Here is a 1,036,109-nt window from a genome sequence, read left to right on the forward strand (position 1 = left end):
AGGAGATTTCAGTGGATTTATGGCAGACAATGGGGAACCATTGGCCTAGGAAGCTCCCATCTCACACTGCTTCGCCACCCCCAGTCTGGGCTTCTTGGGCCATGGGTGCCTGTCTACCCTCAGATTGGGCACCGTGAGGGCAGGGGCGACAGCTTCCGTGGGGTCGCCTTAGGGAAAAGCAAAGTGTAGGGCTGGTGCTGCCCACAGGGAGCTTCTGGGGTGACTCGCCAGCAGGGGGCGCTGTGGATTCAGGCACAGGGCTCAGACTGCTGGAAGGGAGCAGGCAGAACTAGCTTCCCAAACTTGTTCTGTCCTGTTATATGCACCCCCCGCCACCACCAACACACACGCACACGCACGCACACACACACACACATACACACTCATCCAGGCTCGACTGCCTTGTACACAGCAGGGTCTCCAGCTCGTTACAACTTCCCAGATTAACCCCATTCTCCCTTCCTCCAGATGTGGAAGAAAAGAAGAAGAAGAAGAAGAAGAAGAAGAAGAAGAAGAAGGAATTATTGTGCCCATTTTGCAGATGAGGAGACTGAGTCGCATAGATGCAAAAAAGACCGAAGGGGATGGCACCAGGGCAGACTGGATAGAGTCTTGGCTTTGGAGCCAGAAGACCTGGGCTTACTAGCTGGCCAGTTCAGCAACGCACTCCCAGTATGGCTGGGGGCAAACTTCGGGGCCTTGTTGAGCACACCGCGGCAACTGCAATGTGTGAGGTGAGCACAGCAGCCACACTGACCCCAGGCTGAGAACAGTTCTGACATCGAGCATGGCCGCCCACGTGGACAGCAGTTGGAGGGGCAGAGAGGGGTAGTGGTATGGGGAGGAAGAGCTCCCCATGGGGGGGAAGGTATGGCAAAAGGGGACCAGGCAGCATTGCCCAAGACCTTGTCCAGGTGCAGAGAGCAGACAGCCAGAAAGGAGATGAACAGAGGGGTCTGAACAAGGGCAGAGGGGACGAAGGGCCTGAGCTGAAGGACAGCTCTAGGGAAGGGACAGGAGGGCTGAGGTGTCAGCACTGTTTCCTACGTCTTTGTAAGGGGTGGCAACACTGGAAACCGTGGGTGCCATTTGCTACCCTCCCGTGGTGTTCCAGGCTCTGTGCCAAGCACTTGACTGGCTCAATTACCCATCCTGAGAAGCAGGTAGAGGTATTAATGCATTTTGATAGACAAGGGAAGGAAAGCTCGGAGACAGATAACTTGTCCCGTGTCCCCAATGGGAAACGGGCAAAACTGAATGCCACCCACGTCTGCCTGGCACTATCCACTGCTCTCTTGGTAGAATCAGGGTCTGGGTGGCTATAGCCGTGGAGGCGCCACAAGGCAGGGCATGCTTAGCCCACAATGAGCAGAGGAGAGCGGGGCACCGAGGAAGGAGCAACGCGCACAGACGTAGCCAGTCTGAGAGGCCTCCTGGAGGAGGAGGACACTCTCCAGGCTGACAGAGAGGAGAAAGGCATTCTCAGCAGCCTGAGTAACCCTAATGAGCAGTTTCAGCCCAGCCGTTTCCAGCGTGTACATGGTCTGTCCCTGTCCCGCAGAGCTGGGCCATGAGGCTGGCAAGGCTGGCAGGAGCCTCCAGGCGGGGAGGGTTCCGTCAGCAGTCAGTCCCCTGGCAGCTGTGTGGAGCTTGGTCCAGGAGGTCTACTGGGTTCTACGGGCTGTTCTTAAGGAAAGAGATGGGTATCTCAACTCTTACAGAATGGGGGCAGGGGAGAGGGGAAGGATGAAAACTCAAGATACCGAAGTGTTAGAATCCACTAGATGAGATGGCTAATCAGATGTGATGGACAGAAGGTGGTGGTCAAGGATGACTCAGCCTCTGGCTTGCATGATGGGGAGTCTTACCATGAACTAAGATCTAGCAGCGGAAGAGGCCACTGCAAGGAAGACAAGTTCAGTCTGGGGTGAATGAGTTTGATGTGTGTGTGGGCTTTGTAAGTGGAGGTGAGCTTTGGGCTCAGGATTAAAGAGGGATAAGTGCTCAAACTACAGCCAGAATCAGGCTCTACTCTCCAACTAAGGAAAGCAGTCAGGGTTGACTACAATTTGAGCTTGGTTTGTGGCCTAGGAGGAAAGTACTACAGCAGAACACCCACCCGCTAGACTAAACTGAGGACCCTGCGTTCTCGAACTTGAAAAGGGATCCAGGGGTCTGAGCAGACCACAGGCTAAGTTCAACACTGGTGCCCATCATTCTCAAGGTGTACACCCACCCCACCCCCCGCCCGAGAGCACGAATAAGAACACAAGTCAGGGCTGAAAGGGGACCGAAAAGAGTCGAGAGTAGGAGTCACCTGATTTAACGTTCTTAAATCACCGAGGTGTGTCCTTTTCTCTGAAGCTCTACCTGACTCCCTGTTCCCTTCTCTGCAGGACCCCCGCCTCCTCACTGGCTAATGAACACCGCTCAGCACTTTCACAGTTATTATCTCATTGACTCCTGAGTGATTTCCTCCATCTGACAGGTGGGGAAACAGAGGCCCAAAGAGATTAGGGTGTGTGGGGCTGAGCCCAGGCTTGCTCCTCCAGGCCTCTCTCTAAGCTCACCCCCTTCTTACTTGGAACAGCATTCTACGACATTCCAGGATGCCGAGGCAGCCAGGGTTTGGGTGCAGAGTGGCAGGCTGACTGATGGCTTCTTTCTGGCCACAGGGTGAGTGGGGGAGAGCTAGCCCTGGCCCAGGTATGCTATCTGTTCTCAGGATCTGCTCGTTGGCTGCTGGGGGTAATAGGAATGACCTCAGTGGTGGGTTTTGAGGTTTTTTTGTTTGTTTTTTCTTTTTCCTTCTAAGAACAATTCATTTGGTCACATAATTAGTATAAAAGTGGCTGGTGTTGAGCAACCTCCCCCTCCCCCTTCCCTGGCCTCTGGCAGTGACATTTGAGGTGCTGTCTCCTGGGGCCAGAGAGGATGCTGCCTGGGCAGTTCAAAGGGTTGGCTCTGCTCCCTGCCCAGCCCCACCCACTTCCCCTCACTGCCTCCCTCACTTGCCAAGCTTGGCCAGCCTCCCATCGAGGACTGAGGTCCTGCCCCAGTGGCCTGAGTGGAGCCCCTTCTGCACCTCTCCACCTCACCCCTCTGCTGTCCAGCTCAGATGACAGGGAGGGGCCAGAGTAGGACGGTGTGGGAAGAGGACTGAACCCTTCCCTTCTCATCCCACCCGGCCACATGTGTGTGGCCACCCCTGCCACTGCTCTGCCGACTCCATGGCACCTTCCATGTGCCACTGACCACGGGGCAGCACTGAGAAGGGTGACAAGGTCAGGGGAGGCCAGAGAGAATGCTAGGCTGTGGCAGAGGAGGACAGGCCTAGGCTCCCAGGAGGCTGCTCAGGGGTGGGGGCAGGAGACCAGCAAGGAAGGAGCCGGGGCCTCTGAGGGAGCTGGGTCTTGGGCACAGTGGCTGGACAGAGAGGCGGGCAGAAGGCCAGCAGGCAGCCCAGTCTGGGCCTGGGAAATCCTGGGCCCATCACAGATAGGCCTGCAAGAGACAGAACTTGGAAGCAGATGCCTGAGGCAGCAGAGGGCTGGCCTTGGGGACCACGCCCCAAAGACACAGGCTCCAGATAGCATTTCCCGGGAAGTAAACCAAGACTTCTGTCCAGCAAAGCAAGAAACTAGGCCAAGCACCTTGGTGCTAATGGCCAAGTGACTGAGGGTCCCAATTTACTTGTCCTGGTAGCTTCTTGGCAAATGACCTCTACCGCCTTCTCTTCCAGGATATGCCAGCCTTCAAGCTTGCAGTGCCGAGAAGGGGAAGACCAGGCAACGGTGATGTCAACCAGGGAATTAAGCAAGCAGAGGAGCCGATAACATCACCCTGCAAGGCTCGCCGTGGGCAAGGTGACTCATCGAAGACGGGCCCCACAAGCACAGGGTGATTGTTGTTGTGCCCAGCCTGTAGGACTAAGGAGGAAGAAGGGGGCCGGGACGGGTTCCTCACCGAGTCCTCCGCTCGGTGGAGAGGTCTCAGAACACAGTGTCCTCCGCCTTCAGAGCTCCCTGCTGGCTCAGGAAACAGCCCTCCCTCCTGCTGTGGTGATAATCTCTGTCCGCAGCGTTTGGTGTGTGTTTGTGGGGTATGTCTGGGTGATTTCCCCACCCGCATCCCACAGGGGTGCTCCAGGTACTAGAGATTGCTAACAGCAGAACGCTCGCTCCCCCTGGTTGGACGACCGTCTGTGGAGACAATGCCACCGGATGGCAAACTGCTAACCGCGACCACGTGGCGTCCTCATGGTGGGTACAGCCTGTTCCTCCTGCTGCAGGCACCTGTCGAGCTGCCTCGACTCCTCGCTCCCTCACCCCCTCCGGTCTGCTGAAGGGGCCAAAACTGTTGTGTTCTTCCCATCCCCAGAGTCACCTTGTATTGTCGTCCAAGTTGAGAGCTGAACAACTGGAGGGGACACCATTTACTTTACAGTCTATGTGCCAGACCTCATGTCTGCACATGCTGGCCCTGCCCCTTCTCTTTCCTAAATTACTTCTCACTCCCCACCCCCACCTAGAATTAACTATTTGGTTTGCCCTTAGCAAGTTCATCTTTACACTAAACTATCTCCCCATAACGCATAAGACTCTTCCTTTATCATCTGACTTCATTCATTCTTTCATTCATTCCACACAAAAAATGTTGAATTTGTGCCAGGCACTGTTCTATCCAAGGAAACAAGGTAGATGCTCCCTGAGCTCATGGAGCTCACATTCTAATTGGGGTGGGGGTGGGGGGTAAAAAATAAATAATGTGATGCATAGAACTGCAAATGACAGTAGGTGCTGCAAAGAATAAAGCCAGGCTAAGAGGTGGAGGATGATAGGGCCCTCCTTCAGCTAGGACTGTCCAGACTTTTCTCTAAGGTGGTGGCCTCTAAGTGGAGACCTGAAGGCAGTGAAGGAAGAAGGCTTCATGGCAGAGCCCCTCCTGCCAGGGATCTAATGCCAAAAGAAAGTTTGCTAATCCTATCTGGTTCTGCCAGGAGCCCGGGGCACAGCCTAGGGCACTGGCTTCCCGGCACTGGGTATCCATTTCCTCCTTGGCAAACCAGAGGCCTAGTTGCACTGGCTCTCCAAGGGCTCCTCCAGCACGAATTCACTCACCTATAGGAGCCTGAGTTGGGAGGCCAGCTCTGTCACCTACAAGCTGTGTGACCTCAGGCAGGTTACTTAGCCTCTCTGAGCTATTTTCCTTACCCATAGAATATTCACCTCAGGGTATTGTGAAGGATTAAATGAACTCATGGAGGTGAAACCCCCTGTATACAGTAGATGCTTAATAGATATCTTCTAGGGCACACCTGGGGGATGTGAGGTGGTGCAGGTGAGTGAAGAGGTGCTGTTAACTGGTTGCCTTTTACTAAAGGAGCCTGGACAGGGCAAAGTTGACCTGAAGACGCAAAGCTCTGCTGGGTGCCCGGTTGTGCAGAGTTTAGCTGTGGGAGCCCCCAGGCTGGGACCCCCACCTCAAAGATCCGGGGCCTGGGGGAGGAGGCAGGCAGGGTCCTGCACTCCCTGCTGACGTCAGCCGGCGAGGTGGGGTGAGGAACTGTGGTGCACAGGGCCTTGAACTGTCACACCGCGGCCCAGCGTTCAACTTCCTCTGGGGCCCAGGGTGTGCTCAGCCCGTCCTTTCTTCCTTCCTCCTTCATTCAAGCTCTGTTTGGGGTGAGCATTGTTCACCCACAGGCTTCGGTCATCATGCCCCCTTCTTGGCTCCCGGGGCTCCCCGGTTCATTCCAGCCCACCCTGGGCAACAGCTCCTTCCTGACGCCTGCCGTGAGCCTGGGCTCCTGGACACTGCGGGGAGCCCGGGCGCGGCAAGCAGGACCTGCCAGCCTTGGGGTGCAGGCAGTAACAAGAGTTGGCCCTGACTGGCTGCCAAAGCCAAGCAGTCTCCATCCATGACCTCCCCTGACGCTAATCCCGTGGTGTGGGAGTTTTTATGCCCTCTCATACTTGAGGAGCCTGAGGCCCTGAGGAGTAGGAACTGTGGGTGCTCTGGCAGCAGGATTGACGGGCATTCTTACTGCAGGAGATGGCCTGAGGGGCGCCTTGTGAGGCAAGGGGCTTGGAGAACCAGAAGGCCGCAGGGGGACCAACCCGTGGCTGGGAGACTGGGGGACTCCTGTGCCACAGATGGCTGCAGGCTGAGGTGTGAGCCCCCTCCCTTGGCCCACCTTCTGCGTTAGGATTCCCCAGTATGGCCTGGCACTCTGAGTCTCCAATGAGCTGCTGCTGGGCCTGGAAGCTGCTGGCTCAGTCTGGGAGGCCAGAGCTGGGCCGCGAGCCCTGACCCAAGCCATTCCTCAGCCCCTCGTGGCTCTGAGGCAGGAAACCATCATAGTGACTGCTAACATTTACTGACAACTTCCACAGCAGGTGCTGGGCTAAGCACTTTGCATACATGAACCAATTTTGTCTTTACAACAGCTCTGCCAGGGGAGAAACTGGGGCACAGAGAGGTGAAGTGACTCGCCTAAGGTCATGCAGAGCTGACATTCTCAGAGGAGGCCTGCTTCCAGAGGCCACACTCATCTCCCCTCAAATCGGGGACTCCTGGAACAGGGAAGGCACTGGCCCAGGGGGCTGGGCTGGACCCCACAGGCCCGGGGGGGAGCTGTGGCGGTCTGGCCAGCTGCTGAGTGCACCATGGAGCACAGGAGTGACAGAGGCAGACCTGCTCCTCCCCACCGAGGGCTGAATGCGGGCCCCCTCCTATGGGGATGTGGTTTTGACAGAAGGTAAAAGAGGACAATGCTTCCCCCAAAGGAAAGACCTGACACATGAGGCTAGGTGGCCATGCTGGGTGGGCATGAAGCCCTGAGGCGGCAGCTCAGGCACTGGGAAAGGAACTTGCAGCCTCTTCCTCTGTCCCCTCTCCCCACCTGCAGCAGGGCTCGGTACAGACAGAGGCATGGCTCCCATACTGACACCAAACAGCAGCCAGTCTGGGCCACCTGGCTGTCCATCTGTGTGTGTGTGTGTGTGTGTGTGTGTGTGCATGTGTGTGCGTGTGTGTGCATGTGTGTGCAAGAAGGGGAGGAGAAGGGACCTCTGCATGTGCTTGTTTGCAGGTGAGCCCGTCCCCCGCCCCCACCTGCCTCTTCAGCGGCAGAAAACAGGACACTCTGTCTCTAATCTGCACCTCTGGGGCCTCGAAACCACAGCCACGTCAGCGGTGGTGGGTGGTGGGGCTGCAGATGCCGGGTGCACAGGTGTATGCCAGCATGCACGCATGGGGCCAGCATTGTGTGTGGGGGGGGTGGCTCCCTGGCCCAGTGCCCCCGGCAGGGCAGGTGGGGTAGAGGGAGCTGGATACCGCCCCCCCCCAGCCCTCACTGGGACCATAGGCCTGGGGGAGAAGCAGCCATTTCTCCCACAGATTCTCTCTTCTCTCAGCAGCCGTCCCAGCAACCAAAACAAATGTCCGTGGAGCGACTAAATGGCTCCACACAGTTTCGGGCACTGGGAAATAAAAGGGAATACCACAAAGATCCCTGCCTTCATGGGGCCAGCATTCTTGTAGGGGAGACACAATAGACAGAATAGATGAATTCTGTTGTATGTAAGGAGGTGACGGGTGTAGTGAGAAAACGGGGAGGCAGGGCAGGGCCAGGAGATGATACGTGCCGGGAGGGCCAGAGGGCATGAGGGTGTGCGTGTGTATGTGCGTGCTTCCACACAGGCCACAGTATTAGATTGGGTGGACCAGGTAGGCCCCATTGAGAAGACATGTTGACAAATGCTTGAAGAGGGAGGAGCCAAGCAGGGTCTGGGGAAGAACATTCCAGACAGAAAAAGACTAGAACAAAGACCCTGAGGCTGGAGTGTGCCTGGCCAGGACTGAGGGAAGGGCAGGCTGGCCTGGGGATGGACTGAAGTGACCCCATGCCTCCAGGCACCTGCTCACCTTGCTTGTAGCAAGGGTCCATTTCTAGTGAGTTAAAGAAAAAGGATCCTCTGGTAACTATAGGAGAGGCTGAAGGGCTTTCCGGGGAACCAATGTCTCAGAAAGAAGGAGACAGAGAAGGAAAAGGGCTTAGACCAGAAGAAGCCTATGAATACTCTGGGGCCAGAGCTTGGGAGGAGGCCCAAGGCTTGGGGGCTCCTAAAGGGAGAGTGCAGGAAGGAAGCAAAGAGTGGGGCCAAGCTGCCCTGGGACCCACAGGGGTCCCTAAGTGGGGACAAGGCTCTGGGGTCCCAAGGCCCCAGCAATGGGCCCCTGGGAACTCACTGAGAGAATGCAGTGTGGACTCCCATCCTCGTCAGCTGGCCACTGTCACGGAGGAAGGAAGCATGAGGGTGCAACTACCTTCTGCCCCACCTGCCTTGGGCTGCTGGAGGCCACCAGACCCGCCGGCCAGACCCTTCTGAGGTCAGGCCCCCTCCCTCCATTAAAGAAACCTGCAGGGGAGGCAGAAGGAGGGGCCGTTGACCTCAGGAGACGTAGCTGACGCTAGATCTAGGGTGGGGTGTGCACGCAGGCCCGCCCTGCCCTGCAGACTAGGAAATGGAATCCCCTCTAAACCAGCCAGACCACCAGCCAAGGATGGGATGCTGGCCCTTGTGTGGTTTTGACAGATGGGGCACTGGGAGGTCAGGAATCAGAAAAGAGGTGGGTGTGGCCTGGGGTTTTTAGGATAGGAGCAAATCTGAATGGGCAGAGGGGAGAGAGAACACCTCCGTGCGCTCACGTGTTTGCACACACATGCACACATCATGCACTCACACACGCTCAGACCGTTAAGCTCCCACACGTGTGGATTCTCACAGTCGGGAGCATGCATACACACCCTCACACAGCCAAAGTGACACTCAGACACTAGGGGCGTGCCCTGGGGACATTCATGCTCATCTAAGGCACACCAACCTGACAAGCATCACACACACATTTACACACTCTCCTAGACGTAGATTGGCTCCCCTGGCCGCCAGAAGTACCTAGGCCCTTTGGAAACAGGCCTGGGAGGAGGATGAAGATGGGTCTGGATGGGTCTGTAAGACATAAGCAGGGCCGCCTGGGTGGCTTGGTCAGCGAAGTGTCCGACTCTTGGCTTCCACTCAGACCATGATTTCACAGTGGTGAGATCCAACCCCAGGTCAGAGCTCAGCACAGGGCCTGCTTGGGATTCTCTATTTCCCTCCCTCCCTCCCTCCCTCGCTGCCCTCCCTTGCTTGTGCACCCGTGCATTCTCTCTCTCTTTCGATGAGCATTTTATAAAAAGATATAGGGTGGGGCACCTGGGTGGCTCAGTCGGTTGAACGTCCGACTTTGGCTCAGGTCATGATCTCGTGGTTCAAGAGTTCGAGCCCTGCATCAGGCTCTGTGCTGACAGCTCGGAACCTGGAGCCTGCTTCGGATTCTGTGTCTCCCTCTCTCTCCGACCCTTCCCTGCTCATGCTCTGTCTCTATCTCTGAAAAATAAATACACATTAAAAAAAATTAAAGATATAGGGAGAACAGAGGATGGAAGGTGGCAGTGGGTCACAGATGGAGATGAGGGGACAAATAAGACACCCAGCAAAGGCACGTTGTAGACACACCCACGTGTAGACCACACACAGCCCATTACAGTCAGCCTCAGACGGATCCCACAGCCTTCCTGCCTGCCCCTGACACTGTGCTAGTCACTCAGAAGATTTTCTCTTCTATAAAATGAGAATTTGAGGATGTCTGCTTTCTATACCGGATTGATTTGTTGAGAGTTGACAGTGAATCCTATGCTGACCTCCAAGAAACTATTCAGAATCTGGTCATTTCTCCCACCTCCCCCATGACCACCCTGGCCAAGCCACCATCCTGCCGGCCTCCCTCCCCCTTCCTCGATGCCCACTGCAACCTCCTCCAAACCTGCCTCTACATTTTTATCTCCTCCACAGTAAGGCAACACCCTCACAACGGCCCATGAGGAGCTGCCCTCTGTCTCCTGTGGCTCTCCGCTCCTGCCACCTTAGGCCCCTGACTGTTCTGCAAACACCCCAGCCATCCCCTCTCTGAGCCCCTCCCTCTCCCTGGAATATCCTCATGGTTCCGCCTTCAAGATTTACCTGGATGACCTGGCTTCAGGGTGCAGCCCCCTCCCCCTCAGTACTATCTACCCCCCTCAGTACTCTCTATCCCCCCAGTACTGCCTATCCCCCTCAGCACTCTCTACCCCCCTCAGTACTCTCTATCCCCCCCAGTACTGTCTATCCCCCCCAGTACTCTCTACCCCCCTCAGTACTCTCTACCCCCCTCAGTACTCTCTATCCCCCCAGTACTGTCTATCCCCCTCAGCACTCTCTACCCCCCTCAGTACTCTCTATCCCCCCCAGTACTGTCTATCCCCCCCAGTACTCTCTACCCCCCTCAGTACTCTCTACCCCCCTCAGTACTCTCTATCCCCCCTCAGTACTCTCTATCCCCCTCAGTACTCTCTACCCCCCTCAGTACTCTCTATCCCCCCTCCTGCTTTTTTCTTAACATCTATCACCACCCAAAATGCCATGTATTTGAGCATATCTTTTGTCTGTCTCTCTTATCAAAACGTAAACTCCATGGGGACAGGGACTTTTGTCTGCTTTATTCTCTGTACCTACAGCAATACCTGGGTTGTAGGACTCAAGAGACACTAAATGCATGAATGGAAAGAATGAGATAGCAAGGAGGTAAGCATTTATAAAGCAAGATTAAAGGCGAGCAACCAATCCTGAATGAGCTAGTGGCCATGTTCTGAGGACTGGCAACCACAGTATTCCTTTATTCTCTAATGACCCTGGGAAGGAAATAGAAATATTCCCATATTACAGATGAGAAGCCTGAGGAGGAAAAAGATTTTGACCAGTGGTTGTTGGATATTGCCCTCAAAGATGGCCACCGACAGTTCCTCTCATCTCTGTATCAAATACTCCCTTCAAAACTTGGAATCTAGGAGTGCCTGAGTGGCTTAGTCTGTTAAGCATTTGACTGTTGATCTAGGCTCAGGTCATGATCTCTCAGTTTGTGAGATCCAGACCTGCGTCGAACTCTACGCCAACAGCAAGGAGACTGCTTGTGATTCTCTTTCTCCCTCTCTCTCTCTGCCCTTCCCCTGCTTGCACTCACTCCTGCTATCTCTCTCAAAATAAATAAAAACTTAAAAAAAAAAGACTTAGAATCTAGGGACACCTAGGCTGCCTCAGTTGGTAGAACATGCGACTCAGGGTTGTGTGTTCAAGCCCCGTGCTGGGAGATTACTTAAATTAAACAAACAAACGAACGAACAAACAAACAGAAAACTTGGAGTCTATTTCCCTCCGCCACCCCTTTGACTCTGCACTGGCCTTGTGACTGGCTTTGGCCAATCCATTCTGTGACCTGAGTGATGCTGTGTGAGTTTTGACCTGTGCCTTAAGAGACCTGGTCCCTGGGCCAGCTACGTTGGCAGAATCCAGACAAAATGAAAGTGTGGGGCTCCTTGTTGAAAAAGTTTTTTAAAAATGCCATTAAAGATACTAAAGTATAAAGCTCTCCTCTCTTCCATAATCTCTCTTTAAGTCATCATGGTGTTTTTTTATTTGTTACTTAATGTTGTTCTAAGAAAAAATTAAAAATTTTAAATATCAGTATGAATTTTACTATTCAACCTTACATTATTAAATGTCACTTTTAAATGAGAATGTAAGAGTATTTAATTCAAATGCAGAATCACCAAAATTATGCGATTCATATTCCACAGCTCATGTATGGATATGTATTTCATTGTTACCAGAACAGTGGAAACACTGAACAAAATACTGCACAAAACTAACTCAGCTTTATTTTTTTAAGTGTCATTACTTTTATTTGCATTTATTTTATGCTGAATTTATTCACAGCCATTATTTTCATTTCTTCAGTTTCTTCTAGGATAGTTTTTTCTTCTGTGCAACCTCCCCTTCTGGTTTGGGAATAATCTGCTCATTTTCAGTAAGCATCATGTCAATGTGGCAAGGAGAACTCATGTAGGGGTTTACCTGACCATGAGCTCTGCAAGTTCGGTAGCTGTCTTCACCCAGATATGCTAAATGACCAGAAAATCTACATCTAAGCCCTTAAAGTCAGTATTACACTTGGCATTAAAAAAAAATTTTTTTTTAATGTTTATTTATTTTTGAAAGAGAGGGGGAGACACAGAATCCGAAGCAGGCTCCAGGCTCCGAGCTGTCAGCACAGAGCCCGACACAGGGCTTGAGCCCACGAACTGTGAGGTCGTGACCTAAGCCAAAGTCGAACACCCAACCGACTGAGTCACCCAGAGCCCCCTGCACTTTGCATTTTTAAGCAGGTGCAGCAAAAATCTAGTACTCTTTTTGGGGCCATTGAATCCACGTCCAGCCCCACTGTTTGGCATGAGCATGCCTGCCAGCCCCACCACCATAACCACAGACCAGCACGCACTGCTTCTGCAAAGAGACATCTTTCATATCCTTGATGGCTTTCCACATATGCATATCCAGGATGGCCTGGGAAGTTTCTCTGGTGTTCGTAAAGGGAACACGAAGATTTGACTCTGTTGACTTATGTGATTTTCATGGGGTTTTCTGGGTCAAGCAAACAGCTAACCATTTTCAGCGATCACGGATTTTCGGCAGTCAGGCTGCTCATGGAAAGAGCTTCTCTTCTGGGCACACATTCTGCCAACATTGTCTACCTTCAGCTTGCTGATGAGTAAGGAAGGACTAAAATAAAAAGGATCTATAGGGGGGCAGGGAAGCAAAGAACAGGGTGGAAACGCATACTCTATGGGTCTCCTCCACCCACGTTCCACTGTCCCATCAACCTCACTTCCAAAATACAACACTATGTAGAGAACAAATGAGCTGTCCCGCCAAGCCCTGCTCAAATTTTAGAATGTGAGCAAATAAAGTTACTGGCTTAAAAAAAACTTTTTTCAATATGTGTTTAGTTTTGAGAGAGAACGTGAGTGGGGGGGCAGAGAGAGAGAGAGAGAGAGAGAGAGATGGAGACACAGAATCTGAAGCAGGCTGCAGGCTCTGAGCTGTCATCACAGAGCCCGATGCGGACCTTGAACTCACCAACCGCGAGATCATGACCTGAGCCAAAGTCGGATGCTTAACCAGCTGAGCCATCCAGGCAGCCCTAAATAGTTCCTGTCTTAAGACACTGAGTTTTGTGGTGGCTTGTTACACAGCAGCTGTTGACTGACACAATGGTTGAGACCACTCTGTTAGTGTGAGACCAGGCTGTGGTTGAACCCACACTGGTCTGCTACTCAAGTGCACATTCCTCTGTGTCCTGCCCAGGCTTCCTCACAAATGTTTCATAGTATAACTCCCATTTTTCTCCTTGGAGAGTTTCGGGTTGAGCTGGGGGCAAAGGCTACTTAGCCGCAACAAATCAAAATTATTATTAGAGCTTGGAAGAAGCCACATCTGGACTCGATCTGGGGAACAGGAGGTTGGTGGGTAGGTCAGGACTGAGAACAGGCCCAGCCTCTGTCCAGGGTGAGCCTGGGCCCAGTGGGGTGCTTGGACATCTGTTTTCCATCCTGATTCAGTAAATAAAACTGCTTTCCTCTGCTGACCCTACAGGAAATGGGAGTCAGAAGTTCAGCTGGAAAGTAGACCTCTCCTCTGATAGAAGTCCTTCCACATGCCTGGACAAGATGCAGAGTGCAGGGCCTCAGAACCAGCAGAGAAATAAAAATTTAGGGCCTCCCTTGGTCAAGCAAGCAGATTTTCCTCACTTAACCAATGGCTGCTGTCCCTGTTGTCAGCTATCAGTATATCAGATTATTATGTCAGGTGTTTATTCTTTTGATCCCGTGGTTCATGCACCAGTAAAGATGTTTTCAGTGGCCAGAAACAGAGAATTTCTAGTCATTTGGCTTAGACAATAAGTGTATTATCTCACAGAACAAAAAGTCCAGAGGAAGGATAGCTTCAGCAGAGATTAATCCTGCAGCTCAACATCATCATCAAGGACTCAGGCTATTTCCTCTTTTCCTTCCCCTCTGTCATTCTCATCATATTGCCTTGTCCTTGGCTAGCTCTCCTCATGGTCACAAGATGGCTGCCACCACCCCAGTCATCAATTGTCACACAATGATGTCCATAACAGCAAAAGAAAAACAAAAAGAAAAAAGAAAAAAACAAGACCAAACAAAGACAAAAACAAAAACAAAAACAAAAACCAGGAAACACCTCATCCTGTGTCCCATTTTAAGATTAAGGAAAATTTTTCCCTGAAGCTCCTAGGAGACTGTCCCTTACTGCTCATTGGTCAGAATTGAGCCACATCCCATCCCTGAATATCCCCCATATCCCCAAGCAACGGGGATATTTCCATGAGTACTGCCACAGCACTAACCCAGAGTCCAGAAGGACAAACACTTGGGACAAACCCGGGCTCAGTGGGTGCTGCGGGAAGGGTAGTGAGAGAAGGGCGAGTGGGTAGGCAATCAACCAAGCATGAGTGCTGAAGCCCATTTGTTTGGACCTGAACTTTTTCCTGGTGGGGGAAGAGGAGGGGAGGATTGGTATTTATAAAGTGAGCCAGGCCCCCAGATTCTATGACTCAACCAGAGGGCTTACAGGGAGTACATTTTACTTAAAGTCCTCATGCGAAGTACATAAAAACTCAGGGATTGAGGCAGAGACACTAGTCTCTCATCTGAGTGTCTGTTTGGGTTCTTGAGAGCATCACTGTTGGAGTTAGGCCCAGATTTAAATTCTGGCCCTGTCCGTTTCTGATTTCCTGGTCTTGTACAAATTGCTTCATCCTTCTGAATATGTTCCCTTTCTCTGTATGTAAAATAAGACAACAATACCCATGCCCAGACTGTTTTATTAACCAATACACTGTGTGGCATATACAAAAAGGTCAAAAAATATTTTGGGTGGACGGAACCATGTGATCCGGCTTGTCTGCCTTCTCCTACAAAGGCACCCCCACCTTCTCTGAGCTCATCTCCCTCCCCCCCGCCCCTTCCTCAGTCTCCAGGCTCTCTGCTCTTACATCCCTACTGCCCCTCACCCACAGGACTGCCTGCCTGGGCTGCCCCACTTAACACCTGGACAGGGTGTCCCATCCACATTCCAGTTAAGGAAACTAGATTCTTCCGTGGCTGCCCACCAAGTCCCAGTGTGTCCACACTCCAGGCCCCAGCGCCTCTCAATTCCCATAGTACTGACTTCTCTGTATTTACTGGTCAGGGCTCCTGATTGCAAGCCACAGAAAGCTCACAGATGCCTTGAGCTGGCTGCAGAGCCAGGTGCAGGATCCAGGGAGGCCCAGGCTGCAGAAGCCAGAACCTCAGCCTGAAGAATCACACCTCCGGGCCAGACCAGGGAGAACCATAAGGCAGCGGGCTTTGAGGTTCCACTGCCCCCACAACTCTTCCTGCTGCCGCTGCTGTCCCCAATTCTGTCAGATACATCCCATCTCTGCTGCTCTGTGTCACCTGCTTGAGACTCAGAGTTCACGCGAGGGTGTATCTGATTGGCTGAGCCAGTTCACATGCCTGCAGTGCAGCTGCAAAGGACGCTGGGAGAGTGAGGTCTGGTTTCTGGGGTGGGAGGAGGGCTCAGCCTCCACGTGAGACTCACAAGGTAGGGGATGCCCCAAACAGATGCTGGAGAGCCACAGAAAGGGTAAAGATGCACTCTGCTGGGTGAGAGACCCTGTGGTCCCGGAGGGACAGGGCCTGTGGATGCCTAGCCCATCCCTGCTCCCAGTGTTGGAAGTAGCTGTGTGCTCTCAACTGGGCTTCAGGAAAGTCTCTGGTGATCTGACTCACCTGAAACCAGGGACCATTAACCCTGGGGGAGCCACACCTTGGGATCCCTGCAAAAGAAGTTGAAGGACTAGCATAGGATCGCCCACTTCTTATTTTGCCAAGTAAGAATCTCAAAAGCAAATAACACATAACCCACTCTCCGCTGTCACCATCATTAAGAGGGTGCCTAACAAAGCCTAAACAAAGTAAAACAAAGCAATACGACAGGGCGGAGCACAGTTTTAGAGTTAAGCACAATCCTTAAAGGTAAATACATGTTAGCTTTCAGAAAAACTCGTCCGGATTTTTCTGCTTTGGCTGGAAACCTATGAAAAGGTCCGACACAATGCCTTTGAACATGGGCTGTGTGGACTAGATAACAGTATTGTATCAATGCTAGGTTTCCGGATTTTGTTAACTGCAGGAGTTATGTAAGTCCTGCACTGTAAGAGAGTGTCCTTGTTCTTGGGAAATACACCCTTGAAGCATTCGGAGGTAAAAGGGCAGGGGCACCTGGGTGGCTGAGTTGGTTAAGTGACTCTTGATTTTGGCTCAAGTTATGATCTCCCAGTTCATGAGTTCCAGCCCCACATCGGGCTCTGGCGGCCAGTGCAGAGCCTGCTTGGGATTCTCTCTCCTTCTCTCTCTGCCTGTCTCCTGCTCACGTTCTCTCTCTCTCTCTCTCTCTCTCTCTCACACACACACACACACACACTCAAAATAAACAAAGTTTAAAAAGGGGGGGGCATAAGGCCTACAATTTGTTGTCACATAGTTTGGGAAGATACTGTTTACACACATGCACATGTACACAGGTATACAGAGAGAGAGCAAAAAAGGCATTAAATGTAAACAAGTGACAAATCTGAGTAAAAGGTCTACCAGAGTCTTGGTACTATTCTTGTGACTTTTTTTATACATTTGAAATTATATCCGAATTAAAAATTACAAAAAAAAAAAAGTTAACAGTGATTCTCCATAAGAGTTGCTTTCACTTGGTACATTACTTATCTCAGTACTGTTTGAACTTCATGAACATATGTGATGTTTGCATCAGAAAGAATGAAACACATATGATAGAAATTAAAGAGAAAAAGGAAAGGCCATGGCAGACTCAGTCCAGCATTTTGACACTCTCTGATCTGGCCTAAACACCCATTCTACAGAGGAGGAAATCGAGTCCCAGGTAGGAGCTGTGGCTTGCTTAGTAGCACACCGTGGGTATCAGCAGAGCCAGAAGTTGATGAAGGCTCCTGCTCCCCACAGGTTCCTTCTATTCCAGGATACTGCTTCCTAAATTAAATGAAAGCCCTGAAGTTATGGAGGGCAGGGTAGAACCGGGCAGGATGCGGGGATTTGACCCCTCTGAGAATGCCACATCCCAGAAGGATGCATTCCTTCAAAGTTTTGTCCCCATAAGCTTCCTTTAAGCCAAGGAGGGTCATCAAAAATTGCTCCCTACACATTTACTCATTTCTCAGGTGGGGAAATGGAGACCCAGAGAGGTTCTGGAACTTGCCCAGGATCATACAACAAGTTCCAAACTCTGTAGTCAAGAGACAGAATAATTGGCCAATTTGGCTAAATCACCTTAAACTCAAATTAGAGAGGAATAAAGGAAGGGAGGGGCCTTAGGAATTGGAAAAGGGCAAGGGAGGTGTCTGGAGTAGAGATTCCTGGTTCCTTTCCTTTCCTACGCTTAATGTAATACTGGTTCTAGTGAGCCTGAAAGAGTAAGAAACAGTGTTTTGCAGGTACGCCATGTGCTACAACTTCAAGAGACATTACTATGAAAATGGCTCCTCCTGGAGTTGTGCAGTAGACAGCCTGCACAGCTGTACACAGCAGCCCTGAGAGAGTCATTTGCTGTTGTTGTTGGGTGGCAGGGAGCTGTTTGGGGAAGGGACAGGAGTGACTAACACTGTGGTCTGGATTAACCAGTGACTGATTCCATCCATTTAGTCAACCACTATTTATTGCCACAGATTATATGCCAGGCATCATGCTAAGGGCTGGGACTTTCCAGGCTTGAAATAGATGTACTCTCTAGGGAGGAGCTGGGGGAAGCAACACGGATGGAGAGGCAGCCCTCCCAGGACAAAAGCGTACAAACCTACCCCCACCTCCTCCCCATCTGCCCAACCTTGTCCACCCTTCAGCCCCTCCTGAAGCAAGTCTCCAGACCCTTTTCCTCCCCCACCTCTCTCAACAGAATAGACTGGGGCTTTCGGACTTTTCCATGGGTCTCCTCCACGGGGTGGCCAAAGCCTGTTGGGCTCCAGGCTGCAGTGAAATTCCTTCCTCCACGTGACCTAGAATTCATTCATTCATGTATTCGTTTGTTTTACTTCATTTATTCCACAGGCATTTGTCTTTTAACTAGATTTTTTTTTAAATGAAAAAAGAGACATGTACTGATTGTTAAAAAAAAAAAAAAAAAATTAAATATAGGGGCACCTGGCTGGCTTAGTCAATGGAGCATGCAACTCTTGATTTCGTGCTCATGAGTTTGAGCCCCACGCTGGGTGTAGAGATTACTTAAAAATAAAATTTTAGGGGTGCCTGGGTGGCTCAGTCGGTTAAGCATCCGACTTCCCGCTCAGGTCATGATCTCCCGGTTGATGGGTTTGAACCCCGCGTCAGGCTCTGCGCTGACAGCTCAGAGCCTGGAACCTGCTTCTCATTCTGTGCCTCCCTCTCTCTCTGCTCCTCCCTGACTCACACTCTGTCTCTCTCAAAAATAAATGAACATCAAAAAAATTTTTAATGAATAAAATAATAAACATAAAATCTTAAAAAAAACACTTTTTGAAAAAAAAACTTTCGAGGGCACCTGGGTGGCTCAGTCGGTTAAGAGCCTGACTGGCTAGGGGCGCCTGGGTGGCGCAGTCGGTTAAGCGTCCGACTTCAGCCAGGTCACCATCTCGCGGTCCGGGAGTTCGAGCCCCGCGTCAGGCTCTGGGCTGATGGCTCAGAGCCTGGAGCCTGGTTCCGATTCTGTGTCTCCCTCTCTCTCTGCCCCTCCCCCGTTCATGCTCTGTCTCTCTCTGTCCCAAAAATAAATAAACGTTGAAAAAAAAAAATTAAAAAAAAAAAAAAAAAGAGCCTGACTGGCTCAGTCAGGTGGTTAAGTGTCTGACTCTTTGTTTCTGCTCAGGTCATATCTCACAGTTTGTGGGTTCAAGCCCCAAATCAGTCTGCTTGAGATTCTCTCCCTCTCTCTCTCTCTCTTCTCTACCCCTCCCCTGCTCCTGCTCTCCCTCTCTCAAAATAAATAAACTTAAAAAAAAACCCACTTTTTGGTTTTTGCCAATCTGAAAGATGAAAATAATATCTCGTTTTAGGGTCTCCTGGGTAGCTCAGTCAGTTAAGCATCCGACTTCAACTCCAGTCATGATCTCATGGTCTGTGAGTTTGAGCCCTGCATAGGGCTCTGTGCTGACAGCTCAGAGCCTGGAGCCTGCTTCGGATTCTGTGTTTCCCTCTCCCTCTGCCCCTCCCCCACTCACATTCTGTCTCTCTCTGTCTCTCAAAAATGAATAAATGTTAAAAAAAATAAAAAGATAAGAAAAGGAAATAGTATCTTGTTTTAATTTGCGGTCTTCATTGTATTTCCAAACCATTGTATTCCCTTCTCTTACCTCCCTCCCACGGTATTTAAGGAGACACTGTGCAAGGCTGCTCATCCTTCCAATCACATAGGCATAGTGTCTGGGACCTGTGAAATGTTTAAGGACCTACAAAAAGGTTTGAGATTCAGGGAAGGGAGGCAGGGATGCATTGCCTTCAAAATCGTTTTTAAAGGTCAGCTGGAGAACCTGGAACTCAGGAACATTTCATTACATTTGAAAGCAATTTGTCGGTTTAGATGTTCCCATTGCAAAGAACTTCCAAGTGCACATGGTGCTTTTCCAAAAATTTTTCAATGTTTATTTATTTATTTTGAGAGACAGAGAGAAAGAGAAAATGAGTGGAGGAGAGGCAGAGAGAGAGGGAGAGAGAGAAGCCCTCCACGCTGCCAGTGCAGAGCCTGATGTAGGGCTCAAACCCATGAACCATGAGATCATGACCTGAGCTGAAATCAGGAGTCAAACACTTAACTGACTGAGCCACCCAGGCAGCCCAAGAAATTAGGGTCTATTTTAAATTAAATGCATTAGCTGTAGTTGGATAATTTCACAATCATTAATTATTTGAAAATCCTTTTTTAAAACATGCCCATACAACACCATTCAGTGTGCAATCAGAGTGTGTTTGAGTGTGTTTCATATGAAGTGGGTGGGGCCTCCAAAAGTAAGTGATGGTATTTTTCTTTTTAAGCCTGTGAGCCAGACAGACAAGGTCTCCGTCCTCGTGACACCTCGTGGCACCTCATGGTGCCAGCACAAGCTGAACTTCTCAGCAAAAATCAGAGACAGTGAAGGGGGTTGGATCTGAGTCTTGGGCTAGCCAAGGACCCCGGCCTCTCTCCCAAACCCCTGACTGTCATGGAGAAGGAACTGTCTCCTGTCATCCCCACCCCCAGTGTAAGTTCTCAGCACTAGACACGGGACTTTGGAAAGCCTAGGGTGTAATGGACCCATGTGGGGAAGGATAGGGGAGGAAGTGATGCTAATCTGTGGTCTCAGGACCAGACCAGGCCTCGGGGGAGGGGGGAGGAGGAATGGGGGGACAGAGATAGGGAGAAAAGGGACAAATTGTCCCCAAATGACATCTTGAGACATCAGAACAAAATGTGGCTTTTTCTTTCCTACTCTTGCCCCCTTTTAAAGGGAAATAGAGCTCATTCCTTGAAAGGGACCAACTGGGGGTCTAAGTCACAAGTGTGAAGGTTTTAAGACTGGGAGGTGAGCAATTCAGCACCTCTCCCCTCCTCCCCGTCTGCACCCTGTGGGTGCGTGCGTGGATCTGTGTTTGTGTGCATCCCCTCCCAGAATACTATCTCCAGTTGCTGGCACAGGGTTTGGTGCTGTTACACACAGTGAGGATCCAGTCGAACCGAATGGCCCGGTGGAGACCGATGAGCAGTTTTGAATCCCACTTGTGCTCTTTGCCTGCTCTACGGCCTTAAGCAAACTGCTGTTGTACAAAGAGCACCAGAAAACCTAGCTCATAGGGACCTTAGGCAGGTGAAATGAAATGAAGTCAATAAGGCACTTAGCTCGAAGCGTGGCCTTCTTATCCTCACCCTTTAGCTGCGCTACAGGGAGGCAGGTGGCAGAGCAGGGGCAAGTATCTGCCTGGGTGAGAGGGTGTTGCTGCAGAGGAGGAGATGGTGGCAGTGGGAGGAAGGACGCACACCAGCCTGCAAGGCCTTTGAGCTTGCCTTAACTGCCTGTAGGGGAGCCACTGAAGGTTCTACAGCAGGAGAGGGCCCAGAGCATGCATGGGAGGTGGCTGGGAAAACCCCCGCGCACCATCTCGCACTGCTTGGACCCCAAATGTGTCTGTCATTCTTTCCTCCTTCTGCATACCCCTCCCATGGCCCAGGGAAGGGCCCTTGGGCTACAGCTCCGTGCCCACCAAGACCACGTGTGGAAACAGGCAGTGAGTGAGGCCAAGGAAAAAGTAAAACTAAGACCGAGCCTGAACGCCAACTCGGCGCCCTCCTGGCTGGGTGATTTGGATCCCTCTGAGCCTCAGCTTTCTCCCCATAAAGTGGGATGACAGCATTGACCTCACAGGGTTATTGCAATGGTCAAATGAGCTAATCCACATAAAGATGAGCACTGTGCCTGCCATATGGCTGGAGCTCAGTGCACATTGTTATTAACTCTTAGAAAACTCTTAGATGGCAAAGGAGAGAGGGGAGACACGTGAGACACAATGGAGAGAATGAGGAGGAGGCAGAGGCAGAGGGAGGGGCACACAGGCAGCCCAGCCTTTCCACCTGCAGCCAGGAAAGGAGACCCTGGGAAGGAGGAGGTGATAGAGGGGCCCAGCCCACTTCCCTCCTCTCCCTCAACTTCCAGTTCAGCCTGGCCCACTCTCAGATTGACTGGCTCGGGCGTGAGCAGCCAGCAGGGTCCTGGAGGGTTCCAGAGCGGGGCCTCCTGCAAAGGGGGGTGGGGGTGGAGTGTTCCTGGGAGATGAGAGGTCGGGCCCAGGTGTAGGGTTTGGGAGCTGCGATTCCCCATCGATTGTCAGGGCCCCAGGCACAGCCCACTGTGTTGAACTAGAAGCCAGAGGCTGCTCAGTTGGGAGAGTGGGTGTGCGTGGCAGGGAACCAGTGGTGCTGGCTGAGACAGGTTCACTCCCCAGCAGGCCAGCTGGGCCCTCCCCCAGGGGCTGGGCACCTGAGCAGGTGTGTGGAGGGATCTACAGCCTGTCACTTCTAAAATTAGAGCCCCGCAGCCTGGGAGTCAGCCAGGTGTGGCTGCCACACAGCCTCCCAAACTGGCTGATGTGCATGTGCACGCCAGCTCTGGGCCTGCACAGACACATGCCAGCTGCCAAGCCCAGACCCCAGGAGACCCATGGATACTCCAAAGGCACACACTCAAGTTCACATGCACACGTACTTGCTTGGGCCTGACCCTGTTCACGTATAGGCCCCTTATCCACAGGTGCCCTCCCACTACACCCATACCCCCAGCACGCGCTGACGCCCACCCAGCAGCTCCTGGGTCTCCCCCTCTAGACCACCAGCCTTCTGGGGGCAGTTGCCCCTGGTGGTCTTTTCCACTGCTCTCTCTTCAGTGCCTGTAGTAGTGCCCGGCACATACCAGCAGCCCAGGAAATGTTTGCTCTCCATGAATGCACACACACACACACACACACACACACTTGCACACATATTTCTGTAATGAATTAGCCCCACCTTCACCCCATCGCCCTGCAGTGTTCTGGTTCTACTAGGCCCTGGAGAGAGCAGCACCGAGAGGCCCATCCGTCTCTGGCCTGGACAGCGCCCCACATCCAGAGTCCAGGTTAAGGGCAGAACCTGGGGGTGAGGGGGGCGGTGGAACCAAGGAAGCAGCAGGCTAAAGCCCCTGTTTGGGAGGGTGTGAGGATCCCCATCTTCTACAGGAGAAACCTCCCTGGGGGCACTGTGCTGGGGTTCTGGGTGGGGTCGGAGGGACAAGTGACCTGCCCCACGGCCCTCCCCTAGCCCCCTGCTCCAAGGGAGCTCCCCATTATGGGTGGCCCCATCCTACCTAGGAGCACTCGGCTCTGCTCCCATGGGGCTCCAGCCAGGCTTCCCCAGCTTGCATACTGTGTGGCAGAGTGAGGCTTGAGGAAACAGGAGCAGAGTAGGGTGTTCAGGGAAGACTTCCTGGAGGAGAGGAGCCTTGTATGGGCCAAAGACGGGAGAACCTTCTGGATAGAGGGCTGGAAGGGGCGGGTGTGCATCTTTGATTCCAGGACTGGCGAGGGAGTGCCATGTCTGTGCTAGACCTCATGACACCCACGGGGTAGAGTGGAGGCCAACTGTGCGAGGCTGAGCACCAGGGATGAGGAGGGTGTGCTGTGACCCCAAGAGCTATCAAAGGTCAAGGCAAGGCCTGTGATTATAGTCTGCATCAGAAAGTTTGAGAATGAAGTGCCTGAGGGAGGCAGGCTAATTTCAGGGGAGAACCAAGAACACATAGGTGGCTGATGGATGGACAAAAAGATTAGCAGATAGGTTGAAAGACACAGAAGGAAGGATGGACTATTGGAAAGACAGAAGTGGGTGGGTGGTCATTGGACATCTCCCACTCAGTCTCTCTCTGGAGCCCCCAAAGAGCTTGAAGATCAAGCTACTCCCACCCCAGTCCCCCCACCCCACTGCCCCCATTCTCTATCTCTTCCCCAGGCCAGGCTCCCAGGGAGGCCAACACCTGCTTGGCCTGATGCCCAGAGACACACCTTTCAGCCAGATACAAGGCCAGATGTGGAATCACCTCCAGGTGTTCTCACCTGAGCAGGTGTGCATAGGATAAAGTGGGGGTGGAGGCCATATCTACTGGCTAACACCTCCAAAAATAGCCCCCCAGCTCCTGGGTAGTGCCGCAATCACAGCAGACACACACACACACACGCACACACACACACACACACACACACTCACACATACTCCCAGCCATTGGCTGAATCACACCCCACAGGCACCCGCTGATACAGGTACAGGTGAGCACCCATTCACTGATACCCAAACACCAGGCCCCCAAATGTCACAGGACCACTACATTGCACAACTCCAGTATGAGCCACTCGTGCAGTCTACAATGTATGGGGCAACCTTGACCTTCAGTTACACCTGGATGCTACACAGTCATTAACCTGCAAAGGTTCACTGAGTAGCTCCCAGACCCAACCTTGGGGGGATATCAGGAACACCTCTCCACCTTCTGGATATTTGAAGTCTCTCCCTCAATGACTCTTTCCAGAGAAAGCAGGGCCCACAGGGCCCTTCCTGTTCTCTCCCTTCAACCCTGCCTCCCGACCGGCCTCCTCAGATTTGCCCTCCCTCCAGCCACATTTCACACCTCAGATGGGCTCTCTGCTTCCCATACACCTTGGCCCACACCATTCCCACAACCAGGAACCCTTTTCTCGTCTCAATCCTGAACTGAGTACCAGCATCCAAGACAGAGTTCTCTGTATACCTGATGTGACGCACAACAGGGCCTTGATAAGTGTTGTTGACTGACTGCCCAAGTGTGTAGCTGGGTGAAATCATTGGGAATATAAGGCAGCTAAGAATTATTGCCAGATGGGCTGGTGGGGACTTGCGGGCATGGAATTCCAGTCAGAGTAGGGGAGAACCCATGGGCTGGAGGGCAAAGCCCCCATGAGCACACATTTGTCACTACAACCCCCATGGAGCGAGTCCTGAACGTGTGCACCTTCCCCTTTCCATAGACAAGAAGCACAACTGACCAGTCAGCAGGGCCCAGCCCTACAGCGAGGGCAGGACAGGTCAGCAAGCCATGGAAGGAGTCTTCAGCCAAGGCCAGGGTCTCTCGTACTCTGTTCCCTCCACCCCCTGACACTTTGGGAAGCCCGGCACTTTTCTAGGTCTTTCTTCAGGGCTGGGGAGTGCCAGAGCAGGCTCTCTGCCAGCTCAGCAGGTCTGGGGACTTTGGATGTGCTGATGCAGGCACACTGCCACACCCCATAGGGGCCCAGCTGGTCAGAGCTCAGCACTGGCCTGGGTCTGGGCCTGGCATTGATGGATTGACATGGAGTTTCATCCGTTGGGCAAGGACCAAACCTGTGTAAGTGTTCACTCTGCGTGAGGCCCATTTCTAAGCACTTTATTTATATTTGCTCACTTAATCTTTGCGATGACTTTCTGAGGTCAGACACAATTCTGATGGGCATTTTACAGTTTCGGAAACTGAGACATAGAGACGGACGAACCAACCTACCTGAAGTCGTGGCCCCGAGGGGTGGGTAGAGGGGTCCAGGTTCAAACACAGCTGTCTGGTCCAGGCCACACTCTTCACCACTACGTTATTCTATGTCACCTTTTAAACTTACTTTTAAAAAAGAAAAGATAATGGGGCACCTGGCTGGCTCAGTCAGTAGAGCATGTGAATCTTGATCTCACGGTTGTGAGTTCAAGCCCCACATTGTGGGTAAGAGTTTACTTAAGAAAAATAAATAAAATAGAATTTTTGAGAAAAGAAAAAAAGAAACGAGATTACTTGGTCCAGGCTGCCTTTGGCACTGGGGGCCTGAACATGTGACATCAGGTCATTCCCAGCCCTGTCTCTCTCTCTCTCTCTCTCTCCCTCTCTTTCTCTCTCTCTCACGCACACATGCACACACACACACACACGTACACACACACACACACACACACACACAGCCTGCCTTGTCCTGGTACCACCAGGCACATCCCTGTAACCTCCTGGTTCCTCCACAGCCAGGCATCAGGCCCGTGGGAACACTGTGCTCTTGGCTTTGGGTCCAAGTCTATTCTGGAACATACCACCTCACGCCCCCCTCTCTCCGCCACCCCAGTTCCACCCCAGGGCCAGCATTCCTGGAAAGCTTCAAGACAGCCTCTTTCAAGGGGAATTTCTTCTGTGGCCGGAATTGGGATAAGCTGAGAAGGGTCCTGCCCACAGCCCACAGAAGCTGCATCTTGGGGCCAGAAAGCTTGGAGTGGCCCTGGGGCATCAGGGCTGCTAGTGGTCCCATCTCCACGGCTGGGCTTCGGCAGGCAGGTGATACACAGGGTGCCCTTACCTAGCCTTGCATGTCTACTGCGGCTACTTCTGGGCTCTCCAAGGAGCTCGGGTCTCCAGCACTTTGTTTTCACCAGCTTTCCTCATCCCATCCCATTACCAGAGAGTGTGCTACTGTAAGCCCAGGCCAGGGCTGGGCGCCGTGGAGCCTGCCCTGCTGGGCGGACACAGCCTTCCCACAGAGAGTCAGCGACACGGCTGCAGCAAACCCCCAAGGTCGGCCATCAGCCTCCGATTCACTTCCAGGACGTCCTCCCGCCATTCAGGGGCCCCAGGATCACGTCCTAGCCTGTGCCCTGACCTCTCACCCCAGCCCTGGCTATTGTTTCAGTGGCAGGAGAGCCTGACAATGCTGCCCCCAGCCCCGGGCTGTATGGGTGACTACATGGGCAGATGACTACATGGGCTCCTCCTTGACCCGGCCTGAGTCAGAGGCCCGTGAGCTCCTGCTGCCTCCAGAGCCCAGAGAATTTGGGTGGGAAAGAGCTGTCTCCGTGCCAAGGTCTGAGGAGATGGGCCAAGCTCTCACTCCTCACTGACCTGGCCTTCAGCAGGACCTTCTAAGCATTCTTGGATCTAGAAATGCCACATGTACACACACACATGCACACACACACACACACACACACACACTCAGCCACACTGCGACTGGAGATGAAACAGTGTGGGTATGAGGTGGGTATGAGGCTGAGGCAGGCCAGTGAGGAGTACTGGGCTGGGCCAGCACAACAGAGGCCTGAGCACCTCCTGGTACTGGAGAACACAGCAGCCCAGCATGGGAAACAGGCCCATGCTTCTAGATCCCTCCCCAGAATGGGCACAGGTTCTTATTGCCTGGGGGCCTTGCTCCATAGCATGTGCCCTCAACCTTACAGTTCTCTCTCTTCCTTTCCCTCTCTCTCTCTCTCTCACACACACACACACACACTCCTCCTCTGCAACACCCCTTCCCCTGACACTAGCCTCATAGAAAGAGCATCCAAGCCCCACAAAGCCATAGGCCCTTGACTCAACCCTTGGAAGCTGAGAGCAGGCCTGGTGGGCCAGTGTCAGGGGATTTCCCGTCCTGGGTTGGTCCCATTGAGCCCCACTGTCCTTTGGCTTGACTAAGCAATTGCTGCAGAGGCCAGCCTCCACCTCCACTGTGCCCACTGTGCCCATTCCACTGGGCCCCAGCACACAGAGGTCCATGCCAGGGCTCCATACAGCTTCCCAGGATTGCCAGATTGCTTAGGCTCAGGGCCTTTTGTTTTCTCTTGCTTGCGCCCCCATGTACATACTCAAATGCCCTCCCTGTTTATCTTCCTGACCATAAAGTCATCAGTCAACACTTAAGTACTAGCCAGGCCCTGTTGTAAGAGCCTTCCGTCTATTCTTGCATTTGACACTCACAAGAAAGTGCCGTTAGTTATACGCGTGGTTCAGATGAGGAAACTGAGGCCGAGACAGGTTGAGGAATAATGCATTCCTACCCATCTTTCAAGATTCACCTTGGGTACTCTCCCTTCTCCTCTGCACCGCACCTCTGCCCGCTGCCCCAGGCAGGAGAAGCTGACCCCAGCTTCGAGCCACTGTCCCTGTAGTGACTCCTGTTGGGGCCATTATCTCAGTCCCCAGCCATTGATGTTTGCCCTTCTCCATTGTCCTGGCCCCTGTGAGGGTCTCGACCAACCCTCTGTCTCGCTCCCCACCGAGTCTGACGAGTGGGCAGCAGGCACCTCTTCACTGCCTGGAGAAGTGGGCCAGAGGAAGGATGGTCAGGACCCAACTCCCTTCTCCTCTTCCTCCGACTTACCCATTCTCCAGCCTCTTTCCTTCCCCTCTCCTCGCCCCTGCATCTGTCCCTGTGCAGCCCTGTCCACACCTCTCCTACCAGTTCCTAGGGGAAAATGATGGGCCCCTGCCCTGCTCTCAGGCTGGGTCTTGCAAGTGGGAAGCAGAATCTGTGCTGGGCTGAGCCTGGGAGAGCAGTGGGGCCCCAGCAACTCCCCCAGCACAAAGGGGGCCTGGCCGGGACCTGAACACTGGGACCTCCACACCCTGTGTGGCGTCACCTCTGGGTGGCCACTTTGGTGTGTATGTATCTGTCTTTCTGTGTGTCTGTGCGTGTGTGCTCACACGCACTGGGGAGGAAGGGGAGAGAGTGCAGGGGAGGGAGACAAATGAACCATTGGGCCCAAGGCCACATGTATTTAAGGGGCACCGAGTTAAAAATAGACCCCAAGTGCCCGGAGAGCAGGCAGCAGGCACGCTGACCTCTGGCTCAGATAGGGAGAGGGATTCCAGGAGCTCTGAGAACTGTCCACAACTCGCTGCCTTCCTCACAACTCCCTCTCCTGAAGACGGATTTGCGATTCTGTCGAGTGTCACAGACACCCCAGCGTGGCTGGGTGGCACCCTCGATGTTTTGTGCGCTTTGTAGATTACATTGTTTTGTAGCAGAAGAGAATGAACTTTAGACCGAGATGGGACCCCAGCAGGGGATTACTGGGTAGCTGTCCCCTTCCTATCCCCCATTTGCAGAGGGGACTGAAGTCCCAAGAGAAATGACACTCAAGCTTATGCAGAGCAAGGCTCAAATAAGGGTCCCTAGCTCCCAATTCAAGACTCTTTCCACTGTTACATCATGTTGATCATGTTATATTGCACAACATTCCTATAGATTTTTTTTTATTAGAGGGTGAATCTTTTTTGTCTTTAATTGAGAGAGAGGGATAGAGAATGAGCAGGGGTGGGCAGAGAGAGAGAGGAGACAGAGAATCCCAATCAAGCTCTGTGCTGCTAGTGCAGGGCCCAACAAGGATCTCGAATTCACAAACCATGAGATCGTGACAAGAATCTCGAACTCACAAACCATGAGATCATGACAAGGATCTCGAACTCACAAACCATGAGATCATGTCCTGGGCCATATCTAGAGTCAGATGCTTAACTGACCAAGCCACCCAGGCACCCCTAGATTTTGTTCTTTTGTGTTATCTTATGTAATGCATGTAGGCAGGAGTGGGGGTGGGGTGCACAGTCGTTAGAAGGAGGAGGTGACAACAAAGGCCATTAGGCTGGGGTACAGTCCATATCCTCACAGATCATCCCAGCTCCCCCATCTGAGATCTCTCCCCACGTCAGGTGTAGTGGGTGTGACTCAGCTCCCAGTGCCCTAATTAGCACCTGTTGACAGTTTTTGATTTGTGTGTTATCACCTTGGGTCCGCTTATCTTTATCAGAGCCAAAGGTTGATTGGAGCATTCTGGCTCGGGCTCAAAGCAACTCCACTCTGATTCCATGGAGCATTCATGAGCACTGTTACGAACAACAGCCCTTTTTCTTCAAGACAGCAGCCCAAACGTCGACTTGTCCCAGAGCCGCACTCTGGAGTCTTCGGTTTGACCTCCGTCATGCCCACCAGTAAGACCGTGCACAGTCCTCCTCTCAGCCAGGGGTAGGGCCAGGGTGAGGAAGGCCGTGTGAACTCAGGCCGCCTGATCTCCAGCCTCAGGTACCCACAGCGATGCCCCCAGACACCTGACCCTGCCAGAAAGCCCTACCGGAGGCCGAAACCCCTTCTTCTCCAGCCTCTCTTGCTGGGACAAAGTTCCTGAGCCTTATCAGTCCAAGAGGCAGAATGTTAATCTGGCTCCAGCCCTGCCCCCTCACAGCTGGCCTCCGCACTCCGGGTGGGTGTCCATCAGGACAGCAGGCCCTGCATGTAGCCTGTATGGCCACCCGAGGGGTTCATCCTCGGTCTCTTCCCAACAGTAGCCTCAGGGCCAGGCCCGCAGGTGCTTCCCAGCTCCCCTCTGAGCCTTGGGGGAGGTATCTTCTCTGAGAAGTGACCCATTCCTTTCCTGACACCTGACATTCCTACCTGGACCCCCTTGGTGTGGTGATGTCAGAGAGGACCTGGGTCCTACTCCTGGGTCCGCTGCTGTCCCCTTCCTCTGGATCTGGGGCAAGTCACCGAGCACCCAGACTTCAACTGCATCACCTGTGAAATGGGAATGGACTTTAATCCACCCTAGAACACCTTCCTTTCCACTGAGCCATGGTGCCTATGTCTGACCAAGCCGTCCCCTCTGCACACACCACCTGGAACAGGCTCCAGAGCCCTGAAGGTAGTTCACCGTTTCCCACTGACAGCCACCTAAACCCCCTTCGCGTCTGGGCCAAGTCCCCAGAGACCACCCAGGGACGATGACGATGCCTTGCGTGGGCGTCCTCAGAGATCTCAGGTGGAGACAGGTCCCTGCCCAGCTGGGGCGGGCGTGTGTGTGTGTGTGTGTGTGTGTGTCCAAGCACACTCCCGGGGCATTGTCCGGAGGGCTGGGCGGTTGCCTTTATGGCTAGGCATAAAAGGTAATCATTGACCACATCAATGCCGCCTTGCGCATCAGTGCCTGCCCAGGCTCGACCCTGCCAGGTCCTGGATTACTTTACAGTCACATAAAAGGAGCCTCCAGACTGGCCTCTGGGGACTTTGGCCCTCAAGCAAGGAACAGGAGGGAGCCCTTCCCTGGAGATGGCCTTTTCTTATAACATTTACTTGGTCACTGAAGAGCCCCAGCCTTTTATCAAACACTACTACGATTGTCTTGGCCCAGCCTGCCTACACCACAGAGTCCCCATCAACAGGGGTCACCGCTCTTCCCTCTCTCCTCCACCTCTCCTATCAGGACCCACCAACAGCCTGGATGCACTCAACAGCAGCTTGGGTGCACCCAGCAAGGCCCCTCCGCAAGCTGAGAATTCAGGACACATCTGGGAGACCTGGTTCCTTTACAAGTTTTATTTCATCGAGTCCTCATTAACCCTATAGGGTGGGAACCAAGATAATTCCCATTTTATTTTATTTTTTATGTTTATTTATTTATTTTATTTATTAAAAAAAATTTTTTTTTAACATTTATTTATTTTTGAGACAGAGAGAGACAGAGCATGAATGGGGGAGGGTCAGAGAGAGAGAGAGACACAGAATCCAAAACAGGCTCCAGGCTCCGAGCAGCCAGCACAGAGCCCGACGCGGGGTTTGAACCCACGGACAGTGAGATCATGACCTGAGCCGAAGTCGGACGCCCAACCGACTGAGCCACTCAGGCGCCCCTATGTTTATTTATTTTTGAGAGAGAGTAAGTGAGCGAGAGTGGGGTGGGGGTGGGGGGTTGCTGACAGAGGAAGACAGAGGATCCCAAGCAGGCTCCACGCTGACAGCAGAGAGCCTGATATGGAGATTGAATCCTCAAACTGTGAGATCATGACCTGAGCCGAAGTCAGACACTTAACCGACTGAGCCACCCGGGTGCCCCGATAATTCCCATTTTATAGACAGGATAACTTGTGCTCAAAGAAGTCAAATAACTTTCCTAAGTCACACAGCTGGTAAATGGCAAACTGCAACAATTTTTCACAGCCTATGTGGCAGTGGTCTCCAAGCTCATGTTTTTTTGGTTTTTGGTTTTTTTTTAATGTTTATTTATTTTTGAGAGAGACAAAGACAGAATGTGAGTGGGTTAGGGGCAGAGGGAGAGGGAGACCCAGAAGCAGAAGCAGGCTCCAGGCTCTGAGCTGTCAGCACAGAGCCCGATGCGGGGCTCAAACTCATGACCTGTGAGACCGTGACCTGAGCTGAAGTCGGACGCTCAACCGACTGACCACCCAGCGCCCCTCCAGGCTCGTTTGATAGCATACTGCTATTGTGAAAAACAACTGTTGGCACACACCTTTGATATATTTATACACATTCATAAATTGTACACATGTCCTACTAAATATCTATATGTTAAATAGTAGCAAATACCTGCACCCCAAACAAACGTTTCTCATCCTATCATTCAAACCAGATCAAATCAACTTCAGAGATGCTCCCCAAGGCTCGATTCTAGCAGCAACACCTAGGACAGAGAGAGAAGGTGGGAAGTGGGCTGAACTGTGAAGGAAAGGTAGGCCTCAGGCAGGTGAACATATTGGGGAAGGGCACTCCAGACAAATGCTTGAGCAAAATCCAAGAGGCCAAAAATGTCAGGAAATGTTCAGGCACAGACAAGAACCCCGGAAACATGAATGGGAATAGCTAGAGACAAAGCAGGAAAGGTCACGAGGGGCTGGAAGCGACTGGCCAGACTGCCACACCTTGTCTAAAATGCAGTAGGGAGCCACAGTGGGTTCATGAGCAGCCGTGTGACTTTGCCAGAGCCGTGTTTTGGAAATGTCTCCCAGTGCAGTATGGATTACACTCTCAGAACACTGTCCTTGGAGTTGGAGAATGTGGCCCTTGGAGAGGCACCAGACTGAAGGCCAGTTAAGAGTTGCCACACCTCTTTACCTTTGCCCACTGCCCTACTTGGGGTGACTTGGGTACCCTTGCTGGCCTTGATTTTCTTTCTTTTTTGTTTTAATGTTTATTTATTTGAGAGAGAGAGAAAGAGGGAGAGGGGAGGAGGGGCAGAGAGAGAGAGAGAGAGAGAGAGAATCCGAAGCAGGCTCTGCACTGTCAGCACAGAGCCCAATGTGGGCCTAATCCCGTGACCCGTGAGATCATGACCTGAGTGGAAATCAAGAGTCAGATGTTTAACCGACTGGGCCACCCATGTGCCCCTGGCCTTGATTTTCTGACCTGTAAAATGGACATAACAAGAGCACACATATTGTGGATATTACTGTTGCTGACAGTAGGGCTGGTGTGCCTGATCTAGCCTCTGGCACATAACAGATGCTCAAGAAATAATGAGCTAGTCTCATTATTAGAATACGCCATCCTCTTTCCCCTGCCTGAAGAAATCAAACCAACCCCCCTCCATAATCTAGATCGGACTTCACTTTTGAGAACCCCAGTGAACTTGTTACTCCTTTCCCTGGGCTTACCTAGCTCTGGACTCATACAGGCAGTGCGGCATTCGCACATCAGACGACAGTTACCCGCATACATATCTGTCACCCTCACCTCCGGGCTCCTGTACAAGACATTTAGTGGGCCTGGTTAAATTTTTGTGACTTGGTTCAAAGCATAAAAAGGGAAATAACAGCAGAAGAGGAAGAGGAGGAGGAGGAAGAGGAAGAGGAAGTAGCGTGTTTGGGGGCACTTTGCTAAGCTTTTTGTGCGCGTTGTTTTCTGAATCCCCTCCTCGACCCCACAAGGCAGGTATATCAGGCGGGATAGGCTCGTGTGTGCCACAGTAACAAACATCCCAACCTTTCAGTGTTTTAAAACAGTAAAGGGGTGCCTGGGTGGCTCAGTCGGGTAAGCATCCGACTTCGGCTCAGGTCACGATCTCACAGTTTGCAGGTTTAAGCCCCGTGTCAGGCTCTGTGCTGACACTTAGAGCCTGAAGCCTGCCTCGGATTCTGTGTCTCCCCCTGTCTCTCCCCCTCCCCCACTCACGCTCTGTCTCTCTCTCTCTTTCAAAAACAAATGAAACATTTTAAAAAATTTAAAACAGTGAAGATTTCTTTCTCTCCCCTGCCAAATGAGCATCGCTGGTCACTTGAAGTATGCTGTCCTCACTCAGGGACCCAGGCTGAAGGAAGCCCCCCCTAGCAACACCTTTCTTCAGCATTAACCGTGACAGCGAGAAGGGGACTGGAGAGTTCACACGTTAGCTTTTTTGTTGCTACCTGGAAGTGGCATGTGTCAATTCTACTCACATTTTATCAGCCAAAGCAAGTTCACTCAGCCACACTCGCTTCAAGGGGCTACTGAAGTGCAATCTTGCCAGGCCTGTTCCCAACTCTGTGTCACGAAGGCCACATGGGCGGGTCAGGTCCATCCCTAGCTGTGCCAACGGCCACTCCCAACAGGGTGACTCAAAGCCCCTTTGTGGCAGAGTTGACCCCGCGTCCAAACAGTACTCACCTCCCCTCTGCTCTGGAACCCCCCCTCCACCCTCCCCCTGCCCCATAACATCAACACACAAGAATCTGGGTCAGTCTTTATCTTCCAGCTAAAGTGAACTCATTGAGGAATCAGCCTTGACTTTGGTTAGGCATGAAAATCACAACCATATTTCATGTCTGACACTGAGGCATTGTGGGTCTGGCAAGGAGCGCAGGAGAGAGGGGGAAAAACGGGACAGCTGGCTTGGGGTTGGAATTCAATTTCTTACCAAATAATTACATGCTATCTGCGGGCTGGGATCACACACTTGAGTCTGTGCCACAAGGAGCCTGCCCCGTGCATTTCTCAGAGCCCATTACCTGTTTTTTCCATCATCATTTGCAACGGGGATTGTGTAGGCTCTGGGGAGGCAAGTCTGCTATGGGGTGTGTGTGTGTGTGTGTGCGTGTCTGTGTCTGTGTGTGTGTCTGTGTGTGTGAGTGTGCAAGACGGCAAGCCAGAAAGGAAGCTACAAGCAGACAAGGAGCGTCTCTTGTGAGCACAGTCCCTGCTGGTGCCGAGAAGGAAGAAGGACAGGTCTCTAACTTCTGACTCAGACTTAGGAAAAGCCTTCCACATTGAAAAATGTGGCTCCCTCTGAGAAATCATAAAGAAACACCCTCAACTGCGGGCAGATTTCATCCCACTCCAGGGGCAAGTTAAAGGAGATGCAAAGTGGTGTAGGCTCAGGGGAAAGACAAGTGCTACAGGCAGAATTTCAGGCAAAGCAGAGCAAAAGGTCAAGGTCAGAAACCAGTGACGTTTAGAGGGCAAAATGGCAGAGGCGGGGCTGCTGAGGGGCAGGATGCTACCATGGTGGGGAGCACAGGCTCTAGGGCTCTGCTCCTTATCAACTGGGTGGTTTGGAAAACTCCCCAGCCCCTAGAAGCCTCAATTAACAGAGGTTAATGAGAGCCCCCATGTCATAGGGCACTAAACCGGTATGCAGCCGAAGAGGCCCTGCCCTGCTCTCTGGGCCTGTGGCTGCTGTGTCCCTGGGCCCTGGTCTGGGGGAGAGGGGTGCCTGGTGAGAAATCCTCCCTCCCTCATTGTCCCAGCAGAATGGAGCCCTGACCACGAGAATCAAGTCCAGGGGGACACTGGTTACCTCAAAGGCAGAGTTCCTTGTCTTTCAATCCTTCTTCCATCCCTTACTGTCCATCCCTCAAGACCTTGCGGGGCACCTGCTGCTGTCCAGGACCCTGATGGTGGGGGTGGGGATGGGGTTCTGGAGGTGGAAGAAAAAATTCCAGAGCCTGATCTTTAGCAATTCATAGTCTACCTGGGAGGAAGGGGTGGCTCACTACCCAGAAAACAAGGAACAGAAACCACAGTTTGGGGCAGGAGCTGGTCAGGGCCAGGAGGCAGCATCAGGGAAGGAGCTGGAGCCTCAGGGATGGAGAGGATGAGTATGAGGGCATGGAGGGCACTGCGAGCAGCAGGCACACCTGGAAGAAAGGGCTAGAGGGGCTCGTGGGGTGCAGTTGGGTGGTGAAGGCAGGATCCTAGGGGCAGGGCAGTAGGCCAGGCTGTTGAGTGGTGGTTTGTCCAACCTCAGGAAGTACGGTGTAGAAACACAGAAGGTTCTGGGGTTTTGTTTGCTCAGAGATGGGGAGTGTAGCCGAAAGCATCTAGAGATGGGTACCCAGGAGACAAAACAGGTGCTGGGGATATGGGATGCTGAGTTCATGCCCCCCACCCAGGTGCAGACAGAGGAAGAACAAGTCTCTCTGGATGGGGTCCCCACCTCCTCTGTCCAATAGGTCTGGGGACAGGATCTCACTTTACCACCCCACCCCCAGGCCAAGCCTGGGTTGACAAATGGGCCCTGCCCCCTGCCTGGAGGAGCTGAGATTGTTACGCTGGAAGTGAGTCACAGAGCTTTTCCTTCCTTCTCTTTCTCTCCACTTGGCTTGTTCGACACCTTGCGCATCCTCATTCCCTCCCTCTCTCCCCCACCCCACACACCGTTCAAAATCCATAAACTATAAATAAGTGGTCTATCAGCACAAACTCCTAGACCCAGCGCTGGGGAAGGTGAGGGGCTTGGCTCAGGGTTCTGGTCCGTGTGTGTGTGTATCAGCAGAATGTGTGTCTGTGTGTGTGCATGTGCACACAGGTGTTGCTGAGACTCTGACATGCTGGGTGTCTGTATTTGTGAACTGTCTGTCTGTGTGGTTGTGGGGAATCTGTGAGGGAGCACAGTATACATGTGTCGTGAGGTTGTGGTTGGAGGAAATTTCCACGGGGACGGGACTACGGGTTTATCGGCTACGGGATGGGCACAGGTGTATGCGTCGTTGGTCGCCACCACTGAGGGGGAGGGTGTGGGGGGCAAGAGCGCATTTGTGCCCGAGGCGTGTCGGCATGGACATCCGTGTTGTGGAGGGGGTGGGTGCTGGGTGTGGAGGAAGTGCTTCTGTCTGTGTTTGTGTAGGCGTTGAGGGTGTCTGTGCCTGGACCGCCTGCCTTGCCTCTGGCTCTGCAGGATGTGAAAGGACTTAGGACTTGGGTTTGTGACTGAGGCTGGTGTCACACCCTTCAGTTCTTTCCCTCAGCCTGGGCCAGGAGGCTGGAAATAAACCCAAGCCAGCACTGATGGCTATGGTGGCGGTGATGTCACATTCACAGGGGCTGTTTGGGGGGCGGGGGGTAGCTCATCAGAGGGAAGCTCGCAAGGGAGCTCCTCAGACTGAGGACTTGGCCTAGGAAAAGAGTGAAGGTAGAGGCTCTTGGTCTCTCACTCCCTCCTGCTGTCCCTCACCTGAGTCTACCCACATGCAGAGCCCAGCCAGAGAGGGCCCACTGGCCACCAGCGGGCGGGACTCGGCTTGGGCGCCCCAGAGTGAGTGCCCTTCCACCAGCATGCGGGTCTGTCCCCCATGTAGGAGCCCCTCCCGTCCAACCCTGCTCCCACCTAGATGAAAAGCCCCACAAGGCAGGACCTCTGTCTCCCCAGCATCCCCAGGCATAAAAGAGGGACAATGATATCTACAGAAAGGGGTTATCTGCACCCCAGATGAGCCTGGAGTTGTGGCCACAGGGAATAGAGCTAATCACTCATGCTTCCTTCTCACCTCTCCTACCTGCATAGAAATTGTTCAATTGGATCCTCCCGGGGGTTGGGTGCCGGTGGCGGTGAAGGTCCTTGGGCCGTCTCTAGGGGGCGCTGACAGGCAACCAGCACGTGCCCGCACCTGCCAATGGATTAAACGGGCAAAAGACAGGGCAGGCCGAGGAGGGGGCCAGAGGAGCTGTGTGAATGGGGACAGTCTAGCGGGGCCTGACGGAAGGTCTTGTCTGCGAGATGTGTGACTTCTCTCACCCACGGGCAGTAGGAAGAGCACCAGGGAGCCTCTGAGAATTCAATCCCAGGCTCACACGGACTGGGGTCCTGGGAGGGGCCGGCCAGGATGCTGGCTTAAGTCCCCACTCCGCCTGGGATGGAGGAGGGAGGGTGATGAGGGATACCTGGGATGTGCCTGCTTTCCCTCTCTTCTGCAGGCCAAGGCACATTCTCCCTCTAGCGCCCCTCAAGGAGATGAAAATCCATTCCTTCAGCCCCAAGAGGTGGCAGCAGGCAGGCTGAGGGGATCATTCCCCAGCATGGGCCCTGGAGGGAAGGGTCGTTGGGGGACTCTGCCCTTCTAAACCTGGTTCCTTTCTCTTGGGACCAGGCTCCCTGCACGCCCACATTACCAGGAGGAAGGCTGCTCCAGGGTCAATTCTGAATTCTGGGGGGTGGTCCTGGTCCAAGGAGGTGGTGTCTTCCTCCACAACCCATCCATAAAGGGCATTTGTGCCCAGGCTACACCGCCCACCTGGGGCTGGGGGCAGGGGCTGCTTCGAACACAGCACCACAGTGAAAGCGGGACAAACGCGCCTGTGTGCGCCCTGGCCGAGGTGCCGGAGGAAGCGCGGTCGGGCCGAAGTGTTAATGGGCCTCCTTCCTGCCCTGCCCATGCCAGCTCCTCGGTGCTCATCCCTCTCCCCTGAAACGCCCGCTTCCGCTCCGTCCCTGGCCACAGACCTGTCCTGCTTTAACAAACATCCCTCTCAGGCTTTGGGTTTATGGCTTTTCCATGCGCCCCCTTCATGTGGTTGGGAACCAATGCTCTGGTCCCCAGAGCAGAGGGGTGGGGTGGAGGGGGCTGGGGCTGGGGCTGCCTTGGGGGCTGGGCCTGGCCAAGCGACCTAAGGGGAGACTAGGATCTTTGCATCAGGAGGACAAGGCCCAGCCAGGGAACAACACAGGAGGGATGAGCTCTGTCCTGAAGGAGGGCAGGTAAGGGAAGGCCAAGTCAGCTGCAGGGGCCAGGAGGGGTCCCCAGAGAGGACAAGGAGACCACCCCCAAAGGGGACAGCACCAGCCCAAATGATGGTACTTGTGACTTTGTTTTTTTGTTGTTGTTGTTGTTTGTTTTTTACTTTTTTTTAAGTTTATTTATTTATTTTGAGAGGGAGAGCAGGAGAGGGGAGAGAGAATCCCAATCACGCTCTGCACCGTCAGCATAGAGCCCAACATGGGGCTCGAACCCACAAACCATGAGATCATGACCTGAGCCGAAACCAAGAGTCGGTGCTTAACCAACTGAGCTATCCAAGCACCCCATTTGTGGCTTTGTTTTAAATGGAGCGTTTCTTTTTTTTCTTTTTTACTGTTTCTTTCCTTCTTTCTTTATTTGAGAAAGAGATAAGAGAGTGTGAGTGGGGAAGGGCAGAGAGAGAGGAAGACACAGAATCCGAAGCAGGCTCCAGGCCCTGAGCTGTCAGCACAGAGCCCGAGGCAGGGCTCGAACTCACGAGCTGTGAGATCATGACCTGAGCCGAAGTCAGAAGTCAGACGCTGAACCGACTGAGCCACCCAGGCATCCCTTAAAGAGAATGTTTCTTAAGCACCAAATGTGCCCTATGCAAAGTAAGTCCTGTGATTTTCTTGTCTCATTTCACTCTCACAAAAACTCACTGGTACCATCACCCCCCATTTTACAGATGACAAACCGGGGCCCAGAGAGGTTAAGTAGCATGTGCCCAGATCACAAAGCTGCTAGTGACAGTGTGATGACTCAAGCCCGGGGAGCGTCCACATGTTGAGGAAGAGCCACTACTCTATGCATTTTTATCAGTCACTGTTGGGCTTTTGTATCTGGGCCTGGGACCGCCCGTTAGGTGTCCCTGAGTCCCTGGGTCAGCCTCAGGAGGGCCAAGGAGGAAGCATTTGATCCCAGGACTGTCTCTGCCTTGAGACCAGAGCCTCAAGCCCCCTTGGGTGTCAGCACCACGTATAAGCTGACATCTCCCATATAAGGGGGCACACTGTTGAATGTATGTAGAAGCTGCTGAATAAAACACACTTTCATTTCAAAGCGTGACTGAATATACACTCACTGCGGGTCATGTATATGTTTTTTCTCAAAAGATTTTAAAAGTACAATTGCTATCATGGGGAGCAGGGGCTGCAAAACGTTTCGATTCTGTGAGAGAACATTTGTGTTCAAAAAGTTCAGAAACCACTTTACAAATTAAAACACGGATGCCCTGAGAGGTAGCACATCCTGGGGAACTTTCAGAGCAAGCTGGGGCCCAGGGACCTACTCACTGGGCTGAGGCTCCCTTTTTGTCTGGTCAGGACACCCACCCCCATCTCATCAGAGAAGGGGGCCTGTCCCAGGGGCACCTGGGTGGTCCTGTCGATTAAGCGTCTGACTTTGACTCAGCTCATGATCTCACGGTTTGTGAGTTCGAGCCCCGCATCGGGCTCTGTGCTGACAGTGTGGAGCCTGCTTGGGATTCTCTCTCTCTCCCTCTCTCTCTGACCCTCCCCTGTGTGTGCTCTCTCTCTCTCCCTCTCTGCTCCTACCCCACTTGTAATCTCTCCCCCCCAAAAAAAATAAATAAAAGAAGTACACCTTAAAAAAAAGGAAGGGCTGGAGGAGTAGGCCCCAGGAGATCCAACATAGTAGGGCATGGGACTTGAGGGACTAAGAGGCTAGGAGAAACTCAGGGGCCTCCCATCTCCCAGCAATGCAGGGGGAGAGCCCCGGCCTTACTTATCATTTGCTCCTCAGAGTTTTTCCTAACGTGGGCATTTGCAGGTCCTGCTGGGGAAGAAGCCAGCTGTGTATGGACAAGCAGGAAGATGGGGGGCCTTTTTCAGTGGGGAAGGTCCCCATACTCCACACAACTGGGCCAAAGGGAAAGACCCCTCCAACCCCCACTGTGGAAGGAAGCAAAGGAACGACATTTCTGGGGCATTTACTGTGTGCCTGGCACTGTGTTTTCACAAGTTAGTATTTTTCCTTTGACTTTCATCTCAACAATCCTGCAAAGCAGATCTGACAACTCCCGTTTTTATAGACGAGCCTCAGAGAGGTTAAAGGCTATTAAAAAGCAGAGCCAGCACCTAAACTTGACCCTATGCGGTGGCCAATCTGTGTTCTGGGGGCTCAGAGCGGCTGCAAAGAGGGCTGAGGGGGAGGCGGGGGAGGCCCAGCCCCCACAGTCCCGGCCCCAGTGAACATCCTCTCTGCCTGCCTTTGTTCACAAAACCGAAAAAGTGATGATGGTTTTCCTTCCTCTCTTTAAGAAAACAACAGAATCAAAACAAACAGAGAAGGGGAACTCCCCTCCCGTAGCTTTTGCCAGAAAGAAAAGGAAGAAACAGTCCCAGTCATGCTCTGGGCGGCCCTGTTGCTAGGACAGGGCCTGGAAGAGGAAGAGAGAGGGCCCCTCATGAAAGCTGAAAGCTTCAGTGTCCCCACTGCATGGTCCTGCTCTGAGCTCCTTGGCCTCACCCCAGCAAACCTGCCCCACTTGTGGCCTGACCCTCTGAGTTCGGACACACACAGCTGAGGCAGCTGAAACTTTCCAGAGGGCTTCAGTAAATCCCAAGGAAGGACAAAGAGGAAATTAAAACACACAAGTCCAAGAAAAAAACAAAAAACAGCTACCAGAATGCACACTGGCACTGTTGACCTCCCATGGCCTGTTCCCACTTAGGGCTCCCAGGCCCTTCCCCATCTCCTCCTCCTGAGCTACCTTCACTGTGGTCCCCACTGAGGCTGTGAGAGCCTCACAGGGTCCCTTCTTTCCTAGAGTCAGGCTTGTCTGTACCTTAGTAGCCACAACAGTCAAAATCTGGACTGGCCCTAGGTTGGAGATATTGCAGGATGCCCACCCTGACCCTGGCCAGGGCCCTTCCATACCACCTAGCTCAGAGAACAGTTCTGGATGTCTTGTGTTGATTGGCTCACTTGGGGAGACTGGCAGCTTCAGAGATCTGCACCGTGTCCCCCCCCCCCCCCCCCCCCCCCCCCGCACGTAGGATGGCGGCCTTAAAGGCTCAGCAATGTCATCAGCAACGGGTCCTCCTCTCACAAAAACAGCCCATCAGCCAGCCTCACACTTTGACAGGGACTCTGGGGCCAACGGGACCTTTTGAACACTGCCTGGGTAGATTAAGGAATTCGTGGTCTGGGTTCAAGGTCCAATTGTAGCTGGAGAATAGTTTTTCCCCATTGAGACCAGTCTCAGCAAATACTAAGTGAGTAATTAGTCATGTACTCAGTACTGCATCTGGTCCTGTGGGGAATGTATGAAGACAGATGAGGCTCAGAGTCTCCCAGGAACATGAGAGAGATGGTGGCAGGAGAGGATTATTCTAAACAGAGGAGAATCTTGGGGCGCCTGGGTGGCTCAGTCAGTTAAGTGGCCGACTTCTGCTCAGGTCATGATCTCACAGTTCATGAGTTCAGGCCCCACATCGGGCTCTGTGCTGACAGCTCAGAGCCTGGAGCCTGCTTCAGAGCCTGTCTCCATCTCTCTCTTTGCCCCTCCCCAACTGGTGCGTGTGCACGCGTGCTCTCTCTCTCTCTTTCTCAAAATAAAAAAGCATTAATTTTTTTTTTTAAATAAAAAGCAAAAAAATAAATCGGGTGCATCCTGCATAGGGATACATAACACTTGCTGGCTTTCCTCAGCATTATGAAGATGACAGTTTGCTGTCCCACCGGCCCAGGAAGCTTCTCCGGGGCAGGAACTGTATGATGGCTGCCCTATATCCTCTCCCCGGTCCCAGCTCAGCATTGTGCCCCTGGAGGAGCTCAGTAATGCTCACAGACCAGGGGATAGAGCTTGGAAAGAGGGCCTGGAAGAGTGGATTCAGTTTCTCCCCAGCACAGAACACCCTCCTCTGCCAGTCCCAGCCCCAGCACACTCTTACTGTCTTTAGGACCTGTTCTATCTGCCTCCTCCAGGAAGCCTTCCCTGTCACTCAGCTGGGATCAGATCCCTCCGTGTCCTCGCTGCTTGTATGGTATGTAAGTCTGAATCAGTGCACTGTTATCCAGCAGCTGGCTCCCAAGAGAGTGTAGCCCTCTCTCCCATTCCCCCCCCCCACCCCGCCCCCGTCCCCGTTGCTTTGGAGTGTGGCTCAGCAGCAGCCCAGCAAGATTCTGATGAATGAATTAATGAATTTGCTCTGTGACCTTGAGAAAATTCCCTCTGTCCCGTTCTAACAAGGGGAAAACACTGTCTTTCTTGGGTACGTGGGAGGAAGGGGCTGGGAGGTGGAGGAGGCAGGGCCAGGAGAAGAATGGAGTGGTTTGTGACACTCACCATGGCCAGATGGGATCTGAAAGGGGCTCATCCATTGACAGCCAGGGTGGAGACCGGTCAACACCCCGTGTGCTCCCGGTGGGGGGTTTTCCCAAAGGGGGATGGAAGGGCATGTTCCCCTGGCGGAGCCAGTTTCAAAAAGGAGGTCTATGTTTCCAGGCTCTTCCCATCAAGGTAACCTGGGCCTGGAAACCTTCCCACAGGATCTACCCTGCCCTCCTGCCATCAGCACCAGCTGTGACCTTGAGTCGGTTACCACTCATCCAAGTTCTACTGACCAGGGCTTAAGGTGCCACCATGGGCAGGTGCCTGGGAAGGAGCCCAGGGATGGAATCCTGGCTGGCTGACCACCCCTCACTGGGGTGTTGGCCCAGGCCAGCAGGTTTCAGGTTTCAGCTTTCAGAATGTTTTCCTGTCTAGGCCACTTTCTATTTTTCAATACTTTTCCTATCACAGCCAAACAACAAAAAAGTAAATAGGTGAGCCTTCTCAGAGCTGGGAGGGTGGGGGTGGGCAGAACCCACCCTGGGAAAGGCCGGAGGCCGGCCTGGAGGGGGAGAGGCCCCTCTACCCCCATCCCCACCCCACCCCCCTTCTCCTCGCAGGGCTGACTCATTGTTTTGCAACAAACAGCAGGCGGCCAGGCCCTGGCAGTTTCTCGAAGTCCAGGCTGGGTTCAATCCCAGCCCTCCCAACGGCCCAGCCGGGCCCGGAACGATTGGGTTATCTCTGCCCTCATCCCCTTTGTTTGGGGCGGCCACTAGCTCACCCGAGGTAAACAGACTCTGGCCGAGTGAAAAAAGGAGGTACCCGTTATCTCCTGAGGCCACAGAAGCCAGGCGGGCCGAGGAGCAGGAATCTCGCAGATCCCTTTCCCCCACAGAAGCTCCCCTGTGGAGTGGAGAGGTCTCAGCACAACATCCAGAGCCTGGTGCCTGGGTTCAAATCCCAGCTCTGCCACTTACTGCTGGTGACCTTGGGCAAGTCACTGACCCTGTCTGCTTCCACCTCTCCGTCTGCAAAATGTCGGGATAACAGCACCTACCTCAGAGTTGTTGCGTTCCTATTTATAAAGGGTTGTATAAATAATGTTAGTTTTTGAAGAGTTATATATAAGCGGTGTTAAATGGGGGGGTTGGGAGGGTCTATAAGTAATGTTAAATAAAATAAGCCCAACGCCCAAGGCCAGGCTCTGAGAGGATTTCCCACCCCCTGCCCCACTTCTCCCAGCAGGCCAGCTCCTTCACTCTGCATCCCTGAGCTGAGGGCATTGACGGGCCACAGCAGGACAGGCGCTGAGGCTCCAAGCTCCTTTTCAAATGGAAGTTGTGCAGGGAAATCCTCGAGGGAGGTAGGCGCCAGCCTGGGAGGGTCTGACCACCTGAGGGGTTGCACAGAGAGGCTTTTTGGATTCCTGCAAGAGGTTTTGGAATTTCACAAAGATACCCGCAGGGATGGAGAGCCTGCAGAGGTGAAGTGATGGAGGAAAGGGGGTAGGGCTGCAAGCTCTCCCTGAAGTCCAGTGTGGGGCCTGTCTGGCCATTGTCTTTTCTGGGCTGATTTTCCCAAAGAGCTGATTTCTTAGGCTTCAGTGCAAGATTCAGGTCTTGATTCTGACACTTACTAGCTGGGAGACTCTGGGCAAGTTACTTCCTCTCTCTAAAGCTCCATTTCCTTGTCTATAACAGGAGATAATAATCTCACCTTGCAGGGGATTGAAAGAGGCAACACAGGCAAAGCTTCTAGTGTGGTGCAGACAGAGCCCCGGCTCCATTAGCGGTGGCCTGTAACCCACCCCCACCGCTGTCTCATGCGGGACCTAGGAATCTCTTTACCTCCTGTCCAACTCCATTTGGAGTGGATGCCCACCTCCACCTCCAACCCCACCCTGATTCCTACATCCTTTCCCATGAGTCTAAGGGCCTGAGGCTGGCTTCTCAGCCTCTTCCTTCCTGGTTCCCTAGTGGCCCCAATATCACACAGCGTTATCAGTGTCCAAGAGACTGGGGTCTCCTCCCTCACCAGCACTGGGACCCTAGGTTACAAGTCATGGGTCTTCTCCAAGCCTCTGTCATTCAATCATTCATTCAGCAAACATTTCTGAACACCTGCTCTGTGCCTGACACTGTATGGGGTGCTGCAGGAACAATGGTTAATGAAATAGAGTCAAAGTCTAGCAAGGGAGACAACTATTAAATATATATCCAACACATACTTACTGAATGCTACAGAGAGTGGAGGGTGCTATGAACTAATATTTCTTGGAGGGTTCAAGAGACGGTACTCCTGAGGTTTAAGTCAGGACATGAAGGATATCTAACAATGAAAAGAGCTGGGGAAATAGAAAGAGAGAACAGTGTATAGAGAGCAGAAATAGCATGTACAAAGGCCCTGAGGTCACAAGACTTTGGTACCTGTACTGAAAGGAGTCCATATTGAGTGAGCAAAAGAGAGACTCAAGCTGAGGTTGGAGGATAGAAAGAATCAGATCTGGTGGGACCACATAGACCTTGGGAAAGGTTTTGGACTAGAACCAACAAGTAGTTTTAAGGAATGGGGGGATGTGGTCAGAGCTCTTTCAAAAATGTCTCCAGCAACTGAATGGTAATGACTTGTGGTGGATTCATGGAGACCAAGGAGGAGACTATCTTTCAAGGGAGAGTGGAGGTAGCTGGATGAGGGACAGCAGAGCTGGAAAGGGGGCACAGCTAATGTTTAAGAAGTAGGTATACTAGGACTCGGTGATAGGGGAGGTGTGGAGGTTGAAGGAGAATGTGTCAAATATGACCCTCAAGTTTCTGACATGTGAAGCTGGGTGGAGGAGAGGAGAGGCAGATTTGATGGAAGGAGGGAATAGCAGGAGTTTAATTTTAGAAAATCTATATTTGAAATATCTAAAAAAAAAAAAAAACACTTAAAAATTAAAAAAAAAATTTTTAAAGGCGCCTGACTGGGTCAGTCAGTAGAACAAGTGACTCTTGATCTTGGGATCATGAGTTCGAGTCCCATGATGGGTGTAGAGATTACTTTAAAAAAAAGAAAGAAAGAAAGAAATAGAAATATCTATATCAAGTAGGTAGCTAGATACATCAGTCTTTTTTTTTTTTTTTTTTACAGTGAGAGAGAGGGTGCAAGTGAGCGAGGGTCAGAGAGAGAGAGAGAGACAGAGTTCCAGGTGGGGCAGAGGAAGAGAGAGAGAAACGGGGCTCATCTGAAGTGGGGCTCATGTTTTTACCCGAAGCAGGGCTCGAGCTCACCGGATATGGGGCTTGAACTAGCAAACCGTGAGATCACGACCTGAGCCAATATCAGATGTTTAACGACTGAGCCACCCAGGTGGCCTGGCTGGATACCTCAGTCTTAAGCTCCAAAAAGAGGTCTAGGAGCTCCTGGCTGGCTCAGTCGGCAGAATGTGCGACTCTTGATCTTGGGGTTATGAGTTTGAGTCCCACGTTGGGTGGAGAGATTACATAAAAAAGTAATAAAAATCTGGGGCACCTGGGTGGCTCAGCCAGTGAAGCGTCTGACTTCAGCCCAGGTCCTGATCTTACGGTTTGTGAGTCCAAACCCCACATTGGGCTCGCTGCTGTCAGCCTGTCAGTGCAGAGCCCGCTGCTTCAGATCCTCTGTCCCCCTCTCTCTGCCCCTCCCCCGCTTGCGCTCTCCCAAACATAAACACTGCAAAAGTAATAATAAAAATCTTTAAAACAAAACCAGAAGGTCTAGATTGAGAGTTGGAAATTGTGGACACGGCATCATTCTGACACGGGAATGGACAGGATTGCCTAGGAGAGAGTAATCTATCAGAGCGAGTCCGAGAAGATCAAGCTCAAGGCCTCGGGAACACCCCCACTTAAGTGTCAGGTGAAACCGGATCCTCAGTTTTTATCACCTCCAAAACGGAGATAACAGTAGCCCCGGCTCACAGCATGACCCAGGAGTATAGCAAGTAATGGATGTGAGGCACCAGCGCTCAGCACACAGTAAACGCACAGTAAACCTTGGGTGGGAAAGCTGTGAGGACACAGTTAGTTGGCAATTTTCTTCATTTGCAAGTGACAGGAACTCAGCCGAGGCTTAGAAAAAGAAGGGTCTCTTCAAAGGATTCAGGACGGCTCCTACAACCAGAGGAAGAACGAATCTCCAAGCCCCACACAAAGGGCAAGGAGGCAGTCCTCCACTCACTCAGCCTCTCTTCTCTGCTTCCTGTTAAGATAACTTCTTTTTTCATGAATTCTCTGACTTCCCTTCCGTGACAGGGGACACAGCTGCAGGCCCAGTCTGCGTTTCACATCCCCACGACGTTCCCTCTGCCCCAGGGGTCTTACTCGCATTCCCTCTGATCCCAAGTTAACAAAATCTCAAGGGAGAAGGCTGAACAGCTCAGCTTGGTTTGGGAACCTACCCCGGCACCACTCAGTACAAGGGAGCAAAGAGACTGGCAGCCGCAGTCACATTGCTGGATTGGGGGTGGGTGGGTGGCAAAGGAGGCCTGCTACCAGCAGATCACTAGGTGACCCCCTCCAATTAACCCGGAAATGTGCTTGCAGTCAAAAAAGGGGCTAATTTGGTCTCTACCAGGTGATTAAAAACGAAACACGATACCTGGCTACGTTGCCACCCATTGATCCGACACTGCCTTGATAATGACCTCTCTCCCTGCCTTCACCCCAATCACCTGGACTCACCAGCAACCTCATCACTTGCCTCCCGGGCCCATGGCGTTTCCTCACAGGTCCCCCAGTCAGGCGGACCTTGCAGACGGACCACCCCTCAGCCCCACTTTGAAGGGTCCCCTCTTCAGAGCCTTCGATGGCCATCCTGGACCCTACGATTGAAGCCAGTTTCCTAGGCCTGACCGCTCAACTTTGACCAGCTTACCCCGGACCTCCTCCAGCAAGGCCCCTGACCTCTACAGCCTCGTGCCCCCTCCCACTGACCTCCAACGGCCTGCTGCAATGTTCACTGCTTACATTTCAAGACTGCCTGCTGTATGCGGGTCACTGAGATTAGTAAGTGCCTTTAGCTGCTTCATCTTGCTTACTCCCTGAGTGACCGGCACCACCACCCCCCTATTAGGCTCAGTGAGATTTAGTAACTTGCCCCGAATTACGTCATTGGTTAGAGCGATAACCAGGGCTTGAATCCGACTGATGGCCGCCCTCCAAACCTTTGCTCTAAACCAGGGGCCAGCAAACTTGTGACCCCACTGGTTAAATTCTGCCAACTGTCTGCTTCTGCGCCGCCCGAGCTAGAATGGTTTTTACATGGCTGAAAAAAAAGAATCGAGAAAAAATGTAAAATTTTGGCGCATGGGAAAATCACATGAAATTACAATGCCATTGTCCATTAATAAAGTTATATTGGAACACGGTCCCGCCCATTTGTTTCGATACTGTCTATGGCTGTTTTCTCACTACGGTGGCAGAGCTGAGTAGTTGTGAAGGAAACCAGCCTAAAATATTTACTGTTTGGCCCTTCCAGAAGAAGTGTGCCAACGTCTGCCCTAAAAGACACCACCAGACTGCCTCACCTTGTTGTTGTTACCTTACCTTACGGCTCCGTGAGTTCTAAACACCCCACCTGCCTCCAGGGGTTGCTGTCTTTCTGTAAGGCTGAGCCTGCTATGGAAACTTGGAGGGAAAGCAAGGTCGGTTTTAGCACTGTCTGTACCCCCAGGCACCCGAGACTTGACCCAGATGGGACTGAAGTTTCAAGACCTGAGAATGTACAGAAAATCCCTCTCAGCCAACCCCTACCGGCGTCCCCCTGGCTGAGCCAGCCTGTCCATCCCTGGGTGGGCCGCGGGAGACCTTTGTTCTGACAGGATCTGACTCATCTGGAGTACACTCTGGTCTTGTTTGATTTTCAAGGATCCAGCTTCAAGGAAAGAAGCAGAAGGAATGGGTCTTATCCAGAAATGTGAGTCCAAGAGTTGTCCTGCAGACTAAGTGGGATCATGAAAGAAAGCACTAAGCCAGAAGACTGGCATGTGCTTGATGATGTGCAGCTCTTGTTTGGGGGGTGGGGGGGGGACATGGGGAATTCTGGAAGCTCCTGGCTTTTGCTGGCCTGTGTGGGGCTTTCACGTGTATTAGGTAAAGGCTCCCCTTCCTCCAGCATACGGGGCTCTGCCCACACAAGGACACCCTTGGCGAGTGGAGTAGGAGCTACACTTCAGCTCCCACTCCCACCTCAAGCCAGGTACCTTTGTGCAGTGCACACACTTAGCAACTGTCTGTGGCAGCCCTGCTGGACCTAGAGTAGGGAGGCCCTGAATGGAGTTTCCTGATTCCTTCTCCTCCCCGCCTACCTTGGTCACTACCTTGGACCAGTCCACACACCCTCCTGGGCTTCAATTTCCTCTCCTGTATAATGACGATGCTTATCCTGTCTTCTTCAGGCAATTCTGAGGATAAAATGAGGGAGCAGATGTGGAAATCAAGGGTGGAGGGTTTTGATGTCAACCAAACGACCAAATGGAAACCTGCCATTTGGGGTCCTCTAGAAGCTATTTACAGAAAGGGCTTTGTTGTTGACGTTTTTAGAAATGATTATGTTATATAAAGTTTGGAAAGCAGAGGGCCTATTACCCATAATCTACCATGGTTAATATCATTTCTACACGTTATCTTGCTTTTTGGGGGGAGGATGGGGGAGGAGAGGTCCAACGAGGGGAAGATGCTAGAGCAGTATTTGTTGAACTTCACCTGGGAGGTTTGTTAGAAAGCAGGTTCCAATCCAGTAGGTCTGGGATGGGGCCCAAGAGTCTGCATTTCTACTGGGCTCCCAGATAATGCCCATCCTGGGACTACACTCTGTCACTAGGGTCTAGAAGACCCTAGAGCATCCCAAAAAGGTGGAGCTGGGGTTTCTTTGCTCCAAGGGCGCTGTGGGAGCAGTGAAAATTTCTACCATCCCAGCAGACCTGCCTCTGGAAATGACGGGCAGGGGCAGTTTCCCAAAACCCCAGAGATCAGCTTGGCTGACTGCAGATCTGGAAACTGGGACTGAAGGCTTCCCTGGCCCCACACCCTCGGCGGGGAGACTGAAGCTGGGAGGCCGGGAAGGGCCGGGTTTCCCCAGATCAAAGCAGGTTCTCCAGCCTTTGATTCACAAACAAGCAGCCTCTTTGGAGGCTGACTGGAGTTTGGGGCTGGCTGGCCTTGGGGCCTGGGGTGAGTGGTCAGAGGCCCCAGCCCTCTTTCTTTTTGCATAACAGCTTGGCTGCCTAACAAAAGGGCGGTCCTTGAAAGGCTGTGAGGGGCTGTTAAAAGCTTCCGGCAATGGTTTAATTGGGGGCGATTAAAGTGTCCTCCCCAGGAAGACCTGCCCTTCAAAGGCCAACCAGGCCTTGCTCCCCTGCCCTCAGCACCTTTCCCCTTGGCCACGCCCGCCATGGTAGCCCTGCCCCAGCCTCTCCCCTCCCCCCTCCTCGCTCCCCTCCACTTCCCTGTGGCTCCCTGCAGACCTGACAGGTTGGCGACTGGCCCCTTTGGTCAGCCTGTCTGGGAGGATTCCGTCCCAGACCATGGACCATCAGCACCATTTGCTCACACAGTTTGGTCTCGTGGTTGAGTCTGATGTAGGAGGGCGGGGAAGGCTGAGTTAGGGATACAAACGACCCCCAAATCGGCCCACCCTGAGCACTCTTGCTGTCTCTCCCCTAGGACACCTAGATTGGCCTCTGGGCCCCTCCTCGAGCTCCCTCACCAGGCCCTCTCCCCAAGGCCCTGGCCTGTCTGGAACTTCACGCACAGTCACTGTTGGGGGTCCCCTGGCCTACCACACATTAATCTCCCAGACATCTGCTGAGGACGCTACCTGCTACCTGCGGGGCGTTGGTGGTTCAGAGGTGACCAGACAGGGAGGTCGGGGTGGGGTACTGTGTAAGTGGACACGCCAAAGTGATCTGGCGTGATACAAGGTAAAATGAGGCAGGGAAGGCTCCAGAAGCAACAGAGCCTAGAGTTAGAACATGGTCAGCTGATTTGGCCGATTTACCCTGATGTTAATCTCAAGACCACAGCTGGCTCCACTAACAGACTGCCTCACAACCAACCTGGGGACCCTTAAAAGGGGAAGTAAGTAGACTTTCCTTCAAGTCTAGAAATAGGCATCTGGTACGTTTTCCTGGAGCCCAGGAGAGTCTCTCAAACACCTTCTTTGGCTGAGCCACCCTATACGGAGCTCTTAAGGGATGATTTGGATGCTATTTTCCTCTCTTATCCCTTTAGCCCCACCCCCCCCAAGGTCCGAGGCCTTTCCCTGCAGGGTGCTCTGTTTTTTCCCCCAGGCCCTGTTCTCATCTTCCCCCATTAGGCTTTGGACCTATTTTGACTGGCCAGGAATGCTGGGCCCAAGGGTCTCTGGGATTTCCGTATCCCCGGTAAGGAAAGTTCATCCTTTTTCCAGGGTGAGTGTGGAAAAAAAACCAAGCCCCAAGGCTGGGAGGAGGCAGAGAGGCCTAGGACTGAACTGCCAGCTACAGAAAGCCTCCATTCTGATACCTCTGTCCTGCTTTGAGCCCTCTCTACAAGGGTGTCCCTGATTATTCCTCCACGCTCTTGACAGCTTTCCTGCCCTGTCCCCAGAATGTCCTCTGGTCCTCAGAAGCCCTTGCAGGGCAGGCCAACTTAGCAGGGGCACTGAGAGGGGGAGGGGGCTGGACCCCCAAACCAGGCAGGTGCCCTGACTTTGATTTTCAGCAATTTCTGATCTCAGAGATCCGGCGCCTGGTTGTATCTATAGTGTTGTACCGGCTCAGTACGTCCACCTCTGAGGCTGCTGGCAGAGCAGCAGACATCGAAGATTGTCTGTCGCGTGAGCTCTTCACCCATCTCACCCTCAGCCTGGCGAAGAAGCCCGCTGGGGAAGCAGCTCCGAGCTTCCGGATTCTTGGACTCGAGGCTGAACCTGAGCGGTTCCCGCACAGGGGTGTGTGCTGAGCATGAGTCACGCTTAAGAAACAGGGCTATGGAGACCCGGAAAAGAGCTATCTGCTCTCCATCCTAGCCACCTACCAGATTCATCCCTTCACTACTAGGATGGCCAACTAGCCCCATGATTTCCCTGGGACTGAGGGGATTCCGAGAATAAGGAATTTCAGTTTTAAAACCTCCACAGTCCCAGGCAAACCATCCTGATTTGCTCGGGTCTGAGGAATTTCCCAGGACAGGCTTCCAATGGTAAAAGCGGAACGGCTCTGGGCAAAACTGAACCTTCCCGTCCTCCCACCCCCCCGCCCGCCCCAGTCTGGCCTCTGTCCCCATCAGTCCCATGAAACACGTACAAAGGCCACCACCAACCTTCAAACGCCAGTTCCGTTGGCCTCTTCTCCCTCCTCCTGCCCCTCTGGGGTGGTGGTAGGGATGGCGGAGGGCTGGGGCTGTGCCCAGCTGGACTGGAGGGTGAGTTGGGGGTGGGGCAAGGGGGCAGGGGAGCAACAGCCTTGCTTGTCCCACCCTCTCTAAGCCAGTTGCTAGGCTTTATCACTCCTTCACACTAGCTGGCCATTGAAGGAGTATCTCCTCCCAGCCCACCCCAGCCATGCCCTGACTCAGATAAGCTGAGAGGACACCCGGGAAGACAGAGGTGAAGTTGGGACCTGGGCCCTCCCCTGCCCTGAACCTCTCTGCCTGACGCTTGGCCCAACCTTGGCCAGAAAAGAAGCAGGCATCCCCTTGGCGTTCATATCCACGCTTTCGTGCGCAATAGTTCCTGTACTCACAGATGAAAAAAATGGAGGCAAGAGAAATCAAGTGACCTCCTCAAGGTCGCTGGGCCAGACCCATAGAATGTAGGAGCTGGAAGAGGCCTTGTGGTGAGCAGGCCCAAGGCCCCTGTGACACAACTCCATGGAGGCTGTGTTTAGAGTGTCCCCAGGGAGAAAGACTCGTAGATGAAGATCCAGCACTTCTAAGTCCCTGCTGCCGTCAGGCCAGCCTCCCAAACCCCCCAGTCCCAGGGCTTGGGGCTCTGTCTCCCACAGGGCTCTTGTCCCTCAGAAGGCCCTCTGCCTGGACTTCCCCCACCACTGAGGCCGGCTCTTTGCTGCCAAAACTCAGCCTTAGTGTTGTGGTTCCCATTATTCCAGGGTAGCCTGACTTTCCAAACCTTCCCTGACTACTCCTGGGCCCCCGCCGACCACCAGCCCCACTTCCATCCTTCAGGCCGTGTCTGTAGCCACATGGAATTCCTCGTGGTCCCCAAACATGTTTGCCTCTGCAGGGAAAGTACGCCTTTCCTTCACCTGGATCTGGGGAACCTAGTCCTGCAAGGGTCTGCTTACACGTGTCCTCCTTGAAGCTTCCGCCAACATGTGAGTCAAAAGCACATTCTCCTTCTTCAGGTGCTTTAGAATTTGCCATGTGCCAGGCACTGTCCTGAGTCCTGTCTCATTTAACTTTCACAGCAACTGCAAGCAGCAAGTACTTTACTATTATTATCCCCCTACTCTAGATGAGAAACTGAGGCGCAGAGAGGTCAGGTAACAGGCCACGGCTGGAAGAGGACTGAGGCAGGATGCGGCAGTTTGGATACACAGCCTGAGCTCTAGACCACCAATAACCTGCCCCTAGTAGTGTTTGTACCTCCATTAGGGCCCCCGAGTACATTGGGTGGTATGGAGTCTTTTATGTCCTGTTCCAGCTACACTGGACTAGAAATCCCTCAGGGCAGAGCCGTGGATTGGGATTGGCTTCCTTTGGAAGTCTTAGTATTTGCTTAGAGAGCACAGAGGAGGACCCTTATCTCAGACCCTTACACAGCCCTGGAGGCCCCAGTAGGAGGGAGCACAGGGAAGGACAGAATTCTGTTTCTATTAACTCTCAGCCCAATTTCTCAGGAGTCTTACCTGGTTTCTTTTTGGCTCCAGGGGCCTGGGCCCAGCCAGAGCATGGGATGTGGGTGGGGCAGCCAGAGGGGGTGCTTGGGAGCTCCAATAACCCCCAGGACCTCTCTCTACCCCTCTAGTCCCTCCCTCCTAAAGGCCAACTCCATGCACACCCCCTCTAAGAAGCTGTGTCTTTTCTGTTCCCGGGCCTGCCTCAGCCCAGTCCTTCCCTTCCCTTCCTGCCCATTTCCTGTCCCCTCTGGGGGATGTGTCTGGATCCCAGTGTGAACCGTCACACGCACACAGGGCTCTTCGGTGGGTGTCAGCTGGGCTCAGGGAGCTGGGAGAGCGGGGCTCTCCCAGGGGAGCGGGGCTGGGAGAGGACGCACACACATGCCCGAGAGTGCACGTATGTATGCGACCACGTGCCTGTGGGCAGCTCTGTGCATGCACGTGTGAGCATGTGTGTGTAAGTGTGATTCAGGTACACCATCACACAGTCCGCTTATGTGCTTGAGTGCTCCTGGGTACGTGCAAGCACCCATGATAAGGGAGTGCCCCTGCCCCCAGCGCACCTGACTCCTATGCATCTCTCAGAGCACTCTGCAGCTCTGCCTCACCCCTCTAGCCCACTCTGACCCTCCAGCTCACAGTGTCCTCCCCCTACCCACAACCTGCGGGCCCTGTAGCCCTGACCTGCTGACCTACATCGCAAACACTACCCATTTTGTTCTGGTTCAGGCCTGGAGTTTAGTCACTCTTGCTCCCTCAGGGCAAGGCTAACTCCTTTTCAAATTACCCCAAAGTCCAGTTTAGGACTGGGGACACAGGCTTGTCAATGCACACTCACTGACCCGGATTAAAACCGCTGCGTTGAAAGGAGCTACATTTCAGTGCATGGGCACACCAGCTTTCCCCTTTCATCTTTAAATTCTTTTCCTCTGTATCTTTCCGCCCGTACTTTCCCAATTTGTTTGCTGTCCCAATCTTCATCTTACAAAGTACTTCCTTGTATACCCATATCTCATTCGAATCTCTTGACAATTCTTCAAGATAAGAACACTTATCCTCATTGCACAGATGAGGAAACTGAGGCTCAGGGAGGTTACATGATTCACCCAAGGTCACACAACCTGGAAGCAGGGCCTGGAATCCTCATGCATGAATGGACACCACTCCCCGCCAGTAAGAGGCTCTAGGGCAGGAGGGCCATCTGGACCTGGAGGGGGTTCTCCCTGACCTTCTTATACCCTCTCCATGTCCTGAGGTCACCGTGGGAAGGAGATGAACCAGGGCCCCCAGGGCTAGGGGTGACCCCACCCGGCCAGCGCTCCCAGCAGCAGAGAGGCAGTGAGATCTGTGGACATTGTCCCCAGCCCATGGTTACTGATTTGACAACAGTCTCGTTCCTCCTCAGCCAGCCGCACAGTTAATGATTAAGGAAGGGATTAAATATTAACCACCTGTCGGGCCATGGCGTAATGTCTCCGTCTGCACCTGAGCCTACCTAAAAATACCTCCCACCTGCTGTGGGCCATGTGGGCCTCTAAGCCCCTTGCTTCTGACCTCCACCTCCCTGTGCACCCTCCCCAGCCCGGGCCCCTCCTTTTTCCCACTCTCAGCTACCCAATTACACTTCCCATACCCACAGCGCAGACCTTAGAAGTTTTTCTGGAGCTTGGCGTCTGCAAACTAAATCACCGGAAGCACTCCTGGTGGGCTTTCTGGAGGAGGAGGATTTACCTGTCACTGAATGCCATGTGCTCCTGGGGCTTGGAGGGTGGCCTGGGTCAGTAGGTTACATTCCTACCTGTAACCTAGTTTATCAGTGTTCTTATCTCCTCTCCCAACTCCTTCCTGCACCTAAAGATCTCTCTGAATCTACCCGCACCAGGCCCCAACACCCTGGGCTACAGGGATTTATTTCCTGGAAGAATCACAAAGGAGTAGCACCCTCCGCATTCTTTTCTGTTAGCGGTCAGGTTCTGGGGGGCCACCTCCAGGAAGCCTCTCAGACTACCCTGGCCCTCAGCAAGGCCCAGCCCTCGCTGCCCCAGCTTCCCTCAGCCCTGGGTGATTCAGACTGGTGTAGGCTGTCCCACAGCTGCAGGAAACTGGCTGCATCTGTTAGAACGGCCCTTTGAAGTTCAACGTGTAGCCCATGTGGCCCTCCAAGGGCTGGGGGCAGGGAGAGCTCTATCACACCCAGGCCTGAGGCCTGCCCTCTGGTGAGCAAGCCCGTGGCGGCTTCCCCACTGCAAGAACCACAGACTGTATGAGCTCACTCAGTCTTTTTCTAGAAAAACTGAATTCTTTGTTTAAGTAACAACTCTCCTGAAAAGCTCTCGGTTTCTGCTCACGGGGAAGCCCCGAGTTTGCCTGCCAAGCACATTCATGGGCTTGAACTACCTTCCCTACGTTTCCTGCGAAACTGCATCCCGGCTGGAAGCCGAGGGGAGGGCCAGGCATTATCATCCCCATTTACAGACAGGGAAACTGAGGCTGGGTAAGGTTAAAGGACTTAGCCAGGTTCAAACTGCCAGAAAATGGCAGAGGCTGGCCTGTGTGACCCTAAAGCCATATAAAATGTAAAAGAACCTGACACTGCTTCTCTAACAGCTGCCTGAACCCCATATTCAGCTCTTCAAACCACTTACCGATGGGGTGTGTGTTTCCTTTCTCCTTTTTACTTTCTCTCACTTACATTGATACTCGTACTCTTAATCCCACAGGGACGTGTCTGTGTTGGACTCTCCCAAGCCAATGTGCTCCCTGTCACCTAGGCATTGAGGATGTGACCCAAGGAGACTCCACAGGGAGACCTAGGAGCTCTGGATGGGGATTTCCAAGTCCCTTCGACAACAGGGCTCACCCCTTTGAGATGTTTTATTATACTTCTTACAGAGACTTCTAGAAGGACCCACAGCCTTCCTTCTTTCTGCAGGTTGTAAATCATCTTACCAGACCTGGACTGCTTAGAATCAGCATTGCACAATGGTTTCCTCACACAATTGCTTGTGTTTGCAGATGAGGAAACCGAGGCCCCCGGAGGTCAAGTGCCCGGTTGGCTGAGTAGCTCCCACATGAGTTCCTCAGGACAACGGTGGCGCTGAGTGCTGGGTTGGGCCTCTGGTTTGCACCGATGGGGACTTCCAGGCCAACATCTGGGAGGTTTCCTTTGGGGGCAGCAGCCTCTGTCTGACTCAGAGCAGAGCCACCCCACCTCACCCTGGCAGCCGTATCCTGCTCCCCCTTTGCCATGGTACCTCTCCCGAGGCTACTGCTCCTCAGAGTCTGCCTTCTCCCATTTTGACAGTGACCCCGAGGTTTCCCCTGAGTGCTCAGAAGCCCAGGGAGCATGCACTTCTTACCCATAAACAACATCCTTTGATTCAGGCCTCCCTGGGAGAGGGAAGGGTAGCTCCCCACCTTCATTCAGGCTCAGACACACAGATCTCCACCCCACGGCCCCAAGGCTGGGCCCTCTGCACTTTTTGTTCTGCGTTCTGAGTTTTTCTCTCACATACACAGCACGATGACAGACACACACTCACAAATTTAAAATTCTTTGATGTTTATTTTATTTTTGAGAGAGAGAGAGCACGCACGAGCAGGGGAGGGGCAGAGAGAGAGGGAGACACAGAATCCGAAGCAGGCTCCAGGCTCTGAGCTGGCAGCACAGAGGCCCGATGCAGGGCTTGAACTCACGAACTGTGAGATCATTAACTGAGCTGAAGTTAGACTCTTAACTGACAGAGCCACCCAGGCACAACCCCCTTCTTTTTTTTTTTTTTTTAATGTTTTAAATTTAGATGAATGAGGCAGAGCAGAGAGGAAGACAGCAGCACCCAGTGCCCAGACTTGTTTTAAAGGTGGGGGGGAGGGGCGCTCCTTTTTTATTTGCATCTCTTTTGCACGTATTTGCATGGGCTGCTTTGGAAGCTCTCCACTTTCCCAGAGAACACAGAGAAGTAACGGATTTGTGGGCCCAGGGAGCGCCAAGGCCTCAGTGAGGTTCCCAAGTGCCTTGGGTAGGTCTCCAGCAGAGAGGGGACAGAGCACTGAGTTGAAGGCAGTGTAGAGGGAGCAGGGGAAAAGCAGCATCTCTGGGGATGGGGCCTGGAAGACCTCGTGGGCCTTGGCTGCCTTCCTGTAGCAGGGATCCCTGTTCTATGCACTCTTCTACCTGCAGGCCACTGCCTGGCCAGGCCAGGGGGAGGGCATGGGGTTTTCCAAAAGTTCAGGTGCATGGCGAGGCATATTCCTGGGGGCAAAATATCGTACGTAGTGGAGAAACAAGAGGATGGACCCTGAGAGAGGGGGAATTATAAGAGACCCTGAGGCAGGACCAGAGGAAAGGAGTACCCAGGAGAGGCTGGCCCCAGGACTAAGTGTGTCGGGGAAGGTGGGTCCTGCCTTTTAGGTGAACCGTCAGTGGCCCGACACTATCTGTCCTTCCACCCTACACATCAGATTTACTCCCCACAGAACCTGAGACAAGGTTCTAGGCAGCTGGAGTTCTGGCCTGATTCTGCAATGCTGGCTGGGTGACCTTGGGTGAGTCTCTATCCCTCTCTGGGCTTTAGTTTCCTCTTCAGTAAATCATCTATGAGCAGATGATTGTCATGGTCCCATCCAGGTCTGACCTTCTCTTCTGCCCGGTTGCCTGTAGTCCAGGAAACACCTGTCTCTAGGACCAAGTTCAAATTTGAGTGTTCAAGATCCTTCTGGATCTGGTACCATCCCATCTAATCAGCCTCATCTCTCCCTGTTTTTCCACAGATCAGCAGGGGCAGTGCCCCCCTGCCCCCGCCTCGGCTCTTGCTGCAGCCTCCCTCCTAGAGTGCCCCCTCCTAGAACATCTGTCCCTCCCACAGGCCGGCTCCGTGGACACGTGGCCTGTGCCGGGCAAGACCCTGCACGTAGAAAGGCCCTGTGCTTGGTTTAATGCTCTGTCAATGCCATCCTGAAATTTAAAAATTTAAACAAGGAGCCCTGAAATTTCATTTTATGCTGAGCTTCCCAGTTATGCACCTGGTCCTGCCAGGTGTCCCCACCTGTCCCCACCAGCCCCTCCTTAGTCCCACCTCTCTTGAGAGCCCGTTCTGACCCAGGGAGAAGGTCTGGCCTGGGATGGCTGGAACTACTGGCCCATGAGGAAGCAGAGGAGGCCCTTTGCACATCACAGGCCCAGGCCTCACGTCACCTGGGAGAATGGCTCAGGAACTGCCTGGGAGCATGGAGAACAAAAAGAGGCAGAGACTCTGGCTCAGAAGGAAACCTGGCTTCTATTCCAGAAGGCCCTAATATGATGGGTGGGGCCCAGCCTCTGGCCCAGGGAGGTGGTTGGGCATAGTGGGGGTGGGGGCAAGCCCACATTTTGAATCTCACTTTTGTCCTCCCTTCCGTCCTTGCTGGGAACACGAGAGCACCCTTGTGGGGTGCTTCAGGAGCCAGAGGAGAAGACGCTGGGTACTCCTCTGCCCCCAACCTCTGCCCGGCAGAACTCTCTCCCCAAAGCTGTCTTTCCTTGCACCTCCAAAGAGAAGCCTCTACCTATATACTCCGCTGAAAGGACCGGGGCAATGCCTTTGCTGTGCACAAACAGCCTCACTGATGGGGTGGGTACCACCCTTTGGCTGAAGGGGCCTGGAAGGGCAGTCCTCCCTGCTCCCTCTCCCTGGCCTGAGGACCTGTGGTCTGGCCTCCCCAGGGCCTTCTGAGTCAAGCCCTACCCCCACCCCCACCCCCACCCTGGAGCCAGAGCTGCTGCCCACCTGGAGGAGGCTGACTGTTATGTATGTAAAGCTGGGGCCACCAGGCCTGCAGGGGCTGGGGTCCCGCTGAACCCCAGGCCAGTCCTAGGCCCTAGAGACTGGAGGAGGGCAGGTGGCATGAGTGGGCTAGACAGCCCCAGCCGGCTGTTGGCTTCTCCTCCCAGCACCTTCTTGAACCATAGCCCCACCCACATCAGGTAGCTGCCTGTCTCTGGGCCTCTGCTTTGCCTGGCTAACTCCACTCATCCTCCAACTTCTGACTGGAGAGTTTCTTTCCCCAGGAAGCCTTCCCTAAACTGCAGGATCCCCCGGCCTTTCCCACGCTGTTTCCTCAGGAAGCACTTGCCTTTGTATACCTCTAGCCTGATCGGCTCAGGGCTCCCTGAGGACAGGGCTGTGGCATCTCCTCTCCACGACCTCTGGCAGGTCTGCAGCTGGGATCAAGCTCACGGTTGTGTGTCAGGGGAGCCAGCCTGGGGCAGAAGGTGAGGGGCAGGTGGGAGTGGGGTCAAGGCAGGATTTCTTCCCTTCCAACACGGGCACTGCAACCTCTGAACGTATGTACCTGTAGAGTAGGCCATTCACAGGTGATAAAGCTGGGGCTCATCTAGGGAAAGTGGCCTGCTTGAGTCACATAGTGAGAAGGTCTGCCTGCATGGGCTAAACTGGGGCGCAACGATGCTGGAGACCTCAGCTGCCTGGCCCACATATGTCCTGCTACCAAGGCAGGGGGCTGAACTAACTGACCTCTCAGGGGCCTCCAGGTCAGAATTTGAGTATCCAAGTGACCACAGGCTGAGGCTCCAATTGACTTGCAGCACCCCCACCCCAAGCCTGCAGCCCTCTGACCCCCCTCCCTGGCAAGACAAGTGTCCTCCCTCCCACCGGCCCGACCAGCTCCCGGTTCAGCTGCAGAAACGGCCCCAACGTCTCTCTGGAACCCAAACAGGAAGCTGGGGAGAAGAGGGCCAACGGCTGGGGGATCTCTGAGGCTCCTCCAGGAAACATGTGGGGGGAGGGTGGGGCAAAGACAGGCCTGCGCACCCCACACACTGAGCATCCCTGACCCACCTGCCTCAGGGTCCCCTCATGGAAGACACTGTGGAGAGGGTCTTTTGGAACTCTCGCTCCTGGGTCACAATTTTTTTCCTTTTTAATAGACTTTATTTTTTACTTTTAAATTTATTATTATTTTTTAATGCTTATTTATTTATTACTGAGAGAGACTGAGAGGGCAGGGAGGGGCAGAGAGAGAGGGAGAGAGAGAATCCCAAACAGGCTCCACGCTTGTCAGCACAGAGCCCAAGGTGGTGCTTGAACTCTCGAACTGTGAGATCATGACCTGAGCTGAAATCAAGAGCCAGACGCTTAACCCGCTGAGCCACCCAGGCGCCCCTAGACTTTATTTTTTAGAGCAGTTTTAGGTTCACAGCAAAACTGAGTGGAAAGTACAGAGGTTTCCCATATACCCCCTGCCGCCCCCACTATCGACATCCCCTGCCAGAGTGGTACCTTTGTTACATAGTGATGAACCTACATTGACACATTGTTGTCACCTGGAGTCCCCAGTTAACATTAGTGTTCACTCTTGGTGTTGCACGTTCTGTTTGGACAAATGTATAATGACACGTATCCACTACTGTCCTATCAGACGGAGTAGTTTTACCACCCCCACCCATCCTCTGTGCTCTGCCTGTTCACCCTTCTGTCTTCCCTAGTCCCTGGCATCCAGGGTTCTTTTTATTGCCTTCATAATTTTGCCTTTTTCAGAATGTCATACAGTTGGGATCAAATGGTATGTGGGCTTTTCAGATTGGCTTCTGTCACTTAGTGATATACATTGAAGATTCCTGCGTGTCTTTTCATGACTTGATAGCTTTTTTTTTTTTAAGGGCTAAATATTTCCTTATCTAGATGTACCACAGTTTATTTACCCATTCACCTACTGAAGGACATCTTGGGTGCTTCCAAGTTGTGGCAATTATGAATAAAGCCACTATAAACAGCCATGTGTAGGTTTTTGTGTGGACATAAGTTTTCAACTCCTTTGGATAAATACCAAGGAATGCAATTGCTAGATCATAAACAGTATGTTTGTTTAGTTTGGTAAAAAGCTGCCAAACTGCGTTCCAAAGTGGCCGTACCATTTCGCATTCCCACCAGCAATGAATGAGAGTTATTGTTTCTCTATATCCTCGCCAGCATTTGGTGTTGTCAGTATTTTGGATTTTCGCCATTCTGACAGGTGTGCAGTGGTATCTCGTTTTAATTCACAATTCTCAATTCTCTAATTGCATATGATGTTGAGATGGGTTTTTCTTTAAATAATCCTGAACTTCATTTTTTTTTTTTTTTTATCAGCCCACCCTAAAGTGTCAAGCACCCAGGGATGGAGATATGCCTGAATCTCAGGCTCTGTTATGTCACTGGCTCGCCATTGGCCTTGGCAAGTCACTTACCAACCTGGACCTGTTTCTCAGGCTATGAAACAGAACTCACGGCACTCTTCCCCCCTGAGAGAGGTATGGGGGTCTCTATCCGTAGGGTGTGGGTGATGGCTTGGCATGGTGGTCAGTGGGGAATGAGGCCAGGTGCCAAACCAGCTGTGACTGCACAGGGAGCCCCACAGGCCAGGACTGAGGAGAGAGTCGGGGCAGCTGCTGCAGGGATGTAGGAAGCTCCCTGAGAGAGGACCAGAGGGCAGGGCTTGTCAGAGAGCACCTGGCCAAAGAGCATATGCTCCACCAGCTACGTGCACCAACCCCTCCTCCCCACCCCGGGGAAAACGGGACCAGAGGTTCCGAAAGCAGGACAGGCAGTGAGTGGTGGGTGATGCAAATTGCAGGCAAAACTCAGGCAAACTGACACAGCTCCTGGTTCTTGTCCCTGGATGAATGGAGCCTGAGCTCCGCGATGGGAAGCTCAAACAGCGTGAGAGAGGGCTCCAAAGCCTCAACGCCTGGTCCCCTCGAAGCCCTCCTGACCCAGGTGGGGGTGGGGAGGAAGAATCAGCAAGCAGGGCCCCTCCCTCCTTCCTCTTTTTGGGGTCTATGGGCCCTTCAGCGTCTTGCTCCCAGTCAGGCCCTGCCCTCAACAGCAAGACCCAAACAAACCGCACCCCTCTCCCAACTTCCAGAACACGTTTCTTTCTTACCCTACAGAAAAAGAGCAGAATGGCTCATATCCCAAGTGCTCTGATAACATCTGTTGAATTAAAAAACTAATAATAGGGGCGCCTGGGTGGCGCAGTCGGTTAAGCGTCCGCCTTCAGCCAGGTCACGATCTCGCGGTCCGTGAGTTCGAGCCCCGCGTCAGGCTCTGGGCTGATGGCTCAGAGCCTGGAGCCTGTTTCCGATTCTGTGTCTCCCTCTCTCTCTGCCCCTCCCCTGTTCATGCTCTGTCTCTCTCTGTCCCAAAAATAAATAAACGTTGAAAAAAAAAAAACTAATAATATATGCACATGGTAGGAAAGTCAAACAAAAGAGAAATATTTAAAATAAAACACGCCCTCCCTTCATCCTTTTCCCAGCCTCTGTCTGACAGCAACCAGGTAACAGACGAAAATGTTAGGTCCACACTAGCCCATATAAGCATGCGTATCCGTTAAAGAGAATGTAGAGGAAAGAAGGTTGATGTGTCCCACGGGTCTTCTCTTGCTTTTTTTTTTTTAATTTTTAAAATGTTTATTTTTGAGAGAGAGAGGAGGGGCGAGGGGCAGAGAGAAGGGGACAGAGGATCTGAAGCAGGCTCTGCACTGACAGCAGAGAGCCCGATTCAGGGCTCAAACTCACGAACTGTGGGATCATGACCCGGGCTGAGGTCAGATGCTTAACCGACTGAGCCACGCAGGTGCCCCAGGCACCCCTTCCCTCACTTTTTTTTTTAATTTAATTTTTTACTGTTTATTTATTTTTGAGAGAGACAGACAGACAGACAGAGAGAGTGTGAGCAGGGGAGGGGCAGAGAGTGAGGGAGACACAGAATCTGAAGCAGGCTCCAGGCTCTGAGCGGTCAGCACAGAGCTTGACACGGGGCTCGAACTCATGAACTATGAGCTGAAGTCAGACACTTAACCAACTGCGCCACCCAGGCACCCCTTCCCTTGCTTTTTTAACTTCACAGCTCGACATCTCTCTGATCAGAACACACAGACCCACCCCATTCTTGGGCCACATGGAAATACCATGCCACAGAAGTGCTGTTAGGGGGCCAGTGCTCTGTAAACAGGCCTCTACACAGTGTCTAGTCTCTTGTTAGAGCGTTTGAAATGTTTGTTCACCTCTTTCCTAATCACCCCTGGTCACCCCTGGTCACCCCAGAACCTCTGTGGCCCATCTCCGAGTCAAGAAATCAGAGTTGCAATTAACCCAATGCAGGCAGAAAAATTCCTGGAGGCAGGGAGGCCTGGTGGCTTGGGCAAGGCATGCACTTTCTCTGAACCTCAATTTTTTTCTCTATAACATGGGGTGACCCTCTCTTAAAGTGGAGGTGAGTTTTTTTTTAAGTTTATTTATTTTGAGAGAAAGAGAGAGAACACGCATGCACGCACACAGATCGGGGAGGGGCAGACAGAGAGGGAGAGAGAGAGAAACCCAAGCAGGCTCCACACTGTCATCACAGAGCCCAACGAGGGGTTCGATCCCACAACCCGTGAGATCATGACGTGAGCCAAAATCAAGAGTCCAATGCTTAACTGACAGAGCCACCCAGGTTCCCTGAGGTGGAGATTTTTAAAAGGTGGTATGGTCTGAAGCATGGGCTTCCAGTATACCCTTCTAGAACATGGAGGCTATTTGGTGAGACGAAATTTCCCCTGGAGTCTCCCAGGAACAGGAAAATAATAGACAAGGAAACAGAGGCCCAGAGGGGTTGAGGAACTTGCCCAAGGTGACAGGGCTGGTGTGGGCAGACTGGTAAGTGGACTGACTGCTTTGTGAAGGCACCACCATGCTGGCATGTCCATCCGGGACTGGACGGCAGGAAGAAGCTGGGCAGAGAAGGCGCAGGAGGCGAATAGGAGCCATGGGAGACATAGGAAGCTTCCACACCAGACAAGGTGGCGAACTTACCCGCCTCCATCCCAGGGCAGGGCGAGGGGGTCTCAAGCCCCTCTGCATCCCTCCTCCTCCAGGAGGATCTGTGAACTGACTTGCTAGAAGGAGTGACCACAGGAAGGTTTGTGGATGGTGCCCAAGGAGGGCTGGGAGGAGGGCTTGACATTATTTAGTGTTATTGTGTGCCACATGTGGTATGTTTTATGTCATTTAATTCTTGTATAAAAGACCATTTTTTTTTAAAGTTGGCTCCATGCTGGGCATGGGGCTTAACGTGGGGCTTAAGCTCATGACCCTGAGATCAGGACCTGAGCTGAGATCAATAGTCGTACCGTGACCAACTGAGTCACCCAGGCACCTACAATAGACGATTTTACTGCTGGGCCATGGACATCCCTTCACCCGAGGGTGGGTGACTGTATGGGCCCAGCATGGTAGGGGAACAGAAGCAAGAGGTGATGGATCCTTGGCTCTTGGGACCTTGAGGGCCAGGGTGATTGGGCAGGATGCTTCCTCTGTGTGTGTGTGTTGGGGGGGGGTGGTGACCAGAGAGCCAGGTGTTGGCCACCTCTTCCTCTCGCCTCAGCTCCCCCTTTCTTCTGGCTGCCCTGCCCTTTCACTTTGGCCAGGATCAAAGCTGTGTCCTGAGTCATCTTTGATTTCTAGCTTTCTGGTTTTTACTCACCTGTCCCCCTGGTGTATGTTTTCTACCTTAGTGAAGAGAATTTTCTCTCTCCCCTCACTCCCATGCATTCACAAGGACACACAGCCTCCTTGGTGACAACTTCTCCAAAGGGTTCTCAGGGGAAGACCCCAAGGTCAAGAGGACCCTGAACCTCCCAACCCACTGGAAGCCCAGAGGGCAAGCCTTGGCTGGAGGGTCTCTGAGTCAGCTGAGTCAGAGGCTGGCTTTCTTGGAACCAACCATCCCACTCATGTTACGAGAAACCTGCGTCAACCGTGTGCTCCCCTGCCACAGACCTGGCTGGGTTGAACTTGAAGCAAAAGACCCTGATGGTCAAAAGACAAAGATATAGGCCTTATATCCTGTCCTTGGGCCAAATTTATAGTTTTTGGGAGCCCTGGCCTCCCAAGACTTGGATAATCCATACCTGCTCCCTCCATGACTCCTTCCCCATCCTTCTCTGAAACTAACCTGAGCTTAGAGAAAGGGAGAACAACTTGGCTGGGCACCATGTGCACTGTGATGAGGTCAGTGAGGGGAGGCTGTGCCATCGGCAGGTGCAATCCCGGAAATCTTCCTGCAAGAGGTGGCATGATACAGTCAGACAAGGGCATTGGGAAGGCATTGCTGGAGGGGCATGATAGGGCAGGAGTAAAGTTACATGGCACGAGTGTGCAATGGGCAGGAGGGTGGAGGTAATGCAATCATTCCTTCAAATTTTTGTTAAACACCCACTGTATGCCAGGCTCTGTTCTAAGCCCTGGGGCCGCAGTAAAACTGATAAAAAAAAAAAATTCCTGGAGTTAACAGGAAGGAAACCCTGAGGGGGTAAGACTGAACATTTCCTAAAGGGTCTGAAGCTCAGCTGAGTCAGGGTGGGAGGAAGGACCCGTTCTAGTGGCCCCTCACCCAGTAAGATTCAGGCCTGTGGTTCCATCTCTGCCACTAGAGCAAAACTCAGTACAGATGGGGCATGTGGGGGCCCAGGCCAACATTACTTCCAAGCAGTTGCAGCCTGTGCCACGGTGTCTTCCTTCTTCTTCTTGTTCTTCTTGTTCTTCTTCTTGTTCTTCTTTTTTACTTAATTTTATCTTTTTAATTTACATCCAAGTTAGTTAGCATATGGTGCAACAATGATTTCAGGAGTGGATTCCTTAGTGCCCCTTACCCATTTAGCCCATCCTCCCTCCCACAACCCCCCCCGCCAGTAACCCTCAGTTTGTTCTCCATATTTATGAGTCTCTTCTGCTTTGTCCCCCTCCCTGTTTTTATATTATTTTTGTTTCCCTTCCCTTAGGTTCATCTGTTTTGTCTCTTAAAGTCCTCATATGAGTGAAGTCATATGATATTTGTCTTTCTCTGACTAATTTCACTTAGCATAATCCCCTCCAGTTCCATCCACGTAGTTGCAAATGGCAAGATTTCATTCTTTTTGATTGCCGAATAATACTCCATGGTATATATATATACCACATCTTCTTTATCCACTCATCCATCAATGGACATTTGGGCTCTTTCCATACTTTGGCTATTGTTGATAGTGCTGCTATAAACATGGGGGTGCATGTGTCCCTTTGAAACAGCACAGCTGTATCCCGTGGATAAATGCCTAGTAGTGCAATTCCTGGGTCGTAGGGTAGTTCTATTTTTAATTTTTTGAGGAACCTCCATACTCTTTTCCAGAGTGGCTGCACCAGCTTGCATTCCCAACGGTGTCTTCCTTCTTTAAGGGTTAGAGTTGTTCTGATGTCCACCTTCTTCCCGGAAGCCCTCCTTGGTTGACCTCTCCCCTCACTGGGGTGGAAAAACGGGAGAGCCCATTTTTCTTAGAGGACACTGCCCTCAAGTTTATCAGAAACTTCTTTAAAGTCTAGAAAGATAGCCTTCTTCAGTTGACCTCACCACCTCTACCTACAAGGACCTGGATGAAAAATGCTGGTCTGTCTTTTTAAGAGTCTCGGCTAGGAATCAGAGGTACCTGGTTAAGCATCTGACTCTTGATTTTGGCTCAGGCATCATCTCACGGTTTGTGAGGTTGGGCCCTGAGTCGGGCTCTGTGCTAACAGCAAGGAGCCTGTGTGGGATTCTCTCTCTCTCTCAATCTCTCTCTCTGCCCCTTCCCTTCTCTCTCTCTCTCTCTCTCAAAATAAATAAATAAACATAAAAAAAGAAAAAGGATCTGGGATAGGAATCAGTTATTTGCAGTTGCAAATCCAGACGCTGCAAGATCTCGGGGAAGCTGTTTCTCTGGGCCTCAGTTTCCTCACCTGTAAAATGGAGGAAGAGGCTTACCCCTCTGGAAGGGGGTACCACTGGAAGGGGGAACAGTGGTAGCAGCTGGCATTGACTGACCACTAAATGCACGCAGCTGGCATTGACTGACCACTAAATGCACGCCGGGCACCAAGCCATGCCTGTTATATGTACAGGCTTGTGCATTATCTATCCTCTCAGTAACCTTGAGAGGACAGCACGGGGGCCACGCCCATTTTTCAGATGAGAACGTTGAGGCTCAGAGGGGTTCGTGCATTGTCTGAAGTCATATGGGTGGGTAATTCCAGAAACCCCTGCTCTGAACATATCACTCTCTATAGCTCTGGATAAAGATCCTATTGCATTCTGTTCAATCAGTTATTCATTCAACTGGCAGTTAAGCGGCACCAACTATTTGGCAGCTGTTGAGTAAAAGCCACAGCCCTTATTTGAGCGTCTGGTGGGTGCCCAGCTGGTTCTCTGTTGGGGGGTGGGGTGGGGGGCAGAACAGGTTCCTACCCTCTAAAAGCCTAGTGGTGTGTGGAGATGGGACTTAGCCACTGGACTCTGTGAACATCGGCCACCAGACACCTCTAGGTGTAGTTAGAAGCCTGGATAATTCGCGGAACCTCTCTCTGCTTGGGCTCCACCCATGTACTGGTGGTAAGAACGCCACCTTCTAGGGCCGGTGTGAGGATGCCCATCGTGATAACAAGGACACCTTAAGGGACCGGGTTTGGCAGAGAGTGTGTTGAACAAATCGTGGCCATTATTATTAAAGCGAACCACTGGAGAACAAGGGGCGACTGTGCATGGCCAGATGTCAGGTTGTGTGTCCAGAGGCGCCTCAGGAGCTCAGAGCGGGAAGAAAGGACCACGGCCACGAGCAGGCAGGGGAGGCTTCCTGGAAGAGCCAGCCTCTGCGGGGTGGGGAATGGCTAAGCAGCCGGGAGCTGGCTGGAAGGCAGGCGTCTGGCCCGCGATGAGGTGTGGGGGGCAGGGAGAGAGGTGCACCTGTTTGTGTGTGTGTGTGTGTGTGTGTGTGTGTGAGAGAGAGAGAGAGAGAGAGAGAAAGAGAGAGAGAAAGAGAGAGAGGCAGACAGCTGGCTCTGAGGCCATCCCGAGAGTGTGAGCTCACACGTGAGCCGTGAGTCTGCACTGGCTCACTGCAGGGCGAGGGGCTCCAATGCCAGGGAGAGGCGTCTGGGACCCAGGGGGCCTCCAAAGGCGTTAACAAGAAAGCAGCTCTGGGGGTGAGAAAGGCATTCTGCCTCATTTGTGGGGGATGCATGGCTTGTGGCAGAGTCAGGAGAAGCCTAGGCAGACCCCGACAGGCCCTCCTCTCCATTCTGCCCCCTGGGCTGGGATCAAGAGCTGTGGATGTTGGCTCCCGGAGAGGTCTTCTGACCCCTGGCCTCGGCTCCTTGGCCTCCATTATCACCCCCTCCTAGGCCAGCCTACGGGGCTAAGGCAGCAGGAATGGAGAACGGGAAGAGCTGCTCTGTGCAGGGCCTGCTCGTGGCAGGCAAGGGAAAGGCCCAGAATGGTGTTTACATTTTCCCTCCTTTCCTTCTGGTGGCCTGGCTGGCCGGCAGTTACACCACTGCGGTTTGCTGGCCCCGGGGAGTGCCTCCATTACATAACGCCTCACACAACCGCCCCTAAAGCACACACGCACACTCACTGGCACATGGTCAGACACACACACACACACACACACACACACACACACACACACACACGCTGTCGAAGAAACACACCTGCACAGTGTCAACACCCTCAGTTGGCAAGGCTGTTGTGTTGGGACACTTTCTGCCGTCCCTACTGACAGTTACCCAGGTAGGGGCTCCCCACCCCACCCTCCACATCACCCTGGTTTCAGTGGGAGAGTCTTCCCAGCTCCTGGCTCTCAAGTCCCAGGTGCCTCGAGCCCAGGAGGCCTGCCCGGGGCTCCCAGGTGATAGCCTCGGTCTCTGGCACCAGCCCAAGAGGTGGACAGCCACGGGCTGCCCTCTAAGAGCCTGGAGATGTGGGGGGATGGGGCTTAGCTGCAGGAGGATCCGAGAACAGGACAGGGAGACAGAAAGACCAGACCCTGGGGCAGGGGGGAGGGGGGAGGGCAGAGTTTCTGTCATGCAAACTCCAGAAGCTCAGAAAGGGGCATACAGGGAGCAAATGGGTAGATACGGCCTCTAGGGCACAGTGGGGTGAGAGGTACTTCAGGTAACAGTTTTGGAGGGCTACTCTGAGCTGTCTGTCCCGCAACTTAGCCGTGCCGCCTTTCGGGGTTCACCTGATGGAAATACACCAGGTCTGAGTGTAAGGATGTTTGTGCTGCCCTGTCCACAGAACTGGACTCGTGTGGAACCTTGGCGGCCATCACCAGGGCCCTCAGGCTACAGAGGACCATGAAAGAAGGTGCCAGCACCCCGAGTGTGGAGGGGGGCCGACGGACAGGGGGTACAGCATGACTTGGTTCTGTCCACTGCAACAATACATGAGCATGTGTGTAAATATTTATAGGTATAGCTACGCTGTCAAATCTCAGGAATCCCTCACACAAAGAGATTACAAGGTAGTCAGCTTGGCTGAGTAGGACTGAGGAGACAGGTGAGGAGGGACTTTTCCCTTTGTAGCATTGGGCTTCTGTGTCTGTTGTTCGGAGATTCAGAACCAGCAGGCATGAGTTCGGAATTAGAGGAACTCAGAAGGAGGGCGTGTCTAGCAAGGAGCAGATCCTCCCTCCCCCTTCCGAATGGCCCAGTGTGCCCGTGGGGCAGGGCTGGGGTGGCAGGCCTTGAGCACGTGTCTCCATTTCCCCCAGCTGCACTTTCTCATCTGTCAAGTATAAGAGAACAGTGCCATCTCACAGGGGGCTCTGGTTTTGCTGCAGTCCTTCTAGGAGCCCTTCTAGGAGCCAGGCTGGACCATGCAAGGAGGCACATGACAACATTCTTGTTCTGAAGGAACTTCCAGGCTAGAGAGTCCACAGAGCCGTAACTAGCTGGTGCAGGACAACGTGCTCTGTGCTCCTACGAAGGCCCACGCAGGGCCTTGGGAGGCTGGGGTGGGGGGTGGTGGAGGGACCATATCTGAGATGGAGATTCAGCTGAAGCAGAGGAAGCAGGGGGACACGGCAGGTGTGTTCCAGGCAGGGACCTGGGGCCCAGGGGTGTGAAGAGCATTAGGAATCAGCAGCCTTCAGCACTCCAGGGCAGGTGAGAAGCAGCAGGTTTCTAGGCATGGCCTCATCCAGCATGTGTGGAAGCTTGGATTTGAACTGGGTGGTGGGATGCAGGGCAGGGAGGGCACCCCTCAGTAGGGGCGTGATCGCCTAAGTGTTTTAGAAGCTCGCTCTGGGGAATGGTGGCTGAGAGGAGGAACAGCTGGGGGCTCCTGCTTTATCGCTGTCCAGGCAAAAGGGGGAGCCTGAGTTGCTGAGGCAGTAAAGGCAGAGAGAGGGGACAGGACAGTGTCTGGGCATGGTTAGAAAGCAGAGTCGTGAGGTTCAGGAAGCCTAGGAGGGAAGGGGTGGAGGGAACACCAGGTTCTGGTATCAGTGACTGGATGGATATGGTATCACAGCTGTGGAGACAGGGGGAGCAGGCCGGTCCATGTCTCTGGGGCATCTGGGAGGAGGTGGGTCCCAGGCTGCCAGGCAGGGCTGTGAGGGGCCACCATGCAGTGGGTGGTCCCTTCATTCCTCCTCCACTGGCACTGGCAGTCCACTGGACAGAGAGGTGGTCTGGGGATATTTTGGACCCTCTTGGCTGAGGGATGGAGGGGGAGCCATCAAGGGCGTCATGGATATGTCCCAGGACTGGCTTTGGAAAAGGACAACCCTTCAAGGGTTAGATGCTAGAGGTTACCTTCCTTATAGTTATTTGCATTTTACAGAACACTCTAGAATAGTAGTGCTGTTCAGTGCATGTGGCTGTTGAGAACTTGAAATGTGGCTAGTCGACTGAGGAAGGGAGTTTTAAATTGTGTTTAATAGGTATTAAATTTAAGTGGTCACCCGTGGCTAGTGTCTACCATATTGGACAGCACAGATGTATCTAGAATTTCTGTAGAAAAGCAGTTGCCACTCTTACCGTAAGCCTTGTGTGGTTGGGGGAGTTTGGTAGAGGCGGGCTAGGGGCCTTCCTGACCCCCCTCAGATTGCGTGTCTATTGGTTAAGTGTGGAAAAAAACCAAGAGATTCAATAACAAATTGTTATATTGCATTTATGCATTCATGTATGTATGTATATATTCATTCATTCATTCATTCATTCATTCTAGCTGACACACAATGCTACATTAGTTTCAGGTACACAGTGCAGTGATCTGACAGGTCTATATTGTTACACTATGCTCACAAGTGCAACTGCCATATGTCACCACAAAACACTGTCACAGTACTGTTGACTATATTCCCAATGCTGTGCCTTTTATACCGCGACTTAATCATTCCATAACTGGAAGCCTGTATCTCCCACTCCCCTTCACCCATTGTGCCCATTCCCACCGCACCCCCACCACGTCCATTTTCTGTGTGCCAGGTTCTATCCTCACTACATGAGTTAATTCACTTAAGCTTCATGAGAGCCCTAGGAAATAGGCCGGGTATTTTATAGATGAGGACATCGAGGCACGGAGAGCATCGGCAGCTGGCTCGCGGTCTCACCGCTGGCAGTAGCAAAGCTCAGCTTTGAACCAGCCATTTCAGCTTGCTAACTGCTCTGCTAGTCTGCACAGTTTCATCTGTGGGACCCCGAACCAGGGAGGGCCTCTCCTAGACACTTCACCCGTGGCATCATATTTCACCCTCATGGGCGCTTCGTATAGCAGGAACAGCATTGTCCTCCCATTTCCTAGATGAGGAGACCGAGGCTCAGGGATTTGCTCAGGATTACACAGGCAGGGAGTGGCAGTGGAATGAGATTTGAATGGAGGTCGGTTGTAGTCCCTGTGTGACTAGGCCTCTCGCAGAGCAGTGGTGACACCGGCCTGGAGCCCTCCGTGCCCCTGCTCCTGCAGCAGCTCTGGGCTCAAAGGGCTGTGCTTTGTAAGCTCCTGGCCATGTCCATCCAATGACCCTCCAGGCCCTCCCTGAGAGGCTGGATGGACAGAACACCCAGAAATCAGCCGCTCTGAGCCTCTCAGCCCAGAGGGATTTAGGTCTGCCTTGGTGAGAGTTGACATTTACATTTTTACCCACAGCCCTGTGGCACAGATCGTACCTGGGAAGAGTGTCCTGAGGCGGGGTGGGTGATCTCATTTTCCAGAAATTGGAAAATCTCCAGAGGGGTTCCCCCACATTCTCTAAGCCTTAGTTTTCTCATCTGTGGGATGAAAGGGATACACTAGGTCGTGATTTTTTAAACATTTTTTATTTTTAAAAATTTATTTACTTCTTTATTGCTATTTTTTAATGTTTATTTATTTTTGAGAGAGAGCGGGTGAGGGGCAGAGAGAGAGGAGGGCAGAGGATCTGAAGCGGGCACTGCCCTGACAACAGAGAGCCTGATGTGGGGCTTGAACTCATGAACTGTGATCTGAGCTGAAGTCGGACACTTAACTGACAGAGCCACCCAGGTGCCCCTACTTATTTACTTTTTAAAGATTTTATTTTCGGGGCGCCTGGGTGGCTCAGTCAGTTAAGCATCTGACTTCGGCTCAGGTCATGATCTTGCGGTTTGTGAGTTCGAGCCCCGCGTTGGGCTCTGTGCTGACAGCTCAGAGCCTGGAGCCTGCTTCGGATTCTGTGTCTCCCTCTCTCTCTGCCCCTCCCCCGCTTGTGCTCTGTCATTCTCTATGAAAAAAAAATAAAAAAATGTAAAAAAAATTTTTTTACATTTTTTTAAAGATTTTATTTTCAAGTAATCTCCACACCCAGTGTGGAGCTTGAACTCACAACCCCAGGATCAAGACTTGCGTGCTCTACCGGCTGAGTCAGCCAGCCAGGTGCCCCTAAACCTTTTTTTAGCGTTAAAATGTTGTGTGCGTGTGTGTGTTTTTTAATGTTCATTTATTTTTCAGAGAGAGAGACAGTGTGAGCGGGTGAGGAGCAGAGAGAGAGGAAGACAGAGAATCTGAAGCAGGATCCAGGCTCTGAGCTGTCAGCACAGAGACCGATGCGGGGCTCGAACTCACGAACTGTGAGATCATGACCTGAGCTGAAGTTGGATGCTTAACTGACTGAGCCACCTGGGTGCCCCAAACTAGTAGGATTTTAAAAGCACAGATGAAGCAGGAAATAGACTGCCCTGGAATGGACCCCTGGAAGGCTTCTTGGAAATATGGGTTTATAGACAGTGTGAGAAAAGGCAGGTAGAGAGGAGTGAGAGAAGTAGCCCCAGGAGATTTGAAGGAGCAACAGTTTAGATTCCTTTGAATTTTGCTCCAGCCTTTCTGGTTTCAGGCATATGACAACTACACTGAGCTCAGTTTCCTCATCTTTGAAATGGGGATAGTAAAAGTACCTCAGTCTTGGGAGATATAAAAGACTATCCTTAACATATGTAAAACTTTAGTTCATAAGAGAAGCTCCAAGGGGCACCTAGGTGGCTCAGTTGGTTAAGTGTCAGACTTCGGCTCAGGTCATGATCTCACAGTTTGTGGGTTCGAGTCCTGCATCCAGTTCTGTGCTGACAGCTCAGAGCCTGGATCCTGCTTCAGATTCTGTGTGTGTGTGTCTCTCTCTCCTCCCCTCCCCTGCTCACACTCTGTCTCTTTCAAAAATAAATAAACATTAAAAACAATTAGAAAAAAATGAGAAACTCTATAAATAGTAGCTATTAGAATCTTTAAGGCATTTCCACCAGGAGACCTGTGGGCATGAGCTGGAGGAGGAGGGAAAGCCAAAGGTGATGAAGCAGAACGATAATAGAGTGGTCCCCTCTTATGGACGGGGATACGTTCCAAGACCCACAGTGGATGCCTGAAACCGTAAGTAGTACCCTACATATGCTATGTTTTTTCCTATGCAGACATGCCTATGAGAAAGTTTCACCTATGAATTAGGCACAGTAAGAGATGTACAACAATAACTAATAATAAAACAGAACTACAGCCATATACACATAAAAGTTATGTGAATGTGGTTTCTCTCAGAATTTCTTACTGTACTGTACTCACTCTTCTTGAGATGATGTGGGATGATAAAATGCCCACGTGATGAGCTGAAGTGAGGTGAATGACACTGTGATGGAGCATGAGGATAATGTGAAAAAACAACAGTGGAGAGAAATCATTGACCCAAAATCTGATGTTCTAATGGAGGAATTGGTGGGAAGAAGGCAGGTGAGAGATCTTTTGAGGCCTGAGCTCACTGCCCCAGCCCCATCCTGTGCCTGGGCTCTGTTCTCCACCCTTTGGCACCATATCCTTCTTTCCTTCCCTCTCTGGAACCATGCATCCTCTAACCACAGGGCCTTTGCACAGCTGCTCCTTTTACTTGGAAACTCTTTCATTGGCCCTTTGCCTTACCGTTACTTACACTTTGCCTTTCTTACTTTTGTAGGGGCTTTCTGGATCCCAAGTGAGGTCAGTTTCCCTGACAGAGGCTCCCTCAGTATCCTCTCCTTCCCTTTTGCAGCCTGGATTTCAGCCTGTGAGTATATATTTTCTAAAAGATATAACTCGCATACAATAAAGCTCATCAGGTTAAAGTATATGAATCTACAAATTTTAGTATGTTCACAGGTTGTGCAACAATCACCATTATCTAATTCCAGAATATTTTCATCAACCCCAAAAGACACCCCGTCTACCAGCAGTCAGTCCCCATTGATCCGCTAGCTCCTGGCCACTACCAATCTACTTTTTGTCTTACGGGTATGCCCATGCTAGACATTTCATAGAAGTGGAATCATACAATATGTGGTCTTTTGTGTCCAGCTTCTTTCACTTAAGTGTTTTTACAGTTCCTCCATGTATCAGTGCTTCATTCCTTTCTATGACTAAATACTAGCCCATTGAAAGGACATACCACATTTTGTTTATTTATTCATCTGTTGATGGACATTTGGGTTGTTTCCACTTTTTGGCTATTGTGAACAAGTGTAGAAGTTTCTTATGTGGCCTCATGGAGCATGCACGAGGTCGAGAGGGGGAAACTAACATTATTGTAATAGTTATGAAAACCGAAGTATCACTTTGGAAAATAGTAAGACACTTCCTCAAAAAGTTAAACACAGAGTTACCATATGACCCAACAATTCTACGTCAAGGTATATAGCCCAAAGAATTGAACACATGTACACACAGGGGTGCCTGGGTGGCTCAGTCGGTTGAGCGTCCGACTTCAGCTCAGGTCATGATCTCACACTCCCTGAGTTCAAGCCCCGCGTCGGGCTCTGTGCTGACAGCTCAGAGCCTGGGGCCCGCTTCAGATTCTGTGTCTCCCCCTCTCTGTGCCCCTCCCCTGCTCATGCTCTGTCTCTCTCTGTCTCAAAAGTAAAAATAAAAACATTAAAAAAAAATTAAAAAAAAAAAAAGAAAACATGAACACACAAAAACTTGTACACGGATGATTATAGCCATATTGTTCAACAAGAGCCAAAAAGCAGAAACAACTCCAATGTCTATCAACTGATGAGTGAATAAACAAAATGTGGTGTCCGTATAATGGAATATTATCCTGCTACACCAAGGAATGAAGGCTGGTTCATGCCACATCATGAATGAACCCTGATGACAACTGATGACAGTGCACTCCATGAAGGCAGGGGATGACAGCTGTCAGCTCACCTGTTTACCCAGTGCAGACATTTACTAGACAACCAAGAACGGTCTGTGGGATTGTTGAAGGGTCCCAGCCAACAGCCCCAGCACCCCATCCCTTGGATGTCTGGACTGGATCTCAGGGCAGCAAGTCTGCCTGAATCACACCAGGTCTGGTCCTTGATGACACAAGCCTCCTACCCTGCATTGTTTCTGATTTCTGCTTCACCACATGGTGAAGCCATGGGAGCCATTGGGAGCCTGGACGTCCTGCAGTCCTGGAGTCCTGGCACACTGGCCTGACTGGACCTGAAGCTTCTTCGTTAGCAGCCAGGCCAGGAAGGGGCAACCAGGTAGCACAGGATCACCTGTCGCTTACCTCGGTGGAGTTCTCCCCAAAGTGTGCCCCTCCTATGCTCAGTGGTGTGGGTTGACAAACAGCAGGTTCCCAATGACCCCACAGTCCCTTCTCAAGTGGTGTGGGGCTCAGAGACTGCCTTGCAAGCAGCCTCTCACCTGTCACCAGGAGGGTGCTGGGATTCGGTGACACAGGCCCTGGACCTGCATTTCAAAGGGCCCCCCTTCTTCCTATAAAACTGGCACAGGGCCCAGAGGAGGGGTCATAGGCCACCCCCCGGCCCAGCTCAGCCTCCTGCAGAGGGGTCACTGGGAATTCTGTGTTTCGTCAAATATTGCTAGGCTAAGGAGTTTTATTTGAAAATAATTTTAATTAGCTGGAAACTAGGAGTTTAATAAATGGAAAACAGAGAACTTTCCAAGGCCACGGCTGGGAAACACTTGCTTTTTTAAAAATTCCGCCTGGCTTTGCAGGCCAGCTAAGCACCCTGACACAAGGGCCCGATTGCCAGAGGAATCCACAAGGAAAACAAAGCTTATTTTTAGAGAAATATTTTAAACTCGGTTTCAGCGAGCTCAGGAGTTTTCTTGTCTGTCTAAAATCCTTAATATCTTTCCTTCTATTTCAGAACTGCTTCTCACCCCAGAGGGTATAAGAACTCCTATCTGATGAGAGCTATTTCTGTACAGATGAAAATAAAGGGGTCCCCTCCCCCTCCAACCAGAGAATTGTTTCTAAATATGTCCCTGCAGTCAGGCTCAAGCAGCCTGTCCTTGACAGGTGTGCCCAGCAGTAAGGTGGGTCTGGGGTCCCTGCAGGTCTGGAGGCCTGTCTGCCACCCTCCCACTCTCAGCCCTGTTCTGCCCACCCCCCTGCAGGAAGCAGATGACAGCCTGGCCACCATTTCCGGGTTTTGAAAGCAGTTTTTAACTTGAAAGAGGCCTGCTAAAAAGGGCTGCTTTTCCTCTGTAGGTGTTGTTAACACTCCCACCCCCATGCAGACACATCTAGACCCAAACATACAGCAACACCCACAGGTCCTTCCTCACACCCCACAGACCCACACACCTACCCACACAGCAACAGTTACAGATACACCCACACATAGATCCACCGCACGCGCGCACGCGCGCACACACACACACACACACACACACACACACAGCAGCAGCAGATGCACCCAAATCCAGACCCCCACTCACATGCAGACCCCTGAACATACCTACGCACACATACCCTGAACATACCTACACACACATACAATCACAGACACGCCCAAGCCCATACCCACACTCACACCCACGGACTCTCAAGCTCTACAGACATACATACCCCACACGCATATTGACAACCTCACATACCAGTGCTCCCCTATAGCATACAGACACAGAACTTTGAACACCTGCATACAGAATGATACCCTCGAACAGGTGCACTCCCAGCTAGACACACAAGGACACAGATACACGCCCTGACAAACCTCTCTCCACACACACAGACACACCCTTAGACACAGACACACTCATATGCTTTCCAGGTTTAGCAAAAACTGTCAGGAGAGGTTGGAGAACCCACTGAAGCAGGCGTGGGCCCTGGAGGGGCAGTGGCTTCCTGCTGCCCAGCCCCTCACCCACCTCCTGCCTGCAGGGTTCCTCCTGGGCAGGCCTCTGGGCCCTGACCCTGCCTCTTTTTCCTCCGTTCCTCCTTGGCCTTGCCAGCAGCACGAAACTGGAACTGCCCTGGATGGCTACGGGTCTGCACATTCCTCAGAATGTGGACAACAAAAAAATAAACACAATTAAATCAGGTAACGACAACTGGAGAGTAGCTACGGTCCTCCGATGGAAGGGGAGGCTGGCTGTGGCTCGACCTCTAGGGGTCCCATGGGCTCCCCTAACTCAGGCCAAGGAAGGTGCAGAGACCCAACTTGTGCTTTCAAGAGGACTTGGCCAGAGTTATCTCTCCTTTGCTCTTGTCACCATGAGCTAAAGTGGGGGGCAGTATCTAGGGATGGTTCCCTCCCAGTTCAAATGATCTCTAGGGTTTCTTCCTTGCACACATCCAGCCTGGAAGGTTTTCTCAGACCTCCAGGCAGATTTTAAGACCCAGTTTCCTCTGCTGGGCCAAGAGCTGTGCCTGTCTGTCCTTCCTTCTCTGGTCCCTCCCAGGCCTGGGCCTTTTATCTGGACTCCTGAACCTCTGCAGGGCTTGAAATCCCCATCTATTCCCATCACTGGGTGGCGGGGGCTTTGGCCTCCTCCATCATTTGTGTTGTGGCTTTTTTTTTCCCCTTTAACATACTCAGCAGTCGATTCAGACAGAGTGAGGAGTGGCAAATATGTCCATGCATGCATCCCTTCTCTAAAATAATCTAGAAGGTGGCATGTACTAATTGAGCTGCTTTAAAAAGTACCTTATTTTTTTTAAGTTTATTTATTTTTGAGAGAGAGAGAGAGAGAGAGAGAGAGAGCGCAAGCGGGGTAGGGGCAGAGAGCCAGGGAGACACAGAATCCGAAGCAGGCTCCAGGCTCTGAGCTGTCAGCACAGAGCCCGATGCGGGGCTCGAACTCACAGGCCGCGAGATCATGACCTGAGCCGAAGTCAGATGCTTAACTGACTGAGCCACCCAGTCGCCTAGGCGTCCCCCCAAATACCTTATGTTCAAACAGCCCAGAGCAATGCCACTATGAAGACATTCTAAACACCCTCGCATCCTGGGCTCACTTTCACAACTGGCTGCAAAAGAATTTTATCTGGAGTGTAACACAGTCTTGGAGCCAGTCAACTTCAGTTCCGCTCTCCAGCCCGTGACAGGAATCTTGGCTTGTCCTTACTTGCAATTTTTACTTCTAGTCCCCTTAATTTACAAGAAAACTTTCCTAAGAGCGATCGAGCAATAGCAGAGAGTTTTGTTTGCTGTTAATTCCAGCCGCTGCAGAAAGACAATGACCTATATACCCTCCATTGATCTGTGGCAAGAGGAAATTTCTGAATGATTCCCCCCAGCTTTCCATGCTCCACTGAGTCTCAAATACAAAACATCAGATCCTAGCAGTCGGGCTCCCAAACAAACCAATTTTTAAAAATGAATGTGGCTTATCCCAACAAGTCTGACATTCCAGCCCATCAAAAGTGCTTGTTTAGAAAAATAAGTGGAATGAAGTGGCAACAAGGCCTTTGAAAGCAGCTTGGCCTAAATAGCACCGCATTTTAGACTTTTCCTTCCCAGTGCACATTCTTTATGGGGAAGAGGCCAGGGAGCCCGCAGGGTCTTGCCGCCTGAGCCCTTCTCGGCCCCGGACTTCCCCTCCCCCCACGGCTGAGGCCCTTAGCCAGGGGCCGGGCATCTGGGAGAACTTTGAAACTGTTCCCCATCCCCTTTGGCAGCCAAGCACCAAAACGCTCCAGTTAACGTGAAACAGCTGCCCGAGGCCTGGCGGGCTCCAGACCGCCCCTCCCCCACCCGCCCGCTCAGCTGGGAGACACGGGAGCCCCCGCACAGGGGTGCAAGCAGTGGTTGATAGGGCCCAGCTGTTGCAGATAAGAAAACAAACTATCGCTAAATCTTTTACCTACTTTGGAAGAAGTGTCTGAACTGGGGGGTGGGAGGGGTGGGAGGAGGGAGAAGGGAAAAATGTGAGTTGATTTATGAACCTGATTTTGAAGTTTCGAAAGGGATTGTAGGGGGAAAAAAGTTACCAAGGTTTTGTTCAATTGTGTGCGAATCAGCAGACAAATTGGTGCCCTTTCTTTTTTCTTTCTAGAGGCCTGGGTTGAATTTGCTTTCTGGCCACTTAGAGTCGCCTAAAGCAGACACAAATCCTTTTGCATAAATAACGTGTGTGCTCACTCCCAGAGGAAGCTGTCTGCATAAACAAACATTACCCAGATATAAGTTTGACCTGTTTAATCTTCCTCCCCTTTCCTTCCCCTCCGGACAAGGACACAGCCAGCCTTCCCAAAGTAGAGGCAAAACCCTGGTTCTCCAGCCCAAGAAAGTTTGTAACCCAACCCCCTCCTCTTCTCCAGCTCAGCGTTCTAGTGGCCCTCGATACCCTCCTCCCTTCCCCACCCTAGCTGTTCTGGTCCCTGGGTGTCCCAGCAAAAAAAATCGGACCTTCAGCTGCCACTGCAGACACGTGACCTGCTTGGTGACTCACAGGCGGGCCACACCCCCTCAGGCCTTCAGCCAGGGCCTGCCACCAGCCAGTCAGCCAACACTGGGATGCATCTTATTACCAAGGGGAACAGCTAACTAATGCCCTTGACAGTCCAAATAATTACTTTCTTTCAGCTAAAAGAGCTTGCTATAACATACATAGGGGCAGGCTTTTCTGAATTCTCACCTTGCCAGCTCCCGTGGAAACCTTAGCTCCCAACCCCTGCAAGGCCTGGGCAATGCCCAGAAAAGTGGTGGTAATTAAGGTAAGAGGCTCCATGTTCTGGTTTAAAAAAAAAAAAAAAAAAAAAAAGCTGGCTTACACAGGAGTACCTTTTTTCCCAAAAATTTTATTGGGGGAAAACTACAAAACATTTACAGTACAATGTTTACAGCCACAATCTGTAGTGAACTGATTTCCCCAAAATATATTACAACTCAAGTTGACTTATCTTGTTACATTCAAAAACCTACTTCTGTCAAAGTAGTCCAGAGTCCATACATACATAGTGCTCCAACTGTACCTACGTACAAACTAAAGCTACTGCTCATTCATCCGCTGTCCAGGAAAGCATTCCTGCCTTTCTACGCACACACAAAAAAAAAATAGTACAAGTTTTGGAATCTTCTGTAATGAAACAAGGCATATTCATGTACTACATACCATTTTAGCACTAAGAGGTGGCCTCTTCACTTTATATCTATATAAAAAAAAGTGGTAAATATCTTTTCCTTTTGTGCAGTTGAACCCATCCTACATTCAAATTCTCTCAAGCACTAATAGAAAAATACTTATTTGGTTGAGGAAGATTTAAGGCAAGTTCTGGCCCTTCCAAAGGCACTGTGAGACTACCCCCACCCCATTATTGCTACATGTCTTTATACGCAGAGTATGTCACAGTAGAATTGGTGGAACGAACAAACAAACATGGGTTTTGTTTTTTTTTTTTGCTCATGTCAAAAGTTGGAATGAGAAAAGCATGCCACATTTAAACCTGATTGCAAAGTATGTGGTCACCTTTTTTTTTTCTTTAAAGTTGGATGGGCTACAACCATTATACATTCTAAGAAAACTCATAAGATATTCCTCAAACTACTTCCACAGCATCAGGATAGATTTCTGTGACGAAATCATGCAATCTTTCAAAATTTACGTAAACAAGGAAAGAAATTAATGAAATAAATATTACATACAATCTCTTAAATTAAGATTTTTTTTTACTCATTTACAATAAAATAACCAAGTGAAGTTACAAAAGGCATATATTACTGTGAAAAGAACATACACTCCACATTTTGCCGATTAATAATGGCAATCATAATTTAACATAATAAAAGAATATATATCTATTGCTTTTCATCATACTTGATAAATACAGTATGAACAAAATTTTCAATGTATACTTTTCACAAGATAATAAATAAGTTAAATAGTTTTTTTCATATTGAGTTGTGGTGCAGTGGTGCGAATCAACTCAAAACAGCTAAAAATTCAGCAGTTATTCCCCCAACGATTACAAACTAAGCTCTGCCCAAGGCTTCCAGAAAGAGCAGACAAAATGGTTCTAAAATTAAACATCCACTAAGTGGTGGCAACAAAACCAGTAACCGGTATGAAACTTTGGAATGCAAGGGTTTTTTTTTTCCCAGACGTATAGAACGTTGTGTCAAACAAAAACCTGTCACACTGAAGACTACAATCAAGGCATATTCTTGGTAGAATACTGGATTCCAGAAGCTTATAAGTTTAGCAAGGTGGTGGCTGGCTGGTTTGTTTACACTGGTCTGAGACAAACGACAATTAGGAACTTCTCTCAAGATAAGAGTTCCCACATCTGGACTGTAACTAATGCTTTCAAGTGAAGATATGGAATGGTGGTTGGTAGCTGCTGGTGCTGGGTTGATTTTTTTTTTTTCCTAAAGTCCCAAACTCATAGGAGACCTAAAAGTTTAAGTGTTTGGTTCTTTGTTCTGTTCGCATCACAACTGCCCTGTTGTGAATATTTTGTTCATCAATACAAAAGTTCGTTGGCTTTTTTGCTCAACAAGAACGAAACTTCGTAATAATAAAAATTAAAAAAAAAAAAAAAAAAAAAGAGGAAACCGAAAGGGGAGGGGTGGAGGCCCCTCCCGGCACACAAGTTCGAGTCCAAGTGCTCGGTGCGGCCCGCAGTCTGCTCAGGGCCTGTCACCAACCCCACTCCCGTGCCTCCCCCACCCCGCCCTTAACGGGGGTCGAGACGGCAGGGGCGCCCTCCAACATCCCCAGAACAGCCTTCCCTTCCTCCTCCTCGCTGGCGCCCTCTTGCCTCAGTCGTCGGAGATGGACAGGCGGCTGAAGATAGGCAGGCGGCGGCCGGGGTCGAGGCTGGGGGATTCGGAGCCGCTGAGGCTGCCGGAGCTCAGGGAGCCGCTCAAGTAGCTGTCGCGGTCAGACAGCGAGTCCGGGGGGCTAGGGGGCGCGTCGAACACGGGAGACTCGGACAGGCGGCGCGGCAGCTGGAAGCTGAAGGGCGGTGAGGGCGGCGCGGCAGAACTGGCAGGGAGGGGCGCGCTGGGCGGCGCCGGAGGCTGCGCGGGGGGCACCAGGCCCTGCTGTTGCTGCTGCTGCTGCTGCTGGCTGCGATAGTACGCCGCGGCTACCGCGGCAAAGTTGTGCGTCTGGATGGCGAGGGGCGCGATGAGGCTGCTCAGCTCTGGGCCGAATGCAAAGGCGTTGTTGGCGCACGAGGCCGACGAGCAGGCCGCGCACTGGGCGCCCGGCGCCAGCAGGTCCTCGGCGCCCCCGGTGCCGTACAGAAGCGCTGCCGCGGCCGCAGCTGCCGCCGAGGCACAGCACGTCGGGGCGCCTGATGGCGTGGAGGCCGCTGAGGCCGAGGAGCAGGACGAAGCGGACGAGGAGCAGGAGGAGGCCGAGGAACAAGAGGGCGGTGGCGGCGGCGTGCGCGACGTGGGGCTGTCGAGCAGCAGTGGCGACTCGAGGCCCCCGGGGGGCTGGTGGTGGCCAGACGGGAAGCCCGAGAAACTGAGGCTGTGATGCAGCTTGGGCCGCGGCTCCCGGGGGAAGCCCAGGTGCAGCGCGTCACGCGCGCTGAAGGCGCGCAGGTCCCCGGAGGCGCCCCCCGACGGCGCGGGCCGCCGCTCGTCGGCGTTGTGGATGAAGTGGCAGCGCGGGCCGTAGGGGCAGAAGCCGATGGTGTGGAAGGTACGGCACAGCTCCGTCTTGTACTTCGGGTGCCGGGTCAGGCTGCGCAGCTCGTGGAAGCCGTGAGCGAACTGGCACTTCTCGCCGTACTTGCACGTGCCGCTCTCCTCGAAGGGCCGGCACAGCTCAGTTTTGTAGCGCGTGGAGTTGATCTGGGAGCCGCCGCCCCCCTTCTGCTGCTGCTGCTGCTGCTGCTGCAGGTGCAAGAGGTGCTGGCTCCGCTCTCCGTTCTCGCTGAATGAGCGGTCCCGGAATTTGTTCTCCTTGTTCAGCAGGGCCGTGCCGCCGCCCCCTGACTGCTCCTTCAGAGTGCCGTAGGAGGCCGGGCCGCCCGCCGCCCCGCTGCCGCAGCTGCTGCCGTTAGCCGCGCCCGGGAACTTGGGCGAACAGCTGCCGGGGCTAGGCGCGGTGTGGGCGAGTGCGTGCAGGTTGCTGGCCGAGTGCCGTCGGAGAAAGCCCGGTGTGAAGCCCGAGCTAGGGGCGGCGGCCACGGGCGTCCCCACCGCCTTCTTGTCCAGCATGTTCAGATTGAGGTTGGCCAGGGATTTCTCCGTCTGCCAAAAGGAGGGGGGCGAGGACGGGATGAAATATGGAAAGGGAGGGAAGAGTTGGGGCGAGTTGCAGAGGAACTTCCAAGCCTTCTGATTCTTCTTCCTTTTTGCAGATTTCGATTCGGCCCCCACCCTCCGCCCCTACACGCGCAAAAGAATCATGTTCGCGTTGGGAGGAGTCGACTCCCACCCCAGGCCGCGCTCGGTTTCGACATGTGATCCTCAGGCCGTGGGCCGCCAGTCTGGGCGGCGCAAACCCCGTCCGGGAAGCCCCGGGCAGCGTGGCCGCGGTCGGCGCCGGAGGAACTAAACAGCGACAGCGGCTCCCCCCTGCCCTTCCTCCCAGCTCCTTCTCCCCGCCCACAAGGCACGAGCACACACTACAGCAAACTCCAGGATTTTTCCCGACCCCGAAGTCAAGGTGGGGATGGGTGCCCCAAAAGCCGAGGGCAGAGGCAAAGTCTGAAAACTCGAGGGGCTTCCTGCCTGCCCGCTTTACTCCCTCCTTGCTCCCTCGCGTACCTTGCACAAGAAGTCGATATCGTAGAAGGCGGACAGAAGTGTGGTCGACATGTTTCTGGATCCTGTAATGGTCGGCGCTGCAGGCAGGGAGGTCCGGAGGAGCCCTCGGGGCGGCGCGGCCGGGCTCGAGCCACGACGAATAACGGGTGAGGGGCGGGGGAGGAACCGAATGTTTGCCGGGGTACGAGACAAGAGGAAGAGGGGAGCAGCGTGGACTGGCTTGAGGGTGCCCGGGAGTGCGGAGTGGGGGGAAAGGAGAAGCAAACAGCGCTCCTCCGCGCCCCGGGGTGCCCGGCCCGCCCCCCCCCCGCGCGGAGCCGACGACAGCTCGCGGACTGCTGGAACTCCGCGGCTCGCGAGCGCGCGCCCTATATAGAGCCCGGGAGCGCGGCAGCGGCTAGGCGGGCGTGCCGGAGGAGGGGACTGAACGCTGACCCCGCCGGGGTCTCCAGGCAACGCCGCCCGCCGGCTCGCGGACGTCAAGCGCCTTCGTGGCCTCCCATTGGCCGCCGCCAATTTTTTTTCTCCGGGGGAGGGGGCGGGAGGCCGTGGGGCGGGGCAGGCTGCCGGGGCTGCCGGGGCGCCCGGGGCGGCGTGGAGAGCTCGGCCCTGTTGGGTGCTGCTGGGTGGCTGCGGGAAGATAAGGCGCCTCTTCTCTGGGGCTGCCCTGTTGGAAATCCACTGCACGTTTAAAGTGACCAGAGTTCTGCAGCCCTGGACGTGTCTCCTCGCGCCGGATCCTGCTAGGCGAAATTGCGAAGCTTTTATCTCCCACTCCCGGTTTTATACTGGGCGCGGGAATTGCAAAATGCAAGAATATTGCAACCGTCCGCGCGGCCCGGCTGGCTTGCAAAGGGTGCTTGGGCCGGGAGGCGGGGGCTCTGGGCCTGCGTCCGGTGGGTGGTGGCTCCATCCCGATTGCACGTGGAGGCGCGGTGGGGGTGGGGGCGGGAGCGGCCACGCGGGCGGCTGCCGCGGCAGTCTCGCCCGGAGGAGCCTGGGCCCGTTTCTCCGCCCCCGTCCCCGCCCAGGCTGCAGTAAACAGGGCTTGAGCGCCGGGGCCTGCAGGGCAGGGCTGAGTGTCTGAGGACAAGGCGCTGGCTTTGCTAATCACATCACAAGACCTTGAGCTAGGGCCAAAGGCGCGGAGTGGCGCGGGGCGTCCCGGGCGGGGGAGCCGGCTGGGAGGACGGGAGGAAAGGCCAGGAGAGCTGCGCAGGCCTGGAGGCGACTTCCCGCCACCCCGTCCGTCCGCCGGTCAGCTCGGCCTTCCCCAGCCCTCCCAGGGGATGGGGTGCAGCTGCCGGCTGAGGCTCCCCGGCCGCCGCGGCCGTGGCCGGGCGTGCCCTCCACGTCCCTTTCCTCCCTGGCCGTTGGGGGCGCCGCGCCCTGCCTTAGCTCGTCGTGAGCCGCGAGCTCGGGCTGAGGCCGGCCAACTGCCCAGGCAGTACAGGGCGTCGAGGACGCTCAAGGTGGGCTTGCCCTCTTCCCCCCCCCCCCCCCCCTCACCAGTCCCACACCCCAAAGCCCTGCTCTGGGTAATGCCTTTGCCAAGGGGCCCCCTCAAGGGTACGGGGCAGACAGCCCCCCCTAGCGCCCAGTTAGGCAAAAGCCGCTGACAGCCCGGTCGGGCAGATGTGGGGTCTGGGCCAGGACACTTATCACTCGTCTAAACATATGCTGCCAAAACCTGGAGCGGGCCCATGATCTCGCACACCTGGTAGCTTAGGCTGCATTTGGGCCTAAGTTGGAAGGCCCAGTTCCCTCTAGAGAAGGAAGCAACCCACGCCCCCTTTCCCAAATTGAGGTTATTTCCTGTTTCCTCTTGGTCATTTCCATTCGTTAACCTGGAAGTGGGGGAATAAGCCATCAGGCCTGCCACTCATGGAACTGACGCCTCAGAGTTCAGTTTGCATGCAGTTCCCCCTGCTGTCACTCCCTAAGCACCCACTCAGAGAGCTAGAGTCTGCAGTGGGCTGCAAGCACTTTAGGACCAGAAACCCAGGGCTGGCGTTCAGGCGCTGCCCTTTCCAAGTCATGTGGTCTCAAGCAAATCACATAATCTCTTTGGTACTTGGGTTTCCTTGTAAAACTAAGATAATTCCTGCTTTACTCATCTCTCACCCTTGTGAAGGTGCAAATGCGTTATCTGTTAAGGTGTGTAAAAGATGTACAGGTATAAATCCATATCATTTATTAAAATAAATTGACAAAGCATAAAAATGGAGACAGCCGGGTCTCTGGACTGTGGCCAGATGGGTAGAGGTCCACAGGATCATGCATGCAGACCTGAGGGGCACCAAATCTTGGACCGTCTAGCTTGGAGCCAAGAGCAATGACCCCGGAAGAGGGGATTGCTTCAATCTGGGTGATTGCACCACCCAGCCTGCACTGGCCCCCAGGCAGCTGTGGCTGACACAGCCCAGAGCACTCAAGAACCCCAACTGTTCTGTTTTGTTCTTTGTTGAAATGACCCCAAACATGGAGTCTGAGGTTTGCCCTGATAGTAGTATTCTAAGATTCCCCTGGGAATGCATCAGGCAAGTGTGAAACAGCCATTTCACTGCTATTGTAGGTCAGTATTAAGATTTCAGATATAAAACCAGTAGAAACTTCTGTCCCTCCTGTCCTCCCAGGCTGGCCACAGCCAGCCATCATCAAAATCTGGGGTAATTCCCAGTCTGCAGCCATGAGAACACCCACTTTGCAGGCTTGGTAGAAGGATCCTAGAGATAACATGTACATATGCTATGGTACATGTTTTGGTAAAGAGCACCTGCTGGTGTAAGGTGCTTTTATTATTATGTATCTGCTTTTATTTCATTTTAAATGGAGAGAAAAGGAACGCTGGCCGTTTCCAATGAGTTGGGCTTTACTGGGGCCAGTTTCATAGTTATTGAACCATGGTCATCACTGCATTATGCCAACAATTTCCTGACTTCTGACCCAGTCAGTCCTTCTCAGAACAAAAAGAAATGTTAGACTGGCAACTTTCCATCAAGTGTGGGCTACACAGGATCCTAATTAATTCAGGATCACAAAAAAACACATTTTGAGCCGAATAGTCCAAAACTACCTAGGGAATTTCCTGTTCTCTTTAGGACAAAACTTTGGATTCTAAGTTTACTCCTTTCCTTGCCTTTTCCTACAGAGCTATTTTTCTGTACTTCCAGTATGGCCGTGTTTTTAGTGTTAGGTGGTTTTTTTTTTAAAAAGAAACACATTTGAAATACGAGCTTTTCTGCAGTAGGAAATGATATCAAACTTTCTCTCTTTTAAACTGCCCCTTCAGACCGTCAAACATCAATAACATAGTTCCAAGTGATTGCTCACCTGGGAAGTATTTAAAAATATTTACAGTCCCTAAAAGCTGGTATCATTCTGATAACCTGGATGAAAAATGAATATGGATGAGGCTCTGACCAATCCAAGCTATGAATTTCAAGATAGCTGTCTGTGGATAACACTCATTCTGAAATGAGAAGGAAAAAATGGCAAGCCAATGAAGCAAAAATGTATGCAAGAGCGACACCTGCTGGGTGTCTGAGGCAGAGGGCTGGGTTGGGCTTGGAAAAGGCAGAAAAACCTTAAGGTTGCTAGATTCAAACACTGAAATGGGTAATTGTGTTTTCTGACATCTTAAATGAGAATCTTTTATTGCCACCAAGAAAATGACAGTAAACAGCGTAGGAATAAAACAAGTCATTTATTCTGGCTTTTCTTTCCCTGGATTTCCTTCTCACAGCCAAGGGTCTATGCTTTCACTGGGTGGCAAAATCGAAGTTTCCTAGCATTGCCAGAAACACTTTTGGTGGGTAGGAGCTCTTTTAATAAATCAGACGTCATGTGCAGGTCGCTGCAGGACTTGAACATGTAGATGGTAAAAACAAAACCATCTCTATGAAGTAGATCTATAATTTTCCCAGGATCCAACATTTGGAACATACTTCTGCTGTAGCTAAAATGGAATAAAATTTAGAGTTCTGACCCAGTGGGCTGTTTGCCAACTAATCCAGCTCTTCTATTCAGTGGGAAAGAGGAGAGAAAGTCACGAGCTAAAACCTAGTTCTGTACAGTCAGTTCACAGAAAATGTGGGCTGACTATGCCTGGACGTTAGAGGCTGTGGGGGAAGAAAAAGGTGAATTCAGGTCCGCAGGTGGCCTGCACCTGGGAACAGAGTAAATATTCAACGTGGTAGCTGCACTTCCTACAGTAGCTGCAATAAACCAGGCTCCCCTGAATGAGTGAGCTGAAGAAAAATTCCTTTGTAGGAAGGGACAGAAGACTAGACTCATGAAGGGAAGAAAATATTTGAATTTATGTTCAACACGTTTCCTGCAGATTTAGTGGGGGAATAATCCGCACCCCCCACCCCCAAAAGTCTTCTTTCTTCAACAAGCTGTTTCTGTTCTTGCAAGAGTGAATGGATTCGTTTCTGCAACAGAGTCCGAAGCACTGAGAACAAGGGTGTCTTCCCTTTCCTTTCCTTCCAGAAAGGCCAGCAGCCTCCGGCAAGCCAAAGTCCTTTCTTCCTGAATGCGCAGTCTTGTGAATTCCACCGTCTTCAAAAACTCAGCAGTTGGTGGCAGTTCTCTGAAGAGCTGGGAAAGGAGGTGGCACTGCTCTGATGCTGTCCTGTGAAGATGACGGAGGCTTTCAGGGCGGAGGGGACACCAGCTGGACTTGGAGAGGAGATGGGAGAGGTGCTTGTAGAGGTACTTCACGAAGGTCAGGGTCTCAGCCCAAAAGTTGATTTCTGCTTTTTCAAACAGGTGGTCTTCCACCTAGATTGAATGACAGAGCCCAAAGTCAACATTACAGGGGATGTCGACAGGCTCCAATCCAGACCAGAGTCTGGCCAGACTCAGAGGAGGTGTGTCCCCTCCCCCTCCTGAGGGAAGGCCCACTCTTGCCTGTCAGCACCCACATATACATGCCACTCGCAGCTGAGAAGGTCACTTTCTATTTTCATTTCGCTGTACTTCTCCACCAGGGAGGAATTTTCTTCCCCAGACTTAACATGACCTTTGATAAAGATGTGTTTGTGGTTTCAAGTCAAGATATTTTGGGGGCCTGCTGTTGAAAAGGGAACCTCGACATGGGAGTGGGCCCTAGAACCAAAGGTGCCTCTAGAAATTGGAGAGAAGGGGAGGAGGAGAAATCTCAGCAGAAGAAACAGAAAAGGATTACCAAATATGAGGCACTACTCTGAATATGGAACCAAATTTCTATAAGGCTGGGGACTTTCAAGGTTATTTTCTTACAGACACTCATCTTGTCTCCACATTTCCCATAAACAGGCTGCTTTTTCAGCTCTTGGCCTGTTGGGTATGTCAAGAGGGCCAGCTGAGTCAGACACTGGTGGACGGATACAAATTTCAGTTGACAAGATGCTTTTGCTGCTTCTCTTGGTCCTCAGTTTCCCTATCTGTTGACTCACCTGGAGGGGGCTAATAGTTTTCTCTAAGCAGCAAATACCCGGAAGGACCCTGACTCTGCAAATGTTTCACCTTCAGACCTAACCGTGGGGAGCCGTTAGCTATTCCAGTGCTGACTAATAAACATTCTCCATAATTAAACACTCAACTTCCAAGGGGCCTCTTCCTTTCTTCTTTTCCCCTTCTATTGAGATATAACTGACATAGAATATTACACTAGTCTCAGGTGTACAACATAATGACATTTGTATACATGGTGAAATGATCACCACAGTAAGTCTAGTTACCATCTGTCACCCTACAGAGTTAATATCTTACTGATTATATTCTACATGCTATACAGGAATCCCCATGACTTATTTATCTTATAATTGGGAGTCTGTACTTTTTTTTTTAATGCTTGTTTATTTTGGGAGAGATACCATGCATGCGTGCGCAGGGAGGATGGGCAGAGAGAGAGGAGAGACAGAATCGCAAGCAGGTTCCATGCTGTCAGTGTGGAGCCCGACATGGGGCTCAATCCCACGAATTATGAGATCATGATCTGAGGCGAAATCAAGGGTTGAATGCTTAACCAACTGAACCACCCAGGTGCCCCAATATTTTCTTTGTTAATTTATTTTTAAATGTTTATTAATTTTTGAGAGAGAGAGAGAAAGAGTGCAAGCAGGGAGGGGCAGAAAGAGAAGAGGACAGAGGATCCAAAGTGGGCTGACAGCAGAGAGCCCTATGCAGGGCTCGAACTCACAAAACATGAGACCGTGACCCAAGTGGAAGTCGGACGCTCAACCGACTGAGCCACCTAGGCAGCCCTATTTTTTAAGAGTAGGGTCATCGTGGGTTTCAAACTCTCAACTCCAAGACCAAGAGTTGCACGCTCTACCATTTGAGCCAGCCAGGTGCCCATGTTTTCATTTTCTCTGCATAGATACTCAGCAGTGGAATTGCTAAATCACGTGGTAGTTCTATTTTTAATTTTATGAGGAACCTCCATACGTTTCCTTAGTGGCTCACCAATTTACATTCCCACAAACAGGGTATGAGAGTTCTCTTTTTTCCACATCCTCGCCAACAATAACTTCTTGTCTTTTAGATAATAGCCATTCTGACAGGTGTAAAGTGGTATCTCATTGTAGTTTTGATTTGCAATCCCCTGATGATAGTGATGTTGAATACGTTTTCAGGTATCTGTTGCCCACCTGTATGTCTCTTTTGGAAAAATGTCTAGATCCTCTGCCCATTTTTTTAATCAGAGTTTTCAGATTTTTAAAAGTCAGCATAGAGCCAGTGTGGGGCCCACACCCATGACCCTGAGATCAAGACCTGAGCTGAGGTCAAGAGTCAGATGCTTAACTGACTGAGCCACCCAAGTGCCCCTTAATCAGATTTGTTGTTATTATTGAGTTGTATGAGTTCTTTATTATTATTTTTTGGATATTAACTCCTTATTGGATGTATCATTTGCAAATATCTTCTCCCATTCAGTAAGTTCTGTTAACATTTTGTTGATGGTTTCCTTTGTTGTGCAGAAGCTTTTTAGTTTGATGTAGTCCCACTTGTTTGTATTTGCTTTTGTTTCTCTTGCCTTTAGAGTCAGTCACAAAAATATCACTAAAACTGATGTCAAGGAGTTTACCACCTGTGTTTTCTTCTAGAAGTTTATAATTTCGGCTCTTTTTATTTTTTTTAATGTTTATTTATTTTTGAAGGAGAGAGAGAGAGAGAGACAGAATGTGAGTTGGGGAGGGGCAGAGAGAGAGGGAGACACAGAATCTGAATCAGGCTGCAGGCTCCGAGCTGTCAGCACAGAGCCCGACGCGGGACTCGAACCCACAAACCGCGAGATCATGACCTGAGCCGAAGTCGTACGCTCAACTGACTGAGCCACCCAGGTGCCCCATATAGTTTCAGGTCTTATATTCAAGTCTCTAATCCACTTTGAGTTAATTTTTGTGTATGGAGTAAGAAAGTGGTCCAGTTTCATTCTACTGCAGGTAGCTGTCCAGTTCTCCCAACACCTTTTATTGAAGAGATTATCCAGTCCTCATTGTATATTCTTGCCTCCTTTGTCAAAAAATACACATACATGGGTTTATTTCTGGGCTTTCCATTCTGTTCCACTGATCTCTGTGTCTCTTTTTGTGCCAATGCCATTCTGTTTTGATTACTATAGTTTTGTAGTATAGTTTGAAATCAAAGCACATAATATCTCTGGCTTTGTTCTTCTTTCTCAAGATTGCTTTGCTATTTGGGGTCTTTGGTGGTTCCCTATAAATTTTAAAATATATGTTCAAGTTCTGTGAAAAATACCATTGGAATTTTGATAGGAATTGGAATTTTGATAGGAAATTGGCAGATTTCAATTTCCATTGAATCTGTAGACTGCTTTGGGCAGAAGGATATTTTAACAATATTAATTCTTCTAATCCAAGAGCATGGAATATCTTTCCATTTATTTCTGTCTTCTTTAATTTCTTTCATCACTATCTTACAGTTTTTAGTCTTACAGTATATAGGTCTTTTTTTTCCTTGGTTAAATTTATTCCCAGGGAAATATAAATTATTCCCATGTATTTTATTCTTTTTTATGCAAGTGTAAATGGGATTTTCTTGATATTTCTTTCTGGTAGTTTGTTATTAGCATATAGAAATGCAACATGTTTTTGTATTTTGTATCCTGCAACTTTACCAAATTCACATTTATTTGTTCTAAAAGAGTTTTTTTTTTGGTGGAGTCTTTAGGATTTTCTATATATAGTGTCATGTCATCTGCAAATAGTGACAGTTTTACTTCTTCCTTTCCAATCCATATGCCTTTTATTTCTTTTTTTTTTTTTCATAATTGCTGTAGCTAGCACTTCCAAGACTATGTTGCATAAAAGTGGTGAGAGTGGGTATCTTTGTCTTGTTTCTGATCTTAAAGTGTTCAGCTTTTTTCCACTGAGTATTAGCTATTTATCATATGTGGCTTTCATTATGTTAAGATATGTGCCCTCTGTATCATTATTATTATTTTCTACCATAAATGGATATTGAATTTTGTCAAATGCTTTTCTGCATCTATTGAGATGATCATAATTGTTATATTTCATTTTGTTAATACTGTAGTATCACATTGACTAATTTGTGGATGTTGAACCACACTTGCATCCCTGGAATAAATCCCACTTGATTATGGTATATGATCCTTTCAACGTATTGTTGAACTCAGTTTGCTGATATTTTGTTGAGGATTTTTACATCTATGTTCATCAGGGATATTGGCCTGTAATTTTCCTTCACTCATTCTTTCTTTCTTTTTCGTGGTGTCCTTATCTGGTTTTGGTATCAGGGTAATGCTGGCCTTGTAAAATGAGTTTGGAAGCGTTCCCTCCTCTTCAATTTTTTGGAAGAGTTTGAAAGGCTAGGTATTAAATCTTTGAATGTTTGGTAAAATTTGCCAGTGAAGCCGTCTGGTCTTGGACTTTTGTTTCTTGGGAGGTTTTTAATTGCTGATTCAATCTCTTTACTAGTAATTGGTCTATTCAGATTTTCCACTTCTTCATGATTCAGTTTTGGAAGATTGCAAGTTTTTAAGAACTTATCCATTCTTTTTTAGTTGTCCAGTTTGTTGGCAGAGTAGTCTCTTACGATCCTTTGTATTTCTGTGGTATCAGTTGTAACTTCTTCTCTTTCATTTCTGATTTTATTTATTTGAACCCTCTCTTTTTCTTCGTGAGTCTAGCTAAAGATTTATCTCTTTATCTTTTGAAAGAACCAGCTTTTAGTTTCATTGATATTTTCCATTGTCTTTTTAGTCTCTACTTAATTTTTTTCCACTCTGATCTTCATTATTTCCTTTCTCCTCCTAATTTTGGTTTTGTTTGTTCTTCTTTTTCTGGTTCCTCGAGGTATAAAGTTAGGTTGTTTATTTGAGATTTTTCTTGTTTCTTGATAACAGGCATTTATCACTTGAACTTCCCTCTTAGAACCACTTTTTCTGCATCCCACAGATTTTGGTATGTCCTATTTCTGTTTTCATTTGTTTCTAGGTGTTTTAATTTCTCCTTTGATTTCTTCTATGACCCAATAGTTGTTAGTAACATGTTTTTAACTGCCACGTGTCTGTAGTTTTTCCAGTTTTCTTCTTCTTTTTTTAAAGTTTATTTACTTATTTTTGAGAGAGAGAGTGAGAGAGTGTGCATGCAAGCAAGGGAGGGGCACAGAGAGAGAGGGAGAGAGAGAATCCCAAGCAAGCTCCACACTCAGTGCAGAGCCCGACATGGGGCTCTTTCTCATGAATGGTGAAATCATGATCTGGGCCGAAATCAAGAGTGAGACAGGATGCTTAACCAACTGAGCCACCCAGGCTCCTCTAGGACCAATACATTGAATTCTTTATCAGGTAGATGACTTATCTCCATATCATTAAGGTCTTTTTCTGAGGCTTTGTCTTATTCTTCCATTTGGAACATATTTCTCTGTTTCTTCATTTTGCTTGACTCTGTCTTTGCTTCTATGTATTAGGCAAAGCAGCGACCTTTCTCAGTCTTGAAGGAGTGGTCTTATGTGTGATGAAACTTCTCACTGAACCTTGCCCTAGTTCTTGGTTGTCTCTTCAACCTTTCTGATTGTCTAAACCACCTGATTTATTCTTAATATTCCCCTGTTGCTGACAAAATGCCAAGACCTGTTCCAAGGGGAGGAATATCATTCAGTACCTATTTTCAGGCTGATTGGAAGCCAGATCCTTTGGTGGCAGCTTTTAAAGTCAGCAAATATTGGGGCACCTGGGTGGCTCAGTTGGTTAAGTGTCTGACTTTGGCTCAGGTCATGATCTCATGGTTGGTGGGTTCGAGCCCCACATCAGGCTCTGTGCTGAACACTCAGAGCTTGGAGTCTGCTTCAGATTCTGTGTCTCCCTCTCTCTCTGTCCCTCCCCTGCTCATGCTCTGTCTCTATCTCTCAAAAATAAATCAAAATGTTAAAAGAAAATAAAATAAAGTATGCAAATATATACAGTCCTGTGCAGTGGTAATTGTAATCCCTGCTGGCCTCCAGACCAGGAGACCTAGAGGTGTCCCCTGGGCAACGTTGTAAAAACTGGGGCTCCAAGCTCCTTTCTGGGAGGTCTCATGGAGCTGTAGCAAGGCCAAGGGGGCATGCAAGGGTGTCACCTCCTGCTTATATTCCCTGGGAGCACCTCCTTAGTCTCTAGATGTGTGGGAAACCTGGAGCCTGTCCCTTAGGCTAAAGCTCCAGGCTAAGTAAACAGCCCTTTTTCCCATGAAGACTCGGGTTGCATTTCAGTCTGCTGTCTGTGCACTGCCCTGGCATGGTGGACTGCCAAGAACTGTCTTTCCAACTGTTACCTTCCTGTGGAGCTCAGGAATGCCAGTCCCGTCAGCCACCGGGGTCAGGCGATCAAGGGGTGTCCTGGGTGTGGAGCAGATATGGGTACTGGCTTTAGTTAGACAGCTGGAGAGTGCGGGAGCACACTCACTGGCTTCGGAAACCAAGGAGTCTCTTTCAAAGTCCTCTCCCCTAGTGATCTGAAGACTTACCATTGGAACCCAAAAAGCCAGCACGAGAGCTGCCCCAGCATCTCCAGGGCCCCCAGCAGATCTAGCAGGCTGCCATGTCATTCAGACAGTTTCCTAAGCCATACTTGATCCGTACCTAAGCATCCAGAAGCACACGTTCAGCAGGCACCTGAAGCCCAAGTAAGCCTAATGTGCTGCATTCAGCAGGTTTGACACTCTGACCCGCCCCCCCCCCCCGCCCCCACTGCCCTGAGACCCTAGGATTACCTGATGTGTGCTTTCTACATGGACCACGAAGTCCTCCCCCTCTCCCAACAGCCATCCCAGCAAGACTGGGAGTCCGGGGGCCAGCTGGTCCCACTGCTGGAGCAGGTCACACAGCACAGCCAGGGCCAGAGTCAGTGCGACTGAGGCATCCACCTGGCAGAAGGCAAATTCTGTGGAAGCGAGAGAGAAGCAAACGATGAATGTGCTGCTCAGGGCCACCCCACGGAGGCTCTGAAGGACTCTAAACACGAAGGGCCTCGAGTTAATCACTACCACCAGCCTATGGGGAGGCTGGTGGGATAGGCTCCTCAGAGATTACCAACCCATTTCTGAGTCCTGCCGTCTACACAGCTAGAGTGAGTCACAGGCCCGAACCCCACCATTTCCATGCCCCCTAGCCCAGTGTGGTCAGTAGCAAGTCCGCCTGCAGGATTAGACATTTACCTCCTGTCAGCCCCTCCAGTGTAACTGGGAGGAAATCAGGAAAGCTCCCCACCCAGTGTCTCCTCTGAAGGCCTGCCACAACGCCTGGATTCTGTTGGTTTGCTGTCCCTCTGAAAGCAAATCTTGCTGACCACATAACACATAAATCTCTTAACAGTTTAGAGCGGGGCATCAGCAAACATTTTCTTTTTTTTTTTTTTTTTTTTTTGAGACAGAGAGAGACAGAGCGTGAGCAGGGGAGGGGCAGAGAGAGAGGGAGACACAGAATCCGAAGCAGGCTCCAGGCTCTGAGCTGTCAGCACAGAGCCCAACGCGGGGCTCGAACCCACAGACTGTGACATCATGACCTGAGCTGAAGTCGGACGCTTAACCGACTGAGCCACCCAGGCGCCCCAACAAACGTTTTCTTAAAAGGCCAGATAATAAATATTTCCGACATTGGGGGTCTTCAGGTCTCTGTCACAACTACTCAACTCTGCTGGAAGCAGCCATGGACAATATGTAAACTTTTAATGTTCCAGTAAAATTTGAATGTCATGTGGTTTTCACGTCATAAAATATTCTTCTTTTGGTTTTTTACCCCCAACCATTTAAAAACATAAAAACCATTTGTAGTTTACGAGCTGTACAACAAAAGGTGGTGAGTCTGATTTGGCTCACATTTTGCTGCCCTCTTTGAATTCATTTTCAGACACTCATCTTCCTAGTTGGCTGGGAAAGGGCGCTGGAAGAGTAGATTAGGGTGCAGAAAGAGGAAGCAGGTGCCTTGGGGGAACCATTGCTTACTTCATCATTTTGCCTTAGGCAGTCCTAAATATGGATTTGAAGGGAGGCTCTGGGTTGTTGGCACTTCCGCTAACGACCCCAGCCCTCCCGCCCCCAACCTGGAGGAGGTCTGAAACATGGGATTGAAATCCCACCACAAAATGAACCTCTTTGGATCCATCCATGCACCAGTGCTGGTCTTTCGAGGACCCACTTCTGTTGAGGCCTCATCTTTTCCCAAATCCACATTTCCAACTCCAGCACATAGACCTGGCCCTGACCACTGGCTCCCAAAGAGACATGCTCAGCACACGGGGAGGAGCCTCCAAGTCTGGACTGAAAGCTTTGAGTTCTCAGGGTACTGAACCAGACATAGCAGGATGGCCCCCCAAGGGCCCATTATGTGCCAGGCCCTAACCAAGTATCTTCTGTCCATTCCTTCAACATCCTATCGGTTAGATATTGCCATCCCTACTTCACAGGTGAGGGATCCTGGGCTCAGAATGACCCACTTTTGTATAGTCACAGAGCTGTAAGTGACTATGAAGAATAGGAATGGGCAAAATGTTTCACGATGCCTGTGGAACACAGATTTGGAAACAGCACCAACATTCTAGACATGCAAGTCTTCACAGTGAGATAAGCAGGGTTGGTGACCCTGCAGCGGGGCCAGTACTACCTGGAACACACCCAGAAGAGCCTACACTCATGGAAGCAGCTAAAAGACTGATGTCACCATCCCCAAATCAATCCCCTGGGACAACTGCTCCTGCTCCCTAGGCTGCTGCCTGTGCAGCCTGGAACCAGGATTTAACTTGGGCAACAGAAAAAGAGGAGGGGGATGGGAGGGAAGTGGGGAGCAAAGGTGCATTTTGGCTGTAGGTCTGGGCCATGTGTTGGTCTAGCCTTTACCTACAATACAATCTCTATTTTTTATTTTTATTATTAAAAAAAATTTTTTTAAATGTTTATTTATTTTTGAGAAAGAGAGACAGAGTGTGAGCTGGGGAGGAGCAGAGAGAGAGGGAGACACAGAATCTGAAAAAAGCTCCAGGCTCTGAGCTTCAGCACAGAGCCCGATGAGGGGCTCGAACCCACGAGCCGCGAGATCATGACCTGAGCTGAAATGGGACGCTTAACCAACTGAGCCGTCCAGGCATCCCTACAATATCTGTTTTTATCTCTACCTGACCCCTCTGTGTAGTAGCTGTATGGAGAGACGGTACAATTAATTGGCATCCTTCAAACCTCAAAGAACTGAAAATACGCACGAAGACCGGCATGGGATTAAACATAGAGCAGAGGCTCAGAACATTCCAGTGTGTGGCCCCGGAGATCATGAAATCTTTTCCTTTACTGCCGCTTGATTTAATAACATAGGGACTGCCACAAAGCAAGCATTCACTAGATGGTTAACTAGGGTTACCGTTGATAATAATGAATACTGGCCTATCAGATCCTTACCGCTCCCACCACTAGGAGGGAGGCATCCTTATTTAACAAATGAGGAAGTTATGCTCATGGAAGCGGGGTAACGGATCCGAGTTTGCACAGTTAGCTGTGGTGGCAGTGAGCTGAGTGGGCCTCAGCGCAGAAGCTGTCCCTACCCCACAGGGAGGCAATGGAGAAACACCCCCGGCACCCCACAGAGATGAAGTCAGACTTGGCTTTATCACTCTGATTCACAAAGGAAAGCTCCCAGCTGGGGGCCATATTTCAAAAGACAATCAAAGCAGCAGGTATTGTGCAGCAGGTGGGCTTATGTGAAACCTTTCACAAAAATCTACCTTCTGATTTACGGCCTGCTCCCCTTTCGGTCTCCTCAAGGCAAGGACTGGAAGTGCCACAGTCCACCAGCAAAATCTGTGCCTGCAGCTCAGCAACACTCCGGTTGGCTCCATAAAGAACATAAGAGAGTGACCAGAGAAGCCGCCAGGAAGGCCAGACTGCTGCACCTGCCCTACCCAACTGGACAGATATCCCCCATCCTGCACCATTTCGTCATCAATCGTGCTGAGGAAGTGGCAGGAGAGTGGCAGGCATGACAGAGGTATAAAGGAGTGCTGGTGCAATGTGGCTAGAGGTGGATCCAGAGAGAATTATAACCGCCCAAATACTGACTCTGCAAGATGAAGAAGGAAGGGAGAAAGAGCTGGGTGGGGGCAGGAGGAGAACTGGTTGGATTTAAATCTCTTTGAGGGGCCAGATGCATCCCACCAAGTTTCCTCTTTTATTACCTTGCCCTGGACTAGGACACCTCAGCCAGAACAACCCAGATCTCTACTGGCCAAATGCCTTGTGAAGAGAGGCAGGAGAGTGGGGAGAGGAACTTTTTAGCTGACCATGCAGGCCAGCCAGGCTTAGAGCCTGCTTGGGCTTCTCTCTCTCCCTCTCTCTTTGGCCCTCCCCAGCTTGTGTGTGTGTGTGTGTATGTGTGTGTGTGAGCGCGCACGTGCGTGTGCATGCATGTGCCCCCCCCAATAAATAAACATTAAAAAAACTGAAATAATAAAATACAAATAACCCAATGAAAACACATACAAAGGATCTGAACAGACATTTCTCCAGAGAAGATACACAAATGACCAATACGTTACGGGAAGAGATGCTTAACATCGTCGACCATCAGAAAAATGCAAATCAAAACCATGGTGAGATACCACTTCACAACCACTTGGAGAACTATAATAACAAAGACAGATAATAAGTAATAAGTTTTGGTGAGGCTATGGAGAAGATGGAACTCTCAGACATTGCTGATGGGGATGTAAAATGGTGCAGCCACTTTTGGAAAACAGTCTCAAAGTTTTGCTCACTCCTAGGCACATACCTAAGAGAGATACAGCACATATGTCCACACAAAAACTTGTACATGAATGTTCCTAATAGTCAATACACAGAAGCAGTCAAAATGTCCATCAACCAATGAATAGATAAATAAAATGTGGTATATCCATACAATGGAAGATTATTCAGCCTTAAAAAGGAATGAAGTAGTGATGCATGCTACAACACGGAGGAACTTTGAAAACACGCTAAGTGAAAGAAGCCAGACACAAAAGCCTGTGTATTATATAATTCCACTTATGTGAAATATCCAGAACAGGCAAATCATAGAGACAAAAGGTGGATTGGTGGCTGCCAGAAGTTGGAGACTAGGGAGATTGAGGAATGATTGCTGATAGAAATAATGTTTCTTTTTTGGGCTGATGAAAGTGTTCTGGAATTTAATAGTGGTGACGGTTGCACAGTCTTGTGAATATACTAAAATGTGTACACCTGTGCAGTTATTTAAAAACATTTTTTTAAGTTTCTTTTTTATTTTGAGAGAGACAGAGATGGTGCAACAGGGGAGGGGCAGAGAGAGAGGGAGAGAGACAGAATCCCAAGCAGGCTCCATGCTGTCAGCACAGAGCCTGATGCGGGGTTTGAATCCACAAAACCACAAGATCATGACCTGAGTCGAAACCAAGAGTCAGATGCTTAACTGACTGAGCCACCCAGACACCCCTGTACACTTTAATTTGGCAAATTTTGTGGGATGTGAATTATTTTGGGCCAGGGGGCATGGGCAGTGTGGTAGGCCAAAAATTGGCTTCCCAAAACATATTCATGTCCAGTCCCTGGAACCCATGAATGTTACCTTACTTGGAAAAAGGGTCTTTGCAAATGTGATTAAGTTAATGGTGTTGAGATGAAGGAAATAATCTTCGCTGATCTGGGTGGACCCTAAATGCCATCACAAATGTCCTAACAAGAGAGAGCAGAAAGACAGCAGACACACAGAGGAGGTGGTGATGTGAAGCTAGAAGACTGGAGTGATGCAGCCAAGGTATGCTGACAGCCTCCGGAAGCTGGAAGAGGCAAGGAATTCCCTAGAGCAAGATTCTTCCCCAGAGCCTCCAGTGTGGCCCTGTTGACACCTTAATGTTGGACTTCTGGCCTTGTGAAACCAGAAACTGCTGTTGTTTTAGGTCACCAAGTTTATGGTAATTTGTTACAGCAGCCCCCGAAAACTGCTACAGGGAGAATGAAGGGGGACTGCTAAGGGCGCGGGTTTCTTTTGGAGTGATGAAAATGGCTGAACTCGACTGTGGTGATGGCTGAACAACTCCATGAATATGCTAAAACCGGTGCATGGTACCCTTTCTGCAGTTGACTCATGTGGCACGTGTATGGCGTATCTCAGTGAAATTGTTGTCTTAAAAAATCTGTGTGCACGGCTGGTCCCAACTGCTGAGCACAGTGCATGCCTTGAAAGAGCTCACAGAATATTTGAGCCTGGACAAATACTTCAAGCCCTCATGCTTGCCTGTAGGGCCCGGGCCTCAGGTACTAGAGGACTCTGCAGAGGTGAGTGGTTGCTCAGCGGGTGGGGAGGGCACCTGAGAAGGCTTCCTGGAGCAGCTGGCCCTTCACCAGACAGTCAGGGCGTAGGTGCTGAGGGTGTGCTATGTGGCCAGCACCGTGCTGAGCACTGTGGGAAAAGCAAGGCAAGTAGCTGACAAGTCCTGTCCTCAAGAAGGTAGTGGTCTGAGAGGGAAGGGAAGGCTTAAACTCAAGCAACAATGAGACATCAAGTGCTCAATGGACTGGTCTGGATCTCATGAGCTGCAGGAATCAGAGGAGGGAAGAAGTCAGTGTGGGAGAAGTATTCATTGACTCCCAATGGCTACACAGCTAAGGCTAGCGTGAAATAAGCCTCTTCAAATGGCTGAGGTGTACCGGTACACATTCACATCTGTGGTAGGTCTATACAAGGGGCATAAGCATTCAGTCATTTGGAAGTGAGTTGGAAACCCAACGAATCAGCATTTAGAACTAGTTAATCCTTGCCTTCCACCCTTGTGAATGGGTAACTTGGTTGTAGGGGAGGGGAGCAAACACAGGGCTTCAGGGCTGCTGCAGTGGGGACTTCTTGTTACTGCCCCAGCCACATCAGGGCTCTCCTGCCAAGGCAGGCACCTGGCTAACGGGACACCTTACTTGCTGACGCTCTTGAGGTGAGCATGGGGAGCCCCACAGCCCTGCTGCCCATCTTCTTTCCCACCTCTGTGACAAGGCCCATCTCGGGGCTAGCAGCTAAAGACACAGGCTTCACACAGTGGACTGGATCCACATTAAGTCCCAGGCTTCGAGGACTTCTTCAACCGTACTGATTAAAAGGAAAATGCCAACATTGACTTGTTCCAGATGCCAACCTTGAAAACTGCTTCAGACCATGGATTAGACAGTCTGATTCTAAACTGTCATGGGGAAGATGCCCTCTAGACTAAGGCCACTGGTCAAGTCTCCTTCCTGAGAGAGCCCAAGTCAGCACAGTAAATGCTGAGTAAATGGAGATGGGTTGGATGTTCCCTGCCCCTAGCTCTGGAGAACCCAGTTTTGAGCCTTTGTCAAACTCCCTCAACCTTGCCATTCAACCATCTCTCTGTCCATCCACCCACCCATTCACCCATCAATTCAAGCTTCTCTCTGCCCATAGTACTTAACGTCACCTGCTGTGTGGGGGGCACTGTGAGAAACACAAGGAAAACCCCAGTCCCTTCTCTCAGAAACAGAAGAGTTTAGTCAGAGATGAGCTGACACATACGAAGGGTCATGAAACAGTCTAAGATGGAGTATCATGATGGGACTGACGATATCATTAGTAGCAGCAATGAAACACTAGAAAAGGGGAAAAAAAAGGTGGAGAGTGGGAGGAGGGAGCTTCATGGAGGGGAAACCTGGGCAGGCCAAGCGTAAGGGGCCATGCACTGCTGGGACGAAAGGGAGGAGCAGGGAGATTAGGCCTACCCCTGAGGAGGGGTGTCCGCCAGGGGAGGTGGAGGTGTAGCTGGAGGGCCAGACAGGCTGGAGCAGATGCCGGGAGGCAAAGGCAGTGTTTGAGTGAGGGAGTATTACTGTGCCTTCTTTTTTCTGAGCGAAAATATTTTAAGGTTGCACGAGGCTGTTTCCAGACCACTTCATTATTTTTGGTCTTCTCCATACACTTCTTTACTTCCCCTCAGCAGAGCAAGAGCCTGGATTTTAGTCATGAGAAACAAGTGTGGAACTGAAGCTTGGTTCAACTGCTGACTCTGCCATTCAGTTCTTCCTGAGGCTGCCAGAGCCCCTCTGTCCCTTGCCTCTCCTGACCCTTGGCCCTAGAGCCCATGGCTCTCTGCTCTTCAGGGCCAGCAGAGCCAGCACTCAGAGGTGGTTTCCTGGCGTGGCAGTCAGTGACAGGACTTCATGGCTATACCAAAGGTCATTTCTCAGCCTTTACCACCAAACAGAGCTCCCCAGTGACCCTTACCCGAGACAAATGGCCCAGAGGAAGGTCCGTGTCCTAAGGAAAGAAAAGGGGTGACATCTCCAGTTCTGAAGAACCCAGCAGGAAGTCTGGGTAGGGGAACATGGGTATTTGTGATATTAGCCTCTGTTCTTTACCTGAATATTTAAAAAATTTCATCAAAGAAGAACCAAATGTGCTGGTTAGTGCTCTCAAGGGAAGCCCCAGCCCCAGCCCCTGCCCCCGCATGCACTGGGGCAAGTGCAAGGAGCGCATACAGCACAGACTACTGCCCACCCACTCACTGTTCCAAGTCTGTGTGCCTAGGCTACAGCCAGCCCTTCCCTTACATTCCCAACCTGGCCACGGTATTAAGTCTGGAGGGGAACTCTTCCTCCTACTTCTTTTTCTGCTTTTTTTTGTTGTTGTTGTTCATTTATTTTCGAGAGAGAGAGAGAGAGAGACACACACACACACACACACACACACACACACACACACACACACGGAGTGTGAGTGGGGGAGGGGCAGAGAGAGAGGAGACACAGAATCCGAAGCAGGTTCCGGGCTCTGAGCTGTCAGCACAGAGCCCGAAGTGACGCTCGAACCCACGAACTGTGAGATCATGACCTGAGCCGAAGTTGGATGCTTAACGGACTGAGCCACCCAAGCACCCGTTTTGGTTTTTGTTTGTTTGTTTGTTTGTTTAAGCCCTGAGAGTTATTGTTTAGAAGAGAGTACACAAGGAGGCAGAACCCAACCAAACACAGAGCTCAAGGGTTCTAATGCCCCAAAGGGCCCCTCAGAAGCTTCTAGACAGGGGTGCAAATAAACTGTTTGGTGTCCACACAAGTCTGGTATGGCTTATATGGTTTTTTAAAAGTCAGGAGATTTCTCATAAAAAATCTGAGTTGCTAGCATCATTTGAAAATTCAGAAAATTAGAACCTGGTGTCCTAGGCCTGCACTTTAATGTGGTAATAGATGCCTGGAGCACAGCAATGGCTCTGCTCTACAGGAGGCATCAGTGCATCCAGTCTGGGACGACCCTGCTGCCTCCCACTCACTCCTGTAGGCATGTGAGTTTCTGACTCCTACACCTGAGTACTGAGGAAGGCAGCTAACCCAGATCCAGCCCCTCATCTTCATAGACCAAGACTATCTACCAAAGCTGTCTGCTCACCAGTCTGTCTCTGGGGCTCTCTGGGCCTTCCCCCCTCCCTCCAACTCTCATGGCTTCGGTTTCCTCATCATCCCCCGTCTAATACATCTGCTTCCTCATCCTGACTTAGCCAGACCTACTCGTCCCTTGGGACCTGACTCAGGTCTTGTGGTCTGGATTTTTCTAGCCCTCTGTGACCTTTCTCTGCTCATATCTGCACAGCACTCAGTATGCTGACAGATGGTGAAAGAGGGCATTCTGTAGCTGAGCCCCATGTCTTTGCTTTTCCCACGATCATCCATAAAGCAGCACTGGGCACACAGCAGATACCATCCACTTGGCACTTGATTAGAGTCATGTACTAAGCAATTTACTTAGGACTTGTGTTTCCCCGGGAAGTCTCCAACACTGCAAGACTCAGGCACATATAGACAGAATAATTGTTGCCATTCTACATTTGAGGTTATTGAGCGTTAAGGAAGTCACTCATTCAAGATCACACAGGTTCGCGGTAGGGCCAGATACAAACCCAGGCTTGTCTGACTCCAGAGCTTATATTCTTGACCATTTTGCTAAGCCAACTATAAATGTTGAATGAACATATGGAGGGATGAGTAGACTGATTAATTTCATATAATCATATTTTTGCTCCCACCATCCATTCTTTGTCTTTCAGCCTCCCGCTCAGTGCCCCAGGAGGCTGACTTTATGGACTGTACTACTCAGGTTTCCTCACCACCTGGCTTCTGGCAGGATTTATACCATGGGGAGGGAACACAGAATTTGGAGGGGAGAAAGAGAGAGAAGTTGGGTTTTTCTTTCCCACACTCTCCCCTGTGAGTCGCCAAGGTTCTGGCATGGCTGCGCCCCTCCCAGTTTAGCTCTTCTTGGGTTCAGGAACCCCCATTCCGTCTGCTTTCAGGGTGGTGGGGGCAGTAATACCAGTCTCTGGGTGCCTCAACATCACTTGCTGCTTCCCTCCACCTAGTGGTTCTCAACCACAAGCAGAGACGATATTGCCCTGTAGGGGACATCTGTCAATGTCTGACACATTTTTGGTTGTCAAGTCAGAGGAGGTGGTGGCTGGAGGCCAGGGATGCTGCTAGCTACCCTGTGATGCACATGATACCTCCCGCCTCCCCCAAATGTCAGTAGTACTGAGGTTGAGAAGCCCTGCCTTAGCTCTGCCCACAACCCTGCACAGCTGTAAATAGTCCCTTTGATGAAGTCTCTCCATGTAAACAGTCTGGTAGGTGGATGGATGGAACTTTCCAATGTTCATCAGGAAAACAGGGGCCTGGGTCTCTATTTGGGGCACATGAGAAGGAGCTCATCTCCTCTCATTTCCACCCCCCCCCCAAGGCAATCCCTAGCTCCCCCCACTCCTCATCAGCTCTCTGGGCAGAAAGGTGGTAACAGGTGAAAAGCAGCCACTTGAGATGAATAGCTTATTACAGAGCCCTTTCTGTTTGGAGGTGGAAACATTTTCCAGGTCTGAAGGGAAAGGATAAAAACACCACTGGAAATTCTAAAAATAGTTGGGGGGGGAGAACCTTTCAAATATTAGTAATTTGCCTTTTCTTAATTTTCTAGCCATTTTTATACAGAACAAATGGCCTGGGTTCCCCCAAAGTTCCTGCAGACCTAGCTCCCAAAGGCTGACACCCCCACAGAAGCAGTCATAACCCTGGTGCAAACATTTTCCTGGTTGACCCGTCATGAAACCAAATCCTTGGTTTTCATTTGAAAGAAAAGATACGTATTTTTAAAAACCTGTATTTTTAAAGTTAAAAAAGCTATAATTTAAAAAATGTGGGCCCACCTCAAATCACTGGGTAAATATATATATATTTTCCCCTAATTTTAAAAATGGATCCAGCCAACATGAATAAAAACAAACAAGCATTTCATATGAATTACAAGTGTGCATTTCTTCCTTAGGAGGGCCATACTTCACTGAAAAGGGGTTGATAAATTAAATTACAGCTGGTTAATAGTACACTCAGCTCAAAGCTTATAAAAATGCTTACAATTGTTCACTTCCAACCACACCAAAGAATGAGGAGTGGATTGAAATGAACGTCACTCTCAGGCAACAATGCCTGTGACAAAAGCTGGGTTCTCCTGGGGGCATTCAGTCTGGGGAGAAGGGGAGCACCATCCACCCGTCTAAACCTTTCAGGGTACCTGGTTATACCCAATTTTGTGCGCAGCTCACTGTCCTGTTTCTTGCGGCTACCTCCTAAGTCAGTGGGAAAGAGTAAGGTGCATGTGAGCTTTGTCCATGGCCGCTCCAGAGCAGGCTAATGAAGACCTATCCCTGGAGCCCTGGTGTGTGACAGGGTCACAGGGTGAGGAGTGAGTTAGGTCCAGCCCAGAGATGCTCTGGACAACAGCATCCGGCCCATGCTTGACGCCCTTGCGCAAGGTGCGACCCTCGCCAGCAGCACTTCCCCTGCGCTCTGCCTGTTCCTCGGTGATTTTACTCTGCTGGGCCTCCCAAAGTGTTCAATCACCTCCGCCTCTTCGTGAAAGGTAAGCATCTTGCACTTAGGTCACTCATCCCAAAGCACTCCTGGAAGGCGCAATCTGAGTCCTTCTCCCCATCTCCCTGACACTGCTGGATGAGCCAGTGAGGAGGTCGAGTACAATGAGGATGCCTACAGACTGAGATGCTGTCCTGGGGAGGGAGGTGGCACTGGGCAACTCGAGCTCTCCTTCTGCAATTAGCCTCCTCTTCCTCTGGGCAGAGTTCAAGGGTTCTGCAGACACATTCCATATTCCTCAGGGACCAGCCTGGATCCTACTATTTCTCTTCTCCCTTTCCTTGAAGTCATTCCAGTTTTCTTTTTTTTTTTTCAACGTTTATTTATTTTTTTTGGGACAGAGAGAGACAGAGCATGAACAGGGGAGGGGCAGAGAGAGAGGGAGACACAGAATCGGAAACAGGCTCCAGGCTCTGAGCCATCAGCCCAGAGCCCGACGCGGGGCTCGAACTCACGGACCGCGAGATCGTGACCTGGCTGAAGTCGGACGCTTAACCGACTGCGCCACCCAGGCGCCCCAAGTTTTCTTTAGTTTATTTCACGACTGGAACTTGTTAAAGGAAATTTTTTCTCAGCCTGAGCTCTGAAGACTGACTAGCTCCTTCTGAGTTCTTCCTAAGCTTCTCTGACCCTCAGCGCCACTCTCCACCCACCATATTGCCTACCTTGGTCCCCTACTCCCTATCTTCAACCCTTTCAGCTTATTCAAATAGGGCTTGAGGTGGGAGAGAAGAAGAAACCAAATGGCTGATTTATTTCAGCAAAGCTGTCATGAGCACAAGGCGCTGTGCCAGCCAGAGGCCAGAGCTCCCCAGAACACATGTCCAATCTAGGCATGGGGCATGCAGTACCGAGCACAAGATGGGGGTCTGCCCAGCTCCCCCAACACACCCGTGGGCTATGGAAGGTCATGGCTACAGATGGTTCTGAAGTGTAACTGAAGACTAGAAATTTGAACTCAGAAAAATTCAGGAAGATAATTTTTGTCTCTTGAGGGCATTACCACTACCATCTCCCAGCCTTATTCAGAATCCAGAAAGCTCTCTCACTCTCAGGCTTTTACAGCTCTAAACAGAACAAAAACAGTCATTGGTAATATAGCATGTTCATCAAAGTATAAATGATTCCTAAAGTCACAAAGTGATTTTAAGATTCATAAACAGTGCTCAAAATGTTAAGCACTGGTGATTTCAAAGTTTCTGGAAATATTAATTTATTTTTGATGTTTATTTTTGAGAGAGAGAGACAGAGAGACCATGAGCAGGGGAGGGGCAGAGAGAGAGGGAGACACAGAATCTGAAGCCGGCTCCAGGCTCTGAGCTGTCATCACAGAGCCCGATGCAGGGCTCGAACTCATGAGCCTTTGAGCTGTGAGATCATGACCTGAGCCGAAGTTGGCCGCTTAACCGACTGAGCCCTCAAAGTTTCTGGAAATTTTAGATTTTGAAACTAAGTTCACTCCCAGACCCCTGTGGCCAGGACCCCCCGCCAGCCTCCCTTGAATTACTGCCCACCTCCAGAGGCATTGGAAAGCACCTGTTGCCATGGCCCTGGGCTGATGGAAGCGGGGTGGCTGAGGCTAGAGAAGGCTGGGGTGAGGGAAGGGAAGGGAGAGACCACAGAAAAACCTCTCTTCAAGAACAAGCCAAGGAAGAGATAACAATTCAGAGAATACGGGGCAGTGAGTTACTTGTGTTTTTAGCCAACTAAAAAAAGGAGAACAGATCAAACTGTTGCAGGTTGGATTTAAACTAGCTGCTAGGGAGGTGCCTGGGTGGCTCAGTTGGTTGAGGATCTGACTTTTGATCTCAGCTCAGGTCTGGATCTCAGGGTTGTGAGTTCAAGCCCCACATTGGGCTCCATGCTGGGCTTGGAGTCTACTTAAAAAAATAATTAAATTAGCTGCTAGGAAGGGTGGCTGGGTACTCTGAGGCTTCAGAGCCCATTGCCCAGAAGGGTCCACTATTTCTTTCCTTTCAGAACCAGTCTTTGATGGGAAGGGTGGGAGGGAGGATTAGAAGGAAGAGGAATTCTGGGAAGAAGCGGATTGGTTTTGACCTTGAGGATGTTTTGATCTTGCCATGAATGTCACTGCTAAAAATAATCAACACCCAACTAAGCCAACAATGGTTAAATAGCACACAATAAGTTCCACAACAACTGACCAAAGAAATCATTTTGTTAGTAACACTGAAAACTGCAAATAATAGCAATAACAATGACAATGGGGATAATGCAAGTTGACGGAAACACACATTAGAAAATATAGAACTGACGAGATTTAAACTCGGGTGTGATAAAACTCTTACTGACTAAAATTTGACCAAAAAAAAAAAAAAATCAAGTCTTTATTGTTAAATTTACACTTAAATTTAACAGAGCTGACACTTAAGAAAATAAGGGAGAACATCAGAAATGGTTTAACGGCTCCATGTAGAAAACTGATCAAGGAATGAAACTAACTTGATGGGAGTTACACCAGAAAAGAATTTCTTGATGAAAATTAACCAATGTTGGCATAATTCAGATGAAAAAATGCATATTTAGCTAGAATTTCTGACTGTAGTCCTCCATCAAGAAGGAGCAGTCTGGCATGCGTCCACAACCTGTCCCTGAACTCACCTCTCACCTCTTACCCGACGGGAATCTCCGGCAGTGTGTGCGGTGCTCCGGAGCCCCGGGGCCTTCTGAAGCCCTCTCCTCCGCGTGCAGGTAGTGGACCTGACGACGGCAGTCAGTCTCCCATCCTCACTGCCTCTCCTAGGACCACCCTCACCCATCGTGTTTTAAGAGCATTGGTAACCTTCTGACCAGCCCCCTTGCTTCCAGTTTTGTCTTCCTCTCCTCCAAGCCATCCTCTTCCACCCTGTAGTCAAGACGATCCCTCTAAAGCCTCCTTTTATAAAAGCCCTCAGTGGCTCCACAAGGCCTGAGTTTCCCAATTCCTCAGCCTCAAGGACTCTTTCTGCCTGGATCCCCTGCCCCATCGTTAGAGGGACAAATTAGTCTATAGCTTTCCTCTATCACTCCTCCATCACCAGTAGAGCGGCCATAACAGCTTTGGGGGTTTTAGGTTTACACATTCCTTCATTCTGGACAACTGAGTTCCTTTCTCGATCAATTCTTCCCCTGCCTTGGTCCAGTCTTCTTGTAGCCCCAGATCCCTTTAGCATCCTATCTCTTCCCAGATTGTCTTTCTTCTGATTTCCAGCATCTCTTTGGTGACCTTACTCACTTCCAGAGAGACTCCTGGCTTCTCAGCCTTACTCTTTCAGTTTCTTTCCAGATCTAGCAGGATGAGGTCAATGTGTCTTGGGGGCTGGGGCTGGGGTGGTAGATGCCTACTATTCCTTGACAGAACAGACCCAGGAGAATGCCCATCAAGAAGGGACTTCCAGGGGCTCCTGGCTAGCTTAGTCGGTGGAGCATGTGACTCTTGGTCTTAGGGTTGTGAGTTCAAGCCCCACGTTGAGCATAAAGCTTACTTATAAAAAAAAAAAAAGAAGGGACCTCTAGTTCCTCAAAAAGTTACACACAGAATTACTATATTATGCAGCAATTCCACTCCTAGGTATATACCCAGAAGAACTGAAACCACGTACTCAAATAAAAACTTTATATCTATGTTCATAGCAGCATTCCTCACGGTAGCCAAAAGGTGGAAACAACTCAAATGTCCATCAATGGGTGACTAGATGCACAAAAGTGGGACATCCATGCAAGAGACTAGCACTCAGGCATAAAAAAAAATGAAGTACTGATATATGCTACAACATGGATGAACCCTTAAACATGAAATACCCAGAACAGGAAGAGTCAGAGACAGGAAGCAGACTGGTGGTTGCCAGGGGCTGGGAGGAAAGGGGAGGACAGGGAGTGATTGCTTAAGGGACATGGGCGTTTTTGGGAGGCGAGGGAGCATGATGAAAATGCTCTGGGACTAGATAGTGGTGATGGTTGCACAATATTATGAATGTACGAAATCCCACTGCATTTACACTTTAAGATGGTTAATTTTATGTTAGGTGTTTCACCTCCATAAAAAAGAAAAATACAAAAAATAAAGGAGCTCCTTGGGGATGCAGCCAGACAATGTGCCAAAAACAGAGGATGGCAGGTGATTCAGTTCTGCGCCTCTATGAGTTTAAGAAAAGGGGGTGGGTAAGAAAGACCCTCTTCAATGAGTCGTGCTTCCCAGGACACACTTCTCCAAGACTAAACCTGAGCAGGGGTGTGAGGGGTGGATAAAGGTACACATGGGGGTTAAACGAGGCACACACGGGACTAGCCCTCCCTCCTGCTGCTGGGCTGGGATCATACAAGGATGAGAGGTTTAAGACTTGTGAGGACTGGAGAAAGGTGGCAAGCCTAGGAGGGTGGTCTGAATAGCCACTGATGAGGGAACCCGTGCTTTCCTGCACGTTTGGTAATAAAGCAAGACATGTTATGTCTAAAAGCACCTGCAAGGTAAAGCTCATATGTAAGTGGATCTCGTGAAATAGAGTTTTATTCAGAGAGCAGAGATCGGATCACAAAGCTGCAAGGAGAAATCTCTTTACCCGAATTACACAGACCCACTTGTCTGGTTTCCATTTCATTGCCTGAGTCTGTTTTATAGTTGTGCTTTTTCATGAGAGCTTTTAAGGGAGGCTATTCCCTGACGTCATGAAAAAAAAATGTCCGAATACAATCACATTACTGAGCAGTGCTTTTGGAAAAGAACACAGTCACGAAGCTCGCTGGTGTCCTGTTTCTCTCCCTTTAAACCCATCTGTCTGCTGTCTCAAAGCAAAAGCTGCAATCCCAGCTCTCCCGGTCCCTCTATCCACCATTGCGCCCGGTGGCACCAACGCTGGAAACGCACACGTCACAGTGTGCTCCCCGAGCAGAAGGGGTGGGTGGGCTGGCAGGGGGGGTGTCCGGTTGGGGCATGCCCGGCACCAGCGCCCAGTCCTGAGCCAGCGTGTCTAATGCTGCATATCCTACAATCAAGGTGAGGGAACAGAGCCCCCATCTACTGGCTTTTCCAGGAATCTACTCAAACCTCCTTCCCACTTCCTCCCTTACGCGAAAGCCTTCTTCAGACTTGCCCCAGGCTTGGGAATGAGTTTTCTTAAAAGCTATTATGAAAAACATCTCTTCTCAATCAAAATCTGTTCTACCATGAACAACTACTCCACTTTTTTCAACCTTGGCCCGTTTCTTCTCCTCCTGGAAGAATACTCCTCACTTTCCAGTAGAAGCTGTTTCTTCTTTCCCTCAGTCTCTGACTCAGACAGATGAGCCCCTCCTTCTGCCACTTGTAGACAGCCCTCGCTCCTTCTCTCTCAACAATGTGTCTTCCCTTGAAGCCCATTATAGCCGCATCCCCGTTTTTGTTAACTTCAGCTAGAGACCTGGCCTGTCTCAGTGACGCAGAGTCATTGCCAGCCCACTGGTGACTTCCACACCTGTAAAGATGTCTCTGCCAGTATTCGGGTGCACCATTCTGCAACCTCCTCGATTCCAATGCTTTCCACCTCCAATTTCCCTCTGCTCATAACAGGCCTGACAGCATCTGAGAGCTTGTTATTCCTTAGAATGGTTTCAACCTCAAGACCTCAAGTTCTAAGTCTTTTCATCACTTTTAAATGAACATCACCATCACCAACATTCAGTGAGCACTTACGACGTGTGAGCACTGTCATAAGTACCTCATATGTATTAATTACAACGAACTTCTGAAGGTTTTATGAGCCTCATTTTATAAACAAGGTAAGCAGAGAAACAGGTTAGAATATGGGATTTAAACCACGTATCACACACCATGTGGCCTTTCTAATATCCCCAACACAACTGTTTAACCTTCTATTTCTTCCACTGAGACAACCCCCTCACACATCTCTGACCACATCTTGGATTCTGCCTCCTCTCTGAGGCTGTCACTTGCCTTTCTTTACATACCTGGGCTCCCTTGGTCTGTGATGCTCTTCTCGCCCCCAACCCCCACGTCAAGTTGACCTTCGGCCAGGCTCAACGGCGCTCCATAACCATCTCTGCTCAAACCAGGTCACTACTCTACTCTGCGCCAATTCTAGCCGAAGAGACGCGGGACACTGATTAGGCTCTCCATAATTCAAGCTATTTAATCTCAGCTGGCCTCCCACTGGCCCCTGGCAATTCTTTCATTCATTTTTTTTAATGTTTTGTTTTTTTTTTTTTTTTTTTAGAGAGAGAAATAGAGACAGGGAGGGGCAGAGAGAGAGAATTCCAAGCAGGCTCTGCACTGTTAGTGTGGAGTCCTATGTGGGGCTCGAACTCATGAACCATGAGATCATGACCTGAGCTGAAATCGAGTCGGATGCTTAACCACCTGAACCACCCAGATGCCCCTCATTCATTTAACTCCTAACTGAACCTCTAAATGAACTGTTTCAACCTTCTCCCTGTCCCTGTATCCCACTCCCTAACCACTCATTCTTACAGATAATCTTGTCTTCCACAAAGGATATTCAACCTAAGCTCAAACTTCTGTCCTCCCTAACTTCAAGATTCCTCTAATGATTCTTTTTGAAACATTAACTTAAGGCAGAACAGGGTCTAAGAAATGTTGTCTTAGGACAAGATAGTAATGTTAATATTTATACGAGAGATAGCCCTGGAGAGGGAGGAGAGCCTAAAGACACACAGGAGAAATGGACATCATGGCTGGATAAAGGTCATGGGGAGGGCATCGGGTGCTTCGTGAAGAATGTGTGGAAGTGAAGGGTTTTTTTTTGTTTTTTGTTCTTTTTTTTCTCTGAGTTTGAAACAGGGAGGAAGAGAAGATGGATGTTATTACAGGGTGGCCTCCTACTTCTGAACTCCTTGAAGTTGGCTTCTGACCATCCTACTACTGGACCTTCTTTCTCAACTCTCCATTCTGACATTTTCTCAGTCCCTTTCCTCCTTGATCTGGTCTTTTGACAGTGTTTGGCATGGCTCACCAACCCTGTCCTCTTGATAGGTTTTCCTTATGTGTGTTTCATGACAGTGGAACCTCTTGATTTTCTTGATGAGTCTTCGTTACTTCCTTTGCCAGCTACCCTCCAAAACTATTACGATGGTCTCCTAAGAATGCGTTTCTCTCTCTCCCTACCCCCAATCCACCCATTTACCTCCCTCATTCATTACATATTTATTGAGCCCCTACCATGTGCCAAGCACATGGCAATTATTAAACCGTAGCTGAATTAATCTCAATGCATAGTTCTGATCACTATTCGTTCAGAAATTTTTACTGGTTCTCTGTTGCAAATGATATCCAGATTCTTTGGCCTGGTACTCCAGGTTTTAGTGGACATCTGTTGTTTCTGTGGCCTAGCTTCCATTCACCTTCTCTGGATAACGGTACCCCACTCTCCCCCTAGAGCCAGCCCCTCCATGTCTTTTAGTCTATGTGGTTTTGGTGGGGCTAGCCTTACTTCACACTCTAGGCATGGGCTCTTGCCCCAGGTCTAAGCCAATCAGGGCATCATGGCCCCTGACTCAGAGATTGATTCTGGGATGGGCCTGGAACCCAATGGCAGCCATTAAAAGAGCATTTAAGGGGAGCCTGGGTGGCTCAGTTGGTTAAGCACCTGACTTCGGCTCAGGTCATGATCTCACGGCTTGTGGGTTCAAGCCCCAGGTTGGGCTCTGTGCTGATGTCTCAGAGCCTGGGGCCTGCTTCAGATTCTGTATCTCCCTTTCTCTCTGCCCCTTCCCCATTCACGTTCTCTCTCTCTCAAAAATCAACAAACATTAAAAATAAATAAACAAACAAATAAATAAATAAATAAGCATTTAAGAGTAAAGGAACTTTATTGACACAGGCCTCAAAATAAATGATGATGTAAAGGCCAAAGCTGCTGCAGCCATCTTGTAACTCCAAGGGCAGTGAGAGCCTACCTTAAAACAGAACGAACTGAAGAACAGAGGGGAGAGAAACCAGGTCCTTGGGATACTGTTTGAGGCCTTGAATTGTGGCACATGTGAAACCAGCACTAGCTCCAGAATTCTCATTTACGTGACCCAATATGCCCCTCTGTGCCAAAGTGGGTTGGGTCAGACAGACTCTGTGACCTTTGCGCGTGTGTCAGTCCTGCTTGATCCAGAGGTCCTCCACTGCATCCTGGCCCCATCTTACCTCACCCTACTTGTTCACGTCACACTTGTACTATACTAATTTATTCCTCTTCTGAACAGGCCTCATACTTGGCCACCCCTGTCTTTCTGGAATGTCCCCCATCTTTCCTCATTGGAATCATACCTACCCTTTAAGGTCCAGTTCTAATGAACTTTCCTCCAAGTGGCCATTTTTCTCCAATTTCCCCCAATCACAAATGTTAAAATATACAACCAAACGAACAAAAAATGACACAGAGAGGGGTGCCTGGGTGGCTCAGTCAGTTAAGAGTCCAACTTCGGCTCAGGTCATGATGTTGTGGTTCACGAGTTCGAGCCCCCTGTTGGGCTCTGTGCTGACAGCTCAGAGCTTGGAGCCTGCTTCAGATTCTGTGTCTCCCTCTCTCTCTCTCAAAAATAATAAACATTAAAAAAAATGACACAGAGAAACAGGGCCCAAGGTGGGTAGGGTGCTCCAAACTGATATGCAGAGCTGGGTTCCAACAATCATACCCATCATCCCTCAGGGCTGGGGACTTGTTTTCCCCATCTTCCCACTGGTCTAAAATCTCTGCTTCCGACCCTCCTTGGCCCATCATTTTCCAAAAAGTTTTCCTTGGGGCACGGAAATGTGAATAGATATTTAAAATAGATATTTTTAGATATCTTTCTGGAATGTGAATAGATATTTAAAACAAAACAAAACAAAACAAAACAAAAGGAAAAACCTCCAAACTCCAAAACCAACCAGAGGTTAAAACAAAAGATTTGGCTATTAAATGAGTTTGGAAAATTCTGGGTTAAACAAAGGTTTTTTGTTTGTTTGTTTGTTTGTTTTAAATGCAGGCAGTGCAGGTGGGGGCAGGGTATGTAGCCTTTCTCCCACTTACCCATAAAACAGGTACCAGTGCAGAAGGAAGTGCCACATTCTTCCCTGCAGACATGCTTCAGGGTTTAAGGGAGTGCGGGTTATTTTATATACACATATAAATACCCTATCCTTTGTTTAAGGTGCCTATTTGCTCTGCACAGTGACTATTATGAACACAGAAAACTGTTCATTGTTAAATATGGCATGCTAAGTGGTTTTGCTTTCTGGCAAATCTCCAAACCATAATTATTAAGGGACTCAAACTGCTGAGGAATTCTTGGGTTACAAGTGGCTTTGATCCTGCTTCTGCCTACTTTCCCTGACCCGAATTTCCACGGGCGTGGCAGATTCTCGTTGTTTCTCACTGCTGAGGGGCAGCGAGCTTCGAAGGTGAGGAGTGAACAGAACTCCCAGGTGACCGGGGCTTGGGCCCCACGACAATGGAGATGAGGCCCTGGCTAAATCTCTGTGCCTTTCGGAGCCCCAGATGGCTGTAACCAAGGGAATGCGCGGGATCTGTCCAAGATCGGAGTCGGAATGCTGTGGCCTCTACGATTCAGTTTCCCACACACTCCGGGAACCCAGATTCTTCAGCCTCACTCATTACCGGGTTTCCAGCTGGGATAAAGCCTCCCGTACTAGACGGCTGACAGGACTTTGCTCAGCAAAAGGCCATGGGCTTCGGGCGGGTGAGGCTTTGTTATTTTACTCCCATCAAAGTCGAGAGATCTGATCCAAAATTCTTTGTGCCGCCACTTGGAAAGGGTTGACCTCCAACTCACATAGCTGTCTCCTCCGCAGAGTGAAGGAGACACCTCCACTCAGTCACTCAGTCTTAAACCGTTAGGTCAAACTTTTCAAAGAGCCAAACTCCTTTCTACTGAAATATATGATGAAATGTCAAGGGGGACATATCTATTCCTTTAGCTTCTTTTAAATTTTCCCCTGCCTGGAAGGAAAGATAGGAAAGAACACCCAGATGTTTAGGAGTCCATGACAGAAGGAATAAAAGACACCTTCAAAATAAAGTGGCAAGGTTTTCTAATCAGGTGAAGGAGAAGGATTCTATCACCGACAGCAAGTTTCTGGCTTTCCGACATTAAAAAATATCATTTAGGGGCACCTGGGAGGCTCAGTCGGTTAAGTGTCTGACTCTTGATTTCTTCTCAGGTCATGATCTCACAGTTCATGAGTTCAAGCCCATGTCAGGCTCTGCACTGAAAGCATGGAGCCTGCTTGGGATTCTCTCTCTCCCTTTTTCTGACCCTCCCCTGTTCACTCTCTCTCTCTAAAAAACAAAACAAACAAACAAACAAACAAAACCCTTGGAAAACAAAAAACCAAAAAATATCATTTAGCATTTGGATTGGGGATGGAACTATGTTCACTTTTTGACTCTTGTTTTTATTCATATTTTCATACAGCTTTTCTGTAAGACATACGGGTACTCCCATTTTACAGATGACAAAACTGAGGCCAAGAGAGTAGAAGCAACTAGTTCAGGATAGAGGCGACTCCCTGACTCCCAGATTACTATTCTCTCTCCAAGATGGCACTGCCATTCAAAGCTCTGCTTCCTAGATGGGAAGGCACCTTCTGGGTCATGGTCCCTCCACTGGTGGGGGCAGAGCAGGGATGGAGAAACAAGGGCAGGCAGGGAGAGGATAGGAGAAACATAGGCATTGGAGTCCCTCAGGGCAGCGACTAGAAAACATAGGTTCTGATTCAGGGGGAGCTCAGAGAATTGCCCGACCCCCATTCATTTGGGGGAGGAAACCAGAATAAAGTTGCCTTGGAGAGGCAGAGAATGGAAGCAGAAGGACACTGGGGCCCTAGTTATTAGCCGCAAACCATGCTCTTCACTGTCTTTTAGAGGCGGCTTCCTGTTGGGAAGGAGTCAGGTGATCAATCACAAAGGGGAGAGAGCTGCACTCTGCTCTGGGCAGCTGGGCCCAATGCCAAAGGCAAGGCTTTACCAGTACAAGAGGCTTCTGAGCCCCTTCTCCCCTGAATGCATCAACTTAGCAGGCCCCCCTCTGCCCCCCATTCCAATCTCTCCCACTGTCACTGTGCCCTGCTGGCACCCATCTTAGGAAGATGCATATGAATTCACTCTGGAAATGGGGGGGACCTTTTTTCTAGCTCAAGGTGAATGAAGGTCAATGATTCACACAGCTAAAAATGAACTTAAGGCCACCTATCAATAAAGGGGAAATGAAACACACACAGAAAGTTAAATTCCTCTGCTGTTTAAATTACAGCAAGGAACATAAAACCTTATTTAGTAATTATAACCAACACTCAAATATGTAAACTTTAATTACATGTTACGGGCCAGCGAGAGCAAAACGAGGAAAAAGGAGAAGTGAGGGTAGGGGAAAGCCACAGACTAAAAGAGAGGAAGCCAAGAGGCAGGAAGTGAGGCAAAACTCAGAAGTAGGGAAGCACGTGAGTGGTGGGAGGGGGGAACGGGGACGGGGGGGGGGGGGGGGGGGGGTAGGCACAAACAGGGTGATGGGCGGGGCGGTTCAGGAGGCTCTGGGTGTGAGGGGCTTGTGGGTAACTAGCGCTTCAACTCCTACCGATCTTCACCCTTCAACTTTCAGATGTCCCCTCTTGGAATGGGGGAGCCACGGGAGCCCACTGGACTAGAAGTGCTGGATTAAACGGAGGACACCCAGTTAAATTTGAACTTTGGATAAACAATGAATAACCTTTTAGCATAAGTGTGTCCCAAGTATTGCACACTTACACAGAAAATATTATTCGTGGTTCATGTGAGATTCAAATTTATATATTTGCATATTTATTTGCTAAATCTGGCAACCCTACACTGAAGGTCAAACCATTCTTTGGACCAAAGCCCCACTGGCCAGTATTTACACTGATGGGGGCAGAAATCAAGCTGAAGGTCACTTTTAGAAATGAGAAGCAGCACAGAAGTTTTGCTAGCAGGATAGGAAGCAGCGACTGGAAGATCTCAATCCTTGAGCTTTATATCCTCCTCAAGCTGTTTATTTCCTGCTATCCTTCTCCACTACCGCTAAGGCTGTTGGCTCCTCTCCCTTCCAAAGGGTTACAGAGACTAAAAAGAGTAACTCTACACATGCTTATGTTGGGACTGTGGGTAACTTGGCTGGTGTGCGGCCTCCTGAAGATTCTGGAAGATTCTGGAGGCTCTGAGGTGGAGTGAGTTTGCAGAACACTAAGGAACAAGTAAAGCCAAAACAAAACCTAAGTTCTAGGGTGCTAAAAAAAAATCTTCAGGATGCCTGGGTGGCTCAGTCGGTTAAGCATCCAACTCTTGGTTTGAGCTCAGGTCATGATCTCATATTTGAGTTCGAACCCTGCGTCAGGGTCTGCACTGACAGCATGGAGCCTGCTTGAGATACCCTCTCTCTGCCCCTCCCCTACTCTTTCTGTCACTCTCTCAAAATAAATAAATAAACTTAAAAAAAAATCTTAAACTCAATTTTAGTCACTATAACGTTCCGAGTGACAGGACTGAGCCCATGCCACCATGCTCGTGGGAGAGGGGCAATGAGATGTCGACAGGGGCCCTCCCTGCTGCCCTTGCAAAGGGGCCAAGAGGTCATCTTGGGGCTGAAGCAGAAAGAGCTGCCAGTCCTGAGTCCTGATCCGTGGACTCCGGGCTGGATCTGGCAAGGTTACAAATTGAGACAACGGAGAAGGCACCTGTTCTTCTGCTCACCACTGTCCCTGCTCTTTACTGTGACCACACATCTAGCTGGCTCTCATGCTCCATGCCAGGTCCCCGTGGGCACCAGAGACCGCCATTTGTAACATATGGCCTTCTAGACTTTAAAAAAAACTGTATATTTACCTCTAATAATAACTTAGTTTTTCAGACAACTACATGTCATGGGCACCGTTGCCCGTCAGTTCATACAGATTTACTTCATTGTTTTTAACTGCCTCATGCTATGCACATGTAATGTAAGTTTATTTAATTCTCTGAGTTGTCATGTATCTTTGCGCATGTGCACATATTTCTGTAAGATCAATTCCTCTGGGATTACCCGAATCAATTAGTAAAAATATTAAAAATTTCTGAAGACACCATTAAACTCCCTTTAAAAATGTGCTGAGTTAGAGCCACAGGGTGGCTCAGTTGGTTGAGCCTTGGACTTCAGCTCAGGTCATGATCTCGCAGTCTGTGAGTTCGAGGCCCGCATCGGGCTTCGTGCTGACAGCTTGGAGCCTGGAGCTTGCTTCAGATTCTGTCTCCTTCTCTCTCTGTCCCTCCCCTGCTCATGCTCTCTCTCTCTCTGTCTCAAAAATAAATACACGTTAAAAAAAATAATAATGTATTGATTTATAGCCACTCCAGCTGCTATGATCACATCTTAGCAATCCTGGTGAGAATGGTCTTTTTATTCTTTGCCTGTAAGATGTGGGGAGAATGACAGGGCCCTGTTGTGTGGTAGACATTTATTACTATTCAGGGTGAGTGTGTTTTGTCTTATGTGTACCATTCTTGGCTGTTTTTTCTTCCACAAAGTGCTTGCTTTTTATCTTTTATTTCTATTATCTTCACTATTGATTTTGAAAGAATTCTTTGTATATTTTGGAGAAAAATTTAATTGTCTATAACATTTCAAGTATTTCCTCTGAGGACAGGTTCATCTGCTTAAACACTGATAGTGATTTCATCTGTTTAGGCCTAAAAGGAGTCTTTTAATTTTTGTTTTGTCGTTGGCATAACTTATTTAGAAGACTGTGTATAAATATCCAAGTGGCATTTTTTGTTATATTTTTATTTTAAATGTCAAGTTCGCTTATGATTTGGTTAGAATGTGGCCTAGAAAGATTCTTACTTTATGGAATTGAGATTTTTCTTAGGGGCTCAAAATATAACCAATTTTTGCACATGTTTTGTAGCTCTTTGAAATGGACGCTTATTTTTGTCTGCAGAGTACATATCCAAGCTTTTATTAAAAACATTTTTTTTTAATGTTGATTTATTTTTGAGAGAGAGAGAGTGAGACAGCATGAGCGGGGCAAGGGCAGAGAGAGAGGGAGACACAGAATCCGAAGCAGGTTCGAGGCTTGAGGCGGGGCTTGAACTCATGAACCCCGAGATCATGACCTGAGTTGAAGTCAGACACCTAACCGACTGAGCCACCCAGGTGCCCCCATATCCAAGCTTTTAAATACAACATTTTATAACCTTATTTATGTTTGGTCTGCCTGACCTCATAAATTCTGAGAAAGACAGGTTAAAGTATCCTACTATGTTTGTGATATTAACAGGTTTCCCTAATACTTTTTACAGTGGTTTTTGGAGGGGATTATACTTTGATGCTATTTTACTTGATGTATAAAGGTTCGTGCCTGTGACATGTTCTTTGTGGATCATACCCTTTTACCATTATCATCATCCAGTGTTCCCATTCCTGTATATCTTTCTACTTTTCATCTGAAATTTTAGTTTGCCTACTCTTACTATTCCCAGCCCTTTTGTTTTGTTGTCATTCGCCTGGAGTCGTCTTGTTCATCCCTTTATTTTCAACCATTCCACGTCGTTTTCAGTATAACTCTTGTATCAACGTGGCATGTGGCCAGATGTGCTCCTTTCTTCCTGAGTAAGAGAACCCTAGGTGATGTGCCCAGGCCAAAAGAATGTATTTCTTTGCACATCTTGCAGCTAAAGAGGACCATATTACTAAGTGCGAGGTCCACAGAAATGCCTTGTGGGGCCTTGGGAGGGCCCCTTCAAATGGAGAGGGCTGGAGCCCTCCACTCCTCTCCCTTCCTCCCCTTCTTCCCATCTGCAATGAGGATGAGATCGTTAATTCTTCCTGCAGCCATTTGGGACCAAGAGGTGCCCCTGACAATAGAGGCCACATGCCAAGACAGTGAAGCAGAAAAACACAGGAAGCCTGGGCCTCGGGCCTCATGACTGAGAGCCGCTGATCACCCTGTACTCCTCCTTATGGACACCATAAACTTGAGAGAGAGAAACTTCCACTGTTTTGGCTTTTCTGTTATGTGTAGACATCAGGACTCCCGAAAGATACATCAGATTTTGACCCCCTGCTCCCCCGTTTTGGGGAAAAACTCAATTTAAGAGTTATTGTCATTTTTCCTTTAATATTTGAGTCTCAATTTCTATTACAGTGATATTAGTAGTTACATTAAAATTCTTAACCAACACATTTGGGCATTTATGTTTCAGGAGACTTACTTTAGGATCTTGCTGCTCTGGGTCTGGTCCCTTGACCAGGTGCATCAACATCACCTGGGGGAGTTGGTAAGAAATGTGAAATCTCGTGCCCTCCCTGAACCTACTGAATCCGAAGCTCGTGTCACAAGATCCTCAGATGACCTGTGTATACACGGGGGTGTGGAACGACTGCTTTAGGGGGCACTGGCATCCCCTCTCCTCTTCTGGGTAATGTGTAGTGATTTCCTGGGTTCCCAAAGACAGCCAAGTCCTTGGCAGGGCATTCTTGGCCCCTGAGGTGGCCCTCTCTGGTTTAGTTCTTGTCCTTCCTCTGTCCCACCATCGTCCACTCCTTCCGAGGGCTACTTCTACAGTTGCTTAGGCGTGTCACGGCACTCCCTGGGCACATACTCAGCCTCCTCCTAGTAGCCCACCAGTAGCTACCCCCTCTTCCTTGCACACACAAGTCCAATTTTGTTCTGGGAGGCGATGTGTGCACCTGCAGGTGATATGCCTAGCTCCTTCTGGTACCTTTGTAGCTAAGATGGCCACGTACCTAGTCCTGGCCAAGGAGACATAACAGAGATGGGCTTTGGGGGACATATTCTCTTCCTGGATGAAAGGAACCTTGGGATAAGAAAATTTTATGTTCTTCCCCCTTCTTTCCTACCTAGAATGTTGGGGAGATGGCTGAAGGTACAGCTGCAATCTTGTAACCATGAGAACAAGCATGAGGCCAAAAGCCAACGTGCTGAAGATGACAAAGCAGAAAGACAGAAAGAGCCAGGCCTTTGGGAGGGAATCTGTTTCTCTATACCCCCACCTCCTTTCTCTTCTCATCTGCTCCAAACTGATGGCTTCATCTTCAACTCTCCTCGAGCTGGTATAACATGGAATTGAAGTATATTCTAGCCCATTAGCTACATTATACTATATTCCTTATTTTCAATTTATAGTAACAGCTGCATTAAGCCTTTCCTTATAAATATTCACACCCATCTCCCCAAATCTCCCTGCCCACCAAATCCACCACTCGAGAATGAGAACAGTGGGCTTTTAGTTCTCTGAGACTTGGAAATTATTGTCCCCCCTGGGTTAGAGCCAGCCAGCTCCATCTAGGCCAACCTCCCCACCCTCTCCCATCCCCAGGTGGCCGGCCCTGGTTCTCACAGGCTATGTCAGGGGGCACCTCGCCTATTGGGACTGGTATTTTTAAATTTCTGTGGTTTCTGGGGAGTGGATGTTGTAAAATGGAGTGAAAAGAAATTGACGTTTGAAATTTGGTGAACTTTCCCCTGCCCCTTACATGTGAATAATGACTTGCTGATAGAAGCGGCCTTTTCAAAGATGAAAAACAATCTAAGATTTATGGACAAGTCTGTTAAAAAAGACCCCGCACTGCTGGTAGCCAAGGTGGGAATGTCAGGAGATTCCCAGATGCATTCTGGTTGGAGGGAGGGATGGACAGGGAGGAGCCTGGGGGAGAAGAAGGAAAAAAGACGACGGGAGAGGTTGGAACTGGCCAGAGAAGAACTAGGGAAGGTCAGCACTTGGGAAGATTTCTTATGCCCGTTTTCTAAGCTCTATAGTAGCATCAACGTGACAACCATTTCCAGCAAATGGTGGTGAATGAAACAAATGAAACTGCCTCACTGCCATTGTTTTTACGAAGTGCCACTTGCACACACCTTCTGCATGGATGGTGAGGGAAGATGGGGGCCAGGACAACTGTACGTATGTGGATGAATGAACCCTTTACAGCGAACTGGCAATTCTGCTTCTAAGGGTTCTGACCCCCTCACTGTGTGCTTGGGAAGCCACCAGAAAAGTATCCCTGACAGTTTCTCAGGGTGAAGTCTACATTACTTGGTCAGCATTCTGCTCCTTGTTGGACCCGTCTTTCACAGAAACTGCTGTCCCCTGGTCCCTCCTGTCCCTCCCCCAATGGCCAGGGGTGCAGGCAGGACACTCGCGGGAGCAGTCCCCACACTGTGCATCTGGACAGCCTCCTGCGTCTTGTGGGGGCAGAGCCAACATTTTTGAGTGTATATTTTACAACCGCAGCTTCAAAGTATAAAAATAGAGTGTGAAAAATAAAAACAGGACCCACAAGCAGAGCCTCAGTCGCCCTGCTGGTTAGAGAGGTTAGAGAAATAATAAAATGAGAGTAACCAAACTGAAAGCTTGAAGAGGGCTCACTTGCCTCGGCAAGGAAATTCCAGGGCCGGACCTGTGCACGCTCTCCTCAGTGCTGAAGGCAGCTCGTCTCCCACTTAAAACGTCTGTTAGCACTCCTGTCTACCCTGGGGAATTATGTACGAAGGAAGGTTTTCTGGCCAGACTGCCAAGCCAGGAGTCTTTCACAGGGACCGACCCAGGCAGGAGGCGCGGAAGGAAAAGCCCACAAAGGCTGTGGGTCGAGGTGCCGCCCGCTTCTGCTTCTTCAAACACACCCAAGCTGGAACTCAAAACCTGAGAACAACCCGCATCCTTTTCCAAACAAAAAATCCAATCTTCTATGTCAGGTTCCATATATTTTCCTACCTCCATGCCCCATCCCAGCCCCTCTCCACAGCAGAAATCAAGTTGCTTAACGGAGTAGGTTGGGGGGGGAGGGGGGTCTTCCTCCTCAAAGCTCTCATTGAGAACAGATTAAGGAGGAGGGGGCAAGAATAGGATTTTTCTTTTACTTTTGATACAAATTAGCACACTTGCGTCTTTGAGGCAGAACCACTCTGCTCCATGACTGGCTTTTATTTATTTATTATTTATTTATTTATATTTTATTTCCTTAAAAAAATATATTTATTTATTCATTTTTAATTTACATTCAGGTTAGTTAGCATATAGTACAATAATGTTTTCAGGAGCAGAACCCGGTGATTCACCCCCTACATAAAACACCCAGTGCTCATCCCAACAAGTAGTCTATGACTGGCTTTTAAAAGAAGAGGGGAATTTCATTTTCTGGTATAATGGGACTGCATTGCTTGGGGAGCCCTTGTCAACCCATCCCAATTTAGCCTGACCCTCGAGGCCCAGTGCTGGATCATGAGGTGCCCTGGGGTCTGCCATGAGGCTGGGGAGGGGCCTTCCACTCAAAGGTAGCTGCTCACCTCAACCCCCATGTGCACATTAAACCGTGCTTCGGGGGCAACAGGTTAGCCTGACGTGAAAATTTAACACACCCATCCTCACTGGGATGGAGACCCAGTCCTTAAAAAGCTTACAGTGTGGGTGGGCTCATAACCAAGAAACAATATAAGAGCTAAACAGTGTGGGTCTGAGAGAGAGAGAGAGAGACAGAGAGACAACAAAGGTCTGGAGGCTTTGTGGGAAAGGAGGGCCTTGGGGGCTGGGCCTTGTGGAACCAGCAACATTTATGTAGGTTGATGACACACCACAAGGCCAATATGGACAAATCCACAGAGAGGGAACTCGCAGGGTGTGTGCAGAGAGATGACCTCGGGGCTCTCTCCTCTAAGTTCCCATTCTTGGGTCTTTTCTAAGGGTGGCCCCCCCCCCATGGCCGCCTTAAAGAGATAACTTTCTCTATGGGTAATGCAATTACAAAATTGCCGTCTTGTTTTCTAATAAAGTTTTGTGTTTGTTTTTTTCCTGTTTGTTTTTGGGGTTTTTTTGCACGATGTGTGTGGTCGTAAGAAATGTAACAGGGATAAGCAATTAAATTCGTCAACTTATTAAAAAAAATTGTGACGAGAATCCTTGCTTCTTACTGCCTTTTCTTATAAAAACGGTCATGTGAGTTATTAAAAAAAATGTGGATGCCAATAAAGGGAAGCCTGTTGACTTTTAGGAATGACACCTGAGAGGGAAGAGTCCCAACAGTTAAGGCCAGAGGCTCTATCGTATTTATCTCTGTGTCCCCAGCTGTTAGCAAGCAGCCAGGACTTTCTAGGAACTCAGTTTTAGTACCTGTGTGAAAAGAAGAAGATGGGAAACGGCAAGAAGTGAAGGTTTTATGTCTCCAAATCCATTCTTCCTTCCTTACATAGAAATAGACTTTGTAGCTATACACACGTCCACTTAGTTCAAAACCATCTTTGCGAGCCTCCCTCGCTGAGCCATGTGGCACATGACCGAGTCCTGGCTGATGAGGCACTGCTGGACGTGGTGTATATCACGCCCAGGTGGGCCTTCCCTTCCCTCCTCCTCCCTGCTCGCTAGGCTGTGGCCGTGGCAGTGCGAACTGTAACTGCCGTCTGGATCATGAGCAGGACGGTGCCTACTGGAAACAGCAGAGCACCAAGCAAGAAGCGGTGGGCCCCTGGTGACCTGTGGACCTTTTATGTGAGGAGGGAGAAATAAGCCACTAACTTGTCCAAGCTACTTTTAACTTGGGTTTCTGTCACAGGTGCCAGATCTATACCCCAATCAAAACACCAGCTGCTTCATGCTTGAAATGCCAAGAAAATACTTCAGAAAGTCTGTCTCGAGATATGCCCAAGTAAGATCCTTGGTTGTACTCTACTAACTTGAGTACTTCGGCTGGAAGTAGGAGTGGGGTGAGGGGAGAGAGAAATGTGGTGGTGGGGGTGGTGGGGGGCGGGCAAGCTGCAGTCAAGGCCAGCCTTTGTCTCTGATTCCCTCTTGACGCTCTCCGCCTTTGCTCCTGTAGACCAGCTCACAAGAAACCACCCTGGAAAACCTGGATCACCGAACTACGGGAGGATTTCCTGCTCATTTAGATGATGCGGGAGTGAACTGGCCAAAGTGTATCTCCTCCAATCCCGTTCTCCTCCTAACGCCCATGGACACGTTCACGTCCAAACGGCTTCTGTGTCCTCTTTACAGAGAGCCACTCTGAAAGGCTTCCAGATGTACAACACACCAGCCTACACGTGCATCTAAATGTACACGCATGCTCTATGAGTACAGGTACTCCCCGTGAAGGGCTGTCACCACCAGAGCCACCTCCCATCCTGTTCTCCTGCTTACGAGAGCTTCTACCATGTGGATTCTTACAGTCAAAGGAGAGCTGTTGGAGCAAGGAAGCCCAGGTGATCATGCTCGGAGACTTGAGGATAGAACGTGGGGTTCTGTGTGCAGGACAAGGGCTTTACAGGCTCTGGGTACCTTTCACACCTCTTGGGATAACAGCAGGATGCTGAAGAACGAGGGGCTACTATAGTGCCCAGATAGACTTTCTTGGGCAGGTATGTTGTGACAGTCCCGGTCTGACACTCATTTGGTTTGGGGGCCTAGAGGAAGAAGGTCATCCTCTGGTCAGTCTGCAGGTGGACAGAATAGGGCTGGTACAGTGGTTGCACGCTGCTCTATGTGGATGAAAGGCGTGGAGGGAGTGCTGGGAAAGGGCTGACTCCCTGAGGAGTTGGCCTGAAGCTGGAGTGGGAGGGGGTGCAGCTGGCCACCCTGGGGTGGCCTGACACCCTGGTCACCCTGACAGAGAAGTGACCCTAATTCCTGAAACGGGCTTAGAAGGAGGCAGGAAGACTGTTTGCAATAGTTACAATTTTTTTTTTTTAATGTTTATTTTTGACAGAGAGAGAGAGAGAGAGACAGAGCATGAGCGTGGGAGGGTCAGAGACAGAGGGAGCCACAGAATCGGAAGCAGGCTCCAGGCTCTGAGCTGTCAGCACAGAGCCCGATGTGGGGCTCCAACTCACAAACCGTGAGTTCATGACCTGAGCCGAAGTCAGATGCTCAACCGACTGAGCCATCCAGGTGCCCTGACTGTTCGCAATAGTTAGAAGAGGAATCCTGCATCCTGGGTGGCCTAGCCAAGGAAAGTGAGGGGGCCCGAGGTCAGAAGGGGAAAACACAGAGACTGGAGCTGAGGCCAGAGCGGGAGAATGAGGATCACCGGGCACTGGGCTTGTCCTGACTAAGCACGTCAGTGCCAGAGAGCCTGAGCCCCAGACCGTGGGCTTATTGTCACCCTCAGGGGTCAGTCACCTTGGGCCCAGGGAGCTTGGCTTTCAGGAGCAGCAACAGTGGAGGCAAAATGATGCAAAACTGACCCTTATTTCCTCGAGAGGAGCCTGTTGTTGTCTTTCTGGGGCTTAGTCACCGGGAGGCCATGTAAACAATCCTATCACCCCAGCAACCAGGCTCAGCCAGGGCACTCAGTGGCAGCGGCAGCCTGCTGCCAGAATGAAGATGGGAGCATTAGTTCGCATCTACTTTTGCACATGGGGTGGGGGGGGGGACAGCTGCCAGTGACGCACTCGCTGAGACGCAGGTGAACGTCACGGCCAGGCTTCCGGGGACACGGTGATGGGGCAGGCAGTTGGGTGCACGGTAAGTGGAGCCGTACTGGGAGAAGAGAGGACCAGCTCCTGACAGCCACCCTCCTTCAACAGCGGTTTCCCTTCACCCTCTTCATGTGGTGCCAGGGGCCTGCTGGGAGTCAGAATCGAGATTCCCAGCTTGCTGGGTTTCCTCCCCTCGAACCCTACTGACGATACAGACGAACACCCAGAGACCCTGAGAGAGAGGCCCGGGAGAGAGCAAGGCCGAGGAGCGCCAGGGCTCACTGCAGGGTGTGGTTTTATTGCTGGGAGATGCCTGGTTTGGTAGAACATGCTGTTCTTCCCACCCCTGTGAGGTTGGAGCTCCTCCAGGCCCTCTCTCCAAGGCAGTGTTCCCTCTCCTCTGCCCTTACCCCACAGCACCTACCTCACGCCTTGACCCCATCCCAGGAGTCCAGATTATTCTCAGGGGCACCCCTACGTTTCTGTCATTTCTTTTCTTTTTTATAGGATTTTTTTTAATGTTTACTTATTTTTGAGAGAGAGACGGAGTGCGAGTGGGGGAGGGGCAGAGAGAGACGGAGACACAGAATCTGAAATGGGCTCCAGGCTCTGAGCTGTCAGCACAGGGCCCGATGTGGGGCTTGAACTCGCAAACCACGAGATCATGACCTGAACTGAAGTTGGACGCTTAGCCGACCGAGCCACCCAGGTGCCCCTCTGTCATTTCTTTTTTGTAGGGCAAGGCCTGGGGAGCAGTAGAGAGAAGTGCCATTCTGTGTCTCAGTGGGTTTGGGTTATAGACCTTTTCCCCACTAATTATGTGACCCTGGGGGCAATCATTTACCTTCCCTTGGCTTCAGTTTCCACAGCTAAAACCCTCAAGCCCTGTGATCCCCTTTAAGAAGGGGATTGGGAAATGGGGACAAATCAGCCTTGATGTAGGACCTCCTGCCCCCCCCCCAACCCCTACCCCCCTGCTGCAGCCAACTCCCACTGCCTTCCCCAGGACAAGCTCTGTGTACCTGAGCTCCTGGGTCCCTAAGCCCATTTTCCTGGGTTGATTCTAGTGTCTTCCTTTCAAAGACAACAACAGTAAATTAATTTAGAAGACTTTCAACACCCCTCCTCTGTTAACTCCTAGGCTCCAAACCTAGAGGGCTGGGCCTAGAGCCCCCTGTCTGTCTCAGAGGAAGTGCCGAACGCGAGTCCTTTGTCACTATGGAACCTGAGCTCCAACGCTGCCTTGATACTTCTCTTGCACGGGACCCTGGGTCCATTGCTTCAACTCTCTGACCTTCAGGTGATTCATATTTAAAATGGAGCCAAAAGTAAAATATCTCACAGTGGCTGGGAGAATTAAAAGAAGGAAGAGTGCCTGGTGGGTAATGTTCTGTGTCTCCCTACCCCTGCCACTGGCCTACTCAGAGCGGGGAAGAGACTACCACAAGAGGCCCCAGGAGGAAGGCGCCCCCATTCTCAGAGCTACTGCCCCCAACTCAAGGCCTTCCAGGGCACTGGCCCCAGTCCCCTGACCAGGGCCTGAGGATCTACTGGAACTCTCCCCTGGCTGGTCACCTCCCAGTGCCAGGCCCATGGGCCGCTATGGGTGAAACTCTTGCTCAAGGAATTCCATCTGGTGTGAGGCAGAATGAAACGATGAGAGAGAGGTACAGCTAGTACCTGGCTCTGCCACAGTGGCCTTGCCTCAGCACGTGCTCAGTTCCTTGTTGAGTTAACGTCTCTGGGAAGACAGGGGGCCTACCTCAGGACACCACCTCAGGACAACTTCACAAACAAAGAGAATCCAAAGAGCTCTGCGTCCCTTGCCTTAGGTTGACTCTGAAAACACTCATCTCTTTACTGTGTTTAGCTGCTGCAGTTGACACATTCCCCCACTCGTTCATCCAACTGATCGTCCAGCAGTTTTTGTGGAGCGTCTACTATGCGCCAGGTGCTGGGAATACAGCAGCCAGCAGAAGAGACAAAAATCTTACCCTCTTGGAACTTTCATTTTGGTGGAGGGAGACATAGAACAAAGTAAAGAAACAATAAAAGAAGACAGTGAAAGGACTAGATGGAGAATTAAATCATCAGGGTGAAGTCACAGCAAATGATTAGGTGGCTGCTCTAAACTGGGTGGTCGAGGCAGACTCTGTGGAGGTGACACGGAAGCAGAGATAGCAGAGACTGAAACAAGGAGGTTAGCTGTGTGGAACCAGGAAAGACCCGGTTCTTCCTCAAGCAGAGGAAGTGGCTAGTGCCAAGAGCCTGAGGCTGGAAGGAGCCCGGTGAGTTAAAGAACCCCGAGGAAGGCTGGAGTGGCTAGAGTAGAGAAAGAGAGGGAGAGAGCATAGTTGGAGATGAGGCTGCAGAGAGGCAGGGGTGAGTTCGGGTACGGCTTTCTATGGTACTTTAGGAATTGGTTTTTATTGAGAGAGAAGGAAAGCCAAGGGACAGCTCACAGCAGGACAGCACCATCATCTGACTTACTTCCTAAGAAGAGCCCATTAACAGCCTTGCGGACAAGGGACTGCAGGTAGGTAGGAGCAAAGGCAGGAAGACCAGGCTGGAGGTTTCTGCAGAAGCCCAGGAGAGAGGTGATGTGGCTTGGACCAGCAAATGAAACAAGCCTGGGGGCAGGCACTTTGTAACTATTTCTTGAACGAATATGCCTGATGTCACCATTTTTTGCCTCATACTTAAACAGTAAGAGAAAAAAGCTGCGGACCATCTAGGCAGGCATGAAAGGGGGATTGAAAAAACAATTCAGAATTTAAAAAACAGGCAAAAAGAAATGACAGAGGCAGGTCAGGCCTGGAGACACGTGTGAAGGTTCATTCTGGTGCAGTGGTTATCTGATTTGGGTCATTCTTCTCTAGAAGAATGTACTTGGTATAGACAAATCAGGTTACACTCAGGGAGCAGAAAGCCCTCTAATTCTGAGCCTGGGGCCGGCTCTGGCACCCCAGCACAGAAGAGACACTGTGGACAGTGTACATGAGCAACTTAGGGAAGAAGCTACAGGGAGGCAGAGGGAGGAGGTAGGCCATACTGTGAGGGCTCTTCTCCCAGGACCACCAGGGAACTGAAAACAGCAGGGGGCCTCTCCCTACCCACCCCCCACCCCCCCCCCAGGCTCATAGCTGGGTGGGCAGGAGGCCTTGGCGGACAGTCCTAGAGGTTCCGGGGGTGGAGCTGCCCATGACTCAGGCCCACAGCCCTGGGGCTTTGCTGACCGGGTGTCACTGCGGGGCCGCTGTGTAATGTCACAGTGACCTGGCCTCCCAACGTGCTTGCTCAAGGGTTGGAGCCTATGAGATGTGTTGGTGCTGTCATGCTGTCGGGCTCTGTGTGGGTGGCAACTGTGCACGTACGCACGTGTGTGAGGGGGTGGGGCGTGGGTGTTGGGGGAGGAACACAGTTTTGGGGAAATTGGGCAGGCATCGGGTCTTTTCTTCTTCACCTTGCCCTAGTCTAGCTGACTGTTCCAATTTTGCCCACAAAGCCACCTGCCTACGGCCCCCTCCTCCAACCTCTAGGTCTCAATTTTTCTACCTTCTGCTCCTGTTCTGCCCTTTTGCCTCCCTGCTAAGCTCCTTTGTTATTCTGGAGTCTCCAGGAGTCCTCAGGCCAAGCCTGGACTTCCTGCCATGTCTCCTGGGTAACTGGGGGCTGCGGTCCCTGCAGCCCCGGGCTGGTTCCCAGGCCCCACAGTCAGGAGACCCAGACCTGAGAGGTAGGAGTGAGGAAGAAATGAGCACTACAAGGGCTGCAAACTGTTAGCCTGCAAGACCCAGACAGTGGTCACTCAGGACAGCTGTTCCAGTTGTCGCTGGAGCGGATTCCCACCCAGAGAGTCGGGCTGCCTGTTCTGGAGCACTTGCTTAGCTCGGAGGGCGCTCCAGTCTCCTTAGGAACTGGGGACTGACCAGTTACTGACTGTTAGGTGGCCTACTGTGGTCAAAGAGAAGTCCATCAATACAAACTGAGCACCCACGGTGTACCTAATAGGAGACAGTCTCTAACTCACAGGCAAGTTAGGAAGATAAGGCTAAAAAAAAAAAAAAAAAAACCAAAAAACCAAAAAAACAAAAAAAAACACACGAAAGAGAAAGTGATTGGAGAGCAGACAAATGAATGGCAATGTGGGGTGATTCAGTAACCAAATAGAGCAGGGGTTCGGAGAAGGGGAGATCCTGGGAAGCTGGGGTGTTATAGGTGGGACTGAATGTGTCACCGCAGAAGATTTCTATTTGGCAGGAGGAGCAGAAGTTTTACATGATTTTTGTGGGTAAGAGACCTGGTGGGAGAGAGGGATCAGAATTACTCAGGGCACCAAGACTCCAAGGAGAAGAACTACCAGTTAGCTGTGCTTGAGCAGGTGGCTTGCTTCTGTCTCCCTTCCTTTCTCCCTCCCTGTGTGTGCATGCCTGTTTGTCTTTCTTAAAAGTCCTTTCCATTTTTTACAGGAGAAGTTTCTCCCAAGAAGTCATCCTTCTTGAACCTAAACACTGACGATAGGTATGAGGTCTGGAGCCCTTTCAATTCCTCCCCTGCTGCTTTTACCCAGAACTCTGCCTAACTGGAGAATCACACACATTTAGTGAGTTAAATGTAAACACTGTCCAGGTTGGTCCCTCACCCCTGCCCAGTGGAAGCCCTTGTTGGAATGGAATCCAACATGAAATGCTGATGTGCACAGAACGGATGGGAGTGAGCTGCTCAGGTGAGAGTGGGGGGCCCAGGAAAGCAGGAGCCACAGAGCTGATGGGTGATTCCTACTCTAAAAACTACAGCTCTTTCCACAGCCACTCAAGGCTGGAAGTGAGGTCAGTGCAGGGAAAGAAGGTGGAGCCTCACCTGGAGCCCTGCCCATACCCTTTCTTGTCCTGGTTGCAAATTTCAATCCCCTACTGCTGAGTCCTAGAAACACCATCTCTGCTGTCCCTCTCGGGGTGCTCTGTGGTTGATCTAGAGTAGGGAGGTGGAGAGCGTCGTGCTGCTGGGGCTTCCTGAGGTAGAGCTGGTGAAGCTGAGAGAGCCCCCGGGGTGCTCGGAGAGTTGATGGGCTGTGAGTCTCACCTTCCAGGTGGCCATGTGGGATGAAGCACGTGCAGGAGGTCAGCAGGCATAAATGTGAACAACACACACACACCTTCCCGAGGACTATTTAGGCACGAGGTTATTTTCTCCAGGCGTCTCAGAATCATCAACTAATGGTTCCACAAATCTACACCTGAAGCCAGACGTGTGCAAAGCGACATGCTAGGGATGCAGTGTGAAACCACTGATTTAATGCTTGCGTCTTCTTCTGTATTTTCCAGCCCCTGCCCTGCTAAGGAGTGCCAGGGTTCCCAGGATAACTATGCAGTGTGCTGCACAGGGCAGGACAGAGCCAGACAGTTCGTTCTGTTCCTATAGCAGATAAAGGCCCCCTTTTGCCCTCGCAATTTCTGTCACCCCTCTCCCTGGCGCCTAAAGAATATTCTGTCCTGGATCACAGTGCCTTGTGGCCTCTATGGACCCTTCCCAATTCCTGGTAGTTTCATTTCCTGGAAGGCTGCAGCTCAGAGCCAGAGGCTCACAGGTTTGAGGCCTAGAAGTCCTCTCTGCTTTCCCTTCTCTCCCACCTCCCACTAGCACCAGCAGCAGTCTGCAAACCGGTGAGTCTACCTGCCATGTTCTCCTATCCAGTCCCCAGGGACAGCGGCTCGTGAGGACCCTCGCCACCCACTCCCAGCTGGTCTCCCTGCCAGCGGTCTCCCACCCTCACCCCAGCCAGAGCCATCTCGCATACCGCTGCCGGAAACAGCTCCTCAGATACACGCTGCTGACAGCGCTGCTCCCGTTTAAAGCCCTTTCCAGCTTCCCGTCACTGACAGAAGGAGGTCCTTAACTTGGTGTTCACAGTCACCCCAACCGTGCATGCCCTGTCTTCCCTCTTCATCCCCCACTCCACTCCCCTGGCCACACGAGGCCACTCTGCTCCCCAGTCAGCTCCCAAGGTCCCCCTGACGCCAAGTTCTGGCTCCGGCTTCTTCTTTGTTGAAATGCTCCCAGCTGTGTCCCATTTATCCTGTCTTTTGGGCCAACCCCACTCTCAGGGACCTCCCTAGACCGCACAATCAAGATGCACCTTGCATGTCCCTGTGCCCCTGGCATGCTACTACACAGTGTATTCGCAAAGTTCTCTGTCCACATCCAGCCCTCATTGTAGGATGGGATCTGAGGCAGGGAGTCCTTGTGTTTTATTTTATTCTTAAGAGGAAAAGTGAGAATTCTTATTATTTTTAACAATATTTAGCTTCCTCATCGAAGATATTAAATACTACCATGATTTAGTAATAACACTGTACTGTGGCATTCATTAAACCATTGACTTGGGGACAAGATGAATGACATGTATTTGCAAGCTATTCACGATTCAGGAGTGACAATTAACTTTGAACACCACAGAGCAAACCATTAGTGGTGTATTCTACAAAATCCCTGCTGCTGAAGGAATGTGAAAGGTTCCCATCAGCTGCTTGATATCCTTGAGAGATGTCAAAACAAGACAATACTGTTCTCACGAATCAGCTGGCTGAACTTCCGACTTAAGCGAAAAATCAGGGTGATCCTCAGGCTTTGGCTACTTTTCAGTCCCAAGCAGAAATAGATGTATATTTTTTGCTCGAGAAAATCAAAGTTGTATTATGGAGGTTCTACGCATTGCTACCAGGCTGAATAAAGACTACATGGGGAAGTGCTGAGAGCAAATGTCCCCACATGGTGACATTATACGTTGCTGGGACCTTTGAAGAATCTGGCTTGGGTCTGATTTTCTGGAAGCAAAAATTCACTAAAAATGAGTAAAAAAGGGAAGGGGTGGGCAGGATGTTTTTATATAATTCAGGGGAAAGGAGTCACAGCGGGGGAGTCACGACACAGTGGACTGCTGATAAGCCAGTCGGATGGTCTAGCGATATATGCTGTGTTGGTGTTTTCAAGTTGTGGAATTGGATTTTTAAAAGACATTTTTATTTTGAAATAATTTCAAACATACAGAAAAGATGCAGGTATGGCAACTCCACATCTGTGTCTACTATTTATATGCACACAGTTTTTTTTCTGAACCATTTGAGAGTACTAGCAGGCACTGTGTTCTTTTACCCCTAAACATTTCAGTTGTATATTTCCTAAGAACAAAAATATTCTCTTACAAAACCACAGTATGGTTGTCAAATTCAGGAAATTTAACATTGATCTTAATCTACAGACAGTATTTCAACATTATCAGTTGTTCTAGAAACTTCCTGTACTGCTTTTCACCCCTCTAGTACCGGATCTGGTCCAGGGTAACATACTACATTTATTTATTTATTTTTATTATTTTTTTAAAGTGTTTTTTTAATTTATTTTTGAGAGAAAGAGAGAGAGAGAAAGAGAGAGAGAGAGAGACAGAGTATGAGGGGCGGGGAGGGGCAGAGAGAGAGGAAGACACAGAATCCAAAGAAGGCTCCAGGCTCTGAGCTGTCAGCACAGAGCCTGATGTGGGGCTTGAACTTGTGAACCACGATATCATGACCTGAGCCAAAGTCAGATGCTTAACCAACTGAGCCACCCAGGCGCCCCATGGTAATATACTACATTTAACTGTTACAGATTGCTTGTCTTTTTCACACCTCAGATCCTCTTTTCATAGGTCACGGTGAGGAATACAAAAATAGATAGGTAGCCTTTTACATTTATTATTCTCTCAGAGGCTTTTATAAATGGATTTTTCCATGTGAAAGGCACTCAATATATAATTATTAATTTGTATTTCTTGAGGAAAACTTCAAACTAGAAGAGGGGGGAACACGGTAATACTCTTTTACTATAGGTGAACTTGAAGAAATTCTGAAAGAAATAAAAGTAGTCGGGCAATAACTATAAAGATGAGGAGGGTCTAAGTCCACTAATGAATTTCAATATGCAATAACCTATCCTGTTTTTGGTGGAGAGGGTCTTAGAGAAATCTAGTGAGTGTTATATTCCACCAAATATTTACGAAGCAATTGCTGGGTGTTCTGTGTGTCCTTCTAAGGAAAACACACAACTGGAAAGTGGAATGAATCACTAACGGCAGAATTACATATCCAAGAACTCTGACGGGGTGGGAAGCGGGTGGGGAGACGGCCGCTTGCGCATCACTACCGCGCACCAAACTGCACGACTTCCCACTGAGAGGCGAAGCCGGTCCTGACCAAACCTGCTCTGGAGCAGCACCACCAAGAGATGATTAAAAAGTCAGCTTCTCCCATATATGCCATTACAACACAGGACTCTGGTAGGAGGATGTTCACATACTCCAAGGGAAGCTTCCAAGATCGTCAGCCACTGGGACGAGGAACCCTGAGTTGGTCACAAACCCTGAATTGGTCACAGACCCTGCATGGCTATTCCCCCTCCCATTCTGCTGTCTATTGAGGTAAACTTCTTTGCTCAGCCTATGACCTCCTGCCTCCAAATGGTGTTCTTGCTTCTCCTTGGGATGGCTGACCCAGAGATCTTTCCTGACACCCCAAGTGCAGGGAGCCCAAGTCCACCAGAGCGGTCACCCTCCCAGAGGGCCACTCGTCCAGAAGTGTGACCTTGCTTCTGCTCCAAGTTAGCTTGACTCACACTCAGCTGTTTCTGCCACATGTAAAAACTCACAGAAGCACAAAATGATGGATCTACGATTCCTGGGTTATGCAACCACACAGATAATCAAGACTTGGCCTTATTTAAAAAGGATGACCACGTAACTAGCAAAAGGCACTGTTTATTAGATTTCTATCTTCGAAGATAATTTTTCTCTATGATGTCCCAGAGCAGGGGTCAGCAAACTACGGCTAACAGATCAAATCTGGGCAGCCACCTATTTTTGTAAATAAGGTTTTATTGGAACACAGTCACACCCCATGTTTACCTATTGTTTAGGGCTGCTTTCCCGCTAGAACAGCAAAGTTGAGACAGAAACCAAATGCCAATGAAGCCTAAAATATTCACTCTCTGGCTATTTATAGAAAAAGTATGCCAACTTCTGCCTAAGAGCAATAAGGCACTGCAAAAAAGGGTAAGAACGAGGTACCTGTTGACTGGCAGGTGTTTTCTTGTGACATGGCGGTTGCCACAGTCTCCGTGGCAGCATCTCTGACGGCCTGCTCCTCACTCTGCAGGAGGGTGAGGACACATCTCCAGAGAGCAAGTGTATCCTGCAGTTCTAAGAAGACCAAAAGGAATTCAAATGACTTAGGGTTCAATTTACAAGCAGGTACCAATACCGCTTCAAATCTAGGGTGGAAGAGGGCAGTATTTAATGAGCAGCAGCCATTCCTTTCTTCCTGGATACTGCAAGAACGGAAGACTTGGCAGTCAGATAAACACTGGAAGAGAGAGGGCCCTAAGGGGAAAGGTTTGGAAAGGTCTGTTTTTTGAGGGGAAGGCTTCTGGAGGCAACCAGCCCCAGGCAAGGCTCCCCACAAGGTGTGGCCCGGCTGACTAAGGCCCCGGGCCCAGCTGTCCACAATGACTCACGATTCTCAGGAATGAAACTTCATGCATAAAGAGTGCTTTAGGGAAACTAGCCCAGTGTTGATTTGAGTGACTGCTTGAGCTTATAAATTCTGAAAGCAAAGTTTCAATCAAGATTATACTTTGGGGAGCAAGAACTTTTGAAAAGGGCAGAGAACCATGCACGATAAAGATAAAGACGCCAGCCTGTGCCACCTCTATGTGGAGCCCACTATCTGACCACCACTGCCCCTGGGCAGGAACTCTGGCTGGTCCCCATGCTAGGTGCTGCTGCGGACAATGGGGTAGGGAAAGACAGTATATGCCCCTGAGCCCCTGGGTGGCTCAGTCGGTTGAACATCTGACTTCAGGTCATGATCTCACAGCTTGTGAGTTTGAGCCCCACGTCGGGCTCTGTGCTGACAGCTCGGAGCCTGGAGCCTGCTTCTGATTCTGTGTCTCCCTCTCTCTCTGCCTGTCCCCCACTCACATTCTGTCTCTCTCTCCCTCAAAAATAAATAAAAATGAAAAAATTTAAAAAGAAATCACAGATGGAAATGTATGGCTGTGCCTCACAGCAGGGAAAGATCACAGTGGGCTGGTGTGCCCCAGGCAGCTTTGATGAGGAAGGTGAGAGGTGGACAGGGCCTCACAGAAAGGATAAATGGTGTATAGGGGGTGGGCCCAGGCTTGGGCAGTCACAATGGGAGGGCCACAGGAGACCATACTCATCATCCCTAGCCTTTCAATGGGGGCCTATCCTGTTGAACTCTCCTTAGGTCTAAGGACCTCATCTGCCCACGGAGAACTTGATATTAGAGTCACTAGTGCTTTAGTCAAACCAAGAACACCAACGTTCCCTCTGGGGTTTTGTTCTCTCTTTTCTGTTATAAATCTGGCTTTAAATTTTACACAGTCTTTCAGAATCTATGCACTCTAATTGTTCTCTCAGGTTTAATATTTTCCTTTCTTAATATTTTCCTCTTTAACATGGTCATTTATACTCTCAGAGATCTTCAATCTTCCCTTTTTAGTCCATTTTGATTTTTCTTTTTCCTTAAATGACTTTGTTCTGTCCTTGACTTGTCCCCATGCACTTTTATGTCCTTTGTCTTTTAGTTCTGTACCTATTTTTCATGCTCTTACAGGCCCTCAGCCACCACTGACCTCCTTCCTTACTGCCTATAATGCTATAACCAGCTCCAGGAACTGATTATGAACCAATGGCTCTTAACCAGTACTCAATTTCGCTCAGAATTCCAAGTTATTTCACACACATTTTGCCTCATCCGAGCTAGGGTTACAGTGGCCAAAGTTACCCAGAAAATGCTACAATTGCTATCCCCACTGGAGAGGCTTCACCAAAGTTTTTGGTAAAGCTTTGCTCTTATTCCTCTGGGTCTGATGATTAAATCCCAATCACTGAAGGCCCCTTCCAGCTTTCCTTTGGGTGTAAGAAAAATGTGTGGAAGTCACTTAGAGGAAAGAATTAAAAAGATATCAAAGACAACTTTGTTTCCCAGAGATATCCAGACACATGAGACATTTCAATGGTCTGAACTATGCTAACACTGAAAATTTGAGTCTCACCGTCTAAAAGAACAATTCTTTCCTTGAGTCTGTAAATCCTTTCTCCACAACTCCACTGAGAGCTCTCTGCATGCAGGGACCATGGCTTATTCTTATTCTTTGAATCTGCTTTTCACATTAACCTCAACACCAAGTCCTATTGATTTGCTTCCCAAACGCCTTTTGAGCCTGTCCTTTCTTCTTCTTTAATGCCCCGGCTTCACCCTGACCCATTCCTTTCTCACCAAGATCATTGCATCAGGCTTCCTGGAAGAGGTGACGATTAGGGTGAGTCTTGAAAGACAAACAGAAGTCATTCAAGCAGCAGTCTGTTTAAAGAACTGTTCCCTACCGATGATGCACAGAGCCTATGTTTGGGAGTGGTGGCCGATGAGCAGGGAGGGCTGGGCAGGGCATCAAGCCATGTGAAAGGGTGTTTAGATTTTATGCTGAAGGCAATGGGAACCCACTCAAAGGCTTTAAGCAGTGGAGTAAAACGATCAGATCTGTATTTCAGAAAGACCACAGAGGCTTTTGGAAGCATTAAGGAGAATGGCTTTGAGGGCAAGATTAAAAGAGGCTGTTGGGGAAAAATGAGGAATTGGCAAGGGTTGGTAGGGGCAGGGGTGGGGGTGGCATTTGAAAGAGACGAAGGTACGGTGCACATGGGTCAATTTTCACCTTCCCTTCTTCTTAACCCTGGAGTATCTATTCACACTTCTAGCACATTTGGCACAATGGACCTCCCTGTGCCCAGGACACTTACCGAGAACAGGATCCGGGCTGGTGAGCAAGAACGGTGTGGTGCTGGTGAGGGCTTCGGCAGCGGCCAGCCTGGACTCTGTGGGAAGGTGTTCTCCACAGGATGCGGCGACCAACCGAACCCACTGCTTCAGTGTGGGGACCATGGAGTCCCTGGTCTGAAAGCACAAAGCATATGGCAGTTCAGCAGATGTGGTCAGGGGCTGACATGGTGTTAGGGACGAGCTACATACACCCCATTGGATCTGCAAATTAGCTCTTACTGCAGGGGGAAAATGGTTTTTTAGTTGCTTTTCCAACCCAACTGGGGAGAAATAAACAAGCCCAGGGGAGAAAATCTGACTGTCTTTCAGTAATACTGAGTCAGTAGAACTAGCGAACAAGTTTCTGGAGTCTTTCTGATGCAAATCAGGGTATCAGAACATCAGTGTATTTAACAGCTTCAGTAAAGACAAGCCTTTTGGGGAAAGACTGTGGCAGCAAGTAATACTGTTGTCCCCAGGAATGAGATGCTCCTGTCTTTAGTAGCAGAACCTCAGATTTTTGGCTGGGCATGCGGGTACCCAGCTGAAGACTACATTTCCCAGACGCCCCTGCACTTGGGAGTAATATGTGATTAAGTTCTGACTAACGGTACACTTTTAGTCATGCCTTAGGAAACAGCTATGACCTTCCCTTCCTAGGTTTCTCTTTCCTGCTAGCTGAATAAGGACAAGATGGTGGAAGTTGAAGCAACCGTCTGGGACCATGAGATGGAAGTCATGTTGAGAACAGCAGAAAAAGGAACAAGGGCCTGATGGCCCAATGCAGTCCAGCCACCATAACTGCTTTGACTGCTGTGATCTAGTTTAAGCCATGGTATTTGTGAGTTTCTGCTACAACACTTACAGCAGCTTCCTAACTAACACTGTTGTTTAAACAAAGCTCTATTTTTTTTAAATACTAATAGCTTTCTTTATTGAGATACAATTCACCATATAATTTATCCATTTAAAGTATATAATTGAGTTTTTAGTATATTCACTGGTTTATACAACCCATTTGCCACAGTAAATTTCAGAACATCACCAAAAAGAGAAATCCCACACCATCCTCCATCCTGTCAGCTCCCCAATGACCCAGCCCTAAACCACTAATCTACTTTCTGTCTCTATGGATTTGCTTATTCTGGACATTCCATATAAACTGACCAATACAATGCATGATCTTTTGTGACTGGCTTCTTTCATTTAGCATGTTTTCAAGGTTCATCCATGCTACAGATGTATCAGCACTTCATTACTTTTTATGACTGAATAATATTCCATTGAATGGACATACCACATTTGTGTACCCATTCATCAGTTGATGGACATTTGGATTATTTCTATCTTTTAAACCCTGGTTTTCTATTTATTCTACAAAGGGGATTATTGTTCCAAAGGTACTTTATTTCCCCTATCAATTTAAATGTTCAAAATAACCATCTATGGGGCTCTGTGGAACTGAACCAATGAGCAACTTAGACCTTGAGGAACAGGCTGGCTCCCAATGTACAAAGAAACTCAGGTCTTCCTGGGAACTTCTTTTATGTGTTTCTCTATGGTTTTGTTAATTTTTCTCTCCCTGGAAAACTCCCAATTTTCATCAAATATCGTTTCATTCAAGTACCACGCAGTGCCTTTAAGATGCACATGACAACTGGTTAAAAGCAGCTGTAGATGAGAACACTGTCTTCTGGCAGATGTGACAGGCTGCCCTGTGACTACTTTCTTAGAACTTGTTTTTTATTCCCCTCGGGGACGTAGCTTTGTTTTTTTCCAGTAAATCCTCTCCCTTCCTACAAACCTCTCCCCCTCAAGCCCCCAACACACACCACTGACTTTTTTTGGCTCTTTTCTCCTAGTGACCTGCCAGCTTTAGCCTCCTGGCACACTTAGCTCTCACCCTCTGTTCCTTCTGAACTCAGTGACCTCCTCTGTGAAGTCTTCTCTTTAGCATCCCTACACTCCCTTCCTCCTCTGAAATCCTCCAGCCTCCTCTCTAACAGGGCATTTAATATCACAATCTAACCCTCCTTCTCACTCATGCCACTGTCCCTCCATCCTTGTTCATCTTCTGATCTCCAAGTACCTCTGGCAGTGCTCCTGTAAGGGACTGGAACCTGTGAAACTGTGCTGCCACTATCACGGTGTGGTCACATGTAACCAGGAGCTTCAGGTACTTTTACTACAGTATCTACCGCCTTCTACTTATAATAATTCTCTGATGGAGGGGCACCCTGGGTGGCTCAGTCAGTTAAGCATCTGACTCTTGATTTCAGCTCAGGTCATGATCTCACGGTTCATGAGAGCTCCGTGTCAGGCTCTGTGCTGACAGTGTGGAAGCTGCTTGGGATTCTCTCTCTCTCTGCCCCTCCCCTGCATGCATTCTCTCTCTCTCTCTCTCAAAAGTAAACATTTAAAAAAATAATAATAATTCTCTGACGGTGGCAGCTTTCTTGTACACCCCTAAGTACACATGTATTTGTCTTAAGGCATCTTCCCAGGAAGTTGTTTCAGTTACTTTGGTTCTGCCTCTCCCCCAAAGGACACGGGAGACAGATGAGGCACATCCAGCCCTCTATACAAAGCCAGCTAGGCCATGTTTTGGGGGAATATTTAAGCCTTAGCAACGTATTGTCATGCTCGGTTGGCCAGGATGCAATCCTAGTGACTTGCTCACTCATTTTTTTTTTTTTTAATTTTTTTTTTTTTAAAGTTTATTTATTTTTGAGACAGAGAGAGACAGAGCATGAACAGGGGAGGGGCAGAGAGAGAGGGAGACACAGAATCAGAAACAGGCTCCAGGCTCTGAGCTGTCAGCACGGAGCCCAACGCGGGGCTCAAACTCACAGACCGTGAGATCATGACCTGAGCTGAAGTCAGACGCTTAACCGACCAAGCCACCCAGGCGCCCCACTCACTCATTTTTTAAAATAAAGAGTCTAGCTAGAAAAATAGGGGGGAAAAAAAGGGTTTGAGCATGTGTGTGTGTGAGTGTGTGTGTGTGTGAGTGTGTGTGTGTGTGTGTGTGTGTGTGTGTGTGTTCCATGGGAGAAGGCTGTGTTATCCTCAGGGACTCTAATCAAACGTGCCCAGAACAAGAGAAAAGACATGCCAATGGTGGAAAATTCTTGACGAGTTATGCCCAAAGTGAAAAATCCACCTGAATAACATTTGGTAGAGGCCACATGTGCATACAGCAGTGGTTCTGCTTGCTGAGACATCTCACTTTAATTGACACCTTCCCCGCAGATGTGAGCACAAAAACCTAGGTCCTAGGCCAGAGGCAGAATTAGCCTTACCTCCTCACACGTCTGCATGCGGTGGGCAATCACTTTGGAGGCAAGTCTCAGAGCTACACTTTGAATTTCAGACCTAGAAAAAGCCAAAACACACACAAAATAAAACCAAACCTACTTTATATACAGATGGGTTTTTGCATCAGTCTGTAATTGATGCCACTGTGAATGCTAGAAATGCTCAGCTCATGACCATACAAATGCCTCCAGAAGTAATTACCTTTTGATTATTAATGTGAAACTCTGACATCATCCTATGACTTGAGCTTAGAACATGCTCCTAGGTAGAGTTTTAGAAAGAAACACAGGACCTGAGCCTTTAGCCCAGGACTGTGCGCAAGTTCATTATATAACTGACTGCTGGGACCACGTGTGATGCCGAGGTTGCACAGGGGTATCGGGCGCAAACCTTTCATTGGAAGCAATATCCATCGTCCAGATCAGGAACTCCTTTGGGGTTAAATGGATACAGTGCTCCGTCTCGGGAAGCCACTCACTGGGGTCCATGCGATGAAGAATTTTCAGTATCTGTGTGTGTCAGATCCATGGGGGGAAAAAAGCTCAGGAGAAAGTCTTCAGAAGCCCAATAATCATCACTTGTACCATTAATAGGAATCTATCTTTCAAATAGGTCCACTGACTTATTTCTCCCTTAATACTTTTGGGAGACCAAGACAGGGTGGAGTAGTGACATACCCGAGGGACCTTAGTGACCTGGGATCAGAGTCTAGATGCCCCAATTCCTAATCAGTGCCCTTTCCCCTTTGATGATGCTTTCTCGGTGGCCATGAATAAAGCCACGTCAATAAAGACCACCCTTTGCCACATTCTACAGCCAATTTTCAATGCTGTCTTTCTTAGAGCACAGAGTGGCTCACTCCCATTCTCTATCTTGGCTTATTGCCATCATCATTACCACTGTCATGAAGCCATGACAAGTACTATATGAAGAGTTCTTGCCCACTAGACACTGCATCTCCTTCCTGCGGCTGCGGGAGAAGCCAAACCCAATCATGCCTACACAGTCTTGTTACGGTGAGCTTGCCAAAGAACGTGGGGAGCGGAGGGGATGGTGAATACAACAGAGACTTTACCTTGCAGAAGCATTCTGGGTGATTTTCCTTCATGGCCAACATCAAGAATGTCCCTCCCATATTCCACAGCAAGGGTGGCAGTCCCTTCTCTCCTAATCCAGAGGCTGCTGTTGAAAACCTTTCCAACAGGGCTTCTAATGTCAGCAGGCGCACTTCAGGGAAAGAAGACTCCAACAGCTGGGAGAAGGATATGGGAATGTCCCTTGCCTGCTCTCCAGCCTGGGCCTCCACTGCCCACACTGCAGAGATGGCTAGTTTGGTGAGGCTCTGGAGGTACTGGGGCAGGCCTGGCACTGTGAAGGTATAGGGGAATCCTGTTATCAGCTCTGATCTTGAGATGATCCTTCTGATGTCCCCCCAGAAGCCAAGATGCTCCAGAGCTGAAAGAGCAAAAAAGCAAAGGGAAAGAGGTTATCACTTTATTCAAAGTTCCACAAAAGGACAGTGGACACTGCAAGGCTCTGGGTACATGGGGGTGGCACTACCAGATGCCTTTCTTGAACAGATTTCACATGAATGATGTAATAAGCGACTAGCCCACTTAGGCTCAGAAGTCTGAACTTACTACATTTGCCTAGAAGCAATTTCTATTTAGGTAATTCACAATGTTGCTATCAGAAGATGTGGTCCTGGCACCCCTCCCCAACATTCAATAGGTATGGACTCAGGAACCTCTTGAGTCACTAGGCCTCAGAGTTGAGCAGGATAAAAGGCCAGCTAGTCCAAACTTCCTTTAGGGGCTCAGTTCCCTCTCCAGCACCTTTCCTTGGAGGCTCCTGATGGACCCCTACAGTGACTCGGAGCTCACAAGACAGGCTATTCCATTGTTAGCAGATCAAAGTGTCACCAAGTTCTTTTGGGAGTTCCTACTCACTGGCCTAATTTTGCATTTTGTGGTTCCCAATGAGCCCTCCAGGCATTACAGCCCCGGTCTTCTCTGGACAAAACACCCTTGCTTCCTTTAGCTACTCCCCACACGGTGGGGCTTGCCTTCTCTCGCTATTCTAGCTGCCCTCCTTCAGACATGCTTCACCTCTCTTGAGGTCTGGCCCCGTAGAATGGAACATGATTTTCTCACATGATACGACCCACAGGACGATGGCTTTCCCTGTTCTGACACTAGGTTACTGGAGGCACATCACACTTGTTGACTCATGTGGATCTTAAAGTCAACTGAAACCACAACCTTTCTTTTTTTACATGGTCTACTGAGGGTGGTGAGTCATCTTTCTCCCACCTTGTACTCAGTACTTGGATCAGGACTTGTTTTCTTTGTTTGTTTGTTTTAAACCCAAGTAGAATCCCTGTTAAATTTTATCTCCCTGTTAAGTTTTATGGCCTGCCTTTTAGATTGCCAAGATCTCTTTGTACTCTCACTTCTGATCAAAAAACACTTATTGCCTGCTTACTATGCACTGGGTGCTAAGTAAAATAAGAACACTGCCCATAAGGAGATTATAGTTCAGTTTGAGAGTGAGAAATGAATGACTAGGTGATTCCAATACAGTGGTGTAAATGACAATGAGTCTTTAAGGGGAAGGGAGGGGAGAATGTGTTGGAGCCACCAAAGCAGAGCAAAGGTTCAAAAACACGAACCAGAATGGACCACGTGGGGAACCACAGACAGTCTGCTATCACTACAGCACAGAATTCGAGATGGTGCTAGAGAAGTACTGTGGCCAGGACCTGCAGAACCTCCTGGGCCACATGAAGGAGCCTGGACATTCTTCTGGACGCAAGGGAATGCCACTGGGGCGTTACTTCAAGTGACAAGGTCAGGCAGTCATCTAGGAGAGAAGGGATGAGGGCCTAAAGTAAGGAAGGGCTAGGGGAAGATGGATTTGAGAAGTAGTGAGGGAATCAAATTGGCAGCACTGGGCACTGAATGGGGGAGGAGTCTTGGGTACCTCCCAGAACCCAGATGCTTCACACAACACACTCATCATCCAACAGAAGTTACGTAAACCTCAGTTTGACAAGCATGCCATAAATGGCTGCAAAGAATTAGTGAAACTGTGGACTGGGCCAGTGTGGAGGGCAGAGGGTATCAGTGAGTGTTACAGGCAGCTCCTAGCCCCATCCCCTACCTACTCTAAACTCTCCCCAATTCATTAACTAGCTAGTTATAAATCCTCCTAACTTTACCATTTACCTAACTGTGCGTGGGATTTTACCTACAAGAACATCAGGACAGACTTCATCAAAGGCCTTGCTGAATTTAGGTATCTCATAACTCAGTCAACACTACTGACTTCTAGAAAACTATCATAAACATAATAGAAATATAAAAGATTATGATAACAGAAAAAACTTACTTGAAATTGCAAAACCTTACAGGCTTGCGATAATCCAGGGATTAAGAATATAGAATATTCATGTTACACATCAAATTGCTGCAAAAAGAAGTTTGTCCCAAAAGGCAAAGTGGGGGCTCAGGCTCCCATATGACTGTGCCCCATGGAAAACACCACCGCCAACTGCCACCTGTGGTTGCAGACACACCTTTGCTCTTAACTCAGAGTCTGCAGAAGTCCGAGTACAAGTGGGAGGGCAGCCATCTTTACAAAGCAGCAGGGAAGCCCCAGACAGTTGGGATCCTCAACCTCTGTGTCACTATCTCTATTTTCTTCTTCTTCTTTTTTTTAAATTTTTCAATGTTTATTCATTTTGAGAGAGAGAGAGAGAGAGCGAGCGAGCATAGCGCACAAGCCATGAGCAGGAGAGGGGCAGAGAGAGAGGGAGACACAGAATCTGAAGCAGGCTCCAGGCTCTGAGTTGTCAGCACAGAGCCCAATGTGGGGCTCGAACCCACAAACCGTGAGATCATGACCTGAGCCGAAGTTGGATGCTCAACCAACTGAGCCACCCAGGTGCCCCACCATCTCTATTCAGTGCCTAAAAACCTATCCCACTACAATTTAGTGATGAGACCACACCATGTGGTCTTCAGGTGCCACTTCCTCACTCTTCCCACCCACTGCTGCCTCAGGATAACACTGCCTTAAAAAGGAATTTCATTTGTTGGCAAGGAGTCAGAAACATGGCTCAGAGATCTGCTCTTTAGAACATAATAAGAAACAGGAAGAACTGTCTAGGCCATTCTGGACAATTTTCAGACGAACCTGTTATCTGAAAGAGAGATACTCCAAGCAGAGTGCATCATTCACTAGACTCAAGAGCCAGGCACCCAGCCCCACTTGCTTCCTCTAGGGCCTTGACAAAGGATGACATCATCAAGAACCCAAGGACTGAAGGCACTGCCCTAAAGAAATGGAAGATGGGGGACAAGCTTAGGAAGGTCTCCTTTGGGACTTCTTGGCCTACGTTGCCAGTGCAGTTCAGTACAATTCCATAAGCATTTACTGAGCATAAGCATTTACTACGTACTTTGGGAGAGAGAGATTCAGAGTTGAGAAAGAAAAATTACTTGCTATTAAAAAGCTTTATAACTAATGGGAAGATAAAGACAACAACAAAAATTGCAAAATGCTTAGAGCTCTACAATTGTTAGCAAGAAAAGCTACATTTATGTGGCATGCACTATAGAATGTTATATACCCATTATTTAATGCTAGGAATAATAATTACTTTTAGAATTGACACTTGAGTACTATTCTAATTCCACAAGTATTAACTCATTTGAAGAAGTAGGTGCTATTATTATTCCCATTTTACAGATGATGAAACAGAGAGGTTAAGTTACTTGCCCAAGGTTGCAAAGAGAGTACATGAGTCAATGAAGGACCAGAACGAATGTGATGGGCACTTACTTTCTACGGGGGTGAGGGGGAGACAAAATAAAAACTTTCACGAGGAAACAACGTTTAAGATGGGTCCTGAAGGCTGCCCAGAGGTGCCTGACTGGAGGTGGAAATGGCAAATGCTCCAGGGGAGGTTGAGAGACGAAGAGAGACCAAGAATAGGTTCACTGAGTTAGTGTGTCAGCCGAGGAGGAGTCAGGTCAGAACCATAAGCTATGAGTTATCAAATGACATTCATTTAGATACTTTCTCCTAACTACTTCATTGTGCACCAAGACCCAAAGAGATGACCTACAGCACAGTTTCTCAAACTGGAGTGAGCATCAGAATCACCTGGAGGGCTTGCTAACCCACAGACTGACGCCTGGGCCTCATCCCCAAAAGTCTGATTCAGGAAGTCTGGGGAAGAAGCTGAGAGTTTGCATTTCTTTTCTTTATTTTTTTAAACTTTATTTATTAATTATTATTATTATTATTATTATTATTATTATTAATGTTAACTTTTTGAGAGAGAGAGAGAGAGAGGAGGAAGCATAGAGAGAGAGGGACACACAGAATCCAAAGTGGGCTCCAGGCTCTGAGCTGTCAGCACAGAGACCGACAACAGGGCTCGAATCCACGAACCACAAGATCATGACCTGAGCCAGTCTTATGCTTAACCGACTGAGTGAGCCACATAGTCGCCCCTATTTTTTTAATTCTTTAAAAATTTTAGTGAGAGAGAGAGCATGTGCACGAGTGGAGGAGAGCACACTCAGTGCAGAGCCTGATGAGGGGCTCGACCCACGACTCTGGAATCACTGAAATCAAGTGTCCCAAATCAAGTGTCGGAAGCACAACTGAATGAGCCACCCAGGTGCAGTTTGCCTTTCTAATAAACTCCCAGGTGATGCTGATGCTGCCCAGCCAGGTGCTTTGAAAACCACTGCCCTCAAGTGATAGTTCTTAACCAGAAGTTATTAAAACCACACACACCTGAATCCCACTCTGGCCTATTCTAATCCAGTTGGCTTCAGTTGGGTACAGACACCTACAGTCTTAAGAAGCCAACAGCTAATTCTGCTGTGTAGCCCAGCTGAAAATCATGTTCCTGAGACACGACTTTCATAGGGGGTCTGTAAGGTTTATGCATGTGTGGGTAGGCAGGGGTTTGCAGTCCCAAGCAGAGTCCAACTGATTCCAGCCCAGTACTTCTTTATAGTGTAGAGAATTCACCACACCCCTTTTCCTCTTACAAATAAAAACATCAAAGGAGGGAAACCACTAGGAATTCAAAAGAATGAACAAGTGCTGGAATAAAGGCCCCTGGCAGGCCTCAATGCTGGCTCCCGGGGTACAGGTTGTTTTAGGTGCAGGATGTAGCGGTGAAATAGACCAGGCTCTGGTCTCATGGGGTTCCCGCTTACATGGGGACCACAGTCCACCTCTCCCCCTGGGCCTACATTGAAGGCGTCTCGAGCTGCAACAGGAGGCTGGAGTTAGAGATGACCAATACTTTAACATAAGCAGCTGCAGTGACTAAAGAAGAGGTACGTATTGCTTTCCTCTCTGACCCAGTGGCTTCTGGGCCCAGGAAGTGCGTTCAATTCACCTGGAGAGCTTTAGAAAAACACCTAGGTCAGGGGGCACTTAACTACATGGCCGGGGCAAGCCTGGTTTTAAAGGGACCTGGGTGACTCTAGTGTAATTCTTCCAGGCTTGCCAGCTCCTGCTTTACCAGCTCTGCACCCACAGCAGGTAAGACAGAGTCCACCAAATGTTTTTCACAACTGGGACCTCTCCCTGGCCAAGCACGGTTTCGTGTCCTGTGCTACCAAGTGCGTTTAAGAGCCTAGGTCAACACAGGGTACTTATTTCCATTTCTGTCCGTGACTATTATCCACAGCATGCAAAAAACTGAGGTTAGTTCTTCGGTGGGGTGCCTCAGTCTGAGGTTTAGCACCTCTCTCCTCTGGAAGATAACATTTCTGTTTGCAATTTCAATTTTGATTGCTTTGGGTTTCTTCCTTCCGATCTTTCTTGGAAAGCCAAGTGTTCCAATGAAAGAGTCCATTCCCTCCTTTAATGGCCCCATCTTATTTTTCATAAATTAGATGATTTTTTCAAACTTATTAATTGGGAGTTTTTTCCAGCCCTTCTTATTTGGAAAGTCTTTGGATTTTCTCACCAGTGCAGTCACCCAAGTATGTGTGACTGATTTTAAACATCGAATTTGATTTCGTTTTTGAAATTAACTTTTTGTTTCTTTAGAGCAAGTGTATTTCTAGCCTTCAAAGGCATGGCTTAATGCTGGATTCACTTGGAAGGGTAATACCTCCGGCTGTGCTAAGTCCTGGTTCAATGGGGAAATAATTCCCCAAGTTTGGAATCCAAGGACCGAGAAAATGTCTAAAACAATGTGACAGACTGGTATATGTTGCCAGCTTTTTATCTTGTCAAGGAAGGATGTTAAAAACCTAACATCTATTCATCATTTCATAAAAGAAAGGCTATCTTACCACCGAAAAAAGTAGCAAACCCATGGTGGCATCATAAAGGGCAATTCTTTTTTTTTTTAATTTTTTAATGTTTATTTATTTTTGAGACAGAGAGAGACAGATCATGAATGGGGGAGGGTCAGAGAGAGAGGGAGACACAGAATCCGAAACAGGCTCCAGGCTCTGAGCTATCAGCACAGAGCCCGACGCAGGGCTTGAACTCACGGACTGCGAGATCATGCCCTGAGCTGAAGTCGGAGGCTTAAACCGACTGAGCCACCCAGGCGTCCCCCCAAGGGCAATTCTTTAAAGACATTTGGCTTTAAGAAAAATTTGCCATAATATCATTTGGTTATAGTTTTATTATGAAAGCGTCACCAGGGTGCAGCACAAGGGAACTGTAGTTTTGGAGAAGCTGGTAACAGTTTCCTGAGTTTGATCTGTTTGGACAGCATGACAACCCTAACAGAGGTCTCCTCTGGGGGAACCGCAGGGACTTTGCCGTGTCCCTTGGGACAGCGAGCAAAGTGTCTGTGTGAAGGAGCGCAGTGGTCCATTCACACAATTCCCTCTGGTAATCTCTGATGTGTTATCTTAGCAGTTCTTGGTTCTTTGGCAAGCTGCAGATTTCAGTGTTCTGTCTGCAACCTGACTAGAGATTGCTAAATTAACTGCATTTCAAAGATGCCACTCCCTAACTAACCAAGGTAGGGTGCTAACATCAACCTGGTGCCGAAAGAGGATTTAAAAGCAGCACATATATATATATATATTTTAGTTTATTTTTGAGAGAGAGAGGGAGACAGAGCAAGTGAGTGAGTGCAGAGGCTGGGCAGAGAGAGAAGGGGACAGAGGAACCAAAGCCGCCTCTACACTGACAGCAGAGAGCCCGATGTGGGGCTCAAACTCACAAACCATGAGATCATGACCTGAGCCGAAGTTGGACCCTTGAGCCACCCAGGCGCCCTGCAGCACATACTCTGAGCAGGGACAGTCAGTGTCCTATGTCACAAATCCTGTCTTATTATTTAGGAAAGTCTGTCTTCTCCCCAGAGGAGGAGCCTAGCCCCAAAGGGCAGGCCTGTGGGTCATTCATCTTTGATTTTGAGCTACTCATATGGATCTGTTAAAATTTCTTAAAAAAAAAATCAACATAATCTTAAAAAGATGCATGTTAATCTAAACAGCTTTAATAAGGACCTTCTGGGAAAAAAAACATGGGATGACATCATTGCTACATAATTATGGATACAGTGGAGTTTCGCCATAGGAGCATTTAATTTAGGCGAATTTAACTCTAAGCACTCAGCAGATAGATCGGAAAATAACAATTAAAATAGAAGGCAGTTTCACCTGGCACCCCAGTCACTAAACACATTCCCGGAAGGGTGGTTGTGCTGCTCCCACAGACCAGAGGTTCTCAGACTTTAGTGTGCTCTCTCGCAGAGCTCCTGACTCAGTTGGCCTGGGGCAGCGCCCCCCAGATCACAGTTCTAACAAATTCCCAGGTGATACTGATGCTGCTATGCAGGAACCACATTTTAAGAACCACTGTCTCCACCCATCTGAGATCATCTGCACTTCCTGCGGTGTAAACACCTTGCCGCCATGCTGAATTCGTGTGTGACTAGTGTTTACTGGTGTTTGTTTTTGAACACCACGGCCCCTAATCATAAGTCAACCCCTTCATCTAGTGTTTGGCCAAAAGCTCCTGGCCTTCACTGTGAAGTCATGAATCCAGATAGCCTGATTTTGTGTTGAACTGGCCCAAGTAAAATAGGAAAGAAAGAGTAAGTGTGCTGGCCCCAAGACAGCACTTCCTTGGCCCAGCAGAGATGGTTATAGGGGACGCCAAACTCCCGGTAATCACATTAAACCTGTTCTACTTCTACGTAGCTAGCTTTCGGTACCCATGAAGGGGGGAAGGATCCCCAGGATTGAAAAGGCCAACCAAACAGAAAAAAATGGTTTCACTGCTATGGAATAAGTCACTTACCGTGATATTGTGTAAATGACAATGATACTGATTATGTCACTGTGGTAGTCACTTGCCACTAAGAATCAGAAGTTTTTTTCTTTTGCCTGACCTTGCACATGCTGTTGCCTCTGCCTCAAATGAATGAATGAATGAACAAATGAATAGATTTCTCTTTCACATACTGAAAAGGCTCTGAATGCTCTGGTACCAGTAGGTCAAGAAAAGTTTGCAGATGGAACTGTTCTAAAGTTTCTTGGATCCTCCCCCTTTCTCCCAGAATCTCCAGCTTCCTTAGAAAAGTTGGGCGTGAGCAAATACAAAGCAGACTTCATTTTTAATTCACAGCAACATGGACAGTGTTTTCTATTTCAAAGGATTGTAGCTCTGGTCAGAGATCTGCAGTCAGATCCAACAAAAGTTCCTACCTCAAACAGTTGACAAACTGGTTCTAAAAATAATCACAGATGACAATTTGTACACTCTGTGAATGTTAATGTCCCCTTGCGCAATTTGTCAGTGAAAAGTATATATATATTTGGGGAGAAAAGGAAACCATAGGAACTGCAACAACAACAACAAATCAACTGATTTAATAAATCTTGGCTTCTCCTTATCGAAGGGAAATTCCATTCCTGGATTTAATCCTCTGCGCCTCCCAATGCACTGTAATCCTGACCCCGGGGGCCCCTCCACTAACCAACATGTAGAATGACTTGGTGGAAGGATCTGGAGACTAACTTTGTCTTGAGAAACACCATGAACTGGTGCTGGCTGCTTATTTCTTGCCTACTTCTGTTTTCAGGTCTCTGAACCCCTTTATGCCCTGTTTACCCGTCCCTTTGAAAATATTCCCTCCTTCCTTGCCCCCAGCATGTTCTCAAAGGCATGTATTTTTTTTTAAGCACAGAATTCCTTATCTGCTGCTGTGGAAGGAGGATGAGCTTCTGAGAATACCATCTGAAGACTATCTTGTCAACCCATGGAAATAAAAACCTAGTCCCTGTGCTTAGGGTGCTTGGGAGACTGCTCTGGGAGTGATCTCTAAAAGGATTTGGGCTAAAAATGAGCTCATCAGGCATTGGATGGGACCAAGGTTTACTTCTGGACTCCACCCACCATCCCATCGGCCCCTGTCCAACACAAGGGGGAAGTCAGGAAATACTTGTGGATAAACACATGACAACCCAAAGACACAAACATAAAATTACTTCTGAGCAAACAGCGCTTCTGGTTCTTTGTCAGTGACTGGCTACTAAGGACAAGATTAGGAAATCAGGAATTTCCCTAGCATCACACTCTAGACGTCCTTGTTTAGATCTGCCTTTTCCCCACAAAAGACCTGGGGCTTCTGTTCCACCCTTACGCAATGAGATACAGTGTGAAATCAACTTGAAAGGAGGTAGCTAGCTGGGAAGATTCCTTTAAGTAACTGGGGCTTACCTCTGTCTTGTCTCCTGGGTAAGAGAGAAGCCAGAACCACCTATCTCAGTCCCTTGCAGGTGCCACAGTTCACAGTTCTGGGAAAAACTGACTCTAAGACTCAAGAAGTTTCTGGCACTACTGGGCTGCGGACTAACACCCACATGAATGATGCTGTGAGGTACAGCAGAGCTGGCAGATCCAACAGAGTCTATGCTATTTAGCGTGAAGTCCAGCCCCATCACGGAGGGAGAAGTTAAGTACATTCTGCCAGATGAGCAACGGAGGTAAGCCTGGGAGTAAGTGTACCTGGCCATGGGACCAACAGAAGCTTTGTCTCCTGCTCTGGATGAGATGATGCATTTCTTTGTTTTTGCTATCAGTTTTAACTGCTGATAGCTGCTTTTCTTTTCTTTTCTTTTTTTCCCCTCCCTGATAGCTGCTTTTCTTCCAACACTGGATTTTTTCCTTTCTTGGGACATAACTTTTCAAGTTTTCATATATATTTTTTTAATGTGACCTTCATCACTCCGGTCTTCAGAGCATATTAGCCCCATTGTACAGTTGAGGCATCAAGAGGTTTCAAAACAAAGTGATGCAAGTGGTTTTTGCTTCAGGCCACCAAGGTTTAACTGTTACAGGAATTGCCCTTGTGCCATAAACAACTAGAAAACTGGACAAAATGTGACAAATTACTGTTTATAAACATTAGATATGGGCAGTGTGATCCTTCAGAGACCAAACAAACAAGGTAAGCCTCACCACTGCCCCAGACTACTACCTAGAGGCAATTTCCATAGCAGGGGAGCCCCAGAGCCCAGAGATCTTGCTGAGTGGAGAAGATGAAAGCTCTGAGTTTGGGGAGGCAGCTGGAATTTGTGGGTCAGAAGAGTGAAGACGAGGTATCTGTACAAAAACAAAGATCTGCAGAGGCAACCTACTGAGTCTCTGCTGAACACCGATGTGCATGTACAAGGGGTGAAACTCCATGAGGCTGCGGAAAGAACCGTGAGAGCCATGGACCCAACAATTCTGGAAGCTCAGCTCGGCTCCTGGTAGTTCATGCTCTCACCAGTTAAGAGTAGAAAAACCTTGTAATACATGGGGCATCAGGTAGAGACCGAGAAATGTCTTGTTAGTGGAGCTACATTTGCATTAAACTAAAGGCTCCTCTTCAGATTGGACCCGCCAAAACAGAGCTTATTAAAAGCAAGCCCTGGGGGACCTGGGGGCTCCGTGGTTAAGCATCTGACTTCGGCTCGGGTCATGTTCTCACAGTTTGTGAGCTCATGCACCGCTCTGGGTGAGATCCACACCCGCTTTGGGTAAAAACACGAGTCCCATGTCTCTCTCTCTCTCTTTCCCTCTCTCCCTCTCCCTCTCTCCCTCCCCTTTGCTCACTTATGCCCTCTCTCTCTAGGAAAAAAAAAAAAAAAGCAGGCCCTGGCATGGATCCAAAAGCAATCCAATGGATTCTAAGTAACAACCATATGTCAGAACAAAGTCCAACACTTTTTTTAATTTTAATTTTTTTAACTAAGTTTTATGGCCAAGTGGGGCTTGAACCCACAATCCTGAGATCAAGAGTCACAGGCATCCCTAAAATCCAACATTTTAAAGGAATAAAATAAATCCAACACTCAACAACATAAAATTAATATTGTCTGGCACCAGTAAAAAATTATATGCATGCAAAAAAATGGGAAAATATGACCCATAACTGGGAGAAATATTAATAAAAATAGACCCCAAAGTAACAATAATAATAATGGAAGTAGAAACAAGGATATGATAACAGCTACTATAAACATGCTACATATGGACAAGAATCTAGAGAAACATGGAAAACGATAAAGAGAAATATGAAAGATATTAAAAGGACACAAATCAAACTTATAGAGCTGAACAAGATAATATATGAAATAAAAAAATACACTAGATGGAGTTAGCAGCAGATTAAAAACTGCAAACGAAAAGACTAGTGAATTTAGAGACATGAATTAGAAGCTATCAAAAACGAAACACCGATAGAAAAAACTGCCAGGGCATCAGTGATGTGTGGGACAACTTCCAGTGACCTATTACACATCTGAGTGGAGTCCCAGAAAGAGAAGAAAAAGGGAAAGGGCTGGAAAAAATATTTGAAGAAATAATGGTGTTAGAACAATTGGCCTTTTGTATGCTAGAAATGAAAAAGAGAACTTCAACTTATCTCATGAGATACATGAAAATCTGGTTGATGTCAATCAAAGAGCTAAATGTAAAACCTTATATATAAAATTGTAGAAGAAAACATGACCAAACATCTTTGTGACTTTGGGATAGATAAAGACTTCTTTACTAGGGCACAAAAAGCATAAGACAAAGAAAAAATTGATAAATTGGACTTCATCAAGATTCAAAATGTTTGCTCGTCAAAAGACATTGTTAATGAAAAGATAAACAACAGACAGGTAGAAAATATCTATTTGTATAAAGGACTTATATTCAGAATAAAGAACTCTAAGACTCAATAAGAGAACTCAACTTAAAAAAGAAATATGCAAGAGATTTGAATAGACATTTTACCAAAAATATACATGTATAGAAGAACTACTAGAGGGACAATAATACCAAGTCTAGGTAAGGATGTTGAACAACTAGACCTCTCATATAGTGCTGGTGGGGATGCAAAGTGGTACGCCCCTTTGGAAAACAAGTTTGGCAGTTTCTTGTAATTCTTATCATAACCCAGTGATCACCTTCCTAGGTTTTACTTAACAGGAATAAAAACATGACCCACAGAAACACTTCTACATGAATGCTCAGAGCCACATTCTTCACAATCTCCAAAAAGTAGAAATGCCCAAATGTATTTCAACTGGTGATTTAATATAAACCATACATATAATGGAATACTACTCAGCAATAAAAAGTCATGAGTCACACCATACTAATAAAAGTAAAAAACAAAACACATGATCCATCTCAATAGATACAGAAAAAGAATTTGACAAAATCCAACACCCTTTCACAGTAAAAAGACGCAACAAACTAGAAATAAAGGAAACTTCTTCAACCTGTTAAAGGATTATCTATGAGAAACCCACAGCTGACAACGTACTGACTGGTGAAGAAAGCTCTCTCCTTAAGGTCCCAAAAAGACAAGAATGTCTGTTCTTGCCATTTCCATCTAACACTGTACAGGAGGTTCTAGCCAGGGCAATTAGGCAAGAAAAATAAATAAAAGGCATCCAGGTTGGAAAGGAAGAAGTGAAAACTATGTTGCACATGACATGATCTCATATATAGAAAATCCTAAGGAGCCCAAAAAAAATTCTAATAAATGAGTTCAGTAAGGTTGCAGGATAAAAGATTAATATACAAATATCAACTATAGTTCCATATGGTAGCAACAAATAACCTAAAATTGAAATTATGAAAATAATTCCACCTACAACAGCATCAAAAAGAATAGCATAGGAATAAATTATTTAACAAAAGGCGTTCATGAAAGAAACGTCACTGAAAGAAATTGCTGAATATCTAAACAAATGGAAGGACATCCTGTATTCTGATCTGAATACCTGAAGACATAATATTGTTGTAATGACAACTGACCTACAGATTTAACACAATACCTATGAAAACCCAGCTAGTCTTTCTTTCCTTTTTTGCAGAAGCAGACAAACTTCCTAAAATTTTATGACAATATAAGGGACCCAGCCAAAAAACTCTTGAAACAGAAGAATAAAGTTGGAGGACTTATATTCTGATTTCAAAAGTTACCAGAAAGCAATGAAAATCAAGACAGTATAGTTCTGCCATAAGGACAGACATGTAGAACAATAGCATAGAATTGAGAGTCCAGAAATAAATTCATATATTTATGGTCAATTGATTATTTGACCAGGGTACCAGGACAATTCAATGGGGGAAAGGATAATGAAAGTCTTTCAACAAATAGTGCTGGGATAAATGGATAGCCACACGCAATCCTGAGGTACGCTGGACCTGTACCTCACACCAAATACAAAAATTCACTCAAAATGTATCAGAAACCTAACTGTTAAGAGATAAAACTATATAGTCTTTAGAAGAAAGAAGAAAACATGGGTACAAATCTCTGTGACCTTGGATTTGGCAATGGTTTCTTAGATTTGATGTCAAAAGCACAACCAACAAAAGAAAAAATAAACTAGATGTCATCAAAACTAAAAATTATACATCAAAGGACATTATCAAGAAGGTGAAAAGACAACCCACAGAATGAGAGAAAATATTTGTAAATCATATAACTGATAAGGGATTAATATCCATATATATAAAGAAGTCTTACAACTCAAGAATAAAACGACAAATATCCCAATTTAAAAATGGGCAAACGGATGGAACTAGAGGGTATTAAGCTAAGCAAAATTAGTCAGAGAAAGACAAATATCCTATGACTTCACTCATACGAGGACTTTAAGATACAAAAGAGGTGAACATAAGGGAAGGGAAGCAAAAATAATATAAAAACAGGGAGGGGGACAAAACAGAAGAGACTCATAAATATGGAGAACAAACTGAGGGTTACTGGAGGGGTTGTGGGAGGGGGAATGGGCTAAATGGGGAAGGGGCACTAAGGAATCTACTCCTGAAATCATTGTTGCACTATATGCTAACTAACTTGGATGTAAATTAAAAAAATAAATTAAATTTTAAAAAATGGGCAAAGAATCTGAATAGACATTTCCCTAAAGATGATAAACAAATGGCCAGTTAGCAGTAGAGAGTATGTTCAACATCACTAGCCTTTGATAAAGGAAATGCAAATCAAAAGCACAATGCAATATCGCTTCATGCCCACTGGGATGGCTATAATAAAAAAGATGGACGATAACAAGTGCCATCAAGGATGTGGAGAAATTGAAACCCTCATACGTTGCTGGTAGGAGGAATGTAAACTGATGCAATCTCTTTGGAAACAGTTTGCCAATTCCTCAAAAAGTTCAACTTAGAGCTGGCATACGGCCCAGCAATTCTACTCCTAGGTCAATACCTAAGAGAACTGAAACCATACATCCCCACAAACACTTGTCCATGAATCATAACAGTATTGTTTATAACAGCCCAAAAATCCATCAACTAATGAATAAATAAAACATGGTATACTGATCCAATGGAATACTATTCTGCCATAAAAAAGAACAGTGTTGATTCATGATCCAAGATGGATGAACCTTGAAAACATTAAGAATCCAGACACAAAAGGCCACATGCTGTATGATTCCATTTATATGAAGTGTCCAGAATAAGTTTTCAAAAACAATTTGCTTACCTAATTTAATGGACACAGATTATCTGTGATGAGGGCTGTTGGAGTGGGGCAATATAGGAATGCAGAGAAAAACTGAAATCACAGATGATCTGAGACCCCAGTTGCTCATTTGAACAGTATTTTACTCGTGGGGTGGAAATGTGGGTAAGAAGGTTTCATGACATAGCTCCGTTACAGGTCTAGACACTCGGCCCAACTCACGCTACTACGAGGCTCTTAATTTTGGTCATGGAAATGGGCACTGCACCAGGAACCAGGGAAGCTTGACTATTTCACTAACTAGCCGTGTGACCTTGGGCAAGTCACTTAATTGCTATAGTTTCCATTCCACCTACTGATTAAATAAATGGTCTCGAAACTCTAAAATTCTAAGAACCGTGGGCCTATGTACTCAGCACCAAGGCTTGGAATTAACGAGGGGTAAACACCACATGAACCTAGCAATCTAATAACACATCCTGTATTATTCTGACTTCCGAAAGGCAGCTAGAATCATCTGCTTATTTTAGGAGCTCGCTGTTCCCTGGGAAAGATACTTTTGGCAAAAGCAACCATTCAGATGACAGTTTAGTGTTTTGGAGAAAAGCAACTAATTTATTGACAACAAAGCCTGTTTTTTTTTCCTTGAAATTTCACAGCTGTAGGCCCAGAAATAAAAAGTCCCCAGAAGACTTTAAAAATATGTTCTCAATTCCCTTTTATCTCCCACCCAGAGCTGAGAGAACAGCACCAACTGTGTCATATTAAACACATCTGCATCCAACACCGATAAAAGTGCATGACCAAGGGAACAGATAAGAATTGTTTTCAATTTGTTCAGATGGGATTGGTTAAATTTAACCTAATTAGACCAAATAATCAAAGCAGGTGTTTGTAAGTTGCCAATGTTTTTATACTCTGTAATTGTTTGGCTATATTTCCCAGGAACTTAAGTAAAGGAAGTTAGTATGTCATAAAAATCATTGACCTTATACTTATTCATGTCACACATATATTATTCACGTTCCAGGTGGTACAAATACAAGGCATTGTTGAATACTTGTCACAGATTTTAGCATTTGACCATCATCAACATCTAAGCTGGCCTTTGGGAGTGCTTACATTACCTAACTTCCATTATATAAATACAAGCAGTAATAAATGAGAGCCTGTCTTCTAATCTTACATTGATCTACAAAGCACATTGACTTGGCATTTAGACTACTTAGGGATTCTGACTTCACTCTCATAAGCTGGTCACTTTTAAGGCATTTAGAGGAAAAATAATAACAATAAAAGTTACATTCTAGCAACACAAAATGTTTATTGCATTTGGCGGAATGATGAGATCTGAACTATAAATCTCAACTAACAAAGGAACCACAGAACGCAGTCACCAGCAGCCTGGAATTGGGAAGTGCTTCATGTAGTGGCCGTAGGTCCACTTGTGAAGGGAAAAAGGGCAGGTGGCTGCCTGGGAGCGGTCAAGCTTTCTCTTTCTAGTAACTGCTTGTGTCCCCGGTACACTCTCATGTTATTGCATATACTGCTGGCACAGGACAGACAGAAATGAGGCAAGAAAATCCCCATGAAAGCCTATGATCTGGAAACTCCTATAGAGGGGATCCCTCTCTAAGGCCTGGGGGTTCTACAAGAGAGGAAGAGGAATGGGAAGACAAAACAACCAACAGGGTTCTAGGGCACTCCTCCCCAAGGTAGAGATTTTCTTAATTCTGGCCCCGATTGGGCTGCAGGGCCACAGCGTCGACGCCTGGAGAGCCAGGCTCTTCTGTCTCACTACACATGAGACACTTGGCTGGTTTTCTCTGTGCCTTAGGTTTCCTCACATCTAACACGAAGGACCACTAGTACCTCCCTTACTAATGCACACAAAATGCTTGGCACAGTGCTTGGCATGGCGGTAGGCGCTCAACAGCTGTTGGTCAAAAATTATGATGATCCTGGGGCACCTGGGTGGCTCAGTCGGTTGAGTGTCTGACTTCGGCTCAAGTCATGATCTCACGGTTGAACCCGCGTCAAGCTCTGTGCTGACAGCTCGGAGCCTGGAGCCTGCTTCGGATTCTGTGTCTCCCCCTCTCTCTACCCCTCCCCCGCTCACGCTCTGTGTCTCTCTGTCTCTCAATAATAAATACATGTTAAATTTTTTTTTTTTAATTACGATGATCCCTATAAGGAAGAGGGTATTGAAAATGCTTCCTGAGGACAAGAGTATGCTGGATATCCTATATACATTTCAGGGGAAGGGAAACAGCCTTTTGAGATCACTTATACTCTGTGGAAGGAGGATGGAAAATGTCCAGCCTGAGAAGGAAAAACTGAAGGTGGGTTTCCAGTGAGAATGAAAGCTCTGTCTCCCATCCCTGCCCAGGCCTGCAAGGCAACCCCGAAGTGCTTGTGGCAGTTAGTCCTCTTCTTCCTCACCCCCCAGCTCCAACTGGAGACTATAATTTTCTTTCTAGCAGGAAACTGATGCATACGAATGATGACAGATGGATTCAGAAGAGGAAAAAGAATACAGGGGACAGAGCGTCCTTGTGGGTTTAAATCACGTTAGAACTCAAAACAAAACCCCCAGATCTGGAATTTTTAAAACCTAGTTAATGGCTGAGGAAACCTCAAAGGCTGGGGAAGCATGAAGATAAAAGTCTGAATCACACAAAACACATCATTATCTTAAGCTTTTCTAATCGTCTTCTCTGCCTTTCCCCCTCACTGTTTTTCTCATTGTTTATGCCCCAGCCCCTCAATGTGGTTCTGAGACACTTTAGAGATAGAAATAGCTTTCCAAGGTCACGTACAGAATAGTGTTTGAGAGGAGATGGACAGACCCTCCTCCAACCAAAAAAAGTTTCCCTGAAACTGATACTACTTCACTTCGTTCGGAATAATTAAGCACTTTCAGGATTCAGTTAGATTCATTTACTGCTGAAATGCAAGTACATACACCCATATGAATAAAACAGAATCATGGTGTGTAAGATTCATAAAATGGAAAATAAGAGAAAGAAACTCCCATGATGGCGCCATTCTAAGACAAGTGTTTTGAAGCACGGTGCTGCCTTTAACTTCAGTCTGGTTCTCTGCTCCCCACTCCCACCTCCTAGACCCCCAGTGCCGATGATCACAAGGTCTGGACAAATCCCCCTGACATTCCATTAATGGATTTTCAGTTACATTCTTTTTCAGCGACAATAGGAACTTGGTTCATAAGGGTCCTAAGAATTCTATGAGGACGAGGGCAAAGAAGGAAATGTCTCCTTGTCTTAAAAAACTACACAATGCCACTCTCTGTCTTACGTCCTTCAATAATCTCCTTTTGTCTACAGGGTCAAGTCCAAGCTCCTCAGACTGGCCTACGAGGTCCTTCGTGATTGAGTTCCTGCCTCTGTAGCCTCCCTTCCAGTCACACCTGCCTGGTCTTGAACTGATACTCTGGTCATTGTCCTAGCTCTTTGAAGGCTGTGCTGACTCGTGTCTCTGTGGCTTTGGTCATGGTCTTCCTTCTGTCTGTAATGCCCACCTTTACCTTGACCATGCGGTTAATCTCTACTCACCCTCAAAATTCAGCTCAACTGAAGTCTCCCCGCCTTCCCAAGAAAAAATGACCTTCCAGGGGCGCCTGGGTAGCTCAGCTGGTTGAGTGTCCGACTCTTGATTTAGGTCATGATCTCACAGTTCGTGGGATCGAGCCCCATGTCAGGCTCTGTGCTGCCAGCATGGAGCCTGCTTGGGATTCTCTCTCCCCCTCTCTCTCTCTCTCAAGCCCCACTTGTGTGTGCGTGCTCTCTCTCTCAAATTTAAAAGCTTAAAAAAAAAATGACTTTCCATTCTTTGGTGCTTCCAATGTATCCCACACACACTTCCTTTGTAATACCTGCAAACCCTACTGTGCCTACTTACAAGCCCAAATCATATGCATGTGTATCTCCAGCTACAGGTGCTCAATGAGTCTGATGCCAACATGTCACTTCTGATGAATAAAGAAATAAATGAACAACAACAAAAAATGACCCTTTTTTTGAATCAGTCAGAGGGGCAGGAGCATCCTTAATCAAGTGGATTTCCTGACATTCTGTCCCAGGTATGCCATGCTTCAGTATTTTCCTAGGAAAGCAGGCATTTCTTCTTTCCCAAAGATGTTTAAAATAAGAGGAGAGCTGTGAATGTGAGGGGCTGCAGGGTACTGGATTAGATGCATGTTTCTAGCTAGTGATAATGATGATAATAATATTAACAGTAGCTAATATTTATTGAGCACTTATTCTGTGTGATGCAAAGCACATTCTATACATAGGAATTTATATATATTAGTTGAAAACCAGTCTAAGATATAGATCCTGTTATCACCCCCAATTACAATTGAGAAAAACTGTCTCAGAGAGGTTCGTTGACTTGCCTAAGGTCACAAAACTAGTAAACGGCAGACCTAGGATTCAAATCCAGGGATATGGCTTCAGAGCCTAAATGATATACTCCCTTACTCTCAGCTTCGTGAGCTAATAATGGAGGTAGATATGCACACGTTTACAAACATACACATGATATAAACATAACATTTGAATCAGAAAATAAATTTACATCTGACTGATGCATGAATTTAAATAAGACTTTGTATCTTGATGACAATTGTTATTATTCTAAAAACTGAGGAAAACTCTGCATTTCTATCAGTTAATAACAAACCCTCATAGTTAGGGCCTGCTATGTACTTAGCTGGGGGACAAGGAATCTACAGCACGATCCATACTTTCAAGTTACTTGCAAGGTAACACTATAATGTCATGACATTATTTCAAAATCATATTGTAGTCTACTCATCCAAATAAGTGATCATCTTGTTTGGTGATATATTTAGCTGTAGCTCAAACTGCCTTTGGAAACAATTTATGAAACACATAAGAATAGATTTCATTACTTTAAGCTCATAGTTTGTTTTTATCCTAAACAGTGCCATCCACTTTAATTGCCATCACATTTGACATTTGGTTAGTTCTAAAAATCTAGTTCCATCCTCAAAGAAGGAAAATTTGTCAGTACTATTTGTGTGAATGTACTATAAGATTACATACATTCATACAGATAGACACAGACATGCACACACATCTGTGGCTTATGTGGGCAAACACCAAAGGACTGGATAAAATCCTTACTTGTCTGTTAGGAATATAACATGAGCCATATATATAATTTTTTATGTTCCAGCAGGTACATTTTTTAAAGTAAAAGGAAACAGGTGAAATTAATTTTAACAATACATTTTATTTAGCCCAATATATCAAAAATATTATCATTCCATCATGTAATCAATATAAAAAAATTAATGAGAAATTTTACATTCTTTTTTTCATACTAACTCTTTGAAATGTGGTGTGTATTTTATTCTTACAAAACATTCCAATTTGGATGGACCACATCTCAAGTGCTCAGGAGTCCTGCCATATTGGGCAGTGCAGGATAAAATAGTTAGGGCTATGGCTTTCAGAACAGAATAAGGGCAAGAGTACCCACCCCCACGCATCTTACTCTGCAAAGTACCTGAAGAGGGATGATGCATTGATCCAAGTGCAATACTGTTGAGTAATAAACCACAGCTTGTGACCACATTTAACTGGGGTACAAATTCCAAATACTGCAAGACTTTGGAGGGAAGGATGGCTCAAAAAAGGCCAATGTCATCTTCCTGAAGGAGACCAGCCATCAATAAAGGGTGGGTGGTTGGAGAACAGAGTAGGGAATTCCAAAACATTCAAGGAATGTCCCTCTGGACAAGGAATAAAGGTACTAATACATCAAGAAAAACTTAGTCCAAATAAACTGATGATTACAGTCAACCACTCTAATGACTGGACTTGTTAGTCGTGAGCAACTCTTTCACCGCCAAAGTCCTTCAGCTACCAAGCAGAGAAGTATTATAAAGCTATATGGAATTTGGAACTGAAATATAAAAATAGAGGAAACCCAAAAACAACTTATTTGGTAACACCCAATTTATAATCTCTGCACCCTAGTTCAAGTGTAAAATATGGTGGCGCAACCCTGGGATTTCCTACAGCGAAGGTGATCTATAACTTATTGTGCAAACCGGGACACTTGTAAGAGGAAAGGGGGGCACCATTAATAATTATGCTGGGACAAGAGGCATAAAGTCGGCCCGTTTTACAACTCTAAAACTATATGATCCTATTCTACCAAACAGATACAACAGCTCCCCCTGTGCAGGGATGTGGAGCTGATGAAAGCCCAGGCAGGTTCTTCTTACCTCTGCATGGCCACAGGGGCTTTGTGGGCTAATATACATTGATCTGGGTGAGATGGTTTCGCACCTCCCCCTCAAAGCAATTTAAATTGGTTTGAATTTGGGAACAGGGTTCCATATGGACAGAGCCGGACTCTGACAGCCTGAATATATTTACCGAAGACAAGAAATCATTGACAGACTAAATGCAACAGAGGAAAAGCCTGGCCTGCTTGTACTCAGAATGTGACTTTGTAATTGTAGCCTCTTTTAGACAGGCCTAATCAATTAGAAGAGGCTGATTTTAACCAGTTGCAGGCTCATTACCCTGCATTCCAGTTTGTGTTGATGAAAATCAGTTTCAGTCTGTGGCCTGGAACTCATGTACAGCACTTCCTGCAGCCTCTTATATAAACACATCAAAAAAAATTTTTTTTTTTTAATTTGGAGTTGCCCTTCTCCATTTTAAGAAAACCACTCTGTGAATCATGATTAAAATAGAACAATTGTAATATGGATCTGGGGCCCCATACCAGGAAACATACTTGACCAAGGAACATACCTCAAGGCAGAGCTTAAAGCAGTGAAGGGCAAATTTGAGACAGAGTCTCAGGTATGCAGGCTCCAGGATCAAATGAGCCCAGCTCAGTAAGGTCCACGGAATGGAGCAGAACGGACTCTCAGTTACTGAAAATGACAAACTACCAAAGAAAATCCATGGAAGAGGAAAAAAAGCCAAGGTGTCTGAAATACAGAGGGCATCTGAGTAGAGTCCAAACTCTTTCCTGAATGATCAAATTGAAAATAAATAGCAAACTTCCAACTAAACAAGGACAGGTTACCTTGAGAAGCTTCTATGAGGTAGCCATATGACGCTATGCTTAATTTTGATGTGTGGTTAGTTTTACAAAAGTAGAAGCTGGGGGAGTGTGTGGTACAACCACTCGAAACCCCACCTGTATTTCAAAGATCCGTAATTGTTCCAAAATATGATGTAACTATGAATCATACCTGGCTGGTTGCCTTTTGTGGGTTTGTCAAGGCAGCGAGTCAACAGGAAGAGAATGTCAATATATACAGCTCTGGTCACCAAACATGGATTTTGCCTAGAAAGGTAAAGAACAGCAGATAAATTGATATTTTCTCTCCCCGAGGCCTGGGTCACAGAAGAGAAAAAGGTATTTTGTAACAGGCATATCATGAGGCTTATGGAGTTACGGTGAATGCTAAAAAAGACAGTCACCAATGGTGAAGACACGTCAGTAAGTCAGGTGAGGAAAGGAAATCCTAGAGCATGTGGTGGAGGTTGGGGATACACATGTAAAGAACAGATAAAACTCTATGCTCTGGTTCCAAATAAAACAAACTGAAAACAAACAAAAACCAATATCCTATCCTGGTTATTTGAAAACAAGGAGATTGGCAGAGGGAATTATATTCTATTATTTTCCTCTTAAGTGGACAGATCTGGGGGAAAATCATTGGTTACGAGTATCACTGACTTAGCATTTTGGAGAAGGAGAACTACAATCACATAGGACAAACCATTCCTATGGACTTAAAATAACCAGCTGAAAAACAAACACCCAGAAGGGCTAACAAACACTGCGACAGACATTCCTTTCCCAATAGATGGAATTTTTTCTTCTTTCAAAATGTGGAGTTCACTTTACTCTTTGAATCACATGCTGGAAAAAAGTGGGCCTGGACTTAGGGGTCTGGGTTAAAAAAAAAAAAAAAGGAAAAAGGAAGACTTTCTTTTGAGAACAGTGCTGAAGGTCCCCTGGCTCTGAACCTCAGTTCCGACTGACCATGAAAAGGGCCCCAACCTCCTTGGTGTACTAATAATTCAGCCTAAGTAGTAAAAACAGTAGGGACAGATCTGGGTTTGAATCCTGGCTTTGCTGCTTACTCCTGAGACCTGAATCACATTCCTGACCTGTACAATGGGAACCCTAATCACCACAGAGTGAGTCACTGTGAGCTTCCGAGGTGGCACAGCGACCAGAACACCGCCTCGCTGCCTGGTCATGGCACATGCTCCATCGGTGCTTGTTCCCGCCCGGTTCTGCTTCCAACTTAGGATCATGGGATGGCACAGGGATGCTGCCAGTGAGATTCCATACACTTGGCCCCTAAACCCATCCTTCTCATTCCCTGCATTTTAACAGTTTTACCATTTCCCTACTCTGTCCCAAAATGCCCGTATTCTAGGCTGGCAGATGAAAAGCAAGTCAGATACTTATGATTTAAAACAAAACTATTTTGTGTCAAGGTCTCTCTGTTGCTGACCCGCCTCATTTCTGTCCTACTGACTTGCTTCCTCTATAGTATCTGCTCGCTCTGACTCTTACCCTACCATGGCCCGTGGCTTATATGTATACCCTACATTTGGCCTAATTTCATACCTGCACCTAGCTACTTTTTTTAATGAGCTTTAAAAAATAGGTAACATGTGCAGGTGGCATAAAAATAATTCAGCATAAAAGGGCATGTGGTGAAAATTAAGTTCTTTTCCAACCACTGCCCTCTACTCATATTTTGCTCCTTGGAGTCAACCACTATTACTAATTTTCAGTATGTCCTTGCAGGGACATTCTGTTCATTTATAAGCATCTATCTATAGTTACCCACTTGTTTATTTTTACAGAAATAGTGGTTTACTATATGCTAAGTTCTAGGCATTACTTTTTTTCACTTCTATATTTTGGATATCATTCCATTAAAAACAGAGATTTGCCTCATTTTTTAAATGGTTGTAGACTGCTCCCTGTCAGAGGTACCAATCCCCTTTTGGAATAATGCAGATTGTTTAAGATACTTGGCTAAAAACAAGGAAGAATATATATGTACATCAATTTTGTAAGTGTATATCAGTACTCAGGGGAGAAATTCCTAGAAGCTGAATAGATCAATCAAGGTATTTGCACATTTAAAATTTTGATGGATTTTGACAAGATGCTCTCCAAAAAGATTATACCAATTTACACTTTCACCAACAGCATGTAAGAATTCTAGTCTCCCACAACCTGACCAACACAGTGCACTATTAAACTTTTTGACTTTTGCCAGGGTGAAAAACAAGATCTCATCATTTGAAGTTGCAATTATTTTCTTATAAGTGAGATTGATCATCATTTCATATGCTTTTCAAAAAAGATACTTGAATTGCCTTTTCTATGTAATGTTTTCAACTCCCCTGTCCGTTATGTTGTGGGTCTTTTCCTTATTGGTTCATAGGAGCTCTTTGTATATTAAGGAAATCTACTTTTTGTCACATGTGTTACAAATGTTTTTGCAGTTTATCATTTGTCTTTTAACTTTATATTTTTTTTGCAATTTAATGTTCAATTCTATGCAGCCAAATATATTAGTATTTTTATTTATGCCTCCTGGGTTTTACACTTTTATATAAATTTTATATAAAATTTTTTAATTGTCCCACATTTTCTTTTTGTTTGTTTTTTGTTTTTTTTTTTTTGTTTTTAAAAATTTTTTTTTCAACGTTTATTTATTTTTGGGACAGAGAGAGACACAGCATGAACAGGGGAGGGGCAGAGAGAGAGGGAGACACAGAATCGGAAACAGGCTCCAGGCTCTGAGCCATCAGCCCAGAGCCCGACGCGGGGCTCGAACTCCCGGACCACGAGATCGTGACCTGGCTGAAGTCGGACGCTTAACAGACTGCGCCACCCAGGCGCCCTGTCCCATATTTTCTTATAGTACTTTACAGTTCCATTTTTTGTTGTTGTTGCTTAAAACTTTTATCTTTTTGGAATTTTTCTCCCTAATCCTCCCCCTATCTTTTGTTTCTATCTCATTTTCCCCAGTTCTCTTAATTCTAATTTCCTGTCTTTATTCTTCTACTCCCTGTGAAAGGCCCAGCTTATGAAAACTTCTTTGATGGTATAATTTGCAATTCTAGTGTTGCCACTGTTTAACAGGTAGGACTTCCCTCTGCCAAAAAAAGGGGCACTGAAGAAAGAAAGTGAGAAGAGCCAATGCTGGGGTTAATGAATCATTAGATAGGTAGCACAGGGCTGAGAAAGTGGCCTGCAGGTAGCAGATGGAATCCCCTCAAAGCACTAGCTTTGAGCTAAGTCCTGGGAAGTGAGGTACATGAGATGATTTCTGACCTCAGAGAATTCTGTCCAGTTATGGAGGCAAAAATAACGGCAAACTTTGGGACAGGATGTAAGGAGTTAAGAGAAAGAACATCAAGGTGGACTGGAGAAATGAAAAAGGTTTATGAAGATGTAATTCCAACCGGGCTGTGAAAGATGGGAAGAATTTAGCCAGACAAAGTTGACAGGGAAGGGCATTCTAAGAGGCGGCAACAGACGTGGGAAGGAATTAGTCTGGCTTGTCCACAGACCTGGGAAGATCAGGGTGGGAAGATTAGAGAATGTGCTGAAAAGTAGGAACAAGAATAAGGCAGGCTGGGCTTTCAGGACACAGGATACTTCATTCCAACTGGGTGCTTCTTAGTATAAAAATGCACTGCCTGTTCCCATATGGCCTTAGAGTCATAGCTTTTCATCCTGGATGTTTTCCTGTTGGTGGAGCCATACAGAACCATAAAGGGAAATTTCTGGAAAGCTGGTTTGATTTTCAACTCTGATGAGGAGCCTAGTTTCCCTGATATTTTTAGCTAAGTTAATGTATTTTTTTTAAATTTCTAAATGAGTAGAGGAAAGGTAGGCAGTCTTTAGGGCTCCATGCCTGGTTGAAGTGCTCCGTATCTTTTTTGGACCTGGCACCGGTTGTCGACCTTGCTGGACTCTTGGGACACTTCCGGGACCACTCTGCCCCCATAACAGAGAGGCTCTGGGCCAGGTCTGACACAGTCAACGAGACTGTGGGGGACTCCCTCAAATGCTGCTGCTTTGGATTCCAGGAAACAGAGGGTCGGGGCCACAAAGGAGTCCATCCTTGGCTTTTCCTCTGGGACGGAATCAGAGAAAAATTCTGGCTTAGAGTCCACTGTTCTTGGCTCTACCCTCAAGGATAGCCATGGCCACAGCCTCAGCCACAATCACAGCCATATAATATCCCTGTCTGGAGTTAGAGTTGGGCCTCACTCTGAACTGGCTTCTAGGTCAGGAAAATAATTGTGTTGTCTTTCTCTTTCTCTCACTATTACTTGGTATTTATTCGGACTTGGGAATGGTACACTGTGAGTTCAGGGTGAGCCAGAGGTTTGTTCTCGGTCTGTGAAGCCACTTTGATGATGGGAATAAAATCCCAGGGAACAGCAAGCCAGCTGGACAGGAAACCAACCCACAGGGTTTTGGTGGGCTTGGGGAATTTTTTCTACTCCCAAATGGAAAAATCCTGGCATGGGGTATGGTATAATAGAGATTTAGAGTGTTCCAAAAAAAAAAAAAAATCAGAAATGGTTAGGGTCTAACAGATGGGCTGAAAGACGGCAGAACGGAGGCTGTGGAAGGAGCAGCAGGACCCGGGTACTAGGAGGACCAAGTTTACATATATAAAATTGAACAAAGGGCTTGTTAAGAATATCACTTTCTTCTATTTTTTTAAACATTTGTCTCTTGACAAATAACCACCTGAGAACCTGATTAATCCATTTCTGCCTTGGGAAATCTCTGCACTTCATTAAACCTCCTGCCCTCTCTCCTGGAAATTGGGGGGAGGCAGAACGCAGGGCGGAGAGAGTAGGGCTCCCCAGGCACGTCCACAATGGCCCCAGTGTCTGGAGGACAGCAGGAGTTCCTGGGAAGTCTGAGATAAATTATTCACTTCTCCTGTCCCTTCCGGAATCCCGGTGGCTACAGAGGTTCTTAACTGAGGGCCATTCATTCGGAAAACATTAACTGAGAGGCTACTGAGAGCTCTCAGTAGTGCCAGGGTTTGGAAATATGAAGATAAAATGATTCAGTGACATAGTCACTGCCCTCAAGGAACTTAGAGTCCTGAATAGTGTTCTCAATTGTAGGTTATGACCCATTTTGTTGATTATGAAATCAACATTCATATGAGTGGTGACCAGCATAACAGAGAGAAAGGAAGGGAGGGGAAGGAGAAGATGAAGGAGGGAGGGGAAACAGAGAGGATTTGGGGCAACAGAGGGAGGGAGAGGAGGAGGATAAGAGGGACAGAGAGGGAGGAAAAGAAGAAGGGAAGGAGGGAGGGAGGGAAAGGGAGGAGGAAAATATAATCAGAGTTCATCAAGGTGCACTATTTCCTTCACTTGTTTCCATAAAGTCCTTGCCCGGGATCAGTTTTTAATAAATTACCTTTGGTGTTAGAAGTCAATAATTTATGAAATGCAATTATTTTAAATAAAAACATTGATTGATTTGTTCTCCTTTTTTCCCTTCCAGGTAATAAACCACCCCGCATTATACTGAATGGATTCAACAGGGTTATGCCAAAGTGATGGTGGATATGTTGAAAGCAAACATTCCTGAAACTAAATATGCTACAACTTGAATAAATTTCCTCTCTGTTGCATTTTTTTTTTAACAGACTGTTCATGTCTTATATAAATATTATCACAATCTCAAACTATGCAAGAATTCATGTGTGTATACATATATACACACATAGACACAGCACACATACACATTAGGTCATATGTAAAATTATCTGTTTCAAGTGATTGTCAAAAAATCTTGAAAGCCACCAGTTTAAGTGGGAGAAACAAGCAACCAATCATATTAGAGTATGAGGGGTGGCCCAAAAGAAGGGTTTGACAGAGTAAAAATTAAGGATGGTTGAAGAGGGACCTGCCTAGTCCTCCTGGGTGAGTCAGGAAGTGACGTGGCAAAAAGCTGGAGAATGAGAAGCCTGGGATACAGAACATGGGCAGAGTGACCCCAGCAGAAGAAGCAGCATGTCCAAAGACACATGACATGTTTGGAGAATAATGAGAAATGCAAAGGAGACATGGGAGGGGAAGACAACAGGAAATCATAGAGGATGAGTGAAACACCCAATGGGAGAGCTTGGGAGTGACCTTTCAGAACTCAAAAGCCCCAAAGGGTTGAAGCTGCCAGTGGGACCCCACCAGCCCAATCCATGGAAAGCTGAGATCCCCACTCAACTAGTGTGAAGCTTTGGTGGGCCCCCTAGAAGGGACAGACAGTTCACTTTGGGCATACTACACTCTCCCAGAAGCATTCACTGTCATCTTCAGAGGGCTGGAAATAGCTGTTATGGCTGTAGACTGCTAGTGTCTGTTAAGGTCTCTAAGTCAAATGACTGTATCTGGACTTCAACAGAGTCAGGGTCTGAGATCACTCTAATATCCAGGGAACTACTCCCCCAGAAGCCTAATCAGACTCATGACTTAACCTCATTAATCTAGAAACATTTACTGAGTACCATGGGGGATATCCTACTTGGGACAGAAAGGGAGGGAGAGGAGAAAGTTCTGATCTTGCAGAGCTTATGGTATAAAAAAACAATCAGAGGGAATGTCATGGAGGAGGGGGTCTGGAGACACGGAAGGATTTGGCTTGGGAAGGGGAAGAAGGAATCCAGGCAGGAGAGCTCACTGGAGCAGATACAATGGTGAGAACATGCCTGCCACATACAGGGACAAATGAAGGCCAGAAAGTCAGACAGGTGCAGGTGACAAGCATGACAGCTTAAAATGACTCTGGAGCTCGAGTCCTAGTAGGGGCTCATCACAACCCATTGCGGGCTCTAATGCTGGCCCCTACACAGCCTCACTCCTACTCAGACGGCTTCCGCTCTCAACCACAATGCACAAAAAGCACTAGCAGCCTCTTACCATGGAGCCAGCCAGGGTGTTAATGAAGTAATATCCCAGGGACCACCATCAGGCCCAAAATAGGCTGGAAAGAAGAAAACCAGAAAAAGTAGGTGGGGAGCAAGGGGAGAGAAGGCAGGTGAGAAGTGGGGGGAGGGGCAAGAGAAGAAAAATGAGGGAGAGGAGGTGGTAGGAGAGGGAGAGGGGGAAAAGAGTCTAGAACATCCTCCCATATCCTGCTACAATCTCCCCAATGACATATGTCCAGCCACACCATGTCCTTTATTGAAAGTTCACTTCAAAGCCTGTCCTCCAAGAAAACCTTCCCTAATGAACCATCAGAAAACACTCTCCAAGGACAATCCGAATGGGCTACCTGACACAGTGTTTTGCTGACCATCCTTTGGTCTCCCAGAGATCCCGCTGGCCATCTTTGCAAACCTAGGCAGTTCATGTCTCTGCATTGGTAGCTGCCCACAGACCAGAGTTGCCTCTCCTTACATTTGGATATAAAAGGAAGAGCTGTTATGGGTTAGGAGCCAGGAGGTACTTCTTTGATGCAGGCCACATTAAGTCATATAAATGTGGAAGTGTAAATTAAATAAAAAAGAACCCCTCTCTCCCTGCTGATTTCCATTTTTACCACAGCCCCCCAGCCAAGCAACCATCACACGGCATTCTTGGAGGAACAATAGGGGATTTGTTTAAACCAAGATGCCAAATGGTCATGAATTGCAGAATGTATATTTTTAAACAAGTTATTTTCCCCCACTGTAACATCCAGAATTTAGATCTGTATGCAGGGCCAGCTGGCAGCAGCACGCAGGATCTGGCTGGCTACCCAGGGCTGCTCGTTTACCTTGCCCTCCCCTGAGGGGGTGTGACGGCTGAGCTGCATTTTTATGGTACGCTCCAGCTTCCATCCAGCCTTCCTTGGTCGGAGCTTTGCAAGTGTTTATACTCACACCCACACGTAGAGGCTGCCCTGTAGCCCTCCTACTTGAATTTTCCTTTTAAAGTGAAGCCATCTTCATGCCCTGCTCTGGTGGTTGACCAACTTATAGGGAATTGACCGAGTTGCCATGCCCAAAGCAAGAGACCAGGAGCTGTGAGCCCCAGCTTCCAGCATTGCGCTGCACAGCACATGGGGCTTCCCCTGGAAAAGCAGCTTTTGTTCCGGGGAATGGAATCTGTGAAAACAGGGCCCCAACCACTTTACCAGGGTTCTGGGTAGGCACTCCACAAGGCACAGGCAGTCTGTCGAAGGCACCAGGGCACTGCGTAGGTCAGGGCCCAGGCCACAGCTGCCTCTGCTTCCCTGGCAAAACTGCTGCTCAAGAGGAAGCCCGCAATCTCAAGGCCAAGGCTTTGCCTTTTCCCTCCATTAAGGCTCACCTGCCTTTTCAGAGGACCCCCAGGGAGCCTCCCACACCCCCCAGAGGCCCTCATATTTTTCCATCTTTCTATTAGGCATCTTTTTCTCATTAATGTACTAACACTCAAGTTATGTGCAGAGAATGAGGAAAAAGAGACCTTGTGTGGGGCTTGGGATTTGTTCAAAGCCTGGGGAAATCGTTTTAGAGGGTGTATGTTTTTTATTCCTTTTATGAGAGATGCATGTTTCCCCCCCTCTGTGACTTGTTTAAAAGTAAAGTTTAATATGCTGCCAGAGAAATTGCTGGTTAATAACTTAATAAGCTATGTGCTAGGAATTATGGGAAAAAAGTAGTATCCAAGAAAACTTTTATTGTACAGTTTGGGGCTTGGAGGATATATAGCTTCAGTTATTATATAAAATGTTAACAGAAGTCCCTTTTCTTTTCAAACCCTACCTTCTCCCCAGGATTATTAAAAAGGATAAATAAGTAAGGTGAATAAAAACTTCAAGAAGCTGCATGAGAAGTCTGTATGTAGATCACAAGGTGAGAATTTCCAACAGCACGGTCAACAGAACTATGTTAACGTGCACTTGGCAAAGCACACACTTGGAAATGATCCCTGGTAATAATAGTAACGATGATAATCATAATATCAACTACCTTTTATTAAAAGTTTTGTCTTCAAAAAATACTTCTACTTTATAAGATTCTTAAGAGGGAAGAAAAAAATAGGCATTATTATTCCCATTTTTTACAGATCAACAAAGTAGCTCATATAGCTCAAGTGACCTGCCCAAGATTAGGGCAAAAACTAAGAATAGAATCAAGGTTTTTTAGACAAATTATATCTATGTGTCCCAAACACAATCAGATGAAAAGTGAGACACCATGCCAAACAAGGAGAGTATTTTGGTTTGCAGCCACAGGCTGTGGTGTTGTGTCCTGTATCCAGTCTGGTGAAAAGCCAGGCTCCAGGCACAGCCGTTCCTGTAAGGGCCAACAGAAAGGCCCATTTTCAACCTGGCTGATTATGTTGATAAAGACTTAATTATCTGACAATAGATGTTTCCTCTATTTGCTCAGCGATTCTGTACGTTCATGCCCAATTCTCACCACATCCTTCCTTGCCCTCATCGGTTTCCCACCATCATGTTACAGCTTCGCCCTTTACAGATAAAAATGGAGTCCCAAACAAAATGGCTAGCCCCGCGTGGTTGGTTTAGAACTGAACAGGGACCAGAACCCAGACCTGCTAACCTCGAGTATACTCTGCCTCTACTCAACTTCACAAAGTGCATACGCAGGTTAGAGACTTTTCCGTTCCCCAAGTCCCTCTCAACGTGACCCTCCCTGTGGTCACCCAGAAACACAGGGGCTTTGGGTTCAGGCAGGGAGCCCTGGACTAAGTACCCCAAACTGCTTGGGAAAATGTTATTTCTAGGGGTGTGCAGGCCAATCCTATCGCTAAGGAAGCCTGGGTATCATGCGCAGGGGATAGGAAGGACAGTGAGGCTCTGAAGGGTTTCTCTTGAAGCTGCTCCTTTGGTCTATTCATGTAAGACCAGTCCACATGCCCCCAAAGCCCTCCTGGAGGCAGCTGAAGCCTGGCCACGCAGGACACAAGTGCCAGGGCTGAGTCAGCTCAGTATGAGGGCAGAGAACCAGGAGGCCAAGCAAGGCCTAAAGAAGTGCTCCTGCCAGGTCAGTGTGTTGCCTGAAGACCTGCCTTCAGCTAAGGGTACTGTCTCCAAAGACTGCTGCTGAAAAACAGCAGTATGATCTGGGAGAATGAACTTACGTACATATTAGAACTTAGTAACATGCTAGCACAATTTGTTGGCTGGCTCAAGGGGCAGTGGCAGTCAGCTAGCTGAAAGTAGATTTCTAAAGGAAGAGGGTCTTCGATAGCTAACTTTTGATGGCAAAAGGTCTAGAGCACGGGTCCCTGTCCAAGGAGGGCAGTTCCTGGGAAAGGGTGTCGGGCAGCCCAAGGGCACGGGGTTGCAGAATATGCTATGAGGATGATCAGGCCACAGTAGAAGAAGGAAATGGATCATGAGGCAAAAAACAAATTTGCTATTTATAGCCCAACATGGGCCATCTCCGGAGCCAGCCACATCTGTCAAGTAGGAAGCTGGCTGGCTCGTCCGAAGAAGGAAGTAGGAAGTAGGAAGTCAAGTAGGAAGAAGTCACCTGCCCTCTTGTGCCTAATTTCTCATCTACAAATACTGGTTTGGATTAGATTCCTATTTTGAAATAGGGATGCTCCTCTTAGTTCCTTTTGGGGCCCCCAATGGGTGAGGGGCCATGCGGGTGGGCCTCCAGGCCCCCACCCCTGCTTGTACCACATATGTTCTCTCTACTATCTTCAACATCTTGAACTCCCACTTAAGCTTCTACTTAACGAAAGGATTCCACTGGACTAGATGATCTCTAAATTCCCTTCCTGCTATACATTCTGCGGCTTGATGGTCCTCTTGGCAATGCTGAGAAGACAACAGCCATGCAGTCTACGAAGCACTCAGGAAGCATTTGTCTTCCCATTACCAGCTGCCAGGCAGGCAACAGGGGCTTCCAGGTGACAGAGAGCTGGTAGATGGCTACCAGGGAGCTTTTGCTAACCACCAGATTTAACACACTCCTCAGTGTATCTCTCGTGCATGGAGACAGCAGCCTATTTACCAGTGTAAGCCTAAGCTCACTGACTTCCTCTTAACTCTTGGATCAAATCCAAATTCCTCTGGCTGACATTTAAGGCCTGCTACAACTGGTCTCTTATCAAATCTTGTACTGCTCTCCAAAACACACCAGGTCTTCTTCAGCTCTATCCCTCACTGGCACACAATATATCACACGTGTTCTCTACAGTGTGCCCTCACCCATGCCGTCCACAATCTGGACATGCTCTTTTCCTACCACCTTTAGTGTTTCCAAATCACACCAATGCTCCAGGACCCATCTCAAATACCTAACTCCCCTATAAAGCAAAGCCTCCCCTGACTGTTCCAGTCCACATTCTTTTCTGAATTCTTGTACTTATTATATGCACTATAGAATTAGAACTTCTTTATGCACGTCACTGTTGGTTGTTTCACATGGATAAGCTCTCTTTTCAACCAGACTGAACCATCACTAAACTCTGACAACAGAGACTCCATTATATATGCCTAAAGTGGTTCCCACAATGCTGAGCACTGTGCTAAGATTCCTTCCTTTGTACTTGGGCAATGAGACCTTCACAATTTATTTAGCAACACAGGCTCTCTATCAGTCTAACCTCACTCAATTCTCCAATCGAAGAAAATTAACCTTATCTAACAATTAAATCTCAGCCAGCCTTTAAAGACTTTTCCCTCCTCCTAGAAGACTTCCTTGGCACCCCAACCCCACAAACTGGCTCCTGTCACACCCTCTGACCTCATTCCGGAATCCACCAGATCCTTATTTATTTACAGTTGATGAAATCCATACCTGTTTTGTTTACGTGGTTTCTGAAATAGGGATGACATCATTCATCTCTATGTTCCCCACTGTGCCTACTACATGGCTTTGTACTGTTTGTGAATCTGAATTGGCTGGAGTTCATTGGGAATGGTTCCATGTGTTGATTTATCCAAAAGATGGAACATGTTACATGCTACAGGGAAAAAAATAACCCACTATATTAGTGTTTTACATAACATTAGGAAAATGTGTTGAGGACACTTAAAGCCTGTACTCCTTTGCAAGCTGGGCAATGACAACATTGCCCAAATCTTCCAACAGCAATACGTCTATAAGCCAACAGCTACAGGTGGAGCAAGACAGATATTTCAGAGTCCTTTATCGAACTAAGTGCCATTTCCAGGTTAGAGTTGCAGATTTCTATATTTGAAAAGTAGAAAGCATCAGCAGTTGGCAGCGGGATTCTTGATGTGTCATTGCCTGGAAGACCTATTTTTATTTCTCACTGCAATATGAAGAAGCTTTGATCTTGGGCAACTTGCTCAAAGGCTCAGTTTAATATATTGATCTCTTGTGACTACTTTTACCTGACAAGTTTCCATAAGCTCAGACTGTCAACAAGAAATACCTCATATATTCTCAAGCTTCACTTCTTCTCAAACACCTTATTCCTTCAAAATGTGACCTATTTTTAAAAGGAATATAGAATGAGGAAAATGTTTTGCATCTCGTCCACTGGTTTGGGTTGAAACGTGTTAACTCAATGGTTTTCTCTGTTTTTAAAAAATACAAACAGGATCTCATCCCGAGGTATCTTGCTTGACCTTAAACATTTCTGAGAAGTTTGAGAGAGAAGCAAACAAATCTCAACAAGATTGGGTCTGAGATACACCAACTTCATCTCTCTCATCTTTCAAATACGTGTGAGGCTCAAGTAGGTTGAGCGGGAGGGCTCAGAGTAGTCCTAATGGCAATCTCCGTCCCCTGTAAAATCTGGGGGTTGAAAGAAAACAGTTTTAAAAAAGAAGGGGGGACAGGAGTACTGGGAACACATCTTTTTTGGGGGAAAAAAAAAAAAAAAAGAGCAAAGAAACAGACCGAAAAAGCAAAACCCAACCCCCCCAGCAATGCCTAGAAACTTGCTATGTAACCAACCCATCCCTGTTAGGACTTGCTTCCCTTAAAGTTTTGGCAGGGACCACAAATGATAGCCTTAAAATGCCACATGAGCATCAGAATATTTTAACAATCCTTCTTGACTGGATTCATTTCAGCAGCATGGGAGCGAAGCAGCAACCTGCAGCTGTGGCATAGGGCTGAGGCCTCTCTTTATTTCAAGCAGTTGCAAATGAAGGACCTCTTCCTTGGGGGGTGGGGGGGGCAGTCCAGGAGGCACGAGGGATTTGAGAAGGGCTAAGGAACAGTGGGAAAACCAAATCGGACCTAAACCCCTGTATTCCTGCCTGGGAAGTATACTCTCTTGTGTGAATAAATTTGGTGGCTAGAAAGTAAAGGCCATCTTCAGCTGTCAAGCAAAACAGAATCCCAAACCAGAACTTCTGCAGCTGGCCACAGACACCCCCTGGGGCAGAAGTGGGATTGCCTCACAAAAAAACCATCCTAGCTTCGTCTTCTGTGAGCAGATTTTCCTTGCACATTTAAATCCAAGGCCTTCAAGGAGCTCACCACTCTGCTTAGTTGGGCCCAATAACCAAGGGAGAAAATGGGGAGAACAGATGAGAGTGGACATGGGGGTGGGCAGGGAAGGAGATGTGGAAGTGGCTGGCAGTGAGCACTGGGGACAAGGAGGAGCACATGAGGAGCACACGCAGGAGTGAACAGGGGGTGTCAGGAGCACTGATGGGGAAGCCGTATGGAGAGGTGGAGGGATCATATAGCCAATACTTTTTGCAAAAAAGAACTAACTTGCCGTAGCAAATCATTAAGTCTAGCACGAAGAGTGGTCTTCAACAAACATTAGTGCCCTCCACCATCTCTTCTCCCCATCAGGACTGTTTCACTCAAAACTGTATTGCCCAAGGTTGTTTTCCTAGTAACCTTGGGACCTCTTCTTGTCTTCCTGAGAGGCTGTTTTTCTCACCAGATTATCAGACTGTTATTTTCATAATGATAATACTCCCTGCATGCCAACAAGCACTGGTCCTGCCCTAGGCACTGAGGGCACTGGGATGGCTGCCCAGACAAGGGAGTGTGCATTCCTCATAGGAAGTGCTGGAGCCATGCAGCCCCTCCGGGAAGGTCATTCCAGGTGGATGGGGAAAGAATTCTGGGCTGACACCTTCAGTAGTCTTAGCCTTCTCCTGTGTCCCTAAGCTCTAGCTCTTAAGAATGAGGGTGTGAAGGTGGGAGTATTTCAAAGAGGCATGGATTGGATGACCACAGTGACCCTTGACCCTCAAAATATGTACTGTGTTCCAGAACCAACAGCATCAGAATTGCAAGAGAGCTTGTCAGAAATGCAAGACCTCAGGCACCATCCCAGACCTACTGAACGAGAGTCTTCATTTTTAAGGAGATCCCCAGGTGATTCACGTGTATATTAAGGTCTAAGAAACACTGTTCTAGACAATATGTAAGCTGACACCATTTAAAGCCTGACATAAAGAAACCGAACAGCTGTAGAGAATGGGGTCCAGTATAAAGAGCCCCACAAGGAAGAGGGACCTAATGTTAATTGTTACCAGATAGAATCTCACCCCTGCCCTGGTCAGCTGTGAGAAAACAAACAGATCTCCTAACCTCTCTGAGCTATATACTCTCCCATATGCATGGGGATGGGAGTGGACTGCAATGAACTTCATGATTCTTTCCAGGTGAGAGTTTTTAGGTCTAGGATTCTATTGAACAAGACTCTGTTCTGTTGACTACTCTACAGTGAAGTCTGGTTTGAATAGATAGTTGCAGTATTTAATACAGTCTGGCATACAGCAGGGCTCAATAAATATTTGTTGAAGAAAGTGATACAGGTATATAGCCTATTCTATTCAAGCCTTACCTCAAAAACCAAAAATGAGCCATAAGCTTCTAGGACAGTAGACCACACCAGAGCATCAGGTTTAAATGGCACTTCTGATGGCAACTGACATAACTTAATATATCTTTGCTGAGGCATCTTTCAAGTAATCTATCCCAGAAATTCACTCGTATATGAAAGTGCACAACGGTGTGGCCCCTCACACTGGCACATCTGTGGCACTAAAGAGTTAATGACTGTATCTTCTGGGTAGCAGGCTACAGGGATGGTCGTTCCAACTTTCTTTACATTTTTTTTACATTTATCTATTTTTGAGACAGAGAGAGACAGAGCATGAACAGGGGAGGGGCAGAGAGAGAGGGAGACACAGAATCTGAAACAGGCTCCAGGCTCTGAGCGGTCAGCACAGAGCCCGACGCGGGGCTAGAACTCACGGACCGCGAGATCATGACCTGAGCCGAAGTCGGACACTTAACCGACCGAGCCACCCAGGCGCCCCGTTCCAACTTTCTTAAATGAATCTGTGGCCTTAGAAGAAAACACAAGTGCCCTCTAACATAACTGCTACTTTGCTCGATGTTCATCCTTCATCTTCTTTCTCAAGGAGATGTGAGACACAATAGGGCACAAGAACACATCAGTAGCTCTCAATCTGACTGAATTTTACTATCTCCTGGAGAGTTTTAAAACTACCAGTTCTTGGGCCACACCCTCAACCAAAAAAAAATCAGAAATTTTGGAGGGGGAACCTGGTATCAGGTTTTAAAACCTCTCCAGATGATTCTAATATGCAGCCATCAGCATTAAGAACTACTGCCTGAAGTAAAAACTCACCATCAGCCGATCTGGGTACTTAATAAATGCCAATACCAAGAGTCACAAACTCCAGAACTCTTTCCATCTTGTAAAACTACAACTCTATATCCTTTAAATGCTGCTTCCTCATTCCCCCTCCCCCGCCCCTGGCAACCACCACTCTACTCTGTCTCCATGAATGTAACTACTCTAGGTATTTCGTGTAAGTGGAATCAGAACCACATTTGTCTTTTTGTGACAGGCTTATTTCACTTGGCATTATATCCCCAAGGTTCATCCATGTTGTAGCACTTGTCAGGATTTCCTTCCTTTTTAAGGCTGAATAATATTATGTTGTCCATATATATCAAATTGTTTACCCATTCGTCCATCAACGGACACTTACATTACTTCCACCTTTTGGCTATTGTGAATAATGCAGCGGTGAACATGAATGTACAAATATCTCTTCAAGACCCTGTTTTCAATTCATTTGGGTGGAATTGCTAGATCATATGGTAATGCTATTTTTAATTTTTTGAGGAAACACCATACTATTTTCCTTCTTGGCCATCATCAAGAGTTTTTAATAATAATAGCCAATACTTTCATGATACTGTTAAGTGAAAAAAGTAAGCTCTAACTTTTAGCTACAGCAAAACCTCAACTCTGTTAAAAAAAAAAAGGCACAGGAGAAAAGATGAAGTAAGTACATACATAAAACTGTGAACTAGAAATGGTGGTTTCCACCCGAATGTTGGTAAAAGCAGACTTAAATTCTCTTTGCTTTCAAATTTCGCACTTGCCTACTTTTCTAGGATAAGCATACACTACACTGACAACCAAGAAAAAAAAAAGGTGAAAAAAATTTAGTGGTGCACATTTTTCTTCCTGGTCATCCCATCATCCATTGTACTTATTTAGTCTGATGGTTCATTCAGTTCACCACATTTATCTAAACACACACACACACACACACACACACACACACGCACACACGCACGCGCGCACAGACACACACACACACACACACACACACCTTCCTTTTATAACCAAATTGATTTCCGAAAAATTTTAAGCCCCAAATAATAATTCCAACTCTTAATCAAAATAGTAAGTCTTTTCACCTCTTAGTCCTATTTGACAGGGCTTTCGAAAAGTCCTTCCTATTTAGGTGGGGCCTACAATCCAGTTGGGGCAGCAGGGCTAGAATCTGTCATTTGCAAGGGTGGCAGACGGGGCCACACGGGGAGGGGGGGCTCGGGGGGGGGGGCAGTGGCGGCAGGAGACTGCTGATAGCCCTCGCAGAGCACCTGCAGCCAGCCTCTCCAGGCCTGCCACGGACCCCAATGCACACCCCACTTCTGGCCTGGGTCGGCTTCATTTTCCTTCAGTAGCCGGTAAACTGCCTTCTCGCCATGAGAGAGACACTGACCTGGACTGAGGAGGGAGGGATGGAGGAAAAAGGGGAAGGAAGGAACTTGAAGGATTAATGAGCTGATTTCCATAAAGGCTTTGACATCTTGGAATGAAAAGCGGCCTGTAAGAGCAGAAGCCCAGGCCTCTCCTCAGGCCATGTTGCCAGCTGGCCGTTCATCACCAAAAATTCCCCAACAACTCCATGGCTATTGCTTAACCACCTCATATAAATCCCAATTAATCTTGCAAAGTCAAAACATAAATATATGACAAAAGTCTTTATTTTATGTGCCCTCAGTTTCAGGGTCAAAATTTTAAAAACCGAATTGGTTATCCAATAGCTCCAAAGAATTTTTTTTTTTTTTTTAAAAACCTTCTTCGGGAATAAAAGGACAAATAAATGACACCCTCACTAATGTTTATGTACTTATTGGACTGAATGAACTCAAGTCAATAATCAAATAAATTGTAGAAGAAAAAATTTAAACTTTTTTTTTTTCAGTAACATTAATGTTTCGTAGCTTATACTCAAAAGATACAGAAAATCCTTAGTAGGCACAAAGGAACATTTATTCTTCTTTCATATGTAAATTGCTAGGGACATAAAGAGTCTCTTCAGCATTAGAACTGAAGGTTACCATCCCATTAGAACCGGGAATACTCCACATTGCCACGTCTTTCACGGGAAAGGCAGGTGATAACATGAACACAGGGGTTGGCTTCAAGAATGGCCCATTAGGACCCAGAATGGGCTCACGTGAGCATGGAGGTATTAGACACACAGCTTCCCACAGCAACACTCTCAAAGGGCCTCAGGGACAAGGCAGGTGTGTCTCACGGGGCAGGCTGAAGCTTCATCACTTATATACAATTGTACACTTTTCTATTGGGGACCTCAAGGTTATCATGTCAATGAGGTGGATAATACAGAAAAACTGATACACAGCTTTGGAATGAATTGTGCTCTGGCAGTGTGCTTTCCTCCCAAACTTTATTTCAGGCTCTGAACACATCCTGATTAATACGGTAAAAGTGTGTTGGGAGCAAGAGGAAGCCTGGTGTTAGGAACCACCTACAGACCACCCACAAAGTATAAAGTTCACACTTGGATAATAAAGAGTTGACTGTACTGGAAACATAAAAGTGGCTTTCCTAGACTCTCAGCAAGGAAGGTGGAAACGCAGTGAACTGCGGTGATTCATGCTTTTGTTTTCTAGGGCTGGAATGTCATGGAGAAAAATCAGAGAAAGTGTGTGTGGGGGGGGGGGGCGGGTAGGGGGGTGGGGAGTGATGATGCTGAAAAACCTAAATAGAAAACTGCAATAGGGACCAGAGGGAAAGTTAAAGAGGCCATAGGGTCCTCTCCAGCTGACGAGGAGGCTGAAGGCAGCTTGGTCATCCATCTTTAGGCACTGACTGCACAGCACGAAGGTCCATTCAAATGCTGGCCTGTTACACCATCTGCTCCTTCCCACCCAACAAGAAGGAATGGGCTCAGGAAGCCAGCAGATGATGATTTTTTATGACAGCCATGAAAGGGTAGCAGGCTAAGGGGGCAGAAACTCTTTTATAGCACTTGAAGAATAGGAGATTCAGGTTCCCTCTTGGGGTATTCCTGGATGGAAACAGATTTCCATAGGATGGTTCCTGGAGAGCCCTGACTTCCGGATCCCCAGAAACAACAGCTAGGAGGACCTGGCCTGCTAACTGATAAACAGATGAGAGCACAAATGTGATTATAATTCCCTATTCTCCCAAAAAAGGCAGCTTAGGGGAGTTACCTAAAAGCCACATGAAAAGCAAACGATACTAGGCTCAGAGGCAGTTTATGGTCAATCAACTCGCTCTCTCTACATAAAAGAGAGAAAACAAAAACTGGTCTAAAAATAAGAGGTAACCATCACTTTACTGGCATTTCAGACATGAGAGAATTTCCCCATCAATATCCCCATCCAAAGCTATAGGTATTTAGACAGACATGGAGACTCATATCTACACACTGAGAAATTCTTCAGGGGCTCCCTTTCGCCTAAAGGTTTCCTTTAGGAGCTTTCGCCGAGTGGCCTCCACGTACTTCCGTGGTCTCATGTACCTTCTACTAGGTTCCAGAAGAGCTACCTTTATAGTTCTCCATCGTCGCCTTGCCATTTCACGCAGTCATGTTCTTGACTCTGACATTACCCGAGCCCGGAATGCCCTCCCTGCCCCGGCCACTTGGTAAAATTCTACTCATCTCTTGAAGGCCCTTCCCCGTCCCTCCTCTGGGCTACTCCTGTGCTTATTACATACATTTCTTATTACCCTTATCATTTGGATGCAGATTATTACCTTACCTCCTGGATGTGAGTTCCTTGAAGTCAGAGCTAGTTCTTCTATATCTGCGTCCCTTCCATCTCCTAACACAAAGGCCACAGGCTACAGCCTGTGTTCAATAGACTTTGTTGGATTACACTGACTTTCGGGCCTCATACTATACCCGTTTCCTGCCTCCAAAAGGTAGGGAGCCAACAAAAGGGAACAAAAGTTCGTTTTTGAAAAACAAAAAAGGTTTCTATGTTAGACAACCAATGCACTGATTCCTAACCAAATGCAAGACACTCCAGCATGGAATGTGGTAGCATGTGGGCCTCTGCTGGACCCAGTGTGTTGGAGCTTACAGAGGACACAGTGTGTGTGTGTGGGGGGGGGGGGGGGGGGGCGGGGGGGGGTCCTTGCAGTAACACTCTCCTACCAACATCAGAGTCTTACAGACACAGATTTGAACACAATGTTATAGAGAGGACTCCCTGCGTATTAAATGAGAAATTCTTTTTGTTCCATCTTTCACATAGTAAATGTTCTAAGTTCCACGATAAATTGACAATGGCCAGAGTGAAAAAATAAATGTATCCACACTCCTTTGCCTTGATTATTCAAAATTCAAGCTATTCTACTACCTACCTTACAAGGGGCAACTTCCACGTCTTTTTCTTATTCACACCCTAATGGTCTCCCCGTACCTATTCAAGTCTTACCCCAATCTTTAATCTATGAATTGCCATGGCGCCTAAGAGTTTGTACCACATGATTTAGTCAGTCATTGCCTTTCATTGCCATAACATCTGACACAGGCTGGGGCACATGGCAGGTATTAATAGAAGCAAGCTGATTGGTGGACAGATAAAAAGCCATATTACATGCCCCCCAGCCATAGAGCAGTTTCAGAAAAATGGTCAGGAAAATATTTTTCTTTCTTGACCACAACCCAAAGTTCTAAGAAGATAAATACTCCAATAAGTTTATAAAACTCATGCCAACGACTTTTAAAACTCCCACAACTAGAAACAGCAATTCTCCAATGTATTCCTAACCCTTGATAACTCCTCGCTCATGTGGGGTTTTCACATACCTCTCGGCCAGCCAGAGTTTGGCTCGGGTACAAACAGCAACGTCAGCCAGCTCCTGCTGAAAGTATGCATTCAGTCTGTATTTGGAGTCTGAGAAGGCTTGTAACAAATGGAAAACCTAAACCAAAAAAGAGAAGAAGCAATATCCTGCCGTGAAAATATATTTTTCCTAAATGCTCAGTTCCTCCCTGTTAGGTTTCCTCAAAATATTCCCCTCAAAGAAAACAGACACCTGCAGAACACAGCTCTGGTTTCTTTGCAGAAAACCACGTTGGTGTGGGAAGACACAGCAACTGGTAAGAACCCTATGTCCTCGATCCCGACCTATGCCCTGGGTTCCCTGCACAATTCCAAGCAAAGGGGACTATTCAGGGACCAGTTATTTGATCCAAGAGCTTACTAGCTGCAGAAAACCTATACATTGATTTTAGCAAAGAAAGGCAAACGACTTGCTCTATGTTAGTGGTCTCATATAAAAAAATGTACCTTTTCAAAATCAAAGTCTTGCTGAAGAGGGAAAAATCAACGGTCTCACAGTCCAAACTGGCTCATGTGCTGGGTTTATCAGAACAGTGTTGGCCAAAGAAGCAGGCCACAATGATGCCTGCCTTTGCAAGCACAGGGTAGTGATGTTTGTAAACGGTTTAGATTTTATTTTTAGCGGTTCTCCACGGAGATGTCCGGAATGGAGGCACCAAGGCAGACGCATCCTATTCTCACTCTACATGGCATTACATATTAGAATTGAGCAGAGAAAGACAAATCCTGTTGTATCTCTAGGTGGCTTCTATTTAGAATGAAGGCCACAGATCCAGCAGACCCATGACTGTGTGCGTGTGCACGCAGCTTACGTAAGCATGTTGTGGATTCACGCTCAGTGATGACATCAACAACACTGTGAGGAGCACAAACCTGCACCTGCAGCAGAGAGAGAGGTCCTCTGACCTCAGCCAGTGCCAAGGAGAAGGACGCATGTCACAGAAACCCTTCAGCCCCATTATGGAAATCAAAAGGGGGGGGGGGAGGTGGGCGGAGCAACACAAGTATGGAGAAGCACACTGAGAACTTTGAAAGTCTATTTTAATAATTAGTCTGTTTTCTTTCCCTATTGTGTCCTTCACCAGAGCTACAGATGACTTCCTAAGCAACAAGATTCAACTTTTTCTCTCCTGCCAACGAGGAGCGTTAAGTGAAAGTTAAATATGGAAGGGAATAATGAGAAAAAGGAAGAGGCCAAGATAAAAGAGATCCAGAATCATCAGACCCCTAAGTGGGAGTGAGCTGGCTGTTTTCCTGGGTCAGACGTCTGCAATTACCAACAACAAACGCATGCAGAGCACCTCTGGTTAAAGAATCAAAATACACTGTGATTACTTTACTATATGTAACTACTTTTTTTTTTTTCTTTTTGTCGTCTAAACACAAGTAATCGTATAGGAGAAGGCACACAATCCCGATGTGGAGACTTGAAAATGCTTCCTCTAATAATGGATCTGTTATTCAGAGGCAACAGATCAAGTATCACTACTTCACCACACCCCCGCAGGGACACAAACCGCCCGTCGAGAAGTCTGGAGAAATGGGTCTGGCTGGGGCTTCTGTTCTTCTGTGGTGACTGCCAGAAAAAAAAACACCTCCCTCTGCCTGAATCCGCACTATCCTGAAGGAGTTGGCAAACTCACTGGGCCTTGCTTTACTTCTCTCCACAGCTGCACACAACCAACCACCAGGGTTTTTCATGGTGTCACAGGATCGTAATTAATCAGCAGACACCAGCAAAATACATGACTGTGGAATTTACTTGTAAAGAAAGCTGTGAGATTTTCGAATGCCTCTCATTTAGAAGCAATCACCTCAAAAATAACTCCTGATGGATGTTTAAACTTAGTCCTATATTTGCTCACCTTACTTGGCAAAAACAAGGCTGTTTTTGAAACGCTTCATAGCTCTGGTTTATGAAAATCAGCCTCCAGGTCCATCAATTCTGTCACCTTGGGCACAACCCAGACAACAATTGTGATCCTGGTTATTCACCAGGAACGGAGAGCGATCTATTTACGTGGGACAACTGCAGAGGGAGGTACACTTGAAAGAACCGCGGTGGAAAGAAGCATGTAGGAGAGACAGGGCCAGAGAAGTGAAAGACAGGGTCACAGAAGTCCAGGGAAAACCGGGCAGGGAAGGAGAGGGAGAGGAGAAGACGGGGAGAGGGGAGAAAAGCTTTGTAAACAAATGTCTGAAACAAGTTACTGTATTTGAGATCATTTTTTTTCTTTAAGAAAATTCATGACTATATTTGAACACATGGCTACCTTCACATGACATTTAGAGGGTTTGTTTTAATTTGTTCAAGCAAAATGAGGCCATCGTTTGGGGTGAAGTCCAGAGGTGAGGCTGGGCCTCTGGAACTACGGTCCAAGGTCAGGTCCAGGAGCACCAGGCAGCTCCCAGGATCTGAAAAGACGGTGGGGGCAAAGCAATTCCTCCTTCTTCCTCCTTCTCTGAAAGTTCTGGTTCAGGAGAACTTCCAGGCCAGGAGTACAGTCTGGCCCAGGCCTGGGACAATTTGCAAACAGCCTATGATATAGGACTGCGCTGAACCCAAAGAGAAAGCGAAGCTGTGTGACCCACGGAATGCACGTGAGCAGTCTAAGAAGTGTAGTGTCACTTCAGGTGGCCCAAACTTGTCACAAATATTTAAACAACAATTACTACTGGGCACTGTCCTAGGAGCCTCTGCACAGAACAAATGAATGCCTGCTCCCCGCAGCTTACATCCTAGTCACAGATAAACGGAAAGTCCATAGCTTCCCTGACTCTGCCTGGTCGCAATTTTATGACCTGCACACAGCATCGCCATCACCTTCCTCTTATGCTTGGCTTCACCCTCCACCAAGTCTGGTGCAGAGCAGGAACTGAACAAACCTCTGCTGAACTGACGCCGGTAAGTGGTGCCTCTTCCCATACGGACTCTGTCTTTGGGACACATGCCCTTGGGTTTGGTGAGCTGCTGCAAACACGTGTGAGGAGAAGACAGAGCTGAACAACACTGCACCCCTCACTGCAGTAGGGAGAGCAGGGAGGCCAGATCAGAGTGGGGAAATGCAGCCCTGTGGGAGGAGTACAGGCTCTGGAGCCAGGTGGACATGGGTGTCCGCCCAGTTACTAGCCGTGGGGCTTTGGGCAACTTACCTAACCTCTGCTTCCTCAGTGAAACACTGTATAATAGTATCGGCAGAAAGACTCAAAGGAACATATACTACTACTTAACACATTAGGCACATGATAAAAATGTTAGTTGTCTCCCTTTTCCTGTTTGCTCCCTCCCTTCCAGCCCCCATTCCAAAAATAGTCAGAGAAGGCTTTGCAAAACAAGTGATATTCCTATTTGGCCTTAAAGCAAATCTTGCCAGAATCTGGGGAAGACCATGCAAGCAGAGGAAACTCAATTATAAAAAAAAAATCTGAAAGGGTATTAAAATATCAGTATCGCCAACAAAAAGAATAAACTTTAACGTGAATTATGGACTTCAGTTAAAAATAATGTGTCACTAATGGTAACACACATACCACTCCAATGTTAAATATTAATAACAGGAGAAAACTGGAGAGGAAAAGAAGATATGGGAACTCTCTGTACTACCTGCTCAGTTTTTCTGGAAATCTATAATTGTTCTTTCTTTCTTTCTTTCTTTCTTTCTTTCTTTCTTTCTTTCTTTCTTTCTTTCTTTTCTTTCTTAACGTTTATTTATTTTTGAGACAGAGAGAGACAGAGCATGAACGGGGGAGGGGCAGAGAGAGAGGGAGACACAGAATCAGAAGCAGGCTCCAGGCTCTGAGCCATCAGCCCAGAGTCCGACGCGGGGCTCGAACTCACGGACTGCGAGATCGTGACCTGAGCTGAAGTCGGACGCTTAACCGACTGAGCCACCCAGGCGCCCCTATAATTGTTCTTTAAAAAACCTATGAATGGAAGGAAAGCATCAGGACTGCTCAGGGAACAGCAAGTAACTGTGTGTGGCGAGAGCACAGTCAGCGGTGTGTGGGGTGATAGAAGACACAGCTGGAAAGAGGAGTCAGGTCAGAATGAGGAGGATCTTAAATGCACCAGCAAGGGACGCGTCCTCTGTTCTGTAGGTGGCAAAGGCCGCTTTAGAAACAGTGCTCAAATAATTAGATGTGTCATTTGGAAAGGAAAGACCAGGGCAGTGTGGAGGCTGGAACTGGAAGGGGCAGGATGACCAAGATTACTATTAGTCTAGGCTAGAGGTGGTGAGGGTCAAAACCAGATACTGAGAGCCAAGGATGGTGGGTGGGCTCAAAGCAGCTGCAGGTGTTTTCTTTGACCTACACAGTAGTTTTAGCCCGTCATTTACGAACTGGGAGATTTCACATCAGAATCATCCTGATTTCCAACTTCTTTTGAAAAATCAGAAGACCTGGGGGTCAACAGTCACCTGCGGGGGTCCAGTTCACTGTCACACCCACGACTGCCTATTATTCGCGGGCCTAAGGTGGAGTGTCAGTGTCATTTATCACTGCTTATGTGCCTTTTTCTTTCTTTCTTTCTTTCTTTCTTTCTTTCTTTCTTTCTTTCTTTCTTTCTTTCTTTCTTTTTAACTTTTGGAGAAACAAGAGGAAAATAAAGTATTTACTGAGCTCAGACTTCTTTCAAAAGTTTCAAAACAAAGGATTGGACTCGGAGAGCCGTGTGTTTATCCTCGTCTCCCTTCATTCACTTATCTGCCTGGTGCTGATAGGACTCTGATTTTGGGAGAGCCCCGGTCTGGATGGTAAAAGGAGTGGAATGGAGAGGAAAGGATACATTTGAGAGACATTTTGGAAGCTGAAGAAGCAGTACTTGGCAACTTGGTGTTAGACATGGAGTTGCAGGTCAGAAAAGAGCCTCTTAACTCAGGCAGCCGGTGATGGAGAGCCATCCTCCACAACGGGGCTCACAAGGGAATAATATCCCGTGGCAGGTCTGGGAATGAGGAAAAGGGATCTCATGAGTTGGGTTAGGAATATCCACTTGATGATTGCTGTAGTCAGGGTAATTTATCTTGGAAAGCACGAATTCTTTTGAGAGTGAAAAGGAGCTCTATTAATGACCACCCTGGGACAAAGGCCAGTGGGTTGCCTCTAGCTTCTGCAGGCCCTTAGAAAAAAAAGACTAGAGTGGAGGAAGAGGTGTCTTTGGCAAAAGAAGCAGGAGGAAGCTTTGCCGACTTAAGATGGTTGTAACCCAGTCAGAAAGACAGAAAGCGCACGCAAACAACCAAGGGCAAACCAGCAGCACCACCCAGGACTATCGCAGGCAGTGGGACTGGCCAGAAGATGCCCTCAGGACGGGAGGCCAGGAAGCAGCTGGCAGCAGGCTAGTGTCCTTGCCCTTGAGATGCAAGCCCCGAGAAACTCCGGGAGAACCAAAGAGGAATCTGGAGAACCTGGAAACAGTTACTCCTTGCCGACCCCCATGCCTACTCTAAACACAGAGAGACTCGGGGGAGCCCCCAAGCATCTGTATGAAGCACTGGGTCCATTTGGGCAGCTTTGAATCTTAAAAGTGACTCCACAGGAGCGAATGTAATACTCTTTGAATAAGTGCCACAGGCCTAAAAAGAGTCATGAGGCAGATCTCTGAAAAAACTTGCACTGCACCAGTAAAGTATGTCTGGTTTATGCTGCTAGACTAAAATAGTGACTTGTGTTAGACAAGATCAACATGATATATGGCTGTTTGGGAATGCAACGCCGAGATGGGTTTTCCTCTTCACCAAGCATGGCTTCCAGGCAATTTTCCCCCTTATAAAATCAACAGCAGCTGAGCTCCAGAAACAGCAGGATCCAGCAATAACAGGACCAGGTTAGGCAGGCTGTGAAAAAGGACAACTCCAAAGAGAAAAGAGATGTTCATTTCAGAGGTCAGATATAAATGAGCTGAATGTATTGTAATCATTCACCATCCCAGACTTGGAAGATCAGCACCTGTATCCACTTTTGCAACTATATTTTCTTAACCACAAATCCTATTCTTCTTTTGCAGCATGCAGGCTTTGGGAGAACACGTTTGCCCCTATCACATTCAGCCAAGTATAAAATTTCTGTATCTGCCATTTTGCCTTGCCTTCTCTCTGCATTGCCCCAACCCCCACGGCTAAGTCAGAGCCACATTTTTCCAAGCTCAGTGTTTACACAGGATTTTATTTCGGCTGGTAAAACATCTGTATTTTTTCAGGGACTTGAATAAATGATCTATGCCGGGAATGTACAGTATAGGGTGATGTCAGGCCCCCTTTTTCTCTCTCGACTCACTGGGCAGAACAGGCAAACATTGTTGCAGCCTGTAGTTGGGAATGTGAATATTTATCCTGTCGACTTAATTCATACAAACAGAAGGAAAGGCAGGCAGGCAGGAGTATTTTATGGCTTTGAGTCAGACTGAAAGGGGGAGGGTGTGAGAAGGGGGGATGGCTGAGAAAGGAATCTAAACTTTCTAATTCACAGAAACATGCTTAATCATACAAATGTGGAGAAAGAGATACAGCAAAAATTATTTAAAAGGTAGACTGCATTTGTATGTGGGTGTGGGGTGTGTGTGTGGGAGGGTAGGAGATGGGAAAGCAAGAGACGGTTCTCCAACTTATGTATCTTTTCTAATCACTACAATGAGGTTTAGGATTTAATTGTTTTCTGCTTCAGGTCTATTAATCGTATCCATAACCAGACCACAGGCTTCTTAGGAACACCTTTCTTATCTTCTGATTTCCACAGTGCAGGGCACGGTGCTTACTGGGAGTATGGACCCACCCATGGCACTTGTACAGGGCTCAGCGTATTGTCCTTTTTACTGACAGCCCAATCGACGGGAGGCATGACCATGGGACACTTCAGCTACTCAGCCTGGTCACCCCTACAAAAAAGGGCTTGGTGGGCAAGTGCCACCCATAGTTACCCACCAATCCTAGAGGGCAGGACAGGAAGCATTTCAAGTGGTTACTCCTCCAAACCTCAACCTATTTATCAGATGAGGACAAATCCTTAGGAAGGTCTCGGGAAGTTCCCAAAAGGTGACACTTGGCTGTTGCTGCTGTCAGAAAAAGGGTGCTAATTGTGATGTGTAATTACTTCCTAGTTGACACTGGCTTGGGGAAGAGAATCACAGGAAACAGGCCATGAATATCTTTAAGGACTAATATGTACACACACACAAAGTCTGTAGGGGTCTGAAAAGTCACTTCGTGTGTCAATTCATTCCCTCCTTTCTGTGAACACTCCCCTTGTTCTAGTTCAGGAACCAAAGATCTTACACCTGGAAGATGAAAACAACTCACTGGTCTCTGCCTCCAAAACTTATTTTACACTTGACTACAGAGAAACTTCTTAAAGCCCTGACTGTATCACTCCCAAGTTCAAAATCTCTCAATGACTTCCAACTGCCTGAAGAATTTGCTGGGCACTGAAGTCTCGACTTACTTTTCTGTTTTTACCTCCTATTTCCTCCACTTCGTCTATCTATTTTGTAGCTGAATGGGACAATTTCCCATTCCTGACAACTTACAAATGCTTTTCTGTCCAGGATGCTCCTTCTATTTCTCCCCCCACCACCCTCTCCAACTCTGCCTACTGAAATTCCATTCATACTGTAAGGCCCAGCTAACATCACCTCCTCCATAAAACCTTCCTCAGCTTTCATCAACCACCACCTGACCCTCTCTGACCCAAGACATACTCTTCTCCTACTCAGTGCCCAATGGCTTATTTAATTTGATTTAAAAAAAAATTTTTAATCCTGTCATCACAGTTATCAATCCACAATTTCCTTTCCTGGAGTATAGCTCTTTGAAGGCAAGGACTGTGTCCTGTTCTTCATAGTCCTTGGGCCCCAAGGATATGGAGCTTTGTCTGGTGTAGAGAGGGGCTCCATGAATGGAGCATTTAGTGAGTTGGAACTGTAGCATGCCTCCCTTCCAGGGGTGGCAGAAGCACAGCCTATGTTCAGAGCAGCAGCTGGAGTGCTAAAAATGACTTTCTAAACTCTCCCCACACAAACGGGTAGGAGAAATACACAGTATTAATGAGAGAGTGAGTATTCATTTGTCTTAGATCATCTTTGGCCTGGTGCTCCAAATTTTACAATGCAAATAAGAGTCCCCTCACCCAGAAGAAGTCTCAGGGGCCCTGAGCTACTGGGTAAGAGTGAGGTTGAGAAAGTGATGTCAGGGGCACTTGAGTGGCTCAGTCAGTTATACATCTGACTCTTGATCTCAGCTCAGGTCATGATTTCACGATTCGTGAGTTCGAACCCACATCAGCCTCTGTGCCGATAGCACGGAGCCTGCTTGGGATTCTTTCTCTCCCTCTTTTTCTGCCCCTCCCCTGCTTGTGCTTGCTCTCTCTTTGTCTCTCTCTCAAAAAGAAATAAATAAACATTAAAAAAAAAAGAAAGTGATATCAAAGGTATTCAGTCTTAACCTCACTTACAAAAGTTTACATGTAAAGTATTAACAATTTCCACTGATATAATAATATCTGTTCTAACCAAAGAGTTCCTAACTTTGGAACATAAGATACATTTCTGTAAAGGTATGGATAAAATGCTTTAATTATTTGTTTGTTTGTTTGTTTGTTGTTTAATGTTTATTTATTTTTAAATTTTTTATTTATTAAAAAATTTTTTTTACTGTTTATTTTTGAGAGAGAGAGAGAGAGAGAGAGAGAGAGAGACAGAGTACAAGTTGGAAAGGAGCGGAGAGAGAGGGAGATACAGAATCTGAAGCAGGCTCCAGGCTCTGAGCTGTCAGCACAGAGCCCAATGCAGGACTCAAACTCACGAACAGTGAGATCGTGACCTGAGCTGAAGTAGGATGCTCAACCGACTGAGCCACCCAGGTACCCCAATGTTTATTTATTTTTAGGAGAGAAAGAGAGACAGAGCACGAGTGGGGGAGGGGCAGAGAGAGAGAGGGAGACACAGAATCTGAAGCAGGCTCCACGCTCTGAGCTGTCAGCACAGAACCCGATGCAGGGCTTGAACCCACGAACTGTGAAATCATGACCTGAGCCGAAGTCGGATGCTTAACGGACTGAGTCACCCAGGTGCCCTGGATAAAATGTTTTAAATTACAAATTATTTTTCTGTAAAAGATATCCCAGTTTAACTTATTTAGGAGAAGCTTTATTATGCTTGCTGATTTATCTCTTCTATCTATCTGGATCTTCAACTCTTGAGTTTCCTTAACAACAATACTGAGATAAATAAGGATCTCTTTGATGTACCAAAGCTTGTTGATGAAAAATAATAAGGATAATTTGTTCAGTCAAGACAGTTTACTTCAGCAATCCAGGAAGGAGGAAGGAAGAAAGGAGAAAGGAGGAAGGAAGGAGGTGGTGGAATAAATGAAAAAAAATTAGTCATAAATCAATAAATGTTGAAGTTGAGTGACGGGTACATGAGGTTCATTATATTATCCTAACTACATTTGTGTATATTTAAATATAAGTTTTAGAAAAAGGCTTTAGGAGAGAAGAAGGTAAAGAGAAAGCAGCTATAGGTCACAGAGATGAAATAAGTATAAAAAGCTTATGATGTAGTACAAGAAGTTATGTATATTAACAAATAAAATGCATAAATTCTAAGACAGAACAATAAGCACTAGAAGGGACAGAACGGAGTCCAGAAGATGGTAAAAGTGACATTTAAACAGTAGTGAAGAGGGGTGCCTGGGTGGCTCAATTGTTTGGGCATCCAACTCTTGATTTCGGCTCAGGTCATGATCTCACGGTTTGTGAGTTTGAGCCCCAAGTTGGGCTCTGTGCTGACAGGGGAGGCTGTTTGGGACTCTGGGACTCTCTCTCTCTCTCTGCCCCACCCCCATTTATGTGTACACGCTTGAGCGCACACGCACTCTCTCAAAATAAATAAACATTAAAAAACCACTATAAACAGTAGTGAAGAGACTAATGTATTCAACAAAGGGTATTAAGACAACCAACTAGGTCTTAGGGAAAGAATACAGTTGGGTCCCTACCCAAAGCCTTGCACTGAAATAAATTCTAGATGGAGAAACTAATCAAATGTAAAAAAAGAAACTACAAAAGTGCTAGAAGAAAACAGGAAAATATTTTATAATCTTCTTGTAAAAAATGGGCTTTCTAAGAACGAACACAAAGCCACAAACTAAAAAAAAAAAAAAAAAAAAAAAAGATGTATAAATATGTCAATATAACAACCAAAATCTCTGGGACAGCAAAAATTAATAGGAATATTCAAAACCAAAAAAATAAGGGGCAAACCATTTGCTAATTCCTTCAAGGAACAAACCTCTTGTAAACCAGTAACAGAAATGAAAGTCATGGAATGAAATATGGCTGGGAATTACAAGCTTTCTCCATTCATAGCACCCTTACACCTCAATAATTTTTTCATGGTGCCTCCAGGCCAAAAGAAATATCGAACAGTTCCATTTATTAAGTAGTTAGGTCCAAACAACCTAGTAAGTATTTATGCCCTAACAACTGCGAAACTGTTTGAAAAAATAATACACATAAGTTGAAAGAAAAAATATTTTGATTTCATTCTTTAATAACCACAATTACTTACTAATGAGATGTGTGTGCCTGTTGGATACTTCCTAACTTCCCAAGCCTTGGAGTCACTGGACTCCGTCACCCTCATTCCTATTCCTCATACCCTTCCCATGGTACTTGTTTTTACCACAGCAACTATCAAATACTCAACTTTGCAAAGATATATGGCATCATCAAAAGGAGTACAACGTGAGCTAAGGTTGATAACTGTATGCTACTTCAAGCTAGTAGCTCCCATAGTATCTCACAGATGGCAAGTATCATTGGGCTTCTCACAAAAATTTAAAATATCCCACAGCACTTTGGCACACTCTTTGGGAACTGCAAATATTTAGCAAGGAATATAAACAAGCAATTCACAGACGAAATACAAATAGCCAATAAACACATGAAGAGATGTTTCATTTCATTAATGTTTAAGGAAGTGCAACTAAAACAATACTAAAAAAAAAAACTGATTTGCACAGAAAATTTTCTTAAGTGGGTAGGACCCACTTAGTAACTGGGTAAGGAAATAGCCACTCTCATTCATCACTGCGGGGAGTATAAATTGGTCACAGACATGTTGGGGGTAGCCAGCAGGGCCATTTTGTTGCACATATGATATATTCCATACAAATGGTAACCCTCGGAGTTGGACAAAGCGGCAACTTGGAAGTCTGGCCGTTGCTATCAAAATGTAAAACATGCTGCTTTCTCAGTCTTGCAATACCCACTTCTAGGAATTTATTTCACAAGAACACTTAGAGGTATGGGCAAAGATAAAGACGCCCAAGGATGATCTTCGGCAGCACTGACTGCAACGGGAAAATTCAGAAACAACCAATACAAGACCAGTTGAAAAAATTATGGAATACTACTACAGGTATCTCATCATATAGAGTCAACCTATACAAACATTTTTTTAAGTATTTATTTATAGATAGAGACAGCATGGGTGGGGGATGGGCAGAGACAGAGGGAGGGAGAGAGAGGGAGAGAGACAGAGAGAGAGAGTGAGAATCCCGAGCAGGCTCTGTGCTGTCAGTGCAGAGCCCGATGCGGGGCTTGAACCTAGGAGTTCATGACCTGAGCCAAAACCAAGAGTCGGACGCTGAACCGACTGAGCCACTCAGATGCCCTACGGGCATTTTTTTTTTTAAGCTATAAATTTATATGGACAGACATGAAATTATCTCCAAGACATACTGGTACATGAGAAAGCAAGCTGCAAAAAATAGCATGGTCCTGTTTTTACTGATGCCAAATTATTAACGGCGAGGGTGGGATTGTTTACAATCAATGTTGCATGTTTCTGGAATTTAGAATGTTTTACAATAAGAATGCATTACTTTTTTAAACAATTCATTTTGAAATAATTACAGTTTCATAACAAGTTGCCAAAAGAGGAGAGTTGGTGTACCTTCACTTAGCTTCCCCCAACTGTGACGTCTCACCTGTCTGTAGTACTGCATCAAAACCAGAATACTGACAGTGGCACATTGCTGTTAACTAGACTACACACCTTACTCAGCTTTTGCCATATTTTACATGTATTCATGTGTGTGTATGTGTGGGGGGCGGTTTCATCCCATGCACGGATTTGGGTAACTACCACCACCACTAAGACATGGGACTGTCCTAGTACCACAAAGGAAGAATGCATTATTTCTGGAGTCAGGAACAATAAAAGCTAAATAATACTCTTTTTATCATGTATCCCCTAACTCCATACTCAATGTGAAAATTCACATGCTACGTCAACTGGGACAGGTGGCTGTGTGCTATTTCTCACCAAGAGATAGAAATCAAAGAAAAGGAACTTTTCAAGGCATGAAAGACAAGACGTTAGGACTTTTCCAAGGCTCCTCCTGCTCTTCTCAGACTTTTCAGATCTGTGCCCAGTGTGGGTGGAAGAGCAGCTCAGAGGAAAGAGCCACGGAAGGTAGAGAAGGCTGGCCATGGTGAGGTGCCACCAGGGGTGGGGGAACAGCATTCCTGAGAGATGCAGTCCCATCTCCAATACTGTCTCTCGGGCAAACAAGAGCAAAGGAAATACAAAGTTATTATATCAATTTGCATGTCCCAGATTTTAGAGCAGCTGTAAAATTTGCCTTATAAAAAGAACTGACCCACAGAAAACTGGCTTTTAGCATGCTCTCAGGCTGGTAATGCACATTACTCTGAGCTGCCCAGTGAGGGGGTTTGGGGCAAAAGGCCCTGCAAGCCTGGACCCAGGTGACAGCCAGCCTCAGGAGCCTGCTGGCTTCCAGCAAGCTGTGGTAACAGAGACTCCTCTTTATGAAAAATGAAGATGGAAAAAAAATCTTTTGCGTCTTTGGGTTGCAGCTTATTTCAAAGGTCATCAAAGTAAACAAAAGGGAAATACTGTGAATCTTTATAAGTCAAAAAGTGACAACTGTTTATAAAGCAACTGTTTATATCTTCACATGGAGGAAGGAAAAAAATGATTCTTCTAAGCCCCTAGGAATGGAGGTTTGGGTGGCTCCCCCTCCACCTCGTTTGTTTGCTCATTTGCCATTCAACACCTCCCGCAGTGAGTACAGTTGCATCCATTTTATGCAGAATTGTAAACGTCTACTGGATGGCTGGGATTTGTGGAATAAACCAGGCAGGGTCTTGAGAAGCAAAAGCCTCTGTTGCCCTTGTTGATAACCACCTCCCACCATCATGCTGAGTACTGTGTAATGCCCAAAGCCATACAGACAGGCTGCAGTAAGGTCTCTCCAAATCTTGAGCCCAGTTTCCAATGAGGGCACCTTTGTTCAGAGAGGGATGATTCTCTGAATCTAATGAGGGCAAAGGGGTCACTGAAACCAGTCCTTACAAACCTCCTCTAATACCTCAGAGTGAGCAAAAAACCCTTTTTGCTTATGGGTTTTTCTGACAATGAACTGTGGACAATTATCATGGACGAGCCTCTACATGAATTTCCTATTAGACATATTCTAAAATAATGGGACTAGATGGCATTAAAATAATCATCAAAAGGTACTTTTTTACATGGGGAGCTGTGTGATCCCCAGTCCACTATACAGATTTTGTATTATTTCCATTTATCCATTAAGCCTCAGCTAGTCAGCCCCTTTTGTGAAGTTCTCCCTGAGAATTGTGGGTAGAGCAATTTCTCCATCCTCTCATTCCATAGTATGTATTATCTGAACCACTCATTTGGCACCTAAGATATGTTGCCTTGATTGCTATTTATCTTTTTGTGTAAACCATGTCGTTTTATCTCCTACAGAGCCTTACTGGAATGCAAAAGTTTGTTGATTTGATTTTAAATTTAAGGCAATTACCATGTGGGCTGAGATAAACAGTACTTTCAAGGCAACAGTTAACTCAATAGTGAAAGTAAACACCAAGACTGCTTGCAAATGGGGTGGCTTGCAAAGTAGAATGACCAATGAATGCAAGTCCTCCAGATGGGAATATGTTTGTGGACTGGGCCTTCAGCCCACTACTCCTAGCCTACCAGCGCGTCTTGTTATCTACATGAATTTATCATCCCCCAAGCTCATCTCCAGGAAACTCATGATCTTTCCTCTCAACCTACTTCAGCTCAACCACTGGTGTCTCAATGAAACCATTCTCCCAGGCACTGGTAAGTTTATTTGTTGAGTAACTGGATGAACAAGACAGCCACTCTCTCTAAGTAACCATCCACAATCCACTCTGGCCTGCCCCTTTTCCCTATATTGCTGGAAGGCTATGAGAATCAAGTTTAGAAGTTGTCATGCGTCTCTCCCCCGCCCCCCAAACAAGCCTCCTTGGCCGGTTAAGAGACTGACTGCAATGGGGCGACAGGACATTCCTCTTGATGTCCTTTCTGCTGAGAAACTTGAGACTTTGGACCAGTGGTCTTAAATGTGGAGTGGTTTTACCCCTGTGGGCCATTTGGCAATGTCTAGAAACATTTTTTGGTTGCCACGACTGGAACGGGGTACCATCAGCACCTCATGGGTGGAGGTGAGAGATGCTGTGAAACATCCTACAGATCAAAGGGCAGTCCCCCAAGACAAAGAATCATCCAGCCCCAGATGTCGGTAGTGCTGAGGTGGAGAAACCCTGGCTGCTGTAAGAGCACAGGCTTTGCAGTCTAGTTGGTGACTTCGGGAAAATTATTTACACTGTCTGAGCCTCTGTTTCCCATTCTATAAAATGGAGCTGATAATACAACTCATCTCATGAGGCTATCATGAAATCTAAAAGATAATTAATGTGAAAAGTACTTTGTAATTACGCCTTTAAAAACTAGTCATTCTTATTAATGGTTAGCAGCATGCCCATGTGTGATTTTAATTTTGCGGTGCACCACTAGGTGTGGGCGTAGAAAGGAAGCTCATCTCACCTCTCTCCATCTATCTGGGGTATCCATGTTCTCCCAGTTCTGCATTATTAAGCAGCTTTCTTAACTCCTTTGTGGAACCTGCTTATATTCTTTTTATTTGGCAGTTGTTTTTGCTTGGCCACTGGACTTCTGCCTCGTGCAGTATTATTCCTCAGCAATACTTTTCTTAGCGGTCTCTGATGATTTTCCCAGAAACCGTGCTTTCTGACTAATCATCTTACTACAGCTCATAATAATGACCAAGTGTATGGCAAGGATGAATTAATGATTATCCCTCAGGGTAATCATTTGAGAAGTATAAGTAGAGTACTTATTACCAAGTTTGCCCTTTTTGTCATAAGCTACATTTTCCACCTTTGTGATTTATATCTAAGAATAAGCTGTGCCATTCAGTGTCTCAGAAGAATCATTTGGTGACCCTTGAAGATATTAGTTCTATTAGTTATGAGTCTCAAGAGGCTTATCCTTGATACTTTTTCCAACTGAGCACGCTCCATAAATTCACATATCCAGAGGAACAATTCCCAGCTCATTTGTCCTGCCTAGGAGAAGCAAACACTTTAAAATAAGCTAAGTAAGCATATTCTTATTTTCCTATTTCCTGAATGACCCAAATCAGGTAACACTTTAACGAATACTTTAGCTTCTACCCATTTCATTTCTTGGGTAAATCTGGAAAGTCTGCTTTCATTTTATTCAAAGGAAGCGAGCAAAGCATCTTTCCTGGGGCTTTTTGTCTCACAAAATGGATATCTGGATATTTATATAGCAAAGGCTTATGGTCCTAAATTGTAGTCTTTTTTTCCTTCCTATTTCAAATTTTTATTTAAATTCTAGTTAACTGACATACAGTGCAATACTGGTTTCAGGAGCAGAATTCAGTGATTCATCACTTACATACAACACCCAGTGCTCATCCCAACAAGTGCCCTCCTTAGTATCCACCACCCATCTAGCCCATCCCCCACCCACCTCCCTCCATCAACCCTCAGTTTGTTCTCTATGATTAAGAGTCTTTTATGGTTTGTTTCCCTCTCTTTCTTTCCCTCCCCTTCCCATATGTTCATCTGTTTTGTTTTTTAAATTCCACATATGAGTGATATCATACTGCATTTGTCTTTCTCTGACTAACTTATTTCGCTTAGTATAATACTCTCTAGCTCCAACCACATCATTGCAAATGGCAAAAATTCATTCTTTGTGATGGCTGAGTTATATTCCAGTGCGTGTGTGTGTGTGTGTGTGTGTGTGTGTCTGTATACACACCACTTCTCTCTTTTTTTTTTTAATTTTTTTTTTAACGTTTTTATTTATTTTTGAGACAGAGAGAGACAGAGCATGAACGGGAGAGGGGCAGAGAGAGAGGGAGACACAGAATCAGAAGCAGGCTCCAGGCTCTGAGCCATCAGCCCAGAGCCCGACGTGGGGCTCGAACTCACGGACCACGAGATCGTGACCTGAGCCGAAGTCGGACGCCCAACCAACTGAGCCACCCAGGCGCCCCTCTCTCTCTTTTTTTTAAATGTTTATTTATTTCTGAGACAGAGAGAGACAGAGCATGAATGGGGGAGGGGCAGAGAGAGAGGGAGACACAGAATCTGAAGCAGGTCCCAGGCTCTGAGCTGTCAGCACAGAGACCGATGCGGGGCTCGAACTCACAAACCGCAAGATCATGACCTGAGCCGAAGTCGGTAGCTCAACCAACTGAGCCACCCAGGCACCCCATCACACCACTTCTCCTTTATCCATTCATCAGTCAGTGGGCATTTGGGCTCTCTCCCTTGTTTGGCTATTGTTAATAATGTTACATTATAGTTTTATTTGTGTATGCATATGTCTGCATGTATTTAAAATTCTGTAGATTCTTGATTTTTTTTAAAAAAGATAATACAGTGGTTAGTTCCAATCTTCTTGAAATTAATGGTGGCCTCTTAGTAGAGTAAATCATGTCTCCATAATGGGCAGAATCTTAGCTATCGTGAAAAAGAAGTTTACTCCGAAATCTTTGAAGTGGCAGAGGAGGAGGAGGATTTCTCGCTTGATCCAGAGGGAAGGCCTTCAACTTTGGGGATTAGCGGTCATTTTATCATTAGAAGAACAAATGGAAAGGCTGAGCTCATGCTAGCATTATGAGGAAGTTGAGCAAGATGTTCACCAACAGAGGAATCTCAGTTTGTACGTTTGTGGACTAAGAGCATTGCTCTTACAGATATAACATACAGTCCCTGAGGATGGGAAAGTGGTCTTCAATCAAGGAGATTAAGTTTCCTGGTATTATTCAAATAGGCTGTTTATGTAATGTGATGATCTTAAAGGCCCAACAGAGGTACTAAAACTGACTTCTCCTAACTCAAATATATTAGCCTAAAGTAAGGTTTTCCAACCTCAGCACTATTGACACTTGGAGACAGGTCATTCTTTGTTGTGGGTCCTGTCCTGTGCATTACAGGATGTTTACCGGTATCTCTGGCCTCTACCCACTAGAGGCTGATACCATACTGCCAGTTATGAAAACCAACAGTATCTTCAGACATTGCCAAATGTCCCCTGTGGAGGAAAACAGCCCCCAGTTGAGAACCACTGCACTAGGCATTTTAATCTATATACTTATATCATGTATCTTCTCTATTTTTGAGAGGTGGCATTTAGTATAGTCTTTGTCCTTAAGAAGAACCTGACTCTTTCATTCATTCTGCAAATACAATGTTTCTTGAAAACCTGCTTATGTCCCTTCTAGGCAGAGTGAGAATGCACCAAGGCCCTGGGGCAGGACCAGGCTGGGGTATTGAGGAAGGTTCATGAGATTAGTATCAAATGAAAGGAGGAAAGCAACATGAGATGAGGTTTAATAAGCAGGGTGGTCAGGTCATTTTGGTGCTTATAAATTATTGTAAGAAGTCTGGGTTTATTTAAAGTGTGATGGAAAATGACTAAAGGGTTTTAAACAGGGGATTAAGTTAATCTCATCTGTGTTTTACAAAAGTCCTTCTGCCCTAGATAGAGAGTGGATAGAGGGGGCAAGAATATAAGCAGACAGGCAAATGCATTTGTCCAAGCGAAAGATGAGGGTGGCTTGGACAAGGATAGTGGTGTAGAATGAAGAGTAGAGAAGTAGATGATACTGGGGATTAGGTGCCAAGCCAAAGAAAAGGAAAGAATCAAAACTCAATCCCCAGATTCCATCTTGAAACACTGAGTGAATAGTGGCTCCATTTACTGAGAATGTGGAGATCAGCAGAGGCTCAGGTCTGTGGCTTGGTCAGGGGGTGGAACAGAATTTACATTTGCTCAGATGAAAAGGCATCATCTTCTGGCCCAGTGAAAGTGCAAGTTAAGGTAATTTCTACTCCCTAGGAGTTTACGAGTTATTTGAGGAGACAACATACAAGTACAATACAGTCACACCCTCTGTGGGAACAGGGTCTAAAGCCAGTGGCTAAGGTGAACGCTGTGTATAGTAAGAATTGCCTTGAATTGTATTCAGCACAGCCAGAGACACTGAAGGGACCATATATTTACAAGTCACATCTCACTGTTCACTCCAGGATACATACTCACTGAGAGAAAAGTCAGTATTTAATAGGCAATTTGTGAACAGTCTTTTCTTAGTTTGGCACAGATTTAGCAAGTTAAATGGGTTGCATGCAATTTTATTAAATAAAAAGTAAATCAATTTCACTTTAAAAAGTAAAATACAAACAAATGAAAACTACTGTCTAGTAAACTATAATACCTAGGGATTCAGTTAATAAAAGATCTAAGTAAGGTGGGGTGAAGGAAAGGCTCATTTTCTGAAGAATGTGAAGTGTTCCAATAAGGAGAAAGCCATAGATAAAGAGATTTGGAATTGGATCCATATAATTGGTAGTTACCTTCCATGACCATCTGGGTCTTCCTCTTTCTCAGGTTTCCAAAAAATTTCAGTGAAAAACATAGACAATTTAATTGTTTCAAGAGAACCGGGGTGCACAGGTGGGTGGAGAGGGAAGGTACCCATGACATAGTGGAGGAATACCAATAAGAAAGTATAAGTTTATGCACAATAGTTCTTAATCTTAGAGGAAAATGAGACCCAGAAACAAACCAACCATCAAGCTTCCCAATGAAGTTACTATCTAACTAAAAGCAGAAATTAAGATTCTGTACATTTCTGTGGGAAAAAAGGTACTGCAGTTCCTCAAAAAATTAAAAATTAAAAATTGACCCAGCAATTCTACTTCTAGGTATATATTTAAAAGAACTGAAAGGAGGGTCTCAAAGAGATATTCCTACACCCATGTTCATAGCAACATTATCATAACAAAAGGTGGAAGCAACCCAAGTGCTCAATGACTAATAAAGGAATGTGGTACATCCATACAATGGAATACTATTCAGCCATAAAAAGGAAGGGAATTCTGACACAGGCTACAACATGGATGAATACTGAGGACACTATGCAAAGAGAAATAAGCCAGTCACAAAGAAGAAGAAGAAGAAGAAGAAGAAGAAGAAGAAGAAGAAGACGACGACGAAGACGATGACAGAGGAGAACAAACAGCATATGATTTCACTTACAGGAGGTATCATGAATGGTGAAATTCATAGAAACAAAGTAGAATGATAGTTGTCAGGGGTTGGGGGAAGGGAGAAATAGGGAGTTGTTTAGCTGGTATGAAGTTTCAATTTGCAAGATGAAAAAGTTCTGGAGGTTATTTGCACAACAATGTGAATACACTTAATATTATTGAACTGAAAACTTAAAGATGGTTAGGATGGCAAAGTATATGTGTATTTTATCACAAAAATTTAAGAAACAAACTTTTAAAAGCTTCCTTACATTCAAGTCACCGATCTTCAATAGTGTAACATTGCATTCATATTATTCCTGGGATATGTTTTAAATTCTCTGATTAGAGAGTTCCTCGTCTACTAAAAAGCCTTGGGGGGGGGGGGGTAAACGTACCAACTGGCATTGTGAGCTTGTATTAATTAGATGCTCATAGAACCACATTTTGATTTCTTTTAATCCTTAAAAAAATTAGCATCAGGTGCTAATTAAAAATAGTGAAATCTATCCTTCGAGGCAGGCTATAAGGTTATAATACTAACTGTAAGGAAAGGAATAATTCTCAAGAGACACATATGAGCAGACAGTAAAGATCTGTTTTACTGCTTTTCTAGTGTCTGCTACTTTTCCAGTCTCTCTGCTACTATGGAGAAGGAAAATGACAACCATCAGACTAAATTCAGAGACAATATCAATTTTTAATTTTTATTTTTTAATTAATTAATTAAAGTAGGCTCCACGCCCAACATGGGGCTTGAACTCACGACCCTGAGATCAAGAGTTCCATGCTCAGGGCACTTGGGTGGCTTAGTCGGTTAAGCGTCCAACTTCAGCTCAGGTCATGATCTCACATTTCGTGAGTTTGGGCCCCATGTAGGGTCCTGCACTGACAGTTCAGAGCTAGGAGCCTGGAGCCTGCTTCAGATTCCGTTCCTCCCTTTCTCTCTCTGCCCCTCCTCCGCTTGTTCTCTCTCTCAATAATAAATAAACATTAAAAAAAAAAAGAAAAAAGAATCCCATGCTCTACCAACTGAGCCAGCCAGGCGCCCCCAAAGTCTAATTTTTAAAAACTTTCTCCACTGCAGACTATTTTTAAAGTATTATGCTTACCAAGGAAAATGTGGTTGAGGCTATTATGCTGATCAGTATAATATGTCATATATAAGTCATCAGGAGGCACAAAAGTTTGTTTTATATTCACATACTTGTAAACCATCAACTCTACTTCCTATTCAATAGTTACTCTGTCTGCTCACAGCTAAAGACCTAATTTTCAGCCCCTTTCATTATCCCCACTGCACACCACTTTTTGTTTAATCTGTTGATAACTTTTTTGCCCCATTCACCTATGCTGAAATCTGTTCACAATTGCACAAACTCACTAACTCAACTTAACATCCAGATTGTCTTCTACTGCTTTTTTCCATCACCCCAACTCTTACCCAACCTAACACCAGAGGTCAAAGAACCTATTGGCTCTATTTCTTAACTTTCCTCTCTAGGTCCACAGTCTGTGACAAAGACACCTCTTTCAATACCACCAGGTCTCCAGCTGTAAAACTGGAACAATATAACTGACCACCCTCTACTGCTCTGGATGAGGACTGAGGATGTGCACTGCTGACCTCCTTGATCCTCAGGAGATGTGTCATGCACAATTATTTGTGTTATCTCTGCCCTGGTTTCCCATAACCCTTACTTCATGCCCCTTGATCCTGACCAGACAACACTGTGTTACTAAACAGCTCACTCAGTCTCCTGCTTCCTCCATTCCTGCCTTTGGGCAAGTCTTGCCAGCTGCCCTTTAAACTTGGAAGAGTCTCTCTTCGCATCTGCCAAGCTACTATTTCAAATGCTTCCTCCTTACTCATGTCTGTCTGCCTGCTCTCCACATGAACGACCAGGAGGAGCACCCTTCCTAGAGCAGACAGGTTTGGGGTAGAAAGTAAGTGAGGCAATGAAATCCAGAACTTTTTTGCCCATTCAATATTTGAGCTTAGAAATTTCAAGATTTTCTTATTGCTCTTCATGGTCCTTCAACCGCGGTGGCAAACTACGCTGGGACATAATAGCTATTATTAGGGGATAAATCTCTGTTATCTTCTGGACCTGACATAAGAATCTGGACCTGTCTCTTAGATGAATTCAGTCTTGTACACTGAATCCTTCCTACACTCTTAACCCAATGCCTTCCAAACTTCCCTGATCATAAGAATCACCTGCCTTTCTTGCACATTAGAGGTTTTTTTTTTTTAATATTTATTTATTTTTGAGAGAGAGACAGAGTGCAAGCAGGGGAGGAGCAGAGAGAGAGGGAGACACAGAATCCAAAGCAGGCTCCAGGCTCAAAGCTGTGAGCACAGAGCCTGATGCGGGGCCCGAACTCTTGAACCGCGAGATCATGACCTGAGCCAAAGTTGGACGCTTAACCGACTGAGCCACCCAGGCGCCTCCCTTGCTTGCACATTAAAATGGCAGATTCTGGGGTCCTATCTCAGACCTATACACTCAAGATTTTCGTGAAAGGAGCCTGGGAATCTGTATTGTAAACACTGTCCCAGTAACTCTTGTGTCTAGTGAGTTTGGGAAACATTTGACAGTCTATCAGGTCTTCCTGTTTTCGTCAGTGTCTTACCAACCAGAGGTCTGAAGACATATCAGCCAGAGGACCTAAATTATTAAGGGATTAGTTATGAAGATTGTACCTACTCCAGCCATGCCGATAATTTGACTTAAAATTAATACTATGTGATTTTCAGTTTCAGATTTGCTGGTTGTATCTCATCAATCATACTGCAAGATTCTGGGGATAAAGTTATACTGTTTTATATTCACTCAATGCTTAACTAGCACAGCATACAGCGTTTAATTGGAACTCAATTAAAAGCTTACTGATTGACCAGTAAAGTACCACCCAACTCAAAACAAAACAAAACAAAACAAAAACAAAACAAAACAAAACAAACCACCTAAACACTCCATGTCTTAAAGCCTACTTGAGTAGCACTGATTCCTTCCCTCACCATCAGGTTAAATGAGAATGAGAATGCAGACTTAGGGTTTGCCTCTTGGCTTGAAAGAGTAAGGCAATTATTCAGCGATTTGGCCAGATTTCTAGAAACTATTGTTATGCCTTGTCTGACTGCCTAGATTTTTCATAATAGAGTCAACTTCCTTTCATCCCTCAAGGATTACTGCTTTGACCCTGTGTTCTTTCCACCGTCATGCTGGGGAGATCTCAGAGTTAATGATTTGCATCTGATGGTGCATCATAAAAATTTGAGTAGCAAGCCTACTTTCAGGCAAGGACACACAGGAACACTTCTCAGAAACTAACAGAAGTTTCATGCTGATCACTGCAAATGTTCAAGGATGCTTCCTTCAAAACATACTTATTCAAAACATGAAGCCCATGCTAGAGTAAAATCTAAATGAATTATATCACATAGAAAGGAATGTAGGGCCCTTGCTAAAAAGTGAAAGATTACCATTTATATACTATTCAGGAAAATAAAGCTGAGCGAACAATATGAAGCCAATTTATTCAAGAAGTTAATACTAAAAACAAAAATTTCAGTGGAGGTATTATCACAGCTATGTTCAGTATTACACTTTTCAAAAGGATGAATCCATTCTCTGTTAAATAAAAAGCTTCAAATGTAAACAATGAATAGTCTGTATGATGAGACCCATCCCTGAAACTGAGCAGATTTCTAAATCAGTGCATAGACCAGGCTATTTATAAACTCTATTTCCCATCAACCTTAGCACGATGTCAACTAACAATAACAAGTTAATGTTTTCCAGTAATCTTCACTGTGCCATTTAATTGCCAGCACTCAGGCCAAGGTAAACTCAACGGCAACAAAAGAGCTAACATCACAATCAAAGAATAAGATTAATGAATACTGCATTTCTGCTTTGAAGTGAACACTGAAAACCATGCCCATAACATACTCTTTTTCAGCCGTTGGACTTCAATTGTGCCTACTGGTCTATACAGAGATTTGAAGGTAGAATTTAAAAATATTCTCCCTGTTTTTAATTAACTACAAGCTTTAGTCTTTGAGGAACTTTTTAAAACGAAGAACATCCTCTCTATAAAATTATGAAGTGTGTAACTCTCCAAGTTATCACACACAATTCCTAAACCTTGACCACCATTCCTAAAGGTTTTTTTTTTAACTGAAATACAACTAAAAAGTGCCAAGTCTGAAGTGTAAAGCTTACTGAATTTTTATATCTGCTTAATTATAGTTTTTACTTATAATAACATAACTCAACAAATGATTCATTATATAAGATTATTACAAATTATCACATTTGTTCGAAAAAGTACATTATAACATTCCTTTGCATTGGTGGTTAAACGATAGAATTCCCACCTCCCACGTGGACTTAAATATTAAAAGCGGATACTGACCGTTCATAATACAATCAATTAGCAGCACTCACTCTTTGTGGGGATGGGGAGATGAATCTTTAGAAGTAAATAATTTGCCTTTTTATATTAAAAATATACAGTAAAAAAATGGTCTTACAAAAATGTAGACAAAAAAAGAAAATCCAAAATATGCCATCTTTTGCTACAGAGAAGTATCATTGACTCTGATTTTCCAACTCTTTGATTCCTTTTTTTTGCCTTTGATTCTTTTTTATAACTCAACCCTGAACACATCAACTCTTCAGTAAACAAAATGAATTTAACCTTTACGTTTTTCCAACTAAAACCGTTTGACTGACTGTGGACCAAATCACTTCAGTCTGTTTTTCAAAACCTCCACAATTTTTTTGTCACTTAATTGCTAAAAAGGTCCACTATCATTTCTCTTTTCTGGTGCCCTAAGAAATCACTTGTCCTTTTAGGAGCTATGTTTATATGCTAACTTTCCTCATTGTTTAAATATCTCCCACCCAAGCCAGTGATGGATTATAAAACCCAGGTCCAGGCCTATACAGCTCATCCTGGGTTTCTGATGGTTGAGATAACTCATCTCTAGGTGTTAGGTTTTTGTCATCACTCACCCAAACACACTCTCACATCTTTTAACTGCCTGTTGTCACCTCTTCATGATAGAAACTTCTTTCTTGGTAGGCTACAACAGTGATGTGTTCAGCTAAACAAAAGTACACATATCAGTGGCAAATATCTAAGAAACAGAAACACTCACAGGATACAAAATAATTGGGAAAAGACCAGTCTGAATGCACAAGAAATTTTTTTAAACAAAAACAGTTAAAAAAAAATTTTTTTTAACATTTGTTCATTTTTGAGAGACAGAGAGAGACAGGGTGTGAGTGGGGCAAGGGCAGAAAGAGAGGGAGACACAGAATCCAGAGCAGGCTCCAGGCTCTGAGCTATCAGCATAGATCCTTATGCAGGGCCTGAACCCATGAACCGCAAGATTGTGACCTGAGCCAAAGTTGAATGCTTAACCAACTGAGTCACCCAGGCGCCCCAAACAAAAACAGTTTTTAAAGACCTGCTGGTCTATTATTCAAATATGGTCAGTAATGCGAACTACACTAAAATAAACAAATGGCTGTCAAATAGTGTATCTGTTAAGCTGAACCTGAATAACTTCAGAAGATTAATTTGTAATGACCATTCATGGAGAAAAGTAAATTTGTGTGCAGTCTTAATGTCAGAATCACAAAAACAAAACTAAAACAGTAAAATCCAAATTAATGAGATTTCCTCTTTAATTGAGAAAAATCTTACTTTTTTAAATGAATACAGTGAGAGTGAACGTGGCTGTTAAACTAGAGTTCCAAGGTTAGGAGTTTCTAATCTCTCTGAGAACTTTGCATTGTAGGTGTAAAGGTCCTCAATCTTCAACCGAATCAATACAGCTGACAGAGGGGAGCTTCCTTGATCTACTGCACAGCATTTCTATGTTCCATGTCACATGCATGCATATGTACATACATACATAAATGGGCCATTCAAACTATATCTCAAAGTCATAGAAAGCTCAGCCTCCAAAGTGACAAAAGTAAAGCATTAGTCTAGTAAGTATTTAACAGCTTTAGATTATCCCAGAAACACTTACTTCTAACACTACCAGTAGGAAAACATAGATGAAAAGAAGAAACACCACCACACCTTTTGGATTACTGAAAAACAATATTAATCTAGCTCATTTATTCAATAGCCTTTACTGAGGGTTTAATGTCAAATGCTATGGAAGTGTATGACATAATCATGACATGTTCCCATGGTTATTTAAGGTACACTATACAATGTATAGTTTAAATCACAAATGGTGACTCAAAGATTAAAACACAAAGCCCAACATTTTCAGTATCCCTATGAAAACTGGGCTTTACAATACTAACAGAACCTCCAATATAGCTTTCATATATACGAGGTCTGTTTCTCCATTTTGGCCTCTGATATTTCTTTCTAATGATGAGTTAGTATCATACTTTTTATTATGGAGAATGATTACAAATATTAATGTATCTTTATATTCTGTTTTAGGATTTGATGTGGCCAGTTCTATAATCCGTGAGCTTCTTTAAGAAAAATTTTTTTTCTAGACACTAAAGGCCTCAATAAAATGTTAGCAAATCAAATCCAATAATTAACAAAAAGGATAATACACTAAGAAGAAATGGGTTTATCTCAGCATGTAAAAATCAATGTAATTTGCCATATTAACCCATTTAAAAAAAATCTAATTCTCTCAGTAGAGGCAGTAAAAGCATTTACAAAATTCACCATCTGTTCCTGATAAAGATTCTCAGTAAAGCAGAAATAGAAGGAAATTCCTTAACTTGATAAAGCACCATCTAGGAAAAACCTAGAGCTAATATCCTATGCAATGATGATAGGATGCATGCTTTCCCCCTTTGCCTGGGAAAAAGAATGTCTACGCATACGACTTCTACTCAACATTATACTGGAGGTCCTATCCAGTTTAATAAGGGGAAAGAATGTATATATATGGCATGCCAACTGAAAGAAAGAAATAAAATTGTCTTCTTCATAGATAACATGATTCATCTATCTATGCAGTAAAACCCTAAAGAATCTATTTTTAAAAGATATAAAACTAGTAAGTTCAGCAAGATCTCAGAATATGAGGTCAACATATGAAAATTAACTATGTTCTCTAGAGATTAGCAATGAACATTTAGAATTTGAAATTTTAAAAAGTTATCATTCTTGATAGTATCAAAAACATGAAATATCTTGGGATAAATCTAACAAAATATGGGTAAGATGCATCATCCAAATATTGTGTATTTATAAAAATTTCTATTAGGGGCCAGAGAGTAAATATACTAGGCTTTCTGGGTTATATGATCTCTGTTGTAACTACTCAACTCTGGCATTATACTGTAAAGGCGACCATAGAAAATATGTAACAAATGGGCATGGCTTTATTTGTAAAATAGGAGGCAGGATGGATTTCTCCTTGTTTGCTACTGATTAAAGGTCCCAGGCTTAGTGAAGTTACTTGTGAAGGGGTAGTCTTTTGTGGAGTGGAGACAAAAATAATTTCTCTCTAGTGGAACAGATGACCCCAGAGATTTATGATCTGTTGGACATTAAACTGTCTTATATCTAATTCAGCAATCTTATTCTAACATTCTGTTAAATTGCCTCAGATACTCTTTGAACTGATCAGCTATCTGTCTGGTCCCTCATTAATTAACAAATTAGATAATATATTTTACACGTTTATTTTATATTTGCCTGAATGTAATGATTTTACCTTCATGAAAATTTACTTTCACAATGTCAATTCTCCCCTAAATTGCTCTAAAGATCCAATGTAATCCCAATCAAAAAAACATTTTGTCTATTCTCTTACTATTTCATCTTTCATATAAATTTAATTGTGAAAATTTTATTATAAATGCATTAAACCCATGTTAAAATTTGGAGAAAATGGACATCTCTGTGATATTCAGTCCTATCAAACACACATAACATCCTCAGGGAAAACTCAAGAGGATCAACAGAAAACATATTACAAAGGGTGTTTACAAATGATGCTACAATTTTAGTATACGTGCTGCCGAAGCGAGCACTACAAATGATATTCCAAATGAGAGTTAGGTGACTGAGTACAGCACAGTGCAGAATTTACGACTATTGGCTCTAAAAAACCCTGGATCTGCCACTTTCTAGCAGTGTAACCCTGAGCACAGTGTGACTCTTAACTTCTCTAAGCTTCAGTCTCCTCACTGTAAAACAGTACTCACTTTCTAGGACTGTTAGGAGAGCTTAACACGTAAATATATATTAAGCGCATAGGATAGTGTTTGACACAGATGAAGTATAAGTGATGATGAACACCATTATTACAAAGTACGTATGTGGAAATCAATCCCTTTCAGAAGTAAAAACAGCACAATTCAGAAGACAAAACATGGAAAAGTACTGATAGTAACAATAAATATAAAAATAGAACATATCATCTACATGAAAAAAGCTTTAAGATATGATGTTATTGAGGAACATAAGACAAATGAATGGAAAGGTATACCATATTGGGAAATAGGACAGCAGCATAATAAAGGTGTATGTATATTCCATAATGTAATACACAAGTCTAATGTGGTCCCAATAAAAAAGAAAAATACCAACATAATGAAGGATGAGGAGCTAGATGAGCTGATTTAAAGTTCATAGGGTACTGAAAAAGTAGTGAACGAGAATTAGTCTCCAACAAATTGTAAGATATTACAGAACTACTATGGGCAACTGGTGCAGAAGGGGACAAACTGTTCAATGGAACAGACTAAAAATCTAGCAAATAAAAGCGGCTGCATACTGAAATTCAGCATATGACAAAGATAGCCTTTCCGTCAGGGGAGATAAGATATGCTTTTCAACGAATAAATTTGGGACAAAAAGAAAAACAACAAACCACAAACAAAAAAACCCATACAATAGCTATTTTTTTATTTTCCTCAATGATATTAAGTATTTTTGCATAACAGTATTTTTAAAATTATCGTAATTATAAGTGATACTTACCATTTATTAAGAAACGATATCATGAAGGCCACTACACTGGGAATCTGTACATATAACATCTCGACTCTATATACGGACCTTGCAAATTATGTGTTATCATTATTTTAACAAATGGTTAAGCTGCAGTTTAGAATTGAAGTGATTTGGGACACCTGGGTGGCTCAGACGGTTAAGCGTCCGACTTCAGCTCAGGTCATGATCTCACGGTTCATGAGTTCAAGCCCCGCATCCTACTCTGTGCTGACAGCCTGAAACCTGCTTTGGATTGTGTCTCCCTTTCTCTCTGCCCCTCCCCGACTTGTGCTCTGTCTCTCTGTCTCAAAATAAATAAACATTAAAAAAAAAATCACAAACTTAAAAAATAATAATAATAATTGAAGTGATTTGCCCTAGGCCAAATATCTAGAAAATGGGGAGAGAGTATGTCAAGTCCAGCTGTGCCTCAGTCCAAAACCTCCTTCTATATACCATTCTCTCTTCACAAAATAATCCAGTCTGTCAATGAGACTCTCAAGAAAGGGGCAATAAAAACAGCCTGAGATTACAGTTGTACATACCAACTAGGAATGAGGTAACTATAAGAAAACAAAGTATCTTCTCTTTGTGCTTTTTAGTTAAAAAAAATTTTTTTTTTATTTGAGAGAGAGAGAGAGAGAGAGAGAGAGCACACACAAGGCAGAGGAGAGGGACAGAAGAAGAGAGAGAATCTTAAGCAGACTCCATGCTCAGTGAGAAGCCTGATGAGGGGCTCAATCCCATGATCCCGGGATCGTGACCTGAGCCAAAATCAAGAGTCGGATGCTCACCCGACTGAGCCACCCAGGCGCTCCGCTTTTTAGTTTTAAAATGGTAAACACACTGGCGGCCATGTCTTATTTATACTCTATCATGGTTGCCTGGCATTTCAGTCACTGGATGACATCCAAGGTGAATCCACGGTACAGCTCATCCTTTCCGATAAAGAAGATAAAGTGAAGCTAGAGTGAGCGTCAACATATTCTACACTGAGGAAATTCTGTAACTGTTTTCATTTTCTATGTACAAGGTCCCAATGTGGGAAACTGGAAATCTGTATGCCAAAAGAACATAACGCTGGCTATTTTGACTTCCCTCTGCTGGGCAGTAAACCTCTTGAACTTCTATTTTTGGGAATTGAGGTATCCCTTTAATCCTGTTACAGAACTGCTGACGGCAGTAGGACACCAAAGGAAAATCGGCACAGGGCCTGAGCCAGGAAGGTCTCCAAGAACAGGGATAAAACAAAGCATAAGCAAGCAAAAGCATTTTGCAAGAGTTTTGTGAAATCGGTGTCAGTGTTCGCAACCCAACACAAGAAACACCACCCAACTGCAAGCCATTTCAGACTAAAAAGAGCCCCTGACGCTGGACCAACGTTGTGAAACTCCCAGAGCCAATATTTACAGCATGGTTAAAGTTGTACTTGCAGAAAACAGAACAGCCCTTCTCTAGGTCTGTCCCCTGCGTGCTACAATATAACCAGCAGTGTTCTCTCCTGCTTTTCTTGGTATGTGTAAAGACACAGTTCAGAGAGCACAGGCCTTCTTCCGTATAGACTATCAGGGACGCAGACAAGGCTGCCTACACTCCTGAAGTAGGCCCCCCACCCCCTTTCTAAAAGACCCTCCTGATGATGAGTTGTTTTCTACATGCAGCTGAGACAGTTGAGCCCACTTCCTTTTTTTTTTTTTTTAATGAAAACAGCCTCATCTTCAAAATTGGTCTCCAGTTAACTCAATTCATTTCAAAGTTTTCTATGATTCTAAAGCTGAAAAAGACACAGAACTAATCATGTCCCTTTCCCAAAATAAAGCTGATGTTAGGGGTTTACTAGGATGCCCCCAGTCAATGACAAAGATCCATATTCTAAACATTCAGTCTCAGTTACTGAAGGTCACATGTTACATGAATGAGGCCTAATTCTATCCCACTTAGAATCAGAATAATCAACACCTGCTTGGCGTCAACAGCGAGGACTCCGACCAAGGCCCAAACACCACACTCGAATCAAGTCCGACGTCAATAATTATTGACATCCGGAGAAGCCCTTTCAGAGGCTCTGGCGATCCGGGTGCATGCAGCTTGCTTACCTCTTCCCATCACTACACTCTATGGGACAGCTGTCCTTCCAAGTGAGGGGACTAGAGAGTGGGGTGTACTACAGTGAGTTATAGATGTGACAAAATTCCTCTACATCCCTCACCCAATTCCCTCACCTTCACCGTCTTACATTACCATGGTACATTTGTCACAACTAAGGGAGTAATTGGTATCTTACTGTTAACTAAACTCCACACACTTCACTCATATTTCACTCGTTTTCAGTTAATGTCCTCCTTCTGTTCCGGGATCCCATCCAGGCTACCACATTACATTTAGGTATCGCATCTCCTTAGACACTTCTGGTCTGTAGCAGCTTCTCAGACTTTTTCCCTGTTTTTGATGATCTTAACAGTTTTGACGAGTTCTGATCAGATGTTCTGTAAAAAGTCCCTCAATTTGGGTTTGTTTTTCGATGTGTTTTGGATTAGACTAGGCTTCCAGGTTTTGGGGAGCAAGACCACAGAGGTGACATGCCATTCTCATCCCATCGTCACAAGGGTACATGGTCGTACGTGCAACCATCGTGACCAATCACTGTTGGTGTTAGCCTTGATTACACAGATTAAAGGTAGTGTTTGCCAGCTTTCTCCACTGTGGGGTTATTTTCCTTGCCTCCCTCTTTCCATAGTCTGTGGAAGCAAGTCCCCACATGCAGCCCACACTCAAGGAATGAGGGAAGGGAAGCTGAGCCTCACCTCCTAGAGGAGGAGCTGGGGGGAGAGTAGCTACATAAATTATTTGGAATTCTTCTGCATGGGAGATTTGTCTCTTCTCCCACATTTATTTATTTGTATCGGTTATGGATACTTATTTTACACTATGGGATACAGGCCCACTACAAAATCCTGCAAAACGCTTATTTGAACTGGTACTTCTTAAACTTTAATGAGCAAGTGAGTTTAAGCGGGCACCTCCTGAAAATGCAGATTCTGATTCAGTAGGTCTGGGGTGGCCCTGGATTCTGTGTTTACAGCAAGATCCAGACAATGCCAATGCTGCTGGTCTGGCACTCCACTCGAATGACAAGGCTCTCTAGCCTGGGCTTGACTTCCTCGGGGAATGAGTGCTCACTACACTCCACAGCAACCTATTCCACCTTTGAAAGTTCAGCCAGGGATGAAAAATAAAATGAAAGTGTTTTCAGTCTTCGAATCTATACCAAAATAATGAAAACTATTAATGTGAATACAAACTCTGAGATGGACTCTTTGGTATCCTTTTTGGTTTTGTTTTAAACTAAACTGTAGATGTTTTTAGGCCTCCACCACCACTACACACGTGTGCGCGTGCGCGCGCACACACACACACACACACACACACACACACACAGATCATCTCTACCTTCTTTACAGGAATTCAAAAATGACTACACTCCTTGTGACTGATGAGGTGATACCTGAGATTTAACTTCTGACATGGACAGACAGCTGGGGACTGTGCATCTCTACACACTCTGTGCTCTCCTTCAGGAGGGAAAAAGTAAACATTAGAGAAATCACAAAGGAAAAGCTATGACAAAGGAAGATTAACAAAGTAAATCATACATTCATATCAAACAGATGACGTGAGTCTTAAGGACACATTTGCAAAACAATATGGCCCTAATGAGGCCATGGAGTCTGGAGGAGGAGTGAGATACCCGAGCCAGAGCCTCACCACTGCTTAGAGAGGAGATAGTGAAGGGCACTCGTACTGATTTTCTTCAAAAATCTATCTACCTCCTGTCCTGGCACAAAAACAGACACTCAGATCAATGGAACAGAATGGAGAACCCAGAAATGGACCCACCAACGTATGGCCAACTAATCTTTGACAAAGCAGGAAAGAATATCCAATGGAATAAAGACAGTCTCTTCAGCAAGTGGTGTTGGGAAAACTGGATAGTGACATGCAGAAGAATGAACCTGGACTACTTTCTTACACCATACACAAACATAAACTCAAAGTGGATGAAACACCTAAATGTAAGACAGGAAGCCATCAAAACCCTTGAGAAGAAAGCAGGCAAAAACCTCTTTGATCTTGGCCACAGCAACTTCTTACTCAACACGTCTTTACAGGCAAGGGAAACAAAAGCAAAAATGAACTATTGGGACCTCATCAAAATAAAAAGCTTCTGCACAACAAAGGAAACAATCAACAGGGGCGCCTGGGTGGCTCAGTCGGTTGGGCGTCCGACTTCAGCTCAGGTCACGATCTCGCGGTCCGTGAGTTCGAGCCCCGCGTCGGGCTCTGGGCTGATGGCTCAGCGCCTGGAGCCTGCTTCCGATTCTGTGTCTCCCTCTCTCTCTGCCCCTCCCCCGTTCATGCTCTGTCTCTCTCTGTCTCAAAAATAAATAAACGTTAAAAAAAATATTAAAAAAAAAGAAAGAAACAATCAACAAAACTAAAAGGCCACCAACAGAATGGGAGAAGATATTTGCAAAAGACATATCAGATAACGGGTTAGTATCCAGAATCTATAAAGAATTTATCAAACTTAACATGCAAAAACCAAATAATCCAATGAAGAAATGGGCAAGAGACATGAATAGACACTTCTCCAAAGAAGACATCCAGATGGCCAACTCACACATGAAAAACTGCTCAACATCATTCATCATCAGGGAAATACAAATCAAAACCACAATGAGACACCACCTCACACCTGTCACAATGGCTAACATTAACAACTCAGGCAACAACAGGTGCTGGCAAGGATGTGGAGAAAGAGGATCTCTTTTGCACTGCTGGTGGGAATGCAAACTGCTGTAGCCACTCTGGAAAACCGTATGGAGGTTCCTCAAAAAATTAAAAATAGAACTACCGTATGACCCAGCAATCGCACTACTAGGTATTTATCCAAGGGATACGAGTATGCTGTTTTGAAGGGGCACATGCACCCCAATGTTTATAGCAGCACTATCAACAATAGCCAAAGTATGGAAAGAGCCCAAATGTCCATTGATGCACGAAAGGATAAAGAAGATGTGGTGTGTATATATATATATATATATATATATATATATATGTATATATATATATATATATATATACACACATACATATATACGTATATACGTATGTACGTATATATGTATGTATATATATACATGTATATATGTATATGTATACATGTATATATGTATATGTATACATGTATGTATGTATATGTATATATGTACATATATATATACATATATACATATATATGTATGTATATATATATACACAATGGAGTATTACTTGGCAGCCAAAAAAAATGAAATCTTGCCATTTGCAACTACATGGATGGAACTAGAAGGTATCATGCTAAGCGGAATTAGAGAAAGACAAATACCATATGAGTTCATTCAGATGAGGACTTTAAGACATAGAACAGATGAACACAAGGGAAGGGAAGCAAAAATAATGTAAAAACAGGGAGGGGGGACAAAACGTAAGAGACTCTTAAATATGGAGAACAAACAGAGGGTTAGTAAGGGTTGTGGGAGGGGGAATGGGCTAAATGGGTAAGGGGCACTAAGGAATCTACTCCTGAAATCATTGTTGTACTATATGCTAACTAACTTGGATGTAAATTAAAAAACAAAATAAAATTTAAAAAAAGAAAAGAAAAGAAACTCACCTCCTGAAGGTGCCTGGGTGGCTCAGTTGGTTGAGCATCTGACTCAATTTTGGCTCATGATCTCACGGTTGAGCCCCATGTTGGACTCTGCACTGACAACACGGAGCCTGCTTGGTGTTCTCTCTCCCTCTCTCTCTGCCCCTCCCCTGCTCATGCTTGCATGCTCTCTCTCTCAAAGTAAATAAATAAACTTAAAAAAAAAAAAAGAAATCTACCACCTGGTACCTTTTGATTTGGTGGCCCTGGATTATATGACATCTATAATACACCATCAGAGCTTCCTTTGAAGAACATGGGACTTGAATTTCTAGCACCTTAATTCTGAATGCACATACCCACACACATAGGAGCATATGCTCCATCATAAATTTTAAAACAAATTACTGCCTTGTATCTCTGGTCTCTAAATACACATTTGAAAATCAAACTTGATGACTAAGTTTTCTCTCAAACAGATTGATCAAGGAAAACTGCTTTTCAGTAGGAAAAGAATAGTTTGCTAACTGGACTAGTAAGTGTCTCACATACTTGAAAAAATCAATTACAAAACAGAAAACCGAAACTACATTTCAGAAACAATGTGTTAGATATAAAAATTACTATATATCCTATAATAGAAGAAAGGAAAGGCATAAAGTCTATTTGCTATAAACTGACTTAAACTTACAAGTAAAACCTGTCTTACCATCTACATGAAATAAAGACACTTTTAAAAGGCTCAAGTAGTGCATAAGGAAAAAAATATCAAACAGCACATTTAAGATGTTAATTATACTGATTTCTTTGAAGATTAACAAAGGTGATAGAATTTTCTGGCACTTACAAACTCTTCAAAGTCACAATTAAGAAAACACACTAAATCCATTTGATATAAAAAATAACCAAACAACTTTAGATCTTTTTTTGGAAATATAATTCTCAGAAAGTTAATGAAAGATATCCCCCTTACCAGAAAGTTTACTTTATGAAGATTAAAAAGGCATCTCAAATAGGAGACTGACCAAGAGCCTAGAGAAAATAGAGGATTACCTATTCAGTTATGAACATGGGTCCAATATTAAAATCTGATACCTGTATATACCTAACAACTGCTCCAGAGTGCTATTAATTCAAGTATATAACACACATTCCTTTCATTAATAAGGAAAAAAAGTGGAAGATGAAGCAGGAAGATAAGTCTACCTCATTTAGAAAAAAAAAAAAAAAAAGAAAGAAAGAAAGAAAAGAAAAGAAAAAAGGAAAAAAGAACACATAGGAGATTTAGACTTGCTAGGAATCCCCAGCAGCATACTCCACTCAAGAAAGATCCCAAAACCCACCCGTGCACAGAGAGATCCCAAAACTCACCTGCACACAGAGGTCATGACCAAGGAGGCTTTAAAATAGTTTCAGAAGACCCACCTCCCCCTCCCCTTCTTGCCCTAAAAATCATTCTTCCCTGCTCTCTCCTGGAGATTTGAACTGGGATTTGAACCCAGATAGTCTTAACTCCAGAGCCTTCTCTTTCATCCACTGTTACATTAAGCAGAACTATTAATTGGGAAAAGACAAATGAAATACAAGAGCAAAGATTAAACCTAATAATCTAAGAGCAAAGGTTCAAGTGTGGAACATGGAGGAGGGGGCCCAGGGTAGCCAGGAAGTCAGAATGGTCAGCACTATGCTAAGAACTGGATGCATCCATGATTTTGTTGAAGAAATGCATTATACTATCTGAGGGTCCAGTGGAGCACAGGAATAAACAGAGCAAAGAAATAAGAAAGGCATGAACAACTATATGGCAACAAATTGGACAAGCTAGAAGAAATGGATAAATCCCTAGAAACCCACCAACATTGAATCAGGAAGAAATAGAAAATCTGAACAAATAATGAGTAAGGAGATTGAATCAATCAATAACCAAAAACCTCCCAACAAAGAAAAGCCCAGGACAGAAAGATTCACTGGTGAATTCCACCAAACATTTAAAAAAGAATTAATGAGGGGCGCCTGGGTGGCTCAGTCGGTTAAGCGTCCGACTTCAGCTCAGGTCACGATCTCATGGTCCATGAGTTCGAGCCCCGCGTCGGGCTCTGGGCTGATGGCTCAGAGCCTGGAGCCTGCTTCCAATTCTGTGTCTCCCTCTCTCTCTGCCCCTCCCCCGTTCATGCTCTGTCTCTCTCTGTCTCAAAAATAAATAAACGTTAAAAAAAAATTAAAAAAAAAAAAGAATTAATGACAATCCTTCCCAAACTCTTTCTAAAAACTGCAGAGGAGGAAACACCCTCAAACTCATTTTACAAGGCCAGCATTATGCTGATACCAAAGCCAGGTAAGGACATTACAAGAAAACTACAAGCCAACATCCCTGATATAGATGTCAAACTACTCAACAAAATTTAGTAAGCCAAATTCCACAGCACATTAAAAAGATTACACTATAATCAAGTAGGATTCATCCCTGAGAGGCAAGGATGGCTCAACATAGGCAAATCATCAATATGATACATCATCTTAATAGAATGAAAGATAAAAATCATAGGATCATCTTGATAGACACAGAAAAAACATCTGACAAAATTCAACGTCCATTCATGATAAAAACACTCAACAAATTGGGTAGAGAATGAATGTATCGCAATATAATAAAGCCATATATGACAAGTCACAGCTAACATCATACTTAAAGTAAAAGGTTGAAAGTTTTTCCTCTAAGATTAGAAATAAGACAAGAGTGCCAACTCACTACTCTTATTTAACATAGTAATAGAAGTACTAGTCAGAGCAATCAGCAAGAAAAAGAAATAAAAGGCATCTGAGTTGGGAAAGAAGTAAAAGTGTCTCTGTTTGCAGAAGACATTATCTTACATAGAGATAATCCTAAAGGCTTTGCCAAAAAATTGTTAGAACTTAAATGAATTCAGTAAAGTTTCAAGATACAAAATCAACATACAAAAATTGGTTGCATTTCTATCTGCTAACAATGAATTACCTGAAAAAGAAATAAAGAAAACAATCCTATTTGCGAAAGCATCAAAAACAATAGAATACTTAAAAATAAGCTTAACCAAGGAGATTGAAGGTCTGTACACTGAAGACTGTAAGGCAGATGAAAGAAACTGAAGATGACACACAAATAGGGAAGGATATCCTGTGTTCATAGATTGGAAGATGTATTATTGTTAAAAGTCATTAATTAATTAATCAGTTAATATTGTTAAAGGTCCAAAGCTATCTACAGATTCAACACAATCCCTCAAGATTCTAATGGTAGTTTTTTGCAGAAATTGAAAAAATAATCCTAAAATTTGTATAGAGCCAAAAAACCCCCAAATAGCCAAAGCAATTCTGAGAAAGAGCAAAGCTGTAGGTATCACACTTCCTGACTTCAAACTGTATTACAAAACTGTAGTAATCAAAACAGTATGGTACTGACATAAAAACAGACACAAAGACCAAGAGAACAGACTCAAGAGCACAGAAACAAACCCATGCATATGGGTCGACTATTATTTGAGAAGGAAGCCAAGAGTACAATGGAGAAAAGATATTCTATTCAATAAATGATGTTGTGAAAACTGAATATTCACATGCAAAGGAATGAAAATGGACCCCTATCTTACCCCACTCACAAAAAATGTATTAATGGCTTAAACATAAGACCTGAAACCACAAAACTTGTAGCAGAAAACACAGGGAAAAAAGCTCTTTGACACTGATCTTGGCAATGTTTTATGGATATGACACCAAAAGCGCAAACAACCAGAGCAAGAATAAACCAGTGTGCCTACATCAAATCAAAAAGCTCTGCAGAGTGAAAGAAGCAATCAACAAAATGGAAAGGGAGAAAATATTTGCAAACCACATATCTGAGTAGGGGTTAATATCCAAAATATATAAGGAACTTGTACAATTCAAAAGCAAAAAACCCAAATAATCCAATTGAACAATAAACAAAGGACCTCAGTGGACATTTTCTCCAAAAAAGGGGTGCCTGGGTGGCTCAGTCGGTTAAGTGTCCGACTTTGGCTCAGGTCATGATCTCGTGGTTTGTGGGTTCGAGCCCCGCATTGGGCTCTGTGCTGAATGCTTGCTCAGAGTCTGGAGGCTGCTTTGGATTCTGTGTCTCCTTCTCTCTCTGCCCCTCCCTGGCTCATGCTCTGTCTCACTCTGTCTCTCAAAAATAAATAAATGTAATAAAAAAAAATTTTTAAAGACATTCAAATGGCCAATAGGTACATGAAAAGGTGATCAGCATTACTATCATCAAGGAAATGCAAATCAAAACAACGAGATATCTTCATACCTGTTAGAATGGCTAGTATCAAAAAGACAAGAGTTAACACAATGCTGATGAGGAAAACCCTTGTGCACTGTTGGTGGGGATGTAAACTGGTACAGCCACTATGGAAAACACTATGGAGGTTCTTCAGAAAATTAAAAATCGAGGAGCACCAGTCAGTAGAGCATGCGTACTACTCTTGATCTCAGGGTTGTGAGTGTGAGCCCCACTCCAGGTATAAAGCTTACTTTAAAAAATACGATAAAAAAAAATTAAAAATAGGGATACCTGGGTGGCTCAGTCAGTTAAGTGTCCCACTTCAGCTCAGGTCATGATCTGACAGTCATGGGTTCAAGCTCTACATTGGGCTCCATGCTGACAGCTCAGAGCCTAGAGCCTGCTTCAGATTCTCTCTCTCCTTCTTTCTGTCTGTCTCTCCCCTGCTTGTGCTTTTTCTCTCAAAATAAATAAATTTTAAAAAATTAAAAATAGAACTATCATATGATCTAGAAATTTCACTTCTGGGAATATATCTGAAGGAAATCACTATCTCAAAGACATATCTGCACCCTCATGTTCACTGCAGCATTATTTACATTAGCCAAGACATAGAAACAACTTAAGTGTCCATTTTTTTAAAGTTTATTTATTTATTTTTGAGAAGGGGGTAGAGGCAGTGAAAGAGGGAGGAAGAGAGAAGATCTCGAGCAGGCTCCACACTGACAGCACGGAGGCTGACGTCGGGCTCTAACTCAGGAAATGTGAGATCATGGTCTGAGCCAAAATCAAGAGTCAGACACTCAACCGACTGAACCACCTACGTGCCCCTCTAAGCATCTACTGATGGATGAACGGATAAAGAAAATGTGCCATACATACACACACACTCACATACACACTTACACACGCATGAATATTATTCAGCCACAAAAAAGAAGGAAACCCTGCCATTTGCAACAACATGGATGGACCTTGAGGGCATTAAGCTAAGTAAGATGACTCAAACAGGGCAAGCAAATACTGTATTATCTCACTAGATATGTGGAGTCTAAAAAAGGCTCAAACTCTTAGAAATAGCAGAGTAGTGGTTGTGGGGTGGAGGGTAATAGATAAAGGTGGTCAAAAGGTACAAACTTCCAGTTATAATATGAATATGGTCTGGGGACGTAATGTAAGAGCATGGTGACTATAGTTAACAATATTGTATTGTATTGTATTGTATTGTATATTCGAAAATTGTTAAGAGAGTACATCTTAAAAGTTCTCACCACAAAAACAAAATTGTAATTATATGAGGTGATGGATGTGCTAAACTAACCTTAATGTGGAAATTATTTTGCAATATATACATATATCAAATTATTACATTGTACACAAACTTATACAATGTTATATATTAACTGTATGCAAATAAGGCTGAAAAAAAACCCACATGTATATAAGAGATGGACATTTTCTTCTTACCAATTTAGACAGGAAAAACTCTGTGGATGACTTTGGTGGACTTCATCATCCAACGGTAGTTTTGCAAAGTCACAAGACATTTGGAAAAGGGATGTCAATGAATGTATATTTCAAAAGAAATAGGAACTCAACAGTGGTCACCTTGAATGGACTTCTTACTAAAATGGGGAAAAGCATGCCACTGTCCGTATGTTTGTTCTAAGGACTTTCATGAGCCTGGATCTGTATTCTTACTCTTTATATTTTGATGTCAAAATCTGTAATTAACCTAACAGGGTGACTGATAAATTAACTATGCATAAGTTTGAAGAAAAAAAAAAAATTACCAAACATTCACAGGTGCAAACCGTTACCCCAATTATCAACCGTTCATATCTCTGGATGTGAAGAGAAGGCACAGAAAGTTCTTGTTATTGACAGCAACAAGAGAAATTCAATTAAGATTTAATTTGCTTATTTTTTCAACCATTGCCTTTAATTAAAAACAGAAAGTAAGACTCCACTTGAATATCTGTAGTTAAATCCTTTTAAACAAAGAAGCACACACAAGAATTATTTGATAATTTTGAAAAGAGGTGTTAAGGATATGCTTTGAAAACTTATTTTTTATATATTGTCACATTTTTGAGAGTCAAGGTACAAATTTACTATTGGCTTTCTAGACGTTGACATATCTGAGACACATACAATTTTTAAGAGCTTTTTGAAAATACAGTTAATATAATTATTGTCTTCACTATGTACTTCTAGCACCTTCATCTAGATTTATCCTCCAGTTTCCTTTTTGAGGTCTGAATCTGGTGGTCTGGAGAAAGCTTTGTGTTTAACTCAAAATTAAAATTTTGATGTCCTAGGTTAAGTTTTCAACAGAACCTCTGTTCCTAGAGAAGATCATTCCACACACCCTGTTGCCTCCAGCCCAAGACAGGCTCAATGAAAGAGACAGCAATTGTACCCAGTAATAAAAATACACTAACATTTCAAAAAACAGAAGTGAGGAAATTCTAATTATGTGTTATTTTCCAAAGCTCCCTTAGGTAAATAGAACCTAGAATTTTATCATGCTCCCTGAGTCTGGGGAAGGCAGAAATGTTTCAACTATACGTTATGCAAGGGGATCAGGGGCAGGTTGGGACAGGGACACAAAGCCAACTATAAAAAGCTAGGATTTTGAAAGTGTGTTGGCTTACACGTCCACAGCATTTTTCCAGCAGAGAGAGAGAGACCGAGAGGAGAAAGGTGCTCCCTTTGAGATTTCCAGCCTGTTTTGGGTTGCTCCTCCCCTTCTCTTATTCCTGTGTCCAGCTCATTGTCGTCTGTTGGGCCAACAATCTGTTCATGGGTCAGGAATGGTTTCTTCTTTGACCATCGGTATTTAAAAGAGCAGCAGCACACCTTGTCCACACAGGATGATGGAGAAAATCTACAGGTACTGTGCAACAAAGGCTCTCAACCTTGGGCAATTTTGCTTCCACTCACGGAACAGGTGGAAATGTCTGCAGACATTTTTGCTGTCACAGCTGGGAGGGTGGGTACTACAGGCATCTGTCGGGAAGATGCTACCAAACATATTACAACACACAGCACAGTCCCCACAACAAAGAATTACCAGGCCCAGAATGTCAGCAGTGCCAACGTTGAGAAATCCTGCCATGGAAGGACAGGGTTAGAGAGAAGGGAGGTACATAGTACGGGGAAACAGAAGAATGTCATGAACGACAATATGGCTTAAAATAGAAAGAGTTTTATTACTTATTTATACTTTCCTTTAGGCCCATGAGCTGATTTTACTTCAGGCCTCGGGAGTGGCTGCCAAATTGTCTGGCTATACTCAACCACAGTGCTTTTGAACAGCCAACTTAGTCCTCAGTAACAGAAATATGCTGGGTGCTCTAAATAAATCCCAGGGCAATGGAACAAGTACGTATGCTCTGCAAGCTCAAAAATGCTTCCACAATAAAAACGGTAAGGTATTACTGTTTGACTGACATAGCTGAGAGCAAACAACAAATAATGCTATTTTCATGGGATGGAGACCGACCCAATAAATCGCACCACATAACAGGACGATATACCATCAGATATTTTATAGAAATTCTGGGAAATGACAGGAGCCTGCTAGCGTGCCCGCAATGATGTTTTGTTGCTTTGTAGTTTTTAAAGTACGTTCAGAATTATCTTTAGTCACAAAAGGTCCCAAACAATAAGGCTGGGAGAGGATGGAAAGTTTGTCTTCCAAGATGAAAAAGGAACTTGGAGAAGTGCTAGATTAATCTATCTAGGAGGATCCCATAACCCCCTTTCACTTTATGAACTTCAAATTTCCCCCTCTGAATGATGAAAGCCTCCTTTGTCTGGGACAATGTGACGGTGTTCCTTTCCTGACTCATCAGGTTTGTGATGGGGTCTGAGGGAGGGGCTGTAATTCAAAACAGAACAGGTGCAAGGAGTAACGGCCCGCTAGGCAGGAACTCGACCCTCAAAAATCAGAACTACTCTTAGTCTTATAATCTTTAATATGATCTACAGGAAGGTAGAGAACACTGACTGACCAAAGGAACCTCTTTGTGAAGCATGCTAACACATTAAGTCAAAACTGCCGAAAATCGACTTACTTCTCTCTTACACACACACCTATCGACAGGAGTCCTCATGTTGTGAATAGCATTACTTCAATGCACAACGTCCGTTTTTCTACAACACGGCTTTTCTTAGTGCAAAATCTTTCACTCACCATCAGTACCAGTGGTCTCGGCACTCTTGGATCATAAACCCCTCTCGGGGGTGGCTGTGACAGCGGTGGTTGCAGCAGCACAAGTCGGAACAGAACTGACTAACACTGGCACCTAACTCTGCCAGAGATGATGCCGAGCACCACTCCTGTACGAATTCGTTTAATCCCCACGACCAACCTATGAGGCTGTGGTACCTTCCCATTTACCGAGGAAGATGGACGGGGAGGCGCAGATTTCAACTCACCCAGAATAACACGGCTGGGACGCAGCAGAGAAAGAATGTGCACGGACACAAGCTGGCTCCAGAGTCCGAGCTCCTACTTATGTGGAGTCACCTCTTCGAGCACATGTTCCCAGCTTTTATATATTTAGAAATTATATGCCAGTCTGTTGATATGTGCATTATTACATGTCTGCTCTAAAATAGTAGTCAAAGGGATAAGGGAGAAAAATAACATGTCAACCTATTCTTCCACACCTCACTTTGAAGGCCATGGCTCACACGCTGTGAATGCCCGGGCCTGGCGTTTGTCATCTCTCTGATGCTGCTGATCCGTGCCCACCTTACCATCACACAGCCCACCTCCCCAGTGCATTCTGGGACCCGAGAGGCTAACCCACTGTTACAAACACCTTCTGCATGCCCCACTCCGTGCCTCGGCTCACATCAAGTCCCTGTCCACAACAGGAAATTGTTGAAAGGTTTATCCTAAGACGCGGTGTCCTCACAAAGCCTTCTCTGAGCTCTTCTCTCAGATGCGTGTCCTCAGCCACCTGCCTGGCACACGCCAGGCAGCCATGTATTTCTGTGTAATTGTGTGCGGTATAGATGGCTTGTTTTCCAAGGCAGCTCATAAGCCTCTTGAGAACAGAGAACATGTTACATATTAACTTTTCTTTGTACCTTCCATGGCACCTGGCATAGTACTATGCACTTAATTACCACTCAGTAAGCATGTGCTAAATAAAAGAGTAAGTAAACATTCTCTCTATTTACTCCACGTCTCTAGGGCCTAAGGACAGAGAGTCAAAGGGAAGATCATCCTGGGAAACAGGAGATTATGGGAGATACTTTCCTCTTTACCTATGCTCACGAGAATGGAGACAGACTGCCTTACTTGTACAGGGAAATGCCTTCACACAGTCCCCAGTAATCTGCACGTATAGCACGGGGATTTTACACAGCATTCCAGTTTCTAAAATAATAGTGTCCTTCCACACCTTGTTTATCTACTGCTTGCTGCCTACTCTGTTAGCACTTTTTATAGTTAAAGGTAATCTTGAACATACAGACGTGTAACAAACCCAATTTCAGGAGAAAAGGGGTTTACCCTTTATTAAAAAAAAAAAAAAGTTTCCCCTTGTCTATTAATGGGATTTGCTTAAATGCTACCTTCTCAACAACTATTCTGACACCTCCTTTGATACTGTCATCTGGCCTCTCTTACCAGCTCCTGATTCTCTTTATCCCACTTTGCTTGTTCTTTTTGTCCACAAAAGTATTATCTTCCAATAAAATGATACAATTTATTTATTATAATAAATTATATGACACTATCATTTGCTCTGGTTTGTCTCCCTGCCTCTAGACTGCAAGGTCGGTGAGACCAGCGGTATTTGCGAGCAAGGATCTGTCTCCTTGGCTCTCTGATGTATTCCAAGTATCTAGAACAGGGTTTGGCATGTAGTTGGTACTCAACCAACAGAAGGCACAAATCAGTAGACGATGTCAACTTCCATTTCACTCCACACCTTGAAGGCCTCAGAGAGAGTCACTCTAGCCTGAGAATGTTCTTTCCCTCATCCTGAGAAGTGGTACAGTATGGCAGTTAACCACAGAAGCTTGAAAGCTCTGAATCCCGGCTCTGCTTTTTCTAATTGATCCCTGCATAACTTTAGTCAAATCTCATAACCCCTCTAGTCCTCAGTCTTCTCATTAGTACAATGGGAGTAATATCCATCACTCAGAAGAGCCTCCAAAGGCACTCAACATCCACACACTCCAGTATATAAGATTCAGTAACTGGTGTGTGTATATAATATATATATTCTTTACACTATTACTTCCCTCACTCTATCCCAAACGGTAACACATCTTCTGATAAATCTATAAATTCCACAGACTATGAGTTCAGAGCACTACAAAATAGCAGTAGCACTTTGGCTGGTGACAATGACCGTGTACTATCATCAACGCTCCAGACCTGGCAGCGAAGGGCTGTCTCCTACACCCAGAGAAAGCTCCCTAAGTAACACATACCAAATAAAAGCCTTTCGATATTTATAAGGAAAGGATTAATTCATCTTCCAAAGTAGCATTTTAATTAAAAATGACTTTTCTGGGCTTACATCCAGAAAGGAATATATTGCCAAAAGGTAAGATTTAACAAGGTTTAGTTTAGTTTTGTTTTTTAAATTAAAGAGCTTCCCGATCCTTTTCACGTCAAGGCACACACACAGGCAATAATCTTTCTTTGGCACTCTGGGACAAACAGATGCGACTGCTCCCAGCTGCAGGTGACAACCTAGAGCCCCCAGCCCTGCCAGGCCCTACTCAGACTCGCTGGGAGCTGAAGGAATCAGTCAATACTTGAAGCATGTACAAGCACAGCATTGGAGAAGCTCGGCCTTAGCCCTTCTTGGACTGGAGAACTTCCTAGCAACCTAGATTTTTCTCCTTTCGGACAAACACCAGTCCTCAGAGAGAATGAATCTGGCCACCAGTGACCAAAGTGAGCACTTTCTTTATGACTCATTCCAGAAAAAAAGCACACTGACCAGCAATCCATTTATAACTTACAACATCAGCATAATTTCATGCTTTTGTTTTTACTTTCCATTCTGAAATTTTATTTTCCGTGCATAAAGTAAACAATGGAGACAGGCCAACCTTAAGTCACCAAATGGAATCTATCAAGTAATGTTCTATTTCTAGGCAGCTTGAGGACTCTGTTTTATGTTTCACAATTTTGTACTTTTAAGAAATACAAAAAAGATACCATTTTTCAAGCATAAGGTGCTATCTTATGGTCACATTTTGAAAAGATGGAGTGGATCATTCTTTTAAATTTGATTGTAAGTTTTAGTACAACACTTAGTAAAAAATACACTTTTTTCTAAAACATTCATTTCCTTATATTTAGAAAACACTGACAGAATTCATACTTAAGACTACCTCTATCACTGGTTTTCCTTTTGTTTCCACTACTTCTCTCTATGGCACAGAGTCAGGATGGTTGGTATTATCCCTGTTTCCTGAACAGTGATTCCTTCAGAGAAGTGGCTGGCTGAATTGACCTACCTTTATTTCTTTCCAGGTTTTCTGCTTTTCTTTTTCACAAAGGTAATGCCAAGATCCACCTCTATTTTTGTTCTCTTGCTGTCCTGCCCATCCCTGCACAGCTGTTCTCACACCCATAAAGATCCCAACTCTAGGCCTGAAACAGAGTGTTCTAGATTCAAGCAGAATGTTATCTTAGTCTCAGTCTCCCTCATGCCTGATGCCATATCTGGCAGCTTTCTCTCTTGCCTCATCTTCATTTCTGTTATTCATATGCTCCCTGGTGCGAGGGTTTGGCTGGCTTGCTTGGCTTCTAACCCACAGCTCCCTCCCTGGGAGGTTAGAAAGGCAAACTCATGTCTTCACCTGTACCTAGAACTGAGTATGCAAACCACTGAGTGTGCTGAATTGAATTCAATCTTGACCCCTTTTTCATGTTCCCTGCAGCTCCTAGGCTTAGAACCCACAATTTCTGTGGGTGTCCATGTCTGAGTGTTTTGTCTCACACTCTTAAGGATGACAGAAGGTATGGCAACTTCATGCTTGCCTATAACCGAGGTACCAATGGAGGATTCTGTACTTTTAGACTATTTAATGTATTTAAGACTATTAAATGAGACACCAAAGAGAAATCATGAGAAAAAGATGAGTGGAGGGAGGGAAGGTGCAAAACTGCTATGATTTCACTCTCAAGTGTAATCTAAAAAACGAACAAAACCACAATGGATAAACAAACAAAAAGCAGCATCAGACTTGTAAATATAGAGAGCAAACTGGTGGTGGCCAAGAGGAGGAGGGTAGGGGATGGGCATAATGGATGAAGGGGAGTGGGAGATACAGGCTTCCAGTTATGGAATTATTAAGTCACAGGAATAAAAGGCAGAGCATAAGGAATATAGTCAATGATATTGTAACAGTGATGTAATGGGACAGATGGTAGCTACATTTGTGGTGACCACAGCATCATGTATAGAGTTGTTGAATCACTACGTTGAAAACCTGAGAATAATGTAACATTGTGTGTCAACTATACGAAAAAAAGATGTCTTACTAGTTGGTTGTAGCCTCTCAGGGTGTCAGTGACTTCCTCTGTCCCTCTGTCTTTTTTTTTGTTTTTTTGTTTTTTTTTTTTTTTTGAGTGAGAGAGAGAGAGAGAGAGAGAGACTCCACACTCAGCGCAAAGCCCAACTCAGGGCTCTATCTCATAACCCTGAGATCATGATTGGAGCCGAAATCAAGAGTCAGACACTTAACTAACTGAGCCATCCAGGTGTCTTCTAATACCTCCTGTCTTTCTAATACCAATGGACTTACTTTGTTTCTAGCATCAAATCAGATTTCAGGACTCAGGGACAAGGGATTAAAGACAAAGCAAAGCTGGATTCTTTGCTTGGTTTCCCTAAGACATAAAAAGTTGTTATTCACATCAATTATCAGGAGGTACCATTTTCTAAACATCTTGCAGGATTGCTGAGAGTATTAATGAAATCACATATTCATTTTATGCAGCATACAGGTGGTGCTCAAAACGTTCATTTTACTTCTCTTATGGCAATCTCACCAAATGTGTGGGCTTAGGCTGTCTGAAGTCCATCTCCGGTTAATATTTCATGTCAACCCAAGAGTGCAATACTGCCGCTCAGCTCCACAGCCAGAAAAGTGGCTCAGGATTCCCAAAGTGCAAACATCAAAGCTCCCAATTTGGGTAGGGGGAGGGGGATGGAGGAGTAAGAGAATTAAACACAGTGTTCAACAGATTCTGCTGGTAAAGACTGAGAAAATTTAATCCCAGCAAAGGGGTGTTTAGAACTATGGAGATTGTCTGGATTAACTGAAGAAAAAAGAATACCTTTGCCTAGAATGTTCATTCAGAGAAATGCAAAAGTGGTTCTTCTGCTTCAACAGAGGCTGAATTACCTCAACTGTCTTTTCACCTTACTCATATAAGAGAGCTTAGGTAAAGAAAGAGTAGGGACCACCGCTTGTGTGTTTATATCATGAGAAAAAGAACCAAAATAGAAAATGAAAAAATTCCGGGGCACCTGGGTGGCTCAGTTGGTTAAGCGCCCAACTCTTGATTTTGACTCAGGTCATGATCTCACAGTTTGTGGGATCGAGCTCCGAGTTGGGCTCTGTGCTGTCTCAGAGCCTGTTTGGGATTCTCTCTCTCCCTATCTCTCTCTGCCCTTCCCCAGCTCACACGTGCATATGAGCATGCTCTCTCTCAAAATAAATAAATAAGCTTAAAAAAGAAAAAGAAAATGAAAATAACCCAAAATTCAAACTTCTATTTCAAATGGTATATATTTCCTTATGAGACACCAAAATGTGACTTAAGTGCCCCCAAATCAGAATACATCCTACCTCATAATCATTGGCCAAAACTCTTCTTCAACACAAGAGAACTTTTTTAATGCCAATATGATTTCTCGGGAGTGATAAGTAACCTAGTAATAATGGTAAGGCCCCAACATGAAGAATTTTGGCAAGAAAAACAGACGGTTAATTCTACTTAAAAGACAGGGTAGCCCTGCCAGCCAGTGTTGTTCCCAAATGAGGTAATGTCCATGGCTCTTATCTAGCCTTTATGGAGATTTAATGTCATTTACCATTGGCTCTTATGAACCGGCTGCATAATCTCACCTTTTCTCATGTGTGTTACTTCCATCCATGTCAACACTGCAATTAGGAACCTCTGGTTTTTAAAATGATTAAGAAACGATTTTCATATGTTTTCTTTTTATGCATGTCCTATAATTTGAGTCTTTCTTCCATCACCTAGGAAAATTCAGAGATCAGCATATTTCTCATTTTCAAGGTATTCTATAGAAATACTCTGAGGTTTGATATTTTTATGTAAACATTTTTCAAAGAAGCCAAAATGTATAACTCAAGAAAATGTTCTGTGGAAGAATTTGTTTTCTGATTACAAAATGATTTCCTCCCTCTGAAAAAAAATAACAATTTTATATTTACTTAGCTGGCTCTGAAAGTCCCATGGAGATTCTCATGCCTTTCAATCCCTAACACCTCTTTTCCCAGCCTTTTACTGATTTCAAAGGTAACTCCATGTGGAGAAGGAATCCATAAACTGTAGAAAGGAAAGAGAAAAAGAACCCTTTCCGTCTTAACCCCTTGCGTTTTCCCCATAAAGAACAACAGAGTGAAACACAGCTATTACAACACAGATGAGACACCCAAGTGGATATGACAGAAAGATTTTCACATGCCTTTGAATTCCTTTTTTCAACCAGGGTATAAACCAATCTGGGTAAAGACAGGAATCTGTTTGACAAACATGAACATGATACCTAACACCCATACTGTTTTGTTTTGTTTTCAACAAAACATTTCCCTTTACCTCCCAATACTCAGGAACAAAAGCAACAGCCACAACCAACCTGGAGTCACAAGGCTTTTACTTTTCCACGGTGTTTCACCCTTCAGGTCACAGAAAAAGTAAATTGGAGATATCAAAGGCAGCCCAGAGACAGAGCAGAAGACCATGCTCTGTTGCTGGGCAGACTGGTGAGACACAAGCCAGACCTGTTAGTGTTGTGTGTGGGAAACGAGGTTGGGAGGCCCATTTGTACAAGTGGCGAGCCAGCCAAAGAAGCAATCCCAACCTCTTCTGACAAGATTGAGCCAAGAATGGATCTGCAATAAAGAAGATCTGATGGCTGATCCCCACTACCCGCCTCCTGCTTGACAATCTGACCCCCGCCTCTAACTCAGATGCAGAATCGAGGCATCTTTGAAAAGCATGTCCTTCGTTACTCACTAATTGCCAGCTCCTTCCCTTCAGAGTAGTGTCCGACAGAGAATCGAGACATGGGCCTCAGGGTCCCACGTTTAAAACCAAGATAATACCCTCCAGCCCTCTCGTCATCACTGAGATATAGTGAGGACCAAGGGAGATGAGTGCTTGAGAGACTGCACTGAAGAGACCACCAAAGACCCCCAATATATACCACATAGACCAGAGGATCTGCTCTGGTCGCTTGGGGGCCGCAGTCTTTTCAGGAGGTCTGCAAGATCAAACTATCTTCAATGCCACTAACACATTCCTTTCCCCTTTATTCTCCTTCTCATACAGATGGCACATGGTGGGGTTTGCCAGGGGCTACAAGGTGAGTGATGATGTCAGCATTCTAATAATGACTAATGGAATGTGTGCTTGTGAGTTCTTGTGTTTTAAGATTTCCTGTTTCAGTTTCTAATTAAATATTGATAGACAGAAGTGTTTTGGGAATCCACAATAGCTTTTCAGAGTGGTAAAGAGGTCCTGAGACCAGTTTGTGACCTGCCAACCTAGAACTTCATCCCACCCAAGCATGCAGTTCCCAGATGGGCTGACTTGTCACCCATCCTGAGCCCTGCTGTATGCCGTTCTCTCTGCGTGGGGGGCTCTCCCTCCACCTTTTGCTTGGCTTTTTCTGCCTTTACTTCGAGGTCACTTTTTCTGGGAAGCTTTCCTTTGACTCCCTCAAAACCAGTCAGGTGGCCCTGCTAGGTGCTCCTCTAGCACTTAGCACACTACATGGTGATTGCTCGTTCTCAGAGGGCTGTTTTTGTCCTGGATTCCTTCAGTGCAAGAACCGACTTAGTCACTGTTCTGATGGACACAATGGTACGTAGGAGGCATTTAATACATTTAACAAATACTTGCTGAATATATGTAACAACCAAGAAAGGAAGGCATGAAGACAGGCCTATCTTGCATTCATTCTCACCTAGAGGGAATTAGTTACTAAAAATCTTAGTTTTCATTATAGTACAGGCTCATTAAAACTATAACAATAGTAACTCTATATCATATTATGTACCAGGTACTATTCTAAGCACTTTATATGCTTTAATTCATTTAATCTTCACAAAATCCCTAGCAAGTTTATATCACTGTGGTCCTTGTTTCAAAAATGAAGACATGACACTGTATGTTCACTATATTGTAATTAAAATAAAAAACTTAATAATAATAGTAATAACATAAAAAACAATTGCAGATAAAAAAGATGTGCAGGCAGTGAGTAGTGAGACTGACCCTGAGACAGTCTGGCTCCAGAGTCCCAGGCCATTAACCATTCTATACGGTGCCTCTCGTGTCGGCAGCAGAGACCTCAACCTTATGGCACATCCTGGGATCTCAAGGCCACTCCTCAACTCTGCTCACAAACCACAAACATGACTTGATACTTGAATCTCACCCCCAATCCCACCCCAACATGAGTGATCCCAGCAGCCACATGAACAGACGTGTCGAGTACCACCCGTTCCCAAGTTTATCGTTTAGGGTTTAAAAAAGACAGTTCCGGTAAGAAGTTTCTTTCTCATTCATTTGTTGTGCTTTGGTCCTTTGTGGGGGAAATGTTAAGTTAAAAGCAGTAAGTGTATTTGTATATTTATTAAAAATAAAAAGTCTCTTTTGTAGCACTGAGAAAACAGGAGAGTAGGGCTTGGCATTTCTATGTGTGATGCCACAGCACAAACTCTCCCTGATGTGTCTAATTCTCCTTCCTCTCTTTCAAGGAATGTTCACAACTTCACCTTGAACAGGGAGTGGCCCAGAATAGTCGGTAGGCACTTGATGGAAAAGACAGAACTTTATCTGGTTCAGAGAGCTATGTCCAAATGGGAAAGAAAGCATGAAGTAAAAAATACAGGATTTAATGCAAAAGACGATCTGACTGAATCACAGTGTGATGCTGTACTCATGTTTGTAATGAAAAAAGTACACCTAGGAAATACCAGTCCTTTTCAGCAATAGAAAAGAGTTCTACGGATAAAGTTAAAAGCTTGTGTATCAAATCTTCACCTGCAAACAGTAGGTGAGAAACCAAAGTTTATCCTGTGCGGTTTGACACAAAGTAACTTTATTTACCTGGAGAAGCGTCCCATGAATATGGTTTTGCCGGAAACACTGATCGGTGGAGTTGGGGAGTTTGGCCAACAGAGTTCGGATGGTATTGGGGATTTCATCCACCATAACAAACGGAACCAAGGCACGAGCTGCCATCTCACGGGAGCGGTAGACAGGGGAGTGACCGCATCTGGGGAGACATAAAAACACAAGACCATTCAATACTCATTTCCACATCCATGCCTTTGTACGTACTAATGTTCTTTTTTGTTTGTTTTGAATTTTTTTTGGATATATGTCATTCTGTACATGCTTATGTTCTATCTAGCTCCAGCTGGGACATCCAAGCTGAGGGGGAGTGGGGTAGGGAATGGGAGTTCCTCCTTATTCCAAATGTTGGTTTGTTTTTTTTTTTTAATACTTCCCTTATTCCAATGATGGTGTGTATGTGTTAGTGTTGGTTCTACAGGTGATTTTCTGTTTCATATAAATATCATTAATATCTATGATTCGATCACAGAAATAAATGCGGACAGGCTTTGGGAATGATTCAATAAATAGTAGCAAAAAATAGCTTCCTCCTCAACAATCAAACAACTATTCACTGAGCACTCAAAATGAACAAAGAGTAGGTGCCATGAGAAATAAAAGTCATTGTGGTCTTTGGGGTGCCTATACTCTGGATGGCAAGAGGGGCAGTACATTTGAAAAGATGCCACAAAAGCACAAGACAGTCCTGGAAGAACGATATGCAAGTGATCTTCATATTATGGCTACATGAGGATAAGACTGTAGATTCTGGTATTGAGAAGGATTGAAAGAAAGCAAGCATGGTTCCCAGAAGGCCGAAACCAGGAAATTGTCTCAACCAGAAACAGTGGTATAAAGCAAGGAGAAAATGCTCAAGGTATAGGTAGATGTATCTGACTGAAGTAGAGGCTCAGAAATAACAGTGGAACTTCAGGCTGAGAAGTGGGTCTGGCCAGACTGGGGAGTGCCACAAACGGCAGACTACAAGATCTTGAACTATTGTCAAGAGAACAAGAGCTGGACCCTCAAGTCACTGAATCCTTGCCTCTGGGCTGACTCACACCCAAAGAGCTTGAAGAAAAGCCAGTTCTTAAAGTGAAAGTCACGGACAAGTGGGATTTTGAGATTCTACAAAGGTCATTGGAAAGGCAGGTCATCTAAGAGCCTCTTGACTTTGTAAACACTCAGAACCTGAGAGTCCACAACCATTTTGTTGAAATTGTGCACTTGAAAGCCTTCACAGAGATAGTATTGTTTGAGAGGAAAGCCCAATTTGGTAAGTCTCGGCTCAAGTAAGTTCTTAACTAGAGAACTCTTAAGACTCCATGATTTTTTACCCAATTTAGAAAGTAACTCAACTTATAGAAATATCTTAGACGTCAAGACAAGGATGGGGAAGATCAGAAGATGGTAGACTCTATGGAAGAAAGAGAGGTCTCTCGTTCTGTTTTCAAAATTAATTACTATTCCAAGAAGGTATTACTGCTAAGATCTGGGTCATTAGGGCCATGTGGCCACGTAGACTTAGCAAGCAGACGCACAAAGTCCTACCATTGTAACGTTTCTAATACCCCAGAGGTAACACTGACATTTACCTTAATATGACAATAAAAGAACAGATTAATTAATGTACAAATGGAATGGTCCAAAGAGAATTTCATCATGGGGAGTGGGGTAGGAAGAGTGGAGAAAGAGGCACAGGGGAAGTCAAACCTTGGGTCATTTTTTCCCCCTACAAGTGTACATCTGTGAGACAGGTCAATCAGCACACACTTTATGGATGGAGAACTCACCTTACATCATACTATGGGAAGACACTGGGAGCTAACGTTACAGCAGGTAGCTAGAGACGTCCCAACGGTTTTTGACGAGGTTCTGCCAAATCACGCATTTTTATTTTTCCTTTAAAATGATTAAATGTTTAATCTTTAATGGGCAAACAATAAAATGTTTGCTTTGGCCCATGATGGGGGTGGGGGGGAGTGAGAAAACTTCACTTGACAGAGAAAAGAAAATACTCTGAAAACGCTTTGAGATTTAATTAGCAAATGACCTCACTCAAGCCGGGTCATTTGTAGGAAGCTTCCCCATCTGTCTGTTCCCCACCCTTCCAACACACACACTTTGGGTTAGAGTGTGTTTTATGTTGCCGAACTAGGCTCTTGTATATAAATGTTTCTTTTCAAACACAAATAACTCTGACATGGTTACAGATGTTTAGTTTCTAATTAGCAGTAACTGAACACTAAGAACACCCCTCCTTTTGCTCCTGACCTTTAGCAAATGATGGTTTCCCAAAGGAATCTGGCATCCATACAGGAGAAGGAATGGAAAGTGGGAAAAATGTCAGAATTTTCTGCGTTCAGATACCCTGTGTTAGGGTACTTTCCAAATGTACACAATCAGGTTAAAGAGCAAAACAAAATCTCCCCCCCCACCAAAAAGTAATGCAATTATAGAAAAAGAAAAGGCTATTTTAAAAGTAATATTTAATTATCATTCATTATAAAACAATGATTAAATGTAATTTCAAACTCCTCCACTGCACGTTGTTAAAATGGATGGATAGATTATAGTCAATACACACACACACACACACACACACACACACACACACACACAGATACACACACACGCACGCACACACCCATTAAGCAAAAAAACATTTCCAGGTTACTGTTTTATCAGTTCCTGGGGGGCAGGGAGGGGTCTGATGAGGGGGTCTGATGAGGTATATGTGACCTGGAGTGTGAGAGGATATAAACACATTCTTTTTAGCCCTAAGCAGAATATATTTGCACCTAAAATCTATCTCTCCCTTGGCTAGAGTCTCCTAGTTTGATTCAGTAAATGTGCCAAAATCAAGTAGAGATGCTCTGTGGGGACACAGAGTCTAGCAGCTATAAAGGATGGAAAATCAGAGCACCTGGATTTCCATTTTGCTTTGTATACTGTGTTTTATGGCCTGGACAAATCACAGTAACCTCTGGGTCTCAGTTGAGCTGACAGTGGTAGCAATAATCTATACCAGTGTTCTCATGTGATGTCTATGAGAACATTCCAAGAGGCAAGGCGCTTTGGAGATACAAAGTTTCCATAGTGAAATGTGCCTGTGTCCAGTACAGAATCTGCATGTTCTAAGAATTGCAGGCCTCTAAATGGCCTCAATGAGAGAAAGAAGACTGTGGTGTGAAGGCTGTACCATTTATAAGAAGATAAAACAACAAACTGATGATATGAAGGCAATGAGATTGGCGGGGGGGGGGGGGGGGGGCGCTCCATCAAAAGTGATGAGGAGAGGGGGGTGCCTGGGTGACTCAGTCGATTAAGTATCTGACTTCGGCTTAGGTCATGATCTTGCAGTTCATGGGTTCAAGCCCCACATCAGGCTCTGTGCTCCAGCTAAGAGCCTGGAGCCTGCTTTGGATTCTGTGTCTCCCTCTCTCTCTGTCCCTCCTCTTCTCTCTCTCTCTCTCAAAAATAAATAAAACATTTTTTAAAAATGGTAAGGAGGAATCTCAAGCCCTTCTGAAAATAAGTAGGTCTGCTTCTGTCTCTCTAAGCCTCAATTTCTTCAGGAAAATACACCAAATGGATCTGGGATCTGAAAGGTCATGTCCCCTTTTACTACTATTTGAAAACCATGTCCTCAGTAGCCCTAGCTGTGTTCTAGGCCTGAGCACTAGATCCTTGCACAGGGTGTGCGGGACATGCAGACACCCGAACCTCTAGAACTTTCACTCCAATAAACCCTTCCCATGTTAATTTTAATCTATTTACTGAGTGCCTACTGTGCTCTCAGCACTGTGTAACATGAAAAATGACACATCTGTCACCATAACACTTGCATCCCGCAATTACAGAGCCCTTGGCAATTTATAAAATATATGAACACCCCTATTTCTTTACTATGCAACATTCCTGCAGGACACGAGGGCATTACAAACCTAAATGAACAGACGAAACATAAAACGAAGCTCAGAAAGCCTAAGTGTACCCTCCAGGATATGTGAGCAGCAGCACCCAAGCCAGAACCACCATGCACGGCTCCAAGAGGGGATCTGTGGGTTATTCCGAGCAGTAGCTCACACCTGGAAATCGAGGGAGCATAAAAATATCTCCCAGCTAATAAAAACACAGGCTTTACTAGTATGTAGGAAATCTCTAAATGTGTGTGTTGAGTTTCTTGTTTTTGTTTTTAGTATTTGTAGGATCCCCAAAACATTCCAGAATCTAATACAAACTGTGGGCTCTCTCCAAAGAGAAATAGATTTATGAACATACACATGCAATTTCCCATATAATTTCAGGAGGTTCATGACACACACCCAAAACCCTTGGGGCAGTGTCTCCCAGACCCAGGGCAAGAATCTCCAGTTGCTCCTTTGCACACAGTGTGACTGTCAGGTATGTGCTCTGCTTCCCAGAGAGCGAGACAGAGAACAGGACTCTGCTCACAGAATACCACCAGTCTAGAGGGGAGTGAGGCAGATAACCCCATGATCCCAAATCAGTAGTACCCACGGAGACCCACACAGCTAGGAGCGGCACAGAGAAGCCAAGCGGCAGAAGGAGTTGGAATGGCTTTCTGGAGGAGATAAAGGACCTTCAAGTGAGAACGATACACACCTCTGGCCTTCAGGCACCATGGAGAACCCTGGAGAGTTGAGAATATTCTGAGCAGGCAACTGTTCTTCTGAGATCTTCCCTACACTTCACCATTTCCTAGAATGGTGGCTGACCTTTATCCACATGTTTCCCTCTATATTTACCCTCAGATTCTATTCCAGTTTCCTTGGAAGGTTTCACAGGTAAGTGGCTGGCCATCCCCCAAACTTTCTCTGCTCACCAGTACCTCCTAGATGAGCATGTAGACATCTGAGTGCCCCACACAAGCCCACACCAGGTAGGTACCAGAGAAGCAGACAGAAAAGCGACTGCCCATGCCCCGGGAGCCCACAGTGCAGTGGGAAAGACAGGCCGATCAGCCTGTACTTGTCAGGGCCACGAGAAGTAAACACAGGCTGTTGTAGAAGGGCTGAGGGGAGACACACAGAGAGGAGGGTGGGTGGTCTGGGGGATATGGTCCAGCTGTGATGAAGCTGGGGCAGGCGGAAAGAGCATTTGGGTTGGGCCTGTGTCTTTCCCTGCATGAGCCCAAACTGCCCCTCAGTGCATCCAGACAGAAGGAAGGGATCTGAGGTTTATTAAATGACTACTGCGTGCAGGGACCGGCTACGTACTTTAGACACACTATTTCATCGACTCTACTAAATCTTCATTGCAAGGTCATCATCATCATCATCATTGCTATTTTCAGATGAGGAAAGATTTCTCAACATATTTCAGATCATAAAACTAGCAAGTGTCAGATCCTGCATTCCAATTAGGGTCTGTCCACTTGCAAAATCTAGTTTTCTAAGACTTGACATGCAGCCACCTCAAAATCCTCAGTCTTGGAAAAGCTTTGGACAAGTTCAACCTAGACCCACTGAATGTGACTGGCTTTTGAAGGCATCCGGCCTCTAATTGGTAGAATATGAAGCAGAACAATAAAATGATGCTGATAACCACTAACACTTACTAAGCATTGACAGAGGGCCAGACTTTGTGTTAAAATCTTTGCACGTATTTCCTCATCTAATCCGCACAACAAGGCAGAATGGCTGAGAGAACATTTTTAGGCAATGTGTGGGAGGTATTTTTGAAAGGACTTCATAAGGCCCGGTGACCTTGTGTGAGTCCCTCATTTCACAAGAATCAGAGAGAAAGTCTTGAGAAAAGTCTCAGAATGACTTCACGATCCAGCTACTACCCCCTTCCACTCTCCCTCACCGATAAAATTAATGCTCCCCCCAGGTCCTCTACGTTCCCAGGCCCAGCTCCAGTCCTATCCTTACTTTGCAGAGGTCAAGCTGTACCTTGTACAAAACAGAAGCCCCCAAACTCCTGCTGCCGCCGCTGCTGCTGAAGATGGTCATCCACTTTCTCTAGATGCCCCTACTTGACCAAGGGGTTGGCGTCCTAGGAGCTGGGCCGAGTTTAAAGAAGCTATGTGTGACTTCCTCCCAAGTCTTTCACTAGATTTACTCAAGAATGCCCTGCCATGATTGTCTGTTTCTCATACAGTAGCAGCACTGTCTGTTGGGGAATGGTCATCTATTGATAAAAGTTGAGATAACCCTACCTAGTGAGGTATTTCTGCAGGCTGGGTGAGAAGGCATAGGCTGAGACCTCAGGCTATACTACTTTAAAAGAAGAATCTTGCTATAAAGTGGAACCTTGAACAACAGGGGTCTGAACTGCACGGGTCCACTTATATGCAGGTTCTTTTCAATAAATACATTGGAGAAAATGTTTTGGAGATTCGTGACAATGTGAAAAACTCACAGATGAACTACGTAGCCTAGAAATACTGAAAAAACTAAGAAAAAGTTGGGCATTATTGTAAGATGACAGTATATAATACACACAACATACAAAATACGTGTCAATCAACTGTTATGCTATCAATATAAGGCTTCCAGTCAACAGTAGGCTACCAGTTACGTTTTGGGGAAGTCAAAAGTTATATGCAGATTTTCAACTGCGTTGGGTGGGAGGGTGAGCACCCCTAATTCTCAAGTTGTTCAGGGGTCAACTGTGTATGTTCTGTCAAACCAACTATTGTCTACTCTCCTTGGTACCTCTGCACAATGCAACTCGTCCTCACTGGAATGAATGTCATTTCACCCTCTTCTTCTGAACTCGGCTCAGGTTTCACTTCTTTTGCAAAAATCTTACAGCACCTCCTCTGATCAGAATCCATCCCTTCCTTTCTCATACTCTGTCCTTGCAACTGCACACTTAGATCCATCGGAGCTGGGGGCACATCTCATCTGCCTTCCCCACAGCAGCCTCATGCACCATGCTAGAGTCTACCAAAACGACCTGGAGAGCAGAAGCGGGGTCTTCATAGTTCTGAATAACACAGCACATAGGACAGGAACTAAGAACATGTTGTGAAATCCAGCAGAACTAAATTTAAATCCAAGTCCTGCCACTTAACTAGCGTGCGACCTTGGACAGGTCAATTTTTAGCTTCTATAAAATAGGCAAGAGAAATGACCTCATAGGGCTGTTGGGAAATTTAAGTGAGATAAAGCACATAAGATGCAATGCCTATAAGTTAGCGGTCAGTAAGTGGTAGCTATTATTGAAGCTAATAGCTGGAATACCTTTCAAACTTAAAAGCTTTATCCACAAGTACAAACTCTCTAGTGTTCTCTATCTCAACCACTGCCTGAGGACACAGAGCCTTGCTTTTACCAAACGGGCTTCAAGTGCTCACAAAGGCTACCCTTCTGCCAACCCGCCAAAGGAGCTGGAAAAGACAGATGGAAGGTTGAGTTTCTTTGGGGCAAGTGCCCTGTGGGGCCCACAGAATTTATTCTCAGGTCTAGGGCTCAAATTCTATTCCATGCTGATGCTGTTTCACCAAAGATTTCTTTTTCCTTTTCATTGTGTATAGTTCCTGATTTCAAATCTTGCCTTCAGGAAATATGTACGTGTGTGTGGGTATGTGTGCATGCACAAAAGAGAGAAACCACTAAAAAAAATGTCCGTACCAGTGAATTTGAAAAAGCAGGCATTTCAGAATGTCCTGTGACTATTATGTTTTTGTTGTAAACGTGGCATTGCTATAGCCCTTCTCCCGCATTTTCAGGTGAGTTCATGCCCATCAAGGTCGCCAGATTCTCTACTTGTCCTTTCTACACCAATTTTCAGTTCATCAAAGGACCTACCACCACCTGAACAACTTGTTCCTTTCCTTGAACTCAAACCGCTAGCATTTAGAAGCTGCATTTACTGTAATCTTGCCCTCTGCACAGCTCATGGATTTCTTTATTCAAATATATTTCTTGGAAGCATAATGGGTTCAGCACTTTTGAAGTTTGATTTTTAAAAGTCCTTGGTTTGGATAGCCAGAGGGAATTAAGAGCAGTAGACAGAAGCTAAGCTAGAAACTGTACGTTTCCAGCTTTCGTGGACAAAAAATATATATATGTATCTCCAGGTAGAATGCTTAGTTTAAATGTTTATCCATTGGACAGCTCAAAACATAATTGCTCTTTGCAAATTAACTGCAATCAACACAGTAAAACCTTTTAAAAAAAGTGTTTTGGGGGCGCCTGGGTGGCTCAGTCGAGTAAGCGTCCGACTTCAGCTCAGGTCACGATCTCGCGATCTCGCGGTCCGTGAGTTCGAGCCCCGCGTCGGGCTCTGGGCTGATGGCTCAGAGCCTGGAGCCTGCTTCCGATTCTGTGTCTCCCTCTCTCTCTGCTCCTCCCCCGTTCATGCTCTGTCTCTCTCTCTCTGTCTCAAAAATAAATAAACGTTAAATAAGTGTTTTTATCAAGAAACGCTGACAATAATAAGCCACAATAGAGCATCTGAAAACTTCAGTATGTAACCACTTGGTACAGTATAACCACAGAGCTAGGCCATAGAAGACACATTCTTTTAAGGTTACCTCCACTCTGCCTCTAAGTTATCAAGGCTTTAAGCAGGCTGACTAGTCACAGGCTGTTAAAAACGGTGAAAATGGCAGCTGGTCAAGAGCTGGGAATGAGCCTCCAAAACTTTGACACCCTTCCACTTGCTCCTGCAAGAACTGGGCACAGCACTAGGCCACACATGTGGCAAAAACGCAGGGTCACAGATGCAAGGACAATGGCTACTTGCATTCATGCCATGCCTTTTAGTGTTAGGAAATAAAGCAAGGGAATTTTCCAACAGGGAGGGAGGAAGGTATCTAGTGTGGTACTTAGTTCAAAAAGCTCTTTGGACAATGCTCTTTAATTATTTAAAATCACAAACGTGTCTTAAATACATGAAAGGGTACACGATTTCTGAGTGCTAATCCCTGGTTACTTGCTGATATCAAAATACAGAGATGAAGTATGAAAATTATATTTCATCTGAAATTTCACTTCATTCTTTCGTTATTTTTTTGCCTAGATAACAATAAATACAATTTGAAACGTAATTTTTCAGATTCTAAACAAATGGTCTAGACAGTTGGAAAGAAGGGGTTTTTTCCTCTGGAACACTGAAATGTGGTGTCCTTTAACAATGATTCTTTCCCGACTCTGGGAAAAGCATGAGAAAGACTTTACAGCAACAGAAATACACAAACATGTGGGAAGCCCTAGAAATTAAAAGGGAATCATTAATTTCGGTCTTTACCCAAAACAAAATGGAGTATTACAAAGTGAAAAAAAAAAAAAAGACAGATATCTAACACACCCAGTTTAAACTCTCCAAAACAATGAAAATAATCACAAGATTTAGTCTGAAATTTTGGCATAATCTTCCCAAGCCCAGTCCACGTGTGGATCTTCTCTCTGACTCTGAATCCATAAGCTGCATACTGGTCTACTGGTCTCTGCATGGACAGCTGGAAAACTGTTCTGGAGCTACCCTCAGGACTCCCAGGCTGGGATAAGTGGCATGCAGGGCAGGAGCTGGGGGGCGGCAGCTTGTGCAGAGTAAGTGAAAAGAGCTGCACATTCCTCTCAATAGCAAAAGCCCTCACATTGTTTCTACTCTGGCCCCACAAAAGACAGATGAGCACATTCAGGCAGCCGCTGATTCTCTAAAGGGGTTGAACGTAATACCTGGCCCCAGCATGTCTTCTTTTCCTGCAGGTAGTGAGTGGCTCAGAGAAAACGTCCTGACCACGCAGGGTCTCCTTGGGATGATGGTCCCTGCTCAAAAGCCAAGTTCTTGAAGCAGTTTCGTACAGTTGAAATTCACTCCATTAAACTTCACAGCATATTTACCATGAGTGGTTTTCAGTTCACAAACACAGGACTGGGTGGTCAATTCAACAGACCACACAAAGGTATAGACAGAATTTGCCTTCTTTTTAACCTAATATATATATTTAGGGGGAGGGTTTGGAAAGGAATGTTTTTGGTCTGGTTGAAAAAGTTGTGTTTGTTTTTAGCTTTCAAATGTTTCAGAACCTATGATAGCTCTCTATTGCCACATTAAATACAAATTTCTCATTTTGGCATTCAAAGCGTCCTAAATCTAGCTCAAGACTGGCTAAGCAAATCACAGGTGCTGAGTAAATCTTTCTTGCACTGACAGAACCTGACTTTTCAGTTGACTGTATCTGAAAAGATATTAAAATCTCATAAAATCTAAACATCCTGTGAGTAAAGTGAGTGCTCAACAGACACTGGCGGTAATTTTTAAGTAAATACTTTTAAATGTGAACAATTTTATTAACTTCCCTTATGACAAGAATTTGTTAGATTTCTGAAAAATCCCAATACCCACGGCTAAAACCCAAGAAAGGAAAGAAAGAAGGCAAAGTAGGGTCATCTACTGTGTGTCTGCTAGATGTCAGGCAATGTGCTAGGTACTTTTGAATATTTTATCACATTTTTTTTAGTGCTCATACAAACCCTTTAAAATAAGTACATAATACTATATAAACATATGTAGGTTTTTGTTCTAGGTGGTCTAGTGGGAACATGTACAGAATGATGAGCTACCAAATAAAATGTAACCACAATCAAAAAAACTGCAGTGTGCCAATTTCTTTCAGTTATGGTAATGGATGTACAATCCTTTGTAAAGCAATTTATTGCACTTAATGCCAATGGTTAGAACTCATATTTGCAAACCCTATATATAATGAATCGGTGGCCTAAAAGTGTTTCCTATGGCTCTAACTAGTGTTTTGCAAAACAAAACCTAAAGCTTTTTAATATATTATCTTTAAGGAAGGCAAATGAATCACCAGAACATGACAACTGACCCAAAGTCATCCACCAAATTACAGGCTTTGTAGCGCAGAAGTTTATCAGCCAGAAATGTACGAAGAACCCCATATCAGACTGGGACAGGTTCCCCAAAGGTTGTGGCAGTATCCTCTGCTGACCTCAATCAATATTGGTCACCTCAGGTCAAACCATTTACAGTCATTTCAGGTACAGCATTTATTTAGAGACAAATTCAAAATATCCAAGAATAAAAATCATTAGCATTTTTAATGACAAGAAGAGACACATACGGGTCAGTATATTGGCTCTTCATTGGCTTGGGGAAAAATTACACACATAATCATCAGATTTAAGGGACTATTTTGCTGGAGGGAAACCTGCTGTGAAGTAGAAACTCTCCCTTGGTCTTGGTGTCTCTTAAGTGAGGCTACTTTGAAAACATTCTCAGATTAAAATATTAGCGTCTAGCAACATGGCCACAGGCAAGTTACATAATGTCTTTTCACATCCTCATCTGTAAAAGGAGATTAGAATAAGTGATGTCTAAGGTCCCCCTCAATAACCAAATCCTATAATTCAATGGACGTTTGGACATCCCAGACAGATAGCTATCTTTTTTATTTTAAAAGATCTTTATGATCTCTCCTGGCTTCTTCCATGGCTTAATCTCATAATAATATTGATGCCAATAATAAAAGTTTTAAGTCCAACACTACCCACACTCAATCTTTCTACACCGGGAGCCAATTTTCTCTAGTTTGAGTCTCTCTGGAGTTGAAGAACAAATGACCAGTGTTTTCGACACACAGGAAAACCCTTCATTAGCTATATTGGAATCCTGTCATTAAATCACCCCTTGCTCTTCCCTTCCGCGGGCTAAAACCACCCAACTCCTTTAATCAAGTAGAACCTCTCCTCTAGAATCTAGTTAATTATTTTGCCTCTGCAAAGAGTTAAATGAATCTTCCCAATACTATCAGTTAAAACAATGATTTGTGCTACTGCTGGATGAGAGAAATTTGAGCAATTTCTCTGAATTTGATTACTCTCCAGATTGTAATTTGTTTTTGCTCAAACCAATTAATGCCCCTGAATGATTCTTCTATGTTTTGTAGCAACACTTCAAGCTAAAATCAGAAAGAATGAATTAAAAAACAAAAAACAAAATGTAAAGTACATGGAAAGTTTTGAAAAATTCCAAGAAATTACAGATTTTTGGCCTGAAAAAAGAGCACAAAAGAGCGAGGAATATTGAGTGTTAGCAATAGACCCACCCCAGGGAAGATTCTTTCCTCAAATCAAGACTGCAATTAGGTAAATTGAGTCATATATCAGCCAACCTACAGCATCCAAACAGACCATTGTCAGCCCTATTTTTAAATACCTTCAGGGAAAGTTTTACATCCTCCTTTGGTTGCCCCAATGCTCATGTTAGTGTCACAGTTAAAAGTACTTAAGTATAATTATACTTTTTCCTGCTGCAACTTAATTTCATTTTGCTGGTTCTACATGCCAGGGAAATAAATGAATCTATGTCTAAAAGCATAACTTTCTGACTTGTGTCTAGAAGATATTCTGAATAATAAGAAAACAAACAACCAAATTAAGAAAAACAATGGGTCAAACTCTGAACTGACACGTCCACAGAGAAGATAGATGGATGGCAAATAAACACATGTACAGATATTCAATACCCTTAGTCATTAGGGAAGTTCAAATTAAAACCACATAGAGATACTACAGGACACTCACGAGAAAGACTAAAATTAAAGACTGAGCATATCAAGAGCTGGCTAGGATATGGAACAACTGGAACTCTCATCCTTTCCTGGTGGGAATGTAAGACGGTACAACCACTTTGGAAAACATCTGACATAAAAAGTTAAACATACGCCATCCATACAACCCACTCACTCTACCCCTAGGTGTTTATGCTAGAGAAATGAAAACATATGTCAATACAAAGACTTGCATATAAATACTCCTAGCACCTTTATTTGTAATAGTCAAAACTATACATAGCACAAATGTCCAGCAATAGGTGAGTCTATAAAAAAATTGTGATACATGGGATACTATTCAGTGATAATAGGAAACAGATACACATAGTAACATGGATAACTCTCATCGCTTAGTCAGGGTTCTAAGTTCAGGGTTTCTGGGGTTAAAAATATGCTGTAAATATGCTGAGTGACAAAGGCAGACAAAATAGAATGCATAATGTAGGATTCCATTTATGTGAATGGAAATTAGGAATGCAAATTAGTCTGTGGTGACAGAACACGGACCAACAGCTATTGCCAGGTGATGGGAGCCGGGAGGCTGGAGACTACAAAGGGGCACAGGAAACTTTTGTGGGTGATGGATATGTTCCCTATCTTGACAGGCATGATGGTTTTATGGGTATATAAACTTATCAAATAGTATACTTTAAACATGTGCACCCTATTTTATAACCAATTATACCTCCATAATGCTGGTTTTAAAGAATAACCTTTCATGCACTTTAGAAGTCACCAAACTATACACATCCCGTCTGGTTTTCCCTTCTCTGCCTCCAATCCCACCTGCACATCATCCCAAGTCTTCCTTTCCTTAGATCAAACAAGCCCAGCTATTTCCTTTGAACGTTTATGACCAGAATTAACTTTTCCTTGTGCTCTCTTAAATCAATGAACACCGAAATCGTAATGGTTAATCGTATAAGAATAAAAGAACAAAAGCTATTTTTTTCTAGGACAATGCCTCCAAATCTTCCACATGCTGTTCTAGGACATGCTCAGTGAGATTAAGTGACTTTGCCCAAGTTAAAAAAGGGGGGTGATTGAACAAGATGGGATTCAGAGTCAAGTCTGTCTGTCTCTACTGCCCATGCTAGTTGAGAAAACCAGTGCACCTCAGCTATAAGACGTTTTTATCACACTAGGATTAAACAGCCGTAACACATGTTAAAAGAAATTCAATTTCATTACACTTACGTACACTTGACAACTCAAACCATTCAACCAAGCACTGCCAGATTTGTTGGGCCAGCTTTAATAAACACATCTGCATTTAGCAGCGGGATTTTCCATGTGGTTATTAAGGTTAAACAGATTTTCCCCCATCTTGAGTAGATTAATCCTGCTTCCTAATATCTTTTATTTTTGCTTATTTTAATATTTTGCTTATTCCATAGTGAAAAGGCAAATTTCAACTTATCCCAGTTTGAATGCCAAATTCTAAGAAGACAGAAGCCAAGGTAGTACACTGTTATTTAATATAGTCTAAATGAATACACAATGGAGACTGCTGTGCAAAGTTTAAAGATGAAACAAAACTGATCACTCACACACACACACACACACACACACACACCCTACCACTAATTAAAAATATACTAGTGTTACAAGTATACAATTTCAGTGGTGGTATTATCTTTGTTCAGAAGCAAGGTACAGTGCTATATGACTAAAGCTCTCCAGCATTTAATTAGGTTACTAATTATAAGGAGAATCACATTACCTTTAAGTCCTCCCCTGGATTGTGACTAAGGCTTAATACATTAATTTCACGGTGATTGTATTTTAAGATGGGGAACATGTCAATGAAGAATTCTGGCCACATCCTCCAACAAGTACATGTGACTGAAGGTTTGGGCTGTCACACAGCTTGATACATTTAACTAGGGAAAAAAATCACGAATTCCCACTTTCCCACTGCTAATTTTAGTGGCCAAGAGATATCTTACATTGCATTTTAAGCAAAAGTAGCATTCAAGGGAATCTTCACAGAAGGTATACACGTGAATGTAAAAAGAAAGAAGAAAATTTGTAAGCAATATTTATTTATTTCCATTTGAATTCAATTAATAAATTTAGCCTCAATTCAGTATCATCTTACTCCCCAGGTTCCCTCCTGGCCCATCAAAAAAAAAAAAAAAAAAGTGCAAATTATATGAGTCATTCTTCAATCATGCCAAGGCTATAACCTTCAACCTAAGATTAAAAATAAAGTGCTACGTGTGATATTCAATACTGTTCAACTTCTGGGTGCTAAGATCTAATAAATACAACATTTCAAAGGAAATTAAACAATCTGGATCACTTCCATTCATCTTTGTGATTTCATCAGTAGATTTCTATGGCTTTGGTGATATTTGCTAGTATTTGGACGCTGGGTAAATTGGTGGAATTTGCCATCATTTAGTTTATAATCTGCATCACCACTTTGTACAAGGCACAGAAAAGTTCTCTACTCCCCTATATACTTCAAAGCATTTCATTTATTGTTCAAATGATTACTCTGACAAAACCATTAGTCAAGAAGAAAGTAAAGAAATCTTGTTTTTTAAAGGGGAGATTTTTAAAGATGCATCTTTCACACCAGACTGCTTTAACCACCCATGCTATTTCTGGCAAAATCTTTATTTCCTAAAAGAATACTTTTTTAAAAAATTCCAGTTTTTTTTACCTATAAGAAAAGGTCAGGGCTTATTTTTACTGGTTTCACTCAAAGTGAGCTTATATATTTTAAATTTACTTTAACTTCTTCCTAGGCTCTTATATTTTCTTGCCTTTTCTAAGGAAAACACTAAATTTGAGAAAAGTATTGCTGAAACCATGATGAATGTCTCACGACCGCCTTCAAACGATGGTAGGAATAAGTGCATAAGCACACACATACACAGGGGAAGAAAGCATCTTTTAGTCAGGGTGCTGGGTTCAGGGCTTCCAGGGTTAACAAGAGAAAAAGTTTTGGGATCTGAACAGGGCTATATTCATATTTCTTTCTTTTTTTCTACCCTGAAATTCATACTGCAGCTATGTCACCAGGGAACATGTTTGCAAGGCTTGAGAAGTTTCTTGGCTTAGCAAAAAGCAAACAAACAAACAAACAAAAGGCAACAGTGTAGTCCGCAAAAAGAACCCCCATCACCAGTGAAGCCGAAAGAGCTGGCTGAGTCACAGGTCAAGGGCCTTATAGCAAAAATGGGTTGGACTGAGGATACAACCTAACAGGAAAGCATAAGGTCAGATGTGAGTTTAATTTGGTGAAGAAACATGTGCCTGACCACTTAATGGCTGCCAGATACCACAGAAGAGGTTCACTTAACTCACACCACTTCTGGTCGTGGAGCATTTCAGTGCCATTCTTTGAGAATCAGAGCAATAGATGCTACTATTCTAGCCATCAGGAGACCTTATTCCCTGCTTTTGTTACATTTGTAGAAGGAAAGTGGCTATAGTGGTTTGGAAGCAATCATTTTCAAGATAGGGCTCTGGCTCTCCCAATCCCCAAATTTCCCAAGTACGCCCATATGATGGTGGCGAAACAGTCTCTTCACCATGTGAAGGTTCTCTGTGATTCTCTGTGCTCAGAGTCTCACCGCTTTTAAAAGAGTGAATAATGCCTCATATCCAACAACAATTCCATTCAAAATAAAGTGGACTGTGCAGCCCAAGCTTTGGTATTTCCAACCGTGACCAAAGTACTGGAGCTATTTATTCATTTGTTCATCTATTTTTATTGTGGTAAAATACAGATAACATAAAATTGACACATTCTTAAGTGGACAGTTCAGTGGCACTGAGTACATTTTCCAAGCAGTTTCAGAGAATTTTAGATATGTCTAAATATGCATGTCTAGATATGCATTCCCTGGTTGATACTCAGGGCTTCACAGTGAATAAATGTCATTCTATTTCCAGGTAACTTCTCAGCTAAGTATTCACAGTCAGAGTTCACTCAACACACTAGGGTTTGCATGCTTGAGGTGAAGAATGAACCACCAAACCCAAGCATTTGTCCATTTTCTTCCAGATGGAAGATAGAAACTCTGGTAGTCTCCTCCTTGCCAATAAACCTTTTGGAAAATAAGGAACCAACTATTCTGACCTTTGGGATTTTTATCAACATCAGACTGCAGTTCAGAACACAGACAGGAAACTGTCCAAGGAAAACATGCCCCCAAATGAACAGGACATAAACAGAGCTGTAACTAGGTAATAAATGGTAGGGACTTGACTCCCCTCACTTCACTTCTCTGATAACAATCTGGCATTTTATCAGCAGGGTCTTTTATCTGGAAGGATTCACTGTGTTCTGCTGCCTGGAACTATTCTGGGAGGGGACAAAGACAAGCTTTCATCTTGGAAAGGAAATGGAACCACATCTAGAAGGCATAAGGAAGAGTCAGAGCTGTTAAAAAACCTTCAAGTCTCTCCCTGCCAGAAGGAAGAGGTAAGTAGAAAATAGGAAGCCCCCTTTCACTGAAGGCAAGAGAGCAAGTTCTGGTGGGAAAGAAGTCACTGCAGTCCTCACCCATATCACACATGTGAACGTGGCAACTTGCTTTCTGCCGTTGTTCCAAGTTCTGCATCCTCTCCCCACCACCGACCTTATCCCTTCCTCAAACACTTCCCCAAACACCCAACCGATGTCTTCTATTTCTCTTCCCGTCCAAACCCAAGAAACTTAAACTAAACCATACGGTGGTATAACTGACTAATAATAACTTAAAAGTACTATGTCTCACAGTGGGATTTCCATTTTAGAAGGGATCGAAACCATGTACTTAAATAATGAAAAGTCTATCTGTGAAACTCAAAATGGAGGAGGCATCTGAGAAAACTGGGTGGGTAGAAGGCACCACTTAAGGCTTCTGAAATCGTTTCAGATAGTTTTCAACTACCTTAGGGGTAAAGCTGGCCCGAGTGAATGGCTATGGCCATTAGGCTACTGGCCCTCTGAGTGGCTTCATTCCTAACAGGAAAAGGGACCATTAGGGAGGTGAAATTAATTAGTAGTAGAAAGCATTCCCTTATCCTCCCTCCACACACGGCCATTCCACTCAGCCCTCATAAAAACATGTCATGGATTGGTCGTGGAAGGACCTGGGAAAAACAGGGCTTTGAACTCCCCATCCTACTTAGAACCTGGGAATATTTACCCAGGGTTGAGCCAGGGTGGCCGGCCAGTTCCAAAACCCACACAGCCTGGGGCTTATACACCAGAGCACAGCTTCTGTCAGGCTGTGTAGCAATCCTGTGGAGGCCCCTTGGTCCTACTCAGGGCTCTCATGACAGATGGTTCATAGCAGTACAGACAAGGGGACGGCACTAGGAAGCCTCTCTGCTGGTCAGTTTTCAACAGGGCCTTCTAGCAGGACACGACATTCTAACACTGGTACTTTCAGGACGTGTTCAACCATGCAGCAGAATGCAAATCCCGCTCCGGTCTTTTCAAGTTTTCCCTAAATCCGGTTTTTATTCTGGCTCTGAACTAAATTCTTAAATCATGCAGGGGGAAAAAAATGGGCACAAAGTGACTGAATTATATTAATTATATGGCATGGAGGCTCAGCTAGAAAACAAGAATTACATTTCTTAAGTTTCCCTTCACTAGACTTATGCAGGTTATAATTAGTATTAAATGAATTTCACTTTTCATTTCATCCAAGCTGAAAAGAAGCTGAGCCTTAAACTCTGTCTTTAGAGAAAAAAAGAGATTCTTCTGGCAAAAAAATAAAATAAAATAAAATAAAATAAAATAAAATAAAATAAAATAAAATAAAATAAAATAAAAATAAAATAAAAATAATAATTAAAGTTAAGCAAAAAAAAAAAAAAACCAAACCCACACTACTTACCCATCACCCAAAAGGACCGCCTTAAGAGACTCATTTGTTTAGTGTTTGAAAATATTTTCTACCCACTGCTTGTCTGTGTGACACAACCTTCAGTAACAATTCAGCTTTTTCTTGGCTACCTGGATATATTTCCATAGTTTCTACCCAGATGGGCTTCTCCTAAATGACTGTAATAATCAAAAACAAGATGCTTATTTATTCAGCAGCACCCCTCATACAAATATGTATTTTTGTTAATGCTCTGGACATTGTAGAAACCAAATAGAAAAATCTCATTCGTGTGGGCCTGCCTAATTTTGATTTTTTTTGCTTATTTAGACTGAGAATGAGCTGCAGTTTCCCTTTGCGACTGAAAGTTTTCATTCAAAGTTAGGGAACATGTGGCTATCTCTTGGGGACTGGTGGCCAGGATATATACATGCCAGGCCAGGAATTCTCCGATACAAAAGAAAACACAACCCTGAGGGCACATCTCGCTCCTGGTGTGCCTTCCAGCAGGTTTCGGCTAGTAATTTTTGGTTAGTGAACGAGCAAGGTAGGACTGTGCACATGAAAAATGCAAACCTGAGAAAGAAGCGGGGTGGATTTCAACCCACAGTCAGAGGCCTTGTGGCGTGGGTTGTCAGCTACTACGGTAACCCGGTGCCGTTGTCCGGCCACTGAAGCAGCTATCCGAAGTTACTCTATGCAGTTTGGAGTAACGGAACTTTCACATCATAATAGTCAGTGATTTGAACACTTCACGATTCAGACTTGCCATTTTTCCACATTAAGTGTGGGGTTACCACACAAAGAAACGTTGACAATTTTTCAAAATTTCAACATATGCTGGCTGATAGCGTTGAGATTCTATTTTCTTTCCAAGAGAATCAAAAGAGGATGATCGACTAAGCTGCTGTGTGTGAAGGTACTCTGTAAATATCAAACTTTTACCTAAATGTTTGTAGCTGTAAATTGTTTTCTTTTTCTTTCAGTAACTTGGGAGGTTTTCAAAGTTATGTGAAGTTTCGACTGTGGAAACTTAGGATGGTAAAGACAGATGAAAAATATATTCTCTAACAGTTTAAAAGTTATAAATAAAGAGGAACCCACAAATGATCTCATTAAGACTTTATGCTTCTTGGGCCTCAAGACACATTTTTCTCTTTGCTAAGACACACACAACTGTGCAATGACCCATGATTTCCTATTCTAAGGAAAACTTCTTTTGTAAGAAACTCTCAGTATTTCTCAAGAATCTCAGAACTTCAGTTGAGCCAGTCTTATTTAGCAAGCTGTCACAACCACTTGGGCTTAACTGCGAGCTTTTCTTCCTTTTCTACTGATTTCAGATTAGGAAATGAGACCACTGCCAAAGCAATGCCCAAGATGGGATGGAGGGAGAGCTCAAGAAAGCAAAGTGAGTCCAAATATTTGTCATTCGAAACTGTAGGTTAATTTGGGCATGTGGAGAACTAACTTGCCATGTAGCATCAGAAGCAGGCATATTGTGGTGTTAAGCATTAGTGTAGCTAAGGGAGTGGCAAAGAGCCTGGGTTCTGGAGCCAGACTGCCTGGGTCACATCCTGGCCTTTTCACTTCCTAGCAGTATATGACCTAGGGCACATTTCTAAAACTTCCTACAACCCAGCTTGTCCTCTCTGGAGGATGGGGATAATAACATTACAGACCTCTCACAGTGTTGTCATGATGATTAAGTGAGTATGTGTCAAGTTCTAAAACAGTGTCTGGCCCATAGCTAAATATTATCACTTATCACTAATTTGATGGAACAAATCAGGGCAAAGAAGACAGGGACCAAGAAGCAGCATACCAGAAAGGATAGTCCATTAGACCAAAATCTTATCTGTCTGATGCTCCACTGTATTTCTATCGTGCCCAACACACAACTGATGTTTGCAGTAAACACCTATTGAGTAAATGAATAAATGAATCAGTTCTTATAGACTGACTCCTCAACGATGTTTTTACTGTGGACATATGATGCTTACTCTTTTGGTGCCTTGGCTTTTCTATCTCCAAAGAAAGGTACCGACACCTGCTACCTTGCTATCTCAAACTGATGGTCGTCAATAAGAGAAAAAAGGCAAATCATTTCAAACTTACTGGAGGGATATATAAGTCAGTGACTTTTTTTTTCAATGTTTTTATTTGAGAGAGAGAGAGAGAGAGAGACAGAGCCTGAGTGGGGGAGGGGCAGAGAGAGAGAGGGAGACACAGAACCTGAAACAGGCTCCAGGCTCTGAGCTGTCAGCGCAGAGCTCGACGCGGGACTTGAACTTGGGAATGGCGAGATCATGACTTGAGCTGAAGTCGGATGCTTAACTGACTGAGCCACCCAGGCGCCCCCCAAAGTCAGTGACTTTTTAAAGCAATGTTCCTTTGTTAGTGAGTACATATGAACACAATGACATTGGGAGGACCCTTGTGATACCCTGAGTCCTGATTTCCTCTGACTACAGCTGGCCCGATGGAATGTGATGTTAGACGTTGTGCTAGGCCCTAACAGATGGCTGTTTCAAGCCTCAGGGTGCAGAGGAATTACCTGGAGACTTGTTTTGAAATTGTGACTTTTAGGTATCTATGGGACATGCAGAAGGAGTTGTCCAGCAGAATGCTGAATCTATGATTCTGTACGAGTTCTAGATCTAGGACACCGCTCACTGTATGTGAGGAGCAACCCCAGATAGTGCAAGCAAAGTGAAAATGAAGAGAGTAGAGGGCAGGGCAAAGAGGCACACCAATATTTAGGAGGAAGCAGAAAGAAGGGGTCCTGCCAGAGGAGAAAGATATAATGGCCAAAGAAGGCCACAGAGGAAAGAGCGTCACGAAGAAGGGGATGTGCAATAGTGTCAAATTCCACAGAAAGGGAAAGAGGGATGAGCACTGAAAAGCATCCAGAGGCTTCTATGACTAGGTCACTCCCACTGCACCCTTGTAGGCGCAGCTGCAGTGAAGTGGCGGAAGAGGCATCCAGGGTGCAGTAGTTTAAGGAATGACTTAAGGGGGGGAGGGTGGGAACGGAGCCCGTGAACACAGAAAACCTTTTCCAAGCATCTGGCTATAAAATACGGGTGAGAACTATGGGGGCAGGTGGGGCGGGCGCCTCCATGGAGAGTCTAGGCCTAATGGCCTCTAGTTTCTCTTGCAAATGGGAGGTGACAAAAGTAGGGGCACTGGGTTTAGGCAACAACACAAAGTAGGCCCTCAGCAAATATATTTACGGGACAGATGAACTGATGACAAGAGTACTCACAAAATAAAGTGAAAGACAAGAATAAATGGTGAAGAATAAATCTGTAGCTGGTGTGGAGGGGAGGTGAGAAGCACAGTCAAGAGTCTCAGGGCTCAAGGCAAGTGAAGAAAATAAGATACAAAGGAAAAAGTAGAAGGATATGGGGGTGAATGCATCCTGGGCAGTTCATGTGACTAATGCAGCTTGTTTTAACTAGATTATAAATAGACTGGGAAGGGTCAAGGCCCAGAGGAGAGGGAGGAAAAAAACTGTGCCAGTCAGGGAAAGATATCCCAAACATGCTGGGTCATTTTAAGCCTACTATAATTCATCTTTGCCTTCCTACTCTATTCCCTAATTTGTATTTGCTGCCTAAAGAGAAAGACCTACATTTTTTATCTTAAAACACTCCCTACCATGTAGGATAAGATGACCGCACATCAGTCAGCATTTGGGACATGCTATTGTCAAATCCTTCAGTTCAGCATTAAGAATGCCTGCTGAGCACCTTGGCTACAAGTCTTGAGAAAATAATTAAGACTAAGGAAATAAAAGCTCCTTAGGGAAAGACATTAATAAAATATTTTGAAATTTAAATGTTACTATATTTGTAAGAGTTTTCCTCCTACTAGTTATTATTTCCATATGCCTTAAATGTATACCTCGGAGCAAATACTGTCCTTTATTAAAATTAGCCAAGATTCTCTACCATCGGTGTCCCTTGTTAAGCAGCAAACCATTTATTTTCTGAATTTCCTGGGTCATCCTTGATTCAAGTGGAAGCAAGGCTCCTTACAATGACTTCCAAGTTATGAATCATAAAACTCTCTACCACAATCTTTCTCTTGTTAGATCCAACAGTCTACATAGTAGACAGCATGGCTTTTCTCTCGTTTTGCATGAGCTGCTAATCACCATGGGAGATTTCTGAAAGCCCTCGAGAAAGAAAACTGAATTCCCTTCTTTTCCTGCCTTGCTACTTGGGAGAGCCTCCTGAACTTCTCCAAGAACACTGGCACTCTTCCCCTTATTTACTGGCCCTTGGCCCTTAGTGTATCTGTCACATAATTCGGTGGTTAAAATTCACTATGTCAGGTGCAGAAGCATGGGTTTTATCTCACTAGCTAGGCCATAAGTTCTTCAAGGATGAATGCTTTCTTCCTTTACTTTGCATCTTACCAGAGACCTAACGCTAGCTAGGTATGCAATGGATATTTAACAACTACTTTGTTAATCTATTAACTGATTGGATTCTAACTTTTAGAGTGAATGGCAGCAATAGGCCATGGATTATCATCATTATCAAATATTTCACCTAAGAATGAAGCTGTTTGCAGATCAAATCACTTGTTCTAACATGACCTGAATTGGCCTGTTGAAGTAGCAGATAACACCGAAGAAAAGCTGGTCTCTACAAGTTTTGTTTTTTCAGCTTGCTTTGTCAATGCATTCCGTAAGAGGTGAATTCCTCATTCCTTTTGCTCAAAAACATATTTAGAAAATGGTCTTAAAGAGATCTGGCACCAGAGATGAAGTTGGCCAGGCCCCTCTCTAGGAACTAAGAGATAAAAATCAGTGACAGATGACAGAGTATCCTTTTATGCCAGTACTCTTTGCAAAAAAAGCTACACAATACAGGAAACATGATTTGATTTCACATGCTGAAGCTCAGCTACCCCTGGGTAGAATTCAGAAGTTCAGAAGGCCATGAGCACAGTACTCCACATGAAGCACTAGGTAGACAGGGCGAAGGTAAAAAGGAGATGGAGCAGATAGCTGCATGAAGTGTGAATTAACCAGCATTAGGAAACAACCTTCCAGTCTCTGCTTTTAGGTCCTCCCCTGTATAAGGCCTAAAACTCCAAAACCAATGGTCATTGCTTTATTTAAAAATGTATGCCTCTATAATACAACAAGTAGTCCCAAGGAAGTTAAAGACTCGGGTCTTTAACATATCTGTATGAAAGGAAGAAGTGAGCACAGGTTTGGCTTAGAGGCAGAGGGGAAAATGGAAAAGCCAGAAACCCCCCCGAGGGGAACTGAACATCTGCACCTTAACATCTTGCCCAAAGCTGGAACTGGTATCAGGGTCACATTAGTAAAACCAGAGGTCAGAGTTTCCACACACTGATAGGATGGCAGTTCCCTTCCCTTCATGCCTCCATTGCTGGCAGATCAAGATGGTATAGGGACATTTCTGACATTTAAGCCCAATCTCTAAGGCTCGTGGAATTTAGCAGTAACCACGGGAGGGGTGGAGTTCTGCTGGACCTCCAGGCTGGCCAGGTGGGAACAAGCTCTCCATTAACAGCACCAGCAAAGACCTATTCTCAGTTGTCTCTTCTTGTAATGGGCTAGGCTTGAGGACGCTTGTGTTCTCTCTATAGGCATCTCTGTTCAAAGAAGATCCTTCAGGAAGTTTGGGCAACAAAGAGTTATCTATTTTAATCACTTTTCAGAAAAGCATCTCTGACTCTTCTCAAAGACTCAGATGTTCCTTGTACTTGTCAGAAAACAAATGTGGTTTAGGCCAACATCTGGAATGGAGAAAAATATAGCAACCACCAAAAAGATAATTAAATTAATAAGGAATGCTTTTCAGACATAACATCCCATAGGCCAAAAAAATGTTTTCAGAACTATCCAGAACAAAGTTATAGAAGTTACTTAGAAGCTAAATTTAAGTGAATTAACTGCTGGAGGGCACCCTGGAGTAGACCACTGTGACCTTGTGGGCCATGACAAGAATGGCACCCCAACAACCTGAGTTGTTCAGCTGATCTGAAATAAAACATCTCAAAAAGATGCCCTGCTGGTCATCTCAGATGTACTACAGAAAGCCCAACAAGGGATCAGTTTTTCTTGAATGCTTTCAATGACCAGCAGCTCAGCATTATGGAAATCTGTTCACTCTCTTGATGGAGAATGCTAACTTTCACAAAATTCTTCTTTATGTTAAAATCTGAAATCTATCTCTTACTTTCCCATTGGGAGCACAAGAAAGAAATTATGTGCCTTCTGCCATATGGCCGCCTCTCAAGTGTGTAAAGACCATCACCATGTTGCCTCTAAGTCTTTTCCAGTCTAACTATTTCCAGATGTTAAGCTTCCTCCTCATCTTGGTCACCTCCTCTGGATAAATATTAGTTTATCAGTGACCCTCCTAAAATGGGAAGCCCAGAGCACAACAACACAATAGGCACAAGGATGTAGGTTTAATCTGACCAGAAGAATTCAGGGGGACTACAGTTTCTACTATCTGGAAGCAGCAACTGCTTCCTCAGGGCTCACCAGGAAAGCCTACTCCCCAAGATGTTTTCATAAAAACTGCTAGGGGGCCAGACAGCTCTCATCCTGTAGGTACACAACATTGGCTTTTCTTTAGAAAATCAGAATATGATACCTATCTCTACTAAATGTCATCTTGATCATCTCAGCCTATCGATCCAGTCTTTCAAGACTCTTTTGAATCTTGTTTTTAAATTATGAACAATGTCAGACATATCAAATACAAAATAAGTATACAGAATATTATGACAATCAACCACTTGCCCAGAACCTACCTTAAGAACACACCACAAATAAAATTGAGGCTCCTGGTATACACTTCCTCAAGTTTATCCCCTTCTTCCCCAGCCACATAGAAGTAATGGCCACTAGCCTGAGTTTGCGTTACGCCCATGCTTAAAGACTATTTTGAACTTTGATTCTATCACCACTTATATTTATGTTATATACAAACCTGATAAGCATGTGACCTAGTCTGTGCTCGTTTAAGTAAGTAATTCAAATGTTGAATAAAGCAGCATTGCCTTCATCTATCGGACTGGCAATCCCATCAAAACAGTGAGCTGACTCAGACATGACTTATTCTTAGGGAATCCTTACTTGACCTCAGCAAACAAAGTGTAAAGCTCTTGCAAGTAATACATTGAATGACTCAGTCTAAAACAATCAATATCAATACAACTGTTTGGTCACTGATAAAGTATGCCTTTCCCCTTGTCTTTTAAAAATCCTTCTGCAAGCTCCCAGCAGAATATTCCCATCCCACATTTCACTCAAATTACTGACATGGATCTAGGCTCATAAGTACCCGAGGCTATAAGTTACCTGGGTCCAGGAATTTGCCACCAACAGGACGATAGTGCACTCTTTTTTAATCTGCTCCCCTGCATCTAGCTACAGGGCCTTCCTTCCAGTTTACTGGTTGGGACAAGCCAAAGCAGAAGTTTAAAAAGTCGGCCCTCTTCCTATCACCATCAACCCCTTCCTCTGTATAGAATTTTTCTTAAAAAGCAAACCAAAGGGACTTTTATCTGCTATTTTGTAAGTAGTATTATCCCCATTATATAGATTGACAGCCTGAAGCACACAAGGGCCTTCTTATTCATGCCATAATAATCGGGAAGGCGTTTTTATAGATAGTTCTATGACTTTCAGCAAAAACAAAACAAAACAGCCAAAAACAAAAAAACACAACATCACCCTCCTTCTTCCATTCTTACCAATCCAGTCTCCTCTTGTTTAGTGCTAAACCCTGCAGCAGGTGGGTCTCCAGAGCAGTTTGCCAGATAGCAGTCAGGGAAAAGGGCTTCAGAGGCCAGGAAGGCCTCAGGTCACAGGCCCATGAGGCAGGAGAGGACCTACACAATATCTAATACTTTAATCTGATACATAAGGAAACAGAGGGTCAGAGAGGTGAAGCAAAATAAAAGTAAATGTCAGAGCTCCTACAGACTCCTCAAAGGCCAGGTAAAACACAAGACCCAGCAGACCTTCCTTTCTACAAAACCATTAACCAGTGAGATATGAAATGTGGCTCCAATACTGGAGGACTAGGAGTCCCTAAGTATTTCACAGATACACAGATCTGCTAAGACACAAGATGTCTCAATTTACAATTACTCTCATTTCTACGTTAATAATTCAGTCTCTGTGCCCAAACATGGGCAAGGCAGAGAAAGGTACCAAGGAACAAAAACAAACCAAAAAACCCAGAGTGGCTTCTACATGGAAAGAGGTTAAGATTTACTTGGAGAGAATAAGCACTGAGCATACAAATTATGTGATGATACAATAATGATGAATACTAGGATAAGAGGTTTAAGGAACAAATGCTATAGCCATTCAGAAAGAGAGATGAGCCAGGCTTGAAGTGAACAAAAAGGGAGGAGGGCAGGTCTTCCTTTCCAGCAGTGTTTTAGCAGCCCTCTGCCTATTTATTTCTCTGTAAGGCAAAGTCAGCCCTCTACTTATCTACAAGGATCCTGGGAAGACAGAGCAGATAGAAATGGGCCTCCAGCCTTGAAAGGGAGTTCCCAGTATTACAATCACAAATGAAGGTAGAGGCCATCTATTGTCTACTGCAAAAACCCCAACTCTACACCAAGGAAAACAAGTTTCTTCAACTCCATAACATGGGCAAGGAGTAACATAGTAATCCTTGAATTATGTAACTTTCGAAGACCAGAAAACAAGGGTCAATATTATTTCTCAATATCACAGGCTTAAAAGGCCTAACTCTTAGTATTTGTACCTGCTACCACCCTTCTTCCCTTTTTAAGACTGGTACAATCCAAAGGTCTCATGAAATATTTTTTAAATGTATAAAACATGTATTTTCCAATTTTTTTACTGTTGGCTGGGTTTTTAAATATCTCAACTACACAAGTCAGCACAGGTCCCTATAGGTGATTTCCACTGCCATGTATTTAAGATTGTATTGTTATTTGCACCTCAATATTTTTCAGAGAAAAGAACGGCATATTTCCCTGAAAAGTTATCTAAGGTGAAATGATTGGAGGAAAGACATATTGAAAGTCCTTCACAATGAAAATGAGCCCCAAATGGGGGGGGGGGGTGTTGCAGATCCTTTTGAAAGCACCCAGAAGAATGAATAAAAGGCAGTGGAGGGGTATCTCTCATGGGTATTAATCCAATGCTGAGATGTGTTGTCAGCAATAGAAGGGGCTCTCTGTCTCAGTGGACACCCTCACACACACAGGTACACACGGGTCCAGAGAGGGGAGAGATCCTTGTCCAAGTGTTGCAGCTGGTCAGTCAGTGGCAGAACTCAGACAGAACCAGGTCTCTAAAATCCAGGGCCTTTGCTCTGTTCAGGACTCCACACTGTGGTCTAGGTTTGGGGCATACTCAGTTTCCTATAGCTTTTCAATTCAAACTTGAAACTCCTTTGTGAAAGGGAATTCAAAGGTACACATACAGAGATATTCTGGTCTGTAGAAAGCCCTAGACAAGCAGGACATATTCGGGGAGCCAGTCAGGGTCCCCTTTAAAGTATGAGTCACTCTGCTCTGTGGTATTTGAACTAAAGGGTGAATGGTCTTAAATGTAAGGCATCATATTTGCAAGGTAGAGGGCTGTGAATCTGCACCCAGCACAGCAGCAGACACATAAAATACCCTGGGTTAAAAAACAAACAAACTTGTAAACAAAACATTGTGATTAGCATTATCATTTCTCTTCCAAGATGATGCAACAAGCATAACTGCAACAAGCATCACTTTGGAAAACCCAAATCAGAACTTCTAAGGTTTAAGTCAACAAAGCAGATCAGCAGATACAAGCTTATACTCCCAAATGTGGGAAAAGGGACAAAAATACAAACAATACCCACAGACATCTTACAGAGAGGAAGGAAATGGCAGGTATGTATACATAAGTCAAAGGGAAATAAGCTGTCACTGGGGCTTTTAATCTTCTTATTGTGCAACTCACTTCAGCATGGTCAGAGCAACCTTTGTGGTACTCCTACTAGCTGAAGAATTTCTATTTCACTAAACGCAGACTATCCAAGAGCCTGATTAGACTCTTCCAAGTACGTAAATTAACACCGGCAATGTTACAAAGATAAAGCACTGCCTATCCACTCATGCATACATCCATCTTTTCAGCTATTATCTCAAGTCAAAATAAGCCACTCTTTACCATCACTAGAACTGCAAATATTGCCTAAAATAATAGGCAATCTTTCACTTCCTTCATGAATAATTTTCTCAGAAGTAATTTAAATCAAATGTGTACACTTTTATCAAATTCAGTATTTTTTATTTATTAAAAAAATTTTTTTAGTGTTTATTCATTTTTGAGAAACAGAGTATGAGCAGTAGAGGGGCAGAGAGAGAGGGAGACACAGAATCCAAAGTAGGCTCCAGGCTCTGAGCTGTCAGCACAGAGCCCAATGGGGATCCAAACTCACGAACCGTGAGATCATGACCCGAGCTGAAGTTGGACACTTAACCAGCTGAGCCACCCAGGCACCCCTAAGTTCACTATTTGCTAAAAATCTGTTTTTGGCTCATCTGCCCAGAGTGATTGTGAACATTTTAGGGTAGCATGGGGTTGCCCCTGTACTAGGCTGATGAAACCCCAAACTGGAGTTTTGACTGAACTCCAAGTCTAGGATCCTTCCACTTTATCATAAAAGATGGTCAAGAAAGTTAAGCCAGCTTCTCCATACCTGGTCACAGACCAACCCTGCTACCTCCGGCAATGATCTTGCAGATGTGAGCCTGAGAGAAAGGCTGCATCTGATCAAGCCATCCTCACCAGTGCTAGTGGGGACATGACTTCTACATTCTAAAAACAGCCTACACTCAGATCCACCAACTCCGGATCTTCCTCCCTCCTCCTCCCTCCTAACTGCTCCTCCTCCCTCCTAATTGCCCAATCACTTACTCAGTGTAGCCACTACTCTTGGCTACACAAAAGGGAGCTGGTTATTTTGGTGTAATACAAAGAGTACACCCAACACTCTTGACAACCCTATGTTCTTGGGTTCATATTTAGCTCTGTACCTGACTTGCTCTCTGAACCTCAATTTCCTCAACAGGAAAGTGGGGGTGATAACACCTCCTCTCAGAGTCATTGTAAGCAAAACGCCCAGTTCGGTGCCTGGCAAATAGTCAAGGTTCAACAGACGTTGGTGTACTTCCTGCTAACCTCTCTGCTCAGAATACTCTTTTGCTTGTTTTCTGCATTCCTGGGTCAAAATCTACTTCTCATAAACCTTCTGAACAGCCTAATCAAGTACCAAGTATGAGCCGACTACTGTCTAGTTTATTAAAATTGTGTGTGCAGGGGTAGGGGAGGGGTTCTGATAATGTTTAATGTTTAATATCCCAAATTTAATCTTGGTACTCAAAGCGTGATCTATAGACTAACAGCATCAGCATTACCTGGGAGTCTGTTTGAAAGGTAGACCCTCGGGCCCCACTCCAGACCTAGTGAACCAGAATTTATGAGATTCCTAAGTGATAAGTTACCTCTTAAAGTTTGAGAAAACTGCTCTATACCACAAATGGACATTCATTCAATAAATCAGAGCCTACTGATTCTCTAAGGAATCAATTCTGGCACTCATGCTATTTGGTGGCACTCGATGAATCTTTATTTGGGTAGAAAGCAACCGTTGACCAAAGCATTTTCCCTGGAAGGGCAGTAAAATGGATACTTTGTGCCTTTTGAGTTCAAAAAAACCGATACATTAGGGCTCCTGGGTGGTTCAGTCAGTCAAGCGTCTGACTCTTAATTTCGGCTCAGGCCATGATCTATCAGTTAGTGAGTTCGAGCCCCATGTCGGGTTCCTGCTGAGAGCATGGAGCCTGCTTAGGATTCTCTCTCTTCCTCTGCCCTCCCCACCCTCTCTCTCAAAATAAACTTAACAGAAATAAAAATAAATTAAAAACGATACACTGAGGACACTGGCTTTATGGCAATATTTAAATAATCTATATTAATGTGATCTTTGTTATATAATAAGTGCTTGGAATATAATAAGATGAGCATTCTGATTATACTAATAAATATACTGAAATATACTGATTATACTAACAAATAGCAGGAAGGATACTTTCAAAGTAGTAATTTCTGGTTTCTAGGATGCAACACATAACACTGGTTAGTGATGAGCTTCCATAAATTGAACGTCCTCAACACAGGATGACAAAGTTCTAAGGCACGTCTTTGTTTCTAATGGACGCTGTGATTCTGACCATGTGCCTTTCTCCCCCGACCCATCAACCTGCTGAAACATTTTTCAGTTCTTTCCAGTTACGTGTGAAAGTACAATTTTTAAATGCTCCTGAAAGTAAAAAATTTACGACCCAAATTCCTAAAATGAATCACCAAAATGCTGGATCCAAGAGACTGGTAACTTTGTGTATCAGGAAACAAAAACCAATCTGAGTGAGTCATCTCTGTGATCAGAGATAACAACACAGCCACAGCCAGAGCTTGGCGCAAACAAATGGCTACAGCAATCGTATGCCAGCATCTCGTGTTTAATGGTTTCTCACATTAGAATGCATCAGTCAGCTCTGTGAAACCAGGAAGTGGAACCCAGGATGCCACATAAATAACAAACACATTCTCCTGAGTTTGGTGTATCTTACCATTCAGCTCTAAGTCTATGTCCATTTTGGTAGATAAATAACAATGAAAGTGTTATTTTATCAAGAGGCAAACAGAAAGGTAAAAGCTAAGTAATATGACTGTGCTTCTGAAATGTTTCATAAGAAAATTTCAATACTTTTTTGGAAGCCTATTTCTTGATGCCTTTGATTGAAAATGAAAAAGGTGATAAGAAGTTGGCAATGCCTCAAAAACTCTAACAGAGAAAGGGGTAATAGGCTCTAGAAGTAGGAAAGCCTGCTGTCATCTGATTCTATGTATAATCCATATGCATGGCTCTTTCTCAGGTGCCCCAAGCTTGAAAGAGAAGTTGAGCAGGAAATGAATTTGTACCACGCAGCACTGCCCTCTAGATGCTACCCCTCGCACCCACTAGCAAACTCCTCTGGAGTGAAGAGACAAATGTTCTCTTCAACACCTGAACAGGGGATATAACACCGGGACCGAGCCTGTCCCATGCTGGCCAGGCTCAACACAGGGCTTACTGCAGATACCCAGGCTATGGTTTTCAAAAGCAGGTATCTCCAATCACATCCGTTAGCAAGCAGAGTGCCAAGGAAACATTACTTAAACAATGGATATGGACTTCCGCACCCAAGACAGAGGCACCTTCCTCTGAAACGTTGGAGACCACCTGGGGGCAATGGCAATAACCCTCAGGCCCCTGCTTTGACAAGAACCCCCCCCAACAAAGTAAAAAAAAAAAAAAAAATCTATAGTTTCTGAAATAAGAACAAGTTATAATACCCCATAAGGCCCCCATACCCACCCCATTATTTCCAGGAAACACATGCTACCTCATAATGAAGGGAATGAAAGGTGCCATGCTGAGAGTGGAATAGGTGCCGTCCATCGGGGAAGGGTAGAGTCTCCCCAACACCAGCAGTAAGAGAAACATGCTTGGATGACGGTTTAGTTCTCCTGCATCACTGAAAAAAATTATTGTACATAAAATATTTAAAATTTAAGAGGTGCAGTACTTTCTTCAAACATTTTTCTCATTAAATAATTCTGAATATCAAGTGAGACTCTCTATGATCAGAAGATAGCTTTCCTTCTTTTCCCTCCGTTTACCTCATGTTTTCCTAATGTGCAAATAAGGAAGAGCTACCGGCAAAGCCATGGTTTGGGCTTTTGCACACGACTCGTCTCAAAGCTAACTGTTAATTTGCGTCTGTGTTTTGATTTGAGCTGTTCATACAGTAGAGAGGTGGCTGTTCCAGAATATGCAATGTGAAACGTTCAACAGCCAAATGTACTTATGAAAGCTTGAACAGTCACTTACTGGGGCCAGAAAAGCCTGTCTGTACAAATTACTGATGTGAGGAAATGTATCATAAACAGAAGTAAAATTCATTGATGTTACTTTGCTTTCCCATTACGGATAATTAGTATGAATTCATATCAAGTGCAAACACTGCTAGAAGAATAAAAAAGCCCATGTTCTACGATGTCCATTCTAACAATTCCACCATCAGTACAGAATGTGATTGAAAGCACAATGGTAAACTTTGCTATCTGCCCTGATCGGACTGGAAGCCCTCTGAATGGCTTTATTTTATGTTTCCAGGGTCACTGGCCACCTTTGCTCAGGTGGGCTGGTACCATTTCTGATCACAGGTGACCAGATTAGTCAGCTATTTGCTTAAGGTCACAATGGTCAACTGTAGCAGGCCAGTAAGAAAAAAATGGCAGGTGTTTGTGACAGCAAACTCAGTACGTAAACACACAGATTTTTATTTTTTTTAACTTTTTTTTTAATTTTTAAGTTTATTTATTTATTTTGAGAGAGAGAGAAAGAGAGAGCACTAGCAGGGGAGGGGCAGAGAGAGAGGGAGACAGAATCTGAAGCAGGCTCTAGGCTCTGAGCTGTCAGCACAGAGCCCAATGTGGGGCTTGAACCCACCAACCGTGAAATCATGACCCAAGCCAAAGTCGGACACTTAACTAACTGAGCCACCCAGGCACCCCACCCCCCTTTTTGATAGTACCATCTTGCCCGGTGTGAAGGGGCATCTCACTGAGGTTTTGGTTTGCATTTCCTAGATAACCAGTGATGCTGAGCATCTTTCCATGTGTTTATTGGCCATTTGTAAACACATAGATTTTTAAATATCATGGGAAGAAAATTATTTCTAGAAGAAATCACCATGTGCTTCTAAGAAGCTGGTTCCTGAAAAAACAGTATTATATTTGATAAGACAATATAAAACAGGATTTAAAAAATATAAAATATAGTATAAAAACAGGATTTTATACAACTTTTCAGGTACAGGAGTACTGTAGAGAATCTGGCAACATGATGTAATAAAGAAGTAGTTTTAAAAAATCCATCTATGTAACAAGGAAGGAGGGGATTAAAAACTGTTGCCTGGAGGGAAAAAATCTCGATGAATGAAGTAATTCACTTCCTTGATCTTACTGTGTCCCACCCTATTCTCTTACCTGTCCACAGTATTAGCTACAGCTTCCAACTGCTGGAGAAGAAAAGGATAGAGTTCTGGGAAACGAGAAAAAAATTCGCTTCCTGTCATTCTGTAGAGGGAAGAAAAAAGAAATTACTATCATTTATTTCCTCTGATTTAATGATAAAGTTTTTTTATTCTATTTAAAGAAAGATAACCAAGATCATGCACGTGAATATTTAATGAAACAAAAGTTAAGAACAAAACCTTACCTTAAGAATTTAACAATGAAACAAAACATTTAATTTTGATTTTGGAAGTGCTCTTAACACATGGACTTTTCTCTCAAAATTTAAGATTATGTATATTCACAAATATTTGATATTAAATTCTGTTGGGGAAGAAATAGGTAATTTGTGCAAATGCTGTTTCCACAACTGATGTGGACTATGAATAGAGTCAACACCTGGTTGGCTGAGGTTGACTTGGCTTCCATAATAAGGACAGATCTAGAACAGGTTTCTCCAAACTGGCACCGGTGACATTTTGGACCAGACAATTTTTTGTTGTGGGTACTGTCATGTGACGGTAGCATGTTTAGCAGTCTCCATGGCTTCTACCCACCAAATACCAGTAATACAATACTGCCTCACCCCCGCCCAGTTATGACAATCAGAAATGTCTCTGGACAATGTGAAATGTATCCTGAGGGGCAAAATGGTCCCCAGTTGAAAACCACTGGTCCGGAGTATGGGTATCAGAAGCACAGACTTGGCGTGTATGGTTCTGGATACCCAATCCCAGCTGACTCCTGTGAGGATTACCTTTCCATCTTTATACTCTTGAATTCTGACAAGATCATTCAATCGGGTTTCACAAATGCTTATACTCATGTAACCCACACTCCTATGAAGACTCATAAAATTTCCATCATCTCAGAAAGTTAGCTTGTGCCCTCTCCCAGTCAACTCTCAATACCCAAAACAACCAATAATTTGATTTCTATTACAATTTGGTTTTGTCTATTCTAGAATTTCGTATAAATGTAGTAATACATAACCTAAGTTTTTTGCGTCTGAGGCCTTTTTCAGTCAGCATAAAGTTTATCCGTGGTATTTGATGCAACAATAGTATGATTCTTTTTTTGTTGAGTAGTATTCCGTTGTATGAATATACAGGTTTGTTTACCAATTCTCCTCTCAACAGAAATGGGCTATTTCCATTTGTAGGCTATTATGAATAAAGCTGCTAGGAACATTCTTATACAAGGCTTTTGTCAACATCTGTTTTCATTTCCCTTGAATAAATATCTGAAAATAAAATTTCAGCATATCTAACATTATAGGAAACTGACAGTTTTCCAAAATAATTATAGCATTTTATATTCCCATCAACAATAAACAAGAGTTCTAATGGCTCTACATCCTTTCCAACTTTTGCTGTTGTCTTTCTTTTTTTTCACATTAGCCATCCTAGCCGGTATATAGTGGAATATCCCTGAGACTTTGACTTACATTTCCTTGATGACTAATGATGAGACTGAACACTCTTTATGTGCTTTGGCTATTGACATGGTCTTTTGTCAAGTATCCAAGATTTTTGTCTATTTTTATATTAGGATGCTTGTTTCTTTTGCCATACAAGTGCATTACATGTACTTTTTCTTAGTTTGTGGCTTGCCAATTTATTTTAATAATGTCTTTTGATGAGTAGAAGTTTTCAGACCAATAACTGAATCAATTTTTTTCTTTTATGATTCATGCTTTCTATGGCTTAAGGAATCTTTGCCTATCCCAATATCACAAAGATATTCCGTTTTTCTCTAAACGTTTTATACTTTTAGCTTTTATCTTGAGGTCCATGATCCATCTTAAATTAATTTTTGTGTATGGTGTGAGGTACAGGCAGATTCTCTTTTTCTCTTTTTCAGATTTATTTTTTTTTATAGTTGACATACAATGTTACACTAGTTTCAGGTGCAAAATTCTTTTTCTTCTACATTGGTGTATCATAATTTTAATAGGGAGATGCCGTAAGAAAAGATACAGGCCTTAAATAGGAGAGATGCACCAAGTTCATGAACAAGAAGATTCAATATTTTTTTTAAAAAAAGATTCAATATTATAAGGAGGAAATTCTCACCAAATCCAATGTAATTCCAATAAAAATAATAATTGTGCATGTGTATGTGTGTAACTGGACAAGCAGGTTTTAACATGTATATAGATGCATCAAGGGCCAGTGGTTGCAAAGATAATCTTGAAGAGCAAGGAGGGAGGACTCACCTAACCAAGTAGTGAGAAATATTATAAAACTTTAGTAATCAGGACACTGTGGTGACAAGTAGGCCCAAAATCAGAATCGAGAGCACGGGAGCAGACACGCATATGCACGAGAACTTGACTTCTGAAAGGGCTGGTGCCACAGATGGTGGTACTGTAAAGATCACCAGGGCTCTGACAACCAAGTATCCACACAGACAAGATTAAAACTGGATCCCAACCTCCCACTACATACAGAATTAAATCCTTGCAAATTCAAAACCTAAAAGGCAAAACTGCCAAACCCATTAAGAAAACTGTAGAGAATAGAATTTATTAAACAAGACCCAAAAGCATCAACTAGTAGGAAAAATTTCTATATTCAACTGCATCAGTTAATAGTTTTTAAAATTTTTACACCAAAAAAAGAAAAAAAGCACAAATAAAAACACAAAATAACACATGTACAAAGCACTTTTGACAGAGGAGTAGTATCAAACATTACGGAATAAAAGAGACTAAGAGACTTAGCTGACTTTTGAGGCCAAAAAAAGACTAAACACAACTTGCAGCCTTTGTTTGGATCCTGATTCTAGCAAACCAATTATAAAAAAACATTTCTCTTTTTTTTCTTTTAATTTTTTTTAATGTTTATTTACTTTTGAGAGAGAGAGAGAGAGAGAGAGAGAGAGACAGAACGTGAGTTGGGGTAAGGGGAGAGAGAGAGGGAGACAGAATCTGAAGCAGACTCTAGGCTTAGAGCTGGCAGCACAGAGCCTGATGCGTGGCTCGAACTCATGGACTGTGAGATCATGACCTGAGCTGAAGTCGGCTGCTTAACCAACTGAGCCACCCAGGCACCCCATAAAAAGACATGTCTAAGACAATTAGCAAAAGTTGAAGATCAAGGAATTATTAACTTTGTCAGATGTGATAATAGTATGGTGGTATTTCTTTTTAAACTCTTATCAAATCAGTCATGCATCCTGAAGTATTTACAGGAAAAAAAATGACAGAATGTCTGTGACCTCCTTCTCAGGACAAGAAATGGACAAATTAAGATTGGCACAATGTTGGGGGCGCCTGGGTGGCTCAGTCGGTTAAGCGTTTGACTTCAGCTCAGGTCATGATCTCACGGTCCGTGGGTTCAAGCCCCACATCGGGCTCTGTGCTGACAGCTCAGAGCCTGGAGCCTGTTTCAGATTCTGTGTCTCCCTCTCTCTGACCCTCCCCCGTTCATGCTCTGTCTCCCCCTGTCTCAAAAATAAATAAAACGTTAAAAAAAAAATTAAAAAAAAAAAAAAGATTGGCACAACGTTGATAAGCGTTGAAGTTAAGTGCTGGATGTGCAGGGGTTAGTTAAACTATTCTCTTCTTTTTAAATATTTTAAAAATTCCCATAATAAAAAGGTTTTAAAATGATGGAAGTAAACATTTTATTTGCCAAGCCACAAATGGAGAGAAAATGTGTAATGCATGTAACCGAGAGTTATATAGTTAGTATTAGACTATGTGAAGAACTCCAGTGAAACCAGTAAGTTAAAAGACAAACAACTCAATATAAAAATGGTAAAACCTGTTAAAACATAATTCAGAGAAAATAAACATTAGTGGCCAATAAACATAAGATGCTCAATCATACTGAGCAATTGGCAAAGATTGAAAAATCCAGTATCAAGTATTGGAACTCTTAGACAATGTCGATGGAAACAAAAATTACTACAACAATTTTAAGAATAATCTGGCATTTTCTTGGAAGCCACGGATGTGTTTAGCCAGTGATTCACAAATGCTATTTCTAGGTAAATGGCCTAATAAACTCTTGGACATGGGCACCAGAAGGCTCGTACAGCATATGCATAGCAGCCATATGTCTATCAATAGCAGAGTGATTAACTGTACACTCACACAATGGGTTACTGTAGAGCAGTAAATCTCAATGAACTACAGATGTATCAACAGATGTATCTCAGGAACATAATGTTAAGTGAAAAGAGCAAGTTAAAGAAGAATACAAGCAATATAATCCTTCTATGCAGTTTACAAGAAAGCACTAAATAATACATTGCTTAGAGAAATAAATTTAAGTGATAAAAAAAATGAAAAGCAAAGAAGTAAGTAAAATAAAACTGGCAAAAGTAATCAATCACTTCTCCAAGAGGGAAAAGAAAGGAGATGGAATTAGGAAGGAATATATAAGGGGCTTCAAAAGAAATGCTCCATTACTTATACCCCTAAAAGCGTTTGTTGCATAGTTACTTATTCTTTATAGCTTATACACACTATATAAATTTTCTTTTGTACCTATTTCACATTCAGTAAAACCAATTTTTTTATAAAGAAGAGAAAGTCTTCACTCCCTTCCAAATTATAGATCATTTATTGGACATCTGTGCAAAAATATGCTCACTTTTTTTAATTAGATGTTTTTGTGGAAAAAAATAACAAACACAAATGTTAAAAAAAAAAAAAACCCACAGACACACTAGACCCCTCAGTGTCCCTCCTCACAGACAACTATGCAAAAGCATCTCTGCTTTCCTTTTAAAAAATTTGTTTATACAAGTACCTACTTTCAGTTTAGCCCTTTTCCCCCCAGCAAATACGCATATTATACATACAGTCACGCCCCTTGATTTTCTTTTTTCATTTAAACTCTACCTGAGAAATCATTCAATATCAGGCACACTGTTCTATTTCTTTCCATTCAATGGCTGCAGAGTAATCCATTGTATGTTGACTGTAATTGATTTCAAACCTGAATGATAGGCTTTTTGGTTGTGAAGTTACTTTTACAAACAATGACATGTAAATTTCCTTGTTAATAAATTGCAAACCTGGAGTTTGCAGGGTCAGTGTTTTATACAGGGAGACCACAAAAACATTCCGCTACAGGCCACTGTTACATTCTATAGTACCTCTAAGCAAAACTGGTCAGGAAACTCCTCAGTTTCCATTTTTAGTGGTCACTTAAAACTTTATATGAATTAAATATTGAAATCCCTGCATACACTAGCCCATACAGAATCTCTCCATCTACACCACAAGGCCTGGTGGATATGTCTTCTTGAGGAATCAATATTTCCAGGGGAGTAAGCCACTCCTTAATGGTCTGATATCTCTTGGTTGTGTCAGAAAGAGAAGTATTCTCATGTAAGCAGACCATATGATTGCATCACCATGATCTAGAAATTGCTTTGGTAAATAACTGGCTCTGCTGACCACAAATACTGCCAGAGAAAAGGGCCGTGGAGCTACTATACTCCAACTATAGTCATTGTTTTCATTGAATTAAAACTAATTGTTCCAAACAGCAAATTACCTCATTCAGTTACCTTAGCAGGTATTTATCAACTTGTCTATGTTGCAGAATATATGAAGAAGGTACGTTATTCAAAGTTAAACATTTGGTGAATGTTTTAAGTAACAGTTTTGTTCTTAATAACTTGCTGGGTTTTGACTACATCTTTAAAAAAATATTCTGTTTAAAATTATTGCACCATGCTTGATGATGTAGGACTTTGAAGCACCAATTATGCATCTGACAGGGTTTAAGAAAAACTGAAATTATTTTCTAAGGAGAATTCTGACCTTGCTCAGGTACTCTGAGCACATAGGAGTTGCTTTCTATTCTAGCATTCTCAGACTTCTCGAAACTTGTTAAGAAAATGTCAACTCTTTCTGACCAGGGCTCCAATTCACTGCAAATGCAGAAGAGTTGAGTACTCACCGGATTAGCATCATCTCAAGTCTGCATCAGCCAAGGGCTACTAACGAGTTGGCTAAATGTGTACAGAGTGCTGCCTGAAGGATATGCGATATTAACAATTCTCATGTATTATAAAACAGAGCCTCAAGAGGTAAGGTGTAGGAGGATATCAGAATTGTTCAAGGGGCTTATTCAAACTTCACTCACTACTGATTCTCAACTACACAAAATGCCTACGGTTCATGGGCACCTCATAGGTTTTGTGCTGCCTGTAACCTATAGTTTTATTTTAAAAGGCCAAAATCACGAGACTATTTCAGTCCATATGTGAATCCAGGAACATGTGAGTCTTAACTCTCATTTCTACTTCATCAAACCTGTAGTATGATCATATTTTTCTCAGGAAAGTAGCAAATATTTTAAGTACCTACACACTTCATGTTAAGCACTGTGCTAGGTCCTATGGAAGATAGTAACAATATGAGATAGTCACTGCTCTTGGGGCTTAAGATCTGGTTAGGAAGACAAGACACATGCATAGACTACAACTAACAAGGTAGGGCAAGCCAGTTTAAGGGTCAAATAACTGAAGCTTACAGTAACAGTGGAGTTGGGAAAGATATCACTGGGAGCCGGAGAGGTTAGGGAATGGTTTGTGGGAAACGTGGAAACCAAGATGAGTCCTGAAAAATTGGTAAGAATGGATTAAAACAGAGAGAAAACAGTATGGAGAGGGTGGGTAAGTACAGGATCCCACTGGGTAGATACACTGGCTGGACGAATCGAGGAATTCAATGACATGTGAAGGTAGAAAAGACAGGATGGCATACAAGTTTTTAGAAATGTTAATGCCAGACTAAGCAGCTTTGCCTGTGTCTTAGAGGCATCGAAAGTTTCTGAACAGCAGAGAGATATGTCAAAAGAAGATAGGCTGGACTAGAGAGAGGGTAGAACACGGTGACCCAATGGACCCACTGGACATTCACTGAATGTATCTTTTCACCTCAACCAGAGCATAAATATCTATAGGTAAGAGACCATATTCATACCTCCTTGCATCGCTCTTCATACAAACCACAATTCTACGTAAACACTGGATGACTGGTAAATATTCTGGCCATGAATGAGTAAGTCGTATTAGCCAGAGAAGAAAAACATTCTAATATAGAGGCCCTCAAACCTACGCGTTATGAATTTTTTCTTTTCTCTGGGACTGAAACCCACCCAACTGACACCTAACTACCCAACCAACTTCAACACAATTTATCCTAATCAAGGAGAAAAGGAATTATTACTAAGGTGGCAACAAATTAAAAATTTCTTAAAGTGAATCACTAGCTGTATCTAAGGACATTCAAAATCATGATCTGAATTAATAAACTGAGTATCCTGCCAGGGCTTGAAATTTCTGAAACACAAATATATAAAGCTTGTCTCACTCATTTGCAAACAGTTCAATTCTAGTTCACCCATATAAGAAAACAGGCTGATAGGTCATCTCCACAAATATAGCAAGGCCTGGGGGTAAATTCTCCAGTGACAGGCATTTCAAACCTGTTCATCTCTGTGGCCAGAAACTAGCCTGGCAACTTTATGGAAACAAAAGAAGCAATGACCAAAAAGGAAAAACAGAATCTCTGTAAATTCAAGCTTCTAGGAAGACAAAAGGAGACCACCAAACACCAAAAACAGACAGACAAAGGTGAAAACAAAAAAGCTGGGATAGAGAGTGAGAAGAAAGCAGCTTTAACTTTGGGACTGTCAGACTCTACAAAAGGGGAGTTATTCCCCATCTCGTCAGGTAAGAACTATGCAGGCACGACCCCTGAGAGGCCCTTGGGGAAACACAGGAGCTCCTTGAGGGAATCCACTTGCCCAGCACCAGGAATAAGGTGCCAAGAGCACAGAGTGGTTGTGAGCTGCCCCAGGGCACTGCTCCTCCGAGTCATTGAGTGGTAGGCTCTCCCAGAGCCCAGCCCGGGCTATGAACAAAGCAGGCAGGCAACAGAGGTTTACTGAATGAATGAAAATGCCTGCCCAGCACTGTTTTGTTTTATTTTAAAAGCTTTTTAAAAATTAGTCTAGCCCTACTTGTTCATTGGGGAAAAATTAGATAGTAAAGGGTAATGCAAAGAAAAATCTGAAAACCACCACAAACTCACCAATCAAAGATAGCTGCTGGTCTATTCTGTTGTCTGTCCACCTACACCTTTCTCCTCCTCATACATTCTTCTATAATCTGCTTTTTATACTCACACTGTTTCAACAACACTGTTCCATGTCAGTATGAACCCATCTGAATATAGTAGCCTCAGTGTGGTATACTCTCTGTGCTTTTCCTACGTTCGAACATACATCTTGGGCACTGACCCAGACACCGGCCCAGAACAACTCGTCCCCATCCTGCTAAGCCACATGTGGAAGGCAGTCCTGACTCCAGCTACCTTCGGAGCTTCCCTTGGCCTGCGCATTCCACATCCAATTTTGGTAATGCCAAGGGTCTAGTTTTTGAGAGCCTCTGAGCTTTCGCTGTTTTGGCGGGCTTTGAATCCCCCCTGCCATCTGACAGCCACGGAAAATCTCAGTTGAATCAAGCTTCTCTATCTTCTAGAGACCCTGTCCTAAGATCTGCCACACGTATGGAAGTTGAAATGCCAGAAACACATGCTTCTGAGCTTAACAAAAGAATCCTGATAAAAATGATGATGCAATGAAAAGAAGAATTTGGTGAAATGTGCTACAAGTAAAACGGAGCTATCTCCATCCCTTAATTCCTACATACAGATCCCCTATCATTCTGAATCATCTCAGGAACAGGGATCAAGAGAGTAATGTGCAAAGGTATAAAGAGAGAAAGCTTGCAAAGGCAAGCAAAAACATGCAGAATAAGGAACTCCATAGTAAACAGCAGCAAAGGCATAGCTTGTGCCTGGTTTTTAAAAAAACAGGACTTATTCACAGGCCATGGAGTAAACACCATAAACCTGGTTTCATTAGATGAAAACAAATGCTGAAGGCAAACGCTTGGTGGTTTTCAGTCGGTTTTTCAAATGGGAACCCAATAAACTATTAAAACCTAGCTACTCCCCAGATTCTGGCCTATAAAACCACTCTAGAAGAGAGAAAGCAGCTCAGGGCCTGTGTCTCCTTGCCACAGTGATTGCTGATAAAAAGAACAAACGCATCTTAAGAAAAACAGTACCCCCAAATGGAAACAAACCTACAAAGAAGACAAAGCACACACACATTTCAAAGGATGGGCAAATGCAAACTAATAAAACAGAAACAGCTAATAAAGAAGAAATCTGGGCTTGGAACCCTACCAGGAGGACCATCCATTTCTGACTCTGTTCCTAGAATCCTCTCTCCGCCACTGAGCGGGCCTGACACCACCATTTCTCCTTCGAGTAGTGGTCATTTAAACAGAATGAGTGATTCGACTGAACAGATGTCAGAGGCCCCAAGGTCAGAATCTCACACCCAGCAAGCACTTGTGATCCTTGCAATGGTTCCACCAGGAAGTCCTGTTACTAAATTTCAGGCAAACCATGACGGAAATTAAAGGAAAGGCATCTTCTTCAGGGCCTCTGCTCTGAGTGCACAGACTCTGACCAGGTCTCCTGCCAATCTCATGTCTCTTCCTATCCTCCGTAGATAGCCATGAAATGCTTGGACTTCTTGAATGTTTCCCTAATCCTTCCCTTCGGGAGCTGCTTTCCAGGTGGAGAATCTCCTTAAGCCCAAAGTCAGCCACCACTATACTATACACATGGAGGGAAGTGGAAGAGCCCTGCCGTTCTCCTTGTAGGAATCCCTGGCCCAGTGGTGGACCTAAAAATACATTGCTACCCATCACACAGCCAGATGATCAGTAAACATGCATCTCCTGAATTCCTTGTGTGTGCAAGGTCCCATCTGGGCAGCTTACATGGATTTTTTTTTTTTACACTAGAAATTTTTTTCTTGGGAAATGCTCTTTTTTAAATCCCATCATCTATAAAATCTCAGAATCGGTCCACCTTCAACAACTAATTTGATAGTCACTATCTAAACAGTTTGTGGTAGACTGTTCACAAAGATGGCCAGCAATAATTCCTACTACCTGCACTACATGTACATGCCTCCCTCCCTTCAAGAGGTAGGGCCTATTTCCTCTCCCTGTGACTCTAGACTAGATCAACTCAACAGAGGGCAGCGGAAGTGATGCTGTACCAGTTCCGCCTCAAGCTTCAAGAGGTACACCAGCTTCTGCAGTCACCGTCTTGAAGACTTGACTTCTGTGCTACCCACACCTCCCCCTGCCCGGTCATTTACCTCCCAGCTGAGGTTCCAGACGTGTGAATGGGAAACCATCTGGGTTCCTCCAGTCCCAGCTGAGGTCTCAGAGAATGCAGTCACCTGAGTGATCCAACGTGACACCACATGGTGAAGCTCAACCAGCCGAACCCAGCCAAAACCACTGAACCGTGAGAAATGATGAGCTGTACTTGAGTCCACTATATTTCGGGGTGTTTGTTATGCAGCAACAGGTTACTAAAACACAGGACCGAGTTAGACTCTGTGGAAAAGGTAATACTAAATAAAAGGGATGCTGACATCAAGGAACATACAATCTAACCTGATTACTACAGTTATTCTCTCACGGCTCTGGCAGCCAGAAAACTGCATCAATAACATGGCCCAAAGTCAAAGTGCCAGCAGGCCACCTCCAGAGGCTCTAGAGGAGATCCTGATTCGTACCTCTTCTAGCTTCTGGCAGCTGCTGGCCTCCCTTAGCCAGTAGCTGCGTGGCTCCAATCTCCAACTCTGTGGCCACACTGCATTCTCAGACCTGTCTCACACTGTCTCTCAGACCTGTGCCTGCCTTCCTCTCATCCATGATTGCACTAGAGCCCACCCGAACAATCCAAGATAATCACCCCACTGCAAGATCCTTAATTTAATCACATTGACACAGACCTCTTGTCTTTACCAGGTAACACTTACAGGTTCCAGGGATTGGGACTCATGGGTGGGGGGATTATTCTGCCTATCTATCACAACCGCCAAAATATAAAAGCTAAAGTACTAAGGGGCAAGAATGAACATAAATGATTTATTCCAAGGCAGTGGTTTTCCAAATCTCAAAGCAAAGGACAACTTTTTTCAAATATAATTCCTGTATTTGAAAAAAAACAAAACAAAACGAATCCAGAACTGTTCTGGTTGAAGCAGGCTTGAGGTGAGTGATGATCACCTTGGCCTCCCTCATCCTTAGCAAGCACAGGCCCTGATACACCTCTGTGGACTTGAGAGGCACACTTTACAGTCTGAAGGCTTTAGAAGACGAAGTCCACATTCCTCACCCCCTTCCTTCCTATTATCCCCATTGTTCCAACCTCTTTAGCTAAAGAAGCACACTCCGTGCACCACCGCTCACTATTCCCTACAATACCGTTGCTTTATCAAACATGTTTCAACTCTGTCTCCTCTCACTAGGAAGTTCGCTCCTTGAAACCGAAAGCTGTCTTGTTTCTTCTCCAACCCCAACACCTAGAGTGGTGCCAGCACCTAGGAGGCACTCAGGAAATACCTGCTGCCTTCTGAATGTTTTCTCAGGGCTCCCTCCACAAATCGTGCCCCCAATTAACAATGGGCTATCTTCTTTTCAACCACAGGAGTCCTATCCCCATCAGGCTGACTCTATAAACCGTGCAGGATTACAGACATTCTTATTTGATAATTCTAAATTTTTTTTTAATTTTTATTCATTTTTGAGACAGAGGGAGACAGAGTGTGAGTGGGGGAGGGGCAGAGAGAGAGGGAGACACAGAATCTGAAACAGGCTCCAGGCTCTGAGCTGTCAGCACAGAGCCCGATGTGGGGCTTGAACCCACGGACCGTGAGATCATGACCTGAGCTGAAGTCAAACGCTTAACCGACTGAGCCACCCAGGCGCCCCCTTATTTGAAAATTCTAAAGAGCATCGTATAAGCATTAATCCCCTAGTTAAGCATATGCACTCAACATGCAAACAGTTCAAACAGTGCTGAAACTGCCTCATCCAAAACGCGAGCAAGAAATCACCTAGAAATTTCTTTTACTCATTAACAATATACTAATTTAGCATAAGGTCCAATATTTCAAAGTAAGTTTTCTGGTTTCTATCCCTGTAATACTTTTGTTCTTTTAACTTTTTCAAGATCCTACTCTAAACTTTATAGACATTTTCACTAAGGCTGGTATTAATTGGCCAATTTGTATTATTAAAATGAAGGGAAGGTGCCAACAGAGTTCCAGCCTTCAAGGAACATATTAGAACTAGAAGGACTCTCAGAGAAGTCTGTTATTCTGATCATTTAATCTCACAGATGAGGAAACTGATGTCCAAAGGAATTAAGGGAGTCTCCCAAGATCAAAATACAGGTTGGGAGGAAAGTGCAGGCCTAGAACCCAATTCTCTTGTTCTGCAATCTAGCCACCAGACTTTTCAGGGTTTCTATTACACAGGGAACCCAACCATCCCTGTGCGAGGCATCTGCATAACAAGCAGAGGACCCTGTGGCCCAGACAAGCCAGTTTTCAAAGGAGTGCATGTCCCGCCATTGGGTCAGACAGCCATCTCTCCATTGCTGTCAATCAGCCTGGTCAAGTTAGATTAAGGTTCCCAACTTGAGCTTCCACTCCCATGCACTGAGCCAGGCCCACCCACCGACTTTAAAGGGAGTAGATGAACAGGCAAACTGCCAGCTAAACTAATCTTTCAAAATCTATCCATCTGCTCCTACAAAGCATTTTCAGAGATCACGGGACGACAGATCTTCCATTTGGTCTAATAAGTCTCAAGTCTCTCCTGTATTCAAATTAAGAGAATCTTACTAACACATTATAACAATACCTCTAACCACCCTCCACGCAACCCCCAAATCAAAAACAAAAATAAAAACCAAAAAAACCCTCTAACTCTCATGCAAATCAAACCAGAAAAGAGGATATAAGAGGGTATGGACTTATGTAGGCTCACTGCTTCTTTTTCCCCAGTGAACCCGTGTTGTTTGTAAGTTTGTGAGTGCTTAGGTCAAGGCTTATTTACAAGGAAAACAAAAACAAAAACATTTAGAAAAAACAAGTAGTCACCAGGCAAACGTTACACTCCCAATTAATACACAATGTTGTCCACAACTAAGTATGTTACGATGTCCGATGTACATTCTCCCAAATTCATACAGAGAAAGAATGAAATAAGACTCAGAACACAAAGTGTGATTTTCTTCTGCTGCAGAAGTATGGAAAAGAGTCTCCATTTGTGGCTGTCCATCCCAGACTGCAGGATTTAGTCTTCTCTCTGAGCAGCTGCCTGGAAGTACTCAAAAAAATGGGATAATTTTCAACAGATTGGCTGGATCTCCAGACAGAGAGGAGAAGCCAGCACTTGGCAGAGTTGCGAAAGGAACATTTTGGACATCTTAGCCATTTGTTTTTTGGAGAGCCAGAAAATTAATCTGGAATAAGTATAACTCATTATTGTTATTATTATTAAAAACCCTAACCTCTGGCTCCTGGGGTTGGCAGCAGGAAGCATGATGGTTTCTATAGAAATGCAAATGAAATTTATTAAACTAGACATTCCAAGATCAGGATCCTGTGTTTGGTGTTCTCACGAATGCTGGTTTTTTTAAAGTACTCTGAAGTTACTAGGCTGCCATCTCTTTACAGACCCTGGAAAGCCATCTGCTTGGCCCTGGGAGTAGCCTGTACGTTGAGATCACACAGAGGCAGACTTTCAACACGGCTGGGAGTGATTCCCTTCCATGCGTGTTTCCCCTTACCAGCCAGACCCAAAATCCTTCAAAGGCTGAGGCTGTGTTTGCTACTTCAACTGTATCTCCTACAGCACCTAGTAGAGAAGACAGACATAGCATACACTTCCTATATTTTAAAAAATAAATGAAGGACTAAGTCATGTCTCTTTTCTTCCCTCCTTTTAAGTTATATCCTATTGATTACAATTAATGTATACTTTTTTTAAAAAAAATCAGACAATACGCAGAGTGAATAAGAAATTTCACCCTGCCCCATTCTAGACCTTTCCTACACACATATATAAACATTAAAGTTATAGATGGAATATACACAGTTGTTTTGGAGGAGTGGCAGACATTGGTGTGTTGAACAAATGCTGTTTGGGAACTTGCTTTTTACAAAATATTTAAGTGCTCCTCTCACTTATGTTCTGGAAGTAGAAAGGAAAAAAAAAATCTAGTTTTCCCTGTCCTTAACTAAAAAAACGTTTTGAATGAAAGTACATTCCTACTACCTTATCTCCACATTGGAACAACAGTCTAGCTGACTAAAGAGTACGAAGAAGGAAATCGCATGACTTCAGAATTTTTAAGGTAATGCTCCATTAACTTCTTTCATCTAAGTCCGTGGCCATTCTGATTCTTAATTCTCTATATGTGAACTGTTTGGGGTTGTTTTTCTCTCTCTTCAAAACTGAAGACACTGAATGATGATGTGTCCCGGTGTGGGTCATTTTCTATTCATTGTACTGGAACTCGCATCCTTTACTTCTAGGAAATTTTCCTGTGCTAGTATTTCTTTGACAATTTCCTGCCCTCAATTTTCTCAGCTCTTCTATAAGATGGATATTTAACTTCCTGAAATAACCTAATTTTCTTATTTTTTTCTCTCCCACATTCCATCCCTCTTGCTCTCTTTAGTTTTACCTCCGAAAGAGTTACTTTACTCTGTCTTCCATCCTATGTATTGAAACTTTTATTTGGGTTATCATATTTTTAAATTTCTTGAGCTCTTTCTTATTCTCTGGTTGCTCCTTTAAAGATACCATCCTGGGGCGCCTGGGTGGCATGGTCGGTTAAGAGTCCGACTTCAGCCAGGTCACGATCTCGCGGTCCGTGAGTTCAAGCCCCGCGTCAGGCTCTGGGCTGATGGCTCAGAGCCTGGAGCCTGTTTCCGATTCTGTGTCTCCCTCTCTCTCTGCCCCTCCCCCGTTCATGCTCTGTCTCTCTCTGTCCCCAAAATAAATAAATGTTGGGAAAAAAAAATTTTTTTTTAAATAAATAAAAAAAAAATAAAGATACCATCCTGTTCTTAGTTCATGTAATCACTTTTATCTTATTTCTCTGAGAATATTAACTTTTTTTTTTACATTTTCTTCTGTTCCCTATATTATGTCTGCTTCTATTTAATCCTTTCAAAAGGATTAAATACTTTTTTTTTCCTAATACTGGTTATAATTTTAGATGGCAGCTGTTTGATTGTAGTACTTCTCTCCCTGTTACACAAATACACACATACACACATGTACCCCAATGCAAAGAGTAACTCTAGTATTGAAAACCAGAAACCTGAAATTCTATAATGTGTCAAACAAAGGTTATAGACAGGTCAACAAAAAGAAGGCACAAATGATGACCACTTGGAATAAGCAACATGGCAGAAGGGTATTTTTATTCAAAGGACAGGTCTGGTTTATACTCATCCACAGAAGCTTTTCATTGTATCAATCTAAAGAACACTAATTCTAAAATAAAGAACACCAATTCTAAACACAAAATGTTTTACTTAAAAGATTTTTCCCTTCTTTCCAACTCGGCTATGACTCTAAAGAAACAGAGGCACAATAGTTATTAAGGAGGCAGGAAATCCTTTCAGCTAACCAACTTTTACATAGTGTTCCTTATGGTCAAAATGTTGACCACAGTGTGGTAACTCTTTTTTGACTCTATGACCTTATTACTAAGACCATCAATTAAACTCACCGTTATTTGAGCAGAGGAACTGCTTGAATGCCAAAAGACTACTTACTCCACAGTGCTATTTAACCTTTCCCAACAGAGGCTTCTTAAAACTGGGAGTTTGGTAAAATGTTTCACCTAACCTTGCAAAGATACATCCCAATAAATATTTGAAGTATATAAATACCCCCAAGTAAAGTCTTAAAAATGTGTATGACTCCCCAATGTTAAGCCAAATACTCATCTTAATTATATAATCACATTTAAAGTAAAGTAATGCCGTGAGTCTGACAAAGGTAATAATATGCCACATAAACTTAGGTAGTTCAAATATTCATTATCTGCCTATATTAAGCCTATTTCCAATGCCAACATATTTTTTTTATAATATGCACAGCGTAATATTTTAGAAAAGGCTGCTACTACATTCTAGAGTAAAATTTGAGACCATATTCCATTTATTATTTATTCTGTGGTGGAGTGGGAATGAGGATACACAATGTACAGAAAGAGCAAAGGTTTGGAATCAGCTAGACCAGACCATTACTACTTATTGGCAGTGTAATCTTGAATGATTTGTCCAACTTTGCTGAGCACCTTTCTGTTTTGTTTTCTATAAAATGGGAATAATAGTTCCTACTCTTGTAGAGTTACTGTGAGAAATGAGATAATACATGGGCAAATCTAACACTGTACCTTCTCAACAAATTATACTTGCATTGTTCGTTGGCCTTGGCTCCTGCTACCGGGCCCTCTTTGTTTCCCTCCCCACGTTAAAGAGAGATGAAAGGAATAGAGAGGAGATTGGTATAAATTACCATTAAGGTCAACACACTTTGAGATTCTAAGATCCAAGAGTACCAGAGAACACAGGTCATTTTCATTCTTGCTATGCAAATAGCCTTTAAAAATACATTAAGTGCAGGCATTTGGAAATATGGATAAAATCTGGGTTTCGCATAAAAAAATTAAGGTATTATTTTGAGTACATTAACACCTATACTTTGCAGTAATCATACACTGAATTATATATAAGAACCAAAGGCCAGGAAGAAAGCTATAAAATGAGATGGATAAATCCGTATGGGTAGAAAAAACACAGTTCAGGTGTCTAAACGTAAACATTCTCTCACACACACACACTCACGCACACCCACAGCCCCCCCATACACACATACCCACGCACACAGATGTGTGTGAGACAATGAAAAGGGCAGCGTACAATGCTGTTCTCACACTCCTCTCACGTATTACAAGAAAACAGTATTTGTTTTTGATGTGTCCATTCTAGTGGCAACACCAGACACTTCCATAACTGAATATACACAGAAATAGCTGCAGATGCTTCAAAAAAAGTATATTTCATCCTTGGAAAATAATGCCATAGTTCTCATATAATCATTTGTGATTACAACAGACTGGCTAGCAGTTGAGTCTGTATGGAAATAATTTCAAGTCACTCTAATGGTTTTCCAGAAAGTCTCCAAATCTGCCAGAAAACAAGGAGCCTACAAAATGATTGATATAAAGCGTAAATAAAAACAACTAACTGAAGGAACAATTGATGATAGTTTTCATATGTAAATTCTGGCATTCCATCTTATTTTTAATTAATTCCATTAAATTGGTGTTTCATAGGTCAGAGGATTTTATGACTGCACACCAAAAATGTTGTTTATAAACCCACTTACAGGGAACTACCCACAAATATTTTCTAATACATTTTTTCCTTTTGTCCAATTCAAATTGTTATTGCTTCACTTTTTCCTTCTTTTAAGCCCAATGTTGTTCTTTTTATTTACTTCCACTTCCTTTCTTTGTCTTTCAACAAGAGGCAGTCCCTTATAAAGTCTATTCTAGCCTTTTTGGAATTCCGATAGCACCAAATTACTTTAATCTGCAAGTATGCTAAGGAAGAAAAGGGAGGGGGGAAAAGCCAGCAAAAGGAAGAAAAGGGAAGGGGGAAAAAAAGCCAGCAAACCAGGTGGTAGGAGATAAATATCCTTACATACACACAGAGCCTCATCACCTCTTCACCACCACCCCCCCCAACAAAATCCCATAAATAGGGTGGCCAAGGCTTATTTATAGAAAGGACAAAGGGTAACACAGGATAAAAATGAAAATACAGCCAAAGAAGCCTCTTAGTCTCCTCTGACCTAATTTAAATAGGGTTACTCAAGTTCATGGATCCGTAATGGATGATATTGCGAAACAAGACTGAATCCAAGAGTCATCATGGAAATACTGTTTTATTCTAAGGATGGACTATATCATATGTTTTGTCCTAAAAGATATGACTCACAGGAAGCCCATGATTCCTTTTCCTTTCTTCCCTGAAATTTGAGCAAAACCAAAAAGGTCAAGGTGGGTGAGCCACACATCTAAAGTCCCATCCACTTCAATGGGTTGTTACCAGACGTGACTTAAGTAAGTCACCTAACTTCTGAGTCTCAGTTTCCTCATCTGTGAGGTAGGGATAATTATACCTAGCCCAACCACCTCACATGGCTACCATTCGGATCAAATGAGGTAAGAGATCTGAAAGCACTTTGAAATCACCAAGTTCTACTGATTCTACTTCCTCTCTCATTTGTGGTCCCTTCTTCCAATCACCATTGTCACTATTCCAACTCGGATCACCAACATTTTTTCCTAGGCTATATCAAATGGTTTACAAATATCAGACCACACAGGTGCCCAATGATGAGGAAAATGGAAAAGGGGGGGACGGGGGACAAAACAGGGCCATGTAATAAATTTTGCATAAAGCTACAATGTATTCCATTTAAATAGCTAACATTTATTTGAGACTCTCCTGTGTGTGTGGTGTGTATTTGTGCATATGTATGGTAAGATGTTCTTTATTTTATGAAATGATTCTCACAGGTGGGTTTTTTTTAATGTCTTTACCCAAATGAAAAGGTCAGCAACTCTATTATATTGAGGCTCAAAATTTTAAAAAACATTTTTGCTGGCTCATGAAATCCAAAAGTCTGAGTACCACCAGTCTACATTATTCTAACAAACAAAACTATTCCAACAAACTGATCTCCCAGTCTTCAGCTTTTATTTCCAATCCAGCTACAGTGGGTTCTCTACACAGCAGCAAAAATGATCACACTGAAACAAATCTAGTCCTGTCATGGGGCGCTTGGGTGGCTCAGTTGGTTGGGCGTCCGACTTCGGCTCAGGTCATGATCTCGCGGTCCGTGAGTCCATGCCCTGCATCGGGCTCTGTGCTGACAGCTTGGAGCCTGGAGTCTGCTTCAGATTCTGTGTCTCCCTCTCTCTCTGCCCTTCCCCCACTCATGCTCTGTCTCTCTGTCTCTCTTTCTAAAATAAACATTGAAAAAAAATTTTTTTTAATCTTAAAATGCTTTCCTTGCTGCCATGTCCTTGAGTTGGCTACCAAGGCTCCCACCTCACCTCCTGCCCACCTTACTTGTACTCTGCACAGCAGTCATGTTTTGTGATGGCTCATTTCACCCCCAGACTTCCGCATAGGAGCAGTCCCCCCACTGCTTCACCTCCTCTTTCCCTGCTAAACATTGCATATCCTTCTGCTCAGTCATTATCTTCCCTGCTCTGGGGTGCCTTCTTGATTCCCCCAAGCCCAGGTTACACGTATTGCTCTTACAGCAATACTTCCCTCACCGTAGAACTTCATTCATACACTGATAAAGATTTACTGGGTTTCTGCTATGTGCCAGGCACTGCTGTAGATGCTGGAGACACAGCAGTGAAGGAGACAAAGACCCATCCCCAAGGAGCTGATGTGCTAGTAAGAGGAAACAGATTAAAAATTATAATTTAAAATAACAGAGAAGAAAAATATGTGGTGATTGCTCATCATCATATCCTAGGAACTGAGCACTATGCCTGGCTCCTAGCTCATGCTCAAGAGGGATGTTAGTCGGTAAATGCAAGAGTGTCAAAAAGCGTTACACAGGTGTGAAGGACTGACCGCTGTGGGCGTGGGTTCATACTGACACATCAAAATCTCTTCTCCAAGTCTTGCCTGAGCTTTCAGAAGCCTCAAAGCATGCTGTGTCAGTCACACCAGGGCACTCACTATTCTAAGACTTGGTTTTATACTTGGCAAAAGCAGTAATTTTACCAGTAATTTTCAGATCAAATGAGTTAAGCGCCGAAGTCTCGAAAGTCCCAACTTGGCAGAGTCTGCATCTTCCTCAAACTCAAAACACAAAATTAAAAGAAAGCCAGTTCCTTATATGGTTCAGACACCAGGACGCTGGCTCCATGCTCTACCTAAAAGGTTAATACTGGAAACGTCAATAACTACCACGAACAAGGACCCTGTCAGATCACCGTCAAGGAATAATCCCACCTGAGTTATCACTTGCTAAAGTGAATTAAAGTCAAGAAAGTAAACGTTTAATGAATACTCCCTTGCCTTTGGTTCAAGAAAGGGCTCAGAAATAAGGTTTCCTTTAATTAAAAATAAAAGTAACACGGAAAGCTGAAATGAGATGTGAGGAACACTCAACGTGGGTCAGCTAGTCAGCCTGAGAAAGAGTTGGCAATACCCAGGTCAAGCTGCTCCAGGGTGTGACTATAACACCATTCCGTTGATGCAAAGATTTGGAAAAGAGATTTTCTGGAAAGAACTAGGCCTAACATCTCCAACACCAAGCACGAGCCAAAAAATAAACCTGGTACAAAGGTACCCAGTGGTTCTGAAAATAGCTTGGTGTCTTTACAGACTGCAAATATATCAAGCCGCAGGCCTGAGATGTGCACCAATCAATCAACCAACTGACAAATCTGTATTAAGCATTGGGCTGAGTGCTCTGGAGGACACTAGCACACAGAGGTTACAATTCTACGCCTCACGGAACTTAAAATCAAGTTTAAAAAACAAGACGGAAATTAATGGAAAAACAAAACCAAGCTATGAGTGAAGGGCCGGTGTGGTAAGAGCCAGAGCGGTGCTCTAGCCTTGCTCAGAAGGCCAAAGCAGAAGGGAGAGCCTACAGGGGGATGCTCAGGGAAGGCTAGTTTCACAAGAAGTGAGGCAGCCAGGAGCTTGGCAGATCTGGAAAGGCAGAGGAAGAGAGGTCCTGAACTCGTTTAAGTGAACCTTGGCCGTGCGGGGTGGTTGAAGGAGGAAAAGAGTGTGTGTAGGAGAAGGGGGCAGATGGCATGAGGACACTGAAGAGGCAGGGATGTGTAAGGCCTGCCTAGGGCCATGGAGAGGGCTGGAACAAAAAGTCTCCTCTAGGAGAGAACAGGTTGGTCTGTGGAAGGTCCTGAATGCCAAGCTAACGAATTGAAGCCATATTTCTCAAATACCATAAAGAGGCTTGAAGTTTTGGCAAGTGAGTAACATGATGAATTGTGTTTGGGTCTGTCCTAGGCGTTTTCACATAAGCCTACACTGCTCACACAAAAGAATTTAAAAAAGGATTTTTCTAAACAATGTTTGACAATTTAGAAGCCAGCATATTTTCATTGGATATTTAAATAAAGTCATATTACTGTGACTCAGTTTTAGGTCATTCAGTAAATCACACATACTTGAGAAAATGCAGCAACCATTGAAAGGTCCATTTTAAGCAGCAATGAAAAGTGACTTTTGAAAGGCAAACCCATTCCTAACTATGCCCACTCCCTTACTTCACCCTCCCCCAAACCTGACTAGGGTCTTTTCTTTTTTTGCTTTAAGTGTTACAGATTTCCTTATGTACCTGGAAGGAAGAGCTGTTAGTCATCAATCTGGATGGTGTACGTTAATAGGGTCTTTGTTCAGAAATTTTAATTATAGGTTTGGGCCTTGGATGAATGTAAAATGAAAATATTAGAGGGGACTTTCTCTCTGCTTATCTGCCAATTAAGCAGTACCAGGGACTTACAAAACTGTCCCTCTGTGTATCGATGGCGAGGCAGTTTCTGCCCTGGTGTCTGGGCATGGCCGACCCAAGTTTACTCCTACTTGCTTCTCTGGCCTGATATTGGGCTGCCTTGTGACACTCAACTTCCAATCAAAGGCCTGAGGATGCTCAAATGTAATTTTGGCAGTTTCATACATTTTAGAGGCTCCTGCCTCAACAAAGGCAGCATGACTGCACTCGCTTGCACTGGCTCCAGGCAAGCCCAGGGCTTTACCACCTTTGACCCCCATAAGCTGTGTAAAGGGAACACAGGGTTTAGAGCCACGCTTTAATCTACCTGAGAGTTTACGAAATGATTTTACTCTGGCAAGTGGTTATCTGGGGAAGGCTGCTGAACCAAAGGTATCTGGGGCTACATTTTATACTTTACACTTTATACTATGATCATTATCATAAAGACACTAGCATTTAAAAATTATAAACAAGGAACCAAATAAATAGCAAAGGTACCGGTTACAGACTCTGGATTTTGAAAGTTTTCTGAGCAACAACAAAAAAAGGAGAAAACTCTGGTTAATAAAAGACCTGATTGGGATGTGTCCAGGCACCCTTCCACAGAAAATCTAATTCGCACCAGTGTCACAAAAGGGAGAGTCGCTGACCAAAAAATGTCAGTAAAATCAATAAGAAAAGTATAAAGAGAATTTCCCGAAGTAGTAGGGTGAAAAACTAGAAGTGCCCTCAAATGTCTATGTCACTTCCCCCAAAAGCACCAGAAGAGTGATTGGCAAAATTTTTCGTTCAAAAAAGATAGAGGAAGCTTTTTAATTTCAAAGTCAAATAAAATTAACAACCTCTCCAATATATTCGAATGTTCAGATTCCTAGAGAAAAGCAGTATGTAAACATAATATAGAGGAACTATTAGGGCAACATTTAATCGAAAGATGAAAGAAACTAAACTCAGTAGATGGTTTTGGAAACAAGACCAAAGAGACTTTTGGTTTCTCTTAATTTCTGCCATTCTTCATTCACTGAACCCTTATGCTATTAGAGGCACTAAGTTTGGCATAGTGGGGTTACAAAGATATATTTGGCTTTCAGTTCCCCTCAGTACTGGGGGGCAACTCCAAATCAAAATCATAAAACACATAACAAAAAGCCACCCTTTTTTGAAACCTATCTTAAACATTAAAAGGCATTTGCAGTTGAACATGCAAAGGTAACAACGCCCACAGAGAGATGATTATTTGGACAGAGACATGTGGTAAACATTTCCTAGGGAAGGAGCAAATGAAAAAAGGTCAAAGGTAAAAGTCAACTGAGAAGAGCTGCAACATCTCAGCAATTTACAAATCTAAAGGAGAGCAGCAAAGGGTGGGGATACACACCCCACCACCACCACCTCCACTCATTACAAACAAGATTTAAGAGACAATCTTTCCCTTCTCTGGGTGAATACCGTAACATCTGTTTCCTTGTCATGACAGCAACTAAGTTGATTCAAGAAAATATTCTCTCTCTCTTGTTAAAGTTGTTGGTGCATAATTACATGATTTCTCTTGAGCCTCGGTTTCCTTAAGACATGTTTATTCTGCACATCTGCTCTCCCCATACCTGATTACACAAAGGTATCATAAATAGCAAACCAACAGGTATAAAGAGACCAGCCCTCAAAACAGATCAAAGCAAACAGCCCGTGGAGTCCTTTGGAAATCTTGGCTGGCAGCTCTTGTAAATAAAAGTGCTTCTAAAGCAGAAAGCATTCAACTACCGTATTTATATAGGGCGTGATTGACAGGTCAGTTATTAACTGCATAAAAACACAGGCAATGTTAACTAGCAAGAATGTTTGTTCTAGCTGTTCTATCTGAAGGAAAATGAAATCCAAGATAGAATGGCCTGCTCTCTGTTTCTTTTAAGTATTTATTTTAGAACCGTGCAGTATAAAAGAATGTTTTTTCAAGTCAATGAACTTAAGCTATTTTGCTTACTGTTCTGGAATTTAAGTATGTTGTTATAATTCTTTAGAAAACAAACGTTACATTTACTAAAGGCACATTCCAATGGCGCACCATGAGCTTTTCAACCCCTCAAAAAAATTTTATTCTTTTGAATTACTAAAATTAAAGAAATTTTACATTAATTAATGTCTCTTCCAGTAACTAAAGTATATCAAATCGGAGGATCAAAGAACAGGAAGGTTTCCTCCCACTGCTCCAGAAGAAGGCATGTGCTTCTTGAATTGCCTATGGTTGCAAGTCTAAAATTTGCCAAAAGGAGGTAAGAATAATAAAATGGTTTGTATTTTATTACTATTATTTTCTTCATTACTAATATATCCTATTATGGGTGATCATTTACTTCAATATTATAGAATGCAGTACATTTTGTTTTAAAAATTCTCTCTAAAAACGATGTCGGTTGTATACAGATATGTGGTCAGGAAATCCTGAAAATCCACTTTTGCATGCAATGGTTTTCATTCTTGAGGCTTAATATGGTTAGCCCCCACCCCCATCCCAGTGGAAAGTAAAAATGCCAGCCTATGTTTCTCCAACTTGAAGAGCAACTTCTATAATGGTAGCTTTAAGCAACTCTATTGCAAAGAATTCTAAAAACCTTGCATTAACCCAATCTGTAATTTTACTGTAAAATGATTTTTTTTTTTAAGGTACAAAGGAAGAAGTAGAAGGAAAAGTTAGGAGGTGGGAAAAAACAAGTTTTGTTTTTTTTGAACCAATCACCCAATACTTTTAAGACTGAGATTATATAAAGTTAGCATTTTCCAGCCAAATAAATGCTTATGAAGTAGACTGTGTGTTTATGTGTGTGACTGTTTTATACATGTTTAATATCCTCAGGTCTGAGAGTTTTTCCATGTAAACATAAGTTTTGTTAAATGGCTCTTAAATTAAAAGGCTTATTTGTTATCAAAATGTTTCACTCTTAGCAAAGGCTGTCATCATATGAGCTGGATACAAAACACAAAAATCCCCAGAAAACCCATTCTTGCTCATCAGTACATTTAATGTAGCGCAAGCTTGCTTCCTCCAGCATTCCTACAAGCAACAGTCTTTCAGAACACAGAATTCTTATGAAATAAATACGCAGCCTCAGAACATGCCCTGGCCTCCTCCACTATCCGCCCCTCTCCCTTCCCCCGCAGGACTGTATTTTCAAACTAGAATATTTGTTTTGACAGACTTCTGCTTGCTTAATTCTCTGGCAAAGGATTTCTTGCACACCCCTTGCCAGTAATGAACATTTTGCCAGAAATATGCAACTTTTGGCATGACAAGAATAGGGAAGGAAAAAAAAGAAAACCCTGCCGGCAGAGACTTCCAGAACTGAAGATAAAAGCAGACACACGGGATGAACAGAATCCTTTCCCTTAACATATTATAATTTCCTCTTGTTTTCCCTGCTCCTGGCTATCATGAGGAAAACCTTCATTTGGCAGTTTCACATACCTTCCCCACGCTATAGAAAGCAATGGGAAACTATTCTCTAAATCTTGGTTGCTAATTAAAGAACTACTTATCCAAATGAAAAATGTAGGTTAGCTAATCCTACTCAGAGAGTAAATCTCCAAAACAATTTCTTAATAATAGTTTATCAGGAAAATTAAAATCCACTGAACTTGTTTAATCCAGTGGAATACTTCTCGTTCATTATTTCTCCAGCTACATTTAAGGACCTAACACTCAAAAACTTAACAATTCAAGATGGCTCCACCTCCCAGCACTGAGCTCGGAAGGGCTGGGCAAGATACCACACGGCTCTCCTCAGAGAGCTTAGGGTGTGGGTGAAGTGCCTCTTTCTGCAACTTCTCAGATTCTTGGGAGAAGGAGTAGCCCGCTGAGTAGATATCCTGCATGGGTGGAGTCAGGCTCTTTCCAAAAAAACAAAACAAAACAAAATACTCATGGCTCACAGAGGAAAAGACAAGCATGTCCCAAAGAATACCAGATTGCTGAAATACTCAATCTCTGCTGAGAGATCCTCTTCCTCCACAGGTCACCTAAACAATTATGCCCCTAGCAGTCTATCCTCACCCCTCTGGGTTATTTCATGCACTCTCCAGGCATAAAATACCATCTATACACGGATGACTCCTTCATCCAGCCCAAGGACTCACTCGTATGCTCCAGACCCAGTACACCGAACTGCTTCGTGAATATATTCCACTGGATGTCCCTCAGGCATCTCAAAACACAGATCCAAAACTGAACATGGTATCCACCAACCTCGCCACCGCTGGGCCCCGAACATGCTTCTACTCCTAAATCTCTTACCTCTGCAGATGGTACCATCAGCCCCAGACTCTATCCCAAGCCCCAAATCTGCCCAACCATCCCACCATCTTTCCTCTTCCCTGGTCCTCTCGTTTTTTTATCAAGTCCTGTCACATTTACTGCCTTAATGTCTCTAATCAATGTCCCCAACTCTGTCCTCCTTGCCCACCCCACCTCTGACCTAAACTAATTTCTCACCACCCAGCCCACCCAGAGTTTCCCCACCTGTGTTCTTTAAAACATAGTTCTTCCTAAGATACTCCATAAAAAAGGATTCTGTGATTCAATATTTTTGATGAGTAACTGCACTGTGACTGGAGAGTCACAGTACATGGCATCATATTAAAGTCCTCAAGAACCCCTGGCCTGAAGAAACATGCTTATACCAAGCTTTCACCACCCTCATCACTTCTCCTGGCCCCCTTTCCGAGACTGCCTTTCACCTTTCTTCACTGGGCTAACCTCTACTTATCCTTCAAGCTCAGACCCTGCCTCTTACAGGAAGCCTCCCAAGAGTAGTTACTCATCTTTACTCTGTGCTTCCGAATCCCTCCTTGCATGCCTCTAAACCGAACCTTCATGCTAATGGTGTGCAGTCTGGCGTATCGATCGTCTCCTCCACTTGGTTATGAGACCATGGAAGGCAGACTCTGACTTACTATCTTCCAAAGTCCAGCATGTTACCTGGTAGGTAGCAATGAATGAATAAATCCAGCTGAGTAAATGAATGCTAAAAATAGCTAAATGTATTATCATTTCTCTGTGCCAGGCCTCTGCTAATTTCCTTGCATGTATTAACTCATTTAATCCACTCAAAAACCCTACGAGGTAAGTGCTAGTATTTTCCCCATTTGGATACATGAGGCAACTGAGGCAGAAGGAATGAATATGTTTCATTATTCCTCCAGTACAATCTCATTTTCTATCTCCAGCAACCTAAACATGAGTAATTTTACCCTGCTTCTCAGGAAAGAGGATGTGACGAAACCACTGGAAAGCTGTTTGGCAGAACTTTGTAACTTTTAGAAATACTATATATTATAGAACAAAGGTTTTAGTGTGACGGGAAAATAACCGGAGTTAGGAGTCATATCTGAATTCAAACATCAGCTCCCCTTCATATTAGAAGATATGAGATATGTAGCAAATTAATAATCTAAATTCCAAGTATCTTATTTAGAACGAGGACAGTTATCTTATTGAGTAATCCTACCAGAATTACATGAGGTAAGTGTATGAAAGTCCCTTGCAGCCTCTGTGTTATAAAGTTGGGAACAGTGGCATTATTACTATGATGAACAATACAATGGAATGATGTCTGACCCCCCCCTCCCTACAGAGCAAATATTTATAAGTGGTTACTATATATTTCTATGTTTATTTTCCTTATGGATAAACTGGTCCAAATCTACACAGACATTTCTACTGAAAGTTAAAAAACTTTCTACTAAGTTGAACCAACTGAACTACATCTGTTTTGAGGCTCACAGTATAAACTTAAAAATAAGGAAAAATCATTGACTATTAATAAAAAAGCTTGACAAAAGTCTTAAAAATGTCAACAAAACCATGGCCAGCACAACTGACTCAATTATCTACACCATAGAGACTGTCTACACTCTACTGTCATTAATGGAATCTTATATAATATAGCCGGTGCTCTCAGCCCTACAAACTATGAACAGCTCAGTAGATAAATCTCAATAAGCCTCCACATCAAACAGACTGGAAGAAATCAAAAGACCGCTGAGCTAAGCCAGACCAGGCTGATATTTTGGTTTATTGGTTAACTGTTATGTTTGGAAAGGCATAAAGCTTAATTGCGAGGCTTGAGGTGTATGTCAAAAATGCCTGACTTAAGTAGAAATTCTGATCATAGCATCTGTCACTAGTTAAAATACATGGAGATCTTTATCCAGGCTATTTTTTGTTGTTTATGTTTTCAATAAATGAAAATAACCCAGTCACATGGTGACTAAATATGAATCATTGTTACAGCTTTTTGAGAAGGTTTGGAAATCCCAGGTGTAAATTAGGGAGTAACACTGTTGTTAATCCAAGTCATGTAAAAGTTAAAAAGGGGGAAAATCTGGTTTAGTTTATGACTTCTTGTGGTATTAACCATAGGTTTCTCACAAATACTAATGAATGCAACACTTTGAAACACTATATGGAAAAGTGAAATCCGGTGGTGTTATTTGGATATTTTTACCATTTTCTTACTGAATAACTAACTCCATTTGGCTGGACAAGCAACAAAACTAAACATTTCTTAAAAGGCCCTCAGAGAACATAATTTCTCTTAGTAAAGGTCCAGTAAAGGTTTTATTTAGACGGAAAATGGGGTGCTCATCCCTGCTTTGCCTTCATTTTCAAAGCTTCTCAATCATACTCAACACATCAGTATTTACATGGTACATCAGAATAAGCAACAAATTTGGAAGACAAGCCCTCTCAAGACCTTGGAATTGATTCCAGAGTCCATACCTAATTCACAAGAAGCAATAGCAGCCCAAGAGAGACAGCACACCCCATCTGCAGTACACCAGGAAGAGCCCGAAAGAAAGGGAGGGCAGTGAGTGCTGGGATGACCAGTTTACTCATTCAATTAATTTAAAGACAATTCTCACTAGGGACGTCTGGGTGGCTCAGTTGGTTAAGCGTCTGACTCTCGATCTTGGCTCAGGTCATGATCTCAACAGTTCACAGGATCAAGCCCCGCAATGGGCTCTGCATTGATAAGCATGGCGCCTACTTGGAATTCTTTCTCTCCCTCTCTGCCCCTCCCAGACTCATGTTCTCTCTCTCTCTCTCCCTCTCTCAAAATAAATAAATAAACTTAAAAAAAAAAAAAAAGACAATTCCCATTAAATGAAATTCCTGTACAGCAAGCATTACTGCACCAGGCCCATTATAAGCATTGCGACATTTACTCCTCGTAACAACCCTGGAGACAGGTCCTATTATCATCCCCAATTTATGATGATTCTGAGATTAAGAAACGGAGGCTCAAGGGACTAAATAACTTGTCTGAAGTCTGAGCCAAAATTTAAATCTAGAGCTAACTCAACATACATTTTCTTAGTAACATCAATCTATCACTTCTTTGCCCCCTATGTAAGGCAGACCCTTCACAAGGCACTGGGGTGGAAAAGGGGCATCAGACACAAGGCCCTGCTCTCAAGGAAGCCACAGTTGGGTCAGGGAAGACTTTCTGGAGGAAAAAAGATTCAGGCTGAACTCCACAGAATGGGAAAAACCAGCATACTGTAAGTAGAAGGGACAGGCATTTTAGGAGCAGAAAAAGCAGGAACAAAAGCAACAAAAAGGAAAATCATAACATATTCAAAGGAACAGTAGGGAGATTAGCTTGGTTAGAGTATATGTATTTGTTGGTAGTTGGTAAGAGTTTAATACATATTTGTGGGTTTGAATATTTAGGAGATAAGGTGAAAAGGGCAAGTCCAAATTACATAGGGCCTTGAAAGCTAAGCTGAAGAAAATACAATTAGCCAACAAATAATGTGGGCAAATGTTCAGTCTCACTACTAATAAAAGCAACAGAAATTGAAACAACATGGTGATTTTCCCCTTTACACTCTCTTAAACTTACATTAAAAATTAATAATACCCACTGCTAGGAAGACTACACATGGTAGTGAATATATAAAGTGTATCTTCTCATTTAAAAGAAGCCTGGCTATCAGTTTTCTGGAATGTTTACATTCTTGAACCCACTATTTCCATTTCGGACAATTTATCCCAAAGAAATAATCCCAAAACACAAGCAAAGCTAAAATGCATGAAGATAGTCCCTGCACCACTTTTTATAATGTGGAAAAATTAGATGGAATGTAAACACTCAGTGTTAGGCAGGTGGTTAAAACAAAAAGGAAAACGTTTAACAAAATGGGGAAAGGCCAATTAAAGGGGTATGGGCTTTAGACCAGAGGCAATGGAGAGCTAGTGAAAATTCCTGAGTAGGAAAGTAAAATGGGAAACTCTCAAGAAGATCAATTTATCAAGAAACATGAAAATACATAAATAGAATCTGAAGACTACTTATACCCTAATACCAAGAAATTACACCTAGGTGAATCTATCTGCAAGAAATAACCCTACATATTAAAATACTTTGTAAATAAAGATATTCACCACACCGCATACATTGAAAAAAATTAGCAAGGGGTCATCTGGGTGGCTCAGTTGGGTAAGCATCTGATTCTTGATTTGAGCTCAGATCATGATCTCACGCTTCAGGAGATCGAGTCCCATGTCAGGCTCTGCACTGACAGCGTAGAGCCTGCTTGGGATTCTCTGTCTCCCTCTCTCTCTCTTTCTGCCCCTCCCTTCCTCACACACAGGCACTCTCTTTCTCAAAATAAATAACATTTAAAAAAAATTAGGAAGGAAATTGAATATTATAATAAGACAATTACCAAGTAAACTATGGTTTGTTCATTAAAGGACTGTTACTTTACATGCTAGAATGATTGATATTATACACAAAACCCCGAAAAATGATTCATTTCGATTTAATGAGGGGCAAAGGCAAGAAGAGATTTCTAGAGAAAGAAACCTCCACAGAAAATGCCATGGATCCCATGGAATTCAATTTTCTTGGGTGAGCCAAATGGTTTGCCAGTGCATGGCAGCACAATTCTGAAGGCAATTAGGGCTGAAAACAAGCAAGTATTTAAGAATGGTATGTCCATCTGTGGAAAGGCCACAGCCAATAAATGATCATACGCCCATTGAAATACATTCTTCCCAAGACATAAATCTATTTACTTTCCCACTGAAACACTGTACTTCCACAATGATGAAAAACTGAAACCTATGCTATTGCAATATTAGTAACTAATCAAAAGAAGAGCATACCACTCCGAGAGAAATTCTCCTTTATTGCCCTGATGTGTTGAAGCTAATGGAAAAGTTGGTCAAGTTAAAGCAAAAAGGAAAAAGAGATGATGACTTGTGCTATGTTTCTGGGGAAAGCTGGGTCCTCACCACCTTTATTTGATAAGTCAGTGATACTGTTTTTTTAGCACAAAGAATTTCATTTCCGAATACATAGAGGGGAGGCATATCAGTCACCAGTACTGCCTTAATGTTTAATGTTGATCTGAATCATTGATTGTTATATAAGATAGGACAAAAGAAGGCAGCAAGATAAAGAAATAGTCAGGTGAGAGGTTCCCACCTAAATGTCAGAACAGAGAAGGGGAGCAAGAAGGGGTTTGTAGAGGCCACGTGTTTGAAGAGGGTGAGGAAGAGCTCACAGAAGCGAGGAAGCGGCAGGCAGGCTCCTCCCTAAGAGAGAGGAAGGGAGTTAACAGAGTACTTAAGGCTTTCCACCTTGCATTGCAGTTGAGTTGAGTCTTACCTCTTCAACTGTTCCTCAAATATTTAGATTATATTTTATAAATATCTGTACTCCTTCCAGTGCTCAAACCCTTTAACCTGGTAAGTATTTTTATTGAACAAATGATTAAAAAAAAATGTTGGGTTACCTAAACAGGCCACCAATTATAGAAATGAAACCAGTGGCCGAGGAGGGCTTTGACTGCAGGGGGTGAAAGAGAGGATCAGGGCGCCTGGGTGACTCAGTCGGTTGAGCATCTGACTTCGGCTCAGGTCATGATCTCACAGTTTGATTTCAGAGGCCAAAAAAGTACATCAAAATACTACATTTGATTTAAATGAAATAAGGATTTTTGGTTACTAAATGAAAATAATTAGGTACCATTTCCAATTTAGAAAGATCATTTGACTTCACACCATTTGGCCTCACAATCACAAAATCAAGGTTGTAATATACAGGTCAAATTCCAAAGTGAATTCGAGTTTCAAATAAGAAAGTGTTAGCATTCTGTCAGCTTGTTAGAGATCAGCCATGAACCAGGGAGACGTTTCACATTGCGGAGGAGCATTTTCTGCCTTAGAAGTTGATTATATTGGGGGGCACCTGGGTGGCTCAGTCAGTTAAGTGTCTGACTTCCGCTCAGGTCATGATCTCACAGCTTATGAGTTTGAGCCCTGCATGGGGCTCTGTGCTGACAGCTCAGAGCCTGGAGCCTGCTTCTGATTCTGTGTCTCCCTCGCCCACTCTGCTCTCTGTCCCTCCCCCGCTCATGCTCACTCTCCCTCTCTCTCTAAGAATAAATAAGCATTAAAAAAAAGAATTTGATTATATTTTACTGGGAATCTCCATTTTAATGCTATATCACAATACTTTTTTCATGTGAAAAGACATATACTTTGTTCTTGAGTAAAATTTTTGTACTGCAACCTTGCTTACAGTATGAATTATATAGAATCACATAGCCAGACACACTTGTACTTCATATCTTTTTAAAATTACATGAAGGAATTGCATAAGTAAAAGAAAAAAGACTATGTTTTCCTATTAGACTAAAACACTACACATATTTCTCTTCCTATTAAGCTGCTGTTCTTAATGTACATGCTTTCAAAGCTTTCGAAATAGCCTAGAAGAATGGAGCAGCAGACTTCATTAGTCACCTACTTAAAATTCATTCCCCCATCCCATCCTTCCTTTTAACAGTATTTGAGTTTGGTATGGTATATACCCTTCTCTGAGTAGTCATATGCTTCAGGGAAGACTGGCACCAACCCCAGACTCAACTGGAGAATCCTGATTAGTCTAAGATAATTATGGTGTATCCATTTCCCTTGTCAGGGATAAGTTGGGGCATGATAAGATGTTAACTCTGAACTATGGAAACCAATTTGACAATAAATTCTATATATATATTAAAAAAAAAAAAAAAAGATGTTAACTCTGACCAAAAAGATGTAAAGGGAAGTCTGCATGATGTGGGATTGAGAGTATGGGAAAGCATGTAAGAGGTGGTGGTGTCACTTTTAAAACCAGAGATGGACAAGACCACTGGATATTGTCCCTAGACACTGTTGCATCTAGATGTGATGGCTGGAACTGCAGCCATCTTGCAACCATGAAGGAAGCTTGCTTCGGGCCAATGTCATCACATCAAGGATAGCACAGCAAAAAAATGAAAAAAATCTAGGTCTTTGATGGTATTATCAAGCTAGAATGAATCAATCCTCCTTAAAACTTCCTGGTTATATGTGAGATAATAACTTTTCCTTATTTAAATTTTGATTTTGGTTTTCTTTTACTTTCTTTTACTTGCAGTCAAAAGCATCCTAACTGCTACAAGTCTGAATTATTTCAAGTCTCTGTTTAAATATTAACAAGTGGAGCTATAATCTGGGAAACGAGGGACAACAACAGAGTCTAGTGCTTAATTTACTAGTAAGACATACAGTCCAAAGGTAGAAAAGTCAGTTTCATGAGTGAATTCTAAAGCCTCACCTATTATATTTCAAAGCTGGTTACTATTCTGTTCCCCTCTATCTGCCCTCCCTACACACACACACACACACACACACACACACACACACACACACATACACACACACACACACACAATAATGGTTTGGAATTGACCCCACCCCCATACCAATGATCTAAGAAAATGGACACTGTCTTCTGACAAAATGGTAGAATATTCTAAATGTAGAATATAAAGTTCTCTTTCCCAAAGAGGCACTTTAAATATCAGAAGATCTGAAACAGTCTAAGATTATAAAGTTTTCATTGATTAATATTTATTGACTATCTACTATATGCTAGGATACTATTTTGAATTTTTACCTGACAACTTGGGATGAACTTATACTATACATAGCTGCAACTAAAACTTAGCTTTTCTGTTCCTGCCAAGATATACCTGAAACGAGTATCTTTCTTTCTCACAGACAGTGCTGCTCCTAATGATCTGAAACATGCATTCCACCTTCCATTATCAGTTGTCCCCATAGTAGTTGCCCCCAAACTACGTCTGATGGACACAAGATGGTAAAAGATGTTCTTTAAAAGAGAGAGGAAGACAGATTTCCATGGTCAAATAATTTGGGGAAATACTGCATGTTATATCCCACTCTTGAAAATTCACAAAAAACATTATAGCACACAAAATGTCCTAACAGTCCTGTAATAAATTTTTCTTCAATTCAAAGTTTCTGAAACTTACTTAACTCTAAAATCTATTTTTCACTAAATATCTTTCAGTATCTTGGGGAAATTCGTAATTCTTAAAACATAAGACATATGCCTCTCTAATATGGCCACTACTCAATTTAGAAATAATAAAAGGATGGGTTGCCTGAGTGGCTCAATCGGTTGAGTGTCTGACTTCAGCTCAGGTCATGATCTCACGGTCCATGAGTTCAAGCCCCCCATCGAGCTTTGTGCTGACAGCTCAGAGCCTGGAGCCTGCTTTCATTCTGTGTCTCCCTCTCTCTCTGACCCTCCTCCCTCTTGCTGTCTCTCTCAAAATAAATACACATTAAAAAAAATTAGAAATAATAAAAAGAATAAATGCTAAAACAACCACACCAAGCTAGAACTATGCTTTAACAATCTACAGAGACTACAAGTTATTCTTAAGTAACTCTCTTCCACAGTCTTGCATCATATTCTCCAATCCTACCAGCCAGGGACACAGAAGTAATCTCTACTCAAATGATTCCAAAAACAATGCTTTTATTATGGAATACTACAATACAAAAACTTCTAAATGATTCCTAATGTCATGTACAATTCAAACTAGCCTCTTTAGCATATCTGTTTTACTCACTGACAAGCCCCAGAACCTAGTATAGTGCTTACAAGAGAGTAGGTGGTCAGTGAATATTTGCTTCAAGAATGAATGAATCAATCAATGAATCAATGAATATCTCCATCACATCCTCCTCTCCACCTGTGCAAATTGTGCCCATCCTTTCAAGTGTAGATTAAGCCCTGACTCCCGCATGGAGCCCAACTCATCCTCCTCTGATCCCCTATCAATACTGGAGAGTTTGATACTCATTTTTCCTAAACCAGTTCACATGTTGGTTTTCTCTCAAAAAATGAACTCCTTGAAATCCAAGATTATGTTATAAACTATTTTTGTATATATTAGAGTGCCAAGGCTCGGAAGTAAGTATTCAATGACAAAATTTTATTCATTATATTTCATTAAAAAATTCAGTGTGTGAGGTGCCTGAGTGTTTCAGTCAGTTAGGCATCTGACTCTTGATTTCAGCTCAGGTCATGATCTCATAGTCATGAGCTTGAACCCCGCTGGGCATGGAGTCCGCTTAAGATTCTCTCTCTCTCTCTCTCTCTCTCTCTCTCTCTCTCTCTCTCTCTCTCCCCCCCAGCTCACGGCCCCTCTCTCTCTCTCAAAAAAAAAAAAAAATTCAGTGTGTAACAAGAATAACTGGAAATTCCTGGAATTTCTAAACCTATATACTACTAAAATCAGTATTTTATACGGACCAAGTTCTGAATAAAGAAAAAATGTTATCCAAGTTCTGAAGAAACTAGTCCCTCTGGCTTTAACCTCTTTGACTCCATTTTCTCATTTGGAAAATAGCTCTGTGGTATTTCTCTACAGGCACTGAATGAGCAACAAATACTGCTTGCAAACCCCCTGATAAAGGAAGACTTTATCTCATAGTCCTGGAAGCAATCCTGACGTCTTAAATTATGTAATCCTGGTATTACATTATATTAGTCTGGTTCATATAAAATGTAAGCTACAAAAATACCAAAGCTAAGAAAAAATATTTACTCATGCTTTTACTAAGATGCAGAGAGAGGATGCATGCATTGCCAAAATTCCATAGAACATGCTCAAACTAAAGCAACAATGCCTTAGTTATTAAAGAAGGCAATGGCCTGAAGCAGTACTTAGGAACAAAGATTACTTGGTCCATGCAAGAGTCAATATTTAAGAACACAATGACTAATTCCCACTTCAAGTTCATGAACATATTTCTTTTTAAGAGCTTCTTTTTGGTTAAAATTTTTATTTGTGGTTTTTCTACCTATGATCCATGAACCTAAGAATGAACAAGAACTTGCAACATGAAACTCTCCAGTAGGCCAAAGTGTCAATGTAGACTTAATTCTGATTTTAAGGACTTCTCAACAAGGGTTACACAAGACTTGTACTTTACTTACTTTACTTCTTGGTCTCCAAAAATACTCATTTATCTACTCGGCCCAAAGAACCAGACTGAATGTTCTTGAACAACTGTGGAAAATGCATGAATGACACCTCCAGACCATATCAAAACACTGGGACTCTTAACTCAATTCCAGATTACTTGAATCCAAACTACCATTATTGTTGCCAATAGAAACTCCATTTACAAATAATCAGCTGGTTTTTTAAAAAATGTTCTAGTTGAGCTTACTATGAGCTAAAAGTAATCATTAGATTCATTTCCAGCACTAGCTGCGTGACCTTCAGCAAATCGCTCAACATTTCCACACAATTTCTACCTTAGGTCGTCTCAAAGATAAAACTAGTAACAGTTATTATTATCATTTTTTTCAAAAGATATGAATGAAAAATATAAGCACAGACTTGAAAAATTTAGGTTAGGCCTAGAAGACATCATAGCACCAGCAAGGATTATCACAAAATCCCCAAATCCTCTCCCTATAAGCACTGGCCTATCATCAAATTCAAGAGGTGAATGTCTCACTGGCCACACAGATATCCTATTGAAGCAATTTAACTCGTCCCCTACTCACCAACCAGAAAACTAAGATTTCAACACTTCTGACTTTATAGTGTGACATTAGAAACCCTGTGACCTGCTCCTCACTTACCTTGGTCTGTATGAAAACATAGTATACAGCTCCCTAGGAAGGGAACATCCACGGGACAAAAGCACACAAAGCCTTCCACCGTGCACCACCACCATGAGGTCACATAGTTACCTCAAAACGAACTTCTCATTGGCCCTCTCCCACCTTTCCTCCTAAAAATCAACCTGCCACCTGGGCGATGTGAGATTCTTGCTCCACACTGAGACCTTAGGTGAAGTGGCTCATCTCCCATAGTTTGACAATGTAAAATCTAAAGCTGGACGAACAGGGCGACTCACACTGCTCACGAGGGGCCATGTGTGTTGGTGTGTAAATCTGCACGCGCTCTGCAAAGGGAACTTGACTTGTGCTCTAGTTCTGCCACTTCCTGGCTCTCTGACCTCGGGCAAATAACTAAATCTCACCAACCTCAGTCTACTTCTCCATGAAGTTAGGATGATTATTCACTTTGTAGGGCTGTGATGGAGGCTAAGTTAGTTACCCATAAAGGGTCCAGCCAGCCAAGCACACAAACAGGCACTGAAGCTATGCTCCCCTCTTCCTTCTGCACCAGTGGAACAGAGACCACAGCACAGGAGATAACTACAGATATTCTCCATTAGACTGTCCACTTCCCCGTGGCCAAGTGCATGTCTGATTCATCTTTGGATCCCAGTGCCCAGCCGAGAGCCTGGCCCAGAGTAAACACATAATAAATGCTTTTTAAATGGAGAAAATGAGAATCCTTTGGGTCTGAGGATGTTAAGATTATCCTGGCCACAGTCAAAGAAAATTTTGATTTCCAGGTTGACCAAACAGGCGCTTGCTACAAACTATTATATAGTTCAAAGCAAATAAGCTATTCTGAATTCTAATAATTACATTCTCTAGAATATAAAAACCGAATTGCCCTACAGCTCTCAACTTTAGTTTTGAGAATCCAATTATTTCCTAAACAATGGAGTGGGTAACCACAGAAACTTGTGGAATCCCTTTTCCTAGAAAACATGAAGAACAAGAGAGAAGCCAGTCTGTTTGGAAACTGCTTTGAATTCTGTCTATAAGCAAAGACTGGACCAGATCAGATGCCCCTCAGAGGATCCTTCCAGACCGACACAACCAAGATATTAAGAGAAATAACTAAAATAATTCTTTGTAATTTACACCCAGGAAAGTAAAATAAATACGGCTCTACATCTCCTAACATAGTCATTTAAATTAATTTTTCATGGACCTAGTAAAGCTTTTACAAACATTTTCTTCTTAAATTGTACTAAACCATCCCAGGATACTAACTTAAATATGAGCTTTCTTTAATAAGGCAGAATAGAGATCATTATACTTAATAATACAAAAAACAAGATTATTATTCTTTTGTTCCATTTTTCAACCCACCTATTTCCACGTACCCCAAATGTACTCATTTCCAAAGCTTTACAAGAAACACTACTTCCCCCAAATATTCCACTCAATTCTTCCATTGAGGATTCTCTAGTGCATCTATTACTCATGTCACATTGTACATTCGCTTATTACAAATTGTCTTCAACTTGTATCTTTCACAGATAACAATTTCTGTTCCCTTAGTTAAAACATAAGCTCCTTTGGCAAGGTCCAAGTTTTATACTTCTCATGTACTCCTCTGTTGTGTCAATAATGAGTTCATGACAAATGTTAACAAATTCTCACTGGCTAAGTGACTTAAAATGAAGACAGAAAGCAAGAGCTGTAGAATACACTGAGACCAACGTGAAGCTTTGGCAAAACCTGGAAGCATTCAGACTGCCACATATTGATATTTGTCATTTACCTGGGACTAGAATAGTTGAAGGTTAATACCACAGGGACTAAAGAGAAAGACCTAGAGTTAAAGATCACATTGGTTTAGCTCCTGCCCCGTACGGAAAGAGGAACCATCAAGGGTAGACCCCTCACAACACTGTAGATGGAGGCCATTTTGGAAAGCCCACCACACTCCCTGCATCACAGGGCTATGCAGGCTCTGCTTCTACGTAGGATCAAAGGTTCATCCAGTCAGGCCAAGTCAGTCAGGAGGTAATAAATAGAAAGGAAAGGAGATTTAGAAAATTAAAATGCTGTAAAATTATTTCAAAACAAGTGAAACTTAAGTGTTCTCATTCTTCATAATCCAAGGAACGCATCTAGAACAAGACTAAGGAGCTCTAGAGTCCCATCATTACGAGTGCACTCTACATACTTACAAATGGGGATGCAGAACCTTCTATTCCCTTCTTTACATACGTAAAGGGAACTTCTCGTCCCCACTACAAGGCAGGTACTGTTCTAGGAACTGGGAATATAGCAGGTTACCAAACCACAATTCCAGTAACAATTACATAAAGCCTTACCTTGGTATTTTACAGAAATAGGAGACCTCCAGGACAGTCCAAATCTCTTATCTTAGAGGAGAAAACCACGGCCCAGAAAGGTTAACTAATTTGTCTCAGTTGGTTATCGTGGCTACATGGCAACAAAGGCAGGAATAGAAACCAGATTTCTTATCTCTCCTCTCATAACAAAATTTACTTACTCATTAAGCAACTATTTCTGTGTGCCTGTTATATGCCACACATATGCTAGGTATACAAATGGGTAAGATATTGACTCTGTACTCCAAAATTTCACTATAATTCTAAGACGATGGGCCGAGTACTAGAATAGAAGTGGTAATAGAAAAAAAGCAACTCTGTCTCTAATTGTGTAGGACTTTCAACATTTTAAAAGAAATGAACTGTTAATCATTTGTTTTATCCCCACCACAGCCCTTTGAGTACAGGGCACAGATCTTATTATTCCCGTTACATAGATGGAGAAATTGAAGTACAAAGAGGATAAGGGAGTCTATTAAGGTCATCTCCAGTGGCAGCAAAATGCCTAGAAACCAAGTCTGTTTACCCCAAGATAGACATTTTTTCCCCACTAGATGGGAAAGGCAGATGTTCTTTTTATGACCAGTTCCCTTCTGACCAAGAACACACATTTGCAAGACGGTGTGCAGACCAATCTGTGGCTGTGAAAGTAGATTTAACTGGCCTGTGAGGTCTCATCAGCTGAGTGTAGTTATTCGATGGGTGAGTGACCCACCAACAAGACATCATTATTACTAGCATTCTGAAAGTGCCCATGATGTATACACAGAATAGATGGGAAACGTTCTGCCCTCACAGAATTAATAGTGTAGGGAACAAGCTTATAAACATTTCAACAAAAAGTGATAGACTTAAACAAACTACAACTAGAACCACTACAAATAACAGCTAATCTAAGACACTAAAGGTTTTGCAGAGCAAATCCAGTGGGTGCTTCCAGGAAATATACTCTTCAACAGTTAAACAGAGAACAGAAGCTCTGTATACATAATGATATATACCAATCTTCAGATTATTAGAGTAAAGGCTCTCACCAAGAATGTTCATCACATTTTTAAAAATTATTAATTTCTTAATTCCTTCATTTCACTTTTCGACTTTACTCAAAGCAATTATATGAATATTCCATTTCCATCTTTCTAGGAAAGTTACATACTTTGTAACCTTTCCTATTTAAGAAAAATGAATTTATAATGGTGGCTCCCATCAGCATGCCTTTGGCAAATAGATTAAAGCAGGGTGGTTTCATTGTGTTATTCTTCCAACCTCCTTCAGACGTAACCTAAATGGAATGATGATTTTTCTCCTGTACATAGTAAAATCTGTGTACACATCCATGTATCACTCATTCTATAAAAAGTAAAATGCAAAAAAGCATTTCTTCACTGTCAAATTTAGTTTTAAACATTAATTTCACTTGTTAATTATCTCATATTTTACTTATGCTGTTATTTATTTATCACCATCTCTTTTTTTTCATGTTTGTTTATTTTTGAGAGAGAGAGAGAGAGCGTGCACACATGCACAAGTGGGGAAGGGGCAAACAGAGAGAGCAGGAGACATAGAATCTGAAGCAGTCTCCAGGCTGCGAACTGCCAGCCCAGAGCCCGACATGGGGCTCGAACCCACCAACTGAGATTATGACCTGAGCCTAATCAGACGCTTAACCAACTGAGCTACCCAGGTGCCCCTATTTATCACAATTTTATAACATGACCAAACTGTTTTAAACCTCAACACTTTAGAATTATTACAAAATAAAGAAAGCTAAGGAGAAAGAAATCTTAGTGATTTCAAACTACTGAGAAGAAGAATTTCTTTAGAAACCTACTAAATAGTAAAAATTGTAATCATCCTTTCAAAGGAATAATGTTAGCATTATTTTAAAAATACAACTTGATTAGAAAAAACAAAACTCTCTGGTATTTCCTGAATATACTCTGGGGATTCATACTTATAGCCAGTTGCCTTCTTTTTAAATATTTATTGAATTTCATAGGGCAATAAATAGCAATTTAAATGACAATTCAGAACTATCTGTAGGTTTCATTAGACTTACCAACAGTACATCATAAAATTATTCCCTATTTTCTAATTCCTAAGACTCACTTCCATCACAAGAAAATATTTTAACAAATAACAGCTTAAAACCTAAATTAAAAATGTGATAATCAGCCTTTTTAGGGAGGAGAGGAACATGGCCAGGGTTATCTTCAGATCCTTAAGAGAAAGCACTGGGCCTAATTGGATCCTAAATGAAGTTAAGAAAGTAATTATACATGCAGCGACAGTGACATCTAGTGTCTGACCTTGCACGCCGCTAGACTACCATCAAATCCTAAAGGCTAAACAAAGTTATTCAAAACTTCTCTTCTTTAAAACCAACAAACGGAACTTGTGCATTGTATCTAAAGATACAACCCATTGTCAAAGTGTTTCTATAGGTTTCTTCCCAGACATTAAAAAAAAAAAAATCTTAAGAGTAAAACATCTTAAAAAAAAACTGTAACACTAAAGCCCTAAAAAGTAAAAAGCACTGTTTACTCCATGTGGCCAACATCTACCTGGAACTGCTCCCCTTGGCTGCAGAGTTTAACGCAAAAATAATCTGGGACATGCTCTGATGGGTGTATCACAAACATTTAAACTTCCAGCTACAAAAGTAAAGATACTACACAAGTTAGTACGTGGTTAAAACATCAAGAAAAAACAATTTAGGACATTAAAGGAATACCTGAAGATGCAAAGAAAACAAAAAAATACTTTAGCTGTTGCACTGAGAAACCAGCTCGACATTTCAGCCCATGCTACCTTGCCATATTTTTGTTGCTTTGAAAGGTCCACTTATTAAACAGTAGGTATTTTTGCCCAAGAGGTTAGAATTTGGCAGCTTAGGTTAATTTACTATAGTATTTTAATAGTTTTATGCTCTAGATGAATCCATAAAAGTAAGCAAATTTCCAAAAATTATTTTTGGCCAGGACAATATTTTGTAAAAAGTAAAGTTAGCGTTAGATGAAGCTTACCTATTTTTTTTGGAAAGTTCATCCTTTCCCCTTTTAACTCCAAATATTCTTGTGATCAAGGTACTGAAAAGAAGTGTGGATGAATTTCTCACCTAATGTAAAAATAAACGCACAATAAGGATTAAGAAATATACATGGCATGAAACCAACATTTACAATGTTCAAACTTGATATTCAAAGTCATTACCCAACTGGCTAGTGTGGGGCTAAACAAAATATGGTTTGTGTTCATGAAATAATTTTCAAAAACTACATAGTAACTGACTCCATGACTTCCTCTTACATTAAGCTCCGCAATCCAACCACACGCACATAACACGGCCCTTGCCTATACTTCTAACATTATCACCAATTGTTTTCAATATCTCTTTGTACTTGTATCATCAAATAACACTTTCTTTTAAAAAAATTCATTTTCCCATATCCTTTCTGACAATGATTATCCCCTTAAAGAGCTCAGCTCTTTCCATTCATTTTCTGTAGTCATTTACCTATGGGATATATTCATAAGACCTAACTCAATCCACATTATTAAGATGGCCAAGAAAATATTTAATATCCAAAATGTTGTTTATTAACCCTACAATGTAGTAATCTAATAAATTTTAACCCTAAAATTATCTGAGACAACTGGTTGATAAAAATAAGAGGATGAAACTATCATTAATAAACATAAATCATTTCTCCAAAATGATAATAATAGATATCTCTATTCTAAACCAGTGTGTCAAGATGTTGTTTTGCTGGATTATAAACATGTCTTGGGGCACCTGGGTGGCTCAGTTGGTTAAGAGTCCAACTTTGGCTCAGGTCATAAATCTCGCGGTTCCTGAGTTCAAGCCCCACATCGGACTGTCTGCTGTCAGCACAGAGCCTTCTTTGCATCCTCTGTCTCCCTCTCTCTCTCTCCCCTCCTCTGTGTGCACGCGTATGCATGCTCACTCTCTTTCTCTCTCTCAAAAATAAATAAACATTACAAAAAAAATTTGTTAATGTCTGAATGCCACGGCATATTGGGCTTCCTCAATTACCTTGCCAAATCCGAGCAGAGATCTATAAATATGTACTGACTTCCCTACAATATGTAAGGCACTATACCAGCATCATGGAGAATATCTAGAAATAGAAGACACACTTACAGCCAACACAGAGCCTACATTCTAATGAGATAGGTGTCATAATCATGTGGTATGTTTAAACAGCAACATAAGAAGAAAGGTAATTCAAAGTAACACTTTTAGATTTAGACTAAGACTTAGAAAATAGTCCTATAAAACCACTACAGTAAGGGTCACAAACTCAAATATCCACAGGAACCAGTGAGTGACAGGAACAGCACAGGACTAGGTCTAATGCAGCCACTATTCAGCTTTCACTGAGTAGCATGAGGGAATGTAAGCCCAGTGTTGCCAGATCTGCTTTTTTAAGAGAAGCCAGAAAGCCCAGTTTTTATGTGAAATCCATTATTTTGAAATGTTGGCAACAGATTAAAGGGGTGAAAAAAAAAACCACTGAGGAGGCCAAATAAAACACAGTTGTAGGCTAGATTTGACCTATCAGCCATTTGCAACCTCTCCTCTAGAAGCCCAAGACTGACTCAATTCATGCATGGTAACTCTAAAAGTAGACTATAATTCATACCAAAGTGGTATAATTTATACCAATATTGCAATGAACCCCTAAAATTGGATAAATTCACTTATGTTCATTCCACAGTCAACAAACATTCATGAAGACACTACTATGTGCCCTAACCAATATCCCCGAACAACAAATCTATCCTGTTACACTGTCAACGTGGCCTCTGGCCTACTCAGATCTTGATTATCTCTTACCTCATCTATTGACTTAGTGCCCAAAGACTCTTGGGTTTAAGATGACTTGATGAAGTCACATAAAAACCCTGTCTTCTCTCAGGAATCACACAAAAACATAAAAAGAAAAACAGGAGCACAAATTCCATTCTGCCCTGAACAAAACTTTCCAAGAAAAGCTGCTAGATGCAGTGTAGATGCAAGCTAAAACAGGAGTTCCTGGAGATGAAAGAGGATGCCTGCCCTTAATCAAAACTTAGACGACTGTTTTACAAAGTGAATGGGTACCCCCAGAAAGAAAACCCCTTTGTGTGATTCCATAGGCTAGAGGCAGGAGACAGTCTTTCTGTAATATTAAGATGGATCTGAGGGTTCCAGCAGTAGTACTCTGATTCATTCATTATCAAGTTCCCTCATTAGCAGCCAATAATCGTCATTGCCTATTCCAGTAGGTGTAGCAAAATGGTGATTGATATTCTACCCTTAATTAGCTATACTTTTCAGAAAAATAAAGTTTTCCTTCATCAGCTCTTTGATTACCCTGTTACTCGGTTACTACAGAATCATTTCCATAAATTTACCAGTTTGCAGGATAATGGGTTCATGCCATGGCAGCCCCCAAAGGTCACCAAATCATGATCTTTTAAGACATTAATAAAATTAATTCTCCTTCTACTCAGATATGATCCACATACCATAAAATTCACCATGTTAAAGGGTACTAACTATTCAGTGGTTTTTACTACATTTGCAACACAGGAAACTACCACCACTACCTAATGCTACAGTATTTTCATCATTGCAAAATGAAACCCTATACACATTAGTAGTCATCATGCACCCTCCCACATTAGGCAAACACTAATCTACTCTCTGTCTCTATGGATTTACTTATTCTGGACATTTCATATTCACGTGATGACATAACATGCAGCCTCTTTTGTCTAGCTTAGCTGCTCTCAAAGTTCACTCACGTTGTAACATGTATCAGTATGTAATCCCTTTTCATGGCCAAATAATATGCCATTGTATGGATATACCACATATTTAAATCTACTCATCATTTGATGAACATTTGGGTTGTTTCCATTTTCTGGCTAGTATGGATAATGATGCTATGAACACTCATATACGAGTTGTTGCGTGAACGTGTTTTCATTTCTTTTGGGTATATACGTAGAAATGGTATTGCTGAGCCATATGGTAGAAAAAGTAGGCAGTTAGTTAGACATGAGCTGGAGGCAAAGGCAGTGATAAAGAGGCGACACATTAGAAGCCTGAGGGCACAACATCCTGACTTTGTGGCTTCCAACACCCTAGGGCTTACAGACCAAGAGCCACAGGTGCAGAACATGCACTCTCGTCCTCAACCTCTACCCCATGGTAACATATGGCCTCATTATATTTACCTTGTGGTGTTGACCCACCTCCCTGCCCACCCCTGTGGCAGAAGATGGTCTTGACAGTTCTGGCAAGAACCCTGTAGGGTCAAAAACTACCCCTCCCAACAAGTAGGAGTACTTTAGATGACTGGAAACAACCTCAGCTGGAGACAACCCTAGCTATGACCCATAACCTACACAAACATAAAAAGACACTCCTAACCCCAGTACAGTTGCCACCTGGGGGCCTGTCCACTCTCTCACTTCAAGAGTGTAATGTTCTTGATAAACTGCTTTGTGCTTGCCACTTTCCTTCTGGCTATCTTTATTCAAGTGTGGATCCTCACATAAATCTTTTGTGGGGAACCCAAGACCTCCATTCACACAATGCATACTCTCCCATTGGTAACCGTTAACGCTACGTTAACCTTTTGAGAACCTGACAAAGTGGTAGTACCATTTTACATTTGCACCGGCACTGTATGAGGGTTCCAATTTCACCAATTCTCCAAATGCCCCCCAATAACTGTTACTGTCCACCTTTTTTATTGTTAACTATTCTAAGTGGGTGTGAAATGGTATCTCACTACGATTTTGATTTGCATGTCCCTAGTGATTAATGATGTTAAGCATCTTTTCATGTGCTTATTGTACATTTACATACCTTTTCTGGAGAAAGGTATTCAAGTTCTTTGCCCAATTTTTAACCAGGTTGCCTTTTTATCATTGAGTTTTAAGAGTTCTTTATACATTTTATATGCTAATCAAATATGATACATGATTTGCAAATATTTTCTCCCATTCAGTCAGTTGTCTTTTCATTTTCTTGGTGGTATCCTTTGAAACACTGGCATTTTAAATTTTGATCAAATCTAACATTCTTCTTTTGCTGCTTATGCTTTAAGTATCATATCTAAGAAACTGTTACCTAATCCAAGGTCACAAAGATTGACATTTAATATTTTCTTCTAAAACTTTCATCATTGGGGCACCTGGATGGTTCAATCGATTGACTCTTGATTTTAGCTCAGGTCATGATCCCAGGGTTGTGGGATCCAGCCCCTCATCCACAAGGGGCTTCTGCTCAGCGTGGAGCCTCTTAAGACACTCTCACTCTCTCTCTCTCTCTCTCTCTCTCTCTCTCTCTCTCCCTCTGTCCCTCCCCTCTCCCCTGCTAATGTGCTCTCTCTCTCTCTCTCTAAAAATTAATTAATTAATTAATTAAGGAGTTTGATCTATTTTGAAATTTTTTAATATGGTATAAGATAGGATGCAAATTCATTCTTTTACAGGTATATATGCAGCTATCCTGGTACCATTTGCTGAACAGACTATTCTTTCCCCCACTGAAATGTCCTTTTTACTAAATGTTAGGTTTTATTTCTGGACACTTAATTCTATTGTATTGATTTATAAATGTCTTTCCTATGCCAGTACCACATTATCTTGATTACTGTTGCCTTCATTGTAAGTTTCAAAATTTGGGCATGTGAGTCCTCTGTTGTTTTTTGTTTTTTTTTTTTTTCAAGATTGTTTTGGCTAGTCTGAGTCCCTTGCATTTGCATCTGAATTTTACAATCACTTGGTCAATTTCTGCAAAAAACTCCAATAGGATTTTAACAGAGACTGTATTGTATCTGCAGATCAATTTGGGGAGTATTGCCATCTTAACAATATTAATGAAGTCTTCCAGTCCATGAACATGAAATATATTTCCATTTATTAGGCCTTTATCAATTTCTTTCAAAAATGTTTTGTAACTTTCAGTGTACAAGTCTTACACTTCTTTTGTTAAATGTATTCCTAAGTATTTTATTCCCTTTGATGCTATTACAAATGGAATTGTTTTCTTAATTTCATTTTTTTAATGTTTATTTATATTTGAGAGAGAGAGAGAGAGAGAGACAGTGTATGAGCAGGGGATGCTCAGAGAGACAGGGAGACACAGAATCTGAAGCAGGCTCCAGGCTCTGGGCTGTTAGCACAGAGCCCGATGCAGGGCTCGAATCCATGAACTATGAGATCACGACCTGAGCCAGAGTCAGAGACCTAACTAACCAACTGAGCCATGCAGGTGCCCCTTTAATTTCATTTTTGGATTATTCATTGCTAGTCTATAAAACTACAATTGATTTTTGTATGTTACTCTTGTATCGTACAACCTTGATGAATTTGTTTGTTAATGATTAATTAATTAATGGTTGTGTGTGTGTGTGTGTTCCTTAGGATTTTCTATATACTGTATATGATTACATCACTGAAAAATAGCGATAGTTTTGCATCTTTCTTTCTAATCTTGCTGATTTTTATTTCTTATTCTTGCCTAACTGTCCTACCTACAACTTCTAGTACAATGTTGAACAGATGTGCCAGAGTTGATACCCTTGTCCTATTCTTGATCTTAGGAGGAAAGCTTTTTTTAGTCTTTCACCATTGAGTATGTTATTAGCTATGGGTTTTCCATTGATACCCATTGTCAGGTTGAGAAAGTTCCCTTCCATTCCTACTTTATTGAGTATTTATAACAAGAAATGGTGTTGGGATTTCCGCATCTGCTTAAATGATCATATGGTGTTATCCACTAGCCTATTCATAGGGGGTACTATATTGATTTTCATATGTTGAAAATATATACTCTATATTCTAAATGTGTAGAAGTAATATAGCACAACATTAAAAACAATTACTGTAAATATAGAGCAAAATAACTAGCATGGAAGACACTACTTGTTACTTAAGACAGAAGAGCATCCCTATGTTTCTGTGCTGTAGGTAGTATAATAGTTCCAGGACATCTGTGTAAAGTACTCCTTTTATTTTCTAATATTTCATCCATATTTTCTGGCCTTCTCCACTATAAAGCTAATTAAGGAGGGAAAGTACGTAGAAGTACAATTGAAGGAGACGTGATGACTGACAAACTGCATTACCAACTCCTAAATCATTGTTAGTAGATACAAATATGCATCATTGATATATCCATGTGGGTAATGAAAAAGGTCATTATCAGCACTAATATATTTTGGAAAAATAATCATAGTAACGACAATGAAAACATGTCCTATTTGGGAAGGATGGATCAAGGAGAATACAAGTAAAAAAAGAGAGTAACAATAGAAAAAAGCAGTCAAGTTAAAAATGGAGAGAACAGAATGGTTGCCAAATAACTTCAGCTATAGTCAATTCTTAGCATAAGGAAAATACCAGAAAACCTTCCTGTTTTCTTACCTCCTTCCCCATCAAGCCCTGAACACAGTGTTGATAAAGATTTGATATTCAGCTACAAACTGACAACTGCTATCAGTTTTTCCCTTCTATTCATTAAGTATATATACTTTTTCTTTCCTTTCTAGCATGAAAAGGCTAACCATACAGTCTTGTGTAAAATATAGGAGGGTTAGGCAAAGGAAAAGAAAATTAGGTTTCACAAAGCAGTGTGTGGGGGGGGGGGGGAAGAGAGAGAGAGTCTGTGTGTAGAAGTGTGCATGCATGTATATATGTTTATGTGTAGACAATACATTTTTCTTATATATGTATGGCTTTACTTATATAACATAAATGCCCCCTTGACAAATAGTTTTAAAATATAAATGCACAGCCTATTATGTGCAATCACTAAGTGGTACAGTCATTTATACACCATTCACCTTCACCCTTAATAGACGGTCACATCCCTGACAATGGGATCTACATACAATATAAAATATTTTGTGTAGTGTACATGGTACCAGTTTATAGTAGAAAGAAATACTCTGTGAAAAAAATGAAATGAGATTTGGTTCTAATTTGCCTTTCATCACTTCTTAGCCATGTGACTTTGAAGAAGACACTTAAAACTTTAGGTCATAAATCCCTCATCTGTAATGCAGGAAAGCTGTACTGAAATTTCTGGGCCTATGATTAAGGGGAGGGCCAGCCAAGTTCTGCAGTTCATGGTGACCTCCTTCCAAAAGAGTGAGACAAAGGAAGAGACAGAACTTCCACCCGTCCATATACCACCTATGCAAGACTTTAAAAAAAATTTTTTTAATGTTTATTTATTTTTGAGAGACAGGGAGACAGAGAGACCAGAGTGTGAGAGGGGGAGGGGTAGAGAGAGGGAGACACAGAATCCCAAGCAGGCTCCAGGCTCTGAGCTGTCAGCACAGAGCCCAACACGGGGCATAAACCCACTGACCATGAGATCATGACCTGAGCCGAAGTCAGACGCTTAACCAACTGAGCCACCCAGGCGCCCCTGCATGATCTTTTTTTTTTTTTTTAAGTACTTTCCTGTGAGTAAAGCTCCATGCCAAGGCATGCTGTGTAATGTAGAGCATGGCTAGTTTTAAGCACCACACAGTCTTCAGCCTGGCACCCTTGGGGCAAACTCACAACTATCAGAGAGCCTGGACATGCTGGTGCCAACAGAGGCACAAAGTATATATGGCTGTGCTACTGGGAAGACCCGAAAGACTCCTTTTCCCCCTCTGAAACCCACTGCATATTGTGGGCCAGAGCTGGCCTGAGGTAAGCAACTAAAGACATACCAGACAGAAATATAAACTCGTGTGGGTCTTAGTAGGATGCCAAAATGGCATACTCGGTAGAGTTTCTAGGAAAGCTGGGAAGACGAGTTACCTGCCCTGCAATGACGATGTGACGATGCAGGGAAAGAAGATCAGGTTTTCCAGTCACTGAACTAAAAAAAAAAGGGAATGCTCAGAAATACCTCAGAGTGTGTGTGTGTGTGTGTGTGTGTGTGTGTGTGTGTGTGTATGGAACTATAAATTACTCTCACCTATATTTTTAACTAGCTTTATCTCCAAAATACATGTCAAAGATCATCACATGTCACCATTTTTACTAATATTTTTCCATTCTGAGCCATCATCATGACTTGGCAAAACTATTACAACAGCTTCCTGATTAGTCTTCCTCCTTCTCTCTTGCCACCTTACAATTGAGTCTCCATTTTTAACTGCATCAATCGGATGCCATCACTCCCCTACTGTGAAACTCTCTCTTGAAGGATTTTTCAACAGCAGTAGGAGCCACAATTTGAAACCCCAGGTCTGTCCCAATTATACCCACAGAGGCTGTAGAACATCCGGACATTTCCAGACTCAGATGAGACACTGTATCACAGGGCATGGGAACTGCCTTCTCTTGCAGCTGCCCAAAGGTTGTGCCAACATGTGCCCCAACGGTTAATCTTTGGCCAGTAAGAGAGAGGAGATGGAACTGTTCCAAGAGGTGGTAGTTTCACATGGCCCGGTTAGAAGATGTATCACATGACCAGACGACTAGCTTGGTTTTCCTGCAAGGTCAAGGCCTGCTTAGTAATAATGTCTTTCCTCTTTCCTTGTCTCACCTTCCCTTTTTCCTTCATTCCTGCTGCTTTGGATTTGTGCCACTCAATAAAACCTTAGCACCTAGGCTATAGTTCCAGCTCTGTTTCCTAAGTAACAGGGCCAAAAACCTATAAGGTAGGTAAAATGAACCTCCTCTGTATTCCTCTAACACCAAAAACTTTCCCCTATAATAGCCCAGATTCTGGAGTCAGACAGATAATAGTTGTGTGTTCTTACACAAAGTTATTTTGCCTTCCTGAGCCTTGTTTTCCTTTTCTGTAAATGACTGTAATAACAGAATCTACTTTGCAAGGCTGTTCTGAGCATTAACTGAGATTATCAAGGTAAATGATGCCAGGCACACAGAAAATCCTCAATAAAACAGACATCATTATGATCATGTCTTATTTATCCTTGTATTTCTAGTGTTTAACATATCATCTGCAACACAGTAGATGTGCTTAATGCTAATCTGTTTACAATACCTTTCCCCTGTATTTTATTTATTTATTTATTTATTTATTTATTTATTTTTTTAATTTTTTTTTTCAACGTTTATTTATTTTTGGGACAGAGAGAGACAGAGCATGAACGGGGGAGGGGCAGAGAGAGAGGGAGACTCAGAATCGGAAACAGGCTCCAGGCTCTGAGCCATCAGCCCAGAGCCTGACATGGGGCTCGAACTCCCGGACCGTGAGATCATGACCTGGCCGAAGTCGGACGCTTAACCGACTGCGCCACCCAGGCGCCCCTCCCCTGTATTTTAAAAATGCACAAGGAATAGCAAAGATCAAAAAATTTGTATGGTCTCAATACACAGGATTAAGGAATCTGTAAACAAAAAATAAAATTATACATGAATGCTTGTTGGAAAACATTCCTTTACTGCAAAATTAAAATTAAGTTAATTTTACTTGTGTTTTCCTCTGCAACATGGAAAAACAGTTAGGTCCAAAGTACAAATGTAGTCACATTTGGGCACAAGATATATTCTTGAAAAGACGTGCACAAATTAGGTTTCAGTAAATTAAACCATTTTATTTCGCATGCATTCAGGAAAAACCACTCTGTAAATGACTTCAACAGAGAATGCTATGGTAGGTTGTTTTAAACTGTTATACATTTCAATTGTCCTAAAATGAAGCCCTCTTCATGTTCATTGATTATGTTGATTTATAATTTTGGCATATCTTAGATTAAGTTTTTATAAGAAAAAAAGGCTAACAATCAATATATTAAAGTCACAGTACTGATCATTAGAGCTATGATGTTTATTTTCTCAAGTACAGCAAACTGAATAGAACCCAAAAGATCCCTTCATCACCAGTGTTAATAAGGAAGATTCCCCCCCCCGCCATGAAACTACACATGACCACTTATATGTGTGAATGCAGTCTTTTGTGGATATATGTGTGTATCTGAGTACTACACACATTTGAAACCCACGTTAAAAAAAGGCAGAAAATACATCAGAATGCTAATAATGATTATCATCTGTATGGTGGTTAAACAGGTGACTTTTACTTTTCTTCTTATGCTTTTCTTTATTTTCAAATTTTCTGCAGTATATGTGTTACTCTTTCAAAAGGGCTCAAAAAAGATTTTTTTTAAAATCAGGCACTCATTTTTGATACTTCCAGTTTTGCTAAAATGTTGGAAAAGTCACCAGGTTTCACCCTCTGAAAGCATTTCTTTGTTCATCTTGAATTTACGACTTGTCGAAAACAATATTGATATTGCTGGCAATCAGTTTTATGATCTCTAGTTTTCCGGATGGTAAAGCCGCATTCCTACCTCTATGACTCTACTGAAGGTACACAGGTATTGCTCTGCTTCCTGTAAATGCAAAAGGTAAACACTGTGTCCTCAGGAGTAGTTAGGCAACGCTCCTAGACAGGATTTCAGACATGTATCTCTCTTACAGGAAGATGCACAATTTTCCAGGCAGAAGTTGGCAACCTTGAGGATTCCTCTTTACCTTGGAAGTCTGTGCCTTTGGCTACACTACAAAATACTGACTCTCAATTAGAGCAGCATTATTCATGATAGCCAAAAAAACCCCTAAATGTTTATAAACAGATGAATGGATAAACAAAACATCCTATATACATACAACAGAGTACCATTCAGCCTTAAAAAGGAACGAAATAATAACACAGGCTACAACATGGATAAACCTTGAAAACACTACACTAAATGAAATAATCCAGATACAAAAGGACAAAAATTCTGTAATTTCACTTATATGAGGTACCTACAACAGGCAAATTCATAGAGCCTGGAAAGTAGAACAGAGGTTCCCTGGGGCAGGGAGTACCTCACCAAGGAAGTGAGGAGTGCCTGTTTAACAGATTCAGAGCTTCTGTTTAGGGTGATGAAAAAGTTCTGAGAATGGATAGTGGTGATGACTGCACAACACTGCAAATGTACCTCGTGCCACTGAACTGTATATTTTATTTTTATTTATTTACTTTTTAATGTGTATTTATTTTTGAGAGAGAGAGAGACAGAATGTGAGAGGAGGAGGGGCAGAGAGAGAGGGAGACACAGAATCCAAAACAGGTTCCAGGCTCTTAGGTGTCAGCACAGAGCCCAACGTGGGGTTCAAACTCACGAACCATGAGATCATGACCCGAGCCGGTCAGGTGCTCAACCGACTGAGCCACCCAGGCACCCCTAAACTGTATATTTTAAAATGGTTAACATGATAAATTTTGAAAAAGAGATAAGTGACAGTTTAAACAAAAATAATAACAATGTAGTGTGGGTTTATAAAATACATAAACTGTAATAAAAGCACAAAGATTGGGAGGAGAGAAAAGGAAATATGTATCATTAGGTTCTTACACTTCAACTGAAGTGATACGATATCACTTGAGGGTGGACAGTGATGCTAAAGATACATGCTAAAACCCCTAAGGCAATCACTTAAATAAGAAAACAAATAATTATGGCTAAAAAGCCAACAAAGAAGATAAATAGTAGCTTATTAAAACCTACTCGGAAGTATAATTAAGTCAATGAAAAAAAAATGGCAAAAGCACTTACTGCCCAGACTGGTGATGTAAAGCCTAGAATTGCAGCCTTAGCTCCATCAGCCACATATGGAATAATATTTTCTCCCAGACGTGTATCTCTGAACAAGGCTCTGAGGATATTTAAAGCATGAACCTAGAATAAAAAGCTAAAAATTAGATGTGGTTGAAGACCCTGGTAATTCTAAATCTGTACACATTGAATAACATAACCTCAAAATAAAAAAAAATTACTGAATTTGAGAAGAAATAAATAATCCACAAATGAAATAGCAGATTTTGATAAAATACAATTAATCTGATAAATCAGTTTTTTAAAAGATTTAAACAGTGCAACTAATAAGCTTGATTCAATGGACATATGCAGAATCCTGCACCTAACAAATAGAGACAACATGTTCTTTTAAAGTACACATGAAACATTTATTTTTTTAAATGACTTAAAACCTAGCCACAAATAAAATCTCAACAAATACCAAATAATTAAAATCTTACATATTATGTTCTGATCACAGTGGAACTAAGTCAGAAACTGATTTCTTTAAATACTTTCAAAACTGATACTTTATTTTAAAAAAAAAAAAGTGGTCAAAGGAAAAAAAAATTAACATTTAGGGCTGACCAATAACCAAGGTGCTACACATCAACATTTTGAGACGCAATGTAAGTGGAACTTAAAAAAAAAAAAAATGCATGCCTTACATGCTTCTATAAAGAAAAAAAGACTAAAAATGAATATTCTCGGTGTCCAATTCAGATGACAAAGAACAATATATTAGAAAAGAGAAAGAAAATTTAAAAGAGCAGAAAATTTTGAAAAAAGCAATGACATAACCAAGACCATTAGCAAAACCTAAAGCTGATTCTTTGAAATAGAAACTAATAACCTCTGGCTAATCAAGAAGAGAGAGAAGAAAACAAGCAGTATCATGAATGCCAAGGATGATATGACTACAGATACTACAGAGAATAAAGCAAAAATACTACTGTGAATAATGCTACCCAAATCGATTTGAAAAATTAGACAAAATGAACAATTTCCCAGGAAAAGAATGTATCAAAACAAATAGATAGATGCTTATCATTACATAAAGGAAATCAATAGATAAAAATCCTACCCAAAGACCAAAAACAAAAAAACAAACCCAATATAATAACTACAACAATTACCAAAAAATTGACCCACATGAATTTATAGGTGAATTCTACCAAATATTCAAAGAATAGATAATCCCAATTTATATAAACTATTTGGAGAAGAGAAGACTCCCAAATTTATTTTACCAGTCTAGCACAGCTTGGCTAGAACAGTAAGGACAACTACTTTGGGAAAATGGTAATTTCTATTAAAGCTTAACATACAACATACCCCAAAAACACTTGTAGGTATCTACTGAAAAGAAATATATATATGTTCACCATTAGGCATGTACAAGAATGTTCTTAAAAGTACTATTCTTAATAACCCAAAATAAAAACCAACCCAAATGGTCATCAGCAGAAGAATGAATAAATTATATAATATCATATAGCCATGAAAATAAATAAATTACAACTTGGATGGATAATATAAACATAACGTTGGTCAAAAGAATCCACATCAAAAGAGTACCTAATGGTATGTTTTCATTTATTTAAAACTTAAAAAAAACAGGTAGAACTAAAACTAAGGTGTTAAAGTTAGGCTAGTAGTTACCCTTGGGGAAAAGGTACTGATTAGAAGGAGTGTGAGGAGGCTTGGAGGTGTTAAAATGTTCTGTCTCTTGCTAGTTACACCAGTATGTTCACCTCGTGAAACTTTATTGTTGTACAGATATGATTTCTATATGTCTTTGTATATGTTATAATTCAATAAAAAATTTTACATAAAAAATAAGGACAGGTACAGCATGAAAAAGAAAAACCACAGGCCAATCTCATGAACCCAGTGAAAATACGCAAAAAATATTTTTTAAAAGATTTTAAGGGAATCTAGCAATGTGTAAAAACAATTCACCATGTCAAAGTTGTGGGTTAGGATTCCATACGCAAAGATGGTATTGGATCAAAAATAAGTATATTCATGATTATTTGCAAATTCGAGAAGACATTTATCTCAAAAGACACTTGAAAGCATTCAAGGAAATGTGATTTCCTTAGTGAGCTATATGACAGATTTAAACCTACAGCAAATATCAGCAATCACATAGGGATAACTGCTATTTCTATTGCTATACAAATCATACTACAAGTTCCAGCCAGCAGAATAAGAAAAATATTTTATGAATAAGAATTAGAAAGGTAAAACAAATTTAGCATTATTTACTGAGGATATGATTATCCATAAAGAAAATCCAAAAGATTCACAGACAAGTCATTAGTTGTAATACACAATAGCTGACATGACTTCTTTTTTAATATTTAAATCTTCTAGGGGTGCCTAGGTGGCTCAGTCAGTTGAGCATCAGGCTTTGGCTCAGGTCACGATCTCACGGTCCGTGAGTTCGAGCCGTGTGTCAGGCTCTGTGCTGATAGCTCAGAGCCTGGAGCCTGCTTCAGATTCTGTGTCTCCTTCTTCTCTGCCCCTCTCCCACTCATGCTGTCTCTTTCTCTCTCTCTCTCTCTCTCTCTCTCTTACTCTCAAAAATAAGTAAACATTAAAAAAAATTTTTTTTTAATTTAAATCTTCCAGTCCATGAGCATGGCTAGTTTTCTCCATTTATTCAGATCTTTCTCTGTCTTTCATTATTTTAAAAATTTTATTCTGTTTATTTATTTTTGAGAGACAGAGTGAGAGCGGGGGAGGGACAGAAAGAGAGGGAGACACAGAATCCAAAGCAGGCTTCAGGTCCTTGAGCTGTCTGCACAGAGCTCAACGCAGGGCTCGAACCCACGAACAGTGATATCATGACCTGAGCCGAAGTCAGACACTCAACTGACAGAGCCACCCGGGCACCCCTTTCATTATTTTTAAAAATAGCCTCCTATAAAAGTCTTATAGATCTTTTGTGAGATTTAATTCTACATACTTTATATTTTTTCTAGTGATTATAAACAGTATTTTAAGGATTGTATTATATGTTGCTGGTGTGTATAAATGCAATTAATTTTTTTGCTTATTGTTGTGCTTATATTCAGCACAGAGTCATTTTCCCCAAACAAATCAATAAATTTAAATTCCAACAAAAATTCAAAAGGGGGTTTTGTTAAACTCAGCAAGCTGATTCTATAACTTATATGGAAGAGCAATGGAAAAAATATAGCAGGATAATTGCAAAGGAAAAAAGGGAAATTCACCCTACCAGATACCAAAAGCTATTGAAAAGATAGTAATTAAAATAGAGTTTTTGGCTCAGAGATAATATAACAGACCAATAAAACAAAGCACACAAACAGACATGCATGTCAACAAGAACAGTATATCAGAGATAGAAGGGTGCTATAAATCAAGGGGAAAGGATATACTGTATCAAAAACACTTGTATATTAATTATCCAAATGGAAGGTAATAAAATCATTTTCTTATTTTACATACAAAAACAAATTACAGATAGTGTAAAGACAGAAATGTGAGAAATAAAATTAAAACTTTAAAAAGAAAATACAAAATATGTTCTGACCTTGGTGTATTTATTAAACAAAATCCGAATGTACAAACCATAAACGAAAAAGCCAGCATATTCCATTTTATTAAAATTTAAAACTTCCATGCAATAATAGAGACCATAAGCAAAGTGAAAAGAGAAGCCACAGATTGGAAGAGGTGTGTAACTCAACCAAAAAGAACTGTTATCAGGAAAATAATTTTATTTTTTTTTTAACGTTTATTTATTTTTGAGACAGAGAGAGACAGAGCATGAACAGGGGAGGGTCAGAGAGAGAGAGACACAGAATCTGAAACAGGCTCCAGGCTCTGAGCTGTCAGCACAGAGCCCGACGCGGGGCTCGAACTCAAGGACCGCGAGATCATGACCCGAGCCAAAGTCGGCTGCCTAACCGACTGAGCCACCCAGGCGCCCCGGAAAATCATTTTAAAACAACCAAAAAAACCCAACTCCTGAAAGACAAAGACAAATAACCAAATTAAAGATAGCCAAAAAGTCTTTCAATGGGCAATTCACAGAATTAATTCAGAGGACTAATACATGAAAAGATGTTAAAGCTAGCCAGGTATTGGAGAAATGTGAAATAAAACTGGCAGAGTAGCATTATAAAATGCCTTTAGTTGGATGTTTTCACCAAAGTTTAAAAATAGGTCATTTTGGTTAACATAGATCAACTAAAGCAATGGTTTATTTTGTGGACAGGAAAGGCCAACAAAACAAAAGCATCCAGAGCAAGCTTCAAATACCTACCCTATTTTCAATACTTCTATATCTAGAGCAAATACTTTTTTTTTCTTTTCTTTTTCTTTCTTTTTTTTAGCAGATACTTTTTTTATTTTTGGACAGCAAAGATTTAAAATCACTGCCTTCCTAGCAGGCTTTGTGTATTTCCATTATTACCTGGGGGACTGTGCTCTGTGAGTCATCTGTAGGCCCAGCCAAGGAGATTAACTCTTTCATTGTTATTTTCAACAAATCCATTTTGCCTTTCTTCGGTTCAGATGCCAATAGTGCCTATGGAAAAACAAGACAAAAATTAACTGGGCTATTGTTTTACATATACATATTTCTAGTTCCTAGAATCAATCCCAAAATGAAAAATCCCCTTATGAAAACATGTGGTATCAAGCAAGTTAATTAAGCCATTCAGCCTTGGGCAAGTAGTTTAACTTCTCCATCCCTCAGATTCTTCATCTGTAAAATAAGGTGATGGTGATATCATAGCATCTCTAAGGTCATTTCCAGTTTGCTTGTTAACTATACAATTCTAAAAGGTTGAATGAATGGTTCTTACTGAGCACTCTCCTAGGACCACAACTATGTGACAGGTCTCAGATACAATAAGCAAGTCAGTTTTGGGTTTTGTTTTTTGTTTTTGTTTTTTTAATTTGACAGAGAGTGCACATGTACACAAGTGGGGGAGGGGGGCAGAGAAGAGAGAGAACCTCAAGCAGGCTCCACGCTCAGTGAAGAGCCTGATGTGGGGCTTGATCCCACGATCCTGGGATCATGACCTGAGCTGAAACCAAAAGTCCAGACGCTCAACCGACTGAGCCACCCAGGAGCCCCCAGCAAGTAAGATTTTGTAACAAATTTATCAACAAGAAAATCCTCTTTACTTAAAAAACAAAAACACCTGTGGATTAAATTTCTTGCAAGGATTTAGAAACTCCCTGGAGATTGATCAGTTGTTTAATTTTTTACCAAAGAGTCTCTACCTGAAGGACCATCAAACCATAATACTGGAAAGTCCATGGAGCAAAAGGAAATACTACAAACTCCAAAGGGGTCCTATATTTGAATTTTCAAGAGCTGCTAATTTACTTTGTGTCTAACATTTTGCCAATATACATTAAACATAAAAATAGGATATCAAACCACCTGAGCCAATAAAAGGGAATGAAGTACTGATATATGCTACAACATGGATGGATTTTGAAAACATGCTAAGTGAAAGAAGCCAGACATAAAGGCCACACAGTATATGATCCCATTTATATGAAATATCCAGAAAAGGCAAATCTGTAGACACAGAAAACAGATCAGTGGTTGTATAGAGCTAGGAGTAGCAGTGGTTATTTCATTTGTACATAGCTAGTAGCCCCCAAGAGTGAAAGTTTCAAGCTATTCAGCTTTTTTGGAAGCTTTTATAATCCATAAAAGAGGTAAACACATCCAAAACAGGTAGGTTTAAAAGACAAATTTGTCGGAGCACCTGGGTGGCTCAGTCAGTTGAGCATCCGGCTCTTGATTTTGGCTCGGGTCATGGTCTCACACTTTGTGAGTTCAAGCCCCACATCGGGCTCTGCACTGACAGTACAGAGCCTGCTTGGGATTCTCTCTCTCCCTCTCCCTCTGCCCCTCTCCTGCTCATGCATGCTCTCTCTCTCTGTGTCTCTTTCTCAAAATAAATAAACTTAAAAAAAAAAAGACAAATTTATTATAGTATATTTATGCTATTTATGCTCATAAAACATATATACTATTTTTCTAATGACCACTCAAAACATTTTTATATCTCTCTGTACAAAAGATAAGTTCATAAACTAGGCAGTTTTTCTCCGTAGTTAACACTAAGTAGAGGTTTCCATGAGAACATAACTTATTGGTAAGTTATGCTAATAGGAATGGGGGCCTCTCTGAACAGATTTTTCTAATAATTTAGATTTTACTCAACTAACATAAATAAAAAAGCTACATGCAATTACTGAAATGTCTCCTTGGAGCCATGGCTTTCCCCACCCCCCCCAAGAGTTGTGTGCATAGTTATGACATTCTTTCCAAGGATGGACTAAAAAAGGACATGTCTTAGGGCGCTTGGGGGGCTCAGTCAGTTAAGCATCTGACTTTAGCTCAGGTCATGATCTTGCGGTTTGGTTCGTGAGTTCGAACCCCACATCAGGCTCTGTGCTGACAGCTCAGAGGCTGGAGCCTGCTTCAGATTCTGTCTCCCTCTCTCTCTGCCCCTCCCCTGCTGCGCTCTGTGTCTCTCTCTCAAAAATAAATAAACATTTAAAAAGTTAAAAAAAAAAAAACAAAAAGAAAGTATGTGTCCTAACTGCTCTGTCACTATGACCAATATTTAGTACTAGACGGGAGCCAGAGGTGGAATAAGCACACTGCACAAACATGCAACTAGACCTTGCTACTGTCTTAACAATTGTCCTCAAGAGGCAAAAACACATGAGGTCCAAATGAATTACAGGCAGGAGATGAACCAAACTGATGCAGAATGGGTCAGATCAGAGAGTTTTCATTTCGATGAGCTCTGCATCACATCAACAACCTCTGCAAGTTGGTGTCCATTGTCATCACAAAATGATGACTGTGGAAATTTGACGAGTAAGAAAAAGAAGGAAAAAATGTAGAGGCACTAATAAAACACTTTGTTGCACTTATTTTCATTGCTTTTATTATACCACCACCATTCCTGGACTGAATCTTACTAAATATTAAACAAAGACCTTCCAGGTTGGGGTCTGATTTAATATTGTGAGGACTTTGGTTTTTATTCGTTGAATTCATGAGGACGGTAGCCTCTTAATTTCAACACTGTGGAAATAAAATATTTTCCTGTCAACTAGCAATATCTAGGTGTGCTGATATGCAATGATCTTTGAGGTAAAATAGTAAGTGGAAAAAAAGCAAGGGCAAAACAGTGTGTATAATATGCTTTCTTCTGTATTAAAAAACAGAAAATGCACTACCACACACCCATTTTCACATGTAGAATCGTTCAGGATTCAGGCTGCCCAAGCTTCCAGTCTTAGTCCTGCTCACACTATCTCTGGGGCTTTGGGCAAGTCACTTAACTTTCCTCAGCCTCAGTTTCCTCATCTGTACTATACAAATGATAACAGGACATATCTCATAGGGCTTGAAGAAAGATTAAATAAGTTAATATATGTCAAATAACCATTTATAAATGTTAGCTACCATTAGGATTAAAATTATTTTACGCATGGACATTTTATGGACGTATTGAAAAGAAATTGCTAATACTTGTTGCTTTCAGAGGAAGTGTTAAGGGTCTTGAAATAACAGAAGACTATTTTTTCTAACTCAAAAAGAAAAAGGCAGCGTGCACACTTCCTAGAAGTGAGCCATGAATGTGCCACAGTGATGTCTGCCTACTTAATACACAGGCTGAAATCTATACCACCCTCTGTTCACATTACAAGACTGACTTTGTAGAGAGGGTTTGTTCCAAGAACAGATCTGTCATGGGAACATACTGTCCACACACGCAACAAAGCCACATACATAAAAGCCAGAATTATCTCTTATGCAATATGCTCCCTCACATGTCAAAGGGATCGTCAAAAGACAAAACAAATTATCAAAAGACAGACAGACAGCTATGTCCCGTGGATAAGTACCTGTATGTAGAAAGGAAGTCCGGCACTGCGTCTTGTAGCACAGAGTTTAGATGAGGGATCACTGCATTTAATTTCCTCTAAAACATTCCATAACCAGTGTTCTGGCAGCTTTTGCAGACTCACATTGGGGCACCTAAAAGGAATAGATAAAGCAAACATTTGGAATAATCGGGTACCAAAAGATAAAAGTACGAACTATTAATACACATTAACATTGTTAGAGAAGAAGAAATATCCTTATATTTGGAAGGAGGAAAACTAAAACTTGTCTCCCTTTCTACTTTTCACTTACCTTCCTCTTTACTATGGGTCTTAAGCTAGGTCTGAAGCTATTAAAGATTCCATTTCTTACAAAAGCATATAAAGCATGTGTCTTGTCTGCAAAATAAGCTTTAATACCATGGCTTACACTCATACTCAAAATGTTCTGATGAAGGTTAATGAAACTCTTACAGATAATCTATACTGCAAAACACAAAGAGAATATAACTTTATTATAACTTATGTTCGGTCTTTACAGAGATTATATTCAAAGAAAACACATTTTAAGGTATATCTTAATAATCATTTTCATGTCTCTCAAAATGTGGCCTCCCACAAAATTTTCAACCAAATCCTACGGAAAATTAATAAAGCAAGTTAGTATAAACATTTTTAGATTATTTGGACTTTGCTGTTGGTGAGATTCCACTCTACTATATGAAGTGTTACTTTGTTGTGCTTAAGAATATTTAATTTTAATAAAAATTTTTAACCTTATGCCTTACCAGATCATATAACATTATCCTAAGAAATAGCATATTCTGTGGTAGACAGACAATTATTTTAGGAGGATCATAACTGGATTTGACTAAAGTAAATATATGAAAATAAAGAGATGAAATCCAAAGAAAAAATACTCTTTTTAAATTGAGGAAAACATTCTGCAGAAAGATTTTTCTTTTTTTTTTTTTTTTAATGTTTACTTATTTTTGAGAGAGAGAGAGACAGAGAGACAGAGAGAGAGAGACAGAGTGTAAGCAGGGGAGGGGCAGAGAGACAGACACAGAATCTGAAGCAGGCTCCAGGCTCTGATCTGTCAGCATAGAGCCCGAGGTGGAGCTTGAACCCATGGACCATGAGATCACGACCTGAGCTGAAGTCAGACCCTTCACTGACTCAGCCACCCAGGCACCCTGACAACTTCAGTTTCTAATTAAATATTCCAAATAGCAACTCAAATTTAGTTGTTTGTGTCTTGCATAAAACAAATCATATATAAATAATAATACTCTAAGGGGTGCCTGGGTGGCTCAGTCAGTTAAGCATTGGACTTTGGCTCAGTTCATGATCTAGTGTGGTTCACGAGTTCAAGCCCCGCATCAGCCTCCATGCTAACAGCTCAGGTCCTGGAGCCTTCTTTGGATTCTGTCTCCCTCTCTCTCTCTGCCCCTTCCCCACTCACACTCTGTTTCTCTCTCTCTCAAAAATAAATAAACATTTTAAAAATTAAAAAAAAAAAATACTACTCTATAGGAAACATTTTTAAAAGTTTGACAGGGGCCTAAAAATATATTTCGGCCGTAGAGGCACCTGGATGTCTCAGTCTGTTTGAGTGCCCAACTCTTGATTTCAGCTCAGGTCATGATCTCACAGTTGGGGAGATCAAACCCCACGTCTGGCTCTGCACAAACAGCACTAAGCCTGCTTGGGATTCTCTCTCCCTCTCTCCCTCTCTGTCCCTCTCCTGGTCATGTGCATGCATGCACGCACGTTCTCTCCCTCTCGAAATAAATAAATAAACATTCAAAAATATGTTGTTTCAGCCATAAACTTTACAATCAAATCTCCCTACTGCCAGCATGCTCTGTGATTTTAAAGGTTTCCTTTTAGCATAGCTTAAAAAATTCACCCCTCCCCTGCTTCTTCCCACTCACCCCCTCAGCCACCAAAACCAGCCATCCACAATCTGAACTATGAGATTAAAAGAGATCCAAAGGCATAACAACCAAATACAAAGTGTGAACCTTGGTTAGATGCTTGCTTGAACAAAACAAAGGTAAAAGAGGTATTTTCAAATAATAGAAGAGATTTATATGTACTAGATACTATAGGACACCAAAGAATTATTTCTAGGACGTGTCAATGGCATTATGCACGTGGAAGAAAGTGTCCATATTGTTTAGAGATGCACAGAGAGTGCATAGGACTGGAAATACAAATCAGAAATGCACTTTGTAACAGTTCAGCAAGCCATCAAGAAGGGGACAGACGAAGCAAGTGTGGCAAAACTCTGATAAATGTTGAATCTATCTGGGTGATGGGTAAATGCAGTTCATTTTACTATTCTCTCTACTTTTATACATGTATGTTTGAAATTTTGGTATGTTTTTTATGTTTATGTATTATACATGTTTAAAATTTACATTTGAAACTTCTCATAATAAAAATAATCCATTCATATAATGTCTGAAATCTTTCATAATATGAATAGTCCTCCTGCACTTTTATACTTATAGGAGTTGAAGTTACTTCTCATCACTGGATTTATACCTCTTAAAAATTAAGATAAATGCATTGAGTTCCACGGAATTGTTTTCTAGTTTATTACTAACATTGCCAGCTTGGTATAATCCTCACACAGTTGCCCAATCAAAAACTGAAATCCAAATGCCCCAGAGCTGTTAAGTGCTAGTGATATAGTCATGGATTACTGTCTTCTATTGCTCAGTCTTTACAGTTTTTTAAGTATACTTGGATTAAAATACTCCACAATGAGTGAGCAGGGAAAAGAAAAAAAAAAAAAAAGAAAGAAAGAAAAGAAAAGAAAACCAAAGCAAAAGTCATCTTTTGTGATCTAGTCATCCGAAAAAACTGGAGTCACGGAGGTAAATAAAGTAAAAACTAATTGATCTAAGATTACATGTGGATTTAATTTACCTATTCTCTTTCCCACCACAGGACCACCAGCCTTGTGGGACTGGCATTAAATAGTGCTGCAGTCTAAGGTCAAGTCTCCTATCGGGAATCACTATACAGGAAAAACTAAGGGGGAAAAGAAAGAGGTGAGGGTTTTTTTTCCTATTTCCTTATGTTCCTAGCAAGTGCACTGAAATACTATTGCAATAAATACTAGCTTAGTAACGCTCCCCAACACTATCAGTGAGGGGTGACTGGGTGACTCAGTCAGTTAGGCATCCTATTTTGGCTCAGGTGATGATTTCACAGTTTGTGACTTTGAGCCCCATGTCGGGCTCTCTACAGACAGTCTGCTTTGGATCCTCTCTCTCTCTCTCTCTCTCTCTCTCTCTCTCTCTCTCTGCCCCTCCCCCAGCTCATGCGCTCCCACGCACGCGCGCGCTCTCTCTCTCAAAAATAAACATTTAAAGAAGAAAAAAAGGCACTGTCAGTGCGCCTCTCCTGGGCCTCCCTGACTTGACCCACAGAGGTTCTACCAAAACCAACCAATCTGAAAAGGCAGGCAGATCTGAGATAAGAACAGGCCACCTCACCATGCATCATCCTTCCTCATCTGAACTTACAAGGGCTTGTGACTGTTAACAAATCTCGATCTAATTCTTCTTCTATCTTGATCAACTATTCCAGCTTGAAGGGTCACCTATGGCCTGGTCCCAACCCTCCTACTTGATTGTAACCTTAAAATTCTTCCACATTCCTGTACAGACTTTCTGTTCTAGTAAGGTTGTGCACTTTGCTGGTTCCCATTCTAACACATGTGCTACACACACACATACACACACTCCATATTCTCAACTAAGCATTTGTTTATGATCTCTGTACTTATCCCTATTCATACAAATTAGTAAAACTTCCTCCAAATATTACATCTCACAAGGACCTTTCCTTTCTCAAAGCCTCCAGTGTATTTCGAGCACTACTAGGCACAAGGTGTACAAGGGGTCAGTACAGTGCCATGGAAGGGGTGGAGTGTGAGCTGGACTCTGAGGATGTGCGGGCAGAACGGTGGAAAGCCCACATAAGTGGGGTTGAGGAAGGAGGAGATGAGATGACTGAGGAAATACTTGAAGGCCCCAGAGGCAATTCCTTAATTTAGATTCTTGGCTACTGTAACTATAAACAGTTAACCAGGCCTATTTAGTCCCTTATGTGCTGCAAACTAAGACTAAACTCTCCTTGTTAAGTTGGGGAATTTGAAAACAAAGATCTGAGAATACTCAATGAGGCCAAATCTGGCAAAATGCCCTCACCAGAGCCCTCTCTGCCCATTGCCAAGGATCCAGGAGCCTCAGGAGCCCTGGGAAATGATCAAGACACCAGCTCCTACCATCTAGTCCACACGGTGTTTTGCTCTGGAATCCCCCAGGATCAATCCAGCTTTTCTGTAGAATCCTTCAGTTGTCTGGTCTTCAATTTGGACTTTACGCTTGACCCTATTTCTTTGATTCCCTAGCATCCTAGCTCTGCATTTCTCCCAGGCCAGTCCTGCCCCCACCACCACACAAGAAAATTAGTTCAATCCTAGAACTCCCGCTCTTTTACTAAAATGAAATGTGCTATATTTTAAACAAAATAAACTTACACAGATGTGTTTAAATTATCATACTGAAAATATATTTGCCTGCACTAAAGAAAGAAAAATAAACCTTTACTGAATGCCTAGTATACATCAGATACAATACTAGACTTTTCGCATCTTATCTTGCACAACAACAAACACGGTATGATTTTCCCCAACTGACAGGTGAGACAGTCTATCATAGTGGTTAGGAGGACATGCTATGGAGCCAAGTTATTTTAGAATCCTTGCTCTGCCATTTAATAGCTGTGTGATCCATGACAAAATATGAAACCTCCCCATTTCTCACTTTTCTATAAAATGAAAAGTGTTGGGAGGATTAAACAAGTTTGTTTTGGTGAAGTGTTTAATACATTCTGAACAGGTTGTTTTCTAAAATTATTATCTATTATTATCATGAGAAAAGCAAGCTTTATTTTTTTTTAATTTTTTTTTAACATTTATTTATTTTTGAGACAGAGAGAGACAGAGCATGAGCAGGGGAGGGTCAGAGAGAGAGGGAGACACAGAATCCGAAACAGGCTCCAGGCTCTGAGCTGTCAGTCCAGAGCCCGATTCGGGGTTCGAACTCACAGACTGCGAGATCATGACCTGAGCCGAAGTCGGACACCCAACCAACTGAGCCACCCAGGCGACCCGAGAAAAGCAAGCTTTAAAGAGCTTCAATTTAACTGATAGAGATGGAACAGCTGGTTTACATTTTGACAAGCCACATTCCCAATATATATTAATAATAACCAAAATATGCAAATAGAACCCCAAAACCAACTGAGCTCAAAAACAAGATAATTATCTGGGTAAAACAGAATAGAAATGCAAAGCAGCAAGAATGCTGACACCAGAGATCTGGTGGGTTACAGGTCCAGAAGCAACAGTGATGGCCAGGAACTAGTTCCTGGGGGATAACTCATCTCACTCCCAGGAAATGGGAAATATCAGGGGTTTCCTCTCCCATGAAGGGAAGTTGGAAAAGGGCTACTGCCAGAGCTCCAGCAGTAGGAAAAGCTGTGGGCCCAGAGAAACCTCAAACCAGGCTGACTTCTAGCTTGGTAACAAGATCTGTAATATTCCCAGCATTACTTTGGGTGCAAAACCCAAAATGCCACTATCTAATCTAATTCCTCTGATAGAGAGGAATGGGCCAAAGGAGAATAAAAAGATAAACCAAAAAGACTCCCAATCATATAGTCAGCAAATCAAAATTCAAAACACAGCCATAAGTTTTACATTAAGAAAAACTATCTTAAAAAAAAACAATAATTTGAGCATAAATTCATTCCACACGAAACAATTTTATGGAGCAGTCTGACAAAGACCTTAAAATAACTGTTTAGAATACTCAAGAGATAAGGAATAAGTTCTATTTTAAAAAGAGCAAGGGGAGCCTGGGTGGCTCAGTTGGTTAAGCGTCTGACTTCAGCTCAGGTCATGATCTTATGGTTTGTGAGTTTCAGCCCCTTGTTGGGCTCTGCACTGACAGCTCAGAGCCTGGAGCCTGCTTCGGATTCTGTGTCTACCTCTTTCTCTGCTCCTCCCCCACTCACACTCTGTCTCTCTTTCTCTCAAAAATAAATAAACGTTAAAAAAAATTTTAATGTACTTTCAAAATTAAAAAAAAAAAAAGATGAATTTTAGAGAATTAGTGACTCAGATGACAGTTTTCTGGTAAAGGTACCCAAAACAGTACAGAAAAAGAAGACAAAAACACCAAATATACATGTGCACAAATGTACCTGTTTGTATACATACATACAGACAATAGATTGAGAGAAACCAATATATTCTAAGAGGGGTTACAGAAAGCAGGAATAAAATAACTAGGAGAAAAATACTCAAAGAAATATCTAGAAAATTTCCAAAACTGAAAAAAGTCACAAGGCCTCAGATTCAAAGTATATTCCAAGTATCTACTCCAGGTAAATAAACCCATACCTAGGCATATCACAGTGAAATTGTGATTAAGAGAAAACCTTAAAAGCCACAGGAGAAGAAAGAAAAAATAAGATGCCTACAAAGGAAACCAATTACACCAAAGATAAGTTTCTCACTGGCAATAATAAAAGACACAGATTTTTAAAGCACTGAGGGAAAATAGCTGTTAACCAGAATTCTATACCCAGTTAAACTATACTCAAAAGTGGAGGTAGATAAAGACAATTTGAGACAAACAGTAAGTCGGCCTCCCAGAGACCATTATGAAAAGAAATTCTGAAGAACATGCCTCTGCAAAGTTAAGCAGACTAAGAGCAGTGTCAATGTGGTATCTACTAGACATCTCAAACTTAACATACACCAAACTAAATTGCTGATCACCCTCTAAAAATCTATTCTGCCCATATGTAGCATATGATGTAGCATATGAACGATACATATTAGGCCAAATATTTTGGTTTTTTTCTTTTCTTTTTTTTTTTCAATATATGGAATTTATTGTCAAATTGGTTTCCATACAACACCCAGTGCTCATCCCAAAAGGTGCCCTCCTCAATACCCATCACCCAACCTCCCCTTCCTCCCACCCCTGGCCAAATATTTTGGAATCATCTTTTTTCTTAAACATCAAATCCAATCGGTCAATATCTCCTTTCTGTTCTTCCTTCAAATTACATCCAAATTCAGACTACTCTTTACTATCTCCACTACTCTTCAAGCCATCATCATCTCTTTCTTGAATTATAATCATATTGTAATTTCCTAACTGCTCTCTCTGCTTTGACTGTTATAGTCTATTCTCAACACAGCAGTCAAAAAAATCCTTTTAAGAGACCATACCATAATACTCCTCTGTTCACAAGCCCTCCAATGGTTCCCCATTTTATTCAGAATAAAAGCCAAAGTCCTTACTATATCTAATACTATCTAGTCCTCATTACCTCTCTGATCTTATCTTCTACAACTTTTTTCCTTATTCCACTCCCATCACAAATGGTTTACCTGCTGTTGCTTGAATACCGACCCTAGTCCATGCCTCTCAAGACTTTGGCACCCAACCTTCTCTCTACCTGGAACAATCTTCCTCCAGTTATACAACTGTTGATTATAGTGTTCACTATACTTACCAATATGTTCAAATTTTTAATGCTAATTTTTAAAAATCAGGTTTAAAAAAGAGAGAAATTAGATTATTTCCCCAACGTTATAAAGCTTGTGAGTGACAAAGAGAGGATTAAAATGTAGATTGACACCAAAGACCTTGCTTAATAAAAAGGCATTACTTCAAGGTGCCTGTCTTAGATTCAGTTCCACATTTGGCTCAATCTGCTCATGACAGATAGTCTATCAACTCTCTATTCTTTGCTTCTGTGGATTTCATTTATTCACTTGGAAAAAAGACCTATCAGGTATCTAGTAGTCTGCTTGGCACTATGCTGTGCCTTAGGAAGCGGAGAGTAGAATAAGAATACCAAATTACACATAATTCAGAAAGCAAGTTCCTGTGGCTTTAGAATATATTACCACAGTATATGGAGTTTAAGAAATTTACCTTCCTAATCATATTTTATTGTTATCCTTCAGATTGATTTCAATCCCTGTACATATACCATCAGAGTGGGGGTTAGAACAGTTTTTAAACAAACTGAGTGATATGGATGGAAAACTAGCTGGAGAATTAAAATATCCTGCAGAAAAACCACTCCGTGGTTAACCTACTTGTAACTGACTTGACGTGAACTGTCTCACTCATTTGGAAGTATTCCAATTCTCTTGGACAACTGGGAACATTTATGTCTGTTAATAAACTTTCCAACATTAACTCATCGCTGGCCTAAAGAAATTATTCCACCTGCACACACAAAGCAACTAATTTCACATTTTAAATGCAAAGTACATTTAAATTCAATACACAAAGCAAAATTCCAGAAAATTATCAAGATTCCATTGCCAGGAAACTAATTATGTGTAAAGGTTAAGCCTTTTGCCAATATCTTCATTTCCCAAATAATAATTTATTTACCAAGCTGTTATCACTAAGGGCACTAAAAGGAAGAAAATCCTTTCCTTTTCCCATAAACAGAAAATTTCACTTTGCCAGGTGTAAGAGCAACTCCAAACAAAAATTCATTCAACTAAGTAAGTTAATGGCTTGCGAAAAATGAGTATCAATAAAAACAAAGCTATTTATCACACTAATTGTTAATAAATTTTTCCCCTACCATGGTTCCTTGTTTCACTTTCCTTATGTTTCATTTGCTAATAACTTAAATCATTCTAAATAATGCAAAGAAAAAAGGAGCTTGTTTGGGGGATCAAACCAGAATTTGTCCCCAATCCTGATACAAAGCCAATGATGTGTGTTTACTCAAGCTCACCATTATCAATCATCACCATCATCATCTGAGTATAAACAGCAATAAGCCATAATTTCAAAAAATAACAAACTCTTAATCTGACTATTCAGAATAACACACTTAGAACCTTAAAAACAGTGTATATCACATCAGAGTAAATGATACACAGGCAACCAAGTGGGGAATAAATTGGTATTGGTCTGATACCCAAAACAAAGACAAACACTTTGATTCCTACAGATGAAAACAGAGGAAATTGAAAAAAACATGTACCTAGTTACATTAAAGCAAACAAACAGACTGAGGCTTTCAGGGCAAGTAGAAGAAGGATAACCTGATAATTTTAGAATCATCTCCAAACCTCTACCACATTAATGTTGTTAAGAGGAACTTTCTCACTCACCCAAGTCCAAAGTTTTGCAAAGCAAACCTTTAGCTGCCTAAAACATAAAAAAACAAGTCAGACTTTAAACTAAAGTGGGGGCTCTACACCCTTATACTTGGGGGCAGCATACCCACTAGGTTTAGAAGAGAAAAATTATCCATAATGTAAAAAGAGGTATTTGCTTTCACAAGCTACATGCTTTGAATCAATATTCCATGCACTAGCCTAAAATCATCTACCAATGATACTGAACAAATGGATCTAAGATTCCAAGGACAGGTAAGAAAAGAGTCAGGCGGAAGCTAAAAACAGCTTGGAGAGACATAGTACACTTTCTGGGAATGAAAACTTTATCTCCATTTATTTTACACATCCATGTGGTTTCTCAGATGTCATCTAGCTCCCCTGCCTGCCCTCTTCCGTGCAACTCCATAACACATATGTATGTACTTTCTTTGTTGATGGTCTTAAGCTAACATCCATACATATTAATGTTTGTACAATTCTCAAGATACCTTCTATTTTTATATCCATTTGGTTGGGGACTTTCAGGAAAAAAAAAAATCAAAAGAGGACACAAAGTCCAAAGTCTGTATCCTGACTCACAAAGTCCTACATATTTGAACAACCTCATTCAGCTTCATCTTAACACCATTCTGCTCTTTAATACACCACAGGCTTTTACATTAGCTGTTCCCGTTGTTTAAAAAATTCTTCCTTCAGAAAGCTGCTGTTTCTTGCCATTCAAGCCTTGGCTTATGTTAGCATTAAGAGGAAAGAGAGGGGAGCGCGGGTGGCTCAGTCGGTTGAGTGTCCGACTTCAGCTGGGGTCATGATCTGGCGGTTCATGGGTTAGAGCCCCGCATCTGGCTCTGTGCTGACAGCCTGGAACCTGCTCCAGATTCTGTGTCTCCCTCTCTCTCTCTCTGATCTTCCCCCGCTCACTCTTCTCTCTCTCTCTCTCTCTCTCTCAGCAATAAACACGCCCTTTAATATATAAACTCCATGATACCAGGGACATTTTCTGTCCTATCCACTTCTTTATTCCCAGCACCTGTAACAGGGCCTAACATCCAATCAGGAACTCAACTAATACCTGTTGAATAAATGAGTGACCCATAACTTAGAAATTCCTTTAAGAGTGCCATTCTAAAAACCTAGGTTGACAAAGAAAGAGTGGTATGGTAACTGGAAAAGAAAGTATAAACAGAAGTGCTTTCCAAAAACCAGAGGTGCCACCATTAGAACCAGTAGATGCCGTTAATTATTCTTCCCATCACCTGGGATAGACAGCTCAGTTAAAGGGACCTTTTCTTTCTTTTTTAAATGTTTTTATTTATTTTTGAGAGAAAGAGAAAGACACACAGTATGAGCAGGGGAGGGGCAGAGAAAGAGGGAGACACAGAATCTGAAACAGGCTACAGGCTCTGAGCTGTCAGAGCCCGACACGGGGCTTAAACTCATGAACCGCAAGATCATGACCTGAGCTGAAGCTGGACACTTAACCAACTGAGCCACCCTAAAGGAACGTTTTTTTTGGCCTTTCATTTCTGCCTTGTAATTTATGTTTACGTCTCTAATCCCAAAGATTAAAATGCTGGGCTGCAAGTTCTTCTAAGAACAAAAACCATGTCTTATCTATATTTTTTCTGTGATGCCTATCACAATTTCTTATATATAATAGGTGATCGAAACTTTCATTAAACTGCTAATCTCTGAAGCAGTATGAATTTCCAAAAATATTTGGATTCTAGTGCCAGCTTGTTCACTAACTAGATGCGTGGCTATGAACAAATCGCTTGATTTCTTAGTACATACGAATGAAAAGGAGATAATTACAAGATTGCTTTGTAATTCAATGAGATATTATTATCTGGGTTACTAATCCAAATAAAGAAAGCAATGACCCTAAATTATATAAGTATCCAAAGCTCCTGATGAAAATGTCCCCCAAAACACTGAGTCCCTCATGGCCTCAGTTCTTTGCTCAGGTTCTCACATGTTCCTCTTAGTTCTACAGAGTTAAGTGTTTCAAATTTGGATCCTAGTAACTGCCTCTAGGTTCACAGCAATTCTGGACTACCACATCGTATTCTCAATGGTCAAACACAGCGTTTCCTAACACAGCATGTGGCATACAGGAGATGTTCAAGAAATCTTTTATTGAATGATTAAACAAGGACAACTAGGGTTGGTGCCAGGGGCTGCACACTAGTTGCGGCTTTAGTTAGGCAAATAAATGGGAAAAACAAAAACAAAAACCAGGTGTAGAAAAGGAGGGCTAGAACTTTAAGGTTTCTCCATGGTGAAGCCACCACGGTGCCTATAAAAACACAATAGCCTAATCTAGAGCTCTGACTGGTCACTGAACCTTCTGTCTACTCCCCAACAAGGAAAGATTACTTTATAAGGAAGTGATTTCAAAACTCCAGAGTTGCTGGTCCTTACGATAATGAAGGGATTGAAAGGTAAAAATGGAACCAGGCAAGGCTCCCAAGAACGATGCAACGACTCTGGTTGTTTGTTTTGGTTCTTCATCACACAATCCAGGGGCAGCAAGGAAAAGGAAAAGGTTCCTGAGTGAAGCAGTCCTTGGTTCTCTGTGCCATCTCTCCGCAGTCACCAACCACAGCTGTGGAGAAGGCCAAACCTGATTTTGGTAGGAAGCCCCTCTCCACAAAAAGAGGAGACATCCTCTCTGTCTGAAGGATCATTTGTTTTATTTCACTCCCATGTCAGCTTAATACAAAATACACAGTGTCTTTAGTCTTGAGTACATCATACAAATTGTAACTTTCTTACAAAGGATTCCAGGTTCCTCATAAGAAACTCTCCTTAAATGTTATTAATCCACAAAATACTCCTAAGAGATCAGTTTACCAGTTCTAAAGGAAGTTTACTAAAAATGATCCAACTTCCCTCAATCTTCCATGGCCCAAATACCCAGACTTTCCCAATCAGGAACTAGAAAGCAGCACTGTACAATGAGTAGGACGCTCAGAGCTGCAAACAGGCCTCAGAAAGTGGTACCCTCTCACTTTCTCAGAGAGCACACAGCACCCAGAGAGGTTAAATGGCTTTCCTCTTGTCAACAAGGCTGGTAGGGAGAACTCAGCTCTAATTCATACCTCAGTATTCTCTTCTCTAAACACTGAGAGAGGGACACCTGGGAGCTCAATCAGTTGAGCATCCGACTTCAGCTCAGGTCAAAATCTCCCAGTTCGTGAGTTTGAGCTCCGCGTCAAGCTTTGTGCTTTGGATTCTGTGTCTCCCTCTCTCTGCCCGTCCCCTGCTCGTGCTGTCTCTCTCTCAAAAATAAATAAACATTTAAAAAAAATTTTTTTTTAATAAACACTGAGGGAGATGGTGGTTGAGGGCGTGGGGTGGGAGGAATCAGACCATTCTGATTCTCCTGTTCAACACAGTCAGGAAAAGAAAAAAAAAAAAAAGGATGAAGAAAGAAAAAGGCTGACGGTTGGGGTGTGGGAGACTTGTTTTTCGTTTTTCCTATGCTAAGTGCTATGGCCTCAATCTCTACTACAGAAATAAATAGGGCAGGCTATAGCTGGTGTTTAGGCCTTTGTGTTGTCTTGAGCAAATCACTGGAGCAAATTATTGTTCCATAAGCAGATTAGTCCAATTTCTACCCACAAAGCTATCTCACTCATAGTGGATAAGTATTCTAAGATAAGCATAAAACCCACAGACTGAAATCAAATTACATTTGCTGTATACTCAACTAATTGGTCATTAGACTATTTTGTGCCAGTAAATCAGGTTCCCTGACTACAAAGTGGCTTTCCAGTGGCTTAATCCATCCACCTAAGTATGGTAACACAGAGCTATTTTTGTTGAGTTCTGATTAGTTTTATTACTACTGTTAATTGAGAAACATTACCTTCATTTCCTCAAACTCTTTCAGTATGGTCATTTTTCCTAACTTAGAGATTTTTCCCAATTTCCAATTATTTCATAAGCTAAATTCTCCACTCCATTCGTTCCTTGGTCAAATATTATGTTTATGATCTCAAGGTTCACGTTTATTATTTCCATTAAACTAAACAAGGACAGATGTGCAGGAAGGCTGTGTGCATGTGCATGCACATTTTAAAAAGGTAACATAACCCTGAAGCATGGAGAAATTTTAAGCCTGAAAAATGATTTGTCCAAATGAGATCCAGTGAGAAAGCTACATATCAACAGAAGTCATCTGAACCTCCCTCACCACCATCAAATATAGTTGAGGTTTACTGCAGACTAAAACATCAGGGGGCTATTTTGGGCCTGAGCTGCAGGCACAGGCAATAAGGACAGTGACCAAATCTAAATTGAATTACCAATAAGAAGGCCATAGGGAAAGAGCAAGATACAGGGGATTAAAAAAAGTGCTTAGAAGTGCAGATCAGATTGTCAGTTCTCTTAATATTTAATATAACCATTCCCTGAGATCAAGGAGAAAAAATTAATAATAAAAACCTTGGGACTTCACTAACAGAGCTGAGATAGAGGTTACTCATTGAGAACAAGAATCCTCTGTTATGTCGAAATGACTCAATACCATTATGAGAACTTTAAAAACAAGTATCAAAGTTCTAGAAAGAAGGTAATATCTGACTCACCTACAGAGTGGGCTTAAAAATGAAAATTCAGGGGCCAAAAACCAAAGACACCAAGATTTAGAATTTAAATATTTTTTTTTCAACGTTTATTTATTTTTTGGGGGGGGGACAGAGAGAGACAGAGCATGAACGGGGGAGGGGCAGAGAGAGAGGGAGACACAGAATCGGAAACAGGCTCCAGGCTCTGAGCCATCAGCCCAGAGCCTGACGCGGGGCTCGAACTCACGGACCACGAGATCGTGACCTGGCTGACGTCGGACGCTTAACCGACTGCGCCACCCAGGCGCCCCTAGAATTTAAATATTAAAACATCTCAGTTTTCAACAAATCCTTTCAATTCACTACATAAATGGGAAGTTTAAAGAATGTCAAAGAATTATGAAGAATAAATACGGCTTCCCAGAGTGATTATTGCTTTGTTATTCTTTATATAATTATTAATGTTTTAAATAAAATTCATAGGACACTCAGAAATTTAAAAAACTGTCTTATTTAGGGATGCCTGGGTGGCTTAGTTGGTTAGGTGTCTGGCTCTTGATTTCAGCTCAGGTCATGATCTCATGGTTCATGAGATGAGCCCCATGTCAGTCTCTGTGCTGACACCGTGGAGCCTGCTTGGGATTCTTTCTCTGCCCCTCCCTAACTCACATGCATGTGCACGTTCTGTCTCTCTCTCGCTCTATCTTAAACTAAATAAACATTTTTAAAAAGTGTCTTATTTAGACACATTTGCCAAAGCAGATGTAAATAAAGGTTTAGACATGACTGTATATTACTTCATCAGGAGTTAAATGACTTTTCACCAAATCTAATACATTACAGTCTCCATTTGTTTCTTGCTCAATCTCATATTCTTTAGAGACTTGGTCTTTCATTCTGCAGCAAATTATTTTTTCATTACTATAATTCAGTTGTTCATAAGAAGTTTTCTGCTGAATTTAAACTGTAGTAGCTACAGGAGTGCCTGGGGTGGCTCAGTCAATTGATCATCCAACTTTGGTTCAGGTAACAATCTCACAGTTCATGAGTTTGAGCTCCACGTCAGGCTCTGTGCTGACAGCTCGGAGACTGGAGCCTGCTTCGGATTCTGTGTCTCCCTCTCTCTCTGTTCCTCCCCCACTCACACTTTGTCTCTCTCTCTCTCTCAAAAATAAATAAAGATTAAAAAGAAAATTTAATTGTAGTAGCTATAATTTACTGATGAAAGTTTAAGTACATATTTAAATTACTTCTGTCTACTATCATTGTTGATGTCCATGAATTAGAACTAGCATTTTTATGACAAAAACTGCTGAATGTCGGCAGTTCATTTTTTCAGGCCAATTATTGCAATAAATAGCTGTAGGCTAAGCTATATTTCAACAAGCAGAGCAATTCAAATATGTGTAGAATAAGACAATATCAAGTATTCACAAAACACTCTTCTACATTTAGAATTGTGGTCAACAATTTAGCCCCTTTACAGTTAGGATTAATTCATGATCGTACAAACGAAAGCTAGAGTCCCTGGCCTAACACCCTAGTTTAAGATTCTGTTCATTTTCACTGAAACAACAACTTTAAATACTAAAGCCATAGAGGGTAAACAAGCAAACATAAGTTTCACCAGAAACTTGAGAGTTATGAGTTTAATGCACTTAACCACTTCAATCAAATGCTTACACTGGTTTTTGAAGAAGAGTATGCATATTTCATCAAATTCTAAATAGAGAGCACCATATAAGAAAAGCAGAATCTAGAAAATTAACTCAACATGTTGTTTGTATGTGTGTGTGTATGTATGTGCGCGCAAATGTTGCTTTCAAAAAATTCCCAGAGAAAAAGAATAGCATCTCCCAGTCCTATTTATTCTTAGATGATTGTTTAATAGTGAAGTCAGTTTACATTTGAAGACGTTTTGAATAATCCTATTAAAAACCAATTCAAACAATGTGGCTCATGTTTAACTCCAGTTATTTATCCATCAATCTCTTTAAGTGTTTCCTTCCCTAACACAGCTGTAGTTCAAGAGGTGGCCAGCAGTTGGCCTCCATTTCATGAAAATCTAGCAGTGGATTTTCATGAAAGCCCAGATTTCTTTTTGCAAACTTTTTAACAGTTATATGAAAAATAACTTTTTCATAACTTAAGAGCTTATAAAAAGCTTTTAAAAGGATCCAAAAGAAACACATTTTCTCTTAAAAATCAAAACCAAACAAAAGGAAGCCACACACATTGTTAAGACGTTCTTGCAAAACATTCTGTTCGGCAGATCAGAAATGTCTCCAAAGGGACCAAGAACCACTTAGTTTGGAATTCAACAGTTGAGAACTCAGAACAGCCTGGTTAAAAGCCAGTAGTGACAGCCATGAGGAGATCTTTAAAGCAGATTAGGAGTGGCTGAGACACCAGGCACTGGGCCTTGCCTGTTCTTCCTGTTCCATTTATTTCGAATGCCTTCAAATGTACCATTCAACCACCCAGTACAGTACCACTGTTCAAAAGCTTCTGTCCTTGGTCCTCTGTTCTCTTCTCCTTTTATGCTCTCCCCTAAAGACTGCAATCCTACTAACTATAATGTTTATGGTGATAACTGCTAAGCCTACATCTGTTTGTTGTATCCCCCAAACTTAATCCCCTATCTCCCAGCTCTGACTTAAATATTTCCACCAGGATATGCCATCACCAGCTCACATACAACACACACAAAACAAATTTATTCATCTTTTTAAAAATGTTTATTTATTTATTTGAGAGAGAGAGAGAGAAGGAGAGAGCACACGAGTGGGGGAAGGATAAGGAGAAGGAGAGAAAGAGAGAGGGAGAGAGAGAGAGAGACAGAGAGAAAGAGAGAGGGAGAGAGAATCCCAAGTAGGCTCCATGCTGTCAGCACAGAGCCCAAAGCGGGGCTTGATTTCATGAACTGTGAGATCATGATCTGAGCCGAAATCAAGAGTCGGACACCTAACTGACTGAGCCACCTAGGCGCCCCTGTTCATCTTTATCAAACTAATTCCTTCTTTCAGTTTCTCTGCCTCTGTTAACATCAATCCCATTGTTCACCAAGAATTAAACCACTGGAACAATCATGGACTCCTGGTGCCCTCCATCACTCACGTTCACTTGGTTCATGTGGTTCAGATCACATTTTTCAAAGATGGCCACTGCAATATCCCACATGTATTTCTATAATATGATCTCGCCACTTCACCGTTAAACAAAAAGTAGAGTCTAATTCCTCTCTTCTTGAATCTGGACTATCCTGAAGACTCACTTATAACCAAAAGAATGTGACTGAAGCAGGGCTATGAGACTTCTGAGGCTAGGTCAGAAATGACCATGCAGCTCCTGCATGGTTCTCTCGGGACTCTTTCTGGGGAAGCCAGCTGCCATACATGAAAGTCAACTACCTTAAGAATGCCATGCTGAGAGACCACATGTAGTCCCAACCTGGCCCAATCTTCCAGCTGTCCCACCAAGGTAACATAAATATGAATAAAGCTGTCCTGGATCCCCCTGATCAGTTCATCTGCCAGTTCAATGCCACCAACTGAACTCAGTAAACATGCTGAGAAGAATCACCCAGCAGAGCCTTGCCATAACCCTTGACCCATAAAATCATGAAATATGTAGATATATTATGCAAATATAATAAAATCCACAGCTTCCTTCTAAGCATACAATATCGTGTGTGGAGTTGTTACGAAGTGGGGCTGAATGCTAACTGACATGCCGTCTCTTTCCCTCCATTCCCAGGGCCATCATCACAGAGGAAGCTCTCATCACCTTAGATCTAGATCATTATAACTGGTTCCGGGCTCTCTTCACTGTAATCTGTCATTACAGATCTATCTAATCTAACAGTTCCAACTGGAAAACCACTTTTACACACCAACACCACCATCAACCTCAATCTCATTGATGTTTTCCATTTGTGAAAAGTTTTATAATGCAAACTTGATCCGCATGACAATAGCCAGAGATACATCAATAGGGCGAATATTCTTTTTGTTACTTTAGAGATGAAGGGATCAGAGCTAAAGAGATTAACTTTTGTACAATCTCACTGCCAATAAATGGAATGGATACAAACAGAACTGAGAGCCTATGTCAAAGTTTACTGCTATTTCTCTGTTCTGTGATGCCTCCTATAGTCTATTTCAGATTAAAAAAAAAATATTCAATGCCTTTCTCCATCCCTACTGCAGCAAACCTACTTTCTAAATATCTGTAATACGGTCTCAATCTACCCAGGGGTACAGTATTGCCTGCTAACACCACCACCACTACAATAAGAATGGCCTATTTGTTCACCTACCAATATGTCGTGCTGATTATAGCCTCTGAACATCTGCTCATTAAGTTTCCTCTCTCTCCTGCTATCTACTTAAACTTCCCTCATGTGTTAGCAGAAAATCTACTTCCTCCATTAAGTCCTAGAAGCCTATTGCTGTTACTTTCTCTCTGCAACATCATTTGTAAATTTGACCCACATTTTGACAATTACACTGGATTGTTGGTCTTGTTCAAGTGTGTTGGCCTCACTTTCCAAGCAGGTATTCAGCTAACACACATCCATACATAAAGCGATGTTAGGTGCTTACAGCCAGTGTCTGTTCTGACCAGTCAGTACCCATGAAATACCCTCTGTTAAATATCTTACGTTTCATCCCTGCTTATTTCATAAACAATAAGCTCTTTAAGAACGGGACCCTTGTCTTATAAAGAAGTATTATAGCCTCCAGACCAAACACACTACTAAGCACACAACTAGTGTTCAGTATGCATTTGATAATGATTTGAAGGGAGTGATGTGTGTTATCAGAAAAAATACCCCTAAAGTCATGTCTACACCAGAAAGAAAGAGTTGAAAAGATAATAAAATATTTTCAAGATCAGCATTTTAATGTCAGGGCCATTCTATAACATATCGTTTAAAGATATTCTGTGCAGCCCATAACTGAAAAATGTTCTCTAAATGTTTTTACCAGGAGTGTGAAAAAAAAAAAAAGTTTCAAAAATATTCAAGGAGTAGATGTCTTACCAGCCCAAAATAAAATGTTTGCTGAGGCTACAAGACTGGCAGAACTCTGCTTCATTTCAAAAAGTTTCCAGGCAATGGAAATGTTTTCCTGGAAAATACTACCTTTTATTTAGAGAACACTTGCCATGAACACTTAGTCATTAAGTAATTTAAGGTTTCCTCACAAGTTCTTTAGAGGAAATCTATTATATGAATGAATGAAATTATCAGCACCTATAATGTCAAAAAAACACATTTGGCTAAATACATGAAATCTACCTAAGTATTTTTCCAGGTAGGGGGGAAAAATATTTGATACTTTTTGGTCTATTTACTCTTCTTTAAAATTTTTCTATAAGATAAAATTATAAAGGAAAACACAAAATCCGTAAGTGTTTCTCTGTCTGTAATATACACAAATCCAAAAAACTGGAAGCTTATTTTATTCCAAATGCCAGGTAATTTTCAAACAGACAAAACAGTCATTTCATTCAACGAAAAGAAATGGTAACTTCAAAGCTATTTTTAGCAAAATCTCTTGAGTTTGCTTCAAATCACCTTTCAATGGGAGAGCAACTTGGTTTGGACATTTCACTCAATCATCTGCAGTAAAGCACACAATGAAACCTAAGAAAACAATTTCTTCCAAAAGTTTGAAGCCAACTAAGTCTTATTCTTTTAAACATCAAAAGACTCAAGTAAATTTTAACTCGAGCACATGGTTTGTACCTTTACTCTTTTTAAAATGTACACAAAAGGATATTTGTTTTGTTTACCTGTTTAGTATTTCAGTGAGTTTCACAAAGCCAGTGTAAGCCAGTTCAAATGCTCCTCTGTGCCTGGACTGTAAGAGGTGTTGTTTAAAGTAATCTCCTATTTCTTTTACCTTTAAAACAAAATGAAAAAGAAATGTCTGATTTGTATGTATATTTACAGATATATTTATGTCAGTAATATCATTTAGAACTCAGGACTAGTTCTCTATCCATTTAGCACTTGCTCTGTGACAAGTAGTATTTTAAATGTTTTTATAACATCACATTTAACCTTTACAGTAATTCCATGAAATAAGTACTATTATTATCTCCACTTTTCATTGGGGAGGGGGCCCAGAAAGGCCAAGTAACTTATTCAAGGTCACACAGCAAGTAAGTAGTAGAGCCAGTACATAAAGCCAGGCAGTCTGGCTCAGTTGGCCGTCTTTAACTGTTACACTAGAACTGCCTCCCTATGCCAGCTGCACAGACCTCACTGTGTTCTCTGTTAGCTCCTATCACTCAACACCAATAGCAAAGCACACAAGGCGACAACCCTCACACACCTATGGCTAGGTGTGGTTAAAATATACATAACACAAAATTTAACATTTTAACCATCTTTTAAAATGTTTTTTTTTAATTTTTTTTAACGTTTATTTATTTTTGAGACAGAGCGAGACAGAGCATGAATGGGGGAGGGGCAGAGAGAGGGGGAGACACAGAATCAGAAGCAGGATCCAGGCTCTGAGCCATCAGCCCAGAGCCCGACGCGGGGCTTGAACTCGCGGACCGTGAGATCGTGACCTGAGCTGAAGTTGGACGCTTAACCAACTGAGCCACCCAGGCGCCCCTTTTAAAATGTTTTTAACATTTATTTTTCAGAGAGAGACAGAGCATGAGCAAGTGGAGGGGCAGAGAGAGAGATGGAGACAGAATCCGAAGCAGGCTCTAGGTTCTGAGCTGTCAGCACAGAGCCCAACGTAGGGCTCGAGTCCACAAACCACGAGATCATGACCTGAGCTGAGGTCGGACGCTTAACCAAGCTACCCAGGCACCCTCACTTTAACCATGTGTAAGTGTACAGTTCTGTGACACTCAGTACATTCACACCGTTATGCAACCATCAGCACCATCCATCTATAGAACTTTTTCATCTTCCCCAACTGAGACTCCAATCCATTAAACAATAACTTCCAAAAATTGCCTTTAGAGATATACACTTGTTAATGGCAATGCAAGATTTGTGCAAATGGACTCCTGAAAACTGAAAAGTGATATGCTTTACTCTGAGTCGGAACCATGCAATTTTCCAGAATGCTACCTAATCACTTTCCTACATGTTGCAAGTTTAGACAAATAACAAATATGGCAATTTATTTTAAAGAAGACATGATTAACAATTAGTTGTTGATGAGGTTTTATACAGAATTAACTATTAAATGGGCTAATTGTACTTTTATACCAGTAAGGTTCGGCGGCTACAGACTTTAGAAAAATCCAAATTTTGTATAAAGCTCAGGACCAAAATTGTAACTGGCTCTCTCTTTTTTCTTTTTTTTAAAATTTATCTGGAGTCAGGGAGAGGGGTAGAGAGAGAGGGAGACAGAGAATCCCAAGAAGGCTCCACGCAGCTACCATCCAGAGTCTAACATGGGACTCAAACCCACAAAACTGTTGAGATCGTGACCTGAGCCAAAATCAAGAGTCGGACACTCACCTGACTGAGCCCCCAGGCACCCCTGTAATTGGCTCTCTTGATCCAAGACTCCCCAGCAGATCACAGTATGGTGAGAAGGCAAGATGTCCCAAGATAGTTCAGATATGCTTACCTAGAAACACCTTCTACCTCTGCACAATCACTAGGTTAGTGCCCTGAACACATTAGAGATAACAAAAAGTGCAAGGTGTAGTTAAACATGTGGCCATGGGCAAGTGTCTCAGTTTCCTCATCTACAAGCCAGGGACAGCAGTAGCACTTGCCTCAAATTATATATTAAAATGAATTAATAAACTTACAAGTCCAGAACAGGACCATAACTTATAATCCAATTCAGTTCTGGGTTTCCAAATAGAGGAAAAGTAAAGACATTACTCCATACTCAAAATATATCTGATTACAGAGAGGCAACAAGCAATACATTTAGAGAAGTAAGAATCAGATATAAAACAACAAAGAACCAGAAAAGCAGTTAATAATAGTAATTTAAAAAGTCTAACACTTTAATATCCCAAAGAATGAGAGGTCATGTTTTTCAGCTCAAGTTTTCAGGTAAAGATCTGATGATACTCCTACTTTTTAATATATATTTTTTAAGACCCACATACTACTAGTTATCAAAAGCCACAGTCAAGGTAAGCTTTGTCATTTTCTCTTCAATACGGTAATTTCAGAGCATATTTTCATCAGAATTATCAAGCCTTAAATCTGAATTTAACCCCCAAGATAGATCTGAAACTCAGTAATCCTACAAAATGGGGACCAGAAGAAATTCCAGTTAGCTATGTTGTTATGGCTATCATTTCTATTATTAGAGAAATAAAAGAAGATGTCTAAGAAGGTGTTTTAAGCCATGGAAAATAAAAACAGGAAGTCATAAAGTTGGGGTCTAAGCTCCTTAACTTTTTTTTCTAAAATGTTACAGATAGTAAAACATACTTCAGGAAAAGACAAATGTTAACTATTAAAGTGCTATTCTGTGAACTTACAGTGGTTCACCATCTAGTTCTTAAGCAAAGATTTTCTTTTCATTACTTCCTTTATCCTAACTCTTTTTAAAGGGGCCTAAACCAAAAAGCATATAATAAAATCAAAGATCTCAGAAGCGTGACCAGTAGACGTTCTTCTCAAGGGTGGACCTCGATTTTAGGTAATCCTGGCCTCAGGAAACAGAATGAGGTTCTCAGAACACAACTGAGAAGTAGACAGTTTTTCCTCATTTTATACTGAACATAATCTCCCACCAAACCCACCTACGTAATACTGCAAATTTGTGCCTTTGAAGAGAATATACAATGTATGTTAATTAGACAGTAAATATTTCTGGAGCACCCAGCCAAATGCTTAGTAGCTTAGTGCTAGGGTAGATGGGGAAGAACAAAACAAGACATCTGTCCTCAAGAGGCTTTCAGTTCAGAGAAAAACACTATGCTGAGTGGTACCCATTAGACGCCTAACAACTCCAAGAAATGAAAGATCCTTCTGCTCTGGAATAAATTATTGCAAGAAGCTTTGTGTTCAGACCTTGAACCACATATACTTGGGTGGATCAAAATGGAAGAGGGTAAGTAACATGAGAAGAGACTGGGTGGCTAGAAGGAATGAATAAACATTTATTAAATACCTGCTACCTGCCAGACACTTTACTGGATCTTCCTATATGAAGGAACACAGATTATGTAAGAGAAGGTTAGGAGACCTGGCTGAATGACCTTAAGGTTCCATTCTAGGAAACAGAGAAAGATAAGGTTGCAAATTGGGGATGAACCCCATTACCAAGGGTTGAAAGAGTCAGCAGGGCAGTGTGGTCTCTGAGCAGCTGGACAGGAAAAAGGGCCATGCTCACACCTCCCACTGGATAATCAGATGACAGGCACAGATTTGACCCTAACAACTTAGAAAATTAATGACAACAGTCAGAATCAGAAATAGATTTTGGGGGCACCTGGGTGGTTCAGTGGGTTAACCGTCTGACTTGGCTCAGGTCATGATCTCACGGTTCGTGTGTTCGAGCCCCGCATCGGGCTCTGTGCTGACAGCTTAGAGCCTGGATGGAGCCTGCTTTGGATTCTGTGTCTCCCTCCCTCTCTGCTCCTCCCCCAGTCATGTTCTGTCTCTCAAAAATAAATAAACATTAAAAAAATCTTAAAAAAAAAATAGAATTTTTAAATGTATCTTAAAAATGAAAAAGCCTTCTGAAAACTCCAACCCAACTGCCTTTTTATTAGATGCGACTGAGGTCCTATCTAAAGTGGGCAAAAACATGGATGATTTCTTCACAAAATATTTCTTAATGAATAACATACATCTCAAGATTTCTGAAAGAGAATTAAGGTATAAATGCAAAAAAAAAAAGGGGGGGTGGGGCACTGATTTCTATTCTTAAATTCTAGTGACTATCTTTTTAAGTTTAGCAGATCCTGGTTCTAAATGTTCATAAAACCTATTTCTATAGGTCAATTAACACGCTTTCTGGATTTACAGGGTGTAAATTTCCACAGGGGAAAACAGCTACATGCCATGTCTCTAGGCATCTATAATTTACCACTAGGCTAATTAGAGGAGCTAAATGTACAATCAAGAGTCTAAAACCCATACAGGACAAATTTAAATACATTTTTAAATATCTGTCCTTTGTCTATAGAGAGAAATTCGGCTGAAAAATCAAGGCTAATTCCATTCATTTTAAAGTAGATAAACCAAAAGGGATTTAAGTGTTGGTGGAACATTTCTACAAAAAGCACATGTGGTGGTTAAGCTCTGATACTCTGATATAGTGGGAGGTCTGGGTTCAGGAACCCTACTCAGCCTCCTTACTAACATAAGCTAATTCAGCTTACATTATTTTATTATATTATTTATATGTGAAATGGAGATAAAACTAGAACCTACTTCATAGGATTGTTCTAAGAAATAGGTAAAATTACACATAAGCATTGTGCAGAGTACTTGTCTGAGTAGCACACACTAAGTGTCCGTTTTGTTTTTATTTTGTATCACCAAGTAGTGAGACTTAATCCCTTAATTTAAATTACGACTTTAGGACACAGCCACTTCTTATTACCTTAGGAATGTCACTAATTCCTCTTTGGTTAAATAGAACGGTTTGTAAAAGTTTATAACACAGAGGTTAATTAATGTTTTAAACTGTACGTTCTCTACTATAGGGATTTCTTACTAAAACCGGGGATTCTTCAAAGCCCAAATGTTGCTCTCCTACATAATAACAACAAAGATTATATTTTTCTGGTATTTAGACATCTTAGCAGTTTATTATTTGCTTTCTAGCAAATTCCTAACCACGTGCCATTTTAACTGGTGTCCTTTAGTCTAACTTTCTACAAACGTTTATCTTGTATCTCCCATTACATTTCTAAGCCCTTCGAGGTCAGAGAACCACATATTACATTTCTTTACGTTCCCACAACACCCTTGTCGTATAGCAGTCAACAAACAGGTGACTTAAAAGATGTGTTTAATTCCATTTCACAGCTTAAAAATGGTAACCTGAATTCAGTACAATTCAATGCATACTTATTCATAATTTCTAAACAATAAACCCTGGCAAAATACAAAAGGCAATTTCTTTACGACTTACAAATGCCAATAAACCTAGATCTCCTGTTGCAGACCATTACGGAAAATCTAAAACGGTAACCAAGACACTGAGAAAACGTGTAAACCCAATTAGCCACGAGCATCATAAAAATGACAACAGAATCTAAAGTAGGAATTTAAAAAAAATAGTTGATTTCTAATCGGTAATGATTTTCATTCACGTGAGTTGTAGGGCAATAATTAGTAGGAAGGGGAAAACAGATACAAAAATTTTACCCCAAAGCTTCTTTTTAGGAATATTAGAGGAAATACATAAACATATGAATTGATACTCCGGATAGAGGGAGCTGTTTACAAAAAATCAGTAGACGCTGGGTATCCAATATCCCTTGGGAAAAGGACCAACGAAATGTATCAAAAAAAGCTCTGCCTCAGCGAAACATCCAGCTTGAAACCTAGACACACACCAGCCAGGAAGTTGTGAGATAAGGTTGCGCGTACCGCCCGCTCTTTAAGGGGCTCGACTTACATCCCTCAAAGTTGGTTTTATCTCTGCCTCTTGCACAGAACATTATGAAAGAACCTTTCATTCGGTGATTACCTTGCAGGAGGAAAGTCAGACATGCCTCTGAATGAACACATTTTCCTCTTGCCGAAGCCGTGGAGGACACACTGCTTCACAAGAAGTGATTTAGGGAAATGAATCATTTGCTGAAAAGTTCAGTAGCAAGTTGCCTTACTGTCCTGTTGCTTGTAAACGTCTGGCTGGGCATGGGAAGTAGGGAAAATTAAATTTAAAGAAAAATTAAACGAGCAGTTCAGAATAAAGGCAGCACTGTGCCGTGTCCGAACACAGGCTGGAAAGGAGAACCGGGTTCCGGTCCTGCAACTGCCACAAACCAGCTTTGTGATCTTGGGCAAACCAGGTGACATCCAACGGCTTCAGTTTCCCCTTGTATGAGAAGGCTAGATCATATCATCCCTGTGATCCTTCCAGCTCTCACAGTCTGTGAACACAGCACTGAAAACTGAGTCACGAACAGGCACCAGACCTTCTTGTACAGCAGCAAACTGTAATCTTCAAATTGTATCTCACTGCCGGTCAGCTGGCTAGAAACCACCCCCTCATGTATGCAGGATTTAAGTGGTCATCCCTTCAACAAACGGCCCTAAAACCAGGATGGGATTAAAGGAATCAGGCTACAAATCTGAGACATCAAATTTTAAATTAGAATAGAACCATACTATTTTCAAGAGTGAAGAGTGAATTGAGAGTAAAAGAAGCATCGGGCTGAGCGTCAATATTTTAGGTCGTATGGAAAAGCCTCCATCCACTGAGAGAAAAGTAGAACACAGTTATTATTATTCTTGGGAATAAGAAATACACGTCCCAGATTCCTCCCACAAGTGACTTCTGCCTACAAGTCACTTCACTGCTTCTGTCTGTGCAAGTCTATTATGGATACCCTCACCTCGGGTACTGACTCTTAAATTCTTAGTTTTGCTGCTAGGTGCACAAAAGATATAGTGTCATAAGGGTGACTGTGCCCTGGGGAGGAAAGTGGACTTCAGGCATGGCTCAGCCACTTCAATATAAATTATATCCTCTCTGTCATGTATATATTTTTTAACTCTTAAAGGTTTTAAGTACATGGAAATATTTTTATTTAAAAGAATTTCATGGAGCAAAATTCTATGTCTAAAAGTAGGAATCTTCTAAGCAATATGAATAACACTAATTTCTTGATGACTTTGATTTTCACTGACTAAAGACTCCTAAATGGAGGCATTTCTTTAAAGACAGCATGATCAAGAATAAAGTCTTCCACAGGCAGCATGGTTTCAAGGTCAGAACAGTGCTATCACGTACATTCTTGATTGCTCATTCAGTTGTTAGTTTCCTCTCAAACCAAAAATGTGATGTCATCATGTGAACAGCGACGTGGAAAAATGGCTGAATCTCATTAGGAAAGAAATTCGTAATTTACAGAAAAACAAGATTCTATTTTGTATTCAAGAAAACAGCCATTAGAAGAATCCTTTGCTTGATGGGAACCTCTCTGCTATTGTTGCTATTGTTGTTGTTGTTTTGTCTTTTTTTTTTCTTTTTTACAAACATCTCTTTTAGTTTATATTAATTCTCAGTCCCAACACCGTTATCCCACGTAAATTAAATTCAAACCATTTGGGTGCTATGTAAAAAGCACCCAATGCTATGCTATGTGTCAAGGACACACGGTTTTCACAGAAAGCTTTCAGGTCTTTCTCGACTATAGTGAAAGCAAAATATGCTTCCCTTAATTTTTTTAAGTGTAGTTATTTATTTTGGGGAGGGGAAGGGGAGAGAGAGGCAGGGAGGGGCACAGAGGGGGGAGAGAGAGAGAGGGAGAGAGGGAGAGGGAGAGGGAGAGGAAGAGGGAGAGGGAGAGAGGGAGAGAGAGAGAGAGAGAGAGAGAGAGAGAGAATCCCAAGCAGGCTTTGAACTGGCAGTGCAGAGTCTGACACAGGGCCCAAACTCAAACACTGGGAAATCATGTCCTGAGTTGAAATCAAGAGTTGGACGCTTAACCAACTGAGCCACCCAGGCTCCCCTAATTTTTCTTAAACACTACGCAACAAACCCCAAAAAACTAGGCGTTTTAACTTGTCCTTGAAAAGAGGAGTTGAACAGGGAAGAGACTCTTGCACATGTTTACTTCTTAGTAAGACGGTACACATCAGTGAAGTAATCATTAATCATAGCTGGATTCCCCCGCGAAGGTGTTGGCATAGGCACTGCAGCTGGTCACCAGCAATGACTGCAAGTAACTCTAGAACACTGACGCCTATTTGATTTGGAGGAGAATGAGGAACACAATGATGCTGGCAGTGCACTGTTCTCCTTCACCATTCTCCGCCTCAGGGCCTTGCAACATCACAGGACCAGCTGTTAACCAGATGCAAGCACATGGCCACGGAGAGTGTGTGAATAAAAATATTAGCATTATTTCCATGGAACTAGTCACATGGTTATTACAGAAATAATCAGCATTTAGTGTACTACGATATTTGTTTTGTTCTTAAATGTAACACCCTAGGGGAAAAATTACCTTACTTGATAAAGGGTACAAATGAAAGTATGTGTTATATATCTTTGCTGGAAAACGGTGGGAAATAGATTTGCTGAAACCATATGGAAAGGAAGAGAGAATCAATTAAAAACAGAAATCTAATAAATCTAAAATATTTCCAAATGAAATGCTTGTGGTAAGCTAATTTCTTGTAAACATTGCACTCAAGTCACTTGAATAGTCCCAGATGGTGACCTGACTTTGTGGTCTTAAAATAAAAGTCAGCCAAAAAACCAAAGTGACTACAATTTTATTATCAATGTAGTAGGAAGCAAGAGATCCATAAGTAACCAATATAGCACTTTTTTTTCCTTTCCAAATTTTTTTTTAAGTTTATTTATTTATTTTGAGAGAGAGAGAGGGAGAGAGTGAGTGAGTGGGGTAGGAGCAGAGAGAGACAGACAGAAAGAATCCCAAGCAGGCTCCAGGCTAACAGCGAACCCAACTGTGAGATCATGACCTGAGCCAAAATCAAGAGTCAGACACTCAATCAACTGAGCCACCCAGGTGCACCATTTTCCTTTAAGAAGTTTAAGAGGTTTGGGGCGCCTGGGTGGCTCAGTTAGTTGAGTGTCCGGCTTCAATTCAGATCATGGTCTTACAGTTCGTTGGTTCAAGGCCCACGTCGGGCTCTGTGTTGACAGCTCAGAGCCTGGATCCTGCTTCAGATGCTGTGTCTCCCTCTCTCTCTGTCCCTCCCCCGCTCGCACTGTCTGTCTCTCTCTCAAAAATAAGTAAACATTAAAAAAAAAAAAAAATTAAGGGGTGCCTGGTTGGCTCAGTCGGTTGAGCATCTGACTTTGGCGCAGGTCATGATCTCACAGTTCATGAGTTCGAGCCCCACGTCAGGCTCTGTGCTGACAGTGCAGAGCCTGGAACCTGCTTTGGATTCTGTGTCTCCCTCTCTCTCTGCCCCTCCCCCCCTTCATGCTCTGTCTGTTTCCAAAAAATAAACATTTAAAAAAAATTTTTTTTTAATTTAAGAAATGTAAGAGGTTTGTGGAGTTTTGCTAAATAGACAATTTCATTTAAAATTACAATTTAAATTTGGGGCTCCTGGGTGGCACAGTCGGTTAAGCATCCGACTTGGATTAAGGTCATGATCTCACAGTCTATGAGTGCGAGCCCCGCTTACAGTACAGAGCCTGGAGCCTGCCTCAGATTCTGTCTCCCTCTCTCGCTGCCCCTACCCTGCTCATACTCTGTCTCTCTCTCATAAATAAACATTAAAATTTTTTTTTAATTTACAATTTAAATTTATATATGGTAAATGGAGAAATAAAAATTAAAATGATAATCTTGAAGACAGAAGGTAAAATCGACAGTTCTTTATAACTTAGAAAAATAAAAATTTCTAAAACTGCCATCGTTTGGAAATGTACTCCAAGGCCTAATTTCTATACTCCCATGAATTTTCTTCAGTTGACATCTGTATGATTTTATTCAAGAAAAATTCAAAACTCATTTGTTTTCGAGTTATGGGACCAGAAATTATACCAGGTGGAATAAACATATACCTACCTGCTCCACTGTCAATAATCCGCTGCGGGGTTCTGGCGCGGACTGCATGGGGAGAAGCTGGCACAGCGTGCCTAAAAGTAAGGCAACTTCCTTCATACTTCGCCAACAACACACCAGCACCATCTGAGCAGTTACATCGCATGTTTTTCTTTCTTTACCTTAAAAAAAAAAAACAATCTCTTGCAACACTAGACACTCGATTACTCACATCCCAGGTTTCTTAGAATAAGATTATTCATAATTTTCCCAAGAATAATCTGCTTGAACAAATCAATTCTTATATTTATTCATGAGAAAACAACTAACATTTGTTGAGCATGTGCTCTCAGTAGGAATCGTGCTAAGCATTTTTTAATATAGTTTGTTTTCAAAATAAATTTTGAAATAAAACACAACACCATTTCAAAACTTAAGTCTAACTTTCAGAAATTAATGAAACAAACTCTCTCTGCCTCGTGGTCATCCATAAATTGACCATAATAAATATACTTCATTATTCATCTTGGTGAGGGTGGCTGTTATATCAGTAAAGGGGCAAGATAAAACTTTTAAAATCAAAGGAAAATACAAATTCTCTTTCAAAACATATTTAAATTCCATGGCCCATAAATAATAATTATGCTTACTCTTTTTTTCTTGCTTTAAGAATATTTTAGTACTGACATTAAAAAAAAACCCAAGACAATTTAAAAGGCAAGGTAACAAAACAATATTTATAATGTAACCCCATTTGTGTTTTTTAAAAGCCCGCTAAACTCAAAGAGTAAATGTACATACACATCAATACATAGAATAGATCTAAAAGCACATACATTCAAAAGAGAAGAAGTGGGATGGGGAAGAAATAACAAATTTTAATTTCTTTTTTTTTTGTTTTTGTTTTTTAAGGTAAAATGTAAACATTGAATTGAAATTTTAATTGAGGCTTTAATTTGTTTTTAATTAAAATATACCTCTCTATTGCTTGAAACTATTACAATAAGCATATATTTAGATGTTATAGTGTGTAATTTAAAAAAATAAAAACACAAAGAAATTTTGTTAAGTCAATATCTCCATCTAGTGGACAACGTAGGATATGTAATAAATCACAAGGATATTACTAGTGATGACTTTTTACAACACTATAGAAAATGACACAGAAACAACTAATGAGAAAACAAGCAGTAAGAACACAACTTCTGGACGCTTGATACAACAGAGCAGCTCACACTTTACTGAGTAATAAGGCTGATTTCCCTTAAAAGGCTGCCTGGTTGTAAGGACTCTCACTGAAGACAATGAACCACACGGAGGGGAGGAGCCGACTGCTACCCAAACCCAAGTTCACAGGGCACCACTGCTCTTACACAACCTGGCTGTCAAGACAGCCGTTAACACTAAAAAGCTTTCTGTTGGAGCACCTTCTACGCCGCACTGGGATGCACCATTTTCTGGTAAAAGTCTTAGAAACTCATTCCTCAAAATAAATCATTGATAAGCTCAAAGGCTTTATTTTCTAGAAATGCTCTGCAAACATCTGCAGCCTGATTTACTATATAAACAGAGCATTTTGTACATTTTGTCACTAAAACACCGATTACAATATTACAATATTGATTTTATACATGCTACCTTTGATCTCTGCAGAAGCACCAATATCCGGCACACTGGCATTCAAGTCCTCCAAATCAAAACTATCACGTTCTTTCAGTATTTTGGCTTGATTGAAGTAGTCATTAGTATCTCGTGGCTGAATCTCACTCAGAATCGTCTGTAAGCGGCTTGCTGACTCTGAGGAAAAAAAATGGGAGTGCACAAACTCCAGTTCCGAATCCCTTGCAGATTTCCCTTGGGGGTATTTGCCTTCCCAAATTTTGTAATTTTTTTTTAACGTTTATTTATTTTTGAGACAAAGAGAGACAGAGCATGAACAGGGGAGGGGCAGAGAGAGAGGGAGACACAGAATCTGAAACAGGCTCCAGGCCCTGAGCTATCAGCACAGAGCCTGATGCGGGGCTTGAACTCACGGACCATGAGATCATGACCTGAGCCGAAGTCAGACGCTTAACCGACCAAGCCACCCAGGTGCCCCTGTAATTTTTAATACTTAATAATCAGCTCTATTAGAAGGGTCACATGGGGTAGATAATGTGAAAATTATTTATGTAAGATCTTCATGACACTTGAGTATGCTTTTAAAATACGACAAAAATTTTAAATTGGTTGAAGACAGGACAAAACAATACAACAGAAACTCTCCATAGGACAAAGACCACCATCTCATTTACGTTGCTTTTCTTAGTGTTGTCTAAGAATCTCCAAGACGGTGCTCAATCACGTGAAAAAAGAGCACCAAAGTGCAATTTTGTTTTAAGAGGTAAGAAACCACAACAACAAAAACAATCCTTAATATAATATCGTATTGTCAACCATGCTTCAATTAGAAATAAAGAAAAAAATGTTTTTATAGCCCAGAAAGATTATAAAGACTCTATATTTGACTTTGAAATACATTACACAATATACTGCTTTCTAAGTATGATTTACAATCCTAGTATTATATTGAACTTCATATTTATTCCTTAAGCACTTAATGGATTAGGAAATGCAAGCTCCATGAATGCAACACTTTGTTCGCTGCTGGGTCTCCAGCGCCTACACCAGCCACTGGCTCATGGCAGAGGTTCAGTAACATGGACTAAGGGAATGAATACGTGACACAGTAATAAGAGCTAACCAGGCTCAGATATTTTAAGAAAAAAAATAAATAAATAACGACAACTAATCACCTGAAACCAATTAACGAATCAAAGAATGGGTATTTCATATACCTATTATACAAACTTACATTTTAGGTCTAAAAGGAGCTATAAAGACCCAAACTGCTACCATGATGATTCAACCAATGTCTTCTGTTCATTCGTGACCTCCATGAAATATTGCCAAAACAAATTTTGACAGCCATGAAAATGTATCGCTGGCAGAGCACCTGGGTGGCTCAGTTGGTTAAGCAGCCGACTCCTGATACCGGCTCGTAGTGATCTCGCAGTCGTGGGATCGAGCCCTGAGTCAGGCTCCATCCGGGCTGAGGATGAAGCCTGCTTGGGATTCTTTCTCTCCCTCTCTCTCTCTGCCCCTCCCCTGGTCATGCTCTCTCTCTCACTTGCTCTCTCTCAAAATACAAAAAAAAAAAAAAAAAAGTTATCACTGGCTCCAAATAGAAACCATGGAAAGACTTAGAAAAAAAGGATAATCAGAATAAAATGTGACCCATTTATTTTTATGGCTTTCAGAGAAAAGAAACATTTTCAAGAAATTCAGAATGCATGGCAGATAGTGTGGGGAAAAAAAAAAACAGGAAAAATGGAGACAACCAGATGAAAAAAGAAAAGGCAAAAATCAAGGAAAAGTCTGTGGGCCACAGACTGTTTTTGAGACCAACAGGTATTTTAAAACCTGAATAACAAACAGAATTTTAGCATAGTCTATAGGCCCCACCCACAATAGGTGACAAACATTCAAGATTTCTCATTCAGAATATACTGGTACTTGCCTGATCCAAATATTAGCTTTGAGATTGAATGTTCCTTACTCCCATGTACTGTTTAAGTAAGAAAACTAAAACATCAAATTTTGGTCAACTCTCAGCCAAAATTAACAAATAACTGTGTCTTAAGATCATGAACCATCATCAATCTGCCAACTCATTTTTAGTTAAGAACAAAATCTAACATTTTCACACAAACACACAACTCCAAGTTACTTTAATTGGGTATTTGTGATATATGCTCAGTGTGTTTTTAATACAAGACTCTCATTTGCACTCCAAAATGCATTCACTATGTTTCAATGCCAAATGTAAATTTTCTTCATGATTTTCTAGGTGTTCAAAGAAATACTCCTGTTAGTATAACACCTTTAGCATCCAATCCCTTCTGGCTGTTGTAATACAGGTATATATATGTCACCTACGACATCCCACACACTTAGTTCCTAACCTTTCAGGAATCATTCCTGCATTGGTTTATTCATTATAACAAATATTTATTGTAAACCTCTTTCTACCAGGCACTTGCTAAGCACAAGGGAGGAAAATACCGAGAAGATCCCTGTTAATTAAATTGCAACAACTCCATGTGGAATGCTTTGGGAAGAAGAAAAGTGTAAGAAATGAGACTGGCAAGGTTGCAGGAGCCCAACTATTATAGGATCTGATCTGAGGTCACTCAAGTATTTTAAATAAAGGGAGATGGAGTGGGGCAGACAACAAGGGTTAAGCAGAGATAATGTGGAACATGATGAATTATATGAGAAAAAACTGCTGTGAACACAGTAAAAAGGAAATGGAATGAGCCAAGAGATGGGGAGAAACCAGTTGGGAGGCCCGTGGAGTCATCCGAACAAGAGAGGAGGAGAGCCTGGAGTAAGGTTAGAAGATACAGATAAAAAGAGAATAGATTTGAAAGACAGTTAAGGGGCACCACTGAAAGAATGTGAGGACAGGCAGTATATACGGAGCAAGACAGAGACGTCAAGCAGTCCGAGGCTCTTGACTTATGTAAACAGATCTTTGGAAGGGCCATTTACAAAGACACAGGGGTTGGGAGGGAAAAGACAGATAAAAGTTCATGAGTTCAATTTGGGGCATTTTGAGTATCTTCTCCTATTTCTTTTTTTAATTAAATGGTCTTTGTATATCAAATGCTCTTTCCCCATTCCAGATTCCTAACAGGTTGCCCTCTCTGACTGAACCCCACCTCTCTGATTTATCCTGCCCACTCTCCCAGTCCCAGCTGCTATCTAGTAGGTGGTGCTCCGAAATGACAATACTAGAAAATCCAATCTACCTCAGGAGAAAAAGTACTTCACTCATCCGGCTTTATTGATTTGTTTGTTTTGGTTATTTTTTAAGAGTAAAAAACAATACTAAAGTGGCAGCAATCTTACTAATCATAAGCAATTCTTTAACCAACCTATTTAACTTTTATATCTTCCCCAAAAAATGGTTTGGGGGGGTACACTGGGGGGAGGTAATGAGGAAAAATATAATAATTACAGTTTCTTTCATCTGCTGACCTGAATCAGTGTCCATTGGGATGAGGCCTTCTGGGGAGGAACTCTGAATGACCGGAGACACCACGGCAGAAAGCCTATACGACACCAAGAGGAGCTTCTCTACCACAGGTCTCCATTCACTCACCAACTGCAGGCTGCTGCAACAAAAGTCAGTAGGGAAATTTGTAGTAAAAGCAAACAATCAAAAATTCCAAATGGAAATTATGACACATAAGAAGTTGAAACAATTTGTTTCTAAACTGTGCAATCTATGAAATATTTAAGACATATAAAAATATGTGTACATAGGTACCTTTTAAAATCTAACTTTGAATTCTCTTTAACGCAATACATTCCTTTCCTAGGACACATTCCAGTAAGAGTTGAGAGCTCAGAAATGCGTGCTCGGGAGAGAGCTGTGGATATACTTACTTTAGAGACAACCTCTGCAAAGCTCCTGTTATACAGTGGGCTCGCCCATATAGTGGAAACGATGCTGCTGCCTGAAGCAGAGAATTTTCAGCCTGAGATATTTCCTCCTCAAGATTTTCCAACAAGCATTTGATAACTAGAAAAAGCAAACAAAAACCCAGAATAATGCCAACTTAGAAACACATTTATAAATTTGTGAATAGTTCAACAGTGCCCACAAAAAATCCAACTCAACTAAGCTTTATGTTCAAGGTTTTTTGTTTTTGTTGTTGTTCTTGTTGCTTTTAAAAGAGATCTTTCAGCGGCACCTGGGTGGCTCAGTCTGCTGTGCTTCTGACTCTGGATTTTGGCTCAGGTCATGATCTCACGGTTCATGAGATTGAGCCCCACATGGGGCTATCAGCACAGAGCCTCCTTGGGATTCTCTCTCTCCCTCTCTCTCTGCCCCTCCCCTGCTCAGCTCACTTATGTATTCTCTCTCTCTCTCTCTCTCAAAAAAACATTAAAAAAAATAATGAAGAGATCTTCCAAAGTTATCTAGCCTGTTATGTATTTCCAGTTAAGGTAGAACTGTGTCTTTCCTTAACTTCCTGGATCCATTTATAGCATTCACTCTGAATCCTTCCTAGACATCCTCTATCTGGGGCATCAGACCCCAGGCCCATGTGCCATGTGCTATTAGAACAGTTGCTGTCGTTTTAAAATAATGGCTTTATTGAGATATAATTCACATACCATGCAATTTATACACCTAAAGTGCACGAGCCAATGGTTTTTAGTATATTCACAGATATGTGCACATATCGGTACAGTGAATTTTAGAACATTTTAATCCTCTCCCCATCAAAAAACCTTTACCCATTATCAGTCACTCCCCTCCCTCAACCTCTCACCTTCCCCAGGCTTAAGGTTATCTATTTTCTGTCTCTGTAGATTTGCCTATTCTGGACATACCTAAATGGAATCATATATTATATGGCTTTTTTCACTTAGCATAATGTTTTCAAAGCTCATCCATGTTGTAGTGTGTATCAATATTCACTTTTTAATGGCTGAATAACAGTCCGTTGTATGAACATATCACATTTTATTTATCCATTTAACAGTTGATGGACATGTGAGCTGTTTCCATTTTCTGCTTATCATGAATAATGTTGCTATCAACATTCACGTACAAGTTTTTGTTTGGACATAGTTTTCATTTCTCTCAAGTATATATGCCCAGTATGGACTAAATGTTTGTGTCCTTCCCGAAGTACATATGTTGAAGCTCTAATCCCCCAGTGTGATGGTATTTGAAAATGGAGTCTTTAGGAAGTAATTAGGTTTAGATGAGGTCATGAGGGTGGGACCCTGTGATGGGATTAGAGTCCTTAAAAGAAGAGGAAGAGACCAGAGCTTGTTCTCCTCCATGTGAGCACAGAGCAAGAAGGGTGCTCTCTGAAGCCAGGGTAAGGGTTCTCACGAGGCATCAAAACTGCTGGCACCTTAATCTCAAACTCTTCAGCTTCCACAACTGTGAGAAATAAATGTCCATGGTTTAAGCCACCCAGGCTATGGTACTTGTTAGAGCAGCCTGAGCGTGGAACTGTGGGATCATATAGTAACGCCATGTTTAACTTTTCAAGGAACTGCCAGACTGTTTTCCAATGTGGCTACACCATTTTACATTCCCACAGCAGTGCGTGAGAACGCTATTTTCTCCACATCCCCATACACACGTTATTATCTATTTTCTTGTTTAGAGCCACCCTACTAGGTATGAAGTGCTTCCTCAATGTAATTTTGATTGTATTTCCCTACTGGCTAATGATGCTGAGCATCTTTTTATGTGATTATTTTTCACATTTGTCTTTTACGGAGAAATGTCTATTCAGATTCTTTGTCCACTTTTAAATTTGGTAATATGCTTCCACTAGTGAGTAGTAAAAATTCTTCATATATTTTAGACACAAGTCCTCTATCAGATAAAGGAGTTGCAAATATGTTTTCCCTTCTACAGGTTGTCTTCTCACTTTCTTGATGGTATCCTTGACATACACAAGTTTCAAATTTTGATGAAGGCCAATTTATCTATTTTTTCTTTGTTTGCTTGTGCTTTAGGTGTCAGATCCAAGAAACCACTGCCTAACCTAAGATCACAAAGATTTACACCCATGTTTTCTTTTTACCTTTTGCAGTTAGGTCTTTGATTCATTTTAAACTAATTTTTGTAATATGGTATGAAGTAGTGGGTTCAATTTCATTCTTTTGTGTGTAACTATCCAGTTATCCCAGCATAGCTCAGCAGCTTTAAATTTTAGAGTTATGTTTAACCAGTAAATTATTAACATTTAGAATATATAAGTCCTAAAAATCAATAGGAAAAAGACAAACAACCCTATAGAAAACTAAACAAAGGCATTTCACAGAAGGGGAGAAGCAAATGGCTTACAAACATGTAAAAAGATGTTCAATTACATTAGCCATCAGAAAAATGCAAGATGAAGCCACAAGATACTACTTTATATTGCATAAACTTTTAAAATCTGACAAGGGCAAGTTCTGGTGATGATATAATACACCACAACTCTCATAATTTATTGGTAGGAATGTAATTTAAAAATCTATTTGGCATCATCTAGTTAAACTGAGGATACACATATTTTATGACTAGACTATTATCCTTTTTTGTTTACCATAAACTCCTAGACATGTCTAATAGAAGATATACATACGAGAGTGTTCACATCAGCATTACTTATTTAGAAGGAAGAAGTCCATCAACAGGAAAATGTACTAATAAATTGCAGTAAACTTGTATAATACATATGGTACTATTTATATAAAATTCAAAATCATGTAAAAGTAAATAATACATTGCTTAAATGATATATACATGGGTGGCAAAATCTAGGTGAAATAAAGATGAAAGACTGACATAATATATAGGACAGTAATTATACGGCAAGGGGAGGGAGCCAGGATAAAGGAGAGGCTTCAAAGGTATGGGTGCTGTTGTACTTCTTAAGTTGTGTGTTATCACCTAGCTTGGGAATAAAACTTGTGAAATTTTTATACTATTACTATTTAAATCCCAAATATATTTAAATATTTTTTGTATGCGTGAAAAATTTCACAAAGTTTTTAAATGCCTTGAATTTAAAAAATCCTGTACATGAGGGGACCTTGGGTGGCTCAGTCGGGTTAAGAATCCGACTTCAGCTCAGGTCATGATTTCACGGTTTATGAGTTCGAGGCCCGCCATTGGCTCTCTGCCGTCAGTGCAGAGCCTGCTTCAGATCCTCTTTCATCCTCTTTGCCCTTCCCCCACTTGCTCGCTCACTCTTTCTCCAAAATAAAAAAACACTAAAAAATGAATAAAATAAATCCTGTACATGAACTCCCCAGTTTACCCGAAGTGCAAACCTCTTCCTCTCATGTATCAGGGTCTCCTTTCGAACCAAGGCCTGAAGCAACTAGAGTGGGTAAGTGCCATCTTCCATGGCACTGTCACCTCTCTATCCCCAAATCCATGGCCACGTTTCCACCAGAACTACCCAGGGCCTCCTAATTTTTTCCCATTATTACTTCTCTTTTTCACAACATTTTTGCCATCTTGGAGAGAACAACTTTTAATACTCTTCCTACATCTGACCTCTCTCTCTTTTTAAATAAAAATCCATATCTGTCCTCATAATTCCAAAATGAAGATTTACTAGCACAAAAGTAAATACATGAGTCCTCAACAAATATTCGTTGGAAGTCACTAGGCCTCAGCCAACTTAGACCCTAGGTCTTGGAACCGGCTATGGGAAGAGTAAAAGGCAGGAGTGGGACAGCCAGTGAAAGCATGAGCCCTGACAGACAAAGGAACTCTGCTCTATATAGAAACAGCAAAGATGATCTGGCTGTAGATACAGTAAAATTTCTGCAAAAAAAAAAAAAAAAAGCACAATTTTTGGCAGAGAAAGAGGTCCTATTTAAGTAAGAGCTGTATTAATATACATTTGTATATCTACTTATTTAACACGAACCCTCTGTGTAGAAACAGTGTCATAGCTGAGTAAACTATTTACTTGCAAAAGAGAAATTCATGTATTCTCTTATGCTGGTAAACTCTTAAATAAAAAACACCAAGTAAATGTTTAACCACTAGCAATGCTAACTAAATGAATAGTGAGAAAGATACTGGTTTTGATAAGCGACAGCAAAAGGTCATTTATTCAATACAAACCCATTAATGTGTTCCTTTCCACCACAATAGCAGATGTATCTCCATCACCACATGCAGCTTGTTGAGTTTGTAAGTAGGCAGACAGAGATGAGGGGAGGGCATTCTGCCAGATTAAGAAGTTCAGCAGGTAGGAAGCTGTCACACAGTCATATGGCTTGGTGCTTGTGCTGAGCTCCAGTGCTGCCTGGAATAAGCCTTGCAGTTTCTCCGAATCCTAGAATAAATCACAGACTCAGTAACTGTCACTGAAACATTTCTTTGATTTCAAGGAATAGTACATATTTAAAAAACAGAGCCTGCCACATAACTGTACTCAGTATAAACATTAATTCAATTCCCTTTCTCCCTGAATATAGGTTAGACTTTTTATTATAGTAATTATTGATTATTATTCAGCTCTAATGATGAGGATCTTGAATGTAATTTCTTTGGGAAATTCAACATTGATAATGCTTTTCTTTTTTAAAGCACCTCTTTCTCCAGCAGAAATATGCTTTTCCTGTAGAAATGGCCAGATCATCTTTGTTATTTCCACATGGAGTTTTTTGTACACTGAAGTTTATTTTACCTGTGTTGTGTCCACACAAAAGGACAAATCCACCAGGCTATTCCTGGTGAAAATCCATGTATATGTGTAAAAAATAAAGTGCTCATATCAGCCTCAGAAATTCTGCATCAGAGCTCCCCTACCTCTATCTCATAGAAACATCCACTCACATGTCCGTCCTAACGAAGAAAAAGGACAGTTCACTGTAACATGCATGGAAAGGCACTGGGCTGAAGTCAGGAGATGTGGGTCCTAGTTCCAAATCCATAGTATACAGACTGCATATTCAGTACACTGGGACTTAGGGTTTCATGGCTCAATTATATTAATTCTACTAGGATTATTCCAGAACTGTCTAATACAAGGGGAAAAAATCATTATAAACTTAATTTTTAATTTGGTTATAGGTATATCGATATTTAATTTAATTGGAAATCTATTTATTTCTAACAGGTAACAAACATACTGATTCAAATACCTATTTCTTTCAGTTTAAATTCTTTGCCATTTGATATGTTTAATTTTCTGTGACCTAAAAAACTTAAAGATAGGGGCCAAAAGCTCAAATCTAAATAAATATTAGAAAGAACCAATTGAGCACCTAAGCCATTTTTTTGTAACTTACCGTTAAGTCCCAGAATTGCTTAACTAACAATTAGTAAGAAACACAATACATGGCCTTTGGAGTCTAAAATATCTTTGTTCTATCATCTGAGGTCAGTAAAAATATAATATAAAGACCTTGGACATGTAGCTCCACAAGAAAAAAGGGCAACAGACTATCTGAGTAGTAAAACCATGTATTACAAAGATATGCCATCAAAAACATATATACACAGAAAAAATATATATATACATATATATACACACACAGGTCCTTAGAGAGAATAGTTAGGATTTAAAAACATTTTAAAGTTACATCAAAGCACCAAGTCTTTCATACAGCTGCTATAATATACCCTCCCCACACAAGATATTCTCGAAATATTTGCCAAGTATGAGTCATCTATATGATACAAGGCTTCAGTGTGATGAATGGTAAGGGGCAAGGAGGATGGGAAGGTGGGAGAAGAGAAAGGAAACAGAGGAAGAGAAAGCATCTCCTTTAAAAACTCTATATGGTACAAAAGTTTGAAGCCTAAGCACCAAAAGAAGCTTCTGCTTAGCAGGGCACCTGAACGATGCTCTAAGATACTGCAATGCAATCTAGAAGCCAATGAAACAGACACCTTGTGCTCTCTGACATGCGCTCCTATAGAATCCCATTGTATCTATAAGCTGTCCCGCCCTAAATAGAGCCTAACAGCCAGAGAACAGACTATGGCTCAGCTGCAGCCCCTGTAGGCACCTTTGGCCTCTCTATACAGTTCTAACAGAAAGCCATAGCAAAGCTCTGGAGCCAGTGAATCCACAGCTACTGGTGGTCACAGCCTCAGAATATACCTCAAGGGCAGAGCCAAGCACCCCATGTTGTGCCATCACTCCTAGCCCACCTTCACTTCTCATCCTACAGCTAGAAGTGCCAGTTGTCAGGAAGAGACAACTTCTCTTAGGGGCTGGGGCTGGGGCTGGGGCTGGGGTAGGAGGCCAAGGAAGAGAACTGTTGTTAACCTCAAGCGCTCTGAGTTTCAGTCTCAGTTTAGCTACTGCTTGTTGGAAGATCAGAAACATGTTCTCTACCTCACTTACACTCAGCTCCCCAGTCAACTTGGCAAGGATGTTATCTCAAAACACTCAAGTTACTGTAAGTGATGTGTTTGGACCGAATATTAACATGTCCACGGGAACTGGGGAGACCACAGTTAACTGAAATCTACGAAAAATCTTGTGGGTAATAAAACCTACTGCTTCTTACACCTCCTTTTTTTATCAAAACAATAAAAAAAGCAAAGCTCACAGATGTGGACTTTGTTTTCTCTTATGGTATTTCCTCCTTCCCTACCATCCATCCCTACCTACCACCCTGCAACAGTATACGTATGATAACTGAAATAGTCAGAAGATGTGAGAAGGCAGACGCAAAGAGCCTGGACAATCCACAGATTGCTTTATTTGCTGCTAAAACTAGAAAGCTTTCATGCATATACCACATTTACGTCTATATAGGAAAAGACCAAAGACCTGGAATTGTACAACTGTTTTTGGTAACTTCATCAGAAGATCAAATGCTAAAATTTTCACTTCTTCAAAAGTACTGGTAAAACATTCCATTAGTGTTTGGAAACGACCGACATCGATATCATGACTCAGCTGATACACTGTTTGGACTTGACCTAAAAAAAGAAAAAGATTTAAAAGTGAATAAAAGAGGGAGGCACTTGGCTGGCTCAGTCAACAGAACATGCAACTCTTGATCTCACCAAGCCTCACCTTGGGTGTGGAGCTTACCTTAAAAGGTAAATAAATAAAGGTGTTTGGGTGGCTCAGTTGGTTAAGCGACCAACTTTGGCTTAGGTCATGATCTCGCAATTCATGAGTTTGAGCACCACATCAGGCTCTGTGCTAACAGCTCAGAGCTTGGAACCTGCTTCAGATTCTGTCTCCCTCTCTCTCTCTGCCCCTCCCCTGCTCACACTCTGTCTCCCTCTCCCTCAAAAATAAATAAACATTAAAAAATTGTTTTAATAAATAAATAATAATTTTTTAAGTTAATAAAAGAAAAAGGAAATCAACATGTTTAAATTATTTGGTCAAATTTAAAGAAAAATTCACACTTCACAGTTTATCCATAGTAGCATATAAAAGAATAATTTGTCCTTTATTTACTAAAATGATAAAATAATAAAGTTCCCCAAATAAAAAATACTTTTTAAAATTTTGTTTAAAACCATTCTCTTGCAAAGATTATGTTGTACATAAAAAGATCCCAAAGTTGGTTTTTAAATAAATAAAAACAAATAAATTTCGGAATTCATCTTTTAAAAAATCTTTGTAAAATGTCTTGATCTGGAATCCAAAGTCCTACCATCTTAGTTAAATCAATGCAGAAAAATCAATGACATATCCTAATAGAATCACGGAGCATCAAAGATAAAGAAGGAATCTTTTGGTCATTCAGACACAAAATTCATCTACAAAATGGAAAAAAATTAAGCTGGCTTTATTCTTTGCCTTAGCAACATGTGAGGCTAGAAGACAGTGGAGCAATGCTTACAACATCCTCAGGGAAAGTTGTGGTGAAAAATTATACATCAAAATCCTATTCCAGCATCATGTGTAACAGCAACATAAGCATTTCTGGAGGTATAAGAAATTAAGAACTACATTTCCCCAAAAACTCTTCTCAAAGAAAAGATGAATTTCAGCCAACCAAGAAATGAACAGAAAAACTATCACAAAAGAATGATGGTAGTCACCAAGTCCACTTAAATCTAAGATTAAGACTAAACAACTATGGGATAATGGGCTTCACAGCAGAATGTAAAGAACACTTAACAAATTAACCACTGATAATACCTGAAAACATTCCTATGTTAATTTGAGGCATGATATTCAATATGATGTGCATTTCTTATTTAATCTTAACAAGTTAGTGGAACCCTGTGAAACTCCTAGAGCAAGTAAATCAAGTTTTTGTCATTTATTTACACCTCAGTTCAAATTTGCTTCTTTTCCAACTCAGATGCTTTTAATTTCTTTTTCTTGCTTTACTGCTCTGGCTAAAGCTTTCAGTACAATGGTGATCAGTAGTGGTCAAAGTGGACATCTGTATCTTGTTCCTGATCACAGAGGAAAGGCTTTCGATCTTTCACCATTAGGTATGGTGCGATTTTCATGAATGTCCTTTATCCTATTAAGAAAGCTCCCTTCGGGGCACCTGGGTGGCTCAGTAGGTTGAGCATCTGACTTTGGCTCAGGTCATGATCTCAAGGTCCTTGAGTTTGAGCCCCGAGTCGGGCTCTGTGCAGACAGCTTGGAGCCTGGAGCCTGCTTTGGATTCTGTGTCTCCCTCTCTCTCTGCACCTCCCCAACCCCCCCCACCCCGACCCCGCTCGTGTGTGTCTCTGTCTCAAAAATACATAAATGTTCAAAATAACTGAAAGCAAGCAAGCAAGCAAGCAAGCAAGCAAGCAAGCTCCCTTCTATTCCTAGTTTCCTAAGTGTTATTTATCATGACAGGGCGCTGCTGAATTTTGTCAACACTTTTCTGCATCAATACAGATTATCATGGGTTTTTTTCCCCTTCATTTTAATGTGGTGTATTACATTGACCCCCCCTTTTTTTTTTATGTTAAACCACCCTTGCATTCCTGGAATAAATTCCACTTAATTAGCTATGGGTATAATACTTTTAATATGCTGTTGGGTTTGGTTTGCTAACATTCTGTTGAGAATTTTTATATTTATGTTTATAAGGGATACCAGCCTATAGTTTTCTTGTGGTATCTTTGTCTGGCTTTGGTATCAGGGTGATGCTGGCTCCACAGAATGAGTCTGGAAATGTTCCCTTCTGTCCAATTTTTTGGAAGAGTCTGAGAAGGGCTGATTTTAAGTCTTTAAATGTTTGGTAGAATTAGCAGTGGAGCCACTCCCTCTAGACTTTTCTTTGCTGATACGCTTTTGATTACTGACTCCATCTCTTATTTGCTACACATAACAAATTCTCTGTTTAAGTCAGTAACTTTATGTTTCTAGGAATCTGTCCATTTCATCTAAGTTATCCAATTTATTGAAAATAAATAGTATTGTCTTATAATCATTTTTATTTCTATAAGGTCAATAGAATAATGTCCCTGCTTACATTTCTGATCGTAAGTTATTTGCACCTTCTTTTGTTTTTTTCTTGTAGCTAAAATTTTGTCAATTTTGTTGACCTTTTAAAAAAACCAACTTAAAAAAAAAACCAACTGTGGTTTCATTGATTCTCTATAATGTTTTCCTATTCTCCATTTCACTCATTTATCATATTATTATTTCCTTCCTTCTGCTAATTGTGGGCTGTTTGCTCTTTTTTCTAATACCTTGAGGTGTAAAGTTAAGTTATTGATTTGAGATCATTTCTCTGTTTAATGTAGGCGTTTACAGCTGTAAATCTCCCTATAAGCTTTTGCTTCATCCCGTAAGTTCTGGTAAATCGTACTTTGGTTTTCATTCATCTCAAAGTATTTTCTAATCTCCTTTGTGATTTCTTCTTTGACCTGCTGCTCGTTTAGGAGCTTTGCTCAAATCTGAAACCATCTCTGACACCACGGACAGAAACAGCTTCCCATCCTAGCAGACACTCAATATTCCCCCCACTTTCCTTCCTGAAATATTTTTTCATAATACTTCTCTCCATCTGAAATTCTATACATTACTTGATAATTTATTGTCTGTCTCCCTTCGTTGAAATATCTAAGCTCAAAAACAGGAAGCATTTTGGGGCACCTGAGTGGCTCAGTCTGTTGACCATCCAACTCTTGGTGTTGGCTCAGGTCATGATCCCAGGTTGTGAGAGTGAACCCCACATTGGGCTCTGTGCTAGGCATAGAACCTGCTTAGGATTCTCCCTCTCTCCTTCTCCCTCTGCCCTTCCCTGCCCATGCTCACTCTCTCTCTTGCTCTCTCCCAAATAAAAAAAAAAATTTTTTAATAAGAACCATTTTGCTCTGTACACTGCATATCCTTGGCTGCTTGACATGTAATAAGCACTGAAGAAGTATTTGCTGAGCAAACCCTTTTAATATAACTGTGGAATCCAATTTTGCACCATGAATACCATGACATTTTACTCTCAGTGAAAAAGGAACATGTGGCTTATTCTTCTTGAACTTAAGATATACTTGAGTAAAGGCAGAAACCATTTTGACTAATCCCACATCAGGAAAATAAAATAAAAACCCACATTCAAGTTCTTGAGATAAATATGAAGAATGAATTTATGTTTCCCACACTGTATTTCACAGCCATGCCTCCTTGGCCTCCTTTACAGTTAATGGGTAAAGTGTGGCCTGCTCCATTTGCATTACCCTCCAGTTGTTTAATTAACATAATTACTGTGATATCAGTCACTGCCCAATTATATGTGACTCACTCATTAGGAAGATGACTCAGGTTTTTCACTTTTAAAGTACATTTAAATATATTAAACTACTCACAGAGCCTGGGTGGCTCAGTTGGTTAAATGCCTAACTCTTGACTTGGGTTCAGGTCATGAGTTCAAGCCCCAAATCCAGCTCTGTGCTGGTAACGCAGAGCCTGCTTGGGATTCTTTCTCTCTCTCCCTCTCTCTCTCTGCGCCTCCCCTGCTTGCACGTGTTCCCTTTGTCTCTCAAAATAAATAAACTCTAAAAAATAATAATAAAATTAATTAACCTAAACTACTCTCTCAATTAAAAAAAATAACAATATTGGGGTGCCTGTGTGGCTCAGTCAGGTTAAGCACCTGATTCTTGGTGTCAGCTCAGGGCATGGTCTCATGGTTCGTGAGTTCGAGCCCTGCATGGGGCTCTGCACTGCCTGCTTGAGATTCCCTCCTTCTCTCTTTGCCCCTCCACCATGCACTCTCTCTCTCTCTCTCTCAAATAAATAAACTTTAAAAAGTTACCAATATTAATTCAGCCTACTATTATTGCCATACACCTAGGTGCAACTATAACTACACTAAACACAGAAAAATTTTTGTTAAATGGATAATCAATCATTCTCAGGTAAAACCTTATCTTCTAGGGGCTCAGTCAGTTGAGCGTCTGACTTCGGCTCAGGTCATGATCTCACAGTTCATGGGTTCACACCCCGCGTCAGGCTCTGTCCTGACAGCTCGGAGCGTGAAGCCTGCTTCGGATTCTGTGTCTCCCTCTCTCTCTGCACTTCCCCCTCTCATGCTCTCCCTCTCTCTCCTTCAAAACTAAATAAACATCAAAAAAATGTAAAAAACAAACAAACAAAAAACCTTATCTTCTAAATTAAGTTATAATACAACATAAATTCCTTAAACCGATGGGATAGCCCCGTATTCATTTTCTGTGCATAAAGTCACAAATTACCATAAACCTGGTGACTTAAAACCAGAGAAATCTATTTTTTCACAGTACTGGATCCATTTTGACTAATGTCCAATTAGTCTGATATGAAGGTGCTGGTGGAGCCACACTCGCTCTGGAGGTTCTAAGAACTCATTGCTCACCCCTTCCAGCTTCTGATGGCTGCCAGTATTCCATGGCTTGAAGCCATATCACTCCAATCTCCATGTCCACTGTTGACTCCTCCTCTTCTGTGTGTCACATCTCCCTCTGTTCCTCTCTAATAACAACAGCTGTGGTGGATTTAGGCCCACCCACATAATCAGGACTATCTTAAGACCCTTAACTTAATCATATCTGCAAAGGCCCGCTTTCTAGGTAAAGTTCACATTAACAGGTTCTAAGGATTTGATGCTATCTTTTGTAGGTCGAGCTTGGGCCTACCACACTTACCTTAATCAGGTGATCAAATTAATTACCATGAATAACAGGACAAACCAGTATCATGTATCTCCTGATAACATGCCCTGAGAAGAGCACCACATTACTTATGCATTATACCTACCAAAAATGCACAACCTGAATCAATCATGACGAAACAATAAGGCAAACCCAAATGGAGATACATTCTCTCAAAATGTTAATGTCACGAAATAAAAAACTTTCCAGATTAAGGGAGGCTTAAGAGGCATAACAGTGAAATGCAGTGTGTGATCTGGGATTGGTTCCCGGATCACAGTAAAAATCTTTTTCTAAGAAAGGCCACTCATTGGGACAACTGGCAAATTTTGTTGTGGATTATATAATAGATAATAGCATATCAACATTACATTTCCTGAATTTGATCACTGTGTTGTGGTTAAAAAAAAAAATAATGAAAGAGAGATAAACCAAATATAGCAAAATAATAACAACTGATGAATCTAGGTAGAGGGTACATGGCCGTTTGTGAACTATTCTTAAAACTTTGCTCTTGGTTTGAATCTTTTCAAAACAAAAACTTGGAAAAAAAAATGGTGTTCTTTAAATGAAGCAGGGCTGCATGAACAGCAAAAACCATCCTCCTCCCTGCCAAAACATTACACTTTGCCTAAAAATTTAAACTAAAAATAATAATAACCCAATTACAGTGTAAAGCCTCCTGGTCCTCTGGCCATTCCCTCCAAAAGAACAGCTGAGCAGGATATTTTTCTATTTAACCACAGTCAAGGAACACTGAGCACAAACAAGAAATCCACATTAAAACGTACACACTTAATTAAGTGCAGGGATAAAAAGAACTATTTGTTGTCAGAAAGGAAAAGAACTGACTCAGAAGGAAGTTAAATGTTCATCCTCTTGAGTACCCCACAGGCGAAATAAAGGGTATCATTAAACCAGAATGCCTGGAAATGACATCCACATACTGTCTTTCTGAAACCAGATTGGGACTTATGAAACTGAGAGCATATAAGGGAAACCACATTTTAACCACAAAGACTCACTGAGGAATGTTTTACATAAAGAGGCTATTATTTTTTTTAAAGAAGCTATTATTTTTTTTAATTTTTAAAACTTAAAGGACAGATTGTACACTATCTGAAAACAGCAACACATGAATTGGGGGTTGAGAGAAGCCACTCTTCTCATCATAAGCATAATCCGTGAAAACTGTAGTTTTGGGTTGGGAAATAATGATCACTGAAAACAATTCCTCAGCCTTACGTCCCTAAATGACAAATTTAATTATGTCCAAGGAAGAATTATATAGTGAGAATAAAACCTCCTATAAGAACCTAAATAAAAGATGACAAAACTAAAACTTTAAGTAAGACAAAATGTTGAAAAAAGTATGTGTTTTGCAAGAAAAAAATACTTTTCTCTAAACATTATTGAAAGCTTACCTTCTGGGACTGGAAAAACTTCAGCTACTGAGCCTAAAATGGTTAAAGCTGAAAATCTAGTTGGGTAGGAAGAACCAGGAAACAGCGCTTCAAAAAGACTGTTGCAAATGGATGACATGAAATTCTAAAAAAAAAAAAAAAAAAAATTATAGTAAGTAACTTAACTCATAATAGGTTATCTTCAAAGTAACACCTTTAAGAGTGGGGTTCTTTTTTTTTTTTGGCAAACCATAAAAGACTCTTAAATACAGAGAACAAACAGGGTTGCTGGAGAGCTGTTGGGTGAGGGGATGAGCTAAATGGGCATTAAGGAGGGCAGTTGTTGGGATGAGCACTGGGTGTTATACATAAGTGATGAATAACTAAATTCTATTCCTGAAACCATTATTACACTATGTGTTAATTAACTGGGATTTGAATTAAAAAAAAAAAAGAGTGGAGTTCTTTTTTTTTTTTTTTAATGTTTATTTATTTATTTTGAGAAGACAGAGACAGTGCAAACTGGGGAGGGGCAGAGAGAGAGGGAAACTCCAAGCAGGCTCCATGTTGCCAGCGCAGAACTCGATGTAGGACTCGAACCCATGAAGGAGTGAGATCATGACCTGAGCCAAACCCAAGAGTCAGACACTTAACTGACTGAGCTACACAGGTGCCCAAACTGGGCTTCTTTTTTAATTAACAGGGAAAATATTTTTTAAAACAATACTAGTTGTTCACTTCCTTGACAATTCAGATTGGTACCCTTGACCGTAACCCTCTCTCTATAGGGTCAAGGAGTACAATTTCTATTGTAGTCTATACAAGAAAAAAGTACACATTTTTAGTGAGAACAAGATCCATTCTGCTCTGACTTGTGCTAAAGCCGTACGAATATTGGTTTTTTCACCAGAGGCATTCGAGTATGTATATTTTTTAAAGTTTTTTTTAATGACCCCCCCCCCAAAATCCAATACATACTACTTTGATAAATTTGGTAAATACTTGATAAATGTGGCTCTAATGACACAGATCATAAAAAGACCCAACTATTCCACTGTATTCTATCTTCCCCTTTGAGACTCTGGTTCTACCATTCTCTTTATATAAATGTTAAGGAAAAAAATGGAAACTTTTAGTAAAATGCAATTTAAAAAAAAGCAAAATGGGAAATAGTTTATCCAAGATAAAGTCTTCTTCCTCTGGTTAAAATACTAATAATTATTACTATTTCTGTGTAAGACTGAAGAGAAAACTTAGAAGGAAAAGCTATGATTCTCAAGCATCTCATATACCACTATGCCCCAACAACATATAACTGAGCAGCACATACGCAGTTCTAGTCCCAACTGATTCCAGAAAGGACCTTGGCATTCATTTCTTTGGTCAATGACATACAATCATGGGGATTTATCGTGTAGGCCCTTACAAGCCCTAAGTAAGACTTTATTAGTCTATTAAATCTATTGGGTTTTGGGGTACCTGTGTGGCTCAGTCAGTTGAGCTTCCAACTCTTGATTTCAGCTCAGGTCATGGGATCGAGCCCCATGTTGGGCTCCACATTGAGTGTGGTGGAGTCTGCCTAAGATTCTCTTTCTCTCTGGGGTACCTAGGTAGTTCAGTCGATTAAGCATCTGACTTTGGCTCAGGTCATGATCTTGCGGTTGGTGAGTTCAAGTCCCACATCGGGTGAGCTTGAGCCCCACTTTGGATGAGCCCTGCTTCTCTCTCTCTCTGCCCCTCATGGGATTCTCTCTCTCTCTCTCTCTCTCTCTCTCTCCCTCTCTCTGCCCCTCACTCACTTGTTCCCTCTCTCTCTGTCTCAAGAAAAGAAAAAAAAAGACTCTTTCCCTGTCACCCCCCCCCGCCCCTCTCCCCTACTCGTGCTCTCTCTTTCAAAAAAAAAAATTTTTTTTAAAAACCTATTGGGTTTCAAAAAAAAATTAAAAAAATAAAAAACCTATTGGGTTTCAAAGCAATAGGGTAGTTACTGAAAGTATCCTAGTTAAAGTAGTTTTAATTATAAATGAATAGTATAGTATTCACATTAAAGGACAACAAGTTCATCCTTTAAGAATGATCTTATCCGGGACAGTGGGTGGCTCAATCGGTTGAGCGTCCAACTTCGGCTCAGGTCATGATCTCGCGGTTTGTGAGTTTGAGCCCCGCATCAGGCTCTGTGCTGACAGCTTGGAGCCTGCAGCCTGATTTGAATTCTGTCTCCCTCTCTCTCTGTCCCTCCTCTGCTCATACTCTGTCTCTCTCTGTCTCTCAAAAATAAATAAATGTTAAACAAACAAAAAAAAAGAATGATCTTATCCTGGGGTGCCTGGATGGTTCAGTTGGTTGAGTGTCTGACTTCGGCTCAGGTCATGATCTTGGGTTCATGAGTTTGAACCCCACATCAGGCTCTGTGCTGACAGCTCAGAGCCTGGAGCCTGCTTCTGATTCTGGGTCTCCCTCTCTCTCAGCACTTCCACCACTTGTGCTCTGTCTCTCTTTCTCAAAAATAAACATTAAAAACATTTTTTTAAAAAAAGAATGATCTTATCCTAACTGTACTATCATTTATATTTTTAGAAATAGTTCTTTCTCTCAAGCAGACTCCCACAGGGAGGCATGGACCACAGTTCATACATTTATATCCCTAGTCCTAAGCATATTGTCCTATACACATAGGAGAAGCTCAATATATGTTCTTGTCACTTTTAACAGCTCCTAGTGAGGCTCCCAAATACCTTAGCCTAGCATTCAAATTCCCTTTAGATTACTCAGGTGTTTTCCCTACTTGCCTTTAAGACTTTTTGCCATGTTATAATTCAGGCTATTGAAAAATAACATTAAAATTGTTTAAAGTGATATATTTCAAATTACAAATATCTGTATGTTTAATTCTACTGTTATGCTACATTTTCATGCATAGAAGATGGAACACTTAGGTGACCAGAGAGGAAAGCCAACCACAGATATGAAATTGGTTTCTATTTCCAGCTTTGTCACTTGTTAACTGTGTAACTACAAGTATGAAATTCCTGAACCTCCATGACATATCTCCTTATAGATAAAAACAAACAAACAAACAAACAAAATACCTGTATTCCCTAGGGAAAAAAAGGAAACTTTATTTATACATACACACACAGTGTGTTAGTTAAGCTCTGTTTTGATTATTATAGCAAAAAAAAAAAAAATTGCTACCCATCCCCAACTTGATTCTCTAACTTATTTCCTGTTACTCAGCTCCTTTGGTCCTCCAAGTACCTTACGTGTCATTCACAAATTCTCCCTGCACTTTTTCACTTCCAAGCTTTCAAATAAGCAGGTATTAGGGAAAACACTATTCAGATTTTAGAAATAAGAGCAGATGTGGATAGGAGTCTGGCTCTACCACTTAGTAGCTGAGGGACCTTGGGCAGGTTACTCAACTTTTCCAAGATGCAGTTTTCTCATTGTCTTGAAGTTTATTTATTTTGAAAGAGAGAGTGCAAGCAGGACAGGGGCACAGAGGGAGAGAGAATCCCAAACAGGCTCCGCACTGTCAGTGTAGAGCCCGATGCAGGGCTTGAACTCACAAACAGGGAGATCACGACCTGAGCCAAAGTTGGGCGCTTAACCAACTGAGCCACCCGGTCACCACTCATTTTTTTTTTTAATGTTTTATTTATTTTTTGAGAGAGAGAGAGAGACAGAGTGTGAGTGGGGGAGGGGCAGAGAGAGAGAGAGAGGGAGACAGAATCTGAAGCAGGCTCCAGGCTCTGAGCTGCCAGCACAGGGCCTGATGTGGGGCACGAACCCACAAGCTGTGAGATCATGACCTGAGCTGAAGTCAGACGCTTAACTGACTGAGCCACCGAGGCGCCCCTCATTTTTTTTTAAGTGGGGTCTACACCCAACGTCAGGTTTTAACTCATAACCCCGAGATCAAGAGTCACACGCTCTTCCAACTGAGCCAGCCAGGCGCCCTAATTTTCTCATTTTTAAGTGAGGATAATAATGCCTCTCACAGTTTTGTTATTAAAGTTTAAATGAAAATGTGGATACAAAGCATTTTGTAAATTTAAAAGTACTCTAGCGATTACTATTAGTTATTTAGGTATGAAATAATCTCCTTCACTAGACTAGAAGACACCTTTCCCAACTAATAGCCTCCTCTTCTCCCCCAGGATTCACTCTGTTGACTGGCACCAAGCCTATCATACACTGTGCATGACACCCACTATTCCCACTATTATAAAGATGATGATAAATAATATAGTGTCAAAGTCACAACTGCCAAAAGCCACAGGTGACTACAGTTGGGAAAAAATATCAGAACCATGAGATTGACTCAGGTGAAGACCCTAAAGGACTATTTTCAAAAACATATATATTCACAAAGACAAACTAAGAAACCAGGTATCCACACAAATTCAGAATGTCAATCTATAACAAAGGTTTTGTCTTTCTAAGTACCTAATTCAGATTTCACAAATGTTATTTTACCCCTTGCAAAAACAGGCAAAAGAGCCATGTTTTCTTAGATCACCTAGTAATGATCTAAGAAAGGCTAAAAATGAGTGCTCCAAACAAAAAGCAAGTGCTCAGTATACACACTAATCATTTTTAATGACTCCCAGCAAGGCTTTTTAGGGTGATTTAGAGTTTACAAACAGCTTTCTCTTTTAATCCTCAAGAGCAACCTTTCTAGAGAAGGTACTCACCCCACTTAGAGTCTAATAGACTCATAAGGTAAGCCAACTAGCCAGTGGCAGATATGGGACTATACCGATGTCTTTCATGTTTAGGTTGTAACTTTCCAATCTTTGCTGTTGGGATTTTACAAAGCTGAAGGTGACTTCAAACTTGGTATAGAAATATTCTCCTTTACATGATTTTTTTACCTTTCAAATACAAAGCTGAAAGCTAAGGCCATCCATACTAATGTTTGGAATAGGTTGTATGTAATGGCTCCAATGTATCATTAATTTATCACAACTATTTTGCTAAATGAAAGAAAATAAATGAACTCGTGTCCTCTGAATCTTAAATTTTTTTAATGTTCATGTATTTTTGAGAGAGAGAGGGAGTCAAGCTGGGAGAGGCAGAGAGAGGGAAACAGAATCTGAAGCAGGCTCCAGGCTCTGAGCTGTCAGCACAGAGCCTGGTGTGGGGCTTGAACTCAAGAACTGTGAGATCATGACCTGAGCCAAAGTCAGAGGCTTAATGGACTGAGCCACCCAGGTGCCCCTGTCCTCTGAGTCTTAGAAGAAAATAAGAGCCTGCTTCTGAGAGGCTAGATTTGGAGTAAGAAATCAGTGAAAAACTCCTGATGGACAGAAATGGAAGGTTGTCAAGCTAAGCTTTGGCCCAGTCTAGAGCTTCTATGTCTAGGGTTCCATCCATCCCATTAGCACAGCACCCTGAAACCTAGTCCTACTCTTCACACTCCCTCCCAAATGGAATAGACTGGAAACTCCATAGCTGGACCACAGACCAGGAAGCACTAATATCAAGCCACTGTAGGTCATGTTAGTCTAAAGAAGAAGCAGGCTCCGATATAGCAATCTTCTACCCTGGGGAGGGGTGGACGAGTTCAGGGCCAGCAATTACCTTTCTGTTAAAGTACTAAATTAATGTAGCCCCCATTAAGCTGTAAATGATTGAGGTGAACCCATTACTGTTATTCTGTAACAGGACTCAAGTCCAGCACTGGTTCTATAACTCAGAGTACCTCAAGAGAAGTACCAAAGCGCCAGAAGGAATATGTAAAACCCAGATTGAAGGGGAAAAAAAGCACAGAAACGCTATTCACTACAAGACTTCCATTTATTTCCCTTTAACGTTTATTCATAATTGCTCTAGGTTTCGTAAAAATCCTTAAGTCCAGAAACAGGTCACCTACCTTATACTGCTGTAAAGATACAGAAGGGTGCTGTTTGGATAACTCATTCTCTGGCTCATGTTTGGATCTACTTTGCTCCAGTTTATAAAGCACCTGAGAACTCTCCTGTATCCTACAAAACAACTTTTGAGAAAAAGAAAAATAAAGCATATGTGAGTTCCATTCATCTTAAATGTCAGTCTAAAAAAAGGCAAAGGACAAGTTTTCTACATTCTTTAGACTAAACCTCAGGCAAGGAGAGTACTGGTTTCTAAACTCTTAATATTTATACAGTGTTTCTCTCTGACAGAAAATGAACACATATTTTTAAACCCCCCCCAAAAAAAGTCACTGCAAATCAGAATATAGTCATTAAACTACAGTTCTACTTCCTTTAAGTTGGCATGAAACTACACTTCTATACTCTCCCAATTCTGCATCCCATAAATGTGGCATGCGATTAATTCAAGTGGAGTTAGTCAACAGTCACCATTTCATGAGGCACTTAAATGGTAAAACTTCAAGGGCATCTTTCCTCCCCTCACCAAAGTTTTCTTAAAATACCTTTCACCCTGAAAGATCCATCACTATAGTTTTTTTTTTTTTTTACTTTCAAACATTAAAAAAAAAAAAAAAAGAGCTCAAGTTTGATTTATTTTACACCAAAACGAAAGGACTTTATACCATGGACTTGAATCCCAAATGTAAACTTTAGGGAAATGGTTCACAGAAGGGCCATGAAGGGATGTGCAGTCCAATCCTATTACCATTATTCCCACATTCTCTCAAAATCTGAGCTCTTTTCAAAAATGATTTGCAGAGCAGAGTCCACCACTTCCCAATACTTTCTGATGAGAAATTCTACCTTTTTAAGAAGAGAACAAATCTGTTGTCGCACTCCTGGGGACTGACTGTTAAGATTGTATGCGATAAAGAATTGAATCCACTGCAATTCTTCTGTGGAAACGATTTCTGTACTTCGATTACTTTCACAAAGCAAGCCTAGCGTATCTATCCGTACCTAAAACACATCAAGCAATAAAACGTTACCTTTTCAATGAAATAAGCAAAATGTAAACTACTTGACATATTTATTTACCAAAAAAACAGTAAAACACAGTTTACCCACATGCACTTCAGAAAGGTTCCCTAAGGGGTGTGTGAGTGGCTCAGTCGGTTAAGCACCCAAATGTTGATCTCAGCTTAAGTCATGATCTCAGTTTGTGAGTTCGAGCGCTATGTAGGGCTCTGCACAGACAGTGTGGAGCCTGCTTGGGATTCTCTCCCTCCCTCTCCCACTGCTCCTCTGTTTGTGTGTGTACGCTCTCTCAAATAAATGAACTTAAAAAATAAAATAAAAAATTTTTTTAAAAAGACAGGTTTCCTGGGGCGCCTGGGTGGCGCAGTCGGTTAAGCGTCCGACTTCAGCCAGGTCACGATCTCGCGGTCCGTGAGTTCGAGCCCCGCGTCAGGCTCTGGGCTGATGGCTCGGAGCCTGGAGCCTGTTTCCGATTCTGTGTCTCCCTCTCTCTCTGCCCCTCCCCCGTTCATGCTCTGTCTCTCTCTGTCCCAAAAATAAATAAAAAACGTTGAAAAAAAAATTTTATAAAAAAAAAATAAAAAGACAGGTTTCCTAATCCCAAAGATCCTGTGGTTATATCCTATAAAATTATTTTATTAAATGTGTAAGTTGGGTATTTGCAAGTCAACAATCTTAAAGATTCTTATTCCATGATAATGCTCAATTTCATTCTTTTTCCTCTTTTTTCTCAGTGACTACTCCAGGACCTTATCACCTCACTCTTAGATTACAGTTATGCACATCTTACCAGTCTTCTGGTTTCTTTTTGCTCTCACACTGGAAACTCATCTGTTTCCATTAATTCCACTTTTTTGCTGAAGGCAGAATGGCTCTGGTTCCTAGTTACCAACTGAGTGAAATCTCAAGTCTTCAACCTAGCATTGGAGGCCTCCATAAACACTCCACTCTTACCAAACAATGTCCTGAATCATCCTCCTGTCTTTGTTTTGTGTTCTCCCATTTTAGTATTTTTTTTTTTTTGTAAATCATTTTATTTTTTTTATCACGATAACTATACTCCTTCATTCCCATCGCCTATTTCTCCCTTCCCCCAAACCACTTCGCCTCTGGTAACCATCTGTTTGTTCACTGTAGTGAAAAGTCTGTTTCTTCGTTTGTCTCTTTTTTTTTTCCCTTTGCTCATCTGTTTTATTTCTTAAATTTCCACATATGAGTGCTATCACATGGTATATGTGTCTTTCTCTAAGTTTGTTTAGTATTATACTCTCTAGCTCTATCCATGTTGTTGTAAATGGCAAGATTTCATTCTTTTTTATGGCTGAGTAATATTGCATTGCATATATATATAATATATATACATCTTCTTTATCCATTCATCTATTGGACACTTCAGCTCCTTCCACAGTTTGGCTCTTGTAAATAATGTTGCAGTAAACATCAGGTGCATGTGTCCCTTTGAATTAATGTTTTTGGATTTCTTGGGTGAATACCCAGTAGTGTGATTACTGGAAAATAGGATAGTTCTATTTTTAATTTTCTGAGGAACCTCCACACTGTTTTCCACAGTGGCTATACCAGTTTGCATTCCCACCAACAGTGCAAGGGGGTTTCTTTTCCTCCACATCCTTGTCAACACTTGATGTTTCTTATGTTTGAGTTTGGTCATTCAGACAGGTGTGAGATAATATCTCCTTGTAGTTTTGATTTGCATTTCCCTGATGATGAATCAGATGTTGAGCATCTTTTCATGCGTCTTTTGGCCATCTGAATGCCTTCTTTGCAGAAATGTCTGTTCATGTCTTCTGCCCATTTTTTTGTCATTTTAAATTATGACTATGATTTCACTTCTGCCCATTTTTAATTAGATTATTTGTTTTTTGAGTATTGAGTTGTATCAGTTGTTTATATCTAACCTTTTATTGGATATGTCATTTGCAAATATCTTCTCCCATTCCATAGGTTGCCTTTTAGTTTTGTTGGTTATTTCCTTTGCTGTGCAGAAACTTTTATTTTGATGTACTCCCAAGTTCATTTTTGCTTTTGTTTCTCTTGCCTCAGGAGACCTATCTAGAAAAATGTTGCTATAGCCAACATCCGAGAGATTACTGCTTGTACTCTCTTCAAGGATTTTTATGATTTCAGGTCTCACATTTAGGTCTTTAATCCATTTGAGTTTATTTTTGTTTAAGGTGAGAGCAAGTAGTACAGTTTCATTCTTTTGCATGGTGCTGTCCAGTTTTTCCAGCACCATTTGTTGAAGAGACTGTCTTTCCCATTGGATATTCTTTCCTGCTTTGTTGAAGATTAATTGACTGTATAATTGTGTGTTTATTTCTAGGTTTTCTATTCTATTCCATTGATCTATGTGTTTATTTTTATGCCAGCACCAAACTGTTTTAATTACTACCACTCTGTAATATAACTTGAAATGTGGAATTGTGATACCTCCAATTTAGTTTTTCAAGATTGTTTTAGCTATTTGAGGTCTTTTGTGGGCTCCATACAAATTTTAGGATTTTGTTCTAGTTCTGTGAAAAATGTTGTTGGTATTTTGATAGATTGCATCAAATTTGTAGATTGCTTTGAGTAGTATAGACATTTTAACAGTATTAGTTCTTCCAACACATGAGCATGGAATGTCTCTCCATTTCTTTGCATCATCTTTAATTCCTTTCATCCATGCTTTATAGTTTTCACGGTATATTTTACTGTTTTTGGTGCAATTATAAATGGGATTGTTTTCTTAATTTCACTTTCTGCTGCTTCATCATTAGTGTATAGGAATCCAACAGATTTCTGTACATTGATTTTCTATCCTGCAACCTTACTGAATTCATTTGTCAATTCTAGTGGTCTCCCATTTTGTGTACTGCTCCAACACTTCCTCTCCCTTAATCGCATTTATCACATTTCTAATCAACCACCACCTACTCTGCTCTAAGCTTCCCCCCAAATCCTAACCCATAAAAGCGCACTTATATATGTATAGTCTTCTAAGAGTTTCCACTTGTGTTACACAGGTTTTCTTATTCCTTCAACTAAAATTTAAATAGCCTGGGGGCGCCTGGGTAGCTCAGTCGGTTGAGCAACCGACTTCGGCTCAGGCCACGATCTCGTGGTTTGTGTGTTCGAGCCCTGCATCGGACTCACTGCTGTCAGCCTGTCAGCACAGAGCCCCGTTCGGATCCTCCGTCCCCTTCTCTTTACCCCTCCCCTGCTTGTGCTCTCTCAAAAATAAATATTTTTTATAAGTAAATAAATAAATAAAATTTAAATGGCCGGGATGCAAACTCTACACTTTTCACTTTCAATTTACCCTTCCTATGGACCCCTTAAAATAGTTCTGGGCTCAACAGAGGGGCCTCTATAGTGGACTGCTAACTGAATAAATGACTCAGGGATCTACTACATGTATGAAATTCTCAGACATTTTGTTTGCTTACTTGGCAGTGCTGATGAATTAAGCCTTGTTTTATTCTTGCGCTGGACACAAGGTTCCTCCAGACATCAGTTGCAGACCGAAGATGTCCATGAGCTCTAGCTGCTCGCAGACATGCCATCAAAGCTCCCAGAGCCCCTGTACTATTATAAGATCCTAAGGATGGAAAAGATTGTTGCCTCAAAAGCACAATAACACAGACCACTACTGTGCTATATAACAAAACAACTACCACAATTTTCATTTGCAATTAACATTATATTTCCAGAAAAAAATTGTATTTTAAATTCTAACGTGAATTAAAGTTCCTATTCTAAGGGCACCTGGGTGGCTCAGTCGGTTAAGCAGCCGACTTCAGCTCAGGTCATGATCTCACGGTTTGTGAGTTCAAGCCCCACATCATCAGGTTCTGTGCAGATAGCTCAGAGCCTGGAGCCTGCTTCAGATCCTGTGTCTCCCTCTCTCTCTCTGCCCCTCCCCTACGCATGCTCTGTCTCTGTCTCTCTCTCAAAAATAAACATTAAAAAAAATTTTAATAAATAAAGTTCCTATTATAAAAGAAACATTATTGAAAGAGATTTAATAGTTCTTGTGTCAATAACTTTCAGTAAGCATAATCCCCTTATGTTAACTTAAAGAAATCATTCTTGGGGCGACTTTCAGCCAAAATCAGGAAAAACACTTCAGTGGCCAAATATCATTTCTCTAAAAATAAACACTAACCCTCTGCATATTTTGGAGGTATTCTTCCTCCCTCATAAAAAAGCCAAAAGGAGGATTATAAAGAACCTGGTGCTTGGGGTGTCTGGGTGGCTCAGGCAGATAAGCATCCGACTCTCTTGATTTCGACTCAGGTCATGATCTCACGGTTCATGAGATCAAGCTCTATGTGGGGTTCTATGCTGACAGCACAGACCCTGCTTGGGATCCTCTCTCTCCCTCTCTCTGCCCCTCCCCCACTCACATTGGCTCACGCTGTCTCTTAAAATAAATAAATGAACTAAAAAAAAAAAAACACCAAAAAACCTAATGTGTTTGGAAGTTAGGATATCAGCCATTACTAACAGGACAGGGGGCTCAACCTCACAAGGTGCAATGATATAAAAATAGAGACTCCCTTATTTCAGAACAGATTCATGAATCTTGAACTTTAGATGGCTTCTCAGAAAGGCGGGAACAATTGTTGTTAAAAACTACAAATAATGAGAAAAAAAACCCAACTACAAATAATGGCTTATTTTTGGGTATAGGAATCAGATTTTTCTAGCTACCTTGTGGTTACTGTTTGAAGTATTGAAAGTTTTCAACTATTTTTAGTTATAAGTTTTCTTAAACTGTGATGCGGGGTACCATATTCCTGCTTCGTTAAACAGAAAATAATAATGTTAAGATTTACATGATAGGGGCTCCTGGACAGCTCAGTCGGTTAAGCATCCAACTTCAGCTCAGGTCATGATCTCACATGATTCACCACCCATGAATTCGAGCCCCACATCGGGCTCTGTGCTGGCAGCTCAGAGCCTGGAGCCTACTTCGGATTCTATGTCTCCCTCTCTCTGTCCCTCCCCAGCTCAAGTCTATCTCTCTCTCAAAAATAAATAAACATTAAAAAAAAATTTTTTTTTAAGATTTACATGATAAGTCAAGATCCATCATTTACATATTAATTACTGATTTATGCTTTAATGTAGTACTTCCTTCCGGGTTACTGAGTTTCAATGGAATGTTTACTCCTATTCTAATTGACTACAGATGGCTGTTTCTTGAGGTCACACATGTTCTACATATTTTTTTCTCTTTCCCAGAGACAAAAACTTGCTACTGTCAACTTAATCTGTCTTCATCCTTGCCTAAAACAATACTTAATTACTGTTTCAATCACTAGAATAAGGAACTTATATAAAACACTCACTTTTATTCCAGTCTGACAACCTAACAAATAACAACTCAGTAAAATAAGATAAAACTAGTAATAAGGGGGGGGGGGGGGGGGCGGGCAGCATGGATGGTTCAGTCAGTTAAACATCTGACTCTTGATTTTGGCCCAGATCAGGATCTCACAATTCCTGAGATCGAACCCCGCGTCCAGCTCTGAGTTGACAGTGCAGAGCCTGCTTGGGATCCTCTCTCCCCCTCTCGCTCTGCCCCACTCCACTCTCAAAATAAATAAATAAATTAAAAAAAAAAAAAAAAGACTTAAAAAAAAAAAAACTAGTAATAAAGGGAACCTTATACTCATAACTGAAATCAATCTTTAGCTTATAGAAATGACTTAAGCCAAAAAAATTCTATTCCACTCAGGACAGGAACATTCATTTCAATCTGAAATCTCTATCATTGATGTCCTCTTTTGCAATTTATGGAAGTGGTAATATTGAAATGTGAATATCGTCCACATCTACCGAGGTACCTACCCTTTCTTAACTAGAAATTACTAAAAGAATGGTTCATCTTACCACTTTTAGCATCAGCAGAAGACTGAAGAATCTTTACCATGTAGCTTAAGCTTTCGGGGCTGCAATTCAACAATTTTGGCAAGTAATAATCGATCACGTAAGATTTCTGGTCCAGATTTCCTTCACACAGTATAAAAAGGAGAGGAGAAACCCAAGTCTCATGCCACTCATCAATCCACGTACTGTCAACAGCCTGGGACTTCAAATGACTCTTGTGACTTCTGAACATGGTCTCCAAGAGGTCACTTGCATAAGGTACCAATGACTGGTCTCCCATCACCTCTAAGATTTGTGATGGAATAGTTTTGGCTAGTGCCAAAATATGTCCAATTCCTGTATAATCTACTAAACAACCAAGACACATGTATTTCCCTTTAACATGCCATTCCAGTCGCAAAAGACTCTCTGTCAATTCACAAATGAAACGATCGGCAGCCAAACCTGACGCTTCTGAGTCTGATTTTTCTTTAGTGAGCTGGTGTATTTGGAGAACATTTCTGAATATAATTTTGGTTTGGTGTCTCAAAGCATCCAATGGATGTTCCCAGTGGGTATAGACATATTCCAAAAGTTTCCCAACTATGCTTGAATTCCCATTCAGACTGTCCTTTAGGCTTGGGGAACTTGATTCAAGGACATGTATGGCTGAATTAGTCCAAGATGCCAAAATTCTAGAGAAAAACAATTCCAGAGTTGATTCCTTGATCCTGAAGAAAAATGAGCCGTGTTATTATTAACTGACTAGTAAAAGAAATTTCATTTTATAACCACTTAAATTTTAAAAATATAAAGACAAAGAATGACCAGAAAATTCAATCATTATTAAATTTACAACAAAAATTAAAAACAAGGCCAAAATAGACTCAAATTTATAAATTAGTCTTTCCACCTTATAGTAATAATCCAGGGGCACCTGGATGGCTCAGTCGGTTGAGCATCCATCTCTTGATTTCAATTCAGGTCATGATCCCAGGGTCGTGGGATCAAGTCCCACATCAGGCTCCATGCTGAGCATGGAGCCTGCTTAAGATTCTCTCTCTCCCTCTGCCCCTCTCCCCCGCTCACACTCTCTCTCTTTCTCTCTCCCTAAAATAATAATAATAATAATAAAGAAAAGAAATAATCCAAAAAAGGATTAAGGAAACGTTTGGGAATGATAGAAATGTTCATTACTTTATTCTGATGATGGTTTCACAAGTGTTTTAAAACATAGTGAGGGGTTAGGGCTGGAGAAAGTTAGGGGGAATGGGGTTTCTTTTGAGAGTAATAAAAATATTCCAGAATTGATTGCAGTGATAGTTGTACAACCCTGTGAATCTACTGAAACAAAACTGAATTACACACTTTAAATAAGTGACTTTTATGGTATATAAATTATATCTCAATAGAGCTGTTATATAACACAACAAAAAATATTTTTTATAATTTAAATGATTTTTATATTATATTTATATTACTATTTTAAAAAATTATTTTAGAACATTGTGCTTTTTTTCCTTTACCTACATGTTCACTACTATCAAGCTATATCTATGGTTTGATATTTTAAGCACACGATCACTTTCAGGCATTATGAAAAAAACACCCAAAAAACCCACAAAACACAATCCAGTGAAGTCAAAAGAACTGGTTACAATTCTGGCTCAGGTGCTTATTAGCAATACACTCTTAGGTTTTAGCATTTACTTTTCTGACTTCACTTTTTCCACACAACACATCTGATTTCCTATCCTATCTATCAAGACATATGAAGCTCATACTGAATTACCTATGTTGACGTTGTTCATAAACTCCAAAGCACTATCCATATAAAAATTTTCATAGTTTTTTAAAAATGCTAGCATTAGGGGCGCCTGGGTGGCTCAGTCGGTTGAGCGTCCGACTTCGGCTCAGGTCATGATCTCACAGTTTGTGGGTTCAAGCCCCACGTCGGTCTCTGTGCTGACTGCTTGCTCAGAGCCTGGAGCCTGCTTCAGATTCTGTGTCTCCTTCTCTCTCTGCCCCTCCCCCGCTCACGCTTTGTCTCACTCTGTTTCTCAAAAATAAATAAAATGTAAAAAAAAAAATTTTTTTAAATGCTACCATTAGAGACTAAACGTTAACATTAGTATTAGAAATGTTCAATACAGGGGCGGCTGGGTAAGCCTCTGACTTTGGCTCAGGTCACGATCTCACAGTTGATGAGTTAAAGCCCCACATCAGGCTTTCTGCTGTCAGCACAGAGCCCACTTCAGATCCTGCCCCCTTCTCTCTCTCTGCTCCTCCCCGTTTCGTGTTCTTTCTCTCAAAAATAAATAAACATTAAAAAAAAAAATGTTCAGTACAGGTTCACCTGCCCTAGTAATTTCTGTAACTCTCTCTCATCTCATCTTCTTTCATACCCGCTTCATTGCCTACATATATCACCCTTTCAATTCAGGATTATCCTGAGCACTTTGCATTGAACTACTAAGTATGCAGGTTCAGTCGCCATCTTTTAAATGTCTGGCAAGCAGAAGAAAATATGAGACAACAGCATGAAAACTCACTGTGAACTCAAGGTGAACAATACATGGACGATATTCAAGAGCAGGGCCTCCCCGCTTGGGCCCATCCTTCCATTCTGCCAGTCCAACATGGTGAGTGTCCCTTGACACAGGAATAAGAGAGTTGACTGCGAGACATCAGCACAACAAAGGCTCCTGCAGCAGTTCAAAAACCAGTCAGGGATGCTGGTACAGTCCACTGAACGGAGAAGCAAACTACTAATCTGGAAAAACATAACAGAGCCAACATGTTACAAAGCCTCTAAAACTGTACAGATATTTCAAGATGTACATCCAAAATTCCCTTTCCCCTGAAACATCCTAGGAAAAATAACTGAACCTAAAGATGAGAAGCCACAAGTGTTAAAGTTATTATTACCAAAAGGGAAAAAATTAAGTCTTAGGATTAAGAATTCTAAGTACGTGAACCATTTTGCTGGTTTGAATGTACTAGTGGAGCAAAACATATCATCCCCTGCAGGTGAATGACCTTAACACTTTTTAGAGGTGATATGAGAAATCAAATTATTAAATTTTATCCAATGGTAAATACTTTGTGTGATCTCATCGAAGAGTACACATCTATTTTGTATAACGTCAGGTAAACAGCTGCTTTGCATAAAGTCAGGTAAACAACTAAAATAAGTTTCTAGATAACAGAGTAAGGGAAGAAAACCCTGCTAGTACTAAATATAAGGATTAGCGCGCAAACTATCAAATTACATTTTCCATGTAATCAAATTCAGCGAAAAATTGATTCTCACATGCTTCCGGTCCAAAGTTCAATATTTGGGTTATTCTTAATAAAAAGGACATACTTATCAAAAAGTTAGGACTTCATGTATGTATATATTAATCTCTGCATAATTTTAATATTATAAATATCTTTTATAACACTGAGAGATGGAACTGAACAAACAGCACTAGAAACATGGAGAGGCACCCCTAAAAATGTTGATAGTGATTATCTTTAGGAGGTGGATTTACAGGTGACTACTCTGGTCTTCTTTCTGCTTTTTCTGCATTTTTGGACTGTCTCTTACTATAAGAGAAAAAGATCATCAGAAAGATTCTACTATGCAGAAAGAAATTTTTAATTCATGTCTTTAAAAATATTTTTAAAACATGTGTCTAATTATCAATGAAGTATACAATTCTACAAAGGAGATGCACTCACCAAATCAGGAATCTCTTCAGGTGGGTGAAACATAGCCTTAATAAAAAGAATAACAGCTAATCCAGATGTACTCTGAATTGTCTGTAAAAGGTGATCTATTTGGTAAAAAAGCAGAGAGTGTGGATTAAATGACAATGGATATTCTGGTACAGTGGAAAAAGCACACGCTGCAGGGACAGAGAGTCCTGGGTGCAATTTCTAGCATGACCACATCCTAGGTAAATAGGACTTGGGCAAGTTACTTCACCTCCCAGGGACACAGCTTTCTCTTCTGTAATATGGGAAAATATAACTCCTATCTGACGATTATTTTAAGCTTTAAATGCATAACGAACATAAGACTTTTATGCCCAGCACATAAAGACTTAATAAACGTGATTCCTTCCTCTCTCCACTAACACCCACTCTCCCTTCCTCTCCCCGCAGCACATCTAGCAGCAATACCGCTCACTCTCTTCCCTGCACTGAGGCCTCTCCAGCCCAACCCCCACATGCATTACTCTTTCTTAAAGTGATTTCGGGGCTTGTGTAAAGAGCCTGCATCAGTGCTAACTGAAAGCTCTGCTATCATTGGCATGTACCCAATGCAACCAATCTTGACTTGCTATTTTCTCTTTGTTTTCCATTAGCCTCTGGTTTGTAATAAAGTTTACCAAATATGGTAAATTATTCAACCGGGGCTAAGACTCAAAAATGCCTACCATAAACTACCTACTAAATATCCACTGTGCCCTTTATCCCTGCTAACAGAACTGTGACTTTGATTGGGGCATCCATGTACTCAGCCAAAGGCGGGACACTTGCTTCCTCAATCTTGCCTGCAAGTAAAGGTAGCCACGTGAGGGTTCAGGCCAATGGGATAGAAGCAGGTACTTGGGAACTTTTGTTTTTCCTGATTAAAGGTAAGGATGCAACTGGCCCTCCTTCCGGCCGTGAACATAGACATAATGTCTGGAGCTACAGCAGTCAAATGGCAACCAGGAGGCAAAAAACGTGAGTAAAAGCCAACATGCTGAAGATGGCAGAGCAGAAAGGCAGAAATGTTTGGGTCCTAGACTGCATACAGTTCGGGATCACCTGCCTCGGAACTTGAAGTTATGTGGGGACGAGGGAGGCATATTTGCTTAAGTGCCTGAAGTGCCTGAAGTTTGGTTTTCTGTTACTTGCAGCTGAACATTTTACTAATACATGAAATTTTAAAATCCTGGGGAAGAACAGCAATGAAGAGGTCCCATCGACGGTTCAGAAAAGGGGCTACCTCTTATTAAAATCAGGCCTTCTCTGTGTTTTACCCATCCTATAACAAATTCCTCTTTTAAAAAGCAAATATCCGGGGCGCCTGGGTGGCTCTGTCAGTTAAGCGTAGGACTCCGGCTCAGGTCATGATCTCGCGGTTTGTGAGTTCGAGCCCCGCATCGGGCTCTGTGCTTATAGCTCAGAGCCTGGAGCTTGCTTCGGATTCTGTGTCTCCCTCTCTCTCTGACCCTCCCCTGCTCACACTCTGTCTCTCTCTCTTTCTCTGTCTCTCTCTCACAATAAATAAACATGAAAAAAATTTTAAAAAAACAAATGAAACATCTGAACCAATTCATTAATTTTTTATTAATATTCATGCATACATGATCATATAGAATGAGAGATAAAAATGAAAAAGTAATTTAACTTTTTGTGAACACGATAAGTATCATTTTTTTTTGTTAATCTTATTGTAATATAAAACACTGATATAGGAAAACACCCAAAACAAGGGCACAGCTTAATGAATTAACTGAAATGAACACCCTTGTACCTACCGCCAAAAGCAAGAAGCAGGACTCAGACACCCTGCCCGGAAGGCTCATCCACGTGCCTCATCTCAACCACAATCCCCTTCTCTCACCCTGAGTAAGCATTATTGTGACTTTCACAGTAATGGCTTTCTTCTTTTCAAATGGTTTTATTAATCAAATGTGCATCCCGTCCATTTTTTTAAAACCGTGATGTATTTTTTAAATGCATCTTAATCTACAGGTGCCCTCTCTACCCCTTTCATTGCATAACAATTTCTCTATTCAAGAATGCTGGCCTTTGACCTGCAGCATTTCCCACAATCTAGATGTGGGTTTGTTTAGTCCTGATGCAATTCCACACGTTCTTCTCTCTTCTACAATTGCTGTAAACTGGCAGGTGACCTAGAGATTGGTCTCAAGTTCAGTCACTTTGGGAAAAGTACAGGTGGTGAAACCAAGACTAGATCTAAGGGGCATATATTGTCTGGTTGTCTGTCCTGTAAAGTTAGCAGTTGATGATGCTTAATGCCTACGTCAATTCATTGGGGGTTACAAAATGGTGATATTCTACCATTTCATCTTAATTTATTATTTGAAATACTTTTATAAAGACAGACTTCCTCTCATTAACTATTTGGTTTCCAGTGGCACAGTTCATATAAAGAAAAGCAACACATGAGAGATACAAAGGGGAATGATGAATGGCCCCACAAGGATTACTACCATTACTTGAGGATAATACCTACTGCTGAGGAGAAATGTACAGATAACATTTACCTTTCCAGATTTTCCTTCCAAATTTGGAAATCTATTCTTCTCAAGAATTTTCTTTTGCCACTTAAAGTCTCTGGCTTTTCAACACTAAGACTGTCAGATTTCCTTCTTTATAATACACATACACACATTTAGAAAAGTCCTTCAACATTACCCCTTGGAGAACTGGTACATTTGAAAGAAAAAGCATTAAAACCTCATAATCCAGGGCCTCCCCACTTTAAGGGGCTAGGGGAGAAGTAGTTCTACATGTCAGTTAAGTATCAAACATTTCATACCATTATTAGCGTAAGCTGAACGACACTCAATTATAATCACCATTTTTACGGTTTTACACTTACCATCAATTAAAAACTTGGTGAAAATACTCAACAATCCACACATACTTTGCCATGTAGGGGAACTGGAAATCCTCACATGAAGTGTTTGAAAGTCTTGTATTTTCTGTACCAACATCACAGAAACTCTAGTGCCTACCGACAAGTCATTCATCAACTGCGTCTGAACAATATGATTTCCGGCAAATTTTCTATAACGAAGAAGAGACGTTATTACAAAAGAAAAGTCACACGAAAATGTCACCATTTCCATCCCTCGATAAAAAACATTCCTCAATCAAAGGGCCAAAATTCATTTTAGGTTATAATAGACATTCATACCTCTCTGTTCCACTCCCATAAACATTCCAATTCTATGGACATTTACTACAAACTTTCAACACTCTTACCTCAACATTTCCCTCCTTCTCAGCCAATGACCAACCTCATTTCTCTCCTTTTAGAGTAAAAGTAGCAGATCCAGAATGAATGCCACAATTTCATAACTTGAACACTCCCTTAACCTTGGTACACTCTCTTCACCTGGCTTCCAAGACACCAGGCTCTCCTCCACTTTCTCCTACTTCACCATCGCTCCTTCCTAGACACCTTGGCTAGTTCATCATCTTCTCTCCAAGCTCTTTATGTTATAGCTCTCCACAACTCAGTCTTTAGTCCCCCTCTCCAGCTACTTTGTTCCCTTGATGCTGATCTCATCCAGCTCATAAACTTTAAATTATAATCTATATGCTGACAATTCCCCAATTTTTATCTCCAGGTTAGACCTCTCTTTCTAATTCCAGACTTGTATATGCAACTTTCTATTCAATATCTTTCCTTGGATGTCTAACAGACATCTCCAACTACATGAACTCATCTTCAACTCCAAACCTGCTACACCTGCTAGGATCTCTATCCTACAAAAACCCTGTGACTATCCTTGACTTCCTCCTCCCCATCCCATCTGTAAGAAAATCTTATTCGTCCTACCTTCAAAATACAGAATCAGACCACCTCCACTGCTACTCCTGGCCTGAGTCACTCTTGTCTCTCCCTTGGATTACTGCAGTGGCCTCCTAACTGGTCCCCCAGCTTCTATCCTTGGCCCACCTTCAGTCTATTCTCAACACAGCAGAACACAGAGTGATGATATTAAAACACAAGTCAGGGAAAACAGTCTAAGGTCCCCCAGAGACAACAAATAGACAACAAGACAATAACAATAAGCCTTTGGAAGCCACAAAGCAGATAGATAATAACTAACTTAGCAGAATCAACAAAAGTAAATACTAGGCCAGAGAATAATCCCCAAAACGACCTGATTTGCAGCCTCAAAAGGTTAAGAAACTTGGCACCAGGACTCCTTGATGTGGAAATAAATGTAGGGCTGAAAATAAGAAGACAGGCTACAAGTCTGTTGAAGGAGAATAAGAACCAGCAAACAAGTGGCTTACCTCTAGGGAAGGTAAAGCAACACCAGATTGCAAACAAGCGAATTAGGCAAATATATGAACAATGAATGCCAAACGCCATGACCTCAGCTTTTTTCACTCCCTCAGCAACCAGAAGATTAAGCCAACAGTTTGGTTCCATGGTGAATCCACTACCCATGCAAAAAGACCTAAAGATATTGACATCGGAGGTTTTCCAAAGAAATAGCCTAGCTAAACTAGCCTACAATAAAACCTGCCATCAACCCCACCCATATACACAGTTTCAAATCAACTCTCAGTGCCCATCCTTAAATATGAGCGCTAGGCCAAAAATCACCAGACTTCTAAAGAAAGCTTCCAGTTTCATATAGTGAAGTGACCAAAAGCATCAAACAGAAAAAAAATAGCAACATAAAAGAACTAGGACTATGCAAAGGTAAGAAAACTATGTTTAAAAACAAAACAAAACAAAAACAAAACCCTATCATTAATATCCCCAGAAAAATAACAGGATGTTTCATTTATAAAAGAACAGACGCTATGAGTAAGGAACACTCAGGGAGGAAGGAACTCTTGCTCATATTCTCCTAAAAATTTATTTGATTTTTTTAAGTTGATTTATTTATTTTGAGGGTAGGGGGAAGGAGAGAAAGAGGGAGAGAGAGAATCTCAAGCAGGCTCCACACTGTCAGCACAGAACCCGATGCGGGGCTCAATCTCACAAACTGTGAGATCACGACCTAAGTCGAAATCAAGAGTTGGACGTTTAGCTGACTGAGCCACACAGGTGCCCCTTTCTGATTTTTTAAATTAAATACCAAGGGGCGCCTGGGTGGCGCAGTCGGTTGAGCGTCCGACTTCAGCCAGGTCACGATCTCGCGGTCCGGGAGTTCGAGCCCCGCGTCAGGCTCTGGGCTGATGGCTCAGAGCCTGGAGCCTGTTTCCGATTCTGTGTCTCCCTCTCTCTCTGCCCCTCCCCCGTTCATGCTCTGTCTCTCTCTGTCCCAAAAATAAGTAAACGTTGAAAAAAAAAATTTTTTTTAATTAAATATCAAACCTCTAAAAAATACATTTAAATAATCAGGTCTAATATTAACAGAGAGGAATGGAATGAAGCATGTTCTGGAAACTTTTTAAAAATTTCCTGTGTACAAAGATAATGCACAACCACAAGTGTTCACGCACACATGCACAAGCATACAGATACTACTTGCCTATTTTCTTCAGAGATTTCAGTTAAACTCTTCTGCATAAAATGAAGCACTGAAACAAAAAGAATATATAATGACAAAGCAGAACCTAAAACTGTGAATTTTAATGTCAATATAGGAAAATATTTTAAGTCACTATTACCTACAGTGATATCATGGTATAGAAGTAGAAATTTAAAAGGAATATTTAAAAGGAAGGGACGTGATGTACATTGGTAATCTGCAAAACTCTACCCATTGCCAAGAAACCGAAAACAACCAGTTCCAAAATGACTCATACAAGCAGTTACACCCTCAGAATAAAATAAAAGAATGGGACTTACCATTTTTAAGAAGATTACTAACACCTGCTCTACCTGTGGGAATAAAAAAATTAACACTGGTAGGGAGCCTCAGGACCAAAACTAACATTAACAAAACTGTTTAAAAACAATAACGTAATGATAGAAAAAATACTACAAAAGAGCTGGCTTACCTACGTCAAAGTTCTCCATACAGGAAGATATATTGTCAATTACTTTCCTATAAGAGTACACATCAGTAGTACTCAATTCTTCCTGAAGACGAGAAGTAAAACTTTGTACAGCCTCAGTTAGAAAAAATTCAGGTAGGCCATTTAGTGAGCTAGAAAAAGAACCAAGCATTAGAAACCTGGCAACCATGTAGTATGTAGAAGGGAATCATACAAATGAAGTAATACTGGACTACATCTTCAAAATACAGCCAGAAAATTTTAACTTCATGCCACAATTGTTGAACTCCTTGCTTCCATCTTGCTTCCCTCCTCAATAGAGAAGCCAGAGTGATATTATAAAAACACTGTGTTAATCTTCTGCTTAAAATTGCCCCACATGTCCATCTCAGTCCAGTTGGTTGCCATAGCGCTGACAATGACTTACAGACTCCACAAACTCTAGCCCCACCACTATCTCTCCAGCCTCATCTTGATCCTTGTTGACTTAGCTCTAGCTGCATGGCCTTCCTTGTGGCAACAATATAACAAAGTCTTTGTTCTTGCTATTTCCTCCAACTGACACTCCTCCCTCAAATAGACCCAATAATAATCATTCCCTTGTCCCTTTCAGGTCAATCTCAAATATCACCTTATCAATGTCATTTTAGCAAAGATATCTGAAGTGACCACCATATTTTAAATTGCAACCTTCACCCCATCCTTGATGCTCCCATCTCCCATCACTGCTTTATTTTTCCCAATCACATTCATTTCATCTAATCCTATATATTTTGACTATTTGACTATTTTCAATCTTCCTCTTAGAATGTAACCCCCATCTATACTGCCTTATTCACTGTATCCCCAATGCCTAGAATATTTATTTGACATAGAGTAGATAGTCAATAAAAATTCACTGAATAGGGGCACCTGGATGGCTCAGCTGGTTAAGTGTTGGATTCTTGCTCTGGGCTCAGGCCATGATCTCACGGTTGTGAGATTGAGCCCCATGTTGGGCTCAGCAAGGAGTGCAGAGCCTGCTTGGGATTCTCTCTCTCTGTCCCTCCCCTGCTCGTACACATGCTCTCTCTCAAAATAAACAAATTTTTAAAAAAATTTTTGAAGAGATAAATTTAATTGTGTCAATGTTACCTCAATTAATCTAAATCAAAACCACTAGGGGGCGCGTGCGTGGCTCCCTCGGTTAAGCTTCTGACTTCAGCTCAAGTCATGATCTTGACATTAATGGGTTTGAGTCCTGTATCAGGCTCTGTGCTGACAGCTCAGAGCCTGGAACCTGCTTCAGATTCTGTGTCTTCCTCTCTCTCTGCCCTCCCCTGTTCACACTGTCTCTCTCTCTCTCTCTCTCTCTCAAAAATAAATAAACATTAAAAATTTAGAAAAAAAAAGTAGGAATTGTTTTTAATTGCCTAAAGAGTTCTAAAGCTCTTCTAGAAGAAAAAGAATTTAGAAATAGGAATAGTCTGAAAAAGAAAGGTCACCAAAGGGATGATGTGCTTCAGTATATAATTAAACTACATTATCACACTATAGGAAATGAAAGTGTGGTATGGGTGAGTAAACAAATAGACACAAATCTAAAATTAAATCTATGTTTATACAGGAACACAGAACATAATAAAATGGCATTCCAAATAAATGGGAAAGATGGACTATTCAAAAGTTTGGGGATAAGTGGCTCCCCATTACAAAAAAGAAAACTAAATTGGATCTCTAACGTATGGTCCGCTCAAAGCTTAACTCCAGATGAATTTAAAAATTAAACAAAAAAGAAATAAATTTTAAAAGACAAGCATGTAATTTTATATGATCTCATCCTAGAAAAAGTATACATAAGCAAGGCATGAAACTCAGAAATCTATACAAAGAAAAATATTAGTAGATTTGATTACCAAAAAAATAATTTGTAATTTTTAAAAAGCAAACACACTATAATCAAAGGAATACATTTGCCACATAATCTATATAAAGCTGTTATAAATCAAGAAGACATTCTGTGGTTGCTGACTCCCTGGAGGCATTCCCCATGCCCTTTTTTTTTTTTTTTAATTTTAACATTTATTTATTATTGAGAGACAGAGAGACAGAGCATGAGCATGGGAGGGGGAAGAAAGAGGGGCAGACACAGAATCTGAAGCAGGCTCCAGGCTCTGAACTGTCAGCACAGAGCCTGGCGCGGGGCCTGAACACACAAACCGTGAGATCATGACCTGAGCTGAAGTCGGATGCTTAACTGACTGAGCCACCCAGAGGCCCCCCACATGCCCTTTTTTATTGGCAAAACCCACCTCCCACTACAGAGGTGTGAGAATCTTGCTTCCCAGCCATTCTTAAAACCAGAAGGAGGGTATATGACCCAATCTTGACAACACAAAGTGATAGGAACTCTACTGAGACCTCCTGCAAAATGTTTTCTCTCCAATAAAAAGAGTTGGAAAAGACTTTTTTTCTGGATGCAGTCATGTCTGTCTAAGGTGCTTGTAACTGCTACAGTCCCTTGTAATTCTGAGGGAAGATATGGCCAACACATGGGAGAAAAATGGAAAACATCAAGATTTTTGATGACATGGTTGACTGCTTCACCAAAACCCTAGAACTGGCCACTATCTGATCATTTGCTTTTTGACACATTAAATAAATTTACTTAAGTAAGAAAAAAAGTCATTCTAACAAGAAGACACACAAAAGATATGTAATCACAGTCAAACTGTGCACATTAAAAAATATTCAATCTCAGCAATCTGGGAAATGAAAAGTAAAACATAATACTATTTTTTACCCAATAGATTTTTAAAGATATAAAGATTGATATTATCCAGCATTATAAAGGTATGAAGACACTGGCACTCTGGTTCACTGTTAGGGGGAGTACAGATTAGCAATGTTTTTGGTGAAGAAATTCCACTTCTAGGAATTTATCTCAGAAAATACACAGAACAACTATATACGTGATTAAGAATATCACTGCATCATGGAATAATGAAATTGGAATAATGAAAACAAAACACTAAATATCAGTGAGAAAGTGATTAAATTTTGTATACCCATATTATGGAATACATATAGCTGTAAGAAAAGATAAGGACTTTGGGTGGGAACATAAAATAGTAAAGACATTATGGAAAACAATATGGAGGCTCCTCGGAAAATTAAAAATAGAACTACCATATGATCCAGTAGTCCTATTTCTGGGTGTATATATCCAAAAGAACTGAAAGCAGGATCTCAAAGAGATATTTACACACCCAGCATGTTCACAGCAGCATTCTCCACAACAGCCAAGAGGAGGAAGCAACCCAGATGTCTATCAACAGATGAATGGATGAATACAATGTGGTACATATGGACAATGAAATATAATTTAACCTTAAAAAGGAAGAAAATCCTGCCACATGCTACAACATGGATGAACCTTGAGAATATTATGCTAAGGAAAATAAGCCAATCAAAAAGGGACAGACACAAATATTCCACTTATTTGAGGTAACTAAAGCAATCAAACAACTGTGGTAGCTAGAGGGCAGGGAGAAGGAAAATGGGGATTTGCTGTTTAATGGGTATAGATTTTCAGTTTTGCAAGATGAAAAAGCTCCAGAGATCCACTGCACAGCAATGTAAATATACTTAATACTCAAAAATGGTTAAGACGGCAAATTTCATGTTATGTGTTTTTTAACACAGTTTTTAAAAAAGAATAAGGACTACACTGATACGAAAATATCTCTATGACATTCCTTTTTTTTTTAAAGTTTATTTATTTATTTTTGAGAGAGAGACAGAGAAAGCAAGCAGGGGAGGGGCAGAGAGACAGAGAGAGAGAGAGAGAGAGAGAGAACCCCAAGCAGGCCCTGCATTGTCAGCACAGAGCCCAATGTGTGGCTCGAACTCACAAACTGTGAGATCATGACCTGAGCTGAAACCAAGAGTTGGGCGCTTAACCGACTGAGCCATCCAGGCACCCCTCTAAGACATTCTTTAGTGAAAAAACAAGCTACAGAGCAATAAGTAGAGTATAATCACATTTATGTAAAAAAAAATAAATAAATAAAAACTAAAATAAAATACAATACACATATTAAACCCAAAGGAAAGGTCTAAAGAGATAGATACCAAAATGTGAAGCGATGACCTTTACTAAAGAAAGTAAGATACGGGTGGCTGGATGGCTCAGTCAGTTGTACCAGACTCTCAGTTTCAGCTCAGGTCATGATCTCCCGGTTCATGGGATGGAGCCCCACATCAGGCTCTGTGCTGACAGTGTGGAGCCTGCTTGGGATTCTCTCTCGCCTACTCTCTGCTCCTCCTCAGCTTGGCTTGCACACGCACATGCCCCTCTCTCCCTCAAAAATAAATAAACTTAAAAAAAAAAAAAAAAGTAAAGTAAGATAGGCCAGAAAGAGGGAAATAGAAGGCTCATTTTTCATTTTGTTCACTTCTGTATTGCTTAAAGTCTTTACATTAAGCATATATTTCTATATTACCTGTGTAATTAAAAATATGCTTAAACCAAGAACAAATGGGAAAAATAAAGGAAAAAGAAATAGCAGGATGACAGTTTAAACTTAACCAAGAATTGCATTAATATAAATGGACTAAACCAAGCGTCTGTAAACTCAAGCCTAGAGCCTGTTTTATTAAGGTCTTTGACCTAAAAAGCCTTTTTACATTTTATAAAAGTTGTAATACATACACAAAACAGAGACCATACAAATGAAATTGCTAGTAACATATTTCAGTTCAGTTTTACCAAACCAGGAGAACTTTAAATACTGGTTACTTTTGCTCAGATTGAACATTTATGATGGTTAACTTCCTTTCCTTTTTGTCCTTACCTTGCCAAGACTTTCTTCAAGGGATTCTTTAGACTCAAAGAGAGATAAATTCCTGCTAAAATATCCAAACAACTTCGAATACTGGGATCACATGTGCCATTTTTATCTGCCTTCTCCAGTAAAGGCACAATCTACAATCCAAAAAATTCAAAGTCATGGTACCTTTGTCTAATATCAAGTATATATAGCAAAGTAACAGTTTCAAACACTCTTTTAAGTCTCAATGTAATGTGAAATATTTCCTACCCTATATTGTTAAGGATACTGATTTAAACACTGATTTTAGTATTTTTTAACTTTTTAACCCATACCCCCAGCTCCCATTTTACTCTCCAGACCCACCTCTATTAAGAATTAGACTTATTAATAGTTCAAGTTATAGGAATTCTGTGGCACTATTGAAAAAGCAAAAATATATATAATTGCTTTCCAAAAAAAATTATCCAAGTTCAAATGGTAAATCCTAATACTGAAACACTTACTGGTAAGGACAGTCTTTATATTTTATATTAACTTTTTAATGTGTCTGCTAAAAAGTTTTAAAGATTCAGATCAATATTCAGAATAATTTTTTTAAGTTTATCTCCACAAAAAAGGTATGCACAATTGTCTCAATGTCCCATCTATTTACAGCTCCAATGGCAGTGGAAGCCTGAATATGGCTTCTATTGATACCCTGAGTAAAACGAGATTATACAATGAACAGAAAAGGAAAAAAAAAAAAAATCTATTTTTTAATGATACATTGATATTAAAAATCGAGAGCCAAAAACTGTCAGTTAATTTTAAAAGTTCATAATAGCATGATATGATATTCTTCAAGATGCATCAATGAATATCAACTCAGTCTTACCTGTTTAACACAATGGATTTGTGACACTCCATCTGTGAGTTGTACACAATGTAACAGCAAAGAAGCTAGATTCTTTCCTTCCACATCAGCCAAAGCTAGATAACACACATACAAAAACATTTCAAGGATTTAACAATATATGCAAATAAGTTTACCTTTGCTACGCATTATGCAAAATCTAAGTATTTATAAACCAAACCAAAACAAAAGCAGGTCGAACTTCATCTGAAGACAAAATTTTTAGGAAATCATTTTACATGCAAAACTGAATGTAAGGAACATGGAAAAATTGAACAGAAAGAGTCTGAACATTATGTGATATTGAGTCTTGACATAAAAATACTCTGCAACCCAGAGAAGAAATAAACAAATGAGGTCAGAAATCACTTACAATGCAAAGTTTCAAGGTCTTGATGGCAAATGGTCAGTGCAGTCACTTGCATTTCTTTCTTCTTCTTTATGCCCATTTTAAATAGAATTAATAGTAGACACTGTAAAAAAGAAGAATTTAAAGCATTGTCTAATTCAGGATTTCTGAACTCAGCACTATTGGCATTTTGGACCAGAAACTTTTTGGCTACTTTTTGGGTGTCTATGTATTGTAGGATGTTTAACACGTTCCTCACCTCTACCCATTAGATGCCAGCAGCATCCCCTCCCCCCAAGTTATTACAATCAAAAACTATCTCCGGGCATTGCCAAATGTCCCATGGAGAGCAGAGTGGCCCCAGGTTGAGAACCACTGATCTAAGGATTTCTGCTTCAAAAAAGAAAAACATTTTTAAGCTCAACAACAGCTTATTATTTTCCAAAGTTACTCCTATTATGACCCAGTCTTTGTATTTTAAAAATACAGCAAACCTTCATTTTAGTAATGACAGCAACAACAACAACAGCATGGTTTTTCCAAAAGTAAACTGGGCTCAACTAACTTCTGTGCCTTCTTGGACATATCAGGAGATGTCATAACACACTGTATCTTGACTTTTGCAGAGTATTTGATAAAGGAAACTTGCATACTATCCTTGTGAGTTTGCTTTTAGTTAACAGAATTTGCTTTTAGTTAAAAAGGTTTTAGTTAACAAGGTCCGTAATGGGTTTGAATAAATGTTCCTAAAGAATACACACATATAGTACCATGACATCTGGGCATCTCTAGGGAAATGCAACACAGGGCTCTTTTCTTAGCACAGTTAGCATGTTTAGCAATGTTTGTGATTCAGACATTGGAGGACATAACATAGAGAATTTGTAAAAGCTACAAAGCTGGAAGGTCATGTTAAATGTTGAAATCAGGATTAAAGTACAGCCCGATAAACTGGAATGAACTTAGCAAGACGAAACAGAAATAAATGTAAAATGCTGCATTTTTTTATTAGAAAAAAACATAAAACATTAATACAAGACAGGGAGACAGCAGCCAAATGTGATTTGAAACAAATCGGTATGTGAGCCAACAGAACAACAGGTCTGCTAAAGACCACATTATAAGTCAGCCTGATCAAGGGAGTGCATGATCCCTTGCTCACCCCCACAGGTCAGGTGACATGTGGAGCATCAAGTAAAGTGCTAGTGGCTATCCCTTAAGGAGCCATAACAAATGATAAAACTTTCAAGGAACTAACAGATTTCTGAAGGGCCTAGAGAGCACCTCCTTCAGAGAACAGCTCAGTTAACCAAAGGTGTTTGGTCTGGAGAAAAGAGGACAGGACAAGTGCCATAAGGCAGCTGCTGTTGCTGGAGGACTGTCAGAAAAAGAGATGTCTTTTGTCTTGCTATAGAATTAGGAAAAGTCAGTGCAAGCTTCAGGGAGGCTGAATCCAGCTCCCTGGATTCAGGGAGAACTCTCCCTGAACTCTCTGGTCTAACTATGGAATGGACTGTCTTTTTAACAGAGAATCGCCCAGCTCTGAAAATATCCAAACAGAAGCAGAATGAACCCTTTGCACCTGAACTCCTGCAATGGCCTCACAACTGGTCTCCTCTCTTCTCTCTTGTTTCTGAAGAGTCCCCTCTTTTTACAGTCTTTTTAAAACTCTCATCAAATCTAATTACTCTCTTGCTTAAAACTTTCCAAGGGCTTCCAATTACACTTAAAATAAAATGTAGCTTCAGACCTTGGCCCTCAAGGCCCTAAGTAATCTGGTACTACCTTCCTCTGCATTTCACCTCAAATCAATCTTCTCTTAACCATCTAAGGGACCTTGCCCTTCCTAATACCTCTGCCTGTTAATGTCTGTTCCACCTGATCTTTGCAATATCTTAGCACCTCATCTTTCAGGTCTCTTCTCAAATACCACCTCCTGTGAGAAGCCTTCCATGACCACTGTCCCTAAAATGCCACCACTCCTATTCACAGATCATTTCCATTAACTTATTTTCTTCATAGTACTTACTACTACCTGAAATTGCAGTAACTTGGTTATTTGTATATTGTCTGTCTCCCTAGTAATAAACACTATGAAGGCAGCAACTTTAATCTGTTTTATCCACTGTTTTAATCCTCAATTCCTAAAACAGTACCTGGCATATATTCAGTGCTTAATAAATATCTGATGAATAAACGAATTAACTAACAAACACTGTCAGAGATGTTCTAGAAGGGAGGTATGCCTTTAACAACAGAAAAGTGCACCAGCAGATATATTCTATATCTAAATGACAAGTTAGTCCTGACCTTAAAAAAAACTACAGTCCAGGGGCGCCTGGGTGGCTCAGTCGGTTAAGCGTCTGACTTCAGCTCAGGTCACGATCTCGCGGTCCGCGAGTTCGAGACCCGCGTCGGGCTCTGGGCTGATGGCTCAGAGCCTGGAGCTTGCTTCCGATTCTGTGTCTCCCTCTCTCTCTGCCCCTCCCCCGTTCATGCTCTGTCTCTCTCTGTCTCAAAAATAAATAAACGTTAAAAAATTAAAAAAACAAAACAAAACTACGGTCCATCTGCAAAGTAAGAAATCAATACAGCAATGGAATGTGAAAAACTACTTAACAGAAAATGGTAATAAAAATAAACACATTGTGGCAACAACAAGGGAAGAATTTGGAAAGTGACATGATTATATCTAGAGGAATAAATGGGGATCACTTCCTAGGAAAGTGACCAATACACAAACTTAAGAAGGGATAGAGACAGATAACTGGGGAGACTATTTTCTGGTGAATGGCGAGTAAGTTTACAGCAGGATTTGATCTTGAAACCCTCAATACTACACAAAAATTGGCTCGGTGCTTATGCGTGCTCAACAGATACCTAAACGTCTGTCCTGATGAACTGGGCCTCCCCAAAAGGGAAAATCCCGTGCCCACCCTACGTCACTGCTTCAGTGGCCAGAAGATGCTCGGCAAATTGTAGTCCTAAATCCCACTGGCTGCTTTCCTTTGACGGCTGCTTTCCTCCCATTTACACCGTCTGGTTGACTCCCACATTCTCTGGGTAATTTCCGAACCACGTGGAATCCAGAGAATGACAGATGATCAAAAAAAAGTAGTTAAAGTGCTGTCTCCATGGAGACGGAAGCGACCGGAAATCAGTACCAAAACCTCCAAATTCTCGCGATAGCCCAGGACTGGGGGAATTGCTGCGAATCACCTAGCTGCCCTAGCTAAGTGGCCGAGCAGAGCTCTGAAGAGTCGCGCGCTACCGCGGGTCTGGCAGAATGCCTGGGAGCCAAACCTCGTGCTTGTGAGCGTCTGAGAAGAGTCGCAGCCGTCTAGATGAGTGCCGGAGCTGCTCTGGTTCTACTGTAACTCCGTGGCTCGCAGCGTGGTCTGTTGACTACCGGGTAGGGGTGATGGGAGGGAAGCAAGGGGACCTGGACCAGGAGTGATCGCGAGAATTGAATGACTGAGCTCTTCCAATCAGGAGGCTGGAACGGTCGTGATGTCACTGGGAACGGGTGTTGCCCAGTGGATTTGGGTAGACGGCCACTTTAAAAGAATGCGCGGTGCAACCCCTTCTAAGCCAGGGGCGAACTCAGCGGTTTGGAACCCTGTTTCATTCGTTTTAGGGCAGTCTAGACCTCGAGCACCTGGGAAGCATCTTTGCTTCAATCTGACGTTCCACTCTTCTCCCACACATTTTACCCAGCACAGAGACAGGACGAACTGCCTCCGGGATGTGGAAACCAGCGATTGTAGAGCCTGGGAGATGGTGTCGGGAGAGGGAGGTAGTGAGAGCCGAAGCCACAGTAAGAGTTTGGTTTGGTTTGAGAGAGGGAGACACATAATCCGAAGCAGGCTCCTGGCTCTGAGCTGTCAGCACAGAGCCTGATGCGGGGCTGGCATTCACAGACTGCGAAATCACTACCTGAGCCGAAGTTGGAGGCTTAACCGAATGAGCCACCCAGACGCCCAAGGGTTTTAATTAAAATGAGAAACTCTGAAATGAGCTAACCTATAACCAAGTGCGTTTGTTCCTGAGTTCAAGCCCGGCATTGGGCTCTGCGCTAACAGTGTGGAGCCTGCTTGGGATTCTCTCTCTCTCCCATTCTTTCTCTGTCCCTCCCCCCTTGTGCTCTCCCCCTCTCTCTCAAAATAAATGAACTTAAAAAAAAAAGTTTAGGGGTGCCTGGATGGTGTAGTTGGTTGAACTTCCAACTCTTGATTCCAGAAGAAATCCCACAGTTGGTGAGTTTGAGTCCCACATCAGGCTCTGCACTGATGACATGGAGCCTGCTTGGGATTCTCTCTCTCCTTTTCTCTGCCCCTCCCCCGCTTGTGAGCGCGCTCTCTCTCTTCCCCCAAATAAATAAATAAATAAATAAATAAATAAATAAATAATTTTTTTTTTAAGTTTAAGAAATAAATAAATAAATAAAATACACCATGAATTTGGGCCATAAACTTCTTTCTAAATAGCTATCTATTTGTAAAAATGTATTCCAAGGGAATTTTTAAATTTGTTTTAATGTTTATTTATTTTTGAGAGACAGAGAATGAGTAGGGAGGGGCAGAGAGAGAGGGAGACACAGAATCTGAAGCAGGCTCCAGGCTCTGAGTTGTCAGCACAGAGCCAGACTCGGAGCTCCAACCCACCAGCAGTGAGATCATGACCTGATCCAAAGTTGGATGCTTAACTGACTGAGCCACCCAGGCGCCCCCCCAAGGGAATTTTTAAAGAATCCATAGTCTTTAGTATGTAAAAGTGTAAAAGAAAACACTTAAATGACATCTTCTTGTAAAAGGGTACTACATAAAATCATGAAAAATAATATATACATGTTTGGTTCAGTGTAGTTTAGCTTTGGAAATATGTACCTGTTGAAGCAGCATTTTCCCCCCAATTAGAGAATTGATTTTTTTATACTTAATGACACATTTTCACACATTTCACACAGATTTTTAAAATCTGTGACATTTGAATGATTAAAATTTGACCTCCGAATACCACAAAAAAGGGCTTTAACTGCCTACTCATTTAATACTTGTTCCTAAGCATCTCTATTCAAGCCAAACTTCAGACCAAGCCAAGGTAAGTTTTTCCTGTAAGTATTGTTTTCCTAGACTGAAAAACATAATATGGTCTGTCAGTCAGTTTTATATTCCCAGTACCTCCTAAAAAAAACACAATTTATGGTAATCAGCCAGGAATACATGATGATTTACATAATTAAAGAATCCATCATAAGAAGCCTTATGGCACCTGGGTGGCTCAGTCATTAAGTGTTCAACTCTTGATTTCAGCTCAGGTCATGAACTCAGGGTTTGTGAGTTCCAGCCCCACATTGGGCTCACGCTGACAGCACAGAGTCTACTTGGGATTCTCTCTCTGCCCCTCCCCTGCTCTCTCTCTTTCTCTCTCAAAATAAATAAGCTTTTTTTTTTTTAAAAAAAAAGCCTATTTAATGGTTTCATGCCCATCTAGATGTCATACCTAGAACTATGAGTATGAATATTGTGTTATTTTTTAATATAAGATGAAATCTTGTTACTTGTTAAAAAATATATATATGTTATTTGTTAATGTGTTTGTCCCTGAGTCAACGAAAGAAAGCAGAATTCTTCTGGTATTTATCTTGCTGTGTAATAAGTTACCCCAAAACTTAATGCCTTAAAATACTACTTTTTTTTTTTTTTTTTTTTTTAGAGAGAGAGAGTGCAAGTGGGAGAGAGGGTCAGAGGGAAAGAGAGACAGAATCTTAGGCAGGCTCCATGCTCAGTGTAGAGCTTGATGTGGGACTCTATCCCATAACCCTGGGATCATGACCTGAGCCGAAATCAAGAGCAGGAAGCTGAGACTGAGCCACCCAGCTGCCCCTAAAACACTACATTTTTACTATCTCACAGTTTCTATGGGTCAGAAATTCAACAGTCATGTATGTGGTTGAGTGCTGCTGGCCAGGAATCTCTCATGAGGTTACAGTCATTGGAAGATTTGGCTGGAGCTGGAGAAACCACTTCCAAGATGACTACACCCAGTGGCTCTGATTGGTAAATGGAGGCCTCAATTCCTTCCATGTGGCTTCTCCCCAGGCTGCTTAAACATCCTTACAACATGGTGGCAGACACCCCCCACCCCCAGGATAAGCATGAGACAGCAAGGTAGAAGCTTTAATGGCTTTTGTGGCCCAGCCACATGTCAAATATCATTTCAACAATATTTTGTTAGTTACAAAGGTTAGCTCTATTCATGGTGAGAAGGGATTACACTCAAGTGTGAATACCCGGAGGCCAATACAATTGGAGAATGCCATTTTGGAGGCTACCATAGTACTATAACACATCTGCAGGGTTTTCCTCAATGCTTAAAAATGTACTAACTAAGGAATCACAACTATGGAATGATTTATTTAAGAGTTGTTTGAATAGGATTTCCACAGTACATCTTAAGGACACATTAATGCTCATGTTTTCTTACAAAGTTATTTGCCTTTAATGACATACATTTTCATAGAAGACAGCCACAGAATTTAAACGTGAAACTAGTTTTATTGTGGGTGAGGAACGTTTTAGATGTTCTCCAAACTTTCTCTTTTCAAGCCATGCTGATCTTATCCCTTCCCTACTTGAGAGCACATAGTGTCTTGTCTTCTATGTGATAGTCTTTTCTTTCCCTATATACCAGGCTCTGCTCCAGCCTGAGTGACCTTCTCAATAGTCCCTGAAAGCACTGTTCTTTCCTGTGCTGTTCTGTGCTCTCTGCTGGGAGGGTCTTTCTTACTCCCACGTGAGAAACCAGCACACTTGAAGACCCATCTCAAACGTCACCTCCTCACTGCAACCTGACAAGAAATCCCTGTTCTTCTGCCATACTTAAGATTTTCGTCTCAGTTGTAACATTGTCATTTTGGTAGCACATGCCAGTTATTTGTATGCTTGTCAGACATCCTATGAGTTTATGAACTTTTCCAAGATAGGGACCATCTTTAGATCCCTAGTGCCTAGCCCAGTGCGGAGCCCGCATAACTCAGCAAATATTTGTTGGGTTAGGGTCAAGTTCTTTACAGCGTTATTGGGCAGTGGTGCTTACTTTACCACTCTGGGGCAGCCAACTACAGAATTGTTTCCACCTGTGAATGAGGAGTTCCGCCAGGATGGATATTCACCAAATTATAGTCACTGGTTTTTTAGGGTAGTGAAATTCAGGAGGCCCTCACTTTCCATGCTATTTTTGCATTGTTTGAATAATAGCATAATTTTTCATAGGGAATATAGCATTCCTACAGAAAAGTACAAAAAAACAAGTATTTGTGAGGAAGTTTAACTTCCTAGTTTCCTACCTGAAAGTATGTTAGAATAACTTGTCAACTCAGTTTAAGTAATATACTATGAAATATAACATCCAAATAGAAGATTGCTTCGTGAAAATTGCTCAATGCTGTGTGTATGTGTGGTTTGTTTGTTTAGTATTAGTCTGGTTCTGTGAAAAATGTTGGTATTTTGATAAGGATGGCATTAAATCTGTAGATTGCTTCGGGTAGTATGAACATTTTAATAATATTGATTCTTCCAGTCCATAAGCATGGGATATCTTTCTGTTTACTTGTGTCATCTTCAGTCTCTTGCATCATTCTTATATAGTTTTCAGAGTACAGGTCTTTCCTTGGTTAAGTTTCTTCCTAGGTATTTTATTATTTTTGGTGAAATTGTAAATGGGATTGTTTTCAATATTGTGTTTTTAAAATTCAGCATTATTGCTGTTTATACCTATTGCATCAAAAAATAAAATCTTTAAAAGAAAACTTAAGTAATTTAAAAAGTAATAAGGAAAAATATTTGTAAATATGGCCTGAAAATATTAGAACAAAAAATTATGTACACATTTATTATGTTTACAACTTCATAAAAACATAGATACTATGAATAAGGATTGGAAGAGAATGTGTTTTAGGAAAGTAGTTTATCAAGCTGGTGAGACTGAGTGAAATTTTTCTCTTCCTTTTTTCTTCTTAAACTTTCTTTAATGTTGTAACACTGGGCTAATAAACTTTTCTTTTAAGGCCTGTTTTTATAATCACCGGAAAGGTAACATTTTTTACCATTTGAATTATGTTACTATCATTTTATTTTATTTTGTTTTTTTAGATTTGATTTCTAAATAATCTCTATACCCAGTGTAGGGCTTGAACTCACACCCCCAAGATCAAGATGTTACTGTCATTTTATTTTTTTATTATTTTTTTAAATGTTTATCTTTTTTGAGAGAGAGAGAGAAAGGGGGACAGAGGATTTGAAGGATGCTCTGCTCTGACAGCACAGAGCCTGATGTGGGGCTCGAACTCACAAACTATGAGATTATGACCTGAGCCAAAGTCCGATGCTTAACCAACTGAGCTACCTAGGTGCCCCAAGATATTACTGTCATTTTAAAGAAAGGCAGCAGTTGTGTAGGGCACAGATGGAAAAACATAAAAATTTTTAACACGTAGCACCATCCTTGATTAAAATGCTTTTGAAAGAAAATAAATGTTTTTCATTCTTATTTTAAAAAGCAATCTCATTTCCCCCACATTATTCTGCCACCCCAAACCAGCCATCATTTGGGAGCCCATGTATGGACTTTATCTAAGAAAGACAAATGAGGGAGATTTGCATCACTTGGTCCTTATGACCATCCCAATTCTCAGCCCTCCCATGGAAGGAACTAGTAGATGCCTACCACTATTTCTTTGGAACATCTGAAATGGAGATGGAAAATGTGGTATAAATTTTAGAGAGTAGGCTTCCACCCTACGGGGTTCTGCAAGGGGAGAAAAGAGTTTGTAAAACATAGTTCTATGTATTAGAAAAGGTGAAGATTGTGTTGAGTTTTTAATACCCATATTTACTAATATTATCCTGACTGCATGTTTTAGGTTTCTGGAGCAGAGCAGATTGCTATTATTTACTTTCAGCCAACAACAGCCACATGGTTCCCCAGTGCCCAAATTCTTATCCCTGGGATGAATCAGAGCTGGTTAAATAAAACTCTACATACGAAGTAATGCATTTTATAGGTGAGGAACCCCCTAAAAATGCATCCGGGCACTTATACAGTAGGGAGAAGCAGTTGTACCTCTCCCCTCTTCTTTAGAGAGTTTCCTTAGAAATGCCATAGGAAGGATCCTGGATTCTTACTCTTAACCTTTAACCTTTTGGAATATAAGTAAATTTCTCCAGGGGAAAGATAAACCTGGTGTCTCCAGCTTTACTACCCAGAGATGCCTCCACAATACAAGTCTCATTCCTCCCCTTGAAATGCAAACACAAACACATACACATCCAGGAGGTAAATCTCTGTAATTTACCTCCTGTGGATGTTACAGAGTAAATATTATATGTGTAAATTTTATGTGTGTATGGTAAATCTTTTCTGTATGTGTCACAGAGTTCTCTCATTAATCAGTCATAAATTAACCTTCCAGGGCTTGATTTTAGTCCAAGTCCCCAGTACAATTTTCTTAGAAAGCCCAAACTGCAAAAACAAAAATATTTTCTCTACTGTTCCACAGATTGGTTAGAACATCCCAAGACTTGCATATCCAAGTTAGTGTGACCTTTCACATTTATGTCAATCTGCTGCAATTGCTAAAATTTCTGAAACTCTTCTTTTATCATTCTTTTGTGTTATTCTGACTACATAAGGAAATCAGCCTTGCTATTTATGGCCTAGCTTTGCTTCTGGCCATTTGATCGAGCACACTCCTTGATCATACCTGCCATATCTTTTTTTTTTTTTTAATGTTTATTTATTTTTGAGAGAGAGACAGAGCATGAGCGGGGGAGGGGCAGAGAGAGAGGGAGACACAGAATCTGAAGCAGGCTCCAGGCTTTGAACTGTCAGCACAGAGCCCGACGCAGGGCTCAAACTCACAACCGCCAAATCATGACCTGAGCTGAAGTCGGATGCCCAACCGACTGAGCCACCCAGGCGCCCCCATACCTGCCATATCTTAAAGTTACTTTTGATGGTTTTGAAAAATCAAATCCAGTTCCAAAGGACAAAGATTTCTATATCATCAGCAATCCTGAAGAGAATGATTTAAAAAGAACATCCAAAAAGATTTCCAAAAATATTATGAGCTATACTAATATTTGAAGAAACAAGTGTATGGCCTCCCAAGGTGATTTCTCTGATAGGGACTATTTTCATTTGGTTAGGTAAGTTTTGGGCTATTTACATAGCTATTTAATTCACATAGCTTTTTAATTCACTATTTTAATTCACATAGCTTTATATAAGGAACAGAGAAAGATATGTTCTGGTCCTGACTTGATGTCACCAGCACTAATCCTTAACCAAGTGAAGGTAACCTATAAAGTTCACCTCAGTTCTCTCCTACAAGTGAATGGAATATTCTTTTTCCAATATCTACACCATTGCATTCTAGGAGCTGCCATAATACCTTTCTTTTTCCCTGAGGTATGAGCAAGACAGCCACGAGGATAGCTAGCTAATCCAATATTGGTGACTTGGGTTGAATGTATATAGATATCAGGGAGGCAAGAATTCCAGTGGCAATAATACCAAGTGGGCATGAGCAACCAGTCCAGCTGTCCATTCACAGGAGGCTCTCAGTCAGTGCCTGAGTGTGTAGGGAAAAGGGTCTGACCACTGGGGTGAAGAGTGTGTCAAATGAATGGTAGGCAGGGCTTCAGGGCAGAAGTGGAGGCTCATAAAGCAGTAGCCCAGTGGCAGTAAAGACAGTAGTCTTTACTTCCTCAGTAGACAGGCAGGGGGATCCAGAACTCACTCCTAACAGCCAGGTTATCAGTCTATCTCAAATCCAAGTGTGGTCCAGCCACAAAAGGAAAGAACTAGATCTGAACTTCCCAAATGGTGTGCTTAGCAGACTGATGGTATTGCAAATGGTCAAGGTTACACCAAGATCAGGATCCCTCAGCCTTCAGGTCAGCCAGGCCATAGCTAGGGACCCCTACACATACTTGTCCATTTACCCCCGAGTGCTACTCCATATTCTTATTTTCCGTGTCTGTGATGAGAAGCCCTGGACAAGTTCTTTCAGCCTTGAGGACAGGAGCTGACCAGTTTGGGGTTATTTTTTGGAGATACAAAGTTTAATAACCTGAATACTCTTCCTCAATTGCTGTACTTGTGAGCCATAGACATGAAAGGTACCTAAGTGGATTTAAAAGATGATTAGGAGGCCTGATCCACAGAATTCAGGAACTAGTTGAATGCAGGCAATAAGTGAAAGGCAAGAGGATGGTTTCTAGGTTTCTGGTTTGAGTGAAGACACATATCATCTTGGGCCTTAGCACCACTGAATTGAGAGCCAGTGGAATAGCTGCTTTGGTCATTTTTGGGTTTGAGTTAAAGTAGTTAACATTCTTGCCCCTTTCAGACAAAGCTTGATTCACTTCTGTGGGCACTTCTGGAAAAAGGCTACAAAATAGGGACAGTCACCTTTATTTTAAAATAATACACAGGGGCACCTGGGTGGCTTAGTCAGTTAAGCGTCCAACTTCAGCTCAGGTTATGATCTCCTGGTTCATAAGTTCGAGCCCCATGTTGGGCTCTGTGCTGACTGCGCACACAGAGCCTGGTGCCTGCTTTGGTTTCTGTGTCCCCCTCTCTCTCTCTGCCCCTCCCCTGCTCATGCTCTCTCTCTCTCTCTCAAAAATAAACATTAAAAACTTTTAAATAATACACAAAATAGTACATAAAAAATAGTATAGTCAAACCTTGGATTGTGAGTAACTTGTTCTGCGAGGGTTCTGCAAGACGAGCAAACATTTCTAATAAATTTTAACGATAAACGAGTGATGTCTTGCAATACGAGTAGTACATGACACCGAATGTCACATGATCACAACTGAGCCAGTGGTTCCCCCCCCCCCCCCCCGTCTCTCTGGGATTGTGGGTGATCATCTGCCATGCTCGGATGCTCAGTCTCAGGCTGTGGTGTTTGGCAGAAATCTGTGATTTTTTAGAATGTTGGAAGGTGCCCACAACTGGCACTAGTGTATTTTTTGTCACTTCAAAGTACCTACAGACAGTCCTTTGCTCATCCATACAAGAGTAAGCTTAGGAATGCTTTGCTTCATTCTAGGTCTGGCTGTCTGCCAGATATAGATCCTTTCCTCTACTGCCTTATTGCCAGTTACACTAAATACAGTAGATGACAAGAGTTTATTAATACTGTACTGTAGCCAACATCGTGTGAACATATACAATGGCCCCCATGCAGAAGAAGGTTGAAAAGAAAGGGGTGAGAAGGAGATGATTACGGTGGAAGTTAAGAAGGAAATCACTGAGAAGTGTGAACAAAGTATGCAAGTGGCTGAAATTGCAAGATTTTATAAGAAGTCTACATCTACATCTCTTATGCAGAGGAGGAGAAATCGGTGGAGGAATCCCTCATTTTAAATGATTAGGGAGATGTGTACAATGTGGGAAACAATGTAAAATTTTGTAGAAAAGCAGCACCCAAATAAAGCTGTAGCAGTGTGAGCAACAATTTTGTTTAACGACAATGCAATGTCACTTTTCCGCAAAATCCTTTAAAAAAGGCAAAAGCAAGTGTCATTGGATAGGTTCCTTGCTAAAGTTGCACAGAAAGAAAAAGATTCCACTGAGCCAAAAGATAGCGGTGATTCTGTTAGTGAAAGTCGTCCTACACAATAACCCTCCTCTCTCTTATCTCCCTCAAACCAGCCACGAAGGTTTTCAAAGGTAAGTGGAAGTTAATTTAGTTATTTTTCTTTATATTTTGTGTTTTATTATTTTGTATTAGATTACAGTATTGTAATCATTTTTATATGAATATTTTTGGGTTGTGGAACAAAACATCTGAGTTTCCATTATTTCTTATGGGGAAATTCGCTTTGATATACAAGTGCTTTGGATTACAAGCATGTTTCTGGAACAAATTATGTTCACAAACCAAGGTTTTACTGTATTTTTTCTTCAACTGAATGCTCTGCCCTAGTATTTCATGGTACCAGCTCTGTAGCAGCATACTAATTTAGAGCTTACAGCCTACTTTGCCTAGAATTACTATACCAGGACTTCTCCCCACTTTGGTCAGAATTGGCTTAGGGGTGCCTAGGTGGCTCAGTCCGCTAAGCATCTGACTTGAGCTCAGGCCTTGATCTCATGGTTCGTGAGTTCAAGCCCCACATTGGGATTTTCTCTCCCTCTCTCTGTGCCTTCCCCACTCTCTCTTTTTCTCTCTCTCCCTCAAAATAAGTAAATAAAGGGGCACCTGGGTGGCTCAGTCAATTAAGCATCCAACTTCGGCTGGGGTCATGATCTCGTGGTCTGTGAGTTAAAGCCCCGAGTCGGGCTCTGTGCTGACAGCTCGGAGCTTGGAGCTGCTTCGAATGGATTCTGTGTCTCCCTCTCTCTCTGCCCTTCCACGGCTCATGCTCTGTCTCTCTCCCTCTCCCTCAAAAAATAAACATTAAAAATTTTTAAAAGGAAAAATAAATAAAAATAAAAACTTTTTTTAAATTAAAAAATTTAAAAAGAATTGGCTTAAACTGAGTGAGGCTGCCTGCCAGAGAGAGAGGAAGCACTTCAGCTGGGAGGGATGAGGGCAGGTTAGGACTGGCTGACAGTAACAGTAACAGCTGTCACTACTGGAGCCTTTGGCATGAGCCACCCCCTCTACACATGTCAGCTCAATTAATTCTCACACAAACCTATGGCTAGTTACTGTATCCATTTCACAAGTGAGAAAACTGATTTTCCTAGAGATTAAAGGAAAGAATTGAATCAAAAAGACCCAAATGCAAAGCTTTACCACAGACCAGTGAACTATTTAACCTCCCTGAGCCTCAATTTTCTCACCTTTAAAAAAAAAACCTGTAATGATACCTACTTTGCTACATACCTGTGAGAATTAAATGAGATAGCACATGTAATATGCCTATCATAGTTTCTGGAATATAATCCACATTCAACAAATGGCCTATTATTTTTCTCATTCACATTTGATGCTAGACCTATAGCCCTCTTTAATTTACTCTCAATTTTCAGAACTCCCTGGGATAGACTGCATAAAGTCTTTACAAAGATGTCCCTGGTAACACAGGGACCTGTGGATGTCACTTCACATGGCAAAAGGTTTTTGCAGATGTGATTAAATTAAGGATTTTGAGATGAGATTATCCAGGATTAGCTGGGTGGTCCACTGTAATCAAGGGCTCTTTATGAAAAAGAGGTAAGAGGATCAGCATCAGAAAAAGGAGCTGTGTTTCTAATTCTGTAAGATCCATTTGCTGCTTCTGACCTCCGGACTACAATATAATAAATGTATATATTAAACTACTAAATTTGTGGTATTTGTTACAGTAGCAATAAGAAAGTAATGCATTGCCCAACCGAAAGAGGTGAGAGCGGACTCCAGGCTGCACACCTCCATTGACCCCAGTGTCCAAGCCAGACTGCTGCAGGGTACTCACTTGGCTAGCTGTCCCTGGCCCCTTGGCTCAGGCAGCCTCAGGGCTGGAGAAAGTAAACCTATGCAGCTGCGGTTTTTGAGTTTGGGGCTTTTTCTCCAAGAGATTTTTTTTTTTTTTTTTTAATTTAGGGGCCAGATATCGAGGAGAGAAAAAACATGCTACAGAGAAATATGAAATAGAAAATAAATACAAATGCAAGCTGTTCTTCTAGTTTTATAACCGCGACACACTGGTGCTGAGACAAAACATCACAATAAAGTTTCGAAGGTGGTGGTGTTCCTTTAGCACGGCTAAGTCTTCGGAATTTTGACTGCAGTCCTTCTTTGGGGGGGCATCACTGGGCCCTTGGCACAGTCCACGCTTTGAACCGGATTTGAACGGGAGAACCACCACGTGGTCCAGGTGCTAGCAGCGGAAGTGGGTGCGTTGGTGGGTCGCGTGACCGCAGAAGCTCCTCCCCTCAGTGCCGTGGGGTCCTCCAGGTCGTACTTCTCCAGCGCCTGAGTGACGTGCCCCTAGAGTCTGGAGGCACGTCCGGCTATTTGCGCCTCTTTGATCCTCGCCTTCCAGTGGCACGTCGCCCGGACTGCCCTGGCTTGGCTGGCCCTGGCCTCTTCCCGCAGCCCGTCACTGGTGAGGGAATAGGTGAATCCAGGCAGGGGGGTGACCGTCCCCTTCCAGTGTGAAAAATGCACCCAAACTCCGCCCCCCTTTGCGCGTCTCACAGCACGCACACGCAAGCAAGGACTGGAGTTGGGGATTCTTGAAAGAAGTGAAGCACCCCAGCATGCTGGAGGGGAACAAACTTCAGAGGGGGCGCACAAGCCAAGGAGTAACTGCCCCGCCGCGCCCGGGAGCCTGGCTTGGACTGGAGCGCGTGTATCAGGAGCCAGGGCCTCCTTAAAGGGCACCACACACACTACCCCCTTCCTCTGGGAGCCAGGTAAAGTCAGTGTACGCATACTCCATCCCGGGCCCCACGCCCAGAGCTCTCCTGGAGTAGGGAGAGATACGTGTGGTCCCTTCCACCAGGCCCCAGTAATTTTCATGTATTCCTCTCAACAGACTTGTGAAGCGCCGTCCTTATTTTACCGAAGAAACCCTTCAAATGGGGCAAATGGCCAGTGTGTAGTGTGGTTCTGATGCTTACTTGGTCTAGGGCCCTTTCCATTATATTCCAAACGCTCCTTTTTATATGCAAATGAGGCCAACTGTGTCGGTGACACTTTCCTACAAAATGAAACAATGCCATAATTACGAAGGCTTGGGAATTAATGGTACTAAATGGGTAATTTGGGTTTAATGTTGAATCTTGGAGTAGGTGACCTAGGTCCAGAAAGAGTGGCTTTGCAAGTGTCACCTCTGCCATCTGGTGGTCAAATGACAATATAACTAAAACAAATGGGTATTAATACTATCATCTTGTACAAGTCATGCGTGCCCCCGAGGCTGGGTGAATGATTTGAGTGTGAACTCTTGACTTTTAGAGCCTGAGATGACAAAGTAAAATGTTAAAAATACAAATAAAGGTCAGAGGCCTTCCATGATAATCTCTGCTTAGGGTGAAGAACCTCATGGTTTACAATGGAAGAGCCCATTCATCCATTTATTCAACAAATATTTATTAAATCTTGTCTTACGTCTGTTTGCCAGGAAACTGATTCTAGGCAGAGATTTGAATGAGAGAGGTTTTCTGGAGACTGCTCTTGAGAACAACCCCTGGAAAGGCATGAGGGAAAGAGAACTAGTCAGAAAGGATTGAACTGGGATGAATTTGCCACAGAGGACTTAGCCAATCCTACTGGGAGCTCTGGAGTTAGCTTGGCAAGGGACGGAGCCTCTGTCCCACATCAATCAGTAATTTGATCATTGAGCTGTATCAGTTGACACTGGCCGTAGCTAGGGGAACGAGTGCCTTGGTCCTAAAAGGAAGATCCAGGAAGCACACCACACCATCCACTACAGACCCCTACTGCTCTTGGGCACTGTGCCATGGTCTAGGGATGTGCTATTGAACAAAACAACATCTGTGCCTCCAAAGGTACCCAGGGGTGCAGAGTTAAAGAATAGACAAACAAATAGGTAAGTGTTTTAAAAAGCAGGCAACAAAATTGTCTTGTAGCTAGTAAATGTATCCTGTAAGATTAAATAAACAACAAAGAAAAATCCTTGCTTTTTATTGGTGGCAATAAAGAAGGTTGAAAATATTTAGGGTGAAAAGTGCATTCACTCTTTGACGATGCAAAAATTGGAGATGAAGGACAAAGGTTGTCCAAAAACAGTTCTAGAGAAACTTGCCTATGAAACGCAACCAGAGCAGTGGGAGATCACTTTGGCATTCATCTGTGGATGGACTGTAGCTCTACCCAAGACTCGATAATGGGGTTTTCCGTCTATGCCGTGACCTGCAAGTGTTCTGAGCTATTGGTAAGAAGGCTGCCCATAGGCAGGGGTCATTCCTGAGTGGACCATGGGGTGTGCTGGCTGCTGATTTGGGGTTGTTCTCAGACATTCCACTTTGGTACAATCAGGAAAGGCAGGTCCTTGGTGCCTGCTTAGGTGGAACCAGGGAAGTCCCAGTAATGATTCTGCTCCCCCATTGGCTGCCACCCCACCAAATCCTGTTGTCCTGGCTATCCCCCCTTTTTTCTTTACAGAGAAAAAGTGCTTGGACTTGCCTGTTTTCCCAGGCTGCTACTTCTAGCATGACAATGCACTCCATTCCTTGAGCTCATCAGGGCTTAAATATTTGAAATGCACAAAACTATTTCTCTGCCATGGGTTTCAGAAAAATCATGTGAGACTTAAAAAGCCAAAAATGACCTTCCTTGTCCCCTGGTTTGGTTGTGGTGTCCATTCTCTGAGGCAAGATGGATGGAATTGTCTCAGAGGTTTGGGTGAAACAGAGGATCACAACGGGTGCTGCTGACAGTTCTAAAACATCTCTTCAGAGCTTCAGGTGCTGGCCTTCAAACATCCCCGTTTGATGTCCTGCTACCAACTCCTCTCTCTATTTGCCTCGCTTCTACCTAACTAGCTCCTCCTTCTGAATTCTGTCCTCCAGCTCATGCCTAAGTAAATAAGTGACTAAGTAAGTAAGTCTAAGTAAGCCTAAGTAAATAAGTGACTAAGTAAGCAAGTAAGTAAGTCTAAGTAAGTGGGAGCCATTCTTTCCTTCAGCCTCCACTCCCTCCCCGCTGGTTAATCATCACGTTTTAGACAGTTGCACATTTGCTGTCACTGCCGCAATTCAAGACACTGCTAACCTCCTTACTTGTCCCTGGAGAGTAGAGTTTCTTAATCTGAGCGCTATTGATATTCGGGACAGGATCATTCCTTATGAAACTGTCCTGTGCATTGTAGGATGTTTAGTAGCATCCTGGCCACTACCCACTAGATGTCAGTAGCACCCCTTAGTCGTGATGATCAAAAATGTCTTCAGACCACTACAGGCCAAGCCGTATTGGAGCCTGCAGTAAGAGGAAAAATGTGTGCCCTGTGTACATTTACCAAAAGGTCCTCTCATATTTTGAACCGAGTGTAAAAAGTTAATGAAAGGTTTGCAACAACCAAAAGACTGAATTCACTCTATGCTGATGTAAAATTTGAAGGGGAAAAAAAACAACAAAAAGAAGACATCGGGAAACCAGTCCATGAGAAACTTTGCAAGACCCAGTACAAAATGAAAATACAGAGCTCCTTCTTCAAAAATTATGAAGAATTTCAAAAGAGTGACGGAAGAATGTTAAACCAAGTATGGGACCTTTTGAAGCGTGGGGTCCTTCTGAACATGGGGCCCTAGTCAACTGCACCAGTCTCACACTCATGAAGCTTTCCCTGAACCCCATATTACCCAATCTTCCTGATGGGGAATGTGACAGCTGTGTGGGCCCTGGGAACCCCAAGCTGATTGGAAACAACTGTTCGCATTGCACAATAACACAGCATCCTAGAACAAACAACATTGTGAATTCTTGGCGTTAATTTTGATTTTTAAAAAATATTGCACTAAAATATTATTTATCTTGATTATCAAGGATTTGGGCCCCCTCTTAAATTTTGCCCCTGATGGGAGTTCCTCACTTTGCGCACCCCAATCTGAGACTTTGTCAAATGCTCCCTGCTGATCTAGAGGAGTGGTTCTCAAACTTTGGCCAGTGTCAAAATCACCTGCGGAGCTTGGTAAGACACAGGCAGGTGGGCCCCACTCCCAGTTTCTGATTCAGTAGGTTGGGGTTGGGGCCTGAGGATTTGCATTTCTAACAAGTCCCCAGATAATGTTGAAGCTGCTAGTCCTGGGCACATTGAGAACCATTACTTTCAAGCCATCCTTCATTTGCCAGTGAGAATGGTATTTCCAAAATAGAAGTGACTTCTCTGCTTAACTCTTCATGGGTCCCCATGGCCTATAGAATACAATAGATGCTCCTTGGCATGGCAGACATTACCCCAGAGGCTACCTTTCCAACCCCTTCTTGTTTCCTCCACATGATGCTCTGCACTATGGGACAGAATGACTCTTACACATCCTTTAACACTCATATCATCTGTCATGCCGAGAAACCTTTCTCAAACCTCTGGGTTGAGCTAAGTGCCTTTTCTTTGCCCTCCCACCGCACATCCAATACGACAAAGTCAACATTTAACTTTATACTGAAGTGTTTATGTGAATGTCTACCCCATCAGATGGCAGGATCCAGGAAAGGTTATCTTTATTCCTCTAGTCCCTATTTACCTTCTATGGCAATAGAATTTACCAGTTCTATTTACCAATAGCATCTGATGAACTGAACTGAACTAGCCGGAACACCATTCTGTTACAGTACAGTGAAAACAGAGAAAAAGAACATAACCTTGAGGGACAGGTAGAGATGTAAGTGCATAAGGGGAACACAGCTGAGTGTCAAGAGTCTTGAAGCTTAAAGATCTGGCAGTTTTTCAATGGTCTATGCATCTAATACTTTTTTTTTTTAATTTACATCCAAGTTAGTTATATAGTGTAACAATGATTTCAGGAGTAGATTCCTTAATGCCTCTTACCCATTTAACCCACTCCCCCTCCCACAACCCCTCCAATAACCCTGTATTTGTTCTCCATATTTAAGAGTCTCTTATGTCTGAACCCCTTCCTGTTTTTATATTCTTTTTGCTTCCCTTCCCTTATGTTCATCTGTTTTGTATCCTAAAGTCTTCATTTGAGTGAAGTCATATAATATTTGTCTTTCTCTGATTAATTTCGCTTAGCATAATACCCTCTAGTTCCATCCAGGTAGATGTGAATGGCAAGATTTCATTCTTTTTGATTGCTGAGTAATACTCCAGTGTGTGTGTGTGTGTGTGTGTGTGTGTGTGTGTGTGTATACTACATCTTTATCCATTCATCCATCAATGGACGTTTGGGATCTTTCCATACTTTGGCTATTGTTGACAGCACTGCTATAGACATTGGGGTGCATGTGCCCCTTCGAAACAGCATACCTGTATCTCTTGGATAAATACCTAGTAGTGCAATTGCTGGGTCATACGGTAGTTCTATTTTTAATTTTTTGAGGAACCTCCATCCTGTTTTCCAGAGTGGCTGCACCGGTTTGCATTCCCACCAGCAGTGCGAAAGGGATCCTTTTTCTCCATATCCTCACCTACATCTGTTGTTACCTGAGTTGTTAATGTTAGCCATTGTGACAGGTGTGAGGTGGCATCTCATTGTGGTTTTGATTTGTATTTCCCTGATGATGAGTGATGTTGAGTATTTTTTCATGTGTCGGTTTGCCATCTCGATGTCTTCTTTGGAGAAGTGTCTATTCATGTCTTTTGCCCACTTCTTCATTGGATTATTTGTTTTGGGGGCATAAAGTTTGATAAGTTCTTTATAGATTCTGGATACTAACCCTTTATCTGATATGTTGTTTGCAAATATCTTCTCCCATTCCCTCAGTTGCCTTTTAGTTTTGCTGATTGTTTCCTTCACTGTGCAGAAGCTTTTATTTTGATGAGGTCCCAGTAGTTCATTTTTGCTTTTGTTTCCCTTACGTCTGGAGACGGAGACGTGTTGAGTAAGAAGTTGCTGCAGCCAAGGTCAAAGAGGTTTTGGCCTGCTTTCTCCTCGAGGATTTGGATGGCTTCCTGTCTTACATTTAGGTCTTCCATCCATTTTGAGTTTGTTTTTGTGAATCATGTAAGAAAGTGGTTCAGTTTCATTTTTCTGCATGTCGCTGTCCAGTTTTCCCAGCACCACTTGCTGAAGAGACTTTATTCCATTGGATATTCTTTCCTACTTTGTCAAAGATTAGTTGGCCATATGTTGGTGGGTCCATTTCTGGGTTCTCCATTCTGTTCCATTGATCTGAGTGTCTGTTTTTGTGCCAGTACCATACTGTCTTGATGATTACAGCTTTCTAATACAGCTTGAAGTCCAGGATTGTGATGCTGCCTGCTTCAGTTTTCTTTTTCAAGGTTGCTTTGACTATTTGGGGTCTTTTCTGGTTCCATACAAATTTTAGGATTGTTTGTTCTAGCTCTGTGAAGAATGCTGGTGTTATTTTGATAGGGATTACATTGAATATGTAGATTGCTTTGGGTAGTATTGACATTTTAACAATATTTGTTCTTCTTATCCAGGAGCATGGAGTATTTTTCCATTTTTTGTGTCTTCTGCAATTTCTTTCATAAACTGTCTATAGTTTTCAGTGTATAGATTTTTCACCTCTTTGGTTAGATTTATTCCTAGGTATTTTATGGGTTTTGGTACAATTGTAAATGGGATCGATTCCTTGATTTCTCTTTCTGTTGCTTCATTGTTGGTGTATAGGAATGCAACCGATTTCTGGGCATTGATTTTATATCCTGCAACTTTGCTGAATTCATGAATCAGTTCTAGTAGTCTTTTGGTGGGATCTTTTTGGGTTTTCCATATAGAGTATTATGTCATCTTCAAAGAGTGAAAGCTTGACTGAGACTAATACTTTTTAATGCAGAGATAACCCTTAATGTGTTATTGATGACCTCTAGATCCTATTGATAGCGATAACTGTATAAGCTGTGAAAGAAAACAGCTAAGAAAGAAAAACGTGAAACCCTGGTTAGAACCAATAACAAATGCAGCAAGAAAGAAAGAGCAACAATAGAATAGAATGGTCTAGGATGGCACAGGTAGAAAAACAGAGCCTGAAAGAAAAAATTCTTACACTCAGAGGGAAAGCGGCGTTTTTTCCCCACTAAAAGGTAATTCTTACTAGGTCAAAATTCTTCAATTATATCTATTATATTGAAAAAGCACCAAGAAGGGCACCTGGGTGGCTCAGTGGGTTAAACACCCGACTTCAACTCAGGTCATGATTTCACGGCTTGTGAGTTCAAGCCCAACATCAGGCTCTGTGCTGACAGCTCGGAGCCTGGAGCCTGCTTCGGATTCTGTGTCTCCCTCTCTCTCTGCCCCTCTCCCACTCACACTCTGTCTCTCTCTCAAAAATACATAAATATTAAAAAAAGGAAAAAAGAGGGGCGCCTGGGTGGCTCAGTGGGTTAAGCGTCTGACTTCAGCTCAGGTCATGATCTCGCGGTCCGTGAGTTCAAGCCCCGCGTCGGGCCCTGTGCTGACAGCTCAGAGCCTGGAGCCTGTTTCGGATTCTGTGTCTCCCTCTCTCTCTGACCCTCCCCCATTCATGCTCTGTCTCTCTCTGTCTCAAAAATAAATAAACGTTTTAAAAAAATTTTTAAAAAAAAGAAAAAAGAAAGCATTGCAGACTCTGGGTCTGAAGTTCTCTCTTCCAGCAAGAGAGCAGGATGCAGGATTGAAAATGCAAGAGAGGCTAATGTCCGGGAGAAGACAAGAGCCCTGAATAAGGGTCCTTGCTCCGTTTTTATTAGGATCGGAAGGCTTACAAACGTGGTGATGGGAGTGCACAAAGAGACAATGAAATCATGAACATTAACTCATGGGTGTGAGGGAAAGGGGATTTTGAAGACACGCAGTGTTAGGGGTTTGGGTCAATACAAAACAAAATCCTGGCACCAGGCAGAAGGTTGTTTACAGCAGACATGGGGGGGGGGGGGGGAACCATCTCTGTTTACCTAAACTGGCCTAGGGGACAAGAAAGACAAAGCATGCTACCTCAGGGTCAAGAAGGCACCTTTCTTTTGGTAATTAGCTCCACTCTGGGCAACTTTGCCCCAAGGCTGTCCAGAGCCCTATTGACCTGTTCACCTAATTTGGTCCTTCCTTCCTGTGAAAGCAGCTTTCTGCTATAGTACTAAATTGGGGGGCATTTCTGCTCTGAATACCTAATCTTGTTTACCTCATCTTGAATGTTTTCACCCTGAGATTCCCTATTCCTATACCTTTGTCCTATACTGGGACTTTTGCTTCACTTCACCTATTCTTACTTACCTAATCTTGTTTACCCAGTCTTGGGTGTGTACATCCTATGGCTTTCTAATTCTTTATGCCTTGTTAACCCATCAGTGCAGGCTCAGGGAATTCCTAAGCTTATTACCCACAAGAAAGAAAAAGTACCAAGAGATCAATTGGTTTCATTGCTTTAAAATGGGTTTTGGGGTGCCTAGGTGGCTCAGTCAGTGAAGCATCTGACTTTGGCTCAAGTCATGATCTTGACATTCATGGTTTTGAGTCCTGCATTGGGCTGTGTGCTGACAACTCAGAGCCTGGAACCTGCTTCAAATTCTGTGTCTCCCTCTCTCTCTCTCTCTCTCTCTCTCTCTGCCCCTCCCTCACGCAAGCTCTGTCTCTCTTTCTCAAAAATAAATAAACATTAAACATTTTAAATAGGTTTGAAGAAGTATTTTACAATATAAAAGATTAACACTAAACTTCAAAGTGCAGAGCTACCATATGAATCCGTTTAAGTGAAATTTGTTTGGATACTTGGCTCTTGATGTCATGGAAAAGGGATGGAAAATATGAAAATCACAGTACCTCAAAGGAGAGAGTGATCTGCAATCTACCATGGAAAATGTTAGATGTCGTTTGGGATAAAGTAAACCAAAATCCTGGAATAAAAGTATTGCCCATCAAACTTTAAGAAAGGAAGCGACATGGTGATGCTTCAAATTCCAATAATGTCTCTGGGAAAAGTGTGTTTGTAGTGTATTTCCAATATAATGATTTCCATCATACATCTTTGTTGCTTTCCACACCTTTTTTAATAGACACATTCTTGTTAGGGAAATTTGAATATAACCTTCCTCGTTGTAAATTGTGACTGCATGCTTATGGAATAATACTGCAGTGGACACAGAGGTCCTACTTCAAGGAAGTACTTGCTGCCCAAGCTGTTCAGGATTTGGTGACCAGATAGCCCCCAGCTATCGCTCCAATCAGGGTTTCCCTAAACTATTGCCACGCCCAAGCACACACCCTTCCATCCAACCGTTGATAAACTGATAGCATTCTTGGTATATTTCAGGTCACTATGGGACAACTCCGATTGAGGTCGTATGTGCTCTAGGACTCCCCATGGCATTTCCTGAGGCTTCGGTGAGCCTACATCACATTTCTCTCTCCAATCCTACCTCTTCACCTCCAACAGAAAGGTGGTCCCTAATAAATATCCTGAATGAAAGCCCCATCTCACAGAATACAGATGTGTTCACAGAACTAATTGGAGGCATATATTAACAAGTTTATGGAATACGACATGTTTGTGGTACTTTACCTCTTTTACTAATTAAGCACCAGCTAGAACATGGATAGATGGATAAGTGGATGGCTGGATGGATAGGTAGGCAGATAGGCAGACAGATAGATAGACAAAATAGATACACCAATAGATCTGTCAATATCTATATTTAGATGATTTTTCACTCTGCAGTCATTCTCTCTCTCTCTCTTTTTTTTTTTTTTTTTTTTTTTTTTGGTGTGGGATGGTCATGGGATTTTCCAGTCGTTACTCCTCCCTCCAAGTAATAGAATCAGGAAATGACATTCAGAAGCAGAACTAATTATTCACTCATTCATTCAACAAATATTTAGTGAGTGCCTACTCTGTGCCAGGTCTTTCGGTTTCCTAGTGCCTAATGATACAAAGTACCTGAGACATATTTTCTGTTCTCTAAGGAAATCCATCTGGCATTGAGGAAAAGCATTGCTAGGGGCTTGAACGGAGGAAACACTGGTCATAGAGATGGGACAAAGAAGAAGCCAGAGGTTTCTCAGGATGTAGAAGTGACTGTGGGGTAAACAGGTGGCATTCCAGCCATTTCCGGCAGAGGGAGCACCACATGCAAAGACTTGAACACATGAAACAAATCAGTGCCCTTGGGGAGGGGAAGTCTTCAGTTTTCCAACATCCTCTCTCACTGTACACCCTTTTCTAAGAGTGAAACACTTTTGACTCTCCAAACTGCCCATCTGGATTAGCTCCTTGTCCTTTGTATCTTTGTTAGAACTGTACTTCCTCCAGGAATTCTTCTTTGATTCCTTCAAAACTAGGCTACACAAGGGGTGCTGGGTGGCTCAGTGGGTTAAGTGGCTGACTTTGGCTCAGGTCATGATCTCATGATTCATGGGTTTGAGCCCTGTGTTGGGCTCTGTGTTGACAGCTTGGAGCCTGGAGCCTGCATTGGATTCTGTGTCTCCCTCTCTTTCTGTCCCTCCCCTGCTTGTGCTCTGACTCAATCTCTCTCTCTCTCTCTCTCAAAACTAAATGAACATTAAAAAAAAATTTTTTTTTTTTTAAAGCTGGGCTACAAGAGTCTGCTACATGATCCCACAGTGCCCGGTATATCTACCTAACACAACCTCTATTATACTGTGCTTTAGTGGCCAATTTACTTGACATTTGCCTCTGACTATACTGTAACCTCCCTGAAGGCAGAGGCTACTCACTGTTCATTATCAGATCTCAGCACAGTGCTGAAAAGATGAAAGGTACTGTTTGTTGAATGACAAAATGAAAACTGCTAAGTGCAATAGAGTTAGGAAGGTATTTTATTTATTTAACAAACATTTATTCAGTGCCCACTGTATACTAGGCATCTCCAGGCATTGAAAATGGCAGGACTAAATAGAGCAAAGAACCTCATGGAGTTTATATTCTACTGGGAAAGAAAGACAATATACAAACTGCTATAAAGTAATGTAAAGCAGGATTGGGGGAGGAGAAGTTTCCTATTTCATATAAAATAGTCTGAGAAGGGGCACCTGGGTGGCTCAGTCAGTTAAGCGTCTGACTTCGGCTCAGGTCATGATCTCACAGTTCCTAAGTTCAAGCCCTGTGTCGGGCTCTGTGCTGGCAGCTCAAAGCCTGGAGCCTGCTTCGGGTTCTGTCTCTCTCTCTGCCCCTCTCCCACTCACCTCTGTCTCTCTCCCTCTCTCTCAAAAATAAACATTAAAAAATTTTTAAAAAATAGAGAAGACTTTACTCATGAGGTTATATTTGAGCAAAGTCACAAAGGAAATGAAGGAATGAGCTATAAATATTTGACAAATAGGATATACAATACAAGCATCAGCAATACTTCTTAAAATTACCCCACTAATGTTGCCTCTATATCATGACTAATTTCTTTCTCTCAGCTATTGCGGGTAATGTCAGAAAGGATTTTTGTTAAATTCTCACTTTTATTGTGTCTATCCCAAGCAAAACATCTCAAGGTTCTTTATTTCACAGTCTATTTTATAAGGATTCCTGAGGTGGTCAGGAACTCTGTTTCTAAAGCATTTTGAAATCATAGACTAACAATATCTTCTATCAGTACAAATATTTTATCTTTTGTTAGTTGGCAGGCCTAGGCAAGAGCAATTAATATGGCCACTGAACTGATTTAATTTCTGTGAGAAGCTTAAATTTCCAGGGCAAATTCAAATCTGTGATAGCCTAGCCTCTTTGGCAACTTTTAGTTTAAGTATAAATGATTATAAAATTATATCAGAGATATACAAGGTGTTTCTCCAAGATCTGTAAGACAGATCAAGGAGAGTTCCTTGGTAGGGGTTATGTAATCACAGGGTTCTCTTTCCATGGAAAGGAAAGACAGTGGCTATGTTAGTGCTGCGGTGATATAGAAAGGGCAATACAATATTGTATAAAGATTAGGTGGTGACCCGCTGAGAAGTGATGAGCGTTTTCTATCAACAGAAGAATCTATATAGCATGGGAACCATTACGTTTGGTGGAGACCTTAAAACAAAATCAATTGAAGTTTTTACACCTTTTCCTACTGCTGTCACACTGTCAGACAAGGTGGCTATGTTTTGATTAGTCAATGAAATACTGAAATAAACAATAGATCTCTGAAGATTACCAGGTATTTGAATTAATACTGCTAGTGTTTATTCAGATTTTTCATAAACAAAGGGAAATACAGATTGTGAATCTAGGATCCTAGGAAACACATTTTGACAGAAAGTCATTGTACCAATCTTTGTGATTATACATGAGCATGTTTAAAAAAAAAAAAACTTCAAAAGTATACAATCCTAGAAAGTACACAATCCTGCATATTTGATTTTGAGAAAGACATTTTACATAAGCATAATTTGCCTAAGAAGATAAACTCTTTTTTATTGTCAGTTTTTTTTTCTTCATCCTAAATTTGCCAAAAAAAGAAAAAAAAAAAAAAAGAAAGGAACTCTCATATAGGTTTTGGAGAATTTTACAATTTGGAGAATTTTAGACAAACCTGATATTCCTATTTTCCTTTCTTTTATAGCGAATGGAACAATTCTTTGTCTTGCCTACTAGTCATTTAGGAAACTGAAAAATAGTTCAGTCACAAAAGGCATCTTAACAGCTTTATTATTCAGAATTTGAGGGTTGAATTTAGAAAAGGCAACATCAAGAATGATTAAGAGACAGATTGATAAATATCTAAAGACTAATAATTTGCAGCAAAGTTGTAAAAACATTGCAGTAAACAATGATTGCTAGGAATTTAACTTTTTTCAAAAGTAAGGACTCTTTTTTTTTTTTTTAAAGATTTTACTTTTAAGTAAGCTCTATACCCAATGTGGCACTTGAACTTAATGCTGAGATCAAGAGTCACATGTTGTTCTGAGTGAGCCAGCCAGGCATCCTAAAATAGGGACTCTTAAAAAATGATTTAGGACTATGTCAAGAAGCACCATGAGTGAGCAAAAGAATTTAGTGACTTCTACTGATCTGTACCTAAAACAACATACCCATTTTATAGAAAAAAAAAGATCAAAACTCTAATATTATTCCTTTTGTAGATTAGTCACATAATGGTCTGCAGTAAAGGATTTATTGATACACCTTTATATGTATTCATTGCCACATTCATATACAGATCTATAAATATGCAAATAGGTATTCTTTTTAAGCCTTTATGGTTTTAGAATATAAGTAACTTAGTAATAAAATAAATGAAACAATGTATATATCACAGTAAATTTACCATCTAAATAAACTATGACTGAGGCGCCTGGGTGGCTCAGTCGGTTAAGGTTAAGCGGCAGACTTCAGCTCAGGTCATGATCTCACAGTTTGTGAGTCTGAGCCCTGCATCGGGCTCTCTGCTCTCAGCGCAGAGCCTGCTTTGGATTCTCTGTCTCCCTCTCTCTCTCTCTGCCACTCATGCACTCTCTCTCTCTCTCTCTCTCTCTCAAAAATAAATAAGCATTTAAAAATAAATAAATAAATAAACTATGACTTTCTTAAAAACAGAAAGGCATATGCATTATCATTGTGTATATACTTATGTTTTAAAAAAATATTATATTGTCACATTTATCCAAGGTAACTAACTTTTCTTTTTTTCAGGCACAAAAGAAAGCTAAAGAATTGAAAACCAAATGCTGTCTAACTATTTTTTTTCTTCAATATTTATTTCACATAATTTTAACAAATCTGAGGAGGAAAAATAACTAAAATGTGTGTATGTATCATCCAAGTGTATTTGCATATTTTGTTAATCTATTGTCAATTTAGGCGATAAAGGTAACTTAAAACTACGTTTAGTGACTAATGTTTTATATTTGTTTCTTCTTCTAGAAACTGCCTGTACATTCAAAGATTATTTATTAATTAAATTAATGATTTGCCTAAGGTTTTGAAGTTAGTTAAAAATCTGGAAATGATAACATAGCTAACACATTAAATGCCTATCATTGTAGCGTTGTAAGAATTTCACAAAATTAAACCTTTTGAACAGACAGTCATTTCATTCCATTTAGTTGAATACAATTTTATACATGTAACTTTTTACTTAAAGCAAGTTGTGGAAACAGTGGTAATTTACTTAATTCATAAAACCAAAATAAAAAATTTAAGAAGTTTGAATCATAAGAAACTTAACCCTGGTCTTGAACAAACAAAACTGTTGGGCTGACATTTTTATATGGTAAACTAATTTTTAAAGACTCTCAATCATGACAAAAATTATTCTTTCGTCCTAAAATTAAAGGCTTTTCTTCTCACCTCATAGCGTTATGCAGCCTATTGTGTAGATATACTTTTTAGTGCCAATAAGAAGAAACATAGTTTAATAACCTTTTCTTTTTTTTTTTTTTAGATACTTTTGACTGCTTGTCTGGACTATTCTTGGGCTGAGCACATAACAACTGAATGCTTCTTTAAAATTATTTAATCTCTAAAGTTTCCCAAGAGAAGGAAAAAGAAGAAGAGGAAAGGAAAGAAGAGGGAAGGGGAGGGGAGGGGAGGGGAGGGAAGGGAAACATGAGGGAGCCAGCTTCAGACAAATGTGAAACTGTTCCTGTAAAACTGATTATGATCCCTCTGTGAGGAGGGGGAAGAAAGTTTAGATAAGAATAAATGTTACCTATATACACACAAAAGAGAGTGATACATAGTTGATTTGGATGTAACTTGACTCCTTGACAACTCTATTGAGCCATAAATTAAAACGTGAGGTCTCATTCATTCCTGAAGCACAAAAAATAAAGAAGAAGGTGTCTCTAAGCTTAAACAAAATTTTCTCTCTTTTAGACAAGTCAATCTCCTTAAGAAGCTTTCTTTCTTTTTTTGTTCTGAGGTAATTCTCAAATGAACAACCTCATTCGTGTCAAAATTTCCCCAAATTGGCCACCGCATTCCCAATTGTCCCTGGTGAAATTGTGCCAGTTAGAAAGTTAAGGGTGCACATTAGCGTTTAAGGAGAAAACATGAAGGCAACAGGTGTCTCTTGGAAGACATGTGGTTTCATGTTAAGAAAGCCCCCCAAAGATGGAACGGTCTGTAAGAATAAAACCTGGTTAGCTTTGTGTCTCTGGAACCAGGCCAAAGCCCAATTCTTGCTAATCCAGAGCTGACCAGAATTTTCCGATTTGGTGCAGACAAAATTAAACAGCGCAAATCTGTGACTACACTAAAAATCATCAAATTGTACACTTTAAATAAGTCAATTGTATAGTATGTGAAGCATATCTCAAGAAAGCTGCTATGAAAAAAGTCTTCCAAAGGACTATTATATTTGGAAAGCACAAAAACATTGAAACGGTTATGTTGTTTTTATACTAGGGGGAAACTGGAAATAATACAATTGTATGTTAACAAGAGAATAGTTAAATACATTAGGGTAAAATTGTATGGTGGAATATTAGCTAGTCATTAAAAATGTTTTTAAGTAATACTTAACGACAAAGAAAAGGCTCACAGTAGAGTCTTAGTGTAAGAGCAGGATAAAAAGTGTGAATTCAGCATAATTTTACAAGGAAATCTCATTAAGGGAAAACAGCATATAGAAATAAACCCTGAATGGAAAGACAACAGCATAATAGTGTTTATGAATGATGGACTGTGGGTAAACTTTTTTCGTTGTTCTGTCTCTATCGTTTCCAGTGAAAATGAATTTTTATTACTTTTATAATTGGGAAACAAAATGTTGTAAAACAAAAATGGCTATGGGGAACTAAAACAAGGTTTTTATATTGATTTGAGTGTACAACAGAGTAACATAGCACTAAAGTTCCAAGTACAGGGTCACCATATGAATTTGGTTAAGTGAAGGAAGAGACTATTGAAAACAAGGATCCAAGTAATTACTTTTTCCTTTCAATTGTTAGAAATACTGCTGCCAAATCATCTCAGATTACTCCAGCTAGGCTCAGAGCAAACCCACCTCTTGAGTTCAACACGACATTGACCCTCTTCTTTCCCTACATACAGCCCTCTCATTTGTACATTTCCTTACTTCATCTCCCCACTTCTCCTCACTTCACCTCCGGATTTTCCTGCTATGTGTCTGCTATCCTTCAAACAAATGCTTCATGTAAGCTTACAATAGCTTGTGTGTACTGGCATTGTACTTGATTCAGTTCAGTGCCAATCAAATACCTCTTCAGTGGCCCCGCCAGGTTTTCTGAATCATCCATGCTATATCCCTATCCCATAGGCAATGACAGAAGAAACCTGATGCACACACTTTGGATAATGTTGTGGTAGGTCTTGCTTCTCAACACCTCAGTGTCAGTTGTTAGGACTGGACTGTAAACTGATGCAAACTGATGTAAACTGATGGTGTAAACCTCTTTCCTCCCAGCTGTGTAGGATGGTTTAATCTACCTCATGGATACCACATTCATTCATTCATTCATTCATTCATTCATTCATTCATTCATATATATGGGCTATTGTCTCCTGGGCTCAAGAGGTTCACCCAACCCCAAACCACCAACGAGGTAACCAGTTCCTTCTGATTCACCAAATCTTTCCCCAGCTCAAACCCCACCTCCTCACCAAGTATTCTCTGCTTGCCACCATCCTGTTCACTTCTGCTTTTTCCAGTCTTTTGAGGATACTTTTTCTTTTCTTTTTTTTTAAGGGAAAATTTTCTTCCCTTGTTTTTAAGAAAAATTTTAATGTTTATTTTATTTTTGAGAGAGTGTGTGTGTGTGTGTGTGTGTGTGAGCAGGGGAGGGGCAGAGAGAGAGAGGAGACAGACTTGGAAGCAGGCTCCAGGCTGAGCTGTCAGCACAGAGCCCAACGCGGCGCTCGAACCCACGAACCATGAGATCATGACCTGAGCTCAAGTCAGATCCTCAACCAACGGAGCCACCCAGGCGCCCCGAGGATCCTTTTTCATTAAAAAAAAATTTTTTTTTAATGTTTATTTATTTTTGAGAGAGAGAGAGTCAGAGCGTGAGTAGGGAGGGGCAGAGAGAGGGAGACACAGAATCCGAAGCAGGCTCCAGGCTCCAAGCTGTCAGCACAGAGCCCAACGTGGGGCTAGAACCCACAAACCGCGAGATTATGGCCTGAGCCCAGGTGGGACGCTAGACCAACTGAGCCACCCAGGCACCCCTCCTTTTTCATTTTACAATTATTACACAGCACACAATAATGTCCTTATAATGTGTCTTTTCTCTAATTGTCAGTGTCAGGGGATGTTGTGGTCAGTTTTGCTGTGTTTTTCATTCCTTTACTTCTGGCTTAAACGGACCCTTTGTGCAATATGAAAAGAGAGAGGGAAGATTTTTAGTTACTGGCTGTGATATGGATCTGTATCAGAATGGCTGCCTCTGTCTGGTAGGTACTGACTCCAAACAGAATAAATCATCAGTTCACATTTAATGCTTTTTCAAAGAAGATGACTTAATTTTTTTAATGTTTGTTTAGTTTTTAGAAAGAGAGACAGAGCGTGAGCAGGGGAGGGGCAGAGAGAGAGAGAGGGAGACACAGCATCTGAAGCAGGTTCCAGGCTCTGAGCTGTCAGCACAGAGCCTGATGGCCCAATGTAGGGCTTGAACTCACGAACTGTGAGATCATGACCTGGGCTAAAGTTGGATGCTTAACCAACTGAGCCCCCTAGGTGCCTCTTATACTATCTGGGTCACAGTCTTCCTGTGTGACCCTCACGTGTGGTATCTTTGTTTTTAACTTCATGGGTCCTGACCAAACCATGGCCAACTACCCCTCAAACTTCTCTTCCTTTCAATTGCCCTTAAAATAAGTGATCTGCAAAGCTCTGCCCAGTGTTTTTCTTTTTCCTCTGTACATACTTGTTCTTTCTCTGTGGTCTTACCAATGCCCATTAAATTCTTACCTCCACCAGTGTTGGCCTTGACCTGGACCCACCTATGAGCTTCTCCCCACACCAATCTATGATAGAGGGGGTCCAGCTCACCTGTGAGATAAGGTGAGTTTGAAGCAGGTCCTGCCTTCACTGCAGACCCAAAGGATTGAGTAGGTCATTACAACCTGGGTACTGGGAACACACCATCGGCCCAGCCATCTCTTATCCATCTCTACTAGGAAGGCCAAGTTCTTTGGTGCCCAGAATTTGCTGCTTTCCTGGGATGCAGATAAATAGCTTGGAGTGTCCAAGCCTACAGTCCAGGCTTGCATTCCAGTCAGCAGGTGAGAATTTATTCCTACCAGCTTTATTTCTTTTTCCCAAACTTCTTCCCCTTGTCTTTGATATATTTCACCAGGAGCTGGGAATTCTAGTTTCTGAACTGGGGTTTCCACTCTCTCTACTCCAGCTGCCACATGCTCATTCTAGGTGGGGGTCAGTGTCTCCTCCCTCTGTTGGATTTTATGTGTGATCGAATGAAAGAACAAGATCTTTCTTCCCAAGTATTTACTCAGCTCCCTTATTCTTGCTCCTTCCAACCTCTCTGTTCCCGCTTCCGGTATGCCAAATGGCTGTGTGGTCCGCAATCATTCTGCAATCCACAAGACTCTCCCCTCTATGCAGCTTACCTTGAAATGTATACCCCAACCCAGACCTTTCTCCCCAACTCAGCCTGACTAATTTTCCGCTGGCTCTCCTGCTGGACGTTTCACTGACATCTCAGCTTGTGCTTGGCACATATAAGCCAAATCGTATTCTTCCTGTTAACTAATTCCTCCCTTCTTGCTTCTCTACTTTGGTTAATGGCACCTTCATTTCCCAGTTACACAAAGCCTCCCAGACCCTCATGTTCCCAATCTTCAAATCAATTGTTAGACCTTGTAGATTCAATTTCTTGAGAGAAGTTGAGATGTAGTATAGAGTAGTGGTTACTGTCAAACCAGAATTCCCAGTTCCATTACATAATATCTGTGTACCCTTAGGGCAGTGATTTAACCTCTGTGCCTCAGTTGTCCCATTTGTCAGGTGGGAATAGTAATGGTCCCTATATTACAAAATAGTCATGAGTTTACATTTGCTAAAGCACTCGAAAGAACACTAGGTGCATTGTGTCACCTGTCTACTATTTTTATCTCTTGCACCCAGAGCCTTCCAATTCCACCATGGCCTGCACTTCATTCTCACCCTGAGTGCCCTAGTTCAGATCTTCACTGAAGCTCTCCCTTAGCTCCTAATTGTTCCTCTCTTTCCTAGCTATTCTTGCTGCGTGCTAGATAGAGCTTCCTAAAGAACAGCTTTGGTCACCCGCCACATTTTCCCATAACCTCTGCTACCCAGCTGCCACCATTTCTCACCAGAATGACTGAAATAGTTCCCCATCTGGTTGCGTTGAATATACTTGTGTTTTTCTAATCACCTCCATACTCTTGTCACATCTGGTCTTGTCACGTCTCTGTTTAAAACACTTCAGTGGACTCCCTGTGCTCCTGGAATAATTGTAGTCACAGCCTTGCTACTCAAAGTGTGTCCCTGGAGCTTGTTAGAAATGCAGATTCTTGGTTCCCATCCCAGACCTACTGGCGTCTGAATCTGCATTTTAACAAGATCGCCATTAAAGTTTGAGAAGCCTTGTTCTTCAAGGCCCCAGATGGTCTGGCCTTCTTTCTTCAACAGCCTCCTCCTCCTCTACTTCTCTCCTTGCTCACTGTGCCTCATTGTGTTCTGGCCTCTCTGGTCTCCATTAGGTCCCTCCAATGTCTCAGGCTCCTCCTCACCACAGGGCCTGGTACCTGTGCTTCCCACAACCTGGGATGCTCTGCCCATTATCTTTTGTTTTTGTCTGGCTAGTTCCTTCAGGCCTCAGCTCAACTGTCATTCTCTCAAAGAAGTCCTTCTTGACTCCTAAGACCAGGCCAGATCGCCTTATTATTCAGTTGCACAGCATTTTGTGCTTTTCCTCTAGAACACTGAATGCAATTTGTAATTATATATTTATTTGTGTGAATATTTAATGAATGTGCATCTCTCCCCCTAGACCACAACTCTATGAAGACAGAAACCACGTTTATTTTGCTCATCTTTGTAGTCCTCAGAATCTAGTATGGTGCCTGGGATATTATAAGTACTTAATAACCACCTTTGTTCATTCATTTAACAGATATTTATTGTGCACCTACTATATGCCATTCACTAGATGCTGGATATATAGATGCTGGATATTAAGGAGGAAAGCCAGGGGTGCCTGGTGGCTTGTTTAGTTAAGCTTCTGACTTCGGCTCAGGTCATGATCTCACGGTTTGTGAACTCGAGCCCCACGTCAGGCTCTGTGCTGATAGCTCAGAGCCTGGAGCCTGCTTTGGATTGTATGCCTCCCTCTGTCTCTGCCCCTCCTCCACTCACACTATGTCTCTTTCTCAAAAGTAAATAAATATTAAAAAGAAAAAGGAAAACCACACAGTTTCTGCTCTCATTACAGTTTAGTGGGGGAAACAGGCAATCAAATAATCACAAATAAATATAATATTACAATGAGGTAAATACTATGCAGCAAAGGTACAGAATGCCATGAACATTCAGGAAGGCTGGTCAGAGATGTTTTCCAACTGCCACTACTGAATATAAAAACCATAAAATTCAACATGTATTTTTCTTTTATAGAACAGCTTTATTGAGATTTAATTCACATAGAATACGATTCACTCATTTAAACTGTACCTGTCAATGGCCTCTAGCATATTCATAGAGTTGTACAATCATCACCACAAGTTATAAAATGTTTTCATTTCCTCAAAGAAACCCTTCTGCCTTTAGCCATCACTCCCATCCTCCCCAGCCCCTCACAACCACTAATCTACTTCCTGGCTCTATAAATTTGTCAATTCTGGACATTTCATGTAAATAAGATCACCTAAAATGTGACTTTTTGTGACTGGCTTCTTTCACTTAGCATAATATTTTCTTTCTTTTTTTTCTTTTTTATTTCAGAGACAGAGAGTGTGTGTGTGAGCAGGGGAGAGGAGTAGGAGGGGGGAAAGAGAGAGAGGAAGAGGGAGAGAGAGAGAATCTCAAACACTTTTTATGTTCAACACAGAGCCTGATGCGGGGCTCACTGCCATGACCCTGGGATCATGACCTGAGTCAAAATCAGGAGTTCAACACTCAACCGACTGAGCCACCCTGGCACCCCAGCATAATATATTCAAAATTTATCTATGCTGTATCATTTATAAACACCCCATTTCTTTTTGTTGCTAAATAATATTCCATTGTACCATGTATTTTTCTTAGCATGTTCAGAAACCGGATGCCATTCCACTGTATTCACCATAGCCAAACAAATTCAGTCATGTTTCTAGAAAAAGGTGACAGTAAGTAAATGTTGGCTGAAATTTACAAGGGTGGCAGCCATGTGTAGAAAGCTTCTTTTCATGAGTGACTTTATTCACTGAGCTCTCTTAGTCTGTTTAGTATTCTGACTCACAAACGGAAGTGATTCTATTTTGGCATTCTTTCTCTCGCACTTAGTTCTTTGGTCTCTACTGACTTGCTGCATTAAATTATGCAAGTTACTTAAACTCTGTTTATTTAACTCCTGCATGCTCTGTAAAATGAGCCCAGTCCAGCCTGTTTGTTGGCCAAAACTGTTTGGAGACAATTTTTCATGTGATATGCATCATCAGCTCCCACAGAAGGCAAAAGGAATTTGATGTGTGGGGGTAGTCTGGGATCCAGTCCAAAATTAGTGCTCATCTGGAAGAAATATGGAAGTTTGATACTTGCTCACTGGCCTTTTAGTTGTACTCACTTATTGCTTTCCCTCTAAGGAAGTTTGTAAATCTTTATCTCTTATGCATTTTCTATATAAGGTGAGATAAGATTTAAAAAAAAAAAAAAGATGGTAATGGAAAAAGCCCTCTGACATTCTTAATTGGCCAGCTGTGAACCAAAGAGAGTAATTTGTCTCACCTCGCTTTATGACCTGCAGAAGGATTACCCATGGTATTTAGTATTCTAATTTTCCCCCTTGAGATTGTCCTTGCCAGACCCCATCTTGGGATGTAAAATCCAATTAGATTAAAATTATCACTCATCTTCTTACCCAATGCTCTGTGCTGGGTGCGGAGGAGGCTGCAAAAAGGAAGAAAATGAATCCTTCTTTCAAAGAGCTCACAGTCTAATGGAGAGATAAGGAACGGTACCTAAGGCAGAATGAGCTAAGTGCCAAGGGGAGTAAAAACCTAAATGCTCAGGGAACAGAAACGAGAGAAGGGATTATTGCTAGGAGTAACAGTCATGGTTATGTGGAGAAGATAAGCTGAGTTGTGTCTTAGAGAACAGTTAGAACTTTTAAAGGGGACGTAGGAAATAGTAGGTGAACTTTCCAAATGGACTTCCCTGGGGTGGGGGAATTGCACAGCAAGACTCTGGTGTGAAGGGCAGTTGTGAAAAATAAACCTGAAAAAGTAGGTTGTAGGCCTCGAATACTGGCCTGGGAAGTCTGTTCTTGATAATTTAAGCGAAAGAAAGTCAACGAAGGTCTTTGGCAGGGTGTACCTCAAAAGTGCACTTGAGGACAGGCAACCTGGCAAGAGGGCGAAGGACGGATTGGCAAGAGGAGAGACTTCAGGCTGGGAGACCAAACCGGTGGATGCTGAGCCGAGGTAGGGAGGATGGAACGGAGGTGACAACCTCTGAGCTGTAGGTATGTTGAAAACTAGCGGCAGACAGAATAGGACACAACTCCCTCCAGAGGTAGGGCCTAGGAGGAGTCAAAGTCGTAGCCACACCCTCAAGTGACGTCAGGCGGCCGGCTGCGCATCCGATTGGCTACTCTGGCCTCCAGTCCTAGGAGAAGGCGGTGCCCTGCCCCGGCCCTCTCCAGGCTTGGAGCGCGGCGGGCACCCGCGGAGAGTCCCGGCAACCCCGAGCCAGGCGCGGCCAGGACTTCGGGCACTGCAGCCAGGGTCCCGCAGCAGAGGTAGGCAGATGGAGAGGGCCCGGAGCTGAGGGGCGAGCCCAGCGGCTCGGATGCCCGGGATCCCCGCCCCCTCGTGAGCGCGCAGTCCCGGGGGGCTTGCCGGGCGGCGGTTGGGGGCGGCGGGCAGAGCCGGCGGGCGGGGACCAGGGCGGTGGAGCCGGCTGGAGGAGGATGGAGCGGGACTCGGCACTCGGCATCGCCCCCTCGCTGCCTCCAGGACTGGGGTCTCGGCCGAGGTCGGTGGCCGCCGGTTTCTCGCCCCCTGGTCTCCCGTGACATTTTGTTTGAAAACGCGGGGCTGGGTGTGTGGCGCGGCGGGGGCGGTTCTGGGGAGGGGGGGGTGTGCAGCCGGCGCCCCCGCGTCCCCGCCCCAGGGGCCCGAGCAGCTAGGGATGCTGCGGCTCGGCCTCGGCTTCCTGGGAGCCGCGCTGTGATCTCTTGGGTGAAACTTCCCAAAAGTTGCAAGAACCATTTTCTGCCCCTCGAATTACCGGAATGTCAAAGTGCCCTTAGGTGACCTACTACGAAACGGCGCTGGCCCTGAAGTTATTAGACCACTTTTTAAAAGACGGAACATCCGAGCCCTCGATTTTGATGTGCGAAACTCTGTGCAAAGAGCGAGTTGAACGATTTACGCGTCAGAGCTCTGGTGCTGTGCTACCTGCAGGTCACTGCTCTCTTTGTGAAAATGCCCGTCGCAAGCCTCCACCGCACCGCCGCGTGGGTCCCCGAGGAGCTGTGGGGTGGGGAGCACGGCTGCTCCTGGCAGGGCCAGCGATGGGCAGGCGTAGCCCAAGTGGGGCTGGTTGGTGGTCAGGAGCCTTCTTAAACAAGGCAAGCCTCAGTGTGGTCAAGAAAGACATCCTTTCTGCTTTGGAAGAGAAATAGTTACCTGGCCAAGTTAAGCCGTCCCTTAAGAGGAGCGAATTAAAGAATGTGAGTGGCTAACCCTGAGCTTCATCAGGATAAGCCTCAATAGATGAATTCTTACTTTTTTTTTTTTTTTTTCTTTCTCTTTTGGGATTTGGAAGAGAAACAGGAAGTCAGAGATTCGGAGAAAAGAGCATTCACTCCATAATTGTAAACAGTTTAGTTTGTGTCAGTAAATATTTCCAAAAGTCATGGGGGTGGGGGGTGGCTTTTGGAAAACCAAGATTTTTTTTCCCGTGCACCGCAGTGAAGATAGGTTACTTTAAAATTCAAAATCTAGAAATGTTATTTATTTAGCAAGTGGTTATACCTCCCAAAGCTGTACAGTTCTATAAAATCAATGGTAATGGAAAAGAATGGTGGATGTTGTTCAAAGTTCGAATCTTTACTCAAGATGGTGCATTAACACAACAGTTACTTTATACTAACTGAAATTACAGAATGAAATGAGGAAATCAGGTGTCTAGACCTCTTGGTGGACCATTAGCCAGCCAATCTGTAGTTTTGAATTTTTTTTAATTATGATCCTATTAGTAGGGAATGTAGACATTAGATGCCAATTCAGTAATATTATTAAGGTTCTGCTACTTCGTTGTAAAATATGTAATTAGCATAACTAAAGACATAAGTAGGTGTGTTTAATTTGGAATTTATTTATCATGTCATTTTCATAGCAAAGTAGTCTTGGGTAAGATATATGTATGAACTTGCCATATTTGAGGTTAGTTAGCATTTACCTCTAAATTATTTGAGTTAACGGTAGAATTCTTGGCAGGGATAGCTACAAACAATGGATCATTAAATTTGTAAATGTTGAGTTAATATACATCCACACAAATTGTTACTTTTTAAAAAATCATTTTTATTCTTTAATTTTGGAGTGGGGAAGATCTTTCTAAAGTACAAAACAAAACTCAGATTGCATGAAGAAAATGATTGTTACACTTTACCACATATTTAAATAAATTTTTTTTCTTTGTGTGCATCACAAACAAGTTTTAAAAGACAACAAATGTATGGGGAACAATTGTGCAAATAAATGTGTAATAAGAATATTTGTATCTGCATTACTTCTTCTTAAAATTTTTATTTACTTTTATTTGAAAAAAGTTGACACAATGTTACATTAGTTTCAGGTGTACAACATAGTGATTCAACAGCTCTATAAAACTGTTATTTTTCTTTACTCATTTGTAAATAATTGCTCTTTTTAAAATTGAAGTATAATTAGTGAACCATAAAATTTACTCCTTTAAAGTGTACATATCAGCGACTTTTAGTATATACACAAGGTTGTGCAACTATCAGCATTAATTCTAGAATAATTTTGATCATTCAAAAAAGAAACCCCAAACTATTAGCTGTTGATCACCATTGCCCTTTCTTCACAGCCTTTGGCAACCACTAACTTACTTTCTGTCTCTTTGGATTTACCTGTTTTGTGTAAATGGAATCATATAATATGTGGCCTTTTATTCAGGCTTCTTTCACTTGGCATCTAGGATAATTGTCACAGCATGTATTAGTACTTTATTCCTTTTTTTGTGGCTGCATAATATTCCTTTGTACAGATATACCACATTTTGTTTATCCATTCCTCTGATGATGGACACTTGGATTGTTTCCACTTTTCGGCTATTTGAATAATGCTGCTGTGAACATTTGTGTATAAGTTTTGGTGTGAACTTATGTATTCAGTTCTCTTCGGGTATATAGTTAGTTAGCATTGGAGTTGCTGGCTCATATGGTAACTTTATGTTAAAACTTTTGAGGAATTGTTAAACTATTTTCCAAAGCAGCTATACCATTTTTACATCCCCAATAGCAAAGTATGAGGGTTCTAATTTCTCACATCCTCACTCACACTTGTTATTATGGCTTTATTATTTTAAACATCCTGTTTGGTTGCAGTGGTTGTCATGATTTTAATTTGCATTTTCACTTATAGCTAATGATGTTGAACATATTTTCATGGCTTTTTGGCCATTGTATACCTTCTTTAGAGAACTATTTAGATCCTTTGCCTACTTTTTAATTGTTTTGTTTTATATTGTTGAGTTGTAAGAGTTCTTTATATATTCTGGATAAAAGTGTCCGATATACATGATTTGCAAATATTTTTCTTCCTTCAGTGGCTTATCTTTTCACTTTCTTGATGGTGTCCTTTGAAATAAAAGTTTTTAATGTTGATTAAGTCCAATTTATCTATTTTCTTTTTCATTACTCGTGTTTTAGATGTCAACTCAAAGAAACTTGACTAATTTAAGGTCACAAGATTTATGCCTATCTTTTGTTCTAAGAGTTTTAGAGCATTGGCTCTTACATTTAGGTCTTCAATCCATCTTGAGTTAGTTTTTGTATATGTTGTGATGGAGGGGTCCAAATTCATTCTTTTGCATGTGGATATCCAGTTGTCTAGCACCATTGTTGAAAAGACTCTTCTTTCCCCATTGAACGATTTTGGTACCCTTGTCAAAAATCAGTTGACTATAGGGGTACCTGGGTGGCTCAGTTGGTTTTGAGCATCTGACTCTTGATTTTGGCTCAGGTCATGATCCCAGGGTTGTAGAATCAAGCCCTGCATCCGGCTCCGTGCTGAGTTGGAGCCTGTTTGGGGACTCTCTCCTCTCTCTCTCTCTCTCTCCCTCACTGCCCCTCTCCCCCACTCACATTCTCTTTTTCTTTCAAATTAAAAAAAAAATCAGTTAACTATAAATTTGAGGTTTTATTTCTGGACTCTTAATTTTATTCCACTGATCATATGTCTGTCTTTATGGCAATACCATACAGTTTTGACTACAGAAACTTTGTAGTAATTTTTGAAATTGAGACAAAGGAGTCCTACAACTTCTTAAGATTTTTTTGGCTATTCTGGATCCCTTGAATTTCCATATGAATTTAGGATCAGATTTCCATTTTTGCCCAAAAATGCAGTTGGAATTTTGAGAGGGATTGAATTGAATGTATGTATCCATTTGCAAGTATTGGCATCTTCACAATATTAAGTCTTCTAATCCATGAACATGAGATGTCTTTCATTTATTTAGGTTTAATTTCTCTCAGTGTTGTTTTGTGGTTTTCAGAGTGCAAGTTTTGCACTTCTTTTGTTAAATTTATTCCTAAGTGTTTAGTTCTTTTGATGCTATTGTACATAGAATATATTCTTGATTTCATTTTTGATTTTTTTTTTTTTTGCTAATGCGTAGAAAAACAATTGATATGATTGATTGTATATTGATCTGGTTTCCTGAAACCTTGCTGAACTCAAGTAGTTCTAATAGATTTTTTGTGAATTCCTTAGAATTTTCTGTCTGCAAGATCATGACATCTGAAAATAGAGATTTGGTTTTCTTTTTTTTTTTTTTCAAGTTTATTTATTTCGAGAGAGAGAGAAAGCATGAGAGAAAGAGAGAGAGAGCATGAGCAGGGGAGGTGCAGAGAGAGAGAGAGAGAGTGAGAGAGAGAGAATCCCAAGCAGGCCCCATGCCATCAGCACGGAGCCCGATGCAGGGTTCAAACTCACAAACCAAGAGATCATGACCCAAGATGAAACCAAGAGTTGGATGCTTAACTGTCTGAGCCACCCAGGTGTGCCTAGGTTTAGTTTTCAAACTGGATTCTTTTTATTTTATTTTCTGGCCCTGACTAGAACCGCTAGTACAGTGTTGAACAGAAGTGGCAAAGCAGACATCCTTGTATTATTTCTGGTCTTCGGCAGATCAGTCATTTATTATTAAGTATGATGTTAGCTGTGGGCTTTTCCTAAGTGCTTTTTATCAGGCTGAAGAAGTTCCCTTCTATTGCTAGCTTATTGAATGTTTTTATTATGAAAGGGTGTTGAATTTTGTCAGATTTTTTTTCCTACATTGATTGAAATGATCATGTGGTTTTGGTCTGTTAGTCTATTAATATGGTTCACTGTATTGATTGATTTTTATCTGTTGAAAAATATCTGCCTTTAGGTTATTTTTTTTTTTGCCTTTATGCTATTTTTAAAACTGTAGAAATTTTCAGTAGAACATACACAAGTTATTTTAATTGTAGGGAAACTTACCAGCATGAATTAGACTCTTCTTGCTTAACAATGTTTCTACATTTCTCTGCAAGGTACAAGTGATTCAAGACTTAACAGTGTTTGTTTCAGGACAGCTTTTTATTTTATAATTTTTAGTCCATATGTTTTTTTCCTTGTCCATCCTAAAGCTAAGGAGGAAAGAACTGAAGTAGCAGAATTGAGAAAAAGCTTGCGACTGACAAAGTGCATGGTCTACTCGTAAATCATTGACAGTAAATGCTAATGTGGGTGATAAGTGTCATTAACAAGGCTAATATCCTTAGGAAAAAACAGACAACAATGGTATGAGGCTTCTATAAAAACAAAGAAATTAAAAGAGAATGATGTCCAGTTTTACAATTATAAGTTTCCCTTAAATTATGGCCAGAACTTAGGAGCATCTGGAGGCTTTGAGATGGTTGGGGTGCTCAATAAAGTTGTAGCCTTTGTAGAGCAACTCTGCTTTTATTTATTTCTAAGTTATTGAATGATAATGTCAGTATGAATATGAAAATTGGTTTAAGCATAAAACAATATTTATACTAGGAAAATAGTCTTCTGTGGGTTTTTAGCAACACAAAGTTTTTAAAAACTGGTATAGGATGAGGAAGTGTTGTATTACACTCAATAGTGAGAAAATCAACTTGGATAATATGTGAGGGAGACATATTTTTAGAAAACGAAGGAATAGTACACTTCAACTGCAGATCTATCCTGGGGTTCTGAGAGTTTTGCTCTCACGTATATGCCGAGACCAGGGCTTGGCTCCTTGAGATCCATTCCTAATACAGATTTTATCTGTTCATAGCAAGGGCAATTCAGAAATATATCATCAGGCCATTTATTCAAATGACCTGGTGAAACATTAACATTTAAAACACTGTTTATGAATCTCAGAACCAGAAAAAATGAGTCGTTTTTTTGCACTTCAAAATTTCTAGACCAGTTCCCTTGGTGGAGTACAGTGCTTCTCCCTGGGATTAATCTCCCCAAAGGAAAGCTAATATTATGGGAAACACTGATTCCAGATGTACTTAATGTAGGTGATTACAAATTCATATTTATATCTTTTCTCTTCTTGGACCAAAAAAAAAAAAAATATTATACAAATGTATCCAAGGTCATAATACTTTGCCTGGTTAAATATGCCAAAGGATTTTTGGCTTAAAGGAGATTTTAGATCTAGGATTTAGATTTAAATTTTAGATTTTAGGATGATGATAAGTAATAATTGTAATGTAAATCTAACTTATAATTGTAGCACTGGTAATGAAGTTTCTTAAACCTAAGAAACTATCATGGTACCAATTGAATCAAATTGTGATAGTTCTGTAAACCTAGGAGTGGGGTAAAATTTTGAGCTGGAAGATTAAAACAATGTTTTATCTATTGGGCAGAGCTAAAATAATACTACTTCTCTGTGTTCAGATGGTGCTGTTATACTGTCCATAGTGCTATTAAAAATAACAGTATTTAATTTGTTCCTCACAACGTACTCATGAAGAACAATGGTTTGTTACTATCAGTGTCCTGCTTTTTCTAGATTGGATAATCTGAGACACGGAAAGGATATGTTATATATAAAGACTGAATAACACACTGGGCCTCCAACCCTGACCTCTGTCTCCCACTAAGTTTCTTCCATGAGCTATATAACCAGTTATGGAATTTGTCTTAGAATTCAAAAATTTGTATGTGGATGACATCATTAGATGGTAACGTGAATATGTATACAGGATGACGCAATGAATTATCCTGAATGCTCATGGGTTATATGCCATTTATGCTTTCTTTTCTAGAATAAATATGGCAGAGCTTACTGAGACAGAAGGACCAGTAGATTGGAAAGAACGATGTGTGGCTCTGGAGTCCCAGCTCATGAAATTTAGAGTTCAAGCAAGCAAGATAAGAGAGCTTTTAGCTGAGAAGGTATGGTTTTCTCTCCAACCTTTGTTACTAAACATCACCTGTTTGGGGCATATTTCATTTACATTAAATAATTACAGTACTTTTGGGGGGTAAACATTTTTAAAATAAAGAACATATTTAACTTTTTGTCGGGGCTTTAAAGCTATTTTTGAAATATTCTTTTGCCAATTTTTAGAGGGAATGGAACATTAAGTCAAAACACTTTTCTTTGCAGAACTAGTGGAATATGTAAGAGTTGTGTGTATTTGATGAATGTGGAGTTCATTCATTCCCTATAGAAAAGCTATAGTTTATTTGATTTTACTAGAGGAGTGTGACAGCATTTTAATTTACTAAATGTTTAAGAAAATCATGTTTAAAGTGGTTATAGAAGAATGTTCCCTATGGATAGTAACACATGTTTATAGTGTATTTGAAAGTATGCACCCATTTAAGAATTTGTATTGACTTAACCCTATATTGCTAAACTATTGCCTGGGCTGGAATTGAGTTTAATATAATTACATGCTTCTCCTAATAGTTCTAGTCATGTAATTAAAATTTCATCTATGTCACAGGAATTTTTTTTGCATATATGTATATAAAATCCGTGGATTAATTCATTCATGTGTTCATTCATTCAACAAATATTCACTGAGGGCTCATTTTGTGCCAGGCACTCTTCTGAATGCTAAAATTACATCTGTGAACAAGAAAACTCATATTCCTGTTTGCAGGGAATCTGGATTCTAGACCTGTAGTGTCCAATATAGCAACCACTAGCCATAAACAACCACTGAGCACTTGAAATGAGACTAGGACAAATTGAGTTGTGTTAGAAATGTAAAATACACCTGGATTTCAAAGATTTAGTATGAAAAAAAAGAATGTGAAATGTCTTAGCAATAATTTTTATATTGGTTACATGCTGAAATAACATTTTGTATATTAGATTAAATAGAAAATATTAAAATTAATGACATCTATTTCTTTTTACTTTTATATTTATTTCTTTTTTTAAGAGTTATTTACTTTTTGGGGTGCCTGGGTGGCTCAGTCGGTTAAGCATTCAACTTTGGCTCAGGTCATGATCTCGTGGTTTGTGAGTTCGAGCCCCGCGTCAGGCTCTGTGCTGACAGCTCAGAGCCTGGAGCCTGCTTCGGATTCTGTGTCTCCCTCTCTCTCTGTCCCTCCCCTGCTCACACTCTGTCTCTCTCTGTCTCAAAAATAAATAAACGGTAAAAAAATTTTTAAAAAGAATTGTTTATTTATTTGTAACATATACAAAAATTTAATTCCAGTGCAGTTGAATAATTTCTAGTGTACAATATAGTAATCCAATGGTTCCATACTTTACTCAGTGCCCACCGAGACAAGTACACTCCTAATCCCCTTCACCTATTTTATTCACTCACCCACCCACTTCCCCTCTGTTTGTTCTCTATAGTTAAGAGTGTGTGTGTGTGTGTGTGTGTGTGTGTGTGTGTGTGTGTCTTTTTTTCTTTGTTCATTTGTTTTGCTTTTTAAATTCCATATATGAGTGAAATCATATGGTATTTGTTTTTATCTGACTGGCTAATTTCACTTAGCATAATATCTTCCAGATCCATCCATGTTGTTGCAAATGGCAAGATTTCAATCCTTTTTATGGCTGAATAATATTTCATTGTATATGCATACGACATCTTTTATATCCATTCATCTATTGATGGACACTTGGGCTGCTTCCATAGTTTGGCTTTTGTAAATAATGCTGCAGTAAACATAGGGATGCATATATCGCTTTGAATTCGTGTTTTCATATTCTGTAAGGTAAATACCCAGTAGTGAGATTATTGGGTCATAGGGTAGTCCTATTTTTAATTTTTTGAGGACTCTCCATACTGTTTTCCACAGTGGCTGCACCAGTTGCATTTCCATCAACAGTGCACAAGGATTCCTTTTTCTCCACATCCTTGCCAATGCTTGTTGTTTCATATGGTTTTGGTTTTAGCCATTCTGATATGATGACTCACATTATATTTCTATTTGACAGTGATGTCTAGATGGTTAGATAAATGATATTACTGGTCATCCATAACTAATCAGAAGAACTTACAGGTGGTTTCTTAAACACTTGTCTGCATTATCCTTTGTGACAGAGACTGGTAAATGCATCACATCTTCAAAAAAGATCTTGAGGCACCTGGATAGATCAGTTGGTTAAGTGGTTAAGATCAGCCTTGATTTCGGCTCAGGTCATGATCTCACCTTTGTGAGATAGAGCCCCAAGTCAGGCTCCAGGCTGGGCATGGGGCCTGCTTAAGATTCTCTCGCTCGCTTGCCCTCTGCCCCTCCCCTACTCATGCATACTCTCACCCTCTCTCAAAGAAACACAAAAAAACCAAAACCAAAACAAACAAAAACCTTAAAAAAAGATGTTAAATCTTCCTTCCATCGCTGGCTGAGAATCTCTTTTTGTTGTTTTTTTTAAAGATTTTATTTTTGTAAGTAATCCCTGCACCCAATGTGGAGCTCGAACTCACAACTCCGAGATCAAGAGTTGCATGCTTCACCAACTGAGCCAGCCAGGCGCCCACTGAGAATCTCTTAGCACAGAAGTTTTTTGGTTTTTTGGTATTTTGTTTTTGGCACAGAAGTATTCTAATAAAATTCAGGAAAACATCATTCAGGTTAAACTTTCATATATATATCATCTTAAATTTTTGTGCTTCAACATCTTTTAGGTGGAAAGATTAAAATTATTCTATTCACTTTGGGTCAAAGGACGACCCAGTAATGCTTTTTGGAGTAAATCTCCAGTATCAATTTGCTTTATTTACCACTATTAGAATAAAAATTATAATCTGAAAAAAAATTCCAGTTTGAATATCTCCCAAGTTAGGGAATCTTATTCTAACTCAAAGTTAGTGACTCATGCTTAGTCTTTTGTTCCTCTCTCTATGAAAATCATTTCCCAGACTGTGCTGATTTATTTAGTATTTTCCGCAATCCCAGCCACTCCATACAGTGTTAAGATCACCAATTATATCCTTGCTGCTAAACCTCATGGACACTTTCCAGGTGTTGTCTTATTGGCCTTTTAGCAATTAGCACACTGTTGACCACAGCCTCCTTAAAGTTTTCTTGATTCCCTTGACTTCTGTATTCTCTGGGTTTCTTTGTAGACTAAACAGGAGTTATGTTTATTTGGGTTTTAATGAATTGACCTTTAAGTTCTAATTTTATGGCAACATTTGTCCTTTAGAAGGCATGTTACAACAAATTTCTTTATGAGTGCCCGTTTTTCAAATTTTAAAAGTGTCATGTTTTCTGTAAGTACATTTACATATAGACTTTTGGTTGTTAGTTTATGTTATTAGGGTTTATTTTTTCTTTGTCAGTGAATGAATATTGAGAGGAATATTATTTCAAAATTGCTCTTGTAGTCATGGTTTCTTTCTCTTCTCTTCTCCCTTCTTCGTCTTCTGTATTTTTTATCTGTGACTTAGATCCCATGACAGATCTAGGAGATGGAATTATTCAGATGTGTTTTATACAGTGGAAAGTGGACAAGTATGCCAAGTTACTCATGGTTTCCCAGTAAATATATTCAACACTAAAATGGGAATAATGTTTTTCACGATATTTTCCGTTCTATTCCATTACAAAATATTTTTCTCTGGATTAAAAATTATTTTTGGTACCCCACCTATGTTCTAATAAAAATACCAAATATTTATTGATGTATTATGTGCTAAGCACTTTATAAGTATAATTTATTTAATTCTTATAACAAGCTGTGAAGTAAGACATTTTATTGTTCCCGTTTTACAGATTGGGAAACTGATGCTTACCGTGTCCTAGGCAATCTTTATACACACATTGTTAGTGCCATATATATATATATATATATATATATATATATATACACACACACACATACATATATATATGTAGTTAATATATACATCTATTTGTATGTTATAAATTATATATATAGATATATATTAGATATTTATGTAATATATAAGGTGCTTTATATATATTAACTTTTTTAATTCTTATAACAATCCTATGAGGTAAGTACTAATATTATCCTTTTTTTATCCAAGAGGAAACTTAGGTGCATAGAAGTTACTTAACTTGCCCAAGTTTGTGCTGAAAAGTGAGTGATGGAGACAACGGAAACTGAGTATTCTACAATTAGTGGCTGAATGTTTAGCCACTGCCCTATATGGCCTCTCTAATCTGGCTTTATTACCATTCTGATATACTTAGCCACTCATCTATTCTGTCTTCTCCTCAACATGCAACATTTAAATCCATCTCTGCTAGAGAGCAGGTATCTGTGTGTGTTAGGATGTGTGTATGTGTGTAGTAATAACAATTTACATAGCACTATATATTTTTAAAGCAAACCCTATTGCATTGCTTCCACATGCCAACTTGAGTCAAATGTTGCATTCCAGAGGCCAGTCTGGTCCCATCCATAACCTTTGGTTTTGTGTTTGGACCAGTCTGCCCCAAGGCTTTCCCGAATAGTTCTCCAGACCTTCCCCTCAAATGGATGCAGGCCCAAGACTAAAGATTCTTGAGAGAATACTAATCTGATTCTTCAGCCTTTTGCCAGGAATTCTGGCCAACTTTTCTTTCCTGCAATAGTTCTGGTTCTTAGCTATACGCAGCTTATGCTAGGTGCCAACTATGGTTCTTAAGGTTTCACCACAACCATTAGCTAGTTTAAACCCCACGGTAACTTGGGGCACCTGGGTGGCTCAGTTGGCTAAGTGTCCAACTCTTGATTTCAGCTCCGGTCATGATCTCACGGTTCGTGAGTTCGAACCCCACATCAGGCTTTGCACTGACAATGCGTAGCCTGCTTGGGATTCTCTGTCTCCCTCTCTGTCTCTCTCCTGCTCCCTCCCTCTCTCAAAACTAAATAAGTAAACATTAAAAAAAACAAAACCCACACTCACCCTATAAGGTAACTATTATTATCCCCAATCTCAAGATGTTAACATTAAGAGTATTTGAGGTGTGCCTGGGTGGCTCAGTCAGTTAAACATCCGACTCTTGATTTCGGCTCAGGTCATGATCTCATGGTTCGTGGGACTGAGCCCTGGGTTGGGCTCTGTGCTGACAGCATGGAGCCTGCTTGAGATTCTCTCTCTCCTTCTGACTCTCCCCCGCTCATGTGCACTCTCTTATTCTCTCTCTCAAAATAAATAAATAAACATTTAAAAAAAAGATTGAGAATATTTGAGTAATACGCCCAATATTGTAGAGCTAACAAATAGCAGAGTGGGCATTAAACTTTAGATCTTACATACTTTTTGTGATGCAGCTTGGAGAGTGACTGGAACATAGAAGTAACTCATTATTTTCCTATATCTTTTTTTTTTTAACGTTTATTTATTTTTGAGAGGGAGAGAGAGTACAAGTGGGAGAAGGGCAGAGAGAGAAGGATACACAGAATTTGAAGCAGGCTCCAGGGTCGGAGCTGTCAGTACGGCTCCTGACATGGGGTTCGAACTCATGAACCATGAGATCACTACCTGAGCCGAAGTCGGATGCCCAACTGACTGAACCACCCAGGTGCCCCATTTTCCTACAACTTTCTTTAATTTTTTTTTAATGTTTATTTATTTTTGAAGGAGAGAGAGACAGAGTGTGAGTGGGGGAGGGGCAGAGAAAGAGGAAGACACAGAATCCAAAGGAGGTTCCAGGCTCTGAGCTGTCAGCACACAGCCCAACGCGGGGCTTGAACTCATGGACTGTGAGATCATGACCTGAGCTGAAGTTGGACGCTTAACCGACTGAGCCACCCAGGCGCCCCTCCTACATCTTTCTTAAGGGACACACTGGCTAAGTGTACAAGGAGGTGACTTAACAAATGTAATTACTGATTAATAGGAGACACCTCTGTCAATTTTTTTAAGGAAAATTTATGAGATGATCTCAAAGTGTTTTTATAGTTAAAGATGGATTTCAATTATATATACTTTATGTTTTTTGGAGATAGAGCAGAAGAATACATGAGATTTTTTTTTTTAAAAGAACTATTTTTGCACCATTTTTTTTTTCCATCACAATTTCCAAGTAACTTTGAATATTGAAGCTGGTGAAGAAAAAGGCCTTATTGAAGTCTTGGGCAAATACTGCTATAAGTGGGAGAGGTCTTTAGAGGAATTTGAGGAATGGTGTTGGAAATATCTCTAGTATGCCAAATATAAACTCTTCAGGGAAGCTGAGATTTAAGTAGGTTTCCTACTTTACAGTATTACTGGTTAGTGTTCTGAGTTACGGAGGGAAAAGAGAAAGTTTCTTTTTATGTTGAAGTGAATGCTGTTTCCAATGGGTTAGATTTTCAGTAAAAAAAGAAAAAAAAGGATGAAAATATGAAGAATTTTCCCTTTAGACATCTTAGGCATCAGCATGGCCCACATAAACTAGTGCTGCTGTCACCTGATACAGCATCACTGTCTGGGATTCCCTGCCATGACTGCCACTTGACCTTCCTTTTGTGTATATGATTCCCATGAGGTGGGCTATGATTCTCTCAAAGGACTGAGGAGTCCCTGGACAGCATAGTATTTGCCTTCATATAATGGTCCAGTACAACATCATGACCATCCTATTTAAATTACACATCCCCTCAGCCACTCTGTTGCCTCACCTAATATTTCTCACTACCTGACAGGAATTATACATATACTAACAATGAGACTTTGCAGGCTAATTTAAATGCCATTTTTTGGAGGGGGGGGGGAAATTGACCGAAGATATTATTTATTATAAGAAAATAAAGAAAAATGGTGATAGAGTCTTTCTAACAGTGATGGGTTCTGTTGGGGAAAATCAGGAAGAGATACTTGGTCAGGAATTGCTGTCCACATCGGTGAATGTGAAGGTCCTAAAATATTCTGCCTAAAGTGACCAATCTAGTAAACAAGTGTATTTGTATAAGGTGCTTAGAACACTGAGTATTAAGAGTGGTGGTGTTAGGATCCAACATCAGTGACATATTGTCTTTTGCCACTTGCTGCTAGGTTTACTCTGGCTATAGAGGACACTTCTCTGGTATTAAGTCCAAATACTAGGTTTAGAATTTGCTACTGCGTTTATTATTAAATAAGTAGCCTGTTTGTAAAAATTCCTATTTTTGTCCAAAGCCTGACATAGGGCAGCAGATTATTTTGTTTCTTTTAGTGACTTGGTGTGGATTGGTTGTGGAATGGACCCAAGGCTTACCTTATAGTCTACATTGTGAAAGTAAAAACTTACTTGAATATTTCCCGCATTGCTTTTGTTTTTTGTATTTTGCTAAGTTATTTTCCAGCCTGAATGGTTATGAAAATGGTCACCCCAAATCAAAGTATTGCCTTTCCTACTACCCTTATGTTTAAACTCATTTTAAAGTGTTGTAAACATTGTTGGATGCACTTAATGTATATTTACTCTATGCAGTGTGAACTGCTCAGTATTTATGATCTGTTATATAGACTGTGGAAACAGAGGGTTTTTTCCTTTTGTCAAATCTTATCTTTGGTTGTAAATAATTTTTTTGGACAGAGTTGACACTTTCATCTGTTCATTCATTTGCTCAACATACATTTATTGAATTTCTGTTACATGGTATTCATTATTCCTGCCTTAATCATTGCTATGTAAGTAAAGAATACACACAAAATCTGGGGGGAGACTTCTTGGCTTACTTACTATCTAGTGGTAGAATTATGTGAGAATCTCAAATTCCAAATTTAGCCTCTCTTGGCTATACCTCTGTCTCTGTGCTTCGTTCTGTGGTATATTCCTTGAGAACATGCAACTTAAAATTGTTCCTGCTATGAATGTTAGTGTGACTTTAAGTTACCAATAAAAGATGCCTAGGTTAAAAGAATAACATACAGAGGTGGGGGCTGCCTGGGGGGCTCAGTTGGTTGAGCATTCGACTCTTGGTTTCCGCTCAGGTCACGATCCCAGGGTCATGGGATCGAGCTCCACATTGGGCTCTGTGCTGACCATGGAGCCTGCTTAGGATTCTGTCTTTCTTTCCCTTTGTCCCTTTCCCCCATTTGTGCTCTCGCTCTCTCTAAAAATAAATTAAAAAAAAAAAAAGCATAGCATAAAGGGGATAGAAATAAAGACAAATGCTTTCCAACTAAGAATTCTGTGGTTTTATGTATTGGGGACTTATTTTCATATGGTTCTGTATAACGATATGCTGTGTGGAATTTTTAAATACCAAAGAAGCTGTGGTTCAACTCAAAGAGCACTAGGGAATCAGAACATGAAGGAAGACTCAAATCCCAACCATGTCACTGGCTGGGAGCATAGGCTAATACAAGGCATAGTCATTCTGAACATCAACGTTCTAATCTTCAGGATGAGCATAACAATTTCTGTCTTATGGTGTGGCTGTGAAATGATGTAGTGGGAAGTTTCTGGTTCCTAAGCACTAACTAAAAATTTGTTTAAAGTTCTCTTCTATTCCCCAAATTATTTTTCTTTCCTCTGAGATTATGTCCCACTTTTATGTTTGTTATGTTTTTTTCAGGTTGTAAACTTTTCTCAAATTTCTGATGATTTTTGGTGATCCATTCATATTTAAAAATGGGACATCTGAAAAGTTGACCAGGAATTGTGTGTAAATAGTCAGTGCTGGTCAACTGTCAACCTTTGTTTTAGAGTGAGGGGGTGGGAGACTGCCTATTACACCCTGAACCCATAAATGCCACAGTTGTTGGATTGGTGCCTTCCAAACAATTTTTTTTAGTTTTGTAAGAGAAGAAGAATTCCCATTTTCAACAGGAAGTAAATGCTTAGCTGCTGGACATTTGGCACATGGGGATAAGTGAGAAGATTCCAAGGAGTTAGTTGACTCTAAGGTTACGTAGTTTCATTAATACCCCCTATTTTTACCCCATCCCCATCACTCCTGATCTAGGTCTTTGCTGGATTCTGTGGGGAAATTAGCTCCCCGGGGAAACCCAGGACCCTCCAGTCCTAATTCTAGACTATGGTTTCTGCTTCATCAAAAACAAGGGGATTAAATGAACATATGCACATTTAATGGTGAGCTTGTCCTTGCACTCCCAACCTTCCTGTCTTACGTAGCTCCTAAAATGCCGGCACAAACATTTATCCTATGCGGGGAGATTAAAAGCCTCTGGAAATCTTATCAGCCCAGGAGGAAAGAGGAAATAATGCTGACAATCAGTGGTTCCCCAACAGAAAGCCCAGCCAGATCATCTAATGTTAAAGTTCATAGTCAATAAGCCCCTTATATGTGCTAAAACATCTAGGCAGCTTTTTAGTCCCTTAACCTTAAATGTAAGCAGGCAGCTCATGAATGACCAGACATCTAAGGAAAGCCTCTAACATGAAAGAGAACAATCAGAAAACAGAACAAAACACAACATTGTTTATGTAAGGAGAAGGAAATAAAACAGAACAAACAAAATCCTATCACTTAATATTCCCAAAGAGAAAAGATACTGCATCCCTGAAACAAGGAATATTCAAGGAATAAATAAGAGCTCTTGCAAATTAAAAACATGGTAGAAGAAACAGTAAACTTAATAGGTAGGTTGGAATATAAACTTAAGGTAAATACCTGGGAAGTAGAGCAAAAAATGTTAAAAAGATGGAAAACAAGAGAGAAAAGATTAGAAATGTAAAGAACTAGTCCAGCATGTCCAAGACCTGAATGATAGGAAGTCTCTGGAGTGGACAAAATCAATGAAATGAGGCATGAAAATTTTCCACAATTGAAGGACACAAGATTCTAGATTGAAAGGTCTACCAAGTACCTAGCACAACAGATAAAAATAGTTTCTCCCAAAGACACATCATCATGAGAGTTTACTATAGACCAACGAAAAGATTCTGCAAGCTTCCAGGTGGGGGGAAAACAGGTTATATGTGAACAATCAGGAATTAGAATGGGATTTTTAAGACATGCAAGTTCTCACATAACCTTCTTGAAGAATCTCCAGAAGGATGTGCTCCATTAAAAGGAGAAAGCAAACCAAGAGAAGAAGCCACAGGATTCAGGAAACAGGAGCCCCAGTGTGGGGAAAAGTGGAGGGACCTTCCAAAGAAGATAGCTGTGTCTTGGCAAGAGGGGTATCAGTCCAGATGAGTGCAGGTCAGAGACTCTGGAAGCAGCTTAAAGAAGATGAAATTGGTAGAAAATCAGGCATGAATGAACATCTTGAGAGATGATTTAATTTGGGATTTAGTTCAATAATTAAATTTAATAATTAAATAATTAAGTTCATAGAAAGCTAGATAAATAAAAGAACAAGACCCTTAACTCTAGGGGAAAAGCTATATAGCATAGGAAAAAGTAACTATGGTTTATTACGTGGTTCATCTCCGGGTATCATCCACAGTCACAGTAACACTAATACTGAATAGTGAATTAACCAAAGGTAAGATGTAAATGTGTTGGAAGAATGGGAGTGTATCTGTGTTGATGGTGAGGAGATCAACGAGCCAAATCCTCATTCTCCTTAAGGGAGTAAGTAGAAAATCACTAAACTAAAAAAAGTCAGCAAAAAAGAAGCATGTTATTTAGATCATGAAAGTAAATATAAAGAGAATTGCCAAAAGAGTGTAATTATTTTTATTAGCAAATCTTATGGAACTAGTCGGTACTTTATGTGTATTTATGGCTTTGATAAACATAAAAACAAAAGAAAAATTAAATCAAATTGTGAAGCAAATGGACTTGTACAGTCTCTTGAGGGGAAATCTTCATAATAGAATGTTTCCATGAAATCACTATCTAACCAAAATAATTTATTTTGAGTTTTCAGGGTATATCAAAAAGAATCAAACTTTCTGGGTTATATATTTTGAGGTTAGATTCATTCAGGATCAGGATTATTACATGTCCTTGATGAATTATCCCATTTATAATTGTTGACATTTTATTGCTGATACAACTTTCGGCATTAAGATCTCTTGTCTGATTTTCATATTGCTTGTAGGTAATACTTGCTTGAAATATTTTTCTGTTCCTTTACTTTCAACCTTTTAATGTCATTTTTTCAGTATGCCCCTTTAAATATTATATAGCTAGATTTATTTCTTTATCCAAATAGTGAGATAATCTCTTTAAATATATCTGAAATAATAATAAATGCATTCTGTTTCTACACATCATGATGCTGAAGTTTTCTTTATCTCCTCCCCTTCCCTGCCTTTTTCCCTTTCTGATGCTTTGCACGCTATAGATTGAATTTCTGTAAGCGGTTATCCTTAACTCTTTAAAAAGAAAGGCCAGTACACATACTTTATATTGCAATAATAGAACTTGAAACTGAATGTGGTACGGGAATAAGGAAATGTTAGGGAGTTGGTGGTAGTTACAAAAAAATAATTTCTCTATAGGGTAGCATTGTGGTGGGGGGTTGGGTGAGGAGAAGGATGGGAAACCCGTAGCTGTGGGAGCTGAGCGTCAAAAATAGCAAGTACCACAACTGTTAGGATGGCCAGCACCGAGTCTTCTTTAGAGAATAGGCTTTAGAAACTGGGCATTTTCTAAAACAAACACCTCCTTCAATTTAAACTTTGAATTAAGCTCTTGAAATTTAGGTAATTATTCAGCTTTGACGGATCCTAGGAGTTGCTAAATGTTGTATAAAACCATTAGAAGCCCTATAATGGAAAAATGTCAGGCAATCAGAAAGACTTCAATTGTCTCATCTTGTCTTAGAACTAGTAGTTTTTCCATCATTATCACAAAACTACCTCCTTGCAAAGCCTGAGGATGTGTGGGAATGGGCTGCAACAGGGTTTGCTGAATTCACATTTTGAGTAGGATGATTAATAAAACTGAAGGAGATCTTGCACTGTGGAGAATAATTCAGCTCCCAATGGCTTAGTCTGCCATGGCTTTGCAACAGCAGCAGGCTTTTTAAAATTCATAATATAGGCATGTTTTCATAAAACAAAAAAACACAGTTTTGAAATCTAGACCCAAAATGGCACTGTGTCATTTCCACTGCATTCTGTGGGTCATGGCAAGTCACAAAGCATCCCAGAGTCCAAAGGAGGGACAATGGACCTCACTTCTCAATAGGAAAAGTGGCATGTGCTTATAGGGAGGAAGGAACTGGTGATGGCCATCTTTGGTAGCTATCTAAGCCTGACTAGTTACTTTATTCATTCAGACTCTTGCATTCCTGCTTATGTCCTTGCTCCCTTCCTACACTGCAGCTGACCTCACAAAGGTCATGAATGACCTAATTAGCATATGTTTGCATATATTATTTATCTTACAACATATTACTTACATGTATCTTTCAATATGTTAATTATATTTAATTTTTTTTTGAGAGGGAAAAAGAGGGAGGGGGGCAAAGGGAGAGGCAGAGAAGGAATCTCAAGCAGGCTCCATGCTCAGCGAGGAGCCCGACATGGGGCTCATCCCATGACCCTAGGATCATGACCTGAGCCAAAATCAAGAGTCAGATGCTCAACCAATCCACTGAGCCACCCAGATGCCCCTAGTGTTTTTTACTAGAGAAGTTTTCAAACATACAAAATAAGCAGAATATTATAATGAAATCATTACCCAGCTTTAATGATTATTAACTCAATATCAGTCCTGTTTCATCATACCCGGACTCACTTCTCCTTTCTTATTTTATATTGAAGCAAATGCCAAATATATTATTTGGCAAATGCCAAATATAAAATAAAATATATTTTGAATATTTTATATTCAAAAATAGAATGTATGGTATCTATTTATATATAGATGGAAATATCCATTTATATATTTAGATAATTCTTTTTTTGGACATTTGTGGCTTTTATTTTTACCATTCAAATTATAACACTGCAATCACTACCATATATTTTTAATTGATGAAATACTAACAGATTTTTGACATCACTTTGACCTGTTTTCTTATTTTTATCCTCACAACTTCCTGTAAGGTAAGTAGAGCAGGTTCTATTATCCTTATTTTATCAACAAGAATTTTAGAGCGCAATGTCAAACTGTTGAATAGTAGAGTGAGAATTAGAACCCAGGGGGCGCCTGGCTGGCTCAATCAATACTGCACGTGACTCTGGATCTCAGGGTTGTAAGTTCGAGCCCCACGCTGAGTGTAAAGATTACTTAAAAATAAAATCTTAAAAGAATTAGAATCCAGATCTCTTGAATCTACTTTGTTCACTTAACTTGCTAACTTATTCATAAAAGTAATACATGTGTATGATAGAAATATACTGCTATATAAATAACCCTTGAACACCCATTAAGTATTAGATACATGCTGGACACTTTCCTGTTAAATATTGTGAGATAAAGGTTACCGCTTTTACAGATAAGGAATGGAGGCTCAGAGAAGTTAATGACTTACCCATCATTACATAGCTCATAAGCAGTGGAATTGTTTCTAATTTAGGTCTTCTTGCCTCCAACTTCAGTGCTCTTTCCACTTTTCCCTACATTAATATTTCAGGGGCTGCCCTTTTTTTTTTCCAAGTTATTTTATTTATTTTTTGAGAGAGAGCAGGGGATGGGCAGAGAGAGGGAGAGAGAGAATCCCAAGCAGGGTCTGCACTCTCAGCACAGAGCCCAACGTGGAGCTCAAACCCATGAACCGTGAGATTATGACCTGAGCTGAAATCAAGAGTCTGATGCTTAACTGAATTAAGCAACTTAAGTTGGTGGCTTAACCAAGCCACCTTGTTGCTCCAAGGGCTACCTTTTTTTTTTTTTTTTTTTGAGAGAGAGAGAGAGAGAGAGAGCATGAATGGGAAGGGGGCACAGAGAGACAGAGACACAGAATCTGAAGCAGGCTCCAGTCTCTGAGCTGTCAGCACAGAGCCCAACATGGGACTTGAACCCACAAGCCATGAGATCATGACCTGAGCCAAAGTCAGTCGCTTAACCAACTGAGCTACCCAGGCACCCCAAGGGCTACTTTTTTTTTTTAATTAAAAAAACCCAAAAATGACTCTTTGAATAGGTGCTTTACAATTAACTTGTATTCGAAGTCATACACATATAATTTTCATTTCCAGCACATTTAGCCTCTTCATTTATAACCTTACATCCCAAGTCTTGTAAAATAGTGTGTGTGTGTTGTGTGATGCCTTTTATAGTGAAAGTATAAAAATCTTTTTTTTTTTTGGTAAGGTTATTTATTGCTTGCTACTGAGCTTTTAGAGTTTTACTGTATGGCTGGTATGTGCAACATGTTATGGAGGATATAAAGGGTCCTCACATGTGAAGTCTGTCTTTAAGCAACTTTAGTTGGGAAAATAGTACTAGGTAGAGAGTCAGTGCCATAGGAGCAGAAGAAAAGTTATTTGGCAGCAGTAACCACACTATCCTTCATATATGCATAGTGCTTTACAGATGTAATATTATTTAATAATCTATAATATACTGAATACCTACTGTGTATAAAGACCTGTATTAGGGTATGTAACAGTGAGGCAAAGAGAGAAGGCTTCTGCCCTGTTAACACTAGAAACCCAACTTCAGAAAGAGAAATTTGACCAGATATCTCTATAGTTCTTGCCTTAATTTGCTTTGCTATAACAAAATACTACAGACTATATAGCTTATTAACAACAGACATTTCTCCTAGTTCTGGAGGCTGGAGATCTGAGGTCAGGGGTATAGCTAGGTCAGGTGAGGGCTCTCTTCCCTCAGAGGTTGCAGACTTCTCATTGTATCCTCACAATGCAACCTCAGAGGTTGCAGACTTCTCATTGTATCCTCACGTTTCACATGGTGGAAACGGCTAGGGAGCATTCTGGGATCTCTCTGATAAGGATAAGGGCACTAATCCCATTCACGAGGGTCCCACCCCTGTGACCTCATCACCTCTCAAAGACCTCACCTCCTAACACCACCACAGTGGGTGTTAGGATTCCAACATGTGAATTCTGGGGGGAGACACAAACATTCAGATCATAGTATTCCATACTTGGCCCCTCAGATTCATGTCCTTCTCTCAAACAAAATTCATTCATTCCCTCCCGACAGCCCTAAAAGTCTTAATAACTCTTCCAGCATCCACTTACAAGTCTATAAAGTGCAGAGTCTCATGTAAATCATGTATGGGTAAGACTCAAGGTATGATTTATTCTGAGGAAATCCCTTCCAGCTGTGAACGTGTGAAACCAAACAAGTTATGTGTTTCTGAAATACAATGGTGGGACAGACATAAGATAGATATTTTCATTCCAAGAAGAAGAAATAGGAGAGAAAGAAGGGACAGCAGGTTCCAAGCAAGTTTAAAACCCCACAAGGCAACTAACATTAAATCCTAAGACTTGAGAGTAATCTTTAGATGTTCAACCCTCTGGGATGGAGGTCCTAGCTTCTGGATCAGCTGGGGGTGAGGGGTCTCACCTTCTAGACCCTGAGGGGCATTTGCAGCCCAGTGGCTTTGCAGGGCAGCTCTCATGGGTTGCAGTTGCACACTGATGGTTCTACCAGTCTGGGGTCCAAGGGGTGGCCCCACCCCCATGGCCTTGATTGGGAATTGCCCTGGTTGGGGTTCTCTGGTGGCCTTGCCCTTGAAGTGGCCCTGTGCTTGGGTTGTACGCTCGCAGCTCTGGGCAGTTTCATCCTTCCAAATCTAGGTGGAGGTAGCTATGCTCCCAGTGGCTCTGCTGGGCAGGGGTCAGCCCCCCATGGCTTTGGGAAACAGCACTTTGGTTTGGTTGGAAGTTGTGTGGCCTGCTGAAACCCAGGAAATGCCCCACCACAAGTTTGTGAAATTGAAGGGGCAGCTCTGATGATTTCTGAATTGCATTTAGGGTCCTTCCTCCTTGCCTTGAAGAATTGCCTGATGTCATAGCCATAGCTCTAAGATCCCATCCTGTAAAATCCAAGTCCAACAGCCAGCCTCATTCCTTCCTCTTCAGTTCACATGGACTTTTCCTTCTTCAGTCGCTACCTAACTCTTTGGTTCAAACCCATACTGACCCCTTAATCAAAAGGTGGTTTGGTCACACCCTGTCCTCTCTTGAACAGACTTTCCCATTTCTTTCAATATGGAAATGCTGAAAAGTATCCAGATTTTTAGGTTCTATTTCCTCTTTGATCACTATCTTTAAATCATTTCTCTTGTCACATTTTACTATAAGCATTCAAGAAGAATTCGGCCACTCCTTCAACAGTTGGCTTAGAAATATTTCCTCAGTCAAATATCCGGTTTCATCACTCACAAGTTCTACCTTCCACAAAACCCCCAAGACAAGAATCCAATTCAGCAAAGCCCTTTGCTGCTTTATAGCAAGGATCACCTTTCCTCTTGTCTCCATTAACATGTTCTTTATTTCCATCTGAGACCTCATCAGAATGGCCTTTACCATCCATCATATTTCTACTAATACTCTGTTCACAACCACTCAGGGATTCTCTAAGAAAACTGAAGCTTTCTCCACAGCTTTCCTTTTTGCCTTCTGAGTTCTCACTGGAATTGCTTTAAATGCAATTTAAATGGTGTGTTCGTGGCAATGTAGGTTTTTGTACCATGCACCTCAAAATTCTTCCAGCTTCTACCGATTACCCAATTCCAAACTCACTTCCACATTTTTAGGTATTTGTTAACAGCAGCACTCCACTCTCGGGACCAATTCCTGTCTTGGTCTGTTCATGCTGCTGTAACAAAATACGACAGACTGCATAGCTTATGAACAATAGAAATTTATTTCTCACAATTCTGGAGGCTGGAAGTCTGAGATCGGGGTGCCAGCAACGCCAGGTTAGGGCCCTCTTCTGGGTTTTAGACTTCTTGTATTTTCACCTGGCAAAAGAGGCTCAGGAGCTCTGTGGGATCTCCATTATAAAAGTACTAATCCCATTGGCTAGAGTCCCACCCTCATTGGGCGTTAGGATTCCAAGGTGAATTTGGGGGGAACACAAACATTCAGACCATAGCAATCCTTTTAGGAAAGTATTCAGTCCTTTTTTTTTTTTTTTTTTCCTCTCAAGACTTCCATTTTTTAGAGCAGTTTAGGGTTCACAAAAAAATTGGGTGGTGCAGAAATCTCCCATATATTCCCTGCCCCCACACCTGCATAACCTCTCTCATTATCAGCATCCCCCACCAGACTGGTACCTTTGTTAAAATTGATGAATCTACATTTACACATTATAATAACCCAAAGTTCGTACATTCCATGGATTTGGACAAATGTCTAATGACATGTATCCATCACTAGGGTATCATACAGAGTATTTTCACTGCCCTGAAAAGCTCTTGTGCCCTGTTTATTGATCCCCCACCTCAGTTGCATCCTTTTCAGATTGGCTTCTTTCGTTGAATAATATGCATTTAAGTTTCCTCCATGTCTGCTCATGGCTTCATAGCTCATTTCCTTTTAGTGTTAAATAATGTCATTGTCTGGGTGTACCGTGGTTTATTTGTCCGTTCACCTACTGAAGGACATCTTGATTGCTTCCAAGTTTTAGCAGTTATGAGTAAAGCTGATGTGAACATCTGTATGCACGTTTTTTGTGTTGACATAAGTTTTCAAGTCCTTTGGATAAATACCAAGAAGTGCGATTGCTAGATCATATGGTAAGGGTATGTTTAAGAGTATGGTAAGAGTTTTGTGAGAAACTGCCAAATTGTCTTCCAAAGTGGCTATACCATTTTGCATTCCCGTGAGCAATGAATGAGAGTCCCTGTTTCTCCACATCCTCAGCTCCACATCCACTAGCATTTGGTGTTGTGAGTGTTCTGGATTTTGGTCACTTGAACAGGTATGTCAGTAATCTTTTTTTTTTTTTTTTTTTTTCCCGCTAGCAAAATTTTACAGATCAGCAACTTGTTTGTGGGTTTTCCTGGCAACCTCAGCAATATTCAAAATTGAGCTTACGTCTCCATGAGTGCAAAATTTTCCTTAAAAATATAATGTAGTTACACTGTAGAGGCGATGATTGTCAGCCCACTGCCAGTAGTGGAAGAATGTAGTGTTGGCGTGTACCTGCCAGTTGGTTTTTTTGTTTGTTTTGGTTTGTTTTGGTTTAAAGAATATCCTAGACTGGAGACAGTGCTTGTCCAGCTGCTTCTATGCAGTGCCATAGTCTATAACAGTAACTCAATAGAATGCTTTTAGACAACAGTACTTGCTTATTAAATTTTCAAATATTTTCACAAAAATTAAAGATGATATGGGGTCCAGAGAATGCACTTAGGAAATATCTATTTATGTACCCAAATACTTGAAACCTTTTCTAGAAGTTAGATCCCTGCAATAAATGGTCTTTGAAATGCTGCTCTGGGGACAGGCAGTTAAATTAATACATATGGTGACAATGGAATGTTTTACACTTTTGTTATCCAATAGAAATATAATCTGAGACACATACGTAATTTAAAATTCTCTATTAAACAAATTAATAAAATGAAACAGAATTTTGTATTTTATTTAATGCAACATATTAAAAATATTATTTCAATGTGAGTCAACATATAAAATTACTGGGATAGCTTATACTTTTTGTATTGGTTTTCAAATAATATGTGTATTATTGAATTAAGTGTGTATTTTACACTTACACATCTCAGTTCACACTTCAAGTGAATCCACATTTTAAGTGCTTTTGGACAGCACAATGCTATTATTTCCCAGCCGTCAGTCACTTTCTGAACCATTTGGAGGCAAGAAGACCAGTGTGCTGTTGAAATAATGAATGCCCTGAGCCAGTGCATACCATACATCATCACTATCATCTTTTTGGGTGTCAGTCCCTTAAAAGTAATAGCCATATCTGAACAGCAGCCTTGTACCACTTCCTGAGGATTATTACACATGGTCTCTTGAATAAGATGTGCATTGGTTTTGTATTAAATACAACTCTTCCTTCAGAATCCTCTGCATTTTCTGCAAGAATTCCAGCTTATTTAAGGCCAGCTGCCAGCTGCATATCTTCAGATAACTCCCAAATGACACTTCAATCTGCACACTTCTCAGACTTACTGAAGAGGCTGTCTTTCAGATTCTATACTTGACAATTTCTCCTTCCACGGTCATGTATTGGAGCTTGCCAAGTTATAGTGTGGCCCAGAGAGAAAGGTTGTGATAAAGCCCCGGTACACAGAAAACACGCTGAATTGTCAAAGACAGCAAATGTAGTGGGACATGTAGGAAAGAACCAGTTGTAGTTGTCGCTGTGCTTTTCAAAGACATATTTGTAAGTTGTCCTCATCTGTATCCACAGGTCACTTTTTAAAAGATTTATTTATTTATTTATTTTGAGAAAAAGAGAGAGAGTGCGAGCAGGGGAGGGGCAGAGAGAGAGGGAAAGAGAGAATCTTAAGCACGCTCCGCGCTGCCAGCATGAAGCCCAAGGAGGGGGAGAGGGGGACTTGATCCCACAAACCCAGATCATGACCTGCGCTGAAATCAAGAGTTCATCACTTAACCCACCGAGCCACCCAGGCACCCCTCCACATGTCACTTTTAAAAATATTAAACAACCTAACAATCTATCATTTTTAGGACTGTAGGGCTCTGCTTTGTCAGTGTTTGGCCCAAGTCTCTTTCAATAATGCTCATCTTGGATTATCCAAGGCTGATACAGTCAACACGGATACTGTTATTAATATCCACGCGTTGCACTTCTGAAATATTTAAGAAATCTTTTCTTTTTTGGGGGGTGAAGGTAATGGTGATCAGGGTCTTTACCTCTGTGTTGAATGTTACCTGGCCACATAGTTGTCAAACACAGTAAATGCTCCCAGCAGCATACTGGTTTAAAAACAAGCAAAAAAAAGACACACCCTTGTAAGGGTTAAATTGTAGTGTAGGGCTAACGCTTAGCTTGAAAAATAACAGCTTTGTGTTGACCCTGAAGGTTAAGAGGTAACAGCCTTGCTTTGCTCTTGTAAACTACGCCTCATACTTTTGTAAAAATTAGGCTTCACCAATTAAGGAAACAAAAGTTCAAAGAAAAGAGCATCAGAGGCAGGGTCAAGGAGATCCATTGGTTGCAACTTAGAGGCAGAAAGTCTAAAATAAACACCTCATTAGGCAACTGTTTCTAACTCATCTGGAAACGGTTTCTTTGTTCTGTTCCCAGGTGATGATAAAACGATGTGATCGGTTATAAAAACTCTGTACCCTGGCTGTTCGAGGCCGCACTCTTATCAAGAGTGTTGGTCCCGATCGGTCGGCCTTGCATCTCATTGTAATAAGCTTTGTTGTGACTGTCACTGGTGCCCATAGCATTGTTTCAGGAGTCGTGTGGATGCAACACCCTGGACCGGGTCCCTGCAGCCCACCCAGTCTGAGGCTAGGGTCGCTCTCCCAGCTGGGACACTCTAGCCATGAGAAGCCGCTTCTCTGTGGTTCTGAGAAGTGGGTGGGGCTGGAGCTAGGCGTCAGCTGTTGGGGCGGGACCGGGGTGCTGGGGTTTGAGGTGCGCTGAAAGTTCTGGAACACCAAGCAACAATGAAACTGAGAATGAGCAAATATCGAGGGACAGACAGCTATAATGTTGACCATATTTCACACTCAGAAAAAAAGAATTTAAAATTGAGTTTTATGTCACAGTTGTGTATTCACTACCTAGTACCCATTTCTTATGTTAGTTTGCACTGGGTCCTTTTTAAGGCTTTTCTTTATTTTACTTATAGTAGTCATTTGAGTAATTTACTTTAAATCTCCAAGCTTCCCCCCCCCCTTTTTTTTAATTGAAATTTTAGTTAACATACAGTGCATATTGGTTTCGGAGTAGAATTCGGTGATTCATCACTTACCTAGACACCCAGTGCTCATCCCAACAAGTGCCCTAGTTAGTATCCACCACCCATTTAGCCTATCTCCCACTCACCTCCCCTCCAGCAACCCTCAGTTTGTTCTCTGTCATTAAGAGTCTCTTGCAATTTGTTAAATCTCTGAACTTTTTATTTTCTTCAGAACTTTAAAAAAAATATGGAGATTTCTTTTTTTATTCTTTGTGCTCTACACTTTGGTGGATGTGCATGTGTGTGCTAACATGAGTCTCTTCTGTACTCTACGATGTATGAGAATTAAAACTAGCTAGAGTTTTTTGGGGGTACCCTAGGTGGCTCAGTCAGTTAAGCATCTGACTCTTGGTTTCAGTTTGGGTCATGGTCTCAGCTTCATGAGTTCAAGCTCTGCATCTGGCTTGTGCTGGCAGTGCAGAGCCTGCTTGGGATTATCTCTCTCTCCCTTTCTCTCTGCCTGTCCCCTGCTCATGCTATCTCTGTCTCTCTCAAAATAAACAAATTAATTTAAAAAAACCCAAAAAACAGAGTTTCTACTTAAGCATGCCACCTACGGAGCTTGTGAGAATATACCACTTTCTGATATCATTGTGACTTTTCGATCAACAAATCAAATATATTTGAGGTCTCACTATTCTCTTAGATTTAAATTACTGTTCTTAATATGTGTTGACCAGTAATTCATAAGTCAATGAAGAAAATCCTATGGATGAGCACTCATGTAGTATAGATTGCATTGTACTAAAAGTATGAAACATTTGGTATGTTATTTGGTTAATTTTTAAATTTTTAAATATGCATTGAAAGAGGCCTCAATGTGATAAATTGTGTGTCATTCATATGCATTAAACTACTTTAAATATTCTTAAAAGAATTTTATGACATCACAAGATTTTTTAAGTCCCTTTCAAAAGAGAAATATGAATTTTTAGATTTTCTCTGTTTTTCCTCACTTTACAGATGCAACAGCTTGAGAGACAAGTTATTGATGCTGAGCGTCAAGCAGAAAAAGCTTTCCAACAGGTAGGGTATAATTCTAATTAAATTTTTTTCTCTCTCTACCAGTATAAACCTTGTTTTGCCCAAAACAGTCCTCAAAATAGTCTTTAACCCTTCTCTACATCTTATCTCTTTGACTGTTCTGTGAGCTGGATCCAGAGAGTAAAAGGAGAGTCTAACGTTATTTTGCCCCTTAACAGAGTTCCAAAGGATAAAAATGCGTCCATTAGGAAGTCTTCTTTCCTGGAAAAACCAAATATGACTTTCAAGGCAGTCGTAACCATAATGAAGTTTTAAATATAAATATGTTCATAGCAGTTTGATAGAAATAAAGAGTTGGAAATAATGTGAATGCCATATTACAAGAGAATGAATAAGTGAACTGTATTCATTCCATGAAATAGTAAACAACCATTACAAATAATTATTACAGGGGCACCTGGGTGTCTCAGCCAGTTAAGCATCTGACTCTTGATCTCAGCTCAGGTCATGATCTCACAGTTTGTGGGTTCAAGCCCCACATCAGGCTCTGCACTGATGGCATGAAGCCTACTTGGGATTCTCTCTCTTCTTCTCTCTGCCCCTCCCCATGTGTGTGTGTGCACACGTGCTCTCCCTCTCAAAATAAATAAATAAACACTAAAAAATAATTATTACAAAAGACATACTAATATAGAAAAATGCTTAGAGTTATATTAGGAAAATATGAACACAAATTTTTACTTAGTATGTTAATAGGTATTTGGGAGAAAAGTCAAACCTTTGATAAGTCACTTAGTCCTGTCTGGGCCTTGCCAACATTAAAATGAGTGTTTTCAGTGAGCTCACCAAGTGAGCCTTAAAGTTTCTCTAATGAGTCTCAATCCATAGCTTCACATTTTATGAAAAGATCCTTGTCAGGTTCAGGCAAGTCAGGATTTTCAAAATTATTATTTTTTTCTAGGAAGTATATATTTAATTTCTTATACATGTTCTAAATTTGTCATGTTTCTTCCCAAACGTAAGTACTACCAAATCTTGTTTTCACCTAAAAGATTTAATCTTGTATAGTAGATTGATTTAGTGGCCTGATAAATTTCTAAATAAACCCAGTCTAACCTAACCCTTGATTTTCTTTAATTAATTATACTCAAGCGCGCCTGGGTGGTTCAGTCATTTGGCCATCTGACTCTTGATTTTGGCTCAGGTCATGATCTCACAGTTTGTGAGTTCAAGCTCCACATTGGGCTCCGCAGTGTGGAGCCTGCTTGGGATTCTCTCTCTCACTCTCTCCCTGGCCCTTTGTCTCTCTGTCTCTCAAAATAAATTTTTAAAAATACTTACACTTAAAAGAGATTCCTAAAATTTTACTATGACAAATTTCAACCAGTGCAAGAGTAGAGAAAATAGTATAATGAACTTCCATCATCAGCTTTAACAATTAGTCAACTCAAGGCTAATCTATACCTCCATCCACTTTATTCTTCTCCACCCCCACACCAGGTTATTTTGAAACAAATTCTAGACATCATATTATTTCACCCATGAGTATATCAGCAACTAATCTAAAAATAAAGACTTAAAATCACAAGTATAGTACCATCATCACACCAGTAATTATTTAAAACCTCAAATTTAGGTATTGGTAGAAGTATGAGTAGTAATGGTAAGGATTGATGCTGTGCTTGGTTTTTTATATCGTTTAGCTGGTAAGACCGAATAGTAATATCTCCACTTATAGCTATAAAAATCCAATAGTTACCAGTAAACTCATAAAAGGTCACTTACATTCTATGTTTATGTCACTGTCTGTCATTCTGTACTAAATGTCTTCGTCTTTTTCTATTGTAGGCTCCGTATGTATATGTACCTGTTTAGCCCGACACCCTACAGCACGCATTTGTCTACTTCTCTCTCTTGTCTTTCTCTTTACCTCCGTTTCTGACTTTGGCCTTTCTCGGTGACATCTCTCTTTACCTGTATATCCGTGCTTGTCGCTCTGTCTGTTCTTCCCTATCTTTCCCTTCCCTTTCTTCCTTTAACACCTCATAGTATAGGAAAAATAGAAGGAAGCCGAGGATGGTTTTGTCTTGCCTTTTCTTAAATTAAAATTCTTAATTCATATGTGCAACATAATTGTTTAGCTCTGAAAATTTAAGTATTTTTATTTGTGATTTTTGGGGTTTTCTTCTATGATTCACTAGATCTTAAGAGCAAAAAAAAAAAGAATCCCCATTCCCAATTTAAGGGAAGCAAGCCATGGCTGTTTGTAACCATTAGGGCCCAATCACTCATCTTCATAAACTAACAGGAAGAATTTCTTATTTGAAGTTGTCCTTTAAGGATATCACATATAAAGTTATTTAATTCTGTGTGCTACATTTTACAGCAAAAAGACACTGTGATTGCTAAATGGCCTTAAATCAAACCTCTCGTCCCGTAAAGCGTGAGAATTGCAAATCTCCCAAAATTTCTATGTAATTTAGCAAAATCTGTAGGTATCTGTATACTTATATTACACTATATATTATTGTATATTATATATATTATACATTGTATGTTATACATTATATAAATTACATATTATACATTCTGTACCTCGCACATTATACATCATATTACATACGTAATGATTCTAAAAGTTTATAGGAAATACAGAGAGCAAATAAATCTCATGCACTGATTATATTACCTTTCTTTCTCAAGACTAAGTAAATGTTATTAATGTAGAGTAACTGAATCCTTTGCTATCTTTAACAGTTTCCATAGGACTGTGCCCTATCTGCTGTTTATGTTGCTTAAATTCAGCTTGTCCTTTGTCATTTAGTGAGATCCTAAGACTTAAACTGTATTTATGTTAACCAAAAAGGAACATTTCACTGCTAAAAGCAGTAGTCGGCTAAACCAGCTCAACTCTGCACCTTAGTGGTGTTCATTTTCCCTCTTGTTTTTAATGACTGGCATTACTTTACCTGTGCAACCCTTAAATAAGTTGGCTATAGAAAAGAAATCATACATTTTTCCAAGAGAAATCTTGGCAATCTTTATTCTTAATACTGTAGTACCTTTTCATTGTAGTTGTTTAAAGTTTTGAAAGCAGAATGTGTAAATCTCATTGTACTTGTATTTCTGGGAGATGGATAAACAGCAAATTGCACATGTGGGAGATACTGATACAGAGGATTCATTCTCAAGTATATGATTAGGTGTATATTCCAATCTATTACACCAGTTTATGCTAACCAAAAAGGGGCACATAATTTCCCCTATAGAAATTTGTGTTGTCATTCTGTCCTTCTGGTCTCAGTTCCTTGCCTGTGTTTGATGCAGACCTGGTAGGACCTGGATTTTAAAGTTCCCTCTTGGGGCTCCTGGGTGGCTCATTCAGTTAAGCATCTGACTTTAACTCAGGTCACGATCTCATGGTTTGTGAGTTCGAGTCCTACATCAGGCTGTCAGCTCAGAACACACTTTGGATCCTCCGGCTCCTTCTCTCTATGGCCCTCCACTGCTCATACGTATGCATGCGTGTGCTCTCTCGCTCTCTCAAAAATAAAAACATTTTTTTAAAGTTCCCTCTGACCATTCTAATATGCGGGCTAATATGTTTTTCTGTGAAGTTGGTTCTTAATAAATGATTACTACTCATTCACGCTAATCTATGGGACCTTATAATGATTTGCTTCATTACGTGGAAACATACTTTATCCAGTGCTATTCCTTTTCACCTTCCGTGAGAATGGTTCTGGCCTCACTGCATAAATTCTAGAGCACTATCTCCAAAATAATTGTGTTTAAAATGTGATTGGGGGACACCTGGGTGACGCAATCGGCTGAATGTCCGACTTTGGTTCATGATCTCATGGTTCGCTGCTGTCAGCTTGTCCGCGCAGAGCCTGCTTCGGATCCTCTGTCCCCCTCTCTCTGCCCCTCTCCCACTTGTGCTCCCCCCTCCAAAAAAGATATGATTAGAATAATTGTTTAATTTGCAGTAAATTTGGAATAACTGGTAAACAGTCTGGGATTCAAAATGCCCTTATAATTCCTTTCTTCATTCCATGTTGGAATGATCAGGTATTCTGTCATGCCATTGCAACATATATATATAGAAAGAGAAATTTTCAACCTCCACTCAAAAATACAGTCACATCTTAATTATCTGTAGTGGGGTAGGGAGCGATGAGGTTAGAACAAGGAAGAAGAAAAGAGTAGCGTAGGTAATTACAACAGGAACAATATTTGCAGCTCCCGCTTTCTTCAGGGTGGGCGGGAAAATGAAAAACAGCATTAGGAGTCGGGTCAGTGTACCCAATACTACCCTCAAGGTTTGACGGTTCACCAGAAGGACTCACAGAACCCAGAAAAGTCATTATACTCATGGTTATGATTTATTACAGTGAACGGATATAGAGTAAAATCAGCAAAGGAAAAATACACGTAGAGCAGAGTCCAGGAGAAACCAGGTATGAGTTTCCAGTTGTCCTCTCCCAGTGGAGTTACACAGGGGTGCACTTGATTCCCGTCAATGATATGTGACAACGTACAAAGCATTGCCAACCAGGGAAGCTCACCTGAGCCTTGGTATCCAGAATTTTTATTGCCCTGGCAGTGGGGATGGGGTGGTGGTGGTGGTGTCAGTCTTGTAGACATGGAATGCATGCAAGACTGACCTTAGCTACTCAGAATCCGTCCCTGCACAGGTCAAACTGATACAATGTAGCCCAGGACCCTGGGTGAGTGGGGAAAAAAAAAAAAAAGGTATTCACCTTAAATCACATTGTTGACATAAAATATCTGGTGTGGTCCAATATCTCAGGTATGTAGAGTCTTATCAGGCAGGATATTACCAGGTCTCAGAGGTTATTTTTTCCAGGAGCTAATCAAGGACCAGTTGTTTCTTGGGAATGTGCAAGGTTTGAGTACCCCAAGTCTGCTGAGTTAACCCTTTACTGCAAAATAGCTCAGGGACCTCAGAAGAAATAAAGGCTTTGGGATAATGGCTGAGGAATGTGCTGAGATGTGTGGATGCAACCAGAGGCTCTCCTGGAAGAAAAGGAGAAAGGTAGCCTAAAGTGCAAAGCATTCTTCACCAGAGGATATCCACATATAAGTAATTACAAGAGTTTCTTTAGCGAACAATTTGAATTTGCAGATGTTTGTTATTGGCCAGTCTCTGAGTAGTTAAAATTCTTACATGGTTCAGGTTAAATGAATGGAAAAAGAACTGGGCTATTTTCTGTGTACTTGTAGTGAGTTATTTTTAAAGGCTGCTTGGTTTTTCTGTAGGCCTCTTATCTTTTCGGAAGACCTATTATTCATACTAATTACCAAGGAAGGCTAGTAAATCCTGAAGAACTTGATCCTAACAAGACCACTTGGCAAGTCGGTTGCCTGTAACTACTTTGTGATCCTTCTCCCTAAGAGGTTTTGCCATTTTTGTCAGTATTTTTCTTGCTTAGAGAAGTTTTGTTTATCTAAAAGTAATGGTTGAATTAAACAGTTGCACATGGCAAAGATTCATCTAAGGAGCTCTAACTGTAGCATTCATTCATAAAGTGAGAACTCTTTTCAAACTGGACATATTTTTCAGGGGATAAGAGCACTCCCAAATTATACTTTTCTAGGACTGTAGACCTTTCCTAAGCAATAATAGGACAATTTTATTTTTATTTATTAATTTTTTTTCAATGTTTGTTTATTTTTAAGAGACAGAGAGAGACAGAGCATGAGTTGGGGAGGGGCAGAGAGAGAGGGAGACAGAATCCAAAGCAGGCTCCAGGCTCTGAACTGTCAGCACAGAGCCCGATGTGGGGCTTGAACTCAGGAACTGCGAGATCTTGACCTGAGCTGAAGTCGGACACCTAACCAACTGAGCCACACAGGCACGTCTTATTTTTATTCTTTTAAGTTTATTTTTATTTATTTTGAGAGAGACTGAGACAGAGCGAGTGGGGGAGGGTCAGAGAGAGAAGAAACAGAGAATCCCAAGCACGTTCCCTGCTGCCAGCACAGAGCCCAATGTGGGGCTTGAACTCACGAAACTGCAAGATCATGACCTGAGCCAAAACCAAGAGCCGGTTGTTCAACCGACTGAGCCACCCAGGCACCCCAATATTAGGGCAATTTTATGTGGCAGTCCAATGTTTGTAGGGTAGCTTGCTCCAACTTAATAAAAGGACACTATAGGTATAGATCTGGTGATAGTTATTTATATTCTTGTTCAGAATCTTCAACTTTTCTTGAGGTTTGTAGGAGCAGAACAATTTCTTCCCTTCTAGTTTCTTTGCCTTGTCTAATAATTAAATTGACATAAGACAGATTAACAGGAGTAAAACAAGTTTAAATTCATACATATGGGAGCTTCCTAAAAATATGAGACTCCAAAGAAGTGACCAAAGCAGGCAACTTTTATACCTTTTAGACAGGAAGGCAATCCATTTATGAAGAATTGACAAGACAAGGGGGTTTGGGCTTAGAGTAGTAAATTAGTGAAGAAGTAACAAGGTTTGTTTATACAGCCTTCTCAGGCCTTAAATTCCCTATCTCTGGTGATAAGGATGCCTTCTTCCCTCCTGGTAGAGGAGGGGGACATTTCCTGCTTTCAGGGGGACAAAGGAGCATCAGAGTGTTTTTATACCAGCTGTTTCTCGGGTAACTTTAATTCAAAATAATCCAGATGACAAAGTAGCACATTTTGGCGAGCCAATTCTGCCCCCTGTCAGGTTTATGATCTATTCCTCTGTCCCTGAACTACCATTTGAACTTGGTCTCTGCTCTTCTCTGCTTTGACAGCTGTCGAGCTCCCTGTGTGGAACTGGCTGTGCCATCTTAAGAATGTTTCCTCGTATTTACTATCCAGCCCATGTCCTCCTCTGGCTTTTTCATGCTAACATCTCTGAGGTAGACCTTTGTCCTTGACCTTTTGGTCTGCTCTTCCTGCAGAAAGCCTGCTATGTTATGTTAAAAATATAAATCTTAAGGTAACTTAAAATTATCACTTGGATAGTGGAATACAGGCTTTGTCTCCTATTTTGTGTTTTTATTTTTTTAATGTTTATTTCTTTATTTTGAGAGAAAGAGGGAGCATGCGAGCAGGGGAAGGGCAGAGAGAAAGAATCCCAAGCTGACTCCGCGCTGTCTGTGCAGAGCCCGAATTGGGGCTCGAACTCAATGACTGTGAGATCATGACCTGGGCCAAAATCAACAGTTGGATGCTTAACTGACTGAGCTACCCAGGTGCCCCTCTTTTATTTTTTAAATCTACTTTCATTTTTATAGTTTTCAGATATCTGGGTGGTATTTAAGTAGGACACATTTGGCATTACAGTTGAATTTACAATTCTGCAGTGAACCCACAGATGAAACCTTGTATTCATGGTTAAAAACAAAACAAAACTAATCTTAACACCCTCCTTCTAGAAGCCCTCATTAGTCAAGTATTTTTGAACGTTAAGTGGATTCATCATGATCTTTCAGATGTGTTTTTAATAGTTTAAGATTTTTTCATCTAAATTATCATTGTTAATTTCTCAAATGCTTTTGCATATTTTTCTTCTTTGCCTCCTGCAATCTAAACAAAAATTACAAAAATTACATTCTTACCTATTCTTAGCACATGTAATAAAAGTCTTAATCTACAGTGCTCAGTACTTTATTTTCTTTCTTACTATCATTAATATCTCACACATTCCTTCTAAGATTTCATATGCCCAGATGTGTTTTGCAACAGATCCAAGCAGAAATCAGTGCCTCTTAGATATTAAAATTAAGGCTTAACTCAACCCTGGGTCACACACCAGTCTCTTTGTCTTGCTGTATTTTTTCCCATTGCCTTTATCGCCTTGTATAACGTACTGTATGATTTTTACATTTTATTGTATTTGTGATCTGTCTTATTCACTAGAATGTAATTTCTATGCAGAGATTTTATTCACTGATATCTTCCCAGGGCCCGGCACTTGGCTGCTATCCACTGAATGTTAAATGAATGAATCAATAAACCCTCACTGAATGCACTCTCCTACCTGTATCTTGATTCTCATAGTTTTTTTAATTTTTTGTGATTCCATCATTTGAAGCTTTCAAGTTCTTTTATTGTCCTTTTCCTTTCCATCATGTATGTATTTCTTTTTCACCTAAGTTCAGTTTGTTTTCCCCAAATGTGCTATTATACAAGGTCATCCAATCTGATCGTCTCTCACTACTCACCTTCTTTATATTCCTGCTTCACTTAAAATTTGAAAAATTGAAGGCTGCAAACTTTCTGATTCTATACTCACATGAAATGCCTTGAATATTATCATTGTTCTAGTAAACATGTACATTACTTTAGATGATAGCAATATTCTGAGACTCTCTTATGTGCCCTTGTGTACCTCAAAGGTAACACCACTTGGTAAAATGGTCTTCAGACTTTATAATTATTAAATACATTAAATCGTGCTGTTCAATGTTTTGTTTTATGATGATACCTTTTAGGAATCTATTTGATGTTAACATAAAAATTTCATGCATAATACCCTATGACCCAACAATTGCACTACAAGGCATTTATCCACGGGATACAGGTGTGCTGTTTCGAAGGGACACATGCACCCCAATGTTTATAGCAGCACTATCAACAATAGCCAAAGTATGGAAAGAGCCCAAATGTCCATCGATGGATGAATGGATAAAGAAGATGTGGTATATATATACAATGGAGTATTACTCAGCAATCAAAAAGAATGAAATCTTGCCATTTGCAACTACATGGATGGAACTAGAGGGTATTATGCTAAGTGAGATGAGTCAGTCAGAGAAAGACAAAAATCATATGACTTCACTCATATGAGGACTTTAAGACACAGAACAGATGAACATAAGGGAAGGGAAGCAAAAATAATATAAAAACAGGGAGGGGGACAAAACAGAAGAGACATAAATATGGAGAACAAACTCTGTATGGAGTGGAGGGGCTGTGGGAGGGCGGATGGGCTAAATGGGTAGGGGCACTAAGGAATCTACTCCTGAAATCATTGTTTTGCTATATGCTAATTTGGATGTAAATTTTAAAAAATAAAAAATAAAATTAAAAAAATATATATCTAAAAAATTAAATGCATAACATTAATTTTCTATCCTCTAAATTTAGGTACAAGTTATGGAAGAGAAATTAAAAGCAGCTAATATTCAAACCAGTGAATCAGAGACAAGGTTGTATAAAAAGTGTCAAGATCTGGAGACCCTAATACAGGAAAAAGATGACATTATTCAAAACTTGGAATTGCAACTTGAGGAACAGGTTGGGAAGAATTTGATCATTACAGTCTAAATACATGCATTTTAAATGCATTCTTACAGAGGTTAAAGAGAGAGAGAGCCCATACTTCTGAATTTGGGTCAGAAATCTCATTTATTTGGTCAACTCATGGAGTCTAATCACATTTGTTGGTGAAAGGTACAAGTAAAATGGCATTCTCTTTAAGTCTGGGTGATTCCAAGGCCATATCTAACACTTTTTGGATGCGACTGTGCTCCTTAACATTCAAACTTTAGACTTTTAACTTGAAAACACTTGGTTAACAGCAGGCATTTCTGTCTGTGAAATGTTTGAAATAGTTGTTTGCCTTAACATTTTTAGGGTGTTGGAAATATTTATGGAACGTTGTATTTTAAATGTATGTTTGATGCTAATCCTTCTGTTTAAAAATGTGCATACTGTTTTAAACCACTTTATTGAGATTAAGTATAGTTTCTAGTTTATTTTAAAATTTTATTAAGAAAAAAAATTGCATTGAGATAATTTGTTTAGAGGCAACTGGATGGCTCAGTTGGTTAAGTGCCCGACTCTTGATTTTGGCTCAGGTCATGATCCCAGGGTCATGGGATCAAGCCCCATGACAGCCTCCTCAGTGAGCATGGAGCCTGCTTAAGATTCTCTCTCTCCCCCTGCTTCTCCTCACCCCCTCTAAAAGATAAAAAATAAAGGGTTATTTGCTTAAATCATCATTTAGCATCATTTAAATATGACCACTATGAAATTATTAAGTACTTTAAATTGTTTTTTATCTTAACCATTTATTTTCATTTCTCTGGGGATCAGTACTTGTTTAGCTCAGTGGTTTTTAACTTTCACCACGTCCCACCTCCCACCCACTGTGATTTATATGACAGTCATATTCTTGTAATTTTATGACCATAACCAGATTTTAAGGTTGGTAAATGTGAGCTAAAGTTTTTTTCTTTCATTTTTTTTCTGGGTCTTTTAAAACTGTATTAAAAAAAACAAATAAAAACTTGCATTTGAGGGGAAAACAAACCATGCTCCAGGGGAGATTCTAATTTCCCTCTCCCTAGCCTGGTTGACTGCTATCCCACTGTTATAAACCTTAGACCATTTACAGAAATCGTTTACTTTATTGATAAATTCAGTGGATGGATTTCAATATATGATCTTTCAGAGAAAGCAGTTGTTCAAACTAATAATATTTGCATATGCCTTTGTGTTTGTTATTATATCTGCTGGACAATTGTTTTATTTTTTACTCTATTTGAAGTATTTTACTGTATATTGAAGGTCAGTGTGTTAACTTGGTAACAGGTTTTAAGTGAATTTGTCTATCATATTTATGATGTAAAATTTCCAGATCACTGAGCCTATGTTTGAACTAAACTGCTAATGTTATTTCAGAAACAAATAAGGATACAAGAAGCTAAAATAATAGAAGAGAAAGCAGCTAAGATCAAAGAATGGGTAACACTTAAATTAAATGAGGTATTTATTGCTATATCTTGCCTTTTCTTTACCTTTTACTTCTTTTGAATAGATAAGTCTTCAGAATATCTGATCATTCTGAATGAAACAAAATTCTGATCAGTTGGTGGTGCTGCTGTCTTTTGGTAAACATGAGACAGGTAGCTTTTATTTTTATGTCTGTCCAATGTATTTCTAAAATTAAAAATATTGATAGGCTCGTAGTAAACAGCTTAAGTAGCCCCATTCTAACTAGTTGATTTTAGTTCTAATTAGTTAATTTTAAATAGTTATAGAACATATGTGTGTATATCATAAAATTAATGTGTTCGGTATCATCTTGAGAAGAACGCATTAGTTTATATGTTTATATGGCACATTAAATGCTGAAATAATTTGGTTTAAAATAATTTTACAGTGGGAAAGGCATGGGGGTGAAAATATTTGAAACTCTCAGCTTTAGGGGCACCTGGGTGGCTCAGTCAGTTGAGCATCTGTCTCTTGATTTTGGCTCAGGTCATGATCTCAGGGTCGTGGGATTGAGCCCCTTGTTGGACTGCTGATCACGGAGCCTGCTTGAGATTTTCTGCCCCTGTCTCCTGCTTGTGCTCTCTAAAAAAAAAAAAAAAAAAAAAAAAAGTCACAGTTCTGGAAAAAATAAATATAAAGCCATGATTATCTAGGTTGATAACTATGCTGATAAATTCATCTGATATTTTCTCATCATTTCTTTCGTATTTTGCTTACATGTAATTAGGTAGTAACATTTTAAAAATTCATAATTTATTAGTACATTTTAGAAATGTTATTTCTGTATAAAAGAATACAATTATGTCCTTTCAGCTGGAAGTAGAGAATCAGAATCTTCGTTTGATCAACCAAAATCAAACTGAAGAGATAAGAACAATACAGTCAAAACTACAAGGTATGAGTATTTTGACTAAGATAGCTTAGTTTGGGTTTATTAGGCTATATGGAATTTTACTGTTGAGCACTTAAAATAGGACTAGCACAACCAAATAATTGAATTTTACGTTTTATTTAATTTGAGTGGATTTTAATTTAAATAGCCAACATGTCCATATCAGCACAGCTAGCCAATTGGAGATAACCCAACAGGGGTAATATTAATTTGAATGTTTAATTTCAGGTGTGTTTGCTTAAAAAACATCAGTTATTTTATTTTCTGTTTTCACTTGCATTGCAGTGATATTCAATAGTGATTGAAATTCTTATAGCCTGAATATTTTGAGCAACATTTTATGATAAGAATAATAAACTCTTTGCATTTTTTAATGCTTTGGGTTACTTTCTTCCTTTTCAACTCAAAAGCCTAAAGATGGGTCGTAGAGTTAGAGATAGAGATTTACTTAGTGTGCTATTTTGGTGATCACCACTCAAGTGCACATTGAGCTGAAGACAAGATGAATCCACAGGGTTATTAGACCCTGGGCTAGTCTAGTGGTTTTCAAACTTATTTAGTAACAGAACCCTTTTCGAAACAGTATTTTTTTATCAAGATATAAAACAGTGAAAGCAGTGTTAGGTGATGGGTGCATAGTTTTGCAGACTCGCTTTACTCATGCCTCACCTTTTTTTTTTTTTTTTAATTTTTGTTTAATGTATTTTTTTAATTTACATTCAAGTTAGTTAGCATATAGTGCAATAATGATTTCAGGAGTAGATTCTTTAATGCCCCTTACCCATTTAGCCCTTTCCCCTCCCACAACCCCTCCAGTAACCCTCTGTTTGTTCTCCATATTTAAGACTCTCTTATATATTCATCCCCATCCCTGTTTTTATATTATTTTTGCTTCCCTTCCCTTATGTTCATCTGTTTTGTATCCTAAAGTCCTCATATGAGTGAAGTCATATAATATTTGTCTTTCTCTGACTAATTTCGCTTAGCATAACACCTTCTAGTTCCACCACGTAGTTGCAAATGGCAAGATTTCAATCTTTTTGATTGCTGAGTAATACTTCATTGTGTATATATACCACATCTTCTTTATCCATTCATCCATCAGTGGACATTTGGGCTCTTTCCATACTTTGGCTATTGTTGACAGCGCTGCTATAAACATTGGGGTGCATGTGCCCCTTCAAAACAGCACACCTGTTTCCCTTGGATAAATACCTAGTAGTGCAATTGCTGGGTCATACGGTAGTTCTATTTTTAATTTTTTGAGGAAGCTCCATCCTGTTTTCCAGAGTGGCTGCACCAGTTTACATTCCCACCAGCAGTGCAAAAGAGATCTTCTTTCTCCGCATCCTCACCAACATCTGTTGTTGCCTGAGTTGTTAATGTTAGCCATTCTGACAGGTGTGAGGTGGCATCTCATTGTGGTTTTGGTTTGTATTTCCCTGATGATGAGTGATGTTGAGCATTTTATCATGTGTTGATTGGCCATCTGGATGTCATCTTTGGAGAAGTGTCTATTCATGTCTTTTGCCCATTTCTTCACTGGATTATTTGTTTTTTTGGGTGTGGAGTTTGAGAAGTTCTTTATAGATTTGGGATACTAACCCTTTATCTGATATGTCATTTGCAAACATCTTCTCCCATTCTGTCGGTTGCCTTTTAGTTCTGCTGATTGTTTCCTTCACTGTGCAGAAGCTTTTATTTTGATGAGGTCCCAGTAGTTTATTTTTGCTTCTGTTTCCCTTACCTCTGGAGACAGAGACGTGTGGAGTAAGAAGTTTCTGAGGCCAAGATCAAAGAGGTTTTTGCCTGCTTTCTCCTCCAGGATTTTGATGGCTTCCTGTCTTACATTTAGGTCTTCCATCCATTTTGAGTTTATTTTTGTGTATGGTTTAAGAAAGTGGTCTAGGTTCATTTTTCTGCATGTCGCTGTCCAGTTTTCCCAGCAGCACTTGCTGAGGAGACTGTCTTTTTTCCATTGGATACTCTTTCCTGCTTTGTCAAAGATTAGTTGGCCATATGTTTATGGATCCATTCCTGGGTTCTCTATTCTGTTCCATTGATTTGAGTGTCTGTTTTTGTGCCAGTACCATACTGTCTTGATGATTACAGCTTTCTGATACAGCTTGAAGTCCGTACTCATGCCTCTTCTTTCACCCGCTATGACATTTCCACAAAGCCCTGGGATTTCACAGAATTCATTGGAAAAATACTGGCATTGTAGAGGTGCATGGGCTTTGAAGTCAACTTTAACGCCCTACAATTTCATAACTGTATTACATTTCTGGATTTTTTTTTTTTACATCAGTAAAATGGTAATGGTAATAGTGCCTTCCTGGTTCCACGAGAGGTTGTCGATTTTAAGACCTATGAAATTGTTTTGTCTAATGCATGTTAATACTTATGGCTCTCATTTTGTAAGGGAAAAAGCTCCTGTTTTCCTTTTCCCTCAATGCATCTGACACCAGATGTGTGCAAGTTTTTCCCACACAAAGCAATTCTCCGGTTCCCAGAAGACACAAACTGGGTGTCCTACAAATTTAACTCAATTCTGATATTATCTACTTAAAATTAGCATCAGATCTTACAGCTTAAAGGCTTGTTCCCACAAAACTACCCCCCACCACATCAGATACCACTTCAAACACAGTTGTAAGTATCGGTTTTCAGCCCCACTTCTGCCAAACTGGGTCTAAATCAAAGGTTCCCACTACCCTCCTCAGGTTTGATAATTTTCTAGAGCAGCTCACAGAACTCAAACAAACACTTTACTTACCAGATTACTGGTTTATTACAAAAGATATAACTTAGGAACCGCCAGATGGAAGAGATGTAGAGGGTGAGGCTTAGAGAAGGGGCATAGAGCTTCCATGCTCTCTCTGTGCACACCACCCTCCCAGCACCTTCACTTGTTCATCATCCTGGAAGCCCATCCTTTTGGGTTTTTATGGCGGCTTCATTATGTCAGCTTGACTGACTGAATCATTGGCCATTGGTGATTAAGTCAATTTTCAATCCTCCGCTCCCCTGAGGTCAGAGGTAGGGTGGGTGGAGGATGAGGCTCAATGTTCCAACCTTCTAATCACCCCCCCCCCCACCGTGGTTGGTTCCCCAGGCAACCAGCCCCCATCCTGAGGCTATTTAGGGGCTTTCCAAAAATCACCTCATCAACACAAACTCTGATGTCGTTGAAAGAGCTTGTTCTGAAAACAAAAGACACTGTTATTGCTCTTACCACTTAGAAAATCCCAAGGGTTTTAGGAGCTGAATGCCGGGAACCATGGATGTAGACCAAGATATATATTTCTTCTATCACACAGTTTCTCCACCTGTATGATGAGAAGTCAGTGTCCACCTAGTTGATTTGGAATTCCATATTTACATATGGAATCATTGACACAGATTGAATATAATAAGCCTACTCTGAAAAAGCTGATATTTTACCTGATATTCTTAGCTTGTAATTCTAGTCTTCAGTGGCAGTCTCTTCAGTCTTGTAGACTAAGGGGTATTAATCCTTGGGACCTTGGCTTGGACTGGAGAAGAATAGATACAATCATGTAGATATAGTATAGTACTTTAAAAATGTATATGCAAATATATGATTATTAAAATACTGTGGATTAGTTCTGTGAGAGATAATCAACATGAGAATAATAAAAGTACACCCAAAAGAATACACTATAGATAAGATATTTTTCTTATGCTCCACTCAGTTATCAGCTGCTATTTAATTTAACCCTTTGGTGCTCTCCCAGAGGTAAGAATTTAATTTTTTTGGAAACTTTTCTTACTATCACTGGGATCTCCATGCTTTTAATCTTGTAAACAGGGGTGTTAGAAGATGGATTAAATCTGTAATTAATCGCTGCATGAGCTATCTAAATTCTCTGTCTAGAAACTGCCCCTTCTCCTTTTTTTTCCTCTAACGCAGTGATGAAGGCTCGCCATATTGTGGTCATGTTACATCAAGCCCCTCTTTCTGCTCTCTTGGAAGAAGCAAACCGAAAACTAAGATAGCAAAAGTTATTACAGTGATCATGTGATATTTGCCCCAGTGATGATCTGAATTTCCTTTAGTTGTCTTGGCAACTTTCCTCACCATTAGTAGCATTACTACCTAATCAAATTTTACCAGTTCTTGACTGCTATTTATCAGTACGTGACTTTGCAAGAAGCAACAATCTCTACTTGTTTACAATCTGTTTTTTATTTGTTTGTGTTTTTGTTTGAGAACTTTTTTTTTTGAAGTTTTCTTATGTTTATTTTTGAGAGAGAGAGAGAGACAGAGCATGAGCTGGGAAGGGGCAGAGAGAGGGAGACACAGAATCTGAAGCAGGCTCCCGGCTCCGAGCTGTCAGCACAGAGCCCAGTGCGGGGCTCGAACGCACAAACTGTGAGTTCATGACCTGAGCCGAAGTCGGCTGCTCAACCGACTGAGCCACCCAGGCGCCCCTATTTGAGAACTACTTTTAAAGGGATTCAATATTTTTCTCTCTGCAGTTAAAAAATATTTAGAACATTCAAAGTATATAAACAGGTTTAAACATTAGCATGTGATGCCAGACATTGAGGTTTCCATGTTACTGTACATAAATTAAGATGAACTGCAGGCTTTTTTCTGGTATAAAGAGTAAGTTGTCCGGATCTTATATGCTTTGGTTCTGTGTTTAATAAACTATTGTAAAAAAATTCCAATCTTGATTTTGATTAATGATCTTGCAGAAGTTCAGGGGAAGAAGTCATCCATTGTCTCTACACCAAAGTTCTCGGAAGGCCAGCGCCTAAGCAGTTTGACCTTTGGGTGCTTTTTATCCCGAGCAAGGAGTCCTCCTCAAGTAGTAAAATCTGTGGAAATGAGCAAAATATCATCTAAAGAACCTGACTTCACTGAGGGAAAAGACATAGAAGGTATTTATGGATTAGAAGAATCTACTTTGACATTTTTTTAAATTTGTTTTAATGTTTATTTATTTTTGAGAGAGAGACAGAGTGTGAGTGGGAAAGGGGCAAAGAGAGGGAGACACAGAATCCAAAGCAGGCTCCAGGCTCTGAACTGTCAGCACAGAACCCGATGTGGGGCCTGACCTCACGAATCGTGAGATCATGACCTGAGCCGAAGTGGGACGCTCAACCAACTGAGCCACCCAAGTGCCCCTAGTTTGACATTTTTTAAAAAGAAAAAATAGTTTGTTACGATTCATCCAAATATAGATTGATTTTCCTTGTTTTTTTTTTTCTTGACAAGTTGATGTTTTATGAAAATGTTTTTAAAGAGCAATCCAGCCTTTAATCTGTATAGCTAGTTATCTTGTGTGTTGTTTTGAAAGTCTTTGCCAAGAATGCATAGGAGACACTGATTTTCCTCTCTTGGTACTTTTTCCTGAAGTAGGTAGCAGTGATATTTAATTTTTTTTAAGGTTTTATTTATTTATTTTTGAGAGAGACAGAGACAATGTGAGCAGGGGAGGGGAAGAGAGAGAGAGAGAGAGAGAGAGAGAGAGAGAGAGAGAGAAAGAGAGAAGGAATCCCAAGTAGGCTCCCCACTGCCAGCACAGAGCCTGATGCGGGCCTTGAACCCACAAAACCATGAGATCATGACCTGAGCCGAAACCAAGAGCTGGACGCTTAACCTACTGAGCCACCCAGGTGCCTCAGTAGCAGTGATATTTAAAATTAAAAAGTTCACCTTCACACCTATAAGGTACTTGTTTTAGCTGAGTTTCACATTAGAACAATGAACTTACTATTATTTACTTAAAACATTTTAAAATTACTTGATGTTAAATATGGCATAGTAAACTTATAAAGAAAAAGAACACCAGGGGACCATTCAGTGAGTGCTTTGATTTTCCCTTTCCCGTTTTGCTTCAAAGAGGAGAATATTTGATAGATGTTTTAAGTCCTGGACCTGTGTGCAGATTTCTATCCTTCTTTTGTTTGTAAAGCCCCTTTAAATTTTGCTCTGTTGTCAGCTGCTGGCTTTGCCACCTGTAGTGTGACTTTGCGCAAATATTTTAAAGGCTTGAATTTGCATCTGCTCACTTTTCAGTTCCTGCTTCCTTCCTCCAAAGGACAAAAACTACAGCCCCAAAAGCTGTCTCTGTGCTTGGTTTTAAAATCCTGAAAACTACATAATGGTTTTCCAGTCAGAGTTCTCCTTTGCTACTTGCTTTTCTGATGTTAGTTGCTATTTTCTTCTCTTTTTTGAGAAGTCATTTTAATTTCCCCTCTACTTTCTAATGGTCAGTTAAGCATAGCTCAGTACAGTGGGGGTTGCCTGTCCTGAAGCTCTTGTTCACATGCAAATTTAACAAATTGCCTGATGCCAAGTCACAGAGTTTATTTGTTCAGCCTCTATTTCCTTTTATTAAGTCATAGCTACATTTAAAAGTTTCTCTTATACTCTTTTTTTTAATGTTTATTTATTTTTGAGAGAGCGCGAGAGAGGACGCGCGCGCACAAGCAGGGGAAGGGCAAAAAGCGAGAGAGACAGGATCCGAATCGGGCTCTGTGCTGACAGCAGACAGCCCGATGTGGGGCTCCAACTCACGAACTGCAAGATCATGACCTGTGCCAAAGTCAGTCGCTTAACCCACTGAGCCGCTGAGGCACCTCCTCTTACGCTCTTGAACCTAAATTTTTAGCTCGCTGTTTATGAAGCCCCTGGTTCATTTCATTAATTATATGATAAACAAAAATAAGCCGTGTGGGAAGACATTGTTAAAAAACATTGTTTTTGTTGTAAAAACACATTTGTATATATGAATAAACCAAAAATAGAGTGAGGAGGGCTTTTCTGTGTTTGTTTCTTCATGGCTTTGCATATTTCATGTATGGAAGCCTGGGAACAAAGTTTGTTTGTTTTTTAAACTATAGCTTTGTATTTATTATGTTTAAATTTACTTATGATTTTGAAAATTTAGTTGAAAGAAGGCTGTCATTTGCTTTAAAACAGAATCAGTGGTATTCTTTGGTGGCTGCTTTTTTTGATAGTCAGAGTTGCCCTGTTTCACATTTTGCTTCTTTCATTTTAAACCATTGTCGGTTTCCTTTTACCCAACGTGTTTCTTTGTAAAAAGGGGTTTAATTTTCATACTATTCTATTGAAGTGTTAGGACTCGTATTCTATATAGAGCTTACAGTTTTCAAAGTTGGGTTTCAACAAGACACACAACTAAAGGATAATGTAAATTAACCTTATTCATACGAAAATTCCACTTTTTATAGTGTAGGTACGTAAAGCTTCGTGTACAGAGAGTTGACATTATTAAAGGCAACATGCCAATATGATGTATGCTTTTCTAGAAATGGAAATTCCAGAAAAGTCAGGCGAGAACCAAATCCAGGAAAACAACCGGGGTCCGAGAACATTGCATCAAACCACTTGTGTCTCAGAACAGAATCGGAAAACAAGAACAAGCTTTGCAACAGATGGTGGCATGTCCCAGAATTCTGGGGCTCCAGGGAGTGACTGGAGTTCGGACGAGGAAGGTGGGAGCAAAGGAAGATCCAAGAGCAGGTACACGTCCACCCTTTCCAGTCACACATCAGAGGAAGGCGTCCAAGGTAGCAGAATGGGCAGCGAGGCGTATCTGACAGCATCCGATGACAGCAGTTCCATATTTGAAGAAGAAACTTTTGGCATAAAGAGACCGGAGCATAAGAAGCTGTATTCTTGGCAACAGGAGGCACAGTGGAAAGCTCAGAATTGTCCCCTTGGAAAGGGAAATTCTGAATCAGATAAAAAGGAGCACGATAGTTCATCGGATGAACTGAATAAAAAATTTCAGTCTCAAAGACTGGATTATTCATCTTCGTCCAGCGAGGCTAATACACCAAGCCCTATTTTGACCCCAGCTTTGACTCCAAAGCATCCTAACTCACTTTCTGGAAAAGGAACACAATTAGTGCCTTCATCAAACCTGCCACCCCCGAAGTTAAGGATTCCTAATGTTTTCAGTATAAGTGTGGCACTAGCCAAAAGGCACTTAAGCCAGCCACAGTTAAGTTCTGATAGGATGTTTGGTACAAACAGAAATGCCATCAGCATGATCCGGCCGCTCAGACCTCAGGAAACAGATCTTGATCTAGTTGATGACGACGGTACAGAAATTTTAGAGAATATGGACACTAGTTGTGATGACGGATTGTTTTCCTATGACTCCCTGGAGTCCCCTTGCTCTGACGACCAGGAAAGCTGTGACTCAGCCAAGAAGCCGGCCTGCAGCAAACCACCAACTCCGCCCCTGCACCGGTTTCCCTCTTGGGTAAATGACATTGCCGTGTGCAACGCATGCATGCTGGCTTTTTCCTAAACCGGCGTTTACGTTTTACTTTCTTCTCCTATTTCTTTTCAGGTCCAGATTGTTCTGAAAAGTCTCGGTGTTCAGAGTACCATTTCCCTTTCTCTTTCCCTACTGAGTTCTGAGTCACTTGAGAAATAAGGGAAGGTGAAGACAGGCAGGAGATCAAAACATTACCTTTCTTACTGATAAAACTGATTTTAGACAGTTGGTCGGCAAATGAGCTTTCCGATACTGAACTCAGAATTCGCTAGATTTATTCATCCAGTCCCAGGTAACCCTAGACTGCTAGACGTCTGTTCCTCTTGGGTAGCTTAAAGCCCAGGGAAAGAACAAATGGTGTTTCTTGCATGCCTTTACTTCTCAAGAGAAAGGAGCAAGGAGGGTGCTCGGCTCTGCCTGTCCAGTTTCTCATTCTAAGCTTGCCAGTCACATTAAGCCATCCCTCCTCCTTGGGAAGGAGAAATGAATGGTTGGAGAGGGACCCAGAGTGTTCAGTTACTAGAGTTCCCTGAACATGGAAGGAAACATCAGGGGTGGGGAAGAATTGTTCCTCCTACCTGTGTGATACCTTGGACAAATTTGCAACCAGGACACCTAACTCTTATTGGTCATCAGTTTTTGTGCTTAATCATTTACTTGATTGGCTTTTTTTTTTTTAATTTTTTTTTCAACGTTTTTATTTATTTTTGGGACAGAGAGAGACAGAGCATGAACGGGGAAGGGGCAGAGAGAGAGGGAGACACAGAATCAGAAACAGGCTCCAGGCTCTGAGCCATCAGTCCAGAGCCCGACGCGGGGCTCGAACTCCCGGACCGCGAGATCATGACCTGGCTGAAGTCAGACGCTTAACCGACTGCACCACCCAGGCGCCGCTACTTGATTGGCTTTAAGAAAAATTTAATGTTACTCTTCACGAGCTTATAAATCTGTCACTTTAATCAAAAGCATCTTCCTATGTATCTGGAGTAGATTGAAATTCCTTCCATTGAAACACTGACCATTAATACAATAGTTAGCCCATCAACTGTATGATTCTTTATAGGAATATCTACACATCACTCAATTAAAAAAATACTCTTATATTTGAAACAAACTGAAATTATCTGTTTTGTGGATTTAACATTTTCCTCACATATTGCCATAGTCTGGCCTCCAGAGAAGCGTCTGGGCTGCAGGATTTTTTTTGTTTGGGGGTCATCTTCTGTGATATTATTTTTTATTTAGAGATCCATGTGATTTTAAGCAAATGAAGGCAGCCATGTTTTCCTACTATAAATTCAGACCTTGAGATGTATCTGCTTTTACTTTCAAAAGAACATTTCATTGTGGTGTCCACATGAAACTGTCTGCAGTTCATTATTAAATTCTGGATAGCGCAAAAAAGTGGACGTTATTGGCATGTGAATCTCTGGAATTCCAATTATGTTATCCTTCAGGCAGTGAGGATTTGAAATTTTTGCTTCTTTTATTATGTTGAGATTTTCGGAGATTTAGGTTAGGCTTTTCAAGTTCGTTTTTTTTGGCAAACCATTTTCCTACTCTTTTGCCTTTCTCTCTTCAATTTGTTCAATCCTGAAAAAGTAGTATTGCTTTTCAAAAGCCTTCTGGCAGGCTGGCCAAGTTTGAGATTTTATTTCAGCGTTTGTTAGGTATTTTCAGGTTTCAAGGAAAAGAGATGTATTCCAGTTGCCTCAATTTATGAGAGTGTATTTTAAGGATTTTTAAGAGTTTATTTGAAGGCATAGCCCATCCTTACCAAACTGGAATATCATTCAAAATACAGTAGTCACTGTAGTGGGAAAACATGTGATGTCGGCAGCACCTCTAATAGCCAACTCCTTAGAAACAGGTGACAGACACCCACTGTCTCAGCTTGTCCTGTCCCATCTGCATGACTCTCCTTGTCCTCTACTGCTATCTCCTCTCCTCCACGCTGTCATGCTTCCAGCTGCCTCTCATCTTCTTATTGCCCTGTGTTTACATATCTTTCTGTTCTGCCAACTCTGCTGTTCTTCGCTGTGTGTATATCTCATTCTCAAGGAAACCACATCTGGTTCGTTCACTCAGCCACTCTCCAAACTAAAGTGTCTCAGACAGTTAGGGATCTCATGCCTGTTACCTAACAGACCGCTGGCCAGTCCAGTCCCAAAGAGCACAGCCTTACTACCTGCTCTGCCTTGGTTCAGGCAACTGTGTCCAGGTTAGATGTGGTGCACAATTCAGGACACGGTGATTATCCATGAAGAACAACTTGGAATCCCTTTTCTCACAGAGTGCAGGGTGAATAACCTCTCCAGTACCCATTTCAGAGATTTCTCTCAAAGAAGAGAAAGCAAAATAATAACCTGCTTTTGGAATAAGATAATACGATAAATTCCATTGCCATTCTCAAATTCATTTATTATTTGGCCTTGGGTATTTTTTTTATTTTTTTTTGAATTTTTATTTATTTTGAGAGAGAGACAGAGTGTGAGCAGGGGAGGAGCTGAGGAGAGGGAGACACAGAATCTGAAGCAGGCTCCAGGCCCTGAGCTGTCAGCACAGAGCCTGATGCGGGGCTCGAATTCACGAACTGTGAGGTGATGACCTCAGGTGAAGTCAGACGCCTAACCGACTGAGCCGCCCAGGCGCCCCGAGCCTCACATATTTCTTGTACTTGATTGAAATGGACATTGAAATAAGAAGATGAAAGCACTTAAAGCTACTCTGTGATTTCTGACTTGAAGATTTTTCTCTTTTCTTTCAGCATACTCTAGAATAGTAGAATATTAAAGGTAATATTCATGTATAGTCAATGATTATGAATGCTTTCTAACCTCATGTTACAGCCGTTCAAGGTTTTCTGCGTTTTTTTCTTTAACTGTGTTTAGAATGGTAGAATACTAAACGTGGTGTTTATGTGCAATCAGTGACTATGAATAAGTTTTCTCTTACTTTTTTTCCTATCTCTTGAAAAGAATTCAAAATACCAAGCAAAAACTAGGGAACAAAGATAAATAATGGAATGACTAATGGATGGAAAACGTCTGGAGTGCTGTTCACGGTGGCATATTTGTGTTGGCACCGATGACAGTTTTATAATAATGCTCTGCTCTGGTGAATATTAAATGAAGAACAAATGAAAAACATGTGTATTGAAAGTAATCATTTCTTTGCTTTAAATATTCAGTTTAAATCTCTCTTTTACATTAGGAGAGCAGAATTTATGCTGTAGCCAAATCAGGTATTCGAATGTCTGAGGCCTTCAATATGGAGAATGTTAATAAAAGTAAGTGATTTTGCATGTTGCAATGTGGATGAACCTTGAGGACATAATGCTAAAGGAAATAAGCGAGTCATGAAAAGATAAATACTGTGTGATTCCACTTTTATGAGATCTCTGAAGTGGTCAAATTCATAGAAACAGGAAGTGGAGGGGTGGTGACCCCAGGCTGGGTGGTTGTGGGTGGGGGGGAATAGTTGCTTAATTGGCATAGTCTTTCAGATTTGCAAGATACAAAAGTTCTGGAGACTTGCTTCATAACAATGTGACTATAATTAACACTAACCGAACTATACACTTAAAAATAGTTAAAGTGGTCAATTTTATGTTGTGTTTTTTACTGCAATAAAACATGTTTAAACAAATAAGTGATTTTATATTGCCATTTCACTAACCAAGAATTGCCTAAATGTTTGAAGCCATTGGAGTAGATAGAATTATGTATTTCAGAAAATGATTTCTAAGGTTGCTGATTTACATTTTAAATTGCAATTTATTGTTACCCAATATAGGGGCACATATATGTTCAATTCTGATGCAGAAAGTACCTCTTTTTGTTTTTTATTTAAAAGAGGGTAAAGCAAACAAACTGTGAGTTTCAGCTGTTTAAAAATATCAGTCTCTATGTCCTTTTCTCCAGAGTTTAAAACTCACTCTCCCGTTGCTTTCCTTTCCTTTCCTTTCCTTTCCCTTCCCATCCCTTCCCTTCCCTTCCCTTCCCCTTTTCTTTCTTTCTTTCTTTCTTTCTTTCTTTCTTTCTTTCTTTCTTTCTTTCTTTCTTTCTTTCTTTCCTTTCTTCAAAAAATTTTTAAAGAAGCAATGTATTCCCAGTATGAAAAGTAAAACCGAACAACAGAAAACTGTATGGAATAAAAAGAGAAGTTTTCCTGTGGTTCTTTCCACTAGCTCCCTCCCTTTCCTACTACTGATCCATATCTTAGAGGCAACCATTGATGTTCTATTTCTTCTCAGCAATGTTCTATTCTTACCATTCAGGAAATTATATTCCTAAACTTTCAACATGAGGTTCACCTGATAAAAGCTTAAGCATGATGATGTTTTAACACCATGTCAGTAACAGGGCTATGAATAATTGGAGAATATCTTCATAGGGTACTGCTCACTGAATCAGCAGATGTTTGTGCTATTTCTGCCCAGCCTGACCTGCATAGAAATGCCTGCCGAAGAAATAAAAGCTATGATCCCTACTCTCAAAGAGCATGCAGTCTAGTTGGGGAAGTAACATACATGAGGAAATAATGAACCATGCAAGAGAGTATATCCTTACAGCAGACTATGTGAGAACAGTCATGTGTGTTAATCCAGCTTCTCTTTAATTGGAACTTTTGCTAGCTCACATTCATAAGAAATAGACCTAAGTGCTAGAGAGAAGTTTCTTGTTTTTTGTTTTTTAAATCACTTTGTCTTATCTTTCAGATTCTGCCCCTCTGCTCTCCTATACCACATCAGGACTCTATACCTCCCTGATATACAAGAATATGACAACCCCAGTGTATACAACTTTGAAGGGGGTAAGTCATTATTGTTACTGCTAAGCATGTGGTTCTCTTCATGGTGGATCGAGAAAACTGTTTATTTAAGCTCCAGATTCCATTCTTGACATTTTATACAGACTCTCCCTTTATAGGGAGTTTTAGACACTCACTCTAATATATCATAAAGAGAGAAGAAATGGAAAGATCCAGAGGAGATATTTATGCTTCTTAGAGTATTAGAGGTCTGGGCTCATTCTTGTTACACCCCGTGTGATTTTCCACCTCCTCCACGGTGGTTAATTGTTTAAAGGAAATACCACTATTAATGATGTAGGGAAAATTCCTAATTTGGCAAGATTTTTTTGTCACTGCCAGGGTTCCCTCCTCCTTGCTTGAAGTACCTAATTAAAATAAGTATTTTCAACTATTAACAGCCTATGTTTCCAGGAATCTTTTATATTTGACGAACGCCTTGCTAATTAGAATTTGGGATTTAACCACATGACTTTGATAATACCAAAAGATATTCTTGTATTCCCTTAAAAATCTTATTTTGTGACTCCTGGTGAAACATTCTATATCTAAAAAGAGAGGGACACAGATGGGCCGCTGTGCTTTTCTTTAGAAGGCAACCCAAATAAGCAGCAGCCCGTTCCTGGATGACTCATCTGGGTCAGAGGAAGAAGATAGTTCCAGATCCAGCTCCCGGACTTCGGAGTCAGACACGCGCAATCGAAGCGGGCCAGGCAGCCCCAGAGCAATGAAACGAGGTGAGGGAAAATCTCAGGCACACAAGACAACTCCAAATAAATCAGGGTATTTAATTCAGGATATTCTGGAATTTCATCCACCTAATAGGACTTTTTAAAAAAGCCAAAGTACTTGCTTGAAACCAAAGTGAAAAGAGAATTAGCCAAGACTGAGATGCTTATATTCTTGTCCTAGTTCTCTTCTTAATTTTTTTTTTATTCCATATAAGCCACATGATCTTTATTTTTTAACCTTATCCTATCTGTAAGAGAGAGATCACTTTATTATGGGAATAGAGTGAAATAATTGGCCAAAATGAGGTTTCTCTTTTATAGTTACCGTGTGGCATTTTGCATAATTTATGGGATAGACTTATTTCAGCTAAATTTGTTATGCTGCTAAATGGGAGAAAATACACCTAAAAATTTGGTGGTTAACCTGATATTAAGATGGAAACCAACAAAAACTTTACTTTGGGCATGTCTATGATTTTTAGTGGATTTTGAAGAAACTTTTGGCATAGGTAGAGGTTACAGAAAGAGATAATCACACTGAACGACACCTGAATTTTACAAAAGTAATGCGGCGTGCTCTGTTGGTTTTCAGATTATGTTCCACGGAACCCTTAGGTAATCCCCAGCCCCTCAACTTCAACTGGAACTGCTCAGCTTCCATAGGTTTTATTAAGCTTCGGGGCTGTCACTGGGGTCTTTACTCCTCCTATCTTAGCTCCCAGCAGCTGGTATTGGGTTACATCACACTTTTGCTCAAAACACTGCAAAGACCCATAATGGTTATAAGGTGTTACCTGACTCTTTTGTGCCTTTGATCTCATCTCCTTTCTCCTTCCTTACACCCTCTTGCTGTTCCTAGAACAGGCCAGGCATGCTTTTATTTCAGGACCTTCACACTGATTGTTTCCTTTACCTGCTTTTCTTCCCCCCAGATGTCTATAGGGCTGACTTGGGCGCATCCTACGGTGCTTTGCTCCAACGCTGCCTTCTCAGTGAGATCTACCCTGAGCACAGCATCCGAGTTGCAGTCCTTTGCTCTTCTCCATCTACTAACTCTTTCTATTCCCTCTAGTCTGCTCTGTTTTATTTTTTCACAGCACTTACTGCCTGTTTTTTTTTCTGTCTCTATCAACTAGACTCTATGTTCCATGAGGGCAGAGATTTTTCTATTTTATTGTCTGCTCTCTCCCTAACACCTGGGATAGTGCCTAGCACACTGGCCCTGGGGTCGGGCGCCCCAGGTTAGCACTCCAGCATTGCTCCTGCCCAGCTGTTTGACTTGGGATAAATGTTTTAGTTTAATCTCTGGACCTTGGTCTCCTTAGAGAATGAGGGCACCAATCAGGATGATCTCTGAGGTCCCTTATAAATCTAAGTTTCTGTTATTCTATGAAATATAAAGGTATTGCTACTATAACAACTATTACTTGTCTTTGTCAAATCGACAAGAAATTGATATAGTGACATTATCCTAACAAGTCCCTTAAATGTTAATAAACACTTTGAAAAATTGCTAGATATTGCAATGAATAATGATACAAATCTTTGATTTTATTTATTATGTTCAAAATTTCCAATTGTATTGACCCTCCAGATGTGGCTTGCAACTTGCTAGTCATTTTCTGAAACAGGCAAGTGAATTATTGTGACAATGTTCCCTTGAATTTTACTTTGTAGCTGCTGCCAAATGAAATAGTCTGTTTATATCTTTAAGTCTTATTGCTTCTTTTTTACAAAATATTTTTAAAATTTATAAGCTAATAGTATTGGACTTTCATGAAAAACACTACTGAAATTGTGAAGTTCTTTTTAATGTGAATTACTTTAGAAGTGGTTGCTGGGTGGCTCAGTCAGTTAAGCGTCCGACTCTTGGTCTCGGCTCAAGTCAGAATCTCACAATTTGTGGGTTTGAGCCCTGTGTCAGGCTCAGCACTGACAGCATGGAGCCTGCTTGGAATTCTGTCTCTCCCTCTGTCTCTGCCCCTCCCCCACTATTGCACATGCACACACCCTCTCTTTCTCTCTCAAAATAAACATTAAAAAGTAAAATAAATTAAAAGTGATTTCAACAACTAAGTGGTTTAAAATGTGATTGTACAACTCTTGATAAACTGAAATCAAACATTTGCTTGCCTTATATAAGTCAATATGTAAATACACATGTTTTTAGTCTTTAATAAAAGACATATTAGTATCTTTGCATGTATTTTATTATGTATATATATTGCACATAGTTTATGTATGTAAAATTAGCTGTGCTTGTGATCATACAAGAATATTATTTATATGCCTATGACTTCCTTGGAGGTTTGCATGATAATCCTTACCCTCTAGTTCTGTTTTTTGCTTTAAAAGTTCTTTATGGCCAAAGGTATGAGAATAAATATAGTCTAGGAGGGCTGATGATTTTGTGGAATACCTGTATTCCTTAGGAGAACTCACAGCTGGCATTTGGACCACCTGATTATTAAATATCGACCTAATTTATTTCTTTATTTATCTAGGTGTGTCTCTTTCTTCTGTGGCTTCCGAAAGTGACTATGCCATTCCCCCAGATGCTTACCCCACAGACACAGAATACTCACAGCCAGAGCAGAAGCTTCCTAAAACTTGCTCATCTTCCAGTGATAACGGGAAAAATGTAAACATTGATTCAGGTTTAAAAAAAAAAAAAATCAATGAATCTTCTTAGTTTGAGCCTCTAAAATGAAATTTAAATTTTTAAAATTTCTTTTTAATTAGGAACCCCTGGAAAAATCTGGCTATTTATTAAAAATGAGTGGTAAAGTCAAGACTTGGAAGAGGAGGTGGTTCGTTCTCAAAGGTGGTGAATTACTTTACTATAAATCTCCGGTGAGTGGAAAGCACTTACCCTTTAGAACTGAATTCCTCAAACTGTAAATCAAGCTCCTGATATTCTTTCCTGTAATGCAATTAATTATACAAAGCATTTCTTACTATTACTATTACAGGCAGTCCCTTTACGTTTCGTTTTCTTCCTTTCCTACAGAGTGACGTAATTAGAAAACCCCAGGGCCATATTGAACTTAGCGCAACCTGCAGTATTTTAAGAGGAGATAACAAACAAACAGTTCAGGTACTTTTTTTTTTTTTTTTTTTGCTTTTTCTTTTTTGTATCATGTAAAATTCAATTCCTTGGTTATCCAAGCTAATAGGAGATTGGATGATTCAATGTTTCTTTTTTTTTTTTTAATGTTTATTTATTTTTGAGACAGAGATAGAGCATGAACGGGGGAGTGTCAGAGAGAGAGGGAGACACAGAATCCGAAGCAGGCTCCAGGCTCTGAGCTGTCAGCACAGAGCCCGACGCAGGGCTCGAACTCACGGACCATGAGATCATGACCTGAGCCAAAGTCGGATGCTCAACCGACTGAGCCACCCAGGCGCCCCGATTCAATGTTTATTCACTTTGTGTTAAGTGTGATTCCTCAAAAATGTGTGAAACCCCAGGCCTTCTCAGTTCAAACTACATTATAAACAAGGTTTGTGTTAAGTAACTGTCCACTACCCTTCCTTTGCCCTTGTCCCTTACATTCTTCTTCCCCTATACTTCATCTTCCAGCTATTCTCAGCTCTTAACCTGTCCGGCTATTTTAGGGAAGGCTTATCTGAGAAATGAATTACCAATAAGATGTTATTAGTTTGATGTACTACTAAATTCAGGAGGGTTTGCATTTTGATAAAGAACCGGAAAATGCCATTTCTTCTATGAACTCCAGCTGTTGTAACACCTAAGTGGGAAAGATACTGGTGAGAAGAAGGCTGTCCTACCTCCTACCGAATCACACCCTAGACATAGCTGCTGGCCATTCACCCACACATAAAACCAGTCTTGCTAGAAATCTGTTAAATTTAAAACACAGGCTGTTGAGATAGTTTGGCATATGTGATTTAAATTCAGACACTTTAGGGGCGCCTGGGTGGCGCAGTCGGTTAAGCGTCCAACTTCAGCCAGGTCACGATCTCGCGGTCCGTGAGTTCGAGCCCCGTGTCAGGCCCTGGGCTGATGGCTCAGAGCCTGGAGCCTGTTTCTGATTCTGTGTCTCCCTCTTTCTCTGCCCCTCCCCCGTTCATGCTCTGTCTCTCTCTGTCCCAAAAATAAATAAACGTTGAAAAAAAAAATTTAAAAATAAATAAATAAATAAATTCAGACACTTTAGGGTGCCTGAGTGGCTCAGTCCGTTAAGTGTCCAACTTCAGCTCAGGTCATGATCTCCCAGTCTGTGAGTTTGAGCCCTGCATTGGGCTCCGTGCTGACAGCTCAGAGCCTGGAGCCTGCTTCGGATTCTGTGTCTCCCTCTCTGTCTGCCCCTCCCCTGCTTGTTCTCTCTCTCTCTCTCTCAAAAACGAATAAACATTAAAAGAAAATTAAAAATAAATAAATAAATTCAGATACTTTATCTGAAATACCTTCAATAATTAATATTTTCTTGGGGCTCATGGGTGGTTCAATCAGTTAAGCATCCACCCTCTGATTTCAGTTCAGGTCATGATCTCATGGTTCGTGGGTTCAGGCCCTGTGTTGGGCTCTGTGCTGACAGTGCAAAGCCTGCTTGGGATTCTTTCTCTCCCTCTCCCTTTCTGCCCCTTCCCAACTTTCTCTCTCTTAAAATAGATAAATTTAAAAATATTTTAAAAATAATAATTATTATTATTTTCTTATCTTGCTCCTTCAGAGGGTATAATGAACATTTATCAGAAAGGCTCATTGTGTATGTTTTCAGGAGATAATTAATACCTGAGAACTGCCCAAAAAAGTAGAAGGGAGAAAAGTAGAAGGAAAGCTTTGTCTGGAAGCATGGCAGATAAGAATAATCTACAAAGTTCTGAAATATTTGGAAATTTCAAAATGTGGTTCATTTGAGACTGAAAAATTGCTAATTCATAATATCTGATCACATGTTAGTTGTAAGAATTTCTCTTCTTTATAAGCAAGGACTTCTTATTTTATTTATAATTAATTTTTATTTCTATAACAAATAATTCCTCTTTATTTGCAAAAAATATATTATTTTATTACAGTCTCCAGTCATGCTACTGCTCACTTCAACAGCTGGGAGACTGTAGCACATTTAAAGGAGAAAAAGAAAACGTAACAAATAAGCAAGATAAAAAATGATGACGCGAAAGTTTAACACTCTGAAAAACTTTAAACTAAAGTGAAAACAATGATTTCAACACAAAGTTAATTATTGTAATTCTCACAATCTGGTTAAACTATTCTAAATTATCTGTGGAGTCATTTATTTAGCACCTAGGATTCAAGGTATGGCATGTTTGTTTCTATGTTAATTAATGTTGTTTTTAGGAGAGACAGGGAAATGCTAATAATCCTAAATCTTCAGAGTTTCCTTTCCTATCTCTTTCTCATCCCGTTCCAGCTGACCACTGAAAAACACACCTACTATCTGACTGCAGATTCTCCCAATATATTGGAAGAATGGATTAAAGTATTGCAGAATGTTCTCCGAGTACAAGCTGCCAACCCACATTTTCTGCAGCCTGAGGGCAAACCCACGGTGAAGGGATTGCTCACCAAGGTAGGAACTTTAGTACAGTGCAGTGTCCTGGGCAGCTGGGGAGTCAGCCCCACTGATCGTAAGTGGGTGTCAGAGAGTATGTGTATTGAAAATGTATATTATCTTGGGGTGGGAAGTGTCTTTTGCTTATGATGCCAAGTGTTCTAACCATCAAAAATTCCCTAAGCGGAATTTTGAAAAGACAGTTGAAAAGCTTGGGAAAGCATTTCAAATGTGTAAAAACCAAGCTTTTCTAATGAATAAGTAAAGGATAAATACCAACGTGGGGGGAAAGGAACAAAGGACACAATGGGAAAGAAGTAGAGCTGGTAGACGAAAAAATACAAACGATATTTTAAAAACTCTGGGAGCGCCAGGGTGGCTTAGCTGGTCAAGCGTCTGACTCTTGGTTTTGGCTCAGGTCGTGATCTCACAATTTGTGAGTTTTAACCCCGTATCGAGCTCTGCGCTGACAGGGAGGAGCCTGCTTGGAATTCTCTCTCTCTCCCTCTTTCTCTTCCTGCTTGCGCACTCTCTCTCAAAATAAATAAATAAACTTTAAAAAAATCTGGTCAAAGGGTGGATATTTTTTAAAATTATGAAACATAGTATTGACACAAAATGAGTGAGCTTATTACTTTAGAAGGCAATTTGGAAAAAAAAAAAGGAATTTGGCAGTGTCTTGATCCAAGTGTTAATTCAGTGAATGCTTTTGAATGAACAAATGAATGAATATTAAATGTTTAAAAACATTTATACAGACCTTTTCATTCAGCAATCTCAGTCCAAGAAATTTATACTTAGGAAATGGTTTTAATTTGCCAAATGTTTAAGTATAAGAATGTCTATCACAGCATGGTTTGTTTTTTTCCTATTTTTAAAAAATGAGATATAATTAGCATACACTAAAATGCAGATCTTAAATGTAGAGTTTGATGAGTTTTGACAAATATTTACAGTCACTCTGTCAAGATACAGAATGTTTCCATTGCCCCAGAAAGATTACATGCATGGCATGGTTTATAACAAAGACAAATTGGGATCAACTTAAATGTAGAGTAGGGGATAGTTTAAATAAGTACATATAATCAGATAATGCTTTACTATGCAGCCATTTTATTTATTTTTTATTTTTTAAAGTTTATTTATTTTGAGAGAAAGAGAGCACACATGAGTGAGGGAGGGCAGAGAGAGAGAGAATCCCAAGCAGGCCTTGTGCTGTCAGCTCAGAGCCCACTGCAGGGCTCGAACTCATGAACCGTGAGATCATGACCTGAGCAAAAATCAAGAGTCAGGCACTTAACCAACTGATCCACCCAGGCACTCCTACTATGCAGCCATTTTAAATATTGTAAAAGAATATTTAGTGCTATAGGAATATGTTATGACACACTGTTAGGTGATAAAATAAATAGAATGCAGTATTATATTATTATCCCACTTTATTATATGCATCTATAGGAAAAAGGTCTGAATATGAAATATACCAAGACATATTGGTTAGCGCTATGTGATTTTATTCTTGCTTAATTCTGTTTTCTAAGTTTTTTTAGAAAGAGTAAGAATCCTTGGGGCGCCTGGGTGGCTTGGTCGGTTAAGCATTCGACTTCGGGACTTCGGCTCAGGTCATGATCTCACGGTCCGTGAGTTCGAGCCCCGCATCGGGCTCTGTGCTGACCGCTCAGAGCCTGCAGCCTGTTTCAGATTCTGTGTCTCCCTCTGTCTCTGCTCCTCCCCTGTTCATGCTCTGTCTCTCTCTGTCTCAAAAATAAATAAACTTTGAAAAAAAAATGAAAAAAAAAAAGAAAGAGTAAGAATCCTAAGATAAATATTATTTTTAAACTTAAAAATTGGTCACTCTTAGAAAAATATAATAAAATATTTACGCATAAAGTATTACACACAAAAATAACCTCTGAGTAACCACTCATCCTTCATGTGCTTTGTTTACATAAGTTAAAAATTTAGATTTAGAAGAGTTATGTCACCATAGCTAGCATTAATGTGGGTGCTATTCAGTAATATTTACAAAGATTGACCAGCTACACCAAAAGTAGGAGAAAAAATTCACCGAGTTGTGCTCTGTTTTTTCCAAAATGTTACAGTACCATGAAAATATTTTTTCAGTTACTGATGACTTAGAAACTTCTTAGTATTATGCAAATATATACTTTCCAGTGAACACAGTGATGCTTTAAATCATATTCTTACTATAATTCATAATAACTAGTTGTCTTCCTGTTTCAAGGACCATGTGTATCAAACCCTTAGACTTTAATATGATCCTGTGGCTAAGGGTTGGTTACTTGTTCCACCGTGTGTTTGTTTGATTGTTTTTACTTTATCCACATGGCATTGTCAGTTTCTGCATATTACATTTCTGCTATTCCCTGCCTCCCATCTCATACTTGCATTTTAAATGAGCATAAGTAGATGTGATTATCAGATGACTAAACCATTTGGGTTTATAGACAGGATGCTTATTAGGTTTCCTTCCTACCATTTTCATGTCCACCCCCATATTGTCGCCCTCAGAGCCTTATAAGAGAAACTCTTGCCTCAGTTATTCTGAGTGACTTGTTCTGAGCTCACACTCAGGCTACAATTTAAGCTACTGCAGAACAGCACTTGAATACTTTGCAGGGGAGGACGTTTTCTCAGGCTGTCACGTTGTTATTAAGTACAGAAATATGTAGGTAGATATTAAGAACTTGACTAATTTGATTCTGGATATTCACTCTTGCAACTTTTAATACTTAGGAAGAACATTTTCTCTATAAAAAGTCATTTATTTAAAAAAAAAATTATTGAGTAGTTACCACATGCCAGCCAATGGGCTGGAGGATATCAACATGAATAGGCCATTGGCCCCTCCCCACCCCCCATTCCTCAAAGAGCCGCATAATCTATTGGGAAAGAAAGGGACGTAGCATATTATAATATGTACCAAGTGCAATTATGAGAGGCATGGTAAGGTCACAGGGAAATCTAATTTAGGCTGTGGGATCAGGAACAACTTCTCAGAGAAGATTTATTTGTGTTGAGTCTTCAGGGAAGAGAAGGAATCGTTACACCAAATGGAAATGGGCAGGGAAGGTATCCCAGGCTAGGAGACAGTGGGAACAAAGACAGTATCTCAAAGCGGTGCCATATACGCTGAAAACATGTCCTTTGGAGAACAAGGTGGAGGGGCCTGGTCATGGAGGGACTTTTTGTCTTGTTAAAGACTTTATTCTTCACCCTGAATGTGATGTGGAACCCTTCAGGTTTGTAACAGAGGCAGGGGCATGTTCATGTTGCTAATAGATCACTCTGCTGAGAGGAAGGTGGATTTGCAGGGGGCAAGGTGGAAAGAAGTTCTAAAAACAGTTAGCAGAAGTTGTTCTTGTGAAGGGGATGAGATGCTGAGCTGGTCATAGGGAAAGAGAAGAGAAGGTGAATTTAAATAATGAGAGGAGGTAAAGTCTTCAGTTAGATTGGTTGAATTCAGGGTTAGGAAGTGCAAATGGTTGGCTGGGTGAAAGATGGTGCCACATAAGACAGCTCAGGGAGGAGGAACAGTTTTAGGATAATTCAAAGGTTATTTTGGACCATGCCAATTTTTAGAGCTTTGAGGACACCTGAGTTAAGAAGTCCGTCAAGCAGTGCCAATGAGTCTACATCAGAGGAGGAGGCTGGGTTGGAGAGAAGAATTTGGGGAATTCTCAGCATGAATGTAGTGGTTGAATTCATGACGATGACAGAAGTCTCCCAGGGACACGTGTGTGGTGGAAGAGTGGGGGCCTCCTGCTGGAACACTGGGTTTTACAAAAGCTGAGAGCGTACAAAGGAGATATGCGAAGAGACCCTGGAAAGTAGTTAATGGGATTGTGGAAGTGGAGTGCGTGACCGGGTGGGAGGGGTCTGCAGGCAGTGGAGTGCTCGCAAGCAAGGCACATTGCAGTGTGTTGAAGGACAAAGGGTAGATGAGTAAGTGCAGTATCTGAGTTCAGAGTACTGTCCACCTGGTCCAGCACATTAGAAGGAATGAAGCTGAAGGGAACATGGTGTCAGGAGAGGCATTTTTAGGACAGGAAAGGCATACCTTGAGTTTGCAAACTGAGAGGAAGAAGCCAGGATGGGGAGAAGTGGGAAATGAAGCTCAAAAGAAGTAGGTGGGCGAGCATGGTTGGTTGGCATGGTAGGTGGGCATGGTGGAAGGGCATGGTGGGCGAGCACGGTGGAAGGACATGGTGGAAAGACATAGTGGGCAGTCATGGCAGGCGGGCATGGTAGGTGGGCATGGTGGAAGGACATGGTGGAAAGACATGGTGGGCAAGCATTGTGGGTGATCATGGTGGGCATGCATGGTAGGTGGGCATGGTGGGTGAGCATGGTGGGCAAGAATGGTGGAAGGGCATAGTGGGCAAGCATGTTGGGCAATCATGGCTGGCAGGCATGGTGGGTGGGCATGGTAGATGGGCATGGTGGAAGGGCATAGTGGAAGGACATGGTGGGTGATCATGGTGGGTATGCATGGTAGGCGGGCATGGTGGAAGGACATGGTGGGTGGGCATGGTGGAAGGACATGGTGGAAGGACATGGTGGGCAGGCATGGTGGAAGGGCATGGCAGAAGGACATGGTGGAAGGCCATAGTGGGCAAGTGTGGTGGTAGGCAAACTGGGGAGTCATGGTGAGTGGGCATGGTGGGTAGGGTGGAAGGGCTGGACTGGCAGAAAGGCGAGGAAGGATGAATATCTAAGTTTGTCGGGCATTGAATGAGATCACGCCTGATATCATCAATTTTCTTGATGAAGATTACTCCATAAGACAAAATTATGTAGTGAGAATGAGGGAAAGGATTGAGAATAATCAGGGACATAGGGATATACTCAAGGGCAAATAGAAAGATTGCTAAGTGTTACTAGGACCTACCTGACTTTAGTGATTGGAATTTGTTATTTTTCTCTTACATCTTCAGATGCCCAGAAATAGGAGCAGAGAATTTACATTGTAGCAATGTGAGGATAGTCATTTTTTTCTAATATTTTATTATGTAAATTTTCAATTATGCAGAAAAGTTGGAAGACAGTTTTACAGTGAACACCCATATTCCCACCACCTAGATTCTGTAATTAACTTTACTTGCTTTATACATGCCTATCAAGGTGATGATTTGAAATTAATGTTTCATTCTGGGCATTTTCAAACGTGTGGAAGTAGAAGGAATAATAACACGAACCTCATATATTTATCACTCAATTTTAAGTTGTTAACTATGGCTAATGTTATGGCAGAAAGCCCCCCATAACCTTCCCTCTCTCTTCCCACACTCTTCACTGGATTACCTAAAAGCAAATGGAGATGAAATTGTATTGAGTGTATATGTTCGAAGCAGAGAATGCAACACAATCCCAGCCCTTGGAGCAAGAGGTGTTTTGTGACCAAACCAGGACCCAAGATTGGGAGGAAGGGAAGAGAGGCCAGGAGAGAACTGATAAACTGGAATAAAATGGAAGAATCAGGGGACTTACTGTTTGGAAAGAGGTCAAAGAACAGGAGTGGTGTGAATAAGGAGAGAAGGAAGGAGGGGAAGAAGGTTGAGATCAGAGAATAAAATGTCAGTTTCAAAAGTGGAGCAGTTTCCAGTGAAGAAAAAAAGTCGAGGGTGTGGTGGAGGGGATGGAGGCACAAAAATGGAGGGACACCAAAAGTTAGTGGAAATGAAGAGAGCATGAAACTGTGAGTTAAGGATGTAGAGAGGCAGTGAGGGAAAGAGGCTAGGGCAAGAGCATGGGCGCAAGTCCTGGCTTTGCCACTTGCCCTTGTGTGACCTTGAATAGGTTGCTTGCAGGCTCTTTGCCTTACTGTCTTCATCTGTAAAGCAGAAGGATAATCATCGTGACAACCTCACAGGGTGTTGGGAGGATTGAAATTTTTTAAAATTTTTTAATGTTTATTTTTAAGAGAGAGAGAGAGAGAGAGAGAGAGAGAGAGAGAGTGTGTGTGTGTGTGTGTGTGTGTGTGTGTGTGTGTGTGTGTGTATGCGCGTGCGGGGGAGGGGCAGAGAGAGAGAGAGACACAGAATCTGAAGCAGGTTCCAGGCTCTGAGCTGTCAGCACAGAGCCTGACGTGGGGCTCGAACCCACGAGCTGCAAGATCATGACCTGAGCCGAAGTCGGATGCTTAACCAATTGAACCACCGAGGCACCCCGAGGATGAAATGAATTATTTAAGCTTATAAAGTGCTTTAGAACAGTGTCTGGCACATCATAAACACTCCCAAAACGCGAGGCATTATTATCACAAGACTTTCACCTCAATTTGGAAGTCAGCAACACTGGTGACAGGATTTATGGTGGAGAATGCTGGAGGCATGAATGTTTAGGAGACGAGAGACGACTGTGGCAGTTTATATTTTGTGTGATGACAGAGGCTAATCAGGGTATGATATACCGTGTCTTTAAAGTTTCAGACAGAACTGATAGGAAGTCCCTTTGTTATAGATTCAAGGTAAAAAAATGACTCAGTTACTTTGTTTGCCGAAGCCCTAGGGTTGGAGGTTGCCTTTAAATTTTTATGAGGATTCTTCTATCATAATTTGCTTTACTATGAGTTTTTCAGAATAAGTTAGAGTTTTAAGAAATTCTAATACAATCAGATGTACACATAAAGATAGACTGTGTTTTTAAAACACAGTTTTTACAGTGAATTGGCAATGGCCTTTGTTAACTTGTAGTTCTTCAAAGGTACACGTTGTGCTACTTGAAAGATAAATCATTTCAAAAGTATGCTCTCTACAGCCAGATGCATTGTACTCCAGTTTTGATGAGAGGCCCTTCTGGGTTTTGTTTGAAAGAAAGAAAGAAAGAAAGAAAGAAAGAAAGTTTAAAGGAAGGAAGGAAGGAAGGAAGGAAGGAAGGAAGGAAGGAAGGAAGGAAGGAAGGAAGAAAGAAACAATTGGGTGATACAAACTGTTTAAAACTTACAGGATATTTATCTGTAAATTTATGTTTCTAACTTTAATTAAACTGAAATATGTCTTGCCAAATGAAACCTTTTTTGTTTTTGCTCGAGCGAATTCTAAATCCATCAAACTGTTGGATGGTGGTGTTTGCTTAAGACCACAGCCCAAAGTCTGGCTATGTGTGTGGGTTTAAATAACATGTGGTTTTACTGCGCCTTATTCATAGTGAGGAAGGAAGCATTTATTGAGTAACTACTATTATCCTTTATTTACTTTTCTCCCTTGGTCATCACATCAGCCCAATAAGGTATACAATAATCCCACATTATGGACCAGAAGGCTGAAAGGTTAAGTCAGTTGCCTGAGGACATGCATCTAGCATGACGCAGAACTGCAGTTGAAGCTTTGGTCCATTTGACCTCAAAAAACAGGCCTTTTCAACTCGGGTGACTTGCCTCCTGTAAACTCTATTATGGAAGTTATTTCTTTTCTTCTCAGTGTATTCCTGTCAGAACAGTCCATTTCAGTGTAAGTCATTACAAGGGCCCTGTAAGACATGCATGCCTCCCACCCCCACCCTTCATGTCCCTTCCACGGCGACCTCTCGCCTCACTTGCTCAGTCTCAGACACACCATCTCTCGGCCATACCAGTGTTCTTCCCTCAGATGACTGTATGGCTCATCCACCTCCTTCAGAGCCTTGACTCAATGTCAGCAAGGCCTTCCTGAGTCCCTTCGCTTAAATTATAAAATGCACAGACCCTAGAGCAATCTCTAACTATTCAAAGTCAAGAGGTAGAATCAAATTCTGTCCAACTCACTTGACATATTTCCTGACACATAGGCAGTACTCAGTATATAATTACAGATTTTAATATTTTGGATGAATCCTTCTGGAGAAGGCATCAGATGTTTTGAAGAGTGAATCTTTAATATTTGGGAAAGCACTAGAATTTTTTTAGGTTTTAATCTTCTCATTTCTAACATTATTAGGGGGTTAACCCAGAGAGCCACACGATTACTGAAAATCTGTAAAACACAGAAATTATGAAATAAACTTACTTGTGAAATGGGCATCTTGTTTTGTTCGTCTTTGACGTCTTAGCCCTAGAGGCATCATACTTGACATACAGCAAAAATTTGTTAAGTGTTGAATGGTGAGTACTAAAGCCAAACAGGTAAATCTTAAACTGCATTTGGACAATCTAGTTGGAATATCTATACCTTGAGCGAACTGGATACGAGTACAGTTTCAGGTGGAGTGTATATGCTACACTTCACAGTGTCAGAGTTCTGAGCTACATTTGTAATTCTTTGAAATATGATTTCAGGTAAAGCATGGCTACTCCAAGAGAGTCTGGTGTACGCTTATAGGAAAAACATTGTATTATTTTCGTAGTCAAGAAGATAAGGTATGTATGTCTTTTTAATAAGCTGACTAGAGGCATTTCTTTGTTGTGGCTTAAATTTTCTCTTTCACTCTTCCGTTGCTAACAAAAACTTCAGAGTGTTTGATAAGGTTGAAATCTTGCAAAAATTTATTACTGGGGTAACCACACACCCACAAGGGTCTTGACTCTTAATTATAACTCTTGGCAACTTTTACTTAATGTATCTTTGTCTTAGAAGAGAAAAATCTTCCCCATTCTAAGCTGTCGATTTCTTACATTTGCCCAGGTTCTGAATGAAGGGAACAGCAAGATAGGAATGAAAATCTGGGGAGGGAAAAGATTCCAGTCCTGTCCCAGGCTCTCAAATCCCTAGATACCACTTATCTATCCATCCTCTACCTGTTTATATCCTTGTATTCATTTTTAAACTCATCTCATCCCCAAAAGAACTTGAGTTATCTCCAGTCATGAGTACACTTTCAGAGTACAAAGATGGGAGGGGTGCCTGGGTGGCTCAGTTGGTTAAGCATCCAACTCTTGGTTTCAGTTCAGGTCATGATCTCATGGTTCGTGGGATCAAGGCCCACATCAGACTCTTTGCTCACAGCGTGGAGCCTGCTTGGAATTCTCTCTCTCTCTCTCTCTCTCTCTCTCTCTCTCTCTCTCTCTCTCTCTCTCTCTCTCTCTCTCTCTCCCCCTGTCCCTCCCTTGCTCTCTCTCTCTCTCTCAAAAATACATAAATAAAAAAAAGAAAAAGATGGGATAGCTTTCACAGGTGAAGTGTATGCCTGGCTATCATTGTGGGTACTCCTCATCACCTTTGGATTACTGAAACTAAAAATTGGATCAACATGTGCCGAAAGTACTTGCATAAAATACTGATGCGAGCCCCACAGAAAGGCAGCTTGTGACTAATTTCTGCATCAATGAGACCAGGCTTCTTGATCCAGTGACCACGTCACGTAGGTCAGTTAGTTACTTCTCTGCTGCATTTTCACACTGCAGTCTCAGTTCCAACCAGCTATATTTAAAATGCATGCCTTTTTTCTCGATGTTGCTCATGGGATGGGAATTAACAGAGCTATTAAAAATTATACCTCCGAAGTAATGTAGGGAATGCTTACATAAGAATATAAAATAAGCACAATATAAAATTCTACATTCAGTATAATCCTGACCCAAAGCACAGAGGCAGTTCGTCCTCAACAGTTTAGGAGAAAGCTCTATGACTCTCACATCAGCCCACACATCTGACTGCAAGTGTCTCAAAAGAGTAACAACTTCTCCTTCCCCTTACGCTCCACACCTCATGTAGATTATCTCAGAGTCAGGCTCTAGCTGAGAACCCTGGAGGGAAGGGGATTCCGACAGATGTAGTTCCCAACTTCTCTTCTGCAGTTACAGGGAGATTTTAGGAGTGGATGGTTGGGGTGCTGAGTTTATAATTCTCAGGCCGGCACATCTATGTAAAAATATGCATAGCAGAAGATGGGAAAGAACTGTCCCAAAATATTGAGTAATTATCTGTGATGGTAGAATTTATGGATGATTTTTTACATTCTCTTTTCCTATATCTTTCTATACTTCCTATAATAAGCATTTGTTTTAAACATAGAAATTTATTTAAATTTTGCTAAAAGAGAACTTATTCTCACTAATGATTAGTAATAATGTAATAAAAGTGGATAAGGTTGGTCACAGAAGAAACGAGTCAGAAGAAGTAAATGGATGAGTAGAATTCCATTGTAATCACTAGAAAAGTATTGAGAATGCTTGTGAATCCATATAGACCTACTTCTTTTTGTGAGAGAGATGTTTCAGAAACAATTTGATTTTAATCTGGATTAGCGTCTTCTTTTATTCAGTCAAAATAGTTAAAAGCACTAGGTCTGTTTACTGTTTATGGAGGCTTGGTGAATCCTTTGGTTAAAATGAATAATGGTCTTTAAATATTCGGATGGATGAAACCTCGATTTTCATAGGGATATATCTAAAGCACACAATTAGGGTAGGATTGTCATATATTATCACAGTAGAATTAGTTTTCTTTTTCCCATTTTTAAAAGCTTGCTACTTATTATTACAAATCTTCTGCTATAAATGTATAATAAATATATTTAATAAATAAAATTGTATTTATTCAGTAAATTAAAAATAGTATTTATTATTTATTTATTTATTTATTTGGCTTTTCTTTTACTGCTTGTCTTTTTCTGAAAGTGTAGGTAAGTTAATTTTGCGTTTTTCCTTCAAAAGCAAATTTTCTTCATTCAGTGCCCAGAGTGCTTTGCACAGAGTGACTACCGAGAAAATACTTATTAATTTAATGAGAAGTCATGGCTTTCATGAAAGAGAACAAGTTTAATTAAATGAATTAAATCATTTTTTACTATTAATCAGCTATTAGGCAGATAATATTTCAGTTAAGATATACAGATAAGACCTCACTGAGAAGCTAATGTTTTAATTAGGCTCTGAAGGAAGTAAAAGAGTAGCCATGTGGATATTTCAGGCAATAACATGCTAGGCAGAGGGAATAGCAAATGTAAAGGCCCTGAGGCGGGAGCATGCCTCATGTATTTGAGGAGTAGTGAGACGGTCAGTGTTGATGTCAAGGTTTGGGACCTAAATAGCTGGAAAGATAATGTTGCCAACAACTTAGAGGAGACTGAGCAGAGTAGGTTGTTTGAGATGCTGTTAGACAGGTAAGTAGAGATAGTGAGTCTGTAGTTATAAACATGAGGACAGCTAATTATGCTGTCACGAAAACCATGAGCTTGGATGAGATCACCTGGAAAGTGAGTGCAGGTGGGAAGAGAGCCCCACACTGAGCCCTGGGCCTGAGCATGAAAATGGATATTGGTAAATATCCCTAGGTTAGAATAAACATTTTCAAACTGCAATTGCAAACCTGATAAAATATTTTAGAAGCTGTAAATCTGAAGCAGACCGTTTGTTTTCCTGGAATAAATTGTACTTAATTAAAACAAAAGTTTTAAAACAAATGTGCTAAATATTCAACACAGCAGATAGGATGGCTTTTGTCAATAAAAGTAAGTAAAATTTAATGTAAATCAGTTTTAGGAAGTTTTTCTTACTCTTAAAGTAAAATGGAAGAAATCATGGCATTGCTTCGTGATAGATTCCATATGTTAATAAATATCCTTGAAACACATTGGCTTTAAGATGGTAATTAATCACACTTCTTCGTATCAGCTGCCTAACCTTGTCACTTTTTCTATGAATAGCATTGAGACTTGGTCTACGCTTGTCCTTTTGATCCAATACCTTAATCATCACATCAGTTCTGTGGGGGGAAAGTCAAATGAATATTTTGACTGAGTTACATAATTGTTTGAGTAGGTAATGGGTCATTTCAGTGTAATGAATAATCCAAACCACCGTACAGAACTAGCTTCTTGTCTACTATTCAAACTGTTCTTTTATATTATAATTGGGTATTTTACTTGTGACCACTACTGTTGTAACAATGTGGATAACCCAATTGTCTTTGGGCATTCATTGAAAAAAAAAAAGTGTGCTTTATATAGGTAAGAATGAAAAGGACTATGAAAAATTTTAGTAGGAAAAGATCTAGAAAGTGTCTTCCTCAAAATTACTAACATTTACTTTAGTTTCCTTTAGGTCAGATCAAACTCTGGGAAGCTAAAGTTGAAGAGGTTGACAGATCCTGTGATTCAGATGAAGATTATGAAGCCAGTGGGCGAAGTCTATTATCCACACATTACACCATCGTGATCCATCCCAAAGACCAAGGTCCAACTTACCTCCTAATTGGATCCAAGCATGAAAAGGTACCTAGGGACTTACTGGTTGAATTTGAATGAAGTACACTGACGTCATTAAGATCTGGTAATGATTTTCAAATCAATTTTATGGACACAAAGAAGAGACCTTGTCAGACTTGCAGCCCTATTTGCAGAGCTTCTTCATGTCCCTGGAAATGAGCCTTGTTCAAATGTGTCATTTCTCTATCCTCTCATTAAAAGTAATCTCAATCAGGCTCTGTGCTGACAGCTTGGAGCCTGGAGCCTGCTTCAGGTTCTGTGTCTCCCTCTCAATCTGCCCCTCCCCTGCTCATGCTCTGTCTCTCTCTCTCAAAAATAAATAAACATTAAAAAAAAAAGTAAAAACAAAGTAATCTCAAGGCTGAAATTAGTACGTTTGCTTTAGTTAGATCAAAATGTGGATGTCTCAGACTGGGTATTTCAGGGTGACTCTAAAACCTCTCCCTTATATTTTTGACTCATTTTCAACAAAATTTTGGTTTAGATACAATTAAAAATGAATTATTGCATGTATTATGTGTATATGTAATAAGTAAACAGTATAAAAGTTAATATAACATAAAACAAGGGCCACCTCGATGGCTCAATAGGTTGAGCGTCTGACTCTTGGTTTCGGCTCAGGTCATGATCCCAGGGTCGTGGGATAGAGCCTCGTGTCTGGCTCTTTGCTAAGCATGCAGCCTGCTTGAGATTCTCTCTCTCTCACTCTCTCTCTCTCTCTCTCTCTCTCTGCCTCTGCTCCCTCCCCTGTTCATATAGTTAATGTTAATATAAGCATTAATATATAAAAGAGTTAATATAATAGTAAAATATTAATATAGTTAATATAATATAAAATTAAAATATAAAAATTAAAAGATAAAAGAGGCATCACAGATTAGTGGGGAGGTAATGGATCATTCAGTACATAATATGGTATGCTCATTATATATTGAGGAGATTGGCTCTTTAGAAAAACATGAGTTTAGTTTTTCATCTCATACATATAGCAAGATAGTTTCCAAATGAATTTAAAGAGATAAATGAAATTATTACTATTTTTAAAAAAATTTTTTTAATGTTTATTTTTGAGTGAGAGAGAGAGAGCATGAGAGGCAGAGGAGCAGAGAGAGAAGGAGACACAGAATCCGAAGCAGGCTCCAGGCTCTGAGCTGTCAGCACAGAGCCCGACGCGGGGCCCAAACCCACAAACTGCAAGATCATGACCTGAGCCGAAGTCAGAGGCTTAACTGACTGAGCCACCCAGGCGCCCCTGAAATTATTTTTTTAAAGGGCCTTTATCTGATATCTGAATAGAAAGTACTTTCTGAAAAAAAACAACATAAGAAATCACAATAGAAATAGTCAATAGATTTGACTACAAAAAATTGAAATACTTGTCTATATCAAATAAAATTACAAACATAACCAAAAGGATAATACAAAAAAAAAAACTTTTCATGGATGGCTACAATATCTTTAACATATAAACAGCTTTTATAAATTACTCCTTTTTTTGTTTACTTTTTTTTTTTACATTTATTTGTTTTTGAGAGACAGAGAGAAAGCACAAGTGGGGGAGGGGCAGAGAGAGAAGGAGACACAGAATCCGAAGCAGGCTCCAGGCTCCCAGCTGTCAGCACAGAGTCCAACACGGGGCTCAAAGTCACAAACCACAAGATCATGACCTGAGCCAAAGTCGGACGCCCAACCGACTGAGCCACCCAGGCACCCCTCTTAATGGACATTTAGGTTGCTTCCATATCTTGGCTATTGTGAATAATACCACAAAAAAACATGTGAGTACAGATACCTCTTTGTGCTCCTGATTTCAATTTGTTTGGATATGTACCCAGAAGTAGAAATGCTGGATCATATGGTAATTCTATTTTCAGTTTTATTTTTTACTATTTTCCCTAGTGGCTGTACCAATTTACATTCCCACTAGAAGTGGATAAATGTTTTCTCCACATCCTCACCAGCATTTGTTATCTTTTTTTAAAATTATTTTTATAAAAGCCATTCTGATGAGTGCAGGGTGATATCTTATTATGGTTTGATTTGTATTTCCTCAATGATTAGTGATGTTGAACATTTTTTCGTGTTATCTGTTGGCCATTTGTATGTCTCCTTTGGAGAAATGTCTATTCAGTTCCTTTGACCATTTTTTAATTGGGTTTTTTTCTTACTATTGAGTTATAGGATTTCCTTATATATTTTAGATATTAACCTTTTATCAGATAAATGGTTTGCAAATAATTTTCTCCCATTTCATAGGTTGTCTTTTCATTTTGTTGATTGTGTCCTTTACTGTGAAGAAGCTTTTTAGTGTAGTATAATCATACTTGTCTATTTTTGCTTTTGTTGCCTGTACCATAGATACCATATCTAAGCAATCATCACCAAGGCCAGTGCCCAGAAACTTTGTCCGTATGTTTTCTTCTAGGACTTTTGTGTTTTTGGGTCTTATGTTTAAGTCTTTATTCCATGTTGAGTTGAGTTTTGTGTTTCGTGTAGGATAAGGGACCAATTTCGCTCTGTTGCAGGTGGATATCCAGTTTTTCCAACACCATTTATTGAACAGACTGTCCTTTCCCCCATTGTGTATTCTTGGCACTCTTGCCCGAGGTCAGTTGACCATATATGCTTGGGTTTATTTCCAGACTCTCTGTTCTGTTCCATTGGCCTATATGTGTATTTTTATGCCAGTTCCATTCTGCTTTGATCACTGTAGCTTTGTAATAAACTTTGAATCAGGAAGTGTGATACCTCCAGCTTTGTTCTTCTTACTCAAAATTGCTTTGGCTATTCAGGGTCTTTTGTGGCTCCTTAGGACTGGTTTTTCTATTTCTGTAAAAAATTCCATTGGGGTTTTCATAGGAATTATACTGAATCTGGAGGTTAGGTAGTATGGACATGTTAAAAGTTTAATTCTTCTGGTCCATGAATACTGGATGTCTTTCCATTTATTTGTGTCTGCTTTAATTTCTTTCATCAGTGTTTTATAGTTTTTGGTGTACAAGTCTTTCACCTAGTTGGTTAAGTTTATTCCTAACTATTTTATTCTTTTTGATGCCATTGCAAATGAGATTTTTCCATGATTGTTAGTGTATAGAAGTGCAACTGACTTATGTGTCCTTTTGTATCCTGCAACTTTCCTGAATTCATTCATTAGTTCTAACAGTGTTTTTGTGGACTCTTTAGGGTTTTCTATGTGTCAGATCCTATCATCTACAAACAGATAATTTTACTTCTTCCTTCCCAATTTGGATGCCTTTTATTTCTTTTTCTTGCCCTATTGCTCTGGCTGGGACTTCCAGTGCTATATTGAATAAAAGTAGCAAGAGTGGGCATCCTTGCTTTGTTCCAGATCTCAGAGGAAAAGCTTTCAGTTTTTCACCATTGAGTGTGATATTAGATGTGGGTTTTTCTTGTGTGGCCTTTATTGTGTTGAGGTAAGTTCTTTCTGGATATTATTTTCTTCTTTAAATTTTCTGGATTTCCCAAGTATTTTTTATGTGTTATTCATATGTATTGAGAGTCAGATTTTAAATTTGATAGACTTTTTTGTGTTTCTTAAAAGAATATGAACTGGTTGTATTTATTCTAGTCTCTTAGCATCATATTAACTTACTTAATTTTATCATGCTTTTTGTAAGAAACATCTATAGAAAATAATAAAGTTTTAAACAATGGAAAAAGGTCCTATGTACATAATTCAAGAGAGCCTGCTTCAGAACTGTTTGGCTAAGTGGCTTTTGGCTATTATTTAAAAATAAAAAAATTATTCAGTGTCAAAGTTTTCTACTTTTATGCAAGTTGTTTTTTTTCTTTAGGTCATCAAAAATTATATCTTAGTTAACATCTCTATTATTGTGTTTTGATTTTAAGGACACTTGGCTTTATCATTTGACTGTTGCGGCAGGAAGTAACAATGTAAATGTTGGATCTGAATTTGAACAGCTGGTTTGCAAACTGCTCAATATCGAAGGAGAACCTTGTAAGTTCACAACATATAAGGCTCTATAATTTATGAAATGGACTCCTTAGCCTAATGGAGTTTTCACTTTGTGAGTTCCTGTTTCCCTGCAATCTATCCATCTTTTCATTGGCTTTGTCCTGGGCCAAGATTCTCACTGTGGTTCTTAGGCTCCAGGGACACCATCATTCCCCAATATGCCATGTCCTATAACCTTTCTACCTTTGCTCACATTATTCCTTCTGCCCGAAACTCTCCCCTTCCTTCACATTTCTCATTAACCTGATAAAATCCTACCTACCTTAGGAATTCCCCTTGTCAGCAAGCCCACTCCACATCAGCATCTGGCTCATAAAAGGTACTGAATAAATGTTAAAATTATGTCCCAATGCACTTTGCATTTAACTCTTTTATAACATTTGTTGCTTTGCATTGGGATTAATTTTTTATGGCTCAGGTGTCCTCATTGGGGGTCTAGATTCGATGCTGTGCTTTATGTAATACAGAGATCATATTTTACTTGCAGTATCTAGTATAGGAATTTAATTAATGTTGGTTTTAGGAATGTCTTTAAGTTTCTCTTTCTTTATCTTTCTGTCTCCTTCTACTCTGGCTTCTCCTCTCTGTCTCTCTCCAGCTCCTTCTCAGAATCATTTCCCTACCTAGGTCACTGATCTTCAGCAAATTTCAGCTATGTCATAGTGCCCTGGTAGACTTGTTTCACATGTTAAGAATGTTAAGACCGAATTCTTCTAGATTTACTTTATTCACAGAAACATGAAAATCCCAATGACCTGGAAACTAAAATAAAATAATGTTACCAAAGGTTTTTCACGAACTGTAAGACTTAAAGCTGTGAGCCAGGCCTGAATAAGCTAATTTCTAAAGAGCTAATTAATGGGAGGCCAAAATAAGTGATTCTTGTGTTTTCTGTTTACATTTTATCATGTATGTAGCCTCTCAGATATGGAGACACCCTACTTTGTGTCACAGCAAAGAAGGAATCATTTCCCCACTGACAACACTACCCTCTGAAGCTCTACAGACAGAAGCTATTAAATTATTTAAGGTAAAATTTTATATGGATTTCTATGTTGCTAAAATTTTAATTGGAAAAAATAAAAATAAATAATTTTGGTTGTAAGGTTTCACTCTAAAAAATTTGGGGCGCCTGGGTGGCTCAGTCGGTTGGGCGTCCGACTTCAGTTCAGGTCACGATCTCGCGGTCCGTGAGTTTGAGCCCCACATCGGGCTCTGGGCTGATGGCTCAGAGCCTGGAGCCTGCTTCCGATTCTGTGTCTCCCTCTCTCTCTGCCCCTCCCCCATTCATGTTCTGTCTCTCTCTGTCTCAAAAATAAATAAACTTAAAATAAATAAATAAATAAATAAATAAATAAATAAATAAATAATTTCAAAATGTGATCATCATCATCTCATTAAGAAAATCTTCTGAAATAAAATTAGGTGAATTGAACATGCTTTCTGAACGAGGATTTGGGACTTACTGAAATAAACTGTAAATGGTTTGGGCAGTGTGAAACAATGTCAGAAGAATCGTTTCCCCTTGAGCATCTCAAAAGGAGATATTTCTCATATCACACCTACCTCAGTGTTGGGACAGAGGAGTCAACATCCTTGTTCTCCAGTGCTATTCTCAAATTCTTACTACGCAACTTATTTTAGAAATCCCTGATCATTTGAGGGGATGCCTGGGTGGCTCAATCGGTTGAGTATCTGACTCTTGATTTTGGCTCAGGTCATGATCCCAGGGTCATGGGATTGAGCCTCACGTCCAGCTCCTCACTAAACGTGGAGCCTGCTTAAGATTCTTTCTCTCTCTCTCTCTCTCTCTCTCCCCTTCTTCCTTGCTCACTCGCTCTCTCAAAAAATAAATAAATAAACAAGCAAACAAACAAATAAAGTGTTTTAAAAAAAGAAATCCCTGATCACTTGAAATTTGCCATTCAACTGTATCACGCTTTATCCCCTCGTCACTCACTCACTTTCTGGTAACTCTTCAGATTTCATTAGGATGTCGAATAACTTCGTTATCACTTCAGTCACCAATGCCATGTTCTTAAGATCCTGACCTTCTTAATGCCAAGCTTCACCTGTAGTCACCTTCATCTTCCCATTCTCCAACCCCACCATTCCTTACAAGTACACTACTTCTAAAAGCTTCAATTCTAGCATCTCTTTCTAGAACCATAATCTCTTAGCCTATGAGCTCTCTTATTTTCTTATTCTTCAATTTTTTTTCTAAGACCTTTGTTTTGAGCCATTTATTTTCTTTGAGATCAAAAGAGGGCATGGTAACCATCACTTGGCTTTTCTTCTTTCTTTATCCAGTCTGGATGACTTTCATTAATACTCATAGTTCTTTGGGACCCATAATTCCATGCATTCTTCAGCCAAACCCCAACATAGGTCATTGCTGGTGTCCTGTCCACTTCCACATTGACCATGAGCACATGGCTAGAAAACATCAAACAACCAGGTGTGGGCTAGAGCCAATATACATCCATGGTCTTCACCCTCAGGGCTGACTCCCTCTCCTTTTGCTTATCTTTTGTCACACACAAACCCTCCAGTGCCCTACTCAATAATGTTCTTCACAACAAACTTCTATTTTATTGAGAAGATTAGAGGGCATCAGACATTATTCCTCCAAGCTCTCTCCCTGACATTTAAAAAAAAAATTAATGTTTATTTATTTTTTAGGGAGAGAGAGAGACAGAGCATGAGCAGGAGAGGGGCAGAGAGACAGGGAAACACAGAATCCCAAGTAGGCTCCAGGCTCTGAGCTGTCAGCACAGAGCCCAATGCAGGGGTCACATTCCCAGACCATGAGATCATGACCTGAGCCGAAGTTGGATGCTTAACCGATTGAGCCATGCAGGTGCCCCCCGACAAACATTCTTTAATTTATTTTCTCCTCCTTTCCTCCAATCTCAGAATCTCATGCACCTTCGTGGATTCTGGTCTTGATTCCATATCAGGACCTCGGTATTTCATTTCGCCCTAGTTTCTTAAGGTCTCAATTTTTGTCTTTCTTTTTTGGCTTCTTCTTGCCTACATTCCTCCCATCTCAAAAAAAAATATTAATTTGGGGGATATGATATGATATGGTGGTTACGGGAAAGAAACCTTTATCAACTGGAGATCCATACTGAAGTATTTTTTTTTAAGTTTATTTATTTATTTTGAGAGAGAGAGAGAATGAGCAGGGGAGGGGCAGAAGAGACTGAGAGAGAGAGAATCTCAAGCAGGCTCTGTGCTGCCAGCCCAGAACCTGACATGAGGCTTGAACTCACAAACCCATGCTGCTGTAAACATTGGCCCCTTTGAAACAGCATGCCAGTATCTCTTGGATAAATACCTAGTAGTGCACTTGCTGGGTCATACGGTAGTTCTATTTTTAATTTTATGAGGAACCTCCATACTGTTTTCCAGAGTGGCTGCACCAGTTTGCATTCCCACCAGCATTGCAAAAGGGATCCTCTTTCTCTGCATCCTTGCCAATATCTGTTGCCTGAGTTGTTAATGTTAGCCATTCAGGCAGGTGTAAGGTGGTATCTCATTGTGGTTTTGATTTGTATCTCCCTGATGATGAGTGATGTTGAGCATTTTTTCATGTGTTATTGGCCATCTGGATGTCTTCTTTTGAAAAGTGTCTATTCGTGTCCTTTGCCCATTTCTTCACTGGATTATTTGCTTTTTGGGTGTGGAGTTTGAGTTCTTTATAGATTTTGGATACTAACCCTTTATCTGATATGTTGTTTGCAAATATCTTTTCCCATTCTGTCGGTTGCCTTTTAGTTTTGCCGATTGTTTTCTTCACTGTGCAGAAGCTTTTTATTTTGATGAAGTCCCAATAGTTCATTTTTGCTTTTGTTTCCCTTGCCTGTAAAGATGTGTTGAGTAAGAAGTGTCTGCGGCCAAGATCAAATAGGCTTTTGCCTGCTTTCTCCTCGAGGATTTTGATGGCTTCCTGTCTTACATTTAGGTCTTTCATCCATTTTGAGTTTATTTTTGTGTATGGTGTAAGAAAGTGGTCGAGGTTCAGTCTTCTGTGTGTTGCTGTTATTCAGCAAAGTATTGGAAGTCTTCGCCTCTGCAATCAGACAACAGAAAAAAATAAAAGGCATCCAAATCAGCCAGGAGGAGGTCAAACTTTCACTCTTTGCAGATGACATGATACTCTATATGGAAAACCCTAAAGATTACACCAAAAAACTGCTAGAACTGATTCATGAATTCAGCAAAGTTGCAGGATATAAAATTAATGCACAGAAATCGGTTGCATTCCTGTACACCAACAATGAAGCAACAGAAAGAGAAATCAAGGAAACGATCCCATTTACAGTTGCACCAAAAACCATAAAATACCTAGGAATAAATCTAACCAAAGAGGTGAAAAATCTATACACTGAAAACTATAGAAAGCTTATGAAAGAAATTGAAGGCACAAAAAAATGGAAAAAGATTCCATGCTCCTGTATAGGAAGAAGAAATATTGTTAAAATGTCAATACTACCTAAAGCAATCTACATATTCAATGCAATCCCTATCAAAATAACACCAACATGCTTCACAGAGCTAGAACAAATAATCCTAAAATTTGTATGGAACCAGAAAAGACCCCGAATAGCCAAAGCAATCTGGAAAAAGAAAACCAAAGCAGGAAGCATCACAATCTCGGACTTCAAGCTATACTACAAAGCTGTAATCATCAAGACAGTATGGTTACTGGCACAAGAACAGACACTCAGATTAATGGAACAGAACAGAGAACCCAGAAGTGGACCCACAAATGTATGGCCAACTAATCTTTGACAAAGCAAGGAAGAATATCCAATGGAATAAAGACAGTCTCTTCAGCACGTGGTGCTGGGAAAACTGGACAGCGACATGTTCTGTATACTTTTTAAATGAATGCATATTCTGCTCTTGGGTGGAATTTTCTATACATGTCAATTAGGTCAAGTTGGTTAATAGTGTTGTTCAAGTTTTCTAAATCTTTAATGATTTTCTGTCCACTTGTTCTCTCAATTATTAAGAAAGGGATATTGAAATCTCCAGCTCTTATTGTGGATTCACCCATTTCCCTTTGCAATCCTATCAGGTTTTGCTCCATAAATGTGGAAGCTGTGTTATTAAGTATGTAAATGTTCAGGACTGTTATGTCCTCTAGCAGAACTGACCCCATTATCATTATAAAATGACCCTCTTTATCTCTGGCAGAATTCCTTGCTCTGAATTTTACTTTGCCCGATTTGTTTTTGTTTTTTGTTTGTTTGTTTTTTGCTTTTTTTTTTTACATTGATATTAATGTAGCCACTCCAGATTTCTTTGGTTAGTGTTATCATAATATATCTTATTCCATTCTTTTAAAGAAAAACTGTTGCTATGAAGAGAATTGACATAATTCATGCAGAATAAATCTAATCATTTCTCACCTTGAATATGTCTTTTTTTGTTGTTTAATTCAGACATGCCAGCTCTTTATAAATGCAGCAGTTGACTCCCCTGCGATTGATTACCATATATCTCTAGCCCAGAGTGCTTTGCAAATCTGTCTGACACATCCTGAGCTACAGAATGAAATTTGCTGTCAGCTCATTAAACAGACAAGACGGAGACAGCCACAGAATCAACCAGGACCGCTGCAGGTATATATTGATACATATACATGCAATTCATGTTGTTTTCCTCACTGTAAGAATGATACATATTCAATATAGACATTTCAAAAATACAAAAAGTATGAAAAGGAAAAGTAGCTATTAATATTTTGATATGTATTCTTTCAGGTTACTTATGTATTTATATGTTCCTATATAAATAAAGCTGTATGTGAGTATATTTATGCACACTCAGTTTTTCACATTACTAAAGTTGTAGTGTGCATACTACTTTTGTAAAATTGTAGACTGTAATCATTTACCCTATATCCTTCAACATTCTTCAAAAACATTAATGGTGTATTGATATCAATTGCTACACATTTAGGGTTTTCCGGTCATTTTTCTTATAACAAATTCCCCTATAGTAGACAACTTTGAACCTAAACCCTGTGTACAAGTCCACCAAATTTCTTTGAATCCATTTCTAGAATTTCCATATATCTTGAACAATGTTCAGTGTAATACTCCTTTAAATTCTTCCCAGGTAAAGAGTGGTATTTCATTATTGATTTAGGATACGTTTCTTTAACTATTAGTGCAGCTGAGTATATTTTCAGGTGGCTTTTGGTCACTGAAGTTTGCTCTTCCATGAATGCCTGTTTTAATCTTTGCTTATTAACCCCCTATTAACTGCAGGATGAAACAGAAATTTCTTACCCTCGCAAATAGTACTCTCAGGGGATCTAGGTTTAATGGGACTTGAAGCTTATCCAGTTTAAGCTTATACTATTACTAATGTGTTATTTTGTTTTTAATGTTACTTTCACACGTTTTAAAAGAACATAGGATCATGTAAACACACTCCATAGGGCCCTTTCCCAGGCCTTGGAGGGCCCATGCACGAGCGAGGTTGGAAGTTTAAGCTTCATTTGCATTGAGGGCCCTTCATAACCTAGCTCCTCTTTCTCCACTTCACTTTGTGCATCCTGCAACCAGCATACACTGAAAGGATAAACGCACCCCATTCTTCAGACACACTGTGCCTTTACATATCCTTCACCTTGAACCTGCCATTTTTACTGTTACCTGCATCCCCCTTCTCTCTTCCCACCCTGTAGACTTTACAGTCAGCCCAGGCAACATCTCTTCTGTGAATTCTTCCCTGACTCCCTCAGTAAATAGTCATTCCCTCCATTGGTTATACTTAAAAAATTATGACATGGTATTAACCATGTTACATTGTAAATTATTGTAAAATACATAACTCTTCTCCTAGACTGTAGGTAACTCAAGAGGACAGTACCTTTTTCCCCTTCTTTTTCATATAACATTCATAAAATGATTGAAAATATACTTAATCAAAAATAATAAAGGAGAAAAGAGAGTACAGGACAGAACAAAAGAAGAAACTAAATACAATCCTATTATAAAAAGATAATCTCTGCTAATATTTTATACTTGCCGCATATATATATATATGTATATATATGGCCATATATATATATATATATACATATATATATATATACACACATACACACACACATTTTTATATATATGGCCATATATATATATATGTATATATATATTTATATATATACATATATAAATATATATGCATGTATGTGTGAGTAGATTGGTTGTGGTTTGGGGTATATGATTTTTTACTATTTTTCAGTCTGTCTTTCCTCATAGCCAGTACTGTATTTCAATGAATGAGTAAATACATAAATGAACAAAAAAGGAACGATGTCCCTAATCTTTGAGCATGATGTCAAAAAAGACTACCCTATCTACATGGCCTTTGGTACCTTAGTTGTGGACAATAGCATATATGACTTAGATGGATTATGGAATGTGGAGGAGGTTTTATGTTTTTATATATTATAAATGCTCTAAGCAGATAATGTTGATGTGGAAGAAGCAAAAACATTTGGGGGCCAAGAAAGACTATCATCATCCCTTTCTTCATAATCTGTCAGTTACACTGATTCTCACGTGGATCTCTGACTGCCAGATGGTGTCTAACCTATGGTGCTTCTCTTTGCCCAGGGCTGGCAGCTCTTGGCTCTCTGTGTTGGGCTCTTCCTTCCCCATCATCCTTTCCTGTGGCTCCTCAGGCTCCACCTAAAGAGGAATGCAGATTCCAGGTGTGCAGAAAACTAGCCAGCTGAACCGTTTGTGTGGTCTCTGAAAGTCTGCAATAAGTCCTAAGTATTTAGTAACCTGTCAGGTATATTTGTGGAAGAAACGTGTGAAACAAAAGTGGGTACAGGAAGCCCTTGGTTACCGTTTATATGAGGCTTGGAAAATATTTCCTTTGTTATGTTAAATCTCTTACAGGAGATTGCAATAAGAGCTTGAAAAACTGACCAAGAATATTTTTTTTAATTTTATTTTTTTAATTTACATCCACATCAGCATATAGTGCAAAAATGATTTCAGGAGTATGACAAAGAATATTTTTAAGTGAAAAGTCTATGTACTTTTCAGGGATGAATGACTTAGCATTAGTGGGTGCTCATTCAATAAAAGCAAGTGTTTTGTTTCCTTCATTTTCCCTGTGGCTACTTTTCTCTACATTGAATTCTTTTTTTTTTTTTTTTTAAATGCTTATTTACTTTTGAGAGAGAGACAGAATGCAAGTTGGGGAGGGGCAGAGAGCAGGGAGACAGAATCTGAAGCAGGCTCTAGGCTCTGAACTGTCAGCACAGAGCCTGATGTGGGGCTCAAACTCATGAACTGTGAGATCATGACCTGAGCTGAAATAGGACGCTGAAGCCACTGAGCCACCCAGGCACCCCATCTCTACTTGAATTCTTTTATGTAGGAAAACTTCCCTGATGGTTTTCCTTCCTCTTATGCTTGTGTGTATTTGAATTACTTCAGAATTTTTACTCCCTTTGAAAAGACATCTAAAATCCAACTGTCAGAATAGCTTTCTTACAGTGAGACCCAGGGCACCCAGCCAAGGCTTATCAGGATCATTTTGTGCAACAAGTTCACGTTAGGTGCTTAAATAGACTCTGGGTCTAAAACAGACCAACACAATGAGACAAAACAACTTGGAAATAGTGGGAAAGTATTCCCCAATTCAGATTATATTTTGGAGACTGTGATCAAAGTTGTGTGACTTTCTTTATTTGTTTGTTTGTTTATTTATTTTCATTTATTGAGTTTGTTTTTAAGTAATCTCTACACCCAACATGGGGCTTGAACTCAAGACCCCAAGATGCAGAGTCCCATTCTCTCCCAGCTGAGCCAGGCAGGCGCCCCAACATCATGTGATTTTAGTTGCAGTCACTGAAGAGCCCCTAGACAAAGGGTGGCATTTTACAGATTTTATTTTTACGTAATGTCTATGCCAAACCTGGGGCTCAAAGTCACAACTCTGAGATCAAGAGACACACACTCTACCAACTGAGCCAGCCAAGCGCCCCTAAAGGGTGACATTTTAAACTCTGCCTAGAAGGCACTTCACAACACAAATATATTTGGAGGTATTATCAGTCTGCTTTCATAAAAATTGAATGTAACAAATGAGGGCAAATAAGATCTCTATCCAGCTTTTGTATTTATTTACTCCAGAGGTTTAGTTTAATGCTTAAAATTTTTTACGAAGTGCATGTTTTATAGGGTAAAGAAAGAAAATACATCTATTTGTTTTTTTGGAGATATTTTTCCTACCTTGTTTAGCAGTCAAGCACTAACCTCAAAGGAGAACTCTGCTACATCATGTTTTTCCTGAGTTATCCTATACTATTTTTATACAATTATTTCCTTTGTGTTTGTTAATGCAATTACTGTATTTTGACTGTATAATGACTGGTAACTTTAAATTCATTTTGTGATGATAATAATACAATAAAGAGGGAAAATGCTTTGTGGGGAAGTTAGATTCAGTCAGTTGCAAAAGTGAAGAAACTAGAATTTGAGAAAAGTTGTAACACTTTAACAACTCAACTTTAACAACTTTTATCAAAAAGAAAAATTATTGTCAAAATTAGCATAATACATTGTAATGTACACGTACCTAATGTATTAGGGTGTCTTAAATTTATTCCTAGGCTTTATCTTAAGTTGTATATTATAGGACAGAATTTGGAAAATATGCCATTTACTGCCAACGGTGCGTAGAAAGAACACAACAAAATGGAGACAGAGAAGCAAGACCCTCAAGGATGGAAATCCTTTCAACCCTTCTTCGAAACCCTTATCATCATTCTTTGCCCTTCAGTATCCCCGTGCACTTCATGAATGGGATCTATCAGGTGGGTTACACTTTCTGGCTGATGAAAGCATGCTTGCTTAACCTTGAATCGTGCGTGTGTCCTCTGTGGAACAGAGAAGTGAGACTGCCTACCTTCCTTTGTCAGCAGCTGGCAGTGACCGTAAATGTGCAAATATGTTACGTCTTCTATCAGAACAGCTGAGTTTTGAAACCATTGTGCTAAGAAGGATTCAAACTGCAATCCACATTGAGCCAAATAAGGGAGGAATTTTACTGCCCTTACAACTCTCATGGAAAAAATCAAAAATACTTTGGTTGATGCCTTTCCCAACCAGTGTACTTGCTAGGTGAGAAAATAATTACTGACAGTGGGTGTGTACAAGTTTAGTCTTTTTGAAGTCTCCAAATCTCAGGAATTATGTGGGAAAACTCCTCCAGGCCCTTCGAGCTCTCAGATATAGATGTTCGCTTATTACCTGAAGCAAACATGTTCCAAAGCTGGCAATTAGTCTTTGTAGCCAGAGTTTCTTTTTTATCACAGAATTCAGATAAGTAACTGCATATTAAAGGAACAGACATTATTTATTTTTCTGTATTTATTCATTTTTAATTGAAGTGCAGTTTGCACACAATGTTAATTACTTTCAGGTGTACAATATGGTGATTCGACATTTATATACATTACTAAATGATCACAAAGATAAGTCTAGTTACCATCTGTCAGCATACAAAGTTATCACAAGGATATTGACTATATTCCCTATGCTCTACTTACATCCCTGTGACTGTTTAAGCGCATTTCTTGTGCAATTTTTTTCATTTGCTTAAATATTTCATATCGTACTGTAGTTCTTGGTTTGCTTTTAACGGGTAGGCATGATATCTCTGCAAGATGTTTATAGCTGTCAAATGATCTTTGTATTTTGAATTCATGTCTGTTGGCTAAAGCCAAGATTTCTGAATTCTTACAGCAAGCTAGCAATTAAGATGACATTAATTTTCTCCAGTGGAGCTGTGGCGTGGGGGGGAGTTTAAGCATCTAGATAAATATACGTTATCATTAATCATGCATCAAATATAGCCTGTTTCTCCCTTAAGTCCTTTTTGAAAGTTAAGTTTGAAATGTACATAGTTGCTTTTATTAAGAGAACAATGTTGTTATTTCTGCTTAGGTAGTTGGATTTGATGCGTCCACCACAGTGGAAGAGTTTTTGAATACTTTGAACCAGGATACAGGCATGAGAAAGCCAACACAGTCTGGCTTTGCATTATTCACAGACGATCCTTCTGGCAGGGATTTAGAGCATTGTCTTCAAGGAAACGTTAAGGTAAAGCCGACTCCTTTTAAGAAGGCAGACCCCACCAACAGCAAAGAAGCTACTTTTTGCTATTTGCAAAAGGCTTATTAGGTCAAGAGTTTTCAAAAATTCTAAGTAATCTAATCTTCCCAATAAAAAAGGGTTGCGGGACTTTGTTGAAGTCGTAGAATTCTTGACACAATCTGCACACACACATATTCCATGTTAAGATAGGGGAAGGATTAGTTAAAGGAACAATGCCCCAACTAGTAGGGTAATAAGAGTGGACGTATGGAAGCTCTAATAAAATAGCTTTTTATTGTACTCATTCACAAGACAATACTTCTTTCCGCTGTTGGAGGAGCTGGGCTAGTCCCCGTTCACAGTGAACTTATGATTTGCTTCGGGAGGAGCAGCCTTATACACTGATAACCTTAAACTAGAATTGAAAGTGATAAATGTTTTAAGAGTGCTGTGAATATTCCACAGATGGAGAGATTAAGTTCAGCATGAGAAAATAAGGAAGAGTTGAACTGGACTTTGAAGGATGGGTAGAAAATGGACCTATGGAGATAAAGAAGGAATTCCAAACATAAGGGAAATCACGAACGAAGATGGAAAATTGGAAGACTTTTAAAAACTCTTTCCTAGGTCATAGTAAAATAACACTAACAAAGTTTCCAGGTAGCAATGGCAACAGTTAGAAATAGAGAATATGGAACCATAAGGAACCTGATCGGAATTAGCCCACTTATTTTGCAAACAAGGAAGCTGAACCCCAAGAGCAAAAAATGATTTACCCCAAATCACACAGCTAGAACTGGGTCTGGACCCTTTCCCTACTTGATAGGGTCCTTGATTGCTCTCGGGAGTAAGTGCCTTGTTACGGGGCAAAGGTGTCCCTATGATTCAAAGATGAAAGAATTGGGGCAGAATAGGAGAAGAAACAGACTCATAAGCAGTAGCTGCCATAAGTTTAGAGGACATGAAATGTCAGTTCTTTCGTCAAACTATCAAAGCCCAGCTTCACTTGCAGGTCAACCTGTTGGGGCTTGAAGGGGTTCCACCGAATACTGTTGAAGTTCATACTTAGCTCATTAGGAATGTTGGTTGGTAGGTGTGCTACCATCCCCCACCCCTACACCCCTGCCTGTGTGGCTACATATTGAGAAATCTAGATAAGTGAATGTCTTTTTCTCCTCAGCTCCAGCTATGCCCTATTTAGTTCAGCAAATTCAAATGTAAATTTTGAGACACACATTCCTAGAGCACTGTTGTTAATAATTAGTCAAGAAGATAAACTAGCATTTTTGGTTGACTTGAGCTGAGTAAACGTTAGGGGCTTTGCTGAATAACTGCTTGTCACATGGTCGTGAAAACTTTTATTTATAATTCTCTAAATGACCTGTTGAAAAACAAGCAAACGTTTATTTGGCTCCTGAAGAATTTTTATTCTTTCCCAATCAAAGAATCTTAAGACTATATTTCAAGTGTCTTTGAGATAACTTCAGTTATTCCAGTCTTCATAAACTCAGAAGGTGGAAAAGTTGCTTCTTCCGTGACTAAATTATGAAGTAATTCCTGGAATCTTCTTGTTTCTCATGTAGTCTTTCGTTAAGATTCCTTTTTGGGTAAGAAATTCATGGCTACAGTCCAGAGTTAATGGGTGTCCAAAAGGATAAGTGGACCAAAGAGCAATTTATAATTAAATCTAAAACCAAGGGTACACCGGAGCTTAAAACAAATGGCTTCAGTCCATTTGGTTTGATCATATTAATTGGAAATTTTTCAGTTTGCAGACATGCTTGTCTTCCAAAAGTGCTGATTTAAAAATTGCTATAAATCTCCAATTTCCACTTCCCTTCTAGATTTGTGACATTATTTCTAAGTGGGAACAGGCTTCCAAAGAACAGCAGCCTGGGAAATGGGAAGGTACGAGAACTGTTCGTCTAACTTACAAAAACAGGTGTGTAATGCCGTATCCAAACACCAAAATATGTGTGTACTGTTACGCTCATATCATGCGCCTATGGCTTTCTATTGAATAGCCTTGCAAGTTACAGTATTTGTTTGTGTGTTCGTTTTTCTGTAAAAGGAAACTCTACTTCTCTAAGAAGAAACTGTCACATAAGATTTTGTTTCTAGCTCTAGTCTCTTCATGTCATGGATGGCTGTATTTTATAAAAATATGCATGTGGACAAAGATTAGAAAAAAACTATAAGAAAGAATAGCTTCTCTCTTAGGGTGGTCGGTACAAGGGTGAATTTTTTTCACTTTCAAAAATTTCTTTAACGTCACAATCTTTTCATAAAGACTAAATACTCAAATATCCTACTGGAGATCTGCAGTAAGAAGAAATAGTTCTGAGACGCTTGGCTGGCTCAGTTAGGAGAGCATGCGAGTCTTGATCTCAAGGTCATGAGTTCAGGTCTCATGTAGGGTATAGAGATTATTTAAATAATAAAACTTAAAAGAATTTTTTTAAAAGAAGAAATGTTTCTGTTCACTCAAGTCTTTTAAGAAGTCACATACTCACATTCTCATTCTTTCAGATTCCCTCTTTTTCCCTCTGTAATTTTTGAGCTTCACCTGTAAGCCAGGCACTCAGCTAGATGCTCTGAATAAAGTGGTAACAGAAGCAGACATAAACACAGTCCCTGATCTTTTGAATTTATAGTCTAGTTAATCATACAATAACTCTAAGGAACACATAATTACGCACTAAGTTCTCTGAAAGAAAAGAATGTGGTCCTGTAAGAGCACACAGGAAGAGACCTGACCTAGACTGGAGGCATCGGGAGACTTCTTTGAGGAAATGATGTTTATGCCAGGGTCGGAAGGGGGCTGGAAGTGGCAGCATAGAAATGAATAGAAAAGGATGTTCCAAAGCCTGTAGAGGGAAAGCTGCTTGGAGGGTTTCAGGAACTGGGGAAAAGCCAGTGGGCCTAGAGCACATATCTTCCCAACAGATACAGTTTTTTTGTAAGTTTATTTATTTGTTTTGAAAGAGAGCTAGCAGGGGAGGAGCAGAGACAGAGGGAGAGAGAATCCCAAGTAGGCTCTGCACCGTCAGCACAGAGCCCGACGTGGGGCTTAAACTCACAAACCTGAGCTTAGGTGAGATCAAGAGTTGGACACTTAACCGACTGAGCCACCCAGGGGCCCCCAACAGATACAATTTTAATATACTTTGGCATATGATCAGAAACTAGATTTTCCTTGTTTCTTTTTTAAAAATATCTTCTTTTCTTCCATGTGTCAGCAGAAGGTAGTACTTAGTAAACAGTGTTCATTGACCAGGTGACAATTAACTGTACAAAAAAAATGAAAAGGTATTTTGATGATTTTATTTGGCTCTTATAGTCTATAAAACAAGGAATCTAAAATATGAGAATGAAAGAATTACTGGTGGAATTACTGCTGAAGTAGTTACTTCTTTCAGAGGCTTTTGAAAGATGGTTATAGGCCTAAAACTGGAATGTAAGAAGTAAAGACACTATATACATAAAGAATGTGATAGCCTTTGATCCAATTTGGGATTTCTTTTTCTAATTATCAGTCCCACAGATATATCCATATGCATGAACGAGAGTATTCCAGTATACCCCAGTTTCTTCCTTGCCATGGATTTTATAACAGTGAAAAATAAGTGTTGGAAGGGACTTACATGTTTATTACTAGGGGAAGGGTTAAATAAATGTGGTGCATTCCTATTGTAGACTCCTCCCCTACCGTCAGCCACTAAAGGCCACCCACTATTTGAATGGATTCCTTTGATCTGAATAAATGGTGGTCATGAGCCATTGGAGCTTCTCTGTTTAGGCGCTCATGAACTATGGCAATTTGCAAGAGTTCTGAGTAACAAGAAGGTGACTGTTAAGCTTTGATATCTAAGGTTTTAAAATCCTACTTCCTGGAGATAAGCAGGATTACTTAGCTAATGGAAATCTAATAGGCTCTCCTGGAAGAACCCATTTCCACTGATGGTAGCCTTTATCTGTGGTCCTTTGGTGACTGGCAAAGGCTGGAAGACTTGGACTTTCCAGATGATTTTGGTTTAGTCCTATGGTTGCTGGAGCAGTTATTCTCAAAGAGAGGGCCCTAGACCAGCAACTTCAGGATCCCATGGAAACACATTAAAAATGCAAATTATTGAGGCGCCTGGGTGGCTCAGTGGTTAAGTGTTTGACTCTTGATTCGGCTCAGGTCATGATCTCAACAGTTTGTAGGTTTGACCCCTGTGTCAGGCTCCCCGCTGATGGTGTGGTGTCTGCTTGGGATTCTCTCTCTCTCTCTCTCTCTCTCTCTCTCTCTCTCTCCCTCTCTCTCTCTCAAAATAAATAAATAAACTTAAAAAAAAAAAGAAATGCAAATTATTAGGCACCATTACAGACCTACTGAGTCCAGCAGAATCTCTGGACATTAAAGAGTCTGTGTTTTAACAATTCTCCAGGTGATTCTTACACATACTGACTTTCGAGAAGCACTGATCTGGAGATCCCCATTGCTGCCCTATCTCTTAATGTTACCTTTTGTCGAAGACAGCCAGCTCCTGGACTTGACTTGCCATATACCTTTATGGAGAGAGGTTCAGGAATTCTCATTTGGTTTTATTGGAACTAAATGGAATTATTTCCATGTCTAAGACTATTCCTAATAATGTGTACCTTATGAATGCTTAATACATACTAATTCTGTCTGTGATAGCTATGGTTAAAACCCAAATTAAATTTGGATGAAATGCAGAAAGGTAGTTAGAAAGAGAGATAAGAGTAATAATCCAAGTCTAGCAAATGGCACTAGAAGGGACAAAGAGTTGTGAATAATACATAATAAAGATTGCCTTGTAAAAAAAAAAAGAGTCCCATGACACTATCTTTGACATCAGAAAAAAAAGCAACTCAACCAAAAGGTTTAATTTTTAACAGAGGTCTGAAATGGCTGGCTAGCCACAGCTATGAGAAAGTACTATGCTTCTAAATATGGTTGCACTTTGCATATGTGTATAAATAGCTTAGACAATGAGCCCTAATTTCCAGTGACACAGTTAGAAGGGGGACTGGCTATGACCTATCATGCAGCCAAGGACTCGATGCTTCATCTGTCAAGCAGCCCTGTAATAAGCGAAACTAGACACCAGCTATCATGGAATTTGTATTTATATTTAGTAAGTTATGGAATTTTGATTATTTAGATGCAGAGGTTAAAGATCTAATTAATAGCATTTGAACCTATTCTTATAGACAGTCCTTTGGAAACTAACATTTAAATTCTATTTATGCTTAAGCTGCTTGTTTAATTTGCTTTCTTACTGTGTATTTGAAACCGCAAAAGTCAAGACATGTTTTTAACAAACTGGAATCGGCAAGGGTCCTTCCCTGAAGAAAACAACTCTTCCTACCCCCGTTTATGAAGTAAAAGATTATTTTCAGGGGCGTTTGGGTGGCTCAGTCGGTGAAGCGTCCGAGGGCGACTTCTGCTCAGGTCATGAACTCATGGTTCATGGGATGGAGCCCCACATCGGGCTCTGCACTGGCAGCATGGAGCCTGCTTGGGGTTCTCTCTTTCCCTCTCTCTCTCTGCCCCCCCCCCCCCCACTCATGCTAGTTCTCTCTCTCTCTCTCTCTCTCTCTCTCTCAAAATAAATAAATAAACATTTTTTAAGAAGATTTATTTTCAGGGGCACCTGGGTGGCTCAGTTGGTTGAACGTCCAACTTCGGCTCGGGTCATGATCTCATGGTTCTTGAGTTCAAGCCCCACATCGGGCTCGCCGCTGTCAGCGCAGAGCCTGCTTCAGATCCTCTATCCCCCTCTCTCTGCCTCTCTCCCGCTTGTGCTCCCTCAAAAATAAATTAAAAATTAAAAAAAAAAAGAAGATTATTTTCAGTACTGCTTTTTAATTCTTACTTTTTGGAGCATAGGTGAACATTCCCATCTCTGCCGCTTTAGCACCTGCATCCATTGGCTACTAAGCCAGGAAACATCTTGGCAGGTCATCTAGTTTATCCGATTTCTTCCAGCCATGTTTACACTAAAAAAATTTCCAGAATCGCTTTTTTGGGTGACAGAGACAGAGTAGGTCTTTGAAACTTCCCCGGGTGCCAGAGCTGTCGTGCCCATGTCCCGTCCTCTTCCACTTGCTGTTGCAAACAGTAAAGGCTGTTGTACCGTAAAACAAAACAAAGCAAAACAGGGGCGCCTGGGTGGCTCAGTCAGTTAAGCATCTGACTTCGGCTCAGGTCATGCTCTCTCGGTCTGTGGGTTCGAGCCCTGCATCGAACTCTGTGCTGACAGCTCGGAGCCTGGAGCCTGCTTTGGATTCTGTGCCTCCTTCTCTTTCTGTTCCTCTCCTGCTCGCACTGTCTGTCTCTCTCTCAAAAATAAAGATTAAAAAAAATTTTTTTTAAATAAAACAAAAAAAATTCCGGAAGGAAGGGACTTTTGTGATTCTGAAGACCTCTAGACAAGAACCCTAGTGATACAAGTAGTAATAATAATAATAATAACCAACATTTACTGACCACTTACCACACACCAGGCCTGGTGCTGAGCTCCTTGTACGCATCTTCTCATATAATCCTCACGACTCCCCTATGAGACCGGTATCACTATTATCTCCATCTTACAGGTGAGGAAACTACCCAAGACTACAGAAGGGGATTTTTCAGGCTGTTTTGGCAAATAATTCCCATGATTGGCAATTCTTACTACCACTCATTTACCCATTCATTCAGGAAACATCTGTTCAGTGTGTTCCAGTGCCAGACTGTTCAAAGGTGAACAGAGGGTTCAAAGGTGTAAGCTTCTACCCTTTAGAAGCTTACAGTTTATAGGGAGAAACAGGCATGAAATCTTAGCAATGTCATTAATGCTGTAACAGAAACAGTAGAGCAGAGTAGTGAAGAATAGGGCCTCTGAAGAGAAACTGCCTGGGTTAGAATCCTGGCTCTCCACTCACTGTGTGGCCTTGAGTAAGTCACTTACCATCTCTGTGCCTCGATGCCCTCTATATGAAATGGAAATGGTGCCTACTTCTAGGGTTGTCTGAAGGACTGTATGTTGGCAAATGTACAGCACTTGGCTCTAGCCACACAGTAAACGTCCACCACTATTGGCTCTTACCATGAATATAACATGCGTATATAAAAGACATTGTGGGACCATAGAGGAAGCCTTTGCAGAGTGGTGCTTTCTGAGCAGGTGACTTGAGATGGTAGCCAGAGAGGCAGCGGCAGGCAAGGGGTGGGGGGTGGGGGGTTCACGACTGCAGTTCAGTGGTGTTATCCGTAGACCATGGTGGATGGAGGAGTGACGGGAAGGTAACTGGAAGGTGAAGGCAAGCTGCCCCTTCAGCAAGTTAACAAAGGGAGGAGAAAGACGACAGTAGGATGTAAATGCTCTTAGGAACGAAATACGGAGCCAGTTGGAGGCAAACAATGGGTTCCCCAGCAGCGCTGAGAGCCCTACCGCGTTCAGAAGCAGTGTCCAGGGGTCAGAACCGGTCCTGAACATTTCCATCCCACAGTATTCCGCTTCCTGGTATCAAGTGAGGACGTGCACATTTGCAGATACCCTGCTCTCTAACCCAGGCCCTGCCTGCAGAAGAGAAGCCCACTTCCTCTGCTGCAGGCCTCTTTGGGACTAGGGAGTGCCTAGAAGCTGGTCATTTTGGGGACACTCACATCACATTCCCCTGGCACCTCGTCTGTCCAAGACTGTGGATTTGAGTTTCTGATTCTTGATCATTTTTGTGACTCTTTGGTTCCTTTCCACATTCTCTCCAAGTCCTTGTACAGTCGTTGGAGTGCAGACTGTTTCTTTAGGAGCTTCAGTCAACGATTGTACGTATTGTCTTCCTATATACTTGCCCTGGATTGCTTTTCCCTTTTTGATCATAGTGCTTCATTTCCCCTCCCAGGTCCATCTTTCCAGAATGCCAATAAGAATAGAAAATGCACTTTAGGTCTTCTTGCCCACACCTGTTTGCATATCTGGTCCTTTTTTCCCTCTACCTTTATTATCAATTCAAACTTTTATTAAGAACCTTACTTAAACCAGAGTAAGACATAGTTCTTAACTTCAAGTGGAGGAAATAAGCTATGCCGAAAAGAGAGGGCTTTCTTCTTAAACTTTATTCTCTTTGTTTTATATCACTTTGCTGATAACATTCTCTCTCTCTCTTTTTTTTTTTAAGTTTATTTATTTATTTTGAGAGAGAGAGCACACAAGCAGGGAGGAGCAGAGAGAAGGAGAGACAGAATCCCAAGCAGGCTCCACACCATCAATGCAGAACCCAATGTGGAGCTCGAACTCATGAACTGTGAGATCATGACCTGAGCCATGATCAAGAGTCAGATACTTAACCGACTGGGCCACCCAGGCACCCTAGTAGCATTTTGAATTTAGACTCTGTTTCTATTGCCCAGCCATAGTCTTCTGTGAGTTAGCAGCTTATCATCATGCAGTCACAGATGAGTAGGGCTTAGGATTTGTTTTTTCCAGAGACCACTCTGAATGATTGCATGGGTTGGCGATTCCTAAGTGTGGTGGGTGGGAAGAATTATCAAAGTCATGGGAGGGAAGAGCTTTTCAGAGTCCACCCACCATGCTTCCCTGGGATTCCCTGCCAACAGAGATAATTAGTGTGAAAGATACTGTAACTGATGCCATTGTGTCCTCTCCTGGAAGGGTGTGGGGAGGAAAAGGCTGAAAATCCACTTAGAGCTAATTGGGCACATTCCTAACACATGCTGAATCTAAATCTCTCTTTTCCTGCCACTCTGTTGTCCTGCCAACATTCAAGTATAGCAGTGTATTGCTTACCCACCCCATCGTCGTAACATCTACAGCATTTATAGCACCCTGTGCCTGGTCTGCAGCCTGAAGGCAGAGCCCCCAGAGGTCTCCCGAATAGTGGAGTGGCATAGTGAATAAATAAAGAAGATCACTGAAATGCTGAAGTCCTCCTAGGCAAACAGAAGATATCTCCTATTTCAACAAGTAATAATATCCACATGTAAACTATGTTTGAGCTCCTAAAGATGCTTACCTGGATGTGGGGGGAAAAAAAGTTAAAATGTACAAATAATATCTTTTAGACCCTCCAGAGAAAACTGCCACCCCCAATTTGATGTTGATTTTTTAAATTTTTTTTAATGTTTATTTATTTTTGAGATAAAGAAACAGAGAGAGAGAGTGTGTGTGTGAGTGGGGGAAGGGGCAGAGAAAGAGGGAGACACAGAATCCGAAGCAGGCTCCAGGCTCTGAGCTGTCAGCACAGAGCCTGATGCGGGGCTCAAACCCATGAACCGTGAGATCATGACCTAAGCCGAAGTCGGATGCTTAACTGACTGAGCCACCCAGGTGCCCCTGATGTTGAGTTTGAATTCAGATCTTCATTTTTCTCTTCCGTGATATTTCCAAGGTATTTAGGAAAGATCATGAGTGTTTTGACAATTGCTTTTATACAGCCCATTGAATTGAAGGGTTACATCAGCATTCCTTACAAGAAAGGGCATATTTAATTTCGTTCAGTACCTTAGGTCCTTCCTCAGTAAAGGATTGGGTATTTTAGGGCAAAAAAAAAAAAAAAAAAAAAAATAGCATAGAAGCATTCCTTAACCTCAAAGCAGCTTTTCCTCTGTTTGCTGGAAATATTAATATGAAACAGAAACAGAGATGGACTGAGAGTCATGCTCTAAGTTTGTATCACGTAGAGAACTACCTTAGAATAACCCTGTATCAGTCCCCTGGATTTATCTTTCCTTTCTTTCTTTGTAAGAATACCATGTAACGAAAGATTTCCTCTTCTTTTAAGACTGTATTTCTCAATGCAAGCTCGTGGAGAGACTGATAGAGAAAAGTTGCTGTTAATGTATCAGACAAATGATCAAATAATAAATGGACTTTTTCCTCTGAACAAGGACCTGGCATTAGAAATGGCAGCTCTTTTAGCTCAGGTAACTTCCATGTTTTATAAAGTAATATTTTGTTAAAGGTAAGATCCTAATTTCTACATTGATTGAAGTATAGCAAAACAATATACCTTGTAATTCTTTAAATTCACGTTGCTGTGATTAACACCTTAAAACTTACAGGCATATAATTACAGTTTGACTCTGAATTGCTGACAACCACGGCGGTGATGTTGACTGAGACAGTATTCCTCGTGGAACCTGGTTTCTTAGTTATCTTAAAAGTAGCCCACTAGGCTCTGCATTTAGTAAAGGAATTTCAGTGTAGAGCTGCAGGGCTGAAGATGCCGTGCTGAAATCATTCAATAATCTAATAGGAATGGATCTTTTCGGGGCATCTGGGTGGCTCAATCGGTTGAGCGTCCGACTTCGGCTCAGGGCATGATCTCATGGTTCGTGAGTTCGAGCCCTGGATCAGGCTCGCTGCTGTCAGCCTGTCAGCGCAGAGCCCGCTTCGATCCTCTGTCCCGCTCTCTCTGCCCCTCCCCTGCTTGCGCCCTCCCAAAACTAAATAAATACTAAAAAAAAAAAAAAAGGAATGGGTCTTTTAAAAGACTAGAGCACTTTCTTTTATTTACCTATTGTACCGATAGGATTAAGTTCAGACGTTTATAAACACACGCAGAAATCAATAGTGACTTAATCCAAATAGAAAGGTATTTGTCTGTCACAGGCAATCTGGCACATCTGCAGAGTCGCCAGAGGCATGGGCTTTATCTTGCTCTCCATTCTTCTTTCCCTAACATGTCCTTTTCATGGTCCTGGAGATCTACCAGAGCTCCAGCTATTACATCAGTGTCCCAGGCATCAGGATGGAGGAAGGGCTGAAGCAGGGCATGCCTTTCCTCCTTTGAGAAACTTTCCAGAAGTTACCCAGAGAACACTTCCATTTATGTCTCCCTGGTCAGAACTTGGTTGTATGGCCTTGCCAGCCTACAAGGGAGACTAGCAAATATGGTCTTAGCTGGCTGGCAAGGAGCACAGCTCCTAAGTAAGTCCAAGGTTTTTATTACTCGGAAAAGAGAGAAGAGTCGTAAGAGGCAGCTCACAGTCTCCACCACAAATGAGTCTCTGCACAGCTTAATTAAGGAACAGTGTTAAGGCAACTCTGTGATACGTTATTGGGACAAAGGCTTAGATCTCCCGAAGTCTGTGGTCCTTGCACAGTGCACACCGTCCCAGGACATCTCTTTATTTACCACCTGTGCTGGGGGTTCCCAAATCTTTTCTCTCCAGTTCACTTCTCTCATGCACTCCTTAAATTCGGCCCAGCAGGAACTGAACTGTCTTCTCTCCTTTTCCTTCACCTTCTGTATCTTCACTGTGCTGCTGTCTCCTCATGCAAGCTTCGAGTCCAGGAATCATCACCAACTGCCCTCCTTTTCACTCGGTCCCACCAGTCACCACATCCTGCCCATTGTAACTCTAAGATACATTCTCCTCTTCACTCATCTGCATTTTGGTCACCATTGCTGGGTGTCGGACCACCATCGCGTCCAGCCTGCTCTCCTGCAGCAGGCTTCTAGCTCATGAGCCTTTCTCTGGTCTGATCCCCTACAAATCTGTGCTCCACCCAGATGCTGGAGAGATTGTTCTAGTTAGCTATTGCTACATAAAGAAATGACTGCAGGACTCAGCCACTTAACATAATAGTTTGGGCAGGGATGAGTAAGGACAGCTGGTCTCTGCTGCATATGGCCACAGCTGGCCTTGCTCGAAGGCTGGCTGTGACTCTGCCGCTGCAGAGTTCACTCACATGTCTGGCGTCTGGCGCTGGCTGTTAGTTGGGACTTGAGCTGGGGCCATCAGTGGGAACACCTACGCGTGGCTTCTTCATGTGGCTGCGTGTGCTTCCCCACAGAATGGCGGTTGGGTGGCAAGAGCAACGTCCGGAAAGAGGGACAGGAAGTGGGGGCCGCCATTTTCTTAAGACCCGGCTGGGAGGCTGAGCCGTGGTGCTTTGTTTGGAAGCTCTGGAATTGGGGTGGAGATCTAGCCGACAGGTGGATCTCGCTGTCATTCCCTTGTGTACACAGGGCATTTGTGAGCTGCACTCCACCTGCCTCTCCAGCGTCATCTGTTAATATTCCCTGCTTTGAACTTTATGCTCCAGCAAAATGGAAACTTTGGTTCCCTGCACAATTCCCTGACTTGCGTATGGCTCACTTTTTCTTACCTCTTCTGTGTACTTATTTGTCTGCTCCGCCTGAAACATCTCAACCCCCATTCCTTCACCTGTTACTTTCAATGTATCCTTTTTTAAAAAATTTATTGATTGATTGATTGATTGATTTTGAGAGAGAGCAATTGGTGGAGGGGCAGAGGGAGAGAATCCCAAGGAGGCTCCTTGCTGTCAGCACAGAGCCTGACGTGGGGCTCGAACCCATAACTGAGAGATTATGTCCCGAGCCGAAACCAAGAGTCGGATGCTTAACTGACTGAGCCACCCAGGTGCCCCTCAATTTATCTTTCAATTTTCATCTGAGGTGTCACTAATTCCAGGAAGCCTTCCTGAATTCTGCCTGCGTGGGTTAAGTGTCCCTCTTGGGGTTTTTGTCATGTCCTGCACGGTACTGTCTTTACCTCAAAGGTTTATTATTATTCATTTGTTTCTGCTTCACACCACTGGCTGTAGCCTCCCTGAGGGAAAAGGCTGTCCCTATTCATCTTTGTACCTAGCACAGTGCCTTACACATAGTCCATTCTCCATTGGATGAATGAATAGTTAATAATTGAGTTTACTTTTTATAACAATTTTATGGTCCTCCAAACTTTAAAGCATCCCTGCTGCACTGAGGGTTCTCATTTTGCAAGCAATGAAAAGCTAAGGAAAAGACAAATAGGTCACAAACTTTCTTGGTGATAGGATTAGGTATGATTTCCTATCCCTTGCCATTCTAGGTTCTAGTCCTCTAAAGGCATCTCTTTAAAATCACTCTCATTTTCACTAAAATTTAAGTTAGTCGTCCTCTTTCAATTTTTAATTTTATCAGAAAGTTTTTCTGAGAAAAATTGTAATGTCTTTGAGAGAGATATACTTCTAACATGTTTTAGATGAATTTAAGGAAAGAGTAGGGAGGTAAGACTATGCGTACACCTAGAAAATTCTGAACATGTTACTGACTGAAAAGTATAATTTCTCCATCTATGAAAGGAAAATTAAATAATATCTCCGAACTCTTTTCCTCAGAGTAGTCTTTGTGAAGACAAATTAAATATACTAATCTGAGATCTGTAGAAGAAAAGTTCTTTCTGTTGAAGATTTGACTATCTCTAGGCCCTTGTTGATACTCTCTTTCTTAGGAAATTCTTGGAGCTGATCATTAATCATTGTGCATAGTGTCTGGTAGGGCATCGTGTTGATGTGAGTCATATTGGGAACTCTCTGAGTTGATTTTCAGTTATCCTGCAAACATTTATGTGCTCCTCCTGACACTGACCTTGGAGATTCCACTGTACGGTTCCCTAAGAGAAAACGTTGCCTTGAATGGCCTATTTTTGTGACTGTGAAACTCTTAGGTTTCACAGATAGCTGTGCCGAGTATGGTCTGGTGATAGGTGAGGACAATAAAAAGCTTGCTCTGGGGGAAGGATTTCAGTATGTTTGAAGAACAGATGGACAGCTTATATTTAGTGTGGGGAAATTAGGGAAGGAGGTAGGAAATGAGGATGAGAGTTGAATAGCAGGGCCAAGCCAAGAAACCAACAACTAAGAAACTGGTCAGAGAACCTGGAAAGGTAGAATACACTGTAAGTGTAAGGTTCAGCTAAGGAATTTAGATGGCAATGGATCAGACTAAGAGCTAGAAAATAGAAGCCACAGGGGTCAGAATCTCAGAGGCTGGTTGTGCTAACAGCTTACCTGGAGGCAGAACATCCCCTTGAGATGGAGACCCAGCCTAGTCTGGATGGAACCCTCCATCTGTTTATTGGGGAGTGTTGTAGGTAAGGATGTGAATGATGAGTAGGACATTCATCTGAATGTCCCCACTCCATTTCCCTCCTTGAGCCCTTTTTGGTACCCTATATAAGGCACTGACATGGGTCGTTACAAATATAAACAACTTGTTTATACTCAACTTGTTTATACTTCAGCCTCCTCTGTTAGACAGTAAACTCTTTGAGGGTAGGAACTGTGCTCAGCTGTTTTTTTTGTTTGTTTGTTTGTTTGTTTGTTTGTTTGTTTTTTCTCACTTCACTTAATATGTGCCTGACATATAATGGAGACTCCATATAGGTTTGGACGAATGAATGGGTGGATGAGTGGATAGAGAGATGGGTGGGTGGATAGAGAATGGCATCTATGTAGCCTGTTCATAGAGATAAGGATTGAACATTCTTTCATTCAAGATGAAAGGGAAATACAGGACTCTATTCCCAGAATAATAGGGCAAGTAGATGGATACAGAACCATTTATGCAGAAAATCTAGGAAGACAGTAATGAGAATGTCATTCTTACTCCCATTATATTCAGTGGAGACCTTTAAGTACAAATAATACTTTTCTGAGATTTCTCATAGCTTTATAACTCTTTTGTCTTTTATTATTAGCTCCCATTTTGCTTTATTATTAGCAACTAGTACCCTAAAAACAAAAAATTATCCTATGCTCTTATAGCTAATAGTATTAGTGGCCCTTAGCAAATACTACTAGATGGCAGCATTAACCAAGAGTGGTTGATGTAGAAATGGAATTGAAATGTTTGAATTACAGATTTTTTTCTAAATTAGAATTCGAATGGAATTTAGATTTTATTAATACTTATGTATGGTTATAAATTCCATAATCACACAATCATGACAAATAGATTTATATATTATAAAGAATGTTCAGAAACAGTGAAACTAATTAAAAAAAAAACTCTTCAATACCTTTCATTTTCTTTTTGGATTTGCAATTAGGTGGAGATTGGAGATTTTGAAAGACCCTTTTCAACTCCAGCAGGGCATGTTCCTAATCAGTGCAAAGCAAATCAAACTCTAAAACAAGTCATAGAAAAATTTTATCCTAAAAGGTATAGAGATGACTCCTCTGAAGAACAGTTAAGGTAAGGAAGTACTTGTGACTCTTTAAGGGTAGAGTCACACTGGTCTCTTGGTGATATTTTTCTGTTCAAATTTTAAAGATGAAAATCATTATACGTGATCATTTTCTTAAGATTTTTTTAATACTGTTGACTACCAAGAGGTTATCAATCTTCTCATTTAAGATGGGCCTAGAAACTTGAGAATCCATATTTAAAGTTTTAAAGAAAAGATGTTTACCTTAAGTTAGAAGATCTACTTTTCATTTGATCTTATTCATTCTTGTCCAAATTAACCCTACTAATAAAAAGAAAAAAAAATGGCCAGTACTGTGTTTAGTGTTATGAAGTGTTTACCAAAAAGTTGTATCTCTTGGGGTATTCTATTATAAACAGATTAGAATAAAAACAAACTATCTGCCTACACAAGATTTTTTTAATATAAATTTTTAATTGAATTCAACTAATTTGGAATTTTGGTTTTAGAGACTATATGAAGAAAGGGTAATTCAATTTAAAAATAGAGGCAAATCCAATTCAATGAGTTTTCCAAAATAGAAACATTTAAGATCAGGCTCTTGTCTCTGTAGAAGTAAGCAGTTGCCATTGTGATTTTATTTAAGGCATCTCCCCTGCAGCTAACATCTCTCTAAGCCAGGGGTGGTAGTACCTAAAATTCCCCCATTAGGGATTCATTCTTTGGTTTCAATGTCTTGTACTTCTCTTTAAAAATGAAAGCCATTCCAATGAGAAATTACCTTTTAAAACTAATTTACACTAAGGTTTGATGTTAGCTTATCAGACTTTTTTTAACTTTGCCCGATGGGGAACTTGGATCATGCTGAAAGCACTAATAGTATGAGAATTTAGTGAGAGGAATGTGCCAAAAGGACAAGGGTGGACAGTGGTGAGATGGGAGTCACAAGATCACAGCTCCTCCTGGGTGACACCTCAGTACCCCAATTGTCCTAGGATTGGCTCAAGGAGAGCTTTGCCTTGGGAGGAGGATACACTGTTTATGTTCTTGTTTTTGCTTTTGCGTTTTCGTTTCTGTTCTTTTCTTAGGCAGCTCTGCCAGCGACTGTCAACCAGATGGATGGCCCTCCGGGGACACAGTGCTGCTGATTGTGTGCGCATTTACTTGACAGTAGCCAGGAAGTGGCCATTCTTTGGTGCCAAGTTATTTCTTGCAAAAGTAAGAAAGGATGGGAGGGAGATGCGGAATAGAAACGTTCACCTGTATAGTTGCCCCTGTGCAATTCACTGAAGTAAAACAGTGACCACGGTGACCCCAAGTTTAGTATATCCGGCTTTTAAAAAGAAAATAAGGCGGGATGCCTGGGCTGCTCAGTCTGTTGAGCATCTGACTCTTGATTTCAGCTCAGGTCATGATCTCAGGGTTGTGGGATTGAGCCCTGCATTGGGTATCAAGTTGAGCGTGGAGCCTGCTTAAGATTCTCTGTCTCTCTCCCTCTGCCCCGCTCCCCTGCTCACACCCTCCCTCTCTAAAATAAATGTAAAAAGAAAAGAAAAGAAAACCATGAGGGGACACTAAGGAAAGGGCAGGAGTGTCACCAGCTTCTCCGTCTTGCTGCCAACCTTAAGTCACCTGCATTCTGCAGGCTCATCACTAGACTGAAGGCAGCAGCTGAACTCCACTTTCTTGTCCACATCCATGCATCCTCTCACCCATTTATCATTTACTCTCTCACTCGTTTGCTTGTTTATTTAATGTCTAGTGACTTCTGTTTGCCAAACATTATGTATCTAGAGATACATAAGCCCATGGTTTCAGATGGGTTGTACCCAAACTTCCGGGACCCCACAATCCAGTGTTGCAACAGGCCCGCACACAAGCACTGTAGAGTGAACATGGTTAAGAGTGACAGGGACAGGGCGCTGTGGGAATACTGAGGAAGGAGAGGTGAGCCCTGCCAGCAGGTGGCCAGCCCAATCCCCAAGAGAAGAACTGTACTTTTTGAACTCTTCTTTCTGTGGAACCATGTCACTTTATAGTCTCTCAGGCTCCTAAAATACTCCTTGTTTTGTGGTATATGTGTGTATGTGTTTGGTCTGTCCTCATTAATAAGTTGTAGGCATCTTGAGGGTGTAGACTCACTGATCCTGAAATCCTCATCTTGTGCACACCGTTATTCTTTGCGTGTAAATACCACGTAATACATTTTTGCTGAATAGCTGTGCCACTTTGGGCAAGTCAGTTAGCCTCTCTGAACCTCATTTTTATCATCTGTAAGTGACAACTCAGGCTAGAAAAGTAAAATCTAGGGTATCTTCTCATTCTAATTCCATGAGTGACAGTATCATTGTGAGGTAAGAAATTATACTGCTCCTGGTACTGAAAGCTGTATACTAATGAGTAAGTGGGTGCTGTCATTATGCTTAAACATCTGTGAAATGAATATATTTGCAAGGAGTTGAACATGTTTTTTACAAATGTAAGGACTAGATTTGAACTGTAGAGTAGCATTTTACACTGAATTTTAACTCTGATTTCAGCATCAGAAGGAATACTAAATATTCTTCTTTGATTATGTGCTCTGTGCTTTTTTAGCACAGAAATATTATTAAATAATGATGTAGCATTTGCTTGTTGCATGACTGGCATCTTTTCTTTACTCTTCTTTCTTTATTCTATGCAGACACCTCCTTTGCTTAATAGCATCCATCGGGGGCTGTAAGTATATATACTATCAAATACACCGTTTTAACTTTTTTCCCTATTTTAGCCGTTTTTAAGTGTACGTTTCTGTGGCATTAAGCACATTCACATTATCATGCTCCCCTCACCACCATCCATCTCCACAACTTTTTCATCTTCCCAGATTAAACCTCCATACTCCTTATTCTCCCTTCTCCCGGGGCCCTGATATCCGCCATTCTGCTTCCTGTTCTGTGTATTTGACTGCTCTAGAAACCTCATGTAAGAGGAATCATACAATATTTGTCCTTTTGTGGTTGGCTTCTTTTTCTTTTTCTCATTTTTTAAATTATTATTATTTTTTCATTTAAATCCAAGTTAGTTAACATATAGTGTAATAATAATTTCAGGAATAGAATTTAGTGATTCATCACTTACATATGATACTCAGTGCTCATCCCAACAAGTGCCCTCCCTAATGCCCCTTGCTGATTTAGCCCATCCCCCCACCCACAACCCCTCCAGAAACCCTCAGTTTGTTCTCTGTATTTAAGAGTATCTTACGGTTTGTCTCCCTCTCTGTTTTTTATATTATTTTTGCTTCCCTTCCCTATGTTCATCTGTTTTCATCTTAAATTCCACATATGAGTGAAATCATATGGTATTTGTCTTTCTCTGACCAACTAATTTCGCTTAGCATAATACCCTCTAGTTCCATCCATGTTGTCGCAAATGGCAAGATTTCATTCTTTTTAATCGCTGAGTAGTATTCCATTTTATATGCATACCACATCTTCTTTATCCATTCATCAGTCAATGGACATTTGGGCTCTTTCCATAATTTGGCTATTGTCAACAGTGCTGCTATAAACATTGGGGTGCAAGTGTCCCTCCGAATCAGCATTTTTGTATCCTTTGGATAAATACCTACTAGTGCAGTTGCTGGGTTGTAGTGTAGTTCTATTTTTAACTTTTTGAGGAACCTCCACACTGTTTTCCAGAGTGGCTGCACCAGTTTACATTCCCCCCAACAGTGCAGAAGGGTTCCTCTTTCTCTACATCCTCGTGATTGTCTTATTTTTCTATGCAGAATGTCTTCAAGGTTCATCCAGTGTTGTAACATGTGTCCAAATTTCCTTCTTTTTAAAAGCTGAATAATATTCCATTGCATGTATATGCCATATTTTGTTTGACCAAAGGACAATAAAAACAACATTTTGTTTGTCAAAGGACTGGGGGTTCAATGGCTTAGGTTAAATGGCATCGTGTGTGTGTGTGTGTGTGTGTGTGTGTGTGTGTGTGTGTATACATATATACACACACATACATATATATTTTTTTAAATTGTTTAAAAAGAGAGAGAGAGAGAACATGAGCACGGGGAGGGGCAGAGGGAAAGAGAGAGAATGCCAAGCAGGCTCACACAGCCTGGAGCCTGATGCAGGGCTCAACCCCTGGGATCATGACCTGAGCTGAAATCAAGAGTCGGACACTTCACTGACTGAGTCCCCCAGGCACCCCAGCATCCTTTTAATGCTTGCCTATCCTTAGCAAACAGACTCTCAGTAGATAGTAACCCAGGGGTTTTTATACATGAGATTCTGATAACTTTTACCTTATACAAATATAGTATATGTGTAAATACTACAGATTCATCCCAGTTGCTTATCTATGGCCTCAGCATACTTTCATAAGGTTTAGGAAAAGTAGTTAAGTTTTTGTTAGAATTTTAGTCATTGTTAAATTCACTTATTGTTGAATAATCATTGTGGAATGCTCGAAAACATTCATGGGTTTTAATTGGGGTTTAGCGGTGAGAGATTCTTTTTATTAATATAATTTCATTGTTTTTTACAATAAGGAATTTAGTGGAAAATTTGGTATTTCTCATTACCATTCATCACACAATTTCATCTTTTCTTTTTATTCTATCATTGTGAGTCATTTGAGTGTCAGATTCAATAAACTTTCAGAAAAAGTATGCATTTACACACCTTAGAAACACACATGTATTTTGTTTCATTAGGATTTTGGTCCTCATAGAAAACCAACAAGCTTATTAACTCTTAGCCTCTTAACACAAAAGAAAAATAAGATGTAAACACTGTTGTTCCATGTTAAAGATGAGGAAATTGAGCCTCAGAGAGATTCAGTAGCGTTTCCAATTGTACAGCTAATAAATGGCAGATTGAGAACACAGACCCAGGTCCCCTGCTGTCAGATTCACTGCTCTTTCCATTACATGCCACTGCCTCTGCCCCAGGAGAGATTTTTTCCCCCTGTAGGTTTCGTGTTCTCTTTTTTCTCCTTCAGGAGATATTTTTAATAAAAATAAGTTGCTGTTGTTGTTGCAAATGTTGCACTGCATTGTGACTAAAAACTATTTCTGTGATTTGGTTAGCGTTTATTATGTTTTCATCTCTTCACAGCCCATAACTCCATCACCACTCGGAAGTACTGTCATGTGGCTGGCTATCCACGAGGATGGCTTAAGCATCTTAGAATACAATTCCATGGTAAGATTAAGTTGCACGTTGAGTCAACTGTTTGCATTGCTCAATGTACATACACAGAAGGTAATGATCTCTTCATACGCTTTTTCTTATACACAGATAACATCCTTCCTTTCTAAAAAAATTTTTTTGAACGTTTATTTTTTTCAGAGACAGAGAGGGACAAAGTATGAATGGGGGTAGGGGCAGAGAGAGGGAGACACAGAATCCAGAGCAGGCGCCAGGCTCTGAGCTGTCAGCACAGGGCTCAAACCCATGAACCGTTAGATCAATACCTGAGCCACAGTCTGATGCTTAAACAACTGAGCCACCCAAGTGCCCCCATAACATTCTTCCTAATACTATCATGAATAGTCATTTTTACAAATACAACTGTGATTGTTATTTAACCTTTTAAAACAAGATTGGACGGGTTTTGAATTGCATATGAGGAAAATACTAAATACCATGACTAAATTGCAACCATGGTTGTATTCATAAAACAACTATTCATTTATAGTGTTAGGAAGATTGCTTCCTGTGTAAATGAGAATCTTTAAGATAACATTAATGTAGGGGCACCTGGGTGGCTCAGTCGGTTAAGTGCCCAACTCTTGGTTTCGGCTCAGGTCATGATCTCATGGTTCATGAGATCGAGCCTGGAGTTGGGCTCTGCACTGACAGCATGGAGCCTGCTTGGGATTCTCTCTCTCTCCTCCTCTCTTCCTGCCCCTCCCCTGCTCTCTCTCTTTTTTTAAAAAAATAAAAAATAAATAAAAGAATGGTGATATCTAGTGTTAGCAAGACTACAGTGCTGGGAATATAACTGGATATAACTTTTCCCCAGGAGAACTTGGAAATATTCTCAAAATTGTCCTTACTTTTTTGAAGTAACAATTCCTCTAATTGAGATTTACAACTAAAGAAATAATTAGCTATGTGTATTATGAAACATGTCAGAATATATGCATTGAAGTATTGTTCAAGATAGTAACAAATAAAAAATGATTTAAATTTCCTTCAATAAGAGATTGGTTAAATAAAAGATTATCTATCAAATCATTTCAAATAATGTTATACAAGTATATTTGTTGTCATGGGAAGATATTTATAATTTGTTGTTAAATTTAAAAAGAAGCAGAATCCTGAACAATATGCACCATACTATTTCTGTTTATATATATCAAAATCTATATATCAGGGTGAACCATATAGTTTTGCCGATATTTGACCGACCATTTTTTACCTTAGAAAGTATCAGTTTCAAAAAAAAAAGTATCAGTTTCACATGGTTCAACCTAATATGTATAGAGAGAGATCTTGAAGGACATTTACAAAGGTATTAACCGTGTTCTTCTACTGGATGCTGGAATATAGGTGCTTTTGATTTTCTTTTTGTATTTTCTGTTTTGTCTGCATTGAGTTATTAGCTTCAGAATCAAACTACATTTTAATTATAAACGTAAATGATGCCTCCATAAAATTAGTACATTACTATTTTAAATCATAACAGATTTTCTTTTAGAAAATAATTATTTGTATTATATGTAATTAATACCAGCATTTTTCTTTTTTAGTGAAGTATAGTTAACATATAATGTTAAGTTAGTTTCATTGATATCAGCATTTTAATGGAAATATATGCTATTAATCATTTCTCATCTTTCTTTGAAAGTAAAGAGTATATAAGATATTAACTTTTTCTTCTCTTTGAAGAGGTTAATAATCAGCTATGTGTACAAGAGTCTAATGACCTTTGGAGGTCATCAAGATGATTTTATGATAGTCATTAACAATACACATTCAAAGGACAAACCAACAGAGAAATTACTTTTTGCCATGGCAAAACCCAAGGTGAGTAGAAGCCTTTCTACCAGCTTTTTTTATACTAGTTTTTTCATGCTAACACATTTATTGTGCAAAAAGTAGGTTGCAGATGGGAAAACAGACTTACTTACAATCAGACAATCCTAGGTCTAAATTCTGGCTTACCTCATCTTGCTAAGCTTTGGTTTCCTCCTCTAAAAAATTATAGGAGGCTACCTATTTTTTTTGGCTTTAAGAATTAAATGATGGAATTGTTAAAATGCCTTAGCCCAATGCCTGGTATACAGAAGGTTCAAAATAAGTGGTCTTGATGTAAGTTGTTGTCAGGTACCTTTTACACATTATCTTATTTACTTGGGGTAATTCAAGTTACGGACTCATTAGTGGGAAGAGCGAGGTTTTATAATTAAGACTTTACTTGTCCTTTGTAGTTTTAACGTCGATAAGTAAAAACAATAAATACAAGGGCTACATTTTAGTATGTAATTCCAGTTTTTGTAAAAAGAATGAAGCATCGAGTTCCCTAAAACTTTAAAATTGTCTTAAAATTATCAACCAAAAGAGACTACTTTTTTAGAATCTGACACCTTTTTTTCAATAGCAGACATTGAAGCAAAGGCCAGTAAGTGCAGAAGATTGAGACATACTCAGGACTTCACCTAGTCTCAATAAAAAGTTGATATTATGCACTGAGGTTCTTGATTCACATACGCACACATAATTGGCAGCCTGTGCTACTGTCACATTTTTTACCGTCACAAAACATTGCCGCTACATTTGATTGTTAAGATCCACTCTTCCGCCAGTTTAAGCAGCAGGAGAACGTGTCAGTGCCTTGATGGTGCTGAACATGTAAGTACTTCACGGATCTGGAGAGGAGGGGATTCTGCTAGCCTGGGCACTTGCACATATGGAGACCGCCAGCCCTTTCCTCTTTTGAAAGTGATGAGAACTTCTCCGGAGCATTAACGAGTCTATTTTTCTTGCTTTAGATTCTTGAAATCACTCTTTTGATCGCCAGTTACATAAACAACTTCCATCAGCAAAAGGCAGCCTTTCACCACCTCTCTGCTCCGGCTCTGCTCTCAGCCCAGACCCGGGGGCCGGAAGCCAGGGCAGCGGGAGGCCAGCCCCTGCTGTCAAGCAGCAGACCAACCAAAGGCCCCACTCTGCTCTGAAAGCTCGGGAGCCTGAACCCTCACTCCCATCCTCCAGCCAATGGCTGCATCAGCTGCAGATAAGTGCGTTGACACACTGGCAGTGTTGCGCCCACACTGGTTTTCCAAACTTCAAAAATGTGGGCGTTTCTCTCTTTCATTTGATCCTTAAATATTCAAATGAACACGACTAATGAACCATAAGCACAAAATTCGCCCACGTGCTGATATTCTCGTAGATTAAATGGGTTAGAATTCATCATTTTTCCACCTCCTTTGTCCCTTGCCATCAGACACATCATGCAGTGTGGCATTGTTTTGTCTCTTGAAAAAAATATTCTGGCAAAGGGAGCTACCAAACTCCCATTTGGCAAACCAGTTAATTATTTGGAAGCGCTCACTGCCAAAAAATTAAGTGCTGTGATCAAGTGTGCTTTTAATGAACGATATGGTGTTCGGAAGGACATGTACAGTGTCAGCAACAGCTGCAGGGTGCTGTTTAGTGGCACAGTTTTAGAACCGGCACAGTGCTTGTGGCACCAGGAATCACCGTGAGTAAACAAGAGTTAGGTAACCAGAGCCTCCTGTGTGGTATTAGAAAGTGCACCCTGTCACCTTTTCAGATCACTGGAGTGTAAAGTTTAAAACGAGACAGTGACTCCTCACATTCCTTGGCTATTACTGGATGGCCCAAGTTCACTGGAGTATTGCCCACATTTCCTTGCATTTGGTGCTGGGTCATCTTGACCTCATTTTGTTAAATAACATCTTTGAAAACAAACAGATGCTTAAAACTTTGCCCTCGTATAGTCATTTTTAATTATGGTTTTAGTATAAATGTCCCCAAAGTATATTTTAAAAGAAAAGAGAAAGAATTCTTCTGTCAAAGGAGGTAAACTTTTAGTTGAGAGAGTCTAGAAATGTGTTACTTTGCTGGAATACATGAGTGGTCAGTTCGTTCCAGTATGTGCCAAAACAAAGTAATTAGTATTCATGATAAAAATGAAACTGTGATAAGACATGAAAATTATATTATAAAACTGTTTAATTGCAATAGTAATCATGAGTATACTTAATTTTATTTATGTGGAGAATATTTGTATTTATTTTTTGGACATGTATTTATCACTTTGTGTGTGGTATTTGTTTTTTTTTAACCAATTGAAAAAAAAATGTTAGCTGCTGATTTAATTTGTTGGCAGAGCCTTCATAGTTTCCTCTTTGCTGCTTTCTCCCTATGGCAATATACTGTTGTCACACTAAGACTTTTATAAAAATATTCCATCTCGTATTAGCGTCCTGCGAAAGGGCAGAGCCAAGAAATACACTGCTCAGCTAAGATTTTTGCTTTATTGGGAATGACAAAAAGAAGGTCAAAAAACCCCACAGAAATAGATTTCCATTTACTATTTCCCCGAATCTTTTGAGCCACAGCCACTCTCAGCATAAGCAAGTTGATTTTTGAGAATAAACAAGTTACCAATTTGCGATGATTCTCAGGAGTCTTTTGGCTGGCATCCAATAGAGTTTCTTAGTTCCCAGGAAACTGTTCAGTAATCACTAGTTGGTAAGCCAGAGGCTTGGCAGAGCTTACATCTGTGTGGGGACTTTATTCCCAGGCAATAGTTACTTCACCATCGGGTAAGCACACCCCACTCCAAATCTTCTCATTTGAACAAGTAGTGAAGGCTTAGCTTAAATGGTGGCATTTATTTTTGATAGAACAGAGATAAAATATTTTGATGGAAAGAAATCAATTTTCTGTAACTGATGATGTGAAAATTTTATTTTCTGGGAAATTACTTATATAGCCATTTAAAAAATTCAAAGTATGTTATTATGATTGGTTACAAGAGAATAACGTTACGTGTTTAATTGTCATATTTGTCTCCTATCATTTTCTTCCCTTTCAATCATAATAAATGATTTACAAAACCCATTTTGAGCATTATCTTTTGAATACTCTTCGAGAAATACCTAATGTTTTCATTGTCAAAGCTGAGGTGTACTACTAGTGAAAATGGTAGTTATTACCTCCTTCTCTTGCATTCATGCTTTGTCTTCAGTGTTGCTTTGTTTTATCCGTATAAAAGGAAGCTGTTTTGGCAAATTGTAACTTTAAGATGTATGTATGCATATTGACACATATACAATATGTATAAATTGTGGGGTTCTCCTGTGATTTCATAATAAGCTCCATAAGTAGCTTATTTCAAGCTAATTGATGGGCTGTGTTTTAAACATTTATTGTAAATGTTCTGGGTTTTGTTTGTTTGTTTGTTTTTATGTGTGTGTGTCCTTAAAGTCAAATAGTGTCATAGCTTGGAAATGAATTTAACTTTCAGTTTACAGGAAAAGTTAGTCACAACTTATAAAGAGTCTTTCTTCTGAAAATGTGTTTATAAGTTGACTATCTGAAAATTTTTTCCAAAGGAAAAAATTCATGGTGGCCAGGATCCTAGAACAATACACTTAAACCATAATTGTACTGTAGTATAATCCTGAAGAATTAGCCACATGGATAATCATATTTCTCTAGACAAGGACTTTAAGTGTTCCTGGGTTGCCAAGAACATATTTCACCTATCCACCTACCCCATAGCTGCCATGGAATTTGGACTTCCCCAGTGCGGAATCTCTGGCCTGATTCTTGGGGATCAAAGGCTCTAGAGATGTGGGGACTGAGGGAAGGGAAGTGAGAAGCAGGAATAACAGCGTGGAGAAGCTTCTCTGCTAACCAGTTCCTGTAGAAATGGTATCTCCTTTTACATTTTTCCCCTATTTTCTTTTTCCTGGAAGAAGAAAGGGATTTTATTGCAATAGGAATCACTTTAAACTCCAAATTAAGGTAAAATCCACACACAGATATTTAATGTGAGGTGAGATTCATCCATATTCCAGTGAACCAAGACTCGGGCTTCTCTTGGGCACTTATGTGGGAAGGTGGATCCTACAATGAAGAGTTGCATGGACCTGGACAGAATGTGGGGGGAGGAGATGAGAGCCACACTTGCTCTATACCATAATTTTACCTGTTGAACTTAATTTTACCCATATCATACATAGTCACAGTGATTCTGGAGGCATATTTATAATCAACATCCATCCAAAATCTTCATTGTATGCTCTATAAACATTTTTAGGCCCAATGATAGTCAAGAAACAAAAACGTACTTATAGGGCAACATCTATGAGCAAATAAATCCAAAACAAGACACAAATGTTCACTGTAGCACTTGGATACAGGGTACCCTTCCTTCCAGTGCTTTGTTAACATAGTCTAATGGTGGGTGGCATCCCTTTCTGAAGGTGTTGGTAGGGTTATATTGGTGGCTTTATTAAAATCAGACAACTCTTCTAAAGCAAAGACAACAATATAAAAAAATAGACAACAAGTTTGGGACAACTCCAAACTTTAAAACTCTTGCACATCAAAAGAAACAGCAGAGTGAAAAGGAAAACTGTAGAATGGGAGAACATAATTGTAAGTCATATATATGATAAAAGGGTTAATATCCAGAATATGTAAGGAACTAATCAATAAAATAGCTTCTTCATTCAGCAGAAAATATGCTAATTTTCTCCAGAGTGGGGCATGGCTTGATTTTCCCAATTCTAGTTTGAAAACTCCCAGAGAAAGACTCTACATGGCCCGACTCATGTTAGGTGTTTACTCTGAAGCACTTCAAATGCTCATTATGAGGAGAATGCTTAAGTGACAAGAAATCTATATAGCAGGATATTATGCAGCCACCAAAGCTATGTTTATGATGGGTTTTTAAAAATGTATATGGGGAGGAGTGCCTGGGTGGCTCAATTGGTTAAGTGTCTGACTTCGGCTCAGGTCATGATCTCGCTGCTCGTGAGTTTGAACCCCACGTCAGGCTCTGTGCTGACAGCTCGGAGCCTGGAGCCTGCTTCAGATTCTGTGTCTCGCTCTCTCTCTGCCCCTCCCCGACTCATGCCCTCTCTCTCTCAAAAATAAACATTTAAAAAAGTTTTAAAAATTGGTATAGGGAAATACATGTTAAAATCAGGATGTTAGCTTTACAGTAAAATCCCGACTGTAAGAGGAAAGATTAGAATGAAATTAAACACTAGAGTGTTTAATAGTTATTACTTCTGCGTTGTGCTTATTTTAGCCTATTCATTTTCTCTGTATGCTATTTTTTTCTACAAGAAGTTTATATAATTTTGAAAACAAGGGAAAAAATGTAAAAACTCTGTCACTGTCTGGGCTATTGTTAATAGCCTCCATATGGACCTACAGACACAAAACATCCTTCACACAGCTGGAAAAAATTATCTCACTGAAACTCAGGTCCAGTCATGGAACACCCCGATTTTAAAATCGTATTCCGTTTCTCGTAACCAACCCAGTGAAATCCAGACTGCAAGATACTTCAATGTAGCCCAATCTCCCTGCCCTGTTTGCTCTTCCACCTTAGCCACTTTATGTGCTTGCACCTCGACTATTCACAATGCCACCAAATACACTCTGCACACATCTTTATTCTTCTGCACTGTTGTTTATTGCATTCAGCAAGCATCACAATACTGTCTTCTCCTCTATCACCACCATTGAAACCCTGGAGTCTTTTAGGAGTGATCCAGTAGGGGAGCTCAAATCTTTATGCAGTCCTGCCTTCAGAACAATTTTCAGGGCTCCTGGATGGCTCAGTCAGTTGAGTGTCTGACTGTCGATTTCAGCTCAGGTCATGATCCCAGGGTCATGGGGTCAAGCCCCAAGTCAGGATCTGCACTGAGTGTGGAACCTGCTTCAGATTCTCTTTTTCTCTCTTCCCCTCTCTCCTACTCATGCTCTCTCTCGCTCTCAAATAAAATTAAAAATAAAGAACGATTTTCATCTAACCAGGAAGGTCACTTACTTTGTCCAAATATGAAGCCTCAGGAGGCATAAGGGTAAAAAAGGGAATTCATCTGCTCAATGAGATCAATGGAATCCACTGAATCACCTTTGAACTAATGCTGGTGATTAAGGCCCAGCCAGACAAACTTTACCTTCCTTGTTATAATGCTCCTTTCTTCAACCTTCAATCCCAGTTATGCAAACAATTATACTTTTAAGATGCTAGCAGTGTGTTGGGGTGCCTGGGTGGCTCAATCAGTTAAGCATCCTACTTTGGCTCAGGTCATGGTCTCGAGGTTCGTGAGTTTGAGCCCCGTGTCAGGCTCTGTACTGACAGCTCAGAACCTGGCTCCTGCTTCAGATTCTTTGTCTCTTTCTCTCTTTACCTCTCTCTGCTTGCCCCCCGCCCCCCGCACTGTGTGTCTCTCTCTCTTAAAAATAAATAAACATTGGGCCACCTGGGTGGCTCAGTTGGTTGAGTGACCAACTTTGGCTCAGGTCATGATCTCACGGTTGGTGAGTTCAAGCCCCACGTTGGGCTCTGAGCTGACAGCTCGGAGCCTGGTTGGTGAGTTCAAGCCCCACGTTGGGCTCTGTGCTGACAGCTTGGAGCCTGGAGCCTGCTTCGGATCCTGTGTCTCCCTCTCTCTGCTCACCCCCCTCAAAAATAAATAAATATTTAAATAAATAAATAAACAAACATTTTAAAATTTTTTTTAAAAGATGCTAGTAGTGTGCCTGGATCATAGCAAGCAAAAATATTAGCTGCCGCTTTTGTTATTCATATCAACAGGGCTTTCTAATTAACACACAGAGGAGTTCCAAAGTTCCAGAACCCAAATTATCACACTGTCTCACATCAGTTTGTAAGCTTACAGGCAAGCTACACCCAGGATGTAGATGCTGATTCAATGATAGATGTACCAATCTCACTTGCGATCATCCTCTATTGAACCACACTCCTGTTATATTCCTTTCTATGTGCAAATGTAGCCTTCTAGGTCTTCAAAATGCTCATAGGTGTTGGGAGGATTTTGTTCTTAAAGATTTTATCTCAAGCAAATGCTTTTTTTTTCCCCCTTAAAAATTTGCCAGGCGCCTGGGTGGCTTAGTCAGTTGGGCATCCAACTCTTGATTTCAGCTCAGGTCATGATCTCATGGTTCATGAGATCAAGTCTGGGGGTCAGGCTCTGCACTGACAGCATGGAGCCTGCTTGGGATTCTCTCTCTCTTCTCTCCTCTATCTGCCCGCGTGCTCTCTCTCAAAATAAACATTTTTTTTAATTAAAAAAAAATTTTGCTTCATTTCCAAGAATGTGATCTTTGTCTTCGTTCAAAGTTGCTTATCAGTAGCTTACAACTGATAATAACAAGCATGAAGCACTTATAAGGTGTCAGGCACACATAATTTATATTTTACGTATATTTATTTCATTTAAAACTCACAAATTTCCCCTGGTTTACATGATCAGATACTGAGGCTCAGAGATATTGAGTAATCTACCCACTGTGTCAATGTGGCAACTTAGCCAGTGTGACTTAGTCAGGACATAAATCTAAGTCCATCTCACTGTAAAAGCCCATGTTCTTGAACATCACACCATCCATCACCCAAAACCAAATGGCAGAAATGTGGAAGGAGAGTATCTCCTTCAAATATTCAAGACATCCTGGGCTATAGAGGCTGGGTCTACCCAGCCTTCATAACAGATCAAATGTTGTTACTGCCATGAATGTTGCAACAACTCCCTTCAGCATAATTACTTATTCTTATGTAATTTTTTGTACCTCTCTACAATAGCTTATATCACTGGTTTCCTTTGGGTTATTATATTTAGTTGTGTACATCTTTCTCAAGAGTAGGGATCTTGTCTTACTCATCACTTCATTCCTTACTCTGCGTAGCACAGAGTCTTGCATATAGTAATAACTCAATATTTGTTATTGATTTAGAGGTAAAGTAAATGAAGTATACTGGAGATGCATTTGCTTTATTAGCTTATTAATAAATGATGTGCTATTGCATAAAACCTGAAACAACTAAACAGAACGTTGGAAAATGTTAATATCACAAATATTCTTTGCCTCTAGTAAATCGCTAGAAAACAGCTCAGGAATTTGATTCACCCTCCATTCCCAAAGCACTGCTATTGGAGATGGAAAAGTAACTGAAGAGAGAGAGCAGAGATCTCTGGCATATAGTCCGGTACTCAGTGGAATATGTTTTAAGTAAAAGAACACTTCCAACCCAGGGCTTTTAGGTCCCAGGTTTGTCAGACGCGTCACCTCGTTCTCTTACATCCTAGCCTTCGTGAGTAAGACTTGAAGAGCAACGCCTAGAACTACATTTCCCATGATGCCCCTCGTGTGCACGTAACCCAGCCTGCGACGTCGCTCCCATGGCAACCCAAGAGTCCGCACAGTCCCGCCCGCCTGGGAGATCACGGGCCTCCTTATTTTAGGGGGTCCCAACGCCGAGTTTACGACACCGGGGTGGTCGACCCAGGATGCCCAGGTATCCCCGCAGACGTGCTTGCTCCCGGCTTACGTTTCCCAAGATAGCCTAGCTTTCCCTTCTTTCCCACCCCGCCAGGAAGGGGCAGGAGAGGGAGGGCAGCTGCGGGCATATTTAGGGGGAGGAACCCGGGCGGGAGCTGCCTGTGGAAAACAATTGTGGGTCTGTTCTGCATGCAACCTCTGTCTGGATGGTCAGGAGTCCGTAGGAACTACCCTTGAACATGTGGGTTCGGCCACAAGCAGGTAGAAAAGTTCTCCAGGTATAAAAGATTTTGAAAGTTCAACTCCAACCATTCACTTGGTAAAAATTTTTTGCAGGCCAAGGAATGTTCTAGATGCAGGGGTTCAGGCGGTGAATTAGACCACAAAGCCTCCTTCTCGGAGATGTCCCTGACTCCTCTCCTGGTTGCAGGGGTTCAGGACAATAATAAGTGAGGGAAACTTGAGAAAGCTGTGTGAAAAGCGTAAGATGACGTTTAAAGGGGGCCTGGAAAATACATTTTAGCTCTTCAGTTCTGTGATGTCAGTTTTAATTTCCTGTTTTCAAGATCACGCCTAAACCCTCTCTGAACAACTTAGAAGGACGTCAGGGAGAGAGGGGTTCTGGAGTCCATCACAGAACAGGGCAAATCTGTTTTTCTCACCTTGTGGATCATGGCCTGATCTCTGTTGAGTTTAATGAACCTTAATGTAAAAAATTGTCAGCTTCCTTCCCATGGGGGTATAATTGGTTGCAGTTATGAAGTTATGGTTATAGTTACAGATTTCCACCAGTGTCATGACTGGTGGCTGCACCACCTGCTCTCCTCTCTGCTGGGAATTTGGAAAGCAGATCGTCAGTTTGAAAAAATGGTGTATACCCGCGCTAGGTGGCTCAGTTGGTTAATCGTCTGACTCTTGGTTTCTGCTGAGGTCAGGAGCTCTCAGTTCCTGGGATAGGGCCCATTGTTATTGGGCTCTGTGCTAACAGTGCGGAGTTTGCTTGGGATTCTCTCTCTCTCTTAAATAAATAAACTTTTTAAAAATGTTAAGAAAAAGAAAGGTGTGTAAATGAAGAGCAGACAAGCCTGGGCTGAGTTCCTGGGGATTCACCTGTGAAAGAAATGCACGCATTTGGTGCAAATAATTAGGGACACCTTTATTGGTCTTTTATAGCCCCTTTCTTCATCTCTGTTTCTTGAATAATAATTAGGGGCGCCCAGTAATTTTCAATAACTATATATAGGTCAAGCCCAAAATGAATTATCACATTTTAACAATCAATCGTGACCATCTTATAAGGTTGGTATTTTTCTTTAATTGGCAGTTTAGAGATGAAGAAACAGAAATAAGCCTGGAGAAAAGCACAAAAGCTTGCCTATGTTAGGTGCTCAATAAATAATTGTTGAATTAATTAAAGGAATGAAGGGTCCAGAGAGGTTGGGTAATTTGCCATGTAGAAAGCAGCAGATTCTGGCTTAGAACAATTAGATCTCGTCTCTCTTTTTTTTTTTTTTTTTTTTTTTTAGTTCAAGACTCCATTTTTCATTTTTGTTTTAATAAAAGGTATAATCTGTGAAAAATCACATATGTTTTATAGAGAGATGAATGGAAGGATTATTTTCAAAATGTGATTTTAGGTGATTTTTTTTTTCTTTCATTACATTTTATATATTAAAACAGGGAATCTTGAGCCAGAAATATAATTTAAAAAACAAAAAAGCGGGGCACCTGGGTGGCTCAGATGGCTAAGTGGCTAAGTGCCTGACTTCGGCTCAGGTCATGATCTCACAGTTTGTGAGTTCAAGCCCCGCATCGGGCTCTGGGCTGACAGCTCAGAGCCTGGAGCCTGCTTTGGATTCTGTGTCTCTCTCCTCCCTTCCTCTACTAGCACATTAAAAAATTAAAAAAACAAAAAACACAAGAAATATCTCAGAAAGCAAAGATTATTGGGCTCCCCATTTTCCTAGATGTTGGTGGTTTTCAAGTTGTAAATTTCCAAAATTCTGTGTACCTTCATATACATGTCTGAGAAGCTAACATACACAGCTTTCGACCTCGGCTGGAAGCCCCAAACTAAGGCAGCCTCAAATCCTAGTGGCAAAGACGTGGCTTATTATTTTCAGCTGATATGAACCAGTGCAAGGAAGATGACTAATCCTCAGAGGTTCTATCAGCTTATTGTCCCCCAAGAAAATGCTGTTGATTTGCTCTATAAATTTAACTAAACTAAAATTTCTCTGAGCATGAAACAGAAATTGGAAAAGATTCTCTTTGATTGTCTGAATTTTCTTTTTCTGCCTCTCATAGTGAAACTCTCTGGGAAATTGCAAAAGCAGAAGTGGAAAAACGGGGAAGCGGTGGAGGTGAAGGTGATGGAGTTGAAATTGGAGAAAAATCTGTTTTCTTCATTGGCAGTAAAAATGGGGTAATGCATTTTTTCCTCCTTTTTTTCCCCCTCAAGTATTATGCTGATTTAGCAACCAGTGGTAAAATTTGTTTTAATACTTTGGTAAACGTTTGGAAACTTCAACTCTTTAACCAGATGACCAGTCTCTGGCCTGCTGGTTACCTGCTGGCTGTGCCCTCCCTGGAGAGGGGCCCTGCTCATAGGTGAGTGGGGACTAACATCTAGCCTCAGCATTTCTTGTCAAGTGGTATGCTCCCGCATGAGCCATAGCAGCCCAGAGGAAGGACCGCTTGATTCTAATTCGACACTCAAAGGCACCATAAACACTAATCTGATGACCAATAGTTCTGGTAACTTGTACAACTGAAACAGGCATATAGATAACAAAAACATGAACCGTGTAGAATATGATACATTTAATCTTAACCAGAGTCATAGAAACCGAAGGAAACCTGGCACTGCCCTAGTCTTCTACAGTGGGGATTCTCACTCTGGGGCCCATGGGGGTACTTCTTGGGGCCAGGGAACTCTCTAGAAATGTATCCAGAATTGTGTGTGATTGTGTATCAGTGCATTTTTATGGGAAATTAGATTCTCCCAGCGTTCTAGCACTTCAAAAAGGTTGAGCCACTATAAAGAGTGGTTATATAGTTCAGCTGTCTCTAGAAATGGGGGAGTTATCTTTCACAAAGCAGGCTGGTTTCATTTTGTTAATTCCTAGTTACTGGAAAACCTGTGTTTTATTGGAACATCCAGTGTTCCCATTTCTGACCTGTAAAAGTGTCCGAATAGTTGGTATTTCTAATTCCAAGAACCTAATTCTTGGTCTTAACTCTGACCTGTAAAAGTCTGATTTCTCTTCTACTTGTTACATCTTTAAGTATTTTTAAATTGCCCTCCGAATAATTATAGACAACCATTTTGTTTCCCTGAGTCTGTTTCAGCTTTCGTATCTTCATTTCTTTCGCTCGTGCCTTCTGTGTTATGGATTCCATGGCAGTCATAGATTCTCTGCCATGATTTTAATTAACTCTCACCTGGAATGATTCTACTGTGTCATTCTCAGGAGGGAACAGAGTTTGTGAGGTTTTGCTTAACTGCAGTAGACTAGGTGTGCCACCTTCTTTTTCCAGACGCTGTGCTCCTATTATTGCATAGAAAAATCCTAGTAATCACGTAACCCTGTTCACTAAGGTTGAGCTTGAGGTCTGTAAGCCTTTTTCATTTACATTGTTTTGTCCTTAATTTTCTTAGATTGGGCCCTTTGTTACAGTCTGGTTTTATTTTTAATTATTTTTATTAAAATGATTCACAGATGAGGTTTATAAGCTCAAAGATAATCAAAAGGCGCATAAAGCCGTAAACTTCTCCACATTGTTCAGAGCCTCTCCTTAAAGCAGCCTCTTTAATAATCTTTTACTTTTTTTCTATAATTTACCTCTGAATGTCTGAAATCACTGATGGGCTATTTTTAGACTTAAAATGTTAGACATTATCTGTTGAATTTTTGATAATAGTAGAAGAGTATTCTATCTCTCTTTTTTTTTTTAAGACTTTTTTATTTTTAAGTAATCTCTACACCCAGCATGGGGCTCAAATTTACAATCCCGAGATCAAGAGTTGCAAGCTTTGTTGACTGAGCCAGCCAGGTGCCCCTATTTCTGTCTCCTTTGTTTGTTTGTTTGTTTGTTTATTTATTTATAAAAGCTTATGTATTTATTTTGAGAGACAGCTCAAGTGGGGGAGGGGCAGAGAGAGAGTGAGAGCCTCCCAAGCAGGCTCCACGCTGTCAGCACAGAGCCCATAGTTCTGTCTCTTTTAAACGCTCACCTCCAGCCCTGGTCTGCAGTATAATTCCTATTATAATTTTGGGCTAAATCAATATTCAGTGGATTGCTTTCTTTACCTTGAGTAACTTCTTCCAAAAGTTTCAAAATGCCTTGTTTTTTTATTTGTTTAGCTCTTATATGTACCTTAGTTTTTATATCCATTAGTTATTTGTTGCTATGTAATAAATTACTCTAAAACTTGGCAGCTTTTAAAACAGCAAACATCATGTCACCTAGTTTGTGAGGGTCAGGAATCTGAGAGCAGCTTAGTTATGTGGTTCTGGCTCCCGGTCTTTCATGAAGTTGTAGTCAAGATGTCATCTGGGACTAAAGTCATCTCGCAGCTCAGCTAAACTGGAGAAGCAGTTTCGCTCACTGACGTGGCTGTTGGCAAGAGGCCTCAGTTCACTGCTGACTGTTGACCAGGCTTCAATTCTTCACCATATAGGCCCCTCCATAGGGCTGCTTACAACATGGCAGTTTGCTTTCCCCAAAGCCAGAAATCCAAAAGAGAAAGGGTGCCCAGGACAGAAACTGCAGTCTTTTATAACCTAATCTTGGAAGTGACACGCCATCACTTCTGCCATATGCTATTGGTCACAAAGACCCAACTCTGGTACAGTGTGAGGGACCTCACATGGGTGGGAATACCAGGAAGTGGGGATCATTTGGAACCATCCTGGAAGCTGGCTCCCCGGATATCTATTGCTAATTCTTTCCACAATCCCCAACAGACATTCAGTATAATTTTCATCTAGGCAGTTGTATCAGATCATCTGAAATTTCCCCTCTCCAGCCAGAGTCCTGCCATCTTTTAACCCGCTGTGTTAGTCTCTACTGTTGTCAGGAGTGGTGGCATAGCTACCATCTTTCCCCAACATCTCGGGAATTCCCTTTTCCTCTTTCTTGAGTTGGAACTTCAGTTTCCTGGATCCTGTTTCTTCCCTATTCTTGGTTCACTCGCTTATCTTGGTGGAGCACATTCTCTTGTAGTTTCCGGGGAAAGCGTTACGTGGGAAGTAAAATTTATGAGATACTGCATGTCTAAAAATGCCTTTATTTTCCCTCACTCTGGGTAGAATGTTTATCTGGGTATAGAATTCTGTGTTGGAATGAGTCACTTCACCTCTCTCCTTGATCCTAGTTTCTGAGTCTGGACTGTTTCCTTTGGGAATGACAGAAAATTCAAACTGAGGGAGGCACTGTTTGAATAGTTGGTATCCTTGGGGCACCTGGGTGGCTCAGTCGGTTAAGCGTCCAACTTCAGCTTAGGTCATGATCTCACGGTCTGTGGGTTCCAGCCCTGCGTTGAGCTCTGTGCTGACAACTTGGAGCCTGGAGCCTGCTTCGGATTCTGTGTCTCCCTCTCTCTCTGCCCCTCCCCCACTCATGCTCTCTTTCTCTCCATCTCTCAAAAATGAGTAAACATTAAAAAATTTTTTGAAAGGTTGGTCTCCTCTTCACTGTTAGACTTTATCTGTATTCCTCTTGTGATGTGTGCCATGGGACATCATACGATAATTCATTTCATACGGTCAGGCAACAGTCTAATTACATACATCACATTCTGCTCTTTGTATAGTATTCCTTCATGCATGTTTGTAAGTTTCCATATAAATACACAAAATGCTGTATTTTCTCTCTCCTTCTGTCTCTTTACATCAATATGTTGAACTCATGGGGTGCCTGGGTGGCTCAGTCAGTCAAGCATCTGACTCTTGATTTTGGCTCATGTCATAATCTTACAGTTTGTGAGTTCGAGCCCCACATAGGGCTCCGGACTGACAGTGTGGAGCCTACTTGGGATTCTCTCTCTCTTCTTCTGTCTCTGCTCCTCCCTCACTCTCTCTCTCTCTCAAAATAAATAAATAAACTTAAAAAATATTTAATATGTTGCACTCATAAGTCTCTGACACAAGTTTTGGTAGTTCCTATGAGGTCGTTTACTCCCCTGTGATAATACTGCACTTATTGTTACCTGCACTTTTGTGCATCTGTCGCTGTAAATATTCTTTCCAGGCCTTGTCTTAGCTGTTTTCTCTTGTGAATTACTTGGGCCCTCTTCCATTATTGTCTTTAAATTTTTCTTAATGTCATACGTAATGACATCTCAATTTATCTGCACATTTTTTTCTGATTCTCTCCACTCAGATTTAAATTGTCAAGTCTCTAGGCATGGTCTTATGATCCTCTGAACGTAGGTTTCTTCTCTTATGAAGTGATAATCACTCAAGTATTCTTAGGGTATTGGCCAGAAAACTTAGTCATTGAGCATTTTACTTCCCAGAGCTTCTGTCCTCTTCCCAAACTTCAATCTCTGGATGGAAGAAAAGTGGGAAGGAAATGTCTTGACTTCTAAATTTTTCCTTTTCTAGTTTCCACAATCTGGTTGTAAGAAGATGCTTTCTAGGGTTCCTTAAGAGATAGCAAATACGAGTTACACATCTTCCACACACATTTTATTGATCACAGCACCCTTTTCCACTGAGCCTGAAGATGACTTCTGATCCATAACATTCCAGGAAGGTGTTGGCACTTGAGATAAAATTGGTTTATCATTTCTGACTCTAGTAATGTCATTTATCACCACACAATTAGAAGAAGTCAGCCAAAATCCATAGGTTAATATATGCACGGGTATAGCATATCCTTCAGATCAACAGAGAGCTGATTTCACATGGAATACCACATTATGTCACTTGAGGACTTTAAGTATTGTGCACCATAGGGGTGAATTTAATTAAGAAATAATTTTGATTACCATATGAATATTCTGACTAAAACATGTGATTGAAAAATATACAGATGAAAGAATTTTAATATGAAATGAATTAATTTTTTTTCTGTTTTTAACATCTAATGTTATAATAACTACATTAAAAAATAATATTTAGACATTTTGCTCAAATTTATGGTAACAAACCCATTGAATTTGAAGTTGGTAAACTCACTTTTATCTAGCTAATACCATATTTAGCAGGAATTAGAAAGTACTTATTGGGGCGCCTGGGTGGCTCAGCCGGTTGGACGTCTGACTTCAGCTCAGGTCATGATCTCCCACTCTGTGAGTTCGAGCCCCACTTCGGGCTATGTGCTGACAGCTCAGAGCTTGGAGCCTGCTTTGGATTCTGTGTCTCCCTCTTTCTCTGCCCCTCTCTCACTCATACTCTGTCTCTCAAAAATGAATAAATGTTAAAAACATTTTTTAAAAAAGTACTTATTGATCTAAGAAAAATTATAGTAAACAAAATTTTAAAAAATGTTTAAACTATTGTTTTTCATTTCATAATTTGAAAACATTCAGGTTTTCTATCTGATTTGAATATAAAAGCCAGGATTCTTTTTTTTTTTTTTTTTATGTTTATTTTTGAGAGAGAGAGAGAGTGTGAGCAGGGTAGGGGAAGAGTGAGAGGGAGACACAGAGTCTGAAGCAGGCTACAGGCTCTGAGATTGTCAGCATAGAGCCCGTCACGGGGCTCAACCTCGAGCCGGTTGAGTGCTGAGTGTCCAACTTTAGCTCAGGTCATGATATCACAGTTCATGAGTTCGAGCCCCACGTCAGGCTCACTGCCGTCAGCCTGTCAATGCAGAGCCTGCTTCAGATCCTCTGTCCCCCTGTGTCTGCCCCTCCTCCACGGTGCTCTCCCCAAAATAAATAAATATTTTTAAAAAATAAACAACTGTCCAAGTCAGAAAAATAAATAAATTAGTCAGCATCTAAGTGGGTAAGTCAGTATCTTAGTAATCATACTTTGGAATCAGTTACTTTACTTTTAGGATTGTCATTTAAGGAATCATTGAGTTATGCTAATGATGTAATGACACAGGGTTATTTGTTATTGTGAAAAACATGTAGAAAATATGGCAGCCTGTCCCCGGGACCACTGATTATTAGTGAGAGACCTCTCCCCACTCATTGTGAGTTTCTGTTTTATTTAGCCAAGGATACAAAAGGGTTTTGGAAGTGGCGATACAGAGCAAGAACAGATGTATCATATCTTCATCCAACTTTGCTTGGCTCACAAAGTTCTTGCCAGGAAGGCAGGACTGCTGGTGACACTGTCTACCAAAGATCGGGCTTACAGATCCAGGAGGCTGAAATTTATGTGGCATTATGTTTTGTGTCTATTTGGGGTTCATATTACACTTTTATTTTTGTGCTTCATGCTTCCACTGAAGGGTATATTAACAAATTAAACTTTCTGGATCTAAGCTGTGCATCAACGAGGCTACATCTTTACCAGGTGATGTCAGTGCCCAGGTAGCCAGAATACTCCTCTGTCTTGGGCTGTGTCTTGGAAGGCCCCCCTCCCACACACAAATAGACATCCTTCATTGGGAGATATTATATATACTATCAACATTATAATTAAGGGGGGAAATGTTATACAACTGCAAAAGAGTTGTTAGTGATGTAAGGAAAAAATATGTTAATTGAAAAGAGCAGGACATGGGGCGCCTGGGTGGCTCAGTTGGTTAAGCGTCTGACTTTGGCTCAGGTCATGAGCTCACGGTTCGTGAGTTTGAGCCCCACATTGGGCTCTGTGCTGACATCCCACAGCCTGGAGCCTGCTTTGGATTCTGTATCTCGCTCTGTCTCTGCCCCTCCCTTGCTCGTGCTCTATCTCTGTCTCTCAAAAATAAAAAAATTTTTAATTAAAAAAAAGAAAAAAGCATGACAAATTTTATATACAACATGATCTCAACTTTGTAAAAATGCAAAGATAAAAAAGAGAAATGCATATAGTAAAATTTTAATCACTGTTTTTATTTTGTTTTTAATTTCTGTATTTTACCAAGTTTTCTTGTTGGCCCGCTTTAAAAAATCTGAACTATTTAAATTAGCTTAAATAAAACTTTCATAGGTATCATTATACTTTAAAATTTTTAACCCAACTACAGTATATAAACATTTCATCTCATGAGTTTATTGTGAGGAGAGTGATGTTTTCATCGGATGTGGTACCTTACCAATTTCCTGCTTACAGCCATGTAGATAAATATGTGGATTTAAATAAGCAGGTCAAGTAACTAGTACTAGTCTTCTGGTACAAGTAAATTCCTATCACATAAAGTCTTCTGTGTAAGAAGCTGCTTCCATACCTTTCAGGTGGCTTAAACTAGTAGTATTGATCACAGCACACAAATGCTCGCACGCAAAACGCCCCACCAGCATCCCGCTAGGCACTCTCTGTAACTGTTGTTCTAGGCTTTGTTGCAGTGACGGCCCATTCATGTTTTATTTGTTGTTTATGGAAGAACCACCCATTTTTTAAAATAGGAGACTGTGGGCGTACACAAGCTCTTTTTTATTTTCATTTATGTAAATTAAAACTAATTTTGCTTTTGAAGACGGGCAAACTCTCTTGAGATATGTAGAACTTTTGAAGACATTATTCTTTAAAAAGTATCTGATTCTGTGCTTTATACAGAACATGATTTTGAAAAATAAAGAGAGGCAAGCAATTAATGCTTCTGTTGTTCAGCTAATAGTAATCACCCTTTACCAAAGAAACTAACTGCCTCGATGCCTTCTCTCTCTTTTTGCCAAACCTCTGTCCATTCAGTGGACACTTACTGAACATCTTCTGTGTGCCAGGTATTCTGCCCGATGCTGGGGAAACAGAAAAGAAAGTCATACTCTGCTGTGCAGGAACTTAGGTGCTAGTACTTGTACAACAGTAGCAACACATGAGACAAATCTATGATGGAAACAAGGGCTTTTCACTCAGCCCAAGAGGCTGGAAGAATGGGAAAGCCTCCTTATGAGAGCATGATGTCCAGAGCTTGAAGAGCAAGAAGTAAGGAAAGAGAGGTAATTCAGGTGAAGAGGTTCAAGTGGGTATTCTGAGGAGAAAATCAAGAAAAGTGTACGAAACAGCAGTTACAACCAATGGGAGAGAGAACACACTACTTTACAGGATTGCTCGTCATTGTTGACTGCTGTTTTGATGACGGGGATTCAGAATTTAGGTGACACCAATCTGCACAGTATGTATAATTTTTCTCCATCATCACTCACTTGTGTGGGTACAAACATGGAGGAGAAGGGAAGGTGATTGGGTTTACCAGGGTTGGTTTTTGCCAACCAAGTGGGTGCAATACAGAGCGAGAAAGCCTAGGGAGGGGGTAATATTTGCAAGGGTGATTGTAATAATAAACTGTGGACTCTAAGATGGAAAAGGTGAGATGTGGAGGTAGGACGGGGCTGATGGAGAAGGAGAAATGTTGACAGGTCAGTGGACTTTTGAGGCCTCTCACTAAGGCCACAGGATGGTTATTCTGGGGATTCCTGAAGAAGTAGTTGGAGAAATGCATTGTTTGTGTGTGTGATTTTGGAAGTGGTGCAATTTCCAGTGGTGAAGTGATTCAAGATATAACCTTGGAAGTGATGTATGGCAGAAGCAGAGTGAAGGAAAGGGTCTCTGAGGAGGCAAAGTCACTGAGAGGTCAGAGTGTTAGGTGGATTGCCTGTGCCCACATGGATATGAAGTTAGCAAAACTAATGACAGCAGCTGAGAGGGAAAGGGAGACTGAGCCAGAAGAGGTGACAACAGCCGTCACGGTAGACTGGTACCAGCCTGTAAGACTTTTGCAAAACAAGGGAAGTAGAATAATTGTTTAAAGTGGCACTGGGGAGCAAGGAGGGCCCTGTAGTACATGGGGTGGTAGAAAAAAAAAAAAAAAGCCTTCTTTAACAAGAATGTAGAGGAAATGGTCCAGAAGCAGCCATATTTTAGGTAAGGCCAACAGGTAGAACATTCTAAAGAAGAGGTTGATATTAGGGAGTTTTGGGGGGAGAAATGGGGAGATTATTGTGCCAGATGAAGGGATGTGTAGAAGACTGTGGAATTAGAGCTCCAGGGATAATGGATCAGAAGAAAAGACTGGATTTCCAATGTGTCTGAGGTAATGGGAGGGAAGATAGGATTCCTTTTGATAATCCCTGAATGAACTTGTACTAAGTCAGTGTTTATTGAACCAGGAAACCTAGGGGTCTCAGAGGGCAACAGTTTACTAGTGAATTTTTAAAATTTGGATCATATTTTAATGATAGTCTAAAAGCGTATTTCAGTGCCCAGAGTTGAGTTTATGTTTATTGGGAATTGCCACCAAGCAGTACATTTACATGAAATTATAATCAAAATTTAAATCAACACTATGGAACTATGAGAATCTGAGAAAAATGGCTAGTTATATCTAAGATTCCTTCCAATCTGGAATCTTATATCTAAGATATATATCTTATATCTTATATCTAAGATTCCAGTAATTCTGATTCTGTGCTTTCTTGTACATAGAATACAATAATTTTTAGGTATAGCAGCTTCCCCCCTATCTGCAGGGCATATGTTCCAAGACCCCCAGTGGATGCCTAAAACTGCAGAGAGAACTGAATCCTGTACATACTCTGTTTTTTCCTATACATACACACCTATGATAAAGTTGAATTTATAAATGAGGCACGGGAAGAGATAACTAAAAGTAACTAAAAGTAAAACAATTATAACAACATACTCTAATACAAGCTATGTAATGTGGCCTTTCTGTCACTCAGAATATCTTGCTGTACTATACTCGCCCTTCTTATGATGTGAGATGCTAAAACGTCCTCTTGACGAGATGAAGCGGGGTAAATGGTGTAGGCACAGTGATGCAGCGCTAGGGTACTCCTGACCTGATGATGACATGTCCAAAGGAGGATCATCTGCTTCCAGACTGCCGTTGACCATGAGTAGCTGAAACCGTGGAAAGCGGAATCATGGATAAGAGGAGACTACTGTACTACAGTCTTCATTTATCTCAAACTTCGAAAATATGCTACATGTGATACATGTTCAGTGTATGAAAATTAGAAAATCCTGATTTTCTTAAAAAAAGAAAAAATTACCAGAGGTGCCTGGGTGGCTCAGTCGGTTAAACGTCTGACTCTTAATTTAGGCTCAGGTCATGATCTCACGGTTCATGAGATCAGGCCCCACATTGGGCTCTGCACTGACAGAGCCTGCTTAGGATTCTCTCTCTCTGTCTCTCTGTCTCTCTCTCTCTCTGTCTCACTCTCTCTCTGTCACACACACACACACTAAATAAACTTAAAAAAAAACAAACAATAAAAATATAAATTACCAACAAATCCATCACCTAGAAATGTTTACTGTTAGCTTAGTGATATCCCTCTAGATCTATTTATTTGTGTGTGTGTTTCTGTGTCTTTCTCTGAATCTGTTAATGTGTATGCGTACGTATGTACGTATATCTCAAAGAAGCAGGAAAAGATATTTTAAAATTGAAAACAGAGTTATGCTAATTTGTCATAAATGTTTTACCATGTCAATAAGTATCTTCCTAGATCATCATTCCTAACAGCTGCATGCTATTTCATTATAAGGATTGTCATAATTAAATTAGCCAATCCCCATTGGGGGATATTTAGGTTATTTCTTGTTTTTCACGTTGAAAGAATACCTGCCAGCAAACATTCTTCAGTAATATACATTTTTGGTTGTATTCCAATTATTTATGTTTCCCGTTATTTAAAAAAAAAAAAAAGTCATTCAATTTGATCATATCCCAGATATAATCCAGAGTAATTTATTTGTCATCATCTTTTTCTTTTGGTAAAAAAATTACAGGTTTTGGGAAAAAAACCTACCTAGTCAAATGGTCTGTATTTTTGTCAGTCCGGTATTTTCCAAACTATTTTCCTTGGAACCCAGCAGCTTCCTCCATTAGAGCTTCCCCTGCTTCTCCTCTTTTATCTGTTTTCTTGTAAGAGATCTTTTTTTGGCTTGTTTTTTGTTTTTAAGTTTTACTATTAAAAAAAAGAAAGTGTGATTAAACCACTGAGCCAATCCCTGGCTAAAATGTGAGGTTAACTTTCGTGTGGTAGAGATGCCCAGAACCTATATTTTCTGACTCCTAACAAAAAACTTAGAACGAGTACCTTCTCTACAAATAAAAAGACAGACAAAAAATAACCCAGTATTTGGATTGCCTACTTTGAACATATTTGCAATATGTCCTTTATTTGTATGTTACCTTTTTTCTTTATTTCCACTTCAACAATTGGAATTAAAACATTTTAGAAGACACTAATCATCTGCTTAACCAGTAATTAGCATTGATGAATAGAGAGAAAATTTCAGACAGCTGCCAAGTTGACCACTAAAGTGAGGTATGATTTGCTAGTATTTGTCATCTGCAGGACTTCATAATTATAATAATAGCAGTGTAGTTACACCGTGATGGAAAGTTGACAGTTAACTTTTTCTACTTATCAAACTTAGGAACAATTCTGAAAGTTTCTAGTTTCCAGGTAATTTATCATTCGAGTGATTAAAAGCTATTTTTGGCCACAATTACGAATAACAAAATTTTACATATGGGTGACATTAACACAGTATTCTTTTTTTTTTTTTTTTTTTTTTCTATTTCCAGGGAAAGACTACTATTATTCTAAGGTGTCTTGACAGGTAAGTGTTATGTTAACCTTTAGACTATATTTTTTGTTTATTCTAGTTATACAGGGCAAGTTAAATTCTGAAAGACTTGGGAACGTGAATAATTTTGAGATTCAAACAATAACTTCTTAGTGAATTCTTTGTATGGCCTTTAAAATCTCCTTAAAAAATTTTTTTTAACATTTATTCATTTGAGAGACAGAGCATGAGCAGAGGAGGTGCAGAGAGAGCTGGAGACACACAATCCAAAGCAGGCTCCAGACTCTGAGCTGTCAGCACAGAGCCCAATGCAGGGCTCAAACCCCCCAACCGTGAGATCATGACCTGAGCTGAAGTCAGACGATTAACTGACTGGGCCACCCAGGAGCCCCAAAATCTCCTTTAAAGATAAAACCAACAATAAGCAAAAGTAAATAAATAAAATTATACAGGATTAATGCTGAGTTTCCCTTTATATGGGGAAGCAACGAACGTAACTCCGATAGTACTTGGCTGCTTTTTGGCTCTGCTACTCTGGTATTTGATTTACTTCTATTTTACCTAGTCCATTATTATCTGAACATTAATTATAATCTTTAAATTGCTCGTGGAAACATTTTTGAAGCACAGTGTTGATCCTCAAACTGTGCTTTTTATCATTTGTTTCTTATACTTCCTAACCTATATGGTCATCAGATTAAGATTTAGGATATTGCAGGAAACTGCTTGTTCCCTTCATTCCAATACCTACTTCTTATAACTTCTCCAAAAAATATCAAAATAGATGTAATTTTGTCTCAAGGTCACATTAAAGAAACGTCATCCATTTGAAAAATACTAGTAAAGAATTCAAATAATAGAATCCTGACTTTGTGTAATTCCTTTCACCAACAAAATTGTTTCTTAGAAGAACCATCTATAGTGACACCTGCATCATATTTCCATCCCCTGGAATCATGGCTCTCTTTTGACCATATGTGTTTCTTTCTACAAACAAGTTCTCTAACACAACATCAGCTTAGGATGAAATACTTTGAAATACAACACTGAACTGAAAATTCTTCATTTCAGTTCCTTGATAGTTTACTTGGAAAAAAAAAATAGTTCTATTATACATTGAATATCAGAGCTTATAAATTTTGTCTTAAAAGTAGCATTTTGTTTCATAAAAGAAAATTTGTATCTTTTATAAAAGCAAATATAACCAAATATTCTATATATGTATCAAAAAATATATATGTAGGGATGATATGCAAGATATTTAATAAAGATAAATATATAAATCACAAATTTAAAAATTCTCTTCTCCACATTAAAAAGATATATACCAAAAATAAGAAAAAAAGATAAAAATAAAAAGATATATACCAATATTATTCAGCCTTAAAGAGGAATGAAATTCTCACACGTGCTACAACACGGATGAACCTTGAGGACATTATGCTAAGTGAAATAAGCCAGTCACAAAAAGATGTATACTGTATGATTCCATTTATATGATGTATCTCAGAGCAGTCAGATTCACAGAAACAGAAAGTAGAATGGTGTTTGCCAGGGTCTGGAGGGAGGGGAAAATGGCGAGTTATTGTGTAATGGGTATAGACTTTCAGTTTTGCGAGATGAAAAAGTTCTAGAGTTTGTGCAACAAGGTGAATATACTTAACATGCTACTGAACCATACACTGAAAAATGGTGACGAAGATAAATTTATGATACACATTTGTACTATAAGAAATTGAAGTAAATAAGTACATATATACAATAAAGCTGTTTACCAAACAATGTAAGCTGCAGTGTAAATAATTCATCAAACCATTTGTCAGTTTTTAGGACTTGTTGATGTCATTTGTTAGTTTGCAGCTCTCGCTAGTTAAATGATGCCCATGTTTGGGCTGGGATTTAAACTAGAGAATTGTGGGGTGCCTGGGTGGCTCAGTTGGTTTAGTGTCCGACTTGGCCTCAGGTCATGATCTCATGGTTTGTTAGTTCGAGCCCCGCATTGGGCTCTGTGCTGACAGCTTGGAGCCTGGAGCCTGCTTCCGATTCTGTGTCTCCCTCTCTCTCTCTGCCCCTTCCCCACTCACACTCTGTCTCTCTCTCTCAAAAATAAATAAACATTAAAAAAATAAAAGAATTGCATAAAGTCTGTTGATATCTCCATTAAATTGATAATCATAAGATTCACAGCTCCCCACATTGAGGCCGAGCAAAACCTGGTATAAGTGCTCCCCACGTGACCTGAATGCCAAGAGCTTCCCCTAACATGGCCACCAGCATTGCCAGCTGCACTCCATTCTCCACTCGCTCCAACAGTGCCTGTAAGGACTACGACATTGTGCCGGTGCCATTAGTCATCCTTGCAGCTGTGACAAAAATCCTCGAAGATGGTTTTTTGAGGGCTTGTCTTTTACATCAAATTTTTTATCATTTTTACTTCAGTGCTATTCCACAAAGTAACTTTTCTACTAATTAACATTTTTAAGAGGAAGCAAAAATGAATTGAGTAATATGATAGCATAAGAAAACCCATAATGGGGGCACCTGGGTGGTCCTGTCGGTTAAGCGTCCAACTCTTGGCTTTGGCTCAGGTCACAATCTCCCACTTCATGAGATCGAGCCCTGCATCCAGCTCTGTGCTGACAGCATGGAGACTGCTTGAGATTCTCTCTCTCTCTCTCTCTCTCTCTCCCTCTCTCCCTCTCTCCCTCTCTCCCTCCCTCCCTCCCTCCCTCCCTCTCTCCCTCTCTCCCTCCCTCCCTCTCTCCCTCTCTCCCTCTCTCCCTCTCTCCCTCTCTCCCTCTCTCCCTCTCTCCCTCTCTCTCCCTCTCCCTCTCCCTCTCTCTCCCTCTCTCCCTCTCTCCCCCCCCCCTCTCTCCCTCTCTCTCTCTCCCTCTCTCTCTCTCTCTGCTCCTCCCCCACTAGTGCTGTCTCTCTCTCAGGATAAACAAATAAACATTAAAAAAAAAGAAAAGAAAAAAGAAAACCCATGATGGTAATACTATCTGTCTTTATTGTGCAGGGATGAGCCACCAAAACCAACCTTAGCTTTGGAATATACATATGGAAGAAGAACAAAAGGGCATAATATAGTGAGTGTCTTCTTAAGTGATATTGCTGTGCCTGGGGATGGAGAAGTAATGATGCTGACTTTGTTTTATATTTTCATCTTATCTGTAATCAATAAACATATCCAGTTGTACACTTCATAGCTATGTGCTTTTAAGTCAGATTCAACTCAGCAGACATGAAGGCAACCTGAATAGGAAAATAATTTAGCCGTCTCATTTGTTGTGTCTTAAAATGTGGAATAAGATTCCTTTGTAACTTTATTTTACAGTTTTTGGGCATATTTATATTAATTGTGTTAATGTGGCTTTTCTTCTTTCAAGTGGGAATAATATTGTGAGTTACATCCTGTCTCCCAAAAAATCTGCGAAAAATAGGAGTTTGACTTGTAGAATATTTATGAAAACGTACTACTCAAAGTCCAAATTCTTAGCATTTTTACAAACATATCTTGAAGTTAGTAATACTACTTCAGACTGAGGCCCTAATTTGTTACAGTCCTATTTTCACTAGAGTGTCTCTTCAGAGGAAAGTTGGAGACTCTTCAGAATGGAAGGAGAATGCACGGTGTATGTTAGAAGGATAAAACCATTCAAAATAGAATCCTCTTTTGGAGTTCTCCCATGAAAAGGTCTTTTCTTAAATAGAGTTAGGTGTAGGGAAGAACCGTCTATAACAGAAGGCCCCACTTTTGTCACACAGGCAGATTTTTACAGATCGATCTTGTCCAAATGTTTGATCATTAGTGTGTAAGAGTTAACATTGCCTGTTGCTGCTTTCTAGATAAGTCAGTGAAAGTTCATTACTAAAACTGTGAGGTTAAAAAGAAAAGAAAAAACATTAATATATTGAGATGTGGGAGAACTCTATGTTTGTGACTCACGTGAATTTTGACATGAGTGATGACCTATAAATGAGATTGCCCTTTTCACTGGAAATGCTGAAACTGCTTTCACTGCTTCACCGTGGAGAAGAGCTCTAAGAACTGCCCTTCGTCAAATTGTGAATCAAGGGGGATTTTCCAATGCAAAACTGCCTCCCCCACGAACATTAATAATTCAGATATCAACAGCAAATATTCAAATATCAACAGCAAAACAATTTTAGTGAGTATGAGATGATAATTTGCCAAAAATCTGTATATTCATCTAAAACTTGCTTTAATGACTATCTCTTCCAAGTTCATGGCAACAGATATATTAAAAAGGTGATTTTTCTTCACCTATTTTCTCTAACACTTTGTGCTAGCAAGTTGGGCTTTTCCGTATTCATTCTGGAAGATCCATGTCTTTCTCAGATTTCATGTTCCCTGAGTTCTAAGTGGAAGCAGTTAGTTCCTCCCACAATCGTGGTGTTACCGAAGGCTCCTCAGCAGCAGGATGGAAGCAGAGATGCAATTAGCTAGTCGTCCAAGAAGGTTGTCATGGAATAGATGGTGGTATTCCCAAGCCACGTGGCTGCCTCACTGTTTCACTCCCCTAATACTTAAAGAATCCTATAAAAAGGGAATCGGTTGTTCAGTCTCTTCTTGTTCCCCACCTACCATGTTAATGTTTCATCTTTGTTTTTTGGAATAGATGTTTTGGTGCATTTTGAGGGATGGGACAGAGAAAGGGGAAAGTTTTGATTGCCAAAGTTTATTGAGGACTACAGTATTTTGTACCCATAATTATTACTGACTGATGTTAATGAGGTGTAAGAAGTATTTAACATTCAAAGAAGATTTTTAAAATTTAATGTGAAAAATGCCTGTTTTTGTTTGTTTGTTTGTTTGTTTCAGCCAAAAGATATTGCTCACTTTTGGGAACTAGGTGGAGGGACCTCTTTATTGGACTTAATCAGCATACCCATCACAAGTGACACCTTACGGTAAGTGAGCCAGATCCAGGAACGGTTGTTAGTAAGTACCCAGTGGTGTCCACAGGATGAATATGAGTAGGCTTTCAGGAATCGGAATTTGGGGGGACAGTTTTCTGTTGCTGAAGGTCTATACTCTCTTCCTTTCTATGCGCTTAAAGTATAATGCTTTCAAAGAGATTTTAAAAGAACCAGGGTTCTGGCCTGTGCTGACAGCTGGCATTCCAACCAGTAACATATTTTGCAAGCCTGAAAACAAAGTATGTCAAATAACACTTAGCAATGAATTCACTTGGCAAACATGAATTTGAAAAGCTTAATTCTTTTGAATACCCATCCAAGTGTAAGCTGATTCAACCCTGAGTTTTTTCTTCAGCTGGATATGGTAAGTCTACCTTTGAATTTAATGCTAATTAGTACTGTTGAAGCTTCACCCAAGGGAACACTGAGTTTGCGGAGGGAGAAAGTCTATTTGCTGACCGAAAAGAAATAAAAACTTGGGGAAAACCTCAAACTCTTTGGTGGCGTTTCCTGACAATGACTCCCACATGTTGGCCAAATCAGATGTGGAAAATTGTGACATTTCTCACAATGTTCCTAGGAATGTGTCTCAGCCAAGGAAAACAGATTTTTACATCTGAAAGATCTTACTTTTGTCAGAGTTTAACACAAACCATTGCTGCTGCCTGGACCAAATACAAAGGGCTGCACTATTATTTGTTACATTTCAGCCACTTAGATCTTTAGGGTATGGAATTGTTTCTGGTTAACGCAATTGTTTTTCCATAGCTAGTTGGGTACAGATAATGTTGGCTTTATTTTTTCAGCGATATTTTTTCTTTTAAATAAATTTAATTTACTGTCTTTTACTTATTATAAAAATAGTACCGTATATGTTCATGTAGAAATCTTGGAAAAACGTTGAAAGGTTTGAAGAAAGTAAGAGCGCCCTTAATCACCTGAGAAATAACCACTGTTAACATGCTGAGGTAGTTCTTTCAGTGTTTTCAGCATTTATAAATATATTGTATGGGGGCGCCTGGGTGGGTCAGTCAGTTAGGCGTCTGATTTTTGATTTTGGCTCAAGTCATGATCTCACAGTTCCTGAGATTAAGCCCCATGTCGGGTCCTGCACTGAGCGTGGAGCCTGCTTAGGACTGACTCTCTCTCTCTCTCTCTCTCTCTCTCTCTCTCTCTCTCTCTCTCTCTGCCTCTCCGCTCCTTCCACACACATGTGCACTCTTTCTGTCTCTCTCAAATAAACTTTAAAAAATGACATTATAAATATACTTTGTACAGATTTGGGATGTTTTATATATATGTTTAGATCTTTCTTTTTCATTTGTAACCACCATATGCCCCTGACATACTTTTTCAGAAACATGGAATTTTACGGCTATATTGATTTTCGTTTGTCCTCCTTTAACAGAGAAAAATAATTGAGGCCACTGGGAGTTAGGACCGCTCCTGGTGGTGTGGTTGAGAGAAGGCAAGGACGGGAGTTGCTGAGGAACCAGAGCTGCCAGTCAGTGTGCCCAGGGGCAGAAAGGAGTGAAAATGGCTGGGAGCTGCTCTTATCTGGGTTCTGAGCTGGCTTCAGTTCTGGCCCTGACTTTGTCACTCACTTCCTCTGGCCCAAGAGGCTTTGCACCTGATGGCCTTGTGGAAATTCTGGTTTCTGCAGGAAGCCACATTTTTGCACAGCTTCTTTAGTTTTTTATTTAAAAAAATTTTTTTTAGTGTTTATTTATTTTTGAGAGAGAGAGAGAGAGCATGAGCAGAGGAGGGGCAGAGAGAGAGAGGAAGACACAGAATCCAAAGCAGGCCCCAGGCTCTGAGCTGTCAGCACAGAGCCCGCCGAGGGGCTTGAACTCACAAACCATGAGATCATGACCTGAGCCAAAGTCGGAGGCCCAACCAACTGAGCCATCCAGGTGCCCCTGCACAGCTTCTTTACTGCCTCACTTTGTGAGTTCTTGGGTCTTCTTCATTCCCCTGGTTCTACCCCAGGGCAGCCACAGCTTGCTTTAGGAGAGAGGGGAGGTCAAGGTTTTGATGACCAGAGGGAAGGGGAACAGTAGGCCTGGGTCCAAAGTAGGTTGCTGAGTGGTTAAGAAATTCATGAAGAACATTTCACTCTTAATGTTGCAAATCTCAAGAGTGTTTTGTGACTGGAATCAATCTGACACATAATTAACTTCCTTGTGTTGGACAAAGCCTAGCAACTTGAGAAAAATAATATTGCCAAATGCTATTAGATACTGTTTATCTTTAAAATGATTGTTCATAGAATAATTATAAATACACTGAACAGAGTTTAGATAATTTGTAATGGAGCATTTCCTGTGGTTTCATTCCCTGTTTAAAGAGCTGTTGAGTTTTTTTTAAAAAACTTTTTTTAAGGATGATACTGTGCCATTTGAGACAACATGGACGGACCGAGAGGGTATGCTAAGTGAAATAAATTAGAGAAAGACAAATACCGTAAGATTCCACTCATAAATGGAATTAAAAAAAAAAAAAAAAGAATAAACCAAAAGCAGAATCAGACCTGTAAATACAGAGAACAGACTTATGGTTGCCAGAGGGGAAGTGGGTAGGGGCTGGGCACAACGGGTTAAAGGGTGCGAGATACTGGCTTCCAGTTATGGAATGAGTAAGTCACAGGAATAAAAGGCACAGCGTAAGAAACACAGTGAATGATATTGCGATGGCGATGTAATGGGACAGATAGCAGCTACACTTGTGGTGAGCACAGCATCATGTAGACACCTGTCAATTACTAAGTTGTACACCTGAAACTAATGTGACATCCTGTGTCAACTACACATATAAAAAAAAGTTAGCTGTCATCTGCTATGAAGGTAAAGGTAACACAAGTGTTTCCAGTGCAACGGAAACAAATTTTAATCTTGGAAAAACGTCGAGAATTCTGTCTTGTTTTCACTTAAATTTTTTATTTTTCATTTGGAAAAATGATAAATTTTATGTTATATACATCTTACCACAATAAGAAAAAGTGAAACCAGTCGTTTTTTAAAAGCATTTAACCATACCAAACCTCTGAAATAAAATTGATTTCTTTACTATTAAGAAATATATATTATTTGTTATAGTCAAGCAAAGCTATTATGAATTTATTGAAATGATGTAGATATGATTGGCTGGACAGTTTAATGGCACACTAATTTTATAGAAAATCCTGATAATTACTGTCTAAAAGACTATTTTCTGAAGTGACACCTATATAGTAAAGTACTGTTTCGCTTCAATTACACAAAATAGCTGGTTTGCTCAAACTGAGCAAAATAACTGACAATATTATAAAATAACTAACATGTATTATAATTCCTTGCTACACATACTAGCAGGATGTTTGTCCTGTTGATCGAGGATACAGTAGCCCATGGTTATGGCTCTCCATGCTTATTATGACCACTTTCTGAAATAGTCCTAGATCTATTTTTTATTTTGATAAAATATCATAACATTTATCATTTTAGCCATTTTTAAGTGTGCAGTGTATTGACACTATGTATATTCGCATTGATGTGCAACCATCACCACCATCCATCTCCAGAACTTTTTCATCTTCCTGAACTGAAACTCTGTCCCCATGAGTTAATAACTCTCTACTTTCCCCTTCCCCAGCCCTTGGCAGTCATCTTTATACTTTCTGTCTCTATGAATCTGGCCACTCTAGGTACCTCCTGTAAATGGAATCGTGTAATACTTGTCCTTTGAGCCTGGCTTATTTCACTTTGCATAATGTCTTCCAGGTTCACCCATGTTGTAGGCTGCGTTAGAATTGCTTTCCTTTGTAAGGATGTTCCACTGATCTTCTTTTGTGTGTATATAACACATTATGTTGATGCATTCGTCCACGGATGGATATTTGGGTCGTTTCCACCTTTTGACTGTCGTGAATAGCGCTGCTAGGAGCACTGGTGTACAAACGTCTGCTTGAGTCCCTGATTTCAAATACGCCTGGAAGTGGAATTACTGAATCATATGGTAATTCTATGTTTAATTTTTTGAGGAACCAGCATACTGTTTAACACAGTAGGAATTTTACATTTTACATTCCCACCAGCAATGCACAAGGGTCTCAATTTCTCTATATCCTTTTTAAAAATACTTATTTTTTTTTAATTTTTTTTAATGTTTTATTTTTGAGACAGAGAGAGACAGAGCATGAATGGGGGGAGGGGCAGAGAGAGAGAGGGAGACACAGAATCCAAAGCAGGCTCCAGGCTCTGAGCTGTCAGCACAGAGCCCGACATGGGGCTTGAACTCATAGACCATGAGATCATGACCTGAGCCGCAGTCGGACACTCAACCCACTGAGCCACCCAGGCGCCCCTAAAAATACTTATTTTTTTTTGAGAGACACCCATGAGTATGGGAGGGGCAGAGAGAGCGGGAGGGAGGAAACCCCACACAGGCTCTGCACTGTCAGTACAGAGTCTGATGTGGGGCTCGAACCCACAAACCATGAGATCCGAATCAAAGGCTTAACCGACTGAACAACCTGGGTGCCTCCAATTTCTCTATATCCTTACCGACACTTATTACTGTTTTGTTTTGGGTTTGGTTTCCCATAGCTATCCTAATGGGTATGCAGTAGCATCTCATTGCGGTTTTGATTTGCATTTCTGTAATGATTAGGGATGTTGGGCATCTTTTCTTATGTTGATGGCCATCTGTACATCTTCTTTGGAGAAATGTCTGTTTGAGTCCTTTGCCCATTTTTAAACCGGTTTGTTGTTGCTGAGTTTAGATTTACGTTGGACTCACATGAACACAGGTACACATTCACGTGGCAGTGGCAGTGGTGTGTGTGGTGGTCAGGGGTGTGCTTTCAGAGAGGCACCACAGTATGGCAGAAACGTGTGGCTTTGGATCTCCAGCTCTACAATTTACTAGTCATATGAACCTGTGTCTCAGCTTTCTAATCCATAAAATGGACATCATAGCATCTTCTAGGAAGGGTTGTTGTGAAGATGGCATAAATGATGTAGTCCGCTGGCTGAGTCCATCAGTAAATCTGTTCTTCACCTAATGGTGTGTTGCTGCTGCTGCTCTTACTATTTTTGCTTCCCTTCTCTGGCGCATACAGTGAAATCAGATCTAAACATGACACTGTTGAACCCAACTGCTTGCAGATTCTTTGAACTGGATTATTATCAGTACAAATGAAACCTTCAGTGCCACTGGTGGTTGTAACATTTAAATACCACTAGAGAAAAGCACTGGAATAAATTAGGCTGTAACTTTGGAGGTGCTGGGTGGCTCAATCAGTTGAGTGTCCCATTTCAGCTCAGGTCATGATCTTAATGTTCATGAGTCTGAGCCGCGCATCAGGCTCACTGCCGTCAGCGCAGAGCCCACTTCAGATCCTCTGTCCCCCTCTCTCTGTCCCTCCCCCGCTCACACGTCCTCTCAAAAATAAAAACATTTAAAGAAAAAATAAGGCTATGACTTTGGAGGGTGTGTGTGTGTGTTTTCTTAGAAAATTGCTGTTTTATTTTTTCCTTAAGCTGTAGTGTTCTTAAATAATAAATTTCAGTATAATAGGGTTTCAAAACAGTAATTATTGTGAGTCTTCTTTAAGAGATGTTTTTGTTTTTTAGGACATTTTCTATTGTTCTTGTTCTGGATCTTTCAAAACCTAATGACCTTTGGCCCACCATGGAAAATCTGTTGCAAGCCATGAAAAGCCATGTAGATAAAATGATAATGACACTGGGGAAGACAAATTCCAAAGCAGCCTCTGAGATGAGACAGAGGATATGGAGTAATATGCAGAAGAACCATCCGGTGAGTTGCTGTTGGGATTATTCCTGGAATCCTTAGCCCAATACATAGCTAAAGACAACATCACAAACAACTTGCTGAGATTTTTATGCGTGATTGGAAATTCATTTGATGTAGATGAACTTGTTCACTGGAAAATTATAGCAATTTGATAAAACCTCAGTGAGAGCAAAACCAGGAGAAAGATGTCTTATGTCTTCTTGGTAGACATCCACTGTGACTGTTACGGCATATTATACCAATCAAAAGAAATAGGGTGAAGTAGTAGTTTGATATTGATTTTTATAATCTCTATAAAACGAAGATAAAAAAACAGACTGTACAAAAACTCACCTGGCAAAACTAGATGAAGCTACACATTTAAGCAAGGAGTAGAGTTTTAACAGCCTTTCTCGCCACCCTCTGTTTTACATTCATTTGGTATCTGTCCCATATTCCGTGTCCTTTGATCCTCTGACAACTAATAAAATTACAAAGTGGCAATGATGGTAACACAGGTCCTTTAAATACAGTCATGAATATCATCTTCTGGAAAACCCACAGCAGTATTTGGCATTGTCCAGGGTTTATGTGAGTGCGTTTTACATCACGAATATCAGGACAAAAGTAACAGCTTATGGTTCACATCTATGCAGTGTAAATGCTATAGCAACAAAAGATAATACCAAGTAGTAAGGAACAAAAACGGGAAGATGGCATGTTATTTAAGAGAATAGGACAGAACATGATGGTAACTTAGGGAACTGCCATTTCTAGTTTTACACTTGAGAAATATAACTTAGTGGAAGTTAAATATTAGAACATGTCAAGCAAACAAAGTCAACATCTACGAAGAGACTAAAAAGGTGTATTTTTGGAAGTAAATAGAATTTGCTGAATACATAGTATTAAACAGTTAATTACAATAAATCAATGAAATATGTTTGTTAACAGGATCGTGAATTAGTCGACCCATTTCTGATACCTCTGGTCATAATTGGAAGTAAATATGATATTTTTCAGGTAAGCTTTTCCACTTCTAGTTAAGGTGGTTGTTTATGCTTGGGACAGGAGCAAAAATAATAGTGAAATGAGAACAATGACTCTGGAAGGGAGAGGTCAAGGAGTCACACATCTTAAAGATCTGGAAAAGAGGATATAGTTGGGAAAGTGAAAATATGTAAAGAACAATAAAAATACAGTGGACTGGGGATGAAGCAGAATGGGGATAAGGTAGCTCAAGAAACTGAATCTTTCACCCAGTCACTGAGGGAAAGGACTTCCTCCCCAACTTTTAAATTGAAGAAAGCAGAAAATTGGTTTCTTCTTATCTTTGCTTGTGAGAGAATCCCCAGGGTATTCCACACTATAAAATGTGTGCTCATATCTCAATTCTGTTGAGCTACATGTTTAAACAAGGAAAGATCTGACAGCTATAGTTCTGGAAGGCCACAGCTATTGTTCAACTCTCTATAGAAACAAATATCAAGGTAATGGAATCCTACTCCTCAGAGTACGTTCCAAAAAAAAAAAAATCATCTATTTCCACACATAATAATTTGTACCTTCCTGCTACAGATATTTAATTCTCTCAACTTTTTTCTTTTTAATAATGTATTTCTTCAGGATTTTGACTCTGAGAAGAGAAAGGTTATATGCAAGACACTTCGATTTGTTGCACATTATTATGGAGCATCATTAATGGTTTGTACCTTTCCTACCCTTTGGCTTGAGTAGACAGCACCAAATTTAGAAAAGTTAGCAACTTGATGCACAGTTATAAATACTAATGCTTTTACTAATGCACATAATCCCCTCCTTTCCTTTCCCATTGCCCCCAAACCCTCTTGTTACAGTGTTTGATAATGTATTTCTAGAACACCCTTTGCTAGATGGCCTTCCATGTCTTTGGAGCAGCTGCTTATGCCCATAAGCCCCAGTCCATCTTAAAGAGATAAACTGGCTATTAACTTATTCATTTTTAGTTTCCCCTTAAGAATGAAAATCTGTATTTTCTTTTTTTTTTTATTTTTTTTTTTAATGTTTATTTTTGAGACAGAGAGAAACAGAGCATGAATGGGGGAGGGTCAGAGAGAGAGGGAGACACAGAATCTGAAACAGGTTCTAGGCTCTGAGCTGTCATCACAGAGCCTGATGTGGGGCTCAAACTCAGGGACCTGACCTCAGGATCATGACCTGAGCCAAAGTTGGACGCTTAACTGACTGAGCCACCCAGGCGCCCCGAGAATCTGTATTTTCTTAAGAGTAAAGGGGGAAAAAAAAACCTTAACAAAATATTCTTTTTTAAACTTAAAAAAAAAAAAAAAAAGCACCGCTCTTTGTTGTAGAAGTTAAAAACATGAACTCGGGAGTCTTGCACCTGGGTTTGAATCTGAGGACAACCACTTTCTAGATGTGTGATCTCAGACTGGTCACATAATCTCACTTAAGCCTCAGTCTCCAACAGGGTAAAACAGACAAAAATAGTGCCCCTTCTTCATAGGGTTGTTGTGAGGATAAAAGAAAGTAAGGTGACAGGCTCACCACAGTGCCTGAAACAAAGTGTTCCTTAATAAATGTTGCTTATTATAACTGTTATCATTACGTTCCACAGCAGGACCAAAGGATAAAGGATATCCTTTAATGCAATAAGATATAAAAGCACTTTTATTTAAAAGAAATAGTATCTTCCCATTTGAATGGTTTCTTTTTCCCCCTAAATGAAAGTGCTCAGGGGAAGCAGGAGACAACATGGGCTAGCCCCTAGCCTTCATGGGTAGTATATTATGACTAAAGGTAACATTTTATACTTTTCAGAATACTCCAAATAAATTGCATTGTGTATTTTCTTAAAACTCAGTACCTTTTATGTTTATACTGTATCTGCTTACATATTAAATTGACAGAGTACTTTGGAAATATTCTTTTTTAGAGTTTTTTTAAAAAGTTTATGTGTTTATTTTGAGAGAGTGTGCGTGCGTGAGTGTGGGAGGGGCAGAGAGGGAGAGAGAATCTCAAACAGGCTCCATGCGGTCAGCGCTGAGCCCGATGTGGGTCTTGATCCCACAAACCGTAAGACTATGACTTGAGCTGAAATCAAGAGACACTTAATCGACTGAGCCATCCAGGCACCCCTAATTTTTTTTAAGTTTTTATTTATTAGAGAGAGACAGACAGCACAAGCGGGGGAGGGGCAGACAGGGAGAGAGAGAATCCCAAGCAGGCTCTGTGCTGCTAGGGCAGAGCCCAACATAAAGCTCAAACTCACAAAACTATGAGATCATGACCCAAGCCAAAACCAAGAGTCAGACGCTTAATCAGCTGAGGCACCTAGCCCTGCCCCCCCCCCCCCACCTAATTTTTTTAAAGTAATCTCTACACCCATGTGGGGCTCAAACTCACAACCCCGAGATCAAGAGTCGCATGCTGTACTAACTGAGCCAGCCAGGCGCCCTAGAAATACTTATTTTTACTATTTCAAAAAGATACGGGAGTTTAAAAATGAATGATTCCTCCAAGATACAGAAGCAAAGACGATGGATCTTGTAGTTTCTTATTTTTACCACAAGATAAAGCCCCACAGATCTGGTTAGTTAGCTGAGGGAAATCTCTTTCTTTAAGAGCAGATCACACTTGATGATCACGTCAGGGCCCAGTCTGGTCTTAAGGGTACAAATTTAGATGAAGTCAGACAGGCAGGACCCAGCAGGCCTAGATGGCCCAAAATCATCAGGGTTTTCTAGGGAACGGATTTGAGAAAGGCTTCATCTCAGCTTTCAGTAAGCCTGAGGGATGAGAGGTTGGGTTAGAGGAGCACTTCTGGACCATCAAGAGAACCATACAGCTTGTCTAGCTTCCCAGACCAAGAAGACAGTAGCCAAAGTTTCAAAGCCCCGTCTTTCAGTTTCACTTCAAGGAGGACAGTTTGGGGTTGCTTTACAAGATTGCCAGATCCTTTAAAATTCAGTCAAGAAAATGGATTCACTATTATGAGCAGTCTAATAAAGTTATTAAAAATAAAAATAGAAAAACATTGAGAGGTAGGACCAGATTCAGTGGAGAGCTGCCAGGATGGTTGGAGATTTAAAAATGTGATATATGAGGAGGAGTATCAAATCATCTAGAATGTGATAATGCTTTTTAAATATTCAAAGGACTGTCCCATGGAAGAGGGAATAGGTATATTCTTTGCTCTCTTAGAGTCAAGAACAAGGAATCAATAGAGTTTAGATCAAAATAAGAAAGAACTCTCTAATCCTACCATTATCTGAAAATGGAATGAACCGCTTTGGGAGGTGATGAGTTCCCATTGAGTTGATACAAGCAGAGGCTCTACAGCTATTTGAGGAGGATGTTTCAAGGCAATTGATGCAGTAGATAGGGAAGCTGAGTCAGAAAACTTCTCCTGTCCTCCCAGCCCTACAGTTAGTTCTATGAAATACGTTTGTGATGACACACAACGTCCACACATACTCATCATCATCATCATGATCATCATGAAGTTGTGTTTTAAAAATTCAGTTAGTTTTTATACTTTTAAACCTTCTTTCAAAGGAAGTATTAAAATTATTTCAATTTTGAAAAGTCAATGTATTAAATTTTATATATTCACATGAATAATTTGCCTGAGAGCCTGTTCTTTTTTTTTATTATTTTATTATTTTATTTTATTTTTGAGAGAGAGAGCGCGCGCGTGCGAGAGAGAGCGCACATGAGTGGGGGAGGGGCAGAGAGAGAGGGAGACACAGAATCTGAAGCAGGCTCCCGGCTCCCAGCTGTCAGCACAGAGCCTAACGCGGGGCTTGAACCCACGAACTGTGAGATCATGACCTGAGCTCAAGTCGGACACTTAATCGACTGAGCCACCCAGGTGCTCGGAGAGAGTCTGTTCTTAATCCAGAATGAATCTTATCCTGAAAACTGATTTCTTGGCCTTATAAAATTCCATGTCATTTTGGTTCATGGTTGTTTTTCCCACTTTCATACATGTTAACTATTCTTATTTGGCTGAGTAACTTTTGGTATTTCCAAAAAACAAATCTAGTCTTAAAAGATTTGTAGGGTAACCAACCACATATCCTGATTTTCACCTGATGTCTCAACTTAATTATTACTGTTTTTTTTAACGTTTATTTATTTTTGAGACAGAGACAGAGCATGAACAGGGGAGGGGCAGAGAGAGAGGGAGACACAGAATCTGAAACAGGCTCCAGGCTCTGAGCTGTCAGCACAGAGCCCGACGCGGGGCTTGAACTCGCGGACCGTGAGATCATGTCCTGAGCCGAAGTCGGATGCTTAACCGACCAAGCCACCCAGGCGCCCCTCAACTTAATTATTAATAGTACCCACCCCCTTTCATTCTCTGAAGTGTTCTGGTTATGGTCACTCTAGTTATATACCACCACTGAGCATCTTCAGGAACTTGTTTTGCAGGCTCAAAGGCAATTCTGAAAAGTTAAATGATCATTTTAATGACTATCAGTATTGTTGAATTAGTCTGTAGCCTCCGTGTTGGCCTTTTGGAAGACAGTACTATGCCCTTGGATGGAAAAGTTATTTATGATGTAAACCTTCTATTTTCTACCAACCAGATTGCATTTGGGCAATAGTTATGAGCCATATGTGGGAGTAGCCGAAATGACCAGTGCATAAACACCAGTCCCTTCCGTATCATGCACTCATAAAATGTGAAGAGTGAGTTAAAATTTATTGAGACTTCTTTATTTTCCTTTATTCAGGTTTTTTGTCTACTCAAACAAGTGTGTGTTGGGCAAATAAATAGTAATTCTGTCTGCAATTTGCACGTGTTCAAAGCCATATTTATTTTACCTGTTTCTGTGATCTGAAAACAGAGCATATAATTTGTTCTCCTGTTTTTTTTTTAGTTTACCAGTAAATCAGAAGCTCTATTACTAAAAATACGTGGAGTTATCAACCAGTTAGCATTTGGCATTGACAGAAGGTACTGTTAAAATAGATTTTTTTATATCTTTTTATTATTTTTTGCCAATAATAATCTCCTCTGATTATTGCTCATATCAGGCTTTGTTTCTTGATAGGAAAGGGCCTCCAGGTGGCTCTTCTTAGAGAAATAATTTCATATTATTTCTCATTTCCTATGTTAAATATTTCTCAAATATTACAACTAAAATGTTATGTAATGCCTAAAGATTAGGATAAAGTAATCATACTACTACCCTTGTTTCCCTGATTTCTTTTACTTTATTTCTGTAATCTTAGTAGCTTTCCCTGTATTATCATTTTCTTATATTGATTATAGAAACTGAATTGATAATTGTAGTATGTACATTTTTCTTAAACTTGCTCCTTTTCTTGGTTGTCATTTAAGGTAATTTGCGTCTGTCACTTTTTTCCCCCCTATAAAGCCTTTATTAATGCCAGACTTTAATATTTGAAATAATTTAAATTGATATTCACTCATTCATTTAGGAGCAGTGTGCTCTCTCACCAGTAGCTAGACATAAAACCTGGCTCTTGTATTTACAGTAGAGCATGGCAGGATATTCGATTGCTAAACTAAATTAGACTCTTTTTTCTTCTTATCCATGTAGCAAATCAATATGTGTGGATCAAAATAAACCACTGTTTATCACAGCAGGATTGGATTCTTTAAGTCAAATAGGTTGGTGAACTTATTAAGATTGTTCAATCTTTTTTTAATTGCTTATTGATTTTTATCCTACCCTACGTTCACTTCATCTCCAACATACCACCATTTCTGATTTCATTATCATTGCTGTTATTTCTCATGCGTTTATTTGTATACACAGTATTGATGCAACATGCATCACATTGACATATTTGGGATGGAAGGAATGTTGCACATAAGAGACTGGTTTTGGATTTCTAGTTCACTAAAAAATTTGCATGTATTTCCTTTCCCTCGCTGATTTCCAGGTACTTTTAAATTTTAGCTTGTTGGGTGTAGAAGAAAACCAGAAACATAGAGTGGTCAGGAAATTCAAAGCTACAGATTATGGGCAGTGATGAAAAATATGAGATTCCAGTGTTGGAATAAACCAAAAAAGAACAGTTGTACTAATTATGTATGCTTTAATTCTTCATTATGAAAATAGCTTGCTTCAAAAATAATGGGATATATTTCCTAAACGTATGGGTATGTTAGGCTCATGAAGTGAAAAGAATTTTTTTTGGTTTTTTTCTTTTGTTTTGTTTTGTTTTGTTTTTTGCGAAAAGAATTGTTAAGAGTTTATATAATCAAGCTCCTTATCTTCCCACAGAAGCTATTTTCATTGTGGAGGTTTGGGCCCTAGCAAACTTCTACTCTGTAGCTAGAAGTTTGGTTTTAACACTCTAGTAGATAGGAGTTTTCTTTTTTATTTCCCATCACCTATTACTCTTACTAAAGTTGACTGGACTTCAAATGTAGATCTTTGTAATGAGATTATAGATTGAATTGGAATGAAAAGAATAGAGGTGGTTAATGAGTGATCACAAAGACTTAATTTCATTCGCAGTGAGAATCAGGGTATGTACTGCCAGGTAATGCCCCTGTAAATAGCTGGAGGTCGGACAAGGAACGAGAATGACTGAATTTAAAAAACAGGGAGGGTGCAAAACAGAAGAGATTCTCAAATATAGGACCAAACAGGGTTGCTGGAGGGGTTTGTGGGGGGGGGGGGGGCTAAATGGGCAAAGGGCATTAAGAAGGACATTTGTTGGGATGAGCACTTAGGTTAGGTGTTACATGTAGGGGATGAATCACTGGATTCTACTGAAATCATTATTGCACTACATGCTAACTAACTTGGATGTAAAATAAATCATGGAGCTTAGACCTCATCAAAATTAAAAATTTTTGCTCTTAAAATCCCACTTGAAAATAATAAAAAGACATGCCACATTCTGGGAGAAAATATTTTCAACTGCATATTTGACAAAGGACTAGTATCTAGAATATATAACTTAACGGTAAAAACAGAATCCAACTAAAAAATAGGCAAAAGATATGAGCGGGCATCTCACCAAAGAGGATATAGAAATGGCAAACAAGCATATGAAAAGATGTTTAATATCTTTAATCATTAGGGAAATCAAATTGAAACCACAATTTGCTAATCAGAATAGCTCACAAAAAATAGTGACAATGCCAAATGCTGGCAAGGATACAGAGAAACTGGATACTCACATTGCTGGTGGGAATGTCAGATGGTAGTTTTCACTCTTGAAAACAGTTTGACAGTTTCTTATAAAACTAAACATGCGCCTACCATATGACCTAGAAATTGCATTATTGGGCATTTAAGAGAAATTAAAACTTATGTTCATATTAAAATCTGTACACAGATATTCACGGTGGCTTCATTTGTAATAGCACAAAACTAGAAACAACCAGAGATGTTGTTTAAAACTATGTACTATGGTATGGTATATCCATACAATAAAACACTACTCAGCAAAAAGGAGGAACAAACTGTTGATACACACAATAATTTGGATTAATCCAAGTGTATACTGAATGGGAAAAAAGCCAATCAGGAAAGGTTCTACACAATAGGATTCTATTTATTTAAGTTTTTTGTAATGAAAAAAATGTTAGAAATGGAGGAAAGATTAATGGTGATCAGAGGTTAGGGACAGAACTGTAGGTGAGGAGGTAGAAGAGATTGGGAAGAGAGTTGTGTGTTTATAAAAGGCCAACACATAGGATCCTGAAACAATGGCACTATACAGTAAGTATCTTAACTGAGGTACTGGATGTTTACCTACAAAGGTGATAAAATTGTATAGAACTTACTACACACACACACACACACACACACACACACACACACACACACACATGAGGACAAACAGAAACTTAGGAAAGCTGAATTAGATTGGTGGATCACATTAGTGTCTTTCCCACCAAAGTGGTAAAGAGGTACTGAAAGATCAACAATGTAGATGGTAGAAGAGAAAGAATTAGAAATCTCAAGATTATAGACAACTGCCAAGAAGTGGCAGCAATTTTTCAAATTGAATTATATAATCAATACATAAAGGCATGCTCATTATAAAATGTTAAAACAGTACATAAGAATCAAGTTTGATATGTGTACTTCCAGACCACTTTCTATATGTGTGAATGTTGTAGAAAAAACTATTTGTTTGAACATAATTATATCATTCTCTAGCTATTATTTTTAAAGTTTCCTTTTCTACTCAATGTGTGTTAGTGGTTTTTCCACAATAGTGCCACAGCTAGGTCTGTTTGGTATTTTGACTGCTGGACACAGTTACAGAGCATGGCTGTGCATAATTTAGTTTACTATGCCTTTACTGATGGACAGTTTGGTTGTGGCCAATTTTTCACTAACACTAACGATGATGCAGTGTGAAACGGTTAATACGTGTGTGCAGGTGTTTCTGGGTTAAACACCAAAAACGGGTTTCTGGGTAATAACATACGACTTTTTTCTGTATTTACATAGGAGGTAGTAGTGCCAAATTACTTCCCCGAATTAGTTGTCCCAATTTGCATTCTAATGAGTAGCATGTAAGACAGTCTGTTTACATACAAATTCACAAACACATGAGAATACCAAACTCGGTATTTTTGCTGGACACCAGTGTACGTGTGGGGAAAGAGAATCACAGTTGACTCATTACTCTTGTCTCCTCTTCCTCTGGTGCTAGAATCTGGGGCAAGTGGTCTTGCTATACTGTGTTGGGGTAAATTTTAATAGTGGCTATGTTAGGGAGAAGGGAAATGACTGATCTAGGATTTATGCTTTTCTAAGTGTCATCTGTTTTATTGATAGTTTGTCAAGTTTTAATCAGTGCAGTCATTTGGAGTATAACTTCCAATTCTAGGATCTCCTCCTGTTCCTGATAATGACATTGGAAAGCTTCATGCCCATTCACCAATGGAATTGTGGAAAAAAGTGTATGAAAGGGTCTTTCCACCAAAGGTATAGATTTCTAGTTCTTTTAAAGCAAGACTTTTTTGCACTACTCAGTTATTGGGAAGTGTTCCTGAGTTTATATTATGATTACTTTGCTTTCTAGCCACATGCTCAAAAATCAAGCATGTGCCAAAAGTCTATTGTACACAAGGCACTGGGACTTAAAAGGTGGGCAAGACATAGCTCCCACTCCACTTTCAAATGCAGCTTGCAGGCTTCCTGAGAGAGAGAGATAGTGGCTAAAAGTAGAGGGCGGGAGAGGGCCTCCTGGTAGAATTTGAATGGGCCCCAATGGCTGGCTGAGGCAGGCAGTAGTCACTGGGGGTCTGGGCATGAAATGACTCGAATTGTAATTTCAGAGTATCAACACACTAAAAGATACCAAGGACCCCGCAAGAGACCCTCAGTATGCTGAAAGAGAAGTTGACGAAATGAGAATGCAGAAGGATCAGGTATTATCCTAAACACTTATTTTATTGCATCTTGAGTTTTATCACAAAATACATCTGGAATTACATAGATTTTTCTCATTTAATGTTTGTTTTTTACTTTTAAAATTATTGAGGGGTGCCTGGGTGGCTAAGTTGGTTAAGCGTCTGACTTTGGCTCAAATCATGATCTCACAGTTCATGAGTTCGAGCCTCACATTGGGCTCTGTACTGACATCTCAGAGCCTGGAGCCTGCTTTGAAATGTCTCTCTCTCTCTTGCCCCAACCCTGCTCACACTCTGTCTCTCTCCAAAAATAAACATTAAAAAAAAATAATAAAATTGAAATAGCACATCTTCACTCTATAAAACAATAAAATTCTGATGTGCACAAAGAAGGAATTTAAGCCACCTGCCATTCCAGCACCGAGACATGACGCAATGTTCACATACTGTTTTTGGATTCTCCCGTTTATTTTATGTTGAAGAGGGGTAGTGATTCTTACCTTGCTGTTGGGGAGAGTTTCATAATATGCTTTTGTTTGTGGGATTGTTTAAAAGGTTTTGTTTTTTGTTAAAACATTACATACTTAAAACTTTTCTTGTACCAGAAAAACTCAGAACTATCCAGTCTGAAACCACATAAACATAGATCTCCCAGGAAAGTGATTAAAAATGGACACTGAATGGGGCACCTGGGTGGCTCAGTTGGTTGACTTTGGCTCAGGTCATGATCTCCTGGTTTGTGAGTTCGAGCCCCACGTTCGGCTCTGTGCTGACAGCTCAGAGCCTGGAGCCTGCTTCAGATTCTGTGTCTCCCTCTCTCTCTGCCCCTCCCCTGCTCGTTCTCTCTCAAACATTAAAAAATGAGAGATGGAGTTCCATATATGCCTAGCTAGTACCATTTGTGATACACAAGTCATGTAAGAATGCAGAAGCTGGTAAATTCATCATGACCCAATACTTAGATTTTCTTAGATTTCCTTCTAGTTTGATAAAGTGGGACACTGTGCAGAATCCAACCTTACACAAGTAGGCACTATAAATGGGATGCCCTAACAACCTCTCAGGTGGGATTTGTGGTGCTGTGTCACTCGGGACAGTCACACTGCTGTGTAACCTGAACACAACCATCCACTGGAGCAGTGACCAGAGTGATTTTCTCAGCACTAGCCTTTCACCTTCAGGGGCCCTAGAATAAGAAAGCAAAGCATTTTATTTAAACATAGTCCACAAGACTTTTGAAAACTGTGTCATGAATAGAGGGTTTCATTGCTGTAGCAAAGTGAGAGGCATGATGTAGAAACAGATGACCTCATGTAACCTTTATTATGTGTGCAATTGACTAAAGATTAGTTGGAAGTCATCGTGAATTAGTATCTAGGAGTCAATGACTTAACTGCTGTTGTTATGTTTATCTCACATAGTTTGATCTCTTTTATTACATTTATATGCACAGGTATTATAAAAGGGCTGGGATGTTTCTCAGCATCATGACTTTTCACATTCAGATCCATCTTCCCTGACCTAAAACCGAAGGAATTTGGAGTGGAGCTGGAAAGCAACCCCACAATACCTAGCATTCTTCACTATTAACACAGCCTATGAAAGAATTCGTCTGTGTTAGGTGAAAATCTAGCCAGTTGTCCTCAGCTCTTTCTTCACGTTGCTGTTTTCTTGCTCTTTTTAAGCTTATCCTGAGAGAGTAAGTGTGAGTGGGAGGAGGGACAGAGAGAGAGGGAGAGAAAGAATCTAAAGCAGATTCTGCACTGTCACTAGAATGCCCCATTCAGGGTTTAGTCTCACCGTGAGCTCATGACCTGAGCTGAAATCAAGAGTCTGACGCTTAACTACAGCCCCAGTTTTTTTCCTTTGTTCATTTCTTAAATTCCACATATGAGTGAAATCATATGGTATTTATCTTTCTCTGACTTGTTTCATTTAGCATTACACTCTCTAGCTCCATCCATGTTGTTGCAAATGGCAAGATTTCATTGTCTTTGGCTGAGTAATGTTGTGTATATACCACATCTTTTTTATTTTTTTAATGTTTGTTTATTTCTGAGACAGAGACAGAGCATGAGCAGGGGAGGGTCAGAGAGAGAGACACAGAATCTGAAGCAGGCTCCAGGCTGTCAGCACAGACCCTGAACATGTGACTCAAACCCAATAACTGTGAGATCATAACCTGAGCTAAAGTTGGACGCTCAACCAACTGAGCCACCCAGGCGCCCTTAAAACTTTAGAGGTTCTTGAGACAAATTGAAAACCTTTCTTAGTTTTGTGTTCACTTTTAAAATGGCTTTCTAAAGTAGCCGTGAAGAATTGCAGTGTAAGGAAAATCTTACTTGTTCTTCCTTTAAAGCATCATCATATTATTTTGAATTCCTATGACAGCAGTACTGAAGGTCTTATGGATATGGTGAGTTGTGTATCACACCAGTCATTCTTTCTTTTCCCTGACGTGACCTGTGTGACCAGCCCAATTCTTCTCTCAGTTTGCTGTCTGCAGAAGGGAGGTATCTCTAGCAAAGAATTTTAAACAATGTCCTCACCCTTACCATTGGTAAAAATAATTCAGTGCTTGCAGTTAAAAACAAGATAACTGATTACTGTTTATTCCTTGGGAGTTAAACATCTTTGAACTCTTTGATAACTGATGAACTGAATTAATTTCCTTTAAAAAAAAAAACAAAAACAAAACCAAGCTGTAAAGACTACTTTGGAGTTGTGATCTAAACACTAAGTGTTCAGTTTTAAAAGTTTTAACATTTAAATTGAAACAACTTGAGTATAGGTATGAAAGAGACAATCTGCAGTTTTTCTGAAAATGAGAATGGAATTTTCTTTCAGGAACTGTGAACTTCAATTATGTTAGCCAAAGGGCAGTGGTTGCCTTATCTTGCAGAGTAACCACTTTTCGCTCATCTGAAATAATCTTTGTACAGTTATTGAGACAAGGAACAACAAGTAAGAGGCCAGGAGGCAATCCCCTTAGGGATGATCCCTTTGCATATCAATCATCTCATGCAGGGTATCCACCCATACTGGATTTTATGAATTGTCAAAGTAACATATACTTGTTGGTAGGGAAAAAAACCCTCAAAAGACATAGAAGTATATAACATAGAAAGTGGAAGTATCCTATCCTCTCTCCACCGATCTGCTTTCTTCGTGTGACACATAGGACTGCTGTTACTTTTGCCGGATGCCCATGAAGCCATGTGCGAATGAGCACTGAGGTCTTCCCTTACTGGGAAAGTTGCCTTCATGTGTGCGCCAGTATACACAGTGCAGTGAATATCCTTCTGTTTATGTTCTTGCACTCTTCTCTATTATTCTGTGAGACACATTTTGAAAGGTACAAGCACTGGGTCAAAGGATATATACATTTTAAATACAGATATTTTGCTGACTTCAACAGTTTTGACAAATAGGAAACAAAAAATAAGATCACTTTTAAATACTTAAAGTATGACAAATGCATTTAATAGTTGAAAGACAATTTGTATGTATATATAGTATGTAATTTCGTCTTTAAGAAGTGGATCTCTAAAGTGTTGCTTAGGCTACAAACACTGAAGACTACATTTCTAGAAAATCCTAATTGTAAGAATTTACAGAATTGTCCAGAAATTTTGAAAATGATAATACCACAAAGGATATACTGTTAAATCTAAAAGATGCTAAGGCAGCATTAAGGCGCCTAGTTTAATTTTTAAAGTTTTTCTCTTTAAGTAATACATATTTTTGTTTTAGGAACTGGAACAATACAAAAGAAGTTCCTCCAAGTCTTGGAAACAAATTGAGCTTGATTCTTGAACATAATTCAACTATAGTGTATTTATTTATTCTTTCCCAAATACAAGTAAGTTTATTTTATTAATTAGCTATTATGGTAATAAGTGAAGAAAGTTGTCTAATTTGTTAAAGGAAAAGTGGAATTTCTTGTATTAGTGCAACTCCCTGGATACTTTTAAGTCTATAAAAAGGGGGAAAAGTTGTGTAATTACATGCAGTTTTTTTTTTTAATAAAAAGAATCTTCTGCCTGCCTCTAATGTGTTTATCTAGTATGTACTCAGTTCAGCATTTATAGGTTTCTGTTTATATGGTTTGAGGACTGTGAAAGCGAGAGCCTCACACTCAGTTACGAGTGTGAGTTTAAGCATTTATATTAGACACATTCCTTCTTGAAGTATGTTCTCAGGTATGTCTGATAGGAAACCAGAATCAGGGTCACAGGTGCTATCATTTAATTCTGAAACACAGGCACAAGAAGCACCTGAAGTAAACTATTAGGGGGGAGAGAGAGAGAGACCACAAAGGGGGGGGGGGGGCAGCAGACAGAGAAAGAGAGAACCCCAAGCAAGCTCCACATGGAGCCTGACGTGGGTCTCAATCCCACAATCCTGAGATCACGACCCAATCCCAAATCAAAAGTCTCAACTGACTGAGCCACCCAGAACCCTCTGAAGTACCTATTTAAAATGCACATTCCTGGAGCTCCTGGGTGGCTCAGTCTGTTAAGTGTTTGGCTCTTGATCTCAGCTCAGGTCATGATCCTGTGAGATTGAGCCCCATATCGGGCTCTGCGCTGACAGCGTGAACCCTGCTTGGGATTCTCTCTCTGCCCCTCCCCCTGCTCACTCTCTCAAAATAAATAAATGAACTTAATAAATAAAATGCACATTCCTGACTCCCCACACCCAGAGTTCCTGAATCAGTGGGTCTGGAATGGGGTACAGTAATCTGCATTTTTAATCAGCACCTCCAATGATTCTGACATAGTTATTATGAATATAACTTTTTGAAGAACAGGTAAATTTAAGGAGATATGTTATTAGTAAGCAGGCCAAAGCTTCATGAACTGGTAATAACTGAGATCATTTCCAAGGTGAAAGAGCCTTTACGAAGCTTTCTCGAGCCTATGAATTTGTGTGTCTGCTAGCCAAGTTCAATTTGGAGTAAGCAGAATTACTGTCATTAACCAGGAAAGTCACTGAGTCTGTGTTCTTCCCCTTCCATTATAAAATATGTTTGCTCTAATATACCATACCCAGCTTCAAATAAGCACACTAACCCCAAGAACACCAAAATTGAGGAGCGGTATCTGAGTAGATAGCAAAATACCTGATCACTGCAGTGAAGTAAGACTTCATCAACTAATTGCAATGCATGTGGGTCCAGCCCTCTTAACAACAGGATTTTTAGCATGTTTCTGAAGAACCTCAGTCTTAGGAGCAGACAGGCACCCTGAGTACTGTGGAGAAAGAGCTCCCTTTAATAGTGAACATTATAATCTCAGAAACATCACTGACTTGGTGGGAAGAAACAGCCTATTCCACAATAATAGAAATTTCTATTATATAATTTGATTGTCTTACACATCACTGTCCATTTTTGACTTAAGACACAGACTGTCGCATGTTGAAAGTCATTGTGTTCTTCTAAGGTGGTATCACTAACATTTAATAGCTTGAAGTCACATGCTATGTCAATTTTCCAAATGTTTCTGAGCTAGAATGAAATTCATCTGCATATGAATAGTAGAAATGTTTCCACTTACAGTGCACACCCATATCTTTAGTAAGTTGAAATCAGAGATTTCAAAAGAGGTTCCTGTGGGACTCTCTTTGAACTACTTTAGTAGATTATCATCTCCAGAATTATCTATAACTGATGTGACATATATAATCTGTAAGGCATTATGTAACTATTACACCATAATCATCAGTGTCAAAGACCTTTTACAAAAATTGACAATACTATTCTGGTAATTTGCCAATGTCTCCAGATCCTTAAATACTATTCTAAGAAACAGAATTTTACTATGGTCTCCTTAATGAAATGATCTTTTCTACTATAATGTAAGACATTTCAAATGCTATAATTTATCATTCTTTACAAGTTAGGTCACAGCAATTGAACAAGTTCATGTACTCACTAAGATGGTCTCCTTTGGAGTTACCATGGTAACACTGAGACAGTGTCTTTTCAGACTTGTGCATGAATTACTTGACGATCAATCAGAAAGATAGTACAGAACTCATTTTTAATCATCTATATACATCATTTCATCCCGAAAAATATGTAAAATAAGTGTATTTGTATTTATCAGCATTCTTTCCCTTTACAATTCAAGAATCTGAATTCCACATGTGTAACCTGGTTCTTCTTAGTGTAAATGTTGTGTCAGTTGAACACCTTTTCTGTATGGACGTTAATACCTGCTCTCTAGCCTTAAAGATGCCATTACTCAATGCATACACTTTATCTAGCAACATACACAAGTGAAAAGTGGAAAAATAGCAAACTCATCTTTAAAAACATTACCAGAGGTTTGTCTGGTATGTGATGTTCTCAGTTCAGCCCATTCCTAGTTTTTCATTTTAACTACCCCCAAAAAATCACCAGGTGCTCTGTTTCAGGGGTCTTCATCATCCAGCATCTGCCTAACATCCTTTTAATGTGGTTGAGTAACTCAGCCCCCTCATGTAGGTTTTTAAATGATAATGAAAGAATTCCTACCTAATTCTGCATGATGCTTGCTCTAGTCAAACCCACAATTCTCTTTTCTGTTATTTACAGTGAGTGATCATTCACATGTCGTCTTCTTACCAAATCTTGTATCAAGTGTAAGCCTAATTTTTTTTTGTTTGTAAGCATAATTTTTTAACTGATGTATTTTTCTGCATCTGGAACAAAGAAAAATAGTCTCACCAGTCTCCCATAACTTTATGAATTCTTGATATTTACATATTTGGACCAGCTCAGTCACAATTTCCAAATATCACATGTCCCTGCAAGTTGGAATATCATGACCTGTGTGGATCTGAGGGGCACAGATGGGAGTTTTAATGTTTAAAAGACTATATTATCAAGAAACATGTGACTTTCTTAGTTTAGACATTCCAAGTAGTCATGCACATTTGGGGTGTAAGGTCCATTTTTGCAGCAATGTTCTTTACTATCTGCTAATGAGATGATCCCTTACTTTAAAAACAACTATTCCTAGCATAACAAGAACTGGGATAAAGGCATACAAAATCAGAAAGTTTGTCGTGAATCTGGATGTTGCACCTGGACAGGTTCTCTCAATGAATTGAATTCCTTGAGTGAAGGCACACATTGGATTAGTTGTCACAGAACCATTTGAGCTGCCTGCCAGGAAGATTGACAGTGTCAGATATGATGCTTCCCAGGTAATTTAATCAACAAGTATTTACTAACTGTCTGCTAAGTATCTTTTGTCATGAAAGATATAGGACATTTTAGAGAATCCAGAATTCATTATTAGATGAAGCAATAGTGGATGCTCTGGGTCCTGGCTTCATTTGAAGATGGAAATGGGTTTGTTTCCATTTGGGGTATAAACTCATTATCATAGTACTGATAAAAATCATGATCTCTTATGATCACCTAGTACTGAATATCCTAAGGTTAGATGTTACCACCTAAAAAATCTAAAATAGCTACTAAATTCTGCCCTGTTCTTTAGCTGTTTTCACAAAGTGGCCTGGGATTTCCATGGCCAGAAGGACCTTACTATGTTCCCACTGCCTCTCATGGGATTAGGAAAACAGACTTTTGCCAAAAATGGCTTTACTCAGCTATATATATATTACATACATTTTAGGAAGGAAGCCACTGCAATTTGCTTCAATCTGTTCTGTTCAGTAGGTGTAGAAACTGACTCCATCCAGAGTACACAGGGGTTTACCTCAGCATACATTAGGTCTATCTTTTTTTTTTTTTTTGAAGATTTTTATTAAGTAATCTCTACACCCAATGTGGGACTCAAATTCACAACCCCGAGATCAACTGTCACATGCTCTTCTGACTGACCCATCCAGGCACTCCAGGGCTATCATTTTCTACAAACAAAAGAGTGGCCTTAAGCTATTGGCCTTTGACAGGTGACTAACTTGACTTTTATTTTAAAAATCAAAGAAACTGGGGCGCCTGGGTGGCTCAGCCGGTTAAGCGCCCGACTTCGGCTCAGGTCATGATCTCACAGTTTGTGAGTTCGAGCCCCATGTCCTGCTCTGTGCTGACAGCTCGGAGCCTGGAGCCTGCTTCACATTCTGTGTCTCCCTCTCTCTCTGCCCCTCCCACGTTCATGCTCTGTCTCTCTCTGTCCCAAAAATAAATAAACGTTGAAAAAAAAATTAAAAAAAAAATAAAAATAAATAAAAATAAAAAATAAAAAAAATAAAAAAAATCAAAGAAACAGACTTCTATTTCAAAACAGGTTTTAAATCTATTATAAAATATAGCTTTTGTTTAAAAAATACATTTCCTCAGGGAATTGCTTCCTCGGAGGAGTATGTAAAAAAGATTATATTCCAAAATAGAGTACTTACCACAAATGAAATTCTGTCCATAAAACTCATTGACTATAAGAATCTCAGAGCAGTATTTTTGGAATGTAAAGTAACTGAGGATTTTAAAAGGAAGGGACATTTCTTCTGTGTTTCTGAAGAGAAAGAAATAGAGATGAAATTCAATAGGCTCTGGTAATAGTCCTACCAAATGAAAAGAAAGACAACCCTCACTTTACATTTCCCATTATGAATATAGTTTTTATCTCTCATTATAAAAATTGCACTCACTATACAAAACATCAAACAATACTGAGAAGTACAAAGAAATACCACTGCCCAGAAATAACCATGGTTAATACTTTGATGATATATGTAATGTGTGTACGTATGTTTATAAAATTTTACATAATTGGAATCATATTCTTCATGCTCTTTTCTAACCTGCTTTTTTCAACCAAACATATGTCAGACAGCCTTCCAAGTCAGTAAGCATAGCACTCCATCATTTTTAATTATAGCTCGGTGGTCCATTATAGTAGAAACCTTAATTTAACAATCCCCTGATGATGGATTGGTGTCTAATTTTTTTTTTTGATAAGCACCACTGATATAAACATGAAAGAGAAAACACACCTAACACATCACTTTAAAGGAGGATATTTGTGATTAAACAAAGATTTGAAGGAGCTAGTGTGTGAAGTGAAAATTAACTGTAAGAGGAGAGGATGGAGGGAGCAAGCAGACACTCATTGTGAAAATGAACTCTGTCCCCTCGGTTCAGTCTATTTCAGGAGAAACTCCATGCTGACCTTATGGCCTCCTTTGTCCACTATATAACTTCTGTCAATCAAAAAATATGTAATAAATTCTATATGAAAGGCACTAGTTCTAAGTGCTTGAGGAATTCAAAAGAAATTTCCCCTAGAGAACTCACAGTGTAATTGGGGACACAGAATATATACCCTTAAGACTATAAAAATACACAGTGGTAAACGATTTGTGCCAAGTATAAAAATCTAGCACTACATGTCCATGACATTCTCATACTTAGTATTTATGTTTTTGGTTTTTTTTTTTTTAACCTATTCTCAAGGGACTCCCAAGCCCCAAGACTTTGAGTTACTGGCAATATTCTAAGGCACAAAATTGAATTCGCCAACTTAGAGGCTGCTAATTGGAAAGGACAGGCAGGAATCTGGGGAGGAAGGAGGGAAGAGGAAGGACACTCCAGGAAGGAAGGGTGGCATGAGCACAGGCATGTCAAGGACTACACATGGGACTCAAGGGCCAGAAGGGCCAGAACAGAGGCTATGAAGCCATGGGAGCTGGGTTTGGAATGATAGCCAGGCCTTTCAGTGAGCTGACACTGAAAGACCATGAAAATAGTGTTTTAAGGTAATTAATGTGGCACCAGCAAGTAGAAGGGACCAGAATAAGGGCAGATTAAGAAAAGCAGAAAAGCAAAAGGGAGGTTACAGCAGTAGTTCAAGTATGAGATGACAAAGGCCTGCAACAGGATGATGGCATGACAGGCTGATTGCTCAGCTAGCCAGAGGGTTACCTCCTTGAGGTAGGAACCGTGTGCCTTCATCTTGCAGTGCACTACACAGGGTGAAATAGAAGTAAAGGCTCCACATGCATTTGTGATTTGACGGCAAAGAAGAAACCCAACAGAAGTTGGTGACTGATCCAGTATGTACACAGTCCAAGGAGAGAGTAGTCATTCATTCATTCACTCAATTCAGCAAATATTTTTTGCCGACCTGTTTGGTTCAAGGCCTTGGGCTGGCCACTGAGAACTATAATGATGAATGAGGCACTGCTGCTGCCCTCAAGAGGATGCCATCCTTTTAAAGGAAGGATGCAAAGAAACTGAATCAGTTATCAAAAGTCTCCCAACAAAGTCATAGGCCAGATGGCTTCCCAAGGGAATTCTACCAGACATTTAAAGAAGAGTTAATACCTGTTCTCCTCAAACTGTTCCAAAAAATAGAAATGGAAGGAACACTTCCAAACCGCTTCTATGAAGCCAGCATTACCTTGATTCTAAAATCAGACAAAGACCCCACTAAAACGGAGAATTACAGGCCAATATCCCTGATGAATCTGGATGCAAAAATTTTCAACAAGATACTAGAAAATTGAATTCAAAAGTACATTAAAAGAATTATTCACCATGATCAAGTGGGATTTATTCCTGGGTTACAGGGCTGGTTCAGTATTTGCAAATCAATCAACTTAAGACACCACATTAATAAAAGAAAGGATAAGAATCATATGATCCTTTCAGTACATGCAAAAAAAGCATTTAACAAAATACAGCATATTTCTTGATAAAAATCCTCAAGAAAGTAGGAATAGAAGGAACATACCTTAACATCATAAAAGCCATATATGAAAGGCCCACAGCTAATATCATCCTCAATGGGGAAAAACTGAGAGCTTTCCCCCTGAGATCAGGAACACGACAGGATGTCCACTCTGACCACTGTTGTTCAACACAGTACTGGAAGTCCTACCCTCAGCAATCAGACAACAAAAAGAAATAAAAGGCATACAAATCATCAAGGAAGAAGTCAAACTTTCACTCTTTTCAGATGACATGATACTCTACATGGGACACCCAAAAGACTCCACCAAAAAACTGCTAGAACTGATATAAGAATTCAGCAAAGTCGCAGGTACAAAATCAGTGTACAGTAATCAGCTGCATTTCTATATGCCAGTAATCAATCAGCAGAAGGAAATATCAAGGAATCAATCCCATTTACAGTTGCACCAAATACTATAAAATACCTAGGAATAAACCTAACCAGAAGTAAAGGATCTGTATGCTGAAAACTACAGAAAGTGTACGAAAGAAACTGAAGACACAAATGTATGGAAAAACATTCCATGCTCATGGATTGGAAGAACAAATATTGTCAAAATGTCAATACTACACAAAGTAATCTACACATTCAGTGCAATCCCTATCAAAATAACAACAGCATTCTTTACAGAGCTAGAGCAAAAAATCCTAAAAATCTGTATGGAACCAGAAAATATCCCAAATAGCCAAATTAATGTTGAAAAACAAAACTAAAGTGGGAGGCATCACATTTCTAGACTTTAAGCTGTATTACAAAGCTGTAATCAAGACAGTATGGTACTGGCACAAAAACAGACACATAGATCAATGGGATAGAATACAGAACCCAGAAATGGACCCACAAATATATGGCCAACTCATCTTCAACAAAGCAGGAAAGAGTATCCAATGGAAAAAAAGCCTCTTCAGCAAATAGTGCTGGGAAAACTAAACAGCGACATACAAAAGAATGAAACTGGACCATTTTCTTACACCATACACAAAAATAAATCCAAAATGGATGAAAGACCTAACTGTGAGACAGGAAAGTCATCAAAATCCTACAGGAGAAAACAGGCAGCAACCTCTTTGACCTTGGACGCAGCAACCTCTTACTTGACATGTCTCCAGAGGCAAGGGAAATAAAAGCAAAAGTGAACTACTGGGACCACTTCAAGATAAAAAACCTTCTGCACAGCTAAGGAAACAATGAACAAAACTAAAAAGCAACTGAAGGGATGGTAGAAGATATTTGTAAATAACATATCAGATAAAGAGTTAGTATCCAAAATCTATACAGAACTTCCCAAACTCGACACCCAAAAAACAAATAATCCAGTGAAGAAATGGGCAAAGGACACAAATACACATTTTTCAAAAGAAGACATCCAGATGGCTAACAGACACATGAAAAGACGCTCAACATCGCTCATTGTCAGGGAACTGCAAATCAAAACCACAATGAGATACTACCTCACACCTGTCAGAATGGCTAAAATTAACAACTCAGGAAACAACAGATGTTGGTGGAACCCTTGTTCACTGCTGGTGGGAATGCAGATTGGTGCAGCCACTCTAGAAAACACCTATGTAGGTTCCTCAAAAAATTAAAAATAGAACTACCTTATGACCCAGCAACTGCACTACTAGGAATTTATCCAAAGGATACAAAAATGCTGATACAAAGGGCACATGCATCCCAATGTTTATTGCAGTGCTATCAACAATAGCCAAATTATGGAAAGAGACCAAATGTCCATTGACTGATGAATGGATAAAGAAATGTGTGTATATATATGTATATGTATACATTATATATATATATCATATATATATCTTTACCACATCTACACACACACACACACACACACACACACACACACACACACAGGAATACTACTCAGTGATGAAAAAGAATGAAATCTTACCATTTGCAACAATGTGGATGGAACCAGAATGTATTATGCTAAGCGAAATAAGTCAGAGAAAATCAAATACCATGATTTCACTCATATGTGGAATTTAAGAAACACAACAGATAAACATAGGGAAAGGGAAGGAAAAATAAGATAAAAACAGAGAGGGAGACAAACCATAACAAAGTTTTAAACACAGAGAACAAGCTGAGGGTGGCTGGAGGGGAGGTGGGTAGGGGTATGGCCTAAATGGGTAATGGGCATGAAGGAGGGCACTTTTCGGGATGAACACTGGGTGTCAAATGTAAGAGATGAATCACTGGGTTCTACTCCTGAAACCAAGACTACACTATATTATAACTAACTTGAATTTAAGTTAAAAAAAAAAAAAACACCAAAAACAGAGGTGTCTGGGTAGTTCAGTCGGTTAAGTGTCTGACTCCAGTTCAGGTCATGATCTCACAGCTTGTGAATTCAAGCCCCACGTCAGGCTATGTGCTGACAGCTCACAGCCCGAAGCCTGCTTCAGATGCTGTGTCTCCCTCTCTCTCTGCCTCTCCCCCCCCACTCATGCTGTCTCTCTCAAAAATAAATAAACATTAAACAAATTAAATTTAAAAAAAAAAAAAAGGAAGGAAGGCTGTAACCTAAGCGGCACTTGACAGGCTCCCAGAGAGCTGATCTAGCCAAGGGACCAGCAGAGAGGCTTCGTGCAGGTGGCAAACGGAGACAAATGGATCCATGAAAGACACAGGAGGACAATCAGGCTATATTATAGAAGCCCCTGGAGTACTTTAGAGAGGAAGGAAACATAGATCTAAATTTACTGACATGGGACTGTCCAACATTCTACTGTTAAATGCATCCTTAACTCCTCTACAACAGCATAATCTCATTTCTATTAAAGATTATATAAAAGTCTAACAAGATACACAACAAAATTTAACTGAAGGTTGCAATTCTTCAGGTAACTTTTAGTCTTCCTTACGCACTTCTGTATTGTGTAGATTTTTTCCCCCAAGAACGTGCATTATTTTGTAAGCAGAAAGAACAAAGCTGTTTCTGTTTGTGTTTAAAGGAGGAGACAGCCAAAAATGGAAATGTTGCAGGCAGTCAGTCAGGAAAGGTGATGACTTGGAAAAATGTGAACTTTATGATTAGGAGGTTGATGTGGTCCTTGAAGAGCAGATTTTCATTTCAGTGATGGGAGTGGAACCCAGGTGAAACCTTGGGATATTGAGGTTTTGCAAAAACCCCAGAGTCTTTGGTAATGTTGGCCACTGCCTCTCTTTCAAACAATGAATTCCCTTTTCCAACAAACCAAAAACACAAAACAGTGCCAGACGGACTGGAATATGTAATGATTCAAATATTCAAGTGGAGATCCTGCCCAAGGTGGGTCTATACCTTGCTGGCTTGATTGCATACCCTTGGGGTGATTTGACTTGAGCATTTTTTATAGATGCTAACAATCCACTTAAGCAACACAAATACAGTGTAATAATGGTGGTGTAAAAATAATCCTCTTTGATCCAAACCAGCTCACTTCACTCTGTAACACTTCACTTTCTAGAACTCACTACAGCTTATGAAGTGTCTTCCTGTTGATTATCTCATTTGCTCCTCATACTCCCCTGAGGAAGGTGGGACCAAGATCATTAGCTTCATTTATTAAGTGAGGAAACTAATGTAGATAGAAGTGACTTGCCCATGTGGCAGCTAAGTGCTTAGAGGAAATCTCTAACTCCGGGCAGACTTGCTCTCCAGGGAGCTGCGTGTGGCCTGTGAGTCTTCACAGTGGTTTGACTGGAGCAAAGTTAAGTATGAGGTGAGTTTAAGTCAAAGAAGCAACCACCGTCACACGTCCTCAGGGACCCGTAGTGTACTTACAGGTCCTGCTCACATTACCTGCCTGGGACTACTGGCGCCCTTCAAAAAATTTTCACCCTTTCTGCTACTGCTTTTTTAAAATGTATGTATGTGTGTATATATACTTCTTGCTTATAAAATGATGTTTATTATAGAAATTTACAAAATAAAGGAAAATATGAAGAAAAAATATTACCAGAGATAATTTCTGTTAACATTCAGCGTGTGTCATCTATTCCTAGTATTTTCTTGATTCTGTCCTTTATCACACAAGCTCTTATCTGACTGTTGTTACTTCTTAAAAGAAACTGGGAACTGAGAACCAGAATAGAGACACCACAGTGCCAGGGCAAAAATGGATTAAATGCATGCTATTTAGCTTGCAATACAGGCAGGGAGTTTTTCTGGAGGATGGATTGGTTTTCCTCCTCTTGTTATTACATGTGAATCAAATATGGATAACATGCCTCAACTGTCATTTCCTCATCCTCAGTGTGAAGACATTTTACTGAACAAATAGTAAACAGTTCAAGGTCTAAATAACAATGGTAAACAAGCACTATAAATACTCCAGACCACAAGGTGATACCTTTAGCCAGTATCACATAGCTCTCCTCTGGAATGCCTTATAACATCATTATCAAGTGACCATTAACAACAAATCATCCATGAAAATCCTTTGAATTGTTGTATCTTACCTTATTAATCCAGATCCTACAAATATCCCAGCAACAGAGAGCAGAGCCACCATGCTATTGACCACATTTGGGTTTTGGACCATACCAAGTAGCACAAGACTTAGAAATTCACCGATCAAGTGGGGAGCCAAGAGAGCAGCAGAGAAATACCCAAATCTGGCAACCTCAGGATATAAACCCAGAGTCCTAGAAAAACATAAAATCTTTAGTTTCCCCTCCAAGGGTTACCTAATAAAAATATCACACTTGCCTTCTACGAATAAGTTCATGGTGGTTAGTGGGTGGGAAGCGTTTGTAGGGTAAGCCAAACTCCCCTTTGAAAGGCCTTTTCGAAACACAGCCAACATCTGAGACCATTCGTTACCACACATTGTTTCTGTTGGCTCCAACTTAGTGTGCCACCTTTTCCAGCTCCTTCAGTTCTCACAGGAAAATATTAATACTTAGACAATGGTCGCAACTAGTGCAATAAATAGGGTTGTTGAACTCTCCAGGCTTCTCCATAATTAACCATGTTCTGCCTAGTTAGCACTGCTCCTACTCTAGCTAGCCTACTTTCCCAGGCTCACTCCATGGGCTTCTCTGCCCCTCCATCCCTGCACTTCATCCCCATCATGCAGGGTTGTTGCCCACGTGAAAACCCTTCGCTACCTCCATTGACTCTATTCCATTCTTGTCTTTTATTCTACCAGCCCCTTCCACTGATTTGATCTTCATTTTCATAAACACACTTCCCTATATCCATACCCCTTAACTCTTACATTCCTTCCACTACATACATTTCCCCTGGTGATAGCATGTCCTCAACAACCATTAGACATGGCTGCCCTTTCTTCTATTTGTAGAGTAAGGAAAAGGAGTTGGCATGTCTTATAAGCATGCCTGCTTACCACTCTTCAAGGCCTTCCATCCTTATACAAATCATGAGGTTTGCTTATACTGTTAATTCTCTTTCCCCGTGTAATCCTTTGTGGCTTTTACAACATTCTCTCAACTTTGAGGATTTTATAGCATCTGGACCAGGGTCAGTCTTTGCACTCCTGTCCACTATCATTATCCTCAAGGTCTTTAACCTTCTTGATGAACCACCAACATCAGTGCCTCCTAATTAGGTAACCTGATCAATTCCAGTGGTTCCATCCACCTAATCTTCATTATTCATCATGTCTTAAACTTCAATGTTACTCAAAACTGTTCTACTTCCAAAATTTCAGATTCTAAAAGTGCTCTCTCGGGGCACCTGGGTGGCTCAGTCGGTTAAGCGTCCGACTTCGGCTCAGGTCGTGATCTTGCGGTCCGTAAGTTCGAGCCCTGCATCGGGCTCTGTGCTGACAGCTCAGAGCCTGGAGTCTGTTTCAGATTCTGTGTCTCCCTCTCTCTGACCCTCCCCCGTTCATGCTCTGTCTCTCTCTGTCTCAAAAATAAATAAACGTTAAAAAATAAAAATGAAAATAAAAAAATAAAAGTGCTCTCTCTGATCATGGCATCCCTCCTGTCTCCTGTTTCCCCTAAGTCCTCACTGCCTCAGATCCTTACCTGCTTCTGCTATTCTTTGCCTTCCCAATCCCCACACCTGGGAGCCCTGTTATTTCACTTAGGTTCTCTCCCTGTAGGTGTGCTGAACAGGGCATAATCCTGTACTAATTAGATCCACTATGCCTCAGCCGGTCCCAAGACCCCTTACTTTTTCTCATTGCTTATTGGGTTCCAATAACACTTCCCTCATGGCTAATATATACCTGTATTTTAAATTATCTCCCCAATTTCAAACTCTCTCCAGTGCTCAGCAGATGGAATCCTCTCCCATTTTATGAATTTCTTGCTAACTTTATCTTCCCTATTTTTTATCTTCCATGTATTGTGCTCATTCTTTCTCTTTTCCCCCCTATCATTGCCAAGTTGATCCTATCTACTTGCTCCTTGATTTCATGTTACCTGATTCCACTATCCCTACCCTGCTCTACTCTGGAAACGTGATCTGTGACTTATCCTATTTTGCTATAGTTTCATCTATTCTCAATCTAATGGTTTTTCCAGATGGTGTTATTTACCATATCCTGAAATATCAATTCCCTGAGCCTGATAACCATGTGAGCAAATTGCCTTCCCTTCATCCTACCCTACACCACCAAGCTTCCCAAGCAGCATCTGCTTCTTCCATCTCTTGGAAGCAAGAGCTTCCAAGCAGCATCTTCTTCTTCTTACTTGTTCTCTTCTAAATCTGACTTGCACCTCCACCAACCTATTGAAGCTTGTTTTTGGAAGACTGCCAATGACATCCTAATCTGATGCTTCATCTCCTTGAACCCCTGCAATATGAATGAGTTTACTACACTTCCTTGAAATGCTCTCCTCCCTCGGTTTCTCTGATGCTGCCTGGTCCTGTTACTCCTTCTACCTCCCTGATCACCCTTCTGCTTCCCACTCTAAAGGTGCCTCCTAAGGTTTGCACTTGGGGCACCTGTGTGGCTCAGTCACTTAAGCGTCCGACTTCAGCTCAGGTCATGATCACACGGTTCATGGGTTGGAGCCCCATGTCGGGCTCTGTGCTGACAGCTCAGAGCCTGGAGTCTGCTTCTCAGATTCTGTGTCTCCCTCGCTCTCTGCCTCTCCCCCACTAATGCTCTGTCTCAAAAATAAACATTAAAATGTTTTCAAAAAAATAAATAAATAAGGTTTACACTCAAGCTCAAGACTGCCTTCTCCCCTTCCAATATTCTCTCCTATAAAATCCATTCCCAGGCTTTTACTCTTATTCCTCTTTTTCTTTCTGCTGTAGCCTGCCACCAAAACCTCAGCATGACGTGTCTCATCTGATGTCCTGTAGCATACCAGATGCAACATGTTCAAAACCAAGTCCGTGCTCTTTCCTGTCAAGATACTGTCACCATCCCATTCCCTCAATGGAGTTTTCCCTGGAAAACTCACTCAGGCATTCTCTATGACTTTCTTTACCACCAACAAATCCATGGTTTCTAAGCCCATTTGATTCTACTTTCCTAGTATTTCAAAGTGAATCCCCTTTTGTTGCCACTGCTCCTCTCTTCAGTAAGGCCTCTGCCTTTCCCATAGGCTGCTGCCAAGGCTCCAGGGTCTCTGCCCTAACTCCAGTCTGCTGCCAAAGCGGGCCAGCCTCACCCTCCAGAGTCCATCACAGATGGGTCACTCGCTGGTTCAGACTTCTCTCCTATGTCCCATCCCATTATCAAATCCACTTCAGCTCCTTAGCCTGGCATTCACCACCTCACCAGAGGGGCCAGTCAGATCTTTCACTACTCTTTATAATCCTTCATTCCCACAGCACAACTGCATCTTTTCTCTGGAAAGGTTTTATGTCGTTTTGCTCCTGAACTTATGCCCCTGCTCTTTCTTTTCCTGGAATGCCCTTGCTCCCTTTTCTATCCATTGGAATTCTGCTCATCTGTCCTCCAAGAGTTTTGTCCTCCAAGAGTTGTCCTCCAAGAGTTGCTCTCCCCGCTCAAACAAATCGGCTCTTGGTCTCCTTTGTAATTGGCTGGGATGGGGAAGATACCCCATCTGTACCTCAGTTTGCTCACCTACAAACAAGGATAGGTATAGTGCCACCCTTATAGAATGATTGAAAGGATTACATGAATTGGTACATTTAAAGCTCTTAGTGCTTGACATAAAGCAAGTGCTCAGTATGTGTTAGTTGTTGTTATTATTGTTATATTCCTCAACATAGTGACTGTGCTTCTTTATAACACTAATCTTAACACTTCGAGTAAAAGTCATCTGGAGATTTATGTCCACAATCCATCATATGAAATGCTTTAGGGCCAGATGTATTTTGGAATGTGGCAATTTACAGATTTTGGAAAGTCTGTACACTGCACAGACCATACTTGTCACAGCGGGATTAGGGACTCCACCTGTAACCAAGCTCATTAATATTTCTGCTAAACAGGAGTGTTTATGTAGGAAAAGTACAGAGAACATCGTGTGGGTTCACATCTGATTTTGCCACTGAGTTCATGTCAGCATGTTGCTAGAAGAGTTACAAATACATTCTGACTTTCAGAGATGTTTAACTTTCAGAATTGCAAGCCTGAGGGCAGCACCTCCTGTTCACTCCTCTTTGAGTCTTCTGTTGCACCTAGTATTGTGCTGGCTAAGCTGGTGCTTAGTAGGCATTCAACAAACATTGCTGTCATTTAATCAAAGTGTTTGCTATGTTGCTAACAGCATGCTACCACTGGAAATGATTCTTTCTATATCTGACTTTAATCAAAAATAGTCCTGACCTGTATGCTTACACTTCCCTGTTTTCTTAAATCTTACAGAACTTTCTCATGGGCAGTTTTTCAAAGACTGTATGGTCTTCAAGATCAGTGCTTCACAAATTTTAAAGTGCACATGAACCACCAGGAGGATCCTGTTAAATGCAGAATCCAATTCAGTAGCTGGGCCTGAGATTCTACATGTTAAACAAGTTCAAAAGCAAGGCTGACACTGGTCTGTGGGCTACACTGAGTAGCAAGAGTCTAAATTACCGAGGTCTTCAATTTTCAGCCAACCCTGATTTACTCAAAAATGATCAGGTTGTAAATGATCTGTTCCTAGATCATTCAGCCTGAACTAGAAAGGCTCATGGTTTATTTACATCATGGATTAGAGTCAACATGTTCCTGAGTGTCAGAGAATGAGGCTTCATCAGGTCCAGCAGGGAGGCCCCATGGTCCCTGCCATCGCCCTCAGCGGGGAGCCCAATCTGCTAACTCGGAGCAAGTGGCTTTGCCTCTGTCACTCTCCAGAGTGATACCAACTTCTAAGCACCTGCACCAAGACCTTCCCAGTCCTCATCTGGGAGCTCAAACTAACTAGGCCCTGGTTTATCTTTTACCTATGTATCACTTAATTCATAGTAATTATTGGTATTACATATCATGGGTCTGAATACTGGCTATGTTAGGAGCGCCTATAATTATTCAGGCAGTCATGAATCCCGTGGCCTGAAGACAACATCTCAAGACTGCCTGAAGTTCTCCTGGGATGACAAGCTGGGCACATTTACACTACTAGAGTCACAGAATACCAGGTAATGCCCCCATCTTTTCTTATGGGAAAGCCACAGGGATTAGGAAAGATACCTCTCCCTATGATGATAAATCATGCAAATAACTACACATTTTCAGATTTATATCTTTTAAAAGCTCTAAGAAACAAAAAAACCAAAAAGAAGCATTGTCTATAAGCCATCAATCAAAACCGAACAGCATCAGGGATGCTTCATGGCTCCTCAGTGCCTCTTCCCATAGTCATTCTTCCATTGCTCAAACCCCCTCACACCAGCCCAACTGTGATGTCACAGGTGGGTCAGTGGAAACGTCAGGCAGAGTTGCTGTTCCAGCTGACAGGTGCTCAGAAGCCTTGCTTAATGTTGAGCCATGCTTAACAGCTGCTTGTCACCTCTCCCCGCCACCCCCCCACCCCAGCATCCCAGCTACTTAAGATCGATCTTCTCTGGCCAGGCCCTGCAGGAGATGTGGGACATGCCTGTCCCTGGCACATGTAGTCCTGCTGATCTGCTCTCAGGTCCCATGCAGCCCCCAGCTGGGTTCTTTTATTTGTCCTGAAGGACAGGACATTGTACTAGACACTGATGGGCAAAGACAGACCCCCCCAGGGCCAAGAGCAAGGAGTTGTCCACCCTGGAGCTCCCCCTCCATTGGTCCCAGTGGCCATCTGGGACTCCCCAGGAGGCCTGGCCCAGGGGGACTAAACACCTTTGAACAACCCCTTACCAATAGCACACACTGCTGAACATCATGGTTGCAATGACACTGAAGGGGAGGACGTGCAGCACATAGGCCAGCAGCATCTGCCACTTCTGGTACAGGCCGTCTTGGCTCTCCTGGTCACTGACAGCTCGCAGCACAGGAACTGGGCATGGAAAGCAGGTTTCAGAACAGCTGGCCACCACACAGCTAAGGAAGGAGGGCTAGCCAAAACTAAACCTGAGGCTGTACAGTGGGAACCAGCCAGGGCTCCCTAGTCCTGGAAAGGGGAACCTGCCATCCACAGAACTATAAATACCTTCCACCACAGAAATCTACTCTACTTGAATTACAGTATGGTTGCAAAGGCTGTCCTAATTTATTTCCTTCTAAAATCAAAGGAAGGGTGTCACAAATTCAAGAACACAGGTGCAAAAGGGTCATGAATGATGTGAGGTACTTTGTCCTCTTTTTGTGCAGAGTTTTGGCACAGAACATCAGGCAACTAGGTATTCCTTCTGGATTCTCTGAGTTTTAAAATTAGGTGCTGGCTATCCTAAAACAGTCTCCAAAAAGAATTTAATGGTGCAAAGTTGGCAGGTATCTGGGTTCCCAGGGGCTGTACATCCTAATGGCCGAGAAAGGGATAACAGGGATGATCTTTTTTAAAAAAAACCCTTCCCAAACCCTGCCCCATCAGCAGCTCATAATTTCATGTTTCCCTGGATCCTTAGACCCTCAGAGAGATCTACTTGGTGAACTAATTCACACTAAGATATCAGTAACTTAGCAGTTACCATTCCCCAGGGAGAGAATCTGGAGAGGGCCAAGTTTAGCTCAGCAAAATACCCTTATAATCATGGAGTCTTGCAAGGTGCCAGCTGGAGAAGGGAGATATTCAGGAAGAGAGGAAGTGCCCCCCCCCCCAGCCCTAGGCACAGGCACGTACACAGATTCACAGCGTTGAGCATGCCTGTATATGGGGTGGCACCTACAAACTGGTATAGGAGACCCACGCGATCCTGGACAGCACCCTTCAGCACATCGTTCTGGACCCGCAGAAGATAGAAAACGACGAACAAACCCATGATCAGATTCTGAACAAGACGCATAATCACTGCCAGCTTATTTCTCAGCAAGTTTCTTGTCACTCTCCTGAAAACCAAACAGCCCTGTTTTAATTCCTTTTCTTTCACTGGTGGATGCCTAACCACCTAAAATGGGCTGAGGCTCTTACCTTAAGAGAACACCCAGTTTAGAGAGAGCTCCAGGAGAATCTTTGGTTTTAAACGGAACCGTTGACAATGTTTTCAGGTGTTTTGCTCTTTCAATATTCTCCAAGGTTTTGTGATAAATTGCTGATTCTTTGTAGGCAGATTCAATCATCTGGACTCTCTTGTAGGTTTCCATTTCCCGTTCTTTGCTTTGAGTATCCACTGATGTCAGGTCCACTAATTTTTTCCCAAAAGAAATGGCCCATAAGTTTTTAAATGCAAATATATGCACAATGGCTTATAATACATGTTTCATCATTGATTCAGGAGTACTAGCCCACCTATAAAATCAAAATGTTTTCTGTTCATGCCCACCTATAAAATCAGAATTCTTTTAAAGTTACCTGCAAGGCCTTGAGGATTCAACTGAGGCTGTCTGTGAGAATTCAGAAGCTCAGCTATTTTTCTCTGACAAAGTGGACATACACCCATTTAAGAGAGATCTCCCACCTCAGTCTGATAGGTCATCTATCAGATGGTAAGTTAAGGGACCCAGCCAAACTAATTCCTTAAAGAGTGAAAACACCGAAACAAAAACAAGAATAAAATCCACCAGTGCTGTTGATATCCAGGCAGAAACCTGAGATGGTTAAGTTTAATAAACATTCATGATGGGAAAGGTGAAAAAAAAAACTTACTATAAAAGTCAAAAGGGTTTGAATGTTCAGGACAAGGGTAATTGCAGCCATTGAAGAAATCAAGCATTTCCACCGGTGTCCCACAGAAAACCAGCTCTCCATAGCTCAGAATGGCGATTTTATCAAAGAGCTGATTGGAAAATAGATGGTATTAGTGTATAATCAGGTTACCATATTCTTCAGGAGAATAAATTTCCAAGCAGTGGGTCCTTGATTATCTTAGCCATGCATCAGTATTCTTACTGTGTCCACTGGAGACACACAGAGCATGTCCCTATTTTTTTCAGCTGGGGTTGCTCCTGTGCACAATGCTGCATCCGGCCTGGGCCCAGCATCACATCTGGGGTGGAGGAGAACTCCTGGAGCTGGCCAGTGGACCTGGGTCTGAGTCCTAGTCGTGCCACTGAGTGAGTGACCTTGGACAAGATGTTCATGTGTTTAATCTCAGATCCTTGTCTACAGGAGGCAAATAACAGCTCCTGGGAAAGTATCCTGGGAAGTATCCTGGGAAGATGAAGTGATATTTTTGGAAGGAAATCTATATGATTCAGTGGAAAGACACAGCCTTTGAAGCCAACTGGACCATGAATGCCACTTCCAGCTTTTTTACTGTGTGGTATTGACTCAATTTGGCATCATTTCTAAGACTCCCTCTTCTCTATTAAGTGACAGTACAGATGCCCACCTCATAGGACTGTTGTGTGGACTAAATGAGCTAGTGCACAGAAAGTATTTGGTACATGGTAGGTGCCCTTCCTATATCAGGAAGCCCATACTGGCTCCAATCGCTCTGGTTGACAAGTACTAATCTCTCCCTCATGATCCCCATCTCAACACACACATCTACCCACCCCTGATGAGTTAGGCAGGAACAAGAGACGTCCCTCACCTGAAAGAGCTCAGAGCGTGGCTGGTGGATGGTGATAATCACAATGCGGTTCCTGCGAGCCAGCTCTGCCAGGAGGACAACGATCTGATTTGCTGTCATGCAGTCCAGACCTGTGGTGGGCTCATCAAACAGCATGACCTCTACAGGCAAGGAAGGGTCAGGTTTCTGAGTCACTGATGAGCCTGGGCTTTGGGCTCTAAACTCAAAATTTTGAATAGTTCTTTATGGAGATGTCCCATCCCATCTTACTCCATCCAAATAGTATGCTGTGAGGAGTACCTGCATGTAAACCGGCTTTCAGTCCAAGCCCAAGAGAGAGAACCTGACCTAGTAAGACCCAACTCCCAGCTGCATAGCACATTTTGGCTTTAATCCTTGAGAGAACAGGGCAGAAACAAGATCAGCCTCTCACATGGTACTGTGGACTGTTGGGGCTCTGTCCAAAAGACCAATGACAAAGCACGAGGGCTGGTGAGCAGGCACCAAGTTGTTTTCAAAAGGTTGAGAGGAGGCTGGTTAAAAAGACATAACCTCACTTTATGTGGAACACTTTCCAATACTGACAGGGTTTCTGTGCTGCAAAAAACTCTGACCCATACAACAAAGTCCGAGGTGGGACAGGGGCTTAGATTCTTTAGAGAGTTTAAATGTGGTTCTTTCTACCTAGAAAGTGAGATGGGCTGTTAAGAACATCTCTCTTCCTTGTCTTCTAGTGATCAACCACCATCTGAAGAGCAGGCAGTCTTAGTCTGCCTCAGTGTAGTATCCAAATGTAGTATGTCCTCTTCTAGGGGCATGTAAGTGCTGAGGTTCCCCCAGTGGCAGGGAGAATGACCAAACTCAGCAGGAGAGGCAGGTGACTGGCTACCTCATCTTGATACTTCTCCCTCCAAAATATACACTTTTTTGTGTATCAAAGTCCTGCTTTAATTCCTGCCATTTTATTAGTACCTCTAGTCACACCAAAACTCACTGGTTTTCCACAGCACACTCAGTGGTGCTGCTCTAGTAAGAAGTTAGGATGGACAGGCCAGGCCCATGTGTTCATGGAAGACCTTCACTGCACATTAAAACACAAATGCAGTGTTTCCAAGTCTAAGAGCTGTTTTGTACTCAGATGGTGGAATGGCATCAGGAACTACATAGTATTTCCAAAGAAACTGGGTCCCTGGTTTGATGTCCGGGACGTCAGTTCCACACAAACCTCTCTGCAAATGGAGACTATGAAAAAAGGGACCAAAAACGTCTCCAGACCTATGGAAGATGGGCAGCAGCCGGTAGTAGTTCTGAGTCCCACTTACTGGGATCCTGGAGAAGCTGGGCTGCGATGGAGACCCGGCGCCTCTCGCCATTGGAAATTCCCCCAAGGTTGTAATTGCCAATCAGTCGATCTGCCACGTGGCTCAGACTCAGCTCTACCATGACTGCATCCACCTGTTTGAGACACAAAGTCCCAGAAGTCTGGTCTGCTGGGCTGCTGCCCTAATTCATGGCCTGCAGGTGGCATGGGAGAGGCAACACACTTCCCGGGAGTGCTCAGCCACTTTCACCACACTCTAGGGAGAACATGCCTATTACAGTAAAATTCAATTTGGTCTAAATCATAATACATGTGTCAGATTAGAACAAATAATAAAACTGTTTTTCAAAAGTCTCTAGAGCAACAAAACTGTTTACATTTGTTTCAGGGAAATTCACCAGGAAACACTGGAGACTTCATTGGACTCCTATTTTCACAGAAATCGTTTTTTTAATTTTTTAAATGTTATTTTTGAGAGAGCGAGAGAGAGAATGAGACTGACTGCGGGAGGGGGAGGGGGAGAGGCAGAGGGAGACACAGAATCCAAAGCAGGCTCCAAGCTCTGAGCTGAGAGCACAGAGCACAGAGCACAACACGGCGCTCGAACTCACGAACCACAAGATCACGACCTGAGCTGAAGCTGGATGCTTAACCAACTGAGCCACCCAGGCGCCCCTGTTGGACCCCTATTTTCAGATGTTGCATTGAGTCCAGCATAAAGATCCTCCAAAGGTACAGTTACAACATAGCTTTTTAAAATATGTTTGGGGGGCACCTGGATGGCTCAGTTGGGTAAGCATCTGACTTCGGCTCAGATCATGATCTCACAGCTCATGAGTTTGAGCTCCAGGTTGGGTTCTGTGCTGACAGCTCGGAGCCTGGAGCCTGCTTCCGATTCTGTGTCTCTCTCCCTCTCTGCCCCTCTCCCACTCGCACTCTCTCAAAAATAAACATTTAAAAAAATATGTCTGGTTTTTGAAATTTTATTATAATAAATGTTTTATATATCAAAAAAACCCTAATTTGGTTTGAACTAAACCTGACTACCCTTATATAACCCAAATAAGTCCTGGAGTCCCACCTGGACCACTTTCAGTGTGGTTTTGCATCAAATATAATCCAGTTATCAAAAGTAATTAAAAATAATGCCAATTCTTTACTTGAATATCTTTAAGGACTTTACAGAGGACCCAGTTTATTACCTACAGCCACACTTCATGTCCTGTTCCAGTTCTCTCTCCACTTCTCTTAGACTCTGCCACTCCCTGACACCCTCTCCTTACTCCTCCTCCTCAACTTCCCCAAAACTAGAAACATTCTTTAATGACTGTCTAATCAAGAAGGTTGGCCTTTTCCCTCCCATTCCTTCTTTCCTTCCTCAGCTTAACCCATCTCCAGAGACTCAAAAACCTCTACTTCTGGCCCTGCCTTGCTGATTACCCATATCTACATAGGGCCCTGGGGAAAGCAGCTAGAAACAGACTGAAAATACCTACATATATGGTAATGAGTTGCATTCCCATACACATCCAAAGAGACTGTGTTACTTTTACCATGAAAAAAGAAACAAAACACTACATTAAAAAAATAACAACAGGGGTTCCTGGGTAGGTCAGTCGTGAGTCTGACTTCAGCTCAGGTCATGATCTCACCACTCGTGAATTCGAGCCCTGCATTGGGCTCTGTGCTGACAGCTCACAGCCTGAAGCCTGCTTCAGATTCTATGTCTCCCTCTCTCTGCCCCTCCCCTGCTTGCATTCTGTGTCTCTCTCAAAAAGAAACATTAAAAAAAATATATAATAACAAAGTAGGGGTGCCTGGGTGACTTAGTCAGTTAAGCACCCGACTGTTGATTTCGACTCAGGTCATTATCTCACAGTCATGAGATCAAGCCCTGCATCGGACTCAGTGTGGAATGCAGAGCTTTCTTAGAATTCTTTCTCTCCTTCCCTCTGCCCTCCCCGACTCGTGCTTGCTCTCTCTCTCAAAATAAGTAAAAACTTAAAAAAAAATAACAACAAAGTAGATTGGAGTAAAAGAGGAGATGATTTGTGGAACAAAGTTCCAGAAGAGCCAGGAGTGGGATCAAAAGCATAGATGTAGATTTGACCACAAGAAGGAATACATCTGTACTACATCCAAAGGAAAACGAGGTTAATAATGCATAAATAAACCAGTATGATTTATTTTGGAAAAAAGGGTCTCCTCTTGCCATCAGAGTAGAAGGATCCTGGAATTGAGTTTTGCTTGATATGGCCAGGTTGATGTGCTCACCTGCCAGGGCAGATTCCCGAGCATCCCTGTCATTTACTCTGCAACAACCAGAATAAAGGAGTAAACTCGCTCTCCTGGCTTGGAAGGGATAGAGAGAGGAGGCATTTATTTAACCTGTTTCAGATGTCTCATACTCTATCCCAAAGCCTCTCTGTTTGGCGAACACTACTGGGAATGGAATTCACAATGTCTTAGAAGGAACCCTTGGGATCACTGGGATCAACAACCTCTATGCTATGTATTCTCAAATAAATGGACTCATTCCTCACATTAATACCAGGAGAGATGCATTATTATTTATTCATTATGGAGGAGGAAACAGATGCTCAGAGAGGTACATAACTTGCCCAAGGTCACACCACTAGCAAGTGACAGACTGAGACTGAGAGAACTGTCTGGGTTCTCAAGTGGCCCATGAAGCACAAGGTTTAGCCCACAATCCAGCAGACAGAGACTGCCCATGTCAACCACAGCTTTATGTTCAGGTTCCTTAGAGGAGAGATCTGCTGTGCTCTGCCCTCTATTACCACCATTTCCTTCTTACTACTTTGTCCAGATTTTATGTTCTGTGGACTAGATTTGCTCAGAAAGTACTTTCTCAGGCAAAGGAACTTTCACAGGACTTTTAGGGGCTGCCAGTGCCAAGAGAACAGTTACTGGGGGCAGGGGGGGACAATTTTGCCATCAATTGATTGCAAGGCATCCATAAATTTTCTGAATATTTATGCATATATGTGCACTTTCTGGGGAAGAGATCCATGGCTTTCTTAGATTCATTCTCTCATCGGGATATGTGACATAAGTGGATCACTAACTCAGAAGAATCTGTTTATGATTTCATTTCTCCCACTCAGATACCAATAGGATCTTCTCCTGCCCTTTTTAGAAACAGAAATACTAAAGCAAGCAGAGTCCATAGATGGACTCATCTGTTACTCACTGTCAGGGCTAAGTCACGTGAATATGTCTGTGCCTCAGTGTGGGCTGAACTCGACCTCCATCTTCTCTCATCACAATGCGGCTCAAGAGATCCCAGAAGCTCAGGAAGGCATGATAGAACTAGACAGCCTAGGGTCACATCCCAGCTCTGCCATTCCCAACTATCTGATCTTAATCTTGTGTGTTAGGAGATAATGCCTCCCTCACAGGGTTGATGCCAAAATGAAATGCAATACTATGTGTGAACAAAGCCTGACTTAATGCCAGCCAGCTATGAGAGTTCAGAGTACAGACACACCTTGTTTCACTGTTCTTCACTTTACTGGGCTTCACAGATACTGTATTTTCTACAAAGTAATGATTTGTGGCAACCTTGTATCAAACAAGTCTACTGGCACCATTTTTTCCAACAGCATTTGCTTATTTCGTGTGTCAATAAAGTATTTTTACTTTTTTAAAGTTTATTTTATTTTGAAAAGGGGGGGGCAGGGAGAACGAGCATGTGCAAGCATGGGAAGGGCAGAGAGAGAGGGAGACAGAATCCCAAGCAGGCTCTGCGCTGCCAGATGCGGGGCTTGAACTGACTAACCGTGAGATCACAACCTGAGCCAAAATCAAGAGTCGGATTCTTAACTGACCAAACCACATCGGTGCCCCTAAAACATTCTTAAATTAAGATGTGCATTGTTTATTTTAAACATAATGCTACTGTACACCTAACAGACTACAGTATAGTATAAACATAACTTTTACATGCACTGGGAAACCAAAAACTTCACCTGACTCCATGGATTTTGGTATTTGCCTTACTGCAGTGGTCTGGAACCAAACCTACAGTATCTCCAAGGAATGCCTGTATAACCTAGTAGAGTAGCAAGAACCTCACCATGCGTTCTGAGTACTCTAAGGTAACCTCCAGGAACAGAGCTAAGTATCACTCTGTGAGGCTGATGGTCCTCTTCGAGGGCCAGGCTCCTCGCTAAGACTCCTCTGGAGTAAAAGCTTATCCTCCAGCACTGTCTAGGACTCTCAAACAGAAGAATGCTCTTTACTCACCCGGGTATTTTATCAAACAAATCTGCTGGCACTTGGGACACAGCTTAGACCTAATTCCACTCTCTAAGCCCTGTCTGAAAGTCCAATGCCAGGGACAAATTGAGCAAGTTCCTGGGGCAGACTCAGCAGTGCTTGATAAGGATGGGGCACCCTCAGCTGAGATGGAGGATTTCCTTGGAGCCCCAATGGCATTAAAGGAGGCTAACCTTGGAGTCTGGACAGCAGATAGAATTTGTGTGCCCAGGAGGAACTTCACTGTGGCTTTGCTGAAGCCTCTGAAACAGATGTTGCTGGCCTCCTCTGGTGACCCTCCTCTGAGGGCCTATTTCCCAGGGAACTTCACCTGCTTTGTAGGTGGCACACCTACCCACACACCCTTAGTCCCTGTGGGCTTACCTCTGACTACTTCCAAATTAGATACACTTAAAGAAACAGACTGAAACCCAGAAAGAGTTGACAAGTCAATAGTCCCTTCATTAACTTAATCCAGTTTGGATAAGGCACATTCAAAATGCCTCAAAGAAAGTTGAGAAAAGTCTCCACAGGGCTGCAGAGCAAAGTACTGTGAGGAAAATAACTATTCAAACACTGAGCTCCTAGAACGATGCCATTCCATAGAAATATAATATAAGCCACGTATAGAATTCAAATGTTTTAGTAGTCACATTTTAAAAAGAAACAAGTAAAATTAATTTTAATATAATTTATTTAACCCAATACAGCCAAAATACTACCATTTCAACCTGTAACCAGTATTTCAAAAACTAATAAGATAGTTCATATTTTTTTTCAGACTAATTTCCAAAAACCCCTGGGCGTTTCCCACTCATAGCACATCTCAAGTGGGCCTGGCCATGTGTTGAGTGCTCAAAGCCACAGGTGACCAGTGGGTGCCAAATTGGGCAGCGCAAGTCCCCACTAAAGAGGTAAAGAGTGAAGGGGAGGAATGGATAAGTGGAGGGAAGGGGGGTGCAGAACCATGGTGGGGTGATACCCTAGGGGGCAGGGCTGCAGAAGGCCAGATGCTACCCACCTTCTTCTGGAGGAAACCTGGGGAGCAGCGATGGACAGCCAGCAGTGCTGCATAGCGCAGAGTCTCCCTCACCGTCAGGTTGCTCAGCAGCGTGTCACTCTGCAAAAGAGGGAGGCATCAGCATGGCAGTGGCCGAGGCCAGGCTGCAGCAGCTGGGGCGGGGACTGGGGATGCGCCCACCTGCTGGACATAGGAGAAGCAGTCCTGGAACTGGTCCCTGTGCAGCAGCCGGCCATTCATGAACACCTCCCCAAGGAAGGTCCCCGTGCGCCGCAGCCTCCCAGACATGGCATCTAGCAGCGTGGTTTTCCCGGAGCCTGGGAGACAAAAAGACAAGGCCCAAGAAGACTCCCTCCATGAGGTATTGCCAGGCCATCCCCAGACCCTCTGTGGGCCCCTGGTCTAGCACTAATTTGCTCTCTCTTTAGCCTCTTGAGTCAAACGCTCATGCCACCAATGAGTCTTTCAGGCTTGTCCAAAAAAGTCACAGAGAGACGAGGCATTTCTTTCATCCCAGTCAGGACTGGAGGGGCTTTGTCTGCCTATTTGCTTCTAAAGCTATTTTGAGTTGAAAAAGAAAAAAAATAGGATCAGAATAAAAAGAAAACCGAGGCTCTTGGAAAACGTTTGGATCTAGGACATCTGAATTTCTTTCTGCACCCGCCTCCCCCAACCAGGGATCAGTTAGTGGTTCCTGAAAATAGGGAACACTGCCTAGAACCTTGCTAATCAAGTGTGGTCGGAATACCAACACCACCACCTGAGCACCTGGCACAAATGCAAACTCTCAGCCCCAGCCCAGGCCTACTGAATCAGATTCTGATTTCATAGTGTGTGTGTGTAAAATACATACTTTTTAAAAGTTTATTTATTTTTGAGAGAGAGAGAGAGAGAGAGAGAGAGAGAGAGAGAGAGAGAGAGAGGGAGGGAGAGAGAGAGGGAGAGGGAGAGAACAAGCAGAGGAGGGGCAGAAAGAGAGGGGAACAAAGGATCTGAAGCCGGCTCTGTGCTGACAGCAGAGAAATCGATGCGGGGCTCAAACTGATGAACCATGAGATCATGATCTGAGCTGGAGTTGGATACTTAACCAACTGAGCCACTCAGGTGCCCCTAAATATATATTTTAGTGTTCATTTATTTTGAAGGGGGGGGGGGGAGGGCAGAGGGAGAGGGAGAATCCTAAGCAGGCTCTGCACTGTCAGCGCACAGCCCAGCGCAGGACTCCATCTCATGAACCATGAGATCATGACCTGAGCCAAAATCAAGAGTCAAATGCTTAACTGACTGAGCCACCCAGGTGCCCCAAGATTCTGCTTTTTAATAAAATCTCTGGGTAATTACCACACATATCAGAGTTTCAGAAGCACTAACCTAGCAAGTCCTTTAGTAAAATCACGTTGGCCTCAGCCTACACTGAGAACCTCACTAACAGCTTTCCCCTGGTTTCATTTTTCTAATGTTAGAGGTTAGGTGATACAGTTAGGATAAGACACCAGCTGGCCCCTCGTTTTCATACTGGACATAAACCTACATGAGCCCAGAGAGTCAATGGACACAGGAATTAGCATGGTCAGGCTGCTAAGAAGTTAACAGGCAAGAGGTTCTGAACTGCCTGAAAAGACAGAATTCTACCAAGGATATGATGATTTGTGCAAAACCGCAGAGAAGATCTTTTGTTCAAATACTGTAAAGCAATTGCTTGTTGCTGTGAGGGGTACAAAGACGAATGAGCCAAACTCCATTAGCAGTGGTGTTCTTATTTAACCCATGGGCTGACCAAGATCAGAGTTAGCTCCAGCATGTTCAGTAGAGGTCAGTGTGGGAAGAGGGGAGGGAGTGTAAAAAAACAAAATGTGACTTCATTCAAGTTGTCTTTCAAAACATGCTCTAAAATTTCCCAGTCATGATCCTAACCCTCGTATGTGGTTCCTCGAACTAGAAGCTTCCTTGACCTTCTATTTCTGTGATCCAACCTCAACTCTGACAGAAGCTCCAAATATCTTCGGGCCTGGATTCCAGTCCCATCACATCAAAACTGGCCTCCCTGAGGTCATCAAGGTTGCCTCCTTGCTGCTGTATCTGGTGGGTACTTTCCTCCCAAAAGCATTTGATACTGTTGCCTGCCTTGCTCTATAAATCTCTCTCCCTTGGCTTTGATGCCACTTCATCCTCTTTGTTTTATCCTGCTGGTCTGGCTGCTCCCTCCCAGCCTCCTGTGGGTGACACTCAGGGTTCTCTCCTGGGCCTTTGGCTTTTCTCATGTTATATATTCTCAGTAAGCAACAGCAAGCACCAACTTGCCAGCCAGCATGCAGGGGAGCTGCCTTGCATGTGGATTCTCCAGCTCTGCTCAAGCCCTCAGATGACTGCAGCCCAGCAGGCTTCTGACTATAATCTCATGAGACACTCCAGCCAGAACTACCCAACAAAGTCTCTTCCAAATTTCTGACTCATAGAAACCCTGAGAGATAGTAATGATTTTTATTGTTTTAAGCCACTTAGTTCTGGGATACTTTTTACATAGAAATACATAGCTAACCTCTTTTTAAAGATATCTCAACTTTATTACCTATCAACTCATTAGTCATTGACCAGCAGGATGAAAAAGTTTATTCAAAAAAAATAATACAAGAAACTGATATGTATAATCAGTGGAAAATAAAAAGAAGAAGATGCAAAGTTAGATACAAAAATGCTAAATGTCCTAGAATATGACACCAAAAGTATAGGTAACAAAAGAAAAAATAGACAAATTGGACTTCATGAAAATTTAAAAATTCTGTGCATCAAAAGACACTATCCCCACTGTAAAAGGGCAACCCACAGAATAGGAAAAATATCTGCGATCATGTATCTGATGAGGGATTAATATCCAGAATACATAGAGAGCTTTAAAACTCAGAAACAACAACAGCGACAACAACCCAATTCAAGATTGGGCAAAAGACTTAAATAGACATTTCTCCAAAGAAGATATATGAATGGCCAAGCAGCACATGAAAAGATGCTCAACAGCACTAAGCATTAGGTAACTGCAAATTAAAACTGCAATGAGATACCACCTCACACTCTTTAGGAAGGCTACTATCAAAAAATTGGAAAACAACAAGTGTCAGTGAGGATGTAGAGAAATTGGAACCCATGTGCAGTGTTAGTGGGGATATAAAATGGTATAGCCACTGCAGAAACAACAGTAGTTTCTTAAAAAAATTAAAAACAGAATTACAATATGACCCAGAAATTCTACTTCTTGGTAGAAAAAGTAGAAGAACTAGGGCGCCTGGGTGGCTCAGTTGGTTGAGCATCCGACTTTGGCTCAGGTCATGATCTCACAGCCTGTGAGTTCAAGTCCCGTCTCAGGCCCTGTGCTGACAGCTCAGAGCCTGGAGCCTGCTTCGGATTCTGTGTCCCTCTCTCGCTCTGCCCCTCCCCTGCTCATGCTCACTTGCTCTCAAGAATAAATAAAACATTAAAAATTTTTAAAAAAAGAAGAAGAATTCTACTTCTTGGTAGAAGAATTGAAAACAGTTTCAAACAGATATTTGTACACCCATCTTCATTGCATTATTCACAATAGCTAAAATGTGGAAGCAACTCAGGTATCCTTTAATGGATGCATTAATGGATGAACAGAGCAGCAAATATGGTATAGTTATCAATGGAATTTAAAAGGGCTTTAAAAGGGAAGGAGATTCTGATACAGGCTACAACATGGATGAAGCTTGAGGACATTATGCTAAGTGAAATAAGCCTGACACAAAAAGATAAATACTGTATGATTCCACTTTTATGAGGCTGGGTAGTCAAAATCATACAGACAAAGTATAATGGTGGGGCTGGAGGCAAGAGGAATGGAGAGTTATTGCTTAATGAGTGTAGAGTTTGTTTTACAAGATGAAGAGCTTTACAAGAGCTTTGCAAGATGGATGGTGGAGATGGATGCACAACAATGTGAATGTATCTATTACCACTGAACTGTACACTTAAAAATGGTTAAGATGGTAAATTTTATGTGTACTTTACCACAATAAAAAAAGAAAACAAAAGGTTAATGCCCTATAGGGCAATAAAACCATGACCTTTGGAGTTATCTTCCCTAAACAGACAGAAATTGTTTATAACTAAATAGTCCTCTACAAGGGAGCAAGCAGCCCAGAGTCTGGGTCCCAACTGATAGCAAATAATGAGTCAAATATATTTACCCTCCCCCGGAATGTTGGGTGATCCTAGGCAGGCTTACATTAGACCATTCTGTTCTGAGACTTTGACTATCTGTCTTCTTTTGCTTCACTAATAAAGATTTGACAAACAGCGCTGTGTGAGGTAAGACACCAATGGAATCATATGTCATTTTGTGAAATGCTAACATACCACTGATTCAACACATATTACTAAGTACCTACTATGTGGTTAGTCCTATTCTAGTTGTTGAGAATACAGAAAGAAAACAAAACAAAACAAAACCTCACCCCCAGGTGAATTTGCAGTCTACTATGAATTCATGGCCAGTATAACAGGATAGACATTGTTATAAAACTATGATTAGGTATGATCACAAACCAGCCCATGAGCTCCCAGATCAAGGCCTCCCACCCACTGTCCTGCTGAGATGTGCATGAAGCAGGACACTGGCCTGTGGGACACCCTTCTGAGAATGTGAAGTCATTCTTTGTTGTGTGCCACACACCACTCTAATCCTACAGAAAGAAGACAAGCAAAAAACTACAGGAATAACTCAGGTTTTCTTATTTTTAAAGAAGAATGTAATAATTAACAAAAGGAAAATTAGAAGGACCCTGGATGTCACAGTACATGCATATAGTTAGAAATTTTGAAAAACTGCAAATAGGAACTGACAGGAAATCTCAGCAAAGGGTTAACACTTTTTGTCACTGAATTCCTTCTCATTTAATCTTAATGCTACTATTGCCACCCAGTTGTTTACTTGCTGTAGCAGGGGAATGGCTATGGATTTAACTCCCAGGACAAATGAGGCTGACCGTGCTTGACTTCTGCAGACTTGTGTTACCCACTGCTATTACAGAGGAGAACGCAAGTAGGTAGTGCCAGGAAATGTCAACAATGCAGTGCAAACAAGAACTCAACCAGGAAACTCCTCTGAAGCCAGTCTGTCAGAATCTTTTACCCTGAAAGTGTATGGGATAACCTAGTGTAGTAGTGGACCCTGTAGTGTCCATGCAGATCCACTTGTCAGGGTCAATGCTGAGGAGTCAACAGCTGTGATCCCCATGGGCCATTGCCCTCAGACACAAGGATCTGCCTCTCTGGAGGCTACACCTGCCCAGAGCAATGACTGGCTGATGTAGGGACACAGAGACAAACAGTGAATTCAGCCTCAAGTGTAGATAACCCAAAATAGAGAAGGAGGATAAAGTGGGAAATGGGCACAAAGATAGCCTCAGTGAAGTGTGTAATATTTAATTCCTTAAAAAAAAAGGATGTGATGAAAAGATGCTCAACATCACTCATCATCAGGAAACTACAAATCAAAACCACAATGAGATACCACCTCACACCAGTCAGAATGGCTAAAAATAACAACTCGGGAAACAATAGATATTGGTGAGGATGTGGAGAAAGGGGAACACTTGCAGCGTTGGTGGGAATGCATCTGATGTAGCCACTCTGGAAAACAGTGTGGAGATTCCTCAAGAAACTAAAAATAGAACTACCCTACGACCCAACAATTGTACCACTGGGAATTTATCCAAGGCATAAAAAAAATGCTGATACAAAAGAGGACACATGTACCCCAATGTTTATAGCAGCACTATCAACAATAGCCAAATTATGGAAAGAGCCCAAATGTCCATCAACTGACAAATGGATAAAGAAGATATGGTCTATATGTACAATGGAATATTATTCCACGATCAAAAAAAATGAAATCTTGCCATTTGCAACAACATGGATGGAATTAAAGTGTATTATGCTACGCAAAATCAAAGAAAGACAAATATCATTTAACTCATATGGAATTTAAGAAACAAAACAGATGAACATAGGAGATGGGAAAGAAAAAATAAGATAAAAACAGAGAGAGAGAGAGACAAACCATAAGAGACGCTTAAATACAGAGAACTGAGGGTTGCTGGAGGGGTGATAGGTGGGGGGATGGGCTAAATGGCTGATGGGTATTCAGGAGGGCACTTGTTGGGATCAGCACTGGGTGTTATATGTGATGAATCACTAAATTCTACTCCTGAAACCATTATTACACTATATGTTGACTTGGATTTAAAAAAAAAAAAAAAGGACATGAAGCAAATACGGTATAATGTTGATGTTAAGATTTGATAAAGCCAGATGTTAATACATGAACTTTCTTTATTCTCTACTCTTGCCTGTATATTTGAAATGCATCATAAAAAAACAAAAAACAATGGATATGGGGCTAAGTGGGTATCTTCGTGCTTAATTTTTTTCCTGCCCCTGAGCACAGTATAAAAATCAGGGAAATTGTGTTTACTGAGTACTTCTACATGCCAGGCACCATGTTAGGGGCTTACCATACTTTGAAATATGAATTAACTAATATGTTAGGCAGGACTTTATTTTTTTTTAAGTTGATTTATTTTGAGAGAGAGACAGAGAGAGAGAGAGAGAGAGACACTATGTGAGTGGGGGAGGGGCAGAGAGAGAGAGGATCCCAAGCAGGCTCTGCGCCGCCAGCACAGAGCCCAATGCGGGGCTCGAATCCACGAACCTTGAGATCATGACCTGAGCCAAACTCAGACACTTAACCAACTGAGCCACCCAGGCTCCCCAGGAGTTTATTCTTTTCCAAGGATCTTTCTAAAGGCGTCACATTAGTACCAGATTCCATTCAGTCAGACATGTCATTTGATTTCATTCTAATACCAAACTTGTGGCCCTCTTGCTACAACTTAAACCTGTTTTCCCAATGTGTTCAAAGCAAGCCAAAGCCTTTTCTGAATGCTCACTGAGAACATACATTTAAAGTACTTCCCAAGCTTACCTGAGCTCCCTAAGATGCACAAGATCTGCCCACTCTCGATGTACAAGGAGACATCCTTGAGGATCTGCCTGTCCCACTGCTGCCGGCAAGATGTAAAGTCCCACCAGGGTCCAACCTGGTGACTTTAAAGGAAAGGAAGTGTGGGTTCCAGAAGGGGCCAAACCCTTGTGCCTCAGCACTAATCCCAGTGGTCTCTGGACAGGTTCTTAAATGTGGTTGGGGTTCAGTGCCTCTCTCTTAAGTGTGGTTGCGGTTCAGTGCCCCTCTCTGTGGACGCTGGCAGGTAGTAACCGAGAAAGCTCATCTGTGTAAAACGCCTGCCTGGGAGCTGCTCTGAATACCAGCTCTCTCTGGCTGGGTGGGACATAGCAAAAAGGACACTGTTTATTCCTTTAGTTGATCCTGTGTTCCTTCACCAGGCTTCATTACCGTTTGTGTTGTAAGTATTCCCCAAGCCCTCTCCATCCCCATGGGGCAGGCTGTACACGGGGGAACATGAAGGAAGGGGTAAGAGGCCCAAAGCTTGGGCACATGGCAGAGCACAGCTGCCTCACTGTTAGAGCTTCCATGTCCTGCCATGGGCAAGAGGGGGGCCATTCACCATTGTTCATTTACCACTGGCAGCCCTTCCCCTCTCCTCTCTCCACCCTGATCCACTGAGGGAGCCCAAAGCCTCCATGTATGCTCCCCATTAGCAAGGAAAGCCAGCAGAGGGGGTGAGAGGCCCACTCACCTCAGGCCATGACCACAAAAACAAAGCCCAGCCTCAAGTTCCCAGCAGGAAGAAGAGGCATCAACCTTACCTGACACTGTAGGAGGCATGGAGAATGCCCAGGCTGTGTCGAGGCCTTGAACAAGCTGTAGGAACCTCCTCTGGGGAGCTCTGGGGGCCACTGTTTACTTGGAGCCCCAAGGACCCCACAGAGGTCAGAGATGGGAGTTCAGTCATGGCCAAGAGGCAGAAGAGGTGAATTTTTGGGTGGCCGGACCCTTCCTGGGGGAGCCCCAACAGAGGAGTGAGCAGCACAGTGCCCTGCTTGTTCCTCACAGGGCTCTGGAGTCCCTCTCCAGACCTTTGCAGCAGCTGGACTGGGGTTTGGCCACGGATGCCATTATCTGATGTACCTTTACCCAGAGCATGTGCACTATCTTGGCAGCAGGCAGAACACACAGCCTGTGTTTGTAGGAGGGCCTGCCTGAGAGGAGTGCTGGGAGGCACAGTGAACCAGGGCCAGATATTGCCCAACTCTGAGAAAGAGAAAACACTGGCACAGTCAGGTAGCAGCTAAGGTGAAGGAAGCCTCAGCAAAGTGGCACAGACACCGCTGGGCCCCATGGCTGAGACAGTCCCAGAAGACAGAGGGCTGCGGAACAGGGCTGCTCCCCAGGATGCCTCCGTGAGTGATGGGCAGTCACCTCAGTCATGGTGGTTGGGGGCAAATCAGACCTTTCTTTCCTCTCTCCAGAACTTTGTTTTAACTCACCACCAGGACCACAAGCAGAGGGAGAACATGGCGGCAGGACTCTACTTCCTAGGCATCAAAGGGCTGAGGGGAAGGGATTCAGGGGTCAGGGGTGGGTGGGGGGTCTCTGAGGTCACTTCCTGCCCTAAGGCACACTCCTACAGGGAAATGATGTTCCTGTTTGTTACTTGGGCTGATGCAGCTTTTTCTGAATGAGACTCCAAACAGAGATGTGTTCACACACACCGGGGACTCTGCAGTGTTTCCTTCATCTGTGTGTCTGTCAGGCTCAGAGTCTCAGAGGCAGTAAACTGATGACATATGATGGCAGGCAACTTTTATGGGAATATAATAACATGACCACAACAGGCAGATATAAGACCCCAGAAAGAGGTGAAAGGGACAGACAGCAAGTCAGGGGGCCAAGAGGTTGGGGTACAAGTTCTCCACCCAAGTTACATGGAGAAATGGTTACTTGAGAAATGGCCTTTGACTAAAGTAAGGATGTGGGTGGGATTTGAAGCAGGAGGCTAAACTGGAAGACAGAAAGGAAGCACCCCACCTCACCCCAGCCCACCTTTCCATCTTGCCTGCTGTGGGGAGGAGGGAGAGAAAGACAAGAAAGGTCTGTGGACTCCACACCCAAAAGGGAAGGCCATGGGCCACTTGGTCTGTCCTCACCTGCTAGGATAGGACTTCAACCCAGTCCATTCCTAGTCTGCCCTGCAGCCATAACTAATAGCCAGCTCTGATCTGGGAACATGGCCAGCTCCTGCCGAGAAATGCCTCGTAGGAGCTGACTGCAGTGCTCACAGCCTGAACAGTATATAAAGTCAGTAATGGCTTTGGGGACATTTTCTGCCTAAAAGGCTGACAAATCAGCTACCACAGCATGGAATGCAAATAACTGCCCAAATCCAACATCTGGGAAAGCCTGCCATTTCCAATTTCCTTTTCTCCAATTCTGTAACTCAAGATTCCAAGTGATAATCTTCCCCCAACAAATATGGCACCTAGTACAACAGGATGGATGAGGGATACATATCTTATGTCTAGTTATTTTAAAGTTATCAAGCTAAGAACTGTTAAGTTTTTATCTTCCTATTTTGACATACCTTCCTCACAACCTGAAAGGCCAGATGTAAGTTTAGAAATCCTAGGGCCTTTTGGAGCAGCAGCTAGAATGTGGTGGCACAGGGGAGCCGGCTTCTGGCTCCCTTCTCTGTCCCCTTCTCTGCCCACCCCTGTGCTACAGTCTGTCCCCCTTCTCTGCACACCCCTAGTGCAACATGTGACTCACACACCCCTATGTGGTCACGCCATCCTGCCTACCCACATTCCATTCGCTCTCCACAGACAAATGCCCCTTGGGCCTGGGGTGCCTGGAGTGGCAAGTGCCCTTGGCCCACAGTCCATGGGCAGGAGTGTGGCCAGAGGAGGACTAGAGGGGCTCAGTCCTCAGGACAAAGATGTGTAAGATCTGGTCTGAGCATTTTAATAAAGGCCCAGGCTCATCCCCTCAGCCAAGAACAAACCCTGCATGTTTTTGCACAGACACTGAGTCATCACATCACTACTACTCAAGGGCATGGATTCCTCATCTTAGAAAAAGGAACTTGGGCTCTGTGCTCCCTAAGTTCCCTTCTAATTTGTGCTTCTGACTCAGGCATTTGATCAGAAGTTAATACAAGGAGAAATTACAATGTAGCCCAGCAGGAGCTGAACAGGTTACCTACAAATAAACCTGCTTTTGCTTTTTTGGATGTCACCTGTCAGAAATTTAAGTGATATTCTGACAGTCATACTGATTAAGATGTCAACTGAATAGATATTTAAGTATTTGAAAAATACAGAGAATTTGTCAAAACCTCAAAACCTAACAAATCCATCCTGGGAGTCAAGGAAATACTTAAAAATGGAGCAGAGGCGGTCTCCAACCCAGAAACGAATTCTCTTCCTCTGAAAGTTGTGCTGCATGTGTAGCTCCAGGAAGTCACAATCCCCCCTTTTTATTTTTAACGTTATTTTTGAGAAAGAGAAACAGAGCACGAGCCAGGGAGGGGCAGAGAGAGAGAGAGTCACAGAATCCAAAGCAGGCTCCAAGTTCTGAGTTGTCAGCCCAGAGCTGGAGGCAGGGCTCAAACCCACGAACCAGGAGATCACGACCTGAGCCAAAGTCGGCTGCTTAACCAACTATAGGTGACCCAGAAGTCATGGTCCCTTGATGGCAGCTGAGGTCCCTGGCTGCCTGTGCCCAGCCTACTTAGCCTAAGATGAGGGGGTACTGCCCACCCCCCAGCAACAGGGAGCACCTCTTTCCTTCCTTTTATCTGTCTTCCTATTGTGACACCTCTTTCCCCAGGGCCCCAGCATGGTCCACCTTTCCAAAGCACTTATCTGGAAAGTGGAACCCACTCAGGCATTAGGTCACCTGCACATATTGCTCCAGAGCCCAAAATGTCCAATGTCCCTTTCTTAGCTGCCCCTCCACTTGAAATATAACCTGGCCAGGTGTTAGTTCAAGGAAGCAATTTCTGAGCTGAGTCATATCTTATATCAATTGACTTAATGTCCCTCCTGCAGATGTTTACTTTTTATAATCAAACAAATAAGCATCTTATGTTAGCTCAATGAGTCTCTCAGTAATTGCCAGAATTTCTGACAGTTTAGTAGAATTAAATGGAGAAACTAGGCAGTGTGAGTGCTAGTGGTGGAAGTGGTGAGCAAGGGTCAGGTGCAGGGTTGACCTGCCTGAAATTCAGTACCTTCTGTAGCTGGCCTTGATCTCCCCCAGGAGAGATCTCCCTTTCCATCTCTGAGGGCACAGACCTTCACCCCTCCTGCATCTCCATAGCCAGCTCCTGCCCTGGAGGCATTGGCACTTGAGGGGCTAGGTGGGAGTACTACTCTGGAGTTCTACTCAAAGGTTCATTCTCTTAGATGGAAAACAAACTTTGAGATAGTTCAGATCAGCTGAAAAAACAGTGAACTCTTATGTACCTGCAACTTAACTACCAAGAACTGTGAAGTTCACTCCCCTCGTTCTTCCCTGTACCCTTCTCTCTTGCATTCCTCTCTATTCCACAGAGATAGCCCTTCTGCTAAAGTAGGTATTCACGTTTCCCAGTTTCTTCTGTATAATTTAGGATCTTTATGGTAATAATCCTAACATCATAAGATAAGTAGCCATGGTCTGTTGTTTTCATACTGCCCTGCAATTCTGGGGACTACTCACTGATAGTTACTGTCATAGATGATCACCTGTATTGATCTTCCATTTCTGTGGTCCTTTCCAAGGACTTCTGACCTCTGCCACTACAGGGGAAGTTTGACAGAGACTTTTGGAGGCTATTTTCACATAACGTAAGTCATTTTATTTGCACACAAAGCACATGTAGGCATTGTGTACACAGTATAAACATACCCTGAATGGATGCTTGAGGTCAGCCTGCTCTACACCTGGCCTGTCTTGCTCCATCTTGACCACCTGTCCCATTCATTAAAATCTAAGCTTTTCTAGGGCACCTGGGTAGCTCAGTTGGTTGGGCATCTGACTTTGGCTCAGGTCATGATCTCATGGTTTGTGGGTTTGAGCCCTGCATCAGGCTCTGTGCTGACAGCTCAAAGCCTGGAGCCTGCTTTGGATTCTGGGTCTCCCTCTCTGCCCCTCCCCTGCTCACATTCTGTCTCTGTCTCTCTCTCAAAAATAAACATTAAAAAAAATTTTTTTAATCTAAGTTTCTTTGCATGATGACAGATGGTAACTACACATATTGTAGTGACTTTGCAGTGTACACAAATCTTAAATTGTTGTGTTGTGCACCTGACACTAACATAATGTGATATGCCAATTTTACCTCAATAAAAAGTTTAAGTTTCTCAGAGACCATCTTTTTCACTTTCATATCCCAAACTCCAAACTTGTAGCATCATGTGGGCTCCCAATAAGTATTGGATGCTTGCTTGCTTACTTGATTGAACACATCAGTGCGTGAGTGGCAGCTCTGAGGAGGAAACATCATGGGGTCAACTGGAACTTGTTAAAAAATACACTTTTTCCTGCACTAAGAAACAAAAGGAAAAATTGCATGCATTTAAAAACGGAAACCTGATGGGCACCTGGGTGGCTCAGTCAGTTAAGTGTCTGACTTTGGCTCAGGTCATGATCTCATGGCTCGTGAGTTTGAGCCCCACGTCAGGCTCTATGAGGACAGCTCAGAGCCTGAAGCCTGCTTCAGATTCTGTCTCCCTCTCTCTCTGCCCTTCCCCACTCATGCTCTGTCGCTCTCTCAAAAATAAACATTAAAGGGGTGCCCGGGTGGCTCAGTCGCTTTGAGTGTCTGACTTTGGCTCAGGTCATGATCTCACAGTCTGTGAGTTCGAGCCCCGTGTCGGGCTCTGTGCTGACAGCTCAGAGCCTGGAGCCTACTTCGTTCGGATTCTGTGTCTCTCTGCCCCTCCCCCACTCATGCTCTGTCTCTCTCTCTCTCTCTCTCTCTCTGTCAAAAATAAACATTAAAAAAAATAAATAAAAATAAAATAAACATGAAAAAAATAATAAAATAAAAATGGAAATGTTAGTAGGCAGGTTCTTCTTCTGGGGGAGCCTCAATAATTTAAATGACTGAATTGATAAAATAGAAGGAATTTAGATATGCTGATAGCTAATACCATTCAAAGGTATCAGCGATACCACAAAACATCGATTTACTTGATGTACAAATACAACATCACTCCAACAACAGTAACAAGATATTGACAATGATGATGACATAACAATGGTGCTTCTTCCAAAATCATCCTCATTAGAATACTCCTCATTAGAATAAGATGCTTCTTTTTTTTTTTTATTTTTTTTTCAACGTTTATTTATTTTTGGGACAGAGAGAGACAGTGCATGAACGGGGGAGGGGCAGAGAGAGAGGGAGACACAGAATCGGACACAGGCTCCAGGCTCTGAGCCGTCAGCCCAGAGCCCGACGCAGAGCTCGAACTCACGGACCGCGAGATCGTGACCTGGCTGAATTCGGACGCTTAACCGACTGCGCCACCCAGGTGCCCCAAGATGCAACTTTTCTAAGGATTGTGTCTTCCAAATATTGAGCACTAGTTTTTTGATAGCTGTATCCCTTCACATACCGGGCATGTGAAGTCTCTTTGGCATCAGGAAATAGTAAGTCAGAGGCAGGGAAGAGAAAAGTTCAGGACAAGCCCCAGCTAAGGTCTCCCCAAAGCATAGCAGCTCACAAAGCTCTCTCTAGTCCAGAGTCTGGGTCTCATCCACCATAGGGTGCCTGGGTTCGGGCTCCACCAATTTGGGGTTGAGGTTCTCTGGAGCCAGGAGCTGTGCTACAGGGAAGCCGCAAAGCTCCCTCTGAAGGGAAAAAAAGATTGCCCTCACTGATGCTCCTATTTTCTCAGAGCCCTTGGGCTCTATCTGCCTAAACCCATGTTGCCAGTTCAGGATCTCAACCACACTAGCTGCTGCTAGCTCTCACCTCTTGGGTCTCCTCCCTGTTTTCTCCTAAGTCCTAAGTGGCTTTTGAAGAAGCCCCTCACCTGTCATGTTTCTCAGCAGGGCCTCCAGGACAGCTTGTTCTTCTCTGAAAATGACAACAGCCTATACTTCACCTACAGTGGCCAGTCCAACACCTTGGAGGTCCAGGATCTCAGCTACCAGGTAGAGGCATACCTGAGGACAAGGTGGGAGGAGTGGGCAGGGAAGGCCAAATGATTCCCCAAGTGGAAGGTAAGGGTGAGCCCATCCTGAGGGCCCTCTGCCAAGCTGATGCCTCACATGTTGGATGAAAGTACCACAAGACTTCCTTCAGCTATACATACTGTAGCTGGAAGTTGAGAGGCATTAGAGAAAAAAGACCTCTGTTAAAACATAAAGAAATTATGTGACCCTGTTGGGGAAAAAACAAATCTCTCCAACTTTAACTTCAGATTTTGAAGTAAGTTTAGACTTTTGGGATAGTTACAAAAATAGTACAGAGTTTCCATGTAACCTTTGCCCAACTTCCCCTGATGTTAACATCTTGCATACCCAGAGCAAAATAATGAAAACCAAGAAATTAACAATGCCGTGACGCTATTTGCTAAACTACAGACTTTCAGGTTTCACTAAACTATAGACTTTCAGGTTTCACCAGCTTCGTGTTTTGTTATTTGTTTGCTTGCAAAGTACACTGTCCCTGGAGCTAATAAAATATCCAAAGTGCAAGGACTCCTGGCCTTTCAGAGGCTCTGAAGGCCCCCCTGGTCAGATTCAAGACCCCATTTACCAGACCTCCTTGGGGGTAGACCCCTGGCAGTTCAGATGGAATACGCTGGGGGGGGGGGGGGGGCAGAATGGTAAACTTCAGAGGCCCAACGCTGGCCTCCTGTGAATGTGAATTAGGACAAGCTAATGAGCCTCACCATAAGCATTTTCTGTTCTGCCACTTGTTAGCTGTGCGACCTTGAAAAAGTAACTGCTCTGAGCCTCACCTGTAAAACAGCGATTATAATGGTACCTATGTTATAGGTCTGCAAGGAGGACTGAATGAGATAATAAATAGAAAGAGATTTACACAATGCCTTGCACGTAATAAACATTTAACAAATCATTAGTAAATTATCATTAACTGAAGAACTGAAGACATTGTTTTGCTTTATGTTTTCATTTCCATTCTGCTATTACACATGCTTCCCATGTCTTAACTTCAGACTTGGAAATGGCAGCTTCAGGTTCTCAGCATGGTAGGTGGGGGCCCCTTAGGCCTTTTGTGCAACAGCAGGAGGATGTCTTCTGTACAGTTGAACAGAAGTTGCTGAAACCCTCTATTCAGCCCTCTGAAGAACCTTGCAATATCTCCCCACAGGTGGACATGGACTCCCAGGTGCCCTGGTTTGAGAAGCTGGCTCAGTTCAAGATGCCTTGGGCATCTCACAAGGATTCTTGTGAGCTGGGCATCCAAAATCTGAGCTTCAAAGTGAGGAGTGGGCAGATGCTGGCCATCATAGGGAGCTCAGGTACCATTAAGGGCAAACAGTGAGGCGATGGGTTCTGTCTCTTCTGGAATGCAGAATGGTCCCTCAGACAGATGGATGCTTCTCACAGAATTCTTTGCTGACTAGTAGAATAACCACAGCAGAGTGGGTGAGAAGCACAGGTTCTGGGTCAGGTGGACCTGGGTTCAAATCCCAGTTCAAGTCCCTCCATTTACTAGCTGTCAGATAGCTGCCATCATTATGAATCATGAGTGTGCCTCTTGAAGCTGCATCCAGAGCAAAAATCTTTCTAAGATCTTCAGAATTGAATGTTCTTCTCAGGGGACTCTTCCATGCCAGGGGCATTCATTCACTCTTCTCCCACAACCTGGTAGGCACAGCACCCACCACAGCTCCCACTTCTTTGAGAGTCCTTCCAAGTCTTAGTGCAGCCTTCAACTATCTGCAAAGATCCAGAATCTTGGAGTGCCTCAGAGTGACTTCTGCAAGCCAAACTTAAAATTATGCAATGCTAAAGCTGAAAGGGGTCTTGGAGAATGGTGTTCACTCTCTCCACTGTATTATTTCTTTCTCCTTACCAGTCTGGAAGCCTCTTTAATGGAGGGTTTTTAAGTTATCTGGTCCTCAATATTTCTAGAGTGTCCTCCTGTCCCCCGCCCCAACATATGAACACCTTCATTTAACAGAGGGGGAGACTAAAGTCTAGACAAAGTGAGTGATTCACCTAAGGGCATACATTTAATGCAGAGCTGGAACTAGAACTTTGGTCTTCTGATTCTCATATCAAGGTGTTTCTCTTTTAGATGGTGTTAGACAGAACACTTTATTCTTTTTAATTAATCATTTCCAGAAGTAAAGATTACTGAACTTTTGAACATCTCCAATTTTTTAGTCTTCCAATAAGAAAATTCTGTTTATTGTCTAACCAAAGATCAAACAAGATAATGTATGTCAATGCACTTTGTAACTGAAATAACACCACAGGTCAAGTCCTGCCCACTTTTGGCTCTGCCTCTGCAATTCTTATCTAAAAAAGAAAACAGACACTTCAGAGGCCAATTTTGTTTTTGTTTGTAACTCCTGGTGGCTTTTCCTGTTATATTTGCTTTTCTTCATGAACTGAGAATCTGGGAGATACACGGGCCTTCCAAGGCACTTCCATAAAGCCTAAGAGTCCCCACAATTAATACTCGCTACACATGACTCTGCAGCTGTTAGCATCCCTGAGGCAAGTGAAGTTTGGAGAGGCTGAGCAGTCTCCAGGACTCTTGACTCTAGGTTCAGTGTTGTTTAGCTTCAGGTTTACTTGACTGAAATTATTTAAATGATTGCTTAGAAACACTTATCAATTAGGGGCACCTGGGTGGCTCAGTCAGTTAAGCAGCTGCTCTTGGTTTTGGGTCAGGCGATGATCTCATGGTTTGTGAGTTCGAGCCCCACATCAGGCTCTGCACCACTAGCATGCAGCCTGCTTGGGATTCTCTCTCTCTCCCTCTCTCACTGTCCCTCCTGTGCTCTCTTTCTTCTTCTCTCTCAAAATAAATAAACTTTTTTTTTAAACTTGTAAGTTAAATTAAAAAGTTAATTTATAAACTTTTATAAAAACTTTTTTTATAAAAACTTATAAAGTTAAATTTAAAACTTATAACTTATCAATTATACTTCCTGAGGCTTAACAAATAAAACAAATAATGAAGATTCATCATAATTTATAATAAATCCAAACAGCCTCAGGCATTTTGGCTGCTTCTGTAGAATCAGCAGTAGTGGCAGCAGTGTTTGCCAATGAAGAAGTTTACGGAATTGGAGATCCCAGCCAACTGAATGCCTTTGGTGTTCTCTCCTGATTCATGGAAGGTCTCTCCAGTTGCACTAGGCAGTCCCCACAGCAAAGGCCACCCACACCTCTCCTAAAGTGCTGTTTAGGAAAGTGGACTTCCCACTTGGACTGGGAATCCCAGTGTCCCTGTGAATACTGACAAAGTCCCCTGCCATCTCAGAGCCTGGATCCGCTAGTTGAGCGGCTTGAACCCCCGACATTAACGTACCTCCAGCTCAAGTTGGCTGCAGGTGAAAGCCCTGGAGCTCCAGGTGCTGAGGCTGACCCATCCGGGTCCAAGAGCTGTGCCACTTTCTCTAGGGCCTTGGTCACTTCTGAAAGGACAGAGAAGTCCAGGGTGGCTGAAAGAGTGTGCGGGCAGCCAGGGCTTCCAGGCTAGCCCCCGCAGCTCTGCTCTCAGGAGGTCTCTGGTGGCTTCGCAGGGTGTGGGAGAGCCTCTTTGCTGGACGTGATCACCGGGAGAGGCCACGGCGGCAAAATTAAGTCAGGTCAAATCTGGATCAACGGGCAGCCCAGCACGCCTCAGCTCGTGAGGAAGTATGTGGCCCACGTGCGCCAGCACGACCACCTGCTCCCCAACCTAACCGTCCGCGAGACCCTGGCTTTTGTTGCCCAGCTACGCCTGCCCAGAACCTTCTCCCAGGCCCAGCGTGACAAAAGGGTAACTGCCTGACGCCGGTGACCCCAAGAAGCCATGACATCCTTCCCCCTGTCGACCCCCCCCCCCCCCCCCCCCCGCCTCAGGGCCCAGTCACAGGTCAACTCTGAGCAGCCCAGCTCGCCATCCTTCCATCGGTACCCTGCCCTCTGTCCGCCTTTAAACCCCACATCCTTCTGTAAGCCGCCTACGCCCTGGCCGGGTCCCTTCACCGCACAGGACAAAACGTGAGAGGAGTGTCTACCTGTTTTCCGGTCCTCCGTGTGGGCAGAGTGCCCTGCTGTCCTGTCCCCAGGTCGCGGCCACGTTCCCAACATGGCGCCGCCCTCGGCGCATGAGAGCCAGTCAGGATATGCAGAAAAAATGCGGGAGCAAACACTGCATGGGGCAGCGAAGGCTACAGCGCAAACCCACCCGGAGGGGGTGGGGCGGGGGGCAAGGGTGGGCAGCCGCTTTCTACTCCAGGACAGCACCCACGTAACCGGAGCGAGGCGGGCAGCGCCGCGCCTAAAGCTGGGTCCTCCCGCGCAGGTGGACGACGTGATTGCGGAGCTGCGCCTGCGCCAGTGCGCCCACACGCGCGTGGGCAACGCGTACGTGCGGGGCGTGTCTGGGGGCGAGCGGCGCAGAGTCAGCATCGCGGTGCAGCTCCTGTGGAACCCAGGTGAGGGGGCGGGGAGGAGGCTGGACAGAGGCGCCCCCGTGGCTTGCCTCCCACCGGCCACAGTCCTGCCGGCTCACTAGGCCCCTGTCTCCGCTGGGAAGGAATCCTCATTCTGGATGAGCCCACCTCCGGCCTCGACAGCTTCACGGCCCACAACCTGGTGAAAACGCTGTACCGCCTGGCCAAAGGCAACCGGTTGGTGCTCATCTCCCTCCACCAGCCTCGGTCTGACATTTTCAGGCTTTTTGATTTGGTCCTCCTGATGACGTCCGGCACCACCATCTACTTGGGGGCAGCCCAGCACATGGTGCAGTATTTCACAGCCATCGGCCACCCCTGTCCTCGCTACAGCAACCCTGCAGACTTCTATGGTGAGCCCCCAAGCAGCGCCCCCACCCCTCCTCCCCCCGAAGCCCCACCAGGGCCTGATGGAGAGCTTCGGAGGGAAGCTCTCAGAGGTTTCAGGGGAGTAGGATATAGGAGCAGGGCGGCCCAGCGAGCTGGAGAATGTGTGTCACTTTGCGGAGTATCAAATACTAGAAACAAGGGCCCAAGAAAATCCTGCTTCTGACATAGCCACTCTTGTGTGCATGATAAGAAACCTGTGAGTTCCAAAGCGGGTGATGGGGGGATAGAATTCAAGAGGGTTTGGATCAATTTTCTAGAATTGTGGTCTTTATTCAGACTCTTTAGGGAAATTTAGGATACCTAAGGTTAGGAGGCCACCAGGAAATCTTCAAGCTGTGCCCTGGTGCCCCCACAGAGGCAGGGAGCCTGAAAGCACTGCATGGTGGAGGGACCCCAGGGCCCGGAGAGTTCAGGGCCTTTTGGAGGTCTTGGTCAATGAGGCACTAGGTCTGAAAATTGCTTTGTCACCCCCAGAAAGGCCTTCCTGCTGAGGGTCCTGAGCCCTCAATCATATAGCCCTCAGGGAAAGCGTAAGCTAGTTCCTGGAGAGATAGTTCCTTCATTCCTGGAGAGATAGTTGCCTTTACAGGTGTGTGACCTGAAAGCAGATCCCTGGACCCTGAATGCTGAGGCGTGCCATGGCTGCTGGCCAGGCCACACAGCTTTACCAGGGCGGCTGGGGGGAGGGGGCGGGGAGACAGTAGCTGTGGCTTGTCCAATATGTCACCTGGAGCCCCAGCCTTCCTCCCAAGATGGCCCAGTGTAGCAAGGCCTCACCAATAACCATGACAACAGGGACCATGTCCTTGAGGGCAGACATTGGGCCCAAAGGCACCAAGCTACAGAGCGTGTCCCTTTGACTCTCACAGCCCTGTCAGGCCAAGGCCATTTCCATCCATACAGATGAGAAGACGGAAGTCTGAAGAGTTAAACCTTTGGCAGAGAATTTGTAAGACGCAGAACTGGGACTCCCAGCCAGTGTGTCCAGCCCCCAACTTGACTCCTGGCCCTGGGCCCACATCCTCCTGTCAGCATCCAGTGCTCTTCCCCACCCCAGGGGGACTCTCTCCAGTCTGCCAGCCCTTCCCCTGTGCACTCACAGCGTGTGAACTCACATAGAGGTCACCCTCCCTCCCAGTGCTCAGGAGCCAGCTTGGCTTCCTGGCAGCGTATCATCCTGAGGCTAGCCATTTCCAGATAAAGGGGGCAGAGGGCATCTGTCAACCTGGCCATGGGAGCAACATGCAGTAACTCCAGAGCGGGGTTACCAGAAGTCAAATGCCTAGAACAGACCTGAACAGAAGTTTTTCTTTATTTTATATTTTTATCACTTTTGGTGGGGGGCTCTTGCCTACCACCTACCAATCTGGGGTACAGGGCCTGGCAGTACCCAGAGAATCTGGTGTTCTGATCTACAGCCCTGCACATCGAGGAGACATGTTGCATTTTACAAGACCGCTCCTAGACATTATCCTGCCATGGGACATGTCATGAAAATGGTAGGAAGGAAGAGACAGAGGTTAAGAGGAGAAATGGAGGGAGGTGAGCCACCCTCCAGCCTGCAGTGAGGCTGGGTTCAGGAGGGTCCTAGTGGTGACTGGGTGGATGTGCCTTTCTGACATTGCAGGAGCCCCATGAGAGTAGAGCTGTGGCTGGGACTACCAGATGCTCCCCACAAGTAACATAGAGGTGGGTGCACCTCCAGCTGGTCATGCCAGCTCCTTCCCGTGGAGGGCGGTGACAGCTCTGCTTAGAGTTGGCCAGACATTGGCAACCTCCAGCCAAAACATTCTCCCCTTCTAGACAGGTTGCTTAGGGAGCCACATTACTAATCTACAGTGAGAACTAGAATTTCCCAGTGCCCAGACTTCCCAGCTGTCCTATGGCCAGCCTCCTTTCCCCTCATGGGTAGAAGGCACACCTGGAAGGCTGAGTCCCTGTCACAAGCTTTAATGACTTGAGCTGGAGTCAAGGCATAACTGTGCCATGACCTTTGGCTCCAAAGGCCCACTGCGTCCTGTCCTGTCCTAGGGATGTCCCCATAATGAGCCTGGGTGTTGGGATGGAGGCCAGGGCCCACAGGGCCTGTGCTGTTGCCTTTTCCCTGAAGCAAGCTTTCCCCTGAAGTGGATGTGGCTAGGCCCAGCACGGGGGAGGCCAGCCCTGGGTATCTCTCTGCCTCTCTCTGCTTTTCCCATCACTTCATGGTCCACCCTCACAGGGTGGGGAGCATGTCCCAGAACCTCCAAGGGCTGACCAGTGTTGTGAGCTGGCCTTGCAGTGAGCTCCTCACCTGTGAGCAGGTGCAGAGACCTGGCCACACATGGCCCCACATCCTCTACTTACAGTGGACTTGACTAGCATCGACAGGCGAAGCAGAGAACAGGAAGTGGCCACCAGGGAGAAGGCTTGGTCCCTTGCAGCCGTGTTCCGAGAAAAAGTTCGTGGCTTCGATGACTTTCTGTGGAGAGCGGAGGCAAAGGAGCTGGGTGAGGGCACTTGCCTGGAGAGGTAAGGCAGGCCAGGGCGGCTCTGGGTGGAGAGCTCCTTGCAGAAGGCAGCCGCCCGCATGTCCCATGACACCCTCTGCCTCTTGACAGCCAGGCCCTCCCCCAGGACACTCACCAGCCCCTGACTTCCACTGAGCTGCCTGGCCCTGTGCAGCAGTTCACCATGCTGATCCGGTAATTATCTGCCATTTCATGCCACCACCACCTCCCCTACCCCAGACCTCTTTATTGTGTCAAATTAGGCCCTTTCTATATAAAGTGAATTTGAAGGAGAAAGCAAAAGGTAGAATTTTTAAAAACCAGTATCGTCAAGACTAGCACTAGCTCTCTCTGTATAATACAGAACACTCCTGTTACTTTTATTCTTTAAACAAAATCAAAATGTTCTTACTGGCTGAATGATTGTAGAAATTACATAGGATCATTATGAAAAATTCAGACAATACAAGAGAACCTCAGTGGAAGGAGAAGGTTTCCTGTTAGGCCAGCCCTCAGAGTAAACGAGACCCAAGTGTTTGGTGGGTGATATTCCCATGCACACAAGCATTGTAATTCATAAGTGGGATCATACTCTGCATATGGTTCTGTAACCATTTTTTTGTTTTTGGATGCACATAGAATAGGCCTGTACCTGTCATCCGGTTAGGTCTTCCTCAGCATTCCAATCTAGCCATAATTCATTTTCCTGCAAACTGTATATTGATGGTCAGATTTTTTTCAGGCTTATGCTATGACAAGTAACACTGCAACAAACTTCCTTGTAGGTGCATCTTTACACACTATTTCCTTAAGATAATGTGTTTAAGTAAAATTGCAAGGCTGATACACTGACAGTAAAGTAACAATTATTTATTATGTACATACGGTGAGACAGATGCTTTCATCCACGATCTCATTTGAGCCTCAGAATCCTTGCGAGGGGGGTACTGCTATTGGGTACTGCTATTCCCCCATTTTATGAGAGAGTAAAGTGAGGCTTTCATCCCTGCATAGACGGAAGGACATTGCTAGTGTCACGGGGCTGGTGTATGTTATTCCCTTGGCACCTCTTTTGTTTTTTAAGTCGTCAGATTTTCAACGATTTCCGAGACCTGCCAACTCTCCTCATCCATGCAGCAGAGGCCTGCCTGATGTCCCTGGTCATTGGGTTCCTCTATTATGGCCATGGGGCCATCAAGCTCTCCTTTATGGACACAGCTGCCCTCTTGTTCATGATTGGAGCTCTTATCCCTTTCAACGTGATTCTGGATGTCATATCCAAATGTGAGTGTGCCTTGCTCTCTGTGACCCACACCCGGAGCAACCAGAGGACACGGTGGTAGTCACCCCTCTGAGCTGGTCCAAGGCCGACCTCTGTTCCTCCAAACTCCTGGGGAGAATGGGTTTGCTGACTGTTTTCACCATGATTGTGAAATAAAAGAAGATGATGATTTTTAAGGTTCGCACATTAATATTAGTATGCAAATGAACACAGATTGCCAAGCAGTATTAGATATTCCTATAATAGCGGGATTTATATTTGACAGCAGTTCAGAAGTTACAGAATTACAAACACCTTAAATTAGGATGGTTTAACTCTGCCTGCTTTTTAAAAATAGGACACATTTAGGCCACAGGAATATTTACAAATGTGCTAAAAGAGACTCAAAAACAGAAACACTGAAAATTAATGTCACTTTTTCATTCTCCTTTTCTCCCCGTTTTTAGGTCACTCAGAGAGGGCAATGCTTTACTATGAACTAGAAGACGGGCTGTACACTGCTGGTCCATATTTCTTTACCAAGGTGACTGGTCAGGGCTGAGAGCAAGTTACCAGGTGGGGGGGCAGGGACAGAGAAAGCTACACTGCATTGTACAGAAGCTCCAGAGTAGTATTTTGCTGAACCAGGGGCCATGCATCATCTATGCTTGCTGCTGTCACGTTCCCTAGGGGGTTACAGAGACTTGCTATTTTTTAAACATTTACCCGAAGACCAGGACTGTAGACCAAGAGTGACACTTTCCTGGTCAGCAGAAATCTGAAAAAAGAAAAGAAAAGATGGGAAACATCCAGCATACTTTACCTCTCCAGTCTCCCCACATCTCCAGGAAGCAGGTCAGCAGGTGTTACTGTACTTACTTCCAGGAAGTGGAGGCTCAGAGATGTTATGGAGCTCTCTCAAAGCCCCACAGCTATTTGGTCTGGGCAGGCAGGGTGGGGACTTTGAAACAGGAGAATAGATACACAACTGCCATTTTCACCAGGCCACGCTGCTTCCGCGGGGGAAACTGTTCTGAACTCTCCCAGATGGAGCACGTGGCATCTGCAGTGGGAAACCAGCAGTGAGCTCATGTTCCAGGGTCCCATGGGCCCCTCACGGGCCCTCCTGCTGCAGTCTGGCTATTAGCAGGAGGGAGGGTTGACATCCTTGAGGGTTACACTATCTTCAAACTCTTAAAGAACAATTGGCAATGAAGGCATTAGCTCCACATCCTTGCAAGGGCTATTCTTTGCAGATCTTAGGGGAGCTTCCAGAGCACTGTGTCTACATCATAATCTATGGGATGCCCATCTACTGGCTGGCTAACCTGCGCCCGGGCCTGGAGCCCTTTCTACTGCACTTCCTGCTGGTGTGGCTGGTGGTCTTCTGCTGCAGGATCATGGCCCTGGGTGCCGCTGCCCTGCTCCCCACATTTCATACATCCTCCTTCTTTGGGAATGCTCTCTACAACTCCTTCTACCTCACCGGGGGCTTCATGATAAGCTTGGATAACCTGTGGATAGGTAAGGCGTGCTCCCCTCCCCTGGTCAAGCTTTTTGAGGCCTTCCGGGGTTGGATGAAGCCTATATTCACTTGGGGATGAGGACTCATCACTTAGATCCATTTAAAGCCTGTTTTTTCTGGGAGCAGGTGTCCTTGCCAACTGTCCTGCGTGTCAAAGGAATGTCTCCATGAGAGGGTGCAGATGGCACCTTCTCATATCCCTCAGCTGACACTTGGAGGCCACCCTTGACTCTCACTCTCCACATTCACCTGGGAGTCAGGTCAATTCTGCCTCCTACATCTTTCTCAGATGTCGCCTTGCCTGATCTCCCCCAGCCCTGGCCTTACTGTCTGGTGTCAGACCACAGCTATGGTCTCTGTGACCCTGATCCTTCCACATCCCTCTCGACCCTTGCCCATGGAAAGGGCTTTTTGTAAGGCGGAAATCCATGTTGCTGCTTTGCTTGAGTCCTCTAGTTAGGGCTGCTGACTCTCCATTGCCTCCACCTAGCTCTTCTGAAGTCCCCAACACCCTCCATGCACTCACATCTGAGCCTGTGAGGCTCTTCTCTGTAGGGCGCCATTCCCTACAGCTGCTCTCTTCTGCCAGGCCTTTCCTGACCATTCGGGCCAAGTTTTTTCCTTCCTCCTACTCCTAGCTCTGTGATACCACCATCGGGTCAGGGGACAGACTCAGAAATGTCAGTTGTACCTCCATGGAGCTGAGAACATGCTGGGACATTTAATAAGTTACTCTCTCAAATTGTTACCAATCAAACGTGTGGTGACTCCTGTAGCCACTTGGCCCTTCTGTCCCAATCCATGTCCCAAGCTGCCCCTCTTGCCCTTTTGCCCTCTCCCTGCCCTCCTGCTCCCTCGGGGACCTTGCTGCCCTTGCGTAAGAGCCACCAGGGCCCCGTCTCCAGGAGTGTTTCCCAGGGAGCAGGAGGTTAGCCTGTGTGAATAACATGAGTCTCGCTATTTTCAGTGCCCGCTTGGATTTCCAAAGTCTCCTTCCTCCGCTGGTGTTTTGAAGGGCTGATGCAGATTCAGTTTAAAGGGCACACTTACCACATGGCTGTCGGCAACCTCACCATCCCTATCCGGGGAGACGTAGTAAGTAGCTGAGGCCTTCGACTCTAAAAAGATAACATTCATCTGAACGTCTTCTCAGTGGGTTTACTGATGTCTGTGTCCCCAGATCCTCAGCTCCATGGGCCTGAACTCATACCCGCTCTACGTCATCTACCTCATCCTTATTGGCATCAGTGGTGGCTTTGTGATCCTGTACTATGTGGCCCTGAGATTCATCAAACAGAAGTCCAGTCAAGACTGGTGATTCATGCCCAGACTGCTGCTTGCTGGTGGGGACTCTAGAAGACCCTTCAACTGCACTCCTTTCCTTCCTCCCAAGGAGCCCCATCCCGGGCACCAGGAGGACAGCACAGGGAGCTCAGCTACACCAGCCCTCAATGTGCAGTGGCACAGGCTGGCCACAGGATGGCAGTAGAATAAAGACAGTGGAAGGGGATTTCTGATCACTGGCCAGAGCTTGCGATTTCTGGGAATGAAAACCATACTTGGGGACATCTACAATGTTGCTAATTTATTTCCTTTTCGTATGTATTTATATAGGCAACTCAGTGCAAGATGGGAGCGAGTTAGGAATGAATTGAGTAGGCTGTGTGAGAACTGGTAGGATCCATAGGAATCAATAACAATGCCTAGCAAAATGTTTGGCCTCGTCTTCCAGGATCCTCAAACTCTGTGTTAAGTCACTCTCAATACAGAAGATGACCTAAAACATACCAGTGAGATGCCATTCTTTTTGTGTGGGATCATGGGCTCCAAAAGCCAAACTGAACAATTAAAGATTTATTGAACATCTGATCTATACCAGGGACAGCTCAAAACACTTATGTGGAGGGGTATCCTAGAATTCTCACCCCTTTGAGGGGTGGTATCCCATTTTATAGATGAAGAAACTGAGGCAAAAATTCAGTTTGCTAGGTAAAGTCACATGGCTACTATGTGGTAGAGTCCAGTGTGGGGGTTGGAAAGCCTTGGAGGCCTTTAGGAGTTGGAGGGCAAAAGGCAAGTCCTGAGCCACTGTAAGGCTTGGAAATTCTAAGAAGGCTCTAAAAGATGAAGATGGTTGTAGAGGCTGTGTGAGCTCAGCCAGGCCTCTCAGAGTTGCCTCTCACTGGCCCTGGCTCGGTCTGAGGACCAGTGTTGAACCTTTCACAGTGGCCAGGGTACGGGATAGATGACACCCAGGTTACATGCTTCGTTGCCTGGGCACCGAGGACCATCTGATCCAAAACAGGAACACCAAGGGGAGCAGATTGTTCCCAAAGGAAACACCAGAGTCTGGGACCAAAAAAGGGAGGAAGGTGAGTGGGAGGCAAATAGTAAATGTTCACCCCAGGTTTCCTTGGGCCCTTACTACTAACTGCTCTGGACAGGCAGCATGGGTCTTAACCTCGGAGCTGCTCTGACAGGCAGAAGCTCACACTCTACCTAGACCTACTGAATCCAAATCTGCATTTTAGGAAAATCCCCAGGTGGTTTATGTACCCGAGTTTGAGAGGCAGTGCTCTAGCACACTGCCCTTTTACAGTACAACCATGAAACTCAGGGTATTTATGCTGCCATTATTTACACTGCCACACTGTAACATGGCACATTATGATGTTGATACCTGGCCACTGTCGAATGGGCAGGCCCCATTCAAGATTCACTGATTGTTCTGACAAGGTCCTTCATAGCAAAAGGATCAAGACCAGAATCCTACATTGGATCTGGTTGTCAACTCTCTTTGGTCTCCTTTAGTTGAGAACAGTCTTTAACTTTCCTTGACTTGTGTGACCTTGACACTTGAAGATTCTGCAAATTAGCCGTCAGCTTGAGCTTGATACATTTTCATGACAAAATTCTGGTCATGAATTTAACGGGATATCACAGGCACTTCTTTTGGCAGGGATGTTGCAGAAGTGATGCACCCTTCTCATTGCATCCTGTCGGTGGTGAGGATTTCAATTTGTCCTATACCGAAGATGTCCACTTGGGTCACTTGATCAAGGGAGTGTCTGCCAGCCTTCTCCACAGCCAATCCCCCCTTTGGTAATTAAGCATTCTATAGGTAGGTGCTTTATAAATATGTGAGTTGCCTATTTCTCATTAAACCTTCCACTTAGCGATTTTTCAATATAGCAATATAAACCTGTAGTGTCCTGTTTTATTCAGTGGGTTATAATCCCTTAATCTCATGACTAATTTTCACACTCAAATTGTCCCTGTTTTGGCCCTGGGGCGCATTCAAGCTGGTTCCTGCATCCTTTTGATATGTCTCCATCATTGTGTGAACATTTTCTTTCACAAAAAAGTGTTTCAGGCTCATTTTGTTCTTTTCTACCCCCCAGTCCTTAGTCCCAGTGCTTGGAAATGCAGACATTTGTCTAAGAATTCTTTGTTCCTTTTAGTGGAAAATGGTATTTAGAAGCAAAGATCTGAGTGATAAATATGCCCATTGCTATTGCAGCATCACTGCCCCCAGATCCTCTCAGGAGGCAAAACAGGGAATGCATACATGTGGATATATGTACACAGGTCTGTATATATGTGTATGTACACACACACAAACACATCTACCTGTACATGTGAGTTCACATTAATACATCCAATTCCCAAATACCAGCACACCATAGAGTTGACTCTAATTTTCTCCCTTTCTGCATTTGCATCTGGGTTTTGTTTTGTTTTGTTTTGTTTGAGAGAGAGAGAGAACACAAGCGATGGAGGGGCAGAGAGAGAGAGAATCTGAAGCAGGCTCCAGGCTCTATTCTGTCAGCACAGAATCCAATGTGGGGCTAAAGTCACGAACCATGAGACCATGACCTGAGCTGAAGTCAGACACTTAACCAACTAAGCCACCCAGGTGCCCCTGTAACTCCCTTTTCCAATTGTGACAAACCTGGCTTCCACTGTCCTTCATATTTTTACTCATTTGGTTAATCCCCTGTATGTAACCAATCTCCCATCTGCACCCTACTCACTCTGCTGGGGCTGTGTTACCAAGCTGTCCCCTAGTCTGCACAGATGCCATTCTCACCCTACTGCAGCCTACCCCACTCTCAATCCCACACCCATACACAGTCACCTAATGGCTTTAGGCCTGAATGGAGGAGGTAGAGGACACTGGGCATTTTTATGAACTCCACAGTGATTCCAATGTGCAGTGAGGGCTGGCAGCCAGTGGGGTACATCATCTAACTGAGTTATGGCCACTCAGTCTACAAGGGGCTTTAATGATTCAGTGGACTCTGGTGCACAGGGCTGTGGGGGAAAGGGGCAAAGTGCTGAGGCAGGAGAATTGGAGAAACTCCAGCAGCCACCATTTCTTTCTTTCTTTTCTTCTTCTTCTTTTTTTTTTTTTTTGTTACAGCATCCTGGTTCTCCACCCCACAGCTTTAACAAATACCACTGTGGACCCCAATCCCAGAGATTCTGATTTCACAGGTCTGTTTTTTGAAACCAAAACAAAACAACAACAACAACAAAAACTGCTCCCTGGGGCATGCAGGCTGTCCACTCAGCCCCTCCCTGCATTGAAAGGGAGAGAGGTCGGCTTGTGAGTAATTATCAAAAGCAGGGGATGCAAACTCTTCTGGTTAAGAGTCAGACAGTATTTCAGGCTTTGGGGGCCAGAGTATCTGTTGCAACTACCCAACTCTGTTGCAGCATGAAAGCCACTGCAGACAATTCTGAAACATGGATGGTGTGGCTGTGAAACATTATGTACAAAAACAGGCAGTGCATTGGATTTTGCCCAAGGTTGTAAGCTTTGCACACTCTTGATCAGAAGGCAAAGGTTTTGAAATTTGTATTTTAAGCCCTCCAATTTCAAATTATGCTATTGACAGGGACATTTTAATTAAGCAGAAAGTAATTACCTATATGGACTCAAATATTTCCTGATGTGATTTTTATTTTCCTGCTCTTGTTCTTACAAAAATGATTTAAGACCTAATCTTGCCCCCCGGTCAAGCTAATCTCCCGGGTCAGGTTCACAGAGATCTTGCATTTGCTGTGTTTTCCCCCCCCCCCGCCCCCCCCCGACTTGTCTTCTTGTTTTGATTCCAGATTAAACAGCTAGCAGCAGGCATATTTAAATGGACACCAAATCCAAGCGCTAACTACAGACCTGGTAGACATAGGGGTTCTACTGAGACTCAAGTATGTCATTCACAGAGGGGTGCAGCACAGCCACCATGTGCCATTTCCTGCTTCCCTTGGCCCAGCCATAGGCCTGGAGCACCCATCAGGCTCCAGAGGAACAGGGCAAGGGACTGGGAAGCCGAAAGTGAGGAAGCATCTTGCTGACTGACCTGTTCTTTGGAAAATACATCCAGTGCTCACGCCTGAAAGTAAAGGCCCCTATTTTCATAGTCTAAACTAGGTCATTCAAATCTCAAGTTATCTGTCACTTGGTTTATTTTTCAATTTTTTTTTAATGATTGTTTATTTTTGACAGTGTGAGCGGGGGAGGGGCAGAGAGAGAGGGAGACACAGAATCGGAAGCAGGCTCCAGACTCTCAGCTGTCAACACAGAGCCCAACGGACCTGAGCTGAAGTCAGACGCTTACCCCACTGAACCCCCCAGGAACCCCTGACACTTGCTTTTGATAGTAGGATAGGTTCTTCCTTTAAAATGGCCAGGGTATAGAGCAATATCCTGGTCCCTATCACATGGTGTCTGCCCAAGACACTAGGGCAGGGGAGGTGAGAGGCAGGTGGAGCACAGCCCATTTCTGTTGGCAACCGGGGAACAGCAGCAGCCATGTGGTATCAGCAGCTAACAAAACAGTAATTTTTAAGCAGCAGGTTGAGATTTTTTAGCACACACCAACTCAAAGACCAGAAAAACACTTCTCAGCTTTCTATGTAGTAATAGTGCCGTTTATTGTATGATAGTCTTGCCATTTTGTAAAGTTGGATCAATTCCTTGTTTCCCCGAACCGCCAAAAAGCTCCACTGTCCCTCTTTTTGTTGATTCCACTCTTACACTGAGCTGCACCATCACACATTTGAGAGCCCTCCTCATGGCAATAAAGTTGAGTGTGTTTTCATTTGGGCACATGGGTTTTAAAGAACTTGTTGGGCCTCAGCCCCCAATATCCGAGCTCCTAGCTACCGAGTGGCATCTTTGATCTCTTGGGAAGAAGTGTGAGGAAACCCACCAATGCATGCAAGGCACACATCTCAGAATAGGACTTGAAAAGCAGGACAGGTGCTGTGTTGTTCATTGTCATTCAACGATGCTCACTGGGTTGTCAGTGCCAGGTTCTGGTTCTAACTGGTCGCCCTGCAAAGCACCAGGAGACCTCAGTTTAGGGGAGGAAACGACAAAAGCAAGTAAATAATGAGAATTTCAGTAAGTGTATGCCTGGGGCAGGGTTGGTGAAGATACTACTTTCAAGAGATCTCTGTAAGCATGGATCCCAACAGCCAGCCATTGTCCAAACTAATGTGCAGGGATGGTTAAGCATGAAGTCGGTTAAATGTTTTTGCTCTGCCTGAACCGGATGATGTTTCTTTTCTTTGTGCAAAAAAGAAAAAGATAAGTGCCTATTTTGAATTTGCAAATGCAGCCATTTCCTTTATTTGTACTAAGGCTGCATAATGTGGGCTTTGTAAAGTCCACAGGTCTGAAAGCAGGATACATTTCTAATAGAAACAGCAAAGCGATAAATTACCATGATTTTGTACCCCCTGCAGCTATTAGCTCCACCATACTTGAGGAATGTTGCTTTCATTTTATAGAAACTCTACAAATATTGGTTTGTCAGAAAGACAAATATTAAATGAAAATTGTCCTCAAACACGAGAAAAAGTATGCAGAGTACACACATGGCAGACTTGTGGAATAAACTGTATGGGGAAGAACAGTGTGCAATACAATTTACTGGAATTCACAAACTCGGGTGATTATGCCAGAAACTGAGTATTCGACTAAATGGAAGAAAATAACTTTACAATGTAAAGCTGTCCAGACTGGGAACACTTGTGTTAAATGTGAAAGCTTGCTTTTTAAAAAACAGAATACCCTAACAGTTTAGAGATTCTGATTTGACTTTTAACGGGATTTTTAACTGAATTTAAAATTTAACTGGATTGCTTGTTTTTTTGAAAGTCAATCCCAGCCATATCACAGCACTGTGATACCGGGGGGTACATTAACTTCTGTAAGCCCCAACTTTCTCATTGTAACTGTCAGGTAAGAGGAGCGTCTGATGCACAGTAGCGGGTACCCATGGTTAACCCCACAGAACACGTGGCCCTGACAACGGTACCTGGGGGCTTGCAGCCAGGTCTGTGTGAGGTCCAGGGGCGCAAACACGACACAGAGAACTGGTCCTCAAGGAATTCATGAGCTGCCTGACACCTGCTCTTTTAAGTGGCTACAGGAGCCCTAGAGAGACAACGAATGTGCTGGGTGGGGAGAAGGGCCAAGAAGCTGCAAAGAGAAGACCCCAATGCTGGCCACAATGAGCACGCCCAAGAAAGGAACAGGAGGGTAGGGAGGAGGGAAGTGTGCCCGGGACTGATCCGTGGTGGTCCCAGTCACCTGCACGGTGTGGAATGCTGCTGACACTCAATGCAGATAAAACCCCCTTCATTTTCAGTGTCCACTTACCATGCGTCCAACTCTACTAATTCTTGCCAACTTTGTACCTCAGAGATCTCAAATTAAATATCCACTTGTCCTTACAACAGAGAAGCTATGATTTCATTTGGTTCTCCACACACAAACCATACACCATTTAACAAAGAAATTCTGGTCGCAACAGAGGCCACCACACAATTTTTAATTTAAAAATTTAAGACTACGGGGCACCTGGGTGGCTCAGTCAGGTAAACGTCCAGCTTCGGCTCAGGTCATGATCTCATAGTTCATGAGTTCAGGCCCCGCGTTGGGCTCTGCGCTGACAGCTCGGATCCTGGAGCCTGCTTCAAATTCTGTGCCTCCCTCTCTGTCTCTGTCCCTCCCCTGCTCACACTCTGTTTCTCTCTCAAAAATAAACATAAAATTAAAAAAAAAAATTTAAGACTAAAGTCCTTGAAATGATAAAAGTGGTTATACAAAAACTTGATAAAATTAAAAATGAGGAAGCTCACAGGTTTTTGGGGTACAATTTATTCAAAGCATTTCACAATAAAATTATATTAGGTTCAAATACATGAACATACAATTACATATAAAACACTGTACTTTCCAAAAGTTTACAATGATGTTTACTTTTTAGACTGTTCCCTTGTAATTTTAGTCTAAAACATTATTGAGTTCTAGAATTGTGTCTGCTCTCTATTTGTTTCAGTTTTGCAATTAGACATTTAGAAAGCATTTATTAGCCCACCTAGAATATACAATTATATTTTAAATATTTAAATTCGAGGGGGAAGCAGTTATAGTGCTGTTTAGAGTGCTAATGATAGATAATAGATAATAATAATAGAATGCTAGATAATGCTATTTCCTCTGTACTACCCTGCATTTTATCAGAGTCCATATACAAGGCTGGCTTAGAGTCACTTCATACAAGTAAGACTATATTCTGTACTCTCAAGTCTCTGGCCCAGGCAACTGAGAAGTCCAGGGTAAGCCCCAAGGCCGTGCCTCATCTGAGAGACCTGTTTCAATGGAGATCAGTAAAATATTGCTCAACAAACTTTTGGTTAGTGTAACTGCAAAAAATAAGGCCAGTGGAATCACTAATGGAGTGAGGCTCTTGGCAAATCCGACAATATCAAAACCACAACAGGTACGGGTCCTGCACCTGGCGCAAACAAAGGAGAGCTTCATTAAGTCCTCTAGGCCAGGACTCGACATTGGCTGAGGCCTCTGATGCGTTAGGTCTAACTGCACAAAACAGAGACAAAGGAAACAATGCCACGATGACATTTACTTCTTGGCTTCCCTCCTTCAGCCTCCTCTTTCATGCTACTTGCAGGCTCTAGATGAAGGATGGTTGGTTCCATGAAGACTCAGGTTAGCAGCACAACCAGCATGAGGCCAGCTTACTTCCTGCAAGGCAAGGTCTCCCCTCGTGTAGATAGTGGGAACCACTGATTTCAAATGGGAGAAGCAATACGCCAAAACAAGGATAAACCTCCAATAAAACATTTTCAGCTTTCTTGGTAATTAACTACCTAATCCCCAAATAGGTCGCTGTTACATATTAAGATACTTTCGTAATGGTAAACTGTTTCACAACCCAGCCTGCATTCTTTTACAGTAATTGCTAAACGATTTGGGGATAACTTTGACAAAACTGAATACAAACCACAATCTCCTTCCTATATAAGATCACATATTCATAGGATGAGTATGAAGTAACAAGCCTGGTATGGGATGTACCTATGCTGACAAACACCCGAAACCAAGACAAGAGGAAATGCGCTGCTCGGCTTCATGACCAAAGTCATGGCTAGGACTCAGAGGCATCTATGAACAGAGGCCCTCGGAATTCTTCGTGATACAAGGGAAAGCATAGTGGGGAGTGTCCAGGCGTTGGCAAATAGCACCCTGACCGAGAGCAAGCAACAGTCTGAGTTTCTGCTTTCCACTGGAAAACAAGTGCTAGATGACTTACAACATGGCTGCTAGTGCCAGCATTTTACAAAATTGGAAAATTATGCAGGGTTTCACACATGAAGAGAATTTCCTATCATAGAATAGTAAAGCCTTAGAAGGCGCACTGAGCATCATTTTGTCTAGCTCCAAAATTTTCACATAAACAATATTAACAAGCAAGTCTTAAATAGAGGAATAACATTTTATGAAAATAATGAACAAAACAGAGCAGGGGAGACATCAAGAGTGTTTGAGAGAAGAACCTTGAAAAGGTACAGCTTCAAACGTCAGACACCATGAAGAAAATGCCGTATATTTATGTTGTAGGCAAAACCCCAACAAAGCCTAGTGACTAAGTGCACGCCATTGCTGTCAATAAGGTGTTGAACATGTACTTTATGAATAAAAAAAATACACAAAGTAACTTTTCATTTATTTATTCTGTCCTCTCAAATATATTTAAAAAATAACATTTTAGACACTGAACCACAAATACACACAAAATAAAGTAGTGACTGCTTATTTCACAGAGGATTTCCCCTTGATTCCTTTAGCTGCTTTGCATAAAATTCGAAGCTTTCCTGTTGAGACAAAAGGGAGGGAAGTCACAGGTACAGTTTCTAGCAAGAGCTGATGGCACAAAACTCAGAAGTCATAAAATGCTGCACAGTGATAGCAAAGACCACCGGGCCCGTGGCAGCTGCTGTCTTCTCAAGCCTCCGCACTCCTTTCTATTCATGAAATCACCAGTTCAAGGGCCCCAAGTCCAGAGTTAAAGCCAGCACCAACAGCCTCCACCGTGTGGGCACATAGGTATTTACGCCTGGGTACGGAGGGTTCAAATAAACATGGTGTACTAACTTGCAAATTAATGACACAATAAAAAGGAATTTGGCATGTATGATTTCTCTTATTAGAACAAAGCAAAACAAAATTTACTGGGCAACCAATTAAAAATGGGCAGAGGACCTGAACAGACATTTTTTCCAAAGAAGACATCCAGATGGCCAACAGACCCAAGAAAAGGTGCTCAACATCACTCATCATCAGGAAAAAGGCAAATCAAAACCACAATAGGTAGCACCTAATACCTGGCTAGTATCAGAAAGACAAGAAGTTAAGTGATGGCAAGGATGTGGAGATAAGGGAACCCTCGTGCACTGCTGGTGAGAATGCAAACTGGTATAGCCAGTGGAAAAGGCAGTATGGAGGGGTTCTTCAAAAAACTAAAAATGGAAATACCATATGATCCAGTAAGTCCACTACTGAGTATTCACCAAAAGAAAAGAAAAACAGCAATTTGAAAAGACATGCACCCTCATGTTCACCGCAGTATTATTTACAGTAGCCAAGACACGGAGACAACTTCAGTGTGCACGAGCGGATGAATGGATAAAGAAAATGTGATGTACGTATCATTATATATGTATGACACATACAACGGATTATTATTCAGCCACAAGAAGAATAAAATCTTCTCATTTGCAACAACATGGATGGACCCTTGAGAACGTTAAGCGAAACGGAATAAATCAGAAAAGGTAGATACTATATAGCCTCACTTACATGTGGAATATAAAAAACAAAACAAAAATCAAAAAACATAAAGCCCCAAGCTCATGGATATAGAGAACAGACTTGTAGTTGCCTCAGGTGGGTGAAGGGGGTCAAAAGGTACAAATTTCTGGTTATAAAATGATTAAATCATGGGGATGTAATGTATAGGGCTAGAATATTGTAGTGCATGTCTTTTTTTTTTTTTTTTTTAAATAGGCTCCACGTCCAACATGGGGCATAAACTCAAAACTCTGAGGTTAAGAGTCAGATGCTCTACCAACTGGGCCAAACAGGTGCCCCACATATTTTAAAGTAGCTAGGAGAGTGGATCTTGAAAATTCTTATCACAAGAAAAAAAAATTTATAACTATGTGTGGTGTGGATGTTAATGGATTTACTGTGATCATTATAAAAAAAAATACCGAATCGTTACGTTATAGTTCTGAAACTATTATAAGGTTACGTCAATTACACCTCAATAAAAAAAGAAACCTTCCTAGATGAAGAAATAAAAACCAACTTGTTTAAAATGAACAAGTAATTAATAGGGACACAATATACTAGGCTACTGAAATACAGGCCATTAAATCCTATTTCAAGTTGAAATGATGAGAGAACTGCCCCAAGGACATTTGATAAATCCATACCTATAGTTGAAGGTCTGAGACTGACCTTGTGTTTTAAACCTCAGCCCCAGAGTGCTACGTTCTCCCACAGCCAAACTCACGGCAGGACTATTCAGTTCCTGAAGCTCTCCCCTGAGGGTTCTTCACAGAGATCTAATCCTCATGTAATTAAGTATTCAACTTATTTTTTTTTTACACATTAATATGAAGCATACGTAAATCTGTAGAGGTATTTTTTCTCCTTAATTAAGAAATACTCACAGGGGGTTCGGTGAAAGGGACAGGCTCACCAGCATTCTTCAGCAAAACTGCGTAACGCTTTAGAAACAGATCATTCAATTTTATATTCCTTGCAGTCAAATTTTCATACAGTGCTTTAGCAGACGCAGCATCCTTGTCTAAGACTGAAAAAAAAGATATTAATCATAGATAAAGACCACCTACCTTACTCTCTTCTCAAAACAGCCGTTCAAGGACTCCCGAATCCCTTTATCCCAAGGCAAATGAATAGTTAACTACTTTCAGCAAAAAGCCACATTCAGAAACTACCAGCTCCCTCCCTCGCTCTTCCCCACACCTGTAATTCAGCATTATTCAGTATAAAAGAGAAGATGATAAATAAGGCTATTAAGAGACCCAGGATAGTTAAAGTGGCCATAAACCAAAGTAAACATACACCATTCAACACTCTTCTGCTTAAAATCATACTTAAAAAAAGAAAAAATTTTTAAAGTTTATTTATTTTTGAGAGAGACAGAGACAGAGTGTGAGTGGGAGAGGGGCAGAGAGAGAGAGGGAGACAGAATCCAAAGTAGGCTCCCGGCTCTGAGCTTGTTAGCACAGAGCCCTACGCCGGGCTTAAACTCAAGGACCATAAGATCACGCTCTAAGCTGAAGTCGAACACTTAACCGACTGAGCCACCCAGGCACCCCTTAATCCACACTGCGAAATCAAGCCAATTCAAGGATTGTTGTGGGGAGGGTCATGTAAATTATGTGGAAATCTAGATCTACATCATGGTGAAGATCATCAGCTAAACACCACCAAAAAGACTTTCAATACATTCTCCTATTGTAAACTAAGCAAATATGAGGAATATATAGTTAGCTACAATGACAAAAATAATCTAAATACGTTAATCTACACACATCTACATAACATTAACGACTTACACTAATATTTCACTTAAATGGATGATGAAGTAGCCTAGGAGCTAAGTTTAGCTGGCTTTCCAGTTGTAGCTGATGTGTAGAAATTTTACTTTGAGGTTTACTATTGGGATCACAAGGTCTCTGCTAACAATCACTGTTGGTAACTCAACTCTTTAACATTTAAGCACCTAACAATCTCCTGCCCTACACCAGTGCTGTATAACCAATCCCAACTCCAGCACAGCCAGGGCAAGCCTGCAGGATGGACAGGAGAAGTCTAGGGATCAATCTCAGGATCTCCGAAAAGGGAGCGAGTGTGGGTGACTCATCAGCTCTCACTGGGCTTGAACAGATCTTTGCAGTTTGGGTGAAGTCAATTTCCTATCTATAAATCCTTTGTTATCCTCCCTCAGGGACCAAATCCTTTCATAGACACTGTCAAGGGCACAGCCCAAACTCTACCATCTTCCAGGACGCTATTCAGAAAACTCTTCCCTCTTGCCTTTCACTACCTTCCTGGTCTCCCTGCTCTTTCCTGTCCCAATTCCCAAGTGGGATTACAAAAGTTAGTAGCAGTTTTATGCTGTTTGACACTATTTTGTGGTATTTAGTCATTATTTAACATCTCCCAATCCCCCAAATGGAACTTTGAGAAATTTTGTGATTATTGCCTCTATTTTGAAATAGATCATGGTCACCTTGTAAGGTGGGGAGAAACGAAGAACCAGTTGACTAATTCTGATTGCAGTTTGTTGTCCTGACAACAATAAAATCAACAAAGCAATTCTTTATTTAGCCCTTGCCTCATGTGAGCAAATCAGTTCGTGGCAGCTGGATAGGTGATCATCACTTAGAAATGAAATGCTTAGATTTATCTTGACTACTGAGGAAACTTTAGCATGGCTCCCTTTCATGTGTGATGAGCTGGCAATCAGGGAGCAAAGTGCTTAAAAGAGTGGAATTTCAACTGTGGTTTAAAGTAAAATCTTGGGGCCCACTTTTAATGAAGAGGTCTGTTATTCCAGAAATGTAGGCAGGTGGGGAGGGTACTGAAGAGGCAAGAAGGCAAGTCACGTGACAGTCTCAAATATGTGCCTATTTCATGTTTTGTTTCAGGTGGCCTTGGGGAGACTGGATTGGTTCCCAGTGTGTGCACTCAAGTGGACTTCCAAGTCTTGCCAGGAGCCCAGGATCCTATTCAACAAAGCTGGGCCCCTCTGAAGATGCCCAGTGATACTTTTTAATGTTAAAATTAGATGAATAATTACCTATTTTTCTTAAATGTGCTTTTAAAACATATTCTGAAGCTAAGTCAATTATTTATATCATGATTACCTGATATTTAGGATTACTGTCTTTGAGCCAAAGACTTAGTTGACAACACTACAAATATCTAAATGACTTAAATATAACATAGTCAGATTAAACTTATTACCATAGCTTTTCATGATAGAAGTGTATGCTTCTTCCTTTTCAATTAATTCAGGAATCAATTCTAACAAAGATTTCAGAGTTGATGCCTAGGAAATTAAATACAGGAAATGTTACCACAGCTCAAAAGAAGAGTGAAATAAACCACTGGTATACGTACATTACATCAGAGAATCTTCACAACAGTTAGAAAAGAACTGCCTATTCAATTTAATAAACTTTTTTCCCTTCTAGTGTATCTTAGTATTTTATTGTTGATTGGATAACTGACAGCCAAAAAACATTTTTCAAAAGTTAATGCAATTCCACTTACACTTCTATAAACTGTTTTCTAAAATATCATAAAGACTGCTTCTTTTGTCAACTAGTAACCTTACCAAGAAATTAGGAAATCCTAAAGAGCAGAAACAGGTATCAACGATGTCTCAAGGTGCCAAGATTTTTAAACAAAATGTGAAGAATTCAGTCCTTCTGAGTTTTCATGCTTTGAATATAAACAGAGCATTTCCAGATATCCCTGGAATGTTTACTTGGTTACTTTCAGAGGTATCTAGACACGCCAATGGGTTTGGCTCCTATAGTGAAGACAGACCTGCCATACTCTAGTGAGTAACCAAACACATTCCAATATTGCTGGATAAACCAAGGATGGGTTTTATATACTACCTGGCTTAATTATTCTACTGTCAAACAGGCAGACACTGTAACTGGAATTTTTAAAAATCCTAATTCACTTTTTACATGTTTTCTCAACCTATATATCTGGACCTGCATCCTTCCAGGACTTCCTGCAATTTAAAGTCTCCTGGGAGGAACGTCCTCAACAGATGTTTCACTGTACATTTCCTGTCCATCTTCCAAGCAAGGCAGTAGGTACTTGGCATGTGGGCGCAGACCCGTGTGTAGAGCGACAAATGCCTTTTAGATTCCTTATACTTTTTAATCCACAAATTTTAAAAAAAAGTCTCTTTGAAAGGAAAAAGAGCAACTAATAAGTACTTCTGAAAAGCTGTTTGCTGTAAATAAATATGAGTAAGAGATAAAAAGTGCAACTGGGTAAATTAAAAACACCCCAAAACCAGTGTGTTAGTATGAGGGAAATTAAGGAGAACTAGACAGACTCTCAGACTAGAAACCTAAATGTTTTGCATAAAACAAACATTACAGCTGGCACTTGGTTTAAAACTTTGTATGTGCCCAAATAAACTGACAATGAGGTTTATGTTGCTTCAGAGGTAAAATCAGACCTACAAATATTTTTTGGAACTGTACTTTTATTTTTTTTTCACATCAAAAATAGGACTTGGCTTTGTTTTATACACACATACACACACGTAGCTTTTTAGTGTGAATGAGGTAACCACACAAATTGAGAACATTAATTTGTGGCACGTGCCAGTTTTAAAGCCAAGTGGCTCATCTACCTGACGGCTTGGACCTGAGAAATGGCTGGCATAGCCACCAGCACAGAGACGCTCTGCAGGACGACAGCTCCCTCTGTAGGGCTTCCCCACTGTTAAATGGACCAAGTGACCTAAGCAACAGGATTTTTATCTTCCTTTCTAGGGCCCTGTCTTTCTTCTTCTTCTTTTTTTTAAAGTAATCTCTGCTTATAATGAGGGGCTCAAACTTACAACCCTGAGATCAAGACTCGCACGCTCCATCGACTGAGCCAGCTGGGTGCCCCTGTAAGGGCCCTTTCTTGAGGCTCTTCACACACAACTACATGAACGGGCGATTCACTGCATGAACGTGTTTTGCATTTCCAGGACAAAAGGAGCCTGGACTGACTCTGTCTCAGTATCTAAAAAAGTGAACAAGTATAGACAAGCAAAATCTTCGGTCTCTGTAGTGTTTTTATGTAAGGCACTGAACCAACAAGCTCTTCTGTGAAGCTCAGGTCCCCGAACAAGACTGGCTTCTAGCCTCCCTGACTGGCCAGCAAATCCCGCACAGTACCTTTCCTGGTTTCCGAGAACTCCTAACGCAGAACACCAAGAAAATTGCAGTTTGTTCAGCAATCGCGCCACATCTCTAAAAATTGAAACGTTATTCAGTAAGCGAAGGTTTTTGATAAACAAGGAGACCAAGGTGAATATTTCCAATTAACAAAGTTCACAATAATACAGTAATGTGTCATTACCAACAGGAAGGCCTAATTGTCAACCACTTTTTTTAAGGCAAGAAAAAGAAAACAAACTCCAGCTATGCCAAGCTTTTGTGAGTGGAGTGCTGTCCTTGGCACCGCGAGTATGAAGTTTGTTTAAAAAGAAAAGGGAAAAATTAAACCGATGCTTCAACAACCACAGAATAAGGTTTAGGACTGCAAAGAAAGAGGGGAAAAAAGAAGCACTATTCCTCTCCAATTATTCTGCCAAGCATTCACAAGTGAGCTAGGGATCATAAGGTTAATTATACATTTAATAAGGTGTCAGGGAGATAACTGCTCGTTTCTTTATAAAAATTAAAATGTACAAAGCAAGTTCTCTTTAAAGTATAATTACCTACACTTATGCATACAAAAGGACTGATTTCAATCTCTCTATTTTATAAAAGGCTTTCATTGCAACAGACAGCCAGCGCTTGAGAAAGAGACAAAAGTTAAACTCAAAAAAAAAAAGTTTATATGACAGACCAGAGAAATCAAGTGTCTATCCCATCTTAGATGCTATAGTAAAATCAAATATGGCAAGACAATATTTTAGTTTACACTCATCACAGATGTCATTCTCTTAAGTTTCTAAGAGCACGTTGTTCTTTCAAAGCTTTAAAACATTGTCAATACTAAAACGGATAGTATAAAAAGAACTTTTGGGGACACACAGAGCATTTACATTATAAACTGATGTTTTCGACATCTGTGAATAAAATATTCTTCACCGCGGCAAGAATAATCTTTTACTGTTTGACAAGCAGGTAAAGGACAGGTGAAGGGTTTATCATCCAAAGCGTCTGTCTGCTGAAGGGGTTGACAACGAAGAGACCGTGGCCGATGTCTCAACGCACAGCTGCCACCAAGAGCCCTGCAGAGGCCGCTGTGTGAGTGCGGCTCCGAGGGCACAGGCACCCACCTCACCCGCTGGCCGCTGTGCACGCTAAGAGCCAGGGCGGTGATGGCTCAGCACAAGCTGGCAGATAAAACAGCAAGTGCCACTTTCTGAAGAACTATCAAGACAGTGTGTTGAAATGGAGTGAATACTATCACATGAATAATTAGAGACACGTAACACCCCCGGTAGGTGCACTTAGATATGTACAGATACGTACACGCAAAGATAAAGCTTTAGAGTTTATTTCTTTTAGGTGGAACTTTTAACACTAAAGGCAGCAAGACAAAACCACGAAAAGATTCCTGAAATCCCTATGTATGATTAACTGCCTTTGCTGTTTAGTTAAAAAAAAAAAAAAAAAAAAAAAAAAAAAAAAGGCGGGGAAGGGGAGAGGAGAAAAAAAAAAGTAACCAAACCAAACAAGAACATTCCCAATTAACTAGAATTTCTCTCTGTCCAGGAACAAAAAGTAAAACAAAAACAAAAACAAAAACAAAACAACCTCAGAGGCACATGCCAATTTCCACCTTTTGCAGAACTGTTCACACAGGAATTTCTCAAGAACTCCTTTTAAAAATGGCTTGGGTTCTGTTGTCAAACTAGCTGAACTTCAAGGATTAAAACTAGGGCTCCAGCACAGGGGTACGGTTTCCCCTTCCCCATCTACCACTTAATATGTTTCGCAGCTCGTAAAAATGGAATGGAATATAGTACTATTTACTATCAGAAATTGGTCCCAGGCCTCAATTTGACACAGGGAGTCTACACAAACACTGCTGTTGGCGGGATCACGGTGACTGTTTGACTGCCACCTGCTGGGAAGGGCTCCCCAGCGGTGCCTGTTTGTGTACATTGCCAGTGGCAGCTCCGATCACCCACCGTTCTGTCGGCACTTGGCACAGCTTTATATTTAGTGCTGTTAAAATGGCATGAATGCAGTTGTCTCCTTCCCTGAAGATTGCTAATTTAACTGCAAGTGCGGGCCACAGAGACCTGCATTTGTCATTTAATGTGTCTGTGACACACAAGTGAATAGAAAGCAAATTCAACTCTTAATAAACCTTGAATAAGGCACTGAGAATGTTTGAGTATTCAAGTGAGAAGCTGTACTTGAAAAGCAAACATTTCCTACTTTTTGTTTGCAAACTGTGTTGCCATGGTGATGCAGTCTTTAGAGCATTAGAGAAATTAAAGTAGGAAATCAAAGGAAGGGCTTTGCATTACCTATCTGCACAAAAGCATTGGTCTTTAAACCGTTCAGCAAAACACATCTTCCCTCACTCCCCCTTAAATCTAAGGGCAGTTCTAGTCCAGTCTGGCCATCTTTCAAACCAACAACCTCCCGCTTACAAGCCAGTCTTTGTCATGTGACCTGGATCCACAGTGAATTTAAATGTACTAGCAGCACCATGCTCTACTTCCAGTATGCTACCCTATACTTAGGTCTAGTAATTTCTCAGTTTATTTCCCATAAGCCACAAGCCCCACTGTCCAGATGTGGCGACTCGTTACCTGTAGGAGAGCTCTGGCGTCATCCACTTTGCCTGAATCCAGAAGCTGAAGGAAAAGATCAGTGACAGGTTTGTAAACTGCAAACTGATTGGCCAGTCTCTCTGCCATGATGCTTACTGAAAAAATAACAGGTAAGAAAACTCTTTTGTTTAAACTGTAGTATAACTCATCCACCAAAGAAACCTGGTCCAGCCTCACCAGAGAGAAAATGTGCTTCTGTGTTCTTTTAGCAAGAACAGCTCACTTACTCTTTTCAACTGCTGGTTCCAACTGCTCCTCTATTACTTTTCTGAATAAGTATGTCAAGCCAAAGTACTGGGGTTTCACGGTTTCATTTCCAGAAGTAAGCATATTTTCAATGTTTTCAATTGCAACATCTATGTTATTGCTGTCAAAGAGTAAAACAGATTATTAAAGAAGTATTTGCTTTTGTATTAATCTTGTAGGCAGTTTCAGTATAAGAACTTAAGAGATTGACACATACAAATACTTTAGGAAAAAGGGAAAACAGATTTACAACTAACCAGATAAAAACCACTAGGCAAAGCTGAACTGCACATTTAGGTCGCAAAAGCAATTGCTAGGCAGTTTATGCTACAATAATCGAAGTAGTTGCTTATTGTAAAACACTGCCCTAGAGACAAGATCAAACAGCTAATTAATGACAGTCCCTTAAGAAAATAGTTTACCTTAAATATTTAATTTGATTTTGTAGCTCTTTGGGTATCAAATGAAAACTTGTTTAAGTGCTCTAACTTCAGCTTTCTGATCTACAACTGCTTCCTGCTGCATGAGGTGAAGATAATAATTGCATAACACCTCAGGATTCTTCAAGCTGCTGCTGAGGTCTTCGAAGGTCTATTTGCATGTCTTTCAACCAGTCACATCAATTTGTTTTTGTCAGGTATCATACATTTGAAAAATAATTAATTTATACTAAAATTCTCAGAAAAAAGTACCTTTACACTCAAAAAAAAAATCAATTACATGGCCCTATTTAACAAGTTATGATAAAAAATGATCTGTATGACTATCTTTTTGGCCAAGGTACTCCTAACTGATACTTTACAGTCATGATATGGTACTCAGAATCCAAATAATCAATTTTTTGTTGGAATTCTTACCTAAAACATAAGAATCCTCTAATAAAAATGAACACCCTGTTACAGTAAGTTTTTCTCATGGGTTTCAGTGAGATAGTTCCTTAATAGTGAATAAAATCACATTCTCTACATCATATAAAACTGTGTTTAATATGGTAGCATTTTAAAATTCATCCAGATCTTACTTGGATAATTTCCTTGATCTTCTAACCTAAAATAATCACATCCTCTTATTAAGGGAAAATTCAAAGTTCTATCTGGCAGGGGATGGGAACCATTTTAAAAGGAAAAAACAAAACAAAACACAGCTTTTCTGCCCAAAGAAATAGAAACAAACAAAAGACCCTGCAAAAACAAACATTATATTTTGATTATCGCAACCCATCAACTGTATGTGAGATTAACTACTCAAGAACAAAGCACGCAGAGTGTCAATTCCATAATTATCCCATGAATCTTTAACTTAGGCAACGTACTTTCCTAGAGACGTTAATAAAAATCAAGTTCTGATTTACTGCTACAGTGGCATGTCTCCATAAGGAATCTAGAGGTGATGGTAAAAGAACCACCTCTAAACACCTCTTTTCCTATGCGTGTGTGTTGACAGCAGGGATGGGAAGGATGGTGGGGGAAACAGAAATGCCCATTTTTAACAAGCTTGCTTGTCCCTCCGCACTCACAATGTTCTAGCAGAGTGTCACCCTCAGTGTTGCTGACAATCATATGAACTCATTTTTCACGTTTGTAACAGTGTTTCAACACAAGGGCCTGGCATGCACATGAAGAAAGTTACCACCATGGAGAAAGTTTCACAATTTTGAAAAATTTGGTAAATGTCATTCGTTGGTCTAATTTAAAGCTAAAACACATTTTGTAACACATAATTATTCCCTAATAGTTCGAGGACAATCAGCAACTGACATCAATATTTCCTCTGTGTTGATACGGCTTCTAATAGCCTAAGAAAAGTTTTTAAAGGTGGTATTTGAGATAATGCTCCTTCTAGTATCCAGTGAAAGAAAAGAAACTTGAAAATACTCACTTCTTTATTTGTGCCAAAGCAATGTTATTGATGAAAACCATATTTGAAAGTCCAATTGAATCTTCAAGTCCATTTACCATCTTCTGAATCTCCTGTATACTTTCTACATCACCCTTCAAGGCACATGCCTGAATAAGGCGGGTCACTGCTATCCTAGAAGGTGTTTGCTCCAGATCTAAGGCGGTTTTTAGCGTTTTTAGAGCCTCTACAACAGAAAAGCAGGCGACAGAGTTCTTCTTTTATGAACCGTACTGACTAATGCATTTTGAAAACCAGCTTTTAGATACGAGTACCAAATGGCTACACACAAAAAGCTATGAATAATTTATTCTAGATTACAGAAAACATTAATACTTTATGAGAAACCTAAAAAAAATAATGATCTATTTGGCTATCTATAAAATATCAGAGGCCAGAGAAATTTCTTCTTTAAATCTCAGAGAAAACACAAATGTTACTGACAGAATATGGGTTCCCTTCAGGGATAACATTTAGTGACCAATTTTAAGGAAACTGACAAGTTCAGAAAAATAGAAATAATTTTAAAAATTAAAGAGTCTCCATAAATACTGTAACTTCTACCACATTCATACTTTACCAGATTTTATTACATTCAAACATTACCTGCTTATCCAAATCTAATATCCCAAAGATTCATCTTTGGAAACAATGTCTCTCTCTAAACAGGAGCGATTACACAGAAGCAGCCAAACTAGAACATTCAACTTCCACACTAACAAATTCATTTTAAATGACTGAACACTTGGTAGATATAGAAAATAAAGATCATCAGATTCCCATGGATATAGCCACAGGTTTTTTTTTTTTTTTTTTTTTTAAGTATCATACTTGTAAGTACTTGATTACGGATAAATATGAAATATCTTGATTTACTGACTCATGTGCCAGTGTAGCGAAATCATTACATTAAAGTAAAGTGGTAGACTGGGGGGGAAATTTAACACTTAGCCTAACAATCACTACTGCTATCAAGAAAAACTTCACGGCTGTTTAGAATTAAAGCAATGTAACCTAGAAAAAATGGAGACTCTGAAGGCAGCTTCCAAATGAGAACAAACCTATCTTTTACAGAAGAACGAGGGAAAGGGAATAACTAAACAGTCTATTAAAAGTGCTACAAAAAAAAAAAAATACGCTCAGTGTTTATTATTGAGGAAACAATTTTTAACTACTACAAACAAAAAATCCAAATCCGTGATTCTCAAATGGGAAAAATAGGTACTTCAAAAGGCACATTCTCTAATATTTTGTAAATACACACGTATAACTAGGAAACAAAATGTTACTGATATTGTTTTAATAATATAATCTATGAAACAAGCTTGATAAAATCTTCTTTAACTGGTAGTCACACATAGATAATCAACTTAAAAATATTCTTTTAACTAAGAATACAGGCTGCTAGGGAGGATCTTCCCACGACTGGATCAAAACAGTACCAAAAACAAGATAACAATAGTGTTGAGCATTTACTACACGTAGACACAATAGTCAGCAGCTACAATCACAAGTACCCTTCTGAAGTAAGTACCAATTTTATAAGTGAGAAACTGAGACAACAGAGTTTAAATAATTTGCCCAAGGTCATATTGCTAGACAGCAACCCAAGAATCCAACACCCCCACACCTGCATCTACGGGTGCATGTGTGAGTGAGAGAGAAGGACGGGGACAACAGACCATTGTATGTCCACTCAAAGGGAGCATGAGACCTTAGAACCTAAATCAAATTCCCAGAACAGGAATTGCCTTCCATATAGTTTAGGACCCAAGAGACACTCAAATGGTACCCATCCACACTCTCCCCCTGAGTCCTTTTCACAGTCTCCTTAATTTACTAGTAACACTGATTATATTGCCAAGATGCCATATAAATCAGCTATTAATATTCCAGAACAGTATACGCTTATAAAATTAGATTAAGATTGAACTGGCTTTATTTTTCTGCGTTAGATGGCATTGAGAAAAAGAAACCTGAAAAAGAGAAGGGAATTTTAAAAACTGGGAGCCCTAGTCAGCCATGGAGCAAGATAAGGAGATGGAGACTGTACCAACACCATTGCCACCCTTGCCAACGACCACAGGACTCTAACAGGTTAGCTGACGGCAACGGTGGCATGGGGGGTGGAGGCGGGAGTGTGGCAGGGCTCCCACTCTCGGCCAACTTCCTGCTGAACTGAACAACTGAGAGGAGTAGATGTGAAATCACATCATAAAGTTTCTTATAGTTTTCATAGGGTATCTAATATACAAGCGAAGGACAGTAGTCAAGTTAAAAAAATTCAGTTCAGATTCAGCTCAAAAATTAACCCCTCAAAATTAAAAAAATGTTGTGTCTTTATCTCCATGTCTACAGAAATATTTATATGGGGAGCAAGTTTACAATGTTTTAAAACTCTTTTTCATTCTACATTAAATGTGAACTTGACAAAAAGCCTTTTTTTTTTTTTTTTTTTTACATTGAAAATGAAATGACAGCTTTTAAAGTTTTAGTAACAAGCCCTGTCCAAAAGGACTGTCTAGATGGGCTGGCCCTGCCTGTGGAGTGCTGTGATAGAAATTTTGCAAAAGAGAAAAATCATCATTTACCTACTCTGTCCTAATCAATGAGAAGACCTCTAAAGACCAGCGTATTTAAATATTACAGGCCAACATTAAAGATGCACAATTAACAACTTTCTCTCAGGGATGGGAAATTATTTTATAAATGTGCAAGTGAAGAATCACATCATTACTACAGAGCGAGGAAGAAAGGAGACACCATACTGAACAGTGAGAGTTTTTTCAACGTTCCTTAAAGATTTCCTACGTGGGTTTTGTTAGATTGGAAAACTGTGGTTTTAATGGTTTTACTGTATTGACTAAAATTCAAACGTAAAGCCTGAGAGAGGACGCTTACCTACATTTAAGAGAGTCATCGTTTTCCTCCTGGGGAGCTCACTCATAAGATCTCCAGATCCAAATCCATCCACAAATACCCTCTACCAAACAAACGGCCCCCTTTCCAGTCTTCCCCAAAGTCCTCTCCACAGCTTTCTGGGGTTATTTTCTTAACGTTAATTTAAAAACACTAAACTCTAAACTCCAAACACTGTATTTTATTGCTGTTGGTATTATGAACTATTGAAAAAGTATTAGATTAAGTTTTAAAAATCAATATTATAATCATTTGGTGCACAACCCCACACATTTAACACTCAATTTAACTCATTTGCTATCTCACACACAACCAACACAATATGCAAGAAACAACTGCTGGGAATTGTTTCAGATGCTCTAAAGTATGTTAATTTCCAAAGCAAAATGACTTGTGCTGTGAATTTTAACGCACTTGAAAGCCTGTACTTTCTCTCGTTCTGGAACACAAATTTTGCATGTCTGAAGAGCTGTGATTCATCTTAAGAAAACCCATCTTGTGTTAAATGGAATGGAAACTGGACTAAGTGGTCAAATGACAAGTACATTCATATTCAAGCTGTATTATAAATGCATGTACAGTAATTTACGTCTCTCAGCTACCACAAAAGGCTCTTGATAAGCAGGTAATTTGCTAAATGGACTCCTTTATCCAAGTATTCGAAGGGCGTTACAAGAAAAATCTGCAGAGGCATTAATGTGACGTAAAGGTCAAGCATTGTGACATACCTTTCAAATAATCCCGCCTAACTTGCGTTATGATGAGGAGGCTGTTGGCAGCATCGTTCAGTGTGAAGCCCTTGATGTGGGTCTCAGCGCTAAAAGAAGCAGACATTTAGAAAGGAATTACTGACATGCTTCTGATACGATAATAAATGGTTGAGCACCAAGGTGAAATTATAAAAACTACTGTTCGTATGTTAAAAATATTGCTGCAAAATATCGACCTGGAGACAGCTTTTGTGTTATCCTGTCAATGGTTATAGAAGGATAATTTTTTTTTGCATTCTGACAGATGACAAAGTTGGAAATGAGCAACAAAAGAAACAAAGTACAAGATTTTTTTTAAACAATCGGTTCAGATTCTTGAATGCTGACATATTAGATGACTAAAATAACTGCATGCCCTGCATTGTTCGGCTGTATCCTAAGCTGGATACTTTTTCCTCTTTTTTCTACATTCACCATAATTATAAAATGTAAAACTATTCTTTCAGCAACAAAAATGAACATTTATTTCCAGCGCTGTATATTTTAAATATAAATGAAAGCATATTACTAACACCGTATCATTTGGTTGATTAATTTTCAAATTTCTGTCATCTAGATACATACAGGTTTTAAAGGTGAGCATACTGCACAACTAAATCCATCGTGACATTAAAATTGAAAATTTCACTCAACAATCTTGTCCCAGCCTTTTAATTTGGCAACCACCCCCCCCCCCCCGCAACTTTTTAAAACTCAAGAGCAAAAATCGCTTGACTTCTGGCTAAAACCGACATGATTAAAAACCCTAGCCTGGGATGATTTCTGTTTGCTACACTGTTTGCACATCTCCTGTGATGAAATTTCAGTACCCTTAATGCCCCCAAGGGTTCATCTCCCGATGAGGAAATCCCCACAGGTCACGAGGAGCAAAAGCAATCGCCGCCATTTGCCTTAGCAAGCTCGGTGCTGATCTTGCTGCCAACAACCTCAGCCTGTCGACGTGAACATCGAAGCTGAGCAGATTGCGAGAAAAGCAGGGTCACTCCTAAATTATTCTCGTCAATCCCAAGAAAATCCTCCAAAGACACGGTGACGTGCCCAGCCTCTCAGTCACTTCCAGCCTCTGAGATTCACCCCTGCAGTCCCCGGGCACAGGATTTTCTTATCCCCCCCCACCCCCTGCCTGACCAATCCTCTTAATCCCACCAAAGCACCCATTGCTCAGTTTGACTTTTTTCCTTTGTCCCATCTGTCAAAGCTTTTAAGTCAACAACTCGTGCATGAGACTATAAACTGCATAAAGGATTTACTTTCTCATTCTTTAGCATGATTAAATAAACAGAAGACACATTAAAATTAAGCTCACTTCTTAAGTCAACATTATTACATGTATTATACCATATTTACATGAAAATATTACCTAAAATTCATTGAGACCATGCAGTAACAAAACTTCCCTTTTAACTGACATTAAGTGTGAACTATCAACCTTTCAAAAACCTCAGAACACAGAACATTTTCTTTCAATAATTTCTTTCAATCTCAAGAAACTGCCTTTTCCATACAAATATGAAAGTGGGGATCAACAGAAAGACAGAAACTCTCTTCAGTTCTATAATACACTGAGCATCTATATTTTACATATGTACAAACTGACCAATCACAATAAAAATATATTCCAAACTGGCAAAAGGAAAAAAAAAAACTACAAAAATTTACTGGCAGAGATCTTTTTGTTGGACAATAAAAGTTTACTTCTGACCTACTTTGGATCTTTCCTTTTATTAAAAAAAAAAAAAATCTAATTCAGAGCCATCAAATCAAACTTCCTGTGATGATGGGAATATTCCTTATCCATGTTGTCCAGCACGGTCGTTAGCCACCAGCCACACGTGGTTATACGGCTACTGTGATGGAGGAATGGAAATGTCAATTTCCTAAAAACGCAGTTTAGTGTTATCAGAGATTTAAAACAATAATTTATCTCCCTTACTGATCTTTGGATAAGCACTTCTCCTCCCTTGAAAGCATTCATTATATCTAAATTTTTATTTTGAAACATGAGGAAGTGTAATTCTAACTAAAAATGAAAGAAAGTTGACTTCTTTAATTTTTTAAAGGCTGCTGTCACTGTTGAGGTGACATACTTTTGAGGTGCCATTATTTGTGGGGAAGGTTTAAATGACCTTCTGAAAATGAAGAAATCTCATTAGAGGTCAAGTCAATGCAACATATCAGAGAGTACAGCAAGGGTACAGCAAAAAAAGACTGCACTCTTTAGTTCACAGAGAAAACCGCTCTGAAGACTGAACAAGAGGCATCATGCAGGTAGAGTAACAACAGGTAGCTATCTATGGACTGCCAATAACAGTGCCAAAACACATGGGGGCACTGCCACTTGCTCATTTGGTCATGCTACATCACAATAAAGAAGGCCATTTAAAAAAAGCAACCGTTCTTTTTTACTCAGAGCACTGGTACGAAACTGGAAGAAGTGATGACCTCATTAGAAACGTGAACTTCAACTACCATTTCTGAAGTTCCAGGCCAGAGTTATTTTCAAAACAACCCAATGTAGATCTAACCCAAGGTACAATTCTTCAGAGTTCGATATAACATCTTCTCAGTTCAAGGGAAAGGATGTGCATCCAATCCCCAGATTAGGTGCTTATGGCATGGTAAGGCTTTGCATCTAGGATTCTCTTAGGTGCACCCAGCTGCATGTGGAAGGCAGCTACAAAATCCTCCTGGAAGGATAACACAGCTAAGATAAAAGTGCCCTCAGAGTACAGAAAGGCTTCATGGAGATCCAGAGAAAGAGGAAAAATCAACATACATTTTACACGTTGTGCACATAAGGGCAAACAGGAGGGCTGTGATTGCAGGCATCTTCTACCATCTTCTAGTTCAGCAGCTTTCACAACAACTTGTTTGATCAAGATCCCCATCACACAGGGTAAGGAACGTTTCACACAACCTACTAGTGTACATTTTACTAAATAAAACTCACAAAACCATCTTTATCACATGGAATGCTTCGATATTTTCTATTCTATTTCATTTACACAAAATGTTGGTCCTGTCTCACTAAAGAGATCCCATGACCCTTACTGGTTACAACTGCAGTTTGAAAAACCACTTCAATGAAAGATGTGCACACTGCATGAGCACTCTAGGGGGGAGGCAAGAGGCTGTTTAATCCTCTATTTTTAAATCTTATCCTCTGAAAAGTGTCTATTTTTTAAAGTTTATTTATTTATTTTGAGAGAGAGTGAGTGCATGCAAGTGAGGGAGGGGCAGAAAGAGAGAGGGAGAGAATCCCAAGCAGGCTCTGCGCTGTCAGCACAGAGCCCGACATGGGGCTTGATCTCAATGAACCATGAGATCATAACTTGAGCCAAGATCAAGAGTCAGATGCCCAAAAACTGAGTTACCCAGATGCCCCTCTATTTTTTGAGTATGTTTTATAATATACTTAACATGTGCTACATTAGTACAATTCATTACTAATGGATATGATCAAAATGTTTATGACATGTGATTATTGAATCACTTGGGGTGTTTAGTAATTCTGGGCCCCAAACCATTGCTGGGTGGATGGACTGAGTCAGATGGGGCTGAATCAGAACTTTTGGAGTGGGCTGTGGGGAATCTTCATGCTACCAGAATGTGAGGCTTGCAGTTCTAGAACAAACCCAATTAAAATGAGAAAAAATTACAATCTGTGCTTTGGGGAATTTCAGAGATCTCTGTGACCAACCCCAGAATTAAAAGTTTAAAAAAAAAAATTGGGGGGCGCCTAGTTGGCTCAGTCAGTTAAGTGTCTGACTTCGGCTCAGGCAGGTCATGATCTCACAGTTCATGGGCTCGAGCCCCACGTTGGGCTCTATGCTGATAGCTCAGAGCCTAGAGCCTGCTTTGGAATCTGTGTCTCCCTCTCTCTCGGCCCTTCCCCTGCTCATGCTGTCTCTTTCTCTCGCTCTTTCTCAAAAATAAATATGTTTTCTTTTTAAAGTTAAAAAAAAAAAAAACTTTTCTTCTTTGCTTCTATCCCTTCACTTAATCACACCCAGTTCACAACACAAAATGCTCTTCTCTTTACGCTGCCTCCCTTTCCTCCTAAATCACTATTGCTTCAGAATGCCTTTAATTACTATGGGCAGTGTTAGGATAGAGAGTTTAGGTAATTTCTGAGAAAAGTAATTTTAGGAAAATACCACATCCCCTTGATGACTTCAATGATTACAGATGGCAATAGGCTGTTCAATGTAAAATTTTCCAAGTCACTAATGGAGCATGTCTCGAGTATTCTAGAGATACGTAATTTAATTAGCAACTGAGTCAAAACACAAATGGGATACAGAATACATTAAAAACCTGAACTTTCAAAAAGTCTTAGTGTGACTGTCCTTGATATAGGACATACAAATGATGGCTGAAGACCACAGATATATATGGTGTGCATGTGTGTGTATAAGTATATATTATACTTGTATATATACATCTATATATACTATACGTATACACACTGTACATGGGTGTGTTATGTATTTCCAGACAAGTACAGTCAGATACATTTTTCAAAATGTAATGAAATACAAACAGTAAATATGACCCTATGGTGCATAATTTTTTTTTAAATTTTTTTTTTTAACGTTTATTTATTTTTGAGACAGGGAGAGACAGAGCATGAACTGGGGAGGGTCAGAGAGAGGGAGACACAGAATCTGAAACAGGCTCCAGGCTCTGAGCCGTCAGCACAGAGCCCGACGTGGGGCTCGAACTCACGGACCGCGAGATCATGACCTGAGCCGAAGTCGGCCGCTTAACCGACTGAGCCACCCAGGCGCCCCTATGGTGCAAAACTTTAACGTAACACTAGCATTAACACCAAATTTTCCAGCAAACTGCAAGAATGCCAAGCACCCACTTTCTGTTCAGGATTCTAATATTCCAAAAGTACTGTGACTTAAAAATTCTGAAGGCCAACGTTGAGCCAAGAGAGATTATTTAAGAACTTGTAATACGTTAGGAAAAGGCTGACCTTTGCCACTGAAAATAAGGTTATTGACTCATCACCAGGACAGCTCTATATTCCCTGGCAGGTGACTGTTATCTATTCCTTTCTAGGCCCTTTCTGGTTAATAACTCAACTTTTCGCATTAACTTCTTGGGGATAAGACAACAGAGTCCATTACCTGACACACCAGGTAACAAAACTTCACTCTTGTTCTGATTAACGAAGTATTTTACTCTGAGGAACTAGCCAGAGAAACAAAACCCCTACCATGACCACCACACAGATTTTTTTTTTTTTTTTTTTTGTAAAAAGTCCAAAATCAAACAAAAAACCCAACAGAAGGGCAAAGAGAAAGGCATTTAAAATGTGCTGAGAGGCACCTGGGTGGCTCAGTTGGTTAAGCCCCTGACTTGATTTCGGCTCAGGTCATGATCTCGTGGTTTGTGAGATAGAGCCCTGCATCGGGCTCTGTGCCGACAGAAATTCTTTCTCTCCCTCCCACCCCCCAAATAAACATTTTTTTTTAAATAAGTAAAATCAGTCATTCAATAAAATGTGTTGAGCACTCATATTTTCTCTACTTCACTCTATGTTCTTCAACACCTAGAAGAGATCTCTAATGTAAGTCTCATTATCATCTCCTCATCACATAAAAGAAAAAATGAGGCTCACAGATGGGAGGCAATTTCCCCAATAGAAATTTCAAGTAAGATTCGAACCCTTGCCTAAGTTCAAAGCCTTTGGGTGTTTTCATTATATTAGGGTCCTCCCACCAAAAAAGGTTCACAGATCTAGCTGCTGAACAAGAAACAGAGTATGATGAAGATACTTTTCTGTATATGGACATCATAAATGAGTGGCAAAGTTATATTAGGCAAATAAAATGTACTACACTGTTCAGGGCCAGTAAGGTTTTTTTTTGTAGGTTAAAAAGAAACCCATAAAATTAGAAAACCATTTCATAGGATTTTTGTGTGTAGTTGAGGATAATTAAGCAGCTGCTACCAGTACAAATCATTAGAAAAATTCTAATGAGAGCTGATACTTTTTTCTAAGTGACAGGTTTAATAAAGAGACTAATACTTACACATCTTTCACTTGCATTGCTTGTAAGAAGCTATCCTTCTCCAAAAGTAATTTTATAAGACTGCCATAAGTTTCATTGTTCAGCACAATGTTTTGCTTGTGTGCTTTCAGGAAAATACTATATGCATCTATGAAGGAAAAAAACATAAAATGAGGTGACATTACTCTGAAATGGCAAAAAAGGAGGGAAGAAACCCTAGAACACGGCCCCCAAACCACATTATTTCTCCTTGTTTCCATACTCATCCACCATACCACTCTCCACACACACACTGACCTAAACAGCAGATGCCGTCACCCTTCTCATCTTTGTAAACACAAAGTCACAGCTTTGGAAACTCTACTTAAGCCACATGGAAGGTACCTGAAAGGACTTCCTTTTAAAATGACTTTTCATACTAGTTTTCTGAAGTCAATAAATTATTCTCATGCCAATAAAAATGAAAAGAGCTCTTCTGAATTTGTTTGTCAAAAGATGATACCAGTTTCAAAATAAGCTGCAAAATGTGTGTTAAAGTCCAAATAAACCACAGTTATAATTTAGATTGAGGGGAGCAAAAGATGCATTTTAAAGCACTCTTTAATCTATAAGTGGGTGGTTACAATGGTTAACATTTCAACACAATAGCATTAAAATGAATATAGCCTATAATTCTAAAATTAGGAGATCAAATTATTTGGCTACGACAGGACTTATACAAAAACATACAATTTTCAAATATACAGGTATCTAACAAGTAAACTAAGCAACATTTGTTTGACTGATTAACAGTTTTATTTCACTTGTTCACAATAACTGTCAGTGAATGAAAAGATGTTACCAAAAGAGAAGTAACTACAGTTTTCAGTCACTTACTTTTCTGAAATAAAATTGCCTGGCTATAAACATCCAACTGAAACTATAATCCACTCTCTGGTGTGTATAAACAAACCACAAAAGAGAGGGCATAAGTGAACTACATGTACGAACTTCTATAGGTATAAAGCTCAATGTAAGGAAATGCAGTACATACAATTAGGAGGGAACATGATATTAATGCTCAAAAAAACATTCAGAGCTACTTTAGAGGTTTCTGAACAAGCAGACATACACTTGTATTTCTAAGTTAGGGGAGTTTGTATGAGCCCTTCAATTTAAACTGAAGTGACAATGTGAAAAACCCTCTTTCAAGGTAAACTCAGAAAACAAGAGAGAAAAGGTATGACATTAATATCTGTGTCTTAACCAAGGAGAACAGATAAAATCTGTCATTCTGTACACAGTGCTCCCTTTCAAGGGAGCTAAGAGGTTAAATGCAGTGCAATTTTTGTTTACTCCCCAACAAGCATGGTTTCCTGGGAAATATAAAATAAGTATAATTCGAATATTTAAGATTGACAAAACAATCTAGAAAATCTTACTGTTGTCTAAAACTATAGGCATTGTAAGAAATCGGTATGTCTGTTTATTATTCTCTACTAGTTGAAGGAAGGAAGGATGGAAGGAGGGAAGGAAGGAGGAAAAGAAGGAAGGGGCTATCATTGTAAAGTGCCACAGGTTTCTGGTGTAAAAGTTGGTAAGGATGCTAAACTACCAGAAATTCGATAAAGTGCTATTATGCAAAGCATTCAAATTCCAAAGTATTCATATTTTGCTAAGCACTCAAATCCTGAGATTTGTGAATAAAAACTCTGAAGAATAACAGGATAAAACAAGTACAATAAATGTAAGTTGCATACTAAAACCAGAATTGGGGTATATCTCCACGTTTATAATAAACACTACATTATATTTATCTAGTTAACTAGTCAAGGTTTTCATTTAAAAACAATTTTTTTAATTAAAAAAATGTTTATTTAATTTCTGAGAGAGACAGAGCGTGAGTGGGGGACGGGCAGAGAGAGTGAGGGAGACACAGAATCTGAAGCAGGCTCCAGGATCTGAGCTGTCAGCACAGAGCCTGATGCGGGGCTCAAACCCACCAACCACGAGATCATGACCTGAGCTGAAGTCAGATGCTTTAACTGACTGAGCCACCCAGGTGCCCCCCAAAACAACAATTTTTAAAAAGGTAATATATGAAGGAGCTCTAGAGTCTTCAAAAAGTAACTATATACTAATTTCATATTTGTTTCAGTCAAATAAAAACTCCACTGGAATATTTAAATAGTATTGATGATCATAATTAATTTTATATTTAGGCTTACCATATATAAGGTAAGGACTCAAGGATGTATAGGGTGAGTATGCAGCAAAGGAAAATGACACAAAGGATAAAGTTACTCTTCGTGACCCTGTACACTTTACGTCAGTGTCACAAAATTTCCAGTTAAGAAATAACAGGAAATTATAAATTTCTAAATTGATTCCTTTCTATTGAACAGAGCTCAAAATGATCAATACTAAAATGAATAAAAATCTACGTAACGGTTTAAGTATCATAAAGCATACTTGAAAATCCACACAAAACTGAAAGAATTAAAGAGCATGCTAGCATGCTATGGAGAAAAATTAACAACAAAAAAAGGGAAACAACAGTAATGTATGATTCTGAAAGAGTACAATGAAGTCTAAATGGAAATGTCTACAACGTAATAGGCAAGCTGCTAGCTATCAGAGTGTTCAAGATGGTCATAAAATTTTTAAAGTAGTCATAAAGGTGGTAGGCACGTCACGTCAGAAGTTTACTGCTAGAAAATAGGAAGATGAGCAAGACACAGGGTTCACGTCCAGCCTCTAACCTTGGAATGGTGCTTGATCACTTTGGCTTAGATATTTTAAAACAAGTTATAGATATCTTGATTTTTTTTTCATCTCTCAGTACTTCATTATAGATCTCAACATTTAAGGATATTGTCCTATAAGTCGTAAATTCCACTATCATACCCAATAAAAATGAGATGGGGCACCTGGCTAGCTCAGTCAGAAGAGCATGCGACTCTTGATCTCAGGGTCATGAGTTCAAGCCCCACACTAGACATAAAGATTACTAAAAAAATAAACATAAAAACAAAATGAGATAATTCCTTATTATTATCTACTACTCAGTTTATATATAAGTTTTCCCAACTATCCCAAAATATCTTTGTTAATTTAAAAAATGAAAGAAAGTAATTTATACAAGTTCCATCTCTGTCCTAGAGCACTTCTAATTTGTTAAATGGACTTGGATCTCATGCTACTATTAGATCCCTGTGTACAGGTTTACCTTTGCTTTTCTTTCGTTGGCAGGCATTCAACAGATCTTTCTGGATATTTGCTTCTTCACGTGAAGGTGGTGATGAACTCAGGGAATGCTTTTCATCCTCATACCACAACTTAAAAACAAAATTCTTCAGTTAAACAAAAACTGGTATACACAGTGATTTTTTTAGTATAAAACCGGGCTCACCTATGCCCTAACGTTATACTGACAACAAAATCTGTTATGCTTACAGTTAAAAACAAATTACCTCAGGTACATCAAATGGAACCTCCTGATTATTGTTTCTAAGGATTTCTGCTAATAATCTTAAGGTCTTTGCACGAGGAATAATATTTTCTTCTTGCATTTTATTCCAGACAGCATCAGCTCTTTGCCAGTCACCATTTATTTCTGTAAAATTTGATTAGGCAGAAATTAATGAGCATAACGAAGTAGAATTCATAAAAATGTTTAGAATTTCCTCCTATTTGATGTTGAATTGTAAGCATTACCCCCAAATTACTGCTACCAGGGAAAGGAACAGGATGATTGTGGACCAAAGATGAGAAGACTTCTTTATGTATACCTTTTGAATTTTCAAATTCAAATAGAAATCCCTTACCTATTAAAAAATAACAACAAACCTCCTACCATTTACTACATACTCTGAAAACCTTTTTAAAGTAACTGAGAAGTTGCCCATTTCTGAAATCAAAATCAGAAATAGCTAACAATTCAACTATGTCCGTGAAACTCTGGAAAGATGATGGGTACGTGTATGCAGTATAATACACAGCTGAAGGTCTAAAGGGAGTGAATACGTGCAGATGTATGATTTTCTTCAAAGGGGACGAATCAACAAATGCTTTTCACTTAGTCGAATAGGGAGAATTCTGTCTCTTCTGCTGACTTGAAGAATGTCTGTGACGTTGTGTGACAGATTTCTCATCCCAACAAATAATGCCACCAGACTATAAGTATTATAGGGCAAGGGAAGTTTACTGGAAGGAAATAGGCAGATTCCTTCATACTGAATATGTGGTATTCCTTTTATGTTCCTTTTATGTGGTAACCTAGTCTTCACAAATAGCAAAAATTTAATAATCAAGACGTGTTTTTTTTTTATTTTTTTTTTTAACGTTTATTTATTTTTGAGACAGAGAGAGACACAGCATGAACGGGGGAGGGATAGAGAGAGAGGGAGACACAGAGTCGGAAGCAAGCTCCAGGCTCTGAGCCATCAGCCCAGAGCCCGACGCGGGGCTCGAACTCGCGGACCACGAGATCGTGACCTGAGCCGAAGTCGGACGCTTAACCGACTGAGCCACCCAGGCGCCCCTCAAGACGTTGTTTTTTTAAAACCTTCTAATGGGTTTTAAAAAGAGAAAAGCTCAAAGTCATTTAATATAATAAACTTTTACTTGTGAAAAACTAGACCAAAATATGAAAAATATCATGACACTAATTAAGTTCAATATAACTATTAAGCACAAAGAAATACTCCTTTAAAAGTGTTTTTTAAATTTTCAAATATGAATAAAGACTATCTTCATTGTGTACCATCAGCTCTAGGAAAGGGGTTATTTCAGAGCACAAAATGTTCCAGAAAACATAAATAAATGTTTCTCAGGAATTCCAAAATATTAAAACAAATGGGATTTTCCTAGTTCTCCCTGACCCCTCCAACTGAAAAGCTAAGTTTTTTGGTAACTAATGACTCCTAAAAGTAAACAACTCAAAGAAGAAGAACAAAACACATTCATGCTCCATCAGAAACCTAAGTAAAAGGGTAGTAAGTAGGAAAATTTCACCAGGTCATACACAGATTGCAGTGATTTTGTACACACTTTGATAATAAAATCATTTGTATATAAAACGCTTAAATTTACAATCTATTTTCAAAACAAGATTCACATAAGCTAATTATGCTTATCCTTCATTAGAATGTTCTTATGTAACGTAAAATTCAGCAGCAACTTTTCAATTATGTGAATATAGAAAACTAATTGAACTAAACACATTAAAAGCAAAACGCCAAGCTCCAGTATCTTTAATCCTGTAGAAGTAGAAAAGGCGGAACACTTCTGTTCCTTGCCAGAGTACTATGGACTATACAAGACACAGGAAAGGTTTCCAAGAACTGGAAACAGCGCTGCTAAGGGGCTTTCTAAAGAGATTCATTTTTACACTAACATAAACTATTCCAAACACTGAAGAGAAGATGGGTGGAGGATGTACAAGTCTGTGCCTTCAACTGTAAGAATTAGAGGAAGACAATTTTCTTCTAAAAGAGGCACATGTATATGGAAGCTTCCAGTTTGGGGGTACAAGATATTACAGAGATGTACCTTTAATTAACTAGCAACTTATACAAGAGAATATTTCAAAATACATGAAAATTAGATAGTGTTTATACCATGAAACAACTCAGTCATTTATATTTACACACACACACACACACACACACACACACACACACACACAAAACACAGACACTTTTTTTTTTGTTTAAAGGGAAAAAACTTCTTGGAAATATGCCTGGATCACAAAATAAGTAACAAACCTTTGAGGCAAACTAGTCAGCGTGCCAACATTTGCACCTGTCTACAAAAACTCACAAAGGCACAGAAAGGCCATGCCTTTCTTGTATAATATCCCTCTGGGGCTTAAAATGCCTTCTACCAAGACAACAACAATCCTACTTGTTGCCTGGGCTGTGGCCAGGGAATGGACACTCTGCCTCTATAATCCCATCACCACCCTCCTGGCATTCTTGGTTCCTCCTCTTTAAAGAATGAGAGGACTGACCACTACACAATCTCTGAGGATTGTTAAGCTATACAACCAACGATTCTGGACACCACTAGTGATTTTACCAGAATACACACTGTTGTGGGATTGTAATTTATGGCAATAGGACCAGTGTGTAACAAGATGTCACTATATGCGTAGCCGCTATGGTAATGAACTAAGAAATGAAAATGTCTAGTTTGGGGTTTTGGTTGAAATCGAAAGTTTTTACACATTACTGATCAGAGGGGGTAATTTCCAAATGATGGTTCCACTCTAAAATAACAAATCTAGGGCTCGGACAGGGATCTCGCTATGCAAGCCTGCACAGTCTTGCTTTGCCTGAATACAATCCAAGACTAGCGAGGGGTGTTCTATGACCTGGGAGACAAGGTAAAGGAGTTCCCACTGGTCAAAGATGGAACAATGTGAGCACCTAGAAAACAATGATCGCAATAAACTGAAACACAAACAAAATTTTAAAATATGAACTCAAGAATTGAAAAAAAAAATCAATGTTCAACTTTGGAGATTCCAAGGACACCAGCACTTAAATATGGTAATTAAAGAGAAAAGGCAGTGATCTTTCCCTGTGAATTTATTTCACATTAAGTAAAAAAGGAAGCCACAGACCATAACGTAGAGTATGAAACATGTAGAGGATAAAATAATCAAGATAATAGGTGTATATGTAAAAACTATATGGATATAAATATACAGAAAAAAGGCTGGAAGGCTGGCCAATTGACAAGTTACTTCTGAGGGGTGGACAAAAGGACATTTCCACATTTTGTTATGTATACTACACTACTGCATTGCTTGACTCTTTAGTAATTTGGAATATACTCATGCCTTATTTGTATAATAAATACACAGTGTGAAAAGAAATGTCAATGGAAGTACTTGAAAAAAAGGAAAAAAGCACATAAATAACTTCAGAGGTAGAATAAATGCTAAAGTGTAAATGTTGGCTTTTTAAAAATCGATTTGTAAGTCATATAGAGAAGGACAGATTCCATATGTTTTTCACTCCTATGTGGATCCTGAGAAACTTGACAGAAGACCATGGGGGAGGGGAAGAAAAAAAAATGGTTAGAGAGGGAGGGAGCCAAAATATAAGAGACTCCTAAAAACTGAGAACAAACTGAGGGTTTATGGGGGGTGGGATGGAAGGGTGGGTGGGTGATGGGTATTGAGGAGGGCACCTGTTGGGATGAGCACTGGGTATTGTACGGAAACCAATTTGACAATAAATTTCCTATTAAAAAAATAATAAATAAATAAAAATAAAAATCGATTTGTAACATTTTAAGACAAAATTACAAAAACATAAAGCAGTCTGTCTTCCAATAATGTATACAAATAATCAACTATCTGTATACATGTAAAAAGAAATTGACATGTTTAGAATATAAGAAAATGTTCAATAAGAAGGTAAAAATACTATCTCAAAATAATAGTATATTCATTATGCAGATGAGGGGGCTGCTTCATTCATGTTTGTTACAGGTCTTAGGAACTAATTTTGCAAGACTATCACCACGAAAGGTGACATTAGAAAGTGTATTAGAAAAGATAGAGGGGCACCTGGGTGGCTCGGTTAAGCGTCCAACTTCGGCTCAGGTCATGATCTCACGGTTTGTGAGTTCAAGCCCTGCATCAGGATCTGTGCTGACAGCTTGCTCAGAGCCTGGAGCCTGCTCCAGATTGTCTCCCTTTCTCTCTGGCCCTGCCCTGCTCACACTCTGTCTCTGTCTCTCTCAAAAATAAATAAACGTTAAAAAAAAATTTTTTTTTTTAAAAAAAAGAAAGAAAAGATAGTTCAAACTAAAATTTGAATTGTGACAGATTCTTTTTAACAGATCACCTATGGACATCATACTGTATACAGTAAGTAGAAAATGAAACGCGTTTAGTACAACTAGTATTTAAAGATATGAAAAGTTTCATTTTCTATTTCTTCATCTAGATTACAGTTACATGAATGTTGGCTATCATAAACCACTGAGCCATGTGTATCGTTGTTTTGTGCCTGTTTCTGTAGTATGCTGTAATTCACAACCTGAAGGGTGTGGTGGGTGGGGGATACTATTTTAAAACAAAACAAAACCGCTCTTTGACAAATACCCCAAAATAATCAGGCCAATCGCTTTTAAAGGCTAAAATTACACCATGAGAAAGAATGAATTCATAAAAAGTTCTGGTAGGTCAAACAAATTACTTTTTCAGAAATCCACAATCCAAGACAGGGATTTTTCAAGTATGATAGGACCACATCTCATACATCATTCCATATTATATGTTCCTTTTCAAACAAATTGAGTCCATAGTGCTTTATAAATTATTTAACACGTTTAAGTAGTGGTCCAAGTCAGAGGGCAAAAAGAAGAGCACTGGTTTATTCGGCAGAAAGGGAAGGATTAGGATTATCACAACCATATTATCTATTTGTGTTTTTTTTTAATTTTTTTTAATGTTTTTTATTTATTTTTGAGACAGAGAGAGACAGAGCATGAACAGGGGAGGAGGGTCAGAGAGAGAGGGAGAATCTGAAGCAGGCTCCAGGCTCCGAGCTGTCAGCACAGAGCCCGACGCAGGGCTCGAACCCTCGGACCGTGAGATCATGACCTGAGCCGAAGTCGGAGGCTTAACCGACTGAGCCACCCAGGCGCCCCCCGTATTATCTATTTGTAGCACTACAAAGGTTATGAAGTACACCAACTGGGTTAAAAAGTATACTTCAATATAACGATTCCTCTGGCTTCCAGCCTCACAAGAGGCTACTCTCACATGACTGTGCTCTTCAGACTGCTGGCTCAAATATAGAGCAAAACACTGGAAGGAGGTGTCCAACAGAGCAAAGGAGGGTGAAGGAGAAAAAATGGTGATAAACCTCAGAGACTGCTTATCCCTAGAGGAAAGTTGAACTTAGAAATTGTTTTCTTTTCTTTAAAAAACAAAACAAAACAAAACAAAACAAAACAAAACAAAACAAGACAGCAAAGGTCATCTGGACAGGGAAATAGAAGTCTGTGAGGCTGGCTACTTCCACCTTCCCCGGACTAGTGCTGTACCTCGTACATTCTTCCAGTTGTTCTTTCACTCTGTATAGCTAGTCTTTAGTCTTGGTCACAGGCCTAACTCTTTCCACAGGGCGCTACCTTTTATCTGCAGGGCCCTCCTCAATGTCTAGCACAGTAAAGGATTAGGGTCTTCTATGGGGATGACTTTAAACGCTGGGACTTGTGTGGAAACATAAATTCAGGTTTTTTTTTTTCGTTTCCAGTTTGCATAAAATTAAAATTTAAGTGTGAAACTGTTCCTCAAAAGGAAGAAAAGGGGGGTGGGGAAGGGAAAGAATTAGCACCTGAATGAATACAGGTTATAATCCACCGACTGAGGACTAAACTCCTAAAATGTAAGTTTTCTAATTATATATTCAATAACAACAACCTCAGTATTATAGGCCAGAATTCATTCAAACCAAAGAATTGAATTTTAAGAATTTTGAGACTTTTAAGAACTACATAGTGAAGTGTGTACTTCAATGCAGCCAACAAGTGAAATGTAAATTTTATGGAAAGTCTTATTTATACCATCAACATAGAAGACAAAGCTTCTAAAGATAATAAATACAAATTCAAAAAGACAAATGAACTAACTTATTCACTGCTGTCTATGGTGTTTGGTGAAGGAAAATTTCCCATGAGAAAAAGAAAATAATCTAGAGCAAATATCTATGAAGTGAAAAAGGGAGGGGAGGGAGAGGAGGGGATGGGAGGTCAGGCCACTATTCTTTTTTTTTTTTTTTATTTAAAAAAAATTTTTTTTTATGTTTATTTTTGAGAGAGAGAGAGAGACAGTGAGCAGGGGAGGGGCAGAGAGAGCGGGAGACACAGAATCTGAAACAGGCTCCAGGCTCTGAGCTGTCAGCACAGAGCCCGATGTGGGGCTCAAACTCACAGACCGCGAGATCATGACCTGAGCCAAAGTCGGACGCTCAACCGACTGAGCCACCCAGGCGCCCCAGGGTCACTGACTATTATAAGTGTTGTTCCTCTCTACCCAAATACCTTAAAAGAGACTACCAAGTTCCCAGATGTATAAACTGGAATCAACACACTAGAGCAATGTTTGGTAATAGAGATCAAAAGTTTCAGAACACAGGGGAGCCTGGGTGGCTTAGCCAGTTGGGTGGCCGACTTCGGCTCAGGTCATGATCTCATGGTCCGTGAGTCTGTGAGTTTGAGCCCCACGTCGGGCTCTGTGCTCACAGCTCGGAGCCTGGAGTCTGCTTCGAGTTCTGTGTCTCCCTCTCTCTCTGCACATCCCCCACTTGCACTCTGTCTCTCTCTCTCAAAAATAAATAAATATAAAAAAAAAAAAAGGTCAGGACACAAATATAAATGCAGTACAAGGAAACAACTAAGAGTATGCGCAAAGATTACGGCACACAGATGGTTAATGCAGCGCTATTTTATAACACGGGAAACTGAATTCTATTCCAACGTCTAGCATTAGGAGATTGGCTGGGTAAATCTAGTACATCCATTCAATGAAGTTATTTGTAGGTAATAAAATATAAGAAAATGTCTATAGTATAGAAGCAGTCAAAACCGTATTATAACATAATCACATTTTAAAAACTAGCAACGAGTTTGTATATCAATATGCGTTCTTCTGGAAAAGGATCTTATAGACATGAACAGGTCAATGATTATGCTATTTATAGAAGTGACTGATTGATAAGTCTACTAGAGCACTTAAATAAAAAGAAAACATTAGTCTCTCCTCAAAAAGTCCCATTACATTCTGTGGCCCTGATGAAGATTTTTCTCATCTTCTGATTACTGCAGCAAGATTGTCAGAAATTATGAAACTTGTATGGTATCTAGTGATACAATGTAACATTCTGTGATAAAACTCAATCTGGCCTCTACTTAAACCTGGGTTAAAGGCTACACATTTAACAATCCCTGGACCTTCCTGATACCCCTTTCTAGCACCTGCCTTCAACAGAATAAATGTCACAAGATGAAAACATGAGGAATGGTCAGATTACTTACTATATAGTTTTAGCAGACTGTAGTACAGCTGGTCTCTATCACATTCAAATAGCTTCTGCGTTAGCTCCACTAATTTTTCTAGAGTTTCAACCTTAAAAATAAGAGTAACAGATGGATCTAGACTGTGTAAAGGATATATTTTATAATTCACAAATGTCAGTTGAATAATCCTTCAAATAAGCTTTACCCAAAGGGCAGATTAACTTCATTTAAAAATTTAAAGAGCCAAACAGAACAATGTGAATGTAGTTAATGCTTAAAAATGGCTAAAATGATAAATTTTGTTAGATGTATTTTACCACCATTAAAAAAAATGTTTTAGGTTGAAAAGCTGAAGGACTCTGCAGTCAAGAACAAAACATGAACAATCACCTAACTGAGGGAATCTCCATGAACATGCATTTTGAATAATTCAAAGATACTTGGGGTAGAGGGTAGAATTAGCACATCCTCTATTTATTAATAAGAATATTCCTCCACCCAAGTGGTATACTCCTCTTCCCCTGTGGCTTTTACTTTGCAGGATATGAACAAATATCTGCACTGGAGGAGACAGAAAGTAGAAATTCGACTTGGGCTCCCATCAAGCGACTCCTCTGGTCACTAAGAACTGAAGCAGATTTAAACTGCCAAGGAAACAAGGTTAGCCTGCTCAAGCCAACAACTAGGATAAAGCAAGTGAAAATCTTCAGGGCCCCAATTAAAATTTTTTGGGATTCCACGGCACCTCAGAAATAAGAATTAAGCTACCGCTTACCTGGAAAACAACCAAGATAACGCTGCTTCTATTAATAATGCTGTATGTCCCCAAATGCTCATATGACATGGAGGACACTTGCTTTCTACTCACAGTTTTAGGTGCTTGAGACCAGAAATTAAACACAAACCTGATTACTTGAAATGCATCTATCACAAAACCACTGAAGTCTTGAAGATCGAGCTCTAATGCCTGGAGTCTATAAAATAAAATAATCATACAGCACGTGAGGTAAAACTTAGCTAAATGTTAATTTTCCTTCAAAGTTTTCCTTCTACTGAATTTGCCACTTCCTTCCCAAATATATATCATAATAAAAGAAACCTGTAACTTAATACAGTTATCAAAGACTTTTAGGATTAAAACAGCATAAATGGTAACCGATATTTAACCAGTATCTAGAAGATCTGATTTACATCAAAATGTTGCTTTGTAGGTCAATTCTCATTCAATAAATCATTTTTTAAATATTAAAATGGTTAAGCTTTCTTTAGTTCAAAAAGAAACCTTGACTCGAACTAAACTCCAAAAGATGTCAAATCAAATACACACACACACACACACACACACACACACACACACACACACACACAGTTTCTCTCTCTCTCAGAGATCCCAATGGACTCAAGAAGCAAAAACTATTGTTACAAAAACTTATTAACCATTATCACAACCATAAACCAATGGCTTTTACTTTTTCCTTTAACATGCTTTGTGAAGTTTAGTGATCAAAAAGTACTGACTACCACAAATGTCTGCCTAGTATCTAAAACTAAATGTTTAAAGAGCTAGGTACTTAAAACAAACTAAGTACTTTAAACTAGCTCACAGTCTTAGTTTACTTTAATTACTGAGACATAGGTTATATCCTCAATCAGAAATTACTAAGGTTTAGTCAATAACTCTGGCTGTAAAGCAATTATTTTACAACTCTCATACTGGAATGAAAGGAAAACCAATTCACACATAATTCCAAGGATTTGTCATTCTAACTATAGTATTTTCATCATCTGTAAGAGGGCTTCACCATTAAATACTACATTTCAATCACAGCATTATGATAAGAAACCTACACACTCATTAGCCCTGGCTGCTCCAGTCTAGAGGAGGTACCTTTACTGCTTTCTCCACTCCGCTTTGTTGACTAAACCAGGTACCCCTCCAATCTGATCTCTTATTTATAAGTCTTCATTATTTTTTACCTCTTAAAATAATATTGTACAATGTTAAATTAAGAAACGAAGCAGACACTAACACCTCAGAGTTTTGGCAGAATGACAGAAAAGCTGGTACAGCAGAAGCTGTTTAAGTGTTCTCATTCTAACTGTGCAAGTATGCACATTTGGGGATACAAGAACGAAATGCTGAATAAATTACTTGTTTAAATATATTCTCAAATATCATTAATATTTACATTTGCACACAATTTCTACTCAAGGGTTTTCTCATCTAATTACCTGTTTTGTTTCACGTGCATTACACTGAAAATGAAACCAAATGAAATCTAACATATCCAAAAAGCCCTTGCAAAAATTCTGGACAGTTCTTCATTAGAAGAAGGCAAAATGCCAGGACTGTTACATTCATTCACTTATAACTTTCAACGTTAATGCTGATCCAAATGCCAACAATCTAAAGAGCACAACTTCTATGGTAAACTCTTCCTTTTTGTGGCTGATTAATCTGCCTGTCACTGGCAGGACAGCTTATACAGCAGATATTCCTATGTTTCATTTTGAAATTGAGAACTGTTTTCACATTATAAATCTCAATCATCAAAAGAACATCTAGGTCAGATTAACTAAATCTCCTAGGCTTCTGTAATAGTCTACATTTCTGGCTTATCTCTTAACATCTTATTGAATTTTAAACACTACAAGTTGAAAGCAAAAATAGAAAATGCAATAAAAATATGGAGAAGAACAGAATTCTAATTGGGATGTTAAATATAACTTACCAAAAAAACCGGTTAACACTTAATTAAAACAATGAACTTACCTAGTTTTTTTTTCTTGTTTTGCGACAATCTAATTAATGGACAGTGAGGATAAAGTAATTACTGTACTAAAAAACCTGGCATGTTTGTTTCCCCCTGGGTTACTGGGCTTCAAAACATTCTTTGTGATGTTCCAATTTAGTAGTAAGTTCACTTGTATAAGAATAATAGTAAGCCAAAAGAAAAAATAATTTTCATTTAATTTCATTACATTACTCTGATATAAATTTCCTGTTATCGTAATAGGCTTCTATACATACTAGTAAAAATACCTATCAAGTAATTATTGTCTTTAAAGCAGAAAGAGATGAAGATTCTTCTACTTCAAATCGATCTCAAGGAAAACTATCTTAAATTTGACTCAAATACAAGTTTTTACCTGTTTTGATTTTTCCTGCCATTAGTGCTAGAAACATGAAATGGAAAACAAACAACTACCCTAGCCCCACACCCTCTAGGCAGCATGGGAGGAAAACCAAGTGCATGAGAGGGACCGGAAGTTTATGTCCAACTATTTATGTCCATAGCTAGAATAGCAAAGGAGGAAAAGGGTATCATGGAGCTTACTAAATCTTCCGATATTTGTCCTTTTCTCTAAAATCTTCAGAGATTGACATAAAGAGCATGTCTAGAGGAGTAAGGAAAATATGGCTGAGCAAGTCAAACTAGCAGACTAACTATGGTAAAGTAAACATGACCCATTTAACTAGGCATTACAGGAGACGCTAAAGAGAGGGGGTATGAACTGGTATGAGAACTGACATCCATCTCTTGAAATGTGGGAGGTCACGGGGGAAAAAACTAGCTCTAAAAATCCTTCTGAGGGGCGTCTAGCTGGCTCAGTGGGAAGAGCGTGCAACTCTTGATTTCCAGGTTGTGAGTCTGAGTCCCACGTGGGGTGCAGAGATTTCTTAAAAATAAAATCTTTTTTAAGATTTGGTGCAGAGCCCAATGCGGGGGGCTCGAAGTCACAAACTGTGAGATCATGACCTGGGCCAAAATCAAGAGTCAGACGCTTAAGCAACTGTGCCACCCAGGCGCCCCTAACCTTTTGGTTCTAAACACAAAACCATAAAAAGAAAAAAGGTTTTGCCCCCTGAGAAGATAGCAAAATTACTCTGGCTACAATGTGATGGAAAAGTAACAGCAGATAAGAAGAGGGAGAAAAATCAAGAGAATAATTCTGGAGAAAGGATAAGTTCTTTTGATGGTTTAGATTACTAAGGGGTCAAGAGATCATGGAGGTCATACTGCAATATATAAATGCATCAAATCAACATGCTGCATGCCTTAAACTTATGCAATGGTGTATCTTATCTGAATTTTAAAAAAGAGAGAGCGATCACAGAGATAGGAATTGGTGTAAAAGAACCAAGAGAAAATGTGAAATCAGGACCCGATTTCAAATTCCATGCCTACTACTAACTAAACAAGCTCCACATGGACACTCCAAACTAGTTTCTTTGCCCTAATTACTTCTCAGAGTTGTTTTGTGAGAGAACCCCAAGCAGGCGCCACACTGTCAGTGTAGAGCCTGATGTGGGGCTCAAATTCACAAACCGTGAGATCATGACCTGAGCTGCCACCAGGAGTCAGATGCTTAACCAACTAAGCCACCAGGTGCCCCCATAATAAAGTCCTTTCTTAAATGAGAAAATACCATTACACTATATGCCAACAAATTGGAGAACCAAGAAAAAATGGATAAATTTCTGGAAACATACAACCTTCCAAAACCAAATCAGGAAGAATTAGAATATTTGAACAGATCAACTCCTAGCAATGAAATCGATTCAGTAAACAAGTAAGTCCTAGGACCAGATAGCTTCACAGGTAAATTCTACCAAACATCGGAAGAAAAGTAAATACCTATTCTTCTCAAATTATTAAAAAAAAAAACAGAAAAGAAAGCTTCGAAATTCATTCTACAAGGGCAGCATTACCCAGATTTAAAAAAGTAAAACCATTTTAGTTTATGATAATTTCTAGCTATGGGACTAGAACTTGGGAGGCCTGCACTTTAGACCAAATCTCTGCTAAGATAACCATAAAAGAGGTATCATCTATAAAGACAGAACCGGGGCACCCAGGTGGCTCAGTCGGTTAAGCAGCTGACTTCGGCTCAGGTCACGATCTCACGGTCTGTGGGTTCGAGCCCTGCATCGGGCCGGGCTCTGTGCTGACACCTCAGCCTGGAGCCTGTTTTGGATTCTGTGTCTCCCTCTCTCTCTGCCCTGCTCACACTCTGTATCTCTCTCTCTCTCTCTCAAAAATAAACAAACATTAAAAAAAAATTTTTTTTAAATAAATAAAATAAAGACATAACAAAGTTTCTGTCTCTGTGTATCAGGGGCCTTAATGGTAATAACATTTCACCTACTTCTAAGAAATGGTCCTATGTAAATAATCTGAAAACCAAGTATACCTGCATCTATAGCTTAAGATGCGAGTTATGATTTCTTTGTAATAGTAAAAATTTTTCTCAAAAGAAAAATGGGCAAATAAACTTTTTTATTTAAAAGTTTATATAAAAGTTTATATAAAAGTGGGCAAATTCACTTATACAATGGAATGATAAGGTCATTAAAAATAATGCTTAGAAGAGTTCTTAATTACATGGAGGGAAATGCAGAAGCAGTGATGTAGGGTAAAGCTATGGTACGATTTATTTCAATTATATATAAAAGAAACAGGCACTGAATAAAGTACAGAAAAACCACAGGGATGACTAGACGAGTAGTGAGATTAATAGTGTGTCTTCGGACTTGGAATATTTTAAACAGTAACATGTGTAGTAAATTTTGTTTGAGTCTATTCACAGGGAAAAAACAAACGTCAGATTGATCATCATCACTGGTACAACACAGAATACAGTTTACAAAATATTTACCTGATATTATTAAATAAGTTTGTAAAAATAATTTGTGAACATTTTCCCAATTTCATTCCAGAATGTGCCAGAAGAACACTGAGAGGAACTAGGGATAGTTAGCCTGCAGAGGATGAGACTGCAGGAGAGAGACAAAAGGTCTGACTTCAACACAGGGAAGAAGGTCACACAGAAGGAAGGGAATAAAACTAACATTTATTAAGTGCTTGATAATGCTGCCCCTCACCTGCTTGTGCTCTCTCTCTCTCTCAAAATAATAAATAAACCTTATTTAAGGGGGGGAAAAAAGGCACCTGGGTGGCTCTGTCGGTTAAGCGTCTGACTCTTGACCTCAGTTCAGGTCATGATCTCACAGTTCATGAGTTCAGGCCCCACATCAAGCTCTGAGCTGATGGCTCAGAGCCTGCTTGAGATTCTGTCACTCTTTCTCTCTGCCCCTCACCTGCTGTGCTCTTTCTCTCTCTCAAAATAAACAAACTTTATATTTAAAAAAAAGTGTTTGATAATGTACCACTCTTTGAGTGTTTTCTGATAGAGTCTTGAGAGACAGAACAAGGATGAAAGATGGAAGCACTTTCCTACCTCAGAGCCTTTGCACAGGGAGTTCCCTCTACATGAAATGTTTGTTTTTGCTGCCACTCCACGTGGCTGGTTCCCAATCCATCCTTTAGTTCTCATCCCAAACAGCACTTTCTCAGAAAGACTGAGTCTGGAACAGACCCTTTCTATGTCAATTACTACATTATATATAGACTCATTTTTTTAAGGTCTTTCTCTAGGATTAGATTGCAAGATGTCATCAGTAATTATTTGTTAATGATATAAAGAAGAAAGGGAAAGAGGGAAGAAGGGAAGAAGGGAGGGAGGGGAAATTGGTCAAACAGGATTGACCTGGAGGGCATTATGCTAAGTGAAGTCAGGCAGAGAAAAGACAAATACAGTATAATCTCAAACTCCTAGAACAGTGGTTGTCAGGGGCTCAGAGAAAATGAGACGTTGGTCAAAGGGTACAAACTTCCTCTATAAGATGAACAGGTTCTGGGGACCTAATGTACAACACGGTGATAGTATAATATAATACTATGTTATAGGGGTGTCTGGCTGGCTCAGTCGGAGAAGAATGTGCAACTCTTGATCTTGGGATTGTTGAGTCTGAGCCCCACACTGGATATTACTTAAATAAATACAACTTTAAAAAATGTTATTAATTTAAAAAATATATCCTTGAAAGCTGCTGAGAGTAAATTGTAAATGTTCTCACCATAAAAAAGAAATGTAATTATGTGAGGTGATAGAGGCGCTAACTAACATTACTGAGGTAATCATTTTGTACAACATAAGCAATCAGAGGCGCCTGGGTGGCTCAGTCGGTTAAGTGTCTGACTCTCGGTTTCAGCTCAGGTAATGATCTCATGGTTCGTGAGTTCGAGTCCTTCATTGGACTCTGCACTGACAATGCAGAGCCTGCTTGAGATTCCTCCCTCCCTCTCCTCTCTCTTCTCTCTCTGCCCCACTTTCTCTCTCAAAATAAATAAACTTAAAAAATACAAGTAATCAAATCAACATAACGTACACTTAAACTGACACAATGTTGTATGTCAGTTATCGCAATAAAGCTGGGGAAAAAGAACTATTTAGAGATTTCCCTTTCTACTTCTTTGCTCTACCTCTAATACCTGTAGTAACCTTCCCAGACCCCATCAGACTCTCAAATGTTAAAGTACTACTATATTCATCAACCCCCACCTCATACTCTATTTTCTCCACAAAGTCTTGCCTAATTTCCTTCACTGGGAGTAAGTTCCACCCTTGAACTTTCAGAACGATTCATACTTTTCTTGTAGCAGTGAACATTTCTCAGTCTCATATAGTAATTATCCTCACACGTTAATCTCACATTCAAAGAGCTTCACATTAGTTCTTAGTCTGATTTCCTTTTCTCTCTTACTTTCATTTGGAAGAGAATACTTTCTCTGAGTATTAAGAATATGTATGCTCATTATAGAAAACTCAGAATATACGGAAAAGTATAAAGTAAAATAGCTATAAATCCAATCTCCTGCAATAAACCATGTGTAGAAATAAAATATAAAGGCTATGTTAAAAGGTATTCTATATGATATATGTACATGGGCTCATTTAAAAAACAACACAAGTTGATGTTACACTGAATACTGTAATACACACTGAATCCTGCCTCTTCTTTCTTCATTTAATGTGAACATTTTCATAACTGGTTTATCTGATCTCTCACAGTCCATGAAATACAAAGAAGCTTCACCGTACATTCTGCTTTGAAAACTCAACGCCAGCAAGTCTACCCATTGATAAGACACTATTGGCATTTTTGGAAATGATAAAAAATGTTGCTCACTGTTTACAATATTCTTTCATACACTGATATAGTCATAGTTGATTAATTTTTATTATTTTTTATATTTCAACAATTCTGAGAAAACTATGAGAGAGAATTCCAGGTCTTGAATTTTTTATTTATTTTTTTGGGGGGGAGGAGTATGTGAGCAACAGAGAGAGAGAGAATCCTAAGCAGGCTCCCTACTCTCAGCATGGAACCAGACGCGGGGCTCAATCTCACCAACCATGAAATCATGACCTGAGCCGAAATCAAGAGTCAGGCACTTAACTCAGCCCCCCAGGTGCCCCTGGGTCTTGAATTTTAATAGTGAAAAAATAAGTAAGTTCCCACTTTAATTCAATTCCAACTAACCATCAAAAAAAGAAACTAAAAATGTGCTTCAGTCTATTCTCATGTATTACACACCTGCTGTCCTACCCTACAACACGGCAGGGGTTCCACAAAGCCATTCTTTATCCTTTAAGCAATTTTGTACACATCCACTATGAAAATTCTGTCATCAGTAGACAGCCATCCCTAAATGATTATGCTCAATGATGTGGCATTTGGCAAAGCTTTAAAGTAATTAAGAGGCAGTTTTCTCTTGCCTATTCATGTGACAACATGTACCTTTCTGCTGAGCATCATATTGTGAATTGCGCAGGGTAAAGAAGATAACACAATCCCTACTTTTGAGGGGCAAAGAGAATTAATATTATTGATTACTACCATAATCCAGGAAACATGCAAGCTGCTTTACATACATTATGTGATTGAATCTTAAAGAAAGATACTATATTCCCTTTCATAGATGAGGAAGCTTAAAAAGGTTTAGTAAACTGTCCATTACCACACTAGCAAGTAGATGGCAAAAGGCAAACTCACTCTTATGCCTTTGGCTCTTCCTATAACACGTTGCTTATTCCATAAAGAGACACGCATGATTTCCTACCGTAGAGCCACTCGCCACTATTATCTGAATACCTGAGCTTCATTTCTCCTCTGATCAGTGCCCTGCTAACACTGATACCATGCATACAGAGCAGAAGAACTCAAAAGACTTCTGAAGAGGTGAATCTTAAGAGCTTCCTGCATTTTCAGATACACTGTGCACTTTCAATGGCACCTGTCCAAGACAGCACATCCCACTTCCCTCTGACAGGAGGACAGATTGAGTTGTAAGACAGACAGACAGGGAGGAACATTCTGAATCAGTATCACAGTCTTCCCTTTTCATATTTTTCTGCGAAAAACATCAAGAGAAACTAAAGATTTTCTGGGTTATATAACTACATTTTCAATTTCATGATAAGCAGTCATCAATATACAAACAAGGAAGCCACACATCACCTTTGGGAAATTTTGCAAAAAGACACAGAGTAATGGCAAAGTATGATCTGACAGAAACATGATTAAGGATATGTTTACAAGTCTATTCTATTTATTTCACATTAAGTATTTTTTTCTTAAGGTAATGGGTCTATCCTCTGTGGAATGTTTTATGTAGAGGAAACAGAATTGTTTGTTTAATAGTGAAATTAATCATAATTTGGACAGACTTTATATAGTTGCCCTTTGACTTATCAATTTCAGTAAGCAAAATTTCAATCAAGCCTAGATAAAATACACTAATCCTAAGTAGGCCAGGTTTGTCACCTACCATTTCCCATAAGCTGCTTACCATAGTTTAAAAAAAAAAAAAAAAAAAAAGGAGAAGAAGAAGAAGAAATTTTAAATTAAATGCCAAACAGTTGCAGACAGCACTTGTTTGGCTGATTAACTTGTAGACAAGCATTACAAATAAATCTGAGCATGGTCTGCAGCAAATTAAATTCCACTGCTTTTAAGAACAAAGAATTCCTTGGCAAAGAGGATTAGCAACTTTACACCCAGGAATGCCAGTTTAATTTAATTGTTCCACAATCCAAGATTTAATATGCAAATATCATTTTGATACATAACAGTGAATTTAACAAAGTGAGGAAACAAATTCAATATACAACCAGGCTGCCTTTTCTGAACTGTAATTACATACAATAAAGAAGCTGGCCGAGTACCCCCCAGCCCCCATTACTGGGATTGAATTATATTAACATGAATCAGAACAACTGTAATTAAAGGTTAAAATTCTTAAACATATTCCAATTAAGAGTCTAAATAGCTGTCCAATTAGAATACTGTAGTTAAAAAATCATACCTCAATGATCTTCTTGGCCTCTTTGTAATTTCCTGTTTGTAGGAAGGCGAAAAAGAGATCATACAGCATTGTCATTTCACCTTGTTCTTGGCTCACAAAGTTCATTGCTAGAGAGGAAAGAAAAAAACAAAGCAGAGGAAAAAATACTAAAACACTTGAAGTTCTGGACAAATACAAGAAAACTTTAAAACAAATACTTAGAATGACTTAAAGACTGATGCTGTATCAACCTATTTTCTGTCACATTCCTTATCTAAGGGTATACATTTATGACAGTGAGGACCTAAGACTAGCTTCACGGAGGACTGGTGAGGGTGAGAGGGAAAAACTCCTCCTAAAGGCAGATTACCAAGAAGCAGAGCAAAAAATAATAGAGGGGCAAGTTTGCAAAATGAACAGTTATTACAATCAAGGACATTTATAGCATTGAAAATCTACCTTTTTAATTTAGAATTTAATTTGGAAGCACAACAAAGTTTCTCTGGATGTGCTTCCCTTCCTGTTAAATTTTCTCTTCACAGCAATGCATTAAGATTAAGCAAGCAAGAGGGGAAAAAGAATACACCAAGATACTGGAGGTGACCAACCTTTCTGAATTAGATCAGTCTCGCCTTTCTCTATTAGTTTACATAAGACATCATGAATCCTTGGTAATACTTTATACTTTTCATAGCAGTCAATGGTGACTTCAAGAGCGGCACTTAAGTCATCCCTTGGAAACATCAAAATATTAACAATGAATACACAAAATGTACAAGACCAGTCAAAATGTACAAGATGAGCTTTACTCAATAAAGCCAAAATGGGGAGGGGGGAGGGAGAGAAAATAATCCTTGTATAGTATAAATAAATGTTCAGAGTACAGACATCTTGAGCAGTTCCCTGTTGTCCCTCCTTTATCTTTTATTATTTTGTTTGCTAAACAGCACTCTTAAAAATAAGTCCAGGTGCACCTGGGTGGCTCAGTCGGTTGACTGTCTCAATTTAGCTTAGGTCATGGTCTCGCTCGAGCCCCACGTTGGGTTGGGCTCACAGCTCTCAGCACAGAGCCAGCTTCAGATCCTCTGTCCCACTTTCTCTGCCCTTCCCCCACTTGCCCTCTCCCTCAAAAATAAGCAAACATTAAAAAGAAAAAAATCCAAATGGGGGAGCCTGGGTGGCTCAGTCGGTTAAGCATCTGACTCTTAATTTAGGTTCAGGTTATGATCCCAGGGTTGTGAGACCAAGCCCCACATTTGGCTCTGTGCTGGGTGTGGAGCCTGTTTAGATTCTCTCTGTTTTTCTATCACACATGCACGCATACTCCCTGTCTCTCAAAAAAACCCAAAAAGTCCAAATAAATGAAGGCATTCTCTGAGATTATTACAAATAAAACCTGATTTCACATATTAAGATGCTATAAGAACACATTATTTCTAAAAATAAGGACAACTATCAAATATTTTTTCCAAATACTTATGTATGTTCATGGCCCTTAATAATTCTAGATTCGGGAAGCTTTATGAAATGTCCAGCAATAACTACCAAGGAATTTTTGAGTACTTTTTTCTTTTTTTAAGTAATTTCTACCCCCCGTATGGGGCTCAAACTCACGACCCCAAGATCAAGAGTTGCACACTCCTCCGACTGAGCCAGTCAGGTGCCCCTTGAGTACTTTCAACTTTATCATCCTAGTTTTCATACTGCCACCTCTCCAGACAAGGAGAAAATAACTTCAGGATTCATAATACAGAAACCTTACTGTGGGTAAAAACTAGGACATTCTTAAGATCAGTGAATTCTAGGAGAACCCTGAAGAAATTTCTCATTAGAGGGTGAGGTTTTTAAAATTATTTCCAGGAGTACCTGACTGGCTCAATCAGTGGAGCATGCAACTCTTGATCAAAAAGAGTTGTGAGTTTGAGACCCACAGTGGGCATAGAAAATAAAACCTTAAAAAAACATTATTTCTAATTGTAAAGTTAGGGCTTTTTTTCTGTGGTAATAAATTAAAATGAAAAGATATTTTCTAAATCAGAGTTTCTTCAATTTTTTTTTTAATGTTTATTTTTGAGAGAAAGAGAGACAGAGGGCGAGCAGAGGAGGCAGAGAGAGAGAGAGAGAGAGAGAGAGAGAGAGAGAACCCAAAGCAGGCTCCAGGCTCTGAGCTGTTGGCACAGAGCCCAACACAGGGCTCGAACCCACAGGCTGCAAGATCATGACCTGAGCCAAAGTCGGCCGCTCAACCGACTGAGCCACCCAGGTGCCCCAAGCCAGAGTTTCTTAAACAAGAGTGTGGAAATACATCATTATGAGTCCTCAAAAACCATTTTTTCCTTTAAAAGGAAAATGACAGTGTGAGAAATGTGTAAGACCTTAGAAAAACTGTAGAAATTGTGTGATCCAATTCTACATCCCATCCTCCTTTATTTTAAAATAGATGAGGAAATGAAGGCATGTACAGACTGAATGATTAGCCTAAGGCTACTAGGTAAACAGAGGAAGGCACTGCCTTCAGGTCCCTAGACTTCTCACTTTCAGCTAACTACCTCTACTTATACATTATGCCCTATTTAAAGCACTGCTGTTTGTTTAACCTTATAATAAGGTGGTGCAATTTGGAAGAGGAAATTAAGGAGTTTTGAAGAGAATGTATGAAATATAGACAGACAGGCATGGTTAGGGACAGTTCATAACAAGCTCTGTGGAGAAAACACCTTTCTCTCACACATGCAACAGTTTTCAAAAGGAAGAAAGCATTTTTAAATTTTCTGTTGAAGCCCTAACATTTTGGTCCATTATACAAACGTTCTGTTGCCCGAGACTGAATTACTATTTTATCTAGATTAAGATTTTAAGCTCTACTGAAAGGAAAATACCACGAAGAAGTGTTAATTTTACTGCAATAATACTGACACAGTGAAAACGAGCCGATCCTGAGGGAGCTCTACCTTCTCCCCTTCCTAAGCCCTGTTTACAGTGCATCTTCTGGCACCCCACAGAGTCATTTGAATTTTTGTCATTTGGGGTGAAGACTAAATTACAGGTTAATTTCAAAACTGCAAGTAGATGTTGCAGGCTAGATTACTGTCATACAAGGGAAATGCTACAGTAGCTACCACATACGCTATAAACCTTTATATAATCAGTATTTCCCCTTGCTTCAGACACAAGTTCAGTTACTAGCTTTCTACAATTCCATTTAACGGAAAACCACTAAAATATTTTCAAGAGAATAACTAACACATACTGATTTTTCTAAAGCAGTATGATCTGCTTTTTCAGATCAACTCCCAAACTAGAATAGTACGTCTCAATTGTATTTCCTCTACATTAGGTCAAAGCTATCAATAAATGAATGAATAATTGCTCTGTCAATCAAAGAGACATGTTAACAGTCTTTGGTCTCCAAATACATGCTTCTGAAGATTATACATACTCAGAACAACAACAGAAAAGACAAGAATACCAAACTGGAAATAATTCATATATTTGTTAGTAATTTTAAGTACCACTGTTACTGTTCTCAGGTTGCCAACAAAATGAGTTAGAAATCTATAATGAAACATTTCATACAAAGTGTACTCATGACAGAAATGAACTAATGTAATGACCTGGGGTGGGGGGGTGGGGGGAGGGAGGAATGAACTAATAATTAGCCGGCTCTTTTCAATCCCTATCATCTACATTCTGACTTGTGGCTGATTATGTCATTTTAAAAAGAGATAAAAATATCCATGTTTCATATGATATGATGTCATCATTAATCTTTCCTATTAAAGCTTAAAAACTTGGGTGATAAAAATGAAAACTATGAAAAAGTATCTAAAATCAACACAAATAGTTGTATACTCACAGGACTTTTGAATTTCAATCCCACTTGGTAAGTACTACATGCAGCTTTGGCTGTAGCCATGTGATAAATTTCCAGAAGTGGTGATGAAAGGCAGATTATCACAATGGCTGAACTCAAGGATCTATGGGTTCCCTCCCAGTTCTAATTCTCTAATGTGAGGTTCTGTGAATTTGAGCTTATTAGATTAGATTCATCAACTCAAATGTTTCACACCACCAGAGAAAATCATCACATGAAAGTACGACTTTTATTAGACAAGATGAAATCAGTAAGAACAGCAAAACATAAAAAGGAAAAAATGGAACTGCTTTATACCCAAGATGTGGGACAGCACTTTATCAGTGTGCCTCGAGGTTCCGTGACCTCAAATGATTCCACGATCTCCTTTGCACACTTTAAACCCTAGAATGGATTTAAAACCCTACTCTAAAATAACAATAATGCTTTGAAGAAATCTTGTTGGTAACATTAATTCTGGATCCAAAGCTTTTGATTCTATGCTTACTTCAGCATATATTCATAACTGAAAGCTTTATGTACAATTGAATCACAAATTTTTAAAAGCCCATTCCTGATAAAAATTTAGCCACCGCTGTCACAAACCTCAAATAATGCTAAAAGAAAACAACTCTATAACATATCAGTATCTCTAAAAATAGGGGGGGTGGCCCCAAGGTGGCTCAGTATGTTAAGGTTCTGTCTTCGGCTCAGGTCATGATCTCACAGTTCATGGCTTCAAGCCCCACATCAGCTTACATGCTGCGAGTGTGAAGCCTGCTTGGGACTGTCTCTGTCTCTCCCTGTCCCTCTCCCACTGAGGCTTTCTCCCTCAAATTAAATAAACTTGAAAAAAAAAAACAGAAAAAAGAAAAAAAAAACCCATAACTAAGACTTTTTTTCAATGACTAGACCCTCCCCCCCAAATATTTCAATGAAGTACATAAAACAATTTTCATGAATGAAACTATATATGCCAATAAGCAATCATTTAAAAACTTTTTTTCATTCATGCAAACATAAGGTTTATCAAATTCTGTGAGTCTATGAAATGAGGCAGAAGAGAGGAAAGGAATATTCTAAATTCTCAATTTTAAGAACAAGTATCTAAGATAGGTTGAGTCCAGTAAGTAATTTGAACATTTAAAAGAGAGTTCTGGGGCACCTGGGTGGCTCAGTTGGTTAAGCCTCCGACTTTGGCTCAGGTCATGATCTCACGGTTCGGGAGTTCGAGCCCCGTGTCAAGCTCTGCCCTGACAGCGCAGAGCCTGGAGCCTATTTCGGATTGTGTGTCTCCCTCTCTCTCTCCGCCCCTCCCCTGCTCACGCGCTGTCCCTCTCTCAAAAATAAACATTAAAAAAAATTAAAGAAAAAATAAAAGAGAGTTTTATTTATCAACGTGAATGGACTCGGCCCATACTAAAATTCACTCTAGAATCTCTAATTCACTTTTTAAGGGAACATGACTGAACATAAAACTACTACAAACTGTAATTTTCCATTATTACACGGAGGAATATCCAAAATGGCAAGCTTGAAGCTCAGATAGCAAATCTGTTGCCACCTTTTGTTTCGGTCATTATTATGAAATTAAAGTATGTTATGTCACTGACGGAAAAACAAACACTGGACATACATCCATATGAGGCATCCACTGAACACAAAAATACCTTCTCAAAGATACCAGGAAACAAAGCACTCTTAAGTCAAATTCCTCACTATACATAACTGTAAAAACCACAAATGCATCTCACAGAATCTCATGTTGTTAGAATTAGTGACAACGATCTATTCACCTATCAGTAGCCTCAAACTTAATCTCCTTACTTATCGTAAATAACTTTCCAATCCAGAGAGTATACTTGATTTAAACAACGAAAAAGGGACAAATATTGATTTTTAATTGGAATAAGGTGCTTTGACATTATGCATAAAGTGTTCGTGAGGTGGTAATTTACCTGAAGGGCATACTGCCTGAAAAGCTCTCAAAATCAGAAATCACTAGAGAAAAGGGGAGTCTGGGGGAGAAAAAAGTTTAAAACAAGAAAAAAAAAAAAAACAATTCACTCTAAGAACAAACTATTCTATAAATCTTAAGCAGTTGTTCAGTGTGGAAAGAAATCAATTCAAGAGAAACCATCGTCCTCATAAAAATTATTCTGTAAGGAGAACCAGCCTTTGAAAGAGCTAAATGTTTTTTTTCTGTTCATCATCTATAAATGAGGAATCTTCAAGTAGACTGGTGTTGCAATTACAACTAATCCTCCCCAAAAAATTAACTGTGTTGAAGGCTTTGTAATTTCCCTAGGTACAATTTAGCTGTCACTTACTTTAAAATTTACTCAAACATGCGTTCGGAACAGCACTAACTTCACATGTCAAGAGCTTTCCAGCCAATTGAGTCTAAACTGGAAGTCGGTGTTAAACAACTGAATGATTAGACAAGATAGCTCATTTCCCTGCTCTTTTGTTCAGAATAAAATGCCACATTTACATTATCAGGCTCAACAGGATTTTCTGACAGAGGGAGAAAAAACCCTACTGAACACTGTCCGTACTAAGCACATGAAGCCTGTCATTTACCAATCATCCTTCAAAAAGCAATAGCCATGAATGTAACTTAATTACGACCCAATGATCCTTGACGAAAAATCATCTTATCACTGTCCTGTCCCCCTAGGGCAAATGAACCACTTTTGTCCTTTGGCACTGATGATGCTAAATTCTTAATTGCAATAATGGAGTAAAAGAGCCAAACCTCCTTAATTTCCTTTCAGCACATAAAGAGTTTTACTCTAGAAGGCAAGCATTCCCATAAATAATAAAAGTATCTAGTACAAATGAAGATGCTAAAATTGAAGGGGAGCAAATATGACAGAATAACCAGCATTTTAAAAAATATATTTCCCATTTACATAACATTCTAAAGTGCTACAATGAGTTTTAAAACTTTTATTATTATAGGTTCATCTTACAGAAATTGTGACCTTTATGAAGAACTCAAGATTAACTTAGCAAGAGTTCTGGGATGATTAAATATACAAAGTCCATGGTTCACTTAAATGAAATGCATGTGGACATATGCAGATTATAGCACAAATCAGCACAGAAAAGTCCTTAATGGAAAGCAGAAATTAAAGCTTCTCTGATCATTTGCACTAAATAATCCAGTTAAACAGCTTCAGATATTTTTTTCACATGCAATGAAACCAAAATGGATAAGCTGTAAGACAAGTGAATCTGAAACTACATCATACAAATCAAAAGCTCTTTTAACCTATTTTAAAGCATTTCTTTCTTCCTTAATATGGAGGGCCCAGATCATCTTCCAGAATCAGGCATGATTTCAATGAAAAGAAAAAAAATTTTAAGTAGTTACCTAAAATAAAGTAGCATTCATTTGGCCTACAGGTAGACACGTGGCTTATAAAATAATCCTAATGTAAATGAAACACCTGAAAGTTTTGTTCAACTCGGCCTATTTTTCCATTCAATACAAGTATTATAATTTTGATAATACAAAAACAGATTAGTTAACCAACTTCTTTACAATTTTCCAAAAGTGTTATTACTTTGTATTTCTCTTTGCAAATAAATGAAAACAAAGTGTATTGTTTTCCACCCCCATAAACTTTTTATACACTTTCCAAGTAACAAACTGACACAGGATTACTTTCTCCTGTGTTTTATCTAATGCTGGAAAAGTCAGCATTATCTTTCAAAATTAAGATATTACAGAATCCGAAACATCATCTTTCTAAAAAACCCAATCTCACAGATTTGTTCCAGAATTACAGTATCTAAGTGATAGTCTCTTTAGAGTCTTTGCAGTGGCATTCCAAAATGATGCTTGTCTTTGAATGAAAAGATGAAGATTTTATATGATGTTCTGAAACGTGTTTCATAATTTTATCTCAAGTCTGAATAAATAAGGCTCATTCTCTAGATGAGCTCACACCTGCTGAGGTCAATTACATGATATTATTGAAGATTAAATATATTTAATCAAATCAAATCAAATACATGTGGACTTTTTAGCAGGCTAGTGTAGTTAATCCTTGTACTGCTCTCGTCATGATTCTGAATTAATTAGTCATGTTCCACCGGTTACGGAAAACACAACAGAAAAAAAGTTTCAAAGACAATTTTTTCCTCCAACTTATCCCAGACTAGAAGTGCAACTACTGTTTTCTGCAATTCTATAAAAAGGAAATCTCCTTTGTCTTCTCTTTATTACTCTCATGACTTATCTAAAACAGTCAACAAAACCTTTTTATTAAGATAAACTGAAAGATTCTGTCATGGAGACTGCCTCTGCAAAGATACTAAAAAAAAAAAAAAAAAAAAAAAAAAAAAAAAAAAAGACTAGACAAATCAAAATAGTGGGTAATAATTTCTCTATGTATCTGAAAGTAGTAAGAAATCAAAAAGCAAAGATACTAATTTTATATTTCTCTAGCCCAATTAAGAGAGACAGCCCAATTTTCCTGAGATCTACAAATCTCTGAGTGTCCTCTATAATCAGAAGCACAGAGCATGCTCTAGGTTAACATGTAGATTCCATGTTATTTCATTTTCCTGTGGATAAGCTCTCCTTGGTTCATGAGCCCCATCTGCAGACCTCTTTCAGAAAACTTTCATGTCTTCTCTGTATTCAAAGTATTTCTATTTGTAAGATACTATTCTACCATGGCCTCGTTTTCATTGTTAATTATTTTATTTTTGCCCAGTAGTGGAGGAGGGCCTAATTCTTCTGGGCACTGGGCCCATTTCTTTCAAATCCCTAAGCAGAGCTTCACATGCAATTTGCAGAGATGGGTCTCTCAAACGATCAAAAAAATTCTAGTAGGAAGCATATTAATTATAGGATTTCGATATAAAGTTGGCTGTGAACATGAGAACTCAGTAACACAGTAATTGTTTGAATCGCTATTTCTTTAAAAGGATGTAATGCTGAGATTGTAGAGGTTAAGATGTGGCCAATCATCTAACTTGATAAGCTTTTTTTTGATTGGATGACAAATTGTTTCATCAAACATATATATGTATGTATGTTATCTGTGTGTGTATAAATATATATATATATCTACATTTCCTAACATGGAGCCAAGATGATTTTTATTCCCCATTTTGAATTCAATACTAGGGACACCTGGCTGGCTTCAGCGGGAAAACATGTGCTTCCTGATCCTGGGGTCGTGAGTTCGAGCCCCACGCTGAGTGTAGAGATTACTTAAGTAAATAAAACTTAAAAAAAAAATTCAATAATAAACCATTCATTATATTCAATTAATTATACCCTCTAATTAATAAAGGAAAACTACCAGAAATTTGGGAAGAATGTGAGAACGATTAAGATGTATCTTTTATTTTTCCTGGCATTGATAGGGCAGTATCTATACTAAAATCAGAAAAATCCCTACACTTATCTTGATGAGCACTGACTAACATAAGGAACTGCTGAATCACTGTATTGTACACCTGAAACTAATATAACTCTATGTTAACTACAGTGGAATTAAAATAAAATCAGAAAATCCCAATCACAAAACAGGCAAATTAAAAACTGCATTAAACCATGAAAAAGATGATAAAGAGGAAAGATGTAAGAATTTTTTTTTAAAAAGGCAAAAAAAGGGAAAACAAATGCAAAAGGAAAAGAAGATATAATAAAGGGTGCATAGTGGTCTTACTAAAATGTTTTACTCACTGCAAGAGAGCAGGGTTGATTTTTATGATTTGTATTGCAAATAATACCTTAAATTGGGCATATTAAAGCATATCAGTTGCTATCGAATGTAAAAATTTTCAAACTAAGTAAACCTCACCCTATCTACAAAATTCATCTTCCTCCTCCAACGCACAGAGACATCCTCTACAGCATTTATCAAAGCTAGAAAACCTGTATTGGCACATACTATTAAAATCAATTACAACATGGAGAAAAAGAGCACCAAAGAGATGCTGCTACATTACTACTCGAATAACAATCAGGATGCAGAATCAAAAGCCCCAGAGAATCCTTCCTTCTTATATTAATAATTAACACCTCTAAGGCTCATAACTGGGAAAAATTAGATTCAATTTCATGTGATATCATCACATGCCCCACAAAAAAATTCAGCGCACACCAATCCATTGAGAAGTAAGCCATAGGGCCACAGAGCTGCTGGTCATTTTCAACGTCATCTAGCCCATAAAAGTCCTCTTATTTGTGGTAAATAACCTCCAAGGCTTCCATAGCACCACAGAGTATTTACAAAGTGTAATTCCCAAATGATTAGCCTCATTATTTGAATACCAAGATTTAAAATTCATAATTCACTTAACTTACTTTTCCAGATACAGAGTGACCAGTGGGGAACTTAAGGCAGTGGATGGTTTCGCTAACCCCAGAGTCATGATGGCTTTGTGCAACTGTTTTACTGTTTCAGTTTCACCTCTTAAAGCTGCGCCATTCAGGATGTGGAAAAAGGACAAGACTGTTGCATCTTTGATAAGAACATCCTTCTCTTTCATCTCCTTTAGAATGTTAATAGCATCTACAATGAAGTAACACAAAAGACCCTTAGGTAATTTCATGTAGGGAAAACAAACTGCTATTAAAACAGCATTTCAAGCCCAGCAGGAATGTAAATTCTAGTGTATAATGCCGATTTCAAGTTAATTACTACTTGCATTTCTAAACGAGACTACAATTATAAATCCACAATAGCATGGTTTTATCATTTCCCTGCAACTTTGACTACAAATTATAGATAGGGACTGTGTGCCCACTCTGCACCACATAACCCTGTACGGTCTGCCCTATAGCTGTAAGATCCTCCTAAATGGAGGCTTTTATCGTTCAAAGCTAACATCTGCTAAATCACATCATTGTTTCTTCAGCAGATGGCTTGTCAGGAGGCCAGATAATAAAGATGTGTTTACACTGTATATACAGCCAGACTAATGGTCTGATACCGATAGGGCCTGTTTGCTATGTCGATACTAATTAGCCAAGCAGAGCCAATGAAAGCTTTCCAAAAGACTGCATGTTAATACATTAGATTCATTAAGCTTCATTAGGAAGGCAGAAACAAACATTTTAGGATATGGAATAAGTGCGTTTTTATAATGTTGTTCTTAATTATTGCCCAGACAAAATGTTTTGACCGTTTTACAAAAAGTGATTTTTAAAAAGCAGGCTAATGCTTATAAAGAGTTTTCTGTATTAGAAGGACGTCCCAAGAAAAAATTCAACGTTCAGATCAAGTATTTCCTCCTTACATTTTTCACTGTAAAAATTTTCTTTAAATATCTTCTCTAGAAATAAAAAGGAGAGGAAGGCTAAAAAGGAAGTTTCAAAATCAAGCCCAATGAGAAATTTAAGAAACAAGCAAACAGTAAGAATATATGATCAAGTGTAAGTAATTAGGCTTAGTATTATCTCAACAGTGAGAAAATTACAGCATGCATCTCAGTTGTAAAATCAGCAAGGTTTTCCCTGCAAACTTCTAAATGAAAACTTATTAAGGTATATACATTTTTTGTTAATGTTATTAAAAGTTAAGACAAAGACTACAACAGAAATCATATTCTTAAATAAAGGGTATGTTTATAGGTTTTACGTTCAGCCTTCAGATGTTCTTAAGCAAAAACAAAGCCATTAGTGCAGGCATATAAGCAAATTGTGCCATAAGTCATGATCTTCAAACTCAATCCAAACAGCAATGCTAATAAAAACTAGCTGTAGAAATGCAAAAAGCACTGAGCTGTGCAAATGTAAATGACAAGCTTGCCAATCCATTAAAACTAATGGCCTACACTGTCCACGCAGCTCTGGATGGATTCACATGCAAATTTGTATGCAAAGTGTTGAAGCACTTTGCAGGACATGATATACCATTAATATCAATTCACATGTTATTCCAGTGGCAAGATACTTGCATCACCTATTTCCTTTATGTGCCGAGGCTTACCTTGGAGCTTGCCATGTTTTCCCAATACTTTTACAAGGCCTACATACTTGCTGGTGTCAAGGACAGCAGATGGATCTAAACGGTCACTAAAAATTAAAGGCACATTTATGTTATGTTAAAAGTTGATTGTGAAAAGAACTGCAATATCCATGTTATCACTTTTCAAAACTCATCAGTTGTTCTGAACTGTTATTAGCGTGGGCCTCTACATTTCTGTGAAGGTTTATTTTTGAAGCCATATTCAAATTCACATGTAATTATACTCAAAGTGACAAAAGGGTAAAAACCTAACACTACATGTTTATTGCATCACACCATCTGCAAATGTTACAAACGAAGGAACTCTTTGCTTCGTGGCACTTTACGTGATTCTAACTTTGTGATAAACATTGAAATACTCAAAGACATTATTTTTAATTAAAAAATCTATCAGGATGGGAAACCAAAGATACCTGAGAAATGGACAGAATGTTGTTCACACTACAGAAGAGAAAGGGGAATGTTAAGCCTTATAATCACCCCTGTTGTGATATGCAGTTGTACAATAATCAATGGGGAAAAATCCTTGGCTTTCAGGCACAGGATGTCTTATCATACTTAAACAAAGACTCTTTGCTGAAAACAAGCTGCAATTAATCAAAGGGAGTCATTTTATGAAATTTCAAAAAACACTGACAAAAAAGATTTTTAAAAAATTACATTCTATAAGAGGAATATTCGATTTACACGATCCATGAAGGACTGACTATCCTCATAAATGCTGATGATTTGTTCCAGTGCCAGGGTACTCACAATTCTTGTTTCAGGTTCAATGCATCTTCTGCATTATCATGTCGACAGCACAAATTTATTAAAGCTGCATAGCCACCAACAACCATGTCCGATTCATATTTTGCTTTCAATTCAAGAGCTTTTTGCATGTTCTAAAATAAAGGACAGAAGTAAAAAAGAAAGAAGGAAGATGGTATAAAATGATATAAAAGTAAAAATGTAAAATCTCTAAGTTTAACACTCGGAGTGTAGAAAAAGTTAACAGCACTTTAAAAACAAATGGATCCGGTGTTAATAATTTCACCTTTCTCCTTGGGGTGTTTTTATTCACCTTTCAAAAGCAGCCAAGATACATATGTAGGGTTTAAAAGATTTGTTACATGTAACGCAACATGAACTGCTATGTCAAATCTGATGTTTTAGCTTTGTAGGTACTGTAGGTACTGTATTGTAAAAAAGATGTCCAAATTAAATGTGTACCAAGTCAGCTCCTACTCGCAGTCCAATGTCCACACAGAGAAATATGTATCATCCCAAAGCTCCTCACAGTCTACTTTAATATCCAAGTGAAGCAATATTTTACAATTCAACAGTACCATGTTATAATCTTAAACTCAGTTATGCTTTTTTCCCCTAGAAACACAGGCATACAACCAAATCATATTGAACTAGAAACTGAAAAAGTCTAGTGATATACCACAAATTGCAGACACACACTGAAACGAACACAAAGTACAGCTGGACGCCTGCTGAAAAAATGCAAGAGACCCTTTATCTCAGAAAGAGCTTTTTTCCAGCAGGAAAATGGAATTTCAATCCCTGCATTAACAACCTAGTAATATTTGACTTGCAAATGACTACTGCATGTATCAGTTGCTTGACAATCTAGATATAAGAGACCGGAGCCATGGCTTGAAAGGACATTTGGCATGTATGATAAACCTATCACGGCTGTTACTATCATTCACTTTGCAGATTATCGTAAACAAACTACAGCAACCCGAAAACATGCCATTCAAGGTGTAGCTGAAATTAGTTAACCTTTCATTTAATTGCACTCTTCACACATGATGTATAATAATCAATTGTGAAAATCATAAATATTATATTTGGCTTTCTTACTTTTATCTATAAGAATTTTTTTTTTTTTACCTTAATGGCATATTTGAAATACTTAAACAAATATTACCTCTTCTGAACAAAGCACTAGTATGAGTTGTTTTAGGACATCTCCTATAGGTTGATTTTCAGCTTTTAGTTTTTCAAGTGTAGACTCCAAAACAGATGATGTAAGCTGTGTAGTCTACAGGAATGGAAAGAAAAGAGAAATTTACTACTAAAAGAAAATGTACCCCTTGTCATTCTTCCCTTTAAACTGACCTTTCCTAGATGTCAAGAGTGCTATCAAGGATATTAATCTGGGGAGCCAGATATGGATGGACTCCAAGGGTTTTTGAAGTTCCTGAGATACATATGCGAATTTCTTAGATATGCTGATTTTTCTAAGATAGGGAATAGCTGTTACTAACTTCTTAGATATGTACTGATGACAAAAATGCTAGGAATCACTGGTTTTATAAGGACAAAATCTAGAATTCTCATTAAATGTGGTGGTTATATAGCATCTAGAATCTACTCAAAAAAACCTACTTACTTTTCGAGAGTCTATCTTCTCTCTGTCAACCAACATATTAACATCCTAAAATTGAGATTTAAATTAGAATTAAAAAACATATGGAAAAGTGTATCAGCAAATGTCAAAAGCAGATTTTAGGAGTTTTAGCTCATTTTACTATGTTTTCATCTTTTCAAAATCTTCCAGAAATTCTATTCATACTTCATTAACCATTGTAATTAATGTTTTAAACACATTCTTTGAGATATATAAGCAATATTTACCATCAATGAAAAAAACCTTATTTTCATGGTTGCCACGTAAACTTTTTTTGTCCAAAAGCATCACACTTAAGTAAAATTTTAACATGCTTTTATATATAAATCAAGCATTTTTAAAAAGTTTACTATTTCACACACCTTAATCAATTCAGGAACGTGGTAGCTATCCAGTAGATTACGAATGCCTCTGTAGATATTTTCAGGAATTTTTACATTCTGTGCAAAGGGAAAGGAGGAAGAAAAAAAAAAAACATCCTGAGTTTTAGACAACCAAACTGAAATTTGTCTAACAGAAATTATCTCAGACATAATTTAAGTCTCCAACTCGTGTATGTCATTGAGAAGTGGTCTGGTTGTACTTAAAAGCAGCAATTTCAAATCTAATAGATACATGTCAGACAGGACAGGCATTATATAGCAAAAAATGAAATGGTACCATCTCCTTCAGCTGATGGAAGTATTGTCTCAAACGCTCCTCCTTGGCCTGTACCTCTGAGTCACTCATGCTGTCAATCAAGTTATAAAGAAAATAGCCAACAGCTTCTGTGGAAAAAAACAAGAGAAAGCATTCCACTAAAATTACTGAGACTGTCATGTTATCAAGATTAATTTATAAGAAATCATTTTGGTGTGAGATGTCACCCTGATGAGAGGCTCTGAAATGGCAACAATGATCACTGAGGCATAGAGATTATGTGGTTTGGGAGCACATATCTAACTGGTGAGTGAAAGGAATATTAATTATTTTCAGACCGAGTGACAGCTTTTCAGTACTGAATCTTACTTCAATCTATTTTTTTCCACCACTCTGTGACAGAAGTGGTCCTGCCCAAGGCCTTACCCCTTTCCTGTCCAAACCACGAGTAGGAAGAATAAATAAATGCCTTGTACACATTTCTGTACTAATTTTTTTTTGTGGACAATATTTGGGGAACACGTAAAATTAGAAATGGCTGCTAAATGTTGAGTACAGAAAGTTAAATAATTTTAATAAGCAGATACAGTAATCCTGTGGAGAGCTGCCTATTAGCCAATGAAAAACCAAGATTAACAAAGATGTTTTGTAACAACAGTAATTTTCCTATGCGTTCAAGCATAAAATGTAGAGGGCCATATGTTAATACCTAGAATAGAAAATCTGAACTTTCAAGAAGGGTACCTTCTTAAAGAAAACCATATAGGTTTTCTTTATAAACCTTCATAAAGAAAACCATCTAGGCTTCATTAGGTGGAAAACAAAAACCATTAAATGTCAAAATAAGGCATTTTGGATAATAAATTATATTTACGTAGGAATAAATCTAAAGATCTCTTTTACTATCTTACAAATTTAAAATTAACTATACCTCCAAAACATTAAAATAACAAACACTAAGAATACTGGTTTGTAAGCCTATTTTGGTAGGTGCTGTAAGAGGCATTTCTTCAATTTCTAAGAAGGAAAAAGCCTCCAACCCTGTCTTTAAAAAAATTATAATGATAAAACCAAACACCTCATAGACCTCAAAATGTTGTAGTTATCAATATAAAGATTTATAACCAAATGTTTTTAAATTTCACTTTCAAAAAGAAAATGTTTACTGCCGTAATCCTTCTAGCCCATCATTACACAGAAGAATGGATTTGTGGATAAGTTACAATCATCGAAATTGAAACGCTACCCGTTGGTCCTGGAGGCTCCTGGCAATAACGTCCATCCTTGTACAACAGTTCTGTTATCTGGTAAGACAGAAAATGCGCGCATTGCAGCAAGAGAAGCAAACAAGAACAAATACAATCTGAAATTGAATTCTTGAAATAATGAAACCTCTCCCCAGTAAGGTATTATTCTATATCACAGTTATTCAACACTACCCCACCTGCCAAGGAGATTGTTTCGTTTTTAAATAATAGGTCTTTAAAAACAAAAACAAAACAAATCCATGTCGAAGAAAAACTACAGTGTTTCATGAAATGTCACTAAACCGATTTGTTTATATATTGTTTTAAATAAATTGTTAGAAACAGGACAGAGCTTATAGGAATTACCAACCAGTATTATTTCTCATCATGTTGTTTTGTCTTGTTGACACCTGGCCAGTTTCCACCTTTAAATGAAGTATTACAGAAATAATAAAGTAAAAATATCCTGGACTCGTAAATAGCTTAATTTTTTTTTAGTTTTTTTTTTTTCAAACGACATTTTCCCAGTCATTTCAATGGCATTAAAACCAAAGGGGTCAAGAGCTCTAATGTGCTTGTTCTCAAGGATTCTTAGCAGAGGAATGCACAAATACTCAAAGACATACACACCACTAATTCTTCAACATTAATTCTGCAAGCCAATTTTAACAAAAGAAATCCAAATACGTATTTCATGATGAAAATGATTACAAAACCTATAGTAGTGACTTGTAACTTTTGGACACAGTGTTTGACTATGTATCCTTGGGCTGAAGATAGTAAGAAGGGAGTTAAGAATTCTAAATTACTTTATGGGTATTCTACGACTGAATTTATTTGCTCTTAAAATACTGCCTGGCACATATTACAAGTGTTGACAACTCAAAATGCAGTTACTTCTACTACTATTTATTTGCTAATATAGAAAATTAGGCAAAATTGGCCACATCCCACTTTACTCCACCATGTAAATCATGCTGCAGTTAATGGCAATTCAAAGGATAGTTAAGGTAGACAGTACTTAAAAACAAAGTAAAATGAAACAGTTCTTACCTACAAACTATTTTTCACTAACACAGACATATACAGAAGATAGACAATATAATCCTACTAGAAGTTGTAATTTATAGCCATCTAATAGATGTAAGATAGCCACATTTAATACTAAATTTTGAACAAAAACACATTTCATGAATAAACCAATAAAAAAATCTTTCTAGTCAAAAAATCACTTCTAAATACAGATATCCCAAGCATAAGTTATAACTGACTGTATAGTTTGGCAGTATAATACTTAAAACAGAATTAAAGGAAATTTAGATTAAAAAAAATTTTTTTTTAATGTTTATTTTTCAGAGAGAGAGAGAGAGAGAGAGAGAGAGAGAGAGAGAGAGAGTGGGGGAGGAGCAGAGAGAGAGAGAGAGAGAGACACAGAATCCGAGGCAGGCTCTAGGCTCTGAGCTGTCAGCACAGAGACCAATGTGGGGCTCGAACTCACAAATTGTGAGATCATAACCTGAGCCGAAGTCAGACCCTCTACCAACTGAGCCACCCAAGCACCCCTATGGAAATTTAGATTTTAAAAAATATATAAATTGGAAATTCCTGTTAACGATGTATGTTCTGATTTTATTTAGCTACAAATGTTTCCTGCAATTCAGCATAAGGGTAATAGTACTTCTTGCATAAAAGCAATTAACTTTTTAAAAAACTAGCAATTTAAAATTGATCTATACATCATTCATATACAGAGACACATAAATGTCCATATGTATATATAACTTAAAAACTAATTATTAAATAGTATGCCAAACGTCACTGCAATAATGTTAACAGCTGTCCTTTGGAAAAGATGAAAACCTTACGAAGAATTTAGGACGAAGTCAAGGATCACTGCAATGATCAATTTCAGGCTCTAGGAAGACAGTTTGAAAACTACTGATTTCAAGACTCTAAAATTCATTAATTTATAATAATATATCATAAATGTACGAAGCTACTATAACTTCTGCTCTTAAAAGCATTTTAGAAATCACCTTATGAATTGCATTATGAGGAGTACTTACCTTGCTCCAAAGATTTATATCCATAGACCTGCAGAGGGCAGCAAAGGATTAAAAATAAATCCAGAGGCTTAAAAAACATTGTAAGTTACAACACACTGGCAACTATTATATGCAATGCAGATAAAAGCCATAAAAAAAGTAAGTAAATAAATTTTTCCAAAGTTAAGTTGAATTTTTGGGATAATCTGGAAAGGCTGACTCTTTGAACTCAATCAAAATAATGATTAATTTAAACAAGAATCATTAAGAATCATCCCTAAATCTTTGCGTCCAAGTTTGAAAGAGCAGGATATATATGCATACTCTCGAAGCATCTGCCCACAGACTGTTTATTACTTGTCTTAGTAAAGATAGAAACCATATAATGGAGAAATTGAACAACATCTTCACTAGGTGATCAAAATTAGACTAATGGACATTGCTGATGGACAATGTGTGATTTTTAGATTTAACTCCCTGAGGGCAGAATATCACTCCAGTGCTATTCCTCCAGGCAGGAATGTAAAACCTAAAGTTAATCATGGGGAACCATAGTAAGGAATATTCTATAAAATAACTGGCTTGTATTCCCCAAAAATGTTAATGTCGTAAAAGACAAAAGCTGAAGAAACATTCTGGATTAGAGAAAATTAAAGAAAAAGGACAACATCCATCCATGAAGGAGCTTCTGGAAGAGAGGGGGGGAAATACATACATACATACATAAATCTATCTATCTATCTAGAATAAAAAGAGCCATATTAGATAAAAGTATTCCATCAATGTTAAATTTTCTGAATTTGTAAACTGTGCTGTGGTTGTGTAACAATATCCTTGTTGTGTAGCGGGGCCCCTGGTTGGTTCAGTCAGTAGAGCATGTACCCTTCTAAGTTCAAGCTCCTTGTAGGGTATACAGATTACTTAAAAATAAAACCTTAACAACAACAAAAAAAGAATATCCTTATTTTGTAGAATAACCCCCCCAAAATCATAAATTTTATTATCTATATGTGTGTACATTGATTGATACATGTACACATGCATACACACAATAAGCATGGGTGTATATTGATTGATAGAGTGAATGAATAATAATAATGTAGAAAAATAATGTCGAAAATGCTAAAAGTTAGTAAACGGAGCATATAAGAGTTCTTTGTACCATCCTTCCAATTTTCTATACATCTGAAATTACTCCAAAGAAAGCAAAAAGAATGTCTCACCCAAATTTCTCCTATTTAAATGAAAAGCCATTTATGAAACAGGATAACCAGTGAACCAGTGTAACCAGTCTTACACTATTTTTAAGCTTCATAAATTTAATGTCTACAAGTTCTGTACATTTAATTTAAATATATCATCTACTTTAAAAAGACTATGTGTTTTAATGGTAATTTTATTTTTTTAACGTTTGTTTATTTTGGGAAGAGAAAGCATGAGTGGGATAGCAGCAGAAATCCAGGCTGCACACTGTCGGCACAGAGACTGACATGGGGCGCAAACCCACTAACTGTGAGATCATGACCCAAGCCAAACTCAGGAATCGGGACACTCAACCGCCCGAGCCACCAAGGCACCCCTTAATGGTAATTTTATAATGCAAATATAATTTACTAAAACTTAAAGACTATATTTACTACATATATTTACATTGTAAAATACCCACAAAATCTACAAGCCTTTTTAAATCTATACCTTTTTAAACTTGATGTTGGGCAGCTTTGAGTGGACTAAATTTTGGTATATGGAGTTAACAAGGCACTTATTTTTTATTCTAAAAACATATTCAGAATGGGGGCGCCAGGGTGGCTCAGTTGGTAGAGCATGCAACTCTTTATCTCAGGGTTGTAAGTCTGAGCCTCATGCTGGGTGCAGATAGATATTATTTAAAAATAAAATCTTAATCCCTCTCAAAATAACACCAGGATCCTTCACAGAACTAGAACAAATAATCCTAAAATTTGTATGGAACCAGAAGAGACCCTGATAGCCAAAGCAATCTTGAAAAAGAAAACCAAAGCAGGAAGGCATCACAATCCTGGACTTCAAGCTATGCTACAAAGCTGTAATCATCAAGATAGTATGGTACTGGCACAAGAACAGACACTCAGGTCAATGGAACAGAAAAGAGAACCCAGAAATGGACCCACAAACGTATGGCCAACTAATCTTTGACAAAGCAGGAAAGAATATCCAATGGAATAAAGACAGTCTCTTCAGCAAGTGGTGCTGGGAAAACTGGACAGCAACATGCAGAAGAATGAACCTGGACCACTCTTACACCATACACAAAAATACACTCAAAATGGATGAAAGACCTAAACATACGACAGGAAGCCATCAAAATCCTCAAGGAGAAAGCAGGCAAAAACCTTTTCGATCTTGGCCACAGACACTTCTTACTCAACAGGTCTCTACAGGCAATGGAAACAAAAGCAAAAACAAACTACTGGGACCTCATCAAAATAAAAAGCTTCTGCACAGCAAAGGAAACAATCAGCAAAACTAAAAGGCAACTGACAGAATGGGAGAAGATATTTGTAAACGACATATCACATAAAGGGTTAGTATCCAAAATCTATAAAGAACTTCTCAAACTCTACACCCAAAAAACAAATAATCCAGTGGAGAAATGGGCAAAAGACATGAATAGACACTTCTCCAAAGAAGACATCCAGATGGCCAACCGACACATGAAAACATGCTCAACATCACTCATTATCAGGGAATTACAAATCAAAACCACAATGAGATACCACCATACACCTGTCAGAATGGCTAACATTAACAACTCAGGCAACAACAGATGTTGGTGAGGATGCAGAGAAAGAGGATCTCTTTTGCACTGTTGGTGGGAATGCAAGCTGGTGCAGCCACTTTGGAAAACAGTGTGGAGGTTCCTCAAAAAGTTAAAAATAGAACTACCCTACGACCCAGCAATTGCACTACTAGGCATCTATCCAAGGGATACAGGTGTGCTGTTTCAAAGGGACACATGCACCCCCATGTTTATAGCAGCACTATCAACAATAGCCAAAGTACAGAAAGAGCCCAAATGTCCATCGATGGATGAATGGATAAAGAAGATGTGGTATATATATACAATGGAGTATTACTCAGCAATCAAAAAGAATGAAATCTCACCATTTACAACTACATGGATGGAACTGGAGGGTATTATGCTAAGTGAAATTAGTCAGAGAAAGACAAATATCATGTGACTTCACTCATATGAGGACTTTAAGACACAGAACAGATGAACATAAGGGAAGGGAAGCAAAAATAATATAAAAACAGGGAGGGGGACAAAACATAAGAGACTCTTAAATATGGAGAACAAACAGAGGGTTACTGGAGGGGTTGTGGGAAGAGTGATGGGCTAAATGGGTGAGGGCATTAAGGAATCTACTCCTCAAATCATTGTTACACTATATGCTAACTAATTTGGATGTAAATTTAAAAAAATAAAATTGAAAAAAAATAAGTAAAATAAAATAAAACAAAACAAAACAAAACAAAATAAAATAAAATCTTAAGAGGTGCCTGGGTGGTTCAGTTGGTTAAATATCCAACTCTTGATTTCAGCTCAGGTTGTGATGTCTCAGTTTGTGAGTTCAAGTCCCCCATCAAGCTCTGGCTGACAGTGCAGAGGCTGCTTGGGATTCTCTGTCCCCCTCTCTCTCTGTCCCTCCCCCATCTCACATGCGTGCATGCACTCTCTCTCTCTCTCTCAAAATAAATAAATAAACATTCGAAATATAAAAATAAAATAAAATCTTAAAAAAATTATTTTTTTCAGAGTGCACTATCAACACACACCAAAAACTTAGATGAATTTCAGGGGCATTATGCTGAGTAAAAACAGGCCTGTCTCAAAACATGATTTACTTTGTGTGTCCATTCATATTATCTTTGCAAAATAACAAAATTATATAAATTGAAAACAAATTAGTGGTTGCCACAGGTTAGGGATGGGGTGGGGGCAGGGGTAGGACTACAGGGGGAGTCCTGCGGGGGGGGGTATGCAGGATAACTGTGGTGATGGAGTAGTTCTTTATCATCACTGCAGTGATGGTTACGCAAAGCTACACACACAATATAAAATGTCAGAACTATACACACACATTATACCAATGTGTTTTGATAATGTACTAAAATTATGTAAGATATAACCAGTGGGGGGAAATGGGTAGAGAGCACATAGGCCTTCTGTGTCCTATCTTTGCAACTTCCTATGATTCCATAATTATTTCAAAATAAAAACTACAAACATGTCCATGCATGATGAAATCATCTCTCCCACTGATGCACATTAAGGAATTTTGAAGAAAGAAGATGGACTCTTAGCTATAGGTGTAGAAAAAAATGTGTATGAAGCCCTGTGTTTAGTATAGTGTTTGTTTTCATTTGGGAAAAATTCTTTGAGAAATCAGTTAACAGAAGAAATGATAAACTGACCTAAAAATCATAGCTTAGGGCTGTAGAAGAAAACAATGTCTCAACTATTCATGAGAGTTTTCATCTCGCCCATCCACTGACTACAGTGCAGCCTCCTTGGACTACTTGACGTTTCCATATGCAAAAAGAAAAGAAAAAAAAACTTTTATTTTGCCAAATAGTTAACTGAAAGAAGGGTGAGAACTCAAGATATGAAAATATAATGCCGCACAGTGAATGTAAGATACAGTAAAGTCTATATTGATAAAAATAAGGCATCTTTTCTGACCAGGCCAGAAACAGCTTTGATTTAATTCCAAGGAATCTTAACCTATGGGTACCTACCACATCTAAGGAATTGGTAGGGGTGCAGGGTGGTGGGGGAGTGAGAAGCAGGGAAGTTTGCAGGCAAGTTAGAAGCCAATGCCCCAAAGCACACAACAGTAAGTGGCAAGACTTAAGAGCGGTTTGTCACCTTTTTGGTATCATGGACCCCTTTTTGGGAAGCTGATGAATCCCTCTTCTCAGGTACTGCTAATTTTGTCACGTGTGATAATATTATAGTGGTCATGTTGTTGTATTTAAAGTAAGTTCTGAGGTGTATACTGAAGTATTTATAGGTAGAATGACAAGAGGTCTGTAATTTAAACAGTCCAAGTTGGGGGGGGGGGGCAGGGGAGGAAACAAATGAAACAAGATGGTCTAAATCTTAACTGTTTGCTAATGGGTACTTGGGAGTCTACTTTTGTGAATGTTTGAAAACTCCACAGTAGAAGACAAACATTAAATAATTTGGGTGTAAATTTTAAAAAATAAAAAATAAAATAAATAAAAAATAAAAAATTCTTATTAATAAATAAATAAAAAGACAAACACTATCTCTGGTCTAAATGTTGCATCTCTATTCCAATGCTCAACATTAATAAGCTGGGTTTCTTTTTAAGAAAAGCTACTTAATCATATCTCTCACCAAACATCAACGTACATAAAATAAAAAATATTAAGATACTAAACTGCCCTCCAACCTGGCAATAAGTACCTAGGAAAGGCATAGAAATAAACTTTCAAAACTGTACATTTATCTAAAACAACTGACAATGACTAAAAGCAATACCTTGAATGTGAACCTTCATGATGGATGGCACAGGTTCAAAGAAAAAGTGCAGAATCTTTTAAAACTAAGTTTTTGTCAAGAAAAGGCAACACTTCTTCACTGAATGTTCACTGCTATCTGGTCTCTGGCCTCAAACCTCCACTGAAAGTACTCTTGCTAAAATAACCACTAATCTCTATTCAAATTTCAACTAACGCTTTTTAATCTCCCTTGACTAAGTTTTGAGATTTGTGTTGTTGATCATTCTCCACCAGTCTCCTACTGATGCTTCTCCTTTCAAAGGACTCCTTTCAAAAATTTCCTTCCTATCTGCTCCTTAAGCAATCCTCTGTACTGGGTTCCAGGTACCTCATATTTTTTTACTTATTTTTAAGACAATCCTGTAGGTTTTTAAATTCCTTATGTTTTATAAGGAATATAAGAATATTCCTTATAATTTATAAGGAATATAAGAATATTCCTTATATTTAAGACAATCCTGTAGGTTTTAAAATTCCTTGTTTCACAGAAGATGAAACAGACTTAGAAAGGCTAGGTACAGTAGAAAGAGAAAGACTGAGAAAGGCTGGCTCAGCTGGTACAACATGTGACTCTTGATCTCAGGGTCATGAGTTCAAGCCCCATATTGGGCACACAGATTATTTAAAACAAAACAAAACAAAACAAAACAAAACAAATCCATCTGGGGCGCCTAGGAGGCTCAGTGTGTTAAGCATCTGACTCTTGATTTTGGCTCAAGTCATGATCTCAGGGTTGTGAGATGGAGTCTTGCATCGGGCTTCACACTAAATGCAGAGCCTACTTGAGATTCTCTCCCTCCCTTTCTCTCTGCCCCTCTCTGTGCTCTCCATCTCTAAAAAAAAATTTTTTTTAACAGCTAAATAAAGTTTCACAGGTCCCTCAAAAGGCAACTCAAAGGACCCCACAAACTGTGGATCACCTTCCCTTACCTGCACCCATTTCTCTCCTCTTTGAATATCCACTGTCAGCCTTACCTTCATTACATAAATCTTTCAATGGCTCAAAGCCATGACTCAAAGTCCAAACCTCACAACTTAGAAGAGATCATTGGAATGCACTTCCTTTGCCTTAAACAAATTCTTACTCATCCTTTAATACTCAGCTCAGCACCTTTTCTGCACATCTTAGCCTGGACTCATCCCTCCCTTGACCTTGGTAGAAGACATAGTACCTTCTCCTCTACACGTTGGTAATGATCAAGACCAGTTTGCAGGTGCTTTCTTACTTTCTGGTCTCCCAACTATGAACAACTTGGTGACGGTAAGTTTCCTGTTCATCCTTGGATTCAAGGATGAACCTATTATCTTGTGGTCCCAGCATTTGGCACACACAAATAAGTTAAAATTTCTGAGCACTTAAACCATAGTTCATGAAATACTTCCTCTGCTCCTATAAAGATGTCATGAATGGGAGCATCTTTTCTGACTGAAAAGAGGGCCTTACAATCCGGCATTTAACTTGGTGAATTCAATAGGGTAATGCCAGAAACTTCATTTTTCCCCCCAACACATGGAAAGGAGCACCACTTCAATGGAATAAACAAACTCCTACTTGCCAAGTTTAGACTATTGCCATTGGGTCAGGAAATCCCTCCTTCTATCACAGAACTCTGTTTCTGTGGCAAAAAAAGACTTAAATACTGGCATGCCAATTTGGAAACATTTATCTTTTTGACATGGTATATTCCCAGCCAAGTTGTGAACTAGCTTCAGTGACATTTTGTGTCTTAGAAGTGACTCAATATTTCTGGTGGTAGTATTCAGTAATATATAATATGTATACTGCCCTCTTTCTTATTTGAACTTTGTTCAGCTAGCACTATTATTAGGAGGAAAGAAAAGTCTTACTCATACTTAATGTCAGCCTGCCTTGAATCTGACATAGGAATTTACTAACTTTATCAGTCAGATCTAAAATGCCCTTTAAAATAGTCCTAAAAACAGCCTTATTTTTTTAAAAAAGTTTAGAGTTAAGAATTCCCTAATAATCTTAAATAATCTCATCTTCACTAAGCAGTATTGAATTTAAATAGTTTTCTACAGGTGACTTTGCCTACAAATGTTAACAGACAATTTATAAACTGGAAAATTTTAGGAAGGCATATACTTCTTTTTCTTTTAAAGAGAGAATGCGAGGGGGGAGAGAGAGAGAGAGAGAGGGAGAGAGAGAATCTCAAGTGGGCTCCATGCTCAGCACAGAGCCCGATACGGGGCTCAACCCCATGACCCTGGTATCATGACCCGAGCCAAAATCAAGAGTCAGATGCTTAACCAAATGAGCCACCCAGGCACCCCAGAAAGGCATAAACTTGATTGGTAATCAATGACCAGGTCTTGAGATGATCAATTTACAGAAATACTAGCTCACCAAACACTACTCTCAGAAGACATGGAGAAAACAGTATTGGTATTTCAAAACTATTGTGGGATAGCATAAAAAATTACTCTGGGCCAACAGGTTACAGAACACATGCTAGGAACTATTTCCTCACAGACCCTGGACGTACTACTAGAAGGCAGTTTATTTGGTTTTTTTATTTTACTTTTTTTAAAAGGCAGTTTATATTAAGGGTAGAGAACTATCCCAAAATTGCATTCCAGTACTGAAATGCATATTCAAGTTTCCCTTATGATTAGCTAAAGTGACTATAGTATCTCATTTAATGCTCTACAACTTCTTACATTTCGAATGACTGTGAATAATCCTTCATAGTCTTTACTTTTGGTAAGGAGTAACTAAGTGAATCTCTTCTGTGTTCATCCTCCTGGCAGTTGCTGAGGGTTAATCTGGACTCTATTGGGAATGCAGATGAGTACCCAGTTGTCTTCTCATTCAGCCAATTCTAAACTAGAGTACAAGACCCTGGAGAAGCATGGGATAGGTGACTGTTTTAATAGTTGTATTAAATGTCCTGCAAAGGGATTTTACAATATACATACTATTTGATTCAGCATCAAATAAAAGAACAGAAAGCTACATTAATCCTAAGATACTGGACTGTAACAACATTGATTACATTCCGAATTTTTAATAGTTTTTGTGGTGGGAGAGAGCGAAAGAAATCACCTGGTTACAAATGCTTAAAAATATGCTATGAACAATGCCAAATTACCACAGGCTGAAACTTTTCTGTATCTACAATAAGACAAACTCACCAATGTAACAGTTTTGAACCCGAAGACTTAAAAATACTTTCCTGGAAGGGACTAGTTACAACTTGTTGCAGTGTAGACTACCAGAGAGAAGAGACCCTGGCCGAGAGCTCTGGAGATCTGCAGAGCTGGCCTCAGTCTTTAGCGGAGTACTTACAATCACATCTGAGTGAGGCAACAATCTGCAGCCTAGGGAACTACCCAAGACCTTTTGAGAGACTGAAAAAGACAATTCCCAAAACTCACACAGGGGTTGTAATAGCTCACATTCCCAATGATCTCAAAAATACATGGTCTAGGGGTGCCTGGCTGGCGGAGCTGGTGGAGCATGTGACTCTTGATCTCGGGGTTGTGGGTTCAAGCCCTATGCTGTGTGTAGAAATTATTTAAAAATACTAACAACAACAACAACAACAAAAAAAACACATAAGGTAGCAGGCAAAATACTCACAAGAATACTGCCTCAATAATGGAGCTGGATTAGTTTACTGGGAATAATCCTAGACTGAAGGCTGATCTAGTCCTGCGTAAAGCATAAAAGCAACAAGCACTAAGAAAACTGTTCCAATAACTTAACTCAAAACATCAGAACAAAAGCTCAAAAATATTTAAAGGAATAAAAAAAAATCCACATTTAACAGAATAAAATCTACAACTGGCCTCCAATCAGAAATTACAAAGAAACAGAAATGTATGATGTATACTGAGAAAAAATTTAACCAATGGAAACAGACCAGAAATGATACAAACAATAGAATTAATAGACACATCAAAACACCTATTGACAATATTCCATTTAGTCATGAAAGAAGAAAAAAAAAAGCATAAGCATGTCAAGGAGATATGGAAGATATGTTTAAAAAATCCAAATTGGATTCCTAGAAATTAGAAATATATCCGAGATTAAAATACATTCTAAATGTATCTCTGCCTCAGCCAAGCCTCCGCACTGCACAAATTAAGTCTACTTTCTTCAAGATAAAGGACAAGTTCCCATATGGTATTCACCACATTTCAGTCTGATCCCAACCAGCACCTCCAATCTCCACAACAAATACTTGCTGAATTAAAGGGAATGCCTAAACACAGAGGCAGACAAAAAGGCCTCCATAATTAATTCAACCATGTGCCAGGTATTAATCTAGAACTGGAGACAGCGCAATAAACCAAACAAACAAAAGGTGATGTTCTAATAATCCAAACAGCTGCCACAAAATCTGTCACAAAATAATAACAGAAAGATACATACCCATGCCCTTACTTAGAACTGTTTATTTTTCCAAATTACAACTTAGTTTACCTAATTTCCCAGCCCACAATAAATCAAAAATAGCAAATTACTGAAGGATGCATAGGTTACTTAAATACACTGAAAGATGTCAAGAGCAAAGCAAAAGCTCTTACAGCAAAGATGATGACACAAAATTAAAAAGCAGAAACAGAGAGGTGCCTGGGTGGCTCAGTCAGTTAAGCATCCAACTTTTGATAATGGCTCAGATCATGATCTCACGGTTTGTGAGATTCAGCTGCACTGTCAGTGTGGAGCCTGCTTAGGATTCTCTCCCTCTCTCTCTGCATCCCCCCCAAATAAACAAACATTTTTTAAAAAGCAGAAACAGAAAACACAACAAATTTAGTGTAGAGGCAAGCAACTCTGCATACTTCCATCACTGAGGCACTCCCAGCTCAATGACTGACCTAGGTATATACCAGAACGTACAGTGTGGTTTTTTTCCGTCACACTGGACCAACTTTATAGTCCAAATACCTTGTTTAAGAAGACTAGGACATGTGAAATGTAACAACTGCCATTCAAACGGACTACAAAAACATAACATCAGTCAAGTTAAAGAAGGAAATACACAGGCCTGGAAGTTTACACAACAAACTTTCAAGGACAAACAAATGACAATGTTACTATTTCACTTCATAATATATTATGGGTTTTTATTTTAAGTTTACTTATTTATTTTGAGAGAGACAGAGCGCAGAGGAGGGGAAGAGAGAGAGGGAGAATCCCAAGATATGGGGCTCAAACTCAGGAAACTGTAAGATAGTGACCTGAGCTGAAATCAGGAGTCAGATATTTAACCAACTGAGCCACTCATGTGCCCTGGTTCTTACTTAGTTTTATGGGTTTTTTAAAAATCTGGCTCTACTAGCATTTTGATCCACTTAATTATGTATTTTGTATTTTTAAACCTTAAAGGTGCAGCCCTTGGTTTGTGTTTTAACCTAATTCAAAACTATGACTGAAAAGAGTGGAACCACACTGGAAATGGTAGCAACACAGAATCCCACCGACCTGTTCTACCTCTCCTGGCCTGCAAGGGAGGTGCTGGAGAGGTCTACAAAAAACCCTAGTGTTCCCACCGATGAAACAGGCTAAAAATTACTGAGATTAGTATCAGAAATTAGAAATTAGAAAACAAAATTAGAAACCTGTCCTTTTGTAATTACCACTGGGAACAACTGATTCAACAAGGATTACCAACGACTGCTAAAAAACACTGAATGAAAGGTTCTGTGAAAGAGGACAGACCCACTGTCTCAAAGTATCATCCCACAGACTTCTCACTAATCACAAAGGGAGTGAGGTTCCTTTGCAAGAGAGACATGGCGGCCACCACCATAACCAAGTGATCAAACTCAGCTGATGGCACCAACATTGTATCTCTTGCTGCAATAAGAAATGCCATCACCTATCAAGTATTCTTGCTAAAAATATTCAACCTGAGTCTCATTATGAGAAAGAAACTGGATGAATACAAAATGTGGGAGGGACATTCTACAGATCAAGTAGCCTGGGACCCTTCAAAAAAGTTAATGTCATAAAGACAAAAAGAAGGTAGGGGAATTGTTCTGGATTAAGAGAATATAAAGAGGCAGCAACCAATGCAATGCATGCACTTACTGAATCCTCAATCAAAAAGTAAAATAGCTATAAAAGAAATATTTAGAACTAGGGACAATCTAAACATGAACTATGTATACTAGATGATATTATAATATTATTAAATTTTAGGAGTGATATCGGTATTGTGATTATATAGACGATGACCTTATTTTTTTTTTTTTTAATTTTTTTCAACATTTATTTATTTTTGAGAGAAAGACAGACAGAGTGTGAGCAGCAGAGGGACAGAGAGAGAGGGAGACACACGATCCAAAGCAGGGTCCAGGCTCTGAGCTGTCAGCACTGAGCCCAACATGGGGTTCGAACCCACAGACCACAAGATCGTGACCGGAGCCGAAGTCAGACACTTAACTGACTGAGCCACCCAGGTGCCCCACGATGATGACCTTGTTCTTAAAGAGAAAAAAGCTGAAGGATCCAGAATCACGATGTCTACAACTTCAAGTGGTTCAGCAAAAATGGAAAAAGCATATATACATATGTGCTTGTGTGTACATATATGTTTGAGAAAGCAAATATAGCAAAATATCAAAAATGGTGACTCTACATAAAGGGTATGTGGATGTTTCCTCTACTATTCTTTCAACTCATTATGTTTGAATTATTTTGAAAATAACAACACTAAGAAGGAAAAAGGTCATTAACATCCCCTGAGCACACAGAGGAAGACCGTAGTATTATCCTCACTAAAGTCACCTTGTAATTAAATATTCAAAGTACCATTCAAACATACATACAACTTTGGAACTCCAACCTGCCATTTTCAAACAGTGCTTTCTTCTCTGATACAAGACCTTTACCAAATCTGTGTGTATTTCTTGGAAAAGATGATATAAAAGACTGCCTGCACTCAAGTCAACTACTTAACAGGAAGAAGAAAACAGGTAAGGTTATTTCAGGTAACTAGTGAATGGAAAGATTTGGAAGACAAGAATATCTGTATGTTTCCTTACACAGCAGGTCAAAAAAACAGGAGCAATCAGGCATAGAACATTATGTAAGGCAATCATCTTACCTCCTAAAGCCTAGAATTAGGCTGCCTCTCAAAGAAGCAAATGAGAAAGGCAATGTATTCGATTCCACTGCAAAAGAAAGTGATCATCATTAAATCCCAGACCAAACCCAAAAAACTTAAAAATTATCACCTTATTTGGAAACACATTTATAGCAATACTTTTTTCATTTTCATTTTGGAAATTGTTTTTAAAATGGAAATGTTCTGATACAAAATTAATTAGATAATGCAGTAATATATACCTACAACATAAGCCATCCTTTAAAAACATTTTTATTCCATGTTCATGAATATATACAACTAATGAATTTGTGTTTTTTTGGTATAAATGGTAATAAGTAATCTACCAGCACACTGACAGTCAGTCTGGTATGCATGCCAAAACTGTACATTACTAGACAATGTGGCCCTACAAAGGAAGAAACTGTAACTACCCATAGGACTTCTGTCCTTTAAAGGAGAAAAGTTCTGGGGCACTTGGGTGGCTCAGTTGGTTAAGCGTCTGACTTCGGTTCAGGTCATGATCTCACGGTTCATGGGTTTGAGCCCCGTGTCAGGCTCTGTGCTAACAGCTCAGAGCCTGGAGCCTGCTTCAGATTCTGTGTCTCCCTCCCTCTCTCTCCCTCTCTGCCTGTTCCCTGCTCAAATTCAAGACTCTGTCCGTCTCGCGCACACTTGCTCTCAAAAATAAACATTAGAAAAAAATGTAAGAAGAAAAGTTCTTTTCTCAGAGTAGCACTGGGTTCTGTAGAACCACTTACACTTTGTCATTCCATTTTCCACTATGATCAATAACCTCATACACGTAAGAGTGACAGCCTAAAGTCATAATAAGTCTTCACCTCTGTTAGATAACTGATTTATATTCACCTTCCACTCTTCTAAGTATTTGCTTGTTCTATTATTTTATCATTTAACAATTTACGACGTTGTATGTTTCAATGATGACATCGTAAGCCTGATTGCCTTACCACATAAGGCCTGATTCTTCACATAACCCTTACTAGCAAGGGAGGAAATCAAAGTAGGTAACTCCTAAATTTATTTTTCCCTGCCACTGTATTAAAATGGTGCCATGTTGCAAGTAACTGATTTAATCTTTTGATACATAATGTGACTACTGAATGATCCAAGATGGACAGAATTAGAGAGGAGCTCATAGTCGAGGTAAATTCTGAAAACAGAATTAATAAATACAGTTTAGTGAAGATTAAGATACCTGGTTAACTTAAAAACAAAAACACAACTCATGGGAAAGTCACATAAGATTTTAAGAGTACTTGCCCATCTCTTCTAAACATGAATTAAAATTTAACTCACACACATAAGAAAACTGTTATATCCTTCAACAGGGAATATAAGTTTCTCAATGGTTTTACACAGAACTAAAAAATCTGAAAATCATTTTTTAAATGACCAGCATTTAGTCACTCAAGGAAGTTTTAAAGTGGACATAACTACATGCTTTTCAGCAAACTTTAATAAAACTGCTTGATGAAATTAATTTTCCACGCCTACAAACACAAGTGGGGAAATGTTTCCTGCTACTACACAAAGTGGATCAAGACAAGCCACTTATTCTTCTCTACTACTTGCTATTCCTTTTGATGTAGTAACCAAAAGTGCCTACCTCAGAGCTGCCTACAGGGAATACCAGCAATTATAGAACTAACTGCTTTTCAAAGACCTGTAAATCAAAGCAGGGAGGGGAGGGCACTGACAGGAGTGGCCTGAAGTACTTCTTAAGTTCCTAGAATTTTTCTTTTTCAAATTTAATAGCCTCTTGAAACGTTATTTTTATACTATTCACACTAGTATTTTACAGAATATTGTCAAGTTTTTATTCATTAAAAAGTGACCAGAAACATCTTAGCAAGATGAAAGCTGCCGACAAAAAGCATCTAGTTTCCTTAGCAACAAATAAGTCTTAAAATCAGGTGGCTGACAACAAAGCGGAATGGATGCTACAGGGAAAAGGCAGCTCTCGTGTATACACCTCGTGCACCCAGATTCCTCTGCTAACGCTTCTGTTTTTGACCTGTGAGGAAGGCAAATTTTTATATTATACTGAGTAGAAGGCAAAATCAATACCCTCAGATAGCAGCTAGCATTAACACCCAACCTTAAACTCAAATAACTACACCTCCAGGAGTCACCATTCTTCATACTGAACACCTTGCCTTTCCCTTATGATATTACGATGAACTATTTTCAATACCAGTAATATGGTTTTTACAATGTTTCCACCTATGTAGTCTGGGTACACATTAATCCAAGATGGACTTCTAACATTTTAGGAGTATAGAAACTGATGTTTGTGTGTTTTCTTTTTAAACAGCATCTTTTTCACAGGATTAGGAAAATGGTCAAGTAATGTCATAGATAAGTTCAAAAATGAAAACTGTAAGAAATGTCTTATTCATCAAAATGTGGGTAGGGTGAAAGAATCAGGTCAAATGAGACAATCTTGGTTCCGGCTCAATCACTAACTTTGACCAAATCATTTAACATCTCTGCCTTTCTTCATCCATCAATGCAGGTAATTTTATTAACATGTGATGAACACTGTAAAGCACCATAGCATTTGTTAAGTGTTTAGTAAACATCTGCTGTATTTTGGTTAATGAGGACTAGGAGATGGGCTTCATGGAACAGTGGCTATAATATGCATCAGTTTAGAAAACACTTTCAGAAACAATATCTCCTATGATTTTCACACTGACTTGCACAAGGCAGAGAAGTAACACTATCCCCATTTCAAGAAATTGAAGCAAAAGGACTGTTCCAGGTCCCATAATCAGTGGCTTAATTATAAATAGAACCAAGTCTTCTGGGTCCTAACCTACTACCACATAATCTCCAAGGTTCTTTTAACTTTAAAATTACTTCCAAATTGTCCATAAGTTAAACTCATAAACTGTCTTATCAATCTCGCTTAAGCAAAACATATTAAAAAAACACAGAAAGTTACCTTGACCTTCCCTGAGGTACATTATCAAGGGCATGAACTACCCTGTATGCCCTCAATAGTAACTGAAATCAATACCTGTCAAGTTTACAGCTAATGTTGCATACTTACAAAATGATAAAACATAGGATAAATTCCCAGTAACTGCTTCGCTTCTGAATTCAGCTTGTGAAAATACATTATTTTCAGGTAGACATCCATTTTCCTAGGGATAAAGCATATTTCAATGATAACATGCCTCAGCTATAAATATGTTGATATGCCATTCAAATTTCCTGTTTTCCCATTTCTTTATATCAACACATTCTTTGATAATCCTTCACCCAAAACAATCATTTTCTAGAACAATACGTAAACTGAATAAATGAACTTTAACAAAAACTATGAGATAGAGTTTCAACATTCCAAATTAAATACCTAATCTTCAAATTCAAATATGTGTTACCCTTAGGATGCCTTCCTTCTAGAAAGAATTTATTATTGAAGGCATGAGACCAATTCTCTCATTCATAACAAAATAAAAATTCAATGCACTTGGATTTAACACCAAATGGTGTTAAACCAATTTAACACCAAATGGTTAATCATGTGGCCCAATGCCATCATTTGTTTAATAATTTAATATCTGAGCCAAAATTCAACTCCAATACATTTACTGACTCACTGTATACTAGCACAATATTGAAAGCAACCTAATCAATAATAAGCAATAACTAGAAATAAATTAAGGTATATCCATACAATAAAACAGCACTCAAGCATAAAAAAATAACTGTTGGAATTACACACTGGAATAGAAAGTGCCAAGGGAAAAAGTAGGTTGGGGAAGTAAGACCCTGTGGGTAAATGAATTTTTAAATATAAATTTTTTAACAGTAAAATATGTATACCACAGGCTCAAAATACTCTGCTAAATACTCAGGGAAGAGAGGTAAAGACACTTAAGATATAAACTCTGCTTTTAAAAGGACTGTAGTTATGTAATTATTTCAAAGAAAGAAAAGAACACTAAAATTATTAGAAAAATCTAGGCATTATGGGAATAACCACCTAGGAAGCAGACCTTCTAAACAAAGTATTTCTTATTAAGGTGGCTGGTGCTCTGCCATAATGTTCCTAACTGCAGACCACTTTGTTCTGAAAACGCAAAGTACAGCCCTTGCTGATCAATGCACTATCCAAGTCAATTACTTCATTTGCCCCTTCATAAATGCCTTGCCTCTTGTGATGGGAACAGGAATTACTGGGTAGGAAAATAATGCTTTGCAGTCAAACAAAAGATTATTTTAAAAAAAGAATAAGTGTACTATGTATGGTAAGTATACTAAGACTGTATTATGAAAATTCATATACAAGTGAAAAGTAATGGTCAAAAACTGAAAACTTGTGGTTGCACTGTAAAGCAGGATTAAGGAGCGTCTAAATGTTTTATTTACATTTTTCTTGATATTGACATATTGCCTTTTAACACACAAGAAAATTGGTGTTTTACCTTTTCAAGTTTTTTAAGTTTAACCACTATAGATGTTACACTAACTGGTGTTTTTACAAACCTTTTAGAAAATTGTATATAGACAATGACCATTTTTAGTACTAAGCTTAATGACTTTTCTTTTTTGGGGGTTACTACTAAACAATTAGGGAGGAAAGAAATCTCTTCAATTATGAAATTAAAACCACACTTACTTGTACTCACCTGCAAAACCCCACGAACTGACCTCACGCTATCAAAGGATGGAAACACGTAATTTATATAGGTCTCCTGATCAGGATTTACTCCCACTTCATTCATTGCTTTGAGAACTTCAATTATACCTATAGGATAAAATTTAGAAGCACAGAAATGAAATACCTGGAACAAATTAACAGAAGATCAGAAAGTTCAGTTTATTTACTTTCTGAATCATAATGTATGAAAGAATACTCATTTTGTCTAAAAAGAGAAAGCAGAAAAGCAAAAGAACTGGGAAATACGATGACAAATCTATTAATCCAATGGCAAGTTCTAAGGGAATATCCCACAAATTATAACTAAGAAAATTTAAAACAATTGAAAAATAAGCCTAACACTTCTGGTATTATACAAATGAACACAGATCATAAAATAGCATTGCTATTACACAGCAGTGATGGATCAACATAATAAAACTTGACCAGAATAAACACTGCAGAGGGAAGGGATGAACGGGGCACAGGGCGAGGGGATCTGTCAAGGACAAAAGTGTTCTCTCAAGCCTTTATATTAAAAATTCCCTAATTGTTAACTTTAAAAAAATTTTTTTAAGTTTTTATTTATTATTCTTGAGAGAGAGAGAGAGAATGAGCAAGCAAGCGAGCACGAGTGGGGTAGGGGCAGAAAGAGAATTCTAAGCAGGGTCCAAGCTGTCAGCTCAGAACCCAATGTGGGGCTTGAACTCACGAAACAGGAGATCATGACCTGAGCTGAGATCAAGAGTCAGACACTCAACCAACTGAACCACCCAGGCACCCCTTAACTTCCGATTTCCTATTTTATAGGAGTAAAAAGGAAAAAGGAACAACAGATTCTAAGAAATTATTATCTCGATATAGTTAAAAATAAAAATCTACAAGATTGTTTCTCCCTTCTCCCACTTACAAAAAAATCTTTTATTAAAGTCTTAAAAGTCACTGCATGTTTTCCAAAGCTATAGTTAGGTTCAAATAGTGCAAACGGATTCCTTTTTTTAAATTTATATTTTAATGTTTATTTATTTTTCAGATAACACGAGAGACAGAGTGTAAGCAGCAGAGGGGCAGACAGAGGGAGACACAGAATCTGAAGGAGGCTCCAGGCTCTGAGCTGTCAGCCCAGAGCCCAACGCGGGGTTTAAACTCATAAACCGTGAGATAATGACCTGAGCAGAAGTCAGACACTTAACCAACTGAGCCACTCAGGCACCCCCAAACTGATTTCTTTATACAAGACCAATTAATCTGGAAAATTACCAAACTACTCAGGTGTCACCTACCTTGACACACAGTTTAATAAAAGAAAGGACTCTTTAAAACTTATTTTCTTTAGTTTCATTACTTTCACATTAAAACTTCCCCTAAAGATCCCTGTGTTTGCCCTATCACATCATCTACAGAAAAATTACATTTCTACAGGGGCGCCTGGGTGGCTCAGTCGGTTGAGCGTCCAATTTCAGCTCAGGTCATGATCTCGCAGTCCGTCAGTTCACACCCCATGTCAGGCTCTGTGCTGACAGCTCGGAGCCTGGAGCCTGCTTCAGATTCTGTGCCTCCCTCTCTCTCTGTCCCTCCCCACTCATGCTCTGTCTCTCTCTGTCAAAAATAAATAAACATTAAAAAAAATTTTTTTTAATTACATTTCTACAAATTTGTTATATAATGTGCTCTAGCGCAATACTTGATTGTAAATTCCCACCGAGTACAGAAATATATAGGCAAGTGTGACAACATTATGAATATCTGCACATTTATTTATTTATTTATTTTAATGTTTATTTATTCTTGAGAGACAGACAGAGACAGAGTATGAGTGGGGAGGGTCAGAGAGACAGGGAGACACAGAATCTGAAGCAGGCTCCAGGCTCTGAGCTGTTAGCACAGAGCCTGATGTAGGGCTTGAACTCACAAATTGTGAGATCATGACCTGAGCTGAAGTTGGACACTTAAGCGACTAAGCCACCCAGGCGCCCTGCACAATTCTTTTAGATAAAATTCAGATTATTCAGATTAAACAGTTTATTATACTTAAAATCACTAATGATCTTCAAAACCTTAAATATTTAAACGTATTTTTTAAGATACAAATACAATACTTAAAAAACCCTCAAGGTAAAGCATGTGCTTAGTTCTAAGTTTAGGAGAACATGCATGTTGGTCCATAGAGCACACAACAGGCATAACAATATTTGTAAGCAAAATTTAGAAGAAGTATTCCTCTAACAATTCACTAGGAACTACTACTAATAACATTGATAACTATCATAAAAAATGGCAAATCACACTATGCTCTTCTTTACATGCAAAGATTACTAAGCACTTGAGAGGAGGGCATAGCTAGTTGCCTTTCAATTACTAGTAACAGACTTGTGCTAATCTAATGTCCTCAATGTCCTTTCTCACCAATAGGGATTGCTTTCATGACCACGGTTTAAATAACTAAGTTTCTAGTAAGACTCTCCAGTGAAATGACAAAACAAAAACAAGTTCAAAGTTTAAAGAGACCTTTAAGTTTAAAGAGCTTTCTACCCTGTTCTGGCACTTAATGGTAGTGTAAATCTGAGCAAATAACTTCCCCTCTCTGAGCCATAATTTCTTTTTTTTTTTTAATTTTTAAATGTTTATTTATTTTTGACAGAGAGACAGAGCATGAGTGGGGGAGGGGCAGAGAGAGGGAGACACAGAATCTGAAGTAGGCTCCAGGCTCTGAGCTGTCCGCACAGAGCCCGATGTGGGGCTCAAACTCATGGACCGCGAGATCATGACCTGAGCCAAAGTCGGACGCTCAACCGACTGAGCCACCCAGGCGCCCCTCTGAGCCATAATTTCTTAGCTTACACATTAGAAATAACAACATGCCAGGAACCATGCCTTTTAGACACTTCATCAAAAAACACTTGGCTTAATCCTTCCTAACTACCATCCTTGTTAGATTCAGCAAATTGATATGTGTCAAGGCACTCAATGAATGGAAAATTTTTCTGACTCATAGAGTCTAGGCCTAGTGAATAAATAGAAACGGTATCAAGAACTGTAAGTACTACCCACAGGCATGGAAGAAATTCTTGTGGTCTAGGCCTAGAGGAAGACTGAGAACAGGAAAAAGAACACACTGAACAGAAAGAATCCTAGTACTTAGTTTTGATCAATCTATCAACAGCTGACTCCTGAACAACATCTGACTCCTGAACAACATGGGTTAGGGGTACTGGCTCCAGTGCAATTGAAAAGCCGCACATAACTTCTGACTCTCTAAAAAGTTAATTACTAACAGCCTAATGTTGACCAGAAGCCTTATCAAAAACAATCAATTAGTACATTATTTTGCATGTGCTATGTATTAAATACTGTATTCTTACAATAAAGTAACCTTGAGAAAAAAATGTTATACAGAAAGTGTAAGTTCTCTCTCTCCCTCTCTCAAAATAAAGAAAGAGAGAAAGAAAGCAAGAAAGTAAGAAAGCAAGAAAGCAAGAAAGAAAGAAAGGAAGGAAGGAAGGGGCTCAGTCAGTTAAGCATCCAACTCTTGATTTTGGCTCAGGACATGTTCTCACGGTTCTCTCACAGTTCATGAGATCAAGCCCCGCGTCCAGACAATGCAGAGCCTCCTTGGGATTCCTGCTCTCCCTCTCTCTCTCTGCCCCTCCCCCGCTCACATGCACATTCTCTCTCAAAATACTAAAAAATAAACTCAAAAAAAGTAAAAAAAAATCGTTAAGAGAAAATACATTTTCAATACTGTATTTATTTAAAAAATCTGGGGGCGCCTGGGTGGCTCAGTCAGTTGGGTATCTGACTTCGGCTCAGGTCATGATCTCACAGTTCGTGAGTTCGAGCCCTGTGTCAGGCTCTGTGCTGACAACTCGGAGCCTGGAGCCTACTCCGGATTCTGTGTCTCCCTCTCTCTCTCTCTCACCCCTGCTTGCTGTCTCTCAAAACTGAATAAACATTTAAAAAATTTTTTTAATAAATAAATAAATAAATAAATAATAAAAATAAAAAATCCATGTTTATGGGAACCTATGCAGTTCAAACCTGTTACCTGTATTTTCAGGGGCCAACTGTATTAACAAGGCTTTCGACTCAGTCTACTGGGGGCGGGGGTGGGGGGTGTACTTCTCTATGTAAATAAAGCTGGAAATGTCTTCAGAAGTCAATCTTTATTTTAACCAAAGTGTTAAACTGAATGATTTCTCTAAGATCAAAGGCATATCTTGAATAAGAAACCAAGTCTCCTAGGGCAGGTGGGTAGCTCAGGCAGTTGAGCATCCAACTCTTAATTTTGGCTCAGGTCATGACCTCACAGTTTGTGGGTTTGAGCCCCATGTCAGGCTCTGTGCTGACAGTACAGAACCTGTTTGGGATTCTCTCTCTCCCTCTCTCTCTGTCCCTCTCCAGGTCGCATGCTCTCTCTCTCTCAAAATAAATAAATAAACATTAAAAAAAAAAAGTTTCCTAATTGCTGGCAGGTGCTCGTAACACCACAAAACTGCAAAAACCTACACTTTATCCTGGAATCAGAAGAACGTGGGATCAAGTCCTTGCTCTGTCACCAAAAACTGATTTTTAGCAGTTCTTCGTCTGTAAGAATGATGATAATAAAACTTTCCACTTAGCTCTCAAGGTGGTCATTTAAATTAAAGGAAAAAATGTGTGAAACCCTAAAAATACTAAATAAATGTTACTAGTAACAATAATGATTTTGTTTTTTTAGCTGTCTTAAAATACCCTAGTAATTTTTAAAATTTTCTTAGTGATACCCAGAGTAAATGCAGAATAATGTAACTATATATTTGATTTTCTGATGTCTGAAAATAGACCAACAAATTGAATGTAAACAGAAGATTCTTATTTCTGTACAAAACACTTCACTCTGATATCTAGGATCCAAAGACATTTTATTCTCTTAACTCATTGTTCTTCCAAAAGGTACATTAGGGGGAGGAGTGTATTCTGCTCATTTAGAGGATGTGTGATGCCAGCAGTTTTTAACATGTATTTTTCTAACTGAAATTAAAGTTGGTTTAAGAAAACCCAGGTCCAGGGGCACCTGCGTGGCTCAGTTGGTTAAGCGTCTGACTTCAGCTCAGGTCATGATCTTGCGGTCCGTGAGTTCGAGCCCCGTGTCGGGCTCTGTGCTGACAGCTCAGAGCCTGGAGCCTGTTTCAGATTCGGTGTCTCCCTCTCTCTCTGACCCTCCCCCATTCATGCTCTGTCTCAAAAATAAATAAACATTAAAAAAAAAATTTTTTTTAAAAAGAAAACCCAGGTCCACACCTGCCTGATCAGTTAAGTTCAGTCACTCCCTTAGGCATTCTGAGGGAGGATACAAAGATATTCACTTCAATAACTACAGTCCGATGGGAGGACAGAAAAACTTATCAATACGGAGAAAAAAACATGATTGATCTCACATACCCACTTACCTCCTCCTAAAAAATACAATTCATATATTTTTTTAATTTTTTAAATATTTATGTATTTTGAGAGAGAGGGGACAGCAGGGGGGGAGGAGGAAAGAGAGAATCCCAAGCAGGTGCCTTCATATTTCTCTTTTACTTATTTTTACTTTTATCTTTTTTTTTAAATTTTTTTCTATGTTTATTCATTTATTTTGAGAGAGAGAGAGAAAGCACAAGTTGGGGAGGGGCAGAGAGAGAGGTGACAGTGAGAATCCCAAACAGTCTCCATGCTGCCAGCACAGAGCCCAACACAGGGCTTGAACCCACGAACCGAACCATGAGATCATGACCTGAGCCGAAGTCAGATGCTTAACCAACTGAGCCACCTACGTGCCCCTCGTATTTTTCTTTTAAATAAAAAGATTAAAATAATCATATATTAACCTAGGGAAACATAGATTCCAAACCTCTGTGAACTTAGAAAATCGAACTAAGACTAAGCAATCGAATACAAATATTTAAGGAGCACCTGATGGCTCAGTCGGTTGAGCCACCAACTCTTGATTTCGGCTCAGGTCACAATCTCACAGTTGTGAGATCTGAGCCCTCAGCAGGGCTCCGTGCTGGGCATGGAGCCTACTTAAGATTCTCTCTCCCTTTCCCTCTGTCCCTCCCCTACTTGTGCACGTGCTCTCTCACTCTCAAAAAAAAAAAAAAAAAAATTTCAAAGATAGTCACGACAAAGTTTATGAATCCAGAGGAAAGCCTCCATTCAAAAAGCTTTGTAGAATTAAAATAGTTTATACTTTTGGGAAAGATAAATGGTTGATCTGAACAACTTCCACAAACTATGACCACTTACTCCACATGATTTTTGACTCTTATGTAGGGCACTCCCTCTACCAGAGGCAATATCTTATTTCTTGAAAAGTATTCTCTATTCAACCAACTTTACTGAATTGGCATTCATTCAAGCTTCTGTATGGCCCCTTCCTTATAGATCTTATCCCTTCTATACTCTTAACTTTTCGGTTTTCTAAATATACTCAGGGATATAAATCCTCAATCATTTTGGGTTATTCCCTCTCATTCAGGCCAACTTGCAAAAATTCTAAGTGGTGACTTTTCCATTTGTGCCACAGAGAAAAATACTAGTAAGATGAGCTATAAGGAAATCACTGTGAGAATCTTCCTTAGGGGTTGGTGATGGCTGAACTGGCAGCCAGAAATATTCTAGAATTCAATAATAGTATGAATGATCGTAGTATCATTGAAAACTCTTGCTTCAGTTTGATCTGATCTCTAAATACCTTTCTTTGATTTCATGAAGGGTTTTATCTATTCCTTATGAAACACTCCTCTACATCTTCCAACACTACAGCTGTTATTTTCTTCTGTTCTTTCTACCAGTTTATATAGGACATTTTCCTGGACAAGAACAAGTTCATTGCACTGATAAAAATGTGACCTTCTTACCTGACCCTGAAGAAACCATACAAAGTATGTATAGCCATTTTGTTGTCACATGAAGGACAACTGGAGAACACATACTTTACTATATTTCTGGACCTCCCACAAAGGGAGAAACTAGTTTTTAAAAACTGTAACACAACTGACAGTATCTTGTACCTCAAGTTACCTTTCTCAGCTTTTATGTTTTTCCAGATAAAACCATCACTGATTAAAAAACTTATACCACTTTTTTAAATGTCCTAATGTAAAAACTGGCATCTAACTTTTAGTTAATAGCTAAGAATTTTTATAAAATAAACATAGCATAACACTTACAAATGTCTAATACGGAGGTGTTATGATATTTAAAAAGAGTGTTTAAAACAGAACAGAAATCCTCAGTTCTAAGCCCAGCAGCACTGACAGCTAGGTGTGGAACCCAAGGTCAGTCATGGAATCTCTCTGCTGCTCTCAGTTACTTCATTAATATAAAGCAGTCTTTCAACAAGGCACCTTTGTGATCTAAATTATAAGCTTCTAAGAGAGGATGGATTCAAGATAAAGCCCATTTTTCTACTAGTTTGAGCTACAACTATCAAAAGAAATCACCTGAATTCTTCTATGCTTACTAAGTTGTTAAAGTGTGGTAACCAATTCAAGTCTAGACACACTGATACGGTTGAAGAAAGCAAATTTTCCTGATGAACAAACAAACATTTCAACAGGGGTATTTTCTTATCTGTGTAGAGGTGGACAATATGAATATGCCCGAAGATTTTCATGGAATGATGTGAATTTTCTCTGGTTCAAAAATACTGTGTTAAAGGTTACTTCTTGGGAGCTTTCAGAACTGGAGGATGTGCAAAGAGTTAATCAACTAGCATAGTGTTTTCATGAAGATTTTTCTAAAAAGGATTTTGAGACTTTTATAGCCAGAAACAATTAGGGAATACTTGTTTCACTATTTCCTTTAGACCAGAAGACAACTATATATTTAAAATAAAATTGCAATATGAAAGTCTGCTAAAAGCACTTTTTTTGTTGTTTGTGCATTTTGTTTGTCACCCAGTGTCATACTAACAACTCTGCATCTCATTCTAAAGCACATTATACTGCGAGATAAAATGAAAAAGACCATTTTTTGTTTCCCCAAGGGGGAAGTACTTCTGTTAAAAGCATCTTTTTATGGGACTACTCTTTCTGAATTACCAATAATGCAAACCAAAGAATTAGATACTGTACTCTAAAATTTAATATTTGTTCAATTCTTATTCATATCCTATAGGTATCCCATGTGTACAAGGAAAAAGTATGCTAAATGCGTAAGCGTACTTAAGAACCTGAGAGATTGAACATTTCTGTCCTTCAATCAGCAGGCTGTCAGGTCATGAGCACTCATTTTGCAATAAAAGTTTTCCTGCCTTTCCTATTATTGTAACTCAGCTCAGTTAAGGAGACTGGTCCACAAAGAAAATGGCTTGATTATGTATAACTTTATCTTGAATAAGGCTAGACAAATTAATTTTGAACGGTATATGTAAAATCAAAAACTAAGGAGTTTTTCGAAAAACTTAAAAATAAAAAACTGTTTAAAACTACACTCACAAGTCTGAATATCAAGATCAGAGATGAAGTCAGAATGAAATTAAGACGAAAGAAATCCACTATGTTTTTAAAAATGCTTACCCAATTCTTGACTCTGACTTCAATCAATTCTATTTTCTCAGAAGGTCTACTACTCAGAGAGAAGTTTGCCTTCCCAAAGAATCCAACTAGATGTGTGTAGAAACTTACAATGGATCTCTGGACCATTATGAATCTGTAAAAGGCAAAACCTAACCTTGAACATTTTTCTCCTTCTGATGTCCAGCTAGCAATGGCCAGAAATAATGAGTTCTGACAGGAAAACCTTCTTCCTTCAGAGCCTTCATTAGAGCTTTTGCCAAATCTGAAAGAGATATCATAAAATATTACAAAGCTACTTCAGCAAAACTTATTTATGTCAGTTTTAATGATGAGAATATCATACCAGTTTTATTGGCTTGTAATGCGCAGTGGAGTGTGAACTGCAAAGGAGATGTATGCATCTGGGATTCCTTTAACTGCTTGCAATAATCTTTCAGCTTCTCTGCAGGCTAGGGGGAAAAGGTACCACACATCAGCCGGGTCTGCAAATATCCTACCATTTGACCTTCTGCAGATATGCTACCACTCCTGGAATGAAAAATTTCAACCTCTCGTCCTCTTTCTAACTGATAAACTTATAACACAGAAACAAAGTTTTCATAATGTTTGTAATTGGTCTCATCTCACAGTATGTTCTTCTACTTTATAGACTCTTATTTCACTGCCTATTACACTGTCAATAAAGTAAAAACAGACAGGATACCGTATTCATAGTCACACAGTGTCGTAAAAAGAAACTGCCAAAGTCATTCAGATTGTCTTCCCTTGATACAGGACATGCTAATAAAATTTGGAATGCTGTATCTTCCAATTTTTCAGTGACTAAAAGCAGAATGAGGTTCATTGCATCTGGGAAGAAAAGAAAAGAAAGACATATTCTGTTACTGAATTGAATAATATTTTTACACTGCAGCCACTCTGAAAGACAAACTTATGAACTACAAAGGCCAAAAGGGTATATCTCCCTAGATAACAGTGAAACACTTCCAAATCAAAACATTCCCATCTGCTCATTAACTCAAGTTGTTTAGTTCATTAATCTGACTTCTAAGAGTCCTGTGTTCATGTACTACAATCCGCTATCGTTAGAGAATGCCCTTTCCATCATGTAAGAATAGTAATTCAGATTTTTAGAAAAATCATAAAAATAAATTTTTAAAAACTACCTGGAATATATCTTCTTTCATATGTAATTTTTTCCAAAATTTCTGGGACATATTGAGAATACCCAGCTTTACTGAAACTAAAAATAATTTGCAATAAATCACGGTCCATAAGGTAAAGATCAGACTTCTTCACCTTCTCCAGAGTCTGTAGACAGTTTCAGAAATTAGAAGAACGAGTTAGAAACCAGTATTTTTAAATTATAGCCAAATAAATTAAAATACCAAAATTTAAAAAATTAGGAACATACACCATCTAAAGGTTTAGGGCTTATATTATAAAACAGAAAACATTACATTTCAGCAATAACTAAGATCAACACCAAGGTACCAAACTTTAAAAATTCTCCATCAATACTAATGTCTACAAGAAATACCTTTAAAAACAGATATAAGCTACACTTTTCTGCTTCATGCAAAACATAACACAAGCTCACACAAATGATTTTTTTTTATGCAATAGTTTTAAAATATTATTTACATGACATAAGACATACCTGCTTAACATGATCAATGTCACCCTTTTCAGCATATGCATTCAATAATGCTAAGTATGTGTCTGGACCAGGCTCAATTCCAGCCTCTTTCATCACTGTGAGAATATTTTCTGCATTCTCTATATCTCTGGAAGATATTCAAAGAAAACAGAACAGATTATTATAATACTGGCAAATGTAATACTATCATTCTAAAATATATTAGCCTGTACTTATTAAAATTAACAACTCTTATAAACCATTTAGCAAAGGACATCAGAAAAGAGCAAATACACATAAAACCAGCTATAGGTTTCTGAAACAACAAAAATAATAAATGTTCCAAATTTTTACAGGTAACTTTTCCAAAAGAGAAACCAAACTGCATAATAATCACATAGACCTTTAATTAATGTGTCCTCTTTCATCAAGTGTGCTATGACTCAAATTTACCTTTTTAGGGAAGAATAACATTTAGTAAATTATTCTTCAAAAATAAAACTGTTTTCCAAGAGCATCAAGAGGGCAGTTAAAATACAAAGTCAAGGGGCGCCTGGGTGGCTCAGTCGGTTGAGTGTCCGACTTCAGCTCAGGTCATGATCTCACAGTTCGTGAGTTCGAGCCCCACGTTGGGCCTGTGCTGACAGCTCGGAGCCTAGAGCCTGCTTCGGATTCTGTGTCTCCCTCTCTCTCTGCCCCTCCCCCACACATGCTCTGTCTCTCTCCCTCTGTCAAAAATAAATAAAAATTTAAAAACAAACAAACAAACAAAAAGTCAACTAGTTTGGATCAGGCCCAATTTTTAAAATTGAATTATTTTCAAATAAAAGTTTTATGAAACAGATAAATTTAAGAATAAGTTCTTAAAAAATTGCATGTTCTACTTCACACGCTCAAAATTTTTGAGGGGTTAGATAAACGTGGTTTAAGAATTTTCTACAATAATTTCCTATAATTTAAACCTCGCTCGAGAACAAAACCTTAAGTTGAACATTACCCGGCTCTTGCATGCCCTGTAACAAGAGCACTGAAAACTGCCTCCGTGATTGGCAGGTCCTTAGTTTTCATAAATCCAAGAATCTTGCTGCGATAAAAGAGAAATGAAAATACTTTCTGGAAACATACATCAGAACCACTTTTTACAACATACAAACACAAAATCTCACTCCCTGAAATTATATCAATTATATCAAATTATAGATCTTGAACTACCCTTGGTAAAAATAGCAGGTAAGTTTTTAAAATTTGATTGTTTCTTCTATACTAATTAACCTTTAAAAAGCCTATAAAGTTTAATAAAAATCCATTCAATTAAAAATGAATTATACATTTCAATTTATTCCTTATTTCCTAAAGCTGCCATCCAAAAGTAGTACTAAATTTTACAGAGAAATAAACGTCACAACTGATTTTATAGGAATCAGCAAGATAGAATATTGCAAGTTTTATAAATGAATACAGTTTAAATGGCTAAGAACATTTCCTTTAGGAAATAATCAATTTAAAAGGACTAAAGCCAACTTTATACACCTCAGCAATTTTAAGCCTCTGTTCCAGTAAATCAAAATTTTAATTAAAATAGCAATACTCATTTATCTTTCTCCTCTTACACAATTTTATATTTTACCTAAGTCATATTACCAAATTTGCTAGATTAAAATCCTTCTGAAATAATTTCCCTAAGAAGAAGCTTAAAAGAAAAAGAAATACAAATGAACATATCCTAGGTTTACAGGACTTAACAAATTTGTTTGCTTAAACATACATTTATAGAGCTCCATACCTGGCACCTTCAATATCTCCTACATTACAATAAGCTGCGATCAACCTCTGGTATGTCACCTGTCAATGAAATGGGCTAGTTAATATTTTTTTAAATACTTTTTTTTTCCTGGGATTGAAAAAAAAAGTGATATAACCAATAAACATTTACGATAGCAGGTACCTACTCGATTTGGTTGAATGTTTGCTTCCTCCATTTTTGCCAAGAAGTCAGTTGGTGAAAATTTATATTCATTTTGAAGATAGACTTTAAGTAAAGCATTATAATGACTTACATCATACACAGTACCTACAAATAAAATTTAAATCAAATTTTTAGAAAAGGACCTAAAATCATATTCTTTATCACAACTAAAATATGCATACTTAAATTTAACAAACAAAAGGGGTAAAATGGTCACTTCAGCATTTCATCCCATACTTAGGCCCAACTATACAGAAATCTTGTCAGAACAGAGCAAGTTAAGCATTTAAGACAGTAATTAACTGAATTACTATACAGTCACAAGTAACTGCTTATTCAGATGTTAAGATGTAAAGTGACAAAGATTTTCTTACTTATGAAGCATAATATCCCTTCCTGTTAGAAAATGTTGACAATACCTCTGTATTTAAAGTGACAAACATTTTTGATAGAAAGTAGTCCTTGCCACAGAACAGACACACCAAGACGGACTGTGACTGCAGTTGTTCTATACAGGGAGGACTGTACTAGCAGACCTGGTTATTTACTCACCAGGCTACTCAGTGTTTGTTTGAAGGCTCCATTTCCAGTTACAGTTTCTAGTCTGCTATTGTTAATTACCCCTATTCCAAAGCTCTTTGTTTTCTTCCAGGTCCTATCTTGCCTAAGGCCACATCAATCAAGGTAACCATTCAGCCTTCCTCAACGCACTGATGACATCTTGGTCATCGTATGAATCTAATGCTAATGTTTTACTAAATTTGCACGAATTAAATTTTGTATCTAAACTGCCTGTAGCAACACAGGCCTCTGGTCAGTCAGTTTGAGATTCTAGACCACACAGGACTTATTCTATTAATATTTGCTTTTATCTTACTAGACTTGTACATACTGTGCTATGTTTCAGAAACTGTGCTAAGTGCTCTGCATCCAGAGACTCTGTTAGTCTTCACAACGCTTTGAGACATACTCTTATCCCCATCTTATGCATGAGGAAAACTGACTCTTCCACTTGTCCAAGGCCACATGGCTAGTAGGTGACCACAGATTTGAATGTAGGTGGTCTGCCCTGAATGCCCAATCTGTTAACCATTGTAACACTTTATATAAGGCCTTAAGGGGAACCATGTACAATTCAACATCTGCAATGTGACTGTGCATCAAGGTTACCATACGGCGTCTGAAAACTTCTAAAAAATCATCAAGTTGAACTCTAATGGTTGGCTAAAAAGCGGCTCTAAGGCTGAAAGAAAGAACGTACATCCTTTTTCACAAAAATTTCTCCCAGTTCAACATGTATTTTTAAATCACATGACTTACTGACATACAGAAATTTCTAGTTTTTTTGAAGTCAATTCTTTATTTTCACTTTCCTGCTGCTTTTATACCTAGAAAACTATTTTCCATTCTGAAATCCATTATTCATCTATTCTTCTCAAAACTTTAAACAAACGAACTTGTCATCAAAATTAGTTCTAGATGAATTCAAAACTGAGGTGAGGCTCTGTGTTTATTGTATAGTTTTCAACATATAGGTACTACATGTTTCTTGAAGGATATTCATAGATATTTTATATATTTGTGACTAAACTTAGAACCTTCTACCCATTTTATTTTCTAACTAGAAAAAGTTACAGATTCCTGAACATTTAATATTTCCTACTACTTTACTGTAAGTTGATTTTCTGGGATTTTACAGGTAAACAAGTATATCATCTAAAGAACCGTAATTTCTCATATTGTTTCACAACTTATTTCACTGCATGATATTAGTTGTTGGCTTTAAATTTAACATGTTAAATAAGTATCCTTCTATTCTTTGTTAAGGTTTTTAAAAATCAAGAATGAACATTGGATTTTATCTAATGGTCTTTTAAACTATGTTATTTTCTGAATAGATACTATGTTCACGGTTCAAAATTTTCAAAGCATAAAAAGGTACAGAGTAAAACTGTATCTGGTATTTATTATCCTTCAAGAACTATTTTAATGTTATATGCATATACAGATATAAATATTTTTCTTCAAAATAGTAGCATACTATATACACCATTCTGCACCTTAATTTTTCCTTCTATTTTGGAGAACACCCCACGTTAGTATAGAAGAACTCCTTTTTTAACGGTTGCACAGTATCCCATTTCATGGACACCCCATAATTTATCCGATCCCCAGTGAGAGACATTAGAGTTGGTTCCAATTCCTAACTATTACAAACAAGCCACAATAAAGGATATCCCTTTGCACATTTGAATATATCTGTGATCTAAATTTTTTTTTTACTTTTTTAATGTTTATTTATTTTGGAGAATGGAGGAGAGGGAGGGGAGGGTCAGAGAGAGGGACACACAGAATTCGAAGCAGACTCCAAACTCTGAGCTGTCAGCACAGAGCCTGATGCAGGGCTCGAACTCATGAACTACAAGATCATGATTTGAGCTGAAGTCAGATGCTTAACCTGCTGAGCCACCCAGGTATCCCTGTTATCTAAATTCTAACAAATGGAACTGCTTGGTCAAATGGTATGTGCGCTCCCAACTTTGACAATACAACTGCCTTTTTATCCTGTCCTTTTTCTTTTTAACTTACCATAAAAGTAATAATTGTTATGAAAATTACTTTATTTTTTCATTTGAGTATAGTTGACAATTATTTTATTCTCAATGCCTCTAGATGTCACTATAACTCACCAGATAAATATTACCAAGTAGCTCTTCCATAAAATTGAATTATAGCATTTATGTAAATAAATTCTTATTTACCAAAAGAAAAAATATCTACACTTTTTACATATACACATATTTTTAAACAATCATACCCAATTTCTGAAGTTTGTCCCATATCCTATGAGCAAATTCGGTTCTCTCTGATAGCTGTAGTTCAGGCAAGAGAGAACCACAGCTGCGCAGGAGAAGCAAGGCTTGATTACCACCTGGGCTCCCTGTGAAAAAAGGTAACAGATATCATTTAACACAACAGCAATATCATACAGGTAAATATCAAAACTTAAACTGAAATCCGTAAATAGTCAAAACTCTCCTGCCTCACTGAGATGGTAAGAGTACCCACAAACTAGAAAAACCCTACCCAAATCCACAAGTAACATTTACAATGTTACTAAAAATTATGTTTTTAAAATTAGTCTGCTTTTAAAAAGCTAAGGTTATGAATCCATGTAATCTGCAAGGCTCTATACCATATAAAAATACACAGAACTTAATTTATAAGCACTACTTACTACAATTCAAAGGCTAAGCTTCTCAGTATCTTATGAAAATAGTACAGAGCAGTACAATTAAAACCCATGAATACCAAGTTTACAGTCAATTACAAAATAATGTAAACTTCCTTCTCCCTTTATCCATGGCCTTTATCTACATGTCTCTGAAAGATGACTTTAAAACCAAACAAAAACAAAAAAACAAACCACTCACTGTATGATTCCACTTAAATAAAGTATTGAGGTGATAAAAATATTCTAAAATTAACTATGGTAATAGTCATTCAACTCTGAATAAATCAAAAAGAGAAAATGATACAATAGCTTTTAAATACACACAATTATAACTGACACTTCTTTGATATCCATCATCATTAGATTCCATAGCTTCTTAATGTGAATGAAATCCACAGATGGGCTTTAGGAAGCTGGTGAATATTCTGTAACTACATGCAAAATTATGTGCATGTTTGCATGCTTGGCTTGTGGGGGGTGGGAGGTGGTAAGAGGGCCTACAACCTTCCACCAGATTATCAAAGTAAGTGATTCAAATGGATTATAATAGCTAAGTGAAAATGAAAGGGAAATAATGATTATTGGTCCTTCTGGGAATCTATCATATGTAAGCATCTTAGGGAAAGTTGACACCATACAAGGCAAGATAAGAAACGCTTCCAAATGATTTACCACTGAGTGACTTTTTTTTATAAAAAAGTGGAAAGCAAGAAGACAATTTTTATTTGCTGATTTTGGAAAAAATATCTAATACAAAATGTTTCATGCAAAACTTTGCCCTGATGAGTTGGAAAGATCAAAAGATCACAATCATAACATAAAATCATGATCAATAGAAATAACAAACAAAATTAAAAGTATCAAATAACATGTTTTGCAGTGATCTTGCCCCGAAACAAGAAAATATACAAAAAATTTGAAATACCTGAGTGACAGGTGTTATCAAAGACTTTTTGTAGAAGAGTCTTTGGGATGCGGCCAGTTCTTCGGACAGAATTATCCAGTCTCATTAGAGCCCAGTCAAATTGACTGGCATTCTTTCTATGAGAGGAGGGCTCCTCTTGAAGATAATTCTTTTTCTCAACAGCAATGGCATATAGCCTGGCTTGGCTCAGCAGCCCTCTATAAAATGAAACACAATTGGTAATTAACTAAACTCACTTATTATCCATATAAATTCTTTTATTGAGCAAAATTTATACAAAGTTTATTGGTTACCAAATACCTGAATTCTGGTACAAAACCAGAAATGCTCAGAGAAGTGTAAGATGGTAGAAAAGAAAAGTTCTGCCTTTTACTCTAAATAAAATCACAAGCACACACAAATTGTATGCAAAGTAAATCTCCTGAATAACTGTGTCTTGATAACTTTCCACATGGAATCATTTCAAAGTAAGACAATAATATGATGTGGTTTAAGCGTGTGTGTGTGTGTGTGTGTGTGTGTGTGTGTTTTATTTTCCTTAAGTAAAACCAGCTTAATGAAGGAAAATGAAGCAGTTTATGCTACAAAGTTCTTCTCACCTTTACAGAGATCTAAAATGTACTTAAAATTCTGATAACTGCTTTCAAATGTTTTCTAGGTGTAATCTCATTATGAATTTAAAAGAAGACCAATAACCAAGTTTAAATTATGCAATTTTTTAAAGAATCATTCAGGACCAAAGAATTTTCAATCTCTCTAAATAAATTTGAAACATTTTATAGTGACTGTTTCGGCTCTCAATTCATAGCTGCTTTCCATCTGTCAAAATACTAATTATATAGTACCTTTCTAGTTATTTTAACAATTTCAATCATTGAAAATAAAACTAGATTTCTGGTATTAAACATCATTAATTTTCAGGGGCTCCTGGGTGACTCAGTCGGTTAAGTGTCCGACTGCGGCTCAGGTCATGATCTCACGGTTTGTGGGTTCGAGCCCTGCCTTCGGCTCTGTGCTGACAGCTCAGAGCCTGGAGCCTGCTTCGGATTCTGTGTATCCCTCACTCTCTGCCCCTCCCCCGCTTGTGCTGTGTCTCTCAAAAAAAAAAATAAATAAATAAATAAACATCATTAATTTTCAAAAATTAAAAAAAAGTTTATAAATTAGATAAGGTCAGATTAATACATGTAGGTTTATAAAGAACAAAAAAACCTTTTTTTTAAAATTTTTTTTTAACGTTTATTTATTTTTGAGACAGAGAGAGACAGAGCATGAATGGGGGGAGGGTCAGAGAGAGGGAGACACAGAATCTGAAACAGCTCCAGGCTCTGAGCTGTCAGCACAGAGCCCGATGCGGGGCTCAAACTCACGGACCGCGAGATCATGACCCAAGCCGAAGTCGGCCACTCAACCGACTGAGCCACCCAGGTGCCCCAACAAAAAACCTTTAAAGCATTCAATATTTTAATAATAGGAGAACTAACACATAAGCCAAATGCTCTAAAACATGAAATCAGAGGTATTCCATACTGCAGAAATATAGGCTATACCTGATTTACAAATAACAGACTTAAAAATAATCCTTATGTGTGAGAAATACCCTATCATGAAACTTTGAATTGAATTTAAACTTTCACTGCATTCAAACACCACTTTTTAACACAAAATTTCTAATGCACAAAGATTTACATTTATTCCAAAATATCTTAGAGTTTCCAATAGCAGCTAGTTAAGTATAACTAAATAATATATACAAAGTACATATTAACAAAGTGTGATATAAAAAAATACTTATTAATCCAGGGACACCTTCATGATAATCCCATTTTTCTTGCAGGTGCACATTTTTACCCCAATTACCAATAAACATTTACATAGTAGTAAGTTTAAAAATAAAGCTGTTGGTTTCCTACCCTATGTTCTCTACCTGGAAAACCAGTCACAAATTGAATGATTAAGTATATGATACTACATTAAAGAAATCTATGCCAAAAGTTTCACCACAAGGTTATGTAAAATACAGAGGCAGTAACAGATACTAGACTAGAAATTCTATTAACTGTGATCTGGGACAAATCACAAGCACTCTGGCCATCAATGATTCTACCTATGTAAACAAATTGGAAAACAGTGGAAAAAATCAGGATACTAATTAAATAAGACAATGTTTTCTTACCTTTACAAACCTAATGATCAGCACACTGTAGATGGCTAATTGATTAATTTGTAAATGGCTCATTTGTTAAATGAGCTGAATTAATTAAATGCTAATTACCTATGAACCATAGAAGATACGCTCCTACTTATTTATTCATTATTTTCAAAGGTTTTCTCTGGCCATTTGCCTATCTACTGGATCAGTTGTTACTAAACTATGCCCTTATTAGGCAAACACAAAACAGCATTATTTTAAATCACCCAGAACATGTCAAGTTCAGGTGAATATGCAATAAATAATACTGTTCAAAACAACCAAAGCTAATTAATACGGGAATTTCAAAATTGTAGTGAAGTACATTTGCCAAGATTTTCTTATACAACCCAAATCTTATAAACTGTGAAAAAGCACAAAAATAAAACCTTTGCTAAAAGGCAGTTTTAAGATGTAAGATGAAACAAACACAAAATTCAGAGAGAAGACAAAGTACACTATTCTGAACATTTTAAAGCTAATTTTTCCACAAATAAATCTTTAATGCAGACAACTCTCCTTCACAAAAGTATACTCAATTTCATTTTTTTTTTAAGTTTATTTTGAGAGAGAGAGAGAGAGAGAGAGAGAGCGTGCGCACACACGTACAAGCAGGGAAGGAACAGAGAGAAGAAACAGAATTCCAAGCAGGCTCTGCACCATCAGTGCAGAGCCTGACGTGGGGCTTGAACTCATGAACCCTGAGATCATGACCTGAGCTGAGATCAAGAATTGGACGCTTAACTGCACCACCCAGGTGCCCCAGTATATTCACTCAACTTTCGTTAGATAAGCTGAACTATGGACCCACCATAGAATGAACTGGGGTGAGGGAAGGGTTACACATTTAACCAAAAGATTCTTCACTCTTCAAAAAGTCTCCAGTGCTTCCCTACATGGTAGTGCTTTCTACATTTATTTAAAAAAAATTTTTTTTAATGTTTTTATTTATTTTTGAGACAGAGAGAGACAGAGCATGGGGGAGGGGCAGAGAGAGAGGGGAGGGACAGAGAGAGAGGGAGACACAGAATCGATGCGGGGCTCGAACTCATGGACTGTGAGATCATGACCTGAGCCGAAGTTGGACGCTTAGTGACTGAGCCACCCAGGCGCCCCATATTTTTTTTTTTAATGTTTATTTATTTCTGAGACAGAGAGAGACAGAGCATGAGTGGGGGAGGGGCAGAGAGAGAGGGAGACACAGAATCTGAAGCAGGCTCCAGGCTCCAAACTGTCAGCACAGAGCGTGATGCAGGGCTCAAAACTCACAGACCGCGAGATCATGAGCTGAGCCGAAGTCGGACCCTCAACCCACTGAGCCACCTAGGCGCCCCTACATTTATTATTTGGCCCAAAATTTATTTTTAAATTCCTCAGTAACAAGAATTTCATGCCTGGAACAACAGGTATGTTGTGATAGAAAGTAAAGAAAAGAACAACTCCGGGGTGAAGGAGAGTCTATGTCGTATAGGTACCTACCCATCAAGCTTGCACAAGCTGGAACACACTGCCTCCAATCTGATGACCAAAACTGATGTAACCACGTAAGTGAAAATTTCATCATCTCATCAACAAGTCATAAATGGCTCTTTTGAATTTTTGAGTTAAACATCTTAGGTTCCCTCCAGAGACTCTGGCACTCACCACTAACATTCAGATTACCCACGAATTTCCTCTGGTAAAATGTGGCATTGTTTTCATCATTTTTTTTTTTTAACTGGTGGTGGTTTTTATTTCAACTCTTTAGTACAAAAAAATAATGACTTTATAGTTGAGTGTCCATATTTCAAAAAGGTACAAGGACCTATTATTATAAGCAGGCTTCCATGAGATTCCTCTCTTTAAGCCTGTACTTTTTTCCAATACTTTACTTTTTTCTAATATTTTACTTTTTCAAGGCATTTTTAGGTTTACAGAAAAAGTGTGCAGAGTACAGAGTTCCTGTATATCCTCTTCCCCTTCACCCAGTTTCCCCTATTTACATCTTGCATTAGTGTGGTACATGTGTTACAAATGATGAACCAATCATGATACATTAACTAAAGCCTATAGTTTACAATAGGGTTCACTCCGTGAAAAACCTATGGGTTCTGACAAATCTATGATAAGCACTACAGTACCACACATAAGAGTTTCACTGCCCTGAAAATGCCCTATGCTCCACCTATTCATCCCTTCCCCCCCTCCTCCTGAACCGCTGTTAATTACCTTTGTCCTTCTCTATAGTTTTGCCTTTTCCAAAATGTCTTACAGTTGGAATCACACAGTAACGGAGCCTTTTTCAGACGGGCTTCTTTCACCTACCAAAATACATTTAAGGTTCTTCCATGTCTTTTTGTGGCTTAACACATTTCTTTTTAGTGCTGAATAATACTCCATTTTACAAATTTACATAATTTGTTTATCTGTTCACCTAATGAAGAACAGACATACTGGCTGATTCCAACCTGGGCAAATATGAATAAAGCATCAATAAACATTTGTGTGCAGACTTTGTGGATGTAAATTTTCAATTCACTTAGGTAAATATCTAGGCGTGTGACTGCTGGATTATAGGGTAAGCTTATGTTTATTCAGCTTTGCAAGAAACTGACAAACTGCCTTCCAAAATGGCTGTACCACTTTGCATTCCCACCAGCAATAAATATGAGAGCTCCCTATTGCCCCACCTCCTCACCAACATTTGGTCCCAAAGATGTTTTGGATTTTAGTCATTTTAAAAAGTATGTAGTGGTATCTAATTGTTGTTTGAATCTGCAATTCCCTAATGACATATGATGGTGAACATCTTTTCATATGCTTACTTGCCTCCTATATGTATTCCTTTTTGAACTTTCCAAATCTTCTGTTCATTTCCAATTGGGTTATTACGTTTTTCTTTTTTCTTTTTTAATTTTCTTATTGTTGAGTTTTAAGAGATCTTTGTATGTTTTGGGTAGTCTTGGTGTTTATTTTTTCAAATAAACTTTTTATTGAAGTGTTACTCTTCAACTTTAAAGTTACTCTTTAAACTTCAAATGTACACCAAACACACGTTCTCAAAACATCATCTTCCCTGTTACTGTCATCATTTTGCTATTATAAGTCAATCCAGCTTCTAGCACTTTGGAGCTACTAGAATTTAAAAAAAAGATATAGATATGCAATAGAATAGGTATAACCAGTAGTTAATGTATATTATGCATTTAATGATGCATGCTAAATAACAAAAAATTATTACTATAATCCTCATTTTACAGATAAAACTGAAGCAACTTGCCCAGAGTCACAGTAAAAGCTAGTTAATGACAGGATGACAGGTCCAGGATTTGTACTTGGGTAGTCATCTTCTGCAAGGAGTTCAACAAGGCAGAAAGGCATCAAGAAAATGAATGTGGCTGCAAAGGGGGTTCACAATGGAAAGTGGTAGCAGTGGGGATCTCAAACTTATCTCAAGTTCTTACCAATCCCCTATTTTAATTATTCCACTCGAGTTTTCTTTAGCCTGTTGATACGGCTGACTACATGGATTGATTTTCAAATGTTGAGCCACCATCGTACACAGTTATAATTCTTTTTATACATCTTATATATTACTGATTCCACTTAAGTTTTAACATGTTAAAAATTCAAAAAGATAATGCCTTTTTTTTTGGTAGGCTCCATGCCCCATGTGTGGCTTGAACTCATGACCCTGAGATCAAGAGTCACATGCTCTACTGACTGAGCCAACCACACGCCCCAACAGAGAAAGTTTTTAAATGTTTATTTATTTATTTGGAAAGAGAGAGAATGAGCACACATGCAGGCAGAGGCAGAGAGAGGGTAAGAGAGAATCCCAAGCAGGCTCCACACTCAGTGTGGAACTCAGTATGGAGCCTGACTTGGGGCTGGTTGCCACAGCCACCATATCATGACCTGAGTCAATATCAAGAGTCACTTAACCCACTAAGCCACCCAGGCACCCCCAGAGAAATGTTTTTTAAAAATACTAGTTGTTCACTTCACAATTCAGATTGGTACCCCAAACCATAAGCTGTATCGTGACTTCAATAAACCCTATCTTTGAGGGTCAAGGAGTATAATTTCTATAGTAGTCCATACAAGAAAAAAATACACAATGCCTCCTTTTAAAAGTGGTTGGTACTCCTTTCAAATTTCTCTACTGCTACTGACTATACCACCACTACATGGGTTCCACAACCCTGGAATCGTGACCGGAGCTGAAATCAAGAGTCGGCTCCACCGACTGAGGCACCCAGATGCCCCCAGAATACATGGGTTTTTTGCAACAAACTCCTTACTTTCTTAGGCTTCAGCTTTTATTAATACAACTGCCAGATCAACCATCCCCCAGACCATCTTCATGTCATTCCCTCTTTAATATCCTTTAGTTGTTCTTTACTTTTACACAACAAACCTAAGTTCTTTGATTTATTAATTCAAAAAATATTTACTGAGCACCTTCTATGTCCAAGGCACCGTGCTAGGATCAGCCCTTCTACTTATCTAGTAAGTAAATCTGATAATCAATTAAACTTCAAAAAAATTTAAAAACTGCTGTTAAGCTCTAGAAGGAAATAAGAGACTTCAATGAAAGAGTAACAGCAGGGTTCTATTATGAATAAAATGTTCAAGAAAAATGGGGATGCCCGGCTGGCTCAGTTGGAAGAGCATGTGACTCTTGATCCCGAGGTCATGAGTTTGAGCCCACACAGGGTGTAGAGATTACTAAAAAATAAAATCTTTTAAAAAATGCTCAAGGTAAATGTAACTTTAATTTTTTAGCTGAGGATGAAAAGAAGCAGCCATAGAAAAGAGGGGATAAGTATTCCAAGCAAGCTAGAACAGTCGGTAGGCCAAATAAGTGAGCAACAGATGGGATGAGGTTGGAGAGGGAGACTGTGCTAGATCATGAAGGATTATGAAGATAAAGAGTCTGGATTTTATTCTTGGTACAGATTTTATGCCAGGTACAGAACTGTATCAGAAACGTATTGAAGGTTTATAAGCAGGGGTTATGGCTTATTTCTGTTTTGAAAAGATTAGTCTAACTGCTGGGTGAAGAACAAATTAGAGGGCACCAAGAATTAAGACAGAGAGGGCCACCTGAGTGGCCCAGTCAGTTAAGCATCTAACTTCGGCTCAGGTCATGATCTCAGTTTGTGGGTTCGAGCCCCACGTCGGGCTCTGTGCTGACAGCTCAGAGCCTGGAGCCTGCTTTGGATTGTGTCTCCCTCTCTTTCTGCCTCTCCCCCACTCATACTCTGTGTCCTTCTCGCCCAAAATTAACATTAAAAAAATTTTTTTTGAAATAAAAAGTATTAAGACAGAGATACCATTTAGGAAACCACTGCAGTAGTCGAGGTAAAAGGCCAAGGGAAGCTACACCACAGTGGGTGATGGAGATGGAAAAGAAATACCTGGTACCAAGGCCCCCAGCTGATTTTTTTTTTTTAATGTTTCTTCATTTCTGAGAGAGAGAGAGAGCACAAGCGGGGGAGAAGCAGAGACAGAGAGAGGGAGACACAGAATCCGAAGCAGGCTCCAGGCTCTGAGCTGTCAGCACAGAGCCCGGGGTGGGGCCTGAACTCATGAACCATGAGATCGTGACCTGAGCCGAAGTTGGATGCTTAACAGACTGAACCACCTGGTCCCCAGCTGATTTAACTGCAAATTCCAAGCAACAAGTCTCACCAATACAATTTGTTAATTCTCACTTCCTTATAAATAACCAAGAGAATTTCATGTAAAAGTGCCTTAGAGAGGCTTCCTTAATCCTCCGTATACATCCTACCCTATTGCGTATCATTTTCATGAACACTGGATAAGGACCATCTTAGAGACAAAAACAGAAGGCTCCACGGCAGGGTGGAAACACAGGAGCTCTGAACTTAAGAGCATGAGTCTGAGTCCTACAGTCCAGCCTGAATTCAGGCACTGCCATTTATAAGATATGTGACTTGGCCAAGTTACTCCAACTTTCTCTCAGCCTGTAAATTCTGGGAGTATTTACCTCACAAGGACATCACAAAAGATTAATGGAGATAATACAGCGTTTCCCAAAATATCACCCTTCTGCTAGGCAGGATGATTTTAGATAGCATTTAGGCAAAAAATTTCCATTTCAGTACTTTTATCTATTTTAATTAATATTTAAAAATAACTATCACATCAAGCTCTTTATTTTACTAACATTTTTGTTTAAGATGAAATTAAGTTATAAAAAGATCACTTTAAACCTAAAACCAATGTAAAGAAAAATATTAAATATAATTAATGGTTGCAGTTATACTCAGATTTCACAAAAAAATCTGAAGGCAGTACACAAATGCCCGAAGTTTGAGAAACACTGAGACAGTGTACATAAAAGACCCGGCAGAGTAAGCATAATAAATATTAACTACGCATTTCCTAGAGCATTTTCTTCTTTTAAAGATGTATTAGCAGAGGTGCCTGGGTGGCTCAGTCGGTTAAGCATCCGACTTCAGCTCAGGTCATGATCTCGTGGTTTGTGGGTTTGAGCCCCACATCGGGCTCTGTGCTGATAGCTCAGAGCCTAGAGCCCGCTTCAGATTCTGTGTCTCCCTCTCTCTCTGCCCCTCCCCTGCTAGCTCACTCTCTCTCTCTCAAAAATAAACATTAAAAAAAAAAATGTTTTGTAAAGCCACTTCAATGAACTTTCTCACTCAACTATTTTGCAAAACCTCAATTCTCCAAAAAGTCTTGCCCAGTTAAGCTGTATCCCAAACACAGTTCTATGCTTTATGGTAAGTCACAAAATTTTAGACTAAAAAAGCCACTTGAACTCTTCTACACTTAAACGTCTCCTGGCTTGGGCCACCTGGGTGGCTCACTTCGTTAAGTGTCCGAGTTTGGCTAAGGTCATGATCTCATGGTTTGCGGGTTCAAGCCCTTCATCGGGCTCTGTGCTGAAAGCTCAGAACCTACTTCGGATTTTCAGTCTCCCCCTCTCTCTGCCTCTCCTTCACCTGCACACTTGTGTGCTTGCTCTCTCTCTCTCTCTCTCTCTCTCTCAAAAATAAATAAATATTAAAAGAAAAAAGAAGTCTCCCGGCTGGAAACACCAATTCCTTTTTAACCTATCCAGACGTCCCCTCCACCTTAGGCTCTCCCGGTCCAAAGGTACATCTCCTTTGTCTCAGCTATGACAGGAAGGGATGAATAGTCAATTACCCCAGTTGGGACCTATGATGTAATATGGAACAGGATACTCTCTAGAATCTATGAAGGGAGAATCTGGATGGACAAGATTACTCTAAAGATCCCTTGCAGAGTTTACATTCTAAGATCATATCATATGCTTACTCACTTAGGATAGTCTTTAATTCCTAAATTTATGATGTATCGTATCACCTTTTTAAAATGGTATATCCACAGATAATCCATATTACTTACGTATATAAGTAACCTAAACACCTAAAGCACAACACATTCAAAAACACTTCAAAACTGGGCATCACAGTGTCTGTAGTAAATCCCAACTGGAGATTTCAGATAAATTACTTTGTTCTTCTAAGCTTCTTTCCTAATTTGTAATATGAACCCACAAGAGATGAAATGCATGTGTGATGTATTCATAAAAAGCTTGAAAACAGTAAAGATCTAATCTGAAGGTACTATTTATCCTCATCTCCAAATCTATTATGCGTAATTCCGCCAAGGTGCTGACCAACTTTCTGTTCTCAATCTCTCAAGAAGAAAAGGAAGTGTTTGTTTTTTGGTCTGCAGTTCTGCACCACCTAGCTGAGGTCCTATTAGCCCAAATCTGTGGTATCAATGTTGTTCCTACTGGTCTATCCATCCCTAGCCTCTATCTCTCCTATAGTCTGTGTTAACTTTGTCAAGACTTATACCTCTCAAAGTTCTCCAATGGCTTTCAACCATCAAATGACCAACTTTTTTTTTTTTTTTTTAACATTTACTCATTTTTGAGAGTGAGAGAGACAGAGCATGAGTGGGGGAGGGGCGGAGAGAGAGGGAGACACAGAATCTGAAGCAGGCTCCAGGCTCTGAGCTGTCAGCACAGGCCCCGACGGGGGCTCGAACTCAAGGAGTGCGAGATCATGATCTGAGCTGAAGTTTGTAAGTTTAACCAATTGAGCCACACAGGTGCCCCTCAAATGACCAACTTCTAATCAACCTTAATAGCTACAAGAAATCAACCAGCCTTCACAGTATCAACCCCACAGAGCCATATAGGATAAAAGTATGGCCTCAAACAAGTCTCCTCCTCTTCTCTTCCCCTGGAACACTTTGGCTGCTCATTACCAAATGTCCTCTTAAGCTCAAGTGAGCCCCTAACATAAACAAATGTGACTGTTCTTCTATCTGAAATACTACAGTATATTTCTTTTTTAATGTTTATTTTTGAGAGTACACAAGCGGGAGAGGAGCAGAGACAGAGGGAGAGAGAGAATTCCAAGCAGGCTCTACACTATTGGCGCAATAGCCCCAAATGGGGCTCAAACTCATAAACCATGAGATCATGACCTGAGCTGAAATCAAGAGTTGGATGCTTAACCGACTGAGCCACCCAGATGCCCCAGTATTATATTCCTCTTTTATGAACAGCATATATGAGTTGTACATGTGCCTATCGTAGCCCTCTGTAATGGATAAATTTATATACACAGAAGTTGAATCATAATGCCAAAAGGACCCAGACTCTTAATATTTGTTAAGATTCTTGTCTTATTAAAAAATAAACAAGGGAAAGTTTTCTTTCCTTCCAACTTGAGAAGTCACATCTTTCTGTCACAGGGCAATATGTGCTCTTCACCTTTAAGCCAAACATCAATCGAGATCCACTTCCAAATTGATTTGATTCAAAGCTTATCTTTCCTCTGAAGCACAGAGGCCTAAAAAAGTCTCACAAGAAAATATAAGCAGTTTCTGACCCAGAAGTGTGAGAAAAAGAGAGTCTGTGGGAAAGCAATAGGGTTTGCCCCTCAAATTCCCCAAAAAGATAAGCTAAGAGCTGGTTTTTAAGAAAACAATTGTCTAAAAAAATGAAAAAAAAGTGCTGAAATGGGAAATGAAAAGCAAGACTAAAGAATATAAAAGTATATACTTTTTGGCGCTTGAATTTTGAAAACAAATTAATAAATTCTAATAATTTTACTCAATGATACTCATCTGTCCTTCCCAGGACATTCTAGGAAATCAAGACTGGGGTGAACATGTGGAGGTTTGCCACACTATATGCATGGATTAAATATCCCTCCAAACTTCTCTGCGTGTCATGATATTCCTTCCTCCATGTCTAAGATTTTCACTGATTTACCCAACAAATATCTGACACCCATACTACTATGAGCCATGAAGTCAGCCACTAGAGGAGGCAAAAAGAATAAAACAAAAAGTCCTTACCTTCAAGGAAAGATGTCAATAAAATAAGAATGAAAAATCTCTAGGAAGCAGATAGAAATGGCAACATTCACTAAAACAGGGAATACACAAGGAACAGATTTGAGAGGAAAGATGAGTCCAGCTTGAGATTTGATGGGTTTGAGGCACAAGTAGTTTAACCACTGGAGGTGTCTATATCCAGGAAGAGAAAAAAACACCATGATCAGATAGGTAGGTAGGGACTGATAAACCCAACACATCAGCATTTAAGAGATGAAGTGAAGAAAAAGGAAGCAACAAAGCAGGTGAGAAAAATCCTAAAGAGAAGAGAATCATGAAAGACTCATGCAAAGCAAAGGGTCTCATGAAGGGCAAAATGGGACACAGGGTAATATGCCAGAGCTCAAGGCCTTAAAAGTGGGTCTGGTAATTAAGAAGTCCCTGGGGAAAAAAATGAAATAAACTTTCACCTACACATACATAAATTATGTATACATACATACATACATACATACAAACATCCATACACAAAGGACATATATATCTCAATGGCTCTCTCTGGGTGATAGAATTAAGGATAACTTTTTTTTAAGAGTTTATTTTTAAGTAATCTCTATACCCAATGTGGAGCTCAAACTCACATCAAGAGATCAAGAGCTGCACACTCCACCAACTGAGCCAAGCGCCCAACAGTGACTTTTAATTTATAACTATCCCCTCTCTATTTTGCAATTGCTCAAGGCACATGAGTTTTATAATTTAAAAACGTACAAGAAAAAAGTAATAAGGCAACGATAGCTTTTACCAGTAGTGTGACTGCAGTGGGTGAAAGAGTGAACACAAAGAGAGGAAATAAAGGAGACAGGAATACGAACAGGGAAGGAAAACTGGTAAGCATCTACAGTTAAGTCCAGAGTTCTAGGAAAGGTTTTGTTTTCCAGGCGGGAAAGATGTGGACATGCTTACATGAGACTGTATAAAAGGATTGTTAAGAGTGCAAGAGAAAGAGGGAATACTTCTTTATTGCTTGCTATGAGCTCAGCACACAGTGGGGAGCAAGACAAAGTCCTGCTCTTATGCAATTCACTTTTTCTACTAAGGAAACAAACAAGTCAGACACACCACCTAAAACAAAAATAGGATAGTTTTTTAGAGTGAATGTTGAGGTAAGCCTTCTCTGAAGAAACAGTGTTTAAGTTGAATCCTGAATGACAAGAAATCAGCTTTGCAAAGAAGGGAGAAAGGCCTTGTTACCTTTACAGATCATGAAATTGAGACTCAAAGAGGTTAGGTAAGATTACGTAGCAAGTAAATAGAATCCAGGTCTGATGAACACTGAGACCAATACTCTTTCTACCGATTGTGTTCTATTGTTTTCCACAAATGCAACAGTGAAGATGAAAGATAATATCGACCCTCCTCTGGGCTCACAGGAATAGTTAAGGATTAAAAAAAATTAAGAGTAATTGGCACAACTTTCTCAAAATAAAGTCTTGGAAAGCAAAGAAATGCAGTTCTGTGGAAGCAGAGGCATGGCTCCTGAGGTTAGCTGTTGCAGGCCTAATGAGAACAACCCAGGCAGGCCATAAGTCACAAGTAGGCTACACTCCAAAGATCTGTAACTGACTCCTTAAGAAGTCATAAAATGTTTCCTCATATAATTTTATGCAGAGAGAAAGTTTCCAGGCTGCTTCACAAAGATCCATGTAATCATAGTTATTACTAGTGTAATAACTAATAAAGCACTAAGTACCAGGTCCTATGTTAAGTGCTTTTTATAGATAATCTCATGCGGTACTACCAATGTTATTACCACTCCATCTAACTGAGGAAACTGAGGTCTAGAAATGTTGAGTAACTTGTCCAATAGCAAATCCTTAGCACTTAATCCTGTTGTCTCCCAAAGTACTTTTTATCTATAAACAGTCTTTCAAAATCACTTTTTCTCCTACTTGAAAAGCTCAGTGCCCATCTCCCCTTCTTAGGTGGGTCAGAATACTACTCGTAACACTTTTCCATCAAAGTTCCTAATCCCCCCTACTTCCAAGTCTATGTCTGACCTATCTCCTGATAAACCTCAATCCATCAGAGCATCCGTTCACACACTGACACCCACTAGGAATTTAACTTCCCTTCCACGTGTTCACTTATTCATCCACTGACACTTTTACAGAGCCCTACTGTGACAATTCCCAACTCATACCACACTCTTGTAAATAGCTAGGGGAAAACCCCAATCCAGAAAATGCATGCAAAAGCCCAAGCTGGTAATAATTAAACGTCCCTCTCTAAATGATCCCTAGCTCACCCAAGTTCCCAACCTATTCCTCCCGTCCACCCACAATACACCTCTCGAAATACACGTCCTAGCTGATTACTGATCACCGATAATGTTCCCACGTGGGACAGCACACAAGCCGGGTCAATCCCAAGGAGAAGAGTAACACCCGATCCCAAGCAGCCGCGTTCAAAGCCCACCCCTCAGCCCCCAGCTTCATAGGCCGCTGGTAGCCGGAGGGCAGGACGACCCAGACCTAGGCGAGAGCAGAATCCATGCCGGAAGCAAACCATGCACACGGCCATGACCTTCCGAAGTCGACCGACCCTGTCAGCAGTAAACCCCCTGTGGGGAAGGGGGTCTAAGACCCCCAGGACGCTAGGCCCCTAGAGCGACGGAGAGGGACAGGCGGACCTGGACCCCACCAACGCGTCACGATCCCGGGGGACGCCCGCGCTGCAGGAGGACGGGGGCAGAGCATGGACACTCACCCGGCGACCGGCCCGGCGCGGGCGGCGGGCAGAAAAGGGGCGGCGTGCAGCCGGCTCGCGCCACCTGCCAGGAGGCGCAGGGATAGCGGGAGGCGCGGGGTCGCCCCGGCCCGGAGGAGCCAGCGGGCGGATCTCAGCAGGGCTGCCATGGCTCGGCCGTCCCCAAGGCAGAATGCACGCTCGGCGAGAGGGAATGGGGGAGCACGTGATCGCGGGGTCGCCCGGCGCGGAAGAGACCAAAGGCTGGGCGCGCCAGACGTAGGGGGAGCCACGCGTTGTTTTCACTTGGAAGGCGGATAAACCTATTTCTCTGAGGACAAATGAGCCCCATGCGATGTGCTATTAATAATGAGACTTGACTGATTATTTGAGAGAGGTTCTGTTTTCGTTTTCTAGCCTTCCTCCCAGCATGCTCAGTGCGTCCACCCCTGCGCTTTTCAGTTGGTAGAGTCAGAAGAGGTCAACTCCTCCCAGGTTAGCGCAGGGGCTTGCGGGGGGCCAACTAGCAAGGACACCCGGGAACTCTAGAGAAGAGCCGACCGTGAAAGTCCCAGAGTGTGGGACAATTCGCGGGCGTGCGCCGACGTCGTCGCCGACGTTTAGCCGTCTTGGCTTGGCGCCGACGGGAACGTATTGTTAGGAAAGCTCTGAGAAATGCGAGACGGAAAAAACGTTGAGGACCTTTGCGCTGTGCTAAGGACCTCTAAGGTTAATAGGATGAGATTTGTGTTATTGGGGCTTGAGAACAGTGTAAAAGGATACGCATGTCTGGGTCTAAGTCCATTACCAGTGCCTCGCTTTATGAAAGAGGGGTTGCTGACCAAGGTCGGATAGTTTTAAAGCTGGAACTGAACTCTCTACCCCCAACTCCCACTCCGCTTCTTCGTTCAGTAAATGCACCAGCATCGGAGGTAAGGTAACGATAGGATTAAGAGACTGGAGCCAAATCTGGGGATTTGGAGGTCCTAGCCTTTACAAGGTTTAGTCTGGAAGGGTTCCCCATGCACACGAGGGAAGCCAGGAACAGGCTTCCACTCCCTCTTCACGTAACTGAATCCTACCCATTCCCTGGTGAACACTCAGAAGTTTTCGCTGGAAGCCCTCCGTGGTAATTCCCCGTGTGGCTGGTTATCCCACTCAACATCCAGCTCCTTGACCGCAGGGACTGTGACCTTTCCTTGTAGGTGAAGCACCTACTCAGTGCCAGGCACACAGTAGACAGCATTAAATATTTATTGAGTAAATGAGCATTTTGAGATTACCTAGATTATCTCTCTTTTGAGAGATGAGGAAAATGAGGTACAAGAAAGGCTAAATGATTTACTCTGGGTTATACTACTAGGCATTAGTAGTATAATTAACTCACTCAACACTGATTTATTGAACACCTATTCAGTGCTATGCACTGTTTTGAGATGGGAATCCAGCAGGGAACAAAACAGTCCAAGTCTGAACTCTGATTAAGGGCTCCAAAGTTTAGTTTGGAAAGATAGATAAGAACTGCCATGTAAAATAAATCAGCATAGGGGCACCTGGGTGGCTCAGTCGGTTGAGCATCTGACCTCGGCTCAGTTTATGATCTCGTGGTTTGTGGGTTCGAACTGTGCATCCGCCTGGGTGCTGACAACTCAGAACTTGGAACCTGCTTCAGATTCTGTGTCTCCCTCTCTCTCTGCCCCTTCCCCACCCACACTCGGTCTCTCTCTCAAAAATAAGATATTTAAATAAATAAGTAAATCAGTATAAAGAGATTGAAGGTGGCATATTCAGGCCCTTCAAAGAACAGCAAGGAGGACCATGTGGATTAAAGGAAAGACAAAGGCAGGGAAGGGAGGGAGGGTGAGCCTGGAGATCTGAGGTAGTTGGGGGCCAGATTATGCAGGATATTATAGGCTGCTGTAAGGACTTTGATTTTTATTCAGAAAAAGATGGAAAACCATTGGAAAGCTTGGTGTCTTGCTGTGATATGAGTTCATTTGCATTATTTATTTATTTATTTATTTATTTGAAACATTTTTTAATGTTTATTTATTTTGAGAGAGAGAGAGAGAGCAGGGGAGGGGCAGAGAGACAAGGAGAGAGAGAATCCCAAGCAGACTCTGTGCTGTTTGCACCCAGCCAGATGTGGTGCTCAGTCTCACCATGAGATCAGGACCTGAGCCACCCAACAGACCCTACATTTGCATTTTTAAAGGATCACTCTGGCTGCTGTTTGTAGAGGTGATTTTAAGGGGGTAAAGGTAAATAAAAGTAGGGAGACCAGTTAGGAGGCTCTTGCAATAATCCAGACTAGCCCTAGTATGCTTGAACTAGGGGGTGGTAGCAGGTGAGACAATGGGCAAAGGTAAGGTTCTTACTTTATTTAAATAGTAGGACAAAGAGAATTTACTGATGGATTGGCTGTAGGATATCAGTCAAGGATGTCTCCAAAATTTGGAGCCTGGCAATTAGAAAGATGGAGATGGCACTGATTAAAATGTGAAAGACTCAGGGAAGAGCAGATTTAAAAGCTGAATCAAAAATGATCTTACAGAATATGAAGTTTGAGGTGCCTGTTAGACATCCAAATGTAAGGTTTCAGTAGGGGGTTTGCTATAGGATATGCAAGGAGTTCAGAGCTAGAGATATGTTTTGGGCATCCACCGCTTATAATATTTGAAGCCATGGAGGTGGATGAAAGCATCTAGAAAGAAAATCTAGATGAGAAATGAGGTTTAAGGACTGAGGCTTGTGCCATTTCATTATTTGGAGGATGCAAAGGTGAAAATCCAGCACAAGAAACAGGAACAATAGCCAGAGAGGTAGGAGGAGAACTGAGAGAGAGAGAGAGAGGGAAAGAGAGAAAGAGAAAGAGAGGTAAAATCCCAAATAACAGACAGGCAAGTCTTTCAAGAAAGGAATTAACACCCATGTAAAATGTTGCTGTTAGTTCGGGTAAAATGAAAACTCAACATTGACCATAGGATTTGGCAACACAGAGGTCCCTGGTGATGCTGAGAAGAGCATCATTTGGGTGACATGTTGAGTCAAAAGATAGGTTGAAGTAAGTTTAAGAGTACACGAAGGAAGGGGGCACCTGGGCGGCTCAGTCGGTTGTGTCCAACTCTTGATTTTGGCTCAGGTAATGATCTCACGGTTTGAGGGATTGAGCCCCATGTCAGGCTCTGTGCTGACAGCGTGGAACCTGCTTGAGATTCTCTCTCTCTCTCCCCCCCTCTCTCTGCCCCTTCCCTGTTTGCACGTGTGCTCTCTCTGTCAAAACAAATAAATAAACTTTTAAAACATACATAAAGGAAGGGAACTTGGATACAGGGAGCATAGACAAACAGTTTGTAGAATATGTTGTGAAGGAGGGAGCAGAGAATGGGATATCTAGAAGTAGTGTGGAGTCAAGAGAGGTTATATTTTTTAAGATAGAAAAAATAACATGTTTGATGTTGACAGAAGTCATCTGTATGTAACTATTAAAGTTTGTTTAAATTAAATAAACTTATTTTTTTTTTAAGTTTTTAACTTCATTAAAACCGGCTGAGACACCCAGGAGCGTAAATTAAATAAACTTTTCAAAATTTAGTTCCTCAGTGATTAACCACATTGCAAGTACTCAATAGCTATTCAAGTACTCAAGTGGGTAGTAGCTACCATACTGAACAACACAGCACAACAGAGAACATTTCCATCATCTTAGAAAATTCTATTGGATGGGGCTGCAGTAGGGAGTGAAAATGTGATAATGCATGAGAAAAGAGAATGAGTACATTGAGGAGGCAGGAGGGAATAGGATCCAGTACAAAGTGAAGGGGTTGACTTTAATTTTTTTTTTTAATCTTAAAATTTTTCTTTTAAATTTTAGAGTGAGAAAGAGCACACATGTGCAAGTGGGGAAGAGAGAAAATCCCAAGCAGGCTCCATGCTCACTGTGGAGCCTGATGTGAGGCTTGATCCCACAACCCTGAGATCATGACCTGAGCCAAAATCAAGAGTCAGACACTCAACTGCCTGAGCCATGAAGGGGTTGACTTAGATAAGAATCCAGACGTTCCAGCCATTGTCACAGAAGGAAAGACAAGGTATGTGGTTAACAGATGCAGCAAGGCTGGTAGAGGTAGTGGCGAGAATGGATGATGTTCTCTTCTCATTGTTTCTAGCCCCCAAACCCTTCATTCCGAACCAACATTCTTTCTGTTGCTGTACCAGGCTTCCTCTTAAAGTATGAAGCAACTACTGATGAAATTTGCCGAGGCATTTATTCATTCGTGAACATCCCTATTTATTGAACACCTGAGATCTGTCAGGCAGCAGTTAAGTGCTAGAAAAAATATGATGGGCCAAAACAGTAGTTGTCCTTATGGTGCAGGAACTTGTATCCAAAAGGGCAAAGCAGTTATTAATCAAATAATCACACTAAATGAGTTACACACTGAAACAGGTGTTCTGAGGGAAAGAGACATGTTTCCATGAGAGAATATACCTCACCTGGGAGTTAAAAAGATTACCAGAGAAAGGATTGTTAGATTGTGGTCTGAAGGATGAATAGCTAACATATGCAAGGTGCATACACACACGTATGTGTGTGGCTGTGTGTGTGTGTGTGTGTGCGCGCGCATGCATGTGTGTGTAAGAGGAAAAGAGTGGTGTTTGCTTGTTTTTCAGTTCAAACTTGCCTAATTCTTCTCCAAATTCTTTAGACTCCAGAAACTGGCAAATTGGAAGAGAAGTCGAGGTTGATCATCCTTGGTTTTGCCCTTAGTTTATCCTGAACTATGAAATGGATTCAAATGTTGGTTAAAAATTGAGAGTCCCTATCCCAGTGAATGGAATAGCCTCAGAACAGAATCTTATTAGGAAGGACAGCTTGGGGGGTGCCTGGGTGGCTCAGTTGGTTAAGCGCCCGACTTTGGCTCAGGTCATGATCTCACGATTGGTGAGTTCAAGCCCCACATCAGGCCCTATGCTGACAGCTCAGAGCCTGGAGCCTGCTTTGGATTCTGTGTCTCACTCTCTCTGTGTCCCTCCCTGCTTGCTTTCTATCTCTCGCTCATTCTCTTTTGAAAATAAATAAGCATTTAAAAAAAGAAAGAAAAGAAAGGACAGATTAGGTGCTAGACTTGGCGAAAGTACTTAACTGCTTGGTTTCTTTTGTTTATTTTGAGAGAGAGAGAGAGAGGGCACAAGTGAGCAGGAGGCAGAGAGAGAGAGAGAGAGAATCCCACGAGGGGCAGAGAAGGGGGGTAGAGAGGAAAAAAGAGAGAAGCGTGGCTCACCCAAAGGGGGAGGCTCATACTCCCCAGAAGCAGGGTTTGAGCTCACCTGACGCGGGGCTCAAACTCACAAACCATGAAATCATGACCTGAGCCAAAGTCCAATGCTTAACCAACTGAGCCATCCAGTCACCCCAATTGCTTGGTTTCTTATATATAAGGCTGGTGATACCCTTCCAGAATTTTTGGGAAATACTAGATAAAATAAGTGAAGTTCTTACAGTAGCAGTCATATAGGAAGCTCTGAAGAATGATGTAGCTACCATTGTTGTTGCTTCTTATGATCTAGTCTAAACCTCATAAGTTTGGGCTCTTCTCTGGTCTCTCCTTGGGGTCTGGTTTTTTGACCCTGCCTAATATAGCTCATGTCTCAAACTCCTAACTCAGTTTATTCAGTTGTTAAGTGCTTAGTGTTAACAAAGCACAGAGCAAGTAACATCTCAAGGCAAAGACGTTCTGCATCATACACGTAATGAGCTTAATTTATATGGTAGGATAAAACACATATTGTATCCAGATAACCATTACCAAAGGCAGTGTGATGAGTGCAAAAAAGAAGAGGCAAGCCAAGTGACAGCTGGGCAGGAGAACAGAAAAAGGCTCCATGATGGGAATGACATTTCAGCCCTTGGAGGCTGGGGAAGATACGAAATGGTAGACATGGTGGTGAGGGGAGTTCTAGGCAGAGGGAACGGCAGGAGCAAAGATACAGAGCTCTCCTTCTTGTGCATACATCCTTCCTTAAACTACAGAAAGTGTTTTGGATACCAAAATCTGCAGAGGAGAGGAACACTAAACCAATGGCTTTCATGCTTCTGGTGACCAGGGCCAGTGGTAAGGAAATACGTTTTACAAACAACACAAATATACACATACAAAAAGAAATTCCATAAAACAATAACGAGCCTTACTACATATGATGCCCTTGGATATTCACTCATCTGTTTTCTCCTATTTTGCCTTTTTAAAAAATGCTGGTTGATCTAATTTGAACAAACCAGTTCAAGAAAACATGATTTAGACATTTGAGGTATATTGCACAATACCAGGAATTATTGCTAACTTTTTAGGTGTGACAATGGGCTGTGTGGTTATGTAAGAAAATATGTGATAATGTCTTGATAATCATTGTATATGGGTGATGGGTGTATGGGAGTTCATTTTACTTTATTCCCTCTACTTTTCTATGTTTATGAATGTTCCTAAAGAAAAATCTTAAATGCTGGTTGTATCTTGATTTCACTACTCACTAGTACAGCATGACTGGAATTTTGAAAGACACTTTATTCAATCATGTTAATATAAATGCAAAGTAAATAGCACCTGAAAGGCAAATGTATCTGCGAGAGCTGGAGACCTGTTCATAGGGGTGATTGACTTCTCCAGCAAATAGTTTGCTCGGACATCAAAATTTGCTATTGTTGGGGCACCTGGGTGGCTCAGTTGGTTGAGCATCCAACTTCGGCTCGGGTCATGATCTTGCAGTTCATGAATTCAAGCCCCACATCGGACTCGCTGCTGTCAGTGCAGAGCCCACTTTGGATCCTCTGTCCCTCCCCTGCCCACACTCTCTCAAAAATAAACATTTGAAAAAAAAAAACTTGTCGTTGTTGCTAAATCATTTTTACAAAAATATGAAATACCTAAGGTTGTGGCCATTACAGTCTACGACAAAAATTTTCATTTAAGACCAAAGTGGGGTGTGTGTGTGTGTGTGTGTTTAAAGAAACATTTATCTTCAAAATTTGAGCTGAAAGTATGGTACTCAACACCCTAAGTGGAAAACTTGTAAGGCAGTGGACATTAATCTCATTATATTTTGGTCAATTAACTTTTTTTTCCCCCTCATAACAACTTATGATGGATCACAAAGAATCAGAAAATAGTACTGCTCATTCACAACTGTTTGTTGGCCTTTTTGGAGTCTCCAATTTTCACACAAATACATTCAAAATAGTGTGAGCAAAGGACCAAGTGATTGCCTTGAGTTTAAAAGCCTGTTTTGCTTAAAAGCCTTAACATATTTTAAGCAGCAGATTTAATGTATAGCTATGATTGTATTTTCTCTTAAGGCATTTGTGTGATGAATCAAGGGCTTCCTCCATCTGACTACATTTTTCATATCCAAACTTATTCATGTGTGTAATTCTCAATTATTCAAAAAATATTCTGCTCAAACCTTTATTTGCACATAGCCCCCAGATTCTCATTATAAGTGGAGGTCCAATTTGTCATTGTTACACCCTTCAGCAACACTTCTGTCAAACAATAATTGATTCATAAACACAAACCAGGAAGACAGGTGCAGGGTCATTTACTATAAGAAAGTAACCAGCACTGGCAACAAGGGGTTGTTGCTGATATTTTCCCAGTGTTACCATGTGTGAAGGCTGAAAGTTTAAGCATTTCCCACAGGGCTGATAGTGTCTAGATAAATCAATACAGAAAAGTAGTCAAACATAATTGCCATTTCAGTGTACTATAAACCCTTCAGACAGAAGACCGTTATAATCCTTGTAACAGCTGAACATAAACTTGAGAAAGTTTTTTTCTTTGAGAGAGAGAGAGAAAGAGCATGAGTGGGGGAGGGGCAAAAGGAAGGAGAGAGAGAATCTTAAGCAGGCCCCATGCTCATCGCAGAGCCTAGTGTAGGGCTCAGTCTCACAGCCGTGCAGTCATGACCTGAGCTGAAATCAAGAGTCAGACACTTAACCGACTAAGCCACTCAGGTGCCCCAATTAACAGTCATTGTTAATTCCTAAAATGTGGCATAGATTTTTTAAATTTCTTGGTTAATTGAAGTTTATTGTTTTGTTTTTAGGGAACTAGAAAATGTATTTAATTTTCTTGGAGCAATAGATAATGTGGAGTTTTTGTTTTAGTTTGTGTCTCTCTAAGGGTTGAAAAATAATTTACCTTTTAATAGTTGGACACTCTGGGGGTGCCTGGCTGACTCAGTCAGAAGAGTGTGCCACTCTTGAACTCAGGGTCATGACTTTGAGCCCCTTTGAGCCCTGTTGGATATACAGGTTATTTAAATAAATAAAACTTTTTTAAAAAGTTGGACACTTTCATGCAACTGCTTTCTGATAAGTTTAGTTCAGTTTGGAGAGGGAGATTAATAGCATTTACTTGGGCTCAGTAAAGAGTATATGGATTTTCTGGGGAGCCCACACCAGGCTCTCGGCTGTCAGCGCAGAGCCCCCTTCGGATGCTCTGTCTCCCTCTCTCTCTCTGCCTCTCCCCTGCTTGTGCTCTCTCTCTCTCTCTCTCAGAAATAAAAAGACCAAAAAAAAAAAAGAAAAAGAAAAAGTATTTGGACTTTCCATTGCATTAAGTTGCAAAGACACTAATATAGTTCTTGTTCCTGGCTGCCTATCTTGCTTTCCAAGCCTGTTTTGGAGGAATGCAAATAGCCTGGAAATATGGTACACAGAACGGAATATAGAAATGTTATGTGTCTTTGAGTTGTCTCCCACTGAGGAGTGAGTAGTGTGTTTTCAGGCAAATGTGGAACAGTTGAATTATGTTAGATTGAAACACTTTATATATAGGAAGAAAGATATGTGTCTGTAATGCACGTTAGAAGGCTTGTTTTAGTCAGCATTCTGAGTTACTCTACAGTGTTTCCCCTACATACATACTTTTGATTTTTTTTTTTTTTAAAGCTTCATGCCCAGCACAGAGCCCAGCATGGGGCTTGAACTCACAACCCTGAGATCAAGACCAGAGCTGAGATCAAGTTGGACACTTAACTGACCGAGCCACCCAGGTGCCCCCATACTTTTGATTTCTGATATCACCCTCCCCCCCCCCCCCCCCACTTCTGGTCACTGGGATCAGCACATGACCCAGGCCCACCCTCTGAGACAATCCCATCTTTTTGGCCAGAGTGATTATTTTGGGGATCCAAACTAAGGCAATTCGTGTAATTCATTGGATTTTACTAATTGTGGCTGGTAGGTGAGAGGTCTCATCCTAGAGTCATCAGCCCTGAGAATGTGAATTAGTAATTGCTGGTGGCCATTCTTCCTGCCCCATGAAGACACCTGTATTTGGTTGAGAATAAGAACGTGTGGAGAAGCAGAGCTAAGGACTGGAGAAAGGCCCGATGACTTCATTGACTTCCGCTTGTACTTGAAGACAAATTTACCCCTGGACTTCCCAGTTACTTGAGCCAACAAATCACCTTTGTACTTGAGCTAATTTGAGGGGTTTTTGCTGTTGCACTAGAAACAGGCCCTACTTAATGTTAACTTCAGATAGGAGCCCTATTCTCCCTAGTTTTAGGTTTTGCCCTTTAATAGTATCCTTCCTTTTTTTTAAAAAAAAAATTTTTTTAACGTTTATTTTTGAGACAGAGAGAGCATGAATGGGGGAGGGGCAGAGAGAGAGGGAGACACAGAATATGAAACAGGCTCCAGGCTCTGAGAAGTCAGCACAGAGCCCGACACGGGGCTCGAACTCACGGACCGCGAGATCATGACCTGAGCCGAAGTCAGACGCTTAACCGACTGAGCCACCCAGGCGCCCCAGTATCCTTCCTTTAAACATGAATAAGTGTTGGGGTTTTTTTTTTTTTTGTTATTATTTAAATGTTTTAATTCATTCTCTGTGTTCTCATCATTTCTTTTATCATTTTGTTGATTGTAACCCATTCCGCTTTTTTTAAAAGAAAATAATGCACTGAAAATGCCGAAAGAGTAAAATATAACCAAGCTATCCTCCAGAGTCTCAAAAGGAACAAGGGTGACTGCGTTTTTTCTTTTCTTTTATTATTTTTTTCAAAATGCTTATTTACTTTTGAGAGAGAGAACAAGAGCAGGGGAGGGGCAGAGAGGGAGGGAGACAGAACATCCGAAGTGGGCTCTGTGCTGACAGCAGAGAGCCCTACATGGGGCTTGAACCCGTGAATTGTGAGATCATGACCTGAGCCAAAGTCAGACACTTAACTGACTGAGCCACTAGGTGTCCCTGCATTTTTTCTTTTAAATCAGATATACTCCTAATTGAAACTAACACACTGGGGCACCTGTGTGGCTCAGTCATTTTAAGCATCCACCTCTTGGTTTTCAGCTCAGGTCATGATCTCAGGGTTCCTGAGATCGAGCCCCACATGGATCCCCACATCAGGCTTCACACTGACAGTGTGGAGCCTGCTTGGTATTCTCTCTTTCTCTCTCTCTCTCTCTCTCTCTCCCCCTCTGTTTCCCTCTGTCCCTCTTCACTTGTGTGCATGCTCTCTCTCCCAAAATAAACTAAAAAAAAAAAAAAAAGAAAGAAACAAAGAAACAAAGACACACCCAAAAGTATTTCACAGCAAAATAGTGCAAGAGGTTGAGGAGAACTACCCTAGGGCAAAGGTGGAATGGCCCGCTGACCAAGTGGCCTGGAAGTAAGACTTTCAAACAAAGTCTTAATTAAATTCTACACTACATGCTACCACTGTCTCCCCAGATATATTTAGGTGCCCTAGGGGGCATCATTTCTTCAACTTCTACAGACCCCATAACATAAATATGTTACATAAACTTCCCAGGTGGTTCCTATGCACACCAAACTATAAATGTATTGAGTGAATTACATCAATTAACTCACTTAACTTTCATAATGGTTCTGTCAGGTGGATTCTATTATCAACTACATTTTAAAAGTGAGGAGGCGTGCCTGGGTGGCTCGGTTGGTTGAGCGTTTGGCTCAGGTCATGATCCCAGGGTGGTGGGATAGAGCCCCACATGGGGTCCATGCTCAGCATGGTTCCTGCTTGAGATTCTCTCTCTCTCTCTCTCTCTCTCTCTCTCTCTCCCTTCCTCCCTCCCTCCCTCCCTCCCTCCCTCTCTCCCTCCCTCTGTCTCTCTCCCTTGTTCATGCTCATTCTCGCTCACTCTCTCTCTCTCAAAATAAAAAATAAATTTAAAAAAATTAAAATGAGGAAACGGAGACACAGAACAGCTAAGTTGCCTAAAATCCCACAGATAGTCGATGGTTGAGCCAGGCTTGAAACCCAGGCAGGTTGATTCCAAAGCCAGTTATTTAACCACTATCCTGTACTGTTTTAAAGTAATGGCCTTCGTGGCAATAATGGCACAGCAGTAATGGTGACTGACAATTGTAGGCAGGCCAGGGCGAGACATGTTTGGATTCATTTGGGGTTTTCTGCCTCCCAGGAACTCTTCCACCCAAGCCAACACTAGTTTTTCTCATTTCTGAACTTCTTCTTTTTTTGAGAGAGAGAGAGAGAGAGAGCGTGCAAGCCGGGGGAGGAGCAGAGGGAGAGGGAGAGAGAATCTTAAGCAGGATCCAAGCCTAGCATAGAGCCTGATGGAGGGCTTGATCTCATGACCGTGAGATCATGACCTGACCCGAAGTCAAGAGTCAGACTCTTAACCGACTGAGCCACCATGTGCCCCTGAACTTCTGACACTCCAAATCACCATCATACAATTTGGTATCGAATTCTATCCCTTTTGTGCTGTTAGAAATTAAGTGGGGTGCCTGGATAGCTGAGTCGATAAAGAATGCCATTCTTGGTGTCGGGGTAATGCGTTCAAGCCCCATGTTGATCGTGGAACCTACTTGAAAAAAAAAAAAAAAGAATTGACCATGAACTGAGGTCCAGTTTTGTCTCCCCTTGCATGTAGCACCTAGTATGGTGTACCATTATTTGCTGACCAGATTTGGAAGTGGTAAACTGACTTTCGAAACCTGCTTACTTGTGAATTTTAGATGCATTTAGCACTGAACTCTTGAGATTGACATTACATTTTTTATCAGTTCCTGCCCTTTTGTGGTTTTAGATGTTCAACCAGATATTCCCTTCCTTTGGTCACATCAGATATCCTTTTGTTGATACCACTCAAAGCCCACATTTCTTTTGCTAATCAAATTGGTGTGGGAACATTCCTTTCCTGCAGCTGAGAGCAGTTCTTGAAATTTTTTGCTTTTGAGCATGCTTCCAGCAAGCTCTTTCCTCTTTGACTTTTCTTTGCTTCCTAGAAATGCTCATGCTGGGACAAAATTACTTTATCCAGATGCCAGTGATTGAAAAGACATTCTAATTTTCTGTCGATGGTAAATCATAAAACTTGTCTGGGAACCGATTTGTTGAGCTTGTGAGTGTTCAGGGCAAAGAGTGGTTTACCTAGTGCCACCAAAATAAGCTTCTATTTGGAAAGGCTGTGGGCTTGAATACATTGAATTATAAATTGAATCATTACTAACAACCTCTGGGAGGTTTTCAGTGATTGTTTTATTCAGCTTTGCTGACTACACTGCCCACAGCAACTCTGGCAATGATTCCCCTCGCGGCACGAAGGGGCTGCCCAGCCGCAGAAATTCATGATGGCTGCATTTGCCTGCAGAGTTTGGAAAGATCTAAGGTCTTTGGAGACTAGAAATGTGTTTTTTCCTTGTCTTAACTGGCAGCATGAGCCTCTGGCATTTCAAAGTGCAAGTCATTAGTGTCCACCGGGGTGATGTTAATCTGTCTGTATTTCAGTCTCAGGACATTTTCCAGTTGCTTCTGCCACAACGATCTCTGCCATCTCAGTGCTTCTGATGCCCCTTGTGAATTCAGAAAGCTCTGCGGTGCCAGCAGGACTTCACAAAAACCCGTTGCTAACCGATCCTCATTCTCTTCTTTCTTTCAGTCATCGTTCAAGGAGTCTCAAAGCTTGTCTGAAAGGTGGGGCTTCTGCTTGGCATTTTCAAACATGAGCTGAGAGAAACCTGTCATTTTGTTTTTGTTTTTGGTTAATTTTCAGTAGGAAGGAGACTTCCTTTTATTTTGAACTTAGGGCTTGAGTCATGCAGTCTGGGGAACTTAAGCTGATGTTGATCATGTTCACGTTCAGGAGAACATAAGACTATCGGATGGGGAGGAGGGAGACATGAGAATTACCAGAAAGCAAACAGAACAAGGCACGTGAATGGTTGGAAGAGACTCGGGAAAGCCAGAGGGTCCCAGGTGATGCTTGAAATGGGTGTGAGGGGTCAGAATTGTCAGGACATCCTATCCTCCATCTCCCTAGAGTGACTAAGCTGGACCCCTGCTGTCTGAGCTATAGTTTGGTGGAGAGCCAAAAGGGGGAGGGTGTTCTCCTTTCATCAGATCGGTCCAGACTTCCCAGTGTGTTAATATGACATGGAGCCAAACCATACCAAAGAGCTAGTTGACGGCTGTTAAGAGCCTTGGCCTTTTATTTAATCATCAGAAAAACCAAGGCTCGTAGGTGCTGGGAAGGTGCCAGATTAATTATTCAGAAACAAGTGTCTGGGATTGGACCAAGTATTGTCTCATTAGCATGCAGTGTCCATGCTGGAGGCTGGTTAGAAAAGCCTCAGAGCCAGCAGGAGGGGTCGATGGGAGAGAACCAGGAAAAAAATGAAAAATTGACTTTCCCTATATTGTGCTGTGAAATCTATTGGTATAATAGAACGCCACCCTTTCCAATATAGGATACTCTTCAGTAATGTGCCCTGGCCCAGGCTTCTGGAATATGCAAGACAATTATTCTACCAGCCTCCTGCATCTGTGCCCATAAACCTGGCCTTCTTTCCTCTTATGATCCATTGTGTCGAAGGTTAATCCTCCTGCTTATATTCAGATCTCATCTCCTCTTGCCTCCTCAAGGACTTCACTCCTGACATTCTGCCTTCTTTTTCCTTTTTAAGTTGCCCTGTCTGCTAAATGATTCCCATCAGCATGCATTCTAATGTATTTTCCATCTTTAAAAAACCCTTCAGGCTCAATTTCTCCTTCCAGCAACTCCCTGGATTTTTTTCCTCTTTACAGTAAGATTCCTGACAGAGTTGTCTATACTGGTCTTCATCAGTTTCCATTCAGTCAGGCTTTTGTCCCCTCCATTTCACTTACATTATTACTTAATGTTGCCAAATCCAGAGGTGAATAGTCCTCCCAAGCCTATTTTTACTGGGTTTCCTCCTTTTTCCAACCTCCAAACATTGCAGTAACATGACCTCAGTCCTTGGATTCCTTCTCTCTCTGCCTTGGCAATCTCCTCTAGTCTCGTGGCTTTATATACCATCTTTATGATGATGGCACCCAAAGTCCAGTGTCCAATTCCCCATTCCCACTTGGATGTTTACTAGAAATCTCTGAACCCAACTTTTTCTTCCAGTTTTCCGTGTTTCATTCATGGCAGTTACATTCTCCTAATTCCTGTAAGCAAAAACCTAAAAATCAGGTTTTTCCTCCCTTCTCCATGCATTCAATTCATCAATGAGCCCTGTCAACTCCACCATCAAGGCATATTGCACTTAATATCACTTCTTGTGACTCACACCATCATCTCCCTCTACCATCAGCTCTCACCTGGACCATTAGAATAGCCTCCTGACTGTTCAACTGCGGTATATTTTCCACATAACAGCCAAAGTTGTATTTTTAAAACAAATCTAATCATTTTATTCCCCTGGCCAAAACCCTTTATGGCTTTTCTGTCACACTGAACAAAAATCCAACATCCTGGAGCACCTGGGTGGTTCAGTCGGTTAAGTGTCTGACCTTGGCTCAGGTCATGATCTCACGGTTTGTGAGTTTGAGCCCTGTGTCAGGCTCTGTGCTGATAGCTCAGAGCCTGGAGCCTGCTTCAGGTTCTGTGTCTCCCTCTAACTCTGCCCCTCCCCTGCTCATGTTCTGCCTCTGTCTCTCTCAAAAATAAATAAAAACATTTAAAAAAAAAATCCAACATCCTTGCCATGGTTGCATGAGATCCTATGTGATGTGGCCCCTGCTCCTTTTTCCAGCCCCATCAACTTGCTCCCTCTTGGTGCTTCTTTCCTCCTAGTACCCTTCCTGTGGTGTCCCCAACACCTAAGTTTGTCTCTCAGGTGTTGTAGTCTCAGGTTTCACTTATAATAACAGTGTTACCACTTATTGAGCTCCTACTGCAGGCAAGCCAGTGTGTAGGTATTTTACATAGGTGATTTTTTAACCATGCCACCTCAGCATAGATATTATTTTCTCCTCTTCACAAAGGAAGAAACTGAGGCTCAGGGAGGTTAGGTATTTGCCCAAAGTAGCAGAGCTGAACAGTGATAGAACTAGGATTTACATTCAAGTGTGTCTTGTTTTAAAGTTTAAGCACTTTCCATTGCATAATGGCACGTCTCTATGACCAGGACTTCATGCCCTTAGTAAAATGTGTTTTTTTTTTTAGGGTATGTGTGAATGTGTGTGTGCTGATGTCCCAGGGTTCATTCTAAAGCTGACTTTAAGCTTTTGAAAGAGGTTGCTCAGGAAATTGATCCTGTTTGTAAACTCCTTGGATCTCCAGAAGAGAAGTGCATGGTGGAGTGGGGGTGGAGGAGATACAGCATCTTCCCACCTGAATGATGGAGCCCATAGTGCTGGGGAAATGAGCCCTGGGGGAACGGCTGCAGTGAAGACTCTTTTGTTTCCAAATGCTAATAGTTCTGGATTCAAAATCTTTTCTCTCTTTGACTGGACCCAGAGATAATAAAACAAAAAACTTACAGCATATAATTTGGCATTTTACTCGTATAGTAGGCTCAAAAAATTTTGTTCTCCCTGACAAGGCTCAGATAATTCTATCAAAATAAATCTCTGAAGGAAAAAAAGCTTTCTTTTAAAGTCTATGAGAAGCCTTTTCAAGAACAAAAATAACACTTAAAAACCAATATTCTGTGTATCTTCTTTTTCTTCTTTTTCAGAGGAAATTCTGCCCTTTCTGATAATAGAAAATAAAAAATGTCAGTGGGGAAAATGTCAAAATTTGGCATGCTGTAGAGAGTGGAAATTTCTCCAACACTGTACTTTGAATTTTAAAGAGTTGGGGCACAGGTTGCTCAGGAGTCAGTGTTCCACATCCATTTGTATTCTTTGCCAGCGCCCATGTCTGTGAATGGCTTCACAGTATTTGCACTCATTCATCAGACCTTGACTGAGAACATGACTGTATTAGTCAAGGTTCTTCAGAGAAACAGAGCCAATGATATATTGATCAGTAGATAGTAGATAGATACATATGTACGTACATACGTATGTATGTATATACATACGTCCAGATATATGTAAGAAGAGATTTATTATAGGAATTGGCTTATAGAATAATGTAAGTTCAATAGTCCCACAAACTGTTGTCTGCAAGCTGGAGAACCCATAAAACTGGTAGTGTAATTCAGCCTGGATCTGAAGGCATGAGAACCATGGGAGCCAATCCTAATCTTAGTCCAAAGACCCAAACAAGAGTCAGGGGGCTAATGGTAAGTCCTGGTCTGAATCCAAAGGCTTAAGAATCAGGAGCTCTGATATCCAAAGGCAGGAGAAGGTGGATGTCCCAGCTCAGGCAGAGAGCAAATGCACCCTTCTTCTATCTTTTTGTTCTATTTAGGCCCTCAATGGATTGAATGGTGCCTACATTGGTGGGCTTTATCTTCTTTACTCAGTCTACTGATAGAAATGCCAACCTCTTTGGGAAATACCCACACAGACACATCCAGAAATGTTTTATCAGCTATCTGAGCATCCCTTAGCCCAGTCAAATTGACTCATAAAATTAGTCATCCTAATAACCATTTCAAGAGCCAAGTATTTCAACATCTTCTCCAAATGGCCTCTCTTATGTTTGCTCTCTCAGGTTTTGTGGACACTTCTCTGCCCAAAATGTGCTCGATCAGAGATGGTCAGTTTTTGCAGGTGGATCATATAGCAAGATTGAGTAAACAAGCTGAATTTTGCATGTATTTCAGTACAGCCACATTTACCATGCATTTAACATGTGGTAGGTGCTATAAAGGTTACAGTGGGGAAGAAGAAGAGAGCTTTATATAGGGTAAAGATACCTATATACATATTTACCTATAAATAGGTAAAGATTGTTCTTCACAGTTAGAGAAGTGAGGCTCTGAAAGGTAAGGATCTCACTCAGTGAGGCAATGGAGGAGCTAGAATTGAAATTGAGAATTGTCTGATACTAAAACGCCCTTTCCATTGTACTACAGTGGCACAGAATTGAAGTTGAGATTCCCTTCTAAATGTACTATGGTCCAAGATGAAATGTCACATTTGTCAAATAATAAATTCTAAAGAAATTTGGAGAGGAGGAACAACTGAATGTACTTGGGTTATCAAGGAAGGTTTCACAGAGGAGGCAAGGTCGGAGCTAGAACTTGAAATCTGGGTAGGGTTTTTATGAGTAGAAAGGAAGATCATAACAGGTGAGAGGAATTACAGTCTGGGAACCAGAATGAGCTAAGACATAGAGGGGAATGGCAGTGGCACATGATGAGGGAAGAGACCATTGCTCTTGCTATTGCTGAAAGTAGGAGATAGGGATGTGCAGGTATTGTGATCAGATTGTAGAGTAATTTCAGAACGAGATAGAATTATAAATGGAGAGATGTGAGGAAGGAGGGACAGACCACGTGCCTTCCAGGGGGGAAATTTTGTAATTAACTGACACATGATAGAACTCACTGTATGTGAATTTACTGCATATATTTGGATAAGTAAATGATAATTTAGTTCTGCAGTATAGTAAAAATGAAAGTTATTATTCAGATAGAAAATCGACTACATACAACTATGCCCATTGTGGCATAAATGCTCACAAGGACTTTAATTTCACCATCATTATTGTCTCAGAGTTCAGAGAAACAATCATGTAGTACAGATATGTCAGCACCATGGACAGCGATGCCGTGGCCGCGTGCTGCATCCACCCGCAAAGGAATTTAGACTTGGTGTAATAGATCTGTCACACCAAACCAGTGGAATGGAATCTTTTAGTGAATTTCAAAGACTAATTTTTCAACCGAATTTCCTTTTCTTTGGATTCCAATCAGAGGCAAGAGAGCCCCACATGTATTCTCTTTAGAGAGTTGGTGTGCAGATATGTGCCTATGTGCATGCGTACACTCACAGAGAAAACTCAACGCTTTCAGAAAATTAAAACTAACTCTTTTTATGAAGAATGAGGACCCTAGAAGAAGAAAATAGGGAGATTTTAAAGGGTCACTTCTCCCGTTCTCAACTTTTCCTGCCATAGAACTCAATTATCCATTATATTGAGCACCCTAAGACCAGCCAATTATCCCTAGTCTGTGCCTCCCAGCTTGCTTCTCGCTAAGGCCCAAGACAGAAAAGGACAAAAATCTGCAAAGTTTGGGTGGCCTGATTCTAAGAGTGTATTTTGAGTTTTTCCACTTTCTTAATTCTCATCTACAAACTCGATCAGGCTTAGCTTGAGGTTGAGCCTAAATGACATCTCAGGATAGAATGGTATTCTTTGCTTCAGAGAGAGAGAGAAAAAGGATGGAAAGAGAATTGTAAAGGGATTTAGAATCCATAAAAAGCATTTACAACACATCTCCTCTTTTAAAAAGGGGGACAATTCTGTCACTGAGGGACATTGCTTTTTTTTCCTCTCTCTCTTTTTGGACACAACACAACTTTGATGGAACTACTTTCTGATGACAAACCTTCAATAGAAAATGCAGTCTTATTGTTCTAAGTCTTTAGCATGGATCTATTCCAGGCTGACCTCATACTAATGCCTATATCACACGTTGGAAGGTTCTGCTTCTCTTTGTCTAGTGCTTTGCCCATTTAGACCTTATGGGCCTCTGAACCATAGTTCTCACTGTTTCCTATGCCAGACATGCCAAACACACCCCACTTTGTCTCTTTCTGAAGATTTTACCCATCCTGTAAGCCCTTTGTTTTCCTAGGTTTGTTCTAATTCCCTAACTAAATAAGGTGCCTTAAGCCCCAGCAGCACCTACAGTGTGTAACTTTGCATATTGGTACTTTGTGTATTTGGATTATCTCTCTTCCACTAGTTTGTATGTTCCTTGAGAGTAGTGATTGTGACTTATGTTGTATGTACCACATGGCAATCCATAATGATTATTGAGTTTAATTATTTGAGAAAATTCTGTCAGTCAAGATATACTTGTGTACCAGTCCTTCAATTAGACCTTTAGCATAAATTCTGAAGGCTGAGAATTGGTCAGAAGGTAAAACAGATAGAACCTGAGTGGATTGCCACAAGTCACCCCTTCCTCTCACCTCCCTTGAATTCCTTTGTAGCAAAGAGAGTGCAGTGTTGGCTTCTTCACTTAATCATCACTGTGGTTTTCAAGGCTCAGAAAAATTAGCTTTACCCTAATGCTTTTCTAAAATGCCACTTGACAACAGTGTATGGGTATTTTACATAACTACTGTATACTGGAGGTGTCTTCAATAGAATGTAGTGATCAAAATCCAGATCATAATTATATCTCATCAGTGTTTCCATTATAAGCTTCTCTCCGCAAGGATTTGTTACTCATTTGTTTAATTTGTGCCAGGGTTCAGCCTGACATGTAAGTTCTCAGTTCTACTGTAATGTAGAGAATCTTTTTCTGCTTCAAAATATACATGTTAATCAGTATAGTTAATCAGTATAGTGATTCTGTGTGTGGAATTCTGTGTTTCTCTATCGGGAAGCAGACTGAAGTGTCCACACCAGACATGCATATCAACACTGGATATTCGTATCATTTTATCTTCCTGGGGCAATTATGAAGGTCAGGCTGCTGCACTGCAGTGTTCCACGTGAGCCATCCTGTGGATTGGGTGTCATCCCTAAACACGTGACACAAGGGCTCTTGGGCACATGAGCGAGTGTTTGTCACTCTGAATCCTCATGTTAAAATGCTAAAGACAAAGGGAACTCAAAACATATCTCAGCCAGGATGCCTGGCTTCCTCTTACCCGCTGACCCAAGCCACCAGTGGATCCTCAAGAGAACTGGAGACTCTCTGATCCCCCATCCCAGAAGTCAGTCTTATTTTCATTCTTCCAGGTTTGCCTCAGCCTTTGGAGCCCCAAGGGTATTGCCTAATTCTGAAAACTTTGTACCTAGCAGGGTTGAGGGTTAAGGAGGGAAGTGCTTGCTCTTCACAGGTTTACGTTAGGGAGGATGACATTTCCCACATCTGGTCTCCCACCACGCCCCTCCCCCAACCCCAGCCAATCCCTATTCTTCTTGATATTCTGTTTGTTTTTGGACATCTATAGTGGGTTTTTATTTTCCTTATCTTTACATTGAATTTTCCTGGGACACTTATGTGATGTTAAAGGGTGTAGAGAAGGAGGGATTGGAAGAATGAAGAGAAGGTAAAACCAAAGCATGTTCTTTTGATTCTCACAAGTTTGCTATGAGAATTCCTCCTAGAAAACTTTCTATTTAGAAACTTCCTGCTTTGAGAATTCTACCAAAAGACTTGCTCTGTAGCTCATGTCCTGTTTCTTTAGGTGGTGTGGGAGGGGATTCATTATTTAATGCAATAACAAACACTTACTGAGCCAGCAAGAGGAATACAAACCATATCCTTATGCTGCTCACAAACTAGCCATGGTAGTAAACAGTTAATAAGCACTGGCAATATCAAAAAGGAAATACATATATGTCCACAGGGGGCCCTGACAAGGGAAGTTTTAATGGTGGTTTTCCAGAAATATCATTTTGGCTAAGGGCTGAGGATGAGTAGAGGTTGCCTGGCAAGAGAAGGATAAAATGCAATCCAGGCAGAAGTCTCGAGTAATAAACATGGTCTAATTTGAAGGCTATATGTATTTTATTAAAGCTCAACAATAGCCATAGCCATTGTTCAGAAGTTAGACCCATAAAAGAGATTCTGCATTGTATCAACGCCCTTCACCCAAACACAAACAGGGACACACATGTAGTGGAATAAGTAATGTTTATTGTTGTTGCACTGAGGGACAATGCACACCATGGGGAACTATGGGATGTCTCAGTAAGAGGGTGTTAGAAAGAACCTATTTGGTTTGGATTTGGGCTTTAGTTGGGTAATCTGGGGGAGGAAAGAAGGAATTTCTAAGGAAAGAAGGGCTCATTCTGAATTGGGTGCTATTAGAAAATGGGGCAATTCTGTGATTGGGCATCTCAACAAATCTTATCATGAGGAGAGTGGGTACTGAATCAAAGGTAAAGCTGTAACTGGTAAAGCAGTCAATCATATTAGCCAGGAGAGTGAGATATGTGGGATTGGGTGTTGCACAGTGACCATGTCTGAAGTGGATACTCTACAACATGTTTTTGTACAGCAGGAGAACAATATAGCTTAGCTTTATCAGATCAGTTTGTAATACATTGAACCGACTGCATTAGATCTGTTTCTGGAGATTAGAAGCTGGCTTTTTTTTTTCTTCTCACTGTCATCATCTAGAGTTGCTAGCATACTGAAGGGGTTCAGAACATGCCACCTCACAGTATGCTGTTTTGACTTATTTTGTGCAGAAGGCACTTGAGGAACAGCAGGTACAGGAAGGGCTCTCTGACCTCTCCCTTTCTGCCTAAATCAAGCCAATAAAATTTCCTCTCCCTGTATCTGGAAGAGAAGAACATTTTTATCACAGAAGACTGAGAATTAGTGCCATAATAAACCTGTGCAAACAAACCGAAAGTAACTGATCTTCCATCAGTTTCCTTTATGTATTTCCCAGCCATTGTCCCATAATTTACTGTCCCCTAGCCCAAACCCCTTTGTCTTGTCACCTCTCTACAAATTTATTTTTTATTTTTTAATTTATTTTTTTTAAATTTACATCCAAATTAGTTAGCATATAGTGCAACAATGATTTCAGGAGTAGATTCCTGAGTGCCCCTTAGCCATTTTAGCCCATCCCCGCTCCCACACCCCCTTCAGTAACCCTCTGTTTGTTCTCCATATTTAAGAGTCTCTTATGTTTTGTCCCCCTCTCTGTTTTCATATTATTTTTATTTCCCTTCCCTTATGTTCCTCTGTTTTGTCTCTTAAAGTCCTCATATGAGTGAAGTCATATGATATTTGTCTTTTTCTGACTAATTTCGCTTAGCATAATACCCTCCAGTTCCATCCACGTAGTTGCAAATGGTGAGATTTCATTCCTTTTGATTGCCGAGTAATACTCCATTGTATTTATATACCACATCTTCTTTATGCATTCATCCATCGATGGACATTTGTGCTTTTTCAATACTTTGGCTATTGTTGATAGTGCTGTTATAAACATTGGGATGCATGTGTCCCTTTGAAACAGCACACCTATATCCCTTAGATAAATACCTACTAGTGCAATTGCTGGGTCATAGGGTAGTTCTATTTTTAGTTTTTTGAGGAACCCTTATACTGTTTTCCAGAGTGGCTACACCAGCTTGCATTCCCACCAACAATGCAAAAGAGATCCACTTTCTCCGCATCCTTGTCAGCATCTGTTGTTGCCTGAGTTGTTAATGTTAGCCATTCTGACAGGTGTAAAGTGGTATCTCATTGTGGCTTTGATTTGTATTTCCCTGATGATGAGTGAAGTTGAGCATTTTTTCATGTGTCATTGGCCATCTGGATGTCTTTAGACAAGTGTCTATTCATGTCTTTTGCCCATTTCTTCACTGGATTATTTGTTTTTTCAGTGTGGAGTTTGAGAAGTTCTTTATAGATTTTGGATACTAACCCTTTATGTGATATGTTGTTTGCAAATATCTTCTCCCATTCTGTCGGTTGCCTTTTAGTTTTGCTGATTGTTTCCTTCACTGTGCAGAAGCTTTTTATTTTGATGAGGTACCAGTAGTTCGTTTTTGTTTTTGTTTCCCTTGCCTGTGGAGACCTATTGAGTAAGAAGTGTCTGCGGCCAAAATCAAAGAGGTTTTTGCCTGCTTTCTCCTCGAGGATTTTGATGGCTTCCTGTCTTACATTTAGGTCTTTCATCCATTTTGAGTTTATTTTTGTGTATGGTATAAGAGAGTTGTCCAGGTTCATTCTTCTGCATGTCACTGTCCAGTTTTCCCAGCACCACTTGCTGAAGAGAGTGTCTTTATTCCATTGGATATTCTTTCCTGCTTTGTCAAAGATTAGTTGGCCATACGTTTGTGGGTTCTCCACAAATTTATAATTTTTTTGTTTAAAAAGTATATAAACTCTCAGTCTTAACTGCTTCCTTGGTCTTCATTTTCCATATACAATCCCCCGTATGCACATGAAAATATTAAATACGATGTATATGCTTTTCTCCTATTAATCTCTCTTATGTAAATTTAATTATTGGGCCCAGCCATAGAACCTAAAAGGGTAGGAGGGAATTTTTCCTCAGTATTTGTTTTTTTTCCAAATTTTTCCTGCAAAATTGGTTTTCAAACAACACCAGTTTAAACAAAAATATCCCCTATAGACGATGCATCAGACAACCCATTGCTGTCTCCACCCAGAACAGACTGCTCTCATCATTCCACTCTTGCTTCACTATTGTTTGTCTGTTGAGAAGGAATGTTGTGAGATCAAAGGTTGAAGGGGATGAGGAAGTAGATGAAAGGGGTTGGTCACAAAGGGCCTAGTTAGTCAAGTTAAGACAATTAAACCACATCTCAAAACAAGGCAGAACCATTGTAAGATTTTAAGCTAGGATTACAGATCTACATTTTAGAAATCTGTACTTATTGGGGAGGACATTGAGACTTTTGCAATAATTCCGGCAAGAGATAATGGTAGTTGAACTAAGGCACTGGAGAGGTGAATACAGACTTGAGAGAAGATGAGAAGTAGGATTACCAAGCCTTAGTGGCTGGTAGGATATAGATGAGAAAGTCTCAATGGTGCCTTCTCCTTAAATAGGAGAGTTGTTGGTGAGGCTATTCTCCCAGCCAGGGAGCACTAGCAGTTTGGGTTGAGGTGGGAGAAATGATGAGCTCAATCTCAGATATATTAAGTTTAAAGTTCCTTAGGGGCTTTCAAGTGGAGGTAGCTACTGGGCAGTGGATAACAGAATCAGGATCTCAGAAGAGAACTCTGAACTGGAGAAACATTCATTAATTCATTAGACAACTATTGTTTTGCATCAGCTGCCTACCACCCACAGTGCTAATGATGACATAGCAGTGAGCAAAATGAAATTCCTATCTTCACCGACAAACAAGCAAATAATATGCCAGATAGTGATAGGTTTTAGGGAAAAAAATCAAGCAGAGACAGGGAATAGGGAGAGTTAGTAGAAGACTCATCAGAAATACAGGTTTAGTTTTAATTCCTTGGCTCCGGGAATTTATGAGAAATGCAAATTCTCAGAACACTCAAGAAAGGTCAAGATCCAGTCTCTGATGGCATGGTCCTGTCTATTTAGATCCAGAGCAGAGTCTACTCTGGGGTTTGCCAGACTTCCCAGATGAGAAGGATCATCTGAGGGTACTTGTTAAAAATATATAAACTTCTGCTTCTCCTAATTAGAGTTTCTTGGGGAGGGGCCTGTGAACTCGAGACTCTTACCATCAGGGAAGTCTGGGAAATATTGATCTCGTCTTTTTCTTTAGAAGAGCAGCTTTTTTTTTTTTTAACGTTTATTTATTTTTGAGAGAGAGACAGACAGAGCGTGAGCAGGGGAGGGGCAGAGAGAGAGGGAGACACAGAATTTGAAGCAGGCTCCAGGCTCTGAACTGTTAGCACAGAGCCCGGTCTGGAGCTCCAACTCTCAAAGCCCAAGACCGTGACCTGAACTGAAGTCTGACGCTAAACCAACTGAGCCACCCAGGCACCCCTGGAAGGGCAGCTTTTTATGTTAGATTATTTAATAAGTGGCTGAAGGGTAACTGTCCAGTGGATGGGGAAAAGAATAAAGCTGGATCACTCTATCAAGATAAAATTATTATTTTTTAATTTTTTTTGATGTTTTCATTTATTTTTGAGACAGAAGGCATAAGCTGGGGAGGGGCAGAGAGAAAGGGAAACAGGAACCGAAGCAGGCTCCACGTGGACAGCAGAGAGCCTGATGCAGGGCTAAAACCCACAAGCTGTGAGATCATGACCTGAGCTGAAGTCGGATGCTTAGCCAACTGAGTCACCCTGGTGCCCCATCAAGATAAAATTCCGATGAGTCAAAGATTCAACCATAAAAACACAAATCCATAAAAAGTGAGAGAGGAAAATGGGTGAAATTTTAAAAATATAATCTGCAATAGAGAATATTTTTTTTAACGTTTATTTATTTATATTTGAGACAGAGAGAGACACAGCATGAACGGGGGAGGGGCAGAGAGAGAGGGAAACACAGAATCGGAAGCAGGCTCCAGGCTCTGAGCCATCAGCCCAGAGCCCGACGCGGGGCTCGAACTCGTGGACTGCGAGATCGTGACCTGAGCCGAAGTCGGACACTTAACCGACTGAGCCACCCAGGCGCCCCTGCAATAGAGAATATTTTGAACTTTCTAACTTTCAAAATATAAAACCATGAAGAGGGGTGCCTGGGTGGCTCACTCAGTTAAGTGTCGGACTTTGGCTCAGGTCATGATCACAAAGTTCGTGAGTTTAAGCCCCTATCTGGCTCTGTGCTCATAGCTCAGAGCCTGGAGCGTGCTTTGCATTCTGTGTTTCCCTCTCTCTCTGCCCCTCCCCTGCTCTCTCTCTCTCAAAAATAAATAAACATGGGGGAAAAAAAAACATTAGATAGTAAGAAAAAGATTGACCCAATTATTTAACCAACCACTAATCTAGATGTTGCTGTGAAGATATTTTGTAGATATCATAGCATCTACAACCAGTTGAATTGAAGTAAAGGAGATTACCTTTGATAATGTGGGTGGGGCCTTCCAATCAGTTGAAGGTCTTAAGAACAAAAACTGAGGTTTCCCAGAGAAGAGATTCTGCTTCAAGACTGCAGCATTGGGGTGCCTGGGTAGCTCAGTTGGTTAAGCATCTGGCTCAGGTCATGATCTCACAGCCCATGGGTTTGAGCCCCCCATCAGGCTCTGTGCTGACAGCTCAGAGCCTGGAGCCCGTTTTGAATTCTGTGTCTCCTCTCTCTGCCACTCCCCACTCTCAAAAATAAACATTAAAAAAATGTTTTTTAAATAGTAGAGAAAGATTGATGTATATGCTTGGATGTAACAAATTTCAAAACATGTAAATTCAAAAAATGACCACAAAGTTAAAGCAAACCTGAAAGATATTTGTAACCCAAATGCAGACAGAAGGTTGTATTAAATTGACAAGAAAAAAAATCCTATTAAAATAGGGAAGAGATATGTATCAAAAGGTAGTTCACAGAAAAAGAAATACAAATGTGAACTCTCACTCAGAATGAAAGATAAGTAAATCAAACTAATGAGATCTTAGGGTTTTTATTTTTTTTCTTTTTGTGTTTTGTCTACCAAGTTGTCTCATTCAATTAGAGCTTTAGATATTTTTTCTTTATAAATATATAAATGTTTATTTTTGAGAGAAGGAGAGAGACAGAGTGTGAGTAGGGGAGGGGAAGAGAGAGAGGGAAACAGAATCTGAAGCAGGCTCTAGGCTCTGAGCTGTTAGCACAGAGCCCAACTCGGGACTCCAACTCACAAATCAAATCTCGAATCTCGAGATCATGACCTGAACCGTAGCCGGATGCTTAACTGACTGAGCCACCCAGGCACACCTCTTTATATTTTTAAGACCAAGATGACAATGAGGTTTTCAGTTTTTTTTTCTCACTTTAACATTTGTTGTTGCCATTTTGAACCTTTTTTTTCTTTTTAACGTTTATTCATCTTCGAGAGAGGCACAGAGAGACAGAGCGTGAGTGAGGGAGAGGCAGAGAGGGAGGCACAGAATCCAAAGCAGGACCCAGGCTCGGAGCTGTCAGCACAGAGCCCGACGTGGGGCTCAAACCCATAATCCATGAAACCATGACCTGAGCCGAAGTTGGACGCTTAATGAACTGAGTCACCCAGGTGCCCACTGTTGTTGCCATTAAAAAAATTTTTTTTTTAGCGTTTATTTATTTTTGAGACAGAGAGAGGCAGAACATGAACGGGGGAGGGTCAGAGAGAGAGGGAGACAGAGAATCTGAAACAGGCTTCAGGCTCTGAACTGTCAGCACAGAGCCTGACGCGGGGCTTGAACTCACAGACCATGAGATCATGACCTGAGCCGAAGTTGGATGCTTAATCGACTGAGCCACCCAGGTGCCCACTGTTGTTGCCATTAAAAAAATTTTTTTTGATGTTTATTTATTTTTGAGACAGAGAGAGACAGAGCATGAGCAGGGAAGGGGCAGAGAGAGAGGGAGACACAGAATGTGAAGCAGGCTCCAGGCTGTCAGCACAGAGCCCGATGTGGAGCTCGAACTCACAAACTGTGAGATCATGACCTGAGCCGAAGTCGGACACTTCGACTGAGCCACCCAGGCGCCCCTGTTGTTGCCATTTTAAATCACATCACTTGAATGCCTTGATTGTTGCATACGTCTGGGTCATGTTATAATTCAAAATTATGTTTTGAGTAGTATTATAGACCTGCAAATGGATGCTCTGTCTGGATAGATGAGGTAGCCACCTTAGGTTACTTTAAATTTTCTTAAAAGCAGTGTTTCTCAGCGTGTGGTCCCCAGACTGACAGCAATAGAATTACCTGGTTATTTATGAGATGTACAGATTCTCAGGCTCCTTCCCAGGCCCACTAAATCAGAAATTCTGGCAATCTATGTTTTAAGAAGACTCCAGGTGACTCTGATGCCAGTTTAAGTTTGAGAGCCACTGCTTAAGAGGATCCTGATCCCACCTTCAACTTGGCCAATCATGTCATCATCTGGATCTGCCCTTAAATACCAACTTAGAATACTTGTACAAGTTTGGGAATATAACCTTACATTCACTGCTACTTGTTACTAGATTTTATTTGTAAGCAATCTCTACATGCAACGTGGGGCTCAAACTCACAACCCCAAGATCAAGAGTCGCTTGCTCTACCGACTGAGCCAGCCAGGCACCCTGAGACTTCATTTCTAGTGAAGCCTGCTGTTAAAGAGAGTTTGAAAAGTATTGTCACAAACCAGAGTACCTGGACTACACTTTTTTGGCCCTCCCTATGTTTACTTTAAAAAAAAATCTGGGGGCACCTGGGTGGCTCAGTCGGTTAAGCGGCCGACTTTGGCTCAGGTCATGATCTCGCGGTCTGTGAGTTCGAGCCCCGCGTCGGGCTCTGTGCTGGCAGCTCGGAGCCTGGAGCCTGTTTCAGATTCTGTGTCTCCCTCTTTCTGACCCTCCCCCGTTCATACTCTGTCTCTCTCTGTCTCAAAAATAAATAAACGTTAAAAAAATTTTTTTTAAATAAATAAAAATAAAAAAAAATCTGATTCGGGGTGCCTGGGTGGCTCTGTCGGTTGAGCGTCCAACTTCAGCTCAGGTCATGGTCTCATGAGTTCGAGCCCCACATTGAACTCGCAGCTGTCAGTGCAGAACCCTAACTCTAACTCATCAATATTGAGAGGCATTTTTTTTTTTTAAAAAACAACCTGTGGAAAAACATTGTTGTATTCACTGATACACTGTGCGATGCTCCGTAATATAGTGCAGTGTCCCCCTTATGAGGACCCATAGGACAAAATGCTTCTATCTCAGAACCATACATGTTGTGCTTCTGTGGAGCAAACTGTTTACTTTTATTTCAGGAACACAGTGAAACATATGCATTATTCTGTTTTCCTTTTTGCATCGACTGCAAGAAATCTTAGAGCCAAATTTTGTGTTCTACTTCCTTCCCCTGTCCCATGCCCTTTTGCCTAGATTTTCTGTTAATTTTTTCAATGGATATTTTAGTGACATATCTTAGGTTCATTTTCAAATAGAGTGGAGTGTGAGTAAATAAATAAGTATATAGGAAATTATTAGCATTTGAGTAGTAGTGGAAATTGAGGGGTGAATGAGATAACCCAGGGAGAGTGGGCGAAATAGGAAGAGACAACGGCCAAGGACCCTCCAGAAAAGCAAATTTATGTGGTTGGCTAAAGAAGGAGAAACCAGAGGAAGGGAACTAGCAAAAGAGAGCACTTCAAGAAAGAGGAACTGGCCAGTGGTGTCCAAGAGTAGAAAGAAGTCACGTAAGATAAAAACTGAAAAATGGTCATTGGATTTAGCCACAAGGAAGACAGTGGGGACCTTCACAACAGTTTCAGCAGAGGTATATAGCCCCGGGCTAGATGGCGTGAGTTGAGAGACAGCACGGGTTGGGGAGGGAATGGGAAATGAAGTAATGCTGATGGACCTCACAAAAGGTTGGCTAAGAAAAGAATTAGAGAAGGGGTGCCTGGGTGGCTCAGTCCATTGAGTATCCGACTTTAGCTCAGGTCATGATCTCGCGGTTGGTGGGTTTGAGCCCACCTCAGTGTCTGTGCTGATGGCTCAGAGCCTGGAGCCTGCTTCAGATTCTGTGTCTCCTTCTCTCTCTTGCCCCTCTCCCGCTCACATTCTGTCTGTCTCTCTCAAAGATAAACATTTAAATGAATGAATGAATGAATGAATGAATAAATAAATAAATAAATAAATAAAGTTTAAAAAAAAAGAAAAAAGAATTAGAGAAGAAGGTGGCTAAAGAGAATATAAAATGGAAAAGGAGCAGTTTGTCTTAGTTTTTAAAGATAGGTAGATACAAATATGATTATATGCTGAAGGAAAAGTTCCAGGAGAGAAAGGTTAAAAGTAGAGAAAAAGAGAGGTTCCTGGGTGGCTCAGTCAGCCAATCATCCGGCTTCGGCTCAGGTCACAATCTGGCAGTTTGTGAGTTCGAGCCCCACATCTAGCTCTGTGCTGACAGCTCAGAGCCTGGAGCCTGCTTCGAATTCCGTGTCTCCGTCTTTCTGCCCCTCACAAGCTCACTTTCTTCTCTCTCTCTCTCTCAAAAGTAAATAAACATTTTTTTTAAGTAAAAAAAAAAAGTACAGAAAAAGAGAAGAGATAGCAGTTGGTGGTGCAAGATCCTGAAGGAGAGGAGAGGGGTGGAATTCTGAGAATCATTTCCTAAGGCTGGTGATGGGTGGAGGCATACAGAGAGGAGTGAAGACGTAGGTCACTGAAGCTAGGGTGTCAAGGAAACATTTTTGCTCCCAAATTAGAACTACTTAGAAAAATATGCTCATGAGACACATGAAAAGTATATCCTAATATTTCAAAGAAGATTAAAAAAATTGAGAAAATGATAGAAGAGATAAAAGAATGGCAACTTGAAATGAGAAAAATTAGGAAATGAAGTGATAGGCCCAGAAAGAATTCGAAATAAAGGGAAAGATTTATTTCAGAAATGAAGACTAAATTAGGAAATCTCAAAAGAGAATAAGCACAGGGGCACCTGGGTAACTCAGTCAGTTGAACATCTGACTCTTGGTTTCTGTTCTGGTAATGATCTCACCATTCATGGGATCAAGCCCCAAGTCAGGCTCTGTGCTGACAGCATGGAGCCTGCCTGGGATCCTTTCTCTTCATCTGTCACTGCCTCTTCCCTGTTTACTCTCTCTCTCAAAATAAATAAATAAAAACTTAAAAAAAAGAGAGAATAAACACAATAGACAAATGACTGAAGAGAAATAGTAAAAAGGAATAAAGAGATTTTTTTGAAGGAATATGGGCCAAAACAGAGTAAAAACATACAAATACTTCCTGTGAGAGGGGGAGGGACTAGAGTAGGAAGATTAGAGATAATTAGAATTCTCTAGGGGCGCCTGGGTGGCTCAGTTGGTTGAGCATTGGACTTCGGCTCAGGTCATGATCTCATGGCTTATGGGTTTGAGCCCCGCATCGGGCTCTGTGCTGACAGCTCAGAGCCTAGACCCTGCTTTGGATTCTGTGTCTCCGTCTCTCTGCTCCTCCTCTGCTCCTCCTCTCTGCTCTGTCTCTGTCTCTCAAAAACAAATAAAAATTAAAAAAAAAAAGAATTCTCTAAATATACATTGTTCTCTGGATTTTCTTTGAAGCCATCTAAGTGTTACATAGCTATAAAACAAAATAATATTTAAAAAGCAATCCTGAAAATAAAAAATAGAACACACACACACACACACACACACACACACACACAAGTTTGACTTAATCTCCCTAAAGATTTCAATGTTCAGTATTGGTAATCCTAGCAAAGTCCTTCCTGTTTCAATCTTGTTTGTTCCTGTGGAAAGTCAAAGAACACTTTCTTCATAATAGACTTTTTGCATTGGAAGGGAGCGAACAGAACTTCCCTTATCCTGGGCCAAATGACCTCAATTCTGCTTCACTTTTCTCTGAGTTCCAGTTTTAGCTTGCTTCCCAAACTTTACCTTGATGCTTGTTAAGATTCTCTAGGTTCAAGCCTAAGATAGAGATGGGTCAGATTCATGGCAAGAACATTTAAACTTGGCTTTCTCTCACAATGACCTGAGGCAAAGGCATCACCAGGGGAGTACAGAGTAATTAAAATGTCTTGGAAATTGCCAAAGAGTGATTGGGAAGATCCCAGAACACATTAGTTCGTATGGATATTGCTTATTCTCTGAGCAGTTTGTTTGTCAAGACCCCAAGTAATCCGGCAAAAAAACCCACTCCCTCCAAGCTAAATCCTCTGGGGTACAAGAGGTGGCATGTGACCTGCCTTCACAGAACTTACAGTTTAGTGGGGGAGAAATGGCCACCACACATGAAACCGAGAACCAGATTTAAGCTGAAAACAAACACACTTCAGCACTGTTGACTTGTCCTTCTGTATCCTCCAAGTAGGAAAGGTCATCAGTCCCCAGGGAGTTACTGTGTGGTGTCCCTGACCCCCACTGGGACTAACATGTATAGACATGTAACTATGGACATGATGGACAGAAGATGGGCGGCTAAGCACCCTCCCAAACACCATCAACCTGAAAAGGAATCCCCAAGCACCCCAACCCCGGGTAGATGAAATCAAGCAGCAAAAAAGGAAAGCAGTGATTTTCCTGGAATCTGAAAAACAAGATGAGGAAGATGGAGAATGTAGAAGAGAAATAAACCTTTGAGGGGAGTTGGGGTAGGGCAGCTGACCTTCATCATCTCATGTAACCAATAAGCTTGTGAGACTAATTGTACCTTCCCACTTTGCAAATGAGGAAACAATCACAGACAAGTAGCTAGCCTGAAATAAAGAATTTGCTTAAGATCCATCTGCTTTCTAAAGCTATAAGCCTTTCATCTGTGACAGCAATTATCCTTCTCTTCTTTAGGTGATCCTTGCTATCTTGTGGAGCATCTGCTGGCAGGAATACACTTGCTGTAGGAGCGATATGGAGCCAGGAAATAGTAGTTTCTCCACCCCCTTTGAGCTGGGAGCTTTGCTGATCCTCTTTTCCCATCTGCTCTTATAGGATCAATAGTCATTAGAGACCTCTACCTTACAAGTGTTATAGGTTGGGGCCACCAGGAAGCAGATTCCAAGGTGGGTTTTAGTAGTCAGTTTATTTATTAGGGGGTGCTCTTGGGTTTGATACCTATGAGAGGAGAAGAAATGAAGATTGGGTAAGAGAGAAATTGGACTGTGATGCTATCCCAACAAAGGTGTTAGCCAACCCTGTAGGGAACTCTGACACCAGGATGACCTTCACTTCTCCCAAACTGGGCCAGTCTTTGTACTCTGACACTGATCAGAAATTGGATGGCAGCCAGCCCTGTAAGGAAGTGTGGCCTTGTTGAGGAGGGGCAGTTTTTGAGGCTAACAGCTGAAGGCCAAATTCTAGTAGCTCTCCCAGCAGCTGGGGGAGTAAGTCCTTCCTTCCTGAAGGGGGTCTGGACAACACATTATAGCATTCACTAAAACTCCCCCAAATTGTGGAGATTCAGCCAAAGTCAAGACTTTAGCCCAAATGATTATTATCCCCTTCTGTCCATTTCTTATGACTTTCCAGTTTGTATCTGCCCATCTCTGTCTATTTCAGAGCATGACAAACCTTCCAGAGTAATTGAAATGCAAAGAGAAGAGGTGTTGTCTGGAAGAATAAGCCATCTGACTGGAGAGAAGGGCAAAAGAGGAAATTATAGAATCACCCATTGTCATGACTGGTTGGCTTACAGTGGGGATGAAATCAGAACTGAGTGACGAATCCACTTCAGGTCATTGAGAATGGCTGGTGAGCAGGTGCCATGTTAGTTCTGGATCAGATTTAAAGGTCATCCATGGTTCTTCTTCTATCCACTGCTCACCTTAGGTATATTAAGGAATCACTGGGAGGATAAAGAAAAACATGCCCTCACACCTTGACCAGCTATGTTCTCCCCAACTGCTCCTCAGGACCCCACTGTTGTAACCCGAGGCCTCCAGTGCAAGCCAAGAGACAAGAAAGAGGGGGAAAATATCTTTTAAAAATGAAGATAATATTCCCATTTTCTGCTCACCCTGGAGGCTTATTTTGAAAATCACAGTGATTTAACTTGTTAGCAGTTTAATTCACTTTTAAAAGATTAACCAGACTAATTATTCATCAGATTTCACCATCTTTGTCAGCCTCAATAAGGATCCTTTGTTACAATGATTAATGTGTTTTAATTGCAGCTTCTCTCAGAGCAATAATTCGATCGCACAGTATTTGCCGAATCTATGGAAATCTTGGAAATGCTTTGACAGCTGAGCTATTCTTGGGAAATGAAAGTAAAGGAATATATGTAACTAACAAAAAGTGTTTTATAGCATATCATTAATATGGATTTTCCCTCTCTGACAGACCTTGCTCTACTTCAGTATATGAAGCCGCTTGCTGTACACATCAGTTTGCCATCCAGGAACTCTCAGGAGGTAGAGATCTGTTACCAACAGGTTACGACTTTCTCTGAGTGGGTGCCCTCAAACATGCACTAGTCATAATAATAATCACAGCAAATGCATAAGTCCCAGGGAAAGTTAACCAACCACCCGGTATCCATAAATCATCAACCAGTTAAGAGACTGGATCCTGTGTTGGTCATTCTGTTTTCTACACAATGCTTCATCTTCATTCATTTAACTGGTGGCTACTGTCCAAGTTAAGGATATTTACAGTACCAAAAAGATGTCTGTAGAAGCTGGTGAAGAAATTGTATGTGGCCAATACTAATTTTGAACATAAAATGTATTTTAATGGTTTTTTTCTTTTAAAGTGCAGTGGTTCTAGGACCTTTGGAGTCAGACAGATCTAGAGTTGATTCTTGGCTCTATCTCTTATTAGCTGTGAGAACTTGGGGGGAAATTAGCAATATCTAGCCTCTCAGTTTCTTCATTCCTAAAATAGGTGTAATAATATCCACCTCATAGTGAGGATTAAAATAAGGCCTAATATATAAGACCTAGTACACTACCTGGACTATAGTAAGTTTTCAATAGCATTATGTCTAAAAAAGCAACAGGTCTTTCTATTTTAATAAAATCATATGTACCTGAACATCTCTGGGTCTCACAATCACTCTGAGACAAGCAGGAAACATGTGCTGCTGTTTTTGTTTTTCATAGACAAGAAAACTGGGCACAGAGGTGTGGTAATCTTGGTAAATACGTCCTATGTGTTCATCAGCTAATTCCTCAGTTAAACACAAAGGATGCCTCCAAACCCAACAAAGATGTTGATTCCTATTCTAGTGCTTCTTCTACTGCAACCTAGAGGTATCCAGGCCTCTGAATGAGGGGAGCAGTTGAGCACAAAATGACCAATTCTTTGCCTGTTGACAAATATTAGTCCCTCTGTTAGGATATATCTATCTCAACAATAGCTGACAGAGCCAGGCATTACCTTATTTAAGTAGCATAGCAGGCCTAGGAGGTAAACATCCCTACTATCCCCATGTCATCGCTGAGGATACTGACCACTTAGAGACAGGAAATAACTTGCCTGACAGATTTGAACTTGGGTCTGTCCAACTCCAGTGTCTGGGTTTTAACTGTGCACTATTCTGCCTCCTGCCAATCCCACTTTACAAAATGCTATTTTAAAAAGGAAGTGTTTTGAGATGCCTGGGTGGCTTAGTCCGTTAAGCATCTGACTTAGGCTCAGGTCATGATCTCATGTTTTCGTGAGTTCGAGCCTAGTGTCAGGCTCTATGCTGACAGCTCAGAGCCTGGAGCCTGCTTTGGATTCTGGGTCTCCCTCTCTCTCTGCTCCTCCTCTGCTCATGCTCTCTCTCTCTCTCTCTCTCCCCGTCTCTCAAAAATAAATAAAAATGTCAAAAAAAAATAGTAAAGGGAGTGTTTTGAGACCTTTGAAGTCTATATGGTAACGTTATCATGCTTTAAATTACTCCCTTAGAGGCTGCCTGGCTGGCTCAGTCAGTAAAGCATGCAACTCTTGATATCCGGATTGTGAGTTCAAGCACCACATTCGGCATAGCTTACTTAGGGAAAAAAAAAGATTAAAAAAATAAATTATTGGGGCACGTGGGTGGCTCAGTCAGTTGAGCATCTGACTTTCATCTGACTTTGGCTTAAGTCATGATCTTGCAGTTCGTGGGTTTGAGCCCCGCGTTGGGCTCTGTGCTGACAGCTCGGAACCTGGAGCCTGCTTTGGGTTCTCTTTCTCTTTCTCTCTCTGCCCCTTCCCCACTTATGCTCTGTCTCTCTTTCTCTCAAAAATAAATAAACATTAAAAAAAATTTTTTAATAAATTATTGCCTTAGTGGTTCAGGCATCATGACTCAAAAATGTCTTTAACTCCTGAACCAGAGGTTGGGAATACTGTTGTTCCTTCACTTGAAGAACAGCATTGGCTGTACAAAGGGCTTATAAGATCAAATATTAGAAAACAAATTCTTGGGGCACCTAGGTGGCTCAATTGGTTGAGCATTGGACTCTGGCTCAGGTCATGGTCTCGCGGTTTGTGAGCTCAAGCCCTGCATTGGGCTCTGTGCTGACAGCTCAGAACCTGGAGCCTGCTTTGGGTTCTGTCTCCCCTTCTCTCTGCCCCTCTCCCACTCATGCTCTGTCTCTCTTCTCTCAAAAATAAACATTTTAAAAAATTAAAAAAAAAAAAAGAAAGCAAATTCTTCCTTAGGTGTTCATCATGCATGCTTACATAACAAAGACACTGAAAGACACCATGGTTAAAAAAATTCTGGGGCACTGGGTGGCTCAGTTGGTTAAGCATCCGACTCTTGGTTTTGGCTTTTGGTCATGATCTCACAGTTCGTGAGTTTGAGCTCCACATCGGGCTTTGTGCAGACGGTGCGAAGCCTGCTTGTGATTCTCTCCCCCCCTCTCTCTGACCCTCCCTTGTTCACTCTTTATCCCTCTCTCTCTCAAAGTAAATAAATAAACAAACATTAAAAAAAATTGTTTAGTTCTGTTAAAGCTGGCTCCTAAATTTACTTGACCGCAGAAACTTTTCTTGTAGTCAGGGTCATTAAGGGCCTATGGAAACCCGTTTAGGTTCATTGAAATAATAATGAATATGGTGCCCTTAGTATAGTCCAGACACTGAACTCAGAACTTCACATGTATTCACTCGTGATAAGGCTCCTATGATGCAGGTATTTTTAGGATGATCTTATGAGGTAAATGTTTTTATTAAACAACTTTCCAAGATCACAGACTAGTAAGTGGCAGAGCCAGGATCTCAACACAGGGGACCTCTCTCCACAGCCCATGCTGTCACAGCTGCCATGGAAGAGCTGATTCAGCTCACCATACTCAAAGTTATGACTTTTTTTTTCTAATGTACATATGAAAGAAGTATGCTATACTAAACTGCCTTTTTTTGTTAACGTTTATTTATTCATTTTGAGAGAGACAGCACAAGTGGGGAAGGCAGAGAAACAGTGTGCGAGAGAGCCTGACGTGGGGCTCGCACCTGGGAAACCGCAAGATCATGACCTGGGCCAAACTCAAGAGCCCGACACAACCAACTGAGCTACCCAGGTGCCCCTAAGTTGCCTTTTTAAAATTAAATTGACCCCACCAAGGGGAAAAAAAACCTGACAGAACCGCCTCTTTGAATCAGACACTCAACACAATCAAATTTGTCTATCTGATATTAATAACTACATTTTTTTCCTGCAGTGCTGTTCGATTCTTAAAATACTTGATCCCATTATAGACGTCTACTTATATTTTGTGTCAGACACAGAGGTAACATCTAATCACCATGTCTCTTCCCAGAGAACAGTCGCTTCCGTTTTCCTTCAGCACTAACGCACCAAGATCAGACAGATGAGATTTCTCCCTTAGAGACAGTCAGGTGATCACCCATCTGAAATAGGAGACACGGTATTTACCCCAGTAAGGCAAAGGCACAAGCATTTTCTTTTCTTTTGTCTCCGTTGCTTTTCCTTTCCTTACTTTTATTTTATTCAGTTTTCAGTTTTAGGTGGAGAGTGGCTTGTGCGGTGGGACTCCCTCGCTTAACTGAAGATTCCCCAGTATAGAAAAAGGACCAGGAGAAAAGCCTATGGCCCAAAAAGTACAAAAAGCCCCAAGAAAGCCTCCGAGTACTGTTGTTGCCTTTCTTTCTTTTGATCCTCTCTCCCTATAGAGTGGCTTTTTTTTTTTAAAGCATACTTTTCCAAGTTGTTACATTAACAAATTTGCACTGATTTCTTTATCCTTGTCATATAAAGACCACCTTGTTGGCGAATGGTGAACTTTTCCTTCATGCCAGGCCTGCTGCACTGTCTAATGTCACAAGTGTCTGCTCACATTAGCTCCCGGAGACTGGAGAAGATTCCGCATGGGGCCTTTCCAGCAAGTTGATTTGACAGAATGAGTCCCCATGCTAGCTCGTGGCACTTATCAGTTAGTCAGCCTTCCTTGGGGAGGAGAATTTAGAGTGCACCATATTCAGTTTCCAAATCAACTGCTGTCCCCTCAGGAAGCTGTGTGTTGCATTATTAAAAGAGATGCCTTTGACCACAGCACCATACTTAAACATTCATCCGCATTAAAAAAAACAAGGTAGAGTTGGGGGACAACACTCCTTCGCTGTGTTAACTCTTTCTCCCCAGGTTTCAGGTCTCCCTCAATGAACAATCCTGTAACTTCTGTTGGTGAGCATGAACACTGGTTATTTTGTGAGCCTTGCCTTTATTTTAAAAGGGGTGTTTTTACACTACTTGGAATGGCTGTGAAACCTTCCCCGAACTTGTAAGATCTCGGGGCTGAGATCACCATGTTCCCAACCTCTTCTTTTCACTGAGCTCCCATAGCAAAGTCAAATCCCCAAATCTAGCCACCAGAAACAGCAGTGACTTTGGTTTATCTGTTACCTGCCTCTCCCCGGAGCTCAAATGAAACGCAAGAATTAGTTTTGAGGTGAAAATGGACAGATCTGAAGCTCACACTTGAGTAATTATAACTTCACATATTTCTAACTTTTTAAAAATAAAGTTTATATCCAGTTTACCTTTATCTTTCCAAAGGAGAAACTGACAAGATTGGTGGGAAAAAAGGAGGGATCCTTTTTAAGGCTGCATGTTGATATAAATATGAAAATGGATTAAACTCTGCTTCCAATTTCCAAACATGTGTACTTCAATGAATATTAAATGGCAGGCCCCTATCACCATCATGACTTATTTACTCACCAGAGTTTTTATCAAAAAGGGACTGGAATTGCCTGTGGAGCGTGAAAGTCTCCTGTAATTGAGTTTAGAGTGGTAAATCCACTAAACAGGCCACGGCCCCAGAGACACCCCGAAACCCACCTGTCAGCTGGTGTTAGATCACAGTGCAAACAAGGCACGGCTGCCTGCTCCCGCTAAACACTGCTGTGGCCCAAAACAAAAAAAAAGGAGAAGTTATTCCCCAGGGGATGAGGAAGGGCTGGGGGCAAATTGTGGGGGTTGGGAGGGCAGACGAGAAACTCTCATCTAACAGCTGCCCAGTGTCAGCTAGAATCATGATCTGAAACTCAGCTCAGGAGGGGAACTGGCTAGGGCCTCATTCGGTAAGGTGTCATTTCTTCATTCTAACATCCATTAGGTAGGAGCGTAATGGAGTGGACACAAAGCTTTTTCATCATGGTTGAGCCATGGAAATCAGAGCTCATAGTTTCTATGAGAGTAAAGATATAATAGGCTTAAGACTGGCGCAGGAAGGTCCACATGTGGAACGGAGAGAAATGTCCAACTGAAGACATGCTGGTCCAGCCAGGGATGAGAATAGGAACATTTTAAGCCAGAGAACCATGAGTCATCCAATAAACATTTATTAATTGTTTACCAGTGCCTATTTCTGTATGGAATCGCTGAATGTATAAAGAATGTATGAATGAAAATTGCTGAATGTATAAAGATAAATAAGACATAGTCCTTGCTCTGAAGGAAAATGTAAAATGTGCTTGGGGAAACACACAGACAAGTTGACTATTGCAATACAGTGTGTCAAGGGCTATGGAAGCAAAAATATATGCCTAAAATAATAAGTTAGGAAGTCTTCCAGGAGAAAGTGACATTTAACCTGGGTTTTTCATAATGACTAGGATTTGGCCAAGCAAAGGAAAAAGAGTAAGGTGCATATGGGGATTATGGTAGGAATGAGCACCCTTATAGGACTCCCTTATAGGACTCCCAGAAGCTTGATGTGGCTGGGGCATGTGTGATGGGCTAGAGCCTGAGAGGAACGGGCAGACGGAGGGAGAAAGGGAAATCAAATGATCAAGGGCTTTGTCAGCCTAGCCAATCAGTCTGAAGTTTATCCTGAAAGCCATGGAGAGCAATAGAAGGATTTTAAGCAGAGGAGTGATGTGGTCAGGTTTGCCTTTTAGAAAAACCAGTTTAGGGGCACATGGGTGGCTCAGTCAGTTGAGTATCCAGTTCTTGATTTCAGCTCAGGTCATGATCCCAGGGTTGTGGGATTGAGCCCCACTTTGGGCTCCACGCTAAGCATGGAGCCTGCTTAAGATTCTTTCTCTCTTTGTCTCTCGCTCTCTCTCCTCCTCTGCTCTTCTCCCACTTGTGCACACATGCACATGCTGTCTCTCTCTGTCTCTCAAAAAATAATAATAATAAAAAGAAAGACCAGTTTACCTGTTGTGCATAGCATGAATTAGAAGGGGCAAGGCTGGAAACAGGAAGGCCAAGTGGGAGGCAATTGACAAGAGTCTTTGAGAGAGAAGGTGATGGCCCAAACCAAAGAAGTCACAGTGGAGATGGAGAAGAGGGGACAGAATGAGAACTATTATAGAAAAGAATCAGCAGGACTCAGAAGGCAATTGAAAATGGAAAAGGAGGGAGGAATTCAGAATCGCTCCAAGGATTCTGGCTTAGGTGTAGGGTTGTTAGATTTAGCAAATAAAAATATATACAATATATGGGGCATATTGATACTAAAATATGATTATCTGAAATTCAAATTCAGTATTTAATATTTAATTCAATATCCAGAAAACCTACTTGGGGGGCTGGGTAAGTGGTAGGTCATTTGTTAAGCTGGGAATTGGAGGACTCACAGTTGGGAACAGAGGCAAAGAACATGATGAGGTTACACTTATTTACATTGAGTTTGAGGTATCCGAGAGATATAACTGAGTTCCGATTGTCCCCCAGTACCTTTCTGCCCTTTTGTAGGGGTAGTGATAGGTGGCACACAGGCGCTCAGCTAAAGATTTTACTTCCCAGCTTCCCTTGGAGAAAGTAGCCATGTGACCAGGCTGCAGCCTATGGGATGTGAGAAGTGATATGTGTCTTGCTTGCTCTTAGAAGGATCGGGTGTGAACTCTCCTGCCTCTTTTCTCCTTTGGCAGAAAAGATAACCAGCACTGGAGAAGCCACCTTGGGCTCAGAGGTGAAAATGTTGAAGATGCCAGTGCCATGTAACTTGCCCTGGGCCAACTACCTCCGAATTGTTACATGAGAGAGAAATAAGCTTAGTCTGTACCTTAACTACAATGCAGCCTCCTAGAGGAAATGTTCAATAAGCAGTTGAACATACATGTCTGCATCTTAAGAAGGAGCAGGAACTAGTGACTGAGAATTGAGAGTGGTTGGTATCTACGCACTGAATGAGGCTTTAGTTTAGATGCAGTTTCCTAGAGGGAATGTGTGTCGTGAGAATTAAGAACAACAAGGTCAAATGTTGTCTTTTCACTATGGACATTTACTTGCCCTCGGGTTAATCGAGATGTTCCAGTACTACTAGGATGGATGTTTGAGAGTTTTGTTTTCATTTGCCAAACCTTCTTCCTCTGTATAGCCACGTGTTAATGTTCAGTACTACTAAATTCATTTGTTTGTCTCTGGATTCATATTTCAGCAGTGTCTGTGAAGCAGGTGGATACTCATGCCCTGTGGGTAGTTGGACATTTGTACATATGGGTGTCTGTGCTGGGGTCAGTTTACCTGTGTGTAGTCTGTGTGTACCTTCCTGGATGTGTCAGCACACATATTTGTCTGCTCCTCTGTGTTCTGACTTGTCGATGTGTGCCTTGAAGGTGTCTTTCACGTGTGTGTGTGAGAGATGCAGGTTATTTTGGTTTAGTTAGTAGTCAGTTTCCAGTACTGCCAATAAGTAGCCTTTTAGATTATTCTCACCTAAAAGTCCATTTTGTCCCATTCTGTCCATTTTGGAGACTGTAGGACTGTAGAGTAGCTTTTTTATTTTTTATTTATTCATTTATTTTTAAGTAAGCTCCACACCCAGCATGGAGCCCAATGTTGGGCTTGAACTCATGATCCTGAGATCAAGAGTGGCATGCTCTACTGACTGAGCCAGCCTGTCTTCTTTTAAATAGGCTTTATTTTTTAGATCTGTTTTTAGGTTTGCAACAAAATCGATAGGAAGATACAGAGATTTCCCATATACCTCCTGCCTTCACAGGTGCATAGCCTTCCTCAATGTCAGCCTCCCCAACTAGAGTGGTACATTGGTCACAACTGATGAGTCTACATTGATACATCATTATCACTCAAAGTCCATAGTTTACATTTGAGGGTTCGTTCTTGGTTTTATACATTCTGTAGATTTGGGCAAATGTGTAATAACGTGTATCCACCATTGTATTATCATACAGAGTAGCTGTAGGATTTTGCACATTGTGTTGTCAGTGTTCTGGATTTTGGCCATTCTAATAGGTCTGTTGTGCTATCTTGCTGTTTTCAGTTGTCTTTTCAAATCCAGAATGATTGAAGGAACAGTCTTCCAAACTTGCCCAGGGGCGTTTTTTGCCTCTTCCACGTGAGTCTACCTGTTCTCCCCAAACTCCAGACTGAGGCTGAGTTTTACATAATATGATACAAACTGAGATCTGCATGGGAGTCAAGGGCACCACAGTGTGTGCGTGTGTGTGTGTGTGTGTGTGTGTGTGTGTGTGTGTGTGTGTTTATCATGGTGATTTCAAAACATACTCAAAATTAGAATAAAAGGACCTTCCTGTATCCATCACTCAACTTCAATAGTTGTCAGCATTTTGCCAACCTTATTTCATTTGTGTTTCCCTTTTTTTCCTGCTAGTGTACTTTATTTTTATTTATTTTATTTTATTTTATTTTATTTTATTTTATTTTATTTTATTTTATTGAGAAAGAGAGAGCTCCAACAGGGGAGAGGGCCAGGGAGAGGGAGAGAGAGAATCTTAAGCAGACTCCATGCTCAGCACGGAGCCTGATGCAGGGCTCGATCCCACAACCCTGGGATCATGACCTGAGCCGAAATCGAGAGTCGAACACGCAGGCAACCCCCTGCTCGTGTATTTTAAACAAATATTAGATATCTTGTCATTTCACCTGAAACATTTCAACTTATTTCTAGTTGATAAGACTTTTTTACACCCCACCATGTCATTATTTACCTAACAAAATTAACAGTAATTCCTCAATATCATCTAACCCCAATTCATATTCAGATTTCTTGATTATTTCAGACATCATGTTTACAGTTGGCTTTTTCAAAATCCACATATTGCATTATGGTTGTGTCTTTTGGTCTCTTTTATTCTGAGGCAGTCCACCCTGGCCATTGATTTGAAGAGGAACCAGATCATTTGTTCTGTATAATGTCTTGTGTTCTGTATTTGATTGTTTCCTTTTCTTCTTTTAATTTTTTTTAATGTTTATTTTTGAGAAAGAGAGTGTGTGAGTTGGGGAGGGGAAGAGAGAGACACACAGAATCTGAAGCAGGCTCCAGGCTCTGAGCTGGCAGCACAGAGCCTAACGTGGGTCTCGAACCCATGAACCATGAGAACATGACCTGAGCCGAAGTCGGACACTTAACCAACTGAGCCACCCAGGCGCCCCTTGTATTTGATTGTATTCTTGTGGAGTTAGGTAACATGTTCCTCTATCCTCCATATTCCCTGTAAACTGTAGTTATATTTAAGGCCTCAATTAGATTCAAGATCAATATTTTTAGGCACCAACACTTCATAGGGTGATGCTGTTACTGTGAGGCATGTATCACTTTTAACGCTGGATGTTTCTTGATCCGTAGGTTTAGGTAGTGTCGGCCCACAGAGTTCCCCATTAACCTTTCGCCTGCTGATTTTAGCATTCGCTGGTGGTTGTTACCTAGGTCCATTATTTCACTTGGAGTGTTAGTGATTTTTGAAAACTTTTAAATTTTTTCTGTATTTATGAGCTGGGACTCTTCCAGCTCCAGAATACTGCTGATCAAGGGAATAACAGAGTTTCCAGGCACTCAGGGCCAAGTGAGGGCCCTCTTTTCCTGACCTTGTTCCATATTAAAAAAGATTAGTTCACCCTCCTCACCACCTAATGGCCCAGCTAAAATCCCAGGCTTGTTACAACTGAAGTGACCCTTTGTACTCAGATAATGTTGAAGTTAACAAGTATCCTAGGAGAGATGTCTACCTTTTGCTTCAGGAAAAGAGGGCTCTAAGTGTTGCAGAAGGGACCTTTTCCAAGACACAGAGAGCTCAGGACTGTTCAGGAGGTTTGCTGGTTTGGGGAGGACTTTCTTTAGCCTCTCCCACCTCAGCCGGCCTCAGTCTGAGGCTCTGACCCTCCTGCTTTTCAGGGAAGTATCTACCATTCACCGACCCCAGGGACCAAATGTCCGAGTCTCTGATGCTCTGAGTTTCAGGCACACCCCTCTGTGTTCTCAGACAGACTGCAGACCCTTTGCCAGCCCTGGCTTGAGCATTGAGCTCCTCACTGTCTTTGAGAAACAAGAATAGAGCTGAAATGCTGCCTAGTGTCCTTCCATTAGCCCTTTCCTGGATCTGAAGTCTTCTGAAGAAAGCTCCATGGTAAACAAGACCCAATTTCTGGGTTCAATACACAGTTCTGAGGGACCAGCACTCGAAGGAAGACTGGGCTCTGTCAGGCTGTAGGGATGACTCCCTTCTCAGCAGCTGAATAAATCAAAGAAACCATTCTTCTTATAAAATATGGGTCTGCACGGAAAAAGCCACACCAACACTCATTTCTGGGGGGGGTGGGGGTAGGGACATGTATTTTAAATTCTCTATAAAAAGTACTTTAGTAGGATTCCATGGTATATATTGTCGGCTTTAAAATAATGAGACTTTTGGGGCACCTGGGTGATTCAGCTGGTTGAGCATTCCACCTCGGCTCAGGTTGTGATCTCGCAGTTCGTGAGTTCGAGCCCCACATCGGTCGGGCTCACTGGTGTCAGCCTGGAGCCCGCTTAGGATCCTCTGTCCCCCTCCCTTTGCCCCTCCTCTGCTTGTGTGCGCTCTCTCTCTCAAAAATAAATAAAACATTAAAAAATTAATAATTAAAATAATAAGACTTTTAATCTCAAGACACTAATCGAAAGTATATATATTCTTCAAAATAATCACTTGCCTTTAGATGGTTACAAACTACAGAGGAAAATCTGTATTATTTTTCTGTACTCCCATCAATAACCGTTTGGCTTAGAATGACTTTTAGCTGTTTCTAAAAAATCAAATCCACTTTGAAAGCAAAGTGGTTTGCCTTCGTGGAGGGTGGCCAAAGAATATTCCACAGGCTGAGCCCGGCCAACAGGGTGAGGAGAGCCTGATTTGCCCCTGCGCGTCTCAGACTTGGACACTAGATGGCAGGCTTACCTTCCAGATAGAGGTGTCTGCTACCTTGTGGATAGAAGTGTCCCGGCACTGGCAGCCCTTCCTCTGCTTCCAGCTGCCACACACTCTCAAGCAGATCTCAGGGACATCTGGTGGCCTCCCCAGGGAGGGTGTGACTAAACTTTGGTGAGAAGCAAGGGGAAGAGGTGTCCGGTTTGGAAATGCCTGCCTGACTGCAGCTCCAGTAGGATCAGGGTCAGGGCTCCTGGGATCCCAAACCTCATGACTTGTGGCTATGGTGACTCCACTGCAGCGGCAGCCATGCCCCTCTCCTACCTGCCTGCGCTGGGTGTGGGGCTTAGGAATGTCTCCAGCTCTCTTGATGGCTCAAGGCGCAAGGTCCTTCAGATCTCCCAAAACCAGGGAGTTTATGCTTTTTGCAAGATTCCGTCAAACAGAGGGTCCTGCCCTGAGTATGGGGACTGCTGAGTGCCAGCAAGGAATTACCCAAGCTTGTGCTGACTTTGGGCTGAGGTCTGTGGTCCATTAATATTCAAGCCTTGTGGTTTTCTTGACACTTCTTTTGCCTGATCCTGTCCTCCTCCCATCCCATTCAGGGTTTAGGTATCAAGATACAGAAGTCCTTTCTGGCCCTACGACCCAGCAATTGCACTACTAGGCATTTATCCAAGGGATACAGGTGTGCTGTTTCGAAGGAGCACATGCACCCCATTGTTTATAGCAGCACTATAAACAACAGCCAAATTATGGAAAGAGCCCAAATGTCCATCGATGGATGAATGGATAAAGAAGATGTGGTATGTATATACGATGGAGTATTACTCGGCAATCAAAAAGAATGAAATCTCGCCATTTGCAACTACGTGGATGGAACTGGAGCATATTATGCTAAGCGAAATTAGTAGGAGAAAGACAAATATATGACTTCACTCATATGAGGGCTTTAAGAGACAAAACAGAAGAACATAAGGGAAGGGAAACAAAAATAATATAAAAACAAGGAAAGGGACAAAACATAAGAGACTCATAAATATGGAAAACAAACAGAGGGTTACTGGAGGGGTTGTGTGGGGGGTGGGCTAAATGGGTAAAGGGCATTAAGGAATCTACTCCTGAAATCATTGTTGCACTATATGCTAACTAATTTGGATATAAATTAAAACAAAAATTAAAAATAAATAAATAAGTCAGTCCTTTGTTGGGGGCAAGAACCTTCGTGGGTTTAGTTCTGGATTCTTGGTGACTGGCACGTGGTGAGGGCTCAGTGGATGTTTGCCAAATGAATGATTGAATGAATGAATGTCGAAACTGAAAAAAATCATTTCATTTAACCTCCTGGAAAGGGTCCCGAATGGATGGGAATGTGTATTTTCTGGGATGCCTGCCTTTACTTTTATTCCTTTTTCCTCACCTCAGGTGAGATTCCACCTCAGGATCTCAATTTGGAATATGCCTGAACCTTGCTTACAACTAGCCGAAACCTCCCTCCCTGCAATTTGAGACTGTTCTCTTTGCTATGACCTCAGCACAAATCAATGATAGGATTGGGGGAAAATATTGTTATGGGATGACTTGTGCCCACCCCCAATTCATACATTGAAGGCCTCCCTCCCCGCCGCCCAGTATCTCAAAATGTGGCTGCATTTGGAGATAGGACCTTTAAAGAGGTAATTAAGGTTGGTAGGGTGGGCCCTAATCTAATCTGACTAGTGTCCTTATTGGAAGAGGAGATTTGGACACACAAGGGAGACACCATGGGTGCGTGCACAGAGGGACGACCACGTGAAGAGGCAGTAAAAAGGCAGCCACCTGCAAGCCAAGGAGAGAGGCTTCAGAGAAAACAAAATCTGCTGGCACCTTGATCTTGGACTTCCTGTGTCTAGAACTGGGAGCAAATAAATTCCTGCTATTTAAGCCAACCACTCAGTCGTGTTTTGTTATGGCAGCCCTAGCAAATGAATACAGATGTGATATGATTAAAATATAACAAACATGATTGGATACATAATGTTTTGCCCCTTTTGTCAGCATGTCCAGTATCTAAAGAACTGTTGCCTAATTGATTGGGTTTCTGCCCCACCTCCAGCCCCTGGCCCTTGCCGGGTGGGCAGGAGGGAGAGAGAAAGAAAGGCCTCCTAAGAAAGGAGAGATGTTGACAGCCTTAGTCACTATGTGGGCTGTTCTCCTAGGTCCTTTTTAGAAAAACCCATCATCTGCTGTAGTGAAGAACTGGTTGATACAGCCCTCAGGAGAGGGGGGTTCCTGGACACCACAAGAGCTGAGCTCCCCAAAGAGGTCAGCACGGCCTCTGTGGCCCAAAGGTTGATGCATCAAGACAAATCAAGTCTGGCAGAGCGAGAAAACAGCACACGAGGCTGCTTGTCAGAGATTAGATTAGACCAGAGAAGATTTGGGAAAGGCTCCCAACCTGGGAACGAGGACATAGGGGAGAAGGACAGGCACCGGGCTGGCTATGGAAGTATCAACGAGAAACTAAATGCTGAAGAAAAGTCAGCTCAGTGGACGCAGAACACCTTGGGGCCAGAGACCCTTGAGAGGGGAGCTGTGTAAAACAAGGCAGTACTCTCTCCTTCTGGAGTCACTTGATAGTGGTAGGATTGGGTCTTGTGAGGACTGACTGCAGGTAATTCACTCTATAAAGTGGAAATTCTGGGTCACATTATGGGAGGGGGGCCGGGATGGATGGAGGAAGCTCAGACTGAGACGTAGCTCTCCCGGGCACGTGATTGCAAGTGGCTGTGGCAGAGTGAGGCCACTCCTTCCTTACATGGCTGGAGACCTTCCCTCTCCTCCCCTAAATGCCTGTGTGAGTAGACATCACTGGGGAGAAGAGAGACTTGCCCCATTAGGAGCACACATAGAATACATCTATACAGAGTGCCTCCTGCCTTTGCACAGACATACAAGAAGGGAAGTGGGGGAAAAGGGCCTTTTTCTTCTGCCCTAATTTACCTTAGTCTGGCTCAGATGAGGGAGCTAAGAATAAGCCTTGGTCTCTTGGTCCCGGACTCAGAGGATTAGTGCCCCACTGCCCTCCACCTACCCACCTGATGAAGTTTTTGGGACCCAAATGGGGGAAAGGACCTGCCAACAGTCACAGGACTGATCAGATCTTCTAATAGGTATTACCCAATATAGCCATGTGGGTGGCTTAAAAACACATCCCATAGAGTAATAGTTCAAATGCAGGCTTTTTTTTTTTTCCTATGTACCAATCTAGTCTATTTTTTAATTTTTATTTATTTATTTATTTTTTAAACGTTTATTTATTTTTGGGACAGATAGAGACAGAGCATGAACGGGGGAGGGGCAGAGAGAGAGGGAGACACAGAATCCGAAACAGGCTCCAGGCTCTGAGCCATCAGCCCAGAGCCCGACGCGGGGCTCGAACTCACGGACCGCGAGATCCTGACCTGGCTGAAGTCGGACACTTAACCGACTGCGCCACCCAGGCGCCCCTAGTCTATTTTTTTAAAAGCCAATCTTGAAGCACTTTAAATATCCCCCTAGCTACTTTGTGTCAAATAAAATTCTCACACACACATAAAAATAAATAGAGACCACTCCCAGGTAACTGTGTCTGGGGGGGGGGGGGCGGTCATTTCTGGGCCCTGAGTTTTATAAAGCATGTCAAAATGGTCTGTGAATGGCAAGCTAACTATGATGGTGAAGCATATGGAAACGAGGCCATACAGAGGAATAACTAGGAAAATTCAGCTCTTAGAAGAAAATGCTGAAGAAAACTATGGCAATGAGCTTCAGAAGGTGAAGGCTGAAAGTAGGAGAGGTGTGAGTCACATAGGTATTGTTCCTCAGAGCAAAACTGGGCCTAAACCTTCTAGAAGTCAGATTCAGATCAAAGGAAGAAAGAACTCTCCAGGTTAGAATGGGATTTTCCTTCCTCCTCAGTCTTCTTGGGAGAGGGTTGTCTTAGCTTGGGCTTCTGTAACAAAATACCATAGATTGGAGGGCTTAAACAACACATGTTTCTCACAGTCCTGGAGACTAGAAGTCCAAGGTCAAGGTGCCAGCATGGTCAGGTTCTTGGCAAGGACCTGCTTCCTGTTTATAGATGGTCGCCTTCTCCCTGTATCTTTACATGTCAGGGAGAGAGAGATGGACCTCAAGTCTCTTACTTTTCTTATAAGAATGTTAATTCCATCATGGAGTCCCACTCTCATGACCTGATCTTCCATAACTACTTCCCAAAGGCCCCATCTTCAAATACCATCACATTGGGCTTTAGGATTTCAACATTTGCATTTGGGGAAAACACACATATTCAGTCTATAATAAAGGTCTTTTGTAAGATACAACTGATTAATGAGAGAAAGGCCATTACCTTATAGATGTTTCTCTTTGAAAGACCCAGAACCCCCTCAAGGACCTCAAGGAACTTAGTGCTCTCTACAATGAAGCCAGCATTCTGTGGAGGGCAGACATATATGAAAAACCCAAGGAGCTCATGGAGGAGGAAAAGAGAAGTGACAGAAGGAGCTCCTGAGTGCCTGGGTGTTGTGGTGCTTCTTAAGCAGTTGGTTGAGCTTTAGCCGGGGGTGTGCAGGACAAGACTTCTCTCGCTACCATGGGGTTATGGTGCTTCTTGTATAGGGACCCAGGAGCCATTTTTCTGAGCACATAGGATAGAGCAAACTCACAGTTGTACTGTGGGGTATTTTTTGGTACATCATGGTTGCAGACCCTGCAGTCAATGTGACATGTGGGACGTTTTTGAATGGTATGGTGGCAGTGGCACATTTAGTACCCTCAGCCCTCTCCATTGGAGTGGAGCAGAGAGGGACTCAGTGTCCATAAAGGCAGGACCACTGTTGAAGAAACTCCAAGTACTTGTGCTCTGCCATTCTCCTTCAGGTCCTCCCTGAAGCAGGACCATAATTGTGTACATTGTAGACTTGCACAACTCCAGAAAGCACCATTGCCAACCCATGCAATGCTAACTGGCAGGTCTATGTGAAGTCGGAGACCACGGGGAACCTAAGAGCCAATCCCAAATCATTATTTCAAAAATACTCATTGCCTTGGCATGCCTGGCTAACTCAGTCACTGGAACAGGTGACTCTTGATCTTGGCATTGTGAGTCTGAGTCTCACGTGGGTGCAAAGATTACTTAAAGTTAAAATTTTTAACTATTGAGGCCTGCACAGGTCCCAACCTGTCTGTGGTTTGGGGTTGCCCTCTGTCTCAAAAAGCAGAGTGTTTATTTTCTGGGAAGACAAAGTCGTCTTCTCCTCTGAAAACCCTCCTACATAGTTGGCTTTGGCATCTTCCAGGAATATGGAGGCAGGGATTGAGGCCTCATGAGTCTGGGTTTTCAGCTGAGGTAGAGAGACAGTGAAAGTCCAGAGTCTGATGTAATTACCTCCAGCACTCATTACTGTTAACCCAGCCTGGGCTTCATGACGGTCATAGAAGTGGCTTTCTTAACGATAAAATAATAATAATAATATGGTTAAAAATAAAATAAAATCTTAAAAAACAAAACAAAACACCAAACTCACTGCCTTGAGAGGGGCAACTGACCTTTTCACAAACATTGGTATGAGATTGACAGGATTTCAGCCACACGGCCAAAGAAAGATGAGTGGCCCTCCCAGTTATTTCCCTACTGGAGATGACCTTCAGGAAAATTACAAAATGAATGGTTCTCAAGTTCTCATGCTAAGTTGGATATTTTTATTTTATTTTTCCTTTACGTTGCTCAGAAGCAACTTAACCAGTATAATATGCTGATGGAAAGTGTTGCATATTAGATCTCAAAGTATAAGTTATAGGCTTCATTTTAGCCTAATGTCATTTGAAATGGGAAACCATAGTTGCAAATAGCCCTGAATATGATTAAACCCCAATGGGGGTTAGGAATAATGGAGACATGACAGACCCCTTAACAATAGCTCGCTGCACGCAATAGGCTAATGAAATTATGTACCTGACACACAGTGTATTTTCCAAAAACTGAAAATACACTTAACATCTCTGCAGTTGATGTGCCAGGTATATACATTTTTTTCCTGTGGAGAAGAACGTTACATTTTAAAATTATTTATGTATCTTTTTTAAGTTGCTAGGAAAAACTGACCTGCCAGTACTACTTACTGGAAAATCTATGACTCTCCTGAAAAAGGTCCCCCTGCCTTCCTGGGTGAACATGAGAAATTTGGAAAAGAATGACAAATTGGCCATGATGTTAGGAGGGAGAGAGGTGGATGTGGCCAGAGTCACAGGACAGGACTCAAGGAACTCCTTGGTTTTCAGAGAAACTTGGGTGGGGATGCCTTCAGTCACAGAGAACCCAGTGGTGTGCCTTATTCTGGAACAACATTGAAACACCAACTGTCTCTGGATGAGAAGGACAGAAGGGAGCAGAAGGTGTGGGCAACTGTGTCTTGAAGACAGTATTTGTTTCCCATAGAACAATTCATCTTTTTTTTTTTTAATGTTTGTTTATTTTTGAAAGAGAGAGCACAAGTGGGGGAGGGGCAGAGAGAGAGGGAAACAGAGGATCTGAAGCAGGCTCTATGCTGACAGCAGCGAGCCCAATGCCAGGATCAAACTCACAAAGCACAAGATCATGACTTGAGCCGAAGTCAGACTCTCAACCGACTGAGCCACCCAGGTGCCCCCCAAAATTTGTCTTTGATCCCCCTATTCCACCTCATTGATTTACTTCCCTTTCCTGCAGAACTTCTCAAAAATTCACTATTCCCTCTTGAAACCTGTCAGGTTTGGGCTTTTGTCTCCACTACTTCACAAAATCACATTTGCCAAGGTCCCCAAAGGCCTCCACCATAGGAAATGCAATGGTCGCTTTTTGTCCTTGTCTTCTAGACCTATTAGCTCAACTTAGACATGACTGATCATGGGTTCCTCCTTGAAAGACTTTCCTCCAGGATCCCACCTTCCCCTAGTTTTCTCCTGTTTTACTACTTGTCCTTCTCAGTCTTGGCATCTCTGTTTGGATGTGCAATAGGCACCTTATGCTCAAAGCTGGACTCTTAATATCCACCATCCAAGTTTACTCTTGCCACATGCCGGTTAATACTTAGGCCAAAAATCTTGTAATCATCTTTAACTTTTTTTCTTTTCTTTGTTTTAATATCCCACAACCAGTCCTTGGGCAATACCTTTCAAATGTACTTTCAAGAGGATCTGACCTCTGCTCACCATCCCCACTGCTGTTTCCCTGGTTCAAATCATCCATCCCCCACACCTCATGATCACAATAACCTCCAAACTGCCGTCTGTTTCTGGTCCCTCCCTGCCTCACAGACTGTCCTCAACACACCAGCCCTGGTTAGCTAGTGAGCCTGTTCACGTTGAAGTCAGACCACAGGGTCCAGAAGCACATTCTTTCTCTAATACCCTGCTGCCCTCCTCCTTTCAAGAAGGTCACGGTCACATCTAGGTGGGCAACAAGGAAAGGATTGGTGGAATTAGGACGCGAGTCAAGCCTGAATAACAAAGAGGATTTGAATGGGTAAGAGGGCAACAGTGCAGTCTGGGGAAGGCCACGGGCAGGGTCCCCAAAACAGCAAGGCTCCCATGTATTCAGAGATTGGAGAAGGGCCCAGTGGGATGGCCATCCAACATTCGTGTCGGGGAGTGACTGGAAAGATAAGTGGAAGGCCGTCAGTGTCACGCTCAGGAGTTTGGCCTTTATCCTGCATTTTCCAGTAGACTTGGGCATAAGGAGAGTGGGGGCAACTCTGAAATTCACTTAGCATAGTTATCTCAGCTGCCTGCCAAGTCGTCTATTTAGTCCAATTCACAGGCAGAGGTTTGTTGAGCATTGAGAAGTCACTTGCTCCGTGTGAATCCAATCACCACGGCAGGCACACCTCAAAGAGGGAACACACAGCCGCCTCTGAAAAGCCTGCCCCACACTCTGGCAACTCAATTCATGAATATGCTTTTCCAACGTCTGACGCTGCTGCTTAGCAAAGATATTATGGGACAAATCCTTGATTTGACCTTTTGTATCTCTATCCATCCCACTGTGCTAAAAGCAATTATGTGCATCTTGTGTGTGGCTGTTGGAATGGGGAGTCACTTAGCGACGGGTCCTTTTCACACTCCAACTGTCCTCCCGCTCATTCCTTACCCCCCTCACCATGGCCTGCACAGCAGGCTTCCTCCACTGCTTGGCAGAATCTAAAATGGCATGAAGGGGAGGCGAGCAGGATGTAAACAGGTGGAAACAGTTCCTGTCATGGCGATTAGCATTCCCCTTGGCCAGGCACAGCAATGGATGAAAAATGGGGCTGCAAGGGGGCAGGGAAGAGAAAGCTGGCTGGGGAGCAGGAGGCAGAAGAGGGCTGCACTCATTGTCAAAGGCACAGCCAACTTTCTACAAAACTTCCTACAAAACAAAGCAATGCCAGTGTCAGGGTGAGTGAGAATGGTCTCTGTCTAGGGAGGCTCTGTCAACTCTCTTCTTTGCCTAGAGTAGATTTATGTGTGCTCACGTCTGCGTGGTTAAATATGTGTGTGAGTATCTACGTCTGGGTGTGTAAGAATGCACAGCTGTGTCTGTGCGTGCCTGCATGTTGTTGTGTGCGCTCCAGTGCCTGTATGAGTGCCTGTGTGTGTTCTATGTGTATATACTAATAGGTGTGGATGCCTGGGGGAACACATGTACGGTCTGTCAAATGTGTCTGAGGATGTGTATATGGACTGTGCGTGTATACATAGCTGCGTGGGTGTCATTTCTGGGTGTGGTATATTCCTCTATGTACACATATATGGAGACACTTGTTAGCATCTATGAAAAAGGGCTGAGTGGGAAAGAGCTCCCCTCTCCTTCTCTCTGATGGAGCAGTTCAGCATGACTATGGAGGCCATTCTAATCCTGGCCAGAGAGGGGAGCCTTCATGTTACTAAATTGCCAAAGGGTTTGTTCTTCGGGAACTTATACCCTTGATTCAGTTCTCCATGTCCCCCAAACTTCAGTCCTAAATGTAGTGGAAAGACAGACACCAGAGCTAGGGAGGATGTCCAGGAGGACAATAGGAGAGAGTTAAAATGCTGGAAGCAAGACCCCAGAGGAACTGGGAAGAGAAGATCAAGGATCTTTTATGAGCCTTTGTATATAAATAATTTACAGTGGAAAAGTGAGCTGGCCTCTTGGGCAGGAGGTAAATGCAGACAATGAAATAATGGTGAGTAAAGTGATCTGCTCCCAGCCCAGGCTCACCCCCTGACTGAATTGAGAAAAGACTGGAGAGGAAATAAAACTGGCAGGTGCTAGAGCGTTATCAGAATTAACCTGGACCATCTCTGCCTTCTGGAGGAGTGCTCACCTCCGAGTCCGAAGTACATTCACCTGATGATGCCGCCGTTGACTCGGGAAACTACGACAGAATGGAGAGAATTAGCAATACCTGCCATCAGAACTATATGTTATTGTCCAAAAAACCTCCCAAGCACAGCAGATTTTACTTCAGTTGCCAGCTTCTTGCCACTCCAGAATCCAATCAGCAGCATGTGACCTGACATGATCTCATCACCCATTCCAGATCATCTTGGGGCCTTTCAGATTATTTGCAAGGTGGGGAGGGGCTGATGAAACCCCAGGGTTAAACTCTCTGCTTTTAAAATCATCCCAGAGACTCACTCAGACCTTTTATGATTGTTCATTGATTGCTTATTGTATGCAAACTAAGAATAGAGATAGAAATCAAAATAAAAATTATCCACGAGGATGCTACCTGAAATAGCCAATATTTAACATTTTGATGTACAACTGCCCAGGCTTTTCTCCCCCTGTGTATATGGCTATGCACATATACATATATATCTACAAGCTGTTTCATAACTTATTTCACTCATATTTTTCCACTTATTAATATATCTTAAATAAATTTTCATGTCAATAAAAATCGACACCATTTTACTTTTTTTCCAAGTGTTTGTTTTGTTTTGTTTTATTTTGATTCTAGCTAGCTAACATACAACATAATAGTAGTTCCAGGAGTAGAATTTAGTGATTCCACACCTCCATACGTCACCTGGTGCTCATCACAATCACCCTCCTTAATCCTGTTTAACCCATCCCTCACCCACTTCCCCTCTGGGAACCATTAGTTTGTTCTCTATAGTTAAGAGTCTGTTTCTTGGTTTGCCTCTCTTTTCCCCCCACCCCATGTTCATTTGTTTTGTTTCTTAAATTCCACATATGAGTGAAAACATATGGTATTTGTCTTTCTCTGACTTATTTTGCTTAGCATTAGTCTCTCTAGCTCCATCCATGTCATTGCAAAGGCAAAATTTCATTGTTTTTTATGGCTGAGTAATATTCCACTGTGTGTGTGTGTGTGTGTGTGTGTGTGTGTGTATACACACACTAATTACGTCTTCTTTACCCATTCTGCTATACACATAGAGGTGCATGTATCCCTTCGAATGAGTGTTTTTGTATTCTTTGGGTAAATACCCAGTAGTATGATTACTGGATTGCAGGATAATTCTATTTTTCACTTTTTGAGGAAACTCCATACTGTTTTCCACAGTGCCTACACCACTTTGCTCTCCCACCAACAGTATAATCTACACCTTTTTTTAAAATTTATTTTGAGAGAGAGAGAGAGAGAGAGAGCAACCGGGGGAGAGGCAGAGAGAGAGGGAAACAGAAGCCCAAGCAGTCTCTGTGCTGTCAGTGCAGAGCCCCTTGTGAGGCTTGAATGCACTAACCATGAGATGGTGACCTGAGCTGAAGTCAAGAGTCTGATGCTTAACCGACTGAACCACCCCTAAACTCTACACGTTTTTAAATGGCTGCTCAATATCGGGGTGCCTGGTGGCTCAGTCAGTTAAGCATCTGACTTTGGCTCAGCTCATGATCTCGTGGTTCGGTTCATGGGTTGGAGCCGGACATTGGGCTCTGTGCTGAGAGCGTGGAGCCTCCTTGGGATTCCAGCTCTCGACTTTCTCTGCCCCTCCCCCACTCACACTTTCTTTCTCAAAATAAATAAATAAACTTTTAAAAAAATGGCTGCTAAATATCTCATTGCATGGACATACCATAATTTATTTAACCAGTCTTCATTTATTACTTAGGTTTTTACTTTTTATTTTTCTTTTTAGTTTAGATTTTAAAATTTTGAGGTAGTGGTAATTGGTAAATTAAAAAAAAAAGAAGATCTTTCATAGTCCCTTACATGGTCCTGGTGGCAAAGGTGACATTAAAAGCAGAGAACTTGATGCTAGGGTTTTGCCACTCCCTCTCCACTTGAGAATAATCTGCGGGGGCACCTGGTGGCTCAGTTGGTTGGGCGTCCAACTTCAGCTCAGGTCATGATCTTGCGGTCGTGGGTTCGAGCGCCTCATCTGGCTCTGTGCTGATGGCTCAGAGCCTAGAGCCTGCTTCAGATTCTGTGTCTCCCTCTCTCTCTGCCCCTTGCCTGCTCACTCTCTGTCTCTCTTTCTCTTTCAAAACTAAACGTTAAAAAAGATTAAAAAAAAAAAAAAGAATAATCTGCAGAGGCCCAGAGGTGACCTGGGAAGGGTGATAAAATCACACAGGTCCCACTCTACTGGCTGGCTGCTGGATATCCAGGAGCTGACAGTAGCCATGAAATCTGTGGTGTTTGGAGGACTTTCTGGAGTGATGTATGTTACTTGATTCCAGGCTCTGCTAACTTTCTCTGGAAAGCAGCCTTCCCACCCAGGTTCCAGATACAAAGGCAGCACCATTGAGGACCCTACAGGGAACAACCACTTTCTGCCCTCAGCCCTTCCAGACAATAAAGAGAGACAGGACAGAGAGCAGAGCAGAGACTTCCAGCAGACTTACTTTCCAACGAGCTGCATGTAGAGGGTTTTATTCCTCCCTAGTCTGCATTACTCACTCTGGTTTTATGTCTACCTGGAGCTCCTAAAAGTTTGGTTTGCCTGCATTTGCTCCCAAATTAGAGTTCTTTACAATCAATTCTATAAAATCAGTTAATTCATTCATTTATTCCATATATACTTATTGTACAACTACTACGTGCCATTTATCATGCTGGCACTTAAGGACACAAAGGTAAGTAAAACACTGTCCTGGTTTTTAGGTTATTTCCTGGACAGAACCGGGAAGCAAAAAGATAAAGCCAGAATCACAGCTCTCACTCTTCCAGAGCTGGGTGAATGCCTCCTCTCTCCATCAGTTCCCCCAGACAGGGGGCTTCCCCATCTTGACTCCCACATCTCAGCCATTACAGGGACTGAGAGCCTCTCAAGGACAGGGACCGTGTTCTACTTACCCTCATGTGCCCAATACCAGACCCTGTGTCAGACACACACAGCACAGAAGAGGCTAATGAGGACTGCATAGGAGAATACAACGTGGGAACCCCCGCCAGCCAGCCTTAGTCCCATTGGGTCATCATTCCCATTGTCTGCACTGATGACCGGTGCCCTTTACTCCTGCCAAGGATCTCAGCCAAGACCGTGAGCCCTGAAGCCAGAGGGTATGGATTCAACCTCCTTCTCCTCCACTTACTAGTGCAATCCTGGGTTAGTCACCTAACACATCTGTGCCTCAGTGTCCTCATTTGTGAAACAGGAGTAAGAATAGGACTTATCTCATCACAGAGCATGGTGACGATTAGTTGGGTAATATTTGTACAGCACCAAAATCAGGAAGTGAGCACTTTGTAAGCTCTCAAAAATGGCCAGCTGTGACTATTACCATGATTATTACCTCAAATGGAAAGAAGTGTTCCTTGAGTGAGCCTTTCAGTCAACCGTGGAAGGCTTGGCTTCTTGTAATTATATCTCTTTCAACTCTTCAAATGAGCTCTTTTGAGTTCCTCTCTTCCTCCCCCCAGGGACATGGAGCATGCCTCCCTGGAAGCTATTAAGCATAGCATGACCTGTGCTGCCTACATTACTCAAGGCGGAGTCCTTGTCTCCATTCCTCTCCTGAATCAGGCAGAGTTCTTGGCTTCTCTTAGGCACTTGTCTCAGGGATTAAAAGACAGTCTTTGTCTTCCAATCTTCGTACAGTTGGGAATCTGACCATTGGTTCCAAGATCACCTTAATAATTTTCCCAAGGACCCTGGAAACCCTATTCATGCTGATATGGTATTGGTGGCCTACGGTGATGTCTAAAGCTTCTGAGGTGGGCACATAGACTTCCAAGAACATTGACACATTGTCTCCCATCAAAAAAAAAAAAAATGATGTGTGCTCCAAGTTGTACATCTAGGCTTGGGAATGGGCCGTACAGAATTATTCACATTCTCAGAATCCTTTGTGATCTATAGTATGCTTTTTAGGAGGGGCTTCTCTGGAGTTAGGGAAACTACATGGAGCTCCAATAATGCAGGTCCTTGACAACATGTGAGGGAGATGAAATCTGTCACCAGTACTCCCGTCTGCCCATTCAGGCCCAGCTTATTGATTCATTCAGTGGGTGTTCCTGGAGTAACTACAATGTGCCAGGCAGTGTCTGGTGCTGGGATAGTGAAAAATCCAATATGGAACCTGAGCCCTTGGAGCTCACAGTCAACCAGGTATATGGATAATAAACGATCATATAGTACAGTGCATTATGTGCTATGATAAGGAAAACACAAGGAGCCATGGGGATACATGGCAGGGCCATGAGATAAGTAGAAAAGGCCTCCTGGAGGAAGTGATGTCTGACTGTAATTGGGAGGATGAATAGGAGTCAGGCAGCCAAAGGAGTGGGCATAGTATGTTGAAAGGCCAGAAAGCAGAAGAGAGCAGGGAATGAAGAAGGATACAAAAGATGTTGGGTGTGTCAGGATTGGAGAATTACAAAGGCAAGGTGATAAGAGAAAAAGTTGGGGAGGCAGGCAGGGACCAGATCCCGATGGGTATCTTGAGCCATGTTAAGGAGTTGGACTATATTCCCTTCCCCCAGGTACTTGTCCTGTGCCCTATTCTTCCTCATTCCCAGTTGTTATGTCTGTTGATAAGGCTTAATACTCATGGGGGAGACAGGGACAGGGCGCATTTTATTTTAGAAGGAACCTCAGAAGAGAAATAAAATTTTTGTCTAAGAGAATGAAGCTATGATGGCATAATGGCCATCAATGGGATGGACATTTTGGAAGTGAGGAATGTTGTCTAACTCTTCTTTAAGCATCAATGTGTAAGTAGCTGCCTGCTTCTGAAACTCAGGGAACATATTCTTTTGTTTTTGTTTTTCATTAGAATCAGGTAGACCAGTTTTTGCCCCGTAAGGACACAGAAGCCATAATCCTGTGCACTGTGTCAAGAGAGAAACCAATGAGCACATGGGAGCAGTTTAAATAGACTTAAGTGTGACGACATGTGTGAGAGGGCCTAGGGTGGACATTAAATACTTGCTAGACTTGCTGACACCATTTCAACTAACCGCTCTCAGATGCTCATTCGTCCTGAGTGCCAGCCATAGTAGGAAGTGAGCGGTGCAAAGAAGTACAAGACCAAGGAGCATGCGGTCCAGCTCAGGAATTCAGGCATCTCCACTACTGATTCTCATGGCAATAAATGCACATGGTGGGGCACAGTGTAAATGTACACAGTGGCACACAGTGATATTGAAGCCTGACAAATGGATGGCTGAGTCAAGTAGAACTTTAGGAGCTCTCTTCTGGAGAGTTTCCTGGAGGAGACAGAACTTAGTAGGGCCAGAATGAGAGTATTTTACCTAGGCAGAGAAAACAGGAGTCAAGGGTGGGAGGGAGGGACATGTTTTGCTAAAAGCTGAGAGGACTGGGGGGGGGGGGGGGGATGGAGGTGGGAGTGGGACTAACGTCAGCAAAGGCATGAACAAAAGATGCTATGCCAACAATGGCTAGGTACTGCAGACATCTGGACCAGGCATTGAACCCTGGTGTCACCTCTTATAAGCTGGACAAATCTGGGTAAGTTATTTACCTTCTCTGAGTCTCACTTTTCCTCATCTTTAAACTAAGACTATAAGAACCCAACTAACATGAGAAGCAACATGGCCTAGGTCATATGCCACAGAGGTGAAGAGCCAGGGTTTAGCAGTCAGGCAGAACTAGTCTCACCTCACTCAGCAAGCTACTATTGGTGCAGATTTGGGTAAATTAACTAAGCTCTCCCAGGCTCACTCTCTTGTCGGTAATGGGGATTGTTGTAGTAATACCGTGTTATAGATCTGTCTAGAAGAACAAAGAAGATAACACAGGTAAAGGCCATGGTTCATGGCTCTTCCAGCATGATTGGGTGCCGATTACTAGGTAATAGAGTGGGAGGAATACATCCGCAGAAGGAGAGCAATGTGAGATCAGTGCAGGGCAACTTGGCCATTAGCTCTCCAGACCAGAGGGTACAAGCCTAGAGACTCCCTCCCATCCCTTTTACCAGTGGCCAGAGGCTGCCTTAAGCAAACCACACGATCTACCTGGAACTGAAGCAACATGGGAGCTTCTGCCAAGTGCCCCTAGAGCCTGCCAAAAGCAGACGTTACTATGACTGCAAGAACAACAAGGCCCCCAGATTGACATCTGAGTGCTACCATCTGTGTTTCAAAGGACAGGAGGAAGACACTCTAATTAATCAGCTGGGAAGGGGCTGAATGTGAATGCATATGCATGGGTGTGGCAGGCAGTGTAGAGTAAAAGGAGTGGAGAAAGAGCAGGTCACGTCAAGATTCATTAAGCTTTATTGACCTGGATGCTGGTGAGAGAAGTCAACATTGGCTTCTGGCAGAAAGTTTTACTGTGGATCAAAATCCAAAGTACAAAAGAGTTGTCTGAGGTTTTCCATCACAAGACTGCTCATGGGTGTGTAGGCTTGGCTACAATTTTCTTTGGTCTCTTGAGGCAAAGATTATAACAAGTACACTTGAAGAGAGAAACACATTTCCACCCCCCACCCCTGGGGTAGGGAAGCGGGGGTTACATCAGGTCTGACCAGGTTAGAGGGGGCCTGTTGCACAGGAAATGGAGCACATGACAGTCAAGGCCCAGGACCCATCCTCTGCCTCCCCACACCTGCCTCTGCACTGCTCTGAAGTGTCCCCATTCTGGTGGCCTTTATTTCTCTCACTGCAATTTCTACCTCCTACCTGAGAAGGATCTCTTTGGCCATATTTGTTTAGGTTGGTTTGTTTTTACCCTAAATTGTTGAGTGCCTTCTACTGTGTTCATGTTGCATCCAGTTTTCACACTCTGCTGGGGAAGGCAGACACATACAGGTAACATATACCACAGGTGATCATCGTTTTGGTGGTGGAATGGGCTCTGTGTAATAGTTGCTTAGAGGCTAGGCCAGAACGAAAGTGCAGTGCTGATATGCACCGCCTCACTCTGTCCTGAGTCCATCACTGGAGGGCAGAGCAAGGGTCAGTATGGAGAGACTACCCCCTTCAGAGGGATCTGGGAGTACTGGTAGCCCCAGGCTCAGCAACAAAGCCTGGGTTGAATGTTTTAATCATTTGACTACTAACATGTAAGATCGTTTGGAGCACAAGCTCTCCTATCTGGAACAGAGATGTATGCTGGCATGATCAAGGAGTGTAGTTAGGAAAGACCAAAGACTAGACTATGGGAGGTAGAGGGGGGAAACGATATCAAGGTGGTTTGGAAGGGTAAACCTCAGTCATTCGTTTGCTCTGATTCAGTCATTTGGGTTTTATTAGGCATTATAGATTTGAGAGCTTGAAAGAACTCCAAGTGATCATTAGGCCATTCCATTTCCTTTGGGCAGTACCACCCTCAAGTGAAGGTGACCAGATGGCCCAGACCGGCAATTACAGACATAATAGCAGTAGCAATGGTTCCCATTTATTGAGAGCTTAACTCTCTGTCCACAGGACTGTGTTAATCATGTCATGCACATTATTCAGTTTAATTCTCCCCACGACCATGTCAAGGATGCATGAGTTCTATTTCAGGGATGAGAAAGCAGTCCAAAGTACTCATTCAAACCAGAAAGCTTCACAGCCAGAACTCAACTCCATAAGTATCTTGACCCCAAAGCCTATTCTTGTAACTGCTCCTCTACATTGCTTCTGATGTACTGTATTTCACTGTGTTTTCTGGGTAAAAGTGGAATTTTTAAGTGAAAAAATATCATCATCCCTTGACCATGTCTTACGCATTTCCTCTTCCATAACTTTGTTTACTTCTCTTTATCTCTCACCCTTCAAAGTGTGATTCCATTCACTCTTCAAAGGCCAGATCAGGTCCACAGTCTCCATGAAGACTTCCCTTGTCCTCTTAGATCAGAATGGTCTCTCCCACTCTAAATTCCTGTAGCACATTTTTCTTGACATCTTTTTGATAGACTATCATTTATAAGTATTAAAGTATATGGGGGTGCGTGGGTGCCTCAGTCGGTTAAGTGTCTGACTTCAGCTCAGATCATGATCTCATGGTTCGTGAGTTCAAGCCCCACATCTGGCTTTGTGCTGACAGCTCAGAGCCTGGAGCCTGCTTCAGATTCTGTGTCTCCCTCTCTCTGCCCCTCCCCCATTCTCTCTCTCTCTCTCTCTCTCTCTCAAAAATAAACATTAAAAAAAAAAAAGGCTGCAGCATTAACTCCTGAGTTTCTAGCCTGCTGACCTCCCGTATAGATTTTAGAGATGCTAGCCTCCACAACTGCATTAGCCAATTTCTTAAATTTTGATATAGATATATACACACACACATGCACACATATATACACATACACACACACATATAAATATGCATATATCTGTGTATATATATATCCTATTCGTTCTGTTTCTCTGTTTCCAGATTTGGGCTACAATGAATAAAGCTTCTATGCACATTCTCATATATGTCTTTTGGTGGGTAGATGTACTAGTTTCTCTGGGGTATATCCCTAGGAGATGAATGCTGAGTCATGGAGCACCTATTTTCTGAATCACACACATGACGGTTCTTATTGACTGCCTAGACTAATCAGTTACATTTAAAGTGGATTGGTTAGGGCCCAAAGGGACTGTAGAATTTGTTTTGTCCACATTCTTCACTTTCCATAGGAGAAATGTGAGCCTTAGAATTATCTGCCCAAAGTGTTAGAATTAGTTATGTAAATATTTAATTACTGTTAATAGAATATTTGGAGCTATAAAAAACATAAAACTTAATTCAAATTAGTTTAAACAATAAGGAAATGTTCTCATGTCATATGAGAAAAAGTTCACTCATACAGGAGCTTCAGACTTGCTTAATTCAGCAACTCCATAATATCGTCAAAGATCCAAATTCTTTCCACTGTTCTGTCATCCTCAGGATGTTGACTCTGACCTCAGATTGGCCCTGCTTAGTCACAAATTGAGTGCGCAGAAGTTCCAGGCGTCAGACATGTCAGTGTCCAAAGGAAGAAGAGATTGTCTCTTCCTCTTATGTTCTTTAGAAGAAAAAGAATCCTTCTCAATAATCCTCCAGCATTTCCCCCCACTGGCTCTTTGCCAGAAATGGGTCAGCCAGCCACCCCCATGTCAATTACTGTCAAAGGGAATCAGACCCTCATGTATTCCTGGGTCTCTGATAGGGTCTTTCTTCCTGGAGTCATGTAGGAAAGAGGTGGATATTTGGATACAACTAGGGGTCTGCCAGCATGGATATTGTGGAGTTAAGGAATAGTGTTTCCTACATTAGTGCACCCAGGTGGCTTAAACCTACTTGAGGACAGACACTGTGCATTTTCTGGAGTCTTTCATAATACCCACGAAGACAGTCAAGGGCGCTTTAAACTTTTCTGTGCTAGCAGAGATTTATTTTTTTAATTTTAAATTCACGTTCCAGTCTTACATATATAGGGTAAATAATGCATATTTATTCTACTTGAAACATTCTAGAGGTATTTTTTCTTCATGTTTCTTGTATTTGGGGTTTCTTGAGTTTTTTGGATCTTTGGGTTTATAACTCTTCATCAAATGGAAAAGTTTTCAGTTATTATTTCCTCAAGTAGATTTTTTGTGCCCCCACACTCCCTCTCAGAGACTGCAATTATACATTTGTTAGGTTGCTCAAAGTTGTCCCAAAGCTCACTGATCCTGTTATTTATTTTCACACTTTTTATCTCTCTCTCTCTATTTTTTGTTTAGGTACTTTGTGTTGGGTTTTTTTTTAGCTGTATTTTCAAATTCATTAATATTTTCTTCTGTAATATCTAACAATCTGCCATTTTTCCTATCCAGTGTATTTTTTCATCTCAGATAGTGTCATTTTCATTTCATAGATGTTTGATTTGTGTCTTTTTTTATATCTTCTATTTCTTCACACAACTTTTTGATTATGTAGAATATAGCTAAAAGTGCTTTGGTGTCCTTTTCTCCTAACTCTAACATGTGTGTCAGTCTAGATCAATTTTGATTGATTATTCTCCTGTTTATGGGTTGTGTTTTCTGCTTTTTTCTGTGCCTAGAAATTTTTTTTTAAATTTTTTTTTAACATTTATTTATTTTTGAGACAGAGAGAGACAGAGCATGAACGGGGGAGGGCCAGAGAGAGAGGGAGACACAGAATTTGAAACAGGCCCCGGGCTCTGAGCTGTCAGCACAGAGCCCGACGCGGGGCTCGAACTCACAGACTGTGAGATCATGACCTGAGCTGAAGTCAGACGCTCAACCGACTGAGCCACCCAAGCGCCCCTCCGTGCCTAGAAATTTTTGATTGGATTCTAGATATTGTGAATTTTACCTTGTTGGGAGCTGGATATTTTTGTTTTAATTCCAATACAGTTAACATACAGTATTATATTAGTTTCAGGTGTATAAAATAGAGATTCAGCATTACTGAATACATTACTCAGTGCTCATCATGGTAAGTGTACTCTTTAATCCCCTTCACCTAGTTCACCCATTCCCCCACCCACCTCCCTTCTGGAAACCAACAGTTTGTTCTCTATAGTTAAGAGTCTATTTTTTTGGTTTGTGTCTTTTTTTTTCCTTTATTTCTTAAATCCCATATATGAGTGAATAGTATAGTATTTGTCTTTCTCTGACTCACCTATTTTACTTAGCATTATAGGGAGCTAGATATTTTTGCATCACCTAGTGATGCCAAGCCATTATCTAAGGCTTTCTTCATTGTCTAGAAGCCTATGTTTATCCTCTTTTTGGTAATGTTGCTGGGAATCTACCTTGGAAACCACAGTAGTTTGTCCACTCAACTATCTGTATAAAATCAGCAGGGCCTTATTGCTCTGACAACATTTGGAGAGGAAAAAAAATATTGTTCTTTCTACCATTCTAGGTTTTCAGTTGGGGGTTTGAAACAAAAGGCATATTAATAAGATAAAAGCATACACATTTAGTGTAAGTGTTATGTGATATGAGAGCCTTCATAGGGAAATAAAGATCCAAAGAGGTTGTTGGGGCATCTGGGTGGCTTGGTCGGTTGAATGTCCAACTTTTGATTACAGCTCAGGTCATGATCTTACAGTTTCTGAGTTCTAGCCCTGCATCAGGCTCTGCACTGACAGTGTGGAGCCTGCTTGGGATTCTCTCTCTTCCTCTCTCTCTACCCCTCCCCCACTCACATGTGTGCACTCTCTCTCTCTCTCGAAATAAACTTTAAAACAAACAAAACACACACACACACACACACACACACACAAAATAAAATGGCTGTTAAATCTTAGCATTTTTATGTGAGGTTTGATGAAAAGTGAGAAGTGGTGGAAAAACATGATGGGAAAAAAAGGGGATGAGCTAAGGGTAGTAAGTTATGGGAAACTTAGCAAGGCCTGTTCATTCATATTCTTCTCTGCATCTCTCTATCTTAGGATATAAAAGTACCACTTTCCTCCAGGTATAGGAAGTGCACCTCACATGAGGATCTTATGACCTGCCTCAGGGGAGTTGGGAAGAGAAAGGTCAAAAAGACCTGCCTTCTTCTGCTGTTTTCTCAAAATCCTTCAGCTTAAAATATTCGGAGTACCAAAGTGCCATATTTGGGGGTAGCATATCTTGAACCGCACCAAATTCATTTCACCCAACCCAATGAAAATTCAGATTTTCATAGATTTTTTGTTTTTTTAGGCTTTTTTTTTTTTAAATAGACTTCACATCCAGCATGGAGCCCAATGCAGGGCTTGAACTCATGACCCTGAGGTCAAGACTTGACCTGAAATCAAGAGTTGGACACTTAACCTTCTGATTCACTCAGGCACCCCTGTAGATTCCTTGTTGATTGGAGAGTGTGTGCTGCTGTCCCATCCATCTGTAGAGGTGGAGAGTCATGACTGGTTTCTTCCCTTGTAGTTAAAATCCAAGAGTCCTCGAACTCTCCCAAGTCCCATGCTATTTTCAGCACATCACTGCCTCACATATATACAGGGAGACAAGACCATGGGAGGGGTGCATACTTTCATTAGAGAAATTAGAAAAAAAAAGAGATAAATTGATTAAAACTATATTTATAATATGACCTTCATCTATTGGAAAACATATTTATACCTGTAAATACATAAAGAAAACACAAGAATGTTCAATGATACATTGAAACAGATGTGAGTTTATAAGTGACTTTTTTCTTTTTGACTGTCAATATAATGTAGGGCAGCACTCACTGTCCAATGGAACTGACTGTCATGATGGAAATATTCTATATCTGCACTGTCCAATTCCAGCAGTCATTGTGTGTATATTGAGCACTTGTAATTTGTCTAGTCCTAATTGAGAAGTAAGTGTAAAATACATACTGAGTTTTTAAGTCTTAGTATGAAAAGAAGAATGTGCAATAACTCATTTAGTTACTTTTTATATTGATTAAATATTGAAACGATTGGATTTTGGATACACTGAATTAAATAAAATATTATCAAAAGTAATCTCACTTGCTGCTTTTTACTTCTTTTAATGTCACTACTAGAAAATTCTACCTTATATATGTAGCTCACAGTATATATCTATTGAGTGGCACTGGTCTAGAGTTTAAGAGCATGAAATTTGCTATTGGGCACACTTGAGCTCAATTCCCAGTCTTCACTTTTCTAGCTAGGTGACCTTGAACAATTTACTGAACTCATCCTTTGTTCTTTTTCAGTTGTGAAACAGGAATATTCATTGTCCCTAGCTCACAGAGTTATTGTCAGGATTCAATGAGTTGATGATGGAAAGCATCTATAGCAGGGGAGTGCCTGGCACCTGTTAAGTGTTCAGTAAGAATTAGTGGTTATTCTTATTTCTATATTTTCTAAGATGGATGTGAATCTTGTATAAGAAATATTAAAAAGAAAATTGAAACAATTAAATTTTAAAATAAAGCAGCTGTTTTTAACCATGGTCAGAAGCTGAGTATTTATGTTGCTTTATTTAAATCCATCTAGTAATGTTTGCTTTGTTTTAGTGTGTGTGTGTGTGTGTGTGTACAAACCTTGGACACAAGTGGAGTTGGGGACCATGACAAGTGACCGTTTATTAGGCAATCTCATTCTTGCCTTCTGATCCTGGTTCTCCCCCTCCATCGAGGGGAGGGGGTAATTGCATCATGGTTCTCCCTGGCGTGCACAACACGCCAAGTGTTTGCCTATATTTAGCCAACATGAAGTCACTGAAACTCTATGCCCACTAGATGCAATTATGCTTTGTTATTTGTTGTTCACATGGCTTATATCCTGACTGCTCTGCATAGTTTGTGTCCTTAGATGAATTTAAAAGAACTGAAAACCTTTTGTACTGAGAAAACTGCTTGGGGAGTAGGAACTGAAGTCCCAAGTCACTGAATCCCGTGGAAGGGACCCTGTGGTGAATGCTTGCTGCCTCCTACAAACCAAGGATACCTCAATTATCCTCCTTTTTGATGGCAGGGGGAGCAAGCTGGGGAAGGAAGGGTTGTTTATATTCTACCCAACCGGGAGAAGCAGCACTTCTGGTCGGTGGCTCCCGGTAGTGGTCCCAGCTCCACTTTCCTTCCTGCAATCAGAAATGGCAATGCAAAAACACAGCAGGGCTGACCCTGCAAGTGGATGGGGCAGAGGGAGGGGGCGTGGAGGGGGTGCTGCCCACGGGCCTGGTTTCAGAGGTCCTCCGTGTTGCTCATGCCTCCATTTTACTCTTGGGGACTTCTTCCCTCTAGTTTAAGGCTTTCAAGTGCTGTGCGTGCGTGCGTGTGTGTGTGTGTGTGTGTGTTTGTGCGTGACACTGGGAACATTAGCTTATCGTCCCAGTTCTCAAATTTTTCTTTCTCAAACTTTTCCCTGACTTTGGATGGCACAGACTTACTCTTATCAGAGATCCCGGTTTAGTTTAACTCAATATTTCAAAAGTACAGAGGTACTCATAAAAGGGTTTTTACATGGTTAAGGCAAGATATTCCTGAGGCCAAAGATTCTAGACAAAATTTAGAGGCCAGTTGACACACGTTTATACCCTCAAACATTACCATGCTCTTGTCCCCTAGGTTTTATTCTATCACTCAGACTTTTATTCTAAAACAGATGATTTTATGATGAAAAATATATAAAAATAACATTTAAAGGAATATTAAACTTCATTTTGAAAAACATGTTTGAAACTATTGTTTTTGTATCACAAATGGTATTAAAAGTGAGTAGAAAAAAATGAGTAAATATCTCAAAAAAGTATAAACAAACCCTATTTCATTTGTTAACCACATAAACACAGATTTTAATGAGTTTTAAATATTCATTCACTTAACAAATATTTACTGAGCACCCAGGGTGAATAACAGTAGAGTACATTGTGTCCTCACTTTATCTGTCTTTCATTAAGTAATCACAATTTTTATAATTTTACTGACAGATATGTTTCTGGCATCATTCTTCCTCACTTGCAATACAGATTCGGCGACATTATTAAAAACCTACCCGTGGACAACACTAAAGAGAAAATGAAAACAAAGACATAAACTCAACTCAGTGGCAGTTTGAAGTGGCCTTGTCAATGAATGGGACATTGTTATCTCCCAAAGAGCTGTGAGAAAGAAGTTACAATTACCAGCACACCTTTCTCTCTCTCTCTCTTGCAAAAGAGGTTTGCAAATAACATCAGGGTAATTCATTTCAGAGGAAACACTGAGTCAACTCACATTTATTAAAAAGTGAAGTATTTGAAACTCAGCATTCTATTATTAGTAACAAGTTAATTTCCACATACCTCACACTCTAATGAGAATAGCTGTGTTGGACAGTAACCAGTCATCAACACCTCAGTGTGAATGAAGATCTGAGAGTAGATGCTAAGAGAAGTGAGGTAGAGAGAAGGAGAGAACAGTGGGTACTTGGAGCAGGGAGGGGGCTCCCTGGGGAGAAACATCTCTAACTTCCTAGTTTGCCTGGGAACCCGGTCTCTGGAATAACCTGCCTAGGGCCAAGTCCTACTTTACCCTAAATCACAGCAACCGAGTTCTTTCCGATTACGATTCATATTTGACTTCTACTAATTGCTATGATTACCATTACTAATTACCATGATGGAAAAGAGAAGTCTGCTCCTTCTGAGAGCTTTTATAAATTAACAGTCATTATAGTGACCATTTATGGTAAGTTTTTAAATGCATTAAAGTGATTGTATTAAGACTGGAAATAAATATTGTTGCTATGGTTTTAAGATTTAAGATAAAAATAGTAATTCCATTAGTACAATACTTAAAATATGCCATAGTATAATTGATAATAACTTTAACTACTATAAGCATATAACATCATTTTTTAAAAATTTCATAAAGATCATATTTTCAAATATGAAAGAGATTAGTCAATAAATGGGGTACCTATTTGAAAAAGAAAATAAAGAAAAATAAAATCTCAATCTCACTCTTCATATAAAATCCATTTTAAAAGGTCTAAAAATTTAAAAATAAAATAAATGAATACATTACAATTCCAGAAGATAAATTGAGTGTATATTTTTATAATCTTAGAGTAAGGAAGCTCTTTTTAAGTAGAAATTCTCAAGGAAAAGAATGTCAGTTGGGGCTTTTTTTTTTTTCTTTTGACCTTAAAACATCTCCACAGCGAAATAAAAATGTCTCCTTATCCTACAGAAACAAGGTTGAAATAATAATAGGGAAAATTTTGCAATATTTAACAAAATTAAAGCTTTCACTTATTTATTTTGAGAGAGACAGAGATAGAGCACAAGCAGGGGAGGGGCAGAGAGAGAGGGGGACAGGACAGAGGATCCGAAGCAGGCTCTGTGCTGACAACAGAGAGCCCAATGAGGGGCTTGAACTCATGAACCACGAGATGATGACCTGAGCCAAAGTAAGACGTTTAACCGACTGAGCCACCAAGGCGCCCTGGAAATTTTGCAATATTAATGACAAAGCGCTGAGATAAAATATGCATAAAACACTTACAATGACCATAATAAATTTTATATATAGGAACAAACAATCCTATAAGAAATGGACAAAGACTTGAATAAGGAGTTCAAAGGAGAAGCATAGTGTCCCCACACTGTTGAGCACAGTTAAGATGTTAAAGGGAGACACTCTCCAGATCACCAGCCCAAGCCCCCATTTTACAGAGGGAAATGTAAAGAAGTTCAGTGACATGCCTTATGTCAGCCATGTAGAATTAATTCAACTTTACCTTGAGAATGGTCTCTAGAGATCTTTATACATCAGAAGTGAACAAAAGAAGTTGCTGCCCTCCACATTCAGACCCATATGTGTGGCTTCTGGAAGATCATCAGGGAAAACGCTTGAGAAGCAAAGGGGGACCCCAGGGTCCTGTTTGTACTTCTGTCTGCAGAAGATGAGGGACCCAGATCATTTGGCTTGGCTGCTCTTGGCAGTGGCTTTCAGAGGCTCAGGATGTGAGACACTGAGTTAAAAAGACAGTCCAGGTCAGCCCCCATTTGTTTGGATGACAACCACTCGCCCAGCTCTGCTAAAGGTCACTGCCTGCAGGGCAAGGCCTTGCCAACATGGCTGCAAAGACCAGACTTGTCATCCAGGACTGGATGCTGATACAATCTGAATGGAAACTAAGAGGAGGGCAGAGAAAGCAAATATGTATAATCCCGGTGGCTTTAGTTAACGCCGGGGTCAGGGGTTTCCTAAGTCTGGCTTGCAAATAACTATGGCCATGGGAAATAATACTTTTAGGTAGGATACAGACACATTAAAATTTTTAATGGCCTGGTATCTGTCTCATTATGTATAAACACATAACTGGCACAACAAAGTCATGATCTCACATATATGGTTTATAAAGATGAGGCTGCTGTAAGTGTTTAGGTTTAAAAAAAATGACTTCATTTAAAGAACAATACTAGGGGCACGTGGCTGGCTCTGTCAGCGGAGCATGGGACCCTTAATCTTGGGGTTGTGAGGTCACGCCCCACGTTGAGTATAGAGATTATTCAAAAATAAAATCTTGGAAAAATTGAGAAAGAACAACACTGAGTATTAATAGTGCAGGTGTCTGAATACAGCAAAGATTGTGAATAAGGTTCGCAAATGGCTGAAGTTTGAGAAACACTGATGTAGTCCATTTCGTGTCATTTTTTGGACCAGTTCTGGAAAGAAATACATTTTATAAAGCCTGCCAGCCCATGCATACATACATGGACGCAGCTGTAAGAAAGACTTTGGGAAACCACATTTAACACTATTTAGGTGATGCACTCTGGTCCCTACATTCATCTTTGACTCCCCCTTGCCCTTTTCTTTCTCCTTCTCATAACTGATTGTCTTTAAGTTCTTCCTTCAATTCTGCTTCTAAAGGCTCTTTATTCATCCCTTTTTTCTTCTCCAGGGCTTCCTTCCTGGTCTATGCCCTCATTACCTTTCACCTGGACTGTATCTAGCTCATCTCCTCGTCTCCAATCCAATTTTTCTCCTTCAATCCACCCTCCACACTGTTGCCAAAAAGCTTTAAAAAAAAAAAGAACACACAAAACGTCTGATCTGACCCTTTTGTGCCCCAGTGCACAGGATAAAGTCCAAGCTCCTCAGCAAGACGTGAAAGACACCTGGTTCCCGCTGACCCTTCCAAATTCCAACACTGGCAGAATCAGGACTAGAAACCCAGGTCTCTTGATTCTCAAGTCTAGTCGTCTTCTCAGCATACCACACTGCCTCCGCAAAGAATCTCTTTGCGTTTTCATTCCACAGGTGATAGCTACATAGCTAACTCTGCCTTCTGTGGCACAGGGAGTTTTGCGTAAACCCTGTCATGAGACAGAATGTCATGAAGTAGACCAGATGTAGACAAGGGTATTGTGTCCCTTGTCCATTATGAGCACATAATGTCACGAGGGATAGATGTGAATAAAAAGGAAATTAAAAGCATCTATTAGGCAGGGTGCCTGGCTGGCTCAGTTGGTAGAGCATGTGACTCTTCATCTTGAGGTTGTGAGTTCCAGCCCCACTGTTGGGTGTAGAGAGTACTAAAAATAATAAATAAATAAATAACTTAAAAAAGTTTTCTATCAGGCAAAACTGAATTCATGTTGAGGACCACAGATACTGTATAACGATTATCTAGGCCATCCTCATTTTCCATTTCTTCCACAAGAAGCAAATGGTCTGTAGTGAGCAGTGACCCATTGGTTAAATCCCAGGCTAGGTCAGCTCACTAGAGTAAGCAGAGTATAACCCGCTACCCCTGACCCTGACCTCACCCCCACTGATTAGACTTGCTTTACCCAATGTAATATTAGCTGACGTGACACACTTCAATTGTGCTCCCCTATTTTGACTTGGCCTCTTGAACGGGGCACACCCTCTGCTACAAGAGCATGCCTCAGGTAGCCTTTGTCCTTTCATCCTGGGTCAGGAAACTGAACCACGTGGAACCCGTATCTGACCCTAAGGCTGGAGGCCAGCTGAGTTCACGCCGAGACTGACTTGCAGACCCATTAGCAAGAAAAATAAATGCTTGTTAACCTCCGCCACTGAGAATTTCAGGTAGTTTGCAACGAAGCAAAAACCGACTAATCCGAAAGTACAGCGGGTTTGGTTTTGTTTTTGTTTTTATCAAGCTAAAAAGCAACTCCTCATTTTCTTTTTGTGGATCATCTACAGGGGGGAAAGTAATAACGCTCCCCAGCATTGACCTTCTCCTAGCCCCCAGCATATTTCTGGGGCACCTCCCAGCATGCCGGTTGCGTAATGCAGAAAACTCTGCGGCCTCATTCTCACATCGGCCTGACAAGAAAGTAAATTAGGACTGTTACACTCCGGCACTCCCTCCCCCACTTAAGTCACTGCCAAGTCCAGAGTAAGACAGAAAATCCGGTGGCTCTGTGTTTAAATTAGCACAGCCAAGCCACTGTTTCTCCTTCAGAAACTGCCAACTGTCCTTATCGGGGGGTCTCCAGCGTTGGGGATCCTGTCCCACTAGTTTTAGCCATGATTATTTCCAGCGGCCGTTCATGGTACCCGAGCCCTTTTATAAAAGGAACGTTCCCTTGAAGGACGCCAGCAAGGGTCATCGCCACAAGGTCCAACGGCCCGGCTCACACAGACCTCTTTTTCCTCTGACTGAGGTCACGGAGGAGCGTCCTTGTCCTCTGTTTGGGTTCCTCCCTGTTTTTCTTCCCCTTCTCGGGGCTGCTCAGCTCTTGCCCGCTGTAACCCAGGTCCTGACCGCGGGCAGAGGTCTGCTTGCCGGCAGCCCAGAGCCTCCGCGCCATTGCAAACGCTCTCCTCCAGGTGGCAGTAGAGAGCCGCTCCCTGCCCTGCAGCTTACGTCACCTTGTTTACCCGGCTCCGGGTCATTTTTAGATCTAAGATCACAGGATGTTAATTGGGCCAATGATTTCCCATTCGTTTTGGCAAAAGGCCCTTCATGTGGGCGTCGGGACAAGCACGATGTCCTTCTTGACAACGAAATTTTGCTACGGGGAGTACTTCTTTGCAAACACTTGGAATTTCATCTTCAGGAGATGGGAAAGCTGCGCGTTGGTGTGTGCTACGGGCTTGATTCAGGGTCACTTTAGTTTTGGAGCCGAAAGGAGGGTGGTGTGAACGAGGCAGAGTGGGGAGGCCAGATACAACAAGGGTGTCTGGGAGACACTGCCAGAGCCAGCTGGGAGTCCGCAAAAGGAGTCTGCCATTTTACTTCCCTTTCCACTTTATAAAATAATTACTCAGCAGGAAAACATTTGGACTTTGGAACTTGGAGGGATAAGGAAAACAGCTGATTTGGCCAATCTGTGTCCGGACTCATTGTGGGGAGACACCTTGAAGTTCAGGGGCTCAGGAGTACCTGCCTCAGATGCCCTCACCCAGGAATTGGACCTGAATGTCTCATAAATCACACATTTCACAGGCTGGAACTGTTCATGCCAACAACAACAAGCACCACTCACTTATTTACTACTCATTTATTACTCCCACACTACCCAGTACTGATGAGGACAGGTGAGTCCCAGAGGAGGTAGATGGTCAAGCTCACTCTCTCATCTCCAGGCCTGGGTAGTTTGAGCACAAGTAAAAACATCAAAAGCTCTGGAGTTTCTGCTCTCTCTTGCACAGCTTTGGTGACGAGGGGATGGAAGGCACTGAGTTTGCCAGTGACTGTGCAAGAGGCAAAATAAACAAATAGAGTTCTCCAGTTACGCAATCCTTTACAAGAAGAGGGTAGACACGTCTTATGCTAAAGGAAAGAGAAAATCTATAATGTTAAAAATAAATGAGCCTCAAAGTTTTTTAAGTGCCAGTGCCTCTCTGTGCACCTCCCATCTCATTCTTTTAGCACTCCTGCTGCTGCTACCGCGTGTAAACCACCTCCCAGAGAGGGCAAAGTCCTCTCCCCCAGGTCACGCGCAGTCCAGTGACATGATCACACTGGCCTGGAGAAATAGACGGTTTTCACGTAGGCAGGAAAGGAAAGGAAATCCAGTTCAGTTCGATTCAACGACCATTTCTTGAGCTCCTGATCTGTGTCAGATCAGATAGCCTCAGACAGGCACTATAGGTTATAAAAACATGAAAAGTCACGGTCACTGCCACAGCAGAACTTTGAGTCTAGTCGTGCTTATAGTCCTACGGGATTTGGGCTCCTTTTGGAAAGCACATGATGGAAGAGGGGTTGAAAGAGATTGCAATAGAAGAGGAGAGCGGCAGGTAAATAGTTTGGAAAAGTGTACCTCCACTTTGGTGTCTACTTAAGAGTGGGTTGGGGGCAGGGCCCGACGACAATGGCAGAGCTGTTCCGTGGAGAACAGGAGCCCCACACCGTAGGCACTCAGGGGCTCTAAAGAGACCGAAGGAGGTGGAAACAAGAAACAGGAAGACACTTGCTCAGGGTCAAATGGTACATCGAAGGGCACGGATTTGGAGCCAGTCACCAAGAACCACGGAGTTGTCCAAAGAAAGTTCAGGAGTAGGGAGCATTCCCTATAACTGCTTACCGTAGGACGACCTTTGGACCCGCTTCAGCTTCTTGCATCTGTGAATAGGCAGTAATACGTGAATAGAAAGAAGTAAGCAGCCCCGGGTCCACCTGTCACCAGTGAAACTGCCTTTTGAAATGCCTTCTGTCATGAATCTGGTGATAACTCAGATCCATCCTAATTGCGGGGAAGCGCAAACGGAGAGAAAGCAAACAATGACATTTTTTGTATGGTTACATGAAATTTTAAAAAGATTTTCAAGAACCTTCTAATTGTTGACTATAAAACAAATAACAGGCAACAGCATAAAACAAACATACGAATGAATAAATCATAAGGCAAATACTTTAGTAACCTTGCAACCACCCACGAAAGGAGAGAACCATGCCAGCAATCCCAACAACAACTTTTTTTCTTTCTTTTTCTTTTCCAACAAGAACTTTTTAAGCCTCGGTAACTGCTGCAGGCTCCAAGGACACACCAGACAGGTCACTTGAAGGATGTTCTGAAGCCTCTGAGGAACAGAAGGGCCCTTCAACCATCAACCAAGCACTATTTATGGAGTGCATCGTATAATCCTGCCACGTACCAAGTATAGGGCCTCATCCCCGCATGCTTTACCTGAATAAGGTGAGAGAAGAAAGGGACCAGCATTTATTGAGTACCTACTGTATGCTAAGTGCTTTATTTATGTTATCTCTGAGTGAGATAAATTAAGCATTAATGCTTACTGTAACTTTGTGAGGTTGGGGTTATACTCCCCACTTTACAGAGGAGCAAACTGATGTATAGAGAGGTTAAGTAACTTGCCCAGAGACTCTCAGCAAGTAAGGGCAGTCGGCACTTGAAGTCAGGCGGCCTGTCTGCAGAGCCCCACGCTTTGCCACCGCCTTGACTAAGAAGTTGGTTAGAGGGCAAGATACTTCTGTTTGCCCTGGCCAGAGGGAGTCCTAGGTGGAAGATCAGAGGGAGGGAGAAGTAGGAGGGAGACCCGGGGTGGTGGCACTCCCAGGCTGGCTGCCTCCCTTTTCTCTTGGCCACAGCTGTTGTCAGGTGGCTGTAAGCACACAGGGCGCACTCTCCAGGTTTTGGCGACCGCACCTCCCCTTGCCCCTTCAGGCCTAGGGGTAGTCAAGCAGCTGTTACTTATTGCACTGCCTCTGTGGTTTCCCTACATCCTGCCCACACCTTTGTAAATAGCCCCTTTATTCAACTTTCTTCAAGTTACCCAATTGGAGTGTGCCATCTGTTTCCTGCCCAGGTCTGGCCTGATATAAATAGGGAGGCAGGAAAGTAGCAGCTCTGCGTCTTCCTCCCTGTGTGGGCAGCATTCCTCGTGGGCACAGGACCAGTCACAGGGGAGTCAGAATGACCTCTCACTCGAAGGGCTTCAGGATGGTCTCTGCATGTGTGTTAGGGGAGGGGAGGGGCGTGGAGGGGGTCCTGGCACTGCAGAGTGAGTGTGACTCCCCCCAGACTTAGGACCTTCTGGGTCAAGACAGGCCACAAGGGTTCTGTTGGTTGAAAGGAGCCTAGGCCTTACTGGAGAAGGGCTGAAGGGAAGAAACAGAATGGAGCGGGGCGGGGGATGGAAGAGGCGGGCTCACAGCCATGTGGCCTGGGTTCAAATCCCAGTTCCTCCACCTACCAGATGTGTGACCTCCGGCAGTTCATTTAACATTTCCATGCCTAAACTTCCCCATCTGGAAGGTTGAATGATAACAGTAAAGGAGTCCATAAATGCAATGTCTGGCCCATAGTAAAGGTTATATTACTTGGGGGAGATCAGTCCTTTGAAAATTTTCGACCTTTGAAAAATGCCGGGCAGATTCACCTGCCCCAGCCCTTGGGGAGGATGCCCTGGGAAATCAGAAAGCCAACCATGCAGCAGATTGCCACAGCTTGGATCCCGAGGCCAGCATGGAAAGCTAAGGGAGGCGTGGAATCCCTCCAGTACCTCTTGGCCCTGTCCTGGATTAGGCTGCTTCTTGAGGGCACACAGAGCAGATGTCCATTAGAAGACCAGAGCAAGTGAAGTTTCCAGAAAGATCTCACTCTGGGAGAACCAGGTTCCCCCCACCTCTCCCCTTCCTAAAGGCCCCCCTTGTGTAGGTATCGCTTCTCTCTCCCACATTGTCAGTTTCTTCCTCTGGAAAGGAATAGTCTCATCAGCAGACAAAGATGCTCTGATATCTCTTATCTTAAATTCTTCTTTGATTCTACATCCTCTCTCAGCTCTCTGATCCCATTCATAGCAAAAATTTCTTCAAAGAGTTGTCTGGAGACACTTCCTCCGCTCCTGTTCTCTCCTCCATAGATCCATTAGCGTTTCAGGCCCCCATTGCTCCCCTAAACCTCTCTTCTCACCAATAGTTTCCACATTTGCTACATCCACCGGTCACCTTTCTATCTTTTTCAGCCTCTCAGCCACATTTGGCCCTCTGAGACAACACGCTTTGTGTTGACGCATCTTCCTGCCTCTGCTTCCGTGGATGTGTCGGATCCAGGAGGCCTGGATCTCCTCCTGCCTCTCCAGTTTTGTCAGCGTGCCAGGCCAGCAAGCCTGCTCAGGGAGAGCTCTTGCGGGGTATAGTGTGTAGAGATTAACTCCTTTATCGGTTCTTTGCAGCGCCTGAGGAAATGTGAGGAAACTTGCGTCTTTGCCGACCATTGGAAGCATGAGGCTGATGGGCGCTGGAGAGGGGAGGGTGGCCAAAGGGAAGCATTGGATATGGTGCAGGGATGAGCTCCAGTCTGTCCCCTACCGCAGCCGTGGGAGCTCACGGCAGTCAGATGCTGGCATCCATCTCTGGACTGCGTAGTAACGGGATGGTTTGTGTGTGAGTTTCCCTATGCTCTCAGAGCCTCATCTCTGAAATGCAAATAACAAAAATCACCTCATGGAGTTATCGCGAGGATTAGAGTCAACGTTCACACGATTCCGGCGATGTGCATGGTTGGTGCTCAGTAAGCAGTGGCTGATAAAATAAAGTTCCTGCTAGGCCAGCCTTTTACCTAAATCCCTTCTTATAAAAAAATATCTGGTGAATCACTTATATCAGTTAGGATGCTTTCAACCATAATAAGCACAGAAAATCCAACTGAGCTTAACAGGAAGGGAAATGTGTCATCTGCTTTAAGAAATCCAGAGCTACCTTCCGGGTTGGCTGTTCCATAGCTTAACAATGTCCTAGAGGGCCACACATTCTTCCATCTCTCTGACCTGCATCCTCAGCCTGTCTGCTTCGTCGCCTGACAGTCTTCCTCATGGTTTCAAGATGGTGGGCACTTGATTCTAGATGTCACTTGGAAACACAAGCATGTTCAATAGCAGGAGAGAACTGTCTCTTCCTGTGTATGCCTTTTTAAGCAAGGAAATCTTTCTGAAATCCACCCAGAATGCCTATCATATCTCATCAACCAGAATTATCTTGTGTGGTTATATTTTCTTTTTTTTTTCTTTGAGTTTATTTATTTATTTTGAGAGAGAGAGTGTGTGTGCGTGCACCAATGGGGGAGGGGCAGAGAGAGAGAGAGGGAGAGAGAGATTCCCAGGCAGGCTCCTCGCTGTCAGTGCAGAGCCCAATATGGGGCTTGATCCCATGGAACCGTGAGATCATGACCTGAGCTGAAATCAACAGTTGAACGCTTACCCAATTGAGACACCCAGGCGCCCCTCATGTGCTTATATTTGAACAAGAAGACAATCACTACCAATCACAATTGGTTGTTTCAATCAGGTTTTATTCCTAAAGCAGGAAGAATGGCTATTAGATAGACAACCAACCAATGATCTGCTCCACTATTTGTTTAGCAACATAAAAAAAAAAAAAAGGTTTATGGAGCACCTATTATGTGCTCAGGCTTTGGAGGTACTGACATCATAGTTTAATGCCAACCACTGCAAATTTAGAACCTAAATGCTGGAGATCTTGGCTCACAGAGAGAAGATGCTCAGGAAATGTCCTCTGAAGCAAGGAGCCGAAGGGCAAGGTGTAGATGCCTGGGCTGGGTTCATTCACGGCCAGGAAGCATCAGTCTTGGAAGCAGGGCTTGCCAAGAAGGTGAGGGAGCTCCCCAAGCTTCAAGCTGGCACTCAGCTCCCAATTATGATTCCAGAATTATTAGCTTTGATTCTGTGAGAAAGGAGCACATCAAAGCCAGAATCCTATGAATTAAAATGTTGACTAATCGAGCTAATTATAGTTCAGTCATCTGAATTTTCACACGACGAGCCTGAGTTCTCATGAAAGCCTTCTCTTGGGCAGGAGGAGGCTTTGATGATGAAGCGGCTATTTATGTCCCAAACCCAGTCCTCCCCACTCTGGCCAGGGAATCCTTTCTGGAGTGCCTTTTGCCCACTCAAACCCCTTATGGGTTCTGCTCCAGGTTTCTTGAAAGCTGAAGCAAGCTCAGTTGAGGGGCAGATTATGAAGATGCTTGGAGCAAGATTCTCCTCCCTGGAAAAAGATCTAACCGGAGTGTCAGAATGTCATGATGAGATTCTTTGTGTTTTCAATTTTATTTCAGATTTAAAAATACTTAGGTAATTTACATAGCCTAATTATACTTTAGGGAGAAACTTCTCACTTAACATGTCTCAGTTATCAGATGCAGAATGGTATAATAAATTTTAATCACTGTTTAGATGTTCTGTGATGCAGAGTTAGTAATATGGACTAAGCCTAAATCTTTGATGAGCAACTGAAGACATTTTTTGGTTTTCACAACCAGGCAGGAGGGATGCCACTGGCATCACATTCGGTGTGAGGCCAGAGACACTACTGAACATCTAAAATGCACAGTTTAGACCCCCGCAAAGGAGAATCACCTGACCCAAAACATTAGTGGTGTTAACCTAACGCTGGTTAGGCACTCTTCTTAATTGCATGGACAATTAAAGACATAGATATACAGAATATGATCCACTTGGTATGTCCCCAAACTATCTCTTTTTAAGGGAAGTTTTAATTAATTGTCTTATAAATACTACATAAACAATAGCAAGTTTTAAAATTATGCAAGATTTGGGGTGCCTGGGTGTCTCAGTCAGTTAAACATCCAACTCAATTTCGGCTCCAGTCATGATCTCATGGTTCATGAGTTCAAGCCCCACATTGGGCTCTGTGCTGACAGAGCAGAGCCTGCTTGGGATTCTCTCTCTCCCTCTCTCTCTGCCCCTCCCCTGCATGCTCACACACTCTCTATAAAAATAAATAAATAAATAAATAAATAAATAAATAAATAAAATTATGTAAGATCTAGCTATGAACTAAAGACTCTTTTTATTAAACTTAACTGTTATCAAAATGTGCCTAAATCAACTAAGGGAGAGTTAGGCCTTACTCTTGCTTCCTGACTGTCCTCTGTTATTCAGCGTATTTGGAGCTTGAAGTTAATTTGTCTTTTCAACATACTTTTAACTGTAAAGATGTTCTGTTCTGTCTTCTCCTTTCAGATAAAGACCATTTAAAAATTGTTTTAATGAACACGTGCACATAATTGAAAAAGTCAAATAATATTAAAAGTCCAATGAACTTCAGCAGTTTCCTTCCTCATTCCCTCTCACAACCACCAAGTCTTAGTGTTTTGGTTTTTTTTTTTTGCCATTTACACATTGCCATATTTTATTTATTTATTCATTCATTCATTCATTCATTGAAAGTAGGCTCCACAGCCAGCATGAAGCCCAACCCGGGGCTTGAACTCATGACTTTGAGATCAAAACCTGAGCTGAGATCGATTCGGATGCTTAACCAACTGTGCCCTGAGAACTGCCATATTTTAAATAATCTACACGTGCTATTCTCTTTTGGTTCAACAATTTAGATGTATTATCTTCCTGTATTGGTAAATGAGTATTTAGTGCTCTTTTTAGCCATCCTCTCCCTCGTCCTCCCTATGTCATGTATTATAATTATTGGTTAGATTACTGTTGGTGTTTACATGATTATATACATGCAAGGAAAGCAGAGCATTGTAGTGCACTATTATTTTTCTTTGTTACTTTTTGTTTTTCCTGATATTGATAATTGCCTTGTTTGTTCACTGGCAACTACTTTAGATTTCTTTCTTTGCAGTGCCTTTGGTCAAAGTATTGCACTTGTGACCTAATTTCCCTTTGCTGAGGCCAAATTTAGCTGACATTCTGGGTTTTCAGCCCCCGAATGCCCTCTACCTCAGGACTTACTAAAAAAGAGACTCTAAGATGCAGCCCATTTCCCATCATCGGCTTTATTTTCCCCAAATGGGTCATTCTTCAATCACAGCTTTTCATCTCCATTTAAGAACCTAGCTCCTGGGGTGCCTCGTAGGCTCAGTCGGTAGAGCACGTGACTCTTGATCTCGAGGTTGTAAGTCAAGCCCCTTTTTGGGCATAGAGTTCACTTGGAAAAAAAAAAAAAAAAGAACCTAGCTCCAGCTAACCTTCCGTGGCTTCTTGCTGGAGGCCTTGACACCATAGTCTCCCTGGTCACACATCTGAGATCAGTTATTACACAGCCAACACTGATTTCTTCAGAAGGTCTTAGGGGCCAGTACTGCTCCAGCACACACGATCACACATTCAGTAGCTTCTAAAAACTCAAAACACATGGCAGCATTCACAGTTGCATCTGGGACCTCTGTTTTCTCCTTTTGGGCTCTATACTGTTGCTGCCCTTTGGGTCCACGACCTTTAGGTTAGCTCACTAATGATCTTGGGCTGTGAGCAATCCAAGGGTTTGTTTAGAACGGTGTCAAGTAAGTAGCGACCCTCTCTGGTTTTTGCTTTCACCGAGTGCGGTCTACCATACCCCCAGGATTCATCGCCCTGCCCCTCGTCTTTCTCTACAAGGCTTGATGCTGTTGCCAATACAGGGAGCCCTGGTGTTCCTGCCCCCAAGGATGAGGGGGTCTGTCATAGAAAATGAGGACCCCAATGCTGAGGAGAGGAAACCCCATTAAAACTTTGCATGATTCAATTCATCCAGAGGAAAGGCCTCATTCAACAGGGGATCTCTGTCAGAAGAGCTCTTCTCCCGAAGTGTGCTGGTCTCTCAAGATGCTGAAAGCAGCTTCCGGACTTCGCTGATTCAGCCCTGGCCTGCCTGCTTTTGGAGGATGCTTGATCATGTCAGCTTCCTGGTGATAACCAGCTTTATTTAGCCTGCCCTGCTTCTGCCTATTCCTGTACCCTCTCTTACGGAATCTCTTCCCATCCAAACTGAGCAGCCGGGGAAGGAAGTCAAACGGTCTATGCCGTAAAACCTTGAAGTACCCACATCTCTCCTCAAACTCAGTGACCCCTACCGCTAACAGAAAGGTGGATACTGAAACACTGGCACAGGATCTTTTCCTGAAATACAGCCTGCTTTCTACGTCTGCATCTCTGCTCACTTCTCAACAGAGAACAAAGGGATTTTATGGAGGCAGACACACCCCGCATTCCCAGTTTACAGAATTTATTTTTAACCAGAACTACGTGTAGAAATATGTGAGCAGCTATGCTCGTAATAATAGACGGAAGAGGAGAAGATGTGTGTGTGTGTGGATTCATCTTCCTAGGTATGTGTGGCTCTGGTTAATATTTAAAATGGTCTCGAGTTCTCTGAGCACACACTGACTGTCTGATGGGGGAGGCGGTGAGGAGAGAGACAGGTGGGGGTGGGAAACTGACCTCGGATTAAAAATTAATTGTGCTCAATTTTTAAATTAGATCGTTGTAGGCAGATGGCTATGAATTTTAATATGATTTCGTATTTAGCTTTTCTTTTTTTTTTTTTTTTGAGGAAATTTAAATTCTATTATTCACCAACTAGGCAATTTATGAACTCACATTTCAGCTTTAATTCCACCTCATCACAAGTAGAATTATAGGGCTGGAAAAACTCCACCAATCGTTCTCCTTTGGAAAGAACCACACCCAAAGCCAACCAGGGCAACAGGGATCCCTAACACATTTTTTAAGACTTCTAATTTAAGGTAGTCCACAGCCAGTCTCCCTTGGGAGCAAATTCTGGTGTTCCACTTTTCCGTGCTGTCAGCCTCTGCTGTGTTTCCTCTCCTCTTGCTCCATGTGGCTGGATAGACGGGGGGAACCGCCACCCGGTCCCAGGCTTCTTCATCCGCCTCGGGCTCAGCACCTTCGGGGGCCCGCATGCCTGTTCTGTGGGCTGTGAAGTGAGGCACGCTGGATCAGGCCACAGCCCTGGGCCGAAGGGGAAAAAGAGGAAACAAGGAGGGCCCTTCCCAACTTAGGGTGTAGGAACTAACCTGATTTCAGTGGTCCTAAATGGTGTTTGGTCTATTTCAGACACAGTGCCCAAAGAGAAAAGAAAGGCTGGGAATGGAGTGGTACCACAGCGTCCTCTTTGGATGGTGTTGGATGACAGGGAGAGAGTCCAGACAGCAGCGGAGGTCAGAATAATTCTCAAGTTCCAGAGGGAAGGTGGGATCCTTCCCAGTGGCCATTGATGATGCAGCTCTTCTCATCGTACCCACTCCCTCTGGACCCCTTACTACATCGTTGGTGTCAGGGATGGTTTTGATGACTTCCTATTTTATTTTTCTTAAGTTTATTTATTTTGAGAGAGAAAAAGAAAGAGAGAGAGCATGCTAGCGCATCAGGGAGGGGCAGAAGGAGAGAGAGCATCCCAAGCAGGCTCCACACAATCAGCACGGAGACATACACAGGGCTCCAACTCATGAACTGTGAGATCATGACCTGAGCTGAAACCAAGAGCCAGATGCTTAACTGACTGAGCCCCCAGGGCACCCCAATTACTTCCTACTTTAGATCTCCAGTCTATACCCCTTTCCTGGACTCCAGACCTTTATATCCAGCTGCCCAGGGGACCCCTACACTTACACGTGGAAAGAAACTTACTAGCTTTCCCCAACCTTCTCCTCTTCCTGTGTCCTTTGTCCCAAGGAGAGCACTTACTCTCGATTCCTTCTTCTCACCGACCATAGTGAGTTTTTTGTCAAATTCAGTTGCGTCTGCCTTCTGAATAGCTCCTCATCTTCTCCCCTCCTTGCCATTTCACTGGTCTTAGTTCTGGTCACCATGACCTCTCACTAGAATTTGCACTGCAGCCTCTTATCTGTGCTGCCTATCTCTAGACATGAACGTCCTTTGCCAATCCTTCCTCCTGAACGCAACGTTCATTTTCTCTCTCTTTTGCTTAAAATTCTTCACCTGGTGCCCACTGTCCCCAGGGTTAACTGCAAGACCTATTAGTGTGACTTAAAGGTTCATGACCTGCCCCACTTGCTGCCTATAGTCACCTCCTGCCCCTTCCTCCTCATCATCTCCCAGCCGTACTGAACTTCATGCAGGTCCGTGATTTCTCTGAGCTGATTTCTCTGAGCTGTGTACATGATGTTCTCACTTTCTTCAGCCGAGGAACTTTTGCTCATCTTTTGGGATTCAATTCAAAGTATCATCTTCTCGGGGGCACCTGGGTGGCTTAGTCGGTTAAACGTCCGGCTTCAGTCCAGGTCATGATTTCACAGTTCACAAGTTTGAGCCCCGTGTGGGGCTCTGTGCTGACAGCTCAGAGCCTGGAGCCTGCTTCAGATTCTGTGTCTCCCTCTCTCTCTCTCTGCCCCTCCTGCACTTGCACTCTGTCTCTCTCTCTCAAAAATAAACATTAAAAACAAAAAACCAAAGTATCATCTTCTCAAGGACTGCTTCTCTGGGTAAGTTCTTCTCCACTTGCTCCCACAGCTCAGTTTCCCTCTGTCCTCCTGCTTGTCTCCTGTATCTTCCTAACCAGGCTGTGAACACTTCCAGGCAGGGTGTAAGACCTGCCTGGTGTAAGACACCCAGGCCAAGGGGCACCTGGGTGGCTCAGTCGGTTAAGCGTCCAACTTCAGCTCAGGTCATGATCTCACAGTCTATGAGTTTAAGCCCCACATTGGGCTCTGTGCTCCGAGCCTGGAGCCTGCTTTGGACTCTGTGTCTCCCTCTCTCTGCCACTCCCCTGCTCACAATCTGTCTCTCTCAAAAATGAATAAACATTAAAAAAAAAAAAAAAAAAAAAGACACCCGGGCCAAGATTTTTATCCTCTCAGAATCTCTGTGTCATTAGCTGTAAAATAATAACACTTCTTTCTAAGCTGTTGTGAGGATCAAACTTACAAAGTACTTGGCATTGAGCCTGACACATCATAGATACTCAATAAATTTCAGGTGAAGGGAGGGTAGGGAGAGAAGCTGCAAATAAGCTTATAGGCTCATGATCAGTTGTGAGAGAGACCTATGTGGGTCACTGTGCAGAGAGATGGCTGGGTTGGATAGCATTAAGGCCAGACGCCATCTTGAGAGGAAAAGCTAACTGAGCAGGAGTGAGCAACATCCAGGCTGATGGAGAGCAAGACAAGGAAGACCAACAGTGAATGCAGGAGGTCTCCGTGAGATTGCATGCAGCATTTGACTATGACAGGGCCATTGCTGAAGGCCCAGCTCAAAGGGTCTTGCCACGTCTTGCCAAGTGCCATAAGCTGGCATGAGACAGTGGGAAGCACATTCTCACCCTCACCCTAGGGCTTTGAAAACACACTTGACTGGTCCCCACTTCCAGAGGTTTGGTTTCAAGTACCCTAAGGTAGACCCAAGACTGGGAATCTTTAAAAGCTCTTCAGAAAATTCAGGTGTAGGCATGGCTGAGAATCACTACTCTAAAATGAAGACAGCCCGGGGCAGCTGGGTGGCTCAATCCAACACTTGATTTCGGCTCAGGTCATGATCCCAGGGTCGTAGGATCAAACCCCACTTCTGGCTCCATGTGAAACCTGCCTAAGATTCTCTCTCTCTCTCTCTCTCTCTCTCTCTCTCTCTCAAATAAAAATAAAACAAGGCAAAGACAGCCCAGTCCAGAGAGGGGAGGGAGTGCCACACTTCCTAGACCAGAAGAGACTGAGTTTGCCCCTAGGCCCCCAGAGTGTCCCCTGGGGCGTAACTGAAGGAATGCAGGGCTGCAACTCTTACCTGCCCTGGTTGGGAGTAGCTTAGCATTAGAGCTGGCCCATTCACAGATCAAATGGCAGGGAACAGGGATAGATGAGGGTAGGAAAAATGAGGCTAATGGACACACCTCTCCTGATCTCAAAACCCAATCCCGCCTCTCCAGCCCTTCCCCTAAGGAAACCAGCTGCTCTTTGGGAGGAAGGAAGTCCTTTGGGAGGTGATAGGGTAGAACATCTTCTTTTCCTTCATCTCCCCTCCAACAGCCATTGGGGAGCTGCCTTTCACTTCTCCTGGGGACCAGCTCAGAGATGGCAGTGCAGAGTTCATGGCCATTCTAAGAATGTAGGGAATTTTTTTGGATAAGAAATGAAGCCACAGCCAGCTGCCGCAGACTCTTAGTTTGGAGAGGTCATAGCCAAGAATGAGAAAAAAAGTAAGGGAGGAACTCATTAAAAAATTACAATCAGCTGACATTTATTTGAAAAATGCCTAGTTCCCTACTCTGTGGATTGCCACAATCCGTATACGTAAAAGGTCATCAGGATGATGACACCTATTACAGTTCACAAGAAATAGCCCCACCAAGAAATGGCATCGCAAAATGACTTCTAGAAAAAGTTGTCCTTTATCACGCTGGTCCTCCCTAGACCCTACAAGCATTTGATCATGCCAACCTGATAAAAAATCATTGATCAAGCGTTGCATGCAATGCAAACAGCCTCTTTCTCAGCCTCTGCCTGGAAAAAATAAAATAAAATAAAAAGTGAGGGCCCTGGATCGGTAAGAAATCAAAGTCTCCTCCCCTGGACTTTAACTGCAGAGGCATAGCCCTGGGGGGGGGGGGGAGTGGGGTGGGGTGGGGTGGGGTGGGCGAGAGCAGTTGAAATAAGAGTAACAAAGGTTAACCTGCCACTGATCTTGATGTGTCCCCACCTCTCCAGCCTCACCCCACCTTCATTGCCTTCATACACCTACATATGAACCTCACCTCGTCCCACCTTGCTGTGAACTCAGTGCTGTGCAAAACTAAAGCTTTTGTGTCCACAAAGTATTCCCTCTTTCCCACCCAAAGCAGGAAATTCTGCTTCCTGCTTCCCACCCAAAGCAGGAAATTTTGTAAAGTGGTTTGTGATCCTAGAAGGTACTTAATTGTAGAAAGACCTGGAAATAAAGGGTCTCCCATCCCCTGTGGGCAGAGACCCAACGTAGACTATTTTCGTTCAATCATCTCTTCCTTTTTGGAAATTAACAGCTCAAGTCTCTATTGATTTAACATGCTGTCCCTGGGATGCAGTGGGGATTTCACACAAGTAATGAGGACAGGCTGTTCTGTGATTATTTAACCCTTCTGGTCCTTTATTTTTGTAATTTTCTCTAAAATGAAAACAACACGGGCACCTGGGTGGGCTCAGTCCGTTAAGCGTCTGTCTTCGGCGCAGGTCACGATCTCACAGCTCGTGAGTTCGAGCCCCACATCAGGCTCTGTGCTGACAGCTCAGAGCCTGGAGCCTGCTTCCAATTCTGTGTCTTTCTCTCTCTCTTCCCCTCTCCCACTCATGCTCTGTCTCTGTCTCTCTCTCAAAAATAAATAAACATTAAAAAAATTTAAAAAAATAAAACGAAAACAACCCAAACACGTAAATCTATTAGAGGGAAGAAGACCAACTCTTGCATTTCCTCTTGGGCTTTAAATATATATAGTGAAATATACTGTAGCAATAAGGGGATTTCAGTCTGTGTCTCTGCAAGGTACTCTGAACCACAGATACTCTTGTGAAGGAGCAGGCTCTGTAATGCAGTAGGACAGTAAGTAAGAGAGAGGACAGGGCGGGGGGGGGAGGGGGGGGGAAATGAGCAAGCTCCTTAATTTTCCCTCTCGGGTCTCTGCCTCTTTCTCTTTGAGTAGCCGGGGGGCCTGTGCTTGCTTGTGATGATATCATTGTGCACAGGGTAGAAATCAAGATGGCGAATAAATGAGGCACCAGGACTTGGGTGTGAAGAGCTGGAGGATGAGGGAGGAAAGGTAGGTAGAGTTGCCATTTAAAGTACAGTAAATGGGGTAATTGTCAGGATCAATCAACTACTTGATACAAAATTGAATTCTCAGGGAGGATTCCTCCCTCTGCTTTGAGGCAGGAAGAAGAAGAGTCCTTAATTCCTCATGATTTCAAGGACCAGGAAGGTCTTCTAAATTAAGGGAGGGGGGGAATAAAAAGAGAAGCCTTCTTACCCAGGCCACTTAGCAAGCGTTCAGTGGGCACACCTGCGAGGCGCAAAAGCCGGAGGTGGGCTGAGGAGAAGCCCCACTTCTGCCATGGACTTGGAAGTTGCACGGGTGGAGAGGTCACCGTGACACCCTGGCTTGTGCCATGCTCAGGTAGCGTCACAGTCTCACACGCTATTACAAGTGAGTCCCATTTGTCTCTGGAATCCTCCTCCCCACGCTTACCTTGTGGGAGGGGGGCATCCCTGTGTGGTCAGCAAGTTTTGTTCCTGTGGCTCCCCACCTCCACCCTCCCCTTTCATTTCCCCCTCCCTGAGTTTATGTCTTAGTTCCTTGTCTCAGTTAGACTCTGAGCAGGGCCGTGGAAAGAGCGCCCGGTTCTGCTCTTACTGGGTGAATTTTGGCAAGTCATTCCATTTCTTTGAGTCTCAACTTTCTCTATAAATAAGGATAATAGTAACACTTGTCTTGTATTGCGAGGATTAAGTGAAATGAGGAATGAGAAATTAACTACAGAGAATTTCCATAGAGAATGTCCCACATGCCAAGCACTGTGTTGAATGCTGTCTGTACTATATCCCACGTCATTCTTCCAACACCCAGTAATGCAGGCATTTTTCTGCTCATTTACAGGTGAGGACACTGAGGCTTAGAGAGATTGAGTAATGTGCCTAAGTCATTGCTAGTTTACAGAAGTGTCCGGATTTGTATTCGATCTGAATAGTCTTACTCTAAAGTCCATGCTGGTAACCAGTGTCCCACCACCTCTATAAATGCCCCTGTAAAATGGTATGTCAGCAGGAGATAATTTTATTAGATACAGCTAGTACACAGTGCTAGCTTCATTAGTAGACAGATCTGAAGGGACCAAAGATTGTATCATTTACACATAAAAAATGCAGAGCAATTAATTTACATAGAACCACAGGCTTTTACAGGTGAAAGGGGATTTGAGATGATCCAGGCTTGTGCTTTGCAAATTCTGCTTCTCAGAAGCCCCATACCAAGCTGTGCTTTTATCTCTTATAAAATTTGTTATTATTTCTAGGTAGCATTTTGTCTGAAGAATAATTCTAGAGCTTACTCTTTTCTAATTCACTATCACTTTACGGTGGCCTTCTTTGTGGGGGGGGGCATTTTACCAGAGCCATAAGAGATAAAAGAGACACAATGATTCCCGAGTTCTGGCCCAGGTCTCTCTTTACTCCTCAATCCTATCTCTTGACACAATGTGTCCAATGTAGTAAAATTTTGAGAAAATTAAAAATTAACTATATATACATATATATGATCTTATAAAATTATAAAATTATAAAAATCTTATAAAATTAACTATATATATACATATATATGAATATATATATATATATATACATATATATGAATATATATATATATATATATATATATATATGATCTTTGTCAAAGATATATCTCAGGAAGGCACATAGGTCTGGCTGATCTAAGCAAAGGTAGTGGTAATGAGGCATGGTGACCAGTATAAAGTAATGAGGCGTGGTACCAAATCATTTAAAAAGATTTGGAGGGGCTTGAAATTGATGTCAGTAATGACTATGATGAAGTTGTCTCCTACAGAAGTAAGCAGAAGAATACCGTCCCATGAGGGCCTTAAATTCAAGGATCCATTCGTTCAGCCATCATTTGGGAAACATCTCTCTACCGGGCACTATACTAGACAGAGGGACCACAAAGATGAAGAAGACAGTGTCCCTGCATTCAAGAAGCTGACATACTGGAGTAGGTTGTGAAGTGGCAGATGCTTTAGTGTGGTGAGAATAGTGACAGAGAATTACAGTGAGTCCTGGGGATACTTTGATAACCGACATCTTATCCTGCCCGGGGTGGGGAGAGTGCCCTCGTCAGGTAATCTTCCTGGCAGATACAACATCTGAGAAGAATTCAGATTCAAGGAGATTGACGTCAGAGGGCATTGTTCTAGCCTTAAGTAGAATAGAATTTAGCTTCTTTCTACTTTTTCTGATGAAGCAGAGATGGGCCATCCAGCAAGGCTCCTTGACCGTAAGCCACAAACAGATGAACCCGGACCGCATTGCCTCAAGGGTGTTGCTCACTAGAAGTTCTGCTTTCAATTACTATGAATAGTTTCTTAAGATTATTTCTTCTCATAGAGATGAAAACAGCTATTCCTCAGAATCAGAGCTGGTGGCGTTTTCCTCGGTAATTACTTAGATCTCGCCTCTTGTGCAGGATTTCTAAATAAGTGTATGCTACGAGAGCCACACTACATAGCTAGTAGACGCTTGACAAACAATACAAGAATTAACTGTACTAGCTATGAATTTGGACTAGATGAATTTGTACCAGGTCAAATTGCTGAAACAAATGGACTCCAAGATATAATGGATGAAATCCAGTAACATATATCACTCCTGAAACAGGGCGAATAGTCCAAGACATCAACAGCTATCTTCCACCTGAGGAATCACTCCTCTCTCTTAGATTTCATTTCCTGAGGGCCTCTGTCTCTCTGTGTCTAATTAGAGGAAGGGAAAAGTAAGAGTGAACACCTTCTTAAAGAGCTATACCCAGGACTGGCACAAATTGGTCCTCTTCATGTTTTATTGACAAAGATTTGGCTTTGTCACATATGGCTTCTGAGGCTGGTGGGAAATGTAGTTCCAGGCTGAGCAGATGCTTCCAGCCACAACTCTATTGACACAGATGAGGAAGATTTTGGTGGGCAGCTACTGTCTTCATCACATAAATGGAAAGAAAGTGAACCATCAAAAATATCTAAGAACATAACTAATAAGACTGCCTCTAGCTCCAGAACATTTTATAATTACTTGCTTGCTAATGTCAATACCTGACCACATATACCCTTAAAAATTTCAGATAGAAGGGGTGCCTGGATGGCTCAGTCAGTTAAGTGTCTGACTTCAGCTCAGGTCATGATCTCACAGTTTGTGAGTTCAAGCCCCACATCAGGCTCTGTGCTGACAGCTCAGAGCCTGGAGCCTGCTTTGGATTCTGTGTCTCCCCCTCTCTCTGCCCCTCCCCTGCTCACACACACTCTCTCTCTCTCTCTCAAAAATAAAATAAAAACATAAATTAAAAAAATTTTTCAGATAGAAGCCGATTCATAAATGGAAAACATGGGACTATGATCAGGTGATTATATATTACTTGTTTGTCAGAATCCTGATTAATTTTTTAAAAAATATTTAAGAAATATGACAACTAGATAAATAATATTAATAGAAGTTATTAATCAGAAGTTTTCAGTCAGAGCAATTTTATCACACCAACACATTTTTTTCAATATCTTTTTCATGCTAAATACTTTGGGGTAATACAAAAAAAGATACTGTCATTAAAAAAAAATTAAATATATATATGTAAATATGCAATTAAGATTGAAATAGAAGTGATACAGTACAATGATACTGTTGACTGCCAAATGGATTATGCACAAAAAAGTCTAGGTATGGTCAGAAGGCATGGAGAAAGCAGGGTTTGAGCCAAGTCTTGAAGTGTGGGTGAAGTGTTGAGAGGCATAATGATTGGGAATGCATTACATGCATGGAAGTTCCTGAGGCAAAAGAGAATGAAGCACATGTGAGGATCAGAGGGGAGATCATCATGAGTGAAGAAACGGATAACAATGATCCATTATGGTGGTGACTTTCCATGAGCAGGACAAGGGAGGGAGGGAGAAAGGATGAGAGAAATAGGGAGTTAACCTTCTGCTCCCTGGGTGGAAATGAGGAATGAGGTAGAAAGTAGTGTGTAGCTTAAAAAGCTATGAGTTCAAGCCCCACATTGGATGTGGAGATAGATAGATAGATAGATAGATAGAAAGATAGAAATATAGAAAGATAAAATTTGTTTATTGAAAATATTTGACCTTTTTTTCAAACCCGGATAGACTTCAAGTTTTGAAGCACCTGAAAAACCTTTCAGACTAAAATTAAGATTCCACTTAGCATGACAGTGACTGGTACAATGCACTTAATAAGTGGCCAATAGGCGATCAAACTGATAGACTGATTGATAAACACCTTCAGGCAGGTTCATAGAATAACCACATGGTAGGCAGAATTCTAAAGATAGCCCCCAAGATTCCTGTCTTCTGCTTATTCAATCAAAACTAATCTAATAATGCTGTGAAGAGATTCTGCAAATATAATTACAGTCCCAAGTTAGTTGACCTGAAGGTATGGAGAGCCCTTTACAAGCTGGGTTTTTTCTCTGGCTGGTAACAGAAGAAAAAGTCAGAGAGATTGGAAGTGAAGGAATCTGTGTGCTATTGTTTACTTTGAAGATGAAAGAGCCTGTGTGAGAAGGAATGTGGGTAGCTTCTAGAAGCAGAGAGTGTACCCTCACCTGCTTGTACTCTATCTCAAAATAAATAAATAAACTTAAAAAAAAAAAAGGTGGGTGGGGGCGCCTGGGTGGCTCAGTCAGTTAAGCGTCCGACTCAATCCCTGCGCAGGTCATGGTCTCGTGGTTTGAGGGTTCGAGCCCCACATGGGGCTCTGTGCTGATGGTGCGGAGCCTACTTGGAATTCTGTCTCTCCTTTTCTCTGCCCCTCACCTGCTTGTGCCCTTTCTATCTCAATATAAAGAAATAAACTTTAGAAGCAGAGAGTGGCCTCCAATGACAACCAGCAAGAAAATGGGGACCTCAGCCATAAGATACCAGATTCTACCAACAACCCAAATGAAGAGACAGATTCTTTCAGAGAGCCTCCAGAAAGGAGCCCAGTCTGGCCAACACTTTGATTTTGACCTTGTGAAACTCTAAGCAAAGAGCCCAGCTGGGCTACCCAGACTTTTGACCTACAGAACTATGAGCTAATAAATGAATATTGTTTTGAGCTACTAAGTTCATGGTGACTTGTTATTTAGCAATAGAAAACTAATATAAATGGGGTGTCTGGGTGGCTCAGTTAAGCATCTGACTCTTGATTTTGGTTTATGTCATGATCTTATGGTTCATAAATTCGAGCTTCACAAAGAATATGGAGCCTGCTTGGGATTCTCTCTCTCTCCCTCTTTCTCTGCCCCTTCCCTGCTCATGCACACACACTCTCTCTTTCAAAAACAAATAAATAAACTTAAAAAAAAAAAGAAAACAAATATAAATGGATACCTGAATTCAGTTAAGCAGGGGTTGTATATTTCACAACTCAGTTCTAATTATCTGTGAAAACTTCTGATCATCCCAGAGTGATCTTTATCTCCTTTCTAATCCTATAGGACTTCATTTCTATCATTCTGGAGATAGATATCACATGTTGCCTGGCACTTTGTGTCCTTGACCTTCCTTATGCCCCTTGATGGTGAGCTCCATGATGGAAAGAATCAGTTTGTTACAGTTTGTCCTTCCAAGAGTATGGGAATGTCAGAGGAGGTGGCAGGCAAGCCAGGTTTTCAAGAATTTTCTATCAACAAAAGCAAATGAAATGTTCTTGAGAAAGAGCAAACGGCTATCGTTTTCTCTCATAAATAAGACTGAGACAACACTCAGTTGCTAAGATAAAGGTTACCAATCTCCTGTGAGTGCCAGCCTGACCAGGGTACTATCACTACATAATGGGCAAACCAGAATGACTGGTCTGACTCAGAAAGGTATAATTGAGACCCTTCCAATTATGAGTCGGTTTTATTTTTGGTGCCAGTTATTACTCCATAACCATGGCTTCACCCTGCCCCGGGTTGCTGCTGAGGCTATGACCACGGCAGGGTGATGAGGCCTGGCTTACAAATTAGAACATTCTTTCCTTAGGTAAGCATGTGAAAACAGTCTTCCTAGCCTCTAGATGCAGTATTCTTTATTTCTGAGAAATTCCTTAATGCATGTGTATTTTTAAAATGAGTGGATTTTATCCTCTTACCTTTAGGCATGACCCACTAATGCAAATAATTTATATGTTTTATATACCTGTAGACTGATTCCATAACAAGTTGGCAATGTGTTCACATAATCCTGAAAGAAGGTGTCAGAGGGCCTGCTCCTGAGCTAAGAATTAATTTCTCCTTCATTCCCCTACAGTGCCAGAAGGAGTGATCAGACAGTCCCTGAAAAATAAGTTTTACTTGGGACCAATGTTTAACCTGAGGTTAGAATGTCCGGTTTTCAGAAACTCTCATGAATCCTAATGGTGATTTTATTTGTTAACGTTCAGAAACTAAATCAAATGCAGGTTTTGAAAAGGTTTTTCAGATAAAAAAAATATTTTAAAATGTACTAAAATTTTAAATTTTACAATATTTTTACCAGCCTCTTGTATGCTTCAATGCCCCTTTATTTTGAGATTGATCTATCTGCCCCTTTTCCAGTTTTGCAGTAATTCTGAGGGTATCCTGAAGTCTTCCTGCTCAGCACTGCCACCACCACCACATTCCAGTACAAATTTGGGATATTCTACCTTCAAAATATCTTTCAGGGGCTTGTGGGTAACTCAGTTAGTTAAGCATCAGACTCTTGATTTCAGCTCAGGTCATGATCCCAGGGTCATGAGATCAAACTGCACATTGGGCTCGGGCTGAGCTCGGGCTGCTTAAGATTCTCTCTCTTTCTCTCTCTCTCTCTCTAAAAAAGAAAAATAAAAATATATTTCAGGGGTGCTTGAGTGGCTCAGTTGGTTAAGTGCCTGAGTCTTGATCTCAGCTCAGGTCTTGATCTCAGGGTCATGAGTTCAAGTCCCACAATGGGTTACGGTGCTAGGCATGAGACCTACCTAAAATTAAAAAAAAATATATATATATATCATTCAAAACCCTTCTCAGGGTGCCTGGCCGGCTCAGTCATTAGAGCATCCAACTCTTGATCTTGGGGTCATGAGTTTGAGGCCCATGTTGGATGTAGAGATTACTTAATATATACGTAAATACCATTCCATTTCTCCATCTTTCTCCTCACTGCCTTGGTTAGGGTCCCTAGTATTCTAGCCTTTCTCTCCTGTAAACCAGATCTAGAATGATTTTTCTAAAACAACAAGCCAGTTCTCTTTCACTTAAAATCCTCTGTCCCACTGACATCAGAGGACGCTTCACACTCTTGAGTCAGCCTGGTTGTGCTTTTGCCTACTTCACCAGCCCTGTCTCCACCTCCACCCTCTTTCTTTATTTTCAGGGTTTCTCAAAGTGTAGTCCCTAGACCATACCTAAGAAAATCACTGCTTACTAAATTTATAGTTTCCTGGGTCCTGTCTGAGGTCTACAGAATCAAAAATTGTGGGAGATGGGGCCAGAGATCTGCGCGGTTAAGTTTTGGGGTGATTCTCAGGCAACATGGCACTCTTGTAGGTGCCGGCAGCCTTTCCAAACTACTTAAAAAATTTTTTTTTTAATGTTTTTATTTATTTTTGAGAGACAGAGACAGAGACAGAGCATGAGCAGGGGAGAGACAGAGGGAGAGGGAGACACAGAATCTGAAGGGGGCTCCAGGCTCTGAGCTGTCAGCACAGAGCCCCCAATATGGGGCTCCAACCCACGAACCATGAGGTCATGACCTGAGCCAAAGTCGGATGCTCACCCGACTGAACCAACCAGGCGCCCCTCCAAACTACTTTTTCAGTGTTCCACATTCTCTCTTCTTTATATCTTGGTCTCTGCACCCTGCGCAGACACACTTCTTTGCCTTGCTAAATTTGGACTGTGCTTCTAGAATTGTTCTAAAAGCTCTTTAAGGATCACCTTTAGGAAGCCTGCCCTGACTCCCCTAGGCTGCATTACCCTTAAAGGCAAAGAATTGCAGTTTGTTATTGTTGCCGCCAGTTATCTGTCTTTCCCACGACCAGGTAAGCTGTGCGCAAATAGGGGCTGTTTCTTTCATCTCTGCCCCCGCGCCCCCGTCCCCCCCTTCCCCCCCACCCACCACAGCCACCTTCCCGAGCCTGGCAGAGTGCTGGGAATGTAGAGGTCCCTAATAAGTATTTGTGAATGTGTGACTAAACCAATACGTGCACACTTTTCAGATATTATTAGGAAAACAATAATCTGATACAAGAGTTAAAAATTAAAAGGAGTTCTTAAACTGAGGGAATTGTGCTGTTCTCTAATAGATGGTCGTATATGGTAAATTGTAGTTTTACAGACCTCTGAACTTTTCACTTCTTCCTGATGGTGTTTTGAGCTCCGATGCACTGTGCTATAGATGGATTGATCTGGGAGTTAGACAGTCCTGGGCTCAAACCTCAGCTTTGCCAAGTACCAGCAGTGTGATTTCAAGCAGGCTGCTTAATTTCTCATTACGTGAGTCAGAAAAGTCTTTTTACGTATGCTGAAGAAATAATATACCTACTCATAGAGGGAAAAGAGGATGTAATGAAATAAGGTGTGTAAGACATAGTGGGTGGTGAAAAGTGCTTATTCTTTCTCATTTATCATTAGAAAGGAGCTTAGACTGTTATGGAGTTACTACTGTGTGTCAAGTATTTTATTACTTATTGGGGATGGAAAGCAAAAAAATACATAGAATAATGTATAGAATAATATAATAGAATAATGTCTTCTTATTCAAGAGATATTGTTTCAAAACAGCTTATAATGTGTTAAGGATTATAAGCTAATAACTCAACTTTATTAATTTTTATAGAAAAACAAAGAATTCAGCTACCAGGAGATTGCTAGTTGTTTTCTAGAATTCATCTCTCCCTATTCCACTGTGGGTGAACTCCTGATTGTAAGCCAAGTACATGGCTGCTTGGAAAAAAGATTACATTTCCCAGGCTCCTTCACTATTAAATGTGATCATGTGCCCAAGTTCTGACTAATGGGATATGAATATAGCATGAGAAGATTGCAGAAAAGATCCTTTTATTTTTTTTATTTAAAAAAATTTTTTTAATGTTTATTCATTTTTGACAGAGAGAGAGAGACACAGAGCATGAGCAGGGGAGGGGCAGAGTGAGAGGGAGATACAGAATCCAAAGCAGGCTCCAGGCTCTGAGCTGTCAGCACACAGCCCGACGCGGGGCTCAAACTCACAGACCGCGAGATCACGACCTGAGCCAAAGTTGGACGCTCAACCGACTGAGCCACCCAGGTGCCCCCAGAAAAGATCCTTAAGGAGAGGGAGCCTACTGTCTGTCACCATTTTCTCCTTTTGGCTGATGGACTGGGACCTTGATGGTTGGAGCTACAGACATCATCCTAGGCCGTGGTGCAGAAGCTGTATATCGAGGATAGAAAAGCAGCAAAAATCCAGGAGCCTGGATCCTGATGATTCCATGACCACCACCATACCAGCCCCAAATTGTCTTATGTTTATTTGAGACACAAACTTTAATCCACTGTTGTTTGGCTTCCCTCCGTTCACAGCTGAAGTGAATACTAACCAATACAAACTAACTTACAAAACTTGAAGCTGTCTTTAAGTTTTTAATGCAGAAAGGCTTATGTGATAGAAGTGAAAACAATGCTGGAGACAAAATTGTGTATGCAAAAATACATGGAAGATATAAATAGGAAAGAAATACACCAAGTTGTTAACTTTTTGATTTAGGATGAGAGAATACTGGCTAGGTTTTTTTCCCGTTGCATATTTTTCTGTACTTCCTCCCAATTTCTTAAAAATATTTTCAATCTTTTTTAGTGGATATACATTTGAGTTCAATTGCTAGCAATCACTGTACACATTTAGTGTTTTTTAGTGTTTTTTGCATTATTTCCTATACCTGTAGGAGAGAATAGCATGGTGGTTGAGTCAGTCAGTTCTGGGTTCAGTATCATTTTCTGCCTGTTTGAACTTAGGCACGTTACTTCACTGAGCCCCAGTTTCTTCATCTGTAAACTGGGTATGATAATTTAACCAATGAAAATGACTATGGCTTGAATTAAATAAGGTAATGGATATAAAATCACTTAGCACCATGCATACAGTGAGCAGTCAATAAACTACAGAGTATGGTCATTATATCTATGTAATATGGTGATAGAGTCCCCTTGCTGGCATTTTCATTAGCTATATAATATCAGTATTGTATAGCTTACTTGGCTATGTATGCCCTTACTACTAGAAATTTACGTGGTCCTCAGTTTTTCGTTAGTAAGTAAGACAGAGTTGAATTATCCAAGACGAGAATCCCTCCCAGGCAGGAGGGTCAAGGATAAAAGCTAAGATGAGCATCTATGATCTAACAATAAGAAAACTACAGCATTTAGGGACGCCTGGGTGGTGGCTCAGTCAGTTGAGTGTTGGACTGTCGATTTTGGCTCAGGTCATGATCCCAGGGTTGTGGGATCAAGCACCACATTGGGCTCTGAGCTAAGCATGGAGCCTCCTTAGGATTCTTTCTCTCCCGTTGCCCCTCTCCCCCACTATTAATCTCTCTGTCTCTCAAAAATAAAGAAAAAACTGCAGCTTTTAAGGTATAAAAAGTATTTAATAAAATCTAGAATATTATTATTATTGCTAATAATTTACCAAGTAGTAAAAACAAATGGCATAGCATCCCAATCAATGGTTATTAATTTATTTTACATTGAGAATAGCTTTGGTGGGGGCAAAAAAAAACCAACCCTGTTTTCAAAAAAGAAGACAGTAGCCTAGAAGAGTGTGTGTGTGTGTGTGTGTGTGTGTGTGTGTGTGTGTGTGTGGTAGAAGGGATGATTATTGAGGGAGGATCTTTTTTCTTTTTTTACATTTTATTTTTAAGTAATCTCTACACTCAGCATGTGGCTTGAACTTACAACCCCAAGATCAAGAGTCGCGCGCTCCAGCTCGGCCAACTGAGCCAGCCAGGCACCCGGAGGGAGTCTGAAGGGATAGTCTGTAGAGTTGGGATTTGATACAAAAAGTGTTCTGGAATAGATATGGTTCAAGTAATAAGTTTTTCAATTTTCTCCAATATTTTCCTAAGTTGCTCAAGAGTTTATTTTCACTGGAAATTATATTCTAACAGAAGTGTAAAGTAATTCCATGCTCAATGATGAAAGCAAAGCCATAAAAGAAATCTCAAGAGGGCTAAAAGTAACACGAGGAAAGAAGTCAGCATGTATTTTTTAAACAATGGGAAGAATTCCCATTTGTTTGCAATTAAATACTAATAAAGTCCTGTTTTCCACAAAGGGATAAATAGGTCTGTTATTACTCTTACTAAGAGGCAATCTGAGTAACAGGGGAACTACACTTATTCATCTTAACCAAGTTTTTGAAAAGTTATTTTTGTGTTGGAGGAAGAGTTCACCCAATATCCCATTGCTTTTTTAAATTTCCCAGCATCCTTTGTTGTCAGGTTAGGGCCATGTATGTGACTAGTTCTTGCAGGAGACCAAGCAGAAGCGATATGTTGTGTGACCCTTCTGGTCTGAGGTTGGGAGTAGTGGGGATGGAACCACATGCTGAGATGGTAGTGTCACAAGAGATGGAGCCTAGATCCCTAAGTCACCAAATGGAGGATAGTTTCACCAGCCTTCTTTGGACTTTGTTTGTTTGAAAATTTTTTAAATGTTTATTTATTTCTGAGAGAGAGAGAGAGGCAGACACAGAATCCAAAGCAGGCTCCAGGCTCTGAGCTGTCAGCACAGAGCCTGATGCAGGGATTGAACCCAAGAACCATGAGATCATGACCTGAGCTGAAGTCGGACACTTAACCAACTGAGCCACCAGGTGCCCCTGTTTGTTTGTTTAAAGTTTATTTATTTATTATATGCGTGTGAGAGAGCGTGTATGAGCAGGAGAGGGGCAGAGAGAGAGGGAGAGAGAGAATCCCAAGCAGGTTCTGTGCTGTCAGTGGAAAGCCTGATGTAGGGCTCAGTCTCACGAACAGTGAGATCATGACCTGAGCAGAAATCAAGAGTTGGACATTTAACCTACTGACCCACACAGCACCCTCCTTCTTTGGACTTTGAGTAAGAAATAACTTTTTCAGGGCACCTGGCTGGCTCAGTCAGTGGAGTGGGCAAGTCTTAAGCTCAGGGTCGTGGGTTTGAGTCCCATGTTGGATGTAGAAATTACTTAAAAATAGTCTTGGGTGGCTCAGTCGGTAGAGCATCTGACTCTTGATCTCAGAGTTGTGAGTTCAAGTCCTATGTTGGTCACAGAGCCTACTATAAAGAAAATCTTAAAAAAAAAAAAAAGGAAGTAACTTTTTGTGATGTTAAGTCACTATATTAGTTTGCGAGTTTGGGAATGCTGCGGTAACAAAATTCCACATACTGGGTGGCTTAACCAACAGAGATATATTTTCTTGTGGTTCTGGAGGCTAGAAGTCTAAGCTAAGATATCTGGCAGATTTGGTGTCCTCTCCTTAGCTTGTAGATTGCCACCTTCTTTCTGTGTTTACTCATGGCCTTCTCGTCATGTGGGTATATGATGTCTCTTCCTGGTATCTGGTATCTCTTCCTCTTCTTATGAGGACGCCAGTCATATTGGAGTAGGGCCCTACCCTAATGGCCTCACTTTAACTTAATCATCTCTTTACAAACCTCTAAATATGGTATATACAAAGGTACTGGGCATTGGGACTTCAATATATGCACTTTGCAGGGACACATTCATCCCTAACAGTCACTGAGAATCCAGAATTTGTTTTGTTAGCACAGCACGCCCTAGCTTATCCTGACTAATACAGTTTCCTGGGAACAGGAATGAAGATGTGTTTGTTTTGAACACATGAACTTATGTTTATATATGTTGATATGTGTGGATGTGTGTGGATTTGATCTACAGAACATCACAGTCTCTGAATGACTTACAAGATACCAAGGTATTATTCCCCTTATCCTTCGGAATACCTGGGTAGGTGCTGGGAGGTGGGAGCCTCTAGACTGTTCAACCCAGGTCATGAGCAGGCTCCTCATGTACCAGTGTAAATATATTCTTCCAAGTGTGCATGAGTTTTTAAAAATATTTTTTTAATGTTTATTTTATTTTTGAGAGCGAGAAAGAGAAAGAGCGTGAGTGGGGGAAGGCAGAGAGAGAGAGAGAGAGAGAGGGCAGAGGGGCAGAGAGAGGGAGATACAGAATCCAAAGTGGGTTCCAGGCTCTGAGATGTCCACACAGAGCCTGACGCAGGGCTTGAACTCACAAACTGTGAGATCATGACCTGAGCCGAAGCCAGATGCTTAACCAACTGAGCCACCCAGGCGCCCCACGAAGTGGGCACTAGTTTTTAAAATGGTTAAAAAGTACTTTCATCCACTGTGAATAATTATATATCATGTCAGCATGTATTTTATGAGTTTCCTCCATTTTAGAGAATATAGGGAAAATTTATTGAGAAAATAAGTGCCAAGCACTGTTCTAAATTCATTATTCTAATAAGTATAACTTTACCTGAGTATATAACTCATCATATTCTCAAAATAATCCTACAAAAAGGATAATGGTACTGTCCCATTTTGCAGATGAGAAGACTGAGCAGCACTGATGAGTTAAAGACTTTCTCAAGATTCCACAGATGACAAATAATGGAGCCAAAATTTGAAACTAGGCAACCCGATTCTAATCTTTCTGAAGTAGCACTTACAGCCGTTGCCATTTTTAAGCAAAAAAAAAAAAATAATAATAATCTGTGAACTTCATGGCTGGATTTGTAATTTACTTTTTTCCCTTTATGTCTCCCATGTAGTGGTTGAGTCAAGTTTTCTCTTTGATGCCTTTCAAGAGTGATTGTGTTGGTTTTGAAACAAATTAAAATCCTTGCTCTGAAAAAATAATGTACCCCAATACATGAGAAAACACCATGGGAGCTGAGGATCAATGCTGTAATTCCAAGCAATTCAATTCAGCAATGTATTTGCCAAGTAACTACTCAGGCTTTGTGTGGAGTGCTGGGGATACAGTACAGACTAAGATGATATGCCATTCCTTGCCTCGTAGGTCCCAGCCACCATTACTTAGGGGTTTATGGTATGTTAGTGAAGATAAAAGGCTTAAGGACCATGGTGGTTTAGATCTATTCTAAGTTACTAAGGAAAAACTTAGAAATTAAAACTGAAAAAATTTAAATATGTGATCATTCATTTAAAATAATAATAAATCTATTATATGTTAACAAAAATAATATGTCTTATGAAAAATAATTATTTCCAAAGCAAAAACAAATTTTGGAGAGAAGAATGGCATTGGTTTTGTTGTGGTTGCTGTTGTTTTACTAATCTTCATAATGTCATGCTTAATAGAAGACAGATTCTAAGATCTGCTTCTTCATTCAATCTGCTGTGAAATCTTTGCGTTCAAACACATGAAGTCACACAGGGGTGCCTGGGTGGCTCAGTCTGTAGAGCATACGACTCTTGATCTTGGAGTTGTGAGTTCAAGTCCCACGTTGGGAGTAGAGTTTACCATTAAAAAAAAAAAAAGGTAAATACAAGAGAAAAAAACATAGATATGCTAAAAGGACCATTAAAGAAGTACCTGGCTAGCTCAGTCAGTAGAGCATGTGACTCTTGATCTCAGGGTTGTGATTTTGAGCCCCACGTTGCACCTAAAGCTTACTTAATCAAGTACTACTACTACTACTAAAAACCTCTGGCCTGGGGCTCCTGGGTGACTCAGTAGGCTAGGTGACTGACTTCAGCTTGGGTCATGATCTCGTGGTCCGTGAGTTGAAGCCCCACATCGGGCTCTGTGCTGACAGCTGGGAGCCTGGAGCCTGCCTCAGATTCTGTGTCTCCCTCCTCTGTCCCTCCCCCACTCACACTCTGTTTCTCTTTCAAAAATGAATAAACATTAAAAAGATTTTTTTTTAAATCTGACCTCACATAGGCAATTGGAAAAAGAGGAGGATTTTAATAGTCTTTTCAGATTATTATGGATATTCTTATTTGATATTACACCAAAACTTGACAAGTGGTAATTTCTTAAAGGTTAGTTGCAATCTGAGATCTGACCTTTTCATGCTCTGTTATATTAAAATCACAGGGCACCTGGGTGGCTCAGTCAGTTTAAGTGTCTGACTTCGACTCAGGTCATGATCTCTTGAATTCAAGCCCTGCATCAGGCTCTGTGCTAACAGCTTAGAGCCTGGAGCCTGCTTCAGATTCTGTGTCTCCCTCTCTCTCTTCCCCTGCCCTGCTTATGCTCTCTCTCAAAAATAAATAAATATTAGAAAAAATTTTTAAAAAGTCAATTTACCTATCTCATCCTTTGAATGGATATTTTACCAGTGCATGATTCTATAACATCACGCATTTTCATTCAGACAATATTGGTTCATTGAGTTATGGATATCTTCCAAATGCTGACATGTAACATTATACAAAACCCCAAAAAATCACATTCATTAATATCGCCACTGATGTCACTGGGAAGGTCTTTAAATACCAGAAAGCTGTCAAGTTCACAGTGGCAGAAAGAAGATTCCTAAAATTCTGATATTCATGTGAAAGCTCAAATTTTATCACTGGCAACAAATACTTTCAATTGTTTTCCTTGAAGTGACAGGCCCACTTTGTTCATTTTTGAGAAAATGTCTGCCAAATACCCAAGTTTGAATACTATAATTTGTCTACCAGTTATTCTTTTAAGTCCAAATAGAGCCCTGTGAAAAAAGCAGTTGGTTCTTTGCAATTCAAAGAACAAGTGTATCCCTCAAGATATCCCCCTATTTAAGTACAAAGCACAGGGGCTTAATATCCACTTCCCATTTCATCACACATAGTATTAAAATCACTCAGGGGCGCCTAGGTGGCTCAGTCAGTTGCATGTCTGACTCTTGATGTTGGCTCAGGTCATGATCTCAGGGTCGTGGGATTGAGCTCCAAGTCAGGCTCCTTGCTGAGCGTGGAGTCTGCTTAGGATTCTCCCCCTGTCCCTCTCCTATTCACGCTCCATTCCCTGTGCATGCTCTCTGTCTCTCTCTCTCTCCCCCTCTCCACCTCCCCCACCATGCTTGCACTGTCTCTCACAAAAATAAATAAATAAAAGTACATGTATGCGAAAAAAAATGTATGTACTCAAGAGTCAAGATCTAATAAAATTAGGGACTTTTACTCCTTCACCAAGGACATTCTTAAGTGTCTTAAATTTAATTTACTTATTTACTGCTAGTGCTTAGCACTGAATAATATAGTGGCTATTAATACACTTTGATACAAATGCTTTCATTTGTGCTAAGACACCAGCATTGTTACCCACCATTGCTTCTGTACCATCAGTGCAAATGTCAACATAATGAAAAAGGCAAATAATATCTTAATATTATTAGGAAAATAGTTTTGAGCTCATAGGCCTCTTGAAAGGCTTTTGGTGACAGGGGAGGCAGAGCATTGTTTGAGAACCACCATCACAGAAAATAACCATATTTCCTCATAAAGAATCCTTGATATCTGAAACAGAATGTTGGAGTAGATGACTGATTATTAATATATGCCCCTTTAATAGGGTCGCTACTATAAAAATCACAGATGAGAAAACAAAAGGATTTCGTGCTAATTTAGCTTTTCCAATAAACGTGCTTAAAAACAAACTTAGGGTCAAAAGTTCAGAGATTTTATTGTTCGCTTAGTTATTTATATTTTTGTTTTCAAGCATTAGAAAGTCTATTAGATAGTTTTTTCTCTCTCTTGTTATTTATCCTCTAAAAAATAATCACAGGAGTGCCTGGGTGCCTCAGTTAGTTAAGCATCCAATTCTTTTTTTTTTTTTTTAATGTTTATTTACTTTTGAGAGGGAGAGAGTGGGGGAGGTGCAGCGAGAGAGGAGGACAGAGGATCCAAAGTGGGCTCCTCACTGACAGCAGAGAGCCCGATGCTGGACTCGAACTCCAACTGTGAGATCATGACCTGAGCCAAAGTTGGACACTCAACCGACTGAGCCATGCAGGTGCTCCAAAGCATCAATCTCTTGATCTCAGCTCAGGTCTTGGTCTCAGGGTTGTGAGTTCAGCCCCATGTTGGGCTCCATGCTGGGCAAGAAGCCTACTTAGATTAAAAACAAAAACAAAAACATTTATGGAAGAAGATCGGAATAGACATCTCTCCAAAGAAGATATATAAATAGCTAACTAGTAAAACAAAACAAAACAAATGGTTAAGAAGTATATAAAAATATGCTCAACATTGTTAGTCAGCAGGGATACACAAATCAAACCCATGATGAGATATCACTTCACACCCACTAAATGGCTAGAAATCAAAAAGTCAGATAATAACAAGTGTAGGAGGATGAGGAGAAATCAGAATTCTCATATACAGCTCGTAAGAATGTAAAATTGTTCAACTGCTTTGGAAAACAGTTTAGCAGTTCCTCAAACAATTAAACAGAATTAAGGGATAATCCGGCAATTCTGTATCTAGGTATATGCCCAAGAATACTGAAAATATATGTCCACATAGAAACCTGTATATGAATATTCATAGCAGCATTATTCAGAATAGCAAAAAAAGCGAAAAAAACTCAAATGTCCATCGACAGACAAATGAATAAACAAAATGTAGCAATATCTATGTAATGGAATATTATTTGGTCTTAAAAAAAGGAATAAAGAAGCGATACATTCCATCACATGGATGAGCCTTGACTGTATTAGCTAACTGAAAGAAGCCAATCACAAAAGACCACATATTAGATGATTCTACTTACACAAAAGTCCAGAATAGGGAAATCTATAGAGACAGAAGGTTAATTAGCAATTACTTAATGGGCGGGGGGTGGGGGAGGCAGGGGGCAGTGAGGAGTGCAGGAGTAGTGGGTTGGTAGCTAAAGCATAAGGGGTTTCTACTTGAGATGATGAAAATGTTCTAGAATTGACTGTGATGATGGTTATACTTATCTGTGAATATACTAAAAACCATTGAATTGTACCCCCTAGATGGGTGACTTGAATGGTATGTTAATTACATCTCAATAAAGCTCCCCCCCAACTAATTACATTGTAGAAGAAATTATAACAAAAACTTTAACAGCAATAACTTTGTAGAGGAGGAGACTGAAAGCCCAAAAAAGAGAGGTAATTGACCTAAAGTCACATAAAAGCTGGGACAAGAACCCAGGTTTCTAGTTCCTGCAGTGAGCGCATTTCATCCCCCGGAATAGTGATACAATATCCCTTTCACTTCTGAGAAGAAAATTCTAATGATCATACCAGATGAATTCAAACTCGAGTCAGCCTAAGAGGTAAAAAGAAAGTATCTGCAAGAAAAGTGCTCTATCTACTTTGAACAATGCTACCCTTTGTGGAAAGAAATGGGAAACTGGGAGGAATAAGAGGAGAAATAGAATTCACCTTCTTGCTTTTAACACTAAACCATGGGCAGGTTTACAAGTAGTCACTCCAGTTGCATAGGCTTTGCCAACTCCTTTAAACATAGCTATTCCTAAGAAGAGTAAACACAAAATGTAGCACAAATATTTTGGTCGGTCCACGGGCTAGTATCTATCATACCCCCCTCATGGCCAGACATATTGTAGTGGACAGCTTGTTGCTTTTCTCAAAAATGATTTGGTTCCAGTGCTAGGCAATGCTAGGCAGAACTATGGGGATGCCTCTGATTTGTGTAATACTTTGAGTTTCAATCTGTTTTTATATAGTAACCAGTCTGATGCTCAGAACAGCACTGTGAAATCAATAGGGTAGGTATTATTAGCCCCATTTTGCAGATAGGAAATTATTTTTAGATAAGTAGGACAAGGTTTATTATCATCTTCATTTTATGAATGAGTTTTATTTTACACAGTGTTATATAAATAGCTACAAGAGACAACTTAAACCGGTAGCTGGTTCATAAAATTTGGGGAGCTAGTTAAGACTGGAAAACAGGGGTGTCTGCCTGGCTCAGTCGGTGGAGAATGCGACTCTTGATCTCAGGGTTGTGGGTTCAGGCCCCACCTTGGGTGTAGAGATTACTCAAAAATAAAATCTTAAAAAAAAGAAAAGACTGGAGAACAAGGGAACAGAGAGTACAACTGGGATATTCATGGAAATGACAGATTTATTGCTGCTTTATATTTATTACAACTCTATAAACCTCTGTTAGATTAATCAGACCCTGGGCCTGCATGCCCTGGCATGCCATAGAATGATTGACAGTGATGCTTCCTTGCACAGCTCCAGGCGACACCATTCACACGGAGGTGACACCATCCCCGTAGCATTAGATATAAGTGGTGGTTATGCCCCACAATTAGCAAAGCACATTCTCGGCCCTAAGTAAGAGATGCTATGTAGATATCACATACAGGGGGGCCACTGGCTGGTTCAGTTGATGGAACAAGTTACTCTTGATCTCGAGGACTCTTGATCTTGAGGTCATGAGTTTAAGCCCCATGCTGGGTGTATAGCTCACTTTAAAAAAAAGATATCACAGGCATGAATCAGATGATCTTGAGACAGGGAAACTGAAGGAACCCCATTAGAAAAGCCATTTTTTTCCTTTGCTCCTTTCCTGGCTTCTGTTCTTGCTAGGCCCTGCACCCCCACCCACTCTACACGTGCCTTGTAATGCAAATAGCATATGTCCTCCTTGTAAGGGACCAAGAGGAGATGCCATCTTTGGAGTCTTCAGTCTTCTAACACAATAGATAGCATCTAAGGAGTGACCTTAGGTGAGTGACCCCACCTGAGGTACGTTGGTCATGAACATTCTCCATTACCACTGGAACCAAAAACCTTGATGCCAAGACCCCTGACTTCAGGGAATGAATGACTTAGAAAGGACACCTGGCCCCTGTCCTTGTGCTGACCAGTTCCTGGATGCCTGAGAGGACATGTGCACAAGACCACAACCACCGATAAAAACCCCAGACCCCAAGCAAAGACAAGATTCACACTCTTTTCATTTCCGGAGTCTCCAGGAAGCTGTGTCCGTATCTCTCTCTCTCTCTCCATACAGATATAGATACAGATTAGATATAGATATAGATATAGATGATATAGATATATAGATATAGATGTAGATATATACACAGTAAAACCTTGGATTACGAGTAACTTGTTCTATGATTGCTCTGCAAGAAAGCAAACATTTCTAGTCAATTTTAGCTTGATAAACAGGCGATGTCTTGCAATGCAGTAGCACGTGATGCTGAATGTCAAATGATCACAGCTGAGCCAATGGTTCTTGAAATTTGCTTTGATATGAGTGTTTTGGATTATAAACATGTTTCCAGAACGAATCATGCCCACAAACCAAGTTTTACTGTGTATCTTCAACGAACTCTGCTTTTACTTCCTGCTGGCTCGTGTCTGATTTCCATCTTTATAGAAGCCAGGGACACCCTTGGCTGTTCTGTGGGACCCCGTCTGGGTGCTCAGACCTGGCTGGCCAGCATCAGTCTCAAGTCGCATTATAAATTCCACCTCCTCCATGAAATCTTCCCCAAAAACTTCTGTCTTAACAGCCCATTACAGGGGCGCCTGGGTGGCACCATGGGTTAATAAGCTTCTGACACTTGATTTCAGCTCAGGTCATGATCTCAGGGTTGTGAGATTGAGCCAGCCCCCTGTCGGGCTGTGCGCTGAAGGTGGAGCCTGCTTGAGATTTTTTTCTCCCTCCCTCTGCTCCTCTCCCCCGCAAAACAAACAAACAAACAAACAACAACAACAACAAACCTAACAGCCCATTATATGCATTCTGTATTTTGTTATTTTAAAAATATTCCATTTTAACCATAATTTATCTTTCTATATTATTCTTTAATTTTTCATCCTTAGGTATTCGATTCCTGTTAAGTTTTCTCTCCTTCAAATGATTATATCTCTTAGAGGGTAGACATCATATTATTTTCAGTTTCTTTATGATCGAAGCTTTCTTATGCATGGTGATAAGTATAGTCCCTAATAATTCAATTGAATTAGTTGGTTTGACTTCAGTAATTTGATTCATTTGGTATTATAAGTGCAGGAAAGAATATAAGCAAATCTAGAAATATGTCAGTTATTCCATGAATAATCGTCCCCTTTGAAATTACTAACGTATATTTCATGTGTATAGTTTTTTTTCTGTTTTTTATTTATTTTTTATTTTTTTAATTTAATTTATTTTTTTAATTTACATCCAAATTAGTTACAATACAGTGCAACAATGATTTCAGGAGTAGATTCCTTAGTGCCTCTTACCCATTTAGCCCATCCCCCCTCCCACAACCCTTCCAGTAACCCTCTGTTTGTTCTCCATATTTAAGAGTCTCTTCTGTTTTGTCCCCCTCCCTGTTTTTATATTGTTTTTGCTTCCCTTCCCTTAGGTTCATCTGTTTTGTCTCTTAAAGTCCTCATATGAGTGAAGTCATATGATATTTGTCTTTCTCTGACTGACTAATTTCACTTAGCATAATACCCTCCAGTTCCACCCACATAGTTGCAAATGGTAAAATTTCATTCTTTTTGATTGCTGAGTAATACTCCATTGTATATATATATACCACATCTTCTTTATCCATTCATCCATCAATGGACATTTGGGCTCTTTCCATACTTTGGCTATTGTTGATAGTGCTGTTATAAACATGGGGGTGCATGTGTCCCTTTGAAACAGCACACCTGTATCCCTTGGATAGATGCCTAGTAGTGCAATTGCTGGGTCGTAGGGTAGTTCTATTTTTAGTTTTGTGAGGAACCTCCATACTGTTTTCCAGAGTGGCTGCACCAGCTTGAGTTCCCATCATATGTATAGTTTTTTGAAATTGGATTGTTGCCTTAAATCTTTGTGCCTGTAATTGGTAAATCATATGGACAAACAAATTTGAATTCTGTTTATTAATGCTATTAAGTTTCAAGAACCAATTACTGGTAGAAAAAATACCCAATCATTTAAATTGTTGAAAGATAGGTTGAGGCAGAGTGAAAATTTTAAGACCTTATTTGAGCTAAAATCAATCAGGAGTGTCAAACCAGAAAGTTCTCCACTGACAGGAGCTAGGGGGAAAATGTTTTTTTTTTAATATTTTTAATGTTTATTCATTTTTGAGAGAAAAAAGGGAGACAGAACCCGAAGCAGTCTCCAGGCTCTGAGCTGTCAGCACAGAGCCTGACACGGGGCTCAAACCCACAAACTGTGATCATGACCTGAGCCGAAGTCAGGTGCTCAACCGACCAAGCCACCCAGGTGCCCCTAAGGAAAAAAGTCGTATAGAGAAGGGGTGGAAGCAAGACAACAATGCTATTTGATCAGCTATAGCTTAAGCAGCTGCCTTATTTGGGAAAGACTTGTTGACTGTGATTGGTTGCCCTTAGGTTTTGCTATCTTAATCCTGCTGCATTTATGGGCTTGGGTTTTGGTTTGTTACCATAATGCCACAATAAAGCATTAGAACCACTGTAGGGTAATGGCCTCCCTGTTTAGTTAATTTAACAATTACTGTGTATGTATTGTATTTTCTAAGAAAGAAGATATTATGCAGCTCATAATTCCAAATAGTTAAAACCTAAAATTAGGACTTTAAGAAAAAGTCTAAGTTAATTTAAGACAAATAACTTTTGTTTTCTCTTTCTTTTTCTATTCCTTCCTTCCTTTCTTTCTTTCTTTCTTTCTTTCTTTCTTTCTTTCTTTCTTTCTCTTTCTCTCTTTCCTTCCTATTTCTTAAAAGTGCCTTAGTTAGGGGGTGACTTCAGCTGCATGTAGTGGAGCTTTGCATTAACCAAATAGGATTTTAATGTTTTCAAATAGCAAGAAGTCTAGAAGCAGGTAGGGCTGCCACACAAAAATACAGGACGTCTAGTTAAATTTGAATTTCAGATGGATAATGAAGTGTTTTTCAGTGTGAGGTGTCTCATGCACACACTTAACTGGGTAAGCTGTATTTGATGTGGCAATCGTAGAAGCTGACTGTCCCGGCAGATGCGGCTGCCTGAAGATGTCTGCTAGCTCCTCCTTACATGGTAGGATGGGATTTTGTCCTCAGGGGTTGCAAGATGGATATTCTACTGCCAGGCATCAAATTCATGTTCCAGGTTGGAAGAATGGGAGAAAGGGAAGGGGGAAGGGGAAGACAGTAGTCCTTAGCCAGTTGAGTCTGACCCCTTTGAATCAGGAAAACAGTAGCCTCTAAACACATGTCCCTTAGACTCAGGAAAACAATAGCTTCTCCGGAAAACTCCCATCTAGTAGAAATCACTTATACTTCATTTGCCAGTACTGGGCTGCCTGGCCACCCCTAGCTTCAAAGATGAACGGGGAAGTGAGTATTTTTAATTTGGGTACTCAGACACAGTAAACAAATTATTTCCATTAGGAAGGAGGAAGGGAAGAGTCTACTTGGGAAAAGAGCCTACCATGAAGGGTAAAAGTAACTTTCAATGTTAATCCTGAATTGTGTTTGACCTCACAAACATGCACTGTGAATTTGGAAGGTGAAAGAAATTCAAAAGACGGGTGCCTGCGTGGCTCAGTCAGTTAAGCGTCCGACTTCGGCTCAGGTCATGATCTCACAGTTTGTAAGTTTGAGCCCCGTGTCAGGGTCTGTGCTGACAGCTCAGAGCGGGGAGCCTGCTTCAGCGCCTGTGTCTCCCCCTCTTTCTGCCCCTCCCCCACACATGCTCTGTGTCTCTCTCTTAAAAATAAATAAATGTTAAAAAAATTAATAAAAAAAGAATTCAAAAGATTTTCCCATTGTTAGCCTTTTTCCCCCTTTTGTTAGCCTTAATTAACTACCCGCGGGGTCTTCTACCTTCCTGAGAAATTACTGCCCATAGGTTTAAGACTAGTCTTCACTCTAGAAAATCAGTAGGGAAAGAACGATACTGCTGGTGGGTATGTCTCAAAAATGGAAATAGAGTTCCTAGAACCAGACCTCACAGACTACGGCCAGGAAGGTTGTGTTTCTCAGCCACAAGATGCATAATGATTAGGTGAATTTACTGAAGCCTATTAAAAGAAATTCATCTAAAATAGTGATTCAATAGTGAATCCTATTTCCATAGGCCCCAAACCCTCAGATCTGATAAAATTAATGTCCTCTCATCCTGCACAATTTTATAAGGAGGTTTTTCTCCTTGATCTAAAAGTATTAATGTGCATGATTTTCTTACCAAGAGTAAATTAACACCGGACATTGACCCCTCTCTCAACCTCTCCAAACAATTAGCATCAAATTATTTCTTGTGGAAATTGAAAAGGAAATCACTAACAAGTGGTAGCCAATTACAAGATTTTTTTTCCCCTGGGTAGTATTTCTATTTAGCAGTGGTTTTTACAAACACTCTGGGTTCCTTTTTCAGGGGTTTCAAACATTTGATGGAACATTTTCCGTTGATAACAAAACCAGTTGTTCATCTAATTTCAGACTATCAAAAGCGGTTATGACATGGTGACCTTAGTCATTTTCATTTTCTCGTACGAGTAGAGACGTATATGTAAGTAAGATTATAATTTTCACCATGACTAATGCATTTCCAGTAATTATTACTGTAAAGATAAATTCTCAAAGAAAAATAGAAACTTAGTTTTACTGAGCTTTTTTCATTTTGTTTTGTTTTTACAACCTGGCTTCCAGTCTGTCTTTATTCAGGCAATATTTATTTGATTCCTAGTTAAAAGATTTATGCCCAACTGAATAAGCAGCATAATTATTTTGTCAGGGAGTAATGAAAATGAACATTTCCTCAATTTTTTTTTTTTTTTGAGTGGTGTAGTTTTTACAAGCTCTACCGAGGATATCATTCAGATAAGGTCACACCAAATAGAAGTTTTGCTCATTGGATTAAAAATAGATCAGCTCAGTGACTCAGCAGGTAGCTTACTGCAGCTGCCTACTGAGAACATCCTAATTCTTGTACTACATCACGGTGAAGTACTCATGTGGCTTTACGGGGATTAGTTTATTCAGCTATTAGAAATAAGATCACAGTATTTCTAGGACATTCTGTGAGATACAAGAGCAGCGAGAGTATTATGGGTCAAATTCTGGATAAGTAGATGTAAGCACATTTTCAACATAACTACTTAAATTCCTTTTACTAAGAGTATCATGGGTCAAATTCTAGTTGAGTGTAAGTAAGCACCGATTTGAAGATTTCGGTTCCTTTTAACAAATTTACGGTAATATGGCTAAATTAAAAGTGAATGCTGGAATGAGGTTACCGAGAGTACTTGACTGGGCTCTGATCTCTAGAGCAATGCCAGTTTCGTTATTTCACGAGCCTTCCTGCCTGACTTCCCCTCCCCCTGCCATATGGGGAACCTGGGGGGTGGGGGCAGGGGCTTACTGCCTTTCCCTTTTTTATTACTCGCATCCAGGCAGCGACCAAGTCACCTCCAGCCTCAGAACAATTAAGGATGGAGTCGGTAGTTCTCCTGAAAAGGAGATGTGGAGAATGGGCGGCCTACCTTCTTCCAAAATATTGGCTTTCAACAGGGAAACACTTTAAGCTACTATCTTCCATTAATCTATATCAACATAGCCAGCATCATTCCTGCACAGCCTCCAGGTGTTAGGTGCTAGAGAAACATAAATGAATAAAACTAGATCTTGACCATCTAAAGGATCCATCAGGCTCCTGATTTATCAGATCCCTGTGTAAGTAGATAGTTAAGCTATGATGTGAAGAAGGCACAAAGTCAGCGGGTGGGAAGGTGGGAGAATTAGGTCTTTCAAGGCTCTGGTACCTGAATCAGCCAGGGTACCAGGCTGGGGAGGAGCCATGCGAGGGCTCTGGGGCTTTGAAGGGAGGGAAAAATCAATATAGAGCACCCGAGAGGTGAGGAACACAAGTTCCATTCTCATAAAAATTTGGCCTACCACTAACCCTAGACACGCTGCCTGGTTCAGACTATTTCTCTCTTAGGTCAGACTCTCAACAGAGCAGCAATTTGTCCTTGGCAGGCAGCCTATTATCGTCTCAGGTAGCCATCTTTCCTTCAGAATCACTGATTTATCACAACTACCCCACACTCTCAAGTCACGTGAGGACCTTTCCGCTCTTTAAAGCTATTAATTGATAGCAAAAAGTGTTAAGGAAGACTACACTGGTAAAGGCTCAGAGTGAGATCCCTGCCGGAAATGTTTGCATTTTAACACAGGAGCCTGGGACTCTCTTAAGAGTTTTCAGATGAAGGGCTCCTGGGTGGCTCAGTCAGTTAAGCATCCGACTTCGGCTCAGGTCATGATCTCACGGTAGGTGAGTTGGAGTCCCCGCATTGGGCTCTGTGCTAAAAGCTCAGAGCCTGGAGCCTGTTTCGGATTCTCTGCCTCCCTCTCTCTGCCCCTCCCCCACTCGCACTCTGTGTGTGTGTGTCTGTCTCAAAAATAAATAAACATTAAAAAAATTAAATTAAAAAAAAAGAGTTTTCAGATGAGCGCACTAAACTCCAGCCCAATGCCAGCCTCACGGTTACCCTGAAAGGTGTTACATTGATTAAGCAAGGAGGTTAGACGGAGGTGGTTGTAATGCCTAAGTGGCATTATGTAAACAAACTAAAGTCTAAATCTGTAAATGCCTCAAAGTTATGAAATGGAAACCTCAGGACAACCAGTCACAAACAGCCATCTAGTTCTAAGCTATAGCCAGTCAATAATTTCCTTAGTTTGCTTTTCTCTTTTCTCTATGAAAGTCTCTCCTGGACCCCCAATTGGTAGAGCACTCTCAACCACTCCGTTTGATGCTGCCTGATTTTAATCGAAGTTAATTGAAAAAAAATGTAATGTGCCTCAACTTATTTTTAACAAAGGTTAAATGTTAGTATCTCAAGTCTCTGTCCTAGGCCTCATGTTTTACCTGTTAAATTGCGTGTTAGTTATCCTTGGAAATGACTTTTCATTCGTTTGTTCAGAGCGAATGCTGTTTTCTTTTTGTCAGTTATTAATCCCAAGGACAGCGTTTAACAGATACATTTATACTTCCTTTATGAGTAGTGCTAACTAGGGATGCCTGGCTGGCTCAGTCAGGAGAGCATGCAGCTCTTGATCTCGGGGCTGTGAGCTCAAGCCCCATGTTGGGTGTAGAAATTACTTACAAAAAGAAAAAAAAAAAGTAGAGTTGACTATAAAAAGAAAACAGCAGGTGGATTGATAATATTCTAAGCATTATTTTAAGGTTTACCTATAAACTTAAACCAGTATTAAGACTGACTTGAATATATCCTCTACTCCATATTCCTTTGGGACATGATTGTTCACAACCTCCGAGAGGGCAGATTCCTCTATTATCTTTGGGCCCTGATGCCTAGCTCCTGCTTGATGCTGATCTTGTGGGGGATGGACAATATTCAACAGCTTTGAGGTTGCTCTCAAGTCCTTAGAGCTGACAGCTGTCGATCATTTCACAAGACTTACTGAATTCCTCCTCTTGGCAAAAAAAAAAAAAATTGTGAGTTAATAGAAAGGGAGTTTATATTGGTCCAAGAAAATCACTTCCAAAAATGTTCAAAGCAACAGAAAATTAAGTATAAATAAATGGAGTAAAAAATAGTACATAAAATCCAGCTGAGAATATTGACTAATCTTAAATACTAGAAAGGATGAGGTTAAACACAAATTGTCTCCCCTGCTGAAAACTGAGGAAGGAGACTTTCCCCTTCTCCTTTTCTTTCTGAATTTCTTTCTCTGTCTTTTTCAAATGCATGTAAATCTTTCTTTTTTTCAAAGTGTTTATTTATTTACTGTAAGAGAAAGAGAGAGTGAGCAGGGAAGGGCAGAGAGAGAGAGAGAGAGGGAGAGAGAGAATCCCAAGCAGGCTCATGCTGTCAGCATGGAGCCTGATGTGGAGCTTCAAACCTACGAACTGTGAGATCATGACCTGAGCCACGCAAGATCAAGAGTCTGATGCTTAACTGACTGAGCTGCTCAGGCGCCCCGGTATGTAAATCTTTTTAATGGCTAACCGAGCCCCAACCTCACAATTAGGGAATGTTTCTGTATCCTCAAGGAAGAGAAAACTCAGTCTCCCCATTTCCTGGAAGGAGAGGGGCTAACTTGTCACCCGACTCCAAATCGCAAAACCTACTTAATAGTAGTGAATGGGTTATACCCACTTAGCTGTACAAAAGAGGGAGATTCCTTTCTGTCTTTGCAATCCCCGGAGTGGGTTACCCGTGTTGCTCATCAGATTCTGATTTACTGTTTATTCAAATTTAGAGTTTCTCTCTTTTTTTATTTTCTATTTTTGTGGAGAGCGTTTCTGGATTGAGGGGAGATTTTGTTTTTAATTACATTTCCCCAACTCAAGCATGGGCTGAGCCTTCTGGCAGCTGAGATATTGGTGCCCAGTAGATTTCACTCATGACATTAATCCTCTGATTTCTTTAATTGAGAATCGGTGCAGCATGATGGCCAAGAATATGGACTCTGGCGTTCAAATGCTTGCCTTCAAGTTCTGGCTCTGTAATTAACCAGCACTGTGATCATGTGCCAGTCAATTGGAAATTACACTGAACTTCCCCCAAGTCTGAATTTCCTTATCAAATTTTCTAAGCCTCAGTTTCCTCATCTCCAAAATGGTGAATGATGAATCAGCCCTATTGAATCTCATGGAAAGGGTCCCCACAATAAAGGGAGGCTGTGTTGCTAGAAGAAGTAGAAGGGGCTAATAGGCAGGCCAAAACAACTGACACCCAGACCATTGTTAATCTTCGTTCTCTATGTTAAACTCCATAAGGGATGATGGGGTGGTGTCTCCCTTTGTAGCTTCAGTGCCCAGCATAGCACTTAATACTTAGTAGTTGCTCAATAAGGGTTTGTTGAATGAATAAAGTTTTGAATGAGCGAATAAATCTTAACAAAGTTTCAGAGGTCACAAAGCTGAAACAAGGAATATAGAGAGTAACAGTGGGAAATATATTTGAGACCTAAGTTAGGGCCATATGGTAGGGTGGCTTAAAGGCTAAACAGAGGAATTTGTGCATTACTCTGTAGGCAGTAGGGAACCACTGAAAATTTATGGGCAGGGAAATAGTATGATCAGAGCTAAACCATAAGAAGAGTGAACCAGTAGCAATGCCCAGAATATCCTCTCCTAGTAGATGGGAAGATGTTTCCTTCCTTTTTAAGGTTTTTAAAAAATGTTTATTTATTTATTTTGAGAGAGAGCATGAGCAGGGGAGGGAGAGAGAGAGAGAGAGAGACAGAGAGAGAGAATCCCGAGCAGGCTCTGTGCTGTCAGCACAGAGCCCTACATGGGGCTTGAACTCATGAACTGCTAGATCAAGACCTGAGCTGAAATCAAGAGTAGGATGATCAATCGACTGAGTCATGCAGGTGCCCCAGAAGATGTTTCTGATAGAAAGCTATGGCGATCATTTATAGCTGTTATAGCAGTGGTTCTAACTAGGGGTGATTTCGTCCCTCAGGGGACATTTGACAATGTCTAGAGACATATTCAGTTTTCATAAGTGAGAGAGTGTTACTGGCACCTAGTTGGTAGAGACCAGGGATGCTGCTAAACATTCTTCAATGCCCAGGACAACCCCTACAACAACGAAATTATCCTGTCCAAAATGTCAGTAGTATCCTGCTTGAGCAATCTGGGTAAGAGGTGATTAGAACAGATAACAAGAAGGGAAAGACTGGGGCAGATACAAGCGGTTCTGTGGAAGTGGAGTACACAGAATTTTGAACAGGACTGTAGGGCAGAGGAGAAGGTGGGATTAAAAAAACAAAAAAAATCCAGGGCGCCTGGATGGCTCAGTCGGTTAAACGTCCAACTTCGGCTCGGGTCATGAACTCACGGTTCATGAGTTCAAGCCCTGTGTTGGGCTCTGTGCTGACTGCTCAAAGCCTGGAGCCTGCTTCAGATTCTGTGTCTCCCTCTCTCTCTCTGCCCCTCCCCGACTCTCATGCTGTCTCTCTCTCTCTCTCTCTCTCTCAAAAATAAAAAAAGATTAAAAAAAAAAATCCGAAGTATGAAGCAGGTAACTGAGAAGGTGATGATGCCAGGAACAAGGAAATCAGAAGGAGGGCCAAATGTTAAGGGAGAATAATTTATTTTGAGTGTGAGATGTTAAGTAGATACCTTCACACAATTCTAGAAGCAGTTGAAAATGTACTTGTGGGGCCTGGCAAGAGGCTAAGACCAGAGATCCAGATTTTTGGAGATATTTACATTGAGCTCTTGGTTAAAGAAAAGGTAGCAGATAGGGGTGCTGACAAAGAGGAACGAGAGCAGGTCTGAGAACAGAAGCTTGAAAGACCCGGGGTGGGGGTGGGGGGGGACAAAGGTCCATTACTGTAAGACTTAGCGACTTTTCTGAAACATAATTTTTCAGAATATTTCTCCACTTTCGCATTTAATTTCTCCCGAACAAATCCAACACATTAATTAGACTACCTGAAAGTGAGTCTTTCCCAACTGTTCCTAAAACTCTTGTTAAATCCCTGTCAAAGAGCTTCTTGTTCTCTTGTTTTTAAATAACGGTTTTATTAAATTCTTCAAAATCCTCTTATAAATCCCAAATGTACTCTCAGGCTTGGCCTAATAAAGCAGTATTTTGGAAGCATTCTTTCCCTTTTATTCTGTAACTATCTTTAGCCCTTGGGAATGATTTAAAAATGATTTTCAAGATTGGCCTCTCCAAAACTGAGGAGTAAGTTGCTTGATTTTGGAGTGTGGCAAGCCTCTGGACTTTTGGCTGTCCAGAGAGGGAAAAAAAGTGTGAACATGAGCGTATATCCCAGCTCTGCTACTGGTAAGCTATGCAGCCTTTGGTGATTTTCTTTCCCTCTCTCATTTTTAAAACTTTCTATTGAATTAGGCCATACCTCCCAGAAGCTACATGAGTTTTGTCAGAGGCTAACATGAACATTCAACATGGTGGTTGCCCACAGACCATTCCTGTATAATTTATTGCCACACCTTCAGTGTCAACTCCGCGGCACAATTCAGAAGCATGACAAGATTGCTGAGACTTTCCAAAGCTTTTGTTTTGAAAATGTTAAACCTATAAAACATTGGAAAAAAAATAGTACAGTGAATCCCCATATATCCTTTACCTAGATTTACCTATCATGCACTTGGGAGACATTTGCTTGCTCTGTCTGTGTCTACCTACTACCTACCTACCTACCTATATTTAATTTTTGCTAAATCACTTGAAATAAATTATAGATGCCGTGACATTTTACCCCTAAATACTTAGTATATATTTTCCAAGAACCACGACATTCTGCTATATAACTACAATATTATTGTCTCACTCCAGAAATGTAACATTAATATAATATACTGTATATCTAATATACGTTCAGATTTTTAAAAATATTCCCCAAATACCCTTTAAAAGAGTTTTGGTTTTCTCTTTGCCAAACTAGGATTTCATCAATGTTCATGTTTCTCTAATTTGGAGAAGTCCCTTGCATTCTTTGGCCTTTTATGACATTAATAATTTTGAAGATGAGGCACCTGGCTGGCTCAGTCAGGAGCATCTGACTCTTGATCTCGGGGTAGTGAGGTCAAGCCCCACATTGGGCATAGAGCTTACTTAAAATAATAATGACAATAACAATAGCAATAATAATTTTAGGGTTCCACACTGGATATGGAGCCTACTTAAAAAAAATAATAATTTTGGGGCCCCTGGGTGGCTCAGTTGGTTAAGCATCCAACTTTAGCTCAGGTCATGATCTCGTGGCTTGTGGGTTCGAACCCGGCGTTGGGCTCTGTGCTGACAACTCAGAGCCTGGAGCCTGTTTCAGATTCTGTGTCTCCCTTTCTCTCTGCCCCTCCCCCCATTCACACTCTGTCTCTGTCTCTGTCTCTCTCTCAAAAAAAAATTAATAAAACATTTAAAAATATTTAAAATAATAATAATAATTTTGAAGATTATAAACAAGTTGTCTTATAGAATGTCCCACAATCTGGAATTACCTGATTATTCCCCCAGATTAGTTTCAGGCTAAATATTTCCCAAATATACTACACAGATGATGCTGTATCCTTTCATTTTATCACTTCAGAAGACAGGTAATATGAGTTTGACCCATTATTGGTGATATTAAGTTAGATCACTTAAAGTGTTATCTGCCAGATCCCTCCTTGGTAGAAGCAGCTTTTCTCTTTCATAGTTAATGTGTAATCCAGGGGGTGGGGGAGGGGGGGAAGCATGTGTGAAATAGGTTAAGGGGATTAAGAGTACACTCATCTTAAATTTTTTTTTTTAATGTTTATTTTTGAGAGACAGGGAGAGACAGAGCAAGAAGCCAAAGATAGACATACAGAACTGTTGAATCCCTTTATTGTACATTTATTATACATGCTGCTGATACTTAAACTCTGGCTATCTATCTCATTCTCCTTCCTCTCGCTGTAGTGTTTAAAACTGATTCAATAAACCATATAATTTGAAAACCCAAACCCAAACCCAAACCCAAACCAAAACCAAAACCTGCATGATCTTCCTCTTCTGCCTTAGAAGCAAAGGCTGTAAGGCTCCGGAAGATGCTGACCAGAGAATGGAAGAAACTCGAGAATCTGAGTTACCAAGTGGAAGGCCATTTGTTAAATGCTAATTGGTACTTGAGAGAAAAATTAAGTTGTATTAGAACATTGAGATTTTAGAGTTTCTCTGTTACTACAGTATTATATTAACAAATATTAACCCAGATATAACACTGTTCTTTAACTATGCTAGATTAATAATTAAAAAAAAAAAAAAGTAATCTGAGGAATAATACTTTTAAGACATGTGGCCTATGTTGTGGTTTTGGAGTTCTCATTAACCTAACTTTCTATAATTCTTTCCAGTTTATACCTTTTTTTTTAAAGTTTTATTTATTTATTTTTGAGACAGACAGAGAGCAGGGGAGGGGCAGAGAGAAAGGAGAGAGAGAATCCCAAGCAGGTTCCACACACAGGGCTCGAACCCATGAATTGTGAGATCATGACAAAAATCAGGAGTTGGGCGCTTCACCAACTAAGGCACCCAAGTGTCCTTCTTGCCAATTTACTGAGTATGGTTCACCAGATTTTTTTTTTTTTTGAGTCTGTAAGCTATCCTTTATAATTTACAGGTTTTTTTGTTTGATTTTTGTTTTTGTTTTTTTTTTTTTGTTTTTTGTTTTTTTTTTAGAGAGAGCAGATGATCAGGGGAGAGGGAGAGAGAGAGAGAGAGAGAGAGAGAGAGAGAATCTTAAGCAGGCTCCACACTCAGCATGGAGCCCAACACAGGGCTCAGTCCCATGACGCTGGGATCATGACCTGAGCCAAAATCAAGAGTTGGATGCACAACCGACTGAGCCACCCAGCTGCCCCTATAATTCAGATTTTTTGTTTGTTTCTTTGCTTGAGTTAGCCAGAATTAGCTTCTATTATTTTCTACCAAGTACCCTGACCCATTCAATGTGAGACAATAGTATGTAAAATTCCTATTTCACTGGAATAAAGATCAAAATGATCTTCAGTGTTTCTAGAGTCAGAGTGTTGTTGTTTTGTTTTTGTTTGTGTTTTTGTTTTAATTAAAAAAATTTTTTTAATGTTTATTTATTTTTGAGAGACAGAACATGAGTGGAGAAGGAGCGGAGAGAGAGAGGGAGACAGAATCTGAAGCAGACTCTGGGCTCTGAGCTGTCAGCACAGAGCCCCACACGGGGCTCGAACTCACAAACTGCTAGATCATGACATGAGCCAAAGTCGGCACTTAACTGATGGAACCACCCAGGTGTCCCTAGAGTCAGTGTTGTTATTTGAAGTTGATTTACCCCTGAGATCAAGAATCGCACACTCCTCCAACCAAGCTAGCCAGGTGTCCCAAGAGTGTTGTTTCTTGAATGGGATTGATACACCGCACAAATGCCCTTCCATATGGGACCTCCAGAGTTATTCAGGCTACATGTAGAAACACAATTTTTATCAGTATGTGTAGCTGGCGGACCCTGGCCAGGCTTGCTTAGCTCAGTCCCTCCTTGGCCTCATAGATAAATGATACACACGCCCATGGACTTATCATTGTTACCTGTTGCAGTGAAACTATGTGTTTGTGATGCTCAGTCATTATCACAACCCTGTGGACAATGTAGCAAGGTGGAAATAGTGACAGAGTAAAGCAGTATATCTAAGTCCTAGTTGCTAGAGCCAGATGACCTGGGTTGTTAACACAGGGTCTACAACCGCATGAGGTTTTTGCTGAAATTTCAGAGTGCCCTGGGTTATATTTGTTAACATAATAGCTGTAGTGGCAGAGGCACTCTAACATCTCAATGTCCTAATACAATTTAATTTCTCTCTCAGTCAAATACCAATTAGCATTTAACGAATGGCCTTCCACTTGGTAACTCAGATTCTCAAGTCTCTTCCATCCCTTGGTCTGCCATCTTCTGGAGCCTTACAGCCTTTGCTTCTAAGGCAGAAGAGGAAGATCATACAGGTTTTGGTTTTGGTTTCGGTTTCGGTTTTGGTTTTGGTTTTCAAGTTACATGGTTTATAGAGTCAATTTTAAACACTAGAGCAAGAGGAAGGAGAATGAGGCAGATAACCAGAGTTGAGATAAGATATCAGCAGAGTGGATGGGCCACTTAAATTCTCTGTTATTCAGTGTTCATAAGTCCTGTATCTTCACATCAACCTTCTTGGCTGATGGTCTGGTTGAGCAAAGAGTCTCAGCAGATGGAAAGAATCAACATAGACTTACCTCCACTAGGGAGAAGCAGGGGCAAGGACATCTAGCCAATAGCTGTGGCTCACCAGTCACTAGGCAGGAGAGTTTTATAGGCCAGGCTGAAGGTGCTACATATTCTCCACATTCCATTGGCCAAAACTCAGATGACACCTACCTGTGAGAGAGGCTAGGAAGTGTGGCCCTGGAGCAAAGCCTCCCCCCAGAGGCTGTAGGAGGTTTGCTAACCCTCCACTTGGGGTTGCCTGCAAAGCTGAGACTGTATATACCAGAGAAGGTGCAGTCACTAAACATCCACAGCCTGATTGATGATCTCTGTTGTTTTTGGCTGGTTTGCACGAGAGCAGCAAGCTTTCACTTGTATTCAATATATGTCAGAGAGTACTCCATTTCAGTGAGGCCTCAAACTCACTCCTCTGCAGGATGACTTCAATAGCTTAGAGGCCCTACTACCACTTTTTTTGTGTGTGTGTAAGTAATCCTTACACCTAACATGGGGCTCGAACTCAAGACCCCCAGATCAAGCGTTGCACGCTCCACAGACTGAGCCAGTTAGGTGCCCCAGTGAAGTACTACCACTTTCTTAATGTTTCTTTAGAAATGTTAAAGGCATCCATAGCTATGAATGAAAGTAGCTTGCCCTAGGGGTGCCTGGCTGGCTCAGTCTGTAGAGCATGCCACCCTTGATCTCAGCGTTGTGAGTTCGAGCCCCAAGTTGGGTGCGGAACCTACTTTAAAAGAAAAAAAAAAAAAGGTAGCTCTATTTGTCATCACCAGTTTCAGTTAAGCACCCCTGACTGGGTGAAAACTCAGTCATATATCCAGTTACTCTGAGATAACAAAAAGTCCTTTCATCTCTTTCAAACGTAGAGGGGTCTTGTCCAGATTTCCAGAAGTATGTGCACCCAGGGGGAAAGTAATATAGGTTTCGTGAGCAAACAGAAGGCTCTAAGAAGTTTGGTAAACCCCCCACTTGAGTTTGAGTTTTAACCTGGAAGAAATTATTGAAAACAATATTAAAAAATTTTTTTTTTTTAGTTTTAGAGAGAGAGAGAGAACTCGTGAGCAGGGGAGAGGGGCAGAGGAGGAGAGAGAGAGAGAAAGAGAGAGAGAGAGAGAGAGAGAGAATCTCAAGCAGGCTCCACACTCAGTGTGGAGCCCAACACAGGGCACAATCCCACAATCCTGGGATCATGACCTGAGCAGAAATCAAGGCAGATACTCCACTGACTGAGTCACCAAAGCTGGCTTAGCTTTAAGGTTTCTGAAGAGCTTTGGTGACCATAGGCTTCCACTTTGATAGCGGCACAGAGTTTGTGGGACAGGAAATAATGCCTAACGCCTACCCAAGTAGAGCATCTACTAGAAGATCTGGATAAAGCTGGGACTGCAGAGATCCCAAAGAGAAACACACTTATTACTCAGAAGTAGACAGCAGGATACTGGCCTGTCTTGAACTTGTCCCTGGTTGAGGACAATACCGTGGAAAAATCTCCCCTGAGCAATTATAGCACAAACTGGCCTCAAGTGGATTTTCAAACCCAAAGCATGTTCTCGGTGAGGTTTGAAACCTCAAATGACCATTGAACTCGAAGTCCTCTCTGGCTGGTAGTTCCCCCAGGCAACAGGCAGGCGGTCTACAGTTTCAACCTGGACCTCAAAGAAATTCCACAGATAAAACGCCAAGGCCAACGGTTCGGCTCACAGTTTAGAAAGTCTAACAACACAAGGAAATAAGGCACTCGGAGCAAGAGCTAGCAGAAACAAAACAGAAAAAACAGACCTGCAAAGATTTCAGAGATGGCAATGGTCGGACCCCACAGAAAAGTACTATTTGTAATGTATTTAAAGAAGTTAAAAAAGTGGCTCCAAAATCTGAGTGAGGAACAAAAAGACTACCAAAAAAAAAAAAAAAGTGAAACAAATTGATAAAGAACCAAATAGAATTTCTGGAGATGAAACTTTTTATAACTGAGGTAGAAAACTCAGTAGACGAATCAAGCATCAGAATAGAAACCGGGGAGGAGAGATTTGGAGAAGATTCCAGGCCGGGCTTATAATCACATAACCCCAGTCTCATCAAGGGCAATTTCAAAATTCCAAACGTGTTCAGAGCTAAACTTCCTCTGCCTCCCCAGCTCGGGCCTGCTTCAAGCCTCAGAACCTGAGTGGGGGAGGTGCCTTGTCAGAGGCTCCTCTCCTCCCACACTGCTTCCCCTGTGGCTTAGGGCTGACCTCTCCACCCCGTGCCAGGGGGAAAAGAGGATTAGGGGAAAAGGGAAACCGTCTCGTATGCCGGCTGCTGTGTCATCTGGCATCGGTCCCCTCTGGGTAGGGAGATTCTCCAAGGCTGCCTCTTTTTCTCCAGACTTTTTCTCAGAAGTGCCCCCCTCTCCCTCCACAGACTGACTGTAAGCTCCCTGATGCAGACAACATGTCTCTGGCCGTCAGTTTTTAACAACCACCTCAAACTTGGGCTTCTGGTGGTTCCTTCCCCCACTGCAAGGCAAAGAGGCAAGATTCCTTTGCAGATGATGCCAGGATTCCACTTTGTTCCCTGGGACCTACTCCCCTTTGCCTCCTGTAAGTGAAAGTCCAGTTTCCATACAATGTATCCTGCAAGCAGGTGAGGCTTCAGACATACTTTGCAACCTTCACATTTGTTGAGGATCAGACCCAAGTCCTTCTTCCTGAAATTCCAGGGGACGAATTCTGGGAGGTCTTGAGGCTCCTCTCATTTAGTTTGAGGTTAAGTGAGGGTATACTCCTCCCTGACCCCACGGGAAGGTGGAGGGAGGAGAAAGCGCTTTCCAAAGAAATTCTCACCCCTCTGTCCTACATCAACCTCCTTATACTTTCAAGGTCAACGGTGGGTTCATGAAAGCCAGAAGCGTTTACATACTCTTAGCAGGTCCAGAGTGACTAGGGAGTACTGATCAACCATCGTGTTGGTTTTAGCTTGGGAGCCTAGCCAAAACGGAGAGAGAAGTGCCATTTGAACATCTTGTTTGGTTGGATTTTATCCCTATTTGAAATCATTACCTTTAAAAAAAAGAAAAGGTTTATTTATTTTCAGAGAGAGAGAGAGAGAGAGGGAGGGAGAGGGAATGAGTGGGGGAGGGGCAGAGAGAGGGAGAGAGAAAATCCTAAGCAGGCTCCGAGTTATCAGCATGCAGCCCAATGTGGGGCTTAAACCCACGAACTGCTAGATCATGACCTGAGCCAAAATCAAGGGTCAAATGCTCAAACCAACTGAACCACCCAGGCACCCCAAAATCATTACCTTTTTTAATGAAGCAGAGAAGTGCAAGTAAGATGCTATAATTTCTTTCATGTCAAAAATTCAAGGTTGAGGGGCGCACCTGGCTGGCTCAGTTGGAAGAGCATGGGACTCTTGATCTCAAGGTCATGAGTTTGAGCCCCATGAGGGGTACAGAGATTACTTACATAAATAAAAAACTTAAAAAAAAAGTCAAGATTGAAAATGCAAACCGCAGAGGGGAAGAAGATATTTGCAGTGCACATTGCTGAACATAATACATGTTTCTTAGAACACGTAAAGAATTCTTACAAATCAATAGAAAAATTGGCAAAAGTTTAAATTGGCCTTTCACAGAAGATATCCAAATGACCAGTAACCATAAAAATCTACTCAAGCTCATTAGTTACCACAAAATTAAACAAATTAAAACCACAATGATCTATACTATACACACTTACCGGGATGTGTGGTTTTTTTTTTTAAGATTTTATTTTTAAATAATCTCTACATCCAATGTGGGGCTCGAACTCACGCCCCTGACACCAAGAGTTGTGGGCTCCACTGACTGAGCCAGCCAGGCACCCCACCAGAATGCTTAAATTAAAAGTAGAAAACAACAAGTGTCGATGAGAATATGGACCGGCCAAAATTTTCCTCTTCCAGTGGGATGGAAGCGTAAGTTGATACACCCACATTGGAAAACTGCCTTGCCGTAGTCATTAAATTTGAACTTTTGACCTAGCAATTTCATTCCTAGGTATTTACTCAATAGGGCATGCATGTGGCACACCAACAGATATGCTCATGAATGCTCATAACGGCAGCATCCGTTATAGCCCTAAACTAAAATCAAGCCAAATATCTATAGATAATAGGATAGATACATTAAATTGTGGTATACTCATGAAACGAAACACTATATAAGAATAGAAATGTATGAACTACAGTTACATACAGCAAAGTAGACGAATCTCACATGAGTAAGAAATGTTGAACACAAAAGTACCCACACTGCCCCATTCCATGTGTATAAAGTTTGAAAATCGGCAAATCGATGGTGTTAAAAGTCAAGAGACTGGTTTCTTTGGGGGAAGAGGGAGGGGATAGATTGGGAGGGGGCAGAAGGAAGGGCTGGTCATATCCACTCTCATGACCCGTTGGTGATTATGTGGTGTGTTCACTTTGTGATAATTCACTGAGCTCTACACTTATGATTTGTATACTTTTCTGTACCTATTTAACACTTCAATAGGAAAGAGAATTTTTATATGTGCATGCCTACACACACATATACATACATACATACATACAAACACACATACATACATACATATGTACACACATCCATCCATACATACCCTGGTTGTAAGAAGACCATGCGGGTCAGAAGCATACAAAGATCACTGGTTTTGAGTTTGTGTTGTATCCTTCCTAGATTAGTGATACTGAACAAATCACTTGATCTCTTGGTGCCTCAGTTTCTGCATTTATGAGATAGGAGTGATATTTTTCTCAGGGGAACGTTGTGGATGTCAAATAAGGGAATGTGTGTAATTGAGCTTTGAAAATGGTAACAAGCATCCGTTGTAATAATAGACATACAGTAAATGATAAAAAATTTCAAGGCTAATTTTCCTTCATAAATTGTTCTCTTTCAAGATATCATACAGTACCCAACTGAAAATCAGCCTCCCATACTATTTAATCCTCATGAGTCACCAACAGATGTACTCTATAGCCACACAGTTATGTGAGTCTACAAGATAAATTTAGAAAGCTTTCATGGCAACAAAATATTGGCATCTTAACATGACTGACTTGTCTCAGTGGTAAAGTATAGGAAAGACTCTTACCTTTAATCTGGATGTCTCGGTTACAGCTATTTTGGTTGCAAACAACAGAAACCACTCAAAATAATAATAATAATAATAATAATAATAACAACGACATGGAGATGCTTCACAGAACTCAAGAGAAGAACTCAAGTGGGTTTCTGGAAGCGGAAATTGTTCGAGCCTTGAAGAATCAGGCAGGGCTTGCTCCCTTGTCTCGGCCCTGCTTCCTAAGGATATCTGCTTCATTCTCTTTCCTACATATGGAAAGGGGAAAGATGGTCCTAAAACAGTTGAGTCCACAGTCTTTCCTCTCAAAAGAGCAGCCTAGCCTGAGGGGCAGTTTCTTGGCCTCAAATCAAACCTCACAGGAGAAAACCAGGGAAGAGTGATCACCTGGTCAGCGGTCAGCTGACCAGAAGGATAGTGTCCTTTAGTGCAAATGTGTTCCTTGGAGCCCCACCCCACAGGGGCAGGTAATTCTCAGGAGAAGGGAGTTATGAGCTAGGAAGACACCTACAAAACTTGTTGCGATTTCCTGTGGATTTGAACTGTAATTGTTGCACCAATCAAGTTGTGTGCCTTCTGTCTTTCCTCTTCTTTGAAAGTTATTTCCACATCCCTGCTGAGAATAAATGTCAAAGCACGTGGTCCTGGCTATCCTGGTGGCAGCTGATTGGGCCAGGGAATACTATCTGACCCATCACAGGCCAATTGTATTTTTCTGTCAGAAATTTGGACATGGAATGTGAAGACTGTGTCAGTTACCCAAGGGTCCTGGACTTGTAAGACTATGGAAGGTTGATGCTGGAGAAGCCACATGCCAAGACACATGACAGCAAGGGAAACTGGCTTCCACCTACCGAGTGAGATAGAAGCAGCTAGAGGGAGAAATGGAAAAAAGAGAAAACATGTTCATGTTCAGAAAAAGACGCTGCCTGGTTTCTGACCTTCTAATTTCCAAGTTCAGTCTTAATCACCAATCTGCAGTTGGGCTCCATGAAATTATCCTGTCTGCTTATAATAGGTATCTAGCTAAGCCAACGAGAGTAGCTTTATGTTCACTATAACCAGAGGATCTGAATGAATTTAAAAACATCAGTGCCCAGTGAGTGTCCTTTCTACCCCACACAGACGTGAAGTTTTTTTTGGTTTGAGTTCTAGGCATAGTTGCATGAACCCAAAGGCTCTTTTTAGATTTTCCTAGAAGACATTACTTAGTGCCTACCATGTTTAGCATAAAAAGCATTGACATATGGTCCTAGCCTCAGGGACTACAATCTAGTTGACAAAAGAATATATAACACATGTAAAACAATTAAAGACTAACACAAATAAGTATACAATTAGGTATTAAATTGTGTGGCACAGAAACACTACTGTAGTTTGGGAAAGACAGCAAGATTCTTGAGGCTGTCATGATCAGAGAGTTGAGAGAGGAGGGGCGGGGTTTCATAGAGAGCACACCAGCAGGACTAGAGAAGAGAATTCATGTGACTAATTGGTAGGAAATTTGCTTAAAAATAGTTCTCTAATTTCTGATTACTAGCTTCCAGTTGGTGGTGAGTTCTCTTGTAATGTTGGGAAATTACAAAAGCACAGTGCTTTAATTGATGTTGTTCTTCTCTATAATCTTACAGCATGTTCAACACACAGTCTACTTTCACTTATTTCAGCTTGATACAACGAGGTTAGATTTCCTGGGGTCAATCAGCTATTTGTCCTATTTGGGGAAGTATTTTGTAGCAAACATTAACAATCGTGTCTAAACCCTGGGGTTGGCTTTTGTATGTTGTCTTGTGTGATGATGATTCATAGCAAACCATACAGTCATCTAAATATGAACAAACCTGTGCATATTCATGTAGTAATTGAAATTCACAAACTGCTTTACTTTATGATATAATCAACCTATATTAAGTAAATAGAAGTAATGCTAGGAAGTTACAGTAAAAGAAAATTGTTACAATAGTTGTATGTAATCTTCTAAAACACATACACACAAAATATAGCCGCCATTCAGAAACAAAAATATACATACATTCCTTTATGACTTATTTTTATAAAGTTATTATTATAATTCTAGAATTGAACTATATAATTTATCAACAATGACCTTTATTTGGTGTTACCTGTCCTTGATTGCATGAACTTGGTGTTAACAAAACCACCAAAATAGTTGTCCTGTGTGGGTAGATGACTACTATCGTATAGTTTGAAAATGGTGTTTAATTTATTGTTAATGATCAATTGTGTTCCAAAATAATACAATGAAAACTGTACTTGCGGTGCTTGGGTGGCTCAGTTGGTGAAGCATTGGACTCTTGATTTCAGTTCAGGTCATGATCTCCTGGTTTGTGAGATTGAGCCCTGCATCAGGCTCCATACTGATAGCACGGAGCCTGCTTGGGATTCTATCTCCGCCCCCCACCCTCTCAGAATAAATAACTAAACATTAAAAAAAAAAAAAAGAGGGCGCCTGGGTGGCTCAGTTAATTAAACATCTGACTTTGGCTCAGGTCATGATCTTATAGTTTGTGAGTTCGAGTCTCACATGGGGTGAGCACAAGCCCCACTTCAGATGAGCCCCACTTCTTTCTCTCTCTCTCTGCCCCTCACTCACTTATGCCCTCTCTCTCTCTCTCTCTCTGAAAAGAAAAAAAAAAAAGAAAACTATGTTTTGTCAGACGGCTCCTTTATCCCCCTCTAGCTATTTACTGTGCCAAATTTAACCTTAAATATAGCGATTACTATAAGAGATTCTAAGCAGAGAATTTTCACAATCCATTCTATCTATCCTGTATCTTTTTAAAAATGGTGCTCTGAAAAGGATAATTTTCTTTTAATTTTCTTTTTTGTAATCTTTAGTGACTTATATAATCTTTCTACTTCAAAGATAATTAATTAGCTTTTATTTAAATTATTTTTTTGAAAATTCTAATTTTAGGGGCACCTGGCTGGCTCAGGTGGTGGAGCATGTGAGTCTTGATCTTGGGATTATGAGTTCGAGCCCCATGTTGGTATAGAGATTACTTAAAAATAGAGTCTTTATGAGGTGCCTGGGTGGCTCAGTCAGTTTAGCATCTGAATCTTGATTTTGGCTCAGGTCATGATCCCAGGGTTGTGGGGATCAAGCCATGTGTCAGGCTCTGTGCTGAGGGTGGAACACGCTTAAGCTTCTCTCTCTCTCTCTCTCTCTGTCTCTCCCTCTGCCCCTCTCCTCTGCTTGTGCACTCTCGCTCTCTCTTTAAAATAAGTAAAATGAAAAAAAAATAAAGTCTTTAAAAAATTACAATTTTATCTACTATGTATCTCTCTAATTTTTTAAGAATCAACATATATCAAAGATTTATTGATTCATTAAGAGCAATATAAGCAAGATGGAAAATCTCATCCAAAATGTATCTCTTTAATTATTTTGTTTTTACTTTTAGATATAGAGAGAGCACTAGGCAAGGAGAGAGGCAGAGGGAGAGAGAGAGAGAGAGAGAGAGAGAGAGAGAGAGAGAGAATCTCAAGCAGGGAGCAGGGCTGGATCCCATGACCTTTCAATCACAACCTGAGCCAAAATCAAGAGTCGGCTGCTTGACTGACTGAGCCACCCAGGCGCCCCTCTTTAATTTTTAAAGGTAGTTCATCAGAACTGTGTCCACCTTCATGCAAGTAGTTTGAAGTTGTTTTCTATTATTTTTTAAATGTCATATTTTAAAGATATAATGTTGGCAGATACTCTCTGTGGAAAACCCAAAAGACTCCACCAAAAAAACTGCCAGAACTGACATGTGAATTCAGCAAAGTCACAGGACATAAGATCAATGTGCAGAAATCAGTTGCATTCCTATACAACAATAATGAATCAGTAGAAAGAGAAATCAAGGAATCGATCGTATTTACAATTGCACCAAAAACCATAAAATACCTAGGAATGAACCTAACCAAAGAGGTGAAACATCTATACCCTGAAAACTATAGGAAGCTTATGAAAGAAATTGAAGAAGACACAAAAAAATGGAAAAACATTCCCATACTCATGGATTGGAAGAACAAATATTGTTAAAATGTCCATACTACCCAAAGCAATTTACATATTCAATGCAATCCCTATCAAAATAACACCAGCATTCTTCACAGAGCTAGAACAAACAATCCTAAAATTTGCATGGAACCAGAAAAGACCCCGAATAGCCAAAGTAATGTTGAAAAAGCAAACCAAAGTTGGAGGCATCACAATTTCAGACTTCAAGCTGTATTACAAACCTGTAAGCATCAAGACAGTATGGTACTGGCATAAAAACAGACACATAGATCAATGGAACAGAACAGAGAACCCAGAAATAGATCCACAAGCGTATGGCCAACTGATCTCCCACAAAGCAGGAAAGAATCACCAGTGGAAAAAAGATGGTCTCTTCAGCAAATGGTGTTGGGAAAACTGGACAGCAGTTTTGTGGAAGAATGAACCTGGACCACTTACTTATACCATACACAAAAATAAACTCAAAATGGATGAAAGACCTAAACATAAGACAGGAAGCCATCAAAATCCTAGCAGAGAAAACAGGCAATGACCTCTTTGACCTCAGCCTCAGCAACTTCTTTTTTTTGTTGTTGTTTAATTTTTTTTAACATTTGTTTATTTTTGAGATAGGGGGAGACAGCATGAACGGGGGAGGGTCAGAGAGAGAGGGAGACACAGAATCTGAAACAGGCTCCAGGCTCTGAGCTGTCAGCACAGGGCCTGACGCTGGGCTCAAACTCACGGACCACGAGATCATGACCTGAGCTGAAGTCGGATGCTTAACCGAGTGAGCCACCCAGGCGCCCCAAACCTCAGCAACTTCTTACCTGATATGTCTCCAGAGGCAAGGTAAACAAAAGCACAACGAACTATTGGGACCTCATCAAGATAAAAAGCTTCCGCACAGCAAAGGCAACAATTAGCAAAACTAAAAGGCAACCATTGGAATGGACAAATATATTTGCAAAAGACATATCAGATAAAGGGTTAGTATCCAAAATCTATAAAGAACTTACCAAACTCAACACCCAAAAAACAAATAATCCAGCGAAGAAACAGGCAGAAGACATGAACAGACACTTCTCCAAAGAAAACATCCAGATGGCCAACAGACACATGAAAAGATGCTCAACATCACTCATCATCAGGGAAACACAAATCAAAACCACACTGAGATGCCACCTCACACCTGTCAGGATGGCTAAAATTAACAACTCAGGAAACAACAGATATTGGGGAGGATGTGGAGAAAGAGGAACCCTTTTACACTGCTGGTGGTGCAGCCACTTTGGATAACAGTATGGAGGTTCCTCAAAAAATTAAAAATAGAACTACCCTACGACCCAGGAATTGCACTACTAGGTATTTATCCAAAGGATACAAAAATGCTGATTCGAAGGGGCACATGCACCCCAATGTTTGTAGCAGCACTATCGACAATAGCCAAAGCATGGAAAGAGCCCAAATGTCCATTGACTGGTGAATGGATAAAGAAGATGTGGTATATATATAGACAATGGAATTCTACTCAGTGATCAAAAAAATGAAATCTTGCCATTTGCCACAGTGTGGATGGAACTAGAATGTATTATGCTAAGTGAAATAAGTCAGTCAGAGAAAAGACAAATATGTGATTTCACTCATATGTGGAATTTAAGACACAAAATGTGAACATAGATAGGGGAAGGGAAGGAAAAATAAAATAAAAACAGAGAGGAAGGCAAAGTATAAGAGACTCTTAAATAGAATAACTTGAGGGTTGCTGGAGGGGTTGTGGGTGGGGGGAATGAGCTAAATGGGTGATAGGCATTAAGGAGAACACTTGGTGGGATGTTCACTGGGTGTTATATGTAAGTGATGAACTACTAAATTCTATTCTTGAAGTCATTATTACACTGTATGTTAACTAACTTGGATTTAAATAATCAAAGAAAACACTGGGAGGAGAAAAGAAATAAATTTTAAAAAGATATAATGCTGGCAGAAATAGAAAACCAAAAACATAGTTAGATTAAAATGTTAATTTAAAATAGTGATGATTTTGTCTTACATGATTTTTAGAAGTGCTTTTCAGAAATCATTTGCATGAAAATTAAAAAAGAAGGTACACAAATATTACTTTCAAAACACAACCCAAAGCAAAGCAAAGTAAAACGTACTGTAAAACTTAAGTACGGACTTTATGTTTTGCAACTGAGTTCGCCACAAAATGTTCAAAGGAAGAATAATACTTGGGAAGTTTACCAATTTGGAAATACCCCATTCTTTGACAACAAATAGGGACTTAGGAGAATGAAACAAGCATTTATTAAGCCTCTCTGCTATGCTAGGCATTCATGTAACTATCTCATGGTAATCCTTACTTTGCAAAGTAGGCATGATCTCCCTCTTATGTAGCAGAAAATGAACCTCATGGCAGCTAAATATCTTGCTCAAGGAGTCCTAGCCAGTGATTGCTGGAACTTATGTATTATCTTGTAAATTCACAGTTTTCTCTTTTTTCTTCAGTGGCTGTTTTATTTGGAACCGTATCAACTGATGAGTAGTTTAAGATTTAAAATCTCAGAACCTCGGAACAGGAAGTTCTCTTTTTGTAAACAAGGGAAACGGAAAAATGTCTTTCCTATAGTATTTAACACTATTAGAACTGTTTGTACAACTGCCTCTTTAAAAAACTGATGCTATTAAAAAAAGAAGAGGGAGCATTTTAGATTAAAATCATGTGAAGAGATTAATGATGCCCAGGACATGCTGCTCCCCAAATATGGAAAACCTTTTCTTCCCCTACAAAATATAACAACCAAATGCAATGTATAAAACTTTACTGGATCATGGACAGGAAAGAAAAAAAAAAACAGATATAAGAGATATTCTTAGAACAAATGGGGGAAAACTGAAAAAGAACTGGTTATTAGATGATAATACTGAATTAATTATTAATTTTACGGGGCATGATCATGATATTATAGTTAGGTACAAGAAGCTTCCTTAGGAAAGCATAGTAAAGTATTTAAAGGGTAAATGTTATGATACCTATAACTTATTTTTAAATGATTCAGCAACAGTATAAAATATATATAGGCAGATCAGCGGAGAGTGATGAAATAAATATGGCAACATGGTAACAATTGTTGGATCTAGGTGGAGAGTATACAGATATTCATTGTAATTTTCTTTCAATTTCTCTCCATGTGTTCTCTCCATGTATATTCATACTAAAAAAATGTGGGAGATAAAAACGTAGTTTGAAAACTTTTGCTTAACCTCAGGGTTCTTTTTTTGTTTGTTTTTTTAAGGACACTACACATTATATAAATTAAATAGATGAATTGTGATCAACTGTCCTACAAGTTAAAATCATTTTATTCAAAAAGTGATTTTCTTTCATTTGTTGAGGATCTATCCAGTTGAGAACATTCTATGTGGACCATGCTGATTCAGAAATGATGTCAAAGACAAGGCAATGTTTAGGGGTAGGACTAGCTCTTGTTAAGAAATTAGCATAATAACGGGTACCTGGGTGGCTCAATGGGTGAACACCAGATTTTCCCGGGTAATGATCTCATAGTGCATGGGTTTGAGCCCCACGTGGGTCTGTCTGCCCAGAGCCTGCTTCGGATCCTCCGTCTGTCTCTCTTTGCCCCTCCCCCACTCGTGCACACTCTCTCTCTCTCAAAAATAAACATTGAAAAAAATTAGGGTAATAAAATGACCAACAAGTACTGGAGAATTTAAGAGTAATAGGAAATCTTTGGGGACTGCAGTGAGTGGAATCTTGAGCCTGTCCTTTAAAAATGGGGAGGATTCAGGGGCACCTGGGTGGCTCAGTCAGTTAAGTGTCAGACTTTGGCTCAGGTCATGATCTCACAGTTTGTGAGTTCAAGCCCCACATCAGGCTCTGTGCTGACAGCTCAGAGCCTGGAGCCTGCTTAGGATACTGTGTCTCCCTCTCTCTCTGGCCCTTCTCCTCTCAAGCTCTGTCTGTCTCTCTCTTTCTCTCAAAAATAAATAAACATTAAAAAAAAAATTAAAATGGGGAGAATTTGGTTAGTGAAGACATGAGATGAGGATGGCTTTAGCATGTTTTATAAGCCAAAGATATAAAACTGTCATTCTGAACTTCAAGTCACTAGGAGATAACTGGTATTTCTTCACTGAGTTGGTATAATTCCAAACTTGAAAGCACAAAATGTGGCCAGTGCCACTTATGACAAGGAAATGCACATTTTCCTTTAGGCTTTTAAAAAAAATTTTTTTTAATGTTTATTTATTTTTGAGACAGAGACAGAGCGTGAGCAGGGGAGGGACAGAGAGAGAGCGACACAGAACCTGAAACAGGCTCCAGGCTCCGAGCTGTCAGCACAGAGCCCGATGCAGGGCTTGAACCCACGAACTATGAGATCATGACCTGAGCCAAAGTCAGAGGCTCAACCGACTGAGCCACCCAGGTGCCCCCCCTTTAGGCTTTTTTAAATATTGAAAATAGCTCTCAGTTTCCCTTGATAATCCTTTTTTTTTTTTTAAGTTTATTTTTTCAGTAATCTCTACACACAACGTGGGGCTCAAACTCATGATTCCAAGATCAAGTCACATGCTTTTCCAACTGAGCCAGCCAGGCGGGCCTCCCTTGATAACTTTTCAGCATCATTAGAGAGGTGTGGAGACCCTAAACTGCTAGGTACTAATTTAGCAGTTGGTAACTTTTCTTACTGGTAGGTATTAGATCTTTCAAGTGGGAGAAGATGATGATCCAGACTAACCTGGTAGCAATAACGAGGGGCAGTTAATAAAATAGTCCTGATATGAAGGCTAATCTGGGCCCTCCATGAGGGCCTCCAACATATGAGGGAGATAAACACATGTGCTCTTTGCACATCGTGCTAATCTAGGCAGGCCCCATTGAAGTCATCCTTAGAAGTACGGTGTCTGCTTCTTAAACACATTATCTCAGCCAATTCCAATGACATTCATTTTCACGTAAAACTAAGGCCTAGTTGAAACCTACTGAGTTATTAAGGGTTATGAAGTTCTGGTATTCATAAACTACAATTATGATTTGTTAGAGTTTAATGAGGACTAATTCAGTGTTCTTCCAGGGAGACAGCAGACTTGCACAGCTGCTATAGCACCTGGACATATACGGCTGGTAGAAATTCCCATAATTTTCAGGAAGGACACTTTTATTCTTAGTGCTTCATTAGCATGGTTTTAGGTTGGTTGTGGCTTTAAAAAGTTGCTATTCTTACATTTCATGCCCAGTTAAGCTTTATCATTATTGGTTGGCTCTGTTTTTTGTGTTTTTTTAAATGTTTATTTATATTTTGAGAGAGAGAGAGAGGGTGAGCAAGGGAAGGGCAGAGAGAGTTGGAGACAGAATCCAAAGCAGGCTCCAGGCTCTGAGCTGTCAGCACAGAGCCCGATGCAGGGCTTGAACTCAGGAGCAGTGATATCATGACCTGAGCCAAAGTCAGACACCTAAATGACTGAGCCACCCAGGCACCCCAGTTTGCTCTGGGGTTTTAATTAATTTACTACATGCAGTAGTATATATTTGCATCAATAGGGTTTTAGCATGGGATTTTCAGGTATTTAGATGGTAGACATTTACACATTATTTAAACAATCAGTAAGCCATACTAGAATTGCAAAAATAGATGCATACATAATCTCCCCAAATATTCCTGTAGAATGACACTTCATTGTTATGTCCAACTATTTTTTGCAGTGGGAAATGAGAATGAGTAGACAGAAAAGCAATATAGGGTATAGGTTGTTCTAGAGTTTTCTCTTCTGCCTGAAGCCAAAATTGGCAAAAATAGCTTGAGATCAACTCCTGTAGCTATGTTCTGTGGAACTCCAGAAAACAGTGATTTGAGAAAAAAATGCCTCTCTGGTCAATGAAGCTGGGATGGCATTGAATAGTAGTCACCTCTCTTAATGAATAGAAGCATATTTAAGGCTCTGAGGAGTCCTGAAGCAATTTTGTTTGATGGTTAATCAAATACACAAACTTATTTGGCAGAGGAACTTGTTTTTGTTTCTTTTTTAACTATGCCCAATGTGGGGCTTGAACTCATGACCCCAAGATCAAGAGTCACTTGCTCTACTGACTGAGCCAGCCAGGCACCTCTGAGGAAGATTTCTTGCTCTGAAAAATTATCCTCTGATAAAATATCTTCACTTGAAAATGCTTCATCCATCTATCCCTCCATCCATTCATTCAACAAATATACACTGAATGTCTACAATGTGCTAGAAGCTATGAACAAGACAAAGTTGGCCATGACCAATGTTTTCACTTTGTTTGAGCCCCTCAGTTCTCATGACGGCTAGTTCAGGGCTTTAGCTGCACTATATTCTCTTTTGCCACTAATGGTAATTTTGCTAATGGAGGGAAAGAAAAAATTAGAAGGAAACAATGACCAAACTGGCTAGATATGGGGAATTATAAAGAAGACTGAATGGGGAAATTTGATGCCTTGACAGAGGCAATAAAGTTGGGCAGGCTTAGAGAAGAAGAAATCTGGTTTGGGGCATATGTATCAATTAGGCTGCTTTTGTTTGCAAGAAATAGAAAATTTAACCAAAGAGATACATATAATAAGCAAAATTATTATCTCACTTAATGAGAAATTCAGGGGTAGGGTGGTTCTAAGGTTGTTTAATTCAGTAGCTTGACATCATCAATGATTAAAGTCCTTTCCACATGTCTCTTCTCTCATGCATAGTGAGCTCATCTGTATCCTCAAGCCTTGTCCTTTCCTGGTCATAAGATGGCTGTCAAATCTCCAAGCATCACGCCCTTACAAAATAATAATAATAGTTAAAATAAATAGTGCTAAATAATAGCACTATTGATAGGGCAGATACAGTTGTAAGCACTTTGCATATATTAATTCCTTTGCTCTTTACCACAACCCCATGAATTGCTTCTATCATCTCCATTTTACAGATAAGACAACTGAGGTACAGAGAAGTTAAGTAACTTGCTCAGAGTCACCTAGCTGGTGAGTGGCTCCAAGAAAGGAAGAGAGTACCTTTTTCATATTCCTTTAGAAGAGTAAGGAAAACTCTTACCGGCAGAGTTTTGTGGAAAACATATGCACGTTCCTAAATCAGTCAAATAGAGGGGAAAGAAACTATCATGGACAGTTTAGACTAATGAAGATTAATCTCCAGGGCTGAAAGGTTACTAGACCTCCCCCCGGTGTATCAACTAAATGAGATTCTATAGCAGGACAGAACATTAAGGTGGGGAGGCTGCTTGGAAGGCAGACAACAGTATCTGCTACAGACCGAAGTGCAGTGGGACCTTGAAATGGACAGATCCGGTACGCCATTGAGGGTACATCAAAGGATGGGGCTGTTGCTCCACAATTGGGGCTCAGAGGCATTGAGACGGTAGTTGGAGTCACAAGAATGGGGCACAGTTCTGAGGAAGATAGTGTAGAAATCAGAGGGCTAACAGGTGAACCTTAAAAAAATTGAGGGGAGGTTATAGTTGAAGCAGTATAGTCAAAATGTTGAGAATTGTTTAGACTGTGTGGTAGGTACATGGGTTCATTATATAATATTACTGTGTGTGTGTGTGTGTGTGTGTGTGTGTGTGTGTGTCTGAAAATTTCCCTAATAAAATTTTTTGAAAACAAAGCAAAAGAAAAAAGGACTGTGGGGCACCTGGCTGGCTCAGTTGGTGGAGCATGGGACTCTTGACCTCGAGGTTGTAGGTTTGAGTCCCACGTTGGGTGTAGAGATTATTTTTAAAATAAAATAATAAAATGTTTTTTATAATGTTTATCTATTTATTTTTGAGAGAGTGCCTGTGAGCAAGTGGGGGAAGGGCAGAGAGAGAGGGAGTCAGAGGATCTGGAGCAGGCTCACTGCTGTCAACATAGAGCCCCATGTGGGGCTGGAACTCACGAACTGTGTGATCATGATCTGAGCCGAAGTGGGGCTCTTAACTGACTGAGCCATCTGGGTGCCCTTAAAAAAATCTTTAAAAAACCATCATGAAGCTCAGGGAAACTCACTATGAAGGTGTTTCCTATCCTTGCTTCCCCAAACCCTCTGCAGCTTTGTGCCTGAACCCTTGTCTAAGGTTTGAACCCACTACCATACTTTGAGAGAAGTTCTGGTCACCCAGAGGGAGAATATAAGAAGCTTTCATTTGGCCTCTCACGGGTTTAGTTTCCAGCCATTTCTGCTGCTGGCGTTCTCTGGCTGTTCTGCTGGGATTCTCTGGCTTCCTCTCCTGTCACCATTTCTACTTGGCTTCAAAGCCTGAATTTCTCAACCCTGATCTTCACTCTTTCTGTGGCCACATCTTGATAAGATACCTGCCTCTAGACCAGTTATCTAACTGCTGAGGTCTCTGCTATTTTCCAGAAACATAAGCCCTTTATCTAAAGGACATTATATGTGGGCATTACTATGAAAACTTCAAAAAAATTTTTAATGTTTATTTTTGAGAGAAAGAGAGACAGATGAGTGGGAGAAGGGCAGAGAGAAAGGGAGACACAGAATCTGAAGCAGGCTCCAAGCTCTGAGCTGTCAGCACAGAGCCTGATGCGGGGCTCAAACCCATGAACTATGAGATCATGACCTGAGCTGAAGTTGGATGCTTAACCAACTGAGCCATCCAAGCACCTGTATTATGAAGCCTTTTAAACTAATAGCTCTTATCCTGGGTGTCCCTTTCACCATGACTTTTTCATTGAGAGTTTTCCTACAACTGTATTGCTGCATGCTTGTTTATAGAACAATCAACCTGTGGCTTTACTCTTGTGTTCTCCTTGATATCTGCTCCGTCGGAAAGTCTGCTTCGATTCTTAAGAACAGCACTCATGCCCAGCTTTAACAGCAGGAGAAAAAGAGCTTTCAGACAAGTAAACAGGAAAGGAGTCATTGCAGATGTGGAAGAAAAATAAGGGGAAAAGTAGCACAAGGTTTCCTTTGGGTTTTTGAAGCATGAGCAAACCACCATATTGCATAAGCAAATGGCAGTGCTGCTAAGAAGCAAAAGATGAAGAGTTGGCAGAATGTATAGTTTATTGTAAAAAGAAGACAAAACATAACAAAGCAAACGAATAATGTAAATGAACTTGGGCAAAAATGCTAAAATGCTTACATAAATGGTGATAGTAGAGCTTTCTCCAGCTAAGCACACGCTTGCAGCATCTATAGAGTTGGGCTCCAAGTGAAAAGTGTTTCTGATACCACCCACTGTGTTGTAACGTAATCTCAATCATCTCATGTGCATGACACTCGCTTGAAAACACAAAGGAGCATCTGACTCTGAGGCAGCCAGCTTTGGCCTCCAAGGCTGTGGGGATTGCAGGCAGGATGGCGATAGCTTGATCAACTTCCTCTCTCGGGAGGAAGTGGGGTGGGGGCTGGCCCAGCCTTGGTGGAGTGGCACTGAGGAAAAAGAAAACATCCAGTGAACTACTTGAAATCCCCCAAATGCAATTCGGTAAATGCTCTTTGGACATCTACTGTGTGCAATGCACAACAAAAGAAATAATATCCTTGCTGAATTGAAGATTACCGCCGCAGCAGAGGTTATTACTCCCTATACTTTTTTTTTTTTTTTTTTTTGCTATGTATCCCTTTGGTGAATCCCGTGTCTTCCTTCTCGGATAATGTTTTTAAATACGTAAAGTTCGTGAAAATTTCAAAGGAAACCAATTATTTTGAATTAGTCATAAAACTATTAAAAAAAACAGGCAAATTTGTGATACGGTAATGCACATGTTTAGTTTTTCTCCCCCCCTCCCCACCCCAAAGAAGCTCTACATCCAATGTGGGACTTGCACTCAGAGCCAGGAGATCAAGTGGCATATGCTCTCCTGACTGAGCCAGCCAGCTCCTATACATATGCTTCTTTTTCTTCTTCTTCTTCTTTTTAATGTTTACTTATTTTTTGAGGGAGAGAGAGAGAGAGAGAGAGAGAATGAGCAGCGGAAGGGCAGAGAGAGAGGGAGGCACAGAATCCAAAGCAGGCTCCAGGCTCTGAGCCATCAGCACAGAGCCCGAGCCAGGGCTCAAACTCATGGACCGCGATCATGACCTGAGCTGAAGTCAGACCGCTTAACCCACTGAGCCACCCAGGTGCCCCACATATGCTTCCTTATGAATGCTTTAAATAACAGGATATAGGGTCAAGTCTGATAACTCCTGTAATTTCAAAATAGCATTGAGTGTAAATGGTAATTCCAGAGATCCACGACTTTAATGGGATGTAAAAAAATGTCAATAGTTTCTGTTGGTGATAAAGTCACAGACACTGCTGGTGCTACTGTGGTGCTGTCTACATTTATAAGAAAGCAATGCTAACTTTCAGTTAGAGGCTAGTGAAAATAAATGTGTAAGTTTTTTCCTGTCCAAATTCCTAAACTTGTGAATTCAATCCCCTGGGACGTTGTGGACCACCCCCCCCCCCCCAAGTTAAGAATTTCTCATCCTGTGCGTGGGCGTACTTGTGTGTACACGTGTACTCCTCCTACTCATGTCCTTCAGAGAGGGTAGAAGCAGAAACAAGAAATTACCTAAATAATCATAATATGAGCTATTATAGGATAACTGTTCTAGAATTGGAGCCACAAAGGGATTCAATAGGAAGAGGAAATCAGAAAAGGTAAAAGCTTGGGAAGGAGAGGGCTGGGTGCACTGAAGACCCACTGGTGTCTGCAAAGACTTCTTGCTTTTGCCTCTGCTTGCATTTATTTTCATCTGTGCAGGGATAAAACAGAAATAAAGCCGTTAAGCGTATTTAGAAATGCTAATGTGGCTATGTATCTGGATAGCCACATGCCAATGCTGGGCAATGGATCATGATTAGCCTCAGTCAGTGGGTCTCAAAGTGTGGTCTCTGGACCAGGTACCTTTAAAAAGAAATAAAGGGGAGGGGTGCCTGGGTGGCTCGTCGGTTGAGCGTCCGACTTCGGCTCAGGTCATGATCTCCCGGTCTGTGGGTTCGAGCCCCACATTGGGCTCTGTACTGACAGCTCGGAGCCTGGAGCCTGCTTCCGATTCTGTGTCTCCCTCTCTCTCTGGCCCTCCCCTGCTCATGTTCTGTCTCTCTCTGAAGCAAAAATAAATAAAAACATTTAAAAAAATTAAAAAAAAAAGAAATAAAGGGGAAGACAAGAGAGTAGAGATAAGAAAGGCAGGCATTTTACCTTCGTGGTCAGCCTTTTTGTTCCCTTCCCCCTCTCCCCAGCTCCTTAAACTGGCTAAAGCTGGACTACCTTTGGAGCTAGCCTTATGTGGAGTATGATTTAGAGCAGTTCTCTGAGAGTTTGCTCTCAGAATTCCTCAGTAGCCTTATAAATTAAGTACCCAAAGAGCTTTTGTTTGTGCAGGCTATGTCTATAAACATTTATTGTGCTAGCAATTAAAATTGAGAAATTTAAAAATACTTTTTAATTCATAAAATATAAGCCCATTATGTGTTCACGTCAAGAGAATTTTTTGGTGAAAAAAAACTGTATTTTCTGAAGCAAAAATATTAGTAAGGAAGGAGACATTGTCTTCTATGTTTGCAGATCTCTTTAATTTCTGATTTAATGGAAGACAGTTGGACTCTGTATCTGCTATTGCAGTATGTTGCAATAGAACATGTTCTATAGCCTCTAGAAAGGCTCTGTATTCTTCTGAAAGAATGAGAGTGAAATAGGCAAATAATGTCTTGCCATTATTGCGAAAATTGTTTTGACCTTGTGGACCCTCAAGGGTCCTCAGACCATACTCTGTTTTGCAATTTGAGTTTTCTTTAACTATGGAAAAAGACTAATTCTAAACCTAGAAATAAATGGTATAAAATTCAAATATGTCTGTGCTGGATATCTCTTGTTGTCCCTCCAGATGTCCCTCCACCTTTCTCCATTCTGTCCTGTGACCTGAATGGGCAATATCAATAGGCTCTAGTTGGGTTTGGCCGAGGGGTAGCGCTGGCATGAGATCAAAGGGAGGGAGGAGATGAGGTTGGGGTATTTATTCCCTAGTTGGAAAGAGCTCACTCTGTCCTTCAACGGGGATCAGAGTTCTTGACACAGGACTCTGCACACACCTCTCTGTTCCTGCAAGCCTTTCCAACCAACATCCCTTCAGGCACAGGTGTGATAATGTGTCCCCACTACTAGCCCAAGAGGATTAGACCGTATGATTTATCTTTACCCTGCCTGCACCTTTGGAAATAGTCCCTTTATGACACTCTCCTCAAAATTCCTAATTTGAGTGCATCATTTGTTTCTTGCTGAACTCTGACTAATGCAAGCTGGAGAGATATTGTACCTTAAGGATAAATTTCAGTTAAAGTATTGTCCATGGCAGCAGATCCACTTAATTTTAATGGAAGTTAGAAAGCTGTAAAGTTCCAGTGTCAGTCTAAGATCTTTAATGGCTTGGGAAAGACAGGACTGGATGCATTGAGGACCAACTGGTGTCTGCAAAGACTTCTTGCTCTTGCTTCTGCTTCAGTTTCTTTTCCTTCTTTCCTTCTTTCTCTCTTCTTTTCTTTCTTTCTTTCTTCCTTCCTTCCTTTCTTTCTTTCTTTCTTTCTTTCCAATGTACCTATGTATGTATATATGTATTTTTCAAGTAAACTCTTTACCCAACATGGGGTTCAAACCCACAAACCCAAGATCAAGAGTTGCATGCTCTACGGACTGAGTCAGCCAGGCACCCCTGCTTGAGTTTATTGTTATCTGTGCAGAGATGAAACAGAAATATACCTCCAAAAATATTTATAAATGCTAACATGGCCATGCATCTGGACAGCCATGTGCCAATGCCAGGCAGTGGGTCATGATCACCCTAAGTCACTGGTTCTCAAAGCGTGGTCTCTGGACCAGTAGCAGGAGCAGCAGCATTAAGGCACTTGTTAGAAATGTAAATCCTCAGGTCTCACCTGAGACCTACAGAATCAGAAACTCTGGGAGGAGGGACCTAACAATCCATGTTCTCACAAGCCCTCCAGGGGATTCTGATGCTTGGTAAAGTTTGAGGACCTTCACTCTCAGAAACTCATGACATCACAGTTCCCTAAGCTTCCTGGCCTCCCTTACAGCTAGGGGTGGTCATGTGATGTCCTCACGCCCTACTGCCTCGAACTTGGGCATCTTATCTGAAGCTGCAGTAACCATCCTGCAATCTTGGGGTGACAAGATAATTGTAGAAGCACTGACCCTGACATCACTGCTCACCTCCAAACTTCTTGTTAAAAAAAAAAGAAAAAATCCACCCACCACCCACACCCTCCAGTTATTTAAGCCACTGTTTAGGTTTTCTATTAGCCAAACACAACTCTAACTTTATGACATGGTTTATAAAAAAGACTTTTCCCCTCATGATGATAAAAACTTTAAACAATATTTTAGTGTTGAAATAAGAATTAAATGTGGAGCAGAGGGCAACATTCTGATGGATTTTTAAAATAATTTTTAGCATGTGTGGCCTAATTCTTGCTGAATCCCAGATACCTTGGGATAAAAGGGTCTTCGTCGTAAAGGGCTTTCTGGAGCTGTTTGAGACACATTTTTAAGAGAAACTATTTTGGGGCGCCTGGGTGGCTCAGTCAGTTAAGCATCTGGCTCTTGATTTCTGCTCAGGTCACGATCTCACAGTTTGTGAGTTGGAGCCCTGTGTCAGGCTCCAAGTTGTCAGTGCTTGGGATTCTCTCTTCTCTCTCTTTGCCCCTCTACCCACTCGCCCTGGCTCTCTCTCTCTCAAAATAAATAAATAAACTTTTTTTAAAAAGTAAAAAAAAAAAAAAAAAATAGAGAGTGAGAGAAGCCATGTTGTGGTTTCATTAAAATCAGGGTTGAACTTTTTCTTTTTAATGTTTATTTATTATTTTTGAGAGAGAGGCAGAGTGTGAGCAGGGGAGGGGCAGAGAGAGGGAGACACAGAATCTGAAGTGGGTTCCAGGCTCCAAGCTGTCAACACAGAGCCCAATGTGGGGCTCGAACTCACAGACGGTGAGATCATGACCTGAGCCAAAGTTGGACGCTCAGCTGACTGAGCCACCTAGGGTAGAACCTTTCTAAGAAAGTAATAGTGGTCAATGAAAGGGAAAAGTTGTTTCCTACTCTACTCACAACACTTCTGACACCAAATGTGCAGGTTGTTTGCCTCACCTTAAGCAATTCTGACATTGACTACATGGCGTTAGGGCAGTTTCCACAGGTTAAAGACTCAGTCCCACAAGACTGACCCCTCTTTGAGAGGCCAGTCACAAGTCCCAGGTTGTGACCTGTTCTTCTGACCACCCAGCTACAAATGGGGGATTCCCACAACCCCTTCCTTGGGTCTGATAATTTTCTAGAACCACTCACAGAACTCAGGAAAGCACTTTATTTACTCTGGTCAGTTTATTATAAAAGATATAACTCAGGAACAGCCAAATGGAAGGGATGCATAGGGCAGGCTATGTGGGAAGGGGCATGGAGCTTCCATGGCCTCTCTGGGCTCACCACCTTCTCAGCTCCTCAGTGTGTATGCCAACCCAGGAGTCTCCAAACCCAGTCATTTAGGGCTTTTATGGGGGCTTCATTGCCTAAGTATGATTGATTAAATCGTTGGTCATGGGTGATTAAATCCATTTGTAGCTTCTCTGCCCTCCCCAACAGTCGGGAGGTGCTGAAAATTCTGACCTTCTCATCACATTGTTGCTTCCTCTGGCAACCAGCTATCTTCTAAGAGTTACCTCATTAGCATAAATTCAAGGGTTCAAAAAGGCTTCTTATGGGGTGATGGCTGGCACAGTGGTAAAGCATGTGACCCTTGATCTCCAGGTCTTGACTTCAATCCCCATCTTGGGCCTACAGCTTACTTAAAAAAAAAAAAAAAAAAAGCAAGCCACTTATGAATAACAAAAATGCTTTTCTTACCCCTATCATTCAAAAAATGATAAGGGTTTTAGGAGCTCTGTGCCAGGAACCAGGGATGAAATCAAATATATATTTCTTTTTATATCACAATAACATTGTTAATTAATTTATTTCTTTAAAAAAATTTTTAATGTTTATTTATTTATTGTTGATATTTATTCATTTTTGAGAGACAGAGAAAGACAGAGTGTGAATAGTAGAGGGGCAGGGAGAGAGGAAGACATGGAATCCGAAGCAGGCTCCAGGCTCTGAGCTGTCAGCACAGAGCCCGATGTGGGGCTCGAACCCATGAACTGTGAGATCATGACCTGAGCTGAGGTTGGATACTTAACTGAGCCACCCAGGCACCCCAAACGTTTATGTTATTTCTTGAGAGAGAGAGACAGAGTGGGGAGTGGGGAGGAACAGAGAGAGAGGGAGACAGAATCTGAAGCAGGCTCCAGGCTCTGAGCTGTCAGCACAGAGCCTGATGTGGGGCTCGAACTCATGGACCATGAGATCATGACCCGAGCTAAAGTCAGGCGATTAATTGACTGAGCCACCCAGGCACCACTCATTGTTAACTAATTTCAAAGGCAGCAGTGCCTATAATCTACCATAATACCTGATTCACAGTGACTGTTTAATAAGTATTTGTAGAGTGGAACTGGTGAAAAAAAAATTAAAGAAAAAATTTTTAATGTTTATTTATTCTTGAGGGAGAGAGAGAGAGAGAGCGCAGGTGAGAATGAGCAAGCAGGAGCAGGGGAGGGGCAGAGAAAGATTCCAAAGCAGGCTCTGTGATGTCAGCAAAAGCCTGACATGGGGCTCAAACCCACGAACCATGAGATCATGACCTGAGTTGAAGTCAGACTCTCAACCAACTGAGCCACCCAGGCACCGCCCCCCCCCACACCAAAATTTTTTTAATGAAGAAAACAGGTTTATCACTGGAATATTTCCAGGGCTTAAGAGAGGAGTGGATCAGTCTGCACAAATTGGACTACTTGAAGTTTGACACTGAAGCACCCTGTCAGAGAGGGCACAATGGCTTGCATATAATAGGTGTATAAATATGCTGAATGAATACATGAAACTTCTTCTATGTGACATATAAGAATTATGATTCAACTGTGACAGGCACTGTATTGTTATTGTATACCATATCCCATTTAATACCCCCCCCCCTTCTTTTTAGAGAGACAGAGAATGAAAGCAGGGGAGGGGGCAGAGGGAGAGAGAGAGAGAGTCCCAAGCAGGCTCCATGCTTAGCATAGAGCCCAATGCAGGGCTCAATCCCATAACCCTGGGTTCCTGACCTAAGCAGAAATCAAGAGACTGACATTCAACCAACTGAGCCATCCAGGCACCTCCCATTTGATCTTTAAAATAATTACCTGAAGTAGACAGTACTGGATTATCAAGGATGGGTTTAGGACACCAGCAAAACTGAGGCACCCAAAGTTGTTTGGAAAAAATTGTTATACTATGTCTTTTAAAAAAAATTTTTTTTAAATGTCTATTTTTTTTTTTTAATTTTCTTTTTTTTTGAACGTTTATTTTTTTTTGGGACAGAGAGAGACAGAGCATGAACGGGGGAGGGGCAGAGAGAGAGGGAGACACAGAATCGGAAACAGGCTCCAGGCTCCGAGCCATCAGCCCAGAGCCTGACGCGGGGCTCGAACTCACGGACCGCGAGATCGTGACCTGCCTGAAGTCGGACGCTTAACCGACTGCACCACCCAGGCGCCCCAAATGTCTATTTATTTTTGAGAGACAGAGTGCGAGCAGGGGAGGGGCAGAGAGCAAGGGAGACACAGAATCTGAAACAGGCTCCAGGATCTGAGCTGTCAGCACAGAGCCTGATGTGGGGTTGGAGCTCACGAACCATAAGATCATGACCTGAGCTGAAGTCCGAGGTTTAACTGACTGAATCACCCAGAGGCTCCATATCTGATGTCTTTTTTTTTTTTTTAAGTTTATTTATTTATTTGGAGAGTGAAAGAGAGAGAGAAAGAGAGAACGTGTGTATGTATGGTGGGGGGGGGGGGCAGGGACGGGCAAAGAGAGAGGGAGACAGAGAATCCCAAGCAGCCTCCATGCTATCAGCACAAAGGCCAAAGAGGTTCGATCTCACAAACCATGAGATCATGACATGAGCTGAAATCAAGAGTCAAGACTCTTAACTGACTGAGTCACCCAGGCACCCCAATATCTGATGTCTTATTTAAAAAAGAACACCGGGGTGCCTGAGTGGCTCAGTCAGCTGAGCATCTGAATCTTGATTTCAGCTCAGGTCATGATCCCCGGGTCATGGGATTGAGCCCTGAGTTGGGTTCTGTGCTGAGTGTGGAGCCTGCTTGGGATTCTCTCTCTCTCTCTCATAATAATAATATAATTATTATATTATAATTATATTATAATTATATAATATATAATTAATGTATAATATATAATAAATAATAAAATATATAATATATAATTATATAATTATAATAATCTCTCTAATAATAATATAATCACAATAATAATAATAATAAATAAATAAAATGATTTTTAAAAAGACCACCAGAATACTGTAGCCTACATTGGGAAAATCAGGACTTTCTCTACATTACATTCACTTTTTTTTTAACGTTTATATATTTATTTTGAGAGAGAAAGAGAGAGAGCATGACAGCATGAGTGGGGGAGGGGCAGAAAGTGAGAGAGAGAGAGAGAGAGAGAGAGAGAGAGAGAATCCCAAGCAGGCTTCTTGCAGTCAGCTTGCAGAATCTGACTCTGGGCTTAATACCAGGAACTGTGAGATCATGACTGAACCAAAATCAAGAGTCGGACGCTTAACTGACTGAGCCACCTAGGTGCCCCTCTACATTATATTAAGTATTGTTTTTATTATATTTTGGGGACTGCTTTGCCTTTAATAACATCTAAATCTCAACAAAACAAAGCTAGGAGAGCTTAGACTAGCTGCATTCACATAGTTAGTTAGAATCAGAGCTCTCTATGATGGTACTCAATGTTTACGATACATTATATGTTTATGATGGTACACACCAATTTACCTTTTAAATTTGTGAATTGTGTTGGACCTTCTTTATTGGTTTAGTGTTTTTTTTTAATGTTTATTTTTTGAGAGAAAGAGAGAGTGCGAGCAGGGGAGGGGCAGAGACAGAGGGAGACACAGAATCTGAAGGAGGTTCCAGGCTCTGAGCTGTCAGCACAGAGCCCAACACCGGGGCTCAAACTCACCTGAGCTGAAGTTGGATGTTTAACTGACTGAGCCACCTAGGCACCCCTATTGGTTTAGTGTTTTAATACAATAAAGCATACAAGAAAGTTAACCTAAATGTGTTTTTATCCCTATTGTATCCTTAACCCCTAGGACAGTATTCAATGTATCTTTATTTTTATTTATTTTTGAGAGAGAGAGAGCACGCACAAGCGGGGGAAAAGGCAGAGATGGCGGGGGGGGGGGGGGTGGCGGGGGGGGGGGGATACAGAGGATCTGAAGCAGTCTCCATGCTGACAGCAGAGAGCCTGAGGCAGGGGCTTGAACTTGTGAACCCTGAGATCATGACCTGAGCTGAAATCAGATGCTTAAACAACTGAGCCACCAGGGTGCCCAATGCATCTTTACTTTTAGTGATTGAAAGAATGAACGATGTGCAATCATCAGCCCACCTAAATGATTGTGCTTTGTATTAGTCTTAGGGTCAACCAAGGGAAAGTGAGAAGGAAATCAATCAGATCAAGAAACTTCTCTGATGTCCTTCTGAGATTGCCTGGATTCTCAAGACCAGGGTCCTCTGATGTTTCCATTTTTATGATCTTTAGATTCTCATTTTGGAAGCTGAGATCCTAGACTCCTTTTCCCCTATATAAAGTATGTCAGACAAAGGAAAGTGATTTAAGGAAATGTATTCTATAAGTTATTTAAGAAATATTTCCTAAGAAGTGATAATGATAACAAAGGAGACAAGGGAAAGGCAAAGTCTAAATGGGCCTACTTCTTTTTTTCTTTATTATTTTTCCTCCCATCATGCAGAAGTGGGGCAACTAAATTTTAGTTTATGGTGTCTCCATTACCTATGCTAGAGGGTCTCAATCATTGGTGTGTATAAAAATTTAAAAATTCACCTAAGTCTTGTCCCTAGAGTCCCTGATATTATGGGTGTGAGTGGACCCAGGAATCTGCACACCAGCTGATTATGATGCTGGTGCGCTAGCCACCATACCGTAAAAACCCCTATTATAATGCAAAATTGGGGCATAGATGAAAAAATCTGAACTGCAATTAAGTCTTTATTTTTGCCATTCTCACCATTGCTGGGCCAGCTCTGATTGTCAGTCCAAACCAATTTACACAAAAGTGTGAATAAGGTTTAAATCCTTTATCAGGGCACTTTCATTAAAAAAAAAAAAGGTATTCTAAGGTGTTAGAATGCTTTAATTACACTTTAGTTTTGTTTCTTTTGGGGGGAATTAACCTGGCAATACCTGTTAGTCTAAATCGATTGCTGAAGGAATCCTGTCCACTCCCTTCCTTTGCCTCTTGAATCATTCATTCTAGACTGATACTGTTCTTTGTGAAGCCTTCAGTAAACCTATACACAGGGACGATCCCTTTATGTCACTACCAACCCTTGCATGTTTCAGTGATAGCATGTATCATCTTGTAGTGGGATTGCCTAATTTAGTTTTGTGTCTGCAGTTCTTCGCATAGTGCCTGGCAAATAGCAGGCGCTCAAGAATTGTGGAACGAAGGAATGAATGTCAAAGACTAGGCCGAGTTTTAAAAATCAATGTTGACTAAGAAACAAAACATGGAAATGTCAAGGGCTGAATGCCAGGCATTGCAGGCTTAGAAAGAACACAAATAACCCTTAACAGTACAGAGCCCTCTTGAAGGGATCGCCTGTCCCATTTTCTCAATTCGCTTTCCAGCCTTTCCTGATACCCCAATTTCCCGCTCACTAACTCATTCCCTCCCCTACTGCAGACAGGTCCGGCAGGTATATCAGCTCAGCAGCTCTGATTGGTCGGCGATGATTTCATTGTTGGGAAACATCCGGGCTTTTTCCCTCCCCGCAACACCTCCGCCAGAGCCCAGCGTTCTGAGCTTCTCTCTCCCGTGTATGCCCCTCCCGCTGGCTGAAGCAAAACAACCGCCTCTCCCCGGACCGCTTCTGATCCTCGCCCGCGCCATCCCTTCCGTCTCTACGCCAAAGAGAGGCGTTTATATTCTCCAATGAGGGCCTAACAGGACTTTGTTAGCCAATCGGCAGCCAACCCCCTGCAATTCCGGGTGGGACTAGGCTTCCACACCTATAACTGCACAAGCGCGTTGGCTCCTTTATGGCGCTTGTTTTACGCAAGGCTTAGAGGTTAGAAATAAAGGGGCATGATTCTCGTAGAACGGGAAGGATCCGCACACACTGTCTGGATTTGACCGTTTTCGAAGACTAGCCAATCGCTTTTCGAATACTTCCCCGCCTTTTGCGCGTTCATTTAAAAAAAGCCAGTGTGACGGACTTGGAAATTGGTTTAGTGACAGACACGCAGAGAAAGCCAATGATTGAGGGTTCGGGTCACCCTTTGGACCAATAAAAAAAGAGAATCGCTAGGGTTCGGGCTTTGCGAGGCGGAGTGCAGGTGGGCGTTATTTGATTGATGGCGATCTCTACTTATGGCTGGTAGGGTGGGTTGGTTCCTGACGTCCAGAGGCGGGGCTGAATAAAGTAAATGGTAATGAAGGGTTGGGTCTCACTCAGTGGGCGGTGTTTGATGGATAGTTGACCTTGCCAATTGAAGGTGGTCACTGGTGCCCAATGGGAAATTAGGAACTGAGAGGCGGGGCATTGTGGGCGGGGAAAACTGAGCACCGAGGTACGGGGCAGCCGAAGTGGGAGGGGGACGCTGATTGACGCGAAGCCCAGCCAACCGGGTGCAGCCAGAGGCCGCGCCGTCCCAATGGGTGGGATCTGGGGGCGGGGCTTCCCGAGGGGCGGGGAGGAGAGGGTGCGGGGAGGGGGTTGCAGAAGGAGCCGAGCGGCTGCTGCTCAATGGCGGAAAAGCCGCCGGTGTTCTGACCGCCTGGTCCCCCTAGCAGTTGCGGGGGAGTTTCCTGCCGGCGCGGCTGGACTCTCTGCTTCTCAGGGTTCGGTGGCTGGAAGATGCTCCAGAGAGACGAGGCTGCGGCGGAGGAGGTGGCGGCGGCCGAATCGGCAACGGCGCTAGGGTGGAGAGAAGGCGGCAGCGGCGGCGGCGGCGGCGTGCGGGGCCCGACGGTGTAAACAGCCCCGGAGGCGGCGGAGGCGGTGGCCGAGACCCCGACGGGGAAGCGGCGGCTGAGGCAGGGTCGCGCCTCAGTCGGAAGCCTGGGTTGAGTGCAGCAGGGGTTCTCTGCGGCGGGCGAGAACGGACGCCCTAGACCTCGCTTCCCTCCCTCGCCCCAGGTAAGGCCGCTCCGCGCCCCGCCGCAGGGGAAACGGCTCGCGGGCACCGCCGAGGCCCCGGACCGTTTTCGGGGCGCCGCCGGGCTGCGGTCGTGGGCCCTACCTGTCTAATCCTCGCCTTTTTTTTTTCTTTCTGCCGTGGAGTCTGGGGGAGCAGAACGCGGAGCCTGGCTCCTGGGTAGGCCCCTTCCCCAGCCGCCGCCTCCGCGCTCGGCCGAGGCTGGGAGAGGCTCGGGGCAGGGAATTTTACTTTGCTCCAACGCCTGGAAGTGAACTGCTTTCCCCCTGTTTTCTGTTTCAGACAGCGAGCGTCTCTTTCACACCAAAGCACTGGGGCTAGGGCTACTCCAGGCTTTAGCTCATCCTTTCCTGGATCATGCCTATTTGAAAACCCTACCTTTTACATTTGTTTCCTCATCAGCTTTTGCCCCACTCTGCGCTCCACTTCACTTCCTTGTTAAATCTTCTTTCTCGTTCTTCTTTCTCTGCTTCTCACCACCTCCTTCTTAGTAGCTCTAAATCGCTTCTTTCTCGGTGACTCCGGGCTCTTCTTCCCTGCCTTCCCCAGCAGTCCTTTTCGGATGTCATTCTTTTCCGCAAAAAAGTTTTTAAATGAAACTTCTGCCATCAGTACCCCAAATCTTCCAGAGGCCCATTAAGAGTAGACTAACCGGCTTTATATGGAAGATCAGTTTTTTTTAAATAATTTAATTGGGTCTAATGTCCTTTCAAAAGTAGGTTGTATTCATAAACGTTAAATGTGAGAATAACACCAAGGTAATTTAAAAAAGAGGGGCTCAGTGAATGTTGGAAATAAGTTATTTCGTTTTTTAAGTTGCCTGACCTTTATTGTCCGATTTAGCAGATCTAGAACATTTGCCCATCTTACTTGGCAAAACTGCTTCTTAAGCATTTGATAGTCGGCCCAGATTCATAAGTATTCAAGTCGGCTTAAAAACAACGTGGAAACTTTAAAAAGAAGACATTGGATGAACAACTAGGAAGCTGTTTTCATGAAGTCACAGTTAAAGACCTTTTAAAATAGGCTCCACATGTTTAATGTATCAAAATAAAGTTGGCAGGAGACTTGTAAAAGGATTATTTAGGAATTTGAGTAGTCTTAGTAATATGTAGCTATTTTGGGAAAAACATTCTTTTTGTTAACAAACCTTTACAACTGTGATGTGAGAATTACTGAGGTTTATTGTGGGATTAACACAGGAACTCATTTTATTTGAGCTACTGCACGGACGTAGAAGTGGTAAATTGTAGAGGGCAGATACTGTAAGTCCCTATGTTCTGGGAGATTGAGCAACATACCATCAACACTGAATGTTAATGGACATTATTTCATTTACTTTCTCTGTTGTGCAATAGCAGAGTTCCTATCATTGGCCTGCTTTTAAACAGCATTTCTAAATAGAGACAAGTTATTCTAATTATTATGATAATCTTTTCCAAGTGTACAGGCTTTAAAAAAATACGGTTGAAGTTACACTATTAAGGTGATAACTTTTTTAAAGAAATATTTTTGTAGGCCTCCTGAATGGGCAATGTGTTGTTTCAATTGCACTTCTAAAATTTAGTATTTAGAACAGGTTGGGTTTTTGTTTTTGTTTTGTTTTTTTTTGTCAACAGATTCCCTCCCCCCCCCCCCCCCCCCCAGGGATAATCCTGATTTTTACTGTGCTTCTTTGCTTCTGTCAGTGTCTTCTTTAAATGGTGGTTGTGTTTTCCCCTCTTCATTTATTTTTGCTTTCATAAAGTTTTATCACAGTTTCTGCAGTGGCTCTCCATGTTGCATTGTCAGCATGGAGTTGTGTTTTTATGTGATCTTTTGTACCCCTTGGTTAAGATTTCCTCAGTTTTTGTATATAATCTGTGGAATTTGTACATGTTGCATTAATCTCTTAGAAATGACCAGCAGAGCTCTCAACACCTGTTTTCTCATACCAGGTGTCTGATTTCTGCGAAGACCTCAGGAATAGGTGAAAGCTTTTAAAGTTTGTCTGATAGTCACGGCAGTAAATATTATTTTATGTTAGTCGTTAACATATTGTAATTACCAAATCTCTACAGATTACATCATCTGAAGGAATGGTATGTCTACCTAGCTGTGCTTCTAAGAAAAACTAATTCACAAGTTGACAAGGATCAGAAAAAGTAGTTCATGTTGAAAGTTTGTTTTCCTATAATGTACATTTTTTCCCTATAATGTACATTTTTTACGAAGTCTTTTGAATTAAAATTTGATGCTGATAGACTGTCTCGTGATACTCGTTGAAGAGTAGAATTTGCCATAGTGTGGTGATTCATTAAAAATTGAGCCAAAGGTGGAACAATTGTAAACATGCCCTTGTAAATGGGTTGGTAAACATTTCTTTTAGCGCACATGACACAGTGAATTTTCCCCCCACTCTCATTGGTGTTAGTTACACGCATTATCTACATTGTATGAATATTTGTATATTACATGTAACTATTTTAAAGAATTTTGTGATACTACCTACAATAGAGAGTAAAGAAGTATAATTCTAACTCTATAGTGGTCTTTCATAAGAAATTAGTAAAGTGAGTAAAATTAACTTATTAAAATATAACATGGTATTTTACTTTTTCTGTGAAATATGCCTTTCACAGTTCACTGATTTTAAACAAAATGAGTTGGGAAACAACTGACAGTGTCAGAGTTATAATAAACTTATTTTAAATTCCAGAATTCAAATAGCAAAATTTATTCAAGTGATACTTAGCATAACATATAAAATTATGATTAGCAGGAAGAGAATGTTGGAGAGTATGGTTATTTCTGGATATCCATTCCCCCCTCCCCCACATTGTACTTGATTCTTTTTATTTTTTTTTCTTAATGAACTAATTTCAGAATGTGGGTCAAAATGAAATAATATATTAGCAGCTTTAAAGTTTTACTGTAGAATATATTTTACATATCATATCAGTAGAGTTGTGGATTAAAAGGACTGATTAATTGGGGATATGAGATAAAATTCTCAGAAACTAGGTAAACCCTGGAAATGTAACCCGACTACTTTCCATCTCACTATCCTGTCCTCAGACCAAACAGGGAAGGGAAATAGGGTGGATTTGGAGAATACTGGTTTTTGTAGTTTTTGTATAAACCGTCATACTGATCTAACAAGTATAGATGAAGAAAAGGTACTTCATAATCTTTGTTTATTTGTGTTTGTTGATACTTGTTTATACCAAAATACTGATTTAAAAGAAAATAACTTTTGCTCTTTTAGACTAAGTATGCTAATATCTCTGGCCATTTTGGAATCTTTTTTCAAAAGAAACATTTCTATTTTTCTTAACTTTTTTAAAGTTTAGTTTTTTTAAGTAATCTCTACGCCCAGTGTGGGGCTCAAACTCAAGATCCTGAGGTCAAGAGTCAAATGCTCCTTGGGGCGCCTGGGTGGCGCAGTCGGTTAAGCGTCCGACTTCAGCCAGGCCACGATCTCGCGGTCCGTGAGTTCGAGCCCCGCCTCGGGCTCTGGGCTGATGGCTCGGAGCCTGGAGCCTGTTTCCGATTCTGTGTCTCCCTCTCTCTCTGCCCCTCCCCCATTCATGCTCTGTCTCTCTCTGTCCCAAAAATAAAAAATAAAAAACGTTGAAAAAAAAAAAAAAGAGTCAAATGCTCCAGGGGCACCTGAGTGGCTCAGTCCGTTAAGCATCGTACTTTTGATTTCTGCTCAGGTCATGATTTCCCTATTCGTGTGTTTGAGCCCCATCTCTGGCTCTGTGCTGACAGCTGGCTTGCTTGGGTTTCTCTCTCTCTCTCCCCCTCCCTCTCTCCCTCCCTCTCTCTCCCTCCCTCTCTCTCCCTCCCTCTCTCTCCCTCCCTCTCTCTCCCTCCCTCTCTCTCCCTCCCTCTCCCTCTCCCTCTCCCTCTCCCTCCTTCCTTCCTTCCTTCCTTCCTTCCTTCTCTCTCTGCCCGTACCCTCTTCGCACATGTGTGTGCTCTCTCTCTGCGTCTCAAAATAAATAAATAAACTTAAAAAAAAAAAAAAAGTCGAATGCTCTGACTGAGCCAGCCAGGCGCCCCTCAAAAGAAACATCTCTAATGTGGTTTAGCCTCTTCGTGTAGATTTGACCTGAATTACACTTTTCAGTGTTTAAGCTATATCTTCTCCTTCCCCCCCCAAAGAAAATCACCTTTTAGACTAACTCGAGTGATTTGATCAGGTAGTTGAATCAGTGTTATGATAAAAAGAAGTTTTTACTAAATTCTTGATGTAAAGAAGTTTTCCAGAAGTGTATTCTATATACTGTAGTTTAATTTTCAGATTTTATAAAGATCATGAGATTTCGGTTTTAGCATCATCTAACAACCTTAGAAACAAATAGCATAAGGTAGCTCATTCTTCTTCTTTTTAGTTTTCATTCAAACTTCAGGGTGTTTTATTTCTCCCTTGAAATTTAATGTTAAATAACAGAGACCTAAACATTTTGCTCTGAATTATGGTAGGTCATGACACAGAGGAGTTCTCAAGTAAATATTTTTCTTTTTTAACTGCAGCTAACTTGTGGCCACATCTACAATATCTTATTATTTCTTGGCATAACATACACCTTTTATAATGATACCCTTTTTTTTTTTTTAAAGGCAAATCCCTATTTATTTTAAATTTTTTTTTTCAACGTTTATTTATTTTTGGGACAGAGAGAGACAGAGCATGAACGGGGAGGGGCAGAGAGAGAGGGAGACACAGAATCGGAAACAGGCTCCAGGCTCTGAGCCATCAGCCCAGAGCCTGACGCGGGGCTCGAACTCACGGACCGCGAGATCGTGACCTGGCTGAAGTCGGACGCTTAACCGACTGCGCCACCCAGGCGCCCCATATAATGATACCCTTTTAATAATTAAGTTCAAGAACCCAGTAGTTTAACAATCAATAGTGGGATTTTAACTTGTTAATCTATTTAGACAAATTTAACATGGTTTGTTAACATTTAAAGCACAGTTTACAAATTGAAAGCTTTTTTTCATTTACTAAATTGTGTGGTTTTTTTTTAAGTTATTCTTTTTAAGTGGGCGCCACGCCCAACATGGGGCTTGAACTCCTGACCCTGAGATCAAGGGTCACAATGCTGTACTGACTGAGCCAGCCAGGCACCCCTCATTTACTAAATAGTTTAATATTAACTTACTAAAAATGGACTCAAAAGTGCTTTTTTGGGGGTATGTTGAAATATCAATATTACATTTATTGGCTTTAAGTTGATTTCTTTCTGAAATCTAAAGACCTTAAAGTTTGGAAACATAACCCTTATTGAAAAATTTACATAAAAATGTAAAATTTTTACATCCCTTTGAACAAAAGACTATTAAATACATGGTCTGATATTTAGAGGAGAGAGAGAGATGAACATTGGAAGACTTCTACTGAAGGTTAAGGAACTTGTCTTACTTTTAGAGATGGGACCAATTATTGGCAGTGGTACAGGCAGGTTAAACCTGTGTCTAGTATTGTGCTTTTTGTCTATATAGACCGTCCCCCGCTTCAAATTACGGGTGGATGATAAGTGCATTTGTATGATAGATACATGAAAAACCTTTTCTTTCCTTCGTGGAAAACTTTTTCTGTTTTTAAGATGTGGTTATGTTATCAGGTATAATCAAATGTGTAATAGAAGAAAAAAACTAAATGAATAGGTTTTGTGTGATAGTGCAAACCTGAAAAGCAGGTTTAACAAAGGATATATAGAGTAATTTGTGAAATTCGAAAGGATTTCAAAGCACTTTAAAGCTTGAGAGTAATGTCACTGATTCTTAAGTCTAATTGCATTTAATTTTCTTGATGTAGGTATGTATAAGTACACTCTTAACATTGAAAAAGGGTAGTTAATAGATGTTCTTACAACTAGGAGAATCTAGGAGTGTCCATATTGCTCATGGGTATTTAACTTATCTTGGCAAAGAATTTTTCTTTTCCCCCTCTTCTCATTAAAGCACTCAAGTCTGAGTTAATGAAGGGTGTTATCTATTAAATACAGGTGGCTCTTCTTAGTCCCTTACAAAGAGGAAATTGTGAACTCAAAGCAACTCTGAATGGTAGAATGTATGGGAGATCAAGTTGAGATATGAGCAGCTTCCCATTACTTTAGGTTACCAACCCACTGAGAAGTAAAGAATTCCATGTAGTTTAATAGTTTTTAGTCTGTGGCCACCCCACCCCCAACCATTATTCTGGCATTCCCTGAGTGCCTTCTAATATGCAAAGCACCATTCCTGGCTGACAAAATCCTGCCCTCATAGATTTTACATTCTGATGGCACACACATTTCCTCAGTTTATGTTTCAACTGTACTCCCTTTGTGGATGGCCGAAATTACGAGTGGAAAATTTGGGATGTATGGTTTTCTATGCTACACTTTAGAAGCTCTGATGAGAACTTTTTTTTTTTTTTTTTTTTTTTAAAGTAAGCTCTACACCGAGTGTGGGGCTTAAACTCATGACCCAAGACCAAGAGTCTCATTCTCCATTGGCTGAGTTAGTCAGGTGCCCTTATAGAGCTTTACTATTATTAACAAAAGAGAGGGAAGAAAAAAAGGAGGGAAGAAGAGTTTTTCTATAACTAGACATAAACTGATACATGGAAAGAGGAAGTAGAAAGGGGGAGATATTGTACCAAAGATTTTAAAAGGTGAGCCAAAGGTCGAAGAGAGATCCCGCCAGAAGCTGGGGCCTTCAGGTGTTTACTTTTACTGGCCAGCCTTGGATAGATAGATAAGTTCCTAGACAGGAAAATGGGAGAAGGTAGGATAATAGGGACAGGGTGAGTAGGACTTGTTAACAAGATTGGTTTCAGTAACTTGCTATGTACCTATAAAACATACGTTGTCATTTGTGTTTAGAAAAGACCCTGTTGCTCTTTCTTGTGTTCTTTTGTGAGTATATTTGAAAGGTGAGTGGTTGGCCTTTATAGTGTCTGGAAATATTGTCACTGATGCATTTTTTTTTTTTTTAAGTCTATTCATTTTTAGAGGGAGAGGGAGAATGGGGGAGGGGCAAAGAGAAAGAATCCCAAGCAAGCTCCACGCTGTCAGCGCAGAGCCAGACGTGGGGCTCAAACTCACAAACTGAGGTTATGACTTCAGTAGTTGGACTGACTGAGCCCCCCCAGGCGCTCCTGTCACTGATTTGTGACTGCTACTTCTGTTTTCTGGTTATTTGACAGTTCTTTTGAAGATAACTGATGGAGCCAATCTGTCTCTTAGTTGATTGCACTAAAATTGGTCTGTATATTTGTTACTGCTTCCCTTAATTCTAGACCTGTGCTGTATAACTTGAAGTTGTGCCTTTGTTTTTCCTGCATTGTAAATTTCTGCATGAGGATTTCTTACTGCACTTAGATATGAATCAGGTGCTTATTTTTCTACTTTCTGTTATGTACCTTTCCTAGTGATGATCCAGTTTGGTAAAGATGTCTCTTCCTGAGTTTACACAACCATTGCACACTTAGGATAAGCACGAGAGATCTTTGATCTTTGTTTTTATTTTAATACATAATGGTCTTTTGCTTTCATTTGTGAGGCATTGAGCCAGACTCTCATGTGATCTTGCTTGCTGCAGTGAGTTGAGATTTTTTTAAATTTTATTTTAAAGCGAATCGACTTGTGTTTATTTCAGGGCCTGAATATAAAAATGAGCACTGGTTCCATTCAAGACCTAAGAGACTTCATTTATAGCACCCAAATTAAGCCCTCAAATTACTAGTTTCACTGTTAATGTATTTTGGTAACTATATCACTTTTATCAAAATGCTGATGTGCAGAAGAATTTGAACTCTTTGGATTAAATTCAGTGCTGTCAGAGCAGGTTCACTGAGCTGTTCAACATTTGGAAATATGTGCCCATAGTTTAGATTAAAAAACAAGACAAAGCCTTACTTGATGTCTAAATTATCTCTTGTAACTGGTTCCATTGATATGGTACAGAATTTTATTAACACTTTGATGGTTGTAGGTCCAAAGTGTGAGGAAGTGGAGTTTAATTTCTTTCTCGTCATCTGTTCTGGAGTCTTTTGAAGTAAAATGTGGAAGTGAAATGATAACTTTTGGCTTAATACATAGAATAGTTTGCGGTTATACTCTCCATTTCTTTGTTTTCGTTTTGTGCAACCTAACTAGTTTGTAAGGGACTTAGGGGTTTGGAAGGATTAGTGATGATTTAGATTGCATTATTGCTCTTATCCTGGATCTTGAGTCTTTTTCTCAGTGATCTGTTTGTGTTTTAGGTTCAGGTTATTTTCTCTCCTCTTGTGCTTTTGTTTTGTGTTGCTTTTTTTCTGCCTCTGTCTGTGCTTGATTTTTATTTAAGTACAGGGTGGCCACCAGGTCTGGAAACACAGATGCGTACACAATAAATGGCTAATTGATGTTACAGTACAGAATGTTAAAATAATCTCTGTTTTCAGACTTTATGATCACCCTACAGACTGGAATTCTTATAGGCGGGTCTTTTGTTTTTGTTCAGGCGTATATTGCCTGGGCAAATTATGTAGAAATTATGTAGTCAAGCATAAGGTATATTTTGAATAGAAAGGAGAAGAGATGCATAGTTAATTTTAGAGAGCTAGCTGGAATAACATTGATACTGCGTTTTCACAAGGACTGAAACCAATCCAGCAAAAGGTAAGTGTGATATTTAATGGATTGTCAGATGATATTATGGCTAATGCAGTTTGGGAGATGCCGTATAGCAGTGGCTTCAGGAGTATATCAGTTGAAAAATGCTCAGAGGAGTTGGCCAAATGGTGATGACGTTAGGAGACCGTGTTTTTTTTGTTCTTTTCATTTTGTTTTTTTAGGCCTTAACTATTATTTCAGAGTAATGCCTTGATAATCATAAAATCCTTCTTATTCACATGTGAATGAAAACTATTCTATACCCACAGATCTAGGTGAGAATTACTTGCCCACAAATGTGCATGAGACATCTCAACACATTTAGATACATGTCTGAATTTTTGCTACTTTATGCATTTAGTTAATGCTGCAGAATGCTTAGCACAGTTTACTTGTGTATGTTTGTAAGTGTTTATTAGATGTAAGAGGGCTTTATACTTGGAGCAGATTATGCTTCCGGAAAAAGCTCCAAAAGGAGGATGATTGGGAGCATGGACACTGAAGTCGGACTACTTGGATTTGTATTTCTGTCCCACCACTCTGTAGATGGATAACTTAAAGCAAATTACTTAATGTTTCTAAACCTTAGTTTTCTCATTTGTAAAATGAATGATATATATATATTTAATTTTTAAAATCTTGTATTATTTTTTAAGATTTTAAGTAATCTCTACACCCAATGTGGAGCTTGAACAAACAACCCTGAGATCAAGACTCGCACGCTGAGCCAGCCAGGTGCCCCAGAATGGTAACATAACTTATAAAATTGTTAGCTGAGACAGTCCATGTAAAGCTATTCCTATAGAGCCCGGCACGCGTAATCACTGCCATTGGAGTGCCTTCTGTTATTGTTGTCGTTACTATGACTACTACTGTTACTATTAGTACATGATAGGTTGAAAGAGTACCTAACCTAGGCAGAAGGCACGGTTTGAGGTTCCCATAGAAACTGTTTTTCTTAATGTTTGTTTATTTTTGAGAGAGAGAGGGAGAGTGTGGGCAAGGGGCGGAGAGAGAGAGACAGACAGAGAGACAGAGGGTCAGAAATGGGTTCCTGCTGACAGCAGAGAGCTGGATGCGGGGCTCTAACTCATGAACCATGAGATCATGACCTGAGCCGAAATGGAGTCAGATGCTTAACCCACTGCACCCAGGTGCCCCACCCATAGAAACTATCAATGGTTCTGTGACTTCTTGAGTTACTTAGTCTTTCTAGGATTTAGTAGTTTTAATCTGCAGTATAATATTTTTACCTGAGTTAAGGCAGAGGGCTGGACCATATGATATCTTGAGGTCCTTTTGATTCTAAAATCCAGAGTTCTATTGTAAGATTCTCATTTTCTGTTAGAGTTTGTTAGCTACGTAAGGGCAACAACTGTGTTAGTTTTGTATGCTGCTCTGTCCATGTATCTATATTGTGTCTGTAAATACTTGCCGAGTAAAGTTTTTCATAGAAACAGTATCTTGTAATGAGAGTAGACTAGGGAGTAGAAGAGAGGAGAGAGATTAGCATTCCTTCTCAAGGACTGAATGCTTAACTTGTTAAAGGTATGAACACAAATCTCTTGCTGTTCAATTTTTATTTACTAAATAAATACTGTCTGCTAGCATTAGGCACTTTGGAGAACAAAGATAATTTGAATCTGCTGTTTGGGGGAGTGAGGAAAGGAGTAAAACGTATGTGATTAATTATACAAGGTAATAAGTAAAAATGCTATAAAGGAATCAGAGGTATATGTTATATATTTAGAACCTTTTTAGAATGTATGAAAATCAAATGGCAGTATAGAGTATATTGTAATTGTTCTGCTTTTAGGAAGCAGGTGCTTGAAAAAACATCAAGGTCATGAACTTTAGAAGAGTTTCTTTTGGGTCAAATTTGATACATAACCTTGAGAACTCTGGGGGAGACTTAAAACTAGTATTTGTAGAGGAGATTGATGAATGCAATTTAATAAACTAACAATCACAATGCATTTTTGCCTTTCTACTATGAAAAATTTTTTCGTAGAAGCATAGTTACATCTTAAAATTTTTTTTTTAAACGTTTATTTATTTTTGAGACAGAGAGAGAGAGCATGAATGGGGAGGGTCAGAGAAAGAGGGAGACACAGAATCCGAAACAGGCTCCAGGCTCTGAGCTGTCAGCACAGAGCCCGATGCGGGGCTCGAACTCGTGGACCGCGAGATCATGACCTGGGCTGAAGTCGGATGCTTAACCGACGGAGCCACCCGGGCGCCCCTGAAGCATAGTTACATCTAATGCTGTATTAGTTTATGAACATTTTTAATCCTATAGAACATTGTCATGGTACATTGAGTACCTCTGTACCCACTACTTAAATTCAACAGTATTTATATTTTTACCATTTTGCTTTATATAATCTTTGCTGAACATGTCAAAATAAATTGTAGATACCATGTTACTTCACCCAATACTTAAGTATGAATCTACTCCCCAAATGTTGTTTTCTTCCTACCTGCGATATTGTCATCATGATATATAACACGGTTGTCTAATCTCCATAAGTCATCTAATCCCCGTCCTTATGCAGATGTCCCCAGCTGGGTCAGAAATGACTTACATAGCTTTTCCCTTCCATACCAAGATCCAGTGAAACATCATGCATTATTGTGCTGCATTTGCTGTTGTGTCTCAATTCTCTTTTAAATTTAAGCACCTACTTAAAAAGTGACCGTCTTTTTTTTTTTTTTTAAAGTGACTGTCTTTTTGAAGAGACTGATTATCTTGTAAAATGTCATGTATTCAGAATTTGTCTGATTATTTCTTTGAGGTCTTGTTTAAAACTTACTCCTTTGTCTTCTGTAAACTCTTAAATTAGAGCTAAAGACTGAGTTAAATTCAGGTTAAACATTTTGGCCAGGATGCTTCATAGGTGATGCGGCTTCATCCTTCACATCAGAAGGCACAAAGTGCCTGATTGTCACACTGAGTGGTGCTAACTTTGATCACAGGTGAAGTTGGTGATTACTAGATAGCCCCATGGACAAGTAACATTTTCCCTTTTGTGATTATCCGGTATATCTTGGCATATTTTGTTACCATGTAAATCCATTTCTTCTTTAGAATTTTACTTAATGGATTTACTGATTTCTCTTTTTTTTTTTTTTTCTTTTAAGATTTTAAGTAATCTCTCCACCCATTGTGGGGCTTGAACCCACAGCCCCAAGACCAAGAGTTGCACGCTCTACTGACTAAGCCAGGGGCCCCATGATTTTTTTTTTTTATAGATGGATCTAGGGGTGCCTGGGTGGCTCAGTTGGGTAAGCATCTGACTTGAGTTCAGGTCATGCTCTCACTGTCTGTGGGTTCCAGTCCAGAGTCGGGCTCTTGTGCTGACTGCTCAGAGCCTGGAGCCTGCTTCGGATTCCCTGTCTCTCTCTCTCTCTCTCCCTCTCCCTCTCTCTCTCTCTCTCTCTCTCTCTTTCTTTCTCTCTCTCTCTCTCTGCCTGCCCCTCCCCCACTTGCACTCTGACTCTCTCTTTCTCTCTGTCTTAAATAAATAAACATTAATGGGGCGCCTGGGTGGCTCAGTTGGTTAAGTGTCCAACTTCGGCTCAGGTCATGATCTCATAGTTTGTGAGTTTGAGCCTCACGTCAGGCTCTGCGCTGACAGCCCAGAGCCTGGAGCATACTTTGGATTCTGTCTCCCTCTGTCTCTGCTCCTGTCCCACTTGCACTGTGTCTCTCCCTCTCTCTCTCAAAAATAAATAAACATTTTTAAAAAACAAAACAAAAAGATGTATCTAGACAGGAGTCACCCAGCTATGGCTCGTTGGCCAAATTTTCTCTCCTGCCTGTTTTTGTAAATAAAGTTTTATTGGAACACAGCATGCTCATTTTTTATGTATTGTCTATAGCTGCTTTCCCACAGCTGTGGCAGGTTGAATAGTTGTGACAGAAACCATATGGCTCTGCAGAGCCCCAAATATTTATTTTATGGTTCTTCAAAGAAAAGTTTTGCTCATCCCTGATTTAATATGTATATATCGTCCCCTTTTTCTCATCGTATTGGTAGTAGTGGTATAAAAGTGGTGTTTATGTATTTGGTGTTCATATAATTGTTTGTAGCTTTTGTTGCATCCTGATGTTGTTCAAGGTATAACTGCTTTTAACATGGGGAGACTTGTGAAATTTCTGCTTGTGTCTCCAAATCCATAAAGTATGGTGTTGTACATGGCCTGTACAATCATATGTTAAACACACAGAAATCTATCAGGTATAAAAAGAGTTATAAAGAATAATGAACGCCAAAGTAACCGCTGCTCAGCTTAGTTTAGGGTATAGGACATTCCACCATACTTGAAACCCTTCTGTTACCTTCACAGATTCCATCCTTTCTTTCCCACTGTCCTGAATTTTGTGCCTGCCTACCCTCACATATATGGTCTCCATGTGTGTATCTGTGTCTAAATAGCATCTACTGTTGTTTTAAGAGATTTTGGAGTTTTTGTGCCTGATTGTATATGGAATGCTTTTTTATACAATTGACTTTTTTCACTCTGCATGTTTGCAGGGTTTTTCCTTGTTGCTCTCTTCCTCTCTTTTTAATAGTATTGCATATGTATTATATAGTATTCTATTGGACAGTTATAACACATTTGTGTAATCTCTTTGGATGGACATTTGGATTCTTTTTGTAAGTGTAAGCAATGATGCTAAAATGCAGTTTACATGCCTTTTGGTACATATGTGTGAGGGTTTCTCTAGAGCTTATACTTAGGGGTGTAATTGCTGAATTGTAGGCTTTTCTCATTGTACAGCCTACTTAGGTATTTCCACAATTAACTCCAAAGTGGCTGTAGCAACTTAAGCTCCCACCAGTGGGATACAGAAGTTTCTGTTGCCCTATACCAATGGTGCAGGTGGTGCCCTGTGTAAATACAATATTGGCCATACATGGAACTTAACATTGTCTAGTAGCCACTTTAACAAAAAGGAGCAGGTGAAGGTAATTATATTTTATCTAGTATATTAAAAATACCATTTCAGTAAGTAAACAGTAAAAATTAATGAGATTTTTGCATTCTCTTTTATTAAATCTTTGAAATATGGTATATATTTTATACTTAATAGCATATCTCAGTTTGGATTAGCCACATGTGGCTACTAGCTGCTGTATCACAGCAGAGTTCTATGTCCTTGTCTGCACTTGGTATTGAGAATTTTTTTTCCTTCAATCTAATGAGAGAAACACTGTTTCGTGACTTTAATTTTGTTTTCCTCTTACTAGTGTGGGTGAACATTCTCATATGTATAGTGGCCGTTTGAATTTCTCCATGTATTTGCTGTTATCATTTGCCCTTTTTTTTTTAAGATTTTATTTTTTTGAAGTTTGTTCATTTTGAGAGAGAAAGAGTGCAAGTGGGAAGGGACAAAGAAAGAGGACAGAAGAGAATCCCAAGCAAGTGCTGTGCCATCAGTGCAGAGCCTGGCACAGGACATGACCTGAGCAGAAACCAGGAGTCCAACACTTAACCGACCGAGCCGCCCCAGAACCCAAGATTTTATTTTTAAATAATCTCTACGCACAGTGTGGGGCTGGAACTTACAACCCTGAGATCAAGAGTCTCACACTCTGCCAACTGAGCCAGCTAGGCACTCCCATGTTTTTCTTGTTTTTTTTTAATGACAAAATCTTGTAGGCATAAATACAGACTTCTTTTTAAATTAGAATGCTGCTGTTTTTCTTAATTGTATTTAAGAGTTTTTAGGGATTAATTAGATGGCGGGTCTGTAAAATGACACAGACATTTTAGTGGTGCCTGACTGGCTCAGGCAGTGGCGTGGCTCTTGATCTTAGGGTGGTGGGTTCAAGCCCCATGTTGGGTGTAGAGATTGCTTAAAACTAAAATCTCTAAAATCCCCCAAACCCTATTTTAACCTCAAGGCAGTTTTAAAATAATTCCCAAAATGCTTGGATTGAAGTAGATGCTTGGAAGGGTAGTACTTGAATGGTAATATGGGGGTGGGGGATAGGTTGATTGCTTTATACTTAAGGTAAACAATACTTTGTGTATGTTTTTAAAAAATTTTTGTGTATTTTTAAAAATTTTATAGAGAGTGCATACGTGAGGTGGGGAGAGGGGCTGAGGGAGAGAGAAGGAGAATCCCAAGCAGGCTCCACGCTCAGCACAGAGCCTGATGTGGGGCTCGATCCCACTACCCTGAGATCGTGACCTCAGCCGAAATTAAGAGTTAGAGGCTCAACCAACAGAGCCACCCAGCATCCCTGTGTATATTTCTTTTCCTCTATACATTCCTCCCTTTGCTCAGTTTGCTCCTTTCCTTAACTCTAAGCTCAGAGACCTGTGGGAAGAGCTAAGCTGAATGGATTCTGGTCTAGAGCCAAAGATGTTCTCAAAAAGGGCTTATAGGGCTAGACTGATGTGGGAGTTGGGGATGCTTAATGTGGAGCATCTGGAAACAAACCAAGTGATAAATTCATTAGTGTACCTTCTGTCTGCAGTAAGTGGGTGTGATTGACTGGGTGCTTTAAATGTGAAACACTGAAAGTAGAATTGCTGGAAATCACCATTGAAATGGCTCTGTTGTCGGAGAGTTTACACAGGCATTGGGGACAGTGACAGAAATATAGCTCATTTCTAAAATGGACAGATTCCTCAGGAAGAAGTGCATGAGTGTGTGAAGGTTCTGGTGCATTGTGGTGGTAGTGATAATGAGATTTCCTAACAGGCTGGCCAAGTACACAGTAACATGCTAAGTAGGAACTTAAGCTCCCATGTGTGAGCAAAGCCCTTGAGGAGAAATTTAGTCATCGTGGTGGAATTAGCCATTCCTGGAAATGTTGGTTGATTTGGAAAGTAAAAGCAATAAAAGATAGGAATCATAAACATAATTAATAAAATTACTTTAAACATGGGGCGCCTGGGTGGCTCAGTCGGTTAAGCGGCTGACTTCGGCTCAGGTCATGATCTCGCGGTCCGTGAGTTCGAGCCCCGTGTCGGGCTCTGTGCTGACAGCTCAGAGCCTGGAGCCTGCTTCAGATTCTGTGTCTCCCTCTCTCTCTGACCCTCCCCTGTTCATGCTCTCTCTCTCTCTCTCTCTGTCTCAAAAATAAATAAATGTTAAAAAAAAAATTAAAGAAAAATTACTTTAAACATTTAAAAAATTGCTGGAAGTAAGAGCTGCTTGCACTTAATGTATGTTACAGTAGATGACAGAGGTTAATCAGAGTTCTACTAGATTTTTGGGTCTCTGCCAACTTAATATTTTTGTGAACTTTGGAATGGTTGACTAGGATATCTCTCTTTAAGAAGGATTTTTTAACTTCACATGTATTTTACTTAGTACATGCTAAGTGTCAGAGACACAGGTTAGGGCAGAAAGGATAAGGAAGGCAAAAATGTCAAAAGAAATATGGATGACTGTATAGGGGTGGTGAGAGGCTGGGATGAAGCGTTGCTGATGGTGACAAAGAGGAGGTGTTATTTCTTAGGCACCTTGAATGATTTGGTTAGTTCACTGAAAGAAGATAGAACTATTTCGGTGGGAATGAGAATGATGTTCCTGGCCCATGTAAGGTCTAGGCGGGGCAGGTTATAGAGGGAGGTTCCAGACTGGATATTTTGTACTCAGTGTCACTTGGGGAGTGGAAGGCCATTAAATCTTTTTGGGATGGCTAAAGTATGTTTTAGGGAAATGAGGCTGGTGGTAATCTGTAGGGTCGATTGAAGGAAGGGGAGAGTGAAGTGAGGGGGACCAACTAGGAGGCAGTTAGATAATCCAGACAATAGGCCATGATGTTCAGGATTAGGGTGGAGGATAAGAGAGACACTTAAAGGGAGAGATTTGATGGAACATAATGATTTGGTGTATCTCTGAGTGGATTCATATAAAAGATTTATGGTTTCTAGCCTGAGTTACTAGAAGAAGGAGTTTGAATAGGGAGATTAATAGGCAGTGAATACAAATAGAATGGCATATGAAGGTGGTTTGGTGCACAGGTGAAGATTTTGGTTATGTTCTGTTTGAAGAGATATGTAGCCAAGCTTAATGAATAAAGCAGCCAAGCTTAATGAATAAAATCTGAGAAGTCAATATAGAAGTGATAGCTGAGAGGCACCTGGCTGGCTTAGTTGGTAGAGCATGTGACTCTTGATCTTAGGGTTGTATGTTCGAGCCCCGTGTTGGGTGTAGATACTACTTAAAAAAATAAAATATGAAGGGCATCTGGGTGGCTCAGTTGGTTGAGTACCTGACTCTTGATGCAGTCACAATCCCTGGGTCGTGGGATGGAACCTTGAGTCCAGCTCTTCATTGAGCTGGAGCCTACTTGGGGTTCTCTCTCTCCCTCTGCCCTGCTCATGACCGCTCTCTCTCTCTAAAAATTAAAAAATATGTATATATTAAAAAGTGGTAGCTGAAGCAATGAGATTGGATCAAAGGGGAGATACTATATTTTGGGTTGAAGGCTAATTACTATTTGGGGGACCCACTTCCCTGTTGAAAGTTGGAGGCTGGAAGAAAAAGCAGGGGCATGAATGATTGTGAATGTTGTGTTTTAAAAGTCTGCAGAAGTGGAAAGAATTTCAGGAAAGGGGAGGTGTTATCAATAGTGTGAAGTGCAACAAAATACCTTATCTTGAGAAGCCTACTTTTTAGGACCAGACTGATGAATTAGCTACTTCTATCAAGAAATAGCTAATTCTACCAGAAAGACCTCAGTGTGTGAGTTGTTTTGCCAGGAGTAGTGGTGCTTTTTGTAATGATATAGTTACATATTATATCATGAGAAACATTCTGAATATGAAATATTCTATATATGTTGGTCATACTATGACCATGCTTCAGGGTGAAGTAAATTCACTTTTGTGGGTGTTAGGACCGTAACGATGCAGTAGAGTCATGTTCTGTCACTACTCATAATCATAGCACTAAAGATAATGAAACCTACAAATAAAATTCACTCTGAAAGCCTCCTGAAACTTTTGCTGTCTGATTTTGTTCTTAATTTGGTTTTTGTAATCTGGAGCCATTTATTTGGGAGTGAAGAGAGGACAGAGGACAACTAGAAGTAAATCATGTAGCCCTGAAGTTATTTTATTGTCATTGCCCATTGAAAAACTATTGGGATTAGGGGGCACCTGGGTGGCTCAGTCGGTTTAAGCATCTGACTTCAGCTCAGGTCATGACCTCACGGTTTGTGGGTTCGAGCCCCACATTGGGCTCTGTGCTGACAGCTTGGAGCCTGGAGCCTGCTTCAGATTGTGTCTCCCTCTCTCTCTCTGTTCTTCCCCTACCTGTGCTCTGTCCCTCTGTCTCAAAAATAAATAAACAGTAAGAAAAATTTTTTTAAAGAAAAACTATTGGGATTAGGAAAAGCAATTATTTTAGTTCTGGGCTGCTTTGCAGATGTTAAAAAGGTGTGAATTCTTGTCAGTGTGTTTTAAGTCAATCTTGTAGTAAAACAAGCACAAAATCATAACAAAGTTCAAACTACATTTGTTTCATCATCCATGTAGTCAAATGAAGATGGGACATGAACTCCCTCTGATTTCAGCAACATTAGCTAAACAATTTACTATTAGGGTCAAGGGAAAATAATTCTTTTGTCTTAAAATATTAAGCTTTTTTTTTTTTTAATGTTTATTAATTTACTTGGAGGGGGGAGGGGCAGAGAGAGAGGGAGGGACAGAATCCCAAGCAGGCTCTGTGCTGTCAGAAGCCTGATGCGGGGCTCAAACTCAAGAACCTTGAGATCATGACCTGAGCAGAGATCAAGAGTGGGACGCTTAACTTACTTAGCTACCCAGGTACCCCAAAATATTAAGCTTTTAATGGACACATGCAGGTAGCTGGTGATACCAGCTTTATATTGGCCTAAACTACTTTCTTTAGTCCTTGCCTCTCAGTCTTCTTCCAAATCTGTTAGGACCCAAAGTTTTTAAAAGCCATGGAAGTAGTGAGGAGGAACAAACTGATCATAAACACAATGTGGATGGATCTTGGAGACGTTATGCTAAGTGAAAGAAGCCAGACAGAAAAGGGCACATACTATATGTTACATGTACATGAAATTCTGGAAAGGCAAAACTATTCTATGGACCGCTCGTTAATGGCTAAGTCTGGAAGTGATGGGGAGATTGGTTTCAAAGGGGCGTGAAGGAACTTTCTGAAGTGATAGAAATGTTCTGTATCTTTATTGTGGTTGTGATTACCCAAGTATCTATATTTAACTCCTCAAACTGTGCACATAGAATAGGTGCATCTTATTACACGTAAAAACAGCCAGGAGTCTTTAGCAGCAGGAAGGAGTTGGATGGCAGAATGGAACTTTGTTGATTGGACTGTGATCTGACATTTTTATAGTGAATTGACCATTTTGACAGTAAAGCTGTCTAACATTGGTGGAAACTCCTTGATGTGTCTGACAGGGAGTGTATATGTAAGAGAACGTAATTGAGATTAACGCAGTGATTTTGCTACGTTTGAGATGCAAGTAAACATATATATAATTAACTAAAACGTTTGGGTAATATCCAGTTAACTAAGTTTCTCCCCACCCCATCTGGTTTGCTGGTTTCAGAAGCCATTGAAAGGATTTCAGTAATGAAAAAGCCTTTAAAGGATGTTTAAATACAGTTGAGCCTGGTTGGAAAAACTTGAGAGTTCAAAATGTTATCCACAGGATAGTCATTCTCCAAACACCAGGTATTTTCTCCTCTGTCAATTTATGTATGGATAGTTGATCTGAGAGGTAAACTATAACTTTATTTTGCTGTTTGACTGCGTCTGATTTTATTTATGCCCTAGGTTGGTTATGGTAGACTAAGTTTGATTTATGGTTTGTAATGATAATGATAGCTAACATTTTTAAGCACTTACTTTATGCCCAGCACTGACCTACAGTTAACCTGCACTATCTCATTCATTTACTACAACTCTGTGACATAGGTGCTTTTAATACTGCTGTCTTTTAGACGAATATATCACGGCTTTAAAAATTAAATAATTAGGTCAGGGTCATACAGTAAGCGGTTGAGCTGGCATTTGATTCAAGTCTATTTTGTGGTAAAGCCCATACCATTTTTTTTTTTAATGTGAAAAAAGAAGTCTTGAGGGGAAGAGTGGTGATTTAAAAGAGGGCATAACTTGGTTTTCTGCAGATTCTGTGGCCCACACTAAATGGATCCTGAGTACCAAAGAATGTGGCATTTCTAGCTTTTACAGCCCTTGATGTCAGGCAGTGCTTCATGGATCTGAGCTAATGGCAGTGATGGCCATTGAAAATGAGGTTTCTGCCATTCCCAAGGTCATTCATCCAGCAGTCTGTCTTTTGCCCTTAGGAGATCCTTTCTCTTCCTCTTGTCCTTCTCTTCACTCCTGACATCCTTCTAGCATTGTCTCAAGTCAGGTTCCTCTGGAAGGCCTCATGGAAACAATATTCCCTGAGTTTCTTGCATGTTTATGAGTTTGCGTACACTCTTCTATACTTGCAATTCGTTTTGCTGGGTGTAAAATCTGTGGCAGATATTTTCCTGAATTTCTTCAAGATCATTGTTCTTGGCTTATGGCATTACTGTCAGAGTTGACGATGTATATATATAACCCGTATGTGTATGACCTATACATGTGTATATATAACCTGAGTGCATGTTATTTGTAGTTCAGATATGCAGGTAGTCTAATTTTTAACACATACTATACATATCCAAACAGTGACAGGTTTTTCTCTCGTTAAAATAGCAGCTAAAGCAAAAGGCCATGGTCAGCAAAAGTTATTTCCATTTTATGACCTACCTGTTCCTTATTGAGGGACTAGGGGAGGGATTAACAAATGGTACTATTGTCCCAAAGTTGGAATTTTAGCTATGCTTTTGAATTAGAACAAGATCTAAATTATTGTCACATCTGGTGAACCTTACTTATAAGTTCACAAAATCTGCAACTTAATTGATTTGTTTTCATAATATATTCTAATCTAGAGCTATAGTTTCCAACCTTTGGGGTTTTTTGTTGTTGTTTGTTTGTTTTTTGGAAGGCAAGCAAATATTTATTAGAATTAGTTGGAACGATGGGACGCCTGGGTGGCGCTCAGTCTCTTAAGCGTCTGACTTCCGATCAGGTCATGATCTCACAGTTAGTGAGTTTGAGCCCCACATTGGGCTCTGTGCTGACAGCACAGAGCCTGGAGCCTGCTTCAGATTCTGTGTCTCCCACTTTCTCTGCCCCTCCCCCTCACGCTCTGTGTCTGTCTTTCTCTCATTAAAAAAAATTAACAACAGAAAAAGAATTAGTTGGAAAGACCTGGGAGCACCGCACGTGTAAATTCCAAATCAAACACTAGTTTTGGAGCCAGATTAATTTATATTCCCATCAGTTACATCTCTGTTACTGGAGCTGGGTGTGGTAAATGCCTAGTTATCCAGCTGTAATAAAAAAATGTTAAAAGTATCAGTTTAGCATTTATTCAGACCCTTTTGAACTTTCCATATCTGTTATTTTTTCAGAAATCTTAAGCAAATGCCACTAACACTACAATTCAGGGTTGATTTGGAAGAAGAGAGAACTTTTGATTTAATCCTGAAAGAATTAAGAATTGGAAAGGAGGGTGAGAGCCAAATGATCTGTTTCTGTGAATTTAGTGAAGGGGGAAAAAGTATTCTTCCTTTGCTTCCAGGGAAGCGGAGACTAGTGTTTAGGATTTGAGGCAGATATTTGTGAAGGATACTCTCCGTAAGTCTCTGGTTTGATATTGGTACCGTGTGACTTCCAAGCATCATCATTTAGAGCGGGAGCTGGTTACGAATTTTATTACTGCGATCACTAATTTTACTATTTATTTTTCTATTTTAAAGTTTTTTTAACCTTTTTTACACCCAACATGAGTCTCAAATTTACAATCCCGAGATCAAGAGTTGCATGCTCTACTAACTGAGCCAGCCAGGTGCCCCAGGCTATCATTAATTTTACCAACATATTATACTCCTAAAAGCTGTTAATCTAGGCATTGTGTCTAGCAACAGGTTGGTAGTGAAGAATACTTGGCTACATTGTAGAAACATTTCTTGATAATCCTTAGGAGAATATATGACCTCAGTTAAAATGTGAAAGTAGAAAGAGGCACTGTTCTAAGCATTTCACCTGTATTAGCTTTTTAAATTCTCACAGCTGTCTTAGGGTAGGTTTTATTCCCTACATTTTATAGAAACTGAGGCACAGAAAAGATTAAATAACTTGACAAGATCACCTAGCATATAGGAGATAAATGCACATGCAGATAGTTTGGCTTTAGAGACCTTGCTTTAACTTCAAATACATAGAATAGAGCGCATTGAGGAAATACATTATAATAAGAGATGAAAGCTGAGAATTTTTCAGACTTGTGAAACCTGGATCATCTGACTCAGAAAGGTAAGCGATTCTTAACCTCAAACTGTTTAAAAGTCCAGGGTGTTAGCAGGAATCTAGGACTATAGTACACAACATAAAATTGTATCCTGTTTCAGCTTATTTTCCCCCCTGCTATTGAATTACACATTTTTAGTATTTAGTTTGAACTACAATTTAGTTTGAACACAATTTAGTATTTAGTTTGAACTACAGCTACATTTAGTTTGAACATAACATACCAGTACTGTTCTTATGAATGCTATAATTACTGTTTGTTTTCAGCAAGAATATTTCTTGTAAATTTGCTTTGCCTTAGATTTCTTCATTTCTAAATGCCATTTTATTACCTTTACAATTGACTTAAAACAATTTTTTTTTTTTTAAGGTAGGCCACATGCCTTTTTTTTAAGGTAGGCCCACGTGGGGCTTGAAGTCATGACCCTGAGATCAAGAGTTGCATGTTCTACCCACTGGGGCAGCCAGGTGCCCCCCCTCCCCATTTTTTCTTAAATGTTTTGTTTTTCTTTTTTAAAGAAAAAATGCTCAACATGGACCATTGACTTTTTTTTTTTAATTTTTTTTAACGTTTATTTATTTTTGAGACAGAGAGAGACAAAGTATGAATGGGGGAGGGTCAGAGAGAGAGACACACAGAATCTGAAACAGGCTCCAGGCTCTGAGCTGTCAGCACGGAGCCCGACGCGGGGCTCGAACTCACGGACCGAGAGATCATGGCCTGAGCTGAAGTCAGCCACTTAACTGACTGAGCCACCCAGGCACCCCCATTGACTTTTTTAAATTCAGAGAAACATGCTTCATATTTAATAATGGAAGGCAATAAGAAAATAACGTTGATTTAACTTTATTTTGGTGATGTATTAGTAGTCTATAAAGCTCAGTAAAGACACTTTTATATATCACAGTGAAAAAAAGGAAGTGATATACGCTCAGTTGTTTTTTTTTTGGTTTTTTTTTGTTGTTGTTTTTTCCCCTAAGTATGTGCTCAGGGTTGCCTGAGTGGCTCAATCAGTTAAGCATCCAACTCTTGATCTCGGCTCATGATTTGTGAGATCAAACCTTGAGTTGGGCTTTGTGCTGTGCTGCTTGGAATCGATTCTCTCTCTCTTCCCCTCTCTGTCCCTTCCTCGCTTGTGCATGCACTCTCTCAAAATAAATAAATAAACATTAAAAAAAATAAAGTGCTGTTTAAAATGTACGGAAAGCTTATAATGAGGAAAATAAATACTTTTCTACAGGAACAATTTTTGATATCTGTGAGCTTTTCTGGTAATTCCATTATCTTTAACTAAAATGTTTATACAACTATTTAATGAATTTTTAAATTAAAAAATTTTTATTTATTACTTTTTTAAGTAAGCTCTACGCTCATTGTGGGGTTTGAACTCACGACCCCAGGAATCACATGCTCGATTGACTAAGCCAGCCAGGTGTCCCAGTGATTTTTTTTTTTTTTTTAATTAGACATAGTTTGATTTTCTGCTATGGAAATTCAAAGGAGTTTTCTGCCATCTAGTTTTGCTGACAAGTCCCATGTTATTTGGACTCTTGTTTTCGTCTAGATGACTTTCCAGCTTCATACCTAAAAGCTTAAATAATTTTTTAAAGTTGTGCTTAAAAAACACATAAAATTTACCATCAGTTTTAAATGTATACTAGTATTAAGATATGTTCACATTCGTGTGCAGTAGATCTCCAGAGCTTTTTCATCTTATAAAACAAACTCTAGGGGCGCCTGGGTGGCTCCATCGGCTAAGCATCAGACTCTTGGTTTTTGCTCAGATCATGATCTCATGGTGTGTGGGTTCGAGCCCTGCCTTGGGGCGGAGCCTGTTTAGGGTTCTTTCTCCCTCACTCTCTGCCCCTCCCCTGCCCGCTTGCATGCTCTCTCTCTCAAAAATAAATAAACTTTAAAAACAAAAAAAACCCCACAAAAACAATCCCTGTAACAATACCAACTCCTCTATATCCCCTTCCCTCAGCCCTTGGTAACCACAATTCTACTTTTTGTTTGTATGAATTTGACTAGTTTGGATACCTCCTATAAGTGGAAGCATGTAGTATTTGTCTTTTTGTGACTGCCTTATTTCGCTTAGCATAATATCCTCAGGGTTCATCCATGTTGCAACAAGTGTTAGAATTTCCTTCCTTCCCTCCCCCCCCAATTTTAATTCCAGTATAGTTAACATACAGTGTTATGTTAGTTTCAGATGTACAGTATAATGATTTTAAAAATTTCCTTTTTAAGACTGAATAATAACTAATTGTATGTATATACCACATTTTGTGTATTCATTCATCCATCATCGGACACAGGTTGCTTCCTCCTCTGACCTATTGTGAATTAAGCTGCTATGAATATGGGTGTGTAAATATCTCTGAGACTTTGCCTTCAGTTTTTTGGATATGTGCCCAGAAGTGGGATTTGCAGGATCATTTGGTAGTTTTATTTTTATTTTCTGGGGAACCACCACATTGTCCCTGAAAGCTTTTAAGAGATTCTCTTAATTTTTGGTCATACGAAAGTTCACAGTGGTCTATTTGAACATGGGTCCCTCCCCTTCCCCACTTCTTCCCCAAGCAGTGGGCTTTGAATCTGATTACTTCTGTCCTCAGCTCTGAGAAATTGTTTTTCTTCTTTAATTCCTTTGATAATTTATTCTCTTATTTTCTTTCTGGAGTACATTGAACCTCCTCTGTGATGTTCACCTTTTTTTTCTTTCATTTTTCTTTTTTCCTTATTTTGGTATTTGTTATAACCTGGGAGGTTGCTGTGAGTTATTTAAACTTCCCAAAAACCATTGAATGAGGTGTGTGGTTTTTGTTTTTGTTTTTGTTCTTTTGGTGGGGTGAGGGGTAGGGGCAGTCATATATTTAAATGTGAGGGGCTGTTTCTCATCCTGTGTTCCATTTTCATAGCACCCTGTTCCTGTTTCATGGAAACAAGATACAGCATTTTTTTGAATTTCTGAACATTCTGATTTCTTATTAAAAAAAAAAATCTCTCCATTGTTAAAATTCTCTTTATAATGGGATCATCCCAACTGTTTGCCTTTTGTGCTGCTGAGTTTCCTCACATGGTTGATTATCCTTGACTTGTCTATTCATGCTTCCTCTTAAATATGCACATAGCAGGTGCCTGGGTGGCGCAGTGGATTAAACGTCCAGCTCTCGGTTTTGTCTCAGGTCATGATCTCATGGCTCATGGGTTCGAATCCTGTGTCTTTCTCTGGGCTAATGTCTCAGAGCCTGGAGCCTGCTTCAGATGCTTTGTCTCCCTCTCTCTCTCTGCCCCTCTCCTGCTTGTGCGTGCGTACTCCCTCTCCTCTCTCTCTCTTCGCTCAAAAGTAAATATTAAAAAAATAAATAAGCATATAAAATTCCTTTTAAATTTCTTGAGAAAAGAACACTTCTGGTTTTGTTGGGGGTTAAAGGTCTGGCACATGCCTTTCTGGATGTGGACTGGGGGTGGAATGGTGTTAATGGTTCTTTGTAACTTTCAGTAGTTCCCCCATTTCCATTTTCATGTTCTCTCCCATTTTACCGTGTCCAAACATCATGCTGTGTATGAGCTCTGAATTGGCTAGGAGTCGTCTTCCCAGTTCTCATTTGCTGCTTGCGTATTCCGAAGTGCAGAATCTTCCATTCTGTTCATTAGTTAGTTACCATGCTTCCATCTGCTTTACACCTTCCATAGATTTTTGATATCTGTACCCGGTGATGCTGTGCCTCTCACTTCCCTCTCCTCCTTCCTAAATTTTCGTTTTTGTTTGTTTTATATTTAAATAACTTTACTAACATTTTGATGGTGTATTGGGAGGGGCTAGAGATAAATGGGCTATGTTCCATCTGTCTTGAACTAGAAAATCCTTCCTGACGTGGGTTAATATATCAATATGAATGATTATTTTCATTATAAAAACATTTCACTAGCTCCTGGCTGGCTCAGTCAGTAGAGCATTTAACTCTTGAACTTGGGGGTCATGAATTTGAGCCCCACATTGGGTGTAGAGCTTACTTAAAAATTTTTTTCACTGAAGAGTAAGCTACCCTAGGGTTTTGTTTGTGTACATATATTTAATAATAGTCTAGAGAAACTTAAATACATTGGATTTTGGGAAAATTGAATCTATAAGTCTCATGTCTTCTCCGCACTTTTGAAACTTTTCTCCTCTTTGCTTGTTCCCATTTTTTAAAGCTTTTTTTTTTTTTTCTTTTGAAAATAATTTTAAAGAACTCTCAAAATTTAGTAGGGAGATAAATTCAAATGAGTTGATCTTTTATTTATAAGTGTTAGACCAGGCGTCTGTTAAAACAGAAGTGACATTTATTTTGGCTAAACAGTTTCTGTTCTACATATGTGTTTACATAGCATTTTCACACTCCATAAATTGAACAGAGCAAGTACTCATATTTTTAGGTTGACAAGACTTTACTGTGATATTTGTCAAGGAAATGGGTATTAATGACCATTTAATAGGAAAAGAAATTGGTGTAGAATTATTGTGTTGAAATGAAGTTGTATGTATTGAGATATGAATTTCCATGTCAGCGTATGCAGCTTCTGGAACAGCATGACAATTTGATTCATGACAGGAGGATTCATGTGCCTGTCTCAAGATTTAATAGACATTAACATTTTGCTATGTTTGCTTCAGACTGCTCTCAAAAAGAAAGAAAATGTGAACAACTTTATCTAAACATTATCATCCCATCTCTTCTGACTCTTTTTCCCTGGAAGTTAGCTACTATCAAACTGGTTTTAGTAGTTTAGTAATTTTATTGTATTTTTAAGTTTTATTTATTTAAGTAAGCTCTACACCCAGCATGGGGCTCAAACTCATGACCCAGAGATCAAGAGTGGCACACTCTTCCCACTGAGCCAGCCAGGTGACCCCAGTAGTATGATAGTTTAGTTTTTATACTAGCCAGGCATGTTTTTAATATTTGTGCTGGATATTTGCTCATCTAACCTGTTTATTGTTTTTTACATTTTATAACTTGGCGTAAATAGCATCCCACTGGATTTATTCATGGTGATACATGTAGATGGAACCCGTATTTTTAACCTCTGTAGAGTCTCATTTTGTGCCCCTCCTTGTGTATAGAGTTCCTCTAGGGTGGATACTGTATAACCCAGCAATTCCACGGGAAGCTCTGTCAGATACTACTCTGAGATTTCTGATGCCATTGTGGTTCCTGATCCTCTTTGTGTGACCTGTTTTTTTCCCCTCTGGGAATGTTCAGGGTTTTTGTCTTATCAGTGTTTTGAAATTTCAGTTACCTTTTTTGTTGTGGCCGAAGTGGTTCTGCTTTGATATCGGTTTGGCAAGGCACTTTTAGTCTTGGCACTTAGGTTTAGTGCCAGGGAACTTCTCTGAATCATTTCTTTGATAAATTTCTTCTATTTGCATTCCTTGTTCTTTCTAGAATATCTGTTAGTTGGATGCTATATCCAGGACTGATCCTAAAACTTGCCTAGTTTTGTTCTCTCCTATTTTGAGTGTGTGGGTGCATGCGCGTGCATATTTTGGGGTGAAGGAGGTACAGAGAATCCTGCTTTTGGATTGTGTTTCTGACTTAATTTTGTACCCTTTAATTAAAAAATGTCCATCTTCATTTTAGGTCCTAAAGGACACCAACTTTTTCTCTGATTTTTTTTTTTTTTTTTTTTTTTTACATATATGCTAGTGACTTTATTTTCAAAAAATTTGTATTTATTTAAGTAATCTACACCCAGCGTGGGGCTTGAGCTCATGACCCCAAGATCAAGAGTTTCACACTCCTCTGAGCCAGCCAGGTGCCCCCATTTTATTTATCTATCTATCTATCTATCTATTTAAAATAACGCCTCGATCTCGTTTCATGAATTATACTCATTTCTCTTGACAATTTTTTTTTGTACTCTGTTATTTCTGTTTCCTTTTTGTTTGTTTTGATTTATTCTGTTTTTCACATTGTATGTTTTCCTTCAGGTGTCCATTCATGTTTAAGTTTGGAAGCCTTGTGTGAAAGGGACAGGGACCATCATTTGGTAGACCTGTCCATAAGGTGACCTGACCATTTTGTTGAGTTTTCTGTGTGTAATTAATCCGTAAATACTTGCTCTGGGACTATTGAATTTCCTCAGAGAGCAGTAGAATTGTTACGTGCTTGGAATTTATAACTATATTTCTGGAAATTGAGTTGGGAAAGAAGGCTCAGGGATTCAGCATTCATCACTTAAATCACTGGTTTCAGTAAGGTTTCTTACCCTGGCTCTCAACTAAATATGCTGTCTCTAAATTCAGAGCCTTTGTAATTCAGCTTTTTTCAAAGTAAACCTCCAGTCTTTTTGCCATGTGTGGTAGTTTTAATATGTCTGTAAATTCTTTTTTGATTTCCCTTTTTGAGAGATGGGGTCTCTGCAATGAGAGTGGGGTCTGTATCCCCTTCCTTTGAATCTGAACTGGCTTTAGTGTATTGTTTCTAACCAGTAGAATGTGGCACTGGTGACACTCCGAAAAGGAGAAATAGCTTCTGCTTGGTTCCCGTGGGACATTTCCTCTGGGGAAAGCCAGGTCCCATGTAAGAAGTCTGACTACCCAGCGATAGTCAAACTGGATGGACTATGTACAGCCGCTCCTGGGGACAATTCCAGCTGAATTCTTACCAGCAGCTCCCATCAACTGCCAACCTTTAAGTGAATTTTTAGGTGACTGTCTCCCCAGCCAATATCTGCTCAATGATGTGAGAAACCCCAAGTGGGAACTGCTCAGTTGAACCCTTAAAATTAGTGAGCCAATAGTGATATATTATTATTATTAACTAAAACTCATACTTCCTCTGGTTTCCTCAGGTTTTTTTTTTTTTAAATAATTCTTTTTAAGTTTATTTTCTTTATTTTGAGAGAGACAAAGAGAGAACACAGGGGGCACAGAGAGAGAGAGATGGGGAGAGAGAATCCCAAGTCTGCACTGCATTGTCAGTGCAGAGCCCACTGTGGGGCCCGAACTCACAAACCATGAGATCATGGTCTGAGCCAAAATCAAGGGTTGGATGCCTCCCCTCCTCAGCTTTTTTTGTTTTTTGTTTTTTAATGGAAGTACAATTGACAGAGCATATTACTTTTAGGTGTACAACGTAATGGTTTGACATTTATATACATTACAAAATGCCATGATAAGTGTAGTTACCACCTATCACCAAACGGAATTATTACAGTATTACTGATTTTATTCCCTATGCTCTACTTTTTATCCATGTTGTTTATATTATGAAGGCTTCCATAGTTTTTACCTAAAGTCTTTTTCAGTCCCAGGATTGCATTTAGGATATGCTACATTACTTTGGAATCATCATGTATCTTTAGGCCCCTCTTGTCTGTGGGAGCTGCTAAGATTTTCTTTTTCTTTTTCTTCTTTTTCTTTTCTTTTTTTTTTTTTTTGGTTTAAATGATCTTGTCAATCTTGAGGAGTACTGGTCAGCTATTTTGCATGATGTCTTTATTTGGATTTATTTAATGCTTTTCTCATGATTAGACTGGAGTTATGGGATTTGGGGCAGAAGACCACAGAGATTCAGTGCTATTTTCATCATGTTATTTAAAGAGAACATACTGTGAACATGACTCTGATTGTTGACGTTGACCTTGATCACTTGCCAGAGATAGTGTGTGTCATGTCTTTCCACTGTAAAGTTACTATTTTCCCCCCTTTTCACTTTGTTCTCTTTGAAAAGGAAGTCCTCATGCTCAGACCACACTGAAGGGGTGGAAAGTGATGGCTCACCTATTTGAGTGTGGGGTATCTACATAAATTATTTGGAGTTCTTCTGCACTGGAGATTTATTCTCTCTCATTTATTCAGCCATTCATTTTTATCAGTATGGACTCATGGAATTTTTATTTTGTACTTTGGGTTATAATCCACTACTACTCTATTTTGTTGCACGGATTATTCCAGTTTTGCCCATTAAAACACATTGTTTGATGTACCATAGTGTAATAGTAACAAATTAATTCTGTTGTTTCTGGTTCTTTCCCTTTGCCTTACCTATAGTTTTTACTTACATATTTTGGTTGATGTTACTTGGCTTATCACTATAGTTAAATTTTCTTTGTGGATTATAGTTATCTTTTTTTTTCATTTTTTTAAATCTTTGTTTATTTTTGAGAGGTCGGGAGGGACAGAGAGAGAGGGAGACACAGAATCCAAAGCAGGCTCCAGGTTCTGAGCTGTCAGCACAGAGCCCGACGCAGGGCTCTAACTAACGGACCGCGCGAGATCATGACCTGAACTGAAGTTGGACGCTTAACTAACTGAGCCACCCAGGTGCCCCAAGAATATTTTTTTTAAATAGGCGAGTTTATGTTTATTAATATGATGTGTCTTTGTTCTGAATTGTTTTGTTTGCTTTCTCTTTTAAATGTTTGAAAGTTTAAAAATATTCTATTGTCTTTTGGGAATGTTTTTCTATGACTTAGACATTTTATAATCTGTGTTTCTCTAACGGTTTGTTTATAATTGCATTATAAGCTGAAATTCTATCTTAATGATACCTCAAAGATGTGGAAATTAGTGTACTTCTAATATTTGCTACTTCTGCCACCTGATTTTGATTCTTTAATTACTTCTCTTTGGTTAATATACCTCTGTCGCTTTATTTAATAGCTATAAACAAATGACCATCTTTCCCATGAAAGCAGAAATTCACACATATGCACTACCTTTTACCTTCATTTCTTTCCAGTACCTTCCAGGCTGTGTCAGTTACTTTATATTTCAACTTCATTATGATTTATGTTTATCCCCAGTTTTTCTCTAGTCCTTTCTTGTTTAGCCAAGTTTGCTCTCAGTAGTTTGTATAAGAAAGGGCCTAGAAGAATGAAATTACACTCTTGCACAAGTGGGAGGAAAACTTCCTCTGCCATTTCATATCAATGGGTTGGGGGGCTTGTGAATTAAACTGCCAAAATATAGAGTAACAATAGAAAAGACAAAGTTCATTTGTGTATGTACATGGGAACTTAAACAGATAGCTGGAATTTAGAGTTTAGAATTTAGAGTTCCCCTTAATGGGGGAAGGGGAAGGAGAGAAAGGGTTCTCATGGAAAAACAAGACTTAGGAAAGACAAATTAGGTCTTTAGGAGAGAGCAGATGAGAGGTATGACAATGTTTGATTTCTTATCCCAGTGCTGACTTCCCATTGCAAGGTGATCAGAGTAAGTCTCTTGTTATTGGAAGCCTCCCTTGAAGGGGGATTTTGTCCTGTTCGGTTCTGTTGGAGGATTCTGCTTTTTAGGCAGAGAAAAGGGGTAGGAAGTTGAGATAAAGCCTTTCTGCATCTGTTGATTTTCAAATGTCTTCAGTGCAAAAATAATTCTTATGCCACTGTGATATAATTTGCATCCCTTGACATGTTTGAAAGAGCAACAGTTTAGTTAGAGATAAAACACTTGCATCGTGCTTTGTTTCTTTGAAGTCTTTACCATTATTCTAGCTCCTTCTGCATTGTATCTTGGAAAAACTGAGAATAGCCTGATTTGTCTACTCCTGCTTTAAGTGGCTTTAAGACTGAGTGGACAAGAGTGACAGACTGAATTCCCATGGGATTCTTTATTTGCCTTTAAAATAAATAGCTTAAACATATTATGCTTTTTTCCGCTAACCTAAATTGTAAACATGTTCCCCCAAATTCTTAGTAGATATGACTGTGTAGTATTTCATCCTTTCGATGAGGTTTTATTAGCCTCAGCACCATTGACATTTGAACTATTAATTCTTTGCTGCAGGCCTGTTGTGTGCATTGTAAGATGTTTTACAGCCTACTTGGCCTCCACTCACTGGATGCCAGTATCCGCTCCCTGCGCCACTTGTCAGTCAAAAAATGTCTCTATGGATGGGGCGCCTGGGTGACTCAGTCAGTTGAGCGTCTGACTTCGGCTCAGGTCATGATCTCACGGTTCATGGGTTCGAGCCCCACATCGGGCTTTGTGCTGACAGCTTGGAGCCTGGAGCCTGCTTCAGATTCTCTATCTCTTTCTCTGCCCCTACCCTGCTCATGCTCTGTGTCTCTCGCTCTCAAAGATAAACAAATTTAAAAAATTATTTTAAAAAAATGTCTCTCTGGGGCCCTTGGGTGGCTCAGTCGGTAAAGTGTCCAGCTCTTGATTTCGGCTCAAGTCATGATCTAAAGTTTGTCAGATCGAGTCCTACATCAGTCTCTGCCCTGGGCACACGTGTGCATGGGTGTTTTCTCTTTCTCTCTCAATGGAGAAAAATGTCTCTAGGCATTATCAAATGATGTCCTCTGGGGGCTAAAATCTCCCCTTGTTGATAACCACTCCTGTAGATTTTTAGAATAAATGACATTGTAATGAACATCAGTATACACAAAGATTTTTCTCTTTTTGATGTTCTTAGGGTGAATTACATAACTGATTTCCAAATTATAACCATTTCTCTTTTTTTTTTTTCTTTTGTTTTTTTGTTTGTTTGTTTTTTAAGTTGTCTCCACACCCAGCATGGAGCCCAATGCAGGCCTTTAACCCCAAGATCAAGACGTGAGCTGAGATCAAGAGTTAGATGCTTAACCAGCTGAGCCACCCAAGCCCCCCTCTTCTTCTTTTTTTTTTTAAGATTTTATTTTTAAGTAATCTCTATACCCCACGTGAGGCTTGAACTCAAAACCCCAATATCAAGAGTGACATGCTCTTTCGACTGAGCTAGCCAGGCTCTCCTAGAACCACTTTTCTATTCCTGTTTTGTTATAGAATGACATTCTTTTAATATGCTAATAGATTCCATTTGTTAACATAGTTAATTTTTTAAGATCATAATACATTCTTTGTGTACAATTTGTACATGTTTTTAAAGATAACTTCTCAGAAATCGAAGCACTGTGTCAGAGTTTTAAGTTATTATGTAATCTTGATATTTTTAGAATAACATTTCTAAGCTACTCCATCATGATAGGCACAGTCACAGGTGGAAAGATTTTCCATAGCAGTTTTATAATCCTTGCTCTATCCAACACTTTGGTTAGTGTGAGGTGTTCTACTTAACTGAGGCTTACCTGTTATTTTAATTTTTTATTTTAATTTTTTAAAAAACTTGTAATTTTGAAATAATTTTAGGTTTACAGAAAAGTTACAAACATAGTGTAGAGAGTTCCTGCATACCCCTTAACCAGTTTCCTTTAATGTTAATTTCTTCCCTAGCTATGGTGTATTTGTTTAAATTGGGAAACAAACATTGGTACTATTCTATTAATGATGTTCCAGACTTTATTTGGATATCACCAGTTTTTCTAGAGATTCCCTCTTTCTATGCCAGAATCTGATCCGAGTACCACATTACATTAGTACCTCTGCCTTTGGAGTCCCCAAGCATTTATGTATAACTATTTTTGATTTTTTAAAAAGCAGACAAGTTTTTATTTATTTATTTTTTTAATATTTGAAAAAAAAATTTTTTTTTAATGTTTATTTAGTTTTGAGATAATGCGAGAGACAGAGTGCAAGCAGCAGAGTGCAAGGCAGACAGAGGGAGACACAGAATCAGAAGCAGGCTCCAGGCTCTGAGCTGTCAGCCCAGAGCCCGATTGGGGGCTCGAACTCATGAACCGCGAGATCATGACCTGACCCGAAGTCGGTCGCTTAACCGGCTGAGCCACTCAGGCACCTCATGTTTGTTTATTTTTGAGAAAGACAGAGAGAACAGAGTGCAAGCTGGGGAGGGGTAGAGAGAGGGAGGCACAGAATCTGAAGGAGACTCCAGGCTCTGAGCTGTCAGCACAGAGCCCGATGCGGGGCTCGAACTCATGAACCAGAACTGAAGTCGGATGCTCAACCGACTGAGCCACCCAGGTGCCCCAGCAGACAAGTTTTTAATATGTTAATCACTTAAGCCTAGAGTCTAAGAATGCAAGCTCTAAGCCAGTCTACTTTGGTATGAATTCTGACTTGCCATTTATGTTGTGTTGTGTGGTTATACTAGGGATCTCAATTTTCCCAGTGGTAGACTAGGAACATGAATTGTATGACCTTTACTAAATCATTATTTGATTTAAATGCTACGGTGCATGTACCTCTTGTCATTTAATGTCTGGCATGTAGACCTCACGAAAAAATAGCAAGTTTATTATTCTGTGTTACCTTTAGTCAAAAGAGCAACATGCTAGTCTCCAGAAATCCTTGGGAAAGATTTTGTGCATGGGCCTGAGGCATCTCTGACACGACCTCATCCTTCTGATAGGAGGCAGATGGGATTGGCAGATTGTGCTGTCCTGAGCAAGGCTTGCCAATGTCCATGTGCCCCTCCCCCCCCGCCCCCACCTTTTAAATAGTGTGCCAGCTGTAGAAAGGAGAGGGGAAATTTTGCAGTAGCTGAATATCTGTGGTTGAAATTTTATAATTTGCTATGTCTAAAGATTTGGGGTTGAAGGTCTCTTTGACAGTTGTTTGCTTTTCTGATATTTGTTCTTCTAAAGGGTAGAATGTTTGTGAACCGTTTAAAACAGTGCCGGCAACAGGATGAGCCCCATGGATGTAGTCGCTTATTCCTTAGCGCCTCAAATGAGATGCCCACATTTTGATTACTTGTTCTAATGAGTCTCTGGAGCAAAAATTAATTAAAATAATAAGAGGCGAGAGGACCATTAACCCTCTAAGATTGGTCACCTGGTTGTCCCTGAAGGGGCTTGGTTTCTGACCAGAAGTCTTTGCCATCTGCCCCCTCGTGCTAGTGAGACCCTTGAAGGTTCTTACCTTTGGCTTAGGGTTGGTGGAAGTGTGGGTAGTTTCTGGCATTTGTAATTATAAGGAATAAAGGGAGAATGAAATTGTTTTGACAGGTTTTCCTCTGCATGTCCTGCAATTTAAATTTCATTACAATCACCAGTATCCCAAGTGTGGTTGTTGGGGAAGAAGTGGTCTTAATTTTGGTCGACCCTAGGGAGACAGCATTAAACTAGTTTGTAAAAATTTGGTTACAGAAAATTTCAGACCTACATGAAGGTAGTAATAATAGTATATATTGAGCCCTCCTTTATCGGTCACCCTACTTCAACAGTATGGACATTAAGATAGTATTTTTTAATTGTGTTGAGCCCTCATAACATTATCAGTCCAATAGCAACCATTTTAATTTTTGTATATCTTATATGTATAAATTTTACACTGTAAAACAAGAGTACAAATATTTTTGTTTTTCTTTGTGTTGTTTACTTTTTTGGTAAGTAGTCTTAGTGATAATCATTTAAGTGGAGATCACAACTTTTATTTTGTTTCTCAGTTCTCTCTCCTTTATTTGCTCTTCTCTCTATAGTCTTTTCTGACTTCAGCTTGGAAAAGACACTGACATTTTTATGTTGCAGTAGACGCCAAGATGACGGTACATCTTGGTTTCCATGTATTTATAAACAGGTAACATCTTCAAATAGAGAGGTGCCTTTTTAAAAAAAAATCCTTGGTGCGGGGGTGGGTGGGAATGCACGTAAACTGAATTCTCAATTTTCAACTTGATTGCCTCCTTTCTTTCTGTATCCCTAATAAATAACATCATCTTTTTGAAGCTGTGTTAATGTTAACGAGACACCGGTCTTTAATCCGTTGATTCTGGATCTGTCCTCTGGAACAAATGAATAAGCCTTTTCTTCTTCTGCAAGGATTCGGTATCCACCATCAACCCTGTTGGGACTTAATACCTCCTCTTTAGTCTAAGCAGTACCAGCTTCAAATGTTCTTCATTTGTTCTTCAAATGCTTTTTGAGCAGCTATTCTTATTCTTCTGCTTAGGATATATTTAGGTTTTGTCAGTGTCCCTCTTGAAGTGCGGTTCTTAGTGAATGCAGCGTTTTATATGTTTGGCAAGTCAGAATATTGAACCTTGTATTAATCTAGACTGTTGTATTTATGTTTTCTGGCTTTAATGAGCTTGACTTGGTAACCATGGCTCAGCCATTTTCAGCTACAGTAAACCTATAACGTGAGCATTGTGCAATGCATATTACTTATAGCAAGTCAGCTACTCCATTTGGTGCCTACTTGGCCATTCATTCATTCATTCCACAAATATCTTATGGGGTGCTTACTATGTGCCATGTGTAGCTTTAGTCATTTTGGCAGTGAACAAGACAGAGTTTGTCTACTTGTGGAGCTTACATTCTTTTTGGGGTAAAAAATAAAGAACTTAACGAAAAGCAATTTCAGCAAGCTATGACTAAAATAACACAGTATAACGAGCCGTGATGGTGTTTGGAGACTACTTTAGATTGGGTAGTCCAGGAGCGTCTCTGAGTTGACAGGTGGGCTGAGATCTAAATGTCAAGAAAGAGTCAGCCATGCAACTGGGGGTGTGGAATTCAGGGTGATTCCAAGAAGAGAAAACAGTAAAAACAAAAGTCCAGTGATGGGGAACAAGTGTGACGCAGTGAGGGGAATAGAAAAGGGCACTGTGGCTAGTGAGCAGTAAGTGATGATGGAAGAGTTACAGGAAGTAAGGCTGAAGAACTGACAGGGGTCAGAGAGTAGAGTACTGTATTAAGTTTGGGTTTTCTTCTTAATTCAGTGGGAGGCAAGAGTGACGTGATTTCAGTACATTTAAGAAAGATCACCCTGGAGAATGAATTATAGGGAGTCAAAAGTGGAACCACTAGTTAAGAGGTTATTGTAGTAGTCCAGGCAAGGGATGATGATGACTTCAGCCAGGCTGGTGCAGCTACAGATGGAGAGATAGGGACTGATTTGGGCTATATTGGGGGATAAAATTGATGGGATTTTTTTAAGGTGGTTTTTTTTATGTTTTATATTTGAGAGAGAGAGAGAGAGAGTGTGTGTGTGTGTGTGTGTGTGTGTGTGTGTGTGTGTGTGTGAGAGCAGGGGAGGGGCAGAGAGATGGAGACAGAATCTGAAGCAGTCTCCAGGCTCTGAGCTGTCAGCACAGAACCCGTCGTGGGGCTCAAACTCACGAATCACGCATGAGATCATGACCTGAGCTGAAGTCAGACACTCAACCGACTGAGCCACCCAGGCGCCCTGAATTGATGGGATTTATTAATGATTCAGAATACTGTGTGAGAGAGAAAGCAGAATCAAGGTTATGACCTTCAGATATTTTTGTTGATGTGAAGAAACAGATTTGTTTCAACTCGAGAACAAACCGGGTATACTTTTAATATTGACTGTTGTATGTTGGCCTGGTGGTTAAGAGCACGGACTCTGGAGTCAGGACAGACTGGGTTACAATTTGGACAACCTGGGTTCCTTACCTTGGACAAGTTACTAAGCCATTCTGTGACTCAGTGCCCTTCTATAAAATGAGGACCATAATGTCTGCCTCATAAGGTTGTTGAAGAGATTAAATGAATTGAATGATACAGATGAAATTAATGTAGATTTAGTGCCTGGTCATATTAAAAAGCCTATATAAAGGTTAGTGTTTATTATTTTAACAGGTTTGCAAGGGTAATTTTGATTCTACATAATGTCAGCCATCTGCTGAGTTTATACACTAACCCCTGTATAAGATGCAATTCTAGTCTTTAATTGCATCTTTGTGATTTTTGTTTTTCCTCAGGGGTATCTGTAAATGTTCTGTTTTCTGCAATTGTGAAAATGTAGAAAAATTGTTTTGTGTTTTCCAGTAGCTGTATGTTGCTAGCTGAAATCTGCATTAATGGGTTTGTTTCAAATGCTTTCAGAATATTATACTGCAGTCCTAGACCGAAGAAATGTCTTGAAAGGGTTATCAGAAATACTGGATTTCTGCTAACATGTCTCATAGGATAGCTTTTATATTCGTGTCTGGTGAAATATATGTTAATCTTATTTCTATAAAATTACAAAATGCACCATGAGAATTTTGTTTTCATTTGATCTCATACAGAAGTGCAATTCATTTAGGTAGAATTTGATACTTGTATATACAGCATAGCAGCACCAAATATTTGCCCTTGTTCTAAATTCTTTCGAGAAAACAATTTTTCCCTCTGTTTGGTATATGCATTTCTTTATGAATTTATGATATCCTTTACCGTAGCTTGATGCTGTCTTAATCGACACCATTACACCTCAGTTTTCGTCATGCATTGAGTGTAGTATTCATGCTTCTTATTTATTCTTTTTAATAGTAGGACTCACCAATGAGTTCATTCTGTCAGTGTGGATGATCATTCCTTTGATATGCAGAGAAAAAACCTTTGGGTACTAATATATCAATATTTATCATGGTTTTAAACTTTATTTTCATGTTTGTTTTGTGTGTGTGAGAGAGACAGTATGAGTGAGTGGGAGAGGGGCAGACAGAAAGGGAGACACAAAACCTGAAGCAGGCTCCAGGCTATGAGCTGTTAGCACAGAACCTGACACAGGGCTCAAACTTACAAACTACAAGATCATGGCCTGAGCTGAAGTCGGGCATTTATCTGATTGAGCCACCCACGTGCCCCTATAAATGGTTTAGATTTTTATGGATTAGAGCTTTGATTGCTAAAAGAAGATTCACTCTAAAGGAATTTTCCTAGTTGAAATAATGTTCATTTAATGGCATTAAATTCAAGAAATTTAATTTTATTACACTTATATGTTTAAAAAATTTTTTTTAATGTTTATTTATTTTCGAAGGAGAGAGACCTTGAGTGGGGAAAGAGCAGAGAGAGGGAGACACAGAATCCAAAGCAGACCCCAGGCTCTGAACTGTCAGCACAGAGCCCAACACGGGACTCGAACTCACGAACAGCGAGATCATGACCTGAGCTGAAGTCGGACGCTTAACCGACTGAGCCACCCAGGTGCCCCTACATTTATATATTTTAAAATGGAAAGGGCATAGGGGCGCCTGAATGACTCAGTTAAGTGTCCAACTCTTGATTTTGGTTCATGTCATATCTCACGGTTTGTGAGATTGAGCCCCAAGTCAGGCTCTGTGTGGAGCTCCTCTGCATTGAGCTCCGAGCTGATGGAATGGGGCCTGCTTGGGATTCTCTCTCTCTGTCTCTCTCTGTCCCTCCCTTGCTCATGTGCTCTGTCTCACTCTTTCAAAATAAATAAACCTAAAAAATCAATAAAATGGAAAGGATACAACGTAGCATATAATAGGGAGCATCCTTTTCATCCCTGCCTTCCAACCTCTTGTTTTCTCTTCCCCACAGTTTCCTGTGTTCTGTGTATGCTTGCAGAAACAAACGGATATACACATGTGCATGTGTGTATATTCCTTTTAAAAGAATCGTAGGGTATATTTCAGCATATTTTGCATGGAATGTGTTATCATGATTCATCTTATTAAATAAAATAATTCCCAAATGAATGATACTAAGATTGTTTCATGTATTTTACTTTTGCTTACAGTGCTGCAGTGAATAGTCATTTTGTACATAAACCTGTAGGTAAATTTTTAGAATTTGGTCAGAGTAGGTGCAAGTGTAATTTTTGATCAATTTTATTAAATTGCCCTCCACTGAGATAGTACCAGTCTGTTGGTACTAGCAATGTGAATATGTTTCTGCATAATCTTGTCAAGAGAATGATTACCAAACCTTTGGTGTTTGCCAATCTCATACGTGAAAAATGATATCTCAGTGTAGTTTTAATTTTCATTCTCTCATGAATGTGAGGTTGGGCATAGTTTAAGATCCATTTGTGGGGTTCTATCAGTGTTTTTGATTATTTTCTTACTGATTTATGGGATTTTCAAAAATTAAATTGACACACAGTGTTACTAGTTTCAGGTGCGTAACATCTGACTTTGACAGCTGACGGATTTGACAGTTCTATTACTCCTCCCTCACCATAATAAGTGTAGTCACCATCTGTGACCATACAACATTATTACGGTATTACTGACTATATTTTCTATGCTGTATTTTTCTACTCCGTGACTTATTTTTAGAGTTTGGAAGTTTGTACCTTTTAATCCTTTTTATCGATTTTGTCCATCCTCTCACCCACCTTCCCTTGGCAACCACTGGTTGGTTTGTTCTCTGTATTTAAGACTCTGTTTTGTTTTATTTTGTTTAAGTGAAACAATGTGGTATTTGTCTTTCTCTGATTTATTTCATTTGGTGCCTCTAGGCCCATCCATGTTGTTGCAAATGGTGAGATTTCATTCTTTTTTAAGGCTGAGTAATATTCTGGTGTGCACGCACGTGTGTGTGTGTGTGTGTGTGTGTGTGTGTGTGTGCGCACATATATACACACCCCTATCTTCTTTATCTATTCATCTATTGATAGACACTGGGCTGCTTCCATATCTTGACTATTGTAAATAAAGCTACGGTAAACATAGGGGTGCACATCTCTTTTCGACATTTATTTTTGAGAGAGACAGAGCCTGAGCAGGGGAGGAGCAGAGAGAGAGGGAGACACAGAATCTGAAGCAGGCTCCTGGCTCTGAGCTGTCAGTCAGCACAGAGCCCGATGTGGGGCTCGAACCCACGACTGGTGAGATCATGACCTGAGCCGAAGTCGGACACTCAACTGACTGAGCCACCCTGGCGCCCCGCACGTATCTTTTCAAATTAGTGTTTTTGTTTTCTTTGGGTAAGTATTCGGTAGTGAAATTACTGGATCATATGGTATTTCTATTTCTAATGTTTTAAGCAAGGTCCACACTGTTTTCCACAGTGGTTGCACCAATTTCTATTCCCACCAACAGTGTACAAGGTTTTCTTTTTCTCCACATCTTCACCAACACTTGTTTCTTGTCTTTTTTTTGTTTTTAAAGAAACCTGTAGTATCATAGCGCGTTTATTTATTTATTTAGTAATCTCTATACCCAATGTGGGACTTGAACTCACAACCCTGAGATCAAGAGTCAATGCTCTTCAGACTGAGCCAGCCAGGTGCCCCTCTTGTCTTTTTGATTCTAGCCATTTTAACTGGTGTGAGGTGATATTGTGATTTTGATTTGCAATTCCCTGACGATTTTCATGTGTCTGTTGGAAAAAGCTCTGTTCAGGTCCTCTGTCCATTTTTTAAGTGGATTGTTTTTTTGGTATTGAGTTGTGTAAGTTGTGTATATATTTTGGATACTAAGCCCTAATGAGACATTTTTATGTCTCTTTATTAGGGAAATTAGTTTATGATCTGAATTGCAGTTTCTTATTTCATAGTGTGCTATTGTTCTACTTTATGCTTCTTCAGTTTTGTTTTTTTTTTTTAATTAAAATAAGCATTTACATGGTTTGAAGAACCAAACAGTTCTGTGAGCTCCTCTTCTTGGAGAAGATTCTCCAGAACCAACCATTTTAAACTTTTACAGTTGATTCTTTTGGACTTTATCTTTAAATCTCTAACGTGCTATTTGATTATTTTTTTTTCCAGTTCTGGGAGTTATCTGTCCCATTACTGTAGATGAAATCTAGCTCTTTCTTTTTTAAAAAAATTTTTTTTCAACGTTTATTTATTTTTGGGACAGAGAGAGACAGAGCATGAACGGGGGAGGGGCAGAGAGAGAGGGAGACACAGAATCGGAAACAGGCTCCAGGCTCTGAGCCATCAGCCCAGAGCCTGACGCGGGGCTCGAACTCACGGACCGCGAGATCGTGACCTGGCTGAAGTTGGACGCTTAACCGACTGCGCCACCCAGGTACCCCAGAAATCTAGCTCTTTCAATTCCACTACCCTAACCATAACACATACACATACTCCCTCATTCTTCTTTATTTTTTTCTAAAATAGGATTGCTTTTTATTCCCTGCACAGTTTCTTGTTTTCTTGGCATTAATACATTTTGTTTAGTGTTTGATGTTCTAATTGCTAATTCAACCTCCAGTTGAGACCAGTGGCATTCTGATCCTTCAATTTTTGAATTAAACCTCTTTCTGATAGATGTAGGCTCGTATACCTGCCTATCTCCAGTGTTCTGAAGGTTTTGGTAATGTGCCTTTGTAAATATGTTTCCATACATTGTGCTTGTCACAGAGTGGGCTTTTTCAGTTTTGAAATTCATGTGTGGACATGGAATGAGCTGGAGTTCATTCAAACTTCAGTGTGGAAGTTTTCTTATATTTTAGGAACTGCAGGCATACCTCATTTTATCGAGCTTCACAGATACTGTGGTTTTTACATATTGAAGGTTTGTGGCAACCCTGCAAATCTCAGCACCATTTTGGGGGCAGCATTTGCTCACTTTGTGTCTGTCACATATTGGTAATTCTTGCAATATTTCAAGCTTTTCCATTATTATTATTATAATAATAATTATTATGGTGATCTATGATCAGTGATTGTGACTCACTGAGAGCTCAGATAATGGTTAGCAGTTTTTTGCAATGAAGTAGTTTTTTAAATGTTTATTTGAGAGAGAGAGAGGATGCGCATGCGTGCAAGTGGGGCAGGGGCAGAGAGAGGGGGACAGAGGATCCAAAGCGGGTTCTGTGCTGACAGCAGTGAGTCCAGTGTGTGGCTCAGTGAGATTTGTGACCTGAGGCAAAGTTGGATGCTCAACCAACTGAGCCACCCAGGCACCCCAGTAATAAAGGTTTTTTTTTTTAATGTTTATTCATTTTGAGGGGAGGGGGGAGGGAAGGAGGAAGAGAGGAGGTGAGGGTCAGAGAGAGAGAGAGGGAGAGAGAGAATCCCAAACAGGCTCCTCACGGTCTGTGAGATATGACCTGAGCCGAAACCGAGAGTTGAATGCTTTAACCGACTGAGCCACCCAGGTGCCCCTAAAGTATTTTTTAATTTAGGTGTATACATTTTTTTTTACACATACTGCTATTGCACACTTAATGGACTACAGTACAGTATAAACATAATTTTTATGTGCACTGGATACCAAAAAAATTTCGCTTTCTAGCTTTATTGCGATACTTGCTTTGTTGCAGTCATCTGCAACCAAACCTGCAGTATCTCCAAGGTGTGCCTGCATTTCAATTTCCTGTGTTCTCTTACTCCATTTTTTGGCTCTTGAAACTCCTAGGCCGATCCTCTCCTGTTGTACCATCTGTCTTCTGCTCTAATTTCTGGGAATTTCTCTCAACTTTCATTTTCCCAGTTTTCTCTTCTGTGATTATGTTTTCACTTTACAGGAGCTCTTTTAGTCCTCTGTTTTATTTTTCCTTTTAATAACATCCGGTTATTCCATGGAATCAAAATCTCTTACCTTTCTGAAAGGAGTTTGGTTGCGTGCTTCCTTCCTCCTCCTCCTGTGATTAACTTTTCTTTGCCCAACTTAATCCCTTTCTAGGCTTTTCTTTTCCAAGCTGCCCTTTTCTGCTTGCGTTGGCCCCTCTTCCATTAGGAAAATTCACTGATGTTTGGCCATGGACTGTCTGCTTATATTTTAAAATGGACGTTGAATAGACGGTTGGAAGCTTTGTGCCTGTCCATGGGATTGGTTGGCTGTGGGATTGCTGTGGAGTGAATTTGATCTAGCTTTTTGAGTAACCTCCAATGTCAGTACCTTAGATCTTTTCCTGTAGAGCTAGTGAGATTCTAAAGAGTATAAATAAGCCTCTTTTATTAGAGGGTATACATTTGATTGCCAGCATTTGGGGAACTCAGTGTCTGAAAAAGGCTAGTGTATCAAACAATATGTAAACTTCTACTTAATTTTACATTTTAAGGCTAGTTTCCAGCCCTAATCTCAGCCTGGTGTTCTCCTCTTCAAAAGTTCTGTTTTACCTTCTTCAGAAATAAACTTCCATCTCTTTCTGGGGCGAGGGGATGCTACTCCTTCATTCGGCTGCGCAGACCCACAGAGGAGAATTCTGGGAAGTGCACCTGCTGCTGCAGTAGACTTTCCATCAGTCCTCTTGTTAGTCCCGGTTTCACCCCCACTGCCTGCAGTACCTCCACGCTGCAGTTTAAACTAGTGTCCTTGTTTGCTCACAGTTAGCCTAGCATTTAACTTAGCATTCCACTAAGTCAGGGTCTTGGTTCTGTTGCTTCCCCGGCTTCACAGCGTGTTTGCTGTTGACTTCACTCTCGCTAACTTTATCTTCACGGATTTAAAAGTTCCTTATAGGGGCGCCTGGGTGGCTCAGTCGGTTAAGCATCTGACTTTGGCTCAGGTCATGATCTCCCGGTCCGTGAGTTCGAGCCCCGCGTTGGGCTCTGTGCTGACAGCTCAGAGCCTGGAGCCCGTTTCAGATTCTGTGTCTCCCTCTCTCTCTGACCCTCCCCCGTTCATGCTGTCTCTCCCTGTCTCAAAAATAAATAAACGTTAAAAAAATTAAAAAAAAGTCCCTTATAGTTGAGAGGAATTCAGAGATGTTTTCTACCAAAATGTTATTCCCTTCTGTTTATTTAGTCAGCAGTCATTCTTCAAGGCGGACGGTGCCAGCAATGTGGAGAAGCATTGGCTTTCTTTACATAAAGTGTAAAACTAAACTTCTTAAAGAGATAACCATGCCAAATTACTGACAGCATCCTTAAAAAAAAAAAAAAAGTAAAATCCAAATTGGGTGAATAATGAAAATATAACAAACAAGCTTGGTTCTGCTTAATAGTAAGTTTCAGTAAGAAGCCTGCTTTTGGTTTGAATAGAAAGTTGAAATGGAAACTTGGTACCATTTGACATAGATACATTTGGAATGATATGAATGTTACCGTTTAATACAAGGATTGCCATAAAGCAGTATACAGTTAATTGCCTTGTGCGTGACACTACTTGTAGCAGTTCAGAAAGGTGGTACTTTCTTTTTTAAATATGCTTTTAAAAAATATTTATTCTTGAGAGAGGGAGAGGGAGACAGACAAGAGTATGGGCGGGGGAGGGACAGAGAGACAGGGAGACACAATCTGAAACAGGCTCCAGGTTCTGAGCTGTCAACACAGAGCTGGACGCGGGGCTTGAACTCAGGAACCATGAGATCATGACCTGAGCTGAATTCAGCCGCATAACTGACTGAGCCACCCCCGTGCCCCGATAAATACTTTTGTTTGGAGTAGTCTGTAAAATATCATAGGGGAGGACATGCTTGACTTGAGGTTTTGTTTTTTTCAAGTTGGAGAAGAGGATATATTTGCTATCATTTTGGGAACCTTGGGCAATAAGCCGAAGTTCTCCAACTTTCATTCAGAAAGCGAGAAATCTTTTTAAAATCTTTAGTTTATTTACTTGCTGTATTTCACTTTACTTGTATTTATCTGATATTGCAAATGAAATACAGACTTGCTCACTGGTACTGTACTATCCCCTCTTCACTGTATTTTAGTCTCACAGTGTCCTATAATTTTATATTTGTTGTCAGCAGTTGGTAGTTTATTTACTAGTCAGACTCTAACCACACAGAATTTCAGAACAGGAAGAAATGCTTGATATTCTTTTGTACAGCTTCCCCCATCCCTAGGAAAACAGATACTTGGTAGAGCCAAGAATCAAACCCAATGTTTAGCATTTGGTTCCTTGTTTCCCACAGTTAGTTGTCTTAAGATGGTATGTTTACTGAATGTATTTGTTATTTTAGATGCAAGTTAGTATGCTTTTATTATCAGAAGATATTCTTCTAAGCACTACAGATTTCTTGGTTCTTTTGGGACCATTTCGTTTAGTCTCTTCAGATTTAGATTTGTAAAAATGTAGTTTGTTGTCTAGACTTTGTGTTGCATGAAGCTTTCCCAGATTATCTCAATGAAATATGGCCCTTGGTCATAATAATCTGTTCTAATAGATGTTTTTATAATTCATGTGAGAAAATTTCCATGGCCAAGTTTATAGATGATACTATGAAATGAACTGGTTAATAGTTAAAATGACTTAATGACTATCATGTATGAGTAAACCATTCTTTAAAAACAAAACTGGTCCAAGCAGGTAGGAGTGGCCAGAATTTTCATTCCCAGCTCCTTGCTTAAGCCAATGTCTCTATCACTTTTGGGAGACTATCCCTTATTACTACTGCCCTTTATTATTACTGACTTAACGGAGGCAGAGAGCATTCAGTTTAAGTTCAAAGCCCTCTCTAGAACATGTGTGTGAGTCTTTCCCCCCTTAATTTGACATAAGATCATTGAGATAAGTAAGAACTTTTAAGCTATATTAAAGATAGAGGAAATCCAAAGGAAAATAAACATCTAATACAATAACCAAAAATATAATTTAATCGATGCCTTGTCTTCTGGAATGCACAGTTTCATTCAAAGATATAATTCCTGGATTGACTTAATGTGGTGGGCACCATTTTGGCATTCATTGCCCTAGATCCCATACCTGGATGCTGTCCTCCTTGGAAATTTTTTCTCTGACAGAATGAGGCTCTTCTAGGACACTGGAGTGACAAGTTCAGGGGTTTTTTGTTTAAGGCCTTTATCTTTTCAGTGTAATACAAAGGCTTGTCTTTGTCCTTCATGAAATCTACTTCACTTATGAGGGAGAATATGGCCTATGGTAAAGGCCACATAACATTTATCACTTATTGGGAATGGAAGTGTTGCTTTGTAAAATCACTTCTCTCAAACTAATTTTTAAAAAATCTAGCATTTATTCAGTACTTGTTTTTGCAGGGAAATAAACATACTATTTGGGGGAAATAGGAGGTATACACAGAGGGGCCATTGATTATGCAGAGTAGCATGCACTAAATGGATGGGAAAGTAGCATTTACTGTTAATGAAGTTTAGTAGAGGGGCGCCTGGGTGGCTCAGTCGGTTGAGCATCCGACTTCAGCTCAGGTCACGATCTCACGGTCCGTGAGTTCGAGCCCCGCGTCGGGCTCTGGGCTGATGGCTTAGAGCCTGGAGCCTGCTTCCGATTCTGTGTCTCCCTCTCTCTCTGCCCCTCCCCCGTTCATGCTCTGTCTCTCTCTGTCTCAAAAATAAAAAAAAATTAAAAAAATTAAAAAAACGTTAAAAAAAATGAAGTTTAGTAGATAGAGCACCTCAGAGAAAGGATTTCTGGAAGAGGTGAGACCCACATCTGACATTTTTGGAAGAATGTAGCTTTGCATAGGTGGAGGATAATTAAGGGCGTGGGGAGGCACGATTTGAAAATAATTTAGTGCCCAAATTATGGTAGATAAAATAGTCCTGCTTTTGAATTGAGGCTCTAGTTAACTCTAGTAACTCTAGTCAGTTACTGCAAACGTTTAGTGCGATAGGTGTTTTTTTTTCCTTCCCTTTTATAAGTTGTTATTTGAAAAACTGAAGGTATATTCTTTGATGACCTATTATTAAGTGTTTCCTACTGTGCTGTCAGTTTTGTTTATAAATGTGAAATATATTTGGGCTTGATTATAAACTGAGGGCAGCTTTGAAGTAAGCGTGCCCCTCTTTGGATGACGTTCTAGTCCCTAGACATGGTTAAGAGAAAAGAGAGGAAAAAGCCTCTGTCCTATGGATCCATTTGATCTAAGGAGTAGAGATGATTTTGAATGAACTGAAGAAGGGTTTAGAAAAAAAGGAACCTAAGGGGCACCTGGCTGGCTCCGTTAGAAGAACATTTGACTCTTGATCTTGAGGTCAAGAGTTTGAGCTCTGTGTTGGGTGTAGAGATTACTTAAATAGATATTAAAAAAAGAAAAAAGGAACCTGAAATTCAGTTTTGCAACTGTTTTAATTATCTGGTGATGAGTAGTGTGAGTACATTTTGACTATGTGTATTTGCATGTATTTGATCTATTTGAACGTTGTAGTAATATTTCATTGGGAGTATTTGAACAGCCCTTCAAAGTCTCTTTTCAATGAAATTTGACTTATTATATGTGAAGGTTGTCTACCCCCCTACCCTTCCTCCCTTTTAGAGTGGGTTTGTAAGCAAACTCAAAGGTATCAAATTTTTTTTTTTATGTGGAGTCTTATTCTATAGAAGAATGTAAACTGTAGAAACTCACCTAAATTTTAGGACCTCTAGACCTTTCCCCCAGATATGTTCTTCACACTGAAAAGCACAATTGTCAGATGGGTTTGCTACCTTCTCAGGCAAGAAGAGGTTCGCATGGTTTTGAGTTCTCAAATCCACGATTCTAAGTAGATAATGGACATTTCAGTGGGAAATAATGTTATTCTTAGGATTTCAGTGCTGCTGCTTTGTCCCTTGAAATGCTCACGTATAGACTCACACATACATACATATAGTACATATAGTGTACATACAGTACACATACATACATACCAGCTATACCAAACTGTGCTCTTGCCCTTCTTTTGGTGTTTGTGCTGGCTAATGCCTTCTCCCACTTCCATCATTTAGGTCTCACCTTTGGCTTTTTTGGGGGGGATTTTTTTAAACCCCATTTTAATTTAATTTTTAAAATTTAAATTTTTTAAAATTTTTTACATTTATTTATTTTTGAGAGACAGAGAGAGAGAGTGTGAGCAGAAGAGGGGCAGAGAGAGAGGGAGACACAGAATCCGAAGCAGACTCCAGGCTCCGAGCTGTCAGCACAGAGCCCAACCCGGGGCCCAACCCACGGAACCTTGAGATCGTGACCTGAGCTGGAGTTGGAGGCTTAACCGACTGAACCACCCAGGCGCCCCTATTGTTATTTTTATTGAGCGAGAAATAGAGCGCACATGCCTGTGAGAGCTGGGGAGGGGAAGTGGGGAGAGGGAAAGAGAGAATCTTAAGGTGGCTTCGTGTACAGTGAGGAGCCTGTCACTGGGTTCCACCTTGTGACTGTAAGATCATGACCTGAACCAAAATCAAGAGTTGGACGCTCAACTGACTGAGCCACCTAGGTGCCCCACTTTGGAAAAGTTTTAAATATATAAGGCTGTCTTTGACACCTCCTGTTAGCATATCTCTGTTTATCTCCTTGTACCCTATATCACAGTGTGCCTTCTTGATCTGTGCGCTTGTCTTTATCTTCCACTAGACTATAAGTTCCTCTAGGGAAGGGGACATCTTATTCCTAGTACCTAATACAGTGCCTGGCATGCAGTAGGTACTGAGAATATACTTGAATGAGGGGCGCCTTTCTGGCTCAATTGGTAGAGCATGCAACTGTTGGTCTTGGGGTCATGAATTTGAGTCCCACGTTAGGGGTAGTTTACTTAAAAAAATAGGAGGGGGGAAGAAAATATTTGAATGAGTAACTATTGTACTATTATGTAATTTTAAATTAATTGAACAAAGTTAAAGTATTCTTTTGACAGATACATTAAAAGTATGTATAATTTATTGCTGTATTTTATGCACTGATTATTAATGAGAAATTGTAGGGTTATCCCAGACTTGAATGCTACATATTATATAAACACATGTGCAATCTTTTAGGTAATTTTAAAAATGTGATTACTTGGAGCACCTTGCTGACTCAGTCTGTAGAGTATGTGAGTCTTGATATCTAGGTTGTGAGTTAGAACCCCACATTGGGCTTGGAGTTTCCTTTAAAAAAGTAATAAATTAAAATTAAGAAAAATTAAAATGTGATCACTTAAAGTGATTTAAGCAAATAACTTAAATTAAAAAAGACAAGTAGTCCCCAGTTTTCCAGGTCTGAGAACCCCTTTTAAAATATTATTTCTCAGATTCTTATTTCATAGTACAATTACCATACTGGGCTGCTCTGGGTTCACTAATGTATTTTTCTCAAAGAAGGCAGTGGAAAAGGACAAATGTGTTGTTTTTAGGTAATGCTTTCTGTGTAGACATTCTTGTAAAAACTCTGTGGCCCACAGAGTTGTATATATCACTGGTTTCTAAACATAGGTATGTAGAACAAGCCATTAGTATTAATTTTTTAAAACTTAGAACTTCTGTTTATTACCTTTCATCTTGAAAAAGGCAAATTGCATTTAATATAGTGATTGACACTGGCTTCCCATGCTGTTAGTATGTCAAATTGGGCTGGTGAGAGATCCTAAGGAAGGGAGGAATTTTCACTTTCTCACTTGTATTTGTCGTCGTGGTATCCCATTGAAGTTTACATGTATTTATGTTGATTTCCATATGGTCAGGTTTTAATGAAGCTGTCTTTAAAAAGTGAGTAAATGACTATAAAAGATTCCTATCAAAAAATCAGATTGATTGATTATAATAAAGCACACACAGGCATACACATAAAAAATGTTAGAACTCCTAATTCCAGTATGATCTCTCATTATGCGGTAAAAACCATGCTATAATCAGATGTGAAATGTCAACTACAAAAAATTTGAGATTGTCAAAAAAGATTGTTTGAAGTGTAGATCTCTATTGTTGAAACTGTACCTTGCCTGTGTGTGCAGTGTTACTTGACATGTAGCTAAACGATAGCATGAAATCACAAGAAATTAGCAAGACATTTAAAAATTAGGCATTCTGAGTATCAAAAACCTTTATGAGGGCGCCTGTGTGGCTCAGTTGGTGAGTGTCTGACTCTTGATTTTGGCTCCAGTCATGGTCTCAGGGTCGTGGAATCAAGCCCCAAGTTGGGGTCTGCGCTGAGTGTGGAGCCTGCTTGGGATTCTGTCCCTCCCTTTTCCCCCCTTTTCCCCTCTTCCCCACTTGTGTGCACTCGCTCACTGTCTCTAAAATAAAAAACAAACAAAAACTTTGTGATTTTTTTTTTCAGAGATGTTTGATAAAGCCATACAACATGCAATAAGAGTACAAAATTTGGGGGCGCCTGGGTGGTTCAGTCACTTAAGCAGCCGACTTCCGCTCAGGTCATGATCTCGTGGTTCTCAAGTTTGAGCCTGACCGCTCAGAGCCTGGAGCCCGCTTCAGATTCTGTGTCACCCTCTCTCTACCCCTCCCCTGCTCACGCTCTGTCTCTCTGTCAAAAATTTAAAAACATAAAAAAAAATTTAACAACAACCAAAAAAAGAGTACAAAATTTCACCAAATTATAAACGTTTACAAGGCCCTTTGAGGTTTCTTGTTGAACAGTAAACGACAGAAAGCCATATCACAGGAGAAACACTTGTTTTATTTGTCTTGGTCAAAATGACTGAAATAACATGGAACATATGGCAAAAAATTAAAATGCATTCCTTTGCCATCAAATGCCTTTGAAACATGCCTGGTATACAGTGCCGATTTGAAGAAACCAGTATCAGAACAATTATATGTTGTGGAAGGTTTGCTTTGCAGTTGATTAAAATATAGGTGTCGTAACATACCTTCTTCCCCTTAGTGTTTGCTGACTTGTGTTTCAGTAATAATGGGGATGAATAGCAAAAGCAGAGAGATGCTAGGCAAATGTGTATTTTCAACAGTAAATGTTTTCTTTAATAAAGACCACCTTTTATGGAAGAAAAATTGTAGTCACATAAGGTAAAAATCGTTCACTGCATCATTCCTAGGTAAATTTCCACAGCAAAGAAATTGAACCGGAGTTTATAAGGAGTGGTTAGTGTGTCATCAGTGTAGTTAATTTGATAGAAACAAGACCTTTAACTTTAAACGATAGTAAGTTATTGACAGTGCTTATAAATGAGAAGTAACCAAGACAGACATTTTATTGCATAGAAGTTTGCCGATTATCTCATAGCAAAGTTCTTTGCTTCTGAAGAACAGTGGAACTTAAAATAGGAGTTGCTAATTCCTCAGCAGTATGCAGATATTTAAAAAAAAAATTTTTTTAATGTTTTATTTATTTTTGAGACAGGAATAGACAGCATGAACAGGGGATGGTCAGAGAGAGGGAGACACAGAATCTGAAACAGGCTCCAGGCTCTGAGCTGTCAGCACAGAGCCCGATGCAGGGCTCAAACTCACGGACCAAGAGATCATGACCTGAGCCGAAGTCGGCCGTATGCAGATATTTTTAGATAAAAGAAACACATACTTTAATGTTCCCATTCAAGATAAAGGTTCCTTACCAAGAAGGTATCTATTTTATTTTATTTTTTTTTTAATTTTTTTAACGTTTATTTATCATTGAGAGACACAGAGCATGAGCAGGGGAGGGGCAGAGAGAGGGAGAGACACAGAATCTGAAGCAGGCTCCAGGCTCTGAGCTGTCAGCACAGAGCCCGACGTGGGGCTCAAACTCACAAACTGTGAGATCATGACCTGAGCCAAAGTAGGTCGCTCAACCGACTGAGCCACCCAGGTGCCCCAAGAAGGTATCTATTTTAAAGAAGGTAGTGTTACCAAATAAATAAGCATTTGGGGGATAAATTTAGTTTGGAAATATAATGGTTTGTTTTGTGATTTTTGTTGGAAAAAAAGGTCATGTATAGTAACTGCCAAATTTGCATACTTTAAGTACTTGGATCGAATTGTGGTATATGTTCTAGGAAAACTCCTACATTGGCATCAAGAGCGTTCACAGCAGAGATGCCTGGGTGGCTCAGTCGGGTAAGCAGCCTGCTCTTAATGAGCTTGCAGTTTCATGAGTTCAAGCCCTGCATCAGTCTCTGTGCTGGCAGTACAGAGCCTGCTTGGGATTCTCTCTTTCCCTCTCTCTCCTCTCTGTCTGCCCCTCCCCCCCCACTCACATGGGCACTCACTTTCTCTTAAACATTTAAAAACAAGAATCTAAGTAAAAATGTACTTAGAAGTAGGCTTTCAGATTGTTGTGTCACAGTTTTAAACCAGTGCATTAAAAAATAAACATTGTATTACATTGCTGTTAATACAGAATATAATTTTGTATACTTGAATGGAAAATAATTTTTATGTTTTTTGAATCTTACCTTTCAGAATTCCTTTTTTAAATATTTATATTTGTAATTTGTTAGTATAGTATTCTATAACTCATGAAAAATTGTAAAATTGTGTAATTTATAAATATTATATATGGTGGTTCATTGGGATTTTAGAAATAGAGATAAAATTTTATTGTAAAGTTAGGTTAATGGGCATAGCTGAAAAAGATATGAAAAAGATTTTCATAGCTGTAAGTTATCTAGGGACGCCTGGGTGGTTCAGTCGGTTAAGCATTGACTATTGATTTCGGCTCAGATCATGATCTCACAGCTTGTGAGGTCTATCCCTGAATTGGGCTCTGTGCTGACTAGCTCAGAGACTGCTTTGGATTCTCTCTCTCTCTCTCTCTCTCTCTCTCTCTCTCTCTCTCTCTCTCTCTCTCTCTCTCTTCCTCTCTCCCTGTCCCCCCCCCCCCCATAACTAAATATGTAAATAAATAAACTTAGAAAAAAAAGACAGTTGATCTGGACTGGTGTCTTTCAAAATGTGATTCTTCAGTTGCTAGCATGCTCTTTTGAATGTCCCTATCTAAGATGTCCTGAAAAAAAATCTTTGGGTGTGTGGATGAGCTATGGAATCTGCATTTTGAGCAAATAACAGCAAACATTTTATGGTTTGACAATTTTTCAAGTACTGTTCAAAGCACACTACATTAACTCATTCTTCACTGCAACCCTGTGAAGTGTAGGTACTCTTGTTATCCCATTTGACAGAGGGGAGGTAGGGGTGCAAGTGACTAATTCAGAGCAGGAATTTGAGGTAGAAGTGACTAAGAAGCTTACGGTCACACAGCTAACGAGTGTTAGGGCCAGCATTGTAGGTAGGAAACTGACAGGGCATCTCCATGCTTACTTGGAGAACCACTACTCTAGTCCAAGTCCTTGGAAATTGGAAAAGCTTTATTCTAAAATAATAGTAAAGTCAGGAGGGAGGGCGATGCACAGTAGTACTTACCTTAGCACTACCTAGTAGTACTGTTTATGAATTTTAAGTCTTTTGTCAGTCAGCACTTAGGAAAAGTTGTTCTAATGCTACTCCATGCTTACAAAACTCGACAACAGTAAGTATGTTCTGTAGCACATCATTAAAGTTGTGTTGTTTTATTGTTTTTGCCAGAATCCCAGGTAAAGGTTTTCATTTGATACACAGTAAAGCTTTGATAAAATCAGATGTTTGTAGAATGGAGATTTTATGTTTCAATTGAATTTTGAGGTTGTCAGGATCACTGGGGGAAAACATAATACATGCCTTTAGAAGTCTTTCTGAAATACAGTTGCATACTTTAGTACCTTAATCTATTGGAAAAAAAATGCCACACCAGTCTGAACTTCTATATGAACTCCAGGGTGATCTTAGTTGCATGTTTAAGAAAACTTAGCCAGGTTTTGTTTCTTTGTTTTCCTTTCTCCTGGAACAGTGATTCTCAATGTACTGCACATATAAATCACCGGAGAGGCTTCAAAAAATTACTGATATCTGGGTCCTACCCCTAGAGGTTCTGATTTAATTGGTCTGATGATTCTAATGTGCTACGATTGAGAAACCGCCGTTCTAAAATAAGGATATGTGGGGAAATTTTCTTGGTTTCTTTTTTGTTGTTCCAGTAAATTCAGATAACACTGAAAAATATACGAGATAGGCGTTAGTAGAGAATAGATAGAATAGTGAAGAATAGAATAGAATATAGATCATTGTCTCACAGACTGAAGCATATAACACTTGGCAATTTTTGTTTTCTTTCAGATTCATTATTAAACATGGGTGCATTTTTGGATAAACCCAAAACTGAGAAACATAACGCTCATGGTGCTGGGAATGGTTTACGTTATGGCCTGAGCAGCATGCAAGGATGGAGAGTGGAAATGGAAGATGCACACACAGCTGTTGTAGGTATTCCTCACGGCTTGGACGACTGGTCATTTTTTGCAGTTTATGATGGTCACGCTGGATCTCGAGTAGCAAATTACTGCTCAACACATTTATTAGAACACATCACTAACAATGAAGACTTTAGGGCAGCTGGGAAATCAGGGTCTGCTCTTGAGCCCTCAGTGGAAAATGTCAAGAGTGGCATCAGAACTGGCTTTTTGAAAATTGATGAATACATGCGTAACTTTTCCGACCTCAGAAATGGAATGGACAGAAGTGGTTCAACTGCAGTGGGGGTCCTGATTTCACCCAAGCATATCTACTTTATCAACTGTGGTGATTCACGTGCTGTTCTGTACAGGAATGGACAAGTCTGCTTTTCCACCCAGGATCACAAACCTTGCAATCCAAGGGAGAAGGAGCGAATCCAAAATGCAGGAGGCAGCGTAATGATACAGCGTGTTAATGGTTCATTAGCAGTGTCTCGTGCTTTGGGGGACTATGATTACAAGTGTGTTGATGGCAAGGGCCCAACAGAACAACTTGTTTCTCCAGAGCCCGAGGTTTATGAAATTTTAAGAGCAGAAGAGGATGAATTTATCATCTTGGCTTGTGATGGGATCTGGGATGTTATGAGTAATGAGGAGCTCTGTGAATTTGTTAAATCTAGGCTTGAGGTATCTGATGACCTGGAAAATGTGTGCAATTGGGTAGTGGACACTTGTTTACATAAGGTATGTAAGTCTTTTTGTTATAATTATAAATACCCTATTAATTTTGAAAAGGCACAGTAAGTAAAATTAACCAAACTTAAATTTTAAAAACTTTTCCCTTAGGGAAAACCTGTGTATTTTTAAATTATCTTCTTCATCAGAAATGACTTATTTATTTGTTATTATTTAATTTATTTACTTTTGGCCATCCTCGTTTATCTCAGCCTTCTAATTTGAAAATTAGGTTTAATAAGTTTGTGGCATTTGTTCTCATTTAAGTACTTTATGGCTTGTTGATGTGGCAAGGGCATCTATACAGAATTGTGCCTTTTGATTTAAATTCTCAGCACTGGCAATAAGCTGTCTTATGCCTGATTTTGAAGCAGTTTGGTGAACCACGTATATAGTATAATTCTGTATTAGATCTACAAAAGATACGCCAGAGACCTAGGCTAAGTCAAGTTTTGTGATTTATATCTGAGCCTCCTGGCAGATGAGATGAAAACTGAAGTAAAAGTACAGATTGTGTATATCTTATTGTCTAATAAAAGCAGCTCTTTTCTAGTGATAAAATCAAAAAGGAATTTACATGTGGCTCCATGTAAGTGATGTATGACATGGTGGAGAATATCTTAGCTTTTGCAGAAGATACCAGAGTTCTTTTCCTATAGATGTTTTTGTCAGCAGTGATTCAAAACCAGAGACTAACGTAAAATATAATCCTGTGAAGAATTCCTGTGGAACATGAACGTTTAGTTTTATAATGTTCTGTGAATCTTAACTTGATACAGTAATAGGGAAAGAAACTCCAGACTAACTTATTTAGCGATTCCCTTCAGTGTTTTTAAGGTATTCAGTAGTTTCCAGTGGGTTTTGACAGTGTCTGTATAGCAATCAGGTAAAATTGGAGTTACCTGGCCAGTGCCTAGGATACGCGTGTATTGTATGACTCTGATTGAAAAGATACTAAGGCAAAACTAATCTTTGATTATATCAAAGAAAGGTTTTGACTTATTTATTGTCTAGATTAGAACTGTTCTGTCTCTCCACCATGTAAGTTGCTTTGGAAGGTACAAGCATAGCCAAAAAATTTCCCAGGAGGGATCTCTGAGTCTATGGAAGTACCCAGTTTTTGGTGAAGTGTCTATTTCTTTTCCATAGAACGGGAAAAGGCAACTTCAAATAGACAAAATTTAAGGGCTGCTATTTGTAGTTGGCAGCTTTTTTCTGAAAGGGTTTTTAATAGTGGTTCCTTTAGCTCTTTTGATTTTTTTTTCCTTAAGCGCACTGTATTCTTTTTTTCTTTTCTTTTCTGTTTTTTCTTTTTTTTTTTTTACCTGGACAAGTTAAGCACTGAAGGTATCGATGGTTGTCAGTGATTGAATAATCAGTGGCTCAAAAAAAATGCCTTCTCCTTGGACTCTAAATAGAGAGATTCTGACCTGCAGCTTTTTGAGACAAAAGCAAGCAGGTGTTTTTTGGCCTGACCAGCAGATGAAAACAGAATTTTCCCTGATTATCAAACTAGTATTTACTTGGCTATTGAAAAAAATTCCAGGTAATCCAGAACATATAAACACTCAAAAATTTTGCCTCTCACCTAACTTGGCTGCATTCATTGTTGTGGTATGTATCTTTCTAGTCTTTTTTGCCTGCCTGTGAATGTGTGTATTTTTATTAAAATGAGATCATTATACTTGTTATTCTACAATACGCTTTTTCATTCAACAATATGCCGTAGAGAGATCGCCATGTCTGTAGGTGTCAGTCTTAATCATATGTCATGGTTGCATAGCATTTTGTTGAAAGAATGGCATGTAGTTTTGAAGGGAATAGCCAAAATCTAGTAGGTCTGTAATTTGGAGTAAAAAAGAAGTTTGTGTTGTGGATAAACTGCACTCTCCCTTCCGTAGAAAGGATGCTAGTTTTCAGGAATTTTGACTCCACTCTTGAGAATGGAGTTGAAAGGATTCTGGTAGCATATCTTCATATCTTCGCTTGATACCTTTTATCAGTTTAAAGTGATTAAATATTCCCGTTGATGGCATTAAACATTCTGAATTCCTAGAATCTCAGAAATGATAAATTACTATAGTAATGGGGCAAAAGGTTGGAACACATGATTCATTCAGTTTTGGTGGAAGTTGACCATCATAGTTCCTTTGGATGAAGCTGCATTCAAATTGAAATCAGTTTTGAGAAGCTTAATTAACTTTTATGTTGAAAGATTACAGACTTATGAATGTTTTGAACCTTGCATGTTACTTAATGGAATTAAATATTAAACATCTTACCCATTTCTGTTTTTCTAACTCCATAATTTTGTCATTCCGCTCATTTGCATTGTAAAACTAAGGGTTAGCAATATTATAAAAACATGGACGCCTGGGTGGCTCAGTCAGTTAAATGTCCAACTTTGGCTCAGGTCATGATCTCATGGTTTGTGAGTTCAAGCCCCACATGGCGCTCTCTGCTGTCAATACAGAGCCTGCTTCGGATCCTCTGCCCCTGCCATCCTCGCATCAAAAATAAATAAACATTAGGGGCGCCTGGGTGGCTCAGTTGGGTAAGCGTCCGACTTCTGCTCAGGTCATGATCTCACGGTGTGTGGGTTCGAGCCCCGCATCTGGCTCTGTGCTGACAGCTCAGAGCCTGGAGCCCATTTCAGATTCTGTGTCTCCCTCTCTCTCTGCCCCTCCCCCACTCATACTCTCTCTCTGTCTCTCTCAAAAATAAATACAACATAAAAAAAATAAACATTAAAAAAATTAAAATAATGTGAGTACGGGCGCCCGGGTGGCTCAGTCGGGTAAGCATTTGACTTCGGCTCAGGTCATGATCTCGCGGTTCGTGGGTTTGAGCTGACAGTTCGGAGCCTGGAGCCTGCTTCGGATTCTGTGTCTATCTCCCTTTCTCTCTGCCCCTCCCCTGCTCGTGCTCAGTCTCTCAAAAATAAACATTAAAAAATTAAAAAAAATATATGATTAAAATAGAATATGATTACTTTGAACTTAGTCTGAAAGATTGAATACAAAATTTTAGATTCCATAGAAAGCACTTTAGCCTTGTGCTTGGCACTTAGTGATTGCTCAGTAAGTGAGAGCTACTTCAAGAGGAGAAAGCGAGAATAGACACAGTTTTTAAGTATTGAAGTTTTCGTGATAATAGATTTAAATGATGTGTTAATATTTTCTAACACTTGTCATGCCCTAATAGTTTACAAGCACTTTTATATGTTAACTCATGAAATCTTGGGAGATTGTGATAATCATCGTAATCACAATAGCATCAGTAAATTACTGCTTTTTATGAGCAAACGCTATTCTAAGCACTTTACAGGTATTTTAACTCATTTAATTTTCACAACCATGAAAGGTAGTTAGCATTATTGCTAATGATAATCTTTTTTTCAGGATTGCCACTTAGCAATATGAAGCTGTAAGTGTTGGATGACTCTGGTCAGGCATTACTCTCTTTAAGATATTTAACTGTAGGAGAGAATAGTCCCTAAGAAAGCACCCTTCCCATTTTATTGCCAGTGCTGGCATCCATGGTATTTATGTTAATTTCAGGTTGCATAGAAAACATAGCGGCTGTTTGCATAGCCTTTCATAACTTATAAGTAACCCTCATTTATCCTCCTAGTAACCTGAGGTGAACAAAATAAAAATCTATTTCCAATTTGCAATTAAGGAAATGGAGGTTTGACATTAAAAGATAACTGTAAGTCCTGTTTTGGTGAGTGTTGAAGCCAAGAGTAGAATTCACGTTTCCGGACTCAAGTTTGGTGTGTTTATTGCCAATATTCCTCAGAGGGTTTCATGAAAAATTTTTCCTGAAGGATAACACTAAGTACAAGATGAATAACATTTGCAAACAAATACGAAGATGTTTTAAGTAAAGTTACTAATCTTGATGTCCTTTTAAAAAATCTCATCCCCCTTAAGCAACCACATATATTCTTCCAAATAATTCTGTGTTTATTATACAAACATACAGGAGTATAAAAATAGGCGGAGGTGTTGGTTTGTTTTTTACTGTTTACAGAAATGGATCATACTATGCATGTTACTTTGCCACCTGCTTCATTTTTCTTAAATTGTAAAACTCAGTGTTCCTTTAAATTGTTCTTTTATTTTTCTTTTAAAATACTATTTGAAAAAAAAATACTATTTGATATTCCTAAATTCAGTTTATATGCTACTTATCAGAAGCTCATTTATTTTATTTTGCTTTTTTTTTTTTAAGTTTTATTTTTATTTATTTTTGAGAGAGAGAGGAAGAGAGAGAGAATCCCCGACAGGCTCCACACTGTTTGCGTGGAGCCTGATGTGGGGCTGGAACTCATACACTGTAAGATCATGACCTGAGCAGAAATCAAGAGCTGGATGCTTAACCAACAGAACCACCCAAGCTTATTTATTTTAAACCATGAGATAGTACTTGATAGTTGGATAAAATTGAGGTAAGTTAATGACTTATTTTCCAAAGGCAGCATCATTCCAGATTAGTAGTCCAATACGGAACATGCACTTGTGTATCCCCCAAAACAACTGTTCAGCTCTAAACTCAGGAGTTTTTCCATTATAGTTTTCAGAAAATATAATTCTGAATAATGCAAAGGTAGACCTGGATCGTGTTAGAATGGCGTGTGGTTGTGTATTTTGGGGCGTGGAAGGGAAGGACTGAATGTAAAAGTATAGTCTGTAGTGTAGTGATTCCCAAACTTTCTTGGTCCCATGTTGCCGGAGTGTCTTAGTAATTTTTTCACAGTGCTACTTAGCCATAGTAATATTTAACAGATACAAGTGTTTATGTAGTGAGATGCAAGCTTAATGAGTATATATGTCTTAACAAAATAATACACATACATTGAAAAAATACTTTATTTCATTCTTTAAGAAACTACAGTTACATATTAATGAGATATGTGTACCTGTTGGTCACTGCACAACTTCTCAAACATTATAATTATTGGGCACGGCCATCTTCATTGCCTGTATCACATTGATTTTTTTTTTTTTTTTAATGGGACTTGCTTTTTATCACACCAACTCTTAAAACCCCAGCTTTGAAAAGATAGGATGTCATTGAGAGAAATATCGCATTATCTACTGTTAAAACTGTGAATTACTTCACGGTAGATTGTGGGGTGTCCACAGATGTGGAGTATCACCGTATTTCCCCTTATTTTTAATATCTCTGTGAGTACATCACAGCACCCTGGGGCTTCTTGGTGCACCATTTGAGAACCGTGGGTTTAGTATTAGAACATAGGCTTTGGAGCCAGACAGCTGGGTTTTAAGTTATACCGCACCACATAGAATGAATTCGGGTGAAGTTGCAGTTTCTACATCTTATAAGATAGCAGTGAATGATAATATCTTTGTGGAGTTGTTGAGGGTAAAGCTCTTGGTAAGTGCCTGAATAGTTCTCTGGTTTATAGACCTCAATAAATTTTAATTCTGTAGATGATGGTTGTGAAACAGGGAGGTGAAGGAAATACAGGTTCAGGGAATAAGGTAATGGTGGAAGGGAGTGTTCTTGAAGTAATCATAGACTCCATCTCTCATGGATAGGTGAAAATTTGGTCTATTTTTGAAGTTTGGCTGGTGTTTGAACATGTAAGTAAGATAAGCACAGTACCAGGCTGAAAAAAATGATTAAAAAAATGAGGAATATTGATGGTTTACTTATCAGATACTCATTTACTAACCTTGGCAATGGTATTCTGTTTACAACTTACTTTCATATGCCATGTTAACACTTGATCCAGGACACTTCTTTATAACCGGGCAGCATTCAGCTTAAAAATTAACCACATCAGATTATTTTCTGTTTCCATTTAAATGCCCTTACATATGGCAGGGACGCTGGCTGCTTTGACCTAGAACTATCCGTTAGTGGTCTAATTCCTTAGAGTGGTACTGCTGTGCTGTTGTCAAAAAATAAAAAGAAGAGGCACTGAAATGATCAGTTTTAAATATCTGGCTAATTGCTTCAGTTCACCAAGCTGGATTTGTTTTGTTTTTATCATGTTTCATTTCTGAACTTAATGAAAAATTTATACTGATTATGTAAGGATAGTTTATCTCTAGAAAACTGAGGAGGCATAAAGGGAAAAACATCTTTTTAAGTTGCTGTATAAAAATTACTGAAACGCACTCATACATTGTACTTAGGGGAAAGTCATCTTTATGTAGAAATAGAAGAAGCATCCTTGAAATCACACATGCTTAGGTGTAAATGTAAATTATTTCCTTTATTTTTTGATATTTAAACTTCCTTAAACTATCTTTCAGTTAATTTTCCAGTTGGTAGGATTTAATTTTTATAACATAAAAACCTAATGGAAATTGTGTGTGTGTGTGTGTGTCTTGAATGTCTATGGTATAAAGCTTTTCCTGACCTGAACTTACATGGTAAATCCTGTAGAATATGTTGACTCTTTTTTTGGGTGGGAGGGGGGAGCTATTTGGAACCATGGTGTGTTTATGTGTGGATATGTATATATATTCATACAGCCATTGTAGTATTTCTAATATTAAGTCATTGTGAAAGTCTTGGTGGGTTTCATTAAAGAACGAAATTAGTTTGGACCCATCCTGATTTTTTGGAAATCTTGATTTTTTTTTTTTTTCCCTCCCAAATACAGAGAATCTGGTTAAATACTCATGATGTTTCTTCCTACTAAAGCATGCAAGTCTGTGAAAAGTTATTTTTTTTGAAGGCTTCTTAAGGCCTGGCCTCCATTGCCTTCACATTTTGCAAGATCTTTCTGTCTTTTTGGCTGTGTCATGTGGGTTCCAAAAAAGTGACAAGTCTGAACAAACAGTGCCTGCCTAGATTCTGGCCATACTGAATGAAAAGACTAGAATGGATGTGGCCTAGGCTTTTTTCACTTGAGTTGGCAAAGGGCACCATCAGACAAAATAGCCTACCACCTACATTGGTTTAATTTGTTTAGAATCATAAATAGAAACCATAAGGGGGGGGGGGTTGAAAAGTCACTATTTCAAGAAGTTTTATTCTTTTTTTTTTTCTTTATTTTTTAAAAATGTTTATTTTTGGTGGAGGAAGGGAGAGAGCGTGAGCGCGGTAGGGGCAGAGAGAGAGAGGGAGACACAGAATCCAAAACAGGCTCTAGGCTCTTAACTGTCAGCACCGAGTCTGATGCAGGGCTGGAACTCCTGAACCGCAAGATTATGACCTGAGCTGAAGTCGAACGCTTAACCTACTGAGCCACCCAGGTACCGCCCCGCCCCCCTTTTTTTCAAGAGAGGAAGAGAGAGCACGTGAGCTGGGGAGAGAGAGAAGCTTAAGCAGGTTCCACACTCAGCGTGGAGCCACATATGGGGCTCGATCCCACGACCCTGGGATCGTGACCTGAGCCAAAATCAAGAGTTGCATGCTTAACCGAGTGAGCCATCCAGGTGACCCAAGCACTGTTTTATCCTGTTCTAAGAAACTCAGTTAAAGTAATATATCTATAGGAAAAGTAATGAGAAAGTTTTAATTTCATTTTTCATAATCTTACGGTATAGTCTACTTTTTAAATATAGATCATTTGTACGTGATAGTGTGATTAACAAGGCAGCAGTAAAATTTGTCCTTAAGTTAGCAGTTTTAGCTCCCCTCTGCAGACTCTGACCCTGTTTGTGATTCTGTTTAACAATATGATGGCTTTTCTTCACAAGTTCTTATATCTGACTGTATAGTATCTCAGCCATCCAGTTACATTCCATTGTTTGCTATCCTCGGAATGGTTTAGAATCTGTTTTCTTCTCTGCTTGATTATTCAGTATAGTCTCTTGAGTATCCTAATGATCAGTAATTTTCAGCTGTGTCAAATTCAGTGGCATTTTGCTAGCATTGCTCTAATGCAGGTTAATTAGGTGAAAATTACACACTTGTTTGGGAAGATGTGTTTTGGGCTTGAGCCACTTTGGGAATATGTAGTCTTGAGTGGGAAACAGAGTTTAGAAGATGTAATAATGCATATAAAGATGCATTTCCTCATTTGTGGAGTGTTGGTGGGTAAGAATAGGTACACAGAATTAAAAGTCATAAAATAATTACAGATCTACCCCTATCTAGAGATCTTGTTTCTTCAGGGAATGCTTCAAATAGTTCTTTGGAATGGAAATGAATGTGTTGAATGTGTGCATTCTGGTGATTTAAATAAACTATAATTGCTTAATGTAATTAACTCTGTTTTGAATTAAATAATAGGAAGTTGCTGGACTGTAGAAATATAATTCTTTCTTTTTCTTTCTTGAATATACAGGGAAGTCGAGATAACATGAGTATTGTACTAGTTTGCTTTTCAAATGCTCCCAAGGTCTCAGATGAAGCAGTGAGAAAAGATTCAGAGCTAGATAAGCACTTGGAATCACGGGTTGAAGGTAAGTAAGAAAGGTGCTTTTTTTTTTTTTTTTTTAAGAAGGAAAGGAAAAGTATTCTTCCTTGTTTATCAAGTAGTTTTTTTTTTAATTGGGAAAAAATGACTAAGTATTTCTAAACAAGGCCTTAAAAAACAGGCATCTGTCTGCCTGAGATTTACTGTCACATCTTGGACCAGTGAGTGGGAATTGATTGGCAGGGAAAAGAGATAGGCCTATGATACCCTCAAGGAGAAAAATTCGAAAATACTGTTAAACCTTGCTATTTTATTGTCCCTTTCCTTTGTTATACTTTTAGTGGAGGAGTGCAGTGAAATTTGCCTCCAGGGTTATCATGAACATCAAGTGCTATAATTCCACTAATACTAATTCCCTCCTACCAAGTTAATCATAGGAATTCATTACTGTATGTTTTTATCTTCCCGATTAGAGTTAGCATTGGTGTTGTGAGAGATCATTGATTTTACAGTTGACCTTTGATCAGCGCGGGGGTTGGGGGTACAAACACACCACCATCCCCACCTCTTCCCCCAACACTCCCCATAAGTTAAAAATGCACACATAAGTTTTTACTCCCCTGAAACTTAATTGACTGGAAACCTCACTGATGACATAGACAGTCTACTAACACGTATTCAAAGTAAGCTAGAGGAAAGAAAGTGTTGTTAAGAAAATCATAAGGAGAAAATACACTTACAGTAGTGTACTGTATTGGAAAACAATCTATACATGAATGCACCCATGCAGTTCAAACCTGAGTCATTCAAGGGTCAACTGTACTTATTTTTTTAATCTTTTATTCTGCAGTAATTTTAAATTTATAGAAGAGTTGAAAAAAAATCAGGAGAGCTCCCATGTACATGTAGTACCTTTTACTTAGATTCCCCATCTTGTTTACATTATAATTCATTTGACTTCTCTCTATATATACTTTCTGTAACATACCCAGTCTTCTCTCTCTGTCTCTGTCTCTCTCTCTCTCTCTCTCTCTCTCTCTCTCTCTCATGGCAATGTCTGGAGACCTTTTTGATGTCATAACTGAGAGGGTGTCGCCAACCTCTAGTATGGAGTAGAGCCCGGGGATGTTGCTTAACATTTTGTAGTACACAGACAGCCTCTACAACAAAAATTTGTCTAGTCCAGGGCTCCTGGATGGCTCAGTTGCTTAAGCATCCAGCTTCGTCTCAGGTCATGATCTCACAGTTTGTGAGTTCGAGCCCCTTGTGGGGCATGGTGCCGACAGCTTGGAGCCTGCAGCCTGCTTCGGATTCTGTGTGTGTGTCTCTCTCTGCCCCTCCTCCACTTGTGCTTTTCTCTCTCTCTCTCTCTCTGTCTCTCTCTCTCTCTTTCTCAAAAATAAACATTAAAAATTTTTTTTGTCTGGTCCAATATGTCAGTAGTGCTAAGGCTGAGAAATCCTGTGCTATAGAGATGCAAGTGTAAGGCAGGAGAATTACAGTCCTGCCTCCAAGAAGCTTGCAGTCTTATGACACATTAACTATCATATGCAGTGGAAGTGTGCAGTGGTGCACCTGCTCCAGGCTTGGGTCAGAGACGCACTTGAGAAAGTGACATAAGAAGTTGAAACCTGAAGAATGAGTGTGAGTGAACTATGCAAAATAGGTTGGTCGGTCTGGCAGAAAGAGCGTAGAAGTACATGTGAAGATCTAGAAGCAGGAGAAGGCTGCTCTGAATGGAGCCTGTGGGGATAAAGAGGTCAGGGGCAGAGTCGAATGGGAGTGGTGAAAGTTAAGGTCATGGTGAGGGCCTGGTGAAGCGTGGTGACCGCTGAGGATACTGCTTTTTTGTTAACTTCAAGTCAGTTGGCACTGTCTGATTTTTGAGGAGTTTATATCATTCTTTTTAAATTTTTTTAATGTTTATTTATTTTTGAGAGAGAAAGAGACAGTGTGAGTGGGGGAGGGGCAGAGAGAGAGGGAGACACAGAATCCGAAGCAGGCTCCAGGCTCTGAGCTGTCAGCACAGAGCCCAGTGTGGGGCTCGAGCCCAAGTTGGACGCCCAACCAACCGAGCCACCCAGGAGACCCAAGGAGTTTATATCTTAATACTGGCCAAATAATCATGTACTAAATACCTGTTTTCCATAAATTTTAAATGTAAATGGAACATGTAAATGTTTTACTTTGTTCTAAACTTCAGCAAGTTCTGTGACTCATTTTCCTTTTTTTAAATTGTTGTGGAACATTACTACTTAGGTATCAAAAACCTTATAAAACGACATGGATGGACCTAGAAAGTATTATGCTAAATGAAATAAGACTGAGAAAGGTAAATACCTTATGATTTCATTTCTATGTGGAATCTAGAAAACAAAACAGAAAGACTCCTGGATATGAGGAGCACACTGGTGGTTGCCAGAGGAAGGATAGGCGAACTAGGTGAAAGGGATTAAGAACTACAGACTTCCAGTTATCAAGTCACAGGCCTGAAAAGTACAGCATAGGGAATACAGTCAGTAATATTGCACTGGCGTCGTATGGAGACTACACTTACCGTGGCGAGCATTTAGTAATGTATATAATTGTCGGATCACTATGTACACCTGAAACGAATATAATACATCAGCTATTCTTTGATTAAAAATGAACAGTCTTATAAAGTGATTTCTATTTTTTCTCCTTTTCCTTACAATCCTTATCCATCGCTTTTTTTTTGATAATTATAGTCTTAATAACTTTTGTATTTTTATATAAAATCAGATCAGATGTATATGCTTTTCCACATAGCTGTACTAACAGGGATCATTTTTAGTGATTATAAACCATTTCACTCGGCTTATACCAAAAATTTCTCCACTATTGCTGTATCATAGGACGTTTCCTTTGTTTCAGTTTTTGCTTTTATGTATGCACCTAACTTTTTATATTACTTTTTTTGTTCCTCGTGTGATAGTAAGATAATGTTTGCTTTTTTTACATATGAAAATTGATACTACCAGGTAGTACCCCTTGTTTCACTCTGTGAATCCGGACATAGCACATTAATTTAGGAACTCTTTTTAAAAACTTGCAGAAATTATGGAGAAGTCTGGTGAGGAAGGAATGCCTGATCTTGCCCATGTCATGCGCATCTTGTCTGCAGAAAATATCCCAAATTTGCCTCCTGGGGGAGGTCTTGCTGGCAAGTAAGTAGAACAAAAAGAACTAATTTTGAGTTCATTTATAATTAGTAATTAATTTTGGGTAAGAAGTATATCAGTTATCTAAAAATGAAATGAGTTGATGGTTCTTTTACTAGAGAAGAACTTTAAAATTTCATCCAAAAGAGATTTTTTTTAAGGGAATTATTTATCATGTGCTTTGAAGGTGAAGGTCCTATTTCCTTGATAAATGAGAACAAATTTGGGGTTGTGCTGGATCAGTTTCTGAGTGAGATATAGAAACTATGTTCTTGGCAAGTGTTTAAGTGTGGCAATTAATTTTTGAGAACGGTCCAGATGAAGTCTTATTTTAAATACTCAAGCTTAGTAATTGTATGCAATTTTAATAAACCTGAAGCGTAATTTTTTTTAGGCGCAATGTTATTGAAGCTGTTTATAGTAGGCTGAATCCACATAGAGAAAGTGATGGGGTAAGTTTTATTTCGTTTCTTAAGCATTTTAAATAATTTTATAATGTAAATACTAGATATAATACTTTCACATAATGAAATCTGTAATAAAGTATTAGTACTTTTCATGTTAAGGAGTCAGTTAAAGTTTAAGGGAATGTATAGAAATGGAGGTAGAGATACAGTTCTGTTCTGTAGATAGACTTGCCACTTAATGGGCACCGAGTACCTTTTTGTTGGGCTGTACTTATTTCCTCCCTGTGTGTCTGCCTTTCCTTCTCCCTCTCCCTTAAATCTTAATTTTGAGGCGAAGAATGTGCTTTGAAGTATCTCAGTTTCTCCTTCAGCAGGCTGCTACCATCACTAGAACGTAGTGATAGAGAAAATGAGCTATTCTTTTAAAGACCTGACTCTCAGTGCCCCTGTGTGCCCAGTTGAATACCTAAGGATAATTTCTTTCTAACCTTAGCGTTGCCGCTGTAGGCATGTGTGTTGAGCTGAGATAACCATTTTTGCTGTCTCTGCTGTGCTTCCTCAGAGCAGAACTCTGTCACTTTGCCTTCCTTACTGCTGTTGATGTGCGTCAGCCGCGTCTCTGTAGTGTTTTTATCTTGGTACTAGTGCCAGAAGACAAAACAGTGCCTCCTTCTCCTCCTCCTTCTTGTCCCCCTCCTCCCTCCTCCTCCTCCTCCTCCTTCTTTTTTTTTTTTTTAATTGTCCTGTATTTCAAAGTCAGTAATTCAAATAAGTATTTTCTCGTAGGGTTTTGAAGTTTTCGGACGTCTGTAAATGAATAACTTAATTTTTTAACACTTATGCTTGAAAGATTTAAGGGAGCCCAAGTTAGTAATGAAACTCATTGAGAAGAAATAGACTCACCCTCCAAGTCTCCAGCTCCTGGTGACAGGTCTTGAGAGAGACGTCAGCCACTGGTATCCTCTCAATCGCACTGTATTCCTTTTTGTGCAGCAAAATCCTCTTGTTTCTTTTTTCTAAACAATAAAAGTGTCCTTGCAAAAAGGAACATTTTACAATTAATACATTGTAGTGAGTTGAATAAAAGTGACACTGTATACTGCTAATAACAGGATTTATATCTTGGTCTAGAGCAGTGGTCCTGAGTCTTTCTTTGGTGTTCGGTACCTCAGAGTGTTAAGAATTAATTGTATCTAAAGCTATGAAAATTAATTTAAAAACGTCATGTGATACCTTTGAGAACCCTAAATCAAACAAATGAGGACAGAAGTTGGGGTGGCCATGACTGAAAAGTTCGTCGTAAGTGGGTGGTGGAGTGAAGACAGGCTGGTCTCTTCAGCTAGATTATAGGTTCCACACAGCATCCAGTACTATGGTTAGGGGAAATAAACCCTCAAAAGGTAGTTACTGATTCATTACTAGCTGTCTAAGTGCTCCTGTTTCTTCATGTGTGTGAAAATGTAACCCCAGTGTGTAATTTTAGAAAATAATTTTGGGGTACCTGGCTGGCTCAGTCTAGATAGAGCACGCGACTCTTGATCTCGGGGTCATGAGTTCAAGCCCCACGTTGGGGGTGGAGCCTACTTTAAAAAAATTATTTCATTATGCCTTGCCAAATTTCTTTGTCCCTCAAAAAAGTTGGCTACTTTTACTCCAGATACGGTTTTTAAAATGCCTCAGAACCCTAAATTAACATTGGGGTTAATGTTTTAAACTTTTTTAAAAAATAGAAAATACTTATACACAGCTCAATAAACAGTGAATGAATAAACAACAGAGCCATGAAACTGAAGAGAAATTCTCAGGATAAAAAACTGGCCTTGAATATGAGTATTCTATGACTGTGTATAAGTTAGGAGATGCATAAGCTTTCTAGTAGCTTCAGATGAAACATGGACAGTCTACCCTGAGGTGAAGTGATACAGCGGGGAGACTACAGAACATGAGGCATGGTTCCATCTCTCCTGTCATTGCAGCCTGCCGTGTCCACATAAACACACCAGTTAAAGAATACAGTGTTTCACATCATTTGGTAAAGAATAGAAAGAAGTGACAGAATAGGGAATGTGATTCATTTCCATGTGACCTGTACGCTGATTGCCTGGCAAGTCCGAATTACAGATAAGAGGGGATTTGAAGAATGATGAGAATGACAAATGAAATGAGGAGGATGGTAGTTCAAGTGGACGGGAGAGGCAAGAACAAAGTATAAGCCAGTCTTTAAAGAAAGGACCTCATTTTGTCCAGAGCATAGAGCCGCTGTGGTTAAAAAAAAAAAAAAAAAAAAAAAAAATTAGGATGTGGGGCGCCTGGCTGGCTCAGTTGGTTGAGTGTCTGACTTCGGCTCAGGTCACCATCTCATGGTTCATGAGTTGGAGCCCCACATCGGGCTCTTTGCTGTCAGCACAGAGCCGACTTCAGATCCTCTGTCCCTCCTGCCCCTCCCCAGTCCCTCTCCTGCTTGTTCTCTCTTTCTCTCAAAAACCAATGACCATTTGGGGGAAAAAAAAAAAGAGAGAACTTAGGATGCCAGAAGTACTTTTGGAGAGACTGGAGTGCCCCCCCCTTTTTTTTTTCCTAAAAGTTTATTTATTTGTTTTGAGAGAGGGGCAGGAGGAAGGGGTGAGAAAGAATCCCAAGCAGGCTCTGTGCTGTCAGTGCAGAGCCCAGTGCAGGCTTGATCTCAACAACCGTGAGATCACGATCTGGGCTGAAATCAAGAGTCAGACGCTTATCTGACTGAGCCACCCAGGCGCTCCTGGAGAGGCCTTTTGAACTTTATATTTTACAGAGAGGAGCCACCATCTGTTTGGAGCATAAGAATGATAGACCCAAAGGAATATCTCTGGTATTTTAATCTGTTGGAAACATGTGCAGCATTAGATTAAAGAGATGCTGGCAGTCAAGTAGCGAAATAATTGCAGAGATCAGATGATAAGCGTAAACTCATTATCAGACAGCTATGCGGATTAGAGAAACTTCCCTGTTTACTATAAAAAGTAACTTTTGCAGTCCAGAGCCCTCTTTTGGGAAATACCACTTTGCCCTTTCAGAATAATCATGACCTTAGAAAAATGTTGAACCATCATCACTAGTAGCAGAAATGTAATAAAAGAACACAAAGAAGCAGAAAAAAAATGAAGTCATTAGAGGTGTTTAAGTTTTTACTTTTTAAGCTACTGTAGCAGTGAGTGAGGCACAGACGTGCTACATAAGTGCTTCTTAACTTAGTTAGATGTGCACCATGTGGAAGATGTTGCCGAAGTACAGTGGCAGGAGCCCAGGTTAGTTTACAGAATGGGAAAGACAGCAGAGTGCTGGAAATACAGAAGAGGAGCCAGTTGGGACATTTTATAAAAATTGGGGTTTTTTTAAGTAACAAAAATAAAAATTTTGTTCAGACATTTTAAAAAATGAGGGGGACACCTGGGCAGCTCAGTTGGTTAAATGTCCGACTTCGGCTCAGGTCATGATCTCACAGCTCGTGGGTTCGAGCCCCATGTTGGGCTCTGTGCTGACAGCTCAGAGCCTGGAACCTGTTTCGGATTCTGTGTCTCCCTCTCTCTCTGCCCCTCCCCTGCTCATGTTCTCTCTCTCTCTCTCTCTCTCTCTCTCTCTCTCTCTCTCTCAAAAATAAATAAACATTTAAAAAATTAAAAAAAAAAAAGAATGCTAGTCAGAGTTAATTCGAGTTAATCCTAAAATGTCTGCTTCATATCAGAGATAGAATTATCTGGCTGTAAATGCCTGTAAGTAATTTGGGGATTACTTACGGAAATAGGGATTCATTTATTTTTCTTATATGAAAAGAAAATCTTGTGGATAATGTATTTCAGAAGGCCCAGTGGAATGTAAGTCAGAAATTAAAACATTTAAAACATATTCAGAAAGTTCATTATTGAGAGGAGTCTTCTGAAGTGGTCTACTAAATTTGTTTCTTAGTTCAACCTGTTGGAGTATGTTAAGACTTCTTAATGCAAGCAGTATTGACATTTTCCCACCTAGTAAAATCTTTGGAAGAGTCTAGCAGGAATTCTTAGGTGGTCTGTGAATCCCCAGAAAGTTTTTGAAAATGTGTTTATGTGTGTACATACGCAGTTTTTAACGAGAAGTATAGTATGTCTGCAATTTTCATCAGTTCTTCAAAGGCGTCTGTGACCCCAAAAGAACAATCACCTAGAGGACCAGAAAAAGTAAAACTGCATTTTGCTCTAAACTGTTCTTACCTTAGGCAGGGCTCTGAGATCATGGCTTTTTTCTTCTTCCAAAATGCTAGGTTGGGGTGCCTGGCTGGCTCACTAGATGGAGCATGTGACTCCTGATCTTGGGGTCATGAGTTCAAGGCCCACACTGGGTATGTAGATTAGTAAAAAATAAGCTATTTCATTGGTTTAGGTTCTAATCTTAAAAAAAAAAAAAAAAAAAAACTAGGTTGCGTCTTATAACTAGAGGTAGAAATTTCTGCAAGATCTGTGACTTCATCTGATTTATTTATGGCTATAGTCCCGGCACCTACAACAGTGCCTGGCATGTGGTGAGAACTCAGTAAATACTTGCTAAATAAGAGCCATTTCTATTTATTAATTTCTAGGTGTTTGCTTCAGACTATCCTTAAGTCATATATTTAAAGAAAATAATCTGAGGTTGCTAATTTGTATGAAAGTACATGTATAGAGTTTTATATTTTCCATGGAAAAATGTTAAGTTCTTCCCTCAAAGAATACTTAAAATGCTTTTTAATTAGTATATTACTGATCAAGTAGCCATATAGGTTGATGATTTTCCAAGGGCAAAGGGGAGACTTGTAGCTGTCCAGTTGTTGGATATGTATACAGTCATAGGTGATATCCTCAACACCCTTCTTTTAGAGGTAAGCCTGAGAGTCAGGGAGAGGAAGTAGTTAGCCTAGGTTGCAAAGCTAAATAAATGATACAGCCAGAATTTCAGTCTGAGGCATGGGGATTCCCAGAACCATTGTCTTTACACCTTTCCGTGTTATCTAAGATATTTAGAGATTACATATATGTCTGTACCCCATCTCTTTACTAGCCATGCAGAATCATTCCTCATTCTTTTGTGAATCTCCTGTTTAATAGTCTTAAGATACTCTGGTTTTGAGGAGGAATATTTCATAAAGTTTTTGAAACTAAGCAGCCAAGCCCGATACCTTATCAGTTATTTTTCTTTTAAATAGTACACATTTTTGTTTGTCCTAATCCAAAATCTTTTTTAAGGCATTTGAATTTTTGAGAAGGGAGGAAAGACCGGACAAAAGCCCAAAAGAATCTTCGTATTCTGTTTTCACATTAAGTTTTATATATAGCCTTTCTGTTGATAATTTCAAATAGATCAGTTACAGTAAACATAGCTGCTTTTACATTTTTATATCACAGTTTCAGGACTGTGTGCGTATTAGTCTTTTGGTAAATTGTTTTCTTTTTTACTTCTCAGAACATATTTATGGAGAAGATCTATACTGTTTGAAAATATGCCAAACTTTAGTCTATTTTTAAGAATGGTACGACATACTGCTTTTCTAAGCTGTGTGGTCTTGATCATTTAAATGACTCTTTAAAATGATTTCAGATTCATTAAATTTTACATAATCCTTGCAGATAACAGCTAATTAGATTCTTCCTTAGTCGTCGTTAATTTTATTTCATGAACTCATAGTTGAGAATTTTTAGCTCTAAAAGTTATTTTTAGCTGAGAAGCAGAGGATAGGACTGTACCAAAAACACAGTAACTATTTATTCTTTACTTTTTTCTCCATTGTTTTAGCTAGTCGTTTGAAGAATTTTGTTTATGGCAACTGCATTAACAAAAGCTGCAAATAAATACTAGCTAGTTAAAGTTTAACTTCTAAATGTGCTTAAAAATTTCCCCCTTCTGTTCACTGTCTATATTCCAGTGTCTTATTTTGGAGAAAGCAGTATTTTCATGAGAGATTTGATTCTTTTAAACTGTGTTTGTCTAGATGACAGTGAAACCTTGAAAATAAAAACAGAGGGTAAAGGTCTATATTCTCATCTCCATAATTGCCTTTAATTTAGTTTGCAGAGTACTTTTAAACCATCCCATCTAATAGAATTTTTTTGTCCTATAATTTCATTAGTCTCCCTGTATCAAGGAAATGCATTGTAGACTTGACTATGAAATAATTTGTGGCCCACTTCCACAATAATTTTAAGCAATATTTCTTTAGTGAGTGTCTGTTTGTATGGGGCATTTGCTACGCAAAAATGGTTACCATCATGTATTCAAAAGAACATGCAGGGGGACATTGGTACTAATTATACCTGTATACAATCTGAACTGTGTCACTTAACTAGCATTCTCACTCTGATAAATAACTTCGGTCTCTCTGAGCTTATAAATTTCCTCACTTATAAAAATAAGGGTTGCAGTACCTATTAGGTAGGGTACCTATGAGGGTTAAATGAGATGATACGCATAAAGTTCCAAGTACAGACATTAATTACAGAAAGGAATATGAAATTCTCTTTACCTCAGAGAGCTTACAATCTAATTGGAAGGACTTATTAACAGTTGCAAGGTGGAACTGATGGCTGTAATAGATGTGTAATCGTGATGTAATGTATATATGAGTTCAGGTAAAAAAAAAAAAAAGTACAGCCAAACAGTAGGTTCCTTTTCTAATATTAATGAAAATCCATAAGAGAGTTGCAGAACAGTATTGTGAAGAGTCCAATGAAATGGCTGGGTAAGAGGTCTCATCCATCTATCTTTTATCGAGCACAGTAGGGAAATGTAATTTGTCTTGAGATAAAATGACTTTTAAATGTGGTCATTAGCTCAAGTTCTTTTCAGTTCAGTGGCTCTGTGATGGCAGCCATTGTAAATCCATCCCAATTTAACTTACAAGTTTGGTTTTAATGTTTTTTTGTTTTTTTTTTTTTTTGAAAGCAGCTACTCCTCCCCAGCTAGCACTCCTACAGAATCCACAGAGACATAGTAGACGCTTGCTGTAGTAACAGGTGTCAGTTGGAGAGCAAGAGGTGCTGTATCTTTCGAACCCACCAAAATTGAAATGCAACTGACATAACATTTTCATCAATAAGTTCCAGTAAGAAGAGTCTGTATCACAGCTTCTGTGTATCAGAATCGCCTGGCAGGCTTTAAAAAACTAAATATCATGTGATCGAACTTTAGGAGGGGGCGCCTGGCGGGCTAGAAGCGTGAAGCTCTTGGTCTTGGGCCGTGAGTTTGAGCCCCACATTGGGTGTAGAGAGTACTTACATAAATAAAGCTTTAAAAAAAAAAAAGTTTAAAAAACTCACCCCAACCCAATGAGTGTGAATATCATTTGCTTAAAACTTCAGTATGTATATAATTTGAAAAGCTCCACAGGCAGTCCTGGTACGAAATTAGGGTTGATCATCACTTCAGAATTTGTTTCAATGCCCTAGAAGGTTTTGTTTTTTTTTTTTTTTTTTAATTTATTTATAAAAAGGGAGTTGAGTTTTTTTGGGTCAGGGGCGTGAGGTGGGGAGATTCTTATGCCCTCTACTGAAAGTTCTTTGTGATATACTATCAAGGAGAAAATTGCCTTTTGGAAAACTTGATTAGAGACCAATAAGGTTTATGATTAGCAAGCATTCACCCAGTTGTTCCTTCTTAACCTTCCCTGAATAGATTCAAATGAGAAACTTTATATAGGGGAACATGTTTATTTAGCACATAAGGAAAGGCAAGGGAGAAAAAATAAGAAAAATCTTAACAGAGCACATTTTATTATGTTTTCGCCACCCGGTAAATTTTGCAAATTAAGAAAAACAAATGTTATTTGGGGCACCTGGCTGGCTCAGTTGGAAGAGTACACGACTCTTGATCCTTGGGTCTTGACTTCAAGCCCCCATGTTGTGTGTAGAGATCACTTAAATAAATAAAAACTTTTTATTTTTTTTTATTTTTTTATTTTTTTAAAAAAAGAACTTAGTAGATTAGATTTTTTTTTTTTAATTTTTTTTCACATTTTATTTTTTTTTTATTTTTGAGAGAGAGAGAGACAGAGCATGAACAGGGGAGGGGCAGAGAGAGAGGGAGACACAGAATCTGAAACAGGCTCCTGGCTCTGAACTGTCAGCACAGAGCCCGAAGCGGGGCTCGAACTCACGGACGGTGAGATCATGACCTGAGCCGAAGTCGAACGCTTAACCGACCGACCGAGCCACCCAGGCGCCCCAATAAAAACTTTTTAAAAAGGAAAAAAAATTAAAAGTTATTTGACAGTTAACCTACCTGAGGTAGAAAATTGGAGAATTCAAAGAAAATAAAGCATCTATAACTTCACTATCCAATACCATCACTTGTATATTGCTGTATTTCCTGTCTTCCCAGGCACTTTACATGTAACATCCTAAAATGAACAGATAATAGACATATACATACACATAAAAACATACACAATGCACAGTATCATCTCTTGCTTTTTGCCACAAGGGCACTTCCCCCCCCCCCCCCCCGCCAAAGCATTCAGGTGCTCTCATTTTTCTAATAAGCGCTGCTATTTATTATGTGGTTATATCAGCATATCTTTCTTTGTTGCAGAACTGTAGAGTATCAGTTTCCAGAGATGGTTAAAAGTTTATGTCAGATCTAGATCAGTAACCATTTTTTTAGAGGTTTTTTTCCCAACTTTTTTTAAACGTTTATTTATTTTTGAGAGAGAGAGAAAGAATCCAAAACAAGCTCCAAGCTCTGAGCTGTCAGCACAGAGCCTAATGTGGGGCTCGAACTCATGAACTGTTGAGATCATGACCTGAGCTGAAGTCGGACGCTTAACCAACTGAGCCAGGCAGGCGCCCTGATTTTCCCAACAGTTTATGATAAAAACTCCCAAATATGGAGAATTGAAATGATCACAATGGACACCTGCACACCTTCTACCTTGATTCAACAACTGTAAACATTTTACCATATTGGCTTTATCTGTGTGTGTGTGTGTGTATTACTTTTTTTCCCCCTTTCTTTCACGAACCTTTTAACAGTACATTGCAGACATCATCTTGGCATAATTTGGCATGAAGCTCTTAAAAATGAGGACATTTTGGGTGCCCGGCTGGCTCAGTTGATAGAGAATTCAACTCCTGATCTTGGGGTCGTGACTTAAAGCCCTACATTGGGCATAGGGCTTAGTTTTAAAAAAAGAAAAATATGAGGACATCTTTCCAACCATAAATCTAGTATTATAACCATAATACTATTATCATACCTAATAAGATAAAGATTATCATCTAGTGCCAATTCCGGATTTTCCCAGTTGTCCCTAGAATGCCTGTTACAGTAGTTATTTTAAACGATGGTCTAATCAGGCTGTTACGGTCTCAGTCAAGCATATTAATGGAGTCTCTAACCAAGCCCCCACTTTCTTTTTTCCCTTGCCACTGAAAAAGAAGGGCCTGAGCCAGCTTTGTATAGCATGTCCTACATTCAGGATCATATGATTGTTTTCTTGTGTCCTTTAACTCAGTCCTCTATTCCCTGTTCTCCCGTAAATTGGGAACTCGCTTTATTAGATTTGTATTAAACATGTTTGGCAAGAACACACAGGACATGGCCCTACACTCCCTAATGCATCACATCAGGAGGCACATGATGTAAGGTTCTTCCTTTTAGACTGTCAGCTTAACTGTGATCAGCTTTGATGTGAGAGCGTGTTCGGCTAACGAGATTAAGCAGCTGCTATTGTAGAAACCTGTAAGTTTTCCAAAATTTAATAAAATAGGAAAGGAGTGAGTAGTTTCCTATTCATATCTTATTATCATGTTTAAAATAACTCGTTTATTTTTATCTAGAAATGTTTTAATTGAAGTATTTAAATACAAAAAGGAAATAAAATTCTTATCCACAGAAGCATTAAAATTTCCCCAAAATCCAGTCTAAATTTATAGTTTTACATTTTGTGTCTCCTCTCCTACCTGTCATTTTGCAGAAGTGATGAAGAAACTAATGTTCTAATGGCCTGCTTTTCTGTCCTTTCCTGTTGCTTTAAACACTAATTTCCTTTTGTACTAAACCATTATAGCCAATTACTGGTTTTTCTTTTATAAGTAAGTCAGTTTTAGGAATGCTTGTGTTGCTTTTGAATTCCAATAGCCGAGTAAATTTCAGATGGAGCTTCAAATGACAGTGTGGAATAAGATGTAAACTAGTTAATGGTAATTTGCTAAAATCGACTTGATATTTCCATTGGAAGTTTTTATTGACACAAGTAAGACTTGATACGTATCTAATGAACTGTTCTCGTGCTTAGCCTATATTACTCGTGGTAGAGAAATGAGTGCTTTGCTGTGATATGTTATGATATACATGTGATATCCTAGTTTGTCTACTGACACTGGGGTCTTGAATCTTAAAAAAAGGCCTCCGAGGAAGCAGAGGAAAGTGGATCACAGGGAAAATTGGTGGAAGCTCTCAGGCAAATGAGAATTAATCATAGGGGAAACTACCGACAACTTCTGGAGGAGATGCTGACTAGTTACAGGCTAGCTAAAGTAGAGGGAGAAGAAAGCCCGGCTGACCAAGCTGCCACAGCTCCTTCTTCGAACAGTGATGCTGGAAGCCCAGTGACAATGCAGGAAGGCCATACTGAATCAAAAAGTGATCTTGCTGAATTAGACAGCTATAATGAAGATGCAGGGACAAAGATGAGTGGTAAACCCATGTGACCTGACTCCGTGGTAATATTTTTGTGATCTTTGATTTGATGGTTTTTACTTAGGAAGTGTAATGTATGCATTTATAGAACCGTTTTGTTATTTGAACCCTTGGTCAACTAGTTTTATTACATTCATATAGCCTTGTTTTTTAAAGAAGGCCTTTGCATACACCTTTATCAGTTTAAAGTGGACTATTTCTAGAACTTTGAATTTAATAAAGTTATATGTCATTTGCTATTGTATGCCAGAAATGAGGCTACTAGTTATTCAAATCAATAGTTAAAGTCATACTAGACAGGATTAGAGATGACTGATAAGCGAGATTACATTATATTGTGGAAAAACTTGTTAATGTAGAATTATATTGCTTCACATTATTTTACATACTAGAACACTCATCGTTAGCTTTGTAATAAATTTGTGTTTTCTTTAGTAATTTCAGTTCCTCAAAGAATGGCAGATGCTGGCCTGTACTTTTTTTTTCTTCTTCCAAGGATGATGATTTGTGTGTTCTTTGACTTGTTTATATTTTACATCTCTGTAGTTTTATTTTTAGAAGTTCTGAGCTATTGCATATGTGGTTATTTTTCCTTTCTCTGTATTCTTTATTGAAACCTATTTTTTGAAAAATCTATGTATTATTGATACAGCTTTGGTTTGTACATTCTGTATAGCCTAACTACATACATCAAAATGTATGTCAACCAAGTGTTTAGAATGAAATTATAAGTGTTCAAGTCCAAATAAAGCATGTGATGTGGAATAATCTATGCATGTTGTACTTATTTTTAAATCAAAACAAAAAATTTTTTTAACAACCAGGTTTGGTATATTGGAAAAATGCCCCTTAGAAATTCATTTGTATTTATATACCATTTAGAAAACTTTTGGCTTGGCTTTTTTCAGTAACTGAAAGAAAACATTTTGAGAAGTCTTGCTTACTCAAATCCATTCTGTTTCTTATCCCCTTTTTGTGATACAAAATCTTTTGTGATACTAATCTTTGGACAGTATGGACACACATAGACATATCGGAAAATTGCCATGATGAGCGTTTTAAAGATTGCAAGACTGTGATCTTTGCTGTAAATATTCATCAGCTCTTAACAAAGGCAAGAATCACAGGATGTTTTACATAGTGGCAGATACGAGTTTTTTTGTTGTTGTTGTTAAAAATAGGTTTTTAAGATACGGGAGTCACACGGGGAAATTTTTTTTACAGCTAAATTATTTTGTGAATGTAGAACATTAACTTCTCTCCTTCGTGTTTCTATTCATCACGTATCTAAAATTGCTTAACGTGCGCTAAGGCGAAACTTTGGATCTTCGAACGTAGCTGATGTTTTGATCTGTTTTTCCAATGCCAGAATGTTTTTAAGTGGTTTGTGAAAGAGGAAGGCATTTGGTGGAGAGGGGAGGAAAAAACCCAACCAGTTACCTATCTGTAGTAGATAGACCCATGTGTGTACACAAGGTATACACTGCACACAGCTCTCTGTAAAAGTGCCTTTTCAAACAAAGGAAGGTAATTTGTTCATCTAATTTTGTTTTCTTTTGAAATTCAATCCAACCCAGAAGTGGTGTAGGTAAATAATAATAATATTCTTCCTTTTCTCTTCCTGTAGGGTGCTGGAGATCTAGAAGACCCATGGTAGCCTTATAAACCTTCTAAAATGCTTTTGATTCTGAAAATTGGGGGAAAAAAACTTTTAATCACAATTTGCTTCAATACAAGGGAAACATATTCTTGTGGATTCCCACCGTTTTGTGATATGAGCAGAAAATCATTAGCATTTCCCACCATTTGTTCATATTTGTGTTTTCTGATAATTGCCACTTGTAGCATTGCCTGTACTGCAGTATTTTTCGCCAACCTCAGGCATACTGGTTACACCTGTATTGAACTTTGGGCCCTAGGAACCAACGGAGTGATTTCACCACAAATAATAAACTGTGCCCAAGGTGCATGGGAATATAGTTAGCTGTACTCTGAAGATACATTATGTTTTCGTTTTTGTTTTTGTTTTAGACAAGACACACAACATATAAGCATGTAAGAGTAAAGAATTGTATGGGATGCTCCTTTCTCAGTTCACCACGTTGGAAGCCTTTTGCAGCTCTGTGGCTTGAGATTTCCTTTGAGCAATTTACTATAGGATATATATTTATTATTAATTGTTATTTAATTTTTTTTTCTAATTTTACCTGTATTACCAAACTGGGTTCTCCGATAATGTCCAAATTGTAATGTTGCCTGCTTCAAGATAAAGTGTATTTGGCAATAATATTATAAACCCTCACAAATTTTATGCATGTATCTACTACATCCTTCAACTCTCACTAGAAAATCTTTTGAAACCAAATGGGTTAATTTATGGCTATTTATAATTTGCTTTGACATCTCACTGCTGCAAATTTTTTTAAATGATGAGATTTTGCCTTTATAATGTAAATTGTGATTTTTGTTTTACATGTGGGTTTCTATAGTTTTACCTTTTCAGCTTTTAAGATACAAGTTTTGTGTGTAATTTGGTATAATTTTTAATTGTTTACGTTATTTTAAAGCTCAGAATATCACATTGAAATGACTATAAATACATTTAAAATTATCTATTTTAGATCTAAGGAAATATTACAGAGATATTTTCATGGGTTCAGTAACCTTTCATTTTATAACATTGGGCACGGTACAGAGTGGCTATCACATAAGGTACTTGAAGATTATTTTAATTCTATTTTTACAATAACCTTGAATTCTTGAATTCTTTTGAGTTTTGCATGTAGTAAAATCCAATTAATGCTGAACATGAAGAGTAAAATATTTATCTAAAAGAAGCTATTGGGGTAGGAGAAGCAATGAATGTATCCATTTGTACATGGTTTACATGTTGTGGATGCTTTGTAAACATTATCCTATATGTTTAAATTGTGTTTCAGCAGGATGTAATTGCCCTTGTGTGTAGTTAAAATGAGTCGTCATCTGGTCCTGTGTGAAATGGAATTCATGATATTTTCTGTAACATTTTCCTGAAGCTGTTTCTGGAGAGCCACACCATTTGAATACAGACAGCTTTCCTGATCATTTGATTTATTGTGCACCTGATTTTTGGTCTAAAGGAATTATTGCCACAATATATTTTATTTATTCCTTAGATTTTAGCCTTGTAAGTTAAAGTGCTTTACATGATGATGTTAAAAGCTATCTGTCCCTTTACCGGGTTTGGGGGGTTGTAAAAAGATAGGGAATGAAGAATGCAAAATGGTTTATTGTTCATACTGCCCACTCTGATCCAACCCTGTACTGATAGTACCTTTCCAGTAAGATATTGTGATGTTTCATACAATGCAGTGAACATAACCAACTTGTTACCTAAATAAAGAATTGATAAAAACAGTGTGACATATTACTATTTGGTATGATTTTTAAAAGCAAAAGTCCAGTTTTGAATGTTCTTTTTTAACATTTTACATAGTTGGAATATTTATTGTGAAATTTTCATGCAAAGCCATGTGGGTGATTTATAACCCCAAAGAGGAATTATCCAAACTGTATAGGACAATACTGACTAATTCCTTCTTCACTCCAAAACCATTTCTTATGCCACCTTTTCAAGTGGTCTAGTGGCCCTTGACATACAAATAATGTGTGAATGAGAAGAAAAACCTGAATTCAGTCTTCACTAATCTGAATTTTCTAGTCCAGCTGTTTTCAAATATTTTAGTCTTAGAACCCGTTTATATTCTTTTTTTTTTCATTTATATTTTTGAAGATCAAAGATCCCAAAGAACTTCTGCTTTTGTGGGTTTTATTTATTGTATTAGAAACTAAAGCCAAGACATTTATATTGTGTACTATTTTTATTCATTAAAAAATGAAATCAATTGACTGTTAACATAAATAACATTGTTTCATGACAAATAATTATTTTCCAAATTTAGAAAATTACGTGTGACAAGTAGCACTTGTTTTCGTTTTTGTAAACTCTAATGTTGGGCTGGATTCTCACGTCTGATTGTGCATTCATTTTGTTGCAATGTGGCACTTTGAAGTATATGAAGAAATCTGGCATCACAAAAATACGTATATGGAAAGGGTATTTTAATAGCTTCAGGTAATTTTGAATATTTTGTTTGATATGCTGTCAGAACTTCAGAGCTGGTAGTTTCTTGAAGGTTGGATGCAGTGTGAAATCCGCAACTTGATCAGCTTCGTACTCTGTTACACTAAAATCCATTTGCTCTATCTTGTTGGAGTTTGAATGGATCTCCTACTTTGGCATGATTTTGTAACATCATACACTGATCTTTTGGAAAATACCGTTTCATCGAATTGTGCTTTCTGTAGAATATTGACACATTATTATGCAGTGTTTAAGATTTTCTTGTTACTATAACTGATCTCCTCAGAAAAAAATCTTGTTAAGTATTGGGAAGCTGTCAGGCTCACGGTGATGGATACAGATTTTTCAAAATTCTAATTGTCATTTGAAAGGTGAAATTTTGTCACCGGCAACAAATATTGTCAGTTGTTTTCCTTAAGCGACAGGCTTATTACTTCATTTGTTTCGGAGAAAATGTCTGCTGAATAACCATAGTCTGTCAGTCATTCTTTCAAGGCAAAATGGTGCTTCATGAAAGCGGCTAGTTCAGCACACAGCTTAAGTGACAGCCGTCACACTCAAGCATGCTACAGGAGCCGGTACCTCCCTTTTCATCACCTAAGATACTCAAAAGATGTGTACTCGAGGATAAAGGTGTAATAAAAAAAAAGTTTTCCTGCTTAATCAAGGACACCATTAAGTGAAACAGGTCCCCCCGCCCCCGCCCTTTCTCTGCGTGTGGCACGAAGAGAACAGTAGCAGCTGATTAGTTTGTTGTCTGTCTGGATACACACCCACTATTTCTTTTGCACGGTCCATGCAAGTGTCAGCATGTTGAAAAAATAATAAGTATTAGTATTGTTAAGGACGTAGTTCTGATTTCATAGACCTCCTTGAAAGGTCCATTTTAGTCTTTTACAGTCTTGGGTGACTACAGATTTGTGTTAAATCGTTTTACCACACCTGAGATGTCACGTCACGTTGGCCGGATAAAGACAGGACTTTTTTTTTTTTAATGACCATTAAATGGAGGGGGGCTTTATGAAGTTTTTTTGTTAAGGTTTTTCACTTAGCTGAACATTCAAGCAGAGTTGAGTGAAGTTGCCATGGAAGTGTTAAAAAAAAAAAAAAAAAGCAAGCACTCGTAATTTGTCTCCTGTTTCTTGCCCAATTATGAGGCTTGGTAATTATAATATTGACTTAAGAGACTTACTGCTTGAGCTTTTGGTTTTAAATGTGTTTAGTTAAAAGTAACTGCAACTCTGAATTCTCCTTAAGTTCTTAGGTCGGTTTTATTTTGGGGATGTGTGGGATTCAGTTGGGTTTTGATGTCTTTTCACAGTGCTTGTCAGGCTCTCTCCCAACCACATAAGTAGATCTTTGGTCTTCATAAGAAACTGTAGCAAAATTTAAAACTCAGATGAAGTTTCCATATTAATGAGTCAGTCTTCCTATGTGAAAATGATGGTGCTTGCCATGTCCCCTGAGGTGTTCCTTCCCCTCCCCCCCCCCCCCCCCCCCCCCTCCGCAAGCTAGGCTTCAGAATGGCTTTTAATGACCAGGGAAATGGTCATCAGTTGGGGAGACTTGGGGAGACAGGTTACTATAATATTAGCCCAACATTTGAGCTGGAAATTAGAGCCTCACCAATTCATATTCTAAACTAAGCTACCTGAAATACTTGATGGAGGAAGACTGTATAAATAAGTATTCTGACGTTATGAACAAAGTTAGTTTTTAGACAACAAATTGGTCATCAGAAAACTGTGTGTGTGTTCTGGATGCGTGAAAGTATGCAGTCAGACCAGTGCGTCCGCGTATGTTACTGGAGTTAAACTTCAGTTATTGAAATTAACTGGAACTTGGCCATTGAATTTCTTTTACTTGCCAAATCATAGATTGCATTTTTCAATGATTTCAAATTCACATTTCCTCTTCCAAATTGCCTTTATTTGTATTTTGGAACTAATCGGATTTAACTAATAATAAGGGAAAGCATTTGATGAAGATCTTAGAGCACATTTTGTTTTGGGTGGCTAAATAGTAGTAAGTAAAAACTAGCATATTGTGGTTTGTGTCACATGTTAATACAATGCTCAAAGTGCAGAAAATCCATTGTATTTGTAATACAAAAGCTAAAAGTCATTACAACTAGAATTTAAGGTACTTCAAAGCAATTTGAAGAGTTACTTGCTTTTGCAAATAAACTCTTATGGGCATTATAACAATTTGTTTTGCATTGTATTTTTGTGTTCAGTTGCTTTAAGGTTTTGTTTTTTGCTTTTTTGTTTTCCTATTCAACTTTGGGAATTTTCTGTAAGCCCTAATGAGAACGCTAAGCAAGTGTTTATTTTTGTGCGTTGTGTGTTATGTTGTGGTCTAGAAGTAAACCAGCTAGCTACTAATACAGAATAAGTTGCTTTTCAGGCTGCGACTACATCCCTGCTGTTCTCACTTGCTGTTTTTCTTGACTGTGGTCTCTTCTCCCCGGCCCCTTATTTTGTTTTAGTTTCATTCTACCTGTCAGATACTTCTGTTAACTAGATACATCATTTCCTGCTTAAAGGGTAGCTATGCTCCTCTAATTCAGGAGTGAAGGGTACATGATCTTGGTATTAGGAGGTTAGTAATTCTTTTATCTCTCATATCCACAACTCTAGCAGCACAAAAAAGAACTGTAACTTTCAAGTATGGGTGGAATTGGGCGCCTGGGTGGCTCAGTGGGTTAAGTGTCTGACTTTGGTTCAGGTCTTGATCTCGCAGCTCATAGGTTCAAACCCCACGTTGGGCTCTGTGCTGACAGCTCAGAGCCTGGAGCCTGCTTCGGTTTCTGTGTCTCTCTCTCTGCCCCTCCCCCACTCACGCTCTGACTTTCTGTCAAAAATAAATGAACGTCAAATATGGGTGGAATCAAAGTTTTGGGATTTTCCCCCCTTGACTAATAACACTAGTCTACAATGGCAATAGTAATTTCTTTAGTAATTAAATTTGTACAACAAATTCATTTTTCTTCTCATAACATCTACCTCTAATGAAAATACTTGGGCATGTATTTGAGTGAAGAGGACCAGTACAATCTAAGGGCAGAGAGGAGACAGAATCCGAAGCAGGCTCCAGGCTCTGAGCTGTCAGCAGAGAGCACGATGCGGGGCTCAAGCTGGTGAACCACGGCGAGATCATGACCTGAGCCGAAGTCGGACACTTAACCAACTGAGCCACCCAGGTGCCCCAATAGTTAACATTTTAAAATGATTTATACTCAACAATAAACTAATAGTCTTAAGAATTTTCATGTAGTTCAAATTCCCTAAAATGTTAGAATGACAAGGGTGCCATTTTTCAACCTCCAGAGCAGTTCTGCTTTTTTCTGTGGTACTTGTTGGGATTCCATAGAAGATTTGATTTGAGTAAAGGTTCTTTGACTTTGAAAAGCTTAAAGGTCACCAGGGTCAGAGTGTATGTATATATGACTTGGCAAATGAAAGTAGACCTACGCTCTTTTACAAGGAAGGAAACTCAGAAGTGTGTGGGCTGAACTGTGAATGAGAATTACAGGTTTTGATTTGTGATCTACCCAAGTATTCAGATTCACATATTTAGGAGGTGGGGAAGGGGAATAGAGTTGTGCCAAAGGCCAAATATCACCCACCACGAGGGGTCAACCACCTCATTACTCCTTCCCTCCCACATCCACCCACCATGTTGGGTGAGTTTTGATTTGGGCCAGGGGTTGGGGAGTGGTATTTACGGGGAGGAAAGTGTGTTATTCCCAACCTCAGGTTTGAGTTTATTTGCTCCCATTATTACCTCTACATCCCCTCTTCTATAAAACAAGCTAATGGCTGAGAAATACATTGGTATTCTTTTGTGTGACTACCCCACAGTGTAGTCCCCATTTCATCATCAAGGGATATTTAGACTATTTGTAACTCTCCACTAAAAAAACTGATGCAGTGGGCGTCCTGGCATGTGTCCCTTTGAGCACATGTACTAGTGTTTTTCTAGTATTTGCCTAGAGATAAAATTACTAGGTTATTAAGTAGTCATGTCTTCAAGTTAATAATGCAAATGCATTCTACTAAAGGTGTATACTAGTCTCCATTTCCACTAGAAATGTACAGAAATTCCTTTTTCTCTGTCCATCTCCATTCTCAGTTAATGCCGGTATTGCCAGACTTTAAATTTACCAGTTAGGTGAACATGAAATAATATGTCTTCATTTGCATATCTGGTTCCATGTGAGGCAAACATCTCTGTATGTGTGGCTGTTTGAGTTTCATCTGAAACGATTGCTCATGTCCTTTGCTCATTTTTCTTTTTGGTTTGCCATTTTCTCGTTTGTAGTTTTTTTATATAGTCTGGATACTAACCTTTGCTTATAAGTGCTACAAAACCTAGTATCTCTCTCTCAATATGTATGTGTATGTGTATATGCATATATATATATACACACACAGACATATATGTGTGTGTATATATGTGTATACATATATGTGTGTATATACACACATATACATATATACATATGTATATATGTATACACATATATACATATACATATGTGTGTGTGTACATATGTGTGTGTATACACACATACATATATGTGCACACACTCACTTTGTGTATGGGGTCTTGTTATTTATCAGTCTTTTATGGTTTGTACTATTGTCTTTCTTGTTCAAGAAATCATTACCATCTCAAGTTCACATATTCTCTTTGCTTCCAGTAGTTGTAAAGTCTTCATCCTATCTCCCAAGCACATATATTTAGGATTTTAATCCATCTCGAGTTTACTATTTTATATAGCATGAAGTCAGGAATCTAATTTTCGGCAGGCCGCTAGCTAATTGCGTCAACACCAAGCTAGCCCTGTCTCATACCAGTTTCCTACATACATGATGCACTTCTTATTTCTAAATTCTGTTCTGTTGTCTTTTTGCGCAACCCTGTCAGATACCACAACGTTTTCATTACTGTGGCCTCATAAATGCTGATACCTGGCAGGTACGCATTGCCACCTTCTTACATAAACGTAGTTCCCTTTCATAAAAATACAACTAAATAATCCACACTCTACTTCTTAGCAGCCTGTTTCCGTTTTGGCATCTAGTATTGAAGAATTTTCACCCTGCTTATGAGAGTTCCTTTGTGTGTTCCTGTTGCACATTTACATGTTAAACTAGCCCAGAGGTCATTCTGACCCCTTTCCTTCCCCTGTAAGGCTGGACCAGTAAAAGAGCCCTGCCGTGCTGTGTTGAAGCCTGAGGCAAATGGAAAATTCAGTGACCACGATTGTCTTTATTTAAAATTTGATGTTTTGTTCATCATGTTTTTCGCATCAGTTTGGTTCTTTTAAATGTCACGGGTGTATTTGTCTCAGTTCCTGAATTTTTTGGCCCCAGTTTAAGTGCGTCACTTGATTCACCTTCGGCTCGGCCGATAAGTATGTGAACTTGTGGGCCGTTGAAGTGACTGTCTCTAGACCATTTTCCTCATTTAAGGCAGATGTTGCCAAGGAAGAATAACTCAACCTCCTCACAAGTACCCTTTGGTATAAACCAGTTTCTCCTGGGGTTTTTAGTGAAATGCTGGGAAGGCTGGACGGAGAATCCTCTGCTCCTGCAGCAGCTAGTTGCTCTTGGCTTATCTCCCTTAGGCAGTGAACCCTCTTTTAATACTCTAAAAATGTGATGCTGAGAGAAATGGCAGGTTTTAAAAGGACGTCATTTAAGTAACAGCATTAATCTCCAAAATTTATTCCAAAATGCACTATCTTAATACCTTTGAGACCGAGAAGCATCTTAGGTCAGTGGCATCTTACAGTAGCCATCTGCTAGGCATCTGTCCTGGCACAGTTGCTCTGACTTGGTAATAGCAATTCATAGTTCAGGCCCACGGTGGGGCTTTGCATATGGTTGGGACTACACGTGTTAACTCCAATGCTGTTTAAAATGTCTTAAAGATGATTATGTATGATTTAACGTAGAAGCAAAGTTATTGTGTAAGCAAAACAAATGACAATGTAAGGTTTGTAAAAAGTCTGTCTTAAAAACCTATTATGGGACACCTGTCTGGCTCAGTCGGTGGAGCGTGCAACTGTTGATCTCGGGGTCATGAGTTCAAGCCCAACGTTGGGCGTAGAGCTTACTGGGGAATAAAACCCTATGACAATAAGTATAAAGTAATCCTAAGTGTTATTAAAGCACCATTTTGTCGTTTAATTTTTTTCTTAATTATGCATTAGAAGAGTGGCACAGAAAATGACGAAATCTTGGAATTTGATATATAACTTATAGGTAAATAGTATGTATAAAACATGCATGGGGATGATACACATTAATTTAGGACAGTGTTTATTTGGAAGCATTGGGAAGTATGAGATCTTTATTTCCACCCCCAGCCCCCAAAGACCTATAAAAATGTTAATGTTTGTTAAATCTGGGCAGTTAGATAAGGATATCCTAATTCTTTTCTGCAATTTTCTGTATATTTGAATTTTTTATAAAATTTTGAAATAAAAAATAAAATACAGAAACTAAGTGAATTTAGTCGTCCTGGATTGCCTTTTGGGGAGAGGGCACCAATTTATAATCCCAACAGGATACAAAAATGCCTGTGTCTTTTGCTTTCTCTCAACTGTTGCGCGTTACCGAACTGGTGGGTAAGATACTGTAATTTGTGATATTTTCTTGACTTAATTCTCAATTATATTTGATTACTACTGAGATTGAACATTTTTTCCTCATTTTGGCTGATGTTTATATCTTTTAATAAAGCCTTTTTCATTTGCATATTTTCTGCTCATTTATTGATTTGTGAGATCTCTATATATTTAGGAAATCAACCATTCTCTTAAATATGCCACAAATTACTATTTTATTATCATTTGTCTTTTTAAATAAGGATATTGGAGGGATGGAACTAAGAATAAAACACATCTACCAATACGGAAAAGACCTAATTCCTCAAAAACTACTAAGTCAATACCATGGGGTTTTTTTCCCCCCAAAATCTTACGTCATGATACTTTATTTCTGTGCTTTTTGTTACACAGTAAATTTTCGTTTCTATGCCGGTTCTTCCTGCAGGCAGAATGAAGTCTTTCTGCAATGGTTGGAGAGGCACTAGAGAGCTAAGATGCTCTGATCTGAATAGTATTGGATAGCTATCTTTGGTCAAAAATATTAAAGATTATCCTTTTATCCGCCATATGCCACTTGAAGTGAAATATAATGGGGTTTATTTTTTGTTGTGCTTTTTAAAAAAGTTGAAGTAAAATGTACAGACAGTAAACTGCAAAGATCTTCAGTGTTTCATTTGATGAGTTTTGAGAAGCATCCCTTGGTTATTTATATTCAAAAGTTTTAGAATTTGGGGCGCCTGTCTGGCTCAGTCAGAAGAGCATGCAACTCTTGGTCTCGGGGTCTTGAGTTCGAGCCCCACGTTGGATTAGAGATTACTTAAATAAATAAAGTTCAAAAGTTTTAGAATGTTATCATTTTCTTTAACAGTTTGAACCTTCAGTTGTATACATAGACAATCTTTTCACATTCTGAGTAAGTAAATATTTACATATATTTTCTTTTATGACTTTGCTCTTTTTATTATCAATACATAATGCTAGTTGAACGAACTTCGGGGTAATACTACATGGCGAAAACCTAATGTGGTATTTTCCATTTCCCCTCACACCAGCTAATACATAAGCCAGTCTTTTCTCATTTATTTGAAAATGCCCTTCTACTATATATTCTTGTATAAGCTTGTATTTTTATGGGCATCCCATTTCAGTGTTTTGTATTCTATATCAATATGTCATCTTAAGTGCCATAGTTTATTATACATTTTATCATCTGGTAGGGAAGGTGCTTCCTTATTACCCTGCTTTAACAAAAATTGAATGTATGTTTCTCCATTTGAACTTTTGAATAATTTGGCCAAGTTTTCTCTACCAAATAAAAATCCCATGAATATTGAGTTGTCATATGCTTAGATTAGTGGGTGGGGGAGGGTCATTGATATCTTTAGCAGAGAAGAGCTCCATTCCGGGAAAATGGTACATCTTTCTATGTATATGAGTGTTTTTATGCCTCCCCCCACTCCCCACTGAAGTCTTACAGTTTTATTCATATTTTTTACCCATTTCTTAAGTAAATTCCTTGTTATTTTATGTTTATTACTGCTGTTATGAATGAGACATTCCCCCTTCATATATTTTTAATTCGTACCTTCTTTGTAGACAATGTACTTAACCATTTAACAACAAAATCATTTCAGTTTCTATCATTTCCACCAGATGGCAGTCTCGGGCATGTCCATCTGTAAACCCAACAAGGCTCTGGTGACAAGAAAGGCAGTGGCTGGCAGACCTTCCAAGCCCCTAAAAGTACAAGGACATGAAGGTTTTTTTTTTTTTTTTTAACCCAAAAGAAAAATGAACTCAACATTGTGTAGTTGCATTATTTATACTTCTATTAACCTGTAATCTTACAGCCCATTAATGGAGGCAAAGAAAAACTGTCATTGCACCTTTCTAAATCTCTGTCCATGTGATAAACACCTGTGGCTTTGGGGCAGGATTTTGGTTTTATTCCAAGGATTCTCATGGCTAGAGGCAGTCTTGAATCTGTCATTCTTGTTTCCCTTCTCCTAAAAGTGCCATTTAAATGAGAAGTTCCTGGGTCTCTTAATGTTCATGTAAGAACATCTTTCTTTGATTCTGGTATTTGTGATGCCCCAGACCTCTTCTGAAATGAGGTTCAGTGTTTATAGTTAATATAAAGGGAAGTAAGTTTTTAACTGGCTTGTTTTACGTGAATACAAAACTTAACCCCCTTAGATTAGATACTTTATAAACTAATTAGGTGATGTCAAAGATGTGTTTAAAAATATACGAGGTAGTGGATATCTTGGTCACACAAGAAACCAGCTCAGGCATTTTCTTGTAAATACTTTTTCCAGTGGCCAAAAATTTTTACTTTTGGAAAACACATCACCTAAGTAAGCTCCCCTCTGGTGCCTTTTATTACAGTTCCATTTAACTTACTTTTAGATAATCAGAGAGTAGTAAATGACTGTAACTGCACAGTAACTATGTACATTCCCTTTCTGAGAGATTGTATTTCCACCCTGAGATGAAAGGTGCAAGAAAGTTTGGTAAGAAAAAAGGAACCCCAGTTTGATCCTTGAGCACAAAGGCTGCCACGTTTAATTCTTGCTTTTCCAAAGAACTGGTATAAATATGCTAGGAGGTAATATGGCAAAAATTTGCAAAGACAGTAGATGATTTCTTTTAGGGAAAGCCATGGAAAAGTTCCTTTCATGTTTTGATCTCTGGGTAATCTCATGATGTAGTATGTAGAATAACAGATTTCTTTAGTGCATTGCATGGGTTTATTCGAGTTTTGCATAATCTCTGAGAAGAATGGTGAAAGCGGTTTATGGCAATCTCAGCTATGTAGTAGTTATTTCTAGAGCACGTTTGTAATGTACTAAGATATACCTTTAAGACAAAATTGGAATTGATTAGAATTAGGTTCATACCATACCACACATTTCCAGGTAGCTGGAGGTAACCTCAATTATATAAATAAAACCATAAATTAAATGTATCTGGAAGATTGGCTGTGTAAAAGGAATTCCTTTCTAATGACCCATGTTTGTATTGTATGTATGGTTTTTTTAGGGCTTTTTGCTTTTTCAGGGTGGACCATGCATGAAAATAGCAGGTAAGACAGAGTAGCCCCTATTACAGTATAAATGTGTACTATATTATACTAGTGAAGTTTCTTTCACCAAGAAAAATTTATACAATGCTGATTGCTTTAACACTAGCAGAGGGGGGAATGGACAAAATAAATTACATTTTCTAGACTGATTTCCCATCAAAAAGCAACACACACATTTCACTTGTATCTCAGTAAAACAAGGGGGGGGAAACACACACACACACACTTGTCCATTTGAGATAAAAAGTGGCCGAGAAAGCAAATTCTGAATGATTTGTAGTTTTATAGTCTCAAAAGTTATAACATAGTAGTTCTGAAGGATTGTCATTTGTGTGTTCTTGAAAAACAGAGTAACAGATTTTGTACCTGGTCAGATCTTTAAGTGTACATTTATAGGATCTCAAAGTTGGAAAAACCATTTAGCAGTGTCTGGCCTGACCCTCCAGGACCAGAAGCTATTTTGTCTTGGGCTCTAGTGGGCTCACTCGTCCTTTGTTTCTCCCCTTCATTTGTCTTATTAGCTCTTGAGACCAAACATTTAACAGCAGCTACTGTGATGACTCCTAGCATCTACTATGTTCTGTCCCCTGGTCACTCATCAGATGGCACAGCTTCAATTGTCTTTATCGTCTAAGACCCTTTCCTGCAACTACTCTGGTTTTCTACGTCTTTCTGAAAGTACCCAACCCAGAGCTGAAACATTCATAAGTAGCAGAGCTCTCCTGCCCTTTGTGCTAGTTAATACTCTTCATCCGTGTAGCACCCAGAGGTTGGACTAGCTTTGCTGACACCCACACAGTCCTGTGTGAGTCTTCAGAAGTTAACGATTTTTACTGCTGTTAAGCGTTTTTTCCCCTATCCCGCACTTGTACGGTTGGTGTTTTGTTTAATCTGTGTTCATTCTTAGTAAGTTTTCTTGTGTTAGATTCATGAACCTTTTGAGAATTTTTTGGGTTCATGTAAGATCTCTTAGCTATCTTGTCCTTTCCGATCACTCCTAAGTTTCATATGTAAACCTTGTATATTGAATGAAACAAGTCTGAGGCTAACGGCCTCTCACAGGCCTTAGAAACTTCTTTTCGGTAGGATCTCAGTTAAACAATGTATTAACCAACCTGTTAGGTAAGGATGTCACGATTTACTGATCAGCCCATTCTCTCCCAGGTTATAAAGGATATTGTGGGATCTTACGTTCCTTGTGGACATCCTGCATTTCCCAAAACGTTAGTCAAGTAACTGCCCCCCAACAGTTCGTGAGGTCACACCTGTCGATTCATAGTGAATGATGTTCTTTTTCCTGAAGGATTAGAAAACACTAGAAGGATCTAGTCTGGGACCTTTCCTGGGATCGGTATCAAGTTGCCATCATTTTTCACCTTTCCCCCCAGATTGGAATGACCTTTACCCTTTCTGGTATTGTGGCTGCTACCCTACTCCACACTTCTCTGTAACTTAAACAATGGGCCACCCAGAAATATTCTTAGGTTTTCAGTATTATTTTCTTGTTTTCCATCAGCATAAAATAGGAAATAAAGTTCTTGTTGGCCCTATCTTTTGTGTATAACTCTGCTAATTCAAGTTTTTACTTTGACTCCTTTCCTGTACATACATGCAAATTTCTGGTGTTGTTTTTGCTTATGGTGTTTTTTTAACATCATTTATGCATTTTTTGAAATTCTGAACGTGTTAATATTTCTTTGTGAACACCGGTGGTTTCTTGTTTTTGTTTATTTTGTTGTTACCGCACTCTTTTTAGGTACATGTCCATTTTCATCCTGTATGTATGTCTTAAAAAAATATTTTAAAAAATAACTCTGATGCTAAAATGGTGTATCAACAGCCCTGGCTGGAGTCTCGCATTTGCTCTGGGAAAGGAGATCAGTGCAGCTTCTCTCTTTACATTCTTCCATATCTGTATAATATCCTCTTTCCCTTAAAAATAAAAATGGGGAAAGGTGGCTCTGGAGACGTATGCCAGAGGCATTGAGCTGAATGCAGGAAGGGCCTCTCTGTGACCACACTCTGTAGCAGGGGGCCTTTTCTGTCTTGTTTTCTTGACTTCCTCAGTTACCAGGGCTGCAAAAATAGCAAGTGAGAAAGAAATGATGGAAAGGATGAGAATGGCCCACATATACACAGCTTTGTAGATATAGAGAGATAGTATTTTGTGCACATTAATGTATTTATGCTGTACTTCAATAAAACTTTATTTAAAAAATAAAAAGGAACCATGGCTGATGCAGTAAACATCACATATATTTATATTCATATGAAATGTTTGTTGTTAACGGAACACATGAAAGTAGTTGAATAGATGTGGTCGATATGCTTTGGATAGTATGAACTAAAATACAGATTATGTTTTATGAAAAAATTCACTTTCAGGGTAGTGGGGAGACAGGGGAGCCTTAAAAAGATAAGCAGCATTTTAGTTAGGGTAAGGTAAGCTGCTGTAACAAACAGAACCAAACCCATAATGGTCCAAATCCTAGAAGCTTATTTCTTACACTTCTAGACCAGGATGGGTGTTCCAGGTAAGTGTGTTTCTCCCATGTGGTGATTCAAGTCCGAGACCTTTTCCATCCATCTCATGGCTGCATCGTCATCCAGGGCCTGGTTGTCAACCGTACCAATCAGCGGAAGGGGAAAGTGAACAAGGAAAAGATTCCCCTACCTTCTTAGAAGTCCCACTAAATTTAAGGAATTGAAATCCTAGAAGACGTATTTTCTGACCACAGTGGAATTAACCTACAAAAGAACGACACACTTCTAAATAAACCATGTAGCAAAAATAAGTTACAGGAAAAACTAGAAAATATCTCAAACAGAATGAAAATGAAAATCACAACATACCAAAAATTTGGGGCTGCAGCTAATGCAATACGTAGGGGGAAATTTATAGGTTTAAACCCTTCTATTAGAAAGAATATAAGGTCTCTAACTTTAAATTTCCAACTTAAGAACTAGAAGCGCAAGAAAGGAAGGCAACAAGGATAAGAACAGAAATCCATGAAATACGGCACAAAAAATAGAAAAATCACAAGTTGGCTCTTGAAAATATCAATAAAATTGATAAACTTCTAACCAGACTGGTCAGAAGGAAATAAAAAGAAGAAATTGTCAGTATGAGAAATGGAAAGGAGAACGTCTCACCACAGATCCTACAGACATGTAGGAATATTATGAAAATGGAATATTATGAAAAAGGAATATTATGAAAATGTTGATGCCCATGAAGTTGACAGAGGAAGCATTTGAAAACCAATGTAACTCAATACTGGGAGGGAGTAAAAAAAAAAAATAACAGCAACAACCACCATATCTGATTATATTTAGAAAAAGCATTGACAAAATCCAGCACCTATTTGTGATAGGAATTCTCAGCAAAGTACAGATAAAAGGGAACTTGCTCAACCTGACAAAGGGTAACTATGTGACACCTAACCGTAATCTCTTTGATGGTAAAAGACTGATACTTTCCCTGGAAAACCCCAAACAAGGCAAGAACGTCTCTTCTCACCTTCTGTACTCCTAGCCGCTGGAATGTTCACCAGTGCAACAAGACCAAGAAGGAAATTAAAGACACACAAAATGGAAATAAAGACCCATAAAACTGTCTATTTGAAGATGACACAATTGTGTAAGTAGAAAATGATAAGGGATCTATAAATAATACAACTAATAAATAAGCTTAGCAAAGTCACAGGGTACAAGGTCAATGTACCAGAACATTTCTATTTTCATGTACAGGGAACAAACAATTGGAAATGGAAATGAAAAAAAATATTTACAGTAATATCAAAAAATGAGGGGCACCTGGCTGGCTGAGTGGGTGAAGCCTGTGACTTGATCTCGGGGTTGCAAGTTCAAGCCCTGCATTGGGTGTAGAGCTTACTTAAACACAAACCAAAAAACTCTTCAAGAAAACTGTTCAGAAAATGAAAAAGCAAGCCTTAGGCAAAATGTAACTGATAAAGGACTCATGTGTATAATGGACAGATTTTTTAGATGGGTAAAATATTGAAAAATTAAACAAGCATTTCACCAAGGAAGATATAACAAATGGCGATGCAACAAATTCCTTAGTCATTAAAGAAATGAACATTGTAACACCAGTGTTACTCAGTAGAGGTAAGTTACAAAGACTGGTGTTGCCAATTTTCAGTGACAATGTGGAGCAGATGGAAGGCTCCTACATTGCCTATGGGAGGTAAAAAGGTCCCACCACTTTAGAAAACAGTTTGGCACATTATTGTAATTACTATAGCTTTATAGTAATTCTTGCAATCAGGTAGTATGAATCTTCCAACTTAATCCTCCTTTATCAAAGTTGTCCTGATGATTCTAGTTCAAACATTCTAAAAAACCACCTCCCTTATATCCTTAAATATTATATAACTTTAGGACCCAGCAATTCCATCCCTCAGCATTTACCCAAGAGAAGTGAAAACATGTTCACATGAAAATCTGCACAGGAATGTTTATAAGGAAGTTCATTTATAATAGCCCCAAATTAAATACACCCCCAAGTTCCATCAGCTGGTGTAAAGGATAAACCACATATATACAATGAATGCTATTCAAAGTTTGTTCCAAAAAGGAACAAACTACCAATTCATGCAACAACATGGGTGAATCTTAAAGGCATTATGTTGAATGAAAGAAAACCCAAAGACTATATATGGTATGATTACATTTTTCTAAAATTCAAGAAAAGGCAGAATTATAGTGCCAACAGATCAGTTGCTGCCAGGGGCTGGGGATTGACTGCAGAGGGGTGTGGGGAGCTTTTCAGAGCGATGGACCAGCTCTATCTTATGATTGTGGCAGTGGTTACGTAACTAACCCTGTGTCGAATCTCATCAAATTCTACATCTACAAGTGGTAAGTCTGTGTTCTGTACATGAATCTGATGAAAGGAAAAATGCGTTAATGTAGATTTGGGTTTGTGGGCATTCACGGTAAGATTTTTTCAAATCTGGGGCACCTGGGTGGCTCAGTCGGTTAAGCGTCCAACTTCAGCTCAGATCATGATCTCACAGTTTGTGAGTTTGAGCTGATAGCTGTGCTGAGAGCTTGGTGCCTGGAGCCTGCTTGGGATTCTGTGTCTCCCTCTCTCTCTGCCCCTCCCCTGCTCATGCTCTGTCTCTATCTCAAAAATAAGTAAATATTTAAAAATTAAATGTTTTTTCCAAATCTGTTTTATGTTTCATAATTTTCATTTTAACGTATTTCAAAAGAAGTGAACTTGAGATGAAATTCGCTAGAGAAGAATACTCCAAATTTTATGGCCTGAGTTATTTTTCACAGGGGCCCCTCTATGTGACCTGCTTAGGGTAAGTAGCACCAGGGATTTACCATCTAGGTATTGATTTAGTAGTTATATGTGTATATGAATGTATTCTTCTGGTTAATTCCTTAATGGTTTTCTTAAGCAGCATCTGGGATGATGATAGGGTTGGAGTGTGGAGGAAGCTTTGCTAAGTAATCCATTTATATGGGCTGAATTATGTGATATTGATAAATATAAATTGATGAAGTCCACTTTATTATATAATCCCATCTGCCTCCCCCAACAATCAGGAAGACGTATCAATAGAGCATAACTTTAAAATGTTGTAGGGGCGTCTGGCTGGCTCAGTCAGTGGAGCATGTCGCTCTTGACTTCTGGGTTGTGAGTTCGAGCCCCACATTGGACATAGAGTTTACATTAAAAAATAAATATAAAATAAAATGTTGTAAAATTAAAATTGTATTGAAATCCAGCTATAGAAGATGCCCATGGTTGATTTTTCTCTTTTCAAGAGCCATGGTTTTGAAACCTTTGAGAGCACTCCCTTTGGCATGGCATCCTCACTAATGCAACATTGCCAAAAACAAACCCCCGTTCTTTTACTACTTATAAAAACTAGAGTGCCTCCATTGTGATTATGACTCTCATTTTGACATCTCCTCATGCTTAGGAATGTGGAGGTCTACCTTTTAAGCAAAGACTATTGCCTTGCTGATACCAAGGCATATAGGCTTAGGCTGGCATCCTTTGAAGCTTTTGGAGTGATAACTTTTTTTTTTAGGGATCCCTTAGCATATTTAGTTATTTGTCTTTATTCTACATATCAAGGGTTGACAAACTTTGTAAAGGGCCAAAGAGTATTTTAGGCCTTGAGGACCATGTGGTCTCTGTCTTTCAGCTCTTCTGTCGTGGCAGGCAGCCACAGATAACACACAAATGAACAGAAGCAGCTGTGTTTTAATAAAATTTTATTTACAAAACATGTATTGGGCTGGATTTGACCTGGGACAAAGTTTGCTGGCCCTGGCTGTAGATTATAAAACCCCCCTAAAACAAATCTGCTACTTGTTATGACAAAGTGTTTGTAGTCAAATAACCCAGGTACTTCTATGAAGAAAACTAATGCTGAACGTTAACAGTGCGGTTAAGGAAATGCTACCAGAAAATATGGTAGTTTGGCATATTGCATAATTAAGGCTGGAGGAATTTGAGAAATGGCATGTTCAGGAAGAACTTTCTGACCTTCCTCTGAAGCAGGTCATAAAACCCTCTTCTGACGGGCCTCCTGGCTGGTTCAGTCAGTAGAGCACGCAACTCTTGATCTTAGGGTTGTGAGTTCAAGCCCCATGTTGGGAGTAGACATTACTTAAAAAATAAAGTAAAACTCTCTTATGAGAGATGCTCCCCCAATACTCAGAGGAAAGGAACATCCTTATCTTGCAAGGCAAAGACACCGAGAAGAATCTGAATAAATTTTAGCTTTGCTAGATTTTCTGCCGCTTACTATATGCTTCCCTTAAATGCTTTGTCCTATCATGCCTTTCCACGACCTTCCACTCTTCATCAGACCGAGCATAAAAACATTGAGATTATCTTTCCTCCCTTACAGTAATGAAGTGTTCATCAGGGAGGCTTCAGATCAGGATATGCATATTCTTGGACGCTATGGTTAACTGGTATACAAAAGTCTCTAGAAAATACGAACATATTTGTTCAAGTTGGTTTACAAAATATTTCAAGTATTTGATTACAACTTTGCTTGGTAAAGTGTACTTTAGTAGGTGTTACTTTTACTTTGTTTACCCTCCTATAAGATTGTATTTTTTTATATTTTTCAAGTCATGACAGATGACCATTATTCTTGTTAAAACACTCCCAACAAACCAAATTCACTCCTGTTGAAGGTTTCATTCTTGGTTGTGAGCAGTACACGAGGACATGACCAACATCTGTGACTGATCCTTATACAATTTGTGGTGCTCCCTGTAATCAGATCATTTCTCCTGATTTAAAGCAGAGTAAGTAGATAAGGACTTCCAGATGATTCATGATGTTCAAGTAAAGCTGCCATCATTCAATAGAATTTGGAAGAGCTAAGAGTTCTTGCCTTTAGGGTCTTATTCAAATTAAACAAATATATTTTAGTAAGTGGAAATAGACAAAAGAAAAACAAAGAAGAGATGATGGTAGATATTATTATACTCTTTTGCTTCTAGGCTCTTCCTATGCAGTGTTTGCTATCAAAAAGAACTAATTTGGGGGTGCCTGGCTGGCTCAGTTGGTGGAGCATGTGACTCTTGATCTCGAGGTTGTGAGTTTAAGCCCCATGTTGGGTGTAGAGCTTACTTTAAAAAAAGTAGGGACACCTGGGTAGCTCACTCGGTTGGTTAGGTGTCCAAGTTCTGCTCGGGTCATGATCTCAGGGTTCATGAGTTCAAGTCCCACGTCGGGCTCTGTGCACAGCTTCCTGCTGTCAGCATGGATCCCCCTTCAAGTCCTCTGGCCCCCTCTCTCTCTGCCCCTCCTCTCTCTCTCTCTCTCTCTCTCAAAAATAAAACATAAAAAAAAATCCTAATATTTATTTCTTATTTAGTGAGAGAAATTTCTAGCTGCCTCTTGGGATAACTGAGAATAGAGTAATTACCCCCGAGCGGATCATTCTTGTTTTGTGAAGAATAATTTGAGATGTTCCCTTTAGTTCTATAAATGTAGTGAGTAGACTGCATTGTTTTGATACTTAATGCTTAATAGTAATTGTTATAATGTTAACAGTAAGTTTTATCAAGGACATTGGACTCACTATATGCTCTTTGTTGGGGAGGAAGCTAACCAATCTTTACAAGAGGAGCCTCTTAACCCTGGTAGGTAGTTTGTATATGCTATTTAATTTAATTTTTAAATATTGTACTTAATTTTTATTTAAATTTAACTAAATGAATTTAAAATGTTACATGTATTTTGTTTAATCCTCATACACCCCTGTGGAATAAGTATAGCAGATAAAAAAGCTGGGATCCATCCAAAGAGGTTGAACCATTGACCCAAGACTACGGAACTTATAAGTTGCTGATCTGAGATTCAAACCCACATCTCTTTGGTCCAAGACTTTGGCATCTCACCAGGCTGAGTGGAGGTGAATTATCGTAAGATTGTAACCCTCCCCCCCCCCCCCCAGCAAGAACAGTGGAGAGCACTGGCTATGCCACTAAAACAGGTGGCAATGAGCAAGTCACATGGTTGTTGGGCATCTTAGTTTCCTCTCCTGCAAACAGAAGGGATTATGTAATCAATGGTTCTGTCAAACTAGAACTTGAGTCAAAGTTTGCACTTGTCTCTCACAAAATTAGAAAAACAAGAATGGTATAGTTTTCCCTTAAAAGCTACAATTTAGCCTACTTAAAGAATTATCCTTTGATCTAAGATTTATGTTCTTCCTACATGTTTTGGCATCACAATGTCCTTCATACAATAAGATATTGGGAGTAAACTATCTTAAAAAAATTTTTTTAACATTTATTTATTTTTGAGAGACTGGCAGAGACAGAGTCTCTCTACAGAGTCTCTGCAGTGGAGGGGCAGAGAGAGAAGGAGACACAGACTTCCAAGCAGGCTTCAGGCTCTGAGCTGTCAGCACAGAGCCCAATGTGGGGCTCGAACCCATGAACTATGAGATCATGACCTAAGCCAAAGTCGGACGTTTAACCAACTGAGCCACCCAGGCACCCCAGGAGTAGACTATTTTTTAATCTCCTTATTGAACAAAGTGAAGTGTTGGTACTGTTTTTTTTTTTTGGTTTCCCCCCATTTTTTGGATTTTTTTTTTATTTGCCTAGAAAGTCCCAAAGTTTGGGGATCATTGTTCTAATTATACACAGACTGTCAAGTCAAATATTTATTGTTAGGGCTACAGAGTATTTTTTTCCTTGAAATAGTTTTTTCAGTTTGAAAAACTCTGATCTTTACATAAAGGCTGTTACAGAAAGAAAGCTAAAACTTCAGGGACATCTGGGTGGCTCAGTTAGTCACGTGTCTATCTCTTTTTTAATTATTTTTTTAATGTTTATTTATTCTTGAGAGACACAGAGACACAGTGTGAGCAGGGGTGGGACAGAGAGAGAGGGAGACACAGAATCCCAAGCAGGCTCCAGAGCCTGACACGGGGCCCGAACCCATGAACCATGATATGACCTGAGCTGAAGTCCGACGCTCAACTGACTGAGCCACCCAGGAGTCCCAAGTGTCAGTCTCTTCATTTTGGCTCAGGTCTGATCTTAAGGTTCGTGGGTTCAAGTTGATGGCGTGGAGCCCACTTGGGATTCTCTCTCCTCTCTCTCTACCCCTCCCATGCTCACTCCCTCACTCTCAAAATAAATAAACTAAAGAAAAAGAAAAAGCCAAAACTTCAGACAGAATGAAGACCGAGAGTAGTACTCAGTCACACAGAGGGCCATTTAAAGACATTAGGAGTGGGGCGCCTGGGTGGTTCAGTCGGTTGAGTGCTGGAGTTTGGCTCAGGTCATGATCTTGCAGTCTGTGGGTTCGAGCCCTGCGTTGGGCTCTGTGCCGACAGTTCAGAGCCTGGAGCCTGCTTTGGATTCTGTGTTTCCCTCTCCCTCTGCCCCTCCTCCACTTACACTGTCTCTCAAAAGTGAATAAACGTTAAGAAAAAAAAAATTTTTTTTTTCAACGTTATTTATTTTTGGGACAGAGAGAGACAGAGCATGAACGGGGGAGGGGCAGAGAGAGAGGGAGACACAGAATCGGAAACAGGCTCCAGGCTCTGAGCCATCAGCCCAGAGCCCGACGCGGGGCTCGAACTCACGGACCACGAGATCGTGACCTGGCTGAAGTCGGACGCTTAACCGACTGCGCCACCCAGGCGCCCCAAGAAAAAAATTTTTTAATGAAGAGATTAGGGATGTGTTCTACAGATCCTCTCAAACATGGATTTGAGTTAATTGCCCACATATAAAATTGGGGGAATTCTACATATTAATGCAGATTTCACAGCTTCTCGGGAAAGAGGAGATCTGTCAGTCTTGGTTCTTCATTGTCACTTTAGCTGAGTGGCCCCTGCCCCCGTAGGCCGGACAGGAGCCTTCTAATCTGCCACCAGCCTGCTCCTTTCTGCTGTGCCCGATGCTGCCCGATCACCCATGTGCGCCACCTCGGTCCTGCAGGTCTCCGCCTCCTGTAGTGTGGTCCAGGCACCACAGCACTGGCCTCACCTGGGAGCTGGTTAGAAAGGCAGAAGCACAGGCTCCACCCAAAACCACTGAATCAGAACCTGCACTTTCACAAGACCTACAGAAGATTTGTACCCAGACTAAAGTTGGCAGATGCTTGCCCGAGATGATCCCCAAGCTCCTTTGCCGGCAAGACCATTGACAACGCCCCGACCTGCTCACTGTGGTAACAGGTGCAGTGCTCAGTCATCGGAGTGGGAGGGCCAAATAAAATCATGTGTTAAAATAACCGAAATTATAAGGATGAATATACAAACGAGTAACACAGGGTTCTGGGGGGGGGGGGGAGGCTAGATGAGTGTCCACTGGAATAATACTGATGGTGGGGAAGGCAGACAGAGCAGGGACTCGGGAGAGGTGGGGACAAATGTCCAGAAGGAGGTGTGCCTAGTCCGCGGCGAAGGAACGGTGAACATCACTGATTGACTGGAGATATTAAGAGAGAAGTAAGATTAGAATGTAGGGTTGGCATAGACTGAAGCTTAGACTTTAGGCCAAGATATTTGGACTTTGTCCTCTTTATAGTGAGAAGCCACTGGAGGCTATAGAGATTCAATAGAAGTGTTATTGAGAAGGTCAATGGTCTGACAGATTGTGCTGGGTCAGTGGGCTTTATTTCAAAGGAACACATTCACAGTGGATTTGTGTATATGCCTAGCTGTAGGCAAAGCCATTTCCTTAAAGTAGGGACACGTTTTGTGTCTTTTCTACCTATCCGGGCACTTTGTCCTCTGATACATGTTCTCTGAGACCTTGATCCGGCACCCAAAGTCATGCTGAATGTGTCCGGGCTTTGAGCCCGGCTTTGCTAAGAGAGTGTCCATTAAAGGTCCGGGAGACATAGACCCCCGCCCGTCCCCAGAATACTGGGTCCGGCCTGGGAATGGAGGAATTCGCTCAACATCCAACAACCACATTCCCCCAGCTTTAAATTGCAGAGAGTAACGTTAGTGTCCCAGTGAAGCTCTAATGCACAGTGTTCTCAGATGAGTGTAGCTCTTGATTTGATTCATGCTCACGGTGTCCCGGTGCTAGTAATTACAAGTTTTCTGGAGTCGTTCAGTGTGTCTGAATTTGAAGTATTTACCACAGGGTGGGTAACTTGGCACTTAACTATTGGGTGATCTTTTTCAATAGAACTTTGTTAAAGACCAGATGTATGTGTCATTATTTCTTTTGTGATTCTGGACTTTTTTTTGAGAACAGTCTTTAAGCGGTAGAGAATTGAAACACCCCAAGGTTCAAACACTCCATCAATCAGCCCATTATGCTGTGGATGCATTTACATCGTTGGCCAATGATGTCACATTAGGACATTATTAGGGTTTTTTGTTTGTGTGTGTGTTGTTTTGTAATGTCTGGAGGATAGGCCACCAGGAAGGCACAGTGGTGAAGTGTTATTATCAATAGCAGTTGCTCGGGGTTGACAATGGCCATAGAAATCCCCTGGCTGTGATCATCACCAATTTGGGCCTGAGGTATACACAGAAACACCTCTTATCAGGCCGAAGTATCAGCTCAGGGCTGCACCTGGTGCTGTTAGCAGCCTGTTGGAAATACAAATTAAACATGGTTACAACTCAGCGACAACAAAAAATCAAATAACCCGATTTGAAAAGGGGGCAAAGGACTTGAATCGACATTTCTCCAAAGATGATACGCAAATGCCAGCAAGAATATGAAGGATGCTCTCAGTACCACTAATCGTCAGAAAAATGTAAATCAAAACCACAGTAAAATATCACAATAAAATGTTGGCGAGATTGCATAAGGGTGCAAATGCTATGGAAAACGATGCGGAGTTTCCTCAAAAAACGAAAGATAGAATTGCCATAGAGATCCAGCAACCCCACATCTGGATACGTATCCACAACAATTCAAAAGTAGGATCTTGCAGACATTGGCACAACCAATTTCATAGCAGCAACATTCACAATACTCAAAAGATACAAGCAGCCCAAATGTCCCACAGATGAATGGATGGTATATACATACAATGGAATATTATTTAGTTTTTAAAAAGGAAGGAAATTCTGGGGCATCTGGGTGGCTCCGTTGGTTGAGTGTCCAACTTCGGTTCAGGTCATGATCTCGCAGTTCACAAGTTCAAGCCCCACATCGGGCTCTGTGCTGACAGCTCAGAGCCTGGAACCTGCCTCAGATTCTGTGTCTCTCTCTCTCTCTCTGCCCCTGCCCCCTCATGCTCTGTCTCTCTCTCAAAAATAAATAAACATTTATTTTGAATTAAAAGGAAGGAAATTCTGACACAGGCTACAATGTGGATGAATCTTGTGGACATCATCCCAAGTGAGATAAGCTAGCCAGTCACAGAAAGACAAGTACTGTGTGATTCCACTTATATGAGGAATCTAAAGTCGTCAAATTCATGGAAACTGAAAGTAGAATGGTGGTTACCCAGGGCTGAGGGGAGGGAGAAGAGTTGTTTAATGGGTATGTGAAGTTTCAGATTTGCAAGATGCAACAATTTCTGGAGATCGGTTTCACAACAATGCGAATGTACTTAATACTGAACTATACACTTAAAAATGTTCAGACGCTATATATATTAAAGATTTTATTTTTGTGGTGCCGGGTGGCTGTCAGTTAAGTGACTGGCTCTGGTTATGATCTTGCAGTTCATGAGTTCGAGCCCCACATCAGGCTCTCTGCTCTCAGCATGGAGCCCACTTTGGATCCTCTGTTTCCCTCTTTCTCTGCCCCTCCCCTGCTCTCTCTCTCTCTTCCTCTCTTTCTCTCTCTCTCTCTCTCTCTCTCTCTCAAAAATAAACATTAAGGGGCGCCTGGGTGGCTCAGTCGGTTGAGCGGCTGACTTCGGCTCAGGTCACGATCTCGCGGTCCGTGAGTTCGAGCCCCGCGTCGGGCTCTGTGCTGACAGCTCAGAGCCTGGAGCCTGTTTCGGATTCTGTGTCTCCCTCTCTCTGACCCTCCCCCATTCATGCTCTGTCTCTCTCTGTCTCAAAAATAAATAAACGTTAAAAAAAATTAAAAAAAAATAAACATTAAAAAAATTAAACAATTTATTTTTGAGTAATCTCTACACTCGGCATGGGGCTCGAACTCACAACCTGGAGATCAAGAGTTGTGGGCTCTACCAACTGAGCCAGGCAGGTGCCCCAAGACGGTATATCTTCTGTGTTTTTTCACCACGATTGATGAAAAAAGAGTTAAGTACATGATAGATTAATTGCATTAATATCCCAGGCAATGGCTTCCCTGCGTCCATGTCCTTTACCCCAGAACTTCACAACCAGGCTCTGGGCTTGTATATAAAGTACAGTCCGAAAGGGGCTATGTGACTTCTGAGGCTGGTCATGAAAAAGGATACAGTTTCTGCCTTGTTTTCTCTCTTCATCTGGGACACTCACGTATGGAACCAAGCTAGAATACTATGAGGAAGCCCAACATGGCCAACATGGAGAGACTACATGGACAGGTCCATGTGGAGAGAACGGAGACCCCCCGGCTGATGGCCAACATCAGCTTCACCAAAAAGGTACCTGGATGGCAAATAAACCCTGAAAAGATACTCAACAGCATGAGTAATTAGGGATGCCCCAATTAAAATCACAGTGAAATACCACTCCCTCTTTACCAGAATTGCTAAAATTAAACCTGCAGAACATAGCAAGTGCTGGCAAGGATGTTCAAGAACCAGGACTCTCAAACGTGCTGCAACCACTTTCTAAAACGGCTTGGTACTTCCTTGAAAGGTTTATATGCCATCCACCTGCCATATGATCCAGCCAGTCCGCTCCTTCGTATTTACTCAAAAGAAAAGAAAGCCATATCCTTACAAAGACGTGTACATGGTTGTTCATAGCAGTTGTATCTGTCATAGTGAAAACCTGGGGGGGAAAAGCCCCAGGTGTTCAGTTATAAACAGTTGTATGTTCACACAATGGAATACTACTCAGAGGTAAAAAGGAATGTACTAAGCAACAACGAGACGTCACTGTTCTCCTATCAGAATGGCTAATATCTAGCACAATAGCAACACTCAGTGTTAGTGAGGAAGTGGAGCAAGAACTCTCCTTCGTTGCTGGCGGGAATGCAAAATGAATGGTACAGCCACTTGGGAAGACAATCTGGCAGTCATGCCATGTTGGACATGTTCCCTATTTAAAAACAATTTTTTTTAATGTTTATTTTTGAGAGAGACAGGGTGTGAGCAGGGGCGGGGCAGAGAGAAAGGGAGACAGAATCCAGAACAGGCTCCAGGCTCTGAGCTGTCCGCACACAGCCCAACGCGGGGCTCGAACTCACAAACCGTGAGATGATGACCTGAGCTGAAGTCGGACGCATAACTGACTGAGCCACCCAGGTGCCCCAACATAGTCACTATTTTTTATCATGGTGATGGGTGTATACACATGTTAAAACTTACCAAATTAAATACTTTATATGAGTACAGTTTATTGTATGTCACTTATCCTTCAATAAAGCTGTTTTTTAAAGGCGAGAACCAAGCAGTAACCCAGCCACTTATTAATTTTCATGACACAACAATTGATGGGCAGTTTGGCGGACCTGAACTAGGTGGCCTCCACTGGTCACGGCTGGGCTTGCTCAAGCATCTGTGGTCAATTGGCCGGCTGCCTGGGGACTGGCTGGTCTAGAAGACCCTGGATGGGAAGATTTTACACTCCTTCACACATGTCCCACATCCCACCCTTATCCTTCAGCAGGCTAGCCTGGACATAATCTCATGGTGATGGCAGGAGAGCAAAAGAAAAGCAGAAATGCACAAGCAATTTTTAAAGCTTCTTTTTGTTTCAAGTTTGTTATTGTGCCATTGGCCAAAGCAAGCCACATGTCCAAAGCCAAGGCTCAGTGTGTTAAGGGCCTAAGAAATGATGGGACAAAAGGCATGCATACAGGGAGACCATTAATTGGGCTATTGATGCAATTAATCCATCATGTCCCTTAACATTTAAGAATTTTTTTTAACGTTTATTTTTCAGAGACGAGCATGAGTGGAGGAGGGGCAGAGAGAGAAGGAGACACAGAATCTGAAGCAGGCTCCAGGCTCTGAACTGTCAGCACAGAGCCCGATGCGGGGCTCGAACTCACGAACCATGATATCATTGACCTGAGTCGAAGTCAGTTGCTTAACTGACTGAACCACCCAGGTGTTCCTCCCTTAACATTTTAATTTATATTTCTCTATTCCCATCAAGCAAATACTTTTTATGCAGTGACTTTCATGTGATGTTAATTTCCTAGATACAATTTGCTATCTCTTTTAATCTTGTATTGAATGTAATTTAGCTATTGATTTGTATGTTTCCGTTAATTCTTTGTGTGTGGAGCATAGAAAGACTGTCTTGTGACATTGTCACACTCTCATGTTCTGTCCACATTTCTTTTGCCATTTTTTGGTTATATTTGATTATAAAAGTGTTTTAAAATAGTTTAATTTTCAGCAGAAACATGTTTAAATATTCTCCTATGATTTCAGTGGCGATATAAGTTTAACTTCCCTCACTAGCTGGGATAAATCTATTTTTTGTTTCCTTCTAATTAGAACTATTAAAAAAAAACATTTCAGGGGCGCCTGGGTGGCTCAGTCAGTTAAAGGTCTGACTTTGGCTCCGGTCATGACCTCACGGTTCATGAGTTTGAGCCCTACATCGGGGCTCTCGGATGTCAGCGCGGAGCCCACATCAGATCCTCTGTGTCTCTCTCTCTCTCTCTCTCTCTCTCTCTCTCTCTCTCTCTCTCTCTGTCTCTTCCCTGCTCGCACTCTCTCTAGTTCAAAAATCAATGAACATTAAAAAAAAAAGAGAGAGAAACATTTTACTCTGGACTGTATTTAGAATAGTCACCCCGGAACCAAGTTTAATATTATAGGTGAGGTAACAGAAGCCTCAGCGAAGCTGGCAGTGGGTCCCAAGATCAGAGAGCACGTGATGCATCTCACTTCCTCTGACTTCCAGTTTCACTCATGAAACTGTTCGAAGGCAGGAACATTTGGCTAGGTGATACAAATCTACATTTTTGTGCAGAGTGTACTTTCCACTTTTTCTCTTCCGCTTCCTCCACATCCTCCTTTTCCTCCTCCTTCAGCATTGAGTTCCGTCTATCCATCTTTAAGTGGCTGTTCTCTTATTCATGTAATATACCAGCGTCTGAGCCAGACGCTGGGAACCCTAGAGACAACATTGCAACAGGTCCCACCCTTAGTTCAGAGAGGCTGTAAATAGGTGAATGAAATACAGAAAATCCTTCCTCTTTTTCAAATTTTCACAAGCCTGGCAGGTTATATGTTGCATGTCACTTTGGTGGGTTTGCTGCTGAGATGATATTTATGATATGATGGCTTTAAAATTCATTATATACATACATTTTTCCCCCACTGGTTACTACTTCTGTATATTTGTTTCTTTGTTTAATTACAGGGTGTTTCTGGATCCTGTGGTATTCCCCGTTGTGCTATCTCCTGTTTTCCAGATATTTCATTCGTTTCTGCTTTATGATCGTGATTGTGTAATGCACTTGGGATTTGAATTTACCAAGCGGGTTTATCTTCATTATCTCTGATTCTTTGTTCTGATTATCCTTGTTGGCTCTTAAAGCTTCCTTAGTGTTCTTGTTCCTTAGTCACATTTAAAAGTTTCAACAGTAGTGTGTTTGGCTTTCTACAATCGGTATCTCCTTTTAAAATCTCCTTGAAAGAAAGTGATACTGATAGCTTTGTACTTGCGTGGAATTCTTAGCTTTGTGTACTCTTTTCAGATTACTGCTAACTGCCTCTTCTGTCGGTGTTTCAGTACTGGTTCCCTGAATTCTTCTCTGTTTTCCTTCTACTTTTTGAAGTTTGCTTTTTTTCTCTTTACTTTAGATATAAGTATGGGGTGTTTATGAACTTGGGGTGGCTGTTGCTAGGAGAAGCCACCTTATTACTGAACTCTACCGCCTGCCTAGGTAGACTCCCAGCTCAGGGTTTCCTGACTTAATATTTTTTTCCAATGGAATAGAAATACATATTAATTATAGAAAAATTAGAAAAATCAAAAAAGTTTAAAGAACAAAATGAGTATCACCCATAATCTTAGAACACAGATATAAATACTCTAAACATATTTTCTTTTTTTTTAATTTTTAATGTTTATTTATTTTTGAGGGAGGGAGGGAGAGAGAGAGAGAGAGAACGTGCGCAAGCAGGGGAGGGACAGAGAGAGAGAGAGGGAGACACAGAATCTGAAACAGGCTCCAGGCTCTGAGCTGTTAGCACAGAGCCCGATGTGGGGCTTGAACTCACAAACCGTGAGATCATGACTTGAGCTGAAGTCGGATGCCCAATCAACTGAACCACCCAGGCGCCCCTCTAAACATATTTTCTAATAGGATTTTGCAGATATACATGCAATTTTTTTCACATAAGTGGGATAATTTCTTTATATTCTTCATTTTTCCATTCAGCATGATAATGTGGGATTTCTTCCCTGCCATTAAAAATCTTGGAAAATAGGGGTG

The 1,036,109-nt window shown here is 41.3% G+C and overlaps 9 protein-coding genes and 2 long non-coding RNA genes across 43 annotated transcripts; 6 read left to right on the forward strand and 5 right to left on the reverse strand.

The window, feature by feature from the left end:
* Positions 1–2,701: 2,701 nt before the first annotated feature.
* LOC106976959 (uncharacterized) lies at positions 2,702–4,611 on the forward strand. The gene is made up of 2 exons (XR_001430585.3): positions 2,702–3,284; positions 3,743–4,611. It is a non-coding gene; the product is annotated as an uncharacterized LOC106976959 (long non-coding RNA).
* A 75,966-nt stretch (positions 4,612–80,577) lies between these two features.
* ZFP36L2 (ZFP36 ring finger protein like 2) lies at positions 80,578–84,862 on the reverse strand. Its single transcript, XM_027072574.2, has 2 exons — positions 84,526–84,862; positions 80,578–84,006 (listed from the first exon to the last, which is right to left on the reverse strand). Exons 1-2 carry the CDS (start codon positions 84,574–84,576, stop codon positions 82,558–82,560), a joined length of 1,500 nt encoding a protein of 499 aa, XP_026928375.1. The 5' UTR covers positions 84,577–84,862; the 3' UTR covers positions 80,578–82,557.
* Positions 84,863–88,212: 3,350 nt separating this feature from the next.
* THADA (THADA armadillo repeat containing) lies at positions 88,213–414,298 on the reverse strand. 8 transcript variants are annotated; one of them, XR_008289288.1, is made up of 39 exons: positions 414,147–414,281; positions 410,868–410,967; positions 410,477–410,571; positions 409,624–409,754; positions 404,792–404,940; positions 404,640–404,672; positions 404,320–404,368; positions 401,697–401,884; positions 398,813–398,907; positions 397,639–397,859; positions 395,111–395,817; positions 392,659–392,810; positions 389,039–389,194; positions 388,195–388,317; positions 382,338–382,461; positions 375,635–375,786; positions 372,967–373,180; positions 368,751–368,886; positions 368,340–368,476; positions 364,893–365,054; positions 363,282–363,439; positions 353,394–353,503; positions 333,786–333,918; positions 330,307–330,420; positions 325,836–325,958; positions 314,259–314,350; positions 272,325–272,414; positions 270,677–270,808; positions 238,793–238,961; positions 186,961–187,076; positions 166,811–166,905; positions 144,628–145,007; positions 143,943–144,061; positions 143,537–143,609; positions 140,216–140,369; positions 137,459–137,590; positions 95,754–95,923; positions 95,316–95,379; positions 89,202–89,310 (listed from the first exon to the last, which is right to left on the reverse strand). XR_008289288.1 is itself a non-coding variant. In XM_027072570.2 (38 exons), the coding sequence occupies exons 2-38, from the start codon at positions 410,941–410,943 to the stop codon at positions 88,918–88,920; spliced, it is 5,853 nt and encodes a 1,950-aa protein (XP_026928371.2). In that variant the 5' UTR covers positions 410,944–410,967; positions 414,147–414,298; the 3' UTR covers positions 88,213–88,917. The 8 variants fall into 8 exon arrangements, 7 of the variants coding, with proteins under 7 accessions (XP_026928371.2, XP_053056505.1, XP_026928373.2 ...); XM_027072570.2 differs by lacking the exon at positions 95,316–95,379 and having other exon boundaries at positions 88,213–89,310; positions 414,147–414,298; XM_053200530.1 differs by lacking the exon at positions 95,316–95,379 and having other exon boundaries at positions 88,213–89,310; positions 395,111–395,781.
* A 33,361-nt stretch (positions 414,299–447,659) lies between these two features.
* PLEKHH2 (pleckstrin homology, MyTH4 and FERM domain containing H2) lies at positions 447,660–565,643 on the forward strand. 10 transcript variants are annotated; one of them, XR_008289289.1, is made up of 30 exons: positions 447,660–448,307; positions 455,091–455,220; positions 476,889–476,951; positions 486,040–486,189; positions 487,579–487,662; positions 488,485–488,566; positions 493,289–493,474; positions 495,872–496,833; positions 500,065–500,140; positions 501,572–501,666; positions 502,256–502,400; positions 504,899–505,035; positions 505,137–505,247; positions 505,405–505,491; positions 507,797–507,955; positions 516,213–516,293; positions 519,908–520,087; positions 523,952–524,060; positions 524,996–525,108; positions 529,532–529,711; positions 531,719–531,816; positions 533,760–533,937; positions 535,070–535,225; positions 537,064–537,161; positions 545,015–545,156; positions 550,074–550,219; positions 551,261–551,390; positions 552,856–552,890; positions 555,284–555,370; positions 557,063–557,119. XR_008289289.1 is itself a non-coding variant. In XM_027072564.2 (30 exons), the coding sequence occupies exons 2-30, from the start codon at positions 455,098–455,100 to the stop codon at positions 565,513–565,515; spliced, it is 4,305 nt and encodes a 1,434-aa protein (XP_026928365.1). In that variant the 5' UTR covers positions 447,660–448,307; positions 455,091–455,097; the 3' UTR covers positions 565,516–565,643. The 10 variants fall into 10 exon arrangements, 7 of the variants coding, with proteins under 7 accessions (XP_026928365.1, XP_053056507.1, XP_026928366.1 ...); XM_027072564.2 differs by lacking the exon at positions 552,856–552,890 and adding an exon at positions 565,507–565,643 and having other exon boundaries at positions 557,063–557,200; XM_015074432.3 differs by lacking the exon at positions 552,856–552,890 and adding an exon at positions 558,166–560,269 and having other exon boundaries at positions 447,661–448,307; positions 557,063–557,200.
* On the reverse strand, positions 473,631–474,926 carry C1GALT1C1L (C1GALT1 specific chaperone 1 like). Its single transcript, XM_027072046.2, is given in 6 exon segments — positions 473,631–473,870; positions 473,873–474,013; positions 474,016–474,177; positions 474,180–474,229; positions 474,231–474,401; positions 474,883–474,926. Coding segments are annotated over 6 exon segments (627 nt in total). The 3' UTR covers positions 473,631–473,811.
* DYNC2LI1 (dynein cytoplasmic 2 light intermediate chain 1) lies at positions 565,577–612,438 on the forward strand. 3 transcript variants are annotated; one of them, XM_053200538.1, is made up of 14 exons: positions 565,577–565,715; positions 568,007–568,124; positions 579,374–579,408; positions 582,395–582,464; positions 584,222–584,310; positions 589,932–590,118; positions 591,049–591,117; positions 591,721–591,798; positions 595,980–596,056; positions 596,667–596,737; positions 599,932–600,029; positions 600,383–600,475; positions 604,211–604,319; positions 610,554–612,438. In XM_053200538.1, exons 1-13 carry the CDS (start codon positions 565,708–565,710, stop codon positions 604,271–604,273), a joined length of 1,056 nt encoding a protein of 351 aa, XP_053056513.1. In that variant the 5' UTR covers positions 565,577–565,707; the 3' UTR covers positions 604,274–604,319; positions 610,554–612,438. The 3 variants fall into 3 exon arrangements, with proteins under 3 accessions (XP_053056513.1, XP_026928370.1, XP_014929919.1); XM_027072569.2 differs by lacking the exon at positions 610,554–612,438 and adding an exon at positions 607,468–608,192; XM_015074433.3 differs by lacking the exon at positions 610,554–612,438 and having other exon boundaries at positions 604,211–604,505.
* On the reverse strand, positions 606,486–645,829 carry ABCG5 (ATP binding cassette subfamily G member 5). Of its 3 annotated transcripts, none has more exons than XM_053200536.1 (13): positions 644,773–645,829; positions 637,751–637,872; positions 630,931–631,067; positions 630,751–630,849; positions 625,450–625,582; positions 624,149–624,288; positions 623,260–623,389; positions 622,585–622,798; positions 622,297–622,502; positions 621,375–621,513; positions 615,610–615,795; positions 608,816–608,928; positions 606,486–607,613 (listed from the first exon to the last, which is right to left on the reverse strand). In XM_053200536.1, the coding sequence occupies exons 3-13, from the start codon at positions 631,036–631,038 to the stop codon at positions 607,420–607,422; spliced, it is 1,662 nt and encodes a 553-aa protein (XP_053056511.1). In that variant the 5' UTR covers positions 631,039–631,067; positions 637,751–637,872; positions 644,773–645,829; the 3' UTR covers positions 606,486–607,419. The 3 variants fall into 3 exon arrangements, with proteins under 3 accessions (XP_053056511.1, XP_014929920.1, XP_053056512.1); XM_015074434.3 differs by lacking the exon at positions 644,773–645,829 and adding an exon at positions 638,554–640,377; XM_053200537.1 differs by lacking the exons at positions 621,375–621,513; positions 622,297–622,502; positions 644,773–645,829 and adding an exon at positions 638,554–640,389.
* Positions 638,915–656,923, forward strand: ABCG8 (ATP binding cassette subfamily G member 8). 2 transcript variants are annotated; one of them, XM_053200535.1, is made up of 13 exons: positions 638,915–639,147; positions 644,789–644,893; positions 646,080–646,230; positions 648,472–648,710; positions 649,239–649,371; positions 649,473–649,742; positions 652,128–652,290; positions 652,380–652,463; positions 653,353–653,552; positions 653,997–654,073; positions 654,786–655,053; positions 656,022–656,149; positions 656,235–656,923. In XM_053200535.1, the coding sequence occupies exons 1-13, from the start codon at positions 639,085–639,087 to the stop codon at positions 656,370–656,372; spliced, it is 2,019 nt and encodes a 672-aa protein (XP_053056510.1). In that variant the 5' UTR covers positions 638,915–639,084; the 3' UTR covers positions 656,373–656,923. The 2 variants fall into 2 exon arrangements, with proteins under 2 accessions (XP_053056510.1, XP_026928369.1); XM_027072568.2 differs by having other exon boundaries at positions 638,916–639,147; positions 644,792–644,893.
* An 8,165-nt stretch (positions 656,924–665,088) lies between these two features.
* LRPPRC (leucine rich pentatricopeptide repeat containing) lies at positions 665,089–773,428 on the reverse strand. Its single transcript, XM_027072562.2, has 38 exons — positions 773,227–773,428; positions 758,916–759,112; positions 757,574–757,696; positions 754,739–754,860; positions 754,573–754,631; positions 753,787–753,873; positions 752,811–752,937; positions 752,317–752,461; positions 751,854–751,999; positions 751,494–751,599; positions 751,305–751,412; positions 742,597–742,715; positions 741,012–741,105; positions 737,933–737,999; positions 725,298–725,325; positions 723,231–723,288; positions 722,006–722,112; positions 721,708–721,785; positions 721,328–721,372; positions 720,863–720,976; positions 719,695–719,825; positions 718,903–718,988; positions 717,276–717,483; positions 707,697–707,821; positions 707,110–707,216; positions 697,801–697,869; positions 696,914–697,004; positions 689,326–689,468; positions 689,082–689,190; positions 685,895–686,021; positions 679,806–679,894; positions 676,141–676,345; positions 674,244–674,383; positions 673,996–674,111; positions 671,393–671,467; positions 669,438–669,522; positions 667,112–667,254; positions 665,089–665,248 (listed from the first exon to the last, which is right to left on the reverse strand). Exons 1-38 carry the CDS (start codon positions 773,373–773,375, stop codon positions 665,192–665,194), a joined length of 4,185 nt encoding a protein of 1,394 aa, XP_026928363.1. The 5' UTR covers positions 773,376–773,428; the 3' UTR covers positions 665,089–665,191.
* Positions 674,377–679,138, forward strand: LOC128311184 (uncharacterized). The gene is made up of 2 exons (XR_008289291.1): positions 674,377–674,899; positions 678,114–679,138. It is a non-coding gene; the product is annotated as an uncharacterized LOC128311184 (long non-coding RNA).
* A 152,913-nt stretch (positions 773,429–926,341) lies between the features above and the next one.
* PPM1B (protein phosphatase, Mg2+/Mn2+ dependent 1B) lies at positions 926,342–1,016,789 on the forward strand. Of its 12 annotated transcripts, none has more exons than XR_008289292.1 (8): positions 926,342–926,481; positions 980,777–981,636; positions 989,903–990,020; positions 992,221–992,306; positions 993,051–993,162; positions 993,551–993,608; positions 1,015,857–1,015,901; positions 1,016,642–1,016,789. XR_008289292.1 is itself a non-coding variant. In XM_027072558.2 (7 exons), exons 2-6 carry the CDS (start codon positions 980,791–980,793, stop codon positions 1,015,899–1,015,901), a joined length of 1,179 nt encoding a protein of 392 aa, XP_026928359.1. In that variant the 5' UTR covers positions 926,342–926,481; positions 980,777–980,790; the 3' UTR covers positions 1,016,642–1,016,789. The 12 variants fall into 12 exon arrangements, 10 of the variants coding, with proteins under 10 accessions (XP_026928359.1, XP_053056514.1, XP_053056515.1 ...); XR_008289293.1 differs by lacking the exon at positions 992,221–992,306 and adding an exon at positions 997,840–997,917; XM_027072558.2 differs by lacking the exon at positions 992,221–992,306.
* The last annotated feature ends 19,320 nt before the right edge of the window (positions 1,016,790–1,036,109 follow it).

The sequence above is a fragment of the Acinonyx jubatus genome, chromosome A3 (assembly GCF_027475565.1).
Source record: "Acinonyx jubatus isolate Ajub_Pintada_27869175 chromosome A3, VMU_Ajub_asm_v1.0, whole genome shotgun sequence".
Lineage (NCBI taxonomy): Eukaryota > Metazoa > Chordata > Mammalia > Carnivora > Felidae > Acinonyx > Acinonyx jubatus.

Bases quoted from the DNA above. Each gene is read 5' to 3' on its own strand.
- ZFP36L2 (XM_027072574.2), bottom strand. From the start codon at position 84,576: ATGTCGACCACACTTCTGTCCGCCTTCTACGATATCGACTTCTTGTGC. The intron at 84,007-84,525 runs GTACGCGAGGGA...TCCTTTTGGCAG, and splicing joins ATATCGACTTCTTGTGCAAG to ACGGAGAAATCCCTGGCCAA.
- THADA (XM_027072570.2), bottom strand. From the start codon at position 410,943: ATGGGCATAAAGAAGAAGAAAGAAATGCAAGTGACTGCACTGACCATT. The intron at 272,415-314,258 runs GTAAGCTTCATC...TTCCCTCTACAG, and splicing joins GAACTTTCCAAAAAAAATAG to AATGACAGGAAGCGAATTTT. The intron at 137,591-140,215 runs GTAAGTGTCCTG...TGGTCTTCTTAG, and splicing joins CAGCCCGGATCCTGTTCTCG to AACTGCAGGATACACTTGCT.
- PLEKHH2 (XM_015074432.3), top strand. From the start codon at position 455,098: ATGGCAGAGCTTACTGAGACAGAAGGACCAGTAGATTGGAAAGAACGA. The intron at 507,956-516,212 runs GTAGGAACTTTA...ATATGATTTCAG, and splicing joins TGAAGGGATTGCTCACCAAG to GTAAAGCATGGCTACTCCAA. The intron at 516,294-519,907 runs GTATGTATGTCT...CATTTACTTTAG, and splicing joins TTCGTAGTCAAGAAGATAAG to TTTCCTTTAGGTCAGATCAA.
- DYNC2LI1 (XM_053200538.1), top strand. The intron at 579,409-582,394 runs GTAAGTGTTATG...TTTATTGTGCAG, and splicing joins ATTCTAAGGTGTCTTGACAG to GGATGAGCCACCAAAACCAA. The intron at 596,738-599,931 runs GTTGGTGAACTT...TTCCAATTCTAG, and splicing joins GGATTCTTTAAGTCAAATAG to GATCTCCTCCTGTTCCTGAT.
- ABCG5 (XM_015074434.3), bottom strand. From the start codon at position 638,699: ATGACTGAACTCCCATCTCTGACCTCTGTGGGGTCCTTGGGGCTCCAA. The intron at 625,583-630,750 runs GTGGGTAGCATC...TGTCTCAAACAG, and splicing joins CAGGTTTCCTCCAGAAGAAG to GTGGATGCAGTCATGGTAGA. The intron at 623,390-624,148 runs GTGAGGGACGTC...TTTTCCAATCAG, and splicing joins CACGCTCTGAGCTCTTTCAG to CTCTTTGATAAAATCGCCAT.
- ABCG8 (XM_053200535.1), top strand. From the start codon at position 639,085: ATGGCTGAGACAGTCCCAGAAGACAGAGGGCTGCGGAACAGGGCTGCT. The intron at 649,372-649,472 runs GTGAGGGGGCGG...TCCGCTGGGAAG, and splicing joins GCAGCTCCTGTGGAACCCAG to GAATCCTCATTCTGGATGAG. The intron at 655,054-656,021 runs GTAAGGCGTGCT...CGCTATTTTCAG, and splicing joins CTTGGATAACCTGTGGATAG to TGCCCGCTTGGATTTCCAAA.
- LRPPRC (XM_027072562.2), bottom strand. From the start codon at position 773,375: ATGGCAGCCCTGCTGAGATCCGCCCGCTGGCTCCTCCGGGCCGGGGCG. The intron at 753,874-754,572 runs GTATGGAGCTCT...CTTTTATCGCAG, and splicing joins GGAGATATTGAAGGTGCCAG to CAAGATTCTTGGATTTATGA. The intron at 741,106-742,596 runs GTGAGTACAAGT...CTTTATCCCTAG, and splicing joins CAGTTCGTGGGGTTTTGCAG to GAAAATGGATGTCTACCTGA.
- PPM1B (XM_027072557.2), top strand. From the start codon at position 980,791: ATGGGTGCATTTTTGGATAAACCCAAAACTGAGAAACATAACGCTCAT. The intron at 993,163-993,550 runs GTAAGTAGAACA...AATTTTTTTTAG, and splicing joins GGGGGAGGTCTTGCTGGCAA to GCGCAATGTTATTGAAGCTG. The intron at 993,609-1,003,948 runs GTAAGTTTTATT...TCTTAAAAAAAG, and splicing joins CACATAGAGAAAGTGATGGG to GCCTCCGAGGAAGCAGAGGA.